The sequence below is a fragment of the Polypterus senegalus genome, chromosome 4 (assembly GCF_016835505.1).
Source record: "Polypterus senegalus isolate Bchr_013 chromosome 4, ASM1683550v1, whole genome shotgun sequence".
NCBI classification, from domain to species: domain Eukaryota; kingdom Metazoa; phylum Chordata; class Cladistia; order Polypteriformes; family Polypteridae; genus Polypterus; species Polypterus senegalus.
Genome location: NC_053157.1, coordinates 143,159,519 through 144,290,281, shown reverse-complemented (window position 1 = coordinate 144,290,281; position 1,130,763 = coordinate 143,159,519). Strand labels below are relative to the sequence as shown.

The 1,130,763-nt window shown below is 38.1% G+C and overlaps 4 protein-coding genes across 7 annotated transcripts; 2 read left to right on the top strand and 2 right to left on the bottom strand.

Moving 5' to 3' along the window:
* The first annotated feature begins 22,905 nt into the window (after positions 1-22,905).
* On the top strand, positions 22,906-207,230 carry corin (corin, serine peptidase). Of its 2 annotated transcripts, none has more exons than XM_039751395.1 (22): positions 22,906-23,078; positions 27,188-27,332; positions 60,373-60,771; positions 85,778-85,988; positions 120,610-120,791; positions 136,057-136,170; positions 162,282-162,389; positions 165,426-165,536; positions 168,014-168,136; positions 168,990-169,097; positions 170,080-170,311; positions 179,063-179,208; positions 182,975-183,082; positions 185,768-185,881; positions 186,495-186,605; positions 192,437-192,560; positions 196,184-196,300; positions 197,575-197,624; positions 199,087-199,261; positions 200,981-201,252; positions 201,347-201,480; positions 204,224-207,230. In XM_039751395.1, exons 1-22 carry the CDS (start codon positions 23,007-23,009, stop codon positions 204,404-204,406), a joined length of 3,339 nt encoding a protein of 1,112 aa, XP_039607329.1. In that variant the 5' UTR covers positions 22,906-23,006; the 3' UTR covers positions 204,407-207,230. The 2 variants fall into 2 exon arrangements, with proteins under 2 accessions (XP_039607329.1, XP_039607330.1); XM_039751396.1 differs by lacking the exon at positions 22,906-23,078 and adding an exon at positions 26,023-26,095.
* A 25,309-nt stretch (positions 207,231-232,539) lies between these two features.
* atp10d (ATPase phospholipid transporting 10D) lies at positions 232,540-312,313 on the bottom strand. 2 transcript variants are annotated; one of them, XM_039751393.1, is made up of 24 exons: positions 311,987-312,313; positions 305,349-305,526; positions 284,066-284,393; positions 276,475-276,669; positions 274,007-274,211; positions 273,068-273,153; positions 271,081-271,187; positions 270,048-270,179; positions 267,300-267,427; positions 266,955-267,207; positions 265,476-265,696; positions 263,551-263,736; positions 262,561-263,179; positions 248,244-248,335; positions 246,874-247,000; positions 246,280-246,464; positions 244,601-244,865; positions 244,280-244,356; positions 243,734-243,859; positions 241,556-241,756; positions 241,201-241,281; positions 235,979-236,083; positions 233,934-234,121; positions 232,540-233,818 (listed from the first exon to the last, which is right to left on the bottom strand). In XM_039751393.1, the coding sequence occupies exons 3-24, from the start codon at positions 284,344-284,346 to the stop codon at positions 233,425-233,427; spliced, it is 4,254 nt and encodes a 1,417-aa protein (XP_039607327.1). In that variant the 5' UTR covers positions 284,347-284,393; positions 305,349-305,526; positions 311,987-312,313; the 3' UTR covers positions 232,540-233,424. The 2 variants fall into 2 exon arrangements, with proteins under 2 accessions (XP_039607327.1, XP_039607326.1); XM_039751392.1 differs by lacking the exon at positions 305,349-305,526.
* Positions 312,314-324,357: 12,044 nt separating this feature from the next.
* On the top strand, positions 324,358-410,091 carry commd8 (COMM domain containing 8). The gene is made up of 5 exons (XM_039751391.1): positions 324,358-324,464; positions 383,705-383,860; positions 392,721-392,873; positions 397,047-397,202; positions 409,112-410,091. The coding sequence occupies exons 1-5, from the start codon at positions 324,420-324,422 to the stop codon at positions 409,130-409,132; spliced, it is 531 nt and encodes a 176-aa protein (XP_039607325.1). The 5' UTR covers positions 324,358-324,419; the 3' UTR covers positions 409,133-410,091.
* A 135,044-nt stretch (positions 410,092-545,135) lies between these two features.
* Positions 545,136-1,104,141, bottom strand: LOC120527688 (gamma-aminobutyric acid receptor subunit beta-1). 2 transcript variants are annotated; one of them, XR_005633393.1, is made up of 10 exons: positions 1,103,321-1,104,141; positions 1,103,101-1,103,192; positions 1,102,850-1,102,917; positions 879,659-879,879; positions 722,651-722,733; positions 654,244-654,381; positions 637,292-637,444; positions 615,817-616,067; positions 548,195-548,612; positions 545,136-546,848 (listed from the first exon to the last, which is right to left on the bottom strand). XR_005633393.1 is itself a non-coding variant. In XM_039751390.1 (9 exons), the coding sequence occupies exons 1-9, from the start codon at positions 1,103,398-1,103,400 to the stop codon at positions 548,265-548,267; spliced, it is 1,434 nt and encodes a 477-aa protein (XP_039607324.1). In that variant the 5' UTR covers positions 1,103,401-1,104,141; the 3' UTR covers positions 545,136-548,264. The 2 variants fall into 2 exon arrangements, 1 of the variants encoding a protein (XP_039607324.1); XM_039751390.1 differs by having other exon boundaries at positions 545,136-548,612.
* Between the last annotated feature and the right edge of the window lie 26,622 nt (positions 1,104,142-1,130,763).

Below are 1,130,763 nucleotides of genomic sequence, written 5' to 3'. Positions count from 1 at the left end.
AACCTGTTAAAGAATTTGTTCATCTGGTTTGCTCTCTTCACATCTCTCTCAATGGTGACACCCTGCTTTGAGCTGCAGCCTGTGGTGATCTTCATCCCATCCCTCACTTCCTTCATGCTGTTATTCTGTAACTTCTGCTCCAGCTTTTTCCTGTACTGCTCTTTCACCATCCTGAGCTGGACTCAGAGTTCCTTCTGGACGTGCTTGAGCTCATGCTGATCACTGCCTTTAAAAGCCCTTTTCTTCTGGTTCAAAAGGCCCTTGATGTCACTTGTTATCCATGGCTTGTTGTTAGCATAGCAGTATATGGTGCAATGTCCATACAGAAGTTGATGTAATCAGTTGTGCATTCAACAGCCTCTTCAATGTTCTCACTATGTGACCCCAGCAGGATATCCCAGTCTGTAGTTCCAAAGCAGCCTCTCAGAGCCTGCTCTGCCTCAGGGGACCACTTCCTGAATGAGCATGTGGTTGTAGGTAGCGCCCTCACTCTTGGTTTGTAGTGAGGCTGAAGCAGAACCAGGATATGATCTGCTTTCCCAAGTGCAGTCAGCGGGGTGGCGCTGTATGCGTCTTTAACGTTTGCATACAGTAGGTCGATAGTCCAATTTCCCCGGGTGTTACAATCCACATACTGGGAGAAGGCAGGTAATGTTTTGTCCAGCGTTACATGGTAAGGCACAAGCGCCTCAGGGTGCTGCGTTTGTAATTTAGCAACTGCAGAATGGATGACGTCACTCGCTATTTCTGCGTTCGCTCGAGGGGGGATGTAAACAATAACAACAATCACGTGTCGAAACTCTCTGAGCAAGTAATAGGGACTCAAACTCACGGCCAACAGTTCGATGTCCCTGCGGCAAGTGGAGATTTTAACATTTACATGTCCAGAGTTACACCACCTTGTATTGACATAGATAGCGACACCCCCCCTGCTTACCACAGGTACTTGCGTCTCTGTGCGCTCTAACTGTGCTAAACCCGGGTAGCTCCACGTTAGCATCTGGGATATTAGTTGATAGCCACACTTCATTAAAACACTGCATTCTCTGTAAGTCTTGACATTTTTCACCAGTGCAGCCAGTTCATCGATCTTATTTGGTAGTGAGTTCACATTTCCCAGTATCACAGAAGGCACCGAATGTTTGTAGCGCCATTTTCTTGCTAGACGCTTGGCTTTTATCTTAGCGCCGGCTCTGCTGCCCTGATACCACCTTCTTACCTCGTCAGGTAAATAGGGAACCACACCAGCATGCACATTTGTTCTCAGCAGTTGAAGTTGACTACTTGAATAGACGAGTCTCGCTGTATGAAAATCCATCTCCAAGTAGTAAAAAGTGTCCAGGAAATGAGTCCACCACATAAAAGAAAGTGGTAGGAGTTAACAGTGAAATGAAAAAAAACAGAGAAAAAGGTAGAAAGATAAAAACTTTAAATAGAAAGTCATACACAGAGCTGCTGGGAAGGCTGCCACTCGCGTCGGGCTGCAATGTCTTAGGAGGTGTAAATGAAGTCATTTGGAGGTGGGCTCTTTTGATGGTCTACAGAAAAAAAAAAAAGATGAACGCATCAGAGGACAGCGGCAACCCCTAGCTCAACTGAGAAACACTTATACTTGAGCCCAGAAACCATCTCCCATGCACACGTGTGACACCATATAAACACATGGTATTTGTGAAACAAATCTGATTAGGTTTGTGTTAATGATAATGAGAATAGGCCATTTTGGATTTTTATGGAAAAATTAATTGAATGCATTATGTATGTATCAAATTAAGGGAGTGTATTGTCCATTTCACATCCGCAGACAGGGTCTGCCTTTCCTTTTTGGCTGCCTCTGTCTTCATGGAAGACTGGATTAATAGAACTTTGTACCCTTTATGCTGCAGGCATCAAACAGGACACTTGTTTGGCCACTCGCATATGGCTTTTGCTGCTACCATATCAAAGTTTTTTTTTGTTTGTTACAGGTAGTATGTATTTTATTTTTTTTCCATAAGATTAATTTTTTGTGCTCTTTAAAGATTAAATTGAGATACAGTAAAAGGATTTTCACATTTGGGGCAGACAGAAGGCTTAGTCATGGAAGGTGGAAAGAATTGTGTTGTTTGGTTTTCATTGCATCAGTCATTTGTAAGTTCTGTTTTGCACTTTTATTATCCACGGAGTACATGTAAAGAAACATGGAGAATAATTTGCCTTCTTGTTTACTTTTTCTGCTTTTGAAACAACCAGGCTATGTGTGTTAGCTCCACAAATACTAGTACAACATGTTATTTCTTGTGACAATCTACTGTATTAAAATAAATGTGTTAGGAAACATTACTGAGGAAAAGGGCTAACAGCAGCTGAGATGAATTTTCAGCTGTTGAGTACAGTTGTGGTAGCAAAGGAGGCATCTCAGAGTGCTTGCTGCAGATGCAGTTTAGCAGCTGAACAAAACTCCACTCTTGTCAGAAAATGCAATGAAGTACATTTCAGTAGTTTTGGAACACAAATATTGAGCACAGAAGATATGGTAAGCATCGTCTGGTTGGATGAATCTCATTTTCTGCTGATTCATGTTTATAGAAGGAACAGGACATGCCAAGCAATCCTCTCCTGCATCAGTAGTGTGAGGTTTCAGGTGGGTTTTCTTGACAGTTTGTCAGAACATTATAGTGGTCTGCTGCATCATTTCATGTTAGTTTTGTCTCCATTTGCAAATGGGCAGGATGATACTTCTTAACTTACAAGTTTAGGAAAGTCTGCAAATGGTCCTTCAAACCCATATCGGTGAATTCAGCTTAAAGCAGTGACCCCCACAATCATGATATCTCAGTACAGCAGGCCATCTGTGACATAAAATCGAATGAGATCCACAACCAATGAATTCACCACTTTTGTGGGACACAAAGTCAACCTGAGCTGACATCCTTCTGCCACACTTTAAGCATCTTGTTGACTTTTATGCCCTATAATCTTCGTGAAATTCTCAAAGTGAATTGGGGTCATTTTTCTGTTTTAAGATGCATACTAATAAATTGTCTACCCACTGTACTTAAATGTAGAGTTGATTGTTTCTAGAAACAAACATCACCTCCAATTTGGTTTGCTTCGCAATGTATTCTGATTGTTATTTAAAGTAATAGTATCATACTTATTTAGTTCTTTTAACATGTCAAGACTAACATACCTGCAACCACCTTGGACTGTACAAGTATAAACAAATAAAAAAAACACAAATACAGTTAAGCCCCACCCACTGTGTGTTTCTATTGGTCAGCAGGTGACGTGTTTGGCTGAATCTCCTCAGGTATTAATAACTGCAACAACAATCACCTAAAACACCCCTCTGTCATGATAGCACTGGTCACACTAGAGCTCCTCATTTCTTTATGCAGTACTCACTTGTCTGCTGCTGCTGTGCTCATTCTCCAATAAAAAAGATCTGCCAGGAAGATACAGCAATATAACAGCACCAGATCAGGATTTTGTTTTTCTTTTTTTACAGATCAGACTCAAATATGCCTTAATTAGACCCCTTTATTCAACTCTAGTTGTTTTTTTTTCAGAGAATTGAGAAAAAAAACTCAATCCCCATTTCTTTCTCAATACATGTGATTTGCCTGAGTAAATGCATCCATTTCTCAGTAACTTTGTGAGGTCTGTCTCTCATTTAATAAATTAACTACAGGTATACAAATGGCTGTCCATAACCCACTCTGTCTAGTTCAAGGTCAGAGGAGGTTACTCACCTAAACACTGGGCACAGGATTCAAAAACTGTTAACCAACATGGTGATACAGACCACTGCGTAATACAAGAGTACTTTATATCAATCATGTAAAATCTTTATTGTTAGCTAACAAACATTGTAATATTTAGTACTTTTTGCCAGCAGGTAGCATGATGGTGTAGTGATTTAGCATTAGTTTTCTTGGTTCAGATTCCTGGCCTGGTCATTGCTCATTTTCAATTTGAATGTTCTGTCTGTAACAGCACTGATTTTTTTTTAAGCATATTCCAGTGTTTCTCTCAAAGCTGTTTGTGTCAGGCTACCTGGCAACACTAAATTAACCCAATGTGAGAGAGTCATAGTCTCTGCATTGTCCTGGCACCCCATTAGGCATTAGCTCTGCCCTTTTGCCAGTGCTGCCAGACTACGCTTCACCCACATGACACCCTAAATTGGATTAAGTGTACCTGTCATATCATGTTAAGTTGGCCACCAGTGATCCATTAATGGATATACTGTATATTGATTACCTACCCCCCTGCTGTAAATGTCTATGTATATTTGTAAAAGTTTACTAATATTTTTATAAAATATGTTTTGTTTATATAGCACCTTTACAATGCTCAAAGCACTTCACAGAAATTCAAAATGAACAACGGGGAATATGCAGTACTGGATACAAAACAGTATCCCCGTAAAACATTACAGATAAATACAGGAAACAGAATTTAGAACAAGAGACAATAATCCAGAATAATATTTTTTTTAAATGTACAAAATACCATAAGAAAACCCTGAATAACAATTTTATGACACATGCAAATCATCTTAACCACCCAGACTGAGCCAAAGGCTCAGGATGTCAAGGTAAGTTAAGCGCCTTCCTGAACAAATAACTTTTACATGGTTTTTTAAATGAATGAATTGAGTCGGCAGATCTCCTCAATTTAGGGGTGGTCTTCCAATATCTTGGCACTATACAGCTGAAAGCTCTGTCACCCATGGAGTGCAGGTTAGTTTGGGGCACAAGAAGTTAGCTAGAGTTAGTGGACTTTAGTTGGCAAATAGGAGTTCAGTGATGAAAGAAGTTACTATCGTAGTCTGATATGCAGCCATTTAAAGATTTATAGGTTAGTATCGCAATTTTATTTCAGTCCTGTAAGATGTAGGGGGGCAGTGAAGATGAAGCAGTATCAGAGCTATGTGCTCGCTGTTGCGGGTCTTTGTAAGAACTCCTGTAGCACAATTTTAGACCAACTGAGCTGTGTAAACAATTAGCAGGGACACCTACCAGTAGAGAGGATCTATTAGAGGTGCCTTCTGCAAATGAGCAGTCACATAATACTTAAAGTAATACTGTAAATAGTGGCCTTCATTGTTAAGAACAATTTCTGTTTAAGGTGTCCAAACTTTCAAACTGCTTGCAATTATAATTTATTTCAGTTTGTTTTCACTAGAGGGGGCAATTGTGTCAAAAGTCAGGCACATCTGGCTGGACCTCCAAGCACCAGAGCCTTTGTCTCAGAAACTGGAAAGCTAGGTAGAAGGAAAACAGTTGACTGCCTTCTGTCTCTGCATTTATCTCTGTTAAATAAAGACAAACTGGTTTGCATTCCCAAAATCGGTAAGCTTTCACTGTTTATTTTCTTGGAGGGCTTCCATGAGATCAGTGCCTGCTGGTCAATATTCCTTGCCCAGCAGCTCAACAAAGTCAACATATGTGCATGACCACCTCACAGATAAGAGTGTCCAGCCACCATGGATGTGGGACTGGCAAATTTTCCCTGAGTCTGTATGGCCTTTTCTTCAGCTATAGCTCTTTAATGTGTACCTGTATCCTAAAGATAAGCATGATAGGTTAACTCATCCCTGTATTGCACCCAATACTGTTGTGATAAGGTTTAGTCCCCCACAACCATGAATTTTAATAAGTTGGTTTGAAAGTGTTAAGTTATGTGAGATGGCCCAGACCATAATAAATCATGATCTACTGCTCTAGAGACATCACCTAACTGAAATGAATTCAACACAGCATAACTGCTGTCTGCAACACCAATGGCGTCACTAGTGACATTCTCTCTTGATGTTTGTATTGTTGACAGACTCACTCCAAGGTGTTTATTGCATGTGCTAATAAAAGTCATTGTATTTTTCATTCCAACAGACTGTGTATACAATCAAGACTATAATCTAAAGGAAATTGTATATAGAAAAATGACAGAAATTAAAAAGGACTGACAGAAAGAGCTAATCAAATTGAAGCCCTCTGATTGTATCACAGAGGAAAGTAGCTAGTGTTATGACTGTGGGGATCTCCAAGTCAGGTCCTAGATAGCTGGTGTACCTCTTTATAAATGTTAATGGAAAGTTATATTTATTTACATGGTTTACTACAGTAATTAAGGATGGCACGGTGGCACAGTGGGTAGTGCTGCTGCCTCGCAGTAAGGAGACCCGGGTTCACTCCCCGAGTCCTCCCTGTGTGGAGTTTGCATGTTCTCCCCGTGTCTGCGTGGGTTTCCTCCGGGTGCTCCGGTTTCCTCCCACAGTCCAAAGACATGCAGCTTAGGTGCATTTGCGATTCTAAATTGTCCCTAGTGTGTGCTTGGTGTGTGCCCTGTAGTGGGCTGGCACCCTGTCTGTGGTTTGTTCCTGCCTTGTGTCCTGTGTTGGCTGGGATTGGCTGTAGCAGACTCCTGTAGTTAGGATATAGCAGGTTGGAGAATGACTGACTTGACTACAGTAATTAAAGGGAGATCGCTAGCATATTTAGTAGATTCGAATGAGATAAGTACTCCCTCAGTCATTCTTTGTATTTACTTTTTTTTTGTTCTATTTAAGTTTTCTTCTATTGAGTTATACTGTCTGTTGCCTCATTTATACAGCATTTCCTATACGATTCTCAACAGCAGTGCTAATGTTTGTGATGAACCATTTGTTGGAATAAAAAATTAAATTCATTTTATTATTATATGCAATTCAAAATATAAACCAATAAATGGTGCATCACAGACATCAACAATGAAACATGCCCAGCAGAGTGTAACTAACTGCCAGATAGGCAGAAATCAGATAATTTGATTTAGATAGCTATGGATATGAGTGTGTCTGTAGACATGAGTGTTTGCAGAATATATAGTTTCTACACAGGGGAACCTCAAGAAAAAATGGAGATTGTTTGACCGATGCCATGACAACCAACAAATTCTAACATCACTCGGGGTAGAGCACTCCTGTGCACCAAGAGAAGAGGAGCTGAGATCCACCCTTGTTTGCTTGTGCTACAGGACTCTCCAAAGTGGTATTTTTAGAAAGATGCTACCAATAATAATGTTCAAAACCTTATAACCACTGTAAAATATATTATGTATTTTAATACATTCTTGGTCATCTTGGCACCAGAAAGTGAAAATACGCTGGGTGTTGGTTACAAATGTTCTTTGTGCTTTGTACATGTGGCAGTACGACTACTGCTGCTGATGCTACTATTCATATTGGACTTTCAAGTATATTTTGATGTGATCTTTATCTGTTGCTTAGGAAGATGTCTCTCTTTGACTATTAAAGATTATTCCATTTTTTGAGAGTTTTTTCTACAAGATTTCAGGTAATGGGAGCACTGAAATAGGATTAAAGAGGGCATCAGGTAAGATGATTTCTGTGATTTAATACATTATTGTTTACCATGGTGCTACAGGGTGGTGACTTTTGCATGTTTGTCGGCCATGCAAGTAAGAGTTTCAGTGTAGTCTATACATGAGGCAATATGACTGCTACGACTACTTGTAGCTCTGGGTCTGTGCCCACAGACTTTAGCTGATGAGCTGGTGCAAATGGCATTGTCAACACCTATTATGACTCCCCAGCTACATGTCATCCACAAAAATAGTCCTCTACTTCTTTTGAGTTGTTAGGAGTTATGAAGCTGCTAGTGATTTAGACAGATATATAGATACTTTATTAATCCCAAGGGGAAATTCACATATTCCAGCAACAGCATACTGATAAAAACAATATTAAATTAAAGAGTAATAAAAATGCAGGTTAAAACAGACAATAACTTTGAATAATGTTAACGTCTACCCCCACGGGTGGAGTTGCAGAGTCACATAATGTGGGGGAGGAACGATCTCCTCAGTCTGTCAGTGGAGCAGGACAGTGACAGCAGTCTGTCACTGAAGCTGCTCCTCTGCCTGGAGATGACACTGTTCAGTGGATGCAGTGGATTCTCCATGAATGACAGGAGCCTGCTCAGCATCTGTGACTCTGCCACAGATGTCAAACTATCCAACTCTGTGCCTACAATACAGCCTGCCTTCCTCACCAGTTTGTCCAAGCATGAGGCATTCCTCTTCTTTATGCTGCCTCCCCAGCACACCACCGTGTAGAAGAGGGCACTCGCCACAACCGTCAGGTAGAACATCTGCAGCATCTTATTACAGATGTTGGAAAACACCAGCCTTCTAAGGAAGTATAGTCAGCTCTGTCCTCTCTTACACAGAGCATCAGTATTGGCAGTCCAGTCCACTTTATCATCCAGCTGCACTCCCAGGTATTTATAGGTCTGCACTCTCTGCACAGTCACCTCTGATGATCACAGGGTCCATGAGGGGCCTGGGCCTCCTAAAATTCACCACCAGCTCCTTGGTTTTGCTGGTGTTCAGGTGTAAGTGGTTTGGGTCACACCATTTAATAAAGATGTCTTGAGTATTTTAAATGATTGGCTAGTTAATAAGAGTTAGATAAGATGCTGAAAATTCTGACTTATTTAACTCTCCAGTACGTTTAGCATAATTGTGGTCCTTTCTCAATTCATAGTACCTAGCACTCCGGCCATATTAGGGTTTAAATTTTAATGTCTAAAAGTCAAGGCTGTTAGGTGGGCAGCACTCCATCACATAATAATTACAGCAGTTTGTTTAGACAAATTGAGAAGGAATGGAAGGTAAACTTTAAGGAAGATACACTCTGTGTTACAAAGTCAGACCAATGCAGAGGTGTAATCATTAATCAAGGTGACCTTAACAATCTCCTTCAGTCTTAGCTGGACAGGAAGAGCTAATGAGCTTTAAACATCATGAACATTGGTCATCTCGGCACGTCTTGCAGAGAATGATGGGGCTGATGTAAAAATGTGATGTTTCGAGCAACACAGTTGAGAATCTTAAGCACTGCCGCCCAAACAACTGGGATTAGACCCTCAGAAACACTTGGGAGAAGTTAACTGAAGGTACTTTCTCTGTGTCTGAATTTCTCATGATCCACTGATGCGCAATGAAGCAGTGGAAGTTGAAGTATTGTAGGCTTGGTGACACTCTGCATGTAAAGGTGAGCAACCTGAGGCCACAAATAAGAGAAAATCAGAGAGAGACAGAACTGCTAGAGTTAACTAAGACCATACTGGTGGTCAGCGCTCAGACTGAAGCTTTGACTAATCTCATTGATTTCATGAAAAAATGCCATACATCCCAAACTACCAGGCTTGAGTAAGTCAAGAAGATGTCAATGCACAAAAATTTTACCAATGCACTGGTTATGTAATCTATAGAGATCAGTTGTTTTGTTTTTTTATAGAATAAAGAAATGAAGTAGTAGGTGACAATTTACAGTTTTTGAAATAGTGAAATTGTTAGTCTGGTATAACAGGCAGCCTCAGTCAGCAAGAAGCCAATGAGTGCAAAGCAAGTTGTATAGTATCCTCTTGTGAGTGGATAATCCTAGAAGGACAAGTCTGCTCAAGTGCTGGGCATTCTAGGTAAAGGATACACAAAGAGATATTTGCCAAGTCCCATACTAAAAATATGAAATTAATTTAAAGGTGCCATTAAGAGAAAGAAACTAAATTTGAATATGTTGTTGCTTGCTTTGTTTAAGCCTGTCGAATAAGATGTTTTTTGTCAAAGTTCCCAATAGAAATCACGTCAAAAAGAATGCTCTCCTGCCCAGAGAACAGAACTAGGATCAGTAGCAGTTAATCCATGGAATGAAAAGTCATGTCTGGACAACCTCAAATGCCCATGCAGTTCACCTTTGTTGAAATTATCAGTGCAGGTTTGAAAAGACTGAAGGAAATAGAGACCAGTGAGATGGTGGAACCTCTGCTTAAGATTTCTGAGCAAAACTAATGTGAAGAAGTGTGTTTTTTCAGTAGTGAAGATTCTGGTCCAGTAACTGTATCCATCCTTGCCAAAGCCTCTCTGAAAAGATGTTACACTGAAAACATCTATTTATTATCTTTATTAGAAAACAAGAAAAAACTGTAATTCAAATCAAAACTTAATTTATATAAATATGAACAAAATCAATATCTGTGTTTGTTTCTTTCATTTGAGTATGAGTTTAGAAATTGATTTATTTACCATTGTGGATGCTACTAGCACATTTTGCAGGCAGGATCCTAACACTGGAATAGCAAGGTTTCCACTTTATTACAAGGCTTTGTTTTGTTTCTTTTTGCTTGTATAAGTGTACAGTATGTTGTGTATGCTACTCTTGTTTTGGAGTTCTAGACATGGCATGTGAGGTCTACAAAAGCAGGCCAGGTCTTTCACTGGCCAGTCCAGAATTAGCTCTTCTCAAAACGGCCTTAAACTGCTACCTGCAGGCTGCAGCCTCACACAGGCCTTGCTTTAAGATTTCAAAGAAATATCAAAAATGTCCCACAAGAGAGAAAAAACTGTAAAAACTCGGTTTTATACAGAAAAGTTCCACAAATAATCTTTAGAACAGAGAATTGTATTAAAAAATACCAAAAAAGGCGAGAAAGGATTAGTCTAAATTGGCAGCCCAAAACTAGCAAGTCCCAATAAATAATCGAGGTGCAGAATAGGCCTCAGCAGCAGTGATGTCAAGGTGATCCTGCTGCTTGCGATACCACCCATGGAATACACACGATACATAAATCGTAAAGAACAAAACATACAGTACATTAATGAAAAAACACTTTAAATTAAACAAGGCACAGAAAATAAACATAAACATAGCCTTGAATTTGGAAAGGATTGCATCTGGATTTGTTCTATTTTTGCTTTCCATTTTTGTAGTTGGGTTTGTTTTTTGCATTTTGGAATCACAGATATTTGAAGACTTGCATTAATTAGTAGCATTGGTGTCATTTTTAGACACATGGAAAAGAAAGACACAAAGAAAGGAGGATGAGAATGACTGTCCGTGTTGAACATTTTTGGCAGGGTATATGGCATGGGAGACAAACCACTGTCCATGAAGTTATCACATTTTTGAACTGATATTACTTTGATATCTAGAATTGTGAGACTGATGTACACAGACTACAGGAAACACGGAATGGAAAGGAGAGTGGATCTCAAAGAATACTCTGATGAAAAAAGGGATGCCGAGTTAATTTTTTGAAACCAAGAACCAAGGCATATCATCAATTATAAATTCTTAATGCAGTGCATTAAGAACATTGACTAATCCTCTCCTCCTCACCCATCTGGGTTTCAGCTTGTTGCTGTTGCTTCATACCAATTAATTTAGAATAAAGTTTCAGAGTTGTTCTCTACAAATAGATAGATAGATACTTTATTAATCCCAAGGGGAAATTCACATAACACAAATAACACAATGTAGTCACAAATGTATATATTTTTTTCCTTTTTGCCCACTAGACTGATATTAATCAATTCTGATGAAAGAGTCTATCTGTTCAACAAGTAAACTCTTAGTCCGAAGCATAAAATTACAGTTATGGCTGGAAATTGGGTCAAGAGTCCTGTCTTCAATTCAAAAGTGCAACCCTATGTGACGGGACGTCCTTTTTGTGGTCTTCTTTAATTTGCCAGAGGTATTTTTTATTTTAGCATATAATGCATGCATTTTGTGTGTTATAAGACTGAATGAGCTGATGTAGTCTATACAACATGAGTAAATATACATTTATGTTTATATATATTTATATGTTTAACAGAGGCTTTTTAGGCCATAGAAGGTTTATCCCCCGCAGCCACAGGCTTGTTGTCTGTAGGATCATGCTATCATTATTCTTTAATGTTTAAATCAGTGCCCTTGCTCTGAGCTCAGCCTTCATGAGGTGTTGGATTTGTTTAGAAATTTCAAACTGATTGAACTGTTCCCACCACTTCTAAGCCAAATACACTCGTGGTTGTTTTCAGACGTATGTTTTTTTGCATCTGACTCTGTGAGACTAGATTTGTGGTATCACCATACCAAGGACAAAGACATCTGAACTTATCGTAGAGAAGCCATTGTTTCTGATCGTCAATCCAGGGTCATTTATAATCCCAAAGAACGAAGGTGAAGTTCATCTTTCTACAGTGAGAAGGGTTAGTTTTAAAAATGGGAGGACATTGATGACAGTTTCCAGCAATGGGCATCCTTAAAGTTCTCATAACTGATCCCTCGAAACTACCAGAGATATATAGACCTGTATTAAGACGGTAAATGTTGCAGTTTGTAAGTCTAACATTAGAATAAGACAGGAAATCCACTCCTTCCAAACATATTATAGCCACATAGCTTAAACAATGAGCAGGTTCTTGTGTAGTTACTGTATGTGTGACACCCTGGTTATCTTTTGTAGCACCACAAGAACCTCATAGAAACTGTCAAGTCCAGACATGCAGGTGTGATGGTTTACAGCTGTTTAGCAGCCACAAGACATGTAAGCCTCTCAATCATTCAGTCCTCTGAGAACTGCACTCTATCAGAATATTTTATTGGAAAATATGAGCCCATCTGTCTGACAGTTAAAGCTTGGCTGGGGAATGCAGTGATCCAAGCACTCTACAAATGGAAAGGCAAGAAAAAGACTCAACGTGGCCCAGTCCAGTGAAGACCTCAGTTCTTTTGAGGTGCTGTGGCAGAGAACTCATGGGGATTGCGTTGTAAGGAGTGTGTTGGGACCAAACAGCAGATACTGTGAAGCAGTAAGAAAATACGAGCAGGGAATGGAAACTGAGACAAGGCTGGTCTGAATACAGGCAGGGGTCTTAACTAGGAACTCAAGAAATATGTAAAGGGTGGACAGACGAGAAGCAAAGTCCAAAAAGTCAAAAAACAGAAATGCAAAGCAAAGGTCCTACTACTAATGTCTTTGTTACCTCTGATGCAAGAAGGAATGTGACAGATCTGTTAGATCTTCAGTCCGGTATGACAGATATGCATTTTACTTAGATGCCAGCTTAAACTGGGAGCTCACATGCCTGGCAATGTGATAATATGGCTATAATAATGGAATTTCCTTAATAATAAAGAATGTTTTAATGTTAAGTCTAATTCAATATAAAAAAAACCCACAAACCAAAACCACAACAGCATGGACAAAATCTAAATAACCAAAACTCCAAATGTTATAGATGCTCTAGATGGTTTTACAAACTATTGAATTATAATTATTATTTTTTACATGTCTTTTGCATCTTGGCTTATTTTTGTTGAATAAATAACGGTGTTTTATGTATGTATTTTGTTACCTGTCCTAGTGTTTTAAGACTTGCCGATTGTTATTTACTGTATGTTGTGATACTGTATATACAATAATGAAGCTTATTGCATTTCAACATCACTATATACAAAAACGTACTTAGACCATTCTTTATGAACAGATGTGTTTCCTAGATAAGTACTATTTGCGAAAAATAGCCCCAAAAAAGTGTGTTTTCAGAGTTTCCTTGTATGAGGAATGGATGAGATAATGTGCATTTAAAACTATCTGGGTAGGCAATCCCACCCTGTGTAAAAGCTATCCAATAATGGAGTCTTCCTCTCCACTCTTTACCAGTAAATGAGTCACAAATCTGCCAGTAGCCACACAGAGTCCTTACGCCATAACTAACAACATTAGAGAGAGTAACATATAATGGAGATAAAGGAAGTAAAAAAACAAAGTTTTAGCGTTTATTATCAGTCAGCCACTACAAATGATAGATATCCTAGGGGACCACAAATTCGACAATACTGGACCTGTGTATGAAAATGTGATCGTGCTGACCTGGTAAAGCACAGGCCATTTAGCTTAACTTGTATTGATTGTGTACACAATGAAGGAGCTAAGTATCCAGCATTGGTGGTGTTTGGGGATTTGAGCGTGGATTTAATGGAGGGAGATTCAGCTCATGATGAATATTTAATCATTAAATTGGCAGCTGCTAATTTGTGTTCTATGAAAATGGATACATAATTGGCGAACCTCGACCAAATAACATGTCATGGAATGAAACTACAGGATATGGTGAGTTATGTTATACTGCAGGAGTTTCTAGTTATGATGTGTTTGCCGTGTTCCAGGTCTCAACTTGGTGCCAAAGCCATTGTGCCAGGGGGCCTTCTAGATGCAACACCTACCTGCACTCACTCCTACAAAAGCCCACTTTTACTTTTACCTAGGGCATATATAGTGTGAAAAGCATGGCTGGAAAGAAGCTCCTAGGAACTCCTAAAAACTTATCAGCAAGAAAAGACCAAGAGGAAAGGAACAGGCATTTCTACTAGTGACCTTTTCAGCATCAGGTAAAAAATAAGTTCTTCAGAGGCACTTGAGATGTCCTAAGACCGGTTCTTCGCTAAGCCCAAGGAGAAGAATATACAATAGCTTCTTCTCTACTCCCAGGGCCAGATGGTGGTCTCTCTCTTATACGAGCTGATGTGAAGATGACTCTGATCTTAGCTGACTACCCTGGCAGGGTAGTGAAATGACTATTCTGACTTTTTCTCTCTTGCTACATTGAACTTGTCGACTAATAAAGGCATGGAAGAGGAGTTCTCTTCATTTCCTGAACTCGTTTTGATTTTAAAATAGAAACCCAAACAAAAATAAAGTTCACCAAAGGGCCCAGATTACTTACAGTATGCAAATACACATCTAGAGGTTTTCCACACAGACAGTTGTATTTAAAGCAAAATGGTTGCAAAGTCATTTGTGCTGGTGCTGCCAGGGACTGGACCAAATCTTGGTTGTTGTGATCTTTGTTATTGCCTTCTTCTAAATTGTTTTTTGAATATGAATATTTTGTTTTCAAGGACTTATTTTTATCATTACAATAATGATGTAATCTTGCTCTCATTTTGTACTCAGTTTACATTGAAGCTGCCATGTTGTTTATTGGTTGCTATGCTGGTTGCGTGGCACAGTTACGCCCCACCTGTATAAGATGATGGCAAACAACATCTTGCATCCTTGCTTTTGGGTACCAATAAACAAACCTCTTCAATGACATATTCTTTATTTGTGGTTTTGATCAGAGAAATTATTCTTCATTAATTTTGGCTCCTTAGCTTTTGCAAGTCTTATGACATTAGAATTGTGTCTGGCATTTTGGCTCTGGTGGTACAGTTTTGGCCTTCATTTATTCAAAATCTCTGCTCAGTTTTCCTTACCATGAATTTGTCCAGTCACTTAAACCATTTATCTTTTTGTTTTTTCCTCAAAAAACTATGCTCACAACACTAACCTGGTGAATGTCCATTTGAAGTTTGCACTTTCTCCCAAATTCTTGACTCCTGCCTAGCACACAATGCGACCGAGACTAGCCACACCTACTGTACTTGAGACCCTGTGATTGGATTAAGCGGGCTCAGAAAATAGACGAATGGATGTTTAAATTGATGAATGTTACACGTTACAAAAGAAATAAGCAGCTGCATGGAGAATTCCCAGCAAATTTACTTTCCTATTCCAAGTGACAATACCATACCTTTACCAACTAGGCTGAGTCTACAGCTGTGTGATATGAGATAACAGGAGAGACTGAAGAAGTTGAATCTTTTCAGATTAAGCAAAAGGAGATTAAGTGGGGACATCAATGAAATGTTCAGAATTGTCAAGGAAATTAGCATGATGGACCTCAGTTGGGACTTTAAATGTGTTCTTCACCAAAAACATGGAGGTCACATTTATAAAACTTTGCGTGGGTTCAAGTGTGAAATAGCAATAAAAAAAAAATCTGATTTGTAAAACCTAATGCACGCACATTGCTACACAATTTAACTTTATAAATCACATTTATCGTGTAAATTTTAATGCTACTTTAATGCCCTGAAACATCAACACAGAGTATGCTAATCAACTTCATACATATGCAGTCAAAATGCTGCAGAACTTCACTGGCTGATAAAGCAGTCTCCCTTGTAACTCATCAAGACCACATCACCAGCACTGAAGAGTATCTGACTGCAGTCCACAACTGAACGTGCAAGATCATGTGCAGCATTATTGCGCATCTCCTCTGCCTTCTGGGGGTCAAAGAAAGACATAAGGTGCCAATATATGAACAGGAGGCCACTATTTCCTGGCACATGGAATACCATGATTGCTGTTAATGGATCGTATAAGCCATATAAAAAATGGAGGATTCTGCCTGTTACCTTACTAATAAGCCAGCCTCCCTGTACAGTATCGTCATTTCTGTCAAACATACTTTGCCTCAAAATAAATCACAGGCTGAATCAGGTCTTGGAGACACAATGTTCCTCAGCCATATCTTGGCATCACAGATGACTTGTGCATTAATAGAATGAAACTGCTCACAGTTAACAAAAGCAGCTTCATTCTCGTTAAATGCCCTTATTGCAATATGAGTGCGGTAAAGGGTTCTTTCGTGCAAATAGGCAGAATTGGGCATCTAAAAAGGGACCTGAATTACAGTATGGGCATCAGAATGATCACTTTTGAGGTTTTAATACGTTTGTCACATCAACACACATTATAATAACGGACAGGTCGTATGAATTTTTATATGCCTTAATCGCCATTTAGCTGCTTTGGTTACATTTCCCAACTTAATCAAGGATGTTGTCATTTCATAGTTTCTCCAAAACATTGCATATGGATGGGTCAGAGATGCTGTAAATACTGTATACTCACATTTTCCATTATGTTTTCTGTTATAAATCCCGACATTTGCATTGAAAGCTGCATACACACGTTTCAAGTTTATTTTTGTGTCTATGCAAGGTTTATAAATCTAACCTATGGAGAGCACAGTGGACTAAGTCTATATTTTGGCAACATGTTATGAAGTATTTCTTTTTCTGGAGAACTGTTGATACATGAAGGACGTAATCAAGCAGTTTGATTGAAGGTAGCACTTTGAAGTCCTTAACATTTATACTCGTTGATATATCTGGGAGCATTATATTAGTGATTCCTAACCTTTTCACCCTTCGAAAATGTTTATGTTTGTACCCCCTATAAAAGTAATATCACAGCTGAAGATGAAGCAGTCAAATTTCTAATTTTTGAAACACAAATTGAAACACACAGAGTACTGCAAGTGAACAAGTCAAACTCAAAAAATAAGCTTTTAACTCAGTGCATAAAACTTAAATATAAATTGAGCAACTTACCTTTATAAATCTCAATAATCTTCTAAATGGGTACTGTCCGTGAAGGAAGCTGAAACATTCGTTTGATGATCTGGGGGGTTTGGAGCATCCCATGAAGCATCAAGTTCCATGAGAAAAATGACACATGATCCATGATCAAGGGGTTTGGGATATTGGAGACCCCCATGAAGCAACAGGTGCCGGTGTGCTGCTAAGCAATGAAATGTAGCCGACAAGCTTTGTCCACCCGAGAACACCTACACTGCAATTCAAAAACAGATGTGCTGCACGGTTTAAGTTGCTGTGCTACTGCCAGGACCGCCAGCAGGAGAGATGGGCTGAGTATAAGCAGCAGGTGTTGCATCCAATTCAGTCCCCCTTGTCTCCACTGGTACAAATGTTAATCAAACCTTGAATCAGTGCCATTTCATGACCTGAAATCAATACTTGACCTCGCTGTCTCTATGGATCATTGCAAGGTCCAAATTCAATTGTCTTATAAATGTTACTCATCTTTATGGACACTCTGATGGCAAGTAACCTCTGATAATGCGTATTTTGGCAATTCCTTCACAGGTGACAATTGTGCGCACAATGCTTGGTGCTTTTCATATCCCAGGGCAGGAGTACTGACTAATAAATGACCTACAAATGACAGTACACAGCAAGACACCGACTGCAACACAACAAAGTTGGACAACACATCTCACTTAGTTTTGGTGAATCGTGATGCAGCCTTCCTCTTTGTTGCGCCCGTATTTGGGGACCCCTGCTATTAACCAAGACCACACACACACTGCTGACTCTTTTGAGCCACTTTATTATTAGATCTAATGACATTTGTTTCTTATCTAGCATCTTTAAATTAGCCAAACAATATTGACTCACTCACCACCTTTGCTCTCCTAATGCCAGTTTTGTACATTTCACCCTACGTGATCTGTTCTCTGAATATTGTCTTGTTTTTATATTTGCTATTGTTTTATGTTTACTATTTATCTTGTAGGTATGAGTAGAGTGTTGTACCGTGTTAGCCACAGATTGATACAGGAGAAGGGGCCTTAGCTGCCTCAACACCTTGCATTTGTAATCTATTTAGTTAGCCAATAAAAGGTGTCATTTCACACTACTTTCTCTTGTTGGTATGGTTAGTTTAACAATAGATTTGGCCCATCTTTATCCTCTTTCTGTTCTGTCATGATAAGACAAACACGAGAACTCAGACAGAGAAACCTCTCTTCTGTTTGCATGGTCAAAGCACCTACTGCACATCCTTGGGGTTGCATTGTATGAATTCTGCTTCTGGCAGGAATGATTGATTTCCATTTTTCATACACATAACTGCACACCCCTAACAACTTAAGACAAAATCAAAACTGTTTGATTTTGTTGTGGCTTTTCGCAGACCATTCTAACTGAGGGATGTCACACAAGAAACTGGAGGCCAGCGGGCGTGCACTGTGACTGTCCACAACTCTCTAAGACTGTGTAAATGAAATCTTCTAGCATAAATCTCAGAAAAAAGAGTGGTGCAGTGTGATGCTGGTTTTACTTTAATGGTTTTCTATTCATGTTTCCTCATGTGGATCCCAGAGGGGTGGTGTCAGCTAACCCCACAGGACCTGAAGCCACGTTTAGGATGCTCCTCAGGCCACAGTCTAATGGATCTTGTATTCTGAGCTGCTCTGCTCCCTTTTATGTGAGTTGTCGAGTTATCACTAATAATAGTTTCACTTTGTCTTTTTTGAGCAGTTGGGAGATTTCAGCTGTGTGTTCTTCACAAGGCCCTTAACCTGCAATTGCTTTCTCCTGGGCATGACATTAATCTGCATCCAGCTCTGTAAGCAGGTCCTTTAACTTACAAGGAAAACTCGGGGTTGGTGGCAGAATTGGCCCTCCGGCAAACATAAAAACAAAAACGAAACCTCACACCAAACCTCCAGGGTGGTGCTGAAGTGTCACCTGCTGAACTCAGGTCCCAGTCCTGGTGATGTGGCATGTGGTGGGTGCGGTAACATGCTGTTGGCACATGCTCCCAACCCTCCATATTTCTTCTCACTTTGAAAGTTTCCCCCTCTTTAGCTGGATTTCCAAACCATTGCGTTTAGGATTAATACCAAGTGTGCAACTTTGGGAGTAGTGTTTTGTTTGGATGTTCTTCCTGTTATTTCTTGAACTTTGAACATTATTATAGAAGTTTTCTTGGTTTATACTTTTTTGGTATCTACGTAGACCCTCCTTGTCTTTGAGGTTTTTTTTGGTAGTGTTAATTTCTTCAGACTTTTGGGCCTAATTGCCTTAAATAGCATCATTGTTGGGGAGGGGGGCTCGACGGTCTTTTCCGTTCTCACTTTCGACCCTTAGATCATAAGAGTACTAGCTCTACACAACAATCACAACTGCTTCCACCGACAAGCAGCCCTCAGCAGGGCGTGTGTTGTTTAATAGATGTACTCTTATGCAGTATTTGGCTAACTGGCAGCCTTTAATACACCACTCTGGCTTTTTAATTGTCCTTCTTGTCCAAGAGCTGAAATGTCCCTGCTGGCTCAAATTGTTTGTTTCTTCCTGTTCTATTACTTCATTACTCTCTAGATGTCCTCAATGTGTATAGCTTGTATGCATTTTTGTTATTTTACACCACCACTGTTCTAGATTTGTACAGGGCCCTTACTGCTTGCTGCATTATATCTTTTGCCCCATTGTCTACTATTGTTGCATTTCTTGCTTATGGGTTTACTCCTAATATTGTACTGTTCAGTTGTTAAGTCTCATGTTATATTTTATATTATGTTATCTTACTAGTCCAGCAAAATACCTTGTGATGATACATGCGGCTTTAATGGTGTAATATAAAGTGAAGATTGACTTGATATACTAAAATCACTGGATTACTAAGCCTGTTATTTAGCTAATTTTTAAATCCATTAAAGCATTAAACTCAATTTTTGAGAATTTATCTCAGCAGTTTCAAATGTAAAGCAGGGCACAGCAGCCCAGGATGGAATGCCAGTCTATGGTAGGGCACCCACCTATAATCACACAGTGCCAATATGGAGTCACCAACTAAAAAAAACTGGGAAACTGGGGAAAAAAACACTCATGAAGACCAAGAGAGAAACAGAGCAGACTCCACACAGGCACTGCCCAAGCCGGCATTCATGCCAAGGCCACTGGAGCTGTGAGATGGCAGCACCACACCCTTACTTGGATGGTGTTTTGACCCTAATAACCTCTAGGTTACTGTCTCTCTCATTAATATTATTATTATTGTTATCATATTTTATTCACATTCTCTCTATATATTTAGACCAGTTACATATTTGAGGAACTCCATCACACTTTGTATTGTTGATGTTTCTAAATCTTTGAAGGCAGCAGGTCATTAGGTCATTAATCTTACATCTCCTCTATCCATCTACAGCACAAATGTAAAACTGCATTTTGCTTTCTTTTTTTTCTGAAAGTGTACAATTTAGAGTAAATTCTTGTCTCCTTTTTTATTTTTATAATGTATACAAGTCTGTGCTTCACATTTCAATCTTCAAAAAATTCAAGGACTCATTTTTTATTACTTGATCTAATATCTTCTTCTCTGGTAAGAAAGCATGTGCCTTACATATCATATCAGCACCGGTAGGACTGTTTAAAGCAGTACTGTGGAAACTCTGTTCAGATTGTGGTCTCCTTGTTTTCAGTGGGTCAGGTTTCTTATCCCATTTTCTCTCTGAATATTAATTTTGAAGGGTTTGCAAAATGTTCATTGCCTTGTTGTGTTTATATGTCCCCATGTCCTACTTACCAGTGATCGCAACCCTAGTGCTTTGCAGAACAGTTGCAATGTTAGCACATACAGTATAAAAGAGACACATTATTTTAACATTTGAAATAATAAAAGTATCATCCAGGTGAATCAGACATCTTGCGCCCTACAATACCCTTTTACTTGTATTAGTTTTAATATTATGACTTTGGAGCTAACACTTCTGTAGAACAAACAATAATTACGAAAGGAAAGGCCCCCTGTGGGAGTCCATGCTGTATTAAGATCTCTTTGTTGACATACCCAAACATGTCCACATTACTGCTAACACTCGTATGAAGAAGTGAAATCAGCCATTGTGTTTAGTTCTGCCCACATAAGGTCAGGAGCCAAACTCTTACAAAGTAAACTGGCAGTACTGCAGCCCTGCCTTTAATCGCAGTCTATGTTTGCATCTGCATTTATGCCTCACTTTTCTTTTGAATATGAAACAGTGAAGAGTACTCTGATCCCAGCTGGATTCCTGCCGGGAGTGCCATCTACTGGAGTTGGCACATTTGCCTTTTGTATGTGTGCATTTCATCCCAGGCCCATGTTGTTGCTAACTTTACCCTAGCACACAGTAGATGAGCCCATGTTAAAATGTCACCCTCCACACTTAGAAATACTGGCTCTTTAATGGCACTTTATGGTTTTTTACTGGGTCCCTTGTACAACTATTGCTTGACAAAGCACCATTACATTATGAGAAGGGTTGTCCACATATGAACTTAATGAAGTTTATATAATCTAATCTAAACATTTCCTGATATTTGGAAAAACAAACTGAAATCTCTAAAGTCTGGGGCCTTACCTAGAAGGACACTAATAGAAAACCTGAATATAGCCTGTATTATTGTATGCAACGAGAGAGAGAGAGAGAGAGAGGGTTAGGTGCACACACTGATACAGTGCATTTCCGCACCTACCACACGACAAACCAACTCAGGATCCCAGGTTAGGACCCAAGTGCAGCCATGAATGGGTGATACCTCAGCACCACAACAAGAGTCCTTTAAAATCATAACTTTCTGGTATTTCACAAATCTATTATCATTTGTTGATTGTTAATTATTGATATGGATCTAAATAAATAAAGGTTATATCTGGAAGCTTCATGTGGATGGTTCTTTTGGCAACAAAACATAGTTCCCCAATGGCATCACCCTGAAAAACCACTCTGGCATCTTTATTTTTAAGAGTGTCTGTAGGGCTGATTGTTCCTTTTCCAAGCAATCCTAGAAAAAAAATGAATTTCTGTAAATCAATTGTTACGCAACTTGATACATTTTACACAAGACTTGACTGTAATCACCAGGGCTGTCTTACCAGTATCATAGGCTCCCGGGCAAAGTAGTGTGCTCGTTTTGACAGCAAAACAGAAACATATATAGGCCTCAGAAACAATGTGGGCCCCTATGCTCCTGAGGCCCCCAGGCAATGCCCTTTGTGCCCATACATTAAGATGGTTCCAGTTGTTACCTGTAAAAAAAAGATGGAATTTTGGCAAGATAACAATGCAGTATTTTTGCAGCACAATAGAAAATCATTCTCAGGTTACATTAGCAAAAAGTTTCAGATTAACTGCATAGCTCCTTTTAGGTACTTTAAAAATCACTAACCATTTCAGTAACTGCTTTGCATGAAAGATGTTTTAGAAAATAAGGTCCAACTTGTGAGGCGTCAGTTGTAAATTGCTGAAGGCGCTTGGAGTTATGAGAGAACACAGATATGTTGAAGATGCAAGTTATGGCTGACGCTTTGCTTGTGTCTAGGTTAAGTGTCCTGCGCTTTGAGGCTTGCTACTGCACACAATAGTCACTTCGTGCTTTGTAACAAACAAAACCTAACTGTAAGTGCCCAACAGAGATGTACGACACTATAACACGGTGTTGCACAGCACCAAGTGACTAACGGAACCCTATACGCAGCCCTCACTGTCAAGTGCCTTTTCATAACTTGATGTTATTTTTCAGGGTTGTTGGTAACATCGGAGACGAAAGCCCGCCCGTGCTGCCAATGCATGCGCGTGTCCTGCAGGAGGGAGGGGTTAGCAGCGCACACGATCGGACCCTGCCTGCCTGCCTGGGGAGTCCGAGTACAAATGAGGCACCTCGGCAATCCAATGAGCCGAAGGAGGAGAGCGCCAAGGGAGTCGGGGATGCGCGCTTGAGAATTGCCGGCATGCTGTCAATGCAACAATTCACTTCACTGACTCCTGGCGAGCAGTACCAGCAAGTCGCCTCCAGTAACGGGGTAGGTACAGCCTGGCGGGGCACTTCGATTACCGAACGATTCGATTCGTTGGGTGTTCATGGTGGTTGGGTGGACTTTGGGTGTTAAGGGGGTGCACTTTATCGGCTTTCTGTAGCGACCGAAAAAAAAACCAAAAGTGATGGCTGGTGCAGCACTGACGTGTCCCCAGAACTTGGCAATCTGAATCGCATCAGAGGCGATTGACTTGGTGCATAAAGGCTGCCACAGTTATCCTCGAAGGAACTGTTTTCGGTCATTGAAAAAATCAAACGAATTGCAAAAAACGTACAGTTTAACAGGTGTTTGCAAAAGTTACTATTTATTCCTCTGATGTATAAATTAATGTGGTAAACTAATGCAAACTGCGATCAGCTTTATGTGTTGTATGAAGTAAAACGTTCTGGGTTAGAATCCAGCAATACATTCGGTCACTAAATTCCACCTACTCGAGTAAAAGTGAAATAACGACTTGAACGGTGCATCCATACTATCTTCTTAAAGTTTGTCGATACTTATTACTAGACTTGAAATGTGTTATGTTTTACGAAGCAAACAAACGAGTCGGAATGTTTTCTGTTGATTCTGAAGAAAGTAAAATGAAACAACTGGCAGTGCAATCAAACGCACTGATTCAGCCTCCTGAAATAACGCCGCGTAAGGACAGCAACTGTGAGGAATTCATTACAGTATTGTATTGTATTGTATTGCGATATGTATAAAAGTACCGCTAGCACGCTTTTTCATTGAGTATTGTTATTTAACAAAAAATAATAAATAGTAAAAAAAACCACTTCAACGCGATGTAGACGGCAATTTTCAAAATCATTTGTGCCATTATGTACATTTTCAATGTTGCACCTTTCTTTAAAAAAAAAAACACGGCCAATCGTCAAGTCGTCTCTTACTTAATGAATGCATGTCCTTTCAAAGTGATATCGCAAAATAACGTATATTACCACACACAGGCACTCTGATATCAAACGTCTCACGCGCGAAAGCTGCAAATTAAAAAGGATAAAACGATCTGCACGCTGGCTTTACATTGTACTATCTAGGCAAAGTTCGTCTTAAATATGGAGGCAATGGTAATAAAGTGGACGGTAAGGTAATTTGACTTTGGCTTTAAAATCAAGCATTGCTTTACATTTTATATAGTGGCTTTCATAAACAGCACAGTCACAAGACGATTTAAAACACAACATCTTATTATAGACACGCTGAAACCGGTCTGCAGAAAACTAAAAAAAAATGTCGGAGTCGCCCCAGCGTCTATTAGCAGTCGTATCGACACTTTAATGATTAGACTCCGATAAAAATGAGAGTTAGTTCGAGTAATAATTTCCAGTCTTGACAATTTTCTACTATACGCTTTTTTTTTTTCTCTTATCAATATTAATTAGCGCAGGCAGAGACACTTTTGCTAGCTTCCTCTCACACCTCAATAGCTAAAAATAAGTTTTCTCTTCAAGATGAGATTTCAAATTGTCAATTCTATATGACGACTGCTGTTGAAATGGAAAGTATGAATACCAAAATACCTGTTTAAAAATAGCCGGACTTAGCGAATGCCCGTGGTCCTAGCGCCGCCAAAATCCGCGGATATGCGCCGTGACTCTTAGGAATCGAAACGGGCTCCCATCTGCCCTAGTAATACTCGCTTAAAACGTGTGCATTTTACAGTTAGACGAGGACACTGCACCTCTCCATCCTTATTCCGAATAGGGTCGTGAGGCAGCCGCACCTTCCCGAACTCTTGTGTCTCTGCGCTTCGCCGCGTACCGTTAGCCACAACAACGCACGTCTTAAGTCACCACAAACCAGTGATTGCACAATTTAATGAAGGAAGACAAGTGGAATTTATCTAAAGCAAAAACCGAGAACACTCACTACTACTTTATTTATGGGCAAATACATTGTCACGATGAAGTACGGTTTGGGAAAATGTAAAATAATGACAAGGATCATAAAGCGGAACCCACCTGACAAGCGACTTTAATGTTGAATGGCATCTGTACGTTCTTCTGCTTCTTTGTTTCTGAGTTGAGTTAATTGGCGGGTGGAGTGCAAACTAAGTGGGTTCAAATCCTGCTACTGACACTGCGTGACCATGAACAAGGCAATTCACCTGCCCGTGCTCCTACTGGAAAAACGAAAGAAGCGTGACAAAGTATGTCTTAAATGTTGTAAACGCCTTGGATAAAAGCATCAGGTAAATCATAATAATAAATAATAAACCTGCTCAGGAGGCATGAGTGTGTATATGTGCCAAGTGATGAAGTGGCACCCCGGACAAGGCTTTTCCTGTTTTGAGATCTGAACTGGAGACCCTGACATTGGATTGCGAAGGCAAAATTTAATGTTATTTAATATAGTGCCTCCTATAGTGAAAAGCACCCATTGGCACTTTACAAATACACAAACACTGCATTTTGTTACTCACAAATATAGATATGAATAAATGGCAGTATACAAGATGATAGATAGATAGATAGATAGATAGATAGATAGATAGATAGATAGATAGATAGATAGATAGATAGATAGATAGATAGGGGCTCAAGTCAGGAAACAGCTCAACAATCCACTTGACAAGAAGTTTGACGGAGTTAGTACAGTATGATTAATCGACATAATCGTGGATGTTACTACATCACGAACTAAAAGCCAGCTCATCTTTAGAAATAACTTTTCCAATTGTGATCTGTTAAGTTCTTTGTATTCGTAGTTGTGTTGCTTGCAATGTCAAACACTTTATGTCCTATGTCATCTCTAAATAACGATAAAGAATACTGTATTATTTATTGAAATTCTGAGCTTGTCGTACAAGGTAATGAATTGCAGCTCTTCCCTCGGCGTTAGGACCCAGGGGACTTTTACTGGCGTTTTTTCAGATCTGAAGAGCCTTCGTGTAAAGAAACGTGTTATCATCTCTGAGAGAGAGAGAGAGAGGGGGAGCCCGTGACCATTTCAATCTAAAGCATGCCCTTTAACGATGTCTCCTTAAATCTTACTTACACGTAAGTTTCATTTGGAAAAGCCCGACCACTGTACTCGGCATCTAAGGAGGTGTGTGAGCAAAGTCATAGCGTGGAAGTCCTGACTGCGTTTGACATTGGTGGTCGTTTGCTGGGCGCCGGCGAGTACGTGTTTGCGCGCGTGTCAAACGCTCATTTCACGCCGTCACGATGTCTGTTGTGCGAGCCTGCGTTTACAATTCCCACGGCAAAGTGTTCCCAAATTATACATAGGGCGACATTCTGGAAGTACCTGTGCGTTGGCTTTGTCCTTTCATCCGGCTCGGTCGTAGTGCCTAGGAGAGTTCCCGGTCGCCTGCTCTTCAACTTCACGGTGAACTTCAGGCTGTCATTTCAAGTGAGGGCAGCAGAAGGAAGCGCTCTGCAGCGGGCAGGGCAGGGCAGGGCAGGGCAGGGCAGGACACACGCAGCGTTGACGGCGGCGGCGGCGCATCGCCTCTCAGTCTCAGCAGCTTGTGAACGTTTCTCCGAAGTGTGACCTTTTTCTTAGGCTCAAGTTTTCATTTTTTTGCCGTAAATATATTATTGAAGCAGTACAACTGACCGATTCATGTGGAACTTTTCAGGTACCACCATAATCAGTAAGTCGCTTTGGGCAAAAGGGATCCTTTAAGTATCAACTATGCATCTTCTATATTTTACAATTCTGTTTATTCTCTGCAGGCAAAATCAAATCTGGGCGAACAGCACAGTCCTCACTGGGCACTTGCTCACTCGCCAATGACGTGTTAGTCACAGTTCGGCAGCTTTTGCACACAGCTCATAAACTGTTGTTGAAAGTGTTAATGACAGTTGAATACTAAAAGCATTCATAATTTTCTTCTTTCGGCTGCTCCCGTTAGGGATTGACTTTGCGGATCGTCTTCTTCCTGGTTATATAATACCAGCAGTAATGATAATAATTAATCCTAGTTAACTATACATTCAGTTTTAGCAGGCAGTGTAACTGTCACTCTAGTATCATCAGTCATAATCCATTCCGTCTTCCCATCATTATTTGTTTGCGCTCTGCGGAATATAATAATCCATGTCTGTAAATGACACCCCTGTTCTTGGTTGTTTTCTTTGTAACAGGTCCTGGGGACAGATGAAGACAACATGGGGCGTGCTTGCTCTCAGAAGCTGACTTCCACCAAGTACATGCGGCTCCTTTTGTTTATTTTAATACCATGCCTTTGCGCACTCGTCTGCTTGGTGGCCATGCTGTTGGCTTTTGTAGGTAAGTCTACTTCTTGTGGGATTTTCTATGCCAGAAGGGCGGATCAAGTGTGGATATTGGAAGTCATCTCACAAAGAAAAGCATTAAAGGAAGGCCTCCTTTTCCTGTAACCTAGTCATTTATCAACTCTGTGTATCTACTATTCACCGACAATTTGAATCTTTCGAGAAATGCAAAATGTTTATTTGGGATCAAGTGCTCAAATGCTTACTTGGCAATCTTACGGGAAAACAATAACCTGTAGTGCACGCAGTTTGTTTTACACTGATTTCCTGTCACTGTTATGTGGAAGCTTGGTAATTATTTTCCAATAATTTATAATTTTATTTAAGAGAGAAGAAAAATCAGCTTAACTCAAGTTCAGTTCTTCCTATTCACTGTCACGTTACACAAAAACATCCTGAGAGAAATTCCAGTTAAGATGGATTTGGCCGTAAACAAGAATAGCAACATACTAATAACGTGGCCAGGAAACTTAAATAGTAAGCAGAAGGAAAAAAAATCACCCATAATTCTAATTGCATTATATTTATCTGCCAGCTGTTTATGGACTTATGAAATCATTGATATTGTATTGAAACCTTAAAATGACTACAGGTTTTCACCAATATAGTTGATATAGTGTAGTTGAAGTCCACATGACCATCATCATCAAGTTCTTCCATGTGAAGCCTGAATACCATGGGGACTGATTGAGGTAATTTATGTTATGTAGAATGCCTAGAGGGGCCTGGGTGGTCTCATGGCCTCGGGACCCGTGCAGATTTTTTTCTCCAGCCGTCTGGAATTAGTTTTTTTATTTTTTCTATCCTCCCTGGCCATCGGACCTTACTTTTATTCTATGTTAATTAGTTTTGCCTAATTTTATTTTTTATATTTTGTCTTTTTTCTCTTTCTTCATCCAGTAAAGCACTTTGAACTACATCTTTTGTATGAAAAATGTGCTATATAAATGAATGTTGTAGTTGTAGTAATAAAGAATACGTAGGCTACAGTGTAATCCTGAAACGAGTGTTCAAAGGATGCCTTTGATCCTGCAGAACTACAGAATATGAACAGTTTCTTTATTAGATTTAGCTGACAAAGCATTAGTGGCAGAGTGGTTAGTGTTAGTGCCTCACATCTCCAAGGACTTGTGGGCAGGTTGTTTGTGTTGAGATTAGCACCTTCTTGCTTTTACGGTCTGGGTGTTTTTCAACTACTGTTCTTTTCTCATCCATTCCAAATGCCCCTGTCATGGACTGTTTCCTCGACAGGACTGGTTTGTGCCATGTGCCTGGTGGATGAATTTTAAAGAAAATATTCATCATTTTATAGGCCATAAACCTGTACATGCTAACCATCTTTACTGTTCCTATCTCAACAACATTGGGAACAAGGCATGAACCAACCTGAGATGGGGTGGCAGGGGTTAGGCTCAGGGTTAGGGTTAGCCTAATTTACCTAACTTCACATATCCTAACACTTCATTTTTGATAATAGTTTACTGTCATGCTCCACAGACACCATATTATGGGATGATCAGTGATATATATGCTTGCTGTTGCAGTAATGTTTTGTCCTCAGCTACATCTGTTATCACACTTCACACATGTTAGTGCCGGTTAAACAGCTAGTGACCCATCATAGGAGTCTTGTTGTCTCCTCTTACAGCAGAAACCTTTACAGTCACATTAATCAATGAGTTGGTATCAAGCCTTGCAGATCAATTCAAACTACTTAAATGATCTGACCAATGACATGTCCAATGGTTGTGAAGTGCTTGGCTATAGTATGTCAAAGTGCATTTTGGCAATATAGCGGTCTTCAGCAGAGTAGTCATCCTCCAAAGAGGTGAAGAACACAGTCCTCAGACAAAGAATGCTTATGTGTCAAGTACAGTATAAGGATGCAGGATAGGAGCAGCCAGTCCAGCATCTCTGGATGAGTACAATTTTAAGTTCTGTTTTTTTGTAAACTGTTCCACAGCTCCCACTGATGCCATCAGCAACATTTGTAACTGGTTTGGATTCTGAATGTTGGGTCATTGTTTGGCATACATGGCACATTGCTTCCTGTGCACTAATATGTGTATTACCCATAATGAGTTTGAGGGGATTTGTAGGACACTGTCCTACTTATGTAGAGTTGTTTTTGTGTGAGAAGTGTTAACATGGGGAAAGATTCAGGCATGTGTGCTAGTACTGGCATTACAGCAGAGAATATGAAACAATGAAAAGAAAATCCAGTCATATGTTTGAATCATTATAACCCAACCAACCAATCATGCACTTCCCAGACACCCAAGTGATATGAGCCCACAGACCCGTATTCGTTCTGGTCACCCTAATCACAGATGTAAACAATATGTACTGTTATATTCAGAGTCCTCGCTACACTAGCTCTTTTAGTCTTTGTACACATGCATATTTATTTTTGATGGAACTGTTAAACTTAAAACCTTTAAATTTGATGCTGAAAGCTCTTTTATATGCAAGTGTCTTACTACGTAATTTTTTTTAGCCTTTTTCACAAGCTGCAGATTATGAAAAAGGTGCTAATTATAAATTGTTTTGTGAATTGAGGATCACAGAATCACACAGTGCTAATTATGTAATTATATGATGACAAAGATTATACGTAATAAAAATCTGTTAGTGCTCTACACTTCTAGCATCTTAATCCTGTGGATATTAAAAAGTAAATACTGCAGAGTATAGAAAGTGGGACGAATGAAATCAACTGGTAAAACAAAATCCTAGAAGAGATTTAGTTTCAAAGTTCATAGTCATTCAGTTTTGTCTGTCTTTGGGAAGATCTCAATCCAGTATATAGTAAAAGATGTTGGAATATAAAAAATGCAGCAAGGACCGTGCCCTATATGGGTGTTTAAATATGAGAGGGGAACATTTCAAATGTGTAAAGGATTTTGGGGAATGGATAGCCATGGGACTACAGAAGACAGGAGAAGGGTTAATACTGTCACACCATAGTGCCCCCAAGTATCCCCCTGACCTCTGACCTGTCTTTATTAGTGCCTGTAGTCATTTCGTCGAGCCTCTTCTATCACTGCACCCTGATGATTGACTCTCACTTGACAGCTTCTGGGATGCACAACATCTTCAGTTCCCCACAGAGTTTCACTTGTTCCATATGGAAAGTGTGAGCTATTGTGTGCTTACCTCTGGTGATCTTTTGCCCTCCTTGTATCATGCCTTCTTAGGTTGTCAATTTCCTTGGTGCCTCAGAGGATTTACTTCATGGGAACCCAGCACACCTATTTTATTGACCTGTGGTGGACCCTGTCCACTTACACACTGGCATGCACACGAGCTCTTCTTTTACCAGTTGGGCTTTTGTCATGCTATATGACCCTGGATCGACCTGCCTTCTGTAATGTGCCATCCTAAAGCTTGCTTTGCAAGTGGAAACTCTCCATAGACCCTTCAGCCAGTTGTTCAAGAGTGTTTGCCTGATCTCAAAACTATAGATTTTCATTTGTTATGGATTACAGGATGGGCTAAATGAAAAAAAAAACAGATGTTAAATGGGAGCTACTTTTAAAATGACCAGATTGAAATGATCTACCTAAATTAAAAATTATATATATATATATATATATATATATATATATATATATATATATATATATATATATATATACATATATACACATAGCATACGAAGTCTGAATCACAATCTGATTGTATGGTCTGCGAACATCCACCACGGGTGCCCTCTCAGTTGCAAGAAGCCGATCATAGAATGTTACATAGTTAAATGTCAAATAACGCAAAGAGTATGCGGCACGTGTTTCACACTTAGTTTGGGCTCATCAGGCATACACACTCCACTGCACCCCTCATCGGGGATTGAACCTCGGACGTCAGACAAACGCACTTCGATTATGACATTGTGAGACCAAAAAATCCTCTTACAATTCCCCATCCAGCCCATACCCTCCCCAAACAATTTTTTTTTAAAATCCCTTCTTTATTTGATATAAATTGGAAGGCTAACTAGATTACAGCTGGAGTTTGTTCATGCGTGCGGGATGACCAGTGTGTTAGGAGAAAAGAGATCTCAGACTGGCCTGTATGTCAATCACTTGAAAATACCATAGGGAGGATATATGATAGACTAACGTTTAAAAAATTTTTTTTGAATGCAACGCGATCTACCTGCACTATCTTTGCAATCTACTGGTCGATCGTGATTGACACATTGGGCACCCCTGCAAATAGATGTATGGCAGGAACCAATCATGAGTGGGCCACCGGTAATGCTGGCCAGATGAGATTAGATTACATTACCCGTATTTAACAGTAGATAAAGATCTGGTTAATGTAAACATCAAAGAGGATTTTTACAATTTATATGCTGTCTTGTGCCAGAGCCTTATAGTAATATCTTTATGAGTTCCTAATAACTGTCATAATCCTAAACTATTTTTTGGTGAAAAGTTCACATTTCTGTTTTACCACTACTGATTCCTAGTCCTAATTTCCTTTTTCTGTGTGATTAGAGTGGGTATAGCTCAGCTCCACATTATTACTGACAATTTTTTGCTTTCATTTCTCGGAATGCCTTCTGGCATGTGCATAAGATGGAAAGCATGTTAACAAAATGAAAGTGGTCAGAAGGTGAGCAAACCAGTGCCAAAATGCCTACGGTTCAGGGCAACATTATCACAGTTGTACATACATACATATGTACATAACATGCATACATACATGCATGCATTCATGTGTGAATAAATAAAAGAGTAAAACTAAAATTATCCTTTAAAATAATTTCAGGCTCTACATTATAATAAATACACTAACAGTTTATTAGATTATGCATCATAAATCTTTTAAGTGTGGTACACTATATGCCTAATAATGACTAAACAGGGACCTGACAAAAATAAAGTAGAGTGCTGCACCCACGGCACTACAAACCACCTCAGGATCCCAAATTAGGACCCAAGTGCAGCAGTGCAACGGGTCACACCTCAGCAACACACGAGTTTGAATGGAACAGTGTGAGTTTTTTTACAGTGGCTGGAATGCCAATTCTGCCTGCAACCCCTGAATTTTCCCTGCAAGTTGAAGGACCTAGTTGTAGGGCTGGATTCAGGTTAACATCATACCCAGGACAGAACTATTGCAGTTTAAGGGCCTTGTTCAAGGGCCCATCTGAGTGAAATCACTTCAGGCATTTGTAGGATTCGACCCAGCAACTATCCAATTGCCTTTGCAGATCCCTAGCCTCAGAGCCACCACTCTGTCAAAATAATTTACCATAACATAAAATTACATCTGGTGCAATAATACGTAAAACTGGAATATGAAAGGAAGACTGTCAGATCAGCTTGGTTCATGTAGGCGTGAAAAGATTGAGAGTCTTACAGGGTGTAACAGCTTAGTTTTTTCAATTAGTTAACTAAACAGCAGAAAACAGACTTCTCAAACCATAATCAAAAAAGAAACAAACTAATAAACAAAGAAGAAATGACTCAAAACATAAATATGAATTTAGCAGGAGAAAAAAGTAGAACAAAGAGAAAAACAGTTATTACATAAGCCAAAATACAAATCTAAAAGCTCAAAATCCCTGTTTATTGGACTATTACTCTTGATGCTGAAATTACTTATACAGAATTTCTTACATAGTTAATTGCAATATTCTAAACACCAAAGACTAAAGAGAGACAGGAATGAAGTAAAATACTTTGAAAAGCTTTACATACTTTCCAGCAATATACTGTAACCTAAGTTAAAAGGAGAACAAAAGACATGCTTTGCTGCCGTCACAATAATATAAGGGTACAGGAAAATGAAATTACTCATCTGACTTCAAAATGAACAAATTTAGAGGATACAGACTCCTAGAAATAATGGTCACATAACAAGCATCAAAGAAAAACCAGAGAATAATAACCAAATACAATTTTTAAAAAATCAGTAGAGAGCTATATTTCTTGGCCTGTATAATTTGTCCCTTCTGACTTAAAGATGCCTTAGATTGTATTCTCTTAATATAAATTCTTCTTGTTTAGGCCCCCTGATATTTAAGTTATCCATTTTGGATGAACCTCAGGCTGTTCTCTATGAGGCCCGGAAAACCTCAATCTGTCCTTTGAGGCCAGGTGCTTCGTCTTTTTCAGGCTCCATCTTTTATACAGTAGTACAGCAAAACCTCAAGTTAGTAAGGCAATTAGTTTTACAATTAAGAAGGCTTACCATCAGCTTTTCTGTACCCAATGTATCTCAAGCTAACTTACACTTTCAGAAATGTGATTTATTATGTCTCAAACCAAGTATGCCTGGACTACTTACTGCACATGTCTCCAGACTACCAGTGTTCTTGCCGAGCAAGTTCATTGCCTTGGGGAAGTTTGTGCCAGTTTGATTTTTTTACCTTTTTCAGTGCTGCAAGTGGTCACTGAGCTACTGTATGGAGAGGCTGACCTGCAGGAGTTAGTTCCTACAAATCTTTAACTCCCCATCTGCCCCATGTCTGTTCTTGGTTAATCTCATCTTGCTCCTGACATTTAGTATGTTATGCTGTTTCCAGTAAGTTTCTGATTTGGACTTCACTTCTAGTAATAGCTCTTGCTATATGTTTTCTGCTAATGTGACCAGAATAATGATGACGGAGGAGGTTTTTGACATAATTTTCATTTTGGTATTTTTAGAGCATATGTTATTTCATTTTACAGGTGTTTTAAAATTTTTAACAATTTTTTTTATTTGCTGCCATTGTGATTACTTTGGGTGCTACCATTTTGACTTCTCTGTGAAATGAGCCTTTCATCTGTCAGCAATGGGCTAAGTTGCTACTATGTGACTGCAATAAGATACACTCGGTGATATCATCATTCAGGGAGTACTTAAGAGGACAGTTTCTGCTATCCAAGATCTCAGATTCCAAAACAAAAGGTTTTATGGCATTAGCTAGTATATATTAGTAATTCTGGTAGAAAGTTTTCTTTTTTTTTATAATATGTTGATTGGCCCAGAGTTCTGCGGTGGGTTGGCGCCCTGCCCGGGATTTTTTCCTGCCTTGCGCCCTGTGTTGGCTGGGATTGGTTCCAGCAGACCCCCGTGACCCTGTGTTTGGATTCAACAGGTTGGAAAATGGATGGATGGATGGGCTCAGAGTTTCATGTGAGGTTTACTACCGACTTGCAGTGTTGGTTGGTGCTTTCTAGGGAATCCATTCCTGGACCTATTTATCCATTCCTGGGAATTCGGGAATCCGGAATGTCATTCCCGGGAATCCTGGGCTTCCTCACATGTGAACGGTTTTAGAATGACCGACACTTATTTTTAATAAAACTACTACAATATGTTGACACCAATAAAAAATTAACCTTATCTACAAGCAGTTCATGCTGTCATATAAGTACATGAATCTAGTCCAGGGGTTCCCACACTGTTTCGGCTTGCAAACTACTTTCAAAATGACCAAGTCGAAATGATCTACCTACATTATATATATATATATATATATATATATATATATATATTGCATAGTTTTACTGTCAAATAATACAAAGAGTACGCAACACGTGTTTTCGCCCTAATTCTGGGCTCATCAGGCATACACACTCACTGCACCCCCTCTCATGGATCGAACCTCAGACGTCAGCGTCGAAGCCTCTTTATGTTGCGCCACGGTGTGGTTCATTTATTTGACAGCATGTATATCGGGGTAAGTACATTCATGGCATTCGTAGTCTGAATCACAATCTGATTGTATGGGTGGTTACCTACCAGGTAATGCTTGTGGTTAGTCTGCAGGTCGGCAAACATCTGCCACGGTGCCCTCTTCAGTTGCGAGAAGCAGATCATGGAATGTTGCATAGTTTTACTGTCAAATAATGTAAAGAGGATGCAACACGTGTTTCGCCCTAATTCTGGGCTCATCAGGCGTACACGCTCACTGCACCCCCTCTCGGGGATCGAACCTCAGACATCAGCGTCAGAGGCGAAGCCATAGTGTGTGGTTCATTTATTTGACAGCATGTAGATCGGGGTAATTGCATTCATGGCATTCGTAGTCTAAATCACAATGTGATTGTATGGGTACATGTGGGATGACCAGTGTGTTAGAAGAAAAGAGATCTCAGACTGTCCGCCCTGTATGTCAATCAAGTGGCAAATGCCATAGGGAGGATATATGATAGACTAACATTTTAAAAAAAAATCTTTGAATGCGACGTGATCTACCTGCACTACCTTTCCAATCTACCGGTCGATCGCAATTGACGTATTGGGCACCCCGATCTAGTTATTTGCGGTAATAAGAGCGTAGAAAGCACAACGTGTCCAGCGTGCGGTCGTCCAGATGAGAGCACACCTTCGTGCAGAGTACGCCGGCGCTGAGAAGGCATGCTCTGCCTCCACTGAAGTAGGCAGCACAGTCATCAGATACTGATACACTTGTTCTAAACAACACCCGCACTTGCCGTTGCTCTGAAACACCGCCATTTCTGCTTTTACTGATGCATCCAGTTTCTTGTCGTCATTCTGTGATGGCAAGTTTCTTGGCACAGATAATGCGGATGCAACAGACTGATGCATTGCAATTTCAAGTTGCTGTTCAAAGCTGTTGTCTGGCAGATGTCAATGAAGTCTGCCCCGTCCCGGCATTTGTGAGCTGCAGAGTGCAGACTCCTTCCTGTCCACTGTGCCAGGAGATTGACTGCTGCTGGTCTGTTGTTGACTGAATTAATCGGCAACACACTACACCGTAGGCCAAAAAACAGTGCAACTTAAATATTTTCAACTATAACTCTGTTATTTCTTGATCGATTTTTGCACTTTTACACGCTATATATGCGAGCTTGGCCGTTCCCGGTTTCCTGGGAATTATAGCAGTTTCAATGGATTCCCTAGTGCTTTCTCTTTTTATTCTATAAATGCAGTATGATCATTCTAATGTTGCATAGCCTGCACTTCAAAACATAAGTATCAGTAGTGATGATGTTGGCAGATTTTTCTATTTGCTGATGATTATCTAGGTACTCTAGCAAGGAGTATGTTATGAAGGTGGTCTGCAAAAACAACGTAGTCAAAAGCCAAAATCAAAAGTTGAAACCCGGGAGGTTAATTAATATTACAACCAAAGCCAAAACGAAAGACAGCAATCGAGGTCAAAAACTAAGCCTAAGTCAAAGCCAGACAACACTAATGAAAAGTGTTTTGAAATGGTCAAAAGTAGGTTTAAAAATGGGTTTGTTATCCACAGATTTGGGGTCTGTGAAGTGCGGTATAAGATGACATTTTAAATCATTGTGACTTTACCAGGAGGCCCTGACCTCTGAAGGCACACCCCTAACAATGCAAGTCACAGTCCTAACAACGAGAGATATAAAACTGCAGTGCCAGTAAATAACCTAAATGGCAGCGAAAGTGACTCAAAAAATATTATAACTGTTAAAATAAGCATGTTCATAAAACTGATTGCAGAATGCTAGAATGAAACCCACAACAAGTGTAAGAATACCCACTGTGTGCAAATTAGACACAGAACTTTTCTGAAATGCAGATTGGAACTGGAAATGACATCATCCAAGGTGCCAGAACCTGGTGGGATTTCCTGGGAATGGTCTGTAAGGAACTGAGAAAAACAGTCAGCACACACTGCTGCCCCCTAGTGGGATATGGTATTACAATTATTCAAGCCCCTTAGCTGCCTCCTATTCGCACATGTGACAATAATAATGCTGTTTCAAATCACAAAATGTGATGTCTTATCAGTCATTACCACAGTGTTGGGAGCCCTCTTCTTTGTCAAATCTGTCAAGGGTGCCGCTCTCTCTGTAAACCAAGGTAAGAACCAGCAGTAGTACCTGGCCAATCAGAAAAATGCTTTGACCTGCCACTTGGTTCATGGACGGGGCCATTTCAAAATGGCTTCTTCCTTGGAACATTGTGGTTTGATGGTACCCCAACCAACCAAGTAGCCTAAATATTTAGCCTCTTTCAATCCAAAGAAACATTTCTTAGGATTGATTTGAAGCCCGGCTTCTCCTAGCACCCGCAATACGGTTTTCAACCTGCTGTACGTGTTCCTTCCATGTGCTGGAATAGATGAATACGTCCTCTAGGTAGGCAGCACTATATGCATTATGGGGTCGGAGCACTTTGCCCACCAGATGTTGGAAAGTTGCAGGGGCCCCCTTGTAACCCAAATGGAAGGACATGATACTGCCAATGTCTGCTAGGGGTGCTAAACGCAGTCTTGACCTTAGTGGAGTCTGTTAAAGAAATCTGCCAGTACCCCTTTGTCATGTCAAGTGTGGTCAAAAACTTTGCTTGGCCAAGCCTTTCGAGTAGGTCATCCACTCGAGGCATTGGATAAGCGTCAAATTGGGAGACTTGATTAAGTCGATGGAAGTCATTGCAAAACCTCCAACTTCTATCAGGCTTACTAACCAAGACGATCGGACTGGACCAATGTCTCTTCTGTAACATTTTTTATTCCAGTATTTGCTTAATTTCAAGCTCCATTTCTGCTTTCTTTGCCTTGGGGAGTCGATAGGGCTGCTCTCTAACGATAACCACGGGCTCTGTCACTATGTAATGCACTATCAGAGAGGTACTTCTGGGTTTTTCACTCACCACCTCTGGGACGGAAAGGATAGCTGTTTCAAGCTCCCGTCTCTGTCTGGAATTTAAATCTCCACCGAAATTAAGGTTTTCTGTATGAGCAAAGAGTAAGTAGGGCTGAGCGGAGGTGGGATCAGGATCCCTCTTCTTCCATGGCTTCAGCAAATTCACATGATAAATTCGCTCGCTCGTCCGACGATTGCGGTGTTTCACCAAATAGTCGACGAGCCCTTTCCTCTCCTTAATTTCATAAGGTCCTTACCAATGGTCAAGTAATTTAGAATGGGAGGTGGGAACTAAAACCTTGACACAATCTCCCAGATGGAATTCTTGGAGAGTTGTACCAGGATCATAATAGTGGGCCTGTGCTGCTTGTGCCTCCTCCAAGTGACTTTTAAAACAGGTTGAATTTTCCCAAATCAATTACGTAACTATGAGATATACTATAATATATTTGTAGAGGGAAGAGCCTCTCCTTCCCACCCTTCTTTCAAAATATCCAGTGATCCCTGAGGTTGTCGTTCATATAGTAATTCAAACGGCAAAAACCCTACAAAGGCTTGTGGGACTTCTCGATAGGCAAAGAGCACGAGGGTGAGGAGCTGATCACAGTTCCTCCAGTCCTTGCTGACCACCTTGCGAAGCATTTGCTTGAGAGTTTGATTAAACCTCTCCACTAGGCCATAGGTTTGAGGATGATACACTGCAGTCTATAAGTGCTTTATTTTAAGTAACTTGGCAACTTTCTCGAACATCTCTGAAGTAAATGGCTTCTCTTAATCTGTAAGGACTTCTTTAGGTATGCCGGGACACGCAAAGACCCCTACAAGTTCCCATGCGATTGTCTTTGATGTGGCTGAGTGCAGGGGAACAGCCTCTGGATATCGAGTAGCATAATCAAAGAGGACTAATATATATTTATGTCCTCGGGCTGAGGGCTCTAAGGGTCTTAACAATATCAACCCCAATTCAGTCGAAGAGGACATCAATCAGGGGAACGGGAACAAGAGGAGCTCAGTCCCTCCTAGGAATTTGCTGAAATTGACATTCTGGGCAAGAGACACAAAAATGGCAAACCTCCTCATTAATTACCTGCCAATAAAGTCGGAGCTTAATCCTCTCAAGTGTTTTCTCAGTGCCCTAATGGCCTCCTAGGAGGTGGGCATGTACTAATTCACAGACTTGCCGCTGGTAAATTCGTGGGATTAACAACAATTTCGTCACCTCCGCTACTCGATATAATAAGTCGTTCTCTATCACAAAGTGAGGTCCCTGTGGCATGGGATGATTAGTGTGTTGGTCATTGACAAGTACCACTGCATTTTTTGCAAATTTTAGGGAGTTATTCCACAGCTGCCTTCTGAAAGAAGCCAGCATTTTTCTAAATTGAAAATGTACCTTTGAGAGAGGGTCTGGTCTGATCTCGAGGGACTTTCGAAGCATGGGGTGATGACATGTCCGCCTGCAACGGCCCAGGAATCTCCCTGCCTTCTCCTTGGACTCCTGTATCTCTCTCCGCAGGCTGGTTACACGGCTTGGGGACAGCTTGAGTCGAGTCATCCCATCTATCGATAGGCCTAAGTTTTGTTGGGGAGTAGTAATTAGTACACCGCTTTTATTATCAGACCAGTCCCTCCCCAGAATCACAGCGAAAGGTGGATTCGGGAGGACCGCCACAGGGATTTTTTTCAGCATTCCTCCATAGCTGATGAAACACAGGGTGGTTTTATATTTATGGACTTCGCCATTTACACACTTAACACTGGTCTTTATTTTTATCCATTGTCACGGTAATACATATCGGCAAGCAACAATGAAAATGGAATCAAGGAGTGCTTCGACTTTGTATCCATTGACGATTACTACTCCCGTATGTGCTAGTGCCAGGAGGTTGACAAGTGCACATAAATCGCCTCTCCCTGTCTACCTGAATCCCTCCTCATCCCTGGGCAGGTTGCACACCCCAGGGCCTAGGAACTCTGGAACAGGCTCCGGTTTACATGAACTAGGCCTAGTTTGTATGACGTAATCCCTACAGAATCCACTAGAGGACCGTTCTGCTTCCTCAGATTGCAAGGCTGGCTTTGATGTTTCTAGGAGCTGTATAAGCTCCTCCATTATGTGGAAATCTCCCCAGACCGGCTGGGCAAACATTTTGGGGAGTCCCTTTAACAGAAACAAGCAGGCTACCTGCTGCACTATTTGAAATGTTGTAAGCTCAAATGGCCTTAGCCTTTCTGCTATTTGCTCACAGAGAGTTTCTGCCTGCTTCCGGGTTTATCTCTCAGGATCTAACTCCTAGTTTTTTAGGTTTTCTACCTGTTGGTCTGGGGAAAGCCCATATTTATCTGGGACTTCAACCCCCATGGGTGGCTCAACTCTATTGTACGAGAGAATATAATGAGCTCTCTACCATAGGAACCAGCGCACTTCTGTATGTTTCATTTGTATTCTTCCTTTGAGAAAATACTAGCCTGCACCAAGTTACTCCTGACCCCCGGATGCACTCCCCACACGGAAAATCTGCCCCAGTACTTTTCTACCTCGTTATATCTCAGGTCCTGTCCCGGTTTCTTCATTGAACCAATATCTTGCTGGCTACACCACTGTTTGGGGCAGCCACCCATATATTGTATCCTGGATGTGAAAGTTTTAAAGAATTGAACAGAGATGCTCACAAGATTGAATCCAAAACAGAACTGTCAGACTGGAGGTAAGCTGGCGGCTTTAACCATAGACATAGAATAACTAGACGCCTCATGACCAGCAGAATCTTGCGTCAACGTCGCCGCATGTTGCGAGTGGCACTGCTGTGGAGTGAAGTAATGGATAAGATGCCTCATACATGTTTTGCTTGGTATTTTACAAACCGCTGTACACTCCAAACCAGATCCTGGGGGATTACATTAATTTCATAGGTAAGGCTGCACAATTGTTTTGGTTATATTTGGCCATTTGAAAATCCCGTTTTATAATCTTTACTTTAGCTACGCCAGGCTAAGCTAGCAAAGCTATGCATTTATGTGCTCACGTGAGCCTCCGAACAATGTTTTGGCTAAACGTATTTAGTCACTAACTACGTATGTAGATTGTTGTTCGCTGTTAACATTTCTCAATCTTGATGATGTTTTTTCTCAAGGAGCACATTGAGGAAACACAGTTTGAAATTGACAACCATCATTTTATGCTCATGTCTTTAGTTGTGTCTGCCTTCCACAAACTAAGGCTGCAACATTTTGCCAGATTGAATACTCTCAAATTACAGGATTTGAGTGAGCACGAGGGAGTGTAAGTCTGTAGGAGATCAGTGAGGCTGTGTAGAGCTTTCAATATTAAGAGCAGTATTTTGTATTGTATTCTGTAGTTAACAGGTAGCCAGTGAAGCTGAGAGAGAGAAGGTGTAATATGTTCAGTGAATTTAGAACAGCAGGTTATTATCCTGACAGCAGAATTCTGAAGAAGTTGTAAGCGATGGATACATTTTTGTGGGATGCCAGATAGAATAGCATTATTCTATACTATATTATATTGTTATATACATAATCTATACGTGAGGTGACTAGGGCATTAACCAATATTTCAGTACTATGTTGCATAAGAACAGGACGAAGTCTAGAAATGTTTCGGAGATGGAAGAAGGCAGCCCGAGAAATGTTACTTATATGGGAGGAATTATTTAATAATAATAGATCGATCCTTTCTCAACATAATTCTTCTTTTTGTAAAAACTTGATTACTATGTATGGATTGTAATAAAATTAATTAAAAAATAATAATAATAATTACAATTATTATTATTTAATAATTGCCATTATTAGTGTATAAATGGATATAAATAATTGCATTTAAACGATTCGGCAAAATCTGTTGTATGTAAACGATACTGTTTTAAACGTCATTGTGTTTTTCAGCAGAAAACCCAGTTTCCACGTCTACGTGTATTAGTTTAAATGGCACTTTTGCCACTCGCAATAAGGCTGACGCGCCGACGTATCGTGTCAACTGGGAAACACAGTGAATGCGGCATCTATCTGTATATGTCTATGGCTTTAAAGGCCCGTAGAGGAAGCGATGTCATCAGGGCCGGAACTGGAAGTGGCGTCATCCAAGGTGCTGGAACCTGGTGAGATTTCCCGGGAATGGTCTGCAAGGAACTAAGAAAGACAGTCAGCACATCCTGCTGCCCCGGTCTGATGTGGTATTAGAAATACCCAAGCCCTTTAGCTGCCTCCTATTCATACGTGTGTGACAAGACTTTGAATTAATTATCAGCATTGATACAAAATTGTACTTCAATCAATTTTTAGATCATCTCTCCATCAATCCTCATCATGGCATCCTGCACAATATACTCATTCTGATTTAATTTAGTTGGTTCTTACAAACTGATCAAAACTGTAAACATTTTTTTTCTTCTGTTCTTTCACTAAAGAATATTTTTTTTCTCCCAGTCAATGATTCCAATTTGAACTCAAGTACATTTTTACTTCTCTGTCGCTTGTTTTTATGCTGCTTCATTTTACATTTGCTCTTTGCTGCTTATTGTAAGTTGTATTCTATTGCAAATGGTGCCTTTTTTAGGAATGTATTCTCCAATTTATTCCCATTGACTCTGTAGGTGATCCACGATTTGTGCAGATTGCTGTTAAAATAGCAATACATTACTTCCCAGTAAGGTTTGCTTTGTCCAAGTGGCAGAAGATGTCAGATCTTGAATCGCAACTCCCCATTTTCTTATAAGATGCAGATAAAATATTTAACTTTACGAATTTGATCTTTACTGGTGGATGATAAGCAGAGCTGTGGACTCATAGTAGCAAAATTGTTATCTGACTTCAGTAGTTGAATCTGAGGTTCCTTAATAAATATTATTACAACTCCAACTCTGACAACTGTCAGTTTTAGTAGCTAAAAAATTAATAAAAGCCATTAATAAATGTACATTGGTTTGAATGTAATTCAGGTATGTTGACACCCAAACTAAGCTGCAGTGGTTGTGCATGACATACCGTTTAATTTAAGATACTCAGCAAATAAAGCTATGGAACAACACTGAGAGGCAATGCAGGTCCAGGGTGTACAGTACATACGTTTTATGGAGATTAGAGCTGTGCATGAGACTGTTTTTGAATCCTGTTCCTGCAAATACCCTGAGTTGTTCCCGTCTGCTGCACAGATTTCTAATGAACTTAAGGTAATGTCCACCCAGATTAACAAATAATACAAGTAATATAATTTAAAATCTGTTAACAGGGTTTTTTTTACTTGAAAACAAATATTGAGTAGTTCATTGCCCATGTCAAAGAAGTGCTGAAAGATGCATAAAGCTTATACCAGCTACAAAATGTTCACACACAGTGTTCAACACAGTTCACTGTTTTTTTGTTGCTTAATGCTAGCTTGATTTTGTCTTGGGAGCATTAAACACAGCTCAGATAGTTCAGCTTCTTTCTATTTGAATCCAAAATTAGTGAAAGCCTGCCTCAAAACCCTTGGCATCTTTACTCTGCAAAACTGTCTGGTTTTGATTGTCTTGGGCACATCTGACTGCTCCATTTTCTCAATATACTTTTAACATCTTGCCATCAAAAACATTATATAAACAATGGTATTATGATTAAATTTCTTATATTTAAATGACATATTTTTTTACAATGTAATAGTTTTTTTTTAATATTAAAAGATCACTTTTTAACTGGAGTTATATGAAACATTATAGACCGGGGTACTAAACTTTGTTCTTAGAGGTCTGCAGTGGCTGCATGTTTTCATCTCAATCAGTTTCGTAATTAGAAGCCAGGACTAGCAGATAATGAAACTTGGAATTTAATTTTATGGCTTGTTAGTGCTTTCATCCTTCCAAGACAAATCTTTATCACATTGTAGATCTTTCATTTTCTGTGGCTATTATCCATAGGACTTGTGGTCCAGAATACGATCCAGAACACACTTGTACCTATTGGTCCTTCCCTTCTCTTTTATTTGTTTCAAAACATTTTATTAACACATATACTTCAATATGCTTATACACAGGTTTAAATGGAAGCACATTAGCTGGTCAGCTGGTATTTGTACCTTGTCATTAACTCAAGTCTGGTTCAGAAAACAGGCAGCAATTTAAACCATAACACAGCCATTTGAAACTAAAATAGGCAGTTATGTGTTCTGAATCATAACAAACGAAGTAATTAAAATTATGACCAAAAACATATTGTTTTAGTAATACAAAAAAGGATCTTTATTAAAAGTTTGATAATGCAAAAACTCTTCAGCCTCTGTGGACCTCCTGGACTGGAGTCGAGTATCCCTGTTCTAGGTTCTAGGTGTCATCTGCCATGACAGTGAAAAGGACCTGTGCCTGCCACTTTTATGTACAGTCCTGTGAGATTCCAGTCTCAATGCACATCCCTAACAAACATCTTCACTTACTAGTGCCCTGATTTGCAGCCTACTGTATGTGATGAGAGTGTCTGTAATAATTTACAATACCATAAATTGATAATTACCAACCACTCATTACAGAAAAGTACTGTACTGTACTGTACTGTCCCCCATAAAAGATATGATTTGAAGTGTAGCGTACACTAAAGCTGGAGTCAGGGTCATACCTTTTAAGCTTTCTGAAATTGAAGTCAAAAATTTTTTTCAAAAACTCCAAAACTTTACTTGGTTTGGGAGACATTTATTAATACAGTGATGACCCTTTATTCCTCCACTTCTGCTGTGATATTTACAAATGTAGACATTTGTTAACCATTTTATATATACGGAGATGCCATACGAGGCTGCTCAGTCTCTCCCTTTCTATCTGCATAACTATCAATATAAAAATATACTTAATTTTGCGAAAATACCTGAAAATTCTCAACCTCTTTAGTTTCTTTGAAGCCTTGCTGCCTTAAACTGCATTTATCAATAGTCGTGTATTCCTCCATGCGTGTCATTGACAAAGTCATTTAGATATCTCAGTATTAATGTTCCTACATACAGTGGTGTGAAAAACTATTTGCCCCCTTCCTGATTTCTTATTCTTTTGCATGTTTGTCACACAAAATGTTTCTGATCATCAAACACATTTAACCATTAGTCAAATATAACACAAGTAAATACAAAATGCATTTTTTAAATGATGGTTTTTATTATTTAGGGAGAAAAAAAATCCAAACCTACATGGCCCTGTGTGAAAAAGTAATTGCCCCCTGAACCTAATAACTGGTTGGGCCACCCTTACCAGCAATAACTGCAATCAAGCGTTTGCGATAACTTGCAATGAGTCTTTTACAGCGCTCTGGAGGAATTCTGGCCCACATCTTTGCAGAATTGTTGTAATTCAGCTTTATTTGAGGGTTTTCTAGCATGAACCGCCTCTTTAAGGTCATGCCATAGCATCTCAATTGGATTCAGGTCAGAACTTTGACTAGGCCACTCCAAAGTCTTCATTTTGTTTTTCTTCAGCCATTCAGAGGTGGATTTGCTGGTGTGTTTTGGGTCATTGTCCTGTTGCAGCACCCAAGATCGCTTCAGCTTGAGTTGACGAACAGATGGCCGGACATTCTCCATCAGGATTTTTTGGTAGACAGTAGAATTAATGGTTCCATCTATCACAGCAAGCCTTCCAGGTCCTGAAGCAGCAAAACAACCCCAGACCATCACACTACCACCACCATATTTTACTGTTGGTATGATGTTCTTTTTCTAAAATGCTGTGTTCCTTTACGTCAGATGTAACGGGACATTTGCCTTCCAAAAAGTTCAACTTTTGTCTCATCAGTCCACAAGGTATTTTCTCAAAAGTCTTGGCAATCATTGAGATGTTTCTTAGCAAAATTGAGACGAGCCCTAATGTTCTTTATGCTTAACAGTGGTTTGCGTCTTGGAAATCTGCCATGCAGGCCGTTTTTGCCCAGTCTCTTGCTTATGGTGGAGTCGTGAACATTGACCTTAATTGAGGCAAGTGAGGCCTGCAGTTCTTTAGACGTTGTCCTGGGGTCTTTTGTGACCTCTCGGATGAGTCGTCTCTGCGCTCTTGGGGTAATTTTGGTCGGCCGGCCACTCCTGGGAAGGTTCACCAATGTTCCATGTTTTGCCATTTGCGGATAATGGCTCTAACTGTGGTTAGCTGGAGTCCCAAAGCTTTAGAAATGGCTTTATAACCTTTACCAGACTGATAGATCTCAATTACTTCTGTTCTCATTTGTTCCTGAATTTCTTTGGATCTTGGCATGATGTCCAGCTTTTGAGGTGCTTTTGGTCTACTTCTCTGTGTCAGGCAGCTCCTATTTAAGTGATTTCTTGATTGAAACAGGTGTGGCAGTAATCAGGCCTGGGGGTGGCTACGGAAATTGAACTCAGGTGTGATACACCACAGTTAGGTTATTTTTTAACAAGGGGGCAATTACTTTTTCACACAGGGCCATGTAGGTTTGGATTTTTTCTCCTAAATAATAAAAACCATCATTTAAAAACTGCATTTTGTGTTTACTTGTGTTATATTTGACTAATGGTTAAATGGGTTTGATGATCAGAAACATTTTGTGTGAAAAACATGCAAAAGAATAAGAAATCAGAAAGGGGGCAAATAGTTTTTCACACCACTGTATATGCAGAGGATTTTCATCTCAAATGTCTGCTGTACTCTGAAATGCATAAAGGATTCTACCTCCTATTATTGCTCTCTTTCCCTGTCTTTCCATTCCTAATTTGACGTTGGGAGCATGCGCTGATTACAGTGTGTTGCCACAGTACCTACAGGACAAACCACCCAGATTGGGACCCAAATGCAGCCATGCAACGAGTGACACCTCAGCACCACACTGAACAGTATGAGGTTTTTTTTAGAGTGTCAGAAGTGCCAATCCTGCCTGCAAGTTGGGGGACCTGCTTACAGGGCTGGATGCAAATAAACATCATACCCAGGTTGTAGCAATTGCAGGTTAAGGGCCTTGCTCAAGGGCCCAACAGAGTCGAGTCACTTCTGGCATTTACTGGATTTAAACTGGCCTCAGAGCCACCACTCCACCCTAATTTGTCTGTTATCAAAATGACTATTGTTCGTCACTTTAATCAGTACTCTTCTCCGCCCCCTCGGGTCAAGTATTGGTCTGTGGTGACATTCCTTCTCTCCAGGATCACTCTACTCTCCCTCTTCTGTATAGCAGAGACTTTTGTCCTCAGGCATCATTGTGGAGACCTGGACGTTTCTCTCCCTCTGGAAGTTGTCTTTCTATAACCTGGTAAATTCCGGCATTAATAAGTAGCCGTCTTCAATTCAGTTGGCGATGGACTTTATGGCAAACGATTAAAGACCTGAGGACCTTTTAATCCTGCAGTCCAGGCTTCCTCAGTCTATTTTTTGGGCACAGTGCCGCCTCTGCTGCCCTCCCTCATGTATATCCTGGTTCCTTCCTTAATTATCTTTCTGATTTTACTTTTCTTCACAGGGCATGGTGGGGGATCAGGTGTGGGAGTGTTTTACCCCTTTTTGAAAACAAGTTGTGATTTTTTTATTTGTATTTACTGTCTGGTGTACATGAAGGGGTCCTTCAGATCCATGCCTACCTTTTTCCTGTATTATCATTATTATTATTATTAGAATTTTATAAAAGAGTGTCTAATTTTGTTCTATTTAACTTTTCAAATTAGCACTGTACATTAAACATTATTGTTATTTTCATGGGCACCATGTTGATAGCAACAGTGCTTTTGCTAGCTACGAGTATGAGCATTCAAGAAACCCTCCAAAATGTGCATTATAAAACCAAGACCATTGATAGCTTAGTGCTGAAACAGCTTAAAGAAAAACAAATACATAATGGGTTTAACTGTTGGACAACCTCGATTAGCCTGAGAATTGTGATTAATGTTCTGGCTGTGACAAAATAATTCAATTGACATATGTGTTTCAGACCTAAGACTGTTTTCCTTAGTCCGTTTAAAGAAGAAAAAAGAAAGAAGTGTAAGATATGAATTATAGTCTTTTTGTAGTGCAAGCCATTTGTACACATACCAAATAGTGTAATCTTTTCCTTATTTCTTTTCCTTAGCAATTGTTTTTCTATGATTTTTAAAGTCTGTTTGAAATTCAGAAATGACATTAGTGTTATCAATTAAAATCTTATGTTAATATATCCATCCATCCATCCATTGTCTAACCTGCTGAATCCGAATACAGGGTCACTGGGGTCTGCCGGAGCCAATCCCAGCCAACACAGGGCACAAGGCAGGAACCAATCCACCGCAGGACACACACAAACACACCCACACACCAAGCACACACTAGGGCCAATTTAGAATCGCCAATCCACCTAACCTGCATGTCTTTGGATTGTGGGAGGAAACCGGCGCCGGAGGTAACCCACGCAGACACGGGGAGAACATGCAAACTCCACGCAAGGAGGACCCGGGAAGCATATAATATAATGTAAATATTAGAATTAATTGTATTACTTGTTTCAATAATTAATAACCCTAAATCGAGGGAATGTTTAGCAAGGATAGAAGACCATACATTGATAAAGTAGTTTGTTTTGTATTCTTAGACCTCAGGTGTTTTGAGAAGTGTGCAAGAAAGTGACCGAGCCTGAAGCCAAACCTAGATTCCTAAATGTGTGAAAGTTTTGAGATAATACAGAGGCCAAAACATTAGCCTGGATACTAACAACACTGGAGTCATAAGTGTGGCTATGGAAAACGAAGGTGTAAAATACTCTGTGATATAAGCAGTTCTTAACCTTTAAGGAAAGATAAGAAACGGTGGTATTTGTTAAGAATGTTTTGGCTTACACATGGCGTTCAAAGAGCCTGGATAACATTTCATCACCCAGGCATGCTAGTTGTTCCATTTCCTCACATAATCAATGTACAGGTTTGATCAATCCACTTTTACTCATTGCAGGCTTCTTTAGTAAGTATATGATTTCGATCGAGTCAAAATAAACTCTAAATAAACTCCTGTGTTGTATATTAAAATACCAGACAATGCCATAGCATTGTTGAGAGAGGAATGAAATAAGATGTTACTTGAAATAAATAGGACTTGACTGATACAGAACATGGAGGAGATGACTCACACCTAGAAAACGTGTTACATGATGTGGGTATATTTTAGTTAGCACTGTAGTCATTCCAGATTTATTTATGCACCATACAAAGCAGATTTTTGTTTTGTAGCCAATTGGTCAATGATTACAAGAAAAATGTATGCTGTTACACCTAAAGCCTAATTAGATTTTTAATTTTATAGCATAACCCTTAATTGAATTCAAAAGTAAGTATGAAGTTAGCTTTGTAAAAAAAATGATTGGTACTTTATTAATTATAATGGGATATTCATAATGGAACTTTCTTAATGCTATTGAATTCAGTTGTGGGGGTCACTGGAGCCTATCTTGGCAGCACAGGGCAAGAATCAGTATTGGATGGGGTGCCAGTCCATAACAGAACCCAGTTACACAAATACCCCGACTTGCACAGGGCTAGTGACTTATAGAATCATCAGTTAACCTAACATGCCTGCCACTTGGAGACTGGAGTAAACCTGGAGTACCTACAGGAAAATCACATAAAGACAACCCCATACAGACAGCGACTGCTGGGAATATAAACCCAGGATTCTGCATTTGTACAGGTGCAGTGTTAAAGGCTGTATCACCATGCTGCCCATGGAATGTTAAGCAGTGTAAAAATATTATATAACTATCTTGTAGATGTCCAAAAATGTCATCTGGCTAATACACCTTGCTGTAAACAAATACAAAATAAACGGCTTTAAACAAAGAGACGGTAATAAGGATCCATATGTGAAAAAGTAAACAAAACAACAAATTTGTGCCTGCTGGCTTCAATATTTATACTATTTATATTAATATTTATTTGTGCCTGGAGAGTCTACCCATTGATGCACAAGTCACTTTGGAAAATAACGGATTTATAAACTTTTACAGCAAAAAGAAGCAGGCCAGAATGTGTTGATTGTTTCTACCAATCAGAGTAGGTATTCACAAGAACATTGTCCATCCATCCATCCATTATCCAACCCGCTATAGCCTAACTACAGGGTCACGGGGGTCTGCTGGAGCCAAACCCAGCCAACACAGGGCGCAAGGCAGGAAACAAACCCCGGGCAGGGCGCCAGCCAAGAACATTGTGTGTAATAAAACATAAAGATATGCCTGGTGCCAGCCTTGTGATTTTAATTAGACATTCAGAGCTCCCAGTTATGAGAATCAAGATAAGAAAAGCGTTCTCCAAATGTTGAGCTGAAGGAGTAACAATCAAAGTTTCTGTAAATGAGATCTGTAACTGTAAACCTGAAGGGTGTTATGATTCTGTTGTATTTTTAAGTCTCAGCACTTTATTAAAAGCATGAACAGTTTTTGTAGCAAAAAAAAAATGGTTTATTTATTTATTTACGTTGCTTATTATTAGAAACTAGAAACTGAATGAAAGTATTTTTTGTCATTTTTGGAAGAAGACAACAGGCTCTTAATCAAAAAGGAGTCTATAGTTATACCAATAATTTCACCAAAGCTATTAATAAAAATTATGCTCATTCAAGATTAAGCTTTGACTTCTAAGTCAAAGTAGAACTCAAAACAGCACTGCTGCCCATTGCAAAAAAGGTATTTTTTTGTAGCAAAAAAGAAAAAGGACAAGTGTCTTTGTACCTTAGGGAGAAGAGAAAAGCCAAGCAAAATGACACCTTTTATTGGATACCTTAGGGAGAAGAAAGACATTTTCCTATTAAACTGGGGGACCTAATCCCTTTTCTTGTCGGCCACCTTGTCCTGACTTTTTGATCTTAATCAGTTTTTTGCCATTAAGTAACAATGTAATGTGTCAGATCAAAATTACTGAATATGTCCTTTTCACATTATAGTAAAATTAAAAGCAATCATTAACTTCTCTGAACTTATACTGTTAGGAGCTTACAGTTCTGGGCTAGGAGAAAGGAACCTGATGTAAAGTATAACCAGCATCCTCTTAGTTTAATTTATTGGAAACTTAGGCATTTTTGAATTTTATTATTTATTAATAAACATAATATTAAAGTAGTGGAGTGGTTAGTGCGGCTGTCTCATGGATCCAGTGGCATAGGATCATATCCTGCACCAAGTCAATAACTGCTCAAAGTTTGCCATTCACCTCATGTTTGCATGGGTTTTTCTCTGAATGCTCCCATTTTTTTCTCCCGATCTAAACTGTATTTATTTTTATACAAATATATTGTGTTTGATCAAAAAGAATTACTTTCATGAAAAAGAGCAGATTGTTAATGTATCTTTCTAAATGCACAAGCTGAACAAACAAACAAACAAAAACCTTTAAGACTGGAGGGAACTGGATGATCTGCAGAACTTTCATGGTGGGGTTTAAATAGAGGACATGAACAGCTTAAAAAAACTTGAATTCTTTCATGAAGAATCCTTTTATTTTCTTATGTAAACATTTGATAAGGTGTTAATGCAGGTTGTTGCTCTTAAGTGGCAGACCATCTAGTATGTCATCAAGGTGATAACACGGGCTCAGCAGCAACACACAGAGAGGCATCCATAGCATGATGTCATCAAAGACAGCAAAAATATCATAAAATAATACAATATATAACCTAAAAATACCATATGACAAAAAACTATACAAACATAATTCAAAATCATGAGAATGTAAGTGTGTGTGTATGTATACTTACACATGTTTATTTGTTTAATTCGATAGATAGATAGATAGATAGATAGATAGATAGATAGATAGATAGATAGATAGATAGATAGATAGATAGATAGATAGATAGATATAGTGAAGTGGGGTCTTCCTGTCAAGAAGGTGGCTAGGATAGTAGAAAGCTCTGCAAGGTGAAATCATAGAAGAAATCTGTGGACAGAATTCTACACAGGCAGAAAGAGAGGTCCTGCACATTTCAAATATGGAGCACAAGGGCTTCTAGGATATGGTACATGGTGTGCCATGGAGGTTCTACTCGAATGCAATAGAGAGACAGGTGGCACAGTATTAGTGCTATTGCTTCGCAGTAAGGAGATCGTGGGTTTGCATCCTTGGTCCTCACTGTGTGGAGTGCAAAGTGCTTTGAGTGGTTAGAAAAGCACTATATACATGTAAAGAATTATTATTAATATTATTGTTGGTAAGTATAGTACAATTCAGAGTCAGATATGACCTGGCCAGTATCACACCATGTTCCCTTAGGCTTGTATAGGGCAAACAGCCCAGCAATTGACAGAAATGACATCATTAGAGAGAGCAAGGCCACAAAGGGTTGGCAAGTGTTTGGGACATTTCCTGGATGACATAGTCCAAAGCATTAAGAAATTGGATCATACATTTGAGATTGGCAGTAGGCTCTGTGCTAAAATTCAGTCTGTTTTGTGGCAGCACACACTCCAGGAATGGAAAAACTCTGGTTAGATGAGAGACCTCTTGCTTGACCTATCACTTCAAAGATATCTGAGAGTTCAAGATCACTATTAGATGCTAGTCATAGGGTGAAAAGAGGACTTTCTCAAACCCCAGAAGAAATCCTAATCATGCATTTAAAGCCATGTCATAGGTAGAGGTAAACTAAGTTTAGCAACACTAGACGAGTTGGGACAAAGGCTGAACTGGGAGGAGGAAGAGGGCCCAGGATCAAAAGTGAGAAAGAGTATGAGAACTGAGGAAGGAGTAGACAGGAAGGGAGAAAAGGAGCAGAAGTCAAAGACTGGCTGTAGTTTTCCTTTGGATTTGGATTTCCCCTTGTTTGGGCTTCTTTGTGTGCTTCTTTCATCAATAAATTCACAATTTTGCAGACTTCTCCCCTCTGGTATCATATTGGGTTACGGTGGGTTGCTGTTCCTGTCAAAATGTGTATATTTAATATTAGCTTATTGTTTGTCATATGCTTGGGATGAAATAGATTTTTTTTTATAAATAAAGGTGTTTTCTCCATTTTGGTTACATAAAATATTGGATGCAAAATTGATTCCATTATTTACTTAACCATGTTTAATGTTTTCCTTAAGAAAGAGGTTAGTGGGTGAGGGTGTTATTCAAAATTGTGTTTTGTCTACAAAAAGTTTACTCTCAGAAATGACTGAAGCTGGGCTACTGTAGGGATGTGTATGCGAGAGGAGGAGGAAGCAGTAACTCTCATGGCTGATTAGTTCTTTCACAATGCGAGGCCTAGAAAATCATAGACAGGTGTTCCTCCCCCATTCCAAAGCCTCCTAAGTTTCAGGCATACATAACTTGTGAAATGGTGTTAAAGAGAGTGTGATGATGCAATCACAGTTACAAGAATTAGGAGCGCAGCATTTCAGCATTTGGACCGAATAGTAGTATATTCTGTCTCTCTTTGCCACTCATTTTCTCTTTCATTATGGTAAGATAGTTCCTAAATTTATGCCCTACATTTTCTTGTTTTATCATTTCACGCCATTTGTTTTTATTTTTTGTAATCTTTTCATTTGAACACAACAAACAGTATATCAAGAATTGTTTGCAGTTATTTAGAGTTTGGTGTTTCTCTCTTTATGAATTCTTACCTGATGTTGGTCTTGTTTAAGTCTGATTATAATATGATTTTAGATTCTCTTATTACCCGGCATGATAATGTGCCAATAATTTATATAAGGGGAGGCTTAGTTGTGCAGTAAGTAATACAAATGCCTCAGAATCCCTCTCTCTTAGGTACAAATGCAGCCTTGTCTGTGTACCATTTCTACAGCTTCTTCTCGCAATACATAAAAATACATTTGGTTGATCAGAAACTGTAAGTTGCGAGTAAGTGCACTTTGTGATTGACTGTTGCACTATAGAGTTGGTTACTGCCTTGTAGCTGATGCTGCTGAGATAGTCTCTGCCCTTATGACTCTGTGAAAGAATAAGCAGGTTAAAAAATAATCAAAACACATTTTGCTTCAGAACTTACTTGACTGATTTGTCTTTTATTTTTGTGATTCAAATGTAAAGTTTTTCAATTGTTGAATTCTGTACTATGTATTAATTACTAAATACTGATCTTATACAAATATAAGATTTAGAAGAGATGATGTTCACTTAGTCAGGAAATTAAAATGCTATTTAAAACTGTGCTGCTGTCATTCTGTAATTAAAATGAATTAGAAATTAGTTCTGCTGCTGTAGCCATTTGTGATAGGCATTTTGCTATACTAATTTTAACTGTTGCCCACACTTTCCTTTACCTAAAAGTTTACCCACCTGATATCAAGGTTGTGCCTGTGTGGAGAACAAGAAACGGACAATGTTTAACATGGCCGATGATAATGATGCAAGCCAAGATGCTAATATTTTCAAGTTACAATTTACTGGTGTCAGTTGAGGTATCTTGCAGACTACATACAGTAGATCTATATAGATGAAATACATTTTTTCTGATTTATTTGTGCACTATAAAATATAGTCATTTCTCCAGTTAATAACATTATGCACATCATTTTGTTCTACTACTAACATGTCCTCTGTGTGTGCGAGATTATCTCACCTGTTTATATATTTGTAATAAATATTTATTTCTTCACTCTGCTTTACTTCAAACTGCTTTACATTTTAAGGAAAAAAAACTTTTCAGACCACTATGCAATATACATTTTGATTTTTGTTTAAATATAGTGCCTTATAGTGTAGATGACATCAGTAGGGCACGTATCAGTTTGAAGGCTTTGGAATGCAGTTTCAGCAGTAGTTACAGAGGTAGCAACAAAGTGTTCACACCATAGAGTTTATTGACACATACAAATCATTTACACAGTTATGACAGACAATAACTGAAGATCTTAGTAAGTATGAAAATTCACCAGTCCAAAACATGTAGCACTGTTTGTTTTGTCTTGGTAGAGTGATACTGTATATTAATACAGTAATTTAAATAATGTATCATTGATAATATTCATAAATAATAACAATATTCAAAGTACATTTGAATATCGGCAACCATACAACCTAATAAATGGTGATGTGTAGTTTCAGTTGGCACACAGACTTGTTAGTTACTTTAAATGTCTCTAGTTAAAGCATCATTTGTGGTCAGCTTTCTTCAGAACAGGCCACATGCCTGTCTCAATATGGCTGCCGAGCTGTGCTCTTCATTGTGTTGTCCTTTTCAGTTCATGGTGTGAGATGGTCTTTCATCAGTTTGGTAAGAGGGAAAGGGTGAAGTAAAGCAACAAATTTATAGGTTTTCTGTCCAACCCCTAGAGCCAATAGGGCGTCATGGTTCTTAAAGGCTTCTGATACAAGCCAATTCCAAACAGCCATACTTCAGACCAATGGGGCAAAGAACATCGTCACACGTGCCCCCAAAACAGTATGTTAAGGTAAAGCTTGGCAGTTAGACAGCCTGGCTTTCTTGTGGGGGTTGACTGAGAGACTTTAGCAGAGAAATATTAGCCAAACTTGTTTGAGGCACTTCCCCCAACCCTGTCGTAAAATTCAAAGAGACTCATTCCTTAAAGGGGGGTAAACATGAATGCTTCCCACTAATGTAACACTAATATTACATTGCTTTGCCTGTGTTACACATAAAGACATAGAAAATATTTATCAACTTGTATGCAAAATTTCACATCACAAACTGCTACATAAATCCCTTCCATTTGGAAGACACAGGCCTGAAATAAGACTTGATTTTGACCACATTTGAGAGTTGGTGAGATTGCATTCTGCACAAGTCTCCCAATGAATATTTCATATACAAAACAGCTGTTGTAATATCAGGTTTGTTTGCACATGTAACTCACTATGTGGTGACATATAATTTGTAATTTAGTGATTCATACAACCCCTTTAGTTGTCTTCACAAAGGTAACATTTCAGCAGTTTCACCATTTGTGTTTTACACTGCACTGTTGATGGCAAATATTAGTTAAATTAACCACCTATCCTGTTCATAGTGATGGGTTCTCATATAGAAGGTGACCATTACATTTAGGGTTCTGATCACTTACTCAGTAAGGTTGGAGTGAGGATGTTAAGCAGTTGTTAATTTCCTTTGTCATCCCTTCAACATGCTCATAGATCACCAGTGACTGAACTGAAGGAATTTATCAGACTATATTCTGCTCATTGGGTAGGGATGTCAGGTCACAATAAAAAGCCAAAGAAAGATTAAGGGTACAGCATTTTATGTGATATTTCTCTGTAATTCAAAATAAATTGGTATTAGAAAGATCTTCCTGGTCAGAGAGAAAGGAATAGGTGCCAGCTAAGTCACACCCAGCATCTCTTTCTGTTCATAGTTCATAATGTTCATTCTGTTGTAGAAAAATGGATAGACTGATAGCTGGGTTCTTCTACAGTGAGCAGATGCATTTTTCAAACTCATTATTTTGTTTTCATTGGGCCAAGGTATCCACTTAAATGGCTACTGTGGAAATATAGGAAATATATGGATAATACAGAGATGCAGCAGGACCTTACAATGTACAGTATGTGACCAGTTCTATCCTCGGGGAGGCCACTGAACTCATAAACACTTAGGGATGGTTGATACGCTGCAGGTAGTGTCTAGTGTGGAAAGAGGCAAAGTTGATCACGAGATGTGTACTAAGGCCACATGCAAATGACACACACCAATTCACCTGATTTTTAGGGGATCCATAACAATATATTCAAAACCATATTACTACATCCGTCCTGGAATTACACTTTCAAACAGAACTCTTCCAGTCTTAAAGCTTGTTTTATTGAGTGTTTTCCTTAATGTGATAACATTTTGTATCTTATTATCATATTATAGTTGTACAGTACATATCACTAGGTGCAGTGACATTGTCCTTAGTGAAGAATGTTATACAAAAATAAATGTAATTTTATGTACACCAAACTGATTAACAGGGAAGATGTTTCAATGAATTAAATACCCACCAAGAAATTATAGATGTTATTAGATGTTCATGATGCGTCAGACTTCAGGATGTGCACATGGTAAGAGCAAGGGGCTAACTGCTTTGGTGGCTTCTGTTACAACCATCTGGATTTCTTCTTCCAACTTATGCTTCTGTTGCTGTAAACAAGCCACTCTTTCCTGCTCCATCGGTACATAATGCAGGCCTACATTCATTCATTCATTTTCTACTGCTTATCTGAGAGCAGGTTAATTTTATAGTCAGGGCAGGTAATATATTGGTGAAGTGTATCTCTATGTGTGATAATGCTGTTGGCCACCATATTTCCTCAAGAGTTTTGTCATTCTGTGCATTTCTAGAGTTCAGTGAAGGCATTAGTAATCTGCAGTTTTCATCCCATGCTACATATGACTCTTTGACATAAGGGACTCTATCAGACTTGTCACTTAAGCAACCTCTGCACATGCTCTGAGTGTGATATGGTAACTTTAGCTTCCTGAATTTGTGTTTTGCAGTGCACACAGGATGTCCTGCCCTTCCACGTATCTTTCTAAAGACATGTTAGTTAGGATTTTTAATAACAAGATCAAGAAAAATGTTTTGCTTACTGGAGCAAATGTTTTTCCTCATATGGATAATCAAATATATTGCAATCCCTATTCAAACCTAATTACTGGGGGTGGGGTAGGACTATTTGAACTTAAACTACTGGACCAGCTACTTTGGGCTGTCATCGTATTGTGGTCCATTTTAATAGCAACAGGCTTCAGGCATGTTAGCTCAAAAGCCAGACAATAAAGTGAAAGTCAGTGGAAAGTTACTTTAAGTATATCAGCACTGTCGTGCATGTACTTATGTGCTTTCATGTACTAACAGTAAAATATTCCTATCCAGTACAAACAGAGCACCTTAATTATCATACTGATTAGTTTAACAAATGCTTACAGGTTTCAATTAGATGTTATTAATACAATTGTGCTCTCATGGGATTACAAGCACAGCTGTTAAAGTATTTTTGGATAAAAATATATTTTCTGTATTTAAAAAAAATGCTGTTGTTTAATTATATTTTTAGTGTAATATGCCTTTGTATATATAAACATATGTAGCTATGGTGGCATTTTACTTGTATAACTTTCATATCACTTTCATTTTAGCCACACATTTACTTATTTAATTGGTTAGCATTGAGTGCCTGTAGTGAAGGGTTTTAAAATGTGTCATGGTAAAGATAAGGACATGGTTTGTGCTATAGCAAGCAAAATTAATTAGATAAAAAATAAATATTAAATTACCAAATAAAGGTCAACTTACCATATATGCTCTCAAGCAGGTTGGCTTCATATCCAAGATGACACTGGTAAAGGTCTTTTATACAAACGAAGGTGCAAGGACTTCTGCCAAATGCACCACACTAATTCCTCTACAGACCATAAAAAAGTGATCTGTGTCCTCAGTGTATCAGTGTACTGTAAATACAAACATTCCTAAAGAATACCCTGACAGATTCAGGCTGCATATACAGTACACCCAGCAAGTGTGTGATTTCTATTTAGTATGTTGTGTACATCCAGAAAAAAAAAATAATGGTAAATATGTACAGTTGTGCTAAGATTAAACTGTGTTCATGAGGAACATTTGTGTTGTGTTTTGAACAGAATTGTGAAGCACGCTTATCACAGAACACTTTCTTATTTCAGTTGTCAACCAACTAATTTCAACTCAGTCAAAAAGCACAGCTGTAGATTCAGTATTTTTCATTTATTTATGGTTTGCTGGAATAGACAATAATAATTTGTCTACTGTTTAGTCAGGTACTGTGAGTATTATTATACATCTTTTGAGAATAAGGAGCAGCATTTAAGCAGTGTTTTGTTTTATTATTCTGAAAGTTACCACTAATACAATATGTAGATATTCTCCCTTGTTAAAAGACTAATAACTGATGGCATATGATTTTGTTATTGCCATAATTTTCTATTTTGGCAAAGTTGTAAAGTGCCTAAAGTTGAAACTCATTATATGAGCAACAAAGGTATATTTTTATGAACTTGACCTGCAAATCTAAAAGTAAAAAAAAAAAAAAAATGACTGTTGAAACTTCTTCTGGAAGCATGAAAAGGCATCATTATCTAATTAAAATCAGTTCAGAATTGTGGTTTTGTTCAGGAAACCAAACCGGTTATTTAATATAATTTTCTCCTGACAAAGTGATTCACTTTTATGGCCAGAGCATTTTGTTTTAACAGAAATATAGGCGGCACGTCAGTGAACACTGTCAAAATCTTTTCACAGCCCTTCAAGTTTAAAAAAAATGTAGAAACAAATGCCAAACATCAGAAATTCATCCAAATCTACCAGGGTATACATATAATCAATATTTTTTTGCATTAATCCACCCATATGTAAAGAAAATCTTAATGTTAAAAGATTTACATTTTCATTTATTTGCTTAGCAGACACTTTTATCCAAAATAACTTACAAAAGCAGTAAACAATTGAGTAACATTAGGCTAGGCCCTGTAATATTAATTACTGTATTATTTTATTTTTCTCCACCTTTCTGTAGAACTTTACATCTAAAGGTGAGACGGTTTATCCCTAAAAGTTAAACATTATACTAGAAATCTGGCAACAGCTTTGAATAGGGACCATGCAGCTAACTCAGCTAGTCATACTGTATTTTTTCACATTACAGTACAACTTGTAATATTTCTACATTCAGAGTAAAAAAGCAATACAATGATTTTTATTTTTTATTTTCAGACAGTCTTACAACTAACTGTTCCCAGTATGTGGAAAATAGTTAATTAAGATCTTAATTACCGGTAAACTTACATTTGGACAATTACATTAGTCAATGTCTATGAAAGACATTTTAGATGTTTCTAAATAATGTATAAGTTTTAACAAAGAACAAAATGGAAATTAATAGCCCAGATTCTTTCAGGGTTGTAACAGAGAGTTAAAATGTTTAAGACATATTTTGACTATTTTCAATAGATGATTTTTTGTAGATCAGACCATCATGAATTGGGCAATGAATGTTTAATAGTCTAAATCGTTTCAAATAATACTATAAGAAGAAAAATCCCTCTATTTTAAAAAGAAATCTTGGGAGGGAGACAAGACGTGATCTTCTCGGAAGACAATTTGATGTCTGTGAGAGACACTTTAACATCACACGAGACAAGGCAGTGAGACAAATGGAAAGCTGCTGTACAGGCTTTTAAATGATCGACGCGCAGTGCGACAAGCAGAACACGCACCTTGGCAGCAGCAGCCCAAAGCCAGTAGCTGATCCGTTTGCTTCTCCTTAGCGTGTCCAGTTTCCCCCCTTCACAACGCAAGCGGCAGAGACACGAAGTGGCTGTAGCGTAGTGTGCCTTCGGGTGGGCGGAGAGACACTTTGATTTATAGTTTTAGGTTTAAAGGTTAGTAAAAATTACTGTAACGTAAAATATATCTCTACAGAGTGATTTACACTCCATATACAGCAAACTCTGTGTCACTGTTGCTTCTCTAATCAATAAAGTACACGGTTACAAAAAAAATGAATGTTTTCTTTTCATCGCTATTAATGCTTTTTTCTTTTTGTAGGTATATTAGGAAAAGGTTTCTTTGAGCCGAATGCAAACAGCAATCCATCTGTCAGTGATACTTCAGACATTACTTTTACTAGGAAGTTTGAAAGTACCACCTTTGGGGCAGAATCAGAAAGCAACACCCAGATGGACTTATCAACATCAAACAGCAAAGATGGCCACAGAGAGACTGACCTCCTCATACCACATACAGAAAGCACAACATCAAGAAGTGGTTTTCCTACAAACGAATTCACTGTAGGGGATTCAGAGCTTTTTAGCACTGAACAAGACAATGGCCTTTGGGCCAGAAAGGTGTCAACAAACTTGACAGACTGGATGATGTCGCTGTCAACACTAAACCCAATCATTCCATCTACAACTCAAGAGTCAGTGCCAGTGCTACAGGAGAATGGTAAGGAGACTAGATCTTTGTTTTTTAATTTCTTTCATAACATAGATTAACCTTTCTTTCTTTCTTTCTTTCTTTCCACAAATATACTACACCACCCTGTGTTAAACTTTCATATGTCCAAATTACTTAATTTGAGTTCTGAATTTTTATTCCATTCATTTCCGGTCATTTTAAGGAAATGTGCTAGGGTAGTGTGTAATTCTCAGGTGAGGGTGTGCTATAAATTTGCTGAGCATGCATAATATCAGATGATTATTATATTTTGGTCCAGTGTTTTCACAGAAATTTGAGTAGTAAAGTCACGCTAAAATGTGCGGCCATGAATGTTTGAACGTTTTCTGAACAATTGCCATCTGCAGATTAATTTATGCTTGTTAAGAACCTTAAGAAGTTTACTTTATGACATAGAAAGTACAGTCACATTAGAGGAAATTGAATGGATGGATGCATTTCATACCTGACTCTGTTAGCCAACAAAAACACGTTTAAAATGACTGCTATTACTGAGCTAATTTCCTTTCGCTTCTCTCTTCACCTCTTAACCTTTTAAATTAAAACCATCTTTTGGAAACAAAAGATGGCAAACATTATAACGGTTTGTACACTTTGCTCTCAAATCATTCGCACAAATCGGCATGCTTTGTCACTTTATAAAGCTGTTTTCTATGACTGTTCAGGCACTGTGGACTTTGGATATAACGTGCATTTTCTATAACTGAGAGGCCATTCTGGGACAGAATGGGGAAGGAGTCTACTACCGAAATAGAAATTACTGTGCTCTTGGGCTTTGTAATTATGGTGTGTGCTTTTATTTTGTAGCAGCCAAGAAAATGCACGTTTGTCAGGTAGTCAGAGTTAAATTGTTTTTAGTAGTAAAGGACCAAAACTGTAATTCACCTAAGCAAGAAAGAGAAGGTTATTTTTTAGCATGATTCCTCAAATTAATGCTTTTTAAGTATTGAGAAGAAAATTAAGGTCTGATATATTTTGCTTTAGTCTTCTTCAAAATGTTGTAACCATAACAGAAAGAGTAAAGTGGTCATAGTTCAAAAATTTCTGAATAAGCAACCTGTTATTCTAAAGATGGTCAACAGTCAAAACTTTGTGGGGGGAACCAATACTGTATAATAATACTACAGTATTTTTCATATGATAGGTCAGTGATACACCAAGAACAAGTATCAGGTTTAATTTTTTATCAACTCCGGGAATTTAGAAGCAATGCATTTTATTTGTACTTGCATAGCAAAATGTACTGCTTCTAAATTCTCACAAATGGCGCACCATTTATGTTAGCTCTCATGCAGAATAAACCTACAAACACAATAGTTCATTTTGCACGCAATTGGCCGTATAACAGCTAAGGTGGGAAAAATGTATTAATATTTGTGGCATATATTTCCCAGTTTTACTGCGAAAACTGAAGATTCTTGATATCTACGTATTTCCACATTTAAAAGGATTGACTCAATTGTTATGATTATTAGGTACAGTACAATATTGCAGAACTGAACAGCAATAAATAGCTAAACATTAAAAAACACAGTATAATAGGATTAGCATCTAAGTATCATGTTGCTTACTTATTGACGTATCACTGGCCATTCCCACTTTAGTCATTATGGAAGCACGAATGTTGTCAAACATTATTGTTATGGGTGCTATTTTTAACCCTCACTCATTTCATTTAATTTGTTTAACACAAAATAGGATTGTTGTTCAAAATACAGTCACGATCACACTGAACCACCCTTTAAAGAAAAGACATTATTGCATTTTCAAGTGATAACTGTGTTCAGTGGATTTTGGGAACTTTGAGAAAAATGAGAAAATATTCAGTACATGTGAATATCAAAGAGGATGGAAGAAAGGATGATTGCTGTGTGCAGTGTAAAATAATGTCAATAGAAAAATAAAGAGTACACAGTTAACATCACCACAGTAATGCCATCTAAATCCTTTACACAGGTAAGTATGAAAATATCTATTGCTGATGCTCAATGTAATCAGTGTATAAGAATCACTGAATTAACAGTTCCTGTTAGGAGAAATCCATGTGGAGTCAGGATAAGCTCTGATCACTAGAGACTCTGAGGTGCAATAGGCAGGTTTGACAACTGTATATTATTTTAAATTAACTCACGTTTCACAAACTTTGATTTGGAATATAACTGGGCCTTCTGCTTTTCAATCCAGTCAGTTTATTAATTGGGAGAGAATTTCATGTTGTAACTGATTTTTTTTTTTTTTTGTTAGCACAAACTTTCCTCTCAGTTTCTTATAGATATTTTGTTTTATGCTGGTTTATATTTGTTTTATGTTTCTAATTAATTGAAATCACTTTGCAGATGTATTTTCATTTGGACATTAAAGAGTCTTTTTCTGTTGATTATTGTCAAAAGTGCAAAATTCAAACCACAGTGTTTAAATATAATATACTGTAGTAATAAAGTGTGAAAACTTCCAAGGGGGTGAAAATTTTTAATAATCTATCTATCTATCTAATAAAAAGTTTTAAAATTTGGAATGACAAAGTTTTGTGAAATTCGTGATGATTTATCTCATGACTTATCCAGTGTATCGCAATATGGAGCAAAAAGAAATAGTTAACATCTATTTTACCCAAATTCAAGTTGAGACAATGTAGTGAATTTTATTTTAGATTAATTTTAAAGAGTTGTTTATGCACAAAAGCTAACAGTAAACCATAATAGATTCTGCCGGTGTTTCTGATCTGAGTTTATACTAGGAGTACAAATATTCCGCTTTGCAACTCTGCAATGACTTTGTAGCTAAATAAAGGGAAATTGGAATACGATGGACATTCAAAACTTTTCTGCACTATTTTAAAATTCTGTTTACTAAGAATTTCAAAAACAAAATTACATTACTTTTTTTACATAGTCACCTTCCTTTGTGATGCAGTTTTTCCCAGTGTCATACCAACTTTTTAATGCCCAATTACTACTCCTCCCGCCTTCACCATTTTACAATGAAAATACAAAAGTGCAGAAACTTTTTAAATGTCCCTCTTAGTTTTGACTATTTGCCATCCTTCTGTCAAATGACAGATGTCTGCTTCTCACTACCTTCTTAAGGGTTCACTGACTCCTATCCATTAGTTAATTCCCTTTTGAGGTGCTGATTAATCTTATCTTTTAAATCGGGGATCTCTTTCTCATTCTCATTTACTTCTTATATGGCCTCTTGTTCCTTTTTTTCTACCTTTAGTCTCAACCTTTTTATAATAAGCTTTAGCAAGTATGAGTTAAAATCATAATGGTGGAACCTTACAGAAATCCCTGATTAACTTGAATGATGAACTAACCCCAGTTTGATTAGTTTAGCAACACATTTGGTCTGTTATTCTTTATACCGCAAAAACAAAAATATTTAATGGTCTTAAAGTATAGAATATTTTCCACTCTAGTCTTTTGTCAGACATTATGGAAAGAACTTTTTCGTTTTTATGTTACCATTAGGTAAACATGAAACCATGACAAACACTGGCTCAGTGCTATTCGTATTTGAAAACTGAGATTTATGGAGGCCACTTTAAAGAAAACAAAGCCATTTTTTTATCTGGACTAGACTGAAGCTGGGTTTCACCTGCAATTTTCTGAATAAATAACTGCTGAAGAGTGAAAGTCAGTAGATGTCTAGCACACAAGTTTGCTCATGTTCTCTACTCAACCACAACTCCAGCAATACTATTAGCATTTTTTAATCTGTTTTATGGTTGCCTAGACTGGAAATAACTGCAGTATAAATTATAAAAGATCATATGAGGTGAAAATACTCTCTAATGTTTTAATATTATAATAGACTAATAAAGTGGATTCAAGCTGGTATACGATTCCTCTGTACAGTTTTAGTCTCCATAATATAAAAACAACATAGCAGCAGTAGAGAAAGTCCAGAAAAAAGCAACAAGACTGATTCCAGGACTGGGGGACATAAGCTACAGTATGAGCAAAGACTGACAGAGCTGATTCTTTTCAGTTTAAGAAAATGGAGACTATCAGGTGTTGTGATTGAAATGTTTAAAATTATGAAAAGAAATAGACAGTGTTACTTTAAAAATGAATACTTTAAAAAGTAGATGGGAAATAGGTAAAAACGTGCTAAGGGCAAATTCCACACAAATATTAGATTTGTTTTTCTTCATAATAATAATAATTCATTACATTTATATAGTGCTTTTCTCAGTACTCAAATTGCTATCCTTACAGGGAGGAACTGAACCCACAGTCTTCTTAGTGCAAGGCAGCAGCACTACCAATGTGCCACCTCTTCACACACAGAATGACAGACACATGGAATTAATTACCAAGTAGTGAGGAAAACAGTAGGACTTTGGAGATCTTCAAAACTAGATTTGATGTGATTTTTGAGAAATTAGGTGAAGAGGAATGGAAAGCTTTGTTGAATTAAATGACCTATTCTTGTCAAAATTGTTCTAAATCATTTTGATCAAATATCTTGTTTTAATGTGGTATTTACAAACTGATGCTTTTAGACTATCCCTATAAGGCAATATTGCTACATTATTTCTGTGATTTGAGATGCCAATTGTATTTTATCACTGTAATGTCATCACTATAAAAGACCTGTTGACGGATACATCAAACATTAACATATACAACTGAAGCTATCTATATTTCGCTTTATTAAATAGGAGAGAGGAAATTATACACAAACCTTAAACATATAGTCAGATAAAAATCTTTAACAACATTTACTGTCAAAATCTTTAAAAACATTTATTAAGTATGCAAATTTTAAAGCAGTATATGCCAAAAAAGAAACTGTTTTCTTGATGTATCATGTATCTAGCATTTTAGAAAGCTCAGGATACCCAGGCATTGTCATTATGTTTATATATCCTGCTTAATGTTTCTCATGAACGAAACAGAAAACAATTTGGTCACATTTATTGCACACTCTGGGGATTCTGTTGTTTATATTTAGAAAGTTGCCTACAAGCAGTACTGTCTGGGACTCTGATCCCTTGACCCTTTGATTAAGTAAAAAAATAGCCTTGACAACACTGTTCATTTCCATGATTTGTAACATTCATTTTCGATGAATGTATTGAATAACACTGCTGAAGTGAAAGTAATTATAAGGATTCACTTTCAACAGGTTTGAGAATGTTATCTTACTTTTCAAAAACGCACACTACAAAGCTTACTGCAAATGAAGAGATCCACTTACATTGACACAGGAGTCACTTACTTAGTCTTACCGGAGTGGGAGTTTACAGTCCTGTTTTTAAAGTAGAAGAGAAACAGACAGTATATTTGCTGATGTTTGTGGTTTCTTGTATAGAATAAGTACTATTAAATGTTTCTTGAAGTGGCTCTTCACCTAGGAGTCAACTTAATGTTGCTTAAAAAATATGCCTTAAGTAAACCAAATAAAACATGTTTTGAAGAACAAATGTAGACTCACTGAAACTGCTTCAGATTTTGGCATGATTATTATGATTTGTTCTAGTGTTTATTTATGGATAAATGCACCACTTGGGTGCACTCTTCTAATTTTAATCAATTTTTAAACCACTGATATTCAAAAACTGTTTCAAGCATCTTTTGTACGAGGGATGTTCAAAAGGTTTCTGCACTTTTTTATTAAGAATTTCAAAAACCAATTAATTCACTTTCCTACATGGTCACCTTCATTTGCGATGCAATTTTCCAAGCGTCGTACCAACTTTTTATTGCCCAAGTACTACTCCTCCCGCCTTCACTGTTTTCATCGAAAATATGAAAGTGCAGAAAATATCTGAAGGTCCCTCATAGCTAAAGATGGTATGGCGGTGGGGTAGTTGTTCTAATCATTTCTGTGTGGAGTTTGTGCATTCTTCCTGTGTCTACGTAGGTTTTTACTCAGTCTGTCTGGTTATCCTTTGACATCCCCAAAAATGTGCATGTTAGGTTAAGTATTGGCTTCACGCTGACCATGGGTGAGTGTGGGAGTGTGCGAGTGATGGACTAATGCCTTGTCTAGAGCTGTGAATCGGCATTATTTTGAGGATTAGTCAAATAATTGGACTTGTGATTTTTTGAGGTTCTGTATTAAAATTGCATATACAGGTATATAAACAATCACTTAATAAACAATCAAAAACAAAAACTAGGCTTGGTGCTTCACAGTCTCCACATATTACAAAATGTATATGAGAAAACTTTAACGAGGCTTTAAAAGTATATAAACACTATACATAGCACTCACACATATATACAGTACATATACAGTACACCATACAGATATACTGTATGTGTACTGTATGTAGCGACAGTAAGATGGAGAAAGCTGCACTTCCGATTTCTTTGGAAGGTTTAGTTACAAAAAAACACACTTTCTTATAAATATACAATAAGGCAGAAAGATGAAGGATCAGCTGAATTTCAACTGCCTCAAGTCTCACATTCCGCAATAATAAAAATCTTTGTAAGTCAAGGGTGTCCATCTTCCATAGTAAAATAAAATCATCTGTTTTGGAAATGTCTGCTGTGACAGAATGAGAACAGCAGCAAGCCATGGAATTAAATATGTGAGTTTAAGAAGATGCAGCTTCTAGTTAAGAAACTGGTTGGAGTGTAGGCCACAACTTAACTGGTCATCTATTGGCTCACTTCATACCTTATTTTTGTTTTGCTACCATTTAAGGAAAAAAGAATCAATTCAGAGGACAGAGTCTGAATACACAGCAATTAAAATGAAGGGAAAATAAGTCAATCACCAGCAGAAATCGGTCACTTGTAAAGAAAGTGGCAAGAAGGAACCTGCAGCCATGGCAATCCTCCAGTACTGCCAAGAGTGTTTTTTACTTATATTTCAGTGAACCTCCAGAATGATGTGCTTGGATTGAAGTGACTGTTGTTCTTTGCTACCTTGCTAACTGGAAAGACACAGCAAGCCATGCTTAATATTCCCTTTGACAGTATTGAGGATTATGTTTTGTTTATAAACAGCAGATATTCCTCTGTACTTCTTTGAATTCATTGGCAAAAGGATGCCAAATTTAAGGCTGGAGAATTGATCCTCAATGTTCTGTTAGAGTTCTGGCACAAGATCTTATTTAGAGCTGGTGGGATGATCCTATACCAGGGGTCCTCAATCACGGTCCTGGAGAGCCGCAGTGGCTGCAGGTTTTTGCTCCAACCCAGTTGCTTAATAAAAAGCACTTATTGCTAAAGTAACACTTCTGCTTCACTTTAGTGATTTTGAGCCCTTATTGCTTAATTTTATCTTAAACAGCTATTTTAATTGCTCCTTATTATCAATAACATGCAGAATGACAAGAGAGAGCAGCATTTCTCCATTTAGCTTATTTACATTTACACCTGTGTGTATTTATCTGCACTATTGGGTTTAATTAAATACTTGGAAGAAAAATGAAGAGAAAAAAGTGAAGGACTGAGAATTACTCGTCCATTTTAGCTTTCAAATCATTTGCATGATAGAAAGGGAAAGAAAATCTAGGATATGAGAATGACCTGACATAGCAGAGTTAATTTAATTTCATAGCTTGTTAGTGCTTTATTGGCAAGAATTGCTGTCTAATTAAGCAACCAGGTCAGAACAAAAACCTGCAGCCACTGCGGCTCTCCAGGACTGGGATTGAGGACCCCTGCCCTATACAGTGCATAATAGAGAACTTGCCCATAGGTGCAATGCTAAATGAAATAAGTGAAGAACTGCATGAAGCATTCCCCAGAGCTGATGTTTGTTTTGTCTTTGATTTGTAAGATGACTGGATGGGACACACTCCACTTGGAGACTTCCTTTAAGGAAGCTGCAAATCAGACAAATAATCCCATAAGAGGACACCACCAAAGCAATACTGTAGCATTGAATGAAATTTAATGTGAACAGCCTGGTTACATTGCTAGTGAATGTTATCTTTTGCTGGCAGAATCCAGGAAATTGGCATGGCAGAGTTGTGCTGTTCCAGTATACTGTTGATTATAGAGAAAACAGATCATTTTCACACACAAGCAGTCTGTTGGATCTTTTTAAGAGTACTGTAGATTGAGAAGGTGATTTTGTATATGATTAGAAATTTAGATTGACTAATCAAGTACATAGTTTACAAGAAAAATTATCTAAGATGTCCTCGATTGCAAAATAACATCTGCAGTGTGAGCAAGAAACACAAAAACATTTCTGTGATCAAAAATGTAAACTTCGTGAATCCTGTAAAGGAGACCATGTACTCTCTGTTCCAAAAAAATTCTCACAAGTTTTTGGATTAGTGGCAAGGTGTTTCCATCATTGAGAAATGAGCAAATCCTGTAAATTATATAGACGGGATACTTATTTTATGTAAACCCTTTTAAATGCTACCTACCCAAAAGAAAACATTTGTCACATTAGTTTTATGTTGCTGATGAACTTTCCTTAGTGGATGATTTAAGTGATACACAAAAAAGTCAGTTTCAGTCACTTATCTGAAAGAACTGGGACATATTTTCAGTTCTACCCATGAAAAGTAATCTTGCTGAATATAAAATAATAACAGGGCCTGGTGTTAAATTCCAGATGAATCCATGTAGGATTGCTGGAGCTTGCAGAACAATCATTCTTGAGGAGGTTAAACAAATCCATCCATCCATTTTCTAACCCGCTGAATCCGAATACAGGGTCACGGGAGTCTGCTGGAGCCAATCCCAGGGCACAAGACAGGAACCAATTCAGGGCAGGGTGCCAACCCACCGCAGGACACACACAAACACAAACTAGGGCCAAGTTAGAATCACCAATCCACCTAACCAGCATGTCTTTGGATTGTGGGATGAAACCAGAGCGACCGGAGGAAACCCACGCAGAACATGCAAACTCCACACAGGGAGGACCCAGGAAGCGAACCCGGGTCTCCTAACTGCGAGGCAGCAGCGCTACCACTGCGCCACCGTGCCGCCGGTTAAACAAATGGTTGAAAAAAGCCAAAGTGACCGGAGTAGTCCTATCTTAATGGTTCCTAAATCAGAGAGAAACGTACATTTTTGTGTAGAATTTAGGCAGTTAAAAAATGATGAATTTGATGCATACCTGATGCTCCATGTAGATGAGTTAATTGGGAAAATTAGGTCAAGCAATTTATATCACTAATTTAGGTTTACCTAAGGGACACTGCCAGATGCCTCTTGAGGAATCCAGTCTTGGAAAAACTGCATTCTTCACCCAGGGTGGTTGGTACAAGTTCATTATGGCTCTATTTGGACTTTATGGCATGCTGCTAACATTTCAGCATATGATGGAACAAATTTTTGAACCTTACTCGGAATATTTGTATGCCTGTCTTGATAATACTGTAATTTTTAGCAATGAGTAGGATTCACATTTGACACATCTTCATGCAGTATTAGACAGTTTGGAAGATGTTGCTAGCCCAAACAAAAAGCAAATTGGATATGTTAGAAACTAACTACTTTGATTACTTTAAGGGTAAAGGTTTGTGTTCAATCATCTAATAAAAAATGTCATTGAACTACTTGCGTATGCTTGCGTGGAAGTGCAAAAGCAGATTTGTGCTTTTTTATGATTGGCAGGTTATTTTATATGTTTTAAATGTAATTTTCTTCTACCCTGTCACTCATTCAACAAATGGTAAAAAGAATCACCCTTTAGTTTGGACTGAAGCTTGTAAAAAACACTGTGCTTTCTTTTTACGCTGTATTTGAAAATCTGGACATGACAAAGATTTTATTTTGCAGACAGATGGCAGAACGTTTGGTTTAGATGCCATTTTATCTCAGGTTTTTAATGAAAAAGAACACCCAATCATGCATTTAAGCTCTATCCGATAATATTTGCTATCGGATCATAGTTCTTCTGCTAATTAAAATTTGTGTTCAGTGATAAAATGGACACTTCAAACATTCCATTATTACCTTCGGTAACACAGGATTTTGTTGGTTACCAATCAAGCACTACTACAATACTGTAGCTCTGTAGGTTTGTTCAATTGTATCCTCTTACGTTTTCAGTTCAGCACCATCCCAGCAACATTTTTATGCAGATGTTGTATCCCGACAGGCAGAGCCCGTCACAAAGAATCACTTCATTAAACAAGTGAATGAAGATGGGGAGGGCATGATGCATGCGACAGAGAAAACTGTTGTCTCACTTTCTAGGAATAGCAACCCTGATGAAACTAAAACTGTAAGGAGTGATAGATGCTGAATTCTCAGATGATTTACTAAAATTATTAATGACTGCTCAGGGAAAGACTTCCACTCCAGAGAAAGTTGCAAATGGGAAATATTACGTTCCCTTGGCAGTGAGGAGGAAAATGTTTAAAAGGGGATATCGTTCTATTATTTTTGGTCATCCAGGGGTGTTTCAAACATTAGAAATACTCAAGCACAGTGGGAAAATATGTAGAAGGAAATTCAGGATTGTGTTGACGCCTCTGAAATATTTTGTAGAGCCAAGTCTTCTCATAAGGATTTTCTCTTCGGGTAACAACAACTTATACCTGCCCCAAATTGGACAACTGTTTTAGTAGACGCTACTGCTATCTTCTAAAGGAAGCACAATTAATTTACTAGTGGTGGTTCATTTTAGAAAATATAGACACTTTGTCTATTTGAAGAGGTTGTTGTATGTCCAAGAACTGGCTGTTATTTGTATAGAGAAGATCATTTCTTTAAATTGTTTTCTTACATCAGTTATTTCAGACAGTGGTGCACATTTTGTGTCTAGATTTTGGAAGTTTTTTGTCCATGTTTTGCTCCATCAATTTATCATCCAGAAGCAAATGGACAAATAGAATGGGTGAATCATGATTTGGAGAGGTCACCCTTATGTACTATAAATTCAAGTCAGGGTAACTGGTTGGATCTGTGTTCTATTGCTGAATTTGCTGAGGATGTCTTATAAAACACAGCCCTGAAAATGTCATCTTTTTATTGCTTTAAGTTTTATTATTGGATCGTCCTTCAGTTGTATGATAGATGCCTTGTGTGGCAGAATATCTTGATAGGCTCCACTATACATGGCAGCTGGTACAGACGGATATGAAGAAGGGTTCTGTCTTGTAAACTGGCACCACATTTCATTGGTTCTTATGTGGTTAGGGAAGCTGGTCCATTTCATTATAGCTTGTCTTTACTGATTCATTGTAATAATAATTCTACATTCCATGTTTCAATGGAACCCACATTATGTCAGTTTTTGTAGATCTTAATGAGGAATAAGTAATACAATCTAAAGACATGAAAGTTCTCAGATGGCCTCTTCCTTAAATTGTACATGCCAAGTATCAATGTCAACTGTAACAGTGAAAAGAAAATGTTAAAATGTGTGAAAGAACACCGACATTGGACAGTGGATTTCTGGGCGATTCCACACTTTTGCCATTTTTAACCTTTTCTTTTTATTTGCCAGAGTTTCTACTTTGAAACTCTTCTTTTCTGAGAGATTCCCAAATGTATACAGAATTTTGATTTTATCTTCTTATATAATACACCAACGTGGCTGTTGGTTTGTCTGTCCAGGATTTTAAATCACTTGTAGCTTGCAAACCGTTTGAACTATTGACCTGAAATTTGGTACACGTATACTACGTGACGTCTACAATACGCTTTCGGGGTAATGATTGACCTCCAAGGTTATTCCTCTTTTTATTTTATTTTATTGTGGAATCGACTCTCGGCAGTGGGCTGCAGGGCCGCCATGTGGCGCATGTGTTTGGGCGCTGTTCTCATCCCTACCTCTTCTTCAAATCTGAAATCATTCTTGAGGCAGATTGAAGACTTAAGTGTGAGCTTAAGTGAAAAATTAAGGAAAACGTACTAAGTAATTGCAACACAAAATATGACTTAATCAGTTTTAATTAACATGAAAAGATGCCGATGAAAGAAGAGAAGCAGCTCTGGAAGCAGCAAATGCATCAATGTCTGAGCAAACAAAGGCTAAATGTGCAGAGAGAGTATGAAAACTATGAATGCTCAAGTCAAGTGTATTCACTGCATGTTATCGTTCAGTGCGCCGTTACTGGTAATATATAAAAATGTTTCAATGAAAAACTATAAAATTACTAATTTGTTTTTAAATACAGTGGAAAAATATAGATATTTTCATAATCTCTGTATAACATTTTTTTAGATTATTAACTTTCAGAACAATTCAATGTTCTCACTAAGGATAGATGCTCTGGGCTTAAACTTGCTTGACATTTCGATATCCCATTTCAATGTTCCCTGCAGTAGAGAGCAATCACTCTGATGGCATGGAGGCAGCAGGAATGTAGAGGAAAGATTTGGGAAACAACATGTGTTTGATTTCCATCAAAACGGGGGGTTCTCTTTCTTGGTTATGGATTTTTTCCCAAAATATGTAAGCACCTAATTTTGTGCAATTTGGTAGTGGGTCAGTCTACATAGCTCGTTTCAAGAATAAATAATGGAGCTGAAATGCAGTAAAAGGCATTTCTGTTTAGATTTCTGAATGATTTATATTTCTACAAGAATGCACTGTCTGTTTTTCATTGAGTCTTATATGGACAATGCAAAAACATTCTACCTTTAGAGGAAATAAGATGCATAAGGTATAAGCAGTAAAAGTACTTAAAATATTTTAAAGCCATTTAACATTAGAAAAATTTATATAAAAACACAGAAGAGCAAATACTTCTGACAGGTATAAAATTGAGTTCAGATGTGATGATGAAATGGATTGTATAGCATGACGTGGCGGTGTAGTCAGTCATTTCAGTAATGCAGATGATTTTATTTATTTTACCAAAAATTATGGAATGTCAAGCAGTGTACAGTATATTCAGAGATAATCAGGTGGTCCTGCTACTGCTTATTGTTGACTGAAAACTGAAATCTTCATCAGGTACTATGGAATATAAAATAAATCAAATATAAAGAACTAGCTGAAGCTCGCCGCAGCATACGGCGATGTAAGAATAGGAACGGAAAACTGCGAGAAAGGAATTCTGAAATCAAGAAGAAATAAATACTTTTTGAAAGACGCAGGTGTGAATGGGTGTTTTGGTGGTGACGACAGATAATAAGTCGAAAGATCTAACCCTAGAAAAGCCCCGTACAACTGACCGTGGCTGAAGACTGGTTGTTAGAATTATTGTGAAGAGTAAACAGCATGTGGGATATCAAGTCTGTACTCCGGTCTTTGGGTATGCGACAGTGCATGTAGAATTTCCAGCCAAGCAGGATTATATGTGAAAGTGATAAATAAATGAGGCTGTCCAAATTTACGTACTATGGCCATGGCATCCTGCTAATTTTGTTGTATGTATCTTGGACTTCCTGGAAATGTGGACGGTAATATGATCATTTTGCCTAGACGTATGTTTGTATTTTCAGCATTTGCTTGCAGTGCGTCTGACAGTCCTTTGTATTGTTCCACACGCAAATCTTGTTGATCTAATCTGAGATACTTGAGACACGCGCCCTCTGTTTTAACATACACATCTACGACGTACTGTTAGAATAGTTTGCCGCTGGAGTGCAAAATGCTAAATATATTCCTCATTGCTAAATCGCTGCAACATTGGTGTGACATGTCGGGGCATTGTAGTGTCATAAATTCTGCCTAAGGGTTTTCCTTGAAAAACATTTGTACATCTGCTATTGGATTGGACTGAGCGATTTCATGCATGGGTTTGTATGATTTAGCAAAGGGTTTGATGGTTCTGAGCATGGAATCTAGCTGGAGAAGTAAATTTTCTCTGCATGTAGAGTTTGCTTTATTTTGTAAGCGTACTGCAGATGCTTGGCGAGAAATGCCATGTCGGCTGCGTGTGGGTGAGACCGGTTTTGAGGGTGCACGCAGGAGGAGAGTTAGAGGTGGTGGGCTGGGCTCTGTCGTGCGTATCCCATGACACGGTAGGAGTTGGCGGGCAGAGCTCTGTCAAGCGTATCCCATGGTCTTAGAGTTGGCAGGCGGGGCTTTGTAAGTTGGCGAGCGTTGCTCTGTCTTGCTTGTGCTCACTGTCGTGTGTGCCCTTAGTGAATTATATATATATATATATATATATATATATATATATATATATAGATGCTATCACTTAGACTCTTTTTGTCGTAAGCAGGTGTATCACATCATGCAGAACTATGCATTCTGCAAACACCTTGTATGTCTGACCATCGAGCTCTGCAAACAACATTTTAATATACATAATCAATATGGACAGGAATATAATCAATAAGCTGGCTAAATTTGCAGTTGATACAGAAGAACTTCGACAGCATATAGGCTTGGGCAGATTTGTGGCAGGTAAAATTTATTGTATGTAAATGTAAAATATTATGTGTAGGAAGTAAAAATGTTAGATTTGAATACACAATGAAAAGTCTGAAACTTGCAAATAGACCTTATGAGAAGGACCTAGGAGTCATAGTGGACTCATTACTATTTATATCAAGATAGCCAGAAGTGAACAAGAGGGCTAATAGGATGTTCGGTTATATAGTGAAATGTACAAATCAAGGGAGATTATGCTTAAGTTTTGTGACACACTAGAGTAGTGAGGCCTCACTTGATGGACTATGTTCAGTTTTGGTGTCCATATTACAAAAATATGTAGCAGCACAAGAGCAATAAGGCTGATTCCAGGACCAAGAGGTATAAACTGTAAGAAGAGATTGAAGGTGTTGAACCTTTTCAGTTAAGCAAACAAAGATTAAGAGGAAGGAGTTAGTATAGTGGATCTCAGTTGTTACTTTAAAATAAATTCGGCAAAAAGAACAAGTGAACACTTTTGGAAACTTGTTAAAGGCAGATTTTGCACAAATATCAGAAATTTTTTCTTCATGTAAATAATAATATACACTTGGAATAAATTACCAAGTAGTGTGTTGCAGAGTTGGATTTTAGGGACCTTCAAATCTTTACTTGATGTTATTTTGTTTTATAGTTTATGTTCTAAAGTGGAGCGTTCAGTTTTCTCTACAAATACACACTTAGATATTGTGTGTGGAAGACCACAGTAGCTCCACTCTAACCATTACCTGCTGCTAAACAGTAAACACCCTGCATACCCCCGCTGGCCGTTGAGAAGTTCTGTCAGTAAACTCTGCCGCAGTTCATCACAATCACAGGTTTGGTCTTTATGTAAACAGAATGTCCTCAAATACATTTTTACACAATCCGCAATTGTTTAACATTCAACCTTTCACCAAGCACCCTCTTCTCAAATGGAATATGACATTTCATATCACATCTCCATTTTGTAGAGATGTATGTTTTTGATTGGATAAGGGTGTTCTCTTCACCAACCTAACCTAATACTTTTCTGTGCTGCTGATTGGCTAATGGCACAGAAACAGACCGCACAGGGTGCTGTTAGAAAATGACCTGTTTCACAGATAGATTACCTAGTACAAATGCTGACTACTAGTAAAGTATAGATTTCATTATCTTTTTGAAAGACAACCAAATTTCTAACAAACACATAGAGTAATTAAATATACATTTAAAAATCAGAGTGTGTTTATTTGATAAAAGTAAATATACATTCTCAAGTAAATTGTTATTTTTTATTTTTTACAGGTAAAAACAGGTGGGGCTACACTGTAGTGCCCATAGTGGACAAAACTTAAATACTTCTGTATTTTTCCTGTTTTGGAAACATATTTTTTTACATTCGTTTTTGTTTATTTTTTTATTTATTTATTTTTTTCATTTCAATATGAGCATTCCATTTCCATTTACTTTTACAAAGTTTATTTCTGTTAATGACTTATTTTTCTCTGTTTACTTGGCATAGGTTAGAGGCGTTATGTGACCAGGTTTGCTGCACCTTAGACGATGCAAGGGTGGTGTTATAAATTCATGACGGTCACAAGAAATGTTATCTCTCAGTTGATATACAACGTTCTGAATGTTCTTTAGAGTAGTTAGCTTATTTTCTATGTAGGCCCTAGTGCTAGGTTTGAAGTTCTGTATTCTCTTCACTTTGCTTTTTGACAACTGAAATGCAGGAAATGTCTTAGCCTTTTGGTCCTGGTTGCTCGATTCTATTTTTGATTTCCCAGTTTTGACCCATGTCTCTGTCTTTGTTAACAGTCTTCTGGTTATCCTTTAATTTCTCACATTAATTCCTGCACAAATAATGTTTCATAGTGTAAATCAAACATGACATTAAAAAAGTGTATTTATATTGTAGCTGTAGGGGGCGCTATCGCTCCCTTGAACCCTCCAGTACCACGCCAAACACCAGGTAAAAGTGCAATAATAAATATTTTTATTATAATAATGTGCACCAAGCACCCTCCACTCTACACTATTCATTGATCACAATACAATAATAATAAATCACAATCCTCCACTCCCAGATGCGTTGCCCTCCTACCACCCAGCTCAGCTCATTGTCTGGGAGTTCCCATGGTCCTTTTATAGTACCCGACCCGGAAGTGTTCCCACCCTTTAGTCCATAATTCCTTATCACTTCCGGGTCAGATAAAAGTCCTTTTTTCTTACGCCGGAAATATAGCATTCCTTCCGTTCATATGACTTGGAAGTACTTCCGGGGCATAGGGCAAATAACACTCCCCAAGCCTCCCTATAGAGGCTCCTGGTGGCCCCCATGGTATCCAGCAGGGCTGTCCATAAAAACTACAATGTCCATGAGGCTCCGCTGGAATTCGGAGACCTTCCATGCCGCTGTGAGGGTTCCCTCTGGCGGCCTGGGGGTACTGGCCAGGATAAGAAGCCGGCCATGGACCACAATATATAATATCAACCAAAAGCATTAATGTTTTTCAGATGTTACCTACTAAAGTTATTTTCCCTTTTGTTACAACTTTAGTGTTATGACTAGCTTATATTACACCATAATTCCTGGTGAGGTAGGAGGCATCATGAACACTGCAATTGGACCTTCCTTGGCATAACGCTAATCCTGATTTTATGGTACGTTTTTACACGTATATGCACCTGCACAACATTCCTGCTTGCTGTGCGTTAAGTGACGCATTTTGAATGCATGTATTGTGAACGCTGGCCCCGGCACAGACAGACGGACAACATATTTTGCTCCACACACTGTTTATTATACACTATTTACAAAGTCTTTGCTCACGTGCACCCCCAGTGCCTTCTCGCACCGAATTCCCCAAAGTCCAGGCCCACAGTCTTTTGTGCCTTCCTGGCCGCCTCCAGTCCTTCTTCTTGCTCAGTCCGCTTCCTCCCGACTTCCACCAAATGACTGGAGGGAGGCGGCCCCTTAAATAATGCCCCGGATGAGCCCCAGGTGTTTCCGGCCTCTTCTCTTTAGCCACGCCCCAGCGTGGCGGAAGTGTCGGCTGCTTTCCTGGCGGCTCTCCGGGCGCCACACAAAGTCTTCCCCCCGGCACTTCCTGGTGTGGCGGAAGTGCCGGGCTCCCGGGATAATTAGGCCCTGGGGCGCCGCCTGGCGGTGGCCACGGGTCCCTACAGGGCTGGGCTTCCATGCCCTGTACCCGAGGCCCCCTGCCTAACCAGGACGGACGCCCCCACTCCGTCTGGAGGAGGCACTTGCCCTCCTCTTGTCCTCCAAGGCGTCCCGGCCGGGCTCCAGCCCCAGCCGCGGACCGTACGGGATGAACCGGCATCGGAGCGGCGCCTGGCGGTGACCACGGGCTCCTACAGGGCTGGGCTTCCATGCCCTTGACCCGTGGTCCCCAACAGAACCAGGACGGACGCCCCCTCGCGGTGTGGAGGAGGCACAAGCCCTCCTCACGTCCTCCAAGGCGTCCCGGCCGGGCTCCAGCTCCGGCCGGCGACTGCATGGGATAAACCGGCATCGGGCGCCGCCTGGCGGTATCCACGGGCCCCTACAGGGTAGGGCTTCCATGCCCTCGACCCGTGGCTCCCAACTAAACCAGGACGGACGCCCCCTCGCGGTGTGGAGGAGGCACAAGCCCTCCTCTCGTCCTCCTGGGCGTCCCGGCCGGGCCCCAGCCCCGGCCGGGGACCACAGTATGTAGAACTTCAAGAAGATGAAACTAAATCATGGCACAGCTTTTTTAATGGAAGGCAGCTTGATTTGGAATAAGTAGGTGAATAATTTACTTGCATTAGCTAAGCTTTAAATATCAAAAAGTATCAAAGTGCACATTTTTTCACGGACTGGGTATGTGCCAGAGTGGTTTTTCATCTACTGTTTAATTATCAAAGAAACTATAATTTAGTGCTTTATGTTTGAGTAAGTTGAGAAGAAGATCTCAGCCTCTCCATCAAGATGATATGAAGTTAAGCTTCATTTGGCAGAGCACATATGCTCATCTAGGGTTTGAGTACACATTATTTGGCTTTAATTTCACATGAATGAAAATGCTAAACACAAACTGATTGAGCCATATCCTAGTGTTAACCTGAGTAGCCTTAGCAAAATATCACTGGGCCCAAAACTATTTACAAAATGCTACTTGGAGGGCCACTGGCTTTGCTTGCTATGGTTTGATTCTTCATGTATTTTTTTTAATGGAGATAAAGAGATAACTAAACATCTTAAAATGCATCTGTCACCATTTCATGCAATTTGACCTCAAAAATATCATTTCTAGCTTACCAGAACATATTTTTTATATTTTATTTCTTGATTGAAGTGTCACAACTTGAGGAATTCAGGTAGTTTCATTTTCTCCTAATTGACTGACTCGGAGCTCTTACGTGAAATTTCTGACTCAAACTCATATTCCAGTCTGTCTGATAGCAATTGAACACAACATGTGTATTCTATTTTAATTTGAATTGGTGTGTATTATCATTATGACCACACAATGTCTACACATGCTGTGCTGCCTTTTCTATGCTAACAAAACAAAATTTAATAACAAAAATGAAAAATAGATTTTCAAAACTAATGAATACTTCGCTCGCCAACCCCAGCACCCCCCCCCCCGACGCAACATGCCGTTGTGAAAAGGGGAGCTGAATGCACCCCAAGGAGACGCGTCCAATCCTCCAAAACCCCTCTTAAATGATGATACATTTGGAAACAATTAACAGTTGTTTTTTTTTACTTCTTCTTTGCTCGATCAGCTGCTGGCTTGCTGCTGCTGCTGCTGTGCCGCATGATCTACATTTTGTGCGGTGCTTCAAACGTTTAAAAGCCTGTACAGCAGCCGTCCTTTTGTCTCACCGAGTTGTCTCTCTTCTCCCCCAGACATCCTCAAACACTATTTGATCTCTTTTTGCTGTTCCGTTATTTCATTGAGTAATATTTTCCATTTGCTTGCGCTGTGATCTTTACTCTTATTTTTTTGAGACTTTCGAATTTTCCTACTTCCATTATCTCTAACCTGCTCTGCAAGTGTATCACGGGACTTACTTCCAAGGGTTGTAAGTATGACGTGACTTGACTGTCTCACAAAAATGTCTCTCTGTCTCTCTTCAAAAGATCACGTCTCGTTGCAGGAAAAAAGTCTTGCATTGTCTCAAGATTTTTTTTCATAATAGAGAGATGTCATATATTCATTGCAGCTTTAGCTCTCCATGGTTGCTTTTTACATCCATCAAATGCTGCTGGGATAGGCACAGGTCTCCAAGCCCTGAATATTGAGATTTGTTATTAGTAATTAAGAGAATGAACCATAATGCAGGAGTTTTTTGTTGAGTTTAGAAAATGTAGATATGTAAGTTCATGCAAACAAATGGTCAAGAAATTTTTATTGCAGAACATACTGTTGATGCACAGTATGCACATAAATGAAGATATTTTATCTACAGAGAGCCAAGAGGTAACAATCGATTAACTCTATATGTATAACACACTATCTGGTGAAGATACCAGAGCGATGTAAAGCTACGCCTACTCTAGTTTTAAGCCCCTCACTTTCCACATGCTTTTAAAATCCACTCTTCACGACATATAATCAGTGGCTACTAGGACTGTCACATTTTTATATATACATTTTGAATCTAAACTGTGAATTTCCAAGAACAACCTGTTGTTATTTCTGGTTGGGCACATTCAGCTGTCCCATTGTCGTCAATGGTATGGACAGCCTTCTATCCAATAGGAAATTTAGAATGCAACGTACTCTGTATGCAGCAAATAATGCATTGTAATAATTATTGACTGGTATTTCATTATCATTATTTAGTAGTTGCATTTCTTATCTAATGTGACTTACCAGAAATCAATATAAATAAAATTCATTTGTCTGATTAACAGTAAACAGATAACAGAGAACTAGACTTTAAAGGAGAGTACAAGGCACCTAGTTTATTGACTAGTTGTGTAATCTGTTACTCCCACAAAAATTAAGAGTTTTATGACAGTTGCTTGGGTAGATTAAGGAAGAGGATTAGAAAACATTTGTAGTCCTAAATGATTTTTTAAGATTTGTGTTTTCCAGAGGCTCTTGGCGCATAGAGTACTGCATTATTCTTGTCAAAGGTGCAGTGTTTGCCCAATCCTGACCGGTCAGCACTTGCGTCAAGTCTGGGCTGCAGTGAGGCTCTGTGGTACGGGAAGAGAAAACTGAATCTGGCCACCTGCAGAGTTTTTTTTAATTTTTTTTTTCTCCATGCTAGCCAACTGGCCATCTTTGGACTGTCATTTTGAAACTTAAAAAAACAATTCTACATTTAAGGACTCTAGTATTCTTAATTATATTTCTGTCTTATGAAAATGTGTATTATTTATTTATCTTTTGTATGCTATTTATTCATTTATTTTTCTAAATAATCTAAATTTCATTTTTTTTGCAAATAACTACTTCTTTGACATGGTTGTAAAGCACTTTGAGATACATCCTTTGAATGAAAATCTGCTATAGGAATAAATGTTGTTGCTGTTATTTAATAGCATTCAACATGATTTGTTTGTTTATCATTAGTGTTACAATTGGATGAATGTATGAAAGTTTTAAATAAACAATTTCTTTGTATTTGTAAGTGTCATGTGCTTGATACAATAATACATTGCCACCAGAACTTTTACAGTGGGTGACCTTATTTGAGTCATCTGTCTACAGTGGTCTGTTATGGTTAATGTGGTATAAACTTTCTGCAGACATGCTTCCAATCTGTCACAAAACATTCATTTGGTTTTGTTCTTAGAAGTGACATTGGCATTGGCTGCTGTTTTTTGAATTTACATAAAAACAAATTGGGATGGCCTAAAAAAATATATAGATGCTTAAGAAGAAATGTAAATGTGTGAAAACATTTTAGAGAACATGACAGTCAGCCCTGTAGAGCTTGTCAATTCCTAAACACCTCATGTGTGCAGAATACTCACAAGCAATGGCTTAAAGGTTCAGATATTTTTAGGAAACTTACTCTTAGTCTGCTTCCGTTAGTATCCCCACATCCTTGTTTCCTGTCGTAATAATTTATAATGTTTCTATTATTATTTCTTTCAGACACCGCTTGCTCATGCTTGCTCATGCTAAGTGATTCAAATGTAGAGTTCACTTCTCATTACTCATACCCTGCAGATGCAAAATTATTCTGTAAAATATTTAAGTTATTTTCTACTGTTGTTACACTCAGGTTCGCACTGCCATACTAGTAACATCTTTTTATCAGGCAGTATCAGTTTCTGGTATTTAAGGAGGCAAGGCAGTGAACTGCTTGGTTTTCAACTTTGCTTATAGACAGTGGGGCCTGGGCAGGATTCATTCTTGGGCAAATTCATGAGTAATGAAATGTAAAGTATTACATATGGAAAATGAAAGTGTTACAGTTGAATACACAATAGACGTTTCGATACTTGAAAGTGCACTTTATTAGTAAGAACTTAGGAGTCGTCATGGATTCTTCACTTCTAGATTCAGATTCAGTTTGCAGAAATGATTAAGGAGGCTAATAGAACGTTCAGTGATACAGCCAGCCCGATGTGTTCACTACAAATCAAGTGAGGTTATTCTTAAGCTTTATAATGCACTGGCGAGGCCTCATCTGGAATAATGTGTTTAGTTTTGGCTCCATATGACAAAAAACAAAAGCAATAGCAGCACTAGAAAAAATAATCCCCTGAAAAGCAACTAGGCTAATTCCAGGATCTTTGAAGTATGATCTATAAGGAAAGATTGAAAGAATTTTTCAGTTTAAGGAAGAAACATTAAGAGGCGACATGACTGAAGTGTTTAAAATTATGAAGGGCATTAGTACAGTGGATCCATCTGTTATTTTAAAATGACTTCTTCAGCAAGAACAGAGACGTGGCTGAAAATTTTTAGGGAAACATTTTGCACAAACACTAGAAAGTTTTTCTACGTTCAAAACTCAACCTGATGTCATTCTGGAGAAGCTAGGTGAACAGGAGTTATTGGCTTTGCTGAGCTGAATCGCCTGCTCTCATCAAAATTGTTCCAATGTTCTAATATCATACATGGATTTGCACTTGTTTTGAATTTTATCATTAGATGAATTTTTTTTGTTGTCTTTTAGCACATTTCTTCCCTCTGGTGACAGAGATTTTTTTTATCTGATCACCTGATAAGAGGGTTTCTTCCAAAATATAAGTACTGTGATCTGCATCTTAATTTTACCTCTTGATCCAGTCAATTTTACTTGGTTTATATGTGAATAACAAACTTTTGGGTCAAGGCAAATTAACATTTATATAAATATTGAAATTATAACAAGTAACAATCCCAAATCTGTTTAATTCCATACATGTCTGGGTGGTACTCTAGGTAATCCTGGAAGCCTCAGGCAAGAGGCAGGGGCCACCACATCACAGAGCACAGTTTCTCATAGTCCAACTTTTGTTCCAGGCCCATCTGAGTCTCAGGTTATCATGTCTTTGGACATGTGGGTTGAAAGGTCATGCTAATAAGGGAAGAATGGATAAACTCCCCTCAAATAGCATGGGAGTACAACTGGAGAGGGTTTGTTCTGTGAGGCATCAGTGTTAATCCTTGTGCCGCTCATCTTCAAATTATACATATGTGAGAGTGTATTTTAAAGATTTTAATTAAATCTATTTCAACATTTCATAATCTGTTTCATTATATGAAAAATGCATTTTACGATGCCTCAAGTGGATCGAAATATCTTCAAATATATTCCTGAATATTTTGAAATATTTCATTGGTCATCCTTTGAAATTGAGATTTCCAAGTCATGTTTAGGAAGTTATTGTATTTGTGTTCTGCTTCCAATATACAGAATCAGTGCATACATGTAAGTTGCAATTAAACTTATTTAAAATCTAACCTGGACTTAACTTATAAAGCTGTGGGAATGATGTTATGTTTTATATCTAAAGCAGAAAGAATAAGAGCTTCATCTTAAAATGGTGACATCTTCCATGTCTCAAAATATATATAGTAAAGTGAGTCCTGTAGCAGCAATGTCAGCAATATATGCTTGCATAAACTTGCAAAGTTAAAAAAAGAGGAAAAAAGAAGACTGGTGGGAGCTTGTGCTTTAGTCATTGAGCGATGTGAAATGGCTGGGAAGTGAACAATTGAAACCTCGGTAAATGTTTTGTAACCCTCTGCGGCACTGTGTGAGTCCAGTTCAGAGATGATTTACAGTGACAGAGTTGTGGGTCATCACCAGCACTGGTATACCAGATTGCCAATGGAAATAACTGTGCTAGTGTACATTTTTATATTAAAAATGTGCTTTTCCTGTAATTTTGCCTAAATGCAGCTCCCTCCTTGCTGCAAACTGGAGGTCGGTTTTCTTCCATCGTGATTTATGTGACATTGCAGTATGCATTAGTGCTTGTGGAGAAGATGTGCGTCACAAATAGAATCAGATATGTGCTGGTAAAATATTTACACTTGTGTCACATACTACCAAAAATGGAATGGGGCCACTTTCTAAAGAAGGCGTGCTTGGGAACGGTTTAATCTTCCTGTGACTTTTGATATTTAGACTTGGTCTGTAGTAGTTGTAGTATTAAGATTGTCACATGCCCAGTTTGTAGGGCAATTCTCCTTGGATGCACTAAAAGATAAGGTGCCTTATCATCCTCCCATATCCCAGGGGCATTAATGATAGATTAAATGGTATGTCTAAATTGCCCTTGTATGACTGTTGTGATGCCCGGGTCCATACAGCCACCCTAACCCCGACACAGACAGGCAAGACACAGGTTTCAGCACACAACACACACCTTTACTTTTCAGCTGCCACTTCTCAGCAATATAAAAATAATAATATACCATTGATAGCACAGTCCTGTCGCCTATGCATTCACCTTCAGTCCTCCACACAGGCTTTGTCCTCTTCCTCCCGACTCAGGCCGCTGAATGCTGGCAACAGGCCCCTTTTTATAGGGCACCCGGAAAGACTCCAGGTGCCCAACGAACGTCTTCCAGCAGCACCTCCGGATGTGGCGGACGTGCTACAAAATAGGGCCCTGCAAACATCCAGGTGCCCTCTGGCAGTGGCCACGGGTCAAACAGTGTTGAGCTTCTATGCTCATGTCCCGTGGCCCGGCTGGAAGCCAAGGGGTCTGCCCTCTCTTGGTCCTGGGGAGAAACTGTCCAGAAAATACTCTGGTCCCCCGGTCCTTCCATAATCAGGGCATCCCGGCTAGGTAAGGGCCTCAGCCGTCCACCACACTGTATATGGGAGTGTGTTCTTTGACAAGCTTCTGTCACATCCAGGGTTGATCACTACTTTGTATCCAATGCTACCAAAAGAGACTACAAGTTCTGGTCACCTGTAATTAGCAAAGCATACCAGAAAATGTCACAGTGTTTATTGTTGTCTCTGTGACATATTTTTTTCAGCCTAATCTATTTTTGTACTGTACGTTTAGAAATTACAACCAAAATAAATCCATGTGTGATGTGATAGACTGCTGATATTCCTCCAATGTTTGCAGGCATTGTTGGAATTTGTTATGCCAAGGCAGCTTGTGGATACAACTAGTGGTAATTTTAATGAGTCTACAATGCAACAGAATGACAATTCTAAAAATCCATCATAACCGGTTCAAGAAATAATTATTATATATGTGTGTAAATAGTAGACTGTTTCAACAGTGTATAAATAAAGTATACTGTATAAAGTAATGTCTTCTGAAAGCCTAAACAATCCTCTCTTTCTTCCCATCTTCTTGCAGATGCCTGTATAGATGTCAGTGTCAGTAAGTGTCTCTTATTGCCCTACAATAAGACCAGTCTTACATCTCGCCTTGCTGTTGTCAAAAGCATCGAAATTGAAATGTTTCTCAAGTTCTTCAGCTATCTGAACCGACTGGGTTGCTATCGGCACATCATGCTTTTTGGTTGTAGCCTTTCTCTTCCAGAATGCTTGGAGAAGGGTGACAAAAGGTACGTGCGATGCTAAATCACCAACTTTGTATCAAATAGCAGACTGTCATATTTCTATGTAAATGGTTTTTCCGTAAAATTTCTTTCATTGCACACAACATAACCAAGAAATGATCTTTATAAGATTCATCAGAATGCTAAGCAGTTCAGCAAGTAAAGATAGGAGAATCATTTTGCAATCCAATACCAAAATTCCAGCTGTAATGTCAGAGCCATAATTAACATTCCTGTAAACTACAAATCTTATCAAGTTGGTAGTAATGTTACAGTTGGACATCTGTTAGTGACTTTTTGTGTCTTCTATCAGGACACATTGTATCTTCAGAGTAAACTTTCATCTGCATGTAGATGCGTAGATTCTAGTCTTCATGCAACACTGACTGTCAATGTAAAACAGTATGTTACAAGCGACCAATGTGTTAATGCCGCCAAATGCTTTTAAGCGTTTTGATATTCCTCCTTAAAAATGTGTAAATTAATTCAAGACTTGTGGTAGATCTTGTCAGCTTTTTACTGTGATTGCTATCCTAATTAGAAACTGCTTGAGGGTAAATTCCCTCATGTCCTTTAGGCGCTTAAGGCAGGAAGAGACTGCCTGTATCGAAGACAAATTGATTCCAATAGCTTGCCAGATTTGTGCCTTTTTATGACGTGTTGGTGACTTTTTGAGATTGGAGGGCTGCAGTTGGCAGCAGTGTAGCTAATCCTGGTTTACATGCTTACGCAGAAACATGCTGACGAAATAGTGAATAAAGTGAATACCACAAGAGGCTAATCTTATTCAAAGCAGTTGGCATTACGTGTTGTCTCACATTCTGAGTAATGTGATGTATCAAAAAAGAAAAATGATTCATTATGGCAAACAGAGTTCTTGTTTTTATTACTAAAATAATTGCAGTTTTTTTTAAAGAGTGTTAGGATCACAAATGCAAAGTTTTGTATTAAACTGAAAAACAAGAAAAGCATTGTAATGACTTACTTTTTTATTTCATACATGGAAAGCTGGGCAACAGAATAGTTAATAATTGTGAAATAAGTTACAAATATTAAATTAAGTACCATAACCAAGAAAACAGGTTCACACTTGAAATTGCAGCTGAAGCCTTTTTGTTCCAAAGCACATCTGTTTTTTGTTTTAGTGTACGTTTGCTAATCATGTGTTTCTGTGTCTAAAACGTCTGACCAAGGTGACGGAATGAAATTCCAGCATGACAAGACAAGCTAGCTGATTGACAGTGTCGGAAAAAACAACCTAAAAGCACATAAGCAGCACATCCCACCCACTGTATGAGCTGACTTACATTTCAGTTGCAGTGTTTGGTAACAGATTTGGAGTTCTTTTGATTCTTTGAAATGTTTAATATTGAATTACCACTCAGAAGTAGGAACTGTATGCTCCTCTTTATGTTCTTCTGCTGACACTAAAAAGTAAATCCTTCCATTTTCTGAACCTGCCTCCCTGTACAGAGTCGAGACCAAATCAGAATCTTGGGCTTTCACAGTTATTACAGTATGGATACTCTTGTCAGTCATGGAGGCTAGCAGCTCATGAATGACAACTACGTTCAAGCCAGTGGTTGCAGCATCTCCTGGGAAAGCAAAAACAGTGGATTACAATTTATTTATGGCTCTAATTATAAACACATCCTATGTCAACTAATACTTCATGTCAGATGTGTGCCATTGGATGTATTGAACAGCTGCATTGGAAAACTCATAAAAGTTTAAAGCCCAGTTGTTTAATGGAAGTCCCCTTTGAATAGTCTAGCTATACATATAAAGTTATTGGTTCTTGATCTTTAAGTAGTGTCTAGCTGTAAAGGTGATGAAATGGACCAGAAGAATGATTCAGAAAATGCAAGAGATGGCAAAGATAGCTTCTTACTAAAACTACAAAAAGAAACATTTTCTTCTTAAGCACAATGACCCTTGGACCTTGTGAACAGAGCTTTTCACGTGTGTCCAGTAAATCAGCATTTTGCAAGGTAAACGCCACCCAAATCATGCTGCATGAACAGTTACTTAGTTATCTTCAGCTGATTGTGTTTACTGCAGTACGACTCTCCAAAATTTTGTACTACCTTCTGTACTATTATAACTGTATTCAACATTCATGTGTATTATTAAAGTTCATGACACTGTCTTTGCAGAGAGCAGCAACACTTTAGCTGAAAGAAATGTTTTTTAGCTTGGCTAGTTTGGTCACTTTGCTGTCTACTCTGCAGTAAGGCTGAGAGTGCAAAGATGAGAGTCCAATCCCAGCCATTTCATACACTGAAACGGATGCTAAGGCCCTTTACATGTAAGGAGACAGAAATAAATTTCCCCAAAGACAGCAAATAAATGTGGGGGATAGCATTATAGAATTCTGGCAGTTATGGGGCAGTGATGGCACCGCCATCCCAGGCAGAGGCGATGCTAGCATTCTAGGCAGTAGAGGGTCTTTTAGTGTGGCCGGTTCAGCTTCCTTCATGTCTGATTTTTAACAAATTCAGTGTTGTTATTTCTTAACATAGAAAATATAGGAAAAGGAAAATAGTCAAGTATTTTAAACTTTTCATGTGTCACCAATATTAGGCACCTCTTGAACCTGATAAAAATATTTTTATATATGTGTATTTACTGTATATGGTCATTGTCTTGTGTTCTGGTAATTGGAATATCATATTTCTATTTACTGGGTAATATATGATTCTTCTTGCAAAGAAAGGCTTTTTTTTCTGAAATAGATAAACAGATCTTTGAAACAATAATTCTTTGATCACTTTTTTTTTTGTATTTAAATTTTCTGCTTTTCTACTGCTGACAAAACAAAGGAGGCTATTAAAGGAGATCTTGTCTAGACGTGGGAGTGTAACGTTTACCTCGGAAGTAAAGATTTCATGCTTGACCATTACAACGTGCCCAGGCTGAAGCGTCTGCATTGGCCATTAAGGCATTCTCTTCCCTTGTTCGCTGACTTTTCAATGTCGACAAGGCCTTCTCCTCTTTCCCCTTGCGGCTGGGAATCTGCATATCTGTGCAGCGCACTGCATAAATGAAGTGCGAGTTTAAATCTCACACGGCACCATCTGTCATTCTCAGCCACTTTAGCTTTCCTGCATTAATCTGGTTGCCCTGAGCCTTACAGATATTGTTATTGCATCTGAACAAAATTATTTCTACTTCCCCTTTTTAACCACAAGACTAAAGAGCACTTGCAGCTAGTTCATTTCCTTTGGGATCAACATCAGCACAGAAAACATTACCTTTGTCTTTCCTGTAAGTCAATCTGTGTTGATTTTTTATCCATTTTGCCAAAATTGGCTGATTCCTTGAGAAGTTCACCGTTCTATAAGTTTATCCTTTTGCCTTCATTTTCTATAATATTTTGAAGCTCCTTGAAGAAGTGCGCTTTGTATTAAACAAAGGTTAGTTGAAAGCTCTCTTATAATTTGCAGACATTACTGTCAGAATAATTTATTGCCTATGCAGTCAGTTATGGGGAATTCTTGTCATGAAAAAGAACGACCTAATAATTCACACCTGCTTCACCTTTATTCCTTGGAACCTTCTTCCAAGTGTTCTGGAAATGACCCGCTGCTGCTGCCCTTTGCTTTAAAGTTGCTACTTTTATATCTTCTATATTTGCTGAGGACATACCTCAATTACCACAGATATTTTTATTATTACACCTTTATTTCTTCTTCTATAATACATCTTTTGAGATATACTGTAGCTACATTTATTTTTTGTTCTGCTTTAGCTTGTCTGTTGCTTTTGTCAGGGCCTCTGCGTTCTTGCTGATCATTTTTTCCTATAAATCAGTACAGAGGAGCAGTTAAAAGTATTAGAACTGTGATATCTGTCGTGAACTTGGAGTTCAAAGCATGTAAGTCCCAATAAGTTTCAAAGCATATAGTCCCAAACACTTCCAATAATGCTCACTATGGAGGATAACAGAGACAAATGCTGGCTCGCAAATGGGACAAACACCAAATCTTTATAAAATAAAAAGGTTTATTTCACAAAAAAAGCTCTGTAAGTACTTGTAGTTCCATAAAGCACAGAAGGCAAAAAGGAGTTGCTGGCAAGGGCAATTCAAGGTGAACAAGTCCCAATACGAAATCCTCAGAAAAGTCAAAATACAGAGCAAGATATTGAAAAATCTAGTAAATCCCAAATAGCACAAAATTAAACTAGAAAACACTCACCAAACTCCAAAGCAAATTGAAAATGAACTCCCAGGTACTTTGGAAGACCCTCCGGATTTATATGGCGGTGACTGGCAGGTGGCACCTCCACTTGGGGGACCACCCTAAAAACACATGGAGCATTACTCAGACAGCTTACATACATAAAATCAAAAACAAAGAATAATGCGCCCAATCAACAAAATCAGAACTAACATAATTAAAAAAAAATCAAAAACAGACATGAATTTGAACCCCAGCCAGGGGAAGGACCCTTCCTAAAACAATAACTCTCACTGAGACCCTTATGATCTTCTGTCCAATGCAGTCTAAGATTAGAGGCACCTTTATCACACCTTAATTTCTTATAATCACATGGCATTCTTAGTAATGTTCTTCAATTTTTATATAATAAGAAGATAATTGGTGATATTTGTGACTGCAGCATAGCTAGTTACTACACCATAGAGACGTGTTTCATGAAGACAGCAACACTACCTATTGTCCAAATGCAGTAGCTAATTGAATAATAAAAGACAAATATGCCCTCTTTGGCCAAGTGGTCCTTCTGTGGATACTTGGCTGCTTCACACCTCCTTAAGAAATGCCTGTTAGGTCATTAGGTAGATTTACTCTGTAAGTAGTATTCATTTGCAGTTGAATGTGCCCTGAGACAGACCCAATGCCTACCTGGTTCCTGATTCACTGGCATACTCTGCTACCATGAAATGGGAAAAGGGACACAAAAAAAGGATGGGTGGATGGATACTTCTGAACAGGGATATTCATGCACTGCACTTGGGATTAATAGGTTGCTTTAGATAAAATAAATAAATGTGATCTATAGCTTTCGGCAAATATTGAATTCACAAAATTATTACAAAAGTTTTCATTACTGTATAAATAAGTATGTAATAGCATTGATCTAGAAATTGTAAAAATTCAGCTTTATATGCAATGGTATTTAAATATTTTTTGAAAGTGCACCAGACTAATAAAATCTGTTTAATCAAGAACCTAAGGATTATTAACCATCATTAAACAGTACTGATTAAGTATAGTCAGATTCAGGCAACTGTAAGTGTGAGTAACCCATTTACTCAGTGACTGTTACTCATAGTGGTAAAAGAAAACCAGGAACTTGCACAAGTAGTGACCAAACTGGAATTCCAACCCAGGTCATTTACCTCCACAGGTTTCAGGTACTGCTGACAAGATGCAAATATGTCCCATCATTGAACCTTGTTATTAAAAGTGGGTGGCCATTTGTTGCTCTGATATGCTTAAACATCATCTGTACTAATCATATACTAAATATCACACGGACAAATTTAGCTTATAACTGACATACAATGTCATGCTTTACACTGACTTGTCAGAGAATTCATTAAAAAGCACAATTCCACATTAAAAAAAAAAATCTGAATAAAGACAAGAGTGTGAAAACGTCCATTTTCATATTAATTGAGATTTTCTCCCCAAGACCCAATTGTCTTCAGCTGTCTTACAGATGTTTGTGTTTCCACAGCATCACAACATACCATAAGAAGAGTTTTGAAATAGTACATAAACAAAAAGCAGTGTGCAGTCCCACTAACATCACTATGAAAACCTACCTAACCTTTTGATAGCATAAACTGACAAATAACGTGAAATGGTTCTGGATAGCTGCAGAGTGTCCTGCTGTCTACACAAGTTACATGACATGCTCATGCTTAGTCCTTTTCTAGTTTCCATTTGTGCTAACATTGTGTTTTGTTCATTTTTTAGTCTTCTTTTGACATCTGCTCTTTCTTGTGTATCCAGGCCAGGTGCCTGCCATGAGCCCAGTGCTGCTGGCTAATTCAGTTGCAACCTCAAAGTATTTTAAACAGTTTTAATAATAGTTAATTGAAAGGATAGAATTATCTGTAAAATAAGCTGTAACTTATTCTGGGCTGGTTCCATTTTTCCATGTCCAGGCCATTATGCTTTCGCACTTGGATGTTAACAGAGAGGTGTGATAGTCAAAGGTGAATATTCTTTTGGTGTATTATTTGAATGGAGAACTCTCAACATCTCAAAAGTGCCAGCTGATGGTAGTTTAATGGTTTCATTGAAACACTTTTAATTATGTTTATATCATTACTGATCACAACCTTTGGGGACTGTTCCTTGCAGTAAAGGACACTGCAACACCCATCCAACCTCGGCTACCACCGTACCACCCTGCTTCCCTCTGGTTAAACAGTTTAGGCATTGTACATTGAAATACAGTAAACTGTTTTTAAACAGTTTTCATTAGTAAAAGATTTTTAGCGGATTAATGGTAAGCCTGCTGAGTGTTTCTATCTGGCATGGATATTCAGATTTCCTACTGAGCTGTCAAGTCTGTCTTTTAAATGTTCTTGCTAGTTTGAGCTCTTGCGGTTTAACAACTGCTTAAAGAGCCAAGCCTAAGGTATAAACTTGGCATGCTGATGAGAGTTTAATGAGCAATGTTGGCAGCATTCATGTTGATAATTTGTGCCTAAGTGTTGGGTTGTTATTTTGGGAAGACCTTTTATCTGTACGTAGGTCCCATCAGTTTTCATGTAACTGTAGACAGCAGATTGTGCTGCTCTGTAGGATGCACTTTGTTTAATAACAAAAAGGCCGTACCACTTACAAGGAACCTGACTGTCTCTGCTTTGTCTTTTTTCTGTAATTTCCAATGATTTGCCCTGTAAGTCAGTCCACTTAAATACTTATTAGGCTTTCACAATCCTGAAACAGCCAGACTCTAACAGCATTAGTCTCTGAGCTCAAGCTCAAGATGCCAAATACATAAGAGGGAGAGAATTGGTTTGTGCTATAAAAAGGTGGGAGACAGACCCCAGTAGAGGGTCAATGTTTGTTTTGTGCTATTCCTTTGATATGCTGCATCATAATGAAAATTCTTTACATTTATATAGCACTTTCTCACTATTCAAAGCACTTTCCACACAGGGAGGACCCGGGACACGAACCTAAATCTCCTTAATATGAGACAGCAGCATCAATTGGTGTATTCTGTCCTTGTTGGATCTGTTTAGCTAAATAAAAGCGTTCTTTTTCAGAATGTTAGAACTGAGAGTATGCTAGGGGGCACTCTTATTTAATACTATTCAAAAATAATGGTATATGTTTGTTTCAGTTCTGGAAGGTTAAATTTTATTGACAAATGGCCAGACAAACATACTTCCTGCTTTCTTTTTACATTTCTTGCTTGCCATGGCAGTTTGTCGTGTGCTGCTGAAAGTTGTCTAAGGTGTTTTCTTCTACATAGTGTGACAGATAGGGGGCGCTATCGCTCCCTTGAACCCTTGTCCAAGACGTCAGACACCAGGTAAAAGTCCAATAATCTTCTTTATTTGGACAAATGCAGTGCACAAGCACCCTCCTCTCCTCAATGCTCATATAATAAATACCAATAATCAATAACAATACAATCCTCCACTCCCAGACGCGTTGCCACCCTTCCACCCAGCTCAGCTCGCCGTCTGGGAGTTCCCTTAGTCCTTTTATAGTCCCTGACCCGGAAGTTGTTCCTTCACCCGCAGTCCATGTGACTCCTTATCACTTCCAGGTCAGATCTTTTCTTCGTCAGCCCGGAAGCACTTTATTTCTTCCGTCCTCGTGACCTGTAAGTACTTCCGGGCTGTATGAAAAACAAATGTCTCTGTGTCTCCCTGCAGTGTCCCCTGTCGGCCCCGACGCTATCCAGCAGGGTTGTGTATTAAAATTCCATAGTCCATGATGCCCTGCTGAAACTCGGGGCCTCTCCACGTTGCAGGGATGGCTCCATCTGGCAGCCTGGGGGTATTGGCTGGGATGACTGGCCGGCCATATACCACAATAGGCAGATGAGAAGTTTCTGTTCAGTGCTAACTTAATTCTGCTGCTGCAGGCACAGTATATGCTGTACAGCAAACAGGTAGCCATGTATGTCATAATTTTGACACTATCTCTAGCTTGTTTCCCACTTGAAGTTGCATGATTTTGTTTGTTTGTTTTGCAATGTTATCACTTTAGACTAGGCCTATATTTTTGTAATTTTAGAGAATTCAAATCTAACTTTTCTGTATTGTATTATTATATGTATCTTATGTGTATTGACACATGACTGTATGAACTCCGGGAGACATAACCTCCTCAAATGTACTTAATCTAATTCAGGGTTGCAAAGGGCTAAAGCCTTCCACAGCAGCACTGCGTGAATGGCAGGAACTGTAGTAGGTTGGGACAGGTCTATAACAAGGCCCTGTCACACACACATGGAAGGTAGTGCGGCACAAGACTCTGAGGAAAAACGCTCAAAAACACATTGAGAATGAGCAGACTCCATACAAAGCAGACTCAGGAGTTGAATCCAAGACCCTTGATCCATGAGGAAATGGTGCCATGCACACTTCCACCATGCCACTCTCCAAGAGGAAGAGCTAAGGCTAAATCAGACACTACACATTTATGAGCACACAATCAGTTCAATAGGAAATGACTGACCAGTAAGAATCACCTTGCAGGAAAATAATCTAAGATGATAATGAACATTTGAGCAAAAGTCATTTGAACTAAAAGTTGCCATTCCATGCATTTTTTCCACTAGAAAAAAATCTCCTGTGTGTACAGAGAAAACAATTATTTCTAAGTTCACCCATCCTAGTACTTCTCATCCTCCTTTTTTCCGATGGTTTTCATGAGAAAGCTCATTATGTTTTATTTTTAAATCATTCTTGGTACCAGTTACAGGCATTTTGACCTTAAGCAAAACACATAATTCAAAGTGATCATGATCCAAATTTAATTACATTTTGATATTTTGCTAGTAGTAAGATGATATTAAAAGGATATAAATAAATCAGAGGGTAAAACCTCATGCAGATGTCCTAAAAATATAGCAACATGTTCCATCCTGAGACAAAAGAAAAAAAGAGCCATGTCCAACTAGCAACTCAGCCTAATGATTTTTCCTACTCTCATTTTATCTTCAGAAATGGTATTTATATCTCTGGACATGACACCATCACAGTAACACTTCTTGAATTCAGGGTGAAGCTAACTAAGCGCTTATGAGAAGAACGTCAGACATCAGATGTGTGACCACTTGAAACTGACAGATCTCATCAAGGCTCAAACACTTTTCAGAGGTTATTTATTCAGGGCCAAAAATAAACACAAAATTGCTAACTGCCCCACTACAATGTTGGCTTCCTGATAATATACTAAGAACAATAGTGAGCGTACAATTATGAATTTAGTAGTTCACAATTAGAGTTGTCTACTCTTGTTCTGCCTGCTAAATTTAAATTGTTAATAAAAGCTTATACCCTACACGGAATGGTTACTTTACAAAGTACACCTGCTGTACCTAATAGTGAGAAGGTCACACCATTTGGGTTCAGATTAGCCAGAATTCATCTGACTTACAAGATTAACAAGACATTAAAAGTGTGGAACTGGAAAGAAGGTGCTCCATTACATCTTAGACATGTTGAAAATTAGCTGATGGAGAGTCTCTTCTGTAAACTATTCATTCTGTTTCATTTCATGGATCTGCTGAATGGAAACAGTACTAAGTTACGTGGAATTCAGTGGTGTGCTCCTGAAACATTCTAGTACTTGTCTGGCACCATGGCATGGAACATTATTCTGCTGAAAAAGCCCATTCACAAATAGGTACACTCCTGCTAGGAAGACATGCCCAAATTTCCTTCAATGTTTAGATATCATGTTGCATTGGAACTTTGCTCAGCTTGTATTACACTATTACTTCACCACAATATGTCTGCTAGCTTGATGGAGTCATGTGCTCATGCTGTTTTTGCCATATTGCTGCCCTCCCATAAATACTGGTCAGCAGGTATTGAGATTCAGACCAGGCATATATTATTTGGTTTCTTTGTCCACAAAAACTCAGTCAGGTTGTCAACAGTGTTTCTTTAAAAAAGGTTAATAAATGATTCATTCTGATATGCCTCTTTTTGGCAGCTCACTTGGATTTAGCTGTCAGTTTACCCTTTGTCATTCTGCACAAGTCACGCCAGCCTTCATAAGCCCCCTTCATTAGTGCTCTGTTTCCAGCCACAGGAACACGGTCTGAGTTTGGACTGGTTCTCATCCATTTAAATCTTTAGTCTTCCCATATACCTCCTGCACACATAATCTGTTGGTTACTGTTTGTTAACTTGTACAAGTATTACTCTGTAAATGAACTACATGGAAAGAGCAAATGTAGTAAAAAGGGGTAGCCACTCAGTATACAATGATCAGTATTCTTTAAATACGTGGCTCAGTATAAAATGTATTACATATAACATTGTCCAATATATGTTTTTTAGGAGTGGTGACCATCGACACTGTCTGTCCTTATATTATCCAGGTGGTGCCCCAGTGTTGTATATTATCATGCAGTCTAAATCAAGAAAAAACAGTTGATGGTTGTTGAGTTGGGGTAAGTGTAGAGGCATAATGGTAGGACAGGGGCAACCCCTTCTGCCTCCCAGCGTGTGGGTCCTAATCTTCACACAGTAATTGTCTGCTTGACGTTTACACATGCACCCCATGTCTACATGTTTGTTCTATGGGTACTCCTATAAAGCTAATGTGGAGATGAGAGGATTTTGCAAAATGAATGGGTAGATAGAATTAAAAACACTGTATATTTACCTATGCTCTGTACCTGTATATCTGTAATAGTTTTGGCCTAATTGTGCAAGTCTTGTATAAGGTAGTGTACTATATATGAAGAATGCAAGATTCAGCTCAATGTATTTTTTTATCCACAGTTCTCAGTCATGTCTCGGAGCACTGTACACATTTACAGTTATAATGCAGATACAATAAAATGCAAAACCACATTAAAAAAAAAAACTGAAAATAGCACTCAGTAAAAAGTATGCTTCATTCAGTAAACCACAAAAGTACAATACAAAACACAAAAACACAATGTACTTTGTAAATAACATTGGAAATGTCTGTACAGTTGCATGTCATATTCACTAGCATCGAAACGTCATGATGGTGATGATGAATTTTTGCCCGGATTGAATCAATAAACATTACAGGGCAATTTTAGAAATGCCTGCATGCACTTATTTCAGATTATATCATGTTTCATGTGTTTATTTCTCTTTCATTTTGACTTATAATATCTTTTCAGTAGCTGTAAAAAGGTATGGTCAAACTTCAGTATGGTTTTAGTCTTTTGAGTTTGCTTGAATAGAGTTGTTATTGGTTTTTTTTTTTTTTTCAGAATAATTTTAGCTTTAGTAGCGAAACTGAAAGCTTGTTGATAATGTGTTAAATAATTAGTTTTTGTCTGGCAAGATCTGCTTTTACATTTATAATTCTTTAATAATTTGTTCTTGAATCAAACATTTCATTGTGTCCATTTATTTATTTACAGTATTTGAGGAGCTTTATCGCAGATATGCTTTGTGGTAACCTTCCTAAAACATTAATGCTTCATCTTAATGTAAAGACTCTTTTCCTGTAGATCCAGAGTTACTCGTCATTTTTTTTTTTTTCCACTTTGTGTTGTAGTCCTGTATTTACTAATTTGAAAGGAGCTACAGACTACGGCCACGATGCACTTGCACCCAGAACTGTGGTCCGATTTTACCCAGGATTATCTGCTACTGTGACTCATCACCACAGGAGGCGTCTCTCCTTTTATCTATGCCCAAATAGGCAGAATTGACAAACAGGCAACCAGAAAGTAGTTTTTAGCAGTCATTGTCATTAATATGTGACCATTCACACCATACAACCTGGCTGTTTGGCAGATTTCACAAAGTGTAGTGACTGGTGGCATGGAGGTCTCTTAGTGTCAGTGTTCTTTCAGCTGTTGCTTATAAAGCTAATCCAAAGCTGTTCCAGAGTGCTTCTGCCTCTAAGACGATGCCCTCATCTCCTTATATTTGATTATTGTGAGCTGTATGGGCAGTGGTCATTGACATAGTTGGTACATTTGTAACTAGGTAGGTATGCACGCTGAGAGGCTCATGCCAGACAAGCAACTCTGCTTAATCACATGGTTCAGGTCTGTTCTTATCTTAACAAACACATTGCCGTTCTAATGTGACAACACACACCTTTCAAAATCTAAAAATATGTTGGCAGAGAAAGCTTACATCCATATGCCCTGCTTAATGCAGACTTACCATTTTAATATTTTTAAGCCAGCTGATGCATTCTTTGTGATTATGGGCATTTTAAAAATAAATTGTGGATGTTGTAACATGTAAAAGCTGAAAAGAAAAATAACTGTAATACTCTCTTATTAATGCTGCTGCATAATGATATCATATCCTCCAGGGTGGGGCATTATTTCAGTAGTTTTTTAATTAAAGAAGTATTTCTTGTAGTTTTTATTAAAGTTTATTAATTTACTATTACATGCTGCATATATTGATAGTCAAATTTTGAAAACATTTTTTAAACTTTTGGACCTAAGTTGATTAATTTTGCCTAAATTGTTCTTTAAATAGATCAATATTTCCAGAAATGCAAATCCAGCTGACCTGCATACTGTCTAGAATTTTAAGGGCTAGATGAAAGTCCTCTTAAAATGCTAGTCACAGACCCCACTTGATGGGCATTTTTCTCTAAAGTGACTTGATCAGATTTGACTGCTGCTATTTTAGAACAGACAGGATTTTGGCAGATGAAACACAGCTGCTTATGATGTCTTATAAAGGTAAGGGCAAAAACACAATTAATTGTAATGTGCAGTATTAGGGCACCGAGCTGAAAAAGCTCCATGAATATCCACAGCTTTGTGTCCCTTTGATTTAGAATGTGTCCCTGAGAAATGAAATTGTGAAAGCATTTTACAAAGTGACCCAAAGATACACTAATTGCAGTAAACTGGTAATAAGGAAGAAATTTCAAGAAACAATTTGCAATCTAAATATGCTTTTTCTAAAGGAGATTAAAAAATTTCATTTCAGTGTTTAAACACCAAAAATAAGTGAACTCAGTTTTTATCCATCCATTAAGTTATTCTGTGAAGCTTCCTTTTCCATTACAAGTTAGCAGCATTCTTTAGAATAACCCAGAATTCTAGAATGTGGAGCTTTCCATTGAGGAGCAGCAGCCCTGATTTCTTTTGCTCTTGCCTAGATAATAAGGAGTGTCCTATTTTGCCAGTTTTGTCAACATGTCTGTTATAGTCCTAGAGAAAGCCAAAGAATATGTACGCTGAACACAGCAGGAGTTTCAGTTTTAATGCTTGCACTGGCAAGCCTAACAGTTGTGTCCTCATTCTTTTTTAAGAATCACAAGTGATTTTCAAGAATAGCATTTCAGGACAGAGATGAGGCTTAGCGTGCCTTCACTTGAAAGGGCTGCACCTTTAGGCCTTACCAGCAAATTGACCAAGAGGGTGGATCCAGGACATTCTGCAGTAGACTCGCAGGGCCAGATGTGATTCTCAAATAACAATATTTGTCTGGGGACAAAAATGTTTATTAAATCCTGCGCTGTAAAAGCTACACACACAAGTCTTCTTCCTAAATACCTGCACCTACTTCTTTGAGTCCGTGCACTAAACTAAATTGTCAGGGTTGAGGGATAAAGAAAAAGAAACTGAATGAAAGACTTGATGCCAAAAAAGGAAATAAAAGACCAAAACTGCTGTTATCTGTTCAGAAGCACAAGGCAACTGAAGCTTAATAATTAAGTTGCACGTTGTAATGAGAGCTGTTACAGTGGAGACAGACACACATGTGCACGTAGACCTCTACAGTTTGCTCCACACGTTTGAGAAGTGCCTCCGTCAGCTACAACATTTTTCTGTCATTTTAACTATTGTATCACCATATGACATAACAACAGCAAATAGAGTTTAGGGAAGCATTGTGGTGAACAGATATTGTGAAGGCTAGAGGGCACCAGAGATCCCCAAACACAAATACACAAAGACAGTCCCAGGTTCAAATAAAGGGTGTTTTATGACATAATACCTCAGTTCTAAGCACGAAAACAAGTTGTTTCTTCTCCAATTCACCTCTCCTCTCTCCACCTCATTTCCCTCCTCTAGTCGAGTGTTGCGTTCCTTTTGGCCCAACTCTGACTGTCCTGAACAAGGAAATAAACAAACCCCAGAGACAGTTCTTCCCTGTCCTCCCCTTTCATCCTGGCCAGGAAAGGTCCTAGAAATATATTTGGTCGGGATACCTGTGCATCTGCCTGGGGCTTCCAGCCCAGGTAAGGAGTCTTTTTTCCTGGTCGGGATGTCCATCCAGGACCTTTTTGGGTCTGGTACCTTTCTCTCCCTTGGCCAGGATGTCTGTCTGTCCTCTAGTAGCCTCCCATCCAGATAAGGAACCATCCCCTCTCCTGTTCGGGATCTTTGCCCATCCTGTGTGGCACTTACAATATACAGTGTGTTAAAGTGCTATGGCTATTTCGTCATGCCATGTTTGCATTTCCAGTTAGACAGTAGTGTGAGGTTTCTTTAGTTATTCATTTAGACTTGTGGTCAGAAGGTGGATGTTGTGCAGCCATGTCCATTGTTTTACTGGTGTCATTAGGCAGATTTGTTGGTTTGTATGTTTTAAGTATTGAAATCTGCATCTCCTGGGACTCTTCATTATCAGCTCCCTTAATGGCAGTCTTTTTGAGGGATTGTGACAGATTGTTTACTTCAAATGCACATTTTTAAATTAATATTTTCAAGAATATAGCTGCTAATATTTTCAGCCTTACATTGACTCCTGCACTACTGTCATAATGCTGAACAACAGAGAGCACTCACAGCACCTACTGTATGACAACGTATCGTTCACATTTACCAGTTGTCCACTGATGCTGCTGTTGAATTCCAATGTGTGATCTGATGTTACAAAAAGGTTTTTATGTGAGTTATGTTTATTTTTAGAACAGGTTGTATTTATTTGTAAATTTGCTCATGTGACACAAATTTATATATATATGTCTAGTAGGGTTTTTTTAGGAAACTTTTCAACTGTAAATGGTTCATCGTATTCAGAAGCTTGCTGTATGTCATACCAGGTAAACAAGCTCACCTCTGCTTGTTGCAGTTTAAAATGGCCTTTGAGCACATCCATTGTGAGGTGTTGGATTGGTTTAGGAATGTGACACTTAGTGAGCCGTGTAATTGTTCCCACTCAGTTTTAAGCACAATTCACTCATGGTTGTCTGCAGGAGTATGTATTATACATCTGAATTCAGCAAAACTACTTATGAAGTGATTATATCTCCCAGTTAGTTTGAAAATCCTAGTTTGAGATCTTCCAACAGAAACTGGAGACGGGTCACAAGATAGGAAAACCTGGAACTCAAACTTATTGCATGGCATAATCATGCATTAATAAATGTACTTCGTCACTCTCAATTGGTCAATTAAGATTAAAACCCAACCAAAAAGATGTTGAGGGAAAGCTGAGCACCATGAGTAAACACACACAAATAAAGCAGATAAAGTGCATGTAAGACAGAACAAAATAATTAATGGAAGATGAATGTTTCTTGGAGTTGTTTTTTTTTTTTTTTAAATATGTTAAGAAATTACACTGTGTTCATTATGAAAGGGTCAAGGTCATTCTACTCCTGCAGTTCCTTTAATTAAAATTTAGTGCAGGGCTTGACTTATATTTTGTATCAATCCAGACTAAGTGGAATGCATCAAAAGAGTAACAGTCCTGTTATACTTATGAAGCACAGCCGATGAAGAATTATTTAACAGTAGATTGACATGTTTAGTGAAACTCAGAAATTAAAAAGCTTGGAAAGATTAGTGGTAGGATTTGCTATGATTCTTAAATAAAACAAAGGGGATTTCAAGTCAAGAAATAACGATACTTTTAAACATAAAGAAAACAAATGCCCCATTGAAACAACACATAGCCCTTTGTCAACCAACTACAAGGCAAATGTCAAATGTGCATACTATAAAAAATATTTACATAGCCTCAGAGTCTCAAAGTCATCCTGTGAGAGATATAACAGGCCCAAGCTTTTTTTTTTCTTCCTTTTCTTAATGTGAAGCCAATTACTGCTGCTAAACAAACATTTCACTCTGTAAAGTGGCCTTGTCTGCAGTCTAATAAAGGACTCATATTTATATTTAGAATATTACTTTTCAATAAACTTCACACACATTATAATTGCTGACACAACTTTTAATGCAAATACATTTATTCAGTCCTCATCTTCTTAATTTTTAGGTAACTTGCTTAAGATTTGGCTCTTTAAATGCTTATTTTTCTTAATGAAAGAAAATGAACTGCAGATTAAGAGAGTGCTGCAGCTCACAACTGGTTTCATTTGAACCTCTGTCAGTTAATCTGTTTGAATTCAATGTTTAGAAAGATAAAGCCAGGAGGTTGATTGTTCCCTCAGCTACAAAACATGATCATGTCAGAATGTAAAATCTTCTTATATAATACTCTACCGTGGCTGTCTGTTTGTCAGTCCAGGATTTTAAATCACCTGTAGCTCGCAAACCGTTTGACCTATTAACCTGAAATTTGGTACACATATACTACGTGACGTCTATTGTCTGCTTTCGGGGTGATGATTGATCTCCAATTCCTCTTTTTATTTTTATTTTATTTTATTGTAGAATCAACTCTCGACAACGGCCAGCAGGGTGGCCGGGTGGCACATGAGTACGGGGCGCCGTTCTCATCCCTACTACCTTCGCCGTCACTTCCCCTACCTCTTTATATCTTAAATCATTCTTGAGGCAGATTGAAGAGTTAAGTGCCAGCTTAAGTGAAAAATTAAGGAAAATGTACTAAGTACTTGCAACACAAACACGGACTTAATCAGTTTTAACGCGAAAAGATGTCGACAAAAGAAGAGAAGAAGTGGGCCACTAGGGTGGAGAAAAGAAGAGCTGCTCAGGAAACAGCAAGCTTATCAACCTCTGAGCAAACGAATGCTAAACATACAGAGAAAGAGTATGAAAACTATGAATGCTCAAGTCAAATGTATTCGCCGTTACTGGTATTTTTAAAAATGTTTACAGTCATTGTAGCCATCCAAGACTTGAGGTTGTGGCCCTGAGAGTGTCCACTCTTTTGTATAACTGGGAACTTATACAATTTTCTTAGACATCATTCTAAATGGTAACATCATCCACTTTGGGCTGAGAACCTGAAAATATGTGTTATGAGGGTTAACAGGTCAGTCCAGTCATTTTGATAATGGTTACCATTTAACCTTGGAGGATCAAACAATCTGAAAATAAAATGATCCCTTAAAAGTTTACAAGAGTGAATAAATGTATACTATGACACATTTTACTTTATTGTGTCCACCTTATCTGCTTGGTTTGCATGAAGGGGTGTTTTAGAAATCTTATAAACTCATCCCTACAGTAGGATATGGTTTATTACTATCCGTCAGAAACTATTAATATTACATTAAGAACAATCATCTGTTCTCATAATCCTTTACCACAGCTTACACTTGAAAGCAAAAACTTTTCTTATTATTGTTTCAAACTGTTTGACAGATCAAAATCCCAACATCGAGATTTCAGAATGCACATCCTAGGAGAGATTGGTCACAATAAAAATTGTGTCCCTGTCACTGTCTGTGAATTGTTCCAGGTGACATTCCCACTATCTCTCTCTCTTGTTGTCGTACCTGACAGGTAAGGTATTATGGGAACCAGGGTCCAGTCAATTGCAGATCTGGCTTTCTTAGCTGCATGACGTGCCGTCATTGTTACATTCGAGGAACTGCTGATGGTGTCTTTCCCTTCTCTCGGCTGCACGTCTTCTTTGAGACATCAGCAGTGGAAAGAGAAAACAGGGCTCCGTTAAACGCTTTTAAGCTTTTGAGCCAAAAAAGTAAACTCCCCCCAGGTCAGCTTTCTGACCTTGTAAGCAGTTACGTGAAGCTCCAAATTCTTTCAGCCTACTACATTCACCCTCTTCCTAAGCTAATCTCAGATGAGTTCCGAATTGACACTGGTGAGGAATCATCTAGGGTGACAGCGCCTCTCTTCATCTAGTTTTACTCCCTGCAGAGGTGAGATCTGAGTTCTCCTGCTTAGCTCATTGAGATCTCCATTAGCCATTTGCAGATTTGGATCTCTCAGCTGTGTGATACGGGTTTTCTACACAGTGTCCCTCTTCTTAGCCTGTGCCACCACTTACATTCTCTCTCTCCCTTTCTCAAGGATTTCATTTTGACTTTTAGAGATATTTTATAGTTAATCAAGAAAGATATAATACAGCACAAAATGCTTTTGTGGGTGCATAATTAACACGTACCAAAATAGATGCTATGGGTAACATGTAAAGTAGATTTTGCTGAAAACAATTAATGTGCTACTCATTTTTAATTTCACCTTAAATTTGAATCCTCATTTCCAAGTTTAGAGTGAAGCAAACAAGAGCCAGTCATGGCAGACAGAAACAAACATTGGATTCAAAAGAGACAGCCATGCATGTAGCCACATATATTTTTTACATTGCCTTAGAAATTTAGAGTCTGTGTATTTGTCTCTCTGGGAATTCAAACATGGCTCCCAGTCTTATAAGACAGCAGTGTTTGTGCTACATTATACATGTCCTGGCAAACATGGTTCACTGAGCTTCAAAACGTTGAAGGTTTTGGACTACTGCATTTAGCATGTCCCTACTGCAGGTAGAATAGCACTGTAAAGTATGGAAATTTAGAAAAGGTAAATAATATGTTAAAAATCATTTTAATGTCCTTATTTTCATAACTACTTTTTGTTTTTGTATTCGGGTATTCTACATTCCAAACATATTTTCTTAAGCGCCTAGTAATTCTTAATTTAGCTCTTCATGCGGAGACACCATAAATACTAGGAGCCTTAGAATTCGCGGGTGAAAGGAGTTTGTTTTCTCACTGGACAGCTCAGCACAAACTTCTGTTATACTCAGGAGGGGACGGGCAGGCGTCCATTTGGCTTAGGTTGCCAGAACTGTGATTTGCCTATGACTTTGTGTGATAACCAACTGTGGGGCACCATCAGAATTTATTTTCTCCAGGGATGCTGCTAGAGGTTTTGTTTTATTCTTCTCTGTTGTAAACTGGCCATATCTCAACAATAACAATAATGGAAATATATTGTTAGGATCATTTTATGTTCTTTAGCCTAAAATTGCTTTGCTACTGTGTGTTTAAATGTATCTGTATTTATATGCATGCACATTTGGTGAAGAATGCCTTAAAAATAAATAAACAGATGTCTGTTGACTGAAGTTTCTTATAAGAAATTGAATTTTACGTTTGCTTAGTTTTATGTGTGCTCAGTGACCAGAGCAATAAGAACTGCCTAGTTCTGAACACAACAAAGACCAAGGAGATGATTGTGGATTTCCGCTGGTCTAAGCCCCCACCTTCAGCCTGTTAACATTGGAGAGGAAGACATTAAGGTGGTGCAGACTTATAAATATCTAGGTATCCACCTTGATAACAGACTGGACTGGTCTGTGAACACAGTTGTCCTCTATAGGAAGGTGCAGAGCAGGCTGTTTACCCTCAGAACACTCAGATCATTCAATGTATTTAGCAAAATGCTGTCTGTGTTCTATCCGACAGTCAGTCCCAGTGTCCTCTTTTTGCTGTTGTGTGTTGGGAAGGTAGTATGACAGATAAAAACATGAAGAGGCTGGACAAGTTAGTGAGGAAGGGCCAGCCAGTGTTGGGTAGGACTGTAGGCTTACTGGGAATTGTGGTGGAAAGGTGAATGGGGAGGAAGGTGCAGGCCATCCTTGACAATAGTAGGCACCCTCTCCACAACATTTTGGCAGGTCAGAAAAGTAAACATAGCAGTCGTCTTCTCTCACTGCGTTGTGGAACAGAACACTTTAGAAGATCATTTGGTCCTACTGCCGTGAAATTTTATAACTCTGTTGCCATGTGTATTATTTATTTATATATTTATGTATTTATTTATTTATGTATGTATGTAAGCATGTTTTGTCCTCCTTGCCTTTTTTAATAATTTATAACAATTTTTTTTACCAAACTGCTTGAACTACCGGACACCTGAATTTCCCTGTTGGGATGAATAAAGTATCTATCTATCTATCTATCTATCTATCTATCTATCTATCTATCTATCTATCTATCTATCTATTGTGAGATATGCCCGGCTATTCATCCCGGCCAATACCCCCAGGCCGCTAGATGGAGCCCTCCATGCAGCATAGAGGTGCCCCGAATGCCAGCAGGGAATCATGGACAGTGGAGTCATAATACACAGCCCTGCTGAATACCATGGGGGCCACCAGGAGTCGCTGCAGGGAGGCCCAGGAATTTATATTTTACGTACAGAAATGATATACTTCCAGGCTGAAGAAAAACAGAAGTTTTTACCTGACCCAGAAGTGATAGAAAGTCACACGGACTGAGGGACAAACACTTCCGGGTCAAGGACTATAAAGGACTGTGGGAAATCCCAGACGGACGAGCTGAGTTGGGAGGCAGGGTGGCTCAGCGTTTGGGAGTGGTGGATTGGTTTATTTGTGATTTGGTTATTGTTTATTTATTTATTGAGTATTGTGGAGAGGAGCGTGCTTTGTGCACTTTATTATTATAATAAATCCTATAATTGGACTTTTATCTGGTGTCTGACGTGGTGTCTGAGGGTACAAGGGTGCGAGGAAGCCCTAAACTGTCACACTATCTATCTATCTATCTATCTATCTTTTCTGCTCTGACTGCATGCTAGTGGATCTCTCCCTCAGCCCCAGAAAACTGTAATGACTGGTAACATCAGGCAAGAGAGTCCCTGCTACAACTGGCACAAAGGCAAGTGTTTGTGTGTGTATGTAAGGAAGACCTTTCTGAATATGTAATAGAACTAATTTAACTAAATATTCTAATTATAATAATTGATGATATTTGCTGCACAATTCCAGTGTGAAGCAGCATCGCACTTGGTTTCATTGTATATTCTTGTGCTACAGCATAAAGTTGTTTCATGCAGCAGATTCAAATGAAAGTTTGTTGACTATTGTAATCCATCATTTGTCTTCAAGCCAGTCTGTTGAAGGTTCATTGTGGGTCACACTTTATCATGGTTGTAATAGGTGCAGTGTAGGCAGTAGTTAATTTAGAGGAATCCAACACCTTTAATGCTATAAGAGCAAACTGTACCCTCTCGAGGTTAAGCATGTGAACATTAATGTTATATTTACACAGCAATTTAGTTTTTCTTTTTAGATTTAATGTTTTGTCCATCTGTCTCTCTGCAACAGAAGAAAGAGCCCAGCCAATTATTTTCTCAGTAGACCTTTCATTTATTTTTTGGAGTGGATTGTTGCTGAACTAACCCAGACAACAATGGAGGATATGGCCACACTTTCAATTATGGATTTGTAAAATTGTACTATTATCAGCTGGGAAATATTTAATTTCTTTAGTTGGCGTTAAATGTACCACCACTGCTGAGCCGTATTCATGATGGAAGTTGTGTTAACACTAGAATCTCTAAAGCCTACAAAAAAACTCGTAATCCCGGCCCACCTTAAATTCTTTTGCACCTCTCCATCAGCAACTTTTGTTTTGTAAATGTTTTGATCAGCACAAGCATGCTACTGTTCCATCCCCCCCACCGCCACAGCTCAACTTGGGCAGAAAGCTCTCCCAGCTCACGTCTTGTTTATCTGGGAGTCAGGTACCTAGAGCTGTAGAGGGTAAATAATATATCATTATTTGGAACGCATGCATTTCATGTATGTTCCGTGTCTACAACAATCTATGTAAATGTAGGATGACAGGAAATGCAGGAAATGTTGAACACATAGCTAAAAAAGAAACTTTTTTCATATTATAGTACTAATGTCAAAATTTTGACATGAAGTGGATAATGTGTGAAGACTGAAGTCCAAATATCAAATAAACTTTTTCAAAGAAGGTACATGTATAGCAAAACAAGTATGCTTTTATTCAAGAGATTAACGGAAGAAAAAGAAATCAGCTTAGGGTACGATGCTGACACGACCACTTGGGTGGTGGAGCAGTAAGAACTACTGGCTCATAATCAAGAGGTTGTGGGTTTGATTTTGGCCACTTCCCAGAATTACTGTTTTGAGTAGTGAGCTACGCTTATTGTTACTATTATACAATAAAAATATACATTTGATTTGAGTCTGTTACAGCTGGTGTAAATGTGTGGTACTTGTAAAGGTTAGCTTTTGTGTTTTTAATTTAGTTTTATTCCCTCAGTTGTGTTCACATTCCCCCTGTTCTGGCAGTGCTGTTTTCAAATAAAGAGGTGTCATAAGAGAGGTGAACTCAGATGAGGATGAGGGTTCTACATCTGAGAAAGAGAACAGAAGGCCTCCCCGCAAGAAACGTCCACTCACACATAAGAACAACGCAGCTGCACCTGGCGTAGAGGTGAAAAAAAGCCACTTCATATTCAATCTGCCATGCATGTCCTTCAATGAAGCAGCAGGGCATGCCGAGCTTTCCAAAGTATTATGCAAAGTTCTGTTTATGATTATGTTTTGTGATGGTCTTTATATGAAAAACATTTATATGTTACTTATATAAAGGCCACATCGAATGTTATTTACTTATATTTATTTTCTTATCTTCTTTTGTCAAAGTGCCTGTGTCGATCAAACACAGGAAGCTCTGCAGTCTACTTGTCACTTTGCGCTGTAGGAAGATAAGTAAATAAATCAAAGTAAATAGGTAAATAATTAATATAGAGGCAGTCTAAGAAATGAGAGCCTGTCTGAACTACTGTTTCTGCTTTGTCAGAAAACTATAAATACATTTACTGGTGGAGGCATTTGTTTCAGTTTGTAGATGTTTAGTTAGCAACAGCATAGGGACAATGTTATTAAATGCTGATCTAAAATCAACAAACAGTGTTCAGGTGTAAGTTCCTTTAGACTCCTGATGTTCAAACACAAAGTGAAGGTCCATGTTAATGGTATTGTCCACAGTCCTATTTGCTCGATATACCAATTGATGAGGGTCAAAATGACCAGCAATAACAGACAAGCCATTTAAATAGTTTAATTATAACTGATGTAAGTGTAATAGGCCTGTAATTGTTGAGGCTGCTTATTTTGTCATTTTTGGGAACTGGAACAATAACAGAAGATTTCAAGCAATCTGGAACAGTACACATTGCAAAAGACTGGTTACAGATGTCTGTGAAGACAGGAGCGAGCTGCCTAGCACAGTGTTTGGTTGTTGCAGGTGAGATGGAATCAAGACTGGCCGACTTTTGTATTTGTCTTGCAAACAGCTTTCAGACATCATATTCCCTGACAGAAAAGGAAGAAACGGGGTTAGGCTTATACAAAGAAGTGACTGGTGCCAAGACCAGTTCAGAACTGGAGGAACAGAGGGATTGTTGATACTCAGAACCTTGTTTTCAAATCTGCTGTAAAACTTATGTATCTGAGTAGGAGGACTAGAAGTAGGAGGAGGAGGAATGCATCTGAGTGTTTCTGCAAAAGGGAAAAAAGTAAAGGTTATTCCCACAGTGAAAAATAAAAGAGACACATTTACCTTTAACATGCATGAACTATATGCACAAATAGATGAATCTTTAGCTATTTTACATACAGTAATCTTAATACTGGTAGAGTTGTAGTGAGTGGCAAATAGTATCAATGATTAAGACTTTATGGTATGCGAGTTTCTGCAAAAATATACATATTTTACATATATATTTTAGATTTTACATATAAATATTGTTTACACATATACATCAATTTATAAGTGTTGTAACTCTTACTTGGAATAAGTAACTCCTTATAAGTTATAGGAAAAAAGTCATTTTGATGTGGTGTCTTCACAGTAGTTTGTTTGACAAAGTTAAATCAGTATGTAAAGTTAAGGTAAGTGCTCCCTTTTGCTGTAATGTTTGAGTATTTTGTTCCTTTCCACTAGCTTTGAGGTATGTGTCAGTGGTTTTGGTATAGCATTAGGTTTAAGGCCGCCTTCTGCATAATTATCTATGAAAACTTTGGTGAAGACATGGAAATTTGAAAGTGTTTCTTTTTTTTTCTTTTTTTCCATTATTGCCCCTAAGAACTTGGCCTTGGAGAGATGGAGGGCCTCAATGATCTTTTAAGCGGTCTTGTCTTGTAGGATTAGCCATTGTAGACTTCTTTAAGAAGAACCAGACAAAGAGCAATAAAAATATTGATCTCCTTGATTCATAATGGTTCTCTTTCACTTCATCACTTTATATGGCTGAATTGTTGTCTTTAAAACTTTTTTCTTTATCAGCGTTGAACTTCCCATTTTTTCTTTTCAGACGCACACTGACATGGCTCTATGCTAACTCCAGTGGTTTAATTTAAGCCTTGCTTGGGGCTATAGGGAGTGGTCCTTAGCCAGTGTATTGATACTCACATCCTTGGCTTGATGCCATACAGATTCATATTGTACTGGTGAAATGAGGGGGCACTCCAATTTGATATTTGAGTTTCAGAGAATAATATTTGGACTGCAGTTTGTATGTTATGCTCCTAACAATGATTCAGAATGTATGACTTTTTAGAGACAGTGGACTCAAAGCTCAAAACACTAGCTGATCATCAGATTTATTCAAGTGTTAAATGACATCAAAACCTGGAGGGGCATTATTGGGAAGCACCGTCTGGTGGGCTTTAATCTGAGTGATGAATTATTTTTGGTGTTCTCTGTTATTAGTTAGTTATGCATTTTCCATAAAAATACCACCTTTGAATACTACCAGAGTACTTTGGGACAGAGGTCTGTGATTGATTTTGTAGTCATGTCACCTGTTACAAAGCCCTATATTCTGGACAAATGAGTAATGAGAGATGCAAAACTATCAGGCACTCAGCTGACTCAGATAGCCTGTGAGATGGACAGCTAGACAGACCCAAATGGATAGGGAAGATATGCTAGGAATGGTTAGGGACTGCCTCTGATCAGGATAAGCTACTCCTTCATATCTGTACGGATCAGAAATGCAACATCTGATTGGATCCTGTTCAAAAGCTTGGTAGTGAAGGCAGATGCAAGGAGATTTGGATAAGGTCATTAAATGGAACCCTATGGTCAAGTGGATGACAGAAGTGGTGAGGGAAACTGGCAGCTTAAAGCTTTAGGCCGTCCATGCAATTTTACCAGAAGGGTCTCAGGATTTGACTTAAGAGGTCGCGACAGCCCTAGAAGACAGTATCTACAAGGAGTTTAATGGAACTTTGAACAATAACTTTCAGGGAACTCAATCCAGTTCAGAGAGAAAGGTGAGGCATTGTGCAGGCTGTTCTCAGTAAGGAGAAAATTTGATCTCATCTCATTATTGGGTACCTTGAGGAACATTTACAAAACTGGTGCATATACTTGCTGAAATATTAGATTTAATTAATGTCCCTCCTTGTTGTAAGTTATTTCTTTTATCTCTGTATCTAAGATAATACCTTTTTATTTCTTTAACTTAGTTCATGTTTTCCTTTCACTAGTGTTATCTCCATTACACAAACTTTAAAAAGTTACCTGCCTGTAGCTGTAGTGATCTGGATTTGCAGTCACCTTTCATTTGTCATTGTTCACATCGTGAGCATGACTATTAGTCGCTCTCTTTAGGTGCACTTTTGTCATATTGTGCAAATCAGAATTGTATGAATTCAGTGATCATATTTTAAGTGTTTTTGCTGTTTACTCAGCAAGGGAAAAAATTGTCCTGTGTTGATTTATATTTAAAAAAGCAGCCATTTCCTATAAAAGAACATACAGTATCTTTATGGACAGAATGTACCCTGCTGGATGCAGGATTACCTGCAGTTCCACAAGGCAGTCATATAATATATGTTTTTGAAACCTTAAATGAATATAGGAAATATTAAATGTATTTTTCTGCAGTTCCATTTACCCTTCTCATGTTCCAGCATGTTTAAAATTATTTTAATTTCAGCTTCGCTTTCAACATTTTGCATGGTTTGTGTGAAGAGATATGCAGCATGGCGGAGATGCTTCCTTATTGCTTATTGCCCATATTAAGCCATGTTTTATAAATGACAAGTCTAACTATGCGCCAAACCTAATCTACCTGGCCATGTTTCAGACGAGATAAAATCATTGTTCTTTATTGTTTCTCAGATTGATCACCCATCATCTTCCCATGCCTGTCTCTTTTCAAATTAAATGAGTTTAACTGTGAATATATAAAGAGCTCTCATCACCCCAAAATGAACCAATAACTTTACACTTAAATTCTTCATCAGTCAAATACTTGACATCCCAAAATCTGTTTGTCTCAGAAAGACAGGAAAGAAAAATAAAAACACCTTGTTCTTCACCTAGAAAGCTCTGCATTAGTGTGAATGAATGCATTTGAAAGAAGGATTTAGTTTATGTATAATGTGTTAAAAAGGGTGTTTTTTTACCCAACTAGTTTGTATACCTGTTTCTTTCATTTTAACAGTTATTTTACAATTCATCTTTACTTTACAAACTGTAGCTCCATTCAAATGTTAAAGCTCACAAAGTGATTTTCAGATCAAATTCTCTTTCATGTTTGCTGTATGTCTAATAGGACTTCACATTTACATACTGTTTGTTCTGTGATTGAGAACTTGAAGATCAAAGATGTCCAGTCTGCTTGTGTGTATGTTTCATTTTAATCTCAATTTAACCATTAGTTTCTATAAAATAACTTTCATCTGCGGGATTTTAAGGGATTCATAAATGCATCTTTTTAGTGTCAAATGAGCATCTGCTGTAGTTGGAGTTTTTGATGATAGTATGAGTATACTTTGGTTTAATAATGGAATCTCATCCATTTTATGAGATTTTTGACACATGAAAGGCCACTGACATTTTTTTTCCTGGCAGAGTTGTGTTTCAGAAGTTGTAATGAGAAGAAGAACAGATCACTGTAGTTCTGGCACCACCACCCAGTCACTGGGATGGCAAAGTGAGAACAGATGACACTTGTAGCAAGCTGCCCAGCAGTTAGCTCCTCCACCAAAGTGCAAATTTCAATTTGAGCTGCTGGAAAATATGAAATCTTAATTAGGAAATAAGTTTAAAAAATTAAATGTATAATAAAATGTAAAGGTTGTCTGTTTTTGGTGTTGTGCCAGTGATTAGTGAGAGTTTGGCAATAATTAAAAATAAATAAACCATGAACAATCCTGGATGCTCTCCCAGATAACATCTTGAAGAACTTTTGTTAAAATACCAGTTTGCAAATATTCCTATTGTGTTTTTATAACTAACAGATGTGCATTGAAAATGATGCTGAAACGGTAATTGGTCTGCCAAATTGGAACTGCAGTAACTTTGCCTCTTCCGTAGCTGAGCATGTGGGGCATCTGCAAATTCAGCATCTTAGTGAGAGCTGCAGGTAATGGCTGGTCTAGAAAAGTCAGATGACATGACATATTGCTTGCTGAGTGTTTGGAATCTGGTCAAGAGATCTGGGTTACCTTCAGTGACAGAAAATAGAAAATCTGAATTCGCAAATAGCTAATAGTGTGTTAATATCACAAGTCACCAAATTATAGCCAAGGGTTTAATATACACTGGGAAGAAACAAACAAAGCAGTGGAAGCTTAATTTAGGCAGTGGTATCCAAATACCCCACCACATTAACAGGCATGTGATTATTATATCACTTTAGTCATATTTTAAGTAAGAATTTCACTGTTGTCTGTACACATGACAATAATGATCCTTTACACCTTTCTATAATTATATGTTGGTTACCCAAGAAGGACTAAGCAAATTGGTTTAGCAGAGACTCCGTGGCTAAAAGCTTGAGTCAGGCAGTCCTTCAAACTCTATGTTTTGTGTGCTGTGGGTTAATTACTTTATTCAATTTTTTAATTCACATATACTTGACATTATAAAATCAGCAAGCCATTATGCATGGTGGCTCAGTGGTAGCGCTGCTGCCTCACAGTAAGGAGACCTGGGTTCGCTTCCCAGGTCCTCCCTGTGTGGAGTTTGCATGTTCTCCCTGTGTCTGCATGGGTTTCCTCCGGGTGCTCCGATATCTTCCCACAGTCCAAACACATACAGGTTTGGTGCATTGGCGATCCTACAGTAAATTGTCCCTAGTGTGTGCTTGATGTGTGTGCCCTGTGGTGGGCTTGCACCCTGTGTTGGCTGGGATTGTCTCCCTGTGACCCTGTGTTAGTATATAGTGGTTTGGAAAATGACTGATTGACTGACAAACAATTATGCATATGTAAGGTACTTTACCATTCAAACTGCACACTTCTGTCTTTCAAAACATCTTAATTAATTTTTAGTTTGAAACACTATTCGTGGTCACACTGAAATACACAACTGAATGCAGTCCTGTGATTTCAAATATTAGAAACAAATATGAAACATCAAGCCTTAAAAGAAGAAAAGTTATGCTGTTGAACAGGTTAAATGCATAAGAAAAACTAACCAGAAGTCTACACGAATGTGAAGTATTTACCCATCAGAATTTCTGCATCATTGTTTATTTTTTTGTTCATAGTTTTTCATATTGAGAATTGTAGTTGTTAACAGAGTAGTGTCTATGACAAAGGAACATTATACAGAAGTTTGATTCTCTAATTTTATTAGTGTAGAAGTCAAACCCTGTTTTAAGGTGTGAAAACTAATTAATTTCAAAGTGAATGGACTAATACATGTCATCAGTTTGAAAGCTTTGGTAACTTATTAAACCAGATTTATGTCAGCCCTCGTCAATATGACCACATTTGGTCCTTTTATATAGTGGAGGAGACATTACACCAGTCCTATAGGCACATCATGTATCACACAGACCTTTAGCAAAAAGGCATCAATGTCTTTCAGTCTGGTTCTGAGGTTCCACTGAACCAATGGTAGATTCATAATCATAAATGTTGAATGGTTGGGACAGTGATCAATCTTCCAAGGAGTGGATGTCCTAACATAAATTCCTAGAATGGCCATGTGTTGATCTGCAGGCTTCTTACATTGACAGGGTGACTGTAAGTATCCAGAGCAAAACGAATAATCCATGGAACAATAGTGGGGCTGAGCCACTGCTTACTTTAAGTACCCAAGTGCTTGCTTAAAGCTTTCCAAAATGCACCCAAATCTTTGTCAAATTTTTGTAACAATAACAATCACAAGTTGTTATAAGGAAAATTTGCATGTGCCAATACCCACTCGAACTGAACATCCCTGGCAGCTTTTATATGTTTAGTGGTACAATTTATATACATGCCTCCTGCATGAAGTTATCAGTTTATTAGTTTTAATCCAAAGGACTGTTTGACACAATGAGTGCTGATTTCAGCTATTCATTGTTAGATATAGAGGAGTACCTTAACTGCTTCTGTCATCATGTTTTATCAAATAATATTTTTTCATACTTGAGTTAAGCTGTGCACTAATTTCTTTCCTGAGCATATTGTTTGACAAGTCAAAATTATGTGCAGCCTAAATTGCTATATACTAAAATGAAACCAGTTACCACTGTTACTGTATTATATATACAACTGTAGAACGGATATTTAGTAGTAAACTAGGCTGTGTTCACCTTACAAGTCTCATTGCTCAATTCCAGTTTTTTTGCTCAGATCGGATTTGTGTTTCTTGACAGTTCATATTCATAAGTACAAGTAACCAGTACCTACCTCACTGTAATGTGAATGCATCTGTCCTCTGAAATGGCATGCACGTGCACATTGATATATTTGTGCACTAGTCATCTGCATCAACAACAAACAGTAAAAGACATTTTATTTGTGAATCGACTCATGCATGATATTAAAACCGAACGTGCTAGTAGCTAGTGCATTCAGTTTATTAAGTTGAGAAGTTGAAAAAAAAACAGTTGGCTAGCTTTTGCTGTTTTCACAGCTATTGCTGGCACTGCTGCACCAAGATGTGTATGGGTACAAGAAAGGAGCCAGCAATGGTGGGACCGTGGCTGATGTCACAGCTGTAGCTCTCCTCCATTGTTGTTTTGCTGCAGTGCCAGTGCTAGGTGATGATGGCAATGCTTAGGCGTATAAACAAAAAAAACACATTAATTCCCATCTGACTTCTCATACATGTTGCATTGGCCACAAATCAGATACGTATTTAAGATAGGGGCCGTATAAGTGACTTAAATCTGGTTTAAAAAGAGCAGATTTCTGTGTCCACACAGCCTTGAAAACCAGAGCTGTGGAGTCGGAGTCGAGGAGTCGGAGTCGGAGACAATTTTGGGTACCTGGAGTCGGAGTCGGAGTCGGCAAAAAATTAACCGACTCCGACTCCTACTAAATTTAAATGGGAATTAAAAAAGTAAGTTGAAATGTCCCACTTCACAAACAGTCATAATGAACTACTTCTCTGCTGTAAGAATAAAGCCCAATGCATGCAGTGCATAATGTTACCACAAAACGAACATGTCAAGTAACCATGAAGCATGCTTTTCATTGACTGTATGCGTCACTATATGGGATGTAATGCACAGGTAAGGTGCGGCATCGCTTTCCATTGTGTCGTGTTCCACTGTTACAGGGAACTGTGAACCTAGCCTAAAGCCCCCCATACATTTACAAATGCACTGCCAATTTTTCGGCCGCTCAACGAGTCATCACGCCAAACGCCTGAAAAATCATCTGGTGTGTTCTCAGCTCCGCCGGCTCCCCTTCGCTATGCGCCAGTGAAGGGGCAAGGAGCCGAGAACACAGATCTCCCTACCTGTCTCCAGCAGAGGCTCGTTCTGCTGATCAGCTGGCCGGTGAGTGACACAATGCACTAAACTTCCGGCTGGCTGACAGAGGAGACAGCCACTGCAGCACACAGAGGCATCACATTACTTTGGATGGGGGCGGTGGTCGAGATTTTCGGCAAGCTGGATCTGCCCGTCCATGTGGACACCCGCAATCTGCGGCCACCAATCAATTGTGTTTGTCTTTAATCTGGCATTATAGTAGAGTGTTGGCTTCCTAGCCAGTAGTTCTGTGGTGAAATGACATGTATGTTTCCTTCCTTTCCTTCAATGGATGTAGAAAATACATTAGCATAGTATATACATACAGAGGAGTTGGAGTCAGGGAGTCGGAGTCGGAAGATTTAGAAACTGAGGAGTCGGAGTCGAAGCATTTATCTACCGACTCCACAGCCCTGTTGAAAACACCAGATTTGTGACATATTAAGGCAAAAAATAGAATCTGAGTCATTTCAGGCTGGTAATGTGAACATAATCTTAATTAACTATGAATTCAGACTATATAAATACAATGTAAAAATCATGCAGCAATGCCTTTTTAGTTTTACTCCAAGAACAAAAAAGGTTTAAGTGAATATATATGATTCTGAAATATTTTCATAGAACTGAAAAAGATGTTTGGTGTTGTTAAATTTTAATTAATTGCCTCTTTAGTTCTTTCTTTAAGTTTGTTTGCTTTTATGAAAAGAAAGGGATGGTTATGAATTGGATAAGACTGCTTAGCTTTTATGGAAGTGATAAAATGATGGATGCATTGTTTTGTGAGCATTTATAAGTGCCATACTTTTGCCTAATAACTTTAGAATTAAGATACTGTAAAAGTGATTTTTTTAAAATTATTTAAAACAAAAATTCTATAACACTTGCAGGGTAAGTAAAAGCAATAATTGTGAATAAGCTACTAGTTGCTTTGCAAATCTCACAGTAACTTGACAAGCCTCCACCTGTGTTCCATTTGAAAGAGATGCTTATGGATGGCAGGTAGCTTTCAAAACACCTCTGTGATAACCTTGGAGAAATAAAAGAGAGAAGAAGGAAACTGAAAAACATATGTTTCAAATGCCTTGTAACATAATCCAGACCATCATTATCAAATATAATGTGTATGGCACAATAAAGACCAGGGTGGAAAAAGAAAATGAGAGACCAGCTACAACAAAAAAAAAAACACTGCTGCAGCCCAGGTGTCTTCTGTTACTGTTGTATCTGTGGAGAGGGTGAACAGTGTATATAACAATATCGCTCTCAGCTCTGTTAAATATCTACCCACTGAAATTATAATCCATATTAAAGGGTGTCCCATAGTGGTTGGCAATATAATGAGTACCTTCTGTAATGCACCTTGAACCACCATGCTTTTAGGATCATATTTCTGACCTATAACCTTTTTTTAACTCCTCCACATAAACCATAAAACAGTAAAATTACAATGGTAGCCCTTGGAGACTTCTGCCCCTCTTGTCCCTGGCAGTGGCGATTTGATTGCCTTGCTTGTAAAAGGCTCATACTGAGCACTGTTACACCTGCAAATCTTTTGTGTGATCCATAGTATATTCTGCATCGATTGACTAAATAATACTGTTAAAGTAGCAGATACAATGGATTTTTTCATTACTGTCGATGGAAACAGACATTGTGAAATAAATGATTTACAGGTCAAGTCAAGTTTATTGTGCTAAATATTCTGTACAATCAAATTTGTCCCCCAAAACAAACAATACCAACCAAAGACAACCTTAATATATATATATATACACTAGGGGGTTCACCCCCTGCTCGCTTCGCTCGGCAACCCACCTGGCCTGCACCACGCACCAGCCACTTCACATCTCTGCCGCTCGCGTTGTGAAGAGGGGGGCTGAATCCACCCTAAGGAGACGCAGTTGCTCCTCTAAAACCCCCTCTTAAACGGTGATACAATGGGAAACAAATACAGTTTTTTTTTTTTTTTTTTTTTACCTCCTCTTTGCTCGATCAGTTGCTGGTTTGCTGCTGCTACTGTGCCATGTGATCTGCATCTCGCGCGGTGCTTTGAACATTTAAAAGCCTGTACAGCAGCTGTCCTACTCTTTGTCTTTTGTTTCCGGCCCCTGGCATGGATAGAACTTTTGGCAGAGTCTTGTCTTGCGGAATGTGAGTTCTTGATATTTTTTAGTTTATAATTTAAAAATGGATTAAGAATCTGAAAATCTGACAGCATCACATTAAAGTTTGATAAATTCTGAAAAGAATGAAACCATACATTTATATGTAGGTTGTAGGTTTTAAAACAAGCCCGATTTAAAGCGTGACAAAAAAAGTGACATAAAATCTTTGCACAAAATCATTGCACTTTTAGGCTTAGGATTTTATATACGTATATAGAGTAAATATATATATATATGTGTGTGTGTAATACATAATTATATACAACATGCATTCTCAAAAATATGGTCCTGAATGGTTTACCACAAGGGTATCAGTGAGAAAAATGGCTTTGCAAGATGGCTGAGGTCTTTAATGATCTTGTTTGCATTTCTGATGCAATGAGTTTATCATATGTACTGAATACACAAAAATGAAGGGGTGATGTAGCAGTCACTAAAACTCTGAAATTAATTGAAGCATACATTTTTTTTCAGAAGAACCTGTATAATCATTCCGTTTTTAGAAAAATAGCAGAGGCTATCTCGCCCTGATTGTTTAAATATGTGAAGTGCTAAGTGGATGTGCATGTTTTGGGTGTCCCTGAACACAATCTGACCACTTTAAATGTAACGTCTGTGTGCCAGAATGCAACTCTGTTGACAATGCAACTCAAAATTTAAACCACACAATCTAAATCAAATTTTTGTTTGCATAGTTGATAACTGCATAATGTAAGAAGTTTATTGTTTTTACGTTAGAGAAAAGAACACTGCTGGCATATATAGAGGTAAATTATTGTGAAAAGGTAAACATTTCATAATCTCAGGTTTATATAGTTGAAGTTCTGAGCTAGACATGTCATTTTGTATTAAACATGTTGTAAATTAAGAACTGAATAATGTTAAAAGGTTTGGGGCACCCTTAGGCAAATCCTGTACATTTGTAAAGCAAATAACAATCACAATTTAACATGTGATCTGAATAACGTCTTGACATATGCAAGTCTATTGCTAGACTAAAGGCAAAATGGCAGTGGAGCTGGTTCAGATGTGTGCAAGGCAAAAAAGGTGGTCTCAGGGAAAAGGAACCCTTTCTGTCTGCAAAAGAAAGGCATTAGACAACAGTACCAACCCTTGAATCAGAGTGGAGTGGTGGATGAGCCCTGAGGTTGAGTCCCAAACACACATGTATGACAATGTATAAGCTTAAAATAAAACTTAGGAATTGCATTTCAGCTATCTTTTCCATCGGCAGCAGGTTTTTACTTTTTTAAAAAGAATACAAATGATTTGTTAGAGGTCAATCACCAAGCATGTTGCAGCACAGCAATTTTATTATTAACTGTACTATTCTTAATTCGTTTAGGTCAAAAAAATTGTAGAAATCCAGAATGTTAGTTTGCTGATGATTCCACAACTCAAATGTTTGATGCTAAATACAATTTTTACTTTTACTCATATATAGCAAATGAGTGTTCATTTCTTTCAAAAGGTGCTGTTTTGCTTCCTTGCCATGCTCCAGCAGCAAAAAAAATGAACAGTTGTAATCAGTAATCATTTGTAGTATTATTAATCGTGACCATCATCATTGAAGTGTTTTTTTAAGTTGAAATTTACATTTCTAATTTTCCACTTATAATATTCTCATCTTTTTATTTTTACAGAACAGTGATTCTTCCTTGCATGTCATTCTGTGAAGCTGCAAAAGAAGGCTGCGAACCTGTCTTACAAATGGTAAATGCCTCCTGGCCAGATTTTCTGAGGTGTTCACAATTCACAAATGACACAGTCACAGGAAACGAGACTCCTGCCTGCTTTCGGCCCCAACAGGATAAAACAAAGACCAGTAAGTTTTTCTTCAAGAAAACAGTTTGTTTTAAACACATTATAAGTTTACCGTAGACATCTGCTTTTGTACATGCCTCTATCCTGAAATCTTCCAGTCAAACAATCTTGCCATTCCTTAGTGTCCAACTTTATATGTACAGAGTATTATGTTTGATCGCTATCAATCAAAAGACTGATATATGTGGTGATGCACTCAGTGCCAGTAAGATATAGATTTAATTGAGCTATATTAATCTGGGTTCAGAAACAGTATGTTTGTATTCTTATGTGTTGCAATACATATTTTAGCATTCCAATATACTGTATGTCAGCTGCACTTTGCACTTTTAATACTTTCCTTGTCTTTTATTTTTTAGAAATCTTACAATAAGAATAATGAACAAGAGTCCTTTATTTATACCCAATGCTCCAGCAGTAAGGGCTAATTTTGTACATTATTGGTACTATAGTACCTTCTAGCAGGTGACCTTGAACGCATTTTTTTTTTGTTTTAATGTGGTACTTTTAGGGTGATTCTGTATTCCACTAATGGCATTTGCTGTTTTCACCTAGCATGAACAATAGCATAAATCAATAGCATACATTCTCCAGTCGAATGCTCAAAAAGTGTAAAATGCATGCATTATTTGCTAAAATATTATTAATGTTTACTTATGGAAAAATCAATAGAGTGTAAACAAAAAAGATGAAGTCCCATAATCCTGTGCTTTTGAAATGAAGACAGGAGTGTTGACCAATGAATGAAGGGTAGAGGTGGGTCTTCAGTTCAATTTGGAAGTATGTATTAATTATATTTAAGTAAAAGATGCATGTGTTCTGCACATTTTAAACATTTAACTGGGTAATGGGTAATGAACATGTGGATTGTGCGAAATAAGTAATGTAGAAGTTTTTCCTTTTTTCCATGGATGTTTTTAACATTGTTTGCCATTGGACAAAAGACCTCCGTTATGTTCCATTATATCATAAACTGTTTTCTGTCATTCTACATGAAAACATACATACTTTAATTCATGGACAGTGGAAGCAATAGGAAACCCAACTTCATGTTTAAATGTAAAATCACAAACATACTTTGTGTATCCTGATGGTGAAAGATGTGTACACAGTTGTTCTCTGCTTGAGTCAGGTATGGAAGCAGAGATATATCTCACTTTTATTCATAGTTAATACAAACATGTACAAATTTGCCATTAAGAGATATATATTTAAATGTTCTAATTCTATTTTTTTATTTCTTTTATGTGATGCCCTTTCTAATGTTATGAAGGGACCATGCAGAAAAGTACTTTATTATTTGCTGAAAGGTTTGAACTGCCCTATTTTCATGCTGTTGAATACAATTCCCTAAAGCATTTGGAGTGGTTTGAGGAATACAGAAGAACCTGCTATGGCAGTGGTAAAGCCCATAGAGCCATACCAGTGCAGAAGAACACTATAGCCAAATGCCTTTAAGGCCTATAAGTGTACCAGATGTTCCAGAAAGCAAATGGGTAGGAACACTCGCATGTGTATGTGTGTGAGAGAGAGACAGAGGGAGTTGCATTCTAGGAGAAGCATAAATTGCTGCTCAAGTGCTGATAGAGAGCAGGCAAACTATCTCTTGGCCAACAGAGGACAACATTGTTGCCCTATAATGAGAAGTTGTAAATTCAGTCATTAACCTCCAGCAATTGGGAGTTGGGGTATTGGATCAGTGTTGTGAAGAAAAGGTGTCATGATTAGTAGATGGGTTGGCCTTGAGCAAAGCTCTTTACATGCAATTGTTCCATCCTGGGTATGACGTTAATCTGCATACAGCCTTGCATGTAAGCCCTCCAACCTGCGGGGAAAAACCTGGGGGTTGGTGGCAGAATTGACACTCCAGCCACCATAAAAAAACTCACACTGTTCCACTCCATCTGAACTAGTGTGGTGCTGAGGTGTCACCTGTTGTATGGCTGCACTCGGGGCCTAATCTGGGATCCTGAGTTGGTTTGTCATGTGGTGGGTGCGGCAATGCAAGGTATCAGGGTGTGTTCCTAACCTCCTCTTCCTCCTGCTAGGATGAAAAGTTGAGTGACATACCCCATCATTTCTACAAGGATTATTATTTTCAATATTTTACTTTGTGCATTAGATTTTCCCTTTGTTTTTCTCTCCTTTATGTGTGTTGGATGTGTTTTGTGCACTTTTAGTATTCTTATCATATACTAGGTATAAAACAGTTCAAAACTGTCAAACATACAGGGCCTTTTATTCTAGGATGGAATATTATATAGAAACAATGAAAAAGCATTAGACACAAAAGTAGGGATTTTAGTAACATGAATGTTAAATATTATTGTTTGTTCTTTTTCGTTTTGGGTGGCTTAAGTCTGTCAGTCCTGCATGTGCCACTTTTGACAGTAGACAAAAAGTCAGAAAAAGGTGATCCGCAATTTGAATTTGTAATGATCCTTTTTTGAGCAATATTGCATAAGTAGTGGCATAAATTATGTTAATTAAAACCTTTGAAAATTGTGCTTTTTCTGTTGCCACTGGAGTGCTATGTAAATAAGTAGCTGACTTCATTCTCATTCTGCCCTTTTAAAATCATTATACCCGGATGAAAGGGCATAGTCACATCACTTTCACACTTAGTCACACCAGGCCTAATCTGAGTTTCCCATCAACCTAACAGGCACATCTGTGGAATGTGCTGATGAACCACAGTATCAAGAAAAATCCCACACATATAAACTTTGCAAGGCAGGATTTGAATCCTTCTTACTGGAGTAGCGAGGCAGCAGTATTAACCAAGGTGCTGCTTAGTGACGTCAACCCTGGCAGTGGCTACACATGCATCTTTTGGCTGTCACTTCAAAAATGATATTTTGTTTTACTGATCACTGCAGATTTTTCAAAACCAATCAAAGAATTGTGTCTCTTCCTTGTTACACACATGATCAAACACAATAGCACAGAAATATTTAAAAAGCCAAAATTATGAAAATATATGTCAATTTGCACTGTCATGGTATATGTTTGTTCTATACATTGCACGAACCAATTGCAAAAAAATGGGGGTTTAATGTACCTTTGCATAGTACACAGTATGTAGAGTGCATAGTGTATATGTGTTGGGCAAAAGTTAGGATTTGTTCATATTCAGTATTACTGTGTAGGTGTACAATAAGCTGACAAATGAATTACTGACATCTTTACAATATACTGTAAGTAAACTGCAAAATGATCCTTTGAATGTATCTCATTTTACACTGTACTATATAAAGATGATATATAATAAAACAATTGTCTAAGGTAAACTGGAAATAAATAAAAAGTACATGGAAAATATCTGCTTCACTCAGACAGGGACAATATTATTTTAATTTAATAAGGAAAAGTATACTCAATCACAGAGTAGCTAGCTGTGCTGGTCCATAAATTTAACGTCCTAGGTTAAAACTGCAAGTTTTGTGTGTGGAGTTCATTTACACTTTCTGTTCAGTTCTGGGTGGATTTAAGGGCTTTTATTCCCACATCCCAAAGACACACAGATTAGGTTGATTGGTGACCCTTTATTGACTGTGAATGTGCATTTGTACAGTATGTGTGTGTGTGTGTGTGTGTGTGTGTGTGTGTGTGTGTGTGTGTGTGTGTGTGTGTGTGTGCGTGCACTTTGGTGGTGGACACCATGGATGATTCCTTCATTAATGCTGATGCTTTCAGCACAGGCGTTAGCTTCCATGACTCTCTGTTGGAATCATCAGATTCAAAAAATGAAATGATGAACACTTCCTGTGTTATTTGTGGTTCATCTAGCTCACTATAGCTAAGAAATGGTATTCTCAATGGTTTGCAGTTCTTACGTCACTTTGTGAACATGAACTTGCAGGTGCATTTCTTAGAAACAGCACATTTATTTGTGTTTCTGCTTCTACCTCAGCTTGTGCGGGTGTCTTTTCAAGAGCAGTTTCAGAACCCTGGTAGTGTGGCAAGAGGTATAAATTAGGGGCTCAAAATTACCTTGGTACCTACTGCTATTGTGGGAGAAAAAGACAAAAACTGACAGGGCTCCAGTCCACATCACAGATTCATTCTATAGAGAATTTTAAATTGTGTAAAACAGATATGCAGTAAACAAAAACAATTTTGCTAATTCATTGTTACCCATGTAATAATTGACATTTGCAGTTTCAAAGTTTGAATGTGCTTACGTTCAAACTTGATGTGCTAAATATACTTTTCAGAAAAATGAAAACTCCAACATAACGAGTAAAATTTATATAAACTTCATCTTATAAGAAAGATATTAGCAAGCTTTTTTAGAGCTCCCTTTGAATGTACTTGGTGTTTTTTACAGTCTCCTGTCAAGATTAAAAAAATAAATACCATTATTTTTGTTTATGTGCATTGAGACATTTGCTCAGTGATGTATCTTTTTTTAAAACATCACTAATTAATCACTGTGTCAAACAGCAGAAAACCCATTCTTGACATTCTTGGCAAAGGGCATATTCAGTAGGCCCGAAAAAATAGTATGTGAACAGCTTGCTACAATACTTGAGACTTTTCAATCCCTCAGCAGGACATTTTTTATCTAATTTATTCTTGCTAAGAAGAATTTAATTGCAATGCTTTCTTTTTTTGAAACCAGTCAGCCTTTGTAATACAAACAGATTCATGCATATCTTTTAGGAGTTCTTTAATCTTTCCGTTGACTTTGTCAAGAAGAATGGATAAACTGAGAAAATGGACTTGACATTTTAAAGGGTGATTCTTAAAACAATAATAATTGCTTTTCAAACCTTTTTTTTTGTTGAAATACCTAATGTTTTTAAAAGAGCTTGTGGTTCTTTATTTTGATGACTACTTCAAAAAGAAACCAGTAAAGGTCAGAGCAGTAGTTACAAAGACATTTTCATAGTTTTAACATTAAGACAGAGTTCAGAATCGGAAGAGATGTACGTATGAATTTGTTGTGTGGGGAGTTACTAGAGCCACCTCTAGGCAGCATTACCACATTGTTAGTTGTAGTTTGATATCATATGACAGAAAGCTGCTGCAGTAGGTCATTGACGATCACTTTGAACTCCCTTTTCAAACACTTCTATAGCATATTATGCTAAAGCAATAAACCATTACATGTTAATTTGTTGACTCAGGTCTTGCCAGCTGTAATGACTCAGTAAGAAATCCTTTGTACTGTGCTCAAGACACTTCTGCCAAAAGCATGAAAACATGCTGTGCAATGGTGAAAACATCTCATTTAAAATGCTTGAGTGAATAAAGACAACAACTCTGCTGGACCACAATAATGTTGGTATGATTTGGTTCAATAAGGAGAAACAACCTATAAGTACCACTGGAGACTCCTATTTGAGACCAGGCTTATACCATCACTCAGAGTTTTCTCCTGGGGTTGCATGTGACTTAAATCAGTAACCATAAAAACATCCATATACTGTATACAGTACATCTGTTTACAGGAGCCAAAGCCTAACAGTGCAGCATCGAGAGCAAGGCAGCAGTCAATGGTGAATGTGGCCAACAGACCATCCAGGGAAACCCTCACACAAGCTTAAGCTGCTAAGCTCCAAATGTAAAGTCTTGAGTTAATCTTAATTACATTTTTGAGTAAAACCTATGAAAACTCTATAGACACTGTAACTATTCCAGGATTTGAATCCAGTCTTCTGTTGCTTTCTTGCTCGCAAGAATGTACCATCAAGACTATCTTTCAACTACTGTACATGTTAAAATAATGTAATATTTTGAAAAAACTTGTATTATAGATCATAGCAAAGCCAATTGTAATAATGGTACAATAATTTTCCTGAAATTCTTTTTTTTTGATGTGCACAATACATTGGTGGCAGAATGGTTAAAGGGCCTCTCCCCCAGTGCCCCTAACAGCAGGTTCATGAGCCACTTTACATACATTTTTCCAAAACATTTAAGGAGACAGACCCCCATGTACCACCCATCAACTAGTCTCTCACAAACATAAACGCTTAGAGGTAAAACATTAAGAAATAGGCCATACATTAATACTTGAAAACTATAAATGCTGCGTTATGAATTTAGGTGCATATGTCTAACCCCTAAAAGTTCCCTGACACAAAATTCAACAGGTTAGACTCAATGGGAAATATTCAGTATGTTGATCACCCTAATCATAAAGCTTTGCTTACAGTATGGTATAGTATCTCTTTTAGTTCATTCAATTGTTGCACAAAACAAAGGAAGTCATCAAAATTCTAATGAAGAGAAACATAAGGTAAAGTCAATATACTAGATGAGGCATTGGAATTTAGGTGGTTGGTCACCCCACTGTGAAGTGCACAAAAATAAAAATAATCCATCTCAAGTTACATTTGGTCCAACATTTGCACTCAAGCTTGTCTGAATTTCCTTTTTCATGCATGCATGTCCAGGGTTTCTCTCACCAAGCTAAGAACAACAATATTCTCTCCTTTTCCCATAGTCCCAGTGAGAGCACATATAACTGGCTGTGACATGTGGTCATTTCATCATAAACAGCGGTGATCCAGGAAAGTGGAATTTCAGAACTGATCAGGACCTGAATACCATATGACTAATAGAACAAAAGACCGAGAGCTGACACTTGGCATACCGAGCATCAGCGTCTTTTCTGTTGTGCTTTGTGTATGTCATTTGTGCTTTATTTCTCAGCATTTAAGTTTCAATTAATTGAGGTTACTGCGTTGGTACCCCAACATTTCTCTCTGTTCTTGACTGTCTCCTTGCCACCAGTCACACCTATTCACTCAAAGGGGAGTCCTGAATCAGATCAGTTACCCACAGGTACCCACAATAATGCAGGTGTCAAGTAAATTTAGGGCTTACTTTTTGCGGGATTAAGTGTTGTCCAAAACTTTGAAAATGCAGGTTGGGTCTAGGCAAAGACTATTTATGAATATGAAAACATAATATAGCTGAGTTAACTAGGTAAGAAATGCTGTTTAGCCTGTTCTCCAATAGGAAAGCCAATGACTTGTGCCTGGTGCCTGGTGCCTTTGGCATCAAAGCACAATGACCATTAACATTAATGCAGAATTAACCACGGAGGAGTAGAGAAAAGCCAAGCAAAATGACACCTTTTATTGGCTAACTAAAAAGATTACAGTATGCAAGCTTTCAAGGCAACTCAGGCCCCTTCTTCAGGCAAGATGAAGGGGCCTGAGTTGCCTCAAAAGCTTGCATACTGTAATCTTTTTAGTTAGCCAATAAAAGGTGTCATTTTGCTTGGCTTTTCTCTACATTCATAATGGCTAACACGGTACAACAACCTAGTACTACAGAAATACAAGCCACGGAGGAGTAGCAATTTTTGTGTTAAATGTCCAATATTTACAGTAGATACACTTTTTTATGACATTATTCATAGAGAAACAAAATTATTAAAAGGATTTGCTTCTTGCAAAAAGAGCAAAATGGTAGTAGTTTATGACAGCCAGGGCAGGTATGTAACAATGAAAAAAAAAACAATTTGAGTACTGCAGGCCACTGTGTGAACTTTCATGCTGACCATGAAGATTTTTTCCATGAAATAAAGAACTTGAAGTACCAAAAAAGAGGACAAAGACCCAGTCACACCTACAGTTATACTCACACTGGGCCAGTGCAGGACTGTAACTCAAAGCTCTAGAGTTACTTTCAGGCAACCACAAAGTAAAGTCATGGGTGGCCCTGTAAAATCCTGCCGCAACAATGCAACAGTACCTTATATTGGCATTCCACTACACAGATAAGCTCTTTCTATTTTTAGAAAAGGTATAGGCAGAGTACCCACTACAACCTGAAATTCCCAACCATACTTGATTGGGTTCACTTGCAGCTATCTGGTCTTTATGTAAATCTCTCTGCTGCCTAACCAGTCTCCAATGGAATCTTTCTTTAATTGGTGCCCAAGGAGATTCTGCTAAATGGGCACCCTCGACCACTTTCAGAGTTTAAAATCACCTTGCAGCTTTGTGTTTATTAAGGATCTCTTATCTCTTGTGGACTGCTTTTTCTTTGAAATGTGCCTGCAGGTCTTTCCTTACTAATATAGTTGAAGCTCATTCGTTTTGGGAAGAAAAAGAGAAATTCACATCACCTTGTATTCAGTGCTTAGTTTGTTAATTACAACTGTCTGCAATAAAATGTGCTTTCTCAGTTGGTGGACAGAAGAATGCATGTTTAGGCCTAGCAATTAGCAGCAATTGACCTTTGACCTGATGCCAAATATTTGCAGCGTTAAGGAAAAAGCAGTCCTGTGTCCAGCTGGAAACAAGATAGTCTTGCCGTGATCTTTTAAAGGCTGTAAATGATACAGCAGGGGGTTTATGCCTGTTGTGTTGTTCCTGGCCACTCCATGGCAACAGCCAATATACAAGTCTAGAGACCTGTTTATTATATTTCTGGGATAGCCCTTGGATCTTAGCACTGGGCCATTTAGAATACATGGCACATGGGCTTCTAGACAGGTTTATGGTGGAAATTCCTGATGGCTGGTGATCTCAAGTAAGTATCCACATGTTTGATTTTCTTTCACCTCCTAAAAAGTTTTCCTTTCTGTGTTTTGAATGTGTAATATTTAGGTGTGGGTATAAATTAATATCCCTTGGCTAATTCTCTGTGAATGAAACTCCTTTAAAATTAAGTATGTATAAATTGAAATTTGGTATAAGTACAAATTCAAATAGCAGTCACTGTGGAAAATACCATTGTCTGTCTTTGATATTGTCCATAATGCAGAATGAGAAGTTATTATACATGTGTAGTTATTTCACATATACTGTAGTTATATTAATATTTTTTATAAAGTCATAAATATAATTTGCCTTTACAGTATCTAATGGTGGCACCTGAGGCCACTATACAGATAAGCTCTTTCTTTTTTTAAAAAGGTACAGGCAAAATATCCAATACAACCTGAAATCTATAACCATACTTGGAGATTGTGATTATATCACAAAAAATGTAAAGCAGTATTTATAAAAAATACAATGCAAATTATAAAGATGCTATTAGCTGGAGAAAATAAATGCCAGCACAACCTGGTCATGAAAGAAGCTGGTGTAGAGCATGAAAGAGACAGAAGGACAGACAGTATTTATCTACATGTGCTTCAGAAATGCTTTTCTGTTACTAATGTCCATTAATCTGGGCGCCTGGCCACTGACAAGTCTGACAGGGCTTGGATCGTCTCATAGAGTTGAAGAAAGTGAGGCAGGATGTATTGCCTTGGAGCCCAAGTGAAGTTTAGCCAGTGGCTTGAAATATCTAGGCAATGAAAAAAACACTTTTTTTAATATTAATTTTTAATTAATGCTATTGAATATGTTATTTTCCTTTCAATACAGTTTTGTTATTACATTATTTGTATTATTGTATTATATTATGAACTTATTCGTTCTTTCTATTATGTTCCTTGTCAACTTTATGTTGAGCCTGTGGGGACCCCCTGACTGTGCCCCTGTGGGTGTCTCCCAGGTCTGTATAAGGCTGAAAAAGTGCTCAAGTTTTGTGTTACGTCAGCTCATCTTGGTTTTGTAAGTTCTACTGTAGTCTTGCTATTCTGGTTCTGACATTTTGCTCACGAACTAAGGTTTTGCTTCTAGGTTTTTTTTTACATTGGCTTTGTTCTTATTGGTTGCCTTTAGGCTACCTTTTGCCCTGTTTTTTGTGTCTAGATGTTACTGAAATCATAATGCCTGCTTCTTATTGAAGCCCTTTACTGGGTTTTGTGAACTGACGAACCATAACACTTCACATTGTTCTGTTATTTTATAGATTTATATCCTCTAATTTTTAAATTTTCCTCCTAATTGAATTATGTATAAATTAAATATCACACTGTAAGTGGCATGGTGGTGCAGTGGTAGCATTGCTACCTCGCAGTAAGGAGACCTGGGTTTGTATCCTGGATCCTCCCTGCATGAAGTTTGCATGTTCTCACTGTGTCTGTGTGGGCTTCTTCCAGGGGCTCCAGTTTCCTCTTAAAGACAGGCAGATTAGGTGGATTGGTGTTGCTAAAGCAGCCATTCTAAATGCACTTCAAAAGAAGTCATTCACCTGAAGCTAAGCATGTTCAGGACTGGCCAGTACTTGGATGGCAGACTATCTAGGAAAAGCTTGAGTTTCTGCTGGAAGAAGTGTTGGTGAGGTCAGCAGGGAGTGCTAACCCTTTGGTCTGAATGGAGATCACAATGCTATAGTGAAGAGATGGGAACATTGTGCTATAAAAATGGCACTATCCTTTGAATGAATGTAAAATTGAGGTCCTGAGTCTCTGTGGTTGTAAAAGAACCCTGGGCATCCTTTATAAAGAGCAGATTGTATCCCAATATCTTGGCTTAATTGCCCTCCATGACCTAGTCGTTCTGGCCCCCTAATCATCCCATGTCTGTAACTGTCTATCACTATCCACTTCACCACTTAATAGCTAATGTGTGGTGAGCATACTGGCACAAAAATGACTGCTGTCGCATCATCCAGGTGAATACTATGCATTAGTGGTGTTTAAGTGGCCCTCACTCACTATGAAAGGCACTTGGATTAGTGAGAAAGCACTATATAAATGTAAAGAATGATTATTATTATTAAATTAGTCCTAGTGAGCATGTGTGTGTTTTCACCCTGCAATGGACTGCCACCGTGTCCAGTGATTATTCCTGCATTGTGCCCTATGCTTGCTGGATAGGCTCATGCCCCCCCATACCAGCAAATACCCTGCACAGGATTGACTGGGCTTTGAAAATGTTAAGGTATAATAAGCTATCACATTGTTACATGTATCTTGTTATGTTACTTGTCTATAATAAATTTAGTACTCATTTTTAAAATCTCCTGCTTACTTTTTTCGTTTGGACTATGTTAGTTACTAGCTGGTTTGTTTAAACCAGTGAGTTTGCAGTCAGTGATTTGGCACAAAGGTCCATCTGACAAGAGGAAGTGCCTAGCGAAAGAGGGAAATGAGAGGTGGAGAATGAGCACTTTTATTGAACCTTGCTTATCAAAAAGACTATTCTGCAAAACTAACTTTTATGAAAGTCCTCTAATCAAGAACGTAGTAGATCATCACTGTCTCATTTTGGCATTTTACTTATTGCTGGAAAAAGCACTTTTCTGACATACATATTGTTCTAATTATTTGTTTATATAATGTCTTAGAATGTTTAAGGCATAAAATATTATACATTCTTTAAGTTAAATATATTGTAAATTTTCATTTCTGCAGCTATGTCTACCACAATTAAAACACAAACATTTAGCAGACATGGTGGGGTCTACTAAATTCTTGATCTTTGCTGAGTTATAATTATGCTAATGCTTGATTTTTCTAAAAGTGGTTCAGACTTATCAACACATGTTTATGTGTACCGCCCAGTTTTTTCTAGCCATTCTTTAAGGAGAATACATTCATATATAGGGAGGCAGGGAGGCACAGTGGTAGCGCCACTGCTTCGCTTCCCTGGTCCTCCCTGCGTGGAGTTTGCATGTTCTCCCCGTGTCTGCATGGGTTTCTTCCGGGTGCCTCCGGTTTCCTCCTACAGTCCACAGACATGCAGGGTAGGTGCATTGCCGATCCTAAATTGTCACTAGTGTGTGGTTGGTGTGTTTGTGTGTGCCAAGTGGTGGGCTGGCGCCCTGCCCAGGGATTTGTTCCTGCCTTGTGCCCTGTGCTGGCTGGGATTGGCTCCAGCAGACCCCCGTGACCCTTTATTAGGATAAAGCGGGTTGGACGATGACTGACTGACATTCATAAATATGGTGGATTAATGAAGTATTTAGACCCCCTGCACTTTTTTACATTTTGCTGTGTTGCAACCTTGGGCTAAAATAATTTAAAATCATTTTTCCCACCCACCCTCAAACAACATTCAATACCTCAGGATGACAAAGTAAAAGTGGGATTTCAGATATGTTTGCAAATGTAATAAAAATAAATCACTTAATTATCACTATGACAAAAGTGTTTTGGGTCTTTTACTTAATACTTAGTTGAAGCACCTTTGGCAGCGATTACAGTCTGAGTCTTTGTGGGTATGACACAACAAACTTCGCACACCATCATTTGGTGATTTTATGCCATTTGTCTCTGCAATTCCTCTCAAAGTCTGTTATGTTATGTGGACACCTAATTTCAGGACTCTCCAGAAATGTTCAATTGGATTCAAGTTTGGGGTCTGGTTTGGCAACTAAAGGAGATTCCTGGAGTTGTCCCTAAGCTTGTCCTTTGTTGTCTTTGGTTTGTGCTTAGGGTCTTTTTCCTGCCCCAAAGTGAAATGTCAACCTAGCTTAAGGTCCAGCATTACTGTTAGAATAGTGTTGCACAGGTGATGAGCGGTGCCTGTTTTTTTCCAAAAATGATGTTAATCTTGGTTTCATCAGACCAGAGAATCCTATTTCTCCTTTAGGTGTCTTTTTGCACACTCTGAGTGGGTGTCCATGTGTGTCTTAATGAGGAGATGTCACTGTCTACCACTCCATCATAAAGCACCTATCAGTAGAGTGTTGTGGTGATGGTTGTCCTTCACAAAGATTCTTCCATCTCTACCTAGATCCTCTGCAGTTCAGCCAGAGTGACCATTGAGTTCTTGGTCTCCTCACTTTCCAAGGAACTTCAACAAGTGCTTAGCTTGGTCAGCTCTAAGACGAGCCATGGTTGTTCCAAACGTTGTCCATTTAAGAATTTTGAAGGCAGCTATGTTGTAGAAGTGCTGTAGAAGTTTTTTGTAGCCATCCCCAGATCTTTACCTTGATACAATCCTACCTCTAAACTCTGTAGGCAAATCCTATAACTCAATGGCTTGGTTTTTGCTCTGATACACATTGTCAACTGTTTAACCTTCAACAGACAAGTTTGTGACTGTCCTAATCCTGTCCAGTTAATTAAACTGACCACAGGTGGACTCCAAACAAGGTGGAGAAACATTTTAGTGATGATCAGTATTCTCAACGAGAATCAATAGAATCTGCATTGTTTTCGTTTTGTTATACTGGGATATTGAGTGTTGCTTGATGTGATGAAAAACAAATTTAAAACGAGGCTATTATATAACAAAGTGTGAGAAAATTGAATATGTCTGAATACTTTCTGAATCTGCTGTACTTACTCAAATCCGCTTAATCTCATTAAGAGTCACAGGAGCTCTGAACCTATCAAACCAGCACTGCACTCAATGTAGGTAACAGACTCAAACAGCACACCAGCCCATCACAAGGCTCGCTCACCCAGTAAACTGAGTAAAGATACTACACTGTTCCTGGTGTATCATGCTGGGTTGTGTACCATGAATTGGCCATCACCTTTCTCAGTCTCTGTCACTCACTGTGCTGAATCATTTTAGTTGTATAGATAATGTATATAAAGACCACAACACTAGCCTTGAAATAGCTTCTGCGACTCTATCACTTATTCTATAACCTCAAAAAGATTATTATATTAACTATAGCACAGCACAGAATAAAGTTCTGTTTAAGAAGACATTTTGCATTTTCTATTTTGTTCTCTTTCTATTCTAGCTGGCTTTTAATTTCATTCTTGTAACATGCATATTAAGATCATACATTTCACTACATTTTTTCATCTCTTTTTCAGCTAGGGTGTTGTGTAGTCTTGTACATGGAACTTATAGTCTTAGGAGACTAGAGGCTATGGTAGTTACGTAGTTAGGCAAACAATTGGGTAGGGATAGACTAGAGTGAGACGGGCAAAACAAAAATACAACCACATTTTTTGAGAATTTGTAGAACAGAACTGAGTGAAATAAGATGAACTTTATTTTGTTTCTTTCCAGCTGAGATGCAGCACAGTGGGTAGAAAGAATAATGCATTTTTGGCAACCATAAAAACTAATTCTTAAGGCAGACTTGAATGTTCTTCTAATTACTGTTAATTTGTGCTCGAGTCATTTATTTAAATAAGAGAACTCTCTTGTTAATCTGCTTTTTAGTCAACTTACATTTATAATGACTTTTCTTGCTGTCAGTGAAATATTTACTATAACTTAGCATGAAAGCAACTATGCAGTTTATTATGTTCCATGCCATCTACTTCATTTACTGCATATTAAACATTTCCAATGCTTTATTGAAGTGTGTTGTTTCACTGACCATAATAATATATTATAGGGATTAGTCAGCAGTGGCACATTTGGTTTCAAAATGTGTCTGTGTAAACATTTGAGTGCATTTCTGTGCAGTGAAATAATTAAATTAGCATCTTTTTGGTAACTTATATTCATTTAATGGTGCTCTATATAGTAGTTATTTTATGAGTCTGGAAACAGCACAGTTGTGTATTTCTTTCTGCAGTTGTTATCCTTCTAATGGTAGTATCTGTGTATTATAGACACAGTAGCTCAGTCTCAGTGGAGCTTTTTCATTTCATATGGGCCTTAACTTGTTCCACCTCTGTGTAGGGTGAACTGCTTTTGGGAGATGGATGGGAGGTTGAATAGTTTAAAAATGTAATCTCAAATTAGCACTGGGGAAATCATGCCTGCTGTATTTTATGTAGAGGGAGCCATTTCAGTATTGCCATCTAGAAAAGTGACTTGCACATTAGGGACAATCCTGCATAATCCTGCGTATGTGACCTTCAAGGTGTGGACTTCAGGCAGTTTTACATGGATTTATTCAGACTTGCAGATCACATATGTGCTATAAAATTACCTACTATATATTCAATGATTGGAACAATTAGCAGTTCAAGTGACTTGATTAGGTCACAAATTGCTAGTGGAGGTCGAACCAGCAACACCATATTTTACACTCCAAACCCTCTTATCCACACTCTTTTTGGAGAAGATCATGACCTTAATACTGGTTCTAGTTAGACACAAATAAATGTTTATGCAAGCATCATAAGCATTACTGCCTGGTTTATTGGCTCTCATGCTCAAAATATAACAGACTATGCATCTCCACTTCATGTCTTCTTTGAATTAGTGTATTTGAAATTTTTGAAAAATTGAAACATTACAGATTTTTTTCAACAGTATTTTCTTCACCTGCATTTGCGATGGTTTAAACTTGTACTACCTCCTTCTGTGTTTCACTTAATCTTGATGTTAATATTTTCCTCCAACAGATAAAACCTTTATAAGCAACAAAGCAGCTGCAAAACACACATTTAAAGAATACCTGCATTTTACTGTTTTTTGTTACAAGAAGGAGACCTATTATTCTATTACTTTTATTGTGTTAATGGAGTCCTCTAAGCTATTCATTTAATGTATTGGCTTCAGTGAAGGTTTCTTTAGTTAACTTTTTTTTTCTTTCAGCTTTATGTGGCAGGCAAGATAGCTTCCTGTGCACTACAGGAGTCTGCATCCCCAGGAAGCTGCTGTGTAATGGATACAATGATTGTGATGACTGGAGTGATGAGGCACACTGCAGTAAGTAATTGGGTGAATATTATCACTTTAGTCTGTAGCCTAAACTGTGGTCTTTACACTTTTGAGATGTCTAGCATAGCATTGGCAGTCATCACATTTTGGCATCACTGACAGTGCATTTGCATGTTGCCAAGTTCATCAGGCTTAACAAATCTGGCAATAGTAAATGCTTTACAGTGAATAGCATATTTAATTTATATAATTATGTTCAAATCTTATATCTATTAAAATCATCAATACCACATTACAATTGTAATTACAATTATATTGGAGTGATCATTGCTCTCACTGAATGTGTTCAAATTCATGTTTCAACAAAACTGAAACTGGCTAATGTTTTTCTGTCAGTTCCTTTCACTTTGTGGTCCTTTATAGTTAGGCTATAATCCTTGATGTTATCCTGTGATCTGTTCATTTATTCACTATTTGATTGTAAAGTACCACAAATGAGCCCATTTTAGGAATCTAAACCTGTTTTATTGCAGGTTTCAGTGTTCCAAAGCCAATTGTGACATGATCAGATGTAAGGCACGAACCAACCCTGGATAGGATGCCTACTCTGTCACATGGCACACACACTTTGGAAAGGAAGCCATAACACAACTCACACATAGTTTTCACAACAGAGAGTGAATGAAACAAGTTAGAAAATGTATGCATGCCTAACATTCAGGTGCATTCAAGGGTTGTGCAGACATTGTAGCCCTCAAATGACTGAGTTTAGCAGATAGGTTAGAAAACCTTCTAATTCCATTGCAGAGTTTTGTGAGCCAAAGACTGTCTCATCAGGCTTAGGAAAATGGCTGGAAACAGCCCTGGACAGGTTAGTCCAGGGGTCGGCAACCTTTTTAAAGCAAAGAACCATTTTATCCTAAATGTTTGATCCAAGATTTACAAAGAGCCGCAATGGGTAGAGATGGGGGATCGAGATGAGATTTCTTTAATGCAATATGGGTATTATATGCATTTAACACAAAAACAAACCTTCAGGTACTTAGAGAAAATAAACAAAAAAAATTAACAAGATTTTTAACACTGCATTTCCGCACATACTGTAGTTGTTTTGTGTTCGTTGAGAAGTTGGAAGTCTTCAACGTTAAACAGGATTCGAAGCTTTACATCATTAAGGTGACTTCTTAGCTTGTTTTTGATATCATTCATGTTGGAGAATGTCTGCTCACAATAATAAGTGGACCCAAAAATTGTCAAAATTCCAAACGCTATTATTTTGAGTTGACAATGATAGTCTGGAAGGCTCTTCCATGTTTCGAAAATCAGTTGGTCCTCCTTTTGACAGTTGGAAAGTTCCATCCATTTGTGATTCATGGTTAAAGTCACCTTTTCTCTTTCCAAATTTTCAAGCTCCACTTGTAAAGCTGTAAATTTCAAAGACCACAAATATTTGCTTTTCAAATCTGTTAGTTGTAGATCAAACTGAGCTCTGTCAACTGTTGGAAATGGCAAAAAAGTTATCTGACATTCGCCACAAGTGGTTTTGTCAAGAACAAAAAAGTGGACTTCTCATCTCTGAAATTTTTGAAGTGACCAGTATCTGAATCATGGATTTTTGCAGTAGCTGCCAGAAAGAACTTAATATTTATGACACTTCCAGTAGTTTCCAGATGTTTTTTTAAAGTTTTGAAATGAAACAGATTTCCACTTTTCAAGTCTTCTGCAAACAAAAGTAGTTGTCATTCAAAGAAAGGATGGTTTCCAGGAGTAAATTTGCAGTATCTTCTGATTCAGGTGGTTTAAAGGTGTCATCATATCAAAAGCAAAGTAAAATTTCTGTAACCATTCTTCGTCATTCTTCATCAATTAACTCTGGATATTCATGTTCCTTTTGACTTAAAAAGATTCTAAAGTTAATCCTCTGGATAAATTTATTGTGCAATAGAAGGTTGGAATATTTACTGTTTACTTCTTCAAGAAGGGCACAGAACTGTCAGTGGTGAAGTCCTTTTGCCATTATTTGGTTGATTATTTTTACTATCAAACCCATCACCTTTACAATTATGATGAGAAATGTCTGCACGCATAACACTTGATGAATAATACAATGAAACATAAAATATCATGTTTCATCCACATTTTGTTTGAAGACAGTAACAAAGCTTTTATTTTTACCCATCATACTGGGTGCTCCATCTGTAGTGATAGATACCAGTTTATTGATGTCGATTTCCCTAACAGTCAAAAATTCCAAACTTGCTGCTGAGATATCCCCACCTTGAGTTTGTCCTTTAAGAGGTGTCAAAGCCATTAATTCTTCATGGAGACCTTTATCAGAAACATATTGTCACAGAAGGCTAATTTGTATGATTTCTTTCATGTTATATGACTCCTCACATGCCAAATAAGAGTTTATACCATCAATCTGTTGATCTGTCACATTCTTACCTATCTTAATGATTCTGTTGTGAACGTTTTGTTTTAACATTTTTATTAATATCTTATTTATTTTTGAAGTCAGAGTAGAGATGTTTTGCCCAATTAAAAAAAAAACACTTTTTTATGAATTCTCTATCTGAGAAAGGTTTTCCCTGCTTTGAAATCTCATGAGAACTTGCGGAAGTGACATTACTTGAAGATTGTATCCAGCTGCTAAATATCAGCATTGCTTGTTGCGTTTTTTGCTTTAATTCTGTCACTGCTTTTTTCTTTCTTCTTCGAAACAATATTTGTTTGCAAATGTGTCTTGCTTTGTTAAAAAGTGACCTTCACAATTTGATTTTTTTGTTATTTAATAACTTTTCATTGCAAATTAGACACATTGGAAGTCCCATAGAGTTTTGCATAAAAGCATAATTTTCTTCCCATTTGGCTTTAAATTCCTGGTTTCCATCTTGTATTTTTAGCGTTTTTTTCTTAGGTGCCATCTTGTGGTTGGGGCATCTCAGTTTTAAATCACTTGGATGGGTAAAAGCACAAAGGTGATTATTATTACAACACTGTTCAGTCCTGTAGTCATGGTCTTCACCCTCATCCCTCCTTTCTTGAGTAATGTTTGTTCAGCTTTACAATCGTCTGTCCTTCACTGTCCACTTCACTATTGTAACTGTACTGACCGAGCAGTGCAAAATGTACTCACCACTCCAAACTCAGCTGGCTATAATAGGAGAAATGGAAAGGCCTGGGGGCAATTTACCACAAAAAGTCTATGAAAGAATTAGGAATCCCAATAAATGCTGAAGCGTACATACAATCTTGGGTACTGAAGAAAATTCTGGAGAGCATATCAATTAACCGAAGATGTAATCTCAGACGGTCCGTCGCATGACAGAGGTACACAACTGACCGCCTGATTCACATATAGCTAAAGATATATCTAAATGAAAAATAATAATATTATATCATTAATAAATTATTTATCTTTACAAGTGTATTATAAAATAATATGTTAAGACATGAAAATGTGAATGCGTCTGTCGTTTTGAGAATAGCCGCAGTCACAGGTGGCTTGCATGCCACAGGTTGCCGTCCCCTGGGTTAGTCCATCACAGGGACCACTCTTACTTACACTCAAACTCACACCCCACATTTTGCAATTACATAGCAACATAGCAATGACTAAGTAACATAACCCAAATTAAGTACTGTACGTCTGTCAACTGTCATTTTTATGAAAAGGGACTTGCACAGCTATTCAGTTATGACATATGTTAGGAAATAACAGAAGTGAAAGGTAAACTTTATTACAGAGATTGACCATTGTGGATATCAGGTGAATGTGGCACACTGACAGTGATTTATAGGGTCACCAGATTTTTAAAGTCCCAAACACTTGGGACACATGTACAGAAGGTGTGCCCACGAATAAAGCCCATCCTCATTTGTTTAATGCTTTTTTCATCTCATTAGCATCAGTGAGGGATAGGGGCATAGAAAAAAGAACATTTTCCCAAATGAGCGCATCTGATTCCACACAGTGGTCAATGTGCAAACAAATACATGGCAGTGCTCTATTTTTATCTGAATCTTGGTCCTTGTCATGATGCTGTTGAAATTCAACACAAGTTCTTAATCAACCTTTCCCGCTCAGGAGTTTTTGCCACACTATTATACATATATTACATTGAAATGAGGGTGGGGGTGTGGTATGGGCTTACCCCTTGGAGTTTACTACACTCTGTTCTAAATCTATCATCAGGATGTTTGTTTCAGTGTAGCACTGTTTTATTAGATGGACAGCCTGTTAAATCCAAGGCATTTTGATATTCTTCATTGATTTATCAGGATGCATAGCCAGAAAACTGGACTGTCACTGTCACCAAGAATCCTGGTCACCCTACTAAATTAAATTAATCACAGGGTAAATTATTCATATCTAGATAACCTTTTGTTTTACTTGCTTGCATTTTATACTTTTTTGCTTAGAAAGATCATTTAACTTACCTGTAACAATTTATAGCTTCAGGAGGACTGATACATACTGATACACTTGTTCTCATTTGATTGTGCTCAAACCACTTGAAAGACTTCACAAAGTAGAAACAATTTGCTGATACAGTGGTTTCCACACGCTCCTCACTGGACTTGCCAATGGAGGACTGCAGTCCCATGTGTGCTTAAGTAGCCAGTGATGACTTCCTGCTCGTACGCACAGTTTATTGGTGCTTAATTAACTCGTACTGGGGATCTGTTTGCCATCAGTAGTAGCTATCAGAAGTGAAAAATAGGACAATATACAAAATTTATAAGTTGGTTTACCTGCTGTCAAGGTAAAAATGAAACAGTAAACTAATTAATAGTTGAAGTCACACAGAATGTTTCTTTGTTTGAAGACAAAAAAGTTTGCAAATTGGCATATGCTTTTCAATAGGAGATTCTGAAATTTTAAAAGTGCGTACAGTGTGATCTGTGTTGAGATATCCAAATGGAAGTTGAACTGTCTCAATAAATTTTCTTAAAGAATAAATTTGCCACATTCAATAAGATTTGTCCTGGGGGAGGGGCAGGGCAAACAAGGCTATTGCAACAGGTGCTTCACACATTATATACAAACACACCTAAAATTAGTTGAAAGAGACTAACAGAAAAAAATATGCAAGCAAATCTTTTTATATTTTTCTTGCTCCGTTGAACCAGGGCCAGTGAGAATACATTCAATGAGACTGTTGACATATTGGTGAATAATTGCTTTCATCTCATATCATTACACAGATGACAGGACTTTAGTCAAAGCATCATAATTCCACACACTGTATCTGACTGTTAATTTTTGTTGATTTTACTAGTTTTATTTCATACAAAGTAAACCCTTTATGAGCAAAATTGTATTATAAGCAAACAGTAACCACCAACGGCAGAGAAACGTTTTTGTGGCCCTGAAGCTTGAACTGTTATGGGGGCTTTTTGCAATGAGCACTGAGGCCTGGATAACCATTGTTATCTTTATGAGTGGGGTTGTTCCATGATAGATCACAATTTTTTTTGTAATTTAACCACTACATCTAAGATTTTGATTATAATTTCAGTACTGGATTATTCCACATGTCAAAATCACGGATGTGAATAAAAATTTCCTATGCCTTATAGTTTTTGAGATATGAGGAGATGAAAATTAGAGAAATGTTATGTACATGCATGATGCATCATAGACTGAAATAAATTAATTAAATTAAACATAGGAAAGGGGATTAACCCTTGAAGTATATCAATTCAAAAAATCTAATCAAAAAGGCCTCAGTCAATATAATTTTTTATTTTTGATGCTTATGAGAATACATGCACATTTTACAAAAAACTATTTTTTCTGGGTTTTTTTTCCAGCAATGTATTCACATACAGTTTTGTCATATGAGAGCTTCCTTGAAATGTAATTTTCTAGAGTCACTATACATAAAGAATTTAGGCGCTCTTCAGTCATGGAAGACCAAAATTTGTTCTTTATAATTCATAGCTTTGAAGAATTCCTTTCTGCTTCACAGCTCGTTATAGGCATAAATAGTTTTATTCCAAATTTTAATTTCTGTCATAAATGTTAATAGCGTTTTAAATTATTTATAATTATATTAAATATATTTAGAACGAAACATCCTTAATTTGAACACTTTTTCATTTATGGCTAGCCTGCATAATACTTCAGTTACCTTTTAATTTTTAATTTAACTATTAAATTGTATTAAATTAAACTGTATTATTAATATTATTATTTTAAAAAAAAAAACCTTCTCACACGGTAGATACCCAAAATTTTTAATCGATGTGGACTAAAGTCATTTTGGTGGTTCCTCCAGCATTAGGGGCCCTAAGGTTTAAGTGTTATTAGTTTCATAGTAGATCCTCCCCTGGTAACCAATTATTGCAGTCTGAATTGATGACATGATTTAAAACCTAAGCATGAAAGAGAACCATAACAGAGCACTGCATATAGTTGAATATTAATGGTGACAGAAGAAAAGTGTTCTCTGGATAGTTTAAGCAATAGCACATACATGGAGCTCTTAGCCAGGGCCAGACACCCTTAATGCCAGCTAAAAAGTCTTAGTTTCCATGATGGGGCCCATTGTCAGAATGCAACCACTGCATCTTATGTGATAAGATGATAAATCCCAGACCATGTAACAGCGCTGAGACATCTTTTGGAGGAACTAGCTGGACACCCAAGTTCAAAGAAAGGACCATAACTCAAGAATGAGTAACATTGATGAACAGAACTCTGCACCAATTGTCATCTGAAACAAATGGGAAGAGCTCTATTTCTTCCTTTAAAAACCGTTACAAAACTTAGATTTGGACTTCCCCCATCCAGCTCACTGCTTAGCTTGGCCATAACCCAGTGCTTATAGGGTGTGGCCATACCAAATACTAGACAAATCACTTCTACTCGGAAAAATAATTGGGGCTGCACTGAAAAAGTGGAAGACCATCCTTAAAAGGAGTTGGATGAGGCATGCCATTAGTACAGACCATGCTAAGATGAACTTTTCATCCACTAATCACCCACACAAAAGAAAAAAAACTATTTAACTTGTAACAACATTCACTGTTACACCTCACTAGAGTAGTTAAGTATTGATGAAAGAAGTTTGATATTAATATTTTTATTAAATAATTTGTGATGACACTCAATAGTAAGTGAAAATGATATTTTTTGAATCACTATCTCCTAATCTATACTAATAAAAGGCAAAGCCCTCACTCACTCACTGACTGACTCACTCACTCACTCACTGACTCATCACTAATTCTCCAACTTCCCCTGTAGGTAGAAGGCTGAAATTTGGCAGACTTACTTACAAAAGTTAAGCACATTTTATTTCGAAATTCTGCGCGTAACGGTCATAATGGTCGACAACGTCCGCCTGTTGAACTTTCTTATTTATGGCCCCATCTTCACGAAATTTGGTAGGCGGCTTCCCTACGCTAACCGAAACCGATGTACGTACTTATTTCGATGGTATGACGCCACTGTCGGCCGCCATATTGAACTTTCCAACGTCACTAATTTTTCAACTTCCCGTGTAGGTAGAAGGCTGACCCCATCTTCACGAAATTTGGTAGGCGGCTTCCCTGCGCTAACCGAAACCAATGTACATATTTATTTTGGTGGTATGACGCCACTGTCAGCCGCCATATTGAACTTTCCAACGTCACTAATTCTCCAACTTCCCGTGTAGGTAGAAGGCTGAAATTTGGAAGGCTCATTCCTTACGGCTTACTTACAAAAGTTAAGCAGGTTTAATTTCGAAATTCTACGCATAACGGTCATAATGGTCAACAACGTCTGCCATGTTGAACTTTCTTATTTATGGCCCCATCTTCACGAAATTTGGTAGGCGGCTTCCCTACGCTAACCGAAACCAATGTACGTACTTATTTCGGTGGTATGACGCCACTGTCAGCCGCCATATTGAACTTTCCAACGTCACTAATTCTCCAAATTCCTGTGTGGAGGTAGAAGGCTGAAATTTGGTACTTCTTTCGGTGGTATGATGCCACTGTCGGCCACCATATTGAACTTTTCAACAGTCTTTGTTACTTATGGGCCCATCTTCAAGAAATTTGGTACATGGGTTCCCAACGATAACTGAATCCTACTTACGTACATATATACGTCCATATCCTGCAGCTCGGTCACCGTGTGAGGCGGCGTTGGGTCCCCCATCCCAACACCTCCCACGTTGTTGGCTGCTTACCTATATAAGGCCGTCCGTCGCTCCAGTCTCTTCATTCCTTTCCTTGCTTCGCCACGGGATTCACGTCTCCCTGCTGATAACTACAGCCTTTTTATTTAATCCACGGCTTCTCCTCTGTTTTATTGTTCATTTATTATGATTATAGTTAATTGTGTAGGTATTTTAGAATTACTTTACATTGTTCAGGTACCCATTTCCTTTATCATTCCAACCGTACCCGCATTAACATGTCTATCGAGGTGATCACCATCGTTCAAAGAACTGTCACTTACTGAGTGGTTTCCATGCCCGGAGATGGCACCTATCTTTTCCATTCTATGTGTTACATATTGCACGGCCATATCAGGCTCACTCTTGATATCTGGAGAAACATTGTGTCTTATGTATTGAATGACTGGGACAGGTTCAAGGTATGGACTGATGACGGTACAGGAGATAATTATACTACACAGGAGCACTATAAGAGTGAAATGCTTAAGCCCTTCACCTATGGTTCTGCATGTGAGTTGATGGCTGCCGCTGAATTGTTCGGTTGTCGCTTTCAAGTGTACCAAAATGGCCAAATATTTTACACCTTTGGACAACCGCCAATGCCTCTTAAACATCTTAGATTCACAGGTGACGATTTCAGTAGTGGACACTTTGATGTTTATGAATGTTTCAACTCTCAAAAGCTGGATATGAAGTTATCGATGAAACTGGTTGTATACTTACAACGCTTGACAGATGACGAATGTCACTTCAACACAAGTCCTGCAAATACTGTCGTAATTGAAACAAACCATGAAACTCAAGCCGATTATGACAGCAGCAATCCAAGCTGTGAGAAAACAGTAAAAAGGAGGCGTGTCAGACGTCGTGGTACATTTTCTGATGCAACTAGACGGAAACAACTTTGTGACGCTGCCGCCATATACTCGCAGAAAAATCCAAAGTTAATAAACACGCTGTCGCTAAATACTCGCAAATCCACAAGTTCATAGACACGCTGCTGCTAAATACTCGCAGGCAGTTCCACAAGTTCATAGAGACGCTGTCACTAAATACTCGCAGGCAATTCCACAAGTTCATAGACACGCTGCTGCTAAATATTTGCAGGCAAATCCACAACTTAATATCAGGAATGCCTGTTAAATATCTTAGATTCACGTTTACCGAATGATGAATGAAATTTTAATGAAAAGCAAGATCTGAGCATGGTGTGACAGCATGTACTGTATGTCAGTATCATTTTACTTATTTTGTGGTTGTTTTGGTAGTGGTGTAGCACAGGATAACGCTCTAACCTCTTACACACTGATTGAGTGTGCAGCACAGTGTTTTGCTGTTAATCTTACTGCACATACGAGAAGATTTTTACTGAGACAAATGATGTTAAGGGAGGAATTTTCATCTTTTTTTGCCAACTATAATTCACATTCATGTATACAGTGAGAATAAAAACCTCTTTTTAACTCAAATGGTATTGAATGAAATGAGAATTGAATCTTGACTTGTCACATCATTGACGTCATGTCTGTTTTCCATGCTCGGGCACATTTAGTGATCACACTGTTCATAAATACTACTGAACCTTGCAATGGCCCACCTCTTCCAAGTGGGCCAGGGAACGGTATGATTGGGCTGGCATGGAGCGATCACACTAGTCAAATGAACTAGACTTTGCAGGGTTACATGCAGACAAAAGTGCTTAGGCACAGAAAGAATTGGCAGTGTGAGTACACCCGTGGTCAGTACTGTTTGCCTCACGCTAAACCAAGCTCATGGCTAGATCATCTGCAGATTATAATAATTCACTGTTTTACTGTCACTATAATTTACTAGGGTGGCTAGACATCGAGAAGGCAAGAACAGTACCGATTTCTGTCTATATGTTTCGATAAATAACTGAAGAATATCTGTATGTGCTGGCTTTAACTGGCAGCCCATCTAATAAAACATTACACTGCCAAAACAAACACTCTCACGATAAATTTAGAACAGTGCAAACAAAACTCCAAGGGAGACCCACTCATACCCCAGCTCACAGTTCGATGTAATACACTTAGAACAGCACAGTCAAAACTCTGATGAAGAAGGCATGATTAAGAACTTTGAACAGCATAGCAAGGATGACCAAGAAGCAGGCAAAACCAGGCAATACTACCATTTATATGTTTCCTCTTCAAGCACTGTGTGGAATCCTGTGTCTTCATTTGTGAAAATGTTCTTTTTCTTCTCATATCTTGAACCCTAACTGCTATCCATAATGGTCTGTTGCTGTAATAAAGTTTGCCTTTCACTTCTGTTGTTCCCTAACATTTGTCACAACTGAATACGTTTGCTAGTCCCATTATATGAAAATTACAATGGCCACTCATGTTCAAGACTAAAAATAATTAATTACAAAAGTTCTTCTTATTTTATTACAGATTGTCACTGTATTTGAATATGATGTGTGCGTGTGTGTCAGAGAGAGTGGTCTTTGCGATGGACTAGAGTCCTGTACAGGCCTGTGTTCAGCTTTCAGCCCAATCTTGGTAAGATTATCTTTGGCCCCTGAAACTCTGAAGTGAATTGAGAAAAAAGTATGCAAGCAAATGTTCTAAAGTGTTTCCTGCTCCGTATGTTGAACCAGGGCCAATGAGAATACATTCAATGAGACTGTTGACGTATTGGTGAATAATTGCTTTCATCCCATATCATTACACAGATGACTGGACTTTAGTCAAAGCATCATAATTCCACACACTGTATATAACTATTAATTTATGTTTATTTTTGTTTTGTACAAAATAAAACTTTATGAGGAAAATTGTATTACAAACAAACAGTAGCCACCAATGGCTGAAAAACGTTTTTGGGGCCCTGAAGCTTGAACTGTTATGGGGGCTTTTTGCAATGAGCACTGAGGCCTGGATAACCACTGTTATCTTTATGAGTGGGGTTGTTCCATGATAGATCACAAATTTTTTTTGTAATTTAACCACTACATCTAAGATTTTGATTAAAACTTCAGTACTGGATGATTCCACATGTCAAAATCACTGGTGTGAATAAAAAAATCCTATGCCTTACAGTTTTTGAGATATGAGGAGATGAAAATTAGAGAAATGTTATGTACATGCGTGATGCATCATAGGCTGAAATAAATGAATGAAATAAAACATAGAAAAGGGGATTAACAAAGCAGATCAATTCAAAAAATCAAATCAAAATGGCCTCAGTCAATATAATCTTTTACTTTAGATGCTTATGAGAATACATGCTATAAGAATTACATTTTACAAAAAACTATTTTTTCTGTTTTTTTTTCCAGCAATGTATTCATAGACAGTTTTGTCATATGAGAGCTTCCTTGAAATGTAATTTTCTAGAGTCACTATATGTAAAGAATTTAGGCGCTCTTCAGTCATGGAAGACCAAAATTTGTTCTTTATAAACCATAGCTTTGAAGAATTCCTTTCTGTGTCACAACTCGTGGCATAAATAATTTTGATGCAAATTTAAATTTTTGTCATAAATGTTAATAGTGTTTTAAATATTTATAATTATTTTATATTAAATATATTTAGAACGAAACATCCTTAATTTGAATGCTTTTTTCATTTTTGGCAAGTCTGTGTAATACTTTAATTGCCTCTTAATTTTTAATTTAACTATTATATTAAATTAAACTGTATTATTAATATTACAGTTAATTATTTTATATCAAATACATTTAGAATGAAACATCCTTAATTTGAACACTTTTTCATTTACGGCTAGCCTGCGTAATACTTTAATTACCTTTTAATTTAACTATTATATTGTATTAAATGAAAGTGTATTATTAATATTATTGTTTTAAAAAACCCTCTTTGGCCCCTGAAACTCTGAAATGAATTGAGAATGTTCTCGAACCTGCCTACTGAACTTCGTCCATTGAGGGCCACAGTGCTTAAACTGGCCTTGAACGCACCTGAATTTTACAGCATGCATAAACTTTCTAACTTGTTTAAATATAAAGAAGGATTGATGGCTTCTTGACGTGCTGAATTGAGCCAAGCTGTGCCAGACTGCAAATATCAGCTGTGACGTTGGTAAAGAAGGGTAAATACAAAGCAGAGAATAGGATGCAAGCCAAATAATGTCCAGGCAGGCAGGATACAGAAAAAGAGGTGAAAAATAGTCCTGATTGTCCTTAAACTGGAAAGCATATGTGGTGTCGTTTTTAAGGTGTGAGTGGTGGTATTTAATTTTAGACTTACACTAAAAAGTTACTGCCACAATAAAATTAATGTTAATTAAGGATATATTAATCAAGAGCAGATAATTATATAAGTTGTTGATGATTTTTTTTAACTGTTGACATTGTTAACCAGAGCACTGCCCATTAAAGTGAGCTGATTGTTTTTGGCAACATTGATAAAGTCAAGAATTTGAAGTTAGGTTTTGGAAGTATTCTTGATTCAGAGCTCAACTTTGTCAGTCAGGAAAATTCAGTTGTCAGAAGCAGTTTTTATCATCTCTAATTTCTAAGTTTGTCTTTTTGCTCTTTGTGATAGTCATTCTTACCTCCCGACTGGATAACTGCAATACATTTCACTGGGTCATAATGAGTCTCCGTTCATCTCCAGTACAATTTGTGTAGAATGCAGCTGCTAGGATGCTGTCTGGTACTCAGGAAAAGCACTGCATTTCTCCATTTTTAGCTGCACTCCATTTGCTTCCTGTGACATGCAAAATTCTGTTTAAGGGTTTTGCTCTTAGGCTACAAGGCTCTTGCATGGTTTGACTCTCTGTAATCTGTTTATCCACCATCAGTCTCAAGGTCTTTAACGTCTTCAGGGCAATCATATCTGACCTTTCCCCGTTCTCGCCTGAAATCAGTAGCTGCTCCACAGCTTTGAAACATCTGAAGCCAGCTTACCTTTGTTTATTCAGACTGCTTCTTCCATTAGTGTGTTTAAGGTCCAGTTTAAGACCTCATTGTTTTTCAAGGCTTTTCTGGGTTCTTGAGCCCTTTCTTTTAATTATTGAATGTGTTTTGTTTGCACGTATATATTAATTATTTTACTTTTATTTGTTTTTAATTGTATTTTAGAGTGTTATATTTTAATATGGTGCACAGTACTTTGGTTTAACTCTGGTTATGTAAAAGTGCTATAAAAATAAATTGATGTTATTCTATTTGTCTGGTTTCCAGCAACAATGGGTACACAGTAGGAGTTGGCCCGTCAGACACCAGTACTTCAGGAGGCACACTTACTTATACTGGGTCAACTTAGAGTCAATCAAACAAAAAAATGATATCTTTTAAGAGGAAACCAGGCCATAAGGTAGCAGTATAGTGTGTTGTGCCATCCTGGTTGATAGCACCGCTATATATTCTTGTCCTAATTAGAGGCAAAGGATTTAACAAATCGTTAACATTTTCCAAACATGAAAAACATTTCTTAGTATAAAACATTGGCAGATACTTATTGTCAGCTGCAGTCATTGTTTTTAATAAATGCAGAGTGTTAACAAGTACTTCATTCTTTAAATTGTATTTTCTCTTGCTTATACTCAATCTGCCAGCAAAACAATAGCATAGAAGGGTGGGACAATTACAGTAGGACCACCCAGTCTTCATTTTTTTACAGAATAACAGTAAACTAATATGAGATGTTAACAAAATCTGATTTGAGAGGATTGTCAGGCTCGAAGGACAAAGGTGGCTTATGGGGGCCCCATGTTTAGGAGTCGTTAAACTTGGAATGTTAATGTGTTAATTAAGCAAAATAAGTTGATGTTTGATGAGATATTGATTCTTTTATTCATGCAGCTTTTCTCAATCTGTGCTTTTTTTTCTTGTTCTGAGTTTGTGACAGAGGTGAACTATTGTGATAATTAAAGCTTGTCAGCTAGCTTGTTTATTTTAATTTGGAGTATATCATGGTTGTACTGAGCCCTAGTCCAATCATCATCGTGCTGTATTTGCTTGCTTATAGACTGCTTACGAACAGTAGCTAAGTTATCTTCTTTTTATAAGGTTGCAAGATTAGATGTAAGCACGGGTATTCTCTACCTGCTGGGCATTGCTGTATGAAGTGAGGTCTTGGCTTTCTATACAGAATAGTCAGTTGAGTCTCTCAGCTCGAACACGAGCCTCAGCTTCTTTTCCATGTAGCTCAAACTGAGTGATTTCAGTGGTAGTGAGAGTGTTTTTTTTTTCCAAACAGGGTTGCATTGGAGAGGCACTGAGGAAGACCTAGCCATTTGAGGATGTAATTATTTTCTTCTTGAGTCCATGTTCAGTATAGATGTTAAGGACATCTTGCACATTTTTAATAGCCACATCAGCCATTGGTACATTGTGAATTGATAGCACCAAACCTTGAATTTCCCTTGGTGATGGCTTTGGTCTGTATTCTCCAGTCTGTCCAAAAGCTGCGTCGTGACAGAAAATGCAATGTGTTTGAGAGATCAGCAATGTAAAGCTTCCCAAGACTTTGCAATGACTGTTCTGCCAGAAGGGATCTTCTCCCCATTGACAGAGAAGAAGATGCTGTCATTTCTGCCTCTTTTCTGGATTGAAAGGCTTATATACTTGACTGGTTTGGTCTTTATGCACACTCACAGGAGTGTGAGTGTCTTATCAGGAGCCTGTTTGTGCAACCTGCTACCTGCATAAGTGAGGTGACATTGTCCATGTAGCTTCCTATAGCTGATAGACATTGTCCTGACTTGGATCTCACTCCTCATACCATCTGTCTCCCACCAATCAGTATAATTTTAAAAGCTGCTGTCACCTAGTTGTGGTTTCCTGACTTGTGTAAAAGACATAAAAGTTGTAAGTTATAAGCTGGTGTGTGACAGATCAGGTGACATTTGACAGATCCAGCCAAAGTACATGGAGATCTGACTTTGTATCCAGATCATGGCAGAGATTTCAGAGCAGTATTCCTTAGCTTCCTCTGTGTAATTTGTTGGAAGCCGAGTTTATATTTATCATCAATATTATATCCATCCATCCATCCATCCATTGTCTAACCCGCTGAATCCGAATACAGGGTCACGGGGGTCTGCTGGAACCAGGAACCAATCCTGGGCAGGGTGCCAACCCACCGCAGTATTATATCCACTGACCACTTTATTAAGTACATTATCTATTACTAGTTTGCTTCTGGAGTAGACCATCTATATATATAATTCACTAAGGGCACGCAAGACAGCGAGAGCCACGCCCGCCAACTCATAGGGCCCCACCCGCCAACTCTAAGACCATGGGATACGCTCGACAGAGCCCCGCCCGCCAACTCTAACCATCCTCCCGCATCATGGGATACGCACGACAGAGCCCCGCCCGCCAACTGTAACCCTCCTCTTGCATCCACTGTTGCTCTCGAGGCATCTGCACTGCCTGCTCATGTGCCCGCACGCAACAACTCACCAAACACAGCCTCAGTCGCTTTCATCTGTGCTACAGTCCACATGAGAGAGACACACACACACACACAACACACAGGCGCGAGAGAGAGAGGCACACACAGGCACGAGAGAGAGACACACACACAGGCGTGCAAGAGATTGAGAGACACACACACAGACACGTGAGAGAGAGAGAGATACACACACACAAGCGCGTGAGAGAGAGAGAGACACACACACACACAGGCTCGCGAGAGAGAGACACACACACACACACAGGCGCGCGAGAGAGACACACACACACAGGTGCACGAGAGAGAGACACACACACACAGGTGTGCGAGAGAGACGCACACACACACACGAGAGACAGACACACACACAGGTGCACGAGAGAGAGACACACACACACCGGCAGGTGACAGACTATGTTAAGACATGACATAGATTCAACAAGGGGATAGAAACATTTCTTAGGGAATGTGGTCTGTGCTGACTCAATAGCATCACTTCAAATACTGCATTTCCACCCAAATGTGCAATGTTGGATTGAGATCTTGAGATTGTTTAAGTGACTGCAATAAAATGAAGTCATTGTGAATTTCGAACAACCAGTGTGAGTTGACGCATGTTTTGGTGTTTTTGTCAAAAGAATCAACACTTCCTAGATGTTTCTTATTTATTACACCATTCCATGAAAACTCTGTAGTGTAGTTTATTGTGCAGTCTTTTGTAGCAGAATGTTGTAAATAAAAAGGAGAGATCAAACAGAAAGATAAATCTCAAATCTTATAAAACCTGATGCAACATAAGAGGTGGTATATGATTGTGCACTTACAAATTATATGAATTAAAAATAAACTTTTTAACAAAAAGGCAGAAAGTGAGATAAATGTTGAATCCTTTGAAAAAAATGGTAAGTAAAATTAAAATAATTTAAACTGAAATCTAGCTTCCTGGAGATAAAGAATCTGGTTCTGAAAAAGGGTAGATGGATGAATGAAAGAACTGAGCAAAGTTCATCATTATCCTCTACAACAAGCAAACTCGACAATGAATTGATAAATGGACATAATTTCAAGACACATAAGAGTGTAGTGGCACTCTTACTCTTTTTATTAGAATAAAGTAAATACTATTTCCACATTGTTTTATGATATGATGCACATACATGTGACCTGAAACAACATGGTGTTGGCCATGTTATATAAAATGATCCGGTGATTAAAGTATTGTCTGAATTTTATTGGAAAAAAATAAAGGAAAGACATTTGTGAGAAAATGTTTTGCCACTCTTCCAAACTTGTAGCAATTTCAGTTTTGTTTCATGATTATGAATTTAGTAAACCCCATTAAACTTGACAGTGGATCTCTTGACTAACAGCATTTTGCTTATGGCCATAACTAACCTTCATTTTGTAACATTCCTTAATCTCTGTCACTTAATTCAATAAGCTTATCCTTCAGAATTTTCAAGGTGTAAGTCCTTATGGTAGCAATGTACATTTCCACCAGGATACCATAAGTGCTCCAGACATACAGTGAGACAGCTCAATTATAAAGTGTCCTGCCAGAGAGGGAAAGACAGAAAGAAAAAGAAAAATATTTTAATTCCAGATAAAAAAAAAAACTTCATTTAAGCTGGCCTGCCAAGTGAACAAGCCCACAAGCCTTTTAAAAACCCAGACTTCCATGCTATATAAAGAATTGGCAGAAAGGATTGAGACATGGACAAAGTCAAAAAGATTCACACCAAGGTCAAACCTGGGGGGTGCAAACAATACAGATGTCAAAATCCAAAGTGAAACCCTACCTACCCTGAAGACAAAGTCATAGCCACCTACAGTAGTATTCCTTTATAATGGCTCACCTTGACTGCTCTTATTATTGGCCAAGTCAGTAGGTTTCTTCTTTTTTGTAATTCTTATACGTATTTAAGGGGGATTATTATTATTATTTGTTGTAATATTTCCTTATTTCTCGAGCTTCTGTAAAAGCTAAACTTCTCCCAGTGACATCTATTTGTATATCTATACTACACCAAAGAAAAATACAAGTTTTAAGAAATTATCCATAGTCTTGAATGACTAAGAAATACCCAATGCTAACCTTTTTTCTCACTGTTCTGGTAACAACGTGCATTTCCAGGTCATGTCCCTAGTGATGTTATGGCAAGTGCAGACAAAATGGTGGTGCCAGTGAAAAAAAAAATACACTAAGAGTCATTCTATAGAGGTTCACTCAGGTAGTGAGTGCAAAATTTTGTTCATTCAATTGTTGGGTTGATTAAAGGCCAAAAATAATGAAAAAATGTTTTGCCCTCTCCTACTTTCCACTAGCCTGCTTCAAAGATAGTAGCTATCAAAATTTTTAGCATTCAGAAGCCTTTGGAAGATGTCAGATATATCCTGAACTACAACAGATATTTAATTCATTCCAATTTTTTTTTCTCAGCGTAAAGTGTGAATTCTTTTCTACTTATTATATGCTCTGAAATCAATCATACTCTAAGTTTACAGCCCTTTAAAAACTGATGGTCAAATATCAATTTTCACTCACTTTGTAATTTTTTAGCAGCACAGAAAAGTTATGCAAAGTTCATATTCATACTTTATCTTTAAAAAATGCATTCCTGATAACAGTTACCACTCCAAATTTGAGGATAACCAAGTTTTTGCAACTTTTGATGTCTTATGTCTATGATGGTGCAAGATCCAAAAATCTAATTTATTTTTGTGTAGTATCCTTGATATGGGGTGGCACAGTGGATAGCACTGCTGCTTCGCAGTTAGGAGATCTGAGTTCGCTTCCCGGGTCCTCCCTGCGTGGAGTTTGCATGTTCTCCCCGTGTCTGCATAGGTTTCCTCCGGGTGCTTCAGTTTCCTCTCACAGTCCAAAGACATGCAGGTTAGGTGCATTGGTGATTCTAAATTGGCCCTAGTGTGTGCTTGGTGTGTGTGTGTGTGCCCTGCAGTGGGCTGGCGCCCTGCCCAGGATTTGTTTCCTGCCTTGCACCCTGTGTTGGCTGGGATTGGCTCCAGCAGACCTCCGTGACCCTGTAGTTAGGATATAACGGGTTGGATAATGGATTGATGGATGGATCCTTGATATGATTGTAGCCCACACACAAAAATGATTATAGTGTTCAGCTTAGTTTTTGAGAATGGGGCCTGATAGGTCAGAGAAAATATTGGTTATCAGTTGGTACAAACACTTTGTTAAATGTGAATATCATATTAAATTTTCATTTTATTCATCACAAGTTAAAATATTATAGATCTTAGCTTTAAAATATCCCAAGAAAAACTCTCATTATGTACCTTATATTTTTCACAAGTGAAAGTTTTGTGTCTGCTGAGTGAAGAGAACTGAGATCTCTTTGAGACCTAAGTGGTGTGTCATTGCAAGTGGCGTCTGTGTTTGCCTTTACCACCAAAGCTTGAAGGTGACATTGGATAAAGCAAGAATGCATGTCAATTACTTACAGAGACTGTTGTCTATAGCATTGAGAATTCACAACAGATAATGAAAGACTGCCCCAATTTTCTAGAACCAGACGTCTTCAGGGATATATTTGATAAAGTGTTCTGTGAGGAGCATCGTGATCTCACTTTATCTATACTTCAGTGAGTGACCACAGAGAGAACATAGATGGTTAATATGTCCCATTCTTTAGATGATTTCTTTAAAAAACTAACACAAAATAATGGACCTCAAGAAGCACCATTTTTGTAGCAAAATATCAGTCCATCCATCCAGTATCCAACTCGCTATATCCTAACTACAGGGTTATGGGGGTCTGCTGGAGCCAATCCCTGCCAACACAGGGCGCTAGGCAGGAAACAAACCCTGGGCTGGGTGCCACTCCACCGCAGAAAATATCAGTCTGCTTTTTTAAAAATGACAAAAGAAAAAACTTGAAGCAAAACGCATAATCTTTTGCAATTTCTGTGAAAACTTCTCAAATATAGTCCAAGATGAGGGGCAATAGTTTCAATGGAAAACCAATCAAGTTATGATATACTATTTCATTGTGTATTTTAGGACTAAAAGGTCAGTCAAATGCCAGAGCTTTTGTGTGCTGAGTGACCATCCATGTGCAAATGCTACAAAGCAAGGCTTGAATTGACCCTCATGGAATCTAGGGATCCCTTGGTCAGAGGCGCTGCTCCAACCTTAGTAACAGGGAGGAGGTGGAGGCCAGCAGCAGCAGTGGCACAGGCAAAGGCTGCCCTGAGACATCGGGATATAGTGGGACAAGTCCAAACCAGCAGAGGGGGCATAGGCCTGCATACAACACCCACATGGCAGAAGGTTAACCAGTTAGAACGGCAACGCCTGGTGATAGAGGAGGTGCGCCACCAGGAGGAAGTAGGCAGATGTGCTAGGGCTGTGGCCCAAGCCAAGCAAGGCCGCTGGATGAAGTGAGATGGTGTGGAGAGGAGAAAGATCACTTGGATCGAGCTGTGGAACATGGAGTCCAATATGCTGAGCTTTACCGTCAGAGCCATATATGATGTCCTGCCCTCTCCAACAAACTTGCATCTTTGGTTTGGAGAGGATCCTGCCTGTCTCCATTGTGCTGCCCCAGCAACTCTTAAACACATCCTGGTTGGTTGCAAGACGAGCCTTACCCAAGGCAAATACACCTGGTGCCACAACCAAGTGTTAAGGAGCTGGGCAGCTGCACTGGAGAGCAAAAGGGTAACCACCAATGCCATATCCTTGGAATCTTTTGTCCGTGAGGGGGAGAAGCAGCCGGCGAAAAGAGTGTCTCCAGTCTCATGTCCACTGAATGCAGCTCGAGACTGGGAAATGCAAGTGGATTTAAATCAAAGACTAACTTTCCCACCTGAAATCGCAATAACAAACCTGCAGCTAGACCGGGTCCTTTGGTCTAAATCCTGTCAACGTGTGTTCATTGTGGAGCTGACAGTCCCATGTGAGGAAGCCATCGATTAGGCATTCGAAAGGAAAAAGCTGCGATATACAAACTTGGCAGATGAGGCAGAGGACCGGGGCTGGAAAGTGTCTGTGCATCCAGTGAAGCTCTTCTGCAGGGGTTTCATAGCTAGTTCCACCACGAGGCTGCTGATAGGGGTAGGAATCAGTGGGCAGGCACAGCGGAAGACCATCAAGGAGCTGGCAGATACCGCCATAAGAAGCAGCCATTGGTTGTGGCTGAAGCGGAATGAGACCGTATGGGCTGCTCATGGAGCCTCCAGAGTGGCACACACCCAGGTCTGATCAGCCTGTGGTGGGCCGTCCTCGGGTGAGGGTGTATTGTGATAAAGGCCGAAACACCCAATGACACAACTGATGAAGTGTCGTACTGGAGGCAGTAACACTGCTGGATGAAAACCCATGAAGACACCTCCAGTCCTACCTAAGAAATCAATGGTGTCCCGATTACAAAGGGATTAAAACATCTAGTCCTAGTAGACATACATATCACAACACAAAACACTATGCCCATATTCCAGAAGAGGCTGAACTAATTATATAATTATACTAGCAAAATACCCGCGCTTCGCAGCGGAGAAGTAGTGTGTTAAAGAAGCAATGAAAAAGAAAAGGAAACATTTTGAAAATAACGTAACATGATTGTCAATGTAATTGTTTTATCACTGTTGTGAGTGATGAGTGTTGTTGTCATATATATATATATATATATATATAAATATAAATATATATATATATTTACACACACACACAAACATATATATATACATATCTATACATATACACATATACATACACACACACATATATACATACATATATATATCTACATATATATACACATACATATACATATACATACATATCTACATATATACACACACAGCTATTTCGTATCAGTGCAATACGCTGTTTGTTAAAACGGATGACACCCGCCACGTGCAAGTCTGCGTGGATATTATGAACTATCGTATTTGTTCAAGTTCTATTTAAATTTTAAATAGAAGGAATTTTTATTTAGTCGACAGAAATATCTTTGGTAGGAATGGTAAAAACAGACAGGAATATTATTCCTGAATAAATCAACTCAAACCTTAAACAACTTATAATATTTTGCTCTCCATAAAAATATATCCTGTCTAAATTATACAAGTTAGAAATAAACATTAAAAGAACAAACATTCAAATTTCTTTACTCTTATGTAATTTTATATTTTATAAAAAAAACTTAGATTTTAAATATCCCAAAAGATTTTGCTCTCCATAAAAATATATCCTGTCAAAATTATACAAATTCAAATATGAACATGCTGCATAACAAAACCTAGAAATATAAATAAAATGTGTTCCTTTCAGCAATAACAAATCAAATCATTCAGTTGTCTTTGCTCATATGTCATTTTAGAGCTGGACGCCTGGCATCTTTTTTGGCCACAGGTTCGTTTATGTTTGGTGTGAGGTTCTGTGTTGTGGAGATTCTCAGGATGGATTGCAGGTGCTCATCAGTGAGGCGACTCCTGTGTGCTGTTTTGTTAGTCTTTATCACTGAGAAGAGCTTCTCACACAGATATGTGCTACCAAACATGCACAAGGTTCGAGCCGCATGTAGACGGACTTTTTTTGTTCTTCAAAGTCACCAAAGCGCCGTGCAAACTCAGTGCGCTCAGTTTATCAGCAAAGTGCGATTTGGGAACACCGTAGTGACGACTTGGTTTAACATTACTTGGTAACAGGGAAAGTGGGGCAAGTGGTTGTGTCTCCCATAAAAGCAGCCTCAATTGAAATCACTTTGTGATTGTGCACGGGTAAAGACGTCCGCTGAAGTGTCAGATTCTTATTTAATTCTTCTGCTTTCTGTATCTTCTGCATTGCATTCAGGTCTTTCAGGTTACCCTGATGTTTTGTTTTATAGTGCCGTCTTAGATTAAATTCTGTAATTACAGCCACATTAGCTCCACAAATGAGACACACGGGTTCAGTAAACATATACTCAGCCTCCCATCGGTTTTAAATGGCTCTATTTTCAGAATCAACTTTTCTCTTCAGCATCGTGTGAGCTAGCTTCGCAATAACTTGCAGCATCATAAGGTAGACTTGATTAACGCGGTAAGTGTTCGGCAAGGCAGCTGAAGCGCTGCATTATGGGATCTGTAGTTTATTGTGTTACCAGCGCTTCATATACCCGGGCTTTAATAACAATAATACAGTATATAAAATGATCTCGCGGGCGGATATAATTACGCCGGGCGGATGTGGCCCGCGCCCTTGAGTTTGACACATATGGACTAAATAGAACTTGAAAAGATATATTTTTTCAAATGTGATCGCAATTCAGATAGAGTTGACGCACTACAGCCTGCATGCCTCAATAAGTCATCCTCTCCTCGCCCTTACTTTTTTACCGTTCATCTAATGAATACACTGAGTATGGCTTTACCAAAACAATCATTGATGGCGAATAAAGTATCCATTATTCGAGTATGTAGATCGGGTTATATATATATACATATATATATACCCGCGATCGCATGAGAAGTAGTGTGTTAAAAAGCTAGAAAAGAAAAGGGAACATTTAAAAAATATCGTAACATGACTGTCAATATACAGTATTTGTTTTGTGAGTGTTACTGAGTGTTGCTGTCATCAAGGATTTGATTATCATTATTTCTTTCAATCAGGTTCGTATTTGTAGGATGTGTTGTGTTCAAGTTACATTCCGTGTTTGTCAATCGTTGTAAAGATGACAGGTTTCATTCATCGATTCGTTTCTTACTGCATCAATAAACAGCTCGTCTTCTTCTTTATCTGAGACCTGACACACTGCATGCACGGTTTTTTTTACACTGTCTTCCTTTAGCGGGACATTGACTTTTTCCAACGTGTGCTTTGTTTCCGCAGTAGTTGGATTTATGAATATGCTTGTATGTATGAGACGCTTCATATTTTTTGCTGCCTTTTCAATTGTGTAATTCGGTTTTTGTTTTGTTTTTGTTTTTGGAACTGTTGCCTTTTATCTGTGCACTGCGTCAGTTCACGTGAGCCACTCAGTGTACATGCATCGAAGGTTCCCAGCTGTGCTGGTGCCATCTCCTGCTATGTCCATGGCTGTATTTAATGTTACCTTAGTCCTGGCACTTAAAACTTTCTCTCGCAGTTTCGCTGAGTTTGTGTCAAACACCACCCTGACCATCTCATCTTCCTCTCCATAAGCACAGTCCTTCACCCGTGAATATTTACCCGTGGCAGTTTGCTATTGGATTGCCGCTGACGGACAGCCTTATATGGGCAGGCACTAAATTACAAACGCCAGCGGCAGCCTGTCTATGAACTTAATTTAAAGTGTAGGTTTACATCGTGCTTTGTTTCAAGTAGCAGAACTCATGAATATGGTTGTATATGTCACTCGCTCGCTTCTTATTGTTTCGCTGCCTTCTCAATTATATAATGCATGTTTTCTTCAGCGCTTTTTTGAGGTCTTCCTGGTTTTTTATGTACTGCGTGATTACGTGGGAGGCGTGATGATGTCACATGAAACTCCCCACGGCGTTGAAGCTCATCTCCATTACAGTAAATGGAGAAAAACTGCTTCCAGTTATGACCATTACGCGTAGAATTTCGATATAAAACCTGCCCAACTTTTGTAAGGAAGCTGTAAGGAATGAACCTGCCAAATTTCAGCCTTCCACCCACACGGGAAGTTGGAGAATTAGTGATGAGTCAGTGAGTGAGTGAGTCAGTGAGTGAGTGAGTGAGGGCTTTGCCTTTTATTAGTATAGATTCGCAGCAATTGAACAAATGAATGTAGTCAATATAAAAACTTTTGTAACAAAAGCACTGGAAAATGCAGCCTTACCAGCAGAAGATGTTCTGGAAGTTGTGTTATTTGTACCAGACCTGTACATCAAGAGGTTAGTCATGTTACATTAAGACAGAAATGCTTGAGTAAAAGTAGAGATAGCTTTCCTTAAGTAAACATATACTCAGGAAAAGTTCTTACACACTTAATTCAGACTACTTTCTTGCTGAGTGTCACTCATATTACACTTATTAAAGTATGAGCCAAGTAACTGCAACATGAGGCAGTGACATTCAGCGTGAGCAGACATCTTTAATGTCTAATTCAATGGGGGTGGGTAGGGGGACACTAATAGGAGAGGCGTACAGGCTTCCTCCGCTTTAAGAAGGAAATGACTTGCTCCTTCAATCTCCTTCATAAAGTCAATGTTCATAATGCATACACACAGACAAATTTCTCTCAAATGGGGAAGATTAAAGTTCTATCAATCTACTTACAATTAATTTACATGAAAAACATTTTTAAGTATATAGTGACCCTAAAAATGACCTCCTGTTTTTGTTCAAATAACACCTAACTACGCAAACATTGGCAATATTTGTTTAATAATAGCATTAGTTATCAAAACAAACCCTAATAAAACATTACTATTTATTAAATAATATTTAATGTAATGCTTTACCTAGACCATATTACTTCTAGTTGAACTCTTAGGAATGGCCTTTGGGTTTTTCTTGGGCTTTTCCAACTATGTGACAATCAGGTTAGGAGCGGTGATGCCCAGGATAAGGTGAGAAGACATGTGAACCACAGCACATGAAGTAAACTTCACTGAAGCTCGTGAAACTAGCCCTGCCTCATTAGGCTGTGTCTGAATGCAGCATTAGCTCTGAAAACGACTGGGACTGAATGTCACCAACGTCTAGCACTGGTCTACTTTGTGGGCTGTGGTGAGGTGCACTTGGAAGAGCTGCACAGACAGTTGGGTGTTAGTTCCAGTGCCACATGTTTGAAAAGTAGGGGAAGCCAGTATTGTAGAGAATTGACTGAGCAAAGCATTGTGTCTATTTGCGTAGCCCTTTTGTTTTCTGGTTTAATATTGCAGCAACGAATGTGTCTAGAAAAATTACAGTAAAAATCACCATTTGTTTTCACCTTACCTATAGCTGACTTTGTAATGTTCCTTTCATATCTGCTTCTCGATTTAATAAAGTGGTCCATCAGGATCTTTATGGTAAAAGTAATTAGGTAAAATAATGAACTAAAACTCAGCATCATAATTCAATGTGGTAAACACAGACTTGAGATATGTACGCTTTTTTCATGGACTATTAAAGTACATACAGATTGCTCCAGAGTGAAATTTAAAACAAATAACCTTAAAGAGAAACTCCCTTGACAAAATAAACAATACACTCATCAAGTGTACACGTTACCACATATCGCCTGCCCAAAACCAGACATCAGATCAATTATAAGTTTACTTTTTAGCTTTTGAACCTTTATTGTATTGCATTTTTTTGATCTTATTGATGAAAATATTTTTAAAAATCAGTTGTCTCAATGCTCATTAATAGTTTTAGTTTTTGCAAGTTTCTAAATAAGATGAAATTATGTGGAATATGCAGAAAATCCAAATGTTCTCCTCCTGCTGTCCTAAAAAAGAAAGAAACCTGCAAGATTAAGGCAACACTTTGACTATGATTTTAGACAAACATGGAATTATTATATAAACTGTAAGATGCTTTAATGTTGAAAATAGGGCTGCAGTTTCCCACAATTTCCTAAGGCAATGCAACAATTTACTACAGAAATCAATACCATGCTTTCTTTTGTAGACTGCTCAGAGAATCAGTTTCAGTGTGGGACCGGAAAATGCCTTAATTCTAGCTTTTTGTGTGATGGCTATGATGATTGTGGAGACCTAAGTGATGAGCTCGTATGTGGTAAGTACTGCATCTTAACTTGGGAGTTTATGATCAATTTTACTTGCTTGCTATAAATCAGCTACACTACTTTAAAATTTCATATCACATTTTTAAAGCAGTGTCATGGTGATTTAACACTGTTGCATTATAGATACAAAGTCCAGGGTTCAAAAGCTGGCTTGGCCCAGTCTGCTGGCAGTTTTTACATTCTTCCAAATTTCTGTATGGATTTTACCCATGAGCTTCATGATCCTTCTACAGGGCTTGTATGAATGACTATGGAAGTGACTTTTTTTTTGGTACTGTGGAGTGTTGGTTCCTGCGTTCTCACAAATACTACTGATCTGTATTAAAATAGGCAGGTATGAAAAATGAATGAATCGGAGAATTTGTTTTCTCGTCCTCAAGGGCTTGAACTATGACATCCATCCATTATGCAACCTGCTATATCCTAACTACAGGGTCACGGGGGTCTGCTGGAGCCAATCCCAGCCAACACAGGGCACAAGGCAGGAATCAAACCCCGGGCAGGGCGCCAGCCCACCGCAGCGCACGCACACACACACACACACACCAGTGCACCTAACCTGCATGTCTTTGGACTCCCGGAGGAAACCCATGCAGACACGGGGAGAACATGCAAACTCCACACAGGGAGACCTGGGAAGTGAACCCGGGTCTCATAACTGTGAGGCAGCAGCGCTACTGAACTATGACAGCATACCTGAATTTTGTTCTCACTAAGAATTTATGTTACACTATTTGATATATTTAGCATCAAAATTAAAAATAAAAATAATTTACACTAATCAGTTAACTCTGGTAATTGCTCTCCTCAATGCTGTATACATTATACAACTTGGCAGTAACCAGGAGTCTTATTTATAAAACTTTGTGGAGATTTCATTGTGAAAATATGCACACACCAAGATAAAGACAAATGCATATACTGTAAAATGCGATTTATAAAACTAGGTGTATGCACATTTCTATGCAATTTACCTTGATAAATCACAATTGTCTAGTAAATGTGCATTTGTGAACATGCCTTAATGCTGAACAATCTCATACACAAGCAATCAGAATGCTACAGATGTTTATTGGCTGGTAGAGCAGTCTCCTAATGACATGATTGCCGATACAATGAATAGTATAAAACCTATGAAAACTGAGGGTTCAGCCAGTTACAGACGAGCCAGCCGCCACATACAGCACCATCATGACTGCCAAAGCTAGTTTGCCTCAAAGTAAATGAATCACAGGATGACCCAGGCTACGGAGTCATGATGATTGCAGTCTCATCTTGGCATCACATATGACTTGTGCGTTTATGGACTGTAATAGCTTATCGTTGACAAAAGCAGCTTCATTCTCACTAGTGCCCTTAATGCAATATGAGTGCAGCAAAGTGATTCAATTACTTTAAGAGAACTGGACACTGCTGCAAATTGTGTTTTTTTGCCAAAAATATATTATGTGGTATATACAGTATGTATAGCACCTCCTCAGTCAGGTAATGGTTTCCAGCATAGCAGGCATGACAGAGTAAAGTTTGACCTATCAGCCAGTTCCCTGAGAAGCAACAACAGGATGCTGATATAAACTGATAATAAACCAAAAAAGTTCTTCAGTGCAAATACGCAACATTGGCCATGTTAAAAGGGAAGTGAAATACTGTCTGTACATCATATTTAACACTTTTGAGATTTTAATATATTTTTTACGTGAACACACATTATAATCACGGCATTTAATAACATGCTTTAATTCATATCATCATGAAAATTATATTAAGTATACATCTCAGTATTTTAATACTGTAGTATCATGAATGTAATGGATTCTGTGTCCTGTCGGAGGAAGAGAAAGCCCGTTTAAGAATCATGTAGTGATTCACACACATAGAGCACATAGAAGATCAAATACAAATCAAAGCATTTAACATGCTACTTTAGTTACGATGGGATTTTAGAAACTAGTAAATTGAATGATTTTAAGATGAAGTTTATGATGTTCTACTTTAATGACAAAATTAACTATGTAATTAAAGTGGAAATTTCGAGATTAAAGTTGACATTTCATGCTTTTTTTCCACTGTGTGCCTATTTTTTTTTCCTCGGTACCCTAATAAGCTTTCATATGACACTCAGACGGTGGGCTACGACTCAACTTTTCACGGCGACTTTGATATCTGACAACTTCTTTTTTGTTTTGGGCACTGTGCAATTTTGCGAACTTGAGCTTTCGAGTTTCTCCGACACTCTATTTCACTTGATCAACTTCCTTTTGTTGTTTATACCACTGTTTAAACCAACAAATAGAAGAATTTCAGCGAATACCAAGTGGAGGCAAGGAAAAACGTACTATTTCCCTCTGTGCTTTTGCCATTGCCTTTTCAAAGAACGCTAAGCTTAAGGGCTATTTATAATGATTTGCATATTCAAAGAGGCGTAATTCTGGGAGGAGTTTGGGAGTGGCAGCATGCACGTGCACGTGTGTTACTTTTCACACTGACTGGGATTTATGTAGCGGAAGAACGTGGAAGATTTATGCATCTGGATTTTTTTGTGCATATGAACATTTCTGATTTTGTCCGTACACCATGTTATAGTGTGAATTCTTCGCACTGCGTTATGCATGAGGCCCCAGGACAGACCATTCTTTAATATTGGTCTCCCAGAAGGTTTTCACTTTACATCTCAGTTTTTTGTCAGTTATAGCCCACTGACAACAAAGTTCAGGTACTCTTGTCATGTTGCAGTATATTAAAAATATATTCATGACTATAATATAATTAAGGGAAATGTTACTAACGTGGATCAAAATGTAGCAAATGAATTTATTTAAAAGGTTTTGAGAGTATGTGGAATATATGTGATATAGTGCTATTTTTTCATGACCAAATATTACTCTTTTATATTTCAAAATATCTGCCATTCTTAATTTTATTAATTATAAATACTATTTAAAGCCTTTTTCATAATAATAAAATCTTTTGAATGATTCTTTTGTGATTTATACATGATTTTCAGATTTAGTTATTTATTTCTGCAGAATGCAAAACAAAAGGAGAGCACAGATGTGGAGATGGGAGGTGCATCTCTGCAAATTGGGTGTGTGATGGGGACCACGACTGTGTTGACAAGAGTGATGAAGTTAATTGTTGTAAGTTACTTTATACAGCACGAGGACAGCTGCTCAATGTATCGTAAAAATCAAGGAAGTCTGAAATTTGAGATGTTTCCATAACAACTGTTAATTTATATAACACTACAGGTATCAATATCCATATTAATGTTTTAGTGTGAAACCAACAGGTGGCACCTGCCATTAACTATACAAGAATGGTAGTTAACTAAAATAAATAGCAATGAAATTAAATTATTTACATAAAGCATCATTCTTTTTTGAACCTCCCCTTCTTAGTTAAAGGCTATGGAAACACAAAGATTTCTATTTCAAATGTTATGCATCTTTTATAATAATACAGAATACATGATTCAATTTAAGTTAATATGCCAAATCCAATAATCATAAAGAGTTCCATTTTTTGATGTATACACATGTTTGTTCCTTTTGAGTTTATTTTTAGGAAGACCACATTGTGTAGGATTAGACTTACTACTCTCAAGCTTCAGTACACTCACCGATTCTGGTGATCATTTTGTATATTACAATATGTTTATCTGTCTAAATGTCCTAAAATATGTTTTATTTGAAGAAGGGCATAGGCTATCCAGGCAAGGGCATGTGGCGCCCTCTAGTGCTCAGGGCACATTATTGCAGCCCTCTGTAGAGATTTTTTCTTTATCTTGTTTAGAAAAATTTGTCTTGACAGGACCGGAGCACAAAAAAATATTTTATGTTGTGCGCGTCAGCAGCGTCTGCACTTTATGCACTAAACTCAGTCTGTGCTGTTGTATACACTAGTGCAGGCAGCATGCCAGACTTCTCGTGCAACACGTGGCCTCCTCACTACCTGTGTGCCATGCACATGATGTGACAGTGAAGCCACTGCTGGGACCAGGAGTCAGGGCTCACCCTCTGGTCTTCCCATGTGACACGCAGCCTGCCAGACAGACATGCAGCTGGGACCCTGTGCTGTCCTCCTTCTCTTTAAGCGTGGCATCACAGGCTGAGTGATGACCAACCCAGGTGCAGTCCAGCCACCAGTGAGTGACAGTCCACGCAGCTTCCATGATGACGTTCTGAGTGATTTTGCTGTAAGAATGTTAAGGAGTTTCCGATTTTTTAAAAGACTTTTGTTTGCAATGTTAAGTCCCTTCATTTACCAGTCACATTTTTCTAATATTATGTATTTGTTGTGCTTGCGTTTTCTAAATAAAGTTTGTAGTATCTGTTAAATAAGCTATTTACATGCAAAGTGTTTATATTTTATTATGTTATTGTTCTATACAAGGTTTGTATGTTTTGGTACATGCACAATTTACATGCAGAAGAGTTATATTGTTATATTAGTATTATTATTTTATGATTCTATTTACATGAACGGGTGTATGTGGTTTGCAACAATCTTTAGGTATGTTTCAAAGTAACATCTACATGAATGTCAGGATCCAAAGTTTCCCAGTAGAACATTGCCCAGAGCATTACACTACCTCCGCTGGCTTGCCTTCTTCCCATAGTGCATCCTGCTGCCATCTCTTCTCTTGGTAAACACTGCACAAGCACCAGGTCAGCCACATGATCTAAAAACAAAAGTGATTCATCAGACCCGGCCACCTTCTTCCATTACTCCATAGTCCAATTCTCTTGCTCACATGCCCATTGCAGGTGCTTTCAGAGGTGGACGGGGTTAGCATGGGCACTCTGACTGATCAGTGACTATGTAGCTCCGTATGTGGCAAGCTGCAATACACTGTGGGCTGCGAGCTTTCACTTCCCAAGCACATTAGTAAGCCTTGGTCACTCATGACCCTGTTGCCGGTTCACCGGTTGTCCTTCTTTGGACATGTTCCTTTTGAGTAACTTTGCCCATTTTGGTAAATGGTAAAATTGACCATTTTTAGTAGGTACTAACCACTGCATTTTGGGAACATCCCACAAGACCTGACGTTTTGAAGATGCTTAGACCCATTTGTCTAGCCATCACAAATTGGCTATTGTCAAAGTAGAGTAGTCTACCCATTTTTTCTACTTCTAAAACAAAGCCTTCAAGAGTTGACTGCTCATGTGCTGCCTAATATCTCCCATACCATGACAGGTGCTATTGCAACGAGATAATCAATATTATTCCTTTCTCCTGTCAGTAGTTTTAATGTTGTAGCTGATTGTGTATAATTGGCAGTCCTTATTAGAGGGTGGATGGTCTCTTTGCTCTTCTTCACTAACACTTCTTTGAATTTCTGGGATGTAAGGTGGAAATGTAGTTTTCCTGTAAAGGTACATAGCCATGTCTAACAGACTATCCTAAAATAAAAGGCACACACTGCTCACCACATTTCTTTTCATATATATTTTAACAGCAGTTCTAGTGCACTACCTTCCTTTAGGGCAGGAAACAGAAATGTCAGGGAAATTAACTTATATATTCAACCTCAGATTTACTGGGAAAAATAAGGTTTGAATGTAAAATGGGAAGTAGTAATTTTTGCTGTTATACATTTTCCTTTATCCTGTAGCTTGCAACAGCCAGGGCCTCACTGAATGTCGAAATGGCCAGTGCATTCCAAGTGCCTTTCGTTGTGATGGTGAAGAGGACTGTAAAGATGGAAGTGATGAGGAAAACTGCTCTTTGAAACAGAGTGGGTGATCATTAGAATATGTGCTCTTTGTGCAATGCTGGTGCTTTATTGGTGAAGAACTTGCTATTCTAAGTATTTTTGATGATTAGTATAGCTTAACACCTCTTCAGCACAAAAATTAAACAGTTCATATAACTGTAGCCAAAGTAATGCTGTCAATTTTTTATTATGCTGACTAAAGTCAAGAAAGGATCTATATTGAGGTGGAATAAGAGAAATCTATATTACCTGTATTTGAATAGTCAAGAACAGAATGCCTTTTGAAAAAATATTATTCAGAGTGCATTTCAGTCATTTTTGATTGTCTACCCTGGTATTGTCTGTTGCATTTATTTCATGTTTTTTTGGATAGATCTCCTAAATCTTCTGTTGCTTTGAGAGATCATGCCTCCCTGTTTTAGATTAGTAAATGTTTACAGCCAGTACTCTCGCAAGCAACAATTCACCACTCATTTAATCAATTACAGCTCTCCAGTGTGTCTCTGCAATTAAATGGAGTCTGTTAAATGGAGGCTTTTGTAGGTCATTTTTAACACTTTATTTTAAGGTTTTAAGGGGTGTTTTGTTTAAAAAATGGAAATTGTTTTTCATGCGAATAGAAGTTACATAAAATTATTTCTGACATTTCAGGATTTCAAAAAGAATGCTATTTTTGATTGTAGCTAGTTGTTCTTTACTTGAGTATTGTATGAAACAGACATTAAAATGTAAAGCAAAATGTTCCATACAAAATATGAATAAAGTATAAAGCAAACACTGTAGTGTACTGTATTCAGCAATTTCAGAGTTGCCTATCTGATTTTTTCCAACATGCTGTTATGTCTGTTGATTTATACGTCTCTTATTTACGCAGATCACAAGGTGTGTGAGGCAGAAAACTCAGACTGCACACAAACAGCCTGTCCAGTTTCATGCAGTAACAGTTCTACTTGCTTCATCCAGGGAAACAATACAAACTGTAGTAAGTATACACACAGTGTGCTTAGCAAGAAAAAGTAATAGACAAATGTTGTGCTTTGATTTTGTTAAATCACTTCTGCTAAGAATTTAGGCAAACACATATTTTAGATGTACATTATAAGAGCATATAATTGTACTGAGAGCAGTAATGACATAAAATCAATCTCAGTAAATTGCAGTGGCAAAGCCCCAGAGGTGGATGAGATCTGCCCAGGAATACTGGGCATTTTTGGACTCCCATGGTCGACACTCCTTTTCAATGTTGCGTGGTCATTAGGAGCTCTGCTTCAGGGGTGGCAGACTGGGGTGGTGGTCCCCAGTTTTGAAAGGGAGACAGGAGGGTGTGCTGCAACTATTGGGGGATCACTATCCTCACCTTTCCTGGAGAAACTTATGCCAAGGTATTAGAAAGGAGAATCCACCCAGTCGTGGAATCTCAGATCCAGGAGTAGCAATGTGGATTCCATCCAGGCCGTGGAATGGTGGACCAGTTCTATAACCTCATGAAGATTCTGGAAGGGGCATCGGAGTACACTCAACCAGTCTATATGTGTTTTGTGGACTTAGAGAAATGTATGACTGTGTTCCTCGAGGGATTATGTTAAGGGGTGCTGGGAGAGTGAGTATGAGGTTCCAGGGTCCCTAATAATCCACAGCAAATTATTTTATAATTTTCCAGAGCAGAAATCAACTCATAAAAACATATACAATGAGTGAATTTCTGTTCTCTGATGTCTGCTATCATATTCTAAGGTACCTTTAGCATTTTTGTAGACATAAGTATTTTTAAATCCAATAAGTTATATTTCAAGTACTTCATACTTTTGTCACCACCATTTTAGGACAGTGCGAATCTGAGCACCTTGCTGATGCTACAAGTTTATAAAACCCAAACCTTGACTTTATTTGTCTAACAGTATTAAATGTCTGTACTCATGGATATACTGTGTATAATATAACCTGTGTTTCATCTTTACCTTCAGGCCACTGTGAACCAATTTCTCTGGAACTTTGTTTGAATCTACCCTACAATTTAACCAGTTATCCAAACTACTTGGGCCACCAAACACAGAAAGATGCATCTATTAGTTGGGAATCCTCTCTCTTTCCTGCTCTTGTCCAAACAAATTGCTACAAATACCTCATGTTCTTTGCCTGTACTGTTCTTGTACCTAAGTGTGACTTAGAGACCCATCAAAAGGTACCTCCATGCAGGTAAATAAAACAAGTTGGTTTTTTAGTTATTTTTTTCGATTAATTTCCTAATCTGTGTCATCCTTGGCTGCAGACTTTGGTGTGAACATTTGGACTATTGGTAGAATTATTCCACTGCATTTATCTTGACATTCAGACATTACACCACACACTTTATTATCTTTGCTTGTTTGTTCCTTTATGTTTTTGGAATATACAATTACAATTTCTGCATAATATTCATCTTATTTCCTCTCTTTCATTATTGCAATGTTACAGGTGATAACTCTGATGCACTTACTTTTGAAAGTTTTTTTGGGCAGCCTCCACTGTTCACCTTAGTTACCATATTTATTTTCAGTTGTACAGTACTTTCATGGCTGCTAAGTATGGCTTAAAATCCAAGATTTGATTTATGGATTAGTCTCTTTCTTTATGGAATTTGCACATTATTGCCATGTCTCCTGGGCTCCCTGTAGGAATTTTGGTTTCTTTATATGCCCCAGAGACATGTGGATTCCATTGATTGACAACTCTAATTTGTCTCTGTATGAATGTGTGTCCCATGATGGCCTGGCATTTTGTTATGTGTTGTTCCCGCTGCTTTGATTTACTTTGGTTTCTAAAGACATGTATAATAGAACATGTGCTCTCAAAAATTGATAGAAAAATGGAGGGATATACTTTCTGTGCCTTTTGTTCTTAGAACGTTGCTTTCTTGTTGTTCCTTTCCTCAGCAGCTGAGAGGAGTCTTCACTTGATGCATTCTCTGATGACAGGGCACCATTAACCCACTTGGATCTCTGTACCCTCTCCATGTTCCTATTGTCTGCCAGCTGTTCCTCATATTAGAAGAATCATCTGCATTTAAATGTTTACATCATTAATAGGCATATTTGTCTCAATTTAATTCACAGATGTATATCTAATATTACATTTGACATTATATTCAGTGTATAATGAATAATCTGGCTGTACAAGATTCTATTCAGTTAGAAGTAACAGGAATGCAGCTTGCCCTATTGTAAATGCAGGGCTTCTTGTCTACCAGACTTGCAATAACTCAGATTGCTGGTAGTAGTCCAAATGTAATTTGTTATGTGTGCTGTTTTAAATACCCTTAAGAGAAGTTCCTTAAAGAAAATGCACATGACCTTGGTAACGGCAATCTCAGTCAAATTCCAAAACTACAAAAAGGAAGATTTCATTCTGTCCACTTTTTTTAAAACATGTTGTTCTTACACATTATTTTTTTTAAATCTTGAAAGACCAGAAAGATTTGTAGGGTAGCAAGTAAGGATTGGATGTCTAAAAAGGTTTGCGATGTAAGGGTAAAATATAATTAGTACTGCAATGTGGTGGTCATACCCCTCGAAGAGAGCGAACACTTCTCTGGTAAAACGAATAACTTAAGCTTCTTCATTCAAAAGATGAAACCTAAAGAATTTTCTGTTTAGTGAAACTCATCTTCATAAGGTAAAGTTCAACAGTGTACAGAGAAGAAAGACAGAATGCTTTAGCAGTACATGTAGGACCTTAATTATCCAGTTAAGATTTTTCATGCTCAGCAATGATATTAAACTTTATGACAAGTTGTAGAGATGATGGAGTGCCTTAAACTAATCATCCAGCAACAAGGTTTTCTTTATCATTTTTAAATATTTTAATATGTACTGTGACGATGTGGGTTCAGGCTCCACACTCCCTTTGATATTGGAAGCACATGAACCCAACACCGTCGATGATGTTACCGAGTGAGCTAGTCAGTGGAGGCAAATAAACACTTGAGCAAGGGGTGGTGCAAAAAGTGCAACAGTGCTTTTATTAAAAATCAACAAAACAAAAACAGTGTTCATAAATAGTGCAGTACTCCAAGTTCTTCAATAAATAAATAAATAATCCATTAAATGAAAACGAGGAGGTTAAAATCAATAGAAAAACAATCCTTTAAAACGAGAGGTAAAATGTTTCTTTGGGAGCAGTCTTTAAAACAACAAACAAACCCGGTGCATCGTTTATTAGCGTCTCACCTGCTTATCCCGTATGGGCCAAGCAGCAGGCAAGACGCTCTCTGCAGCTGCCTTCCTCTACACTCATTCGAGACTGGAGACCTCCCGATCCCTGGCTCCGGTATGGCACTCATCCCAGTCCCGGAGAACTTGGTTTCCCACAACGGCCAGGTCGCTCACGTTGGGGATTCCCACCACCAAGTCTCCCGACTTCCGCTGCCTTTCCATGGCCTCTCTGCGGCCAGTCACCTTCCCTGGTCGCTCCCGCTACCTGATCGCTCAGCGGGAGCGACATCAACACAAACGTCTGGGTGTCGGCCTAACACCCAGCTTCCACGCAGCTGTCCACGAGCGCTCATTCGCTCGCACGTCTGCTCGCTCTTCGCGGCTCTCTCTCTCTTTCACCGACCTGCTTCCTCTCCTGCTCCCGGTAACCTCCGTCCTCTCCTTTCCTTTCTCTCTCCATTTTTTTTCTTTCCCTAAAACCGACTCGCTTCTTTTTAAAATGACGAGGGCCACAGCAGCTGCAGCATTAGCCACGGGACAATCATGAATGTGGGCAGTTCCTCACCTGTGCACTAGGTGAGAAACGCCCACACCCTACGGATCGTCCCGCGGCCCACTATGGCCCAACGTCCCCTCACTAAGCCGCGAGCACATCGATTATTTATTAAAAATGGCCTGTGCTCAGTGAGCTGTGGACCCTTAACACCACAGGTACTCTAAAAGTGCTTTTGTAAATATTTCAAAGTAAACTATATTTGCAAAACAAACTGAGAACTATAAATAGTAAGACATGTACAGTATATTTATCAGACAAAGTCAAAACAAAGGTAAAAGTTTGCCTATACAATTTTTCAAGAAAAGTCTATAACCTGGCAGAAGGCTAGACTGGGATTTGTGCATTAGTTATTAACATATAGTATTTGTTATTATGTGTACATGTTACATGAAAAAAAAAAGCATAACCATAAAAGTTTTATCATGTTAGGCTTTCTATACACAAGAAAAACAGTATTTTTAACTTTTAATTCTGTGAGCAGTTTTTAAAATAGGATGACAAAGTGGCGACAGTGATTAGTGCTGCAGTATCACAGCTTCAGGAGCGTGGCTCCAAATTCAAGCCAGTTGGCTTGTTCACTGAGTATGTGACGATCTGCGCACTGCCTCCCGTGTCCATGTGGCTTTTCTCTTAGTACTCTGACATGTCGTCGATATCGTAAAGACATGCTGATTTGCTGACTCTGAACAAAAAAACCAATGATAGACTGGCAGTGCGTACGGGGCATCTGATGAAGAGCTGCAGGTGACGATGAATAGATAAACATATAATAATTATTAATATTCAGCATTCAAAATAATCTATTTCTTGTTATTTTAACATGCAGGTTTATATTAAATATAGTAGATTTGTTTTTATAAATGATACACAAAGTTGCCTTAGCTTCAGCAAATATTTTGAATTAATGTATAATAAAACCGCAGTTTAGATTTATGTGAGTAGTGTTAGGAAAGCATGGTGGTGCAATAAATTTGGTGTCCTGGTCTTCAATGCCACACCTGTGGAATTCTCCCCATGTCCCCAGGTTTTTTCTACGTACTTTGATTTTCCTCAGACATTCCCCAAAATTATATGTGCAAGATTAATTGGAGATTCCAAAATGCCCCTGTGTGGCTGTGTCCTTGAGTAGGCTCTGCCATGGAGTGATGCTCTGTCTAGGGCTGTTTTGTGTCTCGCACCCAGTGCTGCCGGGATAGGCTCCAGCCCCTCGTAATCCTGAATTAAATTAGCAGGTTTCAGAATGAGGTGTGTAGTGTCACGTTGAGCACTATATGTGGAAACTTTACTGTTTATTTCAATATTGTGATTTTTTTTTGCATGCATGTATGCAGTGTGTACTATAATTTATTTTTCAGTTTTAAGACAATACAGATATTGTTCAAATCCCTGATTTTTCCCATAATTTTGCTAGGAAATTATACTTTTTTTTAAAAGTCACATAAAGATTTGTATGTTTAAATGGTCCTACTTTACATTAAATGTGAAAGTGCTCATTTAAATAGACGGATTTGTATGATTTTATTCTGTAAGCTTGTCAATTTGAAAGGAATGGCCATATGTTTACTGCACTCTACATCAACACAACAGCATTATTCAGTACAGCAGGACACAGCCGTATCAAGGAAAAATGTTTCATTTGCTGGATAAATTACGTTGAATAGTGATAACTTAAACCTTTTAAAACCCACACTCTCACCAATAACGCTTATCTTTGGGAATGTCTGGAGTGCCAATAGAGAAATTAGCTTTATAAAAGATTTGTATATCAGTTTCTATTGGTGTTTTATGAATAAATGTGTACTGATTTATGCTAAATTACATGGCTATTAACATTTCTATGTATTGTTTCAGTTGTTTTTTATATGTGTTGGCTTTGACCGATCAATAGTGAAAAGTATAATTTTACAATAAACTGAAATTAATTGATTGGCATGGCACCTTTTATAAATAATATCCTTATAAAGCAATTCATAACACAGGTAGCCAGTGCAGTATTTATCTAATGGCCTCTCAGGCAAATATTAATGTGAACAAAACACAAACAAATAAGCAGATAAAATCCCAAAGTTCCTAAAATCGGAAAGATTAAAAGGAACATGGAATGAATGAGACTGAATATGGTATAGTATTTTATTTGTGGCATACCTTCACCATATCTTGTTCTGAATGACAACACTAGGAAAGCATTCCAAAGCTGCATGTCAGCTAAGCAAGGAAAGACACAGAAAATCCAAGTTAAATACAGAGGACGCAGAATATTCACACCTTGAGCAATTCTTCAGGTCTATATGTTGATGAGTCTGAAAAGTTATATGAGAAATATATTTTAAAACAACTTGAAGAAGAAAGTTGAAAATAACTAAAAAAATGAACATTGCCTTTTATCAGTTTCTCAAAATTTTATACTTTACTTTAAAACTTATTTCTGTGTTGTTTACTAACTTTGCAATTTCTAATCACTCAGATGTGATATATGTTTACTATTTTATAAGAGTCACATGCAGGTTCTCAAGTTAGACAGTATGAGCATTCTGGTGTGCTTTCTTATCAGAACTTATGCAACATAAAGAATGAGTAAAATTAATTATTTTAATAGTCTCTCACTGGATTTGATTATAGCAACCTCTCGTAAATGTAACTTTTAAACGTGGTGGAAGAAAGAGAAATAAAATAATAGTGATGAAGAAGATAAAACCAATGGGATCCCAGAACTTCAAGCACAGCCCTCCAAAGCATAATGTAATATTACGCTAATGGAATAGGGTTAATGAAAAGGAGACAGCTCTTAGAGACTAAAGTCACATAGAGTGATGACTGCACAAAGATCTCCTATTTTGTTTTCCATCCATCTGTCTTATAAGTGAGGAAGACACAAGTTTTGAGGTAAGGTAGTTATTTTCATTAATCATGGCACTGGAGAGTGGGAACATGTTGCATGTTGATTAGCACAGTAATAATTCTACTGCACTCTGTACATGTGACAGTAATGACACAAAAAATTTTTACATTTTAAGGTCTGAAGGAACTGAAGCCTAACCCAGCAGCATCGGATGCTAAGCAAAAACTACTGTAGACACAGCAACAGTTCATATCAGAACAACTATTAATTGAGCAAACACATACACACACACACATACATAACACATCCCTATTGTAAAATATAACAGTATGACATAAATAATGAGCAACATATAAGTATTTCCCCAATAAGAATTAGTGGAAACCATCTGTTGCTTATTTACCCTTTACTAAAGCATTGTAACCTAAAAGTAAAAGGTAATACAGTACATTATAATGTACAGGTAATTTAATAAATTAATAATAAATATGTATGTGTCAGTTGATCAATTAGTTAAAGGAGCAGTTTTTATTAGCTTGAAATGCCAAAGAGTGTTGATTGTTGTGGCTGGAGGCTCAAGGTGGATTGTAGATTAACTGGGTAAAGAAATTTGTCAGCATTTTCATTGACTCCACAATTTGACTTTCCTAAAAAAATGTGCAATATGCTTTTGACAATGAAAAGTTGTATGATGAGACATTGTCACCAGCAGTTAGTTTTGCATATGCAGAATAGGCTATTGAGGGGTGTCTTGGAATGGACTACCTACATATACAAACATGACATTTCACCTACTAGTGTGCATTATATCAGCATGCATGGCTGCCACATGCCAGAATTAGTATTTCAAAAGAAGTATTCATGCGCCAGTGCGTAGTAAGTAAATGCTTCTTCCCAGTCTCTCTCTCTCATTTATTTATTTATTTTTGCTCTGCTTGATGACTGTTCCATTTGGACCACTGTACAAGCATACAGTGATCCCTCCCCGATCGTGGGGGTTGCGTTCCAGAACCCCCTGCGAAAGGTGAAAATCCGCAAAGTAAAAACCATACGTTTATATTGTTATTTTTATATTGTCACGCTTGGGTCACAGATTTGCACAGAAACACAGGAGGTTGTAGGGACAGGGACTTTAAAACACTGCAAACAAACATTTGTCTCTTTTTCAAAAGTGTAAACTGTGCTCCATGACAGGACAGAGATGACAGTTCTGGCTCACAATTAAAAGAATGCAAACATATCTTCCTCTTCAAAGGAGTGCGCGTCAGGAGCAGAGAATGTCAGAGCCAATCAGTGGGCCTTTGAAACTGGACTTGTGAGGTTCAACTGTTTGGACTGACAGGGAAACGGTAAAGCAAAACATGAGTTTATGTGAAGGAGAAAGACAGATTAGAAAGTGCCAGCAAAAGACTTTTTGATACTTGGACTTTGGAAGTGCTTATTCTGGGACAGGCTGTCACACAGAGTCGTGTGTGACCCTTTACTATGGTTGGGGTTTTGTGATACTTAAAAGGCTAAACGTAACTCCTTTTGAATGCTTCCTCTCAAAAAATAAATTTTAAACTTCAAGCCCAATGTAGGCAAATGGCTATATAATACTATACATGCATTTTCAGCCATTTTAGCTTGAGTGGAGATTCTTTCATAAACAATGTTAAAATGCTAGTGTGGACAAAGATAGTTTTGTTTAAAAATGCCATTTTAAACATAGTATAGTAGATGTAGTCTTAGAAAGAGTGTGCTTCCTTCGGCAGGCAGAACTCAGATGAGTTTGATTATGTTATCTTCACTTGACTTGGGGTTTGCCAGAAACTGGCCACAGCCAACTTGCCAAGAAGGTGTTGAGTCATGTTTTCCCCATTTTATTCAGTTTATTTTAAAATGTTCTTATTACTTCTGTAATGACAGACTTTTGGACATTTCTTTTGGGTATGGCCATTTTGTGGATGTGGCACATTGCAAGGTTACACTATGCCAAACATGGTGTTGTCGCAGCTGTAAAACAAACAAGGCTGCGGGAAGTGAGTGAACATTAAGACATTCAAATAATTACTTAGTAGCACGCTAGAGCAAAAATTGGCTTACTTCATTTTTTTTTTTACCTGTAACAGTACATATACAATATGTCTGTGTTGGTGCTGCCTCCTCAAAATCAGATTCAGAATTTCTCACCCATTACATAGTCTCCTCTCTCTTCTATGGTCTGGAAAAGGGTTTCAAAGTTCTACTCTGCTTCTGCAAAAAGTGAGCAACAGTTTCATACCGCAGGCCTTCAGAATTGTGAATGCATAAAGTGGTCTCGTTCCTGTCTACCCAAGTGACACTGCAGTGTATTCCCTTTCACACTATACTGTTAACATTGTTACATTGTCTATTCATGGTATTGTTTCTGTCACAACTTGCACTTTGCTATATGTTGCAATGTCGCTCATGGAGATACGCCGTCTCATCTCACTTTGTACGTCTACACAGTTGCTGATGACGATAAAGTAGCCTTGACCCTAACCCTGACCTTGAAATGTAAAAACTACATCAACAGTTTTTCTCCCAACTCTTAATTTTGTGGTCCATGCATCTTCCACTTGACTGGTGCTTCAACATGAGGTTTTTTTCCAAGCTACTTATCTTTCACCACCAGCGCAGGGTGAGATTTGCAAGGGAACCAACTATTTAAAATTATGATTATCAGATTACTTGGTCAGACAATTATGCTACTTTTTATTCTTTAAAATATTAAACATTGTGATTCACTTCTGCAATATATGGTTACTTTAATTGAAGTTAAAACAGAAATCACATCTGTAAAGCCAAAATGCTATCATTTTATTTTACACCCAATAAGAAAAAATGTTGACTTATGTTACTTTTTTAGTTCATCCATTTTTTTAATGTGGACATGCATTTCAAATTTTTCAGCAGTTTTACACAGTAAGGATAGCAAAGTTACCGAACATAACAAACACATGGGAACACTGACTATTTTACAATTCTTGTGGAACTTTTAATAATTCTAGTTATGGAATGTTCTAATTGCTGTAAAATAATAAGCTGCATTAATATAAATGCAGTGATTGATTGAAAAGAAAACTGAAGGGTAAAAATTGACCTGTACAGTATGGTTAGAAAACTAGACAGAAAAAATCTGAATGAGTGATTCGTGATAAATGATATTTATTTGAAACTCTAAAAATTGGTTCTTTAGTTTTGCTTGTTTTTTTCTTATTCCATTTCTTTGGTACAGGTTAATCTTGATACTGGTTATTAATGCAGTCTATAATATTCCTAAAATGTTATCATACATGCAAACACCATAAAAGACAGTACATGTAATAATCCTGAGTTTGTATCAAATGTTTTTTCAGGACACTGTGCAAAAATTCCAAGGAACGTTGTGAATCAGTTCTGGGTATAGTCGGGCTCCAGTGGCCTGAGCACATAGATTGCACCCAGTTTCCAGAAGAGAATGTAGACAATACCAGCTGTCTCATGCCTGATCAAGATGTGGAGGGTAAGACTTGATTGTTTTCATCATGCTGCCCAGTAGGGTCTTATGCATTTGTAAAAGTACAAGAAAATATTTGTAAATATTAATTATTGAATGTTGTTTTAACAGTGTACATCTGTTTTGTATTTTTAGAAATTGTCTTTAGACTTGCAAAAAAAAAACAAACACATTATACATAAACATAGTCATAGTTGGGTAGAGAGGGATTTTGAGTTTGATTGCCCCCCCTCCCCCCCAATATATATTACTAGCCTTCCCCCATGGCTTTGCCCTCAGAGTAGTGAAACAGGACAGTGAGGAGGGCCCCACCCAGTTCTCTACTCCTGACGTCACTTCTCCCCCTCCCCTCAGCCTACAGCCTCTGTCTCAGATTAGCGCAAATATATCGCTCCTGCAAGCGAACTATGATTCTTAGCACAATGCGAGAAGTCGCAAAATCAACCAGAATGTTCAAGCAAATTATAGAAAAAAAAAACATCTAAATCCGTTAAGTAGTTCTCTCATTCGGTAACTAAGCGGAGTTAAGGTTATGCTCCTTGTCAGACGCGTGCATGAGGAGGGCCCCTACCCCATCCCCGCAGCCCGATGAGTCTCTCTTGGATTCACGCTAATAAATCAGTACTGCAAGCGAACTATAATACGTAGCATGATGAATAGTCCTCTCGTGATAGGCAGGCAGGCATACAAACGCGTCTAAAAAACTATATGAAATTTTACGCTTGGATCACGAAATTTTTAAAACTGTTTTTTAGCGAGCACCTATTGGCCAAGAGTAACCTACATTCCAAAGTCACCCTGGAATGATGTTCCAAAACACTTGAACATTAGAGAAAATCAGCTGTTAACTTGACTTGTAATGTTGGTTTAAGCTCTTGAAACCCACAGCTGTTATAGTGTGACATCAACAGCCTGAGAGTCTCTGGTGAGTATGGAATCAGGGATGAGTTTACTGTTCTTCAATAGTTAGTAAGGCCCTTGCCCTAAACAGCCCTTCTTGTGTCTGCTTCTTTTTGTAACCAAAAAACGCAACGACTTCTTGGTTATACAAAACTGCTCTGTATGACCTTTGAGTTATTTGTTTAGATGCTTGAAAAGGGCCTCGTCTTACATAGTAGCTACTGCATTGTATATTATTTCTGGTTCTAGCTACTATGTATTTACTACTGCTTACTACAACTGGATTGACCCTTATGTTTTTGTAAGGTTGTAGTAGCTGTAACAAACACACATTTTCTTCCTTAATATAAACATCCATGTGGGAAAAAGAAAACTTGAAACCTTGGATAGGTTATGCAAATACTAGCAAAAAAGACACCCTTTTGGAATGATTATCTTATATTTGCATCACTACATCAAACTGCTTATAGGTGAAATGCAAGGTTTTCTTTGGCATTGCAAAAATGCCTGAATTCAATTTTTACCTACAGTTTATGTAACACACATATATTTAAATGTACTGTTTAAAAAGTGTACATTGTTGCCATTAAGATTTATTTTGCCCCTCATTAGATTCCTGCAGAAACTGATACTTTATCACTTTTAAATGTTTTTCTGGCTGGCTGCTATTTATAAATGTAGCAAACCATTGCCTGAGTGGACTCGTGTTCTGCAAACACAGACAAGGGCAAAGGCATCTTTGATTTGAATCACTCCTTTTTTTTTGTACTATTTGCATACGACTTTAGAAGTATTATACTGTAGATCCCATAAACGATTATCATTCTAGGATGAAGCCGACATGTAGAAAGCAGGGCAAAACGAATGACGGATGTCCCATTTCTAATCAAGGTCAGACCACCTACCTGTCATAAAGTATTTATTCATCTTAATTACTGTAGTACAAGCTTTCACCTTGGAGAAGTGCCCTTTAAAAGAATGAAACTCGCATTGTTCGATATTTTAGTACTCTTCCTGTCATGAGAAAATGCAATAAATTTATAATATACTTAATGTTTCTTTCTAATAACACCTTTCATTGTAAGGAGTAATTCATTCGGAGAAACAAATATTATTATATGCATCAAACAGTGCAACAAATGTGTATAATTCTATGGGCATATTTTGTATCTGCTTGTTCCGACTGCCCTCCATAATGCTAAGGAAACCAACTTTTTATCAGAGGCATGTTTTTATTTACCAAAAACAAGGTTGTTGATTATACATAGAAAACAAAACACCAAAAGAAATTGTGAAACTGTCTTTTGTTCCACTCAGCATGCGTCCAGTGGTCTTTGACTGTTCCATGTGGTGTCTTTTCACCTTCCAATGTAACACAACACTCTCTCGTACTTTCTTTCTTCCTCTCTCTCTCTCTCTCTAATTTCTCTTGTCCTTCTCTAGTGAGTCTTCTTCCGACTTACCTCCCAGCTCCAGCCTCAGCATAGCACTAGAAGGCTTTAAAACCTATAATTGTTATGATCAGCATTTTCTGACTTGTTCAGTGCCTTTCAGGGGTTTCGTAGTAAAAGTATTTGCCTGCTCCAGGGTTTTTTTAACCCAGGGAATTCAAATCTTAGATTTTATTTTGAAATATTTATGCATTATCCTGTAAAACGTTATTATTTATTATAAGCTTTGCCATTCTTTGTACAGTTGCCATAGCAAAGTTACCATGAAGGGATTGGGAAGAAAGGCTTGCACTGAATCATTCGAGATTATGTGTGATTTATTCACGTTTGAACTGGCGAAAGAGCTTAGTATTTCATATTTCATTTTTTAATTAATTTTATTGTAATCATTCCATACAAATCGATCAACAAAAAATAGGACTGAGAACAAGTCGGCCCCCACCCCTGAGATTTAGAGCATGGCCAACAGGGTAGAACTTAAGGCTTGTAAACATACCTAAATTGATGAGTTTAATAAGCACTAGAGATGAATGGAGAAGAAAAAGAAATGCAGAGATAATTGCTTCCTCTGTACTTTAAGAGCTTATTCTAAAATATTACTGATTAGATCCTGCCATGTTTTGAAAAAAATCTGTACAGATCCTCTAACTGAGTATTTGATTTTTTCCAATTTCAAATAATATAACACATCAGTTTCCCACTGACTTAAAAGAGTAGAGTTAGGATTCTTCCAGTTTAGCAAAATAAGTCTGCGTGCCAAAAGTGTAGTGAATGCAATCACAGTTTGTTTGTCCTTCTCCACTTCATATTTCTTGACTTTGATTCTTGGGTAGTGTACTGTGCTTGATGACAGATCAGTTTGACCTTCGTTTAGTAAACTTTGGCACAACATTTGAGCCAAGTGTTGCCTTCTGGTGCTTTCTTATTAAAATACTGCCACTTGGTTAAGGCAGGCAGCTGGGAGGAGAGCCCCTGGAATGAGTGTTTGGCCAACACTCAGGGGCTGAAGGAAGTGGTTGCTCTAGCTGATTGGTTTTTACGTCCTGGCACCTGCAAATTATGATGGAAAAAGTAGGTTCAGAAAATAGATGAAGAGGTGTAATTTGAATACATTTCCATATTTTGAATTTGTTTGTGCAGTAATTATTTGTTGAAGCTGCCTTAATTCTAAATATTGTTATAAGGAGACCATCATAATATCTTTGGGGTTTGTTAAAAAATATGGGTAATAATAAATGCCTCTTAATCATTTTCTTTTTTTAAGTTGTTCATTTGTCCTTTTCCCACCAAAATAACGGTCTTCCTCAAATCCCAAAATGGTCCTTTTTTTGAACCTGTTAGACAAACACTGACAATGATAGGGAATCCAGCTTTCCAGCTTAACTTTGTCCTTTTAACAAAAGTGTTTTTGTCATTGCCAGAGTGTTCTCCAAGTCATTTTAAGTGTAAGTCTGGAAGATGTGTTCTAGCTTCAAGGAGGTGTGATGGACAATCAGACTGTGATGATGACAGTGATGAAGAAAAATGCAGTAAGTACAGATGATATGAGTAAGTAACATTTATAAATGAGTGCTGCCTCCTAGATGATGAAGAAAGAGGATCTTTCTTGCTGTACACAAGCACATAGATGCAAATACATAAAACTGTTTCTTTACCATTTAGGCAGCTGTGATCTTTCTGGTACAAACATATTTATACAGTGGGAGAGTACATCGTGTAATTAGCCCAGAGTTTCAGTTTTGGTGGCAATGATTTAACCCTTTGAGTACTACTGTCGAAGTACACCACAGACAGAGCTAACGTGTGACAAACAAGTATTTTATATAGTGCCTTTCCACCATAAACAGTAACCTAGTATAGAGCAAAAATATGATCATGTACAGTTCATGTGCCTTTTTTATAAAGTTTGAGAACAGATAATATATGAGACTTGCTACTTGTCATACACTAAGTCAACGATTGGGAGTGAACCATCAACTTTATGGTTTATAGTCCAATGTCTCAACAGCCAGGCCACATTGTAGGAGTACCTGTGAGTCATTTTATATTAATATTTACCTAGTATTGTAATTAAAAACATTGATTTACTTCTAATTTAAATGAATATAGACACATCCAAATTACATTTGGTTAATTACATTAATTGCAGATTTTTTTTTACCTAAGTTAAATATTACAGATTTTACAGATATTACAGTGTTTCATCCCCTATAATATTAGCCCTTCTGTTAAATGAGCTTTTTTTTTTTAAAAAGGAGCTTTTTTTTTTGACATTGCCAGAGCAGAAATTGACCTAGACTAATAATATTATACAATAACAGCTAGTGCTTTCTGAATTCAAAATGATATACTGTATTTGTCCTCTGTTGTGTGAATTTGGCATTCAGAACTGCATCCCAGATCTCATTTGCATTATGTCTAAAATAACTTCAGCAGTGTAGAGAGATATACTATAAAACAGGACTTAATTATATTCTCAAAGGCACTCTGACTTTTTAAAGACTAGTATGAATTTCATGTACTGGAAAGTGTGTTTAGTAAATTTCTTTCTGATACCAAATGAATCAATTAGCTATTATATGTTATTTTTTAATAGTAACCATCATAACTGACTAGCTTAAGGGAAATTAGTATTTCTAATGAAATGGTGTGGGACCCCACAGGACTTCTATTCAAGGGTCTGATATCCTCTACTCTATGATAGCTATTTTATTCCCCTGCCATAGTCATAAAGTAAAGGAATGAGATGTGAAGCACAAATAAGATCATAAATGTTATCTAGTCAACGTGGTGTTCCCTTTATGTAGGGCCGCCAGACTATCTGGCCATCAATTATTCCATCTCTACTCGGTTTAATATCCGTTATAAGCTGACTACCTGTCCTCCCAGTCTGTTAGCTTTTGCCTTTCATCAGGCATGACATCAATGTTCAGTGTTGCTTAATATGATTTATGAGGCCTGATGAAGCAGTGCAATCAGGCTGTCATGTGACTAGGGATCAGAGGGGCTTCCATATGGTTACCAGTCTCCCATGCATCTCCAAAGCCTTACTCTATCTGTATTAGTCACTACTAGTTTTAAGATATATTCCTTGCTTTAGAAAACAAAATATGCTCATCTCAGCTTGACACTCAGAAAGAGTTCAAACTACTCTGTGTAGGCCATTTTGTAATGAATGAAGATAGACTAATACTTCCAACATTTCTTTAGTACAGTGGGGCAAATCTGTCTCTGTACTAAATAGGTGTTTTTGTTTAGTGGAACTTGACAGGCCCCATTTGTAACAACATTTTTTTCAGCCCTTCTTTTCCATAAGGAAAGCATTCTGCTGCGTTTGATCAAAAATGTTCCTCAACAGTAGGTTAGAGGTTTGAAGAAATCAAAAAAGGGGAAAGAACTTTGAGATAAAGTACATCTTGGCACAGTCTTCTGGCAGTACTATGTATGATACAAGGGGTTTGACAACAAAGCAAAACATAATGTATAAGATTATATAGCAAAAACAATTAGATTAACATTGCAAAGCATTTGTTTAGTTTTTGGTAAAGATAAAGATAATGCAGCAGAAGTGCTACTACCTGGCACATTTCCTTAGAACTATAAAACAAACAAAAGACTAAAACTAAACGATAAGTATTACTTCAGTGTAGTATGTATATCAGATATTTTTCTGTTGATTCTTCTCTGCACTTCATGAATGTGTCATATTGTAGCATTCACCCAATAGCTGTTAACATTGTGGTTTTTCAGATACCATTAAATTTCTATTAAAAAACCTTAACGCCACATTATATCGGTTACATTTAGTTGATCATCTTTCAGTTCAGTGTGCTAAAAAACTAAATTTTGGGAAAATTCATCTTTCAGCAGGACAGTGATTCTAAGCACAAGGCCAATGTAACCTTGTGATCACCAAATGTAAAAAAAGGTGAATGAAATCAGAGAAATGGTCAATGGTCTGAATACTTAAGCAAGGCACAATGTATATGCATACCTAAAAGCAATATTTGCAATATTTAAAGTAAATACAAAATTGAACCATACATTTGTCATTAAAGCAAAAAATACTTTTTTGTGTAAAGCAGAGATGAAATGATAGACAGGAGGTTCTTGTTTACTGAAGCACTAATTCTGTCTAGTGAAATTAAAACTGAAAGGCCTACATCAGAAGTAGACCCTGCCTTACACTGACGCCCTGCCCTTTTTGTTACTAGGTTGTCTGGAGCAAGGACTCTGGGAATGTCCATCAAACAATGTCTGCATCAAACATACAATGATATGTGATGGATTTCCTGATTGTCCTGACCTTGCAGATGAAAAGAACTGCTGTAAGTGATTGTCTCTCCTTTAGCCTGAACAGGAACAGTGAAAGAATCTCACACATGAAGTGTTTGATAATACTTTTCTTAAATAAAACAGACATGTTTAAAGCTCTGTAAATTCCACAAACAAGAGAAATAACTGAGGCATTATAAATAATGACCACTTCTGCTTGCTATAATATATCTTTCTTTTACGGAAATTCGTTTACTGGAGATCTAATGAGAAAAAGCAAAAAAATAAAAGCCTTAAAGGTCACATTCTCCCTTAATTAAATATTAAAAGAAAATACACTGTGGGAATGCCAGTTGACATGATATTTACAACTGTGTACTTTATTTCATTTTCTTCATTTAGATTATTAAAAATGTTGGTTTTAATGTTTAGAATATCTTGAAATGCTTTATAATATTTATGTATTAGTAAAATCAGTAGTATGATAAACATTCTTATTGAAAGGCCAGTCATAGCCATATTGTGCAGCGCCTCTGTACTATATCACCATCTACTGGACTTACTAGCAAAGTACAGAGTTCATATACTTAAAGACTGCCTGCCTAATATGTTAAATGGTGTGATTATATAAGCTATTAGTTTAGAATTTATTGTATTTCATTGTAGCTTCCTGTAAATACAATGAACATGTATGCAACAATCATGAATGTGTCAATCGCAGTTTGTGGTGTGATGGAAAAATAGACTGCTCTGATAGCTCAGATGAATGGGATTGTGGTGAGTTCTATTTTTACTGCCTAGTATCTTTGTATCTAAAAGACATAAGCATGTACAGTATTTCTTTATTATGACTAAACAATTTTTGGTGGTATTGTCTGCCCGGGAATCCAAAGGTTCCCTTTTTTGAGAATCAGACAGTAAAGAAATATAATTTATACAGCATCAAAAAGAAATTTGGTCTCTTTATATGGACTTCATAATTTCATTGCTGTAAGAATTTTCATGATTGATGATCAATAAGATGGCCACCCAGGTGGCTGCCATAATAATGTAGGATTTTAAAAAGAAATGTTCTAACTTGGTTAATTCATTATCAGTTTACCTTCAGCAATAACAGTAATTAATTCAAAAATTTGGCAAGTCTCCTACTTTATTTACCTTACCTTTATCTGTTGTAGGAGGGCTTTCCAGCCTTTAGACTTTAATAAACAGAATAATACAATTTATTAATAAACACAAGGATTATAGAAATGTGATAACTGCATATATTGTATATGTTGACTTATAAGACTGGGTGCAGACAGACAAACATATAACATATAGGCTGACTGTTTAGTGGTATTTAGAGTTCTGCTTTATCTTGGCATAGATAAATAGTTTAACGATACCAAGTCTTGATGATGATGTCCAATGTTGTGTGAAGTTGCTGCTTTGTAGTTGCACCAGGTTCAAGTAGAAGATTCTTCTTGCGTTGGAGTGCACCGTTTCCCTTTGCCACATGTCAGTGCTGTGCTGCTGCTTCCTCAGCTTGCTTTCTGCTGTTTGGCCCTTTGCTGTGCCATCTGCATCTTAGTTAAAGCATTACTCTTTCTGGCACTAGAGTATAGATGCTGAAGTTTCCTTCTTGAAGTATTGACTGCTTCTAAACCTTCAGAGTGGCTCACTGTTTAGTTTGGCAGACAGAATCTCAACACTCAGGTTCACAAAGAGAAGAGCTTGTCAGGTTCAGCTGTCCAATAGAGCGGATCACAACTTTTAGGGTCATTTAGCATATTTTCCCATCCCTGACAGAATTGAAGTGAGGGTGCCCAGTGGGAATCCCCAGGGAGTTCAGTGAGTGTCCAGTGAATATCCCTGAGAGAGATAGTCTTCAAGATGGTGCAGAGTTTTAAAGGGCAGTTGAACCTTTTCCTGATTTAATTAAAGACACTTCCAGATACAAAATCAGTGTCTTTTAATAGGTGGATTCTTCTGTTCATTTAAGCTGTCATACTGTGAATTTTAGGTCTTTGACCTTACTTGAGTCCATTTCACATTTTCTGACTTAAAAGGTCTGCAAAGGGGCACCCGGAGAGATGTCAGTGCAACTCTGATTTACACCTTTGTTATCAGATGAAGTCCAGACAGATCCTGGTATAAGATGAAGTTCAGTCACTTATTTGGGAATGCAAGTGGCGGTTTTGTGCAGCTGGACCCCTGCATCAAAGTAAAGTCTGCTTTTTTAACAGGCCAGGTGTGCCACGAAAGCCTAGCAGAATGGGTAACAATCAGTTTTCAGTCCCAAATAGAGAGGAGGAGAAAAAAATAATTGAAAAGGGCACTTAGTACCCCTTTCAGTCTTATTATTTTCACCACTTGCGCCCATACATGCTGACTTTTAGTAAATTATATAACAGGCAACATTGTATCATACATTGAAAATATACTGCTCAAAAAAATTAAAGGAACACTTTTTAATGAGAGTATAGCATCAAGTCAATGAAATTTCTGGGATACTGATCTGGTCAGTTAAGTAGCAGAGGACACCTGGACCCTACAGAAGTTGCACAGGTAGTCCAACTTCTCCAGAATGACACATCAATATGTACCATTGCCAGAAGGTTTGCTGTGTCTTCTAGGACAGTCTCAAGGGCATGGAAGAGATTCCAGGAGACAAGCAGTTACTGTAGAAGAGCTAGACAGGGCCATAGAAGGTTCTTAACCCATTAGCAGGACCGGTATCTGCTCCTTTGGGAAAAGCAGAACAGGATGAGCACTGTCAGAGCCCTACAAAATGACCTTCAACAGGCCACTGGTGTGAATGTCTCTGACCAAACAACCAGAAAGACTTCATGATGGTGACCCAAGGGCCCCATGTCCTCTAATGGGCCCTGAGCTCACTGCCCAGCAGCATGCAGCTCGATTGGCATTCGCCATAGAATACCAGAATTAGCAGATGCACCACTGGTGCCCTGTGCTTTTCACAGATGAGAGAAGGTTCACCCTGAGCACGTGACAGAAGTGAAAGGGTCTGGAGAAGCCATGGAGAACATTATGCTGCCTGTAACATCATTCAGCATGAGCACTTTGGTGGTGGGTTAATGATTGTCTGGGGAGGCATATCCATGGAGGGTCACACAGACCGCTACAGGCTTGACAAAGGCACCTTGGCTGCCATTAGGTATCAGGATGAAATCCTTGGACCCATTGTCAGACCCTATGGCCTCATGTGGTGAGAGTATGCAGGCAGTTCCTGGAGGATGAAGGAATTGATACCATTGACTGGCCACCACACTTTCCTGACTTAAATCCAATAGAACACCTTTGGGACATTATGTTTTGGTCCATCCAATGCCACCAGGTTGCACCTCAGACTGTCCAGGAGCTCAGTGATGCCCTGGTCGAGATCTGGGAGGAGATCCCCCACAACACCATCTGTCATCTCATTAGAAGCATGCACCAATGTTGTCAGGCATGTATACAAGAACACAGGGGCCATACAAAGTGCTGCGTACAATTTTGAGTTGCTGCATTTAAATTTTGGCAAAATGGACTAGCCTGCCACATAATTTTTCACTTTGATTTTTGGGGCGTCTTTGAATTCAGGGCTCTGTAGGTTGATCATTTTCATTTCCATCAAACGATGTGGCATCCTTTCGTTCCTAACACATTACCCAGTCTATATCAGTATAGATATCCAGGAGGATTTCTTTTTCCCATTGAGATCTGATGTGTTTTCAAAGTGTTCCTTTAATTTTTTTGAGCAGTTTATATACAACTAGCCATGTGCGCCCAACTACGTTGCGCATGTTAAAGTTGTCTGTGAAGGGCTCCCTGTTTAAACGCGGTCCTTCGTCGCACAGCATTATGATTTTTTATAAGGGAAACAAAATTACAAAAGAAAATCCTTGGATATTGATTCGATAGGAACGGCCTACTCGGAATCACTGTCCGAATCGTAATTATGTGGTGGTGTAGGAGCATTTCTGCTTCTGTCTGTTCACAGTCCGTCTCGTTTTCACTACACTGTGGTTTCCTCTCACGATCTCTTCTCAGCCTTTCTCCAATCTCGCAGGTTGCTTTGTGGCAATCCAAAGAGTAAGGCAATATACACGGAGCAATGGTTATAAGAGGGGGACACATAGGTATCCAGGCTCTTTAAAGCATAAATAGGGATCACTTCACTGACATGTGAGCAAGCCCCGGTACAACTGTGAGACGCGCAGCACTCGCCGGCTACAACGCAACAATAATAATTTCCAGAATGTACTGTTACATTGTCATTCATTTTACCCACTGTCTTTCTTTCAACCATATGTTACGTAGGCACGTACCTTTTATCTTCGGCAGTCTCATTCTCTAACCAGGCCTCAGGAGCTAACCAGCGTAACACTGTCCACCACCCCTTTCGTTATTCCGGCACATTGTTGACATCTGTGAGAAACAACAACATACTAAACTGGAAGGTGGTCTACACATGCGTGGAATTCGCGGACAAACAAAGATCAAGATCTAAATGAAGATCCCTTTAGTTAATTTAAAGCACAACGATCTGTTTAGTTTGAATGTCTGTGTTTTGAGGTGTGACTGGAGTATTACAGTCTTCAGTAGTATAAGCCTGGAGGAGATTCTTAATGCAATGCTTTAGCTGTCTCTCTACTGCCATCTAGTGCTTCTTCTAATTCATTTGCGGACAAACAAAGATCAAGATCCAAATGAAGATTATATATAGAGATTGCACTGTTTATAAATTAATGTAAGAATTACTTTCTATTGTTAATTTTTAATTATTATTTATAAAAATCTGAAATAATGTTTTTTTTAATGTAATTTGTTCAACTTATTAAGATTATGCCTGTTTTACAACTACTGAATCATAAACATCATTTTTTCATTCATTAAATATTTCTTTGTTTTTACATTCACATCTCAAAGAATGCAAACTGGGTTACTGGCACTTTATCTGATCCAGTGTGAATTAGTTTGCGCATGAGTGTGTCTAAGGTTGGTTACCAGCTTGTGCCTGATGCTGTTGAGGCAGACATCTACTCCCCGAAATGTATAAATTAGACTCTAATGAGAGATCCTTTTAATATGGAATGCATACCTGGTAATCTATATTATGAAATGCCTGTATTTATCAGATACAAGTTGCTTTACAGTGTCAAGGCAGTGCAGTGGTTAGAGCTGCTGCTTTGCTGCTGTAGACCATGCTGGTCATATGGTCCACTGCACTTTCTTCCCTCTATCTTCTTGATCCCCCCAACCCATACTGTAGTTTTCTCCCACATTACAAAAGCATGCACATTATATGGAATGGTAACTCTACATTAGCCCAGAGTGAATGGGGGAACCTTGTTTCCTTTTTGACAGGCTGGCCCCGTTTCCAATGTTGGCTTATGCATTGTACTCTAGTATAGACACTGGCACTCTGTGTCTCTGACCTGGACAGCGGGTAAAAAATTAATGGAAAAATGGTTGTTTCTGTAGTTTGTTTGTGGTTACTTAATGCTGCCACTGCTTTGTAGGTTCAAATACAATGTGTGGTTGCTATCTTTTTTGTATTGTGTATGTTTTTCCTGTATCTGCATATTTTTTTCTTATGATAATTCAGTTTTCTTCCCACATCTTCAAAGACCTTCATGTTAGGTTTTAATTCAAAATACTCCCCATATACTAGAAGTGTCAGAGTGGCTGTGTGTATCAGTAGACCTTGTAGTCTTCCAGAGCCCGTGCTGATTTCAGATATATTACTATTGCTTATTAATTATAATGTCTTAAGTGTGCTAATTATATATTAATGCTGATTTTTGCCTCCTTTACTCCAGCAAAGGATGTGCTGGTTTAGTGTTCACCACCATTGTTTTAGTTTTCTTTTAATTCTTTCTGACCAATAGAGGTGGAATTAAAAGAGTAAGAAGTAAAAGAGAAAGAAAAATTGCCGCATATAATATTGTCCCCCAGGCATTCTGTCTTCGCACAACATCCATCCATGTTTTCTATACTTCCGTTATTTTCCTATAACTAAGTCCTGGAACCTGTCCTAAGAGAAGCACCAACCCCGAGTACTGTCCATCACTTATACCCAAAATGTGTGCATATCTGTGGACTGTGAAAGAAATTTAAATTCCACAAGGAAACCAGCACAACCGGGGCAGAACGTGCAAACTCACAAAAAAATACCAGCAAGCAAAACAAAGTGCTGTTGACTCTTTTAACATTATGCTTTATTAATTGTGATGAGATATCCATCCATTATCCAACCCGCTATATCCTAACTACAGGGTTACGGGGGTCCGCATGAGCCAATCCCACCCAACCCAGGGCGCAAGGCAGGAAACAAACCCTGGGCAGGGCGCCAGCCAACTGAAGGTGATGAGAAATTTGATGTTACATTTACCAGCAATGTATCAACTGAATTTTCTAACCCTAATTCTAACTTTCTTTTAATTATACATCTTTTAGTATTTTTGTTCTATCCTCATCTAGAACCATGAAAAGTAAAATGATATTGTCAAACATTGAAAACATTTTTTGCCTTGCATGTCAGCCAGTTTCAAACAATTTGTGTAATGTAACTATGCTGTTTCATGAGTTTTTCCTTAAAACCTATAATTTTCTTTCTGCAGTGACCCTGTCAAAAACAACTCCTTCCCTGCTGACAGTTCACAAGTTTGCCACAGAATTTCATGTATGTGCTGATGAGTGGCAGGATGACCTGAGTGCACTAGCATGTCAGCAGATGGGTTTACGGTAAGGTCAGTAGGTTTGTGGGAGTTGCTGTAGAAACAAATACATAAGTACAGGCTCTAAGAGCAGATCCCACGGATCCCTTAGCTTATTCCCACTTAAATAAGTGATAAATGGAAATAGACACATGCTTATACTTTAATTCTTCATTGACAGAAGACAACATAGTCAGTTAGATGTTTATGAGTTAACTACTAAAAGATAACAACAGGGCATGTATCTAAAACCTAACAGAAAACAGAATTGACTTTGATACACAGTACGTTGTGCCCTTTGTGCTTGCTTTCCCCCTTTATATGATACAGTAGTTGTTAGACTTAAATGAATATCTACATAATTCCCTACAATATGTTCCCTACAGTATTCTTGTCACTGCTCAGGACTTTCTAGCGTATCCTTGCAGAAGCACAGAATGGTTGTTACTCTGAGAGTCAGAAATGCACATAATTACCGGTACTCGGTAGTTATGCTTTTAATTAATGTAGATTAACTAAAAAAAGTATGTATTTGAACACAGAACAAATATGTACAACTGGTACATAAAATGATCCTGTTCAGATCTAAAGAGTGAGACTTTTGCTTTTACTTAGACTGCAGTATTGGCTTTATACCAATCTGTTGTCCTTTATTTATTCAATTTTGTCCATTCTCATGAAAACTGAAACTTTAATCTTCCTAGTATTTGTTGTATATATTTGGTCAAGAACAATCTTTAACAATTACTAATGGCGGAGGCTTAAGAAATCTTTGTTAAATATATGATATTCTGATTGAAGCCTGCTAATTGTCATGAGCATGTGCTTTTGTGTTTCAATTAACCATAAATAAGGGATCTGTTGAGCATCGTATTAGATTCTTCACTGTGGAAGACACTTTAAATAATTATAAAAATTCCATCAGTAATCAGGAACACAAGAGTATTGACAGCAGTGATTAGTCTTACTGTTAGGTAATGATGCAACATGTTACCTGTCTACAAAAATAATAATTAAGTGAGTACAGTATATGTTGTTTCAAATCGACTAGTGAATTAAACTCTAAAAAACACTGAACATATGATAGCATGTGAATAAAAACAAGTTGCCAGAAGTGTAGCTTTACTTGTGATCAGTTTGTGTTTTTCATTTACTGCAATTGTATGAGAACACACTTTTTTTACTTCATTAATTTGTATTTTATTTTTCTAGTACTTACCTCTAGCAGTTAGTTTATTTTTGATTTCCAACAATCTTAACAGATTCTAAGATTACCACAACAACATATTTATAAATGTTAATACAAAACGAAGGCACTAAACATTGACTATACATTATTGTAATTAAGAAAGTTTAATTCACCTGATCAAAACGTGAAGATAAAATGGCGATAATACAGTTTGCCTGATACACGAGCAAAGAATGACTCACACAAAAGAAAACTATTAAGGCTGTTTGTAGCTTGTCAGTATAAGAGCAGAGGCCATGTGAAATGGACAAACAAAGGCTTATGCTGTGCAGACATTGCACTTGTAGCGTGATGTGAATTAGTGACTAGTGTAGCTATTTGACTACTAACAAAGTTTAAGTATTTTCAGGGCACAAGTTAAGTAGGTGAACGTGTGTTTTGCAATAGTACAATAAGTCATTGAAGTTGTTATTTGCTGCTTGTCCACTCTTGCAAAATGCAATGGAAAAACAAACATTTTCTGAAACTTTGCTTAGAAGGAGCCGTTTTGCTAGGGAGGCAGAAGGGCACGTTATAAAATGACTGGATGGCTTCTTACTACTGTGTTTTATCTTTAGATATTGTGCTGCATGAATTGACATCCCAGGTAAAAACAAGCCATTTGCAAATAGCAGAACTAACCCTACCAGTTCTAAGCTCTTCCTCTTCTGATCCTCGCTCCATTTTTTTCACGCTCGTCACTGCCAGGAATTATGGGAAGAGTTAGCATAAATATGTTTAGAAAGCACACTGGTGGATTGCTGATTTTATTTAATGTTCAGAAAAAATAACTGAAAATCATAAGAAGGTGCTGAACATCACAATATTGACTTATGTGTATTGCTATCTATTAAATGTCAGACTGAATCAGAAATTCAATATATAGCCTACCCTTAGTTTTAAGGTGAAAATTTATTTACTTTGGCAGCATTTTTGCATTTGCCCCAATCTATCTGTGACACTGATTTAGCCTAATGAACGTTTAAGAAAAAAAAAATACAATCACTTACAAAATCATCATTTCAAAATGTGTATGTGTGTTGAAAGTCATCAACTCACTGACAGAGTGATTATTTCAACAGTTTATAGAGTCTGTATAAATGGCAATGATTAGTGAGAAAAACTGTAATATAGTAGAATGTAATGCCTGTTGACTTGAGTTTTTATTAGATTCTACACTTGAATTAAAATCTCTAGTTTCCTTATCGCTTGTTTTGTTTGCCAGAATAGCCAATAGCCATATACAATGACAAAATTCCACAGTTTCAACTGTAATTATGTAAAGAAAAAAAGAAAGTTCAAAATATAATCATGAGCATGTGCATGAAAACACAAGAGACTAGAACTTTTAAAATTAAATGATTGACAATGGATATTTTTGGATTTCTGTTTAACTAAAATAAATAAAACTCATTTTCATCATTTACATTGGCGTGAAAAAACCAATACCCCTCAGTAAAAGTCTTTGAAGGTTTTTCTTCATCCTGGTCATGGTGTATCTATTAAACCACACTCATCTGCACTGAAGAAGCTGTTCAGATGAGTGTGGAGGGAAAATTCCACAGCCTTTAACAGTAGAATCTCTACGCTTTTATTCAGCAGTAAACCACCAAGGCTGCTGCAAGTGGCATTTGAATCCTTTTGTTCTCATTAAATGGCCCAATAAGCCTGGCATCCTGGTAATGAGTCCCTACTGTCCTACACACATAACTGCCTAATAAAGCTTGACTGAACATAAAGTAAATCATGTCTTGGCACACAGAATATATTGTCTGCGTATATTTTCACCTTAAATGTTAGCATAAGTTTTCAATTTAAAATGAACAAAAAATTTCCAGGGGTGCGCTGCCAAAAACTACTTCAGTTTATTAGTGAAAAGCAAAGCAAAAGATTGAATATTTTTCTATATACTGTAAATAAATTATAAAAACTACAGCCAGGCTTACATGTTTCATTAAATATGCAGGTAAGGGGCCAGTGGCATGACAAAGTGATTATAAAACTGTCCACAGTCTAACTCAGTAAGGGGATGCTAAGTTAAATGAAGGTTGAGTGAGCACACCTTGCTTCTGGTTCTTATAGTTTGATCACTAGCAGTACCTTATTAAGATACATAATATCATACGCACTTCTCTGATCAAGTGGTTTTTTTTCTTCCTAATAAAAATCTAACATTTGTGAAACTTGATCTATGTGCTCTTAACCCATATTGACCATTTGTTAATATACACTATACAACTATACACTGCGCTTTCATTTATTTTTCCACCAGATACAGTATGTTAAGCTAACTGATTTAAAAGTATTAATTGGCACAATCACTTATTTTATGTAATGATAAGTAATCAGTTTTTCAGTAATCAAATCTATATAGTAAATGTACAATATTATTTGTATTTACCTTGGTGATTTCATTTTTACAGGGGGATTCCTATCACTCAGATGGTCCATGAACCAAATGGACGTAAGAAGTGGTTGCATTTGGACCCTAACTGGAGACACCAAAATGTTTCTGCATTGCAAATGCTGTTAGTCAAAGGGTATGAAAAGGCATTCAGAGACCTAAAATCTGTGTTTCTGTCTTACAAAAAAAAAATGAAATATACAGTGGTGGGCAAAGGTGAGTTTACAGTTCTTCGTATGGAAAAAGACATGCAGGTTATAGTTATTACAATAGCTTTATTAACTCAATAGCTTTAAAAAGAAGAAGAAAAATAATACAAATCATTAATAAATAAATAACATAAAAGAATAAAGTGTTTTGCATACTTAACCACTGTAAGCCTGCTTTTGCCCACCCCATGTATATAAAGGCTCATGGTAAACTGCTTAAGTAAGGGCAGCGCTGCATATGATCAAAGTGTTTCATTAAAATATATATGTTGCTTTGCTTGGTGGAGGGTTAGAGTATGTCACAAAGTATCCAACATTCACCTATTTCCTAACATGCTTATCCAGTTCAGGGCAACAGGGATCACAAAACAAACATAAATTTCTGTTACAAAGTGAGATTTCCAGAAAGAAGATTGATTTAGCCTCTTAAAGTGATCTTTATTTTTTGAGAGTTGCTTCTACAAGAAAATAAAAATAAAAAGAGGAATAACCTTGGAGGTCAATCATCACCCCGAAAGTGGATAGTAGACGTCAGGTAGTATATGTGTACCAAATTTCAGGTCAATACGTCAAACAATTTGCGAACTGCAGGTGATTTAAAATCCTGGACAGACAAACGAACAGCCACAGTAGCGTATTATATAAGAAGATTGGAAAATGACTGCAGTCAGCAAAAACCCTTATCTAACCAAGTAAGAGACATACCGCTCTGTTTGATGAAGGAAATAATGCTTTAATGCATGAACAAGGGTATTTGAGAATAGACAGTCGCATGTTTTGGATTTTCTAGATTTTGGACATTTTACAGTATTTACAAGGACAGAGAGTGCATACAAATCTATCTTACTGTATTATATACGACAAAGATATCACAAACCATTTTTTCCCATATTTCTTCTGCTGCCTAGTTAACTGAGACTGTGGAATATTTTAATGTTTAAAATAAATACAATAGCATGGTATTTATTAGTCCAGCTTCCACACTTCTGGCTAAAACTCAATGAAAATGTAATATTACCCAGTTACCTGAAAAAAATGATGACTGCTTCACCAGGGACCCACTAAGTGATACAAGCCTACCCAGCAAAAGGAGAATCGTCAGTTAAGCAGTGGATGACTGATTGGTGGCACAATCTACAGACTGTACTGTAAGATCACTGCAGACTCAAATTAAAATTTTTACTTTTGTTTCTTCCCATAGGCAACCCTGTCATAGTCGGAGCAAAGTGTCAATTGTCTGTGAGAAGGAAGGTATGCTGATTTTATTTTTCTTTCTTGCATCTGGTTGCCTTGTTGAACAAAACAGGTGACAAAAAGATTTTACATTGTAGTAACTTTAAACATTTTAAAAAGAACTTATAAAATATCAAAGCTGGTTATGAAACACTTGCATTTGCTTTGATGGTCCTTAAAAGCCTACAAAATGGAAATAATGTAATTACTATCTTTCCCCTTTAGAGCTATATCTTATTATTAATGTGTATACAGTATGTGAGAAATGTGCATTGTTTCTGTAATGCTAACATGACCTTTAAAAACAAAAGCTCTTTTTCTTTTGAAAGCCATTATTTTGCTTTAATATAAACTAGTGGAACAGTGAGTCTCATTGCTGGCTATCAGCCCCAGACACCAACCTGGGTTTGATTCCCCTCTGTGACTGGGTGATTGTTGTACTTTTCCACTATCTTGGTGTGGGCCTTCTCCAACTATTCCAGTTTATTCCTAAATCTCATATACATGCAAGTTTGGCTGCAGACCTCTGAATTATTCAGTGACGAGTAAGTGTGCCCTCTGCCAGACCAGCAATGCCCAATGTTGTTTCCTGCTTTGTGCTTATTGTAGGTACAGGCTGTGCTTCCCATGAAATGTACTGAACTAAGCGGTTTCATAAAATGAACGGAAAGAACCAATTTCTGCATGTTTTTAATAATAGGACCCTGAAACAGTCAGCCAAAGTATACAGTGCTTTCATTATTTAAGAATTTGATGTTCACAATATCAATAGTACATATAAATAAATATAAGCAGCAATGATCTTTGACACAAGCGTTACAGATAAACCACTTCATTAAAGAATAAGGGAAAGGTTCATTTCAGTGTAAAATCTGAACAGTGCTGAAAATATATTGCTAATTTGTGTGCTGGTGGTAGTGTGTTGAAGATAAAATAATATTACAACTTATAGAGAAAGTTACAAAGTATTTTAGTCACAACTTGTCTTAGAAATATTAATTACAATAACACGTGTCAAGATAAAAAGGGACAATATAAGATATTCTTGACTAAATACATCAAACCAATTTGTGACCCACATCTCCACAAAGGCAGGAGAGCATCAGACTGTGTCCTTCACTGGTGTGGGAATTCCTAACAGTGTAATTACCTATTACCTTATCCATATTTCCCCTCAGATCTGCAGTGGACTGGGATTGTTCCCACCTTGGTTATGCTAAGATTTTGATTTATTTTATTTAACATTTCAAAGTCTGCGTACATTTTGCATATATTTACATCACACAAATGTATGACATGATTTGCACTAAACACATCACAACAATATACACATACAAAATGTAATGTTACTCTTTGACGCAGGTAGCATTAATTACAAAAACAGTCAAATACTGGAGCTGTGAAAGGTGCTCTGCTATAGGTTAGTAAAATTAGTCGACAGCAAATGTATTATCTCTGAGTTTGTATCTCTCTCTTGCAGAATGCGGTTTTCGCCCAGCAGCTCGAATGACCAAGAGAATCTTGGGAGGTAGAACAAGCCGCCCTGGCCGTTGGCCCTGGCAGTGTTCCATGCAGAGTGAACCCAGTGGTCACATCTGTGGTTGTGTCCTCATTGGGAAGAAATGGGTACTGACTGTAGCACATTGCTTTGAGGGGTAAGTTATCATGCCAAGTTGTGAGAGGACACAGACACACAAAAGAAAAATGTTTTAGCAATTAGAAAGAAAGACCTCATGTGTCTTTAAAGACAAAGACAGTTTCATTTGAAATAAATATAAAGTTCATACAGTTGGCTCTTGTAAGAGAAGCATTTCTGGCAAGTCATTTTTTCCATGTAACTACTTATTGCTACATTGTTAAATGTGAATATCTACTGTGGCAGGGATGCCCTGATTATGGAAGGACCGGGGAGAGAGAGTATTTTCAAGTCTGATTCTCCCCCGGACTGACAGATGGCAGTCCCCTTGGTTTCCTGCAGGGCCACTGGTCATGAGCATAGAAGCTCAACCCTGTTGGGGCCCATGGCCACCACCAGCGGGTGCATAGCTCTCTTCAGAGCCCTATTTGGCAGCATTTCTGCCACACCCGGAAGTGCTGCCGGAGGAAGCTCGTTGGGCACCTGGAGCCCTGCCGGGTGCCCTATATAAAGGGATCAGTCACCAGGAGTTGGTGTCCCGAGTCCTTCTGCAGGAGGAAGAGGACAAAGCGTGTCTGGAGGATTGAGGGTGAGGACAAAGGGACTTTGTTGGTGATCTGTGCACTGTTTAAATAAATTGGATGTTGTGTGCTTAACCTTTGTCCTGCCTGTCTGGGTCGGGGTTTGGATGGCTGTGCGCACCTGGGCTTCACACTACGCATTGTATTATGTGGACTTTAATGTGCAATTGTGTAGTTGTTTCCAAATGAAAAATGCTACCTACTTTCATCTCTAAGGGAAATATATTATTACTCTAAGGTCAGTCATACCTGATTTTTCCAACATTGACTCACAAAAATCAACTACAAGCTTCTTGTCTTGACAGGTGGTTTCTTCATTTTTAAAACTGAAATTCTAAACCTAACAAAGTATTGATTTATATTTCCATGTGTTCTTCTAAACATTTAAAGAAAATGTTTCATTTGTGACTGACTAATTTCAAATTCTGTACTTCTTAATATAGGCCTTCTGCTGCACAGTATGCTTATACCAGCAATCTACAGCTTTTGAAGGCCTTCAGAAAAAATTTTCTTGGTTGAGCACAAAGCTATTTACTATGCCCCAGTTCTTTTTCATTATCACTAATTACAAATCAATAAATTCTGCTACTTGTAATGCAATGTCTTCTAGCTGTATTCCTAAATCAGTAAAAAGAATGGCCCTACTTTCATTTCGTTTCTTATCAGTGGTTGTTTTCTACGGCTGCCCTGAGTTCTTTGCCTCCATTACACGTTTTATTATTTTGATCATCTTTTATACACTATGGTTATGTAAATCATTGACACCCATACTCAGTGATAATCTGGTATGAAAATCAGGACCTTTGAAACTTTCTGCTCACAGACCTCACATAAAACCTTCTTTTTTTATGCAAATTAATAGCCCTGCGCCCATGTTTACAGTGCAGTCCCAACGTAAATATTGATAGCAAAGTTAAATTAGTCTCAGCTAGCAACCTGACAAAAATGCCTCGAAAATCTTTTGGATAAATATGTTTTTATTTGATCAATAAACCATTTAATTATTTCTAAATGTAAAAACTGTTTTTGTGTTTAGTTGTGTGTGGTCAATCTTTGCTGTAGATGGATATTTATAATCAGATGCTGTAGCACTTGCGTAATGCTTATTAAATGAATGCTGAATCATTAACCTGTTTTCCTTATGTGTCTGTGTGCAGCCGAGAGAAAGCCAGTGTTTGGAGAGTGGTATTTGGCATCAACAATCTGGACCACCCCTCTGATTTCATGCAGACCAGACAAGTGAACAGGATTATTTTACACCCACGCTATAACCGAGCTGTGGTAGATTATGACATCAGCATAGTAGAACTGGACACCGAAATCAATGAAACAAGTTATGTTAGACCTGTGTGCTTGCCAAGCAGGGACCAGTCTGCCCAACCGGACACATACTGTTATATAACTGGCTGGGGGCACATGGGCAACAGAAGTAAGTTTCTTAGGTACTAGCATGATTATCAGAACAAGAAATATCCTGTGTAATTAAGGAAGCTAACAGTGATGCTTCGTTTTAATATTTTCAGTGCCCTTCAAATTACAAGAAGGAGAAGTTCGTATTATTTCAAGGGATAAGTGTCAAACTCACTTTGATATGAAAACCATAACCTCCAGAATGTTATGTGCTGGATATGAATCTGGAACTGTGGATTCTTGTATGGTAGGAACCTCTCAATATAAACTTTATTAAAAAATAAAAACTCAACTTATGTGTGTTTACAACTATGCCACACTTCAGAAAGTTTTTTTTTTTTTTTGTGGAATAAAAGTAAAACAAACATTAAGGTCAAATGAATAAAACCAATAGTGTTTCAGTGCCTGCAGTGCTTGCCCACTTAGTAACTAATGCTTAGAATTCTGAATGATGGGTATATAAGAGTCTACAGGACAGTATAATATTGGTGGTCAACTTTCTGACTTGGCTAAATAAAGGCCATCTCCTTGTTTGAAGGTGTGAATCTTGAAAAGGCATCGCTTCCACCTATATTTAGGGCTTCATGTGTTGTTGCTCTCTCAGCAGAGTTCTTTCCACAAGTGCTTTTCTTCTGCTTCTCTCTGCTTCTTTTCGCTAACTACTAAACTACCAATTGTCCTGTATTCCATAGTTTTTAAAAACTGTACTGGAAGGCATGGCTCTTAAAACACTGGTCCATAGGAAAACTCTCCTTTATTTTCATTCTTTCCTGTATTAGTATACATTCAGACATATTTATGACAAATTATTTTGTAGAGTTGCTTTTGATGCATTGTTAATTACAATCAGAACAGGCTACTTTAGGAGTTTAGGGAAGATCTGAAGTGAAGATGTTTGGCATTAATAATAACGATCCTAAACCTAAAAGGTATTGACGATTTATTATTAACAAGAATTACAGTTGTCCAAAATATTTCCTTTTTTAAGGATTGTAATGATGCTTTGATCAATCAGCAGCCATTCACAATCAGCTGATTTTCACTCTAAATGATTTGATTAAACCCTCATCTGTAAATTAACATTTTTTTTCAGTATCTGCTTTTCAAGGCTTTACATTAATTTAGTTGTAGTCCTCCTTTACTGATGGTATTACAGTACTTAAAGAAGTGTGCAAGACAGAAGACAGAATTATTTTGTTTCACATTAACTCTTTTAGGGCTGATTTTTTTTTCCTTTTCTCCCAGGTAGTGAATGTTTTTTCCAAAAAACTCAATTTTCTGAAAAGCAAACAAAGCAGTTTTTTACATATATCCATGTAAAACATCTGTTGCTGCATGCAGTGCCTTATTTCATCATGTTAGCCATCTCAGTGTCAGCAGGTGCATGGCAGTGGCATCGCCAGATCAGCTCTGGACAGATCAGCACAGTTGATGCCAGTTCCTCACTTTCATTTTATATCTCGACCTCCAGATCACCTGCACCAAAACTGGAGTCCGACAAGTCAGAGTCAAATTCAAAATAATAAAATATACGTAAAATGTCGTCCACTGAGTATTTTGCCTTGCGCCTTCGCTTTGCTCTCTCGCCAGATGTTGATGACATTCTAGGCATTGTTTACGCTACTCATGCACATGCAGGGATTTGACATTCCTCCTAGCAAGGACGGCCTACCTATAAATTAATGGTGAGTTTTGTCAACGTTTACAGCTGATCATCACCCTCTACCCATGGATGTCAACTTTAGTAATCATCTGCCCTCAACCCTGTTGTTGACAAAAGTCGACATCCGCCCCAAAAGAGTTAAAGATAGTGGAGTAATGAACTGAGAAATAGAAATATGAGGTATTGTCTTGTACATGACAACAAATGGCAGGATGTAAATGTTAACCAGCGCAACACTGACTGGAAGAAAGGAGAGGCACTTCTTTGGCCAAAATGAAAAGAGAAGCTGCTTTAATGAGGTCCGAATCTGTCACTTTACTTAAAACATATTTGTCTGAGGGTGCACGGTGTTTAGTACAGCAGCTCACATTTTGAATTAGAATTAGTATGTTAGCCATGTACCTTCTTGATAAACATCTTACAAACATTTTATTAGAATTGTGGCTTGAAATTTTGACAAGCTTTTTTTTACTTTTACATTATGTGTATTATGGAGAAATATTTTGATTACATGCCTTATTAATTAAAAATAATTATGTTTAAGGCGTATTTAAAATTTATTTTAGTATTTTTATGGTCACTGAACAATAAGCCTATCAAATTTCTTTTTATTAACAAAAGATGAACTGGTAAATCCAGTGGTGGTCTTATGTTTAATTATAAAAATGCCAAGATGTATAGTTTAATATAGAACTGTGTAATAAAAGTGTAAACAGATTTTAAAAGGACAGTGAAAACAAATCAGAATGAGACTGGTCTAATAACATTAAGTCAGATGTCAGCACCCCAACCCAAAAATCTGACTGGATCAATGTCATTGTTCAATTAGGTCTTTTTTTTTAATCATCCCCTCTTTCAGCCTTACTCTGCCTATGCATGTGTTGTCTGTCAATAAATCATAGAGTAGGTATCAAATGGAAGATGATTGGGCTGACAGTGAGCAGATAGCAGGTGGAGTTCTTGATCGCGTTGATTAGAAGGCCAGGGGCATGTCTGGGGTTGAACTGAAGTGTCTTAGAATGGAGAAGGAAAAAAAAACTACACTCACTCTTTGGCAAGAAATTCACTCTCCTTTGCTAATACAAAATGCAAAGCCAAATTTCTCCTTCTAGGCCAGCAATGACTTATTTTGCACAAAATGATTGCTAGTCTGTACATGCCAGAATTCATCCATGTATGCTTCTTGCATCTTAACAAACTTCAGCAGAAATGTATACAACAGCACACTTTATTTCCAGAAACATGAATAATATTGCATATCCATTCTGTGCCCTTTGTGTCATCATGACAGTATAATGTCACTGATTTCCATCCTTTATGCTTGCAGGGTGATAGTGGAGGCCCACTGGTTTGTGAGGAGACAGGAGGTCGGTGGACACTTTATGGACTCACATCTTGGGGATCGGTTTGCTTTTCCAAAATTATGGGACCTGGGGTTTACAGCAATGTCACCCACTTTATAGACTGGATCGAGAAGCAGATATATCTCCATACATTTCTTCTTTTCTGATCAGAAAGGTAGCAGAGTTGGATGGGAGGAGCTTTGTATAATAAACGCGCCCAGAGCTGTGGCAGCTAAAGGTTGATATGAAACTGTGACATGAACTTCTAAAGAATGCAACCGCTAACCAAATATTCAAACAAAACAAACTCTTGTTTGTGGCTTATTTGAGACAACCAGGGTTTATTCACAGTCCCTGCACTTCGATTACAGAACTGCTGACAAAATGAAATTCAGCTGAAATGACTTGTCATCACTGTGTTTTGTTTTCATTCCAAGTGAACTGTCCACAATGCTGCAAGCCTCCTAGGCTTTTAAATATGTCATTTGTTTGTATTTGCTTCTTGCACACCAGAGGCTTGCAACAGGTAAGTTATACTGCTATACATGTAAATGTGTCTTTTTAAAGTATCATTGTGAGATTCTATACTATGAACCAAGTACAAAAAGAAACACTACAGCTGAGGCAAGTAGGATACACTCTTGAATACTGATGATGTCCTTGTCGTTTATTAGTAATACATAGTATAATGGTATATTTGATCCAGTACAAAATGCAATGTAGGATTTGTCTTTGTGTATTTTAAGGATATACAGTGTTTGTATTAATATCAAAGTTCATGAGTAAAATTCACTCTCCAATATAAGCAAAAATGGAGAAAAAAAAAACTTTCACGAACAAAAAAATCATTTTCTTGAATTAGGAGAATGAATACTGTTAGTGCTAGAAGAAATATAGCTAAGAAATCCACAAAACATTAAAATTGACTATTTTCACAATATATTCCACCAATCAAATCTGCATCACCATTTTGACTCATTTTTGTAGCGCCGAAGAACTATTTTTAAAATTGTATTTATTTGCATTTTGGGGGGTAAAAAGTTGCTCATCTCCGGACAGTACAAAAAAAAGTTTTCAATTTCTATAAATGTAGGTCTTTTGAAATATTTTGACTTTAAACTATATATATATATATTTTCTTGTCTTTTCTACTGAAGTAGGGTGTTGCTATTTATTTTGTACCTTTTGAGGCCAAGGAATTTTCACAATTGTTTTTCTACTTGTGAAAATGGTATTTTGTTCATATTTTACTCCAGGCTGTTGTTCGCCTCTGTTTACAATATAAAAGGAGGACGTTTGTTTGTTTGTTTGAACTGAGACAGAGCCGCTGGTGTCATCGACAGTATTTAGAGTATCTTTCGAAAAAGAAATAATCAAAAGCTGCTCTTTGCGGACATAACTGACATGACATAACAAAGCCTCAGTGCAGTGTCTGTGTTTTGAAAAGGTCACTACAGGAGACATGATCTAATTTTTTAATAATTATTAATAACTTTAAATGTTGTCAGTAATCTTGCATGGGTAAAGTGGAGTCCACACACTATTTGGAAAATAGCAGGAAAACGAACATGAAAAACAGCTCTGAAGTTTGAAACACTTCATTTTCTTTTTTATTAAATATTAAATACTTTTTTTTATACTGTATCCAGTTTTGTTCAACTCCGTAACACATTTAGATAGCTGATGTGAATAAATAATAGTTGTAGATTGCACAAAAGCTTAACGAATGTATTGTATATATCAGACAAAAAATATAACTCAAAATCCTTAGCTGAAGTGTTAACCTCGCTGTATAATCTGGAGAATTTCTCTTTGTGTGTTAGATAAGAAAACAGTAAACATGCCAAAATGCAGCATATATTCAGTCACTGACATTCATTAAATAAATAAGAATAAATACCCTGTAAGAAGATTATCAGTGTCATTACAACTGGCTGCTAGCTAAAGGCAATCAGAACACATTTATAGACAAGCAAGGCGTCTAAAAAGCCTTCGAAACGTCCACTGATCAGGCTGCTTCTGAATCCACTTTTCACACATTTATAATATCATTTTGTGATGAAAATTACTATAACATGAATTTTAATGCACTGGGTGATACTCAGTATATATAGTTATAAGATATATTTGTAAACCGTTGTGCTTTTGACCTACAAAATGTAAAGAAATGACCTATTCACTCGCTCTCTATACATATACACACACATACTGTATATATATATATATATATATATATATATAAATATATATATACAGTATATATATATATATATATCGTATATATATTGTTGCTGGAATCATTTATAAATGAATGTTAAATAACACACACACTTGTATTTTATTGTATTATATCTAGTAATATCCAGTAGTAACAGTAATGGTTACCAGTCACTCCACTGTTATAGTTCACCTATGGTGTTCCCTTCATTATCACTGTGCCTGTGTGCGCCAAATATTAGCCAATAACAAAAGGGTTAAAACCAAAGTCTGTGTTTTATGTACATGATGTCAGACATAAGTAACACTGAGCCAGCTGGAGAGTGTTTTGCTGATAAATCTGTTGCTAAATGTGTTTCAGAATGAATGTAACTCAATACAAATCACAGCAAAAGTACGAATGTCATGTTTGTGTCAGCACATATCGAGCAATTCACATACTACGAAACACCAGTTGAAGTTAAATGCCATTCTGTATTACCTTGATTGTATGTACCCTTTTGTATATTCTTAAAAAGATGTTGTATACTGCTGCAGTATTTTACATTCCATAAAAATGTGTTTGTAATTTTATAAGGTATTTTTCTACAGCTTTTCTATGTGCATTCATGAATATGTCTATTGTATTGAGCATAAGTTGAATATTTTTACAGTTCATGTGAGTTTAAAAGCTAGTTGGAAGATAACATAATGATGGCAATACTGAAAGCACTCTTCCAGTTTAATAGGTTTTGCTATGCTTTAGTGTGGAAAAATAAATCTTTGTCAATAGGGTGCTTTGTGATGTTGTCTTTCTGTTTATTCCCCAAATTATAATGTCTTTGATTTCAACAATAAACTGCTTTGATTTTATGACTAGATGCTCCAGAAAGATCTATAAAAGTGAAAAGAGCTGTAACTTGTTGCTAGGAGTGAGAGGTGTAATACTCCAACTAAGACACGTTTATAAACTGTGTACTGTTTATAGAAATGCTGGAGCTTCTAATGGCATTTACTGAAACGTCATACAGTCCATACTTATTTGGACAGAGACAACTTTTTTCTAATTTTTGTTCTGTACATTACCACAATGAATTTTAAATGAAACAACTCAGATGCAGTTGAAGTGCAGACTTTCAGCTTTAATTCAGTGGGGTGAACAAAACGATTGCATAAAAATGTGAGGCAACTAAAGCATTTTTTTAACACAATCCCTTTATTTCAGGGGCTCAAAAGTAATTAGACAAATTAATTAACTGGAAATAAAATGTTCATTTCTAATACTTGGTTGAAAACCCTTTGCTGGCAATGACAGCCTGAAGTCTTGAACTTATGGACATCACCAGATGCTGTGTTTCTCCCTTTTTAATGCTCTGCCAGGCCTTTACTGCAGCGGCTTTCAGTTGCTGTTTGTTTGTGGGCCTTTCTATCCAAAGTTTAGTCTTCAACAAGTGAAATGCATGCTCAGTTGGGTTAAGATCAGGTGACTGACTTGGCCATTCAAGAATTTTCCACTTCTTTGCTTTAATAAACTCCTGGGTTGCTTTGGCTGTATGTTTTGGGTCATTGTCCATCTGTATCATGAAATGCCGCCCAATCAATTTGACTGCATTTAGCTGGATTTGAGCAGACAGTATGTCTCTGAACACCTCAGAATTCATTCGGCTGCTTCTGTCCTGTGTCACATCATCAATAAACACTAGTGTCCCAGTGCCACTGGCAGCCATAAACACCCAAGCCATTACACTGCCTCCACCATGTTTTACAGATGATGTGGTATGCTTTGGATAATGAGCTGTTCCACACCTTCTCCATACTTTTTTCTTGCCATCATTCTGGTAGTGGTTGATCTTGGTTTCATCTGTCCAAAGAATGTTTTTCCAGAACTGTGCTGGCTTTTTTAGATGTTCTTTAGCAAAGACCAATCTAGCCTTTCTATTCTTGAGGCTTATGAGTGGCTTGCACCTTGCAGTGCACCCTCTGTATTTACTTTCATGCAGTCTTCTCTTTATGGTAGACTTGGATATCGATACGCCTACCCCCCGGAGAGTGTTGTTCACTTGGTTGGCTGTTGTGAAGGGGTTTATCTTCACCATGCAAATGATTCTGCGATCATCCACCACTGTTGTCTTCCGTGGATGTCCAGGTCTTTTTGCGTTGCTGAGTTCACCAGTGCTTGTTTTCTTTCTCAGGATGTACCAAACTGTAGATTTTGCCACTTGTAATATTGTAGCAATTTCTCGGATGGGTTTTTTCTGTTTTCACAGCTTAAGGATGGCTTCTTTCACCTGCATGGAGAGCTCCTTTGACCGCATGTTGTCTGTTCACAGCAAAATCTTCCACATGCATAACCACACCTCAAATCAACTCCAGGCCTTTTATCTGTTTAATTGATAATGACATAACGACGGACTTGCCCGCACCTGCCCATGAAATAGCCTTTGAGTCAATTGTCCAATTACTTTTAGAGAAGCGAATGCAGAGCCATAATTGTTTCCTCCTACAAACTTTTTCTGTCTTTATTGTCAAGTAGTTGGATTAGGCCCCTCACATGGCACACTCATACTGGGCCAATTAAGAGTCACCAACTAAGTTCAGTTATGCTGTTTGAGGTGATGTGAAACTTTCATAATAAAAATAGTAACTTGATACCAACTCTAATACTTACATAATCTTTAATTCAATTTGTAATGCTGAGAGTCCTTGCAGTTCTGATTCAGTAGTCTTACATATCAGGACATGCAGTAAGTAACCATTAGTCAAGTTCAGTTCTCACCAGGGGCCTCATGTATAACGCTGTGTGTAGAACTCGCACTATAACATGGCGTAAGCACAAAAGAGTGAAATGTGCTTACGCACAGAAAAATTCAGATGCAGGAATCTGTGCGTACTCCAACTTCCACGTTCTTCCGCTACATAAATCCCGATCAGCGTGAAAACTAATGCTCGTGCACGCGCTTTATGTAACGCCCCAAATCTTCCCAGAATTACGCCTCTTTGAATATGCAAATCAATATAAATTGTCCTTAAACTTAGCCTTCTGTGAAAAGACAATGGGAAAAGCATGGGGGGAAATATAAGAATTTCAGCGAATACTAAGTGGAGGCAAAGGAAAAACATACTATTTGTTCAAATAAACCGTGGTATAATCAACAAAATGAAGTTGATCGAGTGACATAGCGTGTTGGAGAAACTTGAAAGCTCACGTTCACAAAATCCCACAGTGCCGGAAATAAAAAGAAGTCACATATCAAAGTCGCCGTGAAAAGAAGAGTTGTAAGCCCACTGTCTGAGTGTCATATGAAAGCTTATTAGGGTACAGAGAAAAAAAAGCCACACGGTGGGGAAAAAGCACGAAATGTCAACTTCAATCTCGACATTTCCACTTTAATCACGTAGTTTATTTTGTCATTAAAGTAGAACATCATAAACTTCATCTTAAAATCGTTTAATTAACCAGTTTCTCAAATCACATCGTAATTAAAGTAGCACGTTAAATGCTTTGTTTTGTATTTGATCTTCTCGTATGTGATCTATGTGTGTGAATCACTACTTGCTTCTTAAACTGGCTCTCTTCCTCCAACTGGACAGAGAATCCATTACATTCGTGATATTACAGCTCTCTGAATAACTAAAATACTGAGATGTATACGTGATGTCATTTTCATGATGATAGGAGTTAAAGCACGTTATTAAACATGTGTTTCACTTCGATGAAATAATTTATTGCAGCAGTACTCAGGGGCAGCTCTAGGCTTGTGGTGGCACTGGGCAGAGGAAGAATCGGTGGCTCCTTCGCCCGCCCGTCAGTAAGGTAGCTTATGCACGGTGGATGGCCATGTCCGTTGCAGACACTGCATAGCCTCGTGCTCATGACACAAGCATTTAACTTTTGCCGAAATTTGTCGCTGCATTTTTAGCTGTGTTGTTATTTTCTCTTTCTGTTTTATATTTAATATATATATTGGCGTAGCCGTCACTGCAGTCAGTGCTTTTCTTTCCCCAAGTAACCGATCGCCATACAATCAGCTCTGTAATAGAAGTTAAGCCATCTGTAAGCTTAGCGCCGATTCTTCAAAACGTTTAAAGAACATTGAAATATCTTCGTAGTACATGTTTAATTATTCTATCCTTAAAGACACTCCCAGTGAAGAATATAGATTATTTAAATGAAGTTAAAGTTTTATCTGTATAATTTAATAAACATATTTTGCTGCATTTCACCTTAAAAATGATATCGTCATCATATGTAAATACGCGCTTTATAAAGTGGCTCAGGTTGTGCGATATTATAACTGTAGTGCAAGTTTACAGTGTGGTGATTGTACTTATAAGTACAAACAGTTCTACAAGGAGCAATTGATTGAATGCATTTAAAGTTCTTGGGATGAAACTGTTTCTGAACTGCAAGGTCTGTACAGGAAAGGCTTTAAAACGTTTTGCCGTGGCAGAGACAGCGTGTGCTTAATGCCGTATACCGATAATTCTCTTTCCGATCAGCTGCTGCTGTGATTCACACTCAGATACAGTGATATAAATACTCTGAGTGGTGCAGTGAGAGCAATATGGAAAAAGATGATCCGCTGTGGCAACTCCTAACGGGAGGAGCTGAAAGAAGAAGAAGAAGAAGAAGAAGAAGTGAGAGTAACAACGCTAAAGCAGTTATGGTATTTGGAATACTATGGCTGTTCCCTGGACCATTATATTGTTACGAGTTAATTACAATCAGATGCATTACACTAATAAACAATATGCGGTTAGTTTCTGTGTATTTATAAAGCCGCATCATGAAAATAATGAGTAATCACACAAGAACAGTACCATTGCTTTGACGCTGGGTGCCGCCAGTTTGCAAAACCGAGCGGAGAACTTGCGTACGACAAGGCATGAGGTACCGTGGAAAAGTGCGTGGCTTTACGCCAAGTGTAGGTTTTATACATCGCGATTTGAATGTGGAAAAGTTCTTACGCAACATTTCTGTGCGTACGCACCGTTTATACATGAGGCCCCAGGTGCTCACCTCACTTAACAAACAATACGTGAAGAGTAACAAAATAAACATGTTTATTCCAATGCTTTGGAATTGACCAGAGGAATACTCAACTCCAGCTCAACTCTTTATGATTCTGTGGCAAGACTGTTGGACATTCATTTATACACAGCTCTCCATAAACATGAATAAGCTGAAGCCATGTTGGACAGAGGAGTAGGCCAACATTTTTTCAATACAATGCAACAGGGCACCTCGCTTGTAAAACACAGTGGCTTCAAGTTATTGCTGCTAAAGGTGGCTGCGTTAGCTACGTAATCGTGGAGTGCAGTGACATTTTCACACACAGCTTTTCCTGTTAAGTACGTCAACGTAAAATCAAACTGTTGTGTGTTGTTTTTCAGCTGAAGTTAAACAGATCCAATTTTAGTATTTAAAAATGATTGGATAATTGTTAATTACAGTATGCCCTGATATGTAAACGCAGAGATGCGAAACACTGTCAAAGTGTGTGTATTCTTTAGTTGTATTCCATGACAATTTCTGCTACTATTTCAGGAGATAATTACAGCGTATTTCTGTTTATTTCATCTACCTTATACTTGGCAGGTAAACAGGTGCTGCCTTTTTTAATATGGTGTTCAAAGTTCTGCTCTGAGTCTTTCTTAGTCAAGACTACTATTTGTTCTTTAAGGTTGCCTCAATAATTTAAAAACAGAAAGCAGATCCTGGTTCAGCTACAAAACATTAAAGCAATGAGAATGCAGCAACTTTTGATCTTCACCTATGGCCAGTACAGGAGCCGCATCATTGCTTGTGGCTGATCGCACTAAATCTGAGGGGAAAAAACACTACAAAATCCAGATGATCCATTGAAAAATCACCGACTGCTGTCCCTTTTGAAGAAGCAAATATATAACTACTGTGACAGATAGGGGGCGCTGTCGTCCCCTTGAACCCACAGATCAGACACCAGGTCTAATAATTATTTATTTTATAATAATAATGTGCACAAAGCACCCTCCACTCCACTGTATTCATAAATCACTAATTAATCAATAATCAATACACAATCCTCCTCTCCCAGACGCGTTGTCACCCTGCCACACGACTCAACCCTGGGATCTCGCACAGTCCTTTATAAAGTCCTTGACCCAGAAGTGTTTCTCTCTCAGTCCATGTGGTAATACTCCCGGGTCAGATAAAAACTCTTCTTCGTCAGCCCAGAAGCACTTTATTTCTTCCGTTCTCGTGACATGGAAGTACTTCTGGGCTGTATGAAAAACAAACGTCTCTGTGCCCCCCTGCAGCGGCCCCTGGCGGCCCCGACGTTATCCAACAGAGCTGTGTATTAAAATTCCATAGTCCCTGATGCCCTGCTGGAATTCGGGGCATCTCCATGTTGCAGGGAGGGCTCCATCTGGTGGCTTGGGGGTCTTGGCCGGGATAAGCTGCTGGCCATAGTCCACACTACACGCAAATCTAAAGCCTCTCACTATATTCTTCAGAATGCATCTCTGCTTGTCAAAATTCAACAACTGACTCAAAACCATTTTAAATTTGCCATCAGAACAGACACACCCAATATAGTCAACAGTACAATTGACTTTAAACAAAATTGTTGCCAAGCAAAGATGGTGAAGAAGTGATAAAAAGGGCAGGTCTACATGTGCGTGTAAAGTGAACACAATGCTGACAGAAACTGCTTCACTTTTACTGAGTAGATAAAAATGTGTTTTTGGAATAAACATCTCACTCTATTAACTTCGAAAAATATGCAAATAATAGAATATGACAAAACTATAAAGTATAGAAAAAGGGTACACACATAAAAATATGTAAAAATAAGTATTGTGAAATAGTTTTAAAAATATGATTAATTCCTCTGTTGTTATCATTGCAAGCCATCACCACTGCCTGAAGATTTTCCCATTCATGGGTGATGTCTGTCACAAACAAATACACTTAAGGAATGGAGAATACGGTGAAGGAACTCATTAATAAATCTGCCATTCTTGTTGAACCAAATACTCAGATGAAGACTGACATTATCCCAGATGATGACATCTGGATGGTCGTGCTGTTGTGCCATCAGTGCATCTCTAAGGTCATTGAGAATCCTCAGTAGATGCTCTGTGTTATATGGTCCTAAGGTGGATCCCATGGTGGCTGATGGCTTTGCAGAGGGTGACATTTCCCCCACGCAAGCCAGGGACATGGCCACTGGTCATTTGGCCAATGATGTTGTAGCTTCTCCTCCTCCTTTTTGCAAGATTAAAGCCTACCTCATGTACGGACTGTAGATGAACTCCTGCAGCGTCTCCATTGACGTCAGCACAAACAGTCTCCAAAATGAGAGAGACAAGCAATACAACTGCGACTGAATATAGAATGGTACTGTTTCCTGTAGACATGTCAATTTGTGTAAAAGTGGCCATACTTGTACACATTGAAACAGCAGCTCTTTAACCCTGTTACTGTTGTGATGGAACAGAGTGAGACAAAGCTTAGTCCTACATATTCTGTTACACTGGAGAACTTGGTGTAGGGTGCCTACATTTTGAATTCCTTGTAAAACATTATTGTCCTCTCCAATCTATCTTTGTATTTCTCTCAAACTGATGGGATTTGTTAGATGAGCATTCTGCTGGTCCTGTGTAAATACTGTTATGTGTCTTCTTCCACCACTAACTGGAGGTCCTCCCATTCTGTGAAAATACAGTCAAACTTGTTTATCATCAACAAATTGTTTTTCTCCATGATAGGACAATACAAGGACACACACCAGTAGGCCATACTAGAGGCAAAGAAACCTGACCGTTCAGTGCAGCAATGGATGCGTCTGAGAAGCAGCTGAGATTTGGCTGTAGTCACTGGCGTGTTTCTCTTGTGATCATACCAGGAAGCAGCACACAGTCGGTAATTGTTGCCCTTATCCCTTCTGTAATTTGATGTTGTTGGCATCTTCTTACCTACTCCTCACCTCTCACCACCTCTTCCTCTTCTTTGCTTCCTTTGCTGGTTCTTCAGCTCCATTTTAACAAATACGGAACTTATCTGAGCCCCCATTTTATGTATGTGTACAGACTGCACCACTGTTTCCTTACTGGTGGATGTGACAATTGTACCATCTGCTAAGAATCAAGAGTGTCAGTGCTTAGGCCATGATAGCGGTGTGCTGTTTGTGCGGCACTGAAGGTACAAGGCAGCCTGATTCTAATTGTGCGTTGCAGTGACATTTGTGTTTAGGGTTTTGAAAAGAGTGTTTAACTGATTTGTAAATCTCAGTGTTTGAGGAAATTATGTCTAAGGTTGTGGAAAGCGTGTTATCAAAATGGCAATGGGGTTAGCTTCTGAGTATTGTGTTTGGAGTAGCAGGTTTAAAAAGCTGTAATGCAGGAGCTCTATGTAAAGGCAGATAGTAGGTGGATCACTAAAAAGACACAGACACACACCAAGGTGTTTTTATGATAGCTAGCATTACAGTCGCAGGTTTTTTACTCAGTTTTCCAGCAATTATAGACATGCATATGTGCACATTAAACAGACAAGTGCAATGAGAATGAAAGTTACATGAAATGGCCTGCTTTCCCTTCTAGCAAACTGAAGCAGTATGACTTTCCATCAGAAATGCTGGGGCACAAAGCAACTGACAAATGGGCAAGCAGCCATATGGAGTGACTCTCACCCTTACTTGTCTAGGCTAGGATTCTGTCTTCTGAAACCCCACACCTACCATACATCATTACTTCCCACCTTTGGAGACATTGATATGCTTCTGTGCTCTTGTACTTTCTCATGGTCACTCCATCGATGCTGGGGGAGAAAACAAAGTAATTAAAAATATCCTGGCTCACTGCACAACCATGTGCAAATGTGAACCAGACAACCAGGCCTCAGTCACACCTCGGGGTACGCAGAGGACCAGTCAGGGCAAGCTGGATATAAGGGAGCCTGCACTGCAGAGGGGGAATCAAAGGAGGGTCAAAAGAAACAACGTGAGAGCGATAGAGAGAACGCAGTATTGAGTGCCTAAACAGTACAAGCCAGTGAGCGAGCCAGAGACGCACAGCAGTTGATTAGCCCCATGGAAGGGCTCTAGTTGTTGTTGTTGTTGATGTTTTCAGTGGAGTCCTCCACAGGGATCTGGGAGACACCAAGGGAATGAGAAGATGGGAGGACAACTGACTCGGAGCGTAATGGCAAACACCAATGTAAGACCTGGGCCATAAGTGAGTCGGGGGGACGGAGAGGGAGTTGCACTGAGTGCATTGCAGAAGAGCTGGGAAACATTAAGGACCCAATGATTGTTTTGCAAGGATTTTATCTCCGGATTTTAACTCATAGACATCCCTGCTTTGTATTTATTTATTGTGAAGATCTTTTACACTGCATTATTGGACACTAATTATTAGGATTTTCAATAAAAGCACTGAACCCTTTTGAACCAAACCCTTGCTGAATGTGTGTGTCCTCATTTGCCCGGCTCATTTCAGTTCATGACTATCGATAGTTCTGGGTTCAAGAGGCTCCTGGAAGCACCAGGGAGTGTGGAGCCAACGTGGACCATCACACCTCCCTGTTTGGTAGTCAGTGTACATTTGGGGATATAATCCGAGTGGCAGCCTTTCCAGCAGCTCCGTATATGACTATATCTTTTTACCTTTTTATCTCTATTTTTCTCTATTTCACTGATCACTTCTACCACTTTCTTTTATGTGGAATTGCTCCCTGGACACTTTTTACTATTTTACTACTTGACGTTTCTTTGTATCAGTATGCTGCTGCTGGATTATGTGAATTTCCCCTTGGGATTAATAAAGTATCTATCTATCTATCTATCTAATTCCATTAGTAAACATGTGGAACTGCCCTCCTCTCAGGTGTTTTCCTGCCACATTTTGATACCCTTCAAATAATCCTACACTTCCCACTTTTCACTGTTTCCCCATTTGGTATCTTTATCTTCAAACAAGACTTTCTAACACAACACCATGGACACACAGAAGCATGGCACCCGCAGCTTGGGAGCTGTTCTGTCCGCAGCTCTCCTTCTGCTAGAGCCATGAGCTGAACAGTCCCTGGCTCATGGATGACGCAGCTGATTAGCCACAATACCACAGAGAGAATTTCCACCCTGAAACAGAGAAGGGTCCACAAAACATCAGAGCTTGTAAACTGGATATTTCTTTGTAAAATGTAGAGCTAACACCAACAATTATTTTGTAAAAGATTAATCTAGTGACTATTTTATAATCGATGAATCTAACAACTAATTTTGTCTAAATAATTAAAACTAGCCAAAATGTGTGCTGTATTTGAGTATTAATTGAATAATTTGATATACAGAACTGGAAATGATATGAAAAAAACAACTAAAATAACTGACATAACACCAGTTCTACACGTTGTGATATGTGAGTCACTGTCTTCTACCCGATCGAAGACGCATATTCCACAGACTTCAAGAAAACCAACTTGATTTCTTTTTAAAATAAGCAAGTCAGGGTCTTTATTCAAACAGGACTTATGACTTTAATGCGCATGACACAGCAAATAGGTGGTAATGGTGCCCTTCTAGTGGCCGGGTTAGACTGTTCCCCACATCAACCATTGCTCAACGTGTTATGTGGCGAGGCTTCAAACTTGCAGTCACCATAATGGGAGACAACCAATCCCTGCCTGTGTTGATAGGGTTTCAGTGGCCAGCATCCTGAAGGTGTTTCGGGTCTCAAAACCCTCCCAACATCTACAACGGCAGAGCATTAAATAAGTTACTACTTGCACTGCCAGCTTTGGTACAGCTTCACACTTTGTTCTGAAGGGGCAAAGATGGCACAACAATTTTTTTCTTTTTAATTTCCATTGCTTGATATTGCCATCATCACATTGAAATAGTTCTTTTATATTAAAATATAAAAGAGTTATTTAATATAAAATGGTGACGAGTAGGACTGAAAATACATACGTAAATCTGCCGAATGCTTTGAGCATGGGAAGAGTTACTGAGTATACCGAATGCCACTTGTTTGGTGTTGCTTGGTGTAAAGGTTTTCACCCACTTCACTTCACCTCCTATTTCTGAAATAATTACAACCTTTTTGCCCAGGATACTGGATGAATTATTAATGTGGAATTACTGCATGTGGTCACCTACTGATAAAGATATCAGATATATCTAGTAGGCCACTTTAGATAAAGTGTAAAATTGCTGATGAATAATAAGAATTTAAAGTGAATGAATGGATGGATTTACGTATGTATTGTCAGTCCTGCTTGTCATCGATTGTATAAATACTAAATGTTTAAATGGGAAGATGACAATAACAAGCACTTCCTCACTTTATGATGTCTTCTTTACAACTACCCCTCACAGTGGGTGGGACACGGACTGATGTGCCCAACATCTGACTACATCGCTTTCCACCCACCTGTACTTGGCATAAAAATGTACGTTTTTTTATTTTCTTATGTACATCTCATAATAGTTAACTTTGTGTGTTTTAATTATAGGATAATTTAGATGTTTTGAGTGAAAACTATGTGACTTCGAAAGCTGGTAATTTTTTAACAGTAAAGTTCAATCGGGGAGCTGAGATTCAAGCTGACTGAAAGGCGAGTAGCGCTGGTGTTGCACATATAACCTGCTTTAATGGGTAAAGAAGCAGTGCTCAGCTTGGCTTTAGAAGGGAGTCCTGAGCAGAGAAGGAGGAATCCTGGCCTACTGCACTGGGCTGAGGTGTGCTAAAGTCACAGGTACTGACCTTTGAGGTGGTGAAGTGCGGCAGTGCCAATGATAAGGTGCACGGAAGATAAAAGGATACCAGAGGAGGACCACAGATTTGTAAAAATGACGACAAAGATGGCTTGAGGAAGACGTGGATGAGGTGAACAATGGCTGAATTTGACAGGTGAGTGACAATGATGTGATAAAATCCTAAGCCTAAATGTGCAACGATTTTAGGTGACATTTTTATGTCACTTTTTTGTCACGCATTAAATCAGGCTTAATTTAAAACCTACATATATATTATTGGTATAATTCTTTTCAGAATTTATCGAAGTTTAATGTAATGTTAGATTTACAGATTCTTATTTCATTTTTAAATTATAAAATAAAAAATCACGTCCTGAGAGACGAGACTTTATGGCAAGAGATTTAACCACACCCGGGGCCGGAAATAAAAGACAAAGAGCAGGACAGCTGCTGTACAGGTTTTTAAATGTTCAAAGTGCCATGCAAGACGCAGATCACCAGCAGCTGATCAAGCAAAGATGAGGTAAAAATAAAAAAAAACTGTATTTGTTTCCCATTGTATCACCATTTAAGAGGGAATTTCGGAGGAGTGAGTTCATCTACTTGGGGTGAAATTTAAGCCCCCCTCTTCACAACACGAGCGGCAGAGACGCCAAGGGGGTTGGCGAGCAAAGCGAGCAGGGAGGAAACCACTAGTTCCTAATATAAATACTGAAGATTTATCTCAAAGACTTCAGTATATAAAAACTACTTCCAGAACGTGCATGTGTGACTGAGTCTTACAATTCACGTAAATGTAAGGAGTCCTCCAATCGATTTAAAGTGCCTGGATATCACTCAAAACATTTAATATGAGCCAAAATGTCTAGAGTGAATTTCCCAAAATGTGTCGTACCCATGAACCTCATCAGCTCTTGCTTATTGTTTAGTGGTGATAACTGCATGATTGAGCTCACTTTTTCTTCATTTCGTTTAAGCCCATTAGATAGATAGATAGATAGATAGATAGATAGATAGATAGATAGATAGATAGATACTCAGTATATGATCAGTACATTTAATTTCAATTGTTCTGATTTTGCATTTGCAATTAGTTCCAAGTTAGATTTCCTTGTTCCCTCCGATATCCTTTGTAGTCTTTTATAGCAGCCATACCACCTGCACTTCAGAACAGGTCACCCACCTGGGCCCAGCCAGTATTTGGATGGGAGATGGGGATGGGCTGCTGCTGGAAGAGGTCTTGGCCATAGTATAAGCTCCCCTGGCTGGCCTCACCATGTTTGTGGATCCCACTGTGCTATCAACATGGTGCCATCTTACGGATGAGATGTAAACCTAAACTCCCGACTCTCTGTGGTCATAAAAGATCCCTGGGCATCCTTCATAAAGAGCAGGGTTGCCCACCACAGCCTTGTCTATTCTAGCCCCCTAATCATCTCCTGTCTCTAATTGGCTGTCTCTCTCTCACCTCTTTATCACCTCACAGCTAAAGAGTGGTGATCATACTGGCACAATAATGGCTGCTGTCACATCATTCAGGTGGATGCTGCACACCAGTGGTGGTTGAAGTGGCTCCCCACTCACTGAAACGCTTTGACTGGTGAGAAAAGCGCTACGCAAATGTAAGAATTATTCTTATTACAGAATCTCCCCAAACCAACCAATCATCAATTAGATTAACATCACCATCTAATCCTTCAGTCATCTGTGCTGCAGCTCTTTGAATGTCTTCTGATGCTGATGAAATACAAGGGGTAACCTCAAGAAAATATATCTTCATATGGGTGTAAGGACCAAGCTTGGGGGTCTCTTCCTTAAGATTTATTTGCCAAACGTTCTGATTTAAATCCAATACTGAGAAGGATTTGGCATTTGGCAAGCGTTAAACGACCTCTTTTCCAGTACGTTGTGCATAATGCTCTTGTTTAAATCTCCTGGGTCCATACACATTCGAGTTTTCCTTGGTGTGACTACCATTACTACACTATTGCCCCCCTCAGCTGTTTGTTTTATTATTACTCCCACTTTCTCCATTTGATGGAACTCTTCTATCAGTCTGCTTCTCTGAACTACTGCAATTATCCAAAGAGCGTTTCAACTTGTCTAATTGTGTGATCAATCTCTATGTGATGCTTTCCTGGTAAACAGCCTACACCATTAAACAGATTTTCATAATCTTTTAAAATGTCTTCTTCTCTCACAATGCCATATAATCAATCGTCTTGATCCTTCCTAATTTCAAACACAGCTCCTCCCGATTCTGGATTTTTGATATTTGTGGTCACATATTGGTGTTTTCGTGCCCAATGGTGACATCTTGTGGCCAAAATAAGAAACGCGTTTAATTTTATGTTTAGTGCTTTAATTCAAACTAGCAAATCGTGCTTGTGAAAATTTCGCAAGAATAAAAATCATTAATGAAATGATGATGAGGGAGAGAAGAACATCACACGTTACAGTAAGAAAGGAGATTATTTTAATAAGAAGCGACTTGTGAGAGGACTCAATATTAGAATAGTCACATAATTAGTATGGGATGTTATTATTGTTACTTACAACAGTATGAATATTTACAATACAGAAGGGAAATGCAGGGCAAATATGCACGGGGAGATTAAAGACTATGTAGAACAGTGCACTGTGTACAACGAATACGCACACGAACAGCAGAAAGAGGCCATGATGTGATATCCACTCCCCACATGTCCATGGCAAATTCTGAGTATGGACATATTTAACTACACAGGAAAGGACTTTCTGCTGATCATTGATCACTACTCAGACATCTGGGAAGTTCAACTATTGCCTGAACTATCACCAGACACCACCATTAAGAGATGCAAGGCTCATTGGCCAGGCGCGGCCAGCTCGACCGAGTCATTACAGACACGGGTCCGTAATTTGCTTGCACTATGTTCTCAAAGTTCGCTCGGGAGTGGTGTTTCGCCAAGGTACCCTAAAGCTAAAGGCAAAGCGGAATCAGCAGTGAAAATTGTTAAAAGCGTTTGCAGATGAGCAAACCGTGTGGGTGACAACCCATGGAAGGCGATTTTGCTCTGGAGAAACACACTATGGACATGAACACCAGCCCCAGAGGCTGAAAACACCCCTCCCAGTGACTGACGCACTGATCCAACCATGTGTAGTTACGGATGTCCCTGATAAGTTGCATTTTAAAAGGCAAGTCGCCAAAACAATCTTATGATAAAACGGGCAGAGACCTTCCCGAGCTGAATGTAGGACAAAGCATAAGAATGAAGCCTCTTCCGGGAGACAGAACCGGCATATGGAGATGGAGAACTTGCCTCCAACAGGTAGCCCCACTCTCCTATCTGGTAGATGAAGAAGGAGATCTGTACCGATGCAACTGAGTGGACCTCAGGCCTGCCGAGTCTACTCCGACCATGGTCACAGAAAAGTTTCCGGATAACACAGGGCCCAGTGAGGCACCGCGCCAATGTGAGGCACTCTTTACAATAATAAGAATAATAATAATAATAATAATAATAATACATTCTATGTATATAGTTCCCACCTTCCTGGATTTCAAAGTATTACTCACCTTTATTCCCTCTTCTCCTGCGACATGTAAAAATGTTATGCATTTGGACTTTTTCACTTTTTTCTTCAGTGCCACAGGCAGTACAGAAAAAAATTCAAGCTGCTAAATCCATGAGCTGCAATTTTGGACAAGGTGTCTGAGGAGATTTACATTCGGAGGCGGTTGGAACTGTGCCGTGCTTTTTTTTTCCTTTTACATTTCTGACACCGTGTTGTGCCAAGTGACCCGTGAACCTTATTATTATTATTATGAATTTATTTAACATTTCTTGAGCACTTCTACAGCACACTTTTCCTCCGTCTTGTTTCCTGCTCCCACCATTCTCAACACTGAAGCTAAGGCTGCATTTGTCGTATGGTGGAGCGGGGAATTCAGAAGTCACAATGGTGTGCGCATGCACACTCGTGCCAAACAATTGAGAAAGTAAACACGGATGCCCCCAAGAAAGCTGGGGTTTCCGCAACAAACACTATCTGTTAGTTCAGTAGTCCAGAGCGAAGAAGAAAAACATGTGCAAGAATGGTGCAAAAAGTAAGTGTCATGACTTAAAGACTTTTATGCTCTTGGCCACGATAACTAGTACCATTTGTGCTTGGAAGTCACAATTAAAAAACTGCACGAAACAAACGTTGAACACAATGTATGAATATTAGAACGTATCAAGCCAATATCGTTTAGTCCGTTACCGTTCTGCTGAGTACAATATGAGAGCAGACAGAGAGGCGTTTATACCACACTGACACTCCCACCAAAACTCTCAATTGGCGCAAAGAAGGACGTAAAATGTAAATACTGCAAACACAACTTGAGCCTTCAGGTAATGTTGATATTTACCTTTATAATGTTCGGTATCATGGATTGAGATGATTTATTTAAACAAATGAAACCTATCGTGACATGCAGGCAATTGGAGGTTTCTGACTGTAAGGCGATGAAGGACAGGGCATAGGAGGGGGTGAAGCGTATTAGGATGGTGGAGACTAAAGGCGAGGAACGGTGGTGACAGGTGAAGTGGACGGAAACGTAAAGGGCTCTTGTTCAGAAAGCAGACGTCACAATAATTAAGATTAAGTATATAAGTAGGTTTCACATTTCTGTTATCATTTTAGCCCTAAAATTGTGACTTAACATCAGGGACCTATTTTATTGACCTTAAGGTTAGTGTTTGGTCTCGAATGGCGTCCGACTTGCTTTCTGAACAAGACCCACGTAAAATAGTTAAGATGGGAAAGCTTCAGGGCTGTGATAATTGCTTAAGGTTTTGGAAGTTTAGGAGGTGTGCTCAGTAATCCAAAGTAGCGGAGCCAAGGATAGCACTGTGTTTGTACAGAATCGAACTGAGCAATAAACCTGACAGCTGAGAGTCCTTCTATTCTTATTTCTCAACACATTGTTTGTCACCATTTTGGACGGAAGTGATAATGTGAAGTTGAACAAACTCACACTTGAGAGGCTAGGCCTGAGTTTGCTCTGAACTTGGCATTCCTTCTCGCTCAGTCTACTCCAACAGTCAAAAGACATGCAGGTTAGGTGGTCTGGCGCTGCTAAAGTGACCCGTATGTGTCTGTGTGCTCACCCTGTGATCGACTGGCACCCCGTCCAAGGATTGTGCCAGCCTTGCTGTGATGGCCTCCAGCTGCCCTGGATAAGCAGGTAAGGAAGATGGATGGATGGATGGATGAAAAGGCGCTTATCTGTTCAGTTCTTGTCGCCTGATTACCTGCTCGATATTCTCAGTCACTGTAGCAAGAAGGCAGTCTTTGCAACATAAAAAGTAAACTTCCTAAGAATAAAAGCGATCACCAATTATTGTCTAGTTGTCTAAGGAACAGATACATCAATTCACATCTGCACATCAACATTCAATAATGTGACTTACGGGCACTTGGCGATGGCTTTCTGAGGTGAATTCATGTGGAGGAAGACGAATGGTGTAGTTGGCAAAATGAAATGTACAGCCGGTCACCTTTACAAGGATGGGATCTCACAACAATGGTTTGCTTTTTTACCTTCTTAAAATTACAAAATATTACAAAACAGCATATCCATGTTATCTCAAGACACCAATCAATACTGTAACACCTTTGGCCTTACAAATGGACATATTTGGTAAGTTTTAAGGTTTCTCATTTACCTGAGGATCCATGTACCCTTAACACTCACAGTAAACTGAAAGAATAGACAAAGTATTGTTAAAATAAAAAAATATATATATAAAAAATCTTCACTTTAGGACACAATTTTATTTGGCAAATTAGTATATACCTTGATTGTAACGAAGCAACTCTGTCTTGAAAAATACCAAACTTATCCATCCATAATCCAACCCGCCATATCCTAACCACAGGGTCACGGGGGTCTGCTGGAGCCAATCCCAGTCAACACAGGGAGCAAGGCAGGAAACAAACCCCGGGCAGGGCGCCACCCCACTGCAGGGCGCGCACACACACACACACACACACACACACACGCACAGGACAATTTAGGATCACCAGCGCACCAAATCTGCATGTCTTTGGACTGTGGGAGGAAACCCACGCAGACATGGGGAGAACATGCAAACTCCACACAGGGAGGACCCGGGAAACAAACCCGGGTCTCCTTACTGCGAGGCAGCAGCGCTACCCACTGTGCCACCGTGCCGCCCTACCAAACTTATACTTTCATTTAATATAACTAGGCAAACTTTACAAAAACAGTATTTAAAACATGTGATCATTCCTGTAGAGCTCGAATGTTTAATGGAATGCAAGATGAAATCAAATTACAAGTTATGCAAGACTTTCAGGTAACATGCCAAATACCACACAAATGAAACAGTCATCACAACATCAATTTTGTAATTAACTTGAGAAAGAGAAATGACATACGTCAGTACAAGAAAATGCTGCCAATCTGGTTTTGGTGGATCAAATATTTCTGTTGTATTCATTTTAAAACCAAAAAATATAATGAAATCAACAGCTAATATGAAAGCAACAAATATAAAAATGCTGAAAATTACAAAGTAGAATTTGATGACACCTTCGGTGCACCACAGTTTTCTACTAAAAAAAAGGAAAAGCAGCAGCTTAAAAGAAAAGGCTGCAAGTACTGACTGTACCTAGTAACTACATCAGAGAAATTACGAGCAAAACATGCACAAAAAAGTGCAAATCATACATACGGTACATGCACTGTAAATGCTGCATGAATTCCACAATCACAAAATGCCACTCAAAGTAAAAAGTTCAAAGTAAGCCATTTGTGCACAAGCGCTCGGTGTTCTCCAGTTAGGGACGGACGATTAGTAGAAGATCCATCTGTTCTGAGCCACCTGTATGGATGTGCGCACCTTTAGGTGCCGCCTTGAGCGCCGCTCATTTTCGTGCTGATTCATCGATACGCCCGCCATATCGGAGTGGTCCGCATCTGCTTCTGATCTCTTAGGTATGTATGGAGACATGCTGAGCTCTTATAATCAGCTGTGCTTTTCATGATTTTCTAATTTACATTGCCTGTTTGTTAGACTTTTGTTATTAATATCTGCAAGAAGCAATGATGGGATGAGCCACAATAAATACATAAGTAACGAGTACGTTCAGTATTCTCGAAAGCAAGTTCCAGATAACATAATGTGACACGTTTTCAGCACCCGGGCAGATCTAATACGCGGTCCCAGGGCCTGCAGTGGGCTGGTGCACTTGATGGCGTTTCAGGGGCACCTCACATTCGGACCACCAGCTGCTGTATCAGCAGGCGCGACACTCAAAAGAGTGCTCTTCTATTCTACATATAAGTATACCAGCACACTGAAAACACCCGGCTCTTTGATGTAATATACAATACTGTACACATGGCAATGTCCTCACAACTCTGAGGGGGACCCGGACATTGACTAAAATTAACGTTATGTTACAAGCAGGACCATAAAGCCGACAAAAGTGAAAGTATCAGCAATTATTTGTTTCCACTTCAAAGTACTCATACTAATCATCGTGTAGAGATCACTGCGATGACAGCAGCAAGACACAGACGGCAATGTAGATAAACCTGAATCGAGAGTCTGATTCATGCCAATAAGACAAAAGCTTGAAGCATCTGCTTAACTTTTCTGTTGTTCCGACTGCAGGAAACTCCTGCTAACAAATGAATTCACAGAGGGCCTCACTCCTTCACACCCTGACCTCCTGAGAAGAAGCCCCATTACTTCTTCAGTGATGGCTCCCATTTACCTTCCACTTGGTTTTGAACTCTACACACTTTCCTTCCTCTTCCAGAAGGTTCTCTGAAGAGCACACTCCTCACTTACCTGTCCATAAACCTGTCTATCCCTTCCTTCTTAGCAACCAAATGGATGCTACAGTACTATTAATAAAAATTAATAATAATAATAATAGAGACCCTGCAGTGGGCTGGCACCCTGCCCGGGGTTTGTTTCCTGCCTTGCACCCGGTGTTGGCTGGGATTGGCTCCAGTAGACCCCCATGACCCTGTAGTTGGGATATAGTGGTTGGATAATGGATGGATGGATGGATAATAGAGACCACATTATCTTTGGTGGCTGATGGACACAAGTTAAGGCTGTTCTCTGCCTATACTCGCTTTTCCATAATTTTATGGCTTTCATCCCCCCAGAACTGCAAAATTTTTATATGAAAACTTTAAACTTACTCATCTGGAATCAACAGACAGCACCTGGATTGAGAAGGTCTCCTGCACTGTGAAGAAGTCTAAGCATTCAGAATCGGAGCACATTGACAAGTGCAATATGGTGGGTCTCCTTAATAATTTGAAGCAGTTTGTGGTTGATCAGGGCTCCGGCCTGCATGAATCCCAAACAGCAGAGCTTCCAGGCTGAGCTCAGCCTTCTCCGAAGTGATATCCAAGAAATTACGCTGAACAAAAGAAGACCTAATCAGAGTTTAAAATGCTGCTGGAAACATCTCGTCACTATGATAGGCAGATCACTTCACTGGACAGTTGGGTGTTGGCATTAAGTACTAAGCTCACTGAATTGGAAGACAGAAACTAAATTCAAATCCTGGCAATCAGAGGGAATGCTGAAAGTGGAAATTCCAGTCAATTTCTAAAGAAGCGCTGGCAAACTTTGTTTCCAGTCCTACATAAATAGTTACCTGTTGTGGAGAGACACCAAAGGGTTTATACAGCTAATCAAAATTCACCGTCTGGGGCTTCTCAACTGTAATGACTGCCAGATTATTCTGAAGGAGGCTACGAAGACAGCTAACCTGTCCCACGAAGGCCAGCAAATTCCCTTTTTTCTGGCTCAAGCCTGGACCGCTATGGCTCATACCCAGGCACTCGGCTTTCTCCTCCTGGCCCGTCTCAAGATTTCTCACGCCTTGGGTCACGTCATTTTTGATGACCTGAAGCACACTTCAGAGTCCATCAACAACTTTCAAAGTCCAGATAGGGTTGCCAGTTTTCACATCAAATTGCACTATTTTTGAAAGCGTTGTCCAGGAAAAAATTTTGATCTGGCAGTGTGCGGAATATGTGTGCTAATTTCAAAGGTTACATGCAATCTCCCAAATGGCAAAACTCGAAGGGCACCCCCACATCATTATTAGCAGCAAAACTGCAAAAAGGAAAAATGTCAACAACACTAGAAGTTCAAGTGGAAGTCAACCCTGACGCCTTCCACCCCAAAACTCCCCCTGGTTGTCAATAGCCTCATTGGGCAGGTTTTCAGTTGTCATTGGTCTAGAAATATTGGCAGGACCTGACAACCCTGACTATGGGCACATTTCCCCTTTAATAGATGCTAGTTGTTTGTTTTTTCTGTTGTCTCATAAGTTACATTTTCTCTGCCGAGCTTCAAGTGACACCCGCCTTTTGTGTGTGCATGTATGGAGACATCCTTACTGCTAACTTGAGTTTTTTCCTGTGCTTATCATACTGGGGATGAGGGGTGGCGTCATGTTCTGTTTCTATGGAGAGGGGGAATTGTGGGTAGACCAATGGGTCCGCCGCCAACAGTTGGGTGTTGCAGAGCTGAGGTACTGTATACAATGGGTGGCATCCATGCTTGTAGGGGTTTATCATTAATTTGTTCCATTTAATTATGTTAGTTGTCTGTAAACAGACACAGCAGTAGTTTCAGGAGATGGCTAGTTGGTGGGCTGAGTTGGGGTGGGGACTGAATTAGGAGCCCCAAATCAATTTACCAACTATCCATCGGCCGAAATATCCCACCCATCTCCCACACTGCATTGTGTTTCCGGTGGAGAAGAGTCCTGAGGAGGCAGAGATTCCCCGACACTTCTTATTAATTTGCTTCTGCAGCATTTCTTATGTTTATCTTCTTTACGGTGCTCATGGCTAATCTTTCACTTGCTTCTTCAAACGTTCAAGGACTTGGTGCGGGTGTTAAGCATGTTGGTGTTTGATTATTTATGGTAAAAAGGAGTGGATGTGGCATTTGCTCAGAAATCCAAGCTATTGGCCAAGGATGTGCTCAGATTTTCCAACAAAAGATACTTTTTGACAGGTTCTGCATCAGTGTGGAGCGGTTATTCTTCTCTGGCACAAGCTGCAGGCAAAATATTTGACATGGGTTCAGAAAATACTGTCAGACTGTGCTATATGGTAGAACAGTGGTTCCCAAACTGTGGTACGTGTACCGCTAAGGGTACGAGGCGGACCGGTTGGGAGTATGCGAAAATAACATTGGAATGGCGGAAAACTTCAAATAAAGGACAAATGACAAAATTGAGTCTACTGTATTTGTTGTTTTGGGTGGTGTTCCTCATTGCCACCAAGAGCAGGGAAGTTTAGTAATCTGTCTGTTCTGATGTTAAGCAATAAACATACCGGGCTGCCTGAGAACTCACACTGGCACACCCTTCTCTGTGGGGGGACCTCTCTCTTCTATCTCTGTACTGGTTACAATATAAACATTAATTCACAAACTCAGTGACACAAATTAAATTAGGCTTAATAACAGTAATCTCACCTTTCTGTTTTCTGCCAGCGATTACGTTTTTTGTTTTTTTCTTCTTTCCCTGTCTTTCCATACTTATTTTATGCATGTAAATAACAAAATACACGAGAAGAAATGAGAAACTTTAACTCCATTTGTTTGAAGTGCACGGTCTGGAAGAAATTGGGGGTGGGGCTTTAGGAAGAAGCCCTGTGGGTGGAGCCTTTTCAGTGGGTGGGTCCTGTCAATATTCACTACAGCATTTTTAGCGTGTTGTCCCCAGATGTGCATTTGCAGACAATCACTTCTGACCTATGGAGGCTACTTCTCTTATGATGCTTTTGAGTTCAAACTGAATTATTACTAGCAAATGAGAACTGTCACTGCGGATTCACTCATTCACCATGCCAGTGCAACACTGTAAAAACATTTCTATTAGAATATATCAATTGTTTGTTTTGTACAACTGTGACTCCAATTGTTTTAAAAACAATAAAACAAAACATTAAACTAACACATTCATGACCCTCTGTACCTTCAACAAAATGTCACCCAGAGTTGAATCTTATAAAAATATCATTCTGGTTTTAAGCCAAATGATATGAGTTCAGTTTTACTGTAATGCACTTTTTATACTGCTCATTGACTGTACCGTACATGTATCTTTCACTGATTCTTTTATGTTCTCTTTTCCTTCATCCTTTCCCACCTCTATGTGGGTCGATGTGTTTGATCAGCCTTCTCCAAACAGCATGGCCCTGCAACTCCTTGCCAGTCAAGCCCTTTCCCTTCAGATCTTCTTTTACTTTATCCATCCACTTTCGCTTTGGCTTTCCTCACTTTCTCTTCCCCTGCACTTCCATTCCTATCACTTTTTTGGCCCCATATTCATTGTATCTCCTCATCACATGTCCTCAACCCACTTTCATGTACATTTAGATATCTCTCACACTTTTGTTGTACCTTTGATCGTCTCATTTCTTATTCTGTCCTTTTTTTAACAACTCCACACATCCATTTCAACATTCTCATTTCAGTAACATCTAACTTCTTCTCCTCTTACTTACCATGTCTCAACTCCACACATCATTGCTGTTCTTACCACTGCCTTAAAAACCCTACCTTTAACCTTCACCCACACAATACTCCTGATACCTTCCTTCAACTGTTCCTGCATTGCACTCTATGGGTTATCTCTGCATCTAGTTTTCCATCTTGGGCTACCACTGATCCTAGATATTTAAATTTGTTACACTCTTTTCAATAGCCCTCCCTTCAGACTAACCTCTTGAATCCTGGTCATCATTAAGTCTCACATATCCGGTCTTCTTCCTATTTATCTTCAATCCTCTATCTTCCAAAGCCCTTCTCCATTCTTCCAACTTCCTCTTTTTTAGTGCTACACAACACAATGTCATCAGCACCAGGGCAACTGGTCTTTTATCCCCAAGACTCAGCACATCCATAACCAGATCAAAGAGGTAAGCAGTTAAAGAAGATCCCTGGTACACACCTACTCCAGCTTGTACCTTGTCTGTTACCAACACCCAACACTGCTTTTAACCAGAGTCCTCACTCCCTCATACATTTCCTGGACAATCCTCACATACTTCTCTGGTACTCCTTTGTCACTTATGCACCTCCAGACCTCTTGACGTGGCACTCATCATAAGCCTTCTCTAAATCAATAAACACCATATGCAATCTGTTCTGGTTTCTAATCAGCCTTATCAGGGCCCACTGGGCTGTATTGCAAACCATTTCATACAAAGCTAGGACCTATAATCCTATGCGCCTAAAGATATTTACTGGAACTCCCAAGAAGCATATGATCCTGCCAGCCTAACCTCTAGCCGCAATATCCTCTGTACCCTAGAAGAAACAAGCTGAGCCAACACAGACCTCCCACAAGAAGAGCTGGTACCAGAATCTGGATTTAATGCCGAGTATGCAGGAGAACATCTTGCTCTCTTCTTCCTTAGCAATAACTGCACTAGCTACCATCCTGTTCTTTGATTCCACTTAAAACTGTTCCATATCATTAATTAATTTAGGGCAGTTAAAATAGTAATCCTATTAATACTATTCCTTTGGGTCTGAGCTTCACTACCTTCAACTCTGCTACAACCAACTCCTGCACCTTGTATGAAAACGTCCTTGCCTTAACACCAATCCTATGACAGATCTTCCTTCTGGTCTAACCAACTAGAATCCCCCCACAGCTATAAGATTAGTATATAACATATTAATTACTTGATTATAATCCTGTTTCCTTACACTAGCCATTGATGTTGCCATTGAGTAGGAAAACTAAAGTAATCTTTCATTAAGCCAGAGTACCTTGCAGCAGTTTGGGGTCTGTGACACACACACACACACACACACACACACACACACACTCAGAGGAGTGGTGAGTAGGGTGGAATGGAAGAGCAGGTAAGCTGTAAAGAAATCAAAACGCAGTTGCTGAGAAACTTCTTTAACTGATTAAAAACTGATCCATCTCAATGGCTGAAAAAACGGAACTGTGACAGCAACATTTAAAAGCTGGTCATGAACTAATATTTACAGGGATAATTTTTTTAAATATAAATTACAAAAATCGAATTCACAAATTGTGAATGTCATTTTTTTTTAATTATTTTAAATATGTACATTGTTAAGGCCGAATCCTTAACCAGTCGGCAGCCACACTACCAGGACCTGTGGCCTGGATGAATTACTGAGAAAACCTATCAATACCAAGCCGTACCTCTAACAAATAATAATTTTCCATCCTCCCCAATGGACGGTTAAAGACTAGTAAACGAAAGCAAATATGTAAAATGAATGTGGGAATATATTTAAATACAATAAAATAACAGGTACAAAAATACAAATCCACAAAGTAAAATATTTATTTTATATATATATATATATATATATATATATACATACATACATACATACACACACACACACATATCCCTCCACCAAAGCAGCTAAGTGAAAACCACACCTGTACAATAACAAAACCTCCCTTCCCCTGCAAACGTATAACAAATACAAAACACAAATAAGATCAATGTATGAATACTGAATGACAATGAATGTGAAATTGAATCTGGGTAAATCACTGTGCAGAATACGGATGACCAATCAAAAATGGATGTGTTTGAATCTCCCGAGTAAAACAGAACGCCCTCACCGTGCTTCCTCGGCAAATGGTAGATTATAATGTCTAACCCCGGGGTTTCTGGCGATGATGGTGTTGTCGTGATTTCGGCAGAATGAGAATCAAACTGGAACCATGTGCAATATAAATAATATCCGAATAATGTTGATCAGTTGTTGGTACTTGAAATCTCTGTCTCTCTCTCTGTCCTCCCTCTTCTTTCCCTCCTGATGGTGTAAATAATGATGAGCCGGATATAACTGTTAAAATCCCGGTCTGACATGTCCAGGGGATCGCTGCCTCCCCGCAATACCCTTCCCCGTTTCTTATTATGGGGACGACATTTAAAAAGACACACATTAGTTTAAACAGGGTGCTGAGACGAGACGCGACTGGGTGCAACACAATAAACAATAATACTATGTGGCCTGCTACAACATAACTTGGTCAAGTTTCTTTCCCCCGTTACGTTTGTTAACATTTACTTCTGATATATACAGTATATATAAAAACAAATTACCTAAATTGTTAGCTAAAGATGGATGCACAAAAAGGAAAGTCACAGCAAAAGCTGTAACTTTGAATGGCAACAGTTTGTTTATTTAATTAAAAAATCCAAATGACTGCAAAATCCTCAAGTTAGGTGTGTGTGTGTGTGGTAGTGTAGCACATTTATTCAATATGCAAATATTAGTCATTTATACAAAAAACAACAATACATTAACGCACTGCTCTTTATTTTTCTTAATAAATAGGTATATAAAACATCCAAATATAAAACAAATTACACTTTTACAAGCAAACAGACTGTGTACACAAAGTATCTCATTTTGCAGCTAATTCTAGATCATAAGTTTGTGGTAGTTAAAACAAAAGCCAGTTTTTTGTTTCTGTAGGATTTCCATTTTTTGAAATATCTCAGTATTAGAGTGTTGTATATAATAATACAAGCACAGAAACAAACTCAGAAGAGCAAGTCACATGTGTGTCATTTCACAAACTGGTGTTGCTACTACCGTTGTATAAATAGAACGGCAATAACATCCAGCAAATAAAGCATATTCTCCAATGAAGAAATATAAACAGCATAAAACTATAACTTGTAGTAAACAGACTTTTAAGTTTATGTAATTAAAAACTGTACAACTATAATAATAAAAACTCAAGTTTCTCAATAATTTGATCTTAAAATTTTGATGTGATTTACAATTGTAACAGTATGCACTAAGCAAAAATAAATATATATTTTAATAACACTCCTATTCCTTAAAAAATGAATGCTACATGAATGTTCTATTTGCCAGTAGAAAAATAGGACATGTGCAAATAAAGCTTATTTTTATTTTTTAAACTGTTAAAATAGTAGTCATTTTTACCAAAATATAACATTAAAATAAGCTCTTTCTAGCCTCTTGACATTTGAGACTTGAGTATCAAAAGACAGCACTGGCAGAGTAAATAAAGCACATAGCACATTTTTAAAAAGCAGTTTCTTCTTTTCAGTTTTTAAATTTGGACTGCTGAAATAATACTTCTAGAAGGCTTGATGGCATATGTGGCATTTGACTTGTAATGAATCAGCTCACTCCTCCACTTCTGAATTAACAATTTGTGATCGTAGAGGCCGAATCAGGCTGTGAAAGCTGGGCACTAGGAAGATCTGCTGGCGTTTCCCTTAAACTGCTTTTCTGTGTGCCTATGCCATCTGAGATTGTTACAGATACATCTCCCAAATCTTCGATACTCATAGAGAAGGAATCATTTAAAGGTAAGCTACAAGAAGCACTGATAATACTACATTCCTTTAAGGACACAGAGTCATCTACTGAAGGGTTAGTCAAAAAATCTACCGGATCAAGGAGGCAGCATGCTTCCTGAGAAAACTTCCAATCCTCAATCTCTCGATTTCTCTCCTCAGGAGTCAGTTTGTCAAGCTGAGCAGCTTTAACTATGAGAGTAGGATAAACACTGTTTTGAATACAATGGTACACAAGTCTGAAAAAAGATAAAATAAAGTGTGTTAGAAAGAGAAACCATTTCATTAGACAGGATCACTATTAATGCAGAAATGTTATTGCGTATAGTAAAATGTGCACACAGAATCCATTACCTTGGTAGTAGTGCCACCACAGTCGTTAAAATGCATCCACAGTAGAAGACTGGATCAGACATATGCTTTTCCATGATCCAGTAAGGGTTGGATGGAGAGTTACAGTTGACACAAGTGACACCAAAGACTAGTGCAAATACAAAATAGAAGAGTGCACTTCCAATTAAGAGAACTGCATGGATCCATGTCTGAAGGGAGAAATGAATAGTAATATTTTAGTAACAGGTATACAAAACAAGCTAATTTAAATCCTTGCAAAAAGTCAATAAAATTTTCTCTTTGCTAAAAGGCTTTCAAAACTTTGCTTGTTCAGATGAATGTCTGGCTTGGTCCTATATGTGTAGTTATTGTCCCAGAAAAATGTGTCACATGACAATGTTAAATTTAATTGCAGCTTTCTCATCTAATTTTCCACTGCTTATCCGAGACTAAGTTGCAAAGGTGACAGTCTTATCAGTGTGGCCCAGGGTCTCCCCAAAGTCTCCCCCCAGGTGGTCATGCCTGTAAAACCTCTGCAGGAAGGTATCCAAGAGCCATCAATATCAGATGCCTGAACCACCTCAACTGTCTCCTTTTGATGTGGATGAATGAAATGAAAAAGGCAGATTGTGCGCGATATAGCAGACTGAAGTGCCACAAGCAAGTAATTGATTTTTTTTAAAGCATAAGTCACCCTTGCTGAGTATATGGTAATCAAAGAACTGAGCACAATGTTTTTGGGTGAGTAAACTTACTGACTCTAACTGATCCCAATCTTTCTGTAAATACATGGGAAGAACGTACAAACTCCACAAAGAATAACAGCTCTGCACTATCACTCTACCAATGATAAAATATCTGTATTAAATTTACTAAACATTAACTATTAAATTTACATGGAATTGGCTTTGCTAAAGTGGTCTGTCTGTTTGCAGTACATCTGAAACTTGCTGGCACAGGCTTCAGTAACCCTGCCCTGGACAAATGGGTTATAAACACGAATGGAAGATGGATTATTAATTTTATTATTATTACTGTACCTATAGCAGAGAAAAATATATAAACAGATTAATGTATTGAAGATATGGAGGTAAGCAATTAATTATATTATTGGGCAGCAAAGTGTTGTCTTGGTTGCACTGCTACCTTTCAGTGAAGTCTGGGGTTAGCGTCTGTGTAGAGTTTGCATGTGCTCCGATTTCCTCTCACAGTCCCAATACATGCTGGTTACAGCGATTCCTGTTGCTAAAGTGGGCTGTGTGTGTGTGTGTGTGTGTTCAGCTTGTGATAAACTGGTGCCTCACCCAGGGACTGCTCCTGACTTGTGTCTGATGCTCGCTGGGCTAGGCTCCTAAGGCCCCAAGACCCTGCCCAGGATAAGCAGGTTAGGAAGATGGATTAATGGATGCCCATAACATTTGTTCAGTTCTTATCATTTGATTGCATGGTACGTGCCTGCACTCAGTGGCACTTAGTGAATTACACAGGTGCATCACCAATCCAAAATGAAGAAGATTCCATATAGTGAAAGAATATGGGCCATTAAAAGTGTGCCCTTTTCAGTTATTCTTGTCTAAGCTGTCTTCACATCTGGGCATCAACATTCTATAATGTCAATAATGGCACTTAGTGATAACGTCCTCACAGGAATCAATGCCCTGTAGCTAAAAGCTTGCCATGGATGAAGATGAACAGTGTAGCTGCCGATTGAAGGTCTCCTTTAAAAATGGCTGAATCTGACAACAATGGTTTGCTTTTTGTTTTTTACCTCCTAAAAACAAAATGATATGCTCTTTTGCAACATTTATGTCATTTCAAGGCACTGATTAGTGTTGAATAAGATTTTTGAAGAATCTGGCAAATTTTGAAGCTTTTCTTTATAATGGGACTGCAGTATCGATAAGCTCCATTATAAAATGCAAAAATGGGCTAGTTATCTTTTCAAATTTACAAAATCCTTCCCCTTAGAATGCAGTCCCATGTGGTAAACTGATATACACCATAATACAAAATTGATATGTTAGTATATACTGATATTTAGATAAAAGAATTTTTATTAACCTTACCAGAGACTTGCTTTCTAAAACAAGATGCAATAGGATGATTAACAGCGCTGATGTATTTATAGGAACTCCAAAAGAGAACACACTTATATCAGAATCTGCATATATCTGGTAGAACAAAATGAAAAAATACAAATTAAAGATATTACAATATTTAATAATTCACAATCATCTACTGTAGCATAAATCTTATACAAACACCAGCCAACTTTATTCCACCAACTGTAGCAATGATGCTGCTGCCATAGATATTTCTAGTTTATCCATTGTCTTAAAAAAAAGATTTCCAACAACCCAGTGCTTATTTTAAGTATTAATAAATGCCATCATACTTATGAACCGTAGTGCAGTTTTAATGATTTTATATTATCTCCAGGCTACATTCACCCCAGTTTCACATTACTTACAGTCTCCTATGCATAAGGAATTTTAGTTTTGCTGTTTTATTTGTACTTCGGTTTTAATTACTAAAAAGGGCACAACCTACAATTTATTTTCAAAATTTCTAACATTAAATTAAAAAAAAATAATCAGCTTTTCTATAGTATCCTTTTTATACATGCGAATTCCTTGGTAGCTACTGTTTTTTCCATTATTACATTTTGCTTCATCAGAGCTTTGGTTTTGGATATGTATAAGTACTCTCTACAAAACAATAATGTGATCTTCTATCCTATTTGACATACATGTTTAATCTTCACAACTTTATCTTATATATTCTGGTCTGTGCACAGGCAAAGTTCAGAGAACACCATCTTACTAGCTATGTTACCTGTGCTTCTTAAACCAATTACAAAATAACAGACTTCTGTCTCCTGTGACAATTTGTAGATGTGAACATTTTCACTTTGATTTAGCAGACATTTGTCCAGAAGCTTATGCACCAGCATACTCATCTCTGACATATACATTACAAAAGCAACACATCATGCAAGATTTTAATATCTTAGAGGATAAACCTGTGCCTCCTGCTAATAATGGAGGTTATCTGTCATTATGACTTTTCTTTTTAATCTAGATTTTTTCTTCTTTTTTTGCAAACAACGGCTGAAACTTCATTTTTTTTCTTGGATCTGATATATATTTTCATATCACTTAAATGAGATATCTAAACTTAATAATAATAGTAATAATACATTTTATTGATTCCTAGGCACCTTTCTAAACACTCAAGGACACCAAACAATAGATGAAACACACATTATAAACAAAACTAAAATACAAAATTTAAAATCAGACAGAGCAATTATAGTCAAAGGGAAAAAGCAGTCTTAAACAAATGAGTTTTAAGTTTAGATTTGAAAAGTGAGAATGATTCAATATTTCTAAGTTCTGATGGTAGTGAGTTCCAGAGCTGGGAGCAGAGCATTCAGTTGGTGGTAAGACGGACAAAGGGGACATTCAAGTGGATGGAGGAAGAGGATCTGAGGGTGTGGGCGGGAATGGCAACATGGAGGAGGTCAGACAGATATGGAGGGGCAAGGTTCTGGATAGCCTTAAAAGTTAACAGAAGCATTTTGAATTGAATGCTGAACTTTATCTTTACATTACATGCAAAATGGCTGGTAGAATTAATTCAAATATATTTGATAACACAATGTGATTTGTTTAAAATTGCAAAGGTATACCTACAGGTAATAACAGAATTATTAGAATTACAGAACATGACAAGTTCTGGGGGCGGCACGGTGGTGCAGTGGTAGCGCTGCTGGCTCGCAGTTAGGAGACCCAGGTTCGCTTCCCAGGTCCTCCCAGCGTGGAGTTTGCATGTTCTCCCCGTGTCTGTGTGGGTTTCCTCCGGGCGCTCTGGTTTCCTCCCACAGTCCAAAGACATGCCGGTTAGGTGGATTGCCGATTCCAAATTGGCCCTACTGTGTGCTTGGTGTGTGGGTGTGTTTGTGTGTGTCCTGTGGTGGGCTGGCACCCTGCCCAGGATTGGTTCCTGCCTTGTGCCCTGTGTTGGCTGGGATTAGCTCCAGCAGACCCCTGTGACCCTGTGTTCAGATTCAGCGGGTTGGAAAATGGATGGATGGACAAGTTCTGGTGTTTGTCCTTTTTCCTTTAAATCTTATGAGCATTTGGTTTTATTAATGTAAAAAATGTTTACTTTGCACAATTTAGTAATTCAAACAAAAATAAAGGTAATCAAAACGAAATAACAAGATTAGAGTTCTAGTCGGCATATTCTGTAGGATGAAGAAGGCTATCGTCAACCTACAAAAGCCTAATTCTTAGTAATCATGGTTATACAATTCAAAAATTACACAGAAAGAAAGGACTTGCTGCATTTTAACTTTATTTACATAATCACACTTAATTCCCAACTGCTGGTTTGTTGTAGCCATACAATAACAAATAATTAGGTACAAAAGTACAATAACTCTCAGTTAATTCATCAGTAAAGGAATCAAATTTAAGTTAAACTATAAAGAATATACACGCACCTAAAGGATTATTATGAACACCATACTAATACAGTGTTTGAACCCCTTTCGCCTTCAGAACTGCCTTAATTCTACGTGGCATTGATTCAACAAGGTGCTGAAAGCATTCTTTAGAAATGTTGGCCCATATTGATAGGATAGCATCTTGCAGTTGATGGAGATTTGTGGGATGCACATCCAGGGCACGAAGCTCTCGTTCCACCACATCCCAAAGATGCTCTATTGGGTTGAGATCTGGTGACTGTGGGGGCCATTTTAGTACAGTGAACTCATTGTCATGTTCAAGAAACCAATTTGAAATGATTCGAGCTTTGTGACATGGTGCATTATCCTGCTGGAAGTAGCCATCAGAGGATGGGTACATGGTGGTCATGAAGGGATGGACATGGTCAGAAACAATGCTCAGGTAGCCCGTGGCATTTAAACGATGCCCAATTGGCACTAAGGGGCCTAAAGTGTGCCAAGAAAACATCCCCCACACCATTACACCACCACCACCAGCCTGCACAGTGGTAACAAGGCATGATGGATCCATGTTCTCATTCTGTTTACGCCAAATTCTGACTCTACCATTTGAATGTCTCAATAGAAATCGAGACTCATCAGACCAGGCAACATTTTTCCAGTCTTCAACTGTCCAATTTTGGTGAGCTCGTGCAAATTGTAGCCTCTTTTTCCTATTTGTAGTGGAGATGAGTGGTATCCGGTGGGGTCTTCTGCTGTTGTAGCCCATCCGCCTCAAGGTTGTGCGTGTTGTGGCTTCACAAATGCTTTGCTGCATACCTCGGTTGTAACGAGTGGTTATTTCAGTCAAAGTTGCTCTTCTATTAGCTTGAATCAGTCGGCCTATTCTCCTCTGACCTCTAGCATCAACAAAGCATTTTCGCCCACAGGACTGCCGCATACTGGATGTTTTTCCCTTTTCACACCATTCTTTGTAAACCCTAGAAATGGTTGTGCGTGAAAATCCCAGTAACTGAGCAGATTGTGAAATACTCAGACCGGCCTGTCTGGCACCAACAACCATGCCACGCTCAAAATTGCTTAAATCACCTTTCTTCCCATTCTGACATTCAGTTTGGAGTTCAGGAGATTGTCTTGACCAGGACCACACCCCTAAATGCATTGAAGCAACTGCCATGTGATTGGTTGATTAGATAATTGCATTAATGAGAAATTGAACAGGTGTTCCTAATAATCCTTTAGGTGAGTGTAGATGCTACTAACTGCTACTGAAAGATGCTTTACTGCATAAGTAATTAAATACTGAAAGTCACTACCTATCTATCTTATATATGTATTTGCAAACAAGCTAAAGCAAAACATTTTTCAGACATGGTCCACAAGATCCCACTTTCACCAAAAAGTTAACTGAATTACAAGAAAAACTGTAGAAAACTGCTATCCCACACTGTTCCAAAACTTTTAAATATTCACACCATTCAGTATTTATTTCTATTAAGAGATATTTATTTTAGATCAGTTTATACCCTGGAAACATTGTAAAATATTTAGATTTTTTTTTCATTGCTGTCTTCTGTAATTTAAACTTATTACATTGTTAAAGTGAGAAATCAGGACTGTTTATGTTCTTTATTATTTCACACATTTGACTTTATCCTGCACAATTACTGGCATTATTATAATACACATTTTTCTGTTCCTATATGTAACACCATGATAACTATGTTATTCACTTCTTGAGAAAGCTGAAACAGCTGTTAAAGCATGAGTTTTAATTACTAAAAAAAACATCACACACACAACACAAACACAGACATGCATGCATTTTTCACTTTTACCTAGTTGTCGGGTAAAAACAAACAATAGGACGAAATAATAAATGCAGGCTAAAGTTTGTTTCTTTCGATAGTCGCATTAAACCAATTTTTCACTATATAACAAAACAGGTCTCCTTATAACGTTTGTACAGCTAATTATACAGACATTGTGCTAGAGTTGGTGGGTACTATATGATTTTATTTTGGCATATGGTACATAATAAAATGCATTAATCTAAGAAACCAAATATAATACTACAGTGGAAAAACCCTAATTTCCTATTCAAGCTGTTTACTTTTTATCACACATATTTTCCATCATTAAAATATCTTTGTTCTCATTAATTAACTGTTACAACGTTTTGCATTTATTTATAATTGAGCAGCACTCTGGTTAGTGCTGTTTAAATACAAGTCCAATCACTCTCTGTGTAGAAGTGTCCATTTTTTTCCCTGGTCTCTGTCAATTTTTCCTACGGATTGAATCTACAGTGCAGTCTTAACCACTCTCCCTACTTTTTAAACTTTAAAGTTTTTAATAAATATTTCACACATTATTCATCTTTATTCTTTTTGCTTGATATATTTCCTGCTAGAAATTCTGTCAGAAGACTTATATACCATTACAGAAAAATGGAAAACATTGTCTAGACTGATTTGCAACTAAAAGGTTCATTATTATGCTATAATGTTATTTGCTAGATTTTGACAGTTGCATCTCGATTTGGCTAATGAGGTTAGTTTTTACTATTTATAAACATTGCAAATTCACTTTTCTTTTTAAAAAAATCTGTTATTCATGAAACAAATGTAATATTTACACGTGATAGGGGAAATATTACTAAAGAGAAAATGACAGAACCAATAAAAAAAACACAAAGTTTTGTAAAACTTGCTTTTAGCTAACTTTTGGGGTATCCTTTTACAATAAAAAAGATCAATAAATAAGTTTGTTATTACATATAGGCTATATTTCATTGGAAAATAATTATATACTCACAAAGTATGGAACAAAAAAACAAATCAGGCTCTGGTAAAAGGAATCCAACATAGTCCACCAGAATGTAGATGTCTTGTATGTCTTGAAGGTAAAATAATAAAAGAACACAATAAGAAGTGTGATCTATACATACAAAAAGAAAATATAATCATAGAAAAAACATTTCAAAATTGTGTCTGTCTCTGTTTAGGAGCCTCAGTGGAAAAATACAAGACAGAAATTTTGCATCCAATTATGAACAAGAGATTATTTTAAAGGTGTCACATTTTTAAAACTGAAACAATGTCATCAATAGCTGAAGTCTAAAGAAAGTTCCTTGTTGTGTAGTAGGTAAAAATCAAGAAAAGTCCTTTACCTCAGAAGCTTGACTATTTCTGTAAAGCTCAGGCAACTGTAGGAGTGTCTCTGCAGACACATCTTTATCCAAAATTCCATAGATTATTGGAGGGGCAGAGGTAAAAAGTAGATTAAAGAAAATGAGTATCCAGTAGTCAGTCATTGTACTGCCAGAAAATCCACAGAAGATCTGATACCACAACAGTAGGTTGACAAAGGCCTATAAAAAAAAAAGAAAATGGGGGGAAAAAACTCTCAAGGAATATGAAAAGATGCATTTTAGACTACAGATATTGACACTGTGTGATTTGAGCCTATACCACAACTTCTTAAAATGAGTTTATGAAATTTGCATTTATTTTGTAAACTACCATTGAAAATACAAATTCCTCCATCTTAACTGTTAGATATTATGCTTTTAATTAACTGAAAAGATTACAAAAAAGCAAAATCTGTGTTCGACAAAATAACTAGACTATAAATGTGAATTCCATTTGAATTATATGATTTTGTTTTTAAATGTGTGATTCTGTTAAATCCATGAGAGTAACTATTTTAAGAGTTTTATATATGAAATCACAAATCTCTGGTCTGTATTTTACATGGCGTGAATCAACTAATCAAATGTATTCCTAGATGATGTCTAATTGGCACTGCACTGACCCTCAAAACTTGCTTTGCCGATGGCAAGTCTACACAGAGGCTACATAAACCATTTTCAGTCTGGGCCAGAACAGGCTGTGTAAGTCACCCAATCCCCTGGCAGTTGCCAGTATGTACTCCTCTCACGCCTGGTTCTAGAAGTAGGCCCCTACGTCCCGTTTCTGGATATGTTTCTCTTAGATTTAACATAAACTGTCATTCAAGAGTGCAATTCATGTATTGTTTTTTTTTTTTTTAACTGCCCCCTTTTTCTTCCACCAAAATGCAATGGGTAACCCTATCAGGAGTGCATATCATCACACAACATAGTTTGAAGGATTATTGAGGCACACAAGCTCCTCCTACCATGGACATGTGGATTCACCTTTGTTGTTGAAGTTACTATGGTAATTAAATGGGTTTTGCAGCTGTAAATCTGGGTAGATTATATCCAACTAGAAATGACTTTCCCATGTGAATGCAATAGGTATTGTGGTGGTGATTTTGTTTACATGCCTATTCAGTGTTGCCTGGAAGGTGGAAGCAGTTGCCTACGGTCTAAATGACGGGGCAGTAGTCTCTATTTTGTTTTTGAAAAGGAACACCTCTTTTGTACTACGTACCACAGGATGGTATTCCTCGGCCTCCTTGGGAAAGCCTGTGCTGAGGTATTAGAACAGGAACCTAATTTGACAAGTTAAACCTCAGCTTCAGCAAGAGCACAGTGGATAGCACCCTGGCAGTGGAACAGTAAACCAACTGTTTGTTCTTGTCCAGCTAATTGTGGGGTCTTTGAAGTTTGCTAAAGTTGTCTACAATACCCCATTGTATTTATTAAATAAAAAACAAAACTGATGCCTACAGTTAACAGATGAGCAGATGCCCCAAGTGTATTACTTCAAGTTTCTTAAGGAGTAAAGGGCAGAAAAAAAAGATTTGAGCATTATACATTTTGACTGCCCTGGGAGAATCTGGAAATCACACCGTAAGTGCCAGAGAAAGTGGTGGCAGATAGGGTGGGTCTGATCAGCCAAGTTAAACACATTTCTGCAAGAACTCTTGGTGCCAAATTCAAATAAAAATAATGATGATGATGATCATTGCAGAAAAATAACATGAGACAGGATTACTTTAATGACTCAAATACTACCTAAATGAAATATTAAAAGGAGTTAAGTGCTTTTACAAGCACTAGAAAAATCAGACTTAATTTTAAAGTGGGTATAAACAAAACTTCCTTAGCTATAGTTAAAAGACATGATACTTTTAAAAATGTCACCATGAAACAGCAATGGTCATGTCTATGGTTATTTTACAATAAGTAAACCAATTCACTAATAAGCAAGAATACAGTCGAGATAAAATGTAATGTTTAAATTGAATAGTGTGTAAGGTTGAAGAGATCCTTACAATGGAAAAATCATGTATGAATGTTATATTAGTCAGATATGACTTCCAAATGTAAAATTGTTATTTTGGAAATTTTCAAACACTATTTGACAAACATTAAAAAGGACAAACACTTTAAGGATTGATAAATAAAAAATGTACTTACAAGATTTTTGTAGAAGAAATATAGAATCATATTAGCTAATCGTGTATAGCACCAATGACCGTGAACCAGTAACAGTTTGCTAAGGTGTTTAAATCTTGAAATAGCGAAGTCACTGGACATCACTGCCTAAAATATTTTTAAAAGAATGACACATTTTACGCAAGACATAATGCAAAATATTTACAAAACAAAAATAAACTGTAAATATATTATTTATCAAGTTAACATAAATCAGTTTAACAGGCAAATGAAAGGATTAGTTCAGTATTTTCAAGCAAGTTTTAAGGCTTTTGCGGATCAGTGTCACGCAGACCCAATTTTAAAACTACAAAAAGGGGTGCTTTTTTAATATGCAAAAAAAATCTTCACATAAAAACAGACTCCCATGATACATTACAGTACTGTAAAAAAATTAATTTGACTTATAAAATGCTGTATTTTAAGATCATAAGACCCAATAGACACAATTTAGAATGGCATGTGACAGTTTTACATGAAAATTAACTAATTAAGTGAAAAATTGGTAGAATTCCCTACTGTCATTACCTGCATGCCTTCCTGGCCAGAAATACCAATTCCAACATCAGCAACTTGAATCATACTAACATCATTCGCTCCATCACCTAGAATTGGAGCAAAAAATATATGTCTGTGTAACCTCAATATAAATTAAACACATTTGAAAAGTAGTGGGTGTTTTCCTTCTATCAAAGCTGAAACTAAATTTTACAGTTAACATTTTAACTAACTATAAAATGGAATAACGTATTTACATGAGACTTTACGGTTACACTTTCCTACAAATTTAATTAGTGTAACTAGAAAAACCAACTACAAAAATATTGGAAGGATATTTTTGTTATTTACCAATTGCCAGAGACATGACGTTTAGTTTATCTCGTACAAGTTTAACCACTTGACTCTTCTGCAATGGGGCTGATCTACAGCACACAACAGCTCGACATTTAATGGTTAGATTTAAAAACATTTCCTCAAGACTCTTTTGGAGAGCAAACTCTAGAGTTTTGCCATCAATAACCAAGCTATAGTTGGGAGCGTGTCCAATACTGGCTCCAGGATCATTATCTTCAATAATTTTCAGAATCTGACTAATCAAAGCTTCACAAGCATCCTGAAAAGACAGAAAAAGAAAACGATCACAGCTCTATTGACCAAATCTATTAGTAAATTCAACAAGTGTTCAAATGTGGTACATGCACATTTATGTAAAATACAGGCTCTGAACCATGTTATTTGCCACTGTTCAAAAGGCTGAGTAAGAAAATTGTTTAGAGAAAAATGACATTTTTCATTATTGGAACAATTTGGGAAACTGGATTTATAACAGAATATGCCTGGTTTCACATAGAAACAGATTCAGTCCCATGTGCAATAAAATTATGTCACTCACCACAAAGTACAAAAGTTGAGTGACACTGGACTACCACTAGGTGAATGTATGGCTCCTAGTGTCGAACTAGTGCACAATTTTGATGTCATACAATTGATTGAAAAGTGTACATATATTAGAAAGTGACATCATATTAGCCATTTTTCCCCACTTTTCTTGCTACCCTCCAGTAGAGGCCTGTTTTATAGAGAGCTCTTAAAATTGTGAACCCATGCACCTTCACTCCAATTTCAGCCAAAGACCATTGCAGAATCTCGACTGAATTTTTAGTAGCCACTCTTACCAGTCAACATCTTGCTCTGAGATGTTTAGTTTTGAGGGACAGCCTGTTCTAGTAAGAGTTTGGGTACTATTGAGTTTATTATTATGATAAACATACTTCGACTGAATTATTGTTGTTATCCTCTTTAAGACAATGTATCCTCCTTGTGGGCATGCATAGATGGTTTTAGTTTTGTAACAACAGTACTGCAGTTCTCTTTCAGTTCGTGTGTTCTGCAACTTTTTAAGAAAAATATTTCACATTCAAACTGGTGTGCTTATTGAAGACTAACAGGTACTGTGATGATCCTTCCAATTTCTGATGATGGATCTAACAGTGCTTAATGGGACATTCATGATATGCTTTTGTAGCCATTCACATTAGGAGAATGCTTCTTTATTTTTGCAGTGTTTTTGTCCAACAAAAACTACAGCCCTTACAAAGGGTGCTTTATATATTCAAAGACATATAAAGGACTCACAAGTAGTAGGTAATCATGTTTAATTATGGTCAAATGACTATCACACCTTCGTGTCATTTGTAATTAATTTGTCATTTTTGTAAGTAAGCCTAGAGCTTCCAAAGCACAGGGATTTAAATACTTATGCAAATACTACATTTAGAGTTTCTTTCTTCAGTTAAATATCTACAGAAAATCGTTTATTTTGACTTTGGAAGTGTATTATTACAACATGAGAGTTCAACTTAAAAATACAGAATGGATAAATGTGTACAAATTTTTGTCTTGCAGAAAATTATGATGATATTTTTGCACACCACAGTGTGTGTGTGTATGTATATACATTTGTGCCAACTGTGTGATCATTTAAAAAAAAAAAAAAAGGGTTTTTTATACTCGTTGGGCTTTCTAACCTTGCTTGTGCAATTGAGGATAAACACTTTGTCAGAAGGCCTCAGCAATTTACAAGAATATGCAATATTAACAGCAGTTTCTTGTTTGTCACCAGTCAAAACCCAGATTTTTATCCCAGCTTTTTGCAGTGCTTCAATAGTTTCAGGAACACCTTCCTGAAGACGATCAACTATACCAGTGGCACCTTAGATAAAAAAATTAAAAAAAACAACAAAATTAAAAGCCATTCAGTACCTTTCACAATCAAATGTAAAATATCTATGCAGAGTAGCAGCTGGCAGTGTTTACATAAGATCTTATTATTTTTTGCATCACACCCGTAAATAAATATATATAAAATATTTATTTATTTATATATATCTATATCACATACATACATGCATATACTGTACATATATATACATCAGTGCTATCAATCATTTGGGAAAACAAATTTTTGTCCCCAGTTATAAGAAAGGATAAAAAAAAAAAAAGTAATAGCATATTTGCATATCACATTTAATTTCAGGGTTTCTTTTCATTTAAAAGAAGCTAATCATTAAAGAAAAAAACATAGTTACACCCAGGCTGAGCATCAGAATGGTTCAACATACCTAACAAAATTAAATCTGTCTCCAGTTTCAGTGCAGACTCCAGCAAAAGTTGCTCACGGTTATCAATACTAGTTTCAGCCAAAAAATGGTCCTTTAACCACTCTTCATATTCAGAATTTGTAAGAGTCTAGTTATACAAAAATAATGCAAAAATCTTAATAGTTGTATGTTATTGTGTGCAACAATTAAAGACAAACCAAATATTACAAGTAAATGTCTTATCAAAATGGAACAAACACTCTCATGCTTCTGTTATATTTCCTAATTCAGAACAGACATAAGCCAAAGTCAAAATGTTTATTATTAGAATGTCTTTATGAAGAAAATTACAGAAGCAAACAAGAAAAAAATTAACTTACAGAGTTCCTTCTCCAGATCATTTCTTAAATAAGTTCAGTGACTGTTTGCATTGCTTCCTTGTATTTTTTACTTTTATTGTTATGAAGATCATTTAAATGGGCTAGTGTGACTGCAAACAGCAGGAGAAGTAAGTTGGCGTTTCAGATGTTTATTCTAATTTCTGCTGCACCATCAAACACAAGCTGCTAGTAAGCGTGCAGCTCTGCAGGAGTTTCATTAATTTGTTTTGGGATCTATTTAACTATCTTATGTGTAAGAGAAAAACTTCTTTCAACCTAAATTAGTTTTCTAAAATAGACATCTATAACAGTTTAAATTAGAATAAGAGTCAAACACTCAGAGAACAAACACTGTATATTGGGGACTGTTCAAAGGAGGCAGGACTGAGTGAACTGTTAACTCAAAAGGGTGATCTACAGTAGATTCTTTCAGCACCAGATAATCATTGAATGAAAAAGAATTTTCAAGTATGAGGTTTGAAGAAAAAGTCTGGATTTAATATGTACATTTTCAGCTTTACTGCACTTATGAATTTTGATGCTGACTTGTTATGTATAAATATTACATTAAATGAAGAACATATCAGATGTTAAGTTTCTTGCTGTGATATGATAAGATTAATGAAATATTTTTGTTACAACATCAGAAGACAGTAATTTACCAGAGGTTCCAAGGCACACTTAGTAAGCTCAAATGTAATTATACCTGAGGTTTACTGCTGCGGCACAGTTGAAACACTGTAAACACATCAATTAACATTATGTAGGGCATTTCACAGACCATAACATTACATGGTATTTTACAAAACAAAGGAGATTTAACTCAAGGGAACAATATAAAGTGAAAACAAGATAAATTCAGTGATTCGATCAAACACATGGAAATGAACATACGAGTCAGCATTAGTATGAAAGGTACCGAAGAAGTGAGGCATGACTGATCTAAAGTGTTAAAAAAACATATAGATTAAAACACAGATGCATAATTATATCAACAAAAAAAGAATTTACCTTCTTGGCTATACATAAAGTTCGTAGTCCATCTTTGGCATAGTCATCTAAATGTTTCTGGGTTTGTTCTTTTATTCTTTTTTGTTGTTTTCCTGAGGGTTTAAACAGAAAAACTAAAGCTCTTAATAAAAAAAATTGATTTATTTCTGGTTATACATTCAAAAAATTTCTTTTAATCTACTTATAAAGCTTTGAGAACATTGTGTCACTCGTGTGCATTTTTATTCTAAAATTCTTTAAAAGTAAATGTAAATAGTAATACTGTATTTAGTTTGCAACACTTTATCTACCTTTTCATTCAAAGTTTAAGTTATAAAGATTTCATTAAATAATACTTAATCATATTGAACAGTAACAGCATTACAATGCTAAGGTATAAAAAGTCAGTAAATCATTAATTTATACCAGATTTTCAATAATATAAACAATCTGTTGTTGTACTCTCTCTGTTGTTAACATAAAGGACTACAGAAATTTTTGCCAAACTATTTTCTGAAAAACAAAAGTTGAATAAAATAAGCTGACTGACTTCTCAAAGGCAACAGGTTTTGCACTAATATACCTTATCAAGAAGATTACATGTTTACCATGAAAAGCTTACACAGACAAATGCACTCAATAATGTTTAAACATGGTAACCCATCCTCAAATCCTGATAATTTCTCCATTACAAATATAGCACACACACAAAATTATAATAAATAGGAAATTTAACAGTGGCATTTAGCAAAAACAAAGTATTTTACCAAAGGCAGAAAAATAGACCAATTAAGCAGTGTACCAATACCATTTACTTTCTTTTTTTAAATAAAATTGCCAAAGCTTAATTAAGTAATTGGCAATATATTGGTAACAATCCAATGAAACCTTGTTTAAATCAAGTCAGTGGTATTTCAAGTGTTTCAATGGGCTACTACTCAACTGTTCGTATAATTTGGCATACAATTACTACATTTAATTTTACTCAAGGAAGTTATGTGAAAAATAATGCAGTTCTAAATCACTGTTACTGGAATTCGAGTTCAAAGCTGGCTGAAGGCCAAATCATTATGTAAGCAGTCCAGACTGGAAACTTAAATTAGCAATTCTCCAAGTGTGATCCTCATGAGTAAAGGGGTCTACAAAATTAAGTTCTTATTGTTTAGATACATCAGTCAGTTATGTAGGTGTTTGGAAAAATCAGGATACATTACTGTGTTATTGGAACTTTATGCAGATTCTTTCGTTACCCTTTCTTGTCATGACTCTTTTTAAACTTCACCCTCTTTACTTCAATCACAGGGCACATACACTCAACTCAGACCTTTAATCCATCCTATATTTCACACATACATCCTTTGAACTCTCTCCTTCAACTTCTGCCTTCAAATGCCATATTTAATACAAGTACATCAATTTCTTACACATCCAAGTGCACAAATTTTCCTTTTGAAACCTGACAGGCATCTGTATTTTATTTAAGAAGTCTTCACAGAATACACAGTGATAAAGCACTTCACATTTATAAAATGTAAAATACATTTTAAAATAAACAATAAATAAAGTATGAAAGACTAATATTCAAAAAGATGACAAGAGGTGTTAGTATAAATCATCTCTGCAACACTTGGAAGATATTCCAGATTTTCATTAACTGCTCACTAGAAAATGCAAAAAAGATACCTCCCTATTTACTGCACTTGATTTGAGGGGGAAAAAAAATCAGAGAAAGCTAGCAGCAGGTAATTGAATTTGCGAGATACTGCGATGTTACAAAGATGGTCTCTACAATGGTCTCTGCGCTTTGATTTAGGGGAGCAAGCACTACGAGTGCTGCCTACTACATGCATCACAAGTGCCTCAATGTCCAATGGGCCTCTCATCATAAAATTGCAATTGATATTTGCATTGCTCTCTACAAAAATACTGAAAGGGGATTTGATGTATACCATAATATACTGTAAAAAAAGGCACAGTAGCTCCTGCCAAATACATTTTGGTTAATAACTTTCAAGCCATTCAAGCTATTCTAGCATGTGTCATTTGAAAGCTTAGATTATATGCAAGGGCGTTGGCTGTCTGTTGCGTATTCTGAACTAACTCAAAGTCATGAAGTCTATAAACAGGCATTTTTGCACAACATGAGAAGGGAACCATGTAATGAACTTGAAAGTTATTAATTACCAAACAAATTATTTATCAGTCATAAGTATTCATGCTCACATTTTTTAAAAGATCATGTGTTTTTTCTCTTTATTTTTACTATTATAATCACTATCCATAGGTAAATCTTGATACTTGACAAAGTTAGATTCTTCTTCAGATCACTAAGAAAGCTGCCAGGAAACATTTTTCAACACTGAGGTTGGCATTCACAGTTGAATTCCTCCAAGATCTTAAATGTGGCAGATGTAACAGGTTCATGAAGCTGTGTTTTCAATTTTGTACTTAGAAATGGAAGTGAAGGGCATTGTGCATTGAAATGTGGCTCATAAATACTTTTTTGATATACTCCAAATGCACCTCAGAATTTTTGAAATTCAAGACACTATCACATTTCTGAAAAGCATGAAAGGTACTGGCTAAGGTGGATACCCAGAAGAAAGTATAAAATAAAAATCATTTAAATCAATTAATGCTAGCTTTATTTAAGGATGTTCAAATATCAATTTATAGACATAGCATGTGTATCATATAGACCAACTTCATTAATGAACAACAATTTGGAAAAGACCATAATAAAAGTAATGGAAAAAGTCCATCCTTCTATATTTTTGCAGAATCAAATATGATTCATTCAAGGAAAACTAATACTATCAAACTGTCAACAAACATTTAATATATTCTTCAGAAGTCTGAGTTTCCCAAGGCCATGCAGTAAAAGCTTTTGATATAGTCTTATGGGCAGATATATTTACTGTACTACATAAATGTAAGTTTGGACCCAACTTTTTATGCAGGGTTTAAACTATTATAACTCTAGCCCAGAATTATCTATTTGTGTAATATAAATTCTGTATATTTTGCATTACAATACTAAACCAAGGGGTTGTTTTGCACTGCCATTGCCAATGAACGTGACACAACAACTACAAAAACTGTAAAAACCACATTAATTAACAAAGCAACACTGCTGTGAAATAAAAAGAAAACAAACAGCACTACAAGGACCTAAACATAGCACAACACTACTTCATTTTTGATTTCACTACTAGGCTGACTTGGAGACTGACGTTGGACGGAAGCAGAAATAAGTTAAAACTGTACATGTTTGCTAAGCTATGGAAAGGTTCCAACTCTTTGTAAGATCTGTCCTATGCACCTAATCCTACCAACTACCATTAATTAAGCAGGAAAGTAGCATTTCAATGTTCATTCAACCTGCCTGAAGAAGGGGCCTCAGTTGCATCGAAAGCTTGCATATTGTAATCTGTTCAGTTAGCCAATTAAAGGTGATATTTTGCTTGAGTTCTCAAAGCTCATTCAGAATAAGGTACAAGTGTAGAAGAGACTTCTGACCCGAGAGATTACCATCAGCTACACATGTACACGATAATCACGTTTTTCAACCATTCCTTACTTAGGAAGTTTTCAATACATAGAACATTCTTGGCATCAAGATCTTTATGGAATTCTAAAATACATTGACTATGTTTGAATCCTCTGAACACATATGTCTCTTTGAGCATCTTCCAACAATCCATTTCTTCTATTATATTACAAACAAGCAATTTTGTTAAAATAATTTCCAGCCTTCCCTAATCTGTCTTTTAACATTGAAGGAAGAACTTCTATCTTAAAATAATAAAGATATATGCTTTATTTCTATATTCTACCATTGTGTTTAAAAAGGCTTCATTTTAGTACATGTAAGGGCACCACTGAGTGAAGGACATTTAATTCAAAATTTCAGATAAATAATAGAAATCTGTTACCGACAAGCTACACTCCACAAGAATTTCCTGAAGCACACGAAAACAAAACAAAAAAAAATTACACGCTCTTATTTCAACTTAAGAGGTTATTTATAATGTGTCCAGGCCAAGGCCCTACTTCTCATTAATGCTGTCAGACATCCACTCTGCTTTATGAAATGTTTTGAGAAAAATATCTTTACTGACTTGTGTGAAAGTATTACAATTCCTATCACACGTAATTCACTTAGAGCAGAGTCTGGAATATTACTATATAGGTAATACTTCAATTAGAAAAATCTTAATCCACCCGTTATAACACAGTGGGGTAAAGGGTCTTATTCTGCCTAAAATTACAAAAAAATATAATTTTCAAAAATAGGAAAACTCTTTAGAAGTTGCCAAAAATGAATTAATATTTTTCTTAAGTAAGCCTCCTTTGGCCCTCTAAACACTTCACAAAAGCAAACTGACTTTTTTATACTTTACAGTTGATAATGCATTATATGAGTCATGTGGATGGAATGTGATTTCTTTAAATATCTCTCTATTATAAAAAAAATCCTGGGAGAGAAAGACTAGGGAGACGAGACGTGACAATTGGCTCCGTGGCCAATCTCTTTCGTCTTGCGGGGACCTTAAACATGAGACTTTGTGCCAAGAGATTGACCCAGGATTGTCTTGCGATTCTTGCAAGACACACCCTACTTACAACCAATATCAAATAAGACCACGGGCAGCAAAACATTCAGTCGTGTAAAGGCTTTGAGCACACACAGATCCAGGGCTCTCAGCGTACATAAAACGTATAAGGACAATACGTTATAGATGAAACGTCAACGACTAAGCAAAGAAGAAAGAGCAGCGCAAAGAAAAGAGACTCAAAAGCGTTGGAGGGAAAAAAAATGCAAAAAAGAAAAAGAATAATCAAAGTGCAAATTCAGAAAATAAGGAAATAGTAATCAGCCCAGAACAAGTGGAATTGAAAAAAAGCACGTCCAATGGGGCTTAAAATCAAAAGACAAAGAGTAAAAGACAAAGTAGAACTTCATAAAGACGTTCAAAAACGTTGGCGCTATACACCTGCAGAGCAGGTTAGAGATTATGAAAGCAGGAAAATTAGAAAGTATCATAAAAAAGAAAGATCGCAGTAGCACAAACAAACGGAAATTATTACTCGAAAAAAGGGAAAATCACCATGGACCAGGTGTCATTGGGAAAAAAAGCAGAACAAAGCGAGGGCAAAAATAAAAGACAAAGAGTAGAAAACAAAGTAAAACATCATAAAGAGGTTAAAAAAAACAAGGGGGCCAAACACATGCAGAGCAGGTTAGAGATAATGAAAACAGTGGAATTGAAAAGACTCAAAAAAAACGTAGGCACGATACACATGCAGAGCAAGATACAGAATATGAAAGCAGAAAAAAATGAAAGTGTCAAAAAAAAAGAAAGGAAAGATCGCATTAGCGTACAAAAAAAAGAGAATTGTTACTAGGAAAAATAACGAAAAGGCAAATAGAGATTGAATATATGGACATAGGTGATATGTCAGAAGTATGTAAATAAGGCTTCGAAGTTTAAGTCAGAGAATTTCAAAAACCTCACATGTATTTATTGGTTACTTTGCATAAAAAATTATTAACCGCTGATGATGTAGATCATCTTGTCTGTGCTGAAATTCCAAACAGAGAAACCTATGCTGAATTATGGTACAAAGTCATTAAAACACATGTCTCACAGACCTCATTTAAAAGATTCAGCATGTTGAGATTCGAAAGATTCCAAATATTGTTTTTAACGAAGTTCTGAAATAAAAGTGAAACTAATGAAATGGCAACAATTCAAAGAAAAAAAAACCTTAAATGTGTGTATTTGGAAAACCAAACACAGGGGTTGGCGAGCACGGGGCAAAGCTCCCTGGTGTGTGTGTCTGTCTGTCTGTCTGTCTCTCTGTGTGTGTGTGTATATATATATATATATATATATATATATATATATATATATACACACATACACACACAGTGGTACCTCGGTATACGTCCGCTTTGGAATAACTCCAACTTGGTATATATGTCCTGTTTGGAAACATGGTGGAGGCAGCAGCATGCTTTGTAGGCTGCTTTTCTTCAAGTGGAATTTGGGCTTTAATTAAGGTGAAAAGAGTCATGAACAGCTCCAACTCTATTTTGGCACAAAATCTTAAAGCATCTGTTAGGAAGCTTAAGATAAAGAGGAACTTCACCTTTCACCATAACAATGACTCAAATCATACATCAAAATCAACAAACCAATGGCTTCATCAAAGGGGGATCAATGTTCTGGAATGGCCCACCCAGAGTCCAGCACTTAATCCAATTTAAAATCTGTGGGGTGACCTGAGCAGTGCACAGGAGATGTCCTCGTGATTTGACAGATTTGGAATTTTTTTTATAAGGAGGATTGGTCAAAAATTGCCAAGTCCAGATGTGCCTTGCTGATAGACTCTTACTCAAAAAGACTGAGTGCTGTAATAAAATCAATAGGTGCTTCAACTAAGTATTAGGAGGTGTGCACATTAATGCAGCAAGTTTTATATGATTTTACTTTTCCTTTTTTCACTAAACAGTTTATGATTTGTTTTCCCCTTCTTTGTAGACGGCAATTTTACAATAAAATCGGAATATGTTGATATATCATAAATATATGATTTATCTTGGTTTCATGTTTTGATTTTGGCAGGGGTGTGTAGACTTTTTATATCCACTGTAAGCCATTTTTGTAATAAACTGTGGGTGACAGCACTGTACCTTCATCTGAGTTTTATATATTGTAAAAGCTAGCTGTGGGAACTGTACCATTGTGTTAATGATTTTTTTTGATGATATAGACAGGCAGAGTGGGCACAGAAATTGTCACGGAAAGCAAGGTGAATATATAAGAAAAAGTCAAGGTCATAAAAAAAAACATGAGTGAAGAATAAGTTAGAAGTGACTTTTAAACATGCAAGGTTGAACAGTTTCTGGTGATGGTAACTTTTTTCCAGTTAGTACATCATTATGCCAATGTAGAACAATTACTTTAGAAACACAATTACAGTAAATAAAGGCATACTTCTTATGAAGTAGGAATTTTTTTAAGCATGCAAGTTGTTCTAAAACCCGACCTACCCTATATGCCAATACTAAATCAACTGATTAACAGCTCAGTAAAAGTTTAAAATGACCATATAAAATACATTTTGTTCTGTACATTATTATCTTGAAGCACCTACAATGTCTTCTATGCAAACCACTGTCTTGGAGTATACCTACCTTCCATCTTCATTAAAAGTGAATCTAAATAACAGAATTTTGGTAACTTCTCCAAAACTCCTATGTTGCCAAAATGCACAGCTCAATTTATACTACAAATTGTTTAGATTTCATTTGAATGGCCACCCTGTCACAATACACTCTGACCTGTACTAATATCTCATTCATTCATTCATTCATTCCTGGATAAAGATGTGGATTAAGAAGTGGAATACACAGTATGGTACAAAGTAGTATAGAAAACAATAAAAAAATCTTAAGGAGAGAAGTCTATTTTTAAACTTTTAAGACTGCCAAATAATATAAAAATAACACAAGATGAAAATATTCTTAATAGTGCCATTAGCCCAAGTATATAGAAAATAATAACACTGCATTTATTTAACGCTATTCAAGGCAATCAAAGGGCAATACATTGTTGGGTGTGGGGGGTTGTGAGGAAGTTAACCACTACCAATGTGCATCATCCACCTGAATGATACAATGGCAGTCATTTTTTGCATCAGTACACTCACCACACATTAGTTGTTAGATAGTGAAGGAGTGAGAAAGATAAATTAGCCAATAAGGGACAGGGTATGATTAGGTGGACAGAATGATCAGACTGTGTTGGGCAATTAAGTTAGGAGATTGGGAAATGCCCTACTCTTTGTGAAAGATGCCCAAACATCTTTTATGATCACAGAGTGTCAGTGCCTCAGTTTATGTCTCAACTGAAAGATAGTGCTAATTTATACAGCACAGTGTTCCCATCACTGCACTGGGGCATTGGGATCCACTCACAGGCTACAGGGTAGGCACATCCGGCAGGCCTTACCAACACCTCTTACAGCAACATCCCTAACTTTTACTAGGTGGTCTCCCATCCAAATACTGGCCAGGCTCAATCATGCTTAGTTTCAGGTGGATTACCTGTTCTGAAGTGCATATGGTATGGCTGCTGTGGTATGCAGCATCCACAAGACATTTGCTCTATATACAGAGTTGGGCAGCTGGGTGTGGCATATACAATCAGTACAAAAACCCTACAAGAACAACAATTTAAAAAAAACTCTATTTTAAATAACGGGACCAAACAAACAGTCTGTGTTTTGGCCCCATAATTCCAAGCAAATTACAACCAATTTCAGTCACCATAAACACTGCTAATAAATGGACATTTATGAAATAACTAAACTAAATTTTAGAAAAGACCGGGTAGTATGATGCCAATGCTTAACAGTTCTGAGCCAGGAAGAAAAGTCTGAGAAAAGGGGGCAGATGATCCCAGAGATCCTGAGAAGTTTAGAAAAGTGAAGGGAATAAGAATGGAAGTATATATGGCACCAGCACACTTTATTACAAAAATATTTATTTCTTAATTCTTCAAAATCTACTGAGCAGAGTGTTTTACAATGCAATAAACCTCTCAGGTATAGTAACAGTAATTACCTCCAGTTAAAACAAAAATCGCACAGTCCTTTATGGAAGTCTGTGAAGACATAATAATATACTGCACAATACTCTATATGCACTACATACTGGTTCTGCTATGCAGTCTACCTAATGATTTCTAGTACTTTCCATTGTAGCAGGAGCAAAAACAACAAAAAAAAAACAAAGATGAATTTACCCGTGAAGGGTAAATTCCAATTTAATGACTCTAACACCACCAACAAATTGACTTCTGTCACTTTCCCCGCTACAACAGGGGGTTAACTTCATGAAAAGGCTTTAAAAACAAACAAGTAATTTGCTGCATAGTCTGCTTCCAAAAAGTGATGTATGCACACAAAAATACACACGTGGAATACTTCAGAGCAAGTACCTCTGTGTCCGTTGGGTGGATTAGTGCACACCACAAGTTGTTTCTTGCATTCCTGTCTTACACATGATACTGCCGGGAAAACCCTTTTTTCAAAACAAGTATATGACGATATAGCAGCTTTTCTGGTATACAGAAAACACAACGTGAGGAGTAAAACAGGTTGTGGCTATACTGTTCTATACTACAAAGAATAGAAGTCTAATTTTCAAATGGCTTTGACAGAGATGATGGGCCAAGAAAGGCATTCAACTCATTGTAACATTCGCCCTGCAATGATGCATCATGTTTGAGTTTTACTGTATGTCTCAAGGGCAGATAAAACAGATTCAGTTTCATTGGTGCAGAGAGAATTAAGACAGCATAAAGACTTGGGCAGATGAAATTTAATTAAAGTGTGTTGGTGAGATGTATGAGTAGGTTAGTAAAGCATTGCTTAAAATAGGGAATGAGCGCAGGGAGTTAAGTATAGGCCAGATTTAGAACTGTACATGAAGAGATAAACAGTAGTATAAATATGCATTGTAACTTAAATTCTACTGTATTTTAAAGTTTAAAGTTAAACTACAAAAGTAAAATATATAACATATTAAAATTGCTTGTATAATGCTAGAAATATCAGAAATAAAACAAGTGAGCTGAACTGTATGAAACTGAGCATAATTATGATATAGCAATAACAGAAACCTGTCTAAATAACAAAGATGGGAATGAAAATAACATAGGTCAGTAGCTTTGTCTTTTTGGTTTTTTTTGTTCAGTTTCATTCTCTCCGTCGCGTTCACGATTCTACCCTACCCCCCCTCCCCATCTGACACTGCTGTTTTCACATAAAGACGCACCATAGCTCTGCACTCTGTAGAAAGTAAGTAAATAAATCCAAATAAATAACATTTGATCTGGCTTTTATGTAAGTAACATATAAATGTTGATGTCTTCATTCAAGACTATAACTATAGAAAAAAGAAAGTCACAAGTACATTACAGAGCTTCCTGTGTTTGACCGACATGGGCATGCTCAAAAAATACACGTGTAATGCCACGAAAAGTGCATGCAGACACTTCAGTTTACAAGCATTGGTACAAGAATGCACATCTTTATGTGAAAACAGCAGTGTCAGATGGGGAGGGGGGGCGTAGGGTAGGATCGTGAACGCGACTGAGAATAAAATGGAATAAAATAAAAAAAAAGAACAAAGCTAACCTTTACAAGTATCATACATTTACACTGGCTGTTACAGACAAAAATCAAATGTATGTTTTTATTCTAAAATGGTTAGAATAAAAGCAGCTGACTTCTCAAAACGGACTCGTCGGGGATCAGACCCGTGAAGTTTTGATCACCAGGCAACAGTTGATCCTGTTGTGCCACCGAAGCAGTCGTAGTAAATGCGTGTCAATGCCGCATCCTAACGCATGGTGTTTTTCTGCAGTTATATTTTTGAATAAAAGCACACTTGTTCTGTTATATTTGTACCTTTTGTGAAAGTGTTTCTTTGATATTTGGACTTCAGGCTTCACATATTATAAACTTTATATCTACATTTTGTCAATTGTTACTAAAACATGAAAAACGTTTCTTTAACGATGTGTTTACATAGATCGTTTTAGACACGGAACACACATGAAATGCATGTGTTCCAAATAACGATATAGTATTTATAAACGGTGTGATTTTGCTTGACTTCTCACTCTATACAACTCCAAGCAACTCACACGCAGGTAAACAGACTTGAGCTGAGAAAACTGTGCGCCGGTGGGGGATGTGATAGCAGACTGCTTGCTGCTTATCAACACATTTAAAGGACAAAAGATGCTGACGGAGAGGTGAGAGGCGATTTAAGGTGGGACAGATCGGAGTTTTTTCGGAAGCTCTGGAAATTCTAGTGTTAATAATATTAAAATGACAAGTTTTGATTGGGATATTATACATAGTTTTAGGGGACTTTAATTACTCAAATATTAATTGGGCTAACCTTGCAAATAGTGGAGTACAGGGGAAGGAATTTTTAGACATAATCAGTGACTTTTTTTTTTGTTTTAAATAGTATGTTGAAGCACCAACAAGGGTGCTGCATGCCTAGCTGAATCATTAAGGTAACCACAATATAATACAATTCTCATTGTTTTGGTAGAGCATAGATGTAAAAAACTAAAACTGTTAAGTTTAATAGGGTACCTTTTGAACAGATGCAGCAAAATCTAAAAAGGGATAAGTGTATAAGACTAATAACTCCAATGCAAACAGTGGGGAGATATTAGAGCACAAGGACAAACATTAAGAAGGATATTAAGGAAGCTAAAAGGAAAATGGAGAGAAATATTAACAAATAAGGCAAAAGATGGTCTGAAGAGATTCTTTCACTATTGTAGGAAGGATGTGGTGAAGTGTATCAGAAATGATAAGAATGAATTAAGATATACAGCCATTGAAATGGCAAATGATTCAAACTTGTATTTTTTATTAAATTTTAATTTGTGAGGAAGTGGCAACAGAAACTACTACGGAGGTGTCGTAGAGAAATCGTAGAGAGAGAAGTACTGATTAGAGCAAATTGGCTGAACTCTAACAAGTCACCAGGACCTGTTAACATTTACCCTTGAGTGCTTAATGAGATTAGTGAATACATATATAAACCCTTGATACATATTTTTAGGAAGTCACTGCACTGGGAAAATCCCATAGGACTGGAAAATGGCAAATATACCATTATATAAAAAGGGTGATTGGGCAGATCCAAGTATCTACAGGCTTCTAAGCTTAACTTGCATCACAGGTGAATTAATGGAAGGAATTATTAATGAGAAGATTGAGCAACACATGGCAAGAAGAGGAGTTTTAGGGAAGAAACAGTACGGGTCAGACAGGGGAGGATATGCTTTATTAATGCGCTAGAATTTTAAGAGGAAGCGACAAACGTATATGATCAGAGTGGTATATATATTATTTATCTTTATTTTTAGAAAGCATTATATAAGGTCCTACATGAGAGATCAGGTGCTAAACTAAAACAAGTGGGAACTCAGGGTGTAGTGTGTAGATGGGTGGAAAACTGGCAAAACACAGGAAGCCGAGGTTATAGTTAAGAGGAACCTTAATAGAACTGTGCAAGGTTGCTGTCCCTCAGGGGCCAATGCTAAAGCCACAGCTATTGATAATATACATAAATGATCTGGACAGGAATATAAACAATAGGCTGGATAAGTCTGCAGATGATACCAAACTTGTCAGATAATCTAGAATCCATTGAATTATTACAGATGGACTTGGAAAGCATACAGGTTTGGGCAGATTTGTGGCAGATGAATTTTTATAGGAAGTACAAATGTTAGATTTGAATTCATAATAGTCTGGTCTGAAACTTGAAGGTAACTATCAACTTCCAGTCAGTGCTCAAAAGCCTTTAAGAAGGCTAAAAGAATATTAGGTTATACAGCACACTACGTAGAGTAAGACTAAAAGGAGGTAATACTGAAGCTTAAATGTACTAGTGGTGGCTCATGTGGAGTATTGTATGCCTTGTTGGTGTCCAGGTTATAAAAAAAAAAAAAAGACAGAAAAGGTACAAGAAGAGCAATCAGGCTGGTGTCAAGGTGGCAGGATTGGAGTTATGAGAAAAGACTGAAGGAGGAGTCGAATCTTTTCAGTTTAAGAAACCAGTCAGTAAGAGGTGACATAATTGAAGTCTTTAAAACTATTAAAGGTATTAGTACAGTGGATCGAGCCTGTTAATTTGAAATGAGATCAACAAGAATACAGGGGCACAATTGGAGACTTGCAAACTTTGCACAAATGTTAGGAAGTTTGTCTTCATGCAGAGCTCTATAGACACACAGAGTGTTTTACCTAGAAAAGTGGTGGACAGTATGACTCTAGGGATATTCTAAACTCGGCTTGATTATGTTTTTTTGGGGAATTAAATAAATAGGATTGAGCTTTGTTGGGTTAAATGGCCTGTTCTCATCAAAAGTATTCCTAACGTTCTAATGTTAAGTGCTTAAACTCTCACTCACTAGATGTCAATGATACTGAGCACAGCAGGCAATATATTTTATAAATAAAGCAATTCTTTTGCAAAGTAATGTAATAATTATTGCAAAATAACACAATTGCTGCAGGCACTAATATGTGTGTGTGTGTCCTTATAATGTATATAATTCTTGGTAACCTTACCAGTAAAAAGTGAATTGGTTGAAACAATGGATTAGAAAAACATATTTTGCAAAAAGAGTGTATTTTTTATACTAGTAAAGAACTTTAAACATATTTACTTCATAAAAATAGTACTGTATTCTCTTTGTAAAATGGAACTATCAAACAATTAACTCCTTTATTATTAAATTGTTATATTTATATATTGTTTTCTGACACTTTGTATATAAAGACTGTTGCAAAAAGTCAAAATTATATTCATTTACCTAATATCTGCTAGTTTACTTTGGAATCATTTATTAAGAATGGTGAAATTTCATCTAAACAAATATATACCTATAAAATATATACATGAATGTGAAAAAAGTATCAGATTTTAATCCATTTAAACTACCAAATTATAAACAATGTTATATAGGTAATACTGTAAATACTGTATCAATAGGTTACACTGCAATAATCCTACATTTATACATCTATAAAACTTGTATCAGAGAGGGTCATACAATGGGCGGCACTATTTAGAGTTCTGTCTAGGGTAGCAAAAAAGGCTAGAGCCAGCCCTGCCTGTCCAACTTCCAAAACAGCACATTAATGAATGTAAATGTCACTTTCTGCAAGAATATAGTCATATCACGGGGAACAAACACTTGTCCATGGGCCAAATGACAAATGAAGAAAAAAAAAGCATATCACCATTGTTGGGTTGTTTAAGGCAGTTCACTGCAACATTCATATTCAAATAATGGGAATCATATTCCTGTGGCAACCAATCCCCTACACCCAAAGAACAGTAATTAATTGAATTTCAGTTTTCATTTGTCATGTCACTTATGAATAACTTTATTAATGACAGAATTAGAAAATGTTCAAACCTCCCACTCCACTTAAAATTGCATTCCTGTTGTTTTTAGCCATGAGTACTATTGTCTCCAATTAAGTTATCAGACTGACTAACGTTTTGGAATAGTCTACCCTTTTATATTAGGTCAGCACCATCTTTAGACACTTTTAAAGCCTTTTTGCTGTAACCCTTAAAACTTTTTTGAGGTACTGTTTTTTAACTTATTTATATATTTCTTTTCAAAAATTTAGAAAAGAAAAAGTAAATAAATAAATAAAATACACACAAGAAGTTTTGCATTTCTCCTGTGGCAATAATAATTAAAAGTGATACCTTTTGATGATCCGTCCAGTAGATCCATGATAACTGAATCAGCACCCTTAGTGTAAACAATAATTTGGTTGGTGTATGGATGTCGCACCACTACAGACATTCTTTTTCTCACTGAATCAAAAGGCAGAATGTGTAATAGTTGAAAGGTCAAACTTTCCACAGAGAATAAATCTACTGTCAGATGTTCAGGGGTCCTGAAACGTAAAGTGCATTTGTATGCTCTAGCAGCATGAACTAAAGCAGCTTCATCTGGGCTCTCAGCTTCGTAATTCAGTTCACCAGGGACAGGAATACCACAATGAGGGTCTATACTAAAGGAAAAAGTAGCATCAACACTTCTCATCTCTTGCTGAGATTTCTCTTGACATGAAGATTTATTTTCTTTTTCAAAATTGATTTTTTCAGATTCAGAAGTTGATTCCTGTTCTTCAACAACAGTAGGTGTTGAGGTCCTCATTTTGTTAAAAATGTTAAGTCTACTAGAGCTTCCAGAGGGTGAAGGTTTGTCATTTAAGTTGGGTAAAGGGGAGCTGAACCGCTGGACTGAAAACTTTTGGAAGAGTTGCTTGATTTCCTCAAAAGATTTAAGTGGAGTTTGGCCTACACATGGAATTCCAGCCTGAAAATAGGAAGCGATATGATCAATGTGTAACTGAACTGCACACAACATAACAGAGTCTGTCTTAATTTTAGTCGCTGTTATTATTGAATGTTCTTATACTGATATACTTTTTGTCAGACTCTGACATTCTCATCCAATGAAAAGATAAAACAATTAAAAGACAAATTCAGAATGTTAAAATGCATAATTTATTTTGAGCAAAACAAAATAAATAGAATATACAGAAGATGGTTACATAGTAGCTTTAATAATAGCTTTAATTATTATGTAGAAGCTAGAGGAAAATTAAATATTTAATTTGCTTAACAATATACTGTATGCAAAATATTTCTCTTCCAAATTACATATTTAAAGAAACATGAACATACCTTTTGTCTTGGCTCTGTGGGAGAGGACACCACAACTGTGTTGCAAATTGCTAAAGCAAGAAAGAAATCCATAATATATGCAATTTCATGTGAATTACTGCCAATAAAACCATTTAAAGAACGATTTTGAGATGACAAAAGTTCAAATTTCTTCAAAAGGTGAGGATCAGGTACCACCTCTTTCTCCTGATTAAACAAAACATATTCCGTTATAAACTTAAGATAGTGTATTTGCATTTGTTAAAATAAAACGATCATGGCTAAAATACCAGATACCTTGTATATCTTATTTGCAATACAGTGAAAAATAAATAAACAAAAGAAAATTCAGCACTCCCACCACAAACTTTCAAACATAGTAAAAACAAACTCCATAACTGCACATCATAAGATTCTTATTTTTCAAGTCTTGCTCACAATTCAGTTCAATACATACATAAACAACATTACAATTGTATTGAAGGGGTGGTTACTCTGCTGTCTCACAGCTCTTGGACACACTGTTCACACCCCAGCTTACATACCCGCCTCTGTGGAGTTTTCACATATTTGTCTTTTCTGCATATTTCACTTTCTTTCCACATCACCAGGACACGAACACACTGTATAAACTCTTAAGTATGTCCTGTGCAGGATTTATAGGGCCATTTACAGAGCGAATCCTACATTAGTCAGAATGTGCTTAAACATCCAGCCACACATAATCTTGTAAAATTAAAGATTGATAGTTGCCCTTTATAGGATTTGAAGCATAAATAAATTAAAGACTATCCAACTTATTAACACTCTTATAAATTCATTTTAAATTCAGCAGCTTAACTGTTGTAATCCATGTGGATCCATACCCAAAAACAGATGCACGTGTTAAACTTTAGTTTGGTTGTCATGGTAAAATCTCAAAAAAATATGACCAGCAATGTACCCAGTAAGAACAATATAATTGCATCATCCCTTCCAATAAACATCTCTCTATATAAGCTGGCAGTAAAATATGAAAGTCACCAGTCGACCATATATGTACTGAATGCTAGTCTATTACAAAAGACAATTTTTTTAAAGGAATATTCCACTCAAAAAGATGTTCTAATATCTTTCATATATATATATATATATATATATGCTACTTGTGTTGCATGTTGCACATTTCAGTTATCCAGCCATTTCAGCACAACATGCAAAACATGTATTTTTTGCTAAAATATTGTTAAACAGGTACTTCCGGAAAAATCGATGCACATGATAACTAGCACACGCAACTTACAACATAGTTTTGAGTTTATGAATTGAAGATTTACCTCTCCCACTCATTGAGATGTCTTCAATTCAAAAACTTAATCCTATGTGAACTGCATTTCCCATTCATCATGTGCACAACTTTTTCCAGATGTATATATTTAACAATATTTTAACAAAATATACATGCGTTTTGCATGTTGTGAACAAACAACTGGATAACTGACATGTGGATTAGGCAGTAACAGGACTAACTGAAGATCCCCCCCCATAAATGAACATTTTCATGTCATTCACCTCTGAACAGCATTGTTCACCATTGGCTTGCATTACATCACAAACATTTATTTATTTATTTATATCTCTGCTCTCCATGAAAATGACAATAAAATTTTTTTCTTGGTCATCACTACAAACACATGTAGTAGGTTAACCTATAAAAAACATTTTGGGTGGAGTATTCCTTTTAAGATTTGTTTCTGTGTTTTTATTAACTCTTTGCAGCTAAAAAAAAAAAAAAGAATAAGTGCAGCCACCATTTTGAAACAATCAAAAAAATAATTAGGCATTACCTGTAAAATAAAAAAAATGCATATTTTCAAATTATTCATCAATGTATATACAGTATCTATCTACACAGAATGCCATGCCTGCATAAATATTGACAGAGGTATTAAAAAATGATTACTGACCATTTTGCTGCTGAAAGCTACTTGTCGCAAACAATGAATGTCTTGTTTTTTCAGTCCTTCTTGGCTGTCGCCACTTTTATGTATATTCGTAGAGGTACAATTTTGATTGTCATGTTGGAACTTACTTTCTACATTTAGGGCAGATTGAGGACTTGGAGATATTTGGGGTTGGTATTTCATATCTTCAGAATCAACATCCTGATACAACTCCAGTCTTTTAGCTAAAATATGAAAGATAACCAAGGTAATGATCAAAAATGTTAGATTGTTCACAACATTTGGCAATGTTCATGTTAAAGGGCTAATGTTTTAATTTTCTTTGACACATAAAAATATCCTAAACAAAAAATTACATATTAATGCAGATGTCAAAGCATCAAATTAAAAGTTAAATGTTTTTTAGCTTAAGTATCTTTAGTGAAAGCTTAAATTACATGTATACATATTTTAATGCATTCACTCCTTTTTCATAATTTTCCAAAACAAAAATATAGCTGTAATATGTCTTCCCAAGAAACCCCAGATTTCCAAATTAAAGGTTTCATAAGTCTCTGTACAATTACTGCAAAAAAATACATAGTTAAGAACTATGAGCATGTATGTTTTAGGTTTTTAGCTACTGCTTCTATACTTCACCATCTGTCATTGTACAGCCCTTTTATTACTGTGTTAGCGATGTTTTTTAATATGTGTGACTCGTTTTCTAAACTTAGTGACTGACTCTGTATTGTGCAAAGTGGAACAACTCCGTTGATTTATTTACAGAAAAAAGTGTGATAGATAAGTAAATGTGCAGGATTGTTGGGGATAACTGTATTAAAGAGAAATATACTCCAGTTATACATTTTCACTGGTACTTTTTTTATTTTTGTAGTTTTTCACATTATGCTCGAATTAACAGGTTGAAGGATGATTGAGAGTGTGTGATACATACACATATTATAGTATATATATATTATATATACACACACACATACACACACACACATAAACATATTTAATATATGTAAATATTTCCTTATTCTGAAATCCTTGTGAAAGGATTATGCATTTTACCATCAAAATTAAATAGATGGAATTTTTTTGAGTGTGCAGATGAAAGACTAAACCATAAATAAATAACTAATATATTGGATCAACTTGTGCTAAACTATTTATAGGCATTATTTTGTTTGTACTACATTGTGTGCGCCTTTGACCCTGGTTTCCAAGTCAAATTCTGTTTTGAAACTAAAGACTTATTCTGTAAACTTAATCACTGGTCATTCACAAATTCTGCCTTTGGACATTTTTTGTTTTTCTTTCAAAGTTTTCTTTACTCCTACAACTGTGATGTTCATCACATCATGTGAAATAAGTGTTCTTCTTAAAAATAAAGTTGCTATAGACAGTAAGTGCATCTAGTCAATATATTTGGTCACATTGCTGGAAGCTGTGTAAACAATGGGAAATCTTTTCAAGAAATTTCTTTAAACCTACCATTGTCCTCATGGGAGTACTCCACACCAGCTATGCTACACCGTAGGAAAACCATTTTGTTCTCAGTAAGTGTTCCAGTTTTGTCTGAAAATATGTACTGGATCTGACCAAGGTCTTCTGTAATGTTAAGAGCACGACACTGAATAGTACTGTCCAGTTTTTCATTGTATAAATCAAGGTCATTCTGAATGAAGAAAATCTGCCCCAGTTTTACAATTTCGATTGAAACATAAAGCGATATTGGTATTAGCACCTAAAAGATACATACCAAAATAAAGTTAATACAAAAATTCTGATGAAATGGTGGAATAAAGTTTCTTGAAGATTGCTGAATATAAATGCTACCTGCAAAACAATGATCATTGTCCAAAACATGTAAAACCCTGCCAAAGGTGGTGATATGTGCTCTCCATTAGGTTCTGGCACAAAAAAAAGAGGGGTCTCTGCAAAGTTATTCAGCCAGAGGCCATGGCCTAAAAAGCAAAATATATAAAGTATTAAGATTTTAGCCAAAAACATAATGAATACACTTCTCAGTCACTATCTGCCATTAGAATCTAAACTAAGTTTTAGATTTTGTAATTTTAATTTTCACCACACTAATATAAACACTAGTCTTTGTGTATATGTATATTTGAGTGTGCAGTTGCCAGTACATTTAATAAATGTTATATAAAACTGAATAGTCGTAAATTTGGTTAGGAATATGCATTGATTTGTGTGCATGTGCAAGTTATCCTTGCTGGCATCTGATTTTGTGGATTTCATTGGTCAAAATTTCATCTATCAGTTAGTTCTCCCTTCTCTAAACGAGAACAAATACCAAAGTCTCACCACTTGTCAATTATTTATTCTGTGGATTTTAATTAAAATATTATTTTTTTTTAATTTACATTTAAAACATGCCACACATTACTTTGGAAAATACAGCTAAATAATTTTAAAGTTTGAGTCATGGAGGATTTGTCACGGAGGATCAAATGGCCACCCCATGCTTCAAATTCAATCAGTATGTAGACTGAAAAAAATTATCTTTATTTGTCAAAAGAGGTAAGAATTTCAGCAATTTAATTTAATTTTTTAACATTACGTGCTGGACTTGGGAGCTCATCAGCACTGTTAATTCTGAATTACTCCATCCTGCTTACTTGATCTATTGAAATAAATTCTGCCATTGGATTTGCAAGTAGCAAACTTTCTTTGTCCAACATTGTCATGCTTAATATATGACTCATCAGTGGTACAGTACTAGAACTAACTGATTCATTGTAGACGGCCATCTTGATAAGTTATTAAAAACCAAAAAAAAAAAAAAAAACAACAATTTGAGGAGTTTGCATCTCTAATATGACATGAACTTTAGTAAAGTAACTTTGTCTGGTCTGTTTACTTTGCAACACTTTGGAGGTCAGACTGAAATTGATGGATCTGAACTCAACTACAATATAGTCCAGTGCTTGGCTGTAAAACTGTTCTTATCCTAATTATTGTTCCTTTTCACTGTGGGTGACTGAAACATCTAAATTTATGTCTCTACATGTAATTGTAGAAAACTTGTATTATTTTTTATGACTTTGCTTTTCTTTGTATTCCTTTGGCTATATGTAAAGCACTTTGAGCATTTGAAAGGTGCTGCATAAAACACTGAAAAAGAAGCTGTATTAATTATTACATAGTGTCATGAGCTCAGGTTTGATTGTTAACTGTTAGTGTCTGTATGGCATTTGCATGTTCTCCCAATGTGTATGTGGCCCGATTGTGTGTAACTTTACATATTGTTGTATAGCTGGATATTAAAAGTTTGTCATTAAACACTCTCAATTGTCAAAGTCTATTCATTCTATGTGTGGTGTTAAATTACAACCTCCTAGATTAGGTTCGTAGGGATCTCCCCAGGTTATGCATGTTGCTTATTAAGTGAATGATCTGAGATGTTGCTATAACAGATATTCATAGTATACTGTACTTGTAAAAATGCATTATGTATATAGAAAAACAGTCATCTCTATATCTGCTACTAACAAAAAAAAAGAACTAAAACAAATGCTAAATATAGAAAATCAAAACCTAGAAAAACTACATAAGTAAAATCAAAAAGTAAACTAAAAAAAAATCTAATAGTAGAAAAACACTGCATTACATAGACTTATGTAGGCTTCTCTGTTGCTAGTTCTTTCATTACAGCACCTTTAGAATCTCCATTTTGCAGGAGTTTTGGAACAAATAATAATGTTTGCAAATGCATATTTTTTGTCACTGCAATTACAATTTTCAAATTGCAAAGGAAGCATTGACATTGTAATTCTAAGCATTTTTTTAGTGTGATACTAATTAGGACACTGGATCTGTAATGAAAATTGCTAGCTCAATATGAAAGTTCTTCGGACTCATTTGAATTAAGGTTCTAAGGTTTAAGGTTATAAAAGTCTGCAGTTTAATTAAAGCATAATGTATGCGAATAGTTGCTTATGAAGCCCAGTGAAACATGCTGGCAATAAACTGAAAACTACAAAGAGCAGAAATAAACAGTTGTTTATCACAGGCTTATTTAAAGTAATATGCACCATGTAAGCATTATGATCTTGCCAGGTCTCATTACAGTGCACAGTTGCAGTCTTCTTGTGGAAATTTTCCTTCCACATCCAAAATTTTATATTTATGTTGTTTTACATTAATACCGTCACACAACTGCTCATTCAAATAATATAAAACTTTCAAGATATTATTTATTTATTGTTCTATCCCACCACCCCAGCCCAGATTAACATTCCTGAAGATAGTGTACAGTTGTTTTTGGTTTATTGTTTATTGAAAAGAGACCATAACACTACAAGTGAAATGCTATTTATTTATTGTATGATCCTAGAGCTATTTATTATATTGTATGTGAATTACTAAAAATAAAATTGACTGAAGCTGTAACAATAAAGTTAACATATAAATGTGAACAAAACTCACCTACACTGCAAGTTCTACACAAAGGCTTATTGATCATGCCTTGCAACGTTTTTGTATACTGTACAACAGAATACATAAGTAAAAGGTACATCTATTAAAGACAGATGTCAATATTTATCTGTGTTACAGTTTTACCAATAGCAGTGGTCAAGCACATCAACAGAAGCAGAACAACACTCCATAGTATATCTCCATTTAGCCTCCTTTCCAATTTGCTTCGCTTATAACGTGGTCCAGTATTGTTCAGCATTGCTTTCGTCTCATGCCCTTTATAAAAAAAGATAAGTACATCATGAATTATAATTTTTATTATTGCTGCCCTAATTCAGCCAAGTCAGGGAAAGTTTATTTTTATTTAAAATTATGCATTTGTCATTCACCAATATATTGTAGGATAAACAAATTTAATGGTCTGTAGACCATTCATAAAAACAGTATAATATGTAATGAAGATCAATTCATAGATATATGAAATTAAGAATACTATATGGTTATGATACACTGTTTATGATTTAAATCACTGAGATTATCATTTGTTCTTATAAGCAATAAAACTGCAATAAATTATCAGAACTTTTATGAAAAGAAATACATACACCATCCAAATAGATTTGCAAACTTTATCAAGCATGAATTTAAATATGTACAAGCAATACCACAATTACTACAAGCAATGTAGTAGTTATTGTTCCTCCATAAAAAGTTTATTTGACTATGATCAATTTTCAAGAAGATACAAACACAATTATCAGTTCAAAGAAATCTTAAAATTAACCTCAGAAATGGAAGTTCTTTAGAACCATTTTTATGTCACTTAAGGGTCTTTTACAAAACTAGAAATGTACATGCCAATAAAACCATTATACAAGTAAACATCTGCTTATAAATCTCATTCTAATAAGCTGGGAATAAGCTAAAATACAAGAGAGTTGAAAAAGTTATAGCTGTTTATTTCGCACTTATTCACACAATATAATCTGTGTCAGATAAGGATTTGATATTGTCAGAATCAATTAGAATGCATAGTTGATTTTTTTTTTTTATAAAGAACTGTTCTTTTGTATGCTTTCTACATACATCACAAAAAGGCATGTTTAAGGTTATTTTAAAGCTATAATTTGGCCTAAATTTATGAACTCAAAAATATATAATTTGAACTCATACATACCTGCATAGACAACAATGCCAACAACTGTCTCAGTATTCTTTACAGTGCATCCACGTAAAAGTAGGTTTTCTTTATGAAGGCCAACACGATCTCTATTGTTATGTTCCCTATTAGAAAATTAAATAAAGAAGATACACGTTTAATTCTATAAAGATATTTTCATGTTTATAAAAGTTTGGATAAGTAAACTTTTTTGAGTCACAGCAAGTCAACCTTGCTCATGACCAATGGTCTCTGTACATGCACCAACCTGATACATTCCACACAAAACAGAAACTTGCCCTTTAAATAGACTAAATTATGTTAGGTAAATTATGTTGTGGTGATGGTTTGAATGAGTAGGGGGAATGAGGTGGCACTTTAGGGTTGGCTGATCTCTTCCATTCACTACCAGCATGCATTGTACTCCTGGAATTTTTAGACCATATTGGCCAAACCCATAGAGCAATCTGGCACAAATTGGAATTTACCAGAAGAGATGTTTTTCTAATTTTCCGCTGTCATTACACAGTATAACAAGTTGAGTGCTTGGGTATGCCTCTAAAAACACCACTGAACTGATTTACACTAAAAAAAGTTAAATAAGCTTTCCTTTTGCCACTTTAAGTACCAGATGACATGGCTGCTATTAGCTGGATCTGTTTTGAGTGATTTCATCATTCTAATACACTTGATTTATTATTGTAACTGAAAAATCTACCAGTGGTGTAATTTTTAGGATATTTATGTCTGGGTCTCCAATGCCCACTTCACTGGTTAGCCACAAGTCACTTAAATGTTCTCTCTGTCTTAATTGTACACAGACCTACAGGTACCTCCTACAGCAAAATCTATAAATGATGCCATTACTGATTTAGCTCTCAATTAAATGGAGAAAGTTTTTGTGCTCAATAAACTGACCACCTACTGTGGTTAGATCACATTTAATAAAGAGCTGTTTACAATGCAGTATGACTACCATTACTTGCTTTGCAAAATTTCTTAGTACCACTCTTACTCAGTCTGTACTAAAACTTCTCTTTTAAAAAAAGCTCAGCACTGTATGTTTTCCTCTGCTAAAACAAAACGTTTAAACTGTCCAAATCAGTACTAGTTCAGTTTTATACAACAGTCATTGAAAGCATACTCACTTTCTTCTTAACTGCCTGGTATGGCAGTGCATAGCTACTCACTCAAAACAAACTACAGCTTCTCATTTGAACAGAAAAAATTGATTAATGGCATTAAAGTAGATAGATACCCACTCTTGATGTTCTGTATACACCATTGGTCAAGAAACATCTAGCAAATATAACCAAAGACCACACTCACCTCACAAAATAATACAATAATCACTAAAAGCAAGAACCACTTAGATTATATAGTTTCCTTCCTAATGAATTTGCTCTATTTAAACACTGTCAGGAATTTTTTTAATCTCATGTTTTCATGCAGAACACAGAAAACAAATTCATGATAAAATGGGCTTCAATGAGGACCCAAATTGAACAATACTAAACAATATCAAACCATCCATGCAAAAAATCTGATTACTTGTTATATAATCCAAATACCAAATATCCATGCCTATGCTCACAATGTCTCAAACAAAAGTATTTTTGCTAAAATATTTTTAAATAAACCTTTTCTGGAAAAGTCCTCTCATGAATGACAGTGAAGCACACACCAAATGCCACACCAACTTTAATCCTACACTCCAGTATTTTAGTTCAATAAAACAAAGAAAAGCAGATGTAATTTAGGAAAATGAATGGTAGTTTTTCTAAATGAAAAATTAAATTCACTGGCAACATTTACTGTAATGTGCTGTTCACAATATACACCTTCATAGACAGCATGATGAACAAAAAAAAGTTAAAGACAAGCATTTCTGCCAAAAGTTAATTTTACATATACAATAAACATATCAAAAATTCTTGATTAAAACTGAAAAAATTGACAACAGGACAAGAACATCACATTATAAAAATTCAGCTAGGCTACTTACATAAACCCACGAAATCTGGTAAGGTCATTGTTGGGGCTTTCACATTCAATTTTGCTAGTAAACTGTTCAGGATTCACTTCAAAGTCCTGAAAAAAATAATCATTACAGACATCTTTTTTTTTTCTAAGACAGGTGCAATGTAAAAAAGTGCACTCCCAGAAATGTTTTTTTTAACATATTTGAACTTGTCAAAGATATGGTCTTCATTTTAACTGTTTCTATAGATGCAGATGATATAAATAAAGAAAACAAACTTAATCATCATTAAAAAATGAACAAGTAAAACATTTCTGTCTGTGGGAAAGCAAGAAGGCTCTTTCTAACAGCTGGTATTGCCCCCTTTGTCAGGAAACAGGCATTTCCTATAATTGTCTACTAATCCTCTATGCAGACTTCTTTCAATTGTGGAATTTTTGAGGGGTGTCTTGCATGCATAGCTCATTTCAAATCTCCCCACAGAGTCTTGATGAGATTCTGATCTATGTTTTGACTTGGCTGTCCCACTATCCTCTTTCTTTTTTTCAGCCATTCCTTGGTAGATTTACTAGTACATTTAGGGTCATTATCATGTTGAAAGGTCCAATTTTGTTTGAGCTTCATTTTTCTGACAGATGGTCTCACATTACCCTCAACCAACCTTTGACAGAATGAAGAATTCATGGTGATTTCTATGATGGCGAGTTTCCCAGGCCCTGATGCAGCAAAGCATACACAAACCAGAACATTTCCATCATTATACTTTGCATTTCATGCTAATCTGTTCAAATGTTATCTTCAGTTTTCACCAAGTATATCTTCTGGTACTGTGGCCAAATAACTCAATGTCTGTTCAAAGCACATTATTCAGAAATCCTTTCTTTGCTTAGGTGTTAACGGCAGGGAGATGGGGGTTATGAAGAAGGGGTATGGGGTTCCCGAGGATTTTATGCACATGCTTACCTGCTCTGAAAATCCTTTCACTACATATCTTTGTTTTAAGTTTGTTTCTCCATCTAGATTGGATGTTTCAATATGACAAATACCATCTGGGTCAGAGCTATAAAGTAACACCATATCTGCTGGAATGATTTCATTACACGAGAGTCTGATGAAATCCCCAACTTGGACATCCTTCCAGCACCTTTCAATGTACATGTGATGTTTCCTAAAATACAAAAAGAATTTGATTACCTTAATACTTCATTGTTGCTTCCTATATTAATGCCTATGTGTTTCTGAGAATACTTTGAGGCTTATATTTATTATTCAAAGCTCACCACCATTTTAACTATCTGTTCTGAATTGCAATGAAGCGTCACAAAGGAACCCACTATCTTTGAAATGAAAAAAAGATACTTTAAAAATTTCTCTTGGCATATGAGAACTGAATTTTGTTCAAAATTGTTTCTTCTCTATGGAACTTTAACAATTTATTGTGAAAACGGTTGTGAAAAAAAGGCATGTACCTCATGACAACATACATTATGCACCCAAAAAATTACATACATTTGTATACATTCAAACAATAAATTAATTATAACACATCCTATTCTCAGTTACTGGTTGACAGCCCTATTACAAACTAAATAACTCATCTTACAAAGACACCCTAGAGCTAACTTTAGACAATTTACTGATATGTCTTATTTACTACAATTAAGTAAATTCAGGTCTTACAGAGTATACTGGAAAAAAAAAATCTATTTCCACAAGTTTAAAAAAAAAAAAAAGCTTATGTCGGAGTGAGTCAAGGATTTTTCTTACTATGTATAACAGATCAATATATTTTGCCTATGGGAATATGATTTTAATTGTAACTTCATTCACGTGAACAGGCAATCAACTGTATTAATTGCCAAATTAAACTGCCATGTAATATTACGTAATATTTTAAAATATAAAAAACACTGTACTGTACTGTCACCCAAGTATTAGGATGTTACTCTTAAGGACCACTTCTTTACCATTTTTATGATGTTGTGCAAAGGTAGTGCCAGTGCACAAGGAACAAAACAGATGCAGTATGCTGTTTTAGGTGCTGGACCTGCTCAACTAGTACCTAAAGGTGGGCAGGCTGCTGATGTGGACAGTATTATAATCAGTTCATCATGACCATAAAGATGCCAATAATCTAGTCTGACTGCTGATCCAGAATGTTTCATTAAGGTTAAATGACTTATCACTATGAAATGTTTGCAAAACTAAAGAAATATGTGATTATGGCTATAAATATTTAAACAATTTCTAGAAAAAAAAAAAAAAAAAGTTTACTAATGTTTTTCTTTTACTAATAAATACTAAAGCAATTTTCTTGATTTTTTTTTTTTTTTGTATCAAAACAGCATGCCAAGAAGCCAAAGAATATGTTTTTGGGAGTGGGCTTGTAGGAATGCGATATCAGAATGATGAGCTCATAGACAAAGAGAACAAAAGAATTCAAGACACCACTTGGTGATTGTAGTACTGAAAAAAGGGGTCAAATTTCAAAAACAAATGTGATTTAAACTTAAAGCATACAACATAAAGACTTGTGAAACACGATGATAACTGAAGTATACAAACCAAGAAGTCTTCAGCAAATAAGTAGCTGTTAAATTTATTGAGTGCCAATCAAAATCATTTAATTAAATGATCAGATGGTAAAAGGTAAATTGCCTTTGTACATGATTTAGAATGTGACTGTATAAAAATAAACACATTTACAACTCCCATTATAAAAGGTGTACACTGTACCCTTAAGCTGTCAAGTTACTGAAAATGTTTTAGTTCCTAAAATTATGCTTTTTTGTCTTTGTAGCGTAGGGTATCTGGTTTTGAACCAAAACTGACCAAATCTGGCAACAAATATTGTTTCTATCTTGATAAAGTGGGGTTGGTTTTAATGGTAAGAAAGAGGTGCTCCAAATAATTGAGGGTACAATGAAAAAATAAAATTCCAAAATTTAGACTACTAGTTTAAATAGCTTAGTTTACTTTTTTTTTACTTCTAAAATTTACTATATAAAACACAACCGCAGTAAAAACCTGATCCATCTGGCTAAATTTTATCTCCAAAAATTCTGATTAAAAGTGCCTGCAGTCTTAAAATTTCAGGCCTTTTCAAATTTGGCAGATTACTAATATAAAATAAACAATCAAGTTATGGCTCCCAAAAAGAAATGTACCTTCAGACTCCACCGTGATGCTGATTGAGAAAGATGTGTTCAAAGATGTGACAAAGATAACATAAAACTTTGAAGGAAATGTGTAAAAAGTACCCAAACTGCTTCATTTGGCCTTGATCTGCATAACTACCTTACAAATGAAAGTTCATCTAAACAACAGGAAAGACAGATTTAAGGAAAGCATCCAATACCTAGATGAAAAATAACCACAAATAATGAATTAATGCATTATTTAAATTTAGAGAGAATGTTAATTTTACTCACCTCCTATACACTTTTGTAGTCATATTGTTAATTTGCTTATCAAATTTGTATCTTCTGTAGTCTTCAAGTGCATCTTTAATTGCAATGATTGTCAGAACAACAATAAGGGGAATCATTGTGATTTCTTTCTGGAAAGCTTCCACCACAGGGACCCAATTAAGTACCACAATAAAAAGGAAATAAAGATTGGCTGCCCTAAAAAAGCAAAATGAATACTATATTATATTAATTATAATTTAAGTGAAGACAAAGATGTATTGCCACATTACAAAGGTAATCTATCAAAAAATGTCTTGAGCAGGGCACAAGATTTTAAATAAATATGACTAAATACACAGTATATATATATATATATATATATATATATATATATATATATATATATATATATATATATATATATATATATATATATATATATATATATATATATATATATATATATATATATATGTTATCCTCAACAGAAACAAAATAATTTAATTTCTATGTGTGAGAAAAAATACTCTCCAGACATTATACAGGTTTGGGGCAGCCACCCTATATTATATCCTGGCTGCAAAAAGTTTGAAAATAATGGAACAGAGATGTTCACAAGACTGAGTTCAAAACAGAACTGCCAGACTGGAGGTAAGATGGAAGTTTAAAAGGACTGGAGAGGAAGTGACATCACCATGGCCAGAACTGGAAGTGACATCATCCAAAGCGCCGGAACTGGAAGTGACGCCATCCAAGGCGCCTGGAACCTGGTAGGATTTCCTGGGAATGGTCTGCAAGGAACTGAGAAAGGCAGTCAGCACACCCTGCCACAACCTGGTCTGAAATGGTATTATCATTACTCAAGCCCTTTAGCTGTCTCCTATTTGCACGTGTGTGACATAAGACAGACACCAGAACTTTACAGCTTTAAATATAAAAATTGTGCAAAAAATACACTTAGCAAAATATTGTGTGAAAATATGGCTAATTCAGGGTTTTAGCATTTTATTTTTACTTTTCCCCTGTAAGTTTAAAGCTTAAATGAAACAATTTGATGCCAGGACAGATGATTGCCAGAAGGTGGTTTGTTTCAAAATATTTTTTTTATTGCTTGCACTACTGGTTTAAGACTGTAGGAGAGAGGTGTGAAATTGATTAACTGCATCAATGGAAACAAAGAGTGAAGCAAGATCAGAAACAAAATAGGAAACTATAAATAAAAAAAAAGGTTAGTTAAATAAAAACAGAACTGTACGATAACTATTTATATAGCACCTTATCATACATTTAAATGCAACTCACAAACAAACATAAAGATATACATTTACTTGGATTATTTTCATTAATTAAAATTATGATAATTTCTAATAAATGTAAGTATCATAAATATAAAATCAACCAGGTATTCTTTATCAAAAATTTAACCATTAAAGTGCAAGGAAAGAAAAAAAACTTTTATTCCAAAAAGGTTTTCTATTTAAAATATTTATATATTAAGGTTGACAACAGAACAACCAGATCTAATTAATATATATAAAATATATATAGTATATAGCTACATTTTACCCAGGCATATGTACATGGCAGCCCACTGAGCAGAAAGAGTTCGATGTTATTAAAGTTAATGAAAAGATACAAAAGCAAATAAAACAGTCCAAAGCGGTTTTGGATGATTTAGGCTGTAGATGGAGTTCTTGATTACGGATTGTAATTGACCAGTTGACACAGAGGACAGGATAGAAAAAAAATAAAAAAAAAAAACTCCTATGACGGGCCATAGGAGAAATTAAACCTCTGGAGAGTTATGTTCAAAAGACAGAAGCAAGTAAATCAAATAGTTAGGTCTGATGGTAATCAGCTTTCAGCATTATGAAAGTCACAATTATCTAGGCCAGCTGGTCACCCATCCTCCACTGGGCACAGTTGATATAGTTACTCACTTAAAGCCCCATTCTTAATTTCATAGCAATTGAACGCCACAGAAAGTATAGTAAGTAACAAAGGTTTAGGAAGTTAAACTTGGATATGACCTTTTAAGCAAAGCATATGCTGGTATTAATTTGAAAGCAAGGAACAAACATACAACAGTTGAAAAAAAATACAATTATACATCACATGGTATATTACTTGAGGTTTACTCTCCCTTAATGGGTAACTAAAAGTCATTTTTACACTGATGTCCTCAAGTACATTTGTAATGTATATTTTAATTTCTCTTTTGAATTATGAATAATGAAATAGAGGTAAATTTTTGTTTTCTCTTGAGATGCACAGCACTACAAAAATGTTTATTTACATGCTACCTCATATACAAAAAAAGTTCCATAGTTATATAATGTAGTTGAGTGAGAAACATCTAACAGTCTTGTAGGGTCTGTTTTATACTCCTGTATTCCTTACCAGAAGATAAGAGAAAAATGTGTGCCTGCCATGGCTAAAGATGACCCTTAATTATAATACCTTCATCACTGAAGAAGGATGTTTTGGAACATTTTAGATTATTGAAAAATATGTTTCAGCAATGCATTTTTGTGTCTTCAACAAATTTTGTAGTGCCATTAAAATATAAGCTAATGCTATAGAAAACTATACACCTAGCAAGTACAATTTCAAATCACATCAGTAGCATGACACACTTGAAGACATGCATAGGTGACCCACAGGAGAAGCTGTGGAGATACAAGACCCAGCTAAACGATATACAGATGGAGTTTGTTTTGGTGGATGAGACTTTCACCACAAAGTAACGGTAAGTTTCAAAGAGGAAAACTTGTTTTTTGCATGTAATACAGTATAGTATATTCATTCAACAACTATTCAGAGTATAGGTGGGTCTTGGGGTATGACACTCTCAACTTACAGCAATTTCACAAACACAAACAAGGACATAAAATACCTTATTCTTTTTTTTCCAACTGAAATGCAAATAATTTGCAGGAGAAATCTAACAGCGAGGAAGACTAGTACTGCACAGTATGGACCATGTTTAATAATTTTGTGTTATTGAATGTATATGTCCCCAAACTGATCTAACAGCACACATAGCCACACAAATATGCTATGTTGCAGGTAAGCATCTCAATCAGCAGCTGGCTGTTTAGCTTAGCAATAGAAGCTACGGCTTATAATTCGTAAGTATACAATGATACAAGTGGTTCATTTTAGTTTAAATTATTTCTGTTTTGTGATTTAAATCACATAATTTTGCTTCACTGTCCATTTATTAATAAGTCTGGAGCATTCATCCAACCATTTTCCTAACCCACTCAACCAGGGCAAAGTCTATCCCAGCAATCATAAGGCACATGGCAAGAATAATCCCTGGAAAAGGACGGCAGTCCATTGCAGGGTAAACACACACACACACACACAAATTAGGGCCAATTTAGCAACACTAATTCAACCAAGCTGCAGGTCTTTGAACTGTGGAAGGAAACAGGAGCTTCCAGAGGAAAGCCACATAGACACGAACATATAAACTCCATCCAGGGTACACACCTGATGCAAACCCCAGAGCAGCACTACTACTGTGCCATCATGTCCCTCAGCCTGAAACATGCATTTCTGCCAATTTTTGCCATTAATGAACATTTTCAGCACACAAAATCAGGTTACAAACCTCAATAAAACCTCAGGCCTTCAAAAATTCAGATCGACCCGATTTTGGCCTTTTGGAGACACTGAATTTGGTGCTTGAAAATATTCCGTAGACGGACTCTACTCTAATATGGGGAAATAAGAAAACACTGGGAGAGGAGTGATTAGGAAAACAGCCTGTTTAACCTCAATCTGTGCAGTGAATTATTACTAGATTTGCCTGCCAATTGCAGACTTTCCATAATGAGCACCACATTCAAACTAATAATGTGTGATATACCAGTAGAAATTTGTCAACCAAACTTTATGTATTTTTTTATCGCTATTGAGCACATCACTTGCACACAAGCACTTTGAGCTACTTTTTGTATGAAAATATGCTATATAAATAAATGTTGTTGTATCAGAAAGCCACCTTTGTTACTTGTCTTTCCGATGCAGTGCAGCATATGCCAGTACAACTGTGGGGAGGCTAAGGCTGTCCTCATATCTAGACAACAAACAAACTAAAGAGCTGCATAGGGGGAGAATGGCAAAAGATGTGCGCTCAGTCAACAAATACTTCAACTTGCTATTGTTAAATTTTAACATTTGCATGCAATTAAGTAGTGAACAGCCTACATGTCATAAAACTGATATTACCATTGTTTCTATGATTGAGTTTATATAAACATGTGTATACTGCAGAAAATGCCTGCTATACGAATAATAATGGACAGCAGAATGCATTTGCGGTAGGCATCCGGCTACTTTTGTTTTATCAATGTTAAAACTTTTATATTGCGCTGATATTGTACAGACTTGACCTGTGAGAGAACAGTCAGATGAGACTCCATGGTTCAGAGCCATGCGTGCCAAAGTAGCTTAAAAGAAGATGTGATGAACGGTGCAGTAGGCCAGACGTGGATGGAAAGGAATGAAAGTGGCCAGTGTAGCTTGAAAGCTCATAAGGACAGCAATCCCTCTTGAGGAAGAACAGGAAGAGCAACAGCGGCACATCCCAAGTTTAACAGCAGAACCTGATAAGTGTCCTTCCTTAAAGGGACAATTAACTTCTCTTTCAAAGACTATTAAACAGCTGCTTGTGTCCGTGCAGCAAGCAGTCCTTCCTCTGCGATGCCTCAGAGTGTTACATTAAACATTTAGGTCCGTAAGTATTTGGACAGTGACACAACTTTCATAATTTGGCTCTTTTCACAGCTACAATGGATTTGAGCTTTAATTTAATGGGTTTACTAAAAATAGCGATTGAGCCATTTAGGAATGACATATTTTTCTGCATAGCCAGCCATTTCCAGGAGCTCAAATTACTGACAAGCTGTTCCAAACTCTTTATAGAGAGAGAGAGAGAGAGAGAGAGCGAGCAGAAACATGAGGAGTGGTGACAACAACCATTTGGTAAATTCTTAAAAAGAAGGAACACAATAGTGAACTCAGCAACCGAAGAAGACCTGAAAAACCACAGACGACAACTGTGCTGGACGACTGCAGAATTTTGTCCTTGATGAAGAAGAACCCCTTCACAACATGTAACCAAATCAAGGACACTCTACAGGAGGTGGACCTATCATTGCCAAAGTCAACAATTAAGAGAAGACTTGATGAAAGTAAAAAAAAAAAGAAAAAAAAGGTTTTACCACATGGTGCAAACAACTGGTAAACCTCAAGCATAGAAGGACAGATTAGACTTTGCTAGAAAACATTTTTTAAAAGCCTGTCCAATTCTAGAACAATATTCTTTGAACAAAGGAAACTAAGATCAATATATACCAGAATGTTGGAAACAGAAGAATATGGAGAAGAGAAGAAATAGCTCATGACCACATCATCTGTGAAACATGGTGGAGGCAGTTTTATAGCATGATCATGAATGGCTAAGAATCAAAGTCAGAAATGAGTGTTTATTGATGATACAACTGTTTGCAGAAGTACCAGGATGAATTCTGAAGTGTATAGGGCTATGCTATCTGTTCACATTCAGCCAAATGCTGAAAAACTGATAGGCCTGGCAAAGTATCAATAGAGTGAAAACCCAGCATTTAGAGATCGCCATATGCACCAGACTTCAGCCAGTCGTTGAGTATTAAAGGATTTTCCACCAAATATTGCAAATGATCATTATATTTATGATTATGCTAGTTTGTCCAAATACTTTCAGCCCCTGAAAATAGGAGGACCATGTATAAAAATGCCTCATATACAATATTTTTGTTAACCCCTCGAATTTAATGCTGAAAGTCTATACTTCAATCACATATTGATTGCTTTATTTCAAATCCATTGTTGTGGCATACAGAGCCAAAATTATGAAAACTGTGTCACTCTCCAAACATTTATGAACCTAACTGTATTATGTACGCTCATGATGACACAACATTACATTTTTTTCTAATACATATTTAAAACTAGGGATGTCACAAGAATTGATATTTCATTACTAATTCAGTATCAAGGTTCTGAAAAATATAACAGAACCAGCTTTTTTAAGGTATTGATAGTACAGAGATTGTCGGAAGTGCGCTCATGCATGACTGCAGGTAGAGAAATTATTCCAGAAGGCACAATACATGATAAGAACAGATTAAAAACTACATATAAAAATGGATCACTGTGATTATACAGTACACTACCACATAAACACACATCAAAAAGAAAAACAGCAGAGAACATGTCTGGAAATATTGTGTTTGCACAAGAGAATTTCAGCATACAAATGTTTGAAATAAAAAAAAAAATTCAAAACACAAACACATGGGGGGGTCAAATACGATTTTAGTTGGATGTGCTTTTTTTTATTTTATTTTTTTACATAGTTATTTCCTTACTTAGTTTTGTAGGCTTTATTAACCAATTCTGATTGCTGGAATACCACTCATTTCCCAAAATTAAATAATATTGTACATTGTGAAAGTTCCATTAGCATATTGTTCATCATTAGACCACAAGTTCCACATTACTATACTTTTCTTAGTCTCTTACAATGATCAAGATATTTCTCAAGTAGTTAAGAATGCATATGATGATATAAAAGGAAATAAGTATTTTTGTTTCCGTTAAGGAAAATTGTCATGTACAGAACATTTACTATACAGCCAATTTACATTGTGCAGAGGGTGCTATGGACAAATTACTGTCACACACCTCTACAGCCCTGGATTCAAATATTAGCCTCTGCACTTTACAGCTTCCCTTTAGTTGAGCATTATCTCCAGGTGCTCAAATTTCTTCTCACATCCCAAAGATATACAGAATTGACTGTTAAATCCAAACTAGCCCTAATGGAGTGCCTTGAGATGCACTGGTAAACGGTCACTGTTTGTTTGCTTGCTTCTTTGCACCTGATGCTACTGAGATACGTTCTGCTATTCTTCCCGTAATAACTGGATCCTGGAAATGAATAAATTCATCAATGATGTGGTTCTTTTTGTTTCGCTTTTTCTTCTCTGGAGTGCAGTACTACAAAAAATATAAGCCAACACTGGTCAAGCCTGTTGAGTCTATAATCAAAAGAAATGGGACAACCGATTTTTTTAATTTAATCTACACTAATGCAATGCACAAAATCTATTGACATCTACAGATGCAGGAAATAACTAATTTACCAGGAAACAGTTATGAAAAAAGTATGGCAACCATGCATTCAGGTGTTTTCACCTTTGAAACAATAGTAAATACTAAAAAAAAAACTACAGGAAAACAGTTTGGGTTTTTACATCAAATTTGCAACTCTTCATTTGTATTTTTCCCCAACAGTTAACCTATATAGCCTTATACAATCCTGCTTCTGATTTCAAGTGATTTACTCATCTTTCTACCATGAAACATTAACTTACAGTATGATATAACTTAAGTGAACAGATGGATTTTTTTTTTAAATATTTAACACAATCCTGGACACTCCCATAATAATTTACAGTACCTAAACTAATATCTTTTATATGTCTCATTGATGATGTTTCTTTTCAATATGGGCTCTTAAAGTTTACTGAATGAATAAGCTCAATTTATACATTACCTGTGGAACTGTTCAAACAAGTTCATTGGGATAAAATTCAGTAATGTGTATTTTGTAGTTCTTATGGTGTTATTCATGTAAGACTTTGATATGTTTCCATAGTCATCACAGGCATCTCCAAGACATGGTATTACAGTTCTACATTTGCCTCCAGACTTTGAAGGAAAATATTGTCTACAGTATCTATTAGCTGAGTCTTCTGAAATCAAGCTAGCGTCAGCTGATACCAGTTTTTGCCAAGGTAACCTGGTCCATCTTGATTGTTGTTCCATTGCACCCATTCACCTGTCCAGCAGGCTCCTTTGGTTAAAATTGTCCTGGGCTTTAACTGTGGGAGAAAATGAGAAAATCATTAATCCTATAAAAAAGTCCTTAGTAATTCCATGATATTCTCACATTGAAAATTTAATTCAATAAAGTATTCAATTACAACAGACAATAAGGTAGAAAATTCTACAGCACATATCTTAAAATTTTTCAATAAAATACATATTTTACTAGCAGAAGAAAATCAATGCAAAAGCAGCAGATAGTTGAAAAAGAATGAATAAAATGAATGGAGCAAGTGTCTCTTTAGAGTTAAAACCAGAAAAAGTCAACAGTTTCACCCTCAGAATAAAACACCATAGATACCACTGGATAAGCAACCCTCAAATGTTTAACCAAAATATCCCCAGACAAGCTGAATTTGAAAATATTTAAAACAAAATAAGTTCTGGAAAACATAACATTAAAGTAACATGTAAAGTAACATGTATATGCTGAGGGGATACATTTAATCTGCCAAGTTTAGGGGTACTGGCAGCCAGTGATTATTGCAGCAGCACTGAATGTAAAGGCGATGTGATGTCATATTATGAGACTTCTTGTTGAGGAGACTGTCAGATTTGCTGATCATAGCTGCTGATCTTGTCACAGCACCATGTCAAGATCACACAACTTGGTATTGCAGCCGATGTCACATCTACCCACTGAGCAGTGGGCTTCTAGCACAGGAGTGCTTGCCCCTTTTTCTGACAGTCAGGCGTCTGTACAAAGGGATAACTGCAGCAGTGGGTTCAACAGCAGTCTCTACCTTTATTGTTTTTTTCCATTCTGTTATGGTACATAAGATACAGAACATCAAACAGACGAGCTTCTCTTCGATTGGTGATGCTCGAAACACTTTTTCCTTATTCATTGTTGCTACTTTCTATACATTGCACTGTGGGCTGAACATACAAAGAAACCAATCCTTTGACCAAATAAAAAAATCAGATCTGTTTACACTAGTTGGTCTCAGTCATATAAATATGATACACTAGTCTATCAGCTTAAATGGAATGTTCCGATGACTGCCTAAAAGTAGCTAAGATTATCTAAATGAAGAAAAATTGCAGGAAAAATTGTCTAATGTGACACAGCTTTAATGCAAGAATTAAATGTCAAATCACATAGCCAAACAGAAATGAGTATGCTATGTGCATTTTAGTAACAAAAACCTATAAATTAAGTAAATGCCAGTTTCGTTTTAATCCAGTTATTTGCTATAGATATTTTGAAACCGTGTGATCTGGTGGAACAATTGTGAAATGCACTGTTACAGTATCTCCCTTGTTCCAGCACAAGACTGGAGGCAGTCTCCTTCCTCATCTCTACTAATTTCTGCATTAATTTACCAAAAATGTATAGTCTACTTCAATGCAGTATTTACCACCAACAATCACTGTGATGGTTTATCTGGATGGAAATTGGTTAGCAGCAGCACTGGCATGGCAAAAAACTGGGCTTGAGAAAGATAGACCCAAACTTAAAGAACAAATGTAACAACATAAAAACAACCAAGAGGCCACTAATCTGTACTACTACAAAATTTCCCTTAGAAAGAAAAAAAAAAAAAACTAAGGTAGAAGACCTATTATATTTCTAATGTCTGCAGTTAACTATGAGGTTATTATAAACTGCTGGTTAGATACTGTGTTGTTCCTTTACTATTTTGAATGAACTAAAGTTGATGTCAAGCATTTTAAGAACATTTTAATTTTGCAGAAATGAAATGATACAATAAACTTATGAATATTAATTAAATAGGTAATTCTTCAAATAAAATTGTATGAACTTAAATATTATTCTTCTTAAAACTTAAAATTACTGTAATTTAAACAAACATTTCAAGCATTAAAATAATAACTCCAAGTTTTCATATGGCTGCTTAAAGGACGATGGATCATAAATTTAAAATGGCAAGGGTAGGTGACAGCTGTAAGCAAAACACAATTCTTTTCCAGGCATTAAGGTGCATGGCTCTGACATACTACTGCATTCCTGTGTTGCCACATTTGCACACACGTCTTCATTAGATGTATTATCACCCCTACACATGGTCTAACTTCTTAAACCCAAACCATTTCCAAACAACATTTTAAGTAGCCACAGGGAAATTAGGTGCATCTTAAATGGATGCTTGAACCACCAAATATCAATAAAGCTAAGACTCATATTTCCATATATCAGAAAGAAGAAAATTTTCAGAATTAAATAACAGAAGATATGTCAGAATTTTATATTATGATGGGTGGGTCACTAACAAATATTTCTAAACGCTGTAATGGTTCTGCCTTAGACAAATGTTCAGCAGAAAAAAAAAATATTTTTTTAACAGATCACACAAAAATCAAGGTCAGGAACTAGCAATGGTGGTCTACTGATGTGTAAATTGGCAAAAGTAGCCAAAGCCCAAAAAAAAAAACCTAAAATCGAAAAAACTAATGAAAAATCACATCTAAACACTATATAAACACCATGCAAACATTTTGAATGTATCATGATAATGCTGACATACACAACTGAATATGTGATATACAGTAAGTAACATCTGCTAATCAATGAGAGATTGGTGATTGCAGACAGACCATAGATTGGCTCAGTCTCTATCATGGTGGTGGTAAACAACAGTAAGTTTGTTTAATATGGTGGACCTTTTTTAGGCATAATAGATTATAACATCACATCCTGCGTATTGAAATGACTTTAAACAGGATGTAAACAGCAACTGCTAAGAACAGAATAGCTCACAACAAGGGACAGACCTTGTGACAACGAAGGAAAAATAGCTGGCTGGATGGAAGAGACTCAACTTGGGGCTGGCAAGAGTTAGCTACCCATTTTGGCATGATCTAACAATACAATTTATTTATTTTTTGTATAGCCCAAAATCACACAAGTAGTGCTGCAATGGGCTTTAACCGGCCCTGCCTCTTGATAGCCCCCCAGCCTTGACTCTCTAAGAAGACAAGGAAAAACTCCCAAAAAAACCTTTGTAGGGAAAAAAACCTTGGGAAAGGCAGTTCAAAAAGAGACCCCTTTCCAGGTAGGTTGGGCGTGCAGTGGGTGTCAAAAAGAAGGGGGTCAATTCAATACAATACAATACACAGAACAAATCCTTAATACAGTATAAAAAATAAAAAAATGTACAAGTATGGAGCAGAATTTAACAGTAGATGCTATCACATAATATGATCTGGATTTGTTTAGAGTCCTGGAGACCACAGCCATCAAGCTGCCTTCTACTGCTGAAATAGCACTGGGCCAGCCAATACGATGAAAGGACCCCTTCACCCAACGATTCCTGCGATCCTCCATCAGGGATGACTTTACCTTAGGCAGGCAAAACAACTTGGCAGGTGGGCCCGAAGCGGCATCTTTTATAGTAGCAGGCAGACCATTCCACAGTTTAGAGGCCCTGTAACTAAAAGCTCGACCTCCCACTGTTATTTTATTAATCCTTGGAATCATAAGCAGACCAGCATCTTGAGATCTTAATGTGAGCTCAGGTTTGTAAGTCATGATAAGTTCAGACAAGTAAGCCGGACCTTGGCCATTTAATGCTTTATATGTTAAAAGGAGGATTTTGAAATCTGCCCTAAACTTAACTGGGAGCCAGTGTAAGATTTAAGAACTGGAGTTATGTGTTCATATTTTCTTGTTCTTGTAATAATTCTTGCAGCAGCATTTTGGATTAACTGAAGGCTGTATAAAGAACAGTTTGAACAGCCAGTGAACACCGCATTGCAGTAATCAATCCTACTAGAGATAAATGCATGAATTAATTTCTCACAATCCTGTTTATTTAGAAAGCCTTAATTTCCTAACATTTTTAAGATGGAAGAAACATGTTTTGGACAACTTTGTAATATGCGCTTTAAATGACATGCTAGAGTAAAAGATAACTCAGACTGCGGGCTGATTCAGTAAAATTAATGGCAATTCCAACTGAGTTAAATGATGACAAAATATTGCTGTGATCAGTATCATTCCCTCCAACAATTAACATCTCTGTTTTATCTGTATTTAAAGACAAGTAGTTCTCATTCATCCATTCCTTTAATTCACTAACACAACTAATTAAAGACAACATCTGAGAAACTTCATTTGATTTAAATGAAAGGTATAACTGGGTGTCATCTGCATACGAGTGAAAATTAACATTATGTTTCCTAATGAGAGATCCCAGTGGAAGCATGTAAAGTGAAAACAGTAAAGGTCCCAGTACTGAGCCCTGCAGGACACCATATTCAACTTCTGTGTATAATGATGGAGTACTGTCAGCACATTTCTGTACATATTGGAATCGATTTGATAAATAAGAACTGAACAAAGCGAGCACGGGGCCTGTAAGGCCAACATCATTTTCTAGCCTGTGCAGTAAAATAGAATGGTCAATGGTGTCAAATGCTGCACTTAAGTCCAACAACATAATTACAGTGGAGTTTCCTTCATCAGAGGATATCAGAATGTCATTTACAACCCGTTAGTGCCGTTTCTGTACTATGACCAGTGGAAAGCCAGACTGGAATTTCTCAAATAAATTGTAATGCATAAGGTGTGACTGAAGCTGACTGGCGACTACTTTTTCTAGTATTTTAGAGAGAAATGGTAAATTTGAAATAGGCCTATAGTTATTTAGTATGTGTGGGTCTAGGTCTGACTTAAGAAATGGTTTAATGACTGACACTTTTAATGCATCAGGTACTGTGCCATGCAATAATGAACTATTGACAATGTTTAGAATTGGTGCTGCAAGAACATCCATTGCACTTTTTACTAGTTTTGTTGGCACTGGATCTAGGGAACAAGTAGTGGGTTTCATTTTAGAAATTAAAGACTTCCTGCTCAGTTACAGGATTAAAATTACTAAAGTGCTGAATGCAATGTGAGACAGGGTCTGCTAAGCTAGTATTTGGTTTGTACTGTGATGCTGAGATCTGGGATCTTATATTTTTAATTTTCTCATTGAAGAAGTTCATAAAGTCTGTACTGCTAATATCTGTTGGTATTTTGCACTGTAGATCTGAATTCCCATTTGTTAATTTAGCCACTGTTCTAAACAGTATCTATTATTGTACAATAGCATTCTGAGCAAGCTTTAAAGGGAGCTTTTTTATATTTTTTAACACTCTCTGTCCATGCAATTTGAAAGACATGTAGCTTTGTTGTTCTCCATCTGTGCTCCAGTTTTCGACACTCTAATTTAAGAGCTTGAGTGTTTTCATTAAACCAGGGAGAGTTTCTATGTGCTTGGATCACTTTTTTTAAGGGGAGCAACTGTGTCCAGAGCATCTCTCAAGGTCACATTATAATGTGATGTTAGCTGATCTAAATTGTTTTCCACGTTTACATTTGATGTTAACTGATCTAAATGGTTTTCCACAATTACCTTGACTTACTCAAGGTATCTATAAATTTTGAAGCAGAATTACAATCTAGATATCACACTGTCTTTGTTTTAATCTGCGTGTGTTGGCAAGGGAAGAACTAAATCAAATGTAATTAAGTGATCGGAAATAACTACATTTAATGGAGTAATATTTAAATTTTGAATTTCAACTTTGTAAGTTATAATTAAATCTAATGTGTGGTTATGATTATGAGTTGGACCTTTGACAATCTGACAAAATCCTACTGAATTTAACAAATAAGTAAAACATTTGCTAAAAGTGTCAGTTTCCACATCAATGTGTACATTAAAATCCCCATCAGAACTACATGATCATAATTTATAGCCAAATCAGACAGAAGGTTGCTAAATTCAGTCATGAACAATGAATATGGCCCTGGTGGTCTGTAGACTAGCACTATAATTATGTTGGAATCTGTTTTAATATTTAAAATGAATGCCTCAAAGGATGTAAAGTTGCCTAAATTTTTAGGAGTGATTTGCATTTTGTTACAATGAATTATTCCAAGGCCTCCTCCTCGACCAGAATCTCTAGACTTATGAAGGAACAGTATCCATCTGGTGACGCCTCAGCTAGGGAACAGTGTCACATTTACTAAGCCAGGTTTCAGTAAGAAGACACAGATCAGATTTTGTACTTAATATATATCATTTACCAAAACAGCTTTAGTGCCAAGAGAGCGAATGTTCAATAAACAGCATTTAAAACTGCATGGTTCTTTCTGAACTGCTGATATATTTTTGTTTTAATTTGAATTAAATTTCTATTACAGATGCCCCTGGTGGAGTGTCTGGTTTTATCCCTTGGTCTAATTATACACCTTATTTTTGGTTATCAATTAATTTATGGTTTGTATCAAGACTAAATTTACTGGATGCCCCACAACAGGGATTATGGGTAACAGCTTCAGGAAAATAACAGGTGGGATAAACAACAGCCTGTGATTTAAGATCACATGACTGGCCTGGATGGTGCTCTAATCAGTCAACCAGGCAGTTTTGCTGCCATATTTTGGGATAATACATAAGATCCCTCCAGTTAGGATGAAGACCATCTCTTCTGAAAAATCCAGTCCTTTCCCTAAAATCATCCCAATTCTTCACAAACGCTATGCTTTTATTTGCACACCAGGTTTCTAGCCAGCAGTGAAGGGAACGCAATCTGCTATAAATCACATCCCTCTATATAATCTTGGTAAGGGACCAGATACAATTAAATTCGACATTTTGTTTTAGCTTTGGTGCATAGAGAGATGAAGTTCCTCTTTAATACCTCAGATTGCTGTAAATAAATATCATTAGTGCCGACATGCAGCAATAAGGTAGATACTTCATCGTCGGCAACATGGTCCAATGCGGCCTCTATGCCAGAAACCTTAGCCCCTGCGAGGCATTTAACATTAACTGCTGGTTTAACATACTTTGGAAGTCTAACATTCCGCACTATGGAATTGCCAATTATAAGCACTTTCTTATTCTCAGTTTCCACAGGCGCGATGCAGAACGCTAAGAATGTGTTCTGGGTCCAAATTGGTGACCTGGGTGCCAAGGGATGAAATTTTGGCTTCTTAGACCCCCTTCTTACTGTTACCCACTTGCCCTGTGGCTGAATTGGTGCTGCTGACTCCGGCCACGCACTGACTACAGTGGGACCTGGAGAGACTGAAGCCAAATCAGAAGCAGCCGAATTGTCTTAACAAACCGAGTCAATCCAATTTTCGGTTTGCCTAACTGCTATCAGGTTCCTAACGCGGTCCTCCAACTCTAAATTAACTAAACGCTTTTGGCAGGTGAAGCTGTCTACACTGTCAGCCAGAAAACCTGAATTGTACATGCTGCAGGACACACAACATATAAACATGCCCTCAACGGGCAGAGAGCAGATAGACCTTACGTTTACGCGGATATCACATAATTTGGGATTTTGGAGACACCTATTAATAGCTACAAAGAGAACAGGTAAATGTTAGTGTGGCTGCTCTTGACATGAGCAAAAAGTCCGTTTGTGTTGCCACCCTTTGGATCAATGTGCTGCTTGCAATGTTTACATATATTAATTTGATAAGCATCAGTAATTTACAAATTCTCTTATCTGCTTGCAGGGTGTATTTCTCCACCTTTCTTTATTAATTAAAACAGAGGTAACATTTTTGTTATGCAAGTACACACGTACACCCGGCAGCATGTTGTAAACTGCGTTGCGCATAGTCAACAATAGTCAGAATATTATTATAATAATGATTATTTAAAGGGCTAGCCTACCTTCCTTGATGCAGCTGTGTTATTTCTTCAGGTCAGGCAACTGAAAAGCCAATATTTCATCAATAGATTTATGATTCACACATACATATATAGGTTGTAAACTATTTTTAAATACTGTTAAAACTACAAATCCTCATTGTTTGAAACCAAAACCGGTATGGGAATTATACTACACAGCACTATCAGAGCCCATCACAAACTTGGTTAAGGCTTACATGGTAGCTCCTTGATATTTGCATAATGGCAGAATGCACGATTTCACCATTAGCCTTTACTGTGGCTATGAAAGTGATAATAAGGGCTTCGAAATGGGTGGTTGGTGGCAAGTATTTAAATTACAGAGTTCAGCAAACACCTACACAGAGCATATGATGACCCATACCACCATCATGCATCACACATCTCTTAAGGAAGCTTTATGAGAACATCACCCGGGCTAGGATAAAGACTAATTCATCCAAATGAAGAAGTAGCTCCATTTTCAAAGGGAAGCTGTCTGACAAAAAGGTTTTTCATTGATAAGGAACCAACACCAATGGTTTCTGAGAAACCTGTTAAAAGCACCTGAAGGCGGTATAACATTAGCCTCGAAGAGAGCCTCAAAGACTGTGAAAAGGAACAGGAATTGAGGACGGATGTAAGCAGAAGCCTTGAGAATATAGATCAGACCATGCTCCCAGGGCAAGTTGAAGATCTGTTGTCTGCAGTTTGACCTGCTACCTGGCTTGATATGGCCAGTAACTGTTTATGACATCCCCTTGACGAGAGATGAGAAGAAGGCTAAGGATGGTAGGATCAGTCCTGGGAAATTTACATCAAAGGAGAAGAGCAGATGTTTAAGGAAACCTTGTGAGACTATAGACCACTGTATTAGTATGGCTACAGAACTTTAAAGGATCAGGAAAATCAGGACTTCCAAGAATCAATAGATTGCATTGTAGCATAGAAAGGGTGTGAAAGGGGCATCATCAGTCCTAAAAGTTGTTCACTGGCATGGAGGTAGAGTGTATTTGTAAAAGAGAGGGAGTAAGTGAATAAGGCATAGAAACAAGAATATTAACTGCTTCCAAAAACGACACTACTTTCATCTTGGTTAAATCAAAATCCTGTTTTATATATACCTATTCATGGTTTCTATCTGAGTTGAAGTGGCATGCAGAGACAACAGTAAAGCACAATCACTGAGACACGTGTGTCCTATGTTGCTTCCAAGATTGTGTCCAATTCCTATAGGATAGGCAATAGGTTCCTGTGATCCTGAACTGGATACAACAATTAAAAAAAATGAAGGGGCTGACAACTGTAGCCACACCCATTACATGGGATGGATGCAAAGCTTCCGTTTCCTTATCTGGGCTATGTGTGGTATTTTTATTAGCCAGTGACTTGCTACACTATAATTTTTATTTCCCCAATTCAAAAATGTTAAGACACTTCACAACAGTAGCATATCACAAGATGTCTTAAATTTAGGAAACTCTCTGGTCTTGAAAATGCTGTGGTCACATATGTATGAATAAAGCTTAATCAAGTTTTAGGAAGCCTGAGCAGGCTTAAGTTTAACATTTTTGAGCTGACCAGTGCTCTGCGTTACAACTGTTCTGAAGAAAACGAGCTGCTATAAACTGTGGAACATAGCACATATTAAAGTCCTGAGGATCAAGCAGTAAAGCAAAACCAACTTATCTGATCCAGAAGCATTTCATCCAGATCTAAAATTACAAAATGTGCCTAGTTTCAAAAAGGATGCTTGTAACAAATGTATTTTCTAAAAGATTTTAATTTGGTTAGATATGATGGATATGATAAATAAAACCCAGATGACTTTCACCCAATTAGTAATGAATTTTATTGCCTCACCTTTTATGTAGAAATTAAACAAAAATAAACAAATGCTGAATTAGTTATTTAAAAGCTTAACTGCAAAGACACATTTTCTATTATTTAAAAAGCACATGCCTGTGGTGTATCTGTTTTTATGAATTTACACATACAATTCTGATCAACTGCATTCAATTTTACTGAGCCTTTGCTGTGGTTAATTCAAATTTAATATTATGCTCATGACATTTTTGTAGCACCATTTTGTATTTTTGTTCGGTCTTGTTTTGTTTTTGGTAATGGGACCATCAATTTGTAATCCTTATTCTAGATAGCGGTATGTTAATTCACACGTTTGCAACTTCTAGGCAAAAACTCTTAAAAGTAAACTCAGTTCCTAGCAAGTTTTTAAAAACAGGTTTGGTTTGCAGTTTGATGTTAAATTAATGTTTTTCATCTTCTGAAGATCAGAATTTCTGACTTCCTTTTATGTTCTGACCACTCATCTGTCCACTGACAATTGTTCAGCATCATCTTTTTTTTTTATTTAAGTCAACGCCTGGGGCCTCAAGTATAATACCGTGCATAGAATTTACACTAAAACATGATGCATGGTCAAAGGTGGAAATATGTGTACACACAAAAAAAATCTAGATGCATACATCTGTGCTTACATCAAGTTCCATGCACTTCCCCCCACTTTAATCTCGCTCTCTCTCTCTGACGTTCTTTGCACCTGGCGGAGGAGATGTGAGCAGAGGGGCTGTTTGCACAGAGGCTGTTTGCTTAGAAGATACTGACGCTCCTCTGAAAAATGCCGCTTTATTGCGGTACTTCGGCAAACTTAAAAGGACACGTATTGATTTTTTGATTGTTTGCTTCTCTTTGCGAGCGCTCGCTCTCTCTCTTAAATTCTCTGCTCTTGATGCAGACACTCCTTTGAAGAAAAGATCTATTTCCATTCTTTTAATTGTGAGAAAGAACTGTCATCTCTGTCTTGTCATGGAGCACAGTTTAAACTTTTGACTAAAGGGTGTTATTTCATGTTTAGAGGGCTCTAATAATGTTAACAGTGTGGAAGAGTTTATAAGGGCTTAAAATATATAAAAATAACTATACAAACATATAGTTTCTACTTCGCGGATTTTCATCTATCGCTGGGGGTTCTGGAACGCAACCCCCGCGATCGAGGAGGGATTACTGTATAGTTAATTAAACCATAGAATGTACAGCGTAATAGTAAACTAAATGTAAAAACATTGAATAACACTGAGAAAACCTTGAAAAGCAGAGAAAACTAACACTGCAATAGTTTGAGCTATAGCGCTACCAACCGCTGGCTAAAAGCACTTTTTTTAACATTTGAAAAAATCTGTAATTTAATAAACCACCAAGAAAAATAACATTGCAACAATGCACGCTACGAACCGATCGCTGGAAGCAGAAATGAAAACAAAATCAAGCCCAGTGCATTCTTTAACTGCCTTCCTACCTTAATGCGTCCAGCTCTCTCTCACGCTGCCTATGTGTCTGCGTTCTCTCTCTCTCTCTCTCTCTCGTGTGTCGCGTTCTCTCTCTCTCTCTCTCTCTCTCGTGTGTCGCGTTCTCTATCTCTCGCGCTGCCTGTGTGTGTGTGTCGCTTCTCTCTCTCTCGCTGCCAGTGTGTGTGTGTCGCGTTCTCTCTCTCTCGCGCTGCCAGTGTGTGTGTGTCGCGTTCTCTCTCTCTCGCTGCCAGTGTGTGTGTGTCGCGCTCTCTACCTCGCGCTGCCAGTGTGTGTGTGTGTTCTCTCTCTCTCGCTGCCAGTGTGTGTGTGCGTTCTCTCTCTCTCGCTGCCTGTGTGTGTGTGTGTCGCGTTCTCTCTCTCGCGCTGCCTGTGTGTGTGTGTCGCGTTCTCTCTCTCGCGCTGCCAGTGTGTGTGTGTCGCGTTCTCTCTCTCTCGCGCTGCCAGTGTGTGTGTGTCGCGCTCTCTCTCTCTCGCCTGCCTGTGTGTGTGTGTGTCGCTCTCTCTCTCGCTGCCAGTGTGTGTGTGTCGCGTTCTCTCTCTCTCTCGCTGCCTTGTGTGTGTGTGTCGTCGCTCTCTCTGTCGCGCTGCCTGTGTGTGTGTGTGTGCTCTCTCAAGCGCTGCCTGTGTGTGTGTCGCTCTCTCTCGCGCTGCCTGTGTGTGTGTCGCGCTCTCTCTCACGCTGCCTGTGTGTGTCGCGCTTTCTCTCACGCTGCATGTGTGTGTGTGTCACGCTCTCTCTCGCGCTACTTGTGTGTGTGTCACGCTCTCTCTCTCTCGTATACCGAGTGTGTGATCGTGAACCAAGGCAAAAGTTTGGTGAACTATTTTGTTGTAAACCGAGTTGTATGTGTACCGAGACGTTCGTGAACCGAGGTTACACTGTATGTGCCTACAGCCCCACCCCAACTCTTCCCAGAATATTTAATATGTAAATCAATATATCTATCACCTTCTGTTCAATGTTTGGTTAAAAAAAACAATGGAAAAGGCGGGGAGGCAAGGAAAAATGTGCTATTTGTTGGCTTACGCAGCAGTTTAAGAAACAAAGGCGTGGCAGAGACACTCAAAAGTTCAAGTTCAAAAAGTTGCGCAGTGCCCAAAAGAAAAAAAGTGGACAGATATCACAGTCAACATATATAGATATAGAAGCTTATTCTTAAATCTAATTGATTAGATCCTGCCATATTTTTAAAATGTTTTGAACAGATCCTCTGAATGAGGATTTGGTTTTTTTCCAATTTTAGACAGTATAGGACATCAGTTACCTACTGAGTGAAAGGTGCTGGGTTGGAGTTCTTCCAGTTGAGCAAGATAAGGTTATTTACTAGCAGTGAGGTAAAGGCAATTATGATTTGTTTGTCCTTCTCCACTTTACGCCCTTCTGGGAGTACACCAAACACAGTTGTTGGTGGGTTAGGAGTGATTGTGACACCATGGCTATCCAATAGGCATGCAAGATTTTGTCCAAAACTATGTTAATTTGGAGCATGCCCAAAACATTTGGTCCAGTGAGGCTGAAGTTAAACTGCAACGTTCACAGGTTTAAACTTGCACTGCAATCATTTTGGGTAGTTTTAACAGAGATAAATGCACTTGATAGAAGTTTTTAAGTTCAGTAATTGAGTGTCTTGCGCATATAGAGCTAGAGTGTATTCTGTGCATGGCTGCCTTCCACTCTTTTTCTGAAATGTATAGTGAAAGACCCCTTCTCCAGTGTGTCCTGGGGTCTTTGAAAGGAAGGGACTTTAAAATGTTTTTATAAATTGTACAAATGCTATCAGAGTCTTAAAGACGGATCAATATTTCTTCTGGAATAAAAATAGGTGGAAGGTGAGGAAAATTGGGCAGGTTCAGGTTAGCAAAGTTTCTAGCTTGAAAGTAGTGGAAAAATTTGTGTTGATGAGAAGTTATAGTAAATTAGAAGCATAATTGCTCTTATGATGGTCACTGAACGTTTTAATCCCAGACATTTTCCAAGGAATAAATACTGTGTACGCTTGAGAGGGTGGAATAGAGTGGTTATCATATAGAGGTGTGACAGATAAATGCTCCTCCGTCTTAAAGTGCTTCCTGTATTGGTTAAATATTCTGAGTGAAAGACGGGCAAAAAAAAAAAAGAGGTTATGACTGAATCTACGTACTTTATTAAAAAGGAAAAGAGAATAAGAAGCTTTGGAAGAATGTTCATGTTCTGTTGATTGATTGTACCGGCTTAAATGTGAGATGGAGGATGGACCATCTGTTCACATCTTGAAAAAGAGCTTCATATTTACTTGTGATATTTACCCCTAGATATTTAAACTGACCTGCTAAGATAAATGATAAAGTCTCCAGTCTGATACTGTGTGCTAGAGATGGAGAGTTCACCGGAAAAAGCACACTTTTATTCAAATTAATTTTGAGTCCAGATATCTCTTGAAAAATCTGCTACTGCTTTTAGGACTGCTGGCACAGAATTTTGTGGGTTCAGATATATACAGTACCATATCATCTGGATATAATATTTTCTGTTCATGTCATTCTCTGAAAATCCAATTTATCTCTGATGCATTTTGAACTTAAACAGCCAATGGCTCAATGGATATTGCAAATGGTGATAGGGGGCAACCTTGTCGAGTACCACGTTCTAGTTAGAAGTAGTCCTAAATAATGGTATTAATACAAATTGAGGGTTCTAGACTAGTAGCAGTTTGATCTATGCACACATGTTTGGGCTGAACCCAAATTTGTGCAATGTGGTGAATAGGTATAACCATATCAAATACTTTTTTTCTGCATCCAAATATAATAAAATCTCTGGGAGGTTAGATTTAATGGGTGAATATATTATATTAAACAAAAGGCAAAAGATTAGAAGCCAAGTGTCTGCCTTTAATAAATCCAGTTTGGTCCTGTGATATTACAGAAGGAAGCACTTTCTTAATCCTTCCAGCTAGAACTTTAGAGAGTATCCTTATGTCATTATTCAGGAGTAAGATTGGTCTGTATGTTGCACATTGTAGTAAGTTCTTACTTTTCTTAGGAAAGATGGAAAAGTAATGCTTGGCAAAAAGTTTGAGGGAGACTTTTATCTTTAGCTTCTGTAAATATTTCTAATAATAGTGGAGATACCTTGTTTTAATTTTTTTTTTTATATATAAAATTCCATCAGGTTGCCATCAGGGACAGCTCCTTTCCCACTTTGAAGTGGGCTTATAGCATCCGGTAATTCTGTGTGTGTCAGAGATTTATCCAATTCCACAGCACTAAGAGCATTTAGCTGTGGTATCGGTAAAGTCAAAGAATTCATTAGACTGTGTCTTACCTTCTTTAGACAGAGTAGAATATAAGGACTTATAGTACTCTCTAAATGTGTGGGTTATATTTCTATGGTCTACGATTTTATCTCTGTCTGGATTGGTAACTACTGTTACTGCATTGCGTACTTCCAGCTTGCGGATTTGCCGAGTTAAAATTTTATTGGCTTTCTCTCCATGTTCATAATAATGATGTCACGATTTAAAGATGAGCAGTTCTGTTTCTTTAGTAGTCAAGTGGTTAAATTCTGATTGCAAAACCTGTCTTTTCCTATAAGGTACCTCATTTGGAGACATGGTACCTTCTTGGTTTCCAATTTATTTTTGTGAGCAAGATATGAAATAATCTGTCCGCTTAAAAATGCCTTCAGTTTACCAGAGTATTCCTGCAGAGAGCTCTGGGGGTGCATTTGTCTCCAGAAAATAATTTGCTTGGATATGAATCCTGTACAGAGATCATCAGCTAATGACAGGGGGTTAAGACACCAGCTACAAGATGAGTATGTAGGACATAGAAAATTAAGCTCCATGATCAGAGGAGAGTGGTTGGAGATAACAGTGTATTTACACAATCTGATAATGGGCAAAAAATTACTGTCTATAAGAAATAATCAATTCTTGATGAACTTGTGAGAAGAAGGAATACGCACTAAGGTTGGGTTACATAATCATAGAAGCCATGTGTAGCCTAATTAGAGATGTACTTACTAACTGCAGGAACTATCTGTGGGTGTCTTCAAACACTCAATGCATGCAAACAGGGAGGAAAAATATGCATTATACAGTATAAATTAGAGAATTCTAGCATAGATGTTAATATTATCTGAATATTCAGTGACATAACATATTAGCCAACAAATGGAGACAACCTTTGAAGCTTTAACTTTTTTTGAAGAGATCACAAGGGATGGAAGCTCCTTTTCATCTGCATCTTCAGCTGATGTAATTTCTCATGATAGCTGTGGCTAAATTTTTTCTCATTCGACAAATCGAGGCAGACAATCGTATCAAAACCATAAAGAGTACCATCCTTGCCTTGTGTAAAGTTTAGTCAAGTAAAGGTGCTTGATCCAAGAAATAAATAGTATTAGTATCATTACACTTCTCTTATTTAAAAAAAACCCACACACAAAACCTCAAACAAATGTGACATTTTAAAACAACCCTTCAGTGGTGCACGATTCTATAATATGAATGAAGAAAAAGCAGAGCTGAGCACAATTTTGTATAGCCTGTACTGCACTTTAAAAAACACACAAATTTTTCCCCCTCAGCTATGCTTTTTTTGCTCCTAGTGTTAAAACATAATGCATCTGGGTATCTCTTTCATACAGTAAAAATGAAAACTCTGTGTCTATAGGTAGTTCACAAATTAAACAACTGGAAGTACTTAGTCTAGTGCACTAATTCTGTAATGGGCCCTAGTCACACTCAAAGTCGGACCATACTTTCTTTGAAGTTATTTATTGTCATTTGTTTTGTTGTCCCTTTGTTTTAAGGAAAAAACAAGAATGGTGTACACAAAAAAGCTTTTCATTACTAATGATAGTTAAGTATTCAACACATTAATTAAGGGTAATTAAATCTGATAATGTATAATTTGTATTCACATTCAGACTTTATACCCAGGCAATGACGAGTAATCTCGCTTCTATGTATGTTCAGAAATGTATCAATAGGTCTCTTTTCTGAAAGAATTTTTATGTGTAGTGCATTGAGCAGTGTTAATTACAGAAACTTCTTCTGCAAGTAACTGGGCTCAAAAGCATAATCGAAATGAAGCACCACTGCAATTCAAGTCCCATCACTGACAATGGTCCAATTTGGAATCCAAAATAAATCTAACCATTATTTTTAGATGCAAGAGGAGACTATGATATCTACAAAAAAACATGGCACAAATTAAGAATTTGCAAATTCCACAGACAGAAAATGATGTCCTGCTTAAAGTGACAGAGAGAGGAAGAGAGAGAGAGAGAGAGAAGTAGTGAATTAAACAGTGAGCTCATTTAAAAAGTAAGCCTACTTAAAAAAAAAAAACAATTTTATCAGCTGCAACTGTGTCAGAGAGCTGACATTTTCTCAAGTACTGATATCTTAGAAGGATGTAGAAAGTCTAATAATCAACATGCATGCCCCTTTTTCAATGGGATAATTACTTGACATTACATAAGCAAGTTATGACAATCTAAAGATTATGCCTAAAAAGAACAAAACACAGAGAAATCAATGAGTGTGTCCATATGGAGAAAGTACATTGTTCTGTCACCAGATAAAGTGTTCCTCTCTTTCAATAATGCATCCCTAACATAAGTGGCCATTGAATGAGGATGGCTCAGTTCTATTTCGCAAACCAATTCATCCAGAACACATACCGAAAATTTTTTTATCTAATAAAACCAAGAACTGTGTTATGGTGAACAGGCAAGGAGCTTGGAAAGAAGGAAGGTGGGGTCTTTCATATCCTGTTTAGCAGTGTGCCTGCTAGTACTTGGTAATGTCCAGGGGCCTCATGCATAATGCCGTGCGTAGAATTCGCACTATAACATGACGTACGCACAAAAGCCGAAATGTGCTTACGCACAGAAAAATCCAGATGCAAGGAATTGTGCGTTCGCCAACTTCCGCGTTCTTCCGCTACATAAATCCCGGTCAGCATGTAAAGTAATGCTTGTGCACGCGCCTGCTGTCCAGCCCCAACTGCTCCCAGAATTATGCCTCTTTGAAAATGCAAATCAACTTAAATAGCCCTTAAGCTCAGCGTTGTGTGAAAAGACAATGGGAAAAGCAAGAGGGAAAATGGACGAATTTCAGCAAATACCAAGTGGAGGGAAGGAAAAATGTACTATTTGTTGGTTTAAACAGTGGTATAAACAACAAAAGGAAGCTGATCGAGTGACACAGCATGTTGGAGAAACTCGAAAGCTCAAGTTCATAAAGTCGCACTGTGCCCGAAATAAAAAAGTTGTCACATATCAAAGTTGCAGTGAAAAGGCGAGTCGTAGCCCACCGTCTGAGTGTCATATGAAAGCTTATTAGGGTACAGAGAAAAAAAAAAAGGCACACAGTGGGGAAAAAGCACAAAATGTCAACTTCAATCTCGAAATTTCCACTTTAATCATGTAGTTTATTTTGTCATTAAAGTAAAACATCATAAATTTAATCTTAAAATTGTTTAATTAACCAGATTCTCAAATCACATCGTAAGTAAACTAGCACTTTAAATGTTTTGTTTTGTATGTGTTCTGTGTGTGTGAATCACTACGTGCTTCTTAAACTGGCTTTCTCTACCTCCGACAGGACACAAAATCCATTATATACGTGATATTACAGCTCTCTGAATAACTAAAATACTGAGATGTATACGCGATATCATTTTCATGATGATAGTAGTTAAAGCATGTTATTAAACATGGAAACACGGTGGCGCAGTGATTGTGCGCAACCTTCAATGAAATAATTTATTGCAGCAGTACTCAGGGGCGGCTCTAGGCTCGTGGTGGCCCTGGGCAGAGAAAGAATTGGTGGCCCCTTCATCCGTCAATGTGGTATCTTATGCACGGCGGATGGCCACATCCTTTGCAGACACTGCATAGCCGCCTCGTGCTCATGACACAAGCGTTTAACTTTTGTCGAAATTTGCCGCTGCGTTTTTAGCGGTGTTGTTATTTTCTCTTTCTGTTTTATATTCAATATATATTGGGATTTGCCGGCCCTGCAGCACTGTCTCTTTCAAACGTACAGTACTAACTTCCAATTCCTGTCCTTCCTTTTCTTTCTCTAAGTAACCGATGGCCACACAATCAGCTCTGTAATAGACATTAAGCCATCTGTAAGCTTAGAGCGGCGATTCTTCAAATCTTTTAAGGAACATTGAAATATCTTCGTAGTACACGTTTAACTATTATATCCTTCACGCCAGTCCCAGTGAAGCATACAGTGCGAGGTAGGAACAATCTTTAATTATTAACAATATAGATTATTTAAATGAAGTTAAAAGTTTTATCTGTATAATAAACATATTTTGCTGCATTTCATCTTAAAAATGATATCGTCATCATATGTAAATACGCGCTTTATAAAGTGACTCAGGTTGTGCAATATTATAACTGTAGTGCAAGTTTACAGTGGGGTGATTCTACTTATAAGTACAGATAGTTCTACAAGGAGCACTTGATTGAGTACGTTTAGAGCTCTTGGGATGAAACTCTTTCTGAACCATGAGGTCCGTACAGGAAAGGTTTGAAGCGTTTGCTGTGTGAGAAGCAGTTCAAATAGGAAGCAAGGCTGAGGCAGCGTGTGCTTGATGCTGTATACCGATAATTCTCTTTCCGATCAGTTGCTCCGAGTGGTGCAGTGAGAGTAATATGGAAAAAGATAGATCTAACCAACCCCTAACGGTAGCAGCTGAAAGAAGTAAAATAAGGTGCGGTGAGAGTAACAATGCTAAAGCAGCTATGGTATTTGGAATAGTTTGACCATTCCATGGGCCATTATATTGTTAATGGTTAATTACAATCAGAAGCATTAAACTAATAAACAATATGTGGTTAACTTCAGTGTATTTATAAAGCCGTGTCAGGAAAAGAAAGGATAACCACACAGGAACAGTAGCACTGAGTTTGACGCTGGGTGCCACCAGTCTGCAAAACCGAGCGGAGAACTTGTGTATGACAGGGTATGAGGTACCGTGGAAATGTGTGTGGCTTTACGCCTAATTTAGGTTTTATACATCACGATTTGAACATGGAAACGTTCTTACGCAACATTTCTGTGCGTACGCACCGTTTATACATGAGGCCCCAGGTGAAGGTGAAGTGTCAAGGTCTTTTCATAGAGAATTCAGACTGGAAACACAAAGGAGGGTTTCATTAAAAGACACACAGTATGCCATATATGTGTACATTTCACAAACAACAGTGAAATATGTCGTTTAGCCTTTGCAATGTGCACGATATCTATATTAAAAATCAAATTATTTGTTTTACTTGCTTGTTGACTTTGCAATGATTACATTAATTGTGTTTTGGTTTAAAAACACCAGCACGCACACATCTTACAAAGAAAAAATTAGGAAGTCAGGGCTGCCAAACCATTACATGTTTAAGTCATGTATTGCTGTGATGACTTTTTAATTGAAAACACACTTAACTGCTATAATATTGGTTAGTGTTTTTTGAACTAAACCAGTCAACAGGTAAGGAGTTTTACATCATCCTAAAATATATGTAACAAACAAGAATACACTGAAAAAGCAAAACAACAAAATTCTATAAGTGACCAACAAGGTATGAGTGTATCTTCACTGATAGACCGCATGGAAAAATAGTGGCAAAGTGGCTACAAAGTTGAAATTCCATTTGAAATTTAATGGAAACCTTGTTATTTTTTTTAATATGATAATAATACAAACTTGCAGGCTTTAAAATATATAAATGTCAAATTTTACTTAAAGCAAATGGCTAGTCAACAACCCAAAGAATAGCTGTACCTCGATCAACAGATTAAAAATAAATCTAATTCCATAAATTATTTTATGTTTGAACACTGTAAATACTGAGAACAGAAACACAAAGTAATAATAAATACATCCAAAATATAGACCATCTGGATTTCCATTTACCAGAACTAACTGGAAACACTAAAATGATTATGAAAAAAATCACTTTCAAGTTCACAAAAATATTAAAACTACTCACATAGTAATATCTGGTCTTTATAAATGCTTATCAGTAAAAAGTAAAAATAAACCTATACAGAGACAGGAAAATGCATACATGGTGAGAAGTAAAAGCAACCTAACTTCTTTCTTTTTTGTTAATCATGGTAAAGGCCCCACTTAGGATGAAACGCTTCAAGTAAACTTTGAAAAAACAATGCAACATTTTCACAGATCAATTTTGAATCCTGACAAAATACCCCAAAATTCAGTAATAGGGTTTGCTTACTGTTCTAGGATTTAATGAGTATTATTAAATGTATCTGTAAAACAGAAATTCATTTAAAACATATATTTATTTATTTTACTTTTCAAACTCAGGTATATATGACAGGCAGTGTGGTTGTAATGGTTAAGGCTTTGGACTTTAAACCCCGCTACTGATACTGTGTAACCATGAGAAAATCACTTGACCTGCCTGTGCTCCAATTGGAAAACCAAAAGAAATGGAACCAATTGTATTATAAATGTTATAAGCAGCACTGGATAAAGTCATCAGCCAAATAAGTAAATGTACATATTTCTCTCAAACTCATTTTTTCTTGTTCACTGACAAATAGTGTTAATGTCTATTCCTTCAGTACTTGAGGTTGGAAAGGATAAACCTCTGTTAGTCCATCTCATAAAGGCTCTAACAATGGGACAGTTTTATTTGAACATCTGTATTGTGAGGATGGATACATACTAAATAAGCAGTGACACAGGGAGAACCAGCAAACTTGGTGAGACATGGGGAGATCAGACAGACAGATCAGGCTGGTAAGCACAACTATATGAACACTGTATTGATCCAGTGTGATGAAGAAGGAGGTGAGCCAGAAGGTAAAGTGCTCAATTTACCAGTCAACCTACATCCTACCCTTACCTATAATCATTAGCTTTTCTAAATGACTGAAAAGACAAGACTGTGGTTAAAAGTGAGCAAAATGAGCCTTCTCCACAGGATGTTCAGTATTTCCCTTACAGGTTGGGTGAGAAGCACAGACATCTGGGAGAGGTTTGGAGTAAACTGTTGACCTTCCACATTGAGAAAAGCAAATTGAGATGATTCAGGCATCTGATATGGATACCTCCCCGACACTTCACTGCAGAGGTTTTACAGGCACGACCAGCTAGGAGAACACCTCAGCAAGGCCCAGGGTCTGCAGAGAGAGAGAGAGAGAGAGAAAGAGGTTGGGGGCATGCACTGATAGCACATTGCCGCACCCACCACACAATGGACCAACTGGATTGGGACCTGAATGCAGCATGTAAACAGTGTGAGATTTTTTACGGTGGCTGGAGTGCCAACCCTGCCTCCAACCCCTATGTTTTCCCTGCAAATAGGATTAAAATAAATGAATGAATGTTATTACATAATTGTCAGTGAATCTTTTAAGAGACAACAGTACAAAATATTTTAATACAGCTAATGACAACTTTTTCTATGTGTTTGTCCTTTTTCACAACCTCTTTAAAGCATTTATGGGAATTCATAACCTAGCCCAAATTCAAATGACATGAGGTAAGACAGTGTTCTGCATATAGTGCCAAATTATTGTATGCCTTATATAACCACACCACAGTGGAACTCATACAAGCTAATTTAGAACTATCAATCTTACTGACAAAAAAAAGCTTACGAGAGGAAATAAATATGCTGAATGGAAATTTGCATTAAAGAAAAATCTATTCATCCATCATCCAACCCACTATTTCCTCACACAGGATCATGGGGTCTGCTGGAGCAAATTCCAGCCAACACAGGGCACAAGGCAGGAACAAGCCCCGGACATGGCACCAGCCCACCGCAGGGCACACACACAAAGCACACACTAGGGATAATTTAGGATCACCAATGCACCTAACCTGCATGTCTTTGGACTGTAGGAGGAAAACGGAGCACCTGGAAGAAACCCACAATGACATGGGGAGAACAAACAAACTCCATGCAGGGAGGACCTGGGAAGCAAAACCAGGTCTCCTTACTGCGAGGCATTAAAGAAAAATTCCACCCAGAAAACGTTATTTTTTTATATGTTACTTACCCCATATAGATTGTAGGGATGGCCAAGCAAATTTTTCAATCTCATGTTTTCATGCAGAATAAGTGAAAAACATGTATGATACAATAGAGTCTAATGGTGTAAATCTACAGTATATAAAGTTAGAAAAAGTGAAAAATTCCAAGGAAAAAGTAAAAAAAAGAACAAAATAAAAAACTTCATGTTAGTCATGTTGAAAATTCCTAATGAAGCATGTATTTTTTACCATTTTTGCTAAAATAGGATTAATGGTTACTTCCTGGAAAGGCAACATTAATATTAAACAGGAAAGATATATAGTATTTCCAATAATTCATGTTCTTTCAAACTGAAGACAAGACTCTTGACCAATGAATGCAAGTGATTTTCTCTCATTCTACACAAAATAATGAGATTGAAAATTTTTCTCGACCATCACTACAAACTACACGAGGTATGTGACATATAAAAACAAAAAATATTTTTTTTAATGCAGTACTTTTAATGGTGGGAAAACTAGCTATCTACAGTGGTGTGAAAAACTATTTGCCCCCTTCCTGATTTCTTATTCTTTTGCATGTTTGTCACACAAAATGTTTCTGATCATCAAACACATTTAACCATTAGTCAAATATAACACAAGTAAACACAAAAAGCAGTTTTTAAATGATTGTTTTTATTATTTAGGGAGAAAAAAAATCCAAACCTACATGGCCCTGTGTGAAAAAGTAATTGCCCCTTTGTTAAAAAATAACCTAACTGTGGTGTATCACACCTGAGTTCAATTTCCGTAGCCACCCCCAGGCCCGATTACTGCCACACCCGTTTAAATCAAGAAATCACTTAAATAGGAGCTGCTTGACACAGAGAAGTAGACCAAAAGCACCTCAAAAGCTAGACATCATGCCAAGATCCAAAGAAATTCAGGAACAAATGAGAACAGAAGTAATTGAGATCTATCAGTCTGGTAAAGTTTATAAAGCCATTTCTAAAGCTTTGGGACTCCAACGAACCACAGTGAGAGCCATTATCCACAAATGGCAAAAACATGGAACAGTGGTGAACCTTCCCAGGAGTAGCCGGCCGACCAAAATTACCCAAGAGCGCAGAGACGACTCATCCGAGAGGTCACAAAAGACCCCAGGACAACGTCTAAAGAACTGCAGGCCTCACTTGCCTCAATTAAGGTCAGTGTTCACGACTCCACCATAAGAAAGAGACTGGGCAAAAATGGCCTGCCTGGCAGATTTCCAAGATGCAAACCACTGTTAAGCAAAAAGAACATTAGGGCTTGTCTCAATTTTGCTATGAAACATCTCAATGATTGCCAAGACTTTTGGGAAAATACCTTGTGGACTGATGAGACAAAAGTTGAACTTTTTGGAAGGCAAATGTCCCATTACATCTGGCGTAAAAGGAACACAGCATTTCAGAAAAGAACATCATACCAACAGTAAAATATGGTGGTGGTAGTGTGATGGTCTGGGGTTGTTTGCTGCTTCAGGACCTGGAAGGCTTGCTGTGATAGATGGAACCATGAATTCTACTGTCTACCAAAAAATCCTGAAGGAGAATGTCCGGCCATCTGTTCGTCAACTCAGGCTGAAGCGATCTTGGGTGCTGCAACAGGACAATGACCCAAAACACACCAGCAAATCCACCTCTGAAACAAAATGAAGACTTTGGATTGGCCTAGTCAAAGTCCAGACCTGAATCCAATTGAGATGCTATGGCATGACCTTAAAAAGGCGGTTCATGCTAGAAAACCCTCAAATAAAGCTGAATTACAACAATTCTGCAAAGATGAGTGGGCCAAAATTCCTCCAGAGCGTGTAAAAGACTCATTGCAAGTTATCGCAAACGCTTGATTGCAGTTATTGCTGCTAAGGGTGGCCCAACCAGTTATTAGGTTCAGGGGGCAATTACTTTTTCACACAGGGCCATGTAGGTTTGGATTTTTTCTCCCTAAATAATAAAACCATCATTTAAAAACTGCATTTTGTGTTTACTTGTGTTATATTTGACTAATGGTTAAATGTGTTTGATGATCAGAAACATTTTGTGTGACAAACATGCAAAAATATAAGAAATCAGGAAGGGGGCAAATAGTTTTTCACACCACTGTACATAGAGAAGTCCCTTCAGAAAGAAACTAAAAGAATGTCTAAGTTCTCTGTGATATTAAAAATTAATTGTCACAATATTTTTGTGTTAAACATTTTGATTTCAAAACCATATTGAAAATAAAATGTGATTTTGTAATTAGTGACAGTGTGCATCTAAAAAGGAACAAAAGTTAAAGGTAATTCCCTATGCTGAAAAGAAATAAAAAGACATTACATTTCAACTGTGTACCCTTTATCGACACAGGAACAACCTTTACCCCCAATTTGCTTACGTGGCACATTCCAACTGCTATGGAAATGAGGAGATTAAAAGCAGGTCTACAGATAGTAAAGTCTGAATGAAACCAGCAAGTTTTAGTGAACGCTTTAGTGATAATTCCCACACAATGAACAGTGCAATCACCACCAAGGCACTCCCCTGTAATGTCACCTATTGAACTCCTCATGTTCACGCAAAATGAGAATTTTAAAACACCAGTATAATTGAAATTAAATTTCTTACAACTCTGTAATATATGTTGTTACATAGAATATGTGGCCATGCTTGGGTATCAGTGCATTTTTGTCAAGTTTCATTTTTTGAGTGATCATGGCAACTGCATTTTCACAAAATATGACAATGAATCAAAAGAATGCCAAGTAGTGTCAATATGTGTTTGATGTCTTGCACAGAGAGATAGCGTGGGATGCTAAGGCACAATTCAGTGCAGCTATATGCTGTCAAATTAGTCTGATTTGGCTTTGAATTAATACAGACCACAAGTGATTTACACTACAGTCCTATTCGGGTAAAATGCTGAAGCTCTGCATTAGCCAAAGATACAGAAAACTTACATTTATAAAAAAAAATTAAGAAAAATAAATAAGTCAGACAATGTAGATTAATTATTAAAGAGATGATGATGATCTGGTTCCACTACTGAGCTTGTTAGTTCAACTAAATGTGTGTACAAATTACAGAATTATATTGTATTGATCATGTTATGTGCCTGGCACTAGCACTTGGTATATTTGAACTAAGCCTATTTAACAAATACCAAGCACTTGCTTAAAGTGATGGAAAGTTGTTTGGTAAAAAGTATAAAAACAGTAAACCATAGAGAGAGCATTGCTGATTAATTACATAACATCAATTCCTCATTATTTCTACTGCAGAAGTTTAACTTTATCTGACAGCTTCCATCACTTATTTTTACAGTAATATTTCACATACGGTATACTTAACATGCTCTGTACTGTAAAGGTCATAATAGGCTAGCTTTACATCCCTTCTAGGGATGACCTTGTCTCCAAGTGCTTCAAGACTACTTAATATTAATGGGTGCTAAAATGAAAGACATAATTTGTGAGACGCTACATAAAACCACTATATAGTCCCAACTAGGTCCATCCCATTCAATTCTCTCTTTAACAGTTGTTCAAGGTCCATATAGTAGTTTTTCCTTACCACAACTCTTGGTAAAAGAAAATTTTAAAAGCATCCATCACCAGCACATTCTCATACAAGTCTGCTGGTTGGTTGAGCCATACCCTTAATTGGGACATGCACTGTTTGAGCATTAAAAACACAAGACTAAGAAAGAGGGTTAGTTTTCTAGGCATTTAAATGAAGTTCTACAGAAACAGGCTGTTAATTTGATTTTTTCTGTTTTCGTCTGCAGGATCAACCAGCTATATGTTAGTTTTAGTGTGATAACTAATTAGGATAAACTTAGCTACTTATTTGCAGCTGTTTCTTCATATAGGTCTATGATAACATGAGCAGTTTATATTTAAAAAGGTATACACCGATTTCTCATTAATCCTGATCAGTAACTCAAAAGAAGAAAAAATACATTTTAATTTAATTTGAATTGTGCCCAGTCCAGTGCAGAAACATGTCAAACATTCATTAGGAAACTTGGCACACCCTCTTATCTATTGAACACAACAGTACAAACTATTATTTTACCTGGCACATTAAACAGTTACATCACATTGGGCCACTATTATTTTCGCAAGTCTTTGACAAACGATGACTTGTGTTTTTGTTTTTTTTTTAAATAAGACAAAACAAACAGCTATAACATGAAGAATGACTGAATGGACTGGTAACTATCCTCACTGAAAACGAACTAGTGGAGAGATTAAATTGTGAGCATTTAATAGGAGAGTTTGCATATCTGTATGAGCATACATATACATACACATACACATGTACATACATGAGGGATAAAATGTTAAATATAATCTGTTGGAATTCTCTACAATGAGCCTTTACCATTTCTGCAAATAATACTTAAATTTAATGACTCGTGAGTGCTGACATAATTACCTACTTAATGTGCAAATAATTGCTGATAATTTCCATGTATTTCTACCGATGAAGGTTTAACCATATTTGAATACATCAACTTAAAAGGTATCAATTTCTCTCTTTTTTATTTATTTTTTTTTTGTTACTTAATTGACATGTGTACAAAATAGGGGGGCTTCCGCATCCGACCAGGGATAGCCCTGTCCCAGATGCTTCAAAGATCTCAAAAATGGTATTCACCATGCTAGAAAGCATACAATGAATTATCAAAGAAGTGGGAACTGGCTAAGGTAAACAAATATTAGACAGACCAAACCTTAAATGTGACGGGCCGGGGAGTGGGATCTGCTAGTCGCAGCTAAAACAATCCAGGAACCTAGAGGTTAACCCTAAACACAACCAGAACGAGTATTCTGCACTGTCCGGACCTAAACCGATGTAACAAAAGTGTTACCGTTAAAACGTACAGCGTCAATTTATAACAAACATGGTAAAGGAGACGAAATCCAGTTTTTAAACAACAAAAAGCTTGCTTTCCCATTCAAATGTTTTCGACCATACTACATGCTTGTGGTTAAAACCGGTTTCTCTAGGTCGTTTCTCACTTTTTAACCATGACAAACGAAAGTAGGTTGTAGTGTCCATTTACCAAGGCTAAACACCCAGCAGAGACGCGGAACCTCCAGACTTGCATCTCAACAGTAGTCGAAAAAAAAAAACATTTAGGCGACAACAATAAAAAATAAACACACAAAAATCGTCAATCCAATGCCGCTTTGTTTAAATCGTAAACATCCCACAGCAGCACTAAAGTTAAAATATAAACAGTAGCTAAGCCCCAAATCAAAACTCGCCCTTTTAAAATTGTATTTTATTTTAAAGCAATCGCCAATATCCCCTGACGCGCTCCTCATTTGCCACATCTCGCCTGGGAACCTCAGCCCGAAATCTCTCCGTTTGATCATAAGCTCGCCTTGAACGGAAGCCAAAAACACTGTGCTTGCAGAAATAAATGCAATAACATGACACGTATTCTCTTCCTTGGAACCCTACTTGCAGTTCTTTACTTTACGTTTTTGCTAAACGTATTAAAGCACTTTCACCTTTTCTTTATATATACATACATACATACATACATATTTAAATATTTAACTGTGAACTAGTCCGTTTTAGTTACCTTCCTGGCATTCTCGAGAAATATATTGCCAAACTCCTTCCGTGGGTTTCAGGCACTTCTGTTAAAGTTTGTTTTTCTTATCTTCACAAGAGACACCCAAAAAAACAATTCAGCAGGTTTTTCATCAGACCTGTGCCTCGAAGCTGACACCCTGGCGAGAAACGTGACAGCACTGCTCAAGCTTTCTGCTTTCTTCTCAGGTTCAGGCTGCTCAATCGAGCGCCGTCCACCGCTACTCAATAACTACTGCGGGAAATACAGTCAACATACGGCTGATTGTTTGCTGTCTCTAAAGCCACTGTTGTCTCGACCGTGACGCAGATCTCAAGAGCACGCAACATTTACAAACGAAAACAGTCTACCGATCTATGCTTGCTATAGCTCCTTACATAAGCGGTGCTCCCAAATTGCACTTTGTACAATTTTTTTCAACATGGCATACAGCCAGCATTATTATGTTGTAACATAATTAAAGCACAGCATTCTAAATACTGTAATCAGATTTAATTTTATATAACGACTGTCAAAAGTAACATTTGTATGCATTTATCAGCTTAGATTTTTATAGTGCCTTTAATAATAAGAAAGGACATTCATCCATCCATTTCCTAACCAGTTTGTCAAGTTCAGATCAGTAGTAGCTGGCCTTTTCCAGCAGCACTCGGTTAAATTTGGGAACCAGTTCCAGATAGGTGCCAATCCTATTCATACTGGCCTGATTTAGAGTTGTCATTTGATTAAAATGCATTGAGCGTACATCCAACCATTTCATAAACCAGCCTTATCCAGCAGGGTTGAGGGGAAGCTGGCACCTATCCTAGCAAGCATAGGGTGCAAAGCATGAGCAATCCTTGGACAGGATGCTGGTCCAATGCAGGGTGAAATCACACACACACAACCACACATACCTTAGAACCAGTTTAGCATCACCAGTCCCTCGGCATGTCTTTGGGCTGTGGGGGGAAACTGGAGCACCCAAAGGATTGAAATTAAAAGCTTCTGATCAATTAGCAGGTTGCAAAGTGATGCATGGGTAGCACTGTTACCTTACAGATCTGGAGTCCTGTGTTTGAATCCTGTGCCCAACTACTGTCCATGTATAATTCACTATGTATCAGCATATGGGTTTTCCTTTTTTGGTTTTCCTGTCACATACCCAAAGAATTCTAAACTGCGTCCATTTGACTGTGTGTCCCATGATGAACTGGCACCTTGTTCTGGGATATTTCCTGCCTTGCAAGCAGTACTGCTGAGAGAGGATCTACTGTGGCCTCCCAGAACTCTATATTAGATTTAGCAGATTGGAGAATGCTATATAATGATCAATCAGAATTGCCCATAGCACTGTCAATAAAACACTCAGAAAACCAAGCAATATTGCAGGATTTAAAATACATTGAATATGCATAAAGCTTTACAAATATACTTGCTAATCTTAGTGAGAAATTGCAGATTTCATAGTGCTGTGAAATAACTTTTAAGAAATATATTTTTAATATAGGAAGTGGAATGATTGCCACATTGGCAAATAACAGTTCCAGTATTCTTAGTACTGGGTACTTATTGGTTGTGCGAAACTCAACTGCTTGCTTTTTCTGAGGCATTCTTTCCCATGGTGCTTTATGTTTCATTCGTAACACTTGCATGTTAGGATGTTTAGCAACCATAGGAGTGTGTATGCTCAGTGATTGCTTTGTGCCAAATGCTACCATGGCAGACACCTACTCTCCACAATTTTAAACTTTATAATTACAATACAAAATGGATGGCTACATAGATTTGCGGTGATTGAAAAGTGTGTTATATTCTGTGTACAGACATCTTCTTATAGATTGCTCAGTATCATATAGTGCTGTTTATATAACTGTTAGAAAACAATTTGCATTAAAAATCAAACTGATTTAAAATGCATTGCAAGTAGTTAGCAAATAGAAAACCCTCTTATTAGTCTTTATTTAATGTAGCACCCTTTAGAGCACGGTCAAAATCCATATCTAATAACAGGTTTTATTAAAAGCAACTTTATGTATTATAGATGTGTAATTAATTAAAATTAATTTCACAAATGCAAACCTTTGAAAGGCAAGTCATGTTATGCAGTAGGGCAGTTTAAGTAATGCATGTCTGTACAGCTCAGACTCAATTTAAACATAATCAAAGAGTTTTAATTCCGCAAAGCAGTTTTGTGATTAACTTTAACAGAATTCGGTTTACTAAGAAATTTGCATTATTAACCAAAATGAACTGAACATTGTAACTCTAACCTTATTTTCCTTTCAATAATTTTTTTTAATTAAACTTTACAGCTGTCATGGACTGACCCATCCAGATACATGGCAGGGTAGTAGATTTTACAGGAAGTCTTTGAAGATGAAAACCCATATTTACTTTTCAGCCCAGACCAAAAAAGGCATGAATCCCTGATAACAACTAATCTTTACTGTATTTGATGTAAAAAGCTGGCAAAGGTGTCATACCCAGAGTTTCATATGCAGTTTTAAGAAATATAAGACACCTTTAAGCATAACTGAATTGTGTGGGTGGTGTATAGGGGTCTACAGATGGAGGGTAATTTTCATTGATCAGAAAAGCCTTTACGCTGTGATTATTTATATTTGTGCCTTGGATACACACATTTGTACCAGCATGCATAGCTACAGAGACCTTTCAGTGCAAGACTCAGATGGTCTCCACTTTGAAAGACAGGAGGGATGTGTAAAGTATTGTATGCTGTGATGGTCTGCTTAGCAAAGATTAGAACAGGTAGCCAGGGAAGTTTCTTTGTTCCCACATCCTTAAAATTGTTTCCATCAACTTCTTTGAAGCCCATATTTTTCTGGAGGAAGATCATGTAGTGAAAAGGAAAAGATATACAAGTTGTGGCCTTCATCATTGTGGATTATGGTGTCGTTTAAGGGTAAACCATGGTATGTAAAACTTCAAAGAAAGCAATTAATTAAGACAATTAAATAAAAATTCAGTTGTGGTTGGGTACTGGATAACATTTGGGGTCATAATTATATGAATCAAAACATAAGTATAAACTCATTTTAAATATTTTGCTCTTTTTTGCTAATATTCTGTTGCAGTTTTGTGTGTTTTGTTTTCCTTGGGTGCCTCCATTTTTTGTATTTGATTAGAGTAACAACCTGTTGCTTATTGGTTGAACATGTAAGTTAAGAAATTCACTGTAGTACTCCTATGTTTCTAAAGCCATTTTACCCGCTCAGTCCTGCCTATATTTCATTAATTATTAATTTCTTTGTGGTTTGTTTTTCATGTACAAAACCTTAAATGTAAATAGTTCATGCGAATTCATCTTCAAAACATTGTTATTTATGATTTGTGTTCCCTTTGGTAAATTTTATGGGGTTTGCTCATGGCTTTATTCAGATGCTGAAGCTATTGATCCCCTTGATCCTATATTGGAATATATAAGTTCAGAAGATGGGTTGATAGGTAAATGAAAGATTAAGTATTGTGGTGTACATTTTTGAATTTAAGGTGCAATGTAAAATTGGCTGGTCTTCAGTTTGCCTTTAAATGCTGATCTGAAAGAGGTTCACTAACTGATATCAAGACAATGTGCTTATATTACTGGATATATTTAAATGCACATAATAAATTCTCTACAAAAGGGTTCAATAACAATAACCTTTAATGTTGGTACAGTTGCAAGCATTCCAGTGGGTGTGTCATTTTGACATGACAGTAGTTCATCACAGGGCACACTCACACATGCATACCAGGACCAATTTAAGATTGCTAGCTAACCTCACATGCATGTCTTGGGGATTTGCAATACTCAGCAGAACACCTACAGGGAAAATGTGCAAACTCTGCACAGACAATGTGTGGGATGGGATATAAATCCAAAGCTACTGAGCTGTGAGACAGCAGTGCTGCTCAAGGTTTTATTGAATATACTGTGCTGTATATACATAGTGTGAATATAAGGTACATAAAATAATTGACCAAGTAATGTAATAGATAGGAACACTTTGGGGACATTAAAATTGTAACTTGAGAGCATTTTGGAAAAATTAGATGAACAAAGATTAAGGAACATGCCACCACTTGCACCCTGGAATTATGGAAGGAAAATGGTTGAAACTTAGAAATAAACAATAAGTAAGTAAAGAACCATGTAGAGTTAAATAATATAGTAGTTCGGATTCTAAATATTTCAATGCATTGTAGATGGGTCCATATTATAATGAATTTTTGAAGTTTAATTTAACACCCGCTGCTATTATTAAAAGTATCTGGCTATTTCTCATTGTGTTTCTGACATTTATTTGCACAAAAACTGACTGTTGCTTTCTGCAGACTTGATTTGTGTTTTCACTGTCTATAATAAGCATTATGCAACTCTTCACTATGCTATTATACTTTCTAAGACATTAAAGACACCCATCTCATGTTTGTATACCACTTTCGGGATTGGTTCTATTGACATCAGACAGTATATGTCCAATGAGAAGAATCCACTTTTTACTTTACAAAAAAGGAACACCATGACAGTTTCGCTCTAGTAGAGCTAATGGCACCTACATTTTTACCTTTACCTTTAAATGGATCTCTTAAAGAATGATTTATGCTTTATGTGAAGGCAAAGTTTTAAACAGACTTTTATAAGCAAAAAATGTGGACCAAACCTTTATTAATCAATTTCACTTTTAAATGTTTTTTTCCTCTACTACCTCTTTTCAGTATAATTGTTGACCTGTACTGTTTGAGCTATTTCCTTCAGATTCAAAAGTAAATTCAAGTGAGTGATTTGCTATTGAAACTGTAAAATGTAAACAGTGAATTGCCATCTTTTTCTATAAATTACTAAGTTGCCATGATAAGTTATGGATATTTTGCAGCATATAAAGATAGGCATATTATATGTGAATTTCATTTTTCTTTGATAATGTCGTTTACTGTAACTTATATTTCATACACATTTGATAAATGCTTTTGAGAGCACAGAAAAGAGTTTGCATTGATTTCCAAAATAGTAAATGAGATCTCTGTTCATGCAAAATTGATAAATGCTCAAGTTAATTTGGCTTTAACAGAACAGTTATGCAAATGACAAGGAACAATACACTACATTGAGTACTAGATATGGTTCTGCATTACAAACATTAATGGTGGAAGTCCTATAAATATATTCTAAAAACGAAAAAAAAAAACGTTCCCACACTGAATAGGAGCACAAACACTGCAAAATAATTTGCATACAAAAGATGATGTGCCCTCAGTGTCAGTAACTGCTGTGTTGACTATAGGAACTGTGCAAAGTTGTTCTTTTTTACCCTTTATGTTTGCTTAATACTTTCTTTCACTGCTCTTTGAAGAATTTTGACTGAAAACAATTAATTTAAGTCTGGCTTAACTGTTAAAATACAAGTTGCAAGTCTGATAGCCATTTGATGTACATAGGTACAACATTTGTATACTATTAAGCAGAAGCAAAAAAGTTTCCTAGATATTTGTATTATGATTAAGTAAATGGCACAGATAATGCCAAGATTTGAAATATGAGTGGGGCAATATAATCTGATAAAGGACTGCTTGAGCACATTCGACTGTTTTTGTTACTAATTGTTTGAGACTACACTGTACTTGTTTTCGGAACAAAACCTTGATAAGCAGGTTTTCAGCAGGTTACTCTACTCCAGTGCATTGTAATGCAGAAGCTGGAAGAGCAGGTATTCCTATGATGTTACCACATTCTGTAGAGATCAGGGACATTTTGAAAAAGTGATTCCACTTTTTTAAACTGGAAATGCTGACAGTGAATATGTCATTATTGTTGCAGCTATGATCAAAACAGCAGCTGGATATTAAAATAAACATTTGTACAATACAAATTGAAATTGCATGAAATATACCATAGTCCTGGACTACATAACTCATCTTGTGGTAGACCATCTGGACACACTTCATCTTGCCTATTGTACAAAGTCTGAAGTTGAAAATGCAATTATCTATCTACTGCATAAGACTTATTCTCACCTGGACAAATCTAGCAGCACTGTGAGGATGATGTTTTTTGAGTTGTCCAGTGCCTTCAATAACATCCAGCATGTTAAGGGGCCTAGGGTGTCCTGCATAGTGTATTATACAGTACAGGCCAAAAGTTTGGACACACCTCCTCATTCAATGTGTTTTCTTTATTTTCATGACCATTTACAGCACTCCATCACTCTCCTTCTTGGTCAAATAGCCCTTACACAGCCTGGAGGTGTGTTTGGGGTCATTGTCCTGTTGAAAAATAAATGATCGTCCAACTAACCTGACTTCTGCACAACACAACTGCTGGTCCCAACCCCATTGATAAAGCAAGAAATTCAACTAAATAACCCGGATAAGGCACACCTGTGAAGTGAAAACCATTTCAGGTGACTACCTGTTGAAGCTCATCCAGAGAATGCCAAGAGTGTGCAAAGCAGTAATCAGAGTAAAGGGTGGCTATTTTGAAGAAACTAGAATATAAAACATGTTTTCAGTTATTTCACCTTTTTTTGTTAAGCACATAACTCCACATGTGTTCATTCATAGTTTTGATGCCTTCAGTGAGAATCTACCAATGTAAATGGTCATGAAAATAAAGAAAACACATTGAATGAGGAGGTGTATACAAACTTTTGGCCTGTACTGTATATCAAGCAGACAGCAGTTTGTGAGATTCTAGAACTATGTCTCTACAATATAAGAAAGGGCAGAACAGACTTTTTTTCTTAGAAGATCACAGTCTTTAATGTAGGTAGTGACATCCTTCACATCTTCTACATCTCTAATAGCCAGTAATGTTTTATGTGCTGTGGAATGTTGGGATGGCAACCTCACTTCAATAGAAGCCCACCAAATTAACAAGCAAATTAAAAGGAGAAGCTCAGTTAAGGGAGGCACTCTGGACCCTCAGGAAGTAGTAGCAAAGGAGAGATATAAAAAAAAAAACTGAGAGCCATTCAACAATACTGCACATCTTGTGTCTGACACACTAACACTCAGTACTTTTAGCCAACAAATTATTCAGCAAAAGTGTGTCAGGAAATTCTACTGGGTCTATTTTATAGCAACAGCAATATGCATAATGCCTCCCTGTAATTGTGACAGCCAAGTCAGAAGTTTTCTTTCTTTTTACTCATTCTGATGTATATGTATATATTTATTTAAATATAAGGACTATATGACACAAATTTAAATACTGCTCTAAAACAAATCAAAGACATGTCTGTTACTGTTATGCAGCTAATTCTTATTTAAAAACCACAGAAAGTTTGCAAACGTGATACCTAAGACTAAATATTACAATTACCACTGTTTCTACTAATGTTAACTGGTTCATTTAAAAAAGTGCAGGAGGCAACACAGTGCAATACTGAATAGTGGACTTTAAGTATGACCTCTGATAACTGCACAGGATTACCCAGACATAAATCTCTTGCACTGGCATAAAACCACAAATTCTTACCTGCTACTGTATAGAAATAAAGTGAAAGTTCTCCTATATAACAAAGTGATGTGGTGAAAAATGCATGTTAAAGGGACATTGTATGTTATGACCAAATAGGACTGCCACTCCGTGATGTTTGCAGTTATGTTTATACATTAATGGATAGAGGATTATAGACCTAACAGATATTGTACAAAATAAGTAATACTTTTCCTTTTGTAATTTAACTTAATATTAAGACATTTATAACAAGTCTTAGCAGCTTTGTCTTTTTCAGCAATTTTTTATAATTTATGTTCAATGTGATTACTCAACCAAAAAAATATTGCTTCTTGTAGTGTGTGAAATTGTCTTCATGCCAGGTGCTGCCAGGGGCCTGGCTTTTGGCAATTTCTATACACTTGTGTGCTTGTGCGTGTGTGTCTGTGTGCGCGCATGTGTTTGTGTGTGTATGTGAATATGCAGCCTAAACTCTCTATTTTAGCACTGTGGCTTGAAGGCTATTGCCCATATTAAAATGAGAACTGTCTGTTGTTTTTTTTTTTGAAGGAGCATTTGCACTTCTGTGTTGAAGCCTTTTCCAGTCAAGTATATGCAGCACATGGCAGTGAAGAGGTGTGAATAGTCATATATTAGTTGGATATCAATATCAGAATTTAATTTTTCACAAGAATGATACTACATCTTGTTTTTCTCAAACCATTGCATAGGACCATGCTAATTTTGAATAAGCCACTGAGGAAGTCTACATGTTCCCCTTCACTCTGTGGAAAAGAAGCCAGTGGTATGATGCTTGTGTTCCAAAGAATTACACAATTCTGGTGTGGAAAGAACAGGTATGATGTATGTAGATAATAATTTTTTCAAATGCGTGTTGGCCTCACACTAACCTGCCCACACAGTGGTTAGTGTTGCTACTTGGAGCATGAATAGTTAGTTATTGTTTGTGGCTTTGTTTTTCTTGTACGTCTTTGGATTTAGTGGCTTTGATCCCTGGCTCTTGGATAAGGTACCACCTTTGGAAATTGTATGGATTTTTTGCCTTAAGCAGGGGTGTCGAACTCCAGTCCTGGAGGGCCACAGTGGCTGCACGTTTTCATTCTAACCACCTTCTTAATTAGTGACCAGTTTTTGATGTTAATTAACTTCTTTAGCCTTAGCTTTAATTAGCTTGACTCTGGCCCTTTAGTTGTTTTTTCCTTAATTAGCAGCTGGACAGCAATGAGACATAAAACAAGCAGGACATGACCAGCTCACCTGTACCCATCAAACAAAATCTGAAAATAAAGATGAAGGTCTCAGTAAGGTTGATCTCTCAGGTTACCAAAACATTTTAGGAGTTCTTAGAAAAAAACAGAATATCAACAGTTTTGGAAATGTTTGCTGTGGCAAAAAGAGAGCAGCAACAAGCGATAGAATTGAATAATGGGTTTAATTAACAGCAAGAATCAGCTTCTCATTAAGGAACCAGTTTGGAGTTTGAAGCCCCAATTTAGCTGGTCATCTGTTGGCTTGTTTCGTGTCTCATTTCTGTTTGGCTGTCATTTAATACTTAAGACTTCCTTAAAAACAGGGCTATTAAAATAGAGGGAAGAGAAGTTAATTAGCAGTGAAAACTGGACACTGATTAAGAAAAAGGGCTAGAAAGAAAACCTGCACCCACTGCGGCCCTCCAGGCCTGGAGTTTGACACCTGTGCCTTAGAGAAAACCTGTTTTTGTCTATTTCTCATGTACTACTTTCTGTTCTCTTTTATGAGTGATAAGTTCTTGAATGATAAAGTACTTTTATATTTTTGGATGTTAGTTTCACAGTTTCCTTCCTCTACATTTTTTGTGACCTTCTCAATATTTTTAAACTTTAATCTCAGCCAAACTCCAGAGCTGTGCAGGCTGAAACCTGCTTTTTGATAAGGTGTTAGGCTATCTGATATAAGGCCAAATTCTGTTGCACAGACCACCTTTCATGTGGATTTCTGGAGAACTGCACCCTATTTGTGCTTCAGGATTTCACAACAGCTGGACCTTGTCCTGCACAACATACTTATGGCCCAGATTTTGTTTTTTTGTTAGATCATGATAAAGGATACTCTTTCAGCCCTTCATATTCCTTTCACCTACCATTTTTTATACTTCTTTTGTCTATAGTGTGTCCTGGTAGAATATTAAATCATCATTGACTATTGAAATCCTAGTAAATTTCCAACTTTGGGCAGGTGATTCATTCGCTGCTGCTATAAATAGTCTGAATCTTCAGTTAAGCGTTCAGTGAAAGATTACTACCAGAATACTTAGCGCTCTGTCCGTCCATTTGGTAAACTGTTACAGGTATGTCAGGTTCAAATTAAACCAGTGGCTATCCTAGCACCACTGGCCAAAAGGCTGGAGCCCACCTTATATTAGGTACTGGTTCATGGCTGGCATAATCAGATACAAATTCACAGTAAATCACACTATTTTGGTTTATAACTGCTGTTTAACCTAACATGTAGGAAGGTTAGTAAGACAGAAAGTGATAATAAATTAGTTCTCTTCAAAACTCTGGACTAATTGGATCTACTCAGGGGACAAATTCTGATTTAGAATGGCCAAAATTATGTATCCTAACATATCTTTTCAACCACCATAAAAGAAATGTTATAATAATTGGAACTGGGTTCAGTACATTTCTTTGACTCAGTTTGATTCAAAAATCTTTTCACAGCAGATCAGATGAAAGTATTTGATGTTTTGAGTTCTCAAAAAGGATTCAACTCTCATAGTAGTCCTGTATGATACTTTTCAATCCTTCAGGCATCAGAAACTTCCCAATCAAGAGACTTAACTGATGATGCCTAAAAGTAGCCTTCCACTCAAAAATAGACATTTAATAATTAAACAAATAAGTAAATAAAACAAAAAAGACAACCACTGCAATTTATTAAGTGCATAGCTGGCATTCATTAAGATGTTATGCTGTCTGTAATCTGTTATGTTTAAGCCTCATTTATTAACACCACAACAACAGCAGTCCCAATTTTGTTCAAAATGTGTAATTGCTTTTATCTGTGGTTATTTACTACTTTTGTTGATTTTTCTACCTGGTTTGTACTTAAAACTGGAACCTGACCAATATATCCCTAATTTCAACAGCTCAAAATGGCAGTTCCAATGAAAGTCCAAAACAATACTGAATTTATATAAAGCAAAAAATTGGAATTCATATAAAAGTAACCAAATTCTTAAAATTCTCACATTCAAAAAGAGCTGAAGGAGTTGGGGACCTTCCAGTGAGAAGTTTATATGAGCTTCTTAGCTTAAGTATTAAGTATTTAAAAAGCAGTAATGTCTTAGTGAGTTATCTGACAGGACCTATGAAAGCATTTGTGAATAGTGCGATACAAATAATGCATACATTTAAATTGAATCTGCTGGTGATTGGAGTTTCTGAATGTAAGGTTAACATTTTAAAATAGTTTTCCAGGATACACAAATGATAGAGGGAATGATTTCTTGCCAGACTGAATACAGAAACAGAGGTTTGTTAAAAGTTTTAGCCATTAATTCGTCATGAGGAAGGAGCAACTGAGAACAATCAAAGTGCAGACTGCAGCAGAAGAGGAAGGCAGAAAACTCCATGTGTTCTACAAACTAATTTCAGCTATAAATAAATAGAAAGAGAAGAGAAGGGAAGAGAAAATTGGAATGGAACGTTTGCTGTCCCAATTCATCACAGAAATGCCCAAGGATGTTAAAGCACAAACATGCCAAAGACAGAAAGGAGAATTCATGTCCTATTTGAAAGGCCTCATATTAAAAAATAGGGATATTGGACTGTCACAAAAGAGAGATTCAAATGCTTTTTGACTAGTTAAAGAAAAAAAAATAGTTAATTTGAAGAGATAGACCCCACCCCCTTTTCAAAGAAGTAAAGGAAATAATAGATACAATGCAAATTTAAGTCAAATTATGGTTGATGTGGAACTATGATGGATTGGCAGGAGGACCATTACAGTTCCAGGCCAAAGTAGAGTGTTTAATGCCAGATTTATTTCTGTTCCAAAGAAAATGAGGAAGAAAGGATCTAATTTAAGTTCGGTATTTGATCAGGGAAGGGAAGGGGGACATAAAACTTAACAAATTATGTGCGGGGAACAATATTAATATTTTAAAATGATTAAATGAGGGTGAAAAGAAAGAGGGACATGAGACCAAGAGAAGAGTGAACATAAAATGCCTGAAACAGTTTCATATGAACTAAACCATTTAAGAATGTTGGGAAGATCTGAGATGGGTTTGCCAAGAAAGAAAATGACTGACTGACATTGAAATGCAGTTAATATTTTTGTATCCTCTCTCTCAAGTATAACTGTATGTTACAATAATATTTATTCATTTCTGTACTCAAGACAGTTCCATTCCTGGTTACAGGTGCCACAATCTATCCAGGGTGCATGTGGCTCGAAGGCAGGAACTAACCATGGAGTGAGCATCAGTCCATCGCAAGCCACTCTCACAAACACATAAACAATTATTCAGTGTTGCTATTTTAACTTAGCCAGAAACCTGGAGGGTCATGGATCATCGTACATTGTTAATGCTGTATCTGGATTTACAACTCGAAACCAACTAATACAATAAATACGTTCGTCAAGTAGTTTAGCATGGGATTTTTAAAAATACGTGTGTGCTTCTGTACATCTTACAGCGAAATATTCCAAACAAGCAAAATAACTCCATTGCATACAAAGACTTTAAATAAATCTGTTTCCGTAGTACAAGACACAAACCACGAACCGCACATTCAAGTTCCCCACGGTCACATGACGACAGAAAGGGCATTGATCATATGACGTCTCCAACCAGAATCATGAAAAGACGAGAGAAAGGGCATTGATCACATGACATCTCAAACCAGAATCATGAAAACTCTAGTCATGTGATCCCATCATATCACGTGACTGGTCTCGAAAGAGGAAGGATAACAAGCGCTGTCTGAAATCATGTTGAAGCTGCTTGAACGAATATCTGTTCAGGAAAGTCCCCAAGTAAGTACGTTTTTTCAGAACAACGGTATCCATCCATCGGTATTTTGAACTTCCTTATTAAGGTTTATGCTTAGGATAGGTTGTGTTGTTTGCAGGCATTAGCATTGTAGATATGTTTTTTGGCTTTGGTTTCTAATGTATTTCTTTTATTGTACCTATTAGAATGTGTTTTTATCCATCATCTGCACAGTGTTTTGTTTTTCAAGCTAAGTATTCTTATAGTTTAGGTTGTCTAAATTGCTGCTCTCTGGATTTGTTTTCTCTTTTTTAAGCACTGTGTTCACGTGTCATTTGACGTTGTTTGGGTTTTGTCGAATTTTAAGTCACGTATTTGAACGTATTTCTTGATTATTTTTGTCAGCTCAGTTAGCTCGCGTGCTCATTTTCAAGTAGGTGGACCACAGGTGGATTCAACGATATTTTAGGATAAGGAAACCTGCAGCCTGTGCTTGAAAAAAATAATATACAAAACCGGGTCATCCAACCCAGATTCTCGTTTTTATTTTTCCATCGGATTTAATAGAAATTATTTTGTGACAATTAATTGATAAGTACAGTCGAATGTTATTAAATTGTTCGAACTTGGTGCTAACAACCATCAGCAACTAGTTTATCCCTGAGGTACAGTTGTATCCAGAACAGTTTCGATGGATCATTTCCTCAGATTAACCTCTTATAATAAAGTAGCAAACGAACTTATTATGGTAGCATCACATTCTCAAACCGAATTATTTACTCAGACCGAATTAATTAATCTCCAGTGAAAAACATTGGCAGTGAATGGGTCGTACTGAAGAGCTGAGTGTCTTTAAACTTGGCAGTGTTGTGAGCTGCCACCTATGCCACAAGTATATCTGCCCTACTAGATCTGCCCCGGTCAACTGTAAGTGCTGTTATTGTAAAGTGGAAAATCTAGGAGCAACAACAGCTTATCCATTGAGCAGCAGACCATGCAAACCATTGTAGCCGCTGAGTGCTAAAGCGCTTAGCATTTCAAAATTCCTGTATTCTGTTGCATCACTCACAACAAAGTTGCAGACTGCCTTGGAAAAGCAACATCAGTGCAAGAACTGTGTGTCATGATCTTCATAAAATGTGTTTCCATTGCCGAGCAGCTGCTCACAAACCATAGGTTATTATGTACAATGTCAAGTGCCAGCTGGAGTGGTGTAAAACATGCCGCCATTGGATTTGGAAAATGTCTTCTCTGGAGTGATGAATTACACTTTTCTATATGTGAGACATGTTGAGGCTTCACTGTTGTGCTGCAGCTAGCCTGATGATGATCATCATCATACTTGGATCTCTTATGGATTCTTTTGCCACACTCTGCTCCTGGTTTAGATGGTTGTGCATTTAAAAGAATTGAATAAGTTTTGAAGTTCTCTAATAACATGTATTACTACTTATGAGATCACAGAACTGTATTTACCAGTATTTTTTCAGTAAGTAAACTAAATACATAACAGTTTTCAAACAAGACTGACCCATTTACCATAATCTGCTTATTGAAATGACTTTTGTTGAATGTTCTGTGAAAATTAATGTTCTAATATTTTGTGTTTTTAATGGAATTCTGCTTAGAGGGATTGGATAGATGGTATAATGAAAGTATGCAGTGCTAAACACATGGGACAGAGGATGAGGCTTGTGGCTTGCCCATGCTGGTGCACTGAGCTCTGTGATGTGCTCTCTTACTTTTGATCACAGTGTCACTCCCATAAATCTTGTTTGCAGCTGATTTTTTTTTTTTTACTTCAATTATTTTAGCCTGTGGCTCTTACTTTTTCATTTTGTGGTTGCAGGTTCACGTGTAATCCCTTGACTGTTTCATTTTTATGGTTGCTCCGATTTTGATTATGTGTGACGTAGCAACGCTATCACTGTGCAGCACTACATTTTACACCTCTGAAATATAATCTTCAGCAGTCAGAATTCAAAAATTTGAGATACCTACAATATAAGCTATATTCTCTGGTCAAAATTAGAATTAAAGATATTTACAAATAAGTAAATGAGATAAATCTCATACATTGCACAGAAACTAATTAGAATGGTTATTCAGTTGTAAATATTACAAAACGGAATTGTAATAACTGCAACTGTAGTTATGCCCCATCAGAAGGAGAATTTAATGTTAAAATGGCTTGCTATATATGCTATAGAATGTTTCATACCATAGAATGATCAGTTAGGGATATATATAATTATGTTCTGTTTTAATTTTTGAATGGTTAAAAATGCATTTCAGATATCTGAATAAACATTTTAAGAGGTTGTTAATTGAAACACATCAGCGATTTCATGCTAAAAATATAACTGCAAATATTTGAAACAGTAATAAGCAGGCATTTAATATAAAATGGCATGAGACCTTGAATTTAAAATGCTATAAATGTAAGTACAGCTTTAACCTTAATTAAAGAATCTGATCCAGCTTAAGGAACAAGTTACACCTATTTTTATTGAAACACAGCTTTACAGAAAGCTCTAATACAGATTTACCAGGACCATAAATTATTATTTTTTCCCTCTTTGTTTCTAAAGTTCTTTTGTGTTAAAGTTTAGGTGACTCCTGCCTTGCATCTGATTCTTTTGGTATAGACTCAGCCCATACCAGCAGCCCTGATTACAAGATGATAGATAATTTAAGCACACATAAAACTCTCCATAAGACTGTAAAGTACTAGTTCCTTTAGCTTGGTGTTATAATATACTGTCCCTCTTAATAATAATTAGTAATTGCATTATTAGTAATTTTAAATTCAAGTTGCAAACATACATCTTGTAAAAATATACATTCACGATCGTATCCCAAAATTCATCTGAATGTGTATTTATAATTAGATTTTTCTAAACTGAATGTAAAAAATTTGATTTGTCCAACTAGTATTACATTACCCTGGCTGCTGCTGTGCAACATTTTGTGATTTTGATGATCACTATTTAAAGTGCCTGTATTCACAGCATAATTCTGCTTTTGTTTAGATAGCATTTCTTGTTATCTGTGAAATGGGTAGCCTTTTTTTATTAAGGAAGAACAACCTTTTCTTATTCAAATGCATCCTGCTCTGCAGAGCTTTGATTTTGCTTGGTTTCACTGTGACTTTCAGCTGGAAAATGCAGCAGATGTGCTAACTCTCTAATCTTTTTTCTCCAGCTAACTGTAAGGATGGTAATTGAAGATTGAATACCACTTCATGTGAGGGCAGGTTTGGTTGCTTTACGTAAACAAAATGGTGTGTAGTCAAGGGGAAAGTGGCAAAATGCAAAATTTGCTGTTTGCATGACATTCTGCCTGTTATGATAATGAGGCTATGGTGATTTTAAATCTTTATTGGTCAGACCACCACACACAGTGTTAGTCTATATTTGTTGCTTTATAGTAGATATTTCAACCTTTTCAACTGGCAGATTTCATGTGATGGGGCTAGGCCTGAAAGCCTTGTCATGCTAAATAGGGAAGCAGTACATCGTATGAGAGCTGAAAATCATAGCATGATTCAGACTGTTTTACTTATTTGGAAGTGCAGCTTTTGATTCCCAGGAATTGACTAAGTTCCATTTTGTGCATGTTTTGGAAAAATTGACAGGTCTGCTAATGTGACGAACACAGCTAAGTCAGGAGCCAATTTTGTGAACAAAGGGGGTGGTTGTGATTGCTTTTTATTTGACTCTTTTCAAAAAGAGTTCTCTCAGTTCCTGTTTGCAAAACTAGAGGTTTCTCTCAGTTCATTAGCTACTTTTGATACATTTTTAAAGAGATCCTCTTAGTTGCAGTAATGGACACTTTCAGTCGGGGTTCAGACACCTTCATGGAGTTTTCTGTGCTGTTTAGATGGAGGAAACTTTGAGAGGATTGCTGTCTCTGTCAATAAATCTTTTTCTTTTCATTTTTAAATTAAGAATATATAATTATAACTAAGGAAATGGACCATCTGGCAAGCGTCATCTGGGACTGAATGAATACTGCACGAACCCACCTATGTTCTATAATTCTTTGTATTGCCTAAATTTACAGCAGTTGGTTTTTATGGAAATAAATATAATTAAATGAAAGCTTAATTCAGATTTTTAATGTGACTGCTACTAGCGAATTGAGAATTACATTCATCATTTCTTGTGTAACTGTGGTCCTTTATGAGTTCAAGGGAACACCTTTGTGAAACCTTCTATTAACTGAATGATGAGTTGAAGGAGTAAGTTCAACTGAGTTGAAGTAAAATTGTGAAGGTAAAGACAGAAGCTGCTAGGGTTGAATACATACACTGTGTGCACAATTATTAGGCAAGTGAGTATTTTGACCATATCATCATTTTTAATGTGTATATTCCAACTCCAAGCTGTATTAACTTGAATGCTTATTGGATTTAAGCACGTCAGGTGATGTGTATTTGTGTAATGAGGGAGGGTGAGGCCTAAGGAGATCAACACCCTATATCAAGGTGTGCAGAATTATTAGGCAGCTAGTTTTCCTCAGGCAAAATGGGCCAAAAAAGAGATTTAACTGACTCTGAAAAGTCAAAAATTGTAAAAGGTCTTTCAGAGGGATGCAGCACTTTTGGAATTGCTAAGATATTGGTGTGTGATCACAGAATCATCAAACATTTTGTTGCAAGTAGTCAACAGGGTCGCAAGAAACGTGTTGAGAACAAAAGACGCAAACTAGCTGCCAAAGATTTGAGAAGAATCAAACGTGAAGCTACCAGGAACCCATTATCCTCCAGTACTTTCATATTCCAGAGCTGCAACCTACCTGGAGTGCCCAGAAGTACAAGGTGTTCAGTGCTCAAAGACATGGCCAAGGTAAGGAGGGCTGAAACCCAACCACCACTGAACAAGAAACATAAGTTGAAACGCCAAAACTGGGCCAAGAAATATCTGAAGACAGATTTTTTTCAAAGGTTTTATGGACCGATGAGATGAGAGTGACTCTTGATGGACCAGATGGATGGACCTGTGGATCAGTAATGGGCACAAAGCTCCACTCCAACGTGGAGGTGGGGTACTGGTATGAGCTGGTATTTTAAAGATGAGCTAGTTGGACCTTTTGCATTGAAGATGAACTCAAAATCAACTCCCAAACCTACTGCCAGTTTTTCGAAGACACTTTCTTCAAACAGTGATACAGGAAAAAGACCATGATTTTTATGCAGGCCAATGCTCCATCACTTGCATCGAAGTTCTCACTGCGGGCCAGCCAGTAAAGGCCTTAAAGATGAAGGAATAATGACATGGCCCCCCTTCCTCATCTGACCTAAACCCTATCGAGAACTTGTGGGCACTTCTTAAATGCTAGATTTACGGGGGAGAAAAACAATACACCTCTCTGAAGAGTGTCTGGGAGGCTGTAGTCACTGCTCCACAAAAAGCTGATCGTCAACAGATCAAGAAACTGACAGACTCCATGAATGGAAAGGCTTATGACTGTTATTGGAAAGAAGGGTGGCTATATTGGTCATTGATTGATTGATTTATTTTTTTTGAAATGTCAGAGATGTTTATTTGTAAATTTTGAGGTGTTTGTTTATTATCCTCACTATAACGGATGAAAATAAACAAGTGAGATGGGAAAATTTTCATTTTTCCTTTAGTTGCATAATAAATCTGCACACTAATAGTTGCCTAATAATTGTGCGCACATATGTATTCCCCTGATGATGTTCACACTCACATTTCCGTTGTGAAACATTCAGGTTTCAGGTTTATTAACATTTTGGATTGACTGATAGCACTGTGTTTGTTCCATATTAAAATTAATCCTCAAAAATACAACTTGCCTAATAATTCTGCACTCCCTGTAAGTTACAATACAGACAGTGAGACAGGTAAGAGGTTATAGGTAAATATTGTATAGCTGGTTTTGACATTTCTTCCTATGCTCATTAAGAAAAGAACCTATAAGGTCAGTTTGTACTTTTTTCGTTAGGTGCATGTAATAGGTGATTAGATAATTGGTTAATGCCAGTGGCTAATAAAAGTAATGTCAATATTTTTGTTTAGATAAACATGTATAATCGGGTTAAGGTGACTAACCCGATTAAGGCAAAAACGTGGTTTCTTAATAATCCATGTTTGCATGTGGAACATCTGGAGTTCTCTTTAAATGATTTGATATCATTAAACTGTGCAAAAAAAAGTTAAACGTCATCATGCTTTATAAATATATTTAGACAAATTGTTGCATTATCTATAGGTTTCTGTTATTGTACTGCAGGCAGCAAGCTGTTTTCTGCTTGGCAGTGTGATTGAGTCCTGCAAAGGACACAGTACGCTTGCATCTTGTCTTAACACCCAGTGCTGCTGGAATAATTTTAACACAGGTATTTTTACTTCAATAAGATATGCGTTAGGTTGCGCATTATACAGTATTAAAAAGTAATCGGTCTATTAAACGCACATTACTTTTAACGTGTTACCCTACTGCTCTCGAGATTGTCTTTCTAACATTATACATTCAGCACATCAACATAAATGTAGTGATTTCTGAAATATTGACACTGATTATTTCAGCCAGAAGAATGAATAATGTGATTACCTGAACATTTGCATTTGGAAATTTATTTTGTGACCATTTCTACTTGTGACTGCTGAAAGCGTGTGCAAAACAAACAGGTTAGGTTTTGCATGGCCACATAATTGGTTTATGTGCTGAGAAATCTAGCTCTGTTAATCAGGTTTCTCAAAGGTTAGTAACCGGAGTTATCTAATCGGAGCAAAGATTTACATGCCATTTTAGATATCAGGTTTCTGTGAATAATTATGTTATTGAAGCATGTGTTAACACGCTATCAGTTTCGTCTTTAATGACTTGGGCCACTGTGAGTCTTTACATGTGTCACAAATGGAGCAACTGAATATGCTTAGCCATACTGTAGTCATCAGTTGTGTGGTTTATCTTTCTTGCTTTTTATTATTTGTTTAGATGGAGCCCTTCTCCAAGAAGATTTGCAAAAATCAATTCATAAAACAATCTGAGTAATTATCAAATAAAGTAAAAACTAAAAAAGACAATCGGCGTACTCTGTCGCCCCCTGGTCGGATGTTTTATTACAATTACTCAGACCCTTTAGCTGCTTCCTACTTGCACATTTGTGACAAGACACAACCCCCATCAACCCAGACCCATCATGGTCGGGCATTCTGCACCAAGCGGTCGAGGGCACAAAAGGGAGCATCAACGTTGGCTTGGAGAGAGCCCTTACGATGGATTAGCGAAAACTTGTAAGATTCAAGGTCAAGAAACCACCTAGTGACCCGTGGACTCGGCTCTTTGTGAAGGGCCATTCACTGTAAGGGAGCATGATCCGTCACCAGAGTGAACTCCCTGCCCAAGAGGTAGTACATCATCTGCGTAAAATCGCCTATTTAATCGCAAGGGCTTCCCTTCCCACCACTGCATACCTGGTCTCCTGATCCAACAGTTTCCGGCTCAGGTACATGACGGGGTGTTCAACACCATCAATGCTTTGGCTCAGCACGGCCCCCAGGCCTGTGTCCAAAGTGTCCGTCTAGAGAATAAAAGGGATAGAAAAATTAGGAGCTTTTAATATTGGTGCTGAAGTAAGAGCCTGTTTTAAGTCACAGAATGCAGCATCCATCTTGTCAATCCATACCACATGATTAGGAGCCCTCTTCTTTGTTAGATCAGTCAAGGGCGCCGCTCTCTCTGAAAACCTAGGTACGAACCTGTGGTAGTACCCGGCCAATCCGAGGAAATGCTTGGACTTGCCGCTTGATTCGCAGATGGGACCATTTTAAAATGGCATCTATTATTGAACACTGTGGTTTCATGGTACCCCAACCCACCAGGTAGACCAAATATTTAGCCTCTTTTACTCCAAAGAAACATTTCTTTGGATTGATATGAAGCCTTGATTCTCCTAGTGCCCGCAATACTGTGTTCAATGTGCTGGAACGGAGGATGACGTCAACCAGATAGGTAGCACTATATGTATTATGGGGGCGGAGCACTTTGTCCACCAGACTTTGGAAAGTCGTAGGAGCCCAGTGTAACCTGAATGGAAGGACCCGATACTGCCAGTGTCCGCTAGTGGTGCTAAACGCTGTCTTGACCTCCGTGCAGTCCGTTAAAGGAATCTGCCAATATCCTTTTGTCATGTCAAGTGTGGTCAAAAATGTTGCTTGGCCAAGCCTTTCGAGGAGGTCATCCACGCGAGGCATAGGGTAAGCATCGAATAGGGAGACCTGGTTAAGCCGACGGAAGTCATTGCAAAACCTCCAACTGCCGTCAGGCTTACTAACTAATACGATTGGCCTGGACCAGGGACTATAACTTTCTTCTATTACATAGCTCCAGCATTAACTTGATTTTCAGTTCCACTTCTGCTTTGTTGGGTTGTTTCACCAAATAGTCGACCAATCCTTTCTTCTCCTCAATTTCATAAGGGCCTTGCCAATGGGTGAGTAATTTAGAATGGGAGGTGGGAACTAACACCATGACACGATCCCCTGGATGAAATTCTCTGAGTATCGTGCCACGGTCATAATAGCGGGCCTGTGCTGATTGTGCCTCTTCAATATGACTTTTTAAAATAGGTTGGGTTTTTCCAAATCTATCACGTAATTGTGCAATATATTCCAAAACATTTTAGAGGGAAGAGTCTCTCTTTCCCTGCCTTCTTTCAAAACATCCAATATACCTCAGGGTTGTTTCCCGTATAATAATTCAAATGGTGAGAACCCCGTAGAGGCTTGTGGGACTTCCTGATAGGCAAAGAGAACGAGGGGGAGGAGTTGATCTCAATTCCACCCATCCCTGCTGACCACCTTACGTAGCATCTGCTTGAGAATCTGATTAAATCTCTCTACGAGACCATTGGTTTGAGGATGGTACAACGTGGTCTTTAAGTGCTTTATTTTCAGTAACATGGCGGTTTCCCTGAATGTCTCTGAGGTAAAGGGATGCCGACACGGCCGAAGACCCCTACTGGTTCCCGTGCGATTGCTTTAGATATAGCTGAGTGCAAGGGAACAGCTTCTGGGTATCAGGTTGCATAATCCATGAGGACTAATATGTGTTTATGTCCTCAGGCTGAGGGCTCTAGGGGTCCTACAATATCGACTCTGATTCTTTCAAAGGGGACATCAATTAAGGGAAGGTGAATGAGAGGAGCACGGTCCCTCCTAGGAATTTGCCGTAATTGATATTCTGGATAAGAAATACAAAAACGGCAAACCTCCTCATTAATTCCCGGCCAATAAAATTGGAGCATGATCCGCTCTAAAGTTTTTTCTGAGCCTAAATGGCCTCCAAGAAGGTGGGCGTGTGCTAATTCACATATATAAAATGATATATATATATATATAAATTTTATATATATATACACACACATTGTGTATATAAGACAGATCTTGACTTTGCTGATGATGCTGTGATCTTCATGGAGTCAATGGAGCCTCTGATCGGGACACTCGAGAGACTGAGTGAGGAGTCTGAGTGTCTGGGCTTGCGAGTGTCCTGGATAAAAACCAAGATCCAGGAATTTAATGACCTCTTGGGTACAGCCATCAGCAGTGTGTCTGCTTGCGGAGAAAGTGTTAACCTTGTTGAGAGGTTTACCTACCTTGGCAGTGACATTCATGTCTTTTGTGACTCTTCCTGTGAAGTCAGTTGACAGATTGGGAGAGCATGGAGTGTCATGGGGTCGCTGAAAAGGGATGTGTTGCGCTCCCGATATCTATGCAAAAGGACGAAGGTCCAAGTCTTTAGAGTCCTGGTGCTTCCTGTCTTGCTATATGGTTGCGAGACATGAACGCTGTCCAGTGACCTGAGATGAAGACTGGACTCCTTTGGTACTGTGTCTCTCCAGAAAGTCCTTGGGTACTGTTGGTTAGACTTTGTGTCAAATGAGCGGTTGCTCATGGAGTCCCGAATGAGGCATATTGCCTGCATTGTGAGGGAGCGTTAGTTACATCACTACGGCCATGTGGTGCGTTTCCCTGAGAGTGATCTGGCTTGTAAGATCCTCATTGTTGGGGACCCGAGTGGCTGGACCAGGCCAAGGAGTCACCCACATAATACCTGGCTGCAGCAGATAGAGAGTTATTTCCGGAGGGTGGGACTGGACCACGTGTCTGCCTGGGGGGTTGTAAACCGGGATCCCAAGTAGTTTCACGGTGTAGTGGGTGCAGCAACACACTGTATCAGTGCATACTCCCCGACTTGACTTGAATTGCTTATTACTGTAGGCAGAAAAAGTACATTATAACAATAATCTGAGTTTTTTGACATACTGCAGTGCTCTTCACTTAATTTGCATATTTGTGGATGAAAAGTCGTGCATTTATATAAGAGACTTGTTTTAATAGATCTTTGGTGACTCAGAATTATGTTGTGAATTCTACATTTCTATGGTTTTAATGCTATTATAATTTTAGATCATGATGATTAAACATGTTTAAAATTCTTATTTATAACTATAATAGTGGAAACTATTTTAATGCATGCATTTTTTAAATTGGCATTTCCTGATTTATGAAGGTCAGCAACAGGTCTTAACCATGTTGATGGATGACCAAAACAGCCTGTGTGTTACATCTTATTTATTCCCCAATGAAGCATGAACTGATGGATCACCACTTAAGAGTTCCGGAAGACTTCAGAGTGATTTTAAAAAGGTTAAATATAAATATTTACAGTATGTTAATTAAGTTTTGTTCATGGTTATGTATAAAGGACATACTAATTAAGCTTTTTTTAAGTTTCAATATTTTGGGAGCAGTTTTATTTTTTTATTTTAGTGAAAGGAAGACTTTTGTCGCTGAATATAAAGTAATGAACTAAAATTGTCTTTATTGTTATCTTTATTAAGGGCCCCAGTAACTCTGGAGGGCACTCTAAGTGTATGGGGAAAATTGCCATAATTCTCAAGTGGCTCAGCTTATATGCTGTTTTATAAAGGAGGCACAAGGCAGGACATTGTAATGATATTGAATCTTATGCATTAGCAACAGTTCAGAGTGGCATAGTTAATAGAGCTACTAAAAATAGCTGTTTTTTCCTAAAAAAAAAATAGCAAGCACTAAAATTGTTGTGAGCTTTGATTTTTTGAAGACAATAGAACATCACAGCAACAAGTAAAATATGGTAGATCCACATATAGCATACATTTGAATACTACAGGAGCAAGTTAGATGCAGAGAGCAGTTGTTGGTACATGGGAAATTCTGGATTTGTTCTTATACGTAAGCAATAGCAAACATTCCTTATGTGAAATCACTTGAAAATAAAACATCAGACACTGTTTTTATACAAGTGCTAAAATAATGGATGTCAATTGATTGGCCATTTTCCAGTGTTATTTTTCTTTGTTTCTAATTAAGGGATTTTTTTTCCTCAGTCTACAAACATAAACATAAATCCCACAAACAGTATATGTGAGACACCTGACAAAAAGTAAGTTGTTGACAGACTTAATCTGAGAAAGTCTTTTGGCAAAAGTATTCTATTTTTACATCTTGAACTATTTTCTCTCTTTTAATTACTATAACTTTGTGTACTTGGGATACACTCTTGAATATAGCAGTTATTTTGTTTCCAATTATTTTGTGGTATGTTCTTTAAATAAATCTATTTATTTACTGTCCTGCCTATACTTGTTATTAATAGTTAACCTAATGAAAGCCTCTGAATTAATGGATTTATACTTGAGAATGTTAATCAATAGAGTGTGGGTCCTTCTGTTGAAATTGGCAACACCTTTTTTTATTATCACAATGTCAACCATTGTTATACACCTCCAGAGGTGCACATTGCATTATTTCATTGTACACATAACAAGCTACTTCAAGAACCTCCATGAACACAAAAACGAGCAGAAAAGCATGGAGAACAGGTGGTGGAAATATTTTAGTCTTTGACAATGATTATAATTTGGTTTTTCATGTGCAACTTACTTTTCAGCTTGGTGAAGATAAATTCCATCACCTAAAAATAGTGACAGATTTTTGGCAATAATGGCACTCAAGAAATTATTTTGTTAAAAATGTGTCACATTTCATTCATTACTAGGCCACATTGCTTCTAAACAATAGAAAAGCAGAATATGTATGATGTATATGCATCTTCTTTAATGGTGTGTAGAAACACAGTGCGTGCAGGACATTGACTCCTGGTACTCCCTTAAAGTACAGATTTGGATCTGTAAAAGGAACATATTTAACAGCTATAAAACCAGTGCACATAAATTACTTGAAAATACTCATAACATAAAGATTGCCACATAGTTACCCTGATTGTTTAGTACCATACAGTATACACACTGTATGTCAAGTTAGTGTAATAACTGCACCCAGAAATATCTATCTCAAGCACACTACCATGTTTCTTCACACCACTTTATGTCTTAGCCACATAAATAATTTAATGCTTTGTTTTTATAAGAAGTGTGCTAGTCTCGAATGAACTAAACAGGCTTAGCCTGGGCAACTGCTAATTCCCATGCCACAAAGAATGTAGGATACACCATGGTCTCAAAAAATGGTGGTCTTGTAGATTAAAAGTGCTTAAAAATGTGCCTTAAACTTGAGTGACACGTCATCTGGGGGAGAGCTAGAGCGCTCTTACTCTGTGTAATTATTTCACATTCCTTTAACTGGCATATGCAAAGCAGGGGCAAGCTTCTCTTTCTAAAATTCTGTGACCTCTTGCTGCATGGATGTGACACATTTCAGCTTCTCAGTGCCAATAAATATAGGCTTTCATGTGATAAAAAATGAGAAACAATGTCTTTGTCAAGCCAGATACAGATGTGATGATTGAAATATGATGCTCAATTTTAGCACTATACCATAAATGCCATTTTTAGGATAAAGAAATTGCATTAAATTACATTAACTGCTGCCACAAGATGGAGATGAACTCTGCTTTTTTGTCTTCAGAAGTTTGCCTTGATTATATATATATATATATATACACTCAGCAAAAAAAGAAACGTCCCTTTTTCAGGACTGTGTATTTCAACAATAATGTTTTAAAAATCCAAATAACTTGCTTACAGAAAGTAGGCATTTAAGGTCACAGTTCTAAAAACGCAGGACACTAAAGAGACTTGTCTACCGACTGTGAAAAACACCCAAAGAAAGATGTCCAGGGTCCCTGCTCATCTGCGTGAACATGCATTAGGCATGCTGCAGGGAGGCATGAGGACTGCTGATGTGGCTAGGGCAATAAATTGCCATGTCCGCACTGTGAGATGCCTAAGACAGCGCTACAGGGAGACAAGAAGGACAGCTGATCATCCTCGCAGTGGAAGACCACGTGTAACAACACCTGCACAGGATCGGTACATCCGAATATCACACCTGCGTGACAGGTACAGGATGGCCACAACAACTGCCGAGTCACACCAGGAACACACAATCCCTCCATCAGTGCTCAGACTGTCCGCAATAGGCTGAGAGAGGCTGGACTGAGGGCTTGTAGGCCTGTTGTAAGGCAGGTCCTTACCAGACATCACCAGCAACAACGCCGCTTATGGGCACAAACCCACCTTCGCTGGACCAGACAGGAGTGGCAAAAAGTGCTCTTCACTGATGAGTCACGGTTTTGTCTCACCAGGGGTGATGGACGGATTCGTGTTTATCGTCGAAGAAATTGAGCACGTCTGGGACCTGTTGGATCGCAGGGTGAGGGCTAGGGCCATTCACCCCAGAAATGTCCAGGAACTTGCAGGTGCCTTGGTGGAAGAGTGGGGTAACATCTCACAGCAAGAACTGACAAATCTGGTCCAGTCCATGAGGAGGAGATGCACTGCAGTACTTCAAGCAGCTGGTGGCCACACCAGATACTGACTGGTACTTTTGATTTTGAGCCTCCCTTCATTCAGGGACACATTGTGAAACATTTTTAGTTTATGTCTTATGGTGTTGACTCTTTTAGTGTTCATACAAATATTTTGTCACGCACGCGCGAGTAGGAGGCCGCGGATTGATTCGATAGCACCTGGGAAACCATTCGCCGCCAGGGAATGGCGGGTATTAACTTTCTCCCTCTGCTTCCTCATAGAAAGAAAGACCTTCCTGCACCATAGGCCTGGATTGCACGCAGTGCGATACTTCCGCCCTTCCTCCGCCATCTTGCCCTGACGTCATCCTTCCCATCCTCCCTTGCGGTCCTTCCCGGCATCCCTCCACTTCCGGCTCCTCCCCAATAATGGCGCGACGCCAGGAGTCGGCGCGCTATGAACTGTTTGTTTATGCAAAGACCGTTTTTTTGTTTGAGTTCTGTACAATATACGGGGCGGAAACCCCAACCCTTGCTGTCTCCTCGGTCCTTTACATCTGGCGTAGTCGGCAGGATAGAGATCCCGGAATGACGGAGGGACAGGACCTCAACACGGTGCTGCAGGGATGAATGACCAGCTCCAGGCGCTGCAGCTGCGCAAGCCGCCACCACCCGGAGCTGGAGGCCACGAGGCCAGGTTAGTGGAAGCCCAAGGCGAGACCAGACCGCCCAGGCAGCCGCCTCCTCCTTTAGTCCGATGGGCCCTTCGAGGACGCCGGCGCCTACCTGGGCATGTTTGAGAGGGCGGCCACCCGAACGAAAGTGGCAGCGGTCAGTGGGCGTCCATCCTGGCGCCATACCTGAAGGACCAGCGCTGCGGCCTATTATGACCTCCCTGAGGAGGAGGCGCTAATTACGACCTCCTCAAGCCCGAAATACTGGCCCGCTACGGCATTAGCCGGGCCAGCAGGCGGCGAATGGCGGAACTGGGTCTTTGACCCTGAAAAGCCCTTCGCGCCCAGGCGTCGAGTTCTGGGGCAAGATGGGCGCTGGCTACGGCCAGAGGACCCGACGGGCGGAAAGTGGTCGAGCGGGTGGCCTGTGAAGGCCTGGTCAATGCGATGCCCAGTTCCCTCGCCCAGCAGGTCCGGGGACACGCCTACCAGAACATGTCGGGCCTCCTCGCCGTCCTGGAGCGTCAGTTGGCGGTCCTCCGACTTGGGGGTCAGAAAAGCCTGCTCGCGGGAACCGGCAGGGACGGGCGGCCACCCGAGCCCCTCGCGCTGCAGAAGCGCCAGCCAGAGCCAGAGAGAGGCGGGACGCGCGCTGTTTCAAGTGTGGCGAGACCGGTCACCTGCTACCAAACTGCCCGCATCACATCGCCCCGGAGCCTATGGACTGCAGCTGGACATCATCGGAGAGGTATTGTACCCGCCGCATCCCTTGGCGAGTCGAATACGGGAGTGGTGTTGCTAAATGGGCACGCCGTGGTGGCTTTGTTTGATTCCGGCAGCAACATTACCATTGTTGCTCGCCGCTTTGTCTTACCGCAACAGTGGTTAAAACAGCATTTGTTGGTCACCTGTGTGCATGGGGGACTAGGTCATATCGTTCCGCTCACTGCTATGTCACCTGGAAGGGGAACCAATCAAATGGCGGTCGCTGTGTTACCTGACCCCCCCTTCCCAGTGATTTTGGGACAAGACTGGTCTAAAAGAATCAGCGGTAAGCCATTCGCCGCTCCCGGGGCCTCGTTGGATCTTGTTATGAGGGGAAAAGGCACCCCTCCCGCGGCCTCCACGCCGTGCACAAGGGCAGGCCCTATGGGCGCTGGTGTCTCGGGGACCTTCCGTGGCTACGGACCTTGACCGGAAGATTCCGCGGAGAAGGGACTAGCCAGGAACTCTTCCCGGGCCCAGGCCCCAAGACCCTCTCGGCGGCCTGGACCATCAATTCGGTCCACGCCGGCCTCCTTTAAGAGGGAGCAGTGGAATGATGACTCCCTGCGCTTTGCCGAATGCGTCGTTCTGCCTAACAGCTCAACAGCGGACGGATCCACACGCGGGAACCCTTCTTTGTCCTTGAGAATGATCTGTTGTACCGAGTGGCTACCCATGAGAGCGAGGTGCGGAAGTTGTTGCTAATTCCGCGTACCTTCCGGCGGGAGATATGCGAGTTGGCACATGCTCACCTCCTAGGCCCACCTGGGGCGAAAAACACTGGAGAGGATTAAGCTCCGCTTTTACTGGCCTGGGATCAATGAGGAGGTCCGGCGGTTCTGTCAATCCTGTCCGAGTGCCAGACCCGCCAGATTCCTAGGAGGGACCGTGCTCCTCTAGTCCCTATTCCCCTCGTGGACATCCCCTTTGAAAGGATAGGGGTCGATTTGGTGGGACCCCTGGAGCCCTCAACCCGTGGCCACAAGTATATCCTAGTCATGGTGGACTATGCCACCCGGTACCCAGAGGCGGTTCCCCTGCGCCCGCTAATACTAAAAGCATCGCACGGAACTGGTTAATTTGTTTTCCACGTGGGCATACCCAAGGAGGTCCTCACGGACCAGGGTACGCCCTTCACTTCGGATACGTTCAAGGAGGTAGCCAAATTACTGCAGATAAAGCACCTGAAAGCGTCAGTCTATCACCCGCAAACTGGCGGGTTGGTGAACGTTTAATCAGGCGCTTAAGCAGATGCTCCGCAAGGTAGTCAGCGCTGACGGCAGGAACTGGGACCAGCTCCTCCCGCCGTGCTTTTGCCTACCGGGAGGTACCCCAGGCCTCTACAGGCTTCTCCCCATTTGAATTACTATACGGGCGACAACCCCGGGAATCCTCGACATCCTAAAAGAAGGCTGGGAGGCGAGGCTCTTCCCTCCTCTAACATTTTGAGCGTGAGCGCAACTGCGCGACCGACTCACAAAGATCAGGCCCCTCCTAAAAGAGCACGTGACTCGTGCGCAAGCAGCGCAGGCCGGTGTTACAACCGCAACTCCGTCCTCAGGGAGTTCGCCCGGGGACGAGTTATGGTGCTCGTCCCGACCTCCCACTCGAAGCTGCTCGCTCACTGGCAAGGGCCTTACGAGGTTAAGGAGAGAAAGGACTGCGTCGACTATTTGGTGAAACAGCCCAATCGTCGACCGGTGAGAGGATCTATCATGTCAACCTGTTAAAGCCCTGAGAGATAGAGAGGAGCTCCCAGCTCCCATAGGTCACTCTCCCTTTCGCAAGCACAACTGCCCTTAACCTCGGCGAAGAGCTGACCCCAAGCAGCGGCAGGAGTTAGCCCAAACACTCCGAGCCATCCCGAGGTAGTGGCGAGTCACCCGGCGGACCGCTGATTGAGCACGATATAGTCACGGAGCCGGGGTAATCGTCCGGGAGAGGCCCTACCGACTCCGGAGGCAAAACGCGCAGAGGTCGAACTGGAGGTGAAACGTATGTTGGACATGGACATAATTGAAGAGAGCCATAGTCCCTGGTCCAGCCCTATTGTCCTCGTCTCCAAGCCAGGCGGCTCCTGGAGGTTCTGTAATGACTTTAGGCGTCTGAATCAGATCTCCAAGTTCGATGCCTACCCCATGCCCCGCATTGGCGACCTCCTTGAGCGGCTGGAGTGCGGCTCGTATCTGACTACCCTTGACATGACAAAAGGGTATTGGCAAATTCCTTTAACGGCATCCGCAAAGGAGAAAACGGCCTTTAGCACCCCTAGCGGGCACTGGCAGTACAAGGTCCTCCCATTTGGGCTGCACGGGGCCCCGGCGACCTTCCAACGTCTGGTAGAAAGAGTGCTGAAGCCCCACCAGTCCTATAGTGCCGCCTACCTGGATGGCGTTGTCATCTATTCCGGCACCTGGGAGGAGCATCTACTGCAGGTCGCAGCTGTCCTCCGAACACTGGCTAAAGCCGCCTCCGCATAAACCCCGGAAGTGTTTTTGGATTAAAGGAGGCCAAATATTTAGGCTACCTCGTGGGACAAGGACAGGTGCGGCCACAGAGCTCCAAAGTTAAAGACATCTTAGAATGGCCCGTCGTACCAAGAAACAGGTGCAGGCTTTCTTGGGGCTTGCGGGTTACTACCGCCGGTTTGTTCCCGTTTCTCGAAGAGCAGCACCCTTGACTGACCTGACAAAAGGGCTCCCTATACGTGGTGTGGACCGACAAAGCAGAACAGCGTTCAGTGACCTAAAGAAGGCCCTAACGCCGGCACCTGTGTTACGGACGCCCATTTTGGGCTCCGTTTATTCTCCAGACCGACGCTTCGGACACAGGCCTGGGTGCCGTGCTGAGCCAAAGCGTCGATGGTGTCGAGCACCCTGTGATGTACCTTAGCGGAAACTGATGGACCGGGAGACCCGCACGCTGCAGTGGAGAGGGAGGCCTTGGCCATTAAGTGGGCAGTGACCCACCTCCGTTACTACCTGCTGGGTCGCGAATTCGCTCTGGTGACTGATCACGCTGCACTTCAGTGGATGTCCCTACACAAAGAGTCGAATCCGCGGGTCACCAGGTGGTTCCTGGACTTACAGCCGTATAAGTTCACTGTCACTTATCGGCGGGCACCCTTCAGGCCAATGCCGATGCCCTCTCTCGTATTCACGACCTCTCGGTTAGGTCCGCCCGACCTGACGGTCCTGGGCTAAGGGGGGGATCGTGTCACGCACGCGAGTAGGAGGCAGCGGATTGATTCGATAGCACCTGGGAAACCATTGCGCCAGGGAATGGCGGGGTATTAACTTTCTCCCTCTGCTTCCTCATAGAAAGAAAGACCTTCCTGCACCATAGGCCTGGATTGACCGCAGTGCGATACTTCCGCCCTTCCTCCGCCATCTTGCCCTGGCGTCATCCTTCCCATCCTCCCTTGCGGTCCTTCCCGCATCCCTCCACTTCGGCTCCTCCCCAATAAAATGGCCGCGACGCCAGGAGTCGGCGCGCGTTATGAACTGTTTAGTTTATGCAAAGACCGGTTTACTTTTGTTTGAAAAAGTTCTGTACAATATACGGGGCCGGAAACCCCAACCCTTATTGCTGTCTCCTCGGTCCTTCACAATTTACACATTAAGTTTACTGAAAGTAAAAACAGTTGAAAGTCAGAGGACGTTTCTTTTTGCTGAGTGTGTATATATATATATATATATATATATATATATATATATATATATATATATAATTCACTATGTCCATGGCAAGCAAGACGGAGCCCCGCCCACCAACAGTTCACTAAGCGGCCGACCATGGCACGCAAGACAGACCATGGGATACGCACAACAGAGCCCCGCTGTGACGATGCGGGTTCTGCTCCACGCTCCCATCGCTTTGCAGGAGCCCTTGAACCCAACACCGTCGATAATGTCACTGAGTTGAGCTAGACAGTGGAGGCAACAACATTTGAGCAAGGGGACGGTTCGAAAAGTGCACAAGTGCTTTTATTTAAAATAGTCAACAAAACAATCAAAGTGTTCAATAAATAGTGCAGTGATCCAAAGTTTTTCAATAAATAAATAATCCATAAAACAAACGTGGAGATTAAAAAAACCAATAAATAGAACAATCCTTTAAAATCGAGAGGTTAAAACGTTCATATAGGAAGCAATCTTTACAAGAAGCTCGGTGCTTCTTTTAACTGGTGACTCCCCTGCTTCTCCCTGTCCAGGCTTTGCAACAGGGGAGCCACTGTACCTGCAGCTGACCTTCTCTCCACTACCGATCTGGCGATGTCCCGATCCCTGGCTTCGGTTCTGCTCCTTCCTTCCTTGGCTTCCCTGACGACCAGGACGCTCATGGCAGGGAGTTTACCGCCCAAGCCTCCCGACTCCCGCAGCCTTTTCGGCCTTACGCGGCCAGTCATCCTTCTTCCCGTCACTTCCGCTCTTCCAAACCTGCTCAGCGGGAGCGACCACTAACTATAGCCCATGGGTGTCAGCCGAACACCCCGCTAGGGCTCACTGTCCAGCTGCCTGCAAGCCTAACTCTCGCTCGCCCATTCGCTTATTCGCTCTCCTGCACCGACTTGCTCGCTCTCTCGCTCCCTGTAACCTCTGTCCTTTTCGTTCTTTTTCTTTTTTTTTCTTCCCCCCCTTAACTGACTCGCGCTTCTTTTATACAGTGAGGGGCCATAGCAGCTGCAGCACATTAGCCACGGGAACAATCATGGATGTGGGCAGTTCCTCACCTGTGCACTCGGTGGGAAACGCCCACACCACAGATCACCCCGTGGCTTGCTATGGCCACCACGCCCCCTCATTAAGCCGACGTGAGTGCGGTGATTATTTATTTAAAAAGAAATGGCCTTTGCTCAGCGAGCTGTGGACCCATAACACCACACCCGCCCACTAACAATTCGAGTGAAAGCATTTGCCAAGAATGTTTTCATTAATCAAGAATATATAATTCACTAAGCAGCCCACCAGGGCATGCAAGAAGCAGCACGCAAGACCATGTGATACGCACGACAGAGACCCGCCCACCAACAATTCACTAAGCAGCCGACCATGGGACACGCAAGACGGATCATGGGATACGCGCGATAGAGTCCCGCCCACCAACAATTCGAGTGAAAGCATTTGCCAAGAATGTTTTCATTACTCAAGAACGAAAGTCGGAGGTTCGAAGACAATCAGATACTGTCGTAGTTCCGACTGTAAACGATGCTGACTGGCGATCAGGCGGCGTTATTCTCATGACCCGCTGGGCAGCCAACCGGGAAACCAAAGTCTTGGCGGGGGGAGTATGGTTGCAAAGCTGAAACTTAAAGGAATTGACGGAGGGGCACCACCAGAAGTGGAGCCTGCGGCTTAATTTGACTCAACACGGGAAACCTCACCCGGCCCAGACACAGAGAGGATTGACAGATTGATAGCTTAATCTCGATTCTATGGGTGGTGGTGCATGGCCGTTCTTAGTTGGTGGAGCGATTTGTCTGGTTAATTCCAATAACGAGCAAGACTCCCTCCTGCTAAATAGTTACGTGGCCCCCGAGCTGTCAGTGTCCAACTTCTTATAGGGACGCCGTGCAGCCCCGTCCCTCGCTCTGGGAGGTGGGGGCGCGGTGGCGGTCCTCCAGTTTTCAGTCACGGACAGTTGCTCTCTCCAAAGTTCCATCTTTTCATTCACTTACAGTCGTATCCTCAAACCCACCCCGTTTGGACAACTGTGTCTTTCAGGAAGTGTTCACCCATCAGTAAATAATTATGTGGTGTATGCTGCGCCGCGGGTTGGCTAGTATTAGTTATATATTGTTTTCATTCATGTCATTGTAATGGTATGTGCAAGTAAATTTCCAAAGAGTTCAATCAGCCTCTCTTTTATGCTATTTGGAGGAAGCTACACAGAGAATAGAGAAGAAGTGAAATAGTCCGTGCACACATCTTGTGGTAGGAAGCTGTATGGGTTTGGGCAGGTGTGGGATGAAATCACTCTCTCCCTGACATTCAGTGGAGAGTCATGCTTGGAAGAATAAAAGATGTTAGTCACCTTCTAAAGGACAATAACTTTGTCTTACACATAGTACAAGAAGTTTTAATTTTTCAATGCCATATTACAATATTTGTATAGAGCATTGTCAGAAAATGTTCAGTCTCGCCTCAAGTCTCAGCATTTTATTAGCAGCCTTACGTACTGACAGTGAACTGATAGTGAAATTTGTCATTTGTGTTGAATTTTAATGAAATAAAATTCCAGAAAATGTTACTACTTATGCACTGTAAAAACATTGTTCTACTTGAGTCAGTTTATAGAAAATTCAAGATCTATTAGTGACTTCACTGTAATGTAGGTTTTTTTTTTTCACCTGGAGCGGAGTGGTGGCTCTGAGGCTAAGGATATGTGCCGGAATCTGGAAAGTTGCCGGTTTGATTCCCTGTTGCTGCCAAAAGAGATCCTACTTTGCTGGGCCCATGAACAAGGCCCTTAACCAGCAATTGCTCCAGAGGTGCTGTACAATGGCTAACCCTGTGCTCTGACCCCAAGGGATATGTGAAAACTAACATATTATAATATAAGAAATTTTATAATTCAAAATAAAGAATCCTGGATAGGTAACGCTTACTGGTAGTGCCCCTTGGAGAATAATTTTTTAGTTACATTCAACCCTGTATGCTTCAGAGTTTATTCTGTAATGTTACATAACAAACGCTGAAAAGATCAGAAGGTTGCTTTTGTTAGTTAATTTGAATTTTGGCAATTTTTAAGGAGGAGTCAATTAAATATTTTTGGAAAATGTATAATTCGTAGTATTTTTCCAGAAGATTGAGAATCTTTGTTCAAATTTGGAAAATATACCTGTGCGATTATTTTTTTGTCACAAGATGGCATCTTTGAACAAGTAATGCCATTGTTTTATTTCTGTGTGTCTGTATAATTTTTCTTACAGCATTCTTAGTTGTCATGCAGGTGGTGTATTGTGTGCTGGCTGTCGCGTTCTAATGAATTCAAATTTTTGTCTTTTAACTGAAGCTTTTAATTTGCTGGAACTCAAAGTGCAGTCTTGTAGAAATAACATATTTTCAGTTTAATCCAATTCAAGGCCATGGGGGCCAGGATCTATCCTGGCAACATCTGGTTTTAAGTGAGAAAACAGCTCTGGAGAGTGTGTCTGCTCATTGCAGATGTCCTAGAAATGCTTGTGGAAAATTGTGTGAATTTGTAAATATTAAATCATAATGCATGTAATCCTCGCCAGACAGTTTTTTTTCTTTTGAAGTTCTTCTAGTGATTGATTTTAATTTTTTTTTTTTTTTTGTAATTTCACCTCTTTCTTTCTTATACATATTTTCCAATGTTTCATGATTGTAAATGCTTAACATACCCATCTCCTTCTTGCCTGGTGCTACAGTGCAGGGCGGTCAGACCAAATGTTGCTATTCGAATATAATTCGACGTTTGATTTTAACAGAATGTTAGTTTGATTTTACTTGCAATAATTTTGGCATTAACTTTCTAAAGGTGCACTGTGTGATGCTGCAGTATTTTACTGGTCTGTTTTTGCACTTCACTTCTATGTAGTCTTTTGATAATATGGAATGGTTTGCTTGTTATCTTCATTAGTAAAACTTGACAGCAAGACCCATCCACAATGTAACATTTTTTTCTATCCTACTACTCTATAAGAGTCTCCATGTTACAAACTGTAATTGCTGGTTTGACACATAATGCCTAAAAACAATAAAGTTTACTGAAAAATATTCAGGCTACCTTTATTAAAATATTGCTGCCTCTCTAAAGAAGGAAAAAAAAAGTAGGCAGATTGTGTGGACCCTTACTTGATACTGCATTGATCTGCTTTTATGGGTGGGTACACAGAAGCTGACTTGCTTTTTATAATGAATGCCACAATACATATGGTACCCTGCTGCTGCCTGTTGGACGTCTCCATAATAATAAAACACAACTCCCTTCAACCTGCCTGCCTCTTACCTGTTGTTTTACTTTGTTTGTTATTCTCACATTGTTGGGGTTTTACTAACCAATCCCATATTCCTCCTGATCCTTGTCAGGACATTGCCATAGCTGCAAGCTGTAAAAGCAGCCACAAAAAGGAGCTTAAACCCTTATGAGCCATACATGCTTCGCCCCATCACCCATGTCTGTCAATCTGCCATTTGGTATGGGATTTGAAAAGGAAGTGCTAATGTTTGTGAAGTGCAATCTGTTGGAATGAAAAATACAAAATGCATTTTATTAGATTAGATACATTTTATTAATCTAATGGAGAAATTCAAATGTATACAGCAGTACAAACATAAAGAAGGATACATACTCACAGGACAAATAATACAGTCAATCAGTTAATAAATAAATGTATATTATGCAGATATTTAAAAATTAACTTTAACAAGTACATCGGGAGGAAGCATTGCATTGCCTGATGGCTGTAAGCAGTAAAAACTCAGAGGCGCTTCTTAGCACACCATGGTAGAATGAGCCTGTGTCTAAAAGTGCTCCAAGAAGGGTGGCTTCTGGAGCGGATTTTTAGTGGTGGCATTCAACTTTGCCACCATCATTTTTTCCACAGCAGCTTCCATTGTGTGCAGGGTTTACCCTGTGGTGGAGCAGGCTTTCCTGATAAGTTTGTTCAGGCATTGTGCTTCTTTTGAGCTCAAGTTGCTTCCCCAGGAGACTGCAGCACAGAACTACACACTTGCTACTATGGACTGAGAGAACATTTTCAACTTGCTGCATATGTTAGGAAGTACAGTCTGCTCTGGCCCTCCTTGTACATTCCCAGTGCATTGTCAGACGAGTCCAAGTGAGCCCCCAGACACTTGTAGCTCTGCACTACTTCCATGTCCTCCCCCTGAATGATTATTACGACATGCATTACAAAATGCATACCAATAGATTGCACAATGCAAATGTTAATACTGAATATGCATAGATTGGTAGCACTGCTAGTTAGGGGTTTGAGGTGTGGACAACCATTTACAAAGGGCAGTCAAAAGGTTACCAGAATAGTGATATAGTGAGAGATCAGATTACAGTAATCCCTCCTCGATTGCGGGGGTTGCATTCCAGAACCCCCGCGATAGATGAAAATCTGTGAAGTAGAAACCATATTTGTATGGTTATTTTTATATATTTTAAGCCCTTATAAACTCTCCCACACTGTTAACATTATTAGAGCCCTCTAGACATGAAATAACACCCTTTAGTCAAAAGTTTAAACTGTGCTCCATGACAAGACAGAGATGAGAGTTCTTTCTCACAATTATTATTATATTTTTTACAATACAAATGCATTTTTTAGAGGAGAGTCCGTATCTTCTAAGCAAACAGCCCCTCTGCTCACACCCCCTCCGTCAGGCACAGAGAATGTCAGAGAGAGAGAGAATAGCAAACAATCAAGCACCGCGCGGGAAGCATATCTTAGATCAATGAGGAGTTTTGGTTAATATGTAATACATGCTCTGATTGGGTAGCTTCTAAGCCATCCGCCAATAGCATCCCCTGTATAAAATCAACTGGGAAAACAAACTGAGGAAGCATGTACCATAAATTAAAAGACCCATTGTCCGTAGAAATCCGCGAACCAGCGAAAAATCTGTGATATATATTTAGATATGCTTACATTTAAAATCCACTATGGAGTGAAGCCGCGAAAGTCAAAGCGCGATGTAGCGAGGGATTACTGTACTGCAGTCGTAGCATATCTGAAGCTGATTTTCCCCAATTTGCACATTAACTTGATGTTAATACATTGTTCAAACTGTGACATTGCGCCGAAATAACTGTGCAAACGTCTAACTCAAATGGTAATTCAAATAATTCTACATGCCGAAACCAATCCAGACCTGTTGTAACTGATCTACAGACATGCTGCGCTCCTCTCCACAATAATGTGTATGTAATCTGAACTCTCACCCTACCACTATATCACAGTTCCAGGAACGTTTTGGCTGCACCTCGTATATCACGATATAATCAAAAATGATAGTGTATATCATGGTATACATACAGTTGTGCTTGAAAGTTTGTGAACCCTTTAGAATTTTCTATATTTCTGAATTAATATGACCTAAAACATTATCAGATTTTCACTCAAGTCGTAAAAGTAGATAAACAGAAACCAATTAAACAAATGAGACAAAAATATTATACTTGGTCATTTATTTATTAAGGAAAATGATCGAATGTTACATATTTGTGAGTGGCAAAAGTATGTGAACCTCTAGGATTAGCAGTTAGTTTGAAGGTTAAATTAGAGTCGGGTGTTTTCAATCAATGGGATGACAATCCGGTGTGAGCGGGCACCCTGCGTTATTTAAAGAACAGGGATCTATCAAAATCTGCTCTTCATAACACATGTTTATGGAAGTGCATCATGGTACGAACAAAGGAGATTTCTGAGGACCTCAGAAAAAGAGTTGTTGATGTTCATCAGGCTGGAAAAGGTTACAAAACCACCTCTAAAGAGTTTGGACTCTACCAATCCACAGTCAGACAGATTGTGTACAAATGGAGGAAATTCAAGACCATTGTTACCCTCCCCAGGAGTGGTCAACCAACAAAGATCACTCCAAGAGCAAGGCGTGTGATAGTCGGCGAGGTCACAAAGGACCCCAGGGTAACTTGTAAGCAACTGAAGGCCTCTCTCACATTGACTAATGTTCATGAGTCCACCATCAGGAGAACACTGAACACGGCAGGGTTGCAAGGAGAAAGCCACTGCTCTCCAAAAAAAACATTGCTGCTCGTCTGCAGTTTGCTAAAGATCACGTGGACAAACCAGAAGGCTATTGGAAGAATGTTTTGTGGACAGATGAGACCAAAATAGAACTTTTTGGTTTAAATGAAAAGCGTTATGTTTGGAGAAAGGAAAACACTGCATTCCAGCATAAGAACTTTATTCCATCTGTGAAACATGGTGGTGGTAGTATCATGGTTTGGGCCTGTTTAGCTGCATCTGGGCCAGGACGGCTTGCCTTCATTGCTGGAACAATGAATTCTGAATTATATCAGAGAATTCTAAAGAAAAATGTCAGGACATCTGTCCATGAACTGAGTCTGAAGAGAAGGTGGGTCATGCAGAAAGACTAAAGTTAATGTTTTGGAATGGCCAAGTCAAAGTCCTGACCTTAATCCAATTGAAATGTTGTGGAAGGACCTGAAGCGAGCAGTTAATATGTGGAAACCCTCCAACATCCCAGAGCTGAAGCTGTTCTGTACGGAGGAATGGGCTAAAATACCTCCAAGCCGGTGTGCAGGAATGATCAAAAGTTACCGGAAATGTTTAAGTTAATGTTAATGTTGCAGTTATTGCTGCAAAGGGGGGTCACACCAGATACAGAAAGCAAAGGTTCACATACTTTTGCCACTCGCAAATATGTAATATTCGATCATTTTCCTTAATAAATAAATGACCATGTATAACGTTTTTGTCTCATTTGTTTATCTGGTTTCTCTTTATCCACTTTTAGGACTTGAGTGAAAGTCTGATGATGTTTTAGGTCATATTTATTCAGAAATATAGAAAATTCTAAAGCATTCATAAACTTTCAAGCACAACTGTATTCCTTTCAGACTGAATACAGTTTAGGTGCTTCTATTGGCCCAATTTTAGTTAAACAGTGGGTAGTACTACTGTGATGTTTCTTTTCATAAGGACTATTTTAATCAACATGTCATATTAATAATACATTTAAATAACACTTTTCCGATGCTCACGGAATTTCTTAATGAAAAACCGGGAGAAAGAAAGAAAAAGATAAAATGCACAATATTGGATTCAAAATAATATCTATATAAAATGCTAAATCAAGACAAAAACAGGAAGTGCAAAGCTTTAAGTTAGAATAACAGACAATAATCCACAATAAAATACAAAAATACTTGGGCTGGGAATCGCATGAATTAATCGCATAAATGTGTGAATTTAATCGAGATTAATCTCATCAAACACTAAAATGTAATTATAAAATTAATACATAAGTTATTAAGTAAATACACATTGAATCATAAATTTAATGTCGAATGAATACAAATGAATTAAAAAAAATCAATTATTGCCATTGTTTAAACTTAAACAATGACCTTAAACCTGAACTTTTAACAAAATACTACTCAAGAAAGTGCAACCTGAATTTGAATGCCTTCCTAAAAGGCAAGTTGAAAAGAAGGCAAAAAGAAAATGAGGCATATCAAATTGACGTAGCATATGACACAAAGAAATATCAAAGTAAAAATTAAATGATCCAAACTACTGTTGAGTTTGAATGCACCGCTAATTTAATTGTTTCCGCTCCTTTGGACAGTTTAGCACATGTATATACAGTGGTGTGAAAAACTATTTGCCCCTTTCCTGATTTCTTATTCTTTTGCATGTTTGTCACACAAAATGTTTCTGATCATCAAACACATTTAACCATTAGTCAAATATAACACAAGTAAACACAAAATGCAGTTTTAAATGATGGTTTTATTATTTAGGGTGAAAAATCCAAACCTACATGGCCCTGTGTGAAAAAGTAATTGCCCCCTGAACCTAATAACTGGTTGAGCCACCCTTAGCAGCAATAACTGCAATCAAGCGTTGCATGATAACTTGCAATGAGTCTTTTACAGCGCTCTGGAGGAATTTTGGCCCACTCATCTTTGCAGAATTGTTGTCATTCAGCTTTATTTGAGGGTTTTCTAGCATGAACCGCCTTTTTAAGGTCATGCCATAGCATCTCAATTGGATTCAGGTCAGGACTTTGACTAGGCCACTCCAAAGTCTTCATTTTGTTTTTCTTCAGCCATTCAGAGGTGGATTTGCTGGTGTGTTTTGGGTCATTGTCCTGTTGCAGCACCAAGATCGCTTCAGCTTGAGTTGTGAACAGATGGCGGACATTCTCCTTCAGGATTTTTTGATAGACAGTAGAATTCATGGTTCCATCTATCACAGCAAGCCTTCCAGGTCCTGAAGCAGCAAAACAACCCCAGACCATCACACTACCACCACCATATTTTACTGTTGGTATGATGTTCTTTTTCTGAAATGCTGTGTTCCTTTTACGCCAGATGTAACGGACATTTGCCTTCCAAAAAGTTCAACTTTTGTCTCATCAGTCCACAAGGTATTCTTTTTGTTTAACAGTGGTTTGCGTCTTGGAAATCTGCCATGCAGGCCGTTTTTGCCCAGACTCTTTCTTATGGTGGAGTCGTGAACACTGACCTTAATTGAGGCAAGTGAGGCCTGCAGTTCTTTAGACGTTGTCCTGGGGTCTTTTGTGACCTCTCAGATGAGTCGTCTCTGCGCTCTTGGGGTAATTTTGGTCGGCCGGCCACTCCTGGGAAGGTTCACCACTGTTCCATGTTTTTGTCATTTGTGGATACTGGCTCTCACTGTGGTTCACCGGAGTCCCAAAGCTTTACAAATGGCTTTATAACCTTTACCAGACTGATAGATCTCAATTACTTCTGTTCTCATTTGTTCCTGAATTTCTTTGGATCTTGGCATGATGTCTAGCTTTTGAGGTGCTTTTGGTCTACTTCTCTGTGTCAGGCAGCTCCTATTTAAGTGATTTCTTGATTGAAACAGGTGTGGCAGTAATCAGGCCTGGGGGTGGCTATGGAAATTGAACTCAGGTGTGATACACCACAGTTAGGTTATTTTTTAACAAGGGGGCAATTACTTTTTCACACAGGGCCATGTAGGTTTGGATTTTTTTTCTCCCTAAATAATAAAAACCATCATTTAACAACTGCATTTTGTGTTTACTTGTGTTATATTTGAATAATGGTTAAATGTGTTTGATGATCAGAAACATTTTGTGTGACAAACATGCAAAAGAATAAGAAATCAGGAAGGGGACACATAGTTTTTCACACCACTGTATTTAATGCTTTTGTGGTTGGTAGAATCATGGTGTGCCTTGGGAATTTTTGGGTTACAGAAAGTGTACCACCACTGAAAAATGGTTGGAAAACACTGCTCTATCTACACCTTTGCTCCTGGAATGCTAAAAAAAGATCCCCATAGCTTTTATCTTGCTTAAAAACTGACACTGTGTGTTACTTGGATGGTTATGTTGATTTCTTTGCATAAAATACTGCAAACTTGAATCATGGGTAGGGATAATCATTACACTTTCATTTTGTAGAATTTTGTCATTATATTAGGACACTCGGTGCTGTAAGCTGGCTGGAAGACTGGTGAGTTAGATATGTACTAGAGCAGGAGTCCCCAACTCCTGTCCTGAAGGACCTCAGTGGCTGCAGGTTTTCATTCTGACCCTTTTATTAATTAGTGACCTGTTTTTGCTGGTAATTCATTTCTATTGAATTAATTTTTTCTGACTTGATCTTGACGACTCAGACTCCTTAAATGTTTCTTTTTCCTTAATTAGCAACCAAACAATAGCGTGATACAATATGAGCCAAAACAAATATGTCCATCATACAGTATCTGCAAATAATGAAAGGCAAAGGTTTTAGGAAGGCTGATCTGCTCAGGTCCCCATAACATTTTAACAGTGCTCTTTTGAAAAAGAAAATCAACAATTTCGTAAATATGATACTGCACAATGAGAGAATTAACAAGCCATGGAATTAAAGAAGGGGTTTAATTAACAACATGAATCGGAGCCTAATTAAGTAACTGGTTGGAGTGAAATTGGTTGGAGTTTCAGGCCCTAACGTAGTTGGTCTTCTTTTGGCTAACTGACTTCACATTTAGTTTCTGGTTGGGTGCCATTTAAGGAAAGAAATGAACCAATTCAGAGGAATGATGAAAAAATTCAGGGGTGCAAAAATTAAAAATCAAGTCAATTAACATTAATTCAAAAGAAATTAACTACCAGCAAAACAGTGCACTAAATAAGAAAACGGATAGAATGAAATCTGCAGCCCTGGAGCCCACAAGGACCGGAATTGGGGACCGCTGTACTAGTGACTTATTTTGGTTTTGTGCCACTCAAAGATAACTTATTTCGCACTTATGTGATATGACATTGATTGGATCTCTTAAAACATGAAATAAAACTGTTGTAAATATGTGCCCCCACACTCCCCTGCACTTATGTCAGTATGTGTAAATCAAGGAAATGAACATCAGTGCTATGTCTTGACTTGTGACGTTATGGCGGACACTGTCTACCCCAGAACACTAAAGGGCTGCCCCCCTGGCTTGCTGTGGGGCCATGGGTTTAGAGCAAGGAAGCGCCACCCTACTTGGGGCCCATGGCCACTGGCTTGGGTCACCTGGACCTTTGCTGAGCCTTATTTAGCAGCACTTCTGCCACACCCAGAAGTGCCGCCAGAAGAAGCTCATTGGACATCCTTCCAGGTTTCCTATAAAAGGAGCAAGCCACCTAGCTACTTGGAAGTTCCCGAGTCGGGTGGAGGTGGACGAATCTTGTGAAGAGGAGTGGAGGCAAACAAGAGAGAGAGAAGAAAGAAGGGTTGTGGTGTTGTGTTTGGTGCTTTTGTAATGCGCTGTGAAGTGCGGAGCAAAAGAAACACTTGCTCCAGTAGAGAATAAAACGTGTGCTGTGTTGAACTTGTGTCTCAGCCAGTCTCTGTCGGGGTTAGGGCAGCTGTACGTGCCCAGTCTTCACAGCGTATAGTTGTGAACTGCTAAATACAAAATGTTAAACCTTATTCACACTAATCGCAAAAATGAACATGTTAACCTTCCCAGACTGAAAAAATCCAAATATTACAAGACAACAACGAACAAATAAAACACAATTTGTGACACAAATTAAATTCATCCTGACGACCTGGATAAAGAGTTAAACTGAGAGAAGGGTCAGAATGTCAGGGTATATTAAATGGTTTCCTGAACAAATGAGTTTAAGTGCTTTTGAAAAGAATTTTTTGAGTCTAATTAATTTTCAAAATGTCTTTTTTGTGCAAAATAAAAATAAGAACTAACCAAGAAATAAACATACATCGCACATATTAAAAAGACCCATCATCTTTGAAAATGTGAGTAGACTATATAGAAAAAACAAACATGAAAAGTAGATGTTCAAAGTGCTGTTGTTCCCAATTCCTTTTGTTCCCCATTCATCAAGAACAGGCAAGCCTAACTAGACTTGAGTATTGCCTTTCAAAACAACATAATGAACATGAAGAAAAATTATATAAAGATAAATCAAAGACAGTTTAGATCTACTGTACATTGACAGAATACTGCTTCAGCAGATGGTATCGGTCCAGGCCCTACAATATAGCCTGGTAAATAAAGCTTTCACACTTGTCACACAACTGATTTTTAAAATCCTCTCTCTAAAGAAATCAATGTTGGCGGACAGTTTTTTAAACATTAGCATGTTATGTGGTAAATTCTGCAGGAATATGGCAGAACAAGGCCACTCTTGCGAGCTATTCATCACCTATATGAATGCATGCTGTAAAGTTAGATTCGTTCACAGTGGGTTTTTGTGGTTTTCATGGCAGGACATCAAGGGGCAACTGAGGATATGAGCGTTTGCATTTGGGGAGGCTAGGGGAAGCATCATTACTTTATGTTGATGATGTTGTCCTCTTTGCCTCATCTGACTATGATCTTTAGAGCACACTTGGGTGATTTGTTGCTGATTGTGAAGCGACTGGGATGAGGATCAGCACTTCCAAGTCTGAGATTATGGTTCTCTCTCTTTTAAAAGAGGGGATTGCTCTCTTTGAGTGAGTGGGAAACTATTGTCCTTAGTGAAGGTGTTCCAGCATCTTGGTGTCTTGTTCACAAGTGATGGAAAAGGGGAGTGTGAGGTTGAGAAGTATATTGGATTGCGCCTGCTGCCACTCCCCCAAACTCCTCCCAGAATTATGCCTCTTTGAATATGCAAATCAATAAAAATAGCCCTTAAACTCTGCGTTCTGTGAAAAGACAATGGCAAAAGCACGGAGGGGATATAGAATTTCAGCGAATACCAAGTGGAGGCAAGAAAAAATTTACTATTTGTTGGTTTAAACAGTGGTATAAACAACAAAAGGAAGTTGATAGAGTGACATAGAGTGTCGGAGAAACTTGAAAGCTCAAGTTCACAAAGTCGCACAGTGCCTGAAATAAAAAATAAGTTGTCAGATATCAAAGTCGCCATGAAAAGGTGAGTGGTAGCCCACCGTCTGAGTGTCATATGAAAGCTTATTAGGGTACAGAGAAAAAAAAATAGGCACACCATGGAAAAAAAAGCATGAAATGTCAAATTTAATCTCAAAAATTCCACTTTAATCACGTAGTTTATTTTGTCATTAAAACAGAGCATCATAAACTTCATCTTAAAATTGTTTAATTTACTAGTTTCTCAAATACCATCGTAACTTATGTAGCACGTTAAATGTTTTGTGTTTGATCTTCTATGTGCTCTATGTGTGTGAATCACTACGTGCTTCTTAAATAGTCTTTCTCTTCCTCCGAGAGGACACAGAATCCATTACTTTTCTTTCTCCAAATTCCAAATCGCCACACAATCAGCTCTGTAATAGACGTTAAGCCATCTGTAAGCTTTGAACGCAGATTCTTCAAAACTTTTAAGGAACATTGAAATATCTTCATAGTACATGTTTAATTATTCTATCCATCTATGCCTTCCAGTGTTGTGCCAGCCCCAGCAAGAATACCGTGCGAGACAGGAACGTTCCATGAATGGAGCGCCAGCTCCTCGCTAGTGCTGCGACACCCGTGTCCTCACATGTTTAATTATTAACAATATAGATTACTTAAATGAAGTTAGTTTTATCTGTATAATATAATAAACATATTTTGCTGCATTTTATCTTAAAAATGATATCGTCATCATATGTAAATACGTGGTTTATAAGGAGGCTCAGGTTGTGCCGTATTATAACTGTATCGCAAGCTTACAGTGAGGTAATTGTACTTATAAGTACAAAGCACTCTACAAGGAGCACTTGATGGACTGATTGAGTGCATTTATAGTTCTTGGGATGAAACTGTTTCTGAACCGTGAGGAAAGGCTGTGAAGCGTTTGCCGTTTAAGAGTAGTTCAATAGACAGCATAGCTGAGGCAGCGTGTGTTTGATGCTGTATATCGATAATTCTCTTTCCAATCAGCAGCTATAGAGCTGTGCTTCACATTCAGATACAGTGATATAAATACTCTGAGTGGTGCAGTGAGAGTAATATGGAAAAAGGTGATCTGGTGTGGCAACCCCTAATGGGAGCAGCTGAAAGAAGAAGAAGAGGAAGAAGATTCAGTGAGAGTAACAACGCTAAAGCAGCTATGGTATTTGGAATAGTTTGACCATTCTGTGGACCATTATATTGTTACAAGTTAACTACAATCAGATACCTTAAACTAATAAACAATATGCTCTTAATTTCAGTGTATTTATAAAGCCACGTCAAGGATGTGGATCTAAAAAGAAAGGGAAACCACACTGGAACAGTAGCACTGCTTTGACGCTGGGTGCTGCCAGTTTGCAAAACCAAGCGGAGAACTTGTGTACGCCAGGGTTTTAGCTAGCGTGAAAATGTGCGTGGCTTTATGCCAAGTTTAGGTTTTATACATCGCGATTTGAGTGTGGAGTACCTGACATTTTTGTGCATACGCACCGTTTATATGTGAGGCCCCAGGTCATTAAGATGTGGGTAATGACTGAAAGAATGATATCGTAAGTAGAAGCGGCAGATATGTAATTTCTTTGCAGGGTGCTTGAGCTTACACTCTATTATAGGGTAAGAAGCTCAGAGATTCTGAAGAGCCTCAGAGTAGAGACAGTTAAGGTGGTTTAGGCTTGTCAAAACTATACTTTTTGTAAACCGTTGAGGAAACACCTTTAATCAGCTGGTCACATGTGTACAATTAAAGCATATTTTAATGAACGTGTCAAAAATCTCCACTAAAGGTGCCTCAAGAGCAGAGTCCTGATAAGAGGCACACAAATAGAGCTGTACAGGGACATTTATAGGGGTGGTGTTTATAATGGAACCACTCTTGATGCAATGCAGCAAATGTGATGCTGAGTATCGGGGATTGGGAATGAAAACGGGGCACCAAGGAGAATTGGTATGCTTTTCAGTTTGGATGGTGATAGTGGCAAAACCTACACAGCTACACAGTGATGTGGGACAATGAATTTGTCTGTCGTACCATAGCTGAAATGAACATAGCCTGTAGGATAGCAACATGTTAAGCTCTCAAGGACTGTGAAGACTTTGAAACAGAAGTCAAAAAATGAAGAAATGAAAGAGAAAGGGCCAAAGTGATAGCATCTCCCAACAATGGGAGGGTTGTAAATACAACCCCAGTTCCAAATAATTGGAATGCTGTGTAAAATTAAAATAGATTGCAATGATTTATAGATCTCATAAACCCATATTTTATTCACAACAGAACAGAGAAAACGTATCAAATTTTGAAAGTGAGACATTTTACTATTTCCTGAAAAATATTAGCTCATTTTGAATTTGATGGTAGTAGCACGTCTCTAAAAAAATGGGATGGGGGTAACATAACGCTGGAAAAGTAAGTGGAACTAAAAAAAAAGAGCTGGAGGAACATTTTGCAACTAATTAAGGTAATTGACAACACGTTAACCAGTCTGGGCGGAGGTTCACCAATCTGCAAAATACTGCATCTACAAATTGTGGAACAATTTCAAAATAATGTTCTTCAGTGTAAAATTGCAAAAATGTTAAATATCTCATGATTTACAATACATGATACCATAAAAAGATTCAGAGAATTCTCTCTACACAATGGACAAGGCTGTGATCTTCAGGCCCTCAGATGGCACTACACTAAAAACATGCATGATTCTGCCATGAAAATCACAGCAAGGGCTCAGGAACATTTCCAGAAATAATTGCCTGTGAACACCGTTGGCCGTGCCATCCACAAATGCAGGTTAAAAATCTTATCATGCAAAGAAGCCATATGTGACCATGATCCAGAAACACTGCAGTCTCTCTGGGCCAAAGCTCATTTCAAATTGAATAAGACAAAGTGGAAAACTGTTCTGTGGTTAGATAAATCAAAATTTGAAATCATTCTTGGAAAAAATGGATGTTTCAGACATTTCACCAATTGAAAACACTTGGTGGCTTCATGAAACAAAAAATATGATAAAGAAGACCCAGGACTTTAGAGCAGCTAGAATCCTGTACCAGACAAGAATGGGTGCATATTTTGAAATCAAATTTCCACAGGTTTTTGGGAAAGCAAAAAGATATGCGAGTACCAGGAGGAAAACCCATGCACATTATTTTCCCAAATGTCCAGCAACTGGTCTCGTCAGTTCCCAGACATTTAAGGACTGTTGTTAAAAGAAGAGGGGATGCTACACAGTGGTAAACATGTCCTTTTCCCAACTTTTTTGAGACATGTTGCTGCCATCAAATTTAAAATTAATTTTTCTTAAAATGTTAAAATTCTAAAATTTCATTTTTTTCGTAAAATGTACATTTTCTCAGTTTAAACATTTGATATTTTCTGTGCTCTATTGTGAATAAAATACAGGTTTATGAAATTTTCATATCTTTACATTCTGTTTTTATTTACATTTTACACAGCTTCCCAACTTTTTTTGGAATTGGGGCTATACAGGTGCTCGTCATAAAATTAGAATATCATGACAAAGTTGATTTATTTCAGTAATTCCATTCAAAAAGTAAAACTTGTATATTAGATTCATTCATTACACACAGACTGATTTATTTCAAATGTTTATTTCTTTTAATTTTGATGATTATATCTGACAACTAATGAAAGTCCCAAATTCAATATCTCGGAAAATTAGAATATCAATTAAGACCAATGCAAAAAAAGGATTTTTATAAATGTTGGCCAACTGAAAGGTATGAACATGAAAAGTATGAGCATGTTCAGCACTCAATATTTAGTTGGGGCTCCTTTGCCCTGGATTACTGCAGCAATGCGGCATGGCATGGAGTCAATCCAGTCTGTGGCACTGCTCAGGTGTTATGAGAGCCAATGTTGCTCCGATAGTGGCCTTCAGCTCTTCTGAATTGTTGGGTCTGGCGTATTGCATCTTCCTCTTCACAATACAGATTTTCTGTAGGGTTAAGGTCAGGCGAGTTTGCTGGCCAATCAAGAACAGGGATACCATGGTCCTTAAACCAGGTACTGGTAGCTTTGGCACTGTGTGCAGGTGCCAGGTCCTGTTGGAAAATGAAATCTGCATCTCCATAAAGTTAGTCACCAGCAGGAAGCATGAAGTGCTCTAGAACTTCCTGGTAGACGGCTGCATTGACCTTGGACCTCAGAAAACACAATGGACCAACACCAGCAGAAGACATGGCACCCCAAACCATCACTGACTGTGGAAACTTTACACTGGACCTCAAGCAATGTGGATTCTGTGCCTCTCCTCTCTTCCTCCAGACTCTGGGACCTTGATTTCCAAAGGAAATGCAAAATTTACTTTCATCAGAGAACATAACTTTGGACCACACAGCAGCAGTTCAGTCGAGACGCTTCTGACGCTGTTTCTTGTTCAAGAGTTGCTTGACACAAGGTATGCGACAGCTGAAACCCATGTCTTGCATACGTCTGTGCGTGGTGGTTCTTGAAGCAGTGACTCCAGCTGCAGTCCACTCTTTGTGAATCTCCCCCACAGTTATGAATGGATTTTGTTTCACAATCCTCTCCAGGGTGCGGTTATCCTTATTGCTTGTACACTTTTTTCTACCACATCTTGTCCTTCCCTTCGCCTCTCTATTAATGTGCTTGGACGCAGAGCTCTGTGAACAGTCAGCCTCTTTAGCAATGACCTTTTGTGTCTTGCCCTCCATGTGCAAGGCGTCAATGTTTGTCTTTTGGACAACTGGCAAGTCAGCAGTCTTCCCCATGATTGTGTAGCCTACAGAACTAGACTGAGAGACCATTTAAAGGCTTTTGCAGGTGTTTTGAGTTAATTAGCTGATTACATTGTGGCACCAGGTGTCTTCAATATTGACCCTTTTCACAATATTCTAATTTTCCGAGATACTGAATTTGGAACTTTCATTAGTTTTCAGTTATAATCATCAAAATTAAAAGAAATAAACATTTGAAATACATCAGTCTGTGTATAAAGAATGAATCTAATATACAAGTTTCACTTTTTGAATGGAATTACTGAAATAAATCAACTTTGTCATGATATTCTAATTTTATAACCAGCACCTATAGTTGCTGATTGTGTTATTGTTTCTTTAAGTGTTTTTGTTAATAAAAAATAAACCGGTTTGGTTTCTGCACAGCGAACTGTCAGTGTTGTTCCTAGAGCCTAGGAGCAGCAATATGGTATTAATTCAAATAATTTGATGAGTAGCATTTCTTTTATGAATGTGCTTGTTCCAAAGATAGGCTATAACATTCATTTTGTTGTCTGGAAATGGTTCTGATATTAGAGGTCTGGGACAGGCAGGGGGAAGAAAATACTGGAGCTGTCCATCATGCTTTCTTTCCCAGCAATGGTGACTAGGCTATGATATTGAGAAGTATGAGCATGCTGTCTATAAGGGATGGTTAGAGGGCTATCTGAGCACATTTGGAGGAAGAGACTCCTCTACAGGCAACTCATACTGGGGATCAATAGTTATAGTAGAAGGAAGAGGCTGGCTATTGTGTTCTTCAAGCTAAATCGTTTAAAGAAATTGAGATAATTTATCTGTTTTTTTTTTTTATTTGTTATACAGTATGTAGTAGTCCTCATGTTATGACAAAAATGTTTAAGATAACCTTTTAAAAACAGATTACTGTTTTAAATATGTATTCTTTACTCCTTTGCCTCTGTTGTTTTTTGTTTCTAATTAACAAAAGTACACTCATAATTGCAGTTGGCATGGAAGCATAGGTTGTAGTATAGTCTTTATGGAATCTGCAGCAGGTAATTTTCTATCTGGAGATTTCAGGTTTTCCCTATGCATGGGTTTTCCTCCTGGTACTCGCGTATCTTTTTGCTTTCCCAAAAACCTGTGGAAATTTGATTTCAAAATATGCAACTCTTGAGTATGGATGGGCATGTGATTTAACCTTGAGACAGACTAGGACTCTTTCCATGGCTTTTCCTGCCTTATAGCAAGTGCTGCTGGGATAAACACTGTCCTCTCATGCCTCTACATTGGATTAAATGAGTTTGAAAATATGTTATTAATTAATTTCATTTATTTCTCTTTTTAATTATCCTGTGCAATGATTTCAAAATTATAAACTGATGTGAGCAGTACTAAACATTGAAACGTGTTTCCTCAAGGTGACCATTCAAACTTGAACTAAACTTGAATGCTTTACTTTTTTGTCTTCAGTTAGCTTACCATGTGGATATGTAGAAAAGCTGTCAACTGAACTGCTTCCTGGCATGTGAAATGTTTTGTGAAATTTGTTATTTGGCTGTCCTGCAGCATGGGAAGGAGCTTTTTGCTTTTTTATATTACTGTCTGACATATTATGTTCTGTGTAACAGGCTGCAGTATCTCATTGCAAATGTGTGCCATGAATTTAATGTCACCTTTGCAAAAATATGGGGGATGTTTTGCAAGAACATCAATGTACTGTTTCATAATCTGTTTTTTTTGCTAAAGAACACTAACTTCATCTTACTGTGGTATAAAATTAAAGCTGATATCCTCACAATGAAGGCAAATAATGTGCTTATTAGTTAAAGAGAAATGTTGCCTTTATGACCAAAATCCAAATTGTGTTTCATATTTGCAAAATTGCAGTGTTAATGTAGCACAATTTTGACACTCATGGCACTGGGTAATTTACTTTAGTTCTGGTGATTTGGTTTTGTATATCACCATAATAAACATACTTCGGCAAGTATAATATTTTTATATGCATTCAAAGCAGGGGTATGGAAATCAAATTTGTTTCTACTTGTCCACGGACAAGTAAACTTAGAAAATCCACTTGTCCGGCAGTTAAATTCACTTGCCCATAAACAAATAACAAAAGTGAAAAATAGTTTATTTTTTCTGATCTCTTTTATTGATACAAAAACTGCCTTCCATTTAAAAACTGAAAAATGTTCTTTCAGGGAGTAGTATTTTGCCACCTTGCTCTAGAATATTATATAAAAGACTAGCAAAATACCCGCGCTTCGCAGCAGAGAAGTAGTGTGTTAAAGAAGCAATGAAAAAGAAAAGAAAACGTATATATACACACACACACACACACACACACACATAAACATATATATATATATATATATATATATATACATATATATATATATATATACACACATATCCATACATATATACATATACACATATATATACACACACACACACACACATACCTGTATATACATATATACTAGCAAAATACCTGCGCTTCGCAGCGGAGAAGTAGTGTGTTAAAGAAGTAATGAAAAAGAAAAGGAAACATTTTGAAAATACATGATTGTCAATGTAATTGTTTTGTCACTGTTATGAGTGTTTCTGTCATATATATATATATATATATATATATATATATATATATATATATATATATACACACACACACACATATAAACATATATATATACGTATCCATATATATATATACATATAAACATATACACATATACAAACCGGGTTCCAAAAAAGTTGGGACACTATACAAATCGTGAATAAAAACTGAATGCAATGATCAATCTATCATTTCTGTTCAAGTTCTGTTTAAATTTTAAATAGAAGGAATTTTTATTTAGTCGACAGAATATTATTCCGGAATAAATCAACTCAAACCTTAAATAACTTATAATATTTTGCTCTCCATAAAAATATATCCTGTCTAAATTATACAAGTTAGAAATAAAGTAAACGTTAAAAGAACAAACATTCAAATTTCTTTACTCTTATTTAAAATTTAAGTTTTTTTTTATATAAAATTACATATCCCAAAAGATTTTGCTCTACATAAAAATATATCCTGTCAAAATTATACAAATTAAAATATGAACATGGTGCATAACAAAACCTGGAAATATAAATAAAATTTGTTCTTTTCAGCAATAACAAATCAAATCATTCAGTTGTCTTTGCTCTTATGTCGTTTAATCAGAGCTGGACGTGTGGCATCTTTTTTTGGCAACAAGTTCGTTTATGTTTGGTGTGAGGTTCTGTGTTGTGGATATTCTCAGGATGGACTGCAGGTGCTCATCAGTGAGGCGACTCCTGTGTGCTGTTTTGTTAGTCTTCATGAATGAGAAGAGCTTCTCACACAGATATGTGGTACCAAACATGCACAAGGTTTGAGCCGCATGTAGCTGGAGCATTTGTGCGGGAATGGAGTGAATAAACTGTGCGGGCCATGCAGTATCGTACTTTGCCTTCAGTGTGCCATTACACTGCAGCTCAATCACCTCCATCTGAATCTGCACAGGTGCAGTTTCCACATCGACGGCAAATGGGTTGCGAAACAACTCAAAATTCTTTTTTTTGTTCTTCAAAGCCACCAAAGCGGCGTATTTGGGAACACCGTTGTGTCGACTTGGTTCAACATTACTTGGCAACAGGGAAAGTGGGGCAAGTTGCACTGGTGCATTTGTGTCTCTCATAAAAGTAGCTTCACTTGAAATCACTTTGTGATTTTGCACGGGTAAAACGTCTGCTGACGTGTCAGATTCTTCTTTAACTCTTCTGCTTTCTGTATCTTGTGCATTGCATTCAGGTCTTTCAGGTTATCTTGATGTTTTGTCTCATAGTGCCGTCTTAGATAAAATTCTGTAATTACAGCCACATAGCTCCACAAATGAAACACACGGGTTTACCGGCAATATCAGTAAACATATACTCAGCCTCCCATCGGTTTTTAAAGGCTATATGTTGAGAATCACCTTTTCACTTTGGCATCGTGTGGGCTAGCTTCGCAATAACTTGCAACATCATAAGCTAGACTTGATTAACGCGGTAAGTGTTCGGCAAGGCAGCTGAAGCGCTGCATTATGGGATCTGTAGTTTGTGTTACCAGCGCTTCATATCCCCGGGCCATTAATAACAATAATACAGTATATAAAATGATCTGCGGGCCGGATATAATTACGCCAGGCCGGATGTGGCCCGTGGGCCTTGAGTTTGACACATATGGACTAAACGGAACTTGAAAAGAAATATTTTTTCGAATGTGATCGCGCAATTCAGATCGAGTTGACATGCACTACAGTACATCGAGCCCACGTGCTATTGTGGTTTTGCCTGTGTGCCTCAGTAAGTTACCCTCCCCTCGCTCTTACTTTTTTACCGTTCATCTAATGAATACACTGAGTATGGCTTTACCAAAACAATCATTGATCGCAAATAAAGTATCCATTATTCATGAAGCTCCAATTGGTGATCTGTCTTTCTGCGTTAACCGCATATGTTTTCATACGTCTCAAACCAAGGGGATGCGAGGCTAAAATGAATCGAGAAGCGCGCGTACATACTTAGTGCATCCCCTCTCAGGAATTGAACCTCGGACGTCGGCGCTACAGGCGAAGGCTCTACTATTGCGCCACGGCGTGTGGTTTGTCTGTTTGAGCGTAGCAGTGTAATTTGTTTTTTGTTCAGCACTCTTTGGAACTGTTGCTTTTTGTCTGCGCACTGCGTCAGTTCACTTGAGCCGCTGAATATGGTTTTATATGTCACTCGCTCGCTTCTAATTGTTTCGCTGCCTTCTTAATTATATGTTACATGTTTTCTTCAGCATTTTTTGTAGCTCTTCCTAGTTTTCTACATAATGCGTGATTACGTGAGAGGCGTGATGATGTTACACGAAACTCCGCCCCCCACGGCTTTCGAGCTCAACTCCATTACAGTAAATATAAAAATAGCTTCTAGTTATGACCATTATGCGTAGAATTTCGAAATGAAACCTACTCAACTTTTGTAAGGAAGCTGTAAGGAATGAGCCTGCCAAATTTCAGCCTTCTACCTACACGGGAAGTTGGAGAACTAGTAATGAGTCAGTCAGTCAGTCAGTGAGGGCTTTGCCTTTTATTAGTATAGATTCCCTATTTTAACTGGCTAATAAACAGTGCCTTCATTATAGCTACATTAGTTCTTTTTTCATATATTACAGTTACATAACAGAACACTGTCCTGATTCATTTTCTGCCATGTTCTTCAGGTTTTGTCTTGCAACATCTTCTCCCCCAAGAATCATTACTATCTCAGACAGCATGGGCTGAATGCTGTTCATTTCTGCTTGAGCTGAACTGCATGGGTCCTGGACTGATGGTCCTGCAGAAGTGGATGCTGATGACTTTTCAAGTTTTTTATGAGTGATGTGCCTGTTGCCAGGTGACAGCCAGAATTGCACAGCTGGTTGTGGGTCAAACTCTTCTAAAGAAGCAGTACTGTATTGAACAGCCTAGCATAATGCTCAACCTCCGAGCGTTCAGCTTCAGAAAATGCTTTTTCAATTGAACCACCTTTTTTCTTACTTTTAGACTCATGTCTCTATCTGACGTACTAAACCCCCAGTTCCTATCCTTTTTCATTCTGCACATAACCAATTACCACACGATAAATGTATTTGTGAAATTAAAACTAGTTATAAGCTTAGACCTCTGAATGAATGGCATAATTAAACATGTATAATGAAATTTTTTTTTTAAGTTCTGAAAACTCTGAGCTATAGGTTTATAACTAGTTTTAATTTCACAAACGTTTATCGTGTGGTGATTGGTTATATGGAGAAAGACAAAGAATAGGAACTGGGGGTTTAGTACGTAAGACAGACACAGCAAAAATGCAATAAAGAAAGCCTGCTCAGAAAAACATCCATTGAATTCTTCCCCGGGTGGCACATATTTGGGGGCGGCATTATTGGCCAAAAGGCTCAGTACAATTCGTGTGTAAGCAGCAGGATTCGGATGAATATCACTCATGAATGAAAATGGTCAAATTCTCACAATGGTCAAATTTTCACAAATGCTTTAAAAGTAATGTTCAGACTGTCCTCCTGTGACGGCATCAGACACAGCAGTGAAAATTTATGAAGCAATGACAAAAATAAAAAAAAAATTACACCGATAATAATTTCTAGGAAGATAAACAACTAATTTACAATTTATAATTTTGTTTCGTTATCAATCCGAATGCGTTCTTGCTCTGCGCAGAAAGCATCCCCACCAATCACTTGTACCCTACTTTGGTTCTGGTTTTCGTAGCGTAATAATATTAAACTAATAATTAGAACACGGCTTATCAGTGCGTCTATACTATATTCTTGTCTAATTGATGCTTATAAATAAATATATATAAAAAATGATTGCTGTTTCTTTATATATGAATAAATCTATGCAAAATTTATCTTCAATTTTCTCTATACGTCATTTTAATTTTCTATTTAAATAGTTTAACATATTCAGATGTGTTGGAGGGTGGCAAATTGAAGCCCCGCCCCGAGCGGCATGAACTCGAGCTATGCCACTGTGCAAGAAGAAGTCAGTTTAAGAAGCGCGCAGAAATTAACAACTGGGTCGGGGAACACTTAATATAAAGCATTTAATGTACTACATTAATTTATGACGGGGTTTGAGAAAATCTAGTAAATGAAACATTCATTTTAAGATGAAATTTAATTTGCGACATTCTACTGATAAAATAAACTACGAGAATAAAGTAGAAATGTCAGCTTTAATCTCGACATTTACATTTTTTTTTTTTTTGTTTTCACTGTGTCCATATTTTTTTCACCGTGGCCTTAATACGCTCCCGTAGGTTTTTCAGGGCCTGTTGTCCCAGTTTTAATCAAGCAATGATCCATTCCTCATCTGCGATGCTACTTGTTTCAGTTTCAGCAACACGCATATAGCGAGAACAACGTGCTTACCACAGTGCATTATGGGTTACGCAGGTAATTCCTAATGACGTATTTGAAATTCCGTAAGATGGTACATTTCCAAAGAAGTAAATATTACCTATGTTGTCGGGAAAAAATAATCGCGTCTAAGTGAAGATTTTTATTGATATTTCATAACATTTGGAAACCGTTAGAATGTTTTTTTCTTTATTTTTAATAAACTGACAGCGCGAAACCAACTTGTTTTATATGAAAAATTCTCTAATCAAAAACGATCCATAGAGAGGTCATCAAAATTGATGTCACGCAATAAATTTCTTAATTCCTTAATATATCACAAGCTGCGCAAAATCGCAAATTTCAGGAAAGATTAACTGCCTAACAAGCTTTATGTGGAGAAAACAATTGCATTGTACATGGTGCGCACAAACTCCATATACCCCTATCTTTAGAAGCATTTATAGGAATAACCATGACAATTTGGTTCCTGTGGACATCAGCCCAAGTTTTCCCGGTATTTTGAGGTGTGTTTCCGACATCCTGTCTGGTGCTGCCACCTACTGCCGATCAAGAAATCGTAACATTGTGGCGGTCGTTCCAAGACGAAGCGATGGGTGACACAAGTGTTTTCACGATCGCGGAGCGTTTGGATGCTGACTTGGACAGACGTCGGGAAGCTTGTGATCTGATGCTGTACCAATTTCCAACAAATGTTGAGAAGGAAAAGGTTATGTTCTCTGACGAGTGCGCAATTTATCGCAGCTCCTGCAATTGAAACTTGTTTTTCTGGGGAAAAGATAATCCACATTTTTTTGAAGAAATTGAGCATAACCCACCACACGTGATGATCTGGGCCGGAATGACAGCACAGCATTTGTTTGGCCCTTATTTTTTTGATGGCTGGCTCATCCTGCAACTGAGAAACCAGGGCGTCCTTGACAGTGTTTGGTTTCAACAAGATTGGGCACCTGCCCATTTCGCAATTACCGTGTGTGATCGCATCAACTAAGTTTTTGGGAATCATTGGATCAGACGAGGTTCAAACAACAATCCCGCTCCTCTTCCGTGGCCTCCGAGAAGCCCTGATCTCACAACTCCAGATAATGCAGTCTGGGGGTTTATCAAAGAAGACATGCGGAAGCACAGTTATTCATCGAACGATAAACTGACAAATGCGGTTCGCGCAGCATTCCAGAAAGTCCGCAAATGTTGCAGAACATGAGCAGGAGAACCTGGCGGCGCATTCGGCTATGCAGAGATCAAGGAGGGACCCATACAGATGTTTTTGATTCCTAAGAGGTAACCTTTAGCATTCAAATTCCTCCAAAAGATAGGGGTATATGGACTTTGTGCGCACCCTGTAGGTGAAATGACCGCATTTTTATGTGGAAAAAATTAATTTTATCAGTAATATATAAAAGTTAGCGATTATAATGAAAAATCATCAAATTACATCGTAATGTTGGCATGAAAAAAATGACCGCATCTCCAAGCGTGTAAATAGTAGGGTAAAATACTTATGTAAGACCACAAGAGTGATTCCCCTTTGAAAAATCAGCCGTCATTTTGTAAACAATATTGAATAACAATTTGAGACATGAAGAACATGCCTAAGTAGACTGTTTCCGCATGAAGTACGTACCCAAATGTTTAAAATTTAAAAGTAGTGGTAAAAATGTGCCCTGCACAGCACACACAATTCTTTTTTCTCCAGAAAATTGCGCTTGTCCGTGGACAACTGAAAAGAGAAAAACACGCTTGTCCGACAGTCAATTTACCCGTGTCGGACAAGTCAGGCGTTGGATTTCCGCACCCCTGCAAAGAAAATAAAACTTAGCGAGTTGAGGTGCAGAGTTTTAATAATGTTTCAAAATCATGACATTTTTTAATTTGCTTCTTACAGAACAAAATTACAGGTAGTTTAAATTCATTTTAGTTTAATCAGATCTACCTGTTTTTGCTCAGTTTCATTTTAGTAATATCGATCCTTATGCCAAGTGTAATTGTTTCTGTGGAATCTTTTGAATGGGATAGATACCTGAGCTTGTTTTGGAACCCTGTTACCCCATGGGAGAGTCACTGGGAGGCTATGTAGACATTAACAGGCCCCGGCTTAGTGTTGTACTTTTGGATTTTTTTTAAAGTGAACAAGATGAGCACCTCAGTTTGACTTCAAGTTGCAAAATGGAAGAGTTTGACTGTTGTTAGGCATATACAGACATATTGAATTTGGTGTTTGGAAGGGTACTATCTACTTACTTTTTGTCTTGAAGTATGCTGATAGGAGAAAAAACCCTGCCTATTCCTTACTTGCTGGTGACCTGGTCTTCTACTGAGAAAGCCTGAATAAGGTAAACAGGCAGTGAAATGAGTGAATTTTGGATCACTCTGTTTGTTTGGGATAAGTTCAACTGTCAATTCCAGAAAATCATATGCATCTCTGGAGAATTCAGGGACATGCAATGAATGTACCTTGTTTGATGAGATGAGGCAGCTGCATGGAGTTATGACCAGGAAAGGTTATTGGTTCCTGTAAAATGGTGGGGACTCTTTGGTGGATACCAGTTGTAATAGGAACTTTAAAGCTGAAAAAAGAGAACTTCCTTGCAGTGCAAGGGAGGGGTTTGTGTATAAAGATGTCAATTCAAGTTTATGCCATTACTTTTAAGTAGCCTCAAAGAAATCCAGTAACACTCAAAGATAGTGTATTGTGATTCCCAGACAAAAAACATAACACAAGAGGTGCAGTCCTCAAAAAAAGTGCTACACAGAAAAACAAACATTTTCTTCATTCAGACCCAGGCCTTCCAAAAATGGCTTTCTAGCCCCAACACAAAATGCTGGCTTCAAGCCCGTTCAGGCCCAGAAATGGGTGTAAGGTTTTTAAATTTACACATTCTTAATAGTGGTTATAATATGAGAGGGAAACCTTTGGTGTAATGACTCCAACAAAACAAAGTTTACTTCTAATTAAAGATATTTATTTAATATTCAAAAAGGAGAAGGACCAACAGGCAGGGCATGAAAAAGAACAAAACACAAATGAGACAAGAAGTGTTTGCCTGAAAAAGCAACCAAATCAAACAAAGCCATTCTATAATCCAGAAGCTAAACAACAAACGGAGCAAAAATTTAACAAAAAAAAAAAAAGATTCAAACGGATGCTCACAAAGATAAAAACTCGACAACACTAGCACAATCTCACTCTCAATGACTTTGACCCTCTTCCAGAATATATAGGGTGGCTGACTGCTGTCCTTCATTGGTGAGATTAGGTGGGGAACTGCCTCCTGATGTTCTGCCCACTGAGCATAGTGTATATATCTCATGGTCTTCACATGTAAACACTAATAATTAATGAACAACACAATTTAAACAAAAGCAGTAAAGGAAAACACATTTACAACAAATGAAACAATACCAAAAACCAGATTAACATAAAAAGGAAACAATTTGAAAAACAACAAAACCATTAAATAAACAAAAAAATTGTAAAAAAAAAAAAAAACACATTTACAAAAGATAAAACAAAATCATTAAAATAAATAAAAAATAAACTTGACTCTGGGGAACAGCTATGGCTGCTCCATGGCATGGTGGTTCCTTATCCAGCTTATCCTCAGCAATTTTGTAGACATGTTGGCCTATGATAAAAGGTGTAGTCAAGAGTGGAAAGAGCACTTTGAGGATTCACCCTCCCCAGAGTAGGTAGTGCCAGAAGCAGTATGGTGGAGATCACAACAGTAAATAAAAAGCTCTTTAGTGACTAAACCTCAGGGGTGGCTGAACACTAGTTGTAAATACAGAAAGCACTGAACATTGGGGGGTGTTTTGCCATATTAATAGTGTGTGGAAGGTGGAAACACTGGTCATAGAAGTAAAGATTGGGTGTTGGGTCTTGTTGTTAAAAACATGTACAATAGGTTGTGTTTTAATTCAAAAGGTATCACATTAACTGTGTCCCTACAAAATTGTGGGATTGGAATATAAATATACTGTATACACACATTAGGTAGAGGTGGGAACAAGTAAATATGCAGGATGACGGCAATCTTTATAATACTGTTTGTCTTTGTATTCTGAACAGAAAGGGCTGGTTGCTAGTAATATTTTGAGCTCACTTCACCACCCTCTATTGTGCTTTGTGTCCCTGAGCAAGTGCTGTACCAGGATGCTCCACTGTGCACTTGTACACATAGGAGAGCATAGATGAAGGCAGACGCACATTCTGCTGTTTATTAAGTGGTCGCTAGATCATTTGTGCAAACAGCTTGGAGTCATTTGAATTGCTTTAGGCACTTCTGAATCCAGAATAATAGCTGTTACGTATTTAGAATGGTGGCAGGTCTTATTGCATGAGATATTAAAAAGTAAGTAAATGTAGTAACTGAATATATTTCTTTTACTAGCAGAATGAGATAGCAAGAGTTATGATTTTTCATTAAACATTTTACATGCTGTTTAAACTTGATTATAAGAAGCAAATGGCTTGTATACCAAAAAGTGTCTACCTTTATTTTTCAATTCATTTGATTTTCCTTCAGTGTATCTAGTTTATCAAGGACTTTGTTTTGAGATAATAAGCATTATGGTCTTTTGTTTTTTTTTTGGAGGAGAGTGTTTGGAGAAAATTCTGTAAGAAAGAAATCATTTTTACTTTTATTAAGGTACAGTTGCATGATTTGATGAAGTTTTAGTTTATTGTCATGTGTACATCATAATTGTAGTAGGAAGAGTAATGTATTCAGAGTACATTGAAATTCTGTGGCTCTTTATTTTTGTCAAACAATAAAATTCTTACTTGCATGTCTACTTCAGACTAGTGATATTAATAAAATACCAAGTGACAGTAATACAATACCAACAATAGTTGCAAAATGAATGAATACAACATACTGTACATGCATGTATATTGCACTTTATATATACAGTGGTGTGAAAAACTATTTTCCCCCTTCCTGATTTCTTATTCTTTTGCATGTTTGTCACACAAAATGTTTCTGATCATCAAGAGTGGTCAGAGGTGCAAGGAACCGTTTTTTCGCTGACATCATCTCAAAAAACTCTGGCGATCAACGTGTCTTATACAAAACACTAAATGCTGTCCTCTCTCCAGCCGTAACTGTTTTCTCTGCTGCCTCCACTGCTCTTTGTAATCAGATCCTCACGTTTTTTCTGGATAAGGTCACGAACATTAGATCCCAGATCTCCATTTCTTCTTCTGGCTCTGTTGATTTAGCCGCTCCTGCGCACGGTTCCCTCACCAGCTTTGAACCTATTTCGCTCCCCCATCTGGAAAAATCGTTGCCTCAATGAAGCCTTCGGGCTCTCCGGACGATGTGGTGCCGTCCAGACTGCTGAAAGATGTGTTTCCTGTGATTCGATATGATGTCCTAAAGATCATAACTAGTAGTCTATCCTCGGCTATAGTTCCTCATGCTTTCAAACACGCAGTTGTACATCCAATTGTGAAAAAACCTGATCTTGACCCTGCCATTCTTTCCAATCTTCGTCCAATCTCCAAGCTACCTTTCTTGTCAAAAATACTAGAAAAAGTAGTTTATGAGCAATTAACTCATCGCCTACAGGACCATCAGGTAATGGATCTTTTTCAGTCAGGCTTTAGGCCCCAACACAGCACAGAAACCGCGCATCTACGTGTCCTAAATGACGTCCTTTTGGCATTGGACTCAGGATTCCACGTGGTTATGGTTCTTCCCGACTTAACTGCTGCGTTCGACACAATCGACCACGACATCATGATCTCCGACTCAATCCTGGGCTGGTGTATCTGGCTTAGCCCTCGACTGGTTCAGGTCATATTTCTGCAACAGGACTCTCAGAGTCATGCTAGACGATTTTTCATCTGAATCAGTCCCACTCCCATGTGGGGTTCCCCAGGGTTCCATTTTAGGGCCACTACTTTTTTCAATCTACATCCTGCCTTTAGGTGCAATTTTTAGAAAGCATGCAATTTCATATCACCTATATGCTGACGACTGCCAAATTTATTTCTCCCTCAAGCCAACTGACTCCACCAAACCTCTCCTCGACTGCCTATCTGACATTAAGGACTGGCTGGCTGTAAACTTCCTTCACCTGAACGATTCAAAACCGAGGTCATTGTTTTAGTCCCAACTGCAAACAGGCTCCACCCCTTGGCCTCGTTTCTCTTCCCATTCCAGTAACTTCGTCTGTCTCCAATCTTGGAATCAAAATGGATACGTTCCTGAAAATGGATGCTCAAGTCAACAGCACAGTAAAATCCTGCTTTTTCCATCAATCGCCAAACTCAAGCCTAATCTTTCTAACCACCTCCTGGAATCAGTAATTCATGCATTCATTACGTCCCGGCTTGACTACTCTAATTCCTGCCTTTTTGGTATCAGTAAAGCCACACTTTCTAGACTCCAACTAGCTCAAAATGCGGCTGCAAGGCTTCTAACTGGAAGTAGCAGAATCCAACACATTTCACCAATTTTGAAAACCCTTCACTGGCTGCCGGTTAGATTCAGAATCGATTTTAAGATTCTCCTCCTAACCTATAAGGCATTAAACGGTCTAGCCCCCGCCTATTTGAGTGTCTTGCTCCATTGTCACAATCCCCCTCGTGTTCTTAGATCCACAGATCAGCTGCTCCTAACCGTTCCCAAGGCACGTTTTAAAGCTCGTGGTGAAAGGGCTTTCTCCGTCTGTGCACCCAGGCTCTGGAACTCCCTGCCCTTAGTGGTTAGGCAAGCCGCTTCAGTCGCCACATTCAAATCTCGCCTAAAAACGCACTTCTTCACATTGGCTTTTAATTCTTAACCTGTTTCATTTTCCACTTGTCTTTTGCTATTTTCTCTATTTTATTTGGTCCCTTGACCTGTTTTTAGTATCTCTGTTTTAATTCTCTCTTAATGTTTATTTTTAATATTTTGCTTTTAGTCCTGCTTGTTGTAACTGTACAGCGCTTTGGTCAGTTGTAATGCTGTGTTTTTAAGCGCTCAACAAATAAATATGGTATGGTATGGTATGGTATCAAACACATTTAACCATTAGTCAAATATAACACAAGTAAACACAAAATGCAGTTTTTAAATGATGGTTTTTATTATTTAGGGAGAAAAAAAATCCAAACCTACATGGTCCTGTGTGAAAAAGCTAGAGCAAGGAGCTAGAAATATGACAGTGCTAGTTTTCATTGTAGAAAGCATAAAATTTCAAAATTAATGGTACAGAATGACTTGATTTGAGGTGGTGCTTGTCTTTTTTTTTTTGACAAATTGTTTTTCTGTTTTGAATCTGTTATTTTGTTTGAGAAACCTCCAGAATCCTGTTTCTTTACATTTCCTTACACTATTTTTTCCAAATAAAAACAAGAATGATAGTGCAGTAATGATTTAATGATGATTCTTTGCCATAGCAACTAGTATCTCATGATCATTTAAAAGCAGATTTTCTGAGCCTGAAATGTAATGATACTCTGGGGGGGAAAAAAACAAAGAAATCTGAAAGTTGTAACCACACGTTCTTTTTTTTTTTTTTAACATAGCTTATGCAGTATTTTCATTTGGAATGATTTGTCATATTTTGTCACACAACTGTCTAAGTAATAACCAGTTTTTATATATATATATATATATATATATATATATATATATTTTATTACATACTAGCCAACCCGCGGCATAGCATACGCCGCATAATTATTTATTGATGACTGAACACTTCCTGAAAGACACAGTTGTCCAAATGGGGTGGGTTTGAGGATACAACTGTGAGTGAATGAAAAGATGGAAGTCTGGAGAGAGCAACATACAATTGTCCATGACTGAAAACTGTTTTTGCCAGATACAGGCATATCTTTTTGAAAGCTTGGCACTGTGCCTTATTAATTGTCATCACGAAGGCATATCTAACAGGAAATTGTCTGCGTGTAAAAGTTAAAGGCAAATTTGAATCTGATGCTGCAATAGGCTTACACTCCAGTACATTGCGGTGAATGCCAGTAACAGAAAGTCTAGTGCCATTACAGAGACCTTTTTCTGGCAGGAGGTTTCTGAGAAGCATGAAGACTGAACCAATTTTATTTTTGAGTTTATGCGGAGGCAAGCCAGTGGGAGTAAGACTATTAAGAAATTCTTCGTGGAATGAAAGTTGATCTGCAGGATCGTCTGTGACGATGGAGTTAACACTGGTGAAAGTCACATCGTCAGTAGGGATAAGTTTCGGCACTTGTTCATTAAGGTGTAGCGAGTCTTCGTTGGTGACGCTTAATATAGCTCGCGTGCCTAGTTGTTCCAGAGTGACAATTGAGAAGTCGATGTCTCCATGTAGTTGTTGAACGGGATCAGAAATAAAAGGAAAATAATGTAAAGGCAAAGTCACAGGTGTTCCTGTGGTATAGCGGGTCCACGGCTCCCCTTCAAAAGGCCATTTTTAAATAAATAATTACCGCACTCGTGGCCTAGCAAGGGGCGTGGTAGTGTGGCTGAAGTGGTTTCTGGGTGGAGTTGTGCTACGGGCGTTTCTCACCTGTGCGGTGAGTGAGTGAGTGAGTGAGTGAGGAGTGAGGGGAGAGAGAGAAAGCCGGTACGGTAGAGCGAGCGAGATCAGGCTGGCGGCAGATGAGCAGACAACCTGGGTGTTTGGCCGACACCCGGGAAAGTAGTAGTTGTGGTCGCTTCCGCTGAGATTACTTCGGAGAGAGAGAGTGACTTAAAGGTGGGAGACTCTCCGCGGAAGGCAGCGGGAGTTAGGACTTGGGATGTGGTGTCCCCAACGTGAGAGCCGTGGTCGTTGGGGAATCCCAAGTCACTGCTCGGGGGGAGCCGACCGGAGCCAAGGATCGGTCAGGCGACTGACAGTAGTGGAGTCAGGCACAGAGAAGGTCAGCTTCTGAGAGAGCATCTCGTCTGTTGCAGGCCTGTATGGGTGAAGCAGGTGAGACGTTAATGAAAAAGAAGCACTGGGCTTATTGGTTTTTAAAGACTGCTTCCTGCATTGTGTTTTAACCTCAGTTTTAAAGGATTGATTGTTTGTCTGTTGTTTCACATTTCTTTAAAGGATCCCATGATCTTAGAGTTGGTGGGCGTGGCTCTGTTGTGCGTATCCAATGGTCTCTGTCTTGCGTGACATGGTCGGCTACTTATTGAATTCGGCTGCTTAGTGAAATGATGGTTGGCCGGGGCTCTGTGAGTTGGCGGGTGTGGCTCTTTCGTGTCGTGCGTAGTGAATTGTTGCCGGGTGGGGCTCAGTGAGTTGGCGGGCGGGGCTCTGTCTTGCGTCTTGCCTGCCCATGGTCGGCTGCTTTAGTGAAATATATATATATATATACATTTTTTTTTTTTCTTAAGGTAAATCTCTCATCATTACTGTAAATTGTACTAATCCAATAAATTTATTTTATTAATTTTTATAATAGTGTAATAAATGAATAACATTTAGATTATAAATGGCAGTGCTCAGTTATGAGAGGTTAAATGTGGTATTGTGTCATATGATATCCTAAAAATGATTTTTTTTTTCTGTGAGCCTAAACATGGCCATATAATATTTTTGAAAATGGATAGAGTAATATAAAGATACTATGCAATGACTTAACATGAAAACATTCATGTTAGTACTTGGGTGGTGTAGTACTGAGAAATGTAATTCACCATTAAATCTAGGTATTGATTGTGGTATTGATATACAAAGTTTAAGTAACTTTTTTCTATAATAACCAATTTCAGACCAAGGCCTAATTACCTTTTATCTGCTTATACCCCTGCCAGTAAATTCTAGATTATAGCATTAATTTCTGTTTCATTAATTTTGTGAACTTACTTTTTTTGAGTGGTGCTAGCATTAACACCTACCTGCCACATTTACTTATGCATACTCGCCCATGCCAAGGCAATTTAAGGCATAAAGAAACCACAATTTACACAATGGCAGCATTGCAGCCTTAATTTGAATTCAGGGTACCTGAGTTGTGAAGCAGCATTTCTGCACTAACCATTGTGTCACTGTGTTTCCCATTAATTATAGAAATGCTTCAAAGTGAATTTATAGTGCCAGAAAATCAAACTTTTCCGTATGTTTGAATCAATATACAATATGTAGTAATCGTTTCTTTCCAATGTTGTACTCTATGACAAACACAGAGAAATAATAAACACAGCACATACCATTTTTTTTGTGTTTTACACACTCTACTTTGTCAAAGCTTTATATTTTGGATTTTAGAGCTTTCAATTGCCAGAATTCCTGAACTTGTTAAATGTATGTGAGTTTTAATGGATTGCAAGTGCAGATATAGTTCTTTACTGAAATGTGCTCCGAACAACCTTTTGCCGGCTTCATTTGATAACTTGTGTTTTATGTCACTACCACCACTTAAAGATGCAGCTTTTGTCTCAGTATGTGCTTCTAACACATTAGTTGTCAGGTTTTAACAGTTGAAAAATGGCAAAAAAAACTGCTCTTTGTTCTTATTCCATTTTTCAGTTTTCGATGGATATTGACGTTTCATGTTACACTTTACATAAATAGGGTCAATGACTTTTCTGAACAGCACAGTGAACTGCGGATCCACTCCCTGAACAAATACTGTATGTTGTGAACTGCAGTGCACTGACTTGGAATTTCCTAGTTGTAAAACAGTGAAAAGTTATTTCTATGTTGTGAACAGAGCTGACATCAACAGAACAATTATGTGAGAATCTAGAAGACTGAAATCCTAACATTTGTTTCAAAGTCACATACAGACCTATAAATACCATGAGTGCAGCTGGATGATAAATTGGACTGGACTGCCAATACTAATGCTCTGTGTAAGAGAGGACAGAGCTGACTATACTTCCTTAGAAGGCTGGCGTCCTTCAACATCTGCAATAAGATGCTGCAGATGTTCTACCAGATGGTTGTGGCGAGTGCACTCTTCTATGTGGTGGTGTGCTGGGGAGGCAGCATAAAGAAGAAGGATGCCTCACACCTGGACAAACTTGTGAAGAAGGCAGGCTCTATTGTAGGAATGAAGCTGGACAGTTTGACATCCGTGGCAGAGCGACGATTTCTGAACAGGCTTCCGTCAATCATGGAGAATCCACTGCATCCACTGAACAGTGTCATCTCCAGTCAGAGGAGCAGCTTCAGCGACAGACTGCTGTCACTGTCCTGCTCCACTGACAGACTGAGTAGATATTTCCTCCCCCACATTATGCTACTCTTCAATTCCACCTCAGTAAATGTTAACATTATTCAGTTATTGTCTGTTTTTACCTGCATTTTTATTACTCTTTAATTTAATATTGTTTTTTTGTATCAGTATGCTGCTGCTGGATTATGTGAATTTCCCTTTGGATTAATAAAGTATCTATCTATCTATCTATCATACAGAACTGACATACAATCAGGGTGGAAGAGTATTGATTATATGATTGATAAACTACTAGCACTGAAGCAAGCCTTGTCTGATTATTCTGTGGCATACAACTTGTCAGCCGTACTGAGTGCAAGTAAATAGAGACTTTATGGAGATAACCTTTGCAAATATAGCCCCTTTAGAAAAGCGGACAAGGGAGTTCAGCTGTTTGTTTGCATCATCACCAGATGTTATTCCTATAGTTAGTGAGCAAAATCATCTCCTCACTCAAGAAAATGAGGTAGATTAGAGGAATAAGACAATGAACATCAGGCTTCTTACTGCTGTGAACAAACAATTTAGCAACATGAAGAACAAGCCATTGTACTTGGTTGCAGCCATTTTAAAGTCAAAGTTATAAAGACATTCATGTATGATTTCACCTCCCATTGTGTTTGTGTTGTTAAAACAAACACTATAATAGAGATTTCAAATTAGACAACAATTAAAGTTTGAATATTCATATCAAAAATAAGTTTATACTTGGACATTGGCTAGAAATTTTACATGCTACATTTGTATTTTTATGTTTATATTTATATTATTTGTATTTTTGCTTTTTTTATTCGGTGATTGTTTGTAAAACATGATTGTTTGTAAAACATGTGAAAACTAGCCCTTCACAGAGGCGCAAAACATAAAAAATAAATAAAAGACAAAGGGGAAAGCACAAATAAAGACAGAGAGATCGAGAAAGACAGAAAAGCTATTGCAGTTCCAGTTGAACCTCAATTAGCAGAAAATAAATACTGCATTTTTCACCCAGAGAACTGCTGCTCACTGGATATTTTTCCTTTTTCAGACCTTTCTCTGTAAAGTCTAGAGATGGTTATGCATGAAAATCCCAGCACATCAGTAGTTTCTAAAGTGAAACCCGGACCAGCCGTCTGGCATCAACAACCATGCCACATTCAAAGTCACTTAAATTACCTTTCTTCCCCAATCTGATGCTCAGTTTGAACTTCAGCAGGTCATCTTGACAATGTGTACATGCCTAAATGCATTGAGTTCCACCCATGTGATATGTTGATTAGATACTTGTGTTAACAAGCAGTTGAACAGGTGTAGCTACTAAAGTGGCTGGTGAGTACATATGCACATAGATATTTACTATGATATATACCGTAAACATGATCATTATTAATTATATATTGTGATGTAAATTTCTGGCCATACCACATACACCAGCTGTCAGTGTGAATTGTCACTGGCATTCTCTTTAGGAACATAATTAGAGAATCTCATTTTGTGAAAGGCTGTATTTTCAGGTGTCACGTTCATATCTTTATGCTTCTTTCAAGCAACAAAAATGCTTGAGTCATATGCACTTAATGATTTACAAATGCAGTGGAAAAAAATGCTAGAGATCTAAAAAAGAAAAAAAACCAAGACAATGCACTAAATTATCCACATGTAACTTGCATAAATGCTTGATATGTTCCAATAAAATCCCCATTTTGCAATTTTAGACTGATGGCAAAACATAAAAAATGTAATAACAGCTTGTTTAATTAAGGTAGGAGTTTAATTGAAAATCTGCAGCCACAGTAATGAACTTAAGAATCAGTGCTATATACTCATATTCTCCCCTAATTTAATTATATTATGATGGAGTAAGAGTGATTCTCTTATATGCCAGTTTATTTTTTCCCACACACCTGGGGTCTCATGTATAACGCCGTGCGTAGAACTCGCACTATAATATGGGGTAAGCACAAAAGCGGGAATGTGCGTACACACAGAAAAATCCAGATGCATAAATCTGTGCGTACGCAAACTTCCCCGTTCTTCCGCTACATAAATCCCAGTCAGCGTGAAAAGTAACGCACGTGCATGCGCCTGCTGTCCCGCCCCGTCTCCTCCCAGAATTACGCCTCTTTGAATATGCAAATCAGTATAAATTGCCCTTAAACTCAACGTTCTGTGAAAAGACAATGGCAACACCACGAGGAAAAATAGAACAATTTCAGCGAATACCAAGTGGAGGCAAGGAAAAACTTACTATTTGTTGGTTTAAACAATGGTATAAACAAGAAAAGGAAGTTGATTGAGTTGCATAGCGTGTCAGAGAAACTTGAAAGCTGAAATTCACAAAGTCGCACAGTGCCCAAAATAAAGAAGATGTCAGATCTCAAATTCGCTGTGAAAAGCTGAGTCGTAGCCCACCGTTTGAGTTTCATATGAAAGCTTATTAGGGTACAGAGAAAAAAAATAGGCACACAGTAGGGAAAAAAAATCATGAAATGTCAACTTCAATCTAGAAATTTCAACTTTAATCACGTAGTTTATTTTGTCATTAAAGTAGAACATCATAATCTTCATCTTAAAATCGTTTAATTTACTAGTTTCTCAAATCTCATCGTAACTAAAGTAGCACGGTAAATGCTTTGTTTTATATTTGATCTTCTATGTGTATGAATTCACTACGTGCTTCTGGGCTTTCTCTTCCTCCGACAGGACACAGAATCCATTACATTCATAATATTACAGCTCTCTGAATAATTAAAATACTGAGTTGTATACTTGATATAAATTTTCATGATGATAGGTGCCACCTTCAATGAAATAATTTATTGCAGCAGTGCTGTCTCTTTCAAATGTACAAACCTCCAATTCCTATCCTTCCTTTTCTTTCTCCAAATACCCAATCGCCACACAATCAGCTCTGTAATAGGCGTTAAGCCGTCTGTAAGCGTATAACTCAGATTCTTCAAAACTTTTAAGGAACATTGAAATAGCTGCGTAGTACATGTTTAATAATTCTATCCTTCACGCCAGTCCCAGTGAAGCATACAGTGTAAGGCAGAAACAATCTGTGAACGGAGCACCAGATCCTTGCTAACGTAGCAACGCCGTGTCCTTTAATTATTAACAATATACTGTAGATTATTTAAATGAAGTTAAAGTTTTATCTGTATAATATAAACATATTTTGCTGCATTTCATCTTAAAAATGATATCGTCATTATATGTAAATTAGTGCTTTATAAAGTGGCTTAGGTTGTGCAATTTTATAACAGTAGTTCAAGTTTACAGTTAGGTGATTGTACTTATAAGTACAAACAGTTCTACAAGGAGCACTTGATGGAGTGATTGATTGCGGTTAGAGCTCTTGGGATGAAACTCTTTCTGAACCGCGAGGTCCGTACAGGAAAGGTTTTGAAGTGTTTTACCGTTTGAGAAGCAGTTCAAACAAGCATGGCTGAGGCAGCGTGTGCTTGATGCTGTACACCGATAATTCTCTTTCCGATCAGCTGCTCCGAGTGGTGCAGTGGTTGTAATATGGAAAAAGATGATCCGCTGTGGCAACCCCTAACGGGAGCAGCTGAAAGAAGAAAAAGAAGGTGCAGTGAAAGTAACAACGCTAAAGCAGCTATGGTATTTGGAATAGTTTGACCATTCTGTGGACCATTATATTGTTACAGGTTAATTACAATCAGATGCATTAAACTAATAAACAATATGCAATTAATTTCAGTGTATTTATAAAGCCGCGTCAGGGATGTGGATCTGAAAAAGAAAGGGTAACCATACAGGAACAGTAGCACTGCTTTGATGCTGAGTGCCGCCAGTTTGCAAAACCGGATGGAGAACTTGCATACGCCAGGGTATGAGGTACCGTGGATATGTGCGTAGCTTTCCGCAAGTTTAGATTTTATACATCGCGATTTGAACCCGGAAACGTTCTTACGCAACATTTTTGTGCATACGCACTGTTTATACATGAGGCCCCTGATGATAGCATGATAGATTAAGATTCATTCAATGTTGTGTTTTGTTTAATGTTTGAATAAAAGCAGATCCTGTTGGTTAAATGAAACGTGTAATAGCATTTCAACTGTTATTCCATTCCACAAAGAGAGGTGCAGTTATATTTAATGAATACAAATATTGCAAGATAAGAGATTTGATAACCACTTGTTTTTCTTTTGCAGTTTCTTCACAGGGTAACTGATGGAATATGTGGACGAAGTTTTCCACGGTTCCAGGACTATTCCACCATTTTTACCATTGCCGAATTTCTGGAGCTAGTTAATGTGATTACAGCATTTTTGAAGACAGCAGTTGGGAAAAAAATGAATGATGAAGAGGTACAAATTTTAGTTCTCCTAGTTGTTACTTATATAATTGATAATATTGATTTATAACAAAGTTAGGCCAGATTTATACTTCACATGACGCATGTGCTGCTACACAAGTGTTTTATTGTTTATACTTGAGCTCGTACTTTACGTAAATTTGAAAGAATCCACCAGGTGGCAGTGCAAGATATTATCACGGTTAGAACAGGTTTGGCTTTGCTGTGTTGTGAATTGCCTGGAATACCCATTAAATTCTGATGACACCTTACATCAATATCTCTGAAAAGGATGTTTAATAATTAAATCCATCAATCCAAGGATGTGCCCATTCCAGCTAGCATTGCGCACGAGGCTGAAACAATCCCTAGATGGGGCATCAGCTCATTGCAAGGTGGATACAAGCACTCGCATACACACTAGCGTCATTTTAGTGTCGCCATATCTGCATATCTTTGGAAGGAAACCAGAGCACACTGTGGAAACCCAGCAGGAAAACATGTAAACTCCAAGCAGGGAATAGCAGCGATGTGACTCCCTGCGAGACAGCAGTGCTACCGCTCCGCCACCATGTCAGCCCAATGTGTGTAATCATTAACAGTATTCTATTATTTAAACGAAATTAACGATTTACCTGAAAAATGTAACATACATACTTTAATGCATTTCATCATGAAAGTGATATCAAGTATAAATCTAAGGATTCTAAATGTTCAGAGAGTTGGAATATCATACATTTAATGTGCTCTGTATGGTGATCTATTGCTGTTTGCCACTGCTGTTGGGTCAGGAGGAAGCCCCAGAAAAAAAGATGGCACAAAAGATGGTATATGAAACTTTTAATATGTATCATGTCATTACGATCGGGAATATGCAACGCTTGAATATAAAAGCACCACGAATCTGTATGTCGGAATTTTGTTTTACCACATTGAACCATTCATCAAACACCGATGCGCATGCATCAATCCCGTAGGATCTGCATAGCGGCTTTCTGTCACATGTAGATAGATACTTTATTAATCCCAAGGGGAAATTCACATAATCCAGCAGCAGTATACTGATACAAAAAAAATAATTAAATTAAATAGTAATAAAAATGCATGTAAAAGCAGACAATAACTTTAAATAATGTTAGCATTTACTCCCCCGGATTGAATTGAAGAGTCGCATAGTGTGGGGGAGGAATGATCTCCTCAGTCTGTCAGTGGAGCAGGACAGTGACAAAAGTCTGTCACTGAAGCTACTCCTCTGCCTGGAAATGACACTGTTCAGTGGATGCAGTGGATTCTTCATGATTGACAGGAGTTTGCTTAATGCCCGTCGCTCTGCCACAGATGATAAACTGTCCAACTTTACTCCTACAATAGAGTCTGCCTTCTTAACAAGTTTGTCCAGACATGAGGCGTCTTTCATCTTTATGCTGCCTCCCCAGCACACCACCGCGTAGAAGAGGGCACTTGCAACAACCGCCTGGTAGAACATCTGCAGCCTCTTATTGCAGATGTTGAAGGACGCCAACCTTCTAAGGAAGTATAGTGGGCTCTGACCTTTCTTCTGAGCATCAGTATTGGCAGTCCAGTCCAATTTGTCATCTAGCTGCACTCCCAGATATTTATAGGTCTGTACCCTCTCCACACAGTCACCTCTGATGATCACAGGGTCCATATTGGGCCTGGGCCTCCTAAAATCCACCACCAGCTCCTTGGTCTTGCTGGTGTTGGGGTGTAAGTGGTTCGAGTCGCACCATTTAACAAAGTCTTTGATTAGCTTCCTGTACTCCTCCTCCTGCCCACTCCTGATGCAGCCCACAATAGCAGTGTCATCAGCGAACTTTTGCACGTGGTAAGACTCAGAGTCATATTGGAAGTCTGATGTATATAGATTGAACAGGGCCAGAGAAAGTACAGTCCCCTGCGGCGCCCCTGTGTTGCTGACTACAATGTCAGACCTGCAGCAACATGCTGGAAGTTATTCAGCTCACTAGGACGTGATATCTTTCGGACTGGGGTGATACAAGATGTTTTTCAAAGCCTTGGGACTCTCCCCTGTTCCAGGCTCAGGTTGAAGATGCGCTGTAGTGGACTCCCCAGTTCCAACGCACAGGCCTTCAGCAGTCGTGGCGATACACCATCTGGACCCGCTGCTTTGCTGGCACGAAGTCTTTTCAGCTCTCTGCTCACATGGGCTGCTGTAATTGTGGGTGGGGATGTCTCACCTATGCTGGTATCAGCAGAAGTATGGTTGGAGGATGCAGTACTCCGAGGTGAGAATGGGTTAGAGTGATCAAACCTATTAAAGAAGTTGTTCATTTGGTTTGCTCTCTCTACGTCTGTCTCGATGGTGGCCCCCCGCTTCGAGCTGCAGCCAGTGATAATCTTCATCCCATCCCACACTTCCTTCATCCTGTTGTTCTGCAACTTCTGCTCCAGCTTTCTCCTGTACTGCTCTTTCGCCACCCTGAGCTGGACTCGGAGTTCCTTCTGCACGCACTTGAGCTCATGCTGATCACCGTCTTTAAAAGCCCTTTTCTCCTGGTTCAAAAGGCCTTTGATGTCACTTGTAATCCATGGCTTGTTGTTAGCATAGCAGCGTACTGTTCTTGCTGGAACTACAATGTCCATACAGAAGTTGATGTAATCAGTTGTGCATTCAACAGCGTCTTCAATGTTCTCAATATGTGACCCTAGCAGGATATCCCAGTCCGTTGTTCCGAAGCAGTCTGTCAGAGCCTGCTCTGCCTCAGGGGACCACTTCCTGAATGAGCGTGTGGTTGTAGGTCGCGCCCTCACTCTTATTGAGGCTGAAGCAGAACCAGGTTATGATCTGCTTTCCCAAGCGCAGGCAGCGGGGTGGCGCTGTATGCGTCTTTAACGTTTGCATACAGTAGGTCGATAGTCCTATTTCCCCGGGTGTTACAATCCACATATTGGGAGAAGGCAGGTAATGTTTTGTCCAGCGTCACATGGTTAAAGTCTCCAGAGATTAGCACAAGTGCCTCAGGGTGCTGCGTTTGTAACTTAGCAACTGTGGAATGGATGATGTCACTCGCTATCTCCGCATTCGCTTGAGGGGGGATGTAAACAATAACAACAATCATGTGTCCAAACTCTCTGGGCAAGTAATAGGGACGCAGACTTACGGCCAACAGTTCAATGTCCCTGCAGCAAGTGGAGATTTTAACGTTTACATGTCCTGAGTTGCACCATCTTGTATTGACATAGACAGCGAGTCCCCTCCTTTCTTCTTCCCGCAGGTACTTGCGTCTCTGTCCGCTCTAACTGTGCTAAACCCGGGTAGCTCCATGTTAGCATCTGGGATGGTAGTTGTTAGCCATGTTTCACTAAAACATAGCAAGCTGCAATTGAGGTGAATAGGAAAAGTCCATCTCCTATAGTATATATCCACAGGTGCTTGATCTTGATCAAATAGGAGACAGCAACTCAGAAGATCAAACAATGCCTTAGGTATTTCAGATTTTATTGCAGCTAGTGAAGAAACCAACGACAAAGTAGAATAGCCTACACGTTTTGGGACCAACATTTCCTTCTTTATGGCCAAGCAATGTAGTTCTACAAATCATTAAACAACTATAAACAAATCAAAAAATATAAAAATAATGATAATACAGTGTAAAATTGTTGGACATTTTTTACTGTATTTCCTAATAATTATTTGTACTTTTTTGTAGGGAAGAGAATAAAGTAGAATATAGTTCACTGGAAATAATATACAAATGGACTGTATAAACACCTTTAAATAATTGAAACTGTTCAGAACCAATAGTACATTATAGTGAAGGCGAAACAAATAAACAGAATTACTTCAGGTGTTGCACACCAACAACATCAGTATACACAGACATTCATTTTCTTTTTTTTTTTTCTTTTTTTACTATTTTATAGGTGTGTTTGTCTCATTAAGGGCTTGTGGTGATAATGTATTATGCTTAAAGATTCATGTTGCTTCAGCCTGTAATAAATGAGTATCAAAGTCTCCACTCTAATAGAGGGAGTAACAGTTTGCCACATTGAATATTTAAGTTGAAATACAGAACGCTTTTTTTTTCCCCCCAAAATGTCTTGAAAATATACAATATGTTGAATAAAGCTCATGTGAAAATTGCTTTTGTGTTTCATAGTTCTATGTTTAACCGATCTTAACGTTTTTTCCATGTAAAAGTATAGCCAGGGACAAGTCAATACATAGATTACTCCTTTACTGTTAAAATGAGAACGTTGTTTTAAAGTAACACAGGCATTGTTAATGACAATCAGATCACATTTAACACATGACTACAACAGCTGGATATTAAATATGGAAAATGACCCATTTTGTTAAATATTAAGGGGTGAACAGAAGTAGAAGAGTAAGTGGAAGGAACACGGCCTCATTCTGCATTAATTAATAAGTCCTTAATCTTTTGATTACTGGTAAAGTTGGGATCTTGGAAATCGGGGTTAATTTTGGAAAATGTGTCAGTGTTATTTTTATGTATTTGACTGGTTAGTGATGCCTGGAAATGTAAAAGTGCACACCAATTTATTAGGCGCAATTTCTTTTACTTGAATCAAGCAGGCAATCATGATCAGCATATAATGCTCTTTTATTGTCAGTCTGTGCAATACTTGTATTATAACCCTGAGAAGTAAATCTACTCACCAGAGAGCTTGCTTGTTTTATATATTCAAAGAAGTTTGGAACAAATTCTTCTAATTTAAAGAAACTGAGAGACAGGGAGTTTGTTTGTCAAAGATCGAAGATGAAAACTAGAAATGTGCAAGAGTGTATTGCTGTCAGCAGTTTTGTAAGAACAATTCAATTTTTCAGACTACAGTTCTTTTGTTAAATATATAGCTTTGAGGACAATACAAAGATGATGTCTTTTTGATCTGGCAGGGTACTTCAGAGTCTCTAACATGCTTCCATTTTTATTTAAACTCCTGTGACAAGAATATTAAGTTCACTCTGAATTTTAACACTGCTACAGTTAATGTTTTAGATATTTCTGTACAAATATGTAAAATTACTTTAGTTTTTACTCATCATCATTCAAGAAGATTGTCAGGAAAAGACTTGATGGAGGTGGTCAAGCTGCTGGAGGAAGTGGGAGAAAAAGTTCTTTAGGATCATTAAAAAATGTGGCAAGTTTAGTGCAAATAGACAGGATTTATGCAAATAAGGTGTTTGTCTTAATTCTTAGTGTGAGCAGTATGCCCTGTTTGTTCCCACATACATAATAGTAAGCTAGGATATGGGGGATTTGGAATGAAATAAAAGAGTTTTTTGGTTCTAGTCGGGATGAAGAGGAATAAGCTTATTTTTTCAAACTTGAGTTCAGCAATTGTATTGTTGTAAGAAAAACTAAAATATCACATGGTCCTAAGTATACAGACCCTTTGCTCAGTATTTAGTAGAAGCACCCTTTTAAGCTAATACAGCCATGAGTCTTTCTGGGAAAGATGCAACAAATTTTTAACACCTGGATTTGGGGATCCTCTGCCATTCCTCCTTGCAGATCTTCTCCAGTTCTGTCAGGTTGGATGGTAAACGTTGGTGGACAGCCATTTTTGGGTCTCTCCAGAGATGCTCAATTGGGTTTAAGTCAGGGCTCTGGCTGGGCCATTCAAGAACAGTCACAGAGTTGTTGTGAAGCCACTCCTTCGTTATTTTAGCTGTGTGCTTAGGGTCATTGTCTTGTTGGAAGGCAAACCTTTGGCCCAGTCTGAGGTCCTTAGCACTCTGGAGAAGGTTTTGTCCAGGATATCCCTGTACTTGGCCGCATTCATCTTTCCCTCGATTGCAACCAGTCGTCCTGTCCCTGCAGCTGAAAAACACCCCCACAGCATGATGCTGCCACCGCCATGCTTCACTGTGGGGACTGTATTGGACAAGTGATGAGCAGTGCCTGGTTGTCTCCACACATACCGCTTAGAATTAAGGCCAAAAAGTTCTATTTTGGTCTCATCAGACCAGAGAATCTTCAGCTGTCTTTTAGCAAACTCCATGCGGGCTGTCATGTGTCTTGCACTGAGGAGAGGCTTCCGACAGGCCACTCTGCCATAAAGCCCTGACTGGTGAAGGGCTGCAGTGATGGTTGACTTTCTACAACTTTCTCCCATCTCTTTACTGCATCTCTGGAGCTCAGCCAAAGTGATCTTTGGGTTCTTCTTTACCTCTCTCACCAATGCTCTTCTCCCCCGGTAGCTCAGCTTGGCCGGACGGCCAGCTCTAGAAAGGGTTATGGTCGTCCCAAACGTCTTAGGATTATGGAGGCCACTGTGCTCTTGGAAACCTTAAGTGCAGCAGAAATTGTTTTGTAACCTTGGCCAGATCTGTGCCTTGCCACAATTCTGTCTCTGAGCTCTTCAGGCAGTTCCTTTGACCTCATGATTCTCATTTGCTCTGACATGCATTGTTAGCTGTAAGGTCTTATATAGACAGGTGTGTGGCTTTCCTATTCAAGTCCAGTCAGTGTAATCAAACACAGCTGGACTCAAATGAAGGTGATCTCAAGGATGATCAGAAGAAATGGAAGCACCCGAGTTAAATATGAGTGTCACAGCAAAGGGTCTGAATACTTAGGACCATGTGATATTTCAGTTTTTCTTTTTAACAAAATCTGCAACAATTTCAAAAATTCTTTTTTTGTCTGTCAATATGGGGTGCTGTGTGTACATTAATTAGGAAAAAAAATAATTTAAATGATTTTAGCAAATGGCTGCAATATAACTAAGAGTAAAAAATTGAAGGGGGTCCTGAATAGTTTCCGTACCCACTGTAAATAAATGTTGTTGTTGTTGTATGTTAACCCTTAGAAACTCTTCAATTTTAGATATAAACTGTTGACAAAAGAAAGTTTAACAAACTGATCAGCTACTACCTTACATAAAAAGACAGCTAAGGAAGGGAGTTTGTGTTTAAACTGGGGTCATTGTGACACTGAAATCTGTAAGCAAAGCAGTATTTTACAATCAGAATATTTGACCATTGAATGGAGTGTGCCTATATGAAGAGCTAAAAAATCGCACCCACTAGTCTAAAACTGCAAGTTACAAATACGTCCTGCAGCAATGAAAAGTCTTTAAAGATCTATAATTTGGAGAGACCGCTTCACAATAATGAGAAAGTTTGCACCTTTTTGTGGAAGAAGAAAAAGTCAAGCCACGAATCTATTTCTTATTACAGCAGTGCACAGTGAAAACTAGCAGATTACACTTCTACAAGTCATAAGTGTGCATATCCATTCTTTTGGGTGTTAAAAATGAATAAATGTAATTTCCCTTCACTTGACATCATTTTAAGCGATTATGATATTCCTGAATAAAAACATATGTTTGTGCATTAAATCCCTGAAAATGTCTTGGTAGCATAGATAACCTTACTGGAAGGGCGGTGGGGAGGGGGGTTTGGGTTTAAAAACCAACTGTGGATTCTTATTTGTAAAAGGGACAGATCAAGTGAGTAATATAAAAGAATTTTCAAAGTGTTGTATATATGCCTTAAGAAGACTATCATCATGAAGTGGAGAAAATATACCTCCACTAAGACACTGCTTAAAATCAAGAAGAGCAAGAAATTTGGCAAGAATTCCTTTATATTATTTTAAAGTAAGTCTACGGATCTCCTACTTGTGTCTTTGCTAAACTAATATGTACAGTGGGCCTCTTTTTATTACTAATTAGCTGTCTGTTCTAGGTGAGTATAAGTTGATTTACTGTGGTTTATGTTTGCAGATCTAAATTGTTTCTGTGATATGGAAATTGATTGTATTTCTGATTGAAGAGACTTTTTAAATCTTAGTTTTGTTTCACTGAAACTGAGTTTGATAGTCATAAAAAAGTAATTTTTAAAACTGTCTTTGGTGCAAAGCAAGCTCAGCTCTATGAAAAAATGCAAACTCTGGCCACGATAGAAAAAAAGAAGAATGGCACCAAAAAATCAAGACATTTTGTCTCAAAACCTGCTTGGCTCTGTCAGAAATCTGAAGTTTAAGAAGACTTGTTACACAGATCACTCAACCAAGAAATGGCTTAAAAAAGTCCTGGGATGGCTTAGCCAGTTCTTAAACTTAAAACCTATAATAGAATATTAATTGAGTTAAAAAGGCATGTGTATAGAAGATTACCTTAAAGTTTGATGAAACTTCAAAATTTCAGCAAAGAGCAGTGGGATACAATTTCAAAATCAAGTTGTGCTTAGAGAGACATATCGATTAAACTTTTCTGCTTAAAAAAAAACAATTCTGCTTAAGCCCAGATAAAATACTGAAATTGGCTTGGAAAAAGTAGTCCGTTTGGAAAGGCTGAAAATTTGAAAATTTAGCAATATGAGGAACATGAGGGTTACAATGTCAAGTAGAAACCACAATTTGTGAAGTACTGCATAAAGAAATCATTTGTGAAATACAGCACAGGAAGCTGATCGTTTGAGCTATTACTCATTTAGTTATTAAAAAATTTATTTACTCGTAATAATGTGTTTAAATAATATTACGTTTGCAGTAAATGGAAACTGGACATAAAAATAAAGAAATAGTAGTTGTGCAAAAACTATGGACATGATAAGGAACTGTTAATTTTAAAATAAATATTACACCATCACAGAAGGAAGAGTCCAGGGTCAGACAAAAGTTAAAGAAGCAGGAGGAGCTGGGCATCTGTGTGCAAAAATTTCTTATATAAACAGATTGAGATATTTAAAATATTATGACCATCTAAAAGATAAAGAGGAAATGTCTAAATCTGTAAGATTTGTAAGAATATTAATTTGTATTATTTTATTTTGCATTTTTTTTATTTTTAAGCTTTAATAAGCTAAACTCTGTAAATGTTAATGTGGTCTATATTTTTACATTTTTCTTAATAAACAGTTGCAACAATCCTTAAGTGGTCTTGACTCAAGTCATCAACAAGCAATATTTCACTGCCTCCAGAGTAGAAGAGAAGAAATAAGACATTCTCTGATTGAAAAAACAAATGCAATTTCAACAAGTCAGCTTCAGGATTTTGACTGGCAGTTAAAGGTATGGTAACTTATCATTCAATGAAAATTAGGTTTGTTCAAATGAACATCAGAAATTCTGGTTGAAACTACTGGAAATATATAGGTGATTTCAGGAGAAAATAATTAAAGAATCTTAGATTATAAACCATTTAAAAGTTATAGGTAAGGTATATATTACTTTTTATAATTAGCTATCTGTTTCTAGTATATCATTTTGTCATCTGAGCAGAATAGTTTTGTATGGCATATTGTTAAAACCATGGAACATCTGAAATGCGTGGGGCATATCATGAGACACTTTTGATAAAAAAAAAATCTCTAAAAATAATTGGGCTAAAACAAAAATTGTGTGCAAGGTAAGTTGAACACAAGTGGGAGTACAAGGGAAGGACCAAAATTTTCAGAATTGGTCAATAGTATCGGAATAGGTTGTAGTCATTGAATATGTCACTAAGTATCTTATGCATGCAAGTCTGAATAATCAGTCCACAGAGTGTCATCATGCTGAGTTGATTGAATGGATATTTCTGTCATTTATTCTACAGTAGTGCAGGTGGCTTTGGCAATTTTTTTTTTCTCTATCTACCCATGCTACCGTAGCAGATTTTTAAAAGACAATGATGATCGTGTTTTTTGACATTGAAAAATTTATTCCTTGCTCTTCACAAACAGACTGCTGAGGAGTTACTGGGATGGTGTGAGGGTAAAAAAACCTTTTGAAGTGAAGACTGCCATGAGGATGAGCATTCAGCCATAAAAAATTCTGATCCAGTATATGTTTGAGGGAAGCAAGACAGTCCAACCTGGGTGAACTCAGAACATGGCAGTTAAATCCGCAGACAGATGGAGAAATGACGTTCCCCGTCATTATTTATCTGCATCTTGATCATACTCTTAGCTTAAATTTAGTTTAGTATTGGTAGTTGCCATTCTCTTTTCACTGGTAATTAACAGTCTCTTGCAAGAGTTGTTTTTTTCCCAGGCTTAAGGATCAGAGTGAATATTTAATTAGCCATTTTTACATGTCTCCAGTATAAAAATATTTTGAAATTCTAATGTAGCCTAATAAATTTAATCCACCAAGGCCTTTTCATTAATATTTGATTAGTTTGTATCATGTTATGCTGCATTTGCAAAGTGTTTGCCTTTAGTTGACTGTATATAATTTTTGCTTCTTGTGTGATATACAAAACAGAAAAGTAAATGTATTTTTTAATGACATGGCAACATGTCTTACAACTCTATATTGTATTTGTATATGTGCTCTACCATAAAACAAGCATTTCCCAGATAGCATCCTGTATCCTGAGCTCAATATACAGAAAGATCAAAATGCTTCTACATTTTTTTAATAACCTTGGAAATGCATATTAGTTTAGTTAGCCTTATTATGGCTGTGTCTGTCATATACTGACTAATGATCTAAGACAAACACAAAATTTAAAGGCTAAAAAAAGATCAAAAGCAATGTCATAATTATTAATTTCTGAAAGTTATTTGCGCACTTTGGCACTTGCTTAGCCTGAAGGTAAAATCAATCCTCTCTTTTTTGCTTAGCATTAAAATTGCCCTAAAGTACAAAACTCATGCTAAAAAGAAAAGGCTTCTTCCCAAGAAAAATGTTCTCACTTGGGAAACAAAAAAAAAAACCTCGATTTTGCTTTACAAACTTAATGATGATCTTCTTGATGTTCTTAAAATAAAGAGAGCACAGTTACATTTAATATAGTGTTGTGAAGTGTGGAGACCAATAATGTAAAATGGTTGTATTTAGATAAAGAGAACTTTACTGTTTACAAGGGACATGGAGCATGGGAAAGTTGCTATATAGATATAAAATGTATTATTGATATCATTATTTATAAACAAAATAGAGAGAAGCTTTCCATTCTAGAGTCCATTTAGAGTAACTGAGTCTAAAGTTACTGTGAGTTGAACTAGTGAGAGACAGCAAGTCTTAGCCATAGTGATTTGATATTTACAAGAACCATTCCCAGTTGTAAAACTCAAAATTATTGCCATTCCATCCAACTTCACAATCAGTGAATCGTTCTTATTTTAAGTTGATCTCATTGGTTAGCAAGCTGTCCCTTTTTATCCTCTTATTCTGAAAGGAAAAAGTTAAATCTCTCAGAATAAGTCTACTTACTTGTGGCCTACCTAGTTCCTGTTACCTAACTGCTAGGTTAGGTAACAGTAAGTGCAGTTTAGAATTGGATTAATTGGATTCAAGAGATGGATGGATAAAACTGCATCTTTCATGTTGGTACCAATTGCAAAATTTATATCCTGGTATTTATTTTAAACAGGTTTTCTAACTAGTAATAAAATTTTGCATTCCATTTTGCACTGTTGGTAGCAAGGCAAGAACCAGTTCTAGATTGCTCCTTTCAGAGAAAATGAAACATTGTTATCTCAATTATTTGCTGACAACCCTACTAAAAACATAGACTGGTGTGCGTGTTTGTTATGAAGCATAACTGAATATTTTCATTCTTACTTTGAAGACCACTGGGATACATAAAATCAATTTCCACAATAAAAGGACAAATAGAAGATCAAGTAAACTGAATTAAGTTTCTTTTTTCTTATTAGTTGTAATGCATTGACAAATTTTTGCCTTTAAAAATATGATTTCTAGTTTAGCTTCACTTAAGGAAATGTTGTATTTGTGGTATATTGCAAAATTGAATCACAGTACTCAGTTCATAAAATATTACAAATTATAATATTAAAGTAGCATGATATTGTATTGTGAATCCTTTACAATTCTTGCACCTGATAACTATCCATTCACTTTGTAAACATGCTTACTGCAATTGAGGGGCAGTATAATTCAAGTTTATAATAGTAAGTTTATAGTAGTAACATTATTTTTCATTTTTTATTTTTTTCATGTTTCAATTAATATTATACAAATTATGTTTAATATTTAAAATTTAATATTTACCATAAAGTTGTTGAGTTACTTGTATTAATTGCTTATAAATATTTATTTGGTTAATGCAACATCTGATTTTGAAATTTCTGTTTGTAAAATGTATTCAATCTTGTAATTTTTCCAATAGTGTAAATAAAGAGAAGGTCAATCTAAGCAAAATAAGGCTTTTTTTAATAGAAACATTACAGTGCAAAATTTGACTTTACAAACTACTAAGATGCAGTTCTTGAGCATAGCCTAATAGCTGTCTTTTTATTTTCACAAGTGCTATTCAGAATTTATTGCAAACATTTTAACATTTACAAGTAATGGAACGAGATGGGCGGCAAAGAAGGGAAGCAACCCTTGAAAGAAAGAAGTAGTCTAGTATAATCCATCAGTGTGGAAGGACCAAAGGAGATGGCGTGCACAGGTCATTTCCTCCCCCAAGATCATTAGATGGCAGCTCCCCTGGGTTGCGGCAGCACCACAGATTCCCATAGGACATCATGGGAACTGGAATTCTTCAACTTGGCTTTTTTGGGTTCCAGGGGTGCCGTCAGGGGGTTGTTGTTGGGGACTAGCGAGCCGGGTGATTACATAAAAGGAGCTGCCTGCATCAACTCTGAGAACCGGAGCTAGGAGTAGGTGGACAAAGCATGCGGAAGAGCAGAGGGTATAGTAACATAGTCTGTTCTAACTCTGTTTTAAGACAGACAGAGGGTTTTCAAGTAATGAACAGAAATTGGGACACCTGTGCAAACTTTTTGCTTCAACTTGCTAGGGTTAATTTAATTGCTGGCAAAAACCTGTAAGTTGTAACATACTAGTTGTTCCTTGAAGAAGCCCATTTTAAATATTCTGATATTTCATTTTTTCAGTTTTTGCTAGCCTAAACTTTAAATTTAAACCTCTGACAGTTTGTTTACCTTTTCACCATTTTAGGTAATTTGTTGCATTTCATTTGATTACATTTGAATATATTTAACTGGGAAAACTGAGGTTTTCTAAAACTTTTGACTGGTAGTGTGTATGTATTGTGTGTGTGTGTGTGTGTGTGTGTGTGTATATATATATATATATATATATATATATATATATATAGATAGATAGATATAGTTATAGATATAGATAGTATGTAATTGAAATAATTCAATATTAGTGGCATGCTATTTGCAAATGCTGACATTTTGCCATGTCAAGTAAATAATTAATTTAGCCATTCTTTATTATCTAAGTTCTTCTTTTTCTTTCTGTCTACCTCTCTACTAGTTGGCTTTGTCAAGTGATAAAATATCAGCATTACAAGCACCTTTGGTGAATCTTGACTTGGATATCAAAGAAAATGGAGCAATTACGCCACTATCAATTGAAATGAACAAAGATGAGCTACAAAATTTAATCAGTTCATTAGAGGCTGCAAATAAGGTATTCTATCTTTAATTATTAGCCTAAGTAATTAGGTTTACTAATATACTTCAAGATGTGGAAATCTCATTTTCATCACTATATTTTTAGTGTTCAGATTTAATTTAGGCTCTCAGATTTACCAATGTAAGTAACAGCATATTGGTTATATATTGCTCAAAAAATTACAGGATCACTTTTTAATCAGAGTATAGCATCAAGTCAGTGAAACTTCTGGGCTATTGATCTGGTCAGTTAAGTAGCAGAAGGGGGTTATTAATCAGTTTCAGTTGCTTTGGTGTTAATGAAATTAACAACAGGTGCACTAGAGGGGCAAAAATGGGATGACCCCAAAACAGGTGGAGGCCACTGACATTATTCCCTCATCATCTTTTCTGACTGTTTTTTCACTAGTTTTGCATTTGGCTATGGTCAAGTTTCACTACTGGTAGAATGAGACAATACCTGCACCCTACAGAGGTTGCACAGGTAGTCCAACTTCTCCAGGATGGTACATCAATACGTGCCATTCCCAGAAGGTTTGCTGTGTCTCCCAGCACAGTCTCAAGGGCATGGAGGAGATTTCAGCAGACAGGCAGCTGAACAGAAAGTCCTTAACCCATCAGCAGGACTGGTATCTGCTCCTTTGGGCAAGGAGGAACAGGATGAGCACTGCCAGCGGCCTACGAATTGACTTCCAGCAGACCACTGGTGTGAATGTCTCTGACCAAACAATCAGAAACAGACTTCATGAGTGTGGCCTGAGGTCCCAACGTCCTCTAGTGGGCCCTGTGCTTACTGCCCGGCACCATGGAGCTCAATTGGCATTTGCCATAGTATACCAGAATTGTGAGGTCGACTACTGGTGCCCTGTGCTTTCCACAGATGAAAGCAGGTTCACCCTGAGCACATGTAACAGACATGAAAGGGTCTGGAGAAGCCATGGAGAAGATTATGCTGCCTGTAACATTGTTCAGCATGACCAGTTTGGTGGTGGTTCAGTGATAGTCTTGGGAGTCATATCCGTGGAGGGACTCGCAGACCTCTACAGACTAGACAACTGCACTTTGAGTGCCAGTAGGTATCTGGATGAAATTCTTTTACCCATTGTCAGACCCTATGCTGGTGCAGTGGGTCTTAGGTTCCTCCTGGTGCTTGACAATGCCCAGTCTCTTGTTACGAGAGTATGCAGGCAGTTCCTGGAGGAGGAAGGAATTGATACCACTGACTGGCCCCATGCTTGCCTGACCTCAATACAGTAGAACACCTCTGGGACATTATTTTTTGGTCCATCTGATACCGCCAGGTTGCACCTCAGAGTGTCCAGGAGCTCAGTGATGCTCTGGTCCAGATCTTGAAGGAGATCCCCCAGGACACCATCCGTCGTCTCATTAGGAACGTGCCCCTCCGTTTCAGGTATGCGTACAAGCCCGTGGGAGCCATACAAACTACCTAGTACGATTTTGAGTTGCTGCAATGAAATTTCTGCAAAATGGACTAGCCTGCTGCATCATTTTTTCACTTTGATTTTCGGGGTGTCTTTGAATTCAGCTCTCTGTAGGTTGATAATTATCATTTCCATCAAATGATGTGGCATCCTTTTGTTCCAAACACATTATCCAGTCCATATCAGTACAGATATCCAGCATGATTTTTTCCAATTGAGAACTGATGTGTTTTCAAAGTGTTCCTTTAGTTTTACAGAATCCAGGTTTGTTGTAGATGTTGCAGTGAAGATAATCCTGAATCTAACTGAACAAAACTTAATGATAACTTTTTTTACCAGATAATCATGCTATGATAGCTTAGTGCTAATTTGACATACTCAAGGTGATGGTGTAGTTCACAGGCCACATTATTTAGTAAGTATTCTAGATAAAACCACTTAACTTGTTAAACAATTGGTCCAGATTATTAGATATGACTTGCATATAGATATATTAGATATGACAGCAATTTTGTACCACTTCATATTGCAGAACCATACAAGGAATAAGATAATTCAATTACAGAATTTTACTTTGAAATTAAAACATATAGTAATCACTTTTAATTTATAGTTATTTCATATTTTATACACAGTGTTAGAGATTTGCCATAATTTGCTGAAAAAATGTTAGGTTACTTTAATGGTTTATGTACATGCTATGGGACAGATAGGAAATTTGGGTTTCCCACTGGGAAATTTCACATTATTGAAGTTGTAGCTTCCAGTAGGACAATTCAGAGAAAACCGTACTGGCTGTATTAGCCAGGGAGTAATGTATTTTTAACCCTTTACCTTTTTAAGTTATATTAAAAAAAAAAAAAAAATCAGTAAAACAGTACATTTTTGTGGTCAGCCTTTTTTGGAGCAGTGCAATATATGGTTAATATGTTTATTTTCATTTTAATGTCACAAAAAAAGTAAATCACTTTTTGTGGTGAATGAAGTTGCAAATTAACAGGAATCTCGTGTTTCTCTCGTAACTCCAATCTGAAATTTATGTCGTTTTAATAAAATGGTTAAACTCAGCATAAATATGCAGTAGTTAAAATGATCTTCTTCTTAAACCAGAGGATTTTGTAGTTTTTTTTGTGTGATTAAATGTTTTAGCATAAATATTTTTTTAAATCCTAAGACATTTTAAGTATTTGTTATAAGTCAAATTTGCCTTAACCACATATACCTAATATATCTCTTTAACTTTTAAATATTTCTGTGACTGTGTTTTAGAATAATTCAAATTGGGTGTTCTGCTGGCATGTTTTTAGTATCAGGGGCCTCTTTGTGAATGCCACATCACACCCATGACATTGATAATATGTCTATGCCAATTAGAGCTACAACCCCTTTCTGGTGAAGCTTTTCAGGAAAGCCCAGATTGCCAAAATTACCCCAAGAGCACAGCAATGACTCATTCAAGAAGTCACAGAGGGTCCCAGAAGACCACCTAAGAACAGCAGGCGTTTCTAGTCTCAGACAGGTTTAGTGTTCATGACTCTGTGATGGGAAGGAGACTAAGTAAAAATGGTACAGTCGACCCTTGACATACGACCGGCCTGACATGCGAACAACTTGATTTACGACCAACATCTTGCGTTACGACCCGAAAGCGGTCACGTGTATCTGCTTGTGCGATTGTAAACAAACAGCAGAGAGCGTTCATAAGCATCAGTCAGAGCTCAGATACATGTGTTTGTGGATGTAATTTCGGTCAGTGCAGTGATTTATCTATATATAATTCACTACGCATAATTGCTAAGGAAGGAAGAGAAGGTAACAAAGGTAAAGAAAGCGATTGCTAAGGGATGTTAGCTAGCGGGCTGGCGCAGCACATGATGATGTCATCAGGCTGAGTCAGCACCGGCTTGCTTTGGAGTTTTTTATTACAGCAGCTCACAACACGACCAGCTTTGAACTGAGTGCTCGACTACTGTCATTATTAACTTGAGAAACAGCGATCACAATCGAAACGAAGAAGGAAATTGTGCGGAAATATGAGAGTGGTATTCGTGTGACCGATCTCGCTAATATGTACAGCATGCTGAAATCCACCATCTCGACAATTTTACAAAGAAAAGATTTGCATAAGGAGGCTCCTTCTAAACACTAACCACCTTCCGTTTTATTCTCCTCCTCCTCCCTTCCTGCAGCCCACAGATGTCAAATTAAATGATGAATACAGTATGAAATTGTTGTTTCTGGTAGGCTAGGCATTTTTTATAACTTTTTGGTTAGTACATTAGAAAAATTATTACTGTTTTGGTAAATTATGCACATTATACAACCATTTTTTATTATGAAAAGGTTAAGTAGGTATTGCTATGGGAGGTTCAGAGCGCATTATGGGTATTTCCATTATTTCTTTTGGGAAAAATAGTCTTGACTTACAACCAACTTGAGTTTCAACCAGCCCTCGCGAACTAATTGAGTTCATAAGTCAAGGGTCCACTGTATTTATGAGAGAGTACTATCAAACTTTAAATCAATGGAAAAAAAAAAAAACTGGATGATAACCAAGCCTTTTGGAAAAATATTTGATTGGCAGGAGGTGGAGGAGGTTGGGAGCATGCGCTGATAGCACAATGCCACATCCACCACACACTGAACAACCTGGATTGGGACTCGGGTACAGTGGGTGACACCTCAGCACCACACTGGAACAGTGTGAGGTTTTTACAGTGGCTGGAGTGCCAGTCCTACTACCAAACCCCAAGTTGGAGGACCTGCTTACAGGGCTGGATGCAGATTAACATCACACCCAGGACAGAGCAATTGCAGGTTGAGAGTCTTTTCTGGCATTCACAGGATTTGAACCAGATAAGTGAAAAATAGAACTTTGTGGACACAAACATTCCAGCTATGTCTGGTGTAAAGATTATGAGCCCTTTCACAGTAAAAACATGTCGCTACAGTAAAAATATGTTGATAATAGTATCATGGTGTGGGGATGCTTTGCTGTTTCAGAACCAGGAAGACTTAACATTTTTGAAGGAACAATGAATTTTGAACATTATCAGAATATTCTTAAGACCAATGGCGCATCTGTTTGTGACCTGAAGCAGAAGTATAATTTAATTGTGCAGTAGGATGATGACCCCACACACAAAAGCAAACCTATAGCTGATTGGAACACAACAAACAAAATTAAAGTCCTGGGGCGTCATGCATCAAAATGTGCGTACACACAAAAAAATTCAGATGCAGAAAACCATGCGCAAGCCAACTTCCACACCCTTCTGTTACATAAATCCCTGTCTGTGTGAAATGTAATGCTCGTGCATGCACCTACCTCCCCTCCCAGACTTCTCCCAGAATTATGCCTCTTTAAATATGCAAATCAATATAAATATTGCCTTAAGTTCAGCGTTCTGGAAAAGACAGTGGCAAAAGCACGGGGAGAGAATATCAGCGAATACCAAGTGGAGGCAAGGAAAAACGTACTATTTGTTTATTTAAGCAGTTTTCAGAAAGTTCAGAAAGTTGCACAGTGCCGAAATAATAAAAAAGAAGTTGTTAAATATCAAAGTCGCCATGAAAAGGCGAGTTGTAACCCACTTTCTGAGTGTCATATGGAAGCTTATTAGTGTACAGAGAAAAGAAAAAAATAGGGACACCCCTTGGAAGCTTGAAATGTCAACTTTAATCTCGAAATTTCCACTTTAATCACTTAGTTTATTTTGTCATTAAAGTAGAACATCTTAATCTTAAAATCTTTTCATTTACTAGTTTCTCAGATCCCATCATATCTAAAGTAGCAGGTTAAATGCTTCGTATTCTGTGTGTTCTATGTACTCTAGTATATCCAAAGTAGCAGCTTAAATGCTTTGTATTCTGTGTGTTGTTCTATGTAATCTATGTGTGTGAGATTCTTCAAAACGTTTAAGGAACATTGAAATATATTCATAGTACATGTTTAATTATTCCATTCATCTATCCATCCAGGGTCGCGTCAGTCCCAGGAAGAATAGAGCGCGAGGCAGGAACAATCCCTGAATGGGACACCAGTTCATTGCTACTGCTGTCCACATGTTTAATATCAGTACACGTTATTTAAATGGAGTTAAAAATTTATCTGTATAATGTAATATATATGCTTTAATGCATTTCATCTGAAAAATGATATCAAGAGCTCCAAGAATATAGCGCTTGGAAATCTACAACAACTTAGAAGCCAGTCGTCATCATCTGTAAATACCAGCTCCCTTCTATTGAATTGGAATGAATTTCTTTATTGTTATTGTATGGTACAATGAGATTCAATATGCAAATCCTCCATAAACTTATTTTCCTATAAATTGGTAAAATAGCAAAAACAATAATAATAATAATAATAAATGAAACATATACAATATGAAAGCATAAGTGGCACAGGCTGTGCAATATTACAACTGTAATGCAAGTTTACAGTGAGGTACAGTGATCCCTCGCTATATCGCGCGTTGACTTTTGCGGCTTCACTCCATCGCGGATTTTAAATGTAAGCATATCTAAATATACAGTATATCACGGATTTTTTGCTGGTTCACGGATTTCTGCGGGCAATGGGTCTTTTAATTTATGGTACATGCTTCCTCAGTTTGTTTGCCCAGTTGATTTCATACAAGGGACGCTATTGGCGGATGGCTGAGAAGCTACCCAATCGGAGCACATATTACATATTAAATAAAACTCCACAATGATATACCCGTGTGGTGCATCGCACACTTAAAAGCTCTAACAACACATATTGATTTTTGATTATTTGCTTTTCTCTGTCTCTTGCACTCTCTGACATCCTCTGCTCCTGACTGAGGGGGTGTGAGCAGAGGGGCTGTTTGCTTAGAGGATATGGACGCTCCTCTAAAAAATGCTGAAAGACTACCTTCACATTGCTCCCTTCCTTGCTGCTGCTTTATCGAGTTGCTTCTCATACTTAAAAGCCCAACAGCACGTATTGGTTTTTGATTGTTTGCTTTTTGCTCTCTCTCTCTCTCACATTCTCTCCCCCTGACGTGCACTCCTTTGAAGAGGAAGATATGTTTGCATTCTTTTAATTGTGAGAAAGAACTGTCATCTCTGTCTTGTCATGGAGCACAGTTTAAACTTTTGACTAAAGGGTGTTATTTCATGTATGGAGGGCTGTAATGATGTTAAAAAAACGTATTTAGAAGGTCGTAAACAGGTTTTATTTACTCTAACTGCGAAAATATTAGATTTATAAATAAAGAATCCTACTTCGTGGAAATTCATTTATCGTGGTAGAGTCTGGAATGCATTAACCACAATAAACGAGGTTTTACTGTATAACTGTGCGGAGAATATTTATAAACCGTGTGGGAGAGTTTATAAGGGCTTAAAATATATAAAAATAACCATACAAACATATGGTTTCTGCTTCGCGGATTTTCACCTATCGCGGGGGGTTCTGGAACACAACCCCTGCGATCGAGGAGGGATTACTGTAATTGTACTTATAAGTATAAACAGTTCTACCGGGAGCACCAGACAAACTGATTGAGTGCATTTATATCTCTTGGGATGAAATAGGGGTGGGCGGTATGAACAAAATTCTATATCAGGGTTTTTTCTAAATTATCCCTGTTTCACGATATTCAACGGTATTTTTTTCCCCATGCATGAGTGGATGTTAACCACATTTTCCACTGCAATTTCTGGCTAAGAATAACCTATTCCACTGTCAAGATTATTGTAAATTATACAAAAAAAAATAATGTGCACACAAGTATTAATACAGTTTTGCATTGCCCCATAAAGTGATAGTTTTCAAGGGGGTGGCACTAATGGAGAAGGTATCACATTGCATGACAGATGTAGTCAAAATATAGAACCTTTTTATTGAACAAATTTTGCAAAAACAAACTATAATTTTGACAACATATTTTCAACCATACAAAGAGGCATTTAGACTTAGTAAAATATCCAGAAGTGCTTGTCAAAAATTTTATTGCACCGAATATGTCTTAGAAAAACAATAAATAGTAAATATTTTTTGTAAACCAAATACACTTTCTGTTTATGTTAACAATCTCTATCCACTGACACGTTAAAGTGACTTTTTAAACAACTTTATCATCATTAAACTGCATAATATTTAAACTAATAAATAATAACAATAAAATAAATAATAGTATTATTACTGATAGTTGCACTATTACTTCAAGACTTCAAGCCCAGGTGCATTACACAATATTCAACTTGGTGATGACATCTTTACCAACTGAACCATCATTTAGGCAAACTGCATTAATATGGACCTTGCTATACTGGGAAGAAAAAAACAAACTATATGTCGAGAACAAAGTCAACATTTCCACTTTATTCTCGCCACTTATGTTGAGATTAAAGTCGACATTTCCACTTTATTCTCATAGTTTACTTCATAATTAAAGTAGAATGTCGTAAACTAAACTTCTTCCTAAAATCAATGTTTAATCAATTACTTAATTTACCCTGTCATAAATTAATGCAGCACAATAAATGCTTTGTGTTATGTTCCCTGACCCAGTGGTTAATCACTACGCTTCTTAAACTGACTTCCTCCGCACTAAGAGAAGACAGCAATCACCATACAGAATCCATTCACTTCATGATATTCCTGCTTTCTGAAAATTTAGAATGCTAAGATAAATACTTGATATCATTTTCATGATGAAATGCATTAAAGCAGGTATTACACATGCACGGTAGTGAGGCGGTAGTGCTGCTCCCTCGCAGTAAGGGGTCCCCAGGTGTATGTTCAATGTAGAGAACTTTATGGCAGGTGTGACGAGGCTCCAAAAAACTGGATGTATGAATAGCTATCGTACAGGTTTAACTTATATATTGTGCAAATGTTGGGTTTCTGTTCTGCTGGTCGGAGACACAAACACAAAATTCAATGCATGTTCTTCTGAGTGGACTATCTTTATTGCATGCATGCTCTCTCTGTCTGACGTACCAAAACCCCAGTTCCTTTTTCCTTCCTTCCTTTTTCTTTTACCACATAACCAATCACCACACGATAAACGTCTTTGTGAAATTAAAAGTAGTTATAAACTTAGCCCACGGAGTGTTCAGAACTTTAAAAATATCTTTGTTATACATGTTTAATTATGCCATCCATTCAGAGTTGCGCCCATCTCTGAACGAGTCGCCAGCACATCGCAGGATGAATACAAGCAAAACATACAAGAGCAGCAACAATATAGCACAACAAAACCCCACATCCTACGTGACTTTGAAAGAAAACTGAAACACGCCGAGTAAACCCACCAGAAAAACATGCAAATGCAAGTCAGGCACACCGCCGTGCCCCCATATGATTAATGTATGCTTTAATGCGTTTCACCATGAAAATTATATTAAGTATTTATCTTAGCATTCTAAATGTTCAGAGAGCAGGAAGATCATGAAGTGAATGTATTCTGTTAGGCGATCACTGCTGGGCCTCCTCTTAGTGCAAGAAGAAGTCAGTTTAAGAATCACTTAACAAAAAACATTTAATGTGCTATATAACTTATGACGGGGTTTGAGAAAATCTAGTGAATTAAATATTCATTTTACGATGAAGTTTAGTTTACAATGGTCTACTTTAATGACAAATTACGAGAATAAAGTCAACATGTCGTCACACTATTACACAGTACCCAGGTACATTACACTGTATTGAAAACAAATAAAACAATTACAACTTGGCTTGCACTATTATCCAGTAGTATAGAAACAGTATTTACACATCTGACCTTTTAAAACTAAAGTTATCTCCAGGCGACGGACGTGACTCCTTTTTTTCGCCAAAAGTTCTTCTGTTCATCATGTTCAACTTTGCTTTTAGTTCAGTTTCGGAATGCTCTCTGTCCATTTTCACCGCGCGGTGCTACTGTCCACTATTTGGTGGTGTAGCAGTGAAAAAAAGCCCTAGTGCAACAAATCTGTGTTTAGCGGTGTAGCAGTGAAAAAGGTCCCCACTTGAACAGTTTCTCGCTGCGCCATGTTCCGAACGTCGTTTAGGCAATTTAAATCGGTGTTGCGGTATAAGAAAAATCCATATCATAAAAAAAATAAACGGTTTTCGGTATGTACCGGTATACCGCCCAGCAGCAGCAGGAACAGCAAAATTGATTTATATAGCACATTTTCATACAACAATGTAGCTCAAAGTGCTTCACAAGATAAAGAGAAAGTTACAAGAAAAGAAAAACAATACTACATTTATAGTTATTGTATAGTATGCTGAGCCTTAATTGGATATTCACTAATAAGAATTGAATTATTTGCTGATTTCTCCTCTTCTCTTTGTTGCCCAATTACTTTTTATTATTCTTAGCAATTCTGCTACAAGTGCTGAAATGTAAAAAAGCTAAAACAAAAAAAGTGATTGAGCTTTGTATAAAAGTTGATGTAAGACAAAGTTTGTGAATGGGCTGTTTTTTTAAATTTCAGGCTCTAAAGCAGGCAAAAATAAGGGTCCTTAAAGTACATACAGACTTAGAGTGCAGTATTTCTTGCTTAATTGTCTCAAAACTACCCCCAATGTGAGCTGTTAAGTTTCTTTCTCAGCACTAGGATGAAACAGTTTCTGAACCACGAGGTTCGTGCAGGAAAGGCTCTGAAGTGTTTGCTGAATGAGAGAAGTGTAAATAGACTGTGTCAAGAGTGGAGAGAATTATTGGGGTACAGCTTCTAGCACACGCTGCCTCAGCAATCTATTTCAGAGCTTTCCGATCAGCTGCTGTAGAGCTGCGATTCCACACTCGGACACAGTGGGTTAAAATACTCAGTGGTGCACCGAGAGTAAAACCGCTAAACCAGCTATAGTGCTTGGAATAGTTTGGCCATTCTTTGCACCATTATATGGTTACGTGTTGATTACAATCGCATGCCTTAAACTAAAATACAATATGCGGTTAATGTCAGTGTATTTGATAAAGCCACATCAGGGATGTGAATCTAAAAAATAAAGGGAAGCCACCCAGGAACATTAGCACTGCTTTGACCTTGTGTGCCGCCCGTTTGCAAAACTGAGTCAAAAATGTGCGTACGCTATGGTTTGAGCTGGCATGAAAATGTGCACGGCTAAAGTTTAGTTTTTGTATATTGTGATGTGATCGTGGAAACTGGCATACGCAACATTTTTGTGCGTACACGCCGTTTATACATGAGGCCCCTATGGTGGTCTAGTCAAAGTCCTGACTTAAACCAGCCAGTTCAGGGCATATGCTGTCCAGGCAGGGGCCTAGGTCACCTTCTAGTGGTCAGGGCACATCACTGCAACCCTTTGTAGAAATTCCTGTTTTTATTTTATTTATTTATTTATTTTAAAGTTTTCAGACCGGTTGTATGTTGTGTGCCACAGCAGCACCTGTACTATGCACAGCACAATGTGTGTGCTATTGCATGCACTAGTGCAGTCAGTGTGCCAGGTGTCTCGTGTGACATATGGCCTCCTTGCTACCACCAGTGTGCTGCTCCGTTGACTGTGAGGCAGAGCTGCTTCAACTCTGGCAGTTAGCCACTGCCAGGACCTGGATTCAGTAATCACCCCCTGGTCTTCTCACGTGACGACTAGCCTGCCAGATGGACACAGCTGGGTCCCAGTTCCCTCCTCCTCCTCAAGCATGGCACTGCAGGGTGAGTGACAGCTGACCCAGGCGCAGTCCAGACTCCAGTGAATGCCAGTCCAGGCAGTTTCCTCCTGTCATCACTACCACCTGGTTGGCTTGTTTCTTGGGTTTGGAGGTACTAGGAATAGGATAATGTTGTAAATTATTTTGCCATAAGAAAGTCAAGCTATGTCCAGTCCCTCCATTTACCTGTGCTGTTTTTCTAATAGTATTTATTTCCTTCTATTATATATAGAATATAAAGTCTATTAAGTAAATTATTCACAAGCAAAATTGTTCTATTTTGTTATTTTATTGTTCTATAAAACTTTTGTAGAGTTCTACTTTTATTGTTTTATTATTTTTTTATTCTATTTACATTTGTATATTTTTAATTAAATAAGTGATTGACCTGTGTTACTAGGATATTCTGTATGTGTATGTCTCTGCATGGTATTGTGAAATTGGGACAGATTTTATTGCCTTCGGCAACAAAACTGTCAAACGGCCTTGGAATTGAACTCAATAGTTATGCAGTGACAGGACATGAAGTAAGCAGCTCATACTTTTATATGTTCCGGTATTTCTAAGTGAATGCAGTTCTGCAAAGAAACAGTGAGGTTAGACTGGTATAAAATTATAGGAAGTATTTAGTTGTGAAAGAGCTGTAACAACCTGTTGGAACTCTGGGTCAATAAATAATGATTTAAAAACTGTTATTGTGTGTTCACTCAAATTTCCTTCCTGTGTTATTACATTTTATGTAAAGGTCTGATGCAGTTAATTTTGTAAAATCTTACATTTTTTTTAACAATGTATCTGTTTATGTAATGTAACTAATTAATTTTCTTTGAATTTGCCAGGTTGTCCTACAATTGAAATAAATCTTACATTTTACATTGAAGCAGAAAATTAAACCACTCACCGCCTGTGAAGCAACAGAGAAGAACAATGGCATCATCAAGTGCCCTTGCATAAAAGGCACATACTGTTCAATTTCCAGCAGATCCCAACAAATACATGAGGAAAATCCCAATATTAAGAGAGAAGCGTACACATGTGAATTCTAACGATAATATAAAGAAAGGTGTTTGACCATATTGCAGTCTAACTTTTTATGGAACTTTCCATGACATGTGTACAAAGATGGTATAGTTTTGTATTTTATAGTTTAGTGTATGAAACTTTTATAAACATATTATGCTCTCAGTGACTTAATTACACTTAATTAGTTTGCTTATACACGTTTATTAAATAAGTAATTGATGTAACCAGCAGAAGGCTACTTAAAGTTATGTCTTTTTTTTATTTCTGTATTATACCATCCAGGTTTGTAAAGAACAATTACTTTTCATCATGTGTGCAGTGAACAACAAAAAACACAGGAATATACTGAAATAGCAGCGTGCTGTTAACTTGGGTATCCCTAAATAAAGAGTAAACACCTGCAAGTTGTTTTTTGTGCATTGCTTATAATTACAGATTCATTACGAACAAGAATTATTGTAATGCTAAACTTTTGAAAATGCCTTTTTAGAAGGAATTTAAAGCAGGTAATTATTACAGTTGATTAATATTGAAGTTTATCAAGTGTTGTGCAATTTATGTTTTTGATAAATATTTAATAGTGAAGGTTTCTACCTGCAATTCTAAAAGGGAAAATAATCATTTTTCACTACTGTAGATTAAAAATTGTGTTGTTAAAATGCACACGGGTCTATAGTCAAATATGCAAGCATATATGTATTTGTGTATAACCATATGTGCTTTTAGGGGTAACATTAAAAATAATAAACACTGTGTTAAACTTAAGTACTGGTGGACTTTCACTTTGTATTAAGTGTAGAGACCTGAGCATCTCTTCAGCACAGACTTTTATAAGACTGATGTAGTGGTGCATTGTCCTTGTTTATTTTATAGACTCATTCTTATTTATTAAGGTTGAAGTACTTCAAGTACAGTCAACATGTTTTGAACTCTTTAGATTTAAAATTGTTACACAAAATTTAACAGACTTGTTACCAGTTAAGCAAATATGCGACAATGTGCTGATACAGCGAATTGCCACACCCACCACATGAAAAACCAACTCAGGAACCCAGATTAGGACCCAGGTGCAGCCATGCAGTGGGTGACACCTCAGCACCACACTATTTCAGATGGAATGAAACCAGTGTGAGGTTTTTTTTTATGTTGGCTGGAGTGCCAATTCTGCCACCAACCCTGAGGTTTTTCCCTGCAGGTTGGAGGGCCTACATGCAGGGCTGGATGCAGATTAACGTCATACCCAGGATAGAAATCTGAGACAGATGCACATTAATATAGAAGGTGGGATAGACAAAACAATTTATAAAAATGGACAAATATACACAAGATGAGCTATTCACATTATAGTTCAAAAAGAGTGAAGTAGAACATTTTAAAGTTGATCAGAAGGGTCTCGGAGCTGTGGTTTGATTATGTGATTTACCTTTTATAAAGTTTTTGGCTGCTTCCAGCAAAAGTCATCTGACTGATCATAGCAATGTGGTGGATGTGGTGTAGAGTACTGTATGAAGGTTTTAGGCAACCCTAAAATATTTTTTAAAGCTAGTTTTGGGAGTAGCATTTGTTTGTTTGTGAAATAAATGTATAACACAAATAAACATTGATACCACAGAACAGAGCACAAATATCTTGCTTTTTATTCTTTTATGCGAGTATTTTGTGTGGGCTCTTTTAGAATACAAAACTGAAACAATTGCCTTTGGTACACTTCTGTTTATTTTTTTCAGGTAGTCTTGTGATAAACTCGCACAAACTTGCAGGATTTGGTGCAATTATTCTTTTGACTCTTACTTCTTTTTCTTTTCCCTGTCTAAGTAATTCCACACAGCTTTAATGATGTTGAGGTGGGGGGTTCTAACGCTTTACACTTACTGTAGTAGTTCCACATAGAATTACAAAAAAATAAAAAAGCAAAGAGCTGTCTAACAAAATGTCCAGTGTTGTCCCAAATTGTAGAGTTGGGTAGATACAGTAGGTTCAGAAACTATTCAGACCCCTTCACTTTCTGTATTCTTTATATTATAGATTTAATTTTAAATTTATAAATTTGCCATATTTACCCATCATTCTACACTCAAATTAGCTTGGAATGACAAAGTGAAAACATCTTCATAAAGATTATCAAATATATTAAAAAGCTGAAATCTCTCTTTTATACAAGTATTAAGACCCTTTGCTGTGGCAGTTCAAATTATGGTCAGGTGCATCCGGTTTGTTTTAATTATCTGTGAGAAGTGTCTAGAACTTGATTGGAGTCCAACTTTGGCAAATTGAATTGATCGAACAAAGATTACAAAGGCACACCTGTATATATACTCGGCAAAAAAAGAAACGTCCCTTTTTCAGGACTGTGTATTTCAACAATAATGTTTTAAAAATCCAAATAACTTTACAGATTTTCATTGTAAAGGGTTTAAACAATGTTTTCCATGCATGTTCAATTAACCATAATCAATTAATTAACATGCACCTGTGGAATGGTCGTTAAGACCTTAACAGCTTACAGAAAGTAGGCATTTAAGGTCACAGTTCTAAAAACGCAGGACACTAAAGAGACTTGTCTACCGACTGTGAAAAACACCCAAAGAAAGATGCCCAGGGTCCCTGCTCATCTGCGTGAACGTGCATTAGGCATGCTGCAGGGAGGCATGAGGACTGCTGATGTGGCTAGGGCAATAAATTGCCATGTCCGCAGTGTGAGACGCCTAAGACAGCACTACAGGGATACAGGAAGGACAGCTGATCATCCTCGCAGTAGAAGAGCCCGGATCTCAATCCCATTGAGCACGTCTGGGACCTGTTGGATCGCAGGGTGAGGGCTAGGGCCATTCCCCCCAGAAATGTCCAGGAACTTGCAGGTGCCTTGGTGGAAGGGTGGGGTAACATCTCACAGCAATAACTGACAAATCTGGTCCAGTCCATGAGGAGGAGATTCACTGCAGTACTTCAAGCAGCTGGTGGCAACACCAGATACTGACTGGTACTTTTGATTTTGAGCCTCCCTTCATTCAGGGACACATTGTGAAACATTTTTAGTTTATGTCTTATGGTCTTTTACTGTTCATACAAATATTTACACATTAAGTTTACTGAAAGTAAAAACAGTTGAAAGTCAGAGAACGTTTCTTTTTTTGCTGAGTATATTAGGTCCCTAATTTACATTGCATGTCAGGATAAAAAGATATGGAGTTTAAAGGACTCTCTGTAAACCTCCATGATAAAATTTTCATAGATCAGGGCAAGGGGATAAATCCATTTCTAAAGGGAGGAAGTGAAAGAGGAATTTGAATAGTCTGATCCTAGGTGGCAAGGTCTGATACAATAATGAAGTATAAAGCAACTGCTCCCAGTGCAGTGAGTGCTGACACCTCTTTAACAGACAAGTGTAATAACTTTCATGCGCTCTTTGATGTGAGTGCCGCTAATGGCAGTCAGTGTCAATGATACTACACATCTGCATTGGGAAAACTGATTTGTGAGTAAGCAGCGTTTACTTTGCCAGAATACAGAGTAAGTGTAACTTTCAGTAAAAACACCAGGATGGCAGCATGTCTGGATGGCATTCTGGGATGTTTTTTCAATATCTGTGCTGATCAGCTTGTACCATTGTTCAAGATGTATTTAATCTCTTCTTAATCCTGTCTGTTATACCAGCATGCTTCAGTGATTCAACATTGTCCTTAGGTCTAAGAAAACAAGTCCAATCAATGTCTGGATGACTATTGTCCCATCACACTAACATATATAGCAATGAAGTGCTTTGAGAGGCTATTTAAAAATCTTATTTGAATCTTCTCTGCCACAAGAACTTGGTCTATTACAGTGTGCACATCGTATAGAATTTTAATCAATAACTTATATAATTTTACAATTTAATGTAATATTATAACAATGAATTATTAAACATAAGATTAAGAGTTGAATGTAACTAAAGGCTTAACTAAATTGTTTTAACCTAAGCATTTGAGGCTTTTACTTCATCTTAGGAGAACAACCAAGGTTAAGGTAAAATAAAATAGATGCTAAGGCTAAAAGGAAATAGATGAGTAACAAACACCCCTCTAGAAAATGAGATTAAACTAATGGGAAAATCCATACACCCCTTCCATGAAGCAGTGCTAAAATCAATAGAAGAGTCTGTAGATCACCCAGAGCAGATGAATTGTTTTATTGATTGCTCACTTCATGGACTGAGACATTTGTGCATATAGTATCTGTGAGCAAATAAAGAATCGGTCTGCCAACAGTCTGCCTTTTCATCTGGTCTATGTGAATGACTTCTTTGAAAACAGAAGGAAGGTTTTTCCACAACCTAATTTGGCGAGCCAGCCTGGAGAAAGAAGAGGCACAATTCTCCAGAAAGCAGGACAAGGCCCTGAGAGCTGACACAAACATGACGCTCTTTAAAGGTAAGCATTTTTTTAAATAAAATTATTTCAGTTTAACAGGGATTTCATTCTGCCAAATGTAACGTTGTAATAAACTTCTCCTTTTGAACCAAAAAGTGTGGAAAGAACAGTGAAGGTGCAGAAAGGAGCCTCAATTGAGGGATTATTGTAAATAAGTTTGTAAATAAGGGATAGCCTATAGAGTACTTACAGGTCACTATGCTACTGCCCAATGTAGTGGTAATGTAATATTGGAGGACCCAGTAGGGAGTCGAAATACCTTGGGTACTGTTTCATTGTAGGTTTATTCTTCCAGTAAACCTTGTCAGGGGCTGAGGTAGAGGCAAATAATTCCTTTTTAATACTGCTACTGCTATACTGCTTCTTTATGTATGACTGAAGTGCTCTGCATGACTCTTAACGTCATTGTCAAGATGTCTGAACAATAATGAGCAGGCTTACATGGATGAAATGCAGAATATTTTACACTGGTGTCAGGACAACAGCCTTTTCCTAAATGTCAACAAAATAAAGGAGCTGATTGTGGACTTTGGAAAGAAATAGGACTATAGTATTAATAGCACTGAGGTGGAGAGGATCGACAGCTTCAAATACCTCAGTATCCACATTACAGAGGACGTAACCTTGTCCAAACATGCTGACACCTTGGTAAAGAAGGCATGATGAAGTGGGTTGGGATTCATCCAGTTCAACAAGGTAAGTCTATTTGCTACTTGTGTGTTGTTGGCTATTACAATAAATTGTTTCCCTATGCACTTAGATGCCATCAGGGACTATGCCAAATATTGTTGTTAATGGATTTGGTGTGATTGTAACACCAAGGCAGTTTGAGAAGAATGTAAAGATTTTGGTCCAAAATTGTGTTAATTTATTGCATTCCCAAAACATGTGGCATAGTGATGCTGGAGCTAGATGGTGGTGCTTGCAAATAGGTCTTGCCATGGGTGCAGTCAATTTTAAACAAGATAAGTAAAAGACTTATTTGAATGACGGAATGCTTGGTACTTTTAAAACGAGTGGATTCTTTGTATGGCTGAGTTCCACTTCTGGGATGCTAATTGAAAGGTCCCTTTCCCTCCATAAAAGCCAGCAATTCTTTTCCCTTGTTGATTTTTTTTTTTTTTAACATTAAGTCGTCAATGTTTGGACACTTTGCTGTATGTGCCAACTAATGTTAATGTAGAGTTGTAGTATCTACGCGTATCTATCTTCTGTATCTATCTATTGGCTTTTGTAGCTGCTTATCCAAATGTTAGCACTCTTGACCTGACTCCTCCCTGAGAAGTGAGCTAACTGAATGTTCTCATTAAAGTTTAACAGAAACCTTGTTGAAACTGATGATGCCATTATGGGGATTATACAAGACCTTGAAGGAACAAAAGTGCAATCTTTATGGGATTTGAACACTAACCAAATGGGAGTAAAGGCTATTCTTTGTTTTAGTCAAGATATGTGGAAAGAGGACATGGTCTTGAAATACATTGGTAAAGCTAGCTTATAAGTGAGGTTCTGTTTTTAATGTTCTTAAATTGATTGATATATTTTGGGACCATTTTTTAGGAATGAAACCATCAAGCAGATGTTGTGAGCCACACACCATCTGCCTGCTCTTGTGATCTGCTGAAACTTTTCATTTGTTTTATCTGCAAATTCTTTAGCTAAGGTTTTGCTAGTTAACAAGTTATCCCAAACAGTGGCCCAGACTAGCCAAAAATAAATCTAAACTGGAGATAGCAGAAGAAGCTGCAGAACTGAATCGCAATAGGGGTTTGTAACCAAACCGACACTCAGAAGGGATATTCCTGTAGAATGTGATCTATGACTATTCCTACAGTATTCTGCAAGGGTTAAGTTATCACTTCATTTAGTTTAATATGGGTTGGTATGGCACTGAAGATATTTTTCAAAACCCTGATTTGCCCTTTCAAATTTTCCATTATGCCCCATTCACACTTCTATGTTTCCGTGTGATTTTTCCGCAGTCGTATAATGCAGTTAACCTCCAGCACACTGATTGAATCGGTTAAAATAAATCCTCGCTATCCACAGATTTCATACCCACCAATTTGTTTATCTGCTATTATAAAGATGTAACCCATTTTACGACACCCACAATCTAATCATTCCTTTTTGCAGATAATGTCCTCACTTCAAGCCCAGAATTGGGACAGGAATGCAAATTAAGGGGTTGTATTCACAGACATGCACAGCTAATTAAAAAAATTCAAGGAGGTCTGACATATGAGATTGAGCAATAACAGGTTTGTGATGTCTGAACATGACAACATCACATTCATAGAACATGACAAAACACTCTACAGCATGGGTCTTCATTACAGGCCAACAGGCAGTAATAAACGTCTGTGTGAGGTTGGCGAAAAAAAAAAAAACGGAATTAGTACTATTCAGATTGTATATAAGAAATGTAATGCTTTACTTCATGTGGTAGAAGTACATAATAAACAGAATAGTTGTGTCAGATATTTGAAATAGTTAAATTAGTGCTTCAATTTAAATGCTAAAAGTCTAAACATTCTTGATCGGAATAGAAATTTGTCATTTTTTTTATCCTCTGATAAAGTCCATAGAGGACCTAGTAAAGGATCAAAAATAACATCATACTCCTAATCACTGACCTTGAAATAGTCCAAAATAAAACCCCTTATGCTTATGTTTGAAATTTGTCCTTTCTAAACTTTTCAGAGTGGCTCTTAGAGGGCTAGGACCACTGGTAAAACAATCAAATATCAAAATATCACATTCATGATCAGCAGCCTCAAAATAGGATAAAATGACACTCCACATGCCTGTATTATCGATCCCCATTATTTAAAGCTTTCCTGGGGCTGGTTTATGTGGCATGCACAACATCAAGTTCTTTTTGACTATTAATGCTGAAAACACCTAATAGTTTACTCTTTATCATAAGAGCATCATTTCCTGCAGAAAATATGGTCCAAAAATATTTTTTGGGGTCTAGAGGGACAAAGGTAGTGGAAAACCCCAAAAAGCTCACCATCTTGCATAACTAGACATCAAGTCAAGTTGAACTGTACATATATATCAGGGTTTTCTCACACCAGGGAATCAGGAGATGCTGGGGAAAAAAAGTGATTTCAAAGCGTTCATAAGTAAATCTTATGAACATGGGAAAAAAAAGAAAAAAAATAGAACAATTCCCTACAGCCATTATTCCAGAGAATGGCTCTTCTCCTTTAGTTTTACTGTATTGTCTGTATTTATGATACGTTTCAGGCAAAACGCATTTTGAATATTTAAAGAAAAGTCATAAATGAGTTTCCTCCGCAGGGTGCCTGGGCTTTCCCTTAAAGATAAGGTGAGAAGCTCAGTCACCTGGGAGGGGCTCAGAGTAGAGCCGCTGCTCCTCTGCATCAAGAGGAGTCAGATGAGGTGGCTTGGGCATCTGATCAGGATGCCTCCCTGGTGAAGTGTTCTGACCATATCCAACCGGGAGGAGGTCCCGGGGAAGACCCAGGACACACTGTAGAAACTATGTCTCCCGGCTGGCCAGGGAACGCCTCGGGATTCTCCCGGAAGAGCTGGAAGAAGTGGCCAGGGAGAGGGAAGTCTGGGGCTCTCTGCTCAAGCTGCTGCCCCCGCGACCCGACCTCTGATAAGCGGAAGAGGATGGATGGATGGATGGATGTAAGTCATAAATATTGACCCCCTAGTGGACTTTAAGATTACTAAAGAGAAAATAGAATATACAATATTATGAGGCAATTTTAGAAGAAGAGCATTAAGTATACTGTATGTACTAAGTTACTATTGTCTGTAGCTAAAAGGAAGAAATAATAAAACAACTAATAAAGGGCCCTAATAAATTACAGTGATTGTGTCAACTGATAAAGAATGTCCAACAACTGTCATGTTAGACTTCTTGGACAGCCTTTAGACAAGCTGGAATGGTAAAGATGAGGAGGCATTGCCAAACGTTCCCCAACAAGATATTGACCTGTATCCAAATCTGAAACACTTAAATATCTTTTTGTTATGTTACTTTTACTGGAAAACATTTTTGCTTTTTCCACAGGGCCTACTTTATTTATTTAATGCAAGAATGCCTGCGGACATTTCTGTTTTTACCTTTTCTTTTCTTTTATCTACTGGGTTGGCAACCTTCTCTAAGTGAGTCACATTAATATTTACAGCAAAGTAATGAACAGGCTATGGCTGCAAGCAGATGAGGCCTCTGTGCATGAACTGTCACAACACCTTTGGCTTCATTTAACAGTTTTCACTGCTTTCCCTTTTCTGATCCCTTCTGCAACAGAGCATTCAAGGCATGCACCTTGACAGGTGTAACATAGTGTTAAACTGCCTTGATGAATCTTGGATTGTAAACTAACAGTGCGGCATGCCGCTTTAACTATCAAAACGTATATGTAAATCTGAGTACCGGAGCATTAAGTTAGCATTCATCCTGCTGCTGTGGCTCATCTGCTTGCAGCCTTAAGTCTCTTCTGCATCACTCTGTTGTAAATATTAATGTGACTGGCTTAGAAAATGTTGCCAGCACTGTAGATGAAGATGTAACCAGTGGGCTTAAGCAATTTCATTTTCAATTTTTATTATGGCTGACAAAACATAGTGTTTGCAGATCTGTTTAATTTAATTCAGGATTGCTGGGGGGCATTGCCTATCCTGGAAGCTGAGTCTGCTGTACTACAATTTCCTACGGAACTGGACTTCCTGGTAGAGAGACCTCAGACTGCACCATCATTTTGAGCACCAGTTCCCCCCAGGACTGCGTACTCAGCCCACTCTTATTCACTCTTATAACTGCATGGCTGTGCATAGCTCCAATACCATCATTAAGTCTACTGACAACACAACAATGGTAGTCTCATCAGCAATAGGAATGAGTCATCTTACAGAATGGAGACATGAAGATTGGCGGACTAGTGCAAGGACAACAGAGTCTTTTAATATGGACAAGATGAGATGATTGTTGACTTCAGGAAAGCCCATGCTGCCCACACTCCACAGCAAATCAAGGGGTCCATGGTGAAGTTGGTCAAAAGCGCCAAACTCCTGGTGTGCACTTGGCAGCTGAGCTTGCCTGGAAAACTAACACCACCTCCATAGCCAAGTAGGCACAGCAAATTATCCACTTCCTTCCACAGCCGTAGAATGTAAGCCTACCTTCACCATTCTCACCACATTCTACAGGGGCACCATCCAGAACATTCTGACCAGCAGAACTGCAGTCAGTCTGATTGCAAAGTCCTGCAATGGGTTGTGCACACAGCAGAAAACATCTTTCCTCCATTAAAGACATCTTTATTGAGCATTCTATGTTGTGAACTACCGCTCCCACTTTTTCTGTAGTCTCTTGTCCCACTTGCATCTGGCAGAAGGTTCTATAGAATCCAAGCCATTTCTACCAAGTGCTGCAACAGCTTCTGCCCCTTGGCTTTATGTACACTGAACTCTCACTAGCCTTCACATCTGTTCCATGTAGTCTGTCTATACACAGGACATCTGTTAATGCTGTTGCCTCTGTTATTACTTGTTATTTTATTCCTAGCTATTTAAATCTTTTACTATTTATTTATTTACCCATAATTTATTCAATTACATTTTTAGTATAGGCTACTACAGTTGAGTAGAGTACAGTACATTATATATTTTTTTTTCTTTTACTTGCTTTGCCCATGTCATGTGTAATGCCATACATGTACTGTTTGATGAATGGTTCGATGTGGTGAAGCATATTGCTGACATACAAATGCATTCATGGTGCTTTTATATTCAAGAGTCGCATATTCCCCAAAGTAATGACACGACACGTTTTAAAATGTCTCACATACCATCTTCTGTGCCGTTTTTTTTTTTTTGCGCCTTTACAATATACCATCAGAATGTACGGCGGCTTATGTGAGCCACAGAGAAAAAAAAATAAGGACATAATTAAAATGTCTATTTTGTGATTAAAGTGAAAATTTCAGCTTTAACCTTGTAGTTTACTTTATCATTAAAGCAGACTGTCGTAAACATCATCTTAAAACTGACCCAGTTGTTAAATCGCTATGCGCTTCTAAGGATTCCTCCTGAACTGACAGCAGCATCGCCCAACACAGAAGACATTACACTTATAATATTCCAGCTCTCTGCACATTTAGAATTCTTAGATTTATACTTGATATCACTTTAATGATGAAATGCATTAAAATATTTATGTTACAGTTTACAGATAAATTGTTAATTTTGCTTAAATAATGAATACTGCTAATAGTTACACATATGGAATGGCACGGTTGCAGAGCGGTAGCGCTGCTGTCTCGCTGCTGTCTCGCTGCTGTCTCGCAGGGAGTCACATCCCTTTGCATGTTTCAACAGTGTGCTCAGTTTTCTATCCAAAGACATGAAGGTATGGGGATTTGGTGAAGCTACAATGACGGCAAGTGTATGAGTGTGCTTGTGTTCACCTTGAGGTGAGCTGATGCCGTCCAGGCATTTTGCTTCTGTGTTGTGCAGATGCTGCTGGAATGGGCACATCCCCGAATTGATGGGTATAATCATTAAACATCTTTTTCAGAGATATTGTGACAAGGTGTCCTCGGAATTTAACGGATGTTTCAGGTACATGCGTCTCATCTCGTGAAGTATAAACCTGGCCTTAGGTACCTTACTTTTCAGCTGACGATCTTGACTAGGGCTTATTTTTGGGGTAGGGCTTACATTACAGAGCAGCCTGAAAATCATGGTAGGGCTTATTTTCGGGGAAACACGGTATTATCAGTAAATTTCAAGAGTTCCCAGTCTCTTAATAAAACTGGGTGGCATAGTCGGATATTTTAACGGTGTCTAGGTTAGATTACCTGTAAGTGTGACCAGACGCCTGTCACATATGTCACACCGTGGCCCTGGGGAGCATTGTGTTGTGCTACTGTAAACTGTGTCATTTTGTATGGATGGTATCACAATAAAGCTACTTGACTTGGAAGTACTGGATGCAAGGCAGGAATCTACCTTGGGCAGGGTGGCATTCCATCACAGGAACATTCCTTATGTTCAGTTCAGAGTTCCCAGTTAACTTTTTATGCATTGTGATGTAAACAGAAAACCCACAAAAACCCATGGTGTTTGTAAACTGCATACAGCCTGTGTCAGGGAGTGAGGTCAGAGCCCAGCATGTTATACTCATGAAGCAGCAATTTCCACAGGAATATTATTGAATTAAAAAAAAAAAAAATTTTGGTAAAAATTACACTTTATTAAAAAATTGATAGTGTGATCTATGCATCTTTGACAGTGGAATTACTGTTGCTGCCAGACCATGGTAGTTCTAGCATGTCAGAAACTGCTACCCTCCTGGGATTTTCATGCACTGCAGTCTCCAGGGTTTAAGTCCCATGACCACAAGAAAAAAAAAAGTTTAAAAGAGAAGTCAGAAATCCAGAAGGGTTATTTCATCATTCAAACGAATGTACATGAAATATACAATGGTGGTTAAAAACAATAACAAGTACATTGATCCATCCATTTACTGAACTCTCTTTATACCACTAGCCCACCCAGTACAAAATACAGAAAAGTGATCTGTCCGTAAGAAGCCACAGCAATAGGAAATATAAACAGGGTAGAGATTATAGAAAGTAATGTGAGCTACAAAGATTAAAAATTACAAAAGTTACATGGAGTCTAAAATGACAGTTGTTGGATATTCTTTTTCAGATGACTCAATCACAGTAATTTATTAGGCCCTTTATTAGTTTATTATTATTTCTTTTTAGCTAAATACAACAGTAACAGTAACAGTACATACAGTAAACTTAATCTAATTCTTCTAAAATTGCCTCATATTGTGTTATTTATCATACCATGAATATATTGTATACAGTATTCCATTTTCTCTGTAATATTCTTAAAGTCCACTAGGGGTCAATATTTATGGTTTTTCTGTATTCAAAAAGCAATGTGCCCGAAACAAGATAAATTCAGACAATGGAGTAAAACTAAAGGAGAAGAGCTGGAAGAGGTGATAGAATAGGCACAACGTGTTCTCTGGAATAACGGCTGTGCGGAACTGTTCTACTTTTTTTTTTCGTGTTTAAAAGATTTACTTATGAATGCTTTGACATCACTTACATTTTTTTTTTCTCAGCACGTCCTGACTCACCGGTGTGAGATAACACCCACATATATGTACAGTTCAGCTTTTCTTGATGTCTAGTTATGCAAGATGTTGAATTTTTGGGTTTTTTTCACTATTTTTGTCACTCTACACCCAAAAAAAATATTTTGGACCATATTTTCTACAGGAAATGATACTTTTATGATAAAGAGTAAACTATTAAGTGCTTACAGCAAAAATGATCAGAAGGACTTGATGTTGTGTATTGCACATCAACTGACCCCAAGATGTAAATTGTCTGGTTTTACTCGTGATTGTTCTGTGAAGTTCATAAAGGATGGAAGTAAGCCAATGTTGTACCTTTGTGAAAGAAAAAGGGATTAGGTTGATCTTTTGTAATTAGATGCCATAACATGTACCTCAGTTAAATTAATGCAAGTAAATAAAATAAACGCAGCTATCCAGTGTGGGTGTGTTACCAAATAAACTAAGATGGGGTTAAACAGGGAAGATTCTAATATGCAGGAGCTGTATGGGGAAGTAGGCAAACAATCAAATAGCAGTAGAGCATATGAGCTAATCCATCTTGGCATGGAGCTCCCTTGGAGGCCTGTTGTCACACTACAGCAGGCAGAGATCCATGATGTGGTGAGCTCATGCATGTAGGTTTGAATTAAACATAAAATACAATTGCTTCTGTTTCTGAATTAGGATTCATGCAAAGCCATCTGAAGAAATTAAAAAAAAAAAAAAAATTATATTAAAGGACCTCTAGTCTCAACATACAAGCCCTGTTTACAAATGAAAATCCAGTGAGATTTCTCCATCTCTCACCCTCTAAGCTCCTTCTCTCTTCAATAACGCTTCTACAGCATTGGTGGCAGAAAATGGGAAGGTGAACTCAGTTAGACAGGACAGCTAAATTGAGCAGAGTGATGTCAGACAAACCGTGAAGCATGCCAGAGCCTAAGATAACATGGAGACTGAACGGCGAGTTGTGAAGCTTGCAGAGGTTCTCATGTAAGGTCCACTCGTGACTAGAAAAGCTGCATTTGTTAGATCATGGCACCAAAGAATGGCAACGTGTGTGCTGCTCAGACATTCAAGTAAAAATTTCACTGTGCTTGGCATACTTCTTAATACATTTGAACTACAGTCGTGGCCAAAAGTTTTGAGAATGACACAAGTATTGGTTTTCACAAAGTTTGCTGCTTCAGTGTTTTTAGATCTTTTTGTCAGATGTTTCTATGGTATACTGAAGTATAATTACAAGCATTTCATAAGTTTCAAAGGCTTTTATTGACAATTACATTAAGTTTTTGCAAAGAGTCAATATTTGCAGTGTTGGCCCTTCTTTTTCAAGACCTCTACAATTCGCCCTGGCATGCTGTCAATCAACTTCTGGGCCAAATCCTGACTAATGGCAGGTGATTCTTGCATAATCAATGCTTGGAGTTTGTCAAAATTTGTGGGTTTTTGTTTGTCCACCTGCCTCTTGAGGATTGACCTCAAGTTCTCAATGGGACTAAGGTCTGGGGGTGGGTTCCTCGCCATGGACCCAAAATTTCAATGTTTTGTTCCCTGAGCCACTTAGTTATCACTTTTGCCGTATGGCACGCTACTACATCATGCTGGAAAAGGCATTGTTCATCACCAAACTGTTCTTGGATGGTTGGGAGAAGTTGCTCTTGGAAGATGTTTTGGTACCATTCTTTATTCATGGCTGTGTTCTTAGGCAAAATTATTAGTTAGCCCAATCCCTTCGCTGAGAAGCAACCCCAGAATTGAATGGTCTCAGGATGCTTTACTGTTGGCATGACACAGAAATGATGGTAGTGCTCACTTTTTCTTCTCCAGACAATCTTTTTTCCGGATGCCCCAAACAACCAGAAAGGGGATTCATCAGAGAAAATGACTTTACCCACAGTCCTCAGCAGTCCAACCCATGTACCTTTTGCAGTCTGTCCCTGATGTTTTTCTTGAAGTGGCTTCTTTTGCTGCTCCTGTTGACACCAGGCCATCCTCAAATAGTCTTCGCCTCACTGTGTGTGCAGATGCATTCACACCTACCTGCTGCCATTCCTGAGCAAGCTCTGCACTGGTGGTGCCCCGATCCTGTAGCTGAATCAACTTTAGGAGACGGTCCTGGTGCTTACAGGACTTTCTTGGGAGCCCTGAAGTCTTCTTCACAACCGCAGTGGAAATGTGTTTTTTGGGATTAGGTTAATTTTCATGACAAAGAGGGACTTTGCAATTAATTGCAATTCATCTGATAACTCTTAAAAACATTCTGGAGTAAATGCAAATTGTCATCATAAAAACTGAGGCAGCAAACTTTGTGAAAATTAATATTTGTGTCATTCTCAGAACTTTTGGTCATGACTGTACATCTTAAAGACACTCATTTTTTCATCAAAGCAACATGGATTACAAGTATGTCAAATGTTTCTAGATTTTAGATCACTAATTTAATATCCTGGAAATTTTTCACAACTGCCCATGACATGGCTACTTTTCCCATATCAATGTGTTTCATGTCAAAATCAACCTTTTAGTGCTCATATTTGAGGCAGAATTTATGTTATGGATTTATTATTTTCCACCTTTCCACACTCTCTTTCCTTCCGCCCATGCCTGAACCTTCTCAGTCCAGTCCAGGGTAACATCATTTATAAAATATTTTTTCTGCATTAAATATTGTATTTTAATTGGTTGACTTTGCTTTGCTGTATTGATGCCAATCTTTTCCTAATTGAAAAAGTACCACTGAAAGTAACGGTATGATTTTTAGAAGTAGTCAAGAGCACATTTAAAAATCCATGACCTTCCTCCAAGCAGCAAAATTGGATAATGGCTAGCTCCCCTGCTTCACAATTTCATAATCCTGGGTTCATTTTCTGGTCTGGGCACAGTCTGTGTGGTGTTTGAATTTTATTCTAATTTTAGTGGATTTTTTTTTTTGGGGCACATCAGTTTCCCCTCTAGTTTGCTTGGACATGTTGGTCATGGAGACGGAGGACCACCCATTAATCTATCATCCATCATAAACTGGAGTCTTGTCCAGATCTGGTTACTGCTTTGTAGCCACTGCTTCCTCTTCTGCAGCAATGTGTTAAAGTAAAAAATGTATTAAAATGAATAAACAATAGAATGAAAACTTGTTGCCTTAATCTTGATGTACGCATGGCACAAGACAGTTGGAAAAAATATTGTAAAAATAATGTTACTGTAGTAGATCCTAAAAGTATGTCAAAAGTTACTTATGTAGCAGTACATTAATGTCTATTTCCAATTAAATGAACAGAGAATAATCAATCATGTTTTATTGTCCCATATTATAATGCATCAAATCTCAAAAGGCTACATAAAGTATGAAATTAATTTTCTTGAGTCATCTTCCATCTTTTGATAATGTAACTAGAACAGTATCAGTATATCAGTATTACTAATTTTCATTATGCACTCATCTAAAATAATCCTTGCAGTCAGGTAATATAATTGAGATGCATTCAAATTACTGACAACTGGGTGTTTAATTTAATGCCACAGATTCTTCATGTGAACCTTGGCATAAATCTGTCATGATTGGCAGTTTTTGTTTTTTGTTCATTTTTTGTTAGTTTTCTGTGGCCAATTAGGCTGATGTTTATGTTCATTCTGTTATTTTTAATTCATTTAATTTATTTTTGATATAGTTTTTATTTTGATCGCTTTCAATTAAAAAGTTGTTCATTTATCCCATTATTGTGTAATCCTATTTTCAAGCTTCAGCGTGCTCCATTGCTATGGCAAGTGTCCCATGATGCTCTATGAATGCGCAACCTTTGATGTCATTAGTCTAACACTTTTTCAGTCATTACATATTGACTTGGATTATCAGAGATTTTTTTATATATTTTATATATAATTTATATATTTTTTATATATTACTTACTCACTTGTGATGGGCAAGAAAAATTTGTCATGTTTGCATGCAGAATAGAGAATGAGTGAACCCTACAGCAGTGTTGTGCAAGTTCACACCTCACAAGAACGAGCTCAAAGTTCAGTTCACACAGATAAAAATGAATAAATTCACGTTCATAGTTCACCATTTCAGTTTTAAACTAGTTCATGTTCAGTTCATTTTGTATTTTTTAAGGGGTGAGAATAAATGACCCATAGGTTTACTTTTTTCAATTTTGCATGCCTTATATTAGGCTATTACAGTGTTCTTGAATAGAATATATAATGATTATGAAAAATTTTTTTTATTTAAATACACTTTGAGTTATACACAGCAACAAACACGTATAACCATATATGCTAATATCCTCCCAGTCAAAAAAGAAATTAAATAGGTGCAAGTATACATATAAATTACCGCTCTATTTCCAACCGTGTGACACAAATGGTGACCGTGGGACTGGTGTGTAGGTGAACTAACCTATTACGCTGCCAGTCAAAATTCGAGTCACATCTTGCATGTCCAATGGGTAAAAATATAAAGTGGCCTGGCAAAGTACAACATTTTCCTAAAAGCGAAAGTGAAACTTCACCGCGTGCTCATGTCAGCAGGGGTGCAGCTTAAGGACAAGCAGACAGATACAGACAGTGCCTATTTGATTTAACGTTACTTTTTTCGAATACAAATAAATGACAATCCATTTGCACAAAATAAATATTTGTAAAAATCCACCATTTGTGCTTATCTGAATACTGTATTCGGATTCGGCTCCACCCCTACATTACAAGGTAGGGCAAAATGTTTAATCTGGACCTAAGCCACATCCAGAATGTCACATAAAACTGAAATAGCTTCACGTTCAAGTCTTCACTTGCAAATACGTTAAATTCACTGTTCTTAGAAAAATAACCTTGTCCAATGAACATGCTCATTTGAACTAGTTCATGCACAACACTGCCCTACAGAGCTCACTCTGCCGTGAGTTCGGGAAAATCATGGAAATGTTTGTGACCTTCAATGACCTCTGCAAAATGTTCTGAAGTCTGTGAAGGAGGAGGAACTGAAGTAGTTTTGAGTGGCTTGTAGTGGTTCAGTGATGTTTTCCTTGTCCCGAGGGCTAAGGAAGCCTCTGCCAACTATGCTAAAGCACTTAATGTGGTCTGAGCTGTCAGGCAGTGTGCTAACCACAGAAGAAGCAGACAGAATGATAACCACAAACAAAATACAACAATTGGCCACAAACTAGCAAGAAGTAAAAAGAAAAAAATATATATAATGTATATAAATTAAAAAAATCCAACGTCTGTCTGTCTGGTTTTCATGAGAGAACTACTTAACTATTTAGATTGGATTTTTTTCTATAATTTTCTTGAATATTCCAATTGATTTTGTGACTTCTTTCATTGCGCTAAATACCGTAATTACACGTGTACCATACGCACATTTTTTCCAAAAATTATCATTAGAAAATCAGGTGCGCGTCATACACGAGGAAATGTAATTCTGTAATGTTTTCTTCTTCTGCTTGGGCTCGCTTGTTTGCTCGCTCTCTCTCTCTCACACTCGCGCTCTCTCTCTCTCGCTCGCTTGCTTGCGCTCTCTCTCTCTCTCTCTCTATCTAAACGCTTCCTATACAATCACAAAGCGCATCGTACACGGGACAAAATGATTTTCGCGATTTTCTTTGTAAAAATTAGGGTGCACGTCTTACACAAGGGCGCGTGGTACACGAGTAAATATGGTATTATAGCTCAGTTGCGGCACCGATTTATTTGTGTGTATCTGAGAGACAGGCTGTGGGCCAAGGGGAGGGGAAGGTGGGACCTCAGGAGTAGGGAACTCTGTTCAAGTCACTCTGCCTCTTGCCATGTGTTGTAGCATCCTTGCCTCAGCTTATCCTGTTTGTACAGCAGACATTATCATCTACAGATTGTTAAGGAGTAACGTTTGACATTTTTGAGAGAGAGATCACAGCTACATGTGTTTTAAAGGGTTCCTGCTCATTGTCAGAGTTATCACAGCCACATGCTCTTCTCCTCATGCAGGGGATACTCTCCCATTAGAGCTGAACACTTTGAGATAAAATGGCAATGTTTGACATTGGAGCGTACCTACCTTTCGCTTGGCCAGAGATACCCTGACAACTTTTTACATTTTTGGGAAAGAGATCACAGCTGCATTCTCGCCCCTGATAGCAAAACCAAAAATATATAATATCAAAAGCTATCAATATAAATTTTTCTCAGTACAACTGATTACATTTTCTTATAATTTGTTAATGATGTTTTAAGTTTCTCTACTACACCGGCGGAGCCGCAGGTGGCAGCTGGTATATAGAGTATATTTACTAACACCTTTTCTCTTCCTTCCTCTACAAACTGGATGATTGACATCCCTAACACCCCTGATGCCACTTCCAGCGTGTGTCATCCTGGACCCACCTCTTCCTGGATGGACTGGACTTAATTGGAAGTGTTACCGTCTTGAAACAGTCACTCTTGAGACTTGTGTCTATAAAGACCTTTTTTGCCCTTCCTAACACATTTATATTTTGCATTTTCTTTTCGATTATGCACAATTTGCCAGCGGGTGCCCAAACTCGTTATGCTTGTTCCTACTTTTTCATTACTATATATTTCATTACTCCCACAGAGTTCCGATCTTGGCGTACGTATTAGCCATACAATGAAGCAGCACCAGTTTTAAATTAAGTAGTTTAACTTTAAATGCTTCAGAAACGCATGTGGCTTTTGTGACCTGTCCCACAACAGTAATCACTGCCCCCAGTAGAAAAAGCAATTTTCAAGCTTTGGATGACTTTGGTAGGAAACCTACAAAAACCTGGAAACAGCAGAAGTATCAATGACAGAGAAAACAAATACTCTTATTCATTTGGGTAATTGTTTTTTGTAGTTGCACCAAATATACCCGTCTGTCCTTTGCATAACAATTTAATCCTGTATTTTATTTCACTTGTCTATGACATCATTTGGCCTTTTTTAATTTTTAATCTGTGGGAGAAAATGCAAACCTGATTGAACTCTAGGCAGACAGCCATTGCACATGGTAATTATTTTACACTGTATAATACTCCTTATTGTTTTGCTTGATTGGCCACACTTTCATGTCATCAGCTATTATTGATCAAGTTATTTTCAAGACATACTTTATAAACTTGTAAACAAACTCACCTTTTATAGACGTGGGACATGTTTGGTACTTTAAAGTGTATTATTACTATTTCGCCTGAGGTGCTTCCATGCAGGAGGTTTCAAGGGCTGATTTAGGATGAACTGTAAAAAACAAAACTTGCAAAATAAGGTTCACATATATTCTTTGAATTCCCCTGCGTTCTTTTCTTTATTCTTTTTATACAAATGCTTGGCATTCTCTTACCTGAATGAATAGTGAAGCTTGTTTGCTTCCATAAAGAACATAATCTTTGCTTAGCTGCTCTGAGACCATGACCTTAATGGCTGAAATTCTGCCGCCCCTTTTATTGCTTTTTCACATTGATAATGCCACTCAACAGATCTGTTAAAGTAAACATAATGTCTGAATGTTTACTCTGATTAGCTCAGACATTATTACAATTCATTGACATTAATTCCTAGGAGAGTGTATGTGCAGACACATTTCTGTAATTGTATTCTTCATATCTAAATAATTTGGCCCATCCGTAAGATGGTAGCAATCTGGTAGTAAAAGCTGTGAAGTTCCTCTGATTGTCTGTAATTAACGTACCATTCATGGTTGTGGACATCCAGGTGGAGAAAGACTAAGCAATCCTATGGTACTTTGTGAAAAATGGTCTTCAAGAGACATCTAAATATTAGTAAACATGGAGCAGTAGCATAATTGTGGAATGTGTGTCCCACAATTTTAGTAGTCTTTTCTCCAGTGCTAACCATACCCCTTCTCCAATAGAATCTCTGCTTTGACTCCATTAACACAAAGAAGAGAGCAATTGTCTGGGGTTTAGTCGAGGTAGCCCTTTGGTTTGTTGTGTTTAGTACTTTGTGCAGCTGGGTTTGTACTCTTCATACATTCTACTTCGGTAGGTGGGAAATTGCTGGTTGGGGTCTGATTGTTTCTATCTCTACAGTGGTTTCACTAGACATCCTGGACCCAATCTTTACTTCTGTCAGCTCATCTTAATGCCCTGGTTGACTACAAAAAAAAAAAAAAACCCATTAGCAATTCTGATCTACTTATTCAAAAATATCAGACTTTGATTATTTCCATCAATCTGAGACCAATCTTAGGTATTTGGATTTTTTTAGTTCAGAGTCAGAATTTTTTGGACTATCATTTCTTTATAGCGTCTCTTAATATGCTTAATCAATTCCTTTACTTATTAAAAGTTTAATTCAATTGGCCTGCATTTTTTGGACTATCATTTCTTACCTTGCTTAATAATTTCCTTTAATTACTTAAAGTTTCATTCACTTGGCCAGGATTTTGGGTGGTTTTGGTTTCCACTCCCATGTGTTGACGTATCATAACAATGGGTTTGTAGTTAACAGGCTTTAGCTCATGAAAGAGGAGTCATATGCTTCTACATCTTTTGCTTCTACAATTGTAGTCTGATCTATGATGAAGTCAACTCTTATATTTAAGTCAGAAAGTCTGCCTCTCTTAATCTTATTGTACATGGTCCTCATCCGTATATTGCTCCAGAATGGAGGAGGAGTGTGCCAAAGAACTATGACGCCAACTCCATGGTTCCTGAATATCACTGACCCTTCAGCTTCCAGCGCTACATAAACAGTGAGCCAGCAAGAAGGAGGCGTTCATTTTAACCTGTGACTACAGGAGCCACATTTGACCACAGAAGCACTATCTTTACTAAAAGACTTGGAAGGAGCCTGATGCTCCATTTATTAATTTTTTTTTGTTGTTTTATTTTTGCTTATTTAGTTAAACTTGGATCTCTGGAAGACCCCAGCATTTTATGGTGCCTTGTCCCATTGTTCCCCACAACAAGTATATACATTAGAAACATTTAATGTTCAGTCCACTCCACCTTACAGAGCTTAAGCGTATTGACAAATGGGAACGCTACCACAGTGTAACACAATAAAATTTGAAACATTCCATGAAGGGGCCAAAACACTTTTAACAGATGCTGTTTTTATTTCATTTTAGTGGCTACCAATCATTGCCTCCTTTTCCATCACTGTTTTACAAATGTATAACAATTTGTCACTAAGAAATAATAATAACTTGCATCACATTATTCATACGCCTTCAGATGAATAAATGTCATTAAATTGAACAGCATCAAAAAGAGAAAATTGTAATGACTTGCTTTTATTTAAACTATGACTATGGAATAGCTAAGCTGTACAGCTTTCAAATGCCGCAGTTCTCATTAGAAGCACAAATGATAGAGCTTTTCTGAATTTCAAATTTATGGCTTACAAGGCATTTCGCAACAGTGGAAAAGGAAAATTGCTCGCTTTACATCAGATGTTTACTTGTGTGATTGGAAAGGCAATAACATAATACTCTTGTATTTCCATGTGTTTAAAAAGCACAGCAAAAATTCTCACTTTTCAATAAGGCCATCTGCAAGCCAGGATAGATTTGTAGCACAAAAATAAGAATTACTGTAATGTGGAGTACACAAAGCTGTTGCTTTTTTTCAATTATATGTCAGTTAAAAACTTGACCGGGCAGTGAATGCTTCCTTTGATCTTTTTTAAAAGTGAGATCGTCTTATGGGTGACAATAACAACCTGACAAAGAGGCGTCTGCACAGAAGCCTCGAGGACAATCAAGACACAATACAATGCAAAGAAAGATGATGAAAACAGCCACATACTTATTTTGACTCAACAAAGTTTTCTGAAAGGCATTGTCTGGGTTTAGTTGGGTTGGCAATAGTCTTGCTGAAGCCAGACATATAATATATACACATGGGGACAACAATGAGTGAATTGTGCTTAAAACTGGGTGGGAACAATTAGACGGCTCACTGAGTGTCACATTTCTAAACCAATCAAATGGCTCATGAAAGTTGTGCTTAAAATAGTGATTTTAATCTGCAATGAGCAGAGGTGCACTTGTTTACCTGGTATGACAGACAGCAAGCTTCTGAATACGATGAACCATCTACAGTTAAAAAGTACTAAAAACACCATTTTAGATAGATAAATGTATATGATGTGCACACATTGTACATTTTAAAAATAAACTTAACCTGTCTTAAAATCTTTCTGCAGCATTAGATTGACATTTGATAATATCAATGGGCAAATTGTAAACGTGAACGATACGTTGTCTCAGGTGCCATGTGTGTGCTCTCTGTTGTTCAGCATTATCACAATAGTGTTGGAGTCAGTGTAAGGTTGAAAAATTTGAAAGATATATTCATGAAAATATGTACAGGAAAATATGGATTTGACGTAAACAGTCTGTCACAATCCCTCAAAAGGACTGCCGTTAAGTGAGTTGATAATGAAGAGCCCCAGGAGATGAAGATTTCAGTACTCGGAGCAACTGAATCATCAAATATCCATCCCATCCATTTTCTAACCCGCTGAATCCAAATACAGGGTCACGGGGGGTCTGCTGGAGCCAATCCCAGCCAACACAGGGCACAAGGCAGGAACCAATCCTGGGCAGGGTGCCAACCCACCGCAGGACACACACAAACACACCCACACACCAAGCACACACTAGGGCCAATTTAGTAACGCCAATCCACCTAACCTGCATGTCTTTGGATTGTTGGAGGAAACCGGAGTGCCCGGAGGAAACCCACGCAGACACGGGGAGAACATGCAAACTCCACGCAGGGAGGACCTGGGAAGCGAACCCGGGTCATCATCAAATATGCCTAACACTAATATAGCACAGATAAGGCTCCACAATATCCACCTTTTGACTATACCTCTAAATGAATAACTAAAAAAATTCAACATTGCTGTCTATAGCTGCCCCCCTAGGGGGGCGCGAAGATGTGAAAAAAAGAAAGCAAGATTCAAAAATATGAAAAATATGTCTATTGAAACCAAAACAAATTAACTTAAACTACATTCTGATACTAGAAAAATAAATATAGAGTTAGATAAATGTGGATAAAAGTTAAGTAGGTATAATAAAATATGCATTTATGATATATCATTCAAAAAGAACAAGTTGGTATTAGTGGGCTCCTTTCAAAAAAAAGTTAGGAGGGGCGCGATTAAAACAGTTATGAAAACTCAGGTCGCAAATACTTAAAGGTTGAGAGACGCTGACTTAGACCATGGGTGTGGAATTTATGAAGGTAGTAGTGCTAAACCCAGGGTTACCCACAATCAGCTGAGCACAGTTGAGCTGAAGGTTCTAAAGGCATTATTGGGAAATGAAATCCAACATTTCCTGTCAGAATTGCATTGGAAGTGTTCATTTTGTTTTAGAAACTTGACCTTCTTGACCTAAAAAGACAAGAAATAAAAAACATTAGGTGACTCTGTTTGTTTTACACTCTGTCTGTTGAGTCTGTTTATAGATTAGGAAAGGAAGTAAAAGTAAATTTGGAGATAATGCTGCAGTTTTTAAAAATTGCTTTGCTTTCCTGTGCATAGTGTATTAAACACATTATAGGGTCATTATGGTTACATGTACAAATTAGTTTTTGAATGTGTTAGATTGGCACTTTCTGACTTCATGATTAGTGAGTGTAACCTAATTTTGGAACTTATGTCTCCCTTATCTGAAACACTTCACAATATTAACATTACAGAAGAGAACTACCAGATAGGTTCCAGAGATTCTTAAATTTGACATCTTTCAGAATACATAAAAATGTGTACTTTCTTGTAAATATACTTATTTAGTATTAAACATCTGATGATTTATATTTTTATCTTTATGTTGTTATAGGCATTAATTGCTAAAACGTTTCCAAAGTAGAAAAGATCTTAGTGCATAAATTCAGACTCGGGAGTAAGGATGAGTTAAATCAACCATAAGAGGCATGTAAAGGGAGTAATGGCAAGTGAAACTGGGACAAAGCACATCAATGGTGCAAAATGAAATTTGACAGAAAACAAGGTAGTCATCAACTGAGAATTGAAAGCACAATCAATCTGAGAATGAGAGTGATGGTGTCAAGAAAAGAATGAGGACACCTTGTCAGGGGAATTTAGACGCTGAAAAGTGTAATCCAAATTCAGATCCAGATTAAATTTAAATAGTGTACGAAATGAATGGAGAATCTACTGGCAAAGGGAGTCCTAGAATTTTGTATTCATCCCCAAAATAATATTGTAATCTTTCATTTATAAGATTTAGTTGGATATGTACAGGGAAAAAAGCTGGTGTACTGTATATGGGGCTGGGAGGTAAATACAGCTTGGTGCAATGTTTTTACTGCTTAACTCCATTCGAACATAACCAAAACCACCACATTCATTAGGACACTCACCCAGTGTATTGGCCTGCAGATTGGCAGAATAATCATGCCACATTTCCTTTAATGAGCAGATGCAGATATGGCAAACAAAATTATTATCATAAATGTAAACTAAAACCCTAAACTGATGTAAACCTATTAACAAAAAACCGAAAGAGAAACTAAAATTAAACAAACTATTAAAAGTAGCTGTAAAGATACAGTATAAAAAAATAATTTACAAAAATATTTTCCATTTTTATCACAACAGGACTTACACACGGGATAACCTGGGCAGCAGCAGTAGCCAAAATTAATTGAAAAAAAATATATATATATGAACAAGATTATTCTTTGTTTTTCTAAGAAATATTCCTGCTGCTATACTCAATGATTGAATCTTTTTTTTCTCAATTTCTCATCCACTGTAAGCTCCACACACACACAGTCATCCAGTGAACAGCAGCTTGATGTGTGGAGAGCGTGTGAGTACACTGTCTCACAGCGACACAGGATGAATTAAGTGTGTGAAGAAGAAAGCAATTTACTGTGTGATAATAGTGACACTCCTTCAAAAACTGACAGCGACACCATAATAAATTTCTGTTCTAGTGTTCGTGAAGCATATCAAAGTGATGGTTTAGCTCAACTGATAAATTCTGATGCAGCTTCTCCGTGTGTTGTATGCCAAGAGTGCTGGGCAGCTTTCAAAGCCGCTATTCATTGGATTTCAATGGCTCAAGACAGGTGTATCAGATAGAGATGATCCCTGTCAGAATTTCAGTTTGTTAGTAGGTGATGGCATGATAGCTAAGCCCAGCATACAGTATGTATGCAGAAACTAATAAAGCACACACAAAGCCAAATTACAGGTTGCACATGTGGTCTGATGTCCATTATGACAAGCTGCTGTCTTTCTTTGCAATTCTTGAATATCAGGGCGTATTTCAAAAGCCTGAAGCAGAAAACCTTTACCTTATGGACAGAAAATCACAAATGAAGTACGTTTCAGTTCAGTTTATTTCTCAGATGTCGGAATTTTGTTGACAGCAATTTACCTGTCACTTCACACAGGAGAAACTCTTTTTGCAAATAAAACTATTCTTTCACGCACTGATAGAGAGACTCTACATACCTGAACAGCACTTTTTTTTTTTGACTAATCAGTTATGCTTTACAAACATCATTTGACAATGAAGTGATGCAAACTTTATAAAATGAGTGAGTTGGTCGTATTTTTACTGAATTTCAGGAAAAGTTTATTGGTAGCCTGGCAGATGTGCCTAGAGTCTACAAACTGATGAAGAACGAACCTGCTGATTTTTTTTGTTGTATTTTGTTTATTGTTAGTTTTACATTCAAATTTTAAAAAAAATCTGATATTGTGAAAATAATTTGGTGCCAGAATTGTTTTAAAATATTTTCCCTCCCTTATGTACTGTACATACCGTATATACGTGTGTTTAAGTTCTCCCGTGGATACGTAGGGGCTTGATTTTACTGTATAATTTCCATTATTTTATAATGTCGGTTTTATAAGTCAAATGCAGAAAGCTCATGCTATTGGTCCAAGAGATTAGGATATGCTAACACCCATCTGCGAGAGTAACCACGGAGCACACTGCCTTTTTTTCTATGAATTGAGCTTACGTGATCACACCGTAATACCCAAACTATTCTGAAGTGATGTTTGCACTGTTTTGTGTTTTTTGTATCTCACACCCTCATACACCTTTATCGTAAGAGCATCCCTTATCTACGATGGAGCATTCGATCAGAAGAAAATATGAAGCTAGTTTTAAATTAAAAGTCGTTGAAGTGGTGAAGGAAATTGGTAACTGCACTGCTGCAACAAAATTCAATGTGTCTTAGAAACTGGTGCAAGATTGGAAGAAGCAAGAAGATGTAAAAACAATATAAAAATTTAAGTGTTGTATTTTTCAATAGGTGTTAAGTTGGGGTCTGATTTTATGATCGATTTTTTGGGTTTCAAGACCCGACTTATACGCGAGTATATACACATTGTCACACATGTGCAAGTAGGAGGAAGCTGAGTGGACCAAATGGAGATAATTACCCATCAGGCCAGGGGGTAGCAGGGTGCACTAATCCTTCTGATGCTGCTTCCGATTCTGGCACCACGGGCACTGCTGCTTCCGGTTCCGGCCACAAATGATTTCACTTCCGGTTTTGATATTTAAAGCCGCCATCATTTCTCCATCCAAACAGTTCAGGACTCAAAACAATGCACACGAGTGCTCTTTCAAAACCATTTTGCAGCCTGGGACAATACAGTATATGGGTGGCTGCCCCAAACCTTTTTGAGTGTGTCGAGGCTGTTCATTTCACAACATATAATACACATACACAGATATATACACATCTACAGTATAGTCATAAATGTGCACTTGGAAAGCAGTCAAAAGGCTTTCCTCAGGGTAATGACAAGTCGGGCTGGGGGTTAATGATGACTACTAATGCCTGTTCTTCTCTTCTACAGACCTCTATAAAGAAAGGCCGCATGAAAACGTTACTTCCACCTCCAATCCATACCTCACTTATGGCTCCTGATGATGACCTTCTTCCACTTCCTGCCCTAAAACAATCCCTTTCTGCCTTGCTGCCATAAAATTAATTGACCTGCCATTTTAGTTCAGTTCAGTGTGTCTTATGTATGTGGACTCACTCCTTTGATTTGATTTGATTTTATTTTTTTATTTTTTTCTCCGGCCGTCTGGAGTTTTTTTTGTTTTTTTTCTGTCCCCCCTGGCCATTGGACCTTACTCTTATTCTTTGTTAATTAATGTTGACTTATTTTATTTTCTTACTGTGTCTCTTATTTTTCTATTCTTCATTATGTAAAGCACTTTGAGCCATATTCTTTTGTATGAAAATGTGCTATATAAATAAATGTTGTTGTTTTGTGATAACTGATCCACAGTTTACTTCACAGTATACAGGGTGGATCCCCAAACCTTTTCCTCATGTTTCTTGTCATTCTTACCATAATAGAGGACAATCTGGCAATCTGTTCTTCCAGCAAAATGACTCAGTTGACAAACCTCCCCCCAGGGGTTACCTTACAAATCCCTGTCTATTCATCCCAAAAAATGTCCAACACCCTGTGTGGTCGCCAGCCAAATAGTTCAAAAGGACTCATTCTAATGGAGGCTTGCAGGGCCTCCCGGACAGCAAACAGGAGGAGAGGTACTATAGTGTCCCAGGAAGTTGGATCGTCATGGGCTACCTGCCGAATCATCTCTTTTAGGGTTTTATTAAATCGTTCAGTCAGGTTATTTGTCGGTGGATGATAAACCATGGAGTGTAATTGCTTAACTCCAAAGCTTTCACATAGCTGTTCCATGATGTGAGACATAAAGGGTGTGCCCTGATCAGTAAGGTTCTCGCGAGGGATACCAATATGTGTGAACATATCCAAGAGTGCTTTTGCAATAGTCCTGGCATCCGCCTGTCGCAGCACTGCTGCTTTTGGATATTTTGTGGTGTAATCAATTAACACGAGCTTATACTAAAAGCCACTTTTACCATTATGAAGTGGGCCAACTATATCTAATCCTACCCTCTCAAAGGGGATGTCTAAAATAGGCATCAGTACAAGGGGTGCCCTGGTGGGTCTGTGAGTGGAATCTATTGGGCAGTCGGGACAGGCTTTACAAAATCATTCCACATCCCAGCCCATATTCAGCCAATAAAAGCATTATGAAATGCGTCCCCTCGTCTTTTCTGCTCCAAGGTGACCATCCAAAATGTGATTGTGAGCAATTTTTAAAACCTTCTCCCTATGCACGCTCAGTACTACCAACTGCTCGATATGTCCATCACCCATGCAATCCACCTGATACAGAAACCCCTCTTTAAGCAAAAAATGTGGCGTTTTAAAATTTGGGTCCTCCCTCTCCAGATAGTAAGAGTCATTTGCGACGTGCGCTTGTCTGAATGCAAAATCCAAGTTGTTATCGGCTTGTTGTTGGCGTGCAAGCTCCGTCTGGATGCCAGTCTCTGCTTCCACTATGTTTGATGCAAAGTCTCCCTCGCCTCCCACTGCTACCGTGTCTGATGCAGCATCGTACGTATTTTGTTTTCGTCTGTGTCCATATTGAGTCTCCTGTCTGTGGAGGCAGTTTATGTATGTGCTGGTGCAGAACAGTTTGCCAGCTGTCCCAGGACTTCACTTTAGAATTCATTCAATTTCAAACCCGTTTCCTTGACTGACATTGTCAACGGTGAGCCACTGTGGGGTTAGGCGCTGTGCAGGTGGCCAAGACCCATGGGAATAGGGCTTTCTATTTTCCAATTAGGAGTGGCCAGGGTGAGGCGTCTGCTATGGCAGTCCAAACCTTAAATTTCAGAGGGAGTAATATATTCTCATAGGTTTTAATGTCCCCATGGATGCAGCAGATGTTCACTTTGCCTGTAGCCTTATAAGGGGTCTGCCTGAGTAAGTCATGGCGGGCTACACAGAGGTCACTACCAGCGTCCAACAGCGGCAAAAATTAAAAGAACCAGCTGTCCAGGAAAATCTCTGTCTGACTAAGACCAATGTCTTAACAAGACATACCCTTTTTGTTTTCAACCACATGTGGAGAACTTTCTTCCTTTTTGGCACACTAATTTGCCATTTAATGGGGGTTTCACAACCTTTTGCCCTAAACTTTTACGCCTGTTGTTTCTTATATCTTTATAATATGTGTATGTATGTGTATATCCATCCATTCATTTTGCTTATCCATATAGACACGTATACATGTTCTATTTTAAAACTATACTTTCAGTGTTTAAAACACAGTACCTACCCTGTCTGGGGCAAGTGTCATTTTAAATAAAAGCTAGACTATAGGACAATGAGCCCCAGGCAGATAAAGCAGCTCTTAAACTGATGAATAGACATTTTGCAGAATCTCGTGACAGTGGATTTCTATTGTGACTGTGTTGTTATAATCATCTTTGATTAACATGACATCTTTGAGACATAGGAGAGAAGCTCATGAAGATCCCTGAGAACATACTAATGCCACACACTGGGATTCTGGCACAGCAGCACTAACCACCGCACTACCTAAAGTACAATGTGATACAATACTGTAAAAAATAAAAATGAAAATGTTACCTCTGAACCAATTCTTTATAACATAAAATTTTCTAAAAAACTTGACAGGATAAAAAGACTTCTTTTTAAGTAGAAGACAGAGCAGGGGAAAAAAAAAATCACACTCCCTGAGGCATATCTCATCCATCACCACTGTACGACTAATTCACCAACCAAATAAATTGAAGAAAAGAACGAGAGAGGAAAAAAAAAACAATAAGAAGGTCACCAAAAGTCATTTCAGCTATTACTAAGGGTAGAATGAAGAACTCATTTAATTAAACTGCCTTTGGGAAATCGGGTTAACACAGAGGGGGGACAAGAATTTTTTAATCTCTAAACAACTTGATTAATTGGGATATCCATTTAAAGATTTTTGAGGTTATTATTCTGGACTCTGTTTCCTTTTTTTGGCTTGCATTTCTGCCTCTGTTTATTCTTCAGTCTAATTATCACTCTGTGGCCTTATTTGCCATCCTGTCATAATCATAGCTGCTTAACTAAAGTATTGTTCATCTGACTTTCAAGATCTGGTATATCTCACCTTTAACCCCTGAGCTGTGTCTCCGCCGTGATACAATGGTTGTGTACGCTTTGTCTTTTTTGACCTATTCTGTTCCCAAGATTTCGCTCTTTTCATTTCTGCTCCATGTTCAGTCATGGCCTATAATATTGGCACTGCTGCAGTCTTCTTAGATAACAGTATTCCTGCCGTCAACCATGGAGGTGGATCACTGATATTTTGGGGTTTTTACTGTCTCTACCACTGGGTGCTTTGAAACTGTGCCTGGTATCATGAAATCTGAAGATTGCCAAGGAATTATGGAGCACAATGTAGGACCCATGTCTAAGCTTGGTCTCAATTGAAGGTCATGGGTCTTTCAGCAATGGGTCTTTGTGGCAACGACTCAAAGCACACTTGAAAAAGCACTCAGAAATGGTTTCAAATCGAGCATTGGACTGTTTTGAAGTGGCCAGCAACAAATTCTGATCTAAATCCCATTGAGCACTTGTGGAAGATCTGCAAAGAGCCATTGGGAGAAGACACCCATCAGATCCGGGAGTCCTGGAGAACTGCAAAGGAAGAAAGGTCAAAAATTCCATTGCTACAGGAAGCATTGACTGCAGTTGCTTCCAAAGGGTGTGCCACCAAGTATTGAGTCAAGAGTGCCAATCATTTTGTCAGCACCCATTTTGGGGGTCTTTGTGAAATAAGATTAGACTTGACTTTTTGCCCAGGTTTTTTGTGTGCTCTACCAATGCAAATAATTAAATATATATGTTAAAACCAATCATGTTTTAAAAGCATACATTTTGTGGACAAATTGGCACACTATCTGAAAAAAACTGCCAATATTTCTGGCTACAATTGGTTCTGTACATATGAGGAGCCTGCATAATGCAGATTCTTTCCTGATGGTACCTGAGGATTACAAAATGACCATGGCCCTGTTGAGAATGAGACAAATAAATCAAATTACATGTCAGTTGTGGCATGAAGCCACTAAAGCTCAATTTAAAAGCTTAGATAACTGCTTACTATTATAATAAATAACATCAACCTGGAGATATTGAGAACAAGACGCGATAGACACTTGCAGTATAGCACATTTATTACAATGAGTTTCAGCCAACGAGACCCTTTACTCACTTTATAATCATTATTACTGAAGTACAAATTTGTTCAGCTAGAACGCCAGCACATTAGAGTGAATTTGGAATAAAATATAATCCTTTACCCATAACACCCTTCCTTTTTTTTATAACCTGTAATAAATTGCCTGACAGACTCTGACTTGAAAAAGCAGCTGCTTATGCATCGCCATCATTTTATGCTAATCGTTGAATGTGGTTGCGAGTTTTTTTCTATGGCGAGAACTGTGCTTTGCTCTTTTATCTTATTTAGGCGTTACTTGATGCAAGCAGCTGTCTTTATACTCCACTTGCCAACTTTCATTCAACAATAAACATCAGAAGGAGTGCTGCTCATGCTGGGATGCCACACACAATCAACTTCGAGGCTGGCATCTAATAGAACTTCCTGCTTGTTTTCTGTTGTGCAGCACTGCAAATTGGCTTTGCAACTGTTTTCAATCAGAACCCTTTATGAGGACATTTGTGGAGTTTTTAAAATCTGAGGCAGTCTAAAGGGCAAGGGAAATGATTAAGACTCTTATATTATTATTCAACAAGAACAACACAGGACTAAAGGGACTTGCTGTGTGCACTGCCCACCAGACACAATGGCTAGCTAGTGCTGCTGCTGCTGCTGTTTCACAGCTCCTGGATACTGCGTTCAAATTCTGGGCCATGCCATTGTCTGCTCTTTCACTGGGGATCTTTCTCTCACATCCTAAGGAAGTGGGTGTCACATTAACTGGTGACTCCAAATTACCTTGGATATGTGAGTGTCTGTGCACTGCAATTGACTGGCACCCTCAACAGGACTGTGTCTCATATGTCATGTCCAAGGCTACTGGAATGGCCTCCTACCCTAACTCTATTCAGAAATGGATTAAAGTATAACTTCAATATTTTTGGAGTCATTATTTTTCACTGTTATGTCAAACATTAATTTGTTGCACAATCTTGTATTGTTAAGTGAAGAAGTACTGGCAATGGCTATTGAGTACAAGAGCAAAAGTAAAATAAATACTAAACTAAATCTCTCTGAGCAAAGAATGTTCCCAAGTATGCACTATGATGGTCAACATACATGGGCTGATATTCTGGCCGGGATGGTTCAAGGTCCATATCTGGCCAAGAGGATAGTTTAATGGAAGGACAGTTGGAGACCAATTTTTATGAACTATTTCCTCTCCCGACACAATAGGTGTCAATCCTCATGGACTATGGTGCCTTCAAGGATGCCTGCAAGACAGGCTGGGAAGTGTAGTCCAGTAGTGCTGCCCTGTGATGTTCTATGGGTGCCACCAGGGGGAGCTGAAGAAAGAAATCGCCCCTCCTAGAAGGAACCTCCACCTGACCTAGAATTACCTCCTACATGTGGTAGCATCATACTTGATGTGCTCCTGGATCTGACATTAAAGAAGTCATCCAACCTCATCTAGTTGAGCCAGAGGACAAACTTGCCTGGATTAGTAAAAGGAGAGGAAGAAAGGAGAAGAGACAGAGAATACAAGAAGAATTGTGATATATTTATGTATCACCTGTGAGGTATTTGTTTAAATAAATAATTTTTGAACGGATACTTGTATTGGTGTTGGAGTGTTGGATGGTTTGGGAGCTCATTTGGTGCCCCTACTGGTCACAGCATGTACCTTTGTGTATATTTGTATAGTATACTGTACTTTTTAATATATTTTATGTATTACATGATGTTTTGTCTATTTTTTGTCATTTTATTTTATGCATCATTTTATACTATATTAATAATTATGGTGCAGAACTCAACTTGTAAGCAGAATTAGGTTAGGCTTAGGGTTAGGGTATATTAAGAACAAATTCACTGCAAAAAAATAAATCTAAGAAAGTGATTTTTTTAATGACAAATTAAATTAAAATTTATGTCAAATTAAATCTCGTTTTTCTTATTGTAAACTTTGACTTTACAAGAAGTTTGTATTTAACATTATTTAGCTGATTCTATGAAATCTTGTCAAGTATACACACTGCTAACATCATTGGCAGATTTTTTTGCAGAAAATGAAAAAAAGCTCCTTTTTTATATTTTTACAGTGCTAAAATTAAAAATGTAAACTTTATGTAGTTGGTTTTATTCAAATATCCACAGATGACTAAATATTTTCAAAAATCTTTGAAAGGGAGACTGCAGCCTAAAATACCTGCATCATTTACTAAAATAATTCACACTTTATTTAAAGCACTGAATTCTTTCATTCAGATTGATTATAATAATGTCCCTGCAGAGAGATCAGAGAGTCACATACAATGATTTATTTGTCAGCAGGGTGAACAAGCTGCAAAGCCATTCTCCTCATTCCCAATAACCCAAGACATAGTGCCCACTGGGCTGCCTTGATCCTGAAGTGGATAAGCGGCTCAGGGAAAGGACAAATGGGTGCATTTTTAACAAACGGACACAATAAACAGTAATCATTACAATGTTATTATTATAATATGCATTTGCTATCTCAGATGTCTGCGTTTCTGTCAAGTCAAAGTAAACAAAGGAAAACCTCAAACTAACTGTAGATCCTTAGCCCTTACTAACACAAATTCTTTTGTTTTCAATTTGCTCCACACTCACGCTGTGTTCATGTGCTCTTGGACTATTTGGTGCTCAGAGTTGTGAGGTTTCACCTTCCAATCAGTTTCAGGTCAGTCTGTTTGGAAAAATGTAAGGTTGCTGTTGATTTCTGGCTTCTGCAGCAAATAAACTGCTTTTTTGTGTAAATAAAGAGCAAAATAAACATATGAAATCTTTGCTCCAAATGCAATCCGATCAAAAAAAATGCCCAGGTTGTATGTTTCATTTTAAACAATTGATTATAGTGCAATGTCAGTGTTGCGTTACAACTCAGACAATTTTTGTCCAAATTGTCAAAAATGTTATTTCAAGTTTGTCCAGCGTTCATGTGGTATCTCCAACTTGACAACTCAGATTTACTGTCTATCTGATAGCACGTCAACGTGTTGATTGTTGTGATTTGGTTATATGTTACACTTGTTGTCGCTTTTCTGTTGTTTTTGATAAACCTTTTGATGCTGCTATTAGATTTCAAATCTTCCATCATTTTTGTCAAATACTATTTATTAAAAAAATTTAAATATTTCTGCATAGTTTTTGCCACCATTCTGGTTATAGAGTGTGCTGCCATTTAGTGGAGTGGTCCATAGCGTATTGCTAGGCAATCAACCCAAAACTGCACAGTCAGTGACATCACCCCCCTTAAGTATAAAGGTCGCAACATACACTTCCTATTCATCTAAATTTACAAAAAAATCACAATGATTACTGTGTGTCTATTGAATTAATTTTCCTGGCAAAACTGCCTCTGGTCTGCATGTTTTCGACAATATTATAGGGTTAAAGTGTTTTTATTTTTGGCTTGACAACAGTATATAATTTGTTTTCCAGTTGTGAACCTTTGTTTGACTTTTGGCTCACATTTCTTTTGATTCCTTATTTAATTTTTTTTTCAAAATTTCTTCCTGTGGCAGAATACTGGTGGGCATCTCTATCTTATATAGGTAGAGTCTGAAGAAGTGGCACATCACATGATCCCTGCAGTCATAAACAACATGGTTGGCAAAATGCAAAGCTAAATAAAATACAACACCTGCACCTATGACCAAGAATTATTTCACAATGGTGGTGAAATAATATCACCATCATAACAATACTTATATTAAGCTATGATAAAAATAATAATAATTCAAAAATGTTCAAAAAAGGCATAGCTTCTTTTAAGGTGCCCAAATCATTCAATACACAGTATGCTAATATTATCATTATACTATTATAATAACTTTAGTACTGCGGTGGGTTCCTGCCTTGTGCCCTGTGTTGGCTGGGATTGGCTCCAGCAGACCCCCATAACCCTGTAGTTAGGATATAGCAGGTTGGATAATGGATGGATGGATAACTTAAGTAGCCTCTGAGGTCTCCACCTTACAGAAGAAAAATTGTGTTGCTAGTTTTGGGAATGAAGAGCAAAAAGATGACACAGGAGTCAACTCAAGGATAACTCAAGGATTAGGCATGTGGGAACGAATGGGGGCCATTCGAGGCTGGGTTCTCTGTAGTGAAAGTTGACCCATTACTGATCCAAGGAGTTTAATGTTATCCTAAAGGTGTCTTTGAAGCTAGAATCATGGAGAGCTTTATGGCCAAAAGGTCATTGGTGACAGAAAGAAGCCGGGGTCAAAAGAAAAATGAAGAAAGGGTGAGCATGGTGGTACCTTACAGGTGGTTAAGTGAATGATCTGTTCATTCTCTGGCAGACCTAGTGAAACAACTGTTTTTATTCCTTTTCCAACCAATACTTCATTTTTTGTATGTCCAGTATACAGCTGCCTCTGTAAAGTTTTCCTGGGTAAATAGGATGTTCCTTTCTGTTGCAATGTATTTTCTGGACCTATTCCAATACAGGATCACTGGGGACTGTTTATCTCAGATGTATTGCCCACAAGTTAGGAATCAGTCCTAGTGCCAATCCATTGCAGAGCACAATTACATCCATTAGTTAGGCCAGTAAAACTGGTATGCATGTATATATGGAACAATCAGCCACAACATTAAATACACCTGCCTAATATTGTGTAGGTCCCTCTTGTGCCACCAAAACAGCTTTGTCCTCCAAAAGACCACTGAAGTGTCCTGTGGTAACTGGTAACTGATTGTCTGCTAAATCCAGGTCACTCAATGGAATGCCTCCAAAAACTTCCAGTGAAACTTGAGGCTTTTGCTTTATTTTTTAATCAAAAACTTAATGATATTAGAAATAATATTGTACATCTCCCCAATACTGATCCTCTTAAACCCTAGTACTCTATTATAAACAAATTCAATTCTTTCACCAGGATAGATTTACCTGATTTATATAAAATAGTTTCTCAACTGAGACCATCCACCTGTGTCCTTGACCCAATACCAACAAGTTTTTTCAAACAAGTATTGGGCGTGCTAATTAATAGTATTCTTGACATAGTAAACTCGTCATTAGATACAGGGGTCCTCCCAGACTGTCTTAAGACTGCTGTAGTTAAACGGGGTGGACCTCTCTGGCAGTGTCTTAAATTGGTTTGAAACCTACCTGGCAGGTAGAAAATTCTTTGTTAGTTGTGGTAATCACATCTCAAAGACACAAGATATTCTATATGGTGTTCCACAAGGCTCTATCCTGTGTCCACTGCTCTTTTCAATCTACATGCTTCCGTTAGGTCAGATTATCTCGGGGCATAACGTGAGCTACCACAGCTATGCAGATGACAGCTGTATTTATCAATAGCACCTGATGACGCCTGACTCTGTTGATTCACTAACACAACGTCTTACTTGTGTTTCTGAATGGATTAGGCCAGATAAAAAACTTCTAAAAACTCATTATTTTAACATGGCTTTCTCATAGCTTCATTTTAGTTTAATCCTGATATTCTGTATATGCATTTAATTATCAATATTATTCCTGGTGGCTCTGTTATCCATAGTAACCCCTACTTTCTCTTCTGTTCTTTTACCAGTTTTCTGTGGTGGCGATCTGTGCCACCAGCACCTGATCAAAGCACCATGATGTTCCTACATTGATGGATTAAAGGCCAAAAGTCCACATGATCGTCATCATCAAGTTTTTACATATGAACCCTGAATATAATGAGGACTGATTGTGAGGTCTTTTATGTTAGGGAAAATGCATAGACTGTCCCTAGGAACCCCTGCAGATTTTTTTTTTCTCCAGCCTTCAGGAGTTTTTTTTTGTTTTTTCGGTCCTCCCTAGCCATCGGATCTTACTTTTATTCTTTGTTAATTAGTGTTTCCTAATTCTATTTTCTTATTTATTTTTGTCTTTTTTTCTCTTTCTTCATTATGTAAAGCACTTTGAGCTACATCATTTGTATGAAAATGTGCTATATGAATAAATATTTTTGGTACCAAAATGATAGTAAGATCCTTTAAGTCTTATACGTTGTGAAGTGGGACCTCCATAGATTGGACTTGTGTTTTCCTGCACATCCCACAGATGCAAGTGGATTGAAATCTAGGGAATTTGGAGGTTGAGTCAACACTTTGAACTCTTTGGCATGTTCCTCAATCCATTCCTAAACAATTTTTGCAGTGTGGCATGGTGCATTATCCTACAGATAATGACATATTGTAATAAGTGTTCTGAAAGAAGCTATTCAATCTTTATTTTTTTTATTCTTTTACTTCAGTTACTAACCTATCAAAAGCTTCCCCTTGTATTGGCCAAGATAAAAGCTTTTCATGCAGAGTTACAATCTACTGTAGATGTCACACTGCCTTTGTTTTAATCTGCCAGAGTATTGGCAAGAACAAAAATAAATCAAACATAATTAAGCAATGATCAAAAATAACTTAATTGAATAGAATTTACATTTCTTAAGTAATAGTTTGATCTAATGTGTGGTTATGACTCTAAGTTGGGCAGCTGAAAATCTGGCAAAGCTCTACTGAGTTTACCAACTGAGCAAACATTTGCTAAATAATGTCAGCTTCCACATCAATGTGCATATAAAAATACACAATCAACATGACATGATATTTTATAGGTAAATCAGACAAAAAGCTGCCAAATTCTGTTATGAACAAAGAAAAAGGCTATGTACACTAGTACTACAATTCTGCAGAAATCTGTTTTAATATCTGATATGAGTGTCTCAGAAGACATAAATTCGCCTACATTTTTATAAGACCAGTATCTCTTGATTAATGAAGGAATATATAACATTTGGTGTTGCCTCAGCTAAAGGAATAGAGTCTAATTTGTTAAGTGAGGTTTCAGTTAACAGGCACAAATTGGATTTTGTACTTATAATTTACCAAACCAGCTTTATTGTCAAGAGAATAAATGTTTAGTAAACAGCTTTTAAAACTGCAAAGATGTTTTCGAGCTGGTGTTCAACTTTGTTTAATTTGAACTAAGATACTAATTTTGTTTAATTTGAACTAATAGGTACCCCCGGTGTAATTCTGCTCTTTATTCTTTGATTATCATTTACAATTTACTTTGAGACTAATAGCACATAATCCTTTTTACTTTGTCAAAATGAATTCTAAACGGAAGCCCACATATAGAAATCAAGTGTGAAAAAGTAAGTGCACACTTACTGCTCTCATATCAAATATTGCTGAGTGCACTTGAGTAGTCAATAACCCAGAAAATGCTTCCCAAAAAAGTAGGATTCCACACAAAAACATCTTTGGTGATCTTAGTAAACTGCTATAAGTACAGTTCCAAACAACTTAGTCTAGAAGGAGCATGGTTTAGTTTGCAAAGCTCATCTACACAGGCCACAAGACTTTTGAAGCAATGTCCTCTGGTGAGACAAGACCAAAGTGGAGTTCTTGGAATTTCTTCCAGAAATTCGTTACAGTGGCTGAGCATGGTGGTGCAGATCTGATACCTTGAAGGATCTCAGTAACTGGGCTCAGCATGACCTCCTTTGAAGAAATAAATGTAAGGCCAACAGCTATAGTTTGGTCATATTTGTTTCATAAATTGGTCCAATGAACCCATGCTTACAAATACCTAAATAAAACAAGTCACAGATTTGAAACAGCCAAGTAAAGTCAGAACTCAACCCCTTTGAGTTTCTGAGGCCGAATCATAAGAGAGCTGTGCTTAAATTAATACCTCAAAACCTCAATAAAATAAAGAGCCATAAAGAGTAATAACCCAGAATTCCACTGATACAATGACAAACTCAGAGAACTGACCCAAGCAAGTGGTTTAAACTGCCTTCATGACAAAAGACAGGGAGCTGGGCATCAGGACGGCTGTGGGCAGCAAGAACCTGACTGACATGGCACCCTCCGTGGCAGACATGTTTGCTCGCTCCACTCCATGCTGTTTTTTGTTTTGGGTTTTTATTTTTCATCTTCTCTACAGCGCAAATGCCTTGCACTACTATCATACAGCAGAAAGGCATTGCTGGATATTGCTAACTCACACAGTCCCCTGGAATTTACCAGTTTTATACCATCTGAGCTACAGTTCATTGTTCGCTCCTGCAGCCAACATGACAACCACACCCAGGAAGACCCCGTAGCACAGAGGTCGAGTGACCAAGCTGACCCCTGGAGAATGCTCCGGAGACAGCGACACAAGCAAGGCAAGAGGGGAGGGCTCCATGCTAGGCTGAAAGCCCGCACTAGCCGACTACCGCTACCCAGCCTCTTGCTAGCCAACATGCGGTCTCTGGAAAACAAACTGGATAAGCTAAGAGCCAGGATTACAGCGCAGCGGGAAATAAGAGAGTGCTGCGCTGTAATTTTCACTGAGACCTGGATTTCGGACAAAGTCCCAGAATGCACCATTCAGCTACAGACTCACTCCGTGCACCGAGGAGATCGCACTGCAGTCTCCGGTAAGGCTAAAGGGGTGTGTGTGTGTTTATTAACTAGTCATGGTGTGGAGATGTACGGACAGTTTATAAGCACTGCTCACAAGATGGGGAGTTTTTACTGCTGAAATACTGACCCTATTATCTACCGAGGGAATTCACTGCTGTGTTTCAGGCTGCTGTTTACATCCCCCCCGCGAGCTAACTCTGCAGCAGCGCTTGGCAAACTCCATGACGTCATCAGCGCCTTAGAGACGGCTCATCCCGATGATGTTTTTATTGCAACTGGTGACTTTAATCAGTGCAATTTACGGACTGTACTTCCTAAATACCACCAACATGTGAACATTCCCACCAGTGAGAAGAACACACTGGATCATGTTTACAGCAATATATGCGGTGCATACAGGGCTGCAACCTGCCCCCACTTCGGACAATCAGACTATGTTACTGTCTTCTTGTACCCAGCCTACAGACAAAGGCTGAAACAAACAAACCCTATCATTAAGCAAGTTAAACTTTGGACCCCAGATACTGAGAGTACCCTGCAGCACTGTTTTGCTCAGACAGACTGGGATGTGTTTAGGGTTGCAGCCACTCTAGATAAGGTGACCATCCGTCCCCGTTTTCCGGGGACAGTCCCCTTTTTTGGACAACTGTCCCCACTCAGAAACATGTCCCCGTTTTGTCCCCGGTTTAAGATTTCGTCCCTGGTTTCAGCTGGTTCACTTTTTTGAATGTATCTCATCACCACGATAATTTAAACTCGGCACGCATGCACGGTGTTTTGACGGAGGTCATGCTTTAACATATCCAGCCTCTGTTACTTATTATCTATCTGCTACTTATTATTTATGTTTATCTTTATAAGTTGGTTTTGTCATTTGGTGTGGACAGCAAAGAAAGAATTTCATTGTACAGGGAAATCTGTTTCGTTACTGTGCACGTGAACAAACTTTGAACTTGAACTTGAATGGAGAAAGTGAGATGAAGAAGGAGTGAACCGACACCTCTACACAAACTCTGGACATCTGTAGACATACATGACTGGACCAGTGGTGGAAAAGTGGTAGCATATACTCCAGAAAAAATGCTCATTGAAACAATTATTCTTTATTTGCTGTGCCAGCAAAAACATTTCAGTGTCATGCAACAATAACATAATCCTTCTGCAATAACAGAAATTAAATATATACAACAAACATAATAAGTTTTGGTGAATATTTACAATATGTACAGTGACTCAAAATAATACATGATGGAAAATAATACAAATACAAAACAAATCAAACAATTCTTCTTCCTCCACCTTCAGACAAAATAAAAATCAGGAGGATGAAAAAAATAGCACAACATTTAACATCTTATTAAATAAAGAAACATCCTCCAACAGGACAATTCAGTTATCAGGCAGGAGGAAAGCTGTTCATTTTATCTTTTAATGACTCTTCGGCAAAATGCCTTAGAGGGAGCATTCTTCAAAAGAAGTGTGTTACAGCATGGTCAGAATGATCTGAGAAACACAGAATAGAGGTTCATTTTATAAACTACTGAATTTACATACAGTGTCAATCGATGCATACATTTGACTCTGTTGGTTCGTTGGTTTACACCCTAATGATTTATATAAAATAAATGTCTATTATATTATATTCTGGTTCTTTTTTATACCCTTAAGTTGAGCCACCACCCTTGAAATTTGCATATAACAACTGTCCATTCTGGTTGTTTACAGGACATCTGCTGACTTCTTAGTCATCTTTCAGTACATTTTGTTGTTCACTTGACCTTTATCTGGTTTCCTTATGTGCCTGCAAAGGTTTCTGACATTTATTAACCCTTTATGCTATTTCTTTAAGATGAAAGCAATATCTCTCTATTATATAAAAAAAATCTTGGGTCGGGACATTACCTTCTCAGAAAGACATTTTGATGTCCCGTGAGAACCACCAATTTAAAACAAGATCACAGACATCTAACCTCTCAGTTGTTGGATTGCTTTTGGCAGACACACTTCATGTGCTCTCAGCTCTTAAAAATTGTATACGTTCTAGATGGTGCGTCAACGACTAAGCAAAGAAGAAAGAGCAGCGTGTCGAAAACAGACTCAAAAAGCACTGGAGAGAAAAGAACAATAATAATTTATGTACAAATTCTGAAAATAAGGAAAGTAATAATCAGCCCAGACCAAGTGGAATTGAAAACCTTGTAGGTCCAATCGAGGTCAGAAATAAAAGACTTCACAAAGACATTCAAAAACGCTGGCACGATACACATGCAGAGCAAGTTAAAGAATATGAAAGTAGTAAAATTCGAAAACACCAAAAAAAGAAAGTAAAGATCACATTAGCACAAAGAAACGGAAATTATTACTCGGTGAAATAACAGAACAGCAAAGAGAGATCTAATATATGGACATAGGTGATATGTCAGAAATATGTAGATATTGTAAGGCTTTAAAGTTTAAGTCGGAGACTTGTAGATCGTCTAATTTGTGTTGCCATCAGGGAAACGTAGTGTTGCCTCCCAATGAAGAGGCGTATCCACGAGAATTAAAAGATTTGTTGTTTGGTGAAAGTGAAATCCACAAACACTACAGGCAAAATATCTCTTTAAATTGTATATCTGGTTAAACAAATGTGGGGGTGGGCGAGCAAGCAGGGGGCAAAGCCCCCTAGTTACCCTAAAATAATTTTTCCATACACGCTGCCGTGTGTAGCTGCCGACATGCAAACTTGCATGCTCCTCACTTCCTGCACTCTGTCTCTTGCTCTCTCTCTCTCTCTCCGGAACTTTAATTCTTTTGCGGCTCTCTCTTTTCATGTGCTGTTCTTTTCCTCCTTGTAACCCTGCCGTGACTGATGTGGATATAAATTAGTTGTCTTTCTTTGGCAGGCATGAAGTAATGGAAGATGTTGGTGTGCCAGTGATGGAGGGTCCAAGCAGATGACAGCTTCTTCTTTCTGAATAAAAGTGATGTTTCTCTCCCAAATGTACGTTGCAGGTAAGTGCACCTTTAATAACCGATTATTAAAAGAAAGAAAAGCTGTAATTAGTTATTGTGCTTTCACAAAATTAAACTCTCTTATATCGTCTATCACAAGGTGAACAGGAGATGCACAGCAGAGGCGGTTTGTGGTAGGCCAGTAGAGTTGCCATCCTACCTGATGACTGGAGCTTTAGAGTTGTATGGAGAGTCAAGAGGGGCAATAGAGTGTCTGTCTTCTCTTCATTTTATGCCTTCTCTTTTTCCCAGCTTTTTTGTAAAAATAAATATTAATTTTATGCACATTGGGTTCTTCTGGGTTTGTGTTTCTGTTAAAGCAGCCCTATTGCATTTTCGTATTTTTCTGCACATACTGTATGGTATTTTTGTGTTCAGCTTTGTGTTTTGTATTTTAGGTGTGCTATATTTATAAATGTATTATGGGATTGTGAACAGAAGGGCAATGTATGAGAATGGATTACATAGAAATTTTAAAAGCAGCTGTAAGTGCACCCTTTCACTTATTGAGGGCTGGCCCCCTCCACATGCTTTTGTATCTTTTAAATGTGCATCTCATCCTATATTAATATTTTTTAACAAATTTTATCGAAATTTATTATATTCATAATTTTCTGTTTGCAAATTGAGAAATTACAAAATAAAGTTGATGATTAGGCAGGACTGTGAAACACGTTTGTGTTTTTTAACATTGTGTATACACTTTTGTTGTAGCAGTTAGTAGTCTTGCTAGTAGGATTATAATCATGTGTACAGAGTACAGTCAAATTCTTATTTGTACGTTCGACCAACATGCAACACATCACCGGCCTCTGCCACCACGACAAGAATGTATTAAAATAGAGACCTTCATTTTCTGTAACAGTACATGTTGCTCTCTTAGTGCTGTGCACCGATGTTAATGTAGACAGTGTAAATGTAAATATGAAGGTTTTCTGTCCATCCATCTGTCCTTTTGGAAAGCTGCTTCATTCATTACAGGGTCTCTGGTCTTTTTTTTTTATATTTGGAATGATTTTTCACCAAAACAATGTCAGATTATATTGTAAGTTAAACATTACTGCGAGGGGTTATACAGCTGGAGGACTGGATCACCAGTCACCCTTAATTACCATTGAGACATTACTTTTTAGTCTAGGGGCGAGTGAATGACTCATGAAGACACTTTTAATAGATTTCTCATTCACAGTGTATGGTCCCTGAAAAGAACTCCATTAATCATTGCAGGTTATTACAAAGGGATCCCCCTCTCGCGGTAAATGAACAGACAAGAAACAGTTGCAGCATGAGAGAAATGAAAGAAAACAAGTCCTTTGCAAGCCTGATAGACTGACAGCCATGTTCGACTTGAATTAGGCAGTAATTTACAAAAGAAAAAAAGGGGGGTCTGGCATGCAAAATGCTATCCTGCAAATGGACTGAATGCAAGAAAAACGACAAATTATTAGGTAATAGTCCAGAGAAATGACACCTCACTAAAGTGCACATTCACTTTATTTTTATCGAGCGTGCACATCTTGGTTCACATTTACAAATATAAAATGCCAAAATAAAACAGAAAATAGAATTCAAGAAAAACACAAAAAGGTGTGTAATCTCTCTCTCCATTTTCTGAGCCCACTTTCCTCAAATACTTGTTCTAGCAGCCTCAGGCTGGATAAGTGACACATGCAGTGGGCCAGCTTGAGGTCTCCAATAATCCCAAATTGCATGTCCTTGAGAAGTGCATTGGGTGAGGAAAGCTCACACAAATATGAGGAGAATTTGTAAATGGCATGCAGTGCATTATTCACTTGTATTTACATATTGTCAGAGATATGGGCATCAGGTGCATTTTACAGGTTTGTGCTGGACAAATACAGAGAAGAAATTACGTGTGACATCACTGCTAACATTTGTTTTGTCTCTTTCTTTAGAATGGAGGAAGAGAAAAGCCCAGATGATTACTGAGATCAAGCTCAGTCCCTGTGAAGTCCTGTTCGTTTTGTTAGACGAGATATATAAGCCCAACGACAACCAAATGTTAGCGTTTAGGCTCGGATCATCTTCAGTGGAGACTGGAGTTCTGGATCTCTGAGGAACTTTCAACTTTAAAATAGCAACTGCCAATTGTCTTGCCTTAGGGCTTCTTTCTTTAGACATTACAAGTAAACAAGGCATCCTAGGGAACTCAACCTTCATTTCTTTTGTGTTCTGGACTGGAGTGTTACCAACCAGGATCCTGAGCCTTTTCATCCTGTGGTGGGTATGGCAGCACACTGTACCAGTGCATGCTCCCAGACCTGACCTGACCCAACTTTATGTATAAATATGTTAAAGGTTTTATTTCTATTTTTGCTGGTGTTATCATTCACTGGGCCATGTGACATAATGGAGACTGAAATAAATAAGATGGCTACTGACATAAATCCATCATCTGAACTTTATGGATAAGTGACTGTTTTAGATACAAGACTTCTGGTTATGACTTCATTTCACTTCAGTGAACAAACATCTCATGTATCAATCATTTCAACTTCTCTAACATTTCTTCTGATTTGCTCCAAAGAAAGGCCTAATGCAATTTCTGCCACTCACATAATCCAGCCCTTTTGAGTAGAATGACTTCTTTTCCCACACTAACTTGACAGTACTATTAGAACAGGACAGCAGACATACAAGGCTGACAACAGAGCTTGGTTTCCTGAAGCTGCAAGGCAGTGGTGCTCTGCGTTATTATATTCTGCCAGCACTCCATGCTGTATGTACTGCTCCTCAATGTTATTTTCTTACTTAAGTATTTCTATCCAAGATAGCAGAGACTGGAAGCCTACACTGTGTTATGATTATACCTTTAATCGTGTTTCTAGTATTTATCGGTTTGGCCCTTTTTGGGTAGACAGGCCACAAAGATGCTTCTTCTTCAGGGTTGAGGCAGGTTTATGTATTAGTCTTCATTGGAGTTTTGAGGCTTAGTTTTGACTTTTAAGTTAAGTGGTCCAAATATTGTAACAACCTGGAAGCCTAAGAAAGGCATAAGACATTAATGAACCAATCTTGAATGGGATGGCAGTTTCTCCCTGGGCACACTGACTTTTTTATACCTCGGTAGAAATAGGCAGAAAATTAGATATAAAACACAAAAAGATGAAACACTGTGAAAATAACAAGTTAAATGTCACTATCGATGTTACTTATATGTAGCTAACTTTTGTTTATTTTTTTTACAACTTTGCGATACCTCACTTTGTTCTATAGATGCAGGTAAAATTCTGTTACAACAAATATCATTACATCAAAGTATTTTTACGGTCCCGACAGTTTCCCCATAAGACAGAGTCTATAAAAATCTTGTTACTACGAAATACATTCAGCAGATACTTTCATTACAATGAAGGGCCTAAAAGACCTTGAAATGCCTGATTGAATCATGCACAGAGCAGCTAGTTCTGTGGTCGCAGCTCAGTTGTGCACAACAATCCCCGAACATTGTAAATGGTTTTTTTTCTTCGAACTTCCCCTGTACTGTTTTTTTTTCTTGCTGTGTTTGTTTTTTTTCAGTGATAAATTTTGCTTATTGCTAGTCAATATTTGGAAAACAGCCACTGGAATTTAACTCATTGTCACCCTCCTATAGAAATGGCAGACTCAAAAAAATGACAACTTTAATTTTTTCCAGTTTTTGATTCCAGCAAATAGAAAACAAGATGTAGTCTGTGAATTCAGAATTTCACCATCAACATTGTCAACTTTTGTGAAAGACCAAGCAAAAATAGAAGGAAAATCTCAGGTTGCAAACTTGAGCCTCAAAGCAAATGTATGCAAACTGCTGCATTTGAAGAAGTCAAAAAAACAGTTTTTATGTGCTTCAGTGATGCTTGATCCTATTATTAGGCCACTCGTTCAAGAAAAAGCAAAGTCACTATCAATCTCCTTGGGCCACGAAGATTTTGCTGATAGCTGGGGTGGGCTAATTCACTTTCAGGATCGTTTTGGAATTGCAGCCAAAGCAATCTGTGGAGAAGTATCTGCAGTTCCAATTGAAAAAGCAAAAGAATGGCATATAGGTGAAATCGGGAAAATCATTGCAGCTGATGAGCCTGAAGACATCTATAATACTGATGAGACTGGAATCCTCTACTAACTGCTACCATATCGCACTTTAGCACTCAACGGTGATCCGTGCTGAGGAGGAAATAAAATTAAATAAGGGTTGACAGCTCTACTTTGCTGCAATTCAACTGGCAGCTGCAAAGTTATTCCTCTCATCATTGGCAAGTCGACTAGTCCTCTGTGTTTTAAGTACGTTACATTCCTTCCCTGTATAAAGCAAACCAGTGAGCTTGGCTCACTCAAGACATTTTGGGAAACTGGCTGCGACAACTTGACAAGGATATTGTGATGTGTGAGTCACTGTCTTGCACCCCAAAACATTTGGCTGAGTCTCAGTACTTTAGCAAAACCAGCTTTATTCAGCTTGAAACAGGAGCAGCACGGTTACAGTATTTATTGTAGCGGAAGCTACCACTCTCCTGTACACAGACACAGCAAACAGTCAGAGTCGGGGCCAGGTCAGTGGCCAAGTAATACTGTTTCCTGCATTTATAATGTTCCTTGCATCAGCCATTGGCAACAGGCAATTAAAGCATTAAAGATCTTGATCAGCAAGCTGTCCTTCACAGACGCAGCAGTCACGCTTCAGCGTGTTATCCTGTTGGGGGGGGTCTAAAAGAGTTCAGCGATAGATAGATAGATAGATAATGAGTCCCTGGCTTGCACCCCAAAATAGTATCCCCTGCATTTCTAATGTTCCTTGTATCACACATCGATGATAATCACTTATAGCGCAAACTCAAGCGGCTCGGCACTGTGAGCCTGTGGTTGCACAGACAACAGAAATGCAATCTTCCACAGTTGTGGCAAATCGTGCTTTGGAATGCACTTCAGGGGTCCCAAAACTGTTCAGAAACCTAACAATATGAAGAAGAACAAAAGGAAGATTCGGCTTCTGATTTATAACTGTGCTGCCCACAGCTAGCTTCTACATTTAGATAATATTCGCGTTGAGTTCCTCCCATCCAATTGCACGGCACTGCTTCATCCATTGGATTTGGGCATCATTCGCACCCTGAAAGTGTATTATCGCAAAGGAAATGCTGAGAATAATTCTCGTCAGCATAACTTGTACACAGGAGGAGATGAAAATTAATGTGAAAGAAGCTATTGAAATGATTGCAAACACCTGGGCGCAAGTTAAAGAAAGCACTATTGCAACAAATACAGAATCCCATTACTACAAACTTTTCATTGCAACGAAATATTTTCTAGGTCCCTGGCACTTTGTTGTAATGTAATTTAACCAGTATTTACTTTTGTTTACTTCAGTGCCATTCTGGATTCTGATAGGTGCCTCTAGTTTGCATTGTTCCTTAATGACATCTTAATTGAAGATGTGTTTAAAGGTTGTCCAAAAGAAGGCTGTAGTATCCGTGTTTAAGATCCCTAAACTCTTTCTGTGCCTTATGATCTAGTTTTGTTCTCTTGGTATTTGAGTTTGTCCTCTCATTTCTTGGTTTTTGATGCCCACTTTGTGTTCTATATTTTGATGATTTGGTTGGCTCCTTCTCCTAGTTTTGACATTTGCCCGTTTCTGACTACACATTTCTCCTGGTCACTTTCCTTCTCTGTGCCCTCATTGTTAGGACAAATGAAAAGACAATCTCATCTTTTATCAAAATCCCTACCAGTATTCAAAATCGTAGTCCATAGCAAAAAGATTCTTTAACAGGAAGATGACCCTAAGAAGCAAAACACACATGAGAGAGTGGTTTAATTACTGTCCACAATTTCAAACATGGAGAAAACGCTCAACACTGACCTTTATACCATTATGCAACTGATGTCACGGGTCGCACACTCCCAGCTATCCTTGCATAGCAATGCCCTGAGAGCCATAAACAAAATGCCTACAAGGATACATAGTGTAGTGGATGGCTGGGGCCCTTGCCCATTTAGGACACCTTCAGCTGGGTGCGCTAGGTGGCAGCTTCCCTGGGTTGCAGTGATGCTTAGGACTCCCACAGGGCTTCATAAGAGTTGGAGTTTGGTGCAGCCCTGTTGAGATCCATGGACGCCGGCGGTGGGTGCTGTAGCTGCTGTGGAGCCCTACAGAGCAGCTGTTCCAGCACACCTGGAAATGCTGCTGGAAATAGGTCATCAACCACCTAAAGCACTTCTGGGTGCATTAAAAAACGAACCAGCAGCCACTATTCTGGAAGCCAGAGTCGGGAGGAAGGAGACGAAGCTTGTCAGGAAGAGTGGAGGAGAAAAAGAAGAAAAAGGAAGAGAATTATGTTTGGTTATTGTGCTTGTGTTTGGGACTGTGTTGTGCTTCTGGGAGACAGGGAAGATATTTCCCATAAGGGAAAAGAAAAAATAAAAGCCCTGTATGCTTTGAACTTGTGTCCTACACCTGTCTGTATCAGGGCTGGCCTTTCACAATAGATATACAACAATGCTGACGCAGTAAGACATTAATGATTTTTGGTGCCCACTTAGGTGCTGAAAAATCTTGAGAGAATTAAACTCCAATTCTGTTGGCCAGGGATCAATGAGGATGTCCATCAGTTTTGTGCTTTGTTTCCCCAATGCCAATTGAGACAAGTTACTTGAAAGGACGTTGTTCCTCTCATCCCTGTCCCGCTCATAGGCATTCCTTTTGAGTGATTTGGGGTTGATATTGCAGGACCCCTTGAACCCTTGGCTAGAGGGCATAAATATATATCAGTCATAGTGGATTATGCTACCTGTTATCCTGTAGCCATCTCTTTGCAAGTGGCTAACTCTAAAATTATTGCATGGGAACTTGTAGGGGTCTTTGCACATGTCAACATACCTAAAGAAGTCCTAACACACCAAGTGATGACATTTACCTTGGAGGTATTCATGGAGGTTGCCAAATTACTCCAAATTATGCCTCTAAAAACCAGATGGCTTAGTGGAATGATTTAATCAGATGCTCAAACAAATACTATGCAAGGTGGTCAGCGAAGATGGATGAAATTGAGAAGCGTTCATCCCCATGGCATTGTTTGCTTGTAAGGAGGTTTTGCAAGCCTCTACAGGCTTCTGTCTTTGAACTATTATATGGTTGACAACTCTAAGGAATATTAGATATTCTAAATGAAGGTTGGAAAGACGAGGCAGTCCGTTCCACTAATATTCTTGAGTATATTGCTCAGTTAGGAGTTAGATTTGTTAAAATTCAGCCCATATTAAAAGAAAACATTCAACGAGCACAGTCAGCTCTGGTTTGGTGATATGACCATGGCACAACACTCTGTGAGTTCTATCCCAGAAACTGTGTCATGGTCCTTATTCCCACTTCCTATTCCAAATTACTGGTCCATTGGCAAGGTCTGTATGAATTTAAATACAGAAAAAGTTTGGTTGACTGCTTGGTGAAACAAACAAACAGATGGCTGACTGAGATGGTATATCACATAAATTTGTTGAAGCCCTGGAAGTAAAGTGATCCCGATCCCCATTTGGCTTAACCTCGCTCCTTCTTTGCTCAAAATAATGTTAATTCCCCAGGAAATTGGACAAGCAAACAGTGATGAGAGCTGCAAGCAGCCATCTTGTCTGTCCCAGAATTTGTAAATAAACAGCCTGGAAGAACTACACTATTTGCACATAATATTGTTACAGAACCTGAAGTTACTGTCAGAGAGTGCCCATATTGCCTCCAGAAAGCTAGACAAGCAGAAATGGAACTTGAGATCTGATGTATGCTGGATCTTGGTGTGATTGAGGAAAGTTTTAGTCCCTGGTCCAGCCGCATTATTCTGGTCCCAAAGCCAGATGGAAGTTGGAACTTTTGCAATGACTTCTGGTTGGCTGAATAAAGTTTCCCAGTTCAATGCCTACCCAATGCCTTGTGTGGACTAACTCCTTGAGAAACCTGGGAAGGCTCAATATTTGACCACCCTCGACATTATAAAAAGGTATTGGCAAATTCCTTTAACAGAATCCACAAAGGAAAAGACTGTGTTCAGTACCCAGAGTGGTCATTAGCTGTATAAGGTCCTCCCATTCTGTTTGCATGGGGCACCAGTGACATACCAGCATTTGATGGAAAAAGAGCTACATTCCCACCAAATCTTTTGTGCTGCCTAAGATGATGATGTAGTCTACTCTGGGACATGGGACAATTGTGTACAGCATGTATGTGTGGTGCTCCTGGCACTAAGTGAAGCTGGACTGAAAATAAATCCAATAAATATTAACTGAAACCAAATATTTAGATTACTTAGTGGGCAGATGTAGCATAAATACACAATGTTCTAAAGTTCTTAAAATGGTCCTGTCTGAAAACAAAAAGGCAGGTTCAAGCTTTCCTGGGATTAGCAGGGTACTAACCTGTTTCTCTGAGAGGGCAGCGTCTCTGACAGATTTAACAAAGAAACGGGCCCAGATTATGGTGGTGTGGGATATAAATACAGAGGCAACATTGTGTGACTTGAAATAATCCCTCAAGTCAACACGTATCTTAACACCTGAAATTAATAACAAGGAGTAAATAATCTGTCATTTTATACTATATAGCTCATATCCCTATCAATTGAGTTGCTTTACAGACACATGCTTATTCCAGCTGTATTTATTTATTTATTAATTTTTTATTATAATTTTATTGTAATCATTCCATACAGATAGATGAATTTTTACAAAAAATAGGATTGAAAACAAATCAACCCAACCCCCACCCCTGGGAAAAAGAGCATGGCCAACGGAGTAAAACTTAAAGCTGGTTAAAATACATAAATTAATGAGTTTAATAGGCGGATAAAAAAAAAAAAAAAAGGAATATGGGAAGAGAATCTTTAACCTCAGTGCTTTAAGAGCTTATTCTAAAATATTGATACTGACTTAAAAGAGGAGAGTTAGGATTCTTCCAGTTAAGCAAAATATGTCTGCTTGCCAAAAGTGTAGTGAATGCAATCACAGTTTGTTTGTCCTTCTCCACTTTAAACCCCTCTGGAAGAACCCCAAACACAGCTGTTAATGGGTTAGGAGGGATTGTGAGTCCAAGGCTGTCTGAAAGGTAATTAAAAATTTTGGTCCAGAATGATGTTAATTTGGTACAGGCCCAGAACATGTGACCCAGTGAGGCTGGGACTTGATTGCAACGTTCATAAGTTGGATCTTGCCCTGGAAACATTTTGGACAGTTTTAATTGAGACAGATGTGATCGATATATAATTTTAAGTTGAATAATTCTATGCTTTGCACAAATGGAGCTTGAGTGAACTCTCTGCATTGCTGCCTTCCACTCCTTTTCTGATATGTTGAATGAGAGATCTTTTTCCCATTTTTCTCTTGGATCTTTGAAAGGGAGGGACCGTAAAATAATTTTATATATTGCAGAAATGCTGTCTGAGTCCTCGTAAACTGAGCAATATTTTTTCCAGCATGGAGGAAGGTGCGAGATAAGGGAAATCAGGCAGGTTCTGTTTAACAAAGTTTTTAATTTGAAGATAGTGAAAGAAATGTGTAGCTGGAAAGTTAAATTTGGAATGTAATTGTTCATATGCAAAGATGTTGTCTATGTACAGATCTCTAAGCAATTTAATCCCAAATGTTTTCCAGATATTAAAAACTGTATATGTTTGCAAGGGTTAAAAAAGGTGGTTCTCATGCAGAGAACAAATTCTCCATCTTAAAATGTTTCTACACTGGTTCCATATTCTGAGTGAGTGAAGCACAATTGGGTTATTAGTATATTGGCGATAGCTTGCATTTATTGGGGCAAAAAGCAGGGAATATAAAGAAGTACTGCAGGATTTTATTTCTATTGCAGACCAAGCCTGTGTATGTTCATCTATTTGTGTCCAGGTTTTTATAGCTTGTATGTTTGCTGCCCAGTAATAAAACTGAAAGTTAGGTAGAGCCATGCCACCTTCTGCCTTTTGTCTTTGTAGGTCGCTCTTTGGATACGTGGATGTTTTGAGTTCCAAATAAATGAGGTTATGGTTGAATCTAATTGCTTAAAAAAAAATGTATTGATGTATATTGGAATGTTTTGAAATAAAAAGAGAAGCTTAGGAAGGATATTCATCTTAACAATGTTAATTCTTGAGATGAAGGGTTGACCATCTATGCAAGTCTTGCTTAATTTTTTCCATACAGAAGGTGAAATTTTGTTGATAAAGAGCTTTATATTTACTTGTGATATTTACCTCTAGGTATTTAAACTGATCTGCAATGATAAAAGGGAAGGTCCAATCGAATACTGTATGCTTGAGAATTCACTAGAAAGAGCACACTTTTATTCAAATTAATTCTGAGACCAGAGATCTTTTGAAATTCTGTAAGTGCTGTTAAGACTGCAGGCACAGTATTTTGTGGGTCTGATATATACAGTACCATATCATCTGCATATAGTGAAATTTTCTGTTCCAGTCCTTCTCTGATAATCCCCTTTATCTGATAAGCATTTCAACAGTGAACTGCCAGTGGTTCAGTGGCGATTGCAAATAGCAGTGGTGACAAGGGCATCCTTGTCTGGTACCACGTTCTAGTTTAAAGTAGTCTGAACAAATGTTTTTAATACAAACTGAAGCTTCAGGTTTGATCCATGCACAAATGTTCGGGCCAAACCCAAATTTCTCTAACGTAGTGAAAAGGTAGTTCCATTCAATCATGTCAAATGCTTTTTCTGATCCAATGATAATAATATCTCTGGGGTGTTTGACTTTGCGGGTGAGTATATTACATTAAACAGGCATTGAAGATTAGAAGCTAAGTGTCAGCCTTTAATAAATCCAGTTTGATCTTGTGATAATACCGAAGGCAGCAGTTTCTCCATCCTTCTAGCTAGGACTTTGGAGAGTATCTTATCATTATTCAAAAGTGAAATTGGTCTGTATGATGCACATTGTAATGTCCTTATTTTGTTTAGGAAAGACGGTGATTGGTGCTTGGCAAAAGTTTGAGGTAGAATTTGATTGTCTCTAGCTTCTGTAAATGTTGCTAATAAGAGGGAGCTAGCTGAGTGGAGAATTTCTTATAAAATTCTACAGGGTAGCCATCAGGGCCTGCTGCTTTCCTGCTTTGAAGTGACTTTATAGCATCTAGTAATTCTGACAGTGCCAAAGGTTTATCCAGTTCCTCTGCACTAAAAGTATCTATTTGTGGTATCTGTAATGTATCTAGAAATGCATTAGATTATGTGTTGTCTTCTTTAAACTCAGTAGAATGTAAGGATTTATAGTAGTCTCTAAATGTGTGCATTATATTTTTATGGTCAATGATTTTATCTCTGTTCGTGTTGGTAATTGCTGGGATTGCATTGCAAACTTTTTGCTTGTGGATTTGTTGAGTTAAGAGCTTATTAGCTTTCTCTCCGTGTTCATAATAATGATGTCTTGATTTAAAAATGAGTTGTTCAGTTTCTTTGGTTGTTAAGAGGTTGAGCTCTGAATGCAGAGCCTGCCTTTTCCTATGAAGAGCCTCACTTGGACACCTGGCATGTTCTTCATCTATTCTAGTAATTTGCTTCTTAGCTCTAATACTTTCTTGGTTTCTAATTTATTTCTGTGGGAAAGATATGAAATAATCTGTCCTCTTAAGAAGGCCTTCAGAGTTTCCCAGAGTATTCCTGCAGAGACCTCTGAGGATGTATTTTTCTCTGTACAGTTCTCGTCTGCTAACAGAAGTGGGTTAAGACGCCATCTGCGAGATGAGTATGTGGGGCATAATGATTTCAGGTCTAAGATCAGAGGGGCATGGTCAGAAATAACAATAGGGTCATACTTGCAATATTTAATTTCAGGCAAGAAATTATTATCTATAAAGAAATAATCAATTCTTGAGTAGCAATGATGCACTGGTGAGTACAAGGAATATGTTTTTGAGTTTAGGTTTAGAAGTCTCCAGGGGTCTGATAGGTTGTGGTCAGTTAAAAACTTTGTAATTATCTTTGTAGTGTTAGATGTCGTCCCCCCTGTGACAGGAGACCTATCTAAGAGTGGATTTAAAACACAATTAAAGTCTACATTGGGAATGGATGCAAATACATTTTGCATGAATTCCTTATCATTGACATTGGGTGCATAAACAGTTATCAGAATCACTTTACAGTTAAATAAATTGCCCATGACAATCACACATCTCCCTTCAGGATCCAATACTACATCTGATGCTACAAATGGTACTGTTCTATGTATGAGAATTCCCACACCTCTAGTTTTCTTCATAAAACTAGAATGGAACATTTGGCCAGTCCAGTCTTTTTGCAGCCGGAACTGATCCTTGCTTAGTAAGTGGATCTCCTGTAAAAATACTATTTTAGCATTTTAACCTGTTAGGTGAGAGAATACTTTCTTTCTCTTTAATTCGTGACTCAGACCTTTAACATTCCAACTCACAAGTTAACTGTCCCATTATGGAGACATTGATTCTGTATTTTTGATGCCATTTTGTAGTCTTAACTGGAAGTGAGACAGATTTAACCTTAATTTCCAATTTTCCCACAAGTTATTGCCATGCAGCTTATTGTTACGTTGGTAGTTATCATTATAAAGATTAAAATAATAGATTAGATATAGCTTGCTCTCTTTCTCTCTCCCCCCCCTCCCATTTTGCCTCCCCATGTGAGGCTGAACCCCACTTCACAAAGTGCCTGTCCTCCGACATACCTAGAGACAGAGAATGTCTAAAACAAGCACCCCAGCAGCGGCATTTGTGGATTAAAAAGTAGAGATATCTATTGCTTATAAAGTCTAAATACTGTAATCATAAAATATAATCATTAACAGTCTTGAAATATTAAGACAGTAAACCCAGGGAGTGGTGTTAAAAAGTGGCCCTGGATAAGCATAGTAAACCCTAATGCAGTAATAACAATAAACCAAGGGTATGATGTTAGTCTCGTTTAAAAAAAAAAAAAAACCTGCTTTAATTTCTTCCACACATATACCTACAGTTATAATTAAAAAAATAAATAAAAAAGGGGTCAGAGAAGAGAAAAGGATGTATAATTATGGTGCCCGTATCATTGTAAGCAAATCAGATAGTAGGTAATATCTTCTTGCCGTACCATGACAGGATGCGACTCACTTTCGTATTTCAGAAAAGCGTCGGAATCAGCTTTTTTAATTCCTTTTCTACTTCATCCGTGGAGGAGAAGATGTGATATTTGTCTTGAATTTTCACTTTCAGTTTGGCAGGATACAAGAGGCTGTATCTGATATCGGCATTTCCATAACCGCTGTTTAATGTTGTAAAAAGCTGAACGTTTAGCAGCTGTTGAGAGTGCGAAATCAGAGAAAATACGAATGTGGTTATTTTCAAATAAAATCTCTTCTTTGTGTCTGAGAAGTGCCATCACGTCAAGCTTAAATTGTAATCGCTCAAAGCGAACAATAAAAGTCCAAGGTTTAAAGGTATTTGATCCACGTATGCGATAAGCTGCGGCTATCTCGATATCTGATTTAAAGTCCTCTCCAATTATGTTTGAGAATAGTTCAGCTACGAATTTCACTGGGTTTGGACTTTCACGATTCTCAGGTAGTCCTTTGATTCTAATATTATTCCTTCTGCTTCCATCTTCCAGAGCTGCAAGTCTGTCTCTGAGTTTTTGCATTCGGAATTTTCAGCTGTAGCTTTTCCATCGGTGTTAGATGGCAAATGTTCCGCTGTTTCAATTCGAGCCGTGACTGTCTGCTTAACGTCTTCCAGCTGATTGGCAAGTTCTTTCAGTTTAAACGCATTTTCCTGAATGTATTCTTCAATTTTTCTCAGCATATCTAGACTGCATCAAAACGATTATATATATGTTTTTCCAGGTCTTTATATTCTTGCCGCATCTCTTGCAGCTCCAGCCGCAGCTTCTCATTTGTCGTGAGCAAGCCATTTATTTCTTTCTTTGTATTTTTCTGAATGTCTTTCTTGAGATCACTCGTGGCCATAGCTGTGGCCATGGCAAATGTTGCGATCATTTCCTTCAGTTCGGACAAATCGTTTCGGCTTTCGTGCACCGTGGGTAAAGTGGCAACAGCCGATGCTTCCGGCTCGCGAAGATTAGATGGATGTGCGGACTGCAAGGCCATCTCAGTTTCAAGTGATCTTCTGGAATCGGCGAGCTATCATGACATGCATCACTTGCACCTTCGCTTCCCTTTTCACTCTCAACTGGAGATGTTGCAGTGGAGCGAGATCCTGGGAAGTCTGTGCTTTTGCCTTCCTGTTCCAGGTCAGTCTCTGAAAGGCCATACCTTGTACTTGGGCTTGATGTCTGTCTAGACTTGAGTGTAGTTTTAAGTTTCTTTTCCATTTCTTCCTGACCGCTGTCACACACATGCGCATGGGAGGCAGCTAAAGGGCTTGAGTGAAGGCAGTTCTGAGGCATGCCGGGATGTGGCAGAGTGCACAGACTCTTTTTCTCCCTTTCCTGTAGACCATTCCTAGGAGATTCCACCTAGCTCTCTTGACATCACTTCCGGGACCGAGCCAATGGAAGTAGACCTTACCAGCTCCGGCCCCTCTGACGTCACGTCCGGGCTTGATCCAATGAATGAAGAATACGTGCCCGATCCTTATGACCTCACTTCCTGTCTTCCCCTTTAAAAGCCTGCCCTTTTCCCTCAGTCTCGTTCTGGACTCAGTTGGATGCACATTAGTGCTGTGTATTTGATAAAAACGACTTTGCAGTCAGGATACCATATTATACGGGTGGCTGCCCCAAACCTTTATCTGTTTATGTCTCGTTCTTGTGACACCGCCTTTCCTGTTACTCATATGTATATACTGCAGTAGAAACTCCTCAGGTTGGGTAAATACAGGATAACTTGGGATAATAAGAAATAAGAGAGAAAATAAGCCGCTGCTAATGGAGCTTCGCTACAGACGTCCATCTCCTGTAACGGACAAGACCAACTGTCCAGCTGTATCTATTTTACATTGCTTGTAGGTTTCAAGACACTTCAACTTTCACATGAAAATAATGAATTAGCTGTTTCTAAAGACATGCGACACTTGTATGTGGTGTTTTGACAGAAAATTTTGAAAATTCCTTTGACCTTGCTATCTCTTTTTCACTGGCAATATGGTTATTCTCAGCTTTATTTTTTACAGATAAAGACAATTCAAATTTCATATAAAATTACACTTTCTGAGCTTTCACAATATAAATACATGGTATATGGCATGGCATGGCACACTGGTTGTATGGCTCTAGTGTCCTGTATTGATGGCCTTATCAGTCATCCAAAAGGATGAAATGTCATTATTGTAAAGTTAAATAGATTGGTGGAGCCAGGCGGATTTTTTTTTTGCTTAGCTCAGAAAGAGTTAATTAGCTCTTAATTGTAGAATTTAAGCAACTATTAATACTGCATAAAAATATTATTAAATGATGTCACACACATGCACTTAGGGGGACAGCTGAAGAACTCTAGTGACTGTAATTCTATTGCTACTCCAGGGGTTGGCGCTGTGTCCTAATGCTTTCTTTTTTTCTGCAAATTGAATGAATGACAGCTATAACACCTCTGACATTACTTCCGGTGTCCATCCACCTGGGCCCATCTCTTCCTGCCAGGACTCAAATCCAGAAGATCCGCCATCTTTGACAGTTTTATTCCGAACTGACATCTCCACAATAATGGCATGTGTTTTGCTTGTTTTTTCCAAACCAATTCTATGGGGTGACCAGTGAATAAATGTTCACCACAACCATATTTAGAATTTGGCAGCAAAGCTGTTCTTACATAGTGACAAAGCTCAGTTGTTAATTTAAAAACAAATTGACAAGTTAAAGTAAGAAAAAGACATCACATTCAAATAAGCGGTTATAGGTTTAGCTAACTGTGTATGATGTCTAAATGAAAAAATGGAAGCTTTCCATAAAAGGCACAAAAGATAAAAGTAACCAATTACATTGTAAGGGTCCATTTTAATTTTCTGCCCATTTAACTGGTGTTAGGAGATCAATAAACATATTGTGGCATACTTAATAAAGAGTTTGACCACAATACCTGATCCCCCAGGATTTCACATCTTGATTGTATCTGCCAATCCCAGATTTCTTCTGACTTTCCGCTGTCTCCCTAGAAAGTGAATCTGCTACCACCTGAGGAGTGCACTTAAGTAGTTTTCCAGATCAGGTGAATTTTAACATAGTGTTCTCAAACCTAGTTCATTCAATTCAGGTTTATGGGGAGTCTGAGTCTATCCCAGTAGCAGTACTAAGAAACCAACTATGGACCTGGCAGAGCAAATGCAAGTCATGGTTTTCTATCAAATTAACATGTCAGTCCCTGCAATATTTCAGTTTTGGGAAAATAAGTGATGAAAGTTTGAATAAATGCAGTCTCCAAGAGGTTGGAGTCAGTCGTGCTTCTCCGTTCTGCACATAATTCCATCTACCCATCATTTCACTGATCCTGTGTGAAGGGCTGGAGCCTCTTCTGGTAGTATTGGACACGTGGCATGAAAGACAACATTACTCCACATGACTGCCATACTGGGGTTATTTGAAGACTATTGGAGAGTGCCTCAGAAGGTTTAAATATTTAAACACGTGGCTGTTTATTGAATAAAGGGCCTCATTTTCACAAGCACAAAATAGCCTGTCTTCAGACTATAAAAGTTCAGCATTTTTCAAGTTGAAATTATTTTTTCAATGATAGTATACATCAGTTTGTCACAGCAAATGGTGTACTTAAGTGAAACATTTTGATTTTATAAATTAAAAAGAACCTCTTCTAACAGCTAGAATGGCATTTAAGGGGGACCCATACAAGCTCAAAAAAGTCTGAAACTACAGGAGTTCAAGCCAAGAATGTATTGATCGGTGTCTTGAGGTTAAAAACACATTTGTAAAATGGCATATCCATGTTGTTTTCCCATTTTAAAAGAAGCCCAGCTGTGCTCTTGATCTCCTTGCATGTCTTCCTCCATGGCAGCCTTTCACTCAAGTGGCATGGCCTCTGGTAGCTCGCAGTGTGAATGCTGCACTTACTGGTTTTTGTTAGAAAAATTGAATACTAAGTACTGTATATGATTTTTCTTTCAGGTTTTAGACAACTAGACTGTCATGTTATATGTGCAATGTGTCCAACAATTAAGACTATGGTGGATGAACTATAAAGAGACATTTACCCTCACGGTTCGATTTTCTTGTGGCCACTACTGAATTGTGCTAGTTACTGAACATGGCAATCGTCATGTTGTTCATGCTAAGTCATCCATTGCTAGTCTGGTGATCAGATGTTACTCTTACTCATGACTTCATGGATCATGGATTTATTAATTAATTAATTTATAATTTATTAATATTATTATTAATTAATATATTTATTTATTAATGTGGCACAGTGAGAATTTTATCAATGTGTTGAATTCACATAGAAAACAAGAGGGCATCTTTTGTAGCTTAGTTAGAGTGGAAATAAACGTAGACACAGTAAGGACCTTTCTGCTTGCTCTCTTTTACTTTCAATTTTCATTTCTGTCTGTTGGGCTTTTTCATGAGCCGACATCATTCTCATATTCTGACCCCTTAGCTTGTCCCTGTCCTCATCTCTGCTCTGTTCTGCTTTTTCACTCCTTACATTATGTTAGAGGAAGCTAAAAAAAATAAAAAATGCTAAGACCGTTGCCTGTTTCATTCACTACGACTTTAGTACATGCTTTTTATTTTCTTTGACTTTGGTTATTGTCTATGCCACTGGTTTCATCTCCCTGAGATCGTAACACATATCTACACAAGCTACAATATCTCAATGAGGAGCTCCAATGAATTGAAGGTGAAAGTAAAAAGTGCAAACCAGAACTGGAGAGAGAAAAGGAAGAAAATATGCAGCCTGAAGCTAAAGTGAGACTTAAGACAACTGCTGGGGTAACGTCAACATATTATGGCTATCATTAGGGGGTCGACTGCAAATATAAAACTGGATTTCTTTTATTTTATTTTCACATGTTGGATAAGTGCATTTTCACATTCTTTTATCAGGAAGGCAAAGTCACACTAAAGAGCTTTACACATGTATGTGATTTTGGGTTTATTTCCTTATTTAAATGACATGTTACGGTACAGCAGGATCAGGAAACTGTGATACAATTTATGACCTTCTTTTTTCTTTTGCTGCCAAACACTTATCTCAGAAATGCTGAAGACACTGTTTTTAAATTAAATCATTTACCAGTAGGTTCTAAGGCTTTGTTTTTCACATTTGTACTAATGCCTCACAACACCATTTTAAGTTGCAGCAACAGGTATGATGCCTTTTTTAATTATTAAAAATACTCCTCTTAAGAACACAAGTTTCCATAAAAAATAACACTGATATACAATTAGTTAATTCTAAAATGAAAACCATTCTCCACCACATAAAACTTTCTCTCCCAAAGCACATTTTTTAGCTGTCAATTTAATTTTTAAAATGGTTTTCACTTTGGGTTGCCAGACGTCCCTTAAATACGGGCCATGTCCTATATTTGATCATTTTGTCCCCTGTCCCGTACTGACCTTTCAGGGACACCCAAATGTCCCGTATTTAGTTCATTTTCAAATTCCATAATAAAAATATACTTTTACTACCTTCTTGCAGTACTTAGTTGTAATTTTATAAGTAATTATACTTTCTTTTCTCAGATTCTCTTGATGAAAATAACCCAAATGTGACGAGGAAACTAATGTTTGCTGCTTGTTTGCAACTTGTTCAGATGCTATAGTTAGCTGAGGACAGCAACACTGTTACCATTTTGCTCTCCAGCCGTACTGCTGTGCAATTCTGTATCAGCATTGCAACATACAGTAACATACAGCCATGGCCCTAATACTGCATGTATTAAATAATAATAATATTTCTCTGTTGTCTGTATTAAATAAATAATTTTCAAATGATTTTACTTTTGTCTTCCTCCTAACCCATTAAAATCTTTGCTTTATGTTTTTAACTTATGTCTCTACTTTTATATAATATATTGGTCTGGTGGTGTAGGGGGCATGTATAAATTTATATATATAGTAATACAGAGAGAGATTTTAAGAGTGTCCTCTATTTCTAACTTTCTAATCTGCCAACCCTATTTTCACACTATAATTGATTACATATCACTATTTTATATTAATGATCATTTGCACTGAATTCAATATTTTCTAATATTAAAATAAATGTTTAAAGCAAAGCAGTTATTTTATTCAAGAATGAGGTCAGACTATAGCTTAAATTGAACGTAGTGATGAGTCAAAGCAGCTGGTAGGAGCACATGAAGCTCTTCTGAATAAATCTTTCTACATCCAGACACAACTTTTCCTTGTTACCTAAATAGAGAAGAGGAGTGTGCAGCAGATTTCCAGAAGGATGGAATCTTGGTTTAACTGCACTGACATAAGTGGCCCAGTGCAGAAACTTGGCAGAGATTACAATGTAGAAGAATGGAGACTATTTAGACTGATCTAAAAGAAGCCCAAAGGAGGACTTCTTCATAACGGTAAGAAATACGAATCAATACTGTTTCTCATTCTGTGGATTTAAAAGAAACTAGCTAAAAAAGCTACACCTTAGTGCAATTCAGGTCACTCCAAGTGAAATAAATAATATGTGGAGATGGCATATATACAGTATTTATTAGCAGTGACTATGTTCATTTATTCATTCTTTTTCCAAATCCACTTATTCTGTTACGCGGTTTGGAGCCGGAACCTATGCCGGAAGGCCATTTTAATGTACATTCACACTGAAACATCTTTTGCCTGCACAACTTTGGAATGCTGGTGGAAGTGGCAGTGCCCAGAGAAAAGACATGGTGGCACAGAGAATGGATGTGGATTTTGCATACTGATGGTGACCATCAAAGGAACTTAATTCAGCCTTCTGAAAGGCTGAGATTACACCAGCTCTGACTGACCTACTGTAGTGTGATTGTGTGTGGGTTGGAGGTGGTCTTGCAATTCAATAGTGCTCAATCCAGGGTTGATTCTGTGTTTTGTGACTTTCCATACAAAGATCAATACAGAGGAGGGAACATTTGGTGGAGGTTTTAATGAGTAAACAGACAAGAGTCTTCAGAAAGATTCAGGTAGAAAATCTATAAACAAAGAAAGAATCAAATTTGCAGCCATTAAAAGGAGCAAAGGGGAACAATCTTCGTTTAAATTAAACTGCTTTAGAAACTAGACTTTCTATCAATGGGTCTTTCCTTTATTTAGAGCAAAGTTCAGATTTTTTGAGGTGCACAGTACAACCTTAAAATAAAATGTCTGGCACATTACACACCTATCCATACTTATGCTCTTTTGTCCTGGCAACACGTAGCATTTTAACAAATATTCAACTAAATAGTCTATTAAATGGAACAGTTCAACTACTAAACATTAAGAAAAAAATAATAAAGACAACACTAACATTTCCCCATTAAATGCTGACACCTGCATTTTACTCTCTGTTGGTCAGCCTTGCACAACCCTTAATATGTATGTTTGAAAATGAATAGATGGTTGGATATATATTTACATATTGTGATAGAAAGGGATCTACAAGACAAGCAATCACCTGTCAGTACTTCTGCTGCCAGAAACTGGTGGAGCTGGTAAGAAAAGTGGTCCAGTGGTGAACTAAGCTGCTTTAGCGTTGTTACTCTCACTGCACCTTCTTCTTCTTCTTCTTTCAGCTGCTCCCATTAGGGGTTGAAACAAAACGGATCATCTTTTTCCATATTACTTTAACTGCACCACTCGGAGTATTAATATCACTGTATCTGAGTGTGGAATCACAGCTCTACAGCAGCTGACTGGAAAGAGAATTATCAGTATACAGCATCAAGCACACGCTGCCTCAGCCATGCTGTCTATTTGAACTGCTCTCATACGGCAAACGCTTCAGAGCCTTTCCTGTATGGACCTCGTGGTTCAGAAACAGTTTCATCCCAAGAACTATAAACGCACTCAATCAGTCCATCAAGTGGTCCTTGTAGAACTGTTTGTACAATTACCTCACTGTAAACTTGCGATACAGTTATAATATTGCACAACCTGAGCCACTTTATAAAGAGTGTATTTACATATGATGACAATATCATTTTTAAGATGAAATGCAGCAAAATATATTTACATTATACAGATAAAATGTTATCATTTAAGTAATCTATATTGTTAATAGCAAAATACCCGCGCTTCACAGCGGCGAAGTACTGCATTAAAATTTTTATTAAGAAGAAAATTTAACCTTTTTAAACTGAGGGAAAATATGCCAATAATTATTTGTTAAGGATCTCTTTGTATACCACATTGTCAGTTCGGCCGTCCGGTTGTAATATGACCAAGCTGTGCACTGAGCTTACTCTTGAGCATTCAACGTACAGTTGGCCATGTGAACAGTAATCTTGTCTCAAATCTCACAGCTTAGATTGCTGCTGTCATAATCGGTTTGAGTTTTATGGTTTGTTTCAATTACATTAGTATTTGCAGGATTTGTTGTGTTGAAGTGACATTCAGCATCTGTCAAGCGTTGTAAGCACACAACCAGTTTCATCGATAAAATCACATCCAGCTTTTGAGAGTTTAAACATTCATAAACATCAAAGTGGCCACTACTGAAATCGTCACCTGTGAATCTAAGATGTTTAAGAGGCATTGGTGGCTGTCGAAAGGTGTAAAATATTTGGCCATTTCGGTACACTTAAAAGCAACACCCGAACAATTCAGCGGCAGCCATCAACTCACATGCAGAACCATAGGTGAAGGGCTTAAGCATTTCATTCTTCAAGTGCTCCTGTGTAGTATAATTATCTCCTGTACCGTCATCAGTCCACACCTTGAACCTGTCCCAGTCATTCAATACATAAGACACAATGTTCCTCCGGATATCAAGAGTGAGCCTGATATGGCCGTGCAATATGATCATCTCGATAGACAAGGTAATGGGGGTTGGAATGATAAAGGAAATGGGTACCTGAGCAATGTAAAGTAAGTGTAAAATACCTACACAATAACTATAATTGTAATAAACAAACAATAAAACAGCGGAGAAGCTGTGGATTACACAAAAAGGCTGTAGTTATCAGTAGGGAGACGTGAATGCCGTGGCGAAGCAAGGAAGGGAATGTAGAGACCGGAGCGACGGACGGTCTTATATAGGCAGGCAGCCAACAACGTGGGAGGCATTGGGATGGGGGACCCAACACCGCCTCACACGGTGACCGAGCTGCAGGCTATGGACGTATATACGTACGTAAGTAGGATTCAGTTAGCGTTGGGAACCCGTGTACCAAATTTCTTGAAGATGGGCCCATAAGTAACAAAGACTGTTGAAAAGTTCAATATGGCGGCCGACAGTGGCATCATACCACCGAAATAAGTACGTACATTGGTTTCGGTTAGCTCAGGAAAGCCGCCTACCAAATTTCGAGAAGATGGGGCCATAAATAAGAAAGTTCATTTGAAAGAGACAATACTGCTGCAGTAAATAAGTTCATCAAGCAAGCATCTTGTTGGAGGCAGGAACAATCTCTGGATGTGGTGCCAGCTCGTAACTATCACTGCACCACTGTGTTCCCATGTTTAATAACATCCTATCATCATGAAAATGATATCAAGTATACATCTCAGTATTTTAATTATTTTGATAGCTGTAATATCACGAATGTAATGAATTCTGTGTCCAGTCTGAGGAAGAGTAAGCCCGTTTAAGAAGCACATAGTGATTCACACACAGAGCACATAGAAGAGCATAGAAGGTATTTGAGAAACTAGTAAATTAAAAGATTTTAAGATTAAGTTTATGATGTTCTACTTTAATGATAAAATAAACTATGTGATTAAAAGTGGAAATTTCAAGATTGAAGTTGACATTTCGAGCTTTCTTCCCCACTGTGTCCCTATTTTTTTTTCCTTTTCTCTGTACCCTAATAAGCTTTCTTATGACATTATAACAGTGGGCTATGACTCGCCTTTTCACAGCGACTTTGATATCTGATAACTTTTTTTATTTCTGGCACTGTGCTTCTTTGTGAACTTGAGCTTTCGAGTTTCTCCGAATCTCCGTCACTTGATCAATTTCCTTTTTTTGTTTATACCACTGTTTAAACCAACAAATAGTAAGTTTTTCCTTGCCTCCACATGGTATTCGCTGAAATTCTTCTATTTTCCCCTGTGCTTTTACCATTGTCTTTTCACAGAATGGTGAGCTTAAGGGCTATTTATATTGATTTGCATATTCAAAGAGGTGTAATTCTGAGAGGAGATGGGGCGGGATATCAGGCGTGTCCATGTGCGTTACTTTTCATGCTGACCGGGATTTATGTAGTGGAAGAACATGGAAGTTGGTGTTCGCGCAGATTTATGCTTCTGGATTTTTTTGTGCGTGTGCACATTTCCACTTTTGTCCGTACGCCATGCTTTAGTGTGAATTCTATGCACGACATTATGCATGAGGCCCCAGATCTGGAAGAGAAACAGGATCAATCAAAGAATGTTTGGAGGGCTGTGTGGCTACAAAAAAATACTTCCAGATAAGAATCCATGGATGTCAGTAAAAAGATACCTGAAGACAAGGTATAGCAGCAATAATGATTCATGCAAGCTTTACCAGAACTAAGAGATACTTATACTAAACTTAATCAAATTTCATTCACATTTTCTCTTTCTCTGATGAACTTAATGTCTTCATGTCTCCTCTTTGATTAAAAAATAAAGCAGAACTTTATTTGATTGCCTGCATCATCATGCTGAGCCAGCCTTCTGTGTAAAACGTAAGGATTAAATGATTTAATGCCTATGAGGTATGTGGCAGAGCGACGGGCACTAAGCAAACTCCTGTCAATCATGAAGAATCCACTGCATCCACTTAACAGTGTCATCTCCAGACAGAGGAGTAGCTTCAGTGACAGACTTTTGTCACTGTCCTGTTCCACTGACAGACTAAAGAGATCGTTCCTCCCCACACTATGACTCTTCAATTCCACCCGGGGGAGTAAATGCGAACATTAATTTTATTTTAATTCTTTTCATTTTTATTACTATTAATTTAATATTGTTTCTTTGTATCAGTATACTGCTGCTGGATTATGTGAATTTCCCCTTGGGATTAATAAAGTATCTATCTATCTATCTAGGTATTTAGTCTTTATGGAACTTTAGGGTGAGTTTTAAAAATCTGTACCAGCCAATCAGCATCTTCAGTAACATCTTTAAAATTCTGCTAAGTTAAGCTGTCATCATATTAAAGACAAGCATTGTGCCCAAGAAATGAAAAATGGCCTGTCTAAATGATATCATACTGGTGGCACTCAAACTAATAGTGATTAAGAGCTTTGAGAGACTGGCGCTGGGATACATTAAACAGAATATTGCAGGTAGCCATGATCATCTCTAATTTTAATATTAAAACCAATTGATAGAGGACGATATATTTCTTTTAAACTTCATAACACCCTGGAACATCTGGATGATAAAAAATTACTATGCCAGCAGGGTATATACTGTATATGTATTTTTTGCATGCTGTTTTATTATTTTTCTCTGTTGTTGGTATTTTAGTATTTTCACTATTCTGAGGAGACATGCATGTAAGTGTACTTTGCATACATGACAATATATTAAAAATGGTTAAAGAAAAGTGAAGGATAAATTCAAGGATACAAAACAAAAAGCAAACCAACAAAGCATGCATGCTCTCTGATATTTTGATCCATTGCTGGGATATTCTGCCTATTTGTATAAACTGTCTCTCTTGGTGTTGCGGTTCTGGCTTCTATTCCTCCACAGTGGTTGAGACTTCACCTAATCTCCATACTTAAATTTGAGGTTGCAGCTTTAATTTAAATTTAATTTTAACAATTTCCTTGGTCAGTTGTGGCTAAGCCCAGAACCACAAACTTGTTCAAAGGTGAGTCTGTAAAGTCCTGGGGCCACCTGATCACAGTGGTTGTTACGGAGAACATTACAACCAATGAGTCCCCCTAACTGGGCAGGACTCTTAGGGAGCTTTTGAGGAGATGTACTTCAAACACTGTCTCAATCCTTCCATTTTTAGAACTTATGCTTCCACATGAGAAGCTGGAGAGAAACACTTGGCTGCCTGTTAGTCCTTCTAATGAGCAATACAGTCCTGTTGCTTCTGATAAAGGATCCTATGGTACCCTTTGTCAGGTAGATAATAGTTCATCCTTTTGCTAAACTTTCTACAATGAAGTTCAGCCATTCCTGGCACCTGCTGTGTTGTGTGCCTTCTGTCATACTGGGAGAACATTATGCTCTCTTTTCACAATACTCTTCTGGAACACCAGCCACTCTTATAGGACTTCCACCCCAGGGTGCAACCAACAGGTCATTCCTTTCAGGTCAATCCTCTGTCCTCTCATATATTGGTCTTGTTCCTATCCCATGTCACTCTTTCCTGTCTGAAAAATTCTTGCCCACTGAGCAAGTCATCTCTTGTTTAACATCTTTATACTGCTATTCAAGGTTACATGTATTGTGCTGAATGTGTATGTGTGTTTGTATAAAAATCTTCAATAGCTTATCTATAAACTGGAGTCCTATTAATACTAGAATTACCAGAGCCTACGAGAAAACTCGTAAATCCGGCCCACCTTAAATCCGTTTGCACCTTTCCGTCAGCGTCTTTTGTCCTATAAATGTGCTGATTAAGACAAGCAGCAAGCAGCCTGCTATTCCATCCCCCACCGTCACAGAATGTTCACTAAGTTCTCCCAACTCGTGCCTTGTTTGATTATCTGGAAGTACACTGCTGGAGCTTTAGAGTGGAAATAGATCGTTATCTGGAACACATGCATTTCATGTGTGTTCCATTTCTACAGTAATCTGTGTAAACACATTGTTAAAACAGAAACCTTTTCATATTTTAGTAATAAATATTACAAAACGTAGGCATAAAACTATAGAATGTGTGAAGCCTGAAGTCCAAAGATCAAATAAACACTTTCACAAAAGATTCAAGAACAATACAACAGCTTCCATGGCGTAGCGGTAAGATTTTCTGACTTACAAGCGAGAGTCCTTGGTTTGAGCCTGACTGTCTCCTATATTCTATATTCTCCTATATTCACTGTTTTCAGTACTCTTATTGTTATTATACAGTACACACATACATTTGGTTTGCTTCTGTAACAGACTGTGTAAATTTATATTACTGTACTTTTTTTCACTTTTATTCTCTCACTCACGATCATGATACAATATACCGCCCTAGGGATCTGATGCATGTTAGTTTTTATTTGAAACTGGGAATAACTGTAGATGTGAGTGGTATTTTGAGGCAATGGAACTGGACATTCTCTGATCTGGAGGGATAAAAGCTGACACACAAACGCTGGTGAATCTGCCTTCACCGTCATTTGATTTTTTTTTATTCAGTTTTATTGAGTGTTCCTGCTCATGCAGAATTAGTATGCACCTTATGGTGTATGATGTCAAAAAAAAAACAACACACAGACGTAGGTATCTATACTAATAAAAGGCTAAGCCCTCACTCACTCACTCACTCACTGACTCATCACTAATTCTCCAAGTTCCCGTGTGGGTAGAAGGCTGAAATTTGGCAGGCTCATTCCTTACAGCGTACTTACAAAAGTTGGGCAGGTTTCATTTCTAAATTATATGCGTAATGGTCATAACTGGAAGCTATTTTTCTCCATATACTGTAATGGAGTTGAGCTCGATGGCCGTGGGGGGCGGAGTTGTGTGACATCATCATGCCTCCCACGTTAACACGTGAACTGACTGTCAACGCAGTACGTAGGAAACAAGGAAGAGCTCCAAAAAGTGCTGAAGAAAACATGCATTATATAATTGAGAAGGCAGCGAAACAAGAAGCGAGCAAGTGACATATACAACCATATTCATGAGTGCAGCTACTTCGGAAACAAAGCATGGAGTAAACCTAAAGTTTAAATTAAGTTCATAGACAGGCTGCCGCTGGCGTTTGTCATGCCCACAGCTAATGCGGGATACAAGTTTAATTAGAGGACGCAGGATATAAACGAGAGTTTTGATCACTTTGTAACTAAGTTAAAATTGTAGGTAAAGGGGTGTGCTTATGCAAATTCCGAGAGACTGTGTTTGTGGGGGATTGACAGTTAAGGCGGGTGGAGGAGTGACGTCATCATCTCCCCTCCCATTCACCTCATTTCGCTCTGAGCTGAGCTCCACAGCTAATGCAGTCTTGCTGAACCAACTTTGTGACGCTGCCACCAAATTCTCACAGAAAAATTCACAAGTTAATACACACGCTGTCTCTACAGTTTCTCCACACTGAATCCTCCAGGCACTACTTACAAAAGGTTACATTGACAATCGTGTCACGTTATTTTTAAAATGTTATCTAATCAGCCAATTGTAAAGCAGCAGTGCAGATATGTACTGTTCAGGAACTTCAATTAATTTTCACATCAATCAGCAGAATGGACAAAAATATGATCTTAGTGATTTCGACCATGGTAGGATAGTTGGTGTCAGATGAGCTGGTCTGAGTATTTCTGTAACTACTGACCTCCCAGGATTTTCAAGCACAACACTGTCTAGAGTTTACTCAGAATGGTGTGGAAAAACAAAAAATCTACAGTGAGTGGCAGTTCTGTGAACGGAAATGCATTGTTGAGGTCAGAGGATAATGGCCAGACTGGCTCAAGTTGACAGAAAGTCCACAGTAACTCAGATAACCACTCTGTAAAAATGTGGTGAGCAGAAAAGCATCTAAGAATGCAAAATACGTTGACCTCTGAGGCAGAAGACCACTTTGGGTTCCACTTCTGTCCACCAAAAACAGAAAGTTGAGATTACAGTGGGTACAGGCTCAACATAATGGGACAATTGAAGCCTGGAAAATGTAGCCTGGTCTGATGAATCTGTTGTTGTCATCAACAGCTGAATTGATGTACCCTTCCTGTCTTGTGTCAACAGTCCAGGCTGCTGCTGGTGGTGGTGGTGGTACAACAGCGTGGGGAATGTTTTCTTGGCACACTTTGGGCTCATGAACCCCAATCAATCATTTCTTGAATGCTGCTACTTTTTTGAGTATTGTTGCGGACCATGTGCATCCCTTCATGGCTACAAGTTACCCATCTTCAATGACTACTTCCAGAATAAAATGCACCATGTCACTAAGCAAAAGTCAAGCTGGTTTCATGAACATGATAATGAGTTCAGTGTTCTTCAGTGGTCTTCCCAGTCATCAGATCTGAATCCAGTAGAACACCTTTGGAATGTGCTAGAATGGGAGATTCGCATGATGAATATGCAGCTGACAAATCTGCAGAAATTGTGTTATGCAATCATGCCAGCATGGACCAGAATTTAAAGGGAATGTTTCCATCATCTGATGAAATCCATGCCATGAAGAACTGAGGCTGCTTTGAGTATCAGTGTAGTGTTCAGTGAGTGTATGTGGCAGCAGAGGTGCTCAGCTTCTTTTAGGATTTACTGGAAAGTGAATCTGACGGAGGCTCCTCATCCCACTTGTATTGTACTCTTGGGACTTATTTTTTTGTATTATTATTGTCAGATAACCCATTGATAGCATCTTTAAAATACAATAATGGCTAAGTGAGGACTGGATGTGCTTGCAACTGCCTGGCATGTTAATAAACAAATGAATTTTAAGAAAAAATAATAAAAAAAAAATGATAGTTTTTAGCATTACCACTTTCTACTTTTAGATGACAAATTACTCAGACACGTCTGTTCAGTGCCGTGATGGGCTGTTATCTTATCTCTCGAGACTCTTCTGTTCTCCTGTCATTTTTATTAAAAATAGTATCAGCCTGCTTGTACCTTGAATTAGTATTCTATTCATCAGAGCTGCTGATCATTCCAGGCACAGCAGCATAACAACCTAAACAAGTAATAACAGGTAAAAAAAAAATTATAATATGAAATGTAGACATTGATTTTGTATCTATATTTAATTGTGATTTTTAATAGCTTTGTAGATTTATGACATTATATAACGGCACCATTATAACAGGTTCTAATAAATGGATGTGGCTAGATGAGTTTTCTTTTGCGATGCTTTATTGTGAATCTGTCAAACTCATCACATCTGGCCTCTCCTTGGCGACATCACGAGCTATTATGGGTAACAGATAGGAAATAAGCGTTTCTATTTCTCTGCAGCTTGGTTGGATCAATTCTGTTATTACTTGTCAAAACGGAGACGGAGGATTTAGTTTTCTCCCTCTGCGCCCTCCCAGGAAGCTATTTTCAGGGAACCTTGTTATTTGGGAGAATAGATAGCAATCAGGAAAAGCCGAAAGATGGCTTTGGAGTGACCCGGCCATTTGGCCTCATCCATCTGGGGTTCAGACTGGGGGGGGGGGGTTTACAGTGGCTACCTTAGCTCTATGTGACCTGAAAAAGAGCCAAACAGCAGCAGTTTACAGTATACGATTTTCACTGGCAACATTTCACATTTTGCAGATTATTTAGAAATGAGCACAGTGGGATCCTGCAGTTCACTGCCAAAGAAGTCAGCTTTTTTGTCACTTGAGTTTATCTGTCAATTTTGCTCTTGCTATGTGGGATTTGGAGGAGAAAAATAAAATTCTTTTTTCTTTTTTTCATCAGGAGGTGCATAACAAGGACTGATCAAAACATATGGCAATCATGTCCTACAATCAGCATTTCCAGCGCCTTAACTGTGCTGTTTACAGGGAAAAGAAGATGTGAATATTATTCAAGGACAGATGAAGACTTAAAGCATTCTGCCATCCAAACTGTATATATCAATAAATAAACAAACAAGAGAAGCAAACAATGTGATACTTGTAAGATGCACCTTTTTTAGATGTGAGAGCACCAACTTGAATGGTGCTGGCTACAGAAGTGTACCCATATTTCTTTTATAGGGTGGCCCATCATCATCTGCTCTGTGAAAGGCACTATAAATTCAAATCTTACAGATATTAACCAATGAAACGTACTATCCAGCAGTTTTCTAGACTGTTTTTTTCATCCTGGAAGGACTTAACAAAAGAAGAACCCTGGATGGAAAAGGTGGGACTGGGGACAAAAATAAAACCATTAAACCTTTTTGTTTTGTATAAGGCCTTTTACATAAAGACGAACTAAAAAGGATATCTAAAAAGGCAATTAGCACTATATTCTAATAAAATAAACATAGATAAAGGCAGTGAAGAAATGCTAAAAACAATGGAAGATCAGGTAAAATGCCAATACTTGCTGCATTGTAACTACAGAGACAAAAGAGAGGGAACTGGGAAATATAAAGCTCCAGTCTGATCCCTCTTGTGAAAACGAGCTACTCCACCGTGCAAAGTTCATTTTGATATATCTGCAGAATATACATTTATCTGTATTTATGTATTTATCAGTTGACTGACTGTATTATCTGTCCTGTGAGTCTGTATCTTTGTTTTTTATGTTTCTTTTATGTTTGTTGAATTTCTACTTGGAATTAATAAAGTTCTACCTAATCTAACCTAACTGGACTGAGTGGATTCAGGGAATGGCCGGCTCAGTCAGAAGGTAGTGTGTGTGTGTGTGTGGGTGCAGCTGCCTTATGACAGAGTGGCCTTCTGCCTGCATTGTGCCCAATGTTGCCCAAACAGAACATGAGGACTGAGGTTTCAAAAATTGGATGAATGGTGTCACCAATGTATGCCTCAGTTGGAACTGCAGGGCAGGGACTTGTCCACCAAGTACAACTGTTTTAGATTGTTGAACTGAAGGAGAACTCCTCCATGTTTAGTGGCTATTCGGGCTCCTGACTTTGGGGGAGTCTTTTCACGGTTAGCGTCCTCCATTTCATCCTCAATATATGCACTCCTAATGCAACAGATGAATGAATGAATAAATCAATAATGAGCAGATACTACTTATACTGAGAATTTGTATTTGTATTCTTTAAGTGTTTGTCATGAAATTGTCTATAAAATATAATAATAGCAGAAAGATAATGGAGAAATAAGCTCAACACCTTAATGTTTGAGACTCAGGACATTTACTGCAAAAAAAAAAAACAAAAAACAAAAACAAACCCCACTAATATCACTTGAAAATCTTTCTTAATTAACTTAGATGTGATGGTGAGTCAAATGAAAACCTTTCATAAGTTATTGACATGTTAAGTGTCATCCAATTGTATCATATTTCTACATAAAGTCCATGATGTTCAATACAAGTCTCCCAGTGCTGACGAAGTGCATAGATTACTCTAGAAACCATGTCTTTTGTACGTGTGAGCAGCCACTCATGCACCCTTTGCTGTACTTCATTATCCGCCTTGAAAGCCTTTTCGCCCATCCAAAGATGTGGTAATCACTGGGGGTGAAGTCTGCCGAGTATGGTGGATGTGGAAGACACTCAAAGTGCGAGTTGTTGAAAGATACAAGTGTTGCATGGGAAGTGCTGGGCCGAACATTGTCATGCTCCAACCAGACGCCTCGAACTCTGAAGTCTATGTTGGTTCACTGATGAACTTTGATAGTATCACCCATTCACGGCTCAAAAAGTGAATGACAGAACACTGCTCCTTTTTGGTGCATGTTGCCGGGGGGCGGCCATCTTTACACCGTGTTTCCACCCGCTGGACACGCCTAATGTCGTTGCCAACACATGAAATTGGTTGTGGTGTTTAGAATTTCTATCACAGTTTTAAGGTTTTCATTTGACTCGACCGGATATATTCTCCAGAGCATTTTACATTCCAGAATGACAAAAATTCAAATAAACGTAGCAACTGAAAAATAAAGTTGTGTGGACTGTAAACGTCTGACTGCAGAGACCCCCTTGGACCACAACAAACTTCACCTTGACACAGATGACCCTCAGGGCTAAGACTCTGAATCATTTTTCACCATGACTGAAGTAAGCAACGAGTAAATAATGGCACAGAAGAACAGAAAGTTCAAATATGCTAAAAAAAAAGGGTGACATTTTAACCAGTTATTAAAAATATTAACTGTTTGTCAATGTGTATTTTTTTAATAAGACATTTATAACTACTGGTCATCTTATTAATCAGCCTGAAACAATCTTTGTTTATTTGTCAGCATATTATTTGGAATAATTTGACACTGTAAATATTCTGAACGAATCCCAACAAGGAACAATTAGGAACCGATGACCACCGTACTACAAGAAGCAAAATGAAATAGGAGAAGCAGAACAGGAAACATAAAACAGGAGGTTATAATTTCAAAAAGCCTAATTATAGGGCAGCATTAATCTGAAGACATTGGCAGCAGAAGAGTAGATTGCGCGATGTGTGATGGACTGAAGAACAGATTAAGCCATACATAAAATAAAAATACAGCAAAGGAAAACGGGGAGGTCATCACAGCTGTGCCTTTTAAGGACCAGAATATTTTAGAACTAAAAATTATTTATGGAAATTTGTGAAAAGAATTCTAGCTGGTGAAAGACAACATGTGCAGATACAAATGGGTCTACGCGGATGGAGCAGAAATAGATGCAGGGGGACAGTTCAAGTCCCATTGTTGTGCAGAAGGAGGCTAAAGAGCACAGGAACATCAACTGCTGCCAAACTGGGTGGCTCTTCGTTTCTACACTCTGACTGGACCCCCACACATTCCCCCAGCATCTACTACATGTCGACTAGGAGAAACTTGCTTATCCTGGTTAAGGCCTGTGAATACTGTTAAAATTCATGCTTTAACCTATGTTGTCATTAAAAAATGTCATGTTTTAACCAATGTGATAACAAGAATACGGTAATGTGACTTTTACTGAGGTATATACAGGGGAAAAAAAAAACTGTGCTGTTATATATGAAGGGTCAAAATGATAGAGGCAAGATTTTAAATATCTCTAGATGTAAAGGAAAATAAACCAGAGATTTTTTTAAATGTGTGTCACAATCTCTCAATAAAATAATGAAAGAGGTGTTTGGGGACAAGTACTTAGATTAAATATTTAAAAACAGCATTTCTCATCACACTCCATAGCAGAGCTCAAGCCTGATCTGGCTCTTGGTTAGCTTCTGCAGGCCTGATGTCAGACCTATTGGCAGCCAATATGCTTACCTGCATTTCCAGAGAGCACTGAGCGCTATGCTACATCAGGGATTTCTGGTATAACGGGAACTAAAGGAATTATAAGAAGATTTGTGTGTGGCTGGACAGAACACAGAAAATAGGAATTGATTTCTGGGGGTCAGCCTCAGACTGAAGAGAAGACTAATGTTCAATTTCGAGCTATCTAATATATTGGTGCATACATCTTCTCATGTCATTTTTAAATTCAGTTTTCCTGATCAGACTTTGTAATCAGCTCCTTTGGAGAAATTCCTGGTCACTCCCACCCCAGATGAGAGGTATAACTATTCCATCATATTCACGGGTTTCTTTCTAGTGGGTGTTTGATGCACTTTCTCTCTCAAGGACTCCTCTTGATTCAGTTAAACAGCTATACAGGAAACCCTCCTCGATAGATGAAAATCCGCGAAGTAGAAACCATATGTTTGTATGGTTATTTTTATATATTTTAAGCCCTTATAAACTCTCCCACACTGTTAACATTATTAGAGCCCTCTAGACAGGATATAACACCCTTTAGTCAAAAGTTTAAACTGTGCTCCATGACAAGACAGAGATGACAGTTCTTTCTCACAATTAAAAGAATGCAAATATATCTTCCTCTTCAAAGAATGCGTATCAGGAGCAGAGAATGTCAGAGAGAGAGAGAGCGCGAGAGTAAAGCAAACAATCAAAAAATCAATACGTGCTTTTGGGCTTTTAAGTATGCCGAAGCACCGCGATAAAGCAGCATTTTTTAGAGGCGCGTCCGTATCTTCTAAGCAAACAGCCTCTGTGCAAACAGCCCCTCTGATCACACCCCCTCCGTCAGGCGCAGAGAGAGTGAGGGAGACAGAAAAAAGCAAACAATCAAGCACTGCGTGGGAAGCACATCGTATATCATTGAGGAGTTTTATTTAATATGTAATACATGCTCTGATTGGGTAGCTTCTAAGCCATCCGCCAATAGTGTCCCTTGTATGAAATCAACTGGGCAAACAAACTGAGGAAGCGTGTACCATAAATTAAAAGACCCATTGTCCGCAGAAATCCGCGAACCAGCGAAAAATCTGTGATATATATTTAGATATGCTTACATTTAAAATCCGCGATGGAGTGAAGCAGCAAAAGTCGAAGCGCGATATAGCGAAGGATCACTGTACTCCAGTGCTCTCTTTCATGTTCAGCTCATGAAGCCCCTTTCTACTCTTTATATTTTGTGACCACTTTCTTTCAGTCCTTTTTTTAAACTAATAAGGAGAGATGAGGACAGTAATGGACACCAACACATAATGTAAACTACCACTGTGCTCTTCAACATGGTGTCTCTGAACAGATTTGTTTAGTCAATTTCCCAGTTTATCCTTACTTGTGACTAAGAGCCAAGGGCATTTAAACTCTTCCACTTGAGACCGCCATAGCCTCTAAACCTGCATTAAGCAAGCCACTGATTTCTAGGAGGACATTATGGCCTTAGACTTGAATAAGCAGATTCTCATTCCAATTTGTGAAGTGCTGAAATATGTGCAGTCAGATGAGCCTAAGGGGGACAACATCATCTGTACAAAATGCTTAATTCATTAAAACACAACCACAAATTCAAAGTCAAAAACATAAAAGATAGGAATCACTACCTAAGAAAAATCAAAAGCACCAGTCCTTCACACACTGATTTAAGGCTTTTCTGAAAACTCAGATAAAACATGGCTGCTCAAGCCAACCTTTAAACCCTTGACTTAACAAGGTCAGGGTCACGACCTCTGTGAACGTGCCCTTAGCAACCAGAGGTTGCATCATGGCAACAGGATCCACAAAATGGTGGCAGCTGAGAGAAAAAACAAAATGGCATCATGGAAAAAAGTAAATAATTTTAAAATTTTATTAAGGTGCAAAAGACACAAAAACAAAATTGTATAATTAATATAGAATTACCTTGAATTTTTTAACAATAGATTTTTGAAAATCAGATACCATAACAAAAAGACAGAACTGTGACATTTTAGAGTAGTTTTTTTCTTTGGATATTTCCTTTTTTCTTTAGTTTTCCTTTTCTTTTCTCTCCTTTTTTTGAAAAACGGCAAACTTAACTTCAAGTTTCACTTCAACTGGTGAAAAACCATCTGGAGTTATGTAATTTCTTCATTCCAGCTTAGTTCTTTGTGATCAAGGTTTATTAAATCAAAAGCAAAATAACAGGAGATTTCATCAATAAACAACCATAAGATTGAAAGGAATCCAACCCACTCTATCCCACCCGGTCCCAGCCAGAACCAGGGGGTAAACATTTTGGGAAAATCCAGTCATTAAAGAAGAGGAGATGAAAGTTAAAGGATCAAAATCACGCTACAACAGCAGAGATAATAATAGTTAACAAAAATAAAATAAAGGATACTAGCCAACCCGCGGCGTAGCATACGCCGCATAATCAGGCCACTTTTTAAATGATTTTAAGCACAGAGGAAAAAATAAACATTTGAAAAATCCGTAATTTAATAAACCACCAAGAAAAGTAACATTGCAACAATGCACGCTACGAACCAACATACAATTTTCCGTGACTGAAAACTGGAGGAGCGCCATCGCGCTTTCTCCTTCCAAAGTGAAGGACGGGGTTGAACGGCGCTCATTCAGTATGCACTGCCTGCTTATGTGCCCGCCCCCAACTCCCTACCTGAGTCGCTTTCGTCTGTGTACAGTCCACACGCACCTGTGAGTCACGTTGACTGTTAATTTTCCAAACACCGCCTCAGTCGGTTTCCACGTTGATTTTTCATTGTTCTTTGTGGTTCCGGCTGCTTTTTATATATAATCCACCAAGTCACCCGACCATGGGGGGCTTTACAAAGGGCAGGGACGTAATCAGTGCGAGCATATGACCCGCACGTACTGGGAATTTCTCGTCGTGGGGAACAATTGGAAGCCACGGTCTCCATCACGAATGGGGTTCAATGGCTTACCCACGCCTCCCCGCGCCAGGTAGACACACGTTGATCCATTCAGTGTAGCGCGTGCAGTACCGGACATACAAGTGCATCACAGACCTGTTAATGCTCAATCTCACGTGGCTGAAAGCCACTTGTCCCTCTAAGAATTTGGATGCCGACCGCTGTTGGGTCGTGTAACTATTTAGCAGGCGGAGTCTCGTTGTTTCGGAAATAACCAGCCAAATTGCTCCACCAACTAAGAACTGCCATGCACCACCACCCACAGAATCGAGAAAGAGCTATCAATCTGTCAATCCTGTCCGTGTCCGGGCCGGGTGAGGTTTCCTGTGTTGAGTCAAATGAAGCGAAAGGCTCCACACCTGGTGGTGCCCTTCTGTCAATTCCTTTAAGTTTCAGCTTTGTAACCATACTCCCCCCTGAACCCAAAGACTTTGGTTACCCGGTTGGCTGCCTGTTGCGGGGCCTGCATTGGTGAAGCAGGTGAAACGGTAATGAAACAGAGGCACAGGGCTTATTGGTTTTTAAAGACAGCTTCCTTCATTGGGTTTTAACCAATGCACCGAACGAACCAACACACAATCGTCCGTGCGGCGCTCAGGGTGGAACGGGAGGAGAAGAGAAGGACATCCACTCCTCTCCCTCCGTCATGCTAGTCTGCTGATTTCTCGTTCAGTATGCACTGCCTGCTCATGTGCCCACCTCCAACTCGTCACTCGAGCCGTTGTCGTCTTTGTACAGTCCAGATGCACCTGTGATTCACGTAGACTTTTCATTGCTCTGTTTGGTTTTGGCTGCCTTTCTATATATAATCCACCAAGACACCCGACCCCGGTGGGAGGGGGGTGTGTACAAAGTGCAGGAGTATCTAAGAAGACGCATGTTTGTCGCGGATGCGAATTGCTCTATGTAGCGTGTAAAACAGTTTGCTATAGTGCACGCGGTCGTGTGTCATAACCGAAAACTCGTTTTTTAAAGACTGCTCACTTCATTGTGTTTTAACCTCAGTTGTAAAGGAGCGTTTTAAGGATCCCATGGGATACCCCTCGCAAACAGTTTTACACGCCGCATATGGCGATTTACCTCCGCGAGAAACATGCCTCTATTAACAGTCAACGGGGGTCGGAGCTGCATGTGACCTCTATGACAGACGAATATAAATGATGCCGGTTTTTCTGTGTCGTCGCGTCCGAGTTGGTGGGCGTGGCTCTGTGAGTTGTCGCCGTATCCAATGGTCTTGGCGTTGGTGGGCGTGGCTCCTTCCTGCGTGCGCCATAGGTGTCTCACTTGTCGGCGGCTTAGTGAATCCACGCCCCTTCCGGGGTGCTTTCCATGGTTGTCTTGCCTTAGTGAATTATATATATAGATGTATAAGGACACAGTTAAGCTGCAGTAGTCCATGGTTGAGTTGAATTGATGGAGACATCATTATTCTTTTCTGTGTACAGTGATCCCTCGCTATATCGCGCTTTGACTTTTGCGGCTTCACTCCATCGTGGATTTTAAATGTAAGCATATCTAAATATATATCATGGATTTTTCGCTGGTTCTCGGATTTCTGCGGACAGTGGGTCTTTTAATTTATGGTACATGCTTCCTCAGTGTGTTTGCCCAGTTGATTTCATACAAGGGACGCTATTGGCGGATTGCTTAGAGGCTACCCAATCAGAGCATGTATTACTTATTAAATAAAACTCCTCAATGATATACGATATGCTTCCTGCGCGGTGCTTGATTGTTTGCTTTTCTCGTTCTCTCTCACCCTCTCTGACATTCTCTGCGCCTGACGGAAGGGGTGTGAACAGAGGGGCTGTTTACACAGTGGCTGTTTGCTTAGAGGATACGGACGCTCCTCTACAAAATGCCGCTTTATCGCGGTGCATCGGCATACTTAAAAGCACGTATTGATTTTTTGATTGTTTGCTTTTCTGTCACGCTCGCTCTCTCTCTCTGACATTCTCTGCTCCTGACGGCGCTCCTTTGAAGAGGAAGATATGTTTGCATTCTTTTAATTGTGAGAAAGAACTGCCATCTCTGTCTTGTCATGGAGCACAGTTTAAACTTTCGACTAAAGGGTGTTATTTCATGTCTAGAGGGCTCTAATAATGTTAACAGTATGGGAGAGTTTATAAGGGCTTAAAATATATAAAAATAACCATACAAACATATGGTTTCTACTTCGCGGATTTTCACCTATTGCGCGGGGGTCTGGAACACAACCCCCGCGATCGAGGAAGGATTACTGTATAACTGAAAGCTTATTAATTTGCAGTATTGACTCCCAATCATGCACAACAAAGCAGTCCTGTGCCTTCCAGTTGGAGGCAAGAATCTATCTCAATGCCAGAGTACCAAGATGAACTCATTGATGTTGAGAGGTTTTAATTGGAAGCATAGAGTGGTCTAAAAGAAGTAAGATTTACTTCTAGATATTTAAAGAAAGAAAAGAAGATAGTAGGGGTCTAAAAGGTAAAGACAGGGGCAGTGTCAGAACATATGGAGGAAAGTGCAAGGTAAGTCAAGAAGATGTAACTGACAAAGAGGAGCAGTGCTGAGACTGTTGATCAAAGCTGGCACAGGCACCCTCAGCATCAAAGAAGGCACTCAGAGACTCAGGACAGGCAGCAGAATCAGGCTTTATTGTACGACAGACAAACAGACTCGCTTTCAAGGGAACTGAGCGATTAGCAAATACGATGATCTTGTATTTATTACAATTCTCATCACAAAAGCCATTATTCATCCTCATCTGACTCCTAACATCCCACTGCTCTAGTTCTGCCTCTAATTAGTTCCACCATTATTTCTCAACTGACGGGTTGTCAAACCCTTCTCTGTCAAACATATCTTTCTGACAAGGTCTACCTCTACTCCCTACTAGCTCAGCACTTGCTACCATTATTTACAGCCAAAGAGTTCACATTCCCTCTCTAAGTGAGGGGCTCATCCTTTTCCTGCTCTCCTGCACTTCTAATCTGTGGCTTATGAGATATTGGTGGTTTCCAGCTTATACAGGGTAATAAAAAATATGTAGGCATGAGCCATTTAAATCCTAACTGTTACATCTTCATGCTTAGTAAGATATAGTGTCTACTTTTCTCAGGTGCTCATAATATTTTCTAGTGCGTGAATATTACCAATTTTAAGAAAACATTTTTTCTATATGTTCTATCAGTTGACACTTACAGGGAGTAGGGGAAAATCTGGGTAGAATTCTGAATTGCACGTACTGATAGTTTCTGGAGCGAAGTTAGCATTGGAAAATATATTGTCCCATGAGAAGGGTGATAAAAGAGGAGAAAGGTCTCTGTACCAAAGGGAAATCACAGGGAGAGGTTTGTAAGATGTTTCGAAGAGTCGAGGGTAGATTGGGGTGTTTTCTTAGGAGAGAACAAACTAAATAGAGAGTACAATGAGTGGTTTGGATGGGGAGCGGTGAGAGAAACACCACATGTTCTGAACCCTGATTGGAGATATATGGAGAAAACGAAAGTTAAATTAAGGAAATTAAAATGAGCTTGTAAAGACTAGAATGCAATGAGTGCTATCAAATAAACCCCCCAGCACATTGATCCCCATACGCTGCTAAGAAAGAAATACACAAGGTCGGCCATCTTTTGAGAGAACAAGGTTATTAAACATGGGAGTGAGAGAATGGCATTTTCCTCAGAGGGGAAGGAGCTTTTACTTTCTGTTCCAGATGTTGATGGCATATGACAAGATAGGTCCTAAGGAAGGTTTGGGGGGTTATAAAAAATATTTGAAGGCAAAGTATGAAAGCAAGGACAGACTCTTTAGCGAGCCACGGAGTTAAGTGGGGAAGATGACACAGCCATGGCCAAACAGTGTGGAGGGTGAAAGCTCAGTGTTAGCATTCTGGGTCATTCGGTAATGCATTCGCTCTCAGTCTGTCTCTGTCCCGAGCTGAATGCTTAAGGTTTGGTTTCTTGCCATTCCACCAGAACCTTGATATTTAAAAGGATGGAGAAATGTCAATATTGAACTTATGAAGTTTAAAATAAGTACAATAATATTTTTTTAGAATTGCTAAACAAGAATGAAAAGAAATTCTGACCAATTCTTAATAGAAGCTCTCACATCAGCAAAGTTATGATGATCGTTGTTAGATAACATATTCAAGTTGGAGGTGGCAATATCAACTCCTAAATATGTGAGATTATTAGATACAGATGACAGAAGGCAGGAAAGACTTAGCCCAATTGATTTTGTAACCAGACAAGGCTTGAAAGGGGTCTGAAGAGTTGTAACACATGGTGGATATCGAGTGTAGCATTACTTTATAACAGAAAGACATCATCAGCCTATACGTATATTATATGACTGGAATTTGAAACTGTAATAGGGTTTAGAAGATAGGAATTGTGGATGGTTAAAGAGTAAGGGAGCCCTGCCTAACTCCCCAACTAATGGATAAGCGTTGCAAGATACAGTAGAGTCTCGCTTATCCGACATAAACGGGCCGGCCGAACGTCAGATAAGCGAAAATGTTGGATAATGGCAGGTGTTAAGAAAAAACTTATTAAACGTCAAACTATGTTATAATTTTACACATTATGAACCTAATAATCATGTTTTACAACAAAACACCAGAATAAATTAACTGAAAAAATGAACTTACAGTTACAGAATTGTCTGACATTAAATACAGTATGTACTGTACTTCAAAAGTTCAGTCCTGTGATGATTTAAAGACATTTTTGTTCATAGTCTGCTTTCCTGACAAGTGCCGTTTCTCCGCTGTCAAGTCTCGCCATCTTTGCAGCTTCATAATGTCGATTTCTGTAGCTTCTTCTTGTTGCTCAATGTAATTAATTGCAGTTTCTAGCCTTAACTCCATCACTAATATAGTCAACATCCGTACGAGCGTATACTGTTTACTACAGCATTGTGACTGCGTGTGTGTGTTTGTGCTGTGACGTGTGAGTCCCCGTCTTGCAACCGAAAACTCAAAGCTGAGTCTCAGTACTTTTAGCAACACCAGATTTATTAAGCTTGAAACAGCAACAGCACCATTATTTATTTTAGCGGGATCTTTCATTCGTCTATACACAGACACAGCAGTCAGGCAGGGTTGGAGGGAAAGTAATACTGAGCCCAGCGCATTTATAATGTCCCTTGTTCCTTGTATCACCCATCAACGGCAGGCGCTTATAACATGTCCGATCTATTCGGATTAGCTTTTACATTGAACTGCTGCAGCGCTGGGAGACTGCGATTGCTTTGGGATGCTCTTCCGCGTGTCGTCCCGTTGGGTGGAATCCCACAAGAGTTTAGAAACTCACTCACACCAGCCATGATTCTTTTCAAAGGTAAAGTGCAGGTTAATTTGCTTTATGTATTTTTACTTTATATTTTGTATTAATCATTTTTATATGAATAGTTTTGGGTTGTGGAACGAATTATCTGAGTTTCCATTATTTCTTATGGGGAAATTCGCATTGATATACTGTATGAGTGCTTTGGACTGCAAGCACATTTCCAGAATGAATTTTACTCGCAAACCGAGGTTCCACTGTAATTAGATGTGGTAGAGTCGGGAGCAACAAAAAATAAACAACTTGCAGTTCTTGTTGCCGATTGATGCGTATTTTTTTTTTGCGGTGGGACGTCGGATAATACGGAATATTGGATAAGCGAAGGTAGGATTAGCGAGACTCTACTGTATTTAGAAACATTTGAAAAGTTGTGACGAGACAGGCTACTTGGCCCAATGAGCTTGTCCACCCAATTTATCTAGTTTGTCCAAAGCAACATCAAGCTGATATTTGAAGGTCCCGAAGGTCCTGCTCTACACTGCTACACTACTTGGTCATTTATTCCATATATCCAGGGTTTAAAGAAAAACTTTTTTAAGATTTGTGCAAAATCTGTCCTTAAAATGTCCTTGTTGCACATTTACTGTACTAATTACTTTCATTATTTTGAACACTTCAATAATGTCCCCTTTAAAGTTGTTTTCACACCTAGCTTTTTTGAATTCTGGTGTGATTTTTTTCATCAGTCCAGTATGCTTTTGTAGATGTGGACACTCCATTTACACTCTGGTGCAAACCCAAACAACCCTACTGAGATCCCTTTGGATGAGTGGTCTTGGTGCAGTTGTAATTGGACCTTGGAGAGGTTAATTTGCAGTATGTGTGAGTTTAGCACAGGCCCTACAATGATGTATTTGAAAGGGACACAAGGGAAGGATTTATGGGTTGAACAAGCAACCTTTTGAGAAAATATAATTTTTTATTATTTAGTGACAAGTGCAAATATAGAAACAAACATCTATATTGCTTTTGAATTTTATATCCACAGTCAAATATATTCCAATTAATGTATATTTTAACATATAAAAATATATTTTTAATATCAAACATGAGTTGGCAGCCCTCCCTCAAATGGAAAAGCTGCCTTCCCAAAGCCACAAACCTGAGCTAAATTTATCAGGTACTGTATTTACAATCCTACTAAGGGTTAAGTGAAGATGCTTGAAGCCAACTTCCAAAACTAACAAAAATTAAGAGCTGTAAACTGAGTCAAGAGCTTTTCTTACTACATGTAATAGTTTACCTTAGAGTTGGTTTGGACAAAAAATAATCACATTGAAATATTCTGCAAAATCAAATCCCAGTACTTAATATTTTGCAAGACAGCATGTATCAATTTTAGTGTATCGTGAACTAAGTACTATAATAATGTCATAGTGTGGAGTTGTGTATTGTGACCAAAGTATTTTTATGCATTATATTGTGTTGTTCCAAGCCATTCCCACTCATTTTGGTTTTGTGAAAAGGGCTGTGAATGTTCTAGAATGGACTTCTCCTCACTTCCATAGACTTATTGTCTGCATAAGGTAGTCATGACTGTATGATTAGCTTGTACTGAGAAACTTGCATGTCTCTTTTCCATCCAGCCATCCTCAAACCCACCTAATCTCATGAGCCTGCTTATTTTACATATAGCTATAAAGTTTTTTTTTACACCATCACATGAAGATTGCTGTTATATTATGATCCCATCCCACCAATAACATGTTGGGTGATCATTTGTCAGCTACTTCACCTCCCTGTCTTCAAATTATTTAAACAGCTCTGAACTTCTGAACTATCTTGGAATGGTGTTCAAAATAAAAGGCACTATGTGAATGGAGGCTTGACTTCTTCCTATATTTAATAGATAGATAGATAGATAGATAGATAGATAGATAGATAGATAGATAGATAGATAATAGCATGTTCTTATGAATATGGCTATTGCCACTGAGCTAGCTGGACACATTAATGAATGCAAGTTGATGTATTGTAGGACAAAGTGGGCATTACCCACTCTGCTAGGCTTTCACGGCACACCAGGCCTTTTAAGAAAGCAGACCTAACTGGAATGCGGGGTCCAGCTGTGCAAAACCTCCACTTGCATTTTCAAATAAGTGACTGAACTCCATCTTGTACCAGGATCTGTCTGGACTTCATCTGATAACAAAGGTGTAAATCAGAATGGCACTGACATCTCTCCGGGTGCCAGAAATGGACAGAAGAACTCATCTATTACCTTGACACTGATTTTGTAACTAGAAGTGATTTTAATCCAATCAGGAGAAGGCTCAACTTGCCTTAAAACTCTTTGCAACATCCTCTCTCTGGGATATTCACCTGACAATCACTCAACTCCCTGGGGATTCTCACAGAGAAGGGGAACTATGCAAAATGACTTTCTGAAACCGAAAAAAAAGTTATGAGCTACTCTTGCTTGGAAAGCAAAATTCAGTAGACTCTTATATTTGTGTCTGTCAAGTTAAGTATTGTGAGCTGGTAGTCTGACTAAGATGAGAAGCCATGACTTCAAGAAGGAACTTCAACATCTAAACTCTTGGGCCAGAATGAGTGAATGCCTTTTCAGTATTAAGTGGCAAAAGACAGCAGAAGGCAAGCTGAGGAAGCAGCAGCAGCAGCACAGCACTGACAAGGATCATGCCGCAAAGTGAAAGAGAGCAGTCCTACACATGAAGAATTCTCCACTTGTACCCGGAGTAACAACAAAGCAACAACTCCACTCAACATCAGACATCATCCATAAAGACTTGGTATCGTAAAACTATTTATCTGTGCCAAGATAAAGTAGAACTTTAAATCCAGTAAACAGCCAGCCTATATGTTATATGTTTGTGTGCATAGTGTATCTGCATCCAGTCTTATATATCAATATATATATATGATTTTATCATACTTCTATACTCAATATCAATAAATTGTAATATTCTTTTTCTTAAAATGAGTATGCCTAAAGGTCTAAAGACCAGAGACCTGCCTCCTACAACAGAGAAAGGTAACGTAAATTAAATAGACTTGCCGAATTATTGGATTAATCAGAAAGGCAAAACTGATAATGAACATTTCTTTTCCAAATTCCACATTGTGTCGATGTGTGCCTGACCTGGCCTGACTGAGCAGTCGCCTGATAGAAGGGCACACTGTAAATGGATAATAAGAAAAAGAAAAGGAAATGGAGCAGTGTTCAGCTGACAGCAGCTTAACTCCATCTTCCTTTTTCTTTCTTTTCTTTTAATGTAGCTGTTCTACCCGCTGGGGAGTAAAATGGTATCAATCTGTAAACAATGAGGAAAGAGGAAAAAAACGTGCAGACTGGAAGAAAAGCCTTAGAGAGCCCAAGAATAACAGATCACTCCTCCTCCAGACTATTAGCTGAACAGAAAACAGGAGGGGAAAAGGTTGAAAGGTTGGAAAAATCTCACCGCCACCACACCGGTCGCCAGCTACATGCCAAAAACCTGCACCTGATTATTATGCAGCATTGAGCCCGCTCATCCTTTCCTTCTCTCAGAGTAAGGAGGCATCCATTTTTTTACTAAACCCACTTAATCCACAATTCATCATGGCAGCACAAGTTAGTTGGGACACCAACTGGGTTGTCCCGTTTAAATAAAGGAAGACCAATAAAAAACACACCTCTTGGCATCTGTACAAGCAGTCCCTTGGGCAAGGAACAACAAAAAGTAATCAGTTCTTTCCCGTAGAAATGAGGGTCATTTACTGGAGCTCCAACCGGCAGGTCACTCTATTTGCAAAGGCCGCCTCCTACCAGGCAGCTGGGCATCTTATACTGCACAAACAGGAAGGGGCGGGGCAAAGTGCCCTCACTGGACAGTTTCTTGGAGCTCTGGGGAAAGAAGAAGAAGAGTATGTTAGCAATAGTGCCTCCCGCCCAGGCAGGTTATCACATTTCTGAACCTGTGAGGAGATCCTCCAATGTGCAAATGTGACAACACCCAGAACTCTATTGCTGTGAGGCTAAATACTGGGCCCCCATACTGTAGAGTCAGAAACAGATTTGTAAATATACACCTAACTGTGACCTGTGGTTAGAATGAGTTCACCATTCCTCTTCAGTGATGTGAGAGGCAACTAAAAGAATGGTAGAATCAGGAAGGACACCCTTCCCTAAAATGGTTTGTTCCAGTACCCCTATGATTTGGGAGATACCTGACCAACATGGGTAAGTTCAGAGAATAGTGGATAAACTGACAAGACAGAGAAAGACAGAGAGAGAGTTCAGAACAGTTAAAATGGCAGCTTTAACATGAGAACTAATGTGAAGCTCATACATCCTTGGGTGATCCCTGACAAATCAAAACAAGCCAAATTGTCTCAGAATCCATGAAAGAACCAGAGTTGGCCCCATCAGCAATGGGCAGGGGGCACAAGCAGATCTGAATGGCACGCCGATCCATAGCAGAACACACTCACCGACCAACTTAGGGTCACTAGCTAACCCAATCTTTGTGTTTATGGAATGGACAACTAAAACCGAGGTCACCAGGACAAACTCAAAACAACATGGACAGATATGTAAACTCTGTATGGAACAAAAAAGCAGCAGCATCCGCTCTCCGAAAATGAACCAATTAGAAAATTATACTTATTTCAAAGAAAATCAAACAGAGAAAATGGCATCTAGGATATGAAAGGTTACAGACTGCTATGATATTAAGGCTGGAAGGAGTTCAGAAGTGCCACACATGTTCTCTGCAGTATTGCTGCTTGGAGCTGTAAGCCCCTTGACATTGTGTGTTTTATGATATGTGCTCTATTAACAAAGGGCTTGGCTGACCACATGGCCAGAACACAAGTTTTTCTCCATGTGCTCGGTTTAATTCCATGTAATTTATTCTCATACAAAGTCCTTCAGTGAGTCCATGTCTGGTCAACAATGTGGCAACAATACTTAACGTTTGTCAAAAACACATCTAAAAATAATTAAAGGAACACTAACTTCCAACTAACAGGATTCATGGAGCAAGTAACATCTTAAAAAAATGCCACAAGATTTTTAAAAGTTTTTGGGATTGCTGACAGCCGAGGTAGCTTCTGATGAGAAGAACTGGTTGAACTGAATACCTGTGGCATCGACAGCCTTTCAGAGGTTATCAGCCCGGGTCCTTAACAGAGATGATGTTTTTCTTATACGCTCTGGTGTTTATTTCTAACAACGTGCTGCTCATCTTGGCCAGGCAGTGTGGCTGTCAATGTCAATGTCAAATTATTTATATAGGACATTTAAAACAACATAGGAATGCTGTGGCCAAAGTGCTTTACAATAATAGAATAAAAGGAAACAAACAAATAACATAAATAGAAATAAAATAAATGAACATAAATAAAATACAGTAAATAATAAATATAAGTAAGATTACATATTCAAAATGAGGAAACCATCAGTATTACTGAAGGTCATGGAATGCTAGTGAATAAAAATGAGTCTTTAATCTCGTTTTGAACATTTCAGTTGTAGACGACACTTTTATGTGATGAAGTAAAGAGTTCCACAGGCGAGGAGCAGCAGCTGTAAAAGCTCTGTCCCCCTTAGTTTTACACTTGGTACGAGGGACAACCAGAGACAACTGACCAGAAGATCTAAGCACTCTGGATCGCTGGTGTAAAACACACAATTCAGATAAATAGGCAGGAGCAAGCCCATGTAAAGATTTAAAAATTAGCAACAAGATTTTAAAATCAATTTGAAAACTGACAGGCAGCCAGTGTAAAGAAGCTAAAATTGGAGAAACAGAATCAGACTTTCTTGCCCCAACCTGTAAGCGAGTGGCAGCATTCTGGACCAACTGTAACCTGTGTATCAGGGATTTGCTAATCCCAGAATACAGCAAGTTGCAATAATCAAGGCAAGAAAAGATAAAGGCATGAGTAGCTTTCTCAAGATCCCTAGAAGATAAAAAAGCTTGATCTTACCTAATAGACGAAGCTGGAAAAAGCAACTCTTGACTACAGAATTTACTTGTTTCTCAAAAGAGAGGTTACTGTCAAAGATAACACCTAGATTGCAGACTTGAGGTTTACAAAAGACGGAAAGAGCCGAGAAGTCCAAGACCTATTTGGGCTTTAGCTGATAGATCCACTATAAGCACCTCCGTTTTATTTTGATTCAGATCAAGAAAATTATTAGTTATCCAGGATCTTAGTTCAGATAGACAGTTGTGGAGTTGATTCGTTGCAGATGGGAATATAAACCTGAGTATCATCAGTATAGCAGTGGAAAGAAATGTTAAATTTCCTAAAAATAGCTCCAATAGGATGCAGGTATATATAGAGAATAAAATAGGACCCAAAATGGATCCCTGAGGAACACCACATTTAAGAGGAGCAGTAGACGAAAAAGAGGAATTTAAAATCACTGAAAAGTGTCTACCAGTTAAATATCACCTGAACCAGTTAAGAGCAGCCCCTTTAAGCCCAACAAGATGTTCAAGTCGCATCAGCAATATCTCATGGTCAATAGTGTCAAAGGCAGCGGATAGGTCCAGGTGGACAAGGACTGCAGCGTCACCCGAGTCAGTAATAACAGAGAAGTTGTTGGAAACAAATCACCTAACAAATGTATTCCTTCCTTTAACTTAATGTGGTGGTGTGAATGAGCTTGGGTTCCAGTTGAATTAGATCAGGTCATATCAGGTAGGAAGCATACACTGGTACAGCGCATTGCCACACCCACCACATGACAAAACAACTCAGGATCCTGGTTGGCAATCCCCCAGGCAGACACGCGGTCCAGTCCCACCCTCCGGAAATGACCCTCGATCTGCCGTAGCCAGGTGTTACGTGGATATCCCCTTGGCCTGGTCCAGCCACTTTTGTCCTCAACAATGAGGATCCTGCAAGCCGGATCACCCTCTGGGAATTGTGACACATGGCCGTAGTGCCGTAACTGACACTCCCTCACAATGCAGGTAATGTGCCTCAATTGGGACCACTTGAATAACAAATAATAAAATTAAATAATTGTATTTTAATATTGCCACTTTTATACAGAATAAAAATCTTTGATTGGTACTCCCACATACGCACAGAGTACATTATCCTGGATCATCATTAAGTATAAGAAACTGAAGAAGAATCGCCTATTGGCATTTTATATTTAGGACAAAAGGCAATCCTGATCCATTTGTGATATCTGAAGCCATAAAGCTGTCTGCTGTTAGAATATCTTCTTCACAGTCCAGTCATGCAGCCAGTTCTCACATTGGATTACAAGAAAAGCCATGAAATTCAGTTTAACAGAATAGGAGGTACACCTCTAATTGTATTAGTCAGAGCTTTGCCGCACAGACACACTCCTGCAGAAAGAACATTGTTTCTTCAAAGCACTGTTTTTATGCATATTTGAGTGATCCTGGAGGTGTTGTCATTCCTTTCAGAAATGCACTGTGTAGGACTGGCCACTAGATGTCAGTATTGCTGAATGTTAATATTTGAAATACTGTGAGAGCGGCTTTCATATTTTCATAGGCGTCTAATTGATGCATATTAACATAACCTTGTAACTCCCATGTCAGCTGAAGATAACAGCGCAGAGCCCCTTTGACAGTGACTGGAAGATTAGACAAAGGCAGCTCTGAAATTACTTTTAGATCTGCTTGGCTTTTGTTTCTGGCAGTGGGAGTTTGCTCTGAAAGGTCCAACCATTGTAGTCTTTTACATATCTGCTGCAAGTCACTCTGTTGGCTTTTAGATCACACATTGCGCAGCATCTTATTTAAAACATTTCATTCATCAAGCTGAAAATCCTAAAACAAAAAAAAAAATAAATCAATGTGGTGTGGTTTACCAAGACGAAAATGATCAGAGGTATTAAGAGTTAGTGTAAGGCTTATGGCTCAATATGACAAGGAGATCATTAAAAACAATATTAAAGCAACACAGAATTAGGGTGTGGAGTTCGGGTTTCAAATGCCACCCAATTTGTCGAGTTCAACTGTGCCTGACCAACGGAATGAAAAAAGCCCAGCCTAAGTTAGGATGGCACTGCCCATGGCAACTCTTTTTTTTTTGGGTAATTATTTCTTCAGTATTCTGCAGGTGTCCTCAGATATAATACATTGAGACTCATTCATCTGTGCAAATTCTTAAGGCGACCTCAATTCATTTTTTAAAGCTGATGAGGACATGGTGCACTGATATGAGGTCTAGAGACCAGCACAAGAGCGCCAGAGAAACAATGCAGTTTTCTTGGAGCTAATTAACAACACACAACATCATTCTGAGAGACAAATATGCACGAATAAAGATTAAAATCCTTTATAGTAGGTAATGCCTTTTAATATGGCTCACTGTCCCAGGCTGCTTCTCTCTGTCCAAGACGCTCAGGCAGATTGAAGTCACCTGCCCAGATTCACACAGGCGGGCACACTAGGTGGTTTACATTGTCTTGGGAGACGCTGCTGTAGAAAAATTCAGACTCAAGGCTTCATAATGGATCGGTTATTCTTTCCTTTGGTCTTCTTACCTATAAACAAAGAAAATCTCATATAACCCAGATAGCACTGCAGAGCAGAAGCAAGCGTGCTCGTGAGTTGTGCTTTCTTTTGTCTTCTGTCGTGAAAAAACTGGGTCATTCCTTATATAGTGGCAAGAAATGCTTACAGGGTGATAACCATTTGTTTATTGGCTATCATTCCAACCCACGACAGCTAACAGGTGCCATTACAAGGCACATTGACAGGCATTTAACTAATAGTATCAAAGAATGTTAACTTATATAAAAGTAACTCTTAAAAAATACATAATAAAATTCAAATACTTTGCTTCAGTCACCGCTACAGCCTTATTTACATGAGCATAAGCAAATATCAATGCATAAGTTTTCCCTCACAATTCCTCCCTTTTTGTTCTTTCAGAACAAGCAGATCAGACTGCAGTTCTCAGAGATTCTAGAAGTGCATAACAGATACGAGGCCAGCGGCAGGATTATGTGGACTGGGAATAATTGAAAAAGAAGGCTGTACTGTATAAACTGAGTAAGTATTTACTGGAAGTGGGTTCATATGTTCAGGGTCGAAAGGGATGGAGCTGCTGCCCTAATGCTGGTGCTTTGAAAGGACTCAATAAGTTTGTGTTGCTTACTCACATGTTCAAAGTAAAGCCTGATCTCTCTGGGGTCGGTGGAGATGTTGCTCCAATTATATTGTTTTTTTCTTTCATATCCAAATAAAATGTGTGCTAATTTAATAAGAGACTTTGAATTAGTCTGAAACAAGTGAGTGTGGGAGTGTGCCCTGCAGTGGATTGGTACTTCCTACTGGTGGAGGCTCCTGGGTCGCCCCTAATGCTGTCAGAATCGACTGGACTGGTCTAAACTGGTTTAGAAATGGAAAAAGCAGGCATTGAGATGCACAGGGAATGGGCTAAAAACAGGTGGCATAACAGAAAAGTGAACACTACAACCACATACAAAACCAGGAAATGTCTACAATTTAGAAACAATTCAAGTGAACAGGGTTATTTTATCATGTTATCAGTCTACCTATGACACGCACCCAACCTCTTAGCTTATTTTCTAAATGTGGGAAAAGAAGATTTGTCAAAATCAGCTATGAAACGATTACCTGTTGTCCCTTATATGTATCACCTTGCTTGTTTCCCCTTATAGACCTCTATTGTAGAGTCCTTGAAGACCTCGGCTGTGTTTACTTTCAAACCTTTGTTTCAGCACAGGTTCACACCCTTAGATGGCTTCACAAAGGCACCCACTGTGTCCTTAAAATTTAGGTAAGGAATGAACGATCTAACCTCCCGGCCAGCTAGTAGCAGTCAGACAGAGGCACTGGCTTTAAGCTTTCACTCAAAATCTACATTTATTTTGATCAAAACCAATAACAGCAAGTACAAAGTGATGCACAGAATCACGCGGCTTCGTTGGGCTAATTCTTAATGCAGTCCCAGTACTAACAACAAGATACTGGTGAACATTCCAGGTCAGGGGTCCTCAATCACAGTCCTGGAGGGCCGCAGTGGCTACAGGTTTTCATTCCAGCCAGTTTCCTAAATAGAACTCAGTCCTTGCTGATAATGAAACTTGGTACAGTGGTACCTTGAGATACAAGTGCCCCAACGTACGAGTTTTTTGAGATACGAGCCGTCACTAGGTCGATTTCTTGTCTTGTGTTACGAACCAAAATTCGAAATACGAGCCATTAAAGAGCTTGGAACTGACGACAGAGGACTTGACGGAACTACAGACGGAGGTTCTGCAGGAGATTGGTATTGTGGAGGAGGCAGAGGCGGAGGAGGTTACCTCATAAAGTGAGATAAAGGAAGTGTTTGTAATGTGGGAAAAAGTTTCGAACTTTAAAGAAAAGAAACACCCTGAAAAAGTTACAACTGATAGTGCAGCGGCGCTATTTAATGACACTTGCATAACTCATTTCAGAAACATTCTAAAGGGGAGGAAGAAACAAAGCTCCTTGGACAGTTTTCTATAGAAATGCCTTGCGAATGAAAGTGACGAAAGCGTGGCAAAAAAGAAAAAAACTAGTGAAGAAGAAAATTAAGTTAAACAAAAGTGAAGTGAAAGAAAAAAACATTACAATACGCTAATCAACTTCGCCAACATCTGTTTATTTCTTTAGATTCTCTTTTGTGTATTAGGTTTTATTTTGTTTGTATACAATATTTGTTCATTATGAATACATTTTTCTTATGTTGAAAACATTTAACAAAAAATTGGGGTGGTTTTTTGGGGGCTGGCATGAATTAATCTCATTTCAATTAATTTCAATGGGGAAAATTGATTTGAGATATGAGCATTTTGACTTACGAGCTCGGTCGCGGAACAAATTAAACTCGTATCTCAAGGTATCACTGTATTTAACTTAAGACAAATTTTAGTTACATTGTAGATCAGAGGGGGCGGCACGGTGGCGCAGTGGTAGCGCTGCTGCCTCGCAGTAAGGAGACCTCAGTTCGCTTCCTGGGTTCTCTCTGCGTGGAGTTTACATGTTCTCCCCGTGTCTCTGTGGGTTTCCTCCCACAATCCAATCACATTGGCGATCCTAAATTGTCCCTAGTGTGTGCTTGGTGTGCTCTGCAGTGGGTTGGCACCCTGCCCAGGGTTTGTTCCTGCCTTGTGCCCTGTGTTGGCTGAGATTGGCTCTGGCAGACCCCCGTGACCCGGTGTTAGGATATAGTGGGCTGAATAACGACTGACTGATTGTAGATCAGAGGTCCTCAATTACAGTCCTGGAGGGCCGTAGAAGCTGCAGGTTTTTTCTTCTGCCAGATTCTTAATTAGAACCCATTTATTTACTTATAAAGCAATATTATTTCAGGCTTACTTTTAGTTATCTTACCTGTTACAATTCAGAACCCTTAATTGCCTATCTTAGTTTTTAGCAGATGCATTTAAGTTTTAATTGTTTGCCTGTTTTCTTAAGCAGACATTAGTTAATAATGAAATGCAGAAAACCAATAAACCAGCAACTCTCCAGCTAACATGCTTCCTTTTTTTTTTCCCCTTTTATTTATCAGTTTTCCATTTAACAGCAACATAAATACACATCTCTTCAAATACATAAAAATGCCAAAGGTATCGATAAACATTTTAGTGTTAACTATCAGATACAAACAATAAACCTATAATGCCTAAACCCCATATCCCACCCATAGGCCCACAAAAAAGATAAATAGATAAAATAGATAATGATTAATTAAATAATTAAACAACAAGAAAGCAATTAAAAAAAAAACGCTAATACACAGGATGTTACAAAAAATAAGAAGATAAATAACTAACAATTAAAAAAAAAAAAAAAATAATAATAATAAAATAGGAAATAAATAAATAAAGTTCAATCAGGTGCAATTGTTTCCAAGGATCTAAAATAAGAAACAAAAGGTTGCCAGACCCTCAAAAACCCATCAGCCCTCCCTCTCAGACTAAACTTGATTTTTTCAAGTTTTAAAAAGAACATAAAATCCTTCAGCCAGCGGGCTATGGTCGGGGGATGCGGAGCCTTCCAGGACAATTATATTCTACGTCGTGCTAACAGTGAAGTGAAAGCGATTGCATTCAATTGTGTACTATTAAAAGACGTATCATGATCTCCAGGAACCCCAAATATAGCGATCAAAGGACAGGGTTCCAGTCGGATTCCAAAAACATGAGAAATAATGTCAAAATAGGAGGTCCAGTATAACTGGATTTTGGGGCAAAGAAAAAACATGTGGCTTAAATTGCAGGGAGAGGAGTTGCATCGGTCACATAGGTCAGGAACATTGGGATACATTTTTGATAGTTTAGACTTTGACCAATGTAGCCTGTGTACTACTTTAAACTGAATAAGAGAAAGCCTTGCACAAGATGAGGAAGTACGAATCCCTTAACTACACTATCCCAGTAGCCTCTCTGAAGTCCAGACCCAACTCCTCTTCCCAATTTGAAATAGTTTTACTGTCAGAGCAACTGTCCATTGAAAGAACAGTATTATATATTTGCGAGGTAAGAGATTTCTTATGTGAAGAAAGTTTGAATAAGTCTTCCCAAGACTGTTTAGGTGGGCGAATGGGAAACTCAGAAAAAATAGTGGAAGCACAGTGTCTAACCTGAAAATAACGAAATAAATGAAATGAAGGCAAACCATATAGGGACGACATATCCGTAAAGTTAAGAAAGATATTATCCTTATAAAGATCGGAAAAACATGTAATGCCCTTTTTATCCCATAAATTAAACGCAGAGTCTAAAAGGGAAGGGGAAAAGGTGATTATTACATAGTGGGGCCAAAGCTGAAGCAGAAACAGATTTGAAGTGGCGTCGAAATTGATGCCATATCTTAAGAGAGTGAAGTACAACAGGGTTATCTGTATATTGAGTAAGGGATACAGGGAGGGATGAAAATAATAAAGCGGGGAGAGAGGTTGAAAAACATGATTGAGCTTCTAGCTGACACCAAAATGCCTGAGGATCTTTTAGCCAATAAATGTATTTTTGGATGTTAGCTGCCCAATAATAAAACATCAAATTGGGTAAAGACAGACCTCCACTGAGTCGGCACTTTTGTAGCAATGGTTTGCAATTTTGGGAGACTTACCTCTCCATATGAATGAGGAGATCATTTGATCAATAGATTTAAAAAAAGATTTGGGTAAGAACAAAGGAATGCACTGGAAAAGGTATAAAAATTTGGGTAAAACATTCATTTTAACTACATTAACCCTGCCCAATAGAGATACCGGCAAATTAGCCCATCTTTGAAAAGCTGACCTTACATGAGACAGTAGAGGAGTGAAATTAGCAGCCCGTAGAGCCTTAGGTGAGCTAGTCACATTCACTCCCAGATACTTGAAACCAGTATAACTCAGGTGAAAGGGAAGGTCAGTCTGTCTGAGCCGCTTCTCAGCTTTGTTTATAGGCAAGCATTCACTCTTTTGAATGTTAAGTCTATATCCAGAGAAGAAACCAAAATCTTTTAGTATTTCCATAACATGTGCTAGGGAATTAGTCGGGTTTGTGAGATACAGAAGTAAATCATCTGCATACAAGGCCACCCTGTGTTCTATATTTCCACGAGTCACGCCTTGGAACAAAGAGGAAGTCCTGAGAGCTATCGAAAGTGGCTCTATAGCTAAAGCAAAAAGTAAGGGGGAGAGAGGACAGCCTTGCGTGTGCCACGCGATAGAGGAAAAAGTCAGATTTTATGTTATTGGTACAAACAGAAGCTAGGGGGGAAGTATACAAGAGACGAATCCAAGAAATAAATCTATCGCCAAAGCCAAATTTCTTCAGGACTGCAATGAGGTACTCCCACTCCACTCTATCAAATGCCTTTTCAGCATCCAATGAAATGACCACTTCAGGGAGAATACTATGATGTTTGGAGTACAATATATTAAAGAGGGTGCGAATATTAAAAAAGGAGTGTCTTCCTTTGATAAAACCTGTCTGCTCATCTGAAATAATAGATGGGAGGACTCCTTCTATGCGAGAAGCTAACAGCTTGGCCAGAATTTTCACATCCACGTTAAGAAGGCTTATGGGTCTGTAAGAAGCACAAAAGTCGGATCCTTCCCTTCCTTAAGTAATAGTGAGATAGAGGCCTGTCTCAGCGTCATGGGGAGAGAACCTTGCTCTAATGATTCCTCAAAGACAGACAAGAGTAATGGGGCTAATTTGGGATAAAATTTCTTATAAAAATCTGAAGAGAATCCGTCAGGACCAGGGGATTTACCCGATTGTAAGGATTTAATCGAAAATATGACCTCATCCAAATTAAGGGGGGCATCAATTTCTACTGCTTTAACTGCCTCAACTGTGGGGATAACTAAACTGTCAAGAAACTGCTGCATATTTCCTGAGTTGGGAGGAAACTCTGAGGTGTAAAGACTGGTATAAAATGCCTTAAAGACAGAGTTAATTTCAATTGGGTCAGACGTCAAAGTACCTGATGTATTTTTTATTTGCATAATGTGACGGGCAGCATTATGATGCCTTAGTTGATGAGCTAACAAACGAGAAGCTTTCTCCCCGTATTCATAATAGTTACCACGAGACTGTAATAACAGCTGCTCCACCTCACTTGTTGACATCAAGTCAAACTCAAGTTGCAAGTTAAGACGCTGCTTATATATTTCTGGAGAAGGCTTCAGGGCATACTGGTGATCAAGTTTAAGAATTTCTGTAGATAGGTCTTTTAGTCTGGATTTCTTAGATCTGGACAGATGAGATGCGTATGAGATAATCTGGCCTCTTAGATAAGCCTTAAGAGTCTCCCATAATAAGGAATTTGAGATGGTATCTGACCTATTCGTAATTAAAAAGTCATCAATGGAAACAGAAATATATTCACAAAAGGCCGGGTCTGAAAGAAGCAAGGAATTGAGCCTCCAAGCGGGTCGAGCTGTATGGTAGGTGGACAAAGCGATGTCTATAGCCAAAGGCGCATGATCTGAAATAACAATTGGGAGATACTCAGAATTATGGATTTTTGAAATTAAAGAGTCATTAATAAAAAAATAGTCTATACGAGAATATGTGTGATGAACATGGGAAAAAAAAGAATATTCTCTGGCTTGTGGATTATGAAATCTCCATGGATCAATGTATCCATTTTGAGTCATGAAGTCTGAAAATGACCTTGACATGGCAGATGGGGCTTTTATGCTGGAGGCAGATCTATCTAGTACTGGATCAATAACACAGTTTAAATCCCCAAAGATCAGAAGGTGTGTATTCAAATTGGGGATCATCCTCAAAAGGTTATTAGCAAATTGTGCGTTGTCAAAGTTTGGGGCATAAACATTCACCAAGACAATAGGATTGTGCAGGATAGTCCCTACAATAATTAAAAATCTTCCATTTTTGTCTGTTATCGTCTCGGAGAGCGAGAACTGTATTTTATTACTAATTAAGATTGAAACACCTCTTGCTCGGGAATCAAAGCTGGAATGAAAGACGTGACCTATCCATGGCGTTTTAAGTCTGTTCTGATCCTTAATACGCAAATGAGTCTCTTGAAGAAAAATAACATCTGCTTTGAGACGCTTTAAATGAGTGAGAACTCTAGATCTCTTGACTGGACCATTCATGCCCTTCACATTCCAGGACAGAAACCTAATCGGGCTCCCCATAATGTTACTGTCAACCATATTGTTTTTTTCCAAGCGACGTTACTGTACAGCTATAGTACCGAATTGGAAGGAAAGAATAGAGCAAACATTGCAACACATTAAGCACCGACACTGTGAAGGAAATGACACACTGCAATCCAAATAAAACCAAGTAAATGAAAAGAAGCAAAGGAAAACAAACAAAACACATAAACATGGGCCTGAACCCCCACCCCTCACCCTCTTAGTCCCCTTCCCCAAATGAAGAAGACAGCAGCATAATCCAAACATCTAGAACCTCCTATCTAGGACTCCCACCACACTATCCACATAACATTATAAAAAAAAGAAAAGAAAAAAGTAACCTCACCCGGTAAGATGAACATACCAGTCTAGAGAATAAAACAAACACCTCAAAACCAGCAGAATGTCCTCAATGATTAATTAAAACCATTAATTCAGTGTCACATAGAATGAGCCCTGCAACCGTGCAGATAAAGGATCATTGAGGTGAAAAATAATTACTTGTCTCTGCACAAATCTTGCACAAATTTGTCGGCGTCTGACGCAGATTGCAGCCATTTTCTCTCTCCGGTCGGCAGAACGATGCGCAGTTTAGCTGGATAAAGAAGCGCAGGCCGGTATCCCCTCTTGTAGAGCTCTGCCATGGCCTCCTTGAACCTCGCGCGCTGCCTTACCACTTCAGGGGTGTAGTCCTCGTAAAACCGAATCTTATGGCCGTTATAGACCAGGTCATCTCTCTTACGTGCCTCGCGAATCACCAGATCCTTTATTTGGTAGCGATGAAAACGAAGGATAACCGGCTGGGGTTTCCCGGCGGCCGGCTTGGGAGCTAGGCTCCGTGTGCCCTGTCCAGCTCCGGCGGAAGTAAGCACCCGCGATCCAAGGACATCGACAAGGAGTTGAGAGAAAAAAGTAGTAGGGCGTGGACCCTCAATAGCTTCGGTAAACCCACAATCCGAATATTATTGCGTCTGCTGCGCCCTTCTAGATCTGCCATCTTGGATTTTAACCACTCGTTATCTTTTTGGAGCGCAGAGCATTCCGCCTTGATCTGGTCTAAACGTTGATCAAAATCGGTATGAGCAAGCTCGAGAGAACTAATACGCAGACTATGGTCGTGTACTGCAGATTGAACACTGTCCAGTTTAGACGATAAGTTCTCAAAAGAATGCTTAAAGTCCGCAGACAGCGCAGCTCTGTGATCTTCTAGCAAAAGGCTAATCTGCGCCATAGTTGCAGGAGCCGACGGCGGTGAGTTTTCTTGGTCTCGTTCGGATTTATCCTTCGATTTAGGCATTCTACAGCTGGATTCAAAGTAATACACGTAAAAGTTCCTAAATCTGGGTTTCAGAACAAAAAGTGTGAGGTTTGTAAGATAAATATAGTACAGTGTAGCAGCGCGAGCCGAATACACGTCTACTCAGTAGACCACATCCCGGAAGTTCTCCAACATGCTTCCTTTTAAACCTGTGCATATACACCATGAAGTATCTGTGTTAAAAAATGTTTAGAAATAAATGAGAGGGGAATTGAAAGGACCTTTAAGTTTAAATTTTTTCTGGGCTACAAAAACCCATGGATAATGTTCTTAGAGAAGGAAACACTGCAGTACAATTCAAATTAGACGAACGAAAGCACTAACAAGCCAAACAGTTAAATACCAAGTTTCATTATCAGCAATGACTGCCCTCTAATTAGGAAAGTGGTTGGAAGGTAAACCTGAAGCCACTGCGGCCCTCCAGGACTGTGATTGAGGACCCCAGTTCTTGGTGGTCAGTTTTCTAGTTACAGAGTATATGTTCTCACTTCAAATTAAATTCGAGTGAGAGAAAAAAAAAACTCTCTAATGATGTCAGTCTTTGTAAAAATCAATCGCTTTCTTCCTCCTTTTTAGCCCAAAAAACCTGGCTAACTTTCTCATCCCAGATGAAAATATGTACAAAAAAAAAAGAGAGAAGAAACCTCATCCCAAACTCCGCAACTCAAGGTTATTTCTCTGGGGCTCAAGGGTAACTAAGCAAAATAGCACAGATTCCTGCTTAGTGTTCCCACTTTCCCAGCATGCACTGTTTTCCCATGCAGCTTGACAACACTTGAGATGAAGGTCAACTGTCAGCTGAACGGTATCCCTTATACAATGAACCTGGGTGATCTTTGGGATTAAAGATTCAATAAAAAAAGAAAAAACAAAAACAGATGAAACTCCCCAGCAGGCAAAATTAACAATTAAAAGCTCCCATTTTTAAATCTAAAATTGTAGTAAATAATATCAACTTACTTTAAAAGAACATGTACCATGAGTACAATATTAAAAATGGATCATTGTTTTCTGAGATCATTTTACATTGATGCAGATGACCCACAGCTTTAATTATCTATATCTATTGTTGCTCTGCACTCACTGATCCAATGTCTTCCTTTGCAGAATGAATGAGCAGTAATTTTCCAAAAAAGAAAAACAAGGTAAAAACAAAACTTATAGTTGTTGGAAATAATGAAAAAAAAAACTGAGGTTCAAATCAAGTAAGAAAGATGTCATTTTGCTTGGCTTCTCACTCTATACAACTCCAAGCAACTGACACGCAGGTAAGCAGACTTGAGCTGAGAAAACTGTGCGCCGGTGAGGGATGTGATAGCAGACTGCTTGCTGCTTATCAACACATTTAAAGGACAAAAGACGCTGACGGAGAGGTGAGAAGTGTTATAAGGTGGGACGGATCTATGTGTTTTTTCTTAGGTTCTGGTAATTCTAGTGTTAATAAGCCATTTACATGTTCTTCAATTGAATGGCCTTAGTTCAAAGGTTTCTGCAACTTTCTACACACTACTACTGTTTACTACTTCCAATATTTTGTGACTACATTATTTTTCAGGGAATATGACTACCTGGTTCTGTAATGGGCTGGAATGTTTTTGTGCAGTTTATTGTCTCAGTGTAACATGTGAAGTATTCTGATCTTGTCAGTCTCCTCAGCCAGAATAGGATTGTAGGAAACCCCAGTTGAGATATACCATGGAACTACTGATCCTAAATTTGGGTACACAGTACACTACATTTCTTGTGTCAGTAATTTTAAACAGTAATTAAACAAGGGGTGCAATTTAAACAAGAGATACTAGACTGCAGTGCTATAAATGTGAAATCTCATAAACCATGAAATGTTTGCAAAGCTGAACAGGTGCAGGTCCAAATGGATTTCTTAAAAATACCCCTGTAGGCTATCATTGCTATCATTGCTAATTTTACCAATTGTCTTCAAAGAGAAGGAGAAGGGGCCCTTACCCAAAACACTAGGCCAAAACATTTTATCTTCATTCAAAAAATACAAAATATAAATCTTACAGACCAATCTCATTTCTAAAGGCTGATATTAAAGTAGCTGCATAGCTCTTGTGAAAATAAAGTTACAAAACTAGTGTTTTCTATCATTTCTCACAATAAAACTGGCTTTATCAAAGCAGACAATCACTCTTCAGCTTGTGACTTTCTTCTACAGCTCACTGTAGATGTTTGCTGTTGCTCTTCGGATTGCAATGGCTAATAACAGCTGTCCACTGCCCATCACCTCTTGACTACCAGACTAACATAGCCAGCATGAGGCTCTATGTGATGTCTATTTCAGTTCTCGAAAGCTGCTATCTTTCTGTTTTTCCCAGTCTTCCCAGCTTTCAAATCAAATGTGTCACCCATTTCCTCCCTAATTCTTTTTAACAGATCTTCATATTTGACACTTTTTTTCTTAAATTTTTCCTCACATCAATCCTCCTGTGGTGTCATCATGATTGCCAGCTATAAGTCTACTTTTGACCTATTGTTAAGAACTTCGTTTTTTGGCCCCAACTACATCTTGTTTTCTTTACAATATTCTGCTCTTTTGCTACTTGCAGTGATCCTTGGACAGTTGCCTGCACTGCTTCAGTATATGCATGTGTGGTTTTTCAGACTTCTAATTCTATAGAATCTGGTGACTTGCAAGCTGCCTGTAGTGAAATAACACTGAGACTTCAATCACGAAAAAAGCAAATGTTCTAAAAATGCAATTAGCAGCTTGCCACATGTACAACCTTAATTTTCCATATTCTCTCCCTCTTCCTACTATACAAAGGGAGTCAATCGTGCATTACCCTTTGATAATGGAAGCTGGACGTTGGGCACATTTTGCTTCTGGCCTGCTTGAGTTTGGCCTACAAGCTTCATCAACACAGACGTGATTTGTAGTTGTGTCGAAAAGATCACTTTATGCACTTACCTTTAAATATGTATCCACATTATTGAAAGCTTTGGTTTTAGACAAAAATGACTTTTGATTATGCAATCAAAAAAAGATTGTACATTGAGAAATACAAAAAAGTCTTAACCACAAATGCTTTCCATTCTCAAAACAGAAAACCCTCTAAATAAGAAATGAAAAAGAAAGAGCCCAAGGCTATAAACTCACTTTCATACATTGATGATTCATCAGTCTAAAGCCCTGTTTGCTCCATTTCTAAGTTGTCTTGATTAGCATCTTCTGGACAAAAATATTAAAAAAAAAAAAGAAACAAATAACACGTCATAAGTAATCAATGCAGTTGAGAACAAAAAAAAATGGGGGCAACCAAAACATGTAAAGAAATAAATCAGGAGGAGCCGCTGATGATCCGTAACCCTCAATGAAAATGGCACACTGTGGCTTATTGTAAATTTAAATAGGTGTCCATTTTGAGAAAGTACAAGCCTGGAGTTTCTTCACAGTAATATTTATAAAGTATCTATCTATCTATCTATCTATCTATTGTGGTTAAAAATCCACCAAATATGTGAAAAGGAAAATTAAAGTCATCCACTGTAAGGAGCTGTTTTAGTCTCTGTGCCCCAAGTTTAGACATATTCTTTAAGTAAAATTACACACACAACCTAAATAACACATCCATCTCTCCCAGCAGCCCGGAGCAGACTTATTAATGTTAACAAAAATCAATGCACTACCTGCTCGCTTAATGCGGCAGCTCCTGTTTTACTGCGTGCTGTGATTTAGCTTAATGGATTCTACCTCAGATGTCGGAGTCCACTGTGTCCATTAAAATGAAAGCACAACAGGAATGAATGAGCAAGAATACCTGCTCCCATTTCTTTCTTTTTTTTAATGTATCATTAGTATGGTACTAAAATATCACACGTCCTGAACACACACACACACACACACACAAAAATCTCTCCAAAAACACATTCTGCTTGTTTTTTGACATTCTTAATCACAAGAGTTACATTATTAAAAATTTTAAAAAAGACAGAGGTTAATAACAAATTCTTCATCACTAACAGAGTGCATTTTTATGCTCCATAGATATGTGAGAATAATTTGAAGAACTGTTTTTTTGTTTTTCAATCCAGGGTGCTGGTTAAATGCATCGACAATCTGCTCCTGATTGCTTGTGAGCTCCGCAGAATTTCACGCCACACACAGTTGGCACAGCTTTATTGCTAACCAGCCCTCCTGGGCTTCCATAATCTTAACCACACATTATTAAATTCAAGTGGCTTATTAATGTCACGATTTATAAAAGATCCAGAGATTTAATACATTCTGAAGAGTCCCTGCATTTATGGCTTCACATCACAAAAAAAATTAAAAACAGCGACTATCTGTTTAAGTAGGGAGAAAAAATCTCTTCTCTCCAATTCAATGCATTTTAATTCCTTCCTTCAATAATGCAGATATTGATTCTTTAAAGTGCTTATGAGTCTATGATACTTGTGAAGGGACTGAAGAAAAGCAGGACTTGTTGTTTGGTGGCTTGGATGGACTGACAAAAAATGAAACTGGCATCGGCACTGATGAGATCAGCACTTCATCTGGTACTGAAAGCAGCCAAACCCTCAACACATCAAGGACTACAATTTGAAAGGGAACTGGGTTCTACTCGGAGGGTAGAAGAACATTGAATGATGCTGTAATGGCCACATTTTCAGTCAAGTCAAGCTGGTGAAGATGCACTGGTACAGTGTGTTGCCGTACCTACTACATGACGAACCAACTCAGGATCCTGGTTGGCAACCCCCCAAACAGATGCACAGTCCGGTCCCACCCATCTGGAAACTTCTTCTTCTAAAAATTCCCACCATTTCAAGTGTACCAACCCATGCAGCAAGCAAATGTAATGCGGATAGCGACAGACAATTTGAAAGCATAGAGTTTCAAACTGTTCGACCGATGACAGCTCCTGTTACAAGTTCTAACAACAGCTGTCCAGGCTGTCCTGGGCTGCAGCCTAAGGAGGCCCAACTCACTGTAGGGCCCCACCTTGGGGGGACTGGAGCCATTGGATTAAGTACTTTAATAGCAGTTCTAGAACTTCTTAGGAAAATTAAACAGTCGTTACTTAAGAATTGTGCCTTACATTACCTGGATGGACTATACACTGGAACTAACTGGTCAAACCTCGCCTCACTCTTTTTCTGTGCCATGCAGTTGAGCCACAAGCCGTAAGGCTGAGAGAAATGCAACATGATTGGCACACACTACCTCCTCCGGGCCCTGTTCAATCACATGATGGTACTAACGTTCACATCCACCCCGCCCTGAAGCAAATACGAAGAAAGTGCAAGATGTAAATAGAAAAGGAGAACTTTGTTTTTTAAAATTAAATAAACAAATGAGTGATTTGTGTGCACTGCTCAAGGGACAGCGGCAGGGTCAGCATGTAGCGGTCATCACAATAAAATACAATACGAATAATTCTTATCATCTGTGCCCACAATGTTGGAGTGTAAATTGAAAGATTATGGACGTCTGGTGTTAACAAGACAGTGCCATTGCCTTTTGTATTTAATTTTATTTTCTTTCCTCATGTATCTAAACTGTTTTATACCTTTATTTATGAAGACACAGACTTTCAAGCCTGTGGAGTGGAGTTAACATTAGCTGACAAACCGTGAACACACATTTAGTTTGAACTAAAACCTCACTTTGTCCATGTTAGACCCTCATGTATTATTTTTATATGTTCAAGTGCAGCACCTGCAATAAAGCAGAGCAGAGCTGGTGAGACGAAGGAGGACAAAGCAGCAGCAGCAGCAGCAGGAGCGTCAAGTTAGTCCTTGGGGAGCTCCCTGTGGTGCAGGATTTTTTTTCCAAATTAGCTTCTTTTAACTGGACTTTTACCCTTGTTATTTCCAAATTTCTAGCTTTTTTTGGTACCAGTCCATAAATTACAAGATGGTTATGCTAATTCTATTACTGAATGCAGTAAGAATTTGTATGTTAGATGTTTGCTTTAAAATATTTGGTTCTTTTTAATCAGACCCCCGTGACCCTGTGTTGTTCGGATTCAACAGGTTGGAAAATGGATGGATGGATGGTTCTTTTTAATGTTCTGGTTATTTAAGTGAATATTTACTAATAATGGCAGAAGTGGATAGCATTGACTTGGCAGTTGTCCTTTGTCAATTGTCATTGTCATTCACCCTGGGGTCTGCTTGGATACAATTACGATAACAAACCCACAGAGTTATAAAGAAAAGAACAAAACAAAATAAAACATTCCAAGGTATACAGTAACAAAACTTAAACTGTTTCTTAATTGCTTGTAGAGTACATGTGACTATGACATGCCTGTACTTTTATTCAAGCAAAACAAGAAAACCCAAACCATGACATTAGTAAAAGTTAAAAATGATTCAGTGATTGTGAAAGTGCTCGGAGGCTAGGGATCTGCACTGACAATTCAGAAGGTTGCCGGTTCGAATCCCGTAAATGCCAAAAGGGACTCTGCTCTGTTGGGCCCTTGAGCAAGGCCATTAACCTGCAATTGCTGAGCGCTTTGAGTAGTGAGAAAAGCGCTATATAAATGTAAAGAATGATTTTTATTATTAAAGTGTCCAAAACAAAACCTGCAGCTTGAGACCCTAAGTGCACTACACGACTTTACTTATAAATTAAAAGGCAATAACACTGCATGTGCGTGGGCATTGAAGGGTGCAATAAGAGCTGGTGTTTGCCCAGTTGTGGTGTACCAGTCTGGATGAACATCTGGAGAAGATTTCTGATGCCAGTCTATCCCTGATTACCTGTCATCAATGCCAATGTGGAACACTCTGTAACAAAGGCGGCCACGACAAGAGATGCTCTGAGGTCTGCACTGCAACAGGAAAGGCTCAACTGTGTAACACGGATGCCACTTGAAAGTGAGACCCTTCAACAACTGGAGTTGACAGGAACCATAAAGGAGTTTGCAGGAGTAGAAAAACTTTCATAAGGATGGACAAAACCCGTATTTTGTAATTAAAATATTAGTGTAGACTGTTAGATATTTACCTAAACATTAAATCTTTTATTGATCTGAATATTTATATTTTACTTAATTTTTTTGGTATCTTCAAAACTAACTATATTTATTAGTCAACAGTAACGGCGCACTACACGATAACATGCAGTGAATACACTTGACTTGAGCAAGGGGGCGCCCCTATGCCTTTGGAGACCTGGACGAGCAGTAGGGCTCGCTTCGTTCACCTGAGGACTCTTCACTGGCGATGGGGTGCTGCCATAGCTGGCGGAGGCTATGGTGGTGCGAGTGCTGAAGGAGTAGGCCCCGGGGTGACGGTAGGAGGGGGGAGCACTGCATGTGCGAAACACAGGAGAACGCCCCATTTCTGTTTGTTTGACAGGACTGGACCCCGGCGCTTCAGGAGTAGGACCCATTTCAGGGGTAAGGTGCCCTTGCGGGACGTGCCGCTCCACCCAACGGGATGCCCAGGAGGACCGGAGGAGGGTTTGTGCCTTCCCCAGACCATGTAGGGCGACTGCCTTGGTACCTTTGGGAGCCACGGGTACAGAGCTTTGAAGCTCAACCCTGTAGGGGCCCATGGTCACTGCCAGGGGGCGCCCCTTTGCCTTTGGAGCCCTGGACCCAGCACTTCCGCCACACCCGGAAGTGCTGTTTTGAAGAGTAGCAGGGACACCCGGAGTGCTTCCAGGGATGCAGCCGGTACTTCCACCACACTGGGGTGTGTTGGTGGAAGATTGCCGGGACACACCTGGAGCACATCCGGGGGACCATAAAAGGGGCTGCCTCCCTTCATACAATGGCTAGAGTCGGGTGGAAGAGGACGAGGTCTTGGAGGAGGCAAGGAGGCGGCCTGAAGAGAACGAGGCATAGTGTGAGAGGCCAGGACTTTTGGGGAATTTGGGGGTTTGTTGTGCACTATTGTAAAAATGAATTAGAATTCAAATGGACACAACGTGTGAGGAAGGCAAACATTTATTGATTATTCTTGTAATCATTGGTATATCCATGTGAAGTAAAGCCTTTAAGTTTGGGATAAATGGTGAACAAAAAAGGAAAAGTGGAGCAGGAGGGAGATAGAGCAAGGAGAGCAGCGAAGGGAACAACAAAAGAAAGAAGAACCCAAAGAGACTGACAAGACCTCTGCGGACTGGACACCAATCTGAAGAAACCGAGACTTAAACAGACTCATGTTCCATCACCCGTATTTTTTTTGAAAACTCTTTTCAAATACATTTCCTGTCTTTTTAGACTCTCTTCAAATATATTTCTTACTTTATCTACCATGTTTTATTAATTGTGCTTTACAGTAATATTGATTTTATATTGTTTGACTAGATTAAGGCATATTGTATGAAGAGCACCTGGTGTGGATGACTGCCATATTCCCACAGGAGTTAGCAGCTGAGAGGAGATGTCTTCAATAGAAAGCAGCGAGATGAGCGGGCACCTGCTTTGGTGATTGGCACAGCTGTAGCTCAGGTCTAAAGACAACTGTTTCATCTGCTTATACCATGTTAGTAAGTCTCTTTGCCTAAACAACAGCAGCTGTCCACATGTAGATAAGGCTGTCCATATGGGGCACTATAAAGCAGAAATATTAAAGCAAAATTCCACAATACACCCAGCATTCTAAGTGCGTTTAGGACAGTTTAACTGCTGGGTGGGGGATGCGGCCCCCTTGAGTGGTTTCTCAGCAGAGACAGCACGTGTCTCACAGTCTTTAGTTGCTGGTGGGTTTCTGTGCTATCACTATGCCTTCTTTGGCTCCATGAGGTACTGTATCATTATTAAAAACTGTACAATGTTTAAGCATAATGTTGACATACTGTACTGTATATTCCCTTGACTCAAACTCTTTACTTAAATTTTTGTGTTGCTGTCATTTATTGATACATTTTGTTGTTTTTCCATAAAATAAGTACTACTGCATTACCCGATATTTTTCGGTGCAAGTTCCGACTTGCATATAAAATCAAATTATAAATGTCATTCGTAACTTGAGATGCACCTTGCTCTGAGTTTTACAATGGAAGACATCTGCTTGACTTCAGTGACCCACACCAAACCAAAACATTCCTTTACATTCAATTTTCAGTTTTGCCTTTGAGTAATACTTTTTAAAACAGTTTTTAACCATATCAAGAGCTAATAATGACATTTGACGTGACAGCTCAAGTGTTTGAAGAATGGCATCTGTGAGTTCACCTTCATCTCTGCAGGATCTCTGCAGGGTTTGAGACACTTCTTCAACAACAGGTAATGAGAATATGCCACCACAGCAACTTATTTGGTATCATTAATGCTCAAGTAAAAGCTACAGCTACCACAAAATGAGAAGAGATACCTGTATACTGACAGCAAATAATGAAGAAGAGAAGAAAGACTCACAACTGGACCAATACAAGAAAAAACAGAAAGCTGACCTCTGGATCCAACTGACTTTATAAATGGGCAAGGTTCAAAGTGGCATGCCCATTGCTAATGGGGAGTTTCACACCCTTTGGTGCCAGCTAAACACAATAGCTCACAGTTAGAGGTGCTCTGTGTTGTGAGGAGGAGTCACAAACATGTTGAGATGGGTGTGAGGCCTCCTATAAGAGCCACAACGGAGGTCAGGACCTTTACCAGCCAGTACCATAAAGGCCTTACCTGGGGCAGCCAACCCCCCAACTACTGCCTGCAGTCTTTGGCCTAAGCAGACCCATAATGGAGACCTGGCTTTTAAAGTTCAAAATGCATTGAATGTCCCAATAATGACTCATAGAGGAGGGTGGAACTGTAAACCTCTGGCTTGTAGAGACAACCAAAACGTACATAATAAGGATCTTGCTAAAATGCAATCTGAAGCATGAGTCCTAATACACAATCCCAAGGACATTCCAAGAACAACAAAATGAATACAAGAAGACAGAAATAACAAGAAGAGTATATCAAACCACAAATGGTTCCTACAACATACAGTGGACTATTGCTGGGTCCCTCCATCTTACCCCAGAAAAGAGGCTAAAGGAGGATCTAGCCAGGGTGACCCACACTCCTAGGCTTCCGCCCATAAAACGCAACAAATTGCTGAACATTTAAAAACATAATTTGCAAATAATATAAGATAAACAAACAGAACAGAAATAAATATATAAACATAACATTCATACCTCAAAATCAACCAAAATAGCAACTAAACAGAAGATGCACATAAGCCATGAGTTGAAACATAACACTTTGCCAGTTCTTATGAACATATAGAGTTATATGAGGTCATTGACTAACTAAACCTCACATCATTCTGTTGTTCACCATCCATGTCTTCATTCCTGGTATCAACTAAGGTGCCACCTTCTGCTGTGGGGCCTCCAAATCCACTTGTTAAGATCTCTGCTCACTGGCCTACCAGAGTGCACATACGTTCAATTCATCTGAAGGACTTTAACACAGCACTGAGGTGGGCACTACCAGCAGAAGTGCATGCAGAAATTGGTTTATGACCTGCTGTGATGTGAAATTTTGCATACAAGATGATACATATTTTTTATGTCTTTATTTATAACTTAGACAAAGAAATGTAATATTAGTGTTACATTATTGATAATAACAACAATGGTTTAAGAACCTCTTCCCCCCTTTTAGGAATGAGTCTCTTTGAATTTATGACAGGGTTCTGAGAAGTGCCTCAAACAAGTTTGGCTAATATTTCTCTGCTGAAGTCTCTCAGTCAACCCCCACAGGAAAGCCAGGCTGCCTAACCGCCAAGCTTTACCTTAACATAATGTTTTGGGGGCACGTGTGACGATGTTCTCTGCCCCATTGGTCTGAAGTAAGGCTGTTTGGAATTGGCTTGTATCAGAAAGCCTTTAAGTACCATGACACCCTATTGGCTGTAGGGCAGAGGTAGTCAATTATGATTTAAGGAGGTCCGGATAGAGAAAATGTCTTAATGTACAGGTCTGCAGCATCATGTTTAAGTTGCATTATAATTTTTACATTACAATTAATTTATATATTTTGAAGTAGCTTTGCCATTGTATCAACATCTTCACTTTGTGAAGTCAATGACTCAAATCAAAAGAAAAGAAGTTCAATGCCATTTCAACAATATTTATTTTCAGTGCAACTCTGGACTCTGGAGGGCTACATACAATAAAATAAGAAAAAATAAATAACAGTAAAAGTAAGTAAAAGCAAGGTATCTTTGACATTCAACTGAGAATTATAAATAATAAGTACTTTCATAATAATAATAATAATAATAACAACACATTGTAATGTGTCAACAAAAAAAGACTTGGCCTCATATAAAAATAAAATATATGAGTTTTTAATATGTCCACAACTGAACAGGCATAACCAGTTTCACAGTAAATCTGATCATTTTTAAATAACTGAACGTATCTTCCCCTTCTTCTTTCCCTCATATCCCACTGCCTACTTTCTCTTGTTCAGTGAGAGAACTGAGCTCTTTCTTGGTGTGCCAGGATTTTAAATCTGGGCTGGAATGGTGTCAGTGCCATCCTCATGCATGTGTGAAGATTGTCATCACTGAATGTTTTTTTTTTGTGACGTCCCAAAACCCACGCATCTCTGAGGTAAGACTCGTTAGAGAGTTGTTGGCCAGTAAATGAATGTGTTAAAAGCCTCGTTGACCGATATGTTAGTTGGCTTTAAGATCGCTTATTTTCTGTAGCCTTACTGGCGAATTTAGTGGGTAAGTTTTCTTAAATGTAATTTTGTGCTTAGTTTCATAGTGGTGTTTCAAATTCCCACTTTTAACCACTGCCACCATCTCAGAGCAGATGAGTCACGGATGTCTCAATCTTCCTACGGGAAGTATGAACATAAACGCCTTGGTCCATTCCGGATTAAAAGCCCAGTTTTCAATGTCAAGTGTCCGTCGTTTAGCAAAAGCAATGGCACAATGACTATTTTGTCGCTTTTCTCTCTCTTGTCTTCTCACTCCTGTATATTTTTCACTCCATGTCACTGCTGCTGCCACAAGAGTGCCAGCTGTTTTCACTCAGAATGCAGGTTTTCCGCTTCTCTATTCAGTCAAGGCCCGCCCTACTCTGCCTGTGACTGGCTGAAATTCTTGCCTTCACTTTGACCAATATCAGTCTTCATGCCTAAACCCAACCAACTTGAACCCACAAAGGCAACAAGTACTGGCCAATCAGAGACACGTAGGAGGTCGATTTCACTGAGTAGCGATGTAGAAACACTGGCAGAAAAGAGTGTAATCTCCGCCAAAACTAAATAAAACTCAATGATATGTCTGGGTCTGGACAGAACAGAGTCTGGGTCCAGACCCGAACCGCGGTCAACCTATTAGTGACCTGTGGTCTAGGGGTTGGACAGAAAACCTATAAGTTTGCTTGCTTTACCTCACCCTCTCTCTCTTACAAAACTGATAAAAGACCATCTCACACCATGAAGTGAAAAGGACAACACAATGAAGAGCACAGCTCGGCAGCCATATTGAGACAGGCATGCGGCCTGTTCTGAAGAAAGCTGACCACCAATGATGCCTTAACTAGAGACATTTTAAATAACAAACAAGTCTGTGTGCCGCCTGAAATCACACATCACCATTTATCAGGTTGTATGGTTGCCAATATTCAAATGTACTTTGCATATTGTTATTATTTATGAATATTATCAATAATACATTATTTAAATTATAACTTAACTCCTGCTTGTCTTTTAATACACCTAATTGCCTGAGATTATAAATGTAGAAGGGAAGGTGAGGAGAAGTTATATGGTACAATACCTTATAAACAGTGGTAAGTCTGGGAGATTTGAGGCATTCTGACAAAGGCTACATATTAATAATACAAAAGGGGAAAGTAGAGTAATATACAGTATCACTCTACCAAGACAAAATAGACCACTTAATGCATGAGAAAGACTTGGACTTTAGAGAATCAGCTCAGTGTCTGGTGGATCATTCATCACTAGAGCGTACTTTGTGATGGACTGGCACCCAGCACAGCCCTGGTCTGTGCCATGTGCTAATGCAGCCACTCCATGTCACTCATGGACACACCTCCATTCTCCCATGTGGATGTGATTAACCAATTAGCATGTCTTTGGAATGTGGGATAAACCAAAGTAACTGGAGAAAAATACAAAAGGGAAATGTGTAACTTCTTTCTGGGCCAAGATAGGAAATTCCCTCAGACTCCCGAAGCTGTGAAACAGCAGCATTAAAGACTGAGATCTCTTTTCACTTTTTACCCATCAATTTTAGAGAGGGATGTCATTTTTATCTCTTCTCCTGCAAACAATGTGTTCTGAAGCTGTAATGTTGCCGCATACTAATGCCAGCACACTGGGCAGCAGTAAAGGCCATTTGAATTCAGAGAGGCTCTGCAGATGGAATCACTCATTGTGGAAAAGAGATTTCCGTCTGCCCATCAAGCTGAGCAAATACAAATGCCCAGCCAGGAGATGGCCTACAAACAACAATTGAAATGCAGTGCACACACTCTCCTCATGAAGTCACCCTGCGCAGCCCTCATAAAATGAGCAGAATAAGGGTTAGAAAGCAATTTGCACAAATTTGAATAAACAAATATTGAATTCCACTGAACTGGCTACATGAGTAAAGAAATGGACAGATACAAGTATTTTACTTCTGGAAACACTCAAATGTGAGCTAACTTTTACAGATTTCTATTGAACTCATTTTAAAAGGCTGCAAGGCCGGGCATTTTAGTTACTGAGCTGCTCAGCATCCTTGAGAATGCCTACATCAATGAGCCGGACCGGGACATCGTCCAACATTTGAACTTCAGACCCAGGTGGAGCAACGTGGATTCTGTCCTGGCCATGGAACAGTGGGCCAATCTTTACTCCTTGCACGGATGTATGAGTGGTCAAGGGAATCTGACAATCTTCTGTTTATGTGCTTCATGAACTTTGGAGAACCTTCTAACTATATATATATATATACACTGTGACATCTTGTGGATGGTTCTACAGTTAAAGGTGTTCTCTTGTGTTTGCAACACTTACTATTAAATTCAATGTGCGCCTCTGCCAAGGGTGTCTCTTGACTGCAATCCTGTTCTTCATTTTAATGGGCAGGATATCACAGGCATTGCCCTTTCTTGGAGAGTATCAGGTGGGAACCCTAGAATTGCATTTTATTTTTTGTAGACAATGTCTACTTGCACAGTGCAAACTGGAATAGTCTGCAACTCTGTATACCATATCTGGCCTGAGAATGAGCTCTTTCAAATGTGAGTTGACTCCAGGGTAGGGGCAAGTGGCTGACCTGAGTGGAAGAGTACCAGAGCCCTTTGTTCACAAGTGACAGAATGTTATAATTTGCCTGGAGCATGCAAGTGCCTTTTGGACGGGAAGACAGAAAAAGAAGACCAGGATACAGAAAATAATTGAATGGAGCAGACTAAGACTAATAAATAGTCAGTGACATGACACAACAAGGGATCAAAGTCAGCAAAGAAACCAAAAGGTCCATACAGGTGGAATTTCAGTTCATTTTAATTTAACAACCTTTGTTTTTTACTCACAAATGAAGCAAACAAGTTTTGACACAGAAGAATATGCAGAAGTCATCACTAACAGGAATGTAACCTGCACACAAAATGATCAACAGCAGACACAGCCGCACAATCAGCTCAGTCACTGGCATGGGAGACAGGATGGTTTATCTTATTATTATATTATTTGTTGGTCAAAGTGCATTTGGGTAAAGGTTGACTAAAGGCATGTTGAGAAAGTTCCATTAAGTATGCAATGCATTCTTTGCCGACACAGACGTCTGCTAAGACAAGAACAGGACATTAGGTCAGGACAAGGCTATGCCGTAAACTATTTTGTTCCTTCATCCTGCAGGAAATTATTAGTGTCTCTGCTGGTAGCAATTGTAAAGAAGGCTTTTTGAATTTTCTTGTCTAAGTTCCATCACCTATAAAAAGAAAGTGCCTTTGATGAACTGATCATAAATGCTTGTCATCCTACTGTGTCTTCTTGATGTCTTTCTCCTTTGAAGCTGTTATAGCGATCAACTACATATTGATGTCAGTTCTTTCAGAAAGGTTTCTTGCAGCCACTGTTAGATTAACTCTGTCCCACTTCTAACACCAAAGTGCTGCTGTCACGGATGGCCTACCTGCCTGGAAAGCTGATCTGGATCTCAAGGTAATTGATACCTTTACTTTTGTATGAAATCCTCTTTCCCTCAGCAGTTGGGCAGCCCCATGATCTGCACGCTGGTGAATGTCTATCACAGTGTTTTCATAATCTTTCGACAGCTTTTTTGATTAATAAACAACTCAATCCACAGCTAGCTGTAACTCGTCACAGATAGGCAGCAGTCTGTTTAGAATGAGGAGCAGTAGACACCACCACTGGTAACTCCCAGCAACCTTACTACACGTCTGAGCTGTGCTGTCACATCATGAGCTGGAAGGTAGAAGTGATCTTCAGACAAACACAGCACACCTCTGCTGAGGGATCAATCGTTCACTGTTAGTGGTGACTTTTCTAGCCATCATTATGCCTTTTCCAATTCTATGAGGTGCTGTGTCATTATCAAAAAACTGTAGGATAATTAAGCATAAGGTCAACATACTTTATATGCCTGCAGTTTATTTAAGTTTAGGTTAGTCATGTTTTGTGATTTAAAGTACAGCTCCACTGTCAATGTATTATTTTGCGAAAGTTTATTTTATAAAATAAGAAGAAAAGCTTGATTTATTTTCCTTTCCTGCAGGTATTCATAACCCGATTTTGGATGTAAGTCAGAACTTATGCTGAAAAATGTATTAATGTAAATTTTGGCTGCCATGTATTAAAAAAGCTTAAATACCTCTAACCATTGCACTTAGCAAGACACTGTTTTCTTTTTAAGGAAGCTATCTTGGACAGTGTGATGTTGTTGCAGTGCTCCTTAAATGAACTACAAATCCCAACAGCCCTGGTAATATTTTACCATTGTTCTGCCTTAAGTGTTACTGCTGAGGTTGCAGAGGTATGGCACAGACTTTAAATGTGCAGCAGGAGAAGCCTACATGAGCTCAATTGTTGCTCTTTTGTGTCTAAACGCTTGTCAACAATGTTGGATTATGACAGTCTCTGGAGGATTACAGCTTCTGGATTTGTGTTTGTGACATTTGTCTGTTCTTCACCTACAACTCATCACTGGGGGATGAAACTTTATATGATATATAGAAAGTTATTCACTTGAGACTTCTGTTCATTTATCACTTTCAATCAGCATCTGGAACTAAACTGTGCTTGGACTTTCGATTGTGTTGTTTATCTTTTTGTACCGAGTGTTTGGATGGGTTTTGATCTGTGTTAGTTCATTAATTATCTCTATTGTTGTTTAATATGTTTTTTCCTTTTTCCTTTATTTGTTTAATATATTCTTGATGCTTTACTCATTTAGAGAGGTTTTTTACATGTCTCTGTGTGTGTGGGTGTGAGCCGGGTCAGAGCTCGATGTGTTCCCATAATAAAACTAAACAAACAATATCCTTTGAAATTCCTTAAATACAGCAGCATTCATTGCACAATTAAAAAGCATTGTGTTTGTAATGCTTCATATACTTAATGCAGACACACAGAAATGAGGTTCTCGCCATTCAAGAGGGGTGTCAGAGTGGAGCGCTTTTCCTTTTTTTAATCTGCCCATAGCACAGGTCAGTGACTAATATGTGACCGGAACTAAACACGGAGCAATTTGATAATTACATTCCTGTCTTATCTACTTTCTCTACTTTAGTTTAATCTTTTAATTCAAAATGTTCTTTCTTTATAATGCAAATTTCTAAGCAGTTCAAGAATATAGTCTTTGTAAGAAAAAGAAAATGTAAATTTTGACAGAGCAAATAATTGATCAGATAAAAAGCCACATTTGTGTTGCAGCACATTGCATGCATTTCAAGCACTTCAAATTAATGGAATGAATTTTAAAATTCAAGCAATATCTATTCATTATGGTTTTCGACAGTGGAGACTGTGTTTCACTAACACCCTTGAGTTTTATAAGAAACGTAACAAAATCAGTTGATTTATAGCAGAGCAGACGATAGCAGGAAAGAAGCACAACTCCGGTCCTCATATGGAGCAGGCTGAACATTTCCATTTTGGCCACACGTTCTTCTGTTTACACCTTGAATAAATACCACCCAAGTAGTGGAAAACCTTTAACAATTTTCACTTTTCAGTTATATTTCTGTTTGTCTAACTATTCTCTGTAAGGTGAATTCATTCAAGCATCCAGTCCCTCCAGGTATCCTGTGACCTTCAGATTTACTGTCTCATATATGGACCTGCAGTATGTGTAATAGAATAACATGCTGACAGCCATACGCTAAATATTCTCTTGTGTATTCATACTCTATAAACACTTTGTTTAACATAACCTGATTGTAATACAAGAGCAACCTGCTTGTACTGGTGTGCCCCAAAGGCTAAATACATTTCTTATACACTCACCTAAAGGATTATTAGGAACACCTGTTCAATTTCTCATTAATGCAATTATCTAATCAACCAATCACATGGCAGTTGCTTCAATGCATTTAGGGGTGTGGTCCTGGTCAAGACAATCTCCTGAACTCCAAACTGAATGTCAGAATGGGAAAGAAAGGTGATTTAAGCAATTTTGAGCGTGGCATGGTTGTTGGTGCCAGACGGGCCAGTCTGAGTATTTCACAATCTGCTCAGTTACTGGGATTTTCACGCACAACCATTTCTAGGGTTTACAAAGAATGGTGTGAAAAGGGAAAAACATCCAGTATGCGGCAGTCCTATGGGCGAAAATGCCTTGTTGATGCTAGAGGTCAGAGGAGAATGGGCCGACTGATTCAAGCTGATAGAAGAGCAACTTTGACTGAAATAACCACTCGTTACAACCGAGGTATGCAGCAAAGCATTTGTGAAGCCACAACACGCACAACCTTGAGGCGGATGGGCTACAACAGCAGAAGACCCCACCGGGTACCACTCATCTCCACTACAAATAGGAAAAAGAGGCTACAATTTGCACGAGCTCACCAAAATTGGACAGTTGAAGACTGGAAAAATGTTGCCTGGTCTGATGAGTCTCGATTTCTGTTGAGACATTCAAATGGTAGAGTCAGAATTTGGCGTAAATAGAATGAGAACATGGATCCATCATGCCTTGTTACCACTGTGCAGGCTGGTGGTGGTGGTGTAATGGTGTGGGGGATGTTTTCTTGGCACACTTTAGGCCCCTTAGTGCCAATTGGGCATTGTTTAAATGCCACAGGCTACCTGAGCATTTTTTCTGACCATGTCCATCCTTCATGACCACCATGTACCCATCCTCTGATGGCTACTTCCAGCAGGATAATGCACCATGTCACAAAGCTCGAATCATTTCAAATTGGTTTCTTGAACATGACAATGAGTTCACTGTACTAAAATGGCCCCCACAGTCACCAGATCTCAACCCAATAGAGCATCTTTGGGATGTGGTGGAACGGGAGCTTCGTGCCCTGGATGTGCATCCCACAAATCTCCATCAACTGCAAGATGCTATCCTATCAATATGGTCCAACATTTCTAAAGAATGCTTTCAGCACCTTGTTGAATCAATGCCACGTAGAATTAAGGCAGTTCTGAAGGCGAAAGAGGGTCAAACACCATATTATTATGGTGCTCCTAATAATCCTTTAGGTGAGTGTATATTGCTGGAGTATGAAGGACCTTGTTTTATGAGTTGATCCTGGGCCAAGTGATTTCCCTGTCACCCTAGAGTGAGCACATCATCAATGGAACTTTTTAAAGTAGTGCTCAAGAACCAATCACGGATGTAAGGATGTCAAAACAGTGTTTGCAAATGGATTGAAGTTGTGAGTATTTCACAATCTCCTTGTTTGTCACTCCCTGGCGCTGTCTTTTCTTGTATTCTGTATCACAGAGTATGTGTGGCATGTCAATGAGTTGTACTATTAGCCAGTTGCTCAAAGGTTCAATATTCAGGCTTAACCTTTCATCATTCTTCATCACAGAAGCATCTTCTGTGTTTGGCTCGACTTCTTTTTTGTGTCATCATAGAGTGTAGCTCTGTATTGTGTCCGTTTGGTGTGATGGCAGAAGCACGGATTGTATAAGTATGTGTGTTTGTAACATGTGCTTTCTGTATCCAGCACTTGACGGTGTTGCTGGTCTTCTTCCTATGTGTCTCATGCTCAGCAGATGTTGTTGTTGTCTTTTTTTAGCATGTCACTAACTTGAGAGGCTTCTGGTAAGAAATTTGTAAATTTTCATTTAAGACCAACATCAAGATTCTAGCCCCATTGGTTTGTGAATAATCATATGACAGACAGGCACAACCCTTAGGATTTTACACACACACACACACATATATATATATATATATATATATATATATATATATATATATATATATATATATATATATATATAAATATATATATAAATATATATATATATAATATACATCAAGTTTCAAATATTTGATGAAAAGCAGATTGTCAAACTGAAAGAGACAGCTAACAAGGCCTGCAGGGAGGCATTAGCTCTATCTAACTGATTTTCCATTTTTGCATTGTCTACTTCATTTTATGAATGAGGTTCTTCTCTTGAGGAGTGGTACAGTGGTAGCGCTGCTGCCTCGCAGTTAGGAGACCCGGGTTCGCTTCCTGGGTCATCCCTGTGTGGAGTTTGCATGTTCTCTCAGTGTCTGCATGTTCTTCCTCCGGGTGCTCTGGTTTCCTCCCACAGTCCAAAGACATGCAAGTTAGGTGCATTGGCAATCCAAAATTGTCCCTAATGTGTGCTGGGTGTGTGTGCCCTGTGGTGGGCTGGCACCCTGTCTGGGGTTTGTTTTCTGCCTTGAGCCCTGTGTTGGCTGGGATTGGCTCCAGCAGACCCCCATGACCCTGTAGTTAGGATATAGCAGGTTGGATAATGGATGGATGGTTCTTCTATTGATCTGATGCTCGATCACCTCTTCACAACTACCTTAGATACTACTGACCACCAGCATCCATCACAGGCAAGTGGCAGCTATGGAGAAGGTGCGACCACTTAGAAGCCTGCCTTTACTAAGGCCTTCATCATGTCTCCTGTGGACGAATGTCAAAATGCTGTACATGACAGGGAAAATTCACTTTCCAATGCCAGCTCTTGCATTTTGCTGATGCTCTTGATGCATGGCTTTAAAGATTCCAGGATGAACTTCAAGTGCCAGGGGATAAATGAAGCTCTTGTTTCAGATTATGTATTTAACAATTATTCTGCTGTGGTGGTAACCTGCATTGATCTTCAGTTTCCACTTGAATCAACAGTCAATTGGCTGTCTTGATTGTTTTCATGAAGTGTTTTTGTGTCACACAGTACGTGTGGGACATGATTGTGGTAGACAAAGTGGAATAAATAACTACTTGCTGTGATCAGGGTCCATGAGATAAGCCCCTGAAAAGTCATATAGAGGCTGAGAGCCAAAGATAGAGAAACAACATGGAATGAAGCTCTTTATCAAAATATGATTGATCTTTTAAAAAGCAAATGTGAAAAAGTTTTTCTTTTAATTACATATGCAGTTAGGGATAACATACTGAAACTTTCAGATGGTCTCCTAGAAGATTAGAGAAATTATTCAACATGAACCATCTCATAAAATAAACAAAAGCCATTTTCATCCCTCAACGGCTATGGGGTTGTCCACCATTGTTAAGCATTTGCACCCAAAAAAACAACAGCATACTCTACTGCTTTAAACTGGTATTGTTTTAGTTTCTCTCCATTTACAAATGCTGAAAAGAAAAGTCTTCTGAAATGTTGTCTAATGCAGACATTTCCAGTTTTTATTTTTTGCAGGATTCCTGGGAATATTCTGAGTAGAAGCTGATAGCACAAAGACCTCTCAGATGCTCTGTACCCGGTGTCTCACCTTTCTGTGGAGTCGATGCTTGGAGACATCCTTGATGATGCTGACAAGTCTGACAAGCTTAGGAAGCAGAGGACAACAAAGATACAACGAAAATATTTTCACCCATCTCTTTCTTTCTTTCCTAGAGCATGAAGTGGAAGTGGACAAAGGCTGACAGTGAGAAGCAGTGCGTTGTCAAAGAACTCCAGATCCTCGAGAACCAAATTCAAGAACTCCTGACCAGACAGACGCATCTGAGGAAACTGAAGGCTCACCTGCTGAAAGAGTCCTCTATGGCAGCTGAAATCATAGCAGCTCATCATCAGCTACTATGACTCACGCTGTGCCGCTCACTTTCAGGGCCAAGTGAGTTTTACCCATGGACTCCTTTGGGGCAATGGCGATGATAACAAGGTAATTTGCCTGTTTCGGCTATGCAGACAGGGATATTAGGCTAGATCACCTCCATTGGCTCAGGAAAGCATCTCCATCCAGAACCGTTTTGACCCTCCCTGCTCTCCCACCATGCTAGCAGCCCGGGTCATGTATTTGTTATTGTAGATTCTGTTGTATGAAATCTCAGTATTTTTTGCCCTAAAAAAAAATCTTTTGTTTCTTATTTTCCCGGAGCTCGTGTATGAGGTACAATGAGAAGAGCACCAACAGTCTTCAGGAGGCACAAGAATATGGCAGTGGGGAACATCATAATACATGCCGGGGTAAACGACATGCAATACTGACAGTCAGAAGTTCTTAAGCAGATTTTGTGGCAGCTACCTCTGGCTAGAAAATCGGATAAATCCTACAGTCGTCTTCTGGCATTAAACAACTGGTTGAATGGCTTCTGCAAGGGACAAGACATAGGGTTCGTGGACAACTAGAATCTCTTTTGGGAGAGGCTGCGTTTCTTCAGGCGAGATGGTCTGCATCCTAATAGATTTAGTGCGCTGGTCCTCTCTAAAAACATCTGTAAGATAATTTTTCTGTAATTCTAATCCAAATTCTTTCCAAAATGTCTTGCTAGGATAAGATAACTCTGTAGCAAATTCTTCCTCAAATGTGCACTGCATTAACAGTATAATAACCAACCTCAGTCTAAGTAAAAAAAACCCAGGAAATGCAGCATAAATGTAAATAATTAAATGACCATTTCACCTCTGGATGTACACTGTATTAAAACTATAACAGGTTATAGATTAAATACAAAATCGCATTAATACGAATAACTTAATTACCATTTCGAGCAGCCGTAACACTTTGCCAATTCAGCTCTGCTCTTCCGAGACCTTAAATATGGCCTTATTAAATGTTAGAGTGTTAACCAAATAGACGTTTTACATCAACGATCTTATTAGTGTTAGGAAGATCTGTTTTCTTACACTAAGCGAAACGTGGCTTAGCTCTGATGTTGCATCTGTTTAAATTGAATCTCTACCTCCGAATCACAGCTTTACTCATGTAGTTCGCCAAGGAAAGAAAGGCATCGGTTTAGTAAATATTTATTAGGGCCGGTTAAACTGTAAAGATGTCAGCTTTGGCACGTTCGCCCCTTTTGGGTATCTTGCCGTCATTAAATATATAATGAATCTTTCAGTGAGGAAACTGTCAGACTTATTGTCAATTATAATAACTAACTATGACAGACTACTAATTTTTGGTGACTTTAAAATTTTCATATCGATAACCAGTGTGAATTCATGAACCTTCTGCATCAGCCAGCCGACACTCAGTGGGGCACACGTTGGATTTAGTGATTATTAATGAATTAAAAATTGAAGTGAAGCAGTTCATGGATATCGGTATATAAGACCATTTTTTCTTATTATTTAATGTAGAAATACTGATAGCTACAACTAATGAGAAGTGTATTGTTAAAAAATGCTGTATCAATACATCTGCAGCTTCTAAGTTTGCTAACATTCTAAACAACCAGTCTGTTTGTAGTGTTTATTACAATAGTGATAATGTAAAAAATAAGGTGGAAAATTTTAATGCTAAAGTGAGAGCTGTCGCTGGTAATGCTGGTAATCCAAGAGTTTTATTCTCTACTACTGATAGTTTGCTAAACCTGGGTCTCTCAATGGAATGCCTCCAAAAAACTTCCAGTGAAATTTATGAGGCCTTTGCTATATTTTTTAATCACAAAATTAATGATATTAGAAATAATATAGTTCATCTCGCCAATACTGATCCTATTAAATCCTGGTATTCCATTTTAAGCAAATTCAATTCTTTCACCAGGATAGATTTACTTGAACTGAAAACCTCCACCTGCGCACTTGACCCAACACCAACAAGGTTTCAATAAAATATATAAAAAATGCATTTCCAAGTCATAAAATTCAAAAATCATCAAAATTGTTTACAGTAAATCAATGATTTTGCAGTAAAGTAAGAATTATATGATGGTCAAGTTACTTTGAAAGAAAGGAGGTAATGATAAGACCAACCTGACCTGAATACAAGAAACATAAAAATGAAAGAAAAATTGCAATAGTTTTACAATAATAATTTAAGAATAGCTGCGATTTGTAAATCATCTTAATCCATTGGAGTGTTTTGGACACAACATCCAAACTTAGATGCCACTGCATCGTCATGTCTCCTGAATACTGACACCAATCTGTGGATATTATGTATTGGTTTGAAAACATTTTACAAAAGAGGAGGGCAGACAAACAAGTGCATTGACAGTGGGAAGTAAAATAAATATTAAAACATAAAATGAGAACAAATGATAAGGCTCTGGAGCACACGTGTAGTCACTTGGACCTGCACTGAAGGTGACTTGTGACGACTCTCTCTTCCAGACTACATTGTAAAACCTTAAGATCTTCCTCATTTGACATCCCCCTCACCACCTTCTGCCTCTTAAATGGTGTGAGTCTATCAAGAGCAGGTCTAAGGGATTTTAGAACAGCACATACCCTAAAAGATGAACTCCTGTAGTACTTCTTGACCTTAAGAGTTTTCTGTAGGAATCTGATAAACAATTTAAATTAAATCAAGTTTTGGATTTTGCCACAAAAGTATGATTGCTAGTTCATTTGTCTGTTTACACTGATGTATATTTTTTATACCCAAAATGAAGTTCTACACAACTATTGTTGTTAATGTTCTGACCCCCTTTAAAGGATAAGCCGAGTATTTTTCAAGTCAAAATGATCGCTTCATAATCATACATCATGGAATTGTGTTCTAAAATGAAGCATCTTTTATAAATTAAAAACAAAAAAAAACCCTACTCCAGTGTTTCCTAACCTTTGTGGTGTCACAACCCAGTTTTTCAGATGCCAGTGTGTGTTTGCGACCTACCTGGGTGGTGCCCCTTCATGAACCGAGCACGATTGTCAGAGCATTAGGTTTAATCCTGGGCAATCACCAGAGCATCAGAGTGTTAGATGGATCAAGCGTGACTGTTGATGCTTTTCTTCCTTGGTGAATCAAGCACGATTGTCACAGCAGGGGTTTGGAAGGTTGTCCAGAATCACCTGCGGTTTACCTGTGATGCTGCTGCTGTGACTCGAGGGATTATCGGACCGATGAATGGAACTTCTTCTGGGGTCATCCATAATCCACCTGTGATGCTGCCACTGTGAATCGAGTGTGATTGTAGGAACAATTTGGCGGATCTTGTCAGGTGTCAGCCATCAGCCAGGGCCCACCTGTAATGCCTATTCTTGTGTTTTAAGATAGAGGTGAGTCCAAACATGAAATAAAAAGACTTAAAACCTCCTTAATATGTTAATTTTCAAATCCAAGAGTGTTTTCAAATACTGATCCTCACCTTGAGACTGCACACATATTACAAAACTGTGTATCTACATCAATTTAAGAAGTGAAAAAAGTTAAACATTTTTGTGAGATTCGGTATTTTAAAAGAAGACCAGCTGTGCTCTTCACCTCGTTGAGCATCTACCTCCATGACTACCTTTTGTTATGAGAAGGAATCACAGACCTGGTAAAAGGTGACCGAGGACTCCACAAAGAGTTGCAAAAGCAGGGAAGGACCTTAACTAATTAGCTTGGAAGAGGCCAACCCCAATTCAGCTGCCCCTCCAACTGCTACCTGTAGGCTTTGGCCTAAGCAGGCTGCTTAATTAGGAAGCGCGCTTTAAAATTGTGAAAATACAAAGAAGTCACAAAAAACATCAGACTGTCTCACAAGGAAGAACCAAACAACTCTGGACTGATAGCAAGTCAAAATGAGAAATCTTTGGTTTATTACTGACCAAAATAGGAAAGACAAAATGATCAAAAAAGGATTGACTAAAAGGCAATCTTAAACAAACAAATTTCAAAAACCTATCCAAGTAGCAGAATCCATGAAGACAAGCAATACTCCATAAAAAGCAGAAATATCAAAAGAAAATAATACTGACAAGAAACTCCACAAAGTCAGCGCTCTGCTGCTGGGTTTCTCTTTCTTGACTGAAGATGAAGGCAGAAGGAGGTCCCGCAGCAGTGATGTCAAGGTAGCCCTGCATCCTGGGGCTTTCACCCATAAATTATAGACATTTTCAGTACATTTAAAGAGTCAGAATGAACATAACAAATAATAAGCAAATCTAACATAAACAAAATAAACAATAGTAAAACAAAAACAACCATAAAACAAACTAAAGAGAACACCTTTTTTGCTCTAGGAGTGTGGGTTCCCCTCAAAGAGTCGTCTCTAAGCTGTGAATGTTGAGGCCCAGATGTGAAATGCTGACAACCAGATAATAATAATAATAATTGAAAAAGTCACATGATCACTCAGATTTTTCTGTATGTGATAAAAAATAATTAGAAGATAGTAGATAAAATTGCTACAAATCACAGCTGAGAACTACCTTATCATATTATGGGATTGAGTAAAAGTCTACCAGAAATAAACAATAAAACTTACAAATTACTTTAACTCCCTTAAAAATGTTGTCTTTGGGTTTTTCCTTACAATATCCCCAGCATATACTGTAAAATGTGATAAATGTGGTTGGTGCTTCAAACTTTTTAATTGTGCTGGGACTCTATCCCATCTGTTTAATTGTTCTATCCCATAACCTGCCTTTTGCATTTTCGGAGTGACTTGTTTTTGTGCCTGCATACGACACTCCATAATAATCAGGGAATGCTGAGTGCCGATTGGCACTGTAAACCTAGCATTGATATGCAGATGGCCTTGTCTCCTTCAAAAACAAAGGAAGTATAAGAATATAAGTCAAAAATCGAATGCATTGTAATCCGTTCAGTTTATCTAAACTCTTATGAAACAACAACATTTTCATTTGAGCTTTGCATCAAGACACATCACACTGCCACTCGGTATGAATGTCTCTACACTGGCTGCGGTAAAATAACAGCACACAATTTAATAGATGCCATTATTAAAAAGAATCAAGTGCTGTCATTAAACCAATGTGTCTGCAGGGTTTTGTTGACTTAGGCCAGGGGTTTTAGTGTGTCCCTCTCCTTTTAAATAATTTTATAGTCCTCTATCATTTTCTGAAGGATTTTGGCGTAACAACGCCTGCCTCAAGGACTTCTGCCAAGCTTTGGATCACGAGCCACGACAATTATCCTGTTATACGATAGCCAGGTTTTCATCTCTGGCTCAGTTGTATTCTTTTTTTTAATCTTTTTTTTCAACTGCTATTTTGAGAATTGCATTATTGAGTATGTTTTTGTTTTCTTTTAAAATATTTCTTAATGAATATTATTATCTTTTTAGTTAATTTCAGATTATTATCTTCTGTTTATAATACATCAATTTGTTTTTTATGTTCCTTGTGTGCTGCAGCTGAGAGACGAAGCAAAGCCTTTACATTTGGGCTATGAGTTTGTATTCCTGGCTAGTCCATCAAATAACAAATAGTTTGTAAACATCTCTTTCTCTGAGATTTGTGAATTTTCATATTTTCTGATATTCATACTTTTGTTTTTTTTTTGGTGTTTGATTCTTGTTTGCTAAATAAATCTTAAAATAATGTTTCTGAAATTTGAACAACGTGTTTTATGACTCCAGCTTCCTTTTTAATTCCTTGTAATCAATGATTGCACTTTCCCTGAAGAAGGGGCCTGACTTGCCTTGAAAGCTTGCATATTGTAAACTTTCAAGTTAGCCAATAAAAGGTGTCATTTTGCTTGACTTCTCACTACAATCATAACGGCTAACACCGTACAACACCCTAGTACTACTTACTTTTTGTAAAACAGAAACACAGCTGCCCTGCAGTTACTCCAGTATCCCCCATAAAATCTTTTAATGGAATAAGTTTGATGAAAAAAATGTTTGAATAAATGAATGATATAATTGTTTGATTTGTTTCAAAGCGATATGTAGTGTGTAAAACAAAAATATCTGGAGATTGAAAAGGGGCTACATACTCTGAAGCTCTTCTGCTGCCATTGTGTGCCTTGAAAGCTCGATAAACTTTTCTATTGCTGATTTTCTGCCCAGAAGCAGTTTTCCCTAAAACATTATCCATTTAAATCACATGCAACTCACAGATTTCTACAAGGAAACATGCAGTTTATCTCATCTTTTACTCCTCATGAATTTAAACACCTCAGTTCCATCTGTCTGAATAGTTTCTTTTCTCCAGGCTGAACAAATGCAGTTTCCACAGTTCTTTGTTGTAATTTTGATATTAAACAGAAGGGCTAGTATCAGGCTTTCTGCTCCCTGATGAATTCTTTTAATAACTTCAGTAATGGTCCAAGCACAATGGTACTCTTTCCACTAAGTGTTATTTCTCCAGTCCTTCAGATTACATACAATCACCCCCTATTCTTCATACTCTGCTAGTTTTAAATGTTTCTTCAGCCTCCTTTAAAGCTTTCAACTATAAAAGGATGAGATTCATCATCTCAGACAGATTTGATTCTCATTTATCACAGTCCCAGAATTGACTGCCTTTACCAGTTCTGGTAATGATGGTATTCACTCACAGCTATGGCACAAATCCAAATACTCTGGGCTGTAGCTTGCGTTATGAGGCTTATGGACCTGCTTATTCAGTTCTTGGGTCACAGGGAGCTGAAGTCTGAAAATCGAGAGTACACCTTATGATGATTTAGGTGTCACAGTGGACTTTATGGTATCGACTTCCAGACAGTGTTCAGAAGCCATTAAGAAGGCTAACAGAATGTTAGGTTATATAGCACAATCTGTGGAGTACAAGTCCAAGGAGGTTATGCTCAACCTTTATAATGCACTGGTGAGGCCTCATCTGGAGTACTGTGTGCAGTTTTGGAGTTGAACTTCTTCAATTTAAGTAAATAGAGATTAAGATGTAACACAACTGAAGTTTTTAAAATTATTAAAAGGTACTAGTACAGTGGATAAAGACTGGTAATTTAAAATGAGTTTAACAAGAATATGGGGACAAAGGTGGAAAATTGTTAAGGGTAAATTTCACAAAAATATTATAAAGCTTCCCTTCAAACAGAGAGAGACACTTAGAATAATTTACCAAGCAGTGTGTTAGACAGTAGGACTTTTGGGACTTTCAAACTAGAATTGCCATTATTTTGGAGGAATCAGCTGCATAGAATTGGCAATTTTTATTGGGCTGAATGGCCCACTCTTGACAAAATTTGTCAGTGTCCTAATATTCTGAATGTGCTTTGCAGTGGTTTCAGGTTTCAGACCTCTCACAGTGTATTCAAATCTAACATTTTTCAATTTCTATACGTAATATTGTACATTTACTTATTTTAGGTGGTATTTGACTCAAATATATTCAGGCCTGAATTCTGTCCAGATCCCTTTACTAACATTCATTTTCTTCTAGATTATCTGCCCTTCTTCCTTGTTTAGTGTCAACCTTGAAACATTCGTTTTTTACATTCTTATTGAAATAATTTATGTATGATAAAAAAAAAAACAGCAGGTGCAAAACTGATCCCTGAGAGATACCATTTTTATTATCACCAAATTCTGAAAAGGCTGTTTGTGTTTGACACCATTTACCACTCCTTTTTTACTACAATTTCTGGAAATTACATTGGGCTCACAGGTGCTGCGTTTGCCTGGTTTAGTTCTTATTTATGAAATTGTTATCAGTACCTACAGAAATATGCTGACAGTACTCCATCATTACACACAGAAGTTAAATGTGGTGTCCCGCAGGGCTACCAGGGCTACTGGGAACTTTTACTGTTTTCAATTTACATTTTTCCATTGGGAACTACCATAACAAAACAAGTTTCACTCATATGCAGATGACAACCAGTTATAACTTTCTTTTAGATCAAATGATGTTTCTCTGATGGTGTCCTTAATTTACTGTGTCAGTCAGTGACTTAAAGGAATGGATGAACGACAACTATCTGCCTCTGAATGCAGGAAGAAAACCCAGAAATGTTATTTATTAGAGGAAATGTTGCTGATGCAACAACATTCTGTCCCTTTTTAACTCATCACCATTAGTTTTACTAGTAGTACTGAATCGCCATGCAATTTAGGTGCTATCTTTGACACTAGAATTTCATTTCAAACTCACATTACAAAACCATCCAAAACATGTTTTTTTCCATCTTAAAAATGTTGGAAGATTAAGATGTTTTCCAAATATGCAAAATACTGGGAAATTAATTCTTGCATTTATTTCTAGTAGGATTGACTACTGCAACTGGCTGGTCAAATCGTTCTTCATACATCTTTCAGTAAATTTAAAATGGTACTGCAAGAATAATGACAAGAACCAGAAAACACAAACACATAAATTCAGTTCTTAAATCCTTACACTGGCTCCCGGTTAAGTTTAGGGCAGATTTCAAAATCCTGCTTTTAACATACAAAGCCATAAATGGCCAAGGCCTACCTTACTTGTCTGAGCTTATCATTACTTAAAAATCTGAGCGTACTTTGCAATCAAGATGCCAGCCTGCATAAGATTCCAAGGATTAATAAAATAACAGTGTAAGGTCAAGCTTTTAGTTTCAGGACTGTGATGCTATGAAATGGTCTGCCTGCTAATTATAAGAGGTGCCACTTCAGTTTCAGCTTTAAAATCGCTGCTGAAGACTCACTAATTCAGTTTAGCATACCCTGACTAGAGCTGCTGATAACTGTGAATATTGCATTTCTGAACCATTGGATGTAAAGATTCTCTAATCAGATTTGGCAGCTAGTACAGACAGAAAAATGCCCAGGAGAGGGGCTGGGTGGCAAGTTGGTTGAAGTCTCCAGGACTGTGACCGAGTCTGACTTTGTTTTTGAGTTTCACCTTTACAATTTTAATCTCCTCCGTTGTCAACTGGTTATAGTTCACCAATTAATTAATGGGCAAATATTGTAGTTTTCACTTCAGTTTCTAACTTTTTTTCATGTGTTTTAAGAAATCTGGATTTTTATGTGTACCAGTTGAGGTTTTACTAATTAGTATAATCTATACTTGTATTTTGATTGAGAATTGCTCACAGCACTCTGAGCCTGAACTCAGTGAAGAGTGCTATACAAAAAGAAGAAGTGTAGCAATGTAATATAACGTACCTCCCACTTCTTTTAGTTTGATCACCAGGACCTTACCAAAAGCCTTCTGAATAGCATATTGCATCTCTCTTATATATGCTTTTGTTGTTTCCTCAAAGAATTAAAGCATTTTAGTGAACCATGACCTTCACACTCTGATGCCATGCTGACAGTCTGCTAATACTTCTGTTCTGAACACGCGCAGCTCTCGCTTTGCTTCCATTACTTTACCCATGTTGCATGTTAAGGTTACTGACGTAGAGGTAGTTGGGTCGGCCCAGCCACCTTTTTATATAATAGGAGAATATTATAATATTATACTTAAAAGTGCAAAACAGTGGGCCATTTAAAAAGCATATTTTATTTCCATTAAGATGTTAAGGGAAGGAACTACTCACACATTGCCAAATAGTTTTGTAAAGTTTATTATATTAAATCATTTTTATGCAACAGTAAGAAATACCTACATTTGATATAAAGGCTTAAAGAAATGTTTTGATGTTCTAAAATGTAAACAACCTTTATAAGGATGAGATGATTTTTCTTTTTGTTTTGTATTTATTTATATATACACACTGAAGATGGCACTTTAGTGTTCGCATAAACAAGAAAGTTAATCACCAATAATTAAAATTTCAGTGCAAAATATTTTTTTCATTCCTTGAAACTTTTTTCTTTAAAAATATTGTATGAAACATATTTTCAGTGCACACATATCAATAAGCTTGCTGATTTAAAGCTTCGTAAAAGTGATGTGGTTCAGAGACAAAATTAAGGAGGTCTTTAAAGCACTTTCATTTTCAGCTTTTCTGTAATTTCTAAGACTTGTTTGGAGTTGTATGTAATTTAAAAATGAATGAAAATGAATTTATTTTCTTTTCTACATTATATAGATTAGCAACAAATTTAAATTGGCTTTCTTTTGTACTCTTTCTGCTTTTCATCTTATAAATTCATTTAATACAGCAATTGCCAAATTAACACAAAAACACAGTATACCAACACAAAACACATGCAATGAATGTCCTACGGATCAGGATAAGGCTGGTATTTAATAACAGTAAGGGTCTGTTTTTATTAGCCCACCAGCAAAAAAAACAGTCAAATCAAAATGCTGAAATCTTCAGAAACAATATTATCACAGCATGTAAAAAAAAAATAAAAAAAATTAATAACTAGTCTGCTTTGCTGCAAATGGCAAAAACACCTAGCTTCCAGTCTCTTTGCAGAAGAGTTAAACTAAATATCATAACAATGGAGGCAGAGTTGAACACAGTTTTTCAGAAAGAAAAAAGTAAATGTAGTTATACCTTTAAATGGCACTTCACGGCCTGGTGAAGAAAGAACTGAAGTTCATTGCTGTAAACTGGGAGCTCCAGTCTGAGGCAAACATGCCCTTTAAAAGCTATATAGTAAAATCTGTTTTATGTTTCTCCTTACAAAGAAGTTATAAATTAATTATGTGGCAGAACATTATTTTTGGAGTTCATCATAAAAATTACAAATACAGAAAAGATGGAAATTGAAAGCAAGAATCAGAACCTCCTTACTCTTTCATGATTTTTTTTTGTGCGTAAAAATGGTAGATTTTGAACAGTATTTACCTTTACAATACAGACCAGCAATGTGTCTTGCAGAAAAAGGGATTACTTACTTCAGGATGACCACTAAAGCAATGCACACGTTCAATGAATGCCAGAAACAACACATTAATTTTGGTTACAGCAACAGTGTTAAACAAATTTCTTACTTGAACTGTTTATTTACAGATCTTTGAACAAAATATAAAGAGATACTGAATGATATTACACATTTGCTTTTAGTAAACTATATACATTATTTACACAAATCTCTACAGCTGCTTTAAGAAAAAAACATCTTATACTTCAAATTGTCAAACCCAAAAATGCCATTAATACAACAAGGCGGGGTGAAAACTCTAATCTTGAGTTTTCAATCCAGTTATACATTATAAATTATTTTCGGTACTGTCACCCCACCATCGTTACTATCCCCCACCACAGAGTCATCATCACGCTCTTCATCTCACTCAGGTCGAGTGCAGCACCTCACTTGCAGCTCAGTCTGTGCCTGTTCATGTGTGACTAATGAAGGAGTCTTCACCAGAATGTTTGGGTAGGGAGAAGAGCTTTTCCTGTTGCTAATCAAAGCTGTGTCTTGATTTGAGGTCACAAGATATGTTTTCTGAATAACATTATGTATAAAATGGAATTTGCTTCAAGCCCATAATGTATTATAAGAGGATGCTTGTTTTCTTTTATTTTATATAACCTTCAGTTTCAAAACAGTTGTCAATATTGATGAAGTTATGCAAATAGACCTTCTAAGACTGTAATGATTTTCCTTAATTTAATATTGTTTCTTTGTATCAGTATACTGCTGCTGGCTTATGTGAATTTCCCCTTGGGATTAATAAAGTATCTATCTATCTATCTATCTATCTATCTATCTATCTATCTATCTAAATCGTTTGATATATGGTGTCTGCAGTAGGTCATTGTGGCCACCACTTGAACAAACAAGTTTCATTCAAAACAATTTCTTAATTTGGAACCAACTGCTGTGGTTATAGATGATAATTTCATTTACTTTAATTATCATTGTGACACAATAGATTTTGCTACACTTCACAGAAAAATCATCAAAATGTTTTTTAAGACTATAATGAATTAAATCCCTGCGTTTCTTCAGCTCTTATTTATTTTATCATCTTCTCAATGGTGAACACAAACATTCACAAACAATTCCTATTTAGCGTTGTTTGTGTGCCTCACTGTTAATTATCTGCTTATAAACAATGATGAAAAAATTAACAACTTAAATTTCCAAAAAAGCTGCTGAATTAAAACGATTAAAAAAATATAAAGATGAAATAGAAGGAGTTTCATCTAGTTAAATAAATGAAAAGCAAATAACCTTAACAAGCAGGCAAAGCAAAACCAAGTAAAAAAAAATATGTAATGGCTAATGAAAAGCAAAGCTATTATAGCAGTTATGCTGTCTTCATGTGCTCTGGGAAATATGGCAAATACAGTATACTATGATGGGAAATTTCAAATGATTGCCTTGTAAGTGGTAGCTCTTAGTGGGACAATTTGTTAACAAAATTTGCCAAATTCTTTTGTAAGGTTGATCTGTCACCTCATTTTTTATATATAATTCTATTTGTGTTTGAAACGGAAATTATGTATGACCACGCAAAACGGAAATTACGTATGACCACAGAACATATTATAATACAGGAACTAATCACTTCGTTTGCGGACGCCATTTTTATATCGTCTTTATGAATTGTTATTATTTGTGTGAGAGTTACTTTAGTGATATTGAAAAGAAGTAAACACAAACATGCCGATCTATCCCATAGAAGTGCGCCCCACATCGCCCTCTCCCAGCCCTCCTCTCTGGATTCCAGCGCTGAGCTGTCCGCCGCCAGGCGCGTTCTGACAGAGAAGTTTTAATTATTCGCCCATGTGACTGTCGTGGAAACTGCCACATTATAACTTTTTTTTAATTGGCAGTACTTCATAGTAGAAAAGATGAGGAAAACAGCTTTGCGTCTTTCTACTTTTTAACTGTGCCGAGCTGTAAGCAATGTGAAGACGAGACTGCCTTCAGCGGCGAGGGGTCGTGAGAACAAAGTGGACGCTCGGAGGCGGGGAATGTCTGGCTGGTCGAGAGCTTCACAGTTTCGGGCAGCGTCCTCTCTTCTCGCACTGTTTGTGACATTTCGAGTGCACCGTCGGCTCCTGGGAGAGTGGAAATTATTGCGAATGAGTGTGATCGGTGCCATCGAAGCAAAACTCTCTTTGTAAATTGCGCTTCACGACTACTTACTGTCCCTTAAGTTGAGTTCAGGTCACTAAAACCCTGCAACTTTCAAGGTTGCTTTTGTGATAAATTCTTTAAGGAAGATGGAGGGTTTACATCTAAGAAGATGTGCCGACCTCTTCATGTTAAGTTTTGGACTTGGGAATTGTTTGAAACTTCTGCCCTTTAAGCCCGGAAGGGCAGTGTCCACATTTCACAGAATAATTTTTCTCTTAAATCATAGGCATGTAGTGCAAGGTGGTCAGGCAGAAATTTGCAGGATCGCATAGAAAATGTAATTTCTATACCACAGCTGTCGAGTGGCGCCCTTCACAAGGGATCTGCTACCGAGAGATGATCCAAATACATTTAAGTTGCTGTTAGTGCTACTTACCTGTTGTGTTATAGTGCCTTTAAAATGTACTTTACCTGAAAGCACTCCAATACTGCTCAATGTATCTTTACTTCTTACATGTTAATGTTTTACTGTTTAATAATTTATATACTACATTTTATTTTTTTCCCTTGCACTCAGTGAGCGAAGCCACTGGGTAATCAGCTAGTTATTATATACAATAAAAATGAACATTATGTCATTTTATTTAAAGAGATGCCTAATTCATTTCCTTGGCTTTTTCTTTTACGATTAATCGTTTATTTGAACTTTGTGTAGATTGAGCAGCAAATCAAAACCAAATAAATGTATGATGTCAAAAACATTATCTCTAAAAATTCCCATAGCACGACAAAGCAGCATAAGGGTTTTTCTGAATTTCGACGGTAAGTAAAAATCTCACTGGACGATAAATAGATAAAAGTTCATAAAGCAACCAAAAACAAAGCATGTTTGGAATGAAAGTCAGACACCATTATGGCTTTCTAAGGTCTGCCTGCCACCCTAGATCTAGGCCACAATTACTTCAAATCCATCTTTTATTCAGAGATCAGTGAAGAAACTCAAATTATCCAGATTATTAATCTTTAAAAAGAAGACACACTATGCAGACACACTGGCTCCATTCTTTCTGGTTACTCTTTTCTGGGTTTTGTCACTGCTGATTCCCTTCAAAATATGCTTCCCATCCTCCATCTGGGAGTTTCCTGATTATTTATTACTGAGTTGTTCTTACATACAAGAAAATTCAGGCACAGATTGGAGAGATTTTTAAATGCCAACTGTCAAGCTCAAATGTCAGTCCACACATGTTTCTGGATCAAATTTTTAAAGCAAGAAATATTTTGCTTTGTTTAAAGATTGAGATACAAGTGAGCCATCTAAAAAGCATACCAGTGACATCTAAGAACATTTTGAATGTTGTTTTCAGAAGGGCTACATTTATCAGTCTAATTGTAAGTTAATTAAGCAAACTGAAACTGTCCAATCAATTAATAAAGTGATGAGTGCGGACACCAGATACAATAGTGATGTTGCAAAACTGGAACACGGTGGTCACCTTAGTGTAAAACTGAAATGGGACAGCACAATGAAGAGAAAATTATTCTAATATCATTGATCCTAAATGGCTGAATGAATGTGGGCCAAGCCCTTGCCCACTCTGCACAGTCTTTAAACAGGAATAATGACTTTACACTTACAATTGTATTTTACGATAATGGAATAAACCCATATGGTAGTGGCACACCTTCTTAAATGTGGTCTCATTCCCAGTTAAGCAGATGAGAACGATTCAAACCCAAAAGTATACCAAAATAATTCAATTTTTCCAGCAAATCCATCAATACAGCCTCATACAAATCTGTTCAGCACCTATCGAACGATTCCTTCATTATGTCCTGTTGATAATACTTTGGAGGTGCAGGAGTTATTCTGACAACAGGATATTTTGAGTTAAGTACAGTGTCTCAAGCCATTTTATTTAACTTTACTTCTTTTCTAGTAGAAAATATTACAGTGGATAAGATATTTTTCTCTCTATTTACAGATTGTCATCATAATGTTGGAATGTTAAGATAACTATTTTGAATGGTAATGTAGATCATGACGTTGTACAAGTGTAGTGGTTGTGACTCTGTATGCTAGTAATAAGAATAACCCTGTTGAAACATTGTAATTCTTGTTCAAAGGCACAATATTCAGCCATGAGAAGCGAAGCATGCATCTTTTAATGAAAGAAACACCTGTTTGCATTTTCTTGCTCTTTTGTGACAACTGGTGCACCATCTTCAATAGTCACACCTCACAAGGTATTTACATGTATGCAATCTTCTTGGAAATTATAAAAATATCAGCACTGTCATAGGAAAAAAAAATAAATTGAGATAAGCCAGTCCATATACACACAAGTACGTGAAGCTGTGATCAGGAAAAAAGGACAGAAAGATGTACATTTCAGTTCTGCAATTGTGTCAAAATCATCCTCTGCAACAGAACGTACGGGAAATATGTAATCCAATTCTGCATCTTAATGGCTTTTTTAATGCAGCCTACAGCTGTAATAGTATTAGGCTGTCATCTCTTTGTAAGACTTAGACCCTTCCAGCAGAACACATGCTTGGTAATTAAATCAAGCCATTCCAAAAGGAGCCGCATCTAATAAAAATTCTGGTATCACTGTGCTATTGTGTCTATAAAGCTGTAAAACTGAAGAGGAATGTAGGATACTTACAGCTGCAAGCAATCCACTGTTAATTACAATGATGCATGCTGGGAGTTTACACTTCTTGTACTTAAAAGGTGATAGAAGAACTCAAAGCTTTAGGGGACTGAACTATTTCCACATCAGCATTGCATTTCATCTTGAGGTATGCTTACTTGGTTGGATAAGTGGCTGGGATTCATTTTGTAAGGTGCATGAGTTAAGAAGGCTTTTAAGAGAGGCCACACAATATACTAGCGTAATAATTTTTGTAAATTTTTTTTTACCTGATTTACTTTTGAGAAACCTGCATTTCAAAAATGGGTATATATATATATATATATATATATATATATATATATATATATATATATATATAATTATTCTGATCCATATCTCATTCTTTGATATAAGCACATCTCAGTTTAATTTCTGTAGACTAAGGACAAATATGATATAGTATCTTCAATTACCAAAACAACTTCTGAGTAATACACTTTGGCAAAAGTGAAGAGAAAAATAAAAAACAACGCTTAACTTGAGACACCTTGAATGAGAATGCACATGCTTCATGCATACGCCAAGACGGATTCAAAAGTGGCTCAGGTGTCTCTTCCTTAAGAACATAAAGAGGGGACATATGCAAGACAGATGAATGTCTCTTGTTTGTAGATAATAAGTCTTTGAATGAGGATGTCAAGCATTCTGTGTCATCTATTAAAACGTTAAGTAAATGGCTTATATTTTTGCACTCTATTGAATGCAAAAATTGTAAGGCTTCATTGCTTATAAAAGACCTGAAGCCACAGGTAATTCGTCTTTGTTGGGATTCCAACAAATTGTGTATGAAAGTTAAAGCTGTTGAAAGAGTTTCTTTTTTTTTTTTTTCTTATAAACGGTTACTGAAGAAAGAAAACAAGAATCTTAACTTCTAGCAATTCTCTCACCATATTTCTCATGCAGACACATATGCACATTCACACAATGGCTGAATACCTTACCTTCATTTTGCAGCTGTATCCCACCTGCAGTCCTTGAAGGGAAAATACATGGAAAAATACTTGGGACAACCTAGTGCACATAATAAAGCCAGTAGACAACATTAAAAAAAGTAAATGTGATAGGAAAGATGATCCTAGACCACTTGTCAATGGCGTTAACGTCAGTCAAGTCAGGAATCTTAATTTTGATCTGGGATGCTCTTCGCCTTAAGCGTCCCTTTTTGTGTGGCAGGTGTCTGTCTGCAGCACTTCTCCCGTACACATCCCGACTGGTGACAGGTTTTCTGTACTGGATGCTTGCACTGTCATAGGAGAACATTGTGGCTCTGGGGTCATTTATGCTTGTTAACACCTCAGAGCCGCTGACTTCATTCCTAATTTCTAGGGTGGTTAACAAGATGTTTCCATGGGCATCAACCTGCACCAAGAAAGGAAAGTGAAATTGGCTTTAGAATGTCATTTACTTGCACATTTTGAACACGTGAAGGAATATAGTTTCAAAGAACTATATGTCACAAAAATCAGCATTAAGTATACTTACCAATTAAACTGTAAATAATGAATTCACCCTTTACGCATTTCTTTACAAAATACAATAAGTTTGTAAAATGAATGCACAAAGAAAGATGAGGCATATAAGAGCATTAAAAATATGAATGTTCAAGGTTCAGAGACACAAATTAATTTCAACTTGTTCACAAACCCACTTAATTCAATTTAGGGTTTGGAGAAATGGAGCCTATCCAAACAGCACTGGGTGGAAGGCAGGAAACAGCACTTGATGGGGTACCAGTCCATCACAAAGCCCACACATAAACATAATCTAAATCACATAACTTTGAGAATGTGCAAACTCTAAATGGATAGTGACTGGCTGCAGTAATCTGTGAGGTGGCAATGTTACCCACTGCAACACCGTGCTGCCCCTTATTCTAGGATTACTTCTTAATATTGAATATTTATAGATGTGCAGCAGATCCAGTAACAATATTATCATAAACGTCTAACGTGTTTACTATACCCAAATCTTTCAGTAAGAGTGGGCAGATGATGACAGAACACATCCTGGCAGCATTAAGTATAAAGCAGGAACGAGACTTGAACAGGATGTCAGTTCAATGCTACCTCACTACTGAGTCAATTTATTTATTTATTATTTGTTCTTTATTTCAGCTTATACAATTTCAAGTATTAGAAGTTTGTTAGTTTTCGCATAACCAGGGTCAGCCTTTGTACATTGCGCCCTTGGAGCAATTGCAGGTTAAGGTCCTTGCTCAAGGGCCCAGCAGGGTAGAATCTCCTTTGGCAGTAACAAGGATTCGAACCGGCAAACTTGGAGATACTAGTGCAGATCATTAGCCTCAGAGACACCACTCTGACATATCACCTAACAAACCGGCTCCTTATTGGTGGAGTAGTTGGGCCAACTAGACAGGTACAACAACATAGCTGGTTTCAAAACCAAGCCCATTGATGTTGTAAGGTAGCTGAGCTAATCACTACTCCAGCATACTGCCGCCAAAGTAAAAAATCCAAGGAGGATTTTTTAAGGTACTTTTGTAAACAGAAAAATTGGGTGCTATGGGTCTAGCATATAAAATGTGACCAAATATGCACATGGTGCACCTTCACCTATACAGTGCAACATAAACGGGCAAATGCTTCTGACAAGGCAGACTTTCAAAAACAGCGACAATGTCTACCCGCTTTGCCCTGCACTTCTCTCTTCATTTGGGGCAGAAGCATCTCGAAAGTCAAAAATCTGCTAAAGTTATGTTCAGAAAAAAATGGCAGATCTCCAGGCATTCATAATAGCTAGAACCTTTAAAAGATAGTTTATTGGAAAACCATAAACCTATTGGGGTGGACAATTGTTCCCCAAAGTAAAATTTTATTATGGCTCCAAACTGTGAACATTTTTTTTAGTTTTTTCCTTACAGCATGAGATTCAGTGTAGACTTGTTTAAGCTACTATGTGCATTTCACAAGAATATTCATTATAAATACTGTGTTATGTGGAATGTGCTGAGATCCAGTTAGAAAAATGGTATTTCTCCTCTGAAAATATATTAGATGTTTATGTGGACAAAGTATTATCTCCCTCAAGGCAGAGTGCAGGAGAAATTAAAAAGGCTAATACAACATCAGTGTGCATAATATTAAAATTGTTACTGCATAAAAGATTCTAGTCACAGTCTATAACTGTCTCACTTGGCCTGTGATCATGCCCTTTGCCTCTCCTCACGGGTGCCAACTGCAGCTACTTAGCCATCATCTGAAGCCATCCAATTTAGATTGAGGACTATTTAAATAAATCTCTTACCATTATTAGTACCCTTTCTAATAGATTCATTTGCTTCTCAGGTTTCTTGTTTTTCCAATTTTAGGTTTTTGTCCATAGCCATAATTTTAGTCTTGCTTCACAAATTATGTGTTTGTATTAATCTGTGCTTCAAACAACAAATGAGATTTTTCTAGTAAGGACTGGAAAATGCAAAATCTTTTATCCTCTTCCAGTCCTGACCTTCCTGATTTGAGGGCTGAATAGAAAAATGGGTAAGTGATGGGGTTGAATCCAGATCCTTCCCTGGTGATACTCTTACATCATTGCTTGTAATAGGTGCTCTTTGCTCATGTGTATGACAGTAGTTTATTAACACAGAAAATGTTCTCACTGTCAACTGTTCTGAGGAGACATGCGAGTAGGAATTTTATCATACAATGTTGTAATAAGTATATATGTTTAATGTCACTGTGCTCTGTACAAAAATATTTTATAAATCCACTTTTCTTTCTTCTTACATGTACAGCTAACACAAGGCCAGATTTAGCACACAGGAGTTCACCATATAAGAACTGCTAGGCAAGCATTAGAAGACAAGACAGGGACAACTGCGAAATGGGAATTTCTGTGTGTCAAAGTCAGCATGAAACTGCATCCTCTGTGCCTTGTTTGGGAATGGCATGATTAACCAAAGAGGGGGCCTGCACATGAAGGAAGAGTATAAAGTCTTGGAACATTGCCCAGCACACCTTTGAAGCCGACGAGTGGGTGGGAGATCCGGAAAATACTTCCAATGCAGCAACGAAAATGGCAGACTCTATACATCAGGCGCCCATTCCGGAAGGTCTTGTCATGGCTTCCTTGTCTGTTATGCCGCGTAAACCATCATTAAAGAAAGCAAAGTTATTTTTCTGATGTGATTTGTTACAGCCGTATCACTAAGGGAGGGGTATCGCCTTTTTATATTATATTTATATAGTTTCAGGCTATGTAACATGCCGCAATTTCAAAAGAACTCATTTCAACAAGGGAGCTACCACCCCCTGCTGGATACAAATGTGTATATGACAGTAAATTTCAAGGTAAAAATGCAAGAAAATGTAATACAGGTGACCATAATATTTAATTTTTCATTATGCTGTATTGCTTTAAGCACTGTGTTTCAAGTCAGCAGCCACATAAGATACAGACTATGTTTAAAACTTTTGTTAGCTGAGCCTGAGGTAACTAAATCAAACAATGCTTATGTGGTGATTTTAAACCCCTTATCATAACAAAAGCAAAATTAGAAATATGACAGTTGTGATTTATTGTCTTAATGACTAAGGTTCTTGTAATGGAAACTTAACTGTTCTAACATAAAGCAGCAGTTGGTCAGAGAAAAAACAAAATGGCAAATGTTTCGAGACAGCAAGAGGTGGACATGAAGACATGATTGCGTCAACAAGGTCATTAAGAAAATCAAAAAGTAAGGTCAAACTCCATAATAAGAAACAAGATATAATAATGTAAATGGGTTAAGCTGCATCTGCAGCTGAAAAACAACTTCAAATGGTCCAAGGCACAAACACTAGAAAAAGACTTGCTGCTAGGATTTCTAAGGCGGTTATGAACCATTTTAAATATTACCATAAAAACATATCTGATTTTATGAAATCACCAACTGGCTATTGTCACAGTGACAAAGTTAAGGAAGAGGATTACCAGGTTTATTGTGGTATGCACACATACTGTACATGCACACAACAAGCACTTTCAGACCTAACACCTTGGTTCTAGGTTGTGGGAGGAGTATAGTGTATACCAGCAAGCGTCACACAGACCAGAAGGGAACCTAGTGCTCAAACACAGCTATATGTTGTATTGCCATGTAATTGGATTTTAAACCAATCTGATTTTAGTAAGCCACATCAAAGTGAAGTGCTCATTTACTGTAAGACTGCAAAGACAAGACAGACTGCTGTACATAGATCTTTGAAAACTGGGCAAATAATGTCATTTTAGTCAAGCTTTCAATAAAAGAAATCATGATAGAAAACATCTGTTGTGGATGTTTTGCTAAACAAAATAGTAGTATTGCTGTCATTTAGCAGAAATATCTGCCAATGGGGTGAGCAAAATTTACTTGACAAAGTTTCTTAAAATAAGCTAAATAATCCTCTTTAATAAAACCCCTGTGTGCGTCCAGGTGTCCGTGTGTGTCTTCTGGTGAAATGCCCATGCGCGGTGGCCACACAGCACGTGTTCAGTCTCTTCCTGTGCATTCCCTGTGTGTGTAGAGAGAGAGACACACACAGGTGCGTACAAGAGAGAGGCAAACACACACACACACAAGCAAAAGAGAGACAGACACACACACACACACAGGCAAGTGCGCGACAGACACACACACACACAGGCAAGTGTGCGACAGACACACACACACACAGGCGCGAGCGAGACAGACAGACAGACAGAGGCACGTGCGAGACAGACACACACACACAGGCGCACGCGAGACAGACACACACACACACACACACACGAGACTGACACACACACAGGCGAGAGAGATACACACACACGCACACACACAAACACAGAGGTGCGCGCTTAAGAGAGACACACACACACACACACACGCGAGAGACAGACACACACACACACACACACACGCAGGCCCGCAAGAGAGAAATACACACACAGGCGCGTGCGTACATTGTTGCAATGTTACTTTTCTTGGTTGTTTATTAAATTACGGATTTTTCAAATGTTTATTTTTTTCCCTGTTCTTAAAACTCATTAAAAAAAGTGTTTTTAGCGAGCAGATCGTAAGGCTATAGCGTGAACTCTTGCAGTGTTAGTTTTCTCTGTTGTTCAAGGTTTTCTTAGTGTTATTCAACGTTTTTACATTTAGTTTACCCTTATGCTGTGCATTCAATGGTATAATTAACTATATTTGTGCTTAAAAACGTAAACAAATATATACAGTTCATACGGTCTGGAACGGATTCATTGTATTTACATACAATCCTATGGAGGAAATTACTTCGGTTCACAACCAAATCGGGTTACAACCAGAGTTTTGCAACAAATTATGGTTGTGAACCGAGGTTCCACTGTATTACTGTCAGACAAAATTACAGGCATTAAATACAAACCAGTATTACTGAGAGAGAAAATTAATGGCACACAATACAGTGACGCATATGGTCCCTTGCCATTTAATACAGACTGTTCCTACTAATGTTTATGCACTACTGTTCTAGAGCCCATTATTGTAACAGGCTTAATGTCTAGTCTTAAATAAAAATGTCTTTATAAATCAAATATTTTACAATAAGGAAAGCTATACATAAAACTCATTTGTTTAGATTTACTTAGATCCTACTTTTTCCAGTGAAGAGTACAGGATCTTTCATATTACAAATATGCCTAAATAAACTACAAATAACAGAAGTGAGTATTTAAAAAATCTTCAATTTTTTTTGTACTGACTAATCAACCTCAATGGAATTCTTAATGCTTTCTGCTATCATGTCTAATTAAGCCCACCGTGTGGGAGTTGTTGAGTTATTGCAGAAGCAGCTGGATTTTCAAGGCAGAGCTCAGGCTGGATACATTTAATGTTATTAGTTTCTAGGCTTTCACACCTCCAATAAATGTAATAAGTTAGCTTTTAAAATTAGATTACCTCTTCAGATATTTTCATGACTGAGGTATAATAATGATCAATCAAGAAGTATGTGGCTAATGTTTTGGATGATGTATATAAATACTGACACTTATGCATTTTATAATTTTTGCCCTCCCTTCTGAGTCATCCATGTCTATCTCATTACTCATCTTATGAGCCCTTTCATCGATTCTTTCAACCCACTTTCCATTATATGATAATGGCTGAATTGTGCATTGGGCAAGAAACAAGCCAGGTTGGGACACCAGTTCATCACACTCACTGGCAACAATCCACCTTATTGGGTTGTGGGAGGAAATTGGAGTGTTTGGGGAAAAAAACTCACTTGAACACATACAAAAATGACCCAAGTGGAAAACTGAGCAAGAGTAAATTTTGGTACCCACTGTGCCATCTTCTGAATTACATGACAAACATTAATTTTGTTTTCTCTTTATTTTATTTACAGCTCCAAATCAAAAAAAGATGGGGCAGTATGAAAATTGAAATGTTTAAAAACAATGTTCCTCAAAAAGACTGGAAGGGATTTGCATATTTCTCCTTCTACAGTGCATAATATCATTAAACAATTCAAGGAATCTGGAGGAATTTCAGTGTGTGAAGCCTAACCTGAACACCTGTCATTTACAATCTCTAGACAACACTGTATCAAGAACTGTCACTCATCAATAGCTGATATAACCACATGGGCAAGGGATTACTTTGGCAAACCTTTGTTAAGCACTACAATACAGAATACATTCACAAATGCCAATTAAAACTTTAATATGCAAAAAGGAAGCATTATGTTAACCATGTCCAGAAGCGCAGTCAAGTTCTTTGGGCTCAGAAGAATCTGAGATGGACCATAAAAACGGTGGAAAAGTGTATTCCAGACCATTTTTGGAAGAAATGGATGACATGTGCTCTGGACAAAAGAAGAAAAGTACTGTCCAGACTGTTACTAGCAATAAGTCCAAAAGCCAGAAACTGTCATGCTATGGGGTTGTGTCAGTGCCCTTGGCAATGGTAATTTATAATTATGTGATGGCAGCATTAATGCAGAAAAGTACATTGAGATTTTAGAACAACATACACTGCCTTGAACACATTATATTTTCTAGGATCGTCCATGCATTTTTCAACAAGACAATGCAAAACGACATTCAGCACACAATACAAAGGCATGGCTGTGGAAGAAGAGGGTACAGGTATAGGACTAGCCTTCCTCCAGTCCTAACCTTTCTCCAGTAGAGAATGTGTGGAGAATTTTGAAACGAAATGACCCTGTACTGTTGCACACCTTAAGACATGTTTGCAGGAAGAATGTGACAAAATAACACCTGAAACGCTTCATCGCTTTATGTCCTCAGTGCCAAAATGTATTTTAAGCATTGTGAGAATGAATGGCAACATTATAAAGTGGTGAATGTTTTACCATTCCACCTTGTTTTGGAATATGTTGCAGGCTTGAAATGCAGGGCTGGATGTACATATATTAACAGATGAAATGAAGTTGACCAGATGAAACCTGAAATATCTTGGGTTCGCACTGTCTGCAATGAAATAAAAGTCAAAGTAAATTTAAGAATCACTGCATTTTTTTAAATTTCTATTTTCCACACAGCCCCAACTTTTTCTGATTTGGGGTTTTAACTCCGTAATCTTAATTAATCATAAATCATGATGTGTAAGGCAAGCTTGAGTAGCGGAAGAGATTTTAAGTATTTTAGGAAGATAAGGTAAATTTGAAATAAATATGTAATTTTAAATGTACATGGGTCTATCTCTGACTTCAGTAAAAAAAAATAAGTTTTCTGATAACTGACACTTTTAGTGCATTAGAAACTATGCCAGTCAATAATGGACCAGTTTTGTTAGGACTGGGTTTATGGGTTACATAGTAGGTTTCATTTTAGAAATGAAGGTTATGACTTTTATCAAGTTAAAAATACTAAAGTGGTTTGTGCAAGGTGTCACAGAGTTTAGAACATAAGAAATTTGACAAATATGATCAGACTATTCAGTCCATCAAGCCTGTTTTTACAGCCAATAGATAAGCTGTCCCCGTAATTCATCCACATTCTCTCTGCTTCAACTATGTGCCTTGGTAGTTTGCTCCAGAGTCCCACAACTCTTTGCGTAAATAAGTGCTTTCTGACTTCCCCTTAATTTCCTCTGATGTACTGAAGTATGTCATTCACCAGTGTGATTGTATGTGATTAACTTTGAGTATTTTAAATGCCTGGATTGGGTCCCCATGCAGTCTCCTCTGCTCAAGATTAAAACAGTTTTATTCTCTGCTTCTGTCATAGTAGGCCATTATTTTAAGTCCTAGAATGTAGGTTGCTCTCTTCTGAATAGCTTCAAGTGCTGTGTTGTCTTTCTTGTACTGTGGTGACCAGAACTGCAAACAGTATTCCACATGTGGTTTCACTAGTGTGTTATATAGTTTGAGCATAACTACCCCTTAACTTAAATTCAACAGTTTTTATGACATAACCTAACATTTTATTTGCCTTTTTAATTTATTCTGTGCATTGCTTAGTCGATAAAAATGATGTGTCAACATATACCCCTAAATCCATTTCAGAGGTTGCTTCCTATATGACAATGTCTCCCATCTTGTATTTATAATTTGGGATTTGGGTTTGACATTACTGTATTTAGTTTGTGAGGTGACACTGAAATCTGGAATCTTATATTGTCAAATTTATCATTAAAGAAGTTCAGAAAATGTGCACTGCTAATGTCAGTAGGTATTTTACCTTGTGGTTTCTGAATGTGTTAGATTAACAACTGCTTTGTGCAATGAAGGATTATTTCTGTTGTCATTTATATATTTAGAAAAGTAGTCTAACCAGGCCATGAAGTGAGCTTTTTATACCTTCTACCACTGTCTGTTCATCCAGTTTTGAAGACCTGCAGCTTTGTTGCTCTCCATTTACACTCATAATTTTGGCATTCTAAATTAAAAGTGTGAGTGTTCTTATTAAATCAGAGTGTTTCCATGCAATTTAATTACTTTTGTTTTAAGGGGAGACACTGTATCCAAGGCCTCTTTTACTTTAATTGCTGGGTTGATATTGTTCAGAATTCTAACATCCTGTAATATGGTATTGTTGATTTTGGTCACTATCTTGTACTCGACCTGGACAGGTGAGCAGCTGAGTTATAGGTACAGATTCTGGAATTGGTAACCTAGGAGCACAATGTGGTCTGCTAAAACAATTTCACTTTGGAATGATCAGTGGCAGCTTAAGTCAGACATTTTTATACTTTATTATAAAAGTGGTGAATCCTTCATATTGACAAATAGTTTACTAGCGTCTCAAAAGCTCTTAATATGCTACACTGCACAGAGATGAATAAACATTCCAATTATACTTCAGTTTTATTAAAACCTAAAAAAGCCTTTGTTAAGGTCTTGTTACATAATAGTATAACAGTAATATAGTAGATGCATTTTTTACATTGCCTGTAAGCTAAAGTGTTAACAGAATTTCTGTAAGGATAAAAGGTGACAGCTAGTGTACTTAGCCTGCATCATGAACACCAGCATGTTTTTTTCTGTGCCAATATGATACACTATCCATAGTAGTTTGACGATGCATTTCTTTTCATCGTCTCAAACCTTCCTTATAATTACAGCTCAAAATATAGTATGACAGAAGTGAACACTTTACTTGCACTGTGAATGGATGATTTCTTTTAAAGTAGTGTTTGCTTTTAGTTTGAAATACTGACATATATTTACATTTCTTTTGTTTGTCCTCAGTACTTTGATTCCATTGTGCAGATTTGTTGTTGGCTGCCAGAAAAAATTCTATCTATGCTCAATATTTTTTATCAAAAATCTAAAAAGCTGTCATACTTCAGAAAATGAAACATCATTTGCTGACATCTTTGTTGTTTGCTGTCACATTCATACTTACTCAAATTAGTTTTGTAACATCAGAATGCTCGCCTCTAAACTCTGTTCTATTTTCTCTCATTTCTTATCTGACAAATAATTTTTGAATTTTCAGTCAAAACAATAGCTAATAATTATCCTATAATTAAGTATAATTAAGAGATAAATTAAAGAAAACTCATTTGGCATTCAGACGAATGTTGTTTTCAGTTAATGTAATGTTTTTGGGTTAAACAAGACATTTTATGTTGATATGTTGCAGGTTTCTGAAAGTTAAACCTATTAGCATGCTACTATGTGCTTATAAACCATAGAAAGTGAATTTCTTTTAATTCAGAATTTTTAAGAGGTCTTCTATATATACGAGGCAAGATGTTTTGAGCATAAGTTAATAGTGTGATATGTGCATGTGCAATATAGATAATATCTAAAGCAGAGATTGTTAATATGAAAGAATTTTTAATTTTTTAATTTCCATATTAGAATGAAATGTGAGGTACCATTTTAGAATGCTGCACAACACATTATTTAATTGATAGGTACTGTTGCTCTGAAACTTAGTTAAAATGACTTCATTGTTCTTTTTTGCATTTGACAACAAAGAAAAAAGGTATTATTATATCATGTGAATAATATAAAACCATAGAGTAGAAATCTATGAAGACTTTTGCAGTTGTTTGTGCAATGCAAATTTGTCAAAAACCAAAAATCTTCTGGTGTTAACCAGATTGGTAGTCTAATGCCCTGTTATGCAACACTGGCAGAACACTTTTAAGCTTTGTGGCTACGATTCACTCTAGATCTACCCATGAAATTCCATCAGAGATAATGTTTACATTAGGGCTTAACATATACTGTAAACTAGTGCCAGTTTTATTGGGTGATGGCAGGGGTATTTTAGCATCAGTACAAAATATGTGCCTCAATTTGGAATACATGCTTATAATTATTTTTTAGAATTTTTCAATGAAAATATGAGGAATGATTTTTTGAGAATGACTTTCATGTAATTTAATGAAAAGGAGGCGTTTTAAAGGAGTTACAAAAACAAATAAATTAAGATACAGTACCTAAATTCTTAACTAAATAACAGGGGCATACTTTCCCATTCAGACACTTTTGGAGAAAACATACAAAACAAGGATCTGTTGAGTTGATTTTACACAACAGACAGACAAGGCAAGAACAACATGTATTGACCCCACTTGGCAGATTTGAGTACCTGCCTGAAAAAAACTAGGCTCTTAATAGAGAAGCTAAAACATCACATTGTTGCAATAAGGATTCTTACTAGGACTAGATGTTAAAATCCCTAATTTTTCAGCACAACAGTTGAAAGGAGAGGTCATCTTGAGTGGAGTTAAATTTGCCACAGATTGCGTGGTGAAACCAATGCGACACATCTTCAGTTGTATGCCCCGACTTCATTGGATGTTTCGGCCACTTATTACAAGACACCCTCCACCAGGGTTGGCCCACCCCTGGTTGATCAGACCCGGGTGTGTGTAGCATGGTGACACCACTTGATCAATTGGCAGCCCATGTTAAGTCCCTACGTTTCAGCCACAGCCAGTGACTGCTCCGTTCTGCTACAGTGGCAAGCTCTTTGATTGCCTTCCGTTGAGCCTGCCCTCTGATCCCTACTTCCTTCAATAGCCTCGTGGTGGAACTGGCTACAAACCCATTGCATCCCACCTCCACTGGCCACACTTTGACGTTCCAGCCCCGCCCCTCTGCTTCAGCTGCTAAACTGGCATATCGCAGCCTCTTCCATTCGAATGCCTCATCGATAGCATCCTCCCATGGGACTGTCATCTCAACGATGAAAACACGCCGACAGGACTTGGACCAGAGCACAAGATCTGGACGCAGGTTAGTTGTCGCAATTTTGGGTGGGAAGGTGAGCCTCTGGTTGAGGTCCACTCGCAACTTCCAGTTCCGGGCTGGGTTCAATGGACCATTATCTGGGAGTAAAGGCTTGGTCTGCTGTTTCTCCCCTTCCCGCATGAAGGCTGTTCTCCGTGGGATGATACTTTGCGCTTCTAGAGGCATGGCGTTAATGGTTACTCTCTTGTTCTCAATTTCGGCAGCCAAGCATCTCAGCACTTGGTTGTGGCGCCAGGTGTATCTTCCTTGAGTTAAGCTGGTCTTGCAACCAACCAGTATGTGTTTGAGGATTGCTGGGATAGCGCACAGGGGACATGCTGGATCCTTTCCATGCCAAAGATGTAGGTTGGTTGGGGAGGGCAAGACGTCGTATGTGGCTCTGATGATGAAACTTAGTCTATTAGCCTCCATGCTCCACATCTCGCTCCAAGTAATTTTCCTCCTCTCCACACCATCCCACTTCATCCAGCGGCCTTGTTAGGCTTGGGAGACCGCCTTGGCACACCTGGCTGCTTCCTCCTGGTGGCGGACCTCCTCCACCACCATTTGCTCCATTGAAGTAGCCTTTTGCCATGTGGGTGTTACTGCTTCAAATCCAAAGCCCCCTCTACCATGTTGGACATGCCCCACTACATCCCGGTGTCTGAGGGCAGCCTTTGCCTCCGCAACTACTGCCGATGGCTTCCATTTCCTCCCTGTTGCTAGGGTTGGAGCAGCACCTCTGACAACTAAGTCCCGAGATTCTGTGAGAGTCATTTCCAGCCTTGATTTTGCGCATTTGTACTCATCCACCAGGCTTGAAGAGAGAGAGCTCCATTACCATACAGGCCAATGCTGGTGAGGCACCTCGGCAGTCCAAGCCACTTCCTCACTTGTGCGTTCACTAGTCTCTCCAACCGGTTGGCCTGGGATAATGTGACCTCATAGATAGAAATTGGCCACATGAGCCGGGGCAGTAGCCCAAACTGAAAGCACCACAGCTTCAGCTTCCCTGGAAGAGCAGTGTTATTGATCTTATTTAGGCCGTTGATTGTATCCTGCCTGAGTTGTTCCACCTGCTTCGATTCTTTGAGCTCTGCACTATACCAACGGCCAAGGCTTTTAATAGGCTTCTCCAGAACTGTTGGTATCGGTTCGTTGTTAACCTGGAACCTCTCATTGGTAAGCTGGCCTTTGACTATGAAGATACTGCGGGATTGGCTGGGTTTAAATTCCATTTGTGCCCACTTGATGTTTTCCTGAAGCTTATTCAACAGACGTTTGGTGCATGCGTTTGTTGTTGTTATTGTTGTCATATCATCCATGTATGCCCTGATTGGGGGGAAACGCAAACCAGTCTTCAACTGTTCCCCTCCAACCACCCATCGGGGGGCTCGAATAATGAGCTCCATCGCCATAGTAAACGCCAGTGGAGAGAAGGTACAGCCTGCCATTATGCCTATCTTGAGGTGCTGCCAGGCCGTTGTTCTATTTTGTGTTGTCACACAGAATTGCAGGTCCTGGAAGTAGGCTTTGACCAGCCTTGTGATTCCCTCTGGGACTTGGAAGAACTTGAACACCGTCCACAAGATCTCATGTGGCACTGACCCAAAAGCATTTGCAAGATCTAGGAAAACCACGTGCAGATCTTTCTTCTCCCTTTTGGCTGTCTGTATCTGGTGCCAGATGACATTTTGGTGTTACAGGCATCCTAAAAAAATCCTCTTATGCCTGCCTTCTGCACTGAGGTGTCCACAAAATTGTTCTTCTGCAAAAACGCTGAGAGTCTCTGGGCCACAACACTGAAGAATATCTTTCCTTCCAAATTCAGGAGGCTGAACTGGCGGAACTGATTGATGGTTAAAGAATTCTTCTCTTTGGGAATCAGGATACCTCCTGCCCGCCACTATGCCTTTGGTATGACTCCTTTCTCCCATGCCACCTTCATTAGCTTCCAGAGGTACTTCAAAACGCCTGGCGCATTCTGATCAAACATGATCAGAAAAGCCCTTGTTATGTCTGTACATCCTTTTCATAATGAACTTAACTATTATGATAACAAAATCAGTTGTCCAACAACTTACACAGACATAGTCTACTATAGTTGTACCACCACACTCTTATCTGTGAAAGATGAAAAGAAAAAAAACTAAATGCATACATATGAACCAAATCACCAGTCAACTTGATGCAAAGGTTGGCCAGTCTGCATTTTTAAAATTCCTGTCACACAAGGGTGAAGGGACGGAATCAATGCCAGCCTTAATACAGGTCTAGGAATGTAAACTGCTTCCGGCTAACACATTCTGCATCTGGAGATGGCAGGTGCTCATCCCAAACCTTAGCAAAACTGAAGGTGGAAGCAAGGGCTCGTCACATTTGTGCTGAATAATACATCCAAGGCTCATCTGTCATTTTTTCTGAAATGTTTTCTTCCACATTGGCTGTTACTGCTATTGTCTGGAAGACACCATTGGAGTATCATGAAATAATCTTCTAATGCCAGAAGAAGTGAAAAAATATGAAAAATAAAACTAAAGAAATTAATAAAATAATGTAGAAAAAAGTGGTATGGAAAAAGAGGTAAAGAGTAATTAGATAAGTTGATTTACTTTTCAACTAAATGAAACTGGGACAGAAAGTGCCAATGTGTTGCATATCCGTCTGTACATATGACAATAGAACTACTACAAACATTAATACTGCTGCATATAGATCTAAACGATAAATATCAAGGTATGAGAAAGAATGTCACTCAGGAGGTACACTAAATGTTACCTATGGGCCTCCATCGCCATCAGAGAAAAGAAATAGCAGGATTTACATTCTCCCAGAACTCTGCTGCCAAAGAAGGAAAAAGACCTGCAGACTGCAGGAATCAGATACAGACTGTTGTTCCCAGTCCTGTTTAGAGTGGTTATCAATGGTGACCCACAGGTTTACAAATCTCCAGAGGATGCAGAAGACGAAGAATTAAAAATAAAATCCTACTACTTTTAAAACATAAATAAGCCTAACTAAGGACTGAAACAGAGATTGTGAATAGGCTTTATGCAGCTAATAACAGAAAGAACTCTGTAATAAGAAAAACGTAAGGAATATACTTGTTAAAATGTAGCATTCTTCTAATACTTGATACGTTATTAAGAATGTGTTGTTATTAATGTACAATTAGTTATAGTACATATTTGATTTTTCTTGTTCTATATTATTACATTCTCTTTTATTACTAGTACAACTCTTATTAATATTATTACTATAATGCTCAGACTTTAGTGATTAATGTTATGAATATATTTTCTTCATTTTATATTGTTATCTTTAATATTACATGGATTTTTCAGATTGTGTCTTTTTCACTATATTATGTTAATTTATAACTAATATAACCCTAATTTAGAAGCCACAAATCATTTGAATATGTTTCTCTCTCATGTAGGACTGCATTTTACAGGAATGGTTTAACAATATTTTAGCCAAAATACATGTGTTTGGAACATTGTTAGCACACCTGACATTTGGATCGTGTAATATGAGCAACTAATATTTTTCAATGGACATTTTAATATTTAAGTTCTTCAAGCTATGTTAATATGAAGCCAAATATTTTATAAATACATGAGATTAACATTTTTTTCTTCACTATCACTACCAATAATGGGGCATGTTACAGGAAAAAAAGATTTAATTTTTGAGTGGAGTATTCCTTTAAACCTGATCACTTTTTCTTTACTGTGTTGGAACTGTTTAAATATTTTGGAATAACTACCGTAAAGAAATTTAAAGATCTGTTTAAACTTAATTTTGGTAATTTGATATAATATGTTAATAGATAGTCATCTGTCCATCTCTCTCATTGTCAAAATGTTACTCTATCCCCTTATATATTAACAAATCATTTTTTAAGTTATAATTACTTCTGAGTTTATCTAGAATTCAAAACAACCACAAATTAAAAAGAGTACTTTACAAAAACCTTATGAAGATGGTGGCATGGTGTTAACTATTTTTTTATTCTATTAATGTCTGTAACCGTAAGTATGTTGAGACCGTGGTAGAGTACAGATGTCTGTGAAACCACACATACTGTACTTGACTAGCCATGGAAATGAAATTCTCCCTGAATGCCTTGCTGTGTGAGCCCATTAATTTTAAATACAATTGACTTACCAGCACAATCATTATAGCTCTGGTATTACTGTAGAACATATTTTAATTGACAGTCTTTCTCCAGATGCACCAATTTAAAATGATCATATATGGCTACCTTTTTAACCTATTCACACAACATTTATACTTTTTTTTGAAATGCTATCTTATAACTATATTACTCCTACATTATTTTTTTAGACACTTTGTGAAAAATAATAGTCTTAATTTTTCCTCCCTTCTCACTAATCTCTGCAAATGACTGAATTCAGTCTTCAGGATAAGTTCTAAGTTTTAAAAAGACATTTTAAGGAATTCACTTGTAGAAGATTTCAGGGATGATGATAAAAGGTTATTTATGTCAGAATGTCAGATAACAAATAGAACTCAGCTATTCAAAAACAGATTCTAGCTCGGTCTATGCGAAACAGCTAAAAATTGTACATCAAGCAGATCTCGTTTTAAATTGTCTGTAATGTATCCAGGACCGGCTCTAAATTGTGAACATTGTCAGCAGGTGCCTACCTCACTCGATCATGTAGTTTGGGAATTCTCTACACTCAGATTATTTTAGGCTAAACTTTTTGCATAATTTTCAGATTGTCTCATCTAAAGACACACCTAACGCTTTAACAACAATATCTGGAGTAACACAAGATGAGATAACATAGATCTATTGTGTTATACTAAACCATTATTGTTGCACTGCTTATTCCTCACATGAGTGTATTTCTGACAGAATTACTATATGTGTTTTGTTAAAAAAAATAAAATAATTGAACATTTTAATGGTTATATTCAAACTAGATAGAAGTGTCAAGTTGGACGGCATGTTATTTTTTATGACAAGCAAGTATCTTTCTTAGGAAATTACACAGAGTAGTGAACGATGAAGCTAAAGTCTGTTACAAAAGTTTCTTTTGAAATTGATCACAAAACCAAAATTCTTGCCAAAATCATAATTCAAAAAAAGCAAATCATTCTAAAACAAAAGATCTTCCTAAATAATTTTTCTAGTCTCTAACTGCAAATCTTCCCCTAAATTTTTCAAACTTTAGATGCTTCGTTAATGTGATCTGCCCTCTTATATATCATAGCCAGTATGATATACTGTAAAAAGGTTACACGTCATATGAATTACGTAGGTAGCATGCAGCATCATAGTGACCACAAACAAAATGGCGGTGCCCATGAAAAAATAAATGCAGAAAATGGTGATGCAGTGATATCACTTACAGTAAGTGAGCAAAAAAGAAATTAGAAAAAAAAAGTAACATGAAACTGTCCAAAAATGTAAACTAAATGAAGTAAAAATGATCTATATATTCAAAGATCAGGATCATGATAAACAAGCAAACCAAAAAAAAACATTTTTACTGATTTTTACTCAAGAAAAGATCCTAAAGTAGACTAAAGTGTACTGGCAGATGTTTTTAGTACCAATTACTGTGGGTCTTTGGCATCTGTATACATGCAAGCTGTTAATTAGCTGAAGTGGAAAATCATTACAGTGGAATAATTGCAGCTACCCAAACAGTTCATTTGAGGAGCAAGAGTGGAAAGAAATATCCAGTGTGGAAGAAGGCAGTTTTATATGAATAAATGGAATGCAGAATTTGAGAGTGCTTGATCTTAAGATAAACACATAAGTTTGCTTTTAATGCTGTTTAATGGAAAGAGCTTTAATAATTATATAAACATATGAGAAATAACACACATTATGTCACAATAACTTAAGAACAGTGTGTGTATTGTTGGGCTGCTGACTAGTTTTAAACCAAGACATTTCTGCAGATAAATTAATCATTACATAAATTGGACAGGCTTAAAGGGGCATATCTGGTCATTTATGTGCATGTCATTTAATAAGGATGAGAAGGAACACCTGCTTAGAGATTTAGGAGGTCAAAGGACACGACATTAGAATATTTTCTCAAAATATGCTTATAATTTGGAGAGGTGTGCAGCACTGACAGATGCCTGACTTTATCCTCCATTCACCTCCTCTTTTTTAACCATCTTCTCTCTATATAAGGTCAGAAGAAACTGAGCCTATAATGGAAACATTTGAAGGCATGCAATCAGTCTTGAATGGGAGACCACTGTACAGTCACTCATACACACATATAATTAGAGCAGGCACAATTATAGTCACCACTGTAGAAAGGGGAAACCAGCACAGACACAGAGATAGGTAACCTCGTCACAAAAAATGAATTAGGTGGGAAACAAATCTTCGATCCTGAAGCTTTAGTAACAAACAGGCAGCAGTACTTATCGCTGCACTGATGATGACTGCAAAAGGAGGAATCTTTGAATGAGTGTGTGTGTGTATGGTGGGCTGTGGGGGTATAGGAGGATGTGAGTGGTTGGGTGACTATGAGTCACACATTTAATTATATTTCAATTTGAATAAAGTCTGAAAGTAATAGTATCAGAAAATGATCCAGGTAAGTTCAGTTAGCTAAAATATTTAACACATGCCAGGATTCTTTTTGGTTCTTTAGAAAACAAAAACAAATACCCATGTAAATTTAAGATTACCACATTCTCCCACTACTGTACTGTATATTTACATAATAGGATGTGGCAGAACTTAACATAACTACAAAGTTAATATTGCTTGTACATAGCACAGCTTCAAAGAACTATAGCAGACCACCTCAAAAAACAAATTACAAACTCTAAAATTCTATATTAAAACCAATGTCATTAATGTTTTGATCTATTAAGTATACTATATTAATGTCTTTATTTATTAGTATTTATTTTTTTATTTGTATTTATTAGTATGTTATTTTTTTCTGAAGGGCTATGGTAATCTTGAATATATTTTCTGTGCTAACGGATGTGACGTCATTGTGGCGTGTGACTTCATGTACACTCTGTATTTAAGAATGTGGAGCAAACTGACAATGATTCTTTGCACAATTTTGTTTAGTTAAGAGAGGATTGATAGTTACATTAACACTTTTTCTGATTTTGACCTGCAGGCTTCATCTTGGCTTGACACTTGTGCTTTTTGTCTTACTGGTTTTGATCTTGGCTTTCACTATTTACTCAGCCTTCTTATTTTGCTTATAAAATCATTTTCCATTTCTTGGTCTGTTTAATTCTGTTGTCTTCTGTCGAAACCAGTTTCCTCTTTGGTGACAAAAAACAGCAAATCAAAAATATTTTTTCTTAGCTGAAGTTTCTGGGCTGTTTTTTCTCTCTGTAAGGGCTGTTTTTTAATTGAAGAGATGGTTTGTGGGTTATGTATTCAAGTAAGATATTTATATAGTGTTCTCAGCCAGCAAGCATAACAATCATATAGGGCCTGATGTGCTTGGGGCTCAAATGCTGTGCCCCAATATACATACCTAAGGTAACTTGTGCAGGTAAAAGGTATAGGAGTAACAACACAGAGAAATCAGTCATGTCTTAAAAAAAGACATTTTAACATTCTGTCAAACACACTCTGCTCTACAAAGAAATAAATAATTTCTGAACACCTAGTGCAATTAACTTTGTAGTTTTGTTTTTGAAAAGTGTGACATTCCCAGGGGATGTGAAAACCACTGATTGAACTCCTCCTAATAAATATGACTGAATGAGTTCAGCTTGGAAGATTTGTATTTGAACAAGCCTGAGCAATGACCAGGACAGCCCCCACAAACGACATAAATCTGCAATTTTCTGGCTCTCAGCCAAGCTGTGGGCCAGAAAAACGAGTGACTCCACAACTTAAGAAATGCTGTCGATGTACTTGTCGTCGTATGTGACAGTGGTTGCTATCATCTAAATATACCTTTTACCCAAAATTTTACTCAAAATGGAGATGCACTGGAAAAAATTCAATATACCCTTTTCATCAGCATTTGCACTTGACTTATTTGTACAATACTTCATCACCATCAAATACCTTAACTAATTAAAGATTTTAGATACTGTCCTATCATCTTCACTACCACTGACTAACACAGAGAAATAAAATGAAAATAAAAGTTAAATGGGATGATGTTGACTTGTTTCGATAAAGGGAGCAAACTTGGAGTTTTAATTTCAAAATGTGAATCTGAAAAAATCAGGTACCCAGCAATTGTAGAAATACTAAATATGATCAGGGTTTTACCTTCATGCATTGTGAAACAGTTTTAATATCAACTGCACAACAATGTAAATTTGATCAGTAAAAAAACACACATTATCTGTGCTTGTTTCAGTCAATGGTCTATGAGAGTGATGGATTATATGGGTGGTCCCGAATAATCATGGCTAGAGGCATGTGCTGTGACTAAACTGACACGATTGCTTCTTATGTTAGTCCACACTTTGTGTTCATATTTACAGTACATAATGCTATATCCTGGGCACAACACAAGCATCCAGTTCTATCTGTGTAGTTTTATCTCTGTGCACTTTGCTTATTCCTAACCTAAAGTGGAGTGTGTTAGATTCACTGGTGACTCTCTGGTGAAATTTGTCCTCTCTCTCTGTGTGCATGTGTGTGAATGGGGACTCTTGCCCCATCTGAAGTTGGTTTCCTGCATTTTGCACAATACTGTTATGCCAGCCTCTGCCCCCTGTAACTCTGAAGTGAATTAGGCTGATTTGGAAATTGTATTTTATAATGTAATGTTGAAATTAAAACCTGCAGACATGTAATCCTTCATTTATTTACAGTTCTGCTACTCCTCAAAATACCAATCATTCATTACTTCAACAATAAACTCTCCTGTGCATTGCTGTCTTTCACATAATTTATACAACATACAATATAAGAATCATATCAAAGAATATCTGATTTCTCTTAAATTAAAATAAGTTATTTTATCTTTCTTGAGCAAAGATGTTCAATAACAAATTCAGAATTTCTGCTGTCATTTTGTCACACCAGCTTCAAATTTAACACCATTTTTGTCTAATATTATATCTGTTGTATAATTCTTAAAATTAATTCACTTTTTAGCTACACTCATGCTCCTTTTAAGATACTTTTGACATGCACATCAAAACTTCAAATTCCTTGTATATTTGTGTTGTGTAAAACAAAAGCAAAAATGAAGCATATACATAAATATTCATAAATTGATTATTTTATTTTCAAGAGTCTAATCTGACCATCTCAGTGTGGTAAAATCATGATCCTCATTACGAAATGCAGGCTGAAAATTAGATGAGAGATGAAATGGGCTCCAATGTTCACTTATGATGCAAAAACATGTTATTCCTGCTCTACTATGGAGAGCAATAAACATTTCAGTGAAAAAGTGAAAAAAGTAGCAAACTTTAAACATTTTAATGCATCTTTCACAGTTTTATAAATTATCCACTCATGTCTTAGGATAAAAATTGCTTATTTAAAATTAAAGACACATAGGTTCTATAAAAATGAGCTTGATATTCAGACCATAATAACATATTAAAATGAATGCATACATTGTTTCAAGAGCTTCTCAAAGTCCTTATTGCTTTAACTTGAGTAAAGCGGAAAAAAGACTCTGTAACTATAATGCACAATGCTTATCCACTTGGGAGGTATCTTTCCACTCAATGAATCCCTGTAGTCATCTATTACATTGAAGCATTTGTTAATAATGAGCAGGATAAGCATTATGCTTATTAGCTTGCTAGGCTAGTAATATGCACCTTAATGGGTGGAATTATGTCTCATGGGCCATTTACTGTGAAGCTCAGAAGACTCAAGACTGTTTACGAAAGAAATTGAAAATTAAATGTGGGTGATTCGATAAGAATATACTGGCAATGTAATGAATATAAAGAATATTAAAAACTATAATGCATTTTCATATCTTATCGGGTTTGCATTAATATTGCAAATATCATGTGACATTTGAATGGTTTAAGTGGGAAATAAAAGGTAGATGATTTTGCCTTTAAATAGATCTTCAAGTAATGTATTTTTCATTCTAAATATATATAAGTAACACTTATCATCATGAAATGCTTCAAATGCCCAGGTATTTTGATTCTTCTTGCACTTTGACTTCATGCACTTATGATCTTTGGGTCACTTTGGGTAAAAGCATCTGTTAAATAAACAAATGTAAATTTTGTCATTAAACCCATTAGCATTTCTCCATTAGTAATGGGTCTGCCTGATTTTCCAGCATATAGTGCTTCATTCTGTCTTGATTACTTAACTGATTAAAAAAAACAGCTACCTAATTAAACTGAGTGTAGAAATTGTATTTTTATAACTGATTCACTGGTTCAAGACCGACTGCCTTATTTTGTAAATGGACCACTTAAAGAAGCACAATCAAGATTGACCCCTTCCAATTTGGGCTTTCAGCAATCATTGCCAACTGAAAAGCAGAGCTCATTCTAATTCTTAGACGGATTCATTTTCTTATTCTGGCTCCATATAATTCCTGCAAAATTCCTTATGTGGACTATCAATGTTATTACAATTGAAGCACACAAGTATCTATAACTAGCATCCATAGTGTTTATGGCATATCCAGGAAACTGGTATTAATGAACTGCTTAATTACATAAAGAACAGCATCTGTGCAATGAAAACTTAGAATAGGGATGTGGAATACTGTTTAACTAGTGGAGATGGAACTAGATTCACTTCTACAAACATCATTTACTTGAGAAAAATGTTTCTGCACACCAGGAAGGGACCCTTGAAAATTAAATATACAGTACTTTATTTGGAACCCAGCCACAGGGGATGCACAAACCAGTGTGTTTCTTCGTGCCAGTCCCAAGCCCGGATAAATGGGGAGGGTTATGTCAAGAAGGGCATCCGGTGTAAAATTTTGCCAAATCAATATGCGGACAACAATACAAATTTCCATACCGGATCGGTCGAGCCCTGGGTTAACAACAACTGCCACCAGTACTGTTAGCCAACAGGGTGCTGGTGGAAATTGGGGTGCTGCTGGCCGAAGAAGAAGAAGGAGAAGAAGGGGGAGACGTGTCCGGAAGCAGGAGGGCAGGAGGAAAGTAAAGAGAGTGGAACTGAGAGTAGGAACTTTGAATGTTGGCAGTAGCAGATATGATGGAGAGAAGGAAGGTTGATATATTGTGCGTGCAAGAGACTAAATGGAAGGGGAGTAAGGCCAGGTGGATCGGAGGTGGATTCAAATTGTTCTATTATGGTGTGGATGGGAGGAGAAATGGGGTAGGGGTTTTTCTGAAGGGACAGTATGTCAAGAGTGTTTTGGAGGTGAAAAGAGTGTCCGGCAGAGTAATGATTATGAAGCTGGAAATTGGAGGTGTGATGATGAATGTTGTTAGTGCATATATATATATATATATATATATATATATATATATATATATATATATATATATATATATGCATAGATATATATGCATAGATATGTATATACAAATATATATTTCTTTCTTGTATATGTAGAAATGTTACTTTGTGACAGTTGTATACACACATACATATGCACAGAGAGCAAGGTAAAACAGGAGTCCAATTCCTTGTATGTGTATATATACTTGACCAATAAAGCTGATTCTTATTACGTTGATAGTTATAATTATAAAGATTGAGATGATAGATTAGGTACAGATCAAGCCTGCTCTCTTTCTCTTCCCCCCTTAACCCCCCACCCTCCCTTTTTGCCTCCCCAAGTGAGGCTAAAACCCACTTCACGCAGTCCCAGTCCTCTGACATACCCAGAGACAGAGCATGTCCAAAGCACAACAAGCCCCCATGCAGTGGCGCTTTAAGGTTAAAAGATAGAGATATCTGTTACCAATATAGTCTTTAAAAGAAAAAAAAAAAAATAATTTTGCACTTAAGATATATATATAGTCTTCAGCAATTTTAGTACATTAAGATGATACCCCCAGATAATAAACCCGGGTGATGGTGTTAAAGATGTGTCCAAAATAAGCATAACAAGTCTTAATGCAGTAATAGCAATAACAGTAAACCAAGGGTATGATATTGAACAGTCTCGTTTAGGGTACACATGAAATAATTAGAAAAGAAAAAGAGAAAAAAAAAAAAAGGAGGAAAAAGTAATTAAGCACAATAAAACAAAAACATATAGCGCCCTAGTAATACTACGTAATAATAAAAATATATGAGAATATATGCTGATAAAAAAACCCGTATTTTAAAACGAATAGATCAGACAGTAGATTATTAATCCTAGCATTATCATTTACCTCCATGACTCACTATTATGTATCAGAATAGTCCCGGGATCAGCTTTCTTAATTCATTTTCTGCTCCTTCCTTGCTAGTGAAGACATAGAAATGACCTTGCCATTCCACTTTCAGTTTTGCGGATACAGGAGGCTGTATTTGACACTGGCTTGCCGTAGCCGCTGTTTAATATTATAGAAGGCTGCGCGTTTAATAGCTGTTGCTGGAGAGAAGTCAGGGAAGATATGAATGTGGTTATTTTCATATATAATATCTTCCTTGTTTCTGAGGAGTGCCATCACCTCTAGCTTAAATGATAATCGTTCAAAACGAACTATAAAAGATCTTGGTCGGGTCTGACGGTGTTTGATCCGTGTATGCGGTAAGCCGCTGCTATCTCAGATTCTGCTTTAAAGTCGCCCCCGATTATATTAGAAAAAAGTTCAGATGCGAATTTCACAGGGTTTGAACTTTCTCGATTCTCCGGCAGGCCTTCAATTCTGACATTATACCTTCTACTCCCATCTTCTAAAGCAGCCAGTCTGTCTCCAAGTTTTTCTCCGAGATTTTACATTCGGAACTGACATTTACTACTCTTTCCTCGGCACTGGCAGCTAAATGTTCGGCCTTATCGATCCGATTCGTGAATGTCTCCTTAAGATGCTCCAATTGATCAGCAAGCGTGCCCAGTTTAACCGAGTTTTCCTGAATGCGCTCTTCAATTTTACCCAGCACCTGTTGAAGTTCAAGTTGCATCTCTTGACGCAGCCATTCATTGGCCTGTTTCATCTCCTGTTTCAATTCCTGTTTCAGTCTCTCAAGTGCCTTTGCCGTTGCTTTCTCATTAGCCTTCTCGCTTTTCTTTATATCTTGCGTGAGCTCAGCGAGCAACACTTTCAATTCAGATAGCTCAATTGTGCCTTCTTGTACCGTAGATGAAGCAGCAGACTTTGCTGAAGCCGGTGCCCCGCTGCTCCAGGCCGGTAATTGCGAACTGAAGCCGCGGACTTCCCGGCCCTTTCCAGTTTCAGGTAATCTTCTCCAATCGGCGAGCTATCCACATCTGCACTCACGATCGCACCTTCGCTCCCCTTTTCGCTCTCAGCCGGCAAAGATGTAGCGGACCGTGGTCCCGAGGAGTCTGTGCTTTCGCCCATCTGATCCAGGTCTGTCTCTGATAGGCCGTATCTTGAACTGGGGCTTGCTGATCGCAGCTTGGATGTAGCTTTAGTTTTCGATTCTTTCGAACCCCCCTTCTTGCTGGCCATGTTTACATGTGCTTACATATACTGTAGCAGTCCCTCTCGAGTTGAATAAATACAGGATATCTCAGAATAATAAGCAAATAATATGAAAAATAGCACCACTGCTAGCGGAGCTCCACTTCAGACGTCCATCTCTTGCATCGGACGAGACCAATTTTCAATAAATAATAATAAATAAAGCTGATTCTGATTCTAAAATGCACCACAAATTGAGTGTGCAATGGGTGAGAAAGAAGATTTCTGAAGTGAGTTGGATGAAGTGATGAACAGTGTACCCAAGGGACAGAAAGTGGTGATTGGAGCGGATTTCAGTGGGCATGTTGGTGAAGAGAATAGTGGAGACAAGGAGGTGATGGGTAGGTATGGTGTCAAGGAGAGGAATGAAGAAAGTCAGAGGATAGTGGATTTTGTCAAAAGGATGGACATGGCTGTGGTGAATACTTATTTTAAGAAGAGGGAGGAACATAGGACGTACAAGAGTGGAGGAAGATGCACACAGGTAGATTACATCTTATGCAGAAGAGTTGATCTGAAGGAGATTGAAGACTGCAAAGTGGTGGCAGGGGAAAGTGTAGTTAAGCAGCATAGGATGGTGGTCTGTGGGATGACGTTGGAGATCAAGAAGAGGAAGAGAGTGAGGGCAGAGCCAAGGATCAAATGGTGGAAGTTGAAAAAGGAAGACTGCAAGGTTGAGTTTAGGGAGGAGGTGAGACAGGCACTGGGTGACAATGAAGAGTTACCAGACAGCTGGGAAACTACAGCAGATGTAGTAAGGGTAACAGCAAGAAGGGTGCTTGGCATGACATCTGGAAAGAGGAAGGAGGAAAAGGAAAACTGGTGGTGGAATGAGGATATACAGGAGAGTATAAAGAGGAAGAGGATGGCAAAGAAGAAGTGAGATGGACAGAGAGATGCAGAAAGTAGACAAGAGTACAAGGAGATAAGGCGCAAGGTGAAGAGAGAGGTGGTGTAGGCTAAAAAAAAGGCGTATGATGAGTTGTATGACAGGTTGGACACTAAGGAGGGAGAAAAGGACCTGTACCGATTGGCTAGACAGAGGGACCGAACTGGAAAAGATGTGCAGCAGGTTTGGGTGATAAAGGATAAAGATGGTAACGTATTCACAAGCGAGGAGAGTGTGTTGAGCAGATGGAAAGAGTACTTTGAGAGGCTGATGAATGAAGAGAACGAGACAGAGAAGAGGTTGGATGATGTGGAGATAGTGAATCAGGAAGTGCAACGGATTAGCAAGGAGGAAGTAAGGACAGCTATAAAGAGGATGAAAAATGGAAAGGCTATTGGTCCAGATGACATACCTATGGAAGCATGGAGGTGTTTATGAGAGATGGCAGTGGAGTTTTTAACCAGATTGTTTAATTGAATCTTGGAATGTGGGAGGATGCCTGAGGAGTAGAGAAGAAGACTGCGGTAACTACAGGGGAATAAAATTGATGAGCCACAGCATGAAGTTATGGGAAAGAGTAGTGGAAGCTAGGTTAAGAAGTGAGGTGATGATTAGTGAGCAGCACTATGGTTTCATGCCAAGAAAGAGCACCACAGATGCAATGCTTGCTCTGAGGATGTTGATGGAGAAGTTTAGAGAAGGCCAGAAGGAGTTGCATTGCATCTTTGTGGACCTGGAGAAAGCATATGACAAGGTGCCTTGAGAGGAGATGTGGTATTGTATGAGGAAGTCAGGAGTGGCAGAGAAGTACGTAAAAGTTGTACAGGATATTTATGAGGGAAGTGTGACAGTGGTGAGGTCTGTGGTAGGAGTGACTGATGCATTCAACATGGAGGTGGGATTACATCAGGGATCAGCTCTGAGCCCTTTCTTATTTGCAATGATGATGGCTAGGATGACAGACGAGATTAGACAGGAGTCCCCGTGGACTATGATGTTTGCTGATGACATTGTGATCTGTAGCGATAGTAGGGAGCAGGTTGAGAAGATCCTGGAGAGGTGGAGATATGCTCTAGAGAGGAGAGGAATGAAGATCAGTAGGAACAAGACAGAATACATGTATGTAAATGAGAGGGAAATCAGTGGAATGGTGAGGATGCAGGGAGTAGAGTTGGCAAAGGTGGATGAGTTTAAATACTTGGGATCAACAGTGGAGAGTAATAGGGATTGTGGAAAAGAGGTGAAAAAGAGAGTACAGGCAGGGTGGAGTGGGTGTAGAAGAGTGTCAGGAGTAATTTGTGACAGAAGGGTATCAGCAAGAGTGAAAGGGAAGGTCTTCAGGATGGTAGCAAGACCAGCTATGTTATATGCGTTGGAGACGATGGCACTGACCAGAAAGCAGGAGACAGAGCTGAAGGTAGTAGAGTTAAAGATGCTTAGATTTGCAAAGGGTGTGACGAGGATGGATAGGATTAGAAATTAGTACATTAGAGGGTCAGCTCAGGTTGGACGGTTGGGAGACAAAGTCAGAGAGGCAAGATTGCGTTGGTTTGGACATGTGCAGATGAGAGATGTTGGGTATATTGGGAGAAGGATTCTAAGGATAGAGCTGCCAGGGAAGAGGAAAAGAGGAAGGCATAAGTGAAGGTTTATGGATGTGGTGAGAGAGGACATGCAGGTGATGGGTGTAACAGAACAATATGCAGAGGACAGAAAGATATGGAAGAAGATGATCCGCTGTGGCAACCCCTAATGGGAGCAGCCGAAAGAAGAAGATTAATCCTTAAGGAGAAACTGAAATACTGTACATACTGCAACAAAACAAAAAACATAAAATACACAGATATTTTCTCAAAATACAATATAAGACAATAGAAAAAAGAAATAAATATGCTAAAAAATAACTAGTAAACTGAGGTTTGTACTGTTTTACTATGGCTTCTGGATAGAGTGAAAAAAGGGACATTGGGAAGAAGCACTGAAGTACCTAATGGCAGCAAGCAGAAAAGATCTCCAAAGGCGCTTCTATTAAATGGAGGTATGAGCCTGTGGCAAAAAGCATTCCAAGAAGGTGTTTCCTGGAGGGGGTGGGCAGAATTGTTATTGATGGCATCCAGTTTTGCCACCATCCTTTATTCCACAACAGCCTGTGGAGTGTCCAGGGTCTCTTCTAAGATGGAGCTGGCTTTACTGATAAATGTGTTCGCTTGCTTTGAACCACCTAAACTCATAGTGCACCCTAGGAGACCACTGCATAGAACAACATACTGTCTACAACAGACCAGTAAAACATTTTCAGCAGCTTGCTGCACACATCAAAAGAACTGAATCTCCTTAGGAAATTCAGTCTGCTCTGACCCTTCTTATACACTGTGTTGTCAGACCGGTCCATTTTGCTTTTAATATGGACCCCTGGTACTTGTAACTCTGCACCACTTCCAATTTGTTCCTTAGGATGGTGGCTGGTCTTAGGGACTCCTTAACATGCTGGAAATCCACCACTAACTTTTTTGTATTAGTGATGTTGATCTGCTTGGCAGTTCTCCATGCAACACAAATCAAAGTCCTCCCCGAGCCTCCTGTAAACTGACCTGTTTCCATTATCAATACAGCCTGTGCCCTGTGAGACTTTCCTGTAGGTCATTGCTGTGAGTCTAAGTTTTATATTTTTGGAAGAAAGGGTCACAACAGTGTTGCAGAGAGGCAAACACTGAATGATGGTTTTATGTGAAGCTCGTTGAGCATGGGAAAGGCCCTATACGGATAAAATGGATTATTATTATTATTTTGTATTGAAATTTTGATGAAAACAGGATATTCAGCCCGACACAACTTGACAATCATACCCACCTAATTTCTCCGAAATAACATAAAGTCAACTTTTGAAGGTCCCTAAAATCATAGAATCTACCACTCTCTTTGGTAATTTATTCTGTGTTTCTATGGGCTTTCTGTGTGAAGAAAAACATTGTAACATGTGGCTGTGATTTGCTCTTAACAAGTTTGTAACTAAGTAACCCATAGCATCTTGCAGAAGGTGGTACAACTGAATATGATTATAGGTTCAATGCTGAATGCCATCTGTCTCCTGTATTTTAATACATTCTTATTTATCCTGGTGCTGGAGATAAGTGTTGTGTTATTTTGGTGAGACATGCAATTAAGAATTTCACTGTACTCTGCACATGAGATAATACTAATGCCATAATTATGCTATAATGCTATTTGCAGAATATTAGTTACGTCTGTGCTGTTGATGTTACGTTGAATGACGTATGGGGCACAAAGTCCCATCAAGGGTGCATCTTGTTCTTTCTACTTGTGATTTTCAAGGCTTGAACATTAACTGAATTTTAACACTTGTGGAATTTCTACTACTGACATTATTTTTTTACTTTCATCTGACTCTGATATCTGACATACACTATAGTAGACTAGATTCTGGAGATCTGACAAAATAATTATTTTCCAAAAAAGTGGCATGCTTTCTGCAGACAAATAGGGAGCACCTGTCTGATGTGTTGGAAATGAACAATTCCAGATCTCATTCTTATCCACAAAAGAGTGCAGATGGGATCTGATTGGGTCAGTAAGAATGAGAATGAAAAGCAGACTGCTGCAACAGCAGAAGCACTGCTGTACACAGTGTTGTAATATATTGTGGTGGTCAAGTCCTCTGACAAAGCTCTACATTTATTGTTCAATGTATGCCTTCTCTTTTAGCTACAGTTATGACTTGTGGGTACATTGACTGAAACAATTTCATCATAGTTAGCAGAGGTTTCTGTGAGGATCAATCTCTGTCAAGATTTAGTGGGTTCATACATGTAGATGGATACCTTCGATGGATTGTGAGGAGCAAGATGAGGTTGGTAAACATCTGGTTACAATTCACTTTGGGCTCTTACAGGAGCAGATTTAATATACACAGCCTACTTACAGGAGAATTCTGACAAACTCTGGACTTGCTAGAGGAATTTACACTTCTCAACTTGCTTAAGGGCACCTTGGAGTTTGTCAGAAAAAGGTGGTGACTATAGTGGAAAATACAGAAATGTGATCTGCTCTGCTTAATTGCAGTTTATTATTAAAACTAACCTCACCAGGTATGAGAGGTATTTTCTACAGAAAAAGAAATTAAAATAAAAATTTTAGGATGAAAATACAAAGTCTGCATGCAAAAATGCTGCAAAAAATTAAAATTAAAATTTAACATTTGCAATTTCATTTGGATAGTCTATGTGCAACAATGCTTCAAAAAATTTAATTAAAATGAAATATTCCCATTTGCAATTTCATTTTCAAAGTCTGCATGCAAGAATGCTGATAAATTAAAATTAAATACCCCCATTTGCAATTTAATTTTCAGCCAGAACAGCAATAAAGCTGTGAAAATGAAAAGTAAGATGCATTTTCCACTTTGCATTTTCAGTTTCAAGTTCTCAACATACAAATAAGTGGGTAAATGGGGTTTTGTAGATCAATTTTCCACAATTAAGACATATTTTCCACTTTGTAATTTCAAAAGATTGAGCTGGCATTATATAATCAATAGCAAGAGTGCCTGCTCTGCACAGTTGGATTTCCAACTAATGCAGCAAAAGGTAAGCAGTCCTTTTAAGGAAAGCAAGCGATCACAAAGAGCCATGTAAAGAGCAGGGAATCCAGGCATTGCAGTACTTTGTGCTGACGGTATAATATAATGCCACAAAAATAAAACTGTCCCATTTCCACTTCAGTGTAAATAAATGTAAACTATGATGTAATAAAGGCTAATTTCTGTTATGTTGAATATTGTAATTAAACAGCACATTAATTTACTCAGAACTACAATTATGCATGGTTTTTAGATTTTGTAAAACAGTTTCGCTATGAAGCTTGTATTACGGGGTGAAAAGATCAAAATCATGTGAATTAAACACAGTCAGAGTGAGAAGTATTCAATAGATTGAAGTGGCTCTACAGCTACAAAGGACAAAAACAATTGTGGAAAATCACCAAGCCCCACCCACTGACCCTCACTACTTGCATGTTCAGAACTTGAAAATTAAAATTCAAAGTGCAAAATGAAGATTCAATAAGCAGCACATGGCGCCAGTGCTTATTTATGTTTTGCTTTCATTTTTGCAGCTTCATTGTGGTTCAGGTTGAAAATAAAATTGCAGATGGGGTTATTTAATTTTAATTTTGCAGCATTCTTGCATGCAGACTTTGAAAATGAAATTGCAAATGGGGGTATGTCATTTTAAGTTTTGCAGCATTCTAGTGCACAGATTTTGAAAATGAAATGGCAAAAGAGAGATTGTATTTTCTTTTTATAATTTTAATTTTCATTTCCCTTTTTTCTAGATAATACTTCCCATACACCAGGTTGAGCAGATCTCAAATATTTATTTAAGAACATTCATTTCTAACATTTTTGAAATGACTGCCCAAATATGTTATATATGATGGTTTAGTTTTTCATATTGAATAGGCTGTTAATTGACAGTGAAGTAATTCAGAAGTTCTAGTTCAGGGTTTTGCAGAACAGTGGAGAACCTTACCTTCTAGTCTTTGGGACATGGTGGAGAGCCAAAGTAAATTAAATACCCAGGAAAAGAACACACGTTCTGGGGAAAAGGGATGGTACATACAAACATCATAAAACAGGGCCTCTGGGCTACAGTAAAAACCCAGGTCACCAGAGTCATGAATAATGTAGTTAAAAAGAAACATTTTACTTTATGTCATTTGGTTTATCAATTAATTCTTAATGGAAAAACTATATATTATGGAATGTCTAATTTCCACCCTTGGCACACACCATGCTGTTTTGACTAATGACTGCAAATATTGCTCTAATAGCTGCTACCTGTTAGGTTTGCTTAGACTTACCCAACATGCATTACTTGGCTCATATTTCTTTTCAACCTCCTATATTCAAGATACAAGAGTATTTATTGTCTTTTCATCCATATACAGTACTACAGCATACAGCGAAACGAAACAACGTTCCTCCAGGACCATGGTGCTACAGTACATAGAACACAGGACAACAAAGAATCCACGACACATAACATAAAGACACATAATATATAACAAGATGCATATGAGTCAAAAGTGCAAACATGAGCAACCATGTGCAATATTGCACAGCAGAACACTTACAGTATATCAGATATCGGTCCATGAGTGTTCAGGAATCTCACTGCTTGGGGGGAAAAAACTGTTACACATTCTGGTGGTAAGGGCCCGAATGCTTCGGTGCCTTTTTCCCAATGGCAGAAGTGTAAACACTAAGTTTGAAGGGTGTGTTGAGTCATTCACAATGCTGGAGGCTTTGCGGATGCAGCGTGTGGTGTAAATGTCCATGATGGAAGGAAGAGAGACACAGATGATCTTCTTAGCTGTCTTCACTAGCTGCTGTAGGGCTTTATGATCCCTGGCCGTGCAATTTCCAAACCAGACAGTGATGCAGTTGCTCAGGATACTCTATATGGTTCCTTTGTAGAATGTTGTTAGAATAGCTGGTGGAAGATGGGCCTTTCTCAGCTTCCGCAGGAAGTAGAGCTGCTGCTGGGCTTTCTTGGCTAAAGAGCTGTGGCCTCATGTATAACGCTGTGCGTAGAACTCGCACTATAACATGGCGTAAGCACAAAAGCCGAAATGTGCTTACACACAGAAAAATCCAGATGCAGGAATCTGTGCGTACTCCAACTTCCATGTTCTTCCACAGCGTGAAAAGTAACACTCGTGCACGCGCTTTATGTAACACCCCAACTCCTCCCCGAATTACGCCTCTTTGAATATGCAAATAGCTCAGCATTCTGTGAAAAGAGATTGGGAAAAGCACGGGGGAAAATATAAGAATTTCAGCGAATACCAAGTGGAGGCTAAGGAAAAACATACTATTTGTTTAATTAAACCGTGGTATAATCAACAAAAGGAAGTTGATAAAGTGACATAGCATGTTTCAGAAACTTGAAAGCTCACGTTCACAAAATCGCACAGGGCCGGAAATAAAAAAGAAGTCACATATCAAAGTCGGCGTGAAAAGACGAGTTGTAGCCCACTGTCTGAGTGTCATATGAAAGCTTATTAGGGTACAGAGAAAAAAGGCACACAGTGGGGAAAAACACGAAATGTCAACTTCAATCTCGACATTTCCACTTTAATCACGTAGTTTATTTTGTCATTAAAATAGAACATCATAAACTTCATCTTAAAATCGTTTAATTAACCAGTTTCTCAAATCACATCATAATTAAAGTATAACACGTTAAATGCTTTGTTTTGTATGTGATCTTCTATGTGCTCTATGTGTATGAATCACTACGTGCTTCTTAAGCTCTTCCTCTGACAGGACACAGAATCCATTACATTCATGATATTACAGCTCTCTGAATAACTAAAATACTGAGATGTATACGTGATATTATTTTCATGATGATAATTAAAGCATGTTATTAAACATGGGTTTCACGGCGCACTGATCGTGTGCGACCTTTGATGAAATTATTTATTGCAGCAGTACTCAGGGGCGGCTCTATGTCCAATAGAGAAAGTCCAATGTCAATATGGTATCTTATGCACGGTGGATGGCCACATCCGTTGCGGACACTGCATAGCGCCTCGTGCTCATGACACAAGCGTTTAACTTTTGTCGAAATTTGCCGCTGCGTTTTTAGCTGTGTCGTTATTTTCTCTTTCTGTTTTATATTCAATATATATTGGCACGGCCGCCCCTGCAGTCCTTGCTTTTCTTTCTCCAAGTAACCGATCCCCACACAATCAGCTCTGTAAGCTTAGAGCGCCGATTCTTCAAAACTTACAGTTTGAAGATACAGTGATATAAATACTCCGAGTGGTGCAGTGAGAGTAATATGGAAAAAGATGATCCGCTGTGGCAACTCCTAACGGGAGCAGCTGAAAGAAGAAGAAGGTACAGTGAGAGTAATAACGCTAAAGCAGTTATGGTATTTGGAATACTATGGCTATTCCCTGGACCATTATATTGTTACAAGTTAATTACAATCAGATGCATTACACTAATAAACAATATGCGGTTAGTTTCAGTGTATTTATAAAGTCGTGTCAGGAAAATAAAGAGTAACCACACATGAACAGTAGCACTGCTTTGACGCTGGGTGCCGCCAGTCTGCAAAACTGAGTGGAGAACTTGCATATGACAAGGTATGAGGTACCGTGGAAAAGTGCGTGGGTTTATGCCAAGTGTAGGTTTTTATACATCGCAATTTGAACGTGGAAAAGTTCTTATGCAACATTTCTGTGCGTACGCACCGTTTATACATGAGGCCCCTGGTGTTGTAGGACCAGGTGAGGTTCTCTGCCAGGTGGACTATCGATGACCTCCACAGTTGAGCCGTCAATGTTCAGTGGCAGATGATTAGTCTTCCTAAAGTCAACAATTATCTCCTTTTTTTGTCTACATTCAGAGACAGGTTATTGGCTTTACACCTGTCCGTTAACTGCTGAACCTCCTCTTTGTATGCTGACTCACTGTTGTTGCTGATAAGACCCACCACAGTCATGTCATCAGCGTATTTTATGATATGATTAGAGCTGTGCGTTGCTGCACAGTCGTGAGTCAGCACTGTGAACAATAATGGACTGAGCACACAGTCTTGAGGGGCTCCAGTGCTCAGTGTGGTAGTTCTGGAGATGTTGTTTCCAATCCTGTCTGACTGAGGTCTCTCAGTCAGGAAGCCCAGAATCCAGTTACAGAGGGAGATGTTCAGTCCTGGCAGGCTCAGCTTTTCCATCAGCTGCTGAGGAATAATCATGTTGAATGCTGAGCTGAAGTCGATAAACAGCATTTGAACGTATGTGTCCTTATTGTCCAGATGAACGAGAGCCAGATGGAGAGTGGTGGCTATTGATTCACCTGTTGAATGGTTCCGGCGATAAGCAAACTGCAGGGGGTCCAGTGAGGGGGGCAGCAGGGTTTTGATGTGCCTCATGTCAAGCTTCTTGAAGCACTTCATGATAATGGGAGTGAGTGCAATGGGATGGTAGTCATTGAGGTTGGACACTTATGACTTTTTTGGCACGGGAACTATGGTGGTGGTTTTGAAGCAGGTTGGGACAATGGCAGTGCTCAGGGAGATGTTGAAGATGTCAATAAAAACATCTGCCAGCTAGTCTGCACATTCTCTCAGTACTCTGCCAGGAATATTGACTGGTCCTGCAGCCTTCCGTGGGTTGACTCTTTGTAGAGTATTTCTCACATCAGCCACAGTCAGATTTAATGCTTGGTCGCTAGAAGGAGAGGTGGTCTTCCTCATCACCACATTGTTCTGTACTTCAAGCCGTGCATAGAATTTATTCAGCACATCTGGAAAGGAGGCGTCACTATCACAGATGGGTGGTGTTGTCCTGCAATTAGTGATAGCCTGGATGCCTTTCCACATGCTCCGTGCGTCTTTGTTACATAGAAAAAGTCCCTGAATTCTCTAGGCGTGTGTGTGCTTTGCGGCTCTGATGGCGCGAGATAGTTTGGCCCTTGCTGTTCTCAGGGCGATTTCATCACCTTCCTTGAAGACAGAGTCCCGGGTCTTCAGTAGCACATGCACTTCCTTTGTATTCCACGGTTTCTGGATGGGACGTGCAGTGATGTACTTGGAGACAGTAACGTCATCAATGCACTTATAGATGTATCTGGTCACTGATGACGTGTATTCCTCCAAGCTGATACAGTCAGTGCATTCAAAACAGTCCTGAAGGGCAGAGATGGCTTCTGCTGGCCAGGTTCTCACCTGCTTCAGAACCGGTTTGGTGCGTCTGACGAGTGGTCTGTATGCTGGAATTAACATAACAGAGATGTGATCTGTGTTTCCAAAGTGGGGGCAGGGCTCTGCACGGTATGCAGCAGGAATGTTCATAAAAATAAGATCCAGCATGTTTGTCCCTCTCATTGCAAAGTCCACAAACTGATTTAATTTAGGGAGCACTGACTTGGGAATCGTATGATTGAAATCTCAAGTGACAATAACCAGTCCATCCGGGTGTGTGTTCTGTATGTCTGTGATGGTGCTGTACAGTTCCGAGAGCGCTTCCTTAGCATTAGCGCTGGGAGGTATGCAAACTCCAATTATGTGGATGGTGGTGAATTCCCGAGGCAAATAAAAAGGTCTACATTTAACAATCAAAAACTCCACTAGCAGTGAGCAGTAGCTAGAAACAAGCACAGAGATACTGCTCCATTCCATGTTGATATAAACGCACAGTCCACCACCGTGAGTCTTACCACGCAGACTAGCATTTCTGTCCATTCAAAACGCGGCTAGCCCATTTAGCTGAATGGCGGCATCCGGAACTCTGTCACTGAGCCACATCTCCGTGAAAACAAAGACACAACAGTTTTTAATCTCACGCTGGGTAGTTTGCTGGAGTCGAATGCAATCCAATTTATTGTCCAGGGAGCAGACATTAGAAAGTAATATGAACGGGAGCGCCAGCTGGCTGGGGTTAGCTTTTACCCTAGCATGGACTCCCACTCGCTTCCCGCGTTTCCGCCTCCTCGTGCACCGCCTCCGTGTGCCTCTCCCTCAGCCATTTGCATCAGGTGACGCCTGGTAGCAGAGAAGTGTCTCACATTGATATACATGGACACTAGTTGTTCTGATGTCCTTGTACTACTGAAAAAGCAGAAAAAAATACCCTTAAACACCCTTTGCAAGAAGGTGTTATTATTAGTAAGATAAAATGAAAAGTACTTTAGTTATGTTAATGTATGCATAAATCTTAATTCAATAGTACTTTGATATTTAAAATTCTTCACATTTATTTGCAACTACCTAGTGACAATATTTTGTATGAAAAAAAATTTGGTAATATTTCTGTTTCTGATTCATGCCTCATGCCTACTGAAAATGTCACCTTACGTATTGCCTTTCTTCCTCTTTGTCCGCATTCAGTCAAATTAATTGTAGTGGCTATTCCTTGTTGAACAGTATCTACACTCTATTCTACAAATTAAACATGGCTTTCACCTTTGTATTCATCCCCTCTCTATTATTTGTTCATCCTATTAACCTCACCTACCTATCAGGCAGATACACAGCACCTCAGATTTTATATCTCATCTCCTTCGCCCAAATTCTTCCATCTTAAATGGTTTGCAGAATTGCTAATCAGTGCCAAACAAATCTTATTTTATCACAGCATTTTTTTTATTCTCTTTAAATTTTTAGTTGTTTACTCATTCACTTTGCTATACCATCAGACATCTCTTGTGTTTATGCAACCTTTCTCATAATCTACATTCCTCATGAGACTGGCAAGGCACCAATTTCCTCCTTCTGTCTGTGAAATGGATACTGTCTGCCTTTCATTGTTATTCTCCTTTGGTCTACAGGTATTTATCAAAACAATCTGTTTCTCACTCTTATCTATTGTTTTTTTGACCTCCTGAGGATGTTCTAGAGGAGTAAGAATTTGTCTTCTTCCTTCACCAGTTTTACAAAATTAGTCTGAAATAGTTAGCATTGCCTGTTTCTCTCCTTGCTCCATAAACTCAAAATATCAGTGTCTGTACTGAAATTGAAATAACTGTTACCTGTTTATGTCTTAAGGCACTCTACACTCTCCTAATCACTTTCCTTTCACTCTTTAGCTAGGTACTGTATATGTCTTCCTAGCTTCCTTATCTATACTTATAAAAGGCAAAGCCCTCACTGACTCACTCACTGACTCATCACTAATTCTCCAACTTCCCGTGTGGGTGGAAGGCTGAAATTTGGCAGGCTCATTCCTTACAGCTTACTTACAAAAGTTGGGCAGGTTTCATTTCGAAATTCTACGTGTAATGGTCATAAATGGAACCTATTTTTCTCCATATAATGTAATGGAGTTGAGCTCGATGGCCGTGGGGGGAGGAGTTTCGTGTGACATCATCCCACCTCTCACGTAATCATGTGAACTGACTGTCAATGCAGTACGTAGAAAACAAGGAAGAGCTCCAAAAAGCGCTGAAGAAAACATGCATTATACAATTGAGAAGGCATCGAAACAATAAGAAGCGACCGAGTCACACATACAACCATATTAATGAGTACAGCTACTTCGGAAACAAAGCACAGTGTAAACCTAAAGTTTAAATTAAGTTCATAGACAGGCTGCCGCTGGCGTTTGTCATACCCACGGCTAATACGGGATACAAGTTTAATGAGAGGACGCAGGATATAAACGAGAGTTTTGATCACTTTGTAACTAAGTTAAAATTGCTGGTGAAGGGCTATGCTTATGCAAATTCCGAGAGACTGTGTTTGTGGGGGGATTGACAGTTAAGGCGGGTGGGAGAGTCACATCATCATCTCCCCTCCCATTCACCTCATTTCTCTCTGAGCTGAGCTCCGCAGCTAAAGCAGTCTTGAGGAACCAACTTTGTGACGCTGCCACCAAATACTCACAGAAAAATCCACAAGTTAATACATACGCTGTCTCTACAGTTTCTCCACACTCAGAATCCTCCAGGCACTACTTACAAAAGGTTACATTGACAATCGTGTTACATTATTTTTAAAATGTTTCGTTTTCTTAGCACAAGCACAGCTGAGAAACTTCGATGCATGTGCTCCATAACGCGTTAAAAAATAACGCATTTAATCACACTTTGCATTACAAGCAAAAGGGAACATCTGTCAATGCATGATTTCCTGGTACACCGATTACATTGATGTACACATCAGAGCTACAAAAATGTAACAGTAGGAAGAAAGCGCGTTGCTACGACTGATTGGAGGAAACTTTCATTTCAAAAGACTACCCGACGGAAGCCTTGATAAAAGCGTGGTTTTGTGCACATATATATATGTATATATATGTGGATGTATATGTATATATACTGTATATATGTGTGTATATGTATATATATATTTATGTGTGTGTGTGTATATATATATATATATATATATATATATATATATATGACAGCAACACTCATGGCAATGACAATGTCAATCATGTTACGTTATTATTAAAATGTTTCCTTTTCTTTTTCATTACTTCTTTAACACACTACTTCTCCGCTGCGAAGCGCAGGTATTTTGCTATATATATATATATATATATATATATGAATGACCTCCAAAGAGCGCTGAGACTTTTGATCACGTGATGTGCCGGTCTTTGAGACGCTGACTGCGCTTCTGCCTTAAGTCAAAGTGAGCACTTTTAAATTTTTTCATCCTCCCCCTGAGCTATAGCCCAGACAAGTGCAAACACGGGATCCCTTTTCTACACCGCGGCAAACTAATATTAAGGCGCTTCGCATTTTCTTTTGCACATATACAATTATGAGGTCGTCAGCTCGGATTATGAAGACACGCACACGAGTGGAGGACTGACAGTGCCATCACAGCCGATTAATGGCAGGGACTTCTCACCAGTCTACACAAAACCCACCGCGACTGTCCCCAAAAGGCGCTCATATCGTCAGCGAAGACATCTCTCTACACTTTTATAAAAGAAAAAAGGCAACTTTCCTTTCTATACACCTTTTTTCCTTTAATCCCAAACCAAAGCCTTTCTCTGTTAACACTGCAGAGGACACAAAACTAATTTTCTTTAATTGCTGGTAATGCCGGTAAGGCACATTACCAGAGGCAGAAATTTGGACGTTCACATAGAAAATGTGATTTCTATACCACAGCCGTCGTGTAGCGTCTTTCAAAAGGGATCTACTACCGAGAGATGATCCATATACATTTTAGCTGCTGTTAGTACTACTTACCTGTTGTGTTACACCGTCTTTAAAATGTAGTTTACCCAAAACACTCCAGTAGTGCTCAATGTAGCTTTACTTCTTAAAACGTTAATGTTTTACTGTTTAATAACTTATAGACTACATTTTATTATTTTTCCCTTGCACTCAGTGACCAAAGCTATACACACACATATAGACACATACATATATATACACATATATATACCTGTGTGTATGTTTGTATGTATGTGTATAAATATATATATACACACACACACACCTATCTACATTATCTATACTAATAAAAGGCAAAGCCCTCACTCACTCACTCACTGACTCACTCACTGACTCATCACTAATTCTCCAACTTCCCGTGTGGGTGGAAGGCTGAAATTTGGCAGGTTCATTCCTTACAGCTTCCTTACAAAAGTTGGGCAGGTTTTATATCGAAATTCTACGCGTAATGGTCATAACTGGAAGCAGTTTTTCTCCATTTACTGTAATGGAGATGAGCATCAAAGCCGTGGGGGCGGAGTTTCGTGTGACATCATCACGCCTTCACGTAATCACGCAGTACATAGAAAACCAGGAAGACCTCAAAAAAGCGCTCAAGAAAACATGCATTATATAATTGAGAAGGCAGCGAAACAATAAGAAGCGAACGAGTGACATATACAACCATATTCATGAGTTCTGCTACTTGAAACAAAGCACGATGTAAACCTACACTTTAAATTAAGTTCATAGACAGGCTGCGCTGGCGTTTGTAATTTAGTGCCTGCCCATATAAGGCCGTCCGTCAGCGGCAATCCAATAGCAAACTGCCACGGGTAAATATTCACGGGTGAAGGACTGTGCTTATGGAGAGGAAGATGAGATGGTCAGGGTGGTGTTTGGCACAAACTCAGCGAAACTGCGAGAGAAAGTTTTAAGTGCCAGGACTAAGGTAACATTAAATACAGCCATGGACATAGCAGGAGATGGCACCAGCACAGCTGGGAACCTTCGATGCATGTACACCGAGTGGCTCACGGAACTGGACGCAGTGCACAGATAAAAGGCAACAGTTCCAAAGAGCTGAACAAAACCGAATTACACAATTGAAAAGGCAGCAAAAATATGAAGCGCCTCATACATACAAGCATATTCATAAATCCAACTACTGCGGAAACAAAGCACACGTTGGAAAAAGTCAATGTCCCGCTAAAGGAAGACAGTGTAAAAAAAACCCGTGCATGCAGTGTGTCAGGTCTCAGATAAAGAAGAAGACGAGCTGTTTATTGATGCAGTAAGAAACGAATCGATGAATGAAACCTGTCATCTTTACAACGATTGACAAACACGGAATGTAACTTGAACACAACACATCCTACAAATACGAACCTGATTGAAAGAAATAATGATAATCAAATCCTTGATGACAGCAACACTCAGTAACACTCACAAAACAAATACTGTATATTGACAGTCATGTTACGCTATTTTTAAAATGTTCCCTTTTCTTTTCTAGCTTTTTAACACACTACTTCTCGCTGCGATACGCGGGTATATATATATGTATATATATATAACCCGATCTACATACTCAATAATGGATACTTTATTCGCCATCAATGATTGTTTTGGTAAAGCCATACTCAGTGTATTCATTAGATGAACGGTAAAAAGTAAGGCGAGGGAGGATGACTTATTGAGGCATGCAGGCTGTAGTGCTTGCGCCAACTCTATCTGAATTGCGCGATCACATTTGAAAAATATATCTTTTCAAGTTCTATTTAGTCCATATGTGTCAAACTCAAGGGCGGGCCACATCCGCCCGGCGTAATTATATCCGCCCGAGATCATTTTATATACTGTATTATTGTTATTAAAGCCCGGTATATGAAGCTGGTAACACAATAAACTACAGATCCCATAATGCAGCGCTTCAGCTGCCTTGCCAACACTTACGCGCTAATCAAGTCTACCTTATGATGCTGCAAGTTATTGCGGCTAGCTCACATGATGCTGAAGAGAAAAGTTGATTCTGAAAATAGAGCCTTTAAAAACCGATGGGAGGCTGAGTATATGTTTACTGAACCCGTGTGTCTCATTTGTGGAGCTAATGTGGCTGTAATTACAGAATTTAATCTAAGACGGCACTATAAAACAAAACATCAGGCCAAGTAATGTTGAACCAAGTCGTCACTATGGTGTTCCCAAATACGCACTTTGCTGATAAACTGAGCGCACTGAGTTTGCACGGCGCTTTGGTGACTTTGAAGAACAAAAAGTCCGTCTACATGCTCGAACCTTGTGCATGTTTGGTAGCACATATCTGTGTGAGAAGCTCTTCTCAGTGATAAAGACTAACAAAACAGCACACAGGAGTCGCCTCACTGATGAGCACCTGCAATCCATCCTGAGAATCTCCACAACACAGAACCTCACACCAAACAGAAACAAACTTGTTGCCAAAAAAAGATGCCAGGCGCCCAGCTCTAAAATGACATATGAGCAAAGACAACTGAATGATTTGATTTGTTATTGCTGAAAGGAACACATTTTATTTATATTTCTAGGTTTTGTTATGCACCATGTTCATATTTGAATTTGTATAATTTTGAAAGGATATATTTTTATGGAGAGCAAAATCTTTTGGGATATTTAAAATCTAAGTTTATTTTTTATATAAAATTACATAAGAGTAAAGAAATTTGAATGTTTGTTCTTTTAACGTTTACTTTATTTCTAACTTGTATAATTTAGACAGGATATATTTTTATGGAGAGCAAAATATTATAAGTTGTTTAAGGTTTGAGTTGATTTATTCACGAATAATATTCCTGTCTGTTTTTACCATTCCTACCAAAGATATTTCTGTCGACTAAATAAAATTCCTTCTATTTAAAATTTAAATAGAACTTGAACAAATACGATAGTTCATAATATCCACGCAGACTTGCACGTAAGAGCGGGAGTCATCCGTTTTAACAAGCAGCGTATTGCACTGATACGAAATAGCTGTGCGTGTATATATGTAGATATGTATGTATATGTATATATATATGTTTATATATGTGTGTGTGTATGTATATATATATATATGTATTTGTGTGTATATATGTAGATATATATATATGTATGTATATATGTGTGTGTGTATATGTATAGATATGTATATATATATGTTTATGTGTGTGTGTGTAAATATATATATATATATATATGACAGCAACTCTCATCACTCACAACAGTGACAAAACAATTACATTGACAATCATGTTGCGTTATTTTCAAAATGTTTCCTTTTCTTTTTTATTGCTTCTTTAACACACTACTTCTCAGCTGCAAGCGCGGGTATTTTGCTAGTATATATATATACACACACACACACACTCACACACATACATACACACACACACATATATATAATTTGTGTGTGTGTATGTATGTATGTATGTATGTGTGTGTATATATGATGTAGATAGGTATATATATCTCCATCTATCCATCCATTCATCCTCTTCCGCTTATCCGAGGTCGGGTCATGGGGGTAGCAGTTTAAGCAGAGAAGCCCAGACTTCCCTCTCCCCGGCCACTTCTTCCAGCTCTTCCGGAGAATCCCAAATGCTTCCCAGGCCAGCTGGGAGACATAGTCTCTCCAGCGTGTCCTGGGTCTTCCCCGGGGCCTCCTCCCGGTTGGACGTGCCCGGAACACCTCACCAGGGAGGCGTCGCGGAGGCATCCTGATCAGATGCCCGAGCCACCTCATCTGACTCCTTTCTATGCAGAGGAGCAGCGGCTCTACTCTGAGCCCCTCCCGGATGACTGAGCTCCTCACCCTATCTTTAAGGGAAAGCCCAGACACCCGGCGAAGGAAACTCATTTCAGCCGCTTGTATTCGATCTCGTTCTTTCGTCACTACCCATAGCTCATGACCATAGGTGAGGGTAGGAACGTAGATCGACTGGTAAATTGAGAGCTTTGCCTTACGGCTCAGCTCTTTTTTCACCACGACAGACCGATGCAGAGCCCGCATCACTGCGGATGCCACACCGATCCGCCTGTCAATCTCACGATCCATTCTTCCCTCACTCGTGAACTAGACCCCGAGATACTTAAACTCCTCCACTTGGGGCAGGATCTCTCCCCCAACCCTGAGAGGGCACTCCACCCTTTTCCGCTGAGGACCATGGTCTCGGATTTGGAGGTGCTGATTCTCATCCCAGCCGCTTCACACTCAGCTGTGAACCGATCCAGAGAGAGCTGAAGATCACGGCCTGATGAAGCAAACAGGACAACATCATCTGCAAAAGCAGTGACCCAATCCTGAGTCCACCAAACCGACCCCTTCAACACCCTGGCTGCGCTTAGAAATTCTGTCCATAAAAGTTATGAACAGAATCGGTGACAAAGGGCAGCCCTGGTGGAGTCCAACTCTCACTGGAAACGGGCTCGACTTACTGCCGGCAATGCGGACCAAGCTCTGACACCGGTTGTACAGGGACCGAACAGCTCTTATCAGGGGTCCGGTACCCCATACTCCCGGAGCACCCCCTACAGGATTGCCCGAGGGACACGGTCGAACGCCTTTTCCAAGTCCACAAAGCACATGTAGACTGGTTGGGCAAACTCCCATGCACCCTCCAGGATCCTGCTAAGGGTGTAGAGCTGGTCCACTGTTCGCGACCAGGACTAAAACCACACTGTTCCTCCTGAATCCGAGGTTCACTATCCGACGGACCCTCCTCTCCAGAACCCCCAAATAGACTTTTCCAGGGAGGCTGAGGAGTGTGATCCCTCTATAGTTGGAACACACCCTCCGGTCCCCCTTTTTAAAGAGGGGGACCACCACCCCGGTCTGCCAATCCAGAGGCACTGTCCCCGATGTCCATGCGATGTTGCAGAGACGTGTCAACCAAGACAGTCCTACAACATCCAGAGCCTTAAGGAACTCCGGCGATCTCATCCACCCCGGGCCCTGCCACCAAGGAGTTTTTTGACCACCTCGGTGACTTCAGTCCCAGAGTCCCCAGGCTCTGCTTCCTCATTGGAAGGCATGTTAGTGGGATTGAGGAGGTCTTCGAAGTACTCCTCCCACCGACCCACAACGTCCTGAGTCGAGGTCAGCAGCGCACCATCCCCACCATATACGGTGTTGACACTGCACTGCTTCCCTCCTGAGACGCCGGACGGTGGACCAGAATCTCCTCGAAGCCGTCCGAAAGTCGTTCTCCATGGCCTCCAAACTCCTCCCATGCCCGAAGTTTTGCCTCAGCAACAACCGGCCGATTCCGCTTGGCCTGCCGGTACCTATCAGCTGCCTCCAGAGACCCACAGGACAAAAAGTCCTATAGGACTCCTTCTTCAGCTTGATGGCATCCCTCACCACCGGTGTCCATCAACGGGTTTGGGGATTGCTGCCGCGACAGGCACCGACCACCTTACGGCCACAGCTCCGGTCAGATGCCTCAACAATAGAGGCACGAAACATGGCCTATTCGGACTCAATGTCCCCCACCTCCCTCGGGACGTGGTCGAAGTTCTGCCGAAGGTGGGAGTTGAAGCTACTTCTGACAGGGGACTCTGCCAGCCGTTCCCAGCAGGTCCTCACAACACACTTGGGCCTATCAGGTCTGACCGGCATCTTCCCCCACCATCAAAGCCAACTCACCACCAGGTGGTGATCAGTTGACAGCTCCGCCCCTCTCTTCACCCGAGTGTCCAAGACATATGGCTGCAAGTCCGACGACACAACCACAAAGTCGATCATCGAACTGAGGCCTAGCCCTTTCACTTCACAGGTGTGCCTTATCAGGGTTATTTAGTGGAATTTCTTGCTTTATCAATGGGGTTGGGACCAGCAGTTGTGTTGTGCAGAAGTCAGGTTACTACACAGCCGACAGCCCTATTGGACAACTGTTAAAATTCATATTATGGCAAGAACCAAGCAGCTAACTGTGTAAGGGCTATTGGACCAAGAAGGAGAGTGATGGAGTTCTGCGGCAGATGACCTGGCCTCCACAGTCACCGGACCTGAATCCAATCAAGATGGTTTGGGGTGAGCTGGACCGCAGAGTGAAGGCAAAGGGGCCAACAAGTGGTTGGAAAACAATTTCAGGTGACTACCTGTTGAAGCTCATTGAGAGAATGCCAAGAGTGTGCAAAGCAGTAATCAGAGTAAAGGGTGGCTATTTTGAAGAAACTAGAATATAAAACATGTTTTCAGTTATTTCACCTTTTTTTGTTAAGTACATAACTCCACAGGTGTTCATTCATAGTTTTGATGCCTTCAGTGAGAATCTACCAATGTTGGTCATGAAAATAAAGAAACCACATTGAATGAGGAGATGTGTCCAAACTTTTGGCCTGTACTGTATATATATATATTCTATTTCCTGAAACAGTGTAAAGAATGATTACTATTACAATGAGGGTAAACTTGGCAATTATACTTAAGGCAGCTTAGCTTATTTACAAGTGAATAATGAAGGTAATCTATACTAATAAAAGGCAAAGCCCTCACTGACTCACTGACTGACTCACTCACTCACTCATCGCTAATTCTCCAACTTCCCGTGTAGGTAGAAGGCTGAAATTTGAAAGGCTCATTCCTTACAGGTTACTTACAAAAGTTAAGCAGGTTTCATTTCAAAATTCTATGCGTAACGGTCATAATTGAATCCTACTTATGTACATATATATGTCCATAGCCTGCAGCTCAGTCGCCATGTGAGGAGGTGATGCATCCCCCATCGCCATGCTTACTTACAAAAGTTAAGCAGGTTTCATTTCGAAATTCTACGCGTAACGGTCATAAAGGTCGACGACGTTCGCCATGTTGAACTTTCTTATTTATGGCCCCATCTTCATGAAATTTGGTCGGCGGCTTCCCTGCACTAACCGAAACCGATGTACATACTTATTTCAGTGGTATGACACCACTGTCGGCCGCCATATTAAACTTTCCAACGGTCATGGTTACTTATGGGCCCATCTTCAAGAAATTTGGTATGCGGGTTCCCAACCCTAACTGAATCCTACTTACATACATATATATATCCATAGCCTCCAGCCTGATCACCGTGTGAGGCAGCGCAACGCCTCCCATGTTGTTGGCTGCCTGCCTATATAAGGCCGTCTGTCGCTCCGGTCTCTACATTCCCTTCCTTGCCTGGCCATGGGATTCACGTCTCCCTGCTGATAACTACATCCTTTTTATTTAATCCACGGCTTCTCCGCTGTTTTATTGTTCATTTATTACGATTATAGTTATTGTTTAGGTATTTTAGACTTACTTTACATTGTTCAGGTACCCAAACGTACCCCCATTAACATGTCTATCGAGGTGATCACCATCGATCAAAGAACTGTCACTTACCGAGTGGTTTCCATGCCCGGAGATGCCGCCTGCCTTTTACATTATCTGTGTTACATACTGTACGGCCATATCAGGCTCACTCTTGATATCCAGAGGAACATTGTGTCTTATGTATTGAATTACTGGGACAGGTTCAAGGTGTGGACTGATGACGGTACAGGAGATAATTATACTACACAGGAGCACTATAAGAGTGCAATGCTTAAGCCCTTCACCTATGGTTCTGCATGTGAGTTGATGGCTGCCGCTGAATTGTTCGGTTGTCGCTTTCAAGTGTACCGAAATGGCCAAATATTTTACAACTTTGGAAAACCGTCAATGCCTTGATTCACAGGTGATGATTTGAGTAGTGAACACTTTGATGTTTATGAATATTTCAACTCTCAAAAGCTGGATGCGAAGTTATCGATGAAGCCGGTTGTATGCTTACAACGCTTGAGAGATGCCGAATGTCTCTTCAACACAAGTCCTACAAATACTGTTGTAATTGAAACAAACCATGAAACTCAAACTGATTATGACAGCAGCAATCCAAGCTGTGAGAAAACAGTAAAAAGGAGGCGTGTCAGACGTCATGGTAGATTTTCTGATGCAGCTAGACGGAAACAACTTCGTGATGCTGCCTCCAAATACTTGCAGAAAAATCCACAAGTTAATAGACAAGCTGTCGCTAAATACTCGCAGGCAAATCCACAAGTTCATAGAGACACTGTCACTAAATACTCGCAGGCAATTCCACAAGTTAATAGACATGCTGCCGCTAAATACTCGCAGGCAAATCCACAACTTAATAGAGACGCTGCTGTGAAATACTCGCACGCAAATCCACAAGTTCATAGAGACGCTGTCGCTAAATATTCGCAGGCAAATCCACAAGTTAATACTGGGAATGCCTGTTAAACATCTTAGATTCACGAGTAGCGATTTGGGAAGTGAACACTTTGATGAATGAAACCTGATATTTTTACAATGGTTGACAAACACGGACTGTAACTTGAACACAACACGTCCTCCAAATACGAACCTGATTGAAAGAAATAATGATAATCAAATCCTTGATGACAGCAACACTCATAACAGTGACAAAACAATTAGATTGACAATCATGTTACGTTATTTTTTAAATGTTTCCTTTTCTTTTTCATAACTTCTTTAACACACTACTTCTCTGCTGCGAAGTGTAGGTATTTTGCTAGTGTTAACATAAGTGACAGAAATACAGGTATCCAGTACTGGAGAAAGGCTCACTCAAAAAAAGATGAAACTTCTTTATCAAACATTTTTCAGCTATAGAATGTATATTATTTGATTTATACACTACGTTTACTGTGGTACCCTGTGTAGGTGTGCCTTAAACACAACAAATAATGCATCATGGGGGGAATAGCTTTGCTTTCCACAAGCTGCCAGCATAAAGAAGCAAAAGAAAAAAAACAAAAAAACAAATAAACAAACACCAGGCTGGCTGCATAGAATGCACTTTATGTCCAGGGAAGTCATTTATAAGCAATTTAATGTATACATGAAGCAACGCTTGGACTATTGTGTGCAGTTTTGGTCTCCACAGCCACTAGATCTCCGTCATATTGACCATTACAGAGTAAATATTATAGAATCTTTTGCACTCTCCATTACAAGATCCATAGCACCCACAGAAAGTTTGACAAGTAAGTGGAGACCCTTTAGTTTGTCAGAATCATGGGGTTAGCGCGCAGGTCCATATTCTAAAATATCTTAGATTATATCTATTTAGTTAGCAAGTCGGCACTGTTCATTTTCAACATATGTGGTATATTTCTATGTCCAGGGGATTCTTGTCAAAAGGCTAAAATAAAACAGAGGTCCAAGATAACCCTATTGAATTAGCAACATTTGTTATTAAGTGTATAGGTCTGTCTTGCATTCTAATTCTTAAAGAGGTATCAAACTATTGTTAATTTCAAAGCAAAATACAACCAATCATTTTGTTTATAACTAAATTAAATAAACCTTATAAATAGATCCCGGTGCTTGATAATACTTAACACTAATTGATATCATTAAATAGTAATTCTGTTTTAAGTTTTATTTAAAAATTAACTCTTTAAGACATATTCAGACCATTTCAGACTGCAAATGTCAAAAAATGTTTATTATTTATTTCAAAAGGTTTCTGTTCATGCTGGTTTTGTCACCTATCAATGTTTTTTATACATGACGGCATTTTTTCAAATTGTAATAACTCCTTTATAACTTCACTTTTTCATCTGGTTATTTACTTCATAATTAACTTTATTTATTTAATTATTTTGGCACAAATGTCCTTACCATCTAGACTACCAGTCTGGTTCATATTCTAAACTCCAATATTTAATGTTCTTCCTGAATCTGGAGGAACACAAGCCTCACTTTTAGTGTCAGATAAGGTTCTAACAATAACCGGCTAGTGTTAATTAGCCTCATACTAGCAGATGTTAAATAATGTTTTCCCCAACTCTTTGCAACCCCATAGAACTGCCTAAATAGATGACAGTTTAGCTGATAATACACCATAGAACACTTAGGATCTGTTGCAGTGTGCTGTGAGCGTGGAGTGATCCCTTGTTGATCCGGTTTTAATATGTTGTTTAATCTCCTCTGTGACTTAGTATTTGTAAATTTAGTTTTTTACTGTCTTATCTTTGTGATATGGGCGAGTCAATGTTTCATTTTGGAATAATAATGTCTAGCTTAACTCTGCCCCTGACTATGATCCCTGCACAAACCCTGGTCCTTTGACTCGTATTCAAGAAGACTGCAGACACTTGTTGACTCTTAGAATCACAGTTCAAATTTACATCCCCTTCACCCTGAATTCTACTAAAACAAAGGATGCTTTTTCACAAACAGAAGGGAAAAGCAGTTTTCAATGATAGATGTCCTATGTACCCTGGACTACCTAAAAGAAAGAATAAACCTCATAGTTTTAGTAAAATTTTAAATCTTGTGCTCACACATAATAGATATTATGTAACTATTCACTAAAACATTTTTCCATCCTGATTGGCCTAACGTGTCTAAAATAAGCCTAATCATCATCAGCCCTGTAGTGTATAGGTTCCTATAACATTTTATAACCATTCTTATTTTTCAGGGGCTCATAACTGGTGTAAAATGGAAGTCTATTACCAAGCATTAACAGAATTTCTAAAACTTTGTATTATACAAAGCCCCCGGAGTACCAAAGTGTTTATAACCTGTTGATGAAAATGCTGTTTTAAATTAAAGCCTGAACAAGATAACTGTTTTCTAATCATCATATAAAATGTTTAGTAAATAGAGAGACTAAATACAATTTATAACACAAAATGGAACACCAATGGACAGCTGAATAACCAAGGGAATCTGATTTAGCTTGAAGTGCCACAGAGTGTTTTACAAATAATCCCCTTAACAGTGGTTCTCAAACTGTGGGGCTGGCCCCCTAGGGGGGCGTGAAGTAACAAAAAGGGGACGTGAAGATGTGAAAAAAAGAAAAGAAGAATCGAAAATATGAAAAATACATCTATTGAACCCAAAACAAATTAACTTAAACTACATTCTGATACTAGAAAAATATAGAGATAGATAAATGTTGATAAAAGTTAAGTAGGTATAATAAAATATGCAAATAAAGTGTAATGAGAATAAAATCAGATTTTTTTATTTATTTATTTTTTCATGATTAGCAGGCTAAAGATTTGGCCATTTGAGAAAAATAATTGTGCATTTGTGTTGTAAGCAGAATCTGAATTACTTGGGCTTGCAAAAAAAAAAAAGATATATGATAGAAGATATCAGATGTCTCCAGTTCCTACCCAGTTCCTTTAGGGACTTTATACTGGCTATTATCATTTAAAATGAGTACAGAAATTAAGTTATATGCTATGTTTGGGGTGGATGTGATCAGAAAGGCACTGATGATTCCAAAGATCAGTCAAGGAAACTGTTGGAAAAATGGGCAGAACTCTTTTGCAAACAAGGATTTTTCTTATAATGTTTTAAAATTGGACATTTACAAAGATGCTTTTAGATGCTTTATTTTCATGTTAAAGCAGCTGGTCATTTTACTTGGCTACTGAAAATGTAATTTGTTCACTAATGCTTTAGTGTTTAATTAAGAATTACCTGAATATTTGATCATTAGTTCAAGCAGAAAGAGTTATTAGCTCTGCTATTTTGTGAGCTATACAAACGTGCTGAGCTGTTGGCTCCCATTTATGAGGTCACCTTAACACCAACAAGACCAAGGAGATGGTGGTGGATTTTAGGAGGCCCAGGCCCCTCATGGACCCTGTGATCATCAGAGGTGACTGTGTGCAGAAAGTGCAGACCTTTAAATATCTGGGAGTGCAGCTGGATGACAAATTGGACTGGACTGCCAATACTGATGCTCTATGTAAGAAAGGTCAGAGCAGACTATACTTTCTGAGAAGGTTGGCATCCTTCAACATCTGCAGTAAGATGCTGCAGATGTTCTACCAGACAGTTGTGGCGAGTGCCCTCTTCTACGCGGTGGTGTGCTGGGGTGGCAGCATAAAGATGAAAGACGCCTCACGCCTGGACAAAATTGTTAAGAAGGCAGGCTCTATTGTAGGATTAAAGTTGGACAGTTTAACATCTGTGGCAGAGAGACGGGCACTAAGCAAACTCCTGTCAATCATGAAGAATCCACTGCATCCACTTAACAGTGCCATCTCCAGACAGAGGAGTAGCTTCAGTGACAGACTTTTGTCACTGTCCTGCTCCACTGACAGACTAAAGAGATCGTTCCTCCCCCACACTATGCGACTCTTCAATTCCACCCGGGGGAGTAAATGCTATCATTAATTTTATTTTAATTTTTTTTCCATTTTTATTACTATTTAATTTAATATTGTTTCTTTGTATCAGTATACTGCTGCTGGATTATGTGAATTTCCCTTTGGGATTAATAAAGTATCTATCTATCTATCTATCTATCTATCTATCTATCTATCTATCTATCTATCTATCTAGCACCAGCTAAAGCTGCTGATTTTAAAAACATGATTTTAGTTCAATGAACTTTGGATGTACAGAAGAGCGCTTCTTACATCCCTTGCCTCTAGTTAAACAAGCACACCTCACTATAGCCTCCTGGCTCTAAGAGCAGAAGCGTATGAGCTATGAATGAATTTTCAGTCAAGAAATTTAAATGTAATAAAGGAAAAGTTGTCTTGAAGACAGGATGACCACATTATACGTAGATTACCTTTATAAAATCAGTATAAAAGCAAATTAAAAAAGAATAAAAGAAAGTTCTTGAAATAATTTTAGTTTTTGGGTAGACAGAAAATATCAAAATTTTGTGCTAATGTAACAGAGAGTGCTTTTACATGCACATACAAAACTGGGATAAGGTGAGTAACCAGGCTAAGGTAGAAACCTGCTTTCTTATAAATCTCCGTTTAAATGCACAAGTGTATTTACAGAGTTTTCCTTTGTCTAAAGGCTCCTATGTTATAGAAATGAGCTAAGCAAAAAATCATCACTGGCCACAGCAAATCCAAAAACACACATCTGTCTCTCTTGAGCAGTGTGGTGTTAAAAATAACAGGTGGGAGAGAGTGGGTTCAAGGAGGGGGCAGACATCCATCAAACAGCTCTTGACACTTACCTCGGGCACACAGGTGGGTGGGGTGGGTTCAAGGAGGGGGCAGACATCCATCAAAATGCCCTTGACACTTACCTCAACCAATCAGGTGTAGGGGTGGGATTAAGGGGGAGTCTGGGCGGGGACAGGGTGTCATTCACCAATCTACCGCCAGGGGGTGGGGTCAGCAGTTACATCCACCAATCACATGGAGGGGTGGGCCTTAAGGTCATTAATCATTTTGATTGACAGTTTGACATATACTGCCTGCCATATACTACTCATGCCTCTTTGCTGTTCCATTCTTAATGCTTCTTTCTCTTCAACATCTGCCGAGTTCTCACAAACTTTACCACTCCAATTTTAATTCATGCTCTTTTTCGTGTTAGGTTGCTCTATCACTACTGTACTCCTGCTAGAGAAGTTCTCGAAAGTGTGATTAAATGTGTCTCACCCTTCTAAAATAGTGCAGTACTTTTGGTATATTCTGTTTCTCACTACACATGTACAGCTTCTAGACTGGCTCTGTAGTCCAGTCTCTCGACTCTCAGTATATCCAGTTCTATTGCCTCTTATTTACTCCTTGCACTTAATGCAGATGTTCTTGTTCTCAAACTGATTATCGGAACCGCTCTTGGCCTGCTGATCTTCAGGTCCCACTTGAACATTCACCTTTTCATACAGCACGTTGGGGCTGCTTAAGACATCTGCTGCTTGGCTAAATTTTGGATTTCTAGATTATTTTTCTGACCATTCATTTACAGGGGTGTCCCTAAAGTCTTCAGACTACAGTTATGCATTTCTTGTAAATAACTAATATCAATTGACTATTGTATCTGTAGGGATGTGTCAGTGTGCATCTGCAAATGAAAAAAGGTTAAAGGTCATTTCCATGCTCAAAAGGAAATATGGTTAAAGACACAGTGTTTTGTCCGCATAGCCTTTATTGGTTGTGCAACTAAAAAGCGAAGAGCAGGTAATATACTATATACAGGAGGGGAAGAAGGGAACAAAGACAGGACAAAAAAGCAGAAAAGGTGAAACCAGGTGTAAAAAAGCTGCCATTAGAGAAGATGAAAGGAAAGATAAAAAAAAAAGTTAGGCAATCATTGGGACCTGGAGAAATATGTGATTGCTGGTTGCAAATAAGCTTAGCTTCTTCTAGTTTTCTTTGAAAAGTGACTATGAAGCCCTGTCAAAAAATGGAAACAGAGAGATCTGAGTGGCTATGATCAAGGGATATGGAGTGATCTACAACAGGCTTTGTAAGGTCTTTGATCTTAATGACTCGAATGTGCTCTCTGAAATATTTGCTAGCTATCTCCCTGTTTCACCTATGTTGATGGGTGGACACTTAATACAAGAAATGTAGTAATAAGATTTATAGACTGTCAAGAGGCGCATTATTTAATACTGAATTTACTACAGAGACCAGAAACATTTGAAATTGTTGGTAATATTTGCAAGTGACACAGAGGCTCCTGTTACTGCTGGAAGTGCCTTGTAAAGAATGTGGCTGTCCTCTGTAAAGTGAGCTATGTATGAGAAGTTTTCGTAGGTTAGGTGATAAGTGGAAAGAGATCAAAGGAAGGTTATGAGAAAATGCTCCTTTGGAAGGATCACTCTGCAAAATGGGGAAATTCAGTCTGATGATCTGTGGGTTAGAGAAAGAATATTAGATGTAATGGGAAGACCATCAGGTTGTGGATTCCATTATTGAGGTTTCTCTTAGAGTGAATGTTATGGGGTCTACTCCTGGCAAGATTGAGGGCCCCATCCACAAGATGAGAATGATATCCTCTGTCAATGAAGAAATTCTTCATTCTGAGTCTAAGGAACTGAGAGATATCACCAATACATTGTATACATTTTGATTTTTTCAAAGTCATCTCTGGTTAAGTGGATTTATAAAATATTGAGAAATTTTACATATGCAGCAGGGCCCTTAATTATTTTATCATATATATTTCCTACAACTATATCCACATTTTCCCTTAACTTGCAGGTAATTACTCTATGAAATGTATTAAACAATCACTCAAATTCAAATACATTATACTGTATAATACATAACACAGGGACTTACTTGAAATAATTAAGTGGCATAATATAGCATCTGTGAACAGAGAAAGTGCAATCCCCACCCTAAACAAACTCATTTCTTTGATAGCCTTTATTTCAGTTTAAACAGGGAGGCAGAGAACAGTGTACGCCTTAATGTTTTTAAATACTCCTGGGGCTACAAATCTTACATTCCAGCTGCAGTGAGCTGCAGCTGTTAGAGACTGCAATGTTTTCAGGGCTAGGATCAATATCAAATGGGTTAGATGTTAGAAAAACCTTGAGGGGAAAGCTTTCTACAAATATGTCATTACCTGTTATGTACAGATGTAGACAACTGTACGGCAATCAAGAAAAATCATTTAATTTTACAGGTTTTGGTCTGCTGATTTTCTGTTGGGTTATACAATGTGAGCAACAATTATGTACTTTAGCATTACATACTCCAACCTTTAACACCACAGATGATTTTTGTATGCTTTAAGCTGTTTAAAATTACACAGCTCCCACCCTTTAACAGGAACCTGTTTATGGATCAGATGAATAAAAAATGCTATTGCCTAATCAGTCACCAAATTTAAAACGTAGTTAATTGAAGCTTTTAAATGTCACTGCAGGCACAGGTGAAATAAGCAAACAGATGTGTTTATGAACTATTAGCTGAGATGACAGTAACATATTTGGATGAATAATTGTGTGAGTTGCAGCACTGCATTCATTATCAGAAATCAAAAAGCTTTGAGTAAATGGAAATCTTATTAGGGGTAGAATAGGAGGATGCTAATAGACAGCATGCCACTGACAACATGGAGATTTTGCTGTTTTCACTTTTTCTATTATAATAACAGCATTGCCCTGTTTATAAAATTACAAAATATATTTTCTATAGATTAGCTGCTTGCAAGTATGGTAATAAATGAGTTTAATGGAACCTCGATGAAAAAAACTCCTGTATAAAAAAAAGCTGGATTCTTACCAGGCAAACACTTTACCCCTCTTTGTCTATAAGATAAATTTGTTCATGACAATTGGAAGTATTTACGTTATTGCTGCCTTGGCTTCTGTTACATTAGTATACATTTCGCTATGTGGATCAGACGCACACACACACACATGTAAATATGAAATGCCCAGCATCACATCCTCCTTAAGGCAAGGGAACATAAGGTAAATGGTAAATTATTGAATTTAACAGTACATGCTAAATCTCTCTTGTATAGGATACAGTTACTGTATAAAAGAACAACTGAAGACAATGTTTTTGAGTATGTAAATATAAATTAATAAGTTTTACTGTTTCTTCCTTGAAGACATTTACTCAGGCCCATAATACATATGATGAGACAGTTCTGATGAGTCTGCATGCAGTTTGTGTGAGGAAGGGTTCTGAAGGCAAATAAGGAGGTGTTTGTTAGAGGAATCTGTGAGCATGTGACCACATAAGGTCTAGCAACCCAGGTCCTGCTTACACAGGAATCTAAGCATTACACACATCTGAGTCTGTTCCTCGGAGAGTCACACTCAAGGCTGGAGATGGAACGGTCCTTATGGCTACAGCTGTGACCCACTGGGCTGACTACTTTGAGTAGCTGTTTAAACTGATTCTCCGGCTAGAATGTTGGACATCTCACAGCTTGAGGATGATCCTGCAATTGGCTGTAAACCACTCAATCTCACTGAGATTGCACAGGGGAGGGTAGGGAAGGCTGCAAGGACCTATAGCATTCATGGTAAACTTCTCCAGGCTTGTGGTACGATGGTCCTCCTGGCTTTGCAAACAATTTTTCCTTCCATTTGAGAGATGGGCATCATCCCAAATGACTGGAAAATTGAACTTGTTGTCCCAATCTGGAAAGGGAAGGGTGATGGCTTGGGCTGTGGCAACTATAGAGAGAAAACACTGCTCTTGGTTCCAGGTAAGATCCTTGCTAGGGTGATCCTCAATAGGATCCATGATCATTTGCTTGCCTACCTGTGACAAGAGCAGTTTGGTTTTACGCCTAATAAGTCTACCATCAACTGCATTTTGAAGTTTCTCAGAGACATACTGCGCCTTCATGGGATCCCCCCGTAGTTGCTGGATGTCATTGCCGGCCTGTACACTGGCACTGTGAGTGCTGTGCAGAGTGGAGGCAGAACCTCTGCATTTTTCCCCAGCTGATTCTGAGGTTCATCAGGGGTGTGTCTTGTTCCTACCTTGTTCAAAACTTGCATGGAGTGTGTGTTGGGTAAGATCGTGGGGTCCAGCAGCTGTGGGGCATCTGTTGGTGAAGAAAGATTCACTGATCTTGACTTTTCTGACAATGCTATGATCTTTGCAGCATCAATGGAGGCTCTTATCAGGATCCTCAAGGCAGCAGCAGCAGTTGTGGTGGTGGCAATCTGATGGATGTGTGAAAAGACTTTTTCCAGCTTCTATGATACAGTCTGATACAGGGTGGCAAAAGCAGCAGTCACCACCAGCATCTGGACTGCACGGTGAGTGACTATCTGGAGTGCATCAGTGCAAATGATTCTATGCGCACTGATGACCCAAGGAGTTCTGGGTAATGAGGCTGGAATTAGGCCATTAGCTTGCTCAGTATGCGTTGGAAGTGCTGTGTTGCCCGGTTTCCAGCTTACTGCCAGAGTGGGCGTTCAGCCCTGCAGATGGGGTGGTCACAGACAAGAGGACCCAGTTGTCCACAGATTCTGTGGTTAGACTGAACTTTATAAAAATGAATGAATCCTTCTGCTGATTCCAGGAACTAGATGGGCTCCTTGTCCATAGCTCTCTATTGCTTTCCTTCTTTTTTTTGTAAATCTTATGCACACCTGGTTTCTGGGGTACACACCTCTGTGAATTCATGCTACCTACTCCTGTGCCACTGCTTATAAGACATTTTACTGCATGGTGGTTGGCACTGCTGCGTTACAGCTCAGGTCATCTTTTTAGCCAAAATAATCAGTCCAACATAGTTGGAAGATACTTCCCTAGCACTTTGAGACACTTAAAAAGCCCAGTGAGACTGAATTAAAAATTATTCTCTTTGGCGATTGTTTCTTTGAATTTCTGGTTTTAAAGATCTCATTATTTCTGACTTTAGACTCTGATTCTGCATTTTCTCTTTGTTTACATGAAACATAGGATTGCTTGGTTACGAAGGTTACGCATCTCTCACTATATTTCTTTTTTGATCTAATGAAAGCATAGTCGCGCAGGTTTTTGGCAGTGGCACTGTGCTCACAGTTAGTATCACTATTTTACTGGCTTACATACTGCAGATTTGAATACTGGACAAAGCTCGGGGTTAGCAGAGATACCCCATGCAGATATAAACAAAACATGCAGACTTCATGTAAACCAAAGGTGCTAAGGCAGCTGGTGAACTACTATAGCATCAGCATTCATACCAGTTGTTTACATTTTCTATAAAAAACAAAAAAGCGAATATAGTAGGTGAACTCAACAATGCAGGTTTTAAAATTTTATTTTTATGAAACATATACAGCATAAATAGGTTTCCTCTGCTTGTTGCCAATAAGAGAAGGTGGTGCATGCACTATGCATATGTAATTAGCCACATAGAGAATGAAAATAAACCTTGAAGGAGCCTGATGCCACACAGGAGACTCTAATAAGAAGAAAGATTTATTACTATTTATTTTTTTATCTTTTTGATAGAAGAAAATTGCAAAGCATCAACACAGACAGTTTGGAGAGCCTTCAGCATGACTTCAAAAAATAGAACAAGCCAGCGACTTCAATCATGACAAGCCTCTTTGAATTTTCTGCCTTTAAAAGACCTATGTATTTTTTCTGACTTTTGACTATGATTTCAACAGTTCTGCTTTGTTTTGACAACATATATGATTGTGTATCTCTGACTGCGTTCTTTCTTCTTTGATCTCAGGGAGGCAGAGTGGTGCAGTGTTTTGCACAGTTGCCACACAGCTCAGGTCATTTTTTTGGACACAATAATCGCTCGAGTATAGCTGGCAGATATTCCGTTAGCCCTCAGGGACACTTTAAAGATGACTGCACTGTTATTATCCAGTCAAATCTAGTTCAGTTAGTCTTTCTATATTGAGTTCAATGTATTTCACTGAACTCTTCAATGATTTCTCCAAGCTCGATGCAAAGTGAACACCATAGAGTTTGCTCATCAGTAGTAGTTTTTCACTTGCTTTTTATGCATGAACTGGAGGTTTTTACACCCTTTGTTAATCTGATCTCAAAACTGCTATTTGATATTTGAGTTTAACTGTCTGAATATCAACTATGTGTCAAGAGAGAGATCAGAACAACTGTGTCACCATTTGTTTTCATGTGGACACTGCCATTTTGAATCGTACTTTGTGTAGGAACTGTTAACATTTGAATTTTATGAATCCATATAGCACGGAACTGACCTATCTGTACTTTTCTTTCTTCTGCATGTCCTGGAGTGCAAAAGAAACAACACCATGCACCAAAATGTGGAGATTGGGCAAGATTGGGGAAAAAAAAGAAACGAGGTAACAGATTACAACCGCAAGAAGGTATACGAATGAATAAGAATAATGTTATCCGAAATGTACTATACAGGTTATAAAATGAATAATTCCAAATATCATATATACCTATGTCTCTGTTTTTGTGTCAGTGCGGCTTTGGCATCATGGACCATAAGGTGCACATTAATTCAGCGTGAGAAGGAACACTCAATAAAACTGAAAAAAAAAAAAGTTCAAGTGACAATGAGATACCAAGAAGGCATGACACATCAGTGTTTGTGTGTTTGCTTTTATCCCTCCAGATCAGAGAATTTCCAGTTCCATTGTCTCAAGACACCACTCACATCTAGAGTTACTCTCAGTTTCAGATAAAAACTAAAGGGGACTGGGCAGTCTAATAGTCTGGAATCCCTACAGATTTTATTTTTTTCTCCAGCCGTCTGGTGTTTTTTTTTTGTTTTTTCTGTCCACCCTGGCCATTGGACCTCACTCTTATTCTATGTTAATTAATGTTGACTTATCTTATTTTCTTACTGTGTCTTTTATTTTTCTATTCTTTATTATGTAAAGCAGTTTGAGCTACTGTTTATATAAAAATGCGCTAAATAAATAAATGTTGTTGTTGTAAAGGTGTCAGATCTGGGGTGGCGGGGGTGGTTGTATCGTGATCGTGACTGACAGAATAAAAATGAAAAAAAAGCTAACTTTTACAAGTACTATAAATTTACACTGGCTGTTACAGATGCAAATCAAATGTATGTTTTTATTGTATAATAATAACAATAAGAGCAGCTCACTGCTCAAAAACGGTAAATTAGCGAGGCAGCCAGAACCGAACCAGCAGCCTCTTGATTACAAGTCAGCAGTTCTTACCACTGCACCACGGAAGCTGTTCTATTATACTTGCACCTTTTGTGAAAGTGTTTTTTTGATACAGTATTTGGACTTCAAGCTTCACACATTATAGAGTTAATGTCTACATTTTGTCATTTATTACTAAAACACGAATAACGTTTCTGTTTTAATCATGTGTTTACATAGATTGTTGTAGACATGGAGCACACACAAAATGCATGTGCTCCAAATAATGATATACCCTCTAAAACTCCAGCACTTCACTCCAAGATAATCAAGGCTTGAGCTGGGAGAATGTTTTGCCCTTTCTGCAGTGGTGGGGGGATAGTATAGCAGGCTGCTTACTGCTTGTGTTGAATGACGCATTTACAAGACAAACGATGCTGACGGAGAGGTGTGAAGGGATTTAAGGTGGGCCGAAATCATTCTTTTTTTTGTAGGCTTTGGTAATTCTAGTGTAAAGGCAGTCATTTGTCTTCCCCAGTCAGTTCCATTCAGGACTCAGTCTTTTGACACTAGTCTACAGAGCAAGCTTCTGACAAAAAGCTTGGTTCTACCAAAACCTTTTTCTTGTGTTTGTGTTACAGTACTGAACCAGAGCAGAGATATTGTTGAACATAATTTTCAGAACACTATTTATCCATCTATTTTCCAGTTCATCTTGCTGTTCCAGTTTTAAAGACTTTGTGGTTATGCACAAAAAACATTAAGCATATAATAAAGTGAAAGTAAGAATACATCTCTTCATGAATTTATGGATTAACATATTGTAAGTAGGAAATCTTAGCCCTGGTCTGTCTGTCTGTCAGTAACGCTGCAGATCAATTGCTCTTCACCAGATGACATTCAAAGTGTATGGAGGCTAAAGGTGCTGCTTTGCTCACATCCCTACAGGCATTATTGGTACTGAATGCCTTCACAACACTTGTAATTGGGAAACCACTGCAGATGTGATTCACAGATGGCATGAATGCACATCTACTACTGTGCAATAGCTGAACATTTGACATTTGACAGTTATGATGGTGCCAGTAGTAGTGGATGAATGACTGCTAGCAATTTGTCTTGGCAGCTCCAGGTAAGTGGAGGGTGCATGAGCTGACCTCTGCCTATGACAGTGTGATTGCAATGGTGAAATGCCACTGTGCACACAAAAGCCACATACCCTGCCAGAGGGCAAACAGAGGACGAGTTCATTTTGCATAGGATAAAAATGGAATGGATAGCAACTACTGCACACAGAGAGTGGGAATGAAAATGGTATGAAAAGCTGCCTCTGTTTTTAATTACTTGACAGTTGCCTCCAGCTAGCTGGCAATAAGTAATGTGAAATCTGTAAGATAGGTTACTGTATGTTATGCATTACTTTACATCAAACCAGAGCACAGTTTTCTTTCTTAACTTCTGGGGCAGGTTATGAGTGTTATTTGAGTAATATTTTACAGATAAACCATTCTTGAATGAAAAATTAAAATACAGCCAAACACAACAAAGTCCTTGATGCATGTAGGGAGAAAAAGGGGGGACAGACAGATCATGCAGTTCCTCCAACAACTCACTATTCTGTTTTGATGCTTTTCAGAAAAGCAGAAAGGATTCTAGCTCTGCTTCTGCTGAATTCCGAAATTACATCGGATTACTTTATCCTGTTTGACTTCCATCTAACTTAATGGTCAATTATATTGACATAATTGTTCAACCTCCTTAGCTGCACTGTTTTGTTTAGCAAACCACAACATTTCCGAGGATCATGTAAAAGAATTTAGGGCACAGAGATATTTTACCTTCCTGTATATATTATATGCACATGTGGGTACTCCCAGAATGAAAGACAACTGATCACATGATTTTATAACATGGATTTTTTCACTTGCAGTGTCATTCCAGCATCACCCTTTTCTGGCAAGAAAATATGAAAATTATAAAAATCTATCTATTCATTATTTAAGCAGCTTAATCTACTATAAGATTGTAGAACCTATCCTGGCAGCATCAGATGCAAGACAGGAAGGAAGCCTGGAGAGGGTGCCAAAAATCACAACGCCCCCTCCACCCCCAAAGGCACATACACACAATGCCAATTTGAGTATTACTTTTTAAAAATCCAATTTATCAAATTTATTCTACTTGTCACTATGATTTTCAACTTGAAGTTGTACCCATATGTTCATTTTAAAAACTGCAGAACAGCAATTTCTTCCTTAACACCCAATGTTATTTACTCATTTAGTTTGTACGATAAAGGCCAATGACAAAGATGTTTGCTTTTTGTGATCTGAGGACATAAATGATTTGACAGGTATGAATTTCATTTTTTTCACCTTTATTTTTTGTATGACATAATCTCTCTTAAATCCATAATACTAAAAATGCCACATTTGTGACATTTTGATATTTTATATATGCTCAAATCAAGATGGAGATGGAGACATCTATCTCATTTTTGCTAGTTTAAAAGAATTATTTTCAGCTGATGTTTATTCCATTTTATAATTAAATTGTTTCATAAACATTTTTGTTTTGATTATATAATACATTGTGTGTTTTCTTCAGTGATATTACAACATCAAGCTTTATTTAAAAATGCCACAGATGTGTTTTCTTTTTTATCTGTCAAAATAACTGCAGCTTGTCATACAGACTCCATAAATGATTCATAATCCATTGCCAAAACCAACTCTCGCAAACAAAAAGGCTTTTTTCCAAAATGTATAGAGCTTATTTTAGATGAGCGGTGAACTGAGGTTTACTGCTGATGTTTTTTTTTTCCTTAGTCAATATATTTCATTGTACAATCCTCAAATAATGCCAAATAAGAATTTGTATTTTTAGTAGTTTTTTCAGAGAGACAAATCCATAAATTAAACAACTTATTATTTAAAATGCAACTGATAAATGTCATAAAGATTCTGATTAACCCTAACCTTTTTTGCTTGGATGTCATGGGAGTCGAAAGACCTACAGTATACACTCATACTAGGGCATTTTATAGATAACTTCAGAAAGGTAATGGCACCTTCAGCAGAAATCCACACAAAAACAGAAAGATAATAGCAATTTATAATTTATTCAGAAAGACTTTGCATCCACTATAGTTTTTTTCCCAACCACCTCATGAAATATGAAATGTCTAAAGAACATAAAGCTTGATTTCTAAAGTGCTTTTTCTATATATTCATTTATCATGTATACAGTACATCATAGGTTTATGGCTATGCAAACAAGCCATATTGAGCAAGTGCTCAAACAAGCTATACTGAGTTGTGAACTGTGCTTCTCAAACAAGTTGTATTGAACTATAAACTGTGAAATACGTAATACCCAAGATTGTTTAATTAAGTGCTCAAACAAGCTGGCAATAATTCAACATCTGTTGAAATCTTTATTTGATACAAACTTTGTATTTTTATTGATTTAAATTATGCATCTTTTACTTCACTGTTGTGGAATATCTAAGAGAAACAACTTTATTAATTAGCTTAAGATAAATATGATAATCAGCATGGGCAGAGGCTGAACATAGGTTGCAATGTAAACATGACAAGTGATTTTAAGATTATCAGTTATTTATATAATATTTGTTAACCCCGTTTGGGGAGAGACCTTTAAGTTTAGGATGTGTGCTGAACAAAAAGAGAGATCTTCACCATTACCCAGACAGAATGTGTACATTTTCTACTGCAATTGGGAAGATAACAAAAAACTCAGCAGACTGAAGAAATGAAACAAACCCCACAATTTGATTTAACTATGTGACGTAAGCGAACCAAAAATAGCAAATAGTGAATTTCCACGATAATACAGTAGGCAAATTGGAGAATCCGTCTCACTGCAGTTAGCTCAGGTTTTTTGCAATGAGCCAGACTAAATGGAAAAGAAAGCAATATTTTTCAAAGAGTCTAGGTTTACCACCAAAAAATTAACTTAGGCGGCACCACCCTCACACAGAGCTGCTAGAAGTAAACTTGGGGCGCTGGACTTAAAGTACAGAGTATAACTGTCTTAGTCTGTCAAACCAAAGGAGAACTGCCTTTTCTGTGGTGACGCATTGGGTTTCTGACTGCAACGGAGTCTTCTTTTACAGTGGTCTTTCTCTTTTTTCAGCATCACTGTTTTTGGATACTTGCAATGAAGCTACACAGGCTCACTGCAATGTGCCTTGGCTATTTGAAAAAAAAAACAAAAAACAAAACATAAGCTTCCTGATTCATTGTAACAAGCTAATTATTGTGAGAGAGATTTTTAAATTCAATTACGACATATGGTATATTGTACGCATACACTCATAAATATCTAACTCAGAGGAAGCACTGACAGAGCTCTCACAGCATTAATAGTGCCACCCATTAATAGTGGTCCTCTATTCATCTGCCCATTCATTTTACACAAACTTTTAAGCACACAAAGCTTTGTTATGGTGTAAAGATAAAAATATGAAATTCTTTTACTTGATGTTCATGTATTTATATTTTGTGTGTTTTTATTATTGTTTTCCTTGTTTAAACAGTAGCATGCATAATCCAGTGGCACAATCGTTAGATTTGGTCCCTCATATCTGTTGGGCAGTGAGTTATTATCCGGCCCAGTCACTGCTCCTGAGACCTTACTCCTTTCTCCCTGTGTTCTCCTGGGTTTTCTACTTGTACTTAAACACAAAGATTGGAAGAGGGCTGGAGTAATGTACCCTGGTCACCAGAGGAAGACCTAAGCCCTTGCCTGGACAGCCTATTCCTAGAAATGACCCTGCTTCAACATATCTCAATGATCTGTGTGCTAGATTGGATGGTGGCTTTAGCCTGGCCTTTCTGTGTAGGTGAGAGTGTATGAGTGGGTTTGGCCAACAGTCTACTCACAACATGTCCAAGATTTGTTTAGCTTTATGCTAGACATAGCCAGAATAGAACTGCAGACAACTACAGACATAAATTAGAGTAAAACACATTTGAAATGAATAGAGAAAGAGGAAAGTACTTTCACTTGTATGAGCTCAACATTTGCTCATTTACTGACGTAGCCCAACTCTCATATGCAAATTTTGTATGGAAAACCTGAATGACTGCCACAGCAAATTCAGGATCTGGAGGTCATTTAAGCTTGTTAACATCAATACAAACACATATTAACTGTTTGCATGAGATCAACAACACGAGAATTTTGATTTCTTCTTGGTACACACAAAATTATCTCATTGTTTACTATGACCGTGCTTGTAGTTTGTTCTGATGGTAGGATGCCCTTTGAATCGTAAATCTCTGCTTACATAACAGACTACACTACTGAAATTAACATACAACTTTGTTCTCTTCCTGAACAGGCTTTGTGAAAGTTCAAGGATTCACTTAAAAATTGGTTGTAAAAATGACTGGACTGCTTTTCTTCTTTATTATAAAAACTTTGACTTCTACTAAATAAACAAAGTGTAGCTCTCGAAAAACTGTGTTATAAAGGCACTGCAATTACTAAATTAAAATATCCTAATTAGTCAAACCTAGGGGTCATGCAAACAGCATTGTCTAGTGCAGGGTTTCTGAAACATGTTTTATGTTGCGACAAAAAGGGGGGCTGGATGATTGTCATGGCATTAGAGCTGGGGGAGAACTTCACCTTGAAAAACTGCTGCCAATCATAGTCAGTGTTGGATCGAGGAAAATGGTCAGAAGAATGTTGATTGCTTAATCAATTCATGGCCACCTACCCAAACCCACTTTGCAAACCGTACACAACCCATTCACTTTAAATACAACAGTGTCTCAAGACTGACTGGCAGCAACCCATAGTTTCAGAAACCCTGGTCTAATGAAATGTTTAATTAATTTCTCATATATTCTGCAAGATTAATGTGAATACGTTAGGGTCTCCCACTCGTAACCAGTGGCAGTTTAAACTTAAATAACAGTTCTTTGTAAAAAAAATGTATTTTTTTCAAAACAAATATAGCAATACTCTGAAATAAAATCATATTAAAATTTTGAATTAAATTACTTAAAAAAGACACATTTCTTTCTACCCACATACACCACTGAAGAAGGAAGAAGCTTTACTTCAAGTTCAACAAAAGGAATACTAATCAGGGGCACAGTATATAATTTAAATAAATAAAAAAACAAAATCATACAAAAAAGAGTAATCAGGCAAACCTCTGCAAGTAAATTAAACTAAATAATTTTAATGCAGACAAGGTTTTTTTCAGTAATAAAGTGTTCTAAAACATATAAATAACATGTTTTCTGTATACAATATTATGTGTATAAAGGAAACATAAATGTTAAAACATTTAATATTATATGTCAAAATAACAGGAAAAAAACAACAATTACTCATTATTATACAGGTAAATCACTATCTGGTTTCCAAATGTTTCCATCAAATGTACAATCACTTCCTATAAAATATTTCCCAAAAATGCTATGCCTATGTCCTTACAATAAAATCTTCTGCATATGTATAATAGTCTACTGGAGGAGTTCAAAATAATTGTAGAAAAGAAATGTTTCTATGCACACAAAGCCATAAGCTCCATTCTAAATATATTTTAAACTACCCTTTTATTATTTCTAAAAGAAGACTGAAACACCTCTTTAGGTATGTGCTTGTTCATTATGGCAAACGAAGAGGGCATATGCATAGTACAGTGCCTCCATGCCAGCCTCACAGGAGGTGATTCAAGTAACAGAACATCAATGTGGTGTGCAGCCCTGTTATGTCTGGCTGGCATCACAAATTTTGGCTGGTGTTTATATCAAACCGAGCAAAGCAAAATTTCTGAGTCATAGCACACTAAAAAAAATGAGACATGCATTAAATTCCAAAATACAAAAGCAGATTCAAAAATAGGCAGAGATCAAAATGCACGAAATTACAAAGCACAGCACAGGTAAATGTACCCAAAACATACCAGACAAAAACAGAATTTCAAACAGCGGACAAAGGGTCAAAAACAGTAAAGACAAGTAAATAAATATGTGAGTATGAGAACTCAGTTGAGGCTTGTGACAAGGCACAAGGCACACAATGCCTAAGGCCCTCTATTTATTCCCCCTCCTCTTCCAATTTATGTGTCTACCACATAATTAGTGTTACATACAAACATACACAGAAATTAGTTGATAAAGGAAAGAACAGATAAAAAGAAATTCCTAAGACACTACAGTACAGTGGATACAGTTCTTCAAGGTTTGTTATACCCTGGTTTGTAGTTTCACAGTTTACCACAAGGAAAACTTTTCTTAGTTCTTTATATTTTCCAAGCATCCTGTTGAATTTACTTAAATGCAATGTTTTCTTTTTAGTTTAGTTTGTGTTTATTGAATACAAATGCAAACAATGCATTTATAATTTTAATAATGACATTCTGATTTTATTGATTCAATAATATTCAACTTACTTGAACTTTGTTAGTGTCCAGTTTGCTCTTTTCATTATTAGCCTGGGTAGCTTTTTCTGCTGCCTTTTTTTGAAGTTGGGGTCCTCTTCCAAAGAATACGTAGTTTACAAAGGCATATTCAAGAAGTGCCAGAAACACAAATACGAAGCATCCCATTAGGTAAATATCAATTGCTTTTACATAAGGAATCTTGGGCAATGTCTCCCTGAGATGAGTACTGATGGTTGTCATAGTCAGCACCGTAGTTATGCCTGTTAAAGAACGATAATTTATTGTTACATTTGGATTTAAAAACAAATTACAGTCTATTTGCTGTTATAAAGAAATATTTAATCACCAAAAGATACATTTTATTCAGCTGTGCTAAGAACAAATACAGTATTATTAAATAATTAACCAAATATTAGTGAAGACAAAGTAAAAATCTACTTGAATTAAGATTGGGGTTTTTATTCAAATATTCTCAATTTTACACTCTGCTTTTGTTTCAAAGGCACAAATAGCTGCATTCATGTAAAGAACTCTGGAGTGGTGTTCCCTTTCAAAAGATAAAGGTCAAGTAAGTAACATTATTAATCTTTTGGTTTGTCAAGAAGGACAAAAACCTGTATCTGTTACTTGAATGGTAGTAAAGCATGCAGAGTTGCTACTCTACACTGCTTGTCCCCAAGTTAGAATTTTACAAGCAGTATATTGCCTTATTGCATTTCATCAAGGCTTTACATGAGTTGTCAGCCACAGTGTGCTTGCACAGAAGAAGACTTAGACTGAGTGACAACATTAACATATACTGGACTTATATATAAGGAAAGAAGACAGATTGATAAATATTACCCCAACATGCACATATAAATGATCCATTGAAATGCAATGTAATAAAATACACATTTTAATGTATGTTTAATTGTATCTATGCTATGTCAAACATACTGCATTTTAGGCTGCCCACAAGAGATGGCTGACTGCAGAAAAACTGATTCTAGGCAAAATTGCTGCATTATTCTAAACAGTAAAAACCTGGCAATAGATTATTTTTATAGTGTGATATAGTATCATTGGAATACATATGGCATATGTTGTACCATAAAAGTAATATCTGCTGTACCTAATCAGGCTGTCCTGAGACTGGACAACTATGGTCTTAAAGTCCACAAGTCCAGGAGAATGAGTCTAACATCTTCCTTTAAAGCTCTGTAGCTGCAATGATGTCTCACTACCTACACTTCAAAGAAGTGTTCTCTAAATCCATTCTCTCGAGTCCAGTGGTCTACCCTGAGCTGAGGCTGTGCTGATACTGGAGTTGGTGGTCCAAACACCAATTTGAGGATCTACAGATTGATCGTGGTTTTTATTAAAGGTGTGGGTGGCCCCACAAAATGCAATAGGGTCACCCACCCACCACCAAGCATCATAATTGCCTTAGAATTTCTTTCAAAATCCTTTTAGCTGGGTTTCCTTAATGTTTTTGTCCCCAAATGTTGGTAATGAGATTGCTTTTATGTGTTGCTGGTTTGTTGAGACTTATTTCTCCCATTTAGTACAGAACATTTCTAAAAAGATACTGCAACACACACCCCAATTGTGAATGTGAACTTGGGGATATATCCAGCAAATCATAGCCAAAAGTGTATCTACAAGTAAATTATGATGCAATACGTTTTTAAGGCAAACTGTGAAGATTTCTTTCCATTTTTTTCTTTTAAAATTAGGTCTTTCCTAATAAGAACAAAACCTGAGTCTTTAAATCCAGTTGCTGAAGCAACTTTACCTTGCCAAAACATTCATGCTTTTCAATCTTTTGAAAAATCTTGGAACTCATTTGTTCATTATTAAATTAATTAGAAACCACAGTGCCAAAATACAGTGTTTTGCCCTTCGTGATTTCCTTTATGACTGCAAATATCTGACATTTTTTTAGGATTTCAATGAAAATCTAATATTACATAAAGGTCGCAAAAAAAAGTGAACAAGTAAATACATTTTTAACTCATGTTGCATATTAAATGATCAAACTGATGTAACACTAACTGCCGTGGTGTGAAAAAGCAGTTACCCCACTACTAAATCAACCAATTAATGGGATAATAAAAATCAACTGATCGAGGGCAGCTTAATATACAACTCACTTATTTTGACCCTTACAATCATTGGTATTGTCTGGTTTGGGCACAAAGGCAACTGCCCCCAATCCCAGGGCAATGCTAGAGAAAAGCTGTGATGGAAAAATTGAGTTAAAAAGTCCAGAACAGCTGCATTTGAGTTTATATTTTCCAATTTTTGGCTCATATCCAATATTTTTATTTGACAGTTCAAATGAATTTTGTAGGTGAATAAAATCCAATATGACTGTGTACTGATATCTATCCTGAATCTGGAAAATTAAACAAAAATAAATTCATCAGACAGATGCAACCTAACAGACAGCCATTAATACAAGTTACATGTTAAATGCTGACATACTGACTTCAAATTATTTACAGGGTAGAATGTCTTCAAATTTGGCAGCTCATGTTGGCAACATCTGTCTACAAGATTCTTTCAGAAAAATAAGAGCTTGAAGTACAACATTTCAGAAAACATATAGCCTGCCAATAAAGCCTAATTGCTTTCTTTTTCTTCTCTAAAAAGCTCAAATCTGTGTCAGTAGTAAAAAAAAAAAATATCACAATTAAGTAGCAATATAAACACATTTTCAAACAAGTAGTTTTTTTTATTTAACAATAACAATACTGTAACAATCATACCATGTAGGCCTATAAACCATATGCTTATACATTAAGTTTAGACTGATAAAATCATCTGACTAGCCTAATATAATTACAAAATTCACTTGAAGCAAAATATCATTATCCTTAAATATTTACCTATTATTCCTGTTTACTGAATTTTTGCTAATACAGTCGATTCCTGTTAATCGAACCACATCAGGACACGATCATTTTGGTCCTAATAACCAGCTGGTCCGATTACATGAACATGCACTATACATGTGCAACCAAGGAGGGACGTTCAATAAGTAACATATTAAAATGTCATTATGACTCTTATTGTGCTGCACATGCGTATGGCGAACGTACAAACAAGAACTACGTACATGTACATGTACGGTTGCTTACAACTTTGTTTATTGAAAAAGAAATCTACAAATTCTTCGAAATGATCTACACGACACTCAGCATGCGAAGCATAATAAAAAAGGTTACATTACCAAATTTCAGTCAACGTTTGAAGATCTTGTCTAGTGTGATCTGATGCATTCTGTTGACGCACTGCCCATTCTTCTCACAGCTCTCTTGTTTTAACAAGTGCAAAATTGTAGTTTTTGCCAAGCCGGTAATTTCAACCAACCAACGCTGACTAGTGTTTGGTGGTTGTTGCCAGATCTGATCCAGGAAATCAATTTTTTAAGCTAACGTCAAGTCCCGCCGTGGCATTTTGGCAGGGGAGACAAGACACGCACAGTTCACAGACTAAAAGAGTTCTGATGAAATCTTGGTGTTTCCAGGTCATGATGTGGAGGTCAGGAGAGCCACAAAATGCTCGCCATTCAATGCTTCGGCACTAAAAGCGCCCAGTTTAACTTTCTTGAAGCAAAAGCTTTCTCACATAAACTTTAATCCTGATTGACAGGAAGGAATTCCTTGCACAGACACTCTTGTTTACGCTCGACTTCATGTCGCCGGCTACTGGTGGTCTGTTTTAGGAAAGAAAGGGCAGGCATGTTCACCCCCACTGGTTTGCACTTGGTACAAACTTTCCGACTTCCTGACCTTTGATAAAAACATAAATTCTCCTGGGGAGCCCAGGGATCCTCCCGATGTCGCTGACACGCTTTATATCCGCTTTCCGCGTGCGACTTGTGGCTTCTTTTTTTTATTCTCTGTCACGTTCTTTGGTCTGATTAAACAGAATTTTGGTCCAAATAAGCGAACAATATTAGGCTTATGTAATATGATCTGTTTCGGTTCTTTAGGATTCGGTCCGAATAAGCGTCTGGTCCGATTAACCGGTGGTCCAATTAACTGGAATCGACTATATATACAAAGAATGTAACATTACCACCCAATCACACAACATCATTAAGTTTTTTTTTAAAGTGAGATAACAACTATGGAGAACCTTTTAAGTTGTGTCATGAGCGAATGTAAAGAGAGCAATTAACAGAGGATGATATTTCCAGAGTTTTAACATAAGTGTTAATGCAATCCCACTTGAGAGATGCTTATACTTTGAATGAAATCAGCCGTTAGCAACACATTCAAAGCCTATAGTTGCAGTCCTGTTGATTATTTAATTACATATCGTTTTTCCTATGTCTGCTATGCTATATCAGTTTAAAAATTATTATTATTATTATTATTGTTGTTGTTGTATTATTATATTTGATGTAAACTTATTATTTTTTATATATCATGAGTTGGGCCCTATATTTAACCTCACAGTCAAGTTGTCAGCACACAGATTAAACAAGGACATAGCGTTTTTATCAAAGGACTAAAGAGCTACAAATCCAATAACAAGGCTTTGAACTCCCCTAAACCAAAGAAATCCATAACCTTCAAATAAAAAAACATCTGGAACAGTGACACATTTTCCCACAAGTGGCCAACCTGCCAAAATTACCCCAAGGTCAAACCAGAAAACCATCTAGAAGTCACAAAGAATCTTCAAAAAAGGATCTTAAGAATTGCTGTCTTATTTTACCTCAGCAAACCTAACTGTTAATGATTACACAATCAGAATGATACTGGGCAAAACTGAAACTTCAATAAAGAGTAGCATGGCAGAAACCAGTATTAACTAAGAACAATGTAAATCCTGTTTACCTCTTGCCAGGAAACACCTTGATGATCCCTAAGCCTTAAGGAAGAATGTCCTATGGACATGACACAAAAGCCTACGTTTTTAAATGACATGAGTCCCATTATGTCCAGTGTAAATCAAACACAGGGTTCCACAGTAAGAATATTATATTAACAGTCAGTCATGGAGGTGATGATATGACTGGGTGGGAATGCTTTGCTGTCCTCAGGACATGACCAGTAAGCTGAAGCTGGTGCATACCTGGGTCATGCAGCGAGACAGTGAGTCAAACATAACAAATCTATATCTGAAAGGTTGAAAATATGCAAAATTAAAGTTATGAACTTCGCTAGTCAAAGCCCATGACTAAACGGTACAAAGACACTATGGCAGCACCTGAAATATGCTGCTCATGCTTGATAACTTACTATATTTTCCAAAAATAAACAGTGGTTGATAGAAAAGTGAGATATAGTTCCACTACAGTGATGTGAAAGAATAATATTAAATTGCAGGAACTATTTGGTGGCAGTGATTGTAGCTAAAGGTGTTTCATCCATCCATTTTCCAACCCGTTGAATCCGAAGTGTAATTACGTTTTCATGTAGTACCAGTTGGTATAAGAAGAAATTTTGTTCATTCAATATTTGAGAGAAGTAAAAAGTATTAGAGGAAACTTATCAATGAGGTAAATAGTTTTTCACTGTACTGGTGTGAGCTGTTTTTCATAAGTCAAAATGTGTGAATTACAGCCAAGAATTAACATGTTTTGAAATGAAATTCAGAAGTGTGTATTTGAGTTCTTATTCTAGGATTACTAATAAGGTGTCAGATCAACAAAAACATTGGTGGCTACTACAAGCCAGTTTTTTAAATTTTGCAATTGATTTTTTATAGACTTTTTTTTTAATATCACAAACTCACTTTCTGTACATTGTCTCATTGTATCTCCTGTCTAATTCTATGCAACAATATGTGATAAGAACAGTCAAAACAAGCTTTAAAATGATAAAAGTACTGGAATTTCAGAGAGTTTATATCAGTACTTATACACATTTACACTGTGTTTTCTTGTTATAATCTAATTTTACTTTTGTACTTTTTATTATTTTATACTTTTTAACCATATGTTGTATGTGTTTTATTTCCCAATAGTGTTTGAATGAACAATTTATGCATTGCTCAATAAAGACCAAATTTAACCAGCATTTGTTTTCAGAACAGCCTCCATTTATATGAATTGAACAAGGTGTCAAAAGTGTGGTACAGGAATTTTGGTCCAGATTAGCTCCATTGTGTTCCATGGTTCATATTTGGCATCAGAAACAAGTGAGGAAGATTACTGAAAAAAGAATATTGATTATTTTGTTAATATACTTTGTAGAAATTGTAGATCTTACTGTTATATAAAGCAGTGGTTTAGCCGTTGAAATAACCAACTGTGGTGTGTGTTGTATATGGTTTTCTGGGCAGTATGCTAAGCCTTGAATGAGAGTTTATATAAAAGACTAGCAAAATACCCCCGCTTCGCAGCGGAGAAGTAGTGTGTTAAAAAAGTAATGAAAAAGAAAAGGAAACATTTTGAAAATAACGTAACATGATTGTCAATGTAATTGTTTTGTCACTGTTATGAGTATATATATATACAGTATACACACACACACACACAGACACATATATAGACACATATATACATATACATACATACTTACATATATACAGTACAGGCCAAAAGTTTGGACACACCTCCTCATTCAATGTGTTTTCTTTATTTTCATGACCATTTACAGCACTCCATCACTCTCCTTCTTGGTCAAATAGCCCTTAAACAGCCTGGAGGTGTGTTTGGGGTCATTGGCCTGTTGAAAAATAAATGATCGTCCAACTAACCTGACTTCTGCACAACACAACTGCTGGTCCCAACCCCATTGATAAAGCAAGAAATTCCACTAAATAACCCTGATAAGGCACACCTGTGAAGTGAAAACCATTTTAGGTGACTACCTGTTGAAGCTCATCGAGAGAATGCCAAGAGTGTGCAAAGCAGTAATCAGAGCAAAGGGTGGCTATTTTGAATAAACTAGAATATAAAACATGTTTTCAGTTATTTCACCTTTTTTTGTTAAGTACATAACTCCACAGGTGTTCATTCATAGTTTTGATGCCTTCAGTGAGAATCAACCAATGTAAATGGTCATGAAAATAAAGAAAACACATTGAATGAGGAGATGTGTCCAAACTTTTGGCCTGTACTGTATATATATATATACACATACATATATAATATATATATACACACATACATCCACATATATATACATATATACACACACACTTACATACATATATATATACATACACACACAGACATATATAAACATATATATACATATACATCTATACTAATAAAAGGCAAAGCCCTCACTGACTGACTGACTCACTCACTAATTCTCCAACTTCCCATGTAGGTAGAAAGCTGAAATTTGGCAGGCTTATTCCTTTCAGCTTAATTACAAAAGTTAAGCAGGTTTCATTTCGAAATTCTACACGTAACGGTCATAACAGTCGACAATGTCAACTTTCTTATTTATGGTCCCATCTTCACGAAATTTGGTAGGCGGCTTCCCTGCGCTAACTGAAACTGATGTACGTACTTATTTCGGTGGTATGACACCACTGTTGGCCGCCATATTGAACTTTCCAACGTCACACATTCCCCAACTTCCCGTGTAGGTAGAAGGCTGAAATGTGGTAGGCTCATTCCTTACAGCTTACTTACAACAGTTAAGCAGGTTTTATTTCGAAATTCTATGCGTAACAGTCATAACGGTCGACAATGTCCGCCATGTTGAACTTTCCTATTTATGGCCCCATCTTCACGAAATTTGGTAGGCGGCTTCCCTAAGCTAACCGAAACCAATGTACGTACTTATTTCGGTGGTATGACGCCACTGTCGGCCTCCATATTGAACTTTCTAATGTCACTAATTCTCCAACTTCATGTGTAGGTAGAAGGCTGAAATTTGGCAGGCTCATTCCTTACAGCTTACTTACAAAAGTTAAGCAGGTTTCATTTCGAAATTCTACGCGTAACGCTCATAAAGGTCGACGACATTCGCCATGTTGAACTTTCTTATTTATGGCCCCATCTTCATGAAATTTGGTCGGCAGTTTCCCTGCACTAACCGAAACCGATGTACATCTCATTTCAGTGGTATGACACCACTGTCGGCCGCCATATTAAACTTTCCAACGGTCATTGTTACTTATGGGCCCATCTTCAAGAAATTTGGTATGCGGGTTCCCAACCCTAACTGAATCCTACTTACATACATATTTTTGTCCATAGCCTCCAGCCTGATCACCGTGTGAGGCAGCGTTGGGTCCCCCATCCCAACGCCTCCCATGTTGTTGGCTGCCTGCCTATATAAAGCCGTCCGTCGCTCCGGACTCTACATTCCCTTCCTTGCCTGGCCATGGGATTCACGTCTTCCTGCTGATAACTACATCCTTTTTATTTAATCCACGGCTTCTACGCTGTTTTATTGTTCGTTTATTACGATTATAGTTATTGTTTAGGTATTTTAGACTTACTTTACATTGTTCAGGTGCCGATTTCCTTTATCGTTCCAAACGTACCCCCATTAACATATCTATTGAGGTGATCACCATCGATCAAAGAACTGTCACTTACCGAGTGGTTTCCATGCCCGGAGATGGCGCCTGCCTTTTCCATTCTCTGTGTTACATATTGCACGGCCATATCAGGCTCACTCTTGATATCCAGAGGAACATTGTGTCTTATGTATTGAATGACTGGGACAGGTTCAAGGTGTGGACTGATGACGGTACAGGAGATAATTATACTACACAGGAGCACTATAAGAGTGAAATGCTTAAGCTCTTCACCTATGGTTCTGCATGTGAGTTGATGGCTGCCGCTGAATTGTTCGGTTGTCGCTTTCAAGTGTAGCGAAATGGCCAAATATTTTACACCTTTTGACAACCGCCAATGCCTCTTAAACATCTTAGATTCACAGGTGACGATTTCAGTAGTGGACACTTTGATGTTTATGAATGTTTAAACTCTCAAAAGCTGGATGTGAAGTTATTGATGAAAGCGGTTGTATGCTTACAACGCCTGACAGATGCCAAATGTCACTTCAACACATTCCTGCAGTCCTGCAAATACTGTCGTAATTGAAACAAACCATGAAACTCAAACCGATTATGACAGCAGCAATCCAAGCTGTGAGATTTGAGACATTACTTTTCACATTGCCAACTGTACGCTGCATGCTCAAGAGCAAGCTCAGCGCACAGCTTGGTCATATTACAAACGTAGGGCCGAACTGACAATGTGAGATCCTTAACAAATAGTTATTGGTATATTTTCCCTCAGTTTAAAAAGGTTTCATTTTCTTTTTAATAAAAATGAAAGTTAAATTTAGTCATCATTGAATAAATTTTTCTTCACCATAGAAATTTAAAGACTAAATTACTTACATTCCTACCAAAGATATTTCTGTCGACTAAATAGAACCTACTTATATCCAAATAGAACTTGAAAAGATATATTTTTTAGAATCTGATCGCGCATTTTAGATCGATTTGACGCGCACTACATCGAGCCCGCGTGCTATTGTGCTCTCGCCTGCCTGCCTGCCTCAGTAAGTCACCGTCGCTTCGCTCTTACTTTTTTACCATTCATTTAAACATGGCTAGTCACGAAAAAATTTGAAAATCGAAGGAGGATTACACTGAGTATGGCTTTACCAAAACAATTATTGATGGCGAATAAAGTATCCATTATTCATAAAGCTTCAATTGGTGATCTGCGAAATCGGCCTTTTCTGCGTTAACCTCATATTTTTCATACTAAAAATGCCGCTTTTCAAACCAATTTTTTGATTGTTTGCTTTTCTCTCCCTCTCTCTCTGTGCTCCTGACACACCAAATCGGCCTCTGTTGGTATGATGTTCTTTTTCTGAAATGCTGTGTTTTCAGATGTAACAGGGTCCAAAAAGTTCAACTTTTGTCTCATCAGTCCACAAGGTAAAATGAATCGAGATGTTTCTTAGCTGATATACTGTATATGTATGGTGTGTGTGACCTTAATTGAGGCAAGTGAGGCCTATATATATATATATATATATATATATATATAGCTTTAGAAATGATCCTACCAGACTGATAGACCTATATCTGTTCTCATTTGTTCCTGAATTTCTTTGGATCTTGGCATGATGTCTAGCTTTTGAGGTACTTTTTCACTCCATCCTATTTAAGTGATTTTAAATATAAGCATATCTAAATATATATCACACAGGGCCATGTAGATTTTTTCTCCTTTTCACTGGTTTCATGGATTTCATTTTGTGTGGAAAATTTTAATTTATGGTACTGTGGAAAATTTTAATTTATGGTACATGCTTCCTTAGTTTGTTTGCCCAGTTGATTTCATACAAGGGACGCTATTGGTGGATGGCTTAGAAGCTACCCAATCAGAGCATGTATAACGTATTAAATAAAACTCCTCAATGATATACGATATGCTTCCCACGCGGTGCTTGATTGTTTGCTTTTCTCTGTCTCTCTCACTTTCTCTGACATTCTCTGCGCCTGACGGAGAGGGTGTGAGCAAAGGGGCTGTTTGCACAGAGGCTGTTTGCCTAGAGGATATGGACGCTCTTCTAAAAAATGCCGCTTTATTGCGGTGCTTCGGCATACTTAAAAGCCCAAAAGCATGTATTGATTTTTTGATTGTTTGCTTTTCTCTCCCTCTCTCTCTGACATTCTCTGCTCCTGACACACATTCTTTGAAGAGAAAGATATGTTTGCATTCTTTTAATTGTGAGAAAGGACTGTCATCTCTGTCTTGTCATGGAGCACATTTTAAACTTTTGACTAAAGGGTGTTATTTCATGTCTAGAGGGCTCTAATAATGTTAACAGTGTGGGAGAGTTTATAAGGGCTTAAAATATATAAAAATAACCATACAAACATATGGTTTCTACTTCGCAGATTTTCATCTATCGCGGGGGGTTCTGGAACGCAACCCCCGTGATCGAGGAGGGATTACTGTATATATATATTGAAATAGTTTTACTGTCAAATAATGCAAAGAGTACGCAACACGTGTTTCGCCCCAATTCTGGGTTCATCAGGCATACACACTCACTGCACCCCGTCTCGGGAATCGAATCTCGGACATCAGCGCTGGAGGCAAAGCCTCTTGCGTTGCGCCATGGAGTGTGGTTTGTTTATTTGACAGTATGTAGATCGGGCTATATATATACAGTATATATATATATATATATATATATATATATATATATATATATATATACAGTACAGTGGTGTGAAAACTATTTGCCCCTTCCTGATTTCTTATTCTTTTGCATGTTTGTCACACAAAATGTTTCTGATCATCAAACACATTTAACCATTAGTCAAATATAACACAAGTAAACACAAAATGCAGTTTTTAAATGATGTTTTTATTATTTAGGGAGAAAAAATCCAAACCTACATGGCCCTGTGTGAAAAAGTAATTGCCCCTGAACCTAATAACTGGTTGGGCCACCCTTAGCAGCAATAACTGCAATCAAGCGTTTGCGATAACTTGCAATGAGTCTTTTACAGCGCTCTGGAGGAATTTTGGCCCACTCATCTTTGCAGAATTGTTGTAATTCAGCTTTATTTGAGGGTTTTCTAGCATGAACCGCCTTTTAAGGTCATGCCATAGCATCCCAATTGGATTCAGGTCAGGACTTTGACTAGGCCACTCCAAAGTCTTCATTTTGTTTTTTTTCAGCCATTCAGAGGTGGATTTGCTGGTGTGTTTTGGGTCATTGTCCTGTTGCAGCACCCAAGATCGCTTCAGCTTGAGTTGACGAACAGATGGCGGACATTCTCCTTCAGGATTTTTGGTAGACAGTAGAATTCATGGTTCCATCTATCACAGCAAGCCTTCCAGGTCCTGAAGCAGCAAAACAACCCCAGACCACCACACTACCACCACCATATTTTACTGTTGGTATGATGTTCTTTTTCTGAAATGCTGTGTTTTACGCCAGATGTAACAGGACATTTGCCTTCCAAAAGTTCAACTTTTGTCTCATCAGTCCACAAGGTATTTTCCCAAAAGTCTTGGCAATCATTGAGATGTTTCTTAGCAAAATTGAGACGAGCCCTAATGTTCTTTTGCTTAACAGTGGTTTGCGTCTTGGAAATCTGCCATGCAGGCCGTTTTGCCCAGTCTCTTTCTTATGGTGGAGTCGTGAACACTGACCTTAATTGAGGCAAGTGAGGCCTGCAGTTCTTTAGACGTTGTCCTGGGGTCTTTGTGACCTCTCGGATGAGTCGTCTCTGCGCTCTTGGGGTAATTTTGGTCGGCCGGCCACTCCTGGGAAGGTTCACCACTGTTCCATGTTTTTGCCATTTGTAGATAATGGCTCTCACTGTGGTTGCTGGAGTTCCAAAGCTTTAGAAATGGCTTTATAACCTTTACCAGACTGATAGATCTCAATTACTTCTGTTCTCATTTGTTCCTGAATTTCTTTGGATCTTGGCATGATGTCTAGCTTTTGAGGTGCTTTTGGTCTACTTCTCTGTGTCAGGCAGCTCCTATTTAAGTGATTTCTTGATTGAAACAGGTGTGGCAGTAATCAGGCCTGGGGGCGGCTATGGAAATTGAACTCAGGTGTGATACACCAAAGTTAGGTTATTTTTAACAAGGGGCAATTACTTTTTCACACAGGGCCATGTAGGTTTGGATTTTTTTTCTCCCTAAATAATAAAGACCATCATTTAAAACTGCATTTTGTGTTTACTTGTGTTATATTTGACTAATGATTAAATGTGTTTGATGATCAGAAACATTTTGTGTGACAAACATGCAAAAGAATAAGAAATCAGGAAGGGGCAAATAGTTTTTCACACCACTGTATATATATATATATATATATATATATATATATATATATATATATCTATATCTATATATATATCAAAATACCCGTGCTTCGCAGCGGAGAAGTAGTGTGTTAAAGAAGTTATGAAAAAGAAAAGGGAACATTTTAAGAATAACGTAACATGATTGTCAATGTAATTGTTTTGTGACTGTTATGAGCGTTGCTGTCATCAAGGATTTAATTATCATTATTTCTTTCAATCAGGTTCGTATTTGGAGGATGTGTTGTGTTCAAGTTACATTCCAAGTAAGTTCCAGTTATGACCATTACTCATAGAATTTCGAAATGAAACCTGCCTAACTTTTGTAACTAAGCTGTAAGGAATGAGCCTGCCAAATTTCAGCCTTCTACCTACACGGGAAGTAGGAGATTTAGTGATGAGTGAGTCAGTGAGTGAGTGGGTGAGTGGGTGAGTGAGTGAGTCAGTCAGTGAGGGCTTTGCATTTTATTAGTATAGATAAAGCATGTCACACTGAAATTTCTATTAATAACAATGTACAGTATATACCAATGTAATATAATGTCATTATTGAATATGGACTTTTCTTTGTTACTGTGAATATTAATATATCATGGGTTTTGGTTGCATATACTAAGATTGCTCTGATCAGGTTTTTTAAGGCAGTTACCGATCTCCAATTTCATATTACTTCCTCCGCCAATTCTGATACTGATTTTTTTCCTTTACCCCTTTAAAAAACACTTTACACTAAGTTCCTCCATACCAGATGCATAGAGGCCTAATGCCAATTGCTGTACACCTTTTCTGCTGCTAAAATATACATTTACTACATTTATACAGACATCTTTTTTTCTTTTTCAGTGTATCAGCTAGACATTCGTAATTCTTGAGGTGTAATTATAAATATGGATTACCATTTTAACTATGTAGTAATTGTTTCTTACCAAAATGTATGCTATAAGACACACAGAAAACACATAATAAACATACTACAAATCTTTAAAAAAGCTGCAAATGTATGAAAAGTTCATAAGTTGTTTATCAAGAAGACACAAGACTAACATACTTAACAGGTTTATATAGTAGTGTAGTCCAGGGTATGCGCTGGTATATGGCGTATACCCACTTCTTTTTAGGTCATCACAGTGTATACCCACTTCTAAATCCCCTTGTTATGGGTATACGCTGCAGTGTAATACAGGGTATACGCTGTTTTTCATTCCACACACTGTGACAGTAAGAAAATGTATGCATTATGCAGTTGAATCACTCTGTAATCTATGAACCAGACAGATCTGCAAAATCTGCATCTCTGGTTTGTTGATCTCATAATGATCCTGGAAGTGAATGAAGTCAGGCAGCAGATGTAAATAGTACTGTTCCTTTCTAGTGGTAACTAAATATGTAAGACTGTCACTTTTAATAGTGGGGCACTTTTTTCTTTTGCTGTGTAGGCCGCAAAAAAACTTGAGGGCTAAATTTACAGTATACCCACTTCTCCAGACACCACTACACCACTGGGTTTATAAGACACATTTTGCTGTTGAGCTAACAAGCCTATTTTTACTAAGCAGCAATTTCAAATTTGCCTTTATCTTTTTGTTTTCCAATTAAAAATGTAAACTGTTGAGTTAAAACAAGCTCACTGTCCAAACTCAAACAGTGGACAAAATAAAAAGGTCTGAATTCATTAAAGTAGCTTTTCTTGCTGTTAGTCTAATTGACTTTATTACTCCACTTTCTTTAATGTAAAGGCTAATATTTCAAGGACTGAAACTAAATTACCATAAATCTTGAAAAAGCAGGTGTTGAAAAGATTGTTTTTTGATACTGGTCAATTTACCAATCACCAATGGAGTCTTTTTTAGCAAAAATCAGGCAATTTAGATATTGGCCGATCGAGCTGAGCATCCCTAGCATATACCTTTGGGTGTTCAATTTGCATATTCAGAATAAGCTATTACTAGATAAAACAAACACATCTTCTTTGTCTTATTTTTTACTTTTTTAAAATTAAAGGTGTTTGTTTTTCTCTTCCATACAAAGAGTTAGGCTTACTTATTTTCCAAAAGGTAAAATTGATGCAAGTAGAATCCCACATCAGGTGTATGGTCAATGGTGAAAACGTGGTGAATTTTTGTTATTTGTTAAGTTATTTTGTTTGGGTATGGTTAAATGATTAATAATGATAAACATCAAAATAAAACAATAACAATACATTGTTCTTCTGGTCATTTTTAGCAAATTGTTTATCTGAGCAGAGAGTTTCAAGGATTCTCGTGAGGAAGGAACGAGAAAGTACACAACATATAAGGGTGAAAAACTCACACAGAAGCAATAGCTTGCGGAAGGAAGAAGGTTAACAACACAACAGTTACAGATGAAGCACAGTTGGTAGTGAATGAGCTGGCAACACCACATCATGATTGATGGAAGAATGTCATAAGATATTACTTTTAACAAGTAATCAATTGATCAATTGGGCATCCTAGATTACTATTTTTGTTTAATATTAGATCTTCCTATTGTCCTGAAACTAACACCTTGAACTACTCTTTTTGTCTTTCCTGCTGAACTTTATTAAAGACTATGATAAGCTGAACAGCAATGGGCAAAATGAGGCAATCATACCAGTCCAGCACAGAGGAGCACATACAAAACCATCCATCCATCCATCCGTCCTCTTCCACTTATCCGAGATCGGGTTGTTGGGGCAGCAGCTTGAGCAGAGATGCCCAGACTTCCCTCTCCCTGGCCACTTCTACTAGCTCTTCCAGAGGAATCCCGAGGCGTTTCCAGGCCAGCCGAAAAACATAGTCACTCCAGCGTGTTCTCAGTCTTCCCTGGGGCCTCCTCCCAGTTACACGTGCCCGGAACACCTCACCAGGGAGGCGTCCAGGAGGCATCCTGATCAGATGCCCAAACCACCTCATCTGACTCCTCTCGATGCAGAGGAGCAGTGGCTCTACCCTGAGCTCCTCCCAGATGATCGAGCTTCTCAATCTATTTTTAAGGGAAAGCCCAGACACCCTGTGGAGGAAACTCATTTCAGCCACTTGTATTCATGATCTCGTTCTTTCGTTCACTACCCACAGCTCATGACCATAGGTAAAGGTAGGAACGTAGATCGACCGGTAAATTGAGAGCTTTGCCTTACGACTCAGCTCCTTTTTCGCCACAACAGACAGATGCAGAGCCCACATCACTGTGGACGCTGCAACGATCCGCCTGTTGATCTCCCACTCCATTCTTCCATCAATCATGAACAAGACCCTGAGATACTTGAACTCCTCCTCTTGCGGAAGGATCTCGCTCCCAACCCTGAGAGGGCACTCCACCCTTTTCCAGCTGAGGACCATGATCTCAGATTTGGAGGTGCTGATTCCCATCCCAGCCGCCTAACACTCGGCTGCGAACCGAGGCAGAGAGAGCTGAAGATCATGGCCTGATGAAGCAAACAAGACAACATCATCTGCAAAAAGCAGTGACCCAATCCTGAGCCCACCAAACCGGACTCCCTCAACGTCCTGGCTGTGCCTAGAAATGATGTCCATAAAAGTTATGAACAGAATCGGTGAGAAAGGGCAGCCCTGGCGGAGTCCAACTCTCACTGGAAACGGGTTTGACTTACTGCCGGTAATGCGGACCAAGCTCTGCCACCGGTTGTACAGGGACCGAACAACCTTTACATACAAAACCATCCATCCATCCATTATCCAACCCGCTATATCCTAACTACTGAGCCAATCCTCAGCCAACACAGGGCACAAGGCAGGAAACAAACCCCTGGCAGGGTGCTAGCCCACCACAGGGGACACACACACACACACACCAAGCAGACACTAGGGACAATTTAGGATATCGTTAATGCACCTAAACTGCATGTTTTTGGACTGTGGGAGGAAACTGGAGCACCTGGAGGAAGCCCACGCAGACACAGGGAGAACATGCAAACTCCACGCAGGGAGGACCAGGGAAGTGAACCCAGGTCTCCTAACTGCGAGGCAGCAGTGCTACCACTGCGCCACCGTGCCACACTCCAACACAATATTCTTATGCTAATAATACATAAACAATTAATGTTTATATTGAACATACCCATCAAAACATTCATAGTATATTGTGGAAAAAGTAAGTAAACTCTTGGATTTAATAACTGATTGAACATCCTTGGGCAGCAATAACCTTCTAAAAGCTGTGGCTCAGAGCTGTACAATGTTTAGTTGAGATTTTGGACCACTCTTCATTACAGGACTAGTTCAGCTTAGCCATATTCTTAGGAAGTCTGATGTGAATGCCTCTCTTGAGGGCATTCCACAGCATCTCTAATGGGATAAAGACTGAACTCTGACTATGCAACTCGAAAAGGTGGATTTTATTTGGAAGTTATTCCATGGAAGATTTACTTTGATCTTTAGGGTGACTGTCCTGCTACATAGCCAACCTGACATTATACTTCAGGATACTGTGATAATCTTGGGAATTTATTTTCTCCTCCATGATGGAAAGCTGACTGGGCTCTGAGTCAGCACAGCTGCCCTAAATCATGATGTTCCCTCCACCACATCTTACCATTGGGATGATGGTTTCATGCTGGTATGCGGTGTACTTTTTACATTATATGTAGCACTGAATAATCTTCCTGAACAATTCAACCTTTGCTTCATCAGTCCTCAAAACACTTTCCGAGTGGCACTGTGGAGTGTCAAGATGGTCACTGGCAAACTTCAAGCATGTAGTGATGTTTTTCTTGGAGAGCACTGGCTTCCTATTTGGTGTGCTTCCATTGCCACCATTTCACCTATTCAATGCTTTCTGTATGGTAGTCTCATGAACAGAGATGTCAATGATTCCTTGAAGCCTTTAGATGTTACTCTTGAGATCTTTCTAACCTCAGTGAGAATTCCACCTTTTGCCTTCTGAGGTATCTTGGCTGGGAGAGCAACCACAGCACTAAATCATCTCCATTTATACAGACAATCCATATATACATAATGATGTTTCAGTATGTACGAGAACAATACAATAAGTTGCATGAGATTGGTAAAAGCAGATTTTGTTTGTTCATGAATTTAACTTAAAGATTTGACAATATTATAAGCGAAATTCATACATAAATGAAGTTATTTCAAAAAGGCGTATATATTTTTTCCTGCCACTGTACATCTATAACTCTAGAATGCTTCTAGGAATCGATGTTACAGTGGTGTGAAAAACTATTTGCCCCCTTAATGATTTCTTATTCTTTTGCATGTTTGTCACACAAAATGTTTCTGATCATCAAACACATTTAACCATTAGTCAAATATAACACAAGTAAACACAAAATGCAGTTTTTAAATGATGGTTTTTATTATTTAGGGAGAAAAAAAATCCCAACCTACATGGCCCTGTGTGAAAAAGTAATTGCCCCCTGAACGTAATAGCTGGTTGGGCCACCCTTAGCAGCAATAACTGCAATCAAGCATTTGCGATAACTTGCAATGAGTCTTTTACAGCGCTCTGGAGGAATTTTGGCCCACTCATCTTTGCAGAATTGTTGTAATTCAGCTTTATTTGAGGGTTTTCTAGCATGAACCGCCTTTTTAAGGTCATGCCATAGCATCTCAATTGGATTCAGGTCAGGACTTTGACTAGGCCACTCCAAAGTCTTCATTTTGTTTTTCTTCAGCCATGCAGAGGATTTGCTGATGTGTTTTGGGTCATTGTCCTGTTGCAGCACCCAAGATTGCTTCAGCTTGAGTTGATGAAGAGATGGCCGGACATTCTCCTTCAGGATTTTTTGGTAGACAGTAGAATTCATGGTTCCATCTATCACAGCAAGCCTTCCAGGTCCTGAAGCAGCAAAACAACCCCAGACCATCACACTACCACCACCATATTTTACTGTTGGTATGATGTTCTTTTATGAAATGCTGTGTTCCTTTTACGCCAGATGTAACGGGACATTTGCCTTCCAAAAAGTTCAACTTTTGTCTCATCAGTCCACAAGGTATTTTCCCAAAAGTCTTGGCAATCATTGAAATGTTTCTTAGCAAAATTGAGACAAGCCCTAATGTTCTTTTTGCTTAACAGTGGTTTGCGTCTTGGAAATCTGCCATGCAGGCCGTTTTTGCTCAGTCTCTTTCTTATGGTGGAGTCATGAACACTGACCTTAATTGAGGCAAGTGAGGTCTGCAGTTCTTTAGACGTTGTCCTGGGGTCTTTTGTGACCTCTCGGATGAGTCGCCTCTGTGCTCTTGGGGTAATTTTGGTCAGCCGGCCACTCCTGGGAAGGTTCACCAATGTTCCATGTTTTTGCCATTTGTGGATAATGGCTCTCACTGTGGTTCGCTGGAGTCCCAAAGCTTTAGAAATGGCTTTATAACTTTTACCAGACTGATAGATCTCAATTACTTCTGTTCTCATTTGTTCCTGAATTTCTTTGGATCTTGGCATGATGTCTAGCTTTTGAGGTGCTTTTGGTCTACTTCTCTGTGTCAGGCAGCTCCTATTTAAGTGATTTCTTGATTGAAACAGGTATGGCAGTAATCAGGCCTGGGGGTGGCTACGGAAATTGAACTCAGGTGTGATACACCACAGTTAGGTTATTTTTAACAAGGGGCAATTACTTTTTCACACAGGGCCATGTAGGTTTGGATTTTTTCTCCCTAAATAATAAAACCATCATTTAAAACTGCATTTTGTGTTTACTTGTGTTATATTTGACTAATGGTTAAATGTGTTTGATGATCAGAAACATTTTGTGTGACAAACATGCAAAAGAATAAGAAATCAGGAAGGGGGCAAATAGTTTTTCACACCACTGTATTTAGAATGAAATATGATGTTAAGACCACAAAATGACATCAGAAATTCAGAATCAATGTCTCCAAGACGGGACAGTTAACTTTGTGAGCTGGAATGTTAAAGGCCTAAATCATGAATTAAAAAGAAATAAATTATTCTCTCACTAAACGGGTCTAAATGCTAAAATAGTATTTTTACAGGAGACCCACTTATTAAGTTCTGGCTGCAAAAAGACTGGACTGGCCAAATGTTCCATTCCAGCTTTACAAAAAAAATACTAGAGGTGTGGGAATTCTTATCCATAGAACAGTCTCATTTGTAGTATCAGATGTTGTATCTGATCCTGAAGGGAGATACATGATTGTCATGGGTAATTTATTTAATTTTAAAGTGAAATTGATACTGCGGTGGGCTGGTGCCCTCCCCGGGGTTTGTTTCCTGCCTTGCCCTGTGTTGGCTGGGATTGGCTCCAGCAGACTCCTGTGACTCTGTAGTTAAGATATAGTGGGTTGGATAATGGGTGGGGTGGGGGTGATTTTGATAAATGCTTATGCACCCAATGTGGATGATAGGGACTTCATCCAAAATGTTTTTGCATCCATTCCCAATGTGAACACTCATAAAATTATAATGGCTGGGGACTTCAATTGTGTTTTAAATCCAGACCTTGATAGGTCTCCTGCAACATGGGTGATGACATCTAACACTGCAAAGACAATTACACAATTTGTAACTGACCACAACTTATCAGACCCCTGGAGATTTCTAAACCCAAACTCAAGAGCATATTCCTTCTACTCACCAGGGCATCATTGCTACTCAAGAATTGATTATTTCTTTGTAGATAACAATTTCTTGCCTACGATTAAATCCTGCAAGTATGACGCTATTGTTATTTCTGACCATGCCCCTCTGATCTTGGAGCTAAAATCATTATGCCCCACACACTCACCTCACAGATAGCGTCTTAACCCACTTTCATTAGCAGACGAGAACTGTATAGAATTTATATCAAAACAAATCAGTGTTTTTTCTAGAGACAAATACATCCTCAGGTCTCTGCAGGAATACTCTGGGAAACCCTGAAGGCCTTCTTAAGAGGACAGAATATTTCATATCTTTCCCACAGAAATAAATTGGAAACCAAGAAGGTATCAAAGCTACCCAGCGAAATTACTAGAATAGATCAAGAATGACATATGATGACATGTTACAATAATGTAATTCTGTGGTATTCCTGTAACATCATGAATACTTTACGATGGACTAGTGTGAGGTTATAGGTGTGTGCATGAATGTATCTTTCAACATATACGTTCTCTGCCAAAGGATTGTCCTTATTTTACACGTGATGCTGCCTTTATATGTTCCTTCTTATGTGAATCCATAACTGAATTAATAGGAATGAAATTGCATGAATAAATATAGATATATAATGGCAGGAAATGCAAGAAAATAATTTTTACTATTTGTAGACTTTCAGAGTTACTTAAAAATTAAGCCACATGTCTCTGATAGCATGTGGAGTAAAGGCAATTGGGCACAATCACAGACAGGCAGTGTATGAGCAGAAAAAAATGAATATAGGAGCATTAAATATTCTTTTTATTTTGTATTTGGACTTTGTCAACACTAAAGGGGGATTGCTAAAAATTTAGGCAGAAATATTTATTTAGGTTTAACAAAAATCTATGAAAGTATGTCTTTTGAATGAACATCATGTACTGTAATTCTTTATAGTTGATGCTGTAGCTTCCACAATCACTTTTATAAAATACTGTAAAATGCTATACATTTTTGAAAGAGAACCATTTTACATTTGGATCACTCAATCTTTATAAAATGTACATTTAAATTATTATTTTTACTGTACTTCCCTAGAAATAATTAATATATCTCTGCACACACAGAAAACCTCAGAGTTGAAAAGTACAAATTTACATACCCAGGGCAACTCGTGCAGCAGAGGCATCATAGTTAATCCAGAAGGAAACCCAAGACAGAATGGTGATTAAAGTTGAAGGCATATAGGTCTGTAGAATGAAATATCCAATGTTTCTTTTCAGCTGAAAATTCAGAGAAAGCCTGGGATATGAGCCTAAAATGAAAATGCAATAATAAGCTTTATAAATATGAATCCTATAGACATTTTTTTATAAATTAATCATAATGCACATTAAATATACTACTAATTTATGCAATTCATGCAAAGACCATGATACCATTACAAAATTGTTTTCAACAAGTGAGAATTAATATTTATAAAGACTGATGGCTCGAAACCTACCCTACTTGATATTTTAAATTACATTCCATCTGCTGCTTACTTACTAAAATTATGACTCATCTTTTTATGAGGTGTGGGGTGGCTTGACTGAACTTTGTTTGAGCTTAGTCTTTCTTTGTGTCTTATTGTGATTTTATTTTCAAATGGGAGTGTTTCAAGTGTCTCTTCCATTGCTGTTTGCATAGCACTGCAAAGTCAGGCCAACTATGTCCAAATGTTCTTTGCACAATTGAACAGTCTAGACACACTCCTTTTTTGACTTTGACTTTACTTTCAACACTCAGATTTGTAGGTCTCCTAGCCAATACAAAAGTCTATATAGTCAAATAGTGCAGATGTCCATCAACCTCTCTCTTCTAAATAAGTTATGCACTATCCCATTAGCAAACAAGCATAAAACAAAATCTTAAATACTGTGATTATTACAATTCAAATGTTTATTTTCAAGAAGCAAGCAGACAAATACAGTACATGTTGTGAAATATATCTTGCATATGTGAAGAAATGTTTAATGTATGTGCATATATAGGTATATAGCATATGCGTATGCATAGCATACTCTAGGGTTGAATATGCATAATTCTGAAAAAGATAAAATAAAAAAGAAAATGTAATTGCACATAATAAATAAATAAATTATAATTCAAACAAAATGTGTTGATAATGAAGCAGCCTTTAGGTGTGCAAAGGAAAACAATATGTGGACGAAAATATAATAAAAGGCGCAAAAAAAAAAAACCCAGAGTAAATAAAAGGTTGAAATAAAATAGTTAAAAATGTTAGCTTGGATTTTTTAAAATGATTTTTTGTTAGTTTAAGTTAAATGGGAGGAATGAAATATAATTTTGAGCTTGGAAAGGTCTTTAATCCTAACAATTCTGGCAGCTTCCATGAAATGGTCAAAACAGAATCTAAGCCCTGATAGGAAAAAGCATGACGCTTTCTACAAGAAGTATGATAAATAAGATTACTTGAACAAGCATTCACTTCCGTGAGTGATCGTAAAATAGTCAAAGGGCTCTCATAGAATAATGTTGTATATTTATTTACAGAAAATACCATGCATTATTTTCATTTCCATAAGAATGTGCTTAAAGCTGCACATCATAAGTGACATAGTGATACACAAATTGAAAATGTGAAGTATAAATGAACAATGTCAATTGCAAATGTTATGTGCCCAGTCATCTATTTCCTTAAATCACTAAGTCTAATAAATAGTATCTGGAGGTCAAAGCCTGTCTTTGAAGGTTAGTTGCAAGGCAGTCATGTACATAGCCATTCTTACATCTGTCCAGTTTAGAAAAGCTAAACTGATTTTCACATGTTTAGAGCCTTAGAAGAAAGAACAGTACCAGAAGAAAAATCTCACTGACATGACGAGAACCTTCCTTACTCTACATGGAGCTAGCAGCACTATCAAATGAGCAAATGTCAAGTGTGAATAGCAAATATCAAATTAAATGACAAATATCAAGTGTAAATCATAAATGTTGAGTAAAAATGGCAAATATTAAATATAAACAGTAAATAATCTAAATGCTGGATTTGAAAATTACAAGTAGAATTTATTTGTTCACATTATAACATGTCTAATGAAGCTGCCTTAATCCTCCAATATTCAAGGCTTTAATTTCCAGTCAGATCACTGTTTGTGCGGTGTTTATAGAGTTTCTCTGAGTTTAGTAGGATGTTCTTTAGGTTTCTTCTCTATACCATAAACATGTATGTTAGGTTAATTGTGCAAGGCAACCAAACTACTTATGGATGATATTAAGAAGTAAATCAAGCAGAGGACTGCAAAAAACATCTCATCTACACGTGAGGTAAAAATAGTCATACTAATTAAATATTAAATCAAATTAATGCCTTAAGACAAAAACTTTTAATAATAAATTGGTATTCTACTTAGTGCACTGTAAAATGGTATATCAGATCCAGACTTATAACATTTCTAACTTATATATTTTTTACATATGCTTTCTATTTTACTTTTGTATCTAAGGACAAATCAGTAGGGGCATCCTATGACAGACCGAAATTCCATCCGGAGCTTATTACTTTTCCTAGAGGAGCAGTGCTAAGAACTGCTCCTGCTACCCATGTCTTGTTTTGTTTCTTAAAAAACAAAAAGAAAGTTCAGAAAGAAGGTGGATTTGCCATTTAAACTTTACATTTGCTATTTACCTTTGAATTTCACAATATTTAATTTTAGCAATTAATTTGACACCTTCCAAATGGGGAAACTGGGTAGTATGAAAATGTTTTACAAATGGTGTTACAAATTGTGATCTCTATTTATATCTATAGTTTTTTTATTTTTTGATAAGCATGTTTTGAAGATTTAAAGCCTTATATACAGTAAAACAGCTTTGCATGCTGAATATCTATTACCTTTTGTAGATTAAATAATGTGCTAAGAAAGCATTTGCTTAAGGTGTTAAATTAACATACACAGCTTACAGAATTTATACAAGTCCATATTTATACAAGGTTCACAAAAAAAGAGTTTAAAAAATTAAGTAAAGTCACAGCAAGTGTATATGTGTTACTTGTGATCAATATCTATAGTTGCTGAAACTGCCACTGTAAAAAACCAGGCGATTTGTGAAACATTCTCTGATCGGTGACAAGAAATTAACTCCCAATTTATCTGTCTTAATGAACATGCCAAGCTGCCTAATAGTAATTTAAGACATTTACTGAGAACATCTTCCTGGTATTGCAACCTGAATAATGATTTTGTTTCTCTTATTTTCTTTTCTGTGGTCATAGATCAAAAAAAAGAAGGGCTTGAATTGATAGTAGATTAATCAGAGTATAGTTTTTCCATATAAAGCAACACTTGGATACTGAGAGAATTGAATTGGGATGCCACTCATCATTATTTAAAAAAATCTGTAATTCAAATACTTATAACTTACTTATAATATTGTAAGTTTTACAAATTAATATTACATATATAATAATACACTATTTACAAGTAGTACTTCTATAAGTCCTTACTACCAGGCTGTTCTCCTGTCCATGAAAAAGTTATCAGAGATACTCGAAGCCTTGGATCAGATGGAAACATTATGCCAGACTAGATAGTATAGTAGAATAGTGTCTGTGTAAGAAAATAATGTGTTCATTCATGTAAAGGCAGTGGTGAAATGTAGAAGCATAATCATTAAAGCATTCTATGATTATGATATCAAATTATCATTAATAATAATAATAATAATACATTTTATTTAGAGCGCCTTTCAAAAAACTCAAGGTCACTGTACAATCAGGTTAAAAAAAATAAAAACATTCAATAACTAGAAAATTTAAAACCCAAGTAACACATCAGATAAAACACCAATAACAGTTACAGTGAATAAGCAATTTTGAACAAATGAGTTTTGAGATTAGCCTGGAATTGGTGAAGGGTAGACATGTTCCTAAGGTAAGCAGGTAATGAGTTCCATAGGGAAGGTGCTGATCTGCTAAATGCTCGGTATCCCATCGTGGCAAGATGTGCTGGTGGATTATTTAAGTTGATGGAAGAAGAGGATCTGAGCATGCGAGAGGGTTTAGTGACTTGTAGGAGCTGTGAGAGATATTTGGGGGCAAGATTATGAATGGCCTTATATGTAAGGACTAAAATTTTGTAGTTGACCCTGAACTTTATTGGCAGCCAATGAAGCTGCTGAATAACGGGTGTGATGTGATCAGAGTTGGGTGATTTAATAACTATACGAGCAGCCGAATTTTGAACAAGTTGAAGTTTATGTAGTAACTTTTGGGGCAGACCAAAGAGAAGTGAGTTGCAATAATCCAGGCAGGAGGTGACCAAACTGTTGACTAAAATGGCAGTAGAGTGATTTGACAGAAATGGACACAGGCGATTAATGTTTCGCAGGTGGAAGTAAGCTGCTCGAGTAACAGAACTGATGTGAGACTGGAAAGACAACGTGCTGTCCAGAATTACACCAAGGCTTTTTATCTGATCTGTAGAGGTAACAGATGTGTTGTCTATTAATACTGAGATCTTTGATGCCTTCGCTATTGCAGATTTCGTGCCCATAAGAAGCACCTCAGTTTTATTGGAGTTCAACTTCAAGAAGTTAGAAGAGAACCAGGACTTAATCTCAGCAAGGCAATCAGTAAGTGAGGATGGTGGAAGCGATGCAGATGGTGAAGTTGAGATATATAACTGGGTGTCCTCCGCGTAACAATGAAAGTTTATCTTCCATTTACGAAAAATGACACCCAAAGGGAGCAGATAAATGATAAACAGCAGGGGGCCAAGGACAGAACCTTGAGTAACCCCAGATACTACAGGAGTGGGAGTGGAGGTACATGTGTCCAGCTGAATGAATTGAGTTCTGTTTGTAAGATATGACTTAAACCAGGTTAACGGAATGTGAGAAATACCTAGTGCAGATAACCTTTTTAGTAGGGTGAAGTGACAGACAGTGTCAAATGCAGCACTGAGGTCAAGAAGAAAAAGGACTGCGATTAGACCTGAGTCTTCAGCCACTAAGAGATCATTAGTGATCTTAATTAGTGCCGTCTCAGTGCTGTGAAAACGTCAGAAGCCTGACTGGAATGGTTCGTATAAACTGTTAGCAGATAAATGCTGATGTAGCTGGGAAGCCACAGTTTTTTCAAGAACCTTTGAAATAAAAGGAAGATTAGAAATTATTGAAGTCAGTAGGGTCAACCCCAATTTTTTTCAGTAAGGGGTGAATCACTGCAGTTTTCATAGACTGGTGAACAATTCCGGTGGAAAGTGACAAATGAATAATTGAAACAATGAGAGGAGCTAGCGAGGGAAGGCAGACTTTAACCAGAGCAGTGGGAATTGGATCCAGGTGACAGGTCGAAGGCTTAGAGCTATTGATGAGATCCATGATTTCTGAGGTGGAGGGAAGCTCAAACATGGAAAATGAATGAGTAGGAGGAGGAAAATCATCAGTGGTGGAGTCAGTAGCAGCAGAGCCTAAATTATAATGTATTGCCTGGATTTTATCATTAAAAATGTCATTAAAGTGTTACAGAATTCGTTAGAAAGGCAGTGCAAGGAAAGAGAGTCTGGGGGACTTGTTAGTGATCTGAGCAGGGAAAAAAGTGTTCCAGAGTTCCCCTTGTTGGAAGCAATTAGGGCAGTAAAATAGGCAGCTTTAGCATGCCGTATACTGTCCCTATAGTGATGCATATGGCTGGAATACATTTCTTTATGAACATTGAGACCTATCTTCTTGTATAGCCATTCTAATTGCCAACCCTTAGATTTTAAAATGCGCAAAGTTGGTGTAAACCATGGGGCAGTGTGTGTAAATGAAACTGATCGGGTTTTGAGTGGGGCTACCGAATTCAAAATGTCAAGAAGTCCTTCGTTATAAAAGTTAACTAAGTCTGGCGGAGAAATGGTTTGTAATGATTCCACAAGTGTATCAATACCTAATTGAAAATTGTCCATGTTGATATTTTTAAGATTCCTAAAAGTTATTACACGAAGAAGTTTGATGGTGTAGATAGTAAGAGTCATATTGAATGTAAGGAGAAAATGATCTGAAGAGGGAAATTCTTCCGCAGTACAGTCATTCGGAGTGAGTCCAGTACAGCAAATTAAATCCAAGATATGTCCTTTGGAATGTGTTGGGGTTTCCATAAACTGCTGAAAATCAAAATTATCAAGGCAAGAGATGAAATCTCTGGTCGCCAAGGACTTACTGATATCCAAATGAATGTTAAAATCATCCATTATTATTATGTTCAAAGATAACGAGGACAAATAAGCTAAAAAAGCAGAAAAGTCAATCAGAAACTCTTTGTTGAATTTAGGGGGACGGTAAATAGTTGCAACAATGGTGGGAATAGAGCCAGGTAGTTGACAGACAAGAGACTCAAATGAACCATAGGAAGAAACTGTCAGCGGCATAACTCGCATTGTCTCGCGGTAGAGTATTGCGAGACCTCCTCCACGACCAGAGTTGCGAGGTTGCGCCATGTAAACAAACCCGGGAGGTGTTGCTTCGTTGAGCAAAGTAAAGTCCTGGGGTTGCTGCCACGTCTCATTTAGAGAGAGGATGTCGATGTTACGATCCCTGAGAAGATCCTGAATGAGATGGGTCTTTCCTGAGAGGGAACGGATGTTGAGATGAGCAAAGTTGATGGTATCCTCGCTGAGATGAGCAGGAGCGCTAGCCACCGTAGCTAGGCTGGCTAACACACTCGGATCCGAAGCTCTGCCAGATGGCCTCAGCAGTGGACGAGAAGTGGACCAGTAAGAGGTTACTGGAGCTCGAGTATCTTGTTGAAAATTCCGATGGGAGCCTCAGTGGATATATCTCCGTCGTGGCTGAAAAAAGATGTCCGGGAAGGTTCACAGGACGTCCATAGGAGATCCAGTCATCCTTGGACGAAGTCGAAGAAGATCCGCCGCCGAATACTGATACAGGCTTGAGACCGGCGGAATCATCGTTGATAGTAGGCAAAGTGCTAGTACAAGACAGGTAAGAGCCCTGCATATCCAGTTTCCTTGCACTGATCCTGCCATCGTTAGGAGTTGTTGACCGCACCCAGCGAATCCCGATAAGGTTTCAAATCGAGTTCAATTTGGTTAAAAGTTTACTTGAAGAGTTCACAGAGAGTCCACAAAAGTTGTTATGAGTTCAAAAAATGCTTAAGAGAAGTTAATTAAAAGGTATTTAAGAATTTAATCTCTAAAAGGGGAGGGGGGGGGAGGCAGCGGCAAGCATATTTTAATGTAAATTTTTAAATTCTTCTCCAGAGTTTGGCTCTTTGTTGGTCAATGTCAACAATTTTGCATTTATAATTAATGTTGCTTTTGCCTGTATGAAACCTTTGCATCTTTTCTAAAGGTATACTCTAAGCTTCAAGGTATACAATGCGATAGAAAGTGGCATGTTTTCTTATGACTGTAAGGATGTACAAAAACAATCTACACTGTAGGGTCATTTATTTCTGGGAAGATGTACTAGGCAACATAGGGAATGCTCAGGGGGTTTCAGCATTTCATTTCAAACTGAAGACATTACTTTAACCTAGCATATTCCTATTAGAGTTGCTAGTACTGCAATTCAAACTTTGCAAGTTTCAGCCACTTATTTGACTAAATGGAAACTCAATGAGTATATTGATCAACTGTTACTAAACATTTTTATACTTTTCATTCTTCGGTATCTTGATGTGATACTTTGTGCCACTGCTATCTTAAAATATGTATTTATCCTGTCACTGGAACAGAATTTTAGATTGGATTTGAGGCAATGGCTGAAACCAAAGAAGATGCAAGGGGAGGCTTGATTGAGCTTGATCACCAAGAAGAACTGGAGAAGCAGAATCTAAAGAAATCAATCATTTTATTGTCATTAACTCTCTTCATAACTCAGTCACTTATTATTTGCTACTCTATATAGTGCTTCAGCACATGAACAGCATTTGCCTGAAAAGCAGCCTTCAGTACATGTGATACATCATCTTAGGAAATTACCTAGCAAGCCACATGCTGCTTATGGACTATATATGACATTTTAAAGAAACAGACAATTTAAACATTATATGTGCACTGTAATGCCTACAGACTGTATCTGGTTTTAATTAAATATATTAAAAGTGCATTGATCTCAGCTTAATTTTTTTAAATGGGCAGTAGAGTTTTTCTTCTCAGTTGTAATGGAAAAAAAAAATGTAATTTCAGGTAGTGTAAATGTATTAAAGGTCTACATTGCAGGATTGAAGAAGGTTACTTTTTGTGTGAAATCAATATTGATATATATCACATCCATAAGGTTTTCAGGTTGCCCTGTCCAATCATTGTTTAAATTTCACACACTGATGTTCTGCTTATTATACTTATTTCCTGATTTGGCTTAACAAAATGGTATCATAAAGCTTAAGTCACACCATAACTGGGCTCAGAATTGAGAATTGTTGCATGAAAGTATTCATCAACTAACAGCATTGATTATAATGCAATCATATAATGGGTGGGATTTATGTAGTAAATGTGAACGTTTTGTTCCAAATGAAATGGCAGACACTAAAGTCCATTGTACTGCCAAGTGCTTTGGCACAAGCAAGCCTTGGCTGTGCACCAGAGGCCCATCGGCCATGTGCTGACAGCCCTCCCACACTAGAGTTTCCTGACACTAGTGATCTATTTGGTCAGGCAGTTTAGTATACTTGGAGCTCCGTGGGCACCACATCTGGACCACCACAGTCCAGTGCTGGGCACTCTCCAAAATGACAGAAGCCACTGCCATACAGCCATTCCATGAACCTGTGGTTGTGGCTGCTCCTCCAGCAAGGGATTCCCATCAAGCAAATGAAGAAAGTTCAGTACTTTGTCTGCTGGTACTGTGGCCATCATAAAACCAAAGAGCTTGGCCACAGTAACTTTGGAGGGGAATCTTTTCTGTTCCAGCATTGCTGGCAAGATGGTACAAGAGTGGCTAGAAGAGATTACAAAGGTGTGAAAGTGTGGATATGGGTCAGAGAGGTGGCACTGGCAAGATGTGATAGTGCTAAATATGTTGTGCTACTGCCATGTCCCTAGTAATTTGTTTTTTAATATTTTTTGTTTCGTTGTGAGGAGGCCTTCTTTATTTTTTCAGATGGCTTATACCCATTTTTTCATATACTCTGAGAGGTCTTCCTTCTTTTAAGGATTTTTGTAACATGCTGAGGTGAATGACATGCTACATTTTTACAGGGATGCCTTCTTTTTGAAGTTTTCTTATTTCTTTACTCTGCAGGTTTTATTAGAACAAAAACCTGTAATCACTTTGGCCCTTTAGAACTGAATTTGATGATCTCTGTCCTCTATTAAACTCCACCAGTCCAGAAAGCCTAAAGTTGTGGTTGTTTTATTGTAAGTCAAATTAACATAAAAAGATATCTCAAAATGATTTTCAAGCATCTTAAAATTCAGTTCAGCTTTTAAGATATGTGAAACTCATTTCAAAATGTCTCAAAATAAAATTCTTTACAAATGTATTTAATGATATCTCAAAATAACTTCTTATGCATTTAAGGATATCTTAAATTGACCTTGTATTTTAAGATATCTGAAATTCATTTGAAGATAATACTTCAGTTGCCAAATTAACAGTTGTATAAAGTAGCAGACAACAGATTGGTTTGTAAATAAAATAAGTCAAAATGAGCCTATTATTTTCAGCTATATGGTAAATGTAACATGCCTACATATACTGTATGATACTTCCTGGAATGTGACCTTTAATAAAGGCATTACTCTATGTAACATGTGTCATAACTGTCACAGGGACTTGTGTCATATGAAAGTTGAGCATTTGGCCTTTCATCTAATTCATAAGATGCACATAGTTCACATGCTAGAAGCAATATTTCAGTTCAAAAGAAAAACTGCAAGATAAGGCACAAGGGAATGAATGCAAACGCTTCTACATTTAGCCTTTTGCAAGAACTGTACTGTAGGTTGATTTTTGTTTTCATGAGAAAGAATGCAAAACCCTTATCATTATGAAAGGACTTTATCTGTTAAAGGGCAAATGTAATTTAAAAATACCAATAAGAGTATTTGTTGCTGTTGGATCCTTTACGGTATTATTTACAATGGACTTGTAACATTTCAAATTCAAATTTTCAAAGATTTGATTATAATTACAAATGATAAACATACTATACTATAAAAAAATTGTGTTATCTGCTTCTTAATTTGGCAATAATAGCCCTCCACTTTATTCTAGTAAATATACTAAGCTTTTCAGGCCAATTTAATGGGAAAATTTGATCTACATAATGACCAATATAAGGTAATTATATAAAGGCATAAAGGATAGCATAAGAGATGTCCGGGGTTGGTTTCTGTCTTTTCCCACAATCATAATCACAATCTAGATCCAGTAATGGATGGATGGAAGAAAATAAATAAATTAAAATTAAAATGTGAAACAGGGCTGCTGCCAAAATGCATGATAATTACATCTAATTATTAAAGTCTCTAAGAGATTTTGGAAAAGACTTACACAATCGATAAGAACTAGTAACATTTTGCAAGGGTGAAAATAAAAATCATACATTAGGAATACTTTATCAATATTTATAGCAAAACATAAAAAGGAGGATTGTGTTTCATAAGATTCTGTATTTATTCTATCATTTTTAACCTCCTTATGAAGCTATGGTTGCAATGGTGTTGATGCATATGATAGCATGGTGGCAAACAACCCTGGGTATAATTATGCACACACCCATACACAATTATGCCATGCCAAATAAGAATGGTCAATTAACCTAATTAAGTCTATTCTATCTGAGACAGCAATATGATCATAATGGCCTGGAATAGGACAGCAAATGCACACTCCACAGCAAACCATTGTATGACTGCACCATAGTCAATGCTACTACCTGTATTCTGCATCATCATAGGCTTTAGAAATGTCTGGAAAGGGTCTGAGTGACCACTTGATCTAGAACAGCTAAATGTTCCAGTTCTAGTTTCCTACATGTTTATTTTCACAAGAATTTGTAAATAGAGTTAGTGTACTTCTCCTCTCCCAAGCCAACTGACCTTTCATTAGATTACCTTTACTTTACATGTTCTTTCTCTAAAATTTGGTAATGCCATTATTTATAGATATACAGGTAAAATTCCATTGCAACAAACTGCCAGGGACCTGAAAAATATTTTGTTATGAAGACGGGATTGTTATTAACGGGATTCTGTATTTGTCACTATAGCCCTTTCTTTAACTTGCGTCCAGGCGTTCGCAATCATTTCAATAGCTTCTTTCGCGTTAATTTTAATCTCCTCCTGTCTACAAGTTATGCTAACGAGAATTTTTCTCAGCATTTCCTTAAGATAATACACATTTAGGGTGCGAATGATGCCCAAATCCAATGGCTGAAGCACTGCTGTGCAATTGGGTGGGAGGAATTCAACGCAAACATTATCTAAATGTGGAAGCATGTTATGGGCAGCACAGTTATCAATCAATCAATCAATCAACATTTATTTATATAGCACATATTCATACAAAAAAATGTAGCTCAAAGTGCTTTACAAAATGAATAGAAAAATAGAAGACAATAAAAGATAAACATAAGTCAACATTAATTAACATAGAATAAGAGTAAGGTCCGATGGCCAGGGTGGACAGAAAAAACAAAAGAAAACTCCAAAGGCTGGAGAAAAAAAAAATCATCCTTTTCTTCTTCTTCATATTGTGAGGTTTCTGAAATCTTTTGGGATCCCCCCACTCCCCGCGCAATGGGAATGACACACTGAAGTGTGTCCCGAAGAGTGACTGCCACGTCTGTGGAAGATTGTTTGTCCATTGCCGGGGCATGGCAAGCAGACTCACAGCGCTGTATTGAAGTGCCACAGAAGCAAATCATAAAAGATCGGGGTCGCTCTATAAATCCCTGTCTTACACCCCAAAACATGAGGCTTGGTCTCAGTACTTTAGCAAAACCATCTTTATTCAGCTTGAAACAGGAACAGCATGGTTATTTATTGTAGCAGGATCTGCCACTCTGCTATATTCAGACACAGCAGTCAGGCACGGTCATGGCCAGGTTAGTGGCCAAGTAATACTGTTACGTGCATTTACAATGTTCCTTGCATCACCCATCGAGATCTTTTCTGTTCGCTTCGGTGAAGAGCCGCAACAGAGCTGTGAGCCTGCTGTTGCACTGGCAACAGATAAACAGACTTCCATAGACTCGGTGATCATACTTTAGGATGCTCTTCAGCGTGTTGTCCAGTTGGGGGAGGTCCCAAGAGAGTTTACAAACCTTACATTTTCTTGAATGAGTGCCACATTAATAGGAATGTTTCTTGAATGAGCATCACTGAACCACATAGAAACTGCTTTTCGATGTCTTCAAATGTAGCAGTTCGCATACGTTTGCAACCCGAGATTTTTCTTGTTTTTTTGCTCAGTCTTTCAAGAAAGTTGACAGTGTTGATGGCAAAACTCCGAATTTAATGGCAACATTTTTTTCTTTTTGCCGCAATTAAGAGCTCCAAAAATTGTAAGTTTTTTTTTTAATATGAACGGTTATCGTTTTTTCATGTCAACCGTTTTTATAGGAGGGTGACAATGAGTTAAACTCCAACGGATGTTTTTCAAATGTTGACGAGCAATAAGCAAAAGGTATCAGTGAAAACCACAGAAAATAAAAACAGCAAAAAAAAAAACAAACAGTACAAGCAATGTTTGAAGAAAGAAAAACAAATTTACAATGTTTCTGTTTGGGGATCGTTGTGCACAACTGAGCTGCGACCACAGAACTAACTGCTCTATGGATGATTCATTCAGGCATTTCAAGGTCTTTTGGGCACTTCATTGTAATGAAAGTATCTGCTGAATGTACTTCGTAGTAGCGGGATTTCTATAGACTCGTATCACATGGGAAAACTGCCGGGAACATAAAAAAACTTCATTTTAATGAAAATTTTGTTGTAAAGATATACATTGTAACGGAATTTTACCTGTATATTTAGTTATATGACACATGGTATTTTATTTTGTATGTATATTTTGCGGAATGCTACTTAAAAACAGGTGAAATTAAAAGACAATTAATGTGTTTAAAAAGAATAAAAGACAAGCATTAAGCTGCAAATACAAAACAAATTTATTACAGCATTTGCATCTATTATGTGAAATTTACTAAAATCCAAGACAATTATACAGAATAAATTCAAATTATAATACTAGTATGAAGATATACAGAAGTTGATATGCCATTGTAGAATGCAAAAATGAATGCTTTAAATTTAAAGACATATTATTAGTTGTAAAGTCCAAAGCACTGAACAAAAAAGTAATTAGGTTTTAGCTTACAGTTGATTTTATCAAGTTATTTTTCATTAACTAAGAAGTTTTCAGTACAAGAGATTTGTTCAGGAAGGAACGAGTAAAGTAACCCTGTTACAATTTGTGATAAGCAATTAGTGAGAAGTCAAGCAAATTGATAAGCAATTAGTAATTTTAATAAATTATTTTCTTTGAATAAGTACCCCACCTCTGGACAGCGTGTAGTATTCAACATCATCATGTTACCACAATAAAATTTGGTGCCACACAAATTTTCCTTGGTTTTGGAAACTGCCGGCACCCAGCATCAAAGCAGTGCTACTGTTTCTGTGGTCTACTTTTCTTTTTAAATTTACATCTATAATTCAGATTTTTATCAAATACACTGAAATTAATTGCATATCCTTCACAAATTTAATTAACTTGATTGTAATAATTCTGCAACAATATAATGGTGCACGGAATGGCCAAACTATTCCAGTTACATTGGTTGCTTTAGTGTTGTTAGAAGACATCGCAAAATGGAAGAATTAGAAGACAGCACATATTTACAGATGATTATGACTGGCTTCTAAGTCATTTTCGATTTCCAACAGCTATCCTTTTGGAGCTGTGTGCTAAACTGGCGCTAGCTTTACAAAGGCAGACTTTGAGGAATTGTGCTCTAACCTGCTCCTTTGCAAGTACTGTCCACTCTTGGGTTTTTAGCCGCCGAGCTTTTCAACTTGAACTCAGAAACGTCACGGAGTCAAGCCTTGCAAGCTGTATAGAATGGTATTATCTGCTTACAGTATCATCCAGTACATAAGATTTCCTTACATTGTGGTTGAACTGGCAAACATAAAAGCACAATTCGGAGCAACATCAAGTTTCCCAAATGTAATCGGAGTGGTCAACTGCACACACATTGGTATTGCAACAACACTGGACAAGTTACATCAGGCAGGGATGAATCACTAAAAAAATGAGCTGACATTATAACATATATAGCTAGAAAACCAATAAAAATGGCAGCCCTGAACAGTCAATTTTTTAAAATAGTGCAGCAAAATGCAACCATTCCTTTTAAGGAGAGTGAGTCACCTTCAAAGTAAAGAGCAGAGAATTGGTCTGTTGTGGCAATCAGTGCTGTCGCTGTACTATAAAAGCAACTACAGAGATTGAATTTGCTTATGTAAATAGAAAGCCTTTCCGCTCTTTTAATGTGCTGCTCTATAGTGCACAGAATGTGTGTCGCAGTATGCAAGCATGTACTTGAAGAAACGGTCTATGATGAACCTGACCCTGACCCACCAAATGATCAGCCAGGTCAGACAGCGTTACAATTTCATTTGAATGTAAATTTGCAGAATATAAAAACTGGTAATCAGGTGCAGCATTTATTTATTATTCATTTAATTTGTGGTCAATATCACTTTGTACAGCCCTTATATTCCTTAGTTCATTGTTCACATCTCTTACAGCATCCAGTATTGCATTTAGTGACTCCTGAACAGTCCATCAGCACACAGCCAGATGGCCTCCCAGCAGTTTCAGAGGCAAAGGTGTGTGTGCAGCCAGCACCTGAAGACATACTCAGCACAACAGCATCATCACCGCCTGACCATTGCACGGGGGTCAGTTTTTGTGATATTGTCTGAAACAGAATAAACAGATGGTGGGCTGAGTCTTGCCTTTTTACATTGACTGTGATATCTGACCAATTCCTTTTTTCTTTCAGTCACCGTGTGACTTACAAACTAAACAATGAATGGAAGGTGATATCCATATTGATTAGCATATTAAAATATGTAAAATTCTGGGAGGAGTTGGGGTGGGGCTTATAGTCGTGAGCACGTTTGTTAAATTTCATATTCGTTAGGATTTGTAAAGAGGAAGTTCATGGAACTTGGCGTATGCACAGATTTATGCACCTGAATTTTTTTGTGTAGACATACAATTCCACTTTAGTCTGTAGGCCATGTTTTAGTGTGAATTCAACACATGCCGTTATACATGAGGATATCATCTTGCTACACACTGCTGCTGGGACATTTCTATCATTAATACTTGCCTGGTTTGATGTTTATTAAAAGCTATTAAGAGCAATGCTCAAAAACTAATCAGTAGCAGTAACTTTATGCCACTGTTCTGGTCATGAACATGAAGCTGCTTGCTTCTGCACAAATAGTTACAATCAAATGAAGTGCTGGATGTCACAACAATTTACTGCAAAGATGGGTATCTGTTAGTACGCTTCTATACATGCTTTTAAGTAATTTAATTTGTTAAAAGACCTGCACTCAATTGAAAATGATGCCTCATAGTGATGCTATGTCAGTATGTTTGCAAAGCCTTGGAAAAAAAATCCTAAGCAATGTGCAGTCTGTAAAAATCATTTAAAGAAACTTTGGTAAGCTTATTATGAATTTGCCCTGTTGCCCAGGAGTTCAGTTACTTTCAGCTGCAAAATATTTGGTATGTTGTCCACATTAACAGCAAAAGGAGCTCAAAAAAATTGAAAAATTTGTCTTGCGGCCCTCAAACTCCTAAAATCAAAATTCAAATTCACAACAAAGGATAACATCTGAGCTGCATGTCTGGCAACTACAGGAATAATCACTTTCTATAGATCTGCGTTTAACCTGCATACATTTACATTTGTAAAATGGAGCTCTTTTATGTACACAGCCACAGTGACAGCCAAAGTTTTGCTTTCAGGGTGCTGCTTCTAACAAAATCCATCGTTGATAAAATTACCACGCACAAACTTATATTCTTTTAAAATAAGCATGAAAGACAACAGCAAGCAATCAGCTAAAAACATTGACAATTATCCCTCTGCAGACTACCCCTGTTCTTATGGTAAAAGCTTGGTTTCTTTTGATGACACCACTCGGCAACTTAGTATGCTTACACCAGCAAACTGCAGCAACATTTTGTTAAGATAACCTTATGAGGTACGGAAAATTAAAATACGCAGGCTGTCTGCACCAGTGCCAAAAGTCATCGTTTGCCCAGCCCCAATTGTTTGAGGCGGTGCTTTCATTACAACCATCAGAAGTGTATGACACAGTGGTTTTGGGTGTTTCACACTCTGATAGTGTCAGCGTATAATCCAGTTCCTTTCTTTTCTCTTTGGCTATTGCATTTGTTGCAACATTTTAAAAATCTAGTATAAAGCTACAGGTTATTTCAAGAAAATAATTACCTCTGGGAGCTTTGAAACTTTTTTTTTTTTTTTTGTTTCTTCCTCGTTTTCATTCTTCTTCTCCACTTGGGTAAATTTGTTTCATTTTCTGTTAATAATTTGTTTTTTGTAGAATATACTGGTACATATTTGGCCCTGCTACAATATAAGCCTCTTTTCTTAGGCATATATATTGTAATTTACTTTTTCAGCTACACTTCCAACTGTGCAGCAGAGTGGCAGTACCATAGAATAGCCCATTGAAATTTGGACTGAATGGGAGAGCCCCACATTGACAGAAGACCACTGAAAATAACAGCTATAACCATAAGTTTAATATATCTGAGATTAAATAAGGCATTAAATGCATTTTATCATGGCATCCTGAGCTACTTTGGGGGCATAGGCATTTGTTTACCCTTTCTTAATGGTTAAGTCTTCCCCTGGAGTTGTTATGTCATTCTTGGTTATGATAAAAACCATGTACTTGTTTATTTACGGCCCTATTGTTCATTTAATAGGAAACCATTAGAAACTGAATAGATGGCAGATTATACAGTATCTTATTCTTTTAGAAAAAACAATATCAAAGTAATACAAGATTTTACAACCTGTTTACTATAAATGCTTACCTGTTGCAAACACTACCTTTTTGGACAGCATTTTATAATCCACAATAGAGAACTGTGGTAGTTCGATATCAAAGACTCCAGTCACTGCACTGTCGCCTCCTTTCCAATAAAACTCAATATCATCAGTGGTGTAGCCATCTTCAACAAAAAACAAATTGAAGTAATTTTAAAATAAATTTAGGAAGATATTCTGTAGTAAAGTATTACATATAATACAACTCCGGAATTCTTTTTTTATAAAAAATTATATAGCCTTTATGAACAAGTGAAGGATAAAATATTAACCTCTGCATAGTTAAATTAACGTAATCAATTAAAGAACAAGTGACATTTTTGTTACAATATTTTTATGAGTACATTACTTTTAATGGTATCACAAAATATAAAAATAATTTCACATACATTTTGTACCTTCTTATGTTGGACTAATTTATACATTTTTTGAAAGAACTACAAGAGATCACAATTCTCATCAATAAGTGCTATGTCGCATGGTTTTCCTCCTTATCATTTTATTTTTTATTTCAAAATTTATTTTGTACTTGTTTTAAGTGGATATTTAAACTGATATTTAGAGCAAAAGATTTGTAGTAAAAACCTGAATTGTCCAGCACATGACCCACCTTATCTCTGCAGAGCAAAGTCTACCTTTGTCCAAAAATGGTAGGTTTATAGACTTTTACAATGCTAATAACAACACTACATGTTATTTAGATTCAGTAATGTATAATTAAATTATAATATCCATATGCTTGCATTATGACATTAAAAATCAGACAGACATAACTGTTGTTCAGGAATACCATAAATATGTAACTCTATTGAAAATTTGAAGTGAAAATTGTGACCTTCTTACAATGTTCTCTCTTTTTATATATAAATATATCTACAACATAGGTAACATAAACATGATTTAATAATCAGACATATAAGACCAATATAGTGCATCAAACAAAATGTATTACCTGAGCCAATAGGCCATGTTGTTTACTAGTAAGAAAGTAACATTACTCTTTAGGTGCTGCATGAAATTCAGCATTTCCAAAGTCCAACATGTTCTATTCTTCATCATTTTGCTTAATAAATGTAAGCATTCACTGTGTATCTGTTCTTCATTAATAGGTTATGATCTACTGCTTTCATCTGACATTGGTTTTAAAATTATTCAATACTGACATTTACTAAATTGAACACTGGACATTTTCCATATTCCTCAATTCTGGCAAACATACTGTACTATGTGACCACAACTTAGAGCTTTCAGTTTCCTGGAAATAACTTCCAACCATTAATAACAAGGACCTGCACTGCTTTATAACTTGTGGGTGTAGGTCAGTGAAAACACAATCCTGATGTCTCTCCATACTTAGAATGCTGTCAAGGACACAAATCTCTCAAGATATGGTACAGTTTATTCTCAAATAAATCACAATGACCTGATCAAACAAAGTATCACTGTGAGCTGCCAAAATAAACAACCTGAGAGTAACAAAGCCCAACCAGCAGTCTGGATATGCTATTACTGGTATAGCTGGTATAATGGCTTTTTTTCTTATCCAAATACAAAATCAAAGCATTCTCCTTTAATGTCCATGTCTTACTCTCAACCCTCAAACCTCCCACAACCCTGTCCTCTTTTCCTGCTGCCTTCTGGCCCATATCCTCATCAGTCCTTTCAGTTAAGTGACAGAAAAAAGAAGAAATAACAGATGAGCCAAAAAGGCTTACCAAAATATTGGTAAAAGATTAACATGTGACACATTCTGAAAAGATCAAGAAACAAAATAATCATAAGTTCTTGGCTATTTCAGTTAAAACTCCCATCATGAATATAAATGATTTATTCCATATCACGGAAAAATGGCTTAAACGAGAAGACTTTGTCATCATTCCAGAAATGAGAAAGGTTATGAGAAATCTTGACTTAGATCTTGACATTCTTTAATCTTTCTTTGTAATTTACACACCTCAGTCTTTGAATGACTGGTACTATTGCTGTTTGCTTTTTTTAATAGTGTTTATCCTGCTTGCAAAATGGAGATCAAAATCTCACAGTATTCCAGATGTGGCACCAGGAGTACAGTACATTAAATACAAAAAGTATTGCATTTTGAGATTTATGCTTCACATGCCAACATATGTCAGGCAGCAATATATTTCTGTTTTTTAAATATTTAATTGCACCTTTTGTTATACAAACTTTAAGGTTAATAACATGCAAAATAAACAATTGAGAAAGGAGGACTATATTCCCCCTAAAGAAGAATGGCAGGCTACAAGGTCAAAAGAAAAGAGGGACCAGGAGATTAATGTTGACCAATAAATAAGAGTCAAAACAAGATCTTATTATCTTTCGTCAAAACCAAGCACAATAAAGTCTTTTATAAAGTATGCACAATCTTAGATGGTTTCTGTTGTGAAAAACCATTCTAAATACTTTTGTCATTATCACATCACCATAGCACAACTTTACTCTTTGGCAGCAGTTTTGAGAGAGAATAGAATCAGAAGACGGAATAAACTGAAATGATTCAGAGTAGGGATTCCATCTAGAAAAACAAAAAAATTAGAAAATCTAGAAAAACAAAATCATTAAATAAAATAGCTCAGGAAGTGTAACCAGAATTGGGGGTCAAAGAACATAGCAGTATTACTAAAGTCAAAAACCTGGAGATACATATATATGTTAATATTGTGGGCAGAAAAGTTTTTTGTAACCAATAAATTGAAAACTAAAAATAAGAAATGACAGTATGGATTTCTTTGTTAGTAAATCTAATCTTGGACAATTAGGAAATTCCTAGTGCTGACATTTACTGTATATTTTCACATTAATGATGTCATGCAATGCACACAGTAGGATTGAGGATTTTTACGGAAAGAACAGATACTAACATTATTCCCTCTGAGAACCTGCTTATGTCACCTCATATTCCAGGAGATCATCCTCATACCATGTCCAGTCATTTTCTTTTTTAATTCACTTATGAGGGCGGCACGGTGGCGCAGTGGTAGCGCTGCTGCCTCGCAGTTAGGAGACCCGGGTTTGCTTCCTGGGTCGTCCCTGCGTGGAGTTTGCATGTTCTCCCCGTGTCTGCGTGGGTTTCCTCCGGGCGCTCCGGTTTCCTCCCACAGTCCAAAGACATGCTGGTTAGGTGGATTGGCGATTCTAAATAGGCCCTAGTTTGTGTGTGTGGGTTGGCACCCTGCCCAGGATTGGTTCCTGCCTTGTGCCCTGTGTTGGCTGGGATTAGCTCCAGCAGACCCCCGTGACCCTGTGTTCTAATTCAGCGGGTTAGAAAATGGATGGATGGAATTCACTTATGAATGATCACCATCAATCCATTCTGTTTGTAGCTTAGTAATTAATCTTTAATGAAGTACCTAAATAAAATGTCCATAACCTTCAAGATAGATTTAGCTGCCGGTGGAAGCTCCACACAACTGTCTTTAAGGTTCTGACTTTGTCCAAAAACGGTTTCATAAGCTTTATGACTTTAGTCTCGTGGGGCGACTGGGATCTGTTCCTGAATAAGATCAAACACAGTTGTGTAGGGTGCGACAGGAGCTTCCATGCAGCAAAAGACACTTCAGTACATATGTACTTTGTAAGCATTCCTGTTGTGTAGGGTGCGACAGGAGCTTCCACGCAGCAAAAGACACTTCAGTACATATGTACTTTGTAAGCATGCCTGTGTCGATCAAACACAGGAAGCTCTGCAGTTTACATGCGACTTTCGCAACAGGAAGATAAGTAAATAAATCAAGGTAAGTAACATTCGATCTGGGTTTTATATAAGTAACATATAAATGTTTCTTATATAAAGACCATCACAAAACATAATCACAAACAGGAGTTTGCAAGATAAGTTGGTGAGCTCTGTAAGCCATGCTGTTCCTTTGATGGACAGGTGTGGGACAGACTGACTGACAGGATGACGCTGGACCTCGTCTTACATCGCCATCGCCATCCTTCGCCTTAATGCCTGGTGCAGCTGCGTTGTTCTTATATGTGAGTGGACGTTTCCTGTGGGGGGTGCTTCTGTTCTGTTCTGATGTAGAGCCTTCATTCTCATTCGAGTTCACCTCTGTTATAGCATGTCTTTATTTGAAAACTAACAGTGTCAGATCGGGGCGAGCGTAAACGCGACTAAGAGAATAAAAGTGAATTAAAAAAAAAAACACTAACCTTTACAAGTACCATACATTTACACCGGCTGTATATGTTTTTATTGTATAATACTAACAATAAGAGCAGCTCACTACTTAAAACGTTTATTCTGAGACGCAGGGAGGCTCGAATTGGCAATACTTTGAATAGGAGTCAGTAATTTTTACCGCTGTACAATGAAGACTAAGAAGTCGCTACAACAAACCACACTAACCCAATTTCTTTTTCTTTGGTTATAGTCTTGAATAAAAGCGCACTTGTTCTATTATATTTATACCATTTGTGAAAGTGCTTATTTGATATTTGGACTTTAGTCTTCACACATTATACACTTCATGTCTACATTTTGTCGTTAGTACTAAAACATGGAATAAGTTTGTCTTTTAGGTATGTGTTCAACATTTCTTGCATTTCCTGTCATTCTACACTTACATAGATCTTTGTAGACACAGAACACATGTGAAATGCATGTGTTCTAAATAACGATATATTTTTTTAGCCTATACAGCTCTAGGTACTACTTCACTCCTTGACAAACCAGACTTGATCTGGGAGAGGTTTTTGCGAGCAGATTTACTAGTTTTTTTTGTAAGCTTTGGTAATTCTAGTGTTAAACAAGCAAATATACAAAAAAAAAGCTCAGGTCGAAGCAGAATAAGTATCAGTCTGCTTCACTACTGTGCAGAGGATGTCATTCCAATATTCCAATCCATATTTGAAATGTTCTTGGATTTACAAAAAGTGCCTAGACTATGGAAACAGACAATCATTATTCCATTGGCAAAAACTGTATACTCAAAGCATTAAGTGACTGTAGACCAGTGGCATTAACTTCTCAAATCATAAAATCCTTTGAGAATTTCAGAGACAACTACTTAACAAAACTGTGGCTCTTCTGAACCCTTACCAATTTGCATACAGAGCAACGAGGGGTGTGAAGGATGCCACAGTAACACTTTTGAATTTACTGTATGAGCACTTGGAAGGATTAAAAAACCATGTAAGATTGCTGTTTATAGAATTTCCATCAGCTTTTTGGACGATCCAGCCACACATTTTAATTGAGAAATCGGTCAACTCATTTTGGACCTCTACTAGGTTGGGTGGATTCTGTTCTTTTCTCACAAACAGAACACAAAGAATGAGTGTCAGTGGTTGTTTCTCTGATAGCCTAAGTACATCTGTTGGTACTCCTCAAGGTTGATGCCTATCTCCTCTTTTGCTTTTCTTATATACAAATGACTGCAGGAGTTTACACAATGATAGACATATCCTGAAATCTGCAGACGACTTGGTCATTGTGAGCCTTTTACAAGATAAGGAAGACAGCTATGGACTTATTTTCAATGAGTTTGTATAATGGTATGATCACCCCAATTCCCAACTAAATATTTCTAAGACAGAAGATATGGTGGTAGACTTCAGGTGCTCCCCACCATCCAGTGTCACAACTTTAATTAAAGGGGAGACAGTGGAGAACAATACAAATATCTGGGAGCAATCATTGATAACAAACTAAACTTTGATCTTAACACACAGAAAAATTTGTAAAAAGGGGCATTCACGACTTTTGTTTCTCAGGAAACTCAATTATTTTAACGATGACTAAACCATAATAACAGTTTTTTATAAGCTCTGTATTTAATTCATTGTTAAATTTGTTTTTATCTGTTGGCAACCTCAGCAATAAGAATATAAACCATCTTAACAGCATTACAGAAATTAGTGTGTGTTTATGCATTGACATTAATTGACAAATGTCGTGGGTTTGTTTATCTATTGGATCTCTGTTACAATGTTTTCTGCCTTTTCCTGCTGCAAACAAATTTCCCTCTGGGATAATAAAGTCTACCTAACCTAATAAGAGGAGACCTAGTCCTCTAGGTTAACAAAATATAGTATATCTCAATATTGCTTCTACCAATCATGCTAAGAAAGCAGCCATGTATCAGTTTAAACTAAAACACTTCCAGGCTCAGGACATTACGCATCTCTAAATGCCACAGCTCAAAGTAAGGTACACCTTATCAGCATACTGCTGTAGGCATCTATGTAGCTCACTTTATTTGTGAAAACCACAAAACCCTGTAGTAAATACAAATAGTAGCTACATTAAGAGAGAACATTTTATTTTAATGATGTTTACACAAACAAATATTAAACTTAGATAGATAGATAGATAGATAGATAGATAGATAGATAGATAGATAGATAGATAGATAGATAGATAGATAGATATACTTTATTAATCCCAAGGGGAAATTCACATAATCCAGCAGCAGTATACTGATACAAAAAAAACAAAAAAAAAATATTAAATTAAAGAGTAATAAAAATGCATGTAAAAACAGACAATAACTTTGAATAATGTTTGCATTTACTCCCCTGGGTGGAATTGAAGAGTAGCATAGTGTGGGGGAGGAATGATCTCCTCAGTCTGTCAGTGGAGCAAGACAGTGACAAAAGTCTATCACTGAAGTTACTCCTCTGCCTGGAGATGACACTGTACAGTGGATGCAGTGGATTCTTTATGATTGACAGGAGTTTGCTTAGCACCCGTTGCTCTGCTATGGATGTCAAACTGTCCAGCTTCATTCCTACAATAGAGCCTGCCTTCCTCACCAGTTTGTCCAGGCATGAGACGTCCTTCTTCTTTATGCTGCCTCCCCAGCACACCATCGCGTAGACTCGCCACAACCGTCTGGTAGAACATCTGCAGCATCTTATTGCAGATGTTGAAGGACACCAACCTTCTAAGAAAGTATAGCCGGCTCTGACCTTTCTTACACAGAGCATCAGTATTGGCAGACCCGTCCAATTTATCATCTAGCTGCACTCCCAGGTATTTATAGGTCTGTACCCTTTGCACACAGTCTCCTCTGATGATCACGGGGTCCATGAGGGGCCTGGGCCTCCTAAAATCCACCACCAGTTCTTTGGCTCTTGCCCACTCCTGATGCTGCCCGCGATAGCGGTGTCATCAGCGAACTTTTGCACGTGGCAGGACTCCGAGTCGTATTGGAAGTCTGATGTATGTAGGCTGAACAGGACCGGAGAAAGTACAGTCCCCTGCGTCGCTCCTGTGTTACTGACCACAATGTCAGACCTGCAGTTCCCAAGACGCACATACTAAGGTCTGTTTGCAAGATAGTCCAGGATCCACGCCACCAGGTGTGAGTCTACTCCCATCTCAGTCATTTTGTCCCTAAGGAGCAGAGGTTGGATGGTGTTGAAGGCACTAGAGAAGTCCAAAAACATAATTCTTACAGCTCCACTGCCTCTGTCCAGGTGGGAGAGGGATCGGTGTAGCATATAGATGATATCATCCTGCGCTCCCACCTTCTCCTGGTATGCGAACTGCAGAGGGTCGAGGGCGTGGCGGACCTGTGGCCTCAGGTGGTGAAGCAGCAGCCGCTCCATGGTCTTCATCACATGTGACATTAGAGCAATAGGCAGGAAGTCATTCAGCTCACTAGGATGTGATACCTTTGGGACTGGGGTGATACAAGATGTTTTTCAAAGCCTTGGGACTCTCCCCTGTTCCATGCTCAGGTTGAAGATGTGCTGTAGAGGACCCCCCAGTTCCAACGCACAGGCCTTCAGCAGTCGTGGCGATACTCCATCTGGACCTGCTGCTTTGCTGGCACGAAGTTTCCTCAGCTCTCTGCTCACCTGGGCTGCTGTAATTGTGGGTGGGGATGTCTCTCCTATGCTGGTATCAGCAGAAGGAAGGTTGGAGGATGCAGTACTCCGAGGTGAGAGTGAGTTAGGGTGGTAAAATCTGTTAAAGAAGTTGTTCATTTGGTTTGCTCTCTCCATGTCTCTCTCGATGGTGGCACCCCGCTTCGAGCTGCAGCCAGTGATGATCTTCATCCCGTCCCACACCTCCTTCATGCTGTTATTCTGCAACTTCTGCTCCAGCTTTCTCCTGTACTGCTCCTTCGCCACCCTGAGCTGGACTCGGAGTTCCTTCTGCACGTGCTTGAGCTCATGCTGATCACCGTCTTTAAAAGCCCTTTTCTTCTGGTTCAAAACGCCCTTGATTTCACTTGTAATCCATGGCTTGTTGTTAGCATAGCAGCGTACTGTTCTTAATGGAACTACAATGTCCATACAGAAGTTGTCATATCTGTTGGGACAAATTTACATATGTATACTGTCACACACGTGTGCTTGGGAGACAGGCTAAGGGTTTAACCGAGGACAAAGAACAAGGGCAGGGATTAATGAAGTGCACTTACCTTTCTTCTCTTTTCTGCAGATCACCAGAACAGAAGCCCCCATTACTTTACCAGTTCCTGCATTCCCTTCCTGCCATGCTTCTATAGGGCCTCATTTCCAGCTTGAACCCTCACCGACCCATCTCTTCCTCCACCTTCCCTTTCTATCCTGTCCCTATTTGGACACTGACCCATACAGTTTTCTGGAGCTATTTTTTCCCCTGAAACCATGTATAATATACAGGGTGAATCCCCATCTCTTTTTATGCCTTCTCTCCTGTTTTTACAATACTCTTAAAATTCTTAATGCTGTGTTATCAGTGATGGGTTTTGGTTAAATAGTCACATTGTGGTCAAATGAAAGGAATTCCTTAAGCACCCGTAGAGTAAATTACTTCTCTGATATACTATAGGTAAGTGATGCTTGTAATGGATGACTGTCATCAGCTTAAATGACTTCTGTTTTTAACATTGCCCTCTTCCAAATGCTTGCCAGGTCATCCATATCAATTGTAATAATTTTGGCGGCCTGTCTGGCAAGCTGATTAAGTTTCATCAGATTTTGCTTAGTCAGCCTACTTAAGCAGGCAACGAAACTCAAGTTAATAGCAGACTGGATCATACTGCAGTAAAATGACAGCATAATTATCCTTTCCACTTTGAACAATCAGAGGAGAAATAACATCTGACTGCATTTATAATAGACATTTTGTGTTAATATTCCAATTATCAATGCCGGAACACCGGGAAGGACCAGAAGAGGGATTATGCCTCCTCCGGACCACGAGGGGGCAGCCACCCTGATTGGTATGGGGACCATGGGAACAGAGCATGGAAGCTCAACCCTATAGGGGCCTGTGGTCACCACCAGGGTGCGCCCGGATCCCTGAGAAGCCCTGGACGTCAGCACTTCCGCCACACCCGGAGGTGCTGGGGGAAGGAAAACCAGGGACACCCGGAGTGCTTCCGGGTGCTCAGCCGGCATTTCCGCCAAACCAGGAAGTGCCGGCGGAAGTTCATCGGGAGACACCTGGAGCACGTCTGGGTGAACATAAAAGGGGCCGCCTCCCTCCATTTGTAAGTTGGAGTCAGGTGGATGAGGATGAAGCCTGGAAGACAGGAGTGGAGGTGGTCAGAAGGAGAGGCATTGAGGAAAGAGGCCTGGACTGAGGGTGATTGGTGCAGGGGCACTGGGTTGTGTGCGGTTTACTTTGTTGTATATAATATTGTAAATAAAGTGTGTGTGGTTTGAACCAACGATGTTTACCTGTATGTGTCGGGCTGTTCCCCACAGTTCCTAGGTAGTCATATTTAGTCACTAATCACAGCTCTTTTCCAAGGAGTCATAAGCAAATAACATACAAAAAGTCAATCTGAACTAGCAGTAAGTTAAATATTTTTGATGTTAGTAAAAAACAGGCCTTTATGTCTGTCATTAAGATGCCCTTTACCAATGTTCAAAGCATTTAATGTAACAGAATTGAGTACTACTGGCTTACAATCACAGACTGTCTGACTTAGAAACCTAAAGAACCAGGGCAATGACCGACTGTGTTACAAAGTTCAGGTAACAGTTGAAGAGCAAATGAAAACTTGAAGAAACCCCTTTGTAAGACTTCAGAAACCAGACTGCTCTGCCTTTTGGCCTCACTGTCCTGTTGGTTATGTTCTGCTGTTGATTGTTTTTCCTTTCAATTCTGCTAAGAGCCATTATACCAACTTATATGGAATTTTTGTCCATAGCCTCTCCCTTCCTTACCTAATTTTGATCCAAAGTAATTAACTTCATGTCTTCATTTTGTTCACAGACAAGGAACTCTCTGCTGAAAAGATCACCCACCTCACCTACCTTGGATCACTGTTTCTTAGCCACTTAACTATCTCTCCATATAATTGATTGGTTAATCTATTCTGTAGCCCATTATTCTGGGGAGAGTGTTGTTTTTAAGAGTTTTTTTTTATCTTTAATAATTTGAAATGTTTTGAATAATAACTACTGACTCAAATTCTCAAATAAGTTAGCTCCACTATTATTAGCAACATTTATTGAAACTAAACACAAACACATTGTACCTTAAACATTTTGCCAAGCATTAATTACCATCATTCCTATGAAGAACAAGGACCTACTATTATGTGCATCATATAGTCCAATCTCTCTTCTGAATAACAGTATTAAGATAATGTCCAAAGTTCTAGCCAGAAGGTTTGAGAAAGTGCTTACTTCAGTAATATCACAAGACCAAACCAGATTTATTAAAGGCAGACATGTAACTTCTAATCTTTGACGTTTGTTTAATATAATATATACACCCATTATATCTAACACCCCAGAGATTACTATTATCTTTAGATGCAGAAAAAGCATTTGATATGGTTGAATGGGACTACCTATTTACCATGTAGCACAAATTTGGGTTCGGCCCAAACATATGTGCATGGATCAAACTACTTTATACTAGTCCAGAAGCCTCAGTCTGTATTAACAACTTTATTTCAGACAACTTCAAACTAGAATGTGGTATTCAACAAGGATGCCCCTTATCACCTTTGCTCTTAAAAATCGCCATTGGACCACTGGCTATATGCTTTCGAAACGTATCAGAGATAAAAGGGATATTTGAGTAGGACTTGAAAAGAAAATATGACTATATGCAGATGATATGGTACTGCATATATCTGACCCAAAAATTTTGTGCCATCAGTCCTAAAAGCATTAGTAGATTTCCAAAAGATATCTTGACTTAAAATCAATTTGAATAAAAGTATGTTTTTTTCAGTTAATTCTCTACCATGTAATATCAGACTGGACAATTTTCCATTTATCTTAGCAGACCAGTTTAAATACTGTATATAGGGGTAAATATTCCAATTAAATATACAGCTCATTTTCAACAAAATGGAAAAACTTGCATGGAAAAAATTAAACAAGATGTGAGACTAGATGGTCTACCCTCCACTTTACGTTAGCAGGGAGAATGAACACTGTTAAGATGATTGTACTTCTCAAGCTGCTCTTCCTATTTCAAAGCATCTCCATATATATTAACTCATCATGAGTCCAGTTGTCCATCATTATAATAACTGTAGAAGAACGTTCTCATCAACTTCCCTTACATTAGGACTGACCTTCACTCCTAGAAAGAGAAACTGAAAGAAACACACACATCAGGGAGAGAAAGGTGTACCTTCTTCCAAATATATGATTTATCAATACCGATAATTTGGGTTTTCTTTCTTTTTTGTCATTGTGGTGTTTATTTGTTGTTTGTTATAATATATTTCTTTATTTATTAAGCTTATGCAAAAATACAAATTCTCCCATGGGGACACAAAGTGCTATCTATCTATCTATTTATTATTATAGATGTTATCTGGGGAAGCGGAGTAAGATCTGGGATACCAAAATCTTTTCAATGTATAACGTATTTTTTAACAGATATGTGATTTACTTTTCACTTCCTTAGATGGCTATCTCATATAACAGAGGGTATATGTTAATAAAAAACAATCTGTACATGTAACATTCATTTTCACTTTCAGACTTTCTGTGCTGGTATCTCCAGCCAACACACTGTGCTACAACACACCTGCTCCCCAAAGCTTGTCTGCATTCATGAATTTCTGTCAATTTGCAATATGGGAAAAGTAGTTAAATTAGATTAACAAATACATTTAGACATCTGCCATTAGGCAATCCACCTAATATGAGATACTTTCCAGTATATGTGGAAGCTCAAGTACATAGGAAGACTAATTGCTGATTGTATCTAAATCCCAAAGGACAGCAGAAAAGGGGTTAGTGTAACAGGAAGAGATAAAAATAGCAAAAGAAAAATGAAGGTTCTACTTATCTATTTTTTGTAGTTCTGCTGTTATTATAAATTTAAATCAACATATACTGCAAAATGTTTTAAAAGATGCTCCATTGCTATCAGCATTTAAACCTAGGCCGAAGCCTAATAACTTTAGTCCATCATACTATGATTAGAGATGCTGATTAGCTATTCACTGTTTGTTAGTTTTTTACACAGAAGTATAAGCATAAAAATCATTATGAACTAAGACTGACCATACTCAAATTTTTTTCTCTTTTCAGTATACTACTGTGGCTACACTGCCAAGTGGCTCCTCTTGCCTTAGCTATGGTTCTGAGATAGTGTAAGCCTTAGAATGACAGGATGCAAGGATTCAGTCTTATTAGATGACCCACAATCCATACCTGTCCTACAGAATGCCATGGAGGGTTTTGGTGACCAGATGGCCTAGGTCTTCAGAACCGTGACTGTGATGGACTTTGTTTAAAATTGACAGTAGTTTGTTTTATCTCTTTTGTTAATGAAATTTGGAATATTTGCTTTCATCTTCTCAGTTGCCCACCAGTCATATACAGTCAGGTTCAATAATGCACACAATTTTGGCTCATACTTTAGCACATACATCCCCATTACAAACCCAAACCAACATGAATTTTAATGCACATGCATGAGTATACAGCCCCAACCTGACTCCTCAAAGAATCATGCCTATTTGAATATGCAAATCAATATAAGTAGCCTATCTGTGCAGTGTTTTTGTATTAAAAGACAATGGCAAAAGCATGTGTAAAAAAGAATTGAGGGTCCTGCTCCGTGAAGTGGAGGCAAGGAAAAACGTACTATTTGATGGCTTAAGAAGTGGTATAAACAACACAAGGAAATTGATGGAGTAGCTCAGATAGAGGCACAGTCCCTGAAATAAAAAAGAAGTGGTCAGATATCATAGTTCCCGTGAAAAGGTGAGTTGCAGCCCTCTGTCTGAAAAAAAGGTCTATGTTTAGATTATAGTCGAAATGTTGACCTTAATCTTGAAATTTTCACTTTAATCTCATAGTTTATTTTGTCATTCAAGAAGAACATTGTAAACTTCATCTTAAAATTGATGTTTAATTTTGTAGAGTTTTTCAATCCCCATCGTGGCAAAATTACCACATCAAATACTTTGTATTCTAAGTGTTTCCCGACGTAGTCGTTAATCGATATGTGTTTCTTAAATGGGCTTTCTCTAACACCGACAGGAGCATGCAGGCAGTAATTGCCACACAGAATACATTACATTCATGATATTACAGCTTTCTGAACATTTTAGAATACTAAGTTGTACAATTGATATAATTTTTATGATAAAATGCATTAAAGCATGTATTAAACATGTGGGGGAATGGTGGTGCAGGGGAAGCAATGAGCAGGTGCCCTGTCCAGAGATTGTTCCTGCCTCTCGCATGATGCTGGCTAGAATGGGTGTGACTCTGGGTGGAATAATTTATTGCAGCAATATTGTGTCTCTCAAATGCTTTACTATCTCCATGAAACCAATCACCACACAATAAGTGTCTGCAATAAATGTAAAACCATCAGTACGCGTAGCACACTGAACACTAAATCCCTTCGCACCTCTCCATCAGTGTCTTTTGTCTTGTAAATGTGTCGATCAAGACAAGCAGCAAGTAGCCTACTATATCACCCCTATCCCCCATACTCCCCTTCAGGTCCAGAAAGGACAAAAACCTCAACCGGTTCAAGCCTTGATTATCTTGGAGTGAAGTGCTAGAGTTTTAGAGGGGAAATAATAGATCATTATTTGGAATACATACATTTCATGTGTGTTCCGTGTCTACAACAATCTATGTAAACACAATGTTAAAACAGAAATGTTTTTCATGTTTTAGTAATAAATGACAAAATGTAGACATGAACTGTATAATGTGTGAAGGCTGAAGTCCAAATATCAAATAAACAATTTCACAAAAGGTGCAACACGACAGCTTCCGAACTGCTGACTTGTAATCAAAAGACTGTGGGATCAATCTTGGGAGCTGCGCAAATTTACCATTTTGAGTAGTGAGCTGCTCTTATTGTTAATATTATACAATAAAAACATATACAGTGGTACCTCTGTATACGTCTGGTTTGGAATAAGTCCAACTTGGTATACGTCCTGTTTGGACACAAAAAATTTTGCTTGGTATACGACCTTTGTTTGGAATACAACTCGCGTGCTAACCTTGTTTACCTCTCTCGAGACAAAGCCACAACTGCCCACGAGCGTTAGTGCACCAGCTGCTAGCATTCAGTGAACAACCCGCGCTATAACTCTCTGTGAATTTTCACGTGTGTGATATAGCGGGTCCACAGCTCCTGTCAAAGTCCAACTTTAAAATAAATAATCACGTTGTCAGGGCGATTAGCTCGCAGCTTGGTGATTGGGGCGTGGTGGTTATGTGGCTGAAGGTTGTCAGGGCGATTAGCGATGTGGGCGTTTCTCACCAAAAAGCACGAGTTGGCTTGAAGGGGAGTAAAAAGAAAGAACGGGCGAGAGATAGAGAGCAAGCGAGGCGTGCATGGATGAAAGTCCTGGGGCTGCTTATCTTGCTAAACAGAAGGGTGACTCAACAGTTGGGAAGCAGGCACGGGCTTCTTCTTGTTTTTAACCTCCACGTTTCACTTCTGATTTTATGGATTATTTATTGGAACTTTCAATTTGAACACCTTGTTTTGTTAATTGTTTTAATAAAGGCACTTTGCACTTTTCACCATCCCTTGCTTTGGGCTGCTTATCTTGATAAACTTGTGAGGGATCGCGAGTCAGAGAAGGGCTGCTTATCTTGATAAACAGAAGACGGGAGCCAGAAGGGAGTGAAAGAAGAGGGAGTAAAAAGAAAGAACGGACGAGAGATAGAGAGAAGAAGCAAGTTGGCTTGAAGGGGAGTAAAAGAATGGATAAAGTGGTTGAAGCAGGCAGAGCGAAGATCAGCTGCAAGTAGGGTGACTCAACAGTTGGGAAGCAGGCACCGGGCTTCTTCTTGTTTTTTTTTTTTAAAGAATGCTTCCTGCTTTTAACTTTGTTGTTTTAAAGAAAACTTTTTTCTATTGTTTTTAACCTCCACGTTTCACTTCTGATTTTATGGATTATTTATTGGAACTTTGGAGACTGCACTTTAATTTGAACACCTTGTTTTGTTAATTGTTTTAATAAAAGCACTTTGCACTTTTCACCATCCCTTGCTTTGTTGTTACCGATGAGGTTAGCAGCGAGGCACATTACCGACGGTGTAGAATTCAAGGGCTCCCCGGCAGCAGATGGGAGCATACAGCAAACCTGCATCGTCACAACGTGATTTTGTGTTTTTTTCATGTAAATTTGAATTGATTGTTGAAAAGTATGAAGGTGGCATGCGTATCCGGGACATGGTTGTTGCATACCGTTTGCCGAGAACGACGGTATCTACGATTGTAAAAAACAAAGATGTTATTAAAAAGTAAAGTGAGGTAAAATTTTCATTTATTTCATCTAATTGCTTTTGTATTTATGTATTTTAGTATTAAGCAGTGTTTAAATTATTTTATACAACCCCATCAATGTATAATATGCCAATAGCAATAGGATTTTTTTCATTGGAACGGATTAATCATTTTCCCATTATTTCTTATGGGAAAAATTTGTTTGGTATACGTCCTGTTTGGTATAAGTCAAAGGGTCTGGAACGGATTAAGGACGTATACCGAGGTTCCACAGTATTTGATTTGCAAATGTAACAACCAGTGTAAATTTATAGTACTTGTTATAAAAATTACTGGTTTTTTTCACTTTTATTCTCACAGTCATGATCACGATACAAAACACCACCCCCGCCACCACAGATCTGACCCTGTTAGTTTTTATTTGAAACTGGGAATAACTATAGATGTGAGTGGTGTTTTGAGACAATGGAACTGGAAATTCTCTGATCTGGGACGATAAAAGCTGACACACAAATGCTTATGAATCTTCCTTCTTTGTATCTCACTGTCACTTGAATTTTTTTTATTCAGTTTTATTGAGTGTTCCTGCTCATACTGAATTAGTATGCACCTTATGGTCCATGATGTCAAAGCCACACTGTCAAATAACAGAGACTAGGTATATACAATATTTGGAATAATTAATTTTATGAACTGTATAGTACATTTCAGAAAACATTGAGGCACTGATGCAACATTATTCATATTATTCATATTCATTCGCAGACCTTCTTGCAGTTGTAATCAGTGACCACGTTTTTTTTTCGATCTTGCCCAATCTAAACTTTTTGGAGCATAGTGGTGTTTCTTTTGTACTCCTGGACATGCAGAGGAAAGAATAGTACAGAGAGGTCAGTTCCGCGCTATATGCAATCATCAAATTCAAATGTTAAGAGTTCCCACACACCCAAGGACCGTCCTTCCGACATTTACGACATGTGAGTTGCAATGTACACACTTCTCTCGCCATACTTACAACCTTTGGAAGTAAGTCATGCGAGACGGAAACTTTTGCCATGAGATTCTTTTAAGTCACGCCCTATTTACAACTATTTTCAAACAAGACCACGGTCATCAGGTGCATTCTGGCACTTAACCTGGACAGACACCAATCCATTAAAAGGCTTACTTATGAACACACACACACACTTACGAAGATCCACTTTAGAATTACCCATTCATCTAAATATGGCAGTGAGAAATGAATTAATGCAAAAATTGTTGATCGGTTACACAGCAAATTGATTAAATGTGTATCAATAGACTATGGTAAAGCATTTGGTGGTGATCGTGTGGGAGATGAAAACATCAATTTACAATATTCTATAGAATATCTAAAAACATTAACATAGTCCGGTCTTCCATCGGCCAAATTACTATTGAAAGAAGAATATATTGTGATGTTACTGCATAATGTATGTATGAGTGATGGACTAAGCAATGGAACAAGATTAGTTATATTAAAAATTCTAACATTAAATTTTAACTGGCAACTAAAAAGATAATGTAGTACATATTCCACGAATAACATTAAACATAAAAGGAGATCTTGATATGCCATTTGTATTAAAATGTTTACAGTTTCCCGTGAAAATAGCTTTTGCTATGGCAATTAACAAATCAGAGACAAACATTCGAAAAAGTCAGTTTATTTATTAGAGAGAAAAAAACAACATTCACTCATGGGCAGTTATACGTTACGTTGTCACAATGTAAATCCAAACATGGAATCAAAATTCAATGAGATCTTGAAGAAAAGTTAATTCCAAATATTAAATATATTTTAACTTAAGTTTTAAAGAGTGAAAATAATGCATATGTAACAATTCCCATGAAAATAACAATCTCTTTAAATTGTATATCTGGTTATCCAAACCTGGGGGTTGGCAAGCAAAGTGAGCAGGGGGCGGAGTCCCCTAGTATACTGATATTTTTATAATTAGACCACAGATAGTTTAAGTGACCTGCTCAGAGTCAGGCAAGTAATTTGAAGGAACAGGTTCATCCAGTTGATAATTTACCTCTCTGACAAGGAGTGTGGATTATTATAAAAATACTACATCAGAATTAAATAGTTCCAGACTGATAGATGATGTAGCTAGTGAGTCGATTCCAACAAAAGCTATGGAGCATTCCAAAATTAGCAACCTGTTGTTTTTTGAGGTTGCAGAGTGGACTTAGTTGACAGCAAATAAAAAAGGGTTCATCATTTTTTATGGATTACCAAGGTTAGGGCATTTCCCTTTCTCAACAATATTTCCATAACATACTGTATGTGGAATACTACAAATGTTAAATAATTTAACTTAACACAGACAGTAAACTAATAACATTGAGATGTAATACATCTCACTGAAAAGCCAATATGTAATTCCACACATCGCCAAATTCGACATCCTTTTAACAATATTAACTGTCCATGTATTTATCTATTCAAGCAGCCTCAGGCATAAGGCAGGGAAATAACCTAGCTGGGCATACTAAGAAAGTGACATATACCTTGCCATTTTACAGTTACCAGTTAATCTAAAACAAACACCTTTAGGATAAGGAGGAGAACTGGAGTACAAGGAAGAATTTTCAGACTTGGCACAAACAGTGACACAGCTGAGGAGCAAACCCTTAACTCTGGATCTGTATGGCACAGCCCAAGTTAAACATATATTTGAATATGTTTAACACAAAGCTCACATGCTGCAAAAAAAAAAAAAATCATGATAGGGTGTGTTGGGATAAAAAACTGAAGAACCACCAGTTTCTGAAAAGAGGAAGCAGCTGGACTACAAATAAGTGCTTACACAATAAATAAAATCTTCAGATACTCTGGACATTTTGCAAAAAAAAGAAAAAAAAACTATTTAAAAAAATGTTATCATTTTCAAATCCACAAGATGTTCTGATGACCCTGTATATTACAATAAAGCTTCCAACTTCCACATAATAATTTAGACTACATTAATTAAAATGTTACATTTCATTTTGGCGGATGTTTTAATCTGATTGGTGGATAAGAGCTTGCTTTATCTTTTCTGATGGACTTTCAAAATCTAAAATCAGAAATGGAAATTAAGTTAATTAGAAGAAAGAAATTAATGCACTCACATTACCTTCCAGATGTGTAGGCTCTCGGCCTTGATTTTAACTTCACAGAGTGAGGCAGATACATAAATTATGCAGAATGTTCTGATTCAGCATGCATGTAAAACGCCATTGTACTAATTAAATGCACAGCCTGTTCTCCTGTGCCTTTTCAGTTGATGGATTGCGTTGTCGCCCTTGGCAGGTTAGTGCAACACTTAAATAGGGTATATCTTTTTTCTATGTACATTCAATCATAAATTTAAAAAAAAATTAAAATTGTTTAAAAGTTCATATTCTTTCATGTTGTGTGTTTGTACCCATCTAAAAATAGCACATCTCCAGTACCACTTTTCTAAAGTGGAATGATTTTTCAGAAACCTACCTTACTTTAATTATTTTTAAATTCAAATGTACTCTTGAACTCATTACTGGTGCCACTACTGAGCCATTGTACAGCTAACAGATTTGGTTAGTGCTTAATTCATAATCTTATTGTTCGGTGCTGGTCATGACTTGTGCTTTTACAGGGGAAGCACATCACAAGTTTATATTTCTAGTACTAACACTACTGGTAGTGCCATATATGTAGAGTTTGCATCTAAATAATCAATATAAAATTATTTTAAGTGTTTAAGTTCATATTCACAGTTACCTTCTTCACATCACTCACTCTTTCTCTGTTTCAGGCCCCACCTCTTCGGAGTAGCAGTGAGCGGAAGCACCATGCAGTGGCTTCTCCCACAAGTACATAGCCTTTCGCAAGCACCCGAGCAAGTTCAACTGGAGTAAAGCTGGCCAGGAGAAATAATGAAGTCAATCACCCAGCAGGTGGTGGAAACTTAAGGCCGAAGGTCTGTTAGTGATTCAGCTGAACGTGGAAAGCGCCAAAAGCACCAAAGTTACTGCAGAAACACAGAAGATGATATCAGTGCTAAATGTAAGTTTCATCTGTTCTCTGCCTGTTGAGGGCATGTTTAAATGTTATGTGTCCTGCAGAATGTACAGTTCAGGTTTTCCAGCTGACAATGTACACAGCTTCACCTGCCAATAGTGTTTAGTTAATTTAGTGTTGGCTGGGAAAATACGCGAATTGGAGGACCGCGTTAGGAACCTGGTAGCAATTAGGCAAACCAAAAATTGGATTGACTCGGTTTGTTTAGACAATTCGGCTATTTCTGATTCGGCTTCAGTCTCTCCAGGTCCCAATGTAGTCAGTGCGTGGCCGAAATCAGCAGCACCCATTCAGCCACAGGGTGAGTGGGTAACAGTAAGATGGAGTCTAAGAAGCCTAAATTTAGTCCCTCGGCACCCAGGTTACAAATTCAGACCCAGAACAGATTCTCAGCACTCTGCAACGCACCTGTGGATACTTAGAACAAGACAGTGCTCATAATTGACGATTCCATAGTGCGGAATGTTAGAATTCTGAACTATATTAAACCAGCAGTTAATGTTAAATGTCTCACAGGAGCTAAGATTTCTGACATAAAGGCCTCATTGGACCATGTTGACTACCTTATTGCTGCATGTCGGCACTAATGATACAGTGGTGTGAAAAACTATTTGCCCCCTTCCTGATTTCTTATTCTTTTGCATGTTTGTCACACAAAATGTTTCTGATCATCAAACATATTTAACCATTAGTCAAATATAACACAAGTAAACACAAAATGCAGTTTTTAAATGATGGTTTTTATTATTTAGGGAGAAAAAAATCCAAACCTACATGGCCCTGTGTGAAAAAGGAATTGCCCCCTTGTTAAAAAATAACCTAACTGTGGTGTATCACACCTGAGTTCAATTTCCGTAGCCATCCCCAGGCCTGATTACTGCCACACCTGTTTCAATCAAGAAATCACTTAAATAGGAGCTGCCTGACACAGAGAAGTAGACCAAAAGCACCTCAAAAGCTAGACATCATGCCAAGATCCAAAGAAATTCAGGAACAAATGAGAACAGAAGTAATTGAGATCTATCAGGTTATAAAGCCATTTCTAAAGCTTTGGGACTCATCACTGGAAAGAGATGTTGGGCTTACAGACACCGTCCTTGCCTGGTTTAGTTCTTATTTATCAAATCGATTCCAGCATGTACAGAAATGTGCTGACAGTACTCCATCATCATACACATAACTGAGATATGGTGTCCTGCAAGGCTTAGTACTGGGAACTTTACTGTTTTCACCTTGCATGCTTTCTTTGGGATCTGTCATTAGAAAATATAATGTTAATTACGCAGATGACACCCAGTTATACATTTCTTTTAGACCAAATGAAGTTTCTCCAATGTTAACTTTAATTAGTTATGTTAGTGAATTAAAGGAGTGAATGAGGACTATTTGTCTTTAAACGCTGATAAAACTGAAATGTTAATTATTGGAGGGAATGATGCTCATCGCAGCAATATTTTGTCATTTAACTCAGTTGGAATCACCATTAATTTTACTGAATCAGTCCGTAATCTAGGAGTTATTTTTGACTCTAGCATGTCATTTAAAGTACATATTACAAAGTCGTCTAAATCAGGTTTCTTCTATCTTAAAAATGTTGGAAAATTAAGGCGTTTTCTAAATATGCAGGTTTCTGAGAAATTATTTCATGCATTAATTTCTAGTAGGATTGACTACTGCAATGCAGTGTTCACAGGATGTTCAAACTGTTCTTTATACAGCTTTATACCAGTCTTCTTATGATTCTAAGGATTAATAAAATAACAGTGGGAGGTTAAGCTTTTAGTTACAGGGCTCCAAAACTATGGAATGGTCTGCCTGCTACTATAAGAGATATTCCTTCACTCTCAGCTTTCAAATCCCGGCTGAAGACTCACTACTTCAGTTTAGCATATCCTGACTAGAGCTGCTGATTAACTGTTCAGACTGCATCTCTGTTGTTAGTTATTAGCATTAAACATAAGTAATACGATAGTTATAATTTGTTACTAACCCTTACCTATTCTGTTTATTTTCTCAGTACTCAAATGTGACACTTGGTGCCACTGCCCACCTGCCAAGTTGTTTCGCCTGCCTAAATTAAAGTCATCTCTGATGGAGAAACGCAGGAATCATCAGGTAGAAGGGTTCTTTTACCAGATTGGCTAGCCCAGCAATGACTCAGCTGTGGAATGGCCAACAGGGAGAGGCAGCTTCATGGCCAAGGTCTCCAGGACTCTGAACAAATTCAAATTGTATTATGTGATATCATTGGGATTAATAAAGTATCTATCTATCTAGTGTTGAATTCTGCTCTGTACTTGTAAGATTTCTATTGCACTATTATATTGTATTGAGGATTACTTGTTTCTGTTCTCTGTATTGTACTGTATTTACTCCTTACTGCATGTCCAGCCTACTTGGAAAGGGATCTCTTTTTGAACTGCATTTCCCAAGGTTTCTTCCATTTTTTCTCCTACAAGGGTTTTTTTGGGAGATTTTCCTTGTCTTCTTAGAGAGTCAAGGCTGGGGGGCTGTCAAAAGGCAGGGCCTGTTAAAGCCCATAGCAGCAATTTTTGTGTGATTTTGGGCTACATAAAAATAAACTGGATTGGATTGTATTGTATATTCATTAAACACTGCCTAACCACTCATGTATACATCTTTTTAACCAATCTGTCTATTGCAGAGGGATGTAGGAGCTACACATGTCCACTAGGCAAAGAAAGACTGGATCCCTTCCAGTATGGAAGTTTAGCTTATCAGTTTAGTTTATCACAGATTACACTCTCATTCATACTGGGTGCTGGTTAACCCAACCTGCATACCTCTGAAATATGTGTGGAATCCAAAATACATAGAGGAAGTCAATAAAGGCATACAAATGGCACAGAGTAATCTGGTTCAAAATATGAATCCAGCTCCCTGAAGCTGTGAAACAACACTAACTCCTGCATAACTCTGTCACTCTACAGCTGATAATCTTAGCACACTTTACTTTATATAGCTTAGTGAACAACATTTCAAGGAAACTTAAAGGCACAGAAGTACAGTACAATTGATTACATTTATTTATTTTACAAACTGGGGTTAGGCTGTTTAGGCCTGATCATCTATGGTTTACAACACAGAATTTAAACCCTAGACCACGCTGCCAAGCAAAATTGTCCAGTTTGCATATCATCAGAATTTGACCACATAACATCATTCATTTCATTCTGGTACATCATAACAAAAATAGAAGTACCAGAGTCCTCTTTCAAAGACTAGATCTCAGTATTTAACACTGTCATTTCATCAAGGCTGATGAGCAAACTAGGAACCTAATGCCACCATCTACAATTGGACATTCTAATTGGCAGACCCTGCACATACAGAATAGCAGCACCACATCCTCTGCACTGAACCTCAATACAAGCAGTTCACAAGGTACTAGGCTAATCACCCTACTGTAATCCATGTTCACATATTACTGTGTGACCAAATATACCGTAGCTCTGAAATTCTTAGCTGATGACACCTCCATTGCAGGCCTAATCAATAACAATAAAGATACAGTTTACAAAGAACATGTCTACTTACTGACTCAGCATTGCCATGAAAACAAGCTTACTCTTAATGTAAACAAAACAAAACAGTCATAGACTTCAGGAAATTTGATGCAGCCCACACTTCCTTCTACAAGGGAGGGAGGCCAGCAAATTTAAATTCTTGAATTCACCATCACTGATGACCTAATCTGAGCAAACATACCTGGGCTACTGTCAAGGTGGATCATTGAGGTCTTTACTTCCTTAAACCTTCCTAGATGTCTCCATCATCTATAGACATATAATAGAGTTCATATTCACTACCTGCATAACATCATGGTGTGGAATCTGCTCAGCCCAAGACCACATTATTTTCATGACATACAGTATATAAAATATACTGCCTTAGAAAGACAAGCTTTATTATTAAACATCTGTCACCCAGCACAGTCACTTTTCTCCTAGTCTTGCAGGGTCAGACATGATTCACGAATGGGAACATTTTTGGGGACAACTTGCTAAAAAGATTCCCCCAATTTCCTCCAGTCCATGCAGGTAAATTCAGGACTACAGTGTCCCATTTCTATACATGTATTATTGAGATATGTAAAATATCTATGGAAAGACAGATAGAGAGAAAAAGAAACCAAACAAGACTTCACACCGAGAAAAGATGGAAAGAAAAAACTGCTGTTATCAATTCAAGAGCTTAGTAACTGAATCTTTGTGATTAATTTACATACAGAATCTTCCAGTCATTTTGAAATGTTTAGAGCATTGTAGTTTTTATATATTGATATTGTGTGTTAAAATGCTGTAACCATATTCAGATATGGTCTGTTTCTTTGTAGTAATATTAAAAAGGTAAGTTTACAGGGGGATATTATAGTCATGGGGGGCTTTAACTGCACAAATATTAACTGTGATAACATTGCAAATATGGGAGCACAAGAGTAGGAGTTTTTAGAAGTAATCAATGACTGTTTTTTAACACAGTATGTTAATGTGGGGTTGAAGCCTGTCTAGATTTACTATTTTGTATTAATCAGGATAGAATTGTGGGTGTAGAGATGATTGAACAACTAGGGTCAAGTAATATAATACAATTTTCAGGGTTTTGCAAGACTGCAGATGCAAAGACCAGGGGCCTCACGTATAAATGGTGCGTACGCACAGAAATGTTGCGTAAGAACTTTTCCACGTTCAAATCGCGATGTATAAAACCTACACTTGGCGTAAAGCCACGCACTTTTCCATGGTACCTCATACCTTGTCGTACGCAAGTTCTCCACTCAGTTTTGCAGACTGGCGCCACCCAGCATCAATGCAGTGCTACTGTTCCTGTGTGGTTACTCCTTATTTTCCTGATGTGGCTTTATAAATACACTGAAACTAACCGCATATTGTTTATTAGTGTAATGCATCTGATTGTAATTAACTTGTAATGGTCCAGGGAATAGCCATAGTATTCCAAATACCATAACTGCTTTAGCGTTGCTACTCTCACTGAACCTTCGTCTTCTTCTTCTTCTTTCAGCTCCTCCTGTTAGGAGTTGCCACAGTGGATCATCTTTTTCCATATTACTCTCACTGCACCACTCGGAGTATTTATATCACTGTATCTGAGTGTGAATCAAAGCAGCTGCTGATCGGAAAGAGAATTATCGGTATACAGCTTCAAGCACACACTACCTCAACCACGGCAAAATGTTTCAAAGCCTTTCCTGTACAGACCTCGTGGTTCAGAAACAGTTTCATCCCAAGAACTTTAAACGCACTCAATAAATTGCTCCTTGTAGAACTGTTTGTACTTACAGTATAAGTACAATCACCCCACTGTAAACTTGCACTACAGTTATAATATTACACAACCTGCGCCACTTTTTAAAGCGTGTATTTACATATGATGACGATATCATTTTTAAGATGAAATGCAGCAAAATATGTTTATTATATTATACAGATAAAACTTTAACTTCATTTAAATAATCTATATTCTTCACTGGGACTGGCGTGAAGGATAGAATAATTAAACATGTACTACGAAGATATTTCAATGTTCCTTAAACGTTGTGAAGAATCGGTGCTCCAAGCTTACAGATGGCTTAACATCTATTACAGAGCTGATTGTGTGGCGATCGGTTACTTGGAAAAAGAAAAGCAAGGACTGCAGGGGCGGCCACGCCAATATATATTGAATATAAAACAGAAAGAGAAAATAACAACACAGCTAAAAACGCAGTGGCAAATTTCGACAAAAGTTAAACGCTTGTGTCATGAGCACGAGGTGGCTATGCAGTGTCCTCAACGGACGTGGCCATCCACCGTGCATAAGCTACCATACTGACATTGGCGGGTGAAGGGGCCACTGATTCTTTCTCTGCCCAGGGCCGCCACAAGCCTAGAGCCGCCCCTGAGTACTGCTGCAATAAATAATTTCATCAAAGGTCGCGCACAATCACTGCGCCGTGAAACCCATGTTTAATAACGTGCTTTAACTCCTATCATCATGAAAATTATATCACGTATACATCTCAGTATTTTAGTTATTCAGACAGCTGTAATATCACAAATGTAATGGATTCTCTGTCCAGTCGGAGGAAGAGAGCCGGTTTAAGAAGCAAGTAGTGATTCACACACACAGAGCACATAGAAGATCAAATACAAAACAAAGCATTTAACGTGCTACTTTAATTATGATGTGATTTGAGAAACTGGTTAATTAAAAAATTTTAAGATGAAGTTTATGATATTCTACTTTAATGACAAAATAAACTACGTGATTAAAGTGGAAATGTCGAGATTGAAGTTGACATTTTGTGCTTTTTCCCCACTGTGCGCCTTTTTTTTCTCTGTACCCTAATAAGCTTTCATATGACACTCAGACAGTGGGCTACAACTCGCCTTTTCACGGTGACTTTGATATGTGACTTCTTTTTTATTTCCAGCACTGTGCGATTTTGTGAACGTGAGCTTTCAAGTTTCTCCAACACGCTATGTCACTCGATTAACTTCCTTTTGTTGATTATACCATGGTTTATTTGAACAAATAGCATGTTTTTCCTTTGCTTCCACTTGGTATTCGCTGAAATTCTTATATTTTCCCCCGTGTTTTTCCCATTCTCTTTTCACAGAAGGCTGAGCTTAAGAGCGATTTATATTGATTTGCATATTCAAAGAGGCATAATTCTGGGAGGAGTTGGGGCGTTACATAAAGCGCGCGCACGAGCGTTACTTTTCACGCTGACCGGGATTTATGTAGCGGAATAACGTGGAAGTTGGAATACGCACAGATTCCTGCATCTGGATTTTTCTGTGCGTAAGCACATTTCAGCTTTTGTGCTTACGCCATGTTATTGTGCAAATTCAACGCACGGCGTTATACATGAGGCCCCAGATGAGGCAATGTCTAATGAGGATAGACTGTGATACACTTTTAAGTTTGGAGATAGTCAAGGGCAGGTGAAAGTTTTAAAAATGTTTTACATGTAATACAGGGCAGGTAATACTTAAATTTGGAATAAAAACTCCACAGGGGATTAATAAAGAGTTAAAAGAGAAGCTGCAAAAGAAAATACAGCTGTATAAGGCATACAAGACTAATGACTCCAATGTTAATCATTGGGCAAATGAGAACATGAGGGCAACCATTAATAATGTGGACCACCAGGGGGTGTACCAGCCACTCTGCCCAACACAGACAGGCAGACAGAAGTTCATGTCCAGTACACACATTTTATTCATGTGAGGCAGTTCTTTTACTTCGCTCCCCACCACAGCACAGCACAGCACAGCAAAACCAAGCATCAAATCAATAGCACAGTTCATTTCTTTTCTTTTCTTCTCTTCTCTTCTCTTCCAGCAAGCATCATCCATCTCCTTCCGACTCTGGCTCACAGTGTGGAGTGAGGCAACTCCTTTTATTCAGCACCTGGCAGTGTTGCAGGTTGGTCATCAGGATTACCTGGAATCACTCCCAGATGTGGTGGAGTACCATTATAGGGCACTGCAGCTCCCACTGGCAGCCCCCGAGGAATCCAACAGGGCTACACCAATCTCCAGCTCCCAGCGTACCCTGGGGGAATCCGTGGTGCCATCCGGGCTGCCCTCTAGTGTCCCAGGGGAGGTATTGCCTCAGTGATTCTCTCTTCCCCGGTCCTTCCATTCCATTTGCATCCCGGCCAAGTAATGGCCGTAGCTGCCCTTCACAAAGGATATTAGGGAGGCTATTAGACAGCTAGAGGAGCATGTAGCAGATAAGGCGAAAGAGGACCCAAAGAGATTCTTTCAATATTTTAGTAGGAACAGAACAGTCAAGGAGGATGTGAAATGCATCAGGAATAGTAAAGAGGAATTAAAAAATACAGACAGTGAAATGGAAGATGCTCTAAACTCACATTTTCTTCACAAGTGAGGAAGTAGATAACCTCCCAGCAGTAAATGGGACTACTAAAGATGTACTGAGTGATTTAGAAATTGTAGAAGGAGAAGTACTGCTTAAATTAAATAGGCTTAAATAAAACAAATCCTCAGGACCAGATAATATTTACCCTGGAGTTCTTATGGTGGTTATTGTGTACATATATAAACTGTTGACGCATATTTTTAGGAAGTCATTGTAGCGGTCAGGGGCCGCTAGGATTCACACCATCAAAAATGACGGTGATTTATTTATTTTAATAGAGGAGACCCCAGGAACGTCCCCAGCCTTAGATCGATCCACACACACTCACAACAGAGACCAAATGAAACACACTGGGAACATTAAGCCATTAAGAATATAATGAAATTAAATGAAAACAATAATACCACCCCTGACCCCTTTGGCGATATTACATTTAACAATTAAACACTAACACCACACAGCAAAGTCCATGTAAACCAAACCGAATGAATTGAGAGGTGATGAAGTCAGGTCCAGCGATCTGTATGTTGAAAGGGTGAAAGAAAACTCAGTCCTACCGGTAGTTACTGAAAGAATGAAGTCGGATGTATGGTTCAGGAGTGCTCCACTCTTCCGGAAAACCAATGAATTCCAACACAGTCCTCAGTGCACTGGTAGACAGATGATCAAGACCCCAACAAACGAATAAAGTCCAGGACACAATGATTAATTAAGGTTCAAATACCAGCAGGCAGCATGACAGATTAACATAACACACAACGCACCAAAACAAAACAAACTTTTTTTCTCTATTGGCCACCTGCCCTCCTTTTAACCCCCTTTGCCCACCTTTGACCCCAACAGCCCCTGCAAGGACTGCTGGGAGATGAAATTCTTACTTAGTAGCACTGCTACATCACTATACACTGGGAAAATTCTGAAGGACAGGAAAATGGTAAAAATTATCCTTTTATATAAAAATGGTGACCAGGCAGATCTAAGCAACTATAGGCCAGTAAGCTTAACATGCATCACAGGAAAATTATTGGAAAGAATTATTAAGTATAATATTGAGCAACACACAGCAAGAACAGGAGTTTTACTGAACAGTAAGCATAGGTTCAGAAGAGGAAGGTCATGTTTTACTAACATCATGGAATTCTATGAGGAAGCAACAAAAGGTTATGATCAAAATTGACACTTTGATATTATTTATCTTTAATTTCAGAAAGCATTTGATAAGGTGCCACATGAGACGTTAGGCATCAGACTAACAGACGTGGGAGTTCAAGGTGATGTTTGTAGAGAGGTGCAAAATTGGCTCAGGCACAGGAAGCAGAGAGTTAGTGCTAGGAACCTTATCAGAATTGGCTGTTAAAATGTTAAGAGTGGTGTTCTAAAATCGTCAGTGCTAGGGTTGCTGCTATTTTTAATATATAGAAATGATTTGGATAGGAATATACTGTAAATAACAAGCCGGTTAAGACTGCAGATCTATGAATTGGCAGATACAGTGGAACCTGGGTTTACGAGTAACTTGGTTTACGAGTGTTTTGCAAGACGAGCAAAAATTTTTAATAAATTTTGACTTGATAAACGAGCGATGTCTTGCAATACGAGTAGTATGGATACACTTTGTCTGCTGAGCGTCATGTAATCACAACTGAGCTGATGGTTCTTCTCTCTCTCTCCTTATCTCGCTCGCCCAGCGCGTCTCTCTCTCTCTCTCCTTAGCTCGCTTGACCAGCGCGTCACTCTCTCTCTCTCTCCTTAGCTCGCTCGCCCAGAGCGTCACTCTCTCTCTTTAGCTCGCTTGCCCAGCGCGTCTCTCTCTCTCTCTCTCCTTATCTCGCTCGCTCACTTGGTCACCCGTCTCTCTCTCTCTCTCTGGCAATCGTCTCCTATTCTCCGTCTGAGTCTGTGTGCCTCACTCATATAGTCAACATCCGTACGAGCGTATACTGTTTACTACAGCATTGTGACTGTGTGTGTGTGCACTGTGAAGTGCGAGTCCCCATCTTGCTCCCCAAAACACGAAGCTGAGTCTCAGTACTTTAACACCAACTTTATTCAGCTTGAAACAGCAACAGCGCTGTTATTTAATGTAGTGGGATCTTTATAATGTCCCTTGTATGACCCATTGACGACAGGCGCTTATAGCATGTCTGCGATCTTTTTGGATGCGCTTATACGGCGAACTGCTACAGCGATGGGAGACTGCGATTGCTTTGGGACGCTCTTCCGGTGTCGTCCCGTTGGGTGGAATCCCACATGAGTTTAGAAACTCACACCAGCCATGATTCTTTTAAAGGTAAAGTGCAGGTTAATTTGTATTATGTATTTTACTTTATATTTTGTATTAATCATTTTTATATGAATAGTTTTGGGTTGTGGAACAAATCATCTGAGTTTCCATTATTTCTTATGGGGAAATTCGCTTTGATATACGAGTGCTTTGGATTGCAAGCACGTTTCCGGAACGAATTATGCTCGCAGACCGAGCTTCCACTGTAATTACAAATCTGTTGAATCATCACAGAGGGACTTGGACAGCATGCAGGCTTGGGCAGATTTGAGGCAGATGAAATTTAATGTCAGGAAACGCAAAATATTACATATACGAAATAAAAATGTTAGGCTTGACTACACAATGTGAAGTTTGAAAATCGAACGTACACCTTATGAGATGGATTTAGGAGTCGTAGCAGACTCTACACTTTCAACCTCCAGTGTTTACAAGCCATTAAGAAGGCTAACAGAATGTTAGGTTCTATAGCATGATGTGTAGCGTGACAAATCCAAGGATGTTATGCTCAACCTTTATAATGCACTGGTGAGGCCTTATCTGGAGTACTCTGTGCATTTTTGGTCTCTAGTCTACAAAAAGGACATAGCGGTGCCAGAAAAAGTCCAGAGAAGAGTGACTAGGCTGATTCCAGGGCTACAGGGGATTAATTATTAAGAAAAATTAAAAGAGCTGAGTCTTTTCAGTTTAATCAGAGACATGACTGAAGTGTTTAAAATTATGAAGGGAATTAGTACAGTGGATCAAGACAGTTATTTTAAAACAAGTTAATCAAGAACACAGGGACACAGTTGGAAACTTGTTAAGGATAAATTTTTCACAAACATTAGGAAGTTTTTCTTTACACAGAGAATCACAGACAGTTGGAATAAGCTACCAAACAGTGTGGTAGATAGTAGGACTTTAGGGACTTTCAAAAACCAGACTTGATGTGGATAGGACTGGCGAGCTTTGTTGGGCTGAATGACCTATTCTCATCTAGATTGTTCTAATGTTCTAATATTTGTCATTTCCACTTACTGTAAACAATAAGGTTAATTTAATTTTGCTGGATTGGTGTCAGTGTTGTGTATTGACACACCGTTTAGTCCATCCATCCATTATCCTAAGCTGCTTATCCAAGGCACCGGGAGAGTATCCCTACAATCACTGGATGCAAGGCAGGAAAAACACCTTGATAGTAAGTGAGTCACACTGTTTAGTTTTTAGTTTTACAATTCATCTATTCACAGACATCAAACTTTCAATCTGTGGATTTAGCCTAAGTGATTAATCTTTGGTGTTGATGATCAGAGTGTATTAGTATTGGATAAGCTGCTTGTATACAGAATTTATACTTATTTATATTCTGAATCAGGTTAAAGCAAAATGTGTTGTATTAAGTAGCATTAGGTTATAAAAGAGTTAATTATTAAAGGCTTGTTTGCATGCTTGTTGGGACACTAGCAGGAGGTGATGATAAGTCAAGGACAGTGGGTAATATAAGAACACTTAAGAAAACTTTATCTTATGTGTGGGTCCTCCTAATCTTGACCATAATGGTGGGAACTGATTAGTAAATAGTTTCAGATGCCTGCACAGGGTATGAAGTAATGGTGCCCAGTTTCTGTCAGGTCATGGACATTAGGTAATGGTGGGAAGACCTAGAAGGAGAAGAATGTTTTGTACAGAAATGCAATGAAGAAATATATACTAATAAAAGGCAAAGCCCTCACTGACTCACTCACTCACTCACTCACTCACCACTAATTCTCCAACTTCCCATGTAGGTAGAAGGCTGAAATTTGGCAGGCTTATTCCTTACAGCTTACTTACAAAAGTTAAGAAATTCTACACATAACGGTCATAACGATTGATAACGGTTGACAACGTCCACCATGTTGAACTTTCTTATTTATGGCCCCATCTTCACGAAATTTAGTAGGCAGCTTCCCTGCGCTAACCGAAACCGATGTACGTACTTATTTCGATGGTATGACGCCACTGTCGGCCGCCATATTGAACTTTCCAATGTCACTAATTTTCCAACTTCCTGTGTAGGTAGAAGGCTGAAATTTGGCAGGCTCATTCCTTACAGCTTACTTACAAAGTTTAAGCAGGTTTCATTTCAAAATTCTACGCGTAACCGTCATAACGGTTGACAACATTCGCCATGTTGAACTTTCTTATTTATGGCCCCATCATCACGAAATTTGGTAGGTGGCTTCCCTACGCTAACCAAAACCGATGTACGTACTTATTTCAGTGGTATGATGCCACTGTCACCCATCCCAACGCCTCCCACGTTGTTGGTTGCCTGCCTATACAAGGCCATCTGTTGCTCCAGTCTCTATATTCCCTTCCTTGATTCGCCACGGGATTCATTTCTCCCTGCTGATAACTACAGCCTTTTTATGTCATCCACGGCTTCTCTGCTGTTTTATTGTTCGTTTATTACGATTATAGTTATTGTGAAGGTATTTTAGACTTACTTTACATTGTTTAGGTACCCATTTCCTTTATCGTTCCAACCGTACCCCCATTAACATGTCTATCGAGGTGATCACCATCGATCAAAGAACTGTCACTTACCGAGTGGTTTCCATGCCCGGAGATGGCACCTACCTTTTCCATTCTCTTTGTTACATATTGCACAGCCATATCAGCTCACTCTTGATATCCGGAAGAACATTGTGTCTTATGTATTGAATGACTGGGACAGGTTCAAGGTGTGGACTGATGGAGGTACAGGAGATAATTATTCTACACAGGAGCACTAGAAGAGTGAAATGCTTATGCCCTTTACCTATATATCTGCATGTGATTTGAAGGGTGCCGGTGAATTGTTCGGTTGTCGCTTTCAAGTGTACCGAAATGGCCAAATATTTTACACCTTTCGACAACTGCCAATGCCTCTTAAACATCTTAGATTGACAGGTGACGATTTCAGTAGTAGAGACTTTGATGTTTATGAATGTTTAAACTCTCAAAAGCTGGATGTGAAGTTATCGATGAAACCAGTTGTATACTTACAACGCTTGACAGATGCCGAATGTCTCTTCAACACAAGTCCTACAAATACTGTCGTAATTGAAACAAACCATGAAACTGAAACCGATTATGACAGCAGCAATCAAAGCTGTGAGATTTGAAACAAGATTACTGTTCACATGGCCAACTGTACGTTGCATGCTCAAGAGTAAGCTCAGCGCACAGCTTGGTCATATTACAACCGGAGGGCCGAACTCACAATGTGGTATACAAAGAGATCCTTAACAAATAATTATTGGTATATTTTCCCTCAGTTTAAAAAGGTTTAATTTTCTTGTTAATAAAAATTTTAAGGCAGTACTTCACCGCCGCGAAGCACGGGTATTTTGCTAGTGTAATATAAACCGATGCACATCCGAGTTTAAGTGCTTGCACCATGGTGGATTCTCTATATTACACTGCTGTGTAATCAAGATTGTGGTGTATGATTTAAACCTCCTCCTTCCTATCTTTGCTTAATGGTAATATATACTACAAACTTCACATTGAAAATGGCAGTATTGCTGTAACTGAGAGCAAAAGATACCACATACTGCTAGGGGCAGTGTATCGTTCACTTTTACCATTAGTCCAGTGATGTCTTTGAAAGCCAAAGTATAATCTGTTTTTATAGAAAGGTTCTTCCAATATAACAGGTTATGTTTATTTTTAACATGTGTAAAGTGTTCTCTGCACAAACAAATATATGTTTAACAAAGGCGTTTCAGGAGATTTTTCAGCCATAGAATGCTTATCACTCACAACCCCAGGCCTGCTATCTGTGGGACCATGCTATCATGTGCACCATTACTCTTTATTGTTTAAATCAGCACCCTTATTCTGAGCTCGGCCTTCATGAGGTATTGGATTGGTGTAGAAATTTGAAACTGAGTGAACCGTCTAATTGTTTCCACCACTTCTAAGTCAAATTAACTGATGTAAATTATATGTCTGGCATCAGCAAGGCTACTTTTCTCCTTCCTCTGTTCTTGCAAATGGTCCATGATCTGCAACACTCAGACAAGTGAATTCTGTTATAGTTTTTATCATCAGAGCATAAGGTTAGTCAAGTGTACCTAGAAGAATTGATGCTGTTTTGAAGGGTGGTCACACTAAATATTGATTTGATTTAGATTTATCTTCTGTTCATTCACTTTGCATTGTTAGTTGATAAAAATAAACTATTAACACTTCTATTTGCGTAAGCATTCTTAGTTTACTGCATTTTTTCACACCTGCCTAAACCTTTTGCACAGTACTGTATATTTCAAATCTGGATTGGAGTAGCATAGGAAAACAAATGTCAGCATTATTGCCTATCGGTTCTAGAGATACAGGTTCAATTATTGGCTTTGTCTTTGTAGAATTTGTATGCTCTTGCTGTTTTCATGCTATGGATTTCTTTGGGTATTTTCGTATCCTCTCACATTTCAAAGACAAGAGTGTAAGTGATCCATAAATTGAGATGGTACAACTATAACATGTGAATCAAAAGCACACAGTCAAAAGTGCATGATGACAAAGGTGCACAGGAAAAATGTATACAGCAACAAATAAATCTGCATTTAGGATATCAACTCACCTTTTTTTATGCATTCACAATTCATATTTTCCTGACTGCATGGAAAATTTGTTTGGCAGTGGTGCAACTGGAGGATTGATGTTTCTTTCTTGGATAATTAGAGAAAAGTGCTGAAATTTAATTTAATTGACACAGAAATGACAAAAAGGTTTGATCGCTGCTTAATTATTATTTATTATTTTAGCTTTAAGTTTAAAGATTTATGATAAGGTGCCCCACAGCTACTGAACAGCTTGTGGATGCTTCCTTTATTAAGCTAGAGGCCCCCAAATCAGAATATGTCTAGCTTAGTCCCCACCTGATATAGCTAATAACAACATATGGATGAGTGCCTTTTTGGCTCTGTAAAATAAAAAGTACAGTTACCCTTTTAGTATTTAGATGGTTTTGAGATTTCGCTCCATTTGAGCATAGTGTTTGCCTTTTTGTTAAATGTTTTGGTTTCCCACACGTTTTTTCATTTGAGAGAGTTTTATATATCATAATTGAAATAATATTTATACTGTACATGTACTGTATATGCAATGAAGAAACTATTCCCAAGAGAGTATATCTTGCCTTAAATGTTCAAACAGTATCAAGAGCATCTTTCTCGCTCTGTCTCACTATGAGCATGTGCCATTGCACATTTGTGTCCCACACACTTTTTTTGGTAAGTCTTACATTTAGTTTTGTGGTGTGAGATTTTGTATATAACTTGATAAATATTTTGTATGTCTTTATTTGTAACTTAGACAAATCAATGTAATATTAGTTTTACATTATGGATAGGAACAGCAATGGTTTGATGGTTAAGAACCCCTCCCCCCTTTCAGAACTGAACTTTGTAATTTTAAGACAGGGTTGGGAGAAGTGCCTAAAATAAGTTTGGAAAGTGTTTCCCTGAAGGACTCTCTCAATCAACCCCCGCAGGAAAGCCAATCTACTGAGCTCGCAAGCATCAGCTGAGCAAATGGTTTTGAGGGCAGGTGTAAAAGGTATTGTGTGCCCCATTGGTCTGAAGTATGGCTGTTTGGGATTAGCCAGAACCATTCTGTAGCACTAATGTAAGGGTTTGGACAAAGAATGTATAAATTTGGTTGCTTTACCCCTCCCTATCTCTCTTACAAACATCACCATGAAGAGGCATCTCTCTGTCACACCATTGCCATCAGAAACACAACTCGACGGCCATACTGAGACAGGCATGCGGCCTGTTCTGAAGAAAGCTGACCAAAAATGATGCCTTAACTAGAGACATTTAAAGTAACTACAAGTGTGTGTGCTGCCTGAAACTACACATCAGCATTTATAAGGTTGTATGATTGCCAGTATTCACTTGTACTTTGCTTATTGTTATTATTTATGAATATTATCAATATACATTATTTAAAGTGTAACGTAACTCCTGCTTGTCGTTTAGTACACCTGTTTGCCTGAGGGTATAAATGAAGAAGGGAAGGTGGGGAGAAGTTATATGGTACAATACCTTAGAAACAGTGGTAAGTCTGTGATATTTGAGGCATTCTGACAAAGGCTACATATTAATAAAAAAGTGGAAAGTACAGCAATATATTATTCTACCAAGACAAAACAGGTTTATTATTTGTAAATGTTAGGTTATAAAAATGTGCCCGGCAATGGACTGGCACTTTGTTCAGAGATTATTCTGGTTTGCACAGATGCTGGTTTCTGATTTGCCACATTTAAGCAGTTTTAAATCCATGTGTAGAGGGTAGCATTAAGTCTCAAGTCTAGCTTGGTGCTCAAATGTAAGTGATCAAACCGTACTGTGGTCTCTAAGGAGTACTCTGATATAGCAGCATTTATTATCTACAGGAGGTATTCCTGAATATAGTGTAATAAGAAGTAATAAGGCACCTTTTGTGTTGTGAATTTCAAAAATGAGGCTTTACCTCTGAAACCTTGGCCCAGTTTTTACTGAGGACTAGTGTTCATGATGTCGTTTCCCCAAAAATTAAGTAGGCTTCAGACTACTCAGGCACCAACCAAGGAAAAACTCTGAATCAGATAAATTGATGAAGAGAGAGAAACCACAAAGAAACCTCATGTATAATGGCGATAGCAGAATTCACACTAAAACAATGCATACGAACAAAACTAGAAATGTGCGTATGCACAAAAAATTCTGATGAAAAAAACTGTGTTCAAGCAAAGTTCTACGCACTTTCCCTTTATAAATCTCAATTAATGTAAATTTTAAGGCACATGCATGAGCCTACAGCCCCACTCAGACACCTCCCAGAATTTCACTTATTTGAATATGTAAATCAATATGTGTGTTTTGTTTAAAGACAATGGCACAGATGTGTGAAACAGAAGAATTTCAGAGAATGTAATGTGGAGGTCCTGCTCAGTGAAGTGGAGGCAAGGAAAAACATACTATTTGGTGGCTTAAGCAGTGGAAGCAACAAAAGTAAACTGATGGAGTGGCACAGATACTCAAAAGGTTCAAGTCCAGAAAGTCGCAAAGTGCCCAAAATAAAAAAGAAATGGTTAGATATCAAAGTTGACATGAAAAAGGTCAGTTGCAGCCCACTGTCTGAGTGTTAACAGTACTGGAGGAGGTAACAGAAAACCAGGGTTCACACTGTTTGAGCAGTGAGCTTCTGCAGTTATTGGCATCCATCCATCCATTTTCCAACCCGCTGAATCCGAACACAGGGTCACGGGGGTCTGCTGGAACCAATCCCAGCCAACACAGGGCACAAGGCAGGAACCAGTCCTAGGCAGGGTGCCAACCTACGGCAGAACACACACAAACACACACTAGGCCCAATTTAGAATCACCAATCCACTTAACCGGCATGTCTTTAGCCTGTGGGAGGAAACCGGAGCGCCCGGAGGAAACCCACGCAGACACGGGGAGAACATGCAAACTCAACGCAGGGAAAACCCGGAAAGCAAACCCGGGTCTCCTAACTGCGAGGCAGCAGTGCTACCACTGCGCCACCGTGCCACTCGCAGTTATTGGCAAGACACTTATAACCTGCATTTTACCAGTGGGTAAGGGGGAGTTTTAATTATTTTTTGCTTACCGTTATCCAGTGTAAGACAAACAAGCAGACAGCAGATGCGTTATTACTGTTTATTTTATTTCAGACAATATTACAAAAGGTGACTCTTGTAATGGGGAGTTGACTCCAGGCAGTGATAGTGTTGCTGTCTCAAGACCATGTTTGGACATGGGCTGTGCAAACAGCCCTGCCTCAGAAACTTTTGGGTGACCATATGGCTGTATGCTGATGGACTCTGTGCTGGAGTCAAAAAATGCTATAGTGGATGCTGTAAGAATTGTGGACGAAGGAATTAAGGCATAAAAATGCTGTACTATGTGATTTTGATCACAAATTAAATGAAGTGTTAAACAATTTATCTTAAAAAATAAATCTAATTACCAGATTTTACATTCTGCTATTTACATTCAAACGAAATTTTTAAACTGTCCTATTTGGCTGATCATTTGGTGATACAGGGTCAGTTTCATCATATCACATCTCTTCATGTAAGGACACACAATTGTGTGCCACATTATGCAGCAAATGATATGCCTACATCATGCAACACACTTTCTGTGGACTATACAACAGAACTCCACCAGTCTTATCCAGGCAGCCTGAGGCCGAGAATGGATGTCATTATAATGTTGCTCTTGTTTAGTCAGGGGGTTGGTGAGCAGGATGCAAAGCCACATCTTTAGCGGGTACCCGCTGTCACCTTAGTAGTTATATTGTTATATATGTTATATGGCTACATCATACAGATAACTCACAATTTTGATCAAAGGGGTAATATTAAACATCTTATCATTCCGAGACTAACAACACCATTTTCAAGTTTGATCCCAGCAATACTATTTCTCAGAATAAATTAATCATGAGTAGAGACACGCCATCTTGCCACAACATTAATGAGATGCATTTTCGCATCACAGATAATTTGCACATTAATACAGCAGAAAAGCTTTCTATTTACATAACCAAATTCATTCTTTGAAGGCGTCTTTACAGCAATGTGCATGCAGTTGACCCCAATGATTACATTTGTAAAATTGGACATTGCTGCAAATTGAACTTTGATGTTTGTCTGCTCAACAACAGTGTAAGGAAATTTTATATATCTGGATGACTAGAGGATAATATCATCCTGTACAGCTGACACGGTGCGAATCAGTGATGACTAAGAAATACTAAATCGGTCATCCAGTTCACACTGAAAAGCTCCTGTGGCTAAAAACATGAGGGTGGACAGAACTTGTAAAGGAGAACGTAGAGCACAATTTCTTAAAGTTTGCCTTTGTGAAGCGGGCCCCAGTTCAGCACACAGCTCCAAGAGGATAGCTTTTAGAAATCTAAATTGACTTAGAAGCCAGTCATTACCATGAGACAAGAAATCAGTATGATCTCTAAATATGCACTCTCTTCTAATTTTACCATTTGCAATGTCTTTTAACATTGCTTAAGCAGCATTGGTAGTTGGAATAACTTGGCCATTCTATTGTTACAGATTGATTACAATCAAGTGCTTTAAATTTGTAAATAATATGCAATCAATTTCAGTGTATTTAACACTACATTCCCTGAAGCCTACGAAAAAACTTGTAATCCCAGCCCACCTTAAATTCCTTCAAACCTCTCCTCATCAGAGTCTTTTGTTTTGTAAATGTGTCGATCAGCACAAGCAGCCTGCTATCCCAATTGATGGGGCTCAACTCGGGCAAAAAGTTCTCTCAGCTCAAGTCAAGGCTCCTTATCTGTGAGTGGGGTGCCTAGAGTTGCACAGGGTAAATAATACAGTATATCATTATTTGGAACACATGCATTTCATGTGTGTTAAATGTGTCTACAAAGATCTGGGTAAGTGTAGGATCAAAGTAAATGTGATAAATGCAAGAAATGCTGAACATAACTAAAGCAGAAACTCTTTCGATGTTACACTAATAAGGATGTGCATAATGTATATGTCTATAATGTGTGAAAACTTTAGTCCAAATATCAAATAAACATGTGCACTTTTATTCAAGAATATAACCAAAGTTTAAAAAAAAATAATTCAATTTATATGTTACTATCAATGAGTTATAATCTCAAGCTCAAATGTCAATCGACAGAAAGCTAATACATATTCCTGGATGGTGCAGAGGTATGACCTTTTGCCTTATAACTGAAAGGTTGTAGGTTTGAGTCTAGGCACTTCGTGTTTTGAGTAGTGAGCTGCTATTATTATTATTACTGTAATATACTGTATAATAAAAACATACATGTGATTTGAGTCTGTAACACACAGTGTAAATTTTGGCTACTTCTAAAAGTTAGCACTTTTTTTTATTATTCCTCTATGAGTTGATGCCGTTTACTTCCATTCTTTTCACTAGAGCAGCGATGACCACAGTCGGTGCTGTGATTGATGTCCCGTGACCGCTATTGTTATAATAAGTTTGTTATAATATTAAGATTTATGTCACTGTCTGTTCAGACCATTGTTAAATTTATTTTTCATTGCTTTTCTGTGTAACATACAGAGCTGAGCCACATTTAGTGCAAGAAGTGTCAGCATTTAGATTGTGGGGCCCTACTAGGATAAGACAGACAGGAACAGCTGGAGGAATGTGTCGTCAGCCTGAAGCAAACTGAGTGTTATTTGAACCTACTGTCTGATGTCAGCACAATGTCTTATGTCCTTGTTTGGAATTGTACTATATACCATTTGGGGGCCTGCATGTGTAGAAAGCAGTATAAAAGACGCCGGGGGAATTGCCAACTTTGAGAAACTGGATGGAAGAAGACTATGTAAAAATTGGTCCAAAAACCCTTCGATGCTGTGACAATGAATGCAATTTCTACACGCCGGGCACCCCCCACTCTCTGACTGAAAAATGCTTTCTGTTTCTCCCATCTGCTATGCAGCATAAGCCGATATTTAACAAAGCTAAGTGTATCCTTTCTTTTCTGTGAGTTTGTCGCTGCCTATCGCTTAAGAGAGGGATATCGCCGTTATAATTTATAATTACAGGTATATTAAAACGCCGCAATACAAAAGAACATACTTCCAAGGACCTAAAACCTCCTCTGGGAAACAGCAATCAGACTGGACAAAGGCAGAACCATAACAACAGACAGCTTCTTTACAACACTTTCTCTGGCTAATAGACTGCTGCACCACACCTAGGGATGGGAATCGAAAACCGGTTCTTGTTGAGAACCGGTTCCCACTGTTTCAATTCCTTGGAATTGTTTGCCATTTTTGCAAAAGATTCCCCTATCGCTTCCAGTCACCTTGAATGACGTCACCACGTTGCGTAGCGTCATTTACCCAGCAGGAAACATGGCCCCTAAGCGGCACAAACGCTCAAAAGTTTGGTTATACTTTACGAGAAAGGATAACAACAGGGCAACTTGCAATACTTGCAAAGTAGATATTTCATCAAAGGGAGGAAACGCTACGAATATGCAAAAGCATTTCTTCACAAAACACGCGATAACCTTAAATGAATGTCGTGTTTTTGATCCGCTCCAGACTAGTGAATTTCAACCCAGCAGCAGCAGTAACGTTTGCACGTCCTCTCCCGTTAATACGGCAGGTAACTAATCAACTAACATTGCATATTATGTTAGCGCGATTTGCCTTATTGCAAAACCTGCTATTACTGTGCATTGCATTTAGATGACCATGACGAGAGAGACAGGCAGAGTCTGGCTGGGTCAGATGCTGGCAGTTCTCGCTGCAGTCTAATGGTAGCTTCTCCTTTCACAGAGTGTGTGCAGGCATCCTCCACCCCGTCTGAGAGGGTGTTCTCCACAGCTGGAGAGACCATAAGTCCAGAAAGATCACGTATCCTTCCTGAAAAAGCAGATACAGTATGCTTATATTTCTGCAAAAGAATTGTTATTTCTCCATAGTTGATGGTTGCAGAATTGCACAGTGCACAGTTCCATTGGACTTGAGTTGATTGTATTTGTTGCTGGCTGATGTAGTTTTATTTTTGAGTGCTCAGCTCATATACTGTATACTTTTAAAAAGGAGAGTGTAAATGTTACTGGACATTCTTGTGCAATTGCCACAGAATAATTTATGTTATACTTTGTTATTGCTACAGAAGAATATTTATTTTATTATTATTTTACATTTACAAATTTTTTTTCTGGGGACCCCGTGGCACCCCATCGAGGAGCCGTAGGCTGTGGATCTCTTAAGATCTCACTGTTGGGTTTGTAAGGTCATGCTACTCCTAAATTTCTATCTTGTTCAAAGATAAGATATAAAACAAAGTTCTAAGCTAATCGACCTGTGTGTTCTCCTTTTTTAAAAATAAGAATCAATAGGAGAATCGATAAAGAATCGAATTGTTAAACAGAATCGAAAATAGAATCGGAATCGTGAAAATCTTATCAATTCCCATCCCTAACCACAACGCAAGTCTAGAGATTTCACCCGCAGCTATAGTCACTTTAGTATGCGAGACATTTGTCACGCTAGTGTTTAGATTTGGCAGTGTCATGCTGACAGTGTATGCACCCAAAAAGAAGAAGCCTTTGATTTTAGTCTGTAACAGCCAGTGTAAAGTTTTGCTACCTGTAAAAGATATTGATGAAGGGGTATAAGTAGACACACAAACGCTGGTGAATCATGTGTGCCTGGTATCTTGTTGAATTTTTTGTTATTCAGGTTATTCTTGAATAAAAGCACACTCGTTTCTTTATACATTTACAAAAGTATTTATTTTATATTCCAGTAACCACTTGAATGAGATCGAATCTGACTATGCCTCTCTCACGCACACACACACATTCATACATGAAAACGTCAGTATTTGAAAACGCTACGCTATTTGAACTTTTTTTTTTCGATCTTGCCTGTACTCCGTGTTATGGTGCTGGGGCATGATACTGAAAATGCAGACAGACTTCTTACAGTACAGGCAAGATAAAAAAAAACATGCTCAAATGACAACTCACCATTTATACACGAGGCCCCAGGAATTCAGTAAAGTACTTGCAGAGCAGGTTCTTGAGCAAGACTCAGTGCTGATCTGAACGACCTGATCCTCTGCCTGAAATAGGGAGGCAGAGAGCAGTACAGTACTCTTGTTGAAACATGACTTAAGTCTCGCCTCCTGAAGCTCATGCTAAAAGGGAGATGAGAGGCTTGACCAATGAATAAGTGGAGGGGCATATTTTCAATTCTAAAACTCAGCTTCTCTGCATTACCTTTTATGATATGAGCTGATTTTTCCAGAAGTATCTGTTTATCAATACATTAGTAGAAATGTATGTGTTTTGCACATTGTGAGCATACAATTGGATTATGCAACACAAATAATATGAGTCCCACAGACACTTTTTTATATGGTTTGCTGTTATATAACATTGGTCACCATTGGCATGTATTATATCATAAGCATTTTGTATCTCTGTACTCCATGAAAACATACGATTAAATTTTTTTCTTTGTCGCCACTACAAAATACATCGAGCAAAACAGGTCTCTTCACGATATCAATATGTTAAGCAAAGTTATCTTCTACAAGCATTCTGTTCATTTTTGTTTATTTAGCTCAATTTGTTTAAATGGTATTGCTTTGTATCCTGAATTAATTGTACAGGTGTAGTATCATTGCTTCTTCCTTTCTTTGTCCATATGCTTTTGATGCATTATGGGAAAAAGAAAGCCGGTAGAGGCTGTGTGATGTTCTGTACAATGTTCTGCTAGGACACCTTGGGTCATGTCGTCCATGCCAATGTTACTTACAGACAATCTACCTGATTGTGTTGTAGACCACTTACTGTACAAACCTGATGGCAGTGGCCTCTTAACAGGTCAGTTTACTCTGCCACACTACAAAAATTGTCCAGGAATGGTTTGAGTATCATGACAAAGAGTTCAAGGTGATGAGTTGGCCTCCACATTCCCCAGAACACAATGCTATCAAGCGGCTGTGGGTTTGTGTTTGCTGGAAAAACAAGTCTAATCCTTGAAACTTACAGTGCTTAAAGGATTTGCTTGTAACATCTTGCTGTCAAACACCACAGGACACCTTCAGAGATCTTGTGGACTCCATGCCTTGACAGGTCAGAGCTGTTATGGAAGCACGAAGAAGACTCACACAATATTGGGAAAACAGCTTTAATGTTGAGGCTGATTAGTGTTAATCCTCAACATTTATGCGTTTAACTTGCAAGATTTTATTAGTCACCTCATTTTTACTTTTGTGTTGGCAGCTGTGCAAATTTGTGGGCTTCACAGCTATATGAAGTGGAGAAAAAACTGAGAGGCACAATGCTTTGAAGTTTGGGGAGTGGCTAGTATCTCACTAGGTGATTTACCGGTCTGCTTCTACCTACTATTGTAGATTAAAGAACTCCCTGTGCATTTGTTGCATGTTTTTATTGTTTTGCTTAAAAAGATCAAGTTTTATGTTGCAATTATGCCCCCAGAGCATAGTGCAAATTATTTGGGCTCTAAGGCTTCCCAAGAAAATAAAGATGTTAGTTGTACTTTGTGCTAATATATCGGCAGCTGCTGTTGGCTGTGATCACTGGCTGGAGATTGCAGCCTCAAGGTTAAACGTCAACTCATCTCTGGTATGCTCCCATACTTTGAGACCCTTATGGATCTCAAGTGGCGCACGAACCAAACATCACTTATGGATTATTTCAAATCAGTGCATCCTTCACAATCTTGAACATTATCTACTAGCTGTAAAGGACATAGTGTCACCGGTGATGTTGAGACCTCATCCTGTCACTACGTCTGCTTATTATACCAATTATACGTCTGCTTATTATATAGAAGTTTTTTTTTATTAATTGAGATATCAATACAAAAGGTCATAGAATTCAAGGGAATGAATAGCGAGAAAAAATGTAGTTATCATAAATGCCACTTAGTACAGAATGCCTACAGTCTTATTAATCAGTCTCCCATGTGGCATTGTGCTGAATTGATCAAGATACACATTTCTGACATATACTCTGCAATTGTGCAGGTGACTTTGATGATTTTTTTTTTCTTCAAGTTGTAGCAGGACTACATAAGTGGTTTTCCTTGTTTGTATGTTTGTCCTGTTGAGCGATTGTTAAATGTGAATAACAAGACTGGTTGTGCCATTTCCTGTTTGTAAATTGGGGTCAGTGCCTTAAACAGGTCTGCACTGATGCTGAGGGGCTTGTGGGATTTGTAGTTTGTAGTTTGCATGCACTGTACTGATAAAACTAAAAGAGAAGGAGGTGGCAGGCCTATTTTTGGTTGTATCCTTTTCCAATCATCTTCATCATCAGCAGCTCCTAAACCTTTCCCTAGCAGAGAAGAATGGTGCTCGGCCACCAGATTTAAAGACAGCGGTGGGTTCTTTTTTCTCTCAATCCAGTCCAATGATGCTCTTTGAGAAGAGGCGCGCCTGGACTCTGGTGGTAGGACTATATTTCACTATCCAAGTTTCGGCAAGCAGTTTATTAAAAGGGAATGTTCCCCAAATCTTTCCATCCTTTAACCGTTGTTTACATTTCCAGAATCACTTTCATCACCTAAAGTAAAGACTTCTTCCAGGACTGTACTGTAAATATCATTGTGTGGGTTTTGTTTAGGTGTTTGTTTAATACTTCTGTCATTATTTTGCGTTACCGTGTTTGTAAGTAGTTATCCTAGTAAATAAGGAATATTTATATATTTGAGTGTTGGATGTGTTTAATATGTATGGGCATTTTCCTGAGGTGTTGTTAATATTCGGGTGGCAGGGTGGAAATACTGTAGGGCTTAGGTGTTGGCCTGATTCTATCCATCCCTCATTTTAAAAGCGTAGTGGCTTTTTTGCTAAATCTGGTGGCAACCTCAACGTTTGTTAGAAGTCAGGGGGCGCCCTACAAAGTTGAAAGAAGCATATCAGGTAATCGAACATCAAACCAAGATGACTGCATTTTTTTACATAAATGAACTTGTTAATAATATTTTTTTCATGAACAGACTGTTAATTAGCAACATTACACAAAACTGGTGAGGTGTCTGCGGGTTAACATCAGAAAAAAAAATCCAGAGCAGGGGTGCAATAAAAATTGAACTTTGCATCATAACATTGCACCTGCACACACCTATGCACCCTGACGACACATTCACTGCATTGTTCAATGAGTTTTTGACCAAAAAAATTTTGGTTGTTGCTTTACACCTCTCACATTTGGCAGATCTTGTTTCCTGTGACTTTTATCTTGTTCCTGAAAATAAAATTGAAACTGAAGAGAAGATATTTTGCTATCGTGTTAGAAATCCATGAAATAATCACAGGAAGCCTTATGATAACAAAAAATTAGTACAGGAAATGTTTCCAGGAAAGACTGGACAAGTGTAATTTTTTATTGTTTTTTTACAATTTCTGGAATTTTTACACACACACACACACACACACACAAGCAGACTGTAAATATATTTGATACATTACATTTCATTCATCAGAAATCTCTGATTTGCAAACTCACATATAGAATTTACTGCAAATACTGATAGCATTAGCTCAAATTAATTCTGCTAGGAAATCTCTGCACCACTTCACCTTACAACCAAAGTGAACTTAATAATCAGATGCCAGCATAATAAAAGCTGAATTAGGCATATGTGGGTTGTATTTAAACAGTGATATGAACATATGGTTAAATGCCATACAGCTGTAGGTGTCATGAAAATGGGTGAAGGTGATGGTGAGGGATAATCTAATTTACATAGAAAGAAGCTTGTCTCTGCTCTTCATATTCAAAGTACTGACAAAAGCATGAAGGGGCAGGCACGCATGTTCATACAAGCAAATGCAAATTTCATAAAAAAGACTAAAAAAAAAAAATAAAAATAAAATCTGTGATACCCATATTTCAATGTCTTTTTATCTTGGGTGTTTTGCTAAAATATTACAGTACTGCTTGTTAAAAGAGGTGACTCTGACACAAAGGTAATTTCATAGGTGTTTTGTCATTATAACCTGTTACTGTTTTTCTTTCTTTCTGTTTATTTTTGTACCATGATATCAAAGTGCATTTCAGAAAGAAAAAAAATGTTGAAAGTACATAGTCACATTAACCTCATTGCAAAAACCAAAATGAAACGCAGGCTTTTTCTTAAAATCTCTAATAGGAGCTGAAGAGGATCAATCATTATGCAGGTAGGCTTGTGTCTTGGGGTGAATAAACATTTGAAATGAGTTAAAGGTTAAAATGGAAATGAAAGTTAATTTTAAAAATGATGAGAAAGGTCCATTTTTGAAATGTTTAAAAAAGCTTGCTGGGATCAATTACCCTGAATCTGGTTGTCATTTCAGGTGAACAATCATTAAATTTGGCTAAATTTCAACTTAGGTGCCAAATGGTGGTAGAAATCTGGTTCTGTTTAGAAGAATAAACTGTATGTTTAAAGACTGATAATTCTAAATGATTGCTAAAAAGTATTTAAAACTTTAATCACAAGTTAGAGAAAATGATGCTTTAATGTTAAATAACGGAATGATGAAATAAAAAGTTCCTGAGCAACTGCTGTTCTGGTTTTGTTAACTTTTTTGCAAATACAAAGGTAACATACTTCAGTAGGAATTTTTGTTTTATTTAGAATTTCACACACAAGATTAAAATTGCAATGCGTTATCCACACCTCCTCAAAACTAATAAAAGTAAACACATTCCATAAGTCCCTTTTAAAATGCAGGCTATCCTAGGAATTTAGCGGTTGTTTTCTGGGTCAAGGTCAAGTGTGAGCAGAAAGTGACAATTTCCCAGGTCATAGTTGAATATGATTGCAGGCAATCTATCTCTTTTGCCTATATTTGAACAAAGCTGCAGAATTACTGGGTCAAGCGTTCACAATCTTTTGACATCTATCTATACATAAGACATGTTGATGTTAATACAAATAAAGCAATCATTTCAGAACAAATTTAGACTTGTTCTTAGATATGTAGCATAAACAGGGACAGAATATAAAGGTTTTTAAAAAATGTCTGCAAACTGGATAGATACAGTACTTAATAAGGGAACAATTCATCATCTATGCTGAGGAGGAAATCATTATTAGAACATTAGAACAAGAACAAGCCATTCAGCCCAGCAAAGCTCACTAGTCCCATCCACTTATTTCTTCCAAAAAAACATCAAGTCGAGTTTTGAAAGTCCCTAACGTCTTACTGTCTGCCACACTACTTGGTAGCTTATTTCTTGTGTCTATCGTTCTTTACCCTTAACAAGTTTCTAACTGTGTCCCCGTGTTCTTGAAGAACTCATTTTAAAATAACAGTCTTGATCCACTGTACTAATTTCCTTCATGATTTTAAACACTTCAATCATGTCACCTCTTAATCTTCTCTTGCTTAAACTGTAAAGGCTCAGCTCTTTTAATCTTTCCTCATAATTCATCCCCTTTAGCCCTGGAATTAGCCTAGTCGCTCTTCTCTGGACCTTTTCTAGCAATGCTATGTCTGCCTCACCAGTGCATTATAAAGGTTGAGCATAACTTCCTTGGACTTGTGCTCTACACATCGTGCTATATAACCTAGCATTTTGTTTGCCTTCTTAATGGCTTCTGAATACTGCTGGGAAGTTGATGGTGTACAGTCCACTATGACTCCCAAATCCTTCTCATAAGGTAAACTCTCGATTTTCCTACCGCCCATTGTGTATTCAAACCTAACATTTTTACCTCCTATGTGTAATACTTTACATTTACTGACAATAAATTTCATCTGCCACAGATCTGCCCAAGCCTGTATGCTATCCAAGTCCTTCTGTAATGATATAACGGATTCCAAATTATCTGCTAATCCACCTATCTTGGTATCATCTGCAAACTTAACCAGCTTGTTACTTATATTCCTATCTAAATCATTTATATATATTAAAAATAGCAATGGCCCTAGCACTGACCCCTGTGGAACACCACTCTTAACATCTGCCAGTTCTGAAGCGGTTCCTTGCACCACCACCCTCTGCTTCCTAAGTCTGAGCCAATTCTGCACCCATCTAAAAACATCACCCTGAACTCCCACTTCTTTTAACTTGATGCCCAACCTCTCATGTGGCACCTTATCAAATGCTTTCTGAAAGTCCAGATAAATAATATCATATGCTCCACTTTGATCGTATCCTTTTGTTGCTTCTTCATAGAATTCCAGCATGTTAGTAAAACACGACCTCCCTCTTCTGAACCCATGCTGACTGTTCAGAATAACTCCTGTCTTTGCCAGGTGTTGCTCAATCTTATCCTTAATAATTCCTTCTATTAATTTGTCTGTGATGCATGTTAAGCTTACTGGCCTATAGTTGCTTGGATCTGCCCTGTCACCCTTTTTATATAATGGGACGATATATTCATGATCACATAACAGTAAAAGATAATGAATAGATATACAACCAAACTACAAAGGCAAATTTATTGGTGATAGTGAACCATTGATTATAAAATATACCAATTGACTCTGATCCATTCTGTGTCAGGTTCAAACAGAACTAGGAAGAAAGTCTTTTGGAGTCTAGGTACCAATCACCAATATCATGTTACTGGATAGGTCGATTCTGATACCGTTTTTTTTTTATATATTTATATATAAAAATTTGATATATATATTTTTAAAAACCTTTTACACTAAGCACCTGCATAACCAGATTCAGAGGAGTATATTAAAGTGTTAAATTGGGTATTTTTTATAAGTAAACTAGAGACCACAGATGTTACATGTTAATTTTTTTATTAACAAATTTAAAATTCTGTAAGCATATTGTTCAGTGACCATAAAAATACTAAAATAAGTTAAATTCCTTTAAAACACATTCTTTTTAAATAAATAAAATACACCTAGAAAATATTTATCCATAATACATATGACATTAAAGAAAATAAAATACTTCTGACGGTTACAAACTGTCATATCGATTAATTTCTTCTGCAGTGTACTTGTCTAAATCAAAGCTTAATTTAAAAATAGTTTTCATCATTTAACTAACAAAAATATACATATTCTCAAACATGGGCGGCACGGTGGCGCAGTGGTAGCGCTGCTGCCTCGCAGTTAGGAGTCCCAGGTTCGCTTCCCGGGTCTTCCCTGCGTGGAGTTTGCATGTTCTCCCCGTGTCTGCGTGGGTTTCCTCCGGGCTCCGGTTTCCTCCCACAATCCAAAGACATGCAGGTTAGGTGGATTGGCGATTCTTAATTGGCCCTAGTGTGTGCTTGGTGTTTGTGTGTGTCCTGTGGTGGGTTGGCACCCTGCCCAGGATTGGTTCCTGCCTTGTGCCCTGTGTTGGCTGGGATTGGCTCCAGCAGACCCCCGTGACCCTGTATTCGGATTCAGCGGGTTAGAAAATGGATGGATGGATGGATGGATTCTCAAACATTGATCAATGAATTTATATTAGTAAACATTGATTAAATGTAAATATCTATGGGTTTATTTGATTTAATCATTAATTGCACTACAGATTTTTACTTTTAAAATATTCATTTACTAAATTCTTGTAAGTATGGATTACCATTTTAATTATGCAGTACTTGTTTCTTAACTAAAGTTATACTGTATGGCAGAAACAAACAGTACAGACCTTTTAAAAAGCCACAAAGCTATCAAATGTTCATAAGATATTTATCAACAAGATACAAGGCTAGCATGCTTAAAAGGCTAACAAGTAAAATAGAAAAAAAATAACAAGCCTATTGTTTACTAGGCAGCAGTTTCAAATTCCTCATTTTCTGATTTCCTTCAACATATTAACGCTATGCAAGTTAGATTATGTGGGACTTGTAATTTGGTCTTGTATATACAGTATAGATGTGCTAGCTCTTACTCAGTGCTGCTTCAACAGCTAGGATTATGAGTGACTGTTCAGTGAAAGAAGCTTTTACAAACATTTTATTTATTTAAACAGCATTATATTTTTTATTTATCTGAGGCAACATTTCAAATGATAACCTTGGTTTATACATTTTTGTAACATTTTGTTGATAGCAACTTCAGAAAAGAAACGGGCTAGCTTTATTATTTTGCTTTTGACAATTTCAGTAAAGCATTTTATATTTGGAATAAAGGGATTTTGTTTTTTTTAGCTTTCCACTTCTTAACAGTAAAAGCTTTTGTAAGCTATACTGAAATCAATATAAATGTTCCCATTAAATTTTACCTCCTCACTAGAGGAAGCAGATTAAACATTAAGCTAGCCATTCACACAAGATGTCCAGGCAACAAAAATGATCAAACCTACGAAGTGCCTTGGGCATTTTTGTACTTCTTCAAAGATAGGAATTATATTGTGAATGCTAAGATCATGTTGTTCTGTTATGAAAATATTTTCTTAAATTGATTTTCTTGCTGGTGGTAGGATGGGATGACCCACTCGAGTACTATAATTCAAACCATAAAGAGGATTTTCAGTTTGAAAAACAAGCAGAATATGGGAAAGAAGTATCACGCTAGGCAAATGCTATAATGCTTATTATGTCTGCTCCTATAGATGAAAGCAGAGTGTTCAGAAGGAAAGAAATACAATTTTGTTTTATACAGATAATGGCAGAAACCATTTCTGGGAGCCTTTACAATTAACAAGGGTGTGATAAAAGCATAGGGACCCAGTGATCATAGACATAAGGTTAGTCCAGACTCTGCAAGTGAAGGTGCATGATGTGAAGTTTTCAGCTTGGTGTAGATGGTTGCCTCAAACTGATTTCAAAGTTCTCAAAATTCCCAGGCTACTATAATTTCAAAATATCCGGGCTGATGCACTCACCTACTGCCCTCAGTTTTGGTTGCACTACATCTGCTTACTGTTTTGATTCATGAAGCTTTTAATTTCATTTTTGTTGGTTCATTTAACCTTTCAAGACCTACACATTATTAATGGAACTATGACGGGCCTGACTTGCAACCTATTTTGATCTTGCAGTTACAGTGGCGCCTTAGTCCTTTGCACTTCCCGATTGGTAGAATTTTTCATGTGATTATGGGTCAACCTGGGAGTCAAGCCAATTACTTCCAGGTTAAATATGGCCGAACCAGCAATATGCAGCATCCTTTAGTGAATAAATAAACAAAAAAACAAACCAACCAACCAGCCTTTGGTATTAGTGCTGAATTCTGAGCAGTTAGGAAGTAATCAGTTATTTTCTTGAATTTCAACAATGTTTTTTTTCTCAGTGTATATTTTTCATTTTTTCCCCCTTTGTTGCTTTAATCACTCAGGATTCTGTAGTTTGGGCTTCTGACTTCAGGTTTGTTCTTTCCTTTAATATTTCTCAGGCAATTAATTCTAAATTGACTAGGCTATCCACTATACTATAGGTAGACCTTCCCTAATCCAGTACCTCTGGGACTAGAGGAGAGCTGGATTAGGGAAGGTCTACCTATAGTTAAACCCTTACTCCTTTGTACTTGACCTATTTTTAACCTGCTTTTTTGAGTATGACTATTTACATAAACATTCTATTCTTGGTCAGTTTTAACACTAGAATTACCAGAGCCAACAAAAACACTCGTAAATCCAGCCCACCTTAAATCCCCTCGCACCTCTCCATCAGCGTCTTTTGTCTTCTAAATGTGTCGAGAAGCCCAAGCAGCAAGCAGCCTGATATACCATCCCCTCACCACCTCAGAACTGATAAGAAGTTCTCCCAGTACCTGCCTTGATTGATTATCTGGGAGTGAGCTACCCAGATTTATAAATGGAAATAATTTAATATTTGTTATAGTGTCTACAACAATCTACGTAAACACATCATTAAAACAAACGTTTTTCATGTTTTAGTAATAAATAACAAAATGTAGACATGAACTGTGTGAAGGCTAATAGCCAATATCAAATAAAGACTTTCACAAAAGGTGCAAGGTATAATACAACAGCTTCTGTGGTGCTGTGGTTTGAATTGCCGATTTATAATCCGAAGGTCATCAGTTCAAGAATGGCTCCCCGGAAAATTTACCGTTTTGAGCAGGAACACTCAATAAAACTGAATAAAAAAAATTCAAGTGACGGTGAGATACAAAGAAGGCAGATTCACCAGCGTTTGTGTGTCAGCTTTTATCCCTCCAGATCAGATAATTTCCAGTTCGATTGTCTCAAAACACCACTCACATCTACAGTTATTCCCAGTTTCAGATAAAAAATAAATGCGTCAGATCTGGGGCAGGGGTGAGTGTTGTATTGTGATCGTGACTGAGAGAATAAACGTGAAAAAAAAACTTCTACAAGTTACTATAAATTTACACCGGCTGTTACAGACACAAATCAAATGTGTCTGGGGATTATCAGAGAAGGACTTGAACAGAAAATTTCTCTATATGCAGATGATATGGTACTGTATATATCAGACCCACAAAATACTGTGTCTGCAGTCTTAACAGCATTTACAGAATTTCAAAAGATCTCTGGTCTCAGAATTAATTTGAATAAAAGTGTCCTTTTTCCAGTGAATTCTTAAGCATATAATATTAGATTGGACTTCTTCCCTTTTATCTTTGCAGATCAGTTTAAATACCTAAGGGTAAATATTACAAGTAAACATAAAGCTCTTTATCAACAAAATTTTGCCGTCTGTATGGAAAAAATTAAGCAAGACTTGCATAGATGGTCAACCCTTCATCTCACTCTAGCTGGAAGAATTAACGTTGTTAAGATGAATATTCTTCCTAAACTTCTCTTTTTATTTCAAAACATTCCAATATACATCAATAAATCATTTTTTAAGTAATTAGATTCAGCGATAACCTAATTTATTTGAAACTCAAAACTTCCACATATCTAAAGAGCGACCCTACAAAGACCTAAGGCAGAAGGTGGCATGGCGCTACCTAACTTTCAGTTTTATTACTAGGCAGCAAACATACAAGCTATACAAACCTGGGCACAAATAGATTAACATACACAGGCTTGGTCTTCAATAGAAATAAAATCCTGCAGTACTTCTTTATATTCCCTGCTTTGTGCCCCAATAAATGCAAGCTATCACCAATATACTAATAACCCAATTGTGCTTCATTCACTCAGAACATGGAACCAATGTAGTAAGCATTTTAAGATGGAGAATCTTTTATTTGTGGCACCTCTGCATGAGAACCACCTTTTGCAACCCTCGCAAACATATGCAGTTTTTAATATCTGGAAAAGATTTGGGATTAAATTACTTAGAGATCTCTATATAGACAACATCTTTGCATCCTATGAACAATTACATTCCAAATTTAACTTTCCAGCAACACATTTCTTTCACTATCTTCAAATTAGAAACTTTGTTAAACATAACCTGTCCGGTTTTCCTCATCTAACACCCTCCTCTACGCTGAAAAAAATATTGCTCAGTTTTGAGGACTCAGACAGCATTTCTGCAATATATAAAATTATTTTACGGTTCCTCCCTTTCAAAGATCCAAGAAGAAAATGGGAAAAAGATCTCTCATTCAACATATCAGAAAAGGAGTGGAAGGCAGCAATGCCGAGAATTCACTTGTGTTCCATATGCGCAAAGCATACAATTATTTAACTCAAAATTATATATCAAGCACATCTGTCTTGCTTAAAACTGTCCAAAATGTTTCCAGGGCAAGATCCAACCTGTGAACGCTGCAATCAAGTCCCAGACTCACTGGGTCACATGTTTTGGGCCTGCACCAAATTAACATCATTCTGGACAAAAGTTTTTAAGTGCCTTTCAGACAGCCTTGGTGTCACAATCCCTCCTAACCCATTAACAGCTGTGTTTGGGGTTCTTCCAGATGGGCTTAAAGTAGAGAAGGACAAACAAACTGTGATTGCCTTCACTACACTATTGGCATTCAGACTTATTTTGCTAAACTGGAAGAATCCTAACTCTCCTCTTTTAAGTCAGTGGGTAACTGATATTTTATACTATTTGAAATTGGAAAAAATCAGATTCTCAGTTAGAGGATCAGTGCAGAACTTTTTCAAAACCTGGCAGGATCTAATCATTAATATTTTAGAATAAACTCTTAAAGCACTGAGGAACTAATTTTCTTCGCATTTCTTTTTCTTCTCCATTGATCTTTATCCACCTATTAAACTCATCAATTTATTTATTTTTTTCTAGCTTTAAGTTTTACTCTGTTGGCCATGCTCTCTTTCTCAAGGGTGGGGGTTGATTTGTTTTCAATCCTATTTTTTTGTAAAAATTGATCTATTTGTATGGAATGTTTACAATAAAATCAATAAACTTTAAAAAAAACAAACAAAAAAAAACAATAAGAGCAGCTCAGTACTCAAAACGGTAAATTTGCCGGGAAGCCGGTTTTCAAACTCACGACCTCCGGATTATAAATCAGCAATTCTAACCACAGGACCACGGAAGCTGTCGTATTGTACTTGCACCTTTTCTGAAAGTGTTTATTTGATATTTGGCCATCAGCCTTCACACATTATACAGTTCATGTTTACATTTTATTTATTACTAAAACATGAAAAATTTTTCTGTTTTAACGATGTGTTTACACAGATTGTTGTAGACATAAAACACACATCAAATTATTTTCCCTTACAATTCTGGGTAGCTCACTCCCAGATAATCAATCAAAGGCAGAAACTGGGAGAACTTCTTGCCTGTTCTTAGGCGGTACCGGGGATGGTATAGCAGGCTCCTTGCTGCTTGGGCTTATCGACACATTTAAAATACAAAAGACGCTGACGGAGAGATGCGAATGGATTTAAGGTGGGCCAATTTTACAAGTTTTTTCGTTGGCTCTGGTAATTATAGTGCTAATCAGGTTTTAGAACAAATCATGGTAAAGAAACTGTACTGCTTAAAGTAGTAAAAGACTTGCAAGTTAAAACTAGTATCCCTGAAGCCTATGAAAAAACTCGTAATCCCAGGCTACCTTAAATTCCTTAACAACTTCTGTTTTGCAAATGTGTTGATCAGCAAAAGCAGCAAGCTGCCTGCTATCCCATCCCCCCATCGCCGCAGCTCAACTAGGGCAAAAAGTTCTTCCCAGCTCTGTCTGTGTGAGGTGCCTGGAGTTGTATAGGGTATATGATATATCGTTATTTGGAATACATGCATTTCATGTGTGTTCTACTGTATGTCTACAACGATCTGGGTAAATGTACAGTAGGATGACGGGAAATGCAAGGTCAGAAATGTTGAACATATACCTAAAACAGAAAATGTTTTCATGTTATAGTACTAATGACAAAATTTTGACATGAAGTGTATAATGTGTCAAGACTGAAGTCCAAATATTAAATAAACACTTTCACAAAAAGTACACGTATAACAAAACAAGCGCGATTTTATAAAAGAATACAATGGAAGAAAAAGCATTCGGGTTAGGGGACAACACTAACATGACCACTTGGGTGGTGCAGCAGTGAGAACACTGACTTATAATCAAGAGGGTGCCGGTTCGATTCTGAGTGCTTCCCAGAATTGCCATTTTGAGTAGTGAGCTGCTCTTATTATTAATACAGTGGAACCTCGGTTCACGAACGTCCCGGTTCACGTACAACTCGGTTCACCACCAAAAAGCTCGCCAAACTTTTGCCACGGTTCACAACCACACACTCGGTATACGAACAAGCCAGTTTTCCTTGCCTGCCTGAGCTGAGCTGAGAGAGAGAGAGAGCAAGAGCGAGCGAGCATGTGCCTGCTGGGGAGGGGGAGGAGGAGATTGCTGCACGTGTTGGCTTGCACTTACTGGCTGCAGATAGGCAGGCTGGGGAGGAGATTGCTGCACGTGTTTGCCTGCCTATTTGCAGGCTGTACGTGCTAGCGCACCATCCCCCCAGCACAGGCAGCCTGAGAGAGAAAGAAAGAGAGAGAGAAAGCGAGCGAGCCGCATGGCTGCAAGAGCTCTCTGTTCATTGTTCTCCTTCCATTGGCTTCTAAGCAAGTGAATAGTGGTGAGAAGAAAATTGAAATCGAAGTAAAGAAAGAAATTACAGGTGGAAAAACTGTTTACCAGTTTACTCATTTACCAATCTGAGAACCCTCGTGCTTTCAAGCAGCACAATGTAAACAAAGCCAGACTGCCAGTAATGTGGGGCGCAAACATGAAGGATTGGGTCACAAGGAGTTTGTTTTTGGAATGGCTGCATGAGGCTTTCACTCCCACCAGCTAAACAGCTAAAAGCACCAGAAACCCAAGAAATCACAAGAGAGAAAACACCTGAAGGAAAACACTTCATGCCAGAACTCGACTCATGCAAGGTTAGTTTTCTTGGTGGTTTGTACTGCACTGTACAGTAGTTTTTGTATTATGGATTTTTCAAAAGTTAGTTTTTCAGATCATGCTGTGATTTGTTGCAGTGTTACTTTTCTCTTTTTTTCAAATGTTCGTTTTTTTCCCTGTGCTTAAAACTCATTAAAAAAATTGTTTACATGGAGGACTTCATCGTGTGATTTGTTGCAATGTTACTTTTTTGGTTGCTTGTGAGTTGGTTTTTAAATGCACTTTGGATTTGTCCGCTGTTCGTTTTATTCTGCTGTGCTTAAAACTCATTTTAAAAACAGTGTTTACAGCGATCAGGCTTTAAGTTTAATAGCGTGATCTCCTGCAATCTTTCTTTTTTGGTTGCTTGCGAGTTGGTTTTTGCATGCACTTTGGATTTGTTTTAATGTTCGTTTTTTTCTGCTGTGCTTAAAACTCATTTTAAAAAAAATGCTGCGCGAGCACGTGCTACAGAGAGATTAGAGAGATGAGCGAGCAAGCGCAGAGAGAGAGAGGGGGCAGCTGACAGGGAAGGGATGGGGGGGGATAGGGTGTGTGTGTGTGTGTGTGTGTATTGTGTGCGCGCTACAGAGAGAGAGAGAGAGAGAGAGCGTGAGCTAGGCTGCTCCTGTAGCTGAGGGAGGGAGGGGCTTTGGTGGTGTGTGTGCTACAGAGAGAGAGAGAGAGAGAGAGAGCGCGAGAGAGCCAGCTCGTGTAGCTGAGCAGGGAGCCTGGGTGTTTTGTGTCAGTGTTATTCAATGTTTTTACATTAGTTTACTATTACACTGTGCATTCTATGGTGTAATTAACTATATTTGTGCTTAATCTTTACATATATTTACATACAGTTTGTATGGTCTGGAACGGATTCATTGTATTTACATACAATCCTATGGGGGAAACTGCTTCGGTTCACGACCAACTCGGTTTATGACCAAAGTTCTGGAACGAATTATGGTCGTGAACCGAGGTTCCACTGTATTATAGAATAAAAACATAAATTTCATTTAAATCTGTAACAGCCAGTGTAAATTTATGGTACTTGTAAAGGTTAGTTTTTTTTTTATTATATTCAGTTTTTTACTCTAAATCATGTTCATGCTCCCACTGATCTGACACTGCTGTTTTCAAATAAAGACTTGCTATAACAGAGGTGAAATCAGATGAGGATTCTACTTCAGAGAAAGAGAACAGAAGCCCTCCCTGCAAGAAATGTCCAGTCACACATAAGAACAACGCAGCTGCACCAGGCATAAAGGAAAAAGATGGCACTGTTTGAATGCAGCAACAGGCTGGGTGTCATCCTGCCAGTCAATCTGCCATACACATGTCCTTCAACGAAACAGCTGGGCTTACAGAACTTGCCAAGGTATCATGAAAAGTTCTGTTTGTAATTACCGTATGTTTTGTGATGTTCCATAGACAGCATTTTCGTAAAACCTCTGCTGGCCTCTTCACTTAAACTTCCCCCTTCCATCCCTTAACTTGTCCATTTTTAGACCTTTAGATCTTTTTTAGTGTTTGCTTACTAATGTCTTTCTTGTTTCCAAGACACTGAACTTCTTCCCTTAACAGCTCTCCTTGCTATTTCCAGTGAGCATTTCAGCTTCCATTATTTGCTGTTTTCTACACTTTTCTTGATGTTCATTCACAATTTTCTTATGTTCTTTTTAAAATATGTTATTTGTTTCACTTTACCCTTACTGATTTTTATCAGGTTATTAGCTGCCTCCAATAGTACTAAGTTACAATTTGTTCTTATTTTCAATCAGTTTGATTTCACATGCATCAAAAATAATACTCAAGGTACACATATTAGGTAAGAGGAGAAAAATTATTTAATTTGCAAATTGCTAAAATTGTTATGATTTAGAAAGTTGCACAAAAAAATGGAAGACAAGAAGTTACTACTCACATTTATAACGTGTTTGAGGACTTGGTACTTAGTAATAAAATACTTCAGAAAAGATGACCCACCTAGAGAGAGACTAAGCTCATCATCTATACTAATAAAAGGCAAAGCCCTCACTGACTCACTCACTCACTCACTGACTCACTCATCACTAATTCTCCAACTTCCCGTGTAGGTAGAAGGCTGAAATTTGGCAGGCTCATTCCTTATAGCTTACTTACAAAAGTTAGGCAGGTTTCATTTTGAAATTCTACGCAGAACGGTCATAACTGGAACCTACTTACGTACATATATAGGGCCATGGCCTGCAGCTCGGTCTCCGTGTGAGGCGGAGTTACGTCCTCCATCAGCACGCCTCCCACGTAATTGACTGCCTGCCCATATAAGGCCGTCCATCAGCGGCAATCCAATAGACACGCTGCCGCTAAATATTCGTGGGTGAAGGACTGTGCTTATGCAAAAGAAGATGAGATGGTCAGGGATAGACTAGTGTTTGGCACAAACTTAGCGAAAGTGTCAGAGAAACTTTTAAGTGCCGGGTCTTAGCTAACATTAAATGAAGCCATGGACATCGCAAGATCGCATGAGATAGCACAAGCACAACTGAGAACCTTCGATGCATGTACTCCGAGCAGCTCACGAGAACTGACTGTGAACGCAGTACGCGGAGAACAAGTGAGAGCTCCAAAGACCGCTGAACAAAAAACGCATTACTCCATTGAGAAGGCAGCAAAAGAATATGAAGCGAGCGATGCATACAAGCAACGACGAATACGATATTCGCGAGATACAAGTTTAATGAGGAGATGCAGGGTATAAACAAGACTTTTGATCACTTTGTAACGGACTTAAAATTGCTGGTGAAGGACTGTGATTATGCAAAAGAATAGGAAAGCAAGGAGTAAAGCTTAAGTTTAAATTAAGTTCATAGACACGCTGCCGCTTGCGTTTGTCATGCCTAAGACGAATACGATATTCACAAAATACAAGTTTAAAGAGAAAATGCAGGGTATAAATGAGACTTTTGATCATTTTGTAATGGAGTTAAAATTGCTGGTGAAGGACTGTGCTTATGTAAACAAAGATGAGATGGTCAGGGATAGACTAGTGTTTGGCACAAATTCAGCAAAAGCGAGAGAAACTTTTAAGTGCCGGGTCTGAGCTAACATTAAATAAGGCCGTGGACATTGCAAGATCACACGACATAGCACAAGCACAGCTGAGAACCTTCGATGCGTGTACTCCGAGCGGCTCACGTGAACTGACTGTGAATGCAGTACGCAGGCAAAAAGCAAGAGCTCCAAAGAGCACTGAACAAAAAACGCAGTACACAATTGAGACGACAGCAGTAGAATATGAAGCGACTGACGCATACACGCATATTCATAAGTTCACCTACTGCGGAAACAAACCACACGGTGGAAAAAGTCAATGTCCAGCTAAAGGAAGACAGTGTAAAAAATGTGGTAAATTGAAGCACTTCGCTAAAGTTTGCAGGACTGGGAAAGGTAAACCCGTGCATGCAGTGTGTGAAGTCTCAGATAAAGAGGAAGACAAGCTGTTTATTGATGCAGTAGGACAGGAACAACCCTCTGACGCTGAACAAGCCTTTGTAGACATATCAATAGGAAAGCAAGGTGTAAAGCTTAAGTTTAAATTACATTAATAGACACGCTGCCACTAAATATTCGCAGGCAAATCCACAACTTAATACCGGGAATGCCTGTTAAACATCTTAGATTCACGAGTACCGATTTGGGTGGTGATCACTTCAATGAATGAAACCTGTTATCTTTACAATGGTTGACAACGAAGATGAGATGGTCAGGAATAGACTAGACAAACACGGAATGTAACTTGAGCACAACACATCCTCCAAATACAAACCTGATTGAAAAAAATAATGATAATCAAATCCTTGATGACAGCAACACTCATAACACAAAACAATTACATTGACAATCATGTTACGTTATTTTTAAAATGTTTCCTTTTATATTTCATAACTTCTTTAACACACTACTTCTCCGTTGCGAAGCGCAGATATTTGGCTAGTTAAATTAATATAAGCTGCAGCATCAAATTCCTAGATTCTGGAGGGCCACAGTACCTGCCACTATCTGCTGGTAATTGAACAAACTTTGTGTCTCTTAAGTTTAATTACCTTATTTTAAAGACTTAAGCCTCTTTATTGTTTATTTTTTCCTTAACTAGCAGCCAAACAAAAATGAGATACAAAATAAGGTAACAGATGACCAGCTAAGACTGAGGCCTTAAACTTCAACATTATTGGATCAACCAATTTCTTATGTCAAATTGACTTTTTAATGAAACATATTATTTCATTCCATTGCTTGTTGGTGTTATTTTTTTTCCATACTAGACAATTCTAAAACTGTTGACTTTCTTTTTTGTGAGGGCACCATCAAAAATGTTTATAGACCAAATCAATATTTTCCAGACCTTCAGTTTTTCTTTTCACATAAGGGAGACATAGGTGCAAATTGGATCAGGTTAGCTTTTCATGTGTTGGTTTACTTTGCATGTCACCCAAGAACACAAGGAATGGGTGCACATTTGATGGGATAGTACATAATTCCAAAATAATAAACAAAAGTAAAAGTAATTTCAAAAACACATGGAAAATAATAAATCGACTACAAGAAAACAGAAAATACACATAAACCTAAGCTGATACCTAACAGTCCAGGCACAGGTGACATTGTGAATTTACTTAAGTCAAGTAGGATCAAATTCACTGTACATAGGGTTGCCAAATAAGCCTTCAAATAAGCTACAAGAACACACCAAAACAGCCTTAGCTGAAACCAGCTAGCCATCCAACTAATATCTGCTGGCTTCAAACCCAAGTAATCGAAAAAATGGGAAAACTTATATTTAAAGTACCAAATATATTTTAAAATCTTAAAATATCACAAAGGCCATTATTGCCTAGGCATTCTTTACAATGCCTGCTTTTCATAAAATTCCAGTAACATATACACTAGGTACCGTACACATCAACACAGCTTTACTGTTCTTTGCATATCTACATACTGTACACATTAACACAGTATTACTATTCTTTGCATATACTCATGACATCTGGATCTTAAGAAAGTCAATCTGAATACACATCATCCATAGACAAACTCACAGATAAAGCAAAAGTAATCTAAATATTAAATCCATAAACATCTGCAATCATAACACTTGCTACGAGTACAACTATTAAACCATCAACTGAGGTTTGCTGTGCTCCAGAGTTTTGTATAACAGTTTTTAGTGAATATTCATTCTATGTTGCCACTCATAGTCTTTTGAACTATCCACCCAAGTATAGACTAATTCATCACGAGGTCAGTTCTTCATTCTTGCCTTCTACAGCTATTTTTCTTGACCAAACTCATTGAAGCTGATCCTTACATATTTTACATTGTTATATACTCTTTTTTTTACTGCACATTTTTTTTCTTCCAGGTCTTTTCTAAGCATATAGTTTTTCTAGTTTTTCACATTTATACATTTTAACCTTTTTATACAGAACTGGAGTCCTGTTATCTCTGCAAAGTATATTATGACAATACAGTATATGCTGTAAACTGGCTTGTATTAAAAAGATTGACTGTTGGGAGTGTTAATGGTATGATAAATTAAAGATTGTTTAGTGAAGATTATTTACGTGGTTTTTCTGTAGAGTAAGCTATTGAAGTTTCTTTCATCTTTCCTTTCACTCCCTGCCCTGTTATCATGAACTAATTACAGTATGTACTATTTCATTCCTTTTGATGTGCACACTGACTGTCAATTATTAACAGTACAATGTGTGTGCTAGATTAGAGAGAGAATGGCAGTGAAAAGAACTTTTGGGAATGGTCAGGAAAAAAGATGGAAGTCAATTAAAAGTACAGAAAATTGGGAGTAGGACACCAGGTAGTGAGCCCGTAATACATCTGTAATTTCACAATTTCCAGAAGACATGGCAGGTAGTAATAGCTGGGGATTTATGGAGTTAATTTCCTTGAAATTAAAAAATGTGCTGATAAATCAACAGTACTTTTGCGGTGTGTCTTTATATGAACTTGTCATGTTTATAATTTCTTTTTATTATATTACCTGTAGAATGAATGATTTCTATGCAAATCAAAGAAAAGTTATGTTTCCATTTCCTTCTAACCTTTCAGTGTAAGCTTTACTTACATATTTAAGAAACATAACACTTGGTAGATTCAAGTTTTCATACAGACAGAAACAAAACAGTTAAAGATTAAAAGGTTCTGTTGGGTAACAGACAGGTTCTTTGTCCAAAGTTCTAATAATTACTCATAAATATAAATAATGGTTTGCTAATGGTTATTTACAATGCTTTCTTTATTGTCAAGTATTGTTGGGTTCTACAACTGTCTGACAGCAATTTATGTAATGTGTGTGTAATGTTTAATCATTTACTACCATTTTGTTTTGTTTGCATGCAATCTCCTATTGTGTCCTGATGGCCACAGAGTTATGGCGTCATGGGATGTAGTCATGTTGTATGTGGTATCCTCATCACTGTGTTAACTGCACTCCAATATCGCCGTTGTTTTGCAAATGTGTCATTCGGTTGCAGGCAGGCAGCCTGCTATCCCATCCCCCACCGTGGTGGCTGAAGTCAGACACAAAATTCTCACAGCTGAAGTCTGTTTATCTGGGAGTGAGGTGTCTGGAATTGTATAGAAAAATAATGCATAATTTTCTGAAATACATACATTTCATGTGTGTTCCGTGTCTACAAAAATCTGTGTAAATATCGGATGACATTTGTTGTAAACACATAACTAAAACAGACATTTTTTTCATATGTTATAATAATAATGACAAAATATTGACATGAACTACATAATGTGTGAAGACTGAAACTCAAATATCAAATAAACACTTCCACAAAAGGTATAACAAAACAAGTGTGATTTTATTCAAGAATAAAACTGAGGAAAAAGAAAATGTTCAATTTACATGACTTCTGTCAATGTTTGAAAACTGAAATCCAAATATCAATCGACAAGAAGTAAAGGCATTTGCATGCGTGTGTGAGTTTGCGTCTTTCACAGTGGAAATGCAGCTAAACGCAATGATATCAGCTTCGCTGGTGCAGGGAAAAGGATTGCTGCTTTGTAATCAAGACATTGTCGGTTCGATCCCGGGACACCCCTGGATTTAGCACTTTCAGTGGTGGGCTGTTTTTATTGTTACTATTATATAATAAAAACATACATTTGATTTGAGTCTGTAACAAACCAATGAAACAAGTGTGCTTTTATTCAAGAATAAAACTGAATAAAAACCAAATAAAAAATTGTACATAAGTTAGGGTCTAAACAGCCTGTATTTATGCTCTTAGTTACGCTCATGCTCCCCCCCAATCTGACACTGTTAGTCTGCAAATAAAGACGTGGTATAACGAAACAAGTGTGATTTTATGTGCACATAAAATACAGAAATTTCTGTAACAATGTAATAGTGCACGGAATGGCCAAGCTATTCTAACTACCATGGCTTCTTTAGTGTTGTTAGAGAACATCACAAACAGAAGAATTAGAAGAGAGCATGTATTTAGAGATCATACTGATTTCTTGTCCTATGATGATGACTGGCTTCTAAGTTGATAGATGTTCTAAGTTAGATTTCCAAGAGCTATTCTCTTAGAGCTGTGTGCTGAACTAGAGCTTGCTTTACAAAGGCAGACTTTGAGGAATTGTGCTCTACCTGCTCCTTTGCAAGTTCTGTCCACCCTCTGGTTTTTAGCCACAAGAGCTTTTTAACGTGAACTGGCTAACCGATCTGGTATTTCTCAGTCATTACTGAGTTGTACCATGCCAGCTGTATGGGATGGTATTATCAGTTTGTCATCCAGATATATAAGATTTCCTAACACTGTGGTTAAACAGGAAAACATCAAAGCACAATTTGTAACAACGTCTTGTTTTCCAAATGTAACTGGAGCAGTTGACTGCATGTACATTGCTATAAGGGTACTTTCAGAGAATGAATTTGCTTATGTAAATAGAAAGCATTCCACTCTATTTATGTGCAAATTATCTGAGATGTGAAAATGTGTCTCACTAATGTTGTGGCTATATATACAAGTGTCTCGCCAATAATTGCAGCATCTCGCTACTTAAACAGTGTGATCACCAAAATTCCACTACTTTCTCCAGTGGTGTTGAAACTCATATGGTGGGCTGCGACTCTCTTTTTCATGTTGACTTTGATATTTGACCATTTCTTTTTATTTCGGGCAGTGTGCAACTTTATGAACTTGGACATTTGAGTCCCTGCGCCATGCTGTGCCACTCCATCAATTTCCTTTGTTGCTTATATCACTGCTTAAGCCACCAAATAATATGTTTTTCCTTGCCTTCACTTCATTGAGCAGGATCTCCATTTTGCATTGTTAAGAATTTTTTTGCATGTGCTTTTGCCATTGTGTTTTAACAAAACCCTGAATGGAAGGGACTATTTTATTGATTTGTATATTCAAATGGGTGAAATTCTGGGAGGAATCAGGGTGGGGCTGTAAGCCGGTGCATGTGCATTAAAATTCACATTGATTGAGATTTATAAAGGGATATAAAGGAAAAGTGCCAGCTGACAATGATATGTGTATGGTGTATGGTCACTCATATGCAGTAGTTTCAGGTATACAACAACAGTGCAAGCTAAATAAAAGGTATTCCTTAGAACATGAAAGGTTTAAAACACAAGATCCAACATAACATGCATATACACAGTCTTCTAAAGTCAAAATTAACAAACTATCATGAGAATAGCCATATACTGTAGTTCATTAATATAATTCAATATATATGCAACTATATACACTTAACATGGTATTTGTTTTTAACAATTTCATTTTCTGTAACACTTCTGAGGCCTGCAATTTCTTCTGTCTTTGTGGCAGTCTCATAAAAAATGTTGTAAAGTACACAATATGTATGAAAGTCCTTTTGGATGTTGGAATTTTTAGATGATGGCTTGAAGGAGCTAGCCTTCTATGAAGGCTACATATGCAGGAGATGCCAACAGACAGGAAAAGATAGGTGGGTCACAATTTGTAAGGTTAAGGGCATACATTATCTAAGGGCATCAACTCCAGAATGGGCATCAACTCCAGAATCTTTAGGAGATAGACAGTGTCTCTGAGGATTCTGAGGTGATAGGCAAGGATGAGTGTGTTGCCTTTCAGGTGCACAGGTGGGAGACCTCCCTGGAAAGGGTGGATAGGCTTTTGCTAGAGTGGGGTTGTCTATTTTGGAACAAATTACATGCATAAGGTTAGCCTAACAATTCTGCGATCCATATTTAAAGAGTTAGGTGCAAGACTGAGGAGCAAAACTGAAGTCTTCTCTGAAGTTTTGCTTATGCCACAAGCAAGTCCAGGTAAGATTAAGGAAATTAGATAGATTACATCTTGGTGCATCATAGAAGGGTATAGGTTTATAGGGCACTGCGACTCCATTTGGAACAGATGGGACCTGTTCTGCTGTGATGGGTTGCATCTGAAACGGAGGGGACACCAATGTGTGGGGAGGCATATGAGTCGGTTAGCTGATGACAGTTTGAACTAGGGAATGGGTGTGCAGGGAGTTTAGGATAGGCTAGATTTAGAAGTGTACATGGAGGAACAAACAATAGTGAAAAAATAAAAATGCACAGTAATATAAATTCTAACCCATAATTTAAATGTAAAAGTAGAAGAAGTAGCACATTAAAATTAGCTTGCCTTACTGCAAAAAGTATCAAAAATTAAACAAGCTAGTTGAAGTTGTATGTAGAGGATCATAATTATATTTTAGCAATAACAGAAAACTAGCTAAATAAAAATGATGGAGATGAGTATAACATAGAGGGATACACATTTTTTAGGAAGGATAAACAGAACATAAAAAGAGGTGGGAATGCTGTTTATGTCAAACAGAATTTAAATGCCAGTCCTCTTCAGTTGGACGATGAGCTCCATCTTAGTGAGGACATGTGGCTGGAAAGCATAAGGGAAAGAGGCCTTATTTTAGGAGTATGTTACAGACCGACCAATGCAGATTGAAATTTCAGCACAAATCTTTTTAGTAATATTTAAAAACCTAGCTTACAGGGGGGTATTGTAGTCATGGGGGACTTTAACTACAAGAGCAGGAGCTTTTATAAGTAATCAGTGACTGTTTTTAACACAGTATGTTGAAGCACCAACATGGGGTGAAGCCGGTCTGGATTTAGTATTTTGTAATACTCAGGATAGAATTGAATTAGTTGTTCATGAAAGTATTTCAGTGTTACTTTAGTGATGGAAGACACTGCTGAGGAATAGGACATCAAAACATATATTCTCTTTTGTATTGCAGTGCTTGGAAATAATTTCAACTAATGTATTTATGAAGTGTTTATCTATATGAAAGTGCCAGCTCTAACTGTTTAGTATCCAACAAATTCTTCAGGCTGCATTTATAGACTCTCAACTATACCACTACTTAATGTACTGTATTGTGTTCAGGGAGGGGTAAAACAAGCCACTTCAATTTGCTTATATTAATTATATAGTGCTACAAGGTATATAGGTGATTTAAAGAGGCACCTCTAAAGATATTTGCTTAATCCTCACTTCAGCTCAGCTTAGCTTGCTTTGAAGTGTTTGTTGTGTAATCTTGTTTATTCATTCAATATATCTGTTCCATTTCTGACCTGTTTAATATTAAGGTAGCTGGATAAATTTAGGGCAGACATCCAATTGAAGACAAATTACTCGTTTCTAAATACTTACTACTTCTTGGAAGTTTGTCCATTTTTTGAGCGTGACCAAGCTTAGTATAAATTGAATGGTGGCATTTTTGTGAAAATGGAGCACATGGAACTATCTAAGAAAGCCTAAACCTAATAATTTCCTTTAACAATCATTTCAGATACTTGAACAAAGTTCTTCCTCTTGTTCCCTAAACAACATAAATGTAGATAAAACCCTTGTATCAGATTTTTATGTAAACTGTGGTGTTACAGTTACAGGTACAACTACAGGTGGTAGTAGTTATTCTGAATCTGCAATAACTCTGTAAAGATGTTACATTTTTTTTTCTTTTTCACTAAAACTAAGGATTTTATTTTCATCTATAACGTTCAATTTTTTTCCTGCTAAATACAAATGTTCCCCATTATTCATGTTCCCACATAATTCAAATATTTTCATAATTATGACTACCTAGAAATTCCGTCATTAAAATATATATTTCTTACCCAAAGTAAAAACCTATTGATTCCATTCTAAGAAAAATAGTTTTGTAATTGTTTTAAACTACAGAAATTCCAAAGTAGTGCCCCCTTGAAATGATGCTCACCTCCACCATTTCAACAACTAATCAGAATATTCTAGGATCTCTTCAACAAAACAACAGGAGTCAATCTTTATTTATTATAATCATCAAAAAAGTTATTATAATCATCAGAAAAGTACAATCTTTACTTCCTGGTAGTGACAAGGTCCAAAGGAAGGGCCTCTCTTTGCTATGAACTTTATATTGATCATACTGTATATCTGCACTTGTGTGGCATTGGCATACCCAACGGCATGATCAAAATTATGAAAGCAGGGAATGAGACCAGAAAAAAGCACAAAAAAATGGTATCAGATGCACCAAACACCCCAGGATACAAAAACTGCAAATCATTCAGTGCTTAAGTCCATTACAAGTGTAAAACAAAGCTGATACTCAATGTTTTAAAATGGTCATATTCAGTATGCATCTTATACTTAATGGACACTATCACAATAAAAACACTTACAGCTCTCAATTTCCAAGGTACAGTTCTGCTCATCAAGTGGATATCTACGAAGATCCATCATGCAGGCTGCAGTTGTGGTGATTCTGGAAACACCAAGAAGAAGATAATACTGTAAAATAAATAAATTATTGTGTCATGACAATCTATATAAGGGAAAAGTCACAGCTCATTGGCAGGCAGCTTGTAGTCAAATACTGATGATGCAGAGTTGGGAATAGTAAATTAATGAGCAGTGAAAATTATAAAAGAATTCATCAAAGCATCATGTCATGAACTTTTTAGGCATATATGACTTGCTCTGTGAAATAAAATTGTAACACAGTGGGTCAAGGAATGATAAATGGCATTGAATGGAACAGGTTGTGCTTCTCTGTACACTGCTCAATATGTCATTGTCTGACTGTAAATAAATTGTGTGATTAAATATCTCAACATATGTTTTGTAGTACAAAACTGCATAGTGTATCATTCTGCTTCAACAATTTTCCTAAATGTAATATGAAACACTGAACCGTACAGGAAAGAAAAATAAACCATCCATCCACTCATTTTCTAACCCGCTGAATCCGAATACAGGGTCACGGGGGTCTGCTGGAGCCAATCCCAGCCAACACAGGGCACAAGGCAGGAACCAATCCTGGGCAGGGTGCCAACCCACCGCAGAAATAAACCAATAATATAATATAAAAAGAATTGTACATATAATATATGAAAAGAGGTTTGTAAAAGTTGAATTAATTTATCGCATTCCTAATGTAAAGTCTATTTAACCTGGCATACCATATTGTCACACTTGGGTCACAGATTTGCACAGAAACACAGGAGGTTGTACAGACATGAACTATATTCAGACACTGCAAATGAACATTTGTCTCTTTTTCAAAAGTTTAAACTCCATAACAAGACAGAAATGAGTTACGTCAGGAGCAGAGAATGTCAGAGAGAGAGAGAGAGAGAGAGAGAAAAGCAAAAACAATCAATTCCAATTCTGACAGGTGCTGAACAAGCTTTTAAGTATGCGGAATACTGTACGAGAGGTTTATCACGCGACAGAGTGTAAATAAGGTAAGGAGCAATGTCAGGGTAGTCTGTCAACGTTTTTCAGGGGTTTTCCCATGAACGTCTGTAATCTCTAGGGGTGCAATCAGCGCCCCAGCTCACAATATGAAGTTTATTTCCTATAGCCACACATAATATTCACATAATGACATTAAAGTTAGTAATAACTTTATTTTCATATAATGTATGCCAATGTCATTGGCAACTAAACTTTTTGGCTTTTCACTGCTCCAGTTCAGCATAATAACTAAAGCATATCTATTAAATACTGTCAGTGAACTTACTGCCCATAAGTTTATCAATCATATGATTTTGTGTTTTAAATTACTGTTTACATTAATGTTTGTAATTTTAAAATATGTTTTAAATTTTCTTTATCCAAAGTATTTTAGTATATTGGTTTGACTTTCCTAGCCTGACACAAAAATATTCATCAGGAAGAAAATGTGTCATTGAGTCGCCTGGGTTCTAGCAGCGGCAGAAAGGCAAAACAAGAGGAAAAATTGCCTACTGCCAAAAGATTCTACTAAATAAGCTACTCTGATAAAAGATACTAAAAACAAACATCTTAAAGATGAGCCCACAAGGGCTTGCTTTAGTCAGATAGTCGTGTTTGTTCAGATACCAAAACTTTCCTACACAAGTTAGCTCCTGGTGAACATGACACCTACAATCACAATGAGGCACAAAAGAAGCAGATGTGAAGGGGCAAGATACATACAAGGCAAAAACATAAATAATCTATGAGATTGTTACAAAAAATGTTTTAATTCAAACTGACTAATCAAAATCAAAACAGTCTATCAATGTCCCTATACTTCACTTTATGGAGGAAAATAGTAATCATGATGTGACATTCCAAAGCACATGTCCATGCCTACCACTGCTACAACTATTTTAAATTCATGGAAACAATAAAATAAGAAAACAGACATTGTAAATGATACCTGATTCTGCACATACATGCACACATGTCCTGTTTTATTGCTGGGCTCAGACTTTCCATAGAGTAGGTCCATATTGACCATGCATTGTATTTATGTTTTTAAAATAAAATTAATCTACCCTGTAATTATTTGGAAGCAAAGTAGTACCTAGTAGTGCATATAAAAGCTCAAGAGGTTGATAGCTGCTGAAGAAATAACAGAACTAGATAAGATAACCTTTTACTAACATCATTTAAAAAGGGATTATACAGTAGTATGCTGTTGACAGGTAGACAAAATAAAGTATACTTCTCAAAATACACAGTGCTCTTATATGTTATTACCTTTGCTTTTTTCTCATTACAGTTGTTCTAAAATATTCTCTTAGTTATTTAACAAGGTTTATGTAATTGGGAAAAAATGTTGTCTTTGAGAACTTGTAGTAATTTTATATTATTTTAAATGCTCCTTTTTTGTTAAGTGTCAGTATTAAAGCTAAATGCATGCGAATTCCTTCACTTTCAGGCTTGTTCACATAAAATGTGCAAAGGCACATACTGTTGTTATATTTTGAAAAGTGCATGCTGTACTGATTTAAAAAACACTGAAAAATTCATATTAAAAAAGCATTGGTGAATTCTGTGTTTGTCTTTAAAACAGTGGAACATTCTGTGCTACATTAATTATTATTTCAAATTTACCTTGATAGAGGTTATTTCTATTTATGTGCTTAGTAAATCTGGCTCTTTTACATGCCCGATAGTTGCTTCTGATGGCAAAACTGATCCTCAGTAGGAGTTGTTAAAACAGATACATTATCAGCAGATTATAATGATTCAATTTTTACTAGCACTGGAAATTAATGGCAAAACATCAGAATGACCTGCTATCCGTTGAAATCTTTTGTTATCTTTTGTAATCTCTATCAGTTGTTCAACATAGATTTTAACTCCCTACATTGGGTAATTCTTAGTAGTGCTTAAGAAACAACACTGTAATTAGGTGTAAACCCTCCACAAAAAAATTTTTACTGAAAAATCACTTACGAAAGCTATTTCTGTCAAGTGTATTTAGGTTTGGCTTTTAAGCACATGGTATTGTTAAGTTCTACTTAAAAACGTAATTAAATGTGTGTATCACTGTTATTTCTGGATATGACTTATTGTAACAAAAGAATTTAGTAATCAAAAATGTAATATCTGTCTTTTAAATAAATAAAAATTCAAAATGGTCTAACTTACGAAGCAGTTAACTAAGTCTTGCATTACATCTGAACATTATATCACATGTACATTACTCATTTTCTTTTGTGTTTGTGAACATTCCAGCCTGACTGACAAAGGAGCCATAAACTGAAATCATGCTCATGCTGTAGTTTTGTAGTTGATAAAATTGTATTAAAAATTCTAAAGGCATGGTACTGAAGAAAAGTCAATTATTACCATACATAAGAAATATTTATTAATGAATGAAAAAACAGTAACAATAAATGATCTTGTAATTGTAATAGTTGGGATAAACAGAATTTTAATAATGGAAGAAAAATATAAAATGCTAAAACAAAACAGATCCTTTATCATTGACCTAGGTACATATATATGTATGCTGTGATTTTAAACTTTGTAATCAGTGACCCAATGATGGAAATACAAGTGCCCTGTTGCATTTGCAGCCCATCAAAAACATTTCACTACATAGTAAAATGAAAACATCAAACACTTCATCATTTTAAAAATGATACTATATGTTGGCACTCAAATGCAGTATTACCAGAATCATTCTGCATGCATTAAAAACAAAATACAGGATTCCGCCAACTCCCAAAAATACGGCATTTTATAAAAAAAATGCTTCACTTTAAAGCATTTCTTGCGGACAATTAATACAGTATATATTTTGAATGTGAATAAATAACTTTGACTTGAAAAATACCAAACTTATCCTTTAACAGCATTCATCTCAAGAAACTGTGTTTTTATTGTCATAAAGAGCCTGACCCTGGCATCATGCAATTCAAGGCAGGCAGGTCCATTTTCAAACAGTTTTAGCTTGAGGCCAAGGACTTGAACAGAGCTCTCTCTGTGCAAACACAGGTTCCAGATACACTGGTCGATTGCTCTGATAATCTTACAAAACATAACATACAGTTTCATCATGCCAAGGAAACATTGATTTCTGGACATTAATTTATTCAAGTTTCTGAAACTACTACATATAATATGTTTTCTCAGGTCATTTATAACACTAGGGCATTGTTATAAACTGTGTTATCATTCATTTTTTCATTTGAACCGAGGCTGTATCACTGCTGTCTTTCATAGGCCATTTAGAATACCATAAAAGATGGAAAATGATTTTTAATGGATTTTTAAGAAAAGAGGAATAAAGTGCAGTGCCTTGTGGGGACCAACTCTATTTCCAGAAATCTTACACCCAACATGAAGCCAAGGGAGTCAACACCAGTTGCCCTAACTAACGAATGGGCCAGCTTTCTGGTCACTCTCTGTGTGTAGTTTGCCTATTCTTTCTGTGTATGCATTGCTTTTTTTTAAAGTATCTCCATTTTCAATCCATATCTCAATTATTTTCTTTGTATACTCCTTGGCAGCTCTAAAGGGGATCAGTGTATGTGTGGTATAAACGTAAAGGTACACTGCAATGGACTGGCATTCCACCCAAAATGGGTTCCTGGCTTGAACCTGATGCTGATGCGATAGGCTTCATGAACTTGTGATTCTAGGATTAGAGTGAGTTTGGAGAACGTTTGGAGGGCAGGATGATACCTAAGAGCCATATATTTCAAGGCTTTTTGTAATTAACTAAAATACTACATTGTCTTTAGGCATGCTGTTATTGAAACTCTAGCTGCAGCTCCTTTTATACACTTCATAATATCTATGGGAAGGTGGGTCCAAGAGTCACCATTTGTGCAAATGTTCAACAATGATTAATAACAATTACAACCCTGGGGCAATTTATTAAACTGAGCTAATCACATTCTAGAATCTGATATTTTTCCAGTGCTGTGACTCTGAGTTATGTTGTTACTCTCTTAGTAGAGTATTACTCATAGTTTAAGCATCAGTATCTCTTTAAAACATTAAAGGCTACAAGCAGATACCAAAAGGTAATGGAATAGTAAATTTCATCAATCTGCCATACTCAGCACTACACTGTCCTCTGAGCATTGAAAAGTGTTTTGAAAACCGACAATAGCGCTTGTTGCACATGAGAATTCTTGATTTTTACGGGATTGATCTTTCTACAGTTTTGGCAATGAAATTCGAACTAATAAGTTGCATCTGAACTCCTAGCAACTTTTCATGGTTGTCCTTTCTGCATCTTGCACTAATTCATTTCAGATTTCTGTATTTAATCTTTTACTGCCATTTTTAAAATCCCACTCTGTCAAGGTGCTTGAAATAGTCCCCTCTATATTTGGCAACCTATATAACTGCCCAGATGGCTTCTGAAATCTGCCACTGTTATCTGGAACTGTGCATCTTCATCTGCATATTAGAAGCTGAGTTTTTCCATGGATGTTGCTACATGGTACTTCTCCTTTGCTGGCTCCATGAAGTACAAGCATATTGTTCCCAGTAGCTGGTTTTAGGAACTGACATTTATCTATCTCTTGAATTCCACACAGGTACTGTTTGATATATTTTGACCATGTCATTTTACACAAGAAACTCCTTTAATAGATGTCAGACATAAAATGTATTGTATTATCTCTGGAAAAGAAATGTTGTATTGGTACACTCTAAAAAGGTGTCTATATCACATAGATAGAAGGGTATTGTCTGGAATCCATTCAACTGTTCTGCCCAGCTCTTTTGTTGCCTGTCTTTTTATCTACATCTGCTGTTTAATGGTTGCTTATTTATAAGGTGTTGACCAATTTTGATTTATTTTGGTCAATTATTGTAACCTAGTCTTGTAACACTTGCTTCAGACCGTAAATAATGTTGACCTCTTTTGTAAGTTGGTTTGCATAAAATTAATGAATGCAAATGTAAAGTATATTATAATCAGTCAGTTATTCATGCTTTTATCACATTGCATGGCTCACAACTTTTACAACTTTGCAGTATTTATTTTTAATTTGTTTAAGACACTTTTATTATTTATTATAAACATTCGAGAAATGAATTGATATTGTTTTAATGTGTACACAGCTATCTGTATTGAAATGCAAAGATTAATTCTCTATTTCACATACATTGATATAATTTAGCCATTCTGCAGTTAATGAGATCTTTAGTGCAAACAGACATTTTATACAACGAATTTACAAAGAGAAAACATTTAAATCCTTTGTCATCCTCATATATATCCACATTGTTTTCTTTTAAACTTGCTATTTCTGATTTGTACTTGATCAGAACACTTTGCAACATCCACCTATGGTTTGCTGGGTCATTTGCTTCAACCTGTTTTCAACAGAAATATCATGCATATCCTTCTAACTCCTAATATTAATTCCGAAGCCACTAGGACAGAGACATTTGTGATAACATGCTATACATAATTAGATTGCAAGATGATTAATTAATGGGAGAGTAAAAGGGGGAAGGGATAAGAAGACAATTCTCAATATGCCATGAGGTCATCTAGTTATATATCTCAGGAATATGTGATAAGAATATGACTTGTTTTAATTTGCAATATATTAAGATTTAGTGAGTAAACAAGTGAAATTGAGTAAGGAAAATGATAAGGAAACACCAACCAGAGTTGAGCAGATGCCACAAACAATTGAGGATACACAGATACAACGCAAGGTGATTGAAAAATTCAACTGACTTTTAGAAAACTATTACATTGTTTGTACTTAATACTATTATTTATACTTGACACAAAAAAACAAGCTACAAGAAACCATTCTGGAGAAAGTATTACATTATTCAAGGTACAGTGGCACAATGGTTCCCAGGACCTGAAGCTATTTTTTGGCCAACTTTTGGTTTGCATGGTTTTCTCCCACACCACAAAGTATATGATGGCAACTTAATGCAGTTCAAAGATGGAGATGCTGAAGCCTATCCATGCCATATCAGGCAAAAGGCATGAAACAACCCAATCAATCAGTTGCACAAATCTCTTCAGATTAAAACTGGCTTACTTTAAAAAGGTTTATAGAATTATAATTAAACTGTATCTATTTATTTTGTTAATGCTATTACAACATTTTTTTAGCATAACCGCATTCACTATGAACAGAGAAGGTTACGTCTATATGCAGTCAAGTCAGGACTTCACAGACAGATTGTGCTTCAGTGAAATAAGGTAACTAAATACTTGTCAACAGCACACTCTTACAAACTTTCAAGAGCTTACTATAGATAGTCCATTGCACTGCAGGTTGCATTTTTTTCATATTCACTAGAAGAACTACATAGTTCCTGTTGTCTCAGAAACTTCAAGAAAATTCTTCAGGACCCATCACACCCAGGACATGTATTGTTCGAACGCCTGCCATCAGGCAGACGTTTCAGATCCATAAAGACTAAGACAAATAGACTGAGAAACAGTTTCTATCCTTCAGCCAGCACCATGCTGAATGCTGCTAAGTGGTCAATCTGACCGAGTGCACCTTCATTCTAAGTTAACATTAGATAAGGGACAAGTGCAATATAATGTATGTATGTATGTATGTATGTATGTATGAGTGGAAAACATTGTTCTGCTGTTATGGACAATTTTGGATACTTATTGTATTCCTTTATTTTAGTTGTAACTTGAGTAATTGTGTTTTGTTTTCACTGGAAAATTGCACCTAAAAGTTTCGTTGTACAATGTCTCATTGATACAATGACAATAAAGATTTTGATTTGATTGATTTTGATTTGACTGATTAATTTGATTAACTCTTTTTATCCAACTAACAACATATGTCATATAAAAACATAAATCACGCTTTCTAAAGGTTCAAAGTAGATGTATGAGTGGTCTAATCCCAAACACTAAAAGGTCTCTGAACACTAAAAAATCATATATTCAATTGAAGATTACATGCCATTTTCCTATCATATTATGATATTTTGAATAAATCAATATTAGAAATTATGAAAGGAAAAACTGTGAAACATATATCCAATGCTGGCATATTAGCAAACTGTCAACATGGGTTTAGAAAGGATAGATCTTTCTCTCTAATGAGCTAGAAATTTATGAGGGAACAATAAAAGGATTTGATCATAATGGGTGTTTTATTATTTATTTTAATTTTCAAAAGTCATTTTGAAAGAAACCACCTAAAAGACTAGTGAAAAATGAAAGTTTAAGGTGCTGTTTGCTAATGGGTATAATATTGACTCCAACAAAAGAAACAGTGTATGCTGTGTAGAATGTTTTCTAAATTGTGATTTTAAAACTGCTGGTGCCACTGCTAAAATTTTTTATTTATTTAAATGACTGCTACAAAATTATGCAGTATCTAACAATCTGGTTAAGTCTGTCAATAACAATGAAGTAGGTGTTATGGTGGACAGTTTAAAGTTAGAAAAATCATTACAAATGGAGATGACAGATGAGGTTTAATGTAAATACATTTTTAAACATATGGAATAGTCTGTGTTGGACTGAGCTAAACTTTCCTATCAAAAATATTCTTAAATATTATGTATTCAATATGTCTAGATTACATGCTTGAAAGAATACTAACACAGATTTTAAACTCACAAAACTATATATTATTTGAAATAAAGAAAAAAGACACTTTTTACTTAAAGAATTGACTCAAACAATTTGATTGTTACAGCAAGTAACACTATTTTATAAAATGGCTGAAGGAGTTAACTGGATTAATAACCTAATTAGCTAACTAAAGATGCCAAAATGAATGAGGTTATCTCCATTCATTTAGTAAATTTATACCTATATTAATAGATGAAAAATGTGATATACAAAACAGATTAGTTATTCTAACATTTCCTTCTAAGAAATAACTATTTTTTACTGCATATTTCTTAAATTAAACTTCTTTATAAGGAATAAACACTGGTGTAACTGATGTTAAATTAGATTTTATATGCACCTACCTCTGATTACTCTTAATTGGAAAAATGAACGGAGTAATCTTGACAACCAAGTGAATTAAAATAAGATTAGTCCTAAATTGGAAAAAATTAATAAACCTCGAGTACTACGGGCTCTAAAATCAATTACTACCTGCATTTCTCATAAAAAGGAAAAAGAACACAAACTGTAAGGCATTTCTCATTTTACATAACATGAGCATTAACCAGCTGATTTAAATAAAACATGTTTCATGTATGCATGTCATAACATTCAGGTGAGTTTGAGGATTTTGTTAACTGTTTTTGAAAGTAGCAGCATTTTCATTTTTATTTGTTTACCTCATCAAAGACTGATATATTACATGTTACAAATATTTTTCCAATAATGAATCATATTCAAAATGAGATTATAATAAACTCAACTAAATGAACAATACAGAAGCAGCTTTTCGACCTGCATCCAAAAGTGTCGACTGTGGTTTACTTCTAATGGTGCAACATCACTTGTCTCGATCATAGGAACACCACCAAGGCAATGAAACAAGTCCCATTTTGACCTGTCTATACATTTTGTCTGGTTTTTTAACACTGTTTTCATCCTATTGCTGTCTTTACAATACACTCATACTCTCCCTTCTGGTCTAAACTGCTCATCTTCTTTTTGGTGCTAATACACCAGTAATTGTACCTTACTTGTGTCATTCATTTGTCACTATGAAGATATCCCATATGCAGTACATGCACAGAAAGGGCTTTTTCCACTAGTTCCATCCTTATCCTGCCTCACACTAAACCCACAACTCTTCATGAAGCAGAAGTAGATGCCAGAACAGAATGTAATTATGTATTCATACAGCAACTAAAATACATGTTTTTATTAGCATTTTACAACATCATATAGTTAAAACCCAAATGTAAATTGGCTTATGGTCACTTAAATAGCTTGCATGGGCAACAGTTTCTAACTCTATAAAATGTAAAAACTGTGTTTTTTATATTGTTGTTTGGTGTTGTGGAGGGTGTACTGTTAATTGTTAATTAAAGCTCACGTTTCTTAAAATATATTTTTTTAAAAGTACCACCCAAAGTAGAGAGCTAAAATCTATTCTGAAGTCTTATGATAAAAGTAATGGATGCAGTGGACCATGATGGCTAACAGGACACTGTGGTGCTTTGCCAATAACTTACAATATTTGTGAAATACTGAATTATTATAATCTACAGATAATAAAGCTGTGAGGTTATTTTTAGTCTAACATTAATACTTCAGCAAATGTTTAATCATTGTATGCATTACAGCTTAAAGGCCCATAAATACTTAGGGAACTCTGTTTCTCTTCATTTAATTTCTAGATCTGTTGAGGGATTTTTTGCTTTCTGTGGTTACATTTCTTTGGTTATGAATAGTAAGGAGTGAACCCAACAAAGTTAATTTTGCTGCAAGTTCACTGAAATCATGGAAATGTTTAGGAAGTATGCTGAACTCCACAAAATGCTTTGAACTTATTGAAGAAAGAGGAACCAAACTAGTTTTCAATGGATTATAATCGTGAAACATGATTTCAACTGTCCCTGAGGGATAGGGACGTGTCTGTCAACTATACTGGACTGATTATTGTGGTCAAAAATGTGATCTGAGCTGTCAAGCAGAATTGTTAACAGTGGTATCACCATGCCTCAAACAACAAAATACATACACAGAATGAAACCACAAACTAAATACAACAAATAGCTACAAACTAGCAATGCATAAATGAACTATAGATTATTGCACTCATAGAGTTCCAATTTAGGACCACATGGCTGTGCCATGAAGCAACACTGGGGACTGGCTCATTCCATTTTTGGAGGTTGCAGCTCTTGGCATTGTTTCCCATGTACAAATAGTAATACATCTTTCTTGTTATTCATCTTTCACAGGGTTTCCTCTGTTTTCTGACAAGGGAAGGGGAAAGGCTCCTTTAAGGCTTATTTTGAGGTTGTAGCTGCGTTCATGGCTAATTACACATACAAATTGTGATCATTGATCTGGTTATTTAGCAAGTGGAATTAGCACTGCCAGCACACAGTGATCAGTGTTATTTAACAAGTGGAAGTAGTCATTATGATCGACTAATGCATTTTTTTTTAACGCATACAGGATGGAAATTCAGCTAAGAGTACTGATCAAGGCCTGATGTCATGCATGCCTGAAGCAAGTCAGCAATGATCTTACAGTACACATATGTGAAAGTTCTGCACATAATTGGAAAAGCTCTATGATGTCATGCTGGCCTCACAAAGAGTCATAGTGTGCTGGGGAAAAAATGTTTGTCTAACTGCGAATGTCCAGGAAAATATTCAGTGAACCAGGTCACTGGTTACGTAAATCATTTAATTTACTTAAGACTACAAGCAGCAGGAGAAGTGACTTTGTGTTGCAGAGGTTTGCTCAAGTTATTGACGTGATGAGATTTCACCCATATGTGTGACTCTACTGGCATTTCACTAACTTGTACTGGGGATCTGTTTTGCTGTGTGGAATGGAATCAGTTGAGCAACAGAGGAAAGTATCATTGAACTTTTGAACAATCTCAAAGTAAATTTGAAACAGTAAGTTAATCAGTAATAAAGGTCATAAAGAATGCTTCCCTATTTCAAGATTTTGAAAATTCACCTTTGAAACAAAGGTCTTTAATTTGGATAAGGTTCTCAAGTGAAAAAAGAAGGAGCGACTAAAGGAACTCATATGGGCTTCAACATTCAGGGACTGATCAAAAACAACACCTAAGTTGTATAGTGAGTCCTGAGAGAAACTGGAAAGTGATGAAAGCTTTTGAATAATTGCCATGTATAGGTCAGGAGTTGCAAAAATTAGAAGTTCTAATTTCTGAGTGTTTAACTTTAAGTTGTTGGCTAACAGCCATTTATTAATCTCCATCAGACAATCAACAAGAAAAGCAAAAGTGTGTAATTGTTGGCTTGTAAAGATCAATAGAGCTGGATGTCATTTAAACAGCTTTTTTTGTGAGAAAAGAAAAAGAAGAAAAAGGAAGAAAAGGTTGTTGGTTAAAAACAAGCTTGAAGAGGCCAAGTTCAAGTTCAAGCTCTGATTTTTCTTTGGTTTTTGTTCCCACATCCCAAACATGTGCATATAGGGATAGCTGACAACTTTCAAATGTCCCTGAATGACTGGATGTGAGTAAATGCATGAATGTGATGGACTGATGAATTGTCCATGGCTGTTTCATCAATTGTGCCCTATGTTTTTACAAGAGGTTTTCAAATTCTAAAGCACCAGCATAAACGTAATTTGGTTAGAACTTTAAGAACATCAAAACAGGTTATCTGGAAAACAGTTTATGGGACATAATGGAACACATAATTTGATGTTCACTCTTGGCAGAGCCGTCATTTTTTCCATCATAATGGGAGTTGCTGAACATATTCATTGTTATAGATCAGCTATATATGTGTTTCCTTTATTTTCTAAATTACGTTTCTCTACCCATCTTATGGTTGCTGTCTGCACTGTTTCTGTTTATTAAATCTTACTGTCAATCTTTTCTCATATGCACTCAGCTTTAGTTCTTTCTTCTCATTAGTCTCTTTTCTGTGTTTTTTTCTTAGTGATATATCACATAGTTGAAGTATGTTCAATTGCAAGTTGTCATTTTGTTTTGAATTGTATTTATGTATGCACTTTGAAGCACCTGATGTGAATGCGCTGTGTGAAGGCAGCTGATTGGTGATACTATCTTTTTACCTTTAATCTATCATCAAATTGCAGCCTATATAAATAGGAGGAAATTGCAGAATGTAGGGTGTCATGGGTATTCTAGTGCTCTCCCTTCTGTATGCATTAAATACCAAACTGATTTAGATCCACAGGAGTGCAATTATACTGTCATTTGGCAAGGAGCCATACAAATGAGCACAGATCATAAAAGAAAAATTTCTTCTGCAATTATTGTCACCTGTTTTACTGTACTGTGTACTCTTTAGTTACTTTACGGTTTAATACTTCTCACTTTTCCAAAAATAATACAAAACAGAAGCAATCATCAGGAGAAAAGAACAATAACTAACAACCGAATCTTAGCCCACCCAAGGACAACTTTTAAATAGATAGATAAGTTTATGTGTTAAAATACTTTAAAGTGTTTTCCTATCCTAGATCACAGAGAAAGATATTATTGGATGTCTTATTAAGGCATGCAATAGTCATCAGCATGTGTTTCCATACCAAAATGGCTCAACTGTGACCTATCTTTAAGTTTAAAGGACACTGTCCAAAAATATTGATCTATTTTCATAAGATAAAAAATGAATATGGAAACAACACCAATAAGTCTGCATCAATTGAAGGTTTAGACCACAAATGTTGGCAGAAGGAGTCAGTAGTCATCCATTTACAGTGACATTTGAGGAGTCAACAAAACCTGCCAAGAACAGGGACAGTTTGAAGGGAATAAAACATTGTTAAAGAGAGCAAGAGAAATACTTGTAGCCCAGCACTACTTAACAGACAGGAAATAGCTTTCCAGATGGTTTGTACAATAAATGATTTCTAGGTTACACCTTTGCAGAATTCAGTGTGGAAAAAATAAACAAATGAATAAAAAGGGAAGCTGGGTAGATTTGAATATAGGAAAATGTTTTGGTCATTAGAAGGCTGAGGCACCAAATATAAGAAATTAAGAAGGAAGAGAGGAGGCAAAGATCCTGGAATGTATTTGTCACTATAAAAGAATGTATCAAATTAAGGAAAAACAAGTTAGACAGGACAAACAAATGCATAGGCAGTGTTCCTTAGAGTCTTCCTGTGTGAATTACATAAGCCAATTCTTAAAGCGGGTATTTGCTGGTGGACACTTATCAATATAAATTTCCAATATAAAATCAATTTAATCTTAAGTAAGTCTTGAATACAATAACTATTTTATTAAAGCACTAATTTCAAAAGAATTAAAATAAATAAATTAAAATAAAACAAATGGAAGGGATGCTGATGATGTAATCAATTGAGAACTAGATTGACAAAATAGTTTGTAACAAGAAATTTATACCAAATGTGCAGGACACCCTATGCTCCACTATATGCACCCTGTGCTCCACTATATATATAGTGGAGATCAGCCTGTAAATAGACAGACACAGGACACACAAGTAAAAAATGCACAAACGTTTTTATTTCTCTTCCTTTTAGCACTCAGTACACAGTCCCTCACAACTGCTCTTTCCCTTCTTCTCTCTCTCTTTCTTTTTCAAGTTTTCTTTCTCTATTTCTTCTCTACCACCTCCACTCTTCTCCCGCAAGCTCTTTCCTCCACTTCCTGAATCTGGCTCCCAGAATGGATTGAGGCAGCCTCTTTTATATCGCACCCTGAAGTATTCTAATTTTTTTTGCCAGCACTCCCGTCTGTGGCAGAAGTGTGGCAGAAGTACTGCTGTCCAGGACTCTTCAAGTGACCAGACCAATGGTCCCAACATATTCCAGGGGGTTCGTCATCTTCCGGGGGAGGTCTTGTCTCCAATATAGTATGCTCATGTTTCCCCTTGTTTGGAGCCCCAGTCTTTCTTTTCTGGGTCCCCCTCTTACTCTGGGGTACACCTATGGTTTGGGTCTCCTTAAGAGAGGAAAAGAAACCCAGCACCATCTGTGCCCCTGTAGACCTTCGTGTGACTGTAGCCAGCTCTTGAGGTGGGGTGCTCTGATAGCCGACACTTACCTGCTGGTGTCCTATACGTGCCTCTGCTCTTTCTGCCCCCACTGGACAACCGGTCATCACACTAGTGTCCACTGTAGGGGTTGCGGCTATTTGGCAACCAGAAACGAACCAATACCGGCGCACCTTTGCTCAAAACCCCTCTTTCATGTACAGTAAAGGTGTCACCTATCTGCACCACCACATCAATCTGGCTGGAGAAAGTATTCTAGGTGCTCTCCAACTACTTTCTGGCAGCAATCCCAGTTGTGACGGAAGTGCTGCATGGACACCTGGAAGAACTCCAGGCGCCTTTGAACCTTCTTCAGGCAACACTTCCGAGTGTAGCAGAAGTGTTGCATGGACACCCGAAAGTACTCCAGGTACCTTTGGATCTTCATCTGGCTGCACTTCTGAGTGTGGCGGAAGTACTGCCATCTAGGACTCCTCAAGAGTGAGTACAGGGCCCAACAGAGGACATCAGGCCCTCAGGCCACCCTCATGAAGTCTGTTTCTGATTGTTTGGTCAGAGACCTTCACACCAGTGGCCTGATGGAGGTCATTTTGTAGGGCTCTGGCAGTGCTCATCCTGTTCCTCCTTGCCCAAAGTAGCAGATACCGGTCCTGCTGATGAGTTAAGGACCTTCTATGGCCCTCTCCAGCTCTCCTAGAGTAACTGCCTATCTCCTGGAATCTCCTCCATGCCGAGACTGTGCTGGGAGACACAGCAAACCTTCTGGCAATGACACGTATTGATGTGCCATCCTGGAGAAGTTGGACTACCTGTGCAACCTCTGTAGGGTCCAGGTATCGCCTCATGCTACCAGTAGTGACACTGACCGTAGCCAAATGCAAAACTAGTGAAAAAAACAGTCAGAAAAGATAAGGAGGGAAAAATGTCAGTGGCCTCCACCTGTTAAACCATTTATGTTTTGGGGATTGTATCATTGTAGCCCTCTAGTGCACCTGTTGTTAATTTCATTAACACCAAAGCAGCTGAAACTGATTAACAGCCCCCTCTGCTACATAACTGACCAGATCAGTATCCCAGAAGTTTCATTGACTTGATGCTATACTCTGATTAAAAAGTGTTTGTTTAATATTTTTAGAGCAGTTTACATTATATATATTGTCACACTTGGGTCACAGATTTGACCCCTCCAGCTTACAATATCATAAAATTACAGAACTTTATAGTGTTTTAGGGCAGCAAAAGTTGTGTCAAAGGCAATATCACAAGATTACTAATACCACATAAATAATAAAAAGATATATATACTATGATAAGGTATGATACAGGATTATCATGTTTAATACCAGGAGAGAAAAAAATGAATGAAAACAAAAAATAGTAAAACTTTAAGAACTGACATTTCTTACAGGAAGATCAAAAACAGGGGCATTTTAGTCCTCTTTACCTCCCTGGCAATCGGCACTGTACAGTCAGAACTGTCCAAATAATTGTATTCTATTGTGGTGGTGATGATGTCTGAATGGCTGCCATGTAAGTGTTGGCCTGAAGCAAGATTAAATTTATGGTAGTGTCATTTCTCTTATATGCTATAATTCATGGCCAAAAGGGATCATTTGACCAAAGGTAGTAGGGGTTCATAAAAGCCAAGGGCCCAGTAAAGACAATGATATGATAATGGGCTAGAAGCTGCCAGTGTATGCAAATTGTTACTAATGGTACAAAAAGACACAACAGATAATACCAAATGAACCGATAGTTCAGTAACTACAGAAGGAATATGCTTGATAAAAAAGTCCTTATCAGTTGTTCAGCCACTGACTCTGACAAGGCATTTCTAAAATGTATTGATTTTTTGTTTAAATTAGGGTACCTATGGCTAAAGTTCTACCATTATAGTAATTTTATTCTACAAATGATACTGATTGCTGAGATCACAAAGTACTGTATGCTCAATTGTTTAAGTATTAATAAATTCACAAGGATGAAGAGAGCTAACTCACTCACGGCTTTGAAAGAAGGATTTAAAAGAGCTCTTAACCTCAATTTCTGAAGAACTAGAGTGCAGTGTTCATACATTTCCTTGTTATAATCCTTTCTGATATATTCTGAATTAGAAAAAAGTTGGACAAAAATTAAATCAGCTACATGAAAGTGCAATGTTACTATGGATTGCTTTTGGAGAACTAAAAATGAAGATGACATAATATTGTTTAAGTCTGACATCTTTGTCTCTTATATATTTGCAAAGCTTGATTTGTCTCATATTCTTAGATAGATAGATAGATAGATAGATAGATAGATAGATAGATAGATAGATAGATAGATAGATAGATAGTACTTTATTTGTCACAAGAAGCCCAATAATTATGGCAATTTTATACGATTTAACTATTCACAAAACTAAATGTAAGCAAAACAGGAGATTCTGAGATAATCATATTCAATTATTTGCCTCACTACGTTTAGTACATTGTCAATGTTATTTCTACTAACACCAGCAACTGAGTTTAAAAAGATCAGTTATTTCAAGTCAATAGTTACACAAAAGTGGATAAAAAGTAGAATCTTTAAAACATTTTTATCTAATCTAATGATTGTTCATTTTGAAAATGCAAAGCATGATTAATTGTACATTAACCTTTAAGTAATACATTTGTGCAGCCCTAGTCTAAGATAGATAGATAGATAGATACTTTATTAATCCCAAGCACAATATGTAACAATATATTTATTTATGTGTTGCAACATGCTTTGAAACAGTCATTTATTATTACCATACATTTGTACCCTGTCAAGGTTATTGCTCTGCTTTTTTCATTCACTATTGGTATTTCTTGAAGGTCTTTTGAGTTCTACAATACATTATTTTAAATGACGGCATTCTGTAATATTACTTAAGATATTCCTGAAATTTTTCATAAATGGTATGAATTTGAAAATAGTTTATACATCTTTAAAAAACTGAGATCTGCATTTGATTTATTTTAAACAGATCTAACAATTACAGCTTTGCAGGGATAAGGAACAGTAATGCACTCTGTAAAGATTTTTAAATTATATTTAACATGGTCTGTGCAACTACTAGCAGGTTTTATGTTGATAATTTTCTTCACAGTACTAGATGTGTCTATTCTTCTGCAATGAGGCATACCAGTTTGCATATTCTATTTTGTCACTGTGCCACTGAACATAGAATAAAGTTCTCCATTTTAGCCTCATGGGTTGGCAAAGACATCAGTCACAAAAGACTGAGCATCATGCTGCTTGCCTATGTGTAGTTAATCACTAACTACTGCATAATTTTGCTTTCAGTAAAAAAGGTACATCAATTTATTATAAAAAAGAAATTACTCAAACAACTCATCACAGAGACAAGCACATTTTTAAAGATTAAAATGCATAGAAATTTTAAAGGTTTTTAAAAAATAACCCTCCCCTCAGGAAAAAAAAATTGAAAATAAAGACATTGGGTGAAACAACTCTGACATTTCAAGCAAACGTTTTAAATGTCCATACAATAAATGAAAAAAAGTACCTAATGTATGATTTAATATTTTTATAAGAAATGGTCCAGTTATTTTGCTTTTTGCTTTACACAGATTATCAAAAAAATCTAGTAAAAAATTTTTATATTTACCAACTGACCTTTAAACAAACAAAGAATAGCCAATGAGTCTGTTTTTATGGAGCAGAAATAGTCAGAGATGTTGAAAATGGGCATAGATTCTTGTATGTTAGCTTTCTATTTGCCATCTGAGTTTTTTGTCCATACCTGCATGGATTTGTTTTCAGCTCACAGAATTAGGTTAGATTGACTGGTGATTCTCAATTGGTCCTATGTGTATGTGTGAGTGAGTATGCCAAGGACAGGGCGGTCACTGTTTTCAGGGTTTCATTCCTGTCTTGTGCTCAGTGCTACCAGCAATAGTTTCAGTTCTCCATGGTTGTAAACTGGACTAGGCATAGTTGAATATTGGAATGCTACACTGATGAATGTAACTGAATGTAAAGAAGAACAAAGAAAGATGCATAGAAAAAATGACACTTCCAGTAATTAAATCACTGATGAAAATATTAATAGTATTAACAATATTGAATTTTATTCTTATACTAGCAAAATACCCGTGCTTTGCAGCAGAGAAGTAGTGTGTTAAAGAAGTTATGAAAAAGAAAAGGAAGCATTTTAAAAATAACATAACATGATTGTCAATGTAACTGTTTTGTCACTGTTATGAATGTTGCTGTCATCAAGGATTTGATTATCATTATTTCTTTCAATTAGGTTCGTATTTGGAGGAAGTGTTGTGTTCAAGTTACATTCTGTGTTTGTCAACTGTTGTAAAGATAATAGGTTTCATTCATCGAAGTGTTCACTACCCAAATCGGTACTCGTGAATCTAAGATGTTTAACAGGCATTCCCCGTATTAACTTGTGGATTTGCCTGCGAGTATTTAGCGGCAGCGTCTCTATGAACTTGTGGGTTTGCCTGTGAGTATTTCACGGCATTGTCTCTATGAACTTGTGGATTTGCCTGTGAGTATTTAGCAACAGCGTGTCTATCAACTTGTGGATTTTTCTGTAAGTATTTGGCGGCAGCGTGACAAAGTTGTTTCTACCTAGCTGCATCAGAAAATGTACCACGACGTCTGACCTGCCTCCTTTTTCCTGTTTTCTCACAGCTTGGATTGCTGCTGTCATAATCGGTTTGAGTTTCATGGTTTGTTTCAATTACGTTAGTATTTGCAGGACTTGTTGTGTTGTAGTGACATTCGGCATCTGTCAAGCGTTGTAAGCACACAACCGGTTTCATCGATAACTTCGCATCCAGCTTTTGAAAGTTTAAACATTCATAAACATCAAAGTGTCCACTACTGAAATCATCACCTGTGAATCTAAGATGTTTAAGAGGCATTGGCAGTTCTCCAAAGGTGTAAAATATTTGGCCATTTCGGTACACTTGAAAGCGCCAACCGAACAATTCAGCGGCAGCTGTCAACTCACATGCAGAACCATAGGTGAAGGGCTTAAGCATTTTACTCTTATAGTGCTCCTGTGTAGTATAATTATCTCCTGTATCATCATCAGTCCACACCAAGGTTATTACAGTTAACGAAAACTTAAATCAAAACTGAAACTATTATTGAAAAAACATTAAACTGAAATAAAATAATTAACAAAACTGAAATGAAAAACTAAAAATAAACGAAAATATTAAAGTAGCTGGAAAGACCGACTGAAATAAAATAATAATTTACTAAAATATTTTTAGTTTTTGAATGAATATTCTTACCGTTAGTCTTTAAACCTTGTAAGTTTTAACTCTAAAACAGAGTCATCCACAACGAACCGCCTGCAAATATTTATGCAGTGAACGGCGGCTGTTCACACAGCATTTGCGGTGACAGAGCGAGCTGAGTGTGGGTGCATAAAGCATGAGAAATAGAAAGCAATTTGTGTGCCGCCTATCTTTGTGCTTGTTGTATATCAAGATGTAATTCAAATGGCTGAAATCAGAATGTGCAGGTCAACAAAATGTTTGAATAGAAAAATCACGAGTGAGTAACATTTCAGTTTATTTCTCAGGTGTCTGTTTTTTGTTGACAGCAATTCATCTGCCGCTTCGCACAGGAGAAATCGTTTTTACTTTCTCATATACGAAGTATAGAGAAGGTATAGTAATCATGAAAAAATTCGACCTCAATATTTTTATGAATCTTAACGTTATAGACTAACCAGTGTCCAACAATACTGTTTTTTGGAATTGTGTGTGCGTGTGTCTGTGTGTATACATGATAACTCAAAAACGCAACTAGATAGATGGATGAAGTTCGGCATGTGGTTGTTACACCATAATTGCAGATCTGTATTAACTTTTGGGCCAAATCCATCATTCCCTCAATAGAGCTAAGTGGGGTCTGCACACTGATTCAAGTCTAAGAGTCCTGTTCTTCCTAAGCCCCTGTGATTTTCAAGAAAAAATATTTAAAAAATAATAAAATTGCGTAAAATCATTCATATTCTATTTTTAATTATTCTTGTTTTTATCAGACAGAAACAAAACCAGATAGTAAACCAGGCAGCAGAGTAAACTTCCACTAACATTAAACTCATATCCAAATCTGTTAAATGTACAGTTCTGTCTGATTGTGACACAAAACTAGGCGCTCCATGCCATAATTCCTAAAACTAAAACTGAAACTAATATATATAAAAATAAAATAGAAATGTCTTTGTGAAATAAAAACTAAACTAAAACTAAAAATACATGATAAAGGAAAACTAAAACTAAAGTGAACTTCCAAGTAAGGTAAGAAAAAATATAGAAATAAAAACTAATATAAAAAGGCAAAACTATAATAACCTTGGTCCACACCTTGAACCTGTCCCAGTCATTCAATACATAAGACACAATGTTCCTCTGGATATCAAGAGTGAGCCTGATATGGCCGTGCAATATGTAACACAGAGAATGGAAAAGGCAGGTGGCATCTCCGGGCATGGAAACCACTCGGTAAGTGACAGTTCTTTGATTGATGGTGATCACCTCAATAGACATGTTAATGGGGGTACAGTTGCAACGGTAAAGGAAATGGGTACCTGAACAGTAAAGTAAGTCTAAAATACCTACACAATAACTATAATCGTAATAAACGAACAATAAAACAGCGGAGAAGCCGTGGATTAAATAAAAAGGCTGCAGTTATCAGCAGGGAGACATGAATACCGTAGCGAAGCAAGAAAGGGAATGAAGAGACCAGAGTGATGGATGGCCTTTTATGGGCAGGCAGCCAATTACTTGGGAAGCGTGGGGATGGGGGGCGCAATATTGGCAGGTAGCCAACTGCGTGGGAGGTGTGGGGATGGGGGAAAGCCACCTACCAAATTTCGTGAAGATGGGGCCATAAATAAAGTTCAACATTCCGAATGTTGTCAAAAATTTTGACCGTTACGCGTAGAAATTCTAAATGAAACCTGCTTAACTTTTGTAAGTAAGCTGTAAGGAATGAGCCTGCCAAATTTCAGTCTTCTACCTACACGGGAAGTTGGAGAATTAGTGAGGTTGGAAAGTTCAATATGGCGGCTGACAGTGGCATCATACCACCGAAATAAGTACGTACATTGGTTTCGGTAAGCGCAGGGAAGCTACCTACCAAATTTCGTGAAGATGGGGCCATAAATAAGAAAGTTCAAAATGGCGGATGTTGTTGACCGTTATGCATAGAATTTCTAAATGAAACCTGCTTAACGTTTGTAAGTAAGCTATAAGAAATGAGCCTGTCAAATTTCAGCCTTCTACCTACATGGGAAGTTGGAGAATTAGTGAGGTTGGAAAGTTCAATATGGCTGCCGACAGTGGCGTCATACCACCGAAATAAGTACGTACATCGGTTTTGGTTAGCGCAGGGAAGCCACCTACCAAATTTTGTGAAGATGGGGCCATAAATAAGAAAGTTCAACATGGCGGACGTTGTTGACCGTTATGACCGTTAAGTGTAGAATTTCGAAATGAAACCTGCTTAACTTTTGTAAGTAAGCTGTAAGAAATAAGCCTGCCAAAGTTCAGCCTTCTACCTACACGGGAAGTTGGAGAATTAGTGATGAGTGAGTGAGTGAGTGAGTCAGTGAGGGCTTTGCCTTTTATTAGTATAGATTATAGTATTACAGTTTACAATAGCAAATCACCAGTCTAGAATACTGTACAGTTTATAAATTAGATTTTTTTTATTTTAATTTGATATACTATATTAATCACCAAAGGATTTTGCATAACCTTTGGAGGTCCTAGCGGAAGATCAGCCATTATTCAGTGCCCCTGGAGCAATTTTTAAGTTATGGGCATTGCTCAAGGGCACAACTGAGTAGGATCCTTTCTGGCAGTAACAGCATTTGAACCAGCAACGATTCATATTCCAGTATATATCCATAGCCTCAGAGCCACCACTTGGCCTTATAGAGTAATGTCAAAATAATACGCAAATACGCCATGCAATAATACAAAGATAAATATCTGAAAACTTAAGACTCTTAAAAGTCTTAATTATTAAGAATAAATCTAAACAGTAAAATATAAGTACACTAAGCTAAAACCAGCTAAAATCAGAGGAGTGGACACTAAAATTCTATTATACAGAGATTTCACTCTGAACTTGTTAAAGCACCTTCTCTTTTAATTTCTGTGGAAGACTCATACATCTAAAGGCATTTGTTTCCCCAGTTGGATGCGGGTGCTTTAGCATACAGATTCCTTTTCCTTAACTATAAGTTTAAGTTGACAATATATTTGTCTGCTTTTCTTCTCCATGCAGAGGATGACTTCTCAGATTGCTGGAAGTCTGCTGATTACTTCACTTTCTTTAGTGTAAAAGTCAATTTTCAGTCTTCTCTGTTGCATTCTGGCAACCAAGTTACATTCAAACTTCCTCAAGTACCATGATCGCCTGCCTAAAGAAACGCTACAACTTCATTACTTCAATACTTAGAAAAGCAGAAATTAAAAAATCAGCTTTGAGATTAACCAAGTTTGAGACTCCCAGTCCGGTTATTTAGAGGAAAAATCTGATTGACTGATAATTTACCAACTCTGATGTTCCATTTTGGGAAAAGAAAGAATAACGATCAAAAACACAGTAAAATTAAAGGACACAAGGATGACAGCAGGAAATGGGAAATAATTGATAACAGCCAGCTGCAATAATATTTCTCACAGTTACTCAAAAGAAGTATGAGCCTCATTGAATGTAGCTTCAAACAACAGAATTCAATACTAAAATAATGAGTCCACAGGCTGAAAGGACTTCTGTAATGTTGGTAGGTGAATCATTACCTGGTAATCTTAAAGCTAATAGCTCAGTTTTCTAAAGTAGTTTAATAAATCCTTACAATTTCAAAAAGCCTAAATTGTATGATTATAGTGCACATTGTGGCACGTAGACATTTTTATGTACTGTATGATAAAAATATTGGAAAGACTATTTTTGACTTTATATATCAAAAGACATATACTCAGCAAAAAAAGAAACGTCCCTTTTTCAGGACCGTGTATTTCAACAATAATGTTTTAAAAATCCAAATAACTTTACAGATCTTCATTGTAAAGGGTTTAAACAATGTTTTCCATGCATGTTCAATTAACCATAATCAATTAATTAACATGCACCTGTGGAATGGTTGTTAAGATCTTAACAGCTTACAGAAAGTAGGCATTTAAGGTCACAGTTCTAAAAACGCAGAACACTAAAGAGACTTGTCTACCGACTGTGAAAAACACCCAAATAAAGATGCCCAGGGTCCCTGCTCATCTGCGTGAACGTGCATTAGGCATGCTGCAAGGAGGCATGAGGACTGCTGATATGGCTAGTGCAATAAATTGCTATGTCCGCACTGTGAGACGCCTAAGACATCGCTACAGGGAGACAGGAAGGACAGCTGATCATCCTCGCAGTGGAAGACCACGTGTAACAACACCTGCACAGGATCGGTACATCCGAATATCACACCTGCGTGACAGGTACAGGATGGCCACAACAACTGCCCGAGTCACACCAGGAACACACAATCCCTCCATCAGTGCTCAGACTGTCCGCAATAGGCTGAGAGAGGCTGGACTGAGGGCTTGTAGGCCTGTTGTAAGGCAGGTCCTTACCAGACATCACCAGCAACAACGCCGCCTATGGGCACAAACCCACCTTCGCTGGACCAGACAGGAGTGGCAAAAAGTGCTCTTCACTGATGAGTCATGGTTTTGTCTCACTAGGGGTGATGGACGGATTCGTGTTTATCGTCGAAGGAATTGAGCACGTCTGGGACCTGTTGGATCGCAGGGTGAGGGCTAGGGCCATTCCCCCCAGAAATGTCCAGGAACTTGCAGGTGCCTTGGTGGAAGAGTGGGGTAACATCTCACAGCAAGAACTGACAAATCTGGTCCAATTCATGAGGAGGAGATGCACTGCAGTACTTCAAGCAGCTGGTGGCCACACCAGATACTGACTGGTACTTTTGATTTTGAGCCTCCCTTCATTCAGGGACACATTGTGAAACATTTTTAGTTTATGTCTTATGGTGTTGACTCTTTTAGTGTTCATACAAATATTTACACATTAAGTTTACTGAAAGTAAAAACAGTTGAAAGTCAGAGGACGTTTCTTTTTTTGCTGAGTATATTTCAAAAGTTATAAATTCATATTCCACTGTTTCAGACATAATACTTGCCAAAGTCAAATGATCAGAACAGAACTGAAATTTGAAAATTAAAATTTAAATCTTTTGACAAGAATAACACTTACATTTTAAGTGGATTTAGCTAAATTCAAACCCTTCCTATTAAGATTTGTACTATTTTATTGGACAACACTGGTGCCTAAGATATTAGAACATTAGAACAATCTAGACGGAACAGGCCATTCAGCCCAACAAAGCTCGCCAGTCCTATCCACTTGTTTCCTCCAAGAAAACATCAAGTCGAGTTTTGAAAGTCCCTAACGTCTTACTGTCTACCACACTACTTGGTAGCTTATTCCAAGTGTCTATCGTTCTTTGTGTAAAGAAAAACTTCCTAATGTTTGTGCGAAATTTACCCTTAACAAGTTTCCAACTGTGTCCCTGTGTTCTTGATGAGCTCATTTTAAAATACAAGTCTCGATCCACTGTACTAATCCCCTTCATAATTTTAAACACTTCAATCATGTCACCTCTTAATCTTCTTTTGCTTAAACTGTAAAGGCTCAGCTCTTTTAATCTTTCCTCATAATTCAAGCCCTGTAGACCTGGAATCAGCCTAGTCGCTCTTCTCTGGACATTTTCTAGTGCTGCTATGTCCTTTTTGTAGCCTGGAGACCAAAACTGCACACAGTACTCAAGATGAGGCCTCACCAGTGCATTATAAAGGTTGAGCATAACCTCCTTGGACTTGTACTCCACACATCGTGCTATATATCCTAACATTCTGTTAGCCTTCTTAATGGCTTCTGATCACTGTTGGGAAGTTGACAGCTTGGAGTCCACTATGACTCCTAAATCCTTCTCATAAGGTGTACTCTCGATTTTCTGACCGCCCATTGTGTATTCAAACCTAATATTTTTACTTCCTATGTATAATACTTTACATTTACTGACATTAAATTTCATCTGCCACAAATCTGCCCAAGCCTGTATGCTATCCAAGTCCTTCTGTAATGATATAACGGACTCCAAATTATCTGCAAACTTAACCAGCTTGTTACTTATATTCCTATCTAAATCATTTATATATATTAAAAATAGCAGCGGCCCTAGCACTGACCCTTGTGAAACACCACTCATAACATCGGCCAGTTCTGATGAGGTTCCTCGCACCATCACCCTCTGCTTCCTGTGTTTGAGCCAATACTGCACCCATCTAAAAACATCACCCTGAACTCCCACTTCTTTTAACTTGATGCCCAACCTCTCATGTGGCACCTTATCAAATGCTTTCTGAAAGTCCAGATAAATAATATCATAAGCTCCACTTTGATCGTATCCTTTTGTTGCCTCCTCATAGAATTCCAACATGTTAGTAAAACACAACCTCCCTCTTCTGAACCCATGCTGACTGTTCAGAATAATTCCTGTCCTTGCCATGTGTTGCTCAATCTTTATCCTTAATAATTCCTTCCATTAATTTTCCTGTGATGCTTGTTAAGCTTACTGGCCTATAGTTGCTTGGATCAGCCCTGTCACCCTTTTTATATAATGGGATGATATTTGCCATTTTCCAGTCCTTTGGAATCTCTCCAGTGAACAGTGACTTCCTAAAAATATGTGTCAAGGGTTTATATATGTACTCACTAGCCTCCTTAAGAACACGAGGATAAATATTATCTAGGCCTGGTGATTTGTTTGATTTCATCTTATTTAATCTGAGTAGCACTTCTCCCTCTACAATTTCCAAATCCCTCAGTAAAATATCTGGGAACTTAGACTTAAATCCCTGTTTCCTGTAGTTTCACTGGATTTTCCATTTTCCTTTAACTCTTTCAGGGCTAATGTCGACTTTTGACAAACGGAGGAGATGACGATAGTAATCAACTGTCAACTATGACAAAACGTTTCGTTATGTTTTAATTGGAGCCTTGTTGCTAGAAAGAAAGTTAGCTTCATTTGTTTTGACCCGAGATTTCCTGCACTCCCATTAGTAGCAAGGCACAAATAGTGGCAAAATTGGCCCTGACACTTGGCGAGAGATCCAAGTGGATGTGCAAAGTAGAACACTCTGGGGACGACGTTTTGCCTGTCAGACTCCGATTTTGATACAAGCGATTGAAAACGATTGTGAGGTTCTGGCTTCAGCTGATTTGGTCCCCAGCTATTTGTGGTGCTGATCATGTTCAAGTAGCTGGCACGTCTATGGCACTGTTCGCCTAGGAGGACTGCCACTTAACAATGACAATAGGTACAACCCAGATTGCAATGTAATGCGACCGTGACCGCTGCTACTGCTCCAGCCACACAAAGACAGCCTGGCAGCAAGCCTGCCACACATTCTTGGCAAACTGGCAGCCACGGCATGCAACAACAGACGTTTTATGTTGATGTCTGTGTGACGCCATTGCTTTTGAGAAAAGTATGTTTTTTGGAAAAAATATTCAGCCCTCAAAGAGTTAATACTTCAGAGGCATGTTCACTAGTCTGACTGAAGACTACTTCATTTTGGTATTACTTAGTGAATCTCGATAAATCTATATGGTACTCTCCAACTTACTAGCACCATAATATATATTGGTCATTGCCTTTAGCACAGGTACAAGTTTGAGTCTAGGTACATCTATCTCTAAATTAAACACAGCAGTTACGGCAAAATTCTCATCTACAGTACAAAAGGGGAAACAATGCACTAAAGTCAGGCAAAGTACATTATCCGCTTATTCAATCACAGATTTGTGGGAAACCACAGCCTAATCCTTGTAGCTGTGGATACAACACTAAAACAAATCTTAAATGAGATGCCAGGGCACACTTCAGCACACCATGCCTCTCATACAAAGCCAAATTTGGAAATTAGTTTATGATACCAATCTTCAGTATGTGGAAGGAAACATGAATATCTGGTGAAAATCCATTAAAAAAAGGAAACAGTATTCCAAACTCCACCTAGACAGCACCCATGTTGTGATTTGAATGCATCTAAGCTGAGATGCTGTAGTTCTAACCATAGCATTGCCTTCCTGTATATCTAATTTCTTTATAGTTAATCTAACAAGGTTTGGAAATAAATAACAGATATTCCTAATTGCCAATAAACATGGTGAAATACTGCTCACTGTTCTGGTTATCTTCACTGTATTGGGTATTTCAAATTCACCAGGAATCAAATCACTTTGTCTTTTTGCCACTAAGTTGTGATTAAATTCTAAAGTAATGGAGGCTTTCAAAGGATATACAATATGTGTGTTTTAGTCATATAAAAAAGTAATGAAAATAAATAGGGAATTACATACTTAATTAGCATGTCAATCATAATTGTAATTCAGTGAGAATGATTATTCACATGTCCAAGCACGTTTAGCATTTTCTTGGTGTATATGCTATACTAAAAGGTTAGACAAGTGAACCTAATGTTCTAATCTCATGATGTTGTCATGGAAACTCTACTGCAGTAGGGATCTTTTAATATGACTAGCGCTGCACTTTTCAACAAGTGCCAGTAATAGCAAGTCTGCTTTGCAAAGACTGCACAAAAAAGAGTATTCTCCAGACTACAGGTTCATAAGAAGCAAGTCTGTGAGCAATGATTTATATCCATCCATCCTTCAATTTTGAAACTGCTTAATGTATTTTAGGTCACAGGGTCAAACCCTTTTCCCAAAAGAAATTTCAAATGGGATTTCTGCCAATGTGAGGGAACTTTGCAGGGAACACTCATAACAGGACAATTTGAAGACTGCAATTAACATACAGTATGCACATTAGAGGGAGGAATAGAGAAAGTGACAGATACAGCAATAATTTCAACACTCCATACACACAGTTACCTGGCCGCAGTTTCAAACATAGGTCTCCTGGAACTGTGAGGCAGTAGTGCTAACATGTGCAACATTATGCCCCTACTGTTTTATAATTAAGTCAACCTTTGATAACTATAATATGCACAAATAAAAAATATTTGGGTTCTCTGTTTAAATACTTCTGCTTTCACACCAATGACACCTCTTTGATCTTGACCCTAGAAAAGGCCAATGAAAAATGGTTACATCACTTAATTTAAATTATGGTGGGGTTTTGTTTTTTCTAGACCTAAAATGTAGTTACAAAATGCCCATATTATATTATTGGATTGCACTTCCAAGTATTAGATGGCAAAAACTATAAATGGCCATCAATAGTAAAGAGAGGCATTTTTAAACTTGGATGGTTTCATCTATAGTACTAACTTCAACATGCTTAATTAAATGTTAGATTTTTCCCTGGCATGGGAAACCTGGGGTGAGTAGGGAGGTGGTGAAGTACTTTTACTAATATTTTTTTCTAATTAGTTTATTTCACCTATCACTTGCGACAGAAATGAGTTTACAAAATTTACTTCAATGTACAAACTTATTCCTCTAACTAACAGGCTATGCAGTGATCTCATAGTCCAGTTATCAGGGTACAGCAGGCTAGCTTTTTTATTTATTGATTGCAATCCAATGCTCTCTACTTGTAAGAGGCATAAGAAGAAAATAGGAAACGCAGGACTGAAACACAATATATATTCAGCCTTCCACCAAACATCATGAGGTGGAACGTTAAATATATGAATTATGAACTGAAAACAAACTTACCTCATTTTTATTCAACACAGGTAAATTTCACCTGCAGGAGATACATTTGATTATGAAAGGTATGTCTATGTTTAAAAAGGATGGGTTGGCAGGTATCCCTCTATGATCTGGTAAATAAAAAAGACACAAAGGGATATTGATAAACCTATTCATGTTGTCCATTCTGAAGAAATCTCATCTGGGATGCTGACCACTTAACCTTTGTTAGAAATTAATATGAAACTGCTTTGGTCCTGACTAAAGTGCTTTATATGCCTCCTATTGGGACAGAGGTGAATTTATATCTGACCTCTTCTCTGTATTTTCCATGTCCAATCACAAGCTTATACTGGCACAAGATGTTTAACTGTATTTAGACCCTACTACAGATTCCTTCTGCTCAGCCAAGATACAGTAATATTATCTAAATCAACTTCAGTAATTCATACAATAATAAAATATTAGACCTATGAAGGTTCCTTTATCTGCATCAGTATTCTTTCTTCCACACATCTCAGCTATTCATGAACCGGTAAATATATTTCATTTATAATACCACTCCCCATCAAATCTTGGTATGTTATCACTGTAATTTTAGGTTATTCTCTAGTTATCATGGAACTAATGATAGCAAATCCTCTTAACTTAAGGAGATGGCAATTCAACTCAGTATTGCTACAGTAAGAACATATTATTACAGATTGTATGCTTTATTGAAACTAACTGTACCCTGTAAGTTTCTCCTTCAACTCTCAGAAAAGTCCTCAAGGCAACCATATTTGAGCAGTCACCTAATATGCTTCTTCTCATGACAGACGAATCTACAAACCAAAATGTTTACAAAAAAATGATGTAATATATTTCATTGACAATCAAAAGGCAGAATTCTATACAATATAAAGGATATATACAAAAATATAAGTTTTCTAAAAACAATTCAGTATCTTGATCTCAAGAAAAATGGAGTAGTCACTACTTAAATCATATTGACAAGGATTTATGAGCACCAAGCACGTGCTTCAATGTTTGTGGCATCGGAAGTAACTAGGAGGGAAAGATGTAATGTTCTTTCAACATGTTAGAGACGAGCGCATTCAGCACTTTCAGAGTTGCCTGACCCTCTTCTAAAGCTAAGGAATGAACACCAAAGAGCACACAGCCCCAAGCAGCTAGAGAGCTACTTTAAAGTTAAGGCAAATTGAAGAGTCAGGCAGAGTTCTATCATAGTATCCCTAGTGCTTCTCTTCATCAATGTTGTCCTCAACATGCTTAATCTCACTACAGCAGTAGTGTAAGCGAGTTTTGCAGTGCTACCAAAAATTGTCTGGTTTGTTTTTGAAACAGGTGATACATATCACTTCCATAAAAGCGTGGCTTTAAAAAACATTTTCAGACTGTTTAGGTGCCACTGAACCTCATTAGTGAAAGGCAAGGTTGAATCCTTGTGGGTTTCCTCCCACTTATTTTCACGTTCTATCTACCCCTCTCAAAAATGTAAAACCATTAACTTTTGATGTCTCAATAAAGGAAGATGCTTTTACTGTTTACTTACCTGTTCCCTGGTCAGGAGAATATACAGTTAAACTTAACCTTGCACATTTCTGTAAAAAACATTTAAACAACAACCTCTTCTCTTCTGGACAATACGAATGTATTTCTAACCTAAATATAAATTCCTTGCTATTTTAAAGAAATAGGAAGAAAGAAAAAAAATAGTAAATTGAATTGACAGCACAAATGTGTAGCAAATACCTGATCTTGGGTTCCTTCCACCATGACTAATGTTATGAACAAGGAAGATTGCCAATTTTCAGCTTGAAATATACTTCGAATACTATTCTAAGCATGACAATATTTATACAATAAAAACAATATAGCTTACTGTACTTAAACAAAAATCAACAAACTTTTTCAAAACTTTTTTTCTTTGAATCCGATATCTTGCGGTTTGTGGTAAAGAAATTTCAGTTTCAGAAATGAATTCATCAAACCCATATCTGGGCAGCACGGTGGCGCAGTGGTAGCGCTGCTGCCTCGCAGTAAGGAAACCTGGGTTCACTTCCCGGGCCCTCCCTGCATGTTCTCCCCATGTCTGTTTGGGTTTCCTCTGGGTGCTCCAGTTTCTTTCCACGGTCCAAAGACATGCAGATTAGGTGCATTGGGGATCCTAAATTGTCCCTAGTGTGGGTGCATGTGCCCTGCGGTGGGCTGGCGCCCTGCCTGGGGTTTGTTCCTGCCCTGTGTTGGCTGGGATTGGCTCCAGCAGACCCAAGTGACACTGCATTAGGATATAGCGGGTTGGAATATGACTGACTGACACCTATATCCATAAAGTACACTGATTTTTTGCACAGAAGAATTTTGGTGTGGACCAATGTAATGCAAAATCTCTGGACACAAAAAAAACACAAACAAGAAAATGCACAAAGCAGTCCATAAATGTAATCAACAAACAAAAAATGTAACAAAATAAAATGATTACATTTTCAGCACTTTATAGTCCTTTTGCTACAAAAGCAACATTTCTGATCTTTTTGCAAGGGTTTTTGAGACAGCACTGTTGATATTTGCCCACATGAGAAAACACTTAATTACTTGTATTACTTTTACAAGTTATATGAAAATTGCATTTAGATACAGCATACATAAGTCACTCAGCTGAAAGCATCCAAGCCTGCAGGTAAACATGTAAATATGAATATTATTAAGAAAATTACTGAAATGCTAATGAGTTAATTTTTTGTTGTTGAGGTTCCACTAGTGAGATATTTTCATGCTACATTAAAGAAAGGTTTAAAACAATGTTTCAGGCTGATTTGCCTTTTTAGAGGGCGCTTTTCCAGCAAAGACAATTAAATCCATGTAATAGAGCCTGCAAAGCCAGCAATGCTAATTACTTTGTGCCTCCGAGTTGCATTTTAATTTCTTTTGTTACACTAAGCTTTTAACATAAAAACAGGAGGAGGTAATGTACTAGCACATCAAGTGCTATGTTTTGGCCCCTCAAGCCTGCACTTCCGTTTAATGTATCATAAAGTATTCCCAAAACAAAGACCTTAATCTACCAATTAACGAGTGATTGATTCTTTCCTGCTGAATATTTTTTCAAAAGAGTGAAATTTAATTCGACTCCACTATGCAACAATAAAAAGTAATGACTTTTTTCCTTTATTTGTGTGTAAAAATGACTAATTTCCAAAAGGCCTTTGGGAGCAAGATTGTTATAAAGCTTATGCACACATAATATTATGAACAAGTAAATCATACCTAAATAAAATATGGAAAAAACAATTAAAAAGTTTAATAACTTGGATTTGTCTAATAATTACCCAAGGTAGCTAAACTGCTAAGGCAAATATTCTCTTTTTTATTGCATCTCTCTAGATTAAAGATATTCTTTCAGTAGAAGAAAACTAGTTATACAACTAGAAAAAATAGTAAATGCCATTCAATTAAAATTGCAATAAATAAATAGAAAATGGGAACTATTAAAGTGAGCTTTGAAAAGATAACCCATTAATTACTAGCACTATATATTGAGTCTAGTTAATGCTCTGATGAATTCAGCTCTGTAGAGTATAGCCAATTTGCTTTTTACCAAAAGGGTTCAGTAATTACAAAGAAATGTTCCCTGTTAAAAAGCACTCATAGCACTGGCTTCTTTTCAAATGATACTGTATTGCTACTGTATTATATACAATATTAACCTACAGTATGCTTTTCTAACATACCACTTTTTCTGGTGAATCTCATTGAGGCCTGTATCCTAAATCAGAAACAACCGGAAAATGTTTTTTCTTTTGCATGATGTCAAATGCTACACTTTTTAGCTTTTTATGCTACAACATACTCCAACCCCCAGGAACCAAATTAAACCAAGAGTGTAACAGGTAAATGTCAAAATAAAGGAAACACCTAATGGGACACTATATCATTACAAGTCACCTGCACAGCTTCATTGCACATTGTCAATAAGTGTCTTGATCTGTACTGGATGAGAAATTCACAAATTTGTTGTTTTGGTAAATCTGGTAAAGATGGCAGAGTAATAGTTACTGGGATGGCTATGGAATATGGCGTTGCAGGCTCTATTACATGGATTTAATTGTCTTTGCTGGAAAAGCGCCCTCTAAAAAGGCAAATCAGCCTGAAACATTGTTTTTAACTCTTTAAAACATCCATTAACCACTCATGCCTTGTGGATAAGAGAAATACTATTCCAAAAATGATTCCAAAGGTAATCAATAAAAATGTGTACCAAAAGATTACAAAACGATTAGAACCTTTATTGTGTGAAACTGGAAACACAGATTTAGGCCTGTACACTACTTTCACACTGCTTATAAAAATACATTCTTAAGTGTAATAAGGGGTTAAGGTATCCTAACCTGACCATAACCTTAGTCTTCATAAAGTTCTCAGTGAACTGCTTTAGATGAAACTTCCTGATGATGCGGTTATATGTCATTTTTTGCCACATATTTTTAAATCTATCCATTTTTAGAAATGCCTAATCCAGTTCAGGAGTTCAGAAATAAAGAGTTTGCTAAATGTGTAATGGAGTGACTATAAATTGCCCCTTTTAAAAGTGTTTTTGTGGGTATATGTGGGTGAGACCTGAAATGGACTGGCACCCTGTCAATGGCTGCTTCCTGTCTTGCATCTGATGTTGCCAAAATATTCTGACCACCAATATCCCTAAACAGGATTAAGTGAGAGAATGACAGCATGTTGTCCAATGGATATATGTTAGGAAAAAAGGAAAATTATACAAAAATTATACAAAACCAACTTCAAATAAAAGTTCTGTTGTGCCTCAGTGAGCTCAGCATTGTGAAATAAGCTGCTTCTCTAAAATTAGTTTATCAGAACTTCATATAATAATTACTCAACTAAAACAGTCTTTAGCTTCTTTAAAGAAGTTTCTGATCTACTTAGCAGCAATGTTTTTGGCATAGTAAATTGTTCATTAGATTCTGGCATATTCACAGATTCTTTTAAAATGTCTGTAATTAAGCCTCTGCTCAAGAAAAATAACCTTGTTTGCTCTATCTTAGACAACTATAGGTTAATCTCCAATTTGCCTTTTCTCAGTAAAATTCTAGAAGTAGTTTTTTGACAATTAAGTGATTATTTGAATAAGAATTTTATTCTTGATAAGTATCAGTCAGTTTTTAAATTAAAACACTGTACTGAAACAGTTCTAGTGAATTTAGCAAAAGATCTGCGAATTAATGCTAATGCAAATAAAATATTGCTACTTGTTCTGTTAGACTTGAGTGCAGCATCCAGTACTATAGATCATGATATTGTTAACCACCTTAGCTAGCAGGTAGGGCTTTCAGGTACTGCCTTAGGCTGGTTTAAATCATATATAACTTAAGGAAACTGTTTGTCAGTTATGGCGATTGTGCAATAAAAATGCATGATATTCTATATGGTGCACCATAAGTATCAATATTGGGACCATTACTATTTTCACTCTACATGCTTGGGTAAGGCCAGATAATTTTAAAATATAATGTAAATCACCACATCTATGCTGATGACACACATCTCTATTTATCTATTGCACCTGATGACCCAGAGGCTCTAAACCAGGGGTGCTCACACTTTTTCAGCTTCCGAGCTACTTTTAAAATGGCCAGGTCGAAATGATCTACCTACATTAAAAATTAGAAATAAATATATATATATATATATATATTGTCACACACGCGCATGGGAGGCAGCTAAAGGGCTTGAGTGAAGGCAGTTGGAGGCATGCGGGGTGTGGCAGAGTGCACTGACTCTTTTCTCCCTTGCCTGTAGACCATCCCGGGGATTTCACCTGGATCACCTGACATCACTTCGGGACTGAGCCAATGGAAGTCGGCCACACCAGCTCCAGTCCCTCTGATGTCACCTCTCTGAGCCAATGGTGGAAGACCATGGATCCATACGACCTCACTTCCTGTCTCCCCTTTAAAACCTGCCCCTTTTCCTTTGTTTCTTTAGTCTTGTTTTGGACTCGGTTGTGTGCACTTCAGTGCTCTGTATTTTGAAAGAAAACGACTTTTGCAGCCAGGATACCAATATACGGGTGGCTGCCCCAACTCTTTATCTGTCATGTCTGTTCTTGTGACAGTGCAGGATGGAGAAGTCCCGGAGGAGAAGGGGACAGGACCTGCAATATACCCAAGGCCGAGTATTCAGGCGGGAGGGTGCCCGTGGTTCGGCGTGACCGGTGCGGGCTCCGCCCCGGCACTCATAACTAGCCATCTGGAGTGGCCAGGAGTGTGCGGGTGGGGCTCACAGAATTGGGCTGCCCTGGAGGGGGAGGCAAAGGGACTCAGTATGCTCTCTTGGGGAGAGTGCCTGCCTTCCCTCGAAACCAAAGCCCCATTTACCACCTAGGGGTTGCCCCAAAATGGCAGGTGAATAAAATAAAAGCATGGAGGTTGGACCCTGACCAACAAACAAGCCTGGTCCTTATGGGCAATGGTAGGGCTACCAAATAATAGAGCAGGTAGCTTGCTATCTGCTCCTAGCGCTTCCCGTGGCTTCACCCAGCCGGTTTGGGGCGAGCGTTCAAGAACATGCTGAGCTCATAGAGCTTATGGAGACGCAGAGGGCGGCCTCACACTCTGGGGAGCAGAACCGTCCTCATGTCAAACTCAGCCGGGTATGTTCCAAGACCTAGCCCCACCCTGTACAATCCCAAACCGCTTGGAGGCAAGGAGGAATGCAGGTGGAGGGTGAGGATGATTGTTGCCGCCGCTTTGTGCAACCGCAACAGTGGCTAAATTTAAGACCGGTATAACCTGTGTCCACGGAGACATCCGCTGGTACAGGTCCGCCGCTGTGTCATCAGGCTCACCGTAGCGTCCTACCTGATCCTCCACACCCGGTGATACTAGGGCGGACTGGTCTAAAATCAAAAGCGGTGAGACACATACCACTCCCGGGTTAATTTGGGCCTCGTTATGGGACGGAGATAACCCGTCTCAAGCTGCCTCCACGCCGTGTAATCAGCCGGCAGAGAGCGAAGCAGTCGCCCTGACTGACGTGGCAACTCCGGCCGCCGCGGGCTAACACGCCATCCACCAACGCGCGGCGGAGCGGGAGGAAACCACGCCCATTGAGGTCGCGCTGACCCTCTCTCCGTGTTGCGGTTCCAATTTAAAGAACGCCGGCTTCTTTTAGGGAGCAATGGAATGATGACTCCCTGAAGTTTGTAAAAATGCAGTGGTCCTTGTCAATGGCCAGCGCACTAATCAGTCGATGCCACAGGGCCCCTACTTTGTGCTAGATAATGACCTCCTTTACCGTGTAGCAATGCATGACGGGCAGGAGACGAGGCTGCTGCTAGTGCAGCGCACCTTCCGCGGCAGGTCTGTGAGCTAGCACACGCCCACCTCCTAGGTGGCCACCTGGGCACGAAAAACTCTGGAGCGGATCAAGCTCCGTTTCTACTGGCCAGGAATTAATGAGGAGGTTCGCCGCTTTGCGCTTCCTGCCCGGAGTGTCAACTGCGACAAATTCCTAGGAGGGACCGTGCTCCTCTCATTCCTATTCCACTGATTGACGTTCCCTTCCACAGAATCGGGTCGACCTGGTGGGACCCTGGAGCCCTCAGCCCGAGGACACAAGTACATTTTAGTCCTCGTGGATTACGCTACACGATACCCGAAGCTGTTCCGTTGCTCAGCTACCTCTAAAGCCATCGACGGGAATTACTAGGGTATTGGGCGTGGGGATCCCCAAAGAAGTCTTGACAGACCAGGGGACCCCTTCACCTCGGAAACGTTCAAGGAGACTGCCAGATTACTGAAAATAAAGCATTTAAAGACCTCGTGTATCAGCGGATTAGTAGAGAGGTTTAATACTCTCAAGCAAATGCTGCGTAAGGTGGTCAGCGAGGATGGAAGGAACTGGGATCAGCTCCTCCCCTCGTCCTTTTGCCTATCGGAAGTCCCACAAGCCTACGGGTTCTCCCCTTTGAACTATGGGGCCATTCGCCTGTCCTTAAAAGTCACATGGAGGAGGCTCAAGCAGCAGGCCGGTACTACAACAGCGCACGCCTCTTCGGGAGTTCCGCCCGGAGATCGGGTCATGGTCCTAGTGCCTACCTCCCACTCTAAATTGCTTGCCCACTGGCAGGGCCCCTACGGTTAAGGAGAGGAAGGGACTGGTCGACTATTTGGTGAGTCAACCCAATCGTCGGCCAAAGGAGCGGGTTTATCATGTGAACCTGCTGAAACCGTGGAAGGACAGGGACCCCGATCCCTCCTCCGCCAGCCCGCCATGCACACACACGACCTTAACCGGCACGGACTTAAGTCCCAGACAGCGGCAGGAGCTGGAAACAGTTATCCGGATCGGGAGGTAGTCAGTGAGAACCCGGAAGGACCTCTCTGATTGAGCACAACATCGTGACAGAGCCGGGGTTGTTGTCCGAGAACGCCTGATCGTTCCCGAGGCAAAAAAGGCTGAAGTGGAGCTTGAGATCAAGCGCATGCTGGAGCTAGGTGTGATTGAGGAAAGTTATAGTCCCTGGTCCAGCCCCATTGTGCTCGTCGGTAAGCCTGACGGAAGTTGGAGGTTCTGCAATGACTTCCGTCGGCTTAATCAAGTCTCCCAATTTGATGCTTATCCAATGCCACGCGTGGGACGACCTCCTCGAGAGGCTTGGACAGGCTCAATACCTGACCACACTTGACATGACGAAAGGGTACTGGCAGGTTCCTTTAACGGACTCCGAAGGAAAAACCGCGTTTATTGGACAAAGTGCTTCGCCTCATAACTCATACAGTGCTGCCTACCTGGAGTCATCTATTCCAGCACATGGAAGGAACACCTACAGCATGTCCAAGCGGTATTACGGACACTTGGTGAGGCGGGCTCGGATTAATCCCAAGAAATGCTTCTTGGATTAAGCGAGCCAAATATTTAGGCTACCTGGTGGGTCGGGTACCGTAAGGCCACAGTGCTCCAAAATTGATGCCATTCTGAAATGGCCCGTCCATGAACCAAGCGGCAGTCCAAGCCTTTCGGTTAGCGGGTACTACCGCCGGTTTGTACCCGGTTTTGGAGAGAGCGGCGCCTTGACTGATTTAACAAAGAAGAGGGCCCGAACATTGTGGTATGGACTGAAAAACAGCGCTGCATTTGGTGACTTAAAGCAGGCCCTTACGTCCACACCTGTTTTGATGGCACCTAACTTTTCTTTGCCTTTCATCCTCCAGACGGACGCTTCGGACACAGGCCTGGGCGCCGTGCTGAGCCAAAGCGTCGATGGTGTGGAGCACCCCATCATGTTCCTGAGCCGGAAACTGTTGGACCGGGAGACCAGGTATGCTGCGGTGGAGAGGGAGGCTCTGGCGATTAAATGGGCGATTACTCAGCTGAGGTACTACCTGTTGGGCCGGGAATTCACCCTTGTCACGGACCATGCACCCTACAGTGGATGGCCCTCCACAAGGAGTCGAATCCGCGGGTCACCCGGTGGTTTCTTGACCTGCAGCCGTACAAGTTTTCGCTGTTCATCGCCGGGCGCTCTCCACGCCAACGCTGATGCTCTTCTCGGGTTCACGACCTCTCGGTTAGGTCGCCCGACCCGCCGGGTCTGGGCTAAGGGGGCCTTGTCACACACGCGCGCATGGGAGGCAGCTAAAGGGCTTGAGTGAAGGCAGTTCGGAGGCATGCCGGGGTGTGGCAGAGTGCACTGACTCTTTTTCTCCCTTGCCTGTAGACCATCCCCGGGGGATTTCACCTGGATCTCCTGACATCACTTCGGGATGAGCCAATGGAAGTCGGCCACACCATATATATATATATATATATATATATATATATATATATATATATATATATATATATATATATATATATATATATATATATATACACACACACTCACACACACACTGAGTATACTTCATACATAAAATGTATATTGTTGTACCTTGCATAACTTAATAACCTTTATGACACAATAACAATTCAATACATTAATGGTCACTACAATATTTGGATTTAATAATCTTCATGTGGGAAAAGGCTGACTCGCATAAATAAGTAGAGCCGAATAATGCAGTCAAGGAGCTTTTGAATTCAGCTGAGTGAAAAATTACGGCTGTCCGATTAACTGTGATTTTAGTTCCCTCTCCTTTCTCTTTCTCAGATCGCTTTTTGGAAGGAAGTCAGTTTCGTAGTTTTTATGAACAGTTTGAAAATGCCTTTCCACATTTTCCTTCTTTGGAATAGCAATGATAGATTGACAGATCAGACAAACGTGACGTGAAAAAAAATCCTCTTCCAATTTCACATCCAGCCCATACTCTCATACAAATTTTTTTTTTTTAAATCCCTTCTTTATTCGATATAAATTGGAAAGCTAACTAGATCATAGCCGGAGTTTTGCAGTAGCTCACACGTTTGATCGTGAGTGCAGGATGACCAGTGTGTTAGAAGAGAAGAAATCTCAACTAGCTGCCCTGTATGTCAATCAAGTGACAAATGCCATAGGGAGGATATATGATAGACTAACATTTAAAAAAAAAACATTTTTGAATGCAACGCGATCTACCTGCACTCCCTTTGCGATCGACGCATTGGGCACCCCTGCTCTAAACCCTTCCATCCAGAGCCTTACTAGTATAACAGAATGGATGAATATGAATTTGCTTAAATTAAACATGGAAAAAACAGAATTGTTAGTTAGTGACAGCAATAAACAAAGTGAGAATCTAAGAAACAAAATTATTTATCTGGTCCTGAAAATCAAACCAGAGGTGAGAATTTAGGTGTTATTATTGTCTCTGACCTTAATTTCAGATAACATGTTAATAATATTACCAAGACTGCTTTCTTTCAACTAAGGAACAATGCAAGAATAATATTTCTTAAAAGCATTTAAAGATGCCAAAAAATTGATACCTGCACATGCATTTGTATTTAGCTGACTAGATTAAAGTAATGCTCTCCTTTCAGGACTACTGTACCTAAACAGGATGTAAATTGTCCACAGCTTGTCCAGAATGCAGCAGCAACCCTAACCCTAACCCTAACCAAAAGGAAAAAATATGAGCATATATATCTATACTAATAAAAGGCAAAGCCCTCACTCACTCACTCACTCACTCACTCATCACTAATTCTCCAACTTCCCGTGTGGGTGGAAGGCTGAAATTTGGCAGGTTCATTCCTTACAGCTTCCTTACAAAAGTTGGGCAGGTTTTATATCGAAATTCTATGCGTAATGGTCATAACTGGAAGCAGTTTTTCTCCATTTACTGTAATGGAGATGAGCTTCAACGCTGTGGGGGCGGAGTTTCGTGTGACATCATCACGCCTCCCACGTAATCACGCAGTACATAGAAAACCAGGAAGACCTCAAAAAAGCGCTGAAGAAAACATGCATTATATAATTGAGAAGGCAGCAAAACAATAAGAAGCGAGCGAGTGACATATACAACCATATTCATGAGTTCTGCTACTTCGGAAACAAAGCACGATGTAAACCTACACTTTAAATTAAGTTCATAGACAGGCTGCCGCTGGCGTTTGTAATTTAGTGCCTGCCCATATAAGGCCGTCCGTCAGTGGCAATCCAATAGCAAACTGCCACGGGTAAAGGACTGTGCTTATGGAGAGGAAGATGAGATGGTCAGGGTGGTGTTTGACACAAACTCAGCGAAACTGCGAGAGAAAGTTTTAAGTGCCAGGACTAAGGTAACATTAAATACAGCCATGGACATAGCACGAGATGGCACCAGCACAGCTGGGAACCTTTGATGCATGTACACCGGCGGCTCACGTGAACTGACGCAGTGCACAGATAAAAGGCAACAGTTCCAAAGAGCGCTGAACAAAACCAATTACACAATTGAAAAGGCAGCAAAAAATATGAAGCGTCTGATACATACAAGCATATTCATAAATCCAAAACAAAGCACACGTTGGAAAAAGTCAATGTCCCGCTAAAGGAAGACAGTGTAAAAAAAACCCGTGCATGCAGTGTGTCAGGTCTCAGATAAAGAAGAAGACGAGCTGTTTATTGATGCAGTAAAAACGAATCGATGAATGAAACCTGTCATCTTTACAACGATTGACAAACACGGAATGTAACTTGAACACAACACATCCTACAAATACGAACCTGATTGAAAGAAATAATGATAATCAAATCCTTGATGACAGCAACACTCAGTAACACTCACAAAACAAATACTGTATATTGACAGTCATGTTACGTTATTTTTAAAATGTTCCCTTTTCTTTTTCTAGCTTTTTTAACACACTACTTCTCTGCTATGATACGCGGGTATATATATATATGTATATATATATCCCGATCTACATACTCGAATAATGGATACTTTATTCGCCATCAATGATTGTTTTGGTAAAGCCATACTCAGTGTATTCATTAGATGAACGGTAAAAAGTAAGAGCGAGGAGGATGACTTATTGAGGCATGCAGGCTGTAGTGCGCGTCAACTCTATCTGAATTGCGCGATCACATTTGAAAAATATATCTTTTCAAGTTCTATTTAGTCCATATGTGTCAAACTCAAGGGCATGGACACATCCGCCCGGCGTGTAATTATATCCGCCCGCGAGATCATTTTATATACTGTATTATTGTTATTAAAGCCCGGGTATATGAAGCGCTGGTAACACAATAAACTACAGATCCCATAATGCAGCGCTTCAGCTGCCTTGCGAACACTTACGCGTTAATCAAGTCTACCTTATGATGCTGCAAGTTATTGCGAAGCTAGCTCACACGATGCTGAAGAGAAAAGTTGATTCTGAAAATAGAGCCTTTAAAACCGATGGGAGGCTGAGTATATGTTTACTGAACCCGTGTGTCTCATTTGTGGAGCTAATGTGGCTGTAATTACAGAATTTAATCTAAGACGGCACTATGAGACAAAACATCAGGGTAACCTGAATGCAAAGAAGATACAGAAAGCAGAATAATTAAATAAGAATCTGACACTTCAGCGGACGTTTTTACCCGTGCACAATCACAAAGTGATTTCAAGTGAAGCTGCTTTTATGGGAGACACAAATGCAACTTGCCCCACTTTCCCTGTTGCCAAGTAATGTTAAACCAAGTCGTCACTACGGTGTTCCCAAATCGCACTTTGCTGATAAACTGAGCGCACTGAGTTTGCACGGCGCTTTGGTGACTTTGAAGAACAAAAAGTCCGTCTACATGCGGCTCGAACCTTGTGCATGTTTGGTAGCACATATCTGTGTGAGAAGCTCTTCTCAGTGATAAAGACTAACAAAACAGCACACAGGAGTCGCCTCACTGATGAGCACCTGCAATCCATCCTGAGAATCTCCACAACACAGAACCTCACACCAAACAGAAACAAACTTGTTGCCAAAAAAGATGCCAGGCGTCCAGCTCTAAAATGACATATGAGCAAAGACAACTGAATGATTTGATTTGTTATTGCTGAAAGGAACACATTTTATTTATATTTCTAGGTTTTGTTATGCAGCATGTTCATATTTGAATTTGTATAATTTTGACAGGATATATTTTTATGGAGAGCAAAATCTTTTGGGATATTTAAAATCTAAGTTTATTTTTTATATAAAATTACATAAGAGTAAAGAAATGTGAATGTTTGTTCTTTTAACGTTTACTTTATTTCTAACTTGTATAATTTAGACAGGATATATTTTTATGGAGAGCAAAATATTATAAGTTGTTTAAGGTTTGAGTTGATTTATTCACAAATAATATTCCTGTCTGTTTTTACCATTCCTACCAAAGATATTTCTGTCGACTAAATAAAAATTCCTTCTATTTAAAATTTAAATAGAACTTGAACAAATACGATAGTTCATAATATCCACGCAGACTTGCACGTAAGAGCGGAGTCATCCGTTTTAACAAGCAGCGTATTGCACTGATACGAAATAGCTGTGTGTGTATATATGTAGATATGTATGTATATGTATATATATGTTTATATATGTGTGTGTGTATGTACTGTATGTATATATATGTATTTGTGTGTATATATGTGTGTGTATGTATGAATGTGTATATATGTAGATATATATATGTATGTATATATGTGTATATGTATAGATATGTATATATATATGTTTATGTGTGTGTGTGTAAATATATATATATATATATATATTGTGAAACCTGGCCCCGGCACAGACAGACGGACAACATTGTTTCACCCAACACACTTTTATTTTCACCAATATTATCTACAGAAATGGCTCACGTGCACCCCCAGTGCCTTCTTACACCGATTTCCCCAAAGTCCAGGCCCACAGTCTCTTGTGCCTTCCTGGCCGCCTCCAGTCCTTCCTCTTGCTCAGTCCACTTCCACCCGACTTCCACCAATGACTGGAGGGAGGCGGCCCCTTAAATAATGCCCCGGATGAGCCCCAGGTGCTTCCGCCATCTGTTCCTTGGCCACGCCCCAGCGTGGCGGAAGTGTCGGCTGCCTTCCTGGCAGCTCTCCGGGCGCCACACAAAGTCTTCCCCCCGGCACTTCCTGGTGTGGCGGAAGTGCGGGCTCCCGGGATAATTAGGCACCGGGGCGCCGCCTGGCGGTGGCCACGGGTCCCTACAGGGCTGGGCTTCAAAGCCCTGTACCGAGGCCCCCTGCCTAACCAGGACGGACGCCCCCACTCTGTCTGGAGGAGGCACTCGCCCTCCTCCGGTCCTCAAGCGTCCCGGCGGGCTCCTGCCCCGACCGGCAACCGCACGGGATAAACCGGCATCGGGCGCCGCCTGGCGGTGACCACGGGCCCCTACAGGGAAGGGCTTCCATGCCCTCAACCCGTGGCCCCCAACAGAACCAGGACGGACGCCCCCTCGCGGTGTGGAGGAGGCACAAGCCCTCCTCATGTCCTCCTGCGGCGGGCTCCAGCGAGGGGACACAGTGCCCACCGCGTGGGTCCGAACGGCACAACCCGAAAGGGCAGCACGTCCCCAGCGAGGGTCCTACTATGTCCCCAGGGTCCAACACGGCACCCTGGGACATCTGTCTCGGCACCCTCGCCGACGCAAACGTCCCCCTGTGGTCTGCGCCGCTCTCGCCCCCGCTGTTCCCCCCAGCGGGGTCACTGTAGGCCTCCCGGCGTGGAGCACTCCCGCGGAGCGGCCCGTTCCAGGCGGGCAGGTCCCCGTCGACGTCGGCCTCAGCGCTCGTCGGGGCTTCGGGCCTGTAAAATAAAGGAAAAGAGGGCCAGAAGCACTGCCAGGACACTCACCCCGAGTGCCCTGCCGGTCTCCGTACCCGCAGTGCTCCTGCCCCCTCCGACAGCCCCCGACTTGCCTGCCGAAGTCCTCCGTCGCAGGTTCCATGCCCGTCCGCCTGTTGTCCGCGGCACCGCTCGCAGGCGGCTCGCCCATCCGCCCAGGGATCTCCTCTGCCCGCACAGAGGCGGCCCTTCTCCGGACGCGCGCACCCAGCGCCGCGTCCTCTCCTATCGGAGGAACCGGCATTCACCCTTCGGTTCCTCCTTTTCTTGGACGCGCTGACGGTCTGGGTCTGAGCACAGCAAAAGCTCAAATCCAGCCCCGTCTGCGTCCAGGCAGAGCGACAGGAGACAGCTGCAGGCTTGAAGCGCAGGGCGCTAGGACCCAGGGCACTCAGCAGCCCCGATCCTACCAGCCCTTGCGTGTTCGAGCTCCTCGCCTCGCTAGCTGTCTGCACCGCCGCATCCGCTGTTGGGAGGTCGCCTACTCGGAGCCGGTCGTCCCGTAATCGGTCACGGCCATGTTCGGCGAACCCCCCCACTTGCTCTACGGGAACGGCAACACTCACCACTCCCGCCGTGTTCTGCCTGCCTCCGGTTCCAGCGCCGCGCCGATCCTCCGTCTCACTCGGTGTCTTTCTCGACGCGACCGCCATCTCCATCAGCTGCTCACACTGAGCGGCGAGAACACGTAGCAGCTCCTCTAAGGACGGCTTGGCGGGCCGAAGGGACTCCTCCGACACACGCCGAGCGCTGGTGAGAGAGAGACAGACGTCGGTGGGCTTACCTGTTCATCAGCTCCACGCGACGCCTGCCTCCTCTGGGCCACTCCCTCTGGCCCAATCGGGTCTCGGTTTGGCACGAGACTGGCATTCCTTGGGCCCGCCTCTATCCAATCATCGGCGGGCACGCAAGACACACCGGCCAATCCCGTGCCTGTCAGCGGGCGGGACCACCGGCCCGCGGCCATCTTGTCTCCCCTGCGCTGGGTACGGAGACGTGCCTCCTCACCGCGTTGTAGCTGCAGCGATTCCTCGAGCCGCAGCGGCTCCGATTCCGCAGCCTCCTTTGCTGCCTCCGTAGCCGCACTGCCGACAGCCCGTGGCCCGGCGCGCTCCTGCCACAGACGCGGATCCGGTCTGTCCCTCCCTGTGGAAAACAAGGTATGACCGACCCCGAAGGGCCGATTACTGCAGGGCAGGGTACTCACCTCCCGGATCCCGTCTTGCCGAGGCCCCCACCTCGGTGTGGCCTTTTGCGTCGCCACGCCGGCCTGGCTGTCCGTGTCGACAGCGCGACTTTCGGAGCCCGCTGCGCTCCAGCGAGGCCCGCTCCTCCTCCGCACCCGGGGATGGCCTCTCTTCATTCCGGCGGCGGTTTCCGGTAAACGCTCAGCAGGCGCCGTTGCACGGGCGCTCCGCTGCCAGTGTGTGGGTCCGCTGCTGCGCCGGCCGTTCACAAAATATTTATCGTTATGGGGCCCCCGTCTTGCACCAGACGGATGGCCCCACGTTGGGCGCCATTGTGAAGCCTGGCCCCGGCACAGACAGACGGACAACATTGTTTCACCCAACACACTTTTATTTTCACCAATATTATCTACAGAAATGGCTCACGTGCACCCCCAGTGCCTTCTTACACCGATTTCCCCAAAGTCCAGGCCCACAGTCTCTTGTGCCTTCCTGGCCGCCTCCAGTCCTTCCTCTTGCTCAGTCCACTTCCACCCGACTTCCACCAATGACTGGAGGGAGGCGGCCCCTTAAATAATGCCCCGGATGAGCCCCAGGTGCTTCCGCCATCTGTTCCTTGGCCACGCCCAGCGCGGCGGAAGTGTCGGCTGCCTTCCTGGCAGCTCTCCGGGCGCCACACAAAGTCTTCCCCCCGGCACTTCCTGGTGTGGCGGAAGTGCCGGGCTCCCGGGATAATTAGGCACCGGGGCGCCGCCTGGCGGTGGCCACGGGTCCCTACAGGGCTGGGCTTCAAAGCCCTGTACCCGAGGCCCCTGCCTAACCAGGACGGACGCCCCACTCTGTCTGGAGGAGGCACTCGCCCTCCTCCGGTCCTCCAAGCCCCGGCCGGGCTCCTGCCCGACCGGCAACCGCACGGATAAACCGGCATCGGGCGCCGCCTGGCGGTGACCACGGGCCCCTACAGGGAAGGGCTTCCATGCCCTCAACCCGTGGCCCCCAACAGAACCAGGACGGACGCCCCCTCGCGGTGTGGAGGAAGCACAAGCCCTCCTCATGTCCTCCTGGGCGCCCCGGCGGGGCTCCAGCCCCGGCCGGGGGCCACAATATATATATGACAACAACACTCATCACTCACAACAGTGACAAAACAATTACATTGACAATCATGTTACGTTATTTTCAAAATGTTTCCTTTTCTTTTCATTGCTTCTTTAACACACTACTTCTCCGCCATCCCGAGGTAGTGGCGAGTCACCCGGCGGAGCTGATTGAGCCGCGATATAGTCACGGAGCCGGGGTATTTTCGAACTGGAGGTGAAAGCGTATGTTAGTATATATATATATATATATATATATATATATATATATACAGTATATATGTATGAGGCTTTAAACAATCTTGCCACACCTACTGTATATCTCAGAATTCCTGTTTCCTTAAGTACTGAATTCCGGTCTTAGATATACAAATTCTGGTTTGCTCATTATTCCTATATCTAAGAATAAAAGAAATGGTAAGGCAGCTTTCTGTTCTTATGCACCTAAAATATGAAATACTTTACAAATAGAAATATGGAAGGTTAAATCTATGGAACATTTCAAAAAACTTCTAAAAACCCTTTTTTAATCTGGCTTTCCAGTAATTATGATATAGTAATCTGAATATAAATTTAGTCCCTTGTTGCATTAATAAGTACCCAACATTAACCCATTGCTTTTATATGTTTTTTGTCTCCCATCCTGTGTGATGGTGCTATGAGCCACCCATACCTGTTCAGAGTGCTCTATTCTGCAGTCACCTGAGGTACTGGAGAAAACAAGGAGGATTTGGAAACCTTATTATCGACTGTACTAATTGTATCAACTGTGCCCTATGGAGGGTGGGCGATCAGCTGGCCTAGGTCATATTGACTTTCATGATGCAGAAACTGATTACCATCAGTCCTAAATATTTGATCTGCTCGTTTCAGTCTTCTGACAGTGGTCCTCCAGAGTTTTTTTTTTCTCCTAAGGCTCATTGTAGGAGTTTTTTGTTTTCCTCTTCTCCATGTCAGCTAGTCAAACAATCAAATTCAGGAATCATCTACATCCTAAATCAACAGACACCACTGTGGAAGATTTTATTTGCTTTTGTATCTTTTCATTAACTTTAATAACATCAAACTATTTCTACTGAATTGGTTGCCATGTACATGAGCCTAGGTAAAATGTAGATAATACTGTATATATTTATTTTTATATGTATTAATTAGATCTGGCTGTTCTATTGTCAGCCTAAATGTATAAATATTTTAATTAGAAAACCTTTTTTTGATAACAGTGATGGTTTGTTTTAAACTTTAGTGGTTACATTTCGTTTAACAATACCCGGTTAATTTTGAACAGTATTTAGTATACTTACATGCTTTAGAAATTATAATAGTATTAAATAATGGTAATAATCCAAGTAAATGTGGTTTATCTTGCATGTAAATGTATAATAAGGTATTATATAAAGAAAGTTATTATTATTATTATTATTATGAGACCAGCAATGTTGCATAGTGCATAAACTTAGGGAAAACACAGAAGGAAGACCAAAATAATGGAAGTTTGAGAGATTAACAAGTAAGAAAATATATACACGGAGACTTAGTTAACAGTTTTGAAAACATGATTTTTTTAAAATTTCTAGTCACTTTATCAATGACTTAGTTATCACAATTTTTCCTAATATTTCTGTATCAGTGAGTCACAGTGTTAACCCATTGTAACTGTGTATTAGTAGAGTAAAAACATGTTTTTAATACCATTTTATGACATAAAGTATTTAAAAAAAATAAACCCAAATAGTATTGTGGTGGCTAAAACAGCGTTCATAGATAGCAGATTTGAACTCAACTTGAATTATGTGCTACTGTTAGATGTTGGGTGTGAGGAGTATATGGCTAACTGTAGTTTAAAATGTGTGCCTCAAGGAAAAATGGTTGGTTTCATCCGATCGTGATGGAGAGCAGATCATTGTGTCACTTTGCACATATAGTGCAGTGTCAGACAAACATTGAATCATTATAATATTCGCACAATGCAACTGTGAGGTTGTTTTTAGTGTAACACAAATCATGAGTACACATTTATCAATAGCATGCATAAAATCTCACCAAACAACAGTTAGGGGTCTTGTCTCCTTTTTCATTCATTACCTGCCTGCATTTTTTACTGTTATGCTCACAGCCATAATAACACTAAAGCCCTATTCGGATGTATTAACTCTCAGGACATATGTCTTTTACTGACATGTTCATTCACATTTGACCAGTGTAACATGTTTTTTTTTTTAACCAGCTTGAACATTTACTCTGTAAACAGTTAGTAAAATGAGTTATTCAGACAGCACTAAAATTACAGAGTAACTGGTAATAACTACAGTACTTTACCCCAGCTTTTGGTGTAAAACTAATCTTCTCAAAACAGGGTTTACTTGCTAAGATTTCAAGGAGGAGGAGAAATAAGGTGTGTCACAGAGGTTCATACAAGAGCCATAAAGATATTTCTACATGCAGCTAATCAAGCAGCGGCCATGACTTCTCAGGTGTTTCATAGTTTTGCTGTAAGAAATGGCTTTCAGACAAGTAAATCAGGAAAACATAGAAGACAAAAGTGAAACAACCTCTCTCAAGGTAAATTTGAAACAATAAACTAATCTGTAATCAAAGCTGCACTGAATATTTCCCTGTTTTTTGAAAGATGAGTCTTAACTTTTGCAATCCTCTTCAATGGGAGGTTTTAAAATTTCACATTTTGTTTACACCATTCTGTATTCAGGATAAATAAAATAAATATTGATTAAATAAAAATTGAACTTTATCAAAAAATCAATCCACTGTAATTAGGTCTGCATTATATGAATGCACCTAAAAAATTATGAAGGATATGTGTTGTGAACAAAATTGATCAAATAGAAAATAGGTATAGTAGCACTAAGGTTAAAGAGGTAGAGTGGAAGATGATGGAGAGAACAATCCAGTGAGCTAGCCATGTATGGACACTAGAAAAAAACAGTGTGCTAAGGACAGTATTAGAGATGGAGATGTCAACTGAAAGAAGGAAAAGGAGACCAAAACCCAGATGGAAGGAGGTGGTGGAGAATGATATACAGGAGACTGGATGTAATAAGGAGATGGCCGAAAATACAGGGTGATGGAAAAGAGAGATAACTCTCCACCGTAGTCAACTGAATAAAGGAAAGAAGAAGGAAAAAAGAAAAAGAAGAAAATAATTGTGTTGCTCTGCTATTATTTCTTAACCCTGTAAATTAAACTAAAATTATCAGTCTTAAATATAACAACAGGAATGTGTGCATATTAAAATATATGTAATCATTTTTGTAAAGTAGGAAATCCAATGGATACTAACACTTTACAAATGCTGAACTAGTTGGCAATCTTTTGCTTTCTTATTGCCAATACCAAAAATAGGAAATAACAGGACATTCAGTGTTAACAGAATTATACAAAATGAATGGAGGCAGTACAAACTCATATGTATACAGTAGATAGAGAGAGAGAGCAGATGTTCATGACGCTGAGAAGTCTGAAGGCAAAGAGGCAACATAAAACAGGGAAGTGTTTAACATAAGAGAATATTATACAAACAAAAATGTAAAAATTTTGTTGTCTGAATTCATGAGTCCTGACATAAAAGTTAATAATGAGGAAATGTTATGAATTTTAGTTTAATAACATCTATAAGACATCTATAAGATGTTAATTGTAGTGAGAAACTAAGAAGTAGCTGGGACATAAGGATTCTTTTGCTGCTACACACTGAACACATTGTGATTTCAGAAAATTACAAGGGAAAAAAAACTCCATGTTACATTTTTGACCAAAGGACTATTTTTGCAGGGAAACAAACCTCCAGCTTTCATTTCAACCTGAAACAATGACATATCTTTAGGATTTTGTAAGAAACCAGTGATGCCACAGAAATAAAACAAACTCAGGAAGAATGTGCAAACTTCACACAGAAAGTAACCACGATGGAACTTGGGTCCCTAGAGATGTGAGGAAGCAGCACTATGTACTGCTCTACTATGAAACAAATATATTTTGCCACAAATATATTAAATGGGAATGTAATGTTTAAAATGGATGGACGTTCTTATCTCTATAAATAATGACCTTGTACAAGTGCCTCTTCCTCTCTGAACTAGAACAGACTTGCCATTTGTGGGCACATTATCCTAAAGGGTGTTTAGCACTGTGGTTTGAGTGAAAACAAACTTACTGATCAACTTCACCACTCTAATACTGTACATTATACTCTTTATAACTTTATGGCATTGATTCGCTTACTGCTGTGATCTTATAAACAAAAAATAATTAGATTAGAATTTGAGTACAATCAATTCTGATATTACAAGTATCAACATTCACTCTCACAAAAACATTTCCATGTATAGAAAAAACACAGCAAAAATCTCTTATAAATGAAACCAAAATCAACTCTATGGTTGCATAATAAAAAGCTACCATGCAGCACTGATGGCACTGTAGGACATTTTGTAATTACATCATCCTAGTGAGACCTGCAATATGCAAAATATAAGTAAAAATGAAAATCGCAATAACACATAAGTTTCCTGTGTTGTGTCTTCAGAAAATAATACTGATAATTAGCAATACCCTGACACGCTGTCTGCTGGGTGTCTGCTTCTGTTTAAAGTTGCATGCGGAGCTCCATATCCAAATTCAATACACCTGCATTCTCACATGGTTTGTTAAATAAATACTGTACATGAAGTTTTCAAAATCAGGCAGTTTCTATGATATACGCCTGAAACCACATAAAGTTCAAAAATGAAAATTTAAGAAAGCAATAAAAAATGAAAGAGAAGAATGTGCAAAATGATGTGCATTAATATGTTCTTATCAGTATGTGAGTGTGATGATTATGTGTGGTCTGTCTAAATGGATACAGCAAAATAAAAAAATAGGGAAGAAAAAAAAATTCAAAAAACCTAGCCATCAATTAACCATCAGCAGTTTTTTCTGCATTCAAGCTGTTGATGTGAGGACCATAACTAGATTTAGGAAACCCAACCACTCAATTCTTCTTCTTTATATCTATAACAATATATATATATATATATATATATATATATATATATATATATATATATATATATATATATATATACAGTGGAGTACGGAAAGTATTCAGACCCCCTTCAATTTTTCACTCTTCGTTATATTGCAGCCATTTGCTAAAATCATTTAAATTATTTTTTTCCCTCATTAATGTATACACAGCACCCCATATTGACAGACAAAAAAAAGAATTTTTGAAATTGTTGCAGATTTATTAAAAAAGAAAAACTGAAATATCACATGGTCCTAATTATTCAGACCCTTTGCTCAGTATTTAGTAGAAGCACCCTTTTGAGCTAATACAGCCATGAGTCTTCTTGGGAAAGATGCAACATGTTTTTCACACCTGGATTTGGGGATCCTCTGCCATTCCTCCTTGCTGATCCTCTCTAGTTCTGTCAGGTTGGATGGTAAACGTTGGTGGACAGCCATTTTTAGGTCTCTCCAGAGATGCTCAATTGGGTTTAAGTCAGGGCTCTGGCTGGACCATTCAAGAACAGTCACAGAGTTGTTGTGAAGCCACTCCTTCGTTATTTTAGCTGTGTGCTTAGGGTCATTGTCTTGTTGGAAGGTAAACCTTCGGCCCAGTCTGAGGTCCTTAGCACTCTGGAGAAGGATTTTGTCCAGGATATCCCTGTACTTGGCCGCATTCATCTTTCCCTCAATTGCAACCAGTCGCCCTGTCCCTGCAGCTGAAAAACACCCCCACAGCATGATGCTGCCACCGCCATGCTTCACTGTGGGGACTGTATTGGACAAGTGATGAGCAATGCCTGGTTGTCTCCACACATACCGCTTAGAAGTAAGGCCAAAAAGTTCTATCTTGGTCTCATCAGATCAGAGAATCTTATTTCTCACCATCTCAGAGTCCTTCAGCTCTGTAACTGTTCTTGAATGGCCCAGCCAGAGCCCTGACTTAAACCCAATTGAGCATCTCTGGAGAGACCTAAAAATGGCTGTCCACCAACATTTACCATCCAACCTGACAGAACTGGAGAGGATCTGCAAGGAGGAATGGCAGAGGATCCCCAAATCCAGGTGTGAAAAACTTGTTGCATCTTTCCCAAGAAGACTCAAGCCTGTATTAGCTCAAAAGGGTGTTTCTACTAAAAACTGAGCAAAGGGTCTGAATACTTAGGACTATGTGATATTTCAGTTTTTCTTTTTTAATAAATCTGCAACAATTTCAAAAATAATTTTTTTTGTCTGTCAATATGGGGTGCTGTGTGTACATTAATGAGGGAAAAAATTAATTTAAATGATTTTAGCAAATGGCTGCAATATAACAAAGAGTGAAAAATTGAAGGGGGTCTGAATACTTTCCGTACTCCACTGTATATATATATATATATATATATATATATATATATATATATATATATATATATATATATATATATATATATATATATATAGTGGAAGTCCAACCCCAGACACAAACAGGCACTCGCCAATGGTTCCACAAACCACACATTTATTTACAGAAAAGTCCTCACAGCACACAGTGCCCCTGCAGCAATCACCCTCTTCTTAATTCTGTCAAAGGTCCTTCACCACCTCCATTCCTCTCTGCTGAGCTATGTCCTCTTCCTCCCAACTGCAGCTCCTGACTGGAGAGAGGCGGCCCCTTTTATGTCCACCCGGATGTGCTCCAGGTGCTTTTCGATGGACTTCGGGTGTCCTCGGTATTCCTTCCGCCTGTACCTTCAGGTGTGGCGGAAGCGTTAACGTCCGAGGCTCCACAATCACCTGGGCACCCCCTGGTGGTGGCCATGGGCACTTACAGGTTTAAGCTTCCATGCTCAAACCCCATGGCCCCCAAATCAGGCAGGGCAGCTGCCCTCTCGTGGTCCTGGGAAGGCGCAGTCTCTCTCCTGGTCCATCCAGGTGTCGCAACTGAACACAGCCCCCAGCCGATCACCACAATATATATAAATGATACATATACACATATACAGTATATCTTATATCTATCTATTTCTAGTTATTTGTAAGGTCAATAACCGTACTGTTTTAAACCGTCAAAAGATTTGCTTCTCTATATCATTAAAATTATTAATGATAAAGGTTATTGATAAAGGAAAGTAAAATAAATGCATACATGCTGATATAAGTTTAAAGTAGTATGCATTTAGCCCTTATTAACTGACAAAATTACTCTGTTTCAACCTTCAAACTTATAAAACCTCAAACAGATTAATTAAGCAATCAAACATTGGAGAAGTTGTAAATCAATCTAATATAATTTTTTCTAGTATTATACACATTTAAGGCATTAACTTTTAAATGAGAATTGTCCTCCATGACCACACTGCAAATATTGCAGCCTCAAAAATCAATTGAGGTGTGTCAGCGTGTTAAAAAGCCTACAGTATTGATTTGGGATGAAGTGCAATCCTGACAATCCCAAGAGTAATGAATGTCAGAGGCAGTTTGACTGGTCTTCTCTTCTCATTTCATAAGAGACATTTATGAATAGTGGATTAGTTTTGTTGGGAACTTTTAAGTAGCATGGTTAAATGCAGTCTAAGTAATCAATATGTATAAAATAATATACAGGATAAAGATGAAACCATGAGAATGGTTTAACAGAGAGAATGACCATCTGCATTTTTTAATCTCTGGTGCATAGCAGTTTTATTGACCATGACAATCATGCAATAGTTCCTTCTTATTAGATTTACTGGTAGTAATGCAATATTAATGACACTTTACATAGGTATATGTGATTAGTGGTTCATATTTGGAGGCGGGCAGATAAGTCAGGCACCTTAATTACTCCTCGGGTGGAGCAGCGTATCATACCAGCATCCAATTAGGCAGTAGAGTCAAAAGAAGCCTGCACAGGATGGAGGAGGGAGGAAAGAAAGTGAAGTTAAAGGAAAGGATTGAGTTAAAAAGAAGGCAGAAGGCGAGAAAGACCCGGCGCAAGATGGGATGAAGCAGGCAGACAGGATTGAAGGCCCAGGGATGGAGCAAGTGGCCGGCACTCAAGGGGGGCCTGAAAGTTGCTCTTGCTGAGCTTGAAAGCAGAAGCATCCAGAGTATTCTGAATGGAGATGGCAGAGGGAGGTGAAGCTTGGCGGCTCCCCATGGATCGACATAGGATGGGTGGGGGGGACATGAACAGGAACTGAAGGTTGCCTACACCTGTTGGTCGACATCTCTCTGTGCTGTGAGATCCAAAAAGGATAAGCTGGAGAGACGTCAGTTTTAAAGGAATGCACCTGGGCTCGTGGTTTTAGCTTGTGGTGCGAGTTTTACCTTCATTTTTACTGTACTTATTTATTGGATTTTACCCTCCACCAGCACAAACTGATTATTTATTTATTATGGATTGATTTCAATGCACTGTTTTGAACACCTTGTTTTGGATTTGTTTTTAATAAAAGCACTGTCACTTTTACACCTACCGCTTGTTTTGTGTGAGTGTCCTCATTTGTTAGGCTCATCCCACAGGTACATTATCGGCAGTGGCAGGTTCAAGAGGCTCCAGGGATGCAACCGATAGCATGGAGCCAACCCACAGGCGGCCAGGATACTCACCCGGCCAGGACGACGGAGCACTTGCTACACAGAGCAGGGACGTTCAACACTGCTATGGCTCACGAACACCACCAGGGGGCGTATGGAGAACGGCTGAGCCCTCCTGTGCAGGACTGCCGTCTCACACAGAAGTGCAGCCCGAAGCTAATCAGGGAACAGCTGGAGCACTTCCGGGTCCTCTATAAAAGGAGACAGTTGCCACAACTTGGATGCTGGAGTCGGGTGGCAGTGGAGTGATCTAGGAGGAGAGCACAGGAGTGGACTGAGTACTGTGAGGGTATTGTCTGCACTGTGGGTTATTGTGTGCTGTGCCAGTAGAATAAAGGTGGGTTGTGTGACAAAAGCGTGGTGTCTGTCTGTGGTCCGGGCCATCTGTTACAATATTTATATATTTTCAATACATTCAAACCTGAGTAGTTAATCTTTAAACAATTAACTGCTTGAGGTTTTATTAAAACACCCTAAAACATGAACAAAGGGACATTTTTTTTTCTCTGAAAGCTGATATATTCTAAAATGGATTGAAAAAGCTGAAGTAGGGATTTGTATGATGTAACAACAATTATCATTTCTTTGGAAGGCTGATATCTTTATTATCTAGCCCAAGATATTAAAATTTACTTGACAAAATTATTTTCCTTTTTCCAGTGTGCTGCAAGTCAGGTGGCCAGATTTTAGGGAGAATGGCTGTAAATTCAAATGTATAGCAAACAAGAGGATTAGGAAACACAGGAAAACAAAATGATTGATGCAATGTAATCATTGGAGAAAGAGGGAGAATTAAGAATACACTCTGAGTACAAACCCAACCAAAACTTGACCAGATGAGATTTGAGACACATATCTACCATAAATATTGTGTTTCTACAAGTTTTATCCTACAGCATAGGCATTTTAATATTAATTTTAATAAGGCAGCACAGTGAGAGAGATCCAACACTCTTAATTTGAATCCTGTGCTCAATCATCTTTTTATGTGAAGTCTACACATATATGGCTGAGTGTGTTTTTTTTCTGGGTACTCTAGTTTTTTTTCATTTGGAACATCCTCAAAAATCCTATGACTATGTTCGCTGATGATCCTAAATTGACAACATTGACCCTGTGTTGGTGTGTACTTGACTGTGCCTAATCCATGACTATGTCCTTCCTTGTGCTCAGGCATTCAACAGTTCCAAACCCAACTTGAATTGGATGAAGTAGGTTTGAGAAAGTTATTAATTTTAAAATCAGTTCATCTGAGTTTAAAATATGTTTGAACATGTTTTACAGTATGGGATGTAAGCAGTCTATACAGCTGCATCAGACATAAGGCAAGAAAGGAATGAATCATGGAGGAAGTCCATTTATTGTACCACACACTCACTTGTTCTCTCACACTGGGCTAGTTTAGAATTGCTATATACAGCAGCTTTGCCTGCAAGTACTTGAGATGTGAAACAAAGTCAGATTATGCACAGGGAGTAGACACAAGGAGAACATGAAAACATCCACACAGATGAAAATTAAACCCTGGTTCCTACAGCTATAAAGCATGCAAAAAGTACAAAGAAATTACACTAACCAGGGAAGATACCCACTATAACTGCAGAATTAATATGGAAAAACATCATCAGTTTTAAAGCAGCACAAAGTATACTACAATGTTAGAAAACTAAACTGAAAAATCCTTTAAAACAAAAGTAGCTAAACATGAAAAATGAAGAACTAATTTATGCAAGCATTATGTTGTAATTAGATTTAGACTTCATAGCTGTCAGTTCAGTTCTGATAACTAAATTAACATGTCTGTGCTTTACCTGTGATCCAAAAAAATATAGAATACATTTTTTTTAATTCTGTCTGTGAAATATGCAATAGACAAAAAGCTTTAGGATCACTAAAACAGAAAGCTCACAAATAATCACTTTAAGAGGAAATTAATCCATATCATTTCATAGCAGGAGATGCTATTTTTAAGGTGGATGACGGATATGTGCTAGTAGTTATTTAAGACAAAGTACCAAGAAAATAGCAAGATACAAAAATATTTACTTTAGAATTCATAAATAACAATATTTATTTATACAGCACATTTTCATACAAAAGATGCAGTTTAGAATGCTTTACAAGAAGAAAAAATAAAAAGGAGTAAAAAATGAAATACAAAAACAATAAATAAAAGAAATTGCTCCCACTGGGCATTCTACTAAACATAAATGTGCTAAAGTAGTTTATTGTTGTTATGATATACTGTCCATAAGATTAGATACAGTGGGTCTTGATACAAGTTGGAGCTTCCATATTCCTTCTAAAATCACAGTGAGGTCTACAATGAATGCCCACATTCTCATGCAAAGACAGCTATATGAAAGGTGCACTGCAAAATCACTAGTGTTAAACAGACACTAAAGTTTATATATGAAATGAGTGCTTTAATAGAAATGGTTACTTTAACACTGTTAAGAATTAATTTACCACTTCTATTTTGATGTGTGGTTTGTCAAAATTACTTCACATATGTAAGACTCCCAAAATACAGTGTCAGCAAAAGTTTTTGTATCACTAGACTATGTCCTTATTTTTTACTAATGCACATCACATTTCATCTTATTCCCAGCTACAAGCCTGTTATTAGACAGCAACCTGTTACCACCAGAATAGTGAAGAAGTGGAGCCTGGAGGCTGAAATGGCTCTGAATGACTGCTTCCAAATGATAGACTGGGAAATGATGTGTGAGTCACATGGGGACAATATTAAGTGACTCTGTCACTGCACCACAGACTATATTAAGTTCTGTGTGACACAGTGGTACCAGAAAAGACAGTGCATTGCTTTCCAAACAAGCAGCCCTGGATTACCAAGGAGCTAAAATGTCTTCTGAATGAGAAAGAGGCTCTGAAGAATGTACAGTGTGTGCTAAAGAAAAAGCTGAGTGAAGGAAAGGAAACTTACAAAGCTAAAACAGAAAACAAACTCACTCAGAATAACATGAAGGGATGTCTGGAATGGACTGGGCATAATTATGGGACACAAGCAATCCAGGGCTCAGGTGGTAGAAGGGGATGTGGACAAAGCTAATGCCCTGAGCCCATTTTTAATAGATTTCCCTTCACCACTGCCACCTTCTTCCAAAAACCAGTCTCCCCACACCATCCCTGCTACATCAGCAACTCCTACCACATCAACCAGAATGGCTAGTGACAAGGCCACCTCTGAACACTGGACTGGACTGCCCACAACTGTAGACCAAGTGAGGAGAAAAATGAAAAAGCTACAAAAAAGAAAAGCTGTGGGACCAGATGGAGTACTTGAGTACTTAAGGCCTGTGTTGACCAACTTTGTGGTGTCCTCTGTCACCTGTTCAGTCTGTCCCAAATGCTTCAAATAGTGCCATTGCTGTGGAAAATATGCTGCATTGTTCCTGTTCTAAAGAAGATAGACACCTCTTCATCTAACTACAAATATAACAACAGGTCATGTCACTTGCATAAAGTTTCAGGTGATTCTGCACTTATGGGATGTATTGATAAAGTGAATGAAACAGAATATAGGAGTCAGGTGGAGAACTTTCTGTCTTGGTGCAAAGAGAATTGGCTGCATCTTAATATCAGCAAAACAAAGGAACTGTTTATTGACTTTCACTGAAACAGCCTCTATGTCTGGTCACTATTCAGGGAGTGAATGTAGAGGTGGTGCACTTGTGGGTCCACATGAATGACAGATTGGACTGGTCTCAGAACACGGAGGAACAATACTAGACTTTGAGCTACATTGTTTGTATGAAAATGTGCTATATAAATAAAAAAAAATAAGAAAGGGCAGAGTAGGGTCTTTTTCATGCTCTTTCGTTTCTTTTTTAATACGGGAAGTGACATCCTTCACATCATCTACAATTCTGTGAAGTCCAGTGCAACTTTCTGTACTGTGGTGTGTTAGGCTTTTAGCATCACTACAGGAGAAGCCCATCGAATTAACAAGCTAATTTAAAAGGAAAGCTCAGTTAAAGGACACACTCTGGACTCCCTAGAGGTAGTAGAAAAGGAGAGAATTAAAACAAAACTGAGTGCCATTATGAACAAAACTGCACATCTTCTCTCTGAAATACTAACACTGAGGACTTTCAGCCAACGAATTATTCAGCAATAGTGTGGCAGGAAACACTACTAGGGCTCCTTTATACCAAAAGCAATACACATGCATAATGCCTCACTGTGTCTGTGACAGCCAAGTCAGGACTTTTCTTATTAATTTTCTTGCTTTGTAGTCATTCTGGTGTGTATTCAGACCAAAGTGTGTATATTTATTTATTTATTTACTAGCAGGAGTACCCGGCGTTGCCCAGGAATCTATAACCAGTGAATTTCCGAAATGAAAGAAACAGAATATAGAAATAGAACAAACAGTTTTCTGATTCACATTTTTATTGTAATAGGTAATATAAGTGCCCATTCCAGAGCTTTTGGATACACTATATTTTTTGTTTTCCCTTGTGGTGAGAAAATGAACTAATTCTGAGGATTGCCCACTGTAGAACATACTACATAGAGTTGTCCGTGTGAAAAGCATGGATTTTCAAAATTGATGCCTGAAGCTTGCAGTGATTGCCCTTGAGCCTTATTAATTGACAAAGCAAAATCCAAACGAACAGGAAATTGGAGCACTTTGAAATCAAAGGGTAAATCATTCAGAATCAGCGGTATTCTTGGTATAAAAACATCTTCACGTCTTGCACAACGTGTAACGATAGTTGCTTCAGTAATATTTGGATAGAGAGTCTTGACACAAAGGCGAGTGGTATTACACAGTAAGGAGTGTCTGTGTTGAACCGTGCTGCCATCTAATGGACGTTGGCAATGGTAACTACAGAGAGAAGTAATATACAACCGCTGCTGTGTGTGTGGAAAATGGGGAGGGAAGGATGCTGTCTTTTTAAGGAGAGTCTCTGTTCAAATGTGCTGCCATAGGCAAATGGCAAATGAAATACAGCACTATCAGTGCGTGTGGGAGTGTGACCCGCAGAAGCGCGGGTGTGTCAGCCAGTCACGCGTACTGGGTCGTTTACATTTTACATTGATACGGCAGTTCCCCTTCACTCGATCAAAGTAGTTGGCCTTCTCATAACTTCCGCCATCTGTTGACAATTTAAAGAAACATAGGTAAAGAGTGACGCACAGGGACCAAAGGTGGCGCCACCGTGAATGTCTGTTGCAACGTGCGGCCATCTTGTCGATAATTAAGTATAGGGACGTGTGCCGAACATTGTGTCGGTGAAAAGGTGCCCTGCCCTTCACCACGAAACATTTTTCCTAACCAAACATACCCCAAGACCTCATCCTGGTCACAAAGGAACCCCATGCCCAATTTGGTGCCGATCGGACGCCCAGTGCAGATTTGTATGGTGGACAAACAAACATACACACATACATCGACTCTGCTTTATATATTAGATTTATTCAGCTTCTGTAAAAAGCCAAATGACCCATCTCTATCTATCTATCTATCTATCTATCTATCTATCTATCTATCTATCTATCTATCTATCTATCTATCTATCTTCCACAAAATCAGATCCAAACTCAGTGTTTCTCTCTGAATGCCCAAATAATGAGTTTCTAGAATGCACCTAATATTAGCTATCCATCCATCATCCAACCCGCTATATCGTATCACGGGGGTCTGCTAAATCCAATACCAGCCAACACAGGGTGCAAGGCAGGAAACAAACCCCGGGCAGGGCACAAGAACACACACTAGGGACAATTTAGGATCGCCAATGCACCTAACCTGCATGTCTTTGCACTGTGGGAGGAAACCGGAGCACCCAGAGGAAACCCACACAGACACGGGGAGAACATGCAAACTCCATGCAGGGCGGACACGGGAAGTGAACCTGGGTCTCCTAACTGTGAGGCAGCAGTGCTACCCACTGCGCCACCATGCCGCCCCTAATATTAGCTACTACTTGGGTATCACCCAAAGATTGACAACAAATATTTGTTTTATTTATGAATGCAAAGAAAGTTCACTTAAATCTCTATGTATTGTTTTACTGCTTCAGCAATGCATGCAGTCCTTCTGTGTTCCAGATGTGTATTCATATGTCAAAGCTTTCACTTTCCTTCTGTTGTTAACCATATTAACCTCAGCATTCCCAGATCCACTGAATCAATTAAAGTCTCCTTGACTGTACTTAACCTTTCCCTAACCTTACACTAAGACTGAAAATAATATCTCATTCCATTTATGTTACATACTATTCAAGCTCATGGGACAATGACTGTATTTCAAACGACAATCTTATAAGCAATCTCCAATTTGTAAGTTCTTAATTTCACTTAAATCATGTCATAGGATTTAGCTTGCTGACATATTTTAATATTTCTGGACTCTCTGTTGACTTTTTAGATGTCAACCTCCTTCTCCTTTTGTTCTTTAATTATTTCTTCCTCTGTAATACATCTGTAAACTAGTATTCTCAAACATGCAGCTGTTCTCTAAAAAGAGTGTAGTAGACTAAAAACATGCCTATACCAACTATGCTTATCATTCTTACCATCACTCTCTCAATCACTGTTTGGTTTGCTTAACCACAACTTCTTCCAGCTATTTCTTTTTTGAAAGATCACCTCATTTTATGTATTTTTCAACTGATCTCACTGTTCTTTTCGGGGTTTTGCCACTAATAAAATACTTATTGCTAAAAGGTGAAAGCCTTATGAAATGTTTTGTTGTAGCTATTAGATTTCATGTTTTTTTGAGGTACATTTACATATACTTTGAAAAGCACCAATGGCAGTTGCCACATATGTCTTTTTACCTGTCTGTACAAAACAACTCACCTACTGGTGGACTGACTTTATTGAAATTTTTTGTTGAAATTTGACATGCTTATTCTTCAAGGAAATTCGTTTTGACAATTTAATTTTTGCTGAGATATCTCCAATAGAGCATGCTGGATTTTAAAAATATTTTTACAATTTTTTATATTTTTAAATTTTTTTTTTCTTTTAATATTTTGGAGAGTGAAATTTAAATTTCTAATTGAAAAGCATTAGTGAATTTGCAAACTTGCCAAATTTAAATCAGAGAAACAATCATGTGTGATGGATTGGTTTCCTGTTTCAAATTTACCTTGACACAGGTCACGTCAGCTTGTATATTCTTTATATTTCTTTGTTTAATTGCACCTGATGGCAAAACAGATCCCCAGTACAAGGGGGCACACACGCAAGCTGCGAGCACACCAGCTTATTTCTCTATCTACTTGAGGTAGGTTAACCATTAACGTAAAAAAAAAAAAAAGCAAAATGTTGCATGAGGAAAGGCAGTATGTAAATAACATTGCTCAGTAAGCAAACAGTAAACACATATGTACTCAGAATTTACATTACAGCAAAAAAAAAACAAAAACAATGTGCATTATCTAGACATTGTAATGATTCACTTTTTCCTAGATATGTCACATTTAATAAATTTAAAGTACAATTAGTCACAGACCCTCAATAACCAAAAAAATAACAACAGGACATCAATCGATGCCACTTTTATATCAGATGAATTATAATCTGTTGCCCATGAAAGGTACTGAGCCACCACAAGATAATTTGGCCTATGTTTTAACTACTTAGTACAGTATTATAAAATACTGTTAAAAAGTATATTTTTAATGCAGTCAACAAAATCATGTACTTGAATTACCACTGTTACGCCAAATACAACAACCAATTTACTACTCAGATACATTAAATGATATAAACTGGTGCATGATTTTCATTTTTTCTTTGTTTTTTTTTCCCAATGATGGGGTAGTGAAATATAAAAGCATTAACATTATCTTTATGTATATGCTACAGTAACTTATTAAGCCATTTAAATAGTTGTTATGGAATAAAGAGACTTAGTCATCCTATTGCTCGTATACAGTGCATTGGTGGCCATGTTTCAGCTATTTTTCTTCAAAGTCTTTGACATTGTAATTGTAGTGGAAATGTCACTGGGCTAAGTTATATTAATTGTCTCTACTGAGGAATCCCTCAGGGTGTTTCTCCCCTTTCCAGCCTTCATGGATCAGTGGAAATACAAACAGCAGGTTCTACCACTGGCTAATCTGACTGCTGACATTGTGAATGGAGCTTCCTGTCCTTTGGTAACCATCTCCATCAGCTTCACTGTGCAGGCGTTGCTGTCTACATTAATAATGCTTCCAATGTAGAAGGCAAGAGTGTTTTTTTGTAAACTTATTTTCTACAGTTTGGAGTCTGCATTTTTTAAATACACGTGTGTTCTTCATTTCTTGTATATAATTTCATACAATTTGACAAAGAGATGTACACCTTGTTTTTTCTGTTTTCATAATGACACAAGAAAATTGAGCACTCTTTTTAATGATAGTTTACTTTTTAATGGAAAATAGATAATAATTTTCACAATGACATTAATGTGTTAATTATATGATCTTTCAACTGCGGGAGATACATTTACTATGCATTATAATACAGCTGTGTATAAAAAAAAACAAATCAAAGCAACAAGTAAAATAAAGTATGTCAACTAATGCTTAAGAAAATTTGCATTACTACATTCCATGTTCAATATATTGTAAAATAAAACACATGGAAACATATTTACCACTGGCACTCCTGTGCAGCAATGGCTTCCAAGCATTTGTGCCAAATTCAGTGACTACCTGCAGATAACAGATGTGCTTTTTATGTGAAAAAAGGATGCTACCATTTCTTAAGAATCAGAGTTCTCATATAATATGGCTCAAATCACTCTGAAATTGCCTTAAATGTCCATATTATTAGTGGATTTTATTGACATAATATAAGCATTAGATTAAATTAATTTTTGTAGGATTAGCCCTACATTGTTTTTAAATAAAAATAAGAGTTCCAACTTGATTTGTCCCTTTCAGATTTCTAGGAGAGGAGCTATGCCTATTCACCTAAGATTAGCATGCCTATGTGACCTTAATGTGGGTGAGGCTTAGGAATGGGGTATGTATGTATGTATTGGTATAAATAGGGGCATCTCCTGTTAACACATAAAATCATTTGCTACACATTCCTGTCTTTCACCACATTTCTTTTGTTTCTCCACCTGCAGGATATCATAATTGATCCTTATATAATACAATTACCTGATAACCTTAAACGGATTGCATTAAATAAGCAGAAGAAGGTAGGCTGCAAAAAATATTAAAAGTAGTTACAATGGAATAAAGTTTACAAATATTTTTTTATATCATCATTACTATATGACTTCACATCATAACTAAAATGTATGTGAAGAGTTTTTACCGTTTCATATATTCTTTGTGATAACTTTGTTTTTAACTTATAAACATATGTATTAGTTAAAGTCCCAGGGAAATAACTATAACTAAAATCTGAAAAAAAAAAACTTCAAATAAATGTAGCAATTTTACTGTTAACTTTTTAAAGTTCATATTAGTACACAGCAAGTCGTTTAAATGACATCTGCATCATGCATGAAAAAATGAAAGAACATGTACAACATCAGAGAGAAGAGTTTATAATAACAAGGGAAAAAATGAAAACAAAGGAAAGATCAGACCAGTGAAATATAGTTCAAACACAGGGGACACATCAGTCCAGCTCACCAATTATGGCTCAATTCATGGGATAGTTACTAGTAACTTGAAAATGAAACAGAGTTTTACAGTACATGCTCATCTATCATACTCCAGGGACACACATTTCATTAACGCTTGATCTGAGTCTTTTGTAAACAGACTTGGGGGACATGTAACTCAATCATGTAATTTCCTTGTTAGCCATGAAGCTCCATCTAAACTCTTTAGAGTAACACTATGTGATATGTGACAGCCAAACTTGAAATGCACCATTATAGAATAACATACAGCTTTATAGTCAGACACTTTCACATGAGAAGATTTTCAGTTTTCACTTAGCACTGCACTTCTTCCAGATTATTTTTACTCCTGAAATTTGTAATGTTTTAGTCAATTTAAGTCATGTAATTGTGTGTCACCTCCAACTGAAATACACATGGACATTGACAAAGGTGGAAACATTTGGAAGAAGGTTAAAAGTATTTCAGGCATGAGAGTGGAGTAAAACGGTGACAAAATCAATATATAAACAAATATGTTTTAAAAAATGGTATATGAAAATAGAACACTTGTTAGGGATATTCTAGAACAAGAGAAGATATGATTTTGACCTAAAAATACTAGGTCTGGATAGAGAAATAATTTAGTACATATTTCAGAAGGTTACATTGCAAAGCAAGTTCATTACAGAAAATGTGACTTTACATATAGTAATATAGTTGCTATTGTAGCTTTGTGCCATTTTCATGATACAGGGAGAATCACTCGAAAGAAGCCCCGAATATTCTGTAATAACGATCAATAGGATGAACCAACCTGAATGAAACAACATGCAATGTGCTCCTCAATATATGGAGCCTCGAAAAAGCTAGGACACTCCTGAGTCAGAGCAATGAGGTAGGTGCTGGACAGTCATCGCCATGTTTAACCTACGTTTACAACTTCTGAGTGCAAACCACCCATACCCTTTCACTCAGTCACTCAACTTTTGTTGCTGCAATGTCAGAATCAACAGGATAATCATGAGTTAATGGAAGGTTACTTCCAGCAAGATGGAGCAACATCTCACACATTGGCAAGCAGCACGGCAGAAATTAAGTCCTTCTTCAGCAACAGGGTAATTTTAAAGAGGCTTTGGCCACCACGGTACCCAGATCTGACACCACCAGAATTCTTCCTTTGGGGTATGCTCAAAGGAAAAACCTATCGGAACAAGCCTTGCACTGTGGAGGATAAACATCCAACGTGAAATTGCTGCTAAAGAGATGCTTGCTGATATGTTCAGGAACATGGAGCGCCTCGTTGAATTATGTCTGTCAGAAAATGGAAACCTCTTCCAGCATCGCATGTGATGCAATCGATTACACATTTGTCAAGGTATATAGCATTTTTTGCTTGAATATACAGTGATCCCTCGCTGTATCAAGGCCGACTTTCAGCGCTTCACTCCATCGCGGATTTTATATGTAAGCATATCTAAATATATGTCACAGATTTTTCACTGGTTCGTGGATTTCTGCCGACAATGGGTCTTTTAATTTCTGGTACATGCTTCCTCAGTTGGTTTGCCCAGTTGATTTCATACAAGGGATGCTATTGGCGGATGGCTGAGAAGCTACCCAATCAGAGAACGTATTACATATTAAATAAAACTCCTCATTGATATACGATATGCTTCCCATGCGGTGCTTTGCATACTTAAAAGCTCTAACAGCACGCATTGACTTTTGATTGTTTGCTTTTCTCCGTCTCTCTCACTATCTCTGCCATTCTCTGCTCCTGACGGAGGGGATGTGAGCAGAGGGGCTGGCCTAGAGGATACAGACACTCCTCTAAAAAATGCTGAAAGACTGCCTTCACATTGCTCCCTTGCCGGGGCGGTACTTTGCATACTTACAAGCACCTATTGATTTTTGATTGTTTGCTTTTGTCTCTCTGACATTCTCTGCTTCTGACATCCACTCCATTGAAGAGGAAAATATATTTGCATTCTTTTAATTGTGAGACGGAACTGTCATCTCTGTCTTGTCATAAAGCACAGTTTAAACTTTCGAAAAAGAGACAAATGCTTTGTTTGCAGTGTTTTAAAGTCCCTGCCTCTACAACCTTTCGTGTTTCTGTGCAAATCTGTGACCCAAGTGTGACAATATAAAAATAACAATATAAACGTATGGTTTTTACTTTGCGGATTTTCACCTTTCACGGCGGGTTCTGGAACGCAACCCCCGCGATCGAGGAAGGATAACTGTAATATTTTGTTCCATTCTTTATAAAGGTAACTATTCACGCCCACAAACCAATCAACTCATAATAATAATTAACCTCCCATGAAATACCTCATGAAACATTCTATAAATCAAACAATAATATACAGTATACAAATATATATATTTACAATTATTGCTGGGTGGTATACCGGTTCATACCGAAAACCGTTTTTTATTTTTGTTATGATATGGATTTTTCTTATACCGCAACACCAGTTTAAATTGCCTAAATGATGTTTGGAATGTGGCGCAGCGGGAAACTGTTCAAGGGGGGACATTTTTCACTGCTAAACTGCTAAATAGGCATGCAACAGAGTACATACAGTAGTGTAGGTATTGCCTGGAGAAAATGGACAGAGAACATTCTGAAACTGAAGCTGTAGCTGAGGATAAAGTTGAACATGATGACACAGAAGAACTTTTGCTGAAGATTTTTGCCTGGAGATACTTTGGTTTTAAAAGGTCGGATGTGGACCATTATGTCCAAATGTGTGAATACTGTTTCTATACTACTGGATAATACTGCAAGCCAAGTTGTACTTGTTTTATTTTTTTTCAATACTGTGTAATGTACCTGGGTACTGTGTAATAGTGTGACGACATGTTGACTTTGTTTTTGACATTTCCACTTTAATCTCGACGATTATGACGAGAATAAAGTCAACATGTTGACTTTATTCTCGACATTTCTACTTTATTCTCGGCGTTTATGGCAAGATTAAAGTCGACATATTGACTTTATTCTCGTAATTTGTCATTAAAGTAGAATATCGTTACTAAACTTCATCTTAAAATGAATATTTAATTTACCAGATTTTCTCAAACCCCGTCATAAGTTATATAGCACATTAAATGATTTGTGTTAAGTGTTCCCCAAGCCATGTTAAATCAATACGTGCTTCTTAAACTGACTTCCTCTTGTACTGAGGAGGCGCCGGCAGCGATTACCGCACAGTATACTGTACATTCACTTCATGATATTCCTGCTCCCTGAACATTTAGAATGCTAAGATAAATACTTGATGTAATTTTCATGATGAAATGCATTAAAGCATGTATTAATCATGTGGGGGCATGGCAGCGTAGAGGTTGCACTGCTGCCTCGCAGCAAGGGGGTCTCGGGTGTACTCTGCCCTTAATTTGAATGTTTTTCTGGTGGGTTTACTCCGCATGCTTCAGTTTCCTTTCAAAGTCATGTAGGATGTGGGGTTTTGTTATGCTGCATTGACCCTGCTAGTGTATGTGTTGCTCGTATTCACCCTGTGATGTGTTGGTGTTCAGGATTTGCTCCTGCCTCGCACACAATGCTTGCTGGGATGGGCACAACCCTGAATGGATGGCATAATTAAACATGTATAATGAAGATTTTTTTTAAGTTTTGAACACTTCGAGGGCTTATTTTATAACTAGTTTTAATTTGAGAAAAACATTTATCGTGTGGTGATTGGTTAGATGGAGAAAGAAAAGGGAAGGATAGGAGCTGAGGGTTTGGTACGTCAGACAGACAGCACACATGCAATAAAGAAAGCTCGCTCAGAAGAACATCCATTGAATTCTGTGTTTGTGTCCCCGAAACCAGATCACAAACCCTACATTTACACAATATTTAAGTTAAACCTGTGCGATACCCATTCATACATCCATTTTTTTGGAGCCTCGTCACACCTGCCATAAAGTTCTCTACACTGGACATACACTTGGGGACCCCTTACTGTGAGGGAGCAGCACTACTGCCACACTACTGTGCATGTTCAATAAATGCTTTAATGCATTTCATCATGAAAATGATATCAAGTATATATCTTAGCATTCTAAATTTTCATAGAGCAGGAATATCATGAAGTGAATGGATTCTGTGCGGTGATTGCTGGAGGCGCCTCCTCTTAGTGCAGAGGAAGTCAGTTTAAGAAGCGTAGTGATTAACAACAAGGTCGGGGAACACAACACAATACTACATTAACTAATGATGGGGTTTGAGAAAATCTAGAAAATTAAACATTGATTTTAGAATGAAGTTTAGTTTACAACATTCTATTTTAATTATAAAATAAACTATGAGAATAAAGTGGAAATGTCGACTTTAATCTCGATATAAACAGCGAGAATAAAGTGGAAATGTTGACTTTAATCTCGACATAAGCGTCAAAATTAAAGTGGAAATATATAGTTTGTTTTTTCTTCCGTGTCCGAATTTTTTTTTCTTTACCATGGCCCTAATACGATTCCGTAGGGCTATACCACAAATAGCATTATAAATACAAGTTGCAGTTTTATTATTTATGTATATAGCTTAGCTTGAAGCAAGGTCCATATTAATGCAGTTTGCCTAAATGATGGTTCAGTTGGTAAAGATGTCATCACCAAGTTGCACTTGTTTTATTTTATTTTTATTTGGTGAATACTGTGTAATGCAACAGGGCTTGAAGTCTTGAAGTAATATTATTATTACTGGAGGTTGCACTATTATTTATTTTATTGTTATTATTTATTAGTTTAAATATTATGCAGTTTAATGATGGTAAAATTGTTTAAAAAGTCACTTTAACATGTCAGTGGACAGAGATTGTTAACATTAACAGAAAGTGTAGTTGGCTTACAAAAAATATTTACTATTTATTCCTTTTTAAGACATGTTCAGTGCAATACAACTTTTGACAAGCACCTCTGAATATTTTACTTAGTCTAAATACCTCTTTGGATGGTTGAAAAATTTGTTGTCAAAATTATAGTTTAAGTTGTTTGCAAATATTGTTCAATAAAAAGGTTCTATATTTTGAATGCATCTGTCATGCAATGTGATTCCATCTCTTCATTAGTGCCAGCCCCTTGAAAACTATCACTTTATGGGGCCATGCAAACCTGTATTAATATTTGTGTGCATATTAAAATGTTTTTTTGTATAATGTACAATTCTCATGACAGTGGGATAGGTTATTCTTAGCCAGTCTACTGCAGTAATTGCAGTGGAAAATGTGGTTAACATCCACTCAGGCATGGGAAAAAAATACCGTTGAGTACTGTGAAACTGGGATAATTCAGAAAAATACTGTGACGTAGAATTTTGGTCATTCCACCCAGCACTATTTACAATGCTCACTTTATTATCTTTGCTTTCTCATACAGTTCTGCTATATATTAGAAATGTGACCTCCAGGAATAATGTCCTTTAATACACTTGCAATGGATAAAAAAGATAAAGAAACAAAAATAAAGAAAACAAATTAATTATTTCGGGTGTAATGAAAGTTCAACACATTTCCTGTAACTACAACTCAATAACCTTTTATTTATACAAAGGCTACTATGTTCGTTAACTTTTAGTCAGGTTCAAGAAGTTTCATTTGCCTCTTACAAAACAGATATTTCAAATATTATTTATCCTAGTTCACTAAGTAAAACGTTACAAAATTGAAAATATAGCAACAAACAGAAAAAGAAAAACAAAGCAAAACTAAATAAAAAATATGAGCACGGCATAAATACTATACCTGCAGTGGGCTGGCGCCCTGCCCGAGGTTTGTTTCCTGCCTTGCACCCTGTGTTGGCTGGGATTGGCTCCAGCAGACCCCCATGACCCTGTAGTTAGGATATAACGGGTTGGATAATGGATGGATGGATAAATACTATACCATACAACATATCTCTATATTGCACCCATAATGTTGTCAAAGGAGCGCAAAGCCCAAAAATGTGCTGTAAAAAAAAGAAACTTTTTAAAAAAGAAAAAGAATATAAACAAACTCTACTGGTCCCCCCTAGTGCCTGTCTGCATGGGCTTTTGCACTGTCGTCCACAGTGGGTTCCTCAGTTTATTGCCACTTCATGTCAATAAGCACTACTCTTCTGAACTCCTGTCTCTCTTTCTCTCTGACATTTGCCCAATATGCAATCATATAAGTTTTTTTTACAGGGTGGCCCTCTCTAAAGTCTTGTGACTACCAGGCTACATTGTCATCTGGTGGCCCTTGAAGCCATTGCACAACATTGCACGACCTATTCCTAAAGAGTCAGGACACTCAGGAAGCATCTAGACTCCTAGCACTAGTTTTAAAGGAAACTGGGTTGCACTTATCCCAGGCCCACTATCTCTATTGCTACCTACCAACTTGGAACCTTTTTTAGCATCCCAGCAGCTATGCATTACTTTTGAGGTTTGGACTGCTTAGAATCTCCTCAGCTACTTACCCTTAGTTAACCACTAGCATCCAAGGTGCCACATAAACCAATTACACTTGGGTCATCCAAGATTTTACTTCTGGGATACCTGTTACAGCAACAGAGCAAAATGACCTATGGCAGTTACTGCCTCACTACTGACATGCAGATAGACTTTATTACTGATAATTCTGGTGCTTTATCGAAGTACCTACTACAGTTATGATTGTTCAAAGGATGCACTTAAACTAATTAAATGAAATTTAAACAAATAAGTTAAAAGCACAACTATAAATCCTAATTAAATACTGTACATGAAACAATAACCATTAAGGGTCTAATTAATACAATAAGATCTAATAATAATTGAAATGAATATTTTACTAACAAATTAGGAGTACAAACTAAATGAAGAAGAAAACTAAATGACAAGTCCTAAAAATGCACAACAAAGAAAATAAGAATAAAATAAAAAGTACAGTATCGCGCTTCGACTTTCGCGGCTTCACTCCATCGCGGATTTTAAATGTAAGCATATCTAAATATATATCACGGATTTTACGCTGGTTCGCGGATTTCTGCGGACAATGGGTCTTTTAATTTATGGTACATGCTTCCCCAGTTTTTTGCCCAGTTGATTTCATACAAGGGACGCTATTGGCGGATGGCTTAGAAGCTACCCAATCAGAGCATGTATTGCATATTAAATAAAACTCCTCAATGATATACGATATGCTTCCCGCACGGTGCTTCATTGTTTGCTTTTCTCTCTCTCTCACCCTCTCTGACATTCTCTACGCCTGACAGAGGGGGTGTGAGCAGAGGGGCTGTTTGCACAGAGGCTGTTTGCTTAGAGGATACGGACGCTCCTCTACTAAATGCCGCTTTATCGCGGTGCTTCGGCAAACTTAAAAGCACAAAAGCACGTATTTATTTTTTGATTGTTTGCTTTACTCTCGCGCTCTCTCTCTCTGAAATTCTCTGCCCCTGACGTTCACTTCTTTGAAGAGGAAGATATGTTTGCATTCTTTTAATTGTGAGAAAGAAATGTCATCTCTGTCTTGTCATGGAGCACAGTTTAAACTTTTGACTAATGGGTGTTGTTTCATGTCTAGGGGGCTCTAATAATTTTAACAGTGTGGGAGAGTTTATAAGGGCTTAAAATATATAAAAATAACCATACAAACATATGGTTTCTACTTTGCAGATTTTCATCTATCGCGGGGGGTTCTGGAACGCAACCCACGCGATCGAGGAGGGATTACTGTATATAATATTATAATATTAAATATGCAGATTCTAGGCATTTTATGGAGGCTAACATATTCCCTCTGAACTGAAATACACGGTTCTAGAAACTGTCCTCACCCAATGCCCATCCTATAGGAAGCAATTTTAACAATCAATTATTTCTCCATGAAACTTTTGGATATTTAAACTTCTTAAAATGGCTTGGGCATAATGTGTTAAATTAAATGGGCTGCTTTACTTCTTTAATCTGACTTCCGTATACAGCTGTTTACTTCTTCTGACAATCTTTTCTGTTTATACAGTTTGATGTTAGGTGCTCTCCTGGTCAATCTTAGGTTATCCTTAGTACTCTTTTAATCTGTTTACACATAAGAATAATACCTCTTGATGACAATTTTAATAGTAAAAATATGTTCTTTCTGTTTTACATGAGATTCTGGATACTTCATTCAGTACAGTCTCCTCCACAATCTTATAAGGTGGGCCTTTTGTAATCTCAATGCATCCATGTCTCTATGTTGTCTACATAGTGATCAGAATTATTTACTTAACTGAGGCAAAGTTACGTAATTTTTGTTTGATGTTGAGGTTTGTTCATTTCTTCTAAATTCATGAAACATGCTCATTATTTAAAGTAATTTGTATAATCTTTATTTATTATCATCGTCTGTTATTATACTATATCTAATTATGCAATTATGAAAAGGTGAACACATCGCACCCACTGTTTGACTGACAACCGTCTCCCCACCATTTTGGATGCCAGGTGCTGCCATCTATCGGCAACAAAAATACATTTTTGTGAATTCTCTATGTAATAAACTTACTAAGTTATAGCGTAATGAAAACTGCATAATTAGATCTGGACCACCCTATATATATATATATATATACTAGCAAAATACCCGCGCTTCGCAGCGGAGAAGTAGTGTGTTAAAGAAGTTATGAAAAAGAAAAGGAAACATTTTAAAAATAACGTAACATGATTTGTCAATGTAATTGTTTTGTCACTGTTATGAGTGTTCCTGTCAACAAGGATTTGATTATCATTATTTCTTTCAATCAGGTTCGTATTTGGAGGATGTATTGTGTTCAAGTTATATTCCGTGTTTGTCAACTGTAAAGATAACAGGTTTCATTCATCGAAGTGTTCACTACCCAAATCGGTACTCGTGAATCTAAGATGTTTAACAAGCATTCCCGGTATTGGGAAGTCGTGGATTTGCCGGTGAATATTTAGCTGCAGCGTGTCTATGAACGTAATATAAACTTAAGCTTTACACCTTGCTTTCCTATTGATATGTGTACAAAGGCTTGTTCAGTGTCAGAGGGTTGTTCGTTTCCTACTGCATCAATAAGCAGCTCGTCTTCCTCTTTATCTGAGACATCACACACTGCATGCACGGGTTTACCTTTCCCAGTCCTGCAAAGTCAGTTCACGTGAGCTGCTCGGAATATATGCATCGAAGGTTCTCAGCTGTGCTTGTGCTATATCATGCAATCTTGCGATGTCCACGGCTTTATTTAATGTTAGCTAAGACCCGGCACTTAAAAGTTTCTCTCGCACTTTCTCTGAGTTTGTGCCAAACACTAGTCTATCCCTGACCATCTCATCTTCGTTTGCATAAGCACAGTCCTTTACCCGCGAATATTTCGCGGCAGCGTGTCTATTGGATAGCGGCTGACAGACGGCCTTATATGGGCAGGCACTCAATTACGTGGGAGGCGTGATGATGAGGGACGCAACTCCGCTTCACACGGCGACCGAGCTGCAGGCTATGGCCATATATATGTACGTAAGTAGGTTCCAGTTATGACCGTTACACGTATAATTTCGAAATGTAAGTAAGCTGTAAGGAATGAGCCTGCCACATTTCAGCCTTCTACCTACATGGGAAGTTGGAGAATTAGTGATGAGTCAGTCAGTGAGGGCTTTGCCTTTTATTTGTATGTATATATATATATACACAGTATATATAGTGACATGTGAGTCCCTGTCTTGCACCACTAAACACGAAGCTGGGTCTTAGTACTTTTGCAAAACCAGCTTTACTCATCTTGAAACAGGAACAGCAGGGTTATCTATTGCAGCTGGAGCTTCTAGTCCCCTATACACAGACAAAGCAAACATGCATAGTCCAGGCCAGGTCAGTGGCAAAGTTATAATGTCCCTTACATCACCCATTGGTGACAGGCACTTATAGTGTGATCTCAGTCGGCTTGTAGTTGTTTCCGCAGCGCTCTGGTGCTGTGCTGCGAACCTGTGGCTGCCTTGGCAACCAGACAAGCAGTCCTCCATAGACGGGGCAGGAGTCCAAAAAGAGTTCAGAAACCTCACAATATATATACACACACATGTAACACTAACAATGAATACTTGCATAAACAGTGTCATTTGTATGAGTCTGTATTTGACTCAATATGTATTGGTTGTTCACTGGTTTTAGCTCCTTATTGGTTGATTTCGTTCTCTTGGCTCTGAATAAGGTGACAACACTAACAGATTTTTGCCTTAAAAATTTACACATAAGAGCACAAAGGAGGTATTCTAGAAGTACATGGCTGTCTGAAGCACACAGGAGAGGCAAACCAGTGAATCAAAGAAGTATGGAATAGCAATCTGGTAGAGCTCTGCCTTGACCTGGCTAATACCTATGGATTCAATCCACACAAGCTGTTGAACCATAGTTTTGGAGCCCTAAAACCAAGACCAGAGTATGGCAGGTACAAATCCAGACTTTTATGGATGATCTCACAATCACGATTGAGTTAGTACAAGGATGCTATACTGTATATATATATAGACTTTAGATTTACTGTAACCTTTTCAGCGTTAGCTGTATCGGAGAAAAGAAAACTCTATACTTGCACAGAAGCTTTCACTTTTTTAAGACCAAAACCATTGTTTTACTTTTAGTATATGCTCTTTAACACAATTTTAATTCTTAAACAAACACATCACACATAATTTGTAATAAAAAAAGATTGATTGTAAATTGTTTCACCTGGTATTACAAGCCTAGATTTAGATATTGATTTTGTGCATAAACTGAAAACTGCTGCTGAAACTATACATTGTTTATTACATCTATACTAAGTACTATAATCACTGCTATTTTTGTCATGCTGCCATTTGCCCCCTATATAAATCAATCTTTCATCTCTACAAAACATTTTAATTATTTTAAGCACTCTGAACATGATGTTCTAGTCAAATTTGTCAAATGCAGTCTCAGAATCAATAAAGCAAATGAATACTTCTTGATCAAGTTCAAGGCTGCTTTCACAAACAGGTTGCATTATCAGATTGCTTTCTTCCAAATTCTAAGCTGGTTCGTTGCATTGCAAAGCTTTATATTTAGAAAGGCAATTTTCCTCATTTTTTTCAAGCATGTATGATGCACAATTTACTTTTCAAAAACACATTTTGCAACAAAATAATAATCACAAAAAAGTCAGCTAATGAAATCAACCATTCAATTTACTGAGTTGCTAGTTAATAGTTAATAATGCTTAGTTAATTGTATACCTGCACTGTTGTAATGATTCATAGTATTACCAGTATTATAGTCTTTTAATACTATTTTTAAATTGAAAACGTTTTTACATGTTTATGACATGACAGAAATTACATTGCCCTGTAAAAAATGCAGATATTCCAGCTGAGTCACTAATAACATTAAAATGGAGCTAAAAAGTCCCTAATCTTTTCATTTGTCTGAATCAAATGAAAAAAAAAAACAAATACTTTAATACTTTATCAAGCAAAGGCAAAGGATTTCATATATATGTTGTAAATTACAGCAGAGACTGAAATAATTATATGTATCTCACCACATTATGTTGTACTGTGTGATAAATATACTTGGTGGCCAATTATTTGATAAATTTCACAAAAGGAACTACGAAAAGTAAGAGAGAGCACCCTGTTACATGGTTGACCTCAAAATATTAATGTTCTTAATAAAACCAATTTTACAATTAGTGTGTTATCTTTCCTTCATTTGATGTCATTGTTTAGTAATATGGATTATAAACATTTCTAAGAAACTGATAAATATTTATATTCTTTGTCATTATTTTAAATGCTTATGTTTCATTTGCTGTTTTCTTAATTTTCTCTTTTCTTAATGTTGATAATTATCAATGTGCACAGCAGGCATACAGTAGGTGCAAACAGCATTTAAGGTTAAAGATGACCAACTACTTCACTGTCATTTTCACTTTTCTTACAAATAAGCAGAAGAGGGAACATGCTACTGAGGTAATTGTTGCATTCAATGTTATCAGTGCTTCACATGCTCCTCAACTGCAGTACTTTTATAATAGGAGCTGGTGCAACTGCATGGGTGAACTGATCTGCCTGTCATAGAATCTTGGAAATGTACAGATAAGAGGCATGATTTGGATTAGGCGAGCAATCTGAGTAATTAAGCAAGTAATCTGAGATTTTTTCTTGTATGTTTTGATACTTTTTGCAGTTGCTCAAGCTGGGTCTCCATTCTTCATTAAAATATAACATTAAACAATGAGGGATAAGTAACATAAAATAATCCTTATTTTCAAATCCTCTTTTAAAATCTATGTTAAAAATTGGCTTATTTCTAAATTTCTTATGAATGCAAATCTCATGCTACTGATCTTTTGTAAATTCAAAATAAGACAAGGGAAATGATTCACTGATTGTGTTGCTGGTTGGAACAAAAACCTGTAGGAACAGGAGGTCCCGGGACTGCATTTTGAACCACTGCTTTACATAATGTAACAAACAAGTAACCAGCAATGCTTTTTGTAGGTCATTGTGTACTTATTTGAAGTGTGCAGTCTACTGTAAAGCACACACAGAAATGCCAAATGCTTTAAAGCAATTCACAATCCTGCCGAACAGTTTGCTGTAAGAGTTCCTGTTTCTGCTCATTATTATAGGTGGGGAGAGGAATGGACATTCGCAATTGAGACTTCTGAAAGTGGACCTACCTTTTGTATTGTGGAAGTTAGGGCTTTACATGAATGGAAACGTTATGCAAATCAACTTTACCCTTCGCAGAGCCAGACAGATCCTTAAACTCCAACTGAACCTGAGGAGGCATTGCCATCTGGCATTTACACGGTGTTGCTCCCTACTCAAACTGATGTGAGCACAATTAAAGGTCGGACTAAAGGTTGTAAGGTGTAATCCTGAGGATGCTCTGGAAGCCCATATTATCACAAAGGGACATATTACATGTTGTCCTGGTTTTGCAATCAACACATTAAAAAGAAAGAACAAAAGAATGAAAGAAAGACCTCACAAGCAGCAGGTTGTATGTATATATATATATAGATACTAGGTTTGTAATATCCCCCACAGCTGGCTTGAGGCTTAAATGAAGAAACTTCATTATTTTTATGAATTACATATTTATGATTTTTTCAATAAATTAGGCATGGATGTATAATGTCTTGTTTACACTTTTATTTTGAAAAGGTAAGTGTGTGCATTAGAAAGAGTTCCATTGAGCTGTTGTAATTAAATTTGTGTCTATTAGCTAATACGTTAGTTCTGTGCTATAAAAGCATTAAATAATAAGAGCCTCCTTGCATCCACTGTTTTTAGCTGCATTATTGAATCTACTGTATATGCTATAGTAGCATTAGCAAATTTTTTAAATGTTACGACACCTAGGACATAACACAGATATCTCAGAAACTGCCACCGTACTGTTATTCTCAAGCACTATAGTTACAAGATTTTACAGGGGATGGTGTAATAAACAAAACACATCCAGTGAGTGGCAGTAAAGCATTCTATTCATGAGAGAGGCCTAAGGAGAATGTCCAGGGTCAATCACGCTAACAGAAAGCTCAACACATCAGATAACAGTTTTTTTTACACTAGTGGTATGTGGAAAGGGCATTTTTGAACACATAACACATTAGACACTGAAACAGACAGGCTTCAGCAGCAGCAGGCCCTGCCAGGCTCTATTACTGTCAGCCAAAACAAGAAGTTTTGTCAAAAAAAGTCTCAGATAGGTATCTCATGCCTACCTTACAGCCACAGGGAGCATAACGAGTTTACCATTGTGGCAGTAGGGGGCGCTAGTGCTCCCTTGAACCCTCAGGTATGACTCCAAACACCAGGTAAAAGTCCAAGACTTTTTATTATGGCTCTTCAGAGTGCACTAAGCACCTTCCACACTACTCATACACCAATAACAAAACACAATATCCACTCCTCCTCGCCCAGACACTTTGCTCCTCTCCCACCCAGCACAGCTCATTGTCTGGAGCGAGGCGCCGCCCTTTTATAGCCCCTGACCTGGAGGTGTTTCTGTCCCAACAGTCCACAGTTCGTTATTCCTTCCGGGTCAGGGCAATTAGTCCTCTACTTCAACCCGGGAGCACGACATTTCTTCCTGTCACGTGACCGTGACGTAATCACGGGTCATACGGCATCACAGAGCCTATAAGCCCCCCACAGCGACTTCTGGTGGTCCCCAAGGTATCCAGCAGGGCTGTGTATAAACACTACAAAGTCCATAAGGCCCTGCTGGACCTCGGGGCACGATCCTGCTGTCGGGAGAGCTCCTCCTGGCTGCCTGGGGGTGCGGACCGGCATGGGAAGCCGGCAGTCCTCCACACCATATATTGCCATGGTACCAATATTGACCCTCTTTATGTAGGATTACTGATTATCCACGTTACAAGCCAATGAGGAAACCTCATAATGTCCACTTTAATAATACAAGAAACACCTAGTGGTCATTCATAATTTTTTTTTTTTTTTAAAATAGTAATTATCAGCAAATCAGGAATTTAATGCTGCCAGACAGCACTTTGCTATGAGAAATTCCAAACAGAAAGAAACTGCTGTTGTTAATAGCCTAACCAAAAAAAGAAAAGAAAATGAAACTAAAAACACCGTCAACACAATAAAATATGCAGCTGGCTTGAGGCTAATGAAGATATTTCATTATTTTTATAAATTACATATTTATGATTTTATTCAATAAATTAGGCATGGATGTATAATGTCTTGTTTACACTTTTTTATTTTGAAAAGATAAGTGTGTGCATTAGAAAGAGTTCCATGAGCCCTAGTACTCACCAAAAGCCCTAGTACTTATTCAGAGTAAGGAAGTAATGTTTTAGGTCAACTGGTCATTGAGGCCCTTGCAGCAACTCCTAGGTCCAGAATGTGTGCTCTTGAGAGGCAGTGTGAATGTGGTGGTAATTAACAGACTGGTGCCAGATAGTTACCAGTAAATTCTTCATTACAGATGTTTAATTTTAGCAGCATTCATTGATATCAGTACTCATGGTGTTAAAGAGACTACTTTATTACTGCTACTACGTCTATTGCTAATATTAGTCTCAGTGCCTTCTACTACGACAAATCTGCTTCTCACAACACTTCCCCTTAAATCATCTTAAGACTGAAAATGAAATTGTGAAATGTGTGATATTAGTGGTGCCTACATAGTTTAACTGTAAAAAGCACAATTTAAAATAGTATTAATGTTCTTAGTGATTATTTTCTCTGGCAAAGCAGGGCTGAGAAAACTTCTGTTTGAGTTTACCTTTCTCATTCGGATATCCCTTTTATATATATATATATATATATATATATTTATATATACACACACACACCCATATACACACATTTGCCAATTAACATTGGCAATTAAACACTGCTTAAATGTAAATACATTTAATTATGTAGTACATTTCTTATCAAAACCTACTGTATGACACACAGCAACAAAATAATAAACACAGCGCAAATCTTTAAAAGAGCCACAAACGTATCATATGTTCATAAGCTGTTTATCCAGAAGACACAAGAATAACTAAAAGACACATTTTGCTGTAAGTAGCATTTTTCTTTTTCCAATTGAAAATGTAAGCTGCTGCACTTAAAATAAACTCGCTGTCCAAATGAAAACGGGTGTCTATTCAAGTTAAAGAACAAAATAAATAAAGTTCTATCTATCTATCTATCTATCTATCTATCTATCTATCTATCTATCTATCTATCTATCTATCTATCTATCTATCTATCTAACTAAAATAAAAAGGTCTGAATTGATTAAAGCACGTTTTGTTGCTGTCTAATTGTCTAACTTCACAGGACAACTCCTGCAGTTTCTTTTACTCAGTTTATTACTCCACTTTCTTTAACGTAAAACCTTAATATTCCAATCATCTCTGCATGCCATAATACCATGCGTGAAGGAGCACAGAGAAGCAGGAGATAAAAAGATCATTTTTTTGTGATTGGCCAATTTCACAATCACTGATCAAGTCTTTTTTTTATGAAAATTGGCCAACCGATCAGAGCATCCCTGTAAATTATGTTTCATTTCAGTTCTTAGGCAATGCATGAACATCTTTATTTATCACTCCAATTCACACTCAATGGTACTGTACATGGAAGTGTTGTACTAATTTCAAATAAATATGATTTGCTAAATAGTAGGAAAATCAGACAACCTTGAGAATAAACAAAATATACATTTTATCAACAAGTAAGACAGTCTATCATATAAGTTTTAATTATCTTAAAAAGTCCTATTCACAGCAAATACAGATACAAATGGTTACAGATCACCTTAATGTTTTTATCGCAATTCAGATAATTTATCATAATTATTGGTAATGCTTTGCAAACTTTCTCATGACCAAATGCTCTAATATGCTGTATAAAATAATCAGTTCAATACAAAGGCCATTCTGGGTTTCTTTTATAATCTGTTAAAGTGGAAATAATATTTTTAAATAGTACAGTATCAGTAGATTTTCTTTTTTTCTTCTGTGAGCTATATTTACAATCAATGATCCTAGGCAATATTCAATAGTTGGTATTCAAACAGCACTGAAATGAATAATATTGAGGGACATAAAGACCTGAGAAGATCATTCATTAAGCCGCAGATGGTAGATCCAGTATGAAACCTACTGCTTCTACTATTAATAAAAGAGATGTTGCTCATGAGAAGACTTACTGCTGTATTAATCCATTTCAGAAGATATGCATAAAAGAATAGAACCATTTGGTTGTTTGGAACTCATAAGAGACAATTATGTATATTATTCCACTACAATTGAAAAAGTTCAAAGGTCACTGCAATTCTAAAACCATGTTAATCAGCATTAGACAATATATGGATTTATAGTGAATATGAAACATTTTCTAAGGTTTTCCACAAATAATAAAATATTTCAATCACTGTAATGTATTTCCACCAGAAGCTAAGCAGTACGTGGTCTTACACACAAAAAAAAAATAATAAAAAAAAAACTCACTATTTTAAGTTTTAGAGACATCACTACTACAATTTGCTTCAGGTTATAAAACTAAAACCATAATAAATTTGCCATAGGCAATTTTGAACATCAGAAAGCATTAACCTGATAAGACGTTTATGGACTCTCATGGATATGACCCTTAAGCTCTCATCTCTTGGGTGATCACAAGCTTACTGAGAGATTTCTTATACTCAGAGCCACCATAGGAAGAGAAGCCAGCAATACAGTACATGTTACCAAGCTAATTTTTATTTTGAAAGCCAGAAAGATCAATCAGAAGGAAGAATCCTAAATTGACGGAAGGGGATGTGTATAAGGGGCACTTGGTGCCAAATTTAAAAGATTTCTATTTTAAATAAAAAAGACAAGGATTCTGGAACATATGCAGACAGTTCAGTAAATACCAGGAATTCACATCTGATTAACATACAGATTACAATACAATCATGCAATCACTACATGACTATAGAATCAGGCCTACTAAAGCCATACAGTTTATGTGCAAGTTTTGCTAAAGATATTGCACTGTCCTTTTATAAGGAATGTTAACATGTAATGCTAGCATCTAAATCTGAATTTTGTATCACATGACTCAAACCATTGTAAATATTTATTTCTTTGCAATGTAATATCCACATAAAACGAGTATTTTGATACCCCAAGTTTTAATGGCAACATTTCAGATTTTTCTCTGATACAAAATAAATAAATATACCCATAACATATATGGTTTTCAGGTTTTTAGTCTGCTTGCGCCTTCCCTTAAATGCCTCACACAATTATCTTTCTTTTTAAACATGACTTATGAATCATTCTTGTTGTTGGTGTACCTGCTATCATATACATCCATCCATCCATCCATCCATCCATTCTCTTCCGCTTATCCGAGGTCGGGTCGCGGGGGCAGCAGCTTAAGCAGAGAGGCCCAGACTTCCCTCTCCCCGCCACTTCTTCCAGCTCTTCCGGAGAATCCCAAATGCGTTCCCAGGCCAGCCGGGAGACATAGTCCCTCCAGCGTGTCCTGGGTCTTCCCCGGGCCTCCTCCCGGTTGGACGTGCCCGGAACACCTCACCAGGGAGGCGCCCAGGAGGCATCCTGATCAGATGCCCGAGCCACCTCATCTGACTCCTCTCGATGTGGAGGAGCAGCGGCTCTACTCTGAGCCCCTCCCGGATGACTGAGCTTCTCACCCTATCTTTAAGGGAAAGCCCAGACACCCTGCGGAGGAAACTCATTTCAGCCGCTTGTATTCGCGATCTCGTTCTTTCGGTCACTACCCATAGCTCATGACCATAGGTGAGGGTAGGAAGGTAGATCGACTGGTAAATTGAGAGCTTTGCCTTACGGCTCAGCTCCTTTTCACCACGACAGACCGATGCAGAGCCCGCATCACTGCGGATGCCGCACCGATCCGCCTGTCGATCTCACGCTCCATTCTTCCCTCACTCGTGAACAAGACCCCGAGATACTTGAACTCCTCCACTTGGGGCAGGATCTCTCCCCCAACCCTGAGAGGGCACTCCACCCTTTTCCGGCTGAGGACCATGCTCTCGGATTTGGAGGTGCTGATTCTCATCCCAGCCGCTTCACACTCAGCTGCGAACCGATCCAGAGAGAGCTGAAGATCACGGCCTGATGAAGCAAACAGGACAACATCATCTGCAAAAGCAGTGACCCAATCCTGAGTCCACCAAACCGACCCCTTCAACACCCTGGTTGCGCCTAGAAATTCTGTCCATAAAAGTTATGAACAGAATCGGTGACAAAGGGCAGCCCTGGCGGAGTCCAACTCTCACTGGAAACGGGCTCGACTTACTGCCGCAATGCGGACCAAGCTCTGACACCGGTTGTACAGAGACCAACAGCTCTTATCAGGGGTCCGTACCCCATACTCCCGAGCACCCCCACAGGATTCCCGAGGGACACAGTCGAATGCCTTTTCCAAGTCCACAAAACACATGTAGACCGGTCGGGCAAACTCCCATGCACCCTCCAGGACTCTGCTAAGGGTGAAGAGCTGGTCCACTGTTCCGCGACCAGGACGAAAACCACACTGTTCCTCCTGAATCCGAGGTTCACTATCCGACGGACCCTCCTCTCCAGAACCCCAAATAGACTTTTCCAGGGAGGCTGAGGAGTGTGATCCCTCTATAGTTGGAACACACCCTCCGTCCCCTTTTAAAGAGGGGACCACCACCCCGGTCTGCCAATCCAGAGGCACTGTCCCGATGTCCATGCGATGTTGCAGAGACGTGTCAACCAAGACAGTCCTACAACATCCAGAGCCTTAAGGAACTCCGGGCGATCTCATCCACCCCGGGCCCTGCCACCAAGGAGTTTTTGACCACCTCGGTGACTTCAGTCCCAGAGATGGGAGAGCCCACCTCAGAGTCCCCAGGCTCTGCTTCCTCATTGGAAGGCATGTTAGTGGGATTGAGGAGGTCTTGAAGTACTCCTCCCACCGACCCATAACGCCCGAAGTCGAGGTCAGCAGCGCACCATCCCCACCATATACGGTGTTGACACTGCACTGCTTCCCTCCTGAGACGCCGGACGGTGGACCAGAATCTCCTCGAAGCCGTCCAAAGTCGCTCTCCATGGCTCTCCAAACTCCTCCCATGCCCGAAGTTTTGCCTCAGCAACAACCGCCGCTGCTCCGCTTGCCCTGCCGGTACCTATCAGCTGCCTCCAGAGACCCACAGGACAAAAAAGTCCTATAGGACTCCTTCTTCAGCTTGACGGCATCCCTCACGCGGTGTCCACCAACGGGTTCGGGATTGCCGCCACGACAGGCACCACCACCTTGCGGCCACAGCTCCGTCAGCCCCTCAACAATAGAGGCACGGAACATGGCCCATTCGACTCAATGTCCCCACCTCCCTCGGGACGGGTTGAAGTTCTGCCGGAGGTGGGAGTTGAAGCTACTTCTGACAGGGACTCTGCCAGCCGCTCCCAGCAGACCCTCACAACACGCTTGGGCCTACCAGGTCTGACCGCATCTTCCCCACCATCGGCCAACTCACCACCAGGTGGTGATCAGTTGACAGCTCCGCCCCTCTCTTCACCCGAGTGTCCAAGACATATGGCGCAAGTCCACGACACCACCACAAAGTCGATCATCGACCTGAGGCCTAGGGTGTCCTGGTGCCAAGTGCACATATGAACACCCTTATGCTTGAACATGGTGTTCGTTATGGACAATCCGTGACGAGCACAGAAGTCCAATAACAAAACACCGCCGGGTTCAGATCGGGGCCATTCCTCCCAATCACGCCCTTCCAGGTCTCACTGTCATTGCCCACGTGAGCATTGAAGTCTCCCAGCAAAACGAGGGAATCCCCAGAAGGTATGCCCTCTAGCAACCCTCCAGAGACTCCAAAAGGGTGGATACTCCAAACTGCTGTTGGCGATACGCACAAACAACAGTCAGGACCCTTCCCCACCCGGCGGAGGGAGGCCACCCTCTCGCCCACCGGGTAAACCCCAATGCACAGGCTCCAGTGGGGCAATAAGTATGCCCACACCTGCTCGGCGCCTCTCACCGGGGGCAACTCCAGAGTGGTAGAGAGTCCAGCCCCTCTCAAGGAGATTGGTTCCAGAGTCCAAGCTGTGCGTCGAGGTGAGTCCAACTATATCTAGCCGGAACCTCTCGACCTCGCGCACTAGCTCAGGCTCCTTCCCCTTCAGAGAGGTGACATTCCACGCCCCAAGAGCCAGTTTCTGTAGCCGAGGATCAGACCGCCAAGGTCCCCGCCTTCGGCCACCACCCAACTCACATTGCACCCAACCTCCATGGCCCCTCCCATAGGTGGTGAGCCCATGGGGAGGAGGACCCACGTTACCTCTTCGGCTGTGCCCGCCGAGCCCCATGGGTGCAGGCCCGCCACCAGGCGCCGCCATCGAGCCCCACCTCCAGGCCTGGCTCCAGAGGGGGCCCGTGACCAGCGCCCGGCAAGGGAAAACGTTGTCCACAGTTTTTATTTTCATTGGAGGTTTATTGAACCGCTCTTTGTCTCATCCCTCACCTAGGACCAGTTTGCCTTGGTGGTTCTACCAGGCATAAAGCCCCGGACAACATAGCTCCTAGGATCATTGGGACACGCAAACCCCTCCACCACGATAAGGTGACGGTTCAAGGAGGATATACATATACAGTGGATCTTATATATCTTACATTATATGCACACCTTAATTAAATTTATGATCCTTTTGATTTAAGGTAAATCATATTAGATGTCTTTCACTTTGGTAAGATCTATAACCAACACTATGTGAAAATCAGATTAGTAATGTTTAAAGTTAGGATATGGCGGGTTGGATAATGGATGGAAAAAATATCAGGAATATTCTATTTAATGCACCACAGTACCATTCTTTCAATGCATTTCATCACAGTGGGAGTGCCACTGGTTGGTATTTAAAGGATGGTTCACTTTTATTTTCAATGGTTCTGATATAATTTCTGTCTTTTGGTGGTGCAAGCATGTGGTAATAAGGAACTCTGATAAGTGAAAGTGGCACATGTGTTTTTGTCAAAAATATTTATTTCTTGATGAGGTTTTTCTTTGAATGACCTTGTTTCAATTAAAATTCAGAAGTTTCTCATTTTTTCAGTTCTTCAGCCAACAGTGATTTTTTCTAACCATTCTTACTAATTTTTACAAGGGTTCCAATAATAGTGGAAGGCACTGTATATTAAAAAATAAGCGAAAGTATTTATCCACAGCTAAAGAAAAAACCTGAAAATACATGTCTGTCCTTACACTCACATCAGTGCAACAGACCAGTCACTGAAAGAGTAATTTGTCTGTAATTTGTGGTCAGCAACACAGGAGCGCCGCAGGGGACTGTACTTTCTCCGGTCCTGTTCAGCCTATATACATCAGACTTCCAATACAACTTGGAGTCCTGCCACATGCAAAAGTTCGCTGACGACACTGCTATCATGGGCTGCATCAGGAGTGGACAGGAGGAGGAGTATAGGAAGCTAATCAAGGACTTTGTTAAATGGTGCGACTCAAACCAAGAAACTGGTGATGGATTTTAGGAGGCCCAGGTCCCTCATGGACCCCGTGATCATCAGAGGAGACTGTGTGCAGAGGGTACAGACCTATAAATACCTGGGAGTGCAGCTGGATGATAAATTGGACTGGACTGCCAATACTGATGCTCTATGTAAGAAATGTATACTTCCTTAGAAGGCTGGCATCCTTCAACATCTGCAGTAAGATGCTGCAGATGTTCTACCAGACGGTTGTGGCGAGTGCCCTCTTCTATGCGGTGGTGTGCAGGGGAGGCAGCATAAAGAAAAAGGACGCCTCACACCTGGACAAACTGTTGAGGAAGGCAGGCTGTATTGTAGGCACAGAGTTGGATAGTTTGACATCTGTGGCAGAGTGTCAGGTGCTGAGCAGGCTCCTGTCATTCATGGAGAATCCATTGCATCCACTGAACAGTGTCATCTCCAGGCAGAGGAGCTGCTTCAGCGACAGACTGCTGTCACTGTCCTGCTCCACTGACAGACTGAGGAGATCGTTCCACCCGACACCATGCGACTCTGCAACTCCACCCGGGGGGTAGACGTTAACATTATTCAAAGTTATTGTCTGTTTTTACCTGCATTTGTATTACTCTTTAATTTAATATTGTTTTTTGTATCAGTATACTGCTGCTGGATTATGTGAATTTCCCCTTGGGATTAATAAAGTATGAATCTATCTATCTATCCATCTAAAACACTCAAAACTAGTTGTAATGTTTTCTTTATATTTTTTCTTTAAATGGAACATTCAGTTACTTAATTCAAACTTCAAATGGGCCCATTTGTGGATGACTTTTCTTAGACAGGAACTCACTTTGCTTGATGCTCTGTAAATCTTTAAAAAATTTTTGTTTAACAAAGATTCAACATATTATATATATATAATTATTATTTTATATTTGGCCGATGCTTTTATTGAATGTAACTTAGAAAATCAGAATATATTACCAGTGTTCACATGTTTTTTAACTGCTCGAAAACAGGCAGATTAAGTGACTTGCTCAGCGTCACAGAGTAAGTCACAGGTGGAACTGGCCTTGCAACTTTAGTAATCATTTTTTTTTCCCAAGAAAATATGAACTTCCTGATAGTGACCCAACTGTTTTACTTAGGGAATGACTTTGTGTTATGCCAAATAATTTAAGATGTAAGAAATCTACGTGTATAAAAGGTTCACACAAAAGCTAAGATCAGGGGTATCTAAACTAAGGATGAATATTCTTTTAAAATAAATAAATAAATATTGTCATTGTAAATGTTAACACTCCCAATAAACTAATAATGTTCTTCTTCTCAAAGTTAAGTTAAATTTCTTGTTTAGTTTTTTAAGGTCCAGATTAAGTTTTGTAGTTGTAGTATTATTGTCTGTAAATCTGCAACTGATACGGATATAATATGAATAAAATGATTAAGGTTTCATTAATAAATGATTTAAGAAATAGATGTGTGGAAACATTGTTATCAAAAGTGTATTAGACAACTACCCAAAAAATGTGACTTAAACAATGCAATGACAGAACGTAAGAATGGACAGAGTTTCACAGTACACAACACATTGACAGAAAACAGTGTAATAACAGGAAACTGTTGTTAGTTTTAAGAAACAGAAATGCAAACAAATTAAAAAAATTGATCATGAAAATAGTTAGATATGGTGAGAGTCACAGTACAGAAAATGTTGAAACCAGAATGCCAAAGCCAAAACAAAACACAGAGATTAAAGTTTACAAAGTCCAAAATGCCTTTACAAGAATACTGTCTTTTGAGAATGAATCATTCTATAATATTTAAAGTGTGGATGCTACAGTATGTGTGTTTCCATATTTTACAGGGGCAGTCTGTTGACACAAGAGGTTGTAAACTATGTGACTATTTAATAGGCCCATTGACATAAACAGCACTGCAGCCCCATAAGAATACATTACTTAAAATGCTGGCATCCATGGGAAAATACTTAAAATGCTGGCATTCATGGGAAAAGCAAAAAGGCATCAAGATTATGTGAATGAATGAAATGGTGCAATTAAGTTCCTAAAAGTCATATACCCAAAAATATTAAAATATTTAAGTAATGGTGGCTAAAGTATTTTGGTAATATTTACTGCAATGAGAAGTGTGATTCAGACAGGAGGAAGATGTGTAAGTGGTTTAGGGGAGATTTATTAAAACTTTAAAACCCTCACAGATTACATTTTTGCAACAGTAAAATTTTGTTTATAGAAGTCTGAAAAAATTATTTCTACTAGAAAACCAATATCTGTAGCAAGCCTGTTGTCCCCATTATATATCATTCTGGAGGATGAGGAAAACTGAAGCTTCTGTACTATATTCTGTAATACAGGTTAATGTGACTAGAGATATGACCTCTCCTGCACAGTTATTATGAGCAAAAATACATTTTTACCCTGGCTATCCAATGTGTGTCAGCAGGCAGAATAGCAGGTTCCATAGGGAGGAGAATGGTTATATGGTGCTGCTTGGGGATTTTCAGGCCTGCAGTGTATACACTGACACATGAGATGTACATTTGGCATCGTTCTTGACACTCAGGTGTCATTTCAACAGAAATATTTATATATGGTACGTGTGTATCAGTTGTACAGCATAAATGTGAACTTATTTCTAAAATGATCTCAGTCAGGTTGGCATCCTCATGCTTGCAGAAAGTCAGTGGGGCAAATGGTATATTAAAGTCCTTAATGACCAAGCTACTGCCTGATCTAAATTTTATTTTGTACAGCCTGTTGAATGGTGATCATTATATGAAAGAACATATTCATGTAAGGCACCATTCCAGGAAAAACTATATCACCTCTTTGTTAACACTAGGACTCAAATATTTGAATGTCTTTTTTTTCTTTCAGGTGCTCCCGTTAGGAGTAGCCATAGCGGATCATCTTCTTCCATATCTTTCTGTCCTCTGCATGTTGTTCTGTTACACCCATCACCTGCATGTCCTGTCTCACCACATCCATAAACCTCCTCTTAGGCCTTACTCTTTTTCTCTTGCCTGGCAACTCTATCCTTAGCATCCTTCTCCCAATATACTCAGCATCTCTTCTCTGCACATGTCCAAACCAACGCAATCTCACCTCTCTGACTTTGTCTCCCAACCATTCAACTTGAGCTGACCCTCTAATGAACTCATTTCTAATCCTATCCAACCTATACAACATACAGTAGCTGGTCTCACTACTGTCCTGTAGACCTTCCCTTTCACTCTTGCTATTCCCATCTGTCACAAATCACTCCTGCCACTCTTCTCCACCCATTCCACCCTGCCTACACTCTATTTTTCAACTCTCTTCCGCTATCCCCATTACTCTGTACTGTTGTATTTAAACTAATCCACCTTCGCCAACTCTACTCCTTGCATCCTCACCATTCCACTGGCCTCCCTCTGATTTACACACATGTATTCTGTCTTGTTCTTAATGACCTTCATTCCTCTCCTTTCCAGAGCATATCTCCACCTCTCCAGGGTCTCCTCAACCTGTTCCCTACTATTGCTACACATCACAATGTCATCAGCAAACATTATAGTCCACGGGGACTCCTGTCTAATCTCGTCTGTCAACCTGTCCATTACTATTGCAAATAAGAAAGGGCTCAGAGTCGATCCCTGATGTAATCTCACCTACACCTTAAATGCATCCGTCACCCGTCACTCCTACCGCAGACCTCACCACAGTCACACTTCCCTCGTACATATCTTATACAACTTTTACATACTTCTCTGCCACTTCCGACTTCCTCATACAATACCACAGCTCCTCTCGAGGAACCCAGTCAAATGCTTTCTCCAAGTCCACAAAGAAGCAATACAACTCCTTCTGGCCTTCTCTATACTTCTCCATCAACATCCTCAGAGCAAACATCATATCTGTGGTGCTCTTTCTTGGCATGGAACCACACTGCTGCTCACTAAGCCTCACCTCAGTTCTTAACCTAGCTTCCGCTACTCTTTCACATAACTTCATACTGTGGCTCAACAATTTTATACCCCTGTACTTACTACAGTCCTGCACATCCCCCTTATTCTTAATTATCGGCACCAGTACACTTCTCCACTCCTCAGGCATCCTCTCACTTTCCAAGATTCCATTAAACAATCTGGTTAAAAACTCCACTGCCATCTCTCCTAAACACCTCCATGCTTCCACAGGTATGTTATCTGGACCAACGGCCTTTCCATTCTTCATCCTCTTCACAGCTGTCCTTACTTCCTCCTTGCTAATCCGTTGCACTTCCTGATTCACTATCTCCACATCATCCAACCTGTTCTCTCTCTCATTCTCTTCATTCATCAGCCTCTCAAAATACTCTTTTCATCTGCTCAACTCACTCTCCTTGCTTGTGAGTATGTTTCCATCTTATCCTTTATTACCCTATCCTGCTGCACATCTTTCCTAGGTCGGTCCCTTTGTCTAGCCCAGGGGTCCTCAATCCCAGTCCTGGAGAGCCGCAGTTGCTGCAGGTTTTTGTTCTGACCTGGTTGCTTAATTAGAAAGCAATTCTTGCCAATAAAGCACTAACAAGCTATGAAATTAAATTAACTCTGCTATGTCAGGTCATTCTCATATCCTAGATTTTCTTTCCCTTTCTATCATGCAAATGATTTGAAGGCTAAAATGGACGATTAATTTCTCAGTCCTTCACTTTTTTCTCTTCATTTTTCTTCCAAGTATTTAATTAAACCCAATATTGCAAATAAATACACACAGGTGTAAATGTAAATAAGCTAAATTGTGAAATGCTGCTCTCTCTTGTCATTTGCATGTTATTGATAATAAGGAGCAATTAAAATAGCTGTTTAAGACAAAATTAAGCAATAAGGGCTCAAAATCACTAAAGTGAAGCAGAAGTGTTACTTTAGCAATAAGTGCTTTTTTTAAGCAACTGGGTTGGAGCAAAAACCTGCAGCCACTGTGGCTCTCCAGGACCGTGATTGAGGACCCCTGGTCTAGCCAATCGGTACAAGTTCTTTTCTCCCTCCTTTGTGTCCAACCTCTCATACAACTCATCATACGACTTTTCGTTAGCCTTCACCACCTCTCTCTTCACCTTACGCCTTATCTCCTTGTACTCTTGTCTATTTTCTGCATCTCTCTGACTATCCCACTTCTTCTTTGCCATCCTCTTTCTCTGTTTACTCTCCTGTACTTCCCCATTCCACCACCACGTTTCCTTTTCCACCTTCCTCTGTCCAGATGTCACGCCAAGCACCCTTCTTGCTGTCACCCTAACTACATCTGCTGTAGTTTCCCAACTGTCTGGTAATTCTAAACTACCACCCAGTGCATGTCTCACCTTTTCCCTAAACTCAACCTTGCAGTTTTCTTTTTTCAACTTCCACCATTTGATCATTGGCTCTGCCCTCACTCTCTTCCTCTTCTTGATCTCCAAAATCATCCTACAGACCACCATCCTATGTTGATTAACTACACTTTCCCTTGCCACCACTTTGCAGTCTTCAATCTCCTTCAGATTGACTCATCTGCATAGGATGTAATCTACCTGGTAGCATCTTCCTCCACTCTTGCACATAACCCTATGATCCTCCCTCTTCTTAAAATACGTATTCACCACAGCCATGTCCATCCTTTTGGCAAAATCCACTATCCTCTGACCTTCTTCATTCCTCTGCTTGACACCATACCTACCCATCATCTCCTCGTCTCCTCTGTTCCCTTCACCAACATGTCCATTGAAATCCACCCCAATTACCACTTTCTGTCACTTGGGTACACTGTTCATCACTTCATCCAACTCACTCCAAAAATCCTCTTTCTCATCAACTGCACACCCAACTTGCTGGGCATATGCACTAACAACATTCATTATCACACCTCCAATTTCCAGCTTCATTATCATTACTCTGTCTGACACTCTTTTCACCTCCAAAACACTCTTGACATACTGTTCCTTCAAAATAACCCCTACTCCATTTCTTCTCCTATCCAAACCATGATAGATGATTTGAATTATATATATATATATATTGTCAAGGATGCCAGGGGCCATGACCTGGCCGGGACGCCGTGGAGGACCGGAAGTGGGCGTGTGCCTTTCTGGGATCACGTGGGGGCCACCTTCCTGGTTGCTTTGGGGGCCACGGGTTCAGGGCATGGAAGCCCCACCCTGTAGGGGCCAGTGGTCACCGCCAAGAGGCGCCCCAATGCCTTGGGGACCCTGGACCTCAGCACTTCCGCCACACCAGGAAGCAGGGACACCCGGAGAGCTTTCGGGAGAACAACCGGCACTTCCGCCATGCTGGGGCGTGTCAGCGGGAGATTGCCAGGGAGCAACTGGAGCTCATCCGGGTGCGGATAAAAGGGGCCACCTCCCTTCATTCAGGGCGAGAGTTGGGAGCGGAGAGGACTGAGCTGGAGAAGGCAAGGAGGCGGCCTGAAGAAAGGAAGGCATTGTGTGGCCAGGACTTTGGGGGTTTGTGGTGCACTTATTATTGTGCATATTGTAAATAAACGTGTTTGTGGGTGACATGAACGTGTCTGCCTGTCTGTGTCCGGGTCAACTTCCACAATTTATATATATATATATATATATATATATATATATATATATATATATATATATATATATATATATACCCTAGCAAAATACCCACGCGCAGCTGGCTAAGTACTGCCTTAAAATTTTTATTAAGAAGAAATTTAAACCTTTTTAAACTGAGGGAAAATATACCAATAATTATTTGTTAAAGATCTCTTTGTATACCACATTGTGAGTTCGGCCCTCCGGTTGTAATATGACCAAGCTGTGTGCTGAGCTTACTCTTGAGCATGCAATGTACAGTGTGAACAGTAATCTTGTTTCAAATCTCACAGCTTGGATTGCTGCTGTCATACTCGGTTTGAGTTTCATGGTTTGTTGCAATTACAACAGTATTTGTAGGACTTGTGTTGAAGAGACATTCGGCATCTGTCAAGCGTTGTAAGTATACAACCTGTTTCATTGATAACTTCACATCCAACTTTTGAGAGTTTGAACATTCATAAACATCAAAGTGTCCACTACTGAAATCGTCACCTGTCAATCTAAGATGTTTAAGAGGCATTGGCGGTTGTCGAAAGGTGTAAAATATTTGGCCATTTCGTTACACTTGAAAGCGACAACCGAACAATTCAGCGGAAGCCATCAACTCAAATGCAGATGCATAGCTGAAGGGCTTAAGCATTTCACTCTTATAGTGCTCCTGTGTAGAATAATTATCTCCTGTACCGTCATCAGTCCACACCTTGAACCTGTCCCAGTCATTCAATACATAAGACACAATGTTCTTCCGGATATCAAGAGTGAGCCTGATATGGCCATGCAATATATAACAAAGAGAATGGAAAAGGCAGGTGCCATCTCTGGGCATGGAAACCACTTGGTAAGTGGCAGTTCTTTGATCGATGGTGATCACCTCGATAGACATGTTAATGGGGGTACGGTTGGAATGATAAAGGAAATGGGTACCAGAACAATGTAAAGCAAGTCTAAAATACCTAAACAATAACTATAATCGTAATAAATGAACAATAAAACAGCGGAGAAGCCGTGGATTAAATAAAAAGGCTGTAGTTATCAGCAGGGAGACGTGAATCCTGTAGCGAAGCAAGAAAGGGAATGTAGAGACTGGAGCGACGGACGGCCTTATATAGGCAGGCAGCCAACAATGTGGGAGGCGTTGGGATGGGGGACACAACGCTGCCTCACACGGTGACCGAGCTGCAAGCTATGAACGTATATATGTACGTAAGTAGGATTCAGTTAGCGTTGGGAACCTGCGCACCAAATTTTTGAAGATGGGCCCATAAGTAACAAAGACCGTTGAAAAGTTCAATATGGCGGCCGACAGTGGCATCATACAACTGAAATAAGTACCAAATTTCAGCCTTCTACCTACACGGGAAGTTGGAGAATTAGTGACGTTGGAAAGTTCAATATGGCGGCTGACAGTGGCATCATACCACCGAAAGAAGTACGTACATTGGTTTCGGTTAGCGCAGGGAAGCCGCCTACCAAATTTCGTGAAGATGAGGCCATGAACAAGAAAGAAAGTTAAACATGGCGGACGTTGTCGACCTTTATCGACCGTTATGACTGTTACGTGTAGAATTTCGAAATGAAACCTGCTTAACATTTGCAAGTAAGCTGTAATGAATAAACCTGCCAAATTTCAGCCTTCTACCTACACGGGAAGTTGGAGAATTAGTGATGTGTGAGTAAGTAAGTGAGTGAGTGAGTTGGTGAGGGCTTTGCCTTTTATTAGTAAAGATATATATATATATAGAGAGAGAGTAATCCCTCGCTATATCGCGCTTCGACTTTCACGGCTTCACTGTATCGCGGATTTTATATGTAAGCATATCTATACTAATAAAAGGCAAAGCCCTCACTGACTCACTCACTCACTGACTGACTCACTCACGGACTCATCACTAATTCTCCAACTTCTCGTATAGGTAGAAGGCTGAAATTTGGCAGGCTCATTCCTTACAGCTTCCTTACAAATGTTGGGCAGGTTTCATTTCGAAATTCTACGCATAATGGTCATAACTAGAAGCTATTTTTCTTCATTTACTGTAATGGAGTTGAGCTCAAAAGCCGTGGGGGGCGGAGTTTCGTGTGACATCATCACGCCTCCCACGTAATCACGCAGTACGTAGAAAACCAGGAAGAGCTCCAAAAAGCGCTGAAGAAAACATGCATTATATAATTAAGAAGGCAGCGAAACAATTAGAAGCAAGCAAGTGACATATAAAACCATATTCAGCGGCTCACATGAACTGATGCAGTGCGCTGACAAAAAGCAACAGTTCCAAAGAGTGCTGAACAAAAACCGAATTACACTGCTACGCTCAAATAGATAAATCACATGCCGTGGCGCAATATTAGAGGCTTCGCCTCTAGCGCCGAAGTTCGATCCCCAAGAGGGGATGCACTGAGTATGTACGCGCGCTTCCCGATTCATTTTAGCCTCGCATCCCCTTGGTTTGAGACATATGAAAAATATGCGTTAACGCAGAAAGACAGATCACCAATTGAAGCTTTATGAATAATGGATACTTTATTCGCGATCAATGATTGTTTTGGTAAAGCCATACTCAGTGTATTCATTAGATGAACGGTAAAAAAGTAGGAGCGAGGGGAGAGTAACTTATTGAGGCACGCAAAACCACAATAACACGCGGGCTCGATGTACTGTAGTGCGCGTCAACTCGATCTGAATTGCGCGATCACATTCGAAAAAATATATCTTTTCAAGTTCTATTTAGTCCATATGTGTCAAACTCAGGGCCCACAGGCCACATCCGGCCCGGCGTGTAATTATATCCGGCCCGCGAGATCATTTTATATACTGTATTATTGTTATTAATGGCCCGGGGATATGAAGCGCTGGTAACACAATAAACTACAGATCCCATAATGCAGCGCTTCAGCTGCCTTGCCGAACACTTACGCGTTAATCAAGTCTAGCTTATGATGCTGCAAGTTATTGCGAAGCTAGCCCACACAATGCCGAAGAGAAAAGGTAATTCTGAACATAGAGCCTTTAAAAACCGATGGGAGGCTGAGTATATGTTTACTGACATTGCTGGTAAACCGTGTGTCTCATTTGTGGAGCTAATGTGGCTGTAATTACAGAATTTAATCTAAGACGGCACTATGAGACAAAACATCAAGATAACCTGAAAGACCTGAATGCAATGCACAAGATACAGAAAGCAGAAGAGTTAAAGAAGAATCTGACACTTCAGCAAACGTTTTTACCCGTGCAAAATCACAAAGTGATTTCAAGTGAAGCTACTTTTATGGGAGACACAAATGCACCAGTGCAACTTTCCCCGCTTTCCCTGTTGCCAAGTAATGTTGAACCAAGTCGGCACTACGGTGTTCCCAAATACGCATTTTGCTGATAAACTGAGTGCACTGCGCACTGAATTCACACGGTGCTTTGGTGACTTTGAAAAAAAAAAAAAGAATTTTGAGTTGTTTCGCTACCCATTTGCCGTCGATGTAGAAACTGCACCTGTGCAGATTCAGATGGAGGTAATTGAGCTGCAGTGTAATGGCACACTGAAAGCAAAGTACGATACTGCACGGGCCGCACAGTTTATTCACTCCATTCCCGCACAAATGCTCCAGCTCCGTCTACATGCGGCTCGAACCTTGTGCATGTTTGGTAGCACATATCTGTGTGAGAAGCTCTCCTCAGTCATGAAGACTAACAAAACAGCACACAGGAGTCGCCTCGCTGATGAGCACCCGCAGTCCATCCTGAGAATCTCCACAACACAGAACCTCACACCAAACATAAACAAACTTGTTGCCAAAAAAAGATGCCAGGCGTCCAGCTCTGATAAAATGACATAAGAGTAAAGACAACTGAATGATTTGATTTGTCATTGCTGAAAAGAACAAATTTTATTTATATTTCCAGGTTTTGTTATGCACCATGTTCATATTTGAATTTGTATAATTTTGACAGGATATATTTTTATGGAGAGCAAAATCTTTTGGGATATTTAAAATTTAAGTTTATTTTTTATATAAAATTACATAAGAGTAAAGAAATTTGAATGTTTGTTCTTTTAACGTTTACTTTATTTCTAACTTGTATAATTTAGACAGGATATATTTTTATGGAGAGCAAAATATTATAAGTTATTTAAGGTTTGAGTTGATTTATTCCGGAATAATATTCTGTCGACTAAATAAAAATTCCTTCTATTTAAAATTTAAATAGAACTTGAACAGAAACGATAGTTTATAATATCCACGCAGAGTTGCACGTAAGAGCGGGAGTCATCTGTTTTAACAAACAGCTTATTGAACTAATACAAAATAGCCTGCCCATTTAATTATTTAGGAATGGATAAATAAATTAAGATTTTGTACAAATAATGTTTTTCATTTTTCTTCCTTCATGGATTCTGGCACCCCCAGCAACAGTTACTCGCACCCCAAAGACTGTATATATGTGTGTATATATATATATATGTGTGTGTGTGTGTATATATATATATATATATATATATATGTGTGTGTGTGTGTATATATATATATATATGTGTGTGTGTGTGTGTGTGTATATGTATATATGTAGATATGTATGTATATATATGTTTATATATATATATGTGTGTATGCATATATATATGTATTTGTGTGTATACATATATGAATGACAGCAACACTCATCACTCACAACAGTGACAAAACAATTACATTGACAATCATGTTACGTTATTTTCAAAATGTTTCCTTTTCTTTTTCATTACTTCTTTAACACACTACTTGTCCGCTGCGTAGCGCAGGTATTTTGCTAGTCTAAATATATATTGCAGATTTTTCACTGGTTCGCAGATTTCTGTGGACAATGGGTCTTTTTAATTATGGTACATGCTTCCTCAGTTGGTTTGCCCAGTTGATTTCATACAAGGGACACTACTGGCGGATGGCTGAGAAGCTAACAAATCAGAGCATGTGGTTAAGTTCCTGGGTGCTGACTGGCTCAGCGATGGAGAGTGTAAAGAATGAACTTTTGTGCTCTTTTGTGTTTATCTTTGTGCATAGTCAAGCCCTTCGTTATGTCTCCAAAATGATCTGCTCCCGCTACTGCTTCTGGGGCCATGCCCAAGCACCACAGTCCCCTGAAGAGGCTCCTTTAGAAGAGCTGTAATGCTCTCCTTTGTTGTGCAGTAACATTTATCTAATTGTTATCAGACAAGTCGCTGTGTCATTGCTGGTGAGTAATTATTAATTGGTGTGTAAGTACTAAATTTCTATGTACTTAGTACATGTACGTACATTTATTGTAACTGTACACACATTTTATACAAATTTTCTTGCATTGTACGTATTTATTGCTGATGGCCTGTCTATCGTAATGGCTTTAACATATGTGATATCGGAGACACTCGATATCTTTAAAATAACATTTAGGTTTGATTTATATTTGCATGTTGTACATTTTTTATTTATTTTTATATTACCTAATCAATTACAATGTGTTTAAAACTGTATTATGCATTAAATAAAACTCCTCAATGATATACGATATGTATGTAAAACAGTGTGTTTACATACATAATTTCAGCAAATCTTATCTAATATCTAAGAGAATATAAAGGGTTTATGCCATATAACTGTGTGGAAAATGTTTATAAGAATGTGGGACAGTTTATAAGGACTTAACATATATAAAAATAACCACATAAACATATGGTTTTTACTTCACGGATTTTCACCTTTCATGGGGGTGGTTTTGGAACACAACCCCCGCGATCGAGGAGGGATCACTGTATATATATTGAATTATATTTATATTATATATATTTGAATGTAATAAAATTAAATTCATATTAATTTTCTTTTTCATTAATGTTCCCAATTAATACTTTACAACGCACAAAGTCGAAGTTTGAGAATTCAAGAACCACAAAACTTTTGTTTATACAAATATCAAAACAAGGGATATCCCAAGCCTTTTGAGGTGGATGACATGCTTCTGCTATTGGAAGGAATTCACTTTGTTTTTAACCATATTAGAAGTTGATTTTTGAATTCCATATTAGTCAGATTTATCCACTAGTGTCTGTTTGCTGCACAATGACCCACAAACAAACAATGATCCACAGTATAACACCCCTAATACCAGGGTTAGCTGCATGAGCAATACTTTGGTTATATGCACAAAAGGAGAGAAATCTAATTGAATACATTCTGCTCACATTTCTTAAGTGTATTTGCTAATAATAACATTCAGTTTGTTATTTCATGATTAAAGCAATGTCATAGTAATCTAAAATGTGTTTATTTCACTTCAGCGTTAACAAAGAAAGATATAGTTTCAATGGTTCAAGCTGATTCTGGAAGGCACTGAATATTTAGATAAGAAGGGCTTTGGGAAATATGTGAGCAGTTTTGTATTAGAGTTATTTATTACTATGTGTTTTGCCATTCTACATTCCTTATTTGTAATCACCACCAGCTCTGGATTTCTTACCCCTTTCACTTTTACAGAAGGGATGCTTTAATCAAAGTCTAATAAGTAATCGCTTTCACTAAAGTTCATATTAAATAAGCTGTTGATTGATCTTTTGCCCTCCTTGAGATAATATGTTCGTAAAGTCTAAAAATGACTACTGCTTAATCAACATACCGTAATAGAATAAGGTAAGTTTTAAAATGAATGTGTGTATCATATATATAAAATTAGATGAAAGGAAGATTTTTATAAAGTAATCTGATATAGAAGTGGTCATTTCTAATTTCAAATAATATAGTAAGTCTGCTAGAATGGATAAGATATTGAATACACAACACAGTAAAGAACTATTAAATCATATAAAAAGAAAGAGATTTTTAAAATTATTATTGGGATTTATGTTATATTTAGGCTAAGTCGATAACAATTCAAAAAAATAAAAAATATTTTGCGCTGACCATTAGCTGAAACTGTGTTTCCATTACGTATTTTAGAAATTATGCTGTTTAAATTAGTATTTGAACTGCAAATTAAAACTCACAGGAATAAAATAATCTTCTGCCCAAAAGCTGTATAAAAATTATGAGATGATAACACAGAAATAAACTTATCCGTCACAACCCACATCTAAATAAGGAAATAGTTAGAATACTGGAGCATAGGTTTAGATAAGATTAAATAAATTGAAATGTTTACATGTTCAGGGATTCCTATTAGATGGATTTTGACTATCAGATTACACAAATATTAATGGATGTATCCCTCTCTTGCTTCAGTTAATCCCATATTAGCTATGCTAACTACAAAACAGAGTCTCCATGCTTATTATTCAGAGAGTGATCAAATAATGCAATAAGCAAAACAGAAAAATGAAAATCTCCTACTCCCTTTTCAATCACTTAGTAGTTTATGGTCAAATGTCAGTAATTTCTCAGGCATGGTATGATATATCAGTCCAAATAAGAAGTATGCTAGCCAGTAGTTTGCTGCTAAAAGGACTAGGGTTTAGAAATGTGTCATGTGTACACAGTCATTGATAGTGACAGGCTTATTGATATATAATTCTCGATGGAAAAAAACAATCACACTAAATTAAGGGTCATACTGCTGGTGTGACCTCGTGCAGATCTAGTCAACATGGTAATTGACAGAACACAATCAGGGACGGAGGTAATAGATTCTGTAAGGAGTTTGAAATTGCTTGTGGTCAGATGAGTAAAGCACTTATCCCAAATCTAAAAATCACTTGAAAGCAATGTTGTTGTATGATCTAAATTCCTAAAAAATTTTTTTTAGGATGTAACAGATAAAACAGTTTTGGATTAGCATTTGAAGATTTTGTTAAATTTGTCATCAGGATACCTTTGAGTATGCTGTATACTACACAATGTATGATTTATAAAATACAAGATGATTCCCTCATATGTGCAAGCAAACAGCATAGATTTTCGACAGGACATTTCATTTTAGGACACCTGTTCTATAAATGTTGGAGCAGAAAGAAGCTAATTATTTAAAGCTGATTGAACATTTTGCAGCAGTTGCACTAATAAGCCAAATGAAAAACAATGGAAACAGCAATAAATATTTCCAGAACAGGCTAGCCTTCTAAAATTACTATCAGGCCAAAGCCCAAAATCATCAAAAACATCATAAATGTTCTTAAAGAAATTTCAAAGAACTGCAACTGGTTGGTGTTCATGACTCCATAATCAAAAAGACACTGGGCAGAAACTGGCTTCATTGGAAAATACCAAGGCAGAAACCACTACTACTCAAGAATATCATACTTGCTCATCTCTCATTTGCCATTTTAGAGTATGTTATATGGAGAAATAAGAAAAAAATTGTTTTGTTTGGAACTATGGGCTCAATTATGTCTGGTATAAAGCAAAAACTGCATTTCATAGTGTGAACATTATAACAAGAGTGAAAAAGTGGTGGCAGTGTAATGGTGTAAGGTTTGCTTTATTATCTCAGGACCTAAAAAACTCTCCATAATTAAAAGAACCATGAGTTCTGCTATGTATTGGAAAATTCTTATCAAGAATGTCTGTTAAGCTGAAGCTTAATAATACAGTATATTATTAACTGAAAATTTTTCTTAACTGAAAAAAAACTGGGCACAAACCAAAATAAAGCTAATGCTTGAAATACTTCTAGAAAATGATGAAACATAATAAAAAAAACTTTCAAGAACTCGTTTAAAGCAAAAACAACTCTCACTCTTTGCTATTCTATACACAGTGTCATCAATGTAGATTTTCAAGTTGTCTCTTAATAAGGGCACTCATTAAACTTATAAATCAAATTTAACAAAATTCATAAATTAATCAAATTGCTTTTGTGAGGTATATATATTGTGAGGTTTCTGAAATTTTTTGGTAATCCCCCCAAGTGGGATGACATGCCGCATCTGTGGAAGATTGCTTTCTGTTGCCCCGGCAACCACAGCTTTACAGCGCTGCAGTGGAGTACCGTGTAAGCCAATCCAAGCCAACTGTGGTCACGCTATAAGCACCTGTCATTGATGGGTGATGCAAGGAAAATTATAAATGTAGGAAACAGTATTACTTGGCCACTAACCTGGCCACGACCCAGCCTGACTGCTGTGTCTGTGTATAGGAGAGTGGTAGATCCCGCTACAATAAATAACCACTGTTCCTGTTTCAATCTGAATAAAGAAGTGAGACTCAGCCTCATTTTTTGGGGTGCAAGACAGTGACTCACGCGTCACAATATTTTAAATCTATCAGAAAAATGACATAATGTAATCGTTGGATCATCTATCTATTAAACCATTTAGTGAACCCACTTTTTTCATTTGAACATCAAGGGGAAATCAACTTTACCCCGAGATCATCTCAGAAACTATCATTACATGGAACACCAGTCTGTCAGAAGCACACTCATGCACATAGTTACATTGACTCAAATTGGGCTATGTTATAGCCACTAAATTCCCAAAGTTGCACATCTTGGGGATGTGAAACAAAATCTGTACAAACATGGAGAGATAATACAGACTCCCCATTGGCAGTGGCTGTGTTGTTATAGTGAACTTAGGTCAGTGAATCTGCAATCACATAGCATTTATTCCTGTGCTTCAAGTGCTGTATGTCCATAGATCAGTAAAATGGCAATAAAAAAAAAAGCCATGATTGTTCCTCACCCATCAACTTCCAGTTTTCTACTCCTTCTTCACAGCTCTAACACAGCACAATTTTCAAAAACAATACGTCTGGAAAATAACTGTAATTTTACCAATCTCGTAATACACATGCACCCTCAGCTGTAAACATTAATGGCATGCATATGGAAGCACAAAGTGATCATGAGCTCTCAGCTTGTATTTGTCAAACTCTAATTGGTTGTATTGATTAAGCCATGCAGATACTCGCCTACCCAATCTGCAATAAATTGCCTATGCTTTACAGATACCTTTAAGAAGCTTGTGCCATTTATTTGAAGTTTTTTCTCTTAGAGTTTATGAAATTACCCTCCTGTAGTGCTAGGCTGAAAAATAGAACAAAGAAAGCGGCACATGATTTCTGACTTTACAGCTAGTAAAGGAAAGAACTGTGACAACTGCAAACATTATGCAGTACTGAAAAAAATACAATGCAATATACTAAGACTAACTAGGGTTGCAATATGTCTGGCAAAAGGAAGACATGGCTTCCTTTTGGTCCCCTGTCCTCCATCCAGCAGGCTTCACAAGACATGCAAACCATTTGGCTTTTGTAATAATCTGTTAATATGGCTCGGATAAACTGCAATGAATTAGTTTGTACTTACAGTTCGTGTCTATCAGTACAACCCTTTAAGGAAAACAAACCAAACCCCCTAAACAATGTGTGTATCTTAGCAAAAACTAAAAACTAAAGAAGGAGACCCCAGGAATGAAAATTGGCTTTCTAATCTGTCCTCTCTATCTTCCTCTGTTGTACTCCAATGGCTACTCTACCTTAAGACTAACACCTTCAAAATGCGTAAAATAAAAATAAAATATTACAAACATTTATGCAGCTACTGCAAACCTATAATTCAGATGTCAGAACAGGGATTTTAAACATACTGTATTTAATACAGGTTTGTGTTCAAATTTGGCTACCTTGTTTCTGCTCACATTCTGTGGCTTCATAAATTTCTACCATTAAATTAAATTAAAATTGAGAGAAAATCAAAGTAATGTTCACACACCTGACTCTTATTAATTTTCAAATATTGTATTTCAACTGCAGTCTTATGTTGGACACATGCAGATACAAAAGGAGCTGCTGCACAGTTAGCTACCTTGCTGTTTACACTTCCTTGATAATTGCCAGGTGGTTACGACAATAGGAAGCAAATAATCTTTACAATCAATCAAACTAAAATCAAGTAGAATGAACAACAAAATGTGAAGGCTGAAGTGTAATGAATGCAATACTTTATGAAAAGTAAAATCTGCAGTACACATTTGCTTGAACAACAAATTTCATTAACGTGAAATAATATTCAATTTAGAAAAGGGTTCAGAAAGAATACCTGTGTCCATTGTAACCCTGCAGGAACTGGTTTTACGACTCCAAGCAATGCTACAATCTTTGATAACCAAAAAGGCAGCAAATACTGTATATCCAGTGCCATACAAGGATGTCCTTGTGGTGCTTCTCTGTATCCTGAAAACTGCAAAGAAGGCCAAACATATACAAAATGCTACATTTATATCTAAAACACCAAACAGAGGAATGAACATCAAGAGTACCAAGTACAAAGGAAGAAACAATAAAATAAATTCTTCATTTTATAAAAATGTTGATTTCCTGTCTATCCGGTGGGATAGCTTGTCACAAAAGCATTACCTTCTCCTCTCATTTCTCTTTCTTTTTCTCTCTTTGGCTTGCACAACTTTAACCTCTCTTCTGCAAGCAAGTGAGTTCTCAACCCAATTCACTTCCCAGGATTAAACTAAACGAGCCCTCTGGTACAAACTGGCTTCAACCTACAAGCGTCAAAATTACTTTTGGGATTAGGAAGAGTATTTTTGCTGGGGTGTTACCTGCTTGTACACATGCTTGTGACTTCTGATGCCCCTTTACACATGAGCTTATGGTAGCTCCTAAAAGAGCCAAATATCTCAAGCAGCTTATAACCTGCATCTCTTTACAGTGCAAAATGCTCCCACTTTCCAATTAATGCAGTGATTTAACAGTTTGGAATATTATGACATGCAAGGCGAAAACAATGACTCCAAAACTACATGTAATACTTGTCACACACGTGTGCATGGGAGGCAGCTGAAGGGCTTAGAGAGGACTGATTATACATCTGCCCATTACGCTAACGCTCTTTCTGAGTTCTCTACAGGTCTTTCCCAGGAAATCCCACCAGGAGCCGACACCTCGAAGACGGACACATCCCTTCCGGTTACGGCACCGAGGACGACGTCACTTCCGGTTCAGGCACAGAGGATGACATCACTTCTGCCCTCCGTCCTATAAAGCCTCCTGCCTTTGCTCTGGCAGGCAGTTCTGTTTTGGACTCTGTTGAGTAAACTTGACTGTGATGAATCGGTTACTTTTGCAGTCAGGAAACCGGATTAAACGGGTGGCTGCCCTAAACCTTGCCATGCCTCATGTCTCTTCTTCTTACATACTGTAATAATGTTACATATATTACTGTCACTATTGTACCAAAACTCCAACTAATCTTATGCTTTTTTTGTCATCTGCTTCTCCCTTTCCCAGCATTGTGTACAAACTACATTAAAGTACAAGTAAAAAACACAGAGACCTTTCCAGCCTAAGATTCATTAAGCAGGAGAAGAGAACAATGTATAGTCAAGCTCTTTTGATGAGATAACTGACTAACAAAGTCTTTTGAAAATTTTGATGAGTTTTCCATACAATGTGGATATGTAGTCAAACTGTCTGGGTCAGTAAAAGAGATGTAAGCAATCATCATATCTAGTCATAAAACTCTTGTCTTTATTTAAACTATGTTGCATCATGTTAAATTTTAGCATTGGTTAAACTTCCCAATCCTTTCTCTCTTGCTGTGTCTTGAAGTTGCCCATGAGCACTGTGATGTTGAAGTCCTTCATAAAGTGTCCATTGCTGCTGAAGTGAACTCCTACAGTAACATCCCTATTGCCAGGCTCAATGTGGAACCTATGTAAATTCATTATTTGACAGATTATTATCTGCAGGAAAATGATCCCTTTATTACCAGTCAGTATAAGATACTTCAAAGTGATCAGAAAATGGCCAGAATATTCAGGATAATTGATCACATCATTAAACAAAACACAGTCTTGATGTTATTCTTTAAATTTCAGTTTAATGATCTGCTTCAAACTATGCATATTTCCATTCCATCAGTCCCAGGATGCTCAGGTGCTGTGCTGACCAGCTGTGTGGAGTTCTACATCTGATCTTTAACAAGAGTCTGAAACTGCAGAGGGTCCCGTCACTCTGGAAAACATCCTGTCTGGTTCCAGTCCCCAAAAAGAACCACCCGTTGACCCCCAGCGACTACAGGCCAGTAGCTCTGACTTCATACGTTATGAAAGTGCTGGAGAGACTTCTCCTGAAACATATGCGTCTGCTGGTAGAACCTTGGCTGGACCCCCTTCAGTTTGCTTATCGGCCCCGTATCGGTGTGGAGGACGCCATCATCTATCTGCTGAACCAGGCTTATTCTCATTTGGACATTGCTGGGAACACTGTGAGGGTCATGTTTTTTGACTTCTCCAGTGCTTTTAACACAATCAGACCATCACTGCTGGGAAATAAGCTTACGGAAATGCAGGTGGACGCCCCATTGGTAGCCTGGATTACGGACTATTTAACCAATCGACCACAGCATGTCCGGCTGAAGACCTGCTGCTCAGATAGCATCCTGAGCAGCACGGGGGCGCCGCAGGAACTGTCCTATCACCCTTCCTCTTCACCCTCTATACGTCTGACTTCAGGTACAGGTCTCAGTCATGTCATCTGCAGAAATTCTCTGATGACTCTGCCATTGTGGCCTGTATCAGGGAAGGACAGGAGGATGAATACAGGAGGGTGGTGGACAGCTTTGTGGAGTGGTGTGAGCTAAATTTTTTACAGATAAACATCACAAAGACAAAGGAACTGGTTGTGGACTTTAGAAAACAGGCTCCTTTTCCCACCCCTGTCACCATCAGAGGAACTGATGTTGAGGTGGTTGAGGACTACAGGTACCTGGGGGTACACATTGACTGTAAACTGGACTGGTCCAAGAACACCAACACGGTTTTCAAGAAAGGGCAGAGCCGACTTTACCCATTGAGGAGGCTCAGGTCTTTCAATGTCTGTAGGAAGATGCTGACTATGTTCTATCACTCTGTGGTAGAGAGTGTGGTGTTTTTTGCAGCTGTGTGTTGGGGCAGTGGGCTGAAGACAGCCGAGGTCAACAGGCTGAACAAACTGATTAAAAGGCTGGTTCTGTTCTGGGTGTCAGACTGGAGAACCTGGCGGAGGTGTCTGAGAGGAGAATGCTGAAAAAGATTCTCGGTATCATGGACAACCCCTCTCACCCCATGCATGCCTCCTTGATGGGTCATCGGAGCACGCATAGCAAAAGACTCATTGCCTCCAAGTGTAGAACCGAACGCCACAGGAAATCTTTTCTACCTGTGGCAATAAGACTGTATAATTCTTCCTCATTCTGTAGGTGATCCTTCCCATCATCACATGCACTTGCACTAATAATCTGTAATTTATTATATCTGTTATAGTTTTTTGTTATAGTTGTTTGTTGCTTTGCATAAAAGGAGTTTATATAGTTATAATACAAACTATTAGTTATAGTTATAGTTATTTGATATTTTGTTGAGAGTTATGTTGTTATTCTGTTTATTTAGTTATTCTGTTTGCACTATTACTACTGATCTTCTTAACTCTTTATTACCTTATCTTTATTCCTCTTGTTGCACTGAGCATGTATATGACAAAAGAATTTCCCTCGGGATAAATAAAGTTCTTATCTATCTATCTATTATCCTCATTTACTTCATCTACAGTATATTCTTATTCCATGCCTAGATCTTAATTTCCTACTTGCCGCTCTATCTACTGTTAACTAAATTTTCTTGACATTTAAATAGCATTATTTGGATGATAGAGGCCCATTACATCTTGATTTGTGAATGCTGCTTCTTTATTAAACACATTCTCAATCAATATTTTAACCGTGGCTTAATTCTTACAAAGGCTTTTGAGATGAAGGTCTCTGTTGAATAAATAAGCCTCTCACTCACTAATTTCTTCTTTCAAACTTGCTTCCTATTTCTAACATATATTGTATGCCTAAACATGCTGAGTTAGTTCCTCTCATGTAAATTAACACATAAATTATATCAACCTGTTGTGAAGTGTGGATATTTACAGGCAGGTTTTCAAAGTTATGACAGCCTCAGATATTTGGGTTTCTTCTCATCCTAAATGCCACAAAGAGAACTCCTTCTGTAACTGCTCTTCCTCATTTCTCAGCTGTCTGTAAATGTTTTGATAAAAATGTACATGAACACCATTCACACCATTAACTCAAAAATCACCCATCCATTTTTTAAACTTGCTTTTCCAGATCAGGGTTGCAGGAAAGCTGGAGCCTATTCTATTATGTATTGGGCACAAGTCAAGAATAATCCCTGGACAATGCACCACCCCATCACAGGGTGAAGACAAATGCAAACATACACATACACATACATATGCACACACACACACACACATCAGGTGCCAATTTAGCATTGCCAATCCACCTAATCTGAAGGTCTTCGAACTGTGGGAGGAAACGCTCTAAAACTTAACAGCATTAATTTTCACCAAGATAAAGCTCTTAATGTGGAGTGTTTATTTTTAACTTAAAGTAAAGCTGATCCCAAACATAAAATCACAGACAAGATTTTTAGAATTCAAAAATACAAAGACAAGTAATGAAAAATCTTCAGAGGAGAAATCTCAGAGATAAATACTTATGCTTTAAACTACATGCATATGCTGCAATTTTCAAGCTGTAATATAGCAAGCTGTAAAAATGCTAATTTTCTATGTCTTCTAACATTTAAAAACACTGTTTGAAATTATACGGTCCTTGCAGAATAGCTAGGCAATTTTCCTGCAATCACTGCCTTCTTGGCCAGGCAATAGTATTGGTTTGCATGTTAATGAAAATAAGGCAAAAAGCCAATTCTTTCCTTCCTTCCTGATGGATCATAACTAAACGTCCACACCTTTATGTATGTACTGCATAACAGTTATTGTACATTAGTTATCCTCCAAGAATCATTTTAATAACATGTAGAACAAAAAGAAACCATTTTAAGAATCATTTAAGAAACTTAGAGCATAATGCCATTATGCGGCAGTGCAGAATGTTAGCAAAAAAACAATGTGTCTCAGGCTCTGTTGGTGTCAGTGTGTTTCTGGTGGCTCCACAAAGAAGTGAGGGGAACTGTGATTCAGGAGCTGCTGAGCAATATGGAGGAGCAGAAGCGATCGAGTGCTCCAGGAGTCCTGCTGGACTGAAGTCAGGTGACAGGACAATCATCCTTTCTGTGACCAACTGAGATGGCTGGGATGGGAGCCAGATCTGGATTGCACTTGTTGGCGTCATGGCCATATTGCAAAGATCCGACAGTTGAGCGGCGCTTGAGAGAGAGTGAGGTGCACGTGGGCTGGATACATTGCAAGAGAAATGGGTTTTACTTGATTTTAACCCTTGGTGGATTTATTTATTAATGGATTGATTTTAACTCCCACAAAGTGCAGTGATTTTGTTATGTATTATTTATTGGTTATTGTTATTTAAAGAACTGGTTCTGCACATTTTGTATGAACACTAGGTTTTTGAAATAAAATGCACCATGAACTTTTTGATGTACCAGTTTTGCTTGTTTGTGTGTTCCTCATTGCTCGAATGTAACACGGTGATGACTACCAATGATGCAGGTTCAAGAAGATAACAAGACTGTGGGCAACACGGGCATCACAGCTTTATAAACTTAAAGATCAGCTTTAAATTTATGTGAAAGAAGTACTAAAAAATAAAAGCTGTGATGTTTAACTGAAGCTGTACACCAAATTCCATATAAATTTATCAGATTAAAACAATTATTTTTAAGTTTACCAAAATAACTGTATTACAGAAAAAGTCACGCAAAAACCTTAAAGCATCAGCATGATAATCTCTTTTTTAATGTCAAAGAAAGCTTTTAATTCTCCATGTTTCTAAATAGTACAGTATACACACAGTAAAAGAATACTTTATATAATCTCTGTCTGATTAAAAGAAATAAAGAGCACAGATACATCCATATCGTTATCTAAATTTTTCTGCTGATAAACATTTTAAGTAATTAGCATAACTGAAAAAATTAAAGATAAGGACAATATATTTATTACAAGGATGATATAGATAAATGCAGTTTTGCTAGCATTTTGACACACTATTTCTGGGGTCAAAAATATCAAAAAAATTATCAAAATATGTAATAATAACAGTGTTGCTTACTTTATAACTTTATTTATGTTGTTAATAATGATTACGTGACTGGTAAGAAATAAGAATGCCGTGTGAGCAACCATCACCCACCAAAAAAAATCTCCTGCAATGTTGAACGATGGCAAATTTGAGAAAATCAAGATGCTTGAAATACCTCTAGAGAATTGCAAGTAAGAATTTCCAATTTTCAGAACCTGTCATATTAATGCTGTCAGTTTACAAAAGATATCTAGTGAGAATTTGTATCAATTTGCATTTTAGGAGCTTAGTTCTATTTTATAAAATGAATGCCACTATATTTAAGTTGCATAATGATAACTTAATTATATTTCTAGTGTTCAAAAGTTTGAAATCACAGAAATTTGATTTTGAAAGAATTTATACTTCATTTGTATGTATCTACCACTGAACTGATTTAAAAATACAACCAAGACATTACCAAGGTTGCTGGCTGTTACTGCTTGAGATGTCTGATTTATAATTTTTTATGCAAATAGGATTGCAAAGCCCCATTCTCAGTCTTGATTACTCTAGTGTCCTATATATGAATGTTGAGCAAATGAAAGGATGCTAGGAGAGTGTTTGATGCCTTCTGTCACGTATGCCAAAGGAAATGTTATGGTGCGAGGTTGCTTTGATGTCGGCAAGATGCAAGTCTTACAAAGAGTGCAAGGAAAAAGGAAACAGAAAGTTTATCACTCCATTTTAAAATACCATGCCATCTCTTGTGAACAGTTTTCTGTATTACTAGGGTGTTGTACCGTGTTAGCCATTATGAATGTAGAGAAAAGCCAAGCAAAATGACACCTTTTACTGGCTAACTAAAAAGATTACAATATGCAAGCTTTCTTGCCTGAAGAAGGGGCCTGAGTTGCCTCAAAAGCTTGAATATTGAACAATTTTCTGAAATAAAAAGAATTTTATAACACTGTCAATGTACTGAATGTAATTTCTGATTAAGTTAATACCACTTTGGTATCAGTTATTTTAAAAACCAAGAAATTTCTCAGCAGTTCCAAACTTATTAACCCTAGTGTGTGCGTGCATATAAGTTATGCTTTAAAGGTAAGTGACAGCTCTGCTACAGGGAGAAAAGTATGTGTCCTGCGCGATGATTTTTCCTGCTCTGTTTCATCTTCTGCATGTGATGAAGGTGTCAAGATGATGATCCAGGCTATGTGATCAGATTTAAGGAGTGCTTTACTACTGACCTGTTAAATAGAAAAGACACCCTGAACTTGTTCTGGCTGAAAATAACAACAGGACTTGACCCAAGACCTGGAATGCCTCCCAAAGTCAGAGAGGGAGGATGGTTGGGTGAGTTTAAGGGAAAAACTGCAAAATACAACTCCCAAGACAGCAGATGTCACACCACAAAAAAGGAAAGGTTCTTTTTGATGAGTGCATTTGACCCAGATGATGACACAGATGAAATTGCTAACACATTTTTAGATTGTTACAAAGCAGAGCCCCATTATTCAGATGGAAGATTGTCCAATGCATTGGTGTACAAAACATTCAGGTACTTATGCACAACTCACTGAATAATACTTGGCTTCACCTGCCTCGACTGTCCCATATGAGAAGCATTTTCTCACTGTCCAGTTATACTGCAGAGGAAAAGAGGCTTGTTTGTCTAAGCAACTGGCTCAGTAACAAGAAATGATTAAGATTATATTTTTATCAAATTCTTATTTGTTAAAGTGTAATTGTTACAGTTGAATTGATATTTGATTTATTGCAACTGATTGGTTACAACTTTTTAAGGGAACTGGACTGTTTCAATAAACTATTTATTTAACTTTTGGAAATTTTTATTTGAAAATGATTGGATGGTTTCCTCATAGTCCCACACAAGAACAAATGTTTCTTAGTCAAATAAGTTAATTTTACTCTTAGTTCTTAGACTTATTTAAATTGCAAAGTTGTTTTATTTTATCGAAGTCTAATACAGTAAAATGAGGGTTTGTCAATTATTAACTGCATTTTCATTTATATGTTTGTAATAAATTTTTACACTGAATACACAGTGAAATGTACTATATAATATACGATGATATACTGTAGATTATACTATATGATAAACTGCAAAAACATTTTTTAAATGTTATTACAACAAAATTGTAATTTGCGCTTGACCGCACAATTAATAATAAATGTCTTCAATTAATTGCACAATTAATAACCAAGGTCTGCGATTAAAAGCTGATTGTTTTCCAGCCCTAGTTTTATGTGAAATATTATGTTATTTAGATGTTGTCTATGTCTTCAAGACTTATCAATATTTCTTCTGAAATAGAATTGGGGGCAGGTGAGAAAAACTGGGTAGGATTCATTTAGCAAAGTTTCTGATTTGAAAGTGGAGGAAAAATTGTGTTGACGGGAAGTTAAAATTTGAAGTGAAATTGTTCATAAGATGCAAAGACATTATCTATATGCAATTCTCTTAAGTGTTTTCATTTTCTAAACATTAAATACAATATAGGTTTGAGAGGATAGAGAAAGGTAATTATCATGTAGAGGTGCAACAGATAAAAGCTTCTCTACCTAGAAATGCTTCCTGATTTGGTTCCATGTTTTGAGTAATTGATGGACAATTGGATTATTGGTATACTGACAATAATTTGTATTTACTGGGGTGCAGAGCAGGGCATATAAAGAAGTACAGAAAGAATTTATTTCTGTTGCAGATCAGGCGTGTGTATATTCATCAATTTGTGTCAATGTCCAGTTGTTTATAGCTTGTATATGTGGATATATGAAATAAAAGTGAAAGTTAGATAGTACCATGCAACCTTCTTTCTGCTTTAGGTCTTTGTAGAGCCACCTTTTGAATATGTGGATGTCCCAAATATCAAATAAATGTGGTCATAATTGAGTCTAATTTCTTAAAGAATGATTTTTTAAAGTATATAGGTATGCTCTGAAATAGAAAAAGAAGTTTTGGAAGGATATTCATCTTGACAATATGGATTCTCCCTGTTAATGTGAGATGGAGGATAGAACATCTGTTCACATCTTGTTTGAATTTTTCCACGCTGATATCAAAATTGTGTTGAAAAAGATCTTTCTATTTACTTGTTATATTTACCCCTAGATATTTAAACTGATCTGGTAAAATAAATGGATAAATCTTCAATCCAGTATTGTGTGAAAAGAGTTCACTGGAAAAACAACGCTTTTATTTAAATTGATTTTGAGTTAGGATATCTTTTGAAATTCTGCTAGTATATTAAGGACTAGTGGTAAGGATGTTTGTGGGTCTAATTTATACAGTATCATATCATCTGCATATAGTGATATTTTCTGTTCAAGTCCTTCTCTGAAAATCCCCATTATCTCTAATCCATTATGAAAGTGAATGGTCAATGTTTCAATAGTAGTTCCATGTTCTCTTTTGAGATAATGTCGTTAATACAGACAGTGGCATCTGGGCTGGTATAAAGTAATTTAATAATGGACATATATTTGGGCCAACCCCAAATTTGTGGAAAATGGTAGAGGTAGTCCCATTTAACCACATCAAATGCTTTTTCTGCGTCCAAAGATAATAAGATCTCTGGTGTGTTTGATTTTATGGGTGAGTATATTACTAATGACAAAGTTAAGAGTGTCTGCCTTTAATAAATCCAGTTTGGTTTTATGATATTACAAAAGGAAGCACTTTCTAATTCCTTCTACAGTACTCCAGAATAAAAAATTACCTCAAGCAGCCACTGGCTCTACTGTCAGTAAGACTTCCCAAAAACTGTTGTAAGACTTGTCTGAGAATTGGCCTTAAATCGGAATTTTTAGTAATCTCCATTCCGTTTATACAGCTTTGACATCACATGCATTTTTCAGCAATACTTATAGATACCAGTTAATTAAAGTGTCAGTCTCATTTCCTCCAAAACTGGTTAAATAATCTGGCCATGAATCATGATAGAAGATTCAAAAGCATGTCAGCTTCCTGGCTGTGTATTACCCATCATATTTTCAGACTGGCTTTCCAGTTCCTTGATTGTAATCTCCACTGTTTTCTCAATGTGTAATTAAAGGTTACTTTATCTCTAAAGTTGGTGAAACTTGTGCCTTTGAGATGGATATTCTGAAAGGTAATGACTGTATTGGTACTACTCACTAACTTTCCCTGCTTTTTAGTTTTCAGTCTGTGAGATCTGTGTGTTATCCTGGGGCACCACATTTTTATGCTGAGCAAGTGATTCTAGCCCAGTGTTCTGCAGAAACTCCTACAATTTAACATTCCTTAATGGTCTGTCTGATATCCCTTGACTGTGAGAACACAACTGTCAATAGCTGCTACAATTTGAGCCAAAATCAAAGAAGGAAAAAGGCATGCATTTGTACAGCTCTGCTCCAGCCATGAAGATGAGTGGCCCCCTCCCAATGGATGAGACAGAAGGCCACACCAGACATAAAATTGATAAAAAAAAGGACTTTAGTCAATTTCTTCAAAAACTTTTGAAGAAATGTGGCTGTCCAGCATTCATTTTCTCAGCAGCAGACCCGAGGCCTGCATTTTTACAGCTCTGCTCTGGCTGGGGCAATAAGTGACACTTCCAAGTGGATAGGACAAAAGGGCACAGTAGAGAAAAAAGTGACAAAAGACTTCATTTAGACAGATTTTGTTCAGTTTCAGTCTGTCTCGTGTTCATTTTGTTAACAGAAAAGCATTTCAGCAAGAAAGGCTCGGCTGTGGAAAATGATCATCCCCTAAAGTGAATGGGATTGAGAAGCACATTAAATATGAAATTGATATAGAAGACTGTCTACCGTATTTTAGAATAAATTTATAACAATTTTAGCTACTGTGGCATGTGGCTGGGGGTGGAGACCAGCCGGAATGCTCAGGAGGACCGGAGGAGAGCTTGTTGTGCTTTGGACGTGCTCCTCCAGACCACGAGGGGGCGACCACCCTGGTTGTGTTGGGGGTAGAGGGCTTGGAAGCCCAACCATGTAGGGGTCCGTGGCCACCGCCAGGCGGCACACTGGTGCCTGAAGAATCCTGGACCTCAGCACTTCCGCCACACCAGGAAGTGCTGGGGGGAAGATGACTGGGGACACTTGGAGGGCTTCCAGGTGCACAGCTGGCACTTCCACCACACGGGGGTGTGTCCGCAGGGGATTGCCGGGAATCGCTGGAGCCCATCCGGGCTGGTATTTAAGAGGCCGCCTCCCTTCATTTAGTAGCGAGAGTCGGGTGTAAGAAGAGGGAGCTGGAGAGAGGAGTGGAGGCGGCCAGAAGGAAGGCATCGGTGACTGTGAGGCCTGGACTTTGGGGGATCGGTGCTGTAGGCACTGGGTTGTGCACTGACAAAACTGTAAATATTACTGTAAATAAAATGAGTGTGTTGGGTGCGAAACCGTTGTCCGTCTGTCTGTGTCTGGGTCCCATTCCACACTACACAGTATTCATTTTGCAAGCAGCTTACAGGATACACATTTCTACAGCAAAGGCTCAGCTATGGAAATGAGAGCCCTCTCTGGTGGAAGGGATGTAGGGACAAAAAAGATATGAATGTGCAATAGAAGACTGCCTGATAGGCTTATTAAAGACACTGTGCAGCATTTTAACTACACAGTGCTCATAGTTTGATCTGCAATGATCAACCATTTTATAGGATAATGATACCCTTTGGAAAATGAGATCCTCCCCTAAATTAACGGGGTGGTCATGACAGGCAATGGATTTTTTTATTTTTTGATAGAACTTAAACTTTTTATTTCATTCACACAGTTTTTATCCATCATATGACAGAGATGAAATATGACTTCCTCAACAAAGCCTTTCCCATTGAAATTGATTTTTCTTTTCTCTTTTTTCCCCCAGAAAAAAAACACCTCAGTAAATGTTTAAGAGCATACCACCAAGTATGGTGTGAAGTAGATTAGTAAATTTATTTTAACAATTTGTCTTTAAAATGTCTTTGTACAGAGTTCTTGGGTGTCAATTAATTATTAATTACAATTTTTACTATTTTTTACTAAATGTTATTTTCCATATTTCTTTGTTGATGAGCTCTCGTTGAAGAATTTATTAATAATAGAACATACAGTGCACACGCCAAAAACGACTAACAAAGTATCACTTATCAGTACCATTTTAGCAATGTTTACTGTCAGTCATAAATCACAGGGGATGCCAGTAAAACCACAAAAACCTGTAATACACCTGCAACCTTAAAACGCAGACCTCATGACATCACTGAGCGTGAGGAAACAGTGGGCAGGCAACTGTGCATGCACGTTTTCTGACAGAGAAGACAGCATTTTGCACAAAGTATGTGTTAAATCCAAAGAGAAATGGCATGCAAAGATGTGTGAACAGAAGGAGATCCAAGACAATCACACTTTAGTATGCCTGTGCCAAATCAGAAGGAACAACTGAATTGCACAGGGCACACAAGGCAGTTTTGCGTGTCTTCCTTGCGTTTTGATGACTGGTTGCGTCATATTCAGTCGTTTGTTCACTATTTTGGCACAAGCATAACCAGCCTCTCGTTGAAATTCACCATTTGTATACTTACAAATATTTTCGCGTGTGTGCATACCTCCAAGTCTGACATAATTTTCACCGTGTGTTTCTCACATTCATCGGGGACGAGTGAAGTGTAGAAACCACCCTTAAGTTAAATAATACGAATATCCAAGGGGGAGCCCGTACCAAAACACAAGTTAATGCCACATCCGGTCAGCAATAAAAAAAAACTTCCCTTTGCATCTGTTACAAAATAATTAGTTTAAAGTTTCAGTGATTTCATTTGCCACTGGAGAATTAAGTAGAAATGATAATCGCTAAAGCCTATTTTTTGATCGCATTTGTAACCATTTTAATTGCAGTCTAGAGCCCTGATTCTAGAAAGAAATTGGTCTTTATGATGTACATTGCAATAAGTCCGTATTTTTTGTTGGAAAGATGGTAATTAATGCTTGGAGAAAAGTTTGAGGTAGAATTTTGTTGCCCTCAGTTTATATAAATGTTGCTAATAAGAGTGGAATTAACTTATTTGACTTTTTTATAAAATTCCACTGGGCAGCCATCAGGGCCTGCTGCTTCCCCACTCTGGAGTGAGTTTATAGCATCCAGTAATTCTCAGAGTGTCAGAGGTTTGTCTAGTTGTTGTACTTGTAATGCATCAAAAAACATATTAGATTGTGTCTTATCTTATTTAAACAAAGTAGAATATAAGGTCTTATAGTATTCCCTAAATGTGTAGATTATATTTTTATGGTCAATGATTTTATCCCTATCTTTGTTGGTAATTTCTGTTATTGAGTTGTAAACTTCCTGCTCATGGATTTGTTGAGCTAAGGTCTTATTAACCTTCTCTCTATTTTCATACTAATGATGAGCTGTTCTGTTTCTTAAATTCTGACTGCATAACTTGAGGATATGTTTGAAATTTGTTTGTCTGTTTGTTTCTCAATTTGTTTGTCTGAAAAATCTGCTAACGCCAGCTACTACATGAGTGTGTAGGGCATAGTGATTCAGTTTCCAAGTTCAGAGGGGCATGATCAGAGATAACATAGTGTCATGCTTGCAAAATTTGACAATCAGCAATAAATAATTATCGATAAAGAAATAATTAATTCTTGAGTAACTATGATGCACTGGTGAGAAGGAATATTCTCTTGAGTTTGGATTTAAGAATCTCCATTGATCTAATAAGTTATGATTAATTACAAACTGTGTGACTGCTTTTGGGGTATTAGATATATTTTTTTTTTATTATTAATTTTATTACAATCCATACATAGCAATCAAGTTTTACAAATAAAAGAATTATGTTAAGAACAGATCGATCCCCACCCCTGAGAGAGAGAGCAAGCCAAACGGTGTAAAATTTAAGGCTTGTAAACATAACTAAATTAATAAATTTCTCTGTGCTTTATAAACTTATTTTAAAATATTACTGATTAGATCCTGCCATGTTTTGAAAAAAGTCTGTACGGATCCTCTAACTGAGTATTTGATTTTTTCCAATTTAAAATAATATAACACATCGGTTTCCCACTGACTTAAAAGAGGAGAGTTTGGGTTCTTCCAGTTTATCAGAATAAGTCTGCATGCCAAGAGTGTAGTGAATGCAATCACAATTTGTTTGTCCTTCTCCACTTTAAGCCCCTCTGGAAGAACCCCAAACACAGCTGTTAATGGGTTAGGAGGGATTGTGAGTCCAAGGCTGTCTGAGAGGTAATTAAAATTTTTTGTCCAGAATAATGTTAATTTGGTGCAGGCCCAGAACATGTGACCCAGTGAGGCTGGGGCTTGGTTGCAACGTTCGCAGGTTGGATCATGCCCTGGAAACATTTTGGAGAGTCGAGACAGATGTGCTCGATATATAATTTTGAGTTGTATAATTGTATGCTTTGCGCATATGGAGCTCGAGTGAATTCTCTGCATTGCTACTTTCCACTCCTTTTCTGATATATTAATTGAGAGATCTTTTTCCCAGTGTCCTCTTGGATCTTTGAAAGGAAGGGATTGTAAAATGATTTTATATATTGTAGAGATGGAGTCTAATTCCTTAAAATTGAGCAATAGTTTTTCCAGCGTGGATGAGGGTGCAAGATGAGGAAAATCTGGAAGGTTCTGTTTAACAAAATTCCTGATTTGAAGATAGTGAAAGAAATGTGTAGCTGGAATGTTAAATTTGGAATGTAATTGTTCATAGGATGCAAAGACGTTGTCTATATAAAGATCTCTAAGCAAGTTAATTCCAATTTTTTTCCAGATATTAAAAACTGCATATGTTTGCGAAGGTTGAAAGAGGTGGTTCTCTTGCAGGGGTGCCACAGATAGAAGCTTCTCCGTCTTAAAATGCTTTCTACATTGGTTCCAGATTCTAAGTGAGTGGAGCACAATTGGGTTATTAGTGTATTGCCGATAACATGTGTTTATTGGAGCACAGAGCAAGGAATACAAAGAAGTACTACAGGATTTTACTTCTATTGTGGTCCATGCCTGTATATGTTCTTCTATTTGTGTCCAGGTTCTTATCGCCTGTATATTTGCCCAGTAATAAAACTGGAAGTTAGGTAGAGCCATGCCGCCTTCTGCCTTTTGTCTTTGTAGGGTTGCTCTTTTGATGCGTGGATGTTTTGAATTCCAAATAAATGAGGTTATTGTTGAATCTAATTGCTTAAAGAATGATTTATTAATGTATATTGGGATGTTTTGAAATAAAAAGGAGTTTAGGAAGAATATTCATCTTAACAGTGTTAATTCTTCCAGCTAGTGTGAGATGAAGGGTTGACCATCTATGCAAGTCTTGTTTAATTTTTTCCATGCAGACGACAAAAATTTGTTGATAAAGAGCTTTATGTTTATAGTAATCCCTCACTATATCGCGCTTCGACTTTCGCGGCTTCACTCTATTGCGGATTTTAAATGTAAACACATCTAAATATATATCACAGATTTTTCGCTGGTTCGCCGCTTTCTGCGGACAATGGGTCTTTTAATTTAGGTTACATGCTTCCTCAGTTTGATTGCCTAGTTGATTTCATACAAGGGATGCTATTGGCAGTTGGCTTAGAAGCTACCCAATCAGAGCATGTATTACATATTAACTAAAACTCCTCAATGCTATAAGATATGCTTCCCGCGCGGTGCTTGTTTGATTCTCTCTAACTTTCTCACTCTCTCTGCCTGACAGAGGGGGTGTGAGCAGAGGGGCTGTTTGCACAGAGGACACGGACACTCCTCTACAAAATGCCGCTTTATCGCGGTGCTTCTGTATACTTAAAAGCACGTATTGATTTTTTGATTGTTTGCTTTTCTTTGCGAGCGCTCTCTCAGACATTCTCTGCTCCTAACAGCGCTCCTTTATGACGGCGCTCCTTTGAAGATGATAAGTTTGCTTTCTTTTAATTGTGAGAAAGAACTGTCATCTCTGTCTTGTCATGGAGCACAGTTTAAACGTTTGACTAATGGGTGTTATTTCATGTCTAGAGGGCTCTAATAATGTTAACAAGGTGGGAGAGTTTATAAGGGCTTAAAATATATAAAAATAACCATACAAACATATGGTTTCTACTTTACGGATTTTCACCTATCGCGGGGGGGGGTCTGGAACGCAACCCCCGCGATCGAGGAGGGATTACTGTACTTGTGATGTTTACCCCTAGGTATTTAAACTGTTCTGCAATGATAAAAGGTAGGGTGTCTAATCTAATATTATATGCTTGAGAATTCACTGGAAAGAGTACACTTTTATTCAGATTAATTCTGAGACCAGAGAGCTTTTGAAATTCTGTGAGTGCTGCTAAGACTGCAGGCACAGAATTTTCTGGGTCCGATATATACAGTACCATATCATCTGCATATAATGAGATTTTCTGTTCCAGTCCTTCTCTGCTAATCCCCTTTATCTGATCAGTATTTCGACAATGTATTGCCAGTGGTTCAATGGCAATCGCAAACAGCAGCGGTGACAAGGGCATCCTTGTCTTGTGCCACGTTCTAGTTTAAAGTAGTCTGAGCAAATGTTATTGATGCAAACTGAAGCTTCTGGGTTAGTATACAGTAATTTAATCCATGCACAAATGTTCGGGCCAAACCCAAACTTCTCCAATATAGTAAAAAGGTATTTCCATTCAATCATGTCGAATGCTTTTTCTGCATCCAATGATAATAATATTTCTGGGGTGTTTGATTTAGTTGGTGAGTATATTACATTAAACAGGCGTCGAAGATTTGAAGATAAGTGTCGGCCCCTAATAAATCCAGTTTGGTCTTGTGATATTACGAGGGGAGCACTTTCTCCATCCTTCTAGCTATGATTTTAGAGAGTATTTTAACGTCGTTATTCAGAAGTGAAATTGGTCTGTATGATGCACATTGTAATAAGTCCTTATTTTGTTTTGGAAAGACAGTGATTAGTGCTTGGCGAAAGGTTTGTGGAAGAAATTGGTTATCTCTGGCTTCTGTAAATGTTGCTAATAGGAGGGGAGCTAGCTGAGTGGAGAATTTCTTGTAAAACTCTGCAGGGTAGCCGTCAGGGCCTGCTGCTTTTCCACCTTGGAGTGACTTTATAGCATCTAGTAATTCTGATAATGCCAGAGGTTTATCAAGTTCCTCCACACTAAAAGCGTCAATTTGTGGTATCTGTAATGTATCCAGAAATGCATTAGATTGTATATTGTCTTCTTTAAACTCAGTAGTATATAGGGATTTATAGTAGTCTCTGAAAGTGTGCATTATATTTTTGTGTTCGATGATTTTATCTCCGTTAGTGTTAGTGATTACGAGATTGCGTTGCATACATCTTGCTTGTGAATTTGTTGCGCTAAAAGCTTATTAGCTTTCTCTCCATGTTCATATAATGATGTCTGGATTTGTAAATTAGTTGTTCAGTTTCTTTAGTTGTCAAGAGGTTTAATTCTGAATGTAGAGCCTGCCTCCTCTTATGTAGAGTCTCGCTTGGTAGTCTGGCATGTTCTTCATCTATTTTAGTAATTTCGCTTTTTATCTCTGCTACTTTCTTGCTTCGGATTTATTTCTGTGGGAAAGATATGAGATAATCTGTCCTCTTAAGAAGGCCTTAAGAGTTTCCCAGAGTATTCCTGCAGAGATCTCAGGGGATGTATTTGTCTCTAGAAAGAATTTGATTTGTTTGGATATAAATTCAGTACAATTCTCGTCAGCTAATAGAAGCGGGTTGAGCCATCTGGGGTGAGTGTATGGGGCTTAGTAATTTCAGCTCCAAGATCATAGGAGCATGGTCCGAAATAACAATAGCATCGTATTTACAAGATTTAATCTTAGGCAAGAAGTTATTATCTATAAAGAAGTAATCAATCCTTGAGTAGCAATGATGTACTGGTGAGTAGAAAGAATATGTTCTTGAATTTGGGTTTAAAAACCTCCAGGGATCTGATAAGTTGTGATCAGTTATAAACTTTGTAATTATTTTGCGGTGTTAGTTGCGTTCCCCTGTGGAGGAAGTCTTATCTAAAAGTGGATTTAAACACAATTAAAGTCCCCAGCCATTATAACTTTATGAGTGTTCAGATTGGGAATGGATGCAAATAAATTTTGTATAAATTCCTTATCATCAACATTAGGTGCATAAACATTTATCAAAATCATTTTACAGTTAGATAAGTCTCCCATGACCATTACATATCTCCCTTCAGGATCCAATACTACATCTGATGCTACAAATGGTACTGTTCTATGTATGAGAATTCCCACCCTCTAGTTTTCTTTGTAAAACTAGAATGGAACATTTGGCCAGTCCAGTCTTTTGCAGCGGAACTGATCCTTGCTTAGTAAGTGGGTTTCCTGTAAAAATACTATTTTAGCATTTAGACCTGTTAGGTGAGAAAGTACTTTCTTTCTCTTTAATTCGTGATTCAGGCCTTTAACATTCCAGCTTACGAAGTTAACTGTCCCATCATGGAGACACTGATTCTGAGTTTTTGATGTCATTTTATAGTCTTAACTGGAAGTGAAATAGTTTAGGTCTTAATTTCCTATTTCCCCAAGAGTTGTTGCCATGCAGCTTATTATTACGTTGATAGTTATAATTATAAAGATTGAGATGATAGATTAGGTATAGATCAAGCCTGCTCTCTTTCTCTTCCCCCCTTAACCCCCCACCCTCCCTTTTTGCCTCCCCAAGTGAGGCTAAAACCCACTTCACGCAGTCCCAGTCCTCTGACATACCCAGAGACAGAGCACGTCCAAAGCACAACAAGCCCCATGCAGTGGCTTTAGGTTAAAAGATAGAGATATCTGTTACCAATATAGTCTTTAAAAGAGGAAAAAAAAAAAAAAAATTTTGCACTTAAGATATATATATAGTCTTCAGCAATTTTAGTACATTAAGATGATACCCCCAGATAATAAACCCAGGTGATGGTGTTAAAGATGTGTCCAAAATAAGCATAACAAGTCTTAATGCAGTAATAGCAATAACAGTAAACCAAGGGTATGATATTGAACAGTCTCATTTAGGGTACACATGAAATAATTAGAAAAGAAAAAGAAAAAAAAAAGGAGGAAAAGTAATTAAGCACAATAAAACATAAACATATAGCGCCCTAGTAATACTAAGTAATAATAAGAATATATGAGAATATATGCTGATAAAAAACCCGTATTTTAAAACAAATAGATCAGACAGTAGATTATTAATCCTAGCTTTATCATTTACCGCCATGACTCACTATTATGTATCAGAATAGTCCGGATCAGCTTTCTTAATTCATTTCTGCTTCTTCCTTGCTAGCGAAGACATAGAAATGACCTTGCCAATCCACTTTCAGTTTTGATACAGGAGGCTGTATTTGACACTGGCTTGCCGAAGCTGCTGTTTAATATTATAGAAGGCTGCGTTTAATAGCTGTTGCTGGAGAGAAGTCAGGGAAGATACGAATGTGGTTATTTTCATATATAATATCTTCCTTGTTTCTGAGGAGTGCCATCACCTCTAGCTTAAATGATAATCGTTCAAAACGAACTATAAAAGATCTTGGTCGGGGTCTGACGGTGTTTGATCCGCGTCAGCGGTAAGCCGCTGCTATCTCAGATTCTGCTTTAAAGTCGCCCCGATTATTTTAGAAAAAAGTTCAGCTGCGAATTTCACAGGGTTTGAACTTTCTCGATTCTCCGGCAGACCTTCAATTCTGACATTATACCTTCTACTCCCATCTTCTAAAGCAGCCAGTCTGTCTCCAGTTTTTCTCCGAGTTTTTACATTCGGAACTGACATTTACTGCTCTTTCCTCGGCACTGGCAGCTAAATGTTCGGCCATTTCGATCCGATTCGTGAATGTCTCCTTAAGATGCTCCAATTGATCAGCAAGCGTGCTCAGTTTAATCGAGTTTTTCTGAATGCGCTCTTCAATTTTACCCAGCACCTGTCGAAGCTCAAGTTGTACCTCTTGGCGCAGCCTTTCAGCCTGTTGGAATTCCTGTCCCAGCCTTTCATTTGCCTGTTGAAATTCCTGTCGCAGCCTTTCATTTGCCTGTTGAAATTCCTGTCGCAGCCTTTCATTGGCCTGTTTCATCTCCTGTTTCAATTCCTGTTTCAGTCTCTCCAGTGCCTTTGCTGTTGCTTTCTCATTAGCCTTCTCGCTTTTCTTTATATCTTGCGTGAGCTCAGCGAGCAACACTTTCAGTTCAGATAGCTCAATTGTGCCTTCTTGTGCCGTAGATGAAGCAGCAGACTTTGCTGAAGCCGGTGTCCCTGCTGCTCCAGGCTCGCGTAATTGCGTAACTGAAGCCGCGGACTTCCCGGCCCTTTCCAGTTTCAGGTAATCTTCTCCAATCGGCGAGCTATCCACATCTGCACTCACGATCGCATCTTCGCTCCCCTTTTCGCTCTCAGCCGGCGACGATGTAGCGGACCGTGGTCCCGAGGATTCTGTGCTTTCGCCCATCTGATCCAGGTCTGTCTCTGATAGGCCGTATCTAGAACTGGGGCTTGCTGATCGCAGCTTGGATGTAGCTTTAGTTTTCGATTCTTTTGAACCCCCCTTCTTGCTGGCCATGTTTATATGTGCTTACATATACTGTAGCAGTCCCTCTCGGGTTGAATAAATACAGGATATCTCAGAATAATAAGCAGATAATATGAAAAATAGCACCACTGTTAGCGGAGCTCCACTTCAGACATCCATCTCTCGCATCGGACGAGACCAAACTGCTGCTGTAGTTGAAGACCTAGTCCGGTCTGGATTTCAAAGTCTGCAGCCATTATAATTTTATTAGTGTTCATATTGGGAATAGATGCAAATACATTTTGGATAAAAAAACTCTATCTTTCACATTAGGTGTATAGATATTTATCAAAATTACTGTAGATTTGAAAAAATTACCCATCACCATGACATATCACCCTTCAGGATCAGATACTAAGTCTGATGCTACAAATAGGATTGTTTTATGTATTAAGATTCCCAAACATATAGTTTTCTTTACTGACTGAAAAATTTGGCCAATCAAATCTCTTTGTAATCAAAACTGTTCCTTACTTATTAAGTGAGTATACTGTAAAAATACCATCTTAGCATTTAGGCCTGTTAGGTTGGAGAATACATTTCTTTCTCTTTAGAGCGTGATTGAGACTTTTGTCAATCCAGCTTACAAAGTTCACTGCTTGGTCAAAGAGACACTACTTCTCAGTTTTTGAGGACATTTTGTAATACTCAGTAAAAGAAGAGCATTATTTCAGGTATTATAGGTAAGAAGTTTATGTTTTATGTTCCCAATTACAGTTCAGGGGGTTAAAAAAATAAGAAGTAACTCTTTCTCTTCCCCTTCTCAATTTTGCCTCCCCAAGTGAGGCTAGACCATTCTTCACAGACTCCTAGTCCTGTGACATGCCAAGAAACAAGGCATGTCCAAAACAAAACAAACACTTAGAAGCGGTGTGGTAAGAATTTAAAATGAGATATCTTATGATAGTACAGTTCAAATACAATAACCTAGGGTATGACGTTAAACAGTCTCCTTAAGAAAAAAGGAAAAAATGGGGTAAGAATTTTTAAGTCTAATGACATTTAAATAATGTTTATTTAGAGTCTGAGGTGTGCATACTGAGGAGAAAAGGAGAAGGGACTGATCCCTGTGGTGCTCAATTGTTGTTCACATCCTTATCAGAAACACAGTCCTTGAGTCTCACAAACTGCAGTGTGCCTGACAGTCTTTAAGCCTTGCAGAGCAGATAGATAATTGCATTCACTTTGTAGAATGTAAGGTTGCATTTGCTATGTGTACCCTACTCTTTACACCACTATAGCTTTTATACATCCACTTCTGACAATGTTTGCGAAGGATTAAGTTTCTTTCACCAGCTTCTCAACATGGACATTCCAAATGGCCATACACCCACCTCTTTTGCACCTTCTGATTTTTGACATCCAAACATTACCTTCTGTTTCAATTTTTGCAATCAATAGAAGATCAACAGCTACTGTGGCCATCCTTCATGAAACTTCTCTGGTCACCACCTCCATCAATATTATGAAAAACATGAAATATTTAAGGTTCAATACCCTTCCTAATGCCAACTTTCTTTACTCACATTTTTCTACACACAGAAGGGACAGTGACTTAATTCTAACAACAAGTCACAGGATAAGCTTGTAATATATTATATATACAATATTAACATATCTGAAATAAATTACTAACATGAAAACAAATATTTGCATTTTAACTACAGAAATGCTTGCAATGTTTCATTTAAAACTTGACATCAAGAGCACAATGTCATTTTAATAATCACAGATGCTCTCTTACTAACAATCAGATAAACACCTCAGACTAAAATCCATACACTTACAAAATGATTAGTTACATTTAGTTGGTTCCTTGGTCCACAACAGGATAAAGACTTGAGAACAACCTACTGCTTAACCTGCGCTTGTGATAGTATATCTGACAACAAAAGTTGTTTTCCTCTTTTTAAACTATGCAGTATAATACTGAATATACTGTAAATGTAAATCTAACTTTACCAAGCAACAAAACTGGATAATTTGGCACAACACCATCTAAACTACTTCACACCTGCAAAACTTGAAAACTCGCAGAAAATTGTGTTAGATCAAGGCTATTCAAGCTAGTTTCGCTTAACACTAGAATTACCAGAGCCAACGAAAAAACACGTAATTTCAGCCCTCCTTAAATCCCTTCACACCTCTCCGTCAGTCTCTTTTGTCATCTAAATGTGTCGATAAGTCCAAGCAGCAAGCAGCCTTATACCATCCCCCCATTGCCTCAGAACGGCCAAGAAGTTCTCCCAGTTTCTGCCTTGATTGATTATCTGGGAGTGAGCTACTCAGAATTGTAAAGGGAAATAACTTGATGTGCGTTTTGTGTCTAAACAATCTATGTAAACAAATCGTTAAAACAGACACGTTTTTCATGTTTTAGTAATAAATGACAAAATGTACGCATGAATTATATATATACTATATACAGTATATATATATATATATATATATATATATATATATATATATATATATACTGCTCAAAAGAATTAAAGGAACACTTTTTAATCAGAGTATAGCATAAAGTCAATGAAACTTATGGGATATTAATCTGGTCAGTTAAGTAGCAGAGGGGTTGTTAATCAGTTTCAGCTGCTGTGGTGTTAATGAAATTAACAACAGATGCACTAGAGGGCAACAATGAGATGACCCCCAAAACAGGAATGGTTTAACAGGTGGAGGCCACTGACATTTTTCCCTCCTCATCTTTTCTGACTGTTTCTTCACTAGTTTTGCATTTGGCTACAGTCAGTGTCACTACTGGCAGCATGAAGTGATACCTGGACCCTACAGAGGTTGCACAGGTAGTCGAACTTCTCCAGGATGGCACATCAATACGTGTCAGTGCCAGAAGGTTTGCTGTGTCTCCCTGCACAGTCTCAAGGGCATGGAGGAGATTCTAGGAGACAAGCAGTTACTCTAGGAGAGCTGGAGAGGGCCATAGAAGGTCCATAACCCATCAGCAGGACCAGTATCTGCTCCTTTGGGCAAGGAGGAACAGGATGAGCACTGCCAGAGCCCTACAAAATGACCTCCAGCAGGCCACTGGTGTGAATGTCTCTGACCAAACAACCAGAAAGACTTCATGAGGGTGACCAAGGGCCCCATGTCCTCTAATGGGCCTGAGCTCACTGCCCAGCAGCATGCAGCTCGATTGGCATTCGCCATAGAATACCAGAATTGACAGATGCACCACTGGTGCCCTGTGCTTTTTACAGATGAGAGCAGGTTCACCCTGAGCACGTGACAGAAGTGAAAGGGTCTGGAGAAGCCATGGAGAACATTATGCTGCCTGTAACATCATTCAGCATGAGCAGTTTGGTGGTGGGTTAATGATTGTCTGGGGAGGCATATCCATGGAGGGTCACACAGACCGCTACAGGCTTGACAAAGGCACCTTGGCTGCCATTAGGTATCAGGATGAAATCCTTGGACCCATTGTCAGACCCTAAGCTGGTACAGTGGCTCCTGGTGCACGACAATTCCTGGCCTCATGTGGTGAGAGTATGCAGGCAGTTCCTGGAGGATGAAGGAATTGATACCATTGACTGGCCACCACACTTTCCTGACCTAAATTCAATAGAACACCTCTGGGACATTATGTTTTGGTCCATCCAATGCCACCAGGTTGCACCTCAGACTGTCCAGGAGCTCAGTGATGCCCTGGTCCAGATCTGGGAGGAGATCCCCCACAACACCATCTGTCATCTCATTAGAAGCATGCACCAATGTTGTCAGGCATGTATACAAGAACACAGGGGCCATACAAAGTGCTGCGTACAATTTTGAGTTGCTGCAATTAAATTTTGGCAAAATGGACTAGCCTGCCACATAATTTTTTCACTCTGATTTTTGGGGCGTCTTTGAATTCAGGGCTCTGTAGGTTGATCATTTTCATTTCCATCAAACGATGTGGCATCCTTTCGTTCCTAACACATTACCCAGTCTATATCAGTATAGATATCCAGGAGGATTTCTTTTTCCCATTGAGATCTGATGTGTTTTCAAAGTGTTCCTTTAATATTTTTGAGCAGTTTATATATATATATACTACACTACTCACATCTGCAGTTATTCGCAGTTTTAAATAAAAAGTAACCGCGTCAGATCTGGGGCTGGGGCCATTGGACATTATATCGTGACTAAGAAAATAAGAGTGAAAAAAACCTACTGACTTTTACAAGTCCTATAAATTTACACCGGCTGTTACAGACATAAATGCAATGTATGTTTTTATTGTATAATAGTAACAATAACAGCAGCTGCAGCTCACTACTCAAAACAGTAAATTTGAAGGGGAGCTGGTTTCGAACTCATGACCATTGGATTACAAGTTGACAGCTCTAACCGCTGCACCACTTTTTATGGAAGTGTTTATTTGATATTTGGCCATCAGCCTTTACATATTATATAGTTCATGTGTACAGTTTGTCATTTATTACTAAAACATGAAAAACGTTTCTGTTTTAACGATTTGTTTACATAGATTGTTTAGACAGAAAATGCACATCAAGTTATTTCCCCTTACAATTCTGAGTAGCTCACTCCCAGATAATCAATCAAGGCAGGAGCTGGGAGAACTTGGATCTTGGCCATTCTGAGGCGATAGGGGGCATGGTATAAGGCTTGCTGCTTGGGTTTATGGACACATTTAGAAGACAAAACAGGCTGACGGAGAGGTGTGAAGGGATTTAAGGTGGGCCAGAATCATGAGGTTTTTCATTGGCTCTGGTAATTCTAGTGTTAAAAGTCAGCAGTAACAAAGTAGCACCATCTTAGCCTGAGTTTGACATCACTATAACAAAAAGAAAAAAAGAACAAAAGTAAACAATATAAATAAGACAAAATTACTGGAATTATAATAGAGTCCACCTCAAAAGGCCTATGCTCCAAACACATCTATCTGCTTTCAAAAGATGCCTCTGATAAAACTGATGAGATAGCTGGGGAGCGTGAACATCCTTGGTCAGCTCTGAAGAACATTCCTTTGGTCCACAACCACACTAGTGTACCTAACAGAGAAGGCAAGAATTCCATTCAAGAATCAATTATTTCTTGTGCATTATATTCATTACTGCCAAAACTGAGAGGTGTAGCAGACAGTGCTGATCAACGAATTTCGGCAAAGCATTACAGTAATCCCTCGCTATATCGCGCTTCGACTTTCGCGGCTTCACTCTATCGCGGATTTTAAATGTAAGCATATCTAAATATATATCACGGATTTTTCGCTAGTTCGCGGATTTCTGCGGACAATGGGTCTTTTAATTTATAGTACTTGCTTCCTCAGTTTGTTTGCCCAGTTGATTTCATACAAGGGACGCTATTGGCAGATGGCTAAGAAGCTACCCAATCAGAGCATGTATTACATATTAACTAAAACTCCTCAAAGCTATTAGATATGTTTGCCGTGCGGTGCTTGATTGTTTGCTTGTCTCTGCCTCTATCTCACCCTCTCTGACATTCTCTGCGCCTGACAGAGGGGGTGTGAGCAGAGGTGCTGTTTGCACAGAAGCTGTTTGCCTAGTGGATACGAACGCAGCTCTAAGAAATGCCGGCCGCTTTATCACGGTGCTTCCAAAAACACACTTATTGATTTTTTGATTGTTTGCTTTAATCTCGCTCTCTCTCTCTCTGTGACGTTCTCTGCGCCTGACGGAGGAGATGTGAGCACAGAGGCTGTTTTCTTAGAAGATACTGACGCTCCTCTAAAAAATGCAGCGGCAAACTTAAAAGCACACGTATTGATTTTTTTATTGTTTGCTTTTCTTTGCGAGTGCTCTCTCTCTCTCTGAAATTCTCTGCTCCTGAAGAGAAGATGATCTATTTGCATTCTTTTGATTGTGAGAAAGAACTGTCATCTCTGTCTTGTCATGGAGCACAGTTTAAACTTTTCACTAAAATGTGTTATTTCATGTCTAGAGGGCTCTAATAATGCTAACAGTGTGGAAGAGTTTATAAGGGCTTAAAATATATAAAAATAACTATACAAACATATGGTTTCTACTTCGCGGATTTTCATCTATCGCGGGGGGTTCTGGAACGCAACCCCCGCGATTGAGGAGGGATTACTGTATTCGCAGTGAGTTTGCTCTGTTCGCTTTCACCCTTGTTCTTTGAATTATTTACTAAGAATTTGGCTGGCTTAGGATAATTTTTCTTTTTTTTTAATACCAGCACCCCCATACTGCTTTGTGAGGCCAGTGCAACATCCTCTGGAACTGTAACAGTCAGCACTGAAAGGACTGCCCCCTGGGTGTATAATGCTGATCACTGGCATTACAGACTCTTTGGGATGAGTTATCTGTGCTTATAGCCAAATATGCAGGTTGATCTTTAAGTTCCACGTCAACATAAGAGAAGGAGGCGCGTGCCCTTTGTATGCATAATAATTAGCCACGTGCTGCAGTGAGAGTGAAAATAAACCTTTAACCTTTAACCCCCACCACCCCAACACAGGAGACTGTATGAAATAATAATAAAGAAAGATATACTGTACGACTATTTACAAGACCTTTCTATCTTTTTGATAGAATAAAAAGTGCAAAGCATCAGCACAGATAGTTTAGAGAGAGTTCAGTGTGACATCAAAAAATAAAACGAGCCAGCGGTTTCAATCATGACATTCCACTTTGAATTTTCTGCCTTTAAAACACCTACACTTTTGACTATGATTTTGGCCTTTCCACTTTGTTTTGATGAAATATATGATTGTACCTCTCTGACTGTGTTCTTTTTTTCTTTGACCTCATAGAGGCACGGTAGTGCAGTGAATAGCACTGCTGAGAGCTCAGATCACTTTTGGCCACAATAATGAAAAATATACAGCATGAATAACAAGTTATCTCTTGTGAAGTTGTAATGTATTATAATAAACAGTTATGACTTTAAAATATTGTGTCAATTGCAAGTATCCAAAAGCTTGGCTAGACCGCTGCAAAGAGTAGGTGCACTTACGTTTTAGTTCCAACTGATGTCTTTGAATTGCCAGCCGTCAACAGGGTTTGTGAGCAACTGTGAAGATGGTTTAAACAGGCCCAACATTATCAAATACTAGACAGTAAAACCATCTGACTGAGAAATGTTAAAAGCAAATGCAAGTTGTTACCAGAACCAAGATGCTAAAACCATAACTCAAGTCGATAAATGGAATGCTATGAGTTATTAACCAGCAAGTTTGTTCAGGGTTTTTTGCCAATGTGTGGGTCGATTTTCGACTGCCACGTCAGTATAAGAGAAGGAAGGCATATGACCTATGCATGCATAATAATTAGCTATGTGCAAATAAAAAAACAAACTTTGAAAGAGTCTGACACCCCCAAATACAGGAGAATCTACAAAAAATAATAACAACAAAAAGTTTATTACTATTTACAAGTCTTCTTCTTCATCTTTCGGCTGCTCCCATTAGGGGTTGCCACAGCGGATCATCTTCTTCCATATCTTTCTGTCCTCTGCATCTTGTTCTGTTACACCATCACCTGCATGTCCTCTCTCACCACATCCATAAACCTTCGCTTAGGCCTTCCTCTTTTCCTCTTCTCTGGCAGCTCTAGCAGCATCCTTCTCCCAATATACCCAGCATCTCTCCTCTGCACATGTCCAAACCAACTTAATCTCGCTTCTCTGACATTGTCTCACAACCGTCCAACTTGAGCTGACCCTCTAATGTACTTATTTATAATCCTATCCATCCTCGTCACACCCAGTGCAAATCTTTTGTCTTGTTCCTACTGACCTTCATTCCTCTCCTCTCCAGAGCATATCTCCACCTCTCCAAGGTCTCCTTAACCTGCTCCCTACTATCACTAAAGACCACAATGTCATCAGCAAACATCATAGTCCACGGGGACTCCTGTCTAATCTCGTCTGTCAACCTGTCCATCACCATTGCAAATAACAAAGGGCTCAGAGCTGATCCCTGATGTAATCCCACCTCCAACTTGAATGCATCTGTCACTCCTACCACAGACCTCACCACAGTCACACTTCCCTCGTACATATCCTGTACAACTCTTACATACTTCTCTGCCACTCCTGACTTCCTCATACAATAACACAGCTCTTCTCGAGGCACCCTGTCATATGCGTTCTCCAGGTCCAGAAAGACACAATGCAACTCCTTCTGGCCTTCTCTAAACTTCTCCATCAACATCCTCAGAGCAAACATTGCATCTGTGGTGCTCTTTTTTGGCATGAAACCATACTGCTGCTCACTAATCATTACTTCACTTCTTAATCTAGCTTCCACTATTTATTACTATTTACAAGACGTTTATATATTTTTGATAGAAGAAAATGTGCAAAGCATCAGCACAGTTTGGACAGCCTTCAGCGTGACAAACCAGCAGCTTCAATGACATGCCACTTTGAATTTTCCGCCTTTAAAACCTGTTTTTTTCTGACTTTTTACGATGATTTCAGCATTTACGCTTTTTTTTGACGAAATCTATGATTGTGCATCTCTGAATGCGTACTTTCCTCTTTGATCTCATGGAGACATTGTGGTGCAGTGCAGCTTAGGTCACCTATTTGGCCACAATAATTAGTCCAGTATAGTTGGCAGATATTTCCCTAACCCTAAGGGACATTTTAAAGATGACTGCACCTTTATAATTCAGTCAAATCTAGTTCAGTTAGTCCTTCCCAAATGAAATTAATACAGTTTGCCAAGTTCAGCGAATATCACAAACATTTCTGTGATTTTGGGGAAGTCATGGCGAAGCAAACTTGGCAATGCTTGCTCATCAATATTAGCAGATGTATAATATTAAGTAACAGAAAGAAATGATTTTAGACGTGAAACTTTGAAAATGGGGTACATTTTGAAATGAGCAGGTTAAACTAATTAAATTAAATATAACATTTATTCTTAAATAGCACTGTAATTTTTTAACAAAGATGGGAAGCATCATAAATGGGATTGGATGCTTGGCCACCAAAAAGCATGCTTTCTTGCCTATTCACATTGATAGAACCTTTGGGATTTGGGGTAATGCTAGAGTACCCTTGGAAAATAAACACGAACACATGGAGAATGTGAAAAATTCACTGACCAGCCCAGGACTTCAATACTGTAACAGGCAGCTGCTCTAATCACTGTGCCATGCCATTGTGATAGTCAATTTAAAAATGTCTTCATTTACTTTAAGGTCTCTCTTCCATGCACTCTTATTAAGAAAAGCAAAGACACGTAATGGAAAAGAAAGACAGTAGATTATTAAATAAGAATATCTGATAAAGACAGGAACAAAACAAGGTTGGTCATAAAATAAATTAAAATTAAAAAATCTTCAGGATTATATAGGAAACTAGTACAGAACTGCAGACTCTATAGCTCAACACCACAGATGTTACCATCTGCTGCTGGCATCTTCCTTCTCATGTGGCATTACTACCCTTTACATTATAAATGAAGAGGCAGCATCTAAATGAGTACTGTCACATAAAAAAATCCTGTAGAGGACTTAATTTGCATTCAGTCAGATGAGCTTTCAAACAAATCCCTATCCTGTTGCACTTATTCTTACACAGCACAAGACAGTCTCTCAAGAGCTCTAAAAGAATCCAGGGGAAACAGAGCTTGCAGTGACTTTGAGCGTATAGCATGCCTGAAATATCTTCACTTGGAAAAAAAAAATAAACTGAAGTTAAAAACCTCAAAGCACATATGTACACAGAAAAACAAAACCACACATCATGTTTTGGACTCGCTAAAATTGCATGAGAGCTGTGATACTGAGTTGTCTAATCAAATGGCATACAATAAATCTGAATATACACTTTGAAAAAAGAAACAGCCATTAAAATAATTACATTTTATCAGTTATTTTATTACAATACAAATGTCTGTTGTATGGAAGGACATACAAGGAACCTGGAGGGCTGCAGTGGCTGCAGCTTTCATTCTAACCCTTTTTTTAATTAGTGACCTGTTTTTGCTGCTAATTAACCTCACTTAGCATCTGCAATACTGCTTGCACCTGCTGTAGGTGTTCCCTCCATGCGCTGGAATAGATGATAACATCATCCTTTGTCCACCAGACGCTGTAAGGTCACGGAGTCCCCATGTAATCCAAATGGAAGGACACAATACTGCCAGTGTCTACTAGGGATGCTACACGCAGTCTTCTCCTTTGTGGAATCCGTTAAGGGAACCTGCCAGTGCCCCTTTGTCATATCAAGGGTGGTCAAGAATTTAGTGTGCCCTAGCCGCTCGAGGAGGTCGAATTGGGAGACCTGATTAAGCTGACGGAAGTCATTGCAACACCTCCAACTCCCGTCAGACTTTCTGACCAATACGATAGTGCTGGTCCAGGGACTATGACTCTCCTCTATTCCACCTAGTTCCAGAATTCGTTTGATCCCCATCTCCACTTCTGTCACTTTTGCCTCTGGAAGGCGAAAGGGGTGATCTCAGACTATTACCCTTGGCTCTGTCACTATGTCACATGCAACCAGTGAGGTCCGCCCCATATTTTCATTCACTACCTCAGGGATAGCCGAGATGGCTGCTTTGAGCTACTGCCATTGATGGGTTGTCAAATCAGGACCAAAGTTAAGGTCAGATTTACGAGCAAAGAGTGAGCGGGGGCTGTCTGAAGGAGGGATTGGAGTCCCTGTCCTTCCACTATTTTAGCAGGTTTACATGGTCAATAGACGATTTGGTTGTTTATCAAATAGTCTACGAGACCCTTCCTTCTCCTTAACCTCATAAGGACCTTGCCAATCGGCCAGTAATTTACAATGGGAGGTAGGAACGAGGACCATGACACGATCGCCTGGTCAGAACTCCCATAGTGATGTGCCACGGTTGTAACAGCGGGCTTGAGCTGCTTGCACCTTTTCCATTTTTAGGGCTGATCATATTTTATCGAAATCTATCATGTAACTGTGCAATACTGTATATTCCAATATGTTTGTCAAAGGGAGGGCCTCTTCCTTCCAACTTTCCTTTAGAATGTCTAATATGCCCCCTTGGCTGCCATCCGTATAATAATTCAAACAGTGAGAACTCCGTAGAGGTTTGCGGGACTTCCCGGTATACAAAAAGAATGAGGGAAAGGAGCTGATCCCAGTTCCTTTCATCTCTGCTGATCACTTTACGAAGTATCTGTTTGAGGGTCTGATTAAACCGTTCCACTAAACTATCGGTTTGAGGATGATAAACCGAGGTTTTTAAATGTTTTACCCTCAGTAACTTAGCTGTTTCCCTGAACGTTTCCAAGGTAAAGGGGGTCCCTTCATCTGTCGGGATGCCAACTTGTAAGAAGACCCCTACCAACTCCCGTGCAATAACTTTAGTGGAAGCTGAGCGCAACAAAACAGCTTCAGGATATCAGGTGGCATAATCCACCAGGACCATTATGTATTTATGACCCCTGGCCAAAGGTTCTATGGGTCCCAACAGGTTAAACCCGACACGTTGAACAGGACATTAATCAGAGGGAAAAGGAATGAGAGGAGCACGTCCCTTCTGGGAATCTGTCGCAGTTGACATTCCGGGCAGGACATCCAAAAGCGGTCGACTTCTTAATTGATTACTGGATAAAAACATTCGAGCTTGATATGCTCCAGAGTCTTTACGGGCCCTAAATAGGCTCCGAGGAGGTGGGTATATGCTAGTTCACAGACTTTTCACAATGACACATTGCATTGCTGACCTTTAAAAAACATTAGCTTTAACTACTAAATGAAAATCGTGCAGTTATTGTTGATCTTTGATAACTATTTAAAACTCTGTTATCAATGGCTGATTTTTAATCATGGAAATAAGATATGATATGCATTAGGAAAAACAGGTTTCTTCACTTCAATAAAAACAAAACTGTCAGACATTTAAAATCATTCACTACAACAGAAAAGTTAAGAACTGATCTTTTTAATCCAGTGAATGAATATCTATAACTTGTCATCTCAGGTAAATGCATCATTAAATCACTTCAATTAAATTATTTCACTGGAATAGATCGACCCAAACTACATAGAATAATTTCTCAGCTGAAACCCTCCACCTGTGCCCTCTACCCAGTACCAACCAGCTTTTTTAAAGAAGTCACCAATGTCTTTACTGATAGTGTACTTGACATGGTGAAGACATAAATAGATACTGTCTAAAAACTGCAGTTGTTAAACCCCAGCTCAAGAAAAATAATCTCAAGTCCTCTGTCTTTAACAGTTTTAGACCAATTTCTAACTCTCCTCTCTTAAATACAATTCTACAAAATGCAGTTATGAAATATCTTAATAATTACTTAAATAAGCATTTTATTGTTAAAAAGATTCAGTCAGATTTTAGAACATATTTTAGTACAGAAACCGAACTGGCTAACGTAGTAAATGACTTGCAGGTTAATGCCGACAGAGGCCATATATCTGTTCTTGTTTTCTTATGCTTGAGTGCAACATTTGACACGATAGATCACAGTATTCTTATAAATTGTCTTAGATAGTGGGTGGGCCTCTCTGGCAGCGTCTTAAATTGGTTTCATTCGTACTTAAAAGGTAAAAAATTCTTTGTTAGCTATGGTAATTGGAGTTCTGAGATCCATGATATTGTATGTGGTGTACCACTAAGATCTGTTCTGGGTCCACTGCTCTTTTCAATCTACCTTCCATTAGGTCAGATTGTCTCAAAGTACAAGTTGAGCTACCACACCTATGCAGATGACACACAGCTTTATTTATCTATAGCGCCTGATGACCCTGATGATCCATTGTCTTAGCAGTATTTCTGAATTGATGAGTAGTAACCTTGTCAAGTTTAATAAGGAAAAAACAGAAATCTTAATGATTGGAAAAAATGGATATAGCAAGGTCATTAGAAATAAACTTGATCCCTTAGGATTAAAATCATGGCAGAGGTAAAGAATGGGGTAATCATTGACTCTGATCTAAGCCTTACATCGCATATTAACCAGATTACTAGGAGTCCATTTTTTCACATAAGGAATTTAGCAATGTTAAACCTCTAATTACGCTGAAAAATTAATTCACGCTTTTGTTTTAAGTCAACTAGATTATTGTAAAGCATTCCTAACAACTCCTAAGTAAGACATCAATTGCTTCCAATTAATGCAGAATGCAACAGCCAGAATCTTAAGTAGAACATAAAGTTTGAGCACATCTCACCAGTTTTAGCATTGTTACATTGGCTACACATGTCGTTCAGAACTGACTTTAAAATACTAATAATAGTTTATAAAGCCTTAAACAATCTTGTTCTGTCCTTTATTTTGAAATGCCTACCTCCCAAAACTCCAACCTAAGATCTTCAAAAAGAGGTCTGCTTATAATTCCAAGAGCCAAGCTTAAAGGAAGCTTTTGCTGTTATGCACCAAAAATCTGAAATATTTTACCTATAGAAATTTGCGAGGTTAATACTGTGGGACATTTTTAAAAAAACTGCCAAAAACCCATTATTTTAATTTGGCTTTTTCATAGTTACTTCTGACTTGTATTTCCTGATAGACTATATGGGCATAGAATTATATTCTTCAAGGATCTGCATTTTGTACTAATCCCCACTATTCTCGGCTATTTTTTTCTGTTTCTTTTGTGGTGGTGATCTGTGCCACCACCACATGATCTTGACAACATGAAGCCCCCGGAGATGGTGGAATGAAGGTGAACGTCTCAGCTGTTCACAAGACCAACTTCATCAGATTCTATTATGTGAAGCATGAAAATTAAAGGTTTGATTTAGGAACATTTATGTTAGAGAAAATGCCCAGTGGGGGTTAGGTGGACTTTTTTTATTGGAACCACTGCATATTTTGTTTTTTCCTCCAGCCTAACTGGAGTTTTTTATTTTTTCCATCCTCCCAGCCATCTTAACTTACCTTGTTTTGTTGTTAATTACTATTATTATTGACTAATCTTAATTGTTTTTCTTTTCTTGTAACTTTCTTTTTGTCATCTTGTAAAGCACTTTCAACTACATTATTGTTATAGTTTTTAAAATAGTTTGTGATAATAGTTTAATATAGCAAGATGAACTAGAATTCAATACTTTTTGAAGAAACCATTACTGTTTATTCTGATATTTTAAATTATTTTCCTATGAGGAAAAACCCCACTGAAGTTCTTCATGGCTTCTTCTTACCTTTGTTATATTTTTCTTTTAATTATGCAACCTCTTTTGCCAGCTATCCATTTATTACAATAAAATTTTCCAATGAGCAGTATAAAGTGCAGCCATCACTCTTTTCTCAATAAACAAACTATCTGTCACCGAAAATGAACACTAAACAAAAGCCTTTGTTTGTGTATTTCTTTGTGTGTCACAATTTATTTATAACTTAAACAGTAAAACTGTAAACTTAAATTAGACCATGTTGACAACTGTCTTTATATAGACAGATGAAGAATAGATGGTCTTAACTGTTACTTATTATATATTAACAGAATATGACATTTACACAATGGAAAAAGAACTTTAGTAGCTAAAAGTAAAGGATCTCTAATTGTAAAACAAACATCTTATATGACTTTAGAAATTCCACCTTAGCCTTTGCAAGTCATGAATATTTTACAAAAAAATTAAAAGTGATGTTCCAGATTGCGGGCTAGCTAGTTGTTTTTGGTCAAATTGCAAAAAAGTTTGATTATACTACACCGACAGATTAACTCAAAAGATATACAAATATGTGTAACAAGTATAAATGACAAACTTTAGTACCTCTTGTTTACATTTTAATATTTCAGAGATCCTTTTTATACATTTAGAATGAATTATGAGAATTTTTTTATTCCAGTTTTTCTTTTCTATATTTTCCAAACATAGAATAATAGCATACCACAATTTACTTCAAAATGAATTACAATGAAAGCAAAGAAAAAATAAAAAAATTTGGGATGGGAATCAAATAAAAAAAAATTAACTAATTGCATAAATGTATGTAATTAATTATGATTAATTGCATCTAACATTAAAAAATGTAATTATAAAATTAATACATAAATCATGAAGTAAATAAACACTGAATCACAAATTTAAAGTAGAATCCACACAAAGGATTAAAAAAAAATAATGGCATAGTTTAAATGTAAACAATGACCTTAAAACTAAACTTTTAACAAAATACACCTGAGCATCTACTATCTGAATTTAAAATGCTTTCCTAAAAGGTAAGTTGAAAAGAAGGCAATAAGAAATTGAGGCCAATGTAGCAATTATCAAATTGGCATAGCATATGATACACAGATGTGTTAAAAAATTGAACAATCGAAACGACTGTGGATTTGGAATGCGCTACTGAAGACTAATTTAATTAAAAGAATAAGCATTTCTTAAATGGGCATACATTAACACTAGAATTACCAAAGCCTACGAAAAAACTCATAAATCTGGCCCGCCTTAAACCCCTTCGCACCTCTCCGTCAGCGTCTTTTGTCTTGTCCATCCTCTTCCGCTTATCCAAGATCAGGTCGTGGGGGCAGCAGCTTGAGCAGAGATACCCAGACATCCCTCTACCAAGCCACTTCTTCTAGCTATTCCGGGGGAATCCCAAGGCATTCCCAGGCCAGCCGAGAAACATAGTCCATCCATTATTTCCTGGATCTTCCCCACGGCCTGCTCCCAGTTAGACGTGCCTGGAAAACCTCACCAGGGAGGCGTCTAGGAAGCATCCTGATCAGATGCCCGAGCCACCTCATCTGACTCCTTTGGGTGTGGAGGAGCAGCGGGTCTACTCTGAGCCCCTGATGACTGAGCTTCTCACCCTATCTTTAATGAAAAGCCCAGACACCCAGCAGGGGAAACTCATTTCAGCCACTTGTATTCGCGATCTTGTTCTTTCGGTCACTACCCACAGCCCTTGACCATACGTGAGGGCAGGAACGTAGATTGACTAGTAAATTGAGAGCTTTGCCTTACGGCTCAGCTCCTTTTTCACCACAACAGACCGATGTAGAGCCCGCATCACTGCGGATGCCGCATTGATCCACCTGTCGATCTCATGCTCCATTCTTTCCTCACTCGTGAACAAGAACCCAAAATACTTGAACTCCTCCATTTGGGGCAGGATCATGCTCCCAACCCTGAGACGGTACTCCACTCTGAGGACAATGGTCTCGGATTTGGAGGTGCTGATTCCCATCCCAGCTGCTTCACACTCAGCTGCGAACCTATCCAGACAGAGTTGAAGATCATGGCCTGATGAAGCAAACAGGACAACATCATCTGCAAAAAGCAGTGACCCAATCCTGAGTCCACCAAACCGGACCCCCTCAATGCCCTGGTTGCGTCTAGAAATTCTGTCCATAAAAGTTATCAACAGAATCAGTGACAAAGGGCGGCCCTGGCGGAGTCCAACTCTCACTGGAAACGGGTTCAACTTACTGCCAGCAATGCGGACCAAGCTCTGAAACCGATCACACAGGGACTGAACAGCCCTTATAAGGGGTCTGGCACCCCCCACAGGATTCCCCGAGGGACACACAACAACACCTTTTCCAAGTCCACAAAACACATTTAGACTGGTTGGGCAAACTCCCATGCACCCTCCAGCACCCTGCTAAGGGTGTAGAGCTGTTCCACTGTTCTGCGACCAGGACGAAAACCACACTGTTCCTCCTGAATCCGAGGTTAGACTATCTGACAGACCCTCCTCTCCACGACACCCGAATAGACTTTTCCAGGGAGGCTGAGGAGTGTGATCCCCCTGTAGTTGGAACACAACCTCCTGTCCCCCGTCTTACCACCCTGGTCTCCCAATCCGGAGGCACTGTCCCTAATGTCCATGCGAAGTTGCAGAGGCGTGTCAACCAAGACAGTCCTACAACATCCAGAGCCTTGAGGAATTCCGAGCGTATCTCATCCACCCCTGGGGCCCTGCCATCAAGGAGTTTTTTGACCACCTCGGTGACCTCAGTCTAAGAGATGGGGGAGCCCTGCTCCGAGTCCGCAGGCTCTGCTTCCTCATTGGAAGGCATGTTAGTGGGACTGAGGAGGACTTCCTCAAGTACTCCCCCCACCGACGCACAACGTCCAGAGTCGAGGTCAGCAGCGCACCATCCCCACCATATGCAGTGTTGACACTGCACTGCTTCCCCCTCCTGAGATGCAGGATGGTGGACCAGAATCTCCTTGAAGCCGTCCAAAAGTCATACTCCATGGCCTCCCCAAACTCCTCCCACGCCTGAGTTTTTGCCTCAGCAATCACTGAAGCCACATTCCGCTTGGCCTGCCGGTACCTATCAACTGTCTCCAGAGTCCCACAGGACAAAAGGGTCCTGTAGGACTCCTTCTTCAGCTTGACAGCATCCCTCACCACACGTGTCCTCCAACGGGTTTGGGGACTGCCGCCACAACAGGCACCAACCACCTTACGGCCACAGCTCCAGTCAGCCACTTCAACAATAGAGGCACAGAACATGGCCCATTCAGACTCAATGTCCCCCACCTCCCTCGGGATGTGGTTGAAGTTCTGCTGGAGGTGTAAGTTGAAGCTACTTCTGATAGGGGACTCCGCCAGACATTCCTAGCAGAACCTCCCAACACGTTTGGGCCTAGCAGGCCTGACCGGCATCCTGGCACCAGGTGGTGATCAGTTGACAGCTCCGCCCCTCTCTTCACCCGAGTGTCCAAGACATGTGGCTGGATGTCCGACGACACAACCACAAAGTCGATCATCAAACTTAGGCCTAGGGTGTCCTGGTGCCAAGTGCATACATGAACACCCCATGCTTGAACATGGTGTTCGTTATGGAGAATCCATGATGAGCACAGAAGTCCAATAACAAAACACCGCTCAGGTTCAGATCGGGGGGGGGGCCATTCCTCCCAATCACGCCCTTCCAGGTCTCACTGTCATTGCCCACGTGAGCATTGAAGTCTCCCAGAAGAACGAGGGAGTCTCCAGAAGGTATGCCCTCTAGCACCCCCTCCAGGAACTCCAAAAAGGGGTGGGTACCCCAAACTGCTGTTCGGCGCATATGCGCAAACAACAGTTAGGACCCATCCCCACCTGAAGGCGGAGGGAGGCTACCCTCTCGTCCACCAGGGTAAACCCCAATGAACAGGTTCCAGGTCGGGGGGTAATAAGTATGCCAACACCAGCTTGGCGCCTCTCACCGGGGTCAACTCCAGAGTGGTAGAGAGTCTAGCCACCCTCAAGGAGACTGGTTCCAGAGTCCAAGCTGTGCGTTGAGGTGAGCCCAACTATATCTAGCTGGAACCTCTTGACCTCGCACACTAGCTCAGGCTCCTTCCCCTTCACAGATGTGACATTCCACGTCCCAAGAACCAGCTTCTGTAGCTGGGGATCGGACTGCCAAGGTCTCCGCCTTTGGCCACCACCCATCTTACACTGCACCCGACCTCCTTGGCCCCTCCCATAGGTGGTGATCCCATGGGAAGCTTTTTGTCTTGTAAATGTGCCAATCAAGACAAGCAGCAAGCAGCCTACTATCCCATCCCCCCACAGCCGTAGAACTTTGCACAAAGTTCTCCAAGTTCCAGCCCGGTTTATCTGGGAGTCAGGTACCTAGAGTTGTATAGGTCATAAAATGAATAAGTTCAAATATCATATATACCTATGTCTCTGTTTTTTGTCAGTGTGGCTTTGACATCATGCACCATATGGTGCATACTAATTAAGCGTCCAGACGGAGAGGTGCAAAGGGATTTAAGGTGCGCTGGATTTACGTGTTTTTTCATTGGCTTTGGTAATTCTACTGTTAAAACTCCATAAATACTACCCTCAACTGTTCATCACCATTAATGACTTGATAATTTTACTCTGCACAAGTATTTTTCAAGTGGTGCTCTGTGGAAATAATGTAGTCCACCTGGATCCAGACCTGAGAGAGACATGCTCATCAGGTGGTCGAGACCTGGACCTGTAGTCGGGAGGTATTTTTTTCAAAAAAGGAAATGAAAATTAAAACTATAAAATGAAAATGCAATCTTTCTTTTGTAATTTCATTTTCAAAGTCTACACACAAGAATAATGTGTGAGGGTATGGGTTGGCCCCACACTACCAGGTATTTTTGGGGAGCTTCTTTAACTCGCTTCCGCTGATAACGTACCTGAGGATGATCCGGCAGATGACGACACAACACAGAAAATTAGCAAAGTGGTAGATGTAAAAGTGCCTTGGTGCTTTTATTAAAAAAGTCCAAATAAACAGTGTCCAAAAAGTGCATTGATCAAAAAAAAAAAATTAAATAAATAATCCTTAAAAAGCAGGTGACGATCCATAACATTAAAAATGACAGTAAACCAACCGTCATCAGGTCCTTCATGCTCTGTCCGACAACAACAACAGCAAAGTTTATTTATATAGTATGTTTTTTATACAAATGATTTAGATCAAAGTTCTTTACAAGATGAAGAAACAAAAAAGAAAAATATAAAAATAAGATCAGGCAATGCTAAGTAACAAAGAATAAAGTAAAGTCCCATGGCCAGTGCAACTCCATCTTTGCCTCCCTAGCTCACCTATTGCACGTTCAGCAGTAGAACAACGCAGCTGCACCAGCTGTAAAGGCAAAAGATGGCACTGTTTGGATGCAGCAACAGGTCAGGCTTCATCCTGCCAGTCAGTCTGCCCCACACGTGTCCTTCAAAGAAAAAGCAGGACTTACAGAGCTCGCCAAGGTATCATGCAAAATCCTGTTTGTGATTATGTTTTGTGATGGTATTTATATAAAAAACATTTATATGTTACTTATATAAACACCACATCAAATGCTATTTACCTATTTACTTTGATTGATTTACTTATCTTCCCACAGCATAAAGTCACAAGTAGACTGCAGAGTTTCCTGTGTTTGATCAACACGGGCATTTTAGATCAACAGGTACCATAAATTTACACAGGCTGCAGACCCCCGTGACCCTGTGTTCAGATTCAACGGGTTGGACAATGGATGGATGGATGTCACAGTCACAAATAAAATGTATTTTTTTTTCTATAATAGTAACAATACGAGCATCTTACTACTCAAAACGGATGCGTCCGGAATCAAAGCGGGAATCTGTTGATTAAGAATCAGCAGTTCGTACCGCTGCGTTACCCAAGCGGTCATGTTAGTGTCATACCTAACCCTTTTTTTTTTCTAGGGTTGTATTCTTGAATAAAAGTGTATTTGTTTTGTTATACTTGTACCTTTTGTGAAAGTGTTTATTTGATATTTGGACTTCAGTCTTCACACATTATACACTTCATGTCTACATTTTGTCAATTATTACTAAAATACGAAAAACATTTCTTTCCTAGGTATGCCTTCAGCATTTCTTGCATTTCTCACATTTCTTGTCATCGTACATTTACATAGATCGTTGTAGACACGGAACACAAATGAAATGTATGTATTTCAAATGACAATTATTATTTACCCTCTACAATTCTATGCACCACACAACCAGATAAACAGACTTTAGCTCTGAGAATCTTTTCTGCGACCAGAGGTGTGTTGGTGGGAGGGATGGGATAGGAGGCTGCTTGCTCCTTGTGTTGATCAACACATTTACAAAACAAAAGTTGTTAATGGAGAGGTGTAAAGGAATTTAAGATGGGCAGGGAATACGATTTTTTTTGTAGGCTTCAGGGATTCTAGTGTTAAAATATCTTACAAATTTATTTCAGCCATTTCTTGCATGTCTTTTTAACAATGTTTTGTTTCTGCTCTGTTTTTAACAGCTGGGAAATCATTGATAGTTTTTTACATTTGTGCCCACATGTTTAAAAATATACAGTAAACTAGCTGATTACCCAGTGGCTTCGCTCACTGAGTGCAAGGGAAAAAATAAAATGTAGTATATAAATTATTAAACAGTAAAACATTAACATGTAAGGAGTAAAAATACATTGAGCAGTACTGGAGTGCTTTCGGGTAAAGGCGCTATAACACAACAGGCAATTAGCACTAACAGCAGCTTAAATGTATTTGGATCATCTCTCGGCAGCAGATCCCTTGTGAAAGGCGCTACACGACCGCTGTGGTATAGAAATTAAATTTTCTATGCGATCCTGCAAATTTCTGCCTGACAAGCTTGCAGTCCGTGCCTGTGATTTAAGAGAAAAATTATTCTGAGAAATGTGGACGCTGCCCTTCCGTGCTTAACGGGAAGAAGGTCCAAACAATTCCCAAGTCCAAAACTTAACATGAAGAGGTCGGTACATCTTCTTAGATGTAAACTCTCTATCTTCTTAAAAGAATTCATCACAAAAGCAACCTTGAATGTTGCGGGGTTTTAGTGACCTGAACTTACCTTAAGGGATAGTAAGTAGTCGTGAAGCGCAATTTACAAAGAGTTTTGCTTCGATGGCGCCGATCACACTCATTTGCAATGATTTCCCCTCTCCCAGGAGCACTCAAAGTGTCACAAACAGTGCGAGAAGAGAGGACACCGCCCAAAACTGCAAAGATCTCGACCCAGCAGAGCAGCCGGACATTCCGTGCCTCCGAGCGTCCACTTTGTTCTCACAAACCCTCGACGCTGAAGGCGGTCTCGTCTTCACATTGTTTATAGCTTGGCGCAGTTAAAAAGTAGAAGGAAGCAAAGCTGTTTTCCTCATCTCTTCTACTATCAAGTACTGCCAATTAAAAAAAAAGTTATAATGTGGCAGTTTCCGCGACAGTCACCTGGACGAATAAATAAAACTTCTCTGTCAGAACACGCCTGGCAGCAGACGGCTCAGCGCTGGAGTCCAGACAGGAGGGCTGGGATAGGGCGACGCGTGGCGCACTTCTATGGGAAAGATCGGTGTGTTTGTGTTTACTTCTACACAAATAATAACAATTCATAAAGACAATATAAAAATGGCGTCCACAAACGAAGTGATTAGTTACTGTATTATAATATGTTCTGTGGTCATACGTAATTTCCGTTTTGCGTGGTCATACGTAATTTCCATTTCAAACGCGAAAAGAATTTTATATATATATGTTTGATTAAGAGTACTGGAGATGTTAAACCGAATCTATTTTATATAATGTGGCTCTGCTGCACAAATTTCTGAATTCATTTCTCCGACTGGCTCTGTGTTCTTACAAACACACAGCACATGAAAATGGGAATCCATCATTCCATTTCCTGGGTCACATTATCTAAATTTAGGGTCACAGGGTGCAAGGCCTTATGCTATAGCACTGAGCATAAAGTTGAAGACCCAAAAAATGCATAGAAACTAAGGAGTATGATCCAACAACAACAATAATAATAATAATAATAAGTTGCATTTATAGAGCGCCTTTCACAAAGGCTTTACAAATCGCTTTACATATAGAGTTAAAAAAAATACACAGAAGACAAACGTTTGTAAAAGAGGAAAGTTTTCAGTTGAGATTCAAAGGTGGAGAAAGAGGAGCAATCTTGGAGAGACTGAGGAAGTCTCCATAGTTGAGGGGCCATAACACTAAAGGACCTGCCTTCCAGGGTGGAGAGTCTGGTGCGTAGGACAGTAAGGAGAAAATTGCTTGAGGACCTGAGACAGCGACAAGGAGTGTATGTAGTTAGGAGCTGAGTGAGGTAGAGGGGGGCAAGGTTATGCAGGGCTTTGAAGGTGAGAAGCAGAATCTTGAATTTAACCCTTGATGGAACTGGTAACCAGTGAACAGGGGAGATGTGAGCAAAACGCTTTGTGTGGGTAAGGACTCTGGCTGTACAATTTATTATTTAAGCTGCAAAAGGGATGTTATAGAAAAATATGGTTAGTGCTAGACAAAATGGTTTAATGGAGATGCTGGGGCAACTCTATTTTCAGGACACTGTGTGCTATCAAAGTAGCACCATCCAATTTAGAGGTTTGGACTTCACTCCTGCACATCAGCACAAGAGGCAAAACAAATATTTCCCCAAAAGGGAGGCTACTACAGATGCTGGTGCTGAAATAGTCTACCCAAACGCCATTTACAGTATCTCTGCTGAACTAATGATGTCAGTGCCTGAAACATTCTTTAGTGCTTTCCAAACACACAGGGACTTGTATATTTAATCAACATGAAGTACTGTCCTACAAAAACCTCACTGAAAACATTTAGGAATAAATGTACAATTAAGTGTATATATTATTTTCCCACAATAAATAATAAATACAGAAGATCAAAATACAAGGGAGTGTGCTTTTATAAAATATAAATTGATAAAAAATGGTATAAATATCTGCATTTGTGACACAAATAAAAAAGTACATGCCTTAAAAAAATAAACAGAGCCACTAAACCCAGCATACACATGAGGGAGCTCCACTGTAGCCACAGACCAGTGAATAATTTTTATTGGCCCAGTAAGTCCTGCATCTTTATAGAGAAACAAATTAATTCGAACATGCCTCCTTAATGGTTGTGATTTTGCTTAAAAAGGTTAGTAAGATCATGACAGCTGTAGCTTCTCTGTACAGGTACAGCCATGTCCATGCAAACTGTCTGATAATTACAAGCCAAAGAAAAGGAAATTGAAGCTGAACAGTTTTAACATTGTGATGACTCACCCAATAGTGTTTGAGATTAGATACCCAAAAATTAATTGTTATTATTATACAGCTAGCCAACACTGTCACATTTCATGGGCCTTTAAAAGAGTAAATTAAGAAGATAACATTGATTTATTGATTTGGTTTCTTTATTTGTTTGTACAGTAGTTTGGTTTATATGTAACTGGTATATACTGTGCATATTATATACTGTATATTGTGATGAGTTGGTCCAAGACTTGTACCAGAAAAAAGGAGACAAGTTCAGATTTCCAAATAAAGCAGCTATATTGCTGTCAGGACAGGAATATTATCAGAGCATTTATCCAAATGGGAGCTGTCACTAAAGCACACACAAACTCAGCAAGCACGGAGAGGCACTGACATCACCCTGCACGAGTTTCCTTCTTCTGCTTAAAAGAACAGATAGACTACCTCAGAGAGAAGACAGAAAGTGAGCCTATGGCCTGGTCAGCGGCCAGTTTTAAATGTTCCATCCATCAAGCAGCAGGCGACAGACACATTATCTAGGAAGCCTGCGAGAGTGTAGTTGCACCAGCAGCGGACATCTAGTCCCTACCTAAGTTAGCCGAGTGTCGGTGCACAGCGCATTTGGAGGGATGTCTCAAAAATCTCACTATATTATATATATACACGAATGAAACATGAAAATTACTACATTGATAAAATTATAATTAAATTATTACAATTATTACATATGCCATAAATCTTGTAGCCTTGAAATTCCTTCTTTCATTTTTGAAGCAACTTATTGCATTACATGGACACGTTGGGCCAGACCTGATTCTGAATGAAGTAGTAAATATGTCCATGTGGCTACGAGTCTATTTGCGTAACCGCTGTGCTACACTGTGAATCCTATATGCCATAAAATGCATTATAAATTTCACAACCTGTAAGAAGGATATAGTTAGTCACATATTAAGCAGCTGTAGTTGTTAAGGACTTTTTGTACATTTTCCTTTGGAAAATGGTCAAAGGAAAATATTTACTATATACAAAACCAGGGAAACATTTTATTTGTCTAGTTCAGTAAGGGAAATTTAGAATCACTAAACAGTACTGTGTGTCTATGTAATCAAATCTGTCAGACAAGGGCAGTGCAAATTTCTATACCACATTAATCTATTGAGAAAAGCTTACTTAAACTGTTAGGGCTTTATACAATAGCAATACACAGGCTAATTTATAAACTTGCATTCTTTCTTTCCACCTCTTGAAGTTGTGTATATCACTGCACAGTGTAGTCTATTTGATTGTTTCTACAGACAGAAAACTCAGAAAAATAAAGGAAGAACAATTTTGGTAAAACCTCACAGGCAAAAAAAAAAAGTTTTACAAAGTGAGGGATAAACTGGGGTAGGAAAATGGATAGCTGGATTGGTAAGAGCTATCAAACTCTTCATATTAAAGTGCAAAATGAAAGTTCAAGACTGAGAATTACATAGGCTTGATTAATCCAGTGCTCTTATGTAGTGTATATCTTGAAATATATGTTAAATTTGTGATAATGGCCCACTTACAGAGCCACAAAACAGCTTTTTAAGAAACACAAGCACTATGATGATTACCAGCAGAAGATGCATATACAGGAGCTACTAGGGAAGTGCTTACAAGTAAAAAATGTTTCCCACAAGTTACATTATAGAATTAACAATAAATTATGTACCTTCAGTTTTTCAGTAACACAAAAAAATAAAAGGCCATTGCTTATAGGAGGTGAACATAAAAATGTTTTGTAAAATATTGCTAGTGTCCTTTATGTCATTCTTGATGTAATTCCCTAAAAAAAGACTAAAGAGGACTATTCAATTTCTGAAAATCTGAAGCTATGTATCTTGTACTGGAAAACCATATATGCTATTATGGTTTTTGGTATGAATGTGCCTAAAATTGCAGAATTTATTCTGGAATACTCATAGAACAACAAACTTTTCTATAATTAACAACAGTTAGTGTGTTTACATGCACTCACAAAACTGGGTTTAGGTGAGTAATATGGTCTACGGCAGAAACCTGGTTTCTTAAAAACCTCAGTTAACATGTGCAAGTACACTTTGTCACACATGCACATCAGAGGACCTCCTTGCAGGCTCAGTTGAGGTATGTAATAACCCCACCGAGGCAGGCGGGGGCGCTGCCACTAACACTGTCATCTTCTTCTTTCCCCTTCCACTCCTGCCTCCATAAAGTCCTGAGTATCCTAGAAGAATGTGTCGCTTTCATCCTGAGCAACCACCTAGACAGAACCTTCCCTTAATCCTCTTTTTGAATTCCCGCAAGATGGACACATGCCAACGAGCGCTATTTTCAGTTTTTTATTTCTTTACTTTGTGCCTTTGAACAAATAAAAGGGATGACCTGGTTGGCACCCCAAAATTTCTTCCTGCAGTCCTAAGCTGTCACTACCGCACCCGGCCACAACTTCTAGAGTTCTTCTTTGACAAAACTCACCAATGTCATTAAATTACACAAAAAAGAGTTAAATGTCATCATTAACTATTATGACTCTCAAAACGAGCATGAAGCTTTTGATAATATTCTTGTGTTTTATAAATATGTTCATTCCTTCATGTCCTGTGAAGTAAATAACATCCATCCCCTCTTTACTTCTCGAACTGAGCCACCAATTACTTATGGCAGTGTTTTTCAACCAGTGTGCTGCAGTACAGGTGTGCCATGAAAATAATAGTGTAGTGTACCTGGGTCTGAAACTAAGATAGACAACCTCTTTAGGTGGTTAAGACTTGTCTGAGGAGGACTGGAGAAGCTGGCATAAAAGCAGCTCTGTGATTGCTATGTCACAGACACTGCACTTACAGCACTTCAGATGCATCTCCTGACTGCTAGAGTTCATCTGGCTGGGTGTGTGGTTGCCAGCGAGTTTCACATGGCCAGTGGATAGTGGGCATGCGAGTTGCCTCTGAGGCAGAGAGGGGTGAGTGAAGGGATAAAGCAGCTGCGAGATGCCAGAAAAATGCTCACTAAGTGCTGTGATCTTGGAGCTGCTATTTTACTGGCTTCTTTGGTAGTCCCGCCCCTTTGACAGTTGATCACATGTATGAGATATAATGTGTTTGTGGTTAATAAAAAAGTAGTGTGCCTGGGGATGTTTTTGTTATAAAAAGTGTGCTACCACAGAAAAATGTTTGGGAAACATTAACTTACGGTATGAACACTGTCCAGCACATCACTCAATGGCACTGTTTCAACATATTTATAGCAGATAGCTGGAGAAAACCTAAACTGACACTTTATTAATATGTTTCAATTACTTGACTGCATGCAGCACACACATTTCTGCTTGGCTGTATGATCGAGTCTTGTAAAAGAGTGGTATACCAATATGTTTGCTTCTTGTCTTATACCCAGTGCTGCTAGGATAGTAAAGCATTACTCCCAACACTGCTCCCAAGATTGTGCTGATGAGTTTATCACTGTAAGTTCAGCTCATCAGCACAGAAATTTCTGCAACTAGCCAACCCGCGACGTACCATACGCCGCATAATCAGGCCGGTTTTTTAATAATTTTTAAGCACAGGGAGAAAATTAACATTTGAAAAATTGGTAATGTAATAAATCAGCAAGAAAAGCAACATTGTAACAATGCACTGAACGAACCAGCACACAATCGTCCGTGCGGCGCTCAGGCGCGGAGGGTGGAACGGGAGGAGAGGAGAAGGATGTCCACTCGCTCCCTCCGTCATGCTAGTCTGCTGATTTCTCATCCAGTATGCACTGCCTGCTCATGTGTCCACTTCCAACTCGTCACTCGAGTCGTTGTCGTCTTTGTACAGTCCAGATGCACCTGTGACTCACGTAGATTTTTCATTGCTCTGTGCGGTTCTGGCTGCCTTTCTATATATAATTTACCAAGATACCTGACCACAGTAGCAGCGAGGTGGGAGGAGGGTGTGTACAAAGTGCAGGAGCATCTAAGAAGACGCATGTTTGTTGCAGATGCGAATTGCTGTATGTAGCGTGTAAAACAGTTTGCTATGGTGCACGCGGTCGTGCGCTGTAACCGAAAACTCAGTTTTTAAAGACTGCTCACTTCATTGTGTATACGACTGTAGGTGAATGAAAAGATGCAACTCTGGAGAGGGCAACATACAATACAGTGTTTTACACGCTGCATACAGCGATTCACATTCGCGACAAATTGTTTTACACGCTGCATACAGTAATATACATCCGTGATAAACATGCCTCTTCTTAGATAGTCCTGTCGCATCCACCCTTGTTCTCGAAGCATACACACCGCCTGGTCATGTGGTGCCTCTGTGTGAACCGGTCAGGTACAGAGAAGGTCAGCTGCCGAGAGAGCATCTCGACTGTTGTAGGGCCTGCATTGGTGAAGCAGGTGACACGGTAATGAAACAGAGGCACACGGCTTATTGGTTTTTAAAAACTGCCTCCTTCATTGGGTTTTAACCAATGCACGGAACAAACCAACACACAATCGTCCGTGCGGCGATCAGGCGCGGAGGGTGGAACGGGAGGAGAGGAGAAGGACATCCACTCTGCTCCCTTCGTCATGCTAGTCTGCTGATTTCTCGTTCAGTATACACTGCCTGCTCATGTGCCCACCTCTAACTCGTCACTTGAGTCGTTGTCGTCTTTGCACAGTCCAGATGCACCTGTGACTCACGTAGACTTTTCATTGCTCTGTGCGGTTTTAGCTGCCTTTCTATATATAATTCACCAAGACACCCGACCACGGTGGTAGCGAGGTGGGAGGGGAGTGTGTACATAGTGCAGGAGCATCTAAGAAGACGCATGTTTGTCACGGAAATTAATTGCTGTATGTAGCATGTAAAACAGTTTGCTATGGTGCACACGGTTGTGCGTCGTAACCGAAAACTCATTTTTAAAGACTGCTCACTTCATTGTGTTTTAACCTAAATTGTAAAGGAATGTTTTAAGGATCCCATGGGATACCCCTCGCAAACAGTTTTACACGCTGCATATGGCGATTCACCTTGCGAGAAACATGCCTCTATGAACAGTCAACGTGGGTCGGAGCTGCATGTGATCTCTACGACAGACAAATATAAATGACGCTGGTTTTTCTGTGTCGTCGCATCCGAGTTGGTGGGCGTGGCTCTGTGAGTTGTCGTCGTATCCAATGGTCTTGGAGTTGGTGGGCGTGGCTCTTCCTGCGTGCACCATAGGTGTCTCACTTGTCGGCAGCATAGTGAATCCACGCCCCTTCCGGCATGCTTTCCATGGTTGTCTTGCCTTAGTGAATTATATATATAGATATTGAGACACAATTATTTCAATGAGGAGAAGAAATAATGTAATCGCATTTGTCTCAGGAAATTTATCTTTTGGACTCTTCCACCTACGGCTGCTAAAAGCGTGTATGATGCAAAAAGAGTGTAACCTGGTTAAAGGTTTACTTGGCCAAATAACTGGATTACTCAAAGAGAAATGTATGAGGATTAACTTAGCTTCTCAGAAACTAATGTCCTGGTTTCCTCTAAGTGGGATAAGGGTTTACATGGCATATTAGTTATCAGGTTTCTGTACCAGGTTATTAAAGTTTATATAAATGCACTCAGTGAATCATTTTTAACAGAATGGACCATTATTATCATTTGAACAGAATTACTATGACGAGTCAAGCTGTTACTAATAAATAAAAAACTAGACTGACTCCAAAGTGACTAAATATGCTTAAATAAAGCAAAGAACCTCCCTGTCCCCTTCATTCATTGGTGAAGTCATATCTTCAATTTAAAAAGGCCATCCCATAAGGTTTTATTTTCTTGTTTACGATGTGTGCTTATTTATCCGGAAGTATATTTTAACATTTTAGCAAATAAACATGTATTTTGGATGTTTGGAGCAAACAACTGGATAACTGTTGTGTGGATTGTGCAACACTAGTAATGTGAGATTCGTTTTTTTTTTCATGTACATTTTTCATATTGTTTGCCATGCACAGCATTAGCCACTGCTGACTTGTATTACATCAAAATTGTCCATTTTGTATGAAAACATGACATCATTTTTTTTCAGCCATCAATACTAAATACATGAGGTAATATATAAAAAACATCATTTTTTTGTATAGTATTCCTTTAAGATACAAATGTAGGTTATATAAGAATATTATTGATCAGATTTGCCAATTAAAGGAAACTGTGTGCTTCTTTTGCTTTTCTGTCCAGTAGACCCAACATAAGGCATCAACTCATCCTTGCCCAGCCTACCTGTTCAAAACCTTTTGCTTAATACATAATTATTTCTTTTGCTAATTTTCATTTATTTATGAAACAAAACATAATAACAAAGTACAATACAATTAAGTGAAATACTGTAGCAAGTGTATTAGTATGTTCCAAAGACACTTAATGAAAATCATTCATCAGCAATAAATGATTCTTAAAAATTTACCTTAAACACTCTTCATTTTGCTTTCTAGAGAGAAAACTGATAATGAACTTTTTAACACCAATAATACAATCCACTAAAGAAATTCACTCCCCATTTGTCCAGTACTATTAGCATTCAGTATTTCTGTATTGAGATTGTGCTGTGGTTCTGCCACTCCACAAATATTTTCTGTCATACATTTCATATATTTAACAGTACAAATGTGTTTTTACCAGCTGTTACCATGTGATCACACTATGAGCAGCTTTTTATGTGTTTCTTGACTAATATAGATCATCTTTGACTGTTAATTTCAGCAAAGTTGTTTAGCACTTGCTTTGTGTACTTTATTTGTTGTCTTTGCCATCAATGCGACTATATATCCAAGTGACAAATATTGCTATTTACTCATTTTTCTATCTGTGCACTGGTTTATAATTATAATTTCTATGTACATGTAAACTTTTAAAAATTATATTTTCAACTAAGTATGCATTTGTTTTTACCCTACTAACTTAGTTACCAGGTATTGTCCAGGCGATAAAGCAGGAAGGTGAAAAGTAATTAGAAACTATATACAGTACTGTATTATCAATCCTTATTATCAAATCCTTAATTCTTAAATGCAATATTCTTAGCTTTTTCTTCTAGTGCAAAGAACCCCAATCTTCAATACATAACTCTGCAGACAATATGGCAGCACCAGGAATGTCTTGCGCCATGACAAAATAGTGAGAGAAATACATGATTAAAGAAAAAGTCAAAAGACACAGGCATGATTCAAACACAAATTACCTGGTCGAAAAGCAAGTGTAATAAACATTACACCACCATTACAACCTGTGTGGCATTGTTTCTTTTTTGACTAATCAACTTGCCAGTCACTCTGAACTTGAGCTGGCCCTGCTACCCATCGATGGTGCAAGGCTGCAACTGATTTGTCAAAAGCCTACAGATGGGAAGAAGTATCTGTGTGCTATATTTCAAGTGTCCTGAAACAACAAAAATGTGTATGAAAATTAAATGTAACAAACACATTTTACTTTATAGGTGAAGAGATTTTATTCTTTCAAATTGTGCGTATTTAGAGCACTGGTTCCTATAATTTCATTCAGCCTTGCATTAATATTAAGGACTGGCAGGTGAGGGGACGCTGGCATACGCATGTTGCTGCTGCTCCTCCCTGTTAACAACACTTTTCGCAAATTAAGTGCCTTGAGCACGGGAGATAATAAAATGTATTATTATTATTATTAATATTCAAATACTCATCTGTTCACTGATCTTGTCTATTGTACTTTTTAAATAGAAAGCTTTTCAGGGATTTGCAGGGATACTTTCATTATACAAGCATTAGCTTTGCATTTTTGTCTCTCTTCTTTGAAATACAGTATTATGTAAAATTTGATGGAAAAGTTGTGAATAAAGCTTGTGCATCATTTTTTATCCAAGAAAAACGTTCCTCTGCTTACTTAACATGTTTTTAAAAATATGTTTCTTCATTAATAACAGTTGATGCTCAGTTTCAGGGAAATGCTCCAGACTTATTTATCGACTATTAAACAAACTGGTTTTCTCACCACTAAGCTGACTCGATCTATAATTACAGACTTCTAATGAATAAAACTGAATCATAGTTTTTAGGCACTGATTCAGTAGTCTAACAGGGAAACATAATCCTTTCAAAGATTTTATAAAATTTAAGGCAAGAAAATGCTTAAGAGGTCAGGAAGCCTTTTCATGAATGATGGAAACAGATGCTACAAATGAACATGCAAAAAATGCATCTGAAGATAAATTGACACTGTTCTTATACGCCACATATCTTGCTATACTACTGCATACAGGAAGCAAGAAATATCATGGCTGAGAGCTGTTGCATAATCACAGTCAGAAGCATAGTATAGCAAAAGCATGCCATGCTTCTTTGATTAATAATTTATCACTCTGCCGCAATTTTGTTAATGAATAAATTAGGATTTTTTTATAGTATCCAACACAACGTCCTATATCACAAAACAGGGAAAACACAAACCTGAGGCCATAGAGAACAGTCCCATCAGGATGCAACCGGATCATTCTGTTCTTAACAGTAACTCCATGCACAAAGGATTTCTTGTCATTGAGGAAGTAGGTGTCAGGCACCCATAGCTGGTCTGCCACTCTGTTATCTAAAGTTAGGTTGAGAGGTATTCCAGAATAAGAAAGCCTTTTGTCCCTCCATGACTGCTGAAAGTACATTGTGAGTGTGTAATCCTATACAAAGGAAACAAGAGAAAAATACCTTTATTAATTAAACTGCAATTGACTTTTCAACAAAACAGTTTTCTTTAATCTTGCGATTGATGTTGACATATTAACCTAGCTCTACCTGTGTTGACAAGTATTGTATACCCTCACTCCCTAGAAAAAAAAATGCCGTGTTAGTTCCAAGTGCAGATAAAAAAAAATATTAAGTGTTAAGGCTGCTCATTAATTTTAGTGCTGAATATTGTAACTACAGCTTTTAGTCACCAAAAATTGCCCCTATATAAAACAGAGCTCCAAGTGTCTGTGATGTAGCATATCCAACATAACTTCAATGAAACAGTTCAAAGAGTAGTATTTTGTACAACTCCAGATGAAGGAATTGATTATAGGAAACACAAATGGAAGTTTATGTGGCAGAAAAATACTGGGTTAAAGCACTTTTATTTGTAAAACAGAAAGAACTGTAAGTTATCACAACTTTTGCAACACGAAAATCTTTGACTTCAATGGTAAGGCAAGTCCAGTGGCCTTTGGCTAGTCATCAGCACAAAATTAAATTATGCAACATTTAGCTTTATGAATGTTGAAAAGGTAAATGATTTTTATTATATGAAAGTGAAATTACATTAATGTCAAAAGTGTGTATCAATCATTCACCCTATTTCTGAATTTGTTTCTGCTTGGTCCATTTCAAGTGATCTTAAAGCTTAACCTTATGCCAAGTGGTCCACAACCAAAGCATTTATGGATAAAATACTGTACACATTAAATTGCATTAAATTGTCACAGATCACACTATTGTCATTTTAGCAACACGTTTATTGACTGTGAGTTAAGATTCTTGACAAGAAATCACTAAAAACACAGATATACACAATTTTCCTGTTGCTAGTGTGACAGATAGGGGGCACTGTCGTCCCCTTGAACCCTCAGATCAGACGCCAAACAAAAGTCCAAATTACTAATTTATTTGAACACAACAGTGCACAAAGTACCCTCCACTCCACTATATTCATAAACACAATAATAATCCACAATATAATAATCCTCCACTCTCCCAGACGCGTTGCCACCCTTCTTCCTGACTCAGCTTACCCGTCTGTGATATCCCACAGTCTTTTATAGTCCAGGACCCAGAAGTGCTTCTGATCCCTCAGGTCATGTGATTACCCAGCACTTCCGGGTCAGGTGAAAACTCCTTTTCTTCGTCAGCCTGGAAGCACTTTATTTCTTCAGGGCTGTATGAAAAACAAACGTCTCTGTGCCTCTCTGAAGCGTCCCCTGGTGGCCCCGACGTTATCCAGCAGGGCTGTGTACTAAAACTCCATAGTCCATGATGCCCTGCTGGAATTTGGGGCATCTCCACGTTGCAGGCAGGGCTCCATCTGGCGGCTTGGGGGTCTTGGCCAGGATAAGCTGCCGGCCATAGTCCACACTAGCCAATAGTCAAACATGTAACAAGTGTTGTGAACTGTGCAAAGCTATCTGCTTTTTCACAAAACTGCCCAATGAATAACATAACAAAAAAAAAATCAAAGATAGTTAATTCCAGTGCTGGGTAGTGAGTAACATATCTAGAAAGAAGCAAACTTAAAGCAAGAACCAGACCTGGACAAGGTGTCAGTCTATCACAGGCCCAATTGTAAATACACCCACACTCACAGTGGGCCAATTTAGAATTCCTTATCAACCTAACCAGCATGTGCTTGTGGATGATTGATGAAAACCAGTATCCCCAGAGATAACATTAAAACAGAGATAGACAGACATTCAAACTACACATGGGGCATGGGATTCAAATCCAGAATGCTGGACTCCTGTGGCAGTAGTGCTAACCAATGCAATACCAATATTACAACATCTAAAACTGGCTGAAAAAAATACAGTACAGGCCAAAAGTTTGGATACACCTCCTCATTCAATGTGTTTTCTTTATTTTCATGACCATTTACATTGGTAGATTCTCACTGAAGGCATCAAAACTATGAATGAACACATGTGGAGTTATGTACTTAACAAAAAAAGGTGAAATAACTGAAAACATGCTTTATATTCTAGTTTCTTCAAAATAGCCACCCTTTGCTCTGATTACTGCTTTGCACACTCTTGGCATTCTCTCGATGAGCTTCAACAGGTAGTCACCTGAAATAAAACTATTTTGTTTTGTCTTATTGCTTCCCTTCAAACCGAACATTTTGTTACATGCTCTAAATTATGATAGTATCCAAAAGTGAAGATACAGTAGAGTCTCGTTTATCCTACCTTCGCTTATCCAACATTCCATATTATCCGACGTCCCACCGCAAAAAAAAAAAATAAAAAAAAAATGCATCAATCGGCAACAAGAACTGCAAGTTGTTTATTTTTTGTTGCTCCCGACTCTACCACATCTAATTACAGTGGAACCTCGGTTTGCGAGCATAATTCGTTCTGGAAATGTGCATGCAGTCCAAAGCACTCATACAGTATATCAATGCGAATTTCCCCATAAGAAATAATGGAAACTCAGATGATTCGTTTCACAACCCAAAACTATTCATATAAAAATGATTAATATATAATATAAAGTAAAAAAAAAATAAAGCAAATTAACCTGCACTTTACCTTTGAAAAAAATCATGACTGGACGAAACGCGGAAGAGCGTCCCAAAGCAATCGCAGTCACCCAGCGCTGTAGCAGTTCGCCATAAAGGCCAATCCGAATAGATCGTGAACATGCTATAAGCGCCTGCCATCGATGGGTGATACAAGGAACAAGGTACATTATAAATGCGCAGGGCACAGTGTTACTTTCCCTCCAACCCTGCCTGACTGCTGTGACTGTGTATAGGAGAATGGCAGCTCCCGCTAAAATAAATAATGGCGCTGTTGCTGTTTCAAGCTGAATAAATCTGGTGTTGCTAAAAGTACTGTTCTCCCCGTGTCTGCGTGGGTTTCCTCCGGGCACTCCGGTTTCCTCCCACAGTCGATTCTAAATTGTCCCTAATGTGTGCTTGGTGTGTGGGTGTGTGTGTGTGTTTGCGCCCTGCGGTGGGCTGGTGCCCTGCCCGGGGTTTGTTTCCTGCCTTGCACCCTGTGTTGGCTGGGATTGGCTCCAGCAGACCCCCATGACTGTAGTTAGGATATAGCGGGTTGGATAATGGATGGATGGATGAACTATGCATGTTATGCTCCTCACTATGTAGATCAGATTGGGTAGTGACAGGGACAGCCTCGTCCCCCAAGTATATAACATTGATTGCTTGCATAACAGGTTCAGTGGGTTTTAAGTTAGTTATAGTGATATGAGCTTTGAAGATGCAGAGAGAGAGACAGAGATAAAGGACTCCAAGAATTATGAACTCATATAATTTTATTTCACGAAGGCATGGTGGTATAGTGACTGATATAGTTGACTCATTTTTCAGGTCATATTTGTGGCCACAATAAATTGGTCTAACATAGATGCAGATACTTCTTTAGCCCTCATAGACATTTAAAAGATCAATGCAGCATTATAAATCACTCAAATCTAGTTAAGATTATCCTTCTAAATTAATGTTAATGCATTACACTGAATATGAGGCCAAATAAATTTAGAGGGCTTTGCTCAAACCTGTCATCAAAAATACTGTAAATAAGATGATTGTTGATTTTGTTTTGACTACAATTAACGCAGATAATTTCAATACAATATACTTTACTATAAAGACTAAAGCTAAAACTGAATTAAAAGTTGTTTGTCAAAATGTATCACAAGTTGAATTATTTTATGTTTTATAATGCACAAATATATATTTATAGCCTATATACAGTACCTGCATATTCAATGTATAATCAATGAATAAGCCAATAGTTATTTTTGTATTTCACCATGTACAGCATTCACCAAATATACAAATTATTTAGGGATTAGTTTTCCAAAAGAATTATAAATAAAATAAAAATGATGAAAATAAAGATATGGAAGCAGGAGCATACAAAGTAGTTAATTTCAGGGGAATGGTTGAGAGAGTACACGAATCATGATAGCTCTGCGCTACCTGGAGAAGCTGAAATTAAAAAGATCCACAAGTGAGGTGGGGGTTGTATTTTATGCAGCTCTGAGAGAGCACTTCAGACACATCTCCTGCCTGCTAGTCTATTAGCCTTGATGAGTATGTGGAAGGAATTTCAACCATGGCCTTCGTTTGGGTCATTGAGCCAGGGGAAAGAGAGGCATATTGGTTGATGTGTAGCAGGACGGCGTGCATGAGCAGACAAAACAATGAAGAAGCTGGGGTTGGCACTACCAATTTCCTCATGAACACCCAAGGGCCTGAATGCACTGTTTAAAAAAAAAAACAAAACTCTGCTATGGACACCTACATTTTTTTTCCACATCTTTCCCTCCATAAGATAGCATTTATACAGGAGGGATGCATCACTAGTCTAACCAGTGTAATTTGTGGCCAAGATCAATGGTGTGGTCCTAACACTACTATACTAAAATGAAACACTTTAAAAGCACTGGTAAAATCCCTACAATAAAACTCACTAAAGTCAGTTTTTTTTTTAATAGGATACTAAAATGAAAAAGAACTTTTAGAAATAATCACAATAAATTAATAGTTAAAGAGTTCATTAAAAGTTCAGTTTCTCAGTAAAGTCCTTCATGGGTTCACCCTTTGAAGCATACACCAAATCCCCCTGCTGTTGTCTTTATTCGTCTTCAGTCCTCACTGCCACTAGTCCACCCCATCACTGCCACTATTTGTGATGCCCTGTAGTGAATCCACCATTGTAATCTTATCCTTATGTTTCTGCTTGCTCTGTGCTGCCATAGGTGATAACAACAACAACATTTATTTATATAGCTCATTTTCATACAAACAGTAGCTCAAAGTGCTTTACATAATAAAGAATAGAAAAATAAAAGACACAATAAGAAAACAAAATAAATCAACATTAATTAACATCAATAAGAGTAAGGTTCAATGGCCAGGGGACAGAAAAAAAAAACTCCAGACGGCTGGAGAAAAAATAAAATCTGTAGGGATTCCAGACCATGAGACCGCCCAGTCCCCTCTGGGCATTCTACCTAACATAAATGAAACAGTCCTCTTTGGATTTAGGGTTCTCACGGAAGGGCTTGATGAAGATGGTCATGTAGAGTTCTGCCTTTTAATCCATCCATCATTGTTGGAGCCTCATTAAGCTTTGAGTAGGTGGAGGTGGCGCAGGAAAGAAACAGAAAAAGAGAGTAGGGGTCAGTACGGATTTTAGAGCCACCATGAGTAATTATTATGAGGAATTGAACATACAGAGTATCAGGATTAAGTTAAATTAAGTTAAAATGAAGTTATAAAAAGGCCATGTTAAAGTAATGTGTTTTCAGCAGTGTTTTAAAGTGCTCTACTGTATCAGCCTGGCGAATTCCTATTGGCAGGCTATTCCAGATTTTAGGTGCATAGCAGCAGAAGGCCGCCTCACCACTTCTTTTAAGTTTTGTTCTTGGAATTCTAAGGAGACACTCATTTGAGGATCTGAGGTTACGATTTGGAATATAAGGTGTCAGACATTCCGATATATAAGATGGGGCGAGATTATTTAAGGCTTTATAAACCATAAGCAGAATTTTAAAGTCAATCCTGAATGACACAGGTAACCAGTGTAGTGACATCAAAACTGGAGAAATGTGTTCGATTTTCTTTTCCTAGTTAGGATTCTAGCAGCTGCATTCTGCACTAGTTGCAAACGATTTATGTCTTTTTGGGTAGTCCTGAGAGGAGTGCGTTACAGTAATCTAGTCGACTGAAAACAAAGCGTGAACTAATTTCTCAGCATCTTTCAGTGATATAAGAGGTCTAACTTTACTTATGTTTCTTAAGTGAAAAATGCTGTCCTAATGATCTGATTAATATGTGATTTAAAATTCAGATTACAGTCAACAATTACCCCTAAGCTTTTTACCTCCGTCTTGACTTTTAATCCTAATGTATCCAGTTTATTTCTAATAGCCTCATTGTATCCATTATTGCTAATCACTAAGATTTCAGTTTTCTCTTTATTTAACTTGAGAAAGTTACTATTCATCCATTCTGAGATACAGGCAGACATTGTGTTAGTGAATCAATAGAATCGGGTCATCAGGTGCTATTGATAAGTACAGCTGTGTGTCATCAGCATAGCTGTGGTAGCTCACGTTGTGCCCTGAGATAATCTGACCTAACGGAAGCATGTAGATTGAGAAAACAGCGGACCCAGGATAGAGCCTTGTGGAACACCATATGGATATCATGTGTCTTGAGTTGTAATTACCACAACTAACAAAATATTTTCTCCCTGTCAGGTAGGATTCAAACCAATTTAAGACACTGCCAGAGAGGCCCACCCATTGACTAAGGCGATTTCTAAGAATATTGTGATCAATGGTGTCAAATGCAGCACTCAGATCTAAGAGGATGAGAACAGATAAATGGCCTCTGTCTGCATTCACCGCAAATCATTTACTACTTTAACGAGTGCAGTTTCTGTGCTGTGATTTGTTCTAAAACCGACTGAAATTTATCAAGAATAGCATGTTTATTTAGGTGGTCATTTAACTGCATAATGACTGCCTTCTCCAGAACTTTACTTAAGAAAGGCAGGTTAGAGATGGGTCTAAAATTTTCAAGAGCGAGGGTCAAGATTATGTTTCTTAAGTAGGGGTTTAACTACAGCAGTCTTAAGACAGTCTGGGAAGACCCCTGTATCTAATGACGAATTTACTATGTCAGAACATTATCAATTAGCACGCCTGATACTTCTTTGAAAAACCTTGTTGGTATTGGGTCAAGGACGAGGTGGAGGTTTTAATTGAGATATTATTTTTGTAAATCAGGTAAATCTATCCTAGTGAAAGAGTTTAATTTGTTTATAACAGGATGCTGGGGTTTAGGAGGATCCTTAGTGTTGGAGGGATATACTATGTTATTTCTAATATCATTAATTTTTTGATTGAAAAATACAGCGATAGCCTCACAGGTTTCACTGGAAGCACTTAGGAGGCATTCCTTTGAGTTACCTGGGTTTAGTAGGCGATCAATTGTAGAAAATAAGACTCTGGGATTACTAGCATTGTTATTTATAATCTTAGAGAAATAGCAGCCTCTCAAGACGGACAGTGTTATTGTATTCTGTTATTTTGACTTTTAATATTTCATAGTGGATAGTAAGTTTAGTCTTCCTCCATTGACGCTCAGCTCTCGGCATGTTCTCTTTAAATCAGACACTCTTTGGGTCTTCCATGGTATAACAATGCTAGAAGATTTTTTCACTGTCTTTTCAGGTGCAACTATGTCAACAGCAGCTCTCACTTTAGTATTAAATCTTTCCACCTTACTATTTACATTATCCTCGCTATTATAGCTGGCACTATAAACGGACTGATTGCTTAAATGTTTGTAAGTTTTAAAGCTGCTGCTGAGTCAAAGAAGCGTTTTTAACAATATGCTTCTCATGAGTGTTTTTATCATTATTTCTATATTAAAAGTAGAAGAAAATGGTCTGATAGACCAATATCAATGATCTGTTTTATATCAACTTTCAGTCCTTTAGTAATCACTAAGTCTAACGTATGACCTGCTTTATGTGTAGGCTGATTTATGAGTTGTCTCAAATCAAAAGAATCCAGGAGGTTCATAAATTCTTTTACTTTTAGATCACACTGATTATCTATATGAAAATTAAAGTCGCCAACTATTAGGAGTGTGTCATAGTTAGTAATTAAAATTGACATTAAGTCAGAGAATTCCTCAAAAAAAGACGTGTTAAATTTTGGAGGTCTATACACGGATAATACTAGAACTTGAGAATCTCCATGGATAACAACGGCGAGATACTCAAAGGACTTGAACTTACCAAAACTGACATCTTTACATTTTAACGGCTCGAGTAAATGTTAGCCAATCCGCCCCCTTTTCCCTGGCGGTCTGCACGAGTAAAACTGTAATCCGGAGACGCAGATTCAATTAAAACAGCCGCCCCTTCTGAGCTAAGCCACGTTTCACTTAGTGCAATAAAATCTATTATTTTCTCACTGATAAGATCGTTGATAAAAAACGTTTTGTTAATTAAAGCTCTAACATTTAATAATGCCATATTTAATGTTTCGGAGGTGCAGAGATGAATACTATGTGCGTTATTGATATTTGGAATAGGAACTAAATTATTTTATTAGCGCTCTGTGTGTATTTTTTGTTTAATCTGTGATCTGTTTTTATAGTTTTAATACATTGTTCCTCTAAAATAGTAATTTTAATTAGATTATTGGAGTTTATGCCGTATTTCCTAGATGTTCTATGTGCTGATGTAGTTATGCACTGATTGATAAATATAGACTTATGTAATGAAACCCAGTATATGCTTCAGTATCACTGGTTAATCTATGCCTGGATTACTGCTGTCAAGGTGCTGCCTCAACTTCATATCAGTCTCACATTCCTCCCATGTGCTGAAATGTCTCCAGTTTACTTAAACTCCTTTATTTAGAGTAATTGATTTCACACTTTACCAAATGACATACCCCACTCTTTTCCTGGAGAGGGTCATTACTTGACATTTGAGGTGAAGCTGAATCTCAACATGACCAAACTACACTACATTATACTGTACAGGTCAATCACTCAGTTTATTGCAGAATATACATTCACGGGAACTATGATATCCATTATTACCAACAGATAGAACAGATGTCACCATTATATTTCAAAGCACTTGATATATTTGATTAATTTTACATTAAATTATCCATGTGCTTGATTACTCTCCAGTCATCTGTTGTGTTTACATAAATTGTCCATAAAACCACAAAAGGGAGTACAGATACAATATGGGTAAATCTAATGGCCTCCTCTAGGTCAAACTCTGCTCAATGGCAAAAAAGCACAGATTGAGGTCTAACATGCTAGATTTAATCCAATAATAATTTTAAATGGTTTGGTGATTGATAATATAGAGAGTTTTTATTTTCTGGCTTATTTGCATTTCTGAATCAGCTTAAAATAATGATGCAAAATATCTATCAGAACATGAAAGAGAGAGTGAGAGAAAGAGAGAGTATGAAGCAAAGCATTCAAGATTTCTCAAGGGGTCAGCTGCTGGCCAAGGAAGGAACTCAAGAGGCTACAACACCTCTTCATTGCTAAAGAGTACACAGACCCAGAACATTAGAACATTTTTATTGATTTTATTTAAATAAAACAGTATTACATACACTCAAGTCAAACAAAACAAACCAGAATTTTCAACTCCCACCCAAAAGAACAGAGCCAATAACACAAGCAAATCTTTAAAAACAGCAATGAAGAGAGAATCTTTTTCCCATAAATAAATGCTTATTCTAAAATTTCATTAATTAGATCTTGCCAAATTTTAAAAAGTTCTGAACAGATCCTCAAAGTGACAATTTATTTATTTATTCCAGTTTCAAACTGTATAGAAGATTTGTTACTCACTGACTTAAAACAGGTGGGCTGGAATTCTTCCAGTTCTGCAAGATAAGTCTACATGTGCAAAATAAGTCTACATGTATTTGTTCTGGATTAGAGATAGTGCAGCTTCCATTTAGCAAAGTTTCTGATTTGAAAGTAGTGGAAAAATTGTGGTGATAGGATGTTAAATTTGAAGCATATCTGTTTATAAGATGCAAAGACATTATCTAGATATAGTTCTCTAAGTGTTTTTATCCCAGATATTTTCAAACATTTCATACTGTGTAGTTTTGAAAGGATAGAAAAAGGTCAGTACCATATAGAGGTGCAATAGATAAAAACTTCTCGGTCTTAAAGAGCTTCCTGCATTGATTCCATATTCTTATTGATAGACAACTGGATTATTAATATATTGATGATTATTTGTATTTACTGGGCCACAAAGCAGGGCATATAAAGAAGTACAGAAAGATTTTATTTCTATTGCAGACCAGGCTTCTGTATTCATCAATTTGTGTCATATTCCAGGTCTTTATAGCTTGTATTTGCCACCAAGTAGTAAAATTTAAAGTTAAGTAGTGCCATGCACCCTTCTATTTTAGGTCGTTGTAGAGTTGTCCTGTGAATGCATGGATATTTCAAACTATAAATAAATTGCAAATGGCAATGGTGATTGTGGGCATCCTTGTCGAGTATCACGTTCTTTTCTGAAGTAGTTTGAAGTATATCACACAGTTCATTAAATGCTGTAAAAGTGTTGTCCCTCAAGGAATGGAACTAAGTGTTCATTGTTTTCTGTTTCTGAGTCCTAAAATTCACACCTTATCATTATTCTTTCCTTTTGTGAGTATTTTTGTAATTAATTCACCATTTGAATATCCTCTTTGGTCTTAAATTGGGTGCAAAAGCATCTCTACAGGCTGCAATGTATTTAGTATTAAGGTACTTAAACTGTGCCCCTTAGGGTAGCTGCTCGGTCTTACCTAGTCACAACCCACAAGGAAATGGCTGAGACCCAGGAATCAGCCATATTCAAGATCCAGAACTTGGAAATAATATTTTTTACAGTACATAGTGCATATAGTATGCATGTACACTATAGTATAAGATAGTGTGTGCTGAAAAATTACCTAATAGAAAAACAAAAAGATATCTACTGATGTCTGGAGCATTTTTATTTATTATTTTCAAAATATTATAGACATTATCAGAAAAACATGTCATGATACCATGTCATGCTCAAAAATGTGACTATAAAATTAAAACAAATGAATCATTAAGCATTTTCCCTTTAATCTTAATAAAAAAAAATGTATTCTTCCACCATTACAAAAAATGACAGGGAATTACAAGAATGTTACAATAATTTATTTCACACAGGTGTCCTTCATGAGTGCTGAAATATTAATAAAAAGGAGCATATATGTTATATCATACAAAATGTTGATCTTTTGTGAAAAAAGCACAAATGGTGTGCTTTAAATTTTATTATTTATTATCTTCAGGTGTAGACAGTCTCATGGCTCAACAGCAATATAATATCTGGATGACCTGGTTATATATTTTCTTTCCCCAGTATTATACCATATGGAGTTTCTTATAATTTTAGTCTATTCATTCTCAGAACCCTAATGACACATATGAATATTTAGAGCAGCACAGTATTGCAATAAGTCCAAGCAATAGCAAAGGTTATGCAGCAATCAGAATTTCATTTCAAAGGGGCAGTAGGGCAAGTTAGTTTTCAAAATTGAAATATGTACAGATGGTGAAATGATCCTATATTAATAGAATAGCATTTGAAATTTATTCTTTACATTCTTAATATGTTTTAATAACTGCTATCATACTATCGACTCTAAGTAAATCCCAAAGAAAGTTGAAAGTTTTTCTTTATATTGTTTAATAAAACACCAACTTTTACTAATAATGGTACAAATACACTATAATAAAAAAGAGAAAGCAATGCTCTTGTTGAATTTAATTCATGGTTTGTATTTTGAATAACATTCTTCTAAGTGGGGGCAGTTTTTAAAGCAGTACTGACCACAAAAATTATGCTGTTAACTCTCCAGTAAAGTATATGCCCTTTATGGACAAATTCACGCAATGATTCTGCAGTGTTTGTTTGCAATGATGTTTGTCCAAGAGGCACTTGCATTAATAACAATGACAGGGAAATGTATTTGGGGAAAGGGGCACTTTAGATAGTGGTCAAATACAGGCTAAGGTCAGCAACTGTCAAAGTAGGTTTAGGGTCAAACAGAAGAGAATGACTGAAGAAAGACTGGTCATTGCATGAAGCGTTTGTGTTTAACTTCATAACTTTAAGACTCTTGAAGGAAATGCCACAAGAACAGATGTCATTAAATCTGGACAAATTCAACAAAAGGTTATTTGGGTGTCATAACAGGAATATAAGCAATAATAGGAAACCTTTTTCAAGCATGTGCGAGTAGGAGGACATTATATGGACCAAGTGAAGGTAATTCTATGCCAGGCTTGGGGTGGTGGGGTGCACTAAACCTTCTTCTGTTGTCTGAGCAGACCAGCTGTGGGAAAACCGGTCTGACCCATCCTTGAAGACGTCACTTCCGTTTCCAGTGCCTAGGCCAAGGCCATTTCTGGTCCCAGAACCCAAGATGATATCATTTCCAGTTTTGGAGCATAGGCTGAGGTCACCTTGATTTAAATTGGTTCTGGCACCTGAGATGAGGTCAGAAGAGGATCACTTCCAGTTTTGCTACGTCACTTCCAGATTTTCTCCTTAAATCTGCCATCTTCTCAAACCTAACTCAGTTCATGTTTGGACTCCAACCAAGACACTTCTGTCTACCAAATCAACACATTGCAGCCAGGGATAATATGCTGGTGACTGCACCAAACCTTTTTTAAGTGTTTCGAGTCTAATCTTTTATACCCTATTAGAAGTACCAAAGAGCAGGAGATGTTTTCTTTTGGCTATGCTACAGCACTGTTATAGTTTTATGATAGACACTAGAATCAAACACAAGTATTTTAAAAATTACAAATTTTATAATGGCTGGTTAGGGAAGGTCTACTGCTAATTGTATTTCTTACAAATAAATTTTTGAAAGAAGTACCTGTGGTGCTGTGTAAATTATAGTGTCAATGAAAACCCGAATCATTATAATCTAAAGATAATGCAGCCATGAAGCTATTTTGTGTGTAATTTAAACAATGAATGTGTACACTTAGGGAACTCTTTTTTCTACTCCATTTATTTCTAGATAAATGACTTTTTTTATTTTCCTTGCTTATATTTTTTATTGTTATGGTAACTAAGATCATTTAACTTATCTGGTATGATTCACATACACAAACTGCTGATGTGAAGGTTGACTTCCCACCTGTGTGCACAAAATTACTAGCATTTTTATAACTAGTATTAGTGATCTTTTTTGCCATTAGAAGTGGTTATGTGTGTGTAAAAACTCTAAGTGCACTGTTGTTCTTGAAATATGTATAGTATGCTAGCATACCTGGTGCCCACGTAATTTTAGTCTGCATATTTTCCTAAGAATTGCATACACAAAATGTACTGGTATATATGCCCACCTACCTTGAACATCTCAGTCTATAATATCACCGACAGAACAGTTATGACAATGAGAACAATATGTTAAATGAGATAACCGCAGCTATTTCCATGAGCAATTCATCTTAATGTTTTATGCTTTAAAAATACAGATATATGCTGTTTTACAGATTATTAATTTTGTGAAGAAAAAATCAGCATTCAATAAAATTTGATGAAAATAGTACAAGACTCATAAAAATAATTTAGAACAATATTCTTCATGCTTTAATTTTCATATCTATTAAAAAAACTAATATTTTTATATTTATAATACCACAAGGAATTTATTTAGCTTTAACAAATCAGTTCAGAATATTTAAAAGCCTTCCGAACATATTATTGTCCTTCTGTTGCTTTTGCTTTAATTTTTATTATCCATTTAACATTGCTTCAATAGCAATTTTATGATTCCTATTACTAAACAATGTCACAGGATTGTTCTTATGTGTGTACTTTCTGGCAGGAGTAGTTTGAGGAAAGTGAGTTAAACAGGCTGAAGTCAGTTTCTAGGATAAGAGAGAAATCGGGCAGCAAGATATAATATATAAACCAAAAATCATAACCAAAGAAACAGACAGAATTTTGTTAGCCCTAATTAAAAAATAAAACATACTAACACCACAAATCAATTTTAGATGAAATCCAGACTCTTGGATGATTACTTTTAGCATGGCACTGTCACATAAATGATGTCACCAGGTGCAACTTCCAGTACCCAGTCCCCAGTAACTCACCATCAGGACAAAGTGGTGGCAACAATGCCAAAACAAAATGGCATAATGTGACAAATAAATAATAAGCTATTTAATAAAATTTGTTAATAGAATAAATTTATCCTAAAACAAAAGTAAAATAGGGCAGCACACTGGCTTAGTGATAGCACTGCTGCCACGAAGTAAGGACACCTGGGTTCGTTTCCCGGGTCTTTCCTGAATGAAGTTTGCATGTTTTCCCTGTGTCTGTGTGGACTTCCTCTGGGTGCTCTGGTTTACTCCCACAGTCCAAAGACATGCAGGTTAGGTGCATTGGCAATCCCAAATTGTGCTTGGTGTGTGTGTGTGTGTGTGTGTGTGTGTGTGTGTGTGTCCTGCGGTTGGCTGGTGCCCTGCCCCGAGTTTGTTCCTGCCTTGCGCCCTGTGCTGGCTGGGATTGGCTCCAACAGACCCCCATTGCCTTGTATTAGGATATATAGTGGGTTGGAAAGTGACTGACAAAAGTTAAACAATTCTATAACACTCTAAGAATAGGAAAAAAGAATAGGATGAACTTATTACCAAAGATAGAAATAAAACATCAGCTCCCAATTCTCCAAATTCATGATAATGTAGTACAATTAGTGGGTGTAGTCATGTGAGATGCATTTTGTAGCTATTTTTCCCTACTTAAAAAACAAGCATTGCAACATGGTAAAATGTCATCTTATCTTCCAGGCAATGCATGAAAGTAATCAAATGTAATTTATGTTATACTTACTTGTAAAAAGAAAACAATTGTGTACCTCCCTACTTTGCTACAAGCTATAATTTCCCTTTGAGTTCTCCGGTGCATCAAAATTTGCTGCACGTCAAAGAGAATAATGGGTATGTATGGTGGTTTGTCCAATACAGAGTCTAAAGCACCTCAAAGGGGAGACGGTGGTTTAAAGGGATTGTGAGTCTAAAGTGCACCTCGCCGCTATGCTACAAGCAGAAATTCCCATTTGAATTCCCTAGTGTAATGGTTCTTGAACTTTTAATCTGAGGACCAAAATAAGAAAATCAGTACCATAATGGAACCCAAGAAGAGGATTATTATCATAATGACAGCAGCGTCGTAAAGTGACAAATAATGATGGCCACATAATAAAAAAGTAAACATTTTTGTTTCCTTTCAAGCATATTACTCACATAAATATTGCTAAAAGAGAAAAGTCATAAACAAACATATTGTTAAAACAATTACATATCCATCCAAACCTGCGTATCCTGAGCAGGGTCACAGGGCAGCTGGTGTTTATCCCAGCAAGCATAGGGAACAAGGCAGGAACAACCCCTGAACAGGCTGTCAATCCATCACAGGATGAAAACACAACGGTACACAGAAACACGCACTAGGGACTGTTTAGCATTGCCAATCAAATTAACCTGCATATCTTTGAACTGTGGGAACAAACCAGAGTGCCTAAAGGAAATACGCGTACACACAGGTTCAACTTGGGGCTTAAACCTAAAACAATTACATTTAAAACAGGTACAGGACACTCTCAGTTAACCGGCACCCACGGGGATTGGTAAATGCCAGATGAATGTAGTTGCTGTTAAAAACAGGCCTAATAATGTAGTACCATAATAATTAAAAGCAAATTAACTCTTTGAGGGCTGAATATTTGTTTCAGCAGCCTACAGGAATGTGCAGCAGAGCAGTCATCAATAGCTGTTATCAGCTATTATCAATCAACAGCTGTTATCAATAATTTTAGAAAAGCAAGACGCCATATCTAGATGAACTGCTGAGTTATATTTAACTATATGAGCCTTTAGGATTTCATAATGGACCATTAGTTTCGTCTTTCTCCATAGACGTTCTGTCCTATGGCACTCCCTTTAAAGATTGCAGACTGTCTCAGTTTTCTATTGTACTACGACCGTAGTTGACTTCTTAACATGTTAACAGAAAAAAACATAACAAAATAAGTCTACATTATATCTAAAAAATGAAAACACTATTTGTATTTTTTAAGAATGATGGAATTAATCTTGCTAAATCTACCAACTGACAACATGCTAAATGTCTCACCCTTCAATGAAAATGTATTATATTTTTTGACACATAAATGAAAGCTCTCCATGAGGTGTCAATAGCATCATTTAAAATACTGCCACAATGAAAAAAAGTATGATACATAATTGCAAAGGTATTATTCAGTACAAAATTCACATCATATGGCAATCCACTGAAAACATTCACAAACTATAGTTTAAGAAGCCCTGCTCTAGTGTCTTTAAATGGGCAGGGGAAAGTTTGTCCCCATGTAGAGAACAGAATAACAAAGAGCTTAGTGCAAGGTCCTTCAAAACTGCTGTTTACTTTCAGTACCAAAAATCCAGACATATAGGTAACATACCATTTTAAATAATTTGGTTTTTTGGCATTTTTCCAGTACCATTATACCACAAAACCCTAACAGAAGGTGAACCCAAGTAAATGAAGACTAGGCCAATTCACAAAATATGATTCATGGAGTTTTTTTGATACAGTAGTACTAACCACTGCATTCTATCCGAAGAAAAATAAAATCTAGCTCAGTATTTGAAGAACCGCTGCTTCATAATTCCTTTGAACTAAGTTTGATTCCTGGCCTAGTCAATGCCTTTGAAGTTTAAATGTGCTTCCCATGTCTGGGAAGTGTTTTATCTGGATACTCCACTATAAGCCCACACCCTGAATACAGCGTACACTGCTTTTAACACTGTTATAGCTCCTTGTGACTCTGTAATGGAAAAAGTTGATTCACAAAATGGATGAAAAAATGGTTATCCATATCACATTTATTTGATACAAAGACACATTTTAGTACTCTGGTTTATATAAGAGAGATGGGATTTTACTGTTAACTAAGGATACACAATAAATAGGACACCATAACTTTACTGGCTGATACTAGATTGAAAGTGTAACAGATGCATTTTTTAATGTGAAAATTAACTCTGATGTGATGACGCAAAGTATATGCTACAAAAATGCATGTACAACTGAAAGTGAAGTAAGAAATACCAAAAGAACATCAAAAACGTAATAAACAAATAAAAATAAAAACAAAATAAAAATGATCAGCCAGCAAAACTTTTCTAGGCCATCACATCTCTTCTACAGAAACAGAAAAGAAATCTGAATGCGCTTAATGCACATTTTTGCTCAAGTTGGACAAAACTGGCACAGTGACGCAGTAAAAGAATCAAACCACAACACCATTTTGAAATTGAATTGTAATATCAGAGGATAGTGTGAATAAAGTCACCCACAATAAGAATTTATACAGCTGATTTTCCTGTATTTGGGGAAACACAAAGGTCAACACAGCCAGAGGATACTGGGCAAGCTTCACCCTGGGTTATCAAGGTAAATGAATTGAAATAAAAGTTGGATAAGTCATCTGAAATGATACAACAACTCGTTTAGCTGGTCTGTGCTCATTTAAGTCATCACTTTAAACAGAAACTTGGTTTTAATATGCCTGTAAGCAACATTCTGAAACAAATAACAGGAAAGATTAAAAATGGTACTGGCTTTTAATTTTGGCATATATGTAATGATTAGTATTGGGCCAAAATTTAATTATCATTGGATTCATACTGCAAATACTTTTATACAACAGTTTGTAAAAGTAATTTTAGTTACAGTTGATGTACTACATTGTGCCTTACATTTGCCAGTATCATATGGCTCATTACCGGGAACATTTTTCATTTTATTTTAGCTTGTTATAATGTTTATGTGATTAACCAAAAGAAACACATTGGAGTATAACACTAGAAGATAAACAGCAACAAAACATGCATCTACCTGTCCTCAATGGGCTCTCCTAAACAGGTGTTAAGAAAAGTCTCCAGCTCTGAAGACAGATGGTTGGCATTATCAATGTCCATATTAGCTATATTGTTTCCTCAGTACCAACAGTGCTTTATCTTTTTTCCTTTCACTAAACAAGTTTCATTCCCTACTGCTACCTCACGCTTAGTAAAACAGAGCAATGGGTGATAGCAGAAGAGAGATGTAAGAGTACTTTTAATTCCAGAATTTACAATTCATTACATTCAAATCCCTAGTACCTAGTGGCCTCTCTCTTGTTATCTCAAATAAGACCAAAGATCTCACTGTGTGAATGTTATTTGTGTGCAATTATGATTTCACATTCCTGCAAACTCCTTAAATTACCACTAGGATATTACAGTGACTTACCAAATGCTTAACTGATAAGATATACAGAAAAGCTCAATGAGAATAAAACTGTTACATAGCTTTTAGCGTGGCATAAAAATGCATACATGCTTCTAAATACTGTACTAAGAACTACAACACCCAGAATTAATTTGGGCATGCAAGTGTTTGTGTACATAGCCAGTCCAACTTCATTTTTATGTAAAAAAATGCACAGTTTATTATTCAGAAGTACTATTATAGTATGAGAAAATTGGGACTAAAGTGTAAATGTCAGTTGTGATATCCTGCTTCAATGTCCTTGCTGTTTTTTCAGGTACTCCTGTTTATTTTAGTTTCTTTCCATATCTCAGATATGTGCAGGTTAGTTTCATTATTGTCTCCAGATTGGCTGGATTGAATGTGCCCTTCCTTTAATGGATTAGTGCCCCATCTATGCCTTAAACCTTGTGTTGCTGGCACAGAATGTTGCTCACCCCCACTAATCTTATCATGCTAAAATTTTGGGAAAATAAAAGCATGAATGAACAGTTTTACAAACCTCTACACCAGCAGTTCTAGACAGAGTTCACTTTCTTAAAATAACTGGCTTTAATGTAATCCTTATTTGCAAAGATTGCCTAATTGCTCACTCTGTCTGTTAACAAATGCACATGAAGTGAAAGAAAAAACTAAGTTGAATTTATCTGCAACAATGGTTGGTGTAAGAGCCATTTCCTAGTTACATAAGATTCATAAATGTTTTATTAAATGATAAAAGTGCATTATCTATGGGAGGTTGATATAACCCCATCAGTTGAATTGCATTGATATATTCTAACTATTTCTAGCTTATCTGACTAAACATTATTCTCAGTTAGTGATCAGCCTTGCCATGTGTAAGGTTTAGAGGGCACATGGTTTTAAACTGTGCCTTTTGTACCTTGTGTGAGTGTTTTGTGTGTCAAGTAACATATAAGACAAAGCACTTAATTGAAAGTGCCGTGCCATATGTTTAAAGCGTACAGAAGTATAGAAACAACTAAAGTTTTACAAGAAAAGCTAAGTTTAGAGAAGATACATTTTTTCCTTTTTTTGCTTTTTATTCTACGTATGTAACAGCTTGTTTCTTTAATCTTGTGTGGATTGTTTGCTTTGAATTTTCACTGATTATTTTAAAACAAACTTTTGGACTAAGAGACTTCTTTCGGCACGTGTTTTATCTGTGCTTGAACTTGCCTTACACTCCTGCGGCTACAGTTGGAATACATGCTATTTCATTTAAAGTCAAAATAAAATCAATTGCTTCATTCTGAGTATTCTAATCATTTAAAGAAACTCACTCACAAGTCCAGAAATCACAGCAAATTAATAAACAGACATGCACTTTCATCCGTGTACCATTAACTTCAATTTCCACTTAAACAATTCACCTTGTATTATTAAATTTACTGAAATAACAGTCATGACTAGGAGATGATCAGAGTGCAACAAGCTACACTGCCCACCTTACAGGCTTAGTGGAAGAAAAGACAGAATGTTTACAACAGTACTTGAATATTTTTGTGATCTGTTGATACTTTAAGTAGGAAAACCACTGAAAAGTGAAGTACTATAATTCAATCAAGTAGACATAAAGTTGAGATAAAGTATTGCTTCATAAGAATAGGAGGATAAAGTAAGCCATTTTTGACTACAGTAAGATGATTTTTAAATCTCAGAGTTTTGTCCAAAAAGACACCAACACTGGTCATAGGTCACTACCTTCAAAAGTAACATTACTAATGACTCAAGAGTTAAGATTTGTTATTAAATCAGTGCTGTTGGATTCCATTGTTTAAATAAGTAATTACTATATTAATTTACACATACATAAAAGCACTACACAATTGAGGCAAGTTTTCCACCATCTGAAACTAACTATGTTTTTAGTTTTCTTGATAGATTTTCTACAGATTTCTTGGGCCTTTATTGAAATCACTAATTTATGCTCTACCACACATTCAAGATAGGGCTGAATGACTGTGCATTTCAAGTCCATCCAACTTTTTACATCCAAGCCTGTAATTCAGAATGTTGCTTGGCTGAAAATTACACTTTTGCTGTAGCTCTGTATTTTTTTTAATTCAAAACTTATTTCCTTGCAATGTATTCTTGAATTTTGTTTGTATAATTTTCTTTATAGCAGGTTTCTTAATCTTCCTAAAGAGAATGTACCCAAATAGCATATCACTGCCAAAATTCATACTCTCATTGAGCAATTTAAACAATACCCTCATTTGCCTCAAAACACCCTCAGTTCTTTGTGGTAGAAATTCCACAAGATAATGGAAACATTCCTTCGACATTCTGGGCCATCTTGACATTGATTGCATCATGCAAATTCTGCAGATTTGTCAGCTACACATTCTTGCTATGAATCTCCCATTCTACAGCATTGCAAAAGTGTTCTATTCGATTGCAATCCGGTGACTAGGAAGGCCACTGAAGAACACTCATTGTCATGTTCATGAAATCAGCTTGAGTTTTGCTTTGTGAGATGATGCACTATCATACTGGAAGTAGCCACTGGAAGATTGGTAAATGGTGGCCATGAAAGGATGTGCATGGTCAGCAACAATACACAGACAGGACGTGACATTAAAGTGATGACAATTGGTAATAACGGGCCAAAAATATGCCAAGAAAACATTACTCATACCATCACTCCCGTGCTCCCTCTAAGCTGAGTGCGTGAGTGATTTCTCATACATTTAAGCTTCTCTCACCTTATATGGTCTCTCGCAAAATAAACAGACTTTCAAATAAAATGAAACTACAAAAATTTCATTAAAAAATAAATTAAAACAAATCAATTACCAACAACATTAAAAACTAAATTATGCTATGTGAAATGATCCTTGCTGTTGTTTCTTTGTCACTTCAACCATGTTTAGGCACAAAACTGAAAAGAGTTTAAGTAGTGCACTGTAGAAACAATGTTTGGGATTTAAGAAAGAATGGTTGATGGAATGTTTTGTTAAAATGGACTTACCACATAGTACCATACAGTATGTGCCTCTGGAAGAAATTCATAACAACTCAGAGAATGGATGTTGTCATTTGCAAAATATGAGTGAAATGGACCTCAGGAAACACATGGAGTGATTAGAAAGTGGACTGTTTAAAACAACATTAGGAGCCAGAAATGTCATATTAATTCAATCACAAAATGAAAATCAATTGATAGGTCTGCTGAAAAAAATATTAACAGAATCTAAAAAAAGAACATGAACATAGAAAAGAACATGCACAGGGAAAACAAATTATACCTAATTAGGTACAGGTTTTAATAGATGATTATTTGCTGGATGTGAAAATTAATTAATGTTCGTGCCTCAGTATCCATCCATCCATCCATCCATCCATCCTCTTCCGCTTATCCAAGGTCGGGTCGCGGGGGCAGCAGCTTAAGCAGAGATGCCCAGATTTCCCTCTCCCTGGCTACTTCTTCTAGCTCTACATAGTCCCTCCAGGGTGTCCTGGTTCTTCCCCGGGGCCTCCTCCTGGTTGGATGTGCCCGGAACACCTCGCCAGGGAGACGTCCAGGAAGCATCCTGATCAGATGCCCGAGCCACCTCATCTGACTCCTCTCGATGCGGAGGAGCAGCAGCTCTACTCTGAGCTCCTCCCGGATGACTGAGCTTCTCACCCTATCTTTAAGGGAAAGCCCAGTCACACCTCGGAGGAAACTCATTTCAGCCGCTTGTATTCGCGATCTCATTCTTTAAGTCACTACCCATAGCTCATGACCATAGGTGAGTGTAGGAACATAGACTGACTGGTAAATTGAGAGCTTTGCATTATGGCTCAGCTCCATTTTCACCACGACAGACCGATGCAGAGCCCGCATCACTGCGGACGCCGCACCAATCCGCCTTTTGATCTCACACTCCATTCTTCCCTCACTCGTAAACAAGACCCTGAGATACTTAAACTCCTGCACTTGGGGCAGGATCTCACCTCCAACTCTGAGAGGGCACTCCACCCTTTTCTGGCAGAGGACCATAGTCTCGGATTTGGAGGTGCTGATTCCCATCCCAGCCGCTTCACACTCAACTGTGAACCGATTCAGAGGGAGCTGAAGATAACAGCCTGATGAAGCAAACAGGACAACATCATCTGCAAAAAGCAGTGACCCAATCCTGAGTCCACCAAACTGGACCCCTTCAACACCCTGGCTACGCCTTGAAATTCTGTCCATAAAAGTTATGAACAGAATCGGTGACAAAGGGCAGCCCTGGCGGAGTCCAACTCTCAATGGAAATGGGTTTGACTTACTGCCGGCAATGCGGACCAAGCTCTGACACCGGTTGTACAGGGACCGAACAGCCCATATCAGGGGGTCCGGTACCCCATACTCCCGGAGCACCCCCCACAGAATTCCCCTAGGGACACGGTCAAACTCCTTTTCCAAGTCCACAAAACACATGTAGACTGGTTGGGCAAACTCCCATGCACCCTCCAGGACGCTGCTGAGGGTGTATAGCTGGTCCACTGTTCTGCAACCAGGACGAAAACCACACTGTTCCTCCTGAATCCAAAGTTCAACTATCCGACGGACCCTCCTCTCCAGAACCCCCGAATAGACTTTTCCAGGAAGACTGAGGAGTGTGATCCCTCTATAGTTGGAACACACCCTCCGGTCCCCTTTCTTAAAGAGGGGAACCACCACCCCAGTCTGCCAGTCCAGAGGCACTGTTCCCGATGCCCATGCGATGTTGCAGAGAAGAGTCAGCCAAGACAGTCCTAAAACATCAAGAGCCTTGAGGGACTCCGGGCGTATCACATCCTCTCCTGGGGCCCTGCCATCAAGGAGTTTTTTTAACCACCTCGGTGACCTCAGTCCCAGAGATGGGGGAGCCCACCTCCGAGTCCCCAGGCTCTGCTTCCTCATTGGAAGGCATGTTAGTGGGATTGAGGAGGTCTTGGAAGTACTCCCCCCACAGACCCACAATGTCCCGAGTCGAGGTTAGCAGCGCACCATCCCCACCATTTACAGTGTTGACACTACACTGCTTCCCCTCCTGAGATGCTGAATGGTGGACCAGAATTTCCTCAAAGCCAAAAAGTCATTCTCCATGTCCTCCCCAAACTCCTCCCACAACTGAGTTTTTGCCTCAGCAACCACCGAAGCCACATTCCGCTTGGCCTGCCAGTACCTATCAGCTGCCTCCAGAGTCGCACAGGACAAAAGGGTCCAGTAGGACTCCTTCTTCAGCTTGACGGCATCCCTCACCGCCGGTGTCCACCAACGGGTTCGGGGATTGCCGCCACGACAGGCACCAACCACCTTACAGCCACAGCTCCGGTCAGCCGCCTCAACAATAGAGGGACGGAACATGGCCTATTCGGACTCAACGTCCCCCACCTCCCTCGGGACGTGGTCGTAGTTCTGCCGGAGGTGGGAGTTGAAGCTACTTCTGACAGGGGACTCTGCCAGACATTCCCAGCAGACCTTCACAACACGTTTGGGCCTACCCCACCATCGAAGCCTACTCACCACCAGGTGGTGATCAGTTGACAGCTCCGCCCCTCTCTTCACCCGAGTGTCCAAGACATGTGGCCGCAAGTACGACGACACGACCACAAAGTCGATCATCGAACTGAGGCCTCGGGTGTCCTGGTGCCAAGTGCACATATAAACACCCCTATGCTTGAACATGGTGTTCGTTATGGACAATCCGTGACGAGCACAGAAGTCCAATAACAAAACACCGCTCAGGTTCAGATTGGGGGATATTCCTCCAAATCACGCCCATCCACGTCTCACTGTCATTGCCCACGTGAACATTGAAGTCTCCCAGCAGTACGAGGGAGTCCCCAGAAGATATGCCCTCTAGCACCCCCTCCAGGACTCCAAAAAGGGAGGGTACTCCAAGCTGCCTTTCGGGGCATACACACAAACAACAGTTAGGAGCTGTCCCCCCACCCAAAGTCGGAGGGAGGCTAACCTCTCGTCCACCAGGGTAAACCCCAATGAATAGGCTCCAAGTTGGGGGGCAATAAATATGCCCACACCCGCTCGGCACCTCTCAGCGGGGGGGAACTCCAGAGTGGTAGAGAGTCCAGCCCCTCTCAAAGAGTTTGGTTAAAGACTCCAAGCTGTGTGTCGAGGTGAGCCCGACTATATATAGCTGGAACCTCTTGACATCGCGCACTAGCTCAGGCTCCTTCCTCTTCAAAGAGGTGACATTCCACGTCCCAAGAGCCAGCATCTGTAGCCGAGGATCGGACCGCCAAGGTCCCCACCTTCGGCCACCACCCAACTCACACTGCACCTGACCTCCTTGGCCCCTCCTACAGGTGGTGAGGCCATGGGAAGGGTGACCCACATTGTCTCTTCGGGCTGTGCCCGGACGAGCCCCATGGATGCAGGCCCGGCCACCAGGCGCTCGCCATCGAGCCCCACCTCCAGGCCTGGCTCCAGAGGGGGGCCCGTGACCCACATCCGCAAGGAGGGAAAACGTCGTCCAAGGTTTTGTTCTTCATAGGAGGTTTGGTTGAACCGCTCTTTGTCTCATCCCTCATCTAGGATGAGTTTGCCTTGGGTGACCCTACCAGGGGCATAAAGCCCCAGAAAACAGAGCTCGCAGACCCCTCCACCACGATAAGGTGGCGGTTCGAGGAGGAGGTGACTCTGTATACTCATGAAAATGTTGCCAAATACCTGAAATTCCAGATAGTTGGTGAAGTAAGAATTATGCCATTGAGTTCATTGAGTACATAAATTCAACAATGAAAACCGACTTGTTAAATGAAATTAGAAAATCAACATACTACACTTTTATTGTCAATGAATCAACTGACATAACAGTTTCCATCCATCCATTATCTAACCCGCTATATCCTAACTACAGGGTCACGGGGGTCTGCTGGAGCCAATTCCAGCCAACACAGGGCGCAAGGCAGGAAATAAACCCTCGTCAGGGCGCCAGCCCAGCACAGGACGCGCACACATACACCAAGCACAATTTAGAATCACCAATGCACCTAACCTGCATGTCTTTGGACTGTGGGAGGAAACCCATACAGATATGGGGAGAACATGCAAACTCCACGCAGGGAGGACCCGGGAAGCATACCCGGGTCTCCTACCACCTGCGAGGCAGCAGTGCTACCCATTGCGCCACCATGCTGCCCATAACAGTTTCAAAAATGTTAATTTTACACATTACATTTCAGAATGAAATTGAATCCAATGTACAGAGTACAGTGGCATCTTTATAGAGAGAAGGTTTAAACCAGATATACCTATATACCTCTATTTTAATACTGGACAAATTTTATCTTATTCGACAGACAGAGACCCAGTGTGGTGTGGGGAAAAATAAAAGACAGGAGAGGGACTAGTCACCTAAGTGAATGAGGAATGGCGTAAAAGGGAGTACATTACAGTTGCAACTATAGTTTGTAATACAGACATTGAAATTCTGGCCACCAGAATTCTACATTATTTGCACATGGAGATAAATTACTTCATCCTTATGAATGTTTATAGTCCTCCCTCCACAAATGGGGACCTAGGCATAGGCACTGTAACACTTTAGTTATAATATGTGGCGACTTCAACTTCATGATGTGGGTTCGTTGCATGCTCCCATCTTCTGTCTGGGAGCTCTTGAACCCGTCACCATCGGTATGGTCACAGATGAGCTTAGCAGTGAGGCAACAACATAGCAAGGGGATGGTACAAATGTGCCAAGTGCTTTTATTTAAAACAACAACAAAAACAAAGTACAGAAATCCCTCCTCGATCGCGGGGGTTGCGTTCCAGAACCCCCCGCGATAGGTGAAAATCAGTGAAGTAGAAACAATATGTTTGTATGGTTATTTTCATATATTTTAAGCCCTTCTAAACTCTCCCACACTGTTTATAAATATTCCCCGCACAGTTATACAGCATAAACCCTTTGTATTCTCTTAGATATTAGGTAAGATCCATTGAAATTATGTATGTAAACACACTGTTTATGTACAGTAAAACCTAAATATTATTTTAAAGATATCGAGTGTGTCCGATATCACATGTTACAGCCATTACGATAACAGGCCACCTGCAATAAATACGTACAATGCAAGAAAAATTGTATACAGTAAATGTGTGTACAGTGACACTAAACATACGTACATGTACTAAGTACTGTAGGTAGAAAATGAATTATGGTTACTCACCAACAATGACACGATGACTTGTCTGATAACGATGAGTTTAGTTTACTGCACAACAAAGGAGAGCGTTATAGCTCTTCTAAAGGAGCCTCTTCAGGCGATTGTGTAGCACTGCCGTTGTTCTTCTTCTGACAGTCTTGAATCCAAATTCCTAAAGCAGATTCCATCCAGACTACTGCCTTATTAATCCACTTACAACTCATTTTGCACCCTGGTTAAAGGGACAATGCAGCCATAGATCTTGTATTCCTTTTCTACTTTTTAAATAAAAAGAATCGTAGCTTCATTGATGCTGTAGTGGGGTCCTACAGCAGTGTAGCTTTTCCCTTCCTTCAGCATATCCAAAACTTTTACCTTTTCGTCAATCGTTAACATCTTCCATTGGCGCTTGGGCACGGCCCCTTAGCCGTAGCAGGAGCAGATTATTTTGGAGCCATAATGAAGGGCTTGACTATGCACAAAGATAAACACAAAAGAGCACAAAAGTTAACTCTTTACACAGCGAAACACGTTGATGCTGAATGAGCGAGACGAGATTTCCTGGTTAACGCCGTAGAATCGAATTCTGCGCTCTGTCGCTGAGCCATTCAGCACACAGGAACTTAACTGCGTGCTCTGATTGGTTAGCTTCTCAGCTATCTGCCAATAGCTTCCCTTGTATGAAATCAACTGGGCAAACCAACTGAGGAAGCATGTACAGGAAGTTAAAAGACCCATTGCCGCAGAACCCGCGAAGAAGCGAAAAATCTGCGTTATATATTTAGATATGCTTAAATATAAATTCCGCGATAGAGTGAAGCCGCGAAAGTCGAATCGCGATATATCGAGGGATTGCTGCATTCAAAGTAAAGCACAGTGTACAAAGTTCCAATAAATAAATAATCCATAGTGTTTTTATTTAAAACAACAACAAAAACAAAGTGTTCAAAATAAAGTGCAGTGTCCAAAGTTCCAAAAAATAAATAATCCATAAAAACAGTTGTAAAACGTGGAGGTTAAAAAAACAAATAGAAAAATCTAAAAACAACAAGGTTTTATAGCATAGGAAGCAATCCTTTAAAACAACAACAAAGCTCGGTGTCTTCATGCTACCTTCTGTACTTGGCGACTCCCCTGCTTCTCTCCCATAGGGCTCTGCAACAGAAGAGTTGCCTACCTGCAGGAACAGCTGCCTTTCACACTGGTCCGGTAGCCCTCCGATCCCTGGCTATGTCGGGCTCCAAACCAAACTGAGGCCAAGGTGCTCACGCTGGGGCTAAAAACAGCCCAAAGACTCCTCGACTCCCGTTCCTTTCGTTAATCAGTCGTCTCCTCTACTGGTCACTCCAGCTCCTTAATCGCTAAGCTGGAGCGACCTCTTCCTTCAGCCCCACCAAATGTCAGCCAAACACCCCCCTCATGGGTTCACCTCCCAGCTGCCTGCTTTCTCTCATTCGAGCCCGCTCTTGCTCGCTCGCTCTCCTTTTCCCTCACACCCTCACTCTCTCTCCATGCTGCTTCCTGCCTTCTCTCGCAACCTTCCATTCTCTTCCTTCTTTCTCTTTTCTTCCTCCCCTTAGCCGACTCACGCTTCTGTTTATCAAGAGGGCATGACAGCTGTGGCAAATCAGCAGCCCCAGGAACAATCACGGATGCGGACAGTTTCCCACCTGTGCACTTAGGTGAGAAACGCCCACATCGCGAATCGCCCAGAGAACCGCTTCAGCCACACAACCACCACGCCCCCTCACCAAGCCGTGATGGCGGTTATTATTTATTTAAAAATGGCCCTTTTTACATAAGCTGTGGACCCACTACACCACATTCCACCCCCCATAAGCCACCAGTTGCACGGGAAGGCTCCACGCCACTGCCAACCCTGTGCTCGGCCACTCTACAAACCACACTGCACTAAAACAAATAAAAGCACTAAAAATAACCCCATAATAAAACCAACCCAAGTCCCCTTTATAAAAACAGGACATTAAAAGAATAAGAACTTTTAAAAAGCTCTGTCCATTAAACTGTCCTCCTCTGGCTTGGGTCCGTGGGTTCTTTAAAAAGTTGGCATCAATCCCGCTTGCTGCTCTGTCTTCTGTCCCCACTGCTAGCTCATCCCACTGCTGCCACCAAATGTGATGACGCGGGTTCGTTGCATGCTCCCATCTTCTGTCTGGGAGCCCTTGAACCTGTCACCATCAGTAATGTCACCGATGACATAATTTTTAAAACACAGTGAAAAAAATCTATTTTGTATACCCCTTCTTGCGCCATAATTAGATGTATTTTATCTTGTAGTGTTTTTGTAGAATAAATGTTTGAAATGTGGTACTTCTTGGCTCACCTGTATTTATTTATTTAAAGAGCTAAATTAAAAATCCAAACTTCCCTTTGGGGACAAATTAAGTTCTATCTACAGTATGTATTTGTTCATATAACTGTGTTCGCTGGCATTAAAATTAACCTGATGTAGCAGTTTATCTGTTCTTGGGGCTACATGGAAAACATGCTAAATTTAAACGACATTGTAATGATTACCTCAGATGGTGCGTCAGTCATTCAGACCAAATAAAAAGATGTAGCTGCTCTTTTGTGGCAGTTCTCTCCACACTTATTATCATGGAAAGACATTCCACTGCTGAGTGAAACTGAGACTTTGCTAAGAAGAATTTATGTTTAAACCACTAAATGAGGTAAGGTCGCTGTTTAGAAATTTCACTGTAAATGCTATGATGAGTGGAAAACTTTCAAAAAATAAATTACAAAATGTAAAGCATCACACTGCTATCACATTACTTAATTAAGTAATTTGCGCAAAATTCTTTCGAAAGTTAAAGCTTTTAAGTTTGTCAAAGCAGAAATCAAGAAACTTAGGTCACAGTATCTGAGAGACAAGCCACATTCCAGGAAGAAACACATAGTCTACTCTCTTCATTTCAGTTTCCAGTTAAAACAAACTCAATAATCCCTTTAATCCAGTGTAGCATGTGACCATATGGACAATGAGGTTCTAGATGAAGAATTGAAATATTGGTTTGTCTTCAATAAGACTAGGGGGCTTTGCCCCCTGCTCGATTCGCTCACCAACCCCTTCCCCTTGCCAGATCTATGCGCGGTTGTGAATTGCTGGGTTGAACGCACCTCAAGGAGACATGACTACTCCTCCGAAACCCCTCTTAAATGGAGAAACAATGTGAAACAAATACATTTTTGTTTAACTACTCACCGAAATGGTGATACAATGCTTGATCAGCTGCTGGCTTGCTGCTGTTGCCATGCCATACGATCTGAAGTTCGCTTGCATACCCCTTATGCATCCCCCCAATCCCCCCCACTAACGCTACGCGCCATTGTAAAAAAATGGGTCTGAATGAACCTCAAGGGGACGTGGCCGCATCTCCGAAACAACTCTTAAATGGTAATACAATGGAAAACAAATAAGTTTTTTTTTAACTCCCCTTTGCTCAATCAGATGCTGGCTTGCTGCTGCTGCAATGCCGTGTAATCTGTACTTCGCTTGCATACCCCTTTCTCCCCCTCCAGCACTACGCACCATTGTGAAGAGAGACACTGAATGCACACCAAGGAGACGCGGTCGCTCCTACGACCTCTTAAACAGTGATACATTTTCCTACTTCCATTATCTCTAACCTGCTCTGTACTGTAAGTGCATCACGGGACCCAAAGGTTGTAAGTATGATGTGACTTGGCCGTCTCGCGGGAAGTGAAAGTGTCTCTCTGTCTCTCTGCAAAAGATCACGTCTTGTCACTGGAAGTGTCTTGTTGCAAGATTTTTTTATATAATAGAGAGAAATGTTCCTCTACACCTCAAATCTGGATTTTTTTTTCATTTAGATTTGAGCAGATGACTAGGCTTGTGATGAAATACTGTGTTCTATTGAGAAAAGACTAAAATTTCTTTTAAAATATTCTCTGTGACCAGTATCCAGAGTTGAAGATACTGATTAAGGAAAAATTACAAACTGGAACTGTAAAGGTGTTTTCAGAAATGGTTGCATTTGGTAAAAAACAGGATCACTTCAGGGAGTTGTTTTCATATTTGCACATCTGTGACACATCCTAGGCCTTCAGTGCTGACTGTAAGAGAGGATTTAGTCTAATGAACAATATAAAAACATAATCTAGCATATCACTGAGATCCCAAGAATTTGGGAAAAATTATGAGAATTAAACTTTTTAAAATTCTGGACAAATGTTAACGTTGATAGAATTTATAACTTTTGGAAGACAGAAAAGGTCAGAAGAGAAAATGTTTGAATATTCAGTGAAATATTGAGTAGAATAAACTTTTTATTAAAAAAAAACTCTGATTGTTAATTTTTCAATATTTAATATTAAGAATGAAATACAGTAAATAAGCATGTGTGTGATTTTTTTTGTTCTATACACAGTAATCTTTTGCTAATACTGGCACTCAGAAATTGCTGTTTTTTAGAACTTGTTGCTTACATGAATAAAACGTTTGCACACACTAGGCCATTCCTTAGACAGAACATTGATAAATGATTACACCACCAGCACCATCCTCGACTGTTGACACAAGGAAGGTTGGGTGCAGGATACATGCTGTCTGCCACCAACAATCATGTCACAGTTGAAATCACTGAGATCACATTTTCCCTATTCTGGTGTTACTTAGTTACTTGGCAAATGGTAACTGAAGCTCTTGACCTGTACCTGCATGATTTTTTGCAGAACAATCACGATTGGCTGATTAGGTAATTGCATATAAAATCAGGTGTACAGGTGTTTCTAATTATTTGCTCAGGGAGTGTATGCACAAAATTAATTTATATATTACAATAAAATACATAGTTGACTGTCTGTGTGGACAAATTTGTTCTCCTCATGTTCAGGTGAGCATGATACAGTAAGTTGACTAATGATTTTGTATTAGCACAGAGTGAAAGAACTAGGTTGTTAAAGAGATTGTGATGTCCCCTCTATCAATACTGAAAATGATAATATAGCTTTGTTTTACTTTTTGTACCCCAATACTTAACAGTTAATTCAGTTAAAACAGCTGAGTCTATTATTCCCAAAATTTGCATTTAATTTTTTTCAATGGTTTGCTATTAAAGTCATGATCCAGGAACTGCACGTACACTACCTTCAACACAAGCATCTACTAATACTTTTAAGAGAGTAAATGCCTCTTAGAAGCACTGATTAGAGTAGAGATATACAACGTGAGCTGCTCTTCGGAGTGAAATTTTACACTTTTTACCAGCTACTATCTCGAAAAAGTGAGACAAAACTCTACACAGATGCAGGCTGCAGCACTATGTGTTAGTCACAGTATCAGTGTAGCAAAAATATTATACAAGGAATATAAAAAAATGTGCAACTAATCAATTAGCCCTCCAGTAATTGTTATTTATTAGCAAGAATAAAGGTCAGGTAATTTGTTCTTCTCAGCAAACTTAAAATAATCACCAATGGAGCCCATGATTCTCCTGCCCTATAGGAAACTGCTAGGAAAAAAATATGTGGATGTACTGTAAATCATTAGATTCTTCCAATTACATATCTTTTCGATTGATCGTGTGTAAAATATTTATAGAAAGATTTTACTTTTTGTGAATTATCTGAATATTAATATTATATTTAACAATAAAAGATTAAAAAATGAAATAGAACCAAAAAAATATCTCCTTGCACAGCTTGCTTTATGTGTGCATAAAGCCTTCCTGCTTCTTGCACTTAGGTAGTGAAGCTCAAAGCACTTTGTGTGCAAAAAGAAAAATGGAAAAATGATGTAACAATTTTAATCCAACATCTAAAATGTTGCCACTTATTCCCATTTGGTATATATAAAGCTGAAAATATAATGGGAAAAAAATGCACTTATATGTATAATTTATTTGATTATAAATGAATTTTAAGCTGTTTATCATAAACAACAAACTCCTTGGATCCAGAAGTTATGCACATCAGTTGTAGTTTGAAAAAAAAATTGTCAGCAGCAGAAATGATATACAGCAAATATTCTGACATCCTACCACGGTTTCCTGTAATTTGGATTTTTTGTTTCAGCTATTATGCTGCCAAACTGAACTCAATATAGTGTACTACTGGTGGATGCACATAAGATGCAAGATAAAAAGGGTTCTGGTATTAATGTGTTCCTACTTTTAATCAACTATTTGATTACATCATATTTTGACTAATAGTGATGAGAAATACTGGCTGAATAATATAATTTAAGAGCAAAATAACAATAAATGTTCTCTGCTGCATTCTACATAATAGTGGTATTACAAAAAAAATCTTTTTTTTCTATTAATTACTGTACAGGGTGGTCCAGATCTAATTATGCAGATCCAGATCATCTGGATGACTTTGATTTATGTGGGGACGATTCCAGTTTGGTGCAAAGATGATTCTTCATGTCGTCAGTTTGCACACTTCTTGATGGTCCTGGATTTTTTGGGTGATTTTCTATGTAATAAACTTAATAAGTTATAGTGTAATGAAAACTGCATAATTAGATCTGGACCACCCTATATATATCCACATATATATATATTTACACACACACACAAACATATATATATACATATCTATACATATACACATACATATACATACACACATACATACACACACATATATACACACAAATACATATATATATATACATACACACACACATATATAAACATATATATACATATACATACATATCTACATATATACACACACAGCTATTTCGTATCAGTGCAATACGCTGTTTGTTAAAACGGATGACACCCGCTCTTACGTGCAAGTCTGCGGGGATATTATGAACTATCGTATTTGTTCAAGTTCTATTTAAATTTTAAATAGAAGGAATTTTTATTTAGTCGACAGAAATATCTTTGGTAGGAATGGTAAAAACAGACAGGAATATTATTCCTGAATAAATCAACTCAAACCTTAAACAACTTATAATATTTTGCTCTCCATAAAAATATATCCTGTCTAAATTATACAAGTTAGAAATAAAGTAAACATTAAAAGAACAAACATTCAAATTTCTTTACTCTTATGTAATTTTATATTTTATAAAAAATAAACTTAGATTTTAAATATCCCAAAAGATTTTGCTCTCCATAAAAATATATCCTGTCAAAATTATACAAATTCAAATATGAACATGCTGCATAACAAAACCTAGAAATATAAATAAAATGTGTTCCTTTCAGCAATAACAAATCAAATCATTCAGTTGTCTTTGCTCATATGTCATTTTAGAGCTGGACGCCTGGCATCTTTTTTTGGCAACAGGTTCGTTTCTGTTTGGTGTGAGGTTCTGTGTTGTGGAGATTCTCAGGATGGATTGCAGGTGCTCATCAGTGAGGCAACTCCTGTGTGCTGTTTTGTTAGTCTTTATCACTGAGAAGAGCTTCTCACACAGATATGTGCTACCAAACATGCACAAGGTTCGAGCCGCATGTAGACGGACTTTTTGTTCTTCAAAGTCACCAAAGCGCCGTGCAAACTCAGTGCGCTCAGTTTATCAGCAAAGTGCGTATTTGGGAACACCGTAGTGACGACTTGGTTTAACATTACTTGGTAATAGGGAAAGTGGGGCAAGTGGTTGTGTCTCCCATAAAAGCAGCCTCAATTGAAATCACTTTGTGATTGTGCACGGTTAAAAACGTCCGCTGAAGTGTCAGATTCTTATTTAATTATTCTGCTTTCTGTATCTTCTGCATTGCATTCAGGTCTTTCAGGTTACCCTGATGTTTTGTTTTATAGTGCCGTCTTAGATTAAATTCTGTAATTACAGCCACATTAGCTCCACAAATGAGACACACGGGTTCAGTAAACATATACTCAGCCTCCCATCGGTTTTTAAAGGCTCTATTTTCAGAATCAACTTTTCTCTTCAGCATCGCGTGAGCTAGCTTCGCAATAACTTGCAGCATCTTAAGGTAGACTTGATTAACGCGGTAACTGTTCGGCAAGGCAGCTGAAGCGCTGCATTATGGGATCTGTAGTTTATTGTGTTACCAGCGCTTCATATACCCGGGCTTTAATAACAATAATACAGTATATAAAATGATCTCGGGCGGATATAATTACACGCGGGCGGATGTGGCCCGCGCCCTTGAGTTTGACACATATGGACTAAATAGAACTTGAAAAGATATATTTTTTCAAATGTGATCGCGCAATTCAGATAGAGTTGACGCAAGACTACAGCCTGCATGCCTCAATAAGTCATCCTCCCTTGCCTTACTTTTTACCGTTCATCTAATGAATACACTGAGTATGGCTTTACCAAAACAATCACTGATGGCGAATAAAGTATCCATTATTCGAGTATGTAGATCGGGTTATATATATATACATATATATATACCAGCGTATCGCAGCGAGAAGTAGTGTGTTAAAAAGCTAGAAAAGAAAAGGGAACATTTTAAAAATAACGTAACATGACTGTCAATATACAGTATTTGTTTTGTGAGTGTTACTGAGTGTTGCTGTCATCAAGGATTTGATTATCATTATTTCTTTCAATCAGGTTCGTATTTGTAGGATGTGTTGTGTTCAAGTTACATTCCGTGTTTGTCAATCGTTGTAAAGATGACAGGTTTCATTCATCGATTCGTTTCTTACTGCATCAATAAACAGCTCGTCTTCTTCTTTATCTGAGACCTGACACACTGCATGCACGGGTTTTTTTTACACTGTCTTCCTTTAGCGGGACATTGACTTTTTCCAACGTGTGCTTTGTTTCCGCAGTAGTTGGATTTATGAATATGCTTGTATGTATGAGACGCTTCATATTTTTGCTGCCTTTTCAATTGTGTAATTCGGTTTTGTTCAGCTCTTTGGAACTGTTGCTTTTATCTGTGCACTGCGTCAGTTCACGTGAGCCACTTGGTGTATATGCATCGAAGGTTCCCAGCTGTGCTGGTGCCATCTCCGGCTATGTCCATGGCTGTATTTAATGTTACCTTAGTCCTGGCACTTAAAACTTTCTCTCGCAGTTTCGCTGAGTTTGTGTCAAACACCACCCTGACCATCTCATCTTCCTCTCCATAAGCACAGTCCTTCACCCGTGAATATTTACCCGTGGCAGTTTGCTATTGGATTGCCGCTGACGGACGGCCTTATATGGGCAGGCACTAAATTACAAACGCCAGCGGCAGCCTGTCTATGAACTTAATTTAAAGTGTAGGTTTACATCGTGATTTGTTTCCGAAGTAGCAGAACTCATGAATATGGTTGTATATGTCACTCGCTCGCTTCTTATTGTTTCGCTGCCTTCTCAATTATATAATGCATGTTTTCTTCAGCGCTTTTTGAGGTCTTCCTGGTTTTCTATGTACTGCGTGATTACGTGGGAGGCGTGATGATGTCACACGAAACTCCGCCCCCACGGCGTTGAAGCTCATCTCCATTACAGTAAATGGAGAAAAATTGCTTCCAGTTATGACCATTATGCGTAGAATTTCGATATAAAACCTGCCCAACTTTTGTAAGGAAGCTGTAAGGAATGAACCTGCCAAATTTCAGCCTTCCACCCACACGGGAAGTTGGAGAATTAGTGATAAGTCAGTGAGTGAGTCAGTGAGTCAGTGAGTGAGTGAGTGAGTGAGTGAGGGCTTTGCCTTTTATTAGTATAGATGTATTCATCTTCTAAACCCAACATGTTTTTAACATAAATGCTTCAGATTTCAGAGCCTATCCTAAAACAACTAGGCACAGAGCAGGAACCAACTTTTGACAATGCAACAGCCTATTGCAGGGGGCATTCCCAGTTTTATCCACTTTTGCTCATACTGGTCCAATTTAGAGTTGTCATATAACCTAACAAACATCTTTGGCAAGTAAAAAAAATTTACAGTACTCAGATAAATCTCCTATAGGTAAACAAGGATATTTCACATATAGTAATTCACTGGAACTTTGAGAAAACAATGCTACACATTGTACTTCCAGGCTGCCTACTTCCAATACCAAGAAATGCAAATACACTTTACAAGCATTACTTTCAGACAGACTATTTTTTATACCACAACTGCTAATAATAATAAAAAAAAGGTAATGATATGTTCAACAATGATGGATTTCTTTTTCCATTCATAATAAAAATGGCACTTCCATTTATTATACTTCTAACTCATATTATAAGCCATGGTAAGTAATAAATGCATCTAAGTCACCAAAAAGGCCACAAATGGATTTTGAAAAGAAATACCAAGGCATGCTTTTATTAAACTGTTATGGTTGCTCCTAGGAGATGCCTAAAACCTGTGTTATAATGGTTGATGTGCACAGCAGGTTGATAATGATAGACTTAATGCAACAATATGCTCATCCACATATATTGTACCCGATAGTAGAATAATGGAACCAGATTCACTATGACAGATTACTCAGAAAAAGAGAAATTTATCTGTATGAGAACAGTTTTGTGTTTGAAACCAGCAAACGAATACACAAACTTCACACATAAACTACTTAAATCTGGGCATCAGTCCAGCGCAGCATCATTGTCCTGTTCATTTCTGCAACCCTCAAAGGTAAAAGAAAATCTTCTTCTTCTTTCAGCTGCTCTAATTAGGGGTTGCCACAGCAGATCATCTTCATCCATATCTTTCTGTCCTCTGCATCTTAATCTGTTACACCCATCACCTGCATGTTCTCTCTCAACACATCCATAAACCTTCTCTTAGGCCTTACTCTTTTCCTCTTCCCTGGCAGCTCTATCCTTAGCATCCTTCTCACAAAATACTCAGCACCTCTCCTCTGCACATGTCCAAACCAACGCAATCTCGCCTCTCTGACTTTGTCTCCCAACTGTCCAACTTGAGCTGACTCTCTAATGTACTCATTTCTAATCCTATCCACCTTGTCACACCCAGTGCAATTCTTGGCATCTTTAACTCTGCTACCTCCAGGTCTGTCTCCTGCTTTCTGGTCAGCGACACTGTCTCCAACCCATATAACATAGCTGGTCTCACTACAGTCCTGTAGACCTTCCCTTTCACTTTTGCTGATACCCGTCTGTCACAAATTACTCCTGACACTCTTCTCCACCCATTCCACCCTGCCAGCACTTTCTTCTTCACCTCTCTTATACAATCCCCATTCTCATCATACGCCTTTTCTTTAGCCTTCGCCAACCTCTCTCTTCACCTTGCGCCTTATCTCCTTGTACTCTTGTCTATTTTCTGCATCTCTCTGACTATCCCACTTCTTCTTTGCCATCATCTTCCTCTGTATACTCTCCTGTATTTCCTCATTCCACCACCAGGATTCCATTTCCTCCTTTCTCTTTCCAGATGTCATGCCAAGCACCCTTCTTGCTGTCACCCTTACTACATCTGCTGTAGTTTCCCAGGTGTCTGGTAACTCTTCACTGCCACCCAGTGCCTGTCTCACCTCCTCCCTAAACTCAACCCTGCAGTCTTCCTTTTTCAACTTCCACCATTTGATCCTTGGCTCTGCACTCACTCTTCTTGCTCTCCAACGTCATCCTACGGACCACCATCCTATGCTGCTTAACTACACTTTCCCCTGCCACCTCTTTGCAGTCTTCAATCTCCTTCAGATCAACTCTTCTACATAGGATGTAATCTCCCTGTGTGCATCTTCCTCCACTCTTGTACGTAACCCTATGTAATTTCCACTTCTTAAAATACGTATTCACCACAGCCATGTCCATCCTTTTGGCAAAATTCACTTTACTCTGACCTTCTTTATTCCTCTCCTTGACACCATACCTACCCATCACCTACTCGTCTCCACTGTTCCCTTCACCATGCCCATTGAAATCCGCTCCAATCACCACTTTCTGTCCCTTGGGTACACTGTTCATCACTTCATCCAACTCACTCCAAAAATCTTCTTTCTCACCCATTGCACACCCAACTTGCGGTGCATATGCACTAACAACATTCATCATCACACCTCCAATTTCCAGCTTCATAATCATTACTCTGTCTGACACTCTTTTCACCTCCAAAACACTCCTGACATACTGTTCCTTCAGAACAACTCCTACCCCATTTTTCCTCTCATGCACACCATGATAGAACAATTTGAATCCACCCCCAATCCACCTGGCCTTACTCCCCTTCCATTTAGTCTCTTGCATGCACAATATAAGAAAATAAGAAAGCTAATTATAATGTTTCAAAAAGCTAAAAAGAAATGAACTTATTATTTTTATTTGACTTTTTATGTCTAATCATTTAAATGGTCAGATGTGCATATTTAAATATGACAGTAAAATTTAAGATGGGTTTCTGAACTTATTTTTGAATCATAAGGTAAATAAGGTCTAATAAATACAACTAAATAAAAAGGTGAATTCAGCTTTTTGTAAGTTGTTCCTGTATCACAATCCAAAACTATACTAAAGGACAGCAAGGGTTATTAAGAAAACTTTTATTTACTGAATATGAATTACTAAGTAAACAGATCTCACTGACCAAACACACAGCCAGGAAAGAAAGGAGACTTACCCTACACAATCTGTATGACATTTCATTTTAACATATCTTAAATGTGCTTTGCTGAATGGTTCTTATGCAATAACTGTGTTTCACCCATTGACCACTGATCTGTTTTCTACTTACACTGAGTGCAAGTCAGGAACCAGTCCCGGACACTGTGCCAGTTACCTTAGTGCTTTAACATTGTTACTTCCTTTATTGCATTTTGAACATACTGTACAGTACATTCATTAATTGTACTAAAAATGCCCTTTTTTCCTTCAAAAATTTTTTCAGTTCACAATAACATTTATTGTCTGTTATATGAAATGGCCATGTATATACAGTATATTAATGAAAAAAGAAGCATTTTCTATGAGCACTCTCCAGTTATGTAAATTCACAAAAACTTGTTAACTTGCTTTAGATATCTAATTATTAATACAGTTTATGCATGGAGGCACTGAAACGTGTCAAACATAGGGAAGCTCATTTGATGTACAGTACTTTTAATCAGTGAGGTCAACAATAGGGCTGGGTGATTATACGATAACGATAATTATTGAATATTTCAAACTCCTTGATAATAATAATCATGTACAGTAGTTTTTTTCTTGAGGGTCTTTCTAACCCACCTTTGCATTTATTATAAACCCTTCCTCCAAAAACATCTGCAGCACCAAAAAGGCAAGTTGTGCAAGATCTATAAGATTTCCACTGTGCAATGTGCATCTAAATATTAATCAAATTCTGCATAAATTCTGTAAAATGCTGTATCAGAAACAGATATAATATGGTCAAATATCCTGTAAAGGTAAAATTCATACATTATTTTTTTCTTTTATTATATGTTTACTAATTCATCTGTCATTTTTGAGTTTATTGTAAATGTCAGCTTAGATTGTTGTTTTTTACCCAGGCATACGTCATCCAGTTTACTAATGACCTATTGCATGCTAAATTGTAAACATATCACAGTAAATAAAAGTCAGCTGGTTTCTTCAATTATCAACAACCAGTGTGAATAACTGCCATATGACTAACGTTACTTTTTATTTTATCAGATTAAAAATTGTGATTTTTGATATCACTTTCAATGTTATATGCACTTTTTAGCTGCCTTTAGCAATACGCACTTCTGCCATATTTGGGTAGTTACAGCTTTTGGCATGTGCTGGTGCCTTCCTTCTCAATTGATAACATATAGGTGGAGTCCGCCCAAAAGACTGAGCTGCAGATTATTAAAAATGACTATTTAAGATCAACTGGGACTTTAACTCATACTTTTATTGCTCAGTCCCCTACATCACATATTGCAAAGTCAAGATTCAAGGATAGGCAGGTCTCAGCTTCAGTTTACATGTGTATAACAGGGAGAGCTGGCTGATGAAATTCTAATGAAATGCACAGACAGCCAAAGAAGCGAAAGGCTACTACTACTGCATAATATGGTCAACTGACCAACTAGCTAGAAACAGAGAAGAAGTGAAGGTTGAGTGGCACAGTCTATCAGATAAGTAACAAACATGTTAATTCATGTTCTGTATTTTTTGGCACATTGCACCAGTTGAAAAATGACAGTGATGAAAAACTATTACATTTTTTTTAAAACATATAGTCCTATAGATAAGTTTCACACTTCATTCAAATTATTTATTTGGAAATATTAGATTAAGTAGGATAAATAAGTAAGTTTATAAATATCACAACATTTTTGCATTCTATTTTGTCTGTTCATATGTTAATTAATTTTCATTTATTTGCTTAAAGTAAAATAAACTGTTGATTCTTCTGATTCTTTGTGCATTTTCTTGCATAGCCTTTCAATTGAAAATACACCTTTCTAGTGTGCAGTACATAAACCATTAACAAATGATATGGAAATACATATGGCAATAACATTTTTGGCCATTTCATTCAGCCCATTCTATTGTTAGATCATATACAAATAAAGGCACAATTTAGCCAATTTTCTGTGCATTCCATAATATCTAGAATTTCATGAGAAGAAAGGGAGAGAACCACTTGCATGCATTACTTTTGCCATGTAGTATGGATTAACACTAGAATAACAATATACTGTATTATTTACCCTATACAACTCCAGGCACATCACACACAGATAAGGAGCCTTGGCTTGAGCTGGAAGAGCTTTTTGCCCACGAGCTGTGCTCTGTCAAGGCGGGGGAATGGGACAGCAGGCTGCTTGCTGCTTGTGCTGATGCACGCATTTACAAAACTAAAGACACTGATAGAGAGGTGCGAAGGGATTTAAGGTGGGCCGGGATTATAAGATTTTTCGTAGGCTTCAGGAATTCCAGTGTTAAGTCCCTTTACTGGACTCTGACTGCAATAGAGGCTATAGCAGACTGGAAGGACAAATGTCCATCCAAGATCTGGTTGTCTTCAAATGACCACACCAGAGAAGGACCAGCACATGGTCCATCTGAGATATTGTTTGCAGTCTGCCACCTATACTGCCAACGGTCACAATGATTATATTAGTGACAGGAAGTAAACGACAGGCTGCATGATCATGCTAATATAACAAGCTGACCTACCAGAGGCCCTAACTTACACCTAATACATGATCTGAACCTATAGCAGGACAATGCCTGGTCACACTCAACTGCTATGCTCATAAATGTCTTCTCTACTGACCTTAACCCAACAGAGCACCTTTGAGATGCAATGGATCACACCATCCAGACATCTGAACCTCTGCCTTCTAAAAGCCAGCAACCCTGTGATGCTCTTCTGTAGAAATGACACAGCATTCCACAACTGCAGATTCAGAGGATCATTGAGAGATGTGCACTAGTGGTGTCAATTAGCGGTGCGTACCAGAAATGGTCACACAAGACAAATGTTTTGAATGTTCTCAGGTGTCATTTTTTTAAGCTTTCTCATACTGTTTTTTTCCTTTTCTTGTAGGTTTATTTTTATTTAAGAAATGAAGGCCGAAATTTCAGCATGATGAATGTGGCATCTATATACTGTCAAAGAACAAAATAATTACAAAACCCAAGTGAAAAAAACAACATCAACCTCTTTGAAAAGCAACAACATGATCTGCTTCCAAAAAGAAAATTCATCACCTCTATAGGTTTGAGTATAGGGCATGAAGCAAATGAATCATGATATTCTGTTCTTAATCAGCACCTGCTTCTATAAAGAGCACACTGCATAACATTTTACTAAATGGATTGATTTAAGTGTTGTTTTGTTCTTACAGAATCATTCCGTTATCCTTTTGGGTCTTACTAAGCCAAATCATATTAAGAGTGGAGAAGCAATTAATCTGTTAAAATAAGCACTAACCTAATAATATACATGTTTATGTTTTCTATAAGCTGACGGATCACATTTTAAGTGTAGTAACTCAATTTTTCAAAGAAATAAAGTACAAGTGTAAGTCACTGAAAGGGTCTAACATACAAAAATGACATGTAGTGTACGAGACACACATCTTAAATAACACTCTACCTTTAGGTAGCACCAAATAATTGATTGTACTGTATTCTGTTGAACATTTCAATATTTCAGGAAAGGTGGCATGGGGTAAAGTTGGTAGCATTGTCATCTCATAGACACAATATCCTGGGTTCCAATTCTGGAAATGATTGTTGTTAGTGTGGAGTTTTCCTGTTCTCCCATATATGAAACAATTTTTCTGTGGTTACACCAGTTTACTCAAAGAGTAAGAGGTGCTAGTTGTAAAGTGCTGATTTTAAACTGGTCTTGTATGAATGTGTGTATTTATCTACAGGCCCTGTGAATGGCTTTCACCCTGACCAGGGCTTTTACTGCATTGCACCCAGTACTGCCAGGATAGGATGTGGTATCTCATAACTATAATGTTAAGTTGTTATATTTCAGGATAATTCAACACAACTTTGAAGGAGATTTAACTGTAAACTGAGCATTTCTTTTATATTTAACATGTTAGTGTATTGGAAGGTGGAAGTGGAAGGTACAGTATTCCTTGAAGTTACTTTAGCATTTTAGTCACTCCACGCCAACAGAGTAAATAAGTTCTTTCTTAAAATAGAGTGCCAAAATACTTTAAAACACAAATCCTAACAGGGGTGCGGAAATCCAACGCCCGACTCGTCCGACACAGGTAAATTGACCATCAGACAAGCGTGTTTTCTGGTTTTAGTTGTCCGCGGACAAATGCAATTTTCTGGAGAAAAAAGAATTAAATGTGCAGTGCAGGGCACATTTTTACCACTACTTTCAAATTTTAAACATTTGGGTACGTACTTCTTGCGGACACAGTCTACTTAGGCATGTTCTTCATGTCTCAAATTGGTATTCAATATTGTTTACAAAATGACGGCTGATTTTTCAAAGGGGAAGCACTCTTGTGGTCTTACATAAGTATTTTACCCTACTATTTACATGCTTGGAGATGCGGTCATTTTTTTATCATGCTGACATTAAGATGTAATTTGATGATTTTTCATTATAATCGATAACTTTTATATATTACTAGCAGAATACCCGTGCTTCGCAGCAGAGAAGTAGTGTGTTAAAGAAGGTATGAAAAAGAAAAGGAAAAATTTTTAAAATAACGTAACATGATTGTTAATGTAATTGTTTTGTCATTGATATGAGTGTTGTTCTCATATCTATATATATACAGTGGGTACGGAAAGTATTTTTCACTCTTTGTTATATTTGCTAAAATCATTTACATTAATTTTTTTCCTCATTAATGTACACACAGCACCCCATATTGACAGACAAAAAAAAAGAATTTTTGAAATTGTTGCAGATTTATTAAAAAAGAAAAACTGAAATATAACATGGTCCTAAGTATTCAAACCCTTTGCTTAGTATTTAGTAGAAGCACCCTTTTGAGCTAATACAGCCATGAGTCTTCTTGGGAAAGATGCAACAAGTTTTTCACACCTGGATTTGGGGATCCTCTGCCATTTGTCCTTGCAGATCCTCTCAGGTTCTGTCAGGTTGGATGGTAAACATTGGTGGACAGCCATTTTTAGGTCTCTCCAGAGATGCTCAATTGGGTTTAAGTCAGGGCTCTGGCTGGGCCATTCAAGAACAGTCACAGAGTTGTGTTGAAGCCACTCCTTCGTTATTTTAGCTGTGTGCTTAGGTTCATTGTCTTGTTGGAAGGTAAACCTTCAGCCCAGTCAGAGGTCCTTACCACTCTGAAGAAGGTTTTTGTCCAGGATATCCCTGTACTTGGCCGCATTCATCTTTCCCTTGATTGCAACTGGTCGTCCTGTCCCTGCAGCTGAAAAACACCACCACAGCATGATGCTGCCACCGCCATGCTTCACTGTGGGGACTGTATTGGACAAGTGATGAGCAGTGCCTGGTTGTCTCCACACACTGAGGAGAGGCAAGACACATGACAGCCCGCATGGAGTTTGCTAAAAGACAACTGAGGGACTCTGAGATGGTGAGAAATAAGATTCTCTGGTCTGATGAGACCAAGATAGAACTTTTTGGCCTTAATTCTAAGTGGTATGTGTGGAGACAACCAGGCACTGCTCATCACTTGTCCAATACAGTGGCTAGTGGCGGAAAAATTATAAAATGGATGGAGTATGGCTTTACCAAAACAATTATTGATGGCGAATCGATTATTCATAAAGCTTGAATTGGTGATCTGTTTTTCTGTGTCAACCTCATATTTTTTCATACTTCTTCTCAAAGCAAGGTGGTGCGAGGGTAAAATGAATAGGGATGCGTTGATCAAAGTAATCGGTGTACCAGGAAATCATGCATTGACAAAAGTTCCCCTTTGCTTGTAATGCAAAGTGTGATTACATGCATTATTTCTTAACGCGTTATGGAGCGCATGCATCGAAGCTTCTCAGCTGTGCTTGTGCTAAGAAAAGGAAAGATTTTAAAAATAACGTAACACGATTGTCAATGTAACCTTTTGTAAGTAGTGCCTGGAGGATTCAGTGTGGAGAAACTCTAGAGACAGCGTGTGTATTAACTTGTGGATTTTTCTGTGAGTATCTGGTGGCAGTGTGACGAAGTTGCTTCGAAAAACGGCGTTAGCCGCGGAGCTCAGCTCAGAGCGAAATTAGGCAAATGGGAGGGGAGATGATGATGTGATCCCCCCACCCGCCTTAACTGTCAATCCCCCACAAACACAGTCTCTCGGAATTTGCATAAGCACACCCCTTCACCTGCAATTTTAACTTAATTACAAAGTGATCAAAAGTCTTGTTTATATCCTGCGTCCTCTCATTAAACTTGTATCCCGCATTACCCGTGGGCATGAGAAACGCCAGCGGCAGCCTGTCTATGAACTTAATTTAAAGTTTAGGTTTACACCTTGCTTTCTTTCCGAAGTAGCAGCACTCATGAATATGGTAGTATATGTCACTCGCTTGCTTCTTACTGTTTCGCTGCCTTCTCAATTATATAATGCATGTTTTCTTCAGCGCTTTTTGGAGGACTTCCTGGTTTTCTATGCACTGCGTTGACAGTCAGTTCACGTGATTACGTGGGAGGCGTGATGATGTCACACGAAACTCCGCCCCCCACGGCTTTCGAGCTCAACTCCATTACAGTAAATGGAGAAAAATACCTTCCAGTTATGACCATTACGCGTAGAATTTCGAAATGAAACCTGCCCAACTTTTGTAAGTAAGCTGTAAGGAATGAGCCTGCCAAATTTCAGCCTTCTACCCACACGGGAACTTGGAGAATTAGTGATGAGTCAGTCAGTGAGTCAGTGAGTCAGTCAGTCAGTCATTGAGGGCTTTGCCTTTTATTAGTATAGATTGATAAAATTCTAAAATAAAAATGCGGTCATTTCACCTACAATGCAATTGTTTTCTCCAGATAAAGCTTGTTAGGGAGTTAATCTTTCCTGGAATTTGCGATTTCGCATAGGTTGTGATATATTGAGGAGTTAAGAAATTTATTGCGTGACATCAATTTTAATGAGCTGTCTATAGATCGTTTTTGATTAGAGAATTTTTCATATAAAACAAGTTGGTGTCGCGCTGTCAGTTTATTAAAAATAAAGAAAACATTTCCACTTTATTCTCGTAGTTTATTTTGTCAGTAGAATGTCGCAAACTAAATTTCATCTTAAAATGAATGTTTCATTTACTAGATTTTCTCAAACCCCGTCATAAATTAATGTAGCACATTAAATGCTTTATATTAAGTGTTCCCCGACCCAGTTGTTAATCTCTGCGCGCTTCTTAAACTTCCTCTTGCAGTGAGAGGCGCCGGCAGCAATCGCCGCACATTGACTTCATGATATTCCTGCTCAATGAACATTCAGAATACTAAGATAAATACTTGATATCTTTTTCACGATGAAATGCATTAAAGCATGTATTAGACATGGGTGGCGGGGGGCACAGTGGCGTGACTGTAGTGCTGCTCCCTTGCATTAAGGGGTCCTCAGGTCTCCGTTCAGTGTAGAGAAGTTTATGGCAGGTGTGACGAGGCTCCAAAAAACTGGATATTTGAATGGGTATCCCACAGGTTTAACTGAAATATTGTATAAATGCTGGGTTCGTGATCTGGAGGTCGGAGACACGAATGCAGAATTCAATGGATGTTTTTCTGAGCGGGCTATAATTATTGCATGTTTGCTGTGTCTGTCTTACGTACTAAACCCCCAATTCCTATCCTTTGTCTTTCTCCATATAATCAATTACCACACGATAAACGTCTTTGTGAAATTAAAACTAGTTATAAACCTAGACCTTAGTTTTCAGAACTGTAAAAATTTTTTTCGTTATACATGTTTAATTATGCCATCCATTAAGAGGTCTAAGCTTATAACTAGTTTTAATTTCACAAAAACGTTTATCATGTGGTGATTGGTTATGTGTAGAAGAAAAAGGATAGGAACTAGGGGTTTAGTACGTCAGATAGAGACATGAGTCTAAAAGTAAGAAAAAAGTTGGTTCAATTGAAAAAGCGTTTTCTAAAGCTGAACGCTCGGAGGATGAGCGTTATGCTTGGCTGTTCAATACTGCTTCTTTAGAAGAGTTTGACCCACAACCAGCTGTGGAATTCTGGCTGTCACCTGGCAACAGGCACATCACTCATAAAAAACCTGAAAAGTCATCAGCATTCACTTCTGCAGGACCATCAGTCCAGGAACCATGCAGTTCAGCTCAAGCAGAAATGAACAGCATTCAGCCCATGCTGTCCGAGATGGTAAAGATTCTTGGGGGAGAAGATGTTGCAAGACAAAAGCTGAAGAACATGGCAGAAAATGAATCAGGACATTGTTCTGTTATGTAACTGTAATATATGAAACAGAACTAGTGTAGCTATAATGAAGGCATTGTTTATTAGCCAGTTAAAATAAGGGAATCTTTTATATACTGTTCTAGTGCAAGGTGGCAAAATACTATTCCCTGAAAGAACTTTTTTCAGTTTTAAAATGGAAGGCAGTTTTGGTATCAATAAAAGAGATCAGAAAAAATAAACTATTTTTCACTTTTGTTATTTGTTTATGGGCAAGTTAATTCAACTGCCGGACAAGTGGATTTTCTAAGTTTACTTGTCTGTGGACAAGTAGAAACAAATTTGATTTCCACACCCCTGCCTAACACAAACCATGGTCATTATTTCACTCATATGTGGGCAATGTAGCCTAAATTGGTACTCCAGTTAAAGTAATACCACTTTAAAAAATATTAGTCAAGTAAACGAATATGTCCAACTGTTTACTTGAGTAAAAGCAAAAAAGTATCTGGTCAAAAAGCTACTCAAGTACTCAAATTACTTTGAATAAAGTTAGTCTTTTAACGTATTGACTCTATAATGACATCAAGATTTTCAACTCTTTAAAAAACATACAGTACTTCTTTTAATTAAAATAAATGCATTACTTACAATAGCCAAAAAGAGTAATTAAATACAAAAGAAAAGCAACAGTCTTAAGTATTGACTAATTTTATATAATCCAACTTGTTTTTAAACTATAAATATTTTCAAAAGGTCAAATGAAGTTTGAAGTACTGTCTTTAACATACAGCCCTACATAGAAGTTTATGTCCACCACTCAAAAAAGGCAACTTGAATTTTGTTATTTTTCAGTGATATTAACAATAGCACTGCTCACATGTGTGCCTTTGTCTTCTAGTGACAGGTAGAGAAAGATCCTTCATTTTGCAATAAGCAATTAATAGATCGGAGGCAAGCCAACATTATAAGCACACATGTAGTTTTAATTAAGTTATCCAATACAAATGGTTTAATGAGAGCAGAGCAGCAACACAAAGGCCGCGGTCCGCCCTAATATACAAAGAGCTTAGGTTTGATTGCTAACCATGTAAGTGTCTGCATTGTGCTCTCATATTTCCCCTGTGTCTGTACGGACTGATTGATTGTAAGTGTTTGCAACTTTAGAGGATTACCTGTTTCACAACAAAGACTGGACATTTGTCACTAATCAGTTTCATCTAACAAAATTTGTTTATTCCTAAGTGTGCTGAGGAGTAAATTACATCCACACATCTTCAAGACGGGTATACAGCTTGTGATGCAAGTAGTATGTTTAATATATCTTACAAGATAACTTAATATATCTCTGTCATAATGACTTGGCTTTACAGTTTCATATCAAAATATATACATATTTTGCATATTAAGCTAATATTCAGTGATATCAAAACTAAACAGATATCATGATCTAACAAATGATACCCAATATTTTTTAATCAATCCTCTTATTATTCTATATATTTTATTGAAAGAAGAATGAACACATTGAAAGTTTATTAATTGATATTGTGAATCAATAAAAATAACAGGTTTGGAAGATAGATGTATATCCCACCAGTTTTGAAGGCAATGCAGAAGCTAGGATGGACATGCACGTACATATTCACTCTATGCTCAGTTTACTTAATAATCTGTGTATGCTGCATGTCTTTGACATGTGTGTGTATGTGTGCCGTGTGTGTGGGGGTGAACCTATTAAAACATAACTAAAAATGCATCATTAGAAATAGTGATGGATTCTAGAAATATGAAGCAACAATACCAAGCAATACACCACTGATTTTGTAACTGTCAATTAGTTAATGGTCTTTTTATTGTAGCAATATTTGAATGTAACAAAACATCTGAACCTGAATCTAACTGATAATATATTTCAACCTATTATCTATAATAAATACATGGATTAAAACTAAACTGTTACTTAAGTTATAGGTTTGTGTTGCTAGACTGCTGGCGGCACCCTTGCTGAATCTCTTTTTTGTTTGTGTATGTGTGTGGATATCTGCCGTGTAAGGAACTAGTGCCCCATGTACCAGGGCTGCTCTTAAAATCGGCAGATGTAAATTTACCAAACAGCACATGTAGGAATAAAAAATTTTGGTAACATAAGAGTGAATAACGACACATTTCCAATGTAAACTTATAAAAGAGGTATTTGTCCACTTACACACATTCATTTAAAGTAATCATTCCACATACAAATGGGAAGAAGGTGCAAACTGAATACAAACCCTTAACAGGTTAGCAATCAAACTTGAGGTTGTGACACTGTGTGACAGGAATGCTCTGCCAATGTTAAAATACTTGTGCTTAATAACCTGATTAAAACCATATATATGGGCATAATATCAGTTCAGTTGATTGCATTGATTGAATACTGTGTGCCTTCCTAAATTTTCCCTATCACTAGTAAACAATAACACATGCATGCACAATTCTACCAATCGTAAGCAGACAGTATCTTTGCAAAATAACGTAATTAAAAGTTTTCTTTTTTTGAGTAGCAGGATTAAGCTTCCCCAAATGGCATCTTAAATAAATGATAGCTAGTGTGGCAGTAGGGGGCGCTAGTGCTCCCTTGAATCCTGAGGTAGAATTCCAGACACCAGGTAAAAGTCCAATACTTTTTATTTTCTTCACACAACGTGCACAAAGCACCCTCCACACTACTCATATATTTAACTACTAACTAAACACAATAACCTCTCCTCCTCGCCCAGACACTTTGCTCCTCTCCCACCCAGTACAGCTCAGTGTCTGGACTGAGGCATCGTCCTTTTATAGCCCCTGACCCGGAGGTGTTCCTGTCCCAGCAGTCCACAGTTCCTTATTCCTTCCGGGTCAGGGCAATCAGTCTTTTACTTCAACCCGGGAGCACGTCGTTCCTTCCCGTCACATGACCGTGACGTACCCCCTAGTCATAAGGCACAAAAGAGCCCATAAGCCCCCCACAGCGACTCCTGGTGGCCCCCAAGGTATCTAGCAGGGCTGTGTATAAATACTACAAAGTCCATGAGGCCCTGCTGGACCTCGGGGCACTATCCTGCTGTCGGGAGGGTTCCTCCTGGCGGCCTGGGGGTGAGGACCGGCATGAGAAGCCGGCAGTCCTCCACACTAGATAATGTCCTTGGATCTGCACTCATTTTACTCTATCAGGTGTAATGCTAGGGTCTGGTCTGGCCTTGATTCTATCTATGTCTTTTTGTTTTATTTATTTTTTTACTGATACAGTTACCAGTATAATATTTAAATGTTAAACATTTTACAGTCATTTGTTTTCTGTTTATATTTTTTTATAATGTTTTCTTATTTTTGCTGGTCATTATGTTTACCTGGTTTTGTAATTGTTTTGATTTATGTTGAGACCTTTCCTCTCCTCCTTATGTTTAACGAAAGGGGGGTGGGGGGTTTCGGGAGAGCCACAAACTGCGCACTACAGAAAGAGACAGACTGCACCCAATTCTGCATTCAGCACCTCACCCAAATTACTCCACCAATCTCCCGTAGCTGTATAAGCACACACATCCATGGATATCGAGCCAGCCATTATTTATTTATAAAATATTGGCCACCTTTTTCTGAGCTGCAGACCCACTATACCTGAAAGGCAGAATTGGAGGCAGAGGCGAAAGGACGCTGGCGTCGGATGTTCACCGCTTGTCCCTCTGAGTTTAATATGATTAATATTACTTATATATATTACTAATATTAGTAATGTACTGTTTTATTTTTAGTTTTAGTTAGAAAGTTTGGTAGTTTTTCTGAAAGTTTTCTGGTACTGTTTTATTGTCTGCTGTGGATTTTATCAAGTTTTATTAAGTTTTTGCTGTCTACTCACCTGTTGCCCGGATATACTGTTTTACCGTTTGCTGTGGATTTTACGGATTTTATCAAGTTTTATCAAGTTTTTGCTGTTTACTTACCTGTTTACTCATCTTTACCGTCTGCTTTGGATTTTATCATCCCTCCCATTTTCTTCGGTCAGAATGGCGTTTAGCTATTCCAGCTCACAACTCCGCCGACTTAATCTGGCAACCACTCCTGAAATTAACATCCCCATTATTAAAGAACTTGGATTTCTTCGCTGTCCTCATTACATTCATAGAGGTTCCGGTCGAAAGTTCATCTTCCATAACCAGCCAAAGTGCTCTGCTACCAACATTCCATCTTTCTTGTCATCTATCGCATGTTTGACGCATCATCAGAGCGCCGTTGCTCCAACTACTATCAACACTGGAAGTTTCGCAAGATCTCTGTACTCCAGTATGGGAAATACCCGAGCCATTGAGAGAAACATCTTGAGATCTTCACATCCCTGGCTGTATTTATTTTGTGGAGCAGATTCTAAGCTGCGTGGAGTGGATTTTAATGTTTTACGACCTGTACAGAGATTTACTCCACGGCCATTGGTCAGGTTTGAACTGTTTAACTCTCAGTCCATCAGCAATAAATCCACACTGATTGAAGAACACATCAGGGAGAAAGGACTTGACTTCATGTGTTTGACAGAAACCTGGCACCAGTCAGAGGTTTACTCTGCCCTAAAAGAAGCCTGTCCACCTGGCTACAATTACTTGGAGGCAGCTCGCAGCACTGGGCGTGGTGGTGGCTTAGCTATCATCCACCGTCAGGACCTGGGGTTGTCCCCTATCTCGATACCTGCAACATCTTCTTACAACACTTTGTGCTACTTCTGCTAACATCATAATCCTAGGAGATATAAATATTCATGTTGACAATCTCACAGGTTATCTCACTGCTGATTTCCTTGAGCTGCTAGATTCTCTCAACCTACAACAACATGTTGATGTCCCCACACATTCGAGGGGTCACACACTTGACTTGGTCATTTCAAACTTTGCCCCAATCAGTAACCTACAGATATATGATCTTGGTATGTCACACAAAGTAGTGTCAATGGAGCTGCCTTTTCTTTCCCCTCTGTACCAATCCAAAACGACAGATCTATTTCAGAAATCTGAAGAACATCAATGTGGATGCCCTGGACCTGAACCTTAAAGTTCTCTCCTCTGACCCTACCAGTTCCCTTTCTGTTGCTGATCTCGTGGATTTCTACAACAAGTCCCTGAGCAGTTTCCTGGATTTCCACGACCCCTTAACATCTAGGTCCGTCTCATTGTCGTGCTCAGCACCTTGGTACACCTGCGAGCTGCGAAAAATTAAGGCGGCTGGGTGTGTCCCTTCTGGGCTGACTGTCCACAAACAGGCTTACAGGGAACACAAGAGGGCGTATGCAGAAGCTCTGAAGGTTGCACGGTCAAGGTTCTATTCTACCATTGTCAGAAACAGCTCCAGGAACCACAAAAAACGTTTTTCAATTATAAATCACCTTCTCAAACCTCCCTCACCTGCCCACGATAGCTCTGAGGCTACCGATGAGAGGTGCAACATGCAGATCAATTTTTTTTAAACAAAAAGTTGATAACATCCGCTTACACCTCTCCACTATGGATATCCTGCCCCCCTCAACTGTCGACTCTCTGTCTGAGACTGTTCAGCCCTTTTGCTCATTCTCTGTTGCCACATGGGAAGAGGTGGAGGATGTCATCAGGAAAATGAAACCGTCTACCAGTTCCCTGGACCCTTTCCCCTCAGCCTCGATGAGGGCCAACATCTCTGCCGTTTCTCCACTTATCACCAGGATTATAAACCATTCCCTCCTGGCTGGCCATATTCCTTCTGCACTAAAAACTGCTGTCATCAGACCTTTACTAAAAAAACCCACTCTGGATCCTGAAGTTCTCTCTAACTATAGGCCCATCTCCAATCTTCCATTTCTTTCTAAAGTTCTGGAAAAAATAGTTGCAGCACAACTTCATTATCACCTCAAACTGAATAATCTGTTTGAAAAGTTTCAGTCTGGTTTCCCCCCTGGCCATAGCACCGAAACAGCCCTGGTCAGGGTCACCAATGACCTTCTGATGACAGCAGATATTGGTTCTCCTTCTCTACTCATCATCCTTGACCTGACAGCTGCTTTCGACACAATAGACCACAACATTCTTCTTCACCACCTGCAATTCACCATTGGACTCTCAGGAAATGTTCATAACTGGCTCACATCATACCTGACTAGTAGAATTGAGCATGTCGCCTTGGGCAGCGCAAAATCTCACACCCATAACGTCACCTGTGGTGTCCCACAGGGCTCTGTGCTAGGCCCAATCCTTTTCAGCATCTACATGCTCCCTCTTGGAAATGTCATTAGCAGACATGGTTCATCTTTCCATTGCTATGCCGATGACACTCAGCTTTACCTCAGGACTATCCCCACCTTCTCTACTCCTCCTCTGCCACCATCCACATTGACTACCTGCCTGGAGGAGATAGAGGCATGGATGAGGCTCAGCTTCCTTCGGCTGAACAGATCTAAAACAAAAGCCATCTTAGTTGGCACACCACACCATCTTCGCTCTTCTACCATCACCAGTATCACTTTCTCTGGACAAAACTTACCTCTTACCACATCTGTCACCAATCTGGGTGTTAAAATGGACTCTCAACTCACCTTTGACACCCACATCAAACACCTCTGTAAGTCATCTTTCTACCACCTCAAGAACATTGCCAAACTCCACCCAACACTCAACCTGGCAGATGCAGAGAAGCTCGTCCATGCATTTGTCTCCTCCAGGCTGGATTACTGTAATGCGCTCCTCATCGGGATTCCTGACAAGAGTATCCAGAGACTCCAGTATATCCAGAACAGCGATGCCAGGATCCTGATGAGGGTGCGAAAGCATGACCACATCACTCCCATCCTGAAAACCCTTCACTGGCTCCCTGTCCCACTCAGAATAAAGTACAAGGTCTCCCTCCTCACCCATCAATGCATTCATGGACATGCCCCACTTTACTTACAGGAACTCCTCACCCCTCATACCTACTTGCGCACCCTCCGCTCTGTACACGCTAACACTCTCTTAAGTCCCTAGAACCAAGCTTAGCAGCATGGGTGACAGGGCTTTTTTATCTGTGGCGCCGAGGCTGTGGAACGCCCTCCCTGACTACCTGAGAGCCCCACAGTCGACTGATGCTTTTAAACGAAACCTAAAAACTCATCTTTTTAGAAAGACATTTTGTTAAAGTATTTTATAGATTCTCTTGTTTATTACTTTGTTTTTACTCTGTAGCACTTTGAAATTGCTAAAATATAAAGTGCAATACAAATAAAATGTATTATTTATTATTATTATTATACCACATTCTGGTGGTTCAGCTTAAGAGACTGCCATTTGAGGTTGCTCTCTATATTGGTTTTACAAGATGCAAATTAGCAGATAAAGCATTTACTAAGGTTTCCTTTGTTGCTGGCACACATTCCTAGCTTCATTTTGCAGGTTTTCTTTTGCTTTTCTGTTTATTTTGCCTCTTTGAATATTTGGTACTTTTTCAATAAGAAAAAATCAGTTTTAGGGTGTTCATATTTTGACCTATTGCCTTTTAGGCCTAAAGTATTTTGACATTTAGTAAATTTAGACCCTTCATAATTTGGCCTATGATGTATTATGGCCTAAAGTATCTTTATACTGACTTGCAATGGACAGTAGAGGAGTATTGAAAATGACCAGGTGAACTGTTAAGTCGAAGAACATTCTAAAGTTCAAAACTGTCAGATTGTAAAGGTCAAACCAAAAAACAATAGTGGGGATTTCAAAAAATCTAAAGAATAAATAAATATCTTTTAATGTAGTGAAAAAAGTGTATCTGTTAAGCTCAGATAACCTAGAAACCCTAGATAATTCTGGGAAAGATCTGAATGGAAATGGCAGAAACAAATATTTACCGTTGCAGAGCCTAAATGGGAAGCAAAGTGGTGTTGCAAACATGGAATTAAATAATCCAATGTCTCAAAACTGGTTGTAGACAAAAACAATCCCCATATTTTATTTCCTTGGGTCTCAAAGCCATATAATCTGCATACAGAGTAACAGGAACTGCACAGGAATTTATAAAAAAAATAATTAAAGTTGGGCATCATAACAATTTTGGTATTTTGTAATTTGGGGTCATTTTTGAATTGTGGACTGTAACTTCTAGACATTTTATCTAGGAACTTCTAGGAACCTCTTGGGATTTTGTCTTTTCTTCATGATTTTTTTATTTTGTAGTTTAGTTTTACTTTGCTTCTATCATGTTTATTGCATTTATTGAACACATAACAACTTCTTTATTTTATATTTTGGATTACTTAGCCTTATGTTCTTTATTGCATTACAAATTTTTGTTCTTATATTCTTTATTGTATTTCAGGATTACTTAGCTTTATCTTTATATAAAACCTAGTAATTACATTTGATTTAAATAAATCTATCAACTTTATATCTTCAACAAAAACCACAACACTATAAAACTCAGACCGCCAACCTATAGAAAATATGTGGACTCTATTATGATTCATTTTCTCTGTAACGCATGGGAATATGTTATAAAAACATGTGTACTAATCCAACAGACACCTGACTAAACAGACTTGCTGCAACAATTAAAGCAAAAAAAGCAAAAAAAAACAACAACAAAAATCCACAATGACTTAGGTTTTAGCTTTTTTTTTTTCAAAATCAGTACTGTTGTGGCGGCACGGTGGCGCAGTGGTAGCGCTGCTGCCTCGCAGTTAGGAGTTCGCTTCCCGGGTCCTCCTGCATGGAGTTTGCATGTTCTCCCCGTGTCTGCGTGGGTTTCCTCCCACAATCCAAAGACATGCAGGTTAGGTGGATTGGTGATTCGAAATTGGCCCTAGTGTGTGCTTAGTGTGTGGGTGTGTTTGTGTGTGTCCTGCGGTGGGTTGGCACCCTGCCCTGGATGGGTTCCTGCCTTGTGCCCTGTGTTGGCTGGGATTGGCTCCAGCAGACCCCCGTGACCCTGTATTTGGATTCAACGGGTTAGGAAATGGATGGATGGATGGTACTGTTGTTTACAAGATCTTATTAACAGAGAGAAAAATTTGACATGATTTGTTTGGAAATAATATCTATTTAAATAGCTGGCAAACTGGAAGTAAGGCTGGGTTGTAGAAAAGTATCTAAATCAATTTTGCTGTCTCAAGTAACAATAACACTTAACCTGAAGTTCAAAACATCAACAAGCATACTGCTGACATACAAAAAGGGAAAAGAATACAGACATGACAGTGACTATAGGTGCATACAATAGGCATTATGTTGCTTGGTTACTGTTGCTGTAACTGGGGGCAGCAGAACTGAAGAACAAGCATGAGTGCTAACAGCTGAAGCAACCCTCACAATCAAATAGAATAAGGTAGTTAGCCCTGGTAATTGTAATTATGCTTACAAGTGGAATAAAATCTGTTATTGTGGTGCTGTATTAATGTTGAGATACCTGGCAGTTAGAAAATAATGGTTATGCAGTTTAGCAATTTGAATATACAGTCACTTAATCTTCCTTATTAAAATCTTTGTGCGTAACTTTACTATGTACCAATTTTGCCTGTTAACGGTGATATAGTTTTTCAGGCAAAGAGCTGTGCATTTATCTTTGCTTAAGTTAGAAATCAATTTGAAGTCTACTGTAATGTCAGACTTTACACCTGTATTTTATATATATCAAGTATATTAATTTTTTCAATAACATTTTATTACACAACAAGCAAAACACAGTTCAATTAAAAATACAATGCATACTATTTCCAGAAAAATAACATACATTAAAACAAAGTAAACAATGAAAACAACACCCCTACCTAGTTTATTTAGAGCAAAAACACATTCTGTACTCAGGTACAATAGGTTAAAAAAATAAATATAAAAATAGGCAGGGGCCCCTAAGGCCATTTAAGAGTATTTAAGAGTACAATGGGGTTGTCCTTCCACTTGCCAAATAGGTCTATTTGAGATTAATTGTAGATCCTCTATACAAGTAGATGTGTGCATGAGTTGCTAAGTCTCCAGTGGTGATATTGCAGGAATAGACCTCAGTCTCTGTGACTCAGAATTGGATTTAGTGGCATATTACATTACATAACTTTAATTATCACTTCAGAAAGTACACAAAATAAATATTTTTCTTTGAGCTTTATACATGTCTTCTGAAATTCATGTTATTATTGCAGTACAATTTAGGTCCCTGTATTTACATAGCCACATTAATAACAGATTTTTTTGCTATGTAAATATAAATGACCAGCATAAAAGTAAATAACAGAATGGAAATACCAAAATACTATACTAACACACACTTTATTTACAGGTAGCTGCCCCAGAGGTAGCACAAGTAGTGGATTTCAAAATGTATAAGCAGGATATATAGCCCACTGTTCTTTGGTAAAGTGGAACTACCAAAAGAATTCTTATGACTTAACCAGGGCTTCAACCCTGGCACTGCTGTCTTTAATTTTTATTCCTTTTTGATGAATTTTGATATTAATTATGTTATTAGGAAGATTGTTTTGCCTATTTATGTAATATCTTGTTGACAAACTGTTTAGTAGTTTTAAGTTATGTTCCTTAAGTTCATTGTTGAGCCTAGGAAAAGGCATCACCTGACACTACTGCTGGTGGACCACCCCCAGTGCTTTAACAGCCGTTAGCCCTTGAGATGAATGCTTCCGCCATTGGTTAAATTGTTGTTCTTTGGCTTTCTCTGATTTCTGAATTTGTGCAAATATTATTGAATTTTTTGGTTTATGTACTTTTGGTTTTCATTTTAAAGGTACTGTACTTTGGATTCTTGACTGGTTTTATTTGTGTTAATCTGCCTTTAAGACAATCTGTTTCAAATCCAGTTTTGCTTTAGTTTTTGTTTCTCTTTTTGAATACATTTTTGTTGATAAATCACTGTGAGCCAGGGAATGTATGCTTTTTCCATGTCACCCATTTCTGAATTTTTGATATTTAAAGACTACCCCTTTTTGTTAGTCCTGTGCAGATCAGATGCTTTCTTTTAGAATTTGAGGTAAGGCTGATTTTTGATTGTAGGCCTATGTGGAGCAACTGAGTTTTCAGAGCTGGTCATATTACAACAAAGATTAAACAATAACTTACTCTTTTTTTACTCTAAAAGTTTAAATAGGCAGAAGCTCTAAATGCTGTCTTTACCCACTTAAATGACTTATTATTTGAAAATATTATTACAAAAATGACCTTGTACATTTCTTTTCAGGACTTATTTTTGTGTTATGTTTTGTGTTGCATATGGTGAATTTGAGCATTTGTCCAAGTGATAATTAGGTGGCTGGCTAAAAACTAAATTACCACCTGTCTTGAGTGTAGATGGTTGCAGTTTCACAGAATATATAAATAAAACATGTCACATCTTATTTGACTTAACAGCTCTTTTAATACCACTGTTTGCTCTGATCGTGTCAAAGCAAGAATATTAAAATATTCTGCTTGCAGTGACAATTAAGAAAAGTAATTATTTTTAAAATGTTAGCATTACCTTGTAGAGTAAGCAGTAGGCAACACTGGGTGATAATAATGTCATTTTCTACTGAGAAAAAATATTAAATTATCAAAAACATCGTTTGAAAAAAATAAAATCACATTTTAAAGTAATGTTATTTTTGAATGTCATTCTACCTAGTAGAATTGGCTTCTGGAGTAGAGCTGCACATTCTGTTTGAATATGTTTAGATTTTCTCTAGGAACTTTCAATGTCTACTTTCAGGATGAAGAAATGAAGGCAGACTACTGAGGAAATCCGGCAAAAAGAAGGAAGACACTGTCTTTAAGATGAGTTCTTGCACTGCTTACATTACAGTCGGTAATTTGATCAGATTAAGGAGGTTTTGAAAACAGATGACACATAACTAGAACTGTGAGGCTGTGGGCTCTTGCAAGGACTATCCCTGGCAAACAGGTGAGGTTGTGCTATTTCTCTTATTGATCAGTTACTTAGTGTAGTTTTTTGTTTGACCCATTCTCTAAGAACTAAGATTACTTACAAGTGTACACCTAGTCATTGAGTGACCTATGAAGCCCAGCTGTGACAAATCTTAAATTGTCACAAAGGATCGTTTCATCAGATGCATGACAGATGATGAGTTACCAGCTCTGCTAGAACAATGAAAGTAAATTGTGTGTACACACAAGTCTGCATTTAAGAGTGGCACAGATAAAGTTTACACTGGTGTAAAAGATAGTTACCTCAAAATTGACAATGAGCTCCAAAAAATAAACTGTTTAAAAGTTGATTAAAAGTTGTTTCTATGCATAAGGCTAACAACTATTCACAGCAATTGGCTATCTTCAGAACAGTGGATGTGATTTTCATATAGTATTCACTTACTATGTAGTACTACTGGGAGACTTCAGTGACCTCAAGTGGAATCACTAAGATGCCTAGGCAGGAGTTAATGCGAGAGCCTTAGAATTAGAATACTTAATTGTTACAGGATTTTTACTAGTCATGGTGAGATCATAAAAAGTGGGTTATATGACCTTTTTCAGACTTCTGTAGTTTAAGCTGCAAAAAGTGTATTATAAGCCAATTCCTTGTTCAATTCTCCTGATGCCAGAACTGACACTGTTTCAAAACTGTTTCAATCAAGGAGTGATTACGACACCAAGGCTATCTGAAAGGCACTTAAACATTTTTGTCCAGAATTATGTTAATTTGGTACACTCCCAAAACATGTGGCCTAGCGAGGCTGGAGCTTAATTGTAAAGTTTGCAGTTTGGATGTTGACCTGGAAACATTTTGGACAATTTTAAATGAGACAGATGTGCTCAATAAAAGTTTTTAAGCTGAATAATTGAATGCTTTGCACATACGGAGCTGGAGTGAATTCTGTGCATGGCTGCCTTCCACTCCTTTTCTGAGATGTTGTGTGAAAGATCCTTTTCCCACTTCTTTAAAAGTAAGGGCCTTTAAAATGGTTTTATAGAAATGCTGTCTGAGTTTTTAGTGGGATGTGAGGAAAATTGGGCAGATTCCGTTTAGCAAATTTTCTAATTTGCAGATAGTGGAAAAATTGTGTTGATAGGAAACTAAATTTAGAGTGTAATTATTGGTAAGATGCAAAGACATTATTTATATACAAATCTCTAAATGATTTTATCCCATATGCTTTCCAAACATTAAAGCCTAAGTTTAAAAAGGTGGATTGAGATGTCACAGATATAATATTCTCTACCGTGAAGTGCTTCCTACATTGGTTTCATATTCTGAGTGAATGAAGGACAATTTGGTTGTAGGAATATTGACAATACCTCATATTTACTGGTGTACAATTCAAGGAATATAAAGTAGTACTGCAGGATTTCATTTCTATTGCGGACAAAGCTGTTGTGTGTTCATCTATTTGTATCAATATCCAGGTTTTTATAGCTTGTATATTTGTCACCCATACTAAATTTGAAAATTAGGTAGAGCCATGCCACCTTCTGATTTAGGCTGCTGTAGGGTCACCCTTTGGATACGTGGATATTTCAAATTCCAAATAAATGAAGTTATGATTGAATCTAATTTCTTAAAAATGATTTGTTAATGTATATGCAGATGTTTTGAAATAGAAACAGAAGCTTAGGGTGGATATTCATCTTGATAGTATTAATTCTTCCTGCTAAAGTAAAATGGAGGGTAGACCATCTATGCACGTCTTGTTTGTTTTTTTCAAGCAGACAGGAACATTTTCTTGAAAAAGAGCTTTATATTACTTGTGATGTTTCCCCTAAGTATTTAAACTGGCCTGCAAAAGGATCAATTTCAGTTGCAAGAAGACTGGACTGGTCTAATATTCCACTCCAGCTATACCAAGAAAACTAGAGGTGTGGGAATCTTAATTCATGGAACAATTTCATTTACAGTATCAGATGTCATATCTGATCCTGAAGGGACAATATGTGATGGTGATGAGTAATTTATTTAATTGTAAAGTGATTTTGATAAATATCTACGCAACCAATGTGGATGATAAAAACTTCATCCAAAACGTACTTGCATCCATTCCTAACTTGAACACTCATAAACTAATAGCTGGAGACCACTTGTGTTTTAAATTTAGACCTGGATAAGAGTCCAATCTAATGATGTTTGGTAGAGAATTCACTGTAAAAAGCACACTTTTGTTCAAATTAATTTTGAGTCCAGATATCTTTTATTATTCTGCTAGTGCAGTTAGGGCCACAGGCACAAACTTTCGTGGGTCTGATATATACAGTACCATATCATCTTTATATAGTGATACTTTCTGTTCAAGTCCTTCTCTGAAAGTCCCCTTTATCTCTGATGCATTTCGAAAGTGAACAGCCAATGGCTCAGTGGCAATTGCACATAGCAGTGGTGACAAGGGGCACCCTTGTCTAGTATCATGTTCTAGTTTGAAGTAGTCAGAAATAATGTTTTTAATACAAACGGAAGTTTCTGGGCTGGTATGCAGTAGTTTGATTCAAGCACATATATTCAGGCCAAACCCAAATTTATGCAATGTGGTGAATAGGTAGTCGCATTAAACCATAACCAAAGGTAATAAGTCAGAGTCCAGAGTGTTAGACTTTAAGGGTGAATAGGTATAGAAGAATGGAAGTGTCTACCTTTATTAAATCCAGTTTGGTCTTATGAAATTACCAAAGTAAGAATGGTCTGTATGATGCACATTGCAAGAAGTTCTTATTTTTCTTAGAAAACATGGTAATTCATGCTTTTATTGTCTCTGGCTTCTATTAAATGGTGCTAAGAAAAGGGGAGCTAACTTAATTGAATTTTTTTTTTATAAAATTCAGCAGGGTAGCGATCTGACTCCTTCCTGCTCTGAAGTGAGTTTATAGCATCAGGTAACTCTAATAGTGTCAGAGGTTTATCCAGTTCCTGCACTGACAGCATCTAGTTGTGGTATCCGTAATGCATCAAAAAACGCATTAGATTGTGTGTTGTATCATTTAAACTGAGTAGAATATAAAGAATTATAGTAGTCTCTAAATATGTGCCTTATATTTTTATGGTCAATGATTCTATCTCTGTCCGTGGTGGTGATTGCTGATATTGCATTGCAAAAATCCTCCTTGAGGATTTGTTGAGCTAAGATCTTATTAGCCTTCTCTCCATGTTCCAGGGCCATCTTAACATCATTACAGACCATCCGGGGAAAGCAGTGCACTGGGGCCCCTACCTACACAACCACTCACAAGAATAAAAATGCAAACGGTTGATAAAATTAAACATATATTTATTGTATTGGTGCTTCCAACAAAATCAGTGTTTAAGCATTAAAAAAATTTGCTGTACAGCAAAGTCCGATTAACACAAACATTTGAACAATATAACATGAGCCTTGAAAAACAAAAATTTCAACATAAAAATGATACTCGGTTGGTAAACCATACAGATTGAGATGGCACAGTATGAAATTACTATGAATTATTTATTATTAATCAAATGTTCAACACAAACATTTGTGAAATTTCTTTGCAGAGAATTGAGTTGAAGTGATGTTAACATATACGCTTTTAAGTTATGTAGTGCGTGAGATCTGTACACATATATGTGAGGTTACAGAGGTGACTGTGATACTAAATCAGAGGCAAACACCAATGTCCACTTGTAACACAATAATAAATAATCATAGTTTAGTATAGCATTTATTTATTGACAGCAAGTTACAACATACATAGATAAACATGGGGCATTTATGCTCGTGGGGCCCTCAGGCAACTGCCCAGTGTGCCAATGCGTTAAGACGACCCTGCCACAGTAATGATAATGTGATTTTAAAATGAGTTGTGCCATTATTTTTGTTGTCAAGAGATTGAGTTTTAAATGCAAAGCCTGTCTTTCCTAAAAAAGCATCTCATTTCCACACTCAAATCGTGATGCATAAAACTTAAACTTGGCGTAAAACCACGCACACTTTCATGCTAGCTAAAACCCTGGCGTATGCAAATTCTCTGCTCAATTTTGCAAACTGGCAGCACCCAGCGTCAAAACAGTGCTATTGTTCCAGTGTGGTTTCCCTTTCTTTTTTAGATCCACATCCCTGACGTGGCTTTAAAAATACACTGAAATTAACCACATATTGTTTATTAGTTTAATGCATCTGATTGTAATTAACCTGTAACAATATAATGGCCCACAGAATGGTCAAACTATTCTAAATACCATAGCTGCTTTAGCGTTGTTACTCTCACTGCATCTTCTTCTTCTTTCAGCTGCTCCCATTAGGGGTTGCCACAGCAGATCATCTTTTTCCATATTACTCTCACTGCATCACTTGGAGTATTTATATCACAGTATCTGACTGGGGAATCACAACTCTACAGCAGCTGATTGGAAAGAGGCTTATCAGTATACAGCATCAAGCACACGCTGCCTCAGCCATGCTGTCTATTGAACTGCTCTCATATGGCAAATGCTTCAGAGCCTTTCCTTGCGGTTCAGAAACCAAAATCATCCCAAAATCATCCCAAAATCTATAAACGCACTCAATCAGTTCATCAATTGCTCCTTGTAGAACTCTTTGTACTTATAAGTACAATTACCTCACTGTAAACTTGTGATACGGTTATAATATTGCACAACCTGAGCCACTTTATAAAGTGCATATTTATATATGATGACGATATCATTTGTAAGATGAAATGCAACAAAATATGTTTATTACATTATACAGTGATCCCTCGCTATATCGCCCTTCGACTTCGACGGCTTCACTCCATCACGGATTTTAAATTTAAGCATATCTAAATATATCACGGATTTTTCGCTGATTCACGGATTTCTGTGGACAATGGGTCTTTTAATTTATGGTACATGCTTCCTCAATTGGTTTGCCAAGTTGATTTCATACAAGGGATGCTATTAGCGGATGGCTGAGAAGCTACCCAATCAGAGCACGTACTGTATTACGTATTGAATAAAACTCCTCAATGAATTACGATAATTACTTGAAAGCCCGAACAGCATGTATTTATTTTTGATTGTTTGCTTTTCTCTCTCTCTCTGTCTCTCTCTCTGACATTCTCTGCTCCTGACGCTCACTCCTTTGAAGAGGAAGATATGTTTGCATCCTTTTAATTGTGAGACGGAACTGTCATCTCTGCCTTCTCATGGAGCACAGTTTAAACTTGACTAAAGGGTGTTATTTCATGTCTAGATGGCTCTAATAATGTTAAAAAACGTATTTAGAAAGTCGTAAACAGGTTTTCTATTGTCTAACTGCAAAAACATCATTTAAATAATCTATATTGTTAATAATTAAACATGTGAGAACACGGTGCCCCAGTGCTAGCAAGGAGCTGGCGCTCCATTCATGGATTGTTCCTCCCTCACGCTGTATTCTTGTTGGGGCTAGCGTGATACTTTAAGGATAGATGGATAGAATAATTAAACATCTACTACGAAGATATTTCAATATTACTTAAACGTTTTGAAGAATCTGCGTTCTAAGCTTACAGATGGCTTAGCGTCTATTACAGAGCTGATTGTGTGGCGATTGGTTACTTGGAGAAAGAAAAGTAAGGGCAGGAATTGGGGGCTAGTATATTTGAAAGTGACATTACTGCTACAATAAATTATTTTATCGAAGGTCGCACACGGTGCAACAAGCATCTTGCGTGAGGCATGAACAATCACTGTGCCACCATGTTCCCATGTTTAATAACATGTATTAACTCCTATTATCATGAAAATGATATCAAGTATACATCTCAGTATTTTAATTACTCAGAGAGCTGTAATATTACGAATGTAATGGATTCTGTGTCCTGTCGGAGGAAAAGAAAGCCCGTTTAAGAAGCACGTAGTGATTCACACACATAGAGCACATAGAAGATCAAATACAAAACAAAGCATTTAACGTGCTACATTAGTTGTGATGGGATTTAAGAAACTAGTAAATTAAGCAATTTTAAGATGAAGTTTCTGATATTCTACTTCAATGACAAAATATTAAATACATTTTGAGATTAAAGTTGACATTTTGTGCTTTTTTCCCCACTGTGCCTATTTTTTTTTCTCTGTAACCCAATAAGCTTTCATATGACACTCAGACGGTGGGCTACAACTCGCCCACACAATTCTGTTCAGTTCCTGTCAGCTAATAACAGGGGGTTAAGATGCCAGCTTGCAAGATAAGTATGTGGGGCATAGTGATTTTAGCTCCATGATCAGAGGTGCATTGTCGGAGATAACAATAGCATCGTACTTGCAAGATTTGATCATGGGCAAGAAATTTCTATCTATAAAGAAATAATCAATTTTTGAGTAGCAATGATGTACCGGTGAGAAGAAGGAATATGCTCTTAAGTATGAATTTAGAAATCTCCATGGGTCTGATAAGCTATAATCATTAAAAACTGTGTAATTATTTTTGCAGTATTAGATGTTAACACCTCTGTAGTTGAAGACCTATCCATGTCTGAATTTAAAACACAATTAGACTCTGGCCATTATAATTTTAAGAGTGTTCAAGCAATTGTAGCAATGGATGCAGATATGTTATGGATGATGTCTCTATCATCCACATTGGGTTCATAGATATTTATGAAAATCGCTTTACAATTAAATAAATTACCCATCGCCACCACATACTGCCCTTCAGGATCAGATGCTACATCTGATACTGCAAATGAAATTGTCCCTTCAGGATCAGATGCTACATCTGATACTGCAAATGAAATTGTTCTATGAAATAAGATTACCACACCTCTAGTTTGCTTGGTATAGCTGTAGTGGAATATTTGGGAAGTCTCTTTGCAACTGAAACTGGTCCTTGCAGATTAAGTGAGTCTCCTGTAAAAATATTATTTTGGTGTTTAGACCTGTTAGGTGAAAAAATACTTTCTTCCTATTTAATTCATGATTGAAACCTTTCCAGCTCACAAAGTTCACACTTTGGTTATACAGAGATTACTTCTGAACTTTTGTTGTTATTTTATAGTCATAAATTAAGGTAACACATTATTACAAATGATAGCGTTAACCATAATTTCCAGTATTGCCAGGAGTTCTGGCTATGAAGCCTATTGTGTTGGCAATTACAATTGTGGGGATGAAAAGGACAGATCAGAAACAGCTTGTTCTCTTTCTCTCCTCCCACTAACCCCCCACATTTTGCCTCCCAAGTGAAGCAAGGCCACACTTCACCAAGTCCCAGTCCTCTGACATGCCTAGAAACGGAGCACATCCAGAACAAAACAAGCCCCCAAGCAGCAGTGTAGAAGGAATAAAGTAGAGATATCTATTGGCAAAACAGTCTAAATACTATGAACCTAGAACTAAACTTGAACAGGCCTGAAAGAAAAAACCTAGGGTATGATGTTAAACAGTACCCATGGAGAAGCAGATAATGTATGATAGTATAGTACAAACCTAATACAAAAAATCAAGGGTGTGATTTTAAACAGTCCTGTTTTGTTGGTATACATATATATACAGTAATCCCTCCTCGATCACGGGGATTGCATTCCAAAGCCCCCCCCGATAGGTGAAAATCCACAAAGTAGAAACCATATGTTTGTATGGTTATTTTTATATATTTTAAGCCCTTATAAACTCTCCCACACTGTTTATAACTATTCCCTGCACAGTTATACAGCATAATCTCTTTGTATTCTTTAGGATATTAGGTAAGATTCATTGAAATTATGTATGTAAACACACTGTTTATATACAGTAAAACCTAAATATTATTTTAAAGATATCGAGTGTCTCCGATATCACATATGTTACAGCCATTACGATAGACAGGCCACCAGCAATAAATACGTACAATGCAAGAAAAATTGTATACAGTAAATTTGTGTACAGTGACACTAAACGTACGTACATGTACTAAGTACTGTAAGTAGAAAAGTAATTATGGTTACTCACCAACAATGGCACGATGACTTGTCCGATAACAATGAGTTTAATCTTACTGCACAACAAATGACAGCGTTACAGCCCTTCTAAAGGAGCCTCTTCAGGTAATTGTGTAGCACTGCCGTTGTTCTTCTTCTGGCAGTCTTTAATCCAAATCCCTAAAGCAGATTCCATCCACTCTATTGCCTTATTACATCCACTTACAACTCGTTTTGCACCCTGGTTAAAAGGACACTGCGGCCGTAGATCTTATATTCCTATCCTACTTTTTTTAATTAAAAAGAATCGTAGCCTCATTGATGCTGTAATGGCGTCCTACAGCGGTGTAGCTTTTCCCTTCCTTCAACAAATGTAAAACGTTTACCTTTTCGGCAATCGTTAACATCTTCCGTTGGCGCTTGGGCACGGCCCCTGAAGCAGTAGGAGGAGCAGATCATTTTGGAGCCATAATGAAGGGCTTGACTACGCACAAAGATAAACACAAAAGAGCACAAAAGTTAACTCTTTACAAGGCGAAACACATTGATGCTGAATGAGCGAGACGAGACTTCCTGGTTAACACTGCATTCAGCACACATGAACTTAACTACGTGCTCTGATTGGTTAGCTTCTCAGTCATCTGCCAGTAGTGTCCCTTGTATGAAATCAATTGGGCAAACCAACTGAGGAAGCATGTACAGGAAGTAAAAAGACCCATTGTCCGCAGAACCCACGAAGCAGCGAAAAATCCGCGTTATATATTTAGTTATGCTTACATATAAAATCCGCGTTAGAGTGAAGCCACGAAAGTCGAAGCACGATATAGTGAGGGATTACTGTATATACATACACACCAACGTAAATAAATATATATATCTATACTAATAAAAGGCAAAGCCCTCACTGACTCACTTACTCACTCACTCACTCACTCACTCACTCACCACTAATTCTCCAACTTCCCGTGTAGGTAGAAGGCTGAAATTTGGCAGGCTCATTCCTTACAGCTTACTTAATAAAGATGGGTAGGTTTCATTTCTACGCGTAATGGTCATAACTGGAATGTACTTTCGTCCATATATACTGTAATAGAATGCAGCTCGATAGCCATGGGAGGCGGAGTTTCGTATTAAAATATTTCACCAATCACATTTCAGCCGTCATTTATTGCCAGGCAGAGAGAATAGACTGCAGCTTGATAGCCGTGGGAGGCGGAGTTTCGTATTAAAGCATTTAACCAATCACATTTCAGCCATCATTTGTTGCCAGGCAGAGAGGCTTTCAGAATCTGTTGTGAAGGCACTCTAACACAGAATAAATGTCGATTAACCTGTTGCTTCAACCAATCAGATTTTGACTTGGTGTCAGTAGGGCCCTTTAGCAGGTGTATGGCAATGTCACCGTATTCAGACCCATTGATTGGATAGAAGCCAATATGAGGAAGTCTACGACGCCATTGAACGTACCACAAACGCTCCAAGCGAAAGATTGTCGCGTGCACTACAGCTAACTCCATGGCAGGATTCTGGACAATATTATTTGCCAGACACAGACCAGATTTCAAGACCATGAAAACCTGATGTTTGTCACGCTCCTCGAGCCCCAAAAGGTTCGGGAATACAAGAAAAATTTCACGCATGCAGCCTTCTACACTTTAACACAACAGCCACGGAGCGCTTTTTTATCTGTCTTGGCTAAAAACAGAACTGACTGTAATGTATGCTATGGATGATTTTGCAGGAGAATCTCCCACTGATCTCTTTGACTTCCTTCATCAGAAAAATCTGAATGAGAGCATGGGGCGGCTGTTCACATTGGTATATTTGGCGGTGAGCATTCCTGTGTACAGTGCTTCTGTCGAGCGGACATTTTCAGCCCTAAAGCGAGTTCAAACTTATGCCAGGAATACCATAGGGCGGGTTCGCCTTTCAGCTTTACCTTCGATGGCGATAGAAAGTGAGGTTTTGATGGAACTGAAGTGCTCGGATAATCCGTACGACAGAGTAATTGAACTGTTTTTGAGGAAAGAGAGGACGATGGATTTTGTTTACAAATAATCCAAATTTTTGGTGAGTAAAATGTTGCGATTTTCCTAAATGATATTGCACATTTATGAGTTATTATTGATGTTTTTTATGTGTGTCGCGGCTGTGGCTGCAGTAGAAAAGAACTTGTTCATCCCTGGTTTGTCTATAAAATAAAGGCATTTATTGTGGATACAGGATTATATATATATATATATATATATATATATATATATATATATATATATATATATATATATATATATATATATATATACACCCGATCTACATACTATCAAATAAATGAAACACACGCCGTGGCGCAACACAAGAGGCTTCGCCTCTAGTGCTAACGTCCGAGGTTCGATTCCCGAGAAGTGGTGCAGTGAGTGTGTACGCCTGATGAGCCCAGAATTAGGGTGAAACACGTGCCGTGTATTGTTTGCATTATTTGACAGTAAAACTATTTCAGTATATTCAATATATATAAATCAGCGCTTCCTGATTCATTTTACCCTCGCACCCCCTTGGTTTGAGAAGAAGTATGAAAAAATATGAGATTAACGCAGAAAAAAAGATCACCAATTGAAGCTTTATGAATAATGGATACTTTATTCGCCATCAATACTTATTTTGGTAAAGCCATACTCAGTGTAATCCTCCTTCCATGTTCTAATTTTTTCGTGACTAGCCATGATTAAATGAACGGTAAAAAAGTAAGAGCTAAGCAAGGGTGACTTATCCAGGCAGGCAGGCGACAGCTCAATAGCTCGAATTTGGATATAACTAGGTTCTATTTAGTCGACAGAAATATCTTTGGTAGGAATGTAAGTTGAATTTACTCTTTAAATTTCTATGGTGAAGAAAAATTTATTCAATGCTGACTAAATTTAACTTTCATTCCTACCAAACATATTTCTGTCGACTAAATAAAAATCACTTATATTTAAAATTTAAATAGAACTTGAACAGATACGATACTTCATAATACCCACGCAGCACTACAGTAAGTGCACGTAAGAGCAGGAGTCATCCGTTTTAACAAGCAACGTATTGCACTGATACAAAATAGCCTGCCCATTTAATTATTTAGGAATGGATAGATAAATTAAGATTTTGTACAAATAATGTTTTTAATTTTTCTTCCTCGATGGATTCTGGCACCCCCAGCAACAGCTGCTTGCACCCCAAAGGATATATATATATATATATAGATATATGATATACATATATATATATATATATATAGATATATATATATATAGATATATATATTGTCACATGTGCATGGGAAGCAGCTGAAGGGCTTAGACAATACTGTTTATACATCTGCATATATATATATATATATATATATAGATATAGATATAGATAGATAATAGATATATAGATAACAGTGACAAAAAATTACATTCATTACATTGACAATCATGTTACGTTATTTTCAAAATGTTTCCTTTTCTTTTTCATTACTTCTTTAACACACTACTTCTCCGCTGCAAAGTGCGGGTATTTTGCTATATATATATATACTAGCAAAATACCCGCTTCAGGAGAAGTAGTGTGTTAAAGAAGCAATGAAAAGAAAAGGAAACATTTTGAAAATATAACATGATTGTCAATGTAATTGTTTTGTCACTGTTGTGAGTGATGAGTGTTGCTGTCATATATATATATATATATACAATATATATATACAGTATATATATATATATATATATATATATACACACACACACACACATAAACATATATATATACATATCTATACATACACACACACATATATAAACATATATATACATATACATACATATCTACATATATACACACACAGCTATTTCGTATCAGTGCAATACGCTGCTTGTTAAAACGGATAACTCCGCTCTTACGTGCAAGTCTGCGTGGATATTATGAACTATCGTATTTGTTCAAGTTCTATTTAAATTTTAAATAGAAGGAATTTTTATTTAGTCGACAGAAATATCTTTGGTAGGAATGGTAAAACAGACAGGAATATTATTTGTGAATAAATCAACTCAAACCTTAAATAACTTAAAAGAACAAACATTCAAATTTCTTTACTCTTATGTAAATTTATATAAAAAATAAACTTAGATTTTAAATATCCCAAAAGATTTTGCTCTCCATAAAAATATATCCTTTCAAAATTATACAAATTCAAATATGAACATGCTGCATAACAAAACCTGGAAATATAAATAAAATGTGTTCCTTTCAGCAATAACAAATCAAATCATTAAGTTGTCTTTGCTCATATGTCATTTTAGAGCTGGACGCCTGGCATCTATTTTTGGCAACAGGTTCGTTTATGTTTGGTGTGAGGTTCTGTGTTGTGGAGATTCTCAGGATGGATTGCAGGTGCTCATCAGTGAGGCGACTCCTGTGTGCTGTTTTGTTAGTCTTTATCACTGAGAAGAGCTTCTCACACAGATATGTGCTACCAAACATGCACAAGGTTCGAGCCGCATGTAGACGGACTTTTTTTGTTCTTCAAAGTCACCAAAGCGCCGTGCAAACTCAGTGCGCTCAGTTTATCAGCAAAGTGCGATTTGGGAACACCGTAGTGACGACTTGGTTTAACATTACTTGGCAACAGGGAAAGTTGCACTGGTGCATTTGTGTCTCCCATAAAAGCAACTTCACTTGAAATCACTTTGTGATTGTGCACGGGTAAAACGTCCGCTGAAGTGTCAGATTCTTATTTAATTCTTCTGCTTTCTGTATCTTCTGCATTGCATTCAGGTCTTTCAGCCTCACTGATGAGCACCTGCAATCCATCCTGAGAATCTCCACAACACAGAACTCCCTGATGTTTTGTCTCATAGTGCCGTCTTAGATTAAATTCTGTAATTACAGCCACATTAGCTCCACAAATGAGACACACGGGTTCAGTAAACATATACTCAGCCTCCCATCGGTTTTTAAAGGCTCTATTTTCAGAATCAACTTTTCTCTTCAGCATCGTGTGAGCTAGCTTCGCAATAACTTGCAGCATCATAAGCTAGACTTGATTAACGCGGTAAGTGTTGGCAAGGCAGCTGAAGCGCTGCATTATGGGATCTGTAGTTTATTGTGTTACCAGCGCTTCATATACCGGGCTTTAATAACAATAATACAGTATATAAAATGATCTCGCGGGCGGATATAATTACGCCGGGCGGATGTGGCCTGCCCTTGAGTTTGACACATATGGACTAAATAGAACTTGAAAAGATATATTTTTCAAATGTGATCGCGCAATTCAGATAGAGTTGGCCACTACAGCCTGCATGCCTCAATAAGTCATCCTCCCCTCGCTCTTACTTTTTTACCGTTCATCTAATGAATACACTGAGTATGGCTTTACCAAAACAATCATTGATGGCGAATAAAGTATCCATTATTCGAGTATGTAGATCGGGATATATATATATACATATATATATACCCGCGTATGCAGCGAGAAGTAGTGTGTTAAAAAGCTAGAAAAGAAAAGGGAACATTTTAAAAATAACGTAACATGACTGTCAATATACAGTATTTGTTTTGTGAGTGTTACTGAGTGTTGCTGTCATCAAGGATTTGATTATCATTATTTCTTTCAATCAGGTTCATATTTGTAGGATGTGTTGTGTTCAAGTTACATTCCGTGTTTGTCAATCGTTGTAAAGATGACAGGTTTCATTCATCGATTCGTTTCTTACTGCATCAATAAACAGCTCGTCTTCTTCTTTATCTGAGACCTGACACACTGCATGCACGGGTTTTTTACACTGTCTTCCTTTAGCGGGACATTGACTTTTTCCAACGTGTGCTTTGTTTCCGCAGTAGTTGGATTTATGAATATGCTTGTATGTATCAGCTTCATATTTTTGCTGCCTTTTCAATTGTGTAATTCGGTTTTTGTTCAGCGCTCTTTGGAACTGTTGCTTTTTATCTGTGCACTGTGCCAGTTCACGTGAGCCACTCGGTGTACATGCATCGAAGGTTCCCAGCTGTGCTGGTGCCATCTCATGCTATGTCCATGGCTGTATTTAATGTTACCTTAGTCCTGGCACTTAAAACTTTCTCTCGCAGTTTCGCTGAGTTTGTGTCAAACACCACCCTGACCATCTCATCTTCCTCTCCATAAGCACAGTCCTTCACCCGTGAATATTTAGTGGCAGTTTGCTATTGGATTGCCGCTGACGGACGGCCTTATATGGGCAGGCACTAAATTACAACGCCAGCGCAGCCTGTCTATGAACTTAATTTAAAGTGTAGGTTTACATCGTGCTTTGTTTCCAAGTAGCAGAACTCATGAATATGGTTGTATATGTCACTCGCCGCTTCTTATTGTTTCGCTGCCTTCTCAATTATATAATGCATGTTTTCTTCAGCGCTTTTTGAGGTCTTCCTGGTTTTCTATGTACTGTGTGATTACGTGGGAGGCGTGATGATGTCACACGAAACTCCGCCCACGGCGTTGAAGCTCATCTCCATTACAGTAAATGGAAAAACTGCTTCCAGTTATGACCATTACGCGTAGAATTTCGATATAAAACCTGCCCAACTTTTGTAAGGAAGCTGTAAGGAATGAACCTGCCAAATTTCAGCCTTCCACCCACACGGGAAGTTGGAGAATTAGTGATGAGTCAGTGAGTGAGTGAGTGAGGGCTTTGCCTTATATATATATATATATATATATATATATATATATATATATATATATATATATATATGTGTAGATATGTTTATATGTATATATGTCTATGTATAAAAGTTTATATGTGTGTGTGTCAGTGTGTATATATATGACAGCAACACTCATATCAGTGACAAAACAATTACATTAACAATCACGTTAATGTTATTTTTAAAATGTTTCCTTTTCTTTTTCATAACTTCTTTAACACACTATATATATACTAGCAAATGTATAACAATTAAATTGACAATCATGTTACGTTATTTTTAAAATGTTTCATTTTCTTTTTCATAACTTCTTTAACACACTACTTCTCCGCTGCGAAGCGCGGGTATTTGGCTAGTATATATATATATACATATCAGTATAATTATAATCATAATTAAAACATTAAAATAGCGGAGAAGGAAACAGAATGTATAATTATGGCACCTCATTGCAGATACGCCAAATTGGAGGTGAAATCTTCTTTGCTTTGCCACAATATGATGTGACTCAAGATCGTATTTCAAAATGGGTCAGGACCAATTTCTTTTTAGCTCTTTTTCTGCTTCCTCAGGAAAACTAAAAATGTAGGACTTGCCTTGAATATCCACTCTCAATTTAGCACAATACAAGATGTTGTATTTTGACTTCAGTTTTTTGTAAGCACTGTTTAATGCTGTAAAATGCAACACGTTTTAGCAGCTGTTGAAGGTGAAAAATCAAGGAAAATGCGAATACAGTTATTTTCAAATATAATCTCGTTTCAGTCTGAGAAGCGATATCAGATTTAGTTTAGATTGTAATTTGATGAAACATACAATGAGCCTTCTAGGTTTTGAGGCATTCGATCCATGTATGCAGTAGGTTGCTGATATCCCATTGTCTGATTTGACATCCTCTCCAATTATTTGAGAGAATGATTCAGCAACGACTTTCACTAGGTTTGGATTTTCACAGTTTTCAGGGAGTTCTTCGATTCTAATATTATTTCTTCTGTATCCAATTTCCAGGCATTTGGATTTTATAGCTGTTGTTTTTTCGTCAGCAGCAGAAGCCAGTTGTTTAACTATTTCAATACAAGTCATGAACATTTGCTTAGCGTCTTCAAGCTGAGCACCAAGTACTCTACACTTATTTTTTAAACTTAATCACATTTTCCTTTATTTTTACCTCAATTTTTTCTAGCATAAAATGCATAAAAGCTGCTTCAAAGCGATTACTTAATTATTTCTCCAGGTCTTTAATATCCTGAAGTTGCTTGCCATTTGTCATGTTTATCTCCTTTATATCTTTCCCTATATCCTCTGTAATCATCTTTATAGTATTCTTTATCTCATTTATGTCTCCCCTGAGTGCGATAGTTACTGCGTTGGTAACTGTAGCAATCATTACCTTCATCTTGAACTGTTTGCTTTGGTCTCTCTGTGCTCCGCGGATAAAGTGGCAAGCCCAGTCTGAGTTGGTGTTGCTGACTCACAGTGGGTAGTTGACAACGTGGAATGTAAGGCCATTTTCAGTTTCAATGAACCTTCTGGAATCGATAAGTTCTTCTGGCCCCACACACTTGCACTATCGCTCCTGGCTGGAGGCAATGCTGCAGGTCAGTCTCTGAAAGGCAGTACCTTGAAATTGAACTTGAGGCCTGTTTAAGCTTGGATGAAGCTTATAGAGTATATATACTTGCATATACTGTAATTGAAACCCCTTGGGTTGAGTAAATACGGGATACCTTGGGATGATAAAACAAAAAAAGGAAAAATAACACTGCTGCTAATGGAATTCTGTCTCAGATGTCCATCTCCCGAAAAGGATGAGACCAAATCCAAATTTCTTTCCTTTTCTAATGCTGAGAAACTTGTCCATGCTTTTATCACATCCTACTTTGATTATTGTAATTCCCCACTGGCAGGTGCCGCTTCTAATCTTATATCACAGCTCCAGTTGATTCATAATTCAACTGCAACAGTTCTAACACGGATCAGCAGCAACGAGCACATAGCACCCATTCCGCATTGCCTCCACTGGCTCTCTGTGTCTTACAGGATTGAATATAAAATTCTATTATTAATCTGCAAAGCTTTAAATGGCCTTGCACAGGACTACATCAGTGACCATCTCCATCATATTGCTCCTGTTCGCCCAATAACGTCCTCTGATTCTGGCAATCTTGTTGTACCCTACACTAACTTGCCCTTTATGGGTGACAGGGCCTTCAGCTGTATAGCGCCCAGACTTTGGAATGATATCCCTAAATTAATTAGATCAGCAGACTCCATTCATTCTTTTGAAAAACAACATAAAACTCATCTGTTCAGGAAGGATTTTAACTTAACCTGACATTCTGTCTCCACTTTCAATCTATCTCTCTAGCCAGATGCTCAGTATAATTTGTGTGTGTATTATATCACAAATTATGTTATTTGCTAGGCTTTTCTTTTAGTATTGAAATTTGTATTTTACTCTGGTTTATTGGCTTTTATTATATTTAATACTTTTGTATATCTGTTTTAGTTTTTATTCAAGAAACATTTGTATCCAACCTTCTGTTTCTTTATGAGACTTTATGAGCATGGGAAATGTGCTATATAAATAAAATGTATTACAATTATTATTATTACTATTATTATTATTATTAGCATTCAGAAGAAACTTCCTTATATTCATTAACTTAAAATCATATGCTGCTTTCTATGAAAAAATATTTCTGACTTAAATATAGAAAATATCAAAACACAGCTGAAAGATATTTAATTTTGAATCTTAATTCATATTACAATTCAATGCTATGAAATTGTAAGAGTTAATATCAGGAGCAGAGCCTGTTAAATTACTGGTAAAAAAACAGTACGGCATGTGAAGAACATCTACACAATATCTGTTGGGACGCTTCAGGGAAATATAGGTTGATGAAGTGTAAGTGGATCCTGGGAAGAGAAGGGGCCTGTGACAAGAAGAAGTACTAGTTCCTCATAAATGAAGGTCTGGGAACTTATGCATATTTTTTCAAAGCCAAAATAGTCTAATATTCTTTTTTTTTCATTCAAAATAATTTCAATGATTTTTCTGCAATATTTATGGGTCATGATATATCTTCTCTATCAGGCACACAAATTACTCTAACAAAATTTTCCTCAAAGGTATATTTTGAAAGGCACATCTCTCAATGAATGCTGGGTTTTACACAGAAGGCTCACAGTGGCACCAGCAGCTAGCTATGAAACAAGTCTAGACAGAAAACTAATCTATCACTTAGCACCCAAGGAATGGATATATTTCATGTGGACAGAGATCAGTAAAAAAAACAAGGTAGATATGCAGAAAATATTCAGATTCTATATAGACTAGGTAGAAACCACAACTAGGTCCCTACCCTCACAGTTATGAAGCTGCATTAGTAGTAGCTTTGGTTCTGTAAACACATTTATCGTGTATTTATTCTATTAATTACAATAACACTTCTTTCCACATACACAGTTGACAGTAGGTGTTGAAGGAGTTTTCTAACTATTCTTCTCACTAATGTTTTTTATTCCAAATGAATTATGTGCAAATAGTAGGCAGACTATATAAAAATAATAAAGTCTCCATTATACCAAGAGTTAGACAGAATAAACACCAACATCTTAGATTAGATTAGATTAGATTAGATTCACTTTATTGTCATTACACATGTATAAATACAGGGCAACGAGATTCAGTTTAGCATCTAATCAGAAGTGCAAAGAGCAGAAGTACAATAAATATAATATGTGCATATTATGTACAGTTAAATACGATATTTATAGTTAAATGTGATATATACAGTTAAATACGATATGTACAGTTAAGAGCACAGTGAAGATGGGAATAGATATATAGATATATATAAATAGATATACAAATGTTCTAAATGCGGATGGCAAATATACATATTTTACAATATACATTTTACCTATACATGTATTTGTATGTACTATACATATATATATATATATATATATATATATATATATATATATATATATATATGTATATATAATACTATATATATATATATATATATATATATATATATATATACACACACACATACAGATGTACAACATACAGGTGTGTTATGTATGTGCTGTAATACTATGAGTATTGTAATATATACAGATGTACAATATATGATATATGATGTACAATGTACAGGTGTGCTGTGTGTGCACAGGTATATACAGATATGTACAAGGAAGGGAGGAGGAGTAGTGCAGAGGATTAAGTGTGTGGATGTGAAGGTTCAATGGGGGACTGAGTTCAGAAGTGTGACTGCTGTGGGGAAGAAGCTGCTCCTAAACCTGCTGGTTTTAGTTGGAAGGCTCCTGTAGCGCCTTCTGGAGGGGAGGAGCTGGAAGAGTTTGTTGGCTGGATGAGAGGAGTCCTTAAGAATGCAACGAGCTCGGCGTAAACATCTCTTCTTGTGAACGTCCTCAATGACCGGAAGTGGAGTCCCTATGATGCGTTGTGCGGTTTTCACCACCCGCTGCAGTGCCTTGCAGTCAGCAACAGAGCAATTCCCATACCAGGCTGTAATACAGTTAGTCAGGATGCTCTCTATCGCACAGTGGTAGAAGTTGCCCAGTATGACAGCAGATAGTTGGCTCTTCTTCAGTATCCTCAAGAAGAAGAGGCGCTGATGGGCCTTCTTGACCAGGCTGGAGGTGTTGTTTGTCCATGACAGGTTCTCCGAGATATGTATCCCCAGGAATTTAAAGGTGGAGACCCGTTCGACAGCCAAGCCATTGATGTGAATGGGGTGGTGGGTGTCTCCCTTCTTCTTCCTGAAGTCCACAATGAGCTCCTTGGTTTTGGTGGTATTCAGGAGCAGGTTATTTTCAGCGCACCACGCAGCTAAGTGTTTTACCTCCTCCCTGTAATTAGACTCATCGTTATCACTGATGAGACCGATCACCGTGGTATCGTCTGCAAACTTGATGATGGAATTGGATCCATACATGGGCCTGCAGTCATGAGTGAAAAGGGAGTAGAGGAACGGGCTCAACACGCAGCCCTGTGGAACACCAGTGTTGAGTGTAATGGTGGTAGAGCAGTTATGGCCAGACCTGACTTGCTGGGGTCTGTTGGTCAGGAAGTCCATGATCCAATTACAGATAGAATTATTGATACCAAGATCCACAAGATCTTGCTTAACTAATAAAGACAATTGTTTTCACTGGTTAAAAAAAAAAACTGGTTTGACTGTTAAAGATAACATTTAACATGGAGAAAACAGTAGCCAACTTTAAACTGTGAATTTCGAAATAATGTTCTCAAAAGGCATTGGTGACATTAAAGAAAATATCAGAAAGAGAAATAAATACATGAATACATGATAATGTAAAATACTCAAACTATTTACTCCAATTCAGATTTATGGTAGGGGGCAGAGTCTATTCTGGCAGCAATGGACAAAGGCATACTCATGCACATACCCACAAAGTATCAAATCAGACCTGATGTGGAAGACAAACTTGCTTACCAACTGTGGTTGTTGGCCAGGGTCCTTGCCCAGCAGAGACACCCTTATTATGGAAGGGGATAGGATACTTCCAGGACAGTTTTTGCGCCGGACCAACAGAGGGCAGCTCCTTTAGTTTCCAGCATGGCCACCGCCAGGGAGCACATGGACATTTGCAAGCCCTAATTGGCAACACTGCCACCACACCCGGAAGTGCTGACGGAAGAAGTATGATGTTTCTACTGTATGACTTTTGTTTTATGTTGTTGGAGCAGCAAATAAAGATCAATACTATTTATCTATGCTGTAGATCATGCTGTCCATACAACTGTATGCATGGTAGCCAATTACAAAAACTGTATTTTAACGTTCTTTCCTGAAATTTGGAAAATTGACTGCAAAATATGAGCATTAACATTTCATAATTTAATCTACACAATAATAATAAAATCAAAAGGATATTTGATCATCATTCCAGCAATACTGAAACATTTTAAGTTTGTTAAAGAAGACACTTTTTCAATGAGTGTACTTACTTTTCCACAGGACTCTAAACATAAAATAAGAAACTTGCAAGGATGTTTGCCAAGTACACTTTCAGTTTAACATGATTTGAATAATTATAGAACATTTATTTTAAAAATAAGAAACTTTGTGTTTGTAGATAATATAATCTAATTACAGATGTTCATGTTGGTGCATGTTGAAGACAGGCAGAAATCATTATTTTTCTTAATTTATTCAAAACTAACAGTAACTATATTTCATTTTGTACCTGACATAATAAACAAACAAGCATTTTATTTTTTATGTTACACATAATACGTAACACATAATCTATTAAAATCAAACAAAATACTTAAGAGATGGACAGTTGTGGACTCATACAAAAGGAAAGCAAAATTATAAAGTGTATTAACAGTATGATTTTGGATGTTTAAACACAAGCATCATTATCAAAATTAGGGTAAATTAGCTGAATTTAATACACAGGCCATGTCCTTTTACAGTATAAATCATAACGTGACACTCTCAAACCTGCTTAATCCAAATCAAGGTTGTGGGGACTCACAGCCTATAAACCCAGTATCTGGCACCTGTCTGTTACACACCCCAATCATGCACACATCTACTGGACCAACTTAGAATTGCAAATTAACAAAGATAATGTACACAGACACAGGAGGACAGTGTAAATCCAAAAAATAGTAATGCAAGATACTCAATCCATGAGCCAAAAATGCTAACCACTACATCATCATGCTTACCACTTACTTGCAAGATCACATTTTTAAATTACAGAGCAGTTTTTATTCAACAATGTGTCAAACAATTAAAATGTTTTCAAATAAGAAGACCATCTAAAACTGGATTTTGGATTGCACTACATTTTTTCACTGTTGAGAAAGAGAGATTTTATGTCATGAACCACTTTAGTATCAAGCTAAAAAAAGTATTATTGCGGGTTTCATTTATTAATAAAAAATAATATACAGGACTGCGGTGGGCTGACACCTTGCCCAGGATTTGTTCCTGCCTTGCGCCCTGTGTTGACTGGGATTTGCTCCAGCAGACCCCCGTGACCCTGTGTTAGGATATAGCGGGTTGGATAATGACTGACTGAGTGAATAATATACAGGATAAATGCATGGATTTGTCAGCTAGTTTGCCCTTTTTTGATTTTTGATAATAATATTACAAGTGAGATCAATTCATTATATCCTTCTTCCTTAGCATCAAGTATATTTCTTTTGGCAACTTTTTCAGCTTATTGGCTTATTATACCTTTTTACTCAGTTTGCACTAATTGTTCACTTGATGTGTCTAATTATCTGTCTAGGCAACTTGTGTTGTATCTTGCTTTAAAAATTCTGTGTACTTATAATTTATTCATTTTGAGCAGGACATGTGGCTGCTGTAATTGAACTTCAGCAGGCAATGTCTGCTGCAATATACAAGTTGTTACTTCAGGATTACACTATAGTAATATTTTAGAATCAGTTACTTGCAGTTATATTCTGCTGAATGCATAATATCTGCAACTATTTTTGCTTTTGGTAGTTGGACATTATATATAATGTTTGACTGTGAAGTCACATTTTGCTATGCTGTGCATTAACAAACAAAAATAAAAATTGTATTGAACATTAAATATTTTAAATTCAATACTTCACCACAAAGTACTTAAAATACCAAAGTGATAATTCTCTTTAAAAGGCTGTAGTCAGTCACTCAAACAGAATGTACTCAAAGTGAACATGTGGCAGGCAGCCATACAAGATGGCTCATAAAGAGGTGTTGCATAACGGTACATCACACACCTCTTTACCATTTAAAATATAGTCAATCTGTCCCATGAAAGCACTCAACCGAATAATGGCTCAAAATGGTTCATAGGTATAATGAAAAAAAAGTTAATTTAAGTATCATTTTGGTTCTAGTCTGAGGTCTTGCCAAGATGAAAAGAAGTGTAATGCATGTACTGGAAGTTGGAAGCAGGACTTTTTTTCCATTCGTTTATACTTTTACTTAGAGAGGATTCTCCAATACTAACCTTGAGAATGCTATGAGAAACTGCAAAAGGTGTCAACATGCTCTGGTATCAGTGTGTGTTTGCTGCTGTTTAGGGAAGAAGTGGGCAGCTAATGTCGCCCCTTAGCCGCTTATTTAAAAACACCAAATCTCTCTCTCTCTAATTCATTATACCCTTGCTATGCTTGAGAACACGTAACCGGCAAGAAAAGAAAACATCCAGAAGTGGAATGGTCATCTTCATCCTTTTACTTCTGTTTGGACTGAATGAACATCTAAAACACCCAGGTTGTATAATTCTGTGTTATCAAATATGCTGCTAACTGATTTAATGCAAATAAATATAATTTTTAAGTAAACACCTAAAAGTCAAAGCCTTTGCCTAAAAATATTACTAGTGAGCTGAGAGGCTAGATTGCCCTGTTTTTTTCATATTGTAGGGTTGAGGTAAAGGTTTGGAAATAAAAGACCCATTAGCAGTGACTAGTGTTGAATATGCGAGTATAATACAGACAGTGTGACAGGTAAGATGTTACAGGCACAAACCTGGTTTTGACATTTCTTCCTTTGTGTTAAGTGATTCGATTAATACAGTAAAACAGACATCTACTCCCTGCATTTTAGAATTTCATTGTGAATCTGCATGTGTCTTTACACTGTGGGAAGGACAAAAGCTGCAAAAGGGTTGGGTATGAGAAATAACATGACAGGCAAGCAATAGTTCTGAGACCAAGAAAACTGATTAGCTACCTGTGGATCATTATAAGTATGTAGCAATGTCATTTAATAACTCAAAAAAGACTTGATGCAATGATGCCCCTACTACAACATCTGACATAAATGTAGTCCAGTCTGTTTTACAAGACACAACATTACTCCAGGAACATTTTCTAATGCACAAAAGCAACAACAACTAAGGAAAATAAAACGTTCAGAATTACCATTAAATGGATGCTAACGGGTCAAATAATGAGTTAAGAAATAATGGTGCTGTTGAAGACTGAGTTGATCTTATCCCAGTCAAGCAAGTACTATAGTTTACATTTATTTAATGAGGTTTGCTTACTAGTGTGTTCTTTTGGGAAGTGTCTGCACATTTTACAGACAACTGCACTTGTATATGAGCTGTATTCAAACAATAGTATTTTAGACACCAGTGCAAGTTAAAATGGAGTGATATTTCAAATGTTTAATTTTTTTGGAGTTATACCAAATTTGGTGGAATGGTTAGCTCATCTGTCATGCATATATTTCATGCTATATCTAACTCCTTCTAACCTGAGGGCTATTGCAGTTGATTCTGACTATTGCAACTGGCTCTCATAGCAATGAATTAATTAATATCAATATTGATACATTTTTACAGTTTCTACTCTTAAATTCAACAGGGCAATAATTATTAAATCTTGGAAGAATCCCTATTTACCACTTTGGAAATCGAAAAAAAAAGAATACTGGAAAAGATAACCCAAGACAAAAACAAGGGTGGTGTCCTTATCGATACTTAATTGTGTAGAAATCTAGAAAGTCTAGCAGGACAATTCTGAAATAGTTAATATTAAGGTATCACCTTCTGACAGACTATACACCTGACTCCTGAATAATCATCCTAACTCAAAAAAGATAAACTTGTGGGCGAATCACCCAGCAGAACCAATGAAACTTTATGGCTTATTTATCATCTAAGAGATCTATAGTAAATACCTTTTTAAACCAATAATGCATAAACAGATCATCACTGTATGGATTTAAACAGAAGGTAAATGTCACTCATGCACTGTGATGATTTATTTAATGAATTTAATTCTAAATATATACAAATCACCATTTTTTCTGCAGTTCCACTTGTGTAGAGAACCCCTTAAAGGATTTTACAAATACAGAACGAAAATACAATTGTTTGCACAGTTTATTTGTACAGCGACTCAAATGGATGAACCTTGCATAATATTTCAGCAATTATCCAAGAAAACATGATGGGACATTGGACTGTCACAAGAAACAAACATACTGTACACTCACAATCATTTTTTGGTGACAACCTCTTAAACTCTACATGACAAATGACTGTCTCTGGAGAAAGCCACAGTTCACCATTGTACATTTAAGCACACGGTTTGGTACACCCACATTTAGTAATGTCAAAAGATCCACTACTTTCGATACCAATGTTCCAAAAGCATAACGGTTCTATCTTTTTTTTCACTATCGATAGTACCAAATGACTGTCTGTACTGGACTGCGAGTTTGCAAGTAGACAAATTACTCCAGAAGCCATAAATATGAGATACATGTGAATAAGAACTACATATAAATATGGCTCATGGTGATAATACAGCATTACATCACTACTTTGTCTTCAAAAATATTACTATTCTAACAGCCAAAATACACACACACACATAAACACACAGGCTTTTGTTATCACCTGTTTTATCCCACATTTCTTTCTTAAATACAAATATGCAAGTGCTACATCTGTCATTCATTTGGTTTTTGAAGTCAAAGTAATGTCAATTCATATAATCCCCAAAATGTGTCAAACATAGTGAAACTACATACAGTATGGCATATATTTCAAAGGTACATTGGTGAGTGTAATGCAGTCTACCAAATACACTACAAGTCCAGTTAATATCCTACTTCTGGACTAGTAAACAGGCTTAGAAATAACAAAACCTGATCAGTCATATATACAGTGCATCCGGAAAGTACTCCAGCGCATCACTTTTTCCACATTTTGTTATGTCACATTAGGTTTTTGCAAATTTATTAAAAATAAAAAACTGAGAAATCACATGTCCATAAGTATTCAAAGCCTTTGCTCAATACTTTGTCGATGCACCTTTGGCAGCAATTACAGTCTCAAGTCTTTTTAAATATGATGCCACAAGCTTGGCACACCTATCCTTGGCCAGTTTCACCCATTCCTCTTTGCAGCACCTCTCAAGCTCTATCAGGTTGGATGGGAAGTGTCGGTGCACAGCTATTTTAAGATCTCTCCAGAGATGTTCAATCGGATTCAAGTCTGGGCTCTGGCTGGGCCACTCAAGGACATTTACAGAGTTATCCTGAAGCCACTCCTTTTATATCTTGGCTGTGTGCTTTGGGTCGTTGTCCTGCTGAAAGATGAACCATCGCCCCAGTCTGAGGTCAAGAGCGCTCTGGAGCAGGTTTTCATTCCTGCCGCTGAAAAACATCCCTACAGCATGATTCTGCCACCACCATGCTTCACTGTAGGGATGGTATTGGCCTGGTTACCTCCAAACGTGATACCTGGCATTCACACCAAAGAGTTCAATCTTTGTCTCATCAGACCAGAGAATTTTGTTTCTCATGGTCTGAGAGTCCTTCATGTGCCTTTTGGCATGCTGCCATGTGCCATTTACTAAGGAGTGGCTTCTGTCTGGCCACTCTACCATACAGGCCTGATTGGTGGATTGCTGCAGAGATGGTTGTCCTTCTGGAAGGTTCTCCTCTCTCCACAGGGGACCTCTGGAGCTCTGACAGAGTGACCATCGGGTTCTTGGTCATCTCCCTGACTAAGGCCCTTCTCCCCCGATCACTCACTTTAGATGGCAGGCCAGCACTAGGAAGAGTCCTGGTGGTTTCGAACTTCTTCCACTTACGGATGATGGAAGCCACTGTGCTCATTGGGACCTTCAAAGCAGCAGAAATTTTTCTGTAACTTTCCCCAGATTTGTGCCTCGAGACAATCCTGTTTCGGAGGTCTACACACAATTCCTTTGATTTCATGCTTGGTTTGTGCTCTGACATGAACTGTCAACTGTGGGACCTTATATAGACAGGTGTGTGCCTTTCCAAATCATGTCCAATCAAATGAATTTACCACAGGTGGACTCCAATTAAGGTGCAGAAACATCTCAAGGATGATCAGGGGAAACAGGATGCACCTGAGCTCAATTTTGAGCTTCATGGCAAAGGCTGTGAATACTTATGTACATGTGCTTTCTCAATTTTTTTATTTTTAATAAATTTGCAAAAATCTCAAGTAAACTTTTTTCATGTCATTATGGGGTGTTGTGTGTAGAATTCTGAAGAAAAAAATGAATTGAATCCATTTTGGAATAAGACTGTAACATAACAAAATGTGGAAAAAGTGATGCACTATGAATACTTTCCGGATGCACTGTATAATACTTTGAAAACAGCACAACAGTGTGTATTTTACAGGAGTGTGGAAGAAATGGATTATGGGATTGATTTCACGCAGGAAATTAAAGTTTGGACAAAAGTTATAAATAAATAAATAAATAAATAGACAGATAGACAGTCAGACAAACAAACAAATGAATACATAAATAAAATTAGGGCCAGATTTAGAAAATTGAAGTTCCAGGATTTTGTGACATCTGAAAATTGAGTCAATTTGACTTATCCATTGCACTTTAGTTTGGTTTTAACCAGTTAATGATGCAAATTTAAATCTTATAACAGCAAATATTACAAACTTAACAGAGGGATTCTCTGACAAAACATATTTTAAAAGTATGTTGTTACAAAAACAGATTTGAAGACTTTGTTTAAATTAAAACATCCTAAATCATCTTGGAATTTACTAATTCAACAGTACATATGCACTATAAAAATGTTTTAATTTTTACATTTAATAAGCAGTATTTCCAGTTACTGGAGAGGAAATGTTGGAGAATTAATTTGGAATTTGAGCATGGTAGAATAAATTAGTCCATGATATCATACTTTATAAACCCTGTGTTGAAATTCCCTCAAGATTATAAAATGTCCCCTATTTTTTGTTAACCTGAGAGGATCCCCCCATCCATCAAATATTAAAATTTAAGCCCTGCATTGTAATTTCATCTTTATGAATGCAAATACTAGTTTGCTTAATTGGTAGTTGTTTAACTTCTTGGTGGGTATACCAGAATTTTAAAGCTACTATTACTAACGTGGCAGTGTGGTATAGTGACTTTTGAATTTGATCCCTGAGGTTGTAGTTTCAAATCCCTCAAATGGCACAGTGTGACCACATGAAGGTCATTTCATCTGTCTCAGCTCCAATTGGAAAAAATAAAAAATAAATGGAACCAGTTGTAATTAAAATGCTGTAAGTCACCTTGGATATAGGTGTCAGCCAAATAAGTAAATGTCCTAGTATTTTTTTTATATTCTATTACAGAAAGGGCACACTATTGTTCAGTTTAATAAAAAGTGGTTGAATGGGATTTCTCATTGAGCCATGGTATCAAAAAGTATAGAGTATTGTGAAATTTCACTAGTATTGGTGTTGCATACTAATATTCTGGTATCCTGACAACCCTACACTGATTAGTCCAACTATTTTTCTTAATTGAATTAACATACAACATATGTATATTGGATGTTTTGGAAAAAAATGGAACACCTTGTAAACAATCCATGCTGACCTGGGAAGACATTGTGCTGGGATTTACTGTGCAGGCAGTGTCCTTTACAATAGCTCTTCATTCTCCCAGTTTTATTTTGTGTTTTTTAACTTATATTACTAGTTACAAGTCTGTATTAATTTTAGGATTAGAAGTGATCTGGTTTGACACTAAAAGAAGCCTCAAAATTGTATACAGTACATGTATTTTAAATTGACAAATACCTGCTGGTATTGTCACAAACCCAAGTGCTGGCTCCTCTCAAATGACTTATAGTCAAGTCACAAGGAGAGGAGGCTACCTTATGTCTGCAACTCCTGTAAATATAAGAGACACCATAAAACTTAAAGTGGGGTATATTAAGTATTCCCATAATTCAGCTGTTAGCACTGTGATCCTGGGTGTCTAAACAGCTCAGTTGCACTGACATGTATATTTGTTAGCTTAGCAGATGCTTTTATCTTAAGCGACTTACGAAAAAGATTAACATAATCAAGTAAACCCTACCACAGGTGCTGAACTCCCTAAGACCGAGGGTGAAGAGCCAGAGCAAGACTAAAAGCAAAGCAGAAATGTTTCAGAAGTGAGCTGCATTCCACTCTAATTGGCCTTGTTTGATTGCTTTCGAACACAACCGAATGAACTGTCAGCTCTCATAGTGAATCCCGGCACGTGCAGTTGCTGTGGTATAAACGTCTGTCACTAGTTTAATGCCCGACATATTTCATCCAACATGAGCAGACAAAGAATGGGAAGGAAAAAAACAGGAGAGGGATCGGTCACCTATGCTATGAAAATGAGGAATGTAGTAAAATGGAGTAATTTACAGCTAATTTAAAACTGAAATGTGTAATTCAGATACTGAAATATTGGCCGTAGGAGCAAATTCATATTATCTGCCTACTGAAATAAGATGAATCATCCTGATTTATGTTCATATTCCTCTCTCTGCAGAGATTCCCCAAAATAAATGATTTACTCTTCTCATTTAATGATAAATCATTTCTACCTTGTAGCTATGTTTAGTGACTTCAACCATGTGACTTCAGAAGGAAAAATGACAAATTTCCATCAGCTTGTATCATGTTTCACTTTTGGACACAACCAGCTGGACCTGCTTTATTCAATTAAAAAGTGTCTTCAGATAACACAGAGTATATAGGAGACAAGTGAACAACTTTGTATCTTGGTCCAAAGAGAACTGTCAGCAGCTTTACATCATCAAAACCAAGGAAGTGGTTATTGACTATCGCCACATCAAGGAGCATCTATGCTTGGTCTCTATTCAAGGAGTGGATGTGAAGGTGATTCACTACAACAAAGTACTCAGAGAAAAGATGTCATGTTATCAGAATTTTTGTTTTCAATACCAATGTCAAGTCTTACTATACTCACTATCTTTTCACACCACGACAAAAACAAAAATCCCAATCAATGGCTTTTTTTATTAGAACAACTTCATTTACTGAAGTGAACAATATTGTGCCTTTTCTGTAATACAATATAAAATATATAAATACTAACAGTACTAAACGCTTTAAAATACTGGTATATCCACAAGTAGATGCCCAACTATCACTTAAGTAAACAAGTATTGGCATTCATAAAAATCAAAATACAATGTAAGGCTGAAACTTTAATGTGTGGCAGAGATTTGAATCCCCACAGTGAAACAAGAAATTAGGGGTTTATAATCTTTATAAAGAATGATATACCACTCATCGCCAGTGACAAGCCAAAGAGACAATGTTTGAATATTTATCAGTGTTGACTTACTACAACAGTTGTTTGCGCTGGCAGTCCTCCCACATACCACAGTCCTATATGCGTAACAGTGGATGCATGAAAGTCGCACCGTACCATGACCCTGTGTATGCACTGGTTAGAAAAGGGAGAGACACTTGGACTGATGGACAACTGTATAAGTGCTCATTACAATCAAGAGAATGACTTCAAAGCCTTCACTAATTTATTGGGACTGTGTAGGACACTATTTAAAAGTTATCTTGTTATCTCATCTTACAAATGCGTAAAAATACATGTTAAATGATTATACCACATTTGATTGTAGATGTTATTTTACTCTCAAAGCATTAACAAAATTGTTTCTGAATAAATTTCATATTAAAATAAATGTGGCAATAACCCAAACCTGTGTACACTCCTGCATAGGGATGCGAAGAATTTCCAGACATGATCTCTAGTCTTCCTTACTGACATGTGTTAATGCAGTACTGTATCATCCAAAGTTTCAGTCATTTTTACTCCATTTTTATCATGTAGTATTGTTCCTTCCTGAGTAATTCATCTGCTTGCAGTCACACAAGTACAGTACTGACCTTCTTGATACTAGCAAAATGATAAAAAGCAATGCTACACATCTTCTTCTTGACACACTATTATTGAGTATTTTTAGCCAATGAGGTATTGAACAGAAGTGTGTCAATAAATGCTACTGGAGCTCTTTCATACCTATTGCAACACACCTTTATAATGATTTACTGTGACTGATCATTATCTTTAGCAAAATCAGAAGTTTTATCCTTATAAAACAATGTAAAACTCCTTTTGAAGTATCATAGAAATGCAGATTACCCTCTTAAAACTAAAGTATTATTTAGATGTTACAAACTAATACTGACAAAATAAACCACAACTGGATAAACAATCAGCAAAAACAAAAGACCAACTCAATACAAAGATTTGCAACTGAACACTAAACTGGCACAAAATCGTGTTATTTACATTAATATCTGTGTAATTTTGTTTTAAGTTTTGTTATAAATTGAAGTGCTCCTTTTAACCTAAACCTTTAAGATGTTTAGTTCCTTCTGCATTGTCAAAACAAGCAGTGATGATTCCAGATGCTCTAGGGAATTCCTTTTCAATTATTGTTTATAAAGAGATTATTGGGAATGGAATTGGCCCTTAAGAATGAGTCAAGCACACACTGCAGAAAAAAGCATGACTCTAAACAAGGATACACTCTTGGGAGAAGGCTAACTGGAGAAGCTTCAGCAAAGCAGCACAATAAATAAACATTCTGCCCTTGGTTCATGAGAGGCCAAGCTTTACTCCTTGAGCTCAGCTGGAAAGCCTGAATGAATAAACTTGTAGACATACACTCTGTCAATTCGGCCTGTGACCAAGAATCTGAAATTTATTCTTAATGAAGTTTTCTGTTTTGTTCTGTGCTTAAACCATAGCTTCTCTGTGAAAGAAAAAAAATCAATATACATGCACTGCATCTATCACACTCAGTATGAATTGACTGACATTGCGCTGAAATTATCAAGATTTGAGCTGAAACTGGTAGAACTACATTTAAGACCTGAACACCAGGGATATGCCAAAAGACAAAAGATTTGTAAGCACTGTTGAGGCAAGGTCACTATCATTTTTCCAGGAACTATTCTTGATTATACTAATTAGTCTCTCATTGAAGTCAAATTTAGATTCATCTTTGGCCGTTCTTTTGGACATATTTCTCAATGGCACTCCTATTTGAAGTCCAAGGATGCCTTTTGGGACACAAACCCCTCTACCAAGAAGTTACCAATGGTGTGTGGTGGCAAAAGTATGGCTATTTTAAGCAGGATAAATGAGGATTCTCTTCAGCCAGTAGCACTTACATTTTGTAAATACTGACAGTTGCTAGAGAAAGAAAAAATTGTATCTTAATCAGCTTATTTCCACTGCAATTCATTTCGCAAATGATGTACATTACGATTGAAAAGCGAATTTTAGAAAGGGTAGTAAAATGTGTTTTATAGAAATGTCTGTACAATCATAATTCAAGATAAAGGTATATTATAGACTAATTATTTAATGTACAGTATATTATAGACTAATTATTTAATGTAAAGTATACTTAAGCATTATATTTTCATTATATTTTTTAAAATTATAATTATTCTTCTATTACTAAATATAAGAAGAATATTGCTTTTGTTTGGATTTTTATTACATATAATACTATAAGCAGGAAAGCAAGAGACCATTTCAGTGTTATATGTATAAAATCAAAGGTTAGTGGCCTTTGATATCTCAAATTTAAACACTGGGATAACAAAATTGTGAGTGGGAAATGCACATTTTGATGCTCCAGTCTTACTTATTTGCTCTTAATGACCACAACTTTAGCTGCAACACGTTTTTCTAGTTTTTACATTTCTTTCTCTTCCTGCGTTTTTCTGAGAATGTAATTTTAACATCCTGGATGCACTTCCACCAGTGTAACATGTCTTATTTCACAGGGTTAGTGTAAGTGCCATTGTGAAATTTCAAGAAACTACTCCACATCTCAGAATATTTTTCAAAAGCCAAATACAGCTAAATATATGAAACCTGGTGTACAGCATGATGTATGAAAGCCATTTTAAGAAAATCTATAATTCAGCTTGATTGAAAAAATAAAATTGATTGCAGACAGTTTTTCTTTTTAATTTTTCCAGTGCTTAAATGAACTTTTTTTTTATCTTGTAAAGCTTGGTGTGTATGTACTGCACCTTTCTTTCTTAAGAGCTTTGTGATGCTGCAAACAGCATTATATAAAATAAGGACCTTCTGGTTTAAACTAACAAAAAGGTACATACCTTCCAATCATATTTCAAAGAAAACATTTGTTTAAATTTATTTATGAGAAAATAACAATAAAGACTATCATGCTTAGTATAAAGTTATAAGTTATGTTTTCTCTCTCTTTGTTTTTTCATTCATGTGTTAACTTGTATATACAAATGGGATGATCTATCAGATGTGTAGGTTATTTTAAGAAATTAATATACTTTATTACTCATTTCCAACACTGTTTGACATTACATCCAATAACAACTCATCTGTAATAATTAAATGCCTAAACACAAACTTTACATAGGCATGTAATGCACAAACACATGTCAAAGTGTATTTCTGCATGTACAATGCTACTTTCATGGGTTACCGGTAAATAAGCAAGCTACTTTTATCATTCTGCAGTTGTATTTTTTTTAAAACGGATCGTGTTGTGATAAGTCAACCATATGTAAGGTGAATTGACTGATCCTGTTGCAATTAGTTAAGTCTTATGTAACATGATTTCATATTTGGTGCATTTTCACCTTGATTTAGTCAAGTGGTAGACTGAGGATGAACTTAAACTCACAGACAAGCAAAGTAAAGTCAGAGTTACCCTAGTCTTTTGCTAGTGGTAGAAGCTACACATTTCTGTACAGTGTTTATACAAAAACTGCAATATAGTCTTATGTTAGCTGCCCAGTCAAACAGTATTTTTATTTCGTAAACTATAAAAGTTCATAAAGAATAAGTTTCCATTTTATAAACTTTTGATAATATTTTAATTTGCATTTTGCAGAAACAAGCAATATTAGAAATGTGGACATTTAAAACCTGACCTAGCATAAAAACAAACAAACATAAATGGATGGGCCCACAACCATATCCAAAACACATATTAAAACATTTAGATTGTGTAATGTACATAGTCATACTATTAGTTAAAATTAGTTTATGCTTTAATAGCATCAGCAGGATATGACTTTATTGTAACTTAAATAAAAGTACCTACTCCTCTTAGGTGAATTATCATACTGTAGTAAGTAGTAGAAGAAAGCCTTTTCTTCCAACACTGAAAACCAGTCCACACATGCTATTATACACAAGGGTACACAAGAATGCTTGCACTATTTTTGAAATGTGGAAGCAAACTGAATGAAACACACTTGAGTCATAGTTGGGTTTTGATCTGAGATCTATTTTGTATAGAATGTATGTGCTCTTCTTGTGCTCGAACATTGTAATCAATGTGAACTGAATGTGAACACAGAAAGTGGTTAAAGCTAAACAACATGTAAATGCTGGAATGATTGTTAATAATAACAATTTTTACAATGAAAAGGACTAAAAGGGAGAGATACTTTGTAGGTAAGAGGGGAAAAAAATCTTGGTGCAGGAGAGTGGTAGTGCTACTTTAAAGAAAATGGTCAGCGTGAACTATTCAACAGTTAATTAATCACCAGGCACATCAGCAGTTGTTCCAGTATTGGGTAATAGGATCAGACATGGAATAGCTATCCTTTCACACTACAGCATGGGGGAGTTCTGCTTGGCTCTTGTCAGTCATTCATGACTCTTCATATTGTTAAAAAATCTAGAATTAATTTGACGGACATATACTAACGTATATAGGTGTTGTTTGTCAGTGCATATTTTCTTCTTACAATTTAAGTTGTTTTTTCAACTAAAACTTTGTGTGCCCAATGTATATGAACAAAAATAATAACATAAAAAGTTACATTATATAGTTTATCATGCTATTTATTGTTTTGGCCATAAAACTGAAAAATGAAATCAGTTCATGTGCAAGTCGAAATAAAGCATGAACATGCTCATCACTGATGCATGACCTATGTTTTGTCTTACTAAGTTTCATCAGAGAAAAGAGCTGTTCACATAAATAAATTCTTGTAAACATTGAGAGTACATGAGCCACAAGAAGACCTCTGTTGTGGCATTGAGTCTGGAATAGTGACGTAGAAATCAAGACACAAGCGCAGTAGGGAACTTTGCTCTGCTGCATTGCATATATGTAAGTTCAGCTTGAAATTCATGAGAAGCACTGTCCACATCAAATGCAAGATGCTTAGCAGAAATGTCAAATGCAAATGTCTGTAGTTTAAAATCACCAAAATGTCTTTCAAATTCAGGGCACAGCAGGTTAATCTTTGCAACATATTCAGTAGATGGAAGAGTTGCAGTGGGCTGGTTTGGAGATTGCTTTGCAAACAGGGAAAAGGACATCAATTCCTTGTTGTTGTGACTCCCACAATCTCACTTTTAGCTGGAAAGCCTTAACAGCATAAAGCGTTTCTGTGATTACATTGACTGTGCCTCCACAGTCTAACATCCTGAGTGAAAAGATGCTTGGTTATGTCACGCAGAAAGGCAAGATCAAACAGACAGTTTAATTGTGTTCTATGTGAAAAATTTGATTTCTCTTAAGGATCTCAAAAAACCTTTTCAACACAGCACCCTGACTTAGCTAACACACAATCTGTGTGATAAGAAATGTCAGTATGATCTGTATCAGAAAGTTCCTTCAAATACTCTTGGAGCAGAGGGTGGTAGATACTGCTTTAAGTACCTGCTCCCAAACTTTCTCTTGATGAATGAATATCTGATTTATATAAACATAACATATATTTTAACAAAGGGTCTTGATTGAGAATGTTCCCAATTAACCTTTAACAAAGGCCACATACAGTAAGTCTGTAAATTTGCTTTAGAATGGGTAAGTACCTCATAACAAAAGCCAGAAGAAATAGAAAATTATGGCTAACACTTTCACCTCCAGCACATTCATGTTTTCACTCTAATTTTCTTTTGGGAAATGAATTGTGAAAATCCTTGTTAGCTTCACAAACAAACTTAAAGTTACTCAACAGGTTGGCAAAATATTTGTTACTATTATTTTTAAAATATACTGTAAATTCACCATTCACATATCAAAAAAAGGGAAAAACAATTTCTGACTCTTAAAAACTGTACACTTCTTCTTGTACTGTATATAAAGAATATATTGTGTTAAACCTTTAGGGGAAAAGATTTGCTAATTTACTCCCACTAAGGTTTTAAAATATCAACATCTTTTTATCTGTGTCCAAACCTTCTAAACACTAGTGCTGAATCAGTAGGTATATTCTAGATTGCTCCTTTGACACTGATGAACGGTGATATTAAAAAAAATGAAAAAAAGTTCAAGTGTGTCTCTTTATTTTTCTTTTGTGGTTTTCTAACCTAGACAAATATGTATTTAGTGAGTAAACTTTACATGGCAAAATAAATCACAACAGTGCCACATTATAAATTATTCAGTTCTGGATTTATTTTATTTAGAAACCAATGCTTGTTTAATCATTATTGCTGAATTATGCAGCTGCACTTTACTAAAGAAATAAAACTGGGACAAGAATATTTTATTGTGGAAAAATAATAAAAACAGAGTGAACCATGACATATGACAAAAATTGGCTATGAAGAAACTTAGGTAGCAGTCCAAGCAGGAAACTTTTTTTTCCCAGTGTCGTATGCAAAGGAAATTAAAAACTCAGTGGGGGTGCAGCAGTGAATCCAACAGCACATTAACTGCAACTGAAAACCACATCTCTCATTCCAAGTCAAAGGATAGGAGCTGGGTGGAAAAGCGAAAGTTCCAGACTAGTTGGCTATCGGACATCAACTAGCTTTTATGCAGAATGGAGGAAGACGTTATAAGTGCTTCTGCAGCAAGCCTAGTTTAGTAAAACAGATTTTGAGGCAGGATCACATAGTTTCAAATGTGAAAATTTAACAGCACACTCCTGATAGCAAATGATATGCGGTAGGCAGCGACAATGTGTTGGCTGAAAGTAAATGTGCCAAAGAATCTGCAGTGGTAAAAGCTTTCCAGGAACAAACAAAGATGAATGATGATGCAAAAGAAAAGAACTTTCAGTTAAAATGAACATGGAATATTACATACAGTAGCTAAGGGAGAACTGAGTATTCACACAAATGAAACCACTTGATTTAATGCAAAAGAAATATAGTCTGGACATTTCCCAAGCACATGACAAATAATTTCAAACATTACTATAGAAAAACTAATTTAGTGATGATGGTACAACAAATTCTTCTATGGTGGAATATTGTGGTGGTCAGATATTTACATGATGCTTTGCCAGTAAAACATCTCTTTCACAGAAACTCAAAAAATAAACTTAATAACCTAAATTATGTGTTTAATTCTGAAGTGTTTGTTTAGTGTGATTCTGAATACATAAGCCAAATTGCGAGTGTAGTTAATTTATTGAAAACTGTTGTGTTTTTAAGGAAAGTGTGCGTGTGTGTATGTGTGCACAACCAGAGTCATAAGTGCTACTAAGTGTTATTATTTCTATTTATTACTGTTTATTTTAAATGTATTGTTATATAAATGCATAAAAACCTATTTTCTGTTTAAAATATCTACAGGTAGGTAATTTTAAAAAATACATTTCTGAAAAATTTGTATAAATCTGTTTATTTGGTGAAAAATTCCATTTCATGAACTTTATGTTTAATTTCAAATGATTTTTTAAAACAATCCAACTAATCGATTGATCAACAAAATAATCACTAGATTAATCGTTTGTCAAAATAATCGTTAGTTTCAGCCCTAAACTACAATGACCCTAAAGGGCAAAACACCAACAAAAATACAGAAAATACAAAACAAAATGTAAAACCCATACAAACAATTGAAAACACAAATTAAAATAATTGAAAATAGCAAATAAAAAATTGAAAACACAAATTAAAAAAATAAGAACGCAAACAAAAAAGTGAATAAAATGCAAACAATTTGAAAGCAAGAGCAAAAAAATAAAAATGCAAATTAAAGTGAAAGCACAAAAAAAAAGAGAAAATGCAAGTGAAAAAGTAAACAAAATATTGAACATGCAAATAAAAAATTAAAAACACAAACTAAAAGAAAGTCAAAAAGGAAATGACCTCGCAGGGGAGGGGCGGTGGGGTGTGTGAAATGGGTGGAAAAGCCAAGGAAGTGTTGGCAACGATAATTTGTGATCCTGACGAAGTTTAGTGCAACCTGTAAAGCTTCTGTTATTGGCAAAAACAGATTTAAGTTGTTTAAAGTAACACTTTCTAATTTCAGAAGGTCTACGGCTAATCTTTCCTTTCACAGATATACTGTACATCACATTTGCGTTGTGTGGTAGAGTGTCTTGTGGGCTCGTGGCATGATTGAGAAAAAAAAATCTGTATGTTAGAAACGGATTTCGAAATTGGGAGAGCTAGTGATAAGTATAGTAAAACTCTGTCTTTATTTAAATCGGCCAGTATAAGTTACAAGGAGAAAATGGATGCCTAGCATGATATTAAATCTCATCCTGGCATTCTGTCACTTTTTAGTGCAGATATGTTTTGTCCGTTTTGCAGGACAGCCCTGGAAAGAAAGCCGTTATTTTGCCCGGAGTGTGGCAGATCTTTGGGGTTTTTGCCACATGAAAATGTGATTCCAGAAGAAAAGATAAAGTAGCAGCTACATGCAGCTTAGGTTCGTAGCTAACATCCTACGTGTCTCTTTTACAATAAAGACGCCGTGAAACTTTATTCCATGTCGTTCCTTTCTTAAGGTAAAGGAAGGTCTAGCACTAAATTGGAATTTCTTTCATTCAGAGACCAAAAACAAAAAGAGAGGTTTAAATGGTCAAAAAATATGAAAAAGCACGCGGAAAGGTCTGTGCAGGTATGTTTTAAATAGAATATGTTTGTGTATAGTTTGAAGAAAATATCAAAATCAGGACCTAATTTGTAGTGGTTTAATAATGATTTTTTTTATCTTACACCAAAACATAATCATTAGAGTTCTGTAATAATTTGTTGTTTAAGCAATATAATTTTAGTAAAATGTATATGCAGTTCATTTTTTGTTGAATTCTGTCACGTTTTAGTAAAACATGTTGCAGATACAGCAAGGGGAATTTTTCTCAAAAGCATCAAGTGAATGACGTTCCCCCAGGTTGCACTCATTTATTTTCTCACATTTATGTACAAACTGTATAATTAAAAGGTCTAAACATTTTAAAACAAGGTATCAACACATTATAGTAACACATTTAGTGTTCCTAATAACATGGAAGTATCTGAAAAGTATGATTAATTTTATTTCAATATTGTCATTTATTGTCACTTTTTAATTATTTAAAGTCGCTTATGCAATTTTAGGTTAATGTTGGAATAATGACTACCCGTATTGGCGTACTGAAAAAGGAGATAGGAAAACAGTTGCCACTGCATGTTTTGCCATTGTACTCCAAAAGACAACTTTTACAGGCAGGTGAAAGTAAACTCAGAACATTTTTTTAATATTTCTGATGAGACAAACCAACTTTTACATTATAATGGGTCAATTGTGGATAAAGTACCTGGAACTGAAAAACCATTTATGTTATAAGATTTTAAGGATGCAATTGGAAAACCATTTAATAGACTTAACTTTTTCATCTGCACTGAGAAAGAACATAGTGAACTTGGTAAGTAAGAAAAAAAAAGCAGTTATATTTTTTGGCTTTTGTTTTATTCAGATTACAGGATCATTCCTGTATTTGTTAGTTTTCATTATAACAAACATTTTGAGCTTCTTACTTTATTTGACTGTCTCTATATGAACTGCACTTTGATTTTTTTTACTAAAATGTAATAATTCATTCCTTTAACTAAAAAAAAAACCCTGATGGCATTGCAGTGGAAATGATGATCCAAAGACTGAATACTATGGAATACTACTGTTAATTCTGTATTTACAGTTCGTCTCATCGCAGATTGCTTTATGTAAAAATGCATTAAAATATTACTTTTGAACTTTTGTACCAGAGAATAAACTTGAATTTAAATGCAAATTTAAACTAATTTTACTTAAGTCTAAAGTTGTGCAGTGTGATCTACTGAAAAATAAAGAATTTACCATCCTGTTAACTTATTCATTGTGATGGTGACATAATTTGTTGAAGTAGTAATGTCCATATTATGTTCACAAAGAATATATTTTTTTTGTAGATAAGACTGAAGCTAGTGATAATGATGTAGTAGTTCAGCCAAAACATTCTGAAGAAGATTCATTGAATGACACATTGGTATTTAATGGTTAACTTATTAAAATGGTCATATTTTTAAAAGATATGTGATAGAGATTGATTGTTGAAATAACATTAATATGTCTTCTTATTTGTATACAGTAATCCCTCCTCGATCGCGGGGGTTGCGTTCCAGACCCCCCCCCGCGATAGGTGAAAATCCGCGAAGTAGAAACCATATGTTTGTATGGTTATTTTTATATATTTTAAGCCCTTATAAACTCTCCCACACTGTTAACATTATTAGAGCCCTCTAGACATGAAATAACACCCTTTAGTCAAACGTTTAAACTGTGCTCCATTACAAGACAGAGATGACAGTTCTTTCTCACAATTAAAAGAAAGCAAATATATCTTATCTTTAAAGGAGCGCGTCAGGAGCAGAAAATGTCAGAGAGAGCGCTCGCAAAGAAAAGCAAACAATCAAAAATCAATACATGCTTTTAAGTATACAGAAGCACCGCGATAAAGCGGCATTTTGTAGAAGAGCGTCCGTGTCCTCTGTGCAAACAGCCCCTCTGCTCACACCCCCTCCGTCAGGCAGAGAGAGTGAGAAAGATAGAGAGAAGCAAACAAGCGCCACGCGGGAAGCATATCTTATAGCATTGAGGAGTTTTAGTTAATATGTAATACATGCTCTGATTGGGTAGCTTTTAAGCCAACCGCCAATAGCATCCCTTGTATGAAATCAACTGGGCAATCAAACTGAGGAAGCATGTAACCTAAATTAAAAGACCCATTGTCCGCAGAAAGCGGCGAACCAGCGAAAAATACATGATATATATTTAGATATGCTTACATTTAAAATCCGCGATAGAGTGAAACCGCGAAAGTCAAAGCGCGATATAGCGAGGGATTACTGTATGTGTGTTTTTAAAGCTGTCACTTGTTTACTACTAGTTACATGAGTGATGTCTGTGAAATCATTTAACATATGCGCATCTTTTTTACTTTAGTTATGATCCAAATAATGTGTGTTTGTTTTTTTTGTGACCTGACATTTGCGCGATAGGCATATGAGCGCAGACAAAATAGCACAGATTAAAACGCGCCATCAAAATCGCGCCGACAAACTCGTGCAGACAAAATCGAGCCAACAAAATCGTGCAAGTTTCATTAAATATGAATTACTAGTTTAAGGCATATATAATAATGTTTATTTTAGAAGTCAATATTATGAGATGCGGCATGCCATCAGCAGGGCACGCAGATAGTCCTTAAGATCACGCCCTGAATATGTAGGAAGAATTGCCGCAAGACGTCTTGATAGTTGAGCATATTTAGACTTGCTGGCTGCCCGACTGCTGGTAATTCTGCTTTGTATACGACGCGTTATGCCAACCCTCGAATGAGTTATTTGTTCGCGGCATGCCATCAGCAGTTATAACAGTTATAACCTAGCACATAATGTGTACATAATGTGCACGTACGCGTCCCACTCTCTTGGCCTCTCTCGCGATTTTGTCATGGTGATTTTGTCGGCACCCATTTGTTGAAAAACAGTTAGCAGGTTTGTCGGCGCTCTTTTGTCCGTCGCGGTTTTGTTGGGGCGCATATGTCTATCGTGCTTTGTCGGTGAACCGTTTTTTTCTCTCTCTCTTTTCCAAGCTGTGGTTTCAGAGCTCACCAAACACTACAGCAATTAAGGCCAGCCATGTGAATTCACAAGAAAATTATTATTATTATTATTATTTTAAATGTAGTGTGGTATTTAAGACAGTTGTTTCTTCTATCACAATTTATAAATGAATTACAAAATTTTACATAATTCAGTTTAACATTTTGCCTTAATTTATCTATGCTCCAGACATTTCATTTTAAGGCAAAAGTGTCAAGAAATTTCCAAGTGATAAAAAAGTCAGTTTTATGTAAAAATTTGGTTTTGACACCAGATATATACAATGTATATAAACGTAACAACATATAAGCTTGCTGAATTTATGTTAAGCTAAAAAATTTGTTCAATTTCATAATAGCTGTATTCCATCTTTAAACAGTTGAAAGTCTTGTTAACACAGTATTGCCTCCCATTTTTTAGAACCAGATAGATCCATCTGAAAAACAAACAAAGTTTGCTGACGGAGCAGCAGCAAAGGATGCAAGTGAAAGTGCTTCCAGTATTGAGGGTCATTGGTATAGGTACTGTCATGCAGAATTAGGGGTTTTCCTCCATACAGTATATAGCAGTTTATTTGTAAAATAAAAGGGTACAGACATGCATTTTTGCATAAGGACATTAATGGTGATTAATCAAATTAGTTGGTTAAGGTTTACAGGACTCAGAGCTGTAGTGAACAATATGGGTATTGAAAGAATAGTTAAACTTAACTGTTGTTTTTCTCCAAACAAGGCAATAAATGACAAGTAACTGATGATTTTATCTTAGATGAATTGGTATAATTTCTACATACTGTATAAGAATGAAATGTATTAATAAAAAGGTTGTTAAATGGTTGTTTTAATGTGTTAAAGTACTTTCTAATTATTATATTTTATGCAAATGACCAGAGTCTAGGGGTTCTGTTGTTTATTTTCTTTTGCAGTTCAATTTTTATATATTTAATGTAACTGTTGGATTTTTTTAACCAGGCAGCTTTCTTGGGTAATTAGTATAATATAGAATTTATGATTCCAATGTATATTTTGTTTTACTTCCTGATATAGAGAAATGTTTAAATTATTGTAATAAAGCCATGAGATTCTAAATACATGTATTTCTTTTATTTAGAAATTATACTGAGGTGTATGCACCAATCCTCATTGATGATGAAGATAGCACAACAGAACAGGAATCTGTGGAAATTGTGGAATGGTAAGGTTTAAAGTGGGTTAGGAAATACTTAATATTTATTACAAATTTATATTTAAAATACCACAAATGACTTGCAGCCTATTACCGCAGATTACCACAGACATTGCTTCAGTCTTTTCCTGATGATGCACATGTGAGGCTAACTGAGGAGTTTAATGGGGGATAACCCCACAGAGCTGAACTGGATGAAGTAGGACTGATAATGTTGGGAGGAAGTTGGCAATGTGTCCTTTCCTTCACTCCTGTCAAAAGCCATAGTAAATTAGAACAAACTTAATAATATTTATTATATGGTTTTACTGTATTGTCTTATATTGTACTTTGAGTCAACATCTCTGCATTTTATTCTTTGTTTTATGTATTGGCTTGGTATGCATTCAGATTTTCTCTTGGGGATTAATAAAGTATATCTAATCTAAATGTGTGTGTGCTATTTTAGTTAATTGTTTATTCTTCTATATCTGTCATTCAGTAGGTTAACAGAGTACAATATTCCAAACAGATTCAGCCTAACAAGGTGTCAAGATTTAATATAAATCGTGAAGATATCTGGGATGGAGCTCTCCGTGGGTTTAGACAAAGCACTTATAATCCAACTTGTCCTATGTTGGTAAAATTTACTGATGATTCTAGCAATACTGAACATTCAATTGATGCAGGTGGACCAAAAAGAGAGTTTCTTCAGCTCTTAATTCAGGATTTACAGTATCAAAGAATTTTTGAAGGCAAAGAAAATGAAAAATATTTAAGATGTGACAAAGCAGGTAAGTATACAAGAGTGCAGTTTTAACATGGACAGTTTTTTTGGCTTTGTCCAAATTTGCATAGGCAAGACAATAAGAAAACTAGAGCCTACATAAATAAAAAGTATGACTTTTCTAGACCTTTTCCTTCTACTTTTTGTTTTTTAGACTGGGTTTAACACTTTATCTAATTTGTATCTTATAGAAATTAAACTGGTTTCTGAGACATAATTATATTTTAGCAATATGGAATTTCATTATCTTATGTTTTAACCTACTGAATATAAGTGACATTTGTTTTACTTTACTGTTCTGAATGTCTGTGTGTAACTTGTATATTGCTTTTAGCAGAGCATATTGATTTACCGCTCTTTTATTTAAAGCCCTTGCCAATGATGAGTACTTTACCATTGGAAGAATGATTGCTGTATCACTTATCCATGGTGGTCCTGGCCCACAGTTTTTATATCGTAACCTTATGAATTACATTGTGGGAACTGGTGAGATTTCTCCATCAATTGAAGATACAGTCGGCCCTCGTTTATTGTGGTTAATCAGTTCCAGACTCTACCGCGATAAATAGATTTCCACGAAGTAGGATTCTTTATTTATAAACAGAATATTTTCACAGTTAGAGCATAGAAAACCTGTTTACGACCTTCTAAATATGTTTAACATTATTATAGCCCTCTAGACATGAAATAACACCCTTTAGTCACCATTACACTCATATTACCCAATATATTAGACAAAATAAAAGAAAATAAGACATATTAGACGTTACAAATATCAAATTACCAGTAATCCCTCCTCGACCACGGGTGTTGTGTTCCAGAACCCCCCGCAAAAGGTGAAAATCCGCAAAGTAAAAACAATACGTTTAAATTGTTATTTTTATATTGTCACGCTTGGGTCACTGATTTGCACTGAAACACAGGAGGTTGTAGAGACAGGGACTTTAAAACACTGCAAACAAACATTTGTCTCTTTTTCAAAAGTTTAAACTGTGCTCCATGACAAGACAGAGATGACAGTTCCGTCTCACAATTAAAAGAATGCAAACATATCTTCCTCTTCAAAGAAGTGCGCGTCAGGAGCAGAGAATGTCAGAGAGAGAGAGAGAGAGACAGACAGACAGAAAGAGAGAAAAGCAAACAATCAAAAATGAATAGGGCTGTTCGGGCTTTTAAGTATGCAAAGCACCGCCGGACAAAGCAGCTGCAAGGAAGGGAGCAATGTGAAGATAGTCTTTCAGCATTTTTTAGAGGAGCATCCATATACTCTAGGTCAGTGTGTGAAAAAACCCTCTGCTCACACCCCCTCCGTCAGGAGCAGAGAATGTCAGAGAGAGAGTGAGAGAGACAGAAAAGAAAAAAGCAAACAATCAAAAATCAATAGGTGCTTTTTGGGATTTTAAGTATGCGAAGCACCGCTCGACAAAGCAGCTGCAAGGAAGGGAGCAATGTGAAGGTAGTCTTTCAGCATTTTTGAGAGGAGCATCTGTATCCTCTAGGCCAGTGTGTGAGCAGCCCCTCTGCTCACACCCCCTCCGTCTGGAGCAGAGAATGTCAGAGAGAGGCAGAGACAGAGAAGCAAACAATCAAAAATCAATACGTGTTGTTCGGGCTTTTAAGTATGCGAAGCACAATTTGGGAAGCATATCGTATATCATTGAGGAGTTTTATTTAATACGTAATACGTGCTCTTATTGGGTAGCTTCTCAGCCATCCGCCAATAGCGTCCCTTTTATGAAATCAACTGGGCAAACCAACTGAGGAAGCATGTACTGTACCATAAATTAAAAGATCCATTGCCTGCAGAAATCCACAAACCAGCGAAAAAACCGTGATATATATTTAGATATGCTTACATATAAAATCCGCAATGGAGTGAAGCCGCGAAAGTCGAAGAGCGCAATATAGCGAGGGATCACTGTATCTCAGATCCTGATATTTACAAGATGCTCCAAAAGGTATGACTAATATTAAAATATTTTGGGATGTTTGAAAAGATCTCCACTTTATGAATGTTCATCACTTACATAGGTCTCTAAGTCTTTTTTTCCTCAATATGGTGTTTTCTGTCATTTTATTCTGTGAACCCACATTGTCCAATTCAAAATCAAAGGTGGAAGCATTAGACCCCAGTCAGTTATAGAGAGCACACACCTACCCTATGTTATTATGGGGTAACAAATAATAATACCTGCATGTAATAAATGGAATTTGAAGTGCCAGATACCCCTTCCCCCTGCACTGATGAAAACAAACAAAATCCACAGACATTGACTAGACTGGAATACTGTAAATCCCTGTTTTATACAGCGAACAGGTACCTTTTTAAATACTGCATCACTGTGGCATGTTACATTTTTGTAGAGAACTGTCTGAACTTTGTTACATTTTTTGGGGGGAGGGTATGGTTCAGTTATTTAAAAAGCATTTAATATACTTTTTACTTACATTTGTTATGTTATATGTTTTTATAATATTGGTGTTTAATTTTGCAAGTCCATGTTTGTGACCATCCGATAACCTTGTTGTATATTAAATCCAGATAAAAATGGCATCAAGTCTCAACATCCTGAGAAATACTATAGAATAAAATGGCACAATGCTTCTGATAGCAGGATGCTTTAACCATGTTAAATAAGTTGATGAAAGAGAGAAACTTGTTCAGAATTATCTAGAATGATACTTTTTTTACAAGAAGCAGTCAATGTATTGGAAGGTAATCTACATTTTCTGCAACTGAGAATAGCTGGTCCTTTTGCTGTGCTTTTTAAACATTATATAAAGTACTCATTTGTGTCCTGACCTTTTTTCTTTTTCTTTATCACAGATTCAAAGATGGATTATCCACTCCTAATTCTACTTGAAAAAATGAAGCAGTATCCAGGTGTATTTGTAAACTGCACATGCTTTTTTCAAAGCAAGATCAATGCAGAAGCCACTGAAGATATTTTTAAGATAAATTTCAGTGAGGCAGGCAGCAGCTGGAGACATGAGGAAGGCAGAACTGCTGCCTATTGGGCAGACTACCTCTTGGATATTGAAGGTTAGAAAAAGTAAAATATTTTTAACCAATATTATCAGTGCATATGCCTGTGTTGATATTTAGCAAGACGTCTGCAGAAGGTGGTAAAATATGTTTCTCCTGCTTAAAGAAGTATGAAATATTACTGTATTATACTCACAGTTGCCATAACATGTTTGTAAATGTTGAGATGCTTTATCTAAATAAGGGAGTATTTAAAACATTTTGGGAAAAGTACTATTTTGTAAATGTTTTAAAGTACATTTAAAAAGGTGCAGAGGCCCAAAAACAATGTCTATAAAGTACTTTATTTGTTTCTTCTCCCTACAGCCTCAGATAAAACTTCATCTTGTGATCCTTCATTAGTAGACATTTAAATTTTTGCAACTGGCCTTCGTGCTATTACACCATTAGGACTGCAGCCAAGACCAACAATTTGCTTTGACCATGATGGGTCACTACTGCCAGTGGCCAACACTTGTGGCAACATCTTAGCTCTGCCAATCCATAAAACCTATGAAAATTTTAGATTTTATGTTAGTTTTGGAATTTTAAACTCACCAGGTTTTGGCCATTATTAACCTGAGTCACTTACAGTATATACAGATTTCACAGTAATCTATTGTAATGTGCAGTCAGAGACGGAGCCTGAAAAGATTTAACAAAGAGTTAGGAGCTACCATCATCAGATTGGGTATGTATACTACATACCTTTTGCTCAAAAAGAACTAGAGGTGAGAAATCACCCACAAAAAAGTGAGTAAAGAACCGCCTGAGATGAAACAAGCAATCCTGTCTCAGAGAACTAGAAAAAAAGGGCAAGATAACAAGTTCCAAGGATTGTTCACTATACCTCTGAATTAAAAATAGAATCCCCGTCACAGCAAGATCCCCTTCTCTTTTACAGCATTTCATGTCTCTTTCAATATGTGAAATGTAAAGACAGGCTGACAAGCTTTAATTGATTTTGGTTAGTTTTAAAATGTTCAGAGTTCTGAAAAACCTGAAATTCCTAATAATATTTGAATAAATATTTTGGATGCATTGAATTAGTTATGGATGTAGTTAACCTCAGTTTAACCAAGGCCAACAGTTTCACATTCTATGGTCTTTAAAATCACAAAACAATATTTCAGACATTAGACATCATTATAGAAAATCTGCACATTATGCTTCTAAAGTCAAAAGACTGTTGTGTAAAATATTGAGATATCCTTTATTGAATAAAATAATGTATAATTCTGTGACTTTGGAGACTACAATTAAGAAATTATTTGTTAAATGATTTACAAAATGTTTACATTATTGTTGTATGACCCTAGTTCTTCACAATCCTCTTTTATCAAACTGCATTACATTTCATTTGTTTGAGCCAGTGTAATGTACTATACACTCCATTGGGTACTTGACAGTTTAAAAAAAAAAAGTTATCTTTACAAATCAGCTATCTCTTTCAGCTTCAAATATAGGTCAAAGGCTGATTCCCATGTTTGTGGTGTCCGAAGATTATTTTGCTGTTTTATTAATGTTAAGTATTCCTGGATGGCCATATCTCCACACATGGAAGTTTCTTCACAGTAAGGTGATAGATCCTGAAGAAAATTCAGGTTCTGTGCTTATCCACAATCTCTTGCTTGAATCCTAAGAGCAAAAAAAGCTTACAGCTAATGGGCTAGTTTAGCTAAGGACATTAAAACAGTCAATATATACTTGTATTATAAACTAACATAGCCAAAACTTGTTACATCTAACATTGTAGGTCTCATTCTGTGTTGGTTCCAGAGCATCTTAGCCTCATTCAAATCTTTCTGAAGAACAGCAAGAAATGCAAAGCACAGTAAACATTTATGCTCATGACTACCATTAAAATTGCAATATTCCTTAAGGTCTTCAAAAAGCTCCAACCAAAATTGTGATCTGTAAAATTAATGGAAAGTATCAAATATATGAAATGGGAATTGATTTATTTGTGTGACTTAAACTGTATACCTAACGAAATAAATATTTTTCTCCTCTTTTAGAATATAGTTTCTCTTTTAAACTGTTAGTCAATTTTGTTATTCCAAAACAATAGTTTGAAATCTGGTTTATACAGACAGTAGCATGTCTTGACAGCAGTGAACATAAGTTCAGAATGTAAATATGATTAGCTACAGCATTTTCTTGCATGTGACAGCACAGGAGTTGACACAATTCCCTCATTGATTCCAGCATTCAAGGTTTGAATAACAGCTGGATTCCTACCAGTGTGAATGTTCTCACTCAGTGTGTAGTTCCTTGAAAAAAGTATACAGTTGCAGTAAATTAGGCACTGCCACCCCATCCAAATTGCATTACGTGGGTTTAAGAATGTTGTGAAAATTTATATAAAGGGATGAGAATGAAACAGACATGTTTAACCATACTGTGACAATGTAATAAAGATGTAAAAAAAAATCACAATTCTAATAAGGAATTGCAAAAAAGTAAACATATTTAAAATTGTTAATCTATACAATACCTTTGTTTTCAAAAATGTGCTCACCAGGATTCGATCCTCTGATTTGCAACAGATGTTCCATAATTGTGACTTCTAGCACCAGAAAATAGATCAGTATGTTGAACATAAAAGTACATTGCATAGTAACATAGTATGCCACAATCCGTACTTAAACGCATTGGTACAATACCTAAGTCAGATACAAACTTTACATAAAGAGAAGCGATGACAGCAGGATTATTGTTCGTTGGCCCGTAACTTAACCACAAAATATTCCTGGAAAAGCCATTCATACATCCACTTATTGCAAAGGTGTATGGTTTCAATTTGTCATAACCATTGACATGCCAAACATAGTTTTGTCCTAAATAATGGTAACTCCTCCTGAAAAAGCTTCTTGTTTTTCTGGAAAGTGATCCAGCTGGATTCATCTCCGAAATCAGCTTCATTACACTAATGCTTCTGACACGCAATAAATATTTTTGCTTTAACAGATTAAACATAGTCCTGTATCTAAATAAACAACCAGGTCCTCTGAGCTCCCTCTGAATCGTAGCTCGCAAAACATGCATGCAGGAATAATTAGTACGTTTTGATAAGTGAAGATGCTTCAGACGGTTTTTTAAAGTACGGAGGCATATGGTTATTCCGTGATGTGTTTTCAGAAAGTCCAAAACCACCTCATACAGGTAACCTTTGTTGAAGTATCCCTCTATAAGATGGTTTTCACTTGGTCCATTGATAATTCCTGTTATACACATATGTATGAAATATGAAATGTTCAAACAATATGCACATATAAACACATTTTCATGGTGCGCCACCACCACCTAATCAAAGCACCATGGTGTTCCTACATTGATGGATTAAAAGCCAGAAGTGTACATGACCATCATCATCATGTCCTTCCATGAGAACCCTAAATACAAAGAGGACTGATCATTTATGTTTGGTAGAATGCCCAGAGGGAGCTGGGCAGTCTCATGGTCTGGAACCCCTGCAGATTTTATTTTTGTTCTCCACCCGTCTGGTTTTTATTGTTTTTTCTGTCCTCCCTGGCCATCAAACCTTACTTTTATTCTATGTTAATTAGTGTTGTCTTATTTTAATTCTTACTTTGTCTTTTTTTTCTCTTTTCTTCATCATGTAAAGCACTTTGAGCTACATTAATTGTATTAAAATGTGCTATATAAATAAATGTTGTTGTTGTTGTAAATGAATGAATGACCTGAAAAGCTTTCTTCCTTACCTGTTGTTTCACCATCTACTATGTGAGATAAACATTCCAAAGCTCTCCCACACTTCGGGCAAAACGACGGCTTTCTTTCCAGGGCTGTCCCGCAAAACAGACAAAACAATATTTTTGCTTGTGTTTTCAGTTTTTTGATTGTGTTTGCAAATTGTTTGCTTTTTATTCACTTTTTTGTTTGCGTTCTTATCTTTTTAATTTGTGTTTTCAATTTTTTATTTACTATTTTCAATTATTTTAATTTGTGTTTCAATTGTTTGTATGTGTTTTTAATTTTTTTTTTGTACTTTCTGTATTTTTGTTGGTGTTTTTATTTTTGTTTGTGTTTTGCCCTTCAGGTCCACTGTACTAAACTCCTCACAAGACTATTTACCAGAGACATATCAGATCAGGAAGGAATCAGCTTTAAAAAGTTTGGGCCTTTATTACAAAATAACTATAGGGTGAACACAAAAAGGACAACTCAAAGTGCAAATAAACAGAGGTGATCTAACAAAACCTGCTACCCCTTCTGACCTTAGAACTAATAAGTCTTGGATTTGAATTTAAATGCCAGCTATGCTTGTCAAAAACAGTACATACCACACCAAAATGCATTTTAAACTCCCATGTGCCATTTTATGGCTTCCCTGAGGTCTGTTTTTATATTTTTACAATTTTTATATGTGTTTTTCTTCTTTAATTCATATTTTAATAATATGGTACAGATGATACCTTGATCTAATTGTATTTTTGTTTGTGGTTTTAAAATTAAATACAAACTGTAAAAGTGTGCCTAATTTAGGGCATATGGGTTGAAATGTTTGTTGGTTTTACTTAGAGTAATACAATATACATGTCTCAGCTGAAATAATATCTAAATGAAATTTGGTATTTTAATTATTTGCCTGCTTGTATTTGGTTTTAAAATTAGCTTGCTAATTTTTAATGTGTATATATAAGATATTTTGTGTTAGTACACATTAAATGATTTGTCTAAATGCCATGAAGCCTGTTTACATAATAGACCTTGATATGCATAATTAAAAAAGAAAAGCTCACAACACAAGGGAAGAGTAAAGTTAATTATTGAAGAATTCTCCACCTACTACATTTTATATTTTGTCAGACTGGATTAGAATGTAATTTTATTATTAGGGTTTCAGATTAATTTGCATACACTAACAGCCACTAGATTAAAAATGTTGTGTACAGTGGAACCTCGGTTCATGAACGTCTTGGAACACATACAAATCGGTTTACGACAAAAAAGTTTGCCAAACTTTTGCATCTGTTCACAACACACAGACTCGGCATACAACCAAGCCAGTTTTCCTTTCAGTTTGTGCGAGCCGATGATTTCCGCACGTGTTCAGTCTCTCCCTGTGCATTCCCTGTGCAGCGAGAGAAAGGCAACACACACACAGACACAAGAGAGAGCGACAGCGACACACATGCACGCGCGAGACAGAGAGAGAGACACACACACACACACACACACACACACGAAAGAGAGAGACACAAACGAGAGAGACAGAGACGGCTGGACACATAACACCAAGAAGGCAGCTAAAGAATGCACCAGGCTTGTTTTTAAAGAGACAGATCCGAACATTGTTTTAATCTCCTTGTATTTATTGAAGACTTTTTTCTATTGGATTTTAACCTTCACTATTGTTTACAGCAATTGGTTCGTAGCATGCATTGCTGCAATGTTACTTTTCTTGTGGGTTTATTAAATTACGGAATTTTCAAATGTTAATTTTTTTCCCTGTGCTTAAAACTCAAAAAAGTGTTTTTAGTGACCGGTTCGTAGCACTATAGCGTGAACTCCTGCAGTGTTAGTTTTCTCTGTTGTTCAAGGTTTTCTCAGTGTTATTCAATGTTTTACATCTATTACGCTGTGCATTCTATGGTTTAATTAACTATATTTGTGCTCAAAAATCTTTAAAAAAAATATATTTACATACAATTCCTACGGTCTGGAACGGATTAATTGTATTTACATACAATCCTATGGGGGAAATTACTTCGGTTCACGTCCAAATCAATTTACGACCCGAGTTTTGGTACGAATTATGGCTGTGAACCGAGGTTCCACTGTATTAGAATATACATTGATATTAATTTTGCCTCTAAAGAGACTTACATTTTGTTAACTACATACATTCAGTCATGGTGTGTACTGTAGCTGACACTTTGGTGCTGAATTTGAAAAATAAGCTAGCGTCTTAGCTATAGAAAAAAGTAGGTTGAATGACTAATTCTCCCACATGCAGTACTAAAAAAGACAGAGTGAGCAGAACTTACACAGTGTAAACATATGGCAAAGATGAGAAAAAGGAGGAGGAGCAAAAGATGGCAAAATCAACCCTGAGGCCAAAATCTAAAATGTTGCCATGCCACAGGTGAATTGTCATGAGTGTTGTCTGACAATGAATACATCACGTCTGCTAGATACACATAATTTTATACATGGAATATGTTTCTATACATATTCAAGACAAATTATTTGTATGCATGAATTATACCTGAAATTTAGATAACATATTATGACATCATTGACCATGATTTACAGCTGTCATTTTTTTCATACTTGCATGTACTATATTTACTGATGTTTCAGATTAAATTGTCTATGTTTTATGATAGTGTATATTCTATCTCTGTCTCTTACCCTTGGCTCACAAGGCCTTTTAAGAGTGAAGAAATGCAGAAACCAAGGTGCATCCTCTCTTAGTTGTACAGTAAACCCTCGTTTATCACGGTTAATCCGTTCCAGACTCTGCTTCGATAAATGAAATTCCGCGAAATAGGATTCTTTATTTATAAATCGAATATTTTCGCAGAGCATAGAAAACCTGTTTACGACCTTCTAAATACATTTTTTAACATTATTAGAGCCATCTAGACATGAAATAACACACTTTAGACAAAAGTTTAAACTGTGCTCCATGACAAGACAGAGATGACAGTTCAGTCCCACAATTAAATGAATGCAAAAATATCTTCCTCTTCAAAGGAGTGTGCATCAGGAGCAGAGAATGTCAAGAGTTAGAGAGCGAAAGAGTGCGAGAAAAGCAAACAATCAAAAATCAATAGGGCTGTCCGGGCTTTTAAGTATGCAAAGCACCGTCGGACAAAGCAGCTGCAAGGAAGGCAGTAATGTGAAAGTAGTCTTTCAGCATTTTTTAGAGGAGCGTCCATATCCTCTAGGCCAGTGTTGCGAACAGCCCCTCTGCTCAAACCCCCTCCATCAGGAGCAGAGAATGTCAGAAAGAATGAGAGAGACAGAGAAAAGCAAACAATCAAAAAATCAATACATGTTGTTCGGGCTTTCAAGTATGCGAAGCATAGCATCCCTTGTATGAAATCAACTGGGCAAACCAACTGAGGAAGCATGTACCATAAATTAAAAGACCCATTGTCCGCAGAAATCCGTGAACCAGCGAGAAATCTGTGATACAGTGCATCCGGAAAGTATTCACAGCGCATCACTTTTTCCACATTTTGTTGTGTTACAGCCTTATTCCAAAATGGATTAAATTCATTTTTTTCCTCAGAATTCTACACACAACACCCCACAATGACAATGTGAAAAAAGTTTACTTGAGATTTTTGTAAATGTATTAAAAATAAAAAAATTGAGAAAGCACATGTACATAAGTATTCACAGCCTTTGCCATGAAGCTCAAAATTGAGCTCAGGTGCATCCTGTTTCCCTGATTATCCTTGAGATGTTTCTGCAGCTTAATTGGAGTCCACCTGTGGTAAATTAATAATAATCTGGAAAGGCACACACCTGTCTATATAAGGTCCCACAGTTGACAGTTCATGTCAGAGCACAAACCAAGCATGAAGTCAAAGGAATTGTCTGTAGACCTCTGAGACAGGGTTGTGTCGATGCGCAAATCTGGGGAAGGTTACAGAAAAATTTCTGCTGCTTTGAAGGTCCCAATGAGCACAGTGGCCTCCATCATCCGTAAGTGGAAGAAGTTCGAAACCACCAGGACTCATCCTACAGCTGGCCGGCCATCAAAACTGAGCGATCGGGGGAGAAGGGCCTTAGTCAGGGAGGTGACCAAGAACCCGATGGTCACTCTGTCAGAGCTCCAGAGGTCCTCTGTGGAGAAAGGAGAACATTCCATCTCTGCTGCAATCCACCAATCAGGCCTGTATGGTACAGTGGCCAGACGGAAGCCACTCCTCAGTAAAAGGCATCTGGTCTGATGAGACAAAGTTTGAACTCTTTGGTGTGAATACCAGGCGTCACATTTGGAGGAAACCAGGCACAGCTCATCACCAGGAGAATACCATCCCTACAATGAAGCATGGTGGTGGCAGCATCATGCTTTGGGGATGTTTTTCAGCAGCAGGAACTGGGAGACTAGTCAGGATAAAGGGAAAGATGACTGCAGCAATGTACAGAGACATCCTGGATGAAAACCTGCTCCAGGACAACTACCATAAGCACACAGCAAGATATGAAAGAAGTGGCTTCAGGACAACTCTGTGAATGTCCTTGAGCGGCCCAGCCAGAGCCTAGACTTGAATCCAATTGAACATCTCTGGAAAGATCTTAAAATGGCTGTGCACCGACGCTTCCCATCCAACCTGATGGAGCTTGAGAGGTGCTGCAAAGAGGAATGGACGAAACTGGCCAAGGATAGGTGTGCCAAGCTTGTGGCATCATATTCAAAAAGACTTGAGGCTGTAATTGCTGCCAATGGTGCATTGACAAAGTATTGAGCAAAGGCTGTGAATACTTATGCACGTGATTTCTCAGTTTTTTATTTTTAATAAATATGCAAAAACCTTAAGTAAACTTTTTTCACGTTGCTATTATTGGGTGTTGTGTGTAGAATTTTGAGGAAAAAAATGAATTTAATCCATTTTGGAATAAGGCTGTAACATAACAAAATGTGGAAAAAGTGATGCGCTGTGAATACTTTCCGGATGCACTGTACATTAATGACATCCCGCACTCATGTGCCTCCTCACTCGCTTCCTTACTTTCCTTAGCTGTTAGTCATGCTCACTGCTCCCTTCTTCTTTAACTCCACCGCTTCAAGCCTGTTATTGTTCTCCTTCCTTCACGTCTTCCTGCTGGTGACGCCTGCCTTTTCATTTACTCCACAGCTTCAAGCCTGTTATTGTTGGCCATGCTTCACATCTTCCTGCTGATGACTCCTGCCTTTTCATTTACTCCACCGCTGCAAGGCTGACACTGGTGGGTTTTCTTACTTCCTCACATCTCCCTCCTCGTAACTGTTGCCTTTTTTTTCACTCCACTGCTTCAAGGTTGTCATTGTCACAGTGGTTTCCTTGCTCCGAGATTGCGCCTGCCTCTTCCATTCTCTCTCTTACTTACTACATGGCCATATCAGTCTCAGATTGAATATCCGCAGAGACGTTGTGTCTTATGTACTGAATGACTGGGACAGGTTCAAGATGTGGACTGATGACGGTACAGGAGACAATTATAATACGCAGGATCACTATAGTAGTGAAATGCTTAAGCTCTTAACCTATGGTTCTGCATTTGAACTGATAGCTGCCAAGGAATTGTTTCATTTTCAAGTGTATAGAAATGGTGAAATATTTTACACCTTTGGACAACTGGGAATACCTGTTAAACATCTTAGATTCACAGGTAGCGATTTAGGTTGTGGACACTTCGATGTTTATGAATGTTTCAACTCTGACAACATGGACACAAAGTTATCAGTGAAACCCGTTGTATCTTTACAACAGTTGACAAACATGGAATGTAACTTGAACACAACACGTTCTTCAAATACGAAACTTATTGAAAGACATACTGATAATCAAATCCTTGATGACAGCAACACTCATAACAGTGACAAAACAATTATATTGACAATCATGTTACTTTATTTTTAAAATGTTTGCTTTTCTTTTTCATAACTTTTTAAGTATTTTGCTAGTTGTAATATATTGTTACAATACTTTATACAGTAGCCTTATAATGCAGACACAGAAAGAACATAACGATTTTATGTGTATTAATTTACTTAGTAGATCTATTCAGTAATAAATTCAAAATGACCCTCTGTTATCTTCTATGTCAACTGCACTATTGCATGTAAAGACTAATAATATTACTCTCTTTTTAAATGTTGTGATACCCAGGACGAATTATTCCAAAGCATATGTTGAAAGCTACACTGAACTGCATTAAGAGTAAAAAGAAGAAGCATCTTGAAATAAATAGCTAAAGTCTTGAATACAACTGGCAGTATTACTTTAAACATGAAGCTTACGAGTGACATTTAATCAGCTTGAAAGATAGATAGATACATACGGTACATACACATATACATCTGATTATTTAATTTAATAATATGTTAATAAAAAAAGGAAAAAAAAAACAAGCTTGTGATGTTGCATTGCATATTACAGGGTACTTGACATTTGGATTATGCAACAAAGTAATTTTAAGATTTTTCCATGAATGTTTAGGTATAATTTGATGTTGTTCAGATTTGTTCCCCTTCAAGTCAACCATATTTTGTTGGCAATGTTCTCCAGGAAAACATATTAAATGTTTTTCACAACCATCAATATAAACAACACAGTGTGAGACCACATATTTTATTTTCTATTTTTTTTTGTTCGACTGAAGTCATATGTAGAATTATTTTACTAAATATACAGTATATGTATAGTTTATATATTTTTTTACATTTTATATATTAAGGATCATATACAATAAAAAACAGTCAAAAACCAATTGGCACAACATTCTAGATATTAAAGGAAAAAATGGTATTTTTGTAGTCAGTTATTTTTTCATAATCATCACATATGTTAATTTACTTCTATTGTTAAATAGCTATTTATGAATTAAAAGCATGCCTCCACTAACAACTTACAAAGGCAATCTATGGGTGTCAAACATAATATGAAACAAAAACCTTACAACTAACCATGTATTTCTACTTCAAAGTGATAAATGTTTTTACTTCATTAATTAACTCTGCATTTCTTACATTTATGACAACAAAACTATGCTAAAATGAATTATTTGTTATTAAACTTCTGGATGCTATCTTTCCTAAGGAAATGAAAGGGGCATGTTGGCTTCTCTGTTAACACAAAAAATTCTAAATATATCCCATAATGTTTAAAATTACAATATACTAACATTTCACACCTAACTAATTCAGTGAGCTTCTTAGGCAAAATGCTTTCTGAGATTATTTCTCAAGTATAATAAAACATCAATTGAAAAGTATAGTAGGGGCAAATGAGAGGCAAGCTTATTATAGAACATCATTTACTATTTTAAAATGTAGTTAAAAAATATCCCAATACTAAATAAGAAAAATGTTGATATAAACAGGGGGTTCTGCCCCCTGCTCAGTTCGCTCGCCAACCCTGGAGGCAGGCACTGGGCACCTGCTATTTCACAGCTGAACCATGCAGGAGGAAAACAGTTTGGAGCTTAGTTATTAGAAAATCAGTTATTTTAATATTTCACTGCAACTGTCTATTTTAAATACCAATAAATAATAAAACATTGTAATAGGTAAAAGTAAAAAAAAAAGTAGAAGTAAAAAAGAAAAACGTAATAAAAAGTAGATAAAAAATTAAATTACATTAACAGCTCATCAAAAACTATTATGAATTACTTTATCCTCTAATTTACATTCAGTAAACATTACTTTTTACATTTCTGTTAGCATATTGTTTAGGATATTTTTTCTTTTTCGTTTATTGGACAACTCACTTTTTTCTTAATTTTTATTTTATGCATCATGTTCATTTTCATTTTTTCGATGTTCTTTATCAGCTCTTGCCACTCTATTTCTATCTCTATCTAAAATTCAACATACTTGAATATATAATTTGCTTTTATGCCTTTACATTTTAAACAACTGTGTTGAGGGGAGAGTTAGCACTGAGGGAGTCGCAGGGTGCTAAGGGGAGAAGATGTGTGTATTAGAAATAACGATTGGGTGAGCAGTGTGAAGGGGAGTGGTGAAGGCTTAATATTGCAGGCACAAGGCATTTTTCTAATAAAGAGATACTACATGCTGAAATGTATATTTTACATTTTTATATTAACTTTATAAACTGAAGAAATCCCATACTTCAGCAATGAAACAATTTATTTTAAGAATACCTTCAAGACAGGGCAAAGCTTAATGTAAACACACACAGTATCTACATAATCACAACTGCTAAAAAATACCTAAAAGTCAGACCTCTAAACAAAATCCCTAAAGTTTAATTAACACCTTCAAGTGTAAATACAGTAAAGTAAAAGAAACACTGAATGAAAATACATAAATGCCACTGGGTTAATGTCAAACAGTTTCCCTAATTCTTTAGAAACTTTGTTTGGGTTAACACCCAAACCAGTTATTACTGCTTAATGACAAAGAACTCAAAAGTTCTGCCAGGCAGTTGTTAATGTTGTTCTCAATTAATTATATATGCTAAAACTTTGGATATTTCAATAAATTTGAATGCTTACTTCCTTGTGTTATTTTTTATCTGCTCTTTAGGTGAAGGCTTTTTCTGAACAAGATATAGTATCTATACTATACAAGATATAGTATACTGATTTGTCACTTAATCCATAAAATCAATAAAATGTTTAAAAAAAACACGTAAATACCCAAACCTATAGAAATAAGGCACTCATAACCCATGCATTTATAGAACTTAACAGGACAGAACTTTATTTGTCTCAAAGGGGATATTTGGCTTTTCACAGAAGCTCTTTAAATATATAAATGCATAAATAGATAAATAAATATATAAATAATTATATATATATAATACACACACACACACACACACACACAAACTATCGTCTGAACACACACACCAGAATGTCGTAAAAACAAGAAAATCAAAAAGACAACAGTAAGACATGTATTGCTGTTGTATAAAGGTGCCCCAGTGGCGTGTCTTGATACACTTCTGTTTCATAATTTGTTAGTTTAAAGTACTCAGTGTTAGTGTGTCACAGAGAGGATGTGTAGCATTGTTCATAAAAATCACTCAGTTTTAATTTTCTCCTTTGCTACTACATGCAGAAAGTGCAAAGTGCATCCAATAACTAAACCCAACCTTTTAATTAGGTTGTTGATTTGGTGGGCACGGCGTATGCAGTCATTACTTTTTTGTTATTACTAGTTTTAATGACTAAGAGAAAATCCTCTTTGCACCGGAGGTAAAATTTGTACAAAGTAACAACTACAGGGATTTCATCTGACTGCTTACGTGTCATTTCATGTCAAATCAACCAATGGCCCACATACTTCGCACTCAAAAAATTTTGGAAAAGTTAGCAGGTATACCCATGTTAGTCAGAGACACCCTATACATTTTTGTTTGAAGTACAGTAAGATCAATAATTTCCAAGGTACATGCAGTTTACCAAAGGAAGGCAAGTACTGATTTTATTCAGCCTAATTTTTTCATTAAATTTCACAAGTCCATAGCTGATGAACTAAACCATCAAGCAGGTTCAGACTCTGCACGCTGATACATTAATTGGTGTACTATATGATGAAATTAGAACATTTGGTCCAGACGACCCTGCATGGTCAAAGCAGCCCCGTTAAACTGACTAAAATCTAAGTTTTTGACTTAGCTATGTTTAGGCCTCACAAACACATATTTGTAACCAACACAGACTTTTGATTTTTTTTTCTTTCTTTAGATAACTATATAGGCTTTCTGAAAAACAATAAACAGAAAAGTAACTGTATCAAGGTTTGAGCAGCAGACTTCTCAAATCCAAAAAAAGTATTTTGGATTTCATTTTCAGAGTACCCCTAACGGCATGTAGGAATGTGCAGATAATTTAAAAAATATTTTTCATTTATTCTACATTTTCTTATGCAAATCTTTCATGTTTATTTTCCATCATAAAAATAGGCTGAATGTGCCATGTGTCAATAATGGTAGTCACTGAGTTTTCAATCAGTAAGTTATCAAAAATGTCAAACCTTTTTTCATATCAAATGACAATGTCCTATCTCATTTTGCTGAGCAGAGAATGTGATTCTCCTTGGCCAAAAGAGTACCTGGCACTTGAGAATATCACTGTTACATCCCAACAGAAGATGGCAAACTTAAAGACTGCTAGATGTCTGGTGAAGACAGTCAATTGACTATCTGAATAATCACCACTGAAGCAGCAGCTTAGATCCAGCCCTCTCACAGTCACACTCCTAATGGCTCAGATGCATCCCTCACATTAGACCAGTGTCCTATTGGAGGCTATGTTGGGTGCATGTATGATGAAAAATGCTGGACTGATGTGATTGTTGACAATAGTGAAACTAAACCAGACATCCTGATTATGTTGCATGCATCCAAACTATCCTTCACAATTTTTCCATTGGCCACCTAAAGACAATATTTGTTGGGTGCACCTACAATGGTCAGTGAGAGGCAATACAATCTTGATTTCAAAGACAAAGATGCCCTACACTCTAAATTTCAAATGAAACAGAAATGTAATGGGTCCCATTCCTGCTTCTGCAATACCAAGATGTTATCATTTCATTATAACTAGTGTTATTTAACGATAAATCAAGCAGCTGTTGTTCACGTGTTGTGCATAACCCTATACCCAAGTTAATGATGAAGAACATGATGATTATCATTAATGACAAATGGTGAATTTAACCCATGTTTAGAACTGAAAATAAAAATGAAAGAGTCACATAAGAAAAGTCAGATTTCATTTACTGAGAAAGAAGGGACCATGTAGGATACAGAAAAAAATAATGTAAAAAATGTCTGGACATTCCCATAGTACATTAAGCAGGGCTAAAAATTAGACCCAAAATTATTTTTTCACATCTGAGAGGTCTGCTGGTCAAACCCTGATGTAGTTTCTTATTTGTTTATAACCTTTTGACAACTCCTTTGTAGGCATCTAAACATGGAAAAAAATTCAGCAGGCTGTATCAGTTAGAAACTAATGACACCCCTATCCCCTAACAAAATTGGCTGTATCTTGGAAAGTATTGATCTTAGATCAAAATCATTTTACATGGTATCTCCTGAATTACATGGGTACACCTGGTATTTTTTTCAGAATTTTTTGAAACTGAAGTGCGTGGTATTTCTGGAAAATTGGTTGATTTGACATGGAATAATAACAACAGTTGTCTAATTTGTTCACACCAAAACAGTGTACGTGCCCATTTCAGAGGTAGCACTACAAATTCTGCTATGCCGTTCTGCTCTGTCTCTGACTTTAGACTTATCCACAAAAGGATTTAATAGTTATATCTGATGTGTTCGGTCCTTTCTCAAAAAAAAAAAAAATCCACTGTCAATTTGTATCTCTTTGACATTAGTGCTTTCCTTTTCCTTCCATTTTCAGTGGTATTTCTTCAGGGAGAATTAGTGAACAAGCAAATAATGCATCTTCTGGATTCTAACCACACACATGGCACGTCATACAGTGTAATCCTTCTGCTGGCTGACAGCAATAGATTCCTGTCTGTTTTCAGAATATTCAAGATGCTGTTCATCTCATTCAAAACTCTGGAAAGGAACACCCATGAGAATCCTTGTGCATTGTTAGCTCCTTTAAACCTATGTGACAGCTATGATCATCTAAATAAGGCCTTCTAGCAACTCAGAAGCCTTCATGCTTCAGTTAAAAATCGTTCAGCTTTGAAGCACCCAGTCTCTGTCTTATTACATCTCTTCTTTTAAATGTTACATTAATGAAACTTTATCAGCAAAAATACAAAGATTGTTTGAACAGGATAGTAATTTTGCATACTCATAGTAGTTTTTTAACAGCAATGAAGACAGAGACAGTTCTCCAGACTTTACCAATTTTGTCAAAAGCTTGCAGAACAATGTTAGGTTAAACAATAATGCAATTTTTTATACTATAGCACCAAGAGTTGTACCTTCGGTGCTGAGTTTGTCAGCTTACACTCAATCAGAATTCAAGATACTAGGTTATTCGAAAACTTTATTATCTGACACTGTGCAGAATAGTATGAAAATCTTAAATGCATTGACATGCCAAGTCAATTAATAAAATAAAAATAACATCCATACTACAGCTACTGCTGACTGTGAAAAGTATAATGCACAAATAACTTTACAACAATGCAAGGCTAACACCAGTACAACTTTAGCTTTGTTATAAATAAAGCTCACATTATGTTTGATTTACAAGAAATATGCCTGAGAGTGCATCAACAACAACCCACTACAAACAGATTTTCATTCTGAACAACACACAATCTCACTGTAACAAGCCAAACAGAATTTGTATCAATCAATCAAACAAACATGTGTAAGGTGACACTTATACTTTAGTTTTTACTTTTCATTTGCATTGTCAATATTTATTGCAAGTTCATTTTAAAGTTCGAAGTTTACACTTTTAATGAGTACAAAAATGGAATGGTGCATTTTATTTGATGGTTTTGGCAAAAAAGCATTCCATGATAGTCTCTAATATTGGGGTAGGGAGAGAAATGCTCAACTGACAAGATGAACTGAACATGCCATCTCTATAAATCTAGAAACAGAAAAATAATGAAGTGCCCCTGAATGGAATGATAGTCAGAGCACCACAGAACATTAAATAATGCTTGCTCTGTACCAATTCACTGGGTAATAACATAAATATCTCTAGTCTTAATTGCAAGCAAGGAAACAAAGGATTATTTATTTAGCTCTAGTTGGGTAAAATACCTTGCTCTCCTGCTCAGAATAAACCAGTCGTTCTGAGAGATAACCATGACCTTGGATATTGATTTTTATTTTGAGGATGTCAAATTCAACTATGAAGCACACCATTAGAAATTGTTGTTATACGAGGTCATATGCAAAATATGTAAATAGGACTTCTGCAATCATCAATTCCCAAAAATGAATACAACTTTTTTATCTAATTATTGAAAACCAGAATTCTGAGATGAGATCAGATACACTATTATTTGACTTACCTATAAACTTTAAACAAATCTGACTTAAGGCTACGATACTCTGCACAAATGACAATACAATTAAACTTGAATGCAAGCACAAATTTCATTCTGTAAATACAGGAACTAAATGGAAACTAACTGCAAACTCATAATACTTGGGACACTGCTAAGATAAAATGGGATAAACAGTCACAACTCCACACAACATGTTTACATAGGTTCACCAGATTTCTGAAATTGCTAAAATATTAACATAACTGTTTAAACAGTAAGGAAAATATCTACAATCCTCTGGGAAGTATTGTTCAACTATTGTCCACTTTCCTGTACCACATCACTGATTTCAGCCGGTGAGCACAGAAGTGTGATTCCTTATACAGTGGAACCTCAGTTCACGTACAACTCGGTTCACTACCAAAAAGTTCGCCAAACTTTTGCCTCGTTTCACAACCACACACTCGGTATACGAACATGCCAGTTTTCCTTTCGGTTTGTGTACGCCGATGATTTCCGCACGTGTTGCATTGTTCTCGGTCAGACTGCCTGCCTGCCTGCTGCTGAGAGAGAGAGAGAAAGAGAGAGAGAGCATGCCACGTGCCTGCTGAGGTGGGGGAGGGGGAGATTCTGCACGTGTTTGCCTACCTGCCTGTGCCGGGTGGGGGGGGATTGTGGAGTTGGGGGATGGTTCGCACGCACGTACTGCCTGCCTTCTGCTAAGGGGGAGGGGGGGTACAGCTGAGAGAGAAAGAGAGAGAGAGAGAGAGAGAGCGAGCCGCATGCCTGCCTGGCTGGTTCATTTAAGCAGAGCCGCTCCCTGTTCATTGTTCTCAGTCAGACGTGCGTACTTTACCTGCACTCTCTTGGTGCGCTACAGTATTTTGTGTGCTTTTGCAGTTAACTATGGCTTCAAAGCAAGTGAAGAGTGGTGAGAAGAAGGTTTTGAAGAAAATGGAAATCAAAGTAAAGAAAGAAATTATTGAAAAGTTTGAGCGTGACTTTTGTGTTACTGATCTTGCCACCGAGTACAAGAGGTCAAAATCTACAATTTCGATGATTCTAAAGCAGAAAGAATATATTAAAGCAGCTGATATTGCAAAAGGAGTTATAGTGTTAACCAGGCAGAGGCTTCAAGTGCTGAAAGAGGTGGAAAAACTGTTTACCAGTTTACTCATTTACCAATTTGAGAACCCTCGTGCTTTCAAGCAGCACAATGTAAACAAAGCCAGACTGCCAGTAATGTGGAGGGCAAACACGAAGGGTTGGGTCACAAGGACTTTGTTTTTGGAATGGCTGCATGAGGCATGAGAACCCAAGAAATCACAAGAGAGAAAACACCTGAAGGAAAACATCCCTCCATTGTGGAGCCAGACTCTTCCTCCTCACTTCATGCCAGAACTCGACTCATGCAAGGTTAGTTTTCTTGGTGGTTTTTGTATTACGGATTTTTCAAAAGTTAATTTTTCAGTTTGTAGCGTGAATTTTTCTCTTTTTTCAAATGTTTGCTTTTTTCCCAGTGCTTAAAACTCATTTTAAAAAAAGTATTTACAACGATCGGACTGAAAGGCACAAATAGCGTGATCTTGTTACTTTTTTGGTTGCTTGTGGTTGGTTTTTAAATAAACTGCATATGTATACCACTAGATGGATTCCTCCCTGCAACATGGAGGGGCCCCGAATTCCAGCAGGGTATCATGGACATTGGAGTTTTACTTCACAGCCCTGCTGGATACCCTGGGGGCCACAAGGGGACGCTGCAGGGAGGCACAATGATTTATATTTTCCAAATACTCCCTAGTCACAAGGACGGAAGAGATGAAGTACTTCCGGGCTAAAGAAAAGAAGAAGATTTCATCTGACCTGCAAGTTGAGCTGAGTTGGGAGGAAGGGTGAGAAAGCATCTGGGAGTGAAGGATTGTATTATTGATTAGTGTATTGTTATTGGAAGTATTGTGGAGGTGCTTTGTGCACAATATATATGAAATTAAATTCATTTCATTATTTTACCTGGTGTCTGAATGTGTTGTCTGAGGGTTCAAGGGTCGACAGCGCCCCCTATCTTTCACTATATATATATATATATATATATATATATATATATATATATATATATATATATATATATATATATATATAGTGTGGACTGTGCCCGACAGTTTATCCAGGCCAAGTCCCCCAAGCCGCCAGATGGGGCCCTCCCTGCAGTATGGAGGTGCCCTGAAGACCAGCAGGGAGTCATGGACTTTGTAGTTTTTATCCTCAGCCCTGCTGGATACCACAGTGGCCGCAAGAGGGTGCTGCAGGGAGGACCAAAGACTTCTTTTTGCTCTATAACTCGGAAGTACTTCACATGAGCAGAAGGGATGATGTACTTCCGGGGTGAAAAAAGGACTTTTATCTGACCCGGAAGTGATAGGGAATTATGGACCGAAGGATGAGAAACACTTCCGGGTCAGGAACTATAAAAGGATTGTGGGAGCTCCCAGACAGCGAGCTGAGCTGGGTGGTAGGAGGGCAACGCGCCTCGGAGTGGAGGATTGTGATTTATTATTGTAGTTATTGGTTTATTTATGAGTAGTGAGGAGTGGAGGGGGCTTAGTTCACTTAATTCTTATAATAAAAAGAATAATTATTGCACTTTTACCTGGTGTTTAGCGTGGTACCTAAGGGTTCAAGGGAGCGGTAGCGCCCCCTACTGCTACTATATATATATATATACTAGCAGAATACCCGCGCTTCGCAGCGGAGAAGTAGTGTGTTAAAGAAGGTACGAAAAGAAAAGGAAAAATTTTAAAATAACGTAACATGGTTGTTAATGTAATTGTTTTGTCATTGATATGAGTGTTGTTCTCATATCTATCTATCTATCTATCTATCTATCTATCTATCTATCTATCTATATATATATATATATATATATATATATATATATATATATACCAGCAGCGGAGAAGTAGTGTGTTAAAGAAGGAAAGAGAAAGAAAAGGAAACATTTTGAAAAGAAGCGTAACATGATTGTCAATGCAATTGTTTTGTCACTGTTATGAGTGTCGCTGTGATATATATATATAGCAAAATACCCAGCCGCAGCGATGTCATGTGTTAAAGAAGTTATGAAAAAGAAAAGGAAACATTTTAAAAATAATGTAACATGATTGTCAAAGTAATTGTTTTGTGTAATTGGCGGCAGCGTCACGAAGTTGTTTTCTGTAGCTGCATCAGAAAATGTACCACGACGTCTGACACGCCTCCTTTTTACTGTTTTCTCACAGCTTGGATTGCTGCTGTCATATACACACACACACACACACACACACACACACACACACATACATACATACATACATATACATACACATACATATCTTCATATCTACATATACACATATATATACATATATACATATATATATATATATATATACATATATACACACATATATATATATATATATATATACATATATACATATATACACACACATATATATATATATATATATATATACATACACATATATATATATACATATATATATATACATACATACCTATCTACATCATATATACACACACATACATAAATACACACACACAAATTATATATATGTGTGTATGTGTGTATGTATGTATGTATGTATGTATGTGTGTGTGTGTGTGTGTGTGTGTGTGTGTGTGTGTGTGTGTGTGTATATATATACACATACATATACTTGTGTGTATGTTTGTATGTGTCTATATGTGTGTGTATAGGTTTGGTCACTGAGTGCAAGGGAAAAATAATAAATTATAGTCTATAAGTTATTAAACAGTAAAACATTAACGTTTTAAGAAGTACAGGTACATTGAAATTACATTTTCTATGTGAGCGTTCAAATTTGTGCCTCTGGTAATGTGCCTTACCGGCATTTAAAGAAAATTAGTTTTGTGTCCTCTGCAGTGTTAAGAGAGAAAGGCTTTGGTTTGGGATAAAAGGAAAAAGGTGTAAAGAAAGGAAAGTTGCCTTTTTCTTTTATATAGTATAGAGATGTGTTCGCTGGCGTTATGATCGCCTTTTGGGGACAGTCAGAGGGTCTTGTGTAGACTGGTGAGGCGTCCCGCCATTAATCGGCTGTGATGGCACTGTCAGTCCTCCACTACTGTGCGCGTGTCTTCATAATCCGAGCTGAGGACCTCATAATCGTATACGTGCAAAAGAAAGTGTGAATCGCCTTAATATTATTTTGCCGTGGTGTAGAAAAGGGGTCCCGTGTTTGCACTTGTCTGGGCTATAGCACAGGGGGAGGATGAAAAAAATTAAAAGTGCTCACTTTGACTTAAGGCAGAAGCGAAGTCAGCGTCTCAAAGGCCGGCACAGCTATGCACGCGTGCTGGCTGCTCGACTTTTGCTGGGCAGGAGACCCCCGTTTTGCAGACAAGTTCATGATATCAAAAGTCTTAGCGCTCTTTGGAGGTCATTCATATATATATATATAGCAAAATACCTGCGCCTCGCAGCGGAGAAGTAGTGTGTTAAAGAAGTAATGAAAAGAAAAGGAAACATTTTAATAATAACGTAACATGATTGACATTGTCATGAGTGTTGCTGTCATATATATGCCTGCCTAAATAAGTCACCCTCGCTTTGCTCTTACTTTTTTACCGTTCATTTAATCATGGCTAGTGGCGGAAAAATTATAAAATGGAAGGAGGATGGCTTCACCAAAACAATTATTGATGGTGAATTGATTATTCATAAAGCTTGAATTGGTGATCTGTTTTTCTGTGTTAACCTCATATTTTTTCATACTTCTTCTCAAACTAAGGTGGTGCGAGGGTAAAATGAATCGGGATGCGCTGATCAATGTAATCAGTGTACCAGGAAATCATGCATTGACAAAAGCTCCCCTTTGCTTGTAATGCAAAGTGTGATTAAATGCATTATTTTTTAACGCGTTATGGAGCACATGCATCGAAGTTTCTCAGCTGTGCTTGTGCTAAGAAAAGATTTTAAAAATAACGTAACACGATTGTCAATGTGACCTTTTGTAAGTAGTGCCTGGAGGATTCAGTGTGGAGAAACTCTAGAGACAGCGTGTGTATTAACTTGTGGATTTTTCTGTGAGTATTTGGTGGCAGTTTGACGAAGTTGCTTCGGAAGACGGCGTTAGCCGAGGAGCTCAGCTCAGAGCGAAATGAGATGAATGGGAGGGGAGATGATGACGTGACTCCCCCACCCGCCTTAACTGTCAATCCCCACAAACACAGTCTCGGAATTTGCATAAGCACACCCCTTCACCTACAATTTTAACTTAGTTACAAAGTGATCAAAACTCTCGTTTATATCCTGCGTCCTCTCATTAAACTTGTATCCCGCATTACCTGTGGGCATATGAAACGCCAGCGGTAGCCTGTCTATGAACTTAATTTAAAGTTTAGGTTTACACCTTGCTTTCTTTCCGAGGTAGCAGCACTCATTAATATGGTAGTATATGTCACTCGCTCGCTTCTTATTGTTTCGCTGCCTTCTCAATTATATAATGCATGTTTTCTTAAGCACTTTTTGGAGGTCTTCCTGGTTTTCTACGCACTGCGTTGACAGTCAGTTCACGTGATTACGTGGGAGGCGTGATGATGTCACACGAATATTCATGAGTTCTGCTACTTCGGAAACAAAGCACGATGTAAACCTACACTTTAAATTAAGTTCATAGACAGGCTGCCGCTGGCGTTTGTAATTTAGTGCCTGCCCATATAAGGCCGTCCGTCAGCGGCAATCCAATAGCAAACTGCCACGGGTAAATATTCACGGGTGAAGGACTGTGCTTATGGAGAGGAAGATGAGATGGTCAGGGTGGTGTTTGACACAAACTCAGCGAAACTGCGAGAGAAAGTTTTAAGTGCCAGGACTAAGGTAACATTAAATAAAGCTATGGACATAGCACGAGATGGCACCAGCACAGCTGGGAACCTTCGATGCAAGTACACCGAGTGGCTCACGTGAACTGACGCAGTGCACAGATAAAAAGCAACAGTTCCAAAGAGCTGAACAAAACCGAATTACACAATTGAAAAGGCAGCAAAAATATGAAGCGTTTGATACATACAAGCATATTCATAAATCCAAAACAAAGCACACGTTGGAAAAAGTCAATGTCCCGCTAAAGGAAGACAGTGTAAAAAACCCGTGCATGCAGTGTGTCAGGTCTCAGATAAAGAAGAAGACGAGCTGTTTATTGATGAAGTAAGAAACGAATCGATGAATAAAACCTGTCATCTTTACAACGATTGACAAACACGGAATGTAACTTGAACACAACACATCCTACAAATACGAACCTGATTGAAAGAAATAATGATAATCAAAACCTTTGATGACAGCAACACTCAGTAACACTCACAAAACAAATACTGTATATTGACAGTCATGTTACGTTATTTTTAAAATGTTCCCTTTCTTTTTCTACCTTTTTTAACACACTACTTCTCCGCTGCGATACGCGGGTATATATATATGTATATATATATATCCGCTCTACATACTCGAATAATGGATACTTTATTCGCCATCAATGATTGTTTTGGTAAAGCCATACTCAGTGTATTCATTAGATGAACGGTAAAAAAGTAAGAGCGAGGGGAGGATGACTCATTGAGGCATGCAGGCTGTAGTCTTGGCGTCAACTCTATCTGAATTGCGATCACATTTGAAAAAATATATCTTTTCAAGTTCTATTTAGTCCATATGTGTCAAACTCAAGGGCCGCGGGCAACATCCGGCCTGGCGTGTAATTATATCCGGCCCGCGAGATCATTTTATATACTGTATTATTGTTATTAAAGCCCGGGTATATGAAGCGCTGGTAACACAATAAACTACAGATCCCATAATGCAGTGCTTCAGCTGCCTTGCGAACACTTACGCGTTAATCAAGTCTACCTTATGATGCTGCAAGTTATTGCAAAGCTAGAGTTATTGCGCACTGAGTTTGCACGGCGCTTTGGTGACTTTGAAGAACAAAAAAAGTCCGTCTACATGCGGCTCGAACCTTGTGCATGTTTGGTAGCACATATCTGTGTGAGAAGCTCTTCTCAGTGATAAAGACTAACAAAACAGCACACAGGAGTCGCCTCACTGATGAGCACCTGCAATCCACCCTGAGAATCTCCACAACACAGAACCTCACACCAAACAGAAACGAACTTTTGGCCAAAAAAAGATGCCAGGCGTCCAGCTCTAAAATGACATATGAGCAAAGACAACTGAATGATTTGATTTGTTATTGCACGTAAGAGCGGGAGTCAACCGTTTTAACAAACAGCGTATTGCACTGATACTGAAATAGCTGTGTGTGTATATATGTAGATATGTATGTATATGTATATATATGTTTATATATGTGTGTGTGTATATATATATATTTGTGTGTATATATGTAGATATATATGTATATATGATATATATGTATGTATATGTATAGATATATGTATATATATGTTTATGTGTGTGTGTGTAAATATATATATATATATATATATGACAACAACACTCATCACTCACAACAGTGACAAAACAATTACATTGACAATCAGGTTACGTTATTTTCAAAATGTTTCCTTTTCTTTTCATTGCTTCTTTAACACACTACTTCTCCGCTGCGAAGCGCGGGTATTTTGCTAGTCTACATATATACACATACATATACACACACACATAAATACATACACACATACATACATACACACACAAATACATATATATATATATACATACACACACACATATATAAACATATATATACATATACATACATATCTACATATATACACACACAGCTATTTCGTTTCAGTGCAATACGCTGCTTGTTAAAACGGATAACTCCCGCTCTTACGTGCAAGTCTGCATGGATATTATGAACTATCGTATTTGTTCAAGTTCTATTTAAATTTTAAATAGAAGGAATTTTTATTTAGTCGACAGAAATATCTTTGGTAGGAATGGTAAAACAGACAGGAATATTATTAGTGAATAAATCAACTCAAACCTTAAACAACTTATAATATTTTGCTCTCCATAAAAATTTATCCTGTCTAAATTATACAAGTTAGAAATAAAGTAAACGTTAAAAGAACAAACATTCAAATTTCTTTACTCTTATGTAATTTTATAAAAAAATAAACTTAGATTTTAAATATCCCAAAAGATTTTGCTCTCCATAAAAATATATCCTGTCAAAATTATACAAATTCAAATATGAACATGCTGCATAACAAAACCTAGAAATATAAATAAAATGTGTTCCTTTCAGCAATAACAAATCAAATCATTCAGTTGTCTTTGCTCATATGTCATTTTAGAGCTGGACGCCTGGCATCTTTTTTTGGCCACAGGTTCGTTTATGTTTGGTGTGAGGTTCTGTGTTGTGGAGATTCTCAGGATGGATTGCAGGTGCTCATCAGTGAGGCGACTCCTGTGTGCTGTTTTGTTAGTCTTTATCACTGAGAAGAGCTTCTCACACAGATATGTGCTACCAAACATGCACAAGGTTCGAGCCGCATGTAGACGGACTTTTTTTGTTCTTCAAAGTCACCAAAGCGCCGTGCAAACTCAGTGCGCTCAGTTTATCAGCAAAGTGCGTATTTGGGAACACCGTAGTGACGACTTGGTTTAACATTACTTGGCAACAGGGAAAGTGGGGCAAGGTGCACTGGTGCATTTGTGTCTCCCATAAAAGCAGCTTCACTTGAAATCACTTTGTGATTGTGCACGGTTAAAACGTCCGCTGAAGTGTCAGATTCTTATTTAATTATGCTGCTTTCTGTATCTTCTGCATTGCATTCAGGTTACCCTGATGTTTTGTCTCATAGTGCCGTCTTAGATTAAATTCTGTAATTACAGCCACATTAGCTCCACAAATGAGACACACGGGTTCAGTAAACAATACTCAGCCTCCCATCGGTTTTAAAGGCTCTATTTTCAGAATCAACTTTTCTCTTCAGCATCGTGTGAGCTAGCTTCGCAATAACTTGCAGCATCATAAGGTAGACTTGATTAACGCGGTAAGTGTTGGCAAGGCAGCTGAAGCGCTGCATTATGGGATCTGTAGTTTATTGTGTTACCAGCGCTTCATATACCCGGGCTTTAATAACAATAATACAGTATATAAAATGATCTCGGGCGGATATAATTACGCCGGGCGGATGTGGCCCGCGCCCTTGAGTTTGACACATATGGACTAAATAGAACTTGAAAAGATATATTTTTTTTCAAATGTGATCGCGCAATTCAGATAGAGTTGACGTGCACTACAGCCTGCATGCCTCAATAAGTCATCCTCCCTCGCTCTTACTTTTTACCGTTCATCTAATGAATACACTGAGTATGGCTTTACCAAAACAATCATTGATGGCGAATAAAGTATCCATTATTCGAGTATGTAGATCGGGATATATATATATATATATATACATATATATATACCAGCGTATCGCAGCGAGAAGTAGTGTGTTAAAAAGCTAGAAAAGAAAAGGGAACATTTTAAAAATAACGTAACATGACTGTCAATATACAGTATTTGTTTTGTGAGTGTTACTGAGTGTTGCTGTCATCAAGGATTTGATTATCATTATTTCTTTCAATCAGGTTCGTATTTGTAGGATGTGTTGTGTTCAAGTTACATTCCGTGTTTGTCAATCGTTGTAAAGATGACAGGTTTCATTCATCGATTCGTTTCTTACTGCATCAATAAACAGCTCGTCTTCTTCTTTATCTGAGACCTGACACACTGCATGCACGGGTTTTTTACACTGTCTTCCTTTAGCGGACATTGACTTTTTCCAACGTGTGCTTTGTTTTGGATTTATGAATATGCTTGTATGTATCAAACGCTTCATATTTTTTGCTGCCTTTTCAATTGTGTAATTCGGTTTTGTTCAGCTCTTTGGAACTGTTGCTTTTATCTGTGCACGCGTCAGTTCACGTGAGCCTTCGGTGTACATGCATCGAAGTTCCCAGCTGTGCTGGTGCCATCTCGTGCTATGTCCATGGCTGTATTTAATGTTACCTTAGTCCTGGCACTTAAAACTTTCTCTCGCAGTTTCGCTGAGTTTGTGTCAAACACCACCCTGACCATCTCATCTTCCTCTGCATAAGCACAGTCCTTCACCCGTGAATATTTAGTGGAGTTTGCTATTGGATTGCCGCTGACGGACGGCCTTATATGGGCAGGCACTAAATTACAAACGCCAGCGGCAGCCTGTCTATGAACTTAATTTAAAGTGTAGGTTTACATCGTGCTTTGTTTCCAAGTAGCAGAACTCATGAATATGGTTGTATATGTCACTCGCCGCTTCTTATTGTTTAGCTGCCTTCTCAATTATATAATGCATGTTTTCTTCAGCGCTTTTTGAGGTCTTCCTGGTTTTCTATGTACTGCGTGATTACGTGGGAGGCGTGATGATGTCACACGAAACTCCGCCCCCACGGCGTTGAAGCTCATCTCCATTACAGTAAATGGAGAAAAACTGCTTCCAGTTATCCATCCATCCAATATCCAACCCGCGATATCACAACCACAGGTTCACGGGGGTCCGCTGGAGCCAATCCCAGCCAACACAGGCCGCAAGGCAAGAAACAAACCCCAGGCAGGGCGCCAGCACACCACAGATACACACACACATACATACATACATATATATATATATATATATATATACACATATATATATATATATATATATACATACATATATATATATATATATATACATATACATATATATATATATATATATATATATATATATATACATATATATATATATATATATACATACATATATATATATATTGTCACGCACGTGCGAGTAGGGGGCCGCAGACGGACCTAAACGAGATTGTAAAGTCATATGCCAGGAGGGAGTGGCAGGGTACTAACCTTTCTCTCTTTGTTTCCTACAGAAAGAAAGACGCAGCGACGCCATGAATCCACGGTCATCAGTTCCCGCACTACACTACTTCCGCTCTTCCTCTGTCTACTCCCTATGATGTCATCGATCCCACCATCCATCTCGGCTCCTACCCAGCATACACCTCTACTTCCAGTCACTCCTTCAGAAATTTTCCTCCGTCGCCATCTTTGGACGGACCAGGTTATAGTTTTTACACGTATTGACTCTGAGACATATTTTTGTTCATATTTTTGATTCTCTACAGTATACGGGGCCAGAAACCCCAAATCTTTATGATTATTGTCTGTTTATTTTACAATATATATTCAGTAATCCCTACTTGATCACGGGGATTGCGTTCCAGAACCCCCCCGCGATAGGTGAAAATCCGCGAAGTAGAAACCATATGTTTGTATGGTTATTTTTATATATTTTAAGCCCTTATAAACTCTCCCACACTGTTTATAAATATTCTCCACACAGTTATACAGTAAACCCTCGTTTATCACAGTTAATCTGTTTCAGACTCTATCGCGATAAATTAATTTCCACGAAGTAGGATTCTAATAGTCTAATATTTTCGCAGTTCGAGCATAGAAAACCTGTTTACCTTCTAAATGCGTTTTTTAACATTATTAGAGCCCTCTAGACATGAAAAAACACCCTTTAGTCAAAGGCTTAAACTGTGCTCCATGACAAGATAGAGATGACAGTTCTTTCTCACAATTAAAAGAATGCAAACATATTTTCCTCTTCAAAGGAGTGCGCATCAGGAGCAGAGAATGTCAGAGAGAGACAGAGAGAGAAAAGCAAACAATCAAAAATCAATACGAGCTGTTGGGATTTTAAGTATGCAAAGCACCACAATAAAGCGGCTGCAACAAAAAGGGAGCAATGTGAAGGTACTCTTTCAGCATTTTTAAGAGGAGCGTCCATATCCTCTAGGCAAACAGCCTCTGTGCAAACAGCCCCTCTGCTCACACCCCCTCTGTCAGGAGCAGAGAATGTCAGAGAGAGTGAGAGAGACAGAGAAAAGCAAACAATCAAAAATCAATACGTGCTGCTAATGCTTTTAAGTTTGCGAAGCACTGCATGGGAAGCACATCGTATATCATTGAGGAGTTTTATTTAATACGTAATACGTGCTCTGATTGGGTAGCTTCTCAGCCATCCGCCAATAGCGTCCCTTGTATGAAATCAACTGGGCACATAAACTGAGGAAGCATGCACCATAAATTAAAAGACCCATTGTCCGCAGAAATCCACGAACCAGTGAAAAATCCGTGATAGATATTTAGATATGCTTACATTTAAAATTCGCGATAGAGTGAAGCCGTGAAAGTCAAAGTGCAATATAGCGAGGGATCACTGTATATGTATATATATATACACACCTTAATAAAAAGATAAATGCCTCTGTCTGGCCAGTTGCTATTTCTCTGATATTTCATGAAATGGAGAATAACAAGCATTTTTAGTAATAATATGCATTTCTCATTTTAATAGGCACATCACAAACATTAACACTGCTTTTACGAACCTCATATCAAATTGCCTGGTGCAATGCAAACATTAACACTGACCTATTAACATATGACTTCTTAGGCACAGCCATCAGCAGTGTCTGTCTGAGGAGACAGTGTCGACCTTGTCAGGAAGTTTACTTACTTTGGCAGTGACATTCATGTCTCCGGTGACTCTTCCTATGAAGTCAATAGATGGATTGGGATAGAATTTGGGGGTCATGGAGTCGCTGCAAAGGGGTGTGTGGTGCTTCCAATATCTGTACAAAAGGATGAAGACCTAAGTCTTTAAAGCCCTGATGCTTCCTGTCTTGCTATATGGTTGTGAGATATGGACGCTGTCCAGTGACTTGAGATGAAGACTGGACTCCTTTGATACTTTCTTTTTGGAGAATCTTTGGGTACTGTTGGTTTGACTTAATGTCAAATGAGCTGTTGCTCATGGAGTCCCGAATGAGGCATATTACCTGCATTGTGAGGGAGAGTCAGTTACAGCACTACGGCCATGTGGCATGACTCTCCAAGAGTGATCCGGTTCACAGAATCCTCATTGTTGAGGACCCAAGTGGCTGGACCAGGCCAAGGGAACACCCATGTAACACCTGGCTGCGACAGATAGAGGGTGGACTGCTTGTCTGCCTGGGGATGTCAACCAGGATCCCGAGCTGTTTCGTTGTGTGGTGGGTGTGATAATGAGCTGTACCAGTGCATGCTCCCCAACCTTACCTATGTTGATTACTTAGATTTCAACCCATCTTAGACAGGTTACACAGCTAGTATATACAGTATCTTTATATATATATATCTTTACCAGTGGTTAGCCAACAATCTGGTCTACAAATCTCAAACTCTCTCAAATGATTCCCATATCAAAAAAATAATGAAATGGAACATTAAAACCCTTATAAAAAAGAATGCCGTGTGAATTTTACGGATATCTGCAGCCATGCACAACATAGTATTTTAAGCACCTCAGTGACTCCAGCCACAAAACTAGAATGATCCCAAAAGATCCTTCCCAGCACTGTGTCCCCAGGAAGACATTTCCACTGTGTTTAGAAGTTTAGCAGTGCTCCTTCCACTATGTTATGGCATCATTTGTAAGGTCACTTTTTTCTAAATAAGGAAAGCCTGGGCAACACCCCACCAGCTCTTCCTGAGCAACAGAAATATTTGCTTCAATATATATGAAGATATCTGAAACTTATCCTCCACAGCCTCACCAATCAGTCTGCCTTTTAGTGTAATGCTGCCATTTCTTCACCCCGCCTTCACAGCTTATTCAGGGCTAGAGACTTACCTTTAAACACTAAATGGAGCTCTTGTTTATTTTTCTATAAACTTTCATTTTTAACAAAAGTATTTATTACACTGAAACCAAAATACAGTGCACAAGTAATATTTACCAGTAACCCTGTTTTTTAGCAACTCTCATTCCACTACACAAATAAAACAATAGCATGTATTAAGTACTTCTATAACCAAAAAGAAATACTGCTATCCCTAGTAAATAAATTCTGGTTAACTTCTTAAAACATTGTCATTAATAGTCTAAGCATACTGTATGTTTACACCCATAAATGATATTTACTTATACAACTGAATCTTGATCAATCTAAGAATTTCAGCATTTAAGTATATTAAGGGGACATCTGAGTTACATACAAAATAAATAAATAGAAAAATGCTGGAATGTTTCAAAACAGTAAGAAGAACACTGGCTGCCAAGCAAATCGTGTCATCAGATAGCAGCTTAGTAGTCAAGAAACCATAAGAGTGTCACAAATCTTTTAAAGATTTTCAAATTTCCCAAAGGACAAGTGAACTAACTACAAGCATTCAAATTAGTACAGTACTCTTATTGACAGGCAAACAGGATAGCTACAGAACATTACAATTTATTGGAAGATATCAGACTATGTTGATAAAGGCAAGGAAGGGTAAATGTGTGTCTAACAGGAACGTCTTTTCTAGAAGAGTACAAATTTGTTTGCACTGAAATTGTTTGAAACATAGCTTTTGCATTTTACTACCTATATCCAGATTTATAATTTTCATTGATATCAAGACTTCAGTGGAGGTTGTACTGGATGTCAATGGACCACCCTGATTTTCTGATCAGCATTCCTACCGAGTGCCTGAACCAGAATGAAATGAACATAAAATTGGCTAACCTGATGACCTGACATAGACATACTATTCACAAAAGCTAATCATGTTTTGACAAATTTTGAGCTTAGTAGAATTACGCTTCTTATATAAATATGCAATCCAGAAAATAACTGTCAGTTTTGTTTATTTTTATCACAAGTGCATACACTAATGTATATGCAAAGCATTTAGATGCCGCACCTTTGTAAAGTAGTTTAGTGTTATTCACGATTCCAACATCTTTAGTTTGAATACTCCAGCTAGTTCTTTGCAGTGCCCAAAAAGATACTTTTTCTTTGTTGAATTCCTTTTAAAATTTATCAACCAGTTACTGTAAGTGGTTTACCTTTTAACCATGGCCAAACCAGGAGATAATAATATGATATACAATTTACTGAATATTTCTCTAACCTGAGGAAACAAAGCTGTGGAATGCTAAGCCAACAACTGAAGTCAGTAATGAAGATTTTTTTTGCAACTGAAGTTGAAGTAAAGACAAATAAATTAAGCTCAGTCTGATAGGATTTAAACATCATAGATTACTTAAATGCCACTAAATAAAGAAGGTTTACTCTAATTTTATTATTTGTTATCTAATTTAGACATCAACTTATCCAATTATTTGTACAGCAGGGTTTCAGAAAACTTGAGCATCTTTTGGAAGCATCAAATATAATGTAATGTAAATGCTCTGTTCAGAGTCCTTGTACACTCACAACAATCTCCATTTTAGAGTCACCGGTAAGCTAATCTAACATGACTTTGAAAAAAGAGGGTGAGCTGGGCTACCATGGAAAAATTCATATGGACAACACATTCATAAGGATGTCAATCTGGGCTAAATAAAATTTAATTTTATCAAATATTTATTTTGTACAAGATAAAGGTCTCTACCTTACAAAGACCATACAAATTCTAAGATTAGGAAATTAGTAGATGGGTAAAGGAATACTTAAATATGAAATTAAATAGCGGGTAAAGAAATACTTAAATATGAAATTAAATATCATTTTACATTATTTGGTATTAATTAACTCATAAGATGGCCATAACATTAAGATGATGTATTTAAGGAGGACTTTGCAGACTGTCAAACCTGAAATATTTTCGACTTCAAAAAATAAAGCAAAGTTAAACAAAGTTAGAGGTGTATTCTGGGTATGGCATATGTCAAATTTAAAGATACAGCATTAAAAAAACATGTTTATTACAACAATAAATATACCTTTGACTTTAATGCTTTACTTTGCTGCATTTTTTCAACTGTTACCACTGGACTCATACAGTAGGTGTGGTCTGATAAATACTATAAATTAAAGCCATTTAAGAAATCCTATGACTGTTATTCAGCATGAATAATTTTATTTGCTGGATTACTAAATCTTTACATATAAAATATTCTTTTTAAAATATATTTATGCTAATATCCTGTTTTCAAATATATGTAGGCTAATGTGTCAAAATATTGAAAATCTTATTCTTAACTAAAGTAGAACTATACAATGACTATACATTGAAAACAGAATTGTGAAGAATTTCAACAAGGAAACTTGCCCTTCTTCATTTTTTTCTCATTTTGCTTTATAAACTGTGAAGGTAAAATGGAAACCCCTCAGTAAATCCTGTATTATCAGCCACAGACAGGCTTCACAAGACTAAATATTTTGTTTTCCTACATGACCATAGTAATAATACTTTGAAATGAAAGCAAGTTTCCATAGTAACAGTTCTATAATTGAGAGAAGGAAAAAAAAAACGAAACACAGTAGATATTTTCTTGCTTATCTAAACAAACCTTACTGTACAGGTGGATGTTTAAATTTCTATTGAACAAAATACACTATAGATTAGTAAGGACTCAAATATAATCTGTGGAAAACAAAACATGTAATTAAAAGGTATAAACATTTTATTACGACATGATGAATATTCAGGTACATAAATGCAATATGTACTAAATTATAAATCTTTGCATTAAATCATTCTTTATAGACATTATATTACCCTCACAGTGAGCTTTACAGAATACCCAAACACAGTTATTGACTTCTTACTTCAAAATCCTTCACATCTGGTATAAAGGTGGAGTTATTTTTTCAGTATTAAGGTTAGGACAGAAAAATATTTCAGTCAAATTTAAATGATGTAAAGACTTGAATTTAGATTTTGGGATGTTATTGAAAAAGAAAATACACACACATATATACACATACATGCAAGCTCTTGGGGAGTGCAACTCAGAATTTGCATCATCTCATTTTACAGGGAAAGATTTGGATGTAACAGTTCCACTAACCCAACTTCTTTTTTCCCTAACATAGAGGAGCAACATCCAGAAAGAGCTGTGATGTAACATTTACCCCAGCCAACTAATGCTCCAGTTATTGTTATTGTGATGTCATTTTAAAAGCCTGTTTTTTTTCTCTTTTTGCTTTTTTGCCAACCACATACACATACACACACATATATTATGTTGTATATTTAATTTTAAATGGCTAAATTTGCCATTTTGCTCTGAGAACTGAAGCTCAAATCTCTTATATATACTGTACACATTATATACAAGCTGAAGAAGGGAAATGGCTCCATTGCATTCAAATGTTTTATGATTTTACCTTGAGAATAGCTAAAATCAGTATGAGCATCTTTATATCTTTTATTTCAGAAAATATTTTGCTGCTAAATATTGGGAAATATCAGAAATAGAAGCCAAAATTTGCAGCATATTACCAACACTTACTTTGGTAAATTTACATGTTTATACATAAACCACAGGTGATTTTATTAGAAAAAGTTGACTAGTGGTGCGGGGAAGATGATGGGCAATTTGATAAATTACGTTCTCTCAAAAAGTTTTACTTTGAAAATGCACTGGGGCCTTGATATGTTTTATTTAACTGTTCAGATATCTACAAAGGATAAAAAACGAGCTACCAAGCAAGTGTCATTAAAGATATTATCCATTCATAATGGAAATATGTAGACTGCTATAAAATAATTTGAGAAAAAAAATCTGGCTACAGAGAATTTACCCTGCAAAATCATGATTCCAAACTTTTTTGTATAAAATCCATATGGAGATTCCACATTAACCCGGTGTTCTTCTGGGTTTATTTTGGGTAATGTACTTTCCCAAAACTTCTCAAAGTAATGAAAGTAGAATTAGTCAGCAAATCTTAATTGGTCTTGTATCATTGAGTGTGGATGATGGTATGAATGAGTCCCAAAAGCTGGATCATACTTTGTATTTGATGCTGAAAGGATGAGCTCTGCCTTTCCATAAACCTGTACTGAAATAAGGGCATTTGAACAACATAAAATATAATATGAATGAAAGAAGTTCAAAGTTCAGACACTGCTGAGTATATTCTGTAGCAACCATACTCGTAACCTTAACTATTTAAGTACTGAGTCAACAATCAAAAGAATTCCTGAACAAATCTTTTTGTTTCCTTTTTCGTGTTGCACAGAGCATGAAATAACTTAACATCATATGCAGCAATAAAATTTTAATTTTTATGGTGATTAGGTAAAAAAATGGAAATAAGTTACTTGTATTTAACACTTAGTAATCAAATTGAAAGTTTATGGGTGACAAACGTAATAGCCAAGTAAACTATTAGCATATCAATATTCAAATGATAAATGTGAATACAAGTACGGCTTATGGGCAACAAGATGGAAGGACAGTTAAGAAAGTAAAAAATCCTAAAACATTACAGGTATTTCAATTATATTAATGATTTACAAAATATGCTTTTAATCAAATACAGAAGAAAATGCAATACAAGTTCAATGTAAGAAATTCTATCATTAGCCTTAAAACTGTGGACAGCTCATTAATCAAAAAGCCAAATACTGTACCTCTGTCATATGGTTTGTTGCAGGTTCTCTTAAGAAACCAATAGGGCTTTTATTATTATATTAACTCTTCTCAGAAATTTATAATCAGAGAGCAAAAAACATGGCTTCTTTTAACTTTAATAAACTGTATTTAAATCTATAACATTCAACCTTCCTTTTTATTTCGTTGAAAATTAAAGTTGAAATTGTATTCCTGTTTACTAAACTGTACTCAAAAATGAATCTGTCTTTCATAACTAATAAGAACAATGCTTAAATCAATTTACCTCACTGAAATCCTTTTACATTGTGGAAATTTATTTTAACCTTCAAATAGAGGTAATGGTAAATTGCACGGCATAATGCTCACATGGGTATATAGTCTAATTTTAGCTCTTGGAGATTCCTTGTGAGCTGTGCACTTACATTTAAAGTAGGGCTAATATTTTAATAAATATCAGATTACATTTCTTTCAATGCTAAATATATGTGTTTTTGAATATATTGTAATTTAAGTTAAAAATTCTAGTAGCCAAGTTTCCATCCAGTTTTTTGCGACGTTTTGTTATCGACAAACAGAATATACGTAAAAAAAATGTGCGAAATTTGCTGTCTCCAGCCTGTTTCCATCCAACTGGCTTTTTATCGATAAAATGGTGTGCATGATGACGTCATCCCCTCCAAAACGAACTGTCGCATAAGTTTTGTTGCATCGCGAAAAAAAATCTGCCTTTGAGCCGTTTCCATACATAATTTTGTGTATGTCGCAAATTATCTATCTTTTGTTTTCCACGTTATACCCCCTCCACTAAACAAAGAAACAAAGAAACGGAGAGATTATTCAGACAGTTTTTTGAAATTTGCCAGCTTACTGTTATTTCAGTTTCACAAATAATTGGAATTGTACGTAATATCCGAAGACGACAGCAGAATGAAGCAGTTGCTTGTCTGAGTCCTAGAGCTCGAAGAAAGTACCCCAGTGCAACGAAACCCACAGGTAAGGGAGAGACGACGGAATAAGACCTTCTGGGAGGAGGTGGTGGGGAGACACTTCACAGAAAATCTCTGGCTGCAACATTTTAGAATGACACGGCCGATGTTTGAGATGTTGTGTGGATTCATCAGTCCTGATGTTGCGCCCATCACAGATTGTCACCGACCACCGGTTCCAACCCCAAAGTGGATTGCCATCGCCCTTTACAAGCTGGCAACCTGCGCCAAGTATAGAGTAGTTGGAGAAACTTTCGGGGTAGTAAAACTACCGTCCATCGATGTGTATATGCTGTGTGCACCGATATTAAAGAAAAATTAATGCGCCGTTATATCAGGCTTCCAACTGTAGCGGAGGCCAATGAAATTGCATACCGCAATTCCTTGGTGCATCTTGTGCCACAGATTTACGGTGCGCTGGATGGCACGCATGTGCCTATTCTTCCCCCGACGGAAGGCTACCGTGATTACATTAATCGCAAAGGGTGGCCATCTATTGTTCTCCAGGCCCTTGTTGATGACAGGTGCATGAAACGAAACATTTGCGTTGGCACTCCTGGAAGTGCCCATGATGCAGCTGTGTTTGCAGCATCGGATCTGTACAGGTGAGCCTACCTTTCAACATTACTTCTCAGTGCGATAACAACTGAATTAGTACTGTAACCTGCTTCCCTTAAGGTTTTTAATTAAAACTGAAATTTGATTTAATACAAAATAACGACGTTTAATATAAAAAAACTAAAGTTAATATTAATGAAAGAATTTCTCATATATGCTAAAACATCTGCCATCTAATAATAAGAAAAAAAATGTTTAGATAATGAAACACAAGGTTTCTTAAATATTTTGACTGGCACAGTAAATTACCTTTGCGATTTTTGTATTATTTAGACATCCTGAGAGACACCCCCAGGCTAGAGTTGATGTGGAGGGAGTTTAGGTACCCCTTTTAGTAGCAGGAGACCCAGCCTATCTGCTACTGCATTGGCTCATCACGAGAAATAACAAGTCACTTCATCAGACCATGTGAACCACTCCGCTATTCTCGTTTTGATTGCACGTGATGAAAATGTATCATGTGACACATTTATTTGCGTTAAAGCCCTTTTTTCCAACAAAAAGTGTTTCCAATGTAGTTTTTGCGACATCTGAAGTATCGATATTGAATTTATGCGCTAAAGTTAAACGGAAAAATATGTCGACATGTACAACATTTTATCGATAATTAGCATTTCCATCAGCTAAAATTTGAAGCACTAAATATTTTTGCGCAAAAACTCCTTGGATGGAAACCTGGTTAGTGATTATGTATTTATATGTTCTCTGGAATGCTCAGTTTACTTTCTTACAATTTCCAGCATCATGGCACTGGTGTCAAGCAAGCAGTAAATGTGGAACACTGTTTTATTTACAATTACAGATAAACGTTCCAAATTAACTAACCATTAAGTGAAAATATAATTTGATGCAATATATCTTTCATTTCTCTTTCATTTTATCTGCATCCAGGAATCAACTCTATGCAAAGAAGGATGTAATAAAAATGACAAATATGTATAATTCATTAGAAATAATTCAGTTTAATTAATTATTAACATACAATATAATATAATGTCATATGCTAACTCATCCAGATCTTTACAGAGAATGAGGTTATCTTTTGGCTTATACCAATTCATAAAAAGTAAGAAGCAATACTAATATACTGTATATACAAGTATATTTATATAAAATTTAAACTTGTTTGGTTTTAGAAAATCACCTAGTTTTTTGTGGCTATGGATCTCTAAGAGTGAATGATATTGGAAAGAACAATTCTATTTAAAAATATTTAGTCATACAGTAATCCCTCCTCGATCGCTGGGGTTGCATTCCAGAACCCCCCGCGATAGATGAAAATCCGCGAAGTAGAAGCCATATGTTTGTATGGTTATTTTTATGTATTTTAAGCCCTTATAAACTCTCCCACACTGTTAACATTATTAGAGCCCTCTAGACATGAAATAACACCCTTTAGTCAAAAGTTTAAACTGTGCTCCTTTCTCACAATTAAAAGAATGCAAACATATCTTCTCTTCAAAGGAGTGCGCAAGTCAGGAGCAGAGAATTTCAGAGCAAGAGAGAGAGCGCTCGCTAAGAAAAGCAAACAATCAAAAAATCAATACGTGCTTTTGTGCTTTTAAGAATGCCGAAGCACCGCGATAAAGCAGCATTTTTGAGAGGAGCGTCCGTATCCTCTAGGCAAACAGCCCCTCTGCTCACACCCCCTCCGTCAGGCAGAGAGAGTGAGAGAGACATAGAAAAGCAAACAATCAAGCACCGCACGGGAAGCATATCGTATATCATTGAGGAGTTTTAGTTAATACGTAATACATGCTCCGATTGGGTAGCTTCTCAGCCATCCGCCAATAGCGTCCCTTGTATGAAATCAACTGGGCAAACAAACTGAGGAAGCATGTACCATAAATTAAAAGATCCATTGTCCGCAGAAATCTGCGAACCAGCGAAAAATCCGTGATATATATTTAGATATGCTTACATTTAAAATCCGCGATGGAGTGAAGCCGCGAAAGTCAAAACGTGATATAGAGAGGGATCACTGTACTTATAATTTTTATTTCAACATGCTTTGTTATAATCAGCATTCACTAACTTTTCTTGAGTGCAGCTGGTCATGGCAAGGTCTCTCCAGTTGCTGTAAGAATTCAAAAAAAATATGCTTCAAAAACTATGATAAGAGGTCAAACCAAACAAACAGGGAGGCAGTTTGAAAGATGTTGCTGTACAATTTGTTGTTATACTCTTGGATACCTTCAATAGAAACTTTGTCAAAAATAGGGCAAAGTGCCCACAAGATGTGCTTGAAAACTACAGCTCTGTGACAAGTACTTGATCTGGATTTTAATCTATAGAAAATTATCATTGTTCTACTGAGCCATACAGCAGGTATTCTGTAATATCCTCTCTATTTGGAACATGATTATAATATCTATATACTATATAATAAAACACTAACTCTGCGTGTGTGCCCAGTCATGCTGAGCAATCTGAATGGTCAGTTTGGCTTCGTTGAAGTAATCAAAAGTGTAGGCTTAGGAGGTATACTGAGAGACACTTTCAAAGACGTGAATTATAAAAATGGTCAAGGAGTCGAGCAAGGCACATCAAAATAATTGAGCCCAAGAAGTGAGCTTTACAGAAAATACACCGGTAAACAGCAGTTCAGGCAAATGAGGATACCTACAAAAACACTACAAGTACATGTAGGGCAAGAGATCTCAAATATTTTTTACTTTTTTCTATTTCCTGTCTTTCCTCCCTGCGTGGAGTTTGAATGTTCTGCCCGTGTCTGCATGGGTTTCCTCCAGGTGCTCCGGTTTCCTCCCACAGTCCAAAGACATGCAGGTTAGGTGCATTGGCAATTCTACAATAAATTGTCCCTAGTGTGTGCTTAGTGGGTGGGTGTGTGGGGGTTTGTTTCCTGCCTTGCGCCCTGTGTTGGCTTGGATTGGCTCCAGCAGGCCACCGTGACCCTGTAGTTAGGATATAGTGGGTTGGATAATGGATGGATGGATGTCTTCAACAGTTCGAAAGGTAGTGACAGTCTTCTAATATGAAATAACTGTCCATCTTAATGCAGTGGGCTGGCACCCTGCCCGGGGTTTGTTTCCTGCCTTGCACCCTGTGTTGGCTGGGATTGGCTCCAGCAGACCCCCATGACCCTGTAGTTAGGATATAGCAGGTTGGATAATGGATGGATGTCCATCTTCTTTGGCGAGTCATTAGTAAACTTACATTTTAGAAATATGTAATTTGCACACCTACTGCTTTCTATATGCTGAACCATCAGTACAGTAGAGTCTCGCTTATTGGACATAAACGGACCGGCACAACGTCGGATAAGCGAAAATGTAGGATAATGGGAGGTGTTAAGAAAAAGCCTATTAAACGTCAAACTATGTTATAATTTTACACATTACGAACCTAATACAGTGTACTGGTTCATGAACGTCTCTGAATATGTACAAATCAGGTTATGACCACAAAGTTCGCCAAACGTTTGCCTCTGTTCACGACCACACACTCGGTGGCGAGAGAGAGAGATGCACGCGCACACACACACACACACACACACACACAAGCCCGCGCGAGAGAGACAGGCATGCGCACGCACACACACATAAGCGCGCGAGAGAAAGACACGCACACACACACAAGCACACACAAGCATGCACGAGATGGATGGATGGATGCACGCACACACACACATACACAAGCACACGAGAGAGAGACACGCACGCACACACACACACACACACCCGCACGCGAGAGACACGCGACGCTAGCACACACACAGCGCTGCGAGAGAGACGCACGCACACACACACAAAAGCGCGTGGGATGGAGAGACACGCACGCACGCACACACACACACACACACACACACACAAGCGCACGTGAGAGAGACAGGCGTGCACACACACACACAAGCGTGCGTGTTTTACAACAAAACAACATCAAAATATAACTGAAAAAATGAACTTAGCAACAAAAAAGTAGACTACGCTCACGCTTGCAAATTACAGTTCTTGTTGCCGATTGATGCTTTTTTTTTTTGTTTTTGCGGTGGGACAAGCGAAGGTCGGATAAGCGAAACTCTACTGTACCATTGCTCTTTTCTAAGTGTGCATATGTATTAACAATGGCTTTTTCTGAATTAAACAGATAAATTAAAGTTATACCACAGATACTGTATAAAGTAATCCATCAAGGATTGTGCTTTGTCACTGAATATATCAGTTTTTGTGTTCTGAGAACCCAAACTTCACCTCCACATTATATTTAAATTAGCCTTCATGTGCTCTTATAACCTGGAAGTTAATGATGATCCTGTTCCATCTGAATAAAACAGATTTTGTTTCTCATTTCAAATTAATGAGAACAAAAGCAATCCAACCAAAAATACAAATTGCTTGTCCTAGAAAGAATATATAAAAATGAAATGTTGATCGATAAACATTACTCAATATTATATCAGGAGACACTGGATGCTGTTTAGAGACATTTGAACTTTGCAATTCTAAAAGTCAGTAGTAATGCTGTACAATATATATACCAAAGTCAAATACAGTATAAGTTGGATGCCTCCAGTTTGTCCTGTGCTGCAGTTAGTTCCCTGTAGCACTACAAAAACTAAAATGAACCCAAATGAAAGACTTTATCATGGACAGATAATTTTATGAATCTGAATTACTGTACCATGCTAGCATTAGTAGTTGCTGCTATTGCTTCTGTAACACAAATAAAAAATGTTTACAGACTTTTTCCATTTTCACAACATAATCTGCTAATAATTTGCCATTTTCCCTACTGCGGCCCCAAAGTAGCAGAACACAATTCCTTCCAACATGTAAGAGTTAAGTCACTAGACAAAGTCACCTAAAACCTAAACCTGAAACATTCACATTTGAATCTTGTATCCAATCTCTAACTGGACAAACCTAACCAAAAAGTCTTATTTGAAAGTTTGGTTTTAAAATGGTAAGGAATCTTTATATTTACAGAATGTGTGGTTTTGGCAAACTACGTTTTGGTTAAAAAACTAGATTTTGCAACATAATTCTAATTGTTTTTGGGATATTACAGTTTTTATACTTTTAGAATAATTTTATAAAGTAAATGAACACAAATCCCAGGGTAAACCTATTAGCAGTGGTGAATTTAAAACGAAGTCAGTTAGGCTGCCAACATATACAATAACAGCAAAAACAAAACTGTATGTTAGAGGACAGGTCAGAGATTTCAGGTCATAAAGGACTTTCCATCATGAAAATGTACTGGTTTATTCTAAGTTTTTATCTCTAAACTGTTTTATGGAAGTTTGCAATTACTGCTCCATGGGGAACAGTTCTTAAGCTTTTTCAGGGAATTCACAAACTAACTATGAATACATTTTAAAACTTTAGTTTTGATGACATGAAAAACATTAGCCTGAGTAACAAGATTTGAGTATACTCTTCAATAATTGTACAAGAAACAGTTACATATAAGTAAGTGTATGTTGAAAAAAGGATACAGTAATGTAATCTATGCTTTTGTGTTCTGCAACTTACTGATTTCACCTTATGTGACTCATACCATATATTGAAAGCAAGGATAAAGTTGTGTGCAAGTATGCATCAGTACGCATATATTTACTGCCGGTGCTCCAGAGCTCAAACAGGGAAATGCTGCTGAAGCATACTGGCATAAATCAACCACCACGGGTTAGCTCATGCCCACCATTAAGGCATCTCACTTTCTTTTCACTGTTTCTTATTGGGTCATTCCAAGAAGACTGTTCCCATTCTAACTACAAGCTAGTATCTGTTATGTGCTACACTGTGCAGATAAACAGAGCACCCACTAAACCCTGATTTGCTAAGCTAATGTGGGGAATCCACTCAATCTTTATCCAGACATGATGCAGACAGTTTAAATACATTTAAATGCCATGCATGAATTTAATCCAGATAAAAGATATACAGATTTAATCTATATAGTGTATGAAAATCGCTATAAAATAAGGTCTTTCAGAATACTGACAGTCATTGTGGGCTGCATGTAACATATTTTTGAATAAAATATCTTTAAAAAAAAGATCTGTGGGCCTCAAGTTTGACACCCCTTGTTATTTAAGTATAGCGATTTAAGTATTTTGTTTTTTTCTTTTACCTCTTTACACCATTTTTCCTTGCTTTGCTGTTGCTTTACCATGGGCAGCCAAGTAAGTTAATTCATTACTAGTGATGCATACCACACATACATCAGTGTCACCAGTGGGGCATCTCTCAAATGGAGAGGCTGAATGTGAAACCAGAACCTCTGAGTCAAAAAGATTAGCTCACCCAGCTAAAGGAAATTTTCTTATATAGTATGTAATAAAACAGAACCTATGACTTTTTGAAAATGTAAGCAGCCACACATTTGATGCGTGCTACCAAAAGTGCATCCAAGAAGAAATTACTAGATTGCTAGTAATATTTTTAAACTAGTACAGAAGAATTCCGACTATGAATAAAAAGTCAATACAAATAAAATAACGTGAAGAATCTGAAACTTCAAAATGTTGCTGACAATTGTTCTGTTGAAAGCAAAATGTGAGCAATAAATGCAGTAAATTAAATGTTCCAAAAGAAATGAATGACAACAGAGTGAACAGAATGAGCATGATACTGGAAAGATATGACTAGGCTGAAACTTGCTGTGCAAGCTAGTGAATATGTTTGAGCTCTGATGCTGCCCCAATAGTTTCAGAATTTATTTAGCAAAACAGAGAAACAGTATCAAATTTCAAATAAAAACTAGATGTGAAGATTGTTTTTCACATATTTAAAAGGTACTTTTTTACAAGAAGTGATAAATGAATGGGTGGCAGCTGCCCTTTACATCTGTTTTGTTCCTAAAGTATATAAAAGATATGGTTCTCATAAAGCAAAATAAAATGATAAATGTAACTATTTTTAATATACAGTAAACAGGTCATTTGTTGCTCTGTTATTATTGACATGTTTTCTTGCATAAATAACAGAATAACTTATAAAATCAAGCGCATATATCTGTTTTCGATATAAATTAATCAAAGAATCTTTTAAAACAATGTCTGTTTCTCTAAAGTATTACTTCCTTCGACAAACGTTATTGCATTAATGAGTTAGTTTCATATGAGATTTTGTTTGATGGGTTATGGAAAATCATCTATGCTGAACAAAGCTCATGGTTGCTAAGTAACAAAAAATTTTTGTTTTGAATTACAAATTTCCACATAAACTAAATTGACTATTTCTTGTGTATGCAGAGGTCCTTTACTGGTATCGTTTTGCTTAGTACAAATTGTAATACAGTAATCCCTCCTCGATCGCGGGGGTTGCGTTCCAGACCCCCCCGCGATAGGTGAAAATCCACGAAGTAGAAACCATATGTTTGTATGGTTATTTTTATATATTTTAAGCCCTTATAAACTCTCCCACACTGTTAACATTATTAGAGCCCTCTAGACATGAAATAACACCCTTTAGTCAAAAGTTTAAACTGTGCTCCATGACAAGACAGAGATGACAGTTCTTTCTCACAATTAAAAGAATGCAAACATATCTTATCTTCAAAGGAGCGCCGACAGGAGCAGAGAATGTCAGAGAGAGCGCTAAGAAAAGCAAACAATCAAAAAATCAATACATGCTTTTAAGTATACAGAAGCACCGTGATAAAGCGGCATTTTGTAGAGGAGCATCCGTGTCCTCTGTGCAAACAGCCCCTCTGCTCACACCCCCTCCGTCAGGCAGAGAGAGTGAGAAAGATAGAGAGAAGCAAACAAGGCGCACCGCGCGGGAAGCATATCTTATATCATTGAGGAGTTTTAGTTAATATGTAATACATGCTCTGATTGGGTAGCTTCTAAGCCATCCGCCAATAGCGTCCCTTGTATGAAATCAACTGGGCAATCTAACTGAGGAAGCATGTAACCTAAATTAAGACCCATTGTCCGCAGAAAGCGGCGAACCAGCAAAAAATATATATATTTAGATGTGCTTACATTTAAAATCCGCGATAGAGCGAAACTATTACTGTAATAATGAAACAGTGAATGCGGCTGAGAGAATAAAACTGAACAAAAAAAAAAAACAAAACAAAGCTAACCTTTACAAGTATCATAAATTACACAGGCTGTTACAGACTGGAATCAAATGTATGTTTTTATTCTAAAATAGTAAGAATACAAGCAGTTCACTTCTCAAAACGGACTTGTCCGGGATTGAACCCATGAAGCTGATTACCAGTCAACAGTTGATACCGTTGTGCCACCTAAGCTGTCATAGCAAATACGTGTCAATGTTGCACCCTAACACGGGTTCTTTTTCTGCAATTATATTCTTGAATAAAAGTGCATTTGTTCTGTTATATTTGTACCTTTTGTCAAAGTGTTTCTTTGATATTTGGAATTCAGGCTTCACACATTATACGCTTCATGTCTACATTTTATCAATTACCACTAAAACATGAAAAACGTTTCTGTTTTAATGATGTGTTTACATAGATCGTTGTAGACACGGAACACACATGAAATGCAAGTGTTCCAAATAACGATATAGTATTTATAAAAGGTGTCATTTTGCTTTACTTCTCACTCTATACAACTCTAAGCAACTGAAACGCAGGTAAACAGAATAGAGCTGAGAAAACTGTGCGGGGTGGGGAATATGATAGCAGACTGCTTGCTGCTGATCCACACATTTACAGGACAACAGACGCTGATGGAGAGGTGTGAAGCGTTTACGTTAACCCCCAACGTAACCAGGGCGATCGCCCCCTCGCGGTCTGGAGAAGGTACAAGCCTTCCTCTGGTCCTCCTGGGTGTCCCGATTCCACTATATATATATATATGTATATATATATATATATATATATATATATATATAGAGTATATGTGAACGGGCATCCCAGCCAGGGAAGTGCATATTTTATTACTTGGACGGGAGGTTCAGGAGGAACATCATTGGCCAGCTAGGCAGAAACATCATATCGTGCCCAACTGGTGTAAAATAATACAGGGACCAGAGGATGCCGGAGCTTGGGAGTGGGTCCATTCCCCATACACTAGGTGTCAGTGGTCCTCGTCTAACAGCCCCGTTGGGACACCTGCAGGGGTGCTAGGGAGATGGAGTCTGACACTGCAGCCCTGTAGGAGTCTCTTGGGATCAGTAGAGGTTACTGTCAGGGGAGATCCACTCTACTTTTACTGTGACCCGGCAGTGCTTCCTAGAGGAGATGGAATGATACCGGTAGCATTTCTGGGTCCGACATAAAAGGAAGCCTGTTGCCACAGATAGGCGAGTTGGAGTTCAGAGGTAGTGGCAATACTCAGCAGAGGCGATGAATGAGAAAGGATAAGAAGACTCAACACATCATTTATTGTATACTGTAACTGGTGGCTTATTATTATTATTATTGTTGTTGTCAATATAAAGACCATTCATTAGACAAGAGGACTGGGAAAAGGTGCATAAGAGAAGAATAATAATCTTTATTCTATTCTGTTAAACAGGTGGTGTATTCCTGGGACTGTGGTTTTGGGCAAACACATACATAAACATACACACACTAGCCGTTTCCTGTGGCTCCACCCGCGTAGTAGTGAAACAGGACAAACTTTAAAAATCAATAAACAAAAAGGTATTGCTATCTAAGCAGAGGCAAGTTACGCTCCAAAACAGAGGTAGACCGAATCCCCACCCCTGATGTTATGCTTCCCCCTCCTCTCAGCTCACAGCCTCTGTCTCGGATTAGTGCGAATATATCACTCCTGCAAGTGAACTATGATTCTTACTGCAACGAGACAAGTTGCAAAATCAACCGGAATGTTCAAGCAAATTCAAAAAAAAAAAAAACAATCTAAATTCGTTACGTAGTTCTCTCATTCCCTAGTTAAGCAGATGTAAGATATGCCCTGAGGCTGCGCGTGAGTGAGGAGGGTCATGCCCCTCTCCCCTCAGCCCACTGCGTGTCTCTCAGATTTGCGCAAATAAATCGGTACTGCAAGTGAACTATGATACTTACCGTAATGAGAGAGGTCACTAAATCAACAAGAATGTTCAAGCAAATTATATTAAAAAAGCATGATCTAAATCCGTTAAGTAGTTCTCTTGTGAATGGCGGACAGACAGACAGACGCTGGATTTTATATATTGTGGAACTGGACCCGGACACAGACAGGCGGACAATGGTTTTGCACCCAACACACTCATTTATTATATACACTATTTACAAATATTTCAGTGCACACCCAGTGCCTCCAGCACCGATCCCCCAAAGTCCAGGCCGCACAGTCTTCTGTGCCTTCCTTTCTGGCCACCTCCATTCCTCTCTCGAGCTCCGTCCTATTCCACCCGACTCTTGCCAATGAACGGAGGGAGGCGGCCCCTTTTATCCCAACCCGGACGGGCTTCAGCTGCTTCCCAGCAATCCCCCGCTAACACACCCCCGTGTGGCGGAAGTGCCGGCTGCACACTCTTGAGCCCTCCGGGTGTCCCCAGTCTTCTTCCCCCCAGCACTTCCTGGTGTGGCGGGTTCTTCAGACACCGGGGCGCCGCAGGGTTGGGCTTCCAAGCCCCCTACCCATCCAGGGCGGTCGCCCACTCGTGGTCTGGTGGAGGCACAAGCCCTCCTCCAGACCTCCTGGGCGTCCCGGCTGAGCTCCACCCCCAGCCGCATGCGACAATATATATAAAGAGATATATAAAATCTTTTTTCATGTATATGGCCTTCTTGACTTTTTTTAACAGATTTGTAAACATTGGGTTTTTCTAGTAAATAGCAATCTCATCCTTATACTGTATGTTTAAATGAGGAGAACCAAACTTAAAGCTGAGTATTTCCCTATCATGATGAAAGATGAATAACAGCTTTGCTATCCAGAAAAAATCACTGGTTAGCTTCAATAGTGGAAAAACTTTAACTGTTCTGGCATATATCACTGTATGGTTTGGGAATGCCACACAGAATGAAAACCACACCATTCATGGTGTTCAGAATGGTTGAGCATATTATTGGAAGTGAATTTCCATCAACTGAGCATTTTGGCATTAGTCGCTGTAGTAGAAATGTCTGTGCTGTTTTTAAAGACCCTAATCACTCAAAGCCACAGTATTTTTTCCTGGTAAGAGACCCAATATAGGGTTAGGTGTCACAGACCAGAAAGCTTTCTTGGCAACCTGAATGTATGCCATTTCACCTTTCACTCTATTAACAATCTATTAACATTTTTTCCTCACCACATTTCTTCTGTCTATTGACTTATTTAGTCAGTCAGTCATTATCCATCTATCCATCCATTTTCCAACCCGCTGAATCCGAACACAGGGTCACGGGGGCCTGCTGGAGCCAATCCCAGCCAACACAGGGGGCAAGGCAGGAAAAAATCCCGGGAAAGGGTGCCAGCCCACCACAGGACACACACACACACACACACACACACACTAGGGATAATTTAGGATTGCCAATGCACCTAACCAGCATGTCTTTGGACTGTGGGAGGAAACCAGAGCACCGGAAGGAAACCCACGCAGACACAGGGGGAACATGCAAACTCCACGCAGGGAGGACCAGGGAAGCCAACCCAGGTCTCCTTACTGCGAGGCAGCATCGCTACCAATGTGCCACCCTATACATATTTACATTGTCTTTATTTTATTTGTTACATATTTATCCATTTATTTTTCTTTGTTAATTGTGCAAAATAACCGTCACTTATCACGTGCAATATTTATTCTTAAATAATATGTGCAATTCGACCCTACTTTGTATAACATAAATCTATGGTTTACTTACTTAGTATGTAGCATTTATATGGGATTTTTATGTCTACAGCATGTGTAAGGCTGGTCAGCTGTTTAGACAGAGAAACCATGTAAGGTTTCTGATGCACTGTAAATTGCAAATGGCAATAAAGGTTCTTGATTCCTGACTGATTTTTGATTCTGAAACACACCATTACTTAGAATGAGCTTCTTCTTTGTGTCTGTGTTCTGGGAATTTATTACATGAGCTAAACTACCATTTTTTTCAATTTGCACTTCTTCACTGTTTTATTGAACAAAAATCTGCATACTGTTTGTTGAATCTTTCCGTTATGTTTTAATGTAGCACTCTAGCAATCTGGCACTTTAATGTACATACAAAAGCTATTACTAGATAAAGAACATACACAGGTACAATAAATGAGAGTCTTCTGCTCAGGATCTACATGCTTTTTAAATGGTATTTAGGCAAAGCTGAGGGAAATAAATATTAACACACCATTACAAGTGTGTTAGAAAATTAGGCAGCAGACAGAAAAAGGTTTGGGGATGGCTACCCCATATAGAGAAAAATAAGGAAAATTAAAACGTCTTTACTGATGCAGAGTTCACAACTGAACTAACTATTGAGTCTGGGCTATAAATATGGTGGATAAGAGGAAGAGGTGGAGTCACGGAGGCCGAAACAGGAACTGATGTGTCAGGAAGATGGATTCTGGGTACTGGAAATGATGTCATCAGGGGTTGCAGGAAGTGATGTCAACAATGGTTGGACTGGCAGTGATGTCATTGAGATGCAGGGTCTTTGGCTGAACTGCAGAGGAACAACAGGAGAGAAGATCAGGTGAGAGTGCCGAGCTCCAGGTCTGGCTGACAAATAACACTATTAGAGCTTGTGAACTGTCCCCCATGCACACGTGTGACACAAGGTAAATACCCTTACAACAAATACAAATATATTGTAATACTTTTCTAAACACAACTATCTTTCTGTATGTTTCAAGTACAGAAAGAGATAAACAAGGGCTAAAATTAAGCAATTATATTCTTTACAGCTACAAACTATTGTTCAGGCAACTGCAATATAAAACTTACAAAATCTATTAGCATCATCTTGATGCAATGAAAGCAAACTAACCACAGGCCAATAAGAACACTAAATGCAACCGAGCTGTCATGCTGTCAAACACATTAAAGTCTTATGCGCCTGGCTCACTTTCTCATTAAGCAGCAGCAGCTTGAACAGTGAATGTTACAGAATGCAGTTTGATGATTTCCATTGTCTATAAGAAAGCTTTGCTATTACAATATCAACAGCCACATCAAAAATTATGTTTTGCAACCAAACCACCAAATACAGCTGTGCTCAGCCTAGACAGAAAGAGAATGCTGCTAAGTGAAACAATACACAGTCCAACAATAATATTAGAGTCAGGTACAGGTTAAAACTTTTGTTTTAATACATTCCCTCCCTAACCCTCTTGTGCCTCTCTTCTTTGACAGACATTCCCAAATAAAGCACTTACAATGATGTGAAGTGGTGAACATGCTCTTGAGTTTCCCGAAAAAAGGCAGATAGACAAACATGACAATGGAGTTAACTTGATTTCTGAGAAAACAATGAAATTAATGCTAAGTCTCTGCGAGTCATAAAAATGTTTAAAATCAACCCTGAAGGTGAAGGCTGTACTAAATTGCCAATAAACATTAGAGAAACCATTACCATTACACTGGAGGCCAAACTTTCAACCTTGTTTATGTTACTGTTAAGAGGCAATGCTACCCTCATCACATCCCAAAATATAAATTATGAGGTGCATAAGGAACAGATTTAGATAAACACAACCTATTACCACAAATAAAAAAAAAAACCCAGCTCCAGGTAAACACTTTTTTATGTAGTGTTAAAGGTGATAAATGTGTAAAATGTTAGCTAGTTTTCCAGGGTTATGTGAAAAAAAATCTATAGATGGTAAAGAATATTTGTTATTCATGGTACACTTATAAATAAACATAAAGATCATCAATTTTGTACCACTAATTCAGTAATTCAGATTTTTCAGCAGAATACTGAAATACTACAATTTAGTTGATCATTGTTCAGAATTTAAACAATATACATTTATTAGAACTTTTTAGAATTATTTTTGAAGAAGAGATGTATTATTGAATGCAAATTCAATCCCCTTATGGTATAATATTCAGTTCCCTTAAGGTGTAACACTGATTTCCGACTTCATTTCTGCACAAAATCAAAACTCTTCTTGCTTGCTTTTCATTAGTAGAAGGCAGTACACTACAATCTCTCAAGTAAACGTCTGAACCTCTTAATAAATTTCCATCCAGCCACTTGACCTGCATATGTGACATTCTTTGGATGACAAATTAATTTTGCTATCCTAATAGAAGCACACTTTATCTGTGGTTCATTCTTCAATTTCCGTAGAAATCTATCTGGGAATGAACAAAAGGAATCATCCAACATGTTTTATGTATATAATAGTATTTATGCAAAGGAAAAATCTTCACAAACTAAGAGCACTTATATTTTGCAAGTTAACTTTGGTACTGTGCTATAAAATATCTACGTTAGGATTAACTAATCTGACGGTATCTTTTTTATTTACCACCTCCCAGACATTTTCTTATGCATACCCTGTATTAATTCAATTATTGATTGATAATCAGTCACTGCTTTCCACAATTCTGATTTAGCAGACAGAACCTTTCCTGCCAACACCTGTCAGAAGGAAAGCAGAAAACTACCCTGAATGGTGTGCCAGTCTACTACAGGGCTTAGTCTTGTTCTTACCCACAATCACTCATACCAGATTCATTTAAAATAGTCAATACACCTAACACTCAACTCTTAAGAGTGTAAGAGGAAAAAAATCATTCTTCTAGAGATAAGGCATCTGTGTTCACCCACTTTTTCAATAAACCTGACAACAGTACCTTTCAGAAGGAAGTAATGGCCATTTAGTCAGTAATAAAAAACATAACCGATAATCTTCACACCAGTGATTTTTCACTGCAATTCTATACAGTATCAGACCATTATTGAAACTTTATTTATTACTGTAGGGTCAGAAAGTACAAAGCTTTTCTCAATAGCATTGGGCACAAGACAAGACTCTATAATAAAATGCCATTCCAATGCATTGTATACATCCCCTAAGCAAAGAACATTTAAGGTCAGAAAAGTAACTTGCACAGCGAGGAAACTGGAGTACTCAGAGAAAGTTGAGTGTATATAAATGCAATTATGGTATTGTTTCTGACTTAAATATACTAATAAATGTCTAGGTGAATGATAATACAAAACCCAAAGATTGTCATTGAAAGGTAGAAATACCAGATAAATACCAGGAGGACACAAATTCATATGAGAGTAACATATTTTACAATTAAGAGTAGACCACTGTATTCAGCAAGTTTTGATAAATGAATTTTTGAATAAAACAATCTGAATGCTGATGATACTAATTAACTAGAAATGACTTGCTTGTACTCTATTGCACATACTTGTCAATTAGGTTTTCAGCAAAATATCCCATTAAAGCATTTTTGTAGTTTTACTAAGAAATTCTCCACAGAGGCCCTGAAAGTTCTAAAGATCTGAAATAGCACAACACAAAAATACCACCACTAACACCATATTCCAGTACATAAAACACAACACAAAAAAACCCACTATTATTCATCCTGTCTCTAACAAGAGAGAGTACAATCACTTAATGTACTGTAAGTCAACTACTAATCATACAGGTTTCAGTTATTCCAACCAATTATTCCTTGGGTTCTCCCAGTTATCAGTTTCTAAAACCTGAAGCAACCACTAATTCATGAAGAGAATGTATTTTCCCGAACACATTTCATTTATTTTTGTTTACGAAAACATTGCTAAAATACACATTGTATATATCTGATTTTGCAGCATTGACCGGCATTAGTTGGCCAAGAACTAGGGAGTTTCATTAGCAACACTTGATGAATAGCTGCATTCAGAATGCAGCTAATTCACTTATATATTCATAAAGGACAATCTTTATTCTAACAGTTACAGAAATTGCCTTGCCAACAGAAACAGAAGAAGAGCAAAAGAAAATCAATACTTTTAAGCTTTGCTGTATGTGAATATTAGACACCATATTTTGCAAATGTACAAAGTAGCCTGTTTAAGTTAATATCAAATCTGCTTGCAAACTGGAATTATCCACAGCCAAGCTGAATTCAAAATATACTACTAAACGTAGTGTAGCCTACTGGCTAAAGTAAAAGTTCAGTCCCCACAGCTGACACACTGTGTAACCCTGTTCAGGTCTCCTAACCTGCCGCTACTGCAGTTTTAGAAACAATATATTTAAAAAAATAAAATAAATAAATATATATATATATATATATATATATAAAATAAATACAACACTATAAAAATGAGTTGATAATGAAAGCCACAATGCTTTAAAAAGTCAAAAGGTAAAAGACAAACAGGAAAAAACAAAAGAAGACAGAACCAACTCCAAAAAATTAAACATAAAAATCATTTGCAGTATGGCATACTGTTTTCTGTGAGATCACCAAAAACAGGAATACCTAAATGGAGAGCACAATCTAATTGTACAGTATCCATAAAAAAGCAATGCCACTTCCTTGATCTTTATTAAGAAACAGTTTACAAACATAATGCTAAGATACTGAAAGCTTATTCTATTACATTTTCATATTGCACATTAATTAATTAATTAATCACATTGTGCTAAAATACATTGTCTGAAATAGGAAAGGAATTTATTATACTGATCATGATATATTTCCTTATTAGCTTTCACTCAGCTTTTCCTGTACATTTGACAGATTATATCCTACCACTGTTGTATTTAGTAGTTTTTATGAGTCAGCATGACATAATTGTATTTATGTATAAAGTTTACATTGTCATAAAAACAAAGCATGTTAGCTGAAAGCTAAATCCTGTTTATAATAAGGCATGAAAATAAAGAGGCTGGTGCAAGTTTAAAATAAATTTGTTACATTTTGACAGGTGGTGGAATATTAAATGAATCTAGCTGCTTGGAAAAAAGAAACAGGATATTCTTAACACTAGATTCCCTGAAGCCTAAGAAAAAACTTGTAATCCCAGGCCACCTTAAATTTCTTCACACCTCTCCATTAGCGTCTTTTGTTTTGCAAATGTGTCGATCAGCACAAGCAGCAAGCAGACTGCTATCCCACCCCCCTCCACCACTGTTCTAGTCGGACAAAAAGTTCTCCCGGCTTAAGTCTACTTATCTGGTTGTGAGGTGCCTGGAGCTGTATAGGGTAAATAATATATCATTATTTGGAACACATGCATTTCATGTGTGTTGCGTGTCAACAACGATCTGTGTAAATGTTGGATGACAGGAAATGAGAGTCAAAAAATGTTGAAGACATACCTAAAACAGAAATGTTTTTCATGTTATAGTACTAATGACAAAATTTTGACATGAAATGTATAATGTGTGAAGACTGAAGTCCAAATATCAAATAAACACTTTCACAAAAGGTATAAGTATAATAAAACAAGTGCGCTTTTATTCAAGAATATAACCAAAGAAAAATAAATCGGGTTAGGTTACGACGCTGACACAACTGCTTTTGTGGTGCTGCAGTAAGAACTGCGGACTCATAATCAAGGAGTTGCTGTTTTGATTTTGGGCATTTCCTAGATTTACCTTTTTGAGTAGTGAGCTGCTCTTATTGTTACTATCATAGAATAAAAACATACATTTGATTTGAGTCTGTAACAGCCAGTATAAATTTATGGTACAGTGGACCCTCGGTTCACGAACGTCCCGGTTCTCGCATTAACTCGGTTCCGCGACCAAAAGATCGCCAAACTTTTGCCTCGGTTCACAACCACACACTCGGTATACGAACAAGCCAGGTTCCCTTGCCTGCCTGCAAGCTGAGCTGAAAGAGAGAGAGAAAGAGAGAGAGAGAAAGGGCGAGCGAGCACGTGCCTGCTGGGAAGGGGGAGGAGGAGATTGCTGCACGTGTTTGCCTGCCTATCTGTAGGCTGTAGTGCAAGCGAAAACATCCCCCCTCCCCCCACAGGCAGCCTGAGAGAGAAAGAGAGCTGCCATGCTTTTCATTTAAGCAAAGCCGCTCCTTGTTCATTGTTTTCAATAAGACGTGCACTCTCTTTGTGCTCTACAGTATTTCGTGTGCTTTTGCAGTTAACTATGGCTTCTAAGCAAGTGGAGAGTGGTCAGAAGTAAGTTTTGAAGAAAATTGAAATCGAAGTAAAGAAAGAAATTACAAGAGGTGGAAAAACTGTTTACCAGTTTACTCATTTACCAATCTGAGACCCCTCGTGCTTTCAAGCAGCATAATGTAAACAAAGCCAGACTGCCAGTAATGTGGAGGGTCACAAGAACGTTCTTTTTGGAATGGCTGCATGAGGCTTTCACTCCCACCAGCTAAACAGCTAAAAGCACCAGAAACCCAAAAATCACAACAGAGAAAACACCTGAAGGAAAACACTTCATGCCAGAACTCGTTTCATGCAAGGTTAGTTTTCTTGGTGGTTTTTATATTACAGATTTTTCAAAAGTAATTTTTTTAGTTCATAATGCGATTTGTTGCAATGTTATTTTTCTCTTTTTTCAAATGTTCGCTTTTTTCCTTGTGCTTAAAACTCATGAAAGGTTTACAGATGGAGTTTTTCATAGTGCGATTAGGTGCGATGTTACATTTCTCTTTTTCAAATGTTCGCTTTTTCCTTGTGCTTAAAACTCATTAAAATTGTTTACATGGAGGACTTCATCGTGTGATTTGTTGCAATGTTACTTTTTGGTTGCTTGCGAGTTGGTTTTTAAATGAAGTTCGGATTTGTGCAATGTTTTTTTCTGCTGTGCTTAAAAGTCATTTTAAAATCATTGTTTACAGCGATCAGGCTTTAGGTTTAATAGTGTGATCTCCTGCAATCTCACTTTTTTGTTTGCTTGTGAGTTGGTTTTTGCAAGCGCTCGATTTTTTTCTGCTGTGCTTAAAAGTCATTTTAAAAAAAATGAGATTAGAGAGCCGGGCAGCTGACAGGGAAGGGATTGGGGGGACGGATAGGTGTGTGTGTGTGTGTGTGTGTGTTTGTGCGCTCGCGCTACACAGAGAGAGAGCGCGTGAGCGAGCCAGCTCCTGTAGCTGATCAGGGAGCCTGGGTGTTTTGTGTCAGTGTTATTCAATGTTTTTACATTAGTTTACTATTACACTGTGGATTCTATGGTGTAATTAACTATATTTGTGCTTTATCTTTACATATTTTTACATATTTACATACAGTTTGTACGGTCTGGAACGGATTAATTGTATTTACATACAATTCTATGGGGGAAACTGCTTCGGTTCACGACCAACTCGGTTTACGACCAAACTTCTGGAACGAATTATGGTCGTGAACCGAGGTTCCACTGTACTTGTAAAGATTAGCGTTATTTTTATTTAGTGTTATTCTCTCAGTCACGTTCACGCTTAAAATGCAAAACCTAAAAGCAAATAAATCCACTTAATTTCAAACCAGAGTCTTTAAATAACAGCCAACAACTGTTAAATGTCTAACTAAATATCAGAAACAGTCACAAAACCAAATAACTAGAATCAAAGACTATGCAATGCCAAATACATAGTTTGAAATGCTGCTTCATTCTTACTGCTGAGGGCAGTCCCCAGCTGCATTATCAGGTGGCTCCATCCTCTTATGCTCTATAAAAAGTTTACCAGGCCGAAAACAAATACATAATACAAAAATGCCATATGTTAAGTTTTTTCACATCTGTTATTAAAAACTGGCCTTTGAAAAATGTGCATGTTACATCATTTTAGGTTTATAGTACAGTATGTGTGAAATGTATAAGCAAATGACATTAAATGCTATTGGGTTCTTCAACACTGATAACTGTTTCACTTCAGTTAACCACTGAGAAAATCATGCTATAATGCTGTACATTTTCCTCTATTTTAGAAGAAATTTTGAAAACTTTGCATTTCTTTCACTCATGGAGCTTTTATTCAACCTCATCCCAAATGTATGCTTCCCACACATGCTTTTAATACAAACATAATATTTATTGCCCAGTGTGTGTGACAGATAAAAGGGACCCATGGCACAAGATTCTATGTGTTCTACCTATTGTAATAATAGAATTTGTTCATGAGATATGAAACACTTATGGAGGGTGAAAAGTTACTATAATACACATTATTTCATAAATTTAAATGCACAAGAAATGGAACACAAATGAAATGTGTGTGTTCCAAATAACAATCTATTATTTCCACTCTAGAACTCCAGAACTTCACTCCCAGATAATCAAGGCATGAGCTGCAGCGGTGGGGGGATGGAATAGCAGGCTGCTTGTCTTTATAGCCACATTTTCAGGACAAAAGACAATGAAGGAGTGGTGCGAAGGGATTTAAGGTGGGCCGGATTTATGAGTTTTTTCATAGACTTTGGTAATTCTAGTGTTAAATTCCCCATATAGCCTAACCGGCACATTAGGAAGGAAATCCAGAACCCAGATAAAAGTCCCAAAGCAATAAGAACATACAGTTTCAAAGACAGTGACTACACTTTTGTGAAATTATTTTAATATTTTATAAACTGCTGCTGTATCATAAACCTATCTAGGTCAAACATTTTCATGAAATAAAAATTTCCATTCCATTTATAACAGATAATTAATGGTAATGTTGCATTCTTTCATCTGAACCTTCATACGAAAACATTGTTATACAACCAAGTTCCACGTAAATTGGGCTATGGCTCATTTCTCTTGGGGCCCCATTTAAAAAAAAAAAAAAAACTACTGAAAGGCTTATAGACACAAGGAGCAATATATAACATAGCACAGTTTGAAAGATATAACCCATGTACAAAACTTTATCAGTTTTAGGTATTGTTTAATAATACACAAAATTGAATTTGTTAACATAGAAGACATGTTTGTGAATACAATATCTGGAAAGATTTGAAGGCAGCCCTATTTTTTCATGATGCTACAAGTTAAAAAAAAATAAGAAGCTTTTGTAATACACAAAACAGTATTTAAATATTATAATGTTTCAAACTATTTGCATCTAAAGGACACTGCTATGGCTGAACTACATTCTTTTGTAAATTCATTTTGAATTTGTCCTTTCAAATTTGGAAAATTGCTTTATAAATTTTTAGAAAAAGATGATTTGGAAAGAGACATTCTCACAGGAACTGATATGATAACACAACAGTTAATCTAATACACTGCAGTTTGTCAATTCGTACTCGCCTAAAGTCTAAAGAAACGTACAGTAAAGTCAACATATGAATGTCTATACTTCTATTTAATTTCCAAGCATGTACAACTTTCTGTGAAATGAAACAGTATTTTTTAACATTTCAGTGAAGTTTATCATTACCCTGATTTTATATGTATCCACTGATCTTGCTGAAGACACGATTTTAACATTATAGCTGGTCATCAACCTTCTTTTCTTCTTTCACTATGCTCCTTTGATTCAACATTTGCTTTTGGCCTAAAAAAAGCTTTAATTTCTTCTGTGATGTTTATATCTTACACTCTGCAGTTTACCTCTTACCCAGCTGTTTTCTAGTCTAGAACATTAATATTTTTATATCCTGTTTATAAAAAGGAGATGATTACAAACCCATCCACTATGTATAATATTCTCCAGCATATATCTAACAATTATTCACTACAAGTATCAGTTGCTATTTAAGAAGGTGAGAAAATGAATGCATGAATCATTTGCCATTTACTACCCCAAAGCAGGATTTTTTACTGAATTTTAACATCTGCTAATCATTCTGAATTCTTCTACTCTTATTATAGGCACATTTTACTAAATTAAATACATTTGTACTTAGGTTTACTTTAATTTAGATATGTACCGTTCACTTTCCATGAAAGGCTTACACAATTTGTAAATTGTATTGTACACAATTACAAAAATAGATAAAATAAAAGTATAAAATGCCTTTCAATGAAAGCACACAAACACCATTTAATATAGACACCAATCAGTCACAACATTAAAACCACTTGTCTAATATTATGTAGGTTTCTCATATGCCACCAAAAGAGCTCTAACCCAGCAAAGTATGGACTCCACAAGAAGGTGTCCTGTGGTATCTGGCACGAAGACATTAGCCACAGATCTTTAATGTTGTTCAACGTGTGGCCTCCATGGATCAGACTTCTTTTTTCAAAAATTCCATAGATGCTTGATTGGATTGAGATCTGGGTAATTTGGAGGCAAAGTCAACACCTTGAACTCTTTGTCATGTTCCTCAAACCATTCTATAACCATTTTTGCAATGTGGCAGTTTGGAAATAATTGGTTTGCAGCAATCTTTAGGTAGGTGGTACTTGTCAAAATAACCTCCACATAAATTGCAGAAGATTCCCCAGAGTATCACACTGCCTCTGCCTCGCAACACCTGCAATTTTGGAGATGCTGTGGCCCAGCCATCTATCCATCATAACTAGGCCATTGCTAAAGTTGCTCAGGTCTTTATGCTTGCCCATTTTTGTTTTCAACAGGTACCTCTAAAATGAGATAATCAATTTTATTGGCATCACTTGTCAGTGGTTTTAAAGTTGTGACTTATAAATGTCTGCATACATATTTCAATGAATATTTTTTTAAAATAGAAAGGGCCAAGGATCACTGTGCATTTAATAAGCTGATTACTTTGGGGTAAAAGCCTTTCTTAAGCATGGCAGTGTGGGCATGCAGAGCTCTAAAGTGCCTGCTAGAGGGCAGAGAAGTAAAAATGTGGGTTGGATCTTTACAAATGTTCTTTGCTTTTCTGCTGCAGTGGGCAGTGACAATATTCTGCCAGTGATGGCAACTGAGTGCAAGTAATTCCCTGAGCCATTTTGATGATACACTGGAGGGTCTTCCTGTTCTCAGAGGTGCAGCCAGAGTACCATGCTGTAATGCAGTATGTGATGACAGACTCTGTGGTGCACCTGCAGAAGTTAACCAGCAGCTGTTTGGGGAATTGTGCTTTCTTCAGCCTCCTCAGAAAGTGAAAGTGCTGTTGTGTTTGTTGTCCATGACAGGTCCTGGCTGATGTGGACTCTCAAGAATCTGAAACTATGTGGACTGTCTCCACCCTCTCACCGTTAATGTAGAAGTGATAGTGACCATGTGGTTCAGTCTCCTTTAGTCCTGAATCACTTCCTTTTTTTCTTGGAGGTTGTTGTTCTGACTCCAACTCTCAGGATTCTTGACCTCCTCTATGGGCTGCTTTATCATTATTGGTGATATGGTCTATCACTATGGTTTCGTCTGGAAACTTTATTATGATGTTAGTAACATGGGTACGTTTTCATTCATTTCTGACGAGGGTGTAAATGAGACGGCTCAGTACACAGCCCTGCAGTACCCCAGTGTTCTGTGTTATTGATGATGAGAAGTACTTACCCTTGTGCAGTTTGTGGTCTCTTAGTAAGAAAACCTAAAATCTGGTAATGGTCCAGGGAGGAGGGAATGTTGTTCTTAATTGAACGACAAGTCATTCAAGACACTTCATAACAATAGGGTCAGGGCCACCAGGCAATAATCGCTCCGGGAACTCAGCACTGCCTCTTTTGGAATCGGGACAAGTGGGGATAGTGGTTTGTTCTAAAGAGATATTAAATAAGCTGGTGAACACTGCTGTCAGCTGTTCTACACAATGCTTCAGGACTCATCCAGAAACCTCATCAGGGCCAACTTCCTTATTAGAGTTAATATGTCATACAGGCTATCTCATCTCATGTGCATTCAGTACCAGATTGCACAATGGGACGTCTTGCTGGATTACTTTGGTGATAGGTTGGTTGCTGTCCTTGTTAAACTATGAGAAGAAGCGATTGAGGTCATCAGGAGGAAATGAGTTTCCAGTATTAGTTGAAAAGGTGTTATCCTTGTAGTCTGTGATGGACCTAATGCCCTGCCACATGCGTTGGGAGTCAGAGCTGTTAAAACCCTCCTCTATTTTTGCTTTTTAGCAGCGCTTTGTCTTCTTAATGGCTTTCCTCAGGTTGGACCTAACTGTTTTGTTGGCATCTGGGTCTCGCATACAGAAAGCAATGTCATTTGCCAACAATAGGTCTTGTACCTCCCTGTCCATCCAGTGTTTCCTATTAGGGAAAGTATGGATACTCTTAGTAATAGTGACATTGTCCATGTAGAAGTTAATTTAGGATAAGACAGAGGAGGCATTGGATTTTAATCTGTGTGATTGTTCTTTGTAGCTGCCTGTCTGAACAGTTCCCAAAAGTATCATCAAAGCAGTCCTGTAATTCAGTCATGGCTCCTTCAGGCCAGACCTTTGTCCTGGCGATAAGGAGTTTGTACGCAGGAGTAAAAAGTGTGACACTGTATAAGCATTTTTTTATATTGCAGCATATGTGATCCACCGTATTGTTTCCTCTGGTAGGGAAATCAAAAAACCAATAAAATTTGGCGAGCACAGTTTTAAGGTTGCCATGGTTAAAATCGCCCGCTAAGATAAACATGCCATCTGGATGAATATTTTGCAGACCGTTGCATCATCCAGTTTAGTCAATGCCAGCTTGACATTAGCTTGTGGAGGGATATAAACTACGGTGAGGAACATGACTGTCAAGTCCCTCAGCTGATAAAAAGGTCTGCACTTCTAAGTTCGTAGAGCAATATTGTTAAGCAATGAGCATGGAGGTGCACCAAGCATTATTTACATATGCACAGCCCACCACCTTTGTCCTTACCAGATTTAGCAGTGTGATCCAAATGGTAAACAGTCTGCTCTACAAGCTCAATAGCCACATCGGGGATGCTGGCGTTCAGCATGGTTCCGGTGAAAAAAGAGGCACAGCAGTTCATCCTGTGAGATGAAATCCACTGTCTCAGCTCGTCAATCTTGTTGACTAAAGAATGGATGTTTGCAGCAAAAAGGCTGGGTAGAGGTGGCTTGTTTGGAGAGTTCTTTAGTCTAGCATAAATGCCAGCCTTCTTACAACACTTCTACTTTCTCTCCTGTCCCCTACTCATTTTGAGATGTTTTAAATTCATTGTTGCCGTGCTGTTGTAAAGAAAGAAGCATGACTTACCACAAGGGTATAAAGGTCAGCATCAAACACTTCCTATTTTCCCAAGTTTGTGGACACATCTCTAAACTCTGAGTGTTGCAATGTGATATAATATGAGATATAAAAGCAAATGTTTTATTGTTTTAGCAGTGTCTGGTGCCCTTTCTAAGAAATATGGTACTTTGATTCTGGCTTGTCATAAAGTGCAGTTCAGATGTACTGATTCAGCGGATTGCAGTGGGTTTCATTTTTTTTTTATTATTGAAAGTATTCTCTGAGATACGAGAACTCTAGTTACAAGATTTGACATTTATACAGGGGTTTCATTTAATGCCCTTTATCAAGTTGTGAAGTTATCATCTTTGCACTTATGAGAATCAATGTGATATTTTCATGTGGCATTATTATGTTATGGGTGATACACAGCACCATTTCCATTACACTATATGTGTAGTACTGTATACTCTTTTTATTTGGGAAATGCAACAGATTCTGGCTTGTCTTGCTCCATTTGCAATTGAAAAGGAAAAGGCAGAAGATTTGAGCAATCCACTTCCTTTTCTTCTTTTCTTTCTCTCTCTCACCAACAAGCCCACAACAAAGATGCTGACAGCAACCTTACCTCTACTTTCTTAGTTCAGTGACTGTGATCCTGGTGTTCTTGTTTTGATTCCAGGCTTTACTGTATAGTTAATGTTACAACACAGGGGAGATGCTCTTTCAGGAGCAGGAGCTGTGAAAGAAACTGGTAATTTCAAAATATGTACAACACAATTTTGGGTATTTGAACAGATGTTTTAAGACATGCATGCTAATATCAATTGTTTTCCAACAGAGGCAATATGTGACTTTTAAAAGAGACAGGACAGCTAAAAAAATAAGTGAAATAAATGACTCCTTGCCTAATGACAAATGCTGTTGCCCAGTTGTGTAACCTGACAGGTGTGGGCAAGAAAATCTCTATCAAGGAACCCAACCTGAAAAGTATCATCCACAAAATAGGTTTTTACAGCCACTAACAAGTATCAATCCTTCTGGATACCATAGTCAATATATTATAAGCCTGTGTCTTTATTATTTCAATGGAGTTCATGCATACACTGGCGTAAATAACAAAAGACAACAATAAACATCTGTGAGATGGCAGAGGCAATCAGGGCAAAAAAAGAAACGTCCTCTGACTTTCAACTGTTTTTACTTTCAGTAAAATAATGTGTAAATATTTGTATTTTACACTAAAAGAGTCAACACCATAAGACATAAACTAAAAATGTTTCACAATGTGTCCCTGAATGAAGGGAGGCTCAAAATCAAAAGTACCAGTCAGTATCTGGTGTGGCCACCAGCTGCTTGAAGTACTGCAGTGCATCTCCTCCTCATGGACTGGACCAGATTTGTCAGTTCTTGCTGTGAGATGTTACCCCACTCTTCCACCAAGGCACCTGCAAGTTCCTGGACATTTCTGGGGGGAATGGCCCTAGCCCTCACCCTGCGATCCAACAGGTCCCAGACGTGCTCAATTCCTTCGACGATAAACACGAATCTGTCCATCACCCCTGGTGAGACAAAACCGTGACTTATCAGTGAAGAGCACTTTTTGCCACTCCTGTCTGGTCCAGGGAACGTGGGTTTGTGCACATAGGCGGCTTTGTTGCTGGTGATGTCTGGTAAGGACCTGCCTTACAACAGGCCTACAAGCCCTCAGTCCAGCCTCTCTCAACCATCCTGTACCTGTCACGCAGGTGTGATATTCGGATGTACCGATCCTGTGCAGGTGTTGTTACACGTGGTCTTCCACTGCGAGGATGATCAGCTGTCCTTCCTGTCTCCCTGTAGCGCTGTCTTAGGCGTCTCACAGTGCGGACATGGCAATTTATTGCCCTAGCCACATCAGCAGTCCTCATGCCTCCCTGCAGCATGCCTAATGCACATTTACGCAGATGAGCAGGGACCCTGGGCATCTTTCTTTGTGTGTTTTTCACAGTCGGTAGACAAGTCTCTTTAGTGTCCTGCGTTTTTAGAACTGTGATCTTAAATGCCTACTTTCTGTAAGCTGTTAAGGTCTTAACGACCATTCCACAGGTGCATGTTAATTAATTGATTATGGTTATTTGAACATGCATGGAAAACATTGTTTAAACCCTTTACAATGAAGATCTGTAAAGTTATTTGGATTTTTAAAACATTATTGTTGAAATACACAGTCCTGAAAAAGGGACGTTTCTTTTTTTGCTGAGTATATTATTATCAGTATTATTGTTATTATTATTGTTGAATATTATTGCTCTAATAAAAATATCAAGCATTTTACTGTGTGTTGTAGTGTAGGTAAATGTTTCCCTACATGAGTCATGGTCAATTAATGAACTGCCAACAACAATAATTAATAATAGGGTCATTGGGGTCTGCTGGAGCCAATCCCAGCCAACACAGGGCGCAAGGCAGGAAACAAACCCCAAATGGAATTGATTGAAACGCATTCAGATTCTATTCTGAAGGCAAAATACAACGAAGTTGGTGTGCCAGGCTTGTATGCTTACCTGCCACCCTCATATGTGCAGATCCGTAAGTTGGCATCGAGAGTACTATTTATGATCATTTTCGGCGCCGCATCCGAGTGGCAGCCTTTCCAGCAGCTCCGTATATGACTTTATCTTTTTACCTTTATATCTCTATTTTTCTCTATTTCAATGATCACTTCTACCACTTTCTTTTATGTGGAATTGCTCCCTGGACACTTTTTACTATTTTTTACTACTTGACAGGGATTTTTACACTCCGAGAATCGCCTATTCAAGTAGTCAGCTTAAAGCACTGAGAAGAAATGCTTATGCCGGTGGGGTTCCTTATTTACCTGACGAGGTAAGAAGACGATATCGGGCCAGCCGAGCCGGCGCAAAGATGAAAGATAAGATTAAATCGAGACAACTTGAGAGAAAATGGCGTTATAAACCGTTGGTGCCTTCTGTGATCCTGGGAAATGTGAACTCACTACCAAATAAGATCGACGAACTGGCTGTGCTGGTGAAAAATGTCAGAACCTACAGAGAATGCAGTTTGCTGTGTTTTAGTGAAACGTGGCTAACAACTACCATCCCAGATGCTAACGTGGAGCAACCCGGGTTTAGCACAGTTGGAGCGGACAGAGACGCAAGTACCTGCAGAAAGAAGAAAGGAGGAGGACTCACTCTCTATGTCAATACAAGGTAGTGCAACTCAGGACATGTAAACGTTAAAATCTCCAATTGCTGCTATTGGCCGTAAGTCTGCGTCCCTATTACTTGCCCAGAGAGTTTGGACACGTGATTTTTGTTATTGTTTACATCCCCCCTCAAGCGAACGCGGAGATAGAGAGTGACGTCATCCATTCCACAGTTGCTAAGTTACAAACACAGAACCCTGAGGCACTTGTGCTAATCGCTGGAGACTTTAACCATGTAATGCTGGAAAAAACATTACCTGCCTTCTCCCAGTATGTGGATTGTAACACTTGGGGAAACAGGACTATCGACCTACTGTATGCAAACGTTAAAGACGCATACAGTGCCACCCCACTGCCTGGGCTTGGGAAAGCAGATCATAACCTGGTTCTGCTTCAGCCTCAATACAAACCAAGAGTGAGGGCGCTACCAACAACTACACGCTCATTCATGAAGTGGTCCCCTGGCGCCTCCCAGCAGCCGTGAGTCGAGGTAATTCTTGGTAGCGAGAACCAATCGGATCGCTCTCCGCTACCAAGATTATACCATGAATTGAAAGCACGGGCCAATCGCGGCCTGTATCGGCTACCAAGAATTGACCAATCGCGCCCCGTTTCGGCTACCAAGAATTGGCCAGTGACGGCTCGCTCTGCTACCAAGAATTGACGAATCACGACTACCAAAACTCGGAGAGGGTGGGCCAACATCTTGTCAGTTAATGTATTCTGCAAAAGCTTGTTCGAGTAGGCACACAGACGCTTCGCGATTTGCGTTGCTTTTTGAACTGTCTAAAAATGTTACTCACTAGTGTCGGTTTGTGCAGATATATTTACGTTCACCTACACATGTTCTGAATGATTTTTTTAAACATTTTTGGTTAAGTTTATTACAATTAGTAAATATTTGTGCAACACGTGTAAAGACATATAATAATGTATAAATACAGTATAATAAACATTGAATTATATAATCATAGTTTAATTTTACAGAGTGAGCTTTAAAAATAATAATATGAAGTGCTCATCTATACTAATAAAAGGCAAAGCCCTCACTCACTCACTCACTCACTCACTCACTGACTCATCACTAATTCTCCAACTTCCCGTGTGGGTGGAAGGCTGAAATTTGGCAGGTTCATTCCTTACAGCTTCCTTACAAAAGTTGGGCAGGTTTTATATCGAAATTCTACGCGTAATGGTCATAACTGGAAGCAGTTTTTCTCCATTTACTGTAATGGAGATGAGCTTCAACGCCGTGGGGGCGGAGTTTCGTGTGACATCATCACGCCTCCCATGTAATCACGCAGTACATAGAAAACCAGGAAGACCTCAAAAAAGCGCTGAAGAAAACATGCATTATATAATTGAGAAGGCAGCGAAACAATAAGAAGCGAGCAAGTGACATATACAACCATATTCATGAGTTCTGCTACTTCGGAAACAAAGCACGATGTAAACCTACACTTTAAATTAAGTTCATAGACAGGCTGCGCTGGCGCTTGTAATTTAGTGCCTGCCCATATAAGGCCGTCCGTCAGCGGCAATCCAATAGCAAACTGCCACGGGTAAATATTCACGGGTGAAGGACTGTGCTTATGGAGAGGAAGATGAGATGGTCAGGGTGGTGTTTGACACAAACTCAGCGAAACTGCGAGAGAAAGTTTTAAGTGCCAGGACTAAGGTAACATTAAATACAGCCATGGACATAGCACGAGATGGCACCAGCACAGCTGGGAACCTTCGATGCATGTACACCGAGTGGCTCACGGAACTGACGAGTGCACAGATAAAAGCAACAGTTCCAAAGAGCGCTGAACAAAACCGAATTACACAATTGAAAAGGCAGCAAAAATATGAAGCGCCTGATACATATAAGCATATTCATAAATCCAACTACTGCGGAAACAAAGCACACGTTGGAAAAAGTCAATGTCCCGCTAAAGGAAGACAGTGTAAAAACCCGTGCATGCAGTGTGTCAGGTCTCAGATAAAGAAGAAGACGAGCTGTTTATTGATGCAGTAAGAAACGAATCGATGAATGAAACCTGTCATCTTTACAACGATTGACAAACACGGAATGTAACTTGAACACAACACATCCTACAAATACGAACCTGATTGAAAGAAATAATGATAATCAAATCCTTGATGACAGCAACACTCAGTAACACTCACAAAACAAATACTGTATATTGACAGTCATGTTACGCTATTTTTAAAATGTTCCCTTTTCTTTTCTAGCTTTTTAACACACTACTTCTCGCTGCGACGCTGGTATATATATATATATATATGTATATATATATATCCCGATCTACATACTCGAATAATGGATACTTTATTCGCCATCAATGATTGTTTTGGTAAAGCCATACTCAGTGTATTCATTAGATGAACGGTAAAAAGTAAGAGCGAGGGAGGATGACTTATTGAGGCATGCAGGCTGTAGTGGCCAACTCTATCTGAATTGCGCGATCACATTTGAAAAATATATCTTTTCAAGTTCTATTTAGTCCATATGTGTCAAACTCAAGGGCAGCGGGCCACATCCGCCCGGCGTAATTATATCCGCCCGAGATCATTTTATATACTGTATTATTGTTATTAAAGCCCGGTATATGAAGCGCTGGTAACACAATAAACTACAGATCCCATAATGCAGCGCTTCAGCTGCCTTGCCAAACACTTACCGCGTTAATCAAGTCTACCTTATGATGCTGCAAGTTATTGCGAAGCTAGCTCACACGATGCTGAAGAGAAAAGTTGATTCTGAAAATAGAGCCTTTAAAAACCGATGGGAGGCTGAGTATATGTTTACTGAACCCGTGTGTCTCATTTGTGGAGCTAATGTGGCTGTAATTACAGAATTTAATCTAAGACGGCACTATGAGACAAAACATCAGGGTAACCTGAATGCAATGCAGAAGATACAGAAAGCAGAATAATTAAATAAGAATCTGACACTTCAGCGGACGTTTTAACCCGTGCACAATCACAAAGTGATTTCAAGTGAAGCTGCTTTTATGGGAGACACAAATGCACCAGTCACCTTGCCCCACTTTCCCTGTTGCCAAGTAATGTTAAACCAAGTCGTCACTACGGTGTTCCCAAATACGCACTTTGCTGATAAACTTTGTTTGCACGGCGCTTTGGTGACTTTGAAGAACAAAAAAAGTCTGTCTACATGCGGCTCGAACCTTGTGCATGTTTGGTAGCACATATCTGTGTGAGAAGCTCTTCTCAGTGATAAAGACTAACAAAACAGCACACAGGAGTCGCCTCACTGATGAGCACCTGCAATCCATCCTGAGAATCTCCACAACACAGAACCTCACACCAAACAGAAACGAACCTGTGGCCAAAAAGATGCCAGGCGTCCAGCTCTAAAATGACATATGAGCAAAGACAACTGAATGATTTGATTTGTTATTGCTGAAAGGAACACATTTTATTTATATTTCCAGGTTTTGTTATGCAGCATGTTCATATTTGAATTTGTATAATTTTGACAGGATATATTTTTATGGAGAGCAAAATCTTTTGGGATATTTAAAATCTAAGTTTATTTTTATATAAAATTACATAAGAGTAAAGAAATTTGAATGTTTGTTCTTTTAACGTTTACTTTATTTCTAACTTGTATAATTTAGACAGGATATATTTTTATGGAGAGCAAAATATTATAAGTTGTTTAAGGTTTGAGTTGATTTATTCACGAATAATATTCCTGTCTGTTTTTACCATTCCTACCAAAGATATTTCTGTCGACTAAATAAAAATTCCTTCTATTTAAAATTTAAATAGAACTTGAACAAATACGATAGTTCATAATATCCACGCAGACTTGCACGTAAGAGCGGGAGTCATCCGTTTTAACAAGCAGCGTATTGCACTGATACGAAATAGCTGTGTGTGTATATATGTAGATATGTATGTATATGTATATATATGTTTATATATGTGTGTGTGTATGTATGTATATATATATATGTATTTGTGTGTATATATGTGTATATGTATAGATATGTATATATATATATGTTTATGTGTGTGTGTGTAAATATATATATATATATGACAACAACACTCATCACTCACAACAGTGACAAAACAATTACATTGACAATCATGTTACGTTATTTTCAAAATGTTTCCTTTTCTTTTTCATTGCTTCTTTAACACACTACTTCTCCGCTGCGAAGCGCGGGTATTTTGCTAGTATCACATATTTGTGAGTGGCAAAAGTATGTGAACCTCTAGGATTAGCAGTTAATTTGAAGGTGATATTAGAGTCAGGAGTCTTCAATCGGGATGACAATCAGGTGTGAGTGGGCACCCTGTGTTATTTAAAGAACAGTGATCTATCAAAGTCTGCTCTTCACAGCACATGTGTGTGGAAGTGTATCATGGCACGAACAAAGGAGATTTCTGAGGACCTCAGAAAAAGAGTTGTTGATGCTCATCAGGCTGCAAAATGTTACAAAACCATCTCTAAAGAGTTTGGACTCCACCAATCCACAGTCAGACAGATTGTGTACAAATGGAGGAAATTGAAGACCATTGTTACCCTCTCCAGGAGTGGTCGACCAACAAAGATCACTCCAAGAGCAAGGGTAACTTCTAAGCAACTGAAGGCCTCTCTCACATTGGGTAATGTTCATGTTCATGAGTCCACCATCAGGAGAACACTGAACAACAATGATGTGCAAGGCAGGGTTGCAAGGAGAAAGCCACTGCTCTCCAAAAAAAATTGCTGCTTATCTGCAGTTTGCTAAAGATCACATGGACAAACCAGAAGGCTATTGGAAGAATGCTTTCTGGACAGATGAGACCAAAATAGAACTTTTTGGTTTAAATGAAAAGTGTTTGGAGAAAGGAAAACACTGCATTCCAGCGTAAGAACTTTATCCCATCTGTGAAACATGGTGGTGGTGGTGGTATCATGGTTTGGGCCTGTTTTGCTGCATCTGGGCCAGGACGGCTTGCCTTCATTGATGGAACAATGAATTCTGAATTATATCAGAGAATTCTAAAAGAAAATGTCAGGACATCTATCCATGAACTGAATCTTAAGAGAAGGTGGGTCATGCAGCAAGACAACGACCCTAAGCACACAAGTCGCTCTACCAAAGAATTGTTAAATAATAAAGTTAATGTTTTGGAATGGCCAAGTCAAAGTCCTGACTTTAATCCAATCAAAATGTTTTGGAAGTACCTGAAGTGAGCAGTTAATGTGAGGAAGCCCACCAACATCCCAGAGTTGATGCTGTTCTGTATGGAGGAATGGGGTAAAATTCCTCCAAGCTGGTGTGCAGGAATGATCAAAAGTTACCGGAAACGTTTAGTTGCAGTTATTGCGTCAAATGGTTGGGGGTGGGGTAGGGGCGGTGGTCACACCAGATACTGAAAGCAAAGGTTCACATACTTTTGCCACTCACAAATATGTGATATTTGATCATTTTCCTTAATAAATAAATGACCAAGTATAATATTTTTCTCTGATTTGTTTAACTGGTTTCTCTTTATCTACTTTTAGGACTTGAGTGAAAATCTGATGATGTTTTAGGTCATATTTATGCAGAAATATAGAAAATTCTAAAGGGTTCACAAACTTTCAAGCACCACTGTAGCTAAGAGGCTGACTCTAATTGTACGCTGTTGTACAGAGATTGTATGGAAACAAAATTGCTTTTCTTTAAACTTTAAGTGTTACATTTTTTTAAAGTTTTCAGTATTAGAAAGAAAGGTACAGTAACTTTGTATAATAGTATAATAGTATTTGTTACAGTCCGTCCCCTGACGCACGTATGGCAGTCGAAGCGGCCCACCAATGGTAGTGAGTTTGACATGCCTGTTCTACAGTATTAACCAGAGGTTACACAAAGCCAAAATCAGATACAGCCTCTTGTTTTCTGCTAAACTGAAAGTGATTTTTGATGATCAATTCTACATTTTTAATTCTCCTAAAGAAGCAGAAAAAGAGCTAAAAAGATTGATTCTGACATCATTTAAAACATGAATATAAGTCATTTCATGTCCTGGTGATGCAAAGAAGATTCTGCTGGCAACTTGGTCTATTTGTAATGTGAAATTTCCTGTAAGTATACATTCTATTTCCTTTTCAGCCACTTTCTTTTTTTTCCTTTTAAATCAAAATACTGAATTTCTTCTTTTAAATATATGTATACAGTAATCCCTCCTCGATCGCGGGGGTTGCATTCCAGAACTCCCCGCGAAAGTGAAAATCCAGTAAAAACCATACGTTTATATGCCTATTTTTATATATTTTAAGCCGTTATAAACTCTCCCACACTATTAGAAACATTTCCCGCACAGTTATACAGGATAAACCCATTGTATTCTCTTAAATATTAGGTAAGATTCGTTGAAATTATGTATGTAAACACTCTGTTTATATACAGTAAAACCTAAAAATATTATTTTAAAGATATCGAGCAACTCCGTTATCACATATGTCACAGCCATTACGACCGACAGGCCACCAGCAATAAATACGTACAATGCAAGAAAAATTGAATACAGTAAAATGTGTGTACAGTGACACTAAATGTATGTACATGTAATAAGTACTGTACGTAGAAAATTAATTATGGTTACTCACCAACAATGACACGACGACTTGTCTGATAACGGTGAGTTTAATTTTACTGCACAACAAAGGAGAGAGTTACAGCTCTTCTAAAGGAGCCTCTTCAGGTGATTGTGTAGCACCGCCGTTGTTCTTCTTCCGGCAGTCTTCAATCCAAATCCCTAAAGCAGATTCCATCCGGACTACCACCTTATTACACCCACTTACAACTCGTTTTACACCCTGGTTAAATGACACTGCGGCCGTAGATCTTATAATCTTTTCCTCCATTTTAAATAAAAAGAATCGTGGACTCATTGATGCTGTAATGGCGTCCTGCAGCGGTGTAGCTGTTCCCTTCCTTCAACATATCCAAAACTTTTACCTTTTCGGCAATCGTTAGCATCTTCCGTTGGTGCTTGGGCACGGCCCCTGAAGCAGTAGCAGAAGCAGATGATTTTGGAGCCATAACGAAGGGCTTGACTATGCACAAAGATAAACACAAAAGAGCAGAAAAGTTAACACTTTACACAACGAAACATGTTGATGCTGAATGAGCGAGACGAAACTTCCTGGTTAACGCAGCGGAATCGAATTCAGCTCTCCGTTGCTGAGCCAATCAGAACACAGGAACTTAACTGCATGCTCTGATTGGGTAGCTTCTCAGCCATCCTCCAATAGCGTCCCTTGTATGAAATCAACTGGGCAAACCAACTGATGAAGCATGTACCAGAAGTAAAATGACCCATTGTCCGCAGAAACCCACAAAGTAGCAAAAAATCCACGTTATATATTTAGATATGCTTACATATAAAATCCGAGATAGAATGAAGCCACGAAAGTCGAAGGGCGATACAGCGAGGGATTACTATATGACTGTTTAAAATTGTACACTAGGTTTATTGCATCTGGGGCCTCACGTATAACGCCGTGGGTAGAATTTGCACTATAACAGGGCGTAAGCACAAAACCTAAAATGTGCTTACACACAGAAAAATCCAGATGCAGGAATCTGTGCATACTCCAACTTCCACGTTCTTCCGCTACATAAATCCCGGTCAGCGTGAAAAGTAATGCTCGTGCACGTGCTTTATGTAACGCCCCAACTCCTCCCAGAATTACGCCTCTTTGAATATGCAAATCAATATAAATCGCCCTTAAGCTCAGCCTTCTGTGAAAAGACAATGGGAAAAGCACGGGGGGAAATATAAGGATTTCAGCGAATACCAAGTGGAAGCAAAGGAAAAACATACTATTTGTTTAATTAAACCGCGGTATAATCAACAAAAGGAAGGTGAGCGAATGACGTAGCGTTTTGGAGAAACTTGAAAGCTCACGTTCACAAAGCCGCACAGTGGCGGAAATAAAAAAGAAGTCACATATCAAATTCAACGTGAAAAGGCAAGTTGTAGCCCACTGTCTGAGTGTCATATGAAAGCTTATTAGGGTACAGAGAAAAAAAAGGCACACAGTGGGGAAAACACACGAAATGTCAACTTCAATCTCGAAATTTCCACTTTAATCATGTAGTTTATTTTGTCATTAAAGTAGAACATCATAAACTTCATCTTAAAATAGTTTAATTAACCAGTTTCTCAGATCACATCGTAATTAAAGTAGCATGTTAAATGCTTTGTTTTGTATGTGATCTTCCATGTGCTCTATGTTTGTGAATCACTACATGCTTCTTAAACCGGCTCTCTTCCTCCAACAGGACACAGAATTCATTACATTCGTGATATTACAGCTCTCTGAATAACTAAAATACTGAGATGTATACGTGATATCATTTTCATGATGATAGGAGTTAAAGCACGTTATTAAACATGGGTTTCACGGCGCGACCTTCGATGAAATTATTTATTGCAGCAGTACTCATGGGCGGCTCTGGGCTTGTGGCGACCCTGGGCAGAGAAAGAATCGGTCAATGTCAATATGGTATCTTATGCACGGTGAATGGCCACGTCCGTTGCAGACACTGCTCATGACACAAGCATTTAAATTTTGTCGAAATTTGTCGCTGCATTTTTAGCTGTGTCGTTATTTTCTCTTTCTGTTTTATATTCAATATATATTGCCGTGGCCGTCCCTGCAGTCCTTGCTTTTCTTTCTCCAAGTAACCGATCGCCACACAATCAGCTCTGTAATAGACGTTAAGCCATCTGTAAACTTAGAGCGCCGATTCTTCAAAACATTTAAGAAACATTGAACTATCTTCGTAGTACATGTTTAATTATTCTATCCTTCACGCCAGTCCCAGTGAAGAATATAGATTATTTAAATGAAGTTAGTGTTATCTGTATAATATAATCAACATATTTTGCTGCATTTCATCATAAAAATGATATCGTCATCATATGTAAATACGTGCTTTATAAAGTGGCGCAGGTTGTGTAATATTAAAACTGTAGTGCAAGTTTACAGTGAGGTAATTGTACTTATAAGTACAAACAGTTCTACAAGGAGCACTTGATTGAGTGTGTTTAAAGTTCTTGGTATGAAACTGTTTCTGAACCGCGAGGTCCGTACAGAAAAGGCTTTGAAACGTTTTGCAGTGGCTGAGACAACGTCTTCTTGAAGCTGTATACCGATAATTCTCTTTCCGATCAGCTGCTGCTCTGATTTACACTCAGATACAGTGATATAAATACAGTGGTGTGAAAAACTATTTGCCCCCTTCCTGATTTCTTATTCTTTTGCATGTTTGTCACACAAAATGTTTCTGATCATCAAACACATTTAACCATTAGTCAAATATAACACAAGTAAACACAAAATGCAGTTTTTAAATGATGGTTTTTATTATTTAGGGAGAAAAAAAATCCAAACCTACATGCCCTGTGTGAAAAAGTAATTGCCCCCTTGTTAAAAAATAACTGTGGTGTATCACACCCGAGTTCCGTAGCCACCCCCAGGCCTGATTACTGCCACACCTGTTTCAATCAAGAAATCACTTAAACAGGAGATGCCTGACACAGAGAAGTAGACCAAAAGCACCTCAAAAGCTAGACATCATGCGAAGATGCAAAGAAATTCAGGAACAAATGAGAACAGTAGTAATTGAGATCTATCAGTCTGGTAAAGGTTATAAAGCCATTTCTAAAGCTTTGGGACTCCAGCGAACCACAGTGAGAGCCATTATCCACAAATGGCAAAAACATGGAACAGTGGTGAACCTTCCCAGGAGTGGCTGGCCGACCAAAATTACCCCAAGAGCGCAGAGACGACTCATCCGAGAGGTCACAAAAGACCCCAGGACAACGTCTAAAGAACTGCAGGCCTCACTTGCCTCAATTAAGGTCAGTGTTCACGACTCCATCATAAGAAAGAGACTGGGTAAAAACGGCTTGCATGGTAGATTTCCAAGACGCTAACCACTGTTAAGCAAAAAGAACATTAGGGCTCATCTCAATTTTGCTAAGAAACATCTCAATGATTGCCAAGACTTTTGGGAAAATACCTTGTGGACTGATGAGACAAAAGTTGAACTTTTTGGAAGGCAAATGTCCCGTTACATCTGGCGTAAAAGGAACACAGCGTTTCAGAAAAAGAACATCATACCAACAGTAAAATATGGTGGTGGTAGTGTGATGGTCTGGGGTTGTTTTGCTGCTTCAGGACCTGGAAGGCTTGCTGTGATAGATGGAACCATGAATTCTACTGTCTACCAAAAAATCCTGAAGGAGAATGTCCGGCCATCTGTTCGTCAACTCAAGCTGAAGAGATCTTGGGTGCTGCAACAGGACAATGACCCAAAACACACCAGCAAATCCACCTCTGAATGGCTGAAGAAAAACCAAAATGAAGACTTTGGAGTGGCCTAGTCAAAGTCCTGACCTGAATCCAACTGAGATGCTATGGCATGACCTTAAAAAAGCTGAATTACAACAATTCTGCAAAGATGAGTGGGCCAAAATTCCTCCAGAGCGCAGTAAAAGACTCATTGCAAGTTATCGCAAACGCTTGATTGCAGTTATTGCTGCTAAGGGTGGCCCAACCAGTTATTAGGTTCAGGGGGCAATTACTTTTTCACACAGGGCCATGTAGGTTTGGATTTTTTATCTCCCTAAATAAGAAAAACCATTATTTAAAAACTGCATTTTGTGTTTACTTGTGGTATATTTGACTAATGGTTAAATGTGTTTGATGATCAGAAACATTTTGTGTGACAAACATGCAAAAGAATAAGAAATCAGGAAGGGGGCAAATAGTTTTTCACACCACTGTACTTCTAGTGGTGCAGTGAGTTAATTACAACTATAAACAATATGCGGTTAGTTTCAGTGTACTTATAAAGCTGCGTCAGGAAAATAAGGAGTAACCACACAGGAACAGTAGCATTGCTTTGACGCTGGGTGCCGCCAGTCTGCAAAACCGAGCGGAGAACTTGCGTACGACAAGGCATGAGGTACCGTGGAAAAGTGCGTTTTATACATCGCGATTTGAACGTGAAAAAGTTCTAACGCAGCATTTCTGTGCGTACGTATCTCTTGGCTTGTCAGGGGACTGGGACTGAAGTTTGGTCTAGCCTCACTTGAGGAGGCAAAATGGGGGAAGACTGGAGGAAAGAAAGAGAGCAAGTTACTTCTTATTTATCCTTTTTACCCTGACAACTATAAGTGTCAACATGGCTCCATAGCCACAATACTTAGCAACAATATGAAATCAAAGTTAAAGCTATTATATCAAACAACATACTATTTTTAAAGTTTAAAAAATGTCCTCAAAGGTTCAGAAGCAGCATCTCTCTGACCAAACAGTGAACTTTATGAACTTGACTATCAAAGATCTCAATCAAGATCTAAAGAGAAAAATGGTATTTCCCCCTTAACGGCGCTAAATGCCAAGACAGTATTTTTACAGGAGACTCATTTAAGTAAGGACCAGTTATGGTTGAAAAGAGATTGGATTGGCCAAATGTTTCACTTCAGCTAGAAAACTAGACATGTGGGAATCTTAATACATAAAACAATCCCACTTGCAATATCCAACGTAGTCTCTGATCCTGACGGGCAATATGTCAAGGTAGTTGGTAATTTATTTCAATCTGAAATAATTCTGATAAATATCTAAGCACCATCCATGAAGACATATCAACTTTCAGTCAGTTGACATTTGGGCTTGGATTTTTAACTTAATGACAGCAACATGTAAATTGAATGCTTTTCTTTTTACTTTGGTTATATTCTTGAATAAAAACACACATGTTTTATGTTATAGAGTTCTAAATGCACAGAGAGCTGTAATATTATAAATTTAATGTGTTCTGTGTGGCGATCTATTGCTGCTTGCCGCTGCTGTCAGGTCAGAAGGAAGCCCCAGAAGCACGTATCGATTAGCGACTGTGTCGGTTTTAAGATGACGTTTCCAACAGTCTATTTTAATGATAAAGTAAACTACGAGGTTAAAGTGGACATTGAATTTAAAGCTAAAATTTCCACTTTAATCACAAAATAGATATTTTTATTACGTCCTTAATTTTTTTCTCTGTGGCTCATATATGCTGTCGTACATTCTGATGGTATTGTGAAGGTGCAAAAAAAAAAAAAGACGGCACAGAAGATGGTATGTGTGACTTTTAAAATAAATGATATCGTCACTTTGGGGAATATGAGATGCTTGAAAGTAACATGAATACATTTGTATGTCTGCATTTTGTTTCACCAATTCGAACCATTCAACAAACATCGAAGTACACACATTGATCCTGGAGGATCCAAAAAGCAGATGGAGTAGCAAGAAATTCAGGCTGGAATTCGGGGTTTGAATGTGGAGAGTTATGACAATATTCCAGAAGAAGATGACATGACTGTATTTGGATAAATGTACCTGTATATTGTTGTAAATGAATAAACATAAGATATCTCCTGAAAATAGTTTTATTTTTGGGGAAACACAGTAGTATGTGGTAGCCTACTGGACCTTAGCTGGATCTTCAAAGTGGCAACAAAAAGTCTCTGGTCAGAATTCACAGACAGGTTACTTCTGTAGATACTACACTTCTGCAGGAGCACCAAGTCCACCTCCCCTGACCTTTTGCAAAACCATGGAACATGGAACCACCCGTAAGGACCAACACAATCCTCACAACCAGCCCGGTCAGTACCAGTGGTCGCATTGAAGTCACCCATGACCAGGAGTGTCACCTTGCGGGCACCCCTCAACCACTGAGTGAAGTTGTGAATAAAATGTCTCCTTTATCAAGTCATCAATCACCGCAGTCAGAGTATACACTGAAACAACAACCCAGAGAGTGCCTTAATCTCAAAAGCCTCATAATATGCTCATTGAAAGGAGTGGCAGTGGACAACACTGAAATGAGCTTATCTACCACAGCAAAAGCTACTCCTTCATTATGACAGCCATCAGAGCAACCAGACCAGTACCACACCAGAGATCTTACTATCCTTGTGACGCAGAAAAAGCATTTGACATGGGACTACCTATTCACCACATTGCACAAATTTGGGTTTGGCCCAAACATGTGTATGAATCAAACTATACTAGTCCAGAAGTCTTTGTTTGTATTAATAACATTTCAAGCTGCTTTAAACTAGAACTTGGTACTCAGCAAGGATGCCCCTATCACCATTGCTCTTTGCAATCACCATTAGCTATTCACTTTCAAAATGTATCAGAGATAAAGGGGATTACCAAAGAAGCTCTTCAGCAGAAAATATCAGTATATGCAGATTATATAGTACTGTATATATCAGACCCACAAACATCCATACCAGCAGTCCTTAATGTACCAGCTGAATTTCAAAAGATATCTGGACTCAATATTCATTTAAAAAGAAGTGTTGTTTTGTCCAGTGAACTCGCTAGCACACAATATTAGCAGATTAGTTCAAATACCTAGGGGTTAAAATCAGTAAATATAAAGATCTTTTTCAACAAAATTTTGCTGTCTACAAGGAAAAAACTAAACAAGATATGATCAGATCGTCTACCCTCCATCACACATTAGAAGGGAGAATCAATGCTGTTAAGATGAACATACTTTCCAAGCTTCTATTTCTATTTTAGAGTATAGTAATCCCTTGCTATATCACGCTTCGACTTTCGTGGCTTCACTCTATCGCGGATTTTATATGTAAGCATAACTAAATATATAACGTGGATTTTTCGCTGCTTCACGAGTTATGCGGACAATGTGTCTTTTTACTTCCTGTACATGCTTCCTCAGTTGGTTTGCCCAGTTGATTTCATACAAGGAACGCTACTGGCGGATGACTGAGAAGCTAACCAATCAGAGCATGCAGTTAAGTTGACTGAGAAGCTAACCAATCAGAGCACGCAGTTAAGTTCCTGTGTGCTGAATGCAGTGTTAACCAGGAAGTCTTGTCTCGCTCATTCAGCATCAACGTGTTTTGCTGTGTAAAGAGTTAACTTTTGTGCTCTTTTGTGTTTATCTTTTTGCATAGTCAAGCCCTTCATTATGGCTCCAAAACGATCTGCTCCTGCTACTGCTTTAGGGGCCGTGCCCAAGCACCAACGGAAGATGTTAACGATTGCCGAAAAGGTAAACGTTTTGGATATGCTGAAGTAAGGGAAAAGCTACACCGCTGTAGGATGCCATTACGGCATAAATGAGGCTACGATTCTTTTTATTTAAAAAGTAGGAAAGGAATATAAGATCTACAGCCGCAGTGTCCTTTAATAACCAGGGTGCAAAACGAGTTGTAAGTGGATGTAATAAGGCAGTAGTCTGGATGGAATCTGCTTTAGGGATTTGGATTGAAGACTGTCAGAAGAAGAACAACGGCAGTGCTACACAATCGCCCGAAGTCGCTCCTTTAGAAGAGCTGTAACGCTCTCCTTTGTTGTGCAGTAAAATTAAACTCATTGTTATTGGACAAGTCGTTGTGTCATTGTTGGTGAGTAACCATAATTAATTTTCTACTTACAGTACTTAGTACATGTACGTACGTTTAGTGTCACTGTACACACATTTACTGTATACCATTTTTCTTGCATTGTACGTATTTATTGCTGGTGGCCTGTTTATCGTAATGGCTGTAACATATGTGATATCGGAGACACTCGATATCTTTAAAATACAGTAATCCCTCGCTATATCGCGCTTCGACTTTCGCGGCTTCACTCTTATCGCGGATTTTAAATGTAAGCACATCTAAATATATATCACGGATTTTTCGCTGGTTCGCCGCTTTCTGCGGACAATGGGTCTTTTAATTTAGGTTGCATGCTTCCTCAGTTTGATTGCCCAGTTGATTTCATACAAGGGACGCTATTGGCGGATATGGCTTAGAAGCTACCCAATCAGAGCATGTATTACATATTAACTAAAACTCCTCAATGCTATAAGATATGCTTCCCTTCGCTTGTTTTGTTTGCTTCTCTCTGTCTCTCTCACTCTCTCTGCCTGACGGAGGGGGTGTGAGCAGAGGGGGCTGTTTACACAGTGGCTGTTTGCCTAGAAGATAGGACGCTCCTCTACAAAATGCCACTTTATCGCGGTGCTTCTGTATACTTAAAAGCACGTATTGATTTTTTGATTGTTTGCTTTTCTTAGCGCTCTCTCTGACATTATCTGCTCTTCATGGTGCTCCTTTGAAGATAAGATATGTTTGCATTCTTTTAATTGTGAGAAAGAACTGCCATCTCTTTCTTGTAATGAAGCACAGTTTAAACGTTTGACTAAAGGGTGTTATTTCATGTCTAGAGGGCTCTAATAATGTTAACAGTATGGGAGAGTTTATAAGGGCTTAAAATATATAAAAATAACCATACAAACATATGGTTTCTACTTCGCGGATTTTCACCTGTCGCGGGGGGGTCTGGAACGCAACCCCCGCGATCGAGGAGGGATTACTGTATTTAGAAGGTCGTAAACAGGTTTTCTATGCTCTAACTGCGAAAATATTCGATTTATAAATAAAGAATCCTACTTCGCGGAAATTCATTTATCGCGGCAGTCTGGAACGGATTAACCGCGATAAACGAGGGTTGACTGTAATATTTAGGTTTTACTGTATATAAACAATGTGTTTATATACATAATTTCAAAGAATCTTACCTAATATCTAAGAGAATACAAAGGAATTATGCTGTATAACGGTTCTGGAATATTTATAAACAGTGTGGGAGAGTTTATAAGGGCTCAAAATATATAAAAATAACCATACAAACATATGGTTTCTACTTCGCGGATTTTCACCTATCGAGGAGGGATTACTGTATCTCCATATACATTAAAAAATAGTTCTTTAAGAAATTAGATTCAATTATAACCTCATTTATTTGGAATTCGAAATATCCACACATCCAAAGGGCAAATCTACAACGACCTAAAGCAGAAGGCAGCATGGCACTACCCAACTTTCAATTTTATTACTGGACGACAAATATACAAGCTATAAAGACTTGAACATAAACACAGATTGATGAATATATACAAGCCTTGTCTGCAATAGAAAGAAAATCTTGCTGTACTTCTTTATATGCCATGCTTTGTGCCCCAGTATAAACATATTATCATCAATATGATAATCTAATCTAATTGTCACTCACCAGAATACAGAACCAATTCAGAAAGCATTTTAAGACAGAGAAACACTTATCTGTTGCTCCTTTACACGATAATCACCTTTTTACACCCTCCAACACAGTATTTAATATTTAGAAAATGTCTGGGATTAAAACACTTAGAAATCTGTATATAAATAATGTCTTTGCATCTTATGAACATTTTCACTTCAAGTTTAACTTCCAATCAACACAAATTTTCCACTGCTTTCAAATCAAAAACTTTACTAAAAGGAACCTGTCCTATGTTCCTCACCTGACACCCATTTGTATTCCAGAGGCAATACTGATCAGCCTTGAAGACTCAGATAGCATCTCTACAATATATATTATAAAATCTAGGGCTGGGCAACATGTTATTATCACGTTGACACATTAATTAATAAAAGTTGACAATAATCTTATCACATGTTAACGCAGTTTTTATTATTATTATTATTATTATTATTATTTTGAAAGCCACACTCAATGCACAAAGCAAAATAATCCATGGATGACTTTTTTCGTATTATTGCTGAATCGGACTCTGATTTGTCAGACTCTGATTTTGATGCAAGTGATCTGGAGATGTAGAATGAAAATGAAAGTGAGGTACCAGCATCAGCTGATCAGTCCCCAGCTGATCGTGGTGCTAAACACGTTCGTGTAGCTGATGCACCTAGAGCAACATTCACCTGGGAGGACAGACACAATGACAGGAAGTACAAACCATATTGTGTCTCACTGCAACTGCCACCCCTGCACACCTGTCTCACAAAGACAGACAGACATCCAGCCCACCATGCATTCCTGCTGGCCAGCGAGCCGCCCCCCACTCAGCTGCTGCTGCCACAAACTGCAAACAGGCATCAACAGCAGACACAACAGGCAGCAACAGACGTTATATGTTGATTTATGTGTGAAACCATTGCTTTGTGCGCTTTTCAGAAAACTGAGTTTTTTGGAAAAAATATTAGCCCTCAAAGAGTTGTTACTGAACATAAACTGTTTATGCCACTCCCTGATAAAAGAAAATGTTTATGCTGGTATTTGTTCAGATAAAAAAGAAAACAGATTTAGAAATGTTAACTTGCTGTTGCTCGGAAGGTGCCTGTTATAATGTTATGATTGTGGCTCTGGACTCTGAGGGTAACATTTTTCTATAACAAACTAGATAAAACGTTAATGCCCTGGCAGTGGCAAATAGCTTTGGTTTTATATTTGATTTGATTATATTAATGTATAAGTTGAGATTAACAAGAAATATTTTAACTGCTACTATGTAAAGGGAATATTGCTGTTAAAATGCACCTTATTTGTTTAAAGCAGGGGTGTCGAACTCCAGACCTGGAGGGCCGCAGTGGCTGCAGGTTTTCATTCTAACCCTTTTCCTAATCAGTGACCAGGTTTCACTGCTGATTAACTTCTTTTCCCATCATTTTAACAGCCCTGTTTTTAAGGATTCAGTCCTCTGAATTGATTCTTTCCTTCATTAAATGGCAGCCAAACAGAAATGAGATGTGAAACGAGCTGACAGATGACCAGCAAACTCCAACCGATCTCTTAATGAGAAGCTGATTCTTGCTGTTAATTGGCTTGTTGTTGCTCTCATTCTACCACAGCAGACGTTTCTAAAACTGTTGACTTTTCTGTTTTTTCTAAGAACACCGTCAAGATGTTTGGGTGACCTCGGAGATCAACCTTACTGAGACCATCACCCTTCTTTATTTTCAGATATTGTGTGATGTGGCGGTTTGTTTTGAGTCTCATTTTTGTTTGGCTGCAAATTAAGGGAAAAGAGACAACTAAGGGGGCGGAGTCAAGTTAATTAAAATTAAGGCAAAAGAAGTTAATTAGCAGCAAAAACTAATGAAGAAGATGGTTAGAATGAAAACCTGCAGCCACTGCGGCACTCCAGGACTGGAGTTCGACACCTGTGGTTTAAAGTGTTCGCAAACCAAATACACGCAATACACTACTTTTGAGTTAATTATGATGCAAAAAAAGAAACGTCCTCTGACTTTCAACTGTTTTTACTTTCAGTAAACTTAATGTGTAAATATTTGTATGAACACTAAAAGAGTCAACACCATAAGACATAAACTAAAAATGTTTCACAATGTGTCCCTGAATGAAGGGAGGCTCAAAATCAAAAGTACCAGTCAGTATCTGGTGTGGCCACCAGCTGCTTGAAGTACTGTAGTGCATCTCCTCCTCATGGACTGGACCAGATTTATCAGTTCTTGCCGTGAGATGTTACCCCACTCTTCCACCAAGGCACCTGCAAGTTCCTGGACATTTCTGGGGGGAATGGCCCTAGCCCTCTCCCTGCGATCCAACAGGTCCCAGACGTGCGCAATGGAATTGAGATCCGGGCTCTTCGCTGGCCATGGCAGAACACTGACATTGCTGTCGTGCAGAACGAGCAGTATGGCTGGTGGCATTGTCCTGCTGGAGGATCATGTCCGGATGAGCATGCATAAAGGGTACCACATGAGGGAGGAGGATGTCTTCCCTGTACCGCAAGGCATTGAGATTGCCTGCAATGACAACAAGCTCAGTCCGATGGTGATGTGATATACCGCCCCAGACCATGATGGACCCCCCACCTCCAAATCGATCCCCGCTCCAGGGTACAGGCCTCGGTGTAACGCTCATTCCTTCGACGATAAACACAAATCTGTCCATCACCCCTGGTGAGACAAAACCGTGACTCATCAGTGAAGAGCACTTTTTGCCACTCCTGTCTGGTCCAGCGAAGGTGGGTTTGTGCCCATAGGCGGCGTTGTTGCTGGTGATGTCTGGTAAGGACCTGCCTTACAACAGGCCTACAAGCCCTCAGTCCAGCCTCTCTCAGCCTATTGCGGACAGTCTGAGCACTGATGGAGGGATTGTGTGTTCCTGGTGTTACTGACAGTTGTTGTGGCCATCCTGTACCTGTGACGCAGGTGTGATATTCGGATGTACCGATCCTGTGCAGGTGTTGTTACACGTGGTCTTCCACTGCGAGGATGATCAGCTGTCCTTCCTGTCTCCCTGTAGCGCTGTCTTAGGCGTCTCACAGTGCGGACATGGCAATTTATTGCCCTAGCCACATCAACAGTCCTCATGCCTCCCTGCAGCATGCCTAATGCATGTTCACGCAGATGAGCAGGGACCCTGGGCATCTTTCTTTGGGTGTTTTTCACAGTCGGTAGACAAGTCTCTTTAGTGTCCTGCGTTTTTAGAACTGTGACTTTAAATGCCTACTTTCTGTAAGCTGTTAAGGTCTTAACGACCATTCCACAGGTGCACGTTAATTAATTGATTATGGTTAATTGAACATGCATGGAAAACATTGTTTAAACCCTTTACAATGAAGATCTGTAAAGTTATTTGGATTTTTAAAACATTATTGTTGAAATACACAGTCTTTTTTTGCTGAGTTTAACACAGAACTGACCTGTCTGTACTATTCTATCCTCTGCATCTCCTGTTGAAAAGAGTTAAAAAGAGATACCAACACGCAGCAACATGTGGACACTGGCCAAAATCAAAAAAAAAAACAAAAAAAAAACAAACGCAGTCACATCATGACTAGGGAATCCATTCCCAGACGGGTTTATCCATTCAGGGAATTCAGGAATCCCGCATGTCATTCCCGGGAATGCCGGGCTCCCAGGGATGACACAGTGCACGGGCATCTCACATGTGAACGGTTTTAGAACGACCAACACTTATTTTTAATAAACCTACTGCAATATGTTGACACCAATAAAAGACTAACCTTATCTACAAGCAGTTCATGCTGTCATATAAGTATCTAGTTCAGGGGTGCCCATACTTTTTCGTCTTGCGAGCTACTTTTAAATTGACCAGATTGAAATGATCTACCTACATTAAAAATACTATATATATATATATATATATTGCGTAGTTTTACTGTCAGATAATGCAAAGAGTACACGACACGTGTTTCGCCTTAATTCTGGACTCATCAGGCGTACACACTCACTGCACCCCCTCTCGTGGATCAAACCTCAGACGTCAGCGTCGAAGCCTCTTTACATTGCGCCACAGCGTGTGGTTCGTTTATTTGACAGCATGTAGATCAGGGTAATTAAATTCATGGCATTCGTAGTCTGAATCACAATCTGATTGTATGGGTACATGTGGGATGACCAGTGTGTTAGAAGAAAAGATCCAAGACTGGCCGCCCTGTATGTCAATCAAGTGGCAAATGCCATAGGAAAGATATATAATAGACTAACATTTAAAAAAAAAAAAAAATTTAATGCAATCTACCTGCACTACTTTTCTGATCTACTGGTCGATCGTGATCGACGTATTGGGCACCCCTGATCTAGTTAGTTGCGGTAATAAAAGTGTAGAAAGGATAAGGTGTCTAGTGTGCAGTCGTCCAGGCAAGAGCGCACTTTGTGCAGGGTACACCAGCCGCTGAGATAGCACGCTCTGCCTCCACTGAAGTAGGCGGCACAGTCATTAGATACTGATACACTTGTTTTAAACAACGCCCGCGCTTGCTGTTACTCTGAAACGCCGCCATTTCAGCTTTTACTTATGCATCCAGTTTCTTGTCATCATTCTGTGATGGCAAGTTTCTTGGCACAGAAAATGCAATTTCAAGTTCCTGTTCAAAGCTGTTGTCTGACAAACGTCAATGAAGTCTGCCCCATCCCGGCATTCATGAGCTGCAGAGTGCAGACTCCTCCCAGTTCACTGTGCTGTCTTAGTAGGAGCCGGAAGACTGACGACTGCTGCTGGTCTGTTGTTGACTCAATTAATCGTGAAATCATGAAATGTATGTATTCAAAATGACAATGTACTTTTTTACCCAATAAAGCTCCAGCACTTCACTCGAAGATAAACTTCTTTGCAAATTGAACTGCGGCGGTGGGTGGGGGGGATGGAATAGCCGGCTGCTTGTCTTAATCGGCACATTTACAGGACAAAAGACGCTGAGGGAGCGGTGCGAACGGATTTAAGGTGGGCTGGATTTTGGAGTTTTCTCGTAGGCTCTGGTAATTCTAGTGTTAAATGTGTTTACCCAACTGGTAGACTCTTTCCTGTTAATGTTTATCTGGTGTTTTTTTTGTTTTGTTTTTAATTACTGAAGGAAATTTCTCCTTTAAATACAATATAAATGCGACAGTGTTTTCCTCTAGTTTACTTTGCTACATCTTTCTTAAAAAATAATGGAATTGTTGCCCCCATCTCTGTGTGTTTATATTGATGGTAGAGTTCTTTTCTTTACAGGACATCTTCTTAGATTATATATACATAATCCCTACTGTTTCGATTTGGTTCAATAATTAGCAATTATGTTAGAAAAGCTATATTTGTTATTACATTTTGAAAAAAGTTATGTAAATTCTTACATGAGAAGAAATGTTTAGTACAGCACACAGCATGAGTCACTGTCAAAGTGGATGGTAATTACAGCACACCTTTTTCAATCAGTCCTGTTGCCCAAGGGTCTTTGATCATTATCACATCAACTGTCACATCTGTTACCCAAGAGACACATTAAAAAAAACATTTATTTTTACCTGATGTAAGGCTGAAAAAAATGTATCAAAAAACTCATTTTGCAAATTTATTACAATGTTCAGAGAAATTAGCACTTATATTTCAAATCTTTGAGTCTGCAAAAAATCTGTTGTTTAGGGTATTTTAAATGGATCAAGAGATGCTCAAAAGTTCAACAAATCATTTTTTTTTTAATATTCTGTAATAGAAAGTAGTACATTCATTTTTATAATAATTTGCAGTTTTGTTTTATTCTGTTTTGAGGAGTTTTTGTTTAACATGTTTCTCATTTTATTTCTACAACATGGAGACTTTTTATGTCATTTAAACACTCTTTCAGGTATAAAATTTATTGATATGTATGTTAATACATCTATTGTAATAGATTACACAACTAGAAAGATGTTCAAGGCAGAAAGAACAAATACACAAAGGGCAGACCCCCATTAAAGTTTTCATTTTAAAAGTGGTGCCTGCACTGGTAACAGGAGGGTCTCTCACAGTGGTACTGTGGATAAAGTGCTACCAGGGTACAGTCTACAATATGCATTTAAATGGTGACCTAGACATCTGTCCAGTTGTGCAATGGGCCTGCAGTATACTTGTTCCTCAGATCTTCCATTTGTCCTCCATAGGTTTTTTAATATTTATGTACTGTATTTAAATGTGATAAACCTTTCACTTAGGTTTATTGATCAAACAGCATTTTCTTTCCTAAACTTCCTTCATAATTATTGCTCTAGCGGTTGTGTGAGTTAACACTAGAATTAGCAGAGCCTACGAAAAACTCGTACATCCAGCCCACCTTAAATCCCATCGCACCTCTCCATCAGCGTCTTTTGTCCTGTAAATATGGCAATAAAGACAAGCAGAAAGCAGCCTACTATTCCATCTCCCCACCGCCGCAGAAAGTGCACAAAGTTCTCCCAACTCATGCCTTGATTATCTGGAAGTGAAGTGCTGGAGTTTTAGAGTGGAAATAATAGATTGTTATTTGGAACACATGCATTTCATGTGTGTTCCAGTTCTGCAATAATCTGTGTAAACACATTGCTAAAACAGAAATGTTTTTCATATTTTAGTAGTAAATGACAAAATGTTGGCATAAACTATATAATGTGTGTGTATATATATATATATATATATATATATATATATATATATATATATATATATAAACCTGAAGTCCAAACATCAAATAAACGCTTTCACAAAAGGTTCAAGGATAAGACAACAGCTTTCGGGGCGTAGCAGTAAGATTTGCTGACTTATAATCAAGAGTCCCCATTTCAATCCCGACTGCCTTCTATATTTGCCATTTTCAGTAGGGAGCTGCTCTTATTGTTAATATTATACAGTGCACACATACATTTGGTTTGCATCTGTAACATCCGCTTTACATTTATAGTACTTGTAAACGTTACCTTTTTTTTTCTCTTCTATTCTCTCAGTCATGATCACGATACATACTACCGCCCTAGGGATCTGACGCTGTTAGTTTTTATTTGAAACTGGGAATAACTGTAAATGTGAGTAGTGTTTTGAGGTAATGGAAAGCAATGGAGGCGATGGAACTGGACATTCTCTGATCTGGAGGGATAAAAGTTGACACACAAACGGTGGTGAATCTTATTCATATCTCACCATCACTTGATTTTTTTTTTTATTCGGTTTTATTGAGTGTTCCTGCTCATGCTGAATTAGTATGCACCTTATGGTCTATGATGTCAAAAAAAAAAATAACACAGAGACATAGGTATATATGATATTTGGAATTATTCACTTTATGACCTGTATAGTACATTTTGGACAAAATTGTGGCACGGATGCAACATTATTCATATTATTCATATTCATTCGCATAACATCTTGAGGTTGAAATCAGTGACTGTCCTTCCTACATTTATGGCATGTGTACCTGTTGCAATGTACACACTTCTCTCTATGCTGTGGTTTCTATTACACACCTGAAAGAAAGAGACAATATACTGTATGTGGCATTTTGAAGAAATCATTTTATGACCTGAATAGTACCGATCAGAAAACATCATCGCACTAATGCAATATTATTTGAAAACAAACAGCGTCAGATCAGGTGTGAATTTATGCTGGCACTGTCACTTAGGGTCAGATCAGGAGGGGTGGGGCTGAGTGGGGGTTTACAGTGTGATCGTGATTGCAAGAATAAAACTGAAAAAAAGCTAACTTTTACAAGTACAATAAATTTATACCCAACGTCCCATATATTTGTCTCTTTCTTTTTTTCTCTGTGCTGTGTTGACATCGTGCACAAGAAGGCGTGGGCTTATTCAGTGCGAGCAAGAACACGCAGGTGGCCAGTTGTTGTGTGCTAGGCAATCAATGCACATGTACTGTGCAAGGCATGCACGGGGGCCACTGAGAAAAGAAGAGTGTTCACGGCTCACCTTGCAGAGGAACTTCGTCGTCGCATACTAGAAAAGGCGATGGAAAAAGAAAAGGAGGATGTAACACCGACAAGCTTCTGTTCCAAGACAGCCGCTTTCCCCAGGAAAGTAAACTGAGTCAGTGTCAGGTGCCCTATCAATGTAATAGGAACCAAAGCACAGAGAGAAGTGTGCGGATTACATCAGTAGTAAATGTTGGAATGATGGTCCATGCGTGTATGTGAACTGTTACCATTTGAATTTGATGATTGCATATGGAGCTGAACTGACCTCTCTGTACTGTTCTTTCTTCTGCATGTCCTACAGTACAAAAGAAACACTACCATACAGCAACATGTGGGGACTGGCAAGACACTAACATGTGGTAATTGATTAAAACTGCAAGATGTTATGCGAATGAATATGAATAATATGAATAGTGTTGAATCCATACCACAATGTTTTCTGAAATGTACTATACAGGTCATAAAATGAATAATTCCAAATATCATATTTACCTACAGTATATCTCTTTTTTTTTTTTTGACATCATAGACCATAAGGTTAATTCAGCGTGAGCAGGAACACTAAATAAAACTGAATAAAAAAAATCAAGTGACGATGAGATACAAAGAAGGCAGATTCACCAGCATTTGTGGGTCAGCTTTTATTCTTCCAGATCAGAAAATGTCCAGTTCCATTGCCTTAAAACACCTCTCACATCTACAGTTATTCCCAGTTTCAGATAAAAACTAACAAAGTCAGATCCCTAGGGCGGTAGTATGTATCGTGATTGTGACAGAGAATAAAAGTGATAAAAAAACGGTAACCTTTACAAGTACTGTAAATGTACATTGTCTGTTACAGACACAAACCAAATGTATGTGTGTACTGTATAATATTAACAATAAGAACTGGTCACTACTGAAAACAGCAAATATAAGAGGCAGAAGGGATTGAAACAGGGACTCTTGTGCCAGATCGTTGTATACACGGAACACACATGAAATGCATGTGTTCTAAATAACAATCTATTATTTCCACTGTAAAACTCCAGCACTTCACTCCCAGATAATCAAGGCATGAGCTGGGAAACCTTTGTGCATGTTCTGCGGCAGTGGGGGGATGGAATAGCAGGCTGCTTGCTACTTGTCTTTATCGGCACATTTACAGGACTAAAGACTGCGGACAGAGAGGTGCAATGGGATTTAAGGTGGGCCGATCTACAAGTTTTTTCGTAGGCTCTGGTAATTCTAGTGTTAATGAATTTTATGCTGTGTATTGAGTTCACCAGTATAATGGCATGTGCCTTTTTTCAGAGCACAAGTGAAAGCTGTGATAGCACAGAGTGAAAAAGCTTTTGTATCTGGATCATATCATTCATTTCTTTAAAACAAAATTACAATTAAACAATAAGAAGTCAAATAAATAAAATTAAAATTCAACTTAATATGATTAAAGGCCGGTAAGCTACAAGCTTGTTGTCAAATTGTGCCTCAATGGGCTGTTTTTCATGCATGCAAGGTGCTGATAATTTAAGATTTATATTTTTGTTATGAATTATGCAGATTGGTCAATGAAATGTCACTTTTAAATTTAAATTGCAAGTAATCAGGAATATTCTTACATATTAAGTTAAAAGAATTGCTAAGTATTTTAAAAAGAAAATTAACATTAGGGTGGCCATCGTCAACTGTGTTAAATGGCTACATTATAATGCACAGAAATAATTCTAATTAGAAAACAAGCACAGGTAATGAGACAAATACAATTAACATATTGTGTTTCTCAACATTTGATCTAACAAATACATGTTGAATATTTGCATGTTCACAAGTCACTTTTATTGAAGAAAAAACTTGCTTTAGAAAAAGTATATATTCCTGACTAGGCAAGGCATACAGACTTTGGTCACAGAAAGATCGTTTTTCATGTTATTGAAAACCTACCAGCATGGTAAGTCTAATTGAGGTCAAAGAACTGCAAGACCTGAGTTGGGAATGCAACTAGTCAGAAACAATGTAAGTAACATATTGCCTGTCAAGTGCTTGGAAAGTTATTTAAGACAGACAACAATAAAATAAAGTTATATCAATTAAGTGACACACATTTTTGAATTTTTTTCAAACTAATGACAGTTCAATTTTGATTGAGATATCTTAAACAAAGCATGCTGTACAATTTATGGAAATTTCAAAATCTCCTGTTGAGAAGCAATGTAGAACTTGTAAACCAATTTATCTTAAAAAAGAGAGTCATTTTGTGTGAATAAAAATACAAATTAGTTTACTGTTTTAATTTACTTTGACAGTGGTCACTTTAACTTGAATATTTTTATATTTTTTTTTACAGCCTCTCCTAACAGCAAAACAGTGAAACAACTGAAATTGTGCACTTCACTTACTCCAACACTGGATATAGATGAGTCAGATGGACACAGGGTTAGATGGCTAAATGTTACCATATAAGGAAAGTATGACATTAGATTGTGGTGCAATGGGTAGCGCTGCTGCCTTGCAGTTAGTAGACCCAGGTTCGCTTCCAGGGTCCTACCTGTGTGGAGTTTGCATGTTCTCCCTGTGTCTGTGTGGGTTTCCTCTGGGTGCTCCTGTTTCCTCCCACAGTCCAAAGACATGCAGGTTAGGTGCATTGGTGAATCTAAATTGTCCCTGGTGTGTGTATGTGTGCCCTGCGTTGGGCTGGCGCCCTGCCAGAGATTTATTTCCTGCCCTGTGCTGGCTGGGATTGGCTCCAGCAGACCCCCGCAACTCTGTGGTTAGGAAATAACGGGTTGGATAATGGATGGATGACATTAAATATCTATTTATTTGATTTACTAATAATAACATTCATAATTCATTACAGTGTTATATTGTTCATTTAGTCAGGTTAACTTGAAATATTAAATGTATTCTGTATAACGATTGTGTGTAGAGGTGGGTGTGAAAAAATACAAACAGACATTAGTAGTACAGACTCTTTTAACTTCTTTAATGAGAAAATCAAAAATATAAGATCCAAGATCTCAGCATCACAATGCAAACCTAATACTAACTTGGCAAACCCTGTCTCACCTTGCATACATCACTTCAGAAATTTTAATTTTGGAACAGAACAGAAAGTCTTAACTTGAACTTCTAAAATAAACCTACTACTTTTTTCTTAGGCCCAGTGCCAAAAGCTCAATTGATGTTTTGGCAGCACCCATTTTTAGCATTATCAATAGCTCATTTTTGAATGGCATGGTTCCTGATGCACTTTAAGTGTCAGTTATGAAATCACTGCTTAAACAGTCAGACAGAGACACACATACAATTAATAATTAGAAAACCCATTTTAAATTTTACTTTCTTTCTACTTGAAAAAGTAGTTGCCAATCAGCTTCAGTCTCACCTTACAAATCACAATTTATTTGAGAAATTTTAGCCTGGCTTTCGCACCACTCATTGTACAGAAATAACACCAGCACATGTTGTGAACGACTTTTGATATCCCCTGATAAAGGAAATTCCACAGTAATTTTGATGTTAAATTTTAGTACATTGTTTGATACCATTTACCATTCTATTTTACTATACAGGTTGGAAAAAGAAATTGGGGTTACAGGCAATGTACTTGCCTGGTTTATTTCATCCATCCATCCATCTATTATCCAACCCACTATATCCTAACTACAGGGTCACGGGGGTCTGCTGTAGCCAATCCCAGCCAACACCGGGCACAAGGCAGGAAACAAACCCTGGGCAGGGTGCCAACCCACCATAGTGGTTTATTTCATTATTTATCAAATCGATTCCAATATATAGAGAAATGTTCAGAAAGTATTCCATCATTATATACAGAAGTGAGATATGGTGACCTGCACGGCTAAGTGCTGAGATCTTTACTGTTTTCACTTTATATGCTTCCACTGGGATCTACTATTAAAAAACATAATGTTAATTTTCACTCATACACACAGATGACATCCAGTTATACCTTTTGTCACAGGCGGCTGGGGGTGGAGCCCAGCCGGGACACCCAAGGTTACCGGAGGAGGGATGGTGCCTCCTCCCGACCACGAGGGGCTGACCGCCTTGGTTTTGATGGTGGCCTCGGGTAGGGGGCTTGGAAGCCCAACCCTGTAGGGGCTCGTGGCCACCGCCAGGCGGCGCCATGGTGCCTGATGAACCTTGGACCTCAGCACTCCCGCCACACCAGGAAGTGCTGGAGGGAAGAAGAATGGAGATGCCTGGAGGGCTTCCGGGTGTGCAGCTGGCACTTCCGCCACACGGGGGCGTGTCCAAGGAGGAGTGCCCGGAAGCAGCTGGAGCCCATCCGGGGTGGTAGAAAAGAGGCCGCCGCCTTACATTCGAGAGCAGAAGTCGGGTGGAAGAGGACGGAGCTGGAGAGAGGACTGGAAGCGGCCAGAAGAAAGGCACGAGTGACTGTGTGACAGGCCTGGACTTTTGGGGAATCGGTGCTGGAGGCACTGGGTTGGTGCACTAAACTTTGTAAATATTGTAAATAGTAGTGTGTGAATAAGCGTGTGTTGGGAGAAACAACGATGTCCGTCTGTCTGTGTCCTGGGCCCGTTCCACACTTTCTTTTAGACCAAATGACATTTCTCTGATGTTGTCCTTAATTAAATGTGTTAGTGAGTTCAAGAAGTGGATGAATTAAAACTATTTTTCTTTGAGCACAGTTAAAACAGAAATGTTAATTACTGGCCAAATGATGCTGAGTGCAACAATATTTTGTTATTATATACTAAGCTGGAATCACCATTAGTTATTGAATCAACCTGCAATGTAGGTGTTACCTGTTGACACCAGCAAGTCATTTAAGGCACACATTAAAAACTATCCAAAACATGTTTTTTCTATCTTAAAAATGTTAGAAAATTAAGGCATTGTCTAAATATGCAGGATACTGATAAACTAATTCATGCATTTACTTCTAGCAGGATTGACTACTGCAATGCAGTGTTCTCTGGCTGCTCAAATCATTCTTTATACAGCTTTCGTTTCATTCAAAATGCTGTTGTAAGAATATTTATAAAAACAAGAAAAACAAACATAACTCCAGTTCTTAAAAACTAACACTGGCTCCAGGTAAAGTTTTGGGCAGAATTCAAAATCCTCCTTTTAACATAAAAACTTAAATGTCCAAGGCACTGCTTACTTACATAAATGTACCACTACTTACAAACCACACTGCACATTAAAATCTCAAGATGTTGCCCTGCTTATGTTTCCAAGGATTAATAAAATAGTGGGAGGTTGAGCTTTTAGTTATAGGGCCACAAAGCTGTGAAAAGGTCTACCTAACAATATAAGACTTCAGTCTCACTACTTCAGTTTAGTATAACCTACCTGGTACTTGGTGCCACTGCTTTACTGCCAAGTTGTTTGCCTTATGGAAAAGTCATCTTGCTTAAAGAAGCACTGGAATTATGAGGTTAAAGAATCCTTTTATCAGACTGGTGAGTACAGCACTGACTCAGCTGGAGAATGGACAGTAGAGAGGAGGAAGCTAGTTAGTCAAGTCTTCAGGACTTTGACTGTGTCTGGCTTGTTTGATCCCTTTTCTACAATCTGGTTTTACAGATTGGTTTTATTTGCTGATGGACAGATATTGTTGTTTTTTATTTATGTTAATTAGTTTCTAGTTTGTTTTGGATATATTTGAACAAATTGGTATCCTCATACATGTTACTCCTGTATTTGGTTAGTTGTATAATCTACTCTCACATTTTGTTTTGAAAGCTGTCACAGTGTTCTGCTTCTGCACTTGGTGAGGAGCGCTATGCAAGATAAAGTAGTTTGTACAACTGTATTGTATTTCTGAGGTGGCAACAACAGACTTGCCATTTAGCACTGTGAAGTTGAAGAATTTGTATTCTGCTTTGTGTATTGTATTTACCCCATTTTTTAAACCCCATTGCATGCTCAGCCTACCTGAAAGGGGGTTTGCATTCTGAATTGCTTTTCCCAAGATTTTATTATTTACCCATTTTATTACCCTACAAAGGTTTTTTGGGGAGTTTTCTTGTCTTCTTAGGGAGTCAAGGCTGGGATGCTATAAAAACCCACTGAGGCATTCTTTGTGTGACTTTGGGCCAAGGTTATTATAGGTAAAACTAAAATCAAAACTGAAACTATTATTAAAAAAACATTTTTGTAAACTGAAATAAAATAATCAAAACCGAAACAAAAAAAAACCTAAACAAAACTATTAAAGTAGCTGGTAAAACTAACTGAAATAAAATAACAATATACTAAAAATATTTTTAGTTTTCATATTTGAATGAATATTCTTCACGTTAGTCTTTAACCCTTATAACTCTAAAACAGAAAGTCATCCACCACGAGCCGCCTGTATATATTCATCCAGTGAACGGCGGCTGGTGACAGAGGGAGGCTGTTCACACAGCATTTGCGGTGACAGACTGAGCTGAACACGGGTGCATAAAGCGTGTGAAATAGAAAGTGATCTATTGTGCCGTCTTTCTTTGCGCTTCTTGCATATCAAGATGTAATTCAAACGCCTGAAATCGGAATGTGGTGGTCAATTAAACCTGTTACCGTATGGCTATAAAAATCAAGAGTGAGTAATGTTTCAGTTTATTTCCTCAGGTGCCTGCCTTCTGTTGACAATAATTCACCTGCCACTTCGTACAGGAGAAATTCTTTTTGAAAATAAAACGGCGTTAATCGAGAGACTGACTTGGTCATTATACAAGATCAACATACTGCTGCTGACTAATCACTTTTGCTTTAAAAAAGTCATTTAACAATGAAGTGACACAAACCTTGTAAATTTCCTGAGTTGGCAATGTCTCTATTAAACTATAGGTAGGTAGGTGGAGAGAGTCTGCCAACTGGTGAAAAACTAAACATACTAATGTGTTTTTGTATTCTATATTTATTAATTTACCTTTTTTTAGTTTATATTCAAAGCTCAAAATACCCGATATTGTGAATATAATCCAGTAGCAGAATTATGTTTTAAAATATTTGTCCCCGTTTTTTCAATTTTTCTGTCTCTCTCAAAATATAGTTGAAATATCATATTTTTTGCATACCAGGGATTTTTCCTGCCTCATATCCAAACCTGCTGGGGTAGGCTCCAAGTTTCCTCTGATTCTGCTCTGGATAAACAGGTTTAGTTAATGTATATATTATTCCTAATCTCAGACATTTAGAGGAAAAAATTCACTGAAATTTCATTACAAATTGGTCCATTCCAGGCAAGAAAATTAAAAGATCAAACGTGCCAACAGTCCATGCACATTTGTTTACCACAAATGACATAGAAAATATTTTAAAAATTATAAAATTGTATAAAATTGTTCACATTCGGTATCTGGCTTTATCAGACAAAAGCAAAACTATAAAGTAAACCATGTAGTGTAGTAAGCTTCCAGTAACATTAAACTATTAGATAGATAGATAGATAGATAGATAGATAGATAGATAGATAGATAGATAGATAGATAGATAGATAGATGCTTTATTAATCCCAAGGGTATCCAAATCCTACAAAACTAAACTCCATTGTAGCTGTTTAACCATACCCTAATTACTAAAACTAAAACTTAAACTAACAGATCTAAAAATAAAATAGAAATGTCTTTGTGAAATAAAAACTAAATTAAAACTAAAAATACACAATGTAGGTAAACTTAAACTAAACTGAAATCCCAAGGTCAGAAAAAATATAGAAATAACTAATATAAAAAGGCAAAACTATAATAACCTTGCTTTGGGCTATACAAAAAATAAATTGTTGTTTTTCTGTTTGTGTGAAATGAAATGGACTAGTTCCTAACTTGTACCCAATTCCTGGATAAGTTTTGGTTCCCATGACCCTGAACTTGAATGAGTTGGTTTAATAATGTCCATTAATTTACGCAGAGTTTCATTAGTGTTTATAATCTTCACAGCCCATTTAATTTAAATCAACTAAAAAAGGAAAAGCTGGACAGACATTGAGGCATTACTCAAACTGTACTGTATATACAGTCAAGGTTCTTTAAACATTCTAAAATTAATGTTGTTAAAAACATTCCAATTAATAATTTAGACATTTTCCACTCATATATAGAAAATGAATATTAATTAACATTTATATGTAGATAAGGTTAACAAAAACAACAAATTTATATAGAAATCTTCAAATAATTAATGTAGACACTGTCTGTATACATTTAGGAAGCATAATATCTTCAGACTAAACCAGAAACAGGACTTCAACTTTATGTCATATATTTAAAAATAAAACTTTCCTTGGTACATTATTAATTCAGTAGGTTTAGCTACTATGCTTTCCTGTGAATTTTTCAGAAAGATGAAAATCCTAGTTGAGGTGACATGAACACAGTGAAGATAATGGACAATGCTAAAAGCCCATAAAAGTCAAAACTGCATGATTTGTTCTTGGTAGTTATGCAAGTGGTACAGTGCTGAAGTGGTTACTACTGCTACTTCCCAGTTCCAGAAGACTGATTATGAATTCCTAATCTGTTACATTCTCTGTACATTCTCATAGTGTCAATGAGGGTTTTCTTTCACTTTTAAAATATGTGTGGAGGCTAACAGGTTACTCTAAATTAAAACAGTGTGTAAGTATGCTTTGTGATATGCTGGTACCCTGCCCTGTGCCTTGCAAGCAGTGCTCCCATGATTTAGTTTGACTAACATTTGAAAGGCATTGTGACATATTTTAAAAGCACTTGTGAACTAAACATGTAAGTAATGACTATAAAAAAAATAATAAAACATTCTCAATCCCATTTAATCGAAGTCATGCTCGCAGTGAGATGGATTCTTTTCCGTGCACAAAAGAAGGGAAATAGTACCAGTCCTTTGTAACACTCTTTCTCTCTCTCTCTCACACACACACACACACACATACACCCACACACACACTCATACTCACATGGGACCAATTGGGAATCAGCAGTTTATCTAATAAACATGTCTTTGAGGGATTGAAAACATTAGTACCCAGAGAAAAAAAAAACAAATACAGGGAGAATATGAAAACTCAACTTGGATGACAACCAGGCACATAATTCAAACCTGGGATGGTGGATCACTAAAGCAGCAGAACTACCACTGTGCCACCCTATTGAAAGTGTGTATAGTTTTTTAAAAGGCAGAATGTACAGTAATTACCTGTGCTGCTTCTCCAAGGATTTAAATAATTTCTGTAAATAAAAATACAGCTTTAATATACAAGTATAGTTATTTGGCAACCTTATTCCTAATAGGGTGAAATTCAACATGTACAGTATATGTTTATGCCAGATTATGCTCTGGCTTGGTTGCACAAGTGAATGGCAGATATATATTGTGATGTGTGGGTCACAGATTTACACAAGAGAGAAGAAGGTGAATCCACATTTCTGAAAAATCAGATTTATTGTTGTGAAAACATAAACATTCTCCATCCATCCATTATCCAACCCGCTATATCCTAACTACAGGGTCACAGGGGTCTGCTGGAGCCAATCCCAGCCAACACAGGGCGCAAGTTAGAAAACAAACCCCGGGCAGGACGCCAGCCCACCACAGGGTGCACACACACACACCAAGCACACACTAGGGACAATTTAGAATCGCCAATGCACCTAACCTGCATGTCTTTGGACTGTGGGAGGAAACTGGAGCACCAGAAGGAAAAACACGCAGACACGGGGAGAACATGCAAACTCCATGCAGGGAGGACCTGGGAAGCGAACCCAGGTCTCCTATCTGCGAGGCAGCAGCACTACCACTGCGTCACCCTGCCGCAGAAACATTCTCAAACCATTTATTCAAACAGGAGCTGTTACTCAAACACACACTGCATGCGGGCAGCAACAATGATGTCATCCTGCATTTGCTTCTATCTCAAATCAAAAGAACACACAGCCTTTCTGCACAAGAGAGGACAAGGCTAGGTCAGTGGCTTGTATTAAATGTTCCCTGCATCAACCACAAGATGAAAGACACGTTACACAGGGAATCTAGAAACTTGTAGTTACACCGGTGGTGGACAACAAATCCCTGCATGTGTGTTAACACCAGTTTGGGCCTTGCTGGGGTCTGAAGAATCTCACAATATCCTAACTTTGATTTCACTTTCATAATAAAAATGCACATTTTTTATCTATTTTAATAGTTATACTCACAAAAAAGCCAAACAGTTTAAATTTGACACAGTTCAGATGGTGGAGAAGTGGCATTGTGATGCCTGATGGATGCAGTGTCCTAGGTCTGAATCATGCTCTCTGCCATTTTTTCTGTAGAGTTTGCACATTCTCCCTATATATGTGTAAATTTTCCTCTGAATCTTTAAATGTTCCTCTCATATCTCCAAAGACATGCGGTTAGGTTAATGTGGAAGAAAAATTAGACTTAGAGGTCACATAGTTATTTAGGGTTAATATAGTTACTGCACATAGTGTTTTGGTATACTTTCCATATTAAAAGGTAACAGTAGTTAAGCATTTTGGTTTTCAGTGCACATTGAACTATATAAGCATTTGTTTTAAAAATGCCACGAAGAAACTGCTGAAATAGTCAAGTAAACAAGCGGAATGTTCCAGGGGTTCAAGAAAGTGGCTGATGTAATGGTCTTTCATGCACATAGTAAGGCTTGCTATTTGACACATATACAGTTTTTATAATAGAATAACTGCTGAATTCAAGGATATAATGGAGAAAGAATTATTTTAGGTTAGTTATGCTGTATGATAAGTGCCTCATGTCTTTTAGCCAATCATGATACGTAAGCATTTTCAGCACTGTCACACAGATTCATTTATTTATAAAATGGACCTCTGCCCTTACTTATTTAATCAGTTTATAGCAGACTGCTGTGATGAATGCTCTCTCTTCAAGTATCTGCTGAAGAGATAGTTAAAGATGAAATAGAATGTTTTCTCCTGCCTTGTTTTTGACTTGAACGGGTTTTATCAAACTTGTCCTAGTAGAAGATAAGATTCTTTCTTTAATTAATAATTAATTACTTTCTGCCATGTTAATTGGGGATTCCAAATTGAACCTGTGTATTGTGTGCATGATTCTGCATTAGATTGGTACCGTGTTATATTTCTTGCTTTGCTGGTGCACGGTCAGGCTTCACATAATCTTAAACTAGATTAACTGGGTTTTGGAATATTATGTTAATAAATGAATAATAATATTTACACAATTTACAGTATATATTGCTGTCTTCAGTGCATTTTCATAATAAAACCTTACTATGGAAATGAAGAATGCTTGTAGACAACTGCCAAATACCAACATTTTCAGAGCTGACAGGACTATGTTAAAGGCATGAACAGACCTTGGAAAAGATACCAGTTAATCACAGACTACACTTGCACTCACATCCACAAAAATGCTGACCAGGTTATCTGCTAATTTATTTACTTATGAACCTAATACAGTATATATCTACTCTGTATACAGTAATCCCTCCTCAATCGTGGGGGTTGCGTTCTAGAACCCCCCGCGATAGATGAAAATCCGCGAAGTTGAAACCATATGTTTGTATGGTTATTTTTATATATTTTAAGCCCTTATAAACTCTCCCACACTAGCCAAGTTTCCATCCAGTTTTTTGCGACATTTTGTTATCGACAAACAGAATATACGTAAAAAAAATGTGCGAAATTTGCTGTCTCCAGCCTGTTTCCATCCAACTGGCTTTTTATCGATAAAATGGTGTGCGTGATGACGTCATCCCCCCCAAAACGAACTGTCGCATAAGTTTTGTTGTATCGCGAAAAAAAATCTGCCCGTGAGCCGTTTCCATACATAATTTTGTGTATGTCACAAATTATCTACCTTTTGTTTTCCACATTACACCCCCTCCACTTAACAAAGAAACAAAGAAATGGAGAGATTATTTAGACAGTTTTTTGAAATTTGCCAGCTTACTGTTATTTCAGTTTCACAAATAATTGGAATTGTACATAATATCCGAAGACAACAGCAGAATGAAGCAGTTGCTTGTCCGATAGCCCTAGAGCTCGAAAAAAGTACCCCAGTGCGACGAAACCCACGGGTATGGGAGAAACGACGAAATAAGACCTTCTGGGAGGAGGTGGTGGAGAGACACTTTACAGAAAATCTCTGGCTGCAACATTTTAGAATGACACGGCCAACATTTGAGATGTTGTGTGGATTTATCAGTCCTGATGTTGCGCCAATCACAGGTTGCCATCGACCACCGGTTCCAACCCAAAAGCGGATTGCCATCGCCCTTTACAAGCTGGCAACCTGCGCCGAGTATAGAGTAGTTGGAGAAACTTTCGGGGTTGGTAAAACTACCGTCCATTGATGTGTATATGCTGTGTGCACCGCCATTAAAGAAAAATTAATGCAGCGTTATATCAGACTTCCAACTGTAGCGGAGGCCAATGAAATTGCATACCGCAATTCCTTGGTGCATCTTGTGCCACAGATTTACGGTGCACTGGATGGCACGCATGAGCCTATTCTTTCCCCGACGGAAGGCTACCGCGATTAAATTAATCGCAAAGGGTGGCCATCTATTGTTCTCCAGGCCCTTGTTGATGACAGGTGCATGATACGAGACATTTGCGTTGGCACTCCTGGAAGTGCCCATGATGCAGCTGTGTTTGCAGCATCGGATCTGTACAGGTGAGCCTACCTTTCAACATCCCTTCTCTGTGCGATAACAACTGAATTAGTACTGTAACCTGCTTCCCTTAAGGTTTTTAATTAAAACTGAAATTTGATTTAATACAAAATAATGATGTTTAATCAAAAAAAAAAAACTAAAGTTAATATTAATGAGAGAATTTCTCATATATGCTAAAACATCTGCCATTTAATAATAAGAAAAAAAATAAAAAAAGTATCGATATGGAATTTATGCGCTAAAGTTAAACGGAAAAATATTATGTCGACATGTACAACATTTTATCGATAATTAACATTTCCATCAGCTAAAATTTGAAGCGCTAAATATTTTTTCGCAAAAACTCCTTGGATGGAAACCTGGCTACTGTTAACATTATTAGAGCCCTCTAGACATGAAATAACACCCTTTAGTCAAAAGTTTAAACTATGCTCCATGACAAGACAAGAGATGACAGTTCTTTCTCACAATTAAAAGAATGCAAACATATCTTCCTCTTCAAAGAATGCGTATCAGGAGCAGAGAATGTCAGAGAGAGAGAGAGAGCGCACGACAGAAAAGCAAACAATCAAAAAATCAATAAGTGCTTTTGGCTTTTAGGTATGCCGAACCACCGCGATAAAGCGGCATTTTTTAGATGAGCGTCCGTATCTTCTAAGCAAACAGCCTCTGTGCAAACAGCCCCTCTGCTCACACCCTCTCCGTCAGGTGCAGAGAATGTCAGAGAGGGTGAGAGAGAGAGAAAAGCAAACAATCAAGCACCGCGCCGGACGCATATCTTACTGTATATCATTGAGGAGTTTTAGTTAATATGTAATACATGCTTTGATTCGGTAGCTTCTAAGCCATCCGCCAATAGCGTCCCTTGTATGAAATCAACTGGGCAAACAAACTGAGGAAGCATGTACCATAAATTAAAAGACCCATTGTCTGCAGAAATCCACAAACCAGCGAAAAATCTGTGAGATATATTTAGATATGCTTACATTTAAAATCTGCGATAGAGTGAAGCCGCGAAAGTCGAAGCGCAATATAGCGAGGGATTACTGTATATCTAAAATCCTAAGCCTAAAAGTGTAACAATTTTGTGCAACGATTTCATATGACATTTTTTGTCACGTTTTAATTGGGCTTTTTTTAAAACCTACAACCTACATATATATGTTTGGTATCATTCTTTTCAGAATTTATCGAACTTTAATGTGATGCTGTTAGATTTTTAGATTCTTATTCTGTTTTTAAATTATAAACTAAAAAATATCATTCCGCGAGACAAGACTTTGTGCCAAATGATTTAACCATACCCGGGGGCAGGAAATAAAAGACAAAGAGTAGGACAGTTGCTGTACATGCCTTTAAATGTTCGAAAATGTGAGATGCAGATTACATGGCATGGCAACAGCAGCAGCAAACCAGCAGCTGATCGAGCAAAGAGGAAGAAAAAAAAACTGCATTTGTTTTCCATTGTATCAAAGTTTAAGAGTGGGTTTCAAAGGAGTGCATGTCTCCTTAAGGTGTGTTCATCCCCCCTCTTCACAACGAGAATGGCAGAGACGCAAAGTGGCTGGTGCATAGCTCAGAAAGTGGGGGTTGACGAACAAAGTGAGAAGGGGGGAACCCACTTCTATATCTCTTATATATATTTCTCTTCTGGTTCGTCCTGCTTCCACTTCAAAACCAGTCCCGCCCACACACAACCAGCAAGGCATTTCTTGATTCCTATTCGTCCTCTTCCAAACCCTTCCCCTCGCTGCCTGCGGCTCCTCTTCAAAACCGGTCCCACCCACATGCAGCCGACACGGCATTTCTCGATTCCTATTCATCCTCTTCCAAATCCTTCCCCACGCTGCCTGCAAGCTCCCATACACCTTGCCATTTTTGTTGTACTGCGACGGTTGTTTCCTAAGCCTTTGTTATAAAATGAATGACAGCATCTTCTCTGTCGACAGGTTTTTGTACAACGTCATCTCTGTTCCGGGATCCAGCAACTGTCTGTTCCTATCAGTGGGTTATTTCTTGACACAAACGGTTGATGAAGGCAATGCACTCTCACTACGACATAGGGCAGTAGATTTTGTTGCATCACATTGGGACAGATTTGGAGAAGTTGTTCTTTCCAATGCAAATCAAGTTATCACAACAAGTCAGGAGTACTATCAATACATGGAAACATCTGGAGTTTATGGTGGTGGAGCTGAAATTCAAGCTCTTTCAGAGATTCACCATGTTACCATTGTCATTTACTTCAAACACGACCCCAACATCCCACCTTGCATTTACAATTCTGGAAATACTCTCTTCATTTACCTTCTGTACTCGGGACAACTGGACAATGGCCACTTTGAAGCCCTCCAACCAATTCCGATCATGCCTCCACAGCAGCATATAGTGTCTGATAACACCAACACATCAGTCCTTAGTCATTCTTCTCTTCCACAGAACACTACAGTTTCATCTACTGGTACAACCTTCCTGTGTGACATTTGTAGTAAACCTTTCAAAACAAAACCCAGCTTTGCCAAACACAAGAAAATTCACTGCAATGACAAATTGTTTCAGTACCACACTTGCACAAAACGTTTCGCAACACAGAACTATCTTCACAAACACACAAAAATTCACTCCGCTGAAAAATTACCTGACTCCCACTCCAGTAACACATTCTTCCACTGCGATTCCTGCAACAAAACTTTTCAAACGCGTAACCTTACTTGCTAAACACAAGAAAAGGCATTCTTCCCAACAACTATATGAGTGCCAGAAATGCAATAAGAAGTTCACTACACAGGATTGTCTGACTAAACACAACAAAACTCATTCATAAGTTTTGCAATGTGATATCTGAAAAGCAACATTTCCCAACAAACGCAGTCTCAGCAGACATACACACAATCCTCTTCCTGTTACCACGTTCATTCCTGTCTTCCCATCCAACAGTACAACATTGGGACTCCAGACCAGCAGTGCAAACACTGTCATGCACTATACTGGCCTGCTGAGAGTAATACATCCAACAAGTACTCGAGGTGCTGCCATGACGGTAAAGTACCTTTACTACCTTTGTGGGAGCCACCTGTGTCTTTATAACAGCTTCATATACAGCAAACATCAGAAGGTAAAAATTATCGTGAACACATTCGAGAATACAACTCTTCTCTAGCATTTGCTTCCATGGGTGCACAGATAATGCAACCTCCTGGCCACGGACCATACTGTTTTAAAATACACAGGCAAATTTATCACCAAATCTCTCCACTATACACTAACACTTCTACCTCTCCAGGATATGGACAGTTGCATGTTTTTGACACAGCGCAAGCTACTGAAATACACTTAAAAAATAAAGCAAACTCTGCATGCAGCGAAAATTTACTTCTCCAGCTACATTCCATGCTCAGAACCATCAACCCCTTCACTAAATCATACAAACACATGCATGAAATCGCTCAGTCCACTCCAACAGCATCTGTATGAATGATTTTCAAGGTAGAACCTGGGCAGGATTTACGATGATACAATGCCGCGAGATGTCACACCGATATTGCAGTGATTTTCGTCGGAGAAGATGGTGAACCCCCTGACGAAAGGGACATTTCCATCTATCCCAGAGGCAACTCCTGTAAACAGATTTCCACGCTCAATATGAATTGCAATCCTATGGTTTACCCACAACAACAAGACCCAGTCACTCAACTTTATGGTGATATTAATTAGTCGACTGTGACTCCCCAAGAACTTGCTGCAAGAGCAATACTAAGCGTCACAAACGACGATTCTCTACATATTAACAACTAAGTTCTTGATCTTATACATGGTGAAAAAGTGACCTTCAAGAGTGTAGATACAGTGGTCAGTGACGATCCTAATGATCAACTAACGTACCCACAGGAGTTTTTACACACCCTCACACCAACTGGCATGCCTCCCCATGTCCTTCATCTAAAGGGGGGAGCCGTAGTTATGCACCTTTGAAATATTATGCCATCGAAAGGTCTTTGCAACGGAACAAGACTCATCGTTACCCGAATACATACAAATATTATTGAGTGCAAACTGATCGCTATCCAAAATTCTGAAACAATCTTCATTTCCCAGAATCTCTCTCCTTCCTTCCGACACCAATCTCTCTTTTAAATTTAAACGCACACAATTCCCACTCAGACTCGCCTTCTCCATGACTATCAACAAGTCTCAAGGACAAACGTTTGCAAAGATTTGCGTTAATCTACAACTACCAGTCTTCAGCCACGGTCAACCCCGACTCCACCTCTTACTACCGGACCAGACAGACACACGCACTTCCATGGTATATATATGTGTGTGTGTGTGTGTGTGTGTGTGTGTGTGTGTGTATATATATATATATATATATATATATATATATTAGTGACATGTGAGTCACTGCCTTGCACCCAAAAAAACATGACTGTACCTTAGCAAAACCAGCTTTATTCACCTCGAAACAGGAACTGCAGGGTTATTTATTGCAGCAGGAGCTACCACTCCCCTATACACAGACACAGCAAACAGGCATAGTCGTGGCCAGGTCAGTGGCCAAATTATACTGTCCCCTACATTTATAATTTCCCTTGCATCACCCATCGGCCACAGGTGTGGATAGCGCAATCTTGATCGGTTTGTAGTTGCTTCTGCAGCACTGTACTGAAAGCTCTACGAACCTGTGGTTGCCTCAGCAATGGAGAAGCAGTCCTCCACAGACGTGGCAGGCACGCTTTGCAGTGTCATCCCATTGGGGGGGGGTTCTAAAAGATTTTAGAAACCTCACAATATATATGAATGAGCCACAGCAACATGTTATTTTTTTAGCTGCACGCAAGACCAGTGCAGCTTAGAACAACCAGAGTGCTTTGAATTACACACCTCGTAAATGAGATTCAGAGGAAAAAATATGAGAAATGATCACTAACATTACAGCGAAGGACATGCTGCTCATCAGTTTTGTTGAAGGGAAGGGCCTTAGAGAACTACTAAATTATTTTGAGCCAGAGTATAATGTACCTTCTTGAAAAGCCATAACTAAGAGGGTAGAACTGCATTTGAAGAGTTAGCAACTGCCACAAAAAATAAGCCCCAAACAATGAAGTGACAATTATAACAATCAAACAAAATCAAACAAATCACCAGGACCAGATAATATTTATCCTCGTGTTCTTAAGGAGGCTAGTGAGTACATATTAGGCTTGGGCGGTAAAACGGTAATATGGTATCCCGCGGGATCTAAAAATAGCAACGGTGTCCGTTTCAATACCGTTATACCGTCATAAAAACAATGCACTTATATAGGAGACAAGGATTAAATATTAAATATAATTTATTTAATGCCTAAAAATGCGTATGCGATGCGTGGTTGTCATCACGTGACAGCGTGGAGGAGAGAGAGGTGGGGAAAGATGGCAAGTCGCGCACCAAATGACCTGGTCTCGAAAAAGAACACAACTTCTGCAGTTTGGCAGTATTTCGGGTTTCGGCCGAACGAGAAGGGAGAGGCGGTAAATACGGACGAGGCAATTTGCAAATTGTGCAACAAAAAGGTGACCGCGAGAGATGGAAATACCTCGAACCTAAGGTAGCATATACGAAACCACCATCCACTCACTGCTGCGAGGATGGACCCGAGTTCACTCAGTGCAACAGTTTCAACTCCTCCCAATGCAGGACCAACAACATTTAGGTCCACCGCCAGTTCGCAGCCGACGATAATGGGGGCCTTCGGGAAAGCAACAAAGTACAAAAGGGACAGTGTCCGTTGGAAAACCTGTACTGATGCAGTGACAAAATACTTGGCGAAGGAAATGGTCTCTTTCCACACAGTGGAAAAAGTCCTTTACGGACATGGTAAAGGTCCTATGCCCAGTACGAGCTGCCTGGACGGAAATATTTCTCACAAACAGCCGTCCCAAATTTATATAGTAAAGTTAGAGACAATGTTCAAGTGCTGTCAGCGTCACACAGTTATTCCTTAACAACTGACATGTGGTCGTCAGTTAACATGACACCATATATGTCTCTGACTGTCCATACTATTACACCTGACTGGAAACTTGAATCCAAATGCCTCCAAACTACGTATTTTCCTGAGAGTCATACAGCAGACAATCTTGCTGCTGCGCTCAGAGCTGCACTTCAGGAATGGCAACTTGACGAGAAAAAACTTTCAGCCATAACCACTGACAACGCTGCCAACATTCATGCCGCAATCAGGTCCCTGCATTGGCCGTGGCTATGCTGCTTCGGTCACAATCTAAACTTGGCTGTCACAAATGGATTGCATGACCAGAGGCAAAAAACCGAGCGCGCCCTCGGACTATGCCGTAATATTGTCGGGCCTTTTCACACAGCTGGCAACGTAAGCATGAACTCCACAAGAAGCAAGTGGACTTGGGACTCCCAAAACATAGTCTCATAACGGTAAGCATAAAACGTGCAGAGAGTTCCTCAGGGGCAGGGGCTCAAATATAAAAAAAGGGATATATATATATATATATATATATATATATATATATATATATATATATATATATGCTTTGCATCACATAAATTATATTGAAAAGTAGGCTATATTAAAATAGAAAACCATTTTTTAAATTGTCATTTTTTCCTGTATTTTTTTATCAAGTAAATGCAGGCTTGATGCATATGGGACTTATTTAGCCTAAAATAAATGTGCATGCAAATTTGACCAAGTGGAATAATATACGTTAATGGACTTATTTATTTATGCATTCATTCGTTTATTTAGGCCTATTTATTCATTCATTCGTTTATTAACGAATGAATTGTCCTAAATAAAACGAATTTCGTTTATTTATGCCTATTTATTCATTCATTCGTTTATTTATGACTATTTATTCATTCATTCGTTTATTTATGCCTATTCATTCATTTAATCATTTATTCATCATTCATTAATTAATTCATCCATCCATCCGTCGGCAGGACTGCGCAACTCGCTGGGGCTCCAAACTGGCAATGGTGCAGCGAATCCTCGAGCAGGCCCAAGCGATCAGACACGTCCTGTCTGATGACAGAAGGAGCAGCCTGTCCCTGACCTGGCAGGACATGGACGTCGTGAAAGCTGTTCACGAAGCACTGAAACCAGTCGGTGACTTCACTGATATTTTGTCAGGAGAAAATTATGTGACCAGTTCCTGTATCCTCCCCATACTACAGCTCTGCAGGGACAATGTGTTGGCTGCGTCAGAAAATGACCCCAGCTAACAAAGTCAATCAAAACTGGAATTCTAACAAAGCTGGAGGCCAAGTATGAATCCAATTCAGTGCGCAAAATATTGCGAAAATGCACTTTCCTCGACCCTCGTTACCGTGGAGGATATGAGACGGATGACAACGCATTGGCTGAGACCAAGGCTGAATTACAGGCTGAGATCGTGAGCTTAGAGGCAGCAGGTCCAGTGGCCATCAGAGTGGAAGAGGGAGAGGAGCAACCTGCACCCTCACGAAAAAGAGGACTTTGGGAGTATGCTGCAAAAAATCTGATGCAATGGCAGGTCCCGTCGGCACCGTAGAGGACCGAGTCGGAGCTGAAATAACAGCCTACTGTTTGGAGCCAGTTACTCAAGGAGACAAGGACCCACTTCTCTGGTGGAAAAATGCAGCCGGGCGTTTTCCCCAGATGTCACGAGTGGCACAAAAGTACCTCTGCGTCTGTGCCACAAGCACACCATCGGAGCGGGTTTTCAGCACCGCAGGTAAAGTTGTCGGTCCACAACGTGCCCTGTTAAAGCCAGACAAAGTAAACATGCTGGTTTTTCTAGCGAGAAATCTTGAATAGATTGATGCCACTTGCCATTCGTTCCTTTTCGCACTGTGTTTATTTTTATTTAATTGATTCAGGTATTTTTATTTGGTTTACGTTAAAAACGATATTGGAAAGAAGACGTTTTTGTTTAGGACTATTGCTTTGCAATACTTTTTATAATATGGATGATGTTTATGTTAATTCAACTCTGGTTGACTGTTGTGGGTCTAGTTGCACTTTTTTATAAGCTGCTCATCTTTGTTATTAAAAGTTGTACAGGCGGTGTGATTTAGTTTAATTGATTTGTGTGTGCGCTCTCGCGGAAAACTGTTCTGGATGTTTATGTTAATTTAATTCTGTTTGACTGTTGTATTTGCACTTTTTTATAAACTGCTATTTGTTGCTAATAAAAGTTGTTAATATTGTTCTGCATGTTATTTTGTTATTGTTTCAGTATTAGTGTTTGATATTCAGTTTCTGAACGGTTTAGGCACAAGCCAACAGTTTGGTGATGGTGTCTGAGCCTTACGTCACAATTTTTATTATTCACGGTAATACCGTATACCGAGGTAAAATAGGGAGGAGGTTTGACGGTATCAAAATTTGGATACCGCCCAACTCTAGTACATATACTGTATAATCTTTTGACACATATTTTTAGGAAGTCACTGCGCACTGGAGAGATTCCGAAGGACTGGAAAATGTCAAATATCCCATTATATAAAAAGGGTGACAGGACAGATCCAAGCAACTATAGGCCAGTAAGCTTAACATGCATCACAGGAAAATTAATGGAAGGAATTATTAAGGATAAGATTAAGAAACACATAGCAAGGACAGGAGTTATTCTGAACAGTCAGCATGGGTTCAGAAGAGGGAGGTCCTGTTTTACTAACATGCTGGAATTCTATGAGAAGGCAACAAAAGGATACAATCAAAGTGGAGCTTATGATATTATTTATCTGGACTTTCAGAAAGCATTTGATAAGGTGCCACATGAGTGGTTGGGCATCAAATTAAAAGAAGTGGGAGTTCAGGGTGATGTTGTTAGATGGGTGCAGAATTGGCTCAGACACAGGAAACAGAAGGTGATGGTGCGAGGAACCTCATCAGAACTGACTGATGTTAAGAGTGGTGTTCCACAGGGGTCAGTGCTAGGGCCGCTGCTTTTTTAAATATATACAAATGATTTAGACAGGAATATAAGTAACAAGCTGGATACGTTTGCAGATGATACCAAGATAGGTGGATTAGCAGATAATTTGGAATCTGTTATATCATTACAGAAGGACTTGGATAGCATACAGAATTGGTCAGATTTGTGGCAGATGAAATTTAATGTCAGTAAATGTAAAGTATTACACATTGGAAGTAAAAATGTGAGGTTTGAATACACAATGGGTGGTCGGAAAATCGAGAGTACACCTTATGAGAATGATTTAGGAGTCATAGTGGACTCTAAGCAATCGACTTCCCGACAGTGTTCAGAAGCCATTAAGAAGGCTAACAGAATGTTAGGATATATAGCACGATGTGTGGAGTACAAGTCCAAGGAGGTTATGCTCAACCTTTATAATGTACTGGTGAGGCCTCATCTTGAGTACTATGTGCAGTTTTGGTCACCAGGCTACAAAAAGGACATAGCAACACTAGAAAAGGTCCAGAGAAGAGTGACTAGGCTGATGCCAGGACTACAGGGGCTGAATTATGAGGAAAGATTAAAATAGCTGAGCCTATACAGTTTAAGCAAAAGAAGATTAAGAGGTGACATAACTGAAGTGTTTAAAATTATGAAGGGAATTAGTACAGAGAATCGAGACTGTTATTTTAAAATGAGCTCATCAAGAACACAGGGACACAGTTGGAAACTTGTTAAGAGTAAATTTCGCACAAACATTAGGAAGTTTTTCTTTAAACAAAGAACGATAGACACTTGGAATAAGCTACCAAGTAGTGTGGTAGACAGTAAGGCGTTAGGGTCTTTCAAAACTCGACTTGATGTTTTCTTGGAAGAAATAAGTGGATAGGACTGGTGAGCTTTGTTGGGCTGAATGGCCTATTCTCTTCTAGAGTGTTCTAATAACAGCCCTTTGGACTACATTACCAACGGTGACCTTTATTACCATTGCCTGTCATAACATAGACGATGACTGGGAATCAAAATGTCTTATCTTGTAAAAGTCTGAACTAGAAGTACAACACACTGGGCAAAACAGCTGTTCATCTCCCAACAGCCATCAATGCTTGGAGTTTATAAAACAAACTCACTGCAAGTGTACATGATAATACCTGTAATATCAGATATGTTTCTGGAGTGGAAGTCTGTGATGTGTCTCACTCATAAGCTTTAACTTGATATTAATGAGGAATTCAAGGCTGCCAACAAGAATCCTCTGATGGGAGCCTGGAGCAGAGCAGCAAGCCTCCTTCATCACAGCATTGTTGCCTCTAATGCACAAAAAAATCAAACAAAAGTATTAGCTGGCTGAGCACAAACTTACACAGTCTTGTCATACCCACTGAAACTCTGTGTATGACATGTTTGATAGCAAGCATGAGCAGCAATAAGCAATTTGACATACTCTGTCTGACAGGAATGTGACCAAATTAACAGAGTCCACAACACTTGAGCTAACAGGTGATGGCTGGAAGACTCTCAAAGGCATGCTACCTGTGCTACAAATACTTAAGTGGGATACCACTACTTTGCACAGGAAGTCCGTCTGCCTGTCCATGGTCTATCATGTGACCCAGTAAGGACGGAGAATTTGACAAAGTATGTGAGTTTAAAAACAGTGACAGAATCACTTTGTAAGCAGATGGCACCTATTTCTGAGAGAGCACTAAGACTTGTGCTGTTCACCTCAGACAACATCTGAGCTTCCTTGATTAAGTGGTAAAGCAACACATAAAGCAAAAACTTGAAGAAAAATTCCACATACTATCTGAACAAATAGAGGAAATAGATGAAAGTGAGATAATCTCTCGTACTCTGGAACCAGCAACAAAAAAGTTGATGTCTGAAGATGCAATCGCAACTCTTGTTTGACAATGAATATGGTACTGAAGGTGCAACAGTACAGGATGTGTTAGAACTTTTCTGAGCACAGTCCTGCATTCAACCTAATGAAGACTAAATTTTGAGATGGAAAAACAATACAAATAGATACCTGAAACTTAGTCACTTGTTCCAGCACTATACCTGTGTTCCTGCTAGGTCAGTACCCTCTAAAAGGGTATTTTTCCACCAACGACATAACTGTTAACAAGCTCAGAAGTAGATTTTCCCCTGAACATACTGTATGGGCAAGCTGATTTTCTTAAATTACAAGACTATAAATAACAAACTTAACTATATCCTGAGATATCTAAAAATAAATGCATTAACATAGCCTGTACAAAGATATTAATTGTTCTCAAAAATTTTGATAAAGACATTTTATTTGTTTTCCCATTGGAGAGCTGAATCTGTATGAATAAGTAATCCCTGCTATAAGAAAACAAAACTCTAATTTGTATTCTTTATTTAATGACATCTGTCATTCATTGTTTGAACCTACTTATTCAGGTGTAAGTTTCAAGGAGTGACAGCCTAAACCAGTAATGAATTACTGTAAAGGTAAGAACACTCTTTAGACAATAATTCATAAGATACTCAAAACATTTGTATAATATCTCAGATGGCCTCTAATGTAGGATATTTATTGAACAAGTATTTAAATACAAGTTTACAACTGTAAAGAATGTGAAAATTGTACAAATTACTACAGAAAACACATGAAGACTATTTAAATGTTAAATTTACTTACAATCACTTGTACACGCTTTGCCTATAACACTTCCAAATTATTCATGATGGTATTTTTTATATGATGGCAGCATATTAAGATTAAAATAACCTGTCCAAAGTTAAAAATTAAAAAAAAGTTTTCATTTTTTTTCAAATTAGTTTCATGTTAACTGCTGAGACATTAGACTGATTTAAAATTTTTATAAATGTTCCAAAAAGATAATGCCCTAAGTTATCTACCTTTTTAAAAAATAGTTTGTTTTAAACCTTGGTACCTTAGTAATAATGCCCCATTAATATACTAAAGAAATAGTTACTACAGAAGTATCATACATATTATATACAGAAATATAAAAAAGAATGTACACCCTCTGTTGATTTAGTGGCTTTACACAGGATATAGATCATCTAGTTCTCACCAAGTGCTAAAATTAAATAATTCTAACTTCAGGTGACAAACAACACAACAGATTTTACTTTGTCAATGTTTATTCAACAAAGTAAGCTATCACTCTCATTACATTACAATGAGGTGAGCCTTGTATTATAAATACTATACATTTATACTGCACACAAATAAAGTATATATACTTGTAATCCAGCAACCAAAATGTTATTTTAAAAAGGACTGCTCTATAAGTGATATTTCCAAGAGTTAAGCAATAAGGAAAGGGTAATTGGAGACACTTCCTATAAAGTTCTGTAGTCTATATACATGACAGCTTACTATCGCGCATGACTGCCGTGACTCGTGGGACCAGTAAGGATAGGTTTAGTAGGATATTCTCAGTAGTTCCAGAGGACATCACTGATCCCAGAAGTAAGTAGGAAATTTACCCAAGAAGGTTTGGGCTTAAAAGCTCCTTCTGGACTCTTCTCACCAGTATCAGTGAAATGCAACTTGAGAAGAGCTCAACTCTCTGAGGGAAGAGAGGCCAAAGTTATGTTTTTAAAGGAGTGGTTTAATGAATGTAGTTTTGGCATCCCATGTGGCAGTCAGAGATAAGTCCTGGTAAGATCATGGAAAATATACTATTTGTGTTTTGTTTAATAATAAAATCAATCTTTTTTGTTTATATAATTTACTAGTTTGATGCTTTTTGTGTTCAGGGACAGCTATTGGCCATAACTAACATATCCTGTAGAATATTACGATTTTTTCACACAAGGACATTACTGTATTCAGTATTTTCTTGTTATGCTTGTGTCATCATCACCTTAACTTGAAATCTGTTTACTATTTTTCTTTTTACAACCATTTTCTACCTTTTTATAACCATTTCTATCATGTGATTATCAGTGTAATGACGTGTAACACCTTCAAATTAACCTTATTTGTCCATGTCCTTGACCTAGTATCCTCACTTTGGATATAAAAACTAAAACAATCATGACTTTCAGAAGGTAGGGGAACATATCCAAGTTATTGTAAGCTTTTCTAATATGATTTTCTTTTGATTCATTTCTGGTATCACACTTTTGTTTTGGTGATTTTGTTTCCATCCCATAGCTCCTGACCTCTTGCTCATTTCCTGACCAAAATGTATACTTGCTCCTTCTTTCTCTTTGGTCTCCAGGCATGTCTTTTAATTTTTTGTGGACCATTTGTTTAAAAATGTCTGTAAAAGCTATCTGCAGATTTTTTTAGGTGCTGCAATTCTTTTTCTCTGTTGTGAACTCTGAGCCTAGACTGTATTATTTATCCCTTTCCCATTTCTGTCTACTGCTTTCTTCTCATTTTAAAATGTGAAGAAGGAAAGATTTTTAAATTAAAAGGGCTGTGGACACTTGGGTTGGAAGCACACAGCACACAGCCCCAATGAAGAACTCTTCCCTCTGACTGCACTGTGTGGTACAAGTACTATGGTGATCTTCATCACATTTTAGGAGAGTGGCCCAAAGAACAAACCTCACAAACCTTCAATTACTGTTCGTGTTATGGGGATAACTGGCAGGATTGCCCAATTCCACACCATCCTGGTAGGTGAAATGGAGGATGGGAAAGAATAGTCAAGAGAATGTATAAACACACATACACAGAACTGCCTACAAGAATGAAGCAGTATGCTGCATTTCTTTACATGTTTGCATTCTACAAATGGAACAAGCTCCTGTCAAAGCAAACAAGCTGTAAATCAGTAGACAAGCATATCAAATTACAGTGATGTGCAAGAAAAGGTGTGTTGTGGTCTTTTGGGAATTGGGGTTCTCTACTGGGCCAATAACCTAATGTTGAGTGGTGAGCCTGCCTTATGAAATGCCTTTGTTTATTGAAAAACTAGGATGAGATGACCTCTTGTGTGAAGCACTGCATGGAAATGCTGTGATCCACTTTTGTGTAATTTAATTTTTAATAAAGCCACCTCTTATATATACTTCTTTAATTTCTTAGTACTTTTGATAAAGCGAACGCATAACAGCACACCTACAGGCCACAGTGGAAAGCTATATTAGGTGGGGCATATGGAAATGTTTTTCTTAAGACACTCTGGAAGTTTCATATGATGAAGAAAACTTTCTACCTAATATCCATATATTAAGATAAGTAAAATCTGCAATACTTATTGAACAACAACAATATCTAATACATCAACTAAGAATATCTGCAAAGAACTTATAAACCTGACAATTGAGCAAACAGCAAAAAAGTAATACATTTTATATCATCCTGCTATTTCCATACGATCATTACCTTGATATAATCATTATCAGAATTTCATGAGATGAATAATTCATATTATTTCCACAAAATCTTCTATTCCCTAAAACAATTTTAGCACCGCTTTGGCATTTGATTTTTTATTTTGTGGAAACAGTTTTAAGTACAATTCCCAGAATGGCACATTAACTCAAAAAAGATAAGAGAGGTTTAGAGCATGCACTAATAGTGTGTTATCACACCCACCACACACCAAACCACCTGGTTTGGGACCCGAATGCAGCGGGTGACACCTTAAAACCACACTGAAACAGCAGTTGAATGACCAGCTTGCAGGGCTGGATGCAGATTAACATCATACCCAGAAGGAAGCAATTACAGAATAACTGGAGTAAAGGAGTAGAGTCACTTCCGATTGCCAGCGCAAATCCCTAGCCTCAGAGCCACCACTCCACCCTAGAAAATTTTAAAAATGTCAAAAAAATATCTCCACCTGACTAGAGCTGTTTGTAGCTTGGATTTCCTTGATTTAGAATTTGTACTTAGAAATGGTATTACACATGATCAATAAACAATTTTGTTTGTATATAGCAGTGTTGGAAGTTGTATAGCCATTCACCTGCCGCTTTTTCATGCCCTTACTAATGTTTGAAGCAACCCTATAATCCAGCAACTGCAATATGTAGGTATATAAAAGGATCAACTGGTCAAAAATTAGGGGGCATTTGGTCTTTATTATAAAGTGCATTTCTGTAAACCATTAATAATACACATAAAAAAATCTCATATTACATTTCTTCCCCAGTACTCACAACAGTTAGAAGCAAAAAAGTACAGTCAAAAAAGATATTTACACAGTATGTTCATATTTTGAATTTTAAAAAAAGGGCAAAATGAGCCTGCAATCTAAAAGTGTAATGTGATAAATGAAGCTGAACATCTCTGCATAAACAAAAAATAAGACATTTTATTACATCTTACCTGAAGGTTTTACAACAGAAGGTATTAAAGTCTGAACACAATACAATTGTGGTTGAAAAACCCATAATCAAGGAATGAAAAATGCAAAATGACAAGATACACATCAAATGGCTTTACTTTTCTAAAAGGATGTGAATAAAAACAACATCATCAGTAAAGACTGCATGGTGTCACCATTTAAATGAACAAATCTTCACTTTGATATTGTAATGACAATCTTATTTTGGTAGGCAAAAATAATTTAGACAATTAACTGAATTCAACCAAATGTGTTCACTGTTAGAGAGACTTTGTGGAACGCTATTAACATAACAATTTCAATTACCCCTATTAATACCAATCAGTCTTATCATTCCTTTATAAAGCACTTTGACAACATGATTCTTCTATAATCTGAACTAAGTGTTTTCATGGGAGCCCTGTTGTCTTGCTAGTTTTAAACAGGTACAAGGTAGGTGCAGTAGAGAGGTAAAGAAGGCCCAACTTGGCGCTATATTCATCACAGTATTTTGAAACATCTGTTCAAGATGAGTACTGTATTGGACCCATGCATTCTCATTAGGACCTAATGGTAACACATAAGCGGCATAATATTACATTTAGGAAGCACAAAGCAGTTCTTGTTCAATGTCAAACCAAACCAAACTGGAAATGAAGCATAAAGCAAAATAAAACATATTAATGCTTAAAAAAAAACCCTTTATAGTCACTTTTCTATTATATGTCTTTAAGCAAATTCAATTGCAGTTTTCATGGCCTCAAGGCCAAACTTTTTTTTTTTTTTACCAGATTATTTTCTGCGGGACCTTTGACATTACTGGCTTTAAACAAACGTGTATATTTTCTTTGTAAATTACTTTATGCAAAGGAATTAAAACACTTGCATGCATAAGTTCTTGTTAAACATCTGGATTGAAAAACAACAGAAATTGTAAAGGACTTCTCACACGATGCCTTATTACACTTACAATTCTCCACAAGACAGTCGCCCCTAAACCGTCTTTCTGACACATCTATATATGACAGTACGCGTACATAAAATTCATACAGATGTCATGTTCCTCTGGACTTGTCAGCTTTTTTTTATAAACGTAATGGATAACACTAATCAGCAGATGGCGGCATTAGACGTATTAAAAACAAGATCGAGTACCTAACAGAAATTATTTCTCAAAATCAGTTCCCCTTCAGAGATTATAATAATATAAAACGCCGAAACTATAATAGCATTTTACATTAACCCCCTCACACTTTGTTTAAGCCGTGGGCCTCTGAATAACGCATGTGGTTACATTTGGCATCATACCCTTTGGAGAAAACTGTTCTGTCCAAACGCTTCATGTGCCCGTCATGTACTTTTCCTAATCTCCGCAGTGATGGCTCTTTAATAATTAAGTACACTCACCATATTGACTTCTGAAACCATATCAATGCTGGCGATGTCTATACTCATTCCAACATCTACAGGAGGACCTTTAAATGAGAAATAGAAGGCATCATTCACCGACCTTGTCTCGCATTAACTTTTTAAAGCTTGTCCACCTGTATAAGCACGTTCTTTACATAAACCAGCCGCTGACCACTGGCTCATTCGTGCCCAGGTGCTTTGCTATTAGTTCTAAACAGACGTCAGACTATTAAAAGGCAATAAATTACCTCCAAAATCAGGCCTTAAGCGAATGTCGTATCCCTTGAGCAATTTATCCACGGTTTCTTTCACATATGACATGTTGCTGGGCTCATTAACGCTGCAAAGAAAGACATATGCATTTGTTTCAGAATCGCATCATTCGGAACCCCAGCGAGGCACGAAAGGTAGGATACAAGAAAAATAAATAAATAATAATACTAAGCTTATACAAGCGTACTGTCTCACCTCTGTGCACAGCAGACCATGGCCACCATCATTGGAAATGATAAAAACCCAAAACATCCACGGTCTTGAACTCTCCACATTCCTAACTTTGATTAAAAGAAATGTCTTTGAGGGAAGATTCAAGGAATGCAACTTAGTCCCAGGCAGTGCAATAATTCCGAGCAGAGCGACGCATGCGCACTGCGTGCGTGCCCGACATCAAAAACGCTGTTTACTTGGAAACAAAATCTCTTGAAAAAAAAATGCCGAAGCGATACCCGTCTCGTAAGTGATTTCTCGTTATCCCAGGGATGGTCGCTCTTCAGCTTCAGTTAAACCGATGCGCTAAGCAGAACTGTTTCCTGCTGGCATTTCCAAAGAATGCTCAACTGCGTGGATGACATTAGCATCCAGCAGGTCTCCCCGTGCTGCAAGACACTAGTGGCATTGAAAGCAGATCCTCGTTTACTTTTAAACATGCAAGTCTGTTGGACATCCTGAAAAAAAACACAGAAGAAAAAAAAAACGTTGCGAGGGATCTGCTCGTTTCACAAGGGAACCCCTTTGTCAGTTACGGACTAAAAGTATCGGGCATACAACGACATGCATTATTTAGCGAGTCTAAAAAAATTGCGCTTGAGAAAAAAATGACAGTGCGTAAAAAAAGCAACAGCAGCAACTGCCTGCTCTTTCAATAATTTAAAAACTCAGCGGGAGTTGGGAGATATTAAACTTCTAGAACTGGAGTCAAAGATACCGCGCGGTCCATCCGACATCAGTGGACGGCTCTGGCCCGTCCTCGCTCAGATTGGCGCAGGTAAAAATCCTTTTACAACCGTACGGCTTCGTCCACAGTGCTGGAAGTTACTCTGTCATATGCGTCGTCGACGCCAGAAGGAAGCCCCATTTTACGAGTACCTCGGTAGCTTAACGGTACTGGCTACCCGGGCTTCATGATTCAATATATTTTTCGTAATGTTTCTGTATATTTAGAAACACGGTGATCCATGCAGCATGTTTATTTTAAAGTGCTAGTCTCATTTCTATTCATTTGTCTGTGAAAAAAATGGTTCGAGTCTCCATTAGTTTCGTGAACATGAAATGTCTGCTTTTTGCTGCAGCTCAGAATTTTAAAATGTGTTTTCTAAGTAGAGAATCTAAATGCTTTTGATTGGTTTATTAGTTCAAGTACCTTTGCAACGAACTTTTTGTTTGTTGTTATAACCCCACTCCTTTGTGCGATGTAGGTGTTCTACAGATTTACACAGAGAAGGGGAGCAAAAAACAAGAATTTTCCTTAGCTAACCAAGCCATCATTGTTTTACATAACACCGTTTAAATAATTGAGACCCTTGTCATTGTCCAAGGCTGGACTGGTCAATCACAGCTTATTTGAAATCTGTTACTTTACATCAAAGGGTCAGTTTATTATTATTATTTTTTTTTGTTCCTGCATATTGAAGGAGCTGCAAAGAAGCACTTGATGTTAAACCTGGTTCAAGTGGCAGTCTATTTCAGGGCAGGGCCAATTCAAAAAGAAAGGGTACTTGGAAGATTTAACATTCTCAAAGTTCTGCTTTTTACTGGTTTTCTGCAAGTTTGTGTATTTTATGATTGGAACATATTAATCATGACCTTCTGTATCAAATTCTCTTTATGTATATACATTTATCAAGACAGGTCAAGTAATGCATAGTATTTCACCACATAGTCATACAGAATAATATTCCCTGGGACCATGGTGCAATATGTATATAAACACAGCACAAGTACAAGACAAGTAAAGAGCTAAACTATACTGTACTATGAATAGGTAAATGGATAAACTGTAATACATTGAAATAATAAACAAGTAATAACTACATTGAAATAGGGATAAATACATAATAACAAGTATTTAAAAAACACTAGTAAAGTATTTTTTATATAATACAATATATATACTTATATATATATATATATATATATATATATATATATATATATATATATATATATATATATATATATATATATATATATATATTATATATACAAGTAGCACAGTGGTTAGGGCTGCTGTCTTATTATTTACGAAAGTTGGGTTCAAAACCCTGCCTGACCACTGCCTATATTCTAAAAAATAAAGGTTCTGAAATTGCACTTTATTGGGCTGCGTGGTCCCTCATTGTACCATTCCTTGACAAAGAACCATTTAATTCGTTGAACAGTTCTTTGCGTATGAAATGTGTTCCTTGGGCTTTGGAAAGGTTCCTAATACATGGAAAAAAATCCTTAATATATAATAGGCTGCCTAGTAGGTTACTTATAGTTCAAGAAAACCTGAACTGCGCCTGTGTCACTGTATGTAGGAATCTCTTGCTATTTTATAAATCTATTATCTGTTCATTGTTATTTCTGAAGCCCATTACTGATCTAAATAAATAATCCTTCTTGAACCTTCTTGTAGATGGTTCTTTAGGAACCAAAATGGGTTCCATTATGGCATCATTCTAAAAAACAGTATTTTTAAAAGTGTATGTGGAGTTTGCATGTCCTCCCTATATCCCAATGAGTTTTTCTGTAACACCTTAGCAACAAATATTTTAATACTGAAGGCCAATTTCATTTAGACTTGTGTGGGTAGCTATATGATAGACTGGTGCCCTTTTTGGTTTGCTGATGATGCTGATAAAATAAACTTGGGCCTTATTGGATTAAGTAGTTTAAATAAGTAGATTAATGAAAAAGTTCTTAAAAGGGTGACCAAGCATGAGAGGTGCTGGGTATCTTGTCTTTTGATTTTAGTACACCAGATTTGATGAAGTGCCATTCATTTTAGCATATGACATGTTTAATAAAATCCATATGATTTAGTTGGCATATTGCACCAAGTGGTAAATTTGTACACATTTTAAAAAGTTTACTTTTCTATAAACAATCATATTTAAAACTTCTCATCTATAGGGTGGTCCAGATCTATTTATGCAATTTTTATTACGCTATAACTTACTAAGTTTATTACTTAAAAAATCACCTGAATAATCCCGGACCAAAGAGAAGTGTGCGAACTGACGACATGAAGAATCATCTTTGCGCCGAACTGGAATTGACCCCGCATAAATCAAAGTCATCCAGACGATCTGGATCTGCATAATTAGATCTGAACCACCCTGTACATTAACCCCATGAGCATTTTAATCCTATTCACTTTTAACTAGCAATGATTGCAATGCAACTTTTAATTTTACTGATAGAAAAGTGAATTTGATAATCACAAGTCAGAAGCAAGATATGGATTATAAAACTGCACGTTTAAGTAGCTATAATAAAACTCGTGATATGCAAATGAAAAACCTAACTGACAAGACAAACACCATTAACTAAAAACAGGTCACTTGCAATGATTTCTCACCAGATAAAGAAACGTATGCTTAAGTGTAGAAATGTGTTTATTAATTTAAGAAATGCAACTAAATAAAAATATAACTGTTAAAAACCTTTTTTTTTTTTCAAATTTTAAATTAGTAATAAATTATTTGATACAGTAATATTCATATATGTATTTTTGTAATCATTTTATTCCAGGTACAATAGATTTGAGACATTATCCATCTTAGTATTAGCAATGCTATTAAAGTAAAATTCACCTCCAATACTGCCTCACACCAATCTAGTCAATTCACTTGCCTGTGCTTGGTGAAGTAAATAAGTAAATTAAGTTTTAGACATCCACCCATTTTCTTAATCCAATTACTGTAGTACAGAGTAGCAGAAAGCCGAAAAGAATCTGAGGAACACCAGTAGATTAGTCCTGGATGAGAGGCCAGTAAAATCACCCTCATGCACACACCCACACTTACTCATGTGTGGCCAGTGCCAAGTGACATACATGTACTATCTATATCTATATCTCTATCTATCTATCTATATATATATATATATATATATATATATATATATATATATATATATATATATATATATATATATGGGTGTGTATGAAACTGTACAGCCACATGTAAGTAAATAGTTATGTTAATGGTACATTTTCACAGGTGAGAGAAAGCATACTGTATGTCTAAAACTGTAACTAATGTCCAGGGCACATTGATAGTACTTTTTAAAATCCTTTTCTCTGTGCATCTAATTATTTTTTTAGATTGTTGAGTCTACTGTGTTGCCTCTAGATATTGTACAATGCTTAGCACTTACTGCTTTCAGGAGTGTTTTAGCATACCACTGTAATAATGAGTTAGAGGGAAGGAGAAAAAATAATTGCTGTCATTTAAAAGTGTCAGTGGTCACAATTAAAGTAATGCTTTGTAGACTGGGAATTTTAAGCACTGAAAACTGAATTGCTATTATCAACAAATGTTTGACATACATAATTACAATTTTTACTAGTCTGTATGTAATTGTTTTTGTCTGTTGCAAACGTAAATGTTTCTTGAATGCAATTCTAACTGGTCAAAATTGAATTTTTACAAGTGAAAATTGTCAAAACTAATAAAATAGCTATAGATGCATACTATTCAGTGATTACAATTAAAAATGATATTGTTTGTCATCTTTATGTTTATCCTCTGTTAGCAAGTGTAAGTGTTTTATGATGAATTAGGGTCAGATCAAGTGTTGGTTTTGCCAGAATAGAGTTCTAACGCCTGTGCGTCCTTGCTAGAGAAAATAGTTTTTATTAATGTAAACTATCATCTCCTGGCATCTATCTATGACAGTCTAAGTTTTTTCCAGTAGTATCAGATGTGAGGTGACAACCATGCCAAATCCATTTTAAATGAACACCCTCATATTCTCTCATTTCCAGCCATATTTAAAGTCAGCAGTCAACCTATTCTGCATATAAACCAGAATACCCAGAGAAGAGCCTTGCAGACAGAATTAACCACTGTACTACTATGTCTCAATAGACCACTATGTATTCCTCAACTCTCATATCTGGAGACTTCAGATTTTCAATGTGTGTATGCACAAAGTGAAGCAGTTATGTGGGCATGCAGAAGTTTCTTTAATCTAAAAACAACTCTTGTAAAACTTGACTTGCTTGTATGGAATGTTATTTGATTTTAATAAATTCAATAAAATGTAAAAAAAACTCTTATAAGCCCATGGAATTCTAATTGATATTGAATCTGGTGAGTGGCAAGAGAAAGATTTTACTTAATCAGCATGCTATAGGTTACTCGTCAAACCTTCATACACCCTTTTTGGTGAATCTTCTTTTTCTGTTAAATGGCAGTGCAAGGAGCAAAAACTTCTTTCAGGATAATCAGATGATTTTTTAGAAATCCATCCTACATGTACTGCAAGGAAGTCAGAACCTATGCCAGGCGTACTGGAACAAAAGTAAGAAGCAACCTTAATCATGATTTTTGTCCTTCTTATGGCGCATACACACATGCATGCAGCCAAACTCACAATCATTTATGCCAAATCAATCTAGTGCAGTAAATATGTTCATTTGCAGATGTATGTGTATATGTGATTTTTTAAGCAGTTCATTGTTGCAAGGAATATGTCAATCAGAACTCCCCATGGATCAGAGAGCATGTACTGCAGCCTCTTGGCACCAGTTTTCTTTCTGGAAAAACTAAGCCGCTGGAGAGCATCTCATTGTGGTGCCCTATAATACACAGCGGGTAAAACAAACCTATGATGGTATACAAATGTAGACAAGCTGATAAAAAAAGGGTATAAATATAAAACAATTTTTTATTTATGTGTCTGTTATTCCAAAGAACAGTTAAAAAAAAACAGCTGAAAATGCATAAAAAAGCATAGGGCAGCACAGTCAAATGTATCCAAATCACTAGACATGAGTAAAATGCAAAAAGGCAGGTTAACAATTCAAAAACACTAAATCATTAAAAAAATACAATGGAGTGTGACTTGAGGCTTTCCAAAAATGGAATGCACGATGCAAAGTGAATAATATCTGCTTAGTTCCTTCTTTTATTTGCTTTACTCCCTCCTATTTTGTGACTGCCATCTATTTTAAACAACATGACCAAAGACACTGACAGCAGTATATTTGCAAAAGGCATGGTTAGAAGTGGAGCCTCAGCCAACTCCTACAGTTGTTTTATGCAACAAGGACATTGTTTTTTACTATCAGTGTACATTATGTACTTCAAAAGTCTTAACTATAATTAATAAGGAGTAACATGGTGGATCCAGTATCCTCAGTTCAAAATCCACATTTGAAGATCACCAATATGAAATTTTCCCCGTATATTTTTGATTTTGTACCTTTCAGGTACTCAGGTTTTTCCCCAACATGCCCAATTCTAGGTTTTGTGTAAGTGGATATATGATTTATTGGACCCTAAAATGGATTGTGCGCTGCCTTCTTTCAGTTGCAGCCAGGATTCATTCCACATTAATGCTAGCCGGAATTGGATTAAGCAGGTTGAAGAATGTAACTAAACGTTAAATTATCTTATCTTGGAATTGCCTAATAACTCAGGGACTTCATGTTCCTCTGGCACTACTATGATTTCCTTTCAAATTACAAAGACATCCTGTTTAGGCTTATTGATTTTGAAATGGCAATGTAAGAGTTAATGTAGGTCTAGCATTCTGTTTGGGCTAGTTTTTTCTTTGTACTTGAATTTGCAATAGTTGTCATAAGCCACTGTGATTAAGTAAGTGCATGAAGACAATGGCCATATTGACGAATGAAGTTCATAATAAATAAAACAAAGTTCATTTAAATGATTATTTTAATAACAAAATTAAAAAATATGGGTCTAAATAAATTATGACACATTGGGAAAAGTACAGTATAATGAATAATTGATTTTGTGCTCAGGTTTTTAAAGTGCTAACAGGAGGGAAATTCTTAATTTACTTTATATTCTGTAATAATTATGATGAAATTTAAAGTACCATGGTTACTGTACCTCAAGGAACATAGACCTTTGGCAGTGTCAACATTGTGCAATGTTAAAAATAGAAGTGTAAAATATAGTTTCACTGAGGCAGTTATTGAGTAGATATAAAACAGTTTCAATACATGTTATGGTATATGCTTTTTTAGATATTGGCCATGCATTTTTTGATGTAAAGGAGCACAGCATAAAATATTAAACAGTACCTCATAAACTATAAAATAATTGTATACCTGTAACAACTTGATAATATTAAATGATATAGGAAAGTTGTTCTAAGTGATTTCAATACCAGAGTTCCATTAGTAGTGTCAAAAGAAATATAGAATATTTTAACATCTAACAACATGTGTAATATGTTTTGTCCTGTTTTATGCAGTTGTAAACAAATTGTACCATTTCTAACTCTTTTGTAAGTTTAGTTTTATTTTTACCATTTTTAAAGCACTTTGAACTACACTCCTGTATGAAAATTTGCTGTACAAATAAATGTTGTTATTTAGTTATTTATACTCTTCATAGTGTTAATATACAAAAAGAAATATAGTTAGGTCCATAAATATTTGGACAGAGACAACTTTTTTCTAATTTTGGTTCTGTACATTACCACAATGAATTTTAAATGAAACAACTCAGATGCAGTTGAAGTGCAGACTTTCAGCTTTAATTCAGTGGGGTGAACAAAACGATTGCATAAAAACGTGAGGCAACTAAAGCATTTTTTTAACACAATCCCTTAATTTCAGGGGCTCAAAAGTAATTGGACAATTGACTCAAAGGCTATTTCATGGGCAGGTGTGGGCAAGTCCATCGTTATGTCATTGTCAATTAAGCAGATAAAAAGCCTGGAGTTGATTTGAGGTGTGGTTATGCATGTGGAAGATTTTGCTGTGAACAGACAACATTCAGGCAAAGGAGCTCTCCATGCAGGTGAAAGAAGCCATCCTTAAGCTGCGAAAACAGAAAAAACCCATCCTTGAAATTGCTACAATATTATGAGTGGCAAAGTCTACAGTTTGGTACATCCTGAGAAAGAAAGCAAGCACTGGTGAACTCAGCAACGCAAAAAGACCTGGACGTCCACGAAAGACAACAGTGGTGGATGATCGCAGAATCATTTCCATGGTGAAGAGAAACCCCTTCACAACAGCCAACCAAGTGTACAACACTCTCCAGGTGGTAGGCGTATCGATATCCAAGTCTACCATAAAGAGAAGACTGCATGAAAGTAAATACCGAAGGTGCACTGCAAGGTGCAAGCCACTCATAAGCCTCAAGAATTTTTAGACTTGTAAGAAAAAAAAGCCAAAGTCATGTGAACATTTTGAGAAAATATTTCAGAAATTCTCAACTCGACCAATTCAGTTCGATGCCATTCGGCAGACAGATTAACTAGACTGCAGGCATACAATAGCTAGTGTCATATTTGATAACTATACCTTACTCCCCTGATACAGTTAGGTCCATAAATATTTGATCAGAGACAACTTTTTTCTAATTTTGGTTCTGTACATTACCACAATGAATTTTAAATGAAACAACTCAGATGCAGTTGAAGTGCAGACTTTCAGCTTTAATTCAGTGGGGTGAACAAAACGAATGCATAAAAATGTGAGGCAACTAAAGCATTTTTTAACACAATCCCTTTATTTCAGGGGCTCAAAAGTAATTGGACAAATTAAATACAGTAATCCCTCGCTATATCGCGCTTTGACTTTCACGGCTTCACTCTATCGCGGATTTTATATGAAAGCATAACTAATTAAATAACGCGGATTTTTCGTTGCTTCGCAGGTTCTGCGGACAATGTGTCTTTTTACTTCCTGTACATGCTTCCTCAGTTGGTTTGCCCAGTTGATTTCATACAAGGGACGCTATTGGCGGATGACTGAGAAGCTAACCAATCAGAGCACGCAGTTAAGTTCCTGCGTGCTGAATGCAGTGTTAACCAGGAAGTCTCGTCTCCCTTATTCAGCATCAACCTGTTTCGCTGTGTAAAGAGTTGTGCTCTTTTGTGTTTATCTTTGTGCATAGTCAAGCCCTTCGTTATGGCTCCAAAACGATCTGCTACTGCTTCAGGGGCCGTGCCCAAGCACAAATGGAAGATGTTAACGATTGCCGAAAAGGTAAACGTTTTGGATTTGTTGAAGGCTGCGATTCTTTTTATTTAAAAAGTTGGAAAGGAATATAAGATCTACAGCCGCAGTGTCCTTTTAACCAGGGTGCAAAACGAGTTGTAAGTGGAAGTAATAAGGCAGTAGTCTGGATGGAATCTGCTTTAGGGATTTGGATTGAAGACTGCCAGAAGAAGAACAACGGCAGTGCTACATAATCGCCTTTGGAAGAGCTGTAAGACTGTCCTTTGTTGTGCAGTAAAATTAAACTCATTGTTATCGGACAAGTCATCGTGCCATTGTTGGTGAGTAACCATAATTAATTTTCTACTTACAGTACTTAGTACATGTACATACGTTTAGTGTCACTGTACACACATTTACTGTATACTATTTTTCTTGCATTGTACGTATTTATTGCTGGTGACCTGTCTATTGTAATGGCTGTAACATATGTGACATTGGAGACACTCGATATCTTTAAAATAATATTTAGGTTTTACTGTATATAAACAGTGTGTTTATATACATAATTTCAATGAATCTTACCTAATATCTAAGAGAATACAAAGGGATTATGCTGTATAACTCTGCGGGGAATATTTATAAACAGTGTGGGAGAGTTTATAAGGGCATAAAATATATAAAAATAACCATACAAACATATGGTTTCTACTTCGCGGATTTTCACCTATCGCTGGGGTCTGGAACGCAACCCCCGCGATCGAGGAGGGATTACTCTAACTGGAAATAAAATGTTCTTTTGTAATACTTGGTTGAAAACGTTTTGCTGGCAATGACAGCCTGAAGTCTTGAACTCATGGACATCACCAGATGCTGGGTTTCCTCCTTTTTAATGCTCTGCCAGGCCTTTAGTGCAGCGGCTTTCAGTTGCTGTTTGTTTGTGGGCCTTTCTGTCCAAAGTTTAGTCTTCAACAAGTGAAATGCAAGCTCAGTTGGGTTAAGATCAGGTGACTGACTTGGCCATTCAAGAATTTTCCACTTCTTTGCTTTAATAAACACCTGGGTTTCTTTGGATGTATGTTTTGGATCATTGTCCATCTGTATCATGAAACGCCGCCCAATCAATTTGACTGCATTTATCTGGATTTGAGCAGATAGTATGTCTCTAAACACCTCAGAATTCATTTGGCTGCTTCTGTCCTGTGTCACATCATCAATAAACACTAGTGTCCCAGTGCCACTGGCAGCCATGCATGCTTAAGCCATCACACTGCCTCCACCGTGTTTTACAGATGATGTGGTATGCTTTGGATAATGAGCTGTATCACGCCTTCTCCATACTTTTTTCTTGCCATCATTCTGGTAGAGGTTGATCTTGGTTTCATCTGTCCAAAGAATGTTTTTCCAGAACTGTGCTGTCTTTTTAGATGTTCTTTAGCAAAGACCAATCTAGCCTTTCTATTCTTGAGGCTTATGAGTGGTTTACACCTTGCAGTGCACCCTCTGTATTTACTTTCATGCAGTCGTCTCTTTATGGTAGACTTGGATATCGATACGCCTACCCCCTGGAGAGTGTTGTTCACTTGGTTGGCTGTTGTGAAGGGGTTTCTCTTCACCATGGAAATGATTCTGCGATCATCCACCACTGTTGTCTTCCGTGGACGTCCAGGTCTTTTTGCGTTGCTGAGTTCACCAGTACTTGCTTTCTTTCTCATGATGTACCAAACTGTAGACTTTGACACTCATAATATTGTAGCAATTTTTCTGATGTTTTTTTTCTGTTTTATCGCTTAAAGATGGCTTCTTTCACCTGCATGGAGAGCTCCTTTGACCGCATGTTGTTAATCTTTCACATGTAAGCACCACACCTCAAGTCAATCAACTCCAGGCCTTTTATCTGCTTAATTGATAATGACTTAACGACGGACTTGCCCACACCTGCCCACGAAGTAGCCTTTAAGTCAATTGTCCAATTACTTTTGAGCCCTTGAAATGAAGGGATTGTGTTAAAAAATGCTTTTGTTGCCTCACATTTTTATGCAATCGTTTTGTTCACCCCACTGAATTAAAGCTGAAAGTCTGCACTTCAACTGCATCTGAGTTGTTTCATTTAAAATTTATTGTGGTAATGTACAGAACCAAAATTAGAAAAAAGTTGTCTCTGTCCAAATATTTATGGACCTATCTGCATCAGTGGAGTAAGGTATAGTTATCAAATATGACACTAGCTATTGTATGCCTGCAGTCTGGTTAATCTGTCTGCCGAATGGCATCATACTGAATTGATCGAGATGAGAATTTCTGAGATTTATTCTCAAAATGTTCACATGACTTTGGCTTTTTTTTTCCTACAAGTCTAAAAAAGCACATCAGGCCATATCAGTCATCATCAGGTCATCTCAATTGTCAAACAGCACTATATCACTGAACTGCTGAGGTGTCTATAGGAACGCATCAGGAAAAAATTTCAGGAGCAGTGGCGCATGCAAAACTATATTTTGCACTATGGCAGTACACCTGCGCTATCCATCAAAAATTATTTGACTAAAAACAGTGTGCTTGTTACTTTACACCTCCTGTATTCACTCCCTGTGACTGTGTCTAGTTCCTGAAATTAAAAATTTATACTGCAAAGAAGATGATATGCTGTCATGTTAGAAATCCACAAAAAAATTGCAGGAGGCTTTAGAAATGATAAGAAAATATGACTACAGAAAATGTTTTCAAGAATGGAAAAAGCACTTTATCTCAAGGATGGTATTTTGACAGTGACTAAAAGGGAATTGCCATTATTTGTATAATAAAGTTTTTTTTTTTAACAAGTCTTGGATTTTTGGGTCCCTCTCCATATTATAATGTGTTTTATCCTATTTTTAAATCATTAATATTTATTGATTTCTTCCACTTATAGCTGTTTTATTAACTTTAATTCTAGTTTTGCTCTTTGTAAAGCAAAGGCCATTCGATGGCGAGAACAGAACAGGGCTGTAGATAGACATTAACCCAACAGCTGGACCAGTATCTGCTCCTTTGTACAAGGAGCAACAGGAGGAGCACTGCCAAAGCCCTTACAAAATGACATCCAGCTGGCAACTGTTGTGCATGGTTCTGACCAAACTCCTTGAGGGTGTCATGAGGGCCTGACATCCACTAGTGCAGGGGTGGCGAACTCCAGGCCTGGAGTGCCGTAGTGGCTACAGGTTTTCATTTTAACCCTTTTCTTAATCAGTGACCAGTTTTCACTGCTAATTAACTTTTTTTCCCATCACTTTAATAGCCTTGTTAGAAGAGTTTTGCCCTCTGATTTGATTCCTTTCTTCATTAAATGGCAGCACAGCAGAAATGAGATGTGAAATGAGCTAACAGATGACCAGCTAAACTGGGGCTTCAAACTCCTACCAAGTTCACTCTAATCACTTTCTTAATGAGAAGCCAATTCTTGCTGTTAATTAAACCCCTTATTTAATTCCATGGCTTGTTGCTGCTCTCATTCTGCCTCAGCACACATTTTGAAAACTGTTGTTTTACTGTTCTTTCTAAGAGTACCGTCAAAATGTTTTGTGACCTGAAAGATCAACCTTACCAAGACCATCATCTCTCTTTAATTTCAGATATTGTGTAATGGTCACAGGGGAGCAGGTCATGCGGTGGCTTGTTTTGTGTCTCATTATTGTTTGGCTGCTAATTAAAGAAAAAGAAACAACTATGGGGCCTGAGTCAAGTTAATTAAAATAAGTAATTAGCAGCAAAAACTGGTCACTAATTAAGAAGATGGTAAGAATAAAAACTTGCAGCCACTGCGACACTCTAGGCCTGGAGTTCGCCACCCCTGCACTAGTGGGATCTGTGCTCACAACCCTTCACTGTGGAGCTTGATTGGCATTCACCAGAGAATAAACAATTGGCAGCTCCACCACTTGCATCCCCTTCTCTTCACAAATGAGAGCAGTTTAACACTGAGCACATGTGACAGTTGTGGTGAATGTTTTGCAGTCAGCAACATCATCCAGCCTGACCAGTTTGGCGGTGGGTCAGTGATGGTCTGGTAGGCATATCCTTGGACGGTAGCACAGACCCCCATGTGCTAGGCAACAATTACTGACTGCTGACTGTTACTGACTGCTGTTAGGTACAGTACCAGGATGAAATCCTCACAGCCATTGTTAGATTTCAGGCTTGTGCAGTGGGCCCCGAGTTCCTCCTGGTGCAGGTCAGTGCCCTGCCTTATGTGACCAGGGTGTGTAAGCGGTTCCTTGATGATGAAGGCATTGATGCTATTAACTGTCCTGCATGTTTAAAAGACATGAATTCCAATTGGGGACATCAGGGACATTTTGTATCAGTGCATCACAAAGTAGAACCTCAGACTGTTCAGGAGTTCACTGATGCCGTGATCCAGGTTTGTAAAGAGATCCCCCAGGACACCATCTACATTTTATCTGGAGCATGCCCAAATATTGTTGGAAGTGCATGTAGGCACATGGAGGCCATACACATGACTGAGACACATTATGAGTTGCTGTTCATACAAGTTGGATCACCCAGTACCTTCAATTTTTGACTTTGATTTTCAATTTCAATTCTTTGTTGTCATGTATACGAGTACAAGTACCATGTACAATGAAATGCTTGCTTGCATGTGCCCCTGCAGACAGTGAATAAAGACAAAAAAAACCCAAACACAATAAATAGATGAATATAATAAGTACTGTAAATAAATAAAACTAGAATCCTAGGAATAAATAGAGACAGTGGCAGAAGCATATGTGCAGGTATCAGTGGAGGTGACACAAGGTTACTGATTGTTCATGAGTCTGATTGCAGTTGGGTAGAAACTGTTCCTAAACCTGGAGGTGCACATCCGAATGGACTTTAGTCGCTTCCCCGATGGGAGGAGGGTGAAAAGTGACAGTGCTGGGTGGCTGGGGTCCCGCCTGATACTGTTCACTTTCCTGAGACAGCGTGTAGTGTAGATGTCATGGATCACAGGGAGCTAAGTGCCCGTGATCTGCTGTGCTGTGTTCACCACACGCTGCAGAGCTCTGCAGTCCTAAACTGAGCAGTTACTGTACCAGGATGCGATGCATCCTGTCAGGATGGATTCCACAGTACACCTGTAGAATCTGCACAGTGTTGTGGGGGACATCCAGGTTTTACTCAGTATCCTGAGGACGTAGACGCATTGTTGGGCTTCTTGACTACTGCCGCAGTGTGACTTGACCATGTGACACCCCGTGTAGTGGGAATTGGAATCACCAGCCTACACTCTAGGTGTCTAGTATGTGGGACCAGGATGATGGTGTAAGACAGGGAGACACAGACACAAAAAGGGTTGGGTTTTTTGAAAAATAAAGTGAGGTTTTATTTACAGGTGCACTTAAAGAAAATAATCAAAAATAATGTCCTGCGGAATTTATATATTAAAACACAGTCCAATGCCGCAAAGGACACACAAAAACAATCAAATGGAGCCCAGAAATGACTGTATACAATATTTACAGTGCTACTTGAAAGTCCCAAAAGAAAAGTAAAATACACACACTAATGAAATCCAAATATATACACAAAAACAAAATGTGAAGCTGTCTTCCTCCACAGTGATCCAAGTCAGGAAGCTGCTCCTCCAAACAGTGTATAATACAGGATTCACCCAAAAATATTCAAAAATATAGAAAAAGTGTATATACAAAAATAAACAGTGCACCACTAACCACAACCCAATAAATACCTCCACCAAAGTTATTCAAGAGATATTTATATAAAAAAAATATTTACAAAAACAAAGCAAAAGCCGTAATGCTGTTCTGTCAGGTACCTTTCTCTAAGAAGATCTATTCAGAAAGAACCCCTCTAGAGGCCACGATTCCCTTTTGTATTAGGCGCCCCTACGCTGACCAATTACGCCATCCCTCCCGAGGTTGCGTGAACATTAAAAGCGCGTCTACTTTCCCACACAATTACTATAAAATGGAGCTGCCGGCGAGATAGCTGTGCTTCTGAGACGCCAACGGCACTTCTGCCATAAAGTGAAAGTAAGCACTTTCTATTCTTTTCCTCCTTCCCTGAGCTACAGCCCAGACAACTACGAATAAGGGATCCCTTTACTAGACCGCGTAAACTAATACTACGACGCTTTGCACTTTCTTTTACTCCTTTAGAGTTAATGAGGTCGCGGAAACGCGTGTAGGAGTGGGATACCGACAATGCCATCCCGGCCGGTCAATGGCAAGGCTGTCTCTCCAGTCTACATGAGACCCGCTGTGACACTCCCCAAAAGACGCTAATATCGTCAACAAAGACGTCTTTCTGCACTATATAAATGAAAAAAGGTAAGTTTCCTTTCTTTATACATTTTTCCTCCAAACAAAAGCCTCCCTCTTTACACAGCAGAGGACGCTAAACTAATTTCATTTAATTAATGGTAATGCCAGTAGTGCATATTACCACACACCCTCCCTCAAGATTTCAGGTCATATGTGCGGGATAAATAATCTGCCACTAGATTCTTTTTCCCCGCAACATAACGTACCTGAAACCTGTATGGCTGGAGAGCCAAATACCAGCGGCCACACGAGCATTAGAATGCCTCATCTTTTGGATCCACTGCAATGCTCGGTGGTCGCTCTCCACAATAAATTCGTTGGACAGTAGATAATACTTAAGGCTATCTACAGCCCATTTTATTGCTAATCCTTCTTTCTCTAAGGTAGCGTACTTCTTCTCTCGGTCAAACAGCTTCCTACTAATAAACAAAATTGGCCTCTTCGTCACCCTCTCCCTGCATCAAGGCTGCTCCCAAACCTTCCCCTGAGGCATCAACCTGCTAAGTAAAAGGTTTTGCAAAGTCAGGACAATGCAATACAACATTCTTACAAAATATTTTTTCAGAGATTGAAAGGCATTTTCACATGACTCTGTCCATTTGACGTTCGTGGTGCAGATCCTTTAAGCAGGTCGGTGAGGGTGCTGCAATATCCGAAAAATTGGGGATAAATCTTCTGTACCACCCCACCAAACCAAGGAATGACCGGACCTGCTTCTTTGTTCCAGGACACGGACGATCCTTTATAGCGCATTTTGTCAATTTGGGGTCGGATCAAACCGCCCCTATGGTGTACCAAGGTATTGCACTTCCTCTTTGGCAATGACTGTTTTTTCAGGGTTAACCACAAGCCCAGCTGTTTTTAACCTTTCAAACACATCCTCCAGGTGTTTTAGATGCTCCTCCCAGGTCTTACTGTATACTACCACATCATCTATGTAGGCTCTAGCATACCTCTCTGCTCCTTGCAGCACTTTGTCCATGAGGGCTGGAAGTTCGCCGCTCCATGCAACCCAAATGGCATGACCGTGAACTGGTACAAACCTCCGGGAGCCCTGAAAGCGGTAAGTGGTTTTGCCTCATCGGTGAGTGGGACCTGCCAATAACCTTTGCAAAGATCAATTGTTGTTAAATATTTTGCTGGACCTAGCTGCTCTACCAGCTCGTCCACTCTAGGCATTGGGTAGGTATCAAAAGCTGAGATGGCGTTAAGCTTACTGTAATCCACACAGAATCTCATCTGTCCGTTCTTTTTAGGAACGAGTACCACAGGACTACACCAGTCACTCACTGAAGGTTCGATGATGCCTAAATCTTTCATCTGTTCCAGCTCCTCTCGAAAACCTCTTGTAGGCGTGCAGGAATTCTACAGTAGGATGTTCTCACAGGACCTGGGGATGTAAGGCGAATATCATGATGTATAGAGGAGTCCTACCAGGCAAAGATCCAAACAGACCCTCTGGAATCAATTGTTGTACTTCTGCTCTTTTGTCTCTTCAAGATGTTCCAATGATGGTCCTTCTTGGACTTCTTGCAAGATGGCAAGTACTGCTCCTCTGATTCCTCTTCTTCCGGAACGCTACTAATCAATAGCTGACTTGAAGGGTTAGTATATTCCTGCCATGGCTTCAGCATATTAATATGAAAAGTTTGCCTTAATTTCCTAGGGTGATCAGGCATATCAATCTCATAAGTGACAGGACCTTTTGAGCAACTACTGTGTATGGCCCTTGCCACTTGGCTAAAAGACTGCTCTCTGAAGTAGGCAATAATAATAGTACCTTCTGTCCAACTGTAAGTTTTCGGTCTCTGACTGCCTTGTCATACCACGCTTTCTGCTTGGCTTGTGCGTTTTCCATATTTGCTTTAACAAACTGCGACAGGTTGGCGAATTTTTCCTGCAACTTAAGGACAAAGTTAGCACATTTTGTGACTCAGTTCTGTCTCTATCTCCTCTAGGGTTTCCTTTAGCACAGAAAGGGGTCCTCGCATGCCGACCATACAATAGCTCAAACGGAGAGAATCCAGTAGATGCCTCGGAACCTCCCGTAAGCAAACAACAGGTATGGTAGCCACTGATCCCAATCTGATCCAGTCACGCTAACAAATTTCCTCAGCATCTGTTTTAAGGTGGCATTAAATCGCTCCACTAGCCCATCCGTCTGAGGGTGATAGGGTGTGGTCCTTAAACCCCGAATTCCTAACAAACTATTCACCTGTCTTATCAATTTTGCTGTTAGATTGGACCCCTGGTCAGTTAACATTTCTCTTGGGATCCCCACTCTGGCAAATAGCTGTATTAGAGCCCTCACAATGTTACTTGCATTTGTCTTCTTCAGGGAAAGGCTTCTGGGAACCGGGTTGCGTAGTCACACACTACCAGAATATATTTATGTCCAGTGCGGCTACGTTCGACAGGACCCACAATATCAACCGCTATTCTGGAAAAAGGCTCTTCCACTACAGGCAAAGGTATTAGTGGAACTTTGTCTCCTCTCTTCACTGGTCCAACTTTCTGACACTCTGCACATGCTTTTATATAATTTGTTACGTCTTTAGTCCATCCTGGCCAATAGAAATGCCGTGCTAGCCTATCAGATGTTTTACTTGCCCCAAATGACCTGACCAGGGAATGCTATGGCTAATCTGTAACACTTTTGCCCTCAGACTAGATGGCAACACCAATCTCTGCCCATGGTCATCTTGATGATACAGGAGGTCATCTTTAATAATAAATTTCTCTCCTGTCTTAGACTGAACCCTTTGTGGCCTTGTCAAAGCAGACACGCAGACTGGGGTCGCCCGCTGAGCGGAAGCCACATCACTCGGTAAGTCGCTACTGTTTCCTGTGAGATCCAAAGGCAATATGAGCTCACCCTGCTTCTGGGGAACGCCCCAGAGCTTCTCACGCCTTCTCTGACTACGGGCTTTACGGACCGTGCCTGTCTTGTCAGCTTCCCCAAATGGCAGCACATCCCAGCCATCCTGGGCATCTTGCTTTGCCTTGCCGCCTGGGCCCTTGTGACCATCAGAGTCTCCGCCTGCAGAGTACTCTGTAAGAGATCTTCGATCCCCGGCACGTCCAACCCTAGTAGAATTGGGTAAGGCATGTTGTCTAATATGCCCATGGGCAACTCATATCCCAAACCTTGAATCTCCAGGTTCACCCGACAAGAGGATAGGTGACTTCTTCACCATGGACACACCTCAATACTACCTGCTGACCTGACTGTACCACTTGGTCGCAGTCTTTCCTCACCAGAGACTGGGTGCTTCCTGTATCTATTAATGCAGGGTACAGTTTACCTGCCATAGTAACCCTTAGAATTTTCTCCCTATTCTTAAAAGGTGTCTTCTTCTCAGGTAGGGGGCATGGAACAAAACAAAATTTTGCCTCCTTACGTTTGTTTGGACAAAACTTAATTAGATGGCCTTTCTGTCCACAACCATGACACAACCAACCCTCCCTATAATCTGGCTTTGCAGGTGGGTTGACTAATCTTGTAGGACCACGACCCATTTCACCCGAGACATACCTGTGGGCTTAGCTGTTGTTCTGGGCCTCTGAATGACTTTATCCTCCTTCCGCAGGTTCCTTGGACGATGGGCAGCCAGGAATACCTCAGCCAGCTCCGCTGCTTCTTTGGAAGTCTTTGGCCGATGCTCCTCTACCCATGTACGGATTTTAATATCAAATACCTGCAAAAGTTGTTCTAACAGAATAAAGTCAATTATCTGGTCTATTGAGTGTTTCTGGGGTTGTAACCATTTAGTGCATAATTCTTTCCAGTGTCAGAAGTTCTTTAGGAGACTGACCTTCCTCCCATTCGAGAGAACGGAACCTCACCCTGTATGCTTCGGTGCTGATCTCGTATTTCTAGGATGGCAGCTTTTAATGAGTCATAGATCAGGGACTCCTCTACTGGCATGGCCAAAAATGCCGCCCTGGCCCCTCCTGTAAGTAAAGGAACAAGACGGATTGCCCAATCTGCTCTTGGCCAGTCACACACTGTAGCCACCCTTTCAATGTTGAAAGGTAATGTTCTATGTCCTCGGGCTCCTGGAAGGGCATCAGACGAGGGTATTCCCAAGTTCTTGCTGAGGCTCCTCTACTTCTTTCTACAGGTTCATCAGAATTGGAGGACTGCGACTGTTGCACCAAATTCACCTGTCCCTGTAGCTGGGCAAACTGGTGCTGCAGACTTTTGAATCGCTGTTCCAATCGTTGGTCTTTGTCTTCCTGCACAGCGATGAATTGTCGCAAGAGTGTCTCCACTGTACGGATATCCCCAGTGACTTGAACTTCTTCCCTGCCTGTGCTGCTCGAGACCACTCCTGTATTGCGGTCTGGAGTGCCAACTCCTTGAGGCTTCTTTGGAGCCATACTGCCAAAAGCACTCCAAAATCAAAAATACTGTCTCACTTTACCACCTCTGGTCGGACCCCACCGCTGCCACCAAAATGTGACACCCCGTGTAGTGGGAATTGGAATCACCAGCCTACACTCTAGGTGTCTAGTATGTGGGTGACCAGGATGATGGTGTAAGACAGGGAGACACAGACACAAAAAGGGTTGGGTTTTTGAAAATAAAGTGAGGTTTTATTTACAGGTGCACTTAAAGAAAATAATCAAAAATAATGTCCTGGAATTTATATATTAAAACACAGTCCAATGCCGCAAAGGACACACAAAACAATCAAATGGAGCCCAGAAATGACTGTATACAATATTTACAGTGCTACTTGAAAGTCCCAAAAGAAAAAGTAAAATACACACAAACTAATGAAATCCAAATATATACACAAAAACAAAATGTGAAGCTGTCTTCCTCCACAGTGATCCAAGTCAGGAAGCTGCTCCTCCAAACAGTGTATAATACAGGATTCACCCAAAATATTCAAAAATATAGAAAAAGTGTATATACAAAAATAAACAGTGCACCACTAACCACAACCCAATAAATACCTCCACCAAAGTTATTCAAGAGATATTTATATGAAAAAATATTTACAAAAACAAAGCACAAGCCGTAATGCTGTTCTGCCAGGTACCTTTCTCTAAGAAGATCTATTCAGAAAGAACCTCCTCTAGAGGCCACGATTCCCTTTTGTATTCGGCGCCCTCTGACCATCCCTCGAGGTACGCGATGACGTGAACACGTTTGTCTACTTTCCCACACAATTACTATAAAATGGAGCTGCCGCGCGCGCCGATAGCTGTGCCGGCTTCTGAGACGCCAACGGCAGAGCTACAGCCCAGACAACTACGAATAAGGGATCCCTTTACTACGACGCTTTGCACTTTCTTTTACTCCTTTAGAGTTAATGAGGTCGCTGGGAAACGCGTGTAGGAGGGATACCGACAATGCCATCCCGGCCGGTCAATGGCAAGGCTGTCTCTCCAGTCTACATGAGACCCGCTGTGACACTCCCCAAAAGACGCTAATATCGTCAACAAAGACGTCTTTCTGCACTATATAAATGAAAAAAGGTAAGTTTCCTTTCTTTATACATTTTTTCCTTCAAACAAAAGCCTCCCTCTTTACACAGCAGAGGACGCTAAACTAATTTCATTTAATTAATGGTAATGCCAGTAGTGCATATTACCACAGACCATTTAAGGTCATCAGTGAGGTTGACTCAGAGAACCCTAAAGCTGCTGACCTGCTCCACAGCCTCACCTCCGATGTAGATGGGGCTGTGCTTTGTTGCCTGTTTGCGGAAATCCACAATCATCTCCATCGTCCTCGCTGATCAGACCTATTACAGTGGTATCGTCAGCCAACTTGAGGATGGTGCTAGAGCTGTACTTAGCTACGCAGTCATGGGTGTAGAGAGAGTAAAGCAGGGGACTCAGCATGCTGCCCTGCTGGGTGCCAGTGTTGATGGTGATAATGGAGGAGGTTTTTCCACCAATATGCACTTGCTGAGGTCTGGTGGTGAGGAAGTCCAGTACCCAGGTGCACAGTGAAGAGCTAAGCCCTAGATCCAGGAGTTTAGCAATGAGCTGGGATGGAATGATGGTGTTAAATGCAGAGCTGCAAACAGCAGCCTGGCATAACAGTTCTTGTTCTCAAGATGAGACAGGGTGGTGTGAAGTGTTATGGAGATGGCATCCTCCATGGACTTGTTGCAACGGTAGGCAAACTGGAGGGGGTCCAGACTGTCAGGGATGATGTGTTCTAGCACCAGTCTCTCAAAGCACTTCATGGCTATGGGAGTAAGTGCTACTGGGCAGTAATCATTAGGGCAGTCTACTTTATTTTTCTTTGGGACAGGGATGATGGCTGTGTGCTTGAAGCAGGTGGGGACAGATGAACTCTCAGAGATGTGTTAAAAATATCCTTAAAGACAGCAGCTAGCTGGTCGCAACATGTTTTTAAAACGCGACCTTAGACTCCATTTGGACCGGGTGTTTTGCAGATGCTGAGTTGGGAAAAAGTCTTCCTCACGTCATCCTCGGAGAGCCTCAGGCTGGAGTCTTGCAGCACTGCAGGGGGTTGCACGGGCCTGTCCGTGTTAGCGAGCTTGAAGCGAGCGAAAACACATTCAACTCATTTGGGAGTGAAATGGCGGTAGCTGTGGCCACATGTGTCCGGGGTTTGTAGTCTGTGCAGCTGAATACCCTGTCACATCTGACGAGCATCTGCTGTGCTGTTAAACTGAGAGTCCAGTTTGTGGGTGTACTGGCACTTTGCGTATTTAATGGCTTTTCGGAGATCATACCTTTTCTTTGTATGCCTGTGTATCTCCAGAGTGAAACGCACTGCTGCGCTAACGGATCCGCCGGCATACTTCAGCACACATCCAGGGCTTCTGGTTGGGAAATATGCGTACAGACTTTGTGGGTACGCAGTCATCCACACATTTCCTGATGAAGCCTGTGACAACTGTGGCATACTCATCCAGATTTTCAGAGGACTCTTTGACAACATCCCAATCCACAGATTCAAAGCAGTCCCTAAGTTTCTCTTCCATTTCCGGGGTCCAACAGTGCACCTCTCGCAAGACCGGCTCTGTGCGCTTCAATTGCTGCTTGTAAACAGGGAGGAGCAGCACAGAGCGGTGGTCTGACTGCTTGAGGTTCGGCTGCGGGAGCGAGCGATCCATGTTTTTGTGTGCGGTGTTGCAGTGGTCCAACGTATTAGCACCCCTGGTGGGACAGGAGACGTGTTGGTAGTTTTTGGGGTAAACAGACCTGAAGCTTGCTTTGTTGAAGTTCCTGGCGATGATAACCAGACCTTCAGGGTGTGTGTTTTCACAGTCTGTAATGAGGCCATACAGTTCCTTAAGTGTGCTACTGGTTTTGGTTGCAGGGGGATGTAAACAGCCACCATTTGTACATCTATAAACTCCCAAGGCAGGTCAGGCGGCCAGCACTTGATGATCAGACACTCCAGGTCTGGTGAACAGGTTTGTGAAATGACTTCCACATCCGTACACCATGCGTTGTTGATGAGGAAGCATACCCCGCCACCTCTCTTTTTCCCAGAGGAGACCGACCGATCAGCATGGTAGATAGAGAAGCCGTCTGGCTGGTGAGCCGAATCTGGTGTGCAGGCAGTGAGCCATGCTTCTGTGAGACAGAAAACACAACCGTCACGCAGATCTCGCTGAAAACGAAGTGTACCATGGAAATCGTCTAGTTTGTTGTCAAGAAATTGGCCATTGGCCAGGAAAATGCTAGGTAATGGAAGTTGCAGACCTCGACATTTCCTCCTCGCTTGGATCCCGGTCCGCCAGCCACGTTTTTCCTCCGCGTCCTCCAGGCATGGTCGGGTGGGTTGCGTCCGCCACCTTGGTCTCAAGTTATTGTGGCGAGCAGCCCCTGGTCGATAACTTCAAAAGTAGCGACTTGTGGCTTTGTTGCTCCGATGTTTAGTAGTGTTGTACGGTCATACTTAATAAAAACAGTGAACAGACAGTACAAACAGCGAAAATAACAAAAATACAGACACAAAAATTAAAAGTCTGCGAGGAGCAGCACACAACACGTCGCCTCACTCCAGCGCCATGAAGGGAATGAGAATTTTTGGTGTGATGTTGACTCAGGCCCTCAGTGGGTTGGTGATTTTGGTTTCCATTGACCATTTTTGCATCACTTTATTGTCAATGAATTACACAGTAAAGTACTAGCCGACCCGCAGCGTAGCAAACACCACATAATTATTCATTGATGGGTGAACACTTCCTGAAAGACACAGTTGTCCAAATGGGGTGGGTTTGAGGATACGACTGTGAGTGAATGAAAAGATGGAACTCTGGAGAGAGCAACATACAATTGTCCGTGACTGAAAACCTGTTTTGGCAGATACAGGCATATCTTTTTGAAAGTTTGGCCCTGTGCCTTATTAATTGTCATTGCAAAGGCTAATCTAACAGAAAATTGTCTGCGTGTAAAAGTAAAAGGCAAATTTGAATCTGATGGGGTCAGGGAAATCCGGGGAATAAGGACAGTTTGTGAGGTAGGAGCTGCGATAGTTTTACACTCCAGTACATTGCGGTGAATGCTGGTAACAGTAAGTCTAGTGCCATAACAGAGACCTCTTGCTGGCATGAGGTTTCTGAGAAGCATGATGATTGAACCAATTTTAACTTTGAGTGTATGCGGAAGCATGCCAGTGGGAGTAAGACTGTTAAGAAATTCTTCGGGGAATGAAAGTTGATCTGTGGGATCGTCTGTGACGATGGAGTCAACGCTGGTGAAAGTTACTTCGTCAGTAGGGATAAGTTTCAGTACTTGTTCATTAAGGTGTAGCGAGTCTTCGTTAGTAACGCTTAATATAGCTCACGTACTGAGTTGTTCCGGAGTGATAGTTCAGAAGTCGATGTCGCCATATAGTTGTTGAACGGGATAAGAATTAAATTGAAAATAATGTGAAGGTAATATTACAGCTGTTCCATTTTTCCCGTCTCCAACATCGAGGAGCCATTTTGCAAAATGTTGTTCGTGAGGAAGAGCTCTCATATTCGTCGTCAGTGTAAGTACTTGCATGCAACGCCACAAAGGTTGCTTGTTAATGCAACTGGCGAAACTAAGTGCTCGGGAGCCACCCATAATGACGGGGAGTATTTGTCAGAAATCTCCACGCAATAGTATTGTTTTCCCTCCAAATGGCTGTGTGTCACCCGTGAGGTCACATAATAACCTGTCAACTGCCTGGAATGCGTATGCATGTGTCATTGGCACCTCGTCCCATATTATCAATTTGGATTGCAGAAGATGTTGAGCGTGTGGCGAGATAGGTTTGATGTTGCATGTGGAAGTAGTAGTCAGCTTCAACAGTATTTTAAAAACGGAATGTGCCGTACGTTCACCTGGTAACAATGTTGCAGCTATTCCTGTAGATGCTACGGTTGTAGGAATGTCTCCCCTTGCTCTGATGGTATGATTCAGGGTTTTGTAGACAAAGGTTTTCCCTGTTCCTGCAGGACCATCTAAGAAGAAGCATGTTTGTCGCGGATGGGAATCACTGTATGCAGCGTGTAAACATGTGTTTGGTGAGGTATTGGGGCCGTGCACATGATCAGGCAAGTGTGCATGCCTTGAGAGTGAGAGTGGGCGCAGGAGGAGGGTTAGAGTTGGAGGACGGAGCTCCTGCAGGTAAATGCAGACAGAGGCCATTTATCTGTTCTCATCCTCTTAGATCTGAGTGCCGCATTTGACACCATTGATCACAATATTCTTAGAAATCGCCTTAGTCAATGGGTGGGCCTCTCTGGCAGTATCTTAAATTGGTTTGAATCCTACCTGGCAGGTAGAAAATTCTTTGTTAGTTGTGGTAATCACAACTCAAAGACACATAATATTCTATATGGTGTTCCACAAGGCTCTATCCTGGGTCCGCTGCTTTTCTCAATCTACAGTATATGCTTCCGTTAGGTCAGATTATCTCAGGTTACAGCGTGAGTTACCACAGCTATGCTGATGACACACAGCTGTACTTATCAATAGCACCTGATGACTCCGACTCTCTCGATTCACTAACACAATGTCTTACTGGTATTTCTGAATGGATGAATAGTAATTTTCTCAAACTAAATAAAGAGAAAACTGAAATTTTATTAATTGGCAATAATGGATTCAATGAGGTTATCAGAAATAAACTTGATGCATTAGGATTAAAAGTTAAGACGGAAGTAAAAAACTTAGGGGTAACTGTTGACTGTAATCTGAATTTTAAATCGCATATTCATCAGACCACTAGGACAGCATTTTTTCACTTAAGAAACATAGCAAAAGTTAGACCTCTTATATCATTGAAAGATGCTGAGAAATTAATTCACGCTTTTGTTTTCAGTAGACTAGATTACTGTAATACACTCCTCTCAGGACTACCCAAAAAAGACATAAATCACTTGCAACGAGTGCAGAATGCAGCTGCTAGAATCCTAACTAGGAAAAGAAAATCCGAACACATTTCTCCAGTTTTGATGTCACTACACTGGTTGCCTGTGTCATTCAGGACTGACTTTAAAATACTGCTTATGGTTTATAAAGCCTTAAATAATCTCGCTCCATCTTATATATCGGAATGTCTGACACATTATATTCCAAATCGTAACCTTAGATCTTCAAATGAGTGTCTCCTTATAATTCCAAAAGCTAAACTTAAAAGAAGTGGTGAGGCGGCCTTCTGCTGTTATGCACCTAAAATCTGGAATAGCCTGCCAATAGGAATTCGCCAGGTAAATACAGTAGAACACTTTAAAACACTGCTGAAAACACATTACTTTAACATGGCCTTTTTATAACTTCACTTTAACTTAATACTGATACTCTGTATGTTCAATTTATCATAATAACTATTTATAGTGGCTCCAAAATCCGTACTGACCCCTACTCTCTCTTCTGTTTCTTTTTCCGGTTTCTTTGTGGTGGCGGCCTGCGCCACCACCACCCACTCAAAGCATCATGATGCACCAACATTGATGGACTGAAAGCCAGAAGTCTACGTGACCATCATCATCAAGTCCTTCCATGAAAACCCTAAATACAAAGAGGACTTTTTGATTTATGTTGGGTAGATTGCCCAGAGGGGACTGGGCCGTCTCTTGTTCTGGAATCCCTACAGATTTTATTTTTTTTCTCCAGCCTCTGGAGTTTTTTTTTTTGTTTTTTCTGTCCACCCTAGCCATCGGACCTTGCTTATTCTATGTTAATTAATGTTGACTTATGTTTATTTTTTATTGTGTGTTCTATTTTTCTATTCTTCATTTTGTAAAGCACTTTGAGCTACATTTTTTTGTATGAAAATGTGCTATATAAATAAATGTTGTTGTTGTTGTTGTCGTGCATTCCCCATGGTCGTTCTTCGCATTGGTTGGGCTACTTGGTCGATTATATATATAGACTAGCAAAATACCCGCGCTTCGCAGTGGCGAAGTACTGCTTTTAAATTTTTATTAAGAAGAAAAGTAAACCTTTTTAAACTGAAGGAAAATATACCAATAATTATTTGTTAAGGATCTCTTTGTATACCACGTTGTCAGTTCTGCACTCCGGTTGTAATATGACCAAGCTGTGTGAGCTTACTCTTGAGCATGCAACGTATAGTTGGCCATGTGAAAAGCAATTTTGCCTCAAATCAATGGCAACTTTTTTTAGGGTCTGTACCTGAGACTTATTAGTCATCGCGAAGCAGAGCCTTATTGGAAATTGGAGGCATTTGAATTGAAATGGGAGATCAGAGGGTATAACGAGGATGCAAGGAATTAAAACTTTCACCCCTGAGCAACTGCCAGTAAAAATAGTTGCCTCAATTAGGTTCTTTTGCAGACACGTGACCTGAAGTCTCGTGCCTTTACAAAGTTTCGGTGGCTGTAAGTTTTTCAGAAACATTGTTGGTGTCCCAACCTTCAAAATTAGATTATACTCAGGAGTGCCTGGAGGACTCAGAGTGTGGAGAAACTCTAGCGACAGCGTCTATTAACTTTCTGATTTTTCTGTGAGTATTTGGCAGCAGCGTCAAGAAGTTGCGCAAGACCACGTTACCTGCGGAGCTCAGCTCAGAACGAAATGAAGTGAATGAAATGACGTGAATGGGAGGGGAGATGATAACGTGACTCCCCCACCCGCCTTAACTCTCCATCCCTCCACAAACACAGTCTCTCAGCATGACAAACACCAGCGGCAGTGTGTCTATGAACTTAATTTAAAGTTAAGCTTTACACCTT

Coding starts and splice junctions, on each gene's coding strand:
- commd8 (XM_039751391.1), top strand. CDS start 324,420: ATGTTGAAGCTGCTTGAACGAATATCTGTTCAGGAAAGTCCCCAA. Junction 324,465..383,704: donor CTGTTCAGGAAAGTCCCCAA/GTAAGTACGTTT, acceptor TTTCTTTTGCAG/TTTCTTCACAGGGTAACTGA. Junction 397,203..409,111: donor CATTAGAGGCTGCAAATAAG/GTATTCTATCTT, acceptor TGAATTTGCCAG/GTTGTCCTACAATTGAAATA.
- corin (XM_039751395.1), top strand. CDS start 23,007: ATGCTGTCAATGCAACAATTCACTTCACTGACTCCTGGCGAGCAGTAC. Junction 162,390..165,425: donor AAGTGATGAGCTCGTATGTG/GTAAGTACTGCA, acceptor TTATTTCTGCAG/AATGCAAAACAAAAGGAGAG. Junction 192,561..196,183: donor TGTCAGCAGATGGGTTTACG/GTAAGGTCAGTA, acceptor TCATTTTTACAG/GGGGATTCCTATCACTCAGA.
- LOC120527688 (XM_039751390.1), bottom strand. CDS start 1,103,400: ATGTGGAGAGTTCAAGACCGTGGATGTTTTGGGTTTTTATCATTTCCA. Junction 879,880..1,102,849: donor TGGTTTCAGAAGTCAATATG/GTGAGTGTACTT, acceptor TCCTTTGTATAG/GATTACACACTCACAATGTA. Junction 548,613..615,816: donor TGGACACTAACAAAGTTCAA/GTAAGTTGAATA, acceptor TTCTTGGTGCAG/GTTGATGCCCATGGAAACAT.
- atp10d (XM_039751393.1), bottom strand. CDS start 284,346: ATGGGTGCAATGGAACAACAATCAAGATGGACCAGGTTACCTTGGCAA. Junction 248,336..262,560: donor ACTGGACGGATCATCAAAAG/GTATCACTTTTA, acceptor TTAAACCCTCAG/GAAAACAACAAAAAAGAATA. Junction 243,860..244,279: donor CTGGCCAGGAAGGCATGCAG/GTAATGACAGTA, acceptor AAAATATTTTAG/GCAGTGATGTCCAGTGACTT.